This window comes from Choloepus didactylus, chromosome 5 (assembly GCF_015220235.1).
Source record: "Choloepus didactylus isolate mChoDid1 chromosome 5, mChoDid1.pri, whole genome shotgun sequence".
NCBI lineage: Eukaryota > Metazoa > Chordata > Mammalia > Pilosa > Megalonychidae > Choloepus > Choloepus didactylus.
In genome coordinates this window covers 65059197-66212629 of record NC_051311.1, presented here as the reverse complement: position 1 = coordinate 66212629, position 1153433 = coordinate 65059197, and the positions used below count along the sequence as shown (strand labels likewise).

Genomic DNA, 1153433 nt, shown 5'->3' with positions numbered 1-1153433 from the left:
AAAGATATGCAAAAGATATGAAAAAAAGATTTTTGAAGAGGAAATGCAAATGGCTAAAAAATACATGAAAAAAATGTTCATTTTCCAGCTATTAGGGAAATACACATAAAAACTATGAGATATTATCTCATACCAATAAGAATGGCTGTCATTAAACAAACAGGAAGCTCCAAATATTGGAGAGGATGTGGAGAAATTGGAACTCTTATTCATTGCTGGTGGGAATGTATACTGATACAGCTGCTGTGGAAGACAATTTGGCAGTTCCTCAGAAAACTAGATATTGAGCTACCCTACCATCCAGCAATTCCACTTCTCAGTGTATACCCAGAAGATCTGAAAGCAGAGACACAGACATTTGCACATTGATGTTTGTAGCAGCATTGTTCACAATTACCAAGATAGAAATAACCCAAGTGTCCTTCAACAGACAAGCGGATAAGCAATACGCAGTAAGTACATATGATAGAATACTACACAGTGGTAAGAAGGACAAGGTCCTGAAACATATGACAACATGGATGAAACTTAAAGATAATACTGAGTGAAACAGATCCGAAAAAAAGGAGAGATATTGTATGTTATCACTACTATGAACTCCCGGAGCAATGTAAAATCAGTGTCTTATAATGTAAAATATGGGGGACCTAAAGATAGACAGAAGCTAGTGAAGGGGGAATGATTACCTAACATGTACAGATATGTTAATGAGGGTGAACTTAAAGGTATGGAAATGGACAGAGTTGATGATAGCTTGTTAATGAGATTGTAAGTATCAGTGCCACATTGAAGGCAAGCATAATTGAAAGTGGTTGTTTAAAGGCAGGTATCCCATAAATTAGCACTACAAATATAAATGAGTGCTTGTGTGATCTACTTCTAAGGTACGACACTGGTACAAATAATTAACAACAAAGTGGTATATGGGAAAAACTATCTATTGCATATTATAGACTATATTTAATAGGAAAACTTTACCAAGTACCACACTAATAGAAGGGATAAATAATTAGGGGCTAAGTGCTTTGGGGTGTTTTGTATTATGATAATTGTTTAAAATTGAGAGTGATGATGGTTGTACAACTAAGTGAAGATAATGGGAGACATTGATTGTTTATCTTGGACACAATATATGCTTTGGGAAATTAGGAACCCCCTACTTAATAAGTCAATGCCTCCATCTTGAGGCTTGCTCTTGTGAAACTTTGGCTGTAAAGGGGAGTCTAAGCCTTCCTATAATTATGCCTAAGAGACACTTCCAAAAAACCTCTTTTGTTGCTCAGATGTGACCTTCTCTCTCTAAGCCCAACTGTGCAAATAAATTCATTACCCTCCACCCTACTAGCGAAATGACTCCCTGGGGAGTGAGTCTCCCTGATAATGTGGGACATGACTCTCAGGAAATTGAGAATGCCTTCTTGAACAAAAATGGGAAAACGAGAGGTAACAAAATAAGGTTTCAGTGGCTATGAGATTTCAAAGAGTTTAGAGGCTCTCCTGGAGATAACTCTTAGGCAAGCTCCAGCTAGATATTCCAAATGGTCACAATATGCCAAGCCCTAATTAACAGTAGTCTCCAAAATACTAAAGAATACCTAGGTACCTATCTGAGACTCTGTAAAAGTCTCACTCACTAAGTTTATTTTTCAGAAACTTAAATCCTCCAGAGTATTCCTATGCCAGATATGTCCCCAAACCCAGAGGAAACATCCTCTTCAAGAACATCAACTAGATGTAACCCCCTTGCCATAATGTCAAAACCCCTTTTCAATATGAACATGTTAGGATGGTCACTGCCCAGATATCCCTGAAGATTGAGAAAGTGATCAAATGAGATAGGGGGTAGCAACAGACAAGATAAGATTTAACAAAGGATTACAAATACTGAATCTTTATACAATTTTTTTTCAGTTTCTACAGTACTAGAACAGCTAGAAGGAAATAACTGACATAGTGAAACTGTAACCCATAGCATTCTTTGAAATTTGCTCTCTAGCTATTTGTTAAATTGTACTTTGAAAGTTATCACCTTTCTATATATGTTATATTTCACAATAAGGAAATAACTGAAATTTTGGAACTGTAACCCATAACGTTCTTTGAAATTTGCTCTATAACTATTTGTTAAATCATACTTTGAATGTTATCACTTTTCTGCATATATGTTTTACAATAAAAAATGTAAAAAAAAAGAAATGAGTTCGACATTAATTTAAATCTTTAACTGAACTAGTGTCCTTTACATATTTACATCAATACCTACATTTATGAATTAAGTTGACTCTATCCTGTATTGAGGAAATATAATGAAAAACAAAATCTTCTCCTAAGCTTGAAAACCTCTTCACAAATGTAGAAGAGCAAGAAAAACAATTTTATTATTTTATAAGTATTGAACCAGAATTGGAGCATCACAGGCAATCCACAAAGAGCTTCCAAGAAAGAAACCTCACCTTTATATGTTAGCCAGGCAGATACAATCCAATTACATACATCTTCTCAAGATAAAAGATAACTAGTCTTCAACTAAGAGGACTTGATAGCACCATTTATCCCGCATAGCTTATCTTAAATTCACCTGGTAATTGGGATTGACTTCATGTTTGTTAACTGCCACTATCTAAAGAAATAATAGAACTTGTCATATCTCTATGGCAAGCAGATAGATACAATTTGGAACCATACACCTAAGTTAAACTCCTAGCCAATGACCATTGTGGTGGAGATACTAAGATGATCCCCTTCCTGGGCACTACAAAAATAAAGAGATCAACCAACAAACAAAAACTTCAGTTACTGTAATAATTAATGGTTATGAACTGAAAGCTTTCTCCTAATATAGGGAAAACAGGCAAGGTTGTTAGCTCTGACCACCTCTTCAACATTGTATTAAAGTACCTAACCCTGGCAATATTAAAAGATAAAGAAATAAATGTATTCTAATTGGAAAGGGATTTGTAAAACTATTTTAATTTACAAATGACATAATTGTCTAAGTAGAAAATCATAAGTAGCTTTCAAAATGCTACTCAATTTAAAATGCCAATTTAGCAAATTCACATGATAAAAGTTCAATGTATAAATATTATATTTCTATGTTCTAAGAACAAAAATTGCTAATTGAAAGTTAAAAATCAGTACCATTTAAATATCATTAAAATGGAAATTTTAGATACAAATTTATCAAAATAAGCACAAAACTTTTACACTGAAAAATACAAAATATTTCTGAGAGAAATTTAAAAAGACATAAAAATGAAGAGATATACCAAACATGGATCAATGACTCAATATTTTAAAGGTACAGTCTTTTTCAAAAGGAACTAAAGAGTCAAAAGTTTCAAATGAAAATCTATTTTCATTTCTGTTATTTATAGAAACTCACAAACTAATTGAATGTTTATGTGTAAGTGCAAAGGACCTAATAAAGTAGACCAAATCATTTTGAAAAGCAACAAAGTTGGAGGATTTACACTACAGGATTTCAAGACTTGCTATAAAGTTATAGTAAATAATGTGGTTTAATGTAAAGATAAGCATATAGATCAATGGCACAGAAGAGAGAGTTCAGAAATAAATGCACATATATGGGATAAAGGAATTTTCAAAATAGATGTTAAAGGAGTTCAAAAAGTAAAGAATAGCTTTTCAAAAAATGGTGGCAGAACAAATGGTTATGCTTATGCAAGAAAAAAAAAAAAGGAAAAAGCATATCAACCCTTACTACACATCATATTAAAAAATCAACTTGGAGTGATCAGGATCCAAATTTAATAGAGAAATCAATGGATCTTCCAGAAGAAAACCACCTAAAATATCTAAGTGCTTTTGGGTGAGCAAAGATTTCTTAAATAAGATATTAAAATCACCAACCATAAAAGAAAAACTAAGTAATTTGGATTTCATAAAAAAAATTAATGTGCTTTAAGAACGATACTATTGAGAAAATGAATCAGTAAGCAGCAGACTGGAGAAAATTTTGCAAAATATATATCCAGTAAAGGACTTCTATCCAAAATGTACAAACAATTCTTATGACTCAATAATAAAAATACAAGAAATCCTATAAAAATATTTATGTAAAGAAATATTTCACCAAAGAATATACAGAAATAGGAAATAAGTACATGAAAAGATGCTTAACATCATCAGTCATCAGGAAAATGCAAAATTTAAAACATAATGAAATACCTCAATGCACACACTAGAATGTTTGAAATTTAAAAGACTGATTATACCAAGTTTGGAGAGGATGTTGTGCAAGTAAAACATTTATACAGGACTGTTGAGAATGCAAAATAGTAAAGCCATTTTCGAAAACATTTTGGGAGTTTCTTATACTATTAAACATTCATTTACCATGCGTCCCAAAAACTCCACTCCTAGGTTTTTACCCAAAAGGAACATATATTTTCACACAAAGACTTATACACGAATGCTCATAGCAATTTTATTCATAATATCCCCCAACTGAAAGAATCCAAATACACAACTGCTGAATGTGTAAACAAATAGTGAGATATCCATACAATATAACACTATTAATCAGCAAAAAAAAAAAAAAAGGGAAACTACCTATGCATGTAACAATATGAATGGATCCCAAATGCATGATGCTAATGAAAGGAGCCAGATATAAAGGCTGCAAACAATATGATGTCATTTATCTAAAATCCCAGAAAAGGCAAAACTATATATAAAGCAGATCAGTGTTTGCCGGGGTGGATAGCAGGAGGAGACATGGCTGTAAATTGCTGAGGACACTCTGGGTGTGATGGAAAGATCATGATTTTGATGGTGGTTACACAATTGTACATACTTTCAAAGTCAGTGAATTATGTACTTAAAATTGTTGAATTTTGTTCTGGTTTTTTTTTTTTTTTTTTTTTTTATGGACTATAACCCATTAAAGCTTACCAAAATAAAAATTATTGAGGACACATATATCTTTCGTTTTCATGAGTGATAGCTATTTCTATTTAGTACATTATAAATTAATACTGTGAAAAAATAAAATATGTTTCTATCAATTCATGTTAAAATGACAATAAATCATTTCATTTTAACATAGAAGTGTATTTTGACGAATATATTTTCAAAACAATATCAATTCACTGAGAAGAGTGGCATTGTTTTGCATTTTTGCAAATCTCTTTAATGTCTAGCTTAATAGAAGACAGCTGGGTTCTCATATATGCTTCTGTGTATTGCTTGTTATGAAAGATTTATGAAGAAAATCCAGCTTGATTGAATAGGGAGGGGTATTTTAATAGTCTCTTCAAGTGGTAGTTTCTTACATGTTGTTCCCAGTGTAGAATGTTAAAACCTGTTGATGAACTTTTCATACTGTTGCATTGCACTTTGTATGAATCTGTTACTCATGCATGTGACACCAAACATTGGCAAAGAAATGGAACAATAAGATCCATTAAGCATTGCTGATGAAAGGATAAAGTAATGCAGACAATATTGAAACAATCTGATACAAAGTGAACATGTAAATATCCCAGAGAAATGTCCACATCTGTGCACCAACAGACATAAAAATTTCATAGCAGCATTGCTTGTGATAGCAAGAAACTGGAAACTTCCCAAATACATTTCAAAGAATAATATATAAATAAATTATAGCATAGTCACACAATGTAATATATCACTGACAAATATTGAACAAAAGCTTTATTAAGCAACATGTATGAATTTCTGAAAACCGTTGCTGATTAAACAAAAATAAATTGTAGAATATTATATATTGTGTAATAGTAAGTTAAATCAAGATTTAAAATAGGAAAAACTGAATAAAATATCATTTAGGAGTATATGAATGTGTTATGACTGATAATTTCAGGCAGCAAGTGATAAGCAAACAATTTCAAATCATCATTACTTTTGAAGGGAAGGCATGGAGAAAGTATTGGGGAAGACAAAGCAGTATCTTTAACAAAGGGTAATGTTTTATATCTAAAGTTGATGTTTGTTTATTATTACTTAGGTTATGATTCATAATTTACATATAATCTACACACATCTTATGCATGTTATCTGTATAATTACTATAGAATGATTTTAGTAAGATCATTTAATTAATCTGTAATATGGCTTGAGATACGACATTGCCTGCTGCCAGAATGATAGATTTTCCAAAGATTTTTGAGTAGAGGGTTTTTCATTTTCTTTATACAGTATTCAGCTGAGGTTTACATGTTCAAACTTATTTAAAATGTGAAGTAATATATAAAAGGAGTGTTGCATATGATGAGATTATCCCAAAAGTATGATCAGAGAAAATCCTGAATTGCAATCATGTAAATAATTCTTCAAAAATCAATGTACTATGCACATATGTCGACACAAAAACACAATTATTTGTCCTGTAAGTCTTAACATAGTGGAGGTTGATTGAACGAATCAACTTTTTTCCTCCCCAACCCTCTTTCTTCTGTTGTTCCATTAACTTATGCTTCAAGCACACACAAGCAGTGTCCTACATGAAAAATGTTCAGCAATTGCACAAATGCCTATTATTGTAAAAATGAATAAAAATCAGAAGCAAAATAAATTTCTCATTCTATTTAATGCACTTCTCCAATTTTGGCTTCTGAGTGGTTCTCTTTAGACCTAGGCAAATTCATTTAAGCTCAGGTGATGTAATACAGCATTTATTTTCATGACTATCCTATCAGATTTAACAATCAGGCAGTAACAAGAGGCTATATATTTTTGTGGCATTCTTTCAGTAAATTGAAATATAATGACTTTGAATTCTGACCTTATTTTCAAGGTCCGATACACAGTTCATGAAAACAGCAAATTTATGGTTGTGTAGTGGAATATTTGATGTTATGCAGAAAATAATATCTATAAGATTTTATAAAGAACTCTCAGGGATAAATTTTATTTAATAGGATCCATTGTTGGGTTCTAAGTGATATAAATTAGACTCTTACTTGATACACAGCCTCAGTGGAATGGACCACAATTGTTATTTGAGCAAGATTTGTGATGTTCTTTTCTTTACTCTGCTTGTCTAGTCCTTAACTTTATTTAGTATTGGTTTTAACATGTTTCATGTTAAGACAGCTTTGTATCTATCCCTACTGTTCCAGTTTGCTAATGCCGCTTTTGCAAAACACCAGAAATGGATTGACTGTTATAAAGGGGGTTTATTTGGTTACAAAGTTACAGTCTGAGGGCCCTGAGTGTCCAAGATAAGGCATCAGCAATTGGGTGCCTTCACAGAAGAATGGCCACTGGTGTCCAGAAAACCTCTGTTAGCTCAGAAGCACGTAGCTGGCGTCCACTTGCATTCAAAGTGGCATTCTTTAGAATTTTGCTCTTGGGGCATTTTGACCTCTCTTAGTTGCAGCAACTCTTCAGAATGACACTCTCAGTTGCTCTCCAAAATGTCACTCACAGCTGCTCTGTGTCTGGGCCTGTGTGGCTCTTTTTAAAATACTCCAGTGATCCAAGAAAGACCCATGCTGAATGCGTGGGGTAATACCTCCATAGAAATAATCCAATGAAAGGTCTCACTCATAGTTGATTGAATCACATCTCCATGAAAACACTCAAAGGATTCCAGTCTAATCAACACTAATACATCTGCCCCCATAAGACTGCATCAAAGAATATGGCTTTTGGCAGGACATAATATATCCAAACTAGCACACCAATAAAGGTCTTTTCAGGAGTAATGTATCCTGATTATAATAAGTAGGTTATATTAGGTTAAGGATAATTATCATTAACAAATTAACATGTTTGGAAGTCAATAAAGAACCAGAGGTTTTATATAATTACAAATGTTCAAAAAGGGAAAGAATATGTGCCTTTTAATCAGTAATACAATTTTTATTTCTTTAGTATCAATAATAAAAGAGTTCCAAAAGAATTATAGATTATAATGCATTGGTTTATTTTAAAAGTCTTATTTTATTCATGTGTTGTCAATATAATAATCATAACTATAGTTAATTTATTTTCATTATTTTTATGTTTTTATAATCAACACAAAGGAGGTATATATAAAATACTAGTTTTGTTGTTAGAACACCAAAATATTACGTCATTAAGAAGATTATCATCCTTATTCACAGAACATCGACATGTAGCATCTATCTTGCATGGATATAGATAGTAATAACAAATAATTACCTTTATGTTATCCATTTTCCAACTAATCATTCAAATATATAAAATGTCTTTAGAACTAATTATTTGAGAGTTATTAAAATTGTAGCCTCTTTGGAATGAGCTGTCATAGGTCAAGGGTCTCTAAAGATCAGGCTGTCCAACTATATTATAGAACGCTGGTTCAAGAGGAAAGGTTATTGTAAAAATAGCCCATCAATATGTATTACATATTTTCCCTCAAATAAGGAAAGAGGAAAAAAGCACATCACACATAGAGGCTAAAAATCCTAAAATCAAAATAATGGGTCGTCCTCTTGATGCTACAAATATTAAGCTCAGTATTTCCAAGTTAAGGGCACTTGAAATATGTTCCCCAATCTCATCCATGATGCCTCTACAGACTGTTCATTAAAAAATGATTTGTGACTGCCCAGGCTGAGCGCCACTGCACCATGGCCCTCACTACTCAAATTCTGCAGGTTAGGAGTTGGAACATATCACTTTCCCTTCCTAACCCTGCCTTCTTCTGTGGAACGGAACTCGGAGCTCAACAGAACTTTGTTGTTTTGCATTTTCCATTGGTGGTAAAGAAGCAGATGATGAGAAGAAAATAATGATTGTCAAAAGAAAATTAATTCTGTCAATGCTGATTGTCTCAACCGAAGTTGTAGTGTTCTGGGAGTTTATCAGCAGTGGATTCACCTTCTGTGCTTTTGGAAACTTACAATGCCTTGGAAATTCCAGCCAGAGAGGCTTTTGAACAGGAAGAAGTCTCAGCACACAGCTCCAGAAATGTATGCCTTTGACTTAAAAGGCACAGGTAAATCTCAGCCTTCATGTTCAAAAAGTCCACTGTACACCCATGAGCAGGGAGAGCGGTCTCAGGACCATTAATATTTATGCACCCAGAAAGCTCTTTGTTGTGAATATACCACTCAAAAAACCCAGTTGATGAAAGCAGCGCTCAGATGCTCTGGTGGTTTCCGAGTTGGTTTAACAATGGGACCCATGATTATTAAGAAGAAGACATGGACAAAGAAAAAGGAAAGGAAGAGGAAGAAGAGATACAGCTAAGGGAGTGGTTTAACCAAACACCCAGAAGTTGTGATGGTGACCCAATGGAAGTCTCCTGTTGTGTGGGAAGGCACTTATGACAGAGCCATCTTAGAAAACTATTATGCTAAACAGAAGACTACCATGGAGTGACAGTTTTTGATGTTGGAAAATACATTGAGCATTATTTGGAGGAGTTCATAATATCTGCTGATAGGTACTTCATGGCTGGCCACAAAGTCATATTTTACATCATGGTGGATGACTTCTCCAGGATACCTTTGATACAGCTAAGTCCCCTCCTCTTATTCAAAGTGTTTAAGATTAAGCCTGAGAAGAGGTGGCAGGGCATCAGTATGATGCACATGAAGATCATTGGGGACCACATTGTGGGTGACATCCAGCAAGAAGTTGACTTCCTCTTCTGCATGGATGTGGACAAGGTCTTCCAAGACAACTTTGGGGTGGCCAGTCAGTGGCTCAGCTACAGGTCTGGTGTTAACGAGGCACATCCTGACGACTTTGCCTATGAGAGGTGGAGGAAGTCAGCAAATTTCATTCTATTCAGCCAAGAGGATTTATATTACCATGTGGCCATTTTTGGAGGAATACCCATTCAGGTTCTAAGCATCACCCAGGAATGCTACAAGGGAATTCTCCAGGACAGGAAAATGGCATAGAAGCACAGTGCATGGTGAAAGCCACCTGAGCAAGTGTTTCCTTCTCAACAAACCACAAAAATCTTGTCACCGGAATACTGCTGGGATTATCACATAGGTCTGCCTTCAGATATTAAATTTGTCAATGTATTTTGGCAAATAAAAGAATAAATTTGGTTGGAAATAATATTTAATTTCAAATCGTGCCAGTAGGTTTCTGAATTTTCTTCTGAGAAATAACACTTAATTTTCACTTTAAAACAACTAACAAAACACCAGCAACACAGCAAACCATCTACTCCTCCTTGTAATCTTTGAGACTTGTAATGTGTAAGAATGAATCCATGGTAATCATGTACAATATCAGTGATTTCTTATCTATTCTGAGCTTGGGGTAAATACTATCAGCTGAACAAAAAATATTTGTCACAGGGTAAAAAAAGGCCAGAAATACTCTATATGTGCCAGATAATGTACTGGAGAAAAAAGTTCTAAGAATAGTGTTTGGCAACAAGATACTGTTGGGGGAGGGAACATCCCCCTTGATTTCAATGTCTTCCTTTCCATGATAAGAATTGCTTTAAAGCAGGAGAATGCTTGGTAAGGCCACAATCTGATTGGCAATACTCAAAAACTTTCTACAGCAGATTGGTTCAGGCCATATGTGGTCCATGTCTCTTACTCATTAGGATGTTGCTTGGCTTCTGGCAAAAGATTGGTAGAGATTCCGAGTATATTGACATGATGGTGGATATTCTGAGTCACTAGGGATCTGAATGAGTCACAGGTGCTCAGGGTGAAGTGAGAACAAAACCTCAAAGTGAGCATTCCATTAAATAGCAAGGAAAGAGTGGAAAGAGAGCTCATCACGGTGGGACAATGCTGCCTCAAAAGGGAACACTGCATGGGCTTGGCATTTAAATGTATTGTGGATTCAGTTGATGAACCGCAGACAGCATGGGAGATCACCAGCTTCCTCAACCCCACAACTATCAGAGAAACAGGGACTTGAATGGAAGATACTTCTTGTGTTGCCCAAGTCACACCCAGGCTGCCAAACTGCAACTTGCAGTCTTCAAATCCTTGGTAAGAAGTGGAGAGTATCAGAGCAGGGAGAGACCTATGAGGGCCTGAGCTTTGGCAGAAGACAGTCAAGCTGGAGGCTGGTTCTGATCCTCAGGGCCCCTCAGGCCATCAACCCCAATTTGGGGGACTGGAGGAAAGCCCTCCCATCAAGCCATCTCTCAATCCACCCCCACCCCAACCCTGTCCCAAGTGTAAAGATTAATTGATTTTATAACAAAAGCATGAGATGGTGTTGGGAAACCCAGTCAATTCAGGACTCAAGAGCTTAACATGCAATTCTTTCTCTTAAGAGAAGCTGTGAAATACTAGATATTATTTAAAGTTAAGCAATTCAGGATAAAGGAAGTTAGGAGGCAACATTTACATATCCACATGTTTATATTTTGCTCATATTCCAGTTTAGGTCATTTGTTTCCATTTTCAAGCAGTTTATTTAAAAGGCCATTGCATTGCTTGATGTATGGCACATTGGGCTTCTTTGATAAAATAAAACTTCCATTTTCTCTACTGTTTCACTGCTGGCTCCTTCTCTTTAAAATTCCTAGCCCCAATACTTGCAATCCAACAAAACAAACAGAAATTCTGGAAAAGAAGTGAGCTTTAAAGAAAGGAAAAGGAGACCATATGCCAGTCAGAAATCTTACTTCTCTATAACTCAATTTGTCTTTGACCCATTCTGAAATAGGGATAGTTAATGGTTTAAACCATGCACTGTAGAAATGGTCTATCCTGAATGGTTAGAGAAAGGGCTGATGTTTACTTCTGAGTTTTCATTTAAATTGCTTTTGTTTTCATTAAATCTAAATTCCAAATGGAAAAATTCAAGATCTCATTAATGGTTTTTCTTAAATGTTTCTGAAAATAAAATTGCTTATTTACAGATGAATAAATTATTTTCTCAGTTAAAAAAATGATTTGTAATCCCTGAGCTTGTTGTAATATTAAATTTAATTTGACCACTAGTGTTCAGAGGTCCTATAGATAACAATGTGGAACTTAGACTTCAAAGGCTTTATTTGATAACTTCATAAGTGATAATGAAATTGGAGAAGATTGGAGACATCAAGGTTGAAGAAGAAACATCACACAGCCAAAGGTTTCGAACTTAGTCCGGTTAATGTCACCTACCTATTCCAGTACTTACTGAAACAATTTATATCTTCCTCAGTGGTACCTCATATATGTTATCCAAAGAATACACTTTCATCTATTAATGGAAGTGCACAAAATTAAGAATGAACAATTTGTGTGTTCTTTTAATTTATATTAATAGTTTTAATAAAATTTTAGGGTCATGTGTATAATGCTAATTATAAAGGTTTCATCCAAACTCAACTAAAATTTAAAAATGTTTTAGAATAGTGTTAATAGAAATATATTTACTTGGATATTTAGCTTCTTAAACCCCTCCCTACCCTTGCCATGTGCTAGGATAACCATGAACATCAAGATTTGCCTGTGAGTATCGGGAAGTAGCAAAAAGGTGACAAAAAATTGGGACATGAACTATCAAATCCAGCTTGAGGTAATTCTTACTGACCAGCAGAACAAATCCAACTTCAGATATGCAGACCTGGTGAATGCAGATAATTATTTTCAAAGTTCTTTCAAATTACTTCTAAATAAACGTCTGGAGGCTTCACTCTGTGGGATAATAATCTCTGATAGGCAAAATAAGAAAGGCCCTAAGTGAAAGGTCGTGGAAGAGAGATAAAAAAATAATTCAAATCCTCTCTCATTCCTGGGATTGTATATATTTTTAAAAAAGTAAATACACATCAGAAACTCTGCTTAATAAAAAAAAAAATTTTGGAATTTTTAATTACATCAACAGGAACATTTTGTTAGCACTTTCCAAAATTTAAAGATTCATATGATGACGTTTCAACTATCCATTTTTGCATGACTTTTATAAAAATATCTACTTGGAAAAGCCAAGTGTATCTTGTGAATAAAAAAAAAGGTAAATATATAACTGTGAAAAAAAAGTAAGACTATAGAATGAATATATCTCCAAAGTCTTGTTGGAAAAGTCATGAAAATTGCTAAAAAAAAACAAAAAACAAAAACCTGAATTTGTTTACCTTTTGCATATGAATGAATCAAATCCATCTGATGATTTAACATACATAATCCAGTAAGTTTTTCTGAGGATATGTAAAATTTGACAAAGAAAGATCTTCTTTGTCTCAAGAAGCACTAAAAATCAAGTTTAATATGTCAGGAGAACATAATTCCCATTGTACTTACCATATCTCCTGTAAGATAAAGAACATTTTGGTAGCTTAAATCCAAAAGCTGGGATGAGATCCAGGATGGGAGGATTTAGGAAGGCAAGAAATGGGACAAATCACTTTGTAGGTTAATATCATGCCAAAATCCTACAGAACTGTCTCATGGGTTTTTAGTGCATCAGAGTCAGCTCTCCTGAAGCTGACAGAAATCTCTATAGCTCTAATTGTTATATAATTGTAGAGGAATAATATCACCCCACTTTTTGATTTAACAAGCAGATTTTTTTTCCAGTAGACTCTAAATCAATGTTCAGTTGAAACAGCTGTGCAGCTCTTGCATGTACCAAACAAAGGCAGACCTTTGAAGTATAGACAAAATTCTTGTACTTTCTAAACTCCTTTGAAACAGAAAAGAAAACTTTCTTCCAAATATGAATAATATGATGTCCTTACAAGGTCATTTTCAATACAACCAAAAATCAAATTACAGAGGGATTTTTCCACTTTTCTCTTATAATGATCAGAATATATGACTAAAACTGAGCACAGAACAATAGTTATGACCCAAGTTTAAGCCACAAGTACTCTACCTCACAGAGCCTCTCATATTATCAGTTTATAAAGCCTCTGGTTATGTATTAATGGCCATAGTAACTATGTGCTAAATTATTCTTTGGCTTAATTTTAAATCACATTTGCTAATCCAATTTTTTTAGCTCAAATGAGAATTATTTTTAGCTATATGTTTTAATTTTGGTCAGTATTGAACCACTCCTGATATGAAAGATGAAAAAAAAAATTGCACTTACATACCCTACCTACTGTTCCCAACCTTCTTGACTTTTTATATTATATTTTTTTAATATTAAAATTATGTATAATTGCATCAGAACTGAATGCAGCCAGAAGTTAAACACTTCACAGGGTTACAAAATTGAGTGAAATATAGCCCTTAAGTTCAAAGAGCTCAAAGAGCTAAACCTCGTTTGGAAGAGAAAAATATATAGAGAAAAAAATAGATCTCCACATAAAGATAGATGAGCTAGTTCAAGGGTGGTCAACCCATGGGATGTTTAAGACTTACAAACAACAGCTACAGAATGCTGTGCTGTAATGGCAAATAGAACCATAGAATCTCAACTGTAGGTATGAAATGAGACTATGTCAGTATTAGCCTAACCTCTAGTTGAGGCCTGGATGCCACACTTTAAGGTTTCCATCTTCTCTATGAATCTCTTCAAGAACACTTTGTAAATAACTTGGAAACTAATAGAGCAGCAGTTCAACTGCAGTCTAAATTATGAGTCAGACATATTTATGGATATGGGATTCACCCTTACATATGTCTACTTGCATGGGATTCTTCATATGGCTGGAAACACACCTGGGAGGAGGAAGTTCCTCTTTAAGTATCTTGGAGTTAGGGGGAACTGCATTATAGATAGTTTTTGCCACTTGTGTGTGGAGCAGAAAATTCTAAAGGACTTAATGCATCAATGTGGGTATCAGAAGCCCAGCAGTGGTAAGCCCAGGGAGATGGTGCCCACTGATAGATAGCAGACGTCTCTTGTTGAACACTAAAGCTCTTTCTATAAAAAGTGATCTTGTTCAAAAGAACTTGGTAGAACCCTCCAGAATACTTGTGAGTGGGGTTGGAAGACATTTCTAGTGGCCAAAGTCCTAGAGTTAAGCTGGTTCAAAGGATGAGCCAAGAAGATAATAGTATTAGTATTAATGTAACCCTGTTTGTATCTGCAGACTAGTGGTAGCTGGGGAACTTTGGGTTACTTTAGACAGACTTAGATAAAACATCATTTCCTTCATAAATTTACCTAGGGACTTAATTAAAAGAGTAAAAATGCAGTTGTCTAGAATGATGTTTGAATACCAAAGGGAGCACAAGGGATCTCATTTCAGTAACTCCAGGGAGCTGCCAGGAGAATGCACTCCAGAAATAAATAAGTGTGGAGATACCAGCCAAAGAACTAATGAGGTACCTTCAAAATTAATTTTTACCCTTCTTGAATATAGAGTGTACAACAAATAACCTTCCATAATTCCTTCACTTGGTAGATATAGACCTTGAAGTTAATAGGACAATTCTCTTTCAACTCTTCTCACAGTAAGACTTCAGTTACAACAGGTTTTATCTTCTCATAATACAGCTTTCTTTGGTTATTTTGATAAAACAGACTTCACAATCACAAAGAATATTGTATACATTAGAACAACCTATAAGTTATTATGTTTTTTTTTCCCTCAAGAGAAATGTTTTGTGCAACTAATAAGAAGGCAAAAAATTAAAATACTTATGGAGCTCAAATGATCATTTAAGTAGAGAAAAGGGGATTAAGACAAATTATAGTGCAGTGTATTCCTGATCACATATACAGAACCCAGCTACCATCCTCAAAACTAGAGCCACACCCAGTGCAGTAGCAAAAAGCTTTTCCATCTTCTCATTATTTGATAGACCCAGAAGTATTTGCAAGGAATCCAAGGCACACATCTGAGCATCCTGACATTTAAATATCTCTTTGATACTTAAAGCAGCTCATGTAGTAGTGCCAGTCCATATAGCCTCTCTAACTTTCCAGCACCTTCAGCCTGAAGGCACCTTTTAACAACTCCTCCCAAAGAGTTAAACAGATGATCACCAGAGCCAGCAAGCTGCTGGAAAATCCATTGTCAAGAGAATCATTCAGTTCTGTCAACTAAAAAGTTAACAGCGATGCACAAAAGAAGGTTGCTCAAGAAAACATGAGAAAAAGTGTAAGAAATACACCACCCTCATTCATTCCTTCGTAGTCAGATTAAAGGCACACTAAGAAAAAAAATGGAATATATGGAAGTTTAAAAAGAGAGAAATAAAGAAGCATAAACATTTATTGCAAAGGGGGAAATCTCTTTTGTTCTAAATAAGTAACAAAATGTTTTACATACCACATTTGAGATGCATGATAGAAAAGGCAAAATCTTAAAATGTAATAAATGTAAAAATTACTAGGGAAATGTGTTGCTTATGTTGCCAACCAGTCCTCGCCAAAGAATAAAGAGGATAACCATTTATTTAAAACAATTGGAAATTACACCTGACAAAATATTGTAATGCTTTTAGTAGCAAACTGACAAAGAGAAAATCCTCTAGCGAGCCAATAGGATCAATGCAATTTGACTTTAGGGAAAATAAATCACATGTAAAATCTCCCTTTCACTACTCTCCCTTGAGGATTTTTGTAAGAGTATTTCACTGAATTTAAACAAGAGTATTTGTGCAGATGGGAGATGGCACGCCTTAGCAACTGTCTTTGTATACTTACTAAAAGCAACTGATGACAGTTTTGGAACAATTTTATTGTAGAAGAAAACAGGATAAGGAAGGCAATTGCTTATATGGCTTACATAACAATAAAGAATTGGGAAGAGCTTTAAATGAGCAACCTCTTTCAATTAATGGATGAATGCTGTATATTAACCTTACTCAAGCTAAAATATGCATTGGTGCAGAAAACTTGTAGTAATCAAATCCTAGATGAGCTTTCTTTGGGATCAGATGTGTCTAACAGAAACTGAGCATTGTATGGAGTTGGCATTCTGTCATCCAAGAAGAGTATTATTCATTGACCTCAGTTTATCTGTCAAAATAATCTTGCAAATGAGATAGTAATCAGAGACATGCCTCTCTCCAGAAACAGAAATAGCACATGCAATAGAGATCATCATCATCGTTCCCCTCCTCCTTCTCCTCATTATCATAACGGCAATCATTTATTGAGTGGTTTTCAGATGTACTACCACTGCACTAGAGTTTTATATATATGTATATATGATATATATATTTATGTATATATGTGTATGTTGCATATATGCATATATGCAGATAATATATATCTGCATGTGTGTAAATATTAATATCCATATATTATATGTATTAAACTATTTTGTTTTGTTGTATGTTCCTATGCTATATCTTATACTACATTATGTTATGTTATATATATATTATATATTCATTTTTTAGTTAATGTTCACAACATTATGCCAATACTATCATCTTCCTTAATAACCTCCAAAGATAATAATGCTAGCCATTGAGGTAACAATGTTCTTACCACCTAAATTTATAGATTGACTTAGAATGATAGACAGAGGGCATGAGTTTTATAGTCATGTGGAATCTACTAAAAGCTGGCAGCTAAATAGATTTCAAGCTAACCAAACGAGACATGACATTGGCAATCTATATTAACATTTGGATATAGTTAGGCAATATTCCCTAAAATCAGAGTGCCTGCTGCATATTGGTGACTTCCCTCATTTAGGCTTGAAAACGTTCTTCCTATTGTCAGGTATAAAAGTATACTGCTTACACATAAGTGTCATAGCTTTCCAGAGTTATCACAAATTCTACACAATGGGTTGGTGTATATAACAGGAATTTATTGCCCCATGATTTTGGAGGCAGGACACTTGCTTCCTCCCAGGTTTGGTTGTGTTCTGGTGCTGAGTTGCTACAATCCTTGGGGTTCCTTGGCTTGTATCTCAGTTTTATATCACATGGCGATGTCCTCTCCTTTCCAGCTTCTGTGACATCCCAGTTTTCTTTATAAGGCCTCCAGTAAATTCAGAGGAAGACTTACCCTCATTCAGTTGAGCCACATCTAAACCAAATATAACATCTGCAAGAGGTCCTATTTACAATGGCTTCACACCCACAGGAATGCGGATTAAGATTAAGAACATGCCTAAATTGGGGTTCATAATTCAATCTACCACAATAAAGGAGTGTGGAAAATAATAACTATCTCAGCTTCTACAGGAAGAGTTTATGTGATGAGAAATGTAGTAGGTTCTCTATTTTATGTGGTAGCCACTAGCCATATGTGGCTATTGAGCATTTAAAATTGAAATGCAAATAATTGTAAAGTGCACATCAGATTGTATAAAAATAATTTAAATATCTAATTATTTATTCATATTGATTGCATGTTGAATAACAATATTTTGGATATACAAGGTTAGATAAAGTATGTTATTAAGATTAATTTCATGTTTATTTTTACTTTTTAATCTGGCTAATAGATTTAAATTGCATAGTTGACTCATTTGTGGCTTGCATTAAATTTCTGTTGGAAGAGCTGTGTAAACAGAGATACAGGATCTGGAATATAAATTATGCCAATGAAATGGGACTAATGACATATTCTTGTTTACTGGGGAACACATTAGGATGAAACTGCCTGGTTTAAATAATATTAAGTTCAATATACAAAATCAGAGTTAATCCAGCAAATCCCATTTAACAGCATAAAAATAGTGAGTCTTTATTTGGTCTGTACTCTTTTTAGATGATATTACCAGTAGCTGTTACCACTAGTTTTCATTCTGTGGTTCTTTACACATTGCAGCCTTATCTCCAACCAGTCATTTCACAATTACATGTTGGATCAAAAAAGAGTGTCAAAGTGAAAGACTGTAAATGTAAAATACAGTATACAGAGAGAGTCAAAAATAAAGCAGGCAATATTTTGCAATGGTGATCTTTACAAATTTAAAATCTCTTCATGCCACTGCTGTGTTTTAAGTCCTTCAATATTCTCTCTATTGCTTATATGATAAAGCCCAAGGTCTTTCATAAGGTATCTAAATTCCTTCATAACCTAGTCCAGTCCTAATCCTCCAGATGTACCCTTCCAATGTCCATCTCTCCTGCTAGGCTCTAGCCATACCACAACAATGAACTTTCTTCTCTGTCTTTAACTTGCTGTTCCTTCTGCCCTGTGTGCCTTTCCTGTTACTGCTTTACCTACCTTTGCCCACCTTTTTTTTCACCAACTCCTATCTGTATTTCAAAATGCATGTTAGTAACTTTCCCTAAATTTTCCACCATTCTCATTCACTTCCAATCAAAGAAATATGTCCCTACTTTGTCCTGCCCTAGCTTCCTGTGGACACATAGTGATAAAGGGAAAAATCTTTTTTATCCTTTTTTTTTAAGTTAAAATTCCCTACAGTATAAAATATTTATGTACTTAGTATGTGTGTGTGTGTGTGAGTCACTGTTTAATCATCGCTCTCAAATCAAAATAGAAAACAATTCCTTCACCCCAGTAGCCTCCATTTTGTCACCTACTAAGTGATACTTCCTCCAAAATTTACTTCTCTAATCCAACATCTCTCACCATAATTAAGTATTGTCTGTCTTTGAACTTCATGTAAATGGAATCATGCTGTATGTACAATTTTGTTTCTGGTTCCTTTACTTTTTTTGAACATTTCAGTATCTGTCTCAAATTTATTTTTATGTATGGCATTAGATAACGGCTGAGGTTCATGTTTTTTGACATAATGTGATCCAGTTGGCCTCCCATTATCACCACCACTATTGAAAAGATTATCTTTTCTCTGCTGATTTGCAGCTGCATTTCTCTTGTATATCAAGTGACCATATATGTCTGAGATATGGTCTCCTTCCTTGGACCATTTCAATTCCATTTTGTATTCATCATTTCCAGAAATTTTTGGTGTCTTTAAAAATATGATTTTTATAATTTATCTGGATTTTTCTAGTTGTTACAAGAGAAATATCGGACCACCATAGCCTCTTTCCTCCTACCCAGAGGAAGAAGTTATAATTGTCTTTTAATTATGTACATTTTATGCAAAGCATGTTAACTGCATTCTCATTGAAAATAGACACTGCACCCTATTTATCTTGTTTGGCATATAGAAGACATTTACCAACATTTGATAAATGAATGAATGATTATATGAACAAATAAATGAATGGGTGGCTTATTTGGATAGAACAATGATTTTGCTTCAGAATGGAACTGTTTTGAATTTCATACCCTTTACGTGTATGGTTTAGATTTTGAACAATTATTTAACCACATATAACCTTACATTTCTCAACTGTATTATTCCCTTGGTAAGTAACTCTTGCATGGATTGAATGAGATCATTACATGTGAAAGATTTAGCATGAAACCTGCCACATCATAAGTGCTGATTAATTGATATTTGCTGTTGCTACTATTCGTGATATGTGCCACTCATTGAACTTCCCACAAAAGACATTAGAATCTTGAGAATTTTTGCAGTTGAGAATTATGTGATCCAATAATTTTCTATAATACTATGAAAATTCCTTTAACTTGAAACTTCAAAAACATAACAAGTGGGATTAATATACAATGAATAAATCTACATTTCTAAATGTAAGATAAACTAGAGAGTTAACCTAATCAATTGTTTATATGAAACACATTATAAATAATACAAAGTGTGATGCTAGTTCAATTTACCATATTTCCACATCATAAACCAAAGGAAAATCTACCCAAGTGCAACTAAGGAACCTGTTTCTGTTCTTGTAGAGTTTGGATCTATTTCTTCCTACATCACCCATATTCTTTTCATTCACATGCTCTGCCTTGTGCACTCTCTGACAAAATAGTCATTCCTGTTAATCAGAGTTTGACTATCTATTAATGTGAATTCTCAGTCTCTCTGTTTGTTCTCTACTTTAACATTTCCAGTGCAGAGAGTACATCAACTAGTGACTGTCCTCATCTGCTCTTACACAGAAGTGTCCACTTTTCAATATGCCTGCATTGCTGGCTGCAGAGTAGTGATCAGGCACTTGAGTTCAGGAGACAGAGAGGGTGGATTTTAGACCCCATGCTCAACGGTGTGACTTTGGACAATTTAAAAGACCTATCTGTGACTTAGTTTCTCCAACTGAAATGTGGGGATAAAAACAGTTCCCAGCTCATGAGGCTAATGTGAATTTTAAAACATGTAAAGTGCTTACAACAAAGCCTGGAACTTTCTAAGTGCTCAGTAGGTGTCTACTATTATTTTTGCTTCAGAACCGAACTTCTGTTATGTCCACCATCTCTTTTTTTGGCAATTCTATAGCTTGGTGAGCACTACTGAGTTAATGGGTGAATTTTATACAAATTTGATCTTATAAAGAAAGAGTGCAGCTTCCAGGATGACCACATCCGGGAAAGTAAATCCATGATTTAGTTTCCTCCATGGGAAATATCTGGCTCTTCAACAGTTGGATTTTGCTGGATAACCATTTCACTTACATTAGCATAGGTGACAAAAATTTATCTAAACTGAAGAAAAATGTAGTTCATAATACATATTTTCAGTGTGATTTGTCCAAACTCACACAGTTCAGAATGGGATTTAAATAAATCACCTCTACAGAGTTATTTGAATATTAAGATTTTAGCAGTATGGGCATATGAGGCTTTTTTTTTTTTTTTTTTTGGTCTCTACTGGGATAAACTTGGTCACCTTATGTCTGTTAACTTATAATTTATAATAAAAAAAAGATAAAATCAAGATCGAGGCATTTTTCAGGTTTAGCTTGATTTTAAAATTTTGCAACCATGAACTGTCATGATTTCTGTCATGATCTGTCATTTTTATATGTAATGGCAGAATTTGTACTTTTGCCTTGTTTGCAGGCCCACCAAGATTGATTTTTGCTTATGACTGTGAATTGCTTTACAATCCATTCTTGTGTTACCTTTTCCAAAAAGGTGTATCCTAGTCTGCTGTCACTCTCCAGTCTGTTGCCACAAAATATATGCATTTGCTCTGAGATATAAATCTTCATTTTCACTGGTATAATGGGATATAGATGGGTAATCTAAAATTTTAAGATGAAAAAGCAAGTAAAAATTATTCCACAAAATGTCATAACAGGCTATATATCTGACAAAGAGCTCTTAGGGAACCCCCTTCATCATTGTAGCAGCTGTGATTGTAATCATTTTTAAATGATTTGCTCTACCGAAAAAGAGTTTATCACATACTTTATGTAAAGTTGCAGTAGTCAAATATATCTCTTTGTCTTGCTTTATCATCAGATGAATGAAAGCTTATCTGCTGCTCTTTATAATGTCTAAAGAAATTCTACACATCATCAGTGTAAAATAGTTCCTGGTTCTGAATTACTCAGCTTTGATTCATGTTTCATTTGTTCAAGAGCAACAAGATATAAATAAATGTAAATCACATGCATTTTTTAAACCAGTGATTCTAAAATCTCCTAATTAATTATGGGAATATTCTGTCGTTAATGAATTTGAATCAACATGGAAATGTGGTGTTTTCCCCTCTCAAAATATTTCTAGATAGCTACTAATTTTTTATGTCTATTTATAAATTGAGAAGAACTAAATTATTTTCATTGGGTCAAGGACACTACCCTTTTTTCATTTTGAAAAACGGAATGGGCAATAAAGATGATGCATCTATTTATTTAATCTACAGTTCTGGACTCAGGCACTTCATCAGAAAATGCTCCTATTGCATCCACAGTAGCAGAAGTTGCTTCTGGAATGTGCTTGTAAAACTTAACCATGGTCACATGTCCCACCTCTCTAAGAAGCGTCCACAACTTTTGCTTAAAAAAAAATGTACCGTTCTACAGTTAAGCATGCACATACACTTGCATTTCACCACTTCCCACACTCAACCTTATTCTGACCCTAACCACATAGGTTAATATTTCTATCTTTAACCACATTTTATAGGGTGACTAATTCTATTAATACCAAAATGCCCTCCTCGGGAACCTAACACTTTTCTTTTTGTTGTCCACCATAGCCTACTTGGCTGGAACCCAAATTCCCAACTCTCTTCTGTCATTTCCTCATCTGTAGATTTGGATTTTATTTTAAATGGTCTTCCTATCCTCAACTCTCAGTACTCCCCACCAGCAGAACTCCTAATCCTGGCAGATAAATCAGTGAAAGCCCTTCAACACTGAACTCTCAATGAGATTGCCAGCTGCCTAGTCTGGCTTACCTGGCTTTCATATCACAGGTGCCTGTACTGAACTGCCTGGCTGTGCTTTTCCTTTGCTGTGCTCCTGAAGTTGGGTCAGTTATTCCAGGTCTGATTCCACCGACAGGTTTCACTTTGTTCAATGACCACTCCCTCTCCTTGGTGGAGTTGCAAAGGTATGAATTCCTTACATACCTCCTGCCTAAACAAGTCTGCTGACATGAGCCATAGGAAGAACACATTTGGAATGAACTTAAAATTGGTGATTTCAACATATATTTTATGCACAGAGACAGTGGGATATTCCTAATTTATGCTTATGATATGATATCATATTATAGCCTACTGCATTATTTTTATTTATATAATTATTGCAAAAGGCATGCAAATAACACAAAAATTATCTGTATCCAACTAATAATAGCTAATAATAACTGATAATACCCAAATGATAACATCCAAAAACATGGATGGTTGCTGTTTTTGTGTATGTAGTTGCATAAAATTATTACGCAATTCCTGTTTTCAGTGAAGTCTTTTACGAACCAATTCTGTGCTTTTAGCAAGGTCTCTGTCTAGCTGGTCTACTTCAGATGTAAAACCCATTTTGACTTTTTCAACAATTATCTGCTTTCTGTCATCTTTAACCTCCACAGTACAATTCATTCTCTTTTGATATAGTCCATCAAGTTTTCTTATTATTAGAGTCATAAAAATAGCCATCATTTTAAATATAAACTTTGTAATAGTATAATTTTATTTAATTTTTGTATATCTACAAGAAAAGTGTTTTAAATGCTGTTATATATGAGGAAGCTATAAAATTGGAGAGACACAATTACTTGTCCTAAGTCACCAGATCAGACAGCAAATGCCATGCTCTTTTGGCTATCTGTCCCCTTTCTCATAATACTAGGCACTTCTTTATCCTGTTCTATATCTATCACTTATATTTACAGAGTGACAGTTACTACAAATCTCTTTAAGAGCTCATCTGGTTTAAAAATGAGAGAGCTTGGGGGTGGTAGTATGATACCAGCCAGACAACACAAACAGAAAGTCTTAATCTTGTACTTCACAAAGTATCATTTGCCTTATTAGAACCCCTTTTGAACATCAACATGTTTGGGGCCCTCCCATTTTACCAGTACCTCCAGTATTTAAAGAATGAGAATATATCTGGCTAAAAGCAAATATGTACTCCATCACACCTTCAAATGTATTAACTTATCTGGGACAAAAATTTACATATATTAATATATGGATTATAAACATTATAAACATTATAAATTATATACATTACACATATATTGCAAATGCATTTTAATTATACACATTATAATATATACATATAAAAGTACATATGACATAAATATATAATGCATAAAAACTACAAAGTAGACATCTGCATATTTAACATATATGTATACATCCTAAATGTTTTTTCTTCTATTGTTAATGTTAGTTTTGCATGCCACTAAAAGTAGCCCTATTTTTCCCCTTCACTCTCATGTATCCACTTCAACACACTCAATGTACACACACACACAACACACCCACACACACACTACACACACCACACCCACACACACACTATCAAGGACAAGCCATAAGCACATTTTCTTTAAGACTTAACTAACCACTTGGTTAAGTTGCAGGTGTGCTCTCTCTAAAGAATTATATGTTTCTCTCTACTCAAGTTCACATGACTTATGCAATATGTTTGTGTTCAATGTATCATATCAGTTAGGATCTTCCTGCTCTAAAAAGAAAGCTCTGACTTAAATTGGCTTAAAGATATATTAAATTTATTATCATAAAAACAGTAGGTCTAAAGGAAGGACAGATTTCAAGGTTGGTTATTCAGTGTTTTTTTCCATTTTTTGTTCTGCTTTTCCCTAAAGTTGGCTCCTCAAAGGATTGAAAGAAGACTGCAGCAGTTTCTGACATTAAAGCAGATAATGGTAACATCTACAGGTAGAAAAAGAAACATTTTCTTGAAATATTTCACAGTATCTTGAAGAGAGAAATTTATCGTAACAGCCCTCTAACTTACTTCTTGTGGCATATCTTTGGCCAGAACTCAGTGCATGCACACTCTTAAATGAACCCGTTCAAAAAAGAAGGGAACCACTGTGATTGAACTCAGGCAATTCAGAATTCACTTTTTGAACCAGGATAAGGACACATTCTCTGAGTCACATAAGGGGGAAGTGGAATCCCAAACAAAAAGGGGCTCTGCTGTAAGAGGGTACCAGGGGCAACTGATTGTACACTTTGGATCTTTGGATAATTGTATGGTATCTGAACAATCCCAATAAAAATTAAAAAAAAAAACTGTATAATAAAAAAAAAGGGGGGGGCTCTGTCACCAAGAAAGAATTGCAAAGTAGAGGTGTTATTTATATTGTAATAGTTAAACTTAACTGACTTTGGGGTGGAATTGTTTGAAAAGGAATTAATAGAAAAATTATTCTAGAATATTTTATTACCCAACTGCCTTTATATTAACTCACCTCATTCTTGATGATGGTCAAAAGCTGTTATGGAGGGTTATTCTCAATACTTTCTTTGTTTATTTTTCAGTTTCCACCTACTTTTTATAGTAGCCATATCGAGCCTATTCCATCTGGACTATTTTATTACAGGAAAGGATTTTCAAGCCCAGTTACAAAGTGGAAGTGCATTTTTGTTAGTCTTTGTCCATTTTACCATTCATTACTTACATGCTAGAGATTAATTTAATTTAATTCAACTACAAAACCAATTAAAGCCTTTAATAGCTTGCTGCTATTAGCAATAGCTTAAACTGCTGGAAACTACCTCTGAGACATTGATTGTTTTCTGGAAAAGCCTAAAGACTTCTTCATATGATGGACTAAGGGTACATAAAATGACCCACATCCCCATACCATTCATGGAAAACAACAATACCAGGACATAATACAAAAGAAATACTGGAGATACTGGAGAGAGAACGGAAGCAGATAGCCTTCTGGTATAAAGTATGCCAATTTGGAAGAGAGGAAGTGGGGACTACATAAGTAAGTTCCTACAAGTCTATGTTTAACCTGGGCTATTTGTAGTTTGTTCTGAGCACAGTTTTTCTGGAATGGGGAACCAAAAAGAGTGAAGTAGGGCAATCTTGAATACTGAAGTGAGTCATAGAATTCCAGGAGGTAAAGAGCCAGACAAGAGATAAGTAGAAGCTCTGATCTTTAGCACACATATGCGTACAGAACAAATTCAAAGCAAGTCTGATAAAGACAGAAAATCAGAACTTAGACCAAAGCTGCCTCCCAGGAAACAGAGCTTCAGTTCTAGCTAACATAAGAGAAACACTAATCAGAGAATAAAAAAAGAATCCAGAATCTCTAAAACTTAACATTTAGAGTATCCAGGAAACAAACCTAGAGTACTCAACATTCAAAGAACCAAGGAAATGAAGCATATTCTAAAGAGAAAAGAAAATCAGTTGAGTCCAACCACAAAATGAGCCAGATTTTGGAACTAACAAGTATTTTAAAGTAGCTAACATAATTATCCTCAACCAGATAAAACAAAATATGTTTTCAGTGAATGAAAATCTCAGCAGAGAAATTTGAAATCTAAGCAGAAAAATACAAACAATGAAAAGGAATCAAATGGGGATTCTATAGTTGAAAACTACAACTTCTAAATTAAAAAAAAAAAAAACACTGGGTGGACTTAAGAGCTCAATGGACATGACAGAGGTAAGAAGAAGTACACCTACAGATAGACCAATATAAATTATCCATGCTTATTGTTAAAAAACAGCTGAAAAAGAGTTCAGACTTCAATTAGAGATATGGATGAAGAGGATGTGGTTAGGACTAAGGCAAATCAGGCCAAGGCCAAAAGGTAAAGGATGATATTGACGTGTTATAAAACTTCAATTTCTGTGTAAGACCAAGGAAAGAGATATTTATTTGGTGCAGGATCTATATTTTCTGTAGCACACTAAATAATTTAACTTGTACAGTCAGTTTATTCAAACACCATAATTACATGGAACTTTGAATAGGAAGTGAGACTTGGTAGGTTTGTACAGGTTAGTGTGAAATCCTGATACATCTCAAAGTAATTTTGGCAGAGAATCAAAATGTATTTGCAGGTCCCCCCTGAGGAACTGGGGAAAAATGCAGAAATATTAAACTTCCCCACCTGGGTTATTACTGATGTTCTTGCAAACATTGAGGAGTACCAATTTGGAAGGCAAAGCCCTCAATCTTTGGGTTTGCCTTTATGAAGCTTGTTTCTGCAAAGGAGAGGATAAGCCTACCTATAACTGTGCCTAGGAGTCTTCCCCAGAGAACCTCTTTGTTACTCAGATGTGGCCTCTCTCTCTCTAACCCCACACAGCAGGCAAAACCACTGCCCTCCTGTGCCAGTTTGAATATATTGTGTCCCCCAAATGCCATTATCTTTGATGTAATCTTGTGTGGGCAGATATTATCAGTGTTGATTAGATTGTAGTTCTTTGAGTGTTTCTTTGGCATGTGCCCCACCCAGCTGTGGGTGATGACTCTGATTGGATAATTTCCATGGAGGTGTTGCTCCGCCCATTTGGGGTGGGTCTAAGTTGATCAGTGGAGCCATATAAATGAGCTGACGTAACAGAAGGAACTCAGTGCAGCTGTGAGTGAACATCTGAAGAGGAGCTACAGCCAAGAGAGACACTTTGAAGAACGCACTGGAACTGAGAGAGGAGCTTCAGCTTGCAGAGACGTTTTGGAGACAGCCTTTGAAAGCTGACTTTTGCTCTGGAGAAGCTAAGAAAGGACAAACGACCCTAGAGCAACTGAGAGTGACATTTTGGAGAGAAGCTGAAGCCTAGAGAGGAACGTCCTGAGAGAAAGCCATTTTGAAACCAGAACTTTGGAGCAGACGCCAGCCACCTGCCTTCCCAGCTAACAGAGGTTTTCCAGACACCATCAGCCATCCTCCAGTGAAGGTACTCGATTGCTGATGTGTTACCTTGGACACTTTATGGCCTTAAGACTGTGACTGCGTAACCAAATAAATCCCCTTTTATAAAAGCCAATCCGTCTCTGGTGTTTTGCATTCTGGCAGCATTAGCAAACTAGAACACCTCCCCCCTACATAGGCCATGACTCCCAGGAGTTTAAATCTCCTTGGCAACATGAGACATGACTCCCAGGGATGAGCCTGGACCTGGCATCATGGAATTGAGAAAATCTTCTCAACCAAAATGGGGAAGCAAAATGAAACAAAATAAGTCTTCAGTGACTGAGAGACTTCAAATGGCGTTAAGAGGTCACTCTAGAGTGAATTCTTATGTGCTCTATAGATATCCCTTTTTAGTCTTTAGTGTATTGGAATAGCAAGAAGAAAATACCTGAAACTGTCAAACTGCAACCTTGATTCTTGAAGAGGATTGTCTAACTATATAGCTTACATGGTGTGACTTTGTGATTGCGAAAATCCTATGGCTCACTCCCTTTTTACAATGTATGGACAGATGAGTGGAAAAATGGGGACAAAAATTAAATGAAAAATAGGGTGGTATAGGGGGATGGAATGTTTTGGGTGTTCTTTTATACTGTTTTAAATTCTTATTATCTTTTATTCTGGAGTAATGAAAATGTTTAGAAATTGATTGTGGTGATGAATGCAGAATTATATGACGGCACTATGAACAATTGATTGTACACTGTATATGATTGTATGGTATGTGAATATATCTTAATAAAACTGAATTTTAAAAAACATAAAATTATAAAAATATCATGTGCTTCAGAACAGAAAAAAAAAATTTAAGAAAAAAAAAAAAAAGAAAAACAGGTCTCCAAGGACCTGTTAGAAAATATCAAATTGTCATTCATGTTTGTGATTAGAATACCAAAAAGCTAGAAGAAAGGAGATGAAAAATATATATTTAAGGAAATATTGGGCCAAAACTCCCCAAATTTAATGAAAGTTGGTGAAAGACACAAATTTGTAGATACAAGATGCTAAAGAAACACCAAGCAAAAAACAATAAAACCCATGCCAAAACATATAATAATCACACAATTGAAAGCTGAAGATCAAGACCAAATCCTGAAAATGGAAAAAGTAAAATAGTATTTTATATATTGGGGAACAATAATTAGATTAATGGTTTAACTGTCATCAGAAGTCATACAGGTGAGACTAGAAAGGAACTGTACCTTTAAAATCCTGAAAGAAAAAACAACTGTCAATTAAACATTGTAAATCCAGTAAACTACTTTTCAGGAATGGAAGCATAATGAAAACATTTTTAGATAAATGAAAACTAAAAGAATTTTTTACCAGGCAATCTGTGCAGCAAGAAAAGTTCTTCAAAAATGAATGAAAACAATGTCAGATAGAAACACGGGTCTTCAGAAAGGAATAAAAGAATCAGAAGTGATAAAAATATGGATAGATGCAAAAAACATAAATTTTTCCTTTTTCAACTTTTTCTTCTCATTTACCTGACAAACTATATATAAATGTTTGAAACAAAGAATATAATCCTGATGCAGTTGATAATATATATAGAAGTAATGCTTATAACAGCTATAACATAAAGAACACAGGGATATATGGACCTATTTGTTATAAGATTTGTATATTTTTATGTGAAATAGTACACAATAAACTGTAAGGAATCTGTGAAATATAAAGAAGAATATTGTAGTCAACTAAAAATAATGCAAAGACATAGTCAAAATGCCAATAGGAAAATTAAAATCAAATTATATATAAAAACCAAATAATAAAATAACAGGAAAGTAAGAATGGAGGAACAAAAAAAATGGAATAGACAAATAGAAAATATATTAGCTATATATCCAAACATTATCTATAATTACATTAAAGGTTAAAGGACTATACACCTCAACAATTCTGATGAGAGTTAAAAGCAGAAATTATCATAATGGATTAAAAAAAAACCCTACTATACATTTTCCACAAAGATGCACTTTAAATGTAAAGAAACAGATGGGTTGAAAGTAAATGAACAGAGAAAGTTATACCATACAATCAACTTCTTTGACAAACTTATCTCCTTTCCTAATCCTAGAATCAGTCAGCCTACAGAGTTAGAAAATATATATAAATGTGTATGTTTACAGGATATATGTAATATAAGATGTATAGATATATATATATATATTTATACATGAAATAATGATTTAAATCTACACTTTCCAATCCAACATAACAAGGTACACCCTCTCCTTTTACCCCCTCTCCTTCCCCCATTACTTCTCACACAGCAAAATCCCCAGCTCTCAACAGCAGCAATGCATTTACTTGTATGGAAAATCCTATGCAACATACACATAAAAATTTGTTTAGAATACTAGGTAACAACAAAGACAGTAAAGTTTAAGATTTTTTTCTAGTTTGTCTATATTTATTCTTAACTTGTATTAGGAAAATTCTTGGAATAGTTTTCATGGTTTGCTTGTTTTAATTTAATTTTTACCACCCTTGCTGATTAAATTTATTTTAAAACTAGATTAAGTTTTAGCATGGCTTGAGAACACAAAACTAAATAAAGAGGTATAAGCTTGTGTGTGCGTGTGCACATGTGCACATGCACAAGGGCACAAATATACACACCAGGTGCACACAACCCACTGAAAATCTTTCATAATGATTTTCATCATCATGAGATAAATGGCAAATTCATCTTATGCTCTTTTCTGGTACACTTATCCCTTTCCACAGGCAATCATTTTCAGACTTCACTTAGCATAACAGTTTTCACATACATCTATGTTATTACATGTAGTAATAATGTGATCATTTTCTCTCAACATGTTATTGAAATTCATCTTTTGTTGGGTGTGTTGGTTAGGTACATGTGTCAGTTGTCTAGGTAATAGTGCCCAGTTGTCTGGTCAAGCAAGCACTGGCCTAACTGCTACTGTGAGGACATTTCATGGACTTAAATCATCAGTAAGTTGATTGCATCCTTGGCTTATTACATCTACAATCAACTAAGGGGAGTGTCTTTTGCAATGAGAGATGCTTAATCAAATCAGTTGAAGCCTTTAAAAGGAGAAGTGATGACTTCAGGAGTCAGAAGAGAGACTTTTCATCTCTACTTCAGCCAGCCAACCTTTCCTGGGGAATTCATTGAAAACCCTCATCAGATTGCTGGCTTGCAGCCTTCCCAATGGAATTTGGACTCATGCATCCCCACATGTATGATACACTTTTATAAAATCTCGTATTTACAGATATCTCTTGTTGGTTCTGTTTCCCTAGGAACCCTGACTAATACACTGGGTGTAACAGTAATTTATTCATTTCAATTGCTCATTAGTAGTAAATTCCGTTAATATTGAACAATTATTTATTCATTTTCTGATTGCTAAATGGTTGTGTTCTGCCCAATATTTGGCTGCTATAAATAAGGCTAGTATGAGCATTCCTATAGAGAATTTCTGAGTCATGTATTAATATTTCCCTTGGGCAAAAATAAGAGGAAGCGAGTTAGGTAAATATGTAGGAGTGGTAATAATGTATAAGTATGTTTAATTTATGCTAGTTTTGACAAACAGCTGTGCCATTTGGTACTCATTCCAGCAGCGTATGGATGTTCCAGCTTGCTCCCCATTTTTTTTTTACATCATTTGATATCAACTGCCCTTGATTTTAGTGTAAAATCATTTCCATAAAAACTAAGGAAGAGCTCTTTTTTTCATGAGGTTTATTTTTAACAAAACATGTATTTTGAAAAAAATTCAAAATTACACAGGTCATTTGCATAAATAATACAAAATGAATGCAAAGAACTCCAATATACCCCTTATCCAGATTAACCAACTTTTAAATTTTTGCCACATTTGTTGTATCATTCTGTTTGTCCATCTGTTTTTCTATTATCTACCTACCTATTATCTAGACATCTCAGAGTAGGTTGCATACATCATGCTCCTTCAATGCTTAATACTTCCATGTGTAGTTCCTAAGAACAATGATATTCAATTCTCCCACTAATGTTGTTTTGTCACTGTTATTAGAGCCAGTCCTGGATCATTCACTGCATTTAATTGTCATTGTCTTCTTAGTCTCTTTTTCTAAAATTGTGGAAACTTATCTACAACCCCTCCAAAGCATATAATTCAGTGGATTAATCACAGCTACAATGTTGTGCTAATCTCACCACCATCCATTACCAAAACTTTCCATCACCTCAAACAAAAAACCTAGGCCCTTTATGCATTAATACCCCATTCACCCTCTTCCCCCACCCCTAGTGAACTGTACCCTACTTTCTGTCTCTATGAATTTGCACATTCTAGTTATTTCATATAAGTGGAGTCATACAATATCTGTCCTTTTGTGTCTGACTTATTTCACTCAACATAATATCTTCAAGGTTCATCCATGTAGGCATGCATCAGAACTTCATTCATTTTTTTATGATGGATACAAATTTCATTTTCCATTCTAAAATTTTTACAAATCTTATTTTGTCACACACAATTACAAGAGCACAGTTCAAATGAATGAAAAATATAGTTCTCATTTAGGGGCATTTCTATTCATTTATTAATATCATAAGCATGTTTTGTCACAGGAGCAACAATAGTTACAATTACAGAACTGCTCAACTTGTAAGTTTAATAAGTGTGGCATGGTGGAGGGAACTACATAATATAAACAGAGACTAAGTGCCCAAACATATTTTCACCTTCTAGATTATTCTTTATTCCACAATTAGAATCAAGTGCTTGCATCATTCAGATATCTGACCACACAGGGCATGTCAACAACCATTCCAAATAACTTTCCAAAATCTTATTTAATATAATTTTTAAAACTACATTAAAGAAATATCTGACAAAACACACAAGGTATGGCTTGCTGGTATGTTATGCTTAAAACAAGCTGTTTAACAATGAAATTTTGCATTTGAAAAAATATTTTCTTTGCAACTTGACATTTGTTCCATCTTATACAATAATCAAAAAATGAATAGTTACACCACTTAGAATCACCCAACCACAGCTGATACAGATTCTCCCAGATTTCTAGTTTCTAAAATTCTGGCAGAAAACATTTGTCTTAAACAAATTTCAGTTAAAGTAATTAAACAGAAGGCAATAATTTCATTCTAGAAAAGTTAGATTTAGCCATGAAAATCTTGCCATATGTTGTTAAATTAATTTATGGAATATTTTTAGGGTCAAAGACAGTACCATATTCTTCAATTTAGAGCCGGTGCTAAATACATATAAAAATAACTACAAAAATAATCACGTTAGTCATTTTAAAAATGAAAATTACTATTTTTATCCCCATAGTACCTTTATAAATGTATCACTTGATTTTATCCAAATTAAGCATAAATTTCAAAACTCCACGCTGAAATTTATATTCTAACTATGCACAAAAATATACACATATTAGTGCAAATCAGAAATTTTAGCTAAGTGAAAATTTTTATTTTGAAATAAGTGAATCTGTGATATGGAAGTTAAATTTTTGATCCAAGCACATCTCAAATATATTGTTTTAATGTAAAAACAAAAAAATGCATTTTTAAGAGAAAGTACTTATGTGTCTTTTTAACCCATTCTCTCAAAAACGCAATATTTTTCCTTAAAGTAAAATAGTTTAAGATAAACATTTAATTTAAAATCTGATTTTATGAAAGAGAAAGAGAGAAATAAAATTATTCACCCTTAGATTTATTTGAGCCAAGTAGTTGCTACTTCCAGGTGTTATGAGATGTTATTATATTATAGTAAATAATAATTTACTGCTTATAACCTAATAACTTGAAATTCAATTCATACTGCTTATCAAAGAAACTGATGGATATTTGTAAATTTAAATTTTTTTCATCCTTTAAAAAGAAAAAATCCTGTCTAACAGATAAGAATGGATATTTTTGAAAGTCAATGGTAAACATCTTCATTATAGCAAAGATCTACAAAATAATAAAATATCCTAACAGTATTTTTGAAAATACCATCGAAAACTTCAAAGTCTTACATATTAAGTACAGTAACAAATATATTTTTACAAATAAAACATATCCAAAGGCTGGAAAGAAAATATACTAATTGATAAAACAGCGATGCTTGTTTCTAGCTGATACAAATTTCTTAAATTCACTAAAACTCAGTTTTATATGTAAAATGGGAGAGAATAACAGTATCAACCTTAGGGCTCTTTTGAGAAATAATAAGATAGTATACGTGAAAGGTTAGCACAATATCTGAAACACAATAAGTTCCCAATAAATATTGGCTGTACTGAGCAGTGATTTACTTGGGTCAAGTGCATAACTGCAACTATTTTCCTAAAAAAATATAATCTTTATATAAAGAACTTTTATTCTAAGAACTTTAAACAAACCGAAAAATACAACAACAAAAAGATGGGGGAAACAAAAAGATGGGACCTGACTTCCAGGGGTGTGAATTTCCCTGGCAACACATCATATGACTCCTGGGGATGAATCTGGATCCAGCATCATGGGATTGAAAACATCTTCTTGACCAAAAGGGGGATGTGAAATGAAATGAAACAAAGTTTCAGTGGCTGAGAGATTCCAATTGGAGTCGAGAGGTCACTCTGGTGTGCACTCTTATGCAATATATAGATAACCCTTTTTAGGTTTTAATGAATTGGAATAGTTAGAAGTAAATACCTGAAACTATCAAACTGCAACCCAGTAGCCTTGACTCTTGAAGATGATTGTATAACAATGTAGATTACAAGGGGTGACAGTGTGATGGTGAAAACCTTGTGGCTAGCACTCCCATTATCCAGTGTGTGGATGAATGAGTAGAAAAATGGGGACAAAACTAAATGAAAAATAGGGTGGGATGGGGGGGATGATTTGGGTGTTCTTTTGTATTTCTATTTTTTGTTCTTATTCTGATTCTTTCTGATATAAGGAAAATGAACAAAAATAGATTGGGGTGATGAATGCACAACTATATGATGGTACCATGAACAGTTGATTGTACACCATGAATGACTGTATGATATGTGAATATATCTCAATAAAACTGAATTTAAAATAAAAAAAAAAAAAGATGAGGGAAGAATTGGGGCATACTCACCAATAAAGTCTTGCAAAATTGTATTACAATAGTCGTGAGACTAAGAACCACAAATGATTAGTTAGCCTCAAGTTTCAAGTCCCCTAATCTGTTACTTTTATGTTTTGGCATTCACTTCCTACCTATTTTAACACTGCATTGTGTCATTTTCAAAATTCATTCATAAGATCTGAAATGCATTTTATTTTCTTCTTAGAAATTTTTAGAGAAAATAATTTCCTTACTGGCATAAACAAACAAAAAAGGCCTAGAAAAACTGCACACAAAGAAAACCACAGTCCTTTAAAAGTTCCATACTAGAACAAAGATGGTCTTTTGGGAGTTTCAAGCAATTTATCTGGTACCTAATATTTTCATATTGTTCCAACTTCAAACCTCAAATACATTAATCTTTATTTTTTAAAAATAATTTATGATGACAATATATTGGTTTTATTGGTATTAGAATGATCAAGGGATACTTATTTTAACAAAAAAATTAAGCTACAGATTATGCTCCCAAGTATTTTATAAGTATTTATTCCCCATTTAAAAAATTTCCAATGCCAACTTAAAAGCTACCAAAGTCCTAGTCCATCAGTTCCGTTTTGTCAACTGTAAACTATACTAATTTTTTCTCTAATTTTGAATCATACTAACCTTAGTCAGGTAGGGCTATACAATAGATACTTTAAATGATAAAGCACAGACATGGGAAACAAAAAAACTAGGTCTGGTCCCAATTAAACTATTTGCTAAATACATCATTTTCATCAAGTTTTTCAACTTTTCTGTTTCTCTGTTCTATTCTGAAAGATGAAGACCCTATCACCCTTCTTTGTCTGATTCATAGGGCTGTGGGGATCATGTAAGCAATTGTGACAGAGCTCTAAAAACTGCAAAGTGCTGTACACATGTCACCATACTGAATCCTGCCATAGTATTGGATTTGGATGAAATTTAAGAAAGTGTTATTCTTAGAATTATCAGAAAAAAATTTGTAACAACTTTATCATTTCCTCTGGATCAGGTCTAAGACCAGTATTTAAATAATTACCTATCTATGTCTATCCTATTACCATTTAAGAACACAAGCTGGTAATTGACCTATGAGAAGAAAAATTAAACTCTAATTCACTCTTTAAAGCCTTTTTTTTTGGCTGTAATGCTGTTTCACCTTAATGCATTTTTATAGTTTTGTTTATTTGCAGGTTACTTTGTTCCAGGCTTATCCTGGCAGTTACTCAACCCTCTCTGACAATAGTCACAGGCAATCCCTTTTTTCCTCTACCATTGGTTTTTCACTTGTTCTGAATTCTAGTTTTTTCTGACAAACCCAACTGAAACTAGATTTTTAACTTAAAAGACGATGTAAAAGATTCAAAAGTAAGTTACTTAAAGCTAGTGTTCCCTCTACTTTCCTGCCTCTACAGGATATAATATGCATGCACTCTATAAGTCTGCAAGAACTACAAATCATGAGAAAATCCATGTTTAATTTGCACTATAAAAACTTCCAGGTATGCAGAAAAAGATTTGAAAGCTTTAATCAACATATATGTAATTGTTACAAGTCACAAGAGTACAAATTTTGAGGCAAAAGAAGACCCAGAACATTACTCACTAAAAGATGTTGAAAGGCAGGGAATGAGGGAAAAAAATGGAAAAGAGAATGATTTGATAAATACAAATGAAATCAATACATTAGAGAAGTGTACAGTTTCAAGAATGGGAGTATTCAGCAAACATAGCAGAAGAAAAAAAAATAAAATATAAAAATTGTGATTTGGCTAGAAAGTCCATAATAAATTAAATGGGTGATTGTGGTTTAATAATAAGGATGGATGAGTTAGAAATAGATAAAGGGAAGACTGAGTAATAAGGAAAAGAAGTTAGTCAGCACATTCCACCCATTTAAAATGTTCACTCAGGAAAACTTGGAGAAAATAATATGAAAACTAAGAAGAGAAATGAGTGTGTTTAAAGGCAAAAGGGAGAGCTTCATTAGCTCTAAATTATTAAATATAGCTTATGTGTTATAGCTGAGAGAGAAAGAACCTGATAAATAGGCTGTGTTTCAGATCTACATCAGACATATGGTGGCAAGAGGACGATGGAATTCTGTCACTAGAAAACAGAAATAAATTAACCTCAAGCCACTTACTTTTTTCAGCATTATACTTAGCCCCTAGCATAGTGATATGTATTTAAAAAGCACATAGAACATGAGTGAAAAGGCAAACAGACCAGATGGAAATGCATTGAAAATGTAAACTTGAAAAAAAAATTTTTTTTAAATAAACTCAAAACTAAAAGTAGAAAATTTTAACAATGTAATTGCTAGAGGCATCATATCCATGTGATAAGCAAAGTGATTAAATTTTTAAAAGCATAATAAAAGATTTATTTCGATAAAGCCCTCATCATTTAATGGAGCATTTCTTGCATAATTTCTACCAAAGAAATAATTTCCTATTCTAAAGCATTCATAAAACTGATGACTTGGGTACCTAAAGCTGTGAGAAACTAGGGTCTTCACAATTCTTTAGTATGAAAAAAGTAACATAAAAAAGTAGAGCACCAAAATATTTTATTTCAAATCTACATTATGCCAGATGCATGCAATATGTAACTGAAACCATATTTGCGTTCTATAGGTTTCTGGATTTCAATTTCTTGTTTTATATACTTTTATGAGCAACTTGCTTTAATAGTGAGTATGTACCACTTAAACATTTTATTAAAGCTGTATAAAAACCATGCATTGTGAAGAGAAACCAAGATGGTGGCTAGGTGAGACAGGGCTAAGGAACACCTCTGTGGAAAACACTAGATAAGGACCAGAGAGTGACCCATAATACCGGTTACAGCGATGTGCCAGCTGGACGAGATCTGCTAGTTCCCAGGGGCTGTATACTTGGTGAAACTGAGAGTCTGCATTCTGAAACAACTGAGTAAGCTGGCTGGAAGTCCCACAGCTGCGCAGTGATCCGGGGAAGCCAGGGTTTGGCGTCTGGAGACCAATGGGCTCTTTTAATAAAAAAAAAAAGAAAAAAGAGGAAAACCCAGGAGTGGCTGCAGGTGCGATCGGCTGCAGGTGCAATCATGGGAAACATGCACTAAAACACAGCAAGAGGGGGCTGGGCCAGCCTCTCAGTGTCTGGCCTGGAAGATAGCCCACTGCAGATATCCCTGGGACTGAGGGAATGGAGCAGAGAGCCAGAAGCCGAAAGAATCCCCGCGGTTAGCAGCTCGCTCCCGGGAGGGCTGGATAAACTCCTGCCTGGGGTCATGCCCACAGCCCAGAGCCCCGCCAGTTGTCCTGGAGCTGGGAAGGAGGAACTGTGTGAGAAGGGGGATGTGGAGATGCCCCATTCAGCCATTTTTGCATAAGGCTGAAAGCGAGCCGGCTCGTCCCGGGGGCCCGGGACTTCCTTTGAGGGATGGCGTGCGTTGATGATGTAGCACAGCATTACCTCAGCAGAGGTCCTGGAGGATCGCGGCTGGGTGGGGGGACCTGCTTGGAGATCCCAGAGACAGTACCCCAAGTCTGGTGGTTTGTGGGACATTGAGAGAGAGGGACTGGGGCTGAAATGAAATGAAGGCTTGAACTCTTGCGGCAGCCTTGAATCTCCGGGAACCGGGGGGATTTGAATATTGAGGCTGTCCTTCCTCCCTGACCACCCGTATAAGCGCCCTGCATTCAGGGCGGACAGTTCCAGCAACATACCCAGGCTGAGTTCTCCAGCTGGACCCCACAAGAATCGTTTCCCCATATAATGCAGGGACAAGGTGGAGAACTGACTTGAGAGGTATAGGTGACTCACAGATGCCATCTGCTGGTTAATTAGAGAAAGTGTATGTCACCAAATAGTGTTTCTGAAAAATTAGATAGGTCTTTTTTTTTACAAATTAAAAGAACCCTGTCGAGCAGAGCAAATGCCAAGAGGCCAAAAATAACAGAAAATCTCAATGCATATGATAAAACCAGACGATATGGAGAATCCAACTCGAAACACACAAATCAACTTATCAGAAGAAACGAAGTTACTCACAGAATTAATCAAAGAAATACAATCAAGGAACGAAAGCATGGCAAAGGATTTAAAAGACATCAAGAAGACCATGGCCCAAGATATAAGCTACATAAAGAAGACCCTAGAAGAGCATAAAGAAGACATTGCAAGGCTAAATAAAAAAATAGAAGATCTTATGGAAATAAAAGAAACTGTTGGCCAAATTAAAAAGACTCCTGATATTCACAATACAAGACTAGAGGAAGCTGAACAACATCTCAGTGTCCTAGAAGTCCACAGAACAGAAAATGAAAGAACAAAAGAAAGAATGGAGAAAAAAATAAAAAAAAAATCGAAATGGACTTCAGGGATATAATAGACAATATAAAATAACAAATATAAGACTCATTGGTGTTCCAGAAGGGGAAGAGAAAGGTAAAGGTCTAGAAAGAGTATTCAAAGAAATTGTTGGGGAAAACTTCCCAAACCTTCTACACAATATAAATACATAAAGCATAAATGCCCAGCAAACTCCAAATAGAGTAAATCCAAATAAACCCACTCCAAGACATATTCTGATCAGACTGTCAAATACTGAAGAGAAGGAGCAAGTTCTGAAAGCAGCAAGAGAAAAGCAATTCACCACATACAAAGGAAACAACATAAGACTAAGTAGTGACTACTCAGTGGCCGCCATGAGGCGAGAAGGCAGTGTCATGACATATTTAAAATACTGAGGGAGAAAAGTTTCCAACCAAGAATACTTTATCCAGCAAAACTCTCCTTCAAATTTGAGGGAGAGCTTAAATTTTTCACAGACAAACAAATCCTGAGAGACTTTGCCAATAAAAGACCTGCCCTACTTCAGATTCTAAAGGGAACCCTACCAACAGAGAAACGACAAAAAGAAGAAAGAGGTATAGAGAATTTTAACAGAAATATATAGTACCTTACATCCCAAAGCACCAGGACACTCATTTTTCTCTAGTGATCACAGATCTTTCTCCAGAAGGGACCATAAGCTGGGACATAAAATAAGCCTCAAGAAATTAAAAAAAAAAAATTGAATATACTCAAAGCACATTCTCCAACCACAGTGGAATACAAATAGAAGTCATTAATTTTTGAACTGTAACTCCACTATTTACTTCCTACATGATATAAATTACACAAACCCTAATGACGAATCAGTGGTTTTGAACTCAATGTAAAATATGTAATTTTAGACAACTATATAAAGGTAGGGGAATGGAGGAGTATAAGAACATAGTTTATGTGTCCTATTGAAGTGGAGGTGGTATCAAAGAAAAACAAGATTGTTATGGATTTAAGAGGTTAATTTTAACCCCCACAGCAAACACAAAGAAACTATCAGAGAATGTAACCATAGAGATGAATTGTAGAGTTCAGGTTAAGAGAAATGGGGCACGGTGCAATGGGGAGTTAAGAAATGAGTGTGGAGTTGCTGTTTGAGGTGAAGGGAAATTTCTAGTAATGGATGGTGGGAAAGAGCATTACAACATTCTAAAGGTGATTAATCCCACTAATGGAAGGCTAGGGAGGGGGTGGAATGGGAAGATTTAGGCTGTATATATGTTCCCACAACTAAAAAAAAAAAAAAAAAGAGTCTAAATAGATGATTGAATGCCAAGGATGAACTTGGATGGAATTAGAGGATAGAGGACAGGTGGCTCAAAGGGACACAGTTGAGATATAAGATAAAGGAAATATAGAATGTAAGCTTTGTATCATTGTTGAACCTGTTGTACTTCTTAGCTGCGCTTAATGGGATTGCATAAAAGAATGTTCTTGTTCATGGGAAGTGTATATGTGAATTATAGTGTATGTTCAAGGATGTGTGCAGCTAGCTCTTGTATGTTCAGAAGACAGAGCAATAGATGATGGATGATAGATAGGGAGGGAGGGAAAGAAATAGCGATGTGACAGCATGTTAAGGTTGGTGGATTGAGCTATCGGAGGGGGGGATCAGGGTATGATGGAATTCTTTGTATGGGGTTAGTATTGTTTTTGCAACTGTTCCTATAACTTTGAATTTATTTCAAAATAAAATTTAAAAAAAAGAAAAAAAGCCATGCATTGTTTACTTACAATATTGTACATTAAATGACTGTATTTGAAGATCATGCAAAAATTTCACAAATTATACCTAATATAAGACACATTATTTATGGACTTTAAAAAATTTTAGGTACTGAATTTCACAAAGATTATTTCGGCTTATAAGAATTGTACAAGGACAAGCTTAAAATAAGACTGACAAAAATATAAATATTAGGATTCAATATAAATATAAATACCAGAATTTCAACACATTAAATCTAAGAACTTTTAGCTAAAAGCTAAAATAACCAAGTAGTTGAAACAATGAGAATGTACAAACATGTAACAATGAGAATTTACAAACAGGAAAATAAGGTTTTAAAATTCTTATATGAATAATAGGCTCACAGGAAACTATAAAAATTCAGAAATAAAATTTCCTGAATTGTATTCCTCACCAGAATTATATTTTTAGTAGTGATTGGAGCTGTGAATTTTAAATAATTATGTATTGCCCTAGAGGGAAGTTCCAATTTTCCCCTTTGTGGGAGTGGGAAAGAAGAAAACCAACTGGTAAATTTAGACTCAAGTGTAAATTCCTGGTACAAATATATCCTAACACCAGAGTGAAGACTGGAATAACTGTTAAGTCCACACATTTTCCAACTGTACTCTTAAAAGAGAAGTGTGAACTTCAGTTTTTTTCAATTTAAGATCTCCTATTGGGAAGTACCTCATCTTTGAGAGTTTTGAAAATATCAATAGGTATTTCTTCTTTCTCAGCTGCATCTCTTTCACTTATTGCTGTTGTGGCTGAAGTACATTTAGAGATTCAGACTGGCCCAACTGATAAGCTGTGCTTCTTTCACAATTAACATACTGGTATTTCTCCTGGGATATCTGTCCAAAGTATGTTGTTGTCACAGTAACTTGCATCATGAGTACTATGTTATGCATTTTGATGGATAACAATGTACAGAAATCAAGCATATAACTCATTTCCTCTGCTAAAATAGTAGGCAGTGTATAATCAATTTGTTTCATATCAGGTGGGCCAATATTGGTTATGTTGTTTAAACGTGCCTTTCCAATAATTGTTTTTGAAAATTGAATTTGTGCAGTGATGTTTTCAACTTCAACTGAATAAGTTATTGTTTGTTACATTTAATGTGTTTGTGATATTTAAATATATTGTATGCTTTTGAACATAACTGACATATACTGATTTTATTCCAATTCGTATTTCATGTCAATAGAGTGAGGGAAAAGGAAAAACACTGCCAAACCAGAAAGGAGCAGACAGACAAACACAGAAGCCATCTCAGACAGCTTTGTTCTTCTTGGTCTTAATCTCTGATCACTATATGGAATCAATGCCACAAGTTGGTTTTCTAGGAATTCTTCCCGCTCCTTGACAAGTAGGGCAAGAGACACTATCTCTTCCACTAAATTCCACATATGGAAACTAAGAGACATCTCCATTTCTTCCATCTTCGTTATTGGCTTCACTATTAACTAATCCAGTCCTCATATTTTCAGTTGATATGACTCCATCACAAGCACCTTCTTTATTTGAATGCAAAGGTGAATGAGAAAAAGATTTCCCCATGTTGGCACATGGGGCACTGTACAGTTCTGGGCTGCCCCAGCACAGAGAGGCCTGAGGACTGCACCACCACCTTTTTTACTTCTGAATAATATTCCATTGTATGTATGTGACACATTTGTTTATCTGTTTATCTGCTGATGGACTTTTGGACAGCTTCCACATTTTGACTATTGAGAATAATGTTGCTGTGAGCACTGGTATTCAAATATCCCTGCTTTCTATTCTTTTGTGTATATACCTAGAAGTGGGATTTCAAGATCATATTGTAGTTCTATATTTAACCTTTTGAGGAACTGCCAAACACAGCAGCCTTACCATTCCACATTCCCATCAACAGTGTACTAAGGTCACCTTTTCTCCATGTCCTTGCCAACAATTTTTATTTCCTTTTGTTTTTAAATAACAGCCATTCTTGTGGATGTGAGATGGTATCTCATTGTGATTTTGATTCACATCTTTCCCTAACTGGTAATATGCTGAGAATCCTTTCACATCCTTATTAGCCACTTGTATCTCTTCTTTGAGAAATGTCAGTTCAAGTCCTTTGTCCATTTTTAATTGGGTTATTTGTCTTTTTGTCATATTGTTGTAGGATCCTTTGTATTTTCTGGATATTAAACCCTTGTTAGACATGTGGTTTCCAAATATATTTTCCCATTCTGTTGGTAGTTGTTTCATTTTCTTGATAATGCCTTATTGTACACAAAGTTTTATAATTTTGGTGAAGTCCAATTTATCTAATTTTTCTTTTGTTACTCATCTTTTTGGTGTAAAGTCTAAAAATCTGTTGCCTAATACAAGTTCCTGAAGATATTTCCCTCTGTTTTCTTCTAAACATTTTATAATTTTGACTCTTATATTTAGGTTGTTGATCTTTTTTGAGTTTATTTTTTAATATGGATTGAGGTGGGTCCACCTTCACTCTTTTGCATGTGGATATCCAGTTTTCCCAGCACATTTGTCAAAGAGACTATTCTTCCCTATTGAGTGGACTTGGCACCCCTGCCAAAAATCAATTGGTCATACTATTTAACTTAGCAAAAACTGGAGTAGTTAAGGATTGTGACTAAATGTAGAAATATAAAACTGTTTTTTCATGTGGGAGAACAAATGAATGTCAACCATGCAGAGAGCTGGAAAGGGGATGGTATTGGGGAAAAATATAATCAAAGCAAACTGGAGTCTGTGTTCAACAGTAACACTGTAATATGCTTCCATTAAATGTAACAAAGGCAATATACCAAAGCTAAATGTGTATGAGAGGGGGATATAAGGGAGGGATAGGGGATTCTTGCTAATGGTGTTGTCTGACTCTCCTATTGTATTGTATGATATTTTATTATCTTTTTTATTATTAATTAGAAAAAAAAACTCCTTTTTCATAGTAATCAATATGTTCAAGTGTTGACTGTGGTGATAAATTCACAATTGTAGGATGATACCAAGAACAACTGATGGTACATTGTGGATAATTATATGGTGTCCTAGTTTGCTAATGCTGCAGAATGCAAAACACCAGAGATGGACAGGCTTTTATAAAATGGGGGTTTATTTCACTACACAGTTACAGTCTTAAGGCCACAAAGCATCCAAGGTAACACCTCAGCAATCGGGTACCTTCACCGGAGGATGGCCAATGGCATCCGGAAAACCTCTGCTAGCTAGGAAGGCAGCTGGCGTCTGCTCCAAAGCTCCGGCCTCAAAATGGCTTTCTCCTAGGATGTTCCTTTCTAGCAAGCTTTCTTCTCTTCAAAACATCACTCCCAGCTGCACTCTCTTTCCTCTCTTTGAGTCAGCTCATTTATATAGCTCCACTGATCAAGGCCCGCCCTGAATGGGCGGGGCCACGCCTCCATGGGAACATCTCATTGAAATCATCACCCACAGCTGGGTGGGGCACACTCCAAGCAAATCCAACCATCACCAAAACATGTGCCCCACACAAGACCACAAAGATAATGGCATTTGGGGTACACAATACACTCAAACCGGCACATATGGTTTGTGAATATAGCTCTATAAAATTATATGGAAAAATATAAACAGGGATAAAATTGCTGGAGAAAACAGGAAGAGAAGGATGTATGCATTTACTATCAGTTAGGAGGAAAGGAGCTAAGTATGTGGGTACCATAGGGTCCTGAAACCTCATTAGGGGTCATTTACTTGGAGGATCTGAGAGCAGAGACATGAATGGACATTTGCGCACTGCTGTTTATGGAGAGAGTATGCATGATTTGCCATGGTTGGAGGTGGCCTAAGAGTACATTGACAGAGGAACAGAATGGTGTGCATACGATGGAATATTGAGCAACTCCAAGGAGTGACACTGTGAGACACACAATGAGGTGAATGGATCCTGTAGACAACATTTTGAGTGAACTATGCCAGAAAAAAGGCAAACACTATAATGCCTCACCAATAAAGAGTAATTACAATGTGTAAACTCAGAATTGAATCTTAGAGCCCAGTCTAACAGAACAATTATTGTAATGGTCCCTAGATTGTAAGCTGTTACAGCAGTCAAATCTATTCCTGAATTGTAATGGCTATCTCCAAACTCTGAGATGCTGATCCCTTTGTGTATAATCGGTCTCCAGAACATTGAGTATCTGTGTGACACCTGAAACTCAGAGCTAGAACTTGGCAGATATGAATGTCAGTATTAGAACATATCGCAACTGTTAAAAAAGCTGAAAAAGAGTCCAGACTTCAACTAGAGATATGAATGAAGCAGATGTGGTTAGGACTAGAGCAAATTGGGCCAAAGGGTCAAGGACAATACTGACTGCATTTTAAAACCTCAAATTCCATGTGAGACCAAGGGAAGAGATGTTTAGTTGGTGCAAGAGCTATATTTCCTAAACAATTTAACTCATACAGTTTGTTCAAATACCATAATTACACAGAATTTTAATAGTACGTGAGACATGGTAGGTTTGCATAGATTAGTGTGAAATAGTGACACATCCCAAAGTAATTTGGGCAGAGAATAAAAATATATATACAGGGCCCTCCTGAGGTGGTGGGGGAAAATGCAGAGGTGTTGGCTTCCTCACCTGGATTGATGCTGATGTTCTCACAAACATTGAGGACTGGCAGGTTGATGTGCCAAGCCCTCTATCAGGGGACTTGCCCTTATGAAGTTCATCACCGTAAAGGAGAGGCTAAACCTGCTTATAATTGTGCCTAAGAGTCTCCCCCTGAGTACCTCTTTGTTGCTCAGATGTGAACCTCTCTCTCTCTCCAGCTAAGCCAACTTGGTGGGTGAACTCACAGACTTTTTTCCCCTCACGTGGGATCTGACTCCCAGGGGTGTAAATCTCCCTGGCAATGTGGGATATGTCTCCCGGGGATGAATCTGAACCCAACACCATGAGATTGAGAACATCTTCTTGACCAAAAGGGGGATGGAAAATGAAATGAAACAGTTTCCGTGGCTAAAAGATTCCAAATGGAGTTGAGAGGTCACTCTGTTGGGCCCTCTTATGCACTCTTATATAGATAGCCTTTTTTTAGGTTCTAGCAGTGAAATAGCTAGAAATAAATACCTGAAACTTTCAAACTACAACCCAGTAGCCTTGACTCTTGGAGACGATTGTACAGCAATACAGTTTACATGGGGTGACAGTATGATTGTGAAAGCCTTGTGGACTGCAGTCCTTTTATCCAGTGTATGGATGGATGAGTAGAAAAATGGCAATAAAAAACTAAATGAAAAATAGGGTGGGGGGGAGGATTTGGGTCTTCTTTTTTACCTTTATTTGTTTTTCTTTTTTTTTTTTTCCACTTTTTCTGGTACAAGGAAAATGTTCAAACATAGATTGGGGTAATGAACGCACAAGTATGTGATGGTACTGTGAACATTTGATTGTACACTTTAGATGATTGTAGAGTATGTGAATATGTCTCAATAAAAATTAATTTTAAAAAAATCCATTGGTCATATATGCATATGTTTATCTCTGAACTCTCAATCCCATTCCATTGTTCTATATACCCATCCCTGTGACAAGACCACACTATTTTGATTACTGTCACTTTACAATAAGTTTTGAAATTAAGTGTGAGCTCTCCAACTTTGTCCTTCTTTTTAAATATAGTTTTTAACATTCAGGGTCCCTTGACCCTCCATATGGTTTTGATGATTAACTTTCTGCTTCTGAAAAGAGGGTTGTTATAATTTTTATAAGTATCGCATTGAATCTGAGTACAATGTGTACTCACTAGAGTATATAGACATCTTAATGGTATTAAGTTTTTTAATCCATGAGCATGGAATGTATTTCCATTTAGTTAGGTATGCTTTAATTTCTTTCAGTATTAATTTAGAGTTCTTTGTGCACATTTTCTTTACATCCCTGGTTAAATTTATTCCTATGTATTTTATTCTTTTCATTGTTATTGTAAACGGAATTGTTTGCTTGATATAATTTTCAGAGTTTTCATTTCAAGTGTATAGAAAAGCCACTGATTTTTTTATATTGATCTTATTATACCTTGGCATTGTAGAATTAATTTTTTAGCTCTAGTAGCTTTGTTGTGTAGTTTTCAGAATTTTCTGTATATAGGATTATGTTATCTGCAAAGAGGGGAAGTTTTACTTCTTCACTTCCAAATTGGTTACCTTTTATTTCTTTTTCTTGCTATGAATACCTCTTCTAGCAAAACAGCAGTGCTGAAAGCAGGCATCCTTATCATTTCCTTAATTTCAGTGGGAAAGTTATAAGTTTTCAAACATTGAGAATAACGTTAGCTCTAGGTTTTTCATATATGTTCTTCAGCATGTTGAGGAAGTATCCTTTTATACCTAGTTTTCTGATTGTTTTTATCAAGAAATAGTGATGGACTTTGTCAAATGTCTTTTCTGCATCAAATGAGATGATCTTTTTTAAAAATTTCATTCTAACATTATGGTATATTAATATTCTATTAATATGGATATTCTTATGTTGAATCACACTTCCATGCCTGGAATATATCCCATTTGATCATGGTGCATAATCCTTTCAATGTGTTGTTGAATTCAGTTTACTGGCATTATCTTGAATAAATTTGCATATATATGCATAAGAGATATTGGTCTATAATTCTCTTTTCTTGTGATGTCTTTCTCTGGCTTTAGCATTAGGGTGATGCTAGCCTCATAGAATGAATTAGGACTTATTCCTCTTCAACTTTATGGAAGAGTTTAAGAAGTAATAGCATGAACTTTTCTTTGAATGTTTATAAAATTTAACAGTGAAGTCATCTGCTCCTGAACTTTTTTGTTGGGAGGTTTTTGACTACTGATTTAGTCTTTTTACTTGTTATTGTTCTATTGAGATCTGCTATTTCTTCTTGAGTTAGTTTAGGTAATTTGTGTGTTTCTAGGAATTTGTCCATTTCATCTAGGTTGTCTAATCTGTTGCTATACAATTGTTCATAGCAATTTCTCATAATCCTTTTGATTTCTCTAAGATCAGTAGTAATGTTCCTCCTTTCATTTCTGATTTTTCTTATTTGCATGCTTTTGCTTTTTCTTTTTCAGGCTAGCTAAATATTTGTCAATTTTATTGATTTTTTTTTTTCAAAACAAACACTTGATTTCCTTGATTCAGTTGTTTTACTATTCTCTATTTCTTCTATCCTTGCTCTGTTATTTACAATTTCCTTTTTTTTCCCTCACGTTGTGTTTAATTTGTTTTTCTTTTTGTAGTTCCCATCCAACTAACTTCCTATCTCCATGGTTTCTAATGAGAAATCAGCACTTGATCTTATTGAGGATCCTTTGTACATGGCATTGCTTCAGGTGTCTCTCTTAATCTTTGGCATCTGGCAGTTTGATTAAAATGTCACAGTGTGGGTCTACTTGAATTTATCCCTTTTGGAGTTCTCTGAGCTTGTTGGATGTGTCTATTCATGTTTTTCATAAATTTGGGAAGTTCTAGTCATTACTTATTTCAGTATTTCTACCTCTTTCTTCTCCTTATGGGGCTTCAATAATGCATATGTTGGTATGTCTCAGGTTTTTCTCACTTTTCTTCATGTATTTTTTTTTTCTTTCTGATCCTTAAATTGAAAATTTTCAACTGTCTTATTTCAAGAACACTGATTCTTTCTTCTGAGTTCCAATCTGATGTTGAGCAATGTATTGGTTAGGATTCTCCAGGGAAACAGAATTTTCTTGTTATAGGGATTTATTATATTATGGAATTATTATTGTGACATAGTAGACTGTGAAACCATTAAAAATAGGACATATATAAGATGCTTACATATTATAATATTATAGGATTTATTATAGGAATTGCCTCACACAACTGTGGGGATGGGCAAGTCCAAATTCCAGGGCAGATTTTCAATGAATTCCCCAGGAGAAGCTGGGTGGCTGAAGTAGAGATGTAAATTCTTTCTTCTGACTGCCAAAATCATCAGTTTTCCCTTTAAGGCCTTCAACTGATTGAATGAGACTTGTTGAAGTCAAACTCCTTAGTTGATTGTAGATGTAATCAGCCATAGGTGCAGTAAAATTACTACTTATTTAAATCTTTGAAATGTCTTCACAGTAACAATCAGGCCAGTGCTTCCTTGACCAAACCACTGGATATAATAACCTAACCAGGTTGACCCAAAGCTTAACCATTACAAACTCCTCTAGGGAATTTTAAATTTCTGTTACTGTCATCTTTTATTTTATCTGGTTCCTTTTTGATTTCTCTTTGTTAATATTCTCTTTTTGTTAATCTAACATTTTCCTTATTTCCTTTAGTTATTTGACTGTGTTTTCCTGTAGCTCTTTAAGCATATTTAGGGCATGTTTTTAAATATCTTTATCTGGTATATCTAAGGTCTAGTCCACCTTTTTGAGGTTTTCTAATGCCTTATCTTGATTCTTTATATGGCCCATTGTTTCCTGATTCTTTGTATGCATTATAATTTTCTGTTGTACACTGTACTTTTTTATATTTTAACAAGCTATCTTTGGAATTTAGTCACTGTTTTAGTTTTATTTGCTGCTGAAGCAAATAACATGCAATAGGTTAGCTTAATCAAATTGAATTTTTTTTGGCTCATGGTTTGGAGGCTAGGAAATCAAGATCAAGTTGTCATAAAGGCAATCTTTCTCCCAGAAGACTGTGGTTTTCTGGGCTGCCAGCATCCTTGGCTTCCCTGTCACATGGCAATACACATAGTGGCCTCTCTTGGCTTCTGCCTTCTTTCCCAAGTTCCACTGGCTTTCAGCTTCTTTTTGCTCTCTTGAGTTTTTCCCTGTTTTGTCTGAATTTCATTTTGCTTATAAAGGGCTCTAGTAATAGGATTAATACCCATCTTAATTGAATTAGCTCATGCTTGAACTGAAGTAACCTCATTAAAAGGTCTTATTCATAGTGGGTTCACACCAACAGGAATCAATTAAAGTTAAGAACATGTTTTACTGGGGTACATAGCTCCAAAGCACCACAGTCATTGAGACATCTGTTCCCTAAGCTTCTATCTACTTAGAGCTATGACAGAAATTTTCTTGAATTCCAGGATTTAGTAAAAGAATGAAAGAGAAAGAGAGAAAGAAAGAAAGAGAGAAAGAAGAAAGGAAAAGAAAAGAAAGGAAAAGGAAACAACTTTCCCAGATTCTTGCAGATTGGCCTGTGTAAGTGCCTGTGCCAGTTTGGATGCATTATGTCCCCCAGAAAAAGCCATATTCTTTGATGCAATCTTGTGGGGCAGACAGAATAGTGGGGATTAAGTTGGAACGTTTGAATTAGGTTGTTTGCATGGAGATGCACCCCACCCAACTGTAGATGATAGGATATTTCCATGGAGGCGTGGCCCCACACATTCAGGGTGGGCCTTGATTAGTGGAGCCATATAAACGTGCTGACTCAAAGAGATGGAACTTAGTGCAGCTGTGAGTGACGTTTTGAAGAGGAGCAAGCTTGCTAGAGAGGAATGTCCTGGGAGAAAGCCATTTTGAAACCAGAACTTTGGAGCAGATGCCAGGCACGTGCCTTTCCAGCTAACAGAGGTTTTCCAGATGCCATTGGCCATCCTCCAGTGAAGGTACCCGATTACTTATGTGTTACCTTGGACACTTTATGGCCTTAAGACTGCAACTGTGTAGCGAAATAAACCCCCGTTTTATAAAAGCCTATCCATCTCTGGTGTTTTGCATTCTGCAGCATTAGCAAACTAGAACAGTGCCTAATAACAAATTTAAAGAACAACCTTAGGTAAAATTGTAGGATGTCTCCAGATCTTTTCTGAGCATGTGTGTTGTCCTGGGCATGTGCATATGACTCTGGGAATTTCCCATTTACACAGATCTGAATGGCTCTATTCTCCTAGGAAATAATGCTTTCTCCCACTCCTTGGAGCTACACTCTATGTCTCATAGTCACCAATACTTTGCTCCAGGAAACTGGGATTTGATTTGTCTCTGACAGTGATCTTGCTGCCCAGACTTCTTGGCGCCTCCATGAACAGGTCAAGTGCTGGGACAGCAAGCCTGTGATGGGTATCCTGACTCAGTCCTTCCTGTTTCCACCAGAAAGACTAGTACAGACATACATACAACAAGCACCTAGTATGTTCACAAGGTTACTCCAATCCCTCGAGAACCAGCACCAGGGACCCACACTGGGACTGTGAGTGGGCTGGCTCTGCACTGAGCCAGGGAAGGGATGGGGGAAGACCCATCAAGGGCACCCTGCAATTTCCTACCAAGTTCAAGTTCTTTCTTACTGATTCAGTGCTTGTCCAGTTACTGCAACCCACTTACTGTTTTTCCAGAGCTCTGAGAAAGATAGTTCTTACATATTTTGCTCATTGTTTAAAGTTTTTGTGGGCAAACAGAATCCTAGAGCATCTCACTCCTCCATCTTATGATTATATGTATTTTTTGGGATATCTTCTCTTTTTTTAAAAATATGTACAAATCTTTTGACCATTTTAATTGGATAGTTTTATTTTTTTATCTATAGAAGTGCATTCTATACAGCTGATATAAGTATTTGTCAAATAAATGTAATGTGGATATTTTTCCAGTCTGTGACTTGGCTATTTTCTTAACAGTGTCTTTTAATTCAGGTGCTTGCTTTGCCTCTGAAAACCTAGTTTAGATTTTTCCTAAGGTGTATTAAATAGCACAAAGATCCTGGCAGTTTCTCAGACAACAATAAGGGCAGGTGAGGGCAGCCTGAGCATAAGTTCACTCGTGATTGATCCTGGAAATGTAGAATCACATTCAAGCTTCCACAGCCTTGAAGTAAGTGCTGACCTCCCACAACTGCCCAAGAGACCCTCAGAAGCACAGAATAGTGTGAATACATTTTTTCACTGTTGATTCCTAAAATAAACATATCAGTTTTAAAGCACTTCCTATGAATTATTGCAATATTGCATTAATTGATTTTTGTAACTTTACAGTATATAGTATTAAAATAAATTGAATGACACCAAGATATGTTTTCCAGTAAATGTATTCCTTTCTTTTGGTAACCAAAATGAGTAAAGGGATGTTAGCTGTGTACCAGTGAGCCATTGGGTTCCTTGGGATTAGCTTCAGCAGTAGGAATGACAAATTTTTTTTAATCACTAAACTTCTTATATATAGCCCAGCTCACAGCTGAATTTGCCCTTTGTGTCTTCCAAGGGGGACTACTGTGAGGAGTTCTAATAAAGGGTTTCTTGAAGAGCTACTTAGAAGTTTCCAGAGTTGCAACCAGGGATGAGCACCGCAGTAAGCTTGTTAACTGCCTCTGATTGCTAACAATGTGTGCCCTGAGGGAACAGTGAGAAGTTCTGTCTCTGAATAATGCCTCCAGCTACATAAACCTCCCAAGGTGCTTCATTCAATATTAATGACTGCATCAAAACTCGTATTTACTGAAAATCCTCTTTCAGTTACTTAAAGATGGAGAATTTAAAAAAAAAAAAAAAAACTTTTTAAAGAGCTTCTATTATTTTCAATCTTTTATCCATTTTGGCTTGAAAATCAGGGTCAGTTCAGCAGCAAGGATAAAGGTAAGCTGAAGTATGTTCCTCTATGAATGATTCTTTTTTTTCTAATCATAGTGACTGATAAGTCTCTGTATGTACTCTTAAGACAAAAAAATGTATGCTCAATACAATTAACCTTAAATACTGATCTCTTTGAAGCATATACATTATATGTAGGTACATATATAACATACACACAGATTTGATAGTCAAAATTATTACCTCAAGTGACAGAAATTAATGATGTTAGTTATAATACTTTATGGCATAGCTGCCCCTTTGAAGCCATTTGAAATCATAGTGCACACACCATAAAGTTAAGTATTTATAGCCAATGTCTTGCTTATCCCTTCCTTGAATGAGGTGATGAATGCAAAAGTAGAGCCTTTCCCATATTTTATACAACTACCAAGAAGAAGCCAAAGAATGGAGCTTTATCTCCACTCACATCCCTTAATCACACTCTGATGTTAACGAGGATTGCAATGTCCAAAACTTCAGCAGCAAGAGACAGAAGAAGCAGCTAAGGTCCTGGATGATAGAAAAAAATGGGTATGTGTTTTTGAACACTCGCGTTGTTACTTTAGGTAGCAGTATATGAGCATACCCATACTCTATCTGCTCAAAGAATGAGGTACAAGTTAACAAGGTAATTTATTTTTTTGAATTCATAAGGTTCTGAATCTTTTGTATCTCTGTATTGAAAAAGTATCCTAACCCATTTAAACACTTCTTAACAAATAGTGCATCTCGGATGCTTTATATTTATAAAATGGTTTCACATCTAGATGTCATTTAATCCATTTTGTGTCAGGTTATTGATTCAAATTTGTTTTAAACTATATTTTAAAAAACTCTATTTATTATATAAATAAATTGCATTTGTAACAACCATACAATAGCAGTAGTGAAAATTGAGTGTACAATAACTAATATATTGGGAAAGAGAAAGTAACAAAGATAGGTGAGTTAGGAGTTAAGAGAACTGCTCGTACAATCACAATTGAAAGGCAGGACAAATGGGCTGAAATTCTCACATCTTGTCTGGCAGACTCCAGCAGCTGGAATTTCTGAGAAATGTGTATCTTTGAGCTATAGTGGATGGAAATATCATGTGTTGGGCTAGATTCCCCAGGGAGAAGTGGGAAAGAATGGAGAGGATGAGTAACTAGGAATCTCAACCTCATAAGAATGTTTGGGGACTCAGGACAGGTTTCAGCCTAAATTGGTGAAATGTTAATTTGTATGTGTATATCAGAAGCCAATTTTTATGAAAGCTAACCATTAAGAATTAGGAGCATATGAAGCAAATAGAGATACTACAACTTTTGCAATCCTTTCAATATTTGGTGAATTCTATTCCCCCTAGGCTCTGCATAATATATGAAGCCCAAGAAATTAGCTTAGGTTTGTCCAAGTACTTGATAGAGGTGCTTAGGGTTAAAATAGTAGTCAAGTAATGAGAGATGATAGAATTTCAAATATGCTCATGTAGTAGAGACACATCATATTGATATCGTTGCAGTTTGAATCTGTACATACCCCAGAAAAAATATGTTTTTAAATTTAATCCATTTCTGTGGGTGTGAACCTATTGTAAGTAGGACATTTTGATGAGGTTACTTCACTTAAGGTGTAGCCCACCTCAATCAGGATGGGTCTTAATCCTATTACTGGAGTCCTTTATAAGTGGAATGATATTGAGTTCAACAGAAAGACACAGAGGAAGCAGCCAGAAGCTGAAATCCAAAGGAACCCAGAAGGGAAGGAGAGGCCGCCATGTGCCTTCCCACATGGTAAGTTAAGGACCAAGGATCACAGGCCGTCAGCCCCAGAATGCTGCAGTCTTCTGGAAGAAAGCATTGCCTTGATGATTCTTGATTTGGATGTTTTCCCATCCACGAACAATGAGTGAATACATTCCCATTGTTTAGTTCAACCCATTTCATGGCATTTGCTTGAGCCGCCTGGAAAACTAAAACAGCCAGCAACTATTGACTCCCCCAAAAACATCACCAGAAAAACTTGTTGATCAAACAAGGTTATGTTTATTAGATTTACTACAATAATGGAGTCTACAACTTTGACAAAGTCTTAGTAGTCTCAAAATGGGAAATTAGATATTTTTAGGGTTTTAGGTCTTGGGCTGGTTGATTTTAAGATGAGTCTTGGAAGGCTAGAAATTAGTCAGCATTCGATTTAAGACACAATAACTTTGGTTTTGTGGCACTTAGAAGCAAGGATCTTGAAGCTAATCTTGATCAGCAAGCTGTTTGTCTTATGAGTAATCTATTTAAGTGGTGCATATTCTTATTCTTATCTTCTAGAAGCAGGTGTTTCCTGGAGCAAGCCACTGAGTTCTTTTTGCTTGGTTTCAGCATAATTTAACACAAGGACAGGGAATCATCTTGAGAGAGACATGGTGGGGGCAGGGTGTAGGGGGAGAGGAACGAAAAAAAAAGCATAAGAGCAAATTATAATTTAATGAATATGGACAATGTCAAAGTAAAAACTGCACTAGACAACGTGAAACAGGCAAGGATGTCTTTATTCATAGCTACCTTCATAGTAGAAAGAAAGTACAATTCAACTCCATTGAAATAAAGGACTGTAAGCTTTTTTAGGGCTGGGTGTGGATTAGTGGGAAAGCATTGGAAGATGGTAGGGGAGTGATAACTGAGATGGGTGAGTTATTTACTGAGGTTGCAGTTAGGACCACTTAGTTCAGAATGTTTTCATTTGCCATAATTAGGCCACTTGGAGTTTGTAAGAAACTACAGAGGGGAGAAGCAGATGTAGAACTACCTAGTTAGGAGCACTTCAGATGCCTAGATAGTGTAAGGGCCTGGGCCAGAAAGAGGAAACAGAAAAGCTGAAGTTTAGTAAAGCTAAAGGGAAGTTAAGGCTACCTTAGTCAATGTCATCATTAGTCCTCTAATTGTTCCTGAGACTTCTTGAGATACAAAACATAATTTTTGTATTCATTTGGTTATCTCAGTTCATATGTGATAAGTATGATTCATATATGGAAAGTCTTTTTTTTTTTTTTCATAAAAATGACCTCTAACCACAAATAAATTGCTTCATCTTATGCTCAACTGAAGAAATGGTATCTTCCAATCATGAACGATTTAGGAAACTTTCAAAGGTCACTTGCCTATTTATGAGTTTTATTTTATATGTTGACCATAGAATGCCATTCAGCAATATCTATGACTTGCTCTACCAAAACACAGGCATCAGGGTGCACTATGCTGCCTGCCATAGTCAAGAGAAGCCCAGGAAGGCAGCAGGAATGAGCTTGCAGGGACCTGGCCTTAGAGACTCCAGCTAACTTGGAATGAAGGAGAAACTGGTGTCTTAATATTTTTAACCATTACTAAGTCTTTGTAAGGAAGCCGAGAGGAATAAGGAGAAGACTGCTTCATATGTAAACAAATTGAACTACATTTAAAACAGAGGTTTTAGCCTAAAACATTTTGTGATAGCCTCACACATTTCTCTAGATATTGTTGTTTGTGCCTAAAAATACATGAATGAAATTTACTGGATACTGCGATAATTCAACAACTCTATCAGGTACTTTGACTCTCCTATGTTAATTACCTGGGCATCGTATACCATCCACTGTCCAGGGGAAAAAACTAATCAAATATTCTAACCATTGAAAAAAATATTACCTATATTTGCTTCATGTGTTCCAAAAATATATAACACCAGACTATTTTCTGACAAAAATAAGTCCTTTATACATAATCCCAAAATTAAAACAAACAATAACTGGCAATATATTAATTTTATATTAAACATAGAAGCCTGGATTACTTTACATTATTTTTGCATCAATTTCCCATTGAATGGCCAACATAGAAGATGTGAGTCATAGTCTTTATTTTATAATTAGAAAGCAAGACTTAAGTATTTTTGTAATTAGAACCAAGTAACGATAGAATAACTGTTTTGTGAGATAATGATTTTGTCATTACAATTGATTAAGCATTTGTGAATAACTGTCTCTCAGAGCCAAACAAGAAGGGATTCCTACATTGGAATAAGGTTAGGTAATATTCTAAGACTTTCCCAGAGATAATTTAAGAACTAGCTCTAAAACCTAATTAGATACCTTTGTATGACATTAGACTTCAAAACACCATTTCATGTATTTGAAGACTGGGGACCCATCATGCAGTTAAAAATATTATGAAATAGGTAGTTACATGAGGTATCTGGACTATAATGCAAAGTTTCCCCAAATAATATATTAAATAGAGGTACTAGGTGATTCTTAATACAATCACAAGTGAAAGACAATTAAGACATTAGTCTCATAAATAATGTTTCTTCTCAGAAAACAGTTTTTTCACTTATTCACTCACTTCTCATAGGTAAAGCATAATTCACGCATGATTTCTATAAAGTTATTTATTCTCATAAAACAAAGTTTGTATCACTTATTCACTCATTTATTCATTCAATGAATATTTACATAAGTAAAGGCACTGGGATGTGAAGATGAGTAAATGTGCTTTCTCTCCTCAAGGAGTTCACAGTTAGTCAGGAGATACAGACACAGAAATATTAATAACCAAAGAAACTAAGATAGGGTAAAAAGAAAGTACTCTGAAAGATTAAAAGAAGTTGAGATGATTTCTACCTGAGGAGTGGGAGAAGGAGACTACTCAGAGGGCAGTTGTTGGAAGAGCAAGCATTTGAGCTGGGTCTTGAGCAATGGTGAGGAAGAGTGGACTTTGTATAAACAGACAAGACTGCTGTGAGAAGAAGCCTTTCCAGGTAAAGGCAGGAAGGGAAGACAGACAGAGCTGTAAGACCAGGGTTCTTGGGAGACTTGAAAGTCATACAGTATAACTAAAGCATGGTTTCTTTCAAAGAAATAGAACCAGAAAATTAGGCTGGATCTACGTTTTGGAGGGTCGTGAGAATAATCAGAAGCTGTTGAAGTAGACAGAAAAGCAAACAGATTTGCAAGTTAGGAAGTACACTTGGTGACAATGCATCGGTTTTCAAGCATTTTTGTTTATATTCCTTAAAAATATTGTGGAAAAAAAGCAGCAATTATAAAAGATGCCTTCTTGAAATCAGTATTTTGAATTGGGATCTTGGGAAGTAGAAGTGAAAATGAAGAACCGGCATGACTTCTTGACAACAGGAGCATTCTCAGAAAGGGCAGTTTTAGGAAAGGGCACCCACAGAAGTAGAGGATTTGGAAACTGATTCCCTTAAAATTATCAGAGCCCGTGTTTTTATTAGCAAATCTTTACCACACCCAGTCATATGGATACAACATTATGAAGATTGTGAAGGAAAAATGCAATGGAGAAAATCAAGACTGGAGAAAAAGAGATGATTAGAATATTTTTACATTAGCCTAGGCAAAGGGTATTTAGGGCATGAAATAGATCAGCAGAAATGTGTTTGGATTTTTGCTGCATAACAAATCACTCCAAAACTTATTGGATTAAAGCAACAGCCATTTGTGATTCCTTACAGATCTTCTAGGTAGTTATGCTTAACTAGGTCAGGATTAACTGATCTAAACTTGGCTCTCTCAAACACAGGTGGTAGGAAGATAGGTCTGTTAGGGGCTCACTAGTCTAGGATGACTTACTTTACATATCTTAGTTGCCTGCTGGCCGAAGATATGGGAATCACTGAGCCATGTGTGTCTCATCACCCACAGGCCGGATTTTTTTCATTGATCATCCCATCAGGGCTACTATGTTGCCTAACTTCAGGGGGCATTGCTCACATAGAAAATATCCTTTCTTAATTTTCTGCAAAAAAAAAAGTATGTTCATTGAAACTTATTTTCTTTAAAATCCCTATGATCATAAGGCCCTGAGTTTTTAAAAATTTTTGTATGGAGTGGAGTTATAATTATAAAAATGACCAGTACAAAATTCATAAAAACATAATTCTATTACATATTTTGATAATTATTAAAATTATCAAATGGAACTGGCACATCACATCTGCTACATTCTTTAGACACAAGTACGTCACAAGTCTAGCTCAGAAACAAGAGTTTGAAAAATATGTTCTACTGCCTGATGGGAATTGTTGCAAAGTCCCGTTGCAAGGCATGGTTACAGAGAAGGGATAAATTATGGTCATGTGTGCAATTGACCATGGCAAGGAGGTAGAGGGCCTTTCTGAATATTTTAAGTTGGATTACTTGAAGAAGAATAATCTGGCAGAAGCAGGTAGGTTGTATGAGTGGAAAGAGAGTCTAAAGTGTGGAGATTAATGAAACAGCTAAGGTTCGAGGGGTCTAAGTCTCAACTAGTGTGGTAAAATAGACCACACTAGGAGAAAGAGAGAGAGAAAGGAGAGAGAAAAGGCAAGGTAAGCGACTGGTTATAGAAGAAAGTTCTTACTACAGTTCATGCTAACTGAAACATCCTTGGTCAATTAATCTAGGATTAAATTGGTCAGCTTTATCATGGATTCAGAAAGCATCGAATATTAGGCTAGAAGAATCTTTTGATAAACTTATATAAAGAAAGACTTGGGGAAACCTCAGAACCAAAACAAAACAAAACAGAAAAAAACACACCATGCTCCACTTCCTTTTCGAACTCCCTGTTGAATTTCCTCTTGAAAAATCTTTTGATACTTGAAATCCCCACCAAGGCTCCTATCCAGATAGCCAATAGTGCCCCTAGCATATTTTGTTTGACCCAATACAAAATAAAGCCCAAATGCCCTAAACCAGCCCCCATAAGGTAGACAAACTCTCATAACTAGTAAGAGTCAAGTTCATTTCTTTTTTATGTCCATAAAAAAATTTGCCATCTCTGGAACCTCAAAGCTGCTTCTGTTTTTGCAAGTGACCATCTTCCTTGCTGCAGCAGAACTTTTAGTGTCCCAAAACAAAATGCTGTAATCTGCAAACCCAACTCCAATTTGTCATTCAGCATCTCCAAGACGGTCTAAACCGGTCCCCTTGCTTAACAGATGAAGAAATATAATATTTCATTCAGTAATCCGCACAAGTTACATTATTTTAACCCAATTATTAGGAGCATTTGTCATAACATAACTGATCCTAGCACAAGTGGTAATAGTGACCAGGTAGCTCTCAATTATGTGTTCTGAGAAGTACTGTCACAGTGTAAGTAAATGCAGGTAGTGTCAAATTCAGGTTTCATCATCAATCTCAAGAATTTCTTCTGCAAGTCCTTAAAAATTGATTTGCATTTTATCCTAAATCATAATATTTAAGATTTAGAAAAAACCTTGGAGGAAATTAAGTGCTGTTTTTTTTACAACTATGTTTTTAGGGATTTGCAGATGTGACTTAAATGCTGCTGAGAGGGAAGGACTTTAAACTTCTGTTCTCCCCTAACTCTTCTTTATTCTGCCTTACATTCAAGGATTTAGCTTAGATATTATGTAGGTAAGATTTAAAAAAAAAAAAAAAAGCATACAATTGCTTAAATAAAATTAAACTACTGGGCAATATATTGCAACTCACTTTTTTTATGAGGAAATTAGACACTAGAATAAGTGCTGCTACTTGCTGCAGGTAATAGAGCAGCTGTTGGCAAAGCTGGTACTAGTCTCCATATTCCCAGACCCCCTGGCCCCTTCCTCTATTTTGAGGCAGGCAGAGGAGCTGTAGCTGTTAAAAGAGGAAAACAATGGGTGGTATCCAAAGGCAGTGCATGAATTCCAGATGATTGTCCCAGAAATGTGGTACTGGCTGCAACTAGAACACATATCTCTTCTTTAACTTCAGTGCTAGATGAAGCAATAAACACACGTGTGTGTGCTTGTGAATTTGGCCCCCACTGATGGTTGTGAGCGCTCTCATCTGGAGAAGCTATTCTTCAGGCTCACAAATACATGGACCGAAGCCATCTGCAATTCCTTTCTCATACCCGCTTTTGCTTTGCTCTGTTCATCAAGGATGATCAGAGGGTGGCTAATCAGTGTTCTGTTTAATCAGGTACTCTGATTAATAGTAGCTGTATATATTTTGCAGATTATTGAATTTCGAAACATTAGAATTCAAATAACTACTCTTGACATTAAACCTATACCAAACAAAATATAATATTTCTTTGTTGTATCAACAACCCTAATAGTTTGAGGTTGTCGTGATCAGCTTGATTATCACCATATTGCTGAAGTGCAAAAGGACCTAAAAGGGTGTAAAACTATTGTACTGAATTCTCCAAGCTATAGAATACCACAGAGTAGACAGATTGTGCTTAAAAGGAAAAAAAGAAAGAAATTTTCCTCTCTGTACCTCCTGCATAGAGTTTCCTGCTTTTGTTTGTGAATTTTACATACTTACAAATGTTCATTTTGAATTGTAAATAAACATGGAGGAAGAACCAGGAGGTAATATCTTGGTAGTTACAGACAGATGACATAAACTATGTGGTAATACTTGAATTTCATCTCTAAGATACAGAAAAATAAATCCTTATATATTGAAGAGTCTCTTATACAAATGCCTGGAAAATGTAAATCAACTGCTTCATGTAGTATTTTAAAACAATTATCTAGTGAAAAATTTAGTCATTAAGAATTAAAGAATAATATAACAAATTAAATGAGCTCCTAAAATATTCATTTCAAATATGAATAAGTTAATAGAATTTAGTAATTCTCAGCCTTTAACTATTTCTTGAACTAAATTTGAAAAGGCAACATGACTCCCAAAGTGCACAAGTTACATTATAACAATAAGCCAATTCAAAGAAGCAAAATGTAGAATATAAGCTGTTAAAAACCCTAAGGCAAAAATATTACTCAAAATCACTCTGTCCTACCAGGTAGGCAGGGGAATAATAGCAAGGAGGTTTCAAGGCTTATAAAGAAGAGGTATATCTCTACTATTATTTTCAACAAGGCAAAACATAACACTGATCAGGATTTTTGAATTGCAAAATGAACTAATGTCAAAGGATATGTGTACTTTTGTGTGCACATTCACAGATGCTTGTGTATATATTTAGTGGTGGAGAAAAGGTAAAAGAGAGGGATTCTCTTTTTTTTTCTGTACCTTAATAATTCTCAAATTTCTAATCAAGAGTCCAGGATTATTTATTTATTTGTTAAATATTTACTGCATGCACACAATGCGTGAAGCATTGTATAAACACTGTGTGTAACAATGGTTTCCATTTATTTATCAGAGTTGTGAATCAGATATTAGGGAGAGATGGATTGCATTGGGATTCTGGAGACCTTTATGCCTGGATATACTCCTTTCATCTACTAGCCATTGCTACAGTTGGATCTTAAGAATCAGTTTAAAATTTGGATGTTTTTGAGAATAGGTAACTCAGATCAGACACTGGGTCCAGTCACTTTCCATTTAAAGTATCAATAAAAATCTTTTCTACATCATAAACTCAACTTATGAATTGCATATATGCAGCCTGAGATCTTGCTCATCATTTTGGTCTAGGCCAGTGGTCTTAAAAAATATGTTTATATATCTCATATACAAGAGTTTTAAACTCTTGTACCCTTGGATAAATTTTAATTTAGAATCTCAAAATTTTTATCTACATGTTGAAATAATTGCAAAAGATAATTTAAATAAATCTGTCCAATGGCTCTTATGTGCTACAGGTTAATGACAACCACCAAGAAGCATTCCAAACTACGCATGACGAAGGTCTCCCTTAAAGATAAGAAATTTTTACAACTTTTCTTTTTTCTCATTAAATCCACAGTTCCCTTCCACTTCCTTCACAGAATTAATGCAAAATTAATACATTGAATTAATGCAATGCATTTTTATCCCTGGATTTTTTTCATTGATCATCCCATCAGGGCTACTATGTTGCCTAACTTCAGGGGGCCTTGCTCACATAGAATATATCCTTTCTTAATTTTCTGCAAAAAAAGTATGTTCATTGAAATTTATTTTCTTTAAAATCCCTATGACCATAAGGCCCTGAGGTTTTAAAAATTTTTGTATGGGGTGGAGCTATAATTATGAAAATGACCAGTAAAAAATTCATAAAGACAAAATTCTATTACATATTTTGATAATTATTAAATAAAAACATTTTTTTGAAAATTAATTTTATGAAGGTAATTGTGCTTTCTTTTATAATTAATATGCCACTGATTAATGTAATTTCATTGCTAGAATGTGAAATGGTTCAACATCTATACCATCACTCCAGAATTTTCATCTTCAGATGTGGAAACTGAGAAATCTTGCTTGCATAAATAGGTAGATAGGTATTCCGGTTTGCTAAAGCTGCCATTATACAAAATAACAGAAATAGATTGGCTTTTATAAAGGGATTTATTAGGTTTCAAATTTACAGTTCTAAGACCATAAGAGTGACCAAATTAAGGCATCAACAAGAGGATACCATTGCTGAAGAATGGTCAATGGCATATGGAACACCTCTGTCAGCTGGGAAGGCACGTGGCTGGTGTCTGCTGGTCTTTTACCCCTGGGTTCTTGTTTCAAAATGGCTTTCTCCAAAATGTCTCTGGACTTCTGCCTCTCTTATCTTCTCTCTCGCTCAGCCTCTGAGCACCCTTGCTTGTTCTCCCAGGATGTTTCTCTATAAGCATCTAGGGGTCCTCTCTTAGCTTCTTCAGGGCAAACTCTGGGCTTCATCTCTAAGTTTAGCATCTCCAAACATCTGGGTCTGTGTAGGCTCTCAGCTTTCTTAAGGACTCCAGTGATCTAATTAAGACCCACCCTGAATGGAGGGGGTCTCTGCTGGTTTGTATATATTATGTCCCTCAGAAAAAGCCACATTCTTTAATGCAATCTTGTGGGGGCAGACATATTAGTGTTGATTAGGTTGGAACCTATTGATTGAGTGTTTCCATGAAGATGTGGCTCAATCAACTGTGGGCAAGAACTTTGATTGGATTATTTCCATGGAAGTGTTACCCCACCCATTCAGGGTGGGTCTGAATTAAATCACTGAAGCCATATAAAGAGTTCACAGACATTTTGAAACCAGAACTCTGGAGCAGATACCAGCTTTGTGCCTTCCCAGCTAACAGAGGTTCCAGACTCCATTGACCATCCTCCTGTGAAGGTACCCAATTGTTGATGCCTTACCTTGGACACTTTATGGACTTAAGACTGTAACTGTGTAACCAAATAAACTCTCTTTATAAAAGCCAATCCATTTCTAGTATTTTGCATAACAGCAGCCTCAGCAAACTGGAACAGGGTCACACATCCATGGAAACAATCTAATCAAAGTTCTCACCCACAGTTGGGTGGGTCTTATCCCTAGGGAAACAACCCAATCAAAAGGTCCCACCCATAGTAAGTCTGCCCTCACAAGATTGTATTAAAGAACATAGTCTTTCCTTGGGTACATAACGGTTTGAGAATGGCAAAATGGGTCTGAAAAGAGTTTTGCATCTGAATTCTCTGAACTACTGAGTAACATGCCAAATTTCACCTACACATCATTATTTGAATGATCTGTTAGTGGACAAGTTGATTGCTTCTTCCTTTAACTTTGTAAGAATGAATGAAATAAAAATAACTGATTTGGGGCATGATTGTTACCCCATCATTAGACCCATTCATTTTTCAAAATCAACTCTTTCTTTATTTGGTGCCTTCTGAGGTTTCTTCATGCTTAGAGAGATTTCAGACTCCTGTCCTCTAGAACTGTGAAAGAATACATTCCTGTTGTTTTAAACCACAAAGTTTATGGTAATTAGTCATGGCAGCCCTAGGAAGCTAAAACATCATCCTGTCCAGGAAGTGCAATAGCAGCAAGGATTTTCACATTGCTAGTAAGAAAATGCATGCAATTATAATTGAAATGAAGAGGCACCAGTAGAAATAAAAGTGCTTGAGTACATGACAAATGTTACATCATACAAACAGGATGAAACAGTCAACAATAGGTGTAAACCATGCTGAAAGGCAAAGTAAAAATCTTTCAAGAAGATGACCGTGCCTTGATTTAAAATATACAGGAACAAAATGTTTAAACTCTTCGTTAGTCATTTTGGTTTCATGAACAGTCTTTCAGAACCTTAAACACTCTTAAATCTCAAAGCCTCTATATTCCCATAAAGGCAATAGAAAATAGGAAATAAGGAACAGTTCATTAATAGCCAGTACCATGACTCACAGTATCAGGCTATTTGGAAATCCGTACTGGAACAAGCAGCTTAGATGCAGTAGCTAAGGGGCTTCTGATATTTCTCATACTTAAATCTTAATACCAGCCAGATACCAAGAACTCCCAAGCACCTGACAGCTTGTGTAACAGAAGAAAGAAAATAAGTGGCCCAAACAATGCCCAGTGAGACAGATTTCGGCTCTGCTTACCCGATCTGACCATGGGTGTGGAGAAAGACTGTGGAGTCACCATACTCATCTAAAGTACCACTTAATGCAAGATAATCCTGCCAACATAAGGTTGGTCTAACAAGTGATCGGAATATGCCTAAACCAGATGAATATTTTATTCTAGGAAGTGGTAGTGAGAAGGAATAGAGATAGTTCTCCTATAATGCAGAAAGTAGACTGATACATTTGAACTTGCAGCCCTATGTTCAATAAGAGCAGCAAGAGCAGACATCCTTGCCTCCTTCTAGATCTTAGTGGGAAAATATTCAGTCTTTCATCATTAAGTATAATGTTAGCTGTATTTTTTTGTTTGTTTGTTTGTAGATACTCTTGATCAAGTTGAGGAAGTTCCCATCTGTTACTACTTTGCTGAGAGGTCTTTTTTTTTTTTTTTTTTCAAAATAATTATTGTGTCTTGTATTTTGTCAAATGACTTTACTGCATCAATTGATATAATCATATGATTCTTTTTCTTTAGGCTACTGATATGATGGATTACATAGATAGATTTTCAATTGCTGAATTAGCCTTGTATGCCTGGAATAAATCCCACTTGGTCGTGGTGTATAATTCTTTTTATACTTTGCTGGATTTTGTTGGCTAATGTTTTGTTGAAGAGTTTTGTATCCATGTTCATGAAAGATACTGATCTGTAGTTTTCTTTTTTTGTTGTTCTCTCTTTGGTGTAGGTATCAGAGTAACACTGATATCGTAAAAAGGGTTGAGAAGTGTTTTCTCCTCTTTTATTTTCTGAGTCTCATTGACACAGGCCTAATTGTCAATGAGAGTGGAAGATCAGATCCCTCCTTAGACAGACAATGTCTTCCAGGTGAAAATGGACACTGACTCAAACTGCCTTGTTGCTTTCTATTTACCAGTAAAAAATTAAAACACAAATTTTAAAATACCATTCAAAAGACCATCAAAAGACCAAATGCCTAACAACACCTCTAATAACAGGTATGTAAGGTTTTACTTTGAAAACTGAAAAACTTTACTGAGAGAAACTTAAAAAGATATGAGTAGAAAATTGTACTATGCTCACAGGTTGGAAACTGAAATTGTAAAAATGTCATTTTTCCCTAAATCGTTCTACATATTGAATGCAATTACAGCCAAATCCTTAGAAGTATTTTCTGGTCATTAACAAGCTGATTCAAAACATTTTTATGGAAATTCAAAAGACCTAGAATAGCCAAGACAATTCTAAAGAAGATTAAAGTTGGAGGTATCACACTACCAGATTTAAACACTTGCTAGTAATTAAGGCAATATTCTATGGTGTGAAGGATAAACATATATGCCAGTAAAATAGAGAACCCAGAACTGATCTGCATATATAAACAATATTATTTATGATAAATGTAACATAGTACAGTGGTGAAAGGATGAAGGATGATCTTCTCAATAGATGGTCTTGGTTAAAATAATATTCTTGGAAAAAATAATATTCTTGTCCTCTACCTAGCAAAATACAAAACAAACTTCAGACATATTATAAATCTTTATGTGAAAAATTATAAAATTGAATAGTTTAAAAGAAAGAAGGGAGGGAAAATTTTTTCTTGACTTTGGGGTAAGCAGTGATCTAATATGGAGAGCACAAAAGTCCCTAACTACAAATCTGCTTTGATCAAATACTCCGTTGAAGGAATGACTAAAGAAGACATAGAATGGGAAATTTTTTTTGCAACACATATGCTTGACAGAGGAACTATATCCAGAATAGAACAAATCAATAAGAAAGGGCAAACAACCCTACAAAAATGTCTAAAATAACAAAACAGACTTTAAAAAAAAAAAGGATTGTTTTAGTCTGCTAAAGCTGCCAAATGCAGATATCATAAAATGGGTTGGCTTTCCCAATGGGGATTTATTAACTTACAAGCTTACAGTTTCAAGGCTGAGAGAAATGTCCAAATCAAGACATTATCAGGTGATGTTTTCTCCCCAAGGCCAGCTGCTGGCTATCCTGGACTCCTCTGTCACCTGGCAAGGCACCTGGCAGCATCTGATTGCCTTTCCCTTTTCTTTGGGTCTTGTTGCTTTCAGCATCTGGCTTCAGTGGCTTCCTCTCTGTTTCTGTGGCTTTCTCACTCAGATTCTGTGTCCTTCTCTCAGAATTTCATGATCTTATAAAGGACTCCAGTAAGAGGATTAAAACCCACCTAGGGCATATCTCAACCAAAACAACCTAATCAAAAGGTCCCAGCCACAGTAAGTTTACACCCACAGGAATGGATTAGCTTTACGAACGCTATCTTCTAGGGTCCATTTGGCTTCCAAGTAAAAGGATATTTATTCAAATGGCCCATAAACACATGAAAAGGTGCTCTGTGTAATTAAGAGAAGGCAAATTACATCCAAAATGCAATAACAAAAAACAACAAAAAAAATACTCACCAGAAAGGCTAAAATGAAGAACTGTATAGTAGTCAGGTGTTGTCAAAGATATTCGACAACTGGGAATCTCCTACAGCTCTGAAGGGAATTGGGAAAACTGTTTGTCATTACCCATGAACATACTCATATGTTCATCAATCCCACCATAATATATATTTACCCCCCCAAAGTACATATATTCATCAAAATACAAATTTTAAAAGTTCAGATACTCACTATATGTAATAATCCCAAACTGGGAATAATCCAAATATCAATCAACAATATAAAGGATAAATATATTTTTTAATATCCATATAAGTAAATACTACATAGCAATGAGAATGAACAAATTACAACATGAATGATTCTCATAAATATAAGCTGAGTGAAAGAAACCTCCACCAAGAATACATACTGTAGATTCTATTCTTATAAAATTTTTTTTTAATCTTCATTTTATTGAGATATATTCATATACCACACAGTCATACAAAACAAATCGTACTTTCGATTGTTCACAGTACCATTACATAGTTGTACATTCATCACCCAAATCAATCCCTGACACCTTCATTAGCACACACACAAGAATAACAAGAATAATAATTAGAGTGAAAAAGAGCAATTGAAGTAAAAAAGAACACTGGGTACCTTTGTCTGTTTGTTTCCTTCCCCTATTTTTCTACTCATCCATCCATAAACTAGACAAAGTGGAGTGTGGTCCTTATGGCTTTCCCAATCCCCTTGTCACCCCTCATAAGCTACATTTTTATACAACTGTCTTCAAGATTCATGGGTTCTGGGTTGTAGTTTGATAGTTTCAGGTATCCACCACCAGCTACCCCAATTCTTTGGAACCTAAAAAGGGTTGTCTAAAGTGTGCGTAAGAGTGCCCACCAGAGTGACCTCTCGGCTCCTTTTGGATTCTCTCTGCCACTGAAGCTTATTTCATTTCCTTTCACATCCCCCTTTTGGTCAAGAAGATGTTCTCCGTCCCACGATGCCAGGTCTACATTCCTCCCCGGGAGTCATATTCCACGTTGCCAGGGAGATTCACTCCCCTGGGTGTCTGATCCCACGTACGGGGGAGGGCAGTGATTTCACCTTTCAAGTTGGCTTAGCCAGAGAGAGAGGGCCACATCTGAGCAACAAAGAGGCATTCGGGAGGAGGCTCTTAGGCACAACCATAGGGAGGCCTAGCCTCTCCTTTGCAGCAACCGTCTTCCCAAGGGTAACACCTGTGGTAGACGGCTCAACCCATCAAACCACCAGTCCCCTATGTCTGTGGTCATGTTAGCAACCATGGAGGTGGGGTAGGCAAATACCCCTGCATTCTCCACAGGCTCCTCAAGGGGGCATTGCATCTTTTTTTTTTCCTTGTTTTTTTTTTTTTTTTTTAACTTTCCCTTCTTTTTTAAATCAACTGTATGAAAAAAAAGTTAAAAAGAAAACAAACATACAATAAAAGAACATTTTAAAGAGACCATAACAAGGGAGTAAGAAAAAGACAACTAACCTAAGATAACTGCTTAACTTCCAACATGTTCCTACTTTACCCCAAGAAAGTTACCTAATAGAGCAACATTTCTGTGAACTTGCTCCTACTATATCCATCAGAAATTAACAGACCATAGTCATTCCTGGGCATCCCCAGAACGTTCTTGGATTATTGTTCCCCCTTCCTTATTTGCTCTCTATTGCTAGTTCCCCTACATTCTACATTATACATTATAAGCCATTTGTTTTATATTTTTCAAAGTTCACATTAGTGGTAGCATATAATATTTCTCTTTTTGTGCCTGGCTTATTTCGCTTAGCATTATGTCTTCAAGGTTCATCCATGTTGTCATATGTTTCACGAGATCGTTCCTTCTTACTGCCGTGTAGTATTCCATCGTGTGTATATACCATATTTTATTTATCCACTCATCTGTTGAAGGACATTTGGGTTGTTTCCATCTTTTGGCAATTGTGAATAATGCTGCTATGAACATTGGCATGCAGATATCTGTTCGTGTCACTGCTTTCCGATCTTCCGGGTATATACCGAGAAGTGCAATCGCTGGGTCGAATGGTAACTCTATATCTAGTTTTCTAAGGAACTGCCAGACTGACTTCCAGAGTGGCTGAACCATTATACAGTCCCACCAACAGTGAATAAGAGTTCCAATTTCTCCACATCCCCTCCAGCATTTGTAGTTTCCTGTTTGTTTAATGGCAGCCATTCTAACCGGTGTTAGATGGTATCTCATTGTGGTCTTAATTTGCATCTCTCTAATAGCTAGTGAAGCTGAACATTTTTTCATGTGTTTCTTGGCCATTTGTATTTCCTCTTCAGAGAAGTGTCTTTTCATATCTTTTGCCTATTTTATAATTGGGCCGACTGTACTATTGTCATTGAGTTGTAGGATTTCTTTATATATGCAAGATATCAGTCTTTTGTCAGATATATGGTTTCCAAAAATTTTTTCCCATTGAGTTGGCTGCCTCTTTACCTTTTTGAGAAATTCCTTTGAGGTGCAGAAACTTCTAAGCTTGAGGAGTTCCCATTTATCTATTTTCTCTTTTGTTGCTTGTGCTTTGGGTGTAAAGTCTAGGAAGTGGCTGCCTAATACAAGGTCTTGAAGATGTTTTCCTACATTATCTTCTAGGAGTTTTATGGTACTTTCTTTTATATTGAGATCTTTGGTCCATTTTGAGTTAATTTTTGTTTAGGGGGTGAGGTAGGGGTCCTCTTTCATTCTTTTGGATATGGATATCCAACTCTCCCAGCCCCATTTGTTGAAAAGACCATTATGAATCAGTTCAGTGACTTTGGGGGCCTTATCAAAGATCAGTCGGCCATAGATCTGAGGGTCTATCTCCGAATTCTCAATTTGATTCCATTGATCTATATGTCTATCTTTGTGCCAGTACCATGCTGTTTTGGCAACGGTGGCTTTATAATAAGCTTCAAAGTCAGGGAGTGTAAGTCCTCCCACTTCGTTTTTCTTTTTTAGCGTGTCTTTAGCAATTCGAGGCATCTTCCCTTTCCAAATAAATTTGATAACTAGCTTTTCCAAGTCTGCAAAGTAGGTTGTTGGAATTTTGATTGGGATTGCATTGAATCTGTAGATGAGTTTGGGTAGAATTGAGATCTTAATGACATTTAGTCTTCCTATCCATGAACATGGAATATTTTTCCATCGTTTAAGGTCCCCTTCTATTTCTTTTAGTAGAGTTATGTAGTTTTCTTTGTATAGGTCTTTTACATCTTTGGTTAAGTTTATTCCTAGGTACTTGATTTTTTTAGTTGCTATTGAAAATGGTATCTTTTTCTTGAGTGTCTCTTCAGTTTGTTCATTTCTAGCATATAGAAACATTACTGACTTATGTGCATTAACCTTGTATCCCGCTACTTTGCTAAATTTGTTTATTAGCTCTAGTAGCTGTATCATCGATTTCTCAGGGTTTTCTAGATATAAGATCATATCATCTGCAAACAATGACAGTTTTACTTCTTCTTTTCCAATTTGGGTGCCTTTTATTTCTTTGTCTTGCCGGATTGCCCTGGCTAGCATTTCCAGCACAATGTTGAATAACAGTGGTGATAGCGGGCATCCTTGTCTTGTTCCTGATCTTAGAGGGAAGGCTTTCAGTCTCTCTCCATTGAGTACTATGCTGGCTGTGGGTTTTTCATATATGCTCTTTATCATGTTGAGGAAGTTTCCTTCAATTCCTACCTTTTGAAGTGTTTTTATCAAAAAGGGATGTTGGATTTTGTGAAATGCTTTTTCAGCATCTATTGAGATGATCAATTGATTTTTCCCTTTTGACTTGTTAATGTATTGTAATACATTGATTGATTTTCTTATGTTGAACCATCCTTGCATGCCTGGAATAAACCCCACTTGGTCATGGTGTATGATTTTTTTAATGTGTCTTTGGATTCGATTTGCAAGTATTTTGTTGAGGATTTTTGCATCTATATTCATTAGGGAGATTGGCCGGTAGTTTTCCTTTTTTGTAACATCTTTGCCTGGTTTTGGTATTAGATTGATGTTAGCTTCATAAAATGAGTTAGGTAGTGTTCCATTTTCATCAATGTTTTGAAAGAGTTTGAGTAAGATTGGTGTCAGTTCTTTCTGGAAAGTTTGGTAGAATTCCCCTGTGAAGCCATCTGGCCCTGGGCATTTATTTGTGGGAAGATTTTTGATGACTGATTGGATCTCTTTGCTTGTGATGGGTTGGTTGAGGTCTTCTATTTCTTCTCTGGTCAGTCTAGGTTGTTCATATGTTTCCAGGAAATTGTCCATTTCCTCTACATTCTCCAGTTTGTTGCCATACAATTGTTCATAGTATCCTCTTATAATTTTTTTAATTTCTTCAGGATCTGCAGTTATGTCATGTTTTTCATTCATTATTTTGTTTATATGGGTCTTCTCTCTTTTTGATTTTGTCAGTCTAGCTAGGGGCTTGTCAATCTTGTTGATCTTCTCAAAGAACCAACTTTTGGTGATATTTATCCTCTCTATTGTTTTTTTGTTCTCTATGTCATTTATTTCTGCTTTAATCCTTGTTATTTCTTTTCTTGTACTTGGTTTAGGATTGGTTTGCTGTTCATTTTCTAGCTTCTTCAGTTGATCCATTAGTTCTTTGATTTTGGCTCTTTCTTCCTTTTTAATATATGCATTTAGTGCTATAAATTTCCCCCTTAGCACTGCTTTTGCTGCATCCCATAGGTTTTGGTATGTTGTGTTCTCATTTTCATTCGTCTCTGTATATTTAGCAATTTCTCTTGCTATTTCTTCTTTAACCCACTGATTGTTTAGGAGTGTGTTGTTTAACCTCCAGGTATTTGTGAATTTTCTAAGTCTCTGATGGTTATTGACTTCTAATTGTATTCCATTATGGTCAGAGAATGTGCTTTGAATAATTTCAATCTTTTTAAATTTATTGAGGCTTGTTTTATGTCCCAGCATATGATCTATTCTGGAGAAAGTTCCATGAGCACTAGAAAAGTATGTGTATCCTGGTGATTTGGGATGTAATGTCCTGTATATGCCTGTTAAATCTAATTCATTTATCAGATTGTTTAGGTTTTCAATTTCCTTATTGGTCTTCTGTCTGGTTGATCTATCTATAGGAGAGAGTGATGTGTTGAAGTCTCCCACAATTATTGTGGAAACATCAATTGCTTCCTTTAGTTTTGCCAGTGTTTCTCTCATGTATTTTTGTGGCACCTTGGTTGGCTGCATAGACATTTACGATTGTTATTTCTTCTTGCTGAATTGCCCCTTTTATTAGTATGTAGTGGCCTTCTTTGTCTCTCAAAACATCCCTGCATTTGAAGTCTATTTTATCTGAGATTAATATTGCTACACCTGCTTTCTTTTGGCTGTAGCTTGCATGAAATATTTTTTTCCATCCTTTCACTTTCAGTTTCTTTGTGTCCCTGTGTCTAAGATGAGTCTCTTGTATGCAACATATTGATGGTTCATTTTTTTTGATCCATTCTGCGAATCTATATCTTTTAATTGGGGAGTTTAATCCATTGACATTCAACGTTAAAACCGTGAAGGCATTTCTTGAATCAGCCATCTTATCCTTTGGTTTATGTTTGTCATATTTTTCCCCTCTGTCTATTAATATCCTTTATTGTACCCATACCGAATCTCTTTAGTACTGAACCTTTCTCCAAGTCTCTCTGTCCTTTCTTTGTTTCTCTGTCTGTAGGGCTCCCTTTAGTATCTCCAGTAGGGCAGGTCTCTTGTTAGCAAATTCTCTCAGCATTTGTTTGTCTGTGAAAAATTTAAGCTCTCCCTCAAATTTGAAGGAGAGCTTTGCTGGATAAAGTATTCTTGGCTGGAAATTTTTCTCACTCAGAATTTTAAATATATCGTGCCACTGCCTTCTTGCCTCCATGGTGGCTGCTGAGTAGTCACTACTTAGTCTTATGCTGTTTCCTTTATATGTGGTGAATTGCTTTTCTCTTGCTGCTTTCAGAACTTGCTCCTTCTCTTCTGTGTTTGATAGTGTGATCAGTATATGTCTCGGAGTGGGTTTATTTGGATTTATTCTATTTGGAGTTCGCTGAGCATTTATGATTTGTGTATTTATGTTGTTTAGAAGATTTGGGAAGTTTTCCCCAACAATTTCTTTGAATACTCTTCCTAGACCTTTACCCTTTTCTTCCCCTTCTGGGACACCAATGAGTCTTATATTTGGATGTTTCATGTTATCTATCATATCCCTGAGGTCCATTTCGATTTTTTCAATTTTTTTCCCCATTCTTTCTTTTATGCTTTTATTTTCCATTCTGTCATGTTCCAGGTCACTGATTCGTTGTTCAACTTCCTCTAGTCTTGTACTATGAGTGTCCAGAATCTTTTTAATTTGGTCAACAGTTTCTTTAATTTCCATAAGATCATCCATTTTTTTATTTAGTCTTGCAATGTCTTCTTTATGCTCTTCTAGGGTCTTCTTGATTTCCTTTATCTCCCGTACTATGGTCTCATTGTTCATCTTTAGTTCTTTGAGTAGCTGCTCTAGGTGCTTTGTCTCTTCTGGTCTTTTGATTTGGGTGCTTGGGCTTGGGTTATCCATATTGTCTGGTTTTTTCATATGCTTTATAATTTTCTGTTGTTTTTGGCCTCGTGGCATTTGCTGAACTTGATAGGGTTCTTTTAGGATTTGTAGACCAATTGAAGTCCTTATCTCTAATTTATCAGATCTACAGCTTCGTGGAGTACACTTTCTCTAACTAACCAGCAGGTGGCGTCCACAAGCCACCTGTTCTCCACAAGCCAGTTCTCCCCTGCTTAGCCTTTTTGGTGAGTGGGGGAGTGAGTCTTGTGGGGTCCAATTGGTGTACCAAGCTTGCGTGTGTAGTTGGTGTTGCCTGCCCTATATATGGGGCGTGTTTCTGGGCAGTCAGGGAGGGGGTGGTGGCTCTAACAATCAAATCTCCCTGGTGATCCTAGAGTTTTAAAGCTGCTGCAATAGTCTAATCCTTCAGTTCAGTCCTGCCGCAGTTTGTCTCTGCCACTCACCCACAAGTCCTTGGTATTGGCGATGGCTCCTGAGACTTGCAAGTGGGCCCCTCTTCCAGGCCGTGCCCCCCGGGTCCTCTGTTGAGGGATGACTGTGCTATGTCACAGGTGAGTGCTGTCCCCCCAGGGCAGTTCTGGGCTGCTGGGCTGTGTAGGGAGGCTCCCAGTCTGCTGAAATGATGGCTGAATGGGGCTTTGTTAATTCACACTGCTCTACCTTCCCAACTCTGGGACAATCAGCTGAGGTTGCAGGGAAGGCTAATGTCCACGCCCAGTTTTGTGGTGTGTGCCTGTTATTTGAAGCACTTCCGTCACACTGGGTTGTCTGGGGCAGCTCTGGGCTATGGGGCTGGCGATGGGCAGGAGTGTTTTCTGTCCACCAGGATGGTGGCTGTGAGCGGACACCCCCCTTTTCTTGGGAAGTTGTGGTGTTTAGTGAATTTTCTCAGCCACTGGATTATTGCGTTTTGTCTCAGAGCTCTCCTAGTTCTGCTCTTGACTTGACCTGCCCAAATAGCAAGTCTTTGAAGCTTTCTGTATTGGGCTTCTTAGAGTAATTGTTTTAGAAAAAGAAAAAAGGATTAAAAAAAAAAAAACAAAAAAAAAAAAAACAAAAACAAACAAAAAAAATACCGGGCCCTCCTCAGAGATCTAATGGGTTATTGAAATGCTAAGAGACAAAGCAACCAGGGCCATTAAGGAAAGGTCCACAGGGCAGAGAGATCAGCTTTTCTTTGGGATTTGCATATGTGCCTCAGGGCCCTTCCCCTTTCTATGTTCACCAGAACTCCAAAAATCCTCCGCTTTTATTTTGGAGTTTTTCGTGTTGTTTTTTTTCTATGCCTGTCTCCTCTCTGCTGGGCTGGCTGCTCTCAGATTCTCTGGTGTCTGGTCTCAGTCTATCTATGGTTGGAGTTTGGATCAGTAGAATGAGTTTCCGATAAGGGCTGCCACTGCAGTTCTCCCTTCTCCTTCCCGGAGCTGACAGCCCCTCCTCCCCCGGGACTGAGCCTGGCAGGGAGGGGCGCGGGTCCCCTGGCCGCAAAAACTTACAGATTTCGCTGATCTCAGCAGTTCCACGTTTTCATGAGTGTTGTATGAAGTATGCCCAAAGTCAGATTGCTCTGTGGTGTCCAGTCCACGCAGTTCCTGGCTTTCTACCTACTTTCCTGGAGGAGTAACTAAAACATACAGCTCACCAGTTTGCCATCTTGCCCCGCCTCCGGGCCCCCTATAAAATTTTAAATAAACAAGTTGATCTATGGTGTTAGAGTTTAGGATGACAGGTTTGTACTCAGGAGGGAATGGTAAATAGGAGAGACTATAAGAAGCCTTCTGTCGTGCTGGTAATTAATTATTTATGAAGGAGCTGGTAATATGGGCATTTTAGTTTGCCGGAGCTGCTAAGACAAATACCACACAATGGAATGGCTTAACAACAGGAATTTATTGGCTTATGGTTTTAGAGACCAGAAGTCCCAAATCAGGACGTCGGCAGGGCCATGCTGTCTCCCGGGATTGGTAGACCTCCATCACATGGCATTGTTCTTGGTTTCTTCCTGTGTGGTTTTCTCTGACTTCTAGATTGTTATAAACCCTCCAGTAATATGGATTAAGGCCCATCCTGACTCAGTTTGGCCATATCTAAATAGGATTTTAGAATATTCTATTTGCAAATCAGTCCATACCTTAACTGATGATACATCTTCAAAGGATTTATTTACAAATGTGAGTTGAAATGATTGTAGAAGTTAGCACATACAAACCCTTCCTTCATTGATTCTTCTAGCGAGACTGAAATACAGATAGTACCCACATATTCAGTTAAGAATGGAAGCCCTTTGTGTGAGATATAAATGTTGTCTGAGAGGATATCATTTTGTTTTCAGCCATCTATTATTATGACATTTATTAATTAAACATTTGACAGGATCTTAGGAGTTTTGAGAGTGGTAGAAAGTATGGGTAGGTCCAGAGTACAGGGGAACAAAATATTTAGTTACCATAGCCAAGAAGGCTGAGCATTCAGGGATAACTTCCGAGGACCTATTAGGTAGAAAGAGTACAGAGCAGAAAAAGAAGACACAAAGATACAAGTAGGGACCCAAAAGTAAATTTTGCATGCTTCAAAGCTGGGCCACATTTTGCTATTCATTGCTCTGATCCACTTGTATGTGGGTCAATAACAGCTCAGTTGTTTGATGTGCCATTTACCCAGGGTAAGGAGAACCCTGCTTACATGTCTTCAAAGCAATATTTGAATCTGGGAATTTGCCAGATCACAGGTGAGATATGAATTTTCCATTGCACACCATAGGCTGACAGTCAAAACTGTAAAATATAGAGCAGCCTCCTGATTCACTTCTCTGGATAACACAGGAATTTTTATGTTTAGATTGTACTTGGTGCCAACTGACAGACCTGTAAGACTCTATGGTACCTATCCTTTGCTTGTATGCATCAGTTTCTGGGTGAAAAAGAATGAGATATATGTGACCAAAATTAGATTATTATATCATTTTATTTCCCCAACCAAACAATATTTTTTCTCCTTTTCACACTTTGCAGAGTTAAAAATGTAGCCTTTGGGGAAAAGGGGAGACTCAAGATGCTGCCTCATCTGCCTCATGTCTTCTCTCATGGTGTGGCTAAAAAATTCAAACCATAGCCACTGCTGCCAGGACTTCCCCAGGCAAAATAATTTCAGTAACATTATTAATATGCACAAGTTGACTGCTCAACTTCCCTCCCTGGCTATGCCCTTCTCTTTGCAGGCTGCTATGCCTTTTGCCTCATTCAAAGTATGTGTTCTGCTGAGGTGGATGAGGATCAGTTTTTCTCTTCCCAGAATCACCAGGACATCCATAAAATCACACTTTTTTTTTTTTTTTCCAGCAGAGGGATACTTAATCTGTTTCAATAGTGATAGTGATCATTTTTATGATTTTATAAAAATTATGAAGCTTTTTACTATTTTAATTCTTTCATATAGTCAAAAGGTAACAGAATAATGTTTCCTATCTCCCTTTCCTGAAGGTGGACTCTTGTTATCTGCAAAGTGATTAGTAGAAAATTAAATTATTTATACCATTGGTACAGAATGGATAACTCTGAAGGAAATTTGTCTGTCTATAGACACTTTCTAAAATACCCATGCAAGTTACTGTTGCTTGAAGCATTTTAAAAATTTGCCTAAAACTTACTTTGCTAAGCCAGGGTATGCAGTTTTTGGAATCAGTGGGTTTTCTTTCAGGTTGGGGCCTTAAAGGAACAGAGTAAATTTTATTCATGGAACAACAACAACAAAACAGAAAGCTATGAGTTGTAAAAGCAAAGCTTCATAACAATGAAGCTGTCAGACTCTCTGCCAACTAGAATTTATACAGAAAATACCCTATAGGACCCTTACTAAGTATGTATAATAATTCTCAAGATGCTGCATCCTCACTAGACACTGCTATTTGTTTTCAGAAACTGACCTCACAGACTCTAGTACCCCATCTTGACCTGGGGTATTTACCCAAACTGGCTTAGCCCACCCCAAGATAAATGTCCCTATCAGCTAATTTGTCCTCTTTTCAATGGCACTCTCTTGGTTGCTTTACAAAATCTGTGCCAAATTCTGTTGTTAATATTTTTATTTTTGTACTTTCTGTATAATGCTATTGCTCTAAACAGTTTACATTCATTACTCATTTAATCATTGTAACAACCCTACTAGATAGGTATGATTGTTATACTCATTTTACACAGGAGACCAAAAAACAGAGATTAACCAAATTTCCCAAAATCACACCATTTCTAAGTGTGCATTTGGGTATAGAATCAAAGTTTATTGGAATCTAAATTTCTATGCTTTGCTGTCTCTTTAGTAGACATGATGGAACAAGGCTAAGGGAAAAGCTTGAAATATCTCTGTAGCACATCCTAAGATCCTTTTTGAAAAATGAGTGTTATTTACTGACTTGATAATAGACTCAAAATATATCTAATAGAGACTCCATCTGAAAATAAACAAAAATTGTGTTTCTTAGGGATAAAACATTACAATGTTTCCCCAATAAGAGCATGAATAAAGTAGATTCTCAAAAAATAATTTTGAATGAAAAATAAATGAATAAATGAAAGAATTAAAACCTTCTTGAATAGCAGTAATATGCTTTATCAGAATACATTACTATATACTGAATACGTTTGAAGTGGGAGAGCCCAAACTGCTTCACTCTGGGCCAAGCCCTACAACTTGGGATACAGAAGAGGATGAACATGTGCCTAACACAGTAGTGGCAGTTCTGTGTATACCCATTCATTAATTCCCTTTATAAAGAGCCTCCCTGGGAATGAATGATTATGTTAGGTTGTATCTCTTTTATGGTCATCTGGTTTTTATCTTTCCAACATTCAGCCTGCACTACACCATCTACCACTTTGATCAGAATTATGGCCAAGAGAAAATTATGTCATTATTCAATCAAGAAGCACATCTTATGAGAGGAAACATATTGCTCTACTTAACTCTGTTTGCTCCTTTAAATACAACCTGCAAAATGACTTCAAATAGGGAATTCTGTCAAAGTAGAAACAGAATTTACAATGGTTGAACATGATGTGCCTTTATAAGGAAAAACAAAGGGGAGGGGTGTGCAGACAACATGTTTGCAAATTATGAAGTCTTTAAGGCAGATTTAATAGAATTTGGCATATATGAATGAGAGATAATGGGGTGATAAAAGACAGATGAAATGAAGAGAGCTCAGAGAAGCTGAGAGAAAAATGCCCAGAGACATTTGGAGACAGCCATTGAAACCAACCTAGGAGAGAAGGACCAACAGACATCACCATGTGCCTTCCCATGAGACAGAGAAACCTGATGCCAGCAGCCTTTTTTCAGAGAAGATATCTTCTTCTTGATGACTTAATTTTGACATTTTCATGGCATTAGAACTGTAAATTTGTAACCTAATAAAACCCCATTGAAAAAGCCAACCCATTTCTGGTATATTGCATTCCAAAAGCTTTAGCAAACTGAAACAATCACCTTTGTAAAAAAAAATATATGAATTTTCAGGTTGGCCAACTATTGCTGGATCAATATTGAAACTTCCTTATAATCCATTAGAAGATGTTATCACACCGTTCCTTTTGAAGTTCATTTTAGATCTTGACATCTTCCTGGCAGAAAGTGACATCTCTAGCCATCCTAGCCTTTCTTCCTGTCAATTTTCTTGCTATTTTCTCTATACTGACCATTTTACAAACACTGCATAGTCCTGAACACTCTCTGTGACCAGCTCTAGGTTTAAAATCTACCTTGGGACTCTGGCAAAGAGCTATAGTGTAACAAATTAGCTATGCTTACATTGCCACACAGCAATCTGCAAGATCATGAATCATTCATTAAACATAATACACAAACAACTCCACAGAAGTGGAGAGGAAGAAATTATTTTTTGACCCATACCTCAAGTTAACCAGACCAGGATAATAAAGACTTACAGGCAATGCCATTAAATGTTCAGTTCCCAATACCATTGCATTTTTCCAATAACCTATATCTCAAGCCCAGGAAGTTACCTTCTTAAAATTATCAGAAAAAGATGACAGGATCTAGGCACTTGAAAAAAAAAAAAAAAGGTTTTTATTTATATGAGTGCCTAGTTTATTTTTAGCAACATGGAAAAATATTTATTAGCATTACTGAATTTAGAAAGCAGAATATAAAAATTGCCTATAGATTACAATTAGAAATACAACCATATCAAAATGAAAAGTAAAAATACAAAAGGTATCATACCAACAATGCACCTTTTAATAAAACAATAAAAATGCCATGACTACTTGTTCCTTTTCTATTAGTTAGAGGGACTCCTTTGAATGCATACATAAAAACATATATTCTGCTTTTTTAAATATTCTTCAATTTGAAATACTTAAAATTCCTCTCAATTTAATATTTTGAATAAATTTTAATTTAATTCCTATTCCAGTAAGAGCCTTGGCTTCTCTTTGTAGACATATCTGCCTTTTCTCTTTTCTAAAACTAACCAAAACAGAGGAAACTGAGAAACAGAAATTACATCTTTTATAACAAGAAGTTCACATCTCAAAAGTATATCTGATGCCAAGCACCATAGAAACTGGAGATGGTCCAGCAGAGACACATCATCCAGAGGAGGTGACATGGCCCAGATGCGGGCTTCTCCCAACCCCTTGCTCCTCCACCAGATCAAGGAAATTAGGCTAAGTACAGGAACCTCCCAGATACCATTTGCCACTGCAGCGTGAAAGGACAGACCAATCAATGAAGAACTGCATAAAAGCACCAAGCTTTCAGACTTGGAACAGGGCTTTCCATAATCAGTGATTACCAAACCGCCTCGCAATTGCTGCTCTTCTTCAGTTGATATGTAGAAACCAGAGGGTGTCAGAGGGCTGCCCGGCTCGTCATAAGCATTTTCAAGGACCTTCCTCTCCCTCAGAAAGCCAGTCCAAGAGGAATTCATCTTATTTAAAAGATGAGTAATAATCATTTTTTAAAAGGTCTATTTCAAAATTTCAGGAGACAAAAGGAAGAAAGAAATGGTAAAAAGTAAAGGATACCTACCAGATATTTCCTAGAGAGCAGATTAATATTGTGAAAAAAGATTTCCCTGAGGATTTAATGGGCAAGAGATACCTGCATAGAATAAGATTTATATGTAGAGCTAGAAGGGCTCATGAAAGAAATGGTAAGAACAAAATAAGAAAAATGTACTAGTGGAGGTCAAGAAAAATGTGAAAGAACAGAAAATCATTATAGAAATTAATAGCTTATAGGCAGTAACAAAATGGAGAAGAAGCACTGCTATAAAACACAGACAAGGCCCTGGAGAAAAAGTTTCAGAAGAAATTAAATAGAAAATGAAATGAAAAATAAAACAGATGTTCAAAATTATATTGATAATAATAATTAGAAAAATAGATGCTGGATATTGAGCTTACACAAAGAAAGCATCCCTACAGAAGAACACTAAATATATAATAAGAAAAAAAATATTCGGAGATAAAATTTGATAAAAATTTTCCCAAGATTAGATCCAGAAATGTGAACGATTGCAATATGTCCAAAGAAAAAGTGAAACAGGGAAATCAAACCAAAGTATATCTTTATTATTCTTTATTAATATGGGGCTTCAAAGACAAAATAAAACCTTTGGCCATCCAGACAAAGATATTTGATCACCTAAGGGGAAAATAATTAGGCTTTTACAAAAAAAAAAAAAGGAAAAGGTAGAGTACTTGTTAAAAAGTCCTCAAGGAAAGAAAGCATGAGCTCCTCAGAACTTTAGATCCAGACAATTTGTCATTCAAGAATAAGAGCAAGAGATATTATTTTCACTCATTCAAGATGTCATGAAATATAGTGACCCAAAGCCCTCCTTGTTAAAAACCTACTTCTGGGCAAACTTCATCCAAGTAAGAGAAGACAGAAAAAGCTGTGCCCAACAAAATGGTTATAAGCATTTAATTCAATGAGCCTAAAATATCAGCAGAAATTTTTCTTACATAACCAAAAATAAAATTATAAGCTATGTGTGCTGGTTTCAATATATTATGTCCCCCACAAAGCCATGATCTTTTAATCCAATCTTGTGGGGTATGGCCCTGCTCATTCATCATGGGTCTTGATTAGTTTACTGGAGTCCTTTAAAAAGAGTCACACAGGCCCAGATATTTGCTGATGCTGATGCTTAGAGATGCTTGGAGAACTGGACAGAAGGATGTTTGGAGATGCTTAGCTAAGAGAAGCTAGCCCAGAGTGTGCTCCAGAGAAGCTAAGAGAGACAAGCCCAGAGACATTTTGGAGAAAGCCATTTTAAAACCAGAACCAGAATCAGCACATGCCAGCCATGTGCCTTCCCAGCTAACAGAGGTTTTCAGGATGCCATCAGCCGTTCTTCAGTGAAGGTATACTCTTGTTGATGCTTTAATTTGGACATTTTCATGGCCTTCAGACTGTAACATTGTAGCCAAATAAACCCCCTTTATAACAGCCGATCTATTTCTGGTATTTTGCATAATGGCAGCACTAGCAAACTGGAACAGTATAAAAATATAGAAAGGGTAAGAGGGACTGAGTGTAAAAAGAGAGTAACAAATATACTATTCAAAATTGATAAGGTGTTACAAATATAAATATGTATTTTAAATATAAAGGAAACTATGAGCAGGCTAAAAATACAGCAACCTAAGAATATAGCAAACAAGAATCAGAAGGAAGGAAAGTCAGGCAGAAGGAAGGGGGAGTGCACAAATTATGTCATTACTTAGACTGAAGAATAAATATACACTCTCTACAAAATATGAAGAGTTGTATAGTATAATGTTACATTATACTATACAAAGTATAAGACAGACAGACTGAAATTTTATGAAAGAGCAAATATTCACAAAACATAGCAAAACAGTGCATTCTGTAGTGAAAGAAAATAGGAGAAGAAAATGAGGAGAAAAAACAGAAGCAAGTAACAGTAGCATAAACAAAGGATAATAAAAGTAAAGATGGCAGTAGTTAGATCAAATTTATCTGTTAAAAAACAAATAAATTGGATAAATTCATTTTTATAATTTATAAATGTCCAGTTTAGCTCACACAGCAAAACTAAGTTACATGTTTTACATAAGAGAGTGTCATGACTTGGGAACACAGACACACACAACACCACCACCACGTAGTATAAATGTATAATAAAAAGTGGATTGTTGGAGAAACTCACAGGCAAAGAGGGAACAAGGTACATTTGACTCCATCCTCTTGCCACCCTGCAGCAAGCAGTGCTTGGGCGGGAGACACCTGGTTAGGATGCACCATAGAAAAGGCACCAGGAGAGGAAATTTGCCTTCATAACAGTTTCATATTTGTAAGGAAAGGAGGGAAGGAACAATGCGAGCTTCTGGTCAAAGAAGTGATCTTATTAGAAAGAGTGGCCCCTTGGCATCCACCTATTCTTTCCATCAGCTCACTTGAATCTGCTGAGCCGCCTTCTTGCTTAACTACTTAAAGTACGAAAGAACACGCCGTCAGGGCATTTGGGTTTGTTTCTCCTCAAATATATCTAAAGCAAAACTAATAACAACAGTTAAAACAATAAAAGATGGGCATAATAAACATAAAGTGGGGATAAACTTGCAATACCAGGCAGGTTTAAACCTGGGGTTAAACCCATTAGGAAACAGTTTACGAAGCTTATAATGATAAAAGTACAATCCATAATAAATTCCTGGTTCCTATGTTTAAATATCCTGAAACATTCACAAAAATCAACCTCATATTAAGCCATAAGTAAACCATCAATTAATTCACCATAGTAGAAATAGTTTCTATGGCATTACATAATCAAAGTTAAGGAAACTAGAAACTGATAATACAATTATAGATCAATGGAAATGAACAAACGTGAAAACCCTGCTGTCTTGTTTTGCCAGAGCTGCTATGAGAGATACCATGCAACGGGTTGGCTTAAACAAGAATTTATTGTCTCACAGTTTTGAAGCCTACAAGTATAACATCAGGTTCTCAACATGCACGCTTTCTCCCCGAAGTCTGTATTGGTCTGGAGCTGGCTCACCCTTGCATCTCTCTCCATTGTCACATGGTCTCCTCCTGTGGTGATCTCTGACTTCCAGCTTCTTTGACTTCCTCCAGATTTCCTCTTTGTAAGGTATATGGATTAAGGCCCACCCCAATTCAATTTGGCCACACCTTAACTAACACTAACATCCTCAAAAGGTCCTATTTACAAGTAGATTCATAGGCATAGGAACGTGATTAACATTGTCTTTCCTTGGGGCTTGTGATTCAATCACCACACTTGGCATTTGGTAATAATCCTTATCATCATCATCATAATCATCGTAATAATTATACCTCTGTCTTAAAATCTCAGGCCAAAAAATTATAATAAAAATTGCAAAATATTTGGAAACTTGATGTGAATAAAATAGTACTTATTACAGATTACCTATGTTCTGAGTGATATTCAGAAGAAAATTATACACTTAAATAATGACATTAACAAATAAGAAAACTAAATATAAATTCAAGGATTTAGAAAAAAGAAAAACACAGAATAAACCCAAATAAAGTATAAGGGAAATAATTAGTAAGGATGGAACTAAGATAGAAAAGAGAAAAATAATAGATCCAATAAATAAATCTAAAAGATGGTATAATGTGCATAAAAATAAAGGAAAAGTCAAGATAAATTATTGACAAACCTAACCATCAAAATGTGTTAATGAAAAAGCAAAAACAGCAAAATACATTAAAAATAAGAAGGTAAATAACCATAAATAAAGTTATTAAACATTGTAAAAGATTATTTTTTATGATATATGCAAATAAAATTTGAAAACCTAAATGAATGATTTTCTAGAAAATTATAAAACACTACTGTCAAGAAAGAGACAAATGTTAAATAAAACAAATGTAAAAGTTTCAAGAAGCTTCACTCTTCCATCAATATTCTTTTTTTTTAAGAAAGCTAAACAAAGAAACCAAAATGTCAGTATCTATAACAACAGATGATAGGTCAATGCTGCATGATCACTAAGCAGCAGGTATTTCCTGCAATAATCAGAAAGCAATGTTTCCAAATTCATTTAGGAAGCTTGCATAATGCCAGCAATAAAATCCAAGAATGACAGTACAATAAACTAGGACAATAGGCTAATCTTCATTATCAATACCAATGAAAAAAAAATCCTAAAGTAAATATTAGCAAATAAAATCTGGCAACTCATTGAAAGAAGAATCCAAACCTTTTTCTGATAAGATTCAATTCTGATAAATGATTTTTAAACAAATTGCATATTGGTATATGGGTACTTTGTTAATACGAATATTCAAGCTAAATCTAGCAGTATTCTTGATGATGAAACCCAAAGTCATTCCCTTCAAATCATAACATGGTAAGGATATCCACTATCACCACAATTATTTAGCAATATTCTAAATAGCAACCAAACTGGAAAAGAGAAATGAGAAGCATAAAACTGGAAAAGGGGAATAATTGTTATTATTTGTAGATGAAAATCTGAGAACTTGAAAATCCAGAAAATATCAGAAAAAAAAACTATCATAATGATAGAAAATTTAGGAATATGGCTAGGAGAAAATTAATATATAAAAAATTCATAATCCTAACATTTGGCAATGAGCAAGTGTTTTCTAATACTCAGTGTTGGTAAGGATATGGGAATGTAAGCAGGTTCTTACACTGTTACTAGGTATACAAAATCATACCCTCCCCTTTATTTTGCCTCAGTTGGATTTATGAATTTTGTATAAGTAAATACAATAAAGCATGTTAGGAACTTCCTGGCATTTAGTAATTACTCTATAGGTGCTAGCTTTTACAATGAATTGACGATGATCATAATGAATGATAACTATTGCTATGAAAGACTTGACTAACTTTTTTTGCATTGGGGCTCTTTTGACAATTTTTCATCATTGTTAAGATAAACAATGTTTTGGTAATTTTTCCAGAATCCTGAATGTACTCTGGAACTGAGAGGCCAGTCCACTAACTGGCTTCTTGTTGAACAACTGCATGTGTGGGCCAAAACAAAGTAACTGGGAGTAAATTAAATTTTTCTCAGGCATGGTGTTTTAATTACCAGATCAAAATACCTTTCAATTATACACACATATCATTTTATATATGAGTTAAGGTTCTCCATGAGAGCAAAGACAGTTTATTTTTAATTTTTTCATCTCCAAGGGTTATTAACTCAGCATCTAATTAGTGGGAAAAAATGTTAAATAATAAATAAAAAATCTTAGTAACATATATCATTCTAACTTGAGGAAATTGTGGTTCATAAGGAAGATATTGGCTTATATGTGTTCTATTGGAGTCTACTCTGCAAGGGAAACTCTTATGGGAAGAAGTGAGACAATAATCACCATAGGAACAATTCATAAGGGCACAGCTCTCCCACCCCAGCTCCCAGTTTCCACCAGAGTGTAGGTAGTGAACCAGGAAGATTCAGAGGACAGGTGCCTGCCGTTATTATCCCTGCTCTATCCCTGTCACCAAGCACAGTGCCAGGCTATAGCTCAATAAATATTAATGTGAGGGAGGGAGGGAAGCGGACACCACTGCATGCATTCCAATTCTGAAGTTTCAAAATGAGTATGTACCATTGACTCCTTTACGTAAGAAGCTACCTTTCAAATTAATAGTTAAAATGAAAATTTTATGTTAAGCCCATCATTAAATTATTTTCTAATCATCTTTCTTTATAGTCAATGAAACCAACTTGTCTGGCCAATTTACTCCCCTATTTTGACCATTTAATAGCTCCCCAAAGGCTTTTCTTTTTTGATCTGGTCCCAAAGACACACCAGGGATCAGACCTCAGCTAATCTCTCTGACCCCTCTCAGCTTCCCAAACTCACCTTTAGTTCTAGCAACCGCCAATCTTTCTGCCTGGAATTAAAACACCTAATAGTTGAATGAGTGAATGAATAAGTTGGCTAGTTTAAGAATTAAATTCTCTGCTTAAAAAAAAGTTAATCATTCTTTAGAATTTTAAAATGCCCATCTCTTATGCTGTTCTTATGGCCTATTCCACTGCACAAGAAGCAGCTCAGAACTTCTTTTTATTAAGGTTAATATTGCAAACTCCAATGGTAATCTATTGTATCACACATGCAACTACCCCCTTCTTCACACTTTCACACTACAAGTGAGTGATATTTCAGTGCAATTTTCAGAAAATGTGAGAGAAAGAGGAACCATCTGATTAGGCAGCAGTGTGAAATGTGAAGAATGAATCTCTTGGGATTGTGACTGTGACAAAACATTCTCTGAGACACTGCTTTGCTCTCACTGTAAAGGACTTTACTGTGCAACTTTTCATCAGTGTTTCTAGAGCAGAAATGTATGAGTAATTGGGACACCAAAATACTGAAACAGAAACATTTTGATTTAAATCTCCCACTTAGGGTAGAAAAGAGTTAATTTTGCAAAGCACTGAAATACATTTTTGGCATTTATCGAGATAAACACCCACAATGAAAGCTTGGAATACAAAATACTCTCCTAATTACCTTGAAATGAAGTAAATTATCTGCATTATATTGTGATCAAATACTCAGAAAATCCAATCTCATGGAAGTGACCTCCAATTGTGATACAATGAGCTTACTTTTGCCTGCTCTGCTTTAATTCCTGATCTAACTGTCAGGAAAAAAAGTGTATATGCATGATGCCAAAGAACGTGTATTGGTTAATGCTTAGGTTACAGAATCAAAGCATGTCTCTCAAATGATTAAGCATTAGAATGTGATATGAATGTGTGTATGTATATATTTGTTTGAATGTGAAAGTGGCAAATCACTTAACTGTCCTAATAGCAACACCTCACTGTATTGATTTTTCCAAAGTATAACTCTTACTACACCCAAAAGTCTTTGTATTTATGAACTGATAAGTAAGATTAATGTGCTATATAAGGTAAGAATCATCAAAGTTATACTCAGTAAGACTTTTTTTAATAGTAAGTAGATATGCAAGTTTAGATGATAATATGCTAACTTATTTTACCCTCACACTGATCACTTGAAGTATATATTATTACTCTATTTTTAGATATAAAGAAACTGTCTCTTACTTTGCCCAAGGTAATCTAGCTAGTAAGTAGACTATTAACACAGCTAATCTGATTCAAGTGCCTCCCTTCTTAACCACTGCACTGTACTGACTGTATCAGTGCTTTCATGTTTGAAGAGTCAATGAGAAGCTGATTTATTATGGGCAAAGTCACAAGAGACTAATTTGTAATCCAGATGCTAATTCAATATTTGAAAATAAGGTATATTAAACTTAGCAGCAAACTTTGATAATTCCAACATGGATTTTTCTGATGGAAAATTGGACCTAAAATCCCAAATTAGGTCAAATCTTGATTGCTTAGTTAATATAGAATCAGAACAAGAGAAGTTAAATATCATTAAGGAAAATATTTGTATCAAATTGCAGTAGTATGCTGAATAGGCCCCTTATTCTTGGGATATTTTTATAGTACTGTATAAGTACTTCACAAAAAATAGTACTGTTCATTTGTAAATATTTCTGGGTGATGTTCTTTCTCGAGACAGTGTACTTTCCCACTTAGAATTATGAATTTGTCACTTCTAACCTCTTTTAAATAAATGGTTAAGGATTTTTTTTTTCTCCCCTTGTTCAACACCTTTTCACTTTTGGAAACAAAATCTATAAATCTATGACCACTATCCCTCATTTTTATTAAAAATCGTTTTAAGTATTATCCTTGAGTCTACTTTTTATAGTACAACAAAACTCAAGTTATGCTCTCTCAAAACCTTGGAAAGTCAATATAACCCTTTAGATTCTGGATGAAATTAAGAAAGTTTTAAATATGAGGAATAGAATGAAAGGTACCCTGATATATGAAACTAAGCAGGTACTAATGACTCAGAGTCTTATTCATTCCCCAGTTTGTCTCAAAATTTATCAGTGAACCCTAAGTTAAACCATGGACTATAGTTAATAGCACAATCATAAAAATGTGCTTTCATCAATTTTAACAGATGCACCATACTAATGTGAGATGTTAAGAATTGGGTGGTATTTTAGTTTCTTAATCTGCTCAAGCAAATGCCATGCAATGGAATGGCTTAAAAAATGGGAATTTAATAGCTCACAGTTTTAAGGCTATCAAAAGTCCAAATCATCATCAAGGTGATGCTTTCTCCCAGAAGACTGTGGCATTCTGGGGCTGGCTGCCAGCAATCCTTGGTCCTTCGCTCCTCTGTCACATGGCAATGCACACAGCAGCCTCTCCTGGCCTCTCAGTTCTCTTCTGGGTTCTGTTGAATTTCAGTTTCTTATTTCCTGTGACTTTCTGTCTGTCCAAATTTCATTCCATTTATAAAGAACTCCAGTAATAGGGTTACGACCCATCCTGATTGAGGTGGGCCACACTTTAACTAAAGTGACCTCGTCAGAGGTCCTATTTAGAATGGGTTCACACCCACAATGGGCTAAGTTTAAGAGCATATTTTTCTGGGGTACATACAGCTCCAAACCACCACTGGTAGTATATGGGAATTCTGTATTTAATGCATATTTCTTTGTTAAAAAAAAGTGATACAAAAGATATCCCTAAAATACCATAGATTGAAAAAAAAAGTTAATTAACAGAAACTATAGGGTTGTAAATCTACAGGAAGAATTAGAAATTCAGGCAGTTCTGTTTAGTAGAGTAAATCAAATAATGTAAAGAGCTTATTACAGCTCAAAGGTCCATATCAAATGTCAGATGAGCATAGAGAGTATATGGTCTGATAAGAGGAGTAAGAGAAAAACCAGAGAAGGGCAAAGGTTAGTATCACTGATGACATTATACCATCCATTTTTCTTCCTTCCAAATTTAGATACACTTTTCAGAAGAGTACAGGCTTTCAGGAACATCTATTAATATTTCTAGCTTGCTATTCCCTACAACCATCTCTCACTACTGCTTCTAGTACTAAATTCAACATATTTTATCATAATTGTCAAGATTGCACTTTCTATTTTAACCAACATTTTTTCATGTTATAAAGAGCAATGCATACCCATTGTAGAATTGATACATGGTTTGTCCTTCATATATTATTTTATAGTTTGCTTTTTCCACTTTAACATTATTTTTATTAACTTCCCATGCTAAAAATCTTCACAATCAGCATGTGTGAAGAAGCATAAGTTTTAGATGAAACAGACAGATCATTTTTGTTGTTGGATGTATTGGTTGAGTAAATTTTTCATGTCTATAACAATTCACTGGTCATTTTTTACATCAATAATTGTACAGATCTGATTATTGCTTTAGAACAGATTCTTAGAAACATAATTTCTGGGGTAAAGGACATGCACTTTTTTAAAATTCTGATTTCCATTATTACAATGAAAATTGTATCATTCCACACTCCTTCCTATAGTATTTGAATATGTCAATTCACTATGCCTTCACCAGCATGAGTATTATTGTTTTTATATTTCTCTATTCTGACTTCATAGATGAAAACTAGTCTTCAGTTGCTTGCAATTGATTTTCTTTTACTCTTTGCCATAGTTCAGGGATTTGGCAGCAATTTGCTTTTCTTATTTCAACTTGAATATTTTTCTCATGATGTGTTAGGGTTCTGCTTATTTTTCTTAATATTTTATATTCTAAAAAGTAACATGCAATTTGTTTTATGTGTTTAAATATTACTTTTGGTTTGTTTCACATTTTAATGATGCTTGTATGTAATTTTTAATTGCTTATGTGTTATGTATGGCTGCCCCCAAGAGGGAAAGATCTTCATTCCATCTGAACATCATAGAATGAATAATGTCTGATACCTTCTAAGAAAGGTATTAAATTTCCTATATAGAGTGTGGATCTATTAGTTCCAGGGGTTATTTTGATATTTATAGGCATCATCCCTACATTTTTTCATTCAGCTCACTTTTATATTTTTAGGTCCTGTCAGTATTCGATGGAATACATGCCACACAATCTACATCAGCTTGGACAGAGGTCAATAAAGCAAAGAAAATGTCCACAAACAAATGTATGTAGAGTGAATAGGATGCTCTGGAGTGAAGGCAGACTAATAAAGCTTGAAAATGGGCCAACTAATTCACAGGCACAGACAGTTCCACACCTTCCAATTACCCAGTGCACTACCATTATCCTGCCTCTCCTTTGTCTCATTCCTTCTACTCAAGGAACAGTCAGAAATTCACATCTCAAAATAACATGCTTCCTTTTCTCATTGCAAAGATTCATGTAAAATGTAATAATATGTGTTTTGTGGAGGAAAATTAAAGTTTGTGCTTGGAAGAACAGAGGAAGTACTATGATGGTGCACAAAGAAATAAAGACAGAAAACATAGATGGGTTCTACCATTCTGTCTAATTGTGAGCTCTAAATGAATGTCTCCACTGTGAAATGGAGCTCTAAATGGAAATATGTATTGTGGCTTTATGTTCTACACACTTGTGTTTGTGTGTCTGTAGCTATGTATAAATTGCTGTTGTTGCAAAATCTCTGGCATGGAGCTGCAGAGTGTGTTTACTAAACTCCAATGCGCAGTCATTAAGACATCACTGGAATTGCTATTATAAAATGGTCAATGCTGCTTGGTGTTTATCCTATTCATTTCCCATAGCTTGCATTGTCCTCTCTAGAGTCCCTAGAAAGGAGACATTTTTCACAGCAGAACCTTGACGAAATCCAGGAAAGGATGGGTTCCCACTGCACTATGGCAACCAAGAATACCTGATCTCAGGAGAACTGTAGACTTGGGTGACAAGTTTCCTGAAGAACTCCATTTTAGAGAAAGGAAAGAAAAACCCGAGAATGGTTTCAACTTTTCTCTTTTTTTTTAATTATTTGAATTTTTAAGGCAAATTGTCCATCAGAATTTGTAGCTGTTTAAATCAGTTGATAATTCTCTTTAACAATTCACTGACACATAATCCCTCCTACATATTATAACTGAAAGCAATACATAACAAACTTTTTTATTTAATAGCTTTTCCAAGAATATTTTTGTTTATGTTGATGCTTAAAATTACAAAGCAGAGAGCCAAGCTACAAAGCTTTAAAGTTTATTTGTGATGATAGATATATCTATAGAAAAGCTAGCTTTTAAATTGAGAGGTTGTTTATATGGCATGAATTAATGATGTTAAGTGATCCTGGTATAAAAAAAATACCTCTACCACTTTACTACTGCCTGATAGCTCACAGTTAGACCTCTGTTCATTTAGTTGAAATGAAATAGAAGCTTCCTGCTGCCTTCAAATAAAATTCAATCTCCTTAGTTTGGCATATGATGTACCCATAATACAGTCCCTGCCTCCCTCTAAACCTCATCACCCAGATCTCTCACATTTTATTCCATGTGCTCAGTGACCATATAACATATTGCCCAAAGAAATTTGGGTGTGAAAGTGGGCACTGTTATTAATTATGTCAGGACAACAGGTGCAAACCAGGACTGTCCCAGGAAAAACAGGACATATTTTCCATGTCTTGCCCCAGACTTCATGATTCACTTTTAATTTCCCAAATGTGCCATGCTGTTCCCATTTTCATATCTGTGATCATGCTATTCCCTCTGGCTGAATAGCTCCCCAACCCCACTTCAGCACACCCATGTGGCAAACTCCTATGCTTCCTTCAAGCCCTAGTTCAAGCTAAGCCCCTTTTTATGAGCTACTGTCATGCCCAGTACATGACGTCTAAACACACACACTTTGTAGTGGTGTATTGTACAGCATCTGTCTCACTAGAGATGCCCAAGAAATAAACGGATGAACACACACCTCATGCATTCTAAATTGAGTCACTTATCTCATAGTATGAATAAATATAGTTATTCTCTCTGAGAGAATATTTTAATGAGGAGGAGTAAATATGTGGATACCGAGTGCCTTGCAGGTAAAAGAAAATGAGCACCATTTAAAATGAAAGGAGTTCAATAAAACATCATTAAACACAGTGAGAAGACTTTATATGCTTCCAGTTTCACAAAGGTCCAGCGTTATCTCAAGCTAATCCTTAGGTTCCAAGAATTGGTTGATTCTTGGAATGAAGTATTTTGTTATAATTGAATGTGCCTAGCATTCATTCTGCATTTAAAACAGGTTTCTAAATTAATTTTTTCACTCTCTCTTGTCATTTGAAAGCATCTTAGGTAACACAATTTCCAACAATTTAAAAACAAATGACTTCAATTTCACTGACCTGTATGTTATGGCTTTTTAAAAATTAACTGTTATCACAGCTCAATGTGCCAAGTGTCAACCTTATCAAATTTCTCAGTGCCCAAGAAAATGAATGTAATTGCTCCCTCTCTATGATATATTGTACATAATTGGCTTCCTATCACAGAGCAGCTGCAAAATATTCAAAAAATCTGAGAGAAGTCTGGTTTTGCATGCAGATCCTAGACTCAAAATGTACATTTTCACAAAAGCAAAAATAAGGTAGCCGTTGATATTAGGAGACTAACAAAATCAATAGTCTTAGTCAGTAATTGCAATTGCATGTCATCACAAATGTCTTAGTATAAAAAGGAGAGTTTGTATTGAGATTTAAGTATTTTCTGTACCATTTACAAACCATGTGGAACATCAGCACATACCATTTATTCAACTAAAATTTATTGAGCATTTGTGTGTCAAATCTCCTGGGTGAGAGCACTTACCTGGATTTATTTGGTTATACCCTTTGACATGGTTGTATCACATCAACTACTAGCATACTTCGTGTACCTTAGGGACTGAAATGGGTATCCGATGAATAAATCTGTGTGATAGCCATGAAAATGCTCAGATTTATTGAAGGCCCCAGCTGCTGCATTTGTTCCAAGGCCATGCTTGCCACTGTCAGTGTTGAAGCAGCATAGGAATACCAATGCAGGCCCATCTCTGCCCAATCTGGGACTCCTATTTGGGGGCACTTTGGCTCAGGGACACCCCACTGACCTGGCCAAACTTTCTTAGAACTGTGCAGCAGTCTGGCACTCTTCCTAACCAATCCTTTAATCCTCCTGTTCTCTTCAGAGGTGTCAGACTTACATCAGTCCTGAATGTTCTCACTGCCTTCTCCTACCCCTCTCATTTTTCCTTTACTTGACATTCTCCCCAATAAATATCTTAAGCATCTAATGCCATTTTGGCACCTGATAGGGCACTGATCCCAAGAGCACTTATCAATAAACTTCCTGCATGCTAATTTGTGTCTTCGAGTTTTCTTTCCTGGAAACCCACCCTGCAGTAGTTGGTACTAGAAGTGGCTAAGAAAAGCAGATTCTAAGATAGAATTTTGGATCTGGATCACCCACTTACTTGATTGGAAATGAGGGCTCCACCACTACAGGTAGATGGAGAATGGATGGATCCTGGAACAAGACAGTGGTGTAACTGTTAGAATTTTCACTGGTAGTAAACTGGGATGGTATCCTGATGGAAGGAAATTCACCGGTAGGTAAAATGTATCCTCTGGTTGAGAAACAATATAAAGTGGTCCAAAACAAGCTAAATCTGCAAAGGGAGGAAAGGGACTAAATGCTGAAGGAGCTGCAGGACCCAGTCAACTTGTGAAGGCAGGAGCCATGAAAATATGTATGGGACTGGATTCTGAAGGTACTGGATCAAGAGTGTGGGAAAGAACATAAATTGGATGAGGAAGAGTTTTTCTGGATGGAAGTCCTCTCCCAGGACAAAGGAATTAACATCCTGTCAAGGACATGGGAGACATTGCAAACACACTGTAAAGATAGCTTCTAGAAGAAAGTAATAGCCAATCTAAATGATGGAGAGATGCCAGTAATGTCATGACAGACAAATGGAAAAACAGAGTAGCCTCTGATTTTCTTTTGGGTTGCCCAAGTACAGAAAGAGGTCATGAATCCTGGAAAGGTCACTTGGAAATTATTTAATCCAAACTACTTCCAAATTTAGGAATTGTGTATACACATCTCCAACAAATGTTACTGAGCAGCTACTTGACAATTATGTTAGAAAGTGCTACTTATACTAAAATACATATGTTACAGTGAAATGAAACCAGCCTCTGTCTTAAAACTGTATCTATTTGTAACTAGAATATATATTCAGAATCCTTTGGTAAATCAGTCTACCAACCAAATCATCCACTTGTCTGTTTAAATCAGATTTACCATTAACACATGTGCGCGCACACACACACACACACACACACACACACACACACACACACAAAGGGAGTTTCCCAAGAGCTTGAGTCAGTCATTCTTCTGGAGGAAAAACTAGTTTTCCTGCAGTAAATTGCCTTTTTCTTGCAGTTTTCCAGGCAGAAAGTAATATGTGTTTCTCTCTTCTACTGGTAGCAATAAGACTAATACAAATAGAACTGAGGATTCTCCATTTTCTCCACACATTCATACATCTTATCTTTGTGACATGTTAGGATCCTTCAGTAAGAGCTTTGAATGTGAAAGTAGAGGTGATGATTGAAGGGCCAAAGTACGACGACGGTGCCAGAAATAAAGAAAAGCTACAGAGTGTAAGATGATAAGTGATTCAGGGAGACTCATACCTCTCACCTTTAACAGCTTACTGGACAAAAATACAATCAGTCTTCGTAATCACCAACCTTAGGTCAGAGAAGCTTCAGGCCAATGACTGAAGAAGTCCTGTGAGAATCACCAGAAATGATTGGCATTAAAAAGCTTTGTGACTCCAACAGTCAAACCCACACAGACACGCATACACATATACACACAGACACACAGCACCTCTCTCCAATTACAGGAAGGTGAATGGCTAAACCATTCGGAGTAAAAAATTATCTGTTCTTCACTGTTAAATGCCTGATGTAGTAGACTCTTCATCTTCCTTTAGTAATTCCCTCCAATATATTGAAATGTCTTAGAGCTAAGAAGTGTTTCTTCCTACCTAAAAGAAGATAAAGCTACCTTTGAATCTTAATGAGATAGATATCTGTTTAGCATTATTCAAAATAAAATACCTTGCTTATTTATATCACAAGAATCAGAGATATTAGATTGACCTCAATAATGAAGTGCATTCAATTCCAGAGATGTCCATGTTGTTGCCTATTTTGTAGGGAATTAGAGATGAGAACAAAGCTGAAGAGTTCACTGTTATATGGGAATCTGGAGGTCAGTCTGGTTTTAAGGTTGTCATCTCTATTCAAGATTTTTCCAATATCACTTGAATAACCTTCTTCTATCAGTAACAGTCCCTTCAAAAAATATAGAGGGTGGGGTATTCTGCCTTATTAAATATTTTGAATGAAAATCATTCCCTAAATTTTCATATAATGTTAATTTGAAAGAAATGTTTCACTTTGATGCTTTAATGAAGAGATTTGTAGTCTCATGGTTAACAGCAGATATGAAATGGGAAAAACAGATTCTGTTGGTTCAGGCAAATTACTGCAACTCTCCATGCCTCATTTTCCTTGATTATAATATAGAGATAGTAATAGTTCCTAATTGATAAAGTTGTTATAAGAACTAAAAGGTTTAATGTATGAAAGCACTTAGCCCAGTGCCTGGAACACAGTAAGTGTTCGATAAATGTTAATAATCATCACCGTCCATTCCTCAGTTTATAAAATGTGAAGATTACAGATCATGTTCAAGGAACAAGTAATTATTGAGCAGCCATTCTGTATTTAAACTCTACCCCTCTCTTACATTCAGGATTTTTTAGCTACTTAATACAGATGAAGAAACTGATAACTGTAAAGGCTAAGGAAGTTGGCAGAGCAATGAGTATTGAAGCCCAGCTCTTTCAGACAGGAAAGACCTTACTTCAACATCATCTCACATTGCCTTTCAAATTAAGTTTCAGGTGGTGGCAAAAACTGCATTGACTGAGAATCTTGAAGTGCCATATTATCTTAAATATGAATTTCAAAGTCAAAAATAAGATTATTTATCTTTTCTCCATGGCAGAAAGTTTTACCCTAAGGATTAATTAAGATAAAGTCAAGATCCAAAGCAAAAGATTGCAGATTCCTTAATGTGTCCTTATTATAACTCTCCTTTCCACCCTTTGTGGCCCAGAAAAACACTTCAACGAAGAAAGATGAAAGGATGAGGAGATGGGAGGAAGAATAAAGAAGCTGCTGCTCACTCTTTGCCCGTGTCAGAGAAAGACAGTCTTCACCGGGGGTGGCTGGATCCCAGGCTACTCTGGGCTGGTGGGCAGGGAATTTCAGGATGAAAATAGCTCATGGTGTTGCTCCTTCCTGTGGAAGCTTGCATTAGAGTTTAGTTTAGTCATATTCTTCCTAGTGAAAGTCAGAGGATATTTCCCATGGAAATATCTCAAACTTTTTCTCAGTAATCTGGACCATCTGCATGGACAGATAGCTCCTGCTGTCCTCCCATCCATCTTCCAGGAGTAAGCACATAATACAGATTAATTGAATGAATGATGAGTGAAATAATAGATCTGTGTTTGTGACTGTATACACAGACACGGGTACATACACACGTGCATGTGCTAGGATATAAAATAAATCATATTTGTGTGCATGTGTGTGTGAGAAGATCACACTAAGTACGTCACTCCAGACTCTTTTTCTCAGAATGATACAAATTAGAATGGTCTTCTAAAAACTTATTATTGAAACATTTTTGACTTTCAGGTATCATGAAATATAACCTAAACGTGAAAACCAACTTGCTAAGTTGCTATCTGTTTTTCTGTGGCTGAATCAATGTGAAATATTTGGATGGATAATTAGCAAATTTATATGGTGTATTTACAGAACAGGAAATGTTTCAGGTTATTCTGGTGAGCACTGCAGAGAAATAAGCAGTCATTTCTCAGAGGACAGAAAACCTGTTAGTGAGGTGTGTCTTCTGACCTTGAGTGTCATCCATATAAATCATAATATTGTGAACACAGAAAACTAACAGTGGTTTCAAATATGAATTCCAAATTGGAAACTGCAATGGCTGACCTTCCAAATACAGCTGCTGATTTGTAATTGAATTGCCCCTTCCTCCTCTGAGCATCGCACTTCAGAGGTTGTGGCAATACCGATTTATTTATTTAATGATGATTACAATATTCTCAAGCAACACCACGGATGTTAGGTAAGTGGATAATCAAAGTTAAAATTTATATCAAATAGATCATGTCATTCATGTCTCCAAGTTTTTATATCTCTTGCCATGATATAAAATATCATTGTTCAGACACTTTTCTTAAGTCTTCAATAATTACCTCCTACTCACTTCTCTTCAGCCTTAAGTCAGACTTGCCCATTTCATAGAAGATACCATTAGGAAAATACTGATCAGGAAGAAGGAGAGAGGGGTGCTCTAAATATGGTTATAATTAATTTTTAATTCTATGATTATTAAAAGCAAAACTCCCTCCTAGCTTAAGTCTTTACAGTTTTGCTTCAAAGAGACAGGAGTTATTGAGTCCTAAAAAAATTCTTCAGAATCTTTGAAGAATAATGTAAATCTACAATATAGATTTTCTTACAATGCCAGTGAGTACTTGACAAGAAAACCTCTGAAAACTCCTCTTTAAATATCTTTCCCTCTCCAAAACACTTCCGCACTAATCGTAGCTGCTTAAAATTACTGCTGACTTCTCTCTACTCTCAGCTCCTACTACTTACAGCATAGAATGTTCAGATGTTCTCTTCCTTCCCCCTACACCTTCAGGAACGTAGCTTCTGAGCTCAATTAGCCCCTTGGGAAGACCTGTTCCCTGGACTGTTTATCTCTGCTTGGATTGCTTGGACTATTTATCTCGTGATAACAGTCTCCTGTTGCCAAACCACTTGCACTCATCCACCTACCTACCTTAGTGTCTCTACTTCCTTTCACCAACCTGAGCAGCATTTTCCTTGACACCTCTTAAACCAGGTTATGAAGAAAGTCCTATTTGTGTACACAACACTCTCTCTCTCCAACCTTTTTTAAACTTATGCCTTGTGATAGATTGCTTCTAACAGCAATGAGAAGATAAATATGTATTATAAGATAGGAGACCCACTATATATTTTTGTACATCACTGATTTCATTTATTTATTCAGCAGATATTTATTGAGTGCCAAAAGGTGCCTGATACTCTTACAGGCTCTGGAGATGTAGGAGTGAAAATAACAGACAAAATCTCTGTCACTGTGGGACTTTCATTCTGTTGGGGGAAAGACTGATAATACACAAAATAAAAAGGTAAACTTTATTGTATGCTAAAATGTGATAAGTATTATGGAGAAGAATGAAAAGTAGAGTAAGGCAAGGCATGGAGGTTTGCAATTTTAATTAGCTTGATTAGGCTTCACTAAGTATCATTTGAACAAAGTCTTGGGAAGCAGAGAATGAGGGAAATATTTGGGAAATAGTATTAGAGATAGAAGTAACAATGTGTGAAGTCATGAGGCAGGAGAATATTCCAAGGACAACAAGGATGCTAGTGTGACTGATGCAGGACAGCTAGAAGAAAAGGGTATGAAAGAAGGTAAGAAAAGAAGCATGGAGGGAAGGGAAGCAAATCACAACTTGCAGGTCATTATACAGACTTTGGCTTTTACTCTGAGCAAGATGGAAAGCCACTGGTAGGTTCTTAGGAAAGACTGACAACATATAATTTATGTTTTACATTAAGTCACTCTGACTGCTGTGTTGAGAATAGACTGTGGATGTTAGTGGTGAGGATATTAGTTGTGAGCCCAATCAAGACACTACTGCACTGATTAATGTGAGAATTGGGGGTGTTGCAACTGGACCTGGAAGATATCAGGAGTGCAAGTGAGAAGATATTTCATTCTATATGTATTTTGTTAGTGGAGTCAATAGGATTTGCTGACGTATTGGATTCAGAATATGAAAGAAAGAGAATGGTCTTGAATGACTCCCAGGCTTTTGACATACACCACATGAAGGATGTAGGTGCCATTAACTGAGATGGGAATGACTACAGGGAGAGTAGATTTTAAGGATAAAATCTGCAGTTAAGTTTGGAAAATGATATACAGATGATCCTTGATTCACACATTACTGTGGGATCATAAAATGACCATACAATCTGAAACCATGCAAAACAATTTTAATAATCACTGGAAAAATTATGATTTTTTCATGATCTTTAAAAATTTTTGTCAAAATATTAAAATACTCTCTTACTGTCAGTTTTAAATGTATATGGAAGTGAAAAAATAGTAAGACTAATATCCAGGATATTGTAATTTAAAACATTAGAAATATTGAGAATTAAAATGTTTATTTCTGTAAAAAACAGGAAGGTTGAATAGTACTTGCCTTTTTCTCCATATCATACAACTTATGATATGGTGTAAGTATCTTTTTGATGCCTTGGCAAATTGTCATATGTTTTTCTAAGTTTGGATCCTTTGTGCTTTCAAAATTGTGAAATATCTCTGAGAGTTTCTGTAATGCAAAGTTATTCTGGCATCATTTCCTCTGGGACATCTTCATCCTTTTTATTACAACTATTTTTGGCATTCAAATTCACATCTGGCCACATGTCTAGAGTCTCTCACAGAGTGGCAGAATCAATTAGTCAGAGCTGTATCAGTCAGAGTTCTTAGAGAAGCAGAACTGTCAGGATATATAGATATAATACATATATACCTATACATATGTAAATATTAAGTAATTTTTTATAGTAATTGGCCCACACAACTGTGGGGATTGCTAAGCCCAAATTCCGTAGGGCAGGATACAACCTAGAAACTCCAAGGAAAGTGGAGTTCCCCAGGGAAATCTTGCTGGCTGAAATAGAGACAGAAATTCTTCTTTCTGAATTCTGAAGTCCCCAGTTGTGGCTTTGAAACCTCCAACTGATTGGATAAGGAGACTCCACTCTTTGTTGATTGCAAATGCAAAGACATAGATGCAATCAACTGACTATACTTGCAAATCCATCTATGAAATACCCTCACAAAACCAGTCAGGCCAGAGTTTGCTGGACCAAACACCACCACCGTAATCTAGCCAATTTGACACTTGAAACTAACCATCACGGTCAGCTATTTCTCTATTCCTTCTATCATTCCATTTATGTTCTATTGTAATTTCACTTCTAGAATCATCACTTTATCTCTTTGTTACACTTTTCTTCTTTGATGGACAAATTCTTTCAATTATCCATTTTCATAAAACAGAATGTGGGTTTATCACTGGGAGACACATGCTTTGGTGTCTGCACATCAATTGAATAATGGAAGTTCAAGGACCAATCACCAACAGATTTTGGAAGAAGTGATGTGATCATAATCCACTGATCATGCTGCACATCTATTGTTTATGTAGTGATTTTTGGATTGAAAACCTAGCAACAAAGTTTGTATTTTGCATAATTACGTACAGTTAATATATTATGGTAAATGAAATTTGAAGTATGTTTTTGGGGAACTGCTGTTATTTAAGTAAATCATGTTAACTGAAATTTGTATATACTGGAACCATACGAAGAGAGGACTGCCTTATTTAATATGTCTTCTAGATGTCCTTGTGTAGATGTCAAGATACCCAAGTTTAAAATTCAGAAAGATCCAGGCAGGAATCAAATTTGTTGTCATTGAAAGCAGAAGACAAACATTCTGAATCAATCTCAGGATATTTCTATCATGTTTACAATGCATTCCAAATATCTAGATTTGGTGTTTTATTCCCAACATTGAATATCAAGAGCCTTCATCAAACTTGAAAACTAAAATTTAATAATTTTATATATTCTGTGGAGCACGATGTCAGGGGAGAACCTCCCAGGTCTTGGATTTATACCTAGTGAATTGATTAGACCATAGAGCATCCTAAGATTGTCTAGAATGATACAGTATGAATTAAATATTGATGTGTATCATGCTTTTTATTCTTTGATAAAACATTTCATTTTAATACATTCAGTTTTGTTTATTTCTGCAATCAAGGAAAATTCAAGAACTTACTGAAATACTGTAAAAACATTTGTCCAAAAATGAGTCACAAAGGGAAAAACTTTCAAATCTCCCTAACATTATTTCCAGGAAATATAAACCCCAAAGTTGTGCCTGAGCTACCCAAGAGCATGGAATAATTGTCACAAACCCTAGTTAATCTAAATTTAGGAAAGAGCAAAAGCAGATAAAACAAACTACTTTGTTTTAATGTGTGTTAGGCATGGCTGCTTAAAGCTTCCCATTTGCATCCTCTGCTTTGAAAATTACAAGAAAACTTCCTTTAGACATGATGGCATTAAGTTCTGATGGTTTCTTTATGAAACAAACATTGAAATGTAGACTTATGCTTAAAAATCTATTCTTTTGATCTTAAAAACTTAATATTAAAGAGTGGAGTAAATCTAGAATATCCTTTGAAGACTCTGAATTAGAGAAAAAAAATTACAGGTTTTAGACAATGAACTTTGCTATTTTTCCTGGCTATCCATCCCACTTATGACACTTGCTGATTCTGGGCAACGATATCAAGCATATCATCCTCAGAATCCACCAACCTCTGGTTTTACCATGTCTATTCCCTCATCATTGTGCCCCATTCCCCTGAATTCCCTAAGATCTTTATAAGCTGTTTCCTAACTGACTAGGCTTCCTTCTTGTGAAGCTACACTTGGACCCCCCCCCCACACTCCACTTCCCCACCCCAGGCAGCTCTGTCATATTCTAGATCTTCCCTCCTTCATTTCCTCTCTTCACAATGAAACTGGCTTGCCCCAGCACTTGAAAACTGATGTAGTAAACTGTTAATAGCAAACAATAGATCAATACCTCTATGGATATTTGCATTTTAATCAGGAACCACTGTATATACATGGCAATCAAAAGGAATTTTGCTCTGATATGGTATTTCTTCCACCAAGGCTGACTACTGTAGAAGATATTACTGATTATTAACCTGAATCACTATGCAGCTTGTCTCCTTAGCAACCACTGCAGGTTCTTCCTTGAAGCACCCCCTCCACCTCAGTCTAAACTCTGGCAGAGATCTTGAACAAAATTTGCTTTTAAAAGGACATTGGTGCAAATTTATTCCAGGATTTGAAATTATAAATATCAGAGCTTGAAGACAACTTCAAGGTCAACTAGTCCAATGCTTTAGTTTTACAGTCGTATAACTTGAGATCCAGATAAGTTGCATGACTTACATAGGTCACAGAAATTTCTTGATAGAATTGCTTCTTGAACTCCTATCTCTCTGCCATGCCCTTTCTCAAATGTAGAAAGCTCAAGAAACATGTGGTTTAAAAAACAGAGCTTTATGTAATGACTTCACATAATGAAGTCCTTTTGTAATGAAGTCATTTTGACCTCAGTGGAGTTTTGACTCTGTAAGCACTAAAGAAGTGCTTGCTTATCAGTCTACTGTAGCTCCAGCTTCAGCACTGGCCTGGACTGGATTGTCACCAGCATGGAGAACCTCTATTCAGCATTGCCACAGTCTACACAGTGAGAATGAAATTTCAATCAGAGTCTGAATTTTCAACAGGGTCAGTAGCCTGATCTTTCTTACTGACCAAGAAATAAAGGGGATGAGTAACTACATTTAATTCCTGGAGACTGGTGAGGACACTGCAGACAGGTTAGTATTAGAACCAAAAGCCCATGACTTCCCTTTACACCAAGAATGGCAGTGAACACTTTCCTAGGCATAACAGTAAGTAATGACAGCCCATGACTATTATTTTCCAGAGGTGGAAAAATTCTCAAGACATTACTAGCATATTAATACATCTAACTTGTTTAGGCTACACTTGTTAACTCAGATCACACCATGCAATTAATGAGGCCAAGGTCACAAATCTATTCCTTTGAGGACAAGTTTAATTCATTCTGTTCATGGCCTCTGACTGCAAAGTGCTGAGGCTTTTAGGAAGCTTGAGGAACTTTCTACTATTGGAAAAATAACTGGAGACTGTTCGCCTGTCAGAACAAACTCAGACTCATCTGTGTACTGATATTGCATTCATTATTTTCCCTGAATAAATTTGCTTTATTCCCAAACTCATGTGAAGAGGATGATTTATTTTCACTTAATTTTAGACAATCCACCTATTTGAATAAGGTAACATATATGAGATAATCATAAGGAAGAATTAAATTCTAGTTTTTTTAAACATAGCAAGAAGAAACAAATATTTAGGCGTTCATAAATAGTATATTGTTTCTGACTCTGGGATCACTTTACACAATATTTGATTCATCAAGATTGACATTGCAACTTCATTTGGCAAGTGATTTAATTGTCTTTTTAAGTGGCCTGAATCAATTGCTGATGGAGGAGGAGAAAGCAGAAGAGAATCATAATTAAGAGGAGAGAGAAGGAGAAGGAAAATATTAAAGTCACAAAGATATTCTCTTACATTTCCTTCTATTAACTTCATAGTTTTACCTAAAATTTGCCTATGCTTTATCTAAGGTCTACTCCATCTAGAGTCCTTTCCCAATATAGTGTTAGAAAACCCATGATTTTTAATGAACCAGTTCCCTATCAAAATCTAGTAAATTCTTCTGCTTTAATTTTTAGCTAGCTGTTCCTGTACCTTTATTCTTCCTCTACATTTTATGGTAAGTTTATCAAGTTTCACAAAATGATCCAACTGGCTTTTGACTGGTATTGCATTAATTTATGAATTAATTTTGTGAAAAGTGACATATTTAAAAAGTTAAGTTGTACATTCCAAGAGCATGACATGTCTCTCCATTTATTCAGACTGTCATCTATGTCCTATATTATCATTTTCAAGTTTTCCTCAGTCCCTGGTAAGGGAATTCCTGTAGTTTACTTTATACAAATATTTAGGCTTCAATATTTTAAGATGAAAATCCATTTTCAGTCACCTTCAAATTCTTTCCCATACTCCTGAACACTGTTGGTATAATTATTGAGGCAAATGAACTTGGAACATCCTTTGAATAATGATTTTCAGGCTTTACTACATAGGCTGAGAGAAAATTACTTGAGTACAGCCCCTGAGACATGGGCCCTGCACAATATCTTGAAGCCTTCGCCATTATTAGACCAAGACTTCCAGTTTGCATTGCTTTTGAGGGCTAAAATAAATCCCTGGTTTGGGGGATCCGGGGACTGTATTTCCAAATGAAGGGCAAATTTAGTTCCTGATAAAATTAGCATAATAAAAGGCTGCATTCGTCTGTACAGCTGATGTGAAGATGGCTAATTATAGGTTTTGATTTTGTGAAAACATATGCATCTAAATATATTAGAAAATATACAGATAATGATATCAAAAATTTAAATCCATTCAGAGTAATGAAAGGGAGGTGCTGACATAAGACCTATTTTTGACACTTGAATACTTTTAATAGTAAACTGATAGAAATTGTCTATCACTTGTAATCAGGAACAAAAATAGATAAATAAATAAAGATAGCTTAAGAAATCAGTGCTACTGTATTTCTGAAGCTGTAAATTACAAGTAAGAGAGCCAGAATTTCAGTATTGTATAGTGTTTGGTACTAAGAGATTAGCAAAATCAATTATCACTGAATTTATTGAAATAAAATAGTACAGGAAAGTAATATATTCATAAATAACATGCTTTGTTTGGGGGGTAGTAACCTAGAAACCTCCAGCATTCAAAAACACTTTCATTTTCTTTACCTTCAATGTTCTTTCTTGCTTTATTTCTCATTCATTTAGTTTTCTAATTAACTTCTACTCCTTTATTAGATATTAGGTCAAATTTAACTTCAACTGTGAATCATTATTAGAAAGTTTTGCTAGATGACCACGCCTTAATTAATATTTGCTGAATGAATGAATGACAAGAAGGAGAAAGCACAGGCACTGACTCACTACCTTCATTTTCTCCTCTTCTTTATGTATCTTCCCTATTAATCCTTGAATCAAATTATCTGTACTATGATTGCTCTCATCCAGGTGATGTTAAGATGAATTCATGGAAATAATTGACTACCTAAATACCTTGTTTTTAAAATACATTGTGATACATGTTTTTTTTTTTTTTCTTTCTCGCATTTTCCTTTACACCTCATCCAATCCCTTCCCCTCCATCCTCACACTATGTCCTGCACTCAGGAGAATCCAAAGTAAGCTTTGCACTACATTATGAGACAGACATTCTGTCCTCAGCTCCTTGTGGATAGACTACTGAATTGGAGCACATACAATTTCAGAACAATTGTAGTAAAAACTTGTTACAAGGAGGTTGATGATAACAATGATGCTGATTCCTAAACAGTACATAACTGAAAGAAATGAAAATTTTAGTGTGCCTCAGAGAGATCCTAAGGAGTTATTTGTCCCATTCCTGACTAACATTGCATAACGATATCCCTTATTATTGGTAAAAATATAACATGCCTAAATGTTCTTCAAGAAATAACAAAAGCAGAGAAAATCTGTTGATAATATAACTACATTTCAGGAAATGAACATATTTTAAAAACCAAAAGAATTTTTATGTCATGAAACTCATTCATTTACTCTATCAGTCAAAACAACATTAATTACTTGCTTTCTACGCAGAATATGCCAATGCATTTTTATAGTATTACATTATTGTGGCATTTGAACTGAATAAATAATAAAATGCTAATACTCCATGGTAAATTAAGAAAGAAATTAATGTAATAAACCTCCTCAAGGAGAAGAGATGAAGGCAATTATATGACCCATTAATTAATCATATTTATTATATTCTTATAAGGGACTTTAATTTAAAAATCAATACTTTTTTCCCAATTGCCTACACGCAATTGCTTAGAAATTAGTGTATTCTGCATGAAAGTTTATGCCATAGGAAGTTTGCCATAATGTAGTAGCTAAGTGCATAACCTTCTGAATCTGATTGACCTATACACCAATCTTCTCTATCATTTGCTTTCTATTTAACCTTAGGCAACTATCTTTTAACACTTACATAAGAAAGATAATCTTTGCAGGTGTGATGCGGATTAAATAGGTTATGTCATAAAATGAAGATAAAAAAAAAGGTTATGTCAAGTGCTTATCATAAAAGCTAACATATAACAAGTGCTTAATAAATGACATCATCATCTTCTTCTTCATCAACATCATCATCATCTTCATCATCATCATCATAAGACCTAATCTTTAGCTGATCTTATGAATTACATGCTGTTATCCCTATTTTACCATCAAGGAAATTGAAACTCTCAGTGGTTAGTTAACTGGTCCAATTACATACAGATAACAGGAGAAATTACTAGAGTCACCCAGGTCTACATCTTTGTAGAGCCAGATTGTATCTAAAACTGTGAGTAAGATATGCAAATTCAAATATATGCAAATGAATACAGTAAGTACTACTTTCTGAGGAAATTCTGTGACCATTTATACCAAACCTTGATTGGAAATTTCTGTCATTTTCACTTATCAACACAGGTCAAGGTAGAAATCTTATTTCTCAGTTCCCTAAAGTCTCAATTATCAGTGATATTACTTTAAATCTGCAATTTAAGTAACCAGATATCAGAAAAAAGGAAAAAAAAAAAAAAAAAGGAAATCCTCAATCCAATGATGGATAGCTCCCCAAATTAAAACCTGAGTGCCTGAATGCACAAATGTATCTTCTATGGTGTGTGTCTTGACTCATTCATTTTTTCTTTATTCAATAAATATGTACCTGCCTACAAAGACCTGAGCATATAAAGTCATCATCCTTATCTTAGGAAGGGATGCAAACACAGAATTATAATCACAATAGAACTCAATAACCCTATAATAGAAGTAAGTAATGTTTTCAACTTCCTTCACCAAATGAATGTCTAAATAAGGGCTAAAGTGTGTTTGGACAGAAAGAATATTACCAACAAAGACATGGTGATAAGAAACAAAATGATGGTATCAGAGAATTGTGAAAAATCAACTATTTGAGAGTGTGGAAGAATGGTGAAAACCAACATAAAATATATCCTAGATCCTATATTAGGTTGGTGTTGTATTTAAGGTCATGAAATAAAATATTTTATGGTTAAGAGTGAGTGCTATGTTTGGATTTGCATTTAGAAAAATCACTGTGGCAATACTTTGCAGGATGGTAAGCCTGAATATATCCTGCCAGTCATTCATGCAACCCTTTATTCATTCATTCATATATGTATTCAATACATGTTTTGCTCACTTACTGTATGCAGGGGAATGTAACACATGATTGAAGCATAGTAAGGTACAAAACTAATATTCATTCTCTCTCTACCTATCCCCATCTTTCTCTCCCTCCCTTCTTCTCTCCTACAGAGTTTATTGGGGTATCAGAGACTAACAGTCAACAAAGACAAATAATAAACAAAATGATCAATTACAGTAATTAGCTGTTCAAAGTTCTACACTATTACAATCTAAAAATAGTTGAATATATTAAATAATTAATGTCAATAAACTATTTTAAGTCAGCCCTTTGATCACAGCTACTCCTAATCCAAGTTCTGATGCCTCACTAGCAATTTTGGAAACTTCAGATCAGCTTAATAGAGGTTAACACCATCAAATTTTTCCCAAAAGATTTGCAATAGAAATCCATTTCAATAATTTATAACAAGGGCTGAATATATGTACCACCTGGTAAACAAATCTTCTTGCCAGTAGGGAAAATGATCTAATAAGGTGAATTTTAAAAAGAAAAGTTTGCTTGATGAATTTTGTATCTGAACTTAGGTAGCTGAGGGGCCTGGAGGAGCCATTCATCAAACAGGGGAGGTTTGGTGAGACACCCGTCTGTTCTCAATAGATGTAGCTTCCAATGGAGGGAATATTACTGGTGGCTGGTGAGAACACATTCTCCTCTGGACAGTGCTAAACATACAATGACAATTTCTTAGTTTCTGAATTTCATATTTCTAGAACTCATGGGGAGCATCACCTTTCAATTTGTGTTTGTCATTACAGCATCATCCTTTCCATATTTCAATCTACAATTCTCAAGTTAACAGATTATTTTCATTGATTACATGTTTTGTTGCCCATTCTGTTAGTCATCATAGAGATGCATCTTAATCTTACATCTAATTTGTAAATTTCTATGAGAAGCTTTTCTACAGACTGAATTGAACCTCACTGATTGCAAATGGATCTCACCCATGCAGTTCACAGTCTTAAGAATTCCTGTCATAGACAGTAGCAACACCTGCCTTGTCCTATCCTATTGAGTGTCTATCTTAATATTGGTGCAATTACCTTTTTAATAAAGAATAAATTCCCTTATATACAATTCCCACCCCCCACATCATCTTGTTAAATTGAAAGCAAAGCTGTGACTTTCTATCCCAGGTGGCACCCCGCATTACTTATATGAGTGGTATGTTGGCAGTGCTTCTCAAACTTAATTTATATAAGAATTATCTGGGGATCTTGTTATAATGCAGATCCCTAGGATCCAGGGATCTAGTCCCTAGGACTGGGGTAAGGCCTGACATTCCACATTTATAACAAGCATCAGTGATGCTATTCAGGAGACAACACTTTGAGAAGCAAGTGTTTAGGGGCTTTGTAACTAACATTAACTCTGAATAATGCTTTTTGCAGATTCACAGTAGCAATGGCTCACATCAGGGAGCTTCTCTTACTGACAATTCTCACAGCTTGGTCTCCATGAGGCAGACCCTACTATGGACTTTTTAGTTGAGTTCATAATGTCTCTTCCCTCTTTGAAAATTCCTTTGAGCAGTTGGACAGCTCAGGACAGCATGATTTACTAAAAGCCTGGGCATTGCCATTTAAATGCCAGGTGACCTTGGTCAATTTTCTTAAACTGTAGAAGACTTGTTTCCTCATTTATGAAGTGGATAAGATAATGATAATAGTAATAATAATAATATCTAACTCTTAGGAGTGTTATGGAATTAATGAGATCATGCATGTAAAATTCCTAATATATCACTCAATACATACCACATTTTGTTATTTATATTATTATTACCTCACTTTACATTACCTCATAGAATCAATATCATATTTGCTACTCCGCTTTTTTGAATTCTGAAGCATCTTGTCCTACTCAGTTTGAAGTGAGGGTTAATTCTCTAATGAGATTATCCAAAAGGCTTATAGTACGGCATCTGCCACTTCCTTTCAACAATGTCTGAACTCAGATTTTGATGGAACTTGGCAAGAGCCCCAGAAACTTCTTAATGGTCTTGCTCCATCCAAAAGTTTAGTGTATCCATACAGATTGAATTCCAGAAATTCCATAATTTTCCAAGTTGATTACATACATAAGTATCTAATATACTTTGAGTTGCAAAGGAAAAACTAAATTCTTTGTTTAGAGAGCATTCTTCTTTCAAAGTACATGTTTGGCAGCTGCTAGGTGGTAGCTGGATGTTAAGTGAGAGAGGTGGGTTAGCATGAGATAATTCTATTTCTTAGAGTATTTTCCTGTGATTTGGTTGATGTTTTTTCCTGTATTTAGCAACTAAAAAAGAAGTTCAGGAATGACTTAATTAATCCTCGAATCATGTCAATTTTACCCTCCACTGGATATGCACTAAGAATTTGTATTTAATAAAACTCTTTTCTTTTATATCACCTGCTGATTTCTGCAGGAAACCTACCTAACCCAATAATTTTTATTCTAATTTTAAAATTATGTATAACCAACATCTAGGTGAATCCTATTAATAGACATTTGCAGGTGCAGGAACAAAGATTTGTCTTTCCATTTAGCTGGGAAGCACACTTCAGCTCTCACAGTGGGCAGTCCAAAGTTCACAGATTTGCTTATCTACGTACTTAATGAAGAGATTCCTCTTTATCTTAGGAGAGGAATATAATAGGAAATCCAAATCCACATTAATGTTCATCAACATTTTAGATAGCATAGCATTTTATTTTTAAAATGCCAGTCCCTTTTGGCCACAGCTGTTCCTGGTAAGTACAGTGGTCCTTTTCTTAAATGAGCAATACATCTTCAGAAACTCCAAGATATTCCTCATCTAAGTTAATAACCTACATCATAGTTCTTAACTTTCTAAGAAGAATGGCAGGAAAGAATACTCTTAAATAAGGGACTTTAGAACTTAAGCTGGGAGGGGTAAAATTGGCTTGATTCATAAGAATATTTAAGGCAATTCTACAGCAACCGACTTAACTGCCATAAGTTCCCTCTCAGAATCTCTGGGCAACTGATGAAATACAGCAAGCTGTCACATCAATCATGGGCAAGCAGTCCGACAAATCACTCACTCATAAGATAAAGTGCTTTTTTTCTTGTCCTCACTTCTGAGCCAGATTTATATAAAATCAGACCAGCAAATGAACCCATGGAGAGGAATTGGACATAAGTGGTGCTGTGGTTTGATAGCAAGAGATGGGGCCTCACCCCTTATTAGGTAAATGTGAACCCTGCATTTGGATCTTACCAAGAGTTCAGCATTCATTTTGTGGCAAGGACTGACTGCACATCTGGACAGACTGAAGGCTACTGCTGCCATTGTTTTCTTTCATCTGTGCCCCTCAACTTGAACCAGCTAACCTCTTCATGCTACTTAGAACATTTCATTTACTAAGGGCATTTTAGAATCATCTTAGAACAACATGCAGCAATCAATAGTATATGTGTCGCAATTGAATACTTTGCATATACAAGGTGCTGTTTAGTTTGTTTTTAGTTTTTTTTTTTTTAACTAGGGAAGTTATAGGATTACAGGAAAATCAGGCAGAAAGTACAGAGTTCCATATACCACCCCCCTCACACACAGTTTTCCCTGTTATTAACACGTTGCTTTAGTGTGGTATTTTTGTTAAAATTGATGAAGCAATACTATTATAATTATACTATCGACTCTAGTCCATAGTTTATATTAGGGCTCACTGTATTATACAGTTCTGTGGGGCTTTTTTTAATAACTTTTATTCTGGTAACATATATTCAACCTAAAATTTTTAAAAGGGCTGCTTTTTGAAGCAAATTTATCTTAATTAAAATAGCCATTCATTGTAAGTTTTCTAATAATTGAACTAACTGCATATCTTTTTCATGTAAGCATCACTGTGTTTTAGGATGTTTTGACTGGCATTTCTCTTTAAGCTCACCATATATGTTAGTATTCTTTCCCAGAGAGAAATGATCCTAGCATCACTAAAGAAAAATGTCAGTCAGGACTGTGATTGTGATACACAGACTGGTTGACTTTTTTGACAAATTCGTCTACTTCAAGGATTCAAAAATGATCCAGTTGATGTAGTTGTCAACATGGCCTATGTATCAAATGTTGTCAGGCTCAGCTGAAAATGAGCGTACTTTCTTAGCATCACTAACAGCTATCTTAATAAAGCTGCCAACATCACCAAATATAGCTTGCTGTTGTTTGAGAAATTGAAGTTGTACAAGGACTGAAGTTATATGTCTAGAAACAATTAGAGAAATACCACATGGTACATTAAATCAATTTACTGTTCTCTCATTTGATTCTTGATAAATTCACTGTAAGTATTCTCAGAGCTTGTTCTGCCCTCAATAAACCAAAATTAGGCAAAAATTGTTTGTGACATCACCTGTCAGAATTTTTATCACATATGTGCTTAGCAATTTAGAATTAAAAGTTGTGCTTTCCTGAGTTCTTCCTTTGCAAATTGTGCAGTTCACATGCTTTCTTTTCTGCAAAGCATACACACACATTTACACCAAGTTAGTATTTGATACAGGAGTTTCTCCCAAATCTGATCACACACTATCCAGCACTTACTATATAACTTTTACCATTTCAACCCACACTTATTCTATATTATCTTTTACATTTTATTTAATTATTTCAAGTGTTTGTTTTCCTTACTGACAACAAGATTAAAAAACCAATGGGAGTGGTTGTCCTCTGCATTCTTTCTGTATTCCCAAAGCACTGAAAAGATTATTGAACACAGAAAACTAGGAATTTAACAAACGAAAAATAAACACAGTGTGTTTATTGAGTGTCTCTATTTTGCTTCTCCAAAGGTAATTATTTTAATAGTGTCCTACATATTATTTCAGAATAAACACATCCATACACACATGCACACACATACATACACACAAAACCTTATAAAAATTTATTTAACAAGATTATTTAATACATGCAATTATATTTCTTGATTTAAATAAAGTTCAACTTGCATGTCAGTACATACATATCTTCTTCATTCTTTTTAATGTCTTCAGAGTATTATATCATATCAGTGTACCATAATTTATTTAACCAGACTGCTGTCAGTGGTTATGTGTTTCCAGGTAAACAAAGCTACAATGAAGATCTTTGTACATACATCACGGAATAATTATACACATGTTTTTGTAGGGAAAATTTCTAATCTGCAGAATTGCTGGCTCAAAGAGTGTGAGCATTTTTCAATTTGATGAATGATGCTGCCTTGTCCTCCATAGCAGTACATTAGTTTAAATGTTTATGGAGATTACAGTAATTGTTGCCCAACTAATAAATAAAAATTAGTAGGAAATTCCTCTGATTTCTTTTGGATTTCTGAATGGCTCTAATCAGGATTTAAACACACACACACACACACACACACACGCACGCACAAAAGGCTAGGTTTTCTAATTTTTTGGTCTTTAGAAACTTTGAAGTTATGTGCATGTGTATATGGGTCATTTTTCGCTGGGAAAAAAGTCCATAGTTTTCATCAGTTTTTCAAAGGAGTCTGTGACTCATTCCCATCTACACCCAAAAAACTCTACCCATCTCCAACAAAAGTTTAAGAAATGTCATTGTTTCGGTTTGCTAAAGCTGCCAAAATGCAATATACCAGAAATGGGCTGGTTTTTAACAATGGGGCTTTATTAAGTTACAAGTTACATTTCTAAGGCCATGAAAAATGTCCAAATTAAGGCATCAACAAGAGGATAGCTCTTCTGAAGAAAGGCTGCAGGCATCCAGGGTTCCTTTGTCACATGCGAAGGCACCTAGTGACATCTACTGGTCCTTCTTTCCTGGGTTCTGGTTTCAATGGCTCTCTCAGCTTCTGTGGGTCCTTCCTGATTTTCTGGGTGTTTCTCTGCCCTCTCTCTCTCTGTATTTCTGTCTTTTATCCTCTCATAAAGAGGTCTAATAAAGGATTAAGATCAACCTTAAATTGGGTGGATCACATCCCAATTGAAACAACTTAACCAAAAGGTCTCTCCCACAATAGGTCTGCACCTACAAGATTGGATTAAAAGAACATGACCTTTTCTGGAGTACATAACAGCTCCAAACTACCACAGCCATCATTTTATTTTTTCATTTGTGCATTTAATCTAATTGTGAAAGTCATCAATTTTTCTTCTCAATTCTTGATTTTTAATATATTTTTTACTGATAGGCAAAAAGCATACTGCTAATAAAAGAATGTGGCATCACTTTGATAATTATTCAAGGTTTTTAAAAATCTTCAAAAACACTGTGCTGATTCTAACATTACCTGAATTAGGACTGAGTCTCAGTACTGTTCTCTCTAGTCCTCTGCCTCTTCTATAGCCTTCTCTTCGCAACACCCATGTTATCATTGCATGTGATGCTTCTCTTGCTGCTTCCACCTGCTCCTTTGCTTTCATCAAAAGTTATGTAAGTGTATAAAGTGGACTGTCATCTCAGTGGTATGACTATAGGGGAATCCTCAATTAGTCAGATAAGTGTATAAAGTGGACTGTCATCTCAGTGGTATGACTATAGGGGAATCCTCAATTAGTCAGATAATTGAGCTTATGCTGCACTATCAATAACTCCAAAATATCAACTATTAGAAAACACAGCTTTAATCTTGGCAGCCTCAGTTTTATGACTCTTCTATTTTAACATATGCCTGTGTTATTCCTGTGGCAGAACAGAGACCATGAAGAATCATACATCAGCACTTTAGTTATAGCTTAGTGGTTAGAACTCACATATGGTCCAGCCTTACTGTGACAGTGCTGGAAAATTTAGAAAAGCAAACAGAAAATTGAAAATAATTACTGCATCTGCCAAAAACATCCATACAGCATTTTTTTATTTGTGAATACCTAGCAGTTATGGAATTACTGGTTTGTGCCAGATGCTGTCCTAAGAGACTTGTAAGTATTATCTCATTTTATTCTCATGGAAATTCTATCTTAAAAATGGAAAACTGAATCACAGGAGGTTAAATATCTTTTACAACATCATCGAAATATTAAGTTAAGTGGATGATATAGGAAGCAAACCCCAGCAGTGTGCCTCTAGAGCCCATGTTTTTACCCCCCCACAACATACCACTTCTTCATCTTTTCATTCACTCCACAAGTACTCACCAAGAACTACAGGGTTTCTGATAATGCAGTATGTGCTGAGGACACACCCAATCCTGCTTGCAAAGATAGGTCAGTGGGGTAGGAAAATGTTCAAGGTTTAGGGACGAGCATATGCAAAGATGCAAAATGTGAGAGCATGTGGTAGGTTAGGAGAAATGCCAGTGGTTGAACATGACAGGCGTTCCCAGTATGTGAGGAGGTGTGGCAAGATATATGGCTGGAAAGGTAGGAAGGAGTCAGAGCTATAAGAGGTGCTGATATCTAAAATCAATCATTAGATACAAATTATGAAATAGTAAACATTTCCCTCTTTTTTCATTTCCATGTTATAGTCAAATTCTCAGTTCTAGAGGAATAACCTGTTCTAGGAAGACCACATTGACCACTTCAACTGCGGTAAGTCCCCCTCAAAGCACATTACCTTAAGGCTATCCTCTTCACAGTACCTCTTAAGAGTTTTTGGAAATTCATATCTCTCTTCCTCTAGACTGTCAGGATTGAGGGGCATATGTAGTCAGGTTCATCTCTGGATCTGCAGTAGGAAGGTTAAAGTGCCATGAAAGTATTTAACTCTTTGTTTTGCTCTCTCTTATTCTCTTTGATAACAGGATATTAATGAGTTTCGGTTGCCTTACTCGAATATTAACCATTGATTGATCAGAGGAAAAGGATCTCTCTCTTGCTGCTGGAATTTTGTGTCATAGAAGTATTAACGAGTAAGAATATACAATACATTAGCTATTCCCAACCATGAAAAGAAAGATAGTAAACTCTAAATAGAGGCTAAGAAAATGCCCAGTGCCTGAAATACCTCTTTGAATTTAATAAAATGTATTACTTTTCATGTATAAGAGATAGAAATCATGTCAAGTTTTAAATCAAAAAAGTTTTTTTATAAGGAAACTGAGGCTGTAGGTGCTTCTCTAAAAGATTAACTCTCGGTGCATCATTAACCAGTTTTCCCTCTTACTCATTGATTCCTAAAATGAATGCCATACACCAAATAATTGGTGCCCAGAGAAAAAGATTCTACCCCTAGATATCAGCATCCAAATCTCAAATAAATCCAAGGTTGCAATGTGAATTAACTTAACTTGTCTGTTGGCCAGAATGAATTATGGTGTCAGGTTCTGTGAACAAATACGTTTTCAATAGTCTTCCGCTTTTGAGGTTTAACTTAATTGTCCTCTCCAGTGCATTTATTAGGAGTGTCAGAAACTTAATAATAATTCCAGTTTATTGTCTTCTTCTACTTTTCTAATGCTTATTACTAAAAATACACTGGCCCTTTCACCTGTCTGTGTTTCAGATGCTTTACTCTATGGCTTCTGTGATATTATCACAGCAGAAGAGTCCTGGATCATTTGTAATCTGTACCAGCCTTTACCAGACTTCCAGGCTCTGGAGACATCTCTGTGGAATAGAAACCTGAATTGTAGTTAGCCTATTACCTCCAGCTGATTTTTGTGTTGACTTGACATATCCTGCCTTTTATACTGTGATATTTTCAATGTTTCTGTTGAATTGTTTGTTAAGACAGAGATCTGGCTCTCCTGGCATTTATTTTTCTTTCCCTTTTTTTTTTTTTTCCAGGAACACAAACATTAACTTCAGAGTTAGCAGTTTATTTCTCAGACTCATCTCAGTTAATCTGACCTTTACTATTACTCATTTGTATTCATCTACATTTATAACAGCTTGTGAAGATATTCTGACCTATATTACCGCCTAAGGGCTTGTCAAGAGGGCCATTAAGTGATAAAGTGCTGCAAACCTGGGTATAACTTGGGTAACTGATATATTTCTTTAGTTATAAGATGCTGCCTAGAGATTCTTAGCACTGGAAAGGACAAGCAAACATATGGAATCAACAGCTTCATTTTACAGGTAAGGGAAAATGATCTGAAGAAGATGAATTATTGATGCATAGTCACAGAGCTGGTTCATGGCCCAGCTATGAATGAGAGCTCAGGGAGCTAGAGTCATTTCCTCTTCCAGCATACCATATAGCCTTTCTTCAGGAACTGCCTCGTGGAATATTTGACTGCTATTCATACCTACTGTTCTGGTTTGCTAAAGCTGCCATTATGCAAAATACCATAAATTGATTGCTTTTATAAAGAGGATTTATTAGGTTACAAATTTACAGTTATAGGGCCATAACAGTGTCTAAACTGAGGTATCAACAAAAGGATACCTTCACTGAAGAAAGGCAGATTCTGTCCAGAACAGCTCTGTCAGCTGGGAAGGCATGTGGCTGACATCTGCTGGTCCTTTGCTCCTGAGTTGCATTTCAAAATGGCTTTCTCCAAAATGTCTTTGGGCTTCTGGCTCTTTTAGCTTCTCTCTCTCAGCTCCTGTGCATCTGTGCTTGTTCTCCCAGGGCATTTCTCTCTAAGCATCTTGGGGTCCTCTCTCAGCTTCCCAGGGCAAACTCTGGACTTCATCTCTTAACTTAGCATCTCCAAATTTCCTTCTGTCTACATCTCCCAGCATTTCCAAGTGTCTGGGTCTGTGTGGGTTCTCAGCTCTCTTCAGGACTCCAGTAAACTAATCACTGGATGAGTGGGGTAACACCTCATGGAAATTATTTAATCAAATGGTCTCACAGTGGGGTGGATCTGGAAACACATTAATTAAAAGGTTCCACTCTAAGCAAAATAGTAATAAGTCTGCTCCCACAAGATTGCATTAGAGAACATAGCTTTTGTGGGGGATATAATAGATTCAAACCAGCACACCCATGTTTGCAGAAATCTGAGGAAAGGCAAGATCCAGCCTCCTACCCTATAAAGAAGCTGAACAGAGGTCAGACAGTCCTTTTTCCACTTGAGTGTGACCAGTCAGATGGTCTTGTCTGTTTGTTGAGGGAGTGAAGCAAATGGAAGAGTCAATGAAGGATTTTTTTTTTTTTTATGGCTCCTGAAATAGAGTAGAGTGTCCAGTGGTTTGGTGGCGAAGATCTAGAATAGTGGAGTCCAGCAACAGGGGGATAACTGGAGGTGATGACAGCCGTAAGTGGCAAACCAGTCATTGGTGATGCCTTGGCTCCTGCCACAGCCTTTCTGCAGCCTTCCTGTAGAATCTGTGACATTTCCTACACACCTTCAATAAATTCTTTTTCTATCTGTCAGCCAGAGTCCATTTTGTTATTTTTGACTAATAGAGCAGCTATAATACATTAGGGATGCTGTTACTAATTTACTAGGCACAAAGGCAATTTCTCTTCCCTCTTGTCTCTTGTCAGATATAATTTTTGAAATTCAAATTAAATCTCCTGAGTTGATTTCACAGTACGTAATGCTATCTAAGTATTAAACAACAATTGTGGAAAGAAGAGTGAAAGGAATAAAGAAGGGAGTAAGAGGAAAAAGGGTGAGAGAAAGAAAGGAAGGCATGGAGGAAAGATATCTTCCCCATCCTCCCATTTCTGTGGCTAATCCTTCAATCAGCAGCTCTGATCCAATTGCTCCTGATTATTTTTAAGATCATACTTCATCCTTTATCCTTTCACTGTCTTCAATCTTTTGTTCCATTGGTCCCTTCCATGTATACTTCAAATGCATTCAATTCTTTCTCAGGCTTAAAAAAAGCAATAATATATTCCTTAATTTGTTTCTCTCTTAAATTACCACTTTGTGTTCTCTCTCTCTCAATCCCAAATACTTAAAATATCAATTAATATTTCTAATTTAATTCTTAAACCTCTGAAATCTATTATTCACCCATTTTAAATTCTCAACATATTTTTTGGATGCCTACACTGGAAACAAAATATCACTGCTTCTTTTATGATTATCTTGGACAGAGAGAGCAAATAAACAAAAAATAAAGAAGAAAATACAGAGAAATGGCTATACAGAGAAATAAAACTGGATATCTGCTCTTGATTAAGTGCTCAAAAAAGGTTCCAGTGATGTGATGCCTCATAAGCTGTGTGTGGGGTACAGTGGCTGATGGGGAAATGCCTCATGGGGAATTGCTGTGGAATCCATAAAAGCATATAGAAGAGGTAATTTCTTGGACAAGGATCACAGTAGCTGGAAGAATAAGAAGTCAGAGAATTCAGGATGTTTCATATACAAAATCCTCAGGACTTGCTGTAGGATTGTTTGGATGGGTTCAGGTGGGAAAAAGGAAAATCAAAATTGCTTCTGAACATTTGGATTGGGGAACTGGGTGAATATTGGCTGGTTGTAAATAAGATTGGGGGGACTCGAGGAGAAAAAATATGCAGATGGCAGATGGAGCACAAAGAAATAAAAGTTTCTGTTTTGGATATGATGTTTGAGGTTCAATGTTTGCCTGTTAGAAATCCAAGTAGATTTATCAAGTGAGCAATTTGGCAATTTCAACAATAAAGATAAGGTTTTCAGAGTCATTAGCATGTAAATGACATTGAAACCTAATGGATTAGATATGATTTTTTAAGAATACAGTGTAAGCAGAAAATGGAAAGGGGCCAAGACCAAATTCTGGGTATATTCTTAAATTTACTTCAGGGAGTGGAGGTAGATCTGCAAAGAAGTCAGAAATAGCAGCCATTGAAGTAAGGGAAATAAGCAGAAGTGTGCAGGATCACAAAAGCCAATAGAAGAAAGAAGAGGTAGTTAGCTGTGTGGAAGTCTAATGAAAGTCCAATTAAGAGAGACCAAAAACAGTAACGATTGGATTTGGCAAAACCCAGATTATCAGTGGCCTTAATTATTAATGCATTCATTAATGGCCTCCATTAGTATACTCTCAGTGGAGCTGTGTGGAATAACATCTAATTGGAGTGGGCTGAGGAGAGATTAATAGATGAATAAGTAGGGACAGCAATTTATTACAAGGAAAACAGGCAAGTCCTTCAAGATGTGTTTCTGTGAAGAGAAAACAAAATGGAGCAGTAACTGGAGGGAGCTGCATCACTGCTAATGTACCTTCTTAGAGTTAAAGAATTGTCCTCCCAACCCTACCAAAACCTTCTTCTATTATCACATCATTGTTGGTGCCCTCCAGTATCATATGTACAGACTTTCTGAAGGATTAATTCATTTATTTTGATTACTATGATGAACTCATAAAATTAATTCATATACTTAACTCTAGCTGCCTCCTTTCATCTAAGCTGGAGGTCCCACAGCCCCTCACATGTAACAAAATCATACTGAACTTGTCCCCCCTCAATAAAATTAAAATCTCTCCTATCCTTGCATCCATTCTCTTCTTTACAATACTACCACTCACTCCACTGTTTCCTCATAACAACAGACATCGTGTAACTGTCACGTTAAATAAGCTTAATGCAAGGGATGAATTCTAAAGCAATTTCATTTTTGTCCCTCTCTGCATCTTTAAACTTGCTTCACGTGGCTAGTCCATTCTGGTCATTCTTAGCTCACTAAACATTGTTTCACCTTAGCAGGTGGAATGTTAGTCCTCCATGACAGTAAAAACTTAAAACACACTTTATAATTGAGGGCTCCTCCCCTCCCCTAGCTCAGGTCTGGTACAGTCAGGAAAACCTCTAGTCAGAAAAGGGACAATGGTCAGCTTCTAGTCTCTTTCTATGCCTTTTGTTTTTATCACACACACACACACACACACACACACACACACACACACACACATATCCCAACTTGTTATCCACAATTTCTATTATCTGAAGGGTTAAAGCCTAGGGCAGGCTCTTGGACAGGAATAAAGAAGTAGCAAGAAAGTTCTTACCCATTGGTAGAGTTGAGAGATGGCATTACATACCCAGGGTCTCTCAGGTGCTTAAGCTCTCTCAGGAACATTTTCATTGTTTTTTCCAACCACTCTAGTCAGACTCATGTCTTTCTTTGTAGTTTCCTTGATGAAGTCAAATAGGTACACAGTATTCTGACTTGTTGTTTACAGCACTTATAGTATGAATCCAGGAATTTTTGGTCAGGTCTTGTGTGATTTGAAGCTGTATATACCACAGAAAAACATGTTAAAGTTAATCCATTCCTGTGGGTGTGAATCCATTGTAAGTAGAACTTTTTGATGAGGTTATTTCAGTTAAAGTGTGGCCCACCTCAACCAGGATAGTCTTTAGTCCTACTAATGGATGGAGAGAAAGCCACAGAAGCTTTCTGGAGCAGCCAGAAGTTGAATTCAACAGAATCTGGAAGAGATCAGTAAGGGCAGATGAAGCTGCCATGTGCATTGCCATGTTGCAGAGGAGGCAGTGGCCAAGGGTTACTGGCAGCCAGACCCAGGCCATTGGTCTTTAGGAAAGAAAGCACAGCCTTGATGACACCTTGATTTGGACTTTCTTTTAGCTTCAAATTCATGAGTTAATAAATTCCCATTGTTTATGCCAACGCATTGCATGGCATTTCCTTGAGCAGCCTAGGAACCTAAAAAAGATTTTGGTAGCAGAAAAGTGGGGTGCTGCTATTGAAAAGAACAAAAAGAATGTGGAAAAACAGCTTTGGAATTGGGTAATGGATAGAGGCTCAAAACGAATAAGAGCTATAGAGAAAGTTTGTATCTTTCTAGAGAATACATAATTTGTCATGAAGAGAATGTTGGTAGAAATATGGACTTTAAAGGCAGTTCCAGAGACATCTTAGAACGAAATGATGAATGTATTATTGGAAAGGCAGCCCTTGTTTTAAAGTGGCAGAGAACTAGACAAAATTGAGTTCTGATGTCAGATGGAAGGCAGAATTTGAAAGTGATGGGCTTGGTTATTTTAGTTGAGGAGATTTCTGAGCTAAGTGTGGAAGTTGCAGCCTGGTTTCTCCTTGCATCTTGTAGTGGAATGTGAGAGAACATGGATAAGCTGATAACTAAACTCCTAGGCACAAAGGAACCAGAAAGTGATGGTTCAGAAAACATTGAGCCTATCTAGATAGGGTGCTCTGAGACTAGGGCCAGCAGTGGCTCTACCAGGGCTTCCAGAAAGCAAATCCTCAGAGAATGGGGCTCCATGTGAGGGTTTAACTGAACATGGAACCAGTTAGCCATTTAAGGGGAAGTCAGGATTGGAAATGCAGTTATCTAGGAAGGATCTTAGAAATAGCTTTTGTCTGATGGTGTGGACCCCTGTGAAGTAGAAGCAAAGATGATATGGTTTTTTGCAAGATTCGTATGAGCAGAGCCACTGCCAGTCTGGACTGAAAGGGACAAAGAGGGACAAACTGAAGGAAAAATGACTACAAGGGCAGAACCATAGAAGTCAAGGTCTGGGCCAAAGAGATTTTCTTGGTCAAAAAGAGTGCAACCACCCAGGTATATAGAAAGAGCACATCCACCCCTGCGCTTGGAGGGGGCAGGCCTTCCACCCTTGTTCAGGGAGCATGCTGCCACCCCAAAGATAAGACATGGTGGAGCCTGCACCCCAGGGTTTGTGTGGAGCCTGTTCACCATCCCAATGCTAGGAGAGGATGGGGTCTGTGTCCTGGCATTCATGGAAGGTGTGTCTGCCATCCCAATGCTTGCAGAGGTTAGAGCCTTCACCCCAGTGTTTCTCAGAGAGAATGGCCACTGCTCAAGCACTTGGAAGCAGTGGGGCTTCCATTTTGTCAGGTCCAGAGGCCAAATTATCAATCCATAGATGACTCTCAGAACTTGAAACCTAATGGAGTTTTCCCTGTCAGGTTTCAGAATTATTTGGTACCCATGACCCCTCTTTTCCTCCAATTTCTTTCTATTGGAATGGGAATACCTATCCTATGCCTGTCCCTCCATTGTATATTGGAAGCAGATAACTTGTTCTCTTGATATCACAAGTCCACAGATAAAGGGGAATTGTGCCCCAAGACAGACCAGACTCATAACTGATTTTGATGACACTTTGTATTTAGCACTGTTTCTGAAATGACTTAAAGCCTTGGGGATGTTCTGATGAAATGAATACATTTTGCATGTAGAGAAAACAAGTCTTTTGGGGGTCCACAAGGTGGAATGTGGTGGTTTGGAGATGTATGTGCCCTCAGAAAAACATGTTCTTATACTTAATCCATTCCTGTGGGTGTGAACCCATTTTAAGTAGGATTTTTTGATGAGGTTACTTCAGTTAAGGTGTGTCCTACCTCAATCAGGATGGGTCTTAATCCTACTACTGGAGTCCTTTATAAGTGGAATGAAATCCAGACAAAGAGAAGCCATAGGGAGCATCCATAAGCTGAAATTTAATGGAACCCAGAAGAGAACTGAGAAGCCAGGAGAGGCCGCCATGTGCATCATCACGGACCAAGGATCATGGGCAGTCAGCCCCAGATCCCCAAGTCTTCAGGAAGAAGCATCTCCTTAATGACATCTTGATTTGGACTTCTTTTTGCCCTCAAAACTGTAAGCTGATAAATTCCCATTGTTTAAGCCAACTCACTGCATGGTGTTGGCTTGAGCAGTCTAGAAAATTTCTAAAACTGGTCCTGAAGTAGTGCTCTCTCTTGTGCAGTCCCTATCCCCACAACAACAAATACTCAGATGCTTTTGTCTGACAAACTCTGGAAATGCTAGCTCATTCCTAACTCAGCAATTTCACTCTGTCTTGTTGGTTACAGCTAGCCAGCTTATTCTAAACCTTTACATTTTAAATCTACTAATTTCAGGAGACTCATATCAAATTCTCTTTGGGGTCCTAATGAAGAGTCTCACAAGAGACTTGAGGTGAGGAAATGGCACCCTCCACATACAACACAGCTTAGTGGCAATGACACTTTTGGTGGGACAATAATACAATCCAGAAATCATCCTCAAAAATCTTCTCTCACAGAAATCTCTGCCACTTGTATGCCTGAGATGTGGGTAAGGACTTCAAAAGTCATGTAACCTTTCTCAGATAAAGCCTTAGAAAATATGTACCTTTGGCACTTTATTTGGACAGTGTTTTCTATTGCATGTTTGTGCCTCAACAAGTACTCATTTCTAACATTCTTCCATGTCCTCTTCTGTAAATCCAAAGTTCTCAGATCTTTGTAGTCCTTTTTACTTCTGAACCTTGTCTGAGTCTTTTAGCTCTTAATAAGTGACAGGAAGCAGAGGCTGAGAGATAAGGCTGGACAGCACATAACCTAAAGGAGGAAGCGTAATTCAATTTCTTTTCTTTCTTAACCCCCATAACTGATTGGTTACCAAAGTTTCACATCTTTCTGGAATATTCTTCTCAAATCTATCTAACCCCCTTTTATCCATTTACCTTCGTCTTTCTTTGGATCTTCCAATGGATCACTGAGAACCTACTGAATATGCAGTCCTCCTCCAATCTCACCCTCACCCCCATGCCATATCAGTTTTCAAAATCACATGTCTGGTCCTATCTCTCCATTGCTTAAAAATTCTTCAGTGACATACAATTGCTCACTGTGTAAGCTCTAAACTCCTTCATAAATTGGTCTCCGATTACATTTCCAAAATTATCTCCTGTCGGCCCTTTCTCACACGTACAATAAACTCCAGTGATATAGAATTTTAGTCTGTACATAAAGCACTTCTTAAATAGTTGAAAATAAAGAAATAAAATTATCCTCTTGTAGTTAAACTCTAAAATCCTATAATAATGGAAAAGAGCAGAGATATGTCAATTAATCTTAAAGAAAGAACATGTTTTCTATTATTGTGGGTTCATCCTACAAGCAGGCCAGCAGAGGAAGAGAGGAATTACTGGCAGTGGTAATTGATGCTGATTTTCATGATGAGATAATATTGCTGCTGCATAATTGAGGTGGAGTGGAGTATGAAACTTGGGGATTGATTCACAAGGGAGCCTCTCAGTGCTTTCATACCTGGTGACAACCATAATTGGCCAATTATTAATCGAGAGCATGGTAATCAAGACCTCAAACACTTAAGGATAAAGGTCTAAGTACCAGTGGAAAATGAGGAGAGCCTAAAATGGTTGGTAGAGAAGGGAGATGAGGAATATCAATTCTGCAGGAGAAACCACAGCTGCAGATATAATATCTTGTCCTGCTATTTTCCTTTGTCTTTATTTTTCCTTAATTTTCATAAATTGCGATTGATCATAAACTTAATCAGTGAACTTAACAAGGGTCAAAAGTGGATCTGAGTGGTGCAAAGGGTTTGTCTTCCCTGTACTTTGTGCCTCAGCCATTACTGTTATCTCAGGGCTCACAGGGTGTCTGATTTATGACGTGATTTTACATAGTATTGCATTAAACCAAGAAACCCACTTCATGGTGAGAGTACAACAAACGACACATGACCATAGAATTCACTGGTTCTACCATAGATCTCTCTGAAGCTTCCACCCTAGTGGAACATTGGAATAGCTCCTTAAAAGCACAGATGAGACCTTCACTTGGGAAATGGGTGTAGTCAGTGAAATGCAAGTTCATGATTTGAGCTAACAGTGATTCTGGGGTGTTATGTCTCTGAGAGCTAGAATAAATGGGTTTGGGAACCAAAGGGTGGAAATAGAAGTAAATCTTCTCTTTAAACCTTTTAGTAATTCTCTTTGGGAATTTGTGTTTTCCTTTCTCAACACTTCAGCCTTTACTAGATTAGAGGTCCAGGAGTGGAAATGTTTCTACCAGAAAACATAGCAAAGTTTCCTCTGAACCTAAACTTAAGGTTTCAGGCTTTTCTGAACCACATCCACCTGCTGTCTCCATTTGAAGACTCAGGGCCCTGATTTTGTCACAAAAGACAGAAAGGCCATCAATTCAGACTTTCTTGCACTAATCTCATAATTCCATTCTGACTCTAGGTTTCAGCGCATTCTGCTCTCTGGTCATAAAGATGAGGACCTCTTTAAACACTGCCAAAGAACTTCTGGCTTTCACACTGTTCTTTTTGGTAGTTAGCTGAACTGAACCTGCCATTTATTTTGTCTTCAATGTTTCTATAACACTAAGCAGCAATCAACTGAATGCACAAATCTTACAGTTGTCATGGCCCAAATAGTTCTCAAATATTAGAGATATTTACATAAGCCAGTGTAACTCTTTCTACCTGAATCCCAGTTTAGCATAAGTGAGCATCTTAATAATTGTGAGACTACAGCATGCCCGCTTACCACGATCATTTCTGGAATCCCATCCTAAGGGGACTAGGTTGATCTGGAGAATAATTTGCTAGGGAAACTCTAGGAGCCAGCACATGAGTGGTTTTCCCACTCAATAGGCAAGAGAAACGCAGTATTTAAACATGAGTTCCTGAGAGTTCTTGGTTAAAGGATGAACCTGGGAAGCAGTGATTCCCTAGCATTTTTGGCCTGTTGCCCTCACTGGCAAAACAGGCTTCAGTGACTAAAAAAGCCCTCAAAGAAAGGTAGGTGCTGGTATGTGACACTCTTCCACCAAAAGGAAAAGGATTGGGGATATGGGCAGAATGCAAACAACATCTGCTACTGGAGTCAAGTCCAAGAAGTTTTGACGTTTTCAAGGTATTACCTCTTTATCAGGCTTTATGGTTTTCCAAGCAGCAAATCTCCCCTGCAAACATAAACTCTTTGTTTCACATTTAAAAAAAAAAAAATACTGGACTTTTTCTAATGCCTCTATGCAAATTATTTGTTCCATGTCTTTACACGTCATGGACCAGAATGTCTTTCTCTATTCCCACCTGGAGAACTATTCATCATTCCAGAGAGTTTGGATTCCCCTACCACTCTAACACACTATGTTTCCGCATTTCACTATACTCTCTTGATATTGATGGAACTTTGTGCTTCTTTCTATTATAGTTCGCATCATACTGCAATGTAACCCACTGCAGCTTCCCAGATATGTCAAGAAGTTTTTAATGGCCCTACTCATCTGGCTTAGCCTAATGTATGGTACATGCTGCAAACTCAAAAATTTTTTGTTGTATTGTAAATTAAAGAAATCCACTAAGCTAGGATACATAGCTTTTAGTCTTTGGTCTACATTTCTTAATGAAAGAATGATAAGAAAAGTATGATTCAAAAGCAAGCATAAGTTAATTTCATTAGAAGCCAGATACTAAGTCATCATTGTATGTTACAAAGATGTTTTTAGAAAGGGTATATGAAATCAAATGACAGCAAAATACATGGATTTGGTTTATTGATAGGAAAAATTGTAAGCAAACTGAGCTCAAGATAAAATGTACCTATTGGCTTGAATTTTAAAATAAATATTTAATTAAATTGCTCAAGAGTAACTGTTACTATATTTCAAATATAGAGAATTATAAGGCACTTCAAGTGCTCATTAGCCTGCAATACAAAATAGAGTTGTCATGTCTGGTGAAACAGATAGGAATAAGCTTTATTAAGGCACCAGTAGGATGATTAAGTTGCTTTTCTGGCCATCCAATTCTAACTACTAAAGTCTTTACTTAAGTTATCATTTGGAGTCCTCCTGTGTTCAGATATATATCATTAAAAATACCAGAAAGAGATATTTATAAGAGAGAAGTACAAAAACGTCTGTTGGGAAGTGAATGCATGAGAGAAGGAAATGAATGTAGTTTGGCTTATCTTTTAAAATAGTGAATTGGCCATATCCTTTTATATTCTTTTTCATCAGAAACTCCACTAAAATGACAGCAAATAAATTAAAAGATTTTTAAACTTATAAAGGGAAAAGGAAATGGAAAGGATATGACATCTGGAAAAGAGAAAGGGGATAGAATGATGGCAATTGACTCAACAGAATATAGGAATTTATGATCTAAAATTCCTGCAGGGAAATTGACAATAAGTGTGTCAATTCAGTAGGCAAAGTCCCAAGAAACTCAACTCATACAAATGCTGTATGCAAGGTGGTTGAATCTCCAGGTCTCTTCCCCATCCAGCACAATCATAGGTCTTTGGTTAATTCTCTGGAAGATTTGAATGGCTGCATTCCACAGTCAGGCATGACAAGCATGCAGGAGAAAGCCTAGGATAAAATCATGGAAATTTAAGTCTACATTTTGAATTGTGGGAGTTTTCCTTTCATTATCCCACCTACTCCCAGAAACTTGATAGCCAGAAACATGCTCTGCAAGTAGAATATTGAAGGATTCTTTACTAGAAAACAAAGCAAAACAAAACAATACAAAACAAAGAACACAAAACACAAATATCTAAATGATTCAAGAGAAATGATCCCTGGTCAATGAAATGTGGGGATCCCCTAAGGGATGTGTGAGATTTAAATCCTGCTCTCCTAAGACAGCAGAAGAACAGACAAGGCCTAACATGTATATTTTAAGAAATGGAATAACATTAAGAAAGATTTCCTGAGAAAAAGATCCAGAAGAGTAGAGGGTGTTCATCTCTGGGAAGAATTAGAGAGTGAGTAGGGATGAGGAGGAAATGCTGGCTTTTATTTCCAATGTTAAGCATTTGAAGTTGAAGGCCACCATAATCTGAATTATTACAATAGTCTCCTCTTTTTCACTCTTGCCCTCCATTGGTCTTTTCTCAGTGAAACCAGAGCCCATTTAAAGCATTAATTGTATCACCTCCAAGGGCTCCCCAGCTCACTCACAGTAAAAGTCAAAGTCCTTACGGAGCCAGCAAGACAATGCATGAACACCTCTCCATTCCCTGCCTACCTCATTTTCTCTCTGGTCTGTCTCCCATCATTCTCCCATTACTCTCCATCTGCCTCCAACCACACTGGCCTCCTTGCCATTTCTAACACATGCCAGAAGTGCCCTTCCAACAAGTCCTTTTCACTTCCTTTCCTAAACTCTGCCAAGTATGCCCTTCCTACATGTCCTTCTGGCTCATCCATTACCACCTTCAGTTACATGATGAAATATATTTCCTGGCCTTCCCTTGCTATTCTATTCAAAATTGCAATTATTTTCCCTTCCCCCATGCTACACAATCCTTATCCTCTTCTTTCATTTCATTTTTTTCCCTTTAAATCTTACAACCTGAGTGCCTGTTTCACCCAACTGGAAACTACACAAGGATAGGAATATTTGTTGCTTTGCTTACTATTGTATTTTTACTTGATATTCAGTTACCCTATGATTTGGCAATCCCACTTCAAAGTATATAACCAGAAGATTTGAAGGCAATGACATGAACAGACATTTGTACACCAATGTTCACAATTGCCAAAAGATGAAAACAATCCAAATGTCCTTCAACAGATGAATGGATAAACAAAATGTGGTATATGCATACAATGGAATACTGTGCAGCAGTAAGTAGGAACAAGATCCTGAAACATATGGCAACATGGATGAACCTTGAAGATACAATGCTGAGTGAAATGTCAGACACAAGAGGAGAGATATTGTATGTTACCACTTCTATGAACTCCCCAAACGATGTAAAATCAATGTCTTATAATGTAGAATATTGGGGACCTGGTGATAGACAGAAGCTAGTGGAGGGGGAAAGATAATGTGATATGTTCAGGTATGTTAATGATGGTGAATTCAAAGATATGGGAATGGATAGGGGTGGTGATAGTTTGTTAGTGGGATTATAAGTATCAGAGCTGTATGAAGGCAAATAGGATTGAAAGAGGTGTTTAAAGGTATGTTTCCCACATACCAGCATTACAAATATAGATAGGTGCTTGCATGATATATTTCTAAGGTATGATACTAGTACAGAGAGTGGACAACAGAATAGTATATGGGAAAAATCTACCTATTGTATACTATGGACTATAATAAATAGGAATACCATACAAGTACCTCACAAATACTAGGGAGAAATAATTAAGGGCTATAAAGAGCTATGAGGTGTTTGGGGTCATGAGAATTGTTTAAAATGGAGAGGGATGAGGATTGTACAACCAAGAGATGATCATGTGGGATATGGATGGATTACTGTGGACCTAACATATGCTAAGTGAACTTTGGAACCCCCTACTTTATAAGTCAAGTCCTGAATCTTGAGGCTTGCTCTTGTGAAACATATGGTTTTAAGGGAAGGCTAAGCCCACCTATAATTATGCCTAGAAGTCACCTCCAGAGAGAGAACCTCTTTTGTTGCACAAATGTGGACTTTCTCTTTAAGCCTAACTTAAAAAAAAAAAAAAAGATGTCCTGGTTTGAAACTGTTATGGACCCCAGAGGAGCCATGACCTTTTAATCCAAATTTGTTGGGTGGAAACTTTTGATTGCATGTTTCCATGAAGATGTGATCTACCCAACTGTGGGTGAGAACTGTGACTGAATTATGTCCATGGGGGTGTGGACCCCGCTCATTAAGGGTGAGTCTTGATTAATTCACTGGAGTACTTAAGAGAGCTCAAGAGCTGACACAAGCACTGACACTTGGAGACACTTGGAGATGCAAACAGAAGGATGTTTGGAGATGCTAAGCTAAGAGATGAAGCCCAGAGTTTACCCTGGAGAAGCTAAGAGAGGACCACAAGATGCTTAGAGAGAAATGCCCCAGGAGAAGGAAGGAGAGAACTGAGAGAAGCTGAGACAGACATTTTGGAGAAAGCCATTTTGAAACACAACCCTGGAGCAAAGAAACAGCAGATGCCAGCCACATGACTTCCCAGCTGACAGAGGAGTTCCAGATGCCATCAGCCTTTCTTCAGTGAAGGTATTCTCTTGTTGATACCTTGGTTTGGACACTTCTATGGCCTTAGAACTATAAATTTGTAACCTAATAAATCTCCTTTATAAAAGCCAATCCATTTCTGGTGTTTTGCATACTGGCAGCTCTAGAAAACTGGGACAGAAGGTAAATAAAAATAAAAATGTGAGCAAAATCAAATGTTGCTATAGACAACATATATAATTGGGGTGTTCAAACTAAGAATTGGAGTTACTTTTTAACTAAAATATAAATTAAGTCAATTTTTAAAAGAAAACCAACATTTGAGGAAGTTATTTTTGTTTGGTCATTTGGGTTTTAAAAAGCATTGAAACTTTCTAAAGCAACAAGAAAATTTAAACAAGAATATCTAAACCCACACATGGAATATGCTAAAGAGTTAAGCATGACTGTGTATATATACACACAAACATAAAATTTAAAAATATTACATAACATCTATTGAATTTCTCATTTTTAGGAAATTATTGAAATATTCAACCACAATGACTGGGAAATGGATGTTCTCATGTTGTTTTCTCCCTCAGTCTTGTACTATATTGTTCACATACCATTAATCCACAACAACATGTTAGCTTTATTGAATTACAACTTTCCATTAATTCACAGGAGTCTCATCCCCTGTCTACAATTGCTCAAGCACATGTTTAAATTATAATCTTCATCTACTATGTTTTTGTCATCCTACCTCTGTTTCTAATTTATTATAGTTGTTGATGGAATATTATATTTTTTATAAAATAACTTTTCAACTTGATGTAGGCACCTGTTAGAGGAAGAAGTCTCTCTCTTTCCAGGTAGCAGTTCTTTTCTGTAAATTCCTTTTCTGTCCAAGTTACTTCCATTCAGAGCTGTAGCTGTGGGATGGAGATACAGGCTTCTGCAGCTTATGACATTAAGTCATTCGTATTTGTGAATACCTCTGAAGTTACTGTTCCTCTAATGTTCCCTGTGTCACATTGTGAGACATAGCCTTCTTGTGGCAGCCCAAGGATTTTACAATTAATCACCAGCTATGGATTTCATAATTGTTGCTTCAACACTTAGTTGGGAAATAGTGAGGCAAGTTTTCCTTCCAGCTCTATAGCTCTTTCATGAGTGAACGGTCTTGGATCTACAGCTTGGAAACATAATGGATTTTGAAGTAAATTCCCAGACCTGAAGCAAACCATGAGTAAGAAATCTGGAAGGGACTTTCAAATTCATCTTTTAAAAGACAGGAGCTATTAGACTCAGAAGAAAATAAATAGCAGCTGTACAATGTATTGAGGACTCCAGGTTGGATTAGAGATGTCAGAAATAACTAAGGTGTTCATTTAAGGGCAACTAAAGGAAAATAAAAGGATTTGAGTTGTTTGTCTTGGCTGAAAGCACTTTAAATGGAGAAAGGCAACTTCAACACTTATTTATAAGTGTAGGTAAAGAATTAAATTGAATTTCAATGGGTTCTGTGATAACTCTTTCCAGGAATGTAGCCTACATTTTATTGGACTTCATTTCAAGACCATATTTGACCAAATGAGCTTTTCCAGAATAAAACATTTCAAAGTAATGTTAGCTCTACCTTTCTGTAAAAAGTGTTTATTTCTGATCACTACTATAATAAATAGATGCATTTTTCATTTTTCCCTGGAAATAGGGTCACATCGCTTAACTATATAGTAAAAATTTCATTTATTGATGTCCATTTGCTATGTACTGGAGATACATTATATCATTTAATCTTTGCAAACATTCTGGGAAAGAGGTAGTATTTTATGCAGTTTATTAATGAGGATCAGAAAGGTTAAGGTACTTGCCTGTGGATAAAAAAATAATTGGTGACAAAGGTAATGCTTGAAATCAGAACAGTTTGATTGGTGGGAATCATTACTAGAGAGTATTATTTAGCTGGATACATATGTACATCAGAATCACATGAGGAGGTTTTTTTCAAAACGCACAGTTCAAGCCCTGCCAGAGACTTACTTAGGACCAGGACAATTGCACTTTGAAAAAGCAACTGGTGTAGCTAAAAAATCTAGAAGCTAAGATAGTGGAGTGGGTTGAAATGTTTCCTGAGAAAAGATGTGTTCAAGTCCTAACATCTAGTACCTGTGAATATGACTTTATTTGGAAATAGGGTCTTGGCAGATGTAATCAACTTAAAGTGAGAGACCTTTTAGGGTGGGGTGGGCCCTAAATGCAGTGACTGGCATTCTTAGAAGAGAGGGAGATTTGGAGGCACACAAACACATATAGTAGGGCCACAGGAAGACCCAGGGAGAACTGGAATGTTGCATCTACAAGCCAGGGATCTCCAAGGATTGGCAGCAATCTCCATAAAGTAGGGAGAGGCAAGGAAGGAATCTTTCCTAGAGACTTCCAAGGAAGAATGGCCTTACCAAGTTGTATTAGTTAGGGTTCTCTAGAGAAACAGAGTCAACAAGAGATATCTAAATATAAGATTTTATAAAAATGTCTCACGCAACTGTGGGTATGCATGAGTCCAGATTCCGTAGGGCAGGCAGCAAGCTGGCAACTCCAATGAAGGTGTTTAATGAACTCCTCAGGCAGCAAACTGGCAACTCGGATGAACTCCTTAACGCTTCACTGGCTAGCTGAAGAAGTGAAAGTTCTCTGTCTGTCTTGCTTAAAAGTCTTCAACTGATTGGATTAAATCCAGCTGATTGAATTCTCTCATTGTGGAAGACATGCCCTTTGTTGATGCAATCAGTCATAGCTGCAGCAAATTGACTGATGATTTACTAAAACAGCCTTCTGGTTTATTAACCAGTGAAATGTCCTTGCAGTAATGATTAGGCCAGTGCTTGCTTGACCAGACACCTGAGCACCATCACCTGGCCAAGTTGACACATAAACCTAACCATCACAATACCACCTTGATTTCAGACTTCTGGCCTCCAGAAGTATGAGGGAATAAGAAACAAATACAGGAAGGAACCCAAGTCCCATCTCCCCCATGTCCCTGCTCACTAGTTTTGTTGAAGGCAACTATCAAGACCAGGCATACTTCCAAAGGGCTAGAGTTCTACATCTTACCATCGTTCACTGCCTCATGTGCATAACTTAAGAAAGTCATTTTCCGCACCCCTGAGGGGTGGGCAGTACCAAACAGTTGATGTAGATTTACTTAACTCTATTCTGAAAGAGAACTGATGAGCCTGATCAGAAGGAAAGTCCAAAATGAAATTAGAAAAGTCATTTCCTGATGTAAGACTGTCATTTTTTTGGATAAAATTCTGGGAAATCAGAAAGTCTTAGACTGGCTACCTTATTCCTGAACTGTGGCTGCTTATTAAAGTGACCGAAAGTGGCTGTGATGGTGTAGCCCAGGATGACTTTCAGAGCTCTGAGCAATGGAGAAAGGCCACAAGCTGGAAGAAGGTCCTGAAGCATATTAGGGGAAACCATGCGGTTAAAATCTACAGAGGCACTCTGCTAATGGCAAAAGGATGTATGAAAAATTATTTGGTGGGCAGTCCCTGGCAGCTTCTTGCAGAGGGTTCTATGGAGGAAACAATTATATCCAGAGGTTGTTTATGCATTTATTCATGCATTATAAAAACCATTTACTAAATATCTTCTCTGTACCAGTGCTCAGCCCAAGGATGCAAAGTTGATTAATGGATCCAGTTTTCAGGAAAGGGTAATCTAGTGAGTAAAAAATAAAAGCCTTCAAAATATTTATCTAGCTAGCTTTCGAATGGCTAATTCCCATTATGTTTTGTGTTTTTTTGTTTTTGTTTTTGTTTTTTTGTTACTTTAGAAAGAAACCTTTCTGCCCATTTCTGGAGGTGGGAAACATATCAGGAAGTAACAAAATAATGTCTACTCTCATCCAGGATGGGAGACAAATATTCCCGCTTCTCAAAACTGGATGATTAATTTTGGGGGTTCTAAGAGCTAAGGACTCTATGATGGTTGATCACACTCTTTTCCATGGATTATTAAGCCCAATTAAGGGAAGGGAGACAAAAGAAGAGCATTTATTTTTTCTTTTTTTGCCTTTGCTCTGATGGGATTTGGACAGGAGAAATAAGTAAAAGATACTTGGTTTCTAGAGTTTAAATGCTTGGGTTCCATCTCTATGACAAGTCAAAGAGTCTGGGAGGAAGCCCAGGAAGAGCTGGGTTCAGTAGCCTGAAAGGGTAAACACTGTGAGGTTCTATGTGAGTGAATTCTTGAAAGCTAGATGATAAGTTAGATGATGGGCTAGAGGATGGTTCCAGGATGGTTCACTAAGCAAACGATGGCCTCCAGACACATGAGTGGAAATATTGTCCTGGATATGGCTCAAGTCTCTGAATACCTGGTGAAAGTGTTTCCATGCAAAAAAATTCACAAGTCCTAGGTGACAAAGTGGACCTTTGGAAACTATACCTTAGGGCCTAATTGGTAGTAAAAGACCCAATGAAAGCACATAAAGGAGTGGACACCTCTGGAATACAAATACACCCCAATATCAGCTTTCTCTTTAAGGATAACCTCCCTCTACTCTAGAGTTCTTATGGAACTTGGGGTATTAGTGGTCAAATTTCTGTGATCTAGATTTTCTACAATAGCTTTTCTTTGTTTTCAATTTTCTGACAACTTAAAATTAATGTCACTTATAAAGGCAAAACTACTTTAGAGTTCTAATTCATAATAAAAAAAATTCTATTTAAAGACATTAGTGATGTGTTCTAGGAGTTCATATTTTGATTTCTGCTTTCTATTAAAAGAATCCTACATGCTACTAAAATTGAAAACCACTGCTGTAGCATGTTTGAACATGCTATGTTAGCCATAAGCCTGTTTGTGATACATCCATTTGATTGCTGCTTCCCCCATTTTTTGTTCTCAATGCTTAACACTTGGAGTTCACAGTTTGGGAAAATTAGCTGTTCAGTCAGATGGTTCAATTCATAAATCTTCTAATACTTTAGCTTTATAATAACTCACTTTCCTTCATATTTGCCCAACAAATCCATTTATATTCACATTTTTCTTGAACAGGCCTCCTTGATTCACATCATATTTTCTTATTTTAATAACTTCATAGACATTGATTTGATATGGAATATTCCTAAATATGATTCAACAGAAGGTGCTTAATGCCTGACCAACAGCATCCAATGTATAGCAAGAACCAGTTGAAGACACAAATGAGAGATGCTGCAAGGCATAGCACAAAGTGCAAAACACTTTAAGATTATTTGAGTCAGTTAACAGATTGTTGAAATTGTGAACCCATTTAATGGTAGTAAACTGTTTGGAATTTTGTTTCAGATACAGTTCCAGAAGATTTGAAGGGATACATGTAAGACATGAGTTAGAATGATGTTGAGCTGGACTGTTCTAGATATTGCAAGAGTCTGAGCTAAGGCAAGAGCAGCAGAGATGAATAGAAGAGGCAGAAATGCAGTATTCAGTTGTGACCATGTAAGGAATATCCATTCAAAACTACATTCAACAAAAATCTTTTGCATTCCCACTATGTGCCAAGTACCGTTTCATGCAGTATACTATTTAGACTTGATGAGACATTGAAAGATTGTAGGATATTGTTGGAATTCATTGAGATCATGGTAATGAGCCTGTAATTATTATTTTTGAGATAGAATCATTAATATTGTTGAAATCCTGTTATGTAACAAGCAAATCATTATTGCTTTACATGTAATATTTTACTTAATTTATATAATTCTCATAACCACTTAGCAAGTGGAATGCTAAATATTGAAACTTGGAAAGCAGTTTGGTGTCAATCTACTATTTTAAAATTTACTAGATAAGTTAAGCAGATTTCTGGGTTATCTGTAGGGTCTAAAGAATAAAGTGAACCAGATCCTTCACATAGGACATCTAGCATAATTTATACAGTCATGAGGCACAATATTTTAAAATTAAAATACTTAGCAGTTGCTATGTATGTTGTTATTAATAAAAAAAGTATTTTAAAGAAAATCTCCTAGGAAAGTGCATGTTTTCCTTTTAAAAGCAGTACTCTTGCTTTAGTCATGATCATACAAGCGTCAAATAATCAAGATTAAGAAGACAATAAGGTACAGGCAGGGACTTGGTACTAGAAGGAAACTGATATGAGCATAGAATTAAAAGCAAATAAAATAAATATAAATTTTGAGTAGAACAAGAGTCTGTGAGCTCCTCACATCACAGTGATTTAAATCACAGATTCAAAATTGTCCAGGATTCTTTCTTGTCTCTTCTGCTGTCTGTAGGGTCAACATTTTCCCCTCAAACCATGTTTTCACATAGACTGAAAACAAGTCTCTCTGAGAAGTTCCACCATCACATTTTTTTCAGCATCATGACCAGAGCTGGAAAAGGTTCTCCTCCTCCAGCAAAGTTTAAATAACTGAACAAACACACTAACAAGAAAACAGTGATGAACTTAGGTGTGGCTTGCCAGGATTAAAAAGCACAATGGATGACTAGGTCAGGGTAGATCATATTTCTACTTTGTGTTTGGGGTGGTAAGATAACACGATCGGCAGCACAATCAGACCATGACTAGAATGGGGAACAAGAAAGATCTGTAGGATGGGTGTGAACAATGGATACATTGGTGCAGATGGAACAGTCAACTCAATTGGAGTCTACTACATCTCCTGCCAAGCTATACTAAGCTATCATCTCCTTCAAAAGAATTCATAAATTATATTAGTCCTTTATAAGAGCTTAATAAACATTAATGCAATGAATGTAAATTGAGGCTTAAAACTTCTGGATATATGCAATATGTCTATTCTGAACTTGAAAACTTTGGTCTTAAAGGAAATTATCAAAGAAAGAAAGCATGTTGAAAGCAGATGTGGATTATCCAAAAACAACTAATTAGAACAACAAGGTAGCCTTCTGGAAAAAATGGAAGATTCCTATTACTCTCAATGGAAGAAAATAGACAAAAGACATAAATCTCAAAAATAACAAAAATACTAAATAACCCATGAGAGTATAAATATTACATTGTGGAAGGCTTTTTTTCCCTAAATATGACATAGTCCAAAATATAGAGAAAAGAAATATATTGACAAATTCAATGACATACATTTAAAAAAAATTAAATCTGTATGGCCAAACTTCCAAAAGCAAAGCCAAATGTAAAGGGTTTTGTTTTTTAGGAGATATGAATCACAGATACATTGATAAGAAAATGCCCATCAACCCAGCAGAATAAAATATAAGCAAACCATTATGAAGAAGAAAGGAAGGAAAAAGGGAAGAAAGGGAAGGAGAAGAAAAAACCATGGATAAGAAATACAAATTGCTTTTAAACATGAAAATATTCTCAAGTTCACTCACCATGGGGGCATGTAAATTAGAACCAGGATTCCCTTTATCAGCTATCGAGTAGACGAAGATAAAGTTCAATAACATGCTGTGTTAGCAAAAGAATGGCGAAATAACACTCTCAGACATTGCTGGTAGAATATAAATTGAACCAACCTCTCTGGAACATAATTTGTAAATATCAATCAAAACGTAAAATGCACATTCCATTGGATGGTCAATTCCAATTCTTAGGATTGATTCTGCACATTGGCTTATACATGTGAGAACTGACATTTATACAAGGATATTCATTCCTGTCCTGTTTGTAATCACAGCAGAAAAAATTTGTTGGTTTCAATAAGTGTGATATGGTTCAATGATATGATGGGATACTATGCAGTGAAAAAAAAAAAAAAAAAAAGACTGAGTTACCCCTTTATGTACCGATATTGAGTAACTATTTTTTAAACAAAGCAAAGTACATGTATTAGTTTTCTACTGCTGCAAAAAAAAATTAACACAAACTTGTTGCTTAAAACAACACAAATTTATCTTACAGTTCTGTAAGTAGGAAGTCTAAAACAGGTCTTACTGAGCTAAAATCAAGATGTTATCAGGGTTGTGTAACTTTCTGGAGGCTTTAGGAAGGAATCCATTGCCCCACCTTTTTCAGGTTCTATAGGCCACCCACACATTCCTTGGCTCCTTGACCCCTTCCTCCTTCTTCAAAGTGAGCAACACCTCATCAGACTCTGATTCATCTGTCATCATCAGTTGTAAAAGTGTCTTGCTTTTTTAATGATTTAATTGATTAGATTGAGCCCACCTATATTATCCAAAATAATCTCTCCATTTCAAGGTTCATACTTTAAACACTTCTGCAAAGTCCCTTATGCCATGTAAAGTAACATATTCACAGGTTCCAAGGATTAGGATGTGGAAATGTTTGGGGGCCATTATTCCATACACCACAAAATATATCCATGCAAATATGATGCTAATATTTCTTTTAAAATGAGGACATATATATAGATATAGATATCCTCAGTGGATATGGATAAAAACAGCCCTAGAAGTATATGTAAAATTGTTAATATTGATTGCCTGGGGGAAGAAGAGATAGAACAGAAGTTAAGAGGGAGTTTTCCTTGTGTTCCCTTTAGTACTGTTTGAATTTTGAATCATGTAAAAATATTATCATACAAAAGAGTAAATGTTTTTTAAAGGATAAAACCAAACTTCGTTGCAAAATATAAAAGGAAAGTAGACGCAGATTGATGTCATTCTAATGAAGGTCTGTGAACCCTAGTATTTGATGAATATTAAATGTAGCTTAAGAACACTCCAGGGCCTGGGGAGAAGCACCCAATGGTGAACGAGCTGAGGGAAGGAGCTAGAACGTGGTCACCAACATAGGGCAGGAACAGCAGGGTTGCTTCATTGATCTGTTCCTGCGGCTAAGGTTTCCCTGTGCTTTTATGTCAGTAATTCCTCAAAACCCTGAAGGGAAATTTGTTGTACAATGAGCCACAGGGGTAGAATAAAAAGAGGGGGAAAATGTTGCTCATTTTATTATCATTATCCCTTTCAGAGACTAGGCTGGTGGAGGCTCTGATTAAGAATTGGAGATGTCCCCTCTCTCAAGTTTTTAATAGTTGAATCTGGGGACACAGACTTTTATACGGGATGACGAAAACTTCTGATGTAGTAGCAAAGGTCTTCTTGTGGAGATTTAGCTAGTTAAAATATAAATGATATTTTAAAGTAAAAAAATGCAGTCTTCTTCAACAAGTCATTAAGAAAATGGCAAACAATTAGCTAGAAAAGTGGGTAAAAGTGAGAACAGGCAATTCATAGTGAGAAAACCTAAGTGGCTAAAAAAAAATTAAAAATAAACAAACAAAACATGAAAAGTTTAAACACACTGTGTTGGAGATTGAAGCATGTTCCCCATAAAAGACTTGTTCAAGTCCTAACACCCGGTGGGTGTAAACCCATTTGGAAAATTGGCCCTTTGAAGATGTTATTATTAGTTAGGGTGTGGACTCATTTGTAAAAGGGATTTTCGAAGATCCCATTTAGATGAAGCCAAATGGAATCAGAATGGGCTGTAATCCAAATGACTGGAGTCATTATAAGGAAAGAAAATCTAGGCAGAGACACAGAGGACTGAACAGAAGGAGAAGCCAGATATTAGAGGAAACCAGAGCAGTAGGGACAAGATGAGAGACAGAGCCATATGAAGGAGGATGTCAGGAACAGTCCAGATTCCAGCAGAAAGCAAGCCCTGCCAGTAACTCAATTTTGGAATTGTAGCCTCCAAAACCATGAGACAATATTCTTTTCATTTAAGCCAAACCATTGTGTGGTATTTGTCATAGGAGCCTTGGCAAACTAAGATCAAATGTTAGTGAAAATAATGCCAATCAGTGCAATGAGAAATGGCATTTTACACTTAACAGATGGGCAAATTTTGTAATTTGACAATAATAAGTTTTGGCATGGATGTGACATGGACATGGAGAACTTTTAACTTTACCATGCCATTTGAGCAAAACTAGTAAAGGTAAATGCACATATACACCATGACCTAGAAATTCCACCACTACTCCTGCACTAATGGAACTGCCACTTGTACACAAAAAGGCATACAAGGTTGCTCATAAATGGCATTGATTTTTATAGAAAAATATTAGAAGTAACACAAATGACCATCAATGAGGAAATAGATAAATGAATTCTAATATAGTCTAATGGAATACTGTAGAGTCATGAAAATGAACTAAAGGCAAGAATACCATCATGGTGTTGCCCTTATATAGACAGTGATGAGAGTGGAGAACACATAAATATGTGACTATACAGGGAACCATCAATTGTTTACTTAGAATGGAATGTATGGCATGTGAACAAAACCATCTTAAAAAAAAAAAAATGGGTTGATGACGAAAGCTTGAGGGCAATATACTGAGTGAAATAAGCCAGACACATAAGACAAATATTGCAGGGTCTCACTGATAGGAACTAATTTCATAAACATGAAATATAAGTTACCAAGATATAGAACAAGGCTAAAGAATGGGGAGCAGTTGCTTAGTATGAGCAGAATGTTCAACTAGGATGAATTTAAATGTTTGGAAATGAACAGAGGTGTTGGTAGCAAAATGTGAAAATAACTAACAGTGCTGAATGGTGCATGAATGAGGTGGAAAGGGGAAGCTCAGAGTCATATATGTCACCAGAAGGAAAGTTGGAGGTCAAAAGATGGGAATGTGTATAATTGAATCCAATGATGGGCAATGTCCATGATTAACTGTACAAATATTAGAAATCTCTTCCATGAACCAGAACAAATGTATAACACTATAGCTAGAAGTTAATAATAGAGGGACATACAGGGAAAAAATATATACCTATTGCAAACTACATACTACAGTCAGTAGTATTTCAACATTCTGCCATGAACAGTAACAAATGTACTATACCAATACTACTACAAATCAACAATGGAGTGGGGGTGGTTGGGTATATGGGAGGATTTGAGTTTCCTTTTCTTTCTTTCTTTTTTTTTTTTTTTCCACTTCTTTGCCTTTATTTCTTGTCTAGAGTAATGCAAAGGTTCTAAAAATTGAACAAAAATTAATTGTGGTGATGGATGCACAGCTGTATGAGGGTACCAGGGGCAATTGATTGTACACTTTGGATCTTTGGGTAATTGTATGGTACGTGAACAATCTCAATAAAAATTAAAATTAAAAAAAAAAAGAATACCATCATGAATCAATATCACAAACAATGGCAATTAGAGAAAAACAACCTGCAGGAGACTACATGCAGCATGTCGCCTTTATACAAAATTTTTAAAAAATCTGAAAAGCCATACTATGAATTTCTGTAGTTAAAGTAGGAACAAATACATGGGAATGATAAACACCGAATTCAGAATAGTTGTTCCTCTTGAAGATTTGGGTATGCAGATGGTGGAGAAGAAAGGGATCAGTAAGGGTTATATTGGTAAATTCAAAAATATTTAAAATGTTTTATTCTCTAAGAATAGTTGCCATTTAAAATGGTTATTATATCACTCTTAATAGCTTCTTCTATATCTAAAATATTTCAAAAATGTTTTAAAAACACAGAACCTTCCATTGTTGGGGCAGCTTTGCCTCACCTTCTAATTTTAGTTAAAAAAAAATAGAAGAAAGAACTAAAATATACCAAGAATAAGTTTATATTTCAGTGAAAGAAACTCTGAAACATGATGACTTCAACAATACCAAGTGTGCTGTTTTGAAACTATTATGTACCCCAGAAAAAGCCTTGTTCTTTTAATCCATTCCTGTGGGTGCAGACCTGTTGTGGGTGGGACCTTATGATTAGGTTATTTCAATTTGAGATGTGACCCACCCCATTCAAGGTGGGTCTTAATCCTTTTACAGGAGTCCTTTATGAGAGGATAAAGGACAGAAAAAGCCAAGAGAGCTTAGAGAGAAAAGCCCCCAAGAAGCTAAGAAAGGACCTTCAGAAGAAGCCACGGGAACCAGAAGCTGAAAACAATGAACCTTGGCAGCAAAGAACCGACAGGCACCAGCCATGTGCCTTCCAACATGACAGAGGTGTCCTGGATGCCAGCAGCCTGTCTTCAGAGCCCAGATATGTCCTATTGATGCCTTGATTTGGACATTTTCATGCCTCAGAATTATGAACTTTAAATCAATAAATCCCCATTGTAAAAGCCAATCCATTTCTGGTATATTGCATTTTGTTAGCTTTAGCAAACTAAAACAGTCATTTAATGCATTTTTCCTTGAATTAAACACTTTCATAAATTACCATTGTTGCCTATGCATTTGTTTATAAGTTCCTAAATAGTCTTTGTGCATCCTTAATTTCCAACCTCTAACTTTCCTAGATGTGTTTCTTATGAGCATACTATAGTTGCATATGCTTTCTAATATGGGAACATAGTACATTTACATATATATTTACATAATCTATGTGGTTGCTTATATTTCTCACCTAATATTACTGTCTTGCTGTTTCCTTTGTTTTTTTCTCTTCTGCTATATGAATTGTGCCTTGCTTCCACAGTGATTTGAAATTTATGCACTTAGAATTATTCCACTAATTTCCTTTAAGTTTCTCAAAAGCATTATTTACTCTATATTTCTTAAGTTTAATCAATAATAAGTCATCTCTTACCTATTCCATATACAAGACTCCAAATTTAGAACATTTTATTTTCATTCCCTACTTTCCACCTCCAAACTTTTCTCCCTCCCCAAATACAAAACTTAGTCTTTGTTACAGGAGACTGATGATTTGATTGTGTACAAATACATAATGTATATTTATTTTTAATCACAATAATTTCAACAATCATTTTAACCTTAGTTGCTTTCTACTTCATAATATTTCTATTCTTGCGCTTTTAATCTTAGTTCATGTTTTGGTTGTCTGAGTAGATTTTTTCAAGGTCACCGAAGGAATGTATGTCCAAGATGGTCTTCTATTTCTATTTTACATGATAACAATCCTCCTGAATATAAACTTTTCTGCTCATAATATTTTATCCTGACTTTGTGCTGATCCATGAATTTGTCCTGATCAAACATCTTCAGGATTTAATAAAAGGTGTGGTCCCTACATAAAAAACAAATATTTTTTTTAATATCAAATGTTAACATGATTTTATCTGGGTTGTTAAAATTCAAGAGTGCCTGAAGCCAATCCATTAACTTTCAAGTTAAGAATTCTTCGAAAAGATGTTTCTGTCTTGAATTCCAAAATGTGGTGGTATATAGGGGGCATATGAAACTAATCTTCCAGTCTTTTGTTGGAGACCTATTTTTTCTACCCAATGTTTATCTGCGAGAGCTTTCTTCATCATGGTAATTAATATTTTTTCCTGCTTTTTTCTTTGTATTATGTCTTGGCTAATTTGTTTATAATTCCTCCTGTCCTGGGCCTTGGAAGGCTGACCTGACTGACACAAACCATATCAGTAGCTCTTTTACCATCTAGCTCCAGCTGGATTCATACCAACAGGAGATGGAAAGCGGAAGGGATGAAGGTGGCATTTATTCCCCAGGACACCTCCATGCTGTGTTGCTGTAAATTGGCTGTATTCCCAACAGCCTAAAGGACAAAGCTGTGTCCTCCTATTGCCCTTTATCTCAGTAATGTCTTTCTGTTTCAGTTTCATAGCTGCCTCATCTTCTTTAAATTATAGATAGCATTTTAAAAAATTTCTTCTAATTACTGATTAATAATTTTTATAATTGTGTTGTTTCTTTCCCCTGTGTAATTTTCTTTTTAAAACCTCATATATTTTGTTGTTGTCATGTTTTCCATTTACTTTTCTTCAACAGGGAAGAGATCTGACAATTCCTAGACTTTGCCAACTGGGAGAAAATATAGATAGCTTATGACCCTGCTCCCTTATCACATGGGTCCTGATCAAACTCTGCTCTTACAGCTGGAGAGCAGGTATTATTCTCCATGCCTGGTCCAGTTCTGGAATCTAGCCAGCCTTCATTCCATATGGATCTGCTGACTGCCGAGGACTCCTCCAGCATGATGCAGGCAGCTGGGGAGACAGAATGTGGGGAGGGAGTGGTATAAAAGTGGGGAAAACGGGTGCAATGTAGAGCTATTTCCCACGTAATAGAGGGGGACTACTCAGCTTACTCTTTGGTACATGTTCCCCTGAATTACTGGGCAGAAACTAAGAGATATAGAAAAGGTTAAATTGTGTTTTCTATATCCTTATAGATGGTCGGTTTGCTCTTTTCATGAGGTGAAGCACAGGCAGGGCACAGATTGATTTTCTCCAACTTTCAAGATTTATAGTTAGCAAAATTCCTCTGAGATATTAGGCATTTGGTCAGCTTTCTGAGTTACTTGCTTTTTGTTTGGTTCTGTTTTGCTTTTGTTTACTTCTTCCTGGATTTTTGAACAAAAATGTGAAAGTAACTAAGTCAGGGTCTGTTACCTAGACACCATTTTAAAAGGAATTGAACTGAAATTCTTATATAAAAATAATGTATTTGTGCTGGAAAATCAAGAATTGATCTTTTTTTGTTTTTTTTCTGCTTACCACCAACCACTTTTTATATAAATTGCATTTGGCTCCTAAAACTGTTATGATCCTGTAAGAATAGACTTTAAACATAGGCTAGGACATATCATCTTGGAGGAGCTAGTGATTTGGGGAGCAATAAGGTATAGGGATAGATATAGGCCACCAAAGCTACTGCTATAGAGGCACAGGTTTTCTACATGCAGAATATGTAAACAATTATCATAAAATTGCATGATATTTGTACTGAATAATCTAAAGATATATGTTTTTACTCTGGTTTTATTCTTAGCTAGCTGTGTAAGCTTAACAAGATTGCTAAATCTACAGATTTCTTAAGCTTCCCTTTCTGAAAAATAAAAATATATCCCAAAATTATTTTCCAGAATTGTAATCACCCAAAATATAGAGAAAGTAAAAATGTGCTTAACAACTGCAAGCTAAATAGATTGACTCAATAATAATTTGTTCTGAATATCTCTAAGTGATATTACCTGCTAATTTATTTATTTTTTTATTCTTATCTTCCCTCACTAAAATCTGAACTCTATAAAGAGAGTGTCTTTTACTGTCTTGCCCACATTTGTATCCCAAGATTTAAGGGCAGTTCCGGGCACATAGTGAACAGATAATATTTGTTGGATGAATACATGAATGAGTCAGCATGACACTGGGAATATAAACATAAATAGTTCACAGTCCTTGACCTGCTGGGTCTCACACTAACCTTAAGCTGTAAATTCTCAATGCAGAACATTTTGTGTAAATATGTCCAAATGAAATATCATAAAGATAGAATAAAATGTGCTCATTAAGATCAGATTCAAATTCTGTGAAATAATAGAATCAAGATGCTTGGGCCAACTCCTCTTTTTTTCTTGGAGTAATTGTACTTCAGTATCAGCTTTTCACTAAATGTCTTTTCAACTACTCCTTTCTTAAAGGAAATACATTTAATTGGTTCTTGCAAATTGTACATATATAAGCTGCTGACTTCTTAATGTGCCTGATTCTTTTATGCTACAAATTCAAAAAAGGCTTTAAGAAGAATATAAGACTTACTCTTATATTTTATTTTGAGCCCATATTCAAGAGACGGTTTTTTATCTGAATCACTCTCCTTGAGTGTAAACAGCTCAGTCATTATTATGCTGAGAGTTTATAACAGTCCCTCAAATCCAATCAATTCTTTAAAAGATCTCAATTTCTTCCATACATAAAGGGTTAGCAGTTTGATATGGAAAATTAATTACAAAACTTGAAAAAGTCATTTCTGAATTGATTAAATAAAAATAATGTGTCTTCTAAATAAAGATTGTAAAACAGCACACCCTGAAGTCAGATGCTGGCTCTGACACTTATCTCACACAGTTATTTGTCCATTCTAAGTATCGTTTTCCTTATCTGCAATTAGGAATAATGTTAATACTTACCTCATAGTCTTTAGCAAAGTTCACATGAGAAAAATGCAGGTTTTAAATAGCTCATAGTAATTGCATTCTTGAGCGTTTGCTTTCTACTAGGCATTCTTCTTTGTGTACACATGCCACCCATTGAATCTCCACGACAACCCATTTAGTAACTTCTAAAATCCTCAGTTTAACATAAAGAACCTGAAGCACAGAGGGTTGCAGATATTGTCCAAGTTCACATAGCAAGAATTAGGACATGGGCATGTTTGAGGGGTCATTACTCTGTCTATCACACCCAATGAGGCAAAAATGGAAAGCACGTGGTGACTGATTATGTCAGAAAGGTAAAGGAAGAAAATGGAATAAAAGATGATTCCTAGGGTCGTAGCGTGTAGAAATAGGTAAATGGGCTTTTGGAAATAAGTATCTAAAGTGCTATACATAGAGGCTATACATAGAGTTATATGAGCTAACATCTGTAGTATCTCAGAGTAAGAAACAACTAACTGGAAATTGGAAAAGTTTGCCCAGAGGAAATGGAAATTGTCTTGGATCTTGAGGGGTCACTAGGAGCTCAGGAAGCAAAGGAGTGAGCTAAGGACACATGCCACATCAACTGAGTAATGCCTAGGAATACAAGGCAAGGTGCTAAATCCCTACACAATTCTAATTTTCTATTTAATCTGGGTATTCATGTGCTATTTGTTAAAATGGGTTTCATCTGGATCTTCAGTTCAAACACAGAGCAAATAGAGAGCTATTCCGAGGACGCCAAAACCAGCATTATGCATTCCATATGCTCCATTTCACTACAAATGAGCAGCTTTATGACCTGACTCCCTTGAGAGCCTTCAAACAGATATTTAATTAGAAAGCATTAGAAAAACCCATCTTGAAATAACAAAGCAGCATTGGCCATAGTAAGAACTCAGTACATTCTCTTCAGGTAATACAAAGAAAATGGGCAACTGAGAAAATTACCTCTGAGGACAGTACTTTTGCGACATCACAAGCAGTATTGGAATAAATAAACTTACCTAAGGATGGTAAATATTTTTGATATTTGTTTCAACCATTAAACTTTAGTTTATTAATTTCTTCATTATGAACACACCAGAAAGAAGAGTGTAGGAGATATAATAAAAGAGAAAAGAGCTCTCTGAAAATGCTGATTGCTCCCTCTGTAATTATGGGTACTTTATTATAATTAAATTTTGCAGTCTATTAAATTACCAGTGTTTATAATAAATATTTATAAATGTAATCTAAGTACTTTGATTGATAAACAACTGATACAGCTATTGATGATCTGATCTTTATTTTAATACTCTTGGTATAATTTTCTGTTCATATGATCTCTTCAGAGCAAGGTATTCATTATGCAAACAATTCTAAAATACATATATGCATGAGGTTGTAATTACTGTCTACTACAGAGTCACAGATAAACTCTACTTTGGGAATAACTGATTTTTGTGTAACAGAAGAAATGAAGAAAAATTCCCTGCCTTAAACCACCTATCTTCAAGTACATGGTAGAACTCATTTGCAGGTCAGAACTTAGTGTAATTCTAGTCCCAAATAGTTCTTGCAAGTATTTTTTCATTCCTAAGTATACTTATGTGCATGTCAGAAGTTGACAACCCATCCATATTTGAAGTGATAGTGTTTCTCACCCATTGATCCATCAGTGAAAATTAGGGTTTGGTAGGAGAGTTCATGGAGTACATGGTAAGAATTAGGGTAGGGGAAAGTGGTCCTTAAGATGGATGCTCATAATGGAAAGGAAAAAGGAGAAAAAAGGAGGAGGAAGAAAAGGGAAAGGAGCAGTAGCAGATACACACATACACACACAGGACCTAATAACAATTACAAGTTATAAATGACCTTTTGTATTAAAACAGTATTTGACTATCTACTGTGTGCCTGGCATTGAGAACACAGCAGTGAACACATACATGTCCCTGACTTTGCAGTGCTTGTATTCTAATATGGGGAGACAGACCAGCAGGAGGAATGAGTATTATGAGAAAAACAAAGCAAAAAAAACAAAGTGAGAAGAGAGTGGCAAAGGTCATGGAAATTTGCATTGATTAGGGGACATATAAGCAAAGGCTTGAAGTGGTACTAGCCACCCATAAGAATATTTAAAGGATGAATATTCCAAGCAGAGGGAATAACTAATGCAAAGATCCTAAGGAGCCTGCAGGGTTTCAAAAAGAGCAGGGAAGTTATATTGCTGGAGAGGAGTGAATGAGGAGGAGAACAGCAAGAAATGAGGTTACAGAATTTATGAGGGTCAAATCCTATAAGGTACAGTTGACCATACTAAGCACTGTGCTTGGCAAAATACTGCTCAAACGTGGCTATTAAGCACTTGAAATATGACTAAGGATTTGAATGTTTTTTAATTTAATTTTAATTAACTTTAATTGAAATTTTAAAATTGGTACTTGATTAATTTATTGGAAAACTTGTATGTTTGGATCAACATGGTTATGTGAATCTACTATTTAATAAAATATAGAAGTATTACAATGAGAATTCAGCATCCGAATTGAGATGTGAAAGTATAGAATATACAGTGGATTTCAAAGATTTAGTCCCTGTGGTAGCTTGAAGTTTTATGTACCCCAGAAAAGCATGTTCTTAAATCTAATCCATTCTATGGGTGTGACATTTTGATGAGATTATTTCAGTTAAATTGTGGCCCAGCCCAATCAGGATGGGTCTTAATCCTATTACAGGAGTCCTTTATAAGCAGAATGAAACTCAGACAGAGAAAATTCAGCCATGGGGAGGAAGAAGCTGAATGTCAACCAACAAGGGAACCAAGAAAAGAAGGGAGAGATCCAGAGACTCTGACCATGTGCCTTGCCATGTGACAAGCTAAGGACCAAGAACCACTGGCAGCCAGGCCCAGAAAGCCACACACAGTCTTTGGGTAGAAAACATCACCTTGATGATGACACCTTGATTTGGACTTTTTCCCAGCCTCAAACCATGAGTGAATAAATTCCCACTGTTTAATAACCTGATCCATTTCATGGTATTTGCTTGAGCAGCCAAAGAAAATAAAACAGTATCTTCAAATAACTCAATTTTATATTGACTGCATGTTAGAATAATAATATATGTAATCTGATTTTAAACCATGCTGTTCTGGTTTGCTAATGCTGCCAGAATGCAAAACACAAGAAATGGATTGGCTTTTACAAAAGGGGGTTTATTTGGTTGCACAGTTACAGTCTTAAGGCCATAAAGTGTCCAAGGCAATGCATCGACAATTGGGTACCTTCACTGGAGGATGGCCAATGGCATCCGGAAAACCTCTATTAGCTGGGAAGGCATGTGGCTGGTGTCTGCTTGCTCCCAGGTTGTGTTCCAAAATGGCATTCTCCAAAATGTCTGCATCTGCTTCCAATGGCAGTCTTCAAAATTTCTGCCTCAGCTCCAGCTAGCTATGAGCTCCTTCTGTCTGAGTTTTTATAAAGCTCCAGTGAACCAATCAAGGCCCATACTGAATGCACAGGGCCACACCTCCATGGAAATTATCCAATCAGAGTTATCACCTACAGTTGGGTGGATCCCATCTCCATGGACATAACCTAATCCAAAGGTTCCAGCTTAATCAACACTAATATGTCTGCCCCTACAAGACTGCATTAAAGAATATGGCTTTTTCTGGGGGACATAATATATACAAACTGGCACACATGCTAATAGGCAAATAATTATTAAAAATATGAGAAATAAATACTGATACACTTAAACTGAGTATGTATATTAGACCATTTTCTGGAGGATATTTTGGAAATATATAGCAAAACACTAAAACACATGCTTATTATTTATCAAGCAAGTTCAGGTATAGAAATATGTCATACAGAAATACATATTATAAAAATAAAACTAAGAACATGCTCATAGCAACTTATTTAAACAAAATAAGACCAAACTCGCCCAAATAGGGAAGTCATAAAATTAATCATGGTGTAGTCACAAAATGAAATATTAGGAAGTTGTTAAAATTATGTATGTAAGTTTATCATGTGAGGGTGGTTACAAATTAGTACACTGGAGAAGTGGATTACCAGATAATTTGTGTAGTATAACATCATTTTTTTTCTGAATTTCATCAAATATAAATATTAAATATAAATAATTACATAGAAATACATATTTAGCTAAAAATCTTTCTAGTATATACAGCAAAATTTTAAAAATTTAATGGTGATTTCCTATGGATTGTAAGAATGCAGATAATTTTTATTTTATATGGTTTCTTATACTCTAAAATTATATGCATTTTTTGATTAATATAAAGGTTTTAAGACTAATGATAATCTGCATGTGAAAAACAGCATGTGTTTTTTTTTTGTTTTTGTGATTTTAAGAAGCAATTTGAAATAATGCAGATATATTTCAAAGTTATAGATCATTACTGAAGTCTAATGACCTGCTTTTATTGTTGGAGATCAAATTTTAACACATGCCATCACTAGTAATGATCCCATCTTTTATTATAATTGAATGAGTTTTAACATACCCTTTGTTAGGTAATTTATATATTTACGTCAATGAATTACTAAGTAAACACTTCTAAAACTTTCATAGTAAGCAATTATTTGATGATGTGAATAAATTAAATGAAAAAAATAATTCACAATAAGAGAGAAAAAAAGTCATAATTTTTAGCCCAAAAGAATTCCATTGTGTCATGAGTTTGATCTTAAAGGAATATTAATTCCTCTAGGTTTGAATAGATTGCATTTTATTTATGATCCATTTTATTAGCTATTGCTTGCTGTGCTAACTCCAACTTTTAAATTAATATAGTATCACTGTGGTTTTGTTAGTGGGGGAATAAAAAGGGAAAGTCCACTCAAGGTATAGAGAATATTATTGAATATTTCAGGAGGCAGAAATGAATAAATTACAGGCGAGGACATTAATGAGGCCTGCTGACAATTTAGAGTGAGAGGAAACTATGTGTACAGGTAAAGTAGAAGCAGCTGAAGGAGATCCTTGAAAACCAGTAGTGTGAAAACTGAATGTTCTGAATCCGATAAAACCACTATAAAAAGCTGTGCAGGCTCCCGAGATGCAGAGCATTTTTACGGCCTCTTTGACAGTCCTTTGGAGATTCAAGCAAGCCCTATTAAGTTTCATTAAAACTAATAAGACCTAAAGACCTCTTTTAGACCTAGGAGCCTATATCTCTGTATACATTCACATATGTGCACATATTCATGTCCTAACCAAATTTAAAAACCCAGCAATGTTACAATATGATAAACCAGGGATTAAATAAATGCTATTTTTTTTTTTTTATTTCAGTAAAGCCCTACTATATTGCTGGTGATATGGACCAACAGTCATAAATGCTAAGATAGGCCTCCCATATAAGGAATACATTTTGGTATATGCAAAGCTTATGCATTGATGTTCAGCTTAACCCAAGCAATGGGACAGTGAAGTTGTTCATATGAGAATGTATCTCTCTGATTTTCCTTAGACAAACACTAATGTCCATCTTCTAGGGAAAATCCTTTGAGATTTTACTTTAGCCCTCTTGAACCCCTTTACTTTAGAGATCTTATAAGAAAGATCACTTTCTTTGAAGCACTCTCAATAAGTCATATAAAAAACATTTACAGTGTAGGACTAGATTCAGAATAAGTAAATTACACTAGTGACCCATGCTAATCTCCCACTTTACTAAATTATTTTGAAGGTCAATAAATGTGATTGCATAAATGCCAGTCAAACAATCAAGAGGGTTTAATCAAAAAGAGCACATAGTCCAAATTTTAGTCTTGTTCCGGGACATATCTCTAGATTTTCATATGAAGCAGCAAAGGAAGCGAGAGAAGAAAGAAAAAGAGGTAATCGGACCTTTCGATCTTGAATAGGCTTATGTTATTTGTATATAAAATGAAGAATAAGCTTGGGGCTTAAAAATAAAAGAGATGATATTTGTTGCAGCTTTTGTTATGACATGCTGAGACATCAAAATAAATGACTTTTCTCAAAGATTGAATGATCCATACCACAATCCTCACAATACAGAGTGCAGTAAATTACTCAGTCCAAAGACTCAAGCATCAAGATCACTGGAAGACAAGTCAGAGTCCTCAGAAAGATCAAGGAGGCACTTACGTTTTAAATCTCTACTATTACAAAGTAGCTCTGTCCTTGCAAATTCCAAAAAGCTATGAATCCAGTTCTGTGTCAGAATAATCTTGTTAGCTGCTTGAGGGCGTCAGAGCAGAATTCTCACCCATTCACTATTAACTTTTGCTATTACTGTGACAACTTAGAGCTGGTTAAAAAGGGCTCAAAAGCCCTGTTAGCAGAAAATTAAGCTGAGTTCTTCGTTTTCCATGTTGAAGTACTTCCTAATCAGTTCTCTCAACTATGACCACTCAATCATAATATATTTTTAAATAGATTGGCTGTCTCACTCAAAAGCAAATGGGAGTTCAAATGAACTCTATTCTAGTTTGGGCCATTAATAACAATAAATCCACTGTAATATCAGGGAGTTTATATAGAGCTTTCTCATGAAGGAGAACAATGAATTTCACATTCATTGAATAACATCAGCAAAAGTGTATTCAGAAGTAGCTAAGAAACTAATATTATCAACATTGCTTTGCTCAACATAATTATTCCATATATACATCCTCTCTAGCTATTATCAATCTTATTTAGTGCCTTACCTTCTGTTCTAGTTTGCTAATGATGCCAGAATGAAAAACAACAGAGATGGATTGGCTTTTATAAAAGGGGGTTTATTTGGTTACACACTTACAGTCTTAGGCCATAAAGTGTCCAAGGTAACACATCAGCAATCGGGTACCTTCACTGGAGGATGGCCAATGGTGTCCAGAAAACCTCTCTTAGCTGGGAAGGCACATGGCTGGCATCTGCTCCAAAGTTCTGGGTTCAAAATGGCTTTCTCCCAGAACGTTCCTCTTTAGGCTGCAGTTCCACAAAAATGTCAGTTGCTCTTGGGGTGTTTGTCCTCTCTTAGCTTCTCCAGAGCAAGTCTGCTTTCAATGGCCAACTTCAAATGGTCTCTCATCTGCAGCTACTCTCTCACCTTCTGTGCATTCTTTAAAGTGTCCCTCTTGGCTGTAGCTCCTCTTAAAAATGTCACTCACAGCTGCACTGAGTTTCTTCTGTTTGTCAGCTCATTTATATGGCTCCAGTGATTTAATTTAGACCCACCCTGAATGGGTGGGGTAACACCTCCAGGGAAATTATCCAATCAGAGTCATCACCCACAGTTGGGTGGGGCACATCTCCAGGGAAATACTCAAAGAATTACAATCTAATCAACACTGATACGTCTGCCCACACAAGATTATATCAAAGAAAATGTCATTTGGGGGGTCATAATACATTCAAACCAGCACACCTTCTAAGCATTTCAAATATATACTCCACTCAGTCTCAAATTTACTCAACTTTTTCTCACATGAAATTTTACCAAATATTGTTTATCAGTTCATAAAAATTATTTTACTCCTCTTCCCTCTCTCCTGAGAAATTCAGATACAGTCTGATAGAGGGTTATGTCTCTTACATAAGAATCGCTCTTCTGTATCTACCACCTCTATTCTTTCCTCTAACTCAACTGCTTTAAGTCTGCCAAAGTCATCAGTGATCTCCTAAAACCAAATTCTTCACTTTCATCTCTAACTTTCTCTCTTTAGATTACCCTACCTCTAGATTTAGAAAATTTCCCATTTACTTCACTAACTTTTTGCTCCAAATCATAACTCTTATCCTTCACTCATTCCCCCTGGTAAGTTTTATTCTGCACTTACTCAACATCTGCTTCCAGTACTGCAAGGACATGAATGGTGGCCCCTGGGGTCCTCTTTTGGTTGGACAGGCACACACCATTTAGAATATTTGATTGATTCTTGGTCATTTTGGCAGTTTTATGCTTGAAGACTTCTGACTTTCAGTCAGGCAGTAGTGTATTGAACAGAGTTTTAGGGACAGATTCTCAAGGAATAATAATTTTAAACCCCCAAACTTGTTCACTGTTTACAGGGTAATTGATAATTTAATGTACCCTCCAAATCTTAGGAAAACTATGTGCTCCTTTTGAAATATAAACTTCCAGATACTTTCTTCTATCTTTATATCTAAATATGATTCTAGAAATTTATGCATCAGTATAAAATCCCCTTCATATCTATTTATTCTTTGTCATAAACTGACAGTACATAGGACTAAAAATGCCAAATATATTTATAGGCAGGTAGTCTGCGAAACTAACATTACATTCATGTTCGCTTTTTTTTTAACTAAATCAATGCCAACATCACATTCATATATTTGAATACATATGATTGATTGTTTCTGTGATTAAGTTTTTAAACAAATACTTTTTAAGTTCTTATTTACTTTTCTTACCCATTTCATAATTTCTGTGTTTACATAATTTATGAAGAATCTAAGCCTCTTACAAATATGTGTGTTGTTAGGATGTGTGTTGGGCAAATGGGCAAGTTTTAACAACAGAACATTTTCTAATGAAGAAGGATAGAAACTATAAAAGTAATGACTCTAAGGTTCTTGTACATATTTTGGTTGTCGAGTGGTACTTAGTCATAGATGGTGTCTTGTATGCTATTTAAAGATGTTTATCAATTCAGAACAGGACAGCCCTCAGTGTTATAACTCATCCCTCAGTGAAAATTCATCCCTCAGTGAAAACTGTAGAACTGCTGAAGCTTGTTTTCAGCATTATTATGCTCCCCTATCTATTTTCTTCCTTAAATGCTGACCAACCATTATCTGCTCTTTTCCCTAACTCCCTCCCTTCGAAAGACTTTCAACTCCTTCAGTACCCCTGGATTTAGACCTATTTCTTTATTCATAAACTACAAATTTGGAAAGTTTCAAACAGTCTTTGACTTACATACAAGAGTCAATATGTTACCTCTACCTATAGTCTTTTGAATTGTTAACAAATACAGACTTTGCCTAGAATAGTGCATCCCCAAGAGAGAAATCTCAGGTTTTAGTAAAAGGATTTGGCAGTGGGGTGGAAAATAAAGAAATTTCCCTACACACTTGGAATAAGAATCACTAACACACATGCACATAACTCCTACAATTCCTAGAACCAATCCCAATTCTTACAACCTTGGGCACAAAGATAGTTTTATGATAATGCTAAAAGAAACTTACTTCACTCCAAGCACATTTTTCATATCTCATTAAAGGATGTAGATCATTAAACTATGTCTAGGGATTTTAAATCTCTCATTTTCACATTGTATGGATTTTATTTTCTTTTCTGAAATGAGGATAAACAGATAGACAGATATTTATTATGGTGCTATAAACATTTAATAAATGACTTTAAAGTACTATGGTCCATAAATGTTAAAAAAAAAAAGTATTATTCACATGAATTAAATATCTTATTAGCCTAAAATTTATTTGCCTGAGAAAGAACTTATTTTAATTTTTCTTCCTTTTCTTCTATCTCTTACTACAACAATGATCTCAATAAAGTAGAAGCATGTTCTCAGAAAGTATAAGCAGATTTCCTATGATAAGAAATGGGAAATAATGAAAACAAGTGTTAAGTGCTTTATGCTTCTTAACTGATATAGAACAATAATACCATTTTTACATGTTTCTAGTTAAATCAGGCTAACTCATTTCAGAATGTTTTCATGGGTGTGAAGGAAAAAAATTCAGAGTAAGCTTCTAGAATGAGAAGTTAAAAGGACTAAAAATAGAAACCTAGAATAAATAACATTAAAAGTTGGGTGGAAAGAAAAAGTCCCCTGAAGCATATTAAAATTTGCTTGAGGCAGGCAGAGACTCTATAAAGAGTTTTCTGTGAAACCACCATGGTAAGGAGTAAGTTTCAAGATGGAAGAAGGGATCAGCTATGTCAAATTCAGCAAAGAAGTCAAGATAAAGATTTTTTTAAAAGTCCTGCTGAAAGTAATTTTAGTGGGTGAAGGGAAAACATGATTGCAGAAAGATTGGGCTTGAGGAAATTACTTCATGAGTCAACTCTTCTTTATAGAAACTTAACTGAAAAGAAAAGAAGGATGGTAGGAGGATTCTGCCAAAGATAGAGAAGACTTACGAAGACTTATGATGTAGGAATTGTGTCATATTCCTGTAAGGTGTTGTATTAGTTTCCTGTAGCTGCTCTAAAAAATTATCACAGATTTGGTGGCTTAAAAAAATATATTATCTCACAGTTATGAAGGCCAAAAGTATGAAATCAGTCTCATTGGGCCAAAATCATGCTGTTGGCAGGGTCATACTCTCTCTGGAGGCTCTAGAAAAGAATCTATCCCTTACTTCTCGCTTCTCATGGCTGCTGGCACTCCTTGAATTGTGGCTGCAACACCCCAGTCTCTGCCTTCTTAGTTACATCACTTCTCCTCTTCTCTCTCTCTCTTTCTGTGTCTGTGTCTGTGAAATCTGCCTCCATTTCCCTCTTATAAAGATACATGTAATTGCATTTAGAGTCCAACAGAATAATCCAAGATAGTCTCTCTATCTCAAAATCCTTAACTTAATCACATCTGCAATTATTTCCATATAAAATAATATTTGTAGTTTCCATGGATTATGACATGGGTATCTTTTTCTTGGGGGGGGGAGGGGTGCATTTTTCACTAAAGATTGTATCCATTGTTCACATTATTCCCCCAATTCCAGGCAGAATCATGTGCCCCATGTTTCTGTAATAGAATCTATCTATGCCAGTTTGGACATATTGTGTCCCCCAAAAAAGCCATGTCCTTTGACACAATCCTGTGGGAGTAGACTTATTAGTCTTTTGATTAGGAAACATTTGATTTAGTGTTTGCACGGAGATGTGACTCACCCAATTGTGGGTGAGAACTTTGATTGTGTTATTTCCTTGGAGGTGTGGACCCTGCCCATTCAGGGTGGGGCTTGATTGGCTCACTGGAGTACTTAAGAGAACTCAGGAACCAATATAGACACTTTCACTTTGAGATGCTTGGAGATGCAGATAGAAGGATATTTGGAGATGCTAAGCTAAGAGGTGAAGCCAGAGTTTGCCCCCAGGAAGCTAAGAGAGGACCTCCCGATGCAGAGACAGAAATGCCCTGGGAAAAAGAAGCAAGGACACACAGGAGCTGAGAGAAAGGAGTGAAGACAGAACTCCAGAAACTTTTTGTAGAAAGCCGTTTTGAAACCAGAACCCAGGAGCAGAGGACCAGCAGACGCTGGCCACATGCCTTCCCAGCTAAGAGGTGTTCTGGATGCCATTTGCCTTTCCTTAGTGAAGGTATACTCTTTTTGATACCTTAGTTTGAACACTTCTGTGGCCCTAGAACTTTAAACTTGTAACCTAATAAATCCCCTTTATAAAAGCCAATTCATTTCTGGTATTTTGCAAAACTGCAGCTCTAGTAAACCGTAACACTATTGTAATTGTTTATTTCTCCCATTTTATCCCTCTCTTTCTTGCAGCCATTCTTATTTCTTCTAGTCTGAAGAGGGAAGCTATAAGGGTTTCACCTTCATCTTTTTCTCTAATTTCTCAATTACATATCTATTATACACCGCCCTCCCTTCCTTGCTAAAAGAATCCCAATTTGGTACTGGTGATGATGTACATGGTCTCAGAGGATGAATTGTGATTTTTCTAAGCCCATTACAGTGATGCTGTCCTCTCCCTTTACCAGACTTCATACAGTGAGGTTTGACCAGGGATATAAGGAGAGAATCTGTGGGGATCTCTCCAGGAGAGGATTGTGTTTCCTAAAATTACAATTTCTGACTCTAAATTTGAGTGGGGGTGATGCAAAAAGTAGGAAAAGGGGAAGAGATCTGAGGTTGAAGCATTCCTTCAGGATCAGACTGCTGCTTATACCTTATGGTATGAGGGCATATGACCAAGTTATTGCTATTTAAATTCTTTTGCATGTTTTTCAGATTGATATTAGCTTTATTAGATATTTGAATTAAAATATTTTATGAGGCTAGTTTTCCTCCCCCATATTTAGCCAGGATATTCTGCTTTGATTTTAAATAAATGTGTTTGCTAATGCTTATACTGAGGGACATAAAAACATACCTCAGGCAGCTTTGGAAATATACCTGTTTGAACACATGTAACTGTGCTCTTTGATAACAAAGATAAAGCAATTTGATTTTGATGCTTATCATTTCTTAGAGAAAGGCTCCAAGAATTTTTAAAATATCAAATCTTACTAAAAATGTAAAGAGGATCTACAAAGGAAAATACTGACCAAATATAAAGTAAAATTTCTAAATAATAATACACTATTTGGATATTCAGATAGAATATGACCTGAATTGTCATTTTCATAAATAAAAATAAAACAATAGTCAACTAAAAACAAAGTTAAACACAGTTAAATACGATAATGGAGCAGGACTTGGAGAACCTAAAAGGTGTGCATATATACATTTTCTTCTCATGGTGCCCTCCCCAAACAGCACTCAAATAGGCAATTATTTTTGTATTTCACAGAATAATGAAGTCTTATTAGTCATCTGTAATAATGCTGCTGAAATATATGTTGTCTAACTTGTATAACACTGAAGAACTGGGTCTAATTGAACATGTCTGTTTTAGTGTCTTTACTTTTAAAACAATAAAATCACCAAATGAACTGTCCCTAATGGAAAAAAAAAAAAAAAGTCAAATGATACTGACAGAACAAAACTGAAGAGAATAGAAGAAATCTAGAAATTGCAAACAAAATTCAAAAGGATTTGCATTTTCTGTGTAAGTGGGCTGATGTGTCAAATCACATTTAATGCTGACGACTGCTAAAAAATGATGATTACTGGGGACCAAAAATAAGCAGGTAAATGAAGCAAGCAAATCAGAGTTGCTGAGATTGTATTGGATGACAAAAAGCTCTGATATGGGTTGAAATTCTTTGAATAGTAAGACTGGGAGGGATCAAATGGAGGAAACTCATTTACATATTTCATGAGTTTGAACCTTGAGTGTGAATATACCTGTCTGTTTCCCACACTAATATTTTAACCTTCTGCCTCTGCCTCAAGTCATGGCTGAAGTGGTGTTAAAATACAAATCATATACATTTTAAGATAAAGACTTATTTAAATGTATAAATCCATAGGCAAAACTGTTTGAAAGAACTGTAGTATTTCAAAGGCAAGTTTTAGTGCAAAGTTTCCAAAATAACTAGCTCTTTTTCATGTTGTTTTCCACTCCAACTTAAAACTCTTTAATATTGACAAAATACTCAAGCTAGGAATCTTATCTTATAGGTCTTGAGATTAAAAGAACATTCCAAATCTGATTCTTATTAAGTCTACTACTATATCTGGTATGAACATTATCTACCATATACATGGTGTTTTGATTTGATAAAGCTGCCAGAAGGCAAAATACCAGAAATGGATTGGCTTTTATTAATTGGGTTTTATTAAGTTACAAATTTACAGTTCTAAGGTTGTAAAAGTTCCCAAACTAAGGCATCAACTTAGTTATCCTCTAATCTCCTCACTGAAGAAAGTCCGATGGTGTCTGGAACACCTCTGTCAGCTGGGAAGGCAAGTGGCTGGCATCTGCTGGTTTTTAGCTCCAGGGCTGTGTTTCAAAACAGCTTTCTCCAAAATGTCTCTAGGCTTTTGTCACTCTAGCTTCTCTCAGCTCTGTGCTTGGTTCTACTGGGGTGTTACTCTCTAAGCATCTGGGCTCCTCTCTTAACTTCTCGGGGGCAAACTCTGGGCTTCATCTTCTAGTTTTGCATCTCCAAACATCTTCCTGTCTGCATCTCCAAGCATGTCCAAGCATCTGGGTCTGTGTCAGCTCTTAGCTTCTTCAGGGGGCAAACTCTGGATTATGTATCTTAACTTCTCTCCAAAATGTCTCTCTCAGCTGCTCTGAGTGCCTTCTCTCTGCAAACTCTCTTAAAAGACTCTAGTAAACTAATCAAGACCAACCCTAAGTGGGTGGGGCCACACCTCCATGGAAATATTGTAATCAGAGTTCCCACCCAGAATTGGGTGGGTCACATCTCCATGGAAACAACCTAGTCAAAGGTTCCACCCAACAAGATTGGATTAAAAGATCATATGGCTCTTCTGGTGTCAATAAAAGCTTCAAACTGGCACACATGGCAAGAAGATAAATATTTTCATGGGTAAATGAATGGTTCAATGAACTAATTTGGTAGCATAAGAAAAATAGCTCTAGACTTTTACAATGAGTTCTAAGAAGGCTGTGTGGCCAGGAGAGTGTGTCAAATGAAAGTTATATATAAATAATACCATTTTAATCAGCTCTGTTTAAAAAAAAAAAAAAACAGCTTCATTGGGAATGACAGAAAATTTCTACCTGCTAGGTCAAAACAGTAACTTCTTTGAAAACACTTTGTATGCTTCAAGTTGGTCTGTCCATATAAGAGACTTTTTTAAACAGTGTACCCAAGTCTCTGGTCTGGTCCTCTCCAGCCAAGGCAGCTTTGTTCATTTACCCTGGGTTATGGACCAAATATTATGGTATTCTATATATGCCATGATGTGAGACTTAGGAAAACAATAGACCACTTAATATTAGGGTTACAAGTGGATCTGTTTTCATAAGTAGGTACTGAAGAAGTAAGTCCAAGACTGGCGGAGAGTGCAGAGATGGCCACTGCTGTTAATAGAATTCCAAGTTATTTTTGTATTTTGATCTTATAAGCAACATGCACAAACATTTTAATTGTCATAATGGGCTATAAATGAATTTTTGTCTTCTCTGAAAACAGTTCTATCACACGTGTTGATGACAGTTTTGACAGACTTGTTTTCTCCTTGACTAGTCGTATTTCATTTATATTTGTTTGTTTCAACTTCTCTTGCCTTGTTTGCTGATGCCTTCAGTAAACCATGAAGAAGATGTGGTGATGGGGCATTTTTACTTGCCCCTGATTGAATGAGACAGCTTTCAACAGTAAGCAGATTTTTGTTGTATAAAATTAGCAGATAATTTAACAGGTTCCTTTTCTTCCTAAATTACTAAGCATTTTTATCATGAATGGTGTTGAAGTGTATAAAACATTTTTTTTGCAGGTATCAGAATTATTTTGCACTATCAGATTATTTTCCTTTTATCTGTTAAAATGGTGAATGACGTTTGTAGGTTTTCTTTTTTTTAATAACTGCCTTTGTATTCCTGGAATATACCCAGTTCAGTCATGACACTTTATCTTAGGATAAATATCTTTAGGGGGTTGCAAATAAATGAATGCCCTATTGTTTACCTTTTATATATCATCCCAGCCTTTTGATTTTCTAAGTTAGGCCAGCTCAAATACTGAGCAGAGGAATGTTTCCTCTTTTCCATGATCTGTAAGGGTCAATATAATACCAATCCTTGACATATTTTGAGGCTTGTTTATGGCAATGTATATGCTCAATTTTCATGTGGTTGCCTTGCATACTTGAGAAAGAATGTGGATTCTCTAATTGTTTTATGCAGGGTTCTGTATGAGTCCATTAAATTAAGATTGTGAATTGTCCTGCCCAAATCTCCAATTTCTTCACTATTTTGTATTATTGTTATTATTGGCATGACTGTGACAATGAATTTATCAACTTCTTTTTGTAGTTTTATTAATATTAGATTTCCATATTTTTATTTTACTAAATGTATATGGTTTAGAATTTTTATGTCTTTCTGGTGAGTTGAACCCTTTATCATTATGAAGTTTATTTCTTACACAAAGTCTGTTGCATATTATGTCACACTTCCAAGTGTATGAAGACTCAGAAATCCAGACTGCTAAAATCTGGTGGTGACAACTCCTCAATGTATCACTCCAGTGTCATTTCTGAAAGGGTAGAAAAGAGGGAAAAGGAGGCTCACTGGTCTTAACTGTAACCAAGAAGTTGGGATTTAACAAATGAATATGACTACTGAATCACTATCTCAATATTTCCTTTTACTTTCTGGTGTATTAGAGTGGCCAGAGGAAATACCTAAAATTTCTGAACGGTAATCCAGCTGCCTTGATCTCTGACAATGATCATATAACTATATAGCCTTTTTCTTGTGACTGTAAAAACCCTGTGACTGGCCTCCCACTTGTATCTTCTTATCATGTTTTTCAACTTTGGAGTCTTATGATCACTAAAGACAGATGCTGATGTTTATTAGTGAAGGGCTTTGAGTCAGCCCAGAACTAACCCACCCCAACACCAAAACTGTCTTGCTAGATGGAGCTGGATCTAACCAAAATTGGACTGCCTGACATGCAGTTGCTTAAACTTTAACCTATAAGTGACCTTTTCCTCATTATAATACTAAAAATCACACCTATCTCCATTTAAAGGCAGCCATTTTCTTACATACTTTCTGTGACTAAGCTTGTAACCAATCTGCACAAGCTCAATAATTAGATCATCTCTAACCTCATCATCTCAAGCCATTGTGCTCATTATCCTAAAACCTGCTGGTCATTTGATACTATAAAACTATCAGAGTTACTGAAGTTTGAAGAGACAGATTTTTAGGCCAAAATGCCATCTGATCTCCTGCTTTGCACTTAGCAATAAACTTTCTTTAAAAGCCCAGTGTCTCAGGACCTGGTCATTTGAGCTGAGCACATGGGGCAGAGAACTCACTGCTTTTGATCAGTACCATTAACCTGGAAGGGACTCATGCCATTTCTGCTTATATTTCACTGTTGAGAACGAATTGCGCGGCCACTGAGAGGCAACTGGGAGGCTCTGCTTTATGTCCTTTTCCCTTGAACCAGGCAGAGAGAGGATCCATTTCTGAGCTTCCTTAATTGCTAAGGCAAAAAAAAAAAAAAAAAAAAAAAGAAAGAAAAAAAAGGAAAGATGGAAAATTGTACATTTACTTATAAATCTTCTGCCTGGAAATAATTCTCATTTCCCTTCATATTTTATTAGCAAAAGAAAAAGAAAGTCACAGAGCCATTCCTAGCTTCAAATGAGGTGGGGAAATACAGTCTTGCCATGTGCCAGGAACAAGCTCAAAATATTTAGTGAATATAACTATTGACAAGTACTCTAGGTAAAATATGATTATATGGAGTAAGGAAGTGGCAGAGATAGCTATAAATGAATGCATTTTAATATGTTTGCATATACAAGCAAATACAGAATTTTATAAGTGATTAGATAACAAAATAAGTGCCTCTTCCAGTGTGACCAATATATAGTGCCAAGTATAATGATGTGGAAGAGTGGGGAGAACCTGGTTTTATTCTCATTGAGATGTGGGAAGGGGAGAGAATCGGCTTCATCCTAAATTATATAAAATAAAGTTAAAAAATTGTTATATAACCTGATATCTGTTTTTCTCATTGAGGCAGAGAGAGAATGAGATTCATCTTTAACTTTAGAAAGTAAGCCTAAAATAATGGCTTATATAACTCTATATCTGCTTTCAGTTTATTGTACCTGCTTTTAGTAGTTTGGATACACAGAGCATTCTAAGAAAACTATAAATAAGAGGAAGAACCCCAGTTCCTTAAGCAGACATATGAGAAAGGAAATGAGCAAAAAGGAAAATTTCCTCCATTATGCCCAGGGCCACTCCAGTGTGTGTTGGTTGCATTCATAAGTTCAAAGTCCATTTTTTTCTATGACTTCTTTAAGAGGCTCTTGTCAGTTTAAATTTCTGGGCTGTCAGGTACAATGGTGATGTGTTTCATCTGGCTATGTCAAGCACATTGCTTTATTTCTGCTCACAATGAAAAGATTTCAACTGGAAAGCAATGCTTGGGGGAAGGTTTCAAGCCAATGAAAAAACAGAATTACCTTTTAAAAGGACTCAAATTAAGTTTGACATGAAGTATGGCATCCTGGGCCTTTCAGATTACAATTAACTTTGACAATGTTCAATTAATTACAGCTTTCATTGTGATTATACAGAGATTATATTGCCTATAAAAGCATTCAGGATGTTAGCAATGCAAAATGTAGGTCTCCTTTATCTCTAACTGCAGAGCTGTGAAATTTGACATTTGTCATAGAAAATTTGGTCCTCTCAAAAAAAAAAAAAAAAAAAAAATCATAGAGGGCTTCACAATGCTTAAAGGATAAGGTAAATTCAAAATCATTCCATTTTTTGAGCCAGTTCTTACCTTGTAGCCTTATTTTCTTCCAAACCTCCAGCAACCAACACATAGACACACATACACACTTATGTACACACCCTCATAATTTCCACTTAACTTGGCTCAGAAAAACAAGAAGTTCAGAGTGTTTTCAGGGCTCCAGTTTTGTTTTTCTATTATTCCTTTAGCAGCACTTTCCTTTGGGGCATTGTAATCAAACTGGCCCCACATATGACAGCATTGCAACACACCATCCCGAAGAGAAACATCTCTAGTAGCTCCCATAGAAAAGAAATAAAGGTTATATAAGCCAAATATTCAGAAAACATCTTCTTGTGTCTATTTTACCCAAATTGTGATTGAGGTGTGAGGGTTCGGCTCTACCTAATTAAAATCACTATCAAGAACAGAGAGCAGATGGCAGAGGTCAAGTCTACCCGAACATCATTGCTGAGGATAGGAGACGGGAATTCCACCAAAGATGATACAAACACAAGAACTATGTATTATTACTTCTGTATCTCACTATCTAGTATTTATAGATGTTCCACAAAAATATGGGGAGTAACAGAACCATGGTCCTTTGCCTTCTGTACTTTACTAATAGGTTTAAATTATGCAAAGGAAAAAGAAGAATGGATAAAGACCGAAACCACAGAGCTGACCACATTGATGACCAAACTGAAAACATCTTCATACTTTTCTTTTCTTCCTTATCTGGCTCCCCCACCATCACCCCCCATATTGCTGACTAGTGCTCACATGCTTTCTTCATAGCTTCCCTATTCTCACACAATCAAAGCCTTCACACTAGGTACAGGTTTGCTGCTAACACATAAGATGACTTCCATGAATGTACTGGTTTGGAACTATTATGTCCCCCAGAAAAGCCATATTCTTTAATGCAATCTGTGGGGGCAGACTGGTTAGTCTGTTGATTAGGGTAGAACCTCTGATTGAATTATTTCCATGGAGGTGCGGCCCTGCCCATTCAGTGCGGGTCTTAATTAGTTCACTGGAGTATTTTAGAGAGAAGCTAAGAGCCGATACAAACCCAGATGCTTGCTGATGCTTAGAGATGCTTGGAGATGCAGACAGAAGGACTTTTGGAGATGCTAAGCTAAGACATGAAGCCTAGAGTTTGCCCTGGCAAAAGTGAAATAACCTCCAGATGCTTAGATAGAAATATCCCAGGAGAAAGAAGCAAGGACAAGAGGATATGAAAGAAAGGAGCTAAGACAGATACCCAGAGACATTTAGGAGAAAGCCACTTTGAAACACAAACCAGGAGCAAAGGACCAGCAGATGCCAGCCATGTGCCTTCCCAGCTGACAGAGGTGTTCTGGATGCCATTGACCTCCCTTCAGTGAGGGTATTCTCCTGCTGATGCCTTAGTATGGACACTTTTATGGCCTTAGAACTGTAATTTGTAACCTAATAAACCCCACTTATAAAAGCCAATCCATTCCTGGAATTTTGCATAGTGAGAGCATTAGCAAACTGGAACAATGAGTTAGATAAGTTTCCATTTTACCCAAGGGAATTTAGCCCCACTCTAACCACTTTATGGGTTTCCCAGGTTTCAGCCCCTTCGTGCCCCCACTTCGAGGACCTTTGTTTGGTGAACATTTTACACAATCATAATGCTTAGTAAAAATAACTGACTTTGTATTTTTTAGAATCCTATACCTGTCATACGTATTTGCATTTTAGAAGAATAAGGTGACAGATAAAGCCTTATTTCATAGTAGGAAAAAGATCAAGGCCTACTTTATATTAGGCTACAAGTGAAGCTTTGGAATTATGGTGTGAGGCCAGTACAATTTGGAAATAGAGTTTTGATATTAGATGATTTGATGCACAATCAGTATATAGAGTAATACAATCAATATATAGTTTTGTATTTGGCCTTAGTTTTGTACTCAGAACCCTTAGAAAGCAATATACCTCATTAGAATGTATATGCTCAATAATTCTCAAAGATGTATATTTTAATCCCTGCTCTTAAAAATAATACAAAGGAGTGTAGTTAAGTCAATAGAATAAATAAATGGAATTTTAAAATATTCTTAATTAACACAAAAACTTCAGAAAAGGGAATAAGGGAAAATGAAGAGAAAACAAATTGTAACATGGTAGACCTAAACCAAAAATTCAATTGTATTTAAATGAATTTAGCACTCTAAATTAAAGTCAGAGATTGACACACTACATTTTTTAAAAAAACAAAATACAGCCATACTCTTTACAAAACTTATTTTAAACAAGGAGTTAAATCAAAAGAGATGGTGTAATGGTTTGGAGGTTTTATGGACCCCCTGAAAAGTTCATGTTCTTAAAGCTAATCCCTTACTGTGGATGTAGACTTATTGTGGGTAGGACCTTTTATTTAGGTTATTTCAGTTGAGGCACACCCCAGATTAGTCTTAATCCTCTTACTGGAGTCCTTTATAAGAGCATTAAACAGAGAGAAAGCACAGAAGCTGGGAGAGAAGGACACAAACAGAAGCTCAGAAAGAAAGCCACAGATGGATCAGCCAGAAACTGAAAGCAACAAAGCCCTGAAGAGAAGGGAGAGACCAGCAGATATCGCCATGTGCCTTGCCGTCTGACAGAGGAGCCCAGGATCACCAGTAGCCAGTCTTGCAGGAGAAAGCGTCTCCTGTTGATACCTTGAATTGGACATTTTCATGGCTTCAGAACTGTAAGTTTGTAAGTTAATAAGTCATCATTGTTAAAAGCCAACCTATTTCTGGTATATTGTACTTTAGCAACTTTAGCAAACTGAAACAGATGGGAAATGATATGTTGTGCAGAAACTAAATGTATTAGCACAGTGTGGGGACCCAGGGCCCAGGCCCCCTCCATAGCAATTTCATATAGCCACCTACTTGATCAGGACAGATGTGAAAAGTCTTCAGACCTCCTCAGGGGAGGAAAAATTATGTTGTAAACAAAGCATTGAAACTCCCTTCCCCTGATCACTGTTGACAACAATCTCCACACACTTGTGTCAGAAGACCCTGCAGAAACTCTGTTCTCACACTCTTCTTGTCCTAGCCCTTATAAACCACCCCTTGGCATCCCCTGCTTTTGTGGAGGGCTATCTTCCATCTTTCCTGGCCTGCCACTGCCATGCAACAAACCATGTCTCCTCTAAGAAACACCTATTAAACTCATGTCTAACTCTGTGCCTGCTGAGTTCTTCAGTCTTGGAGTTAAGCTGGGTTGAAACACATAGTGTTGCTATGCTTATTCAGACAAAATAGACTTAAATGTAAAGAATTACATTTTGTAATGATAATAGAGTAAATTCCTCAGGAAGACATAATCTTAAATGTGTATGCATATAATATATGTGTATGCAGAAAAATGTATTGTTTCAAAATACAAGAAAAAAATAGACAGAGCTAAAGAGGAAAATAGACAAATCCACACTGATATATGCATATTTTCCTACTCATTTCTTAATAATTGATAGAAAAAGAAGTAAAAAAAAAAAAAATCAATGTATAAAAGATTTGAATGACATTCTCAACCATCTTAATATAATTGAAATTTATAGTGCATTATACCATCAGTTGTACAATATACATTTGATTCAGGTGCACATGGAACATATAACAATATATGCCATAGACTTGGCCATAAACAACTCTCAACAAAATATAAGAGATTGCAATAATTCAGAATATGTTCTCTAACCATAATAGAAAGAAATTAGAAATAATAATGCAATCTCTGGAAGATCATGAACTATTTAGAAATTAAATACAAATTCTAAATAAACCACGGGCCAAGAGAAATTTAAAAATATTTCAAACTGAATTATAACTAAAAATAACATGCCAAAATTCGTGGGATGCAGCCAAAATACTTATTAGAAAAATACTTACAGCTCTAAATGCTTATATTTAAAAAGATAAAATGTTTTAAGACAATGATCTAAGTTTCCACCATAAGAAGCTAGAAATAAAAGAGCAAACTGACTAAATTAAATAGGAGAATGGACGTAACAAAGATAAAAGCAATAATCAGTGAAATAGAAAAACAAAAAGGCAAAATCAGCAAAGTCAACAGTTCGTCCTTTGAAAAAAACAAATAAAATTAGTAAACCCATGGCAAAACTGATCAAGAGAACAAGAGAATAACATAAATTTCCAATGTTGTGAATGAAAGAGGAGCTATCACTATGGCTACTACAGACATTAGAAGAGTGGAAGGTGAATACTATAAATATTTTATTTAAAAAGAGGACATCTTAGATGATTTGTACAAATTCCTTGAAAATAACTACTTACAAAAATGACGCAAGAAGAAGCAGAAAAACTGAATAAAGTATATCTGTTAATGTAATTGAATTTGTAATAAAGACTTTCCCACCGGGAGTAGCAGGTAGTCCAGACTTAGATGGGCTTCATGGGTAAATTCTATCAAATATCTGAGGAATAAATACTACTAGTGCTTTTCTGTGTGATATGAAGTTGGGAGCAAAGGTTGTTTTTTTTCCTATATGTTTAGCCAGTGATTATAGCAACTTTCATTGAAAATACTTTTACTAATCCCCTAAGTGAGTTTACCTAGGGGAGTTTTGTGAGTCCTTCCGATTATCAGATTCTGAGTAATAGCAGCACTGCCCTTTCTGCACCCTGGATCCTGGACAGTGCCGTGCTTAATACCAGGGACTCAAGCCACACTATCTGGTTTTATTTCTACATTATTATTCCACCTACTAGATGTCAGTTTGGAGGCCAGTGTAACATTGTGGAGCTTTAATTTCCTCACCTATAAAATGGGGGAATTATAGTAACAACCTCAGGGGATTGCTGTGAGATTTAAATGAATAATTATATGTAAGGTGTTTAAAATTGTGCTCAATTAGCTACTATTATTTATCACAGCCACTGCTGCCAACTCAACATTTCTACTACTGCTTGTATTATTTATATACCACTACTACCACAAAACTGCTACTACTACTACTATAGCCATTAACTTACCGCACCCTGGTGAAGTGTTCACAGTAGACTTTGTTGAAGTTGATGCACATGCAAACTGACTTCTCCACTCTGATTCCAACTTGCATTTACAGAATAATTAGCCACTGACTTTTTTTTTTAATTCAGTTTTATTGAGACTTATTCACATATCATACAATCATCCATGGTGCACAATCAGCTGTTCACAGTACCATCATATAGTTGTGCATTCATCACCTCAATCTATTTTTGAACATTTTTCTTACACCAGAAAGAAACAGAATAAGAATAAAAAATAAAAGTAAAAAGGAACACCCAAATCACCCCCCATCCCACCCTATTTGTCATTTAGCTTTTTTCCCCATTTTTCTACTCATCCATCCATATACTGGATAAAGGGAGTGTGATCCACAATGTTTTCACAATCACACTGTCACCCCTTATAAGCTACATTGTTATACAATTGTCTTCAAGAGTCAAGGCTACTATATTGCAGTTGGATAGTTTCAGGTATTTACTTCTAGCTATTCCAATATATTAAAACCTAAAAATTATTATCTATTTAGTGTGTAAGAATGCCCACCAGAGTGACCTCTAGACTCCATCTGAAATCTCTCAGCCACTGAAACTTTATTTTGCTTCATTTCACATCCCCCTTTTGGTCAAGAAGATGTTCTCAATCCCACGATGCTGGGTCCAGATTCATCCCCAGGAGTCATATCCTGCGCTGCCAGGGAGATTTACACTCCTGGGAGTCAGGTCCCATGTACGGGGGAGAACCACTGACTTTTAAATGCAATGAAAGTTACATTTGAAAATAAATTGCCATTTAAATTCACCTACTCCAGTATTCTCGAAAACTGCAAAACTGCTTCTCAGCTTTTGTCCCCTTAACTGTGGTTCATAAATTCTGTATTGTGTCTCTTTGCAACTCTTTCTGAGGCAGTAATACCTGTTTCTGACATACTTTACAACTCAAGGGCCCTAATTCCAGCAGACTTAAAATTAGTTGGAAAAGAGTCCAGATGTGGAGTAATTTTTGAGGATATGTGAAAATTTCCAAGTTTCCAAAGAGGATTTAGAATGGGCCAAGAATAAATGTGGACTAATTCACAATAATGCTCCAAGGTGCTCCCAGAAATGGATAATTTACAATACAGGTAACATAAAAATATTTTCATAACAGGCTGTAATGTAGGGGAAATTAAGGGTAGAAGATCCACTCTGTAGAATTAATTGTTTAAACAGAAAGGTTAGTTCACAGTTTTTCATAATTACCAGGAAAATATCCACTGAAACATAAGTGTACTTAGTTATAAATTATGTGCTATTGAATTAATTAATATATTGTATCAGTTAATATATTATAAACCATAAAAATAGAAAGTAGAAGGAAGAAAAGAGAGGTGAAATAGCATTTATAAATGCATTTTATTTGTTAATGATATCAGAGACATTTTTCCCTCATAAACACTATGGTAATAAATGCTTTATTCATTTTTAAAATCTAGTAAAGCACTGATCCAAAATTAAAGGTCTGATTCAAAGTTCAGTTTATTTAGACAACTACCTATAATGGCTCATATAGTTGAAGAAGGTACTTCACAATGAGAAGCTCATACCCAAATCAAAGGAAATACTGCTGTTTCCTAGATTCTGATACTATATTTCAATCACATCCAAAAATTCTCTGATTTTACTGAAAATAGTCTGGCAGCATTCTATTTTCCCTGATGTCAATTAGTTTTTTTAGACTAATCAGAAAATTTTGCATTTTAATTTTTTTAACAAGTGAATTGAACACCCACAGAATCATTTGGAAGATTTTTAAATACGCTAGAAAATTTCTTTATAAGTTTTCAAATATGAGCATTTTTATAGGTGACACATTACTTTCATCACATAATAGAAATATTACCAACAGTCATATCCAAAATTCTCACTCCATAGCACAAGCTTCTTTAAAAAATTCAATGACTTCCCCATTCACTATTAAAATGTTACTGTACTTTGAAGGGAGAGAGTAAAAATAAAATTGCCTGTAGTCATAATAATTAAAAGAGAAAACATCCCAAATTTTGGGAAACCTTTTTTTCTAAAATAATCTTTTAAAATGTGCACAGTTAATATCTAAGTTAAACTCTTAACTATTTTGTCACAATGTAGGCAGTACATTTCTGTGTAACATGAGATTTTTGAGGTCACTCCAATTCTCATTACAAGGCATTTTAAAGACTACTATTTAGAAAAATCTTGATTTTTAACTAATTGTATTGACTTAGTGAAGCATTTTGTACACTTCTGGTTTTATTTTCTTGGCTATAATAGATTGCCTACAAATAATGCAATAAATGCATTCATTGCATGATGCTATTTCCTCAAACTTACTCTCCATCTGATTTTTTTAAAAAAGCCCTCAACACAACAAAAGTCCACAATGGTTATGTTTACTTACATTTTGTCTTAAAGCTTTTTTCTTTTACTCTTCAAAGACTCATTTACTAATAAAATTTCATTGAGTACATCCTCTCTTGAGTAACTCACAGAAAAGTAATTTGAGTAGTTAATCATTTATCAAATTTCCTAAGGTGAGATATGTTAGAGATATGTACATTCATTCAACTGTATAACCAACTCCCACACTTAGTAATTTGATCTATTATCTGCTTTTCCAAATCTTCAGCAATATTTTCTAGGTATCTTTTAACATTATTTGCTGATAAAAGAAGGAATTTTATTTTATGATCATATTCCTTTCACAGTAAAACTGGCTTTCATCTCTGCTGCCTATCACATTATCGTGCCCTCTATTTTCTCTTACAGTTTCCAAAAGACTCCCAGCTTCCAGCTCCAACCCATGGCTTTCTATTTAAAAGTCCTCCAATAAAAGGATTAAGACTAACATGATTCAATTGGCTACACCTTAACCAAAAATAACATTTTCAAAAGGTCCTATTTACAATGGGTTTGCACCCACAGGGATGGCTTAAAATGAAGAACACATCTAAATTGAGGTACATAATTCAACCTACCATACATATGTTCATACAAAAATGTGTAAAAATAGTCACAGCAGGTTATTCATAATTGCCTTCATTCTACTCCATTCTATTCCATTGTCTGACTCTGATTCTTGTTCTCTTTGATCCTAATTGGTAGACCCATACTTCCTTTAGTTCTACTTAGGGCTTGCCTTTCTGGATCTGCCAGATAGATGAAAAACATCTTTCCTGACCTTCTTGAAGAACTTGCCAGAGTTATTCATTCTCACAAAATTCTCTTTATTTGGTCTCTTGGAAGGACACTTCATTGTTTTCCTCGTATCTCACTGGCCTCTTGTATTCAATAACCTTCATGAGATTCTCCTCCTCTTTCAAATAAGTGCTCAGATTGGGAACCTCTTCTTCCTCTTCACCTCTCTTATCTATCTGTGCTCAATCCCTGTTTATTTCATCCAGACCTATCTCTTGAAATACCATTTATAAACTGAAAACTCTAGTTTCATCCATTACTTAAGACATAGCCAGCTTCCTATTTAACATCTCTACTTGTATGTCTCACACTGCAGCACCAGACAAAGGACTTCCTGGAATATCATTAGTAACACTCTCCCTTATTCTGCTTTCTTTTTCTTCAGAACAATTATCAATACCTCACATTTTATAATAGATTTTTCCCCTGTTTTTCAGAGTTTAAGCACCACAGGGAGAAAGAATTTTTTGTTTTGGTCACCACTTTATCATTAGTTCACAGAATTGTCTCTTCTATAGAGAGGACACTCAAATATTTGTTGAAGAAATAAATGAACAAGAGGATTATAGATAGTGTGAATTCTTATAAAAGACACAATGAAAAGAGGCCACTTGACTTGATTAATAAGAAGCTACTGGTGACTTCAGAAAGTGCAGTGGAGTCATACAAGAAGAAATTAGGAGGCTTTTTGGAGGAAGATGGTGGCATAGAGAGGAGAGGAAGTTAGTTTGTCCCCATGGAACAACTAATAAGCAACCAGGAACAACTAGTGAATAATCTGGAAAATCTGTTGGGGGACAACCGTGACTGTCCACACATCGTACACCAACCTGGATTGGAAGGAATGCCTGAGACTGCAGCATAAAATATGCACATAAAAATTTAGGACCCAAGCCAGGAACCCCCTTCCCCTATGGCAGCCCAAACTGCAAAACCTCACTGTAGTAGAAAGCAGCTCTCTCTGAACAAGCAAACATACCTCAGTACAACTCCAACTGGGGTTTTGATTAACAAACATGGACTGTTCAATACAAGCTACAAATCCCCAACAAAGCAGACAGAAGCTTTAAGTGATGACTGACTTTCAAGAGCCAGAAGACTTCTCTGTACCAGGAAGGGGATCCCAGAAGACCAGGTGCTATCTCTGGCAGATGGGTGAAACCAGGGGTGGGGGGCATGGACTGGCTCTGAAAGGGGGCTTTCTAACCCTTTTCCTCTCTCAACCTGAGCAGCTCAGAGGAGAGAGCTGCAGCCATTTTCAGTTTACAGCACTCTGACCAAGACAAGGGTGGAGATAGCAGAATCAGAGAGACAAAGTTCCTATTTAAATGCAAATAATAACTCCCTAGGGGATGTATCTTCTCTAAGAGGAAGGAGGTGGTGCTCAGCTCTACTACTGGCCTCCCATTCAGAATCAGACTCCAGAGCCTGGGGGAAAACAGCCAAAACAGAACCTAAGGAGGCCACAACTCCTTACACCAGTCAAGAGTGGCAGGCTGACAGGTGCCACCTGCTGGGCAGGTTAGGAAAAGCACAACAGGGTGTGTCAATCTTCTAAGACACACCCTCATGGAAACCTGATAGTGAATATTGCCCGCATCTGAGACCTGAGCCCATTCTGGTCTGGAAAACCTGATTAGGGTAACAAAGGAAATCAGATGCCTAGACAACAGAAAACTACAACCTAAACTAAGAAAAATGAAGATATGGCTCAATCAAAGGAACAAGCTTACAGTTCAACTGAGATACAGGAATTGAAACAAATAATGCTCGATAAATTCAAAAAGTTTAGGGAAGATATGGCAAAAGAGATAAAGGGTATAGTGAAAACACTGGGTGAACATAAGGTAGAAATTGAAAATTTGAATAAACAACTGGCAGAATGTATGGAAATGAAAGGCACAACAAAAGAAATGAAAGACACAATGGGCACATAAACAGCAGATCTCAAGAGGCAGAAGAAAACACTCAGGAACTGGAGAGCAAAACAACTGAAATCCCACACACAAAAGAACAGATAGAGAAAAGAAAGGAAAAATATGAGCAACAGCTCAGGGAATTGAATGACAACATGAAGAGCATGAGTGTATGTGTCATGGATGTCCCAGAAGGAGGAGAGAAGGAAAAAGGGGCAGAAGCAATAACAGAGGAAATAATCAATGAAAATTTCCCATCTCTTATGAAAGACATAAAATTACAGATCCAAGAAGCACAGCATACCCCAAACAGAATACATCTGAATAGGCCTATGCCAAGACACTTAATAATCAGATTTAAATGTCAAAGACAAAGAGAATCCTGAAAGCAGCAAAAGACAAGTGATTCATCACATACAAAGAAAGCTTGATAAGACTTTGTGTGGATTTCTCAGTAGAAACCATGGAGGCAAGAGGAAGTGGTGTGATATATTTAAGATACTGAAAGAGAAAAACTGCCAACCAGGAATCCTATATCCAGTAAAACTGTCCTTCAAATATGAGGGAGAGTTTAAAATATTCTCTGGCAAACAGACAATGAGAGAATTTGTGAACAAGATACCTTCTCTAGGAAATACTAAAGGGAGCACTACAGACAGAAAGGAAAAGACAGGAGGGAGAGGTTTGGAACACAATTTTGGGTGATGGTAGCACAGCAATTTAAGTACTCTGAACAAAGATAACTGTGAGTATGGTTGAAAGAGGAAGGTTAGGAGCATGTGGGATACCAGAAGGAAAGAGGAATGATAAAGACTGGGACTGTATAACTCAGTGAAACCTAGAGTTACAGCAATTGTGATAAAATGTACAAATATGTTTTCACATGAAGGAGAACAAATGAATGTCAACCTTGCAAGGTGTTAAAAATAGGGTGGTTTTGGGGGAAAAATACAATCAATGCAAACTAGAGACTACAGTTAATGGAAACATTATATTATGGTTCCTTTAATGTAACAAAGCCAATATATCAAAGCTAAATGCATATAAGAGGTGGACATAGGGGAAGGTATGGGACTCTTGGTACTGGTGATGTTGTCTGACTCTTTATTCTACTTTAGTTTAATTCTATCTTTCCTTTTGTTGTTTCCTAGCTGTCATCTTTTTTTTTTCTCTTTCTTTTTTCTTTTTCTTTTGTCTCTCTACCTTCTTTGACTCTTCCTTCTTCTTTATGGAAGAAATGGAGATGTCCTTAGATAGATAGTGGTGATGGTGGCAAATATATAAATATGTGACTCTACAGGGAACCATAGATTGTTTACTTAGGATGGAAAGTATGGTGGGTGAACAAAACCATCTTAAAAACAAAACAAAGCAAAACAACAACAACAACAACAAAATGGGTTGATGAAGAAGTCTTAAGGGCACTACATTGAGTGAAATAAGTCAAACACTTAAGGACAAATATTGCATGGTCTCACTGGTATGAACTAATTATAATATGCAAACTCATAGACATGAAATTTAAGTTACCAGGATATAGAATGAGGCCAAAGAATGGGGACCAGTTACTTATTATGAGCAGAATATTCAACTAGGTTGAATTTAAATGTTTGGAAATGGACAGAGGTGATGGCAGCATGTTGTGAGATAATTAACAGTGCTCAGTGTTGTGTGAATGTGGTGGAAAGGTGAAGCTCAGAGTCACATATGTCACCAGAAGGAAAGTTGGAGGTTAAAAGATGGTAATGTATAAAACAGTGAATCTTGTGGTGGGCAATGTCCATGATTATCTGTACAAATATTAGAAATCTCTTTTATGAACTAGAACAAATGTATGACACTATAACTAGATGTTAATAATAGAGGGGTGTTCTGGTTTGGATGTATTATGTCCCCTAAAACACCATTATCTTTGATGCAATCTTGTGTGGGCAGACATATTAGTGTTGATTAGATTGTAACTCTTTGAGTGTTTCCATGGAGATGCAACCCACCCAACTGTAGGTGATAACTCTGATTAGATAATTTCTGTGGAGGTGTGGCCCCACCAATTCAGCATGGGCCTTGATTAGTTTACTAGAGCACTACATAAGCTCAGACAGAAGGAGTGAGCTTGCTACAGCCAAGAGAGATACTTTGAAGAAGGCAAAGGAGCTAAGAGAGGAACTGCAGCTTACAGAGACATTTTGGAGACAGCCTTTGAAAGCAGTCTTTTGCTCCTGAGAAGCTAAGAGAGGACAAATGCCCCAAGAGCAACTAGGAGTGACAGTTTTGAGGAGCTCCAGCCTAGAGAGGAACATCCTGGGAGAAAGCTATTTTGAAACCATAACTCTGGAGCAGACACCAGCCACGTGCCTTCCCAGCTAACAGGTTTCCTGGATGCCATTGGCCATCCTGCAGTGAAGGTACCCGATTGTTGATGACATACCCTGGACAGTTTAATGGCCTTAAGACTGTAATGTTATAACCAGATAAACCCCCTTTATAAAAGCCAGTCCATTTCTGGTGTTTTGCAAAAAGGCAGCATTAGCAAACCAGAACAAGGAGCATATAGGGAAAAAAGTATACCTATTGCAAAGTATCTACTACAGTTAGTAGTATTTTAACATTCTTTCATCAACAGTAACAAATGTACTATACCAATACTATAAGTCAATAATGGAAGAGGGGTGGTTAGGTCTATGGGAGGATTTGAGTTTCCTTTTTTTGTCTTTATTTCTTTTCTGGAGTAATGAAAATGTTCTAAAAATTGAAAAAAAAATTAATTGTGATGGATGCATAGCTGTATGATGGTACTGTGGGCAACTGATTGCACACTTTGGATCTTTGGATAATTGTATAGTATGTGAACAGGATCAATAAAATTAAATTAAAAAAGAAGAAATTAGGAGATATGAAAGTGTATATGTGAACATGTTTCCAGAATACACAGAAAAATTTATAATTTTGAGGGTACAGACTAAATTATTTTAGATGGGATACAGGACAATTTGAGAAAATGAATTTGGTAATTTAATTTTTTAATTTTATAATTAATTTATTTCTTGTTGTTTTAGTTTCTCACACAATGGGTTGGCAAAAATAATGGGAATTTATTGGCTCACAGTTTTGAGGCCAGGAGAAGTCCAAAATTGAGGTGTCAGCAAGGTGATGCTCTTCCCAAACACTGTGGCATTCTGGGGCCAGCTGCCTGAGACACTTGGTCTTTGGCTTTTCCATCACATGGCAAAGCACATGGCAACATCTTCTGTATCTTCTGTGTTCTGTTGACTTCCAGCTTCTGGCTGCTCCCTGGGGCTTCTCTTTCCATGTCCAATTTCCTTTGATTATAAGGACTCTAGCCATATTGGATTAATGCCCACCCTCATTCAGTTTGGGCACACCATAGCTAATAACATCTACAAAGGTCCTGTTTACAAATAGGTGCACACTTACAGGACCAGGAGTTGGAAACTGAATGTGCCTTTTGTGGGGGATATAATTCAATCCACAACACTTGTCATATTGAAATATTACATCTATAAAAAAACATATTAAAACACCAGATGTACAAACATTATTTTGAATATTTCATATCCAGGCAACCCATACAACATTTTTTTCAAGGGGAATACCCTTGTAAGTCTCTCTTCAGTGTAAGTTTAGACACTAATTTGAGATATAGGGCTAATGCTCCAGGAACTTTGCAAAATCTTATGTAGGAATCATTTTCCTTAAGATACTATAGAGCTGTCTCACCTTGCTTATCTTTAATGAGAATTGAGTAACACCATGGACATGTCTCAGTTAGCTCAGAAGAGCAGATACAACCATATAATGTGGTAATTTAGTAACACAGGAATTTAATATGTATAAGAAGGATATAAATTACTGGGAAAATATAAATGGCAGTAATGTGAATAAATAAATGTTTTTTGACTTAAATCAAACATTTTTGCATTGTTTCCTGGCTAGTGCATTTTGACATTACAATGAGTCATGAACATTCCCTGCTGTCATGTAAACTGAACTTTTTCATAATTTTTAGTTCCATCCATTCTCGAAAACTTCCGTGCCTTTGTTGCTGCTACAGGGAGTGATCATTGAGTTCATAAATAACTATCCTGGGAGGCAAAATGGCAGTGCTATAGGGAAAAGAGCCAACTATTTGCTATAAGAACATTATTCCCCATCTATCCATTTCCCTGGCCCCAAACGTGTACACGCGCGCACACACACACACACACACACACATACACACACACACAAGAAAAATTCCAAGTGCCATAATTACATTGAGGGATTTTTTTTTTTAAATTAGAGAAGTCATGGATTTACAGGACAATCATGCATAAAATACAGGATTCAGAGGCACCATCCCTCCACCAAGTCCTTGCATTGGTATAGAAACAAAACTTTATTAAAGCATATTTCAAGGGGAATCCAAAAGTATGTGATGTAGTTACAGCCTTTGCCTTGGCTATGCTCCTTATGCTAAAATCATGATGATTCACTACTGGGTGTTTAATTCTCACTACCATCAACTACTTGGCTGCTGAGACACTGGAAATATAGATCCATCTAAGGCAACTTGGTTGGCTAGAAGACATTTTAAGTCTCTTTCCAACAGTATTGTTGTACTATTTTTGTATCTGCTCATCAAACAAATCAAATTTGGTTTGACCAGTTACTTCAGATCACATTATTAAAAGATAATGTTGCAGCACAAACTGATCATTTTGGGGCAGGGAAAGCAAATTACATTGTTAACTCAATGCAGGCTGACAGGTTTTAGATCAAAGACTGGTTCCTGGCAATTTTTATAATTAAGAAAAAATCTATAAACATGAGGCTTGCAATACTTAATTTGAATTCAGCAGGGGCCATTTTCTCCTGGTACGTATAGAAATATGTCACTTACTTTTAAATGAATAAACATGACTTTGGTACCTTAGTTCTTGCATTAAAGATAGCATGCTAATTGTTCTTGTACTTCAATAAGATCAGTTGATTAGGCCTTGGTGCTTGTGAGTCAGGCACCTAGTATGAGTCAGTCCATTTCCCTCTGCTCCATGGTCACAAACAACATGGTTAAGTCTGCTTGCTGTTACAATTAATTAGAATATTACTACAAATAACAAAGATGATCAGGCTAAAATTGTACATCCTTTAGTGCAAATTCATCCTTAAGAAAAGGAAAAAAGAGCAAAGTTCACCATAGAAAATCAATTTATGCCCCTAATTCAGATAGAGTTCCCCCATTTCTCTATCATGTTTCACATGCATGGTTTGCATATTGTATTGGAATGAATAAAAACTGAGTGAATTCTGTGACATGCTGCTCTGGGGAATGGAGGTTTTCTCTTCCATATTTTATTCTTTAATTAAAACAAACACTTTGGAACTAGGTTTGAGAAAGCCAAGTCCTAGGTCTCACTGTGCCCACCTGGGTAATATATTATCAACAATTTCCTAAGAAACTGCCATCTAGACCAGTTTTTACCTTTTTGTATAATACCTCCAAGTAAGTAAGGGACATATGCAATGTCAATAATCATCAAAAGTAATCCTTATTGGACATTTAATAGTCAATGCTTTAGGCCAGTCAGATAGGCAAGGGAAGGCAAAACTTGGGAGCATATAAAGAAAAGGAGAGTGAGGGGATTGGGAAAAAAAATTGCAGCAGTGCTAGCATAGCTTGAAATCTCCCCCAAACGCTTCCTAAAAACAGTCAGAATAACCAAATAGCAAAGCAAAATACTAATGTACAACATTTACAATAAACTAGGCAACACAGTACTGTTATTAATTCCAAAACACAAATAGTCAGAAAAAAGCAGTAAACTGCATTGTGTTACATCTGTGTGGGAAGGAACAGAAAGAAGCAGCAGGCATATGGTGGATCTAAAAACAGGAGAACCCCATGACAACCAATGGATGTGCACTGGAAAGCACATCAGGCTAAACTGAGAACAGCAGGCTAAACTAGGAGTTTGTCAAAAACAATAGCTGGTATGCAAGGGCCTGGCTCCCTGTAGATTGTCAAAGCTGGAACAGTCAGATACTATGAAATCTCAAAACTGACAAAAATTAAGCAGAACAGGGACAATGCTGAGGAAGGAAAGAAGATCCAGATAAACGTGGAGAAGGGGAAAAGCCAGGAAATCTCAGACAGCTATTCTGAACATCTCCCTCTAAACTCTAAAGAAAAATAATCTTAAATAAAATGACCAACAGAAAAGGATCAAAGCAAATCCCATATGAAATTATAACAAGAAGAAGAAAAAAAAAGAAAGAAAATAAGGAACATGTCCATAATCCAAATTAAAACAATAGCCTAATATTTTTCAAAATGAGCTAAAACATATTAGGAAATGATACAAGATACATCAAAAATTTCTAAATAAATATTAAAAATATCAGAAATGTGGTAACAGACCACAGGAGAGAATTAGAAGTAAAGGAAAAAATGAAGAAATGAAGAATAGATTAGAAATATTGAAAGAGCAAATGAGCACAACTGATAATGACTTAAGAAAAATGAAACAATGAAGAACAAAATTTTTAAAAATAAAATGAAATAAAAAGATAAAAATGATTTAAGAGAAAACAACGTATCTTGAAGATAGATCAAAAAACAAAAAAAGGAAAGATTTAAGATATGGATAATGGGATCACCTGAAGAAGAAAAACAAAGCAAGGGAACATAAAAAAAAAAGTATTAAAAATTATAGTTCAAGAAAACTTTCTGGAAATTAAAAAAAAAGAAAATGACACTACATTTGGAAGAGCAAATTGCCTGCCAGAGAATATTGACCCAGAATGATCAACACCCAGACATAGTCTAATAAATTACTGGATTTCAGAGAAAAAGACCAAAAGAATTCTTTAAGCACATGGTCAGAAAGAGTAAATGACTTTTAAGGGAAGTAAAATTAGGTTATGTGGTAGGTTGCAAAACTGGTCCCGTAATTCCTATCCCCACTATTCTACCATGAGTCCTCTCACACACTGGCATGGGCTGGACTATGTAATTAGCTTTGACCAATGAGAAAAAAATTAAAATAGCATTCAAGCAGAGCCTTGCTAAGTATGAATACCCTCGTGTTTGCAGTCTCTTGCTGTTCTTTGGGACCCTGTGACCACTGAATAACTTTGGATGAGCCTGCTGGGTGAGGAGAGACCCATGGCACAGTTACTCTTTTCACCCAGATTGATACGTGGGTGAGGCCCCCACCAGTCAAATAGGGGAAAATTTGAATTCCAATAATGATAATAATAGCAATGGACTGAAATCCATCAAATATGTTTAAAGCCATGAGTGCATAATTCTGCAAAGAAGAAAAAAGAACTGACCGTCAGTTTCATAAGGTGGTTGGGAACAATTCATTATTGAGAGGAGCAGGAAATAAAAGGAAAGAAGCAAATATTGATCCTGTCTTACTTATATTGTTGGATACCAAAATAAGAATTGAAGGATACCTTTTATTTATAGAATTGTTCCAGTCAATAAATGAAAAATAAATATCAGAATTAGAATATCACCATTTTATAACTCCCATCAAATAAGTGAATCTAAGCATATCACTAACCGTTGCTAATATCAAATTTCAAAAAGACAAATAAACAATATGTGCCTCCTAATGAAAGAACACAATACAATTTGTAGATTTTTTAAAGGGACTGATCCTGAATCTGATCAAAACTCTGCATCAAGCTGCCAAATTGTGGGTAATACAGAGGACAGGGGAAAATGCAAAACTACTGGTAAAATGGACCAATTTCTTCAAAAAATAAATTGCAATAAAAAGTAAGGGTTGGATGGGCAAACTGTAGAGTAATTGGCAACAAAAGAGACAACTCCAAAAACCACAAAAAAAGCAAAACAGCCAAGATTAAATTGTAGTGATTAGGGATGCATATTTGAGAATGGATCGTCAGTAACTTAACCTGCTAAGGATCTTATTGAATACATATACCTACTACTTGTGAGTCTCTGTTCTAGTCACTAGAATATTTGGGTGATAAAACTATAAAGAAGTCCAAAGAAATCACTGGTAGAAGAGTCAAGAAAGTGGTTATTTTTGTGGGGAGGGAAGTGATTGTTATGGACGAAGCACAGAGAGAGGTTTCCAGGGTACTGGACAAAGCTTTGTTCTTGACCTGGGTGGTGTGCATAACGGTGTTGGCCTTCTGATATTTCTTTAAGCTGTATGTTTGTTTTGCATATTTTTGTACATCCATGTTTTATTTTATATTGAAAGTATATATTCCATAATAAGAAAATATTATTATAAAAAAAAAAAATCCTGCGAATTAGGGAAAGTAACTCTATGGCCAGGTCCTGACAGAGCAGGAAACGCTGCCATTTCTAATTCTTGAACTTTTTTTGTCCTAGTTGACATGGTGCCCCAGCTCTCATCTCCAGATTGAGTATCTGCTTTTGTTTTCCTGCTGTATTTCTAGTGACCAAACCAGAGAATGACACATACTAGGTGTTCAACAAGTATTAGTTGAATGAATTAATATCCAGTATCCAGGTGCATAGTTTTTACACTTAGAATATTTGAATCTAAAAAGGGATGCTTTTTCAATACCAGCAGAAGAATAAACTGTTCTTTTCAAGATTTAAGGAGGAAGTAATTTGAACTCTTCATCATAATAAGATATCCATTAAGAAGCTTTCATGAATGTGCATTTCCTAGTTTTCTGATGTTTCCAGATCATCCTTATTGTATTATCTTTTGCTTACATAGGTAAAAAAAGACTGAATTGTCATATTTATAAAATTTAGGTGCATATTATGAATCATGACACAAAATGTCCCTGATTCAAAGCTACATAAATTTACAGTTGACGTCCTGGAGAATATATCTGTCACAGGGTCACTAAGCAACATTAAATCAGTGACTGATGGTCTGTGATTATCTACTTTAGAAAATTGGAAGGAATTATTTATTTACATGTTCAAATAGTCAAATAATTATTTTTTATTATTGATTTCCAATATCACTTCATATGTAAAACATACATGGATATAATTTTCCTTTCCCAGTGGCATTAGAATTATAGTCACTATTTCCAGGCTATTAAAAGTAAATTAAAATGAAAACCAATATACACTGGTAAATATTAATTCTCTCGCTTTATCTCTCCACATTGAAGCCTAGACCCAGAATAAAATGATAAGAAGTTTTCAGCTAAAGTACATGGACTCTTTAATATCCTTGAATATAAGCAAAGTTTTAATTTCTCAACTCCTAAAAATAAAGGAACAAGGGCGTAAGTGGAAATTAAATGAAGAAAAAAAAAAAGAAACCCCAAATTAAATGTAAGGAAACATCTTTTGATAAAATCTTAGAAATATTTTTTATAAAAGAATGACCAGTCAGGGTTGTTAAACAAAATCACTAGAGCTATTCAAAAAACAGCTATAGTAGATCATATCCTTTGGGAACCTAAATACTAAAGGAAGATAAACCCCTACAAAGTGAGTGATCCTCACATCATAAGCTTTTCCCTGTTCTCTCCAAGCTTCATTTGTGTTTAGACAGTGGCTACTGTGTTTCAGTCCGCAGATTAGGCAACTGAATTTTGCTTTCTACAGTGAAAAGTACACAAGCACATGAAAATAATTAAGCATACATAGAAAGCCCTAGAACGGCTTTGATTACTTCAGTTGCTAAAGGCCAAAAAAGGGATGAGGACAAGACTATGACTTCTTTGAATAATTGCCAGCCTTTGATTTCTTCATTTTAAGCGAACTGTCTCTTGCAATTTGCCTCCGTGATAAGAGTAAAACTGATAGAATCACAGAATGAGAGAAGTGGGAAGAATCACTCAGATACTCCCTGGATGGCTCATCCATTTAGTAGGTTTCTGCTCTCTGTACGAGGTTACATAACCTCTGCAGTAGAAAGACCCCTCAGTCTCTCCTGATGCCCAGCTTGTGTTTCAAATCTATTAGACTCCCAATTTTTCTGATGTCTCATGTGTATTCCTCCAATAGTAAAGCAATCTGCACTTAAGTGCATTCTCAGTGGGGGTACTGTAACTTCTGACTGATCACATTCAAGGATATTACACAATGCTTGTCACAATTTAGAAATTATTAGCAAAATTGCCTTAGGTATAGACCTCTCCTTAGTGGTTTTTTCCTGGGTGTTTTGTTCACTTACAAAATAAATGTGATCAGAATATTATTCTGAAAACTATTAATGTGCTTTCTTTATTGCATTTCTGTTTGACTTTCCATCTAAGGAATCTGTCTTCTGGAGCTTCATTAGTAACCCCTCACAAAAAAAATACTCAGAGTAAGAAATGAAGTATTATTTCCCTTCTGGCATTCAAAATAGGATTTTGTAGTGAGGCAATGACCTTGCAAAAAAAGCCATTTTCTTGAGGAAGATTTTCCAGTTCTTTTTATTCTATTCTCTACATTATGGACCAAGCTTGGAGGACTCAGTTCACAGATTTCTGTAGCAATGATCAAAGAGAAAAGGAGACTAAGGAATAGGAGAAAGGCAGGAAAAAAAGATAAAACAGCCCGGCATTTTCCTGGCCCTAAGGCAGGGTACAGAGTGGGGGTAAGCAGGTGGATGTGCTATAGGCTTCCACCCACACCTGGCTTTGGCCTGGACAGGGCCAGGTAATGATTGAGCAACTTAGGGAAAAGGAGGACTCAGCCCCTAATTAACCTGGGACCAGAGGTTCTGGTTTAGGTTTAAGATATAAGTTCTCTGTCTTCCTATCCATCTATAGCTAAGTCCCTCATCAAGCAAACATCCCACAGATGATTGATTGTATGCTGAACCAAGAGCTCAGAGCAAGTATTTTAAGAACTCTAGGCTTTAGTTTCTCCTGTAGTAAAATAAAGAGATTGGATGAGATCCTTTTTAATATCCCCTGCAGCTTTAAAATCTGATGATGGGTTTACTTTAAAAAAAAAAAAAAACTGCTGTGATCTGAGTTTGCTATTCAAAAGTTGTTTCTGCTAAATCTATGTATTTCTTTTCTCTTGTTCTCCTATTACTTCTACTTTCTTTTAACAAACAATGGAAGTTAGCTGGATATATTGAACTACAGTTTCATTTTGTAAGATGGAGAAAATTTATTAAAGTGATAGAATCACAATTTATAGTAATAAAGCAAGCAACATTTCTTTAAAAATCTTACAAAGTCCAAAAAATAGAGATGGGAAAACAAATCATATAGGTTGCAAAGAAAATAAAATACAATCTGAACAAGAATTATATAGATTAAGAAAAATTTTATGAATGTGCATGTCTGAACATATTTATATCTTTCCATCAGGAATGGTTTTCCTCTATGAATGACATATTCTTTCCATTTGGGGGAAATTTTCTCTTCCAAGAGCTTTCTAACCATTAAAAAAAAAAAACATTGTGTTTCTATCTTTTTTAAATATTACTCTCTCCATTTCCATGCAAACAAGAGAAATAGGAAAATCAAATGCTATTTTGTATTGGATTAACTTCCCCTCCCCTAATCTAATACAACATTTTGTTAGTTAATCTAATACAACATTTTCTTAGCTAAGCTGCAACTTTCTTAACTCTTAAATTTCTGCATGATTGAATTACCATAAGCCTACCTCCTAATTCACTCAAAATAAGTAATATATTTCTCCAAAATATAAAGGTTCTTATATAAATGATTTTCATTTAATATTTTATAAGTAGTTGACTAACCTTATCATCATCACAACAACAAAAGACTTTCCTGATGGCCACTCCAATGAACTTGAGGAACAAAATTCGACCCTGCCTCTACTATAGAGCTATAACTCTCATGCTAATGGCTTCATTTGTCCTTCTCTTGATCCTTGGACTTTCAAAAAGGAGAAAAAGACAGCTTTCCTGGAGCTGCATTATCTGACTCATACTTACTTAAAATAGCACCATTATCCACACAGCTCCCAGTCACAGCAAACATTGATGGTGATATACTTAATTGAAGGAACTGAAGGATAATTAAGATAAGTGTATAGACAAAGTAAGTGAAATTTTTATGGAGGAGATAAAGCAGGTTTTAATACAGGAACAACGAAGGTCACAGTCTAAGTATGGTTACCATCAAATTCATTTAGAATAATAAGATAAAGAAAGGGAGAAACATCAGAAAATTGAAATGATACATATTTTATGGAAAAAAATCACATCACAAGGACAAGTTTCAGATGCCCATCTAGAAAGGCAAGGTACATGGCAAAAAAATCTTTAGAAATGAAATGCTTAACACAGAGAAAAGAAAATACATGTCAAGAAAAGTCATTCACACAGGCAGAGTAAAAAAGCCAAATAAATTATCCAAATGATAAAAAACAAATTTAGAGAAAAATACTTTCAGTTGAGGAAAATCAAGTTTTCTCCCATATTATCCAGGTTGACTGGCTGCATTAATCCAATTCATTGGATTGATTAATCACTTGGCTTTGTCTTTATTGGCACAGCCTTGGTGTCCTGAAGCTTTAAGCCCCATGGGGTATGGTTGAATCTCATCCTCTTCAAACTGAATCTTTAAATCAGTTAATCATAAAACACTTACTTTTTGTGCTCCATGTAGTTGTAACTCACAAATAATATTTTTGTGATTTTTAAATATATTTTTTATATAAATCAGTAAACCATAACTCAATATGATCATTTATTTTTTAAACGTTTTAGTTCAATAAATAATGACATGTTTATTAAGCATCTACTAGTTCAATTCAGTTTAAATAATGAGTATTTAAGCAGACATTCCTGCATAACCCAGCTTCAACTTCTCTAGCCTTCAGTGATCATTCTTCTTTTATGCCCAAATAGCCCTCTTCTTATTTGGGCAGAGGAAGCCAAGTCTTTGCCCCTACATATTCTTGTGAAACCCCAATAAATGCATTTGTGTTTCATGAAGCCCAATAGCCACTTATCCCCTGCCTTTCCTCTGTCCTATTGTCAAGTTTAGTCCAGATATTACCTCTTGGCTGTACTGCTTTATCTTAGAGGATGACTCAAACCCTTCTTTTAATTCCCCAAAGCAATTCTCAGACCTGGCTCTTACTTTAACATAAATTTACTAAAGACTTAGAGATAACAGAAAGATAAAGAAATGCAAAAAATAGATTAAGAAGGAAAAAGTGGATACTTCAAGTCATGAACTTCCATAGCCTCCCTGATAGGGTGGCTGTAGCTCTCAACCACCAGCCTACTACCATTTCAAGGGTTCACATCATCAACCACATAGGCTTGCCCTTCTCTTAGTCTCCTGTCTAAATCTAACCTTTCATCTTTTCTGAAGTTCCTAGAGAGGAAATAAGAGCTTTCATTTGATATTTTCTGTTCTTTACATTGTTTTTATTTTCTTGGAAATAAACCATCTCAAAGATGCAACTCAATCTAAAAATAAAACTTTTCATTATTATGCACCAATATTTGGCTTTTCATTACCTTAAAGCATTCCTTTCCAGACTAGGATATTGGCCTTTATATTAGAAAATCAAAAATTACTATGAGGGATTTTTTTCCCTACCCTAAAGTTAAGGTGCAATTTGCTCTGAAAATTGAATTCAATGTATTGTATTCTGAGAACATGAAATGAAAAGAAAATTGGCAATTGGAAGTTGTTGTTTTTGCTCAACAAGTAACCATTTAGGCTTCAACAAAGACTAGGATCCTACCTCTGCTAGAGTACTCTTATTCCATTATTGATTATTTACTAGCTAGTTGGAATCCACTTATTCTTAAAATTAATAGTTGGATGAGTGAAATCAGCAGAGGATGTCTGAATAAATTTACATGTGGAGTTTATTAGTATGTCTGGGTGCATGGGCATGTTGACAGTATCCTTTATTTCTTAGCCACATATGTTTGAAACCTGAAAACCACAGGATGCATAAACTGACTTCAGTTGAATACCGAGCTATTAGTTAGCTCATCTATTATCTAACTGATGTTACCTTTAAAGTACCCTGAGGGAATTATGTAGGACATCTTAATTATTTTAAACAAAAAGTTGAAAAATGCCCTGTACATGTGACACACCAATTGCCTATTTAATCTCCTCTTCAAAAAAGAAAAGAAAAACCAGTCATAACTTTCCATATTAAAAAAAAAAGAATGTAATTCTTCTTTTCAAACCTTAGATACTTGTGGAAAGGAGCCAAATATGTTGACTTAGTTCCTGGAAATAGCACCCACCCCACTCAATATTAAAATTTCCGATTTAGATGAAGATGAAGTATGGATTGTCCAATGGGTAAAAGACAGAATTTAATTGGGTCCTAATTCAAAATTTGGAAATAATTTTTGGTTGGAAGTTCATTTACAATTAACACAGGATATAATGGTCAAGGCTTCAAAAGTCCTGAATGAAATATTCATGATTTTTTAGAATCCTGAGTAGATCAATTGGAAAAATTATAGGACAATATTTATAGAGCACTACTTTATGCATCAGGATTGTTATAAATTTCTTAAGAATCAAATTGGGAAAATAAAGAGACCAAGATATTCATAACAAGAGAAGAAATTGTACCAAGGACAATTTATTTCAATAATGAAGAGGTTAAAACTGTTTAATTGGAGGCAAGGCAAGATGGCAGCCTAGGGAGGTGTGGAATTTAATTAGTCCTTTAGAGCAGCTAGTAAATAGCCAGGAACTGTCTGGAACAACAGTTTGGGGGACATCTGTGACCGGACACACATTGCTCACCAGTCTGGAATGGGTGGAAGGGCCAAGATCAGAGCACAGAACTGTAAGTAAAGTCCCTAAACTGTGGAGTTTGGTGCCCCTCCCCCACTAGCATGGCAGGCTGGTTTGGTGTCACTTCCCTATGGGAAAAAGAAGCTGTTTCTACTAGAAGCAAGGGAAGGTAGCTCAACCAAGTTCCAACTGCAGTTTTAATTAATGAATTTGGACTACTGAGCACAAGCTATGAGCACAGATAAACCTGGAGTAAGTAGGAAAGGTACACTGAGATCTCTCTTGGCAGAGAGGAGTGGGGCTGATGTAAAAAAAATAAAATAAGATAAAATGAATAAAAACAGAAGCTTTTGGAGTCAGTTGAGCTTAGAATACTGGAAAAGGCTGTGCCCCAAGAAAAGGGACACATAGAACCAGGTACAAATACTGGATCTTGACTAGTGAAACTTGGGGGCTGGTAACTGGCTCTGAAAAGGGGATTTCATTTTTTTCTCTGTTTAAAAACTATTCTAAGTAGTTCATTAGAGACAGTCTTGGGCACTTTCAATCTTCAGCACTGACCCAGGCAAGGGTGGAGTTAATATAGGTCTGAGAGACAAAGTAAGGAGTCAAGTGAAGGAGATAATTCTCTAAAGGGTACTTCATCCCCAAGAAAGTGGGAGGGAGCAGGGCCCAGCTCAAGTGGTAGTCCTCCTTCAGAGAATTGAGACCCCAGGGGCTGAAAAGCAGAAACAGTTTAAACAATTCCTGCCCCTCAGCCTCTGTCTCAGCCATGCCCCAGACATGGGCAGGATCTGCTAAGCATTAAAGGCACCACACCTCTTTACACTGTGGGTGGGGGAGGAGCTGCAGGTTGACAAGCACCACCTGCTGGGAGGGATAGGAAAAGCACAGAATGGAGAGGCTTTACAGGAAAGACTGGCACCCTGATCAGTTAGAGAGCAGCTATGCTAATGGTCTAGAATAAGTTGAACTGAACACCAAAGAACAGATAGAACAAAGCTAACCAACAAGAAAACCAAGAAAACCCTGGGTAAAAGAAACGTCATCCTCAGGGAAACATTACACTGACACATGCTGCTCCTGAAACCTGGGCCTGTCTGGTCTGGGAAAATCTGACTTGTGCTGATCGTATCTGGGTAGACCCTCATTAAAAAAAAAAAAAGGTTCAGTATAGGCAGGACAAGAACCGGAATAACAAGAGCTGAAAAATTCTGCTCAATGAAAGAGAAGCTATGGTAATGTTCTAGAATAAGTTTAACTGTATGCCAAGTCTTTTAGTTTGCTAATGCTGCCAGGATGCCAAACACTAGAGATGGATTGGCTTTTATAAAAGGGGGTTTATTTGGTTACACAGTTATAGTCTTAAGGCCATAAAGTGTCCAAGGTAAACACATCAGCAGTCGGGTACCTTCACTGGAGGATGGCCAATGGTGTCCAGAAAACCTCTGTTAGCTGGGAAGGCATGTGGCTGTTGTCTGCTCTCAAGTTCTGGTTTCAAAATGGCTTTCTCCCAGGACATTCTTCTCTAGGCAGCAGTTCCTCAAAAATGTCACTCTTAGTTGCACTTGGGGTATTTGTCCTCTCTTAGCTTCTCCACAGCAAGAGTCTGCTTTCAATGACCATCTTCAAAATGTCTCTCATCTGTAGATCCTGTGCTTCTTAAAAGTGTCCCTCTTGGCTGTAGCTCTTTTTCAAAATGTCACTCACAGCTGCACTGAGTTCCCTCTGCCCATCAGCTTATTTATATGGCTCCACTGATCAAGGTGCACCCTGAATGGGTGGGACCATGCCTCCATGGAAATATCTCATCAGAATTATCACTTATAGTTGTGTGGGGTGCATTTCCATGCAAATCTAATCAGCACCATAACATCTGCCCCACAAGAATGCATCAAAGAATATGGCTTTTTCTTGGGGACATAATACATTCAAACCAGCACACCAACCAACAACAAAACCCTAGGTAAAAAAGTGGAAATGACCTCTAGAATAAAATAAACAAGAAAACAGATGCCTAGACACCAACAAAAAATTATAAGTCCCTCTAGGAAAAATTAAGATATGGCTCAAAGGAACAAAGTAACACTTCAAACAAGATACAGGAGTTGAAACAAATGATTAAAGATGTTCAAGCATGCTAAATCAATTCAAAAATCAAATCAATAAGTTGAAGGATGATATAGCAAAAGAGATGAAGTATATTAAGAAGATACTGGGTGAACATAAGGACGAACTTGAAAGTTTGTAAAAACAAATGGCAGAACTTATGGAAATGAAAGTCACACTAGAAGAGATGAAAACACAATGAAGACTTAAAACAGCAGATTTGAAGAGGAAGAAGAAAGGATTAATGAACTAGAAGACAGAACATCTGAAATCCTACAAACACACACAAAAAAACAGATAGGAAAAAGAATGGAAAAATATGAGCAGGGTCTCAGGAAGCTGAATGACAACAGAAGTACATGAATCTACAGGTAATAGGTGTCCCAGAAGGAGAAGAGAAGGGAAAAGGGGCAGAAAGAATAATGGAGGAAATAATCACTGAAAATTTCCCATCTCTTATGAAAGACATAAAATTACAGATTCAAGAAGCACAGCACACCCCAAACAGAATAGATGCAAATATACCTACTCCAAGCCACTTATTAATCAGATTGTCAAATGTCAAAGACAAAGAGAGAATTCTGAAGCAACAAGAGAAAAGCAATCCATCACATGCAAGAGAAGCTCAATAAGCTTATATGCAGATTTCTCAGCAGAAAACATGAAAGCAAGAAGTCAGTATTATGATATACTTAAGATACTGAAAGAGAAAAACTGTCAACCAAGAATTCTATATCAGTCAAAACTGTCCTCCAAAAATAAGGGAGAGTTTAAAATATTTTCAGAAAAACAGACACTAAAAGAGTTTGTGTAACAAGATACCTGATCTAAAAGAAATACTAAAGGGAGAACTAAAGGCAGAAAGGAAAAGACAGGAGACAGGTTTGGAGAAGAGTGTATAAATGAAGACTATCAGTAAGGGTAAAAAGAAAGAGAAAGAGATAGGGAAAAATCACTAATATTAACTAACATTCATGAGTGAACTTGGAGAAGTAAAGTTGAGAACACATGTTATCAGGAGAGAGAAAGAGGGTAGACATTGGGCATTTGATGCTGAGGAGTAAAGAATGTTCAACAGGATTGATTGTAAAGATCCAGGAATGGATAACACAGTACTATGTGATGGCAGCACAATATTGTAAGTATACTGAACAATGCTGAATGTGAGTATGGTTAAAAGAGGAAGGCTAGGGGCATGTATGACACTAGAAGGAAAGATAGAAGATAAGGACTGGGACAGTATTAGTATTACTTAGTGAAACCTAGAGTGGACTGTGATGTTGATTCAATGTACAAATATAAGAATGTTTTTACATTAAGGAGAGCAAATGAATGTCAGCATTGCAAGGTGATGAAAATGGGATGGTATGTGGAAAAAATGCAATCAATGCAAATAAGACTCTATAGTTAACAGAAGCATTGTAATAAACTTCCATTGTAACAAAGGCAATATACAAAAGCTAAATGTCAATAAAAGGGGTATGGAATTCTTGGTGTTATTGTTACTGTTTCTCTCTTTTTACTTTATTTTATTTATTTTTTAATCCTCATTTTTTTTACCTCTTTTTCTTTCTTTGCAGAAGAAATGGAAATGTCCTCATATAGATTGTGGTGGCTAATGCATAACCATGTGATTATACCAGGAACCATTGACTGTTTATTTAGGATGGATTATATGGTGTGTGAATAAAACTGTTTAAAAAATAGACAGCAAAATACAAGTACTAGAGAAAATGTGGAAAGAGGGATGTAGCTATTCACTGTTGGTAAGGAAGTAGAATGGTGCAGCTCCTCTGGAGGGCACCACAAGAGGCTAAGTATAAGGTTGCCGTATGATCCTGCAACCTGTAATTAGGTATATACTTGGTACAACTTAAAGCAGGGACACAAATGAACATTTGCACACTGGTAATTATGATGGCTCTATTCATGATTTGCAAAGGATGGAGGTGGCCTAAGGGTACATCAATGGATGAAAAGAAGGGCAAACTGTGGTATAGACATGCAGTGGGATATTGAGTGGCTGTGAGAAGAAATGAAGTCATGAGGCATATAACTAGGTGAATGAAGCTTGAGGACAGTATGCTGAGTGAAATAAGCCAGAAATGAAAAGACAAATATTATAATGCCTCACTAATATGGACTAAATATAATGTGAAAACTCTGAGAATCAAATTCAATAACATATGTTATCAGAGGAAGTCTTATTGTAAAGTTTCCTAGATTGCAAACTCTTACAACGGTCACATCTATTCCAGAGATGTTATGGTTATTTCTAAATTCTGAGATGCCAAACTCTTTGTGTTTAACCTGGTCATTCCCTGGAACTTAGAAGTCTGTGTAACACCTGAGACTCTGAGCTAGATTTCTGCAGCTATGAAGATCAACATTACCCCATACAGCAACTGTTAAAAAAGTGGAAATAGAGACCAGACGTCAATTAGCAATATGAATGAAGCTGATCTGGTTAGGACCAAGGCAAATCAGTCTAAAAGGTAAAGGATGATATTGACTCTATTTCACATTTCAATTTCTGTGTGAGCCCAAAGAAAGAGATATTTATTTGGTGCAACATTTGTATTTTCTGTAGCACACTATCTAACTTGTATGGTCAGCTTGTTTGAACACCATAATTACTTGAAAACTTGAATAGAGAGTGAGATTTTGTGGTTTGTACAGGTTAGTGTGATGCCCTGATACATAACCAGAGTAATTTTGGCAGAAAATAAAAAAGGATTTGCACGGCCCTCTTTAGAGACTGGGGGAAAATGGGGAAATATTAAACTTCCTCACCTGGGGAATTTCTGATATTCTTGCAAGCATTGGGCACTATCAATTTAATAGGCTAAGCCCTTGATCTTGAGGCTTGCCCTTATGAAACATGTTCCTACAAAGGAGAAGCTAAGCCTACTTATAATTATGCCTAAGAGTCACTCCAAAGAACCCCTTTTGTTGCTCAGATGTGGCCTCTCTCTCTAAGCCAACTCTGCAGGTAAACTCACTGTCCCTCTCCCCATTATATTGGACATGAATCCCAGGGGTATAAATCTCCCTGGCAACATGGGACATAACTCCCAGGGATGAGCCTGGATGTGTTGTCATGGGATTGAGAAAGATTTCCTGACCAAAAGGGGGAAAAGAAATGAAATAAAATAAAGCTTCATGGCTGAGAGATTTCAAATAGAGTCAAAAGGTCATTCTGGAGGTTATTTTATGAATTATATAGATATCCCTTTTTACTTCTTAATATATTAGCATAACTAGAAGGAAATACTGGAAACTGATGAACTGTAATCCAGTAGCCTTGATTCTTGAAGTTGGTTGTTTAACTATATAGCTTTTACACTGTGAGTGTGTAAGTGTGAAGACCTTGTTACTGCCACTCCCTTTATCCAGTGTACAGACAGATGAGAAACAAAATAAAAACAAAAATAAATAAATAAGTAATGAGTGAGAATAAGGGGTATGGGATGTTTTAGCTGTTCTTTTTAATTTTCATTTTTATTCTTTTTTTTGGAGTAATGAAAATGTTCAAAAATTGATTGTGGTGATGAATGCACAACTATATGATGATACTGTGAACCATTCATTGCACACTTTGGATGATTATCTGGTATATGAATACATCTCAATAAAATTGCATAAAAATGTTTAAAATATTTTCTAAGTACAAATACTTTCCAAATATCCAATTATTTGATTTTGATTCTCTCTCTTAAACTTAATTCTGTCCAAATGTAACCCAACTTAAACTCTTCTCCAGCAATTTGTTGTAGATTTATGATGGATTTACAATTTTTCTCTTCATGGCTAGTCTCTTCATCTCCTCACATAGCCAATTTTCCTGGAAAATAATTTCACAACCTTGCCCAAACCCTGTACCTTCATAAATGGTTTGTTATTCAATACCAACAATGACACTTTTGCTTGTTTACTTCACTCAAAAATAAACATGAACAAATTAAGACCATCTGCTATGGGTCTTCATTTACAATGGAATTCTTACTGGACTGAATTTTGAAATGTTTATGTGTTAATTAGAAAAAGATTTTTGACATCCTATCATTAAGGGTGTTAATAATATAACTTGTTAATGGAACAAAATTATATGATGAAATGGTCAATTATTTATCTTTGCTCTTTTTATAAATTATTATGGTCCTCTGGTATTTGGTCCTAACTAAAATAGGTAAACAAATAGACAGACAGACATGACTACTAGGTCAGAATACTAGCTGTATTCTGTCATGGCAGGTGAAGAGTTAATAGTTAACTGATCTAGGTAAAAGCATTGCAATAACCCATTAATCAGCATGGCTCACCTCTCTTGCAGTCTTTAGGCTTCCTAATGAAAATTCTCTATTAGGTCAAAATTACAACCTGAATTAAGCTAGAAATGGAACTGAGTTGCAATGTCCTGTACTCTGGATTATGTGAGATAAATCTAAATGATATTTAAAGTCTTAATTTGAGAGACATCAAATTCTATTCAAAAGGACGAAATGTGAAATAGCAGATTGCATCCTGCAGGTGTAAAATAGTCAGACCCACAAGCCAGGGACACTTACCAAATAGATGATGCTGAAAGTATCATTGAAATGAGGATCCTGCCAGGTGAATTTCCAGGAACCAGCAGCATCCAGTGAGGTCAGCCACTGCGGATTGAAAGGTAGATGCCAAGAATTTTATCTTAAATGCCACAATGTTGAAGTGATAGTGTTTGGAATTAGTTCAGTTTTCTAAATTACATTATAATAAATAAAACAGGATGGCGTGACAATTATAAAGTGATAAAATATTAAATATGCAAAGTTAAATGTCTGAAAGAGGCTGCTCTGTGACCTGGGTGCAATATCAAATATGTCACTGAGCTACCAAAAACATTGTCTTTAGTCCAGAGTCAGGTACTTACTCAGCCTCAGAGGGAGTTTGGTTTCCATAGCTTGGATAAGAATCCATGAGCTCTTGAAATTAAATATTCTCATTCCACATTACACTCTGATGTTGGAGAAAGAGAGGACATAGTGATGGAATTCAGTATTATTTTCAATGCCATGAAATTTCCATGATGTGATTTTCATATGTTTAGATGCATTAAAGACTGCTGATACCATGAATAGACGCAAAGCACATCAGCTGAAATCCCAATAAGCAAATGGATAAAGCTGTGAAACTGGGTCCTGATTTTAGTTATTTGATTCAGCATAGCCTTGACAATAAAGGCTAATTATATTTGAATAATTTGTCATCTATAATATAAGCAGCTCTGTTAGGATTGTTTGACTATGAGCTACAGAAATCCAAAATAATTGTAGCTTAAACACATTGTGTGTAAACAAGATGTAGTCACTCCAGGCTGGCTGCACAATTATCAGAGACACAGGCTCTTTCTCTCTTGCTGTTCTGCCATTCTCTAAAGACAGCTTCCACCTTCTAATCAAAGAAAGCAGCTCGAGTTCCAGCCATCACATCTGGGTTTTGCTCTTTTGTTTGTTTTTGCTTTTATTTTTGTTTGCCTTTGAAATGGATTTCTATTTTGTTAACAACAATAGCATATGCATGCAACTGAATACATTGATACTAAAAGTATTTGTGTGAAAGGGGAATTTATTTAGTGGTGCATTTGATTTCTTCTAACCCTTTTGACCCTTTTCAGTAACTCCATGGCCCTGAATGTTTTTTAAAAAACCTTGTATTTTGAAATAATTATAGACTCAGACTGACAAGAAGTTGCAAAAATAGTATAGAGAGGTCTCTACCAAGATCCCCCACTGGTGACATCTTCCATAACTATAGTGCATTATCAAATCCAGGAAATTAATTGGAAGAGTATAATTAACTAGACTGCAGGCCTTAATCAGATTTCATCATTTTTTGCATACACTCACTTTTTGTATGTCTTGTGATTAATTCTGTGACGATTTCTTGCATATATAGATTCTCATTATAATGAAGATAAAGAATTGTTCTGTCATTATAAAGGAACTCTTATGCTGCCCTTTTATGTTTACACCTTACTTCCTGTTCCTTAACCACTGGAAACCACTAATCTGTTCTTCATCTCTATAATTTTGTCATTTCAATAATGTTAGATAAATAGACTAATATAGCTGGTGACCTTTTGAAACTGGCTTTTTTCTCTCAGCATGATGATTTTAAGACTGATCCAAATTGTTGCATATATCAGTAGTTCAGTCTTTTTTACTGGAGAGTATTGTCCAGATATACCTCAGTTTGTTTAACCATACACCGTTGAAGGACATTTGGGTCATTTCTAGTTTGGGGCTATAACAAACTGCTGTGAATGTCCCTGAACAATTTTTTGTATGAACATAAGGTTTCATTTCTTTAGAAAAAATGCCCAGGAGTAATATTGTTAGGTCATTTTCATTTTAAGTATATGCCTCAGTGTTAAGAAACTGCCAGACTAATTTATAGAGTGGTTGTTCTAGTTTGCTAATGCTGCTGGAATGCAAAACACCAGAGATGGATTGGCTTTTATAAAAGGGGGTTTATTTGGTTACACAGTTACAATCTTAAGGCCATAAAGTGTCTGAGGTAACACATCAGCAATCGGGTACCTTCACTGGAGGATGGCCAATGGCATCCGGAAAACCTGTTAGCTGGGAAGGCATGTGGCTGCATCTGCTCCAAAATTCTGGTTTCAAAATGGCTTTCTCCCAGGATGTTCCTCTCTAGCCTGCAGTTCCTCAAAAATGTCACTCTTAGTTGCACTTGGGATATTTGTCCTCTCTCAGCTTCTCTGGAGCAAGAGTCTGCTTTCAACGGCCGTCTTCAAACTGTCTCTCATCTGCAGCTCCTGTGCTTTCTTCAAAGTGTCCCTCTTGGCTGTAGCTCCTCTTCAAAACATCGCTCACAGCTGCACTGAGTTCCCTCTGCCTGTCAGCTCATTTATATATAGCTCCACTGATCAAGGTCCACCCTGAATGGGTGAGGCCATGCCTCCATGGAAATAGCTAATCAGAGTCATCACCCACCGCTAGATAGGGCACATCTCCAAAGAAACACTCAAAGAAATCTAATCAATACTGATAATGTCTGCCCACACAAGATTACATCAAAGATAATGGCATTTGGGGGACATAATATATTCAAACGGGCACAGTGGTTGCACCGTTTTACATTTCCACCAGCAGTATATGAAAGATCCAATTTCTTCACATCCTTGCCAACATGTAACATGAACAGTTTTGTTGTTGTTCTTTTTTTTTCCTTTTAAATTTTGGCCATTCTGATATTGTATATATTGGTGTATCGCTGTAATTTGAATTTGCATTCCCTAATGCCTAACATTGCTAGAAATATTTCCTTGTCTTTATTTGCCATTTGTATATATTCTTTGGTGACCTGACAGTTGAAATCTTCCACCTATATTTTTATAGGATTGTTTGTATTTTTACTGTTGGGTTTAGAATAGCTTTATATAATCTGGATATGAGAACTATGTACAATTTATGATGGGCAAATAGTGGCCCTTGGTCAGTGGCTTATCTTTTCATTTCCTTAACAGGGTCTTACACAGAACAAAAGTTTTTTTTTTTTGTTTTTGACAAAGTCCAATAATTGATTTTGTTTATTAATGGATTGTTCTTTTGGTTTTTATCTAAGAATTTGTTGCCCAGTCTTAAATCATGAAGATTTTCTCCTATATTCTTTTAAAGTTTTATAGCTTTACATTTTATATCTATGTCTATGATTCAGTTTGAGCTAATTCTTGTATAAAATTTGAGGGTTAGGTCAAGGTTCATTTTGGGGAAGAAGTGGAGAACTAAAGCTAATTGTTCCAGCACTGTTAAAAAGACTAGCTTGCCTCCATTGAATTGGTTTTGCTACTTTGTCAGAAATCAGTTGGAGGCATATGTAAACATCTGTATTTTAACCATCAGGAAGGTATAAAAGATAGGAAAAGATTCATACTTATACTAGCTACAAGGAAAACAGGGAAATATGGCCTTTATTGGAGGTAGGTATTTGTCCATCTGAAAATTAGGGTGTCTATCACTATAGAACAGGAGGATAATAAATATATACATGGACAATTAAAAGTTTCTATCAGAGCAGCCATCATAAATCAAAACATGGTGTGGTGGATTGAGTTGCGAACCCCAATTTGGATCTGTTGTTGGTCTTGGGCTTGGCCCACATTAGGGTGGTATAGACCAATTTTAAATAATATGTCTTTGAGATGTTACTTCATTTAGGGTGTGGCTCAACTGAATCAAGTTGGGTTTTAACCTGCAATAGCAGAGTCCTTTATAAGCAGGCTTCTCTCAAGCAGAGAGAAACCCTGGGGAGCGTCCAGAAGCTGGAAGTCAATGGAACATGAAAAAGAATGGATAAGAAGCCTCCACATGCATTGCCATGTGACAGAAAAGCCAATGACCAGAGAACCCCTTCAATCAGCCCCAGTATGCTACTGTTTGGGGGAATTTGGATTTCTCCTAGCCTCAAAACCTTGAGCCAATAAATTTCCATCATATAAGTCAACCCATTGTATGGTATTTGTTTTAGCAGCTGGGAAACTAAAACACATGGTCAAGAAGTTTGGCAGATTTCCTATCCTGTCAAGGTCAGGCAGAAAAGTGACTTGGCCTACATCTCTGGATGCTGAAGTTTCCCACATCCTTTCTCCTGAGGTTACAGTATTAGTGTCTGATTCACTGCGCAAGATTTAATGTTTAATGCAGACTTTTGCCTCTCTCCCTTCCTAATTAGATCCTAATTGCAGTATCCTAGACTTGAGCCTTGATTTCTTTCAAGTGACTCTGTTTGCTCATGATTTATGATCTCTCTTTTTCTGATTCAAGTCTGGTAAGTTTCAGATGAAGTATTTGCTAATAAGTTGGCCCTAAACTTTAATATTTTTGGATCTTGAAATTATCTTGATTTAGATAAAAAATGATAAAACTACTCAGAAGAGCCACAGTCCTTTTCCTCAATCATTGAAAGTTAAGGGGGAGAAATGAGTGATGCAATAGGAGATTGGAACTGGATTGAGTCTTGTGGCACGTACACATTTGCACCAAGCGTCCTTGAATCCAGTAGAGAGAGCAAGGGCTTTCCCTTCCCAATCTTGTTTGGTTGTCATTGTACATCACATGATGTTTAAATGGTGCCCAAGGGATACCTGACATTTTTCACTCAGTTGAGGAAGAACTACAGTCATAGAAAATATGCCCTATTTAATTATGTATTAAAACATCTCTGTTTCAGGAAAAGAATTAGGCTGGTCAGCAATCCAGTTGATTGGAACTAAGATTCAGCTGGAATGGGAAGTAGCCTTGGATAGAACAAGAAGTGAGTCATTAAAAGATGACTCTGATTGCCTGGGACCCATTGTGTAAGAAACTGATGTTCTTATTACTTCATTTTTTTTTCCTTCTGAAGATACTAAATTTTGGAAATGTGAACTAAACTTTCACACCACCACAAATAGAAAGGTAGATTGAGATTTAGGATTCTCAGTCATGCCATGGAAAAAATGATTGTATCTCTTTTTATATAGTATTACAAATTTGAATATTCATGGACCTAAATTCTCTTTAAATTGCAGAAAACAAACAAAAATAGACCAAGCATGAATAACTATATCAGCTTTAAAGCTGGTATATGTGAATTTGTCAAAAACCTTACATATCTACAAGGATCTACTATTAAATCTTATCATTAATGGCAGGTGCATTTTGACACATTTATCATTTAGCTTTAACATATACCCAGAGAAGGTGTTTAACAAATAACTTTGACTTAAATTTCACTTCATTAAAAGCATGAGTGTTTGGTGAAGGGAAGGACTACTTCTTGTGGGAAGTTCAGTGGTTAAGATTGTCACCTCTAAACTCAGATGAATTGAATTTGAATCTTGGCACTAGTATTTATTATATGATAACCTCGAGTAGATTACTTAATCTCTCACTGCCTCAGTTCCTTTTTATGTAAATTGGGGGTGATATTATTAAATATCATATAGGGTAGTTATAGTAAGGCAGATTATCCATGTAAATTGTTTGAATGAGTTTCCAGCAGAGAAAAATTGAAATTAACACTAATATTTATTTCTGATCATCCAGATTGTCTTTGTGAATTAGAAATTTCTCAGTTCTCAGATGTTTTAAGGAATTAAAATTCAAATATTTATCTATATTTAAAAATAACTGAGAAAAGAAAACATTCATTAGAAATTTTACTAATTTCCTAATGCATCATGGAATAAAATATTTTATTTTATCATATACTCCAATATGCCTGAATATTTATTCTTTCATTTCCTCATTAAACAATTATTTATTAAGTATCTAAGTATCTACCATGTAGCAGGCACTGCTCTGAGTGGCATAGAATTTATCCTTAGAAAACTTTTTTATTTGTGGTTGTAATTATACTTAGTATCCAAAATTTTTGCTTGATTGATTTATTTTTAAATAAATGGATTGCATCTGAAGCATTTGAACTTCAACTTGCATGTTATCACTTATTCTAGTAACAATTTTCTCTCTTCAGAGACAGGCCAGAAAAGTTAGTATCAGTTCCATTAATGATTTAACTGGAGAACACTGTTCTTAAAAATGAAATCTGCTACAAGAGAGCTTGTATCTGTGAATTTTGACAGACACAAGTAGTAGCACCAGATTTCAGTCCTTAGCCCTTGGGTCTACAATAACTGTTTTCTCCTTTTAACATGTCACTAGCTACTTTCAGTGCTGTCATTTATCTCACGTTGGATGAAAGTAAATAAATGTGCAAATTTTCTTTGAGAACATAAGGACAAAAGTTATCAGAGGAAGAATAACATTAAAAGCCCTCAAATGTGTGACATCAGCTATATATAATCCTTTTTTATGCAAGTGAACTATTTTCAGAGAAAACTATGTATGTTGTTTATTTTTCATAAAAACAAGACCTTTTTTAGAGCTATTTAATTGTACAGGCAAAATTTGACAACTCTAGAGGCCTTTGATTTCTATAATGTTGCCTTAGTCTCCTTTTTGATATAATAAATAATCACTTCTTTTATAAAAAATAAAAATGTCTTTTATTGCCATAGTTTTAATAAACTAATATAAGGTTCAACACACCTTTAATCATTGCTTCTTTTCATGAAAGGTTTCAATGACTCATTAAAGTGGTCAGAATAATTGCCAGAAGACTACTCCATATTTATTGTTCTTGAACTGCACACACATTTTGAGATGGAGGAAAAAATATGGAGGGGTTTCTAGGGTCTTAGTAAAATGTTTCAATTTCTTTAGCTAGAATAAAATCATTCAAAAATGTTCCTCACTTCTGCTTATCTCCATGCCCAATCTCTTTTTTCCCACTAAAGTTTCTGTTCTTTCCCTTTTCCTTTCCTTCACCATCCATCCTCCAATCATAATATGAAATGAAGATGCTATGACTCCTGTTAAAGGCAGTAATCAGAAGAGAATGTTTCATTTTCCTCTTATCTCTGGCCATACAAAGCAGATTTATCTGTGACTTCCAATCAATTTTAGAATTTCTTTGTAAACAGCTCATCTATTTTTAAAAAATTCTAGCTAATATTAAGTGATATATTACCCAACACAGAATATCTCCTACACATAATTCATTCATAATCAATTTTTACAACCAGTTCTCCAATGATAGTCTGAAAAATCATATTACTGTTCCCAAAAGCTATGTAAAGTTTTGTCTTTCACTAGTAAAGAAAAGCAAAAGCTACTGAATTCATGATCCAATTCACCAATTCAGATTCTTTAGATCCAAGACAGTTTCTTCTGCTTGGGCCATCTGGATTGGTTTTATCTATAGCTCAGAGATGGCTAGGAAATTGGGCAGCCCTTTGCTTTGACAGTAAATATTGATAGTGTTAGCATCACCAATAGTTCCAACATATATTATTTTGGTGGGAGATAGAAGGGATTGGGGATCAGTGGAATCTGGATTTGATGATTATTCAAACTGGCAAAGTATTTTCACTGAAAAGAGAGAATTTAGTCTTAAATCAGCCTCACCAGTATCCCTAAATGTTTTCCTCTGGCATGGATCAACAGGGAATAACTTGACATGTGGTTGACATCAGATTTTATAGACAATGGTATCAGAGTTGCTTCAGCATTCTTGGCTCTTTCCTTAACCTAGGAATCCATTTAGAAGGAAAAATGGTCAGGTAGCCAGCCCACTGCTATATTTTAACATAATGATAATTCTGCATAGCAATTTTCTCCATTAGTTTTGAAAATATTGTTGTACTGTAAATGACAGACCAAAGAAAATGTCTTATTTTTCTAGGCTGCTATGATAAGTACACACAATGGGTTGGCTTTACAACAGGAAATTACTGGCTCATGGTTTGGAAGGCTACAGTTCCAAAATCAAGGCGTCAGAAAGGCATGCTTTCTCCCCAGAGTCTGCTGATTCTAGTACTGGCTTGCCACAATTGTTGAGGTTCCTTGGCTTGCATCTCTGCCTGTCACATGTCTTTCTCTTTGTCCCTTTGTCTGATCTTCTGGTTTCTTTGACTGCTGGTTTCTGTCTGTTCCTTGTCTTCTTTCTTGACTTTCTCTGACTTCTCTTTACAGGGCCTCCAGTATTAAGGCACACCCTGATTCAGTTCGTCCACAACTTGACTAAAAATAACATTTTCAAAAGGTCATATTTACTACGGGTTCACACCTACAGGATAAGATTAAGATTAAGAACATGTATTTTGTCAGGATTCATAATTCAATCTACCACAGAAAGTTTTAACCAAAATAGTTCAGTTTTTATGATCATCTTCTGCCAGTAAGATCATCTCCTACTGTCACAGTTCAACCACAAGCCAAAGGAACAGGTGTCTTGTCTGGTGAGTTGATCATATTTAAGTAGCTGAGCATCAAGTTTATTAGCATCTATCATACAGTTGCACTTTATGAGCATTCAGGTATTTAATATTGCAATGAACCTGTAGTTAAGAGTTAACTATAAGTAGGAGGAGCTACGAGGGTGGCATAGAGAGGAGTGGAAGACTGTTAGTCCCCCCTAGAACAATTCATAAATGACCAAAAAACTAGTAAATAACCTGGAATAACTGTGGGGGGATAAACTTGACTGTCCACTCATCATCCACCAACCTGAATTGGGAGGAATGCCCGAGATCGCAGCATAAAATCTGTAAGTAAAAACTGAGGACCCATGCAGAGAGTCGAGAGCTGAGAGCTCCTCCCTCACAGAAGGCTCATGGTGCTAGAGAGCAGTACTTTCCAAACAAGCTAGTGTATGTCAGCGCAGCTCCAACTGGGGTTTTAATGTTAACTGCTCAATACAGACAGCGAATCCCCAACAAGCAGACAGAAGCTTTTGGTGACAACTGACCTTGGGAGAGTCAGGGGACATATCTTTCCCCAGACTGGGAGCCCAGAGGATCGGTGCTATCTCTGGCTGATGGGTGAATCTGGGACCGTTCTATCCCTTTCTCTCTCTGTGGAGAAAGCCTTAGCCATTTTCAGGCTGCAGCACTTTGCAGTAAATCAAGCCTCAGCCATTTTAAAATCGCAGCACTTCAGCAAGATGGCGGCATACAGAGGAGTGGAAGCTACGTAGTCCCCCTGGAACAACTACAAAAAAACAGAAACAACTAGTAAATAATCCAGAATAACTGCAGGGGGACAAACGAGACCATCCACACATCATACACCAACCTGAATTGGGAGGAATGCCCGAGAATACAGCATAAAATCTGTAAGTAAAACCTGCGGATCCAAGTCGTGAGACCCCCTCCCCCATAGCCCGAGCTGCAAAGCCTCGTGGTGCCAGAGAGAAGCTCTCTCCCAGCAAGCGAATATAGCTCAGCTGAGCTCCAACTGGGGTTTTAAGTAGCAAGTGTGAACTGCTCACTACAGGTACGCAACCCCAAAAAACAGAGGCTTTGGGTGAAGACTGACCTTGGAGAGCCAGAGGGTCGCCTTGGACTGGGTCTGAAGGGGACTATCTGTTTCTTTTTCGGCTCAGTGGAGAAAGCCCCAGTCATATTCAGTTTCCAGGGCTGTGACTTGGGGAAGGGTGGAGACAGCACAAGCAGAGAGTGAGAACATTGAAATGCTAATGACCACCACCTGGGGGCTCTGTCTTCTCTAGGAGGAAAGAGGTGGGGACCTTTCCATTCAGAACCAGACCCCAGAGCCTGGGGGAACACAGCCATACCTCCTCACACCAGTCAAGAATTATAGGCTAACAGGCATCACCTGCTAGGCAGAAAAGCACAGTGACCTGAGGCATCAAAGGCTGGAGCAATTTTCTAAGACACACCCTCAGGGAAACCAGATACTGCATATTTCTTCCCTCTGGGACCTGAGCCTGTTCTGGTCTGGGAAAACCTGATTTGGATAACCAAGGAAACCATGCCTAGACAACAGAAAATTACAACCTACACTAAGAAAAACAAAGTTATGGCCCAGTCAAAGGAACAAATGCACACTTCAACTGAGATACAGGAATTTAAACTAATGCTAAATCAAATAAAAAAGTTTAGAGAAGATATTGCAAAAGAGATAGAGGCTGTAAAGGAAGCACTGGGCATGTATACAGCAGAAATCAAAAGTTCAAAAAAACAACCAGTAGAATATATGGAAATGAAAGGCACAACACAAGAGATGAAAGACACAATGGAAACATACAACAGCAGATCTCAAGAGGCAGAAGAAAACACTCAGGAACTGGGGAACAAAACACCTGAAAGCCTACACGCAAAGGAGCAGATGGAGAAAAGAATGAAAAAATATGAGCAACGTCTCTGGGAACTCAAGGATGAAACAAAGTACAATAATATATGTATCATTGGTGTCCCAGAAGGAGAAGAGAAGGGGAAGGGGGCAGAAGCAATAATAGAGGAAATAATTAATGAAAATTTCCCATCACTTATGAAAGACACAAAATTACAGATCCAAGAAGTGCAGCGTACTCCAAACAGAAGAGATATGAATAGGCCTACGCCAAGACACTTAATAATCAGATTATCAAATGTCAAAGACAAAGAGAGAATCCTGAAAGCAGCAAGAAAAAAGCGATCCATTACATACAAAGGAAGCTTAATAAGACTATGTGCGGAGCTCTCAGCAGAAACCATGGAAGCAAGAAGGAAGTGGTGTGATATATTTAAGGTACTGAAAGAGAAAAACCACCAGTCAAGAATCCTATATCCAGCAAAGCTGTCCTTCAAATATGAGGGAGAGCTCAAAATATTTTCTGACAAACAGACAATGAGAGACTTTGTGAACAAGATACCTGACCTACAGGAAATACTAAAGGGAGAACTACAGGGTGATAGAAGACAGGAGTGCGTGGTTTGGAACACAATTTTGGGGGATGGTAGCACAACAATGTAAGTACACTGAACAAAGATAACTATGAATATGGATGAGAGAGGAAGGTGGGGAGCATGTGAGACACCACAAGAAAGGAGGAAAGATAAAGACTGGGACTATGTAACTTGGTGAAATCTAGAGTATTCAACAATTGTGATAAAATGTACAAATATGTTCTTTTACGAGGAAGAACAAGCAAATGTCAACCTTGCAAGTTGTTGAAAATGGGGAGGCATTGGGGGAGGGATGCAATCAGCATAAACTAGAGACTGTAACTAATAGAATCATTGTATCATGCTTCCTTTAATGTAACAAAGGTGATATAGCAAGGTAAATGCAGATAAGAGGGGGGATAGGGGAGGCATGTTAGACACTTGACATTGGTGGTATTGTCTGATTCTTTATTCTACTTTGATTTAAGGTTATTTTTCCTTTTGCTACTTCTTAGCTGTCATTTTCTTTTTCCTCTTTCTTTTGCCTCTCTACCTTCTTTGACTCTCCCTCCTGCCTCGTAGAAGAAATGTAGATGCCCTTATATAGCTAGTGGTGAAGATGGTGAACACATAAATGTATGACCATGCAGAGAACCATCGATTATTTACTTGGGATGGAATGTATGGTGAGTGAACAAAACCATATTAAAAAAAAAATGGGTTGATGACAAAGCCTCAAGGGCAATACGCTGAGTGAAATAAGCCAGACACATAAGGACAATTATGGCAGGGTCTCACTGATAGGAATTAATTATAATATGTAAACTCATAAGCATGAAATATAAGGTGCCAAGATATAGGACGAGGTTTAAGAATGGGGAGTGTTGCTTAGTATGAGCAGAATGTTCAACTAGGATGAACTTAAATGTTTGGAAATGAACAGGGGTGTTGGTAGCAAGATGTGAGAATAACTAATGAGTGCTGAATGGTGTGTGAATGAGGTGGAAAGGGGAAGCTCAGAGTCATATATGTTACCAGAAGGAAAGCTGGAGGTCAAAAGTTGGGAATGTATAAAACTGAATCCTATGTTGGGCAATATCCATGATCAACTGTACAAATACTAGAAATCGCTTCCATGAACCAGAACAAATGTATGACAATACAATTAAAAGTTAATAATAGAGGGGCATATAGGGAAGAACTATATATCTATTACAAACTATATACTACAGTTAGTAGTATTTCAACATTTTTTCATGAACTGTAACAAATGTACTATATCAATACTGGGAGTCAATGGTTGAGGGGGGTTGGTTAGGGATGGGGGAGGATTAGAGTTTCCTTTTCCTTTTTTCTTTTTTCGTCTTTCACTTTATTTCTTGTCTGGAGTAATGAAAAGTTTCTAAAAATTGAACAAAAATTAAGAGTGATGGATGCACAGCTGTATGAGGGTACCCAGGGGCAAGTGATTGTACACTTTGGCTCTTTGGATAATTGTGTGGTATCTGAACAATCTCAATAAAAATGAAAAAAAAAATCTCAGCACTTTGACCAGCAGAGTTAGAGAAACAAAGAACTTATTGATATTCAGATGACCTCTCTGGAGGGGTCATAGCTTCCCAAGAGGAAAGGGAGGGGCCCAGCTCCACTGCCTGCCTTTCTGGAACCAGACCCCAAAGCCTGGGGGAGGAGAGCCACAGGCCCCACCCCCTTACACCAGCTAGTGACAGGCTGACAGGTGCACCAGCCAGGCAGAAGAGCACAGGTGTGTCAATCCTCTAAGGAAAACCATCAGGGAAACTGGATACTGAATATTTCCTCCTTCTGTGACCTGAGCCTGTTCTCATCTGGGAAAACCTGAATGGGGTGGCCTAGGAGGTCAGATGCCTAGACAACAGACAACTACAACCTACACTAAGAAAAACAAAGCTATGGCCCAGTCAAAGGAACACACCTACACTTCAACTGAGATACAGGAATTTAAATAACTAATGCTAAATCAATTCAAAAAGTTTAGAGAAGATTTTGCAAAAGAGATAAAGGCTATAAAGAAAACACTGGGCATACATAAGGCAGAAATTGAAAGTTCAGAAAAACAATTAGCAGAATCTTTGGAAATGAAAGGCACAACACAAGAGACGAAAGATACAATGGAAACATACAACAGCAGATCTCAAGAGGCAGAAGAAAACACTCAGGAACTGGACACCAAAACACCTGAAAGCCTACACGCAAAGGAACAGATGAAGAAAAGAATGAAAAAATATGAGCTGTGTCTCCTGGAACTTAAGGATGAAACAAAGTACAAGAATGCATGTATCCTTGGTGTCCCAGAAGGAGAAGAGAAGGGAAAAGGGGCAGAAGCACTAGTAGAGGAAATAATCAATGAAAATTTCCCATCTCTTTTGAAAGACATAAAATTACAGATCCAAGAAGCTCAGTGTGCCGGTTTGAATGTATTATGTCCCCCAGAAACAGCCATATTCTTTGATGCAATCTTGTGGGGCAGACAGAATAGTGGGGATTAAGTTGGAATGTTTGGATTAGGTTGTTTGCATGGAGATGTGCCCCACCCAGCTGTGGGAGGTGACTCTGGTGGGATACTCCCATGGAGGTGTGGCCCCACCCATTCGGGGTGGGCCTTGATCAGTGGAGCCATATAAAACATGCTGACTCAAAGAGACTGAACGGAGTGCAGCTGTGAGTGACGTTTTGAAGAAGAGCAAGCTTGCTAGAGAGGAACGTCCTGGGAGAAAGCCATTTTGAAACCAGAACTTTGGAGCAGATGCCAGCCACGTGCCTTCCCAGCTAACAGAGGTTTTCTGGATGCCATTTGCCATCCTCCAGTGAAGGTACCTGATTACTGATGTGTTACCTTGGACACTTTATGGCCTTAAGACTATAACTGTATAGCCAAATAAAACCCCTTTTTATAAAAGTCAATCCATCTCTGGTGTTTTGCATTCCGCAGCATTAGCAAACTAGAACAGACTTTGGTACCAGAGAAGTGGGGTGCTTTTGCTGCTGAGTTTGCAAATACCAAACATGTTGGAACGGCTTTTTAAATGGATAAGGGGGAGTTTCTGGAAGAATTGTGAGGAGCTTGATAGAAAAGGCCAAAACTGCTTTAAAGAGACTGTTTGTGGAAATATGGACTCTAAAGATAATTCTGATGAGGTCTTGAGCAGAAATGATGAATGTGTTGTTGCAAACTGGAAGAAAGGCAATCCTTGTTTTCAAGTGGTAGAGAATTTGGCAAAATTGAGTCCTGGTGTCAGATGGAAGGAAGAATCTGGAAGCAACAACCTGGAATACTTAGCTGAGGAGATCTCCAGACTACGTGTGGAGGACATATCCTGGCTTCTCCTTGCAGCTTATAGTAAAATGCGAGCAGAGAGAGATAAACTTAGAACTGAACTCTTGGGTTCAAAGAAACCAGAAGTTGATGGCTTGGAAAATTACAGGCTTCCAGGGGGTGGAATCCCAGAAGCTACAGCCCAACATCAGGATGTAACCAAACATGGAACCCAGCCGCCATTTCAGTACAAGCCAAGATTGGAAAAGGAGTTAAGCAGAAAGGATTTGTGGAAAGTCCTATTGTCTGATGGCTTTGACTCCTGCATGCTTCATGCAAAGCCAACAGAATTTTTGCGAGATCTTTATAGACAGAGCCATTGCCAGTCTGACTGGAGGAGACAGACAAGGAAAAAATTAAAGGAAAAATCTCTTCAAAGACAGAGCCATGGAGGTTGAGGTCTGGAGTCAGGAGGTCTCGGGCTGGGAGAGCGGAGCAGCCCACATGCATGGAAAGGGTGAGTTTGCCCTGGAGGTCGAGGGCGGGTTTTCCGCCTCAATGCTCTGGAAGAGTTTTGCCACCCGAGGTCCCAAAGAGGGTGGAGCACATTTCCAGGGAATTGGGGAGAGCCTGGCTGCCACCCCACTGTTCTGAAGGGGTTAAGCATGTGCCCCGGAGATGGAAAGGAATCCGGGAGCTGCCCCAATGTTTGAGGAGGGTGGGGCCAAGAAGGTGGTCTCCCCAATGTGTGGATATGTTGGAGCACTCACCCAAGCATTTGGAGAGAAAATGGCTGCCACAAAGGCACTTAGGAAGCATTAGGCTCCCGCTGTCTCAAGCCCCAAGGATGCAACATTGTTCTGTTAATGACTCTCAGACTTTGAAATCTAATGGAATTTGTCCTGCGGGTTTTAAGAACTGTTTTGGTCCTGTTAACCCTGTTTTCCTTATTGTTTCTCCTTATGGCAATGGGAATGTTTATCCTATGAATGTCCCTCCTTTGTATATTGGAAGCATATAACTTGTTCTAAGTCCACAGATCCAAAGCTAAAGGAAAGGTATGCCTTAGGACTGACCACGCCTATATTTGATTTTGATGGGATCTTGTACTTAACTGTTGTTACTGAAATGATTTAAGTTTCTGTGGTATTGTGGGATGAATGTATTTTGTATTTGGAAAGAATATGTTTTTCTGGGGTTCAGGGGGTGGATTGTGCCAGTTTGAATGTATTATGTCCCCCAGAAACAGCCATATTCTTTGATGCAATCTTGTGGGGCAGACAGAATAGTGGGGATTAAGTTGGAATGTTTGGATTAGGTTGTTTGCATGGAGATGTGCCCCACCCAGCTGTGGGAGGTGACTCTGGTGGGATACTCCCATGGAGGTGTGGCCCCACCCATTCGGGGTGGGCCTTGATCAGTGGAGCCATATAAAACATGCTGACTCAAAGAGACTGAACGGAGTGCAGCTGTGAGTGACGTTTTGAAGAAGAGCAAGCTTGCTAGAGAGGAACGTCCTGGGAGAAAGCCATTTTGAAACCAGAACTTTGGAGCAGATGCCAGCCACGTGCCTTCCCAGCTAACAGAGGTTTTCCAGACGCCATTTGCCATCCTCCAGTGAAGGTACCTGATTACTGATGTGTTACCTTGGACACTTTATGGCCTTAAGACTATAACTGTATAGCCAAATAAAACCCCTTTTTATAAAAGTCAATCCATCTCTGGTGTTTTGCATTCCGCAGCATTAGCAAACTAGAACACTCAGCATACCCCAAACAGAATAGATCTGAACAGGCCTACACCAAGACACTTAATAATCAGATTATCTAACGTCAAAGACAAAGAGAATCCAGAAAGCAGCAAGAGAAAAGCAATCCATCACAGACAAAAGAAGCTTAATAAGGCTATGTGCGGACCTCTCAGCAGAAACCATGCAGGCAAGAAGGAAGTGGTGTGATATATTTAAGATACTGAAACAGAAAAACCGCTGACCAAGAATCCTATATCCAGCAAAGCTGTCCTTCAGATAGGAGGGAGAGCTCAAAATATTTTCTGACATACAGACAATGAGAGACTTTGTGAACAAGACACCTGCCCTACAGGAAATACTAAAGGGAGCACTACAGAATGATAGGAGAAGACAGGAGTGCATGATTTGGAACACAATTCTGGGAGATGGTAGCACAGCAATGTAAGTACACTGAACAAAGATGACTATGAGTACCGATGAGAGAGGAAGATTGGGAGCATGTGAGACACCAGAAGAAAGGAGGAAAGATAGACTGCGACTGTGTAACCTGGTGAAATCTAGTGTTCAACAATTGTGATAAAATGTACAAATATGTTCTTTTACAAGGGACAATAAGCAAATGTCAACCTTACAAGGTGTTAAAAAATGGGAGGTCATTGGGGGAGGGATGCAATCAACATAAACTAGAGACTGTAACTAACAGAACCATTGTATTATGCTTCCTTTATGTAACAAAGATGATATACCAAGGTAAATGCAGATAAGAGTGGGGGATAGGGGAGACGTGTTAGACACTTGACATTGGTGGTGTTTGACTCTTTACTTTGATTTAAGTTTATCTTTCCTTTTGCTGCTTTCAACCTGTCATTTTTTTTCCTCTATCTTTTTTCTTTTTCTTTTGCCCCTCTGCCTTCTTTGACTCTCCCTCCTGCCTTGTGGAAGAAATGTAGATGTCCCTATATAGATAATGGTGAAGGTGGTGAACACATAAATATGTGTTCATTGTTTGCTTAGTATGGAATGTATGACATGTGAAGAAAACCATCTAAAAATAAAAATGGGTTGATGAAGAAACCTTGAGGGCAATATGCTGAGTGAAATAAGCCAGACACATAAGGACAAATATTGCAGGGTCTCACTGATAGGAACTAATTATAATATATAAACTCACAGACATGAAATATAAGGCACCAAGATATAGGATGGGGCTAAAGAATGGGGAGTGGTTGCTTAGTATGCGCAGAATGTTCAACTAGGATGAACTTAAATGTTTGGAAATGAACAGAGGTGTTGGTAGCAAGATGTGAGAATGTGCCAGTTTGAATGTATTGTGTCCCCCAAATGCCATTATCTTTGTAGTCTTGTGGGACAGACTTTTGGTGCTGATTAGATTTGCTTGGAATGTGCCCCACCCAGCTGTGGGTGGTGACTCTGATGAGATACTCCCATGGAGGAGTGGCCCCACCCATTCAGGGTGGGCCTTGATCAGTGGAGCCATATAAATGAGCTACTCAAAGAGAAGGAACTCAGTGCAGCTATGAGTGACGTTTTGAAGAGGAGCAAGCTTGCTAGAGAGGAACGTCCTGGGGGAAAGCCATTTTGAAACCAGAACTTTGGAGCAGACGCCAGCCACATGCCTTCCCAGCTAACAGAGGTTTTCCGGACGCCATTTGCCATCCTCCGGTGAAGGTACCTGATTACTGATGTGTTACCTTGGACACTTTATGGCCTTAAGACTGTAACTGTATAGCCAAATAAACTCCCTTTTTATAAAAGCCAATCCATCTCTGGTGTTTTGCATTCTGCAGCATTAGCAAACTAAAACAGAGAATAACAGTGCTGAATGGTGCGTGAATGAGGTAGAAAGGGGAAGCTCAGAGTCATATATGTCACCAGAAGGAAAGTTGGAATGTATAAAACTGAATCCTATGGTGGGCAATGTCCATGATTAACTGTACAAATATTAGAAATCTCTTCCATGAACCAGAACAAATGTATGACAATACAATTAGAAGTTAATAATAGAGGGGCATATAGGGAAAAACTACATACCTATTGCAAACTATATACTACAGTTAGTAGTATTTCAACATTCTTTCATAAGCAGTAACAAATGTACTATACCAATATTATGAGTCAACAATTGAGGTGGTTGGTTAGGGATATGGGAGGATTTGAGTTTCCTTTTCTTTTTTTTTTTTCTTTTTTTTTTCTTTTATCGTCTTTCGCTTTATTTCTTGTCTGGAGTAATGAAAAGTTTCTAAAAATTGAACAAAAATTAAGAGTGGTGATGGATGCACAGCTGTGTGAGGGTACCAGGGGCAACTGATTGTACACTTTGAACCTTTGGATAATTGTATGGTATGTGAACAATCTCAGTAAAAATTAAAAAAAGAAAAAAGAAAAAAGAAACATTATGTAGTATATACATCAATTGGCATTTATTCAAATGTGCTTCTTGATTAGATTCAGGTAATGAATTTTGGGGAGGAATGGTAGAAACTCATTTTACCATCACTGTGATTACTTATTGAATGTTAAATTTCCTTAAAAAAAAAGAGTTAACTATAAATACATTGTAAGTTTATTGGATTTATGAAATTGTGTTTGAATTTGTATCATTTGAAAACCTGAAGCTGAAGTGGTCTTTCAAAAATTCTTTTATCTTTTAGGAAACAAAGGAGCATACCTTCAACAAGTAATATTGGCAAGTGCTACTAACGGGAAGAAAAATGCAGTGTTATTTTATTTGAATTTTTTTGACCTTGCTATTTTTGTGCAGTTTCTTTTGTTGTTTTGGTTTTTGGTTTTCATTTTTGGCCTTCTGTCATTTTCAAGAAACAGTTCATTTTCTTAAATTAAGAAAGAGATTCTAAGAAACTGTCATTGCAAATATCCAGAACACAATTTCAAGCTACTGGTCCAATGTATTTGGCACTTTAGGCAATAATTTGTAATGTTCCATCAGACCCTGCCATTGGAAATAATCACAGTTTTTTTTATTTTATCTTGCAAATTGTGTTCTCTGAGGTGCTCATTCAATAAAAAATGCACCAAGATGTAGTAAAACCAATCATTCTGTCATTCCCTGTTCTGCATCTTAGCATTGATGATGGCGACAGATGAAATTTCTTTGAAAGAAGGATCGCCTCTGTATATCAGGCAAATGTTACTTGTTTTGTCAGATAACAATGCTGACTGGAACAATGAAGACATAAACATAGGCAGGGGTATCAGTGGAAAAGTCCATCACTCAATTTCTACCAATAATAAATAAATGGAGAAAATATATATATTCATTACATGGTTGAAAGACCTGAGGCCCGTAACATTTAGAAATACAATTTCCAAATATCCTGTGAGAATTTTCAGAAGCTGTAGCTGAATATCAACAGGATATTTTGTTCATCCCCAAGTCATGCTGTTATTATTTTTCCTTCCCCATGTGTTAGTGTGGCAAATTCCTTTGACTGATCCAGTTAAACCAAAGCCTACAAGGTTGTGGGTTAGAGCTTCGGTAAAATGGACAAGCTCACTGGAGAAGAGAGAAATTGGTGAAACAAAGTATCTGTCATACGGGGACCACCCATATTGAGGTTAAACCAAACCTCCCAAATAAAAGATGTTTGCTATTGGTCAGCTGACCTTGTTATCAAGTCAAAATTCCCAAACTTTTGCAACCATGTTTACAAGATGCACTGAAGAATCCTGGAATGATGAATATTTGAAGAAAGATTATGAAATCACTGGAGATTTGTTTTGTATTTTTCAGAATCTGCTTTGGCTCTCTCTATATAAATGAACTGGATTTTTGACTGAGATTACTGGACCTAACAGTTGATAGTCAGACCAACAATTGAAAATGAGAAGTCAGCCTTGGTGGACTGAATCCAGTGTTCTCCAAAACTTGACTACTGAATGACACTTGAAAGGAGAATACTTAGTAGACAGTGGGTACACTCTCAATTTTTACCAAAAATGAATTTATTTTCTCTGTCTCCTATTTCATTTTCTTCAAAATGGAAACAGTTACATGGCTTTCAAGATAAATACATTGAGTATATAATTTACCTAATCTTAATGTTTATGGTATTATTCTCAGAATTCCTTTATGCTCCTTTCCTGTTTTATAACATGAAATAAAATAAAAAACAATCCTCAAGTATATAAGCTTTAGAGAAACAAACTGAATAGGAAATTAATCAGGAGGCTGTATTTCCTGATTTTGTTTGTGACCATCCTCTGATATTGGGCACCCCAAGAGCTCTACCCATCACTAATGTTGAAGGAGCTAAACATTGTAGCAAGTGTGACAGGTTACAAAGGAGCACCTGTCGTTAAGATTCCCAGGGAAATGAGCCTTATGCATTCAATCTCACCACCATGCCTGCTGCAAGATCCTTGATTTGTCTTACTCTTGACATATAATATCTTTAGGACAACAACAAGACAATTGGAATTGAGAGTCTCAGAATTTTTTTTTGTTATTTTCTTGAGCTATAAAATTAAAAGGTCAATATGAAGCTATTTCTTGTGTTAGATATAAAACAATTATAATCAGAAAGATTTTCTGTCACTTCAGTGATGGAAAGCAGAATGCAAGAATATTGCTGTTGAGCTTGCTCTTTTTTGGTTTAAAAAAAAACAACTTAATTCAATAAGAAATGGACACAGTCCCTAAATTTTTATGATCAATGCCATTTTTGTGTATCGATTGCAAGGAGGCTAAAACTGTACCTGTAATAACAGAGGTTAGAGAAGGACCACCTACAAGATGACAAATTTTAAACTCCTAACTATAGGTTAAGTAGGTTGTAAAAGCATTACTGAATCAATATTGGGACTCAACCACATATTTTCCCTCTCAAGGATACAGACTGAGGATTTTTTTCAGAGAACAGTACTGATTTAGATTGCATTAATGTGAAATATGTTATAATTTGATCTGGTCTTTATGTAGTTCAGTTTTATGCTATCTCTCAAAAAGAAAAGTGTAAAGAATATTGTAGAACTTGTTTGTCCTGTTCTAAAGCATTTTAATGCCTTAACACATTAAATGCTTTTATATAACTAGATGCTAGTACTTAAAAGCCGTGGAATCACAGATCGTGATTTGGAAAGATTCTGAAGGGTTGTCTGGCTCAGCCCACTGCCTTCTAACAATGAAGCATTCTTCTGTTCATTTTGCAGTAAAATCTGATTGGTCAGCCAGTACCTGGAAAGAATTTGTGAGCAATTAGTTTTTTGTTTGTGTATATGTGTATTTTAATTGGAGAAGTTGGGTTTACTGAACAATCCTGTATAAAATACAGGATTTCCATATACCACCCTATTGTTAACACCTTGCTTTTGTGTGGTATATTTGTTAGAACTGAAGAAAGCATATTTTTATAACTGTACTGTTAACTATTGTCATTGTTTAACTTAGGGTTAACTGTGTTGTGCAGTTCCATGGATTTATTTTTTTAAGTTTTATTCTAGTAACATGTACACAACCTAAAATTTCCCCTTTAACCACATTCAAATATATAATTCACTGATGTTAATTACATTCACAGTGTTGTACTACGATCTCCACCATCTGTTATCAAAACATTTCGATCATCCCCAATAGAAATTCTGTGCATTTAAGCCTTAACTCCTTTATCTCATTCCTTGGTAATCCAAATTCTAGATATTAAATCTTTGAGTTTGCTTATTCTAATTATTTCATATCAGTGGAATCATATAATTTATGCAGATAGTGTATCTGGCTTGTTTCACTCAACATGATGTCTTCAAAGTTCATACATGTTACATGCATCAGAACTTCATTCTCCATTGTACATATATACCACGTATTGTTTATCCATTCATCAATTGATGGACACTTGGTTTGCATCCATATTTTGGCAAATATGAATAATGCCACTATGGATATCAGTGTGCGAATATCTGTTTGAGTCCCTGCTTTCAATTATTTTGGATGCATACCTAGAAGAGGGATTGCTGGGTCATCTGATAATTCTCTACTTAACTTCCTGAGGAACTGCCATGGTGGCTGTATCATATTACATTCCCACCAGCAGAATGAGTGTTCCTATTTCTCCACATCCTCTCCAACACTTTTTTTTTTTTGCATTTTTATTCTTATTTATTGAAATATATTCACATACCATGCAGTCAGACAAATCAAAGCTTACATTCGACTGTCCCAAGTACCATCATATAGTTGTGCATTCATCACCAAAATTAATTTTTGACATTTTCATTACCACACACACAAAAATAATAAGAATAAAAATTAAAGTGAAAAAAAACAATTAAAGCAATAAAGAACACTGGGTGCCTTTTTCTCCTTTTTTTTTTCTTCCCCCCTTTTTCTACTCATCCATCCATAAATGAGACAAAGGGGAGAGTGGTCCATATGGCTTTCCCAATCACATTGTCACCCCTCATAAGCTACATTTTCATACAATTGTCTTCAAGATTCATGGGTTCTGGGTGGCAGTTTGATAGTTTCAGGTATTTACTGCTAGCTATTCCAATTCATTAGAACCTAAAAAGGGTTATCTATATTGTGCGTAAGAATGCCCACCAGAGAGTGACCTCTCGGCTCCTTTTGGAATCTCTCTGCCACTGAAGCTTATTTCATTTCCTTTCACATCCCCCTTTTGGTCAAGAAGATGTTCTCCATCCCATGATGATGCCTCATCTAGATTCCTCCCCAGGGGTCATATTCCATGTTGCCAGGGAGATTCACTCCCCTGGGTGTCAAATCCCACGTAGCGGGGAGGGCAGTGATCTCACCTGCAAAGTTGGCTTAGCTAGAGAGAGAGGGCCACATCTGAGCAACAGAGGCATTGAGGAGGAGGCTCCTAGGCACAATTATAGGGAGGCCTAGTCTTCCCAAGGGCAGCAACAGTCTTCCCAAGGGCAAGTCCCATGGTGGAGTGCTCGGCCCATCAAACCACTAGTCCCCTATGTCTGTGAGCACATCAGCAACCATCCAGGTGGGGGAGCCCAACACCCCTGCATTCTCCACCACCTCCTCAAGGGGGCTCTGCATATTTTTTTCATTTTTTTTTTTCAATTAACTCCTCTTTTTTTTTTTAAATCAACCACTACAGCTTATCTGTTCTTATTGGCTTATCATTCCCCCTTCACCAATTGCTCTCTATCGCTAGTTCCCCTACTTCCTATATTATAAACCATTTATTTTAGGAGTGTGTTGTTTAACCTCCAGGTGTTTGTGAATTTTCTAAGTCTCTGATGGTTATTGACTTCTAATTGTATTCCATTGTGGTCAGAGAATGTGCTTTGAATAATTTCAGTTTTTTAAAAATAATTGAGACTTGTTTTATGTCCCAGCATATGGTCTATTCTGGAGAAAGTTCTGTGATCACTAGAGAAGAATGTGTATCCTGGTGATTTGGGATGTAATGTTCTATATATATCTGTTAAATCAAATTCATTTATCCGATTGTTTAGGTTTTCAGTGTGTGAGACAAACACATGTATTTTGTGGCACCATAATTAGGTGCATAAACATTTATGATTGTTATTTCTTCTTGTTGAATTGACCCTTTTATTGGTATGTAGTGGCCTTCTTTGTGTCTCATAACATCCTTGCATTTAAAGTCTATTTTATTGGAGATTAATATTGTTACTCATGCTTTCTTTTGGCTGTAGCTTACATGAAATATTTTTTCCATCCTTTCACTTTCAATTTCTTTGTGTCCCTGTGTCTAAGATGAGTCTCTTGTATGCCACATATTGATGGTTCATATTTTTTGATCCATTCTGCCAATCTATATCTTTCAACTGGGGAGTTTAATCCATTTACATTCAACGTTATTACTATGAAGGCATTTCTTGAATCAGCCATCCTATCCTTTGGTTTATGTTTGTCAGATATATTTTTTTCCTCTCCCTCTTATTGTCCTTTAATGAACCAATATTGAATCTCTTTAGTACTGAACATTTCTCCATGTCTCTCTCTCCTTTCTTTGTTTCTCTGTTGGTAGGGCTCCCTTAGTATCTCAAGTAAAGAAGGTCTTTTATTAGCAAAATCTGTCAGGATTTATTTGTCTGTGAAAAATTTAAGCTCTCCCTCAAATTTGAAGGAGAGCTTTGCTGGATAAAGTATTGCTGGTTGAAAATTTTTCTCTCTCAGAATTTTAAATGTAATGCCACTGCCTTGTCACCTCCATGGTGGGTGCTGAGTAATCACTACTTAGTCTTATGTTGTTTCTTTTGTATGTGGTGAATTGCTCTTCTCTTGCTGCTTTCAGAACTTCCTCCTTCTTCCCAGTATTTGACAGTCTGATCAGAATATGTCTTGGAGTGGGTTTATTTGGATTTATTCTATTTGGAGTTCACTGGGCATTCATGCTTTGTGTATTTATATTGTGTAGAAAGTTTGGGAAGTTTTCCCCAACAATTTCTTTGAATACTCTTTCTAGACCTTTACCCTTCTCTTCCCCTTCTGGGACACCAATGAGTCTTATATTGGATGTTTTATTTTATCTATCATATCCCTGAGTTCCATTTCAATTTTTTCAATTTTTTCCCCATTCTTTCTTTTATTCTTTCATTTGCCATTCTGTGGTCCCTGAGGTCACTGATTCATTGTTCAGCTTCCACTAGTCTTGTACTATGAGTATCCAGAATCTTTTTAATTTGGTTGACAGTTTCTTTTATTTCCATAAGATTATCTATTTTTTTTACTTACTCTTGCAGTTTCTTCTTTATGCACTTCTAGGGTCTTCCTCATGTCCTTTATACCCTGTGCCATGCTCTTCTTCATGTCCTTTGTATCCTGTGCCATGCTCTCATTGTTTGTCTTTTGTTCTTTGATTAATTGCACCAAGTACTGTGTCTCTTCTGATCTTTTGATTTGGGTGTTTGGGCTTGGGTTATCCATATTGTCTGTTTTTTTCATATGCTTTAAAATTTTCTGTTGTTTTTGGCCTCTTGGCATTTGCTTTACTTGATGGGGTTCTTTTAGGATATGTAGGATTATTCAAAGCCTAATCTCTAATTTGTCAGATCTACAGCTTGGTGGAGTACACTTTCTCTGACTAACCAGCAGATGGTGTCCACAAGTCACCTATTCCCCTCAAGTCAGTTCTCCCCAGCTTTGTCTATGTGGTGTTTGGGGATCTGATTCTTGTGGGGTTCAACTGGTGCACCAAGTTTGGGTGTGTTGTTGGTGCTGTCCACCCTGAATGTGGGGTGTGTTTCTGAGCAGTTAGGAAGGGAGGGCAGCTTTAATAATCAAACCTCCCAGGTGTTCCTGGAGATTTAAGGCTGTTGCAAGAGTCTGAACCTTCATTTCAGTCTTGCCACATATTGTCTCTGCCACTGACCCACAAGTCCTTGGTATTGGCATATGGTCCCTGGGAATTCTGAGTGGGTCCTTCTTCCAAGCCATGCCCTTCAAGGGCCTTTGCTGAGGGAAGGTTGTGCTACGCCAGAAGTGTACGCCATCCCTCAAGGGAAGTTCTGGGCCGCCAGGCCGTGTAGGTGCATTCCCAGCCTGCTGTAAGGATGGCTGTATGGGGCACGTTAATTTCCCCCTTTACACACAGCTCTGCCTTCCCAGCTCTGGAACAATTAGCTGTGGGTGCATGAAAGGCTATTGTCCACACCCAGTATTGTGGTGTGTGCCCGTGTTGCTGAAAACACTTCCTGTTGCACTGGGTTTTTTGGCACAGCTCTGGGCTGTGGCTCCGGTGCCAGGCAGAAGCGTTCCCAGCCCATCGGGAAAATGGCTGCAAGGGACGTGGTTATTTTCCCCTTTTGGCTCACTTCTGCCTGCTTCGATCCTAGACAATTAGCAGCGAGTGCACAAAAGGCTATCTTCCACACCAGATATTGAGGCATTCACATGGCCTGTTCCTGCCACATAGTTCTTGCTGCCATATGTGCAGCCACTTTGGGGTTTTTTTAAAAAAGAACTAGTCTGCCTCCAAACGCCAACCCACAGTTTCCCCATACTGCAGTGTGTCTGCCAGACATTCAGCAGGCTTACTCACTTGTTTCAGAACACAGACTCCCGGTTTCACCAAGTACACAGTCTCTGTGATTTTAGCAGAGCTTGTCCCGCTGGTGCATCACTGGAACTGATGTTCTGGGTCACTTTCTGGCTTTTATCTAGTATTTTTCATGGAGGTGTTTTTTTGCCCTGTCTCTCCTAGCTGCCATCTTAGGTTCTCTTCTTCAATACTTTTAATTTTCCTTTTTCTTAATATATTTTTAATAGTAGTCATTCTAGTAGGTGTGAAATGATATCTCATGGTTTTGATTTACATTTCCCTAAAGACTAATGATGCTGAGCATCTTTCCACGTGCTTTTTGATTATTTATGCATCTTCTTTGGAGAAATGTTTATTCAAGTATTTTGCTCATTTCTTAATTGGGTTGTTTGACTTTCTGTTATTTAGTTGATAGATTTCTTTATATATTCTGGATATTAAGCCCTTATCACGTATGTGGTATTTTCTCCCACTATGTAGGCTGTCATTTTATTTTCATTATAAAGTCCTTTGAGGCACAAAAGTTTTTAATTTTGATGATGTCCCATTTATCTATTTTTTTTCTTTTACTGCATGGGCTTTGTGTGTAAACTCTGAGAAACCATTGCCTAACACAAGGTCCTGAACATGCTTCCCTATATATTCTCTTAGGAGTTTGATAGTTCTGGCTTGTATAGTCAGGTCTTTGGATCATTGGCTTGATTTTTGTATACTGTGTGATGTAGGGTTCCACATTCACTATTTTGTAAATGGAGATCCAGGTTTTCCAGCACTATTTGTTGAAAAGACCACTCTTTCTCACTTGAGTGGTCTTTGCCAACTTGTCAAAAATCAGCTCACCATAAATGTGAGGGTTGATTTCTGAGCTCTCAATTCAATTCCATTGGTCTATATGTCTGCCCTTGTGCCAGTACCATGCTGTTTTGATTACAGTGCTACAAAGTCACTTAAAAAACTTAAAATAAGTTTAAAGATCAAAAAGTGTGAGTCATCCAACTTCATTCCTTTTTTCAAGATGGCTTTGGCTATCCAGGGCACCTTACACTTCCATATAAATTTGATAATTGGCTTTTCCATTTCTGCAAAGAATGTTTTTGGATTTTTGAATGAGATTGCACTGTATTTGTAAATTTATTTGAATAGACTTGACAACTTAACAATATTTAGTCTTCCAATCCATGAACATGGAATGCCCTTCCTTTAATTTAGGTCTTCTTTGTTTTCTTTTATCATTTTTTTTTCTTTTCTGTATACAAGTCCTTTACAACCTTGGTTATATTTATTTCTACATATTTGATGCTTTTAGTTGCTATTGTGAATAGACTTTTTTTTCTTGATTTTGTCCTTTATTTGTTATTTACTAGTGTATAGAAACACTACTGATTTTGGTGTGCTGATCTTGTATCCCAACACTTTGCTGAATTCATTTATTAGCTCTGTGAGCTTTGCTGTGAATTTCTCAGGATTTTTGTGTTTAGGATAATATTATCTGAAAATAGGGAAAGTTTTAGTTTTTCCTTTCCAATGTTGATGTCTTTAATTTACTTTTCTTGCTTAATTCTTCTGGCTATAAATTCCAGTGTAATATTGAATAGCAATGGTAACATGACATCCTTTTCTTGTTCTTGATCTTAAAGGGAAAGCTTGCAGTCTTTGACCATTAAGTATGATGGTAGCTACGGGTTTTTCATATATGCCCCTTATCATATTGAGGAAATTTACTTCTAGTCCTAGTTTTTTAAACTTTTTTTGACAATAATTGGTGCCAGATTTTGTCAAATGCATTTTCTGCATCAATTGATATGATCACATGCCCCTCCCCCCTTTATTCTGTTAGTGGGGTCTATTACATTAATTTATTTTCTTATGTTGAACTACCTTTGCTTGCCTGGAATAAACCCCACTTGAACATGTTGCATAAATTCTTTTAATGTGCTGTTGCATTCCATTTGTTAGTAGTTTGCTGAGAATTTTCACATCTATATTCATAACTGATGTTGGCCTGAAATTTTCTTTTCTTATGGTATCTTTATCTGGCTTTGGTATGAGGCTTTGGTATGATGTTGGCCTCATAAAATGAATTAGGGAGTGTTCCCTTCTCTTCAATTGGAAGAGTTTGAGCAGGATTTGTGTTAATTCTTCTTGGAATGTTTGGTAGAATTCCCCTGTGAAGCTATCTGGTCCTGGATTTTCTTTGTTGGGTGGTTTTTGATTCCTGATTAAATCTCTTTACTAGTTATTGTTCTGTTGACATCAATTTCTTCTTGAGTCAGAGTAGGTAGTTTTCATGTTTCTAGGAATTTGCCCATTTCATCTAGGTTATCTTATTTGTTGGTATACAATTGTTCATAGTATTCTTTTATAATCCTTTTTTATTTCTGTGAGGTTGATGTTAATGTCCCCACTTTCATTCCTGATTTTAGTTATTTGTGTCTTTTCTTTTATTCTTTGTCAGTCCAGTGAAGGGTTTGCCAATTTGTTGATCTTTTTCAAAGAACCAACCTTTGATTTTGTTAATTCATGTGACTGTTTTTAATTCTCAATTTCCTTTTTTTTTCCTGCTCTAATCTTTGTTATTTCTTTCCTTCAGCTTGCTTTGGGCTGAATTTGTTCTTCTTTTTCTAGTTCTTCCAGTTTTGAAGTTAAGTCTCTGATTTGATTATTTCTTCTTTTTTAATGTAAGCATTTAGAGCTATACATTTCCCTCTCTGCACTGCCTTCATTGCATCCCATACATTTTGGTATGTCATATTTTCATTTTCATTCACATCAAGATATTTCTTAGTACTCTTTGTGATTTTCTCTTTAACCCATTGGTTGTTTAAGAATATGTTCTTTAATTTCCACATTTTTGTGAATTTTCCATTTCTCTCTCTGTTATTGATTTCTAGTTTCATTCCATTGTGGTTACAGAAGATGCATTAAATAATTTAAATATTTTAAATTTATTGAGACTTTTTTTGTGTGACTTAAGATATGATCTATCCTGGATAATGATTCATATGCACTCGAGAAGAATTCATATTCTGTTTGGTCGGGTGAAATGTTCTATGTGTGTCTGCTAGGTTCTAGTTGGTTTAGAGTATTTTTCAAGTCTTGTATTTCCTTCTTGATCATCTGTCTAGATGTTCTATCCATTATTGAAAATTATATATTAAAGTCTCCTACTATTGATGTAGAACTATTTATCCCTTCAAATCTGTCAGTATTTGCACCATATATATTGGGGCTCTGCTGTTAAGTACATATAAATTTATAATTGTTATATCTTATTGCTGATTTGACACCTTTATTAGTATATTAGTATATAATAACCTTCTTTTTTCCTAGCAACTTGAAGTCTTTTTTATGTGATATTAGTGTAACTACCCCACCTCTCTTTGGTTACTACTTTCATGGTACATTATTTTCCCCATACTTTCACTTTCAACCCACTTATTTCTTTGAAATTAAGACATAAATTTTATCAATTTTATCCAATCTGATAATACCTGCCTTTTGACTAGACAATTTAATCCCTTTACATCTGAAGTCACTACTGATAATGCACTTTCCTCTGCCGTTTTGCTACTTTGGTATTTAGTCTTTGTAAGTTGTATACCTTTTTTTGTCCCTCAATTCTTCTGTGAGTTCTTGTTTTCATATTTATTTGATTTTTTGTATTGTAATATATTGAGTCCTTTTTCATTTCTATCTGATACTTATTTTTCACATAATTCCCTGTGGTTACCATAATGTTAAAATTTAACATCAAATATGTGTGTGTGTATATACATTTATATATGTATTTGTCATATTTGATTTGATACCAACAACTTCAATAGCATACACATACACTGTTCCTTTGCCCCTCCAACTCCCTGACTCTTTTTCACTTGTTACAAATTATACCTTTATGCATCGTATGTCCCAAACCATGGATTTATCATTACTTTTTATGCATTTGCATTTTAGAACCTGTAGGAAATAAGAAGTGGAATTACATGCCAAAAAATACAATAACTTAGTGCTGGCATTTTAAATTACCCAAATGGTTACTTTACCAGAGGTCTTTATTTCTTTAAGCTGCTTTGAACTACTTTCTAGTGTCCTGTGCTTTCAGTCCAAAGAACTCCCTTTAACATTGTTTGTAGGGCTGGTTTAGTGGTGATGAGCTCCCTCAGCTTTTGTTTATCTGTGTATGTCTTAATCTCTCCCTCATTTTTGAAAGAAAGTCTCATCAGACATAAAATTCTTGGATGACAGCTGTATTCTTTTAGCACATTAAGTATTTCAGCCCACTGCCTTCTTGCCTCCATGGTTTCTGAGGAGAAATCACACTCAATCTAATTGGGGCTCCCTTGTGCATAACATGTTGCTTTACTCTTGCAGCTTTCATCACTCTCTCCTTGTCTTTTGCATTCAACAGTTTGATCAGTATGTGAGGGGCATTTTTTCCCTCATGTTTATCCTGTTTGGTATTCTCTGGGCTTCTTGGATATTCATATTCATGTCTTTTAGTAAGTTTGGGAAACTTGTCATTACTTCTTTAAATATTCCTTCCTCTCCTTTCTCTCTTTCTTCTCCTTCTAGAACCCCCATAACGTGTATATTATATGTTGAATGGTGCCCCAGAGGTCTCTTAGGCTATTTTCACTTTTTATAATTCTTTTTTCTTTCTGCTCCTCAGCCTGACTCATTCTAAGTTCCTTGTCTTGGACGACAAGACTGACCCTTTCTTCTGCCAATTCTAATCTATTGAAACTTTCCTGGGCATTTTTCATTTCAGTTACTGTGGTCTTCAACTTCAGTAGTTCAGTTTAGATTCTTTTTTAAAATTTCTGTCTCTTTACTGAGATTCTCATATTGCTCATTCATTGCTTTCCTGATATTCTTTAGTTCTTTCTCTGTATTTTCTTTCATTTCCTTGAGCATATTGAAGACCCTATTTTAAAAAGTGTTCATCTGGTATGTCTACAATCTGGTCTTTTTCATTGGAGTTTTCTGGATTTGCATCCTCTTCCTTTGGATGGACCATCATTTCCTGTTTCTTTGTTTGTCTTATACTCTTTTGCTGCACACTCTACATTTTAATATTTTAAAATGTTAACTCTGGGATTTATTCCCTGGGATGCCTGTTTCTTGAGTTTGTAAACAGCTGATGATATGACAGAGATTTTCTTTAGTGTCAGCCTTCCTATCAGGGAGATCTGCCCAAGGCAAATGTAAAGTGCAGGGTCCTTTCTGTCTTTCCTGGGCCTGGGTCTTATCCTGGGCTTGTGCTTGCTAATAACCTTAGGAGTCCCCGTTCATTGTCTTAAATTGCTTTTGCCAGTAAGGCATACTCTGGGAAGGGACAGAAGTTTTCCAAGTTAATCCTTTCTTTTGGTGGGCTCCAAACTGCCCTGGAGAGAAGATGAGAGAGGACAGAAAAGGGCCAGGAGCTTCTTCCACAACTCCCCAAACCTGCACTTTCTTAAACTGCCCAACAAATTCAGCCTTTCAACCACCCTCTGCAGCTCTGAGGGAGCTTACTGTCTTTAAGTCTGTTCCTCCAACTGGAATAATGGCCCACTCAGAGCAGGGCCCCCAGCAATGTGAAGTAGCTAATCAGAAGTCATGATCAGCAATCAGCCCTTGCCCACCCCAGATCTTGAGGAAAGGGATTTTTAGGTCCCTTTCTGGCACCAAGAAACTGCTTCAGGAGCCTGATAACACTGCTGCCTGTCACAAGAATGAGGGATGGATGCTTGTAACCAATGGGAGGCAGAGAGGGCAATTTCCTGGTACTTACAACAATTTACCAGTGTTCTACTGGACTTCTGAGTTTCAAAATAGCTGATTCAAACAGTTCCTGCCTGTTTAATAGTTATTCTGGTGGAGGGACTCATTTCTGAAACTTCCGACAATCTTCCCACAATCAACATTTTGCTGGGTTTTTTTTGTTATTTTCCTGAGCATATCAAGACTACATTCTTAATCTAAAGCTGTTCCATAATTTTGATTTTCTTCCAAATTCAATTATTTACCAATTAATACAATTTGAAGGAGTTTTGCTATGTATGTGCCTGCTTTTGCCCAATTTCTACATGTGCAATTGTTGCAGTATGTTGTCTATTACGTTAAAGACTGTAATCGATATTTGTTTTATAAATGACCAAGGCATTTTAATTTTATCTGATGTATTCCTAGACAGTGCTCTAAAATTATATTTTATTCTTTATGAATAGCAAGTAAAATAAAACTGTCATGTAAAATATGTATGTATTTATAAGATATAAGAAAAATTAATGAGATTGTATGTATGTGTGATTTGGGAATTTGGTTTTATGCTTTTTAACCACCCCTTACAAGATTTATTTTTCCTCAATCAGTTAATATTTACAAGAAGAACTGCCATTCATTCTTTTCAGAAACAAAGTTGCTTATAAATGCATTCAGAAATTTAACACCACATAACAATTCACAATCATCCTGTTCCAGGTGGGGTCACGTATATTGGACTGGACTGGTAGAGTTCATAAAGGGCCTTCGAGCCTGTTCCAACCCATATTAGCCCTAAAACCTAAGCACACACCTGGCATGGAGCTACCCATGAGTTTAATTAGGGACTTCCAGAAGACATCCCAATGGCAGCGGGATGAGTTGGGGAATGAAGTCAGCGTTCCATCATTCTGCAGAGAGAGAGAGGCATGCCGAGTATGGGGGAGGCTTATAACGGTTTTGTGACAATGGAGTTTGATTACAACAAGATCTCCCTAGATTTAGTTACTAACAGTCATTAGGGGAGGGAAGCTTTAATGCTCTCCCCTCTGGGGGGTGGGGCCTGTTGTCTGGTTATGTAGGTGGCTGCGTGCATCTCAGTAATGGAGGAAGGGTGGGGCCCAGACCCTGGGCCCTCACAAAGCCACATTAGCAAAGAACTGCCAGGGTACCTACTGGTATTTGGTAAATGATTTTTCACTTGCTATTCTACATATCAAACACCCTCCTACCTCAGCCAATTATCCTTCTTCCATGCTCACCAGGCAGTTTTACAAAACCATCATCACCTTACTCTTGGTCACAAGAGGAACAAAGGCTGATGAAAATTCAGGAATTTCCCTATTCACTCCCTATTATTTCCCTCTTTTAAAATTTATTACCTTGAAACACTAGGAAAGAAAGGAGGTTGCAGGGGAGGGGATGCAATTGGTGTCTTTGATAAATACTTCTTTTGTATAAAAGTGGGATAGCAGTCTGAAGGTGCTGCTAGCAACTTTGATCCTTGTTGCCCACTGTGTCTCAATTACTCTGATCCTAATGAAACTTCAGAGAAGGGTTTGAAGGAAACTTGGAAGAAATACTGACCTTCCATACCTACTGGGCAAATGACAGCTGCCTTACAGAGTGACTCTCTATAGTGATCTGGAAAACAAAGAGCAGTACAGTAAGGCAAATATGAATTTAAGGCAACTACTTAGTTATGTTTAATTAATTAAGATTTAATTAATTAATTAATTAATTAAGATGTTTAATTTAATTAATCCAAGATTACTTCTTGGATTGCAAAGTAAAAGAAGGAAAGAAGTAAAGAATAGTGCAGGGAGTAGGGCTGATGGGGAAACTGAGTCAATGGCACTGCTGGGTGACCTAGGACAGAACCCTGAAGCATAGAGAAGCAATTGCTCATGGAGAGACGCTGAACCATGAAGCTGTGTCCCTGAACTATCTAAAGGCCCAGGGCACAGGATGCCTTTTTCTGTCTAATTAACCTGCTTCAACTCAGAAGCATTCGCTCTTTCTATGTTCAGATACAATAGTTGGAATCTATATGTTACATTATCACTTCCCTAGTATGTGATTTATTCTTGTTAATTTTAAGCTATCAACTAACTCTCACCCCCAACTCTCCCTCTAACACCTCAAGCCATGCAATAATGTTCTACATCTGTACTGTCTATTATGGTTGCCACTTGCCACATATGGTTATTGAGTCCTTTAAAAATGGCTAGTGCAACCGAAGAAACATATTTTTAAATTTTAATTAATTTAAAATTAAATAGCCACCTGTGGCAATGCCATGGAAACTGCATTGGTTTGGCAATGTTGCAAGCTTCAGTACTTTGGACAATATACTAGAGCATGTTGTGCTTCTCTTTCCTTTCCTGTGCAAGAGTGGCAATAAGAACTGCTGTCTGTGGAAACTGACATCCTGAGTATTTAAGAGATTTTGCCCTCTAAGGCAAGCTCAAGACCTTCCCTCTTCCCTTCACTCCTCCCCAAGAATAAGACTCATTTTTAGGCCCTTCCCTACCCAGTGAGATCAAGTGTTGCTCAAGGTTGCTCAAAGCACTAGCTAGTGTAGGTAACCCACCCTCCACCCCCCTGCCAAAAAAAAAAAAAAAAAAAATAGTGGCAACAAATATATTCCTTAATGTCTACAGGTCATAAGTTGTAAGGGGGGCAGCTATTGCCTGAAGGCTTACGAGGTAGCTTTCACAAGCCCCCCTCTCTACACTCTTATCTTTCATTCTTCTCATCTTCATTCTAGGACCAGATTAAGATATTTAGAAGCTCTATGGACTTAAACTATTGTGGGGCTTCATTCGTATATCATTATAAATGAAAACAATCTTAAAGAATAAAATAAGTGTAAGAAGGTTCAGTAAGAGTGAGTCTGCTTTTTGGGTAATCAAAACTTCCCCTCTCCATCTCCAGCTCTTTCATGTCAGTCCACATTGCTGTTGTTCACTCAGCTATTACCCTGACTTGGAAAGACCAAGAGCAGGCAGCGCAATCAGCAATTCCCTGGGGGAATTCCTTTGGGGAAGTAAATTCTATCCTTTTCCCCTATTCCCCTATTCTAAATTTAAATTTAAATTTAAATTTAAAAAATTCTAAATTTAAAAAATTTAAATTTAAAAAAACAAAAACGAAAACAAAAACACAAAGACCTGGACTAGACTTTGGAGGGATTAGGAAAGGAAGACCTTGTGGTGATAGTTTATGTTGACCCTTTGAGTCAGTGGTTCTTAAATTTGAGCAGCACAGAAGAATCACCAGGAGGGGTTGTTAAAATACTGACTGCTAGACCCTACCCCGGAAGGTCCATCTTAGTAGTTTCCAGTGGAGCCTGAGAATTTGCATTTCTAACAGGTGCCAGGTGATACATATGTGCTCATCTGAGGCCCGTACTTTGAGAAAAAGTGCTTTGGAATTTAGGGTCAAAACTTCAGCTGGTAATGCTGCTGTTATCTGACCTCCTTTGCCAGTTCTATTACGCATGTGTTCAAGATCTCTTGGAGGGGAGCCATTGTGGCTGAGCTCTAGATTCAGCACTTCTGGGTCTCTTGACCAAATGCCAACTTTAAAATAATCTTTTAATGGTACCAATTGCAACATGTCCAAGAAGAGGATCCAAATATTACTTCTTTTTTTCTATTCTCTCTTCTTTCTTATGCTGTGCCTTTCATTAACTCTACTCTGTACTTTAGTGATCTTAGGAGTTTTCAATTCCCAAGTTATAATTTCAGGGGCACGGATAGTAACTAAAATAGAAATGAGCCACCCAACCACTTTAATGGGCTTGTAAAAGATAGCAAAACAGGACTGTCCCTTATGACATTGCAATTTTTCTGTGCCTATGGGAGAAGCAGGGACTAAGATGCTGTGGGGCCTATGCTCATGATAGGTCCACAAGCAAACTTCCTTCTTTACCACAGAGGAGTTAGGGTTGAATTGGAGGTCAAAAGGATATGAAGCTGCCCACGACCATGCCCTAAACAGAAGAAAAATTACATAGGGAACTTAGTGATCACTTGCTTCAATGGAGCTCAGCTGTGATTGGACTGCTCATCAGAGTCCCTGGTAGGGTTTTCTCATTCCTAGGGTAGTACATGATCCAGAGGGTCCTGTTTCATAAATGAGGGGCCTGAAGTGGATTTATTTAATATCACATTTCTGCATGGTTGGGTTTGAGATTCAGTTGCCCGAAACAGCTTGGGCTGTTTCTGCATTGGCCACCTCTCTTTGAAGGTTATGGTCATGATTCTCCCAATAAAGAGAGAAATACCCCTCTATCCTCTCACTTAAAAATGGCACCATTGCTGGTGGCTGAGATGATTAGGGGAAAAGGAATTTTATGCCTATTCTGACATGACCTCAAAACTAAAAACCTCTAAAACAGGAAAACTGTATTATGCTTACTTCTTCTATGAGAGCCATCTACTTCTGCAAATAGTCCACATGTCTTAGGGCTCCAAAGACACACTTTATAAAAAGTCCAGATGTTCACAGACACTCTGAGATCAATTTCAACCTTGAATAATTGTACTCTTTCCATCCACAGGCAGTTTCAACAGGATATGATATATTTTGTTTGGAGTTGCTGTTAAGTACCAATAGCTCAAGAAGTTCTGTTATAATAGTCCACTTTATTCCAGCTAGTGGCTGACCTCCAGGGAGCACAAAACATTTTATTATTAGTTTCTTATTAGTTACCAAATTGAAGTCTTCTGAAGGATATAGAAAGTCTTATTACTTCCTTTATACAGATCATGCAGTCAAGGCTCAAATGCTAAATGATTGTTTTGAAGCATCACAGAATCCAAAGCCCTTGTGTTTCAGGGTCAGAGGTCTAAGATCTAGAAAAGAAAACAAAAACAAAATTCTGCTGTATAAAATACCTGTCTTGTCATTTCCTAACCAAAAAGGAAGTGGAACTTTCTGACAAACTTGTTATAAATTATACTTGATTCATGGAGCAACAAAACATATCTCTTTTCCTCTTGTTATTTTTTGTTGTTGCATTTGAGTAAGTTTAAACATGAGAATATTAAATATCAACTTGTCAAAAAATGAACCTATATTTTTCTTTTCTGTGCATGATCAGCTGTATTCAGAAAAATCTCCCTAGACTTGTAGCTTTGTGAAAGCACAGATGGGATTTAGGAAACTGTGTGTTACCCCATTTATTGTACCTTTGTTCAGAGTATCTTTGTGACAAGTGAGACTGTGTGTAAATTCTGACAGTCCATTGGAGGAAGAAGCAGCTGTGGGTTAGGTCTCTCCTTTTTGTTCTGAGAAATGTCCACACTTCTTCTAGTTGAATGCTTATCATGCCACTTTGAAATTACCTATTTATTTGTTCGAGTTTCTGGATGGCATAAACTGTTTTCTTCATCATTGTATCCCCTAAAATGTAGAAGAGAGCCTTGTTCTTAGTAGGCATGTGTGCCTGATCTATTCCATTTACCTCTTTAGATACAATTTCAATTTTTATACTTCCTGCTCTGTGCCTGGTAGACTGACCCACATGGACGGTATCAACAAGTTCCCTTGGGTTCAGCCAGTGAGAGATACCCACAGGGGATTTGAGGGCTGAGAGAAAGCGGGCTAAGGTAGGTTTTTCTGACTCCCTCTCTGCTGGGTGTCCATGGATTGACTCTATCCAACAATTCAATGCCACATGACAGTGATTCAAAAACATTTCATGAAGCTTAACACAGCAATGGCAGTCATAGTCTTAAACAGAGAAAAGATGAGAAAAAGAAGAGAAGGGAAACGGAAAGAGAAAGGAAGGGAAGGGAAGGGAAGGGAAGGGAAGGGAGAAAAAAAAGAAGAAACCATTTAAATTCCATTAGGTGGAACACCAGAAAATTATTTAAAATGATTTATATGGTTTGCTGTAAAAATGCAGAACAATGAGGTTTTATAAAAACTATAATGTGTTCATATTTGCATTTTTACCATGTTTATTTTTATTTACTGATGAGTTATATACATCTATACTTGAAAGAGACCTGTTTCAGGCTGATATTTGATTAGCCATCCAGAGCAGATTTTTCTTAGTTGTTCTTTTTAAACATCCTACAATGTCCTATATTCACCCGTACCAGTCTCTGTGGTCATGGTATACTAGTTAGAGTCATAGGGGACTCCTCTGCTATCTAAAATGATTTGGTTCCAGGTTATTTAGTGTTGATAGATTTTGAAACCTTGTTTAATCTTATTCAATGTCACATTAATCATTGAATGATGACTCTCAAAAGGTGCTCAGAAAATCAGAGAATCTTAAAGATGAAATATTTCCCTACTTTGAAACCCCATAGGGTTTTTTAGCTTTCCCTCTAAGATCTATCAATTCTGCCTTGAATCACAGTTTAGAGCATGCAAAGGATCTTTACTCTTCTGTATTCCTCAGCACTTGGCCAGGTAACGGGCACATTGTAAACACACAACACATAATTGTTGGAATAATCTAAGAGGTAATGTTGTCATAGCTAATGATTTAAACCAAGAAACCTGCATGCAACATTTCTAAGAGATGGTTTTATAGCTTATATTTGAAATCTTGTTATGTTGCAAGGTAGTTTAAGTCTGCTTTTATAACTTGACCCAGCAGTTCTATTTCCTTCTTCCAGACTTGAGAGACCAAATTCAATCCCTTTTCTAATGCAGCTCATATATCTGGAGTCAGTTATCCTACTTTTCCTCTTAAGTCTTCTTTTCCAGCTTAAGATGAAACCATGAGCAGGCCAAAACCATTTTGTGACGATGTTCGCTGTTCTGTAACCTTTTCCTCTGAGCTTATTTGACCGCAGACCATATAAACTGAGTATGCACAAAAAACAGATGCTTGCCCTTTAGACAACCTTTGAGACACGAGGAACAAAGGTAACCTACCTCAGAACTAAGATTACAAGGACAGAAAGACATGGGGAGCAAATCAAATGCGAGAAGTCCTTCAATAAGGAAGATCCAGCCTAAAATCCACTCTACCATATATGAACAACTCTACGATTTATCAGTTGAACTTTGCCAAGTCAAACCTCCCCACATCTGTCCCCACCTCTCACCTCCCATTCCCATAAAATCTCCCTTAACTGTCAGGTTGGGTAGACAGATTTGAGCCAGGCTTCCTATCTCCTTGTTGGTCAACCTTGCAATAAAACTTTTTTTCTCAAAATCCCGATGTCATGGCATTGGCTACTGTGCACATCAGACAATGAGCCCTTGCTCAATAACAAAGACGTTTAGTTCTTTCAAAGCTTCCTACAGTGTAACCATTTCAGTATATGTTCATCCGAATAGACTCAAGTTTATCACTATCTCTTTTCAACCATGCCCCTAAGTTTACAACTGCAGGTATGGTATGATTACTACAGGATGTGACAAACACTTCCTCTCATGTTCTGGACACCATGCGTGTTTTAATGTTGAATGAGATTCTATTGTCTCTAAGGAATGAGTTATTGCATCAAAGTCACCTAAATGAAAAGACAACTGTCAGCAAGTTTGAGAAAGGAGAGAGAGTGTATCATGCCAAACCACACACCATTATCTAACTATTCAACTAAAAAAGAGGCTCTTCTTTGAGGGAGTTTATTGATGTCTGACTTCTCAATAGAGAGAGATTCTGTTATGTAAATAGCATCCACCCCATGTCACAGACAGGCAAAATGCTGGGAAAAAAAGACATTTTGAGTACAGAAGTGTTTTTCTTTTTTTATTTGTGCTAAAAATGCATTCCATAGCTACTACAAAAAAAAAAAAAAAAAAAAAAAAAAAACACCAAGTTTGGTAACATGAGTCAGTAGTGTCAAACACTAAGGAAAATGACATATATTAAACTCAAGTTTGCACACACATCAACATTTTGAGAATTCTTAAAGAATAATTTGTAATTAATTTCCATAAAGTGAACTCACTAAATATTACTGTTATCACAAATAGTTAGAATTTAAAAGATTATTCATTTTTACTTTCTAGGAACCCATGAAATGATAAACTATGTATTTAATTTTTATTTCTTGTTTGAGATCCAAGAGCAGAATATTGGGGGATGACGCCAATTATCCATGCATATGTTTAAAGGCTATTCCACTGGTTTTTCTTTTCCTTTTTTGGAGAGTATGAGGGGGATCAAAGGACAGTCTTCTCTAGTTTACTGGACAGAGAAGTAAATGTTTTTGTCCTCAAGATTTATTAAATATAGAAAGGCAAATTGCTACTGTATGATAAAACTTTTCATTTAGATCAAGGAAAAAATAGAACTAAAATATAGTAAAAGCTGAGAGCAAAGACTACTTGGAGTTCATTGTGTGTCACAGACCATCAATAGGCGACACAGCCTCCATTTCAGGGATTGTCAAATCCTTGAGCACCAGACTTTCACAGGTACTTGTTTGAAATGCAGATTTTCAAGCCCCATAGCCAGAAATTCTTGATCCTTTTGATCTGACGTGAGTGGCCTTTGGACCACTCTTACAGAAACACTGGACTAAAACTGTCTTTAAAAATGTTTCCATCTTTAAGTGGTTTCTGAAGAATATGAGTCCAATTTTGCCTTCAGAGCAAACTGCCAGGGCTTCTGGGCACTAATCATAGAAAAGCAGTAAGGCAGATTTATGGATGTTTTAAAAACCTTTTGAACTAATTTTAGACCTACAGATATATAGATTATTTTTAAAGGCCCAGATCTTAAATTGCCTTTCTACTATGCTGTGCATGATGAAATGATAATATATGTGTGTGGGTAGAAACATGAGAACTGAGTTCCTTCTTTCCTTCTTGCCTACCTTGTAAAATGACTCACCCACATCTATTTATATAGATTTCACTATTTTAATTTAGAAAATCATCACCATATATTGATATGTGGTGTACACCATTTTTAGAGTACTTTACTTTCATGCTTCAAGATATGATGTCATTCAGTTTACTGGGTGAAGAGACCATACCATAGTCACAGCATTTATATTATGCCTTAAAAATTATAAAATTTTATGACATACTTTGATGATTTATTGCTAAATTTTCCAGTGAAAAGAATCTGAAGTCTATACAATAATAAATGGATTTTATCCAGCCATTAAAAGTTAAAAAAATTTACTTTCAGCATGTGGATATGCTAGTTATCTGTGCACCACCTCTAAACAAAATACCTCCATTAAACACTTCAATTCCATACTATGACTTAATTTCATCTTTCTGGCATGTTCAATGCAAATCTACATATTTATTTAACTTAATTCAGCATGAGTAATTTCATCCTGGATTTTAATGCTAACCTCAGAATATACAATGATTGAAAGGAGGAATCATTATTATGTATTAATGGTGAAAATTGTTAAAATATATTTTAACACACTTGCAAATTTCCAAAGCTGACAGCAATAAGGAATATACTAAGGCATTTTCTCTTTAATTTTCATATTAAATGCACTGCTTTTATATTTTGTAGGCAGAATGAGACCCATAAATACGGTAATTGTATTTGAATACTACATAGTCAATATACTTAGAAATTAAATTTGTTGAAGCAGCCAAATTCTTCTCTTATTGGTTACTAGTAAAAAATACCTTCTTGACGGCAGACAGCTGTCACTGTTAGTTAAAAATCCCTACTGTGTAAATTGGCATTTAGGTACTTTCTGAAAAGTGAGGTTTTTGCTACAATAGGCTATTATAGCTTCTTCATAACAGTTAAGACCTATCATATAAATCCTCCTGTGTTCTGGTTCACTAACATATTCCATAAAGTCATTATGGCCTATTGTGCCCCTACAGCAGCCACAGAGTTCCATTAAAGATCTATTTCAGGTCTCAGATCCCTGCTGATAAAAAATGTATGTTCTGATTCCACAGCTACAATGCACATGAATGGGTATAACTATTTCCATATTTGAGATATTCACGTTACATAATTCAAACTGCATCTAGTTTTCGCTTCTTAAAAATCATCACCCATATTGGAATGAGGTTTGGGAGGAGTAACTGGATATGACTCAGACTGTTACAACTTTAAAATACCTAGAAAATATTTTTCCCAAACTTTATTGCTGGATCCAGTATAGCAGCAATAAGGGCAATTGTCAATTGAGTATCCAAACACCTTCCATGCCTGCTCTGATCCAGAAGATTTAGAGCTGCAGTCAAAAATGCAGGGAGGTCACTGCCAATTCTGCCTTTTTTGCTCTGCCAAGAGTTTTCATTGTGATAGACTTCAGGAATGTAGACAGCTTCTGCTAATGGCAATACTAAAGTCATGTGGCCCAATAAATAGTCATGAGGTATTAAGAGTGCTCAAGACAGAATGAGGATGGGGTCAGTGTCATCTAAGCCCAGTATTGTGGATTGTAAGATGCTATTCATGGCTCAATTATTGGTGGATGATTTGACACTGAGCTTTAATTATCTTTGGCCCAGATCCTTCTGTTTGGAAGATGTTGTATTACTAATGTGCTGTATTTTATGAGGAGTTTACCTAAGATGCTACTTATGTATGACAGAAACAATCATAGCTCAGCTCACCATCCTAGAGACATAATGACAACATATTTACAAACAATTTGAGTGAACTTCTAAATAATTGATGCTATACTTTAAATATAGAAAAATATAACTTGGTTATATATAAATGGTAATCTTGCCATTTTTTTCTGATTTCTTTCGTAGTGTTTGAAAATTTTAAATGCAGTATAACAAATCATGAACAATGAGGAAAAAGGTTCATATTTTCTCTATGGTCTTATGATGCACATCGATGGCTCTAGAGACTGCAACTCAGAATAAAAATGAAAACTCTCAATCAAATGAAAGAGTTGATAATAACTTGTATTCATCCAAAGAATACCCCTCCATTTGAATATACTTCCCTAAGTTGAGAAGTTTGGGTAGTTCTCCTAGAAACAAGTTGTAATGTGTGATACAAGAATATCAGAAACCAAAAGTTTCAGGGAATTTTGACAGACTTATGCCTAATTCTCCCAGCTGAATGTGAATATCTCTTTTCCACCCCCATAGCATGCTGTCCACTCTCAGGTGGCACATTCTGTTTGCTACCACAGCTCTGTTCCAGCTCTGTACCAATATGCCATATAACCTCCTGTCAGTTAGCTAGTCAATTTTTGCCTTAGTCTCCCTATCTATATATTAGGGTGAAATGATATCTATCCCTCAGGGCTGCTGTAATGAGATTCACTCCAGCATAGCACCTAACCAGGCACCTGCCTATAAGTGCCTGATGATCTTAACTGTTACAATAGTTAATAACATAATAATAACTGATATTTTTGCTGCTGTAATTGTTAGTGTTATTAGGTATTTTACACTCTCTTCCATTTAGTAATCTCTTTGTATCCTCACACAAGAATTAATGTTATTTTTCACATTGCTTTTACTGAAAAAGTAAATGAATGATTGAATGAAATAGAAAATAAAGAAATCAAACTCTTGAAACATATGGAGCTTGTATATTAGAAGACAATATAATAATTAAAGTGGTTTACTTCTGCAACCTTCTAATATTTGTGACTTCAGGCAATATCCCCTTATTTATTTAATCTATCTTTAAGGAGTTATGCTTCTTGAGAAGGCAACCAACCTTCTTAGAGATGATAAAGAGAGAGTCTTGATTGGGGAAAAGATTAGGGGAAATGGAAAATTTTCTTGATATTGATTCACTTTTAAATCACCCAGAAACCAAATATGTCGAAACTTAGGGATTAAAGTTGACCCAAGGACTCACAGGCCATGTCTCAGGAAAAACAACAGCATAAGAATATCAACAACAACTACAACAACCATCAGACAAATTTAAAAATAACCCCAAAGGAACTGGGATAGGCCTGGAGAGGTAGATAAGGATTGTAAGTAGAAGCCAGGAAGGAAAAATAGAAAGTGCAAGATTTTTGCTGGGAGAGGGGTTTGAGAAAAAACAATGGTTTGGTGGTATTGGGAGAAGATCTGAGACCTCACAGTATTTTGTATCCCCAAATTTGTTCCAGGATTTTTGAAGTTATTCCAACTAAATGACCCATTCACCTTTAAAAATGCTAATGAAGGAACTTCAATGGGGAAGAGAAATATTAACATTCATTCTTTAGTATAAATTCTATTTCTCTGAACTAGATCTTCTCACAATCTTCCCCAACTCAGTAAATAACAATGTCATCTTTCCACTTACTCATGTCAAAAGCCCTGAAATCATCCTTCTCTCTCACTGCACCTCAAATCCATTAGCAAATTAGTTGGTTCTTCTGCTAAGGTACACACAGTCTAACAATTTCTCACCACCTCCACGGCTTAACGTAGTCCATGCCACTCACCTGTATTATCCACGAGCCTTGTGTGAAGTGTCTGTGCTTCTGCCACTGCACCATTGAGACTAGTTAATCTCATCTCATCACATCAGTCAGAAAGACTCAGCAAAAATTAAGATTTATCATGTCACTCCTTAGTTCGACATCCTGTAATGGTTTTCCATCACTCATGATAAAAGTTCAAGTCCTTTCAATGACTTAGAAGGCCTTACAAGATCTTGCACTCCATCCTGTCCCATCCCATTCACTTTACTCTGGTCTAGACATGCTCCTGCCTCAGAGTCTGTCTCCTTGCTATTCCTTTTGCCCAGAATTCTCTTCCTCAAGGCACTGCATGGATTGATTCTTTGTTTTCTTCAGGTCTTCACTCAAATGTCATCTTCCCTATGTAAAATTTCAACCCTATCTTTCTTTTCACTTTCATTGATTTATTTTTTCCTCGTAGCATTGATGATTATTTAACACATCCTATATCTATCTTGTTTGTGGTTTATTTCTACATAAAAATAAGTGTCTTAAGAGTAGGGATTACTTTTGGCCAATGCTACAATCTCAGCACTTAGAGGGCATAGAGGGGTGTCCAGTACACAGCAGATGCTCAATAAATAGTTTCTGAGAGAAAATGAGTGAATAAATTATTTTAATTATGTGATTTTGTGCTTAAAATCTGGCTGCAGTAGTTTTCCAAGGGGACTTTGATATGCCTCTTTGATTTCAGTGTGTATTGGGAGTGGGGATAAGTTTGAAACAGAAAAACAATTTGGGGTTGAGGCATTTGAAGAAAAAAAAAGTATTAGTGAGTTCAAAGATGGAGAGTGGGAAATAAGGATCTGAGTACCTAGAATATATACTGACAATACTAGTCACCTGGGTGACATTAGAAAGAGATATTAAGAAGTTGGAGAATAGGATGAGCAAAAAAATCAGAAGTCGGCAAACCACATTTCATCTATTTTGTAATTTTGCCTCATGTAAGTTGTTAGTAAAGATCCTCAGAAGGGACCATTGGCTCCAGCCCTGCAAATAACTCCATTCAGAAAATAGGTCCATAGGGAAAGGACATCACATGCCCTTCGACTCACCATCACTCTGCCCTGTAGATCCTAGTATGCCAGAGGGAAGTGAGGGTAGATGAGGGTTTTTAAATTCTAGGACATTTGTGGGAAAGCAGGGTTCCATTAATCCTATCTGGTGACCCACTTTGAGAAGTCTTCCTCCATTTCTGATTCTCCTGCCTGAATATGCCAGTGGCAAGTTCCTAGGAAAGACTTTCTTGGATGGGCTGTTGTGGGCCAGGACTAATAGTGAAAGACAAGTGGAAGCAATGCATGGAGATTGAATAAGTTATCCATGGCTTGTCTTCTTCAGGGACACTCCTGAAAAACTAATTTCCCCCTTTTAGGGTAATATACTACAAAAGGGAATAGCAAATACTTTCTAGAGGTGACAGTAACTAGAGGACAAAGGGAAAAGTCACACTCACAGATTATTATAGAATTGCCTTATAGGGAAGTATTAGCTGAAAGCAAACATACAAACGAAGGTATTTATTCTCCACATTGTCTTATCTCATCTAGCCTCTGAAACAGAAATATAGTAGAAGTGTGAAGATGGGACAGATTAATTAAAACAGAGCCCCGTTACAGAGCTCCTCCCTTACTAACTTGAATTGTCTTAATATTCATTTAGGTGTGTTTATGATCTTTATTATGCAGAGGTGTCAATGTAATGCTTGAAATTAAGGAAAAGAAAAAAAACAACTGAGGTACAACTGTTGTTAAAGATTATCCAAAACATAGAAATTGGCAAAAGATATTGATAGGTGTTCTTTCAACGCAGTACTGCATATAGCTTTCTCTTGACACAGCTACTTTACAACTCTGTAGGTGCAGAGGTTAACTTGTAGATTGTTATTCAGCAGAGAATCAAATAACATTTGACCACTGGAATAGGTACTTCAAAGGTTATGTTGTATTATACTGTAAGGTATTAATCCACCAGTTTTGTATCAAAATCTCTGATTTATCCCAATTACACTTATACCTAGTTTCTCAAATACAAACACACATATGCCTAGCTTCTCAAATGTTCTCTGGACTACTTCTAACATCTTACCTGTTCCCTCATTAGTTAATGAGTTGAATCAAATATACATCCATTTTACATTTGTATGAGAGTCATGTTTTTATACTTTAGGTCTCTAATATTTTTCATTAGCTCTTAAAACTATCCTTTGTTCTAGTGAACTTAATGAAACTTAGTTCATTGGTAAATAATCTCACATGGTTACTTGGCAAACTGAAGAATTACACCATTTTCTGGTTTTCCATAACCACATTTTCCCCCCACCCACCCAAGTCATTATATAATCAATTCTTTTTTTCCATATTTTCCAATCTATATTTGACAATTTATGAGTTTTTAGTGAATCATCTGTCAAACTTAACTTCGTCTAAGCTATTTAATTAAGCAGTAGCCAACTAGAACCCACATTTAATAGGTTAAATTTATTTTCTCCATCCCTATTACTCTGAAAGCAGATATGTAAGTCAAAATGTGAAAAAAAGACTTTATATTGATAATACACTGGGTTCAAAAGAGACAAAAAAATTTTGAGTGTGGTATGGAAAGTTAAATTAAATGAAAAAGTATTGGTGTTCAAGAGGTATAAAAGTATTAAAGGTAATGCTATGAAAATTTTTTAAGAGAAAAAATGAAAATATGAATGAAAAGTATGAATGAAAATAAGAAAATGAAAAAACGAAATAGAACACTTGTATAAAGTATTTCTAATGAAATAAATAAAATGAGAAGAATTGATAAGCCTACATAATAGAATTTAAGAATGTTATTTCTTCAATTTGATGATTGACTAAAATATCAATATTGACTACTATATAGTAGAAACTATTAATATTCTCTCTACACCATGAAGAAGTACTGGCAAATTATATAGAATATAAAGTGGAAGAACTATAAATGATACAAACTTCTAATCTTTGTGTGATTTCCTTTAATGTAGCATTTACTTGAAAAAAAAAAAAAGCAAAATGCTGTTCATCTGAAATGTCCAATTTGCTATAAAAATTTCTGGTAAACATTAAAAATTAAGTTAGCCATTCAATTCCTATTCATGTTTCAATGACCATCCCTCAAGTTTAAATTTAAGAAGTAATTTTGTTTAAAAATAAAATTAATTTGTGAAAAATCAATTATCCTTGATTTAGACACCTTTATGTATTAACTAGAATAAACTAAAAAAAATTTTTTTAATGGAGGCCAGATTTGGCCCAAGGACACATTGATGCTCTCTCATTGTCTGCTACTGACATTTGCTGACTATTACCTTGGGCAACATTTTTAGTATTTCCTCTGGCACGCTGAGATTAGATGTGACATTTCTTATCCAGAATGAAACACAAGGTCAGTCTTAAAGAACATAATACTATATGTTTTTTTCTGTGCAACTTTGCATTTGCTTATCTATAGTACACAAGCTGTTCATTTTAAAGCATGGGACTTATGAACCAGTGCTAGCACATCCTAAATCCTTTTTTCTCCTGGACCCTTCTCCCATTGTCCCAGCCAATATGACCACCTTCCGGAGCCCTCAGCAAAATCCCTGAGAAAATAATCACAGTGGAGGTCAGAACGCTCCAGCTCCTACTGTAAGAGGTTGAAGGAATTTATCCACATGCACTGCCTGGGAAGGGTGATATTTTCATCAGCAAAAATTATCCCACTTAGATAATGTTATAAAGGATGACTGGCACATGCAAACCCAAAAGAACTATTATTCAACTTTGTTATGAGTTTTTTGTTATGAGTTTTTGTTATGAGTTAAAATAAGATTTTGTATATGTATAACACCAAACAACTATCAGTAATTTATAAAAAATACTTAGGAAAACAGCCCATTGGTAAATTTTTAATAGGAAGAACAATTTTGAAATGTCAGGAGTTATACTTAATATTTCATTTTTCTTCCCAAAGCCTTAAAAAAGAAACAATCATCATCATAAAAATAACAATCATCTACCTTTGGCATGAGAGTCAGCTTTGCTCTCATAATCATCACCCTGTCACCACCACTTACCCTGATTAGAGTCAATTAATAAAGGAAAACATGAAAATATACTTGACTCTTAGAATGCAAGTCTCATAAAATTCACACATTTTTTCCCAGCCAAACACAAGAATACTTATTAATTAGTTAACATCAAGTAAAAAAAAAAAATTTAGACAACTAACAGTCTCCAATGCAAAGAAAACTATAAACTTAAATTTTTAAATATAATTATAATTACTTTTCCTGGTATGGCTGTCGTACTAAGCCACATGGCATAAAGAAGTACACTAAATGTGCATTTAGGGGTTTGTTTTAAAATAGGTCTTATCTAGAAAGGCACACCTATAGGTAGGTTTAGGATCCTGATTACAGAATTGTATTTATAGTATTTCAGAATATATGAAACTTGAAAATAATGCCCTCCCTCCTTGATTTAAATATTATCTATAAACAATGAATAAATGCTATTAGGAGAAATTCAATAAAAGACCAATAAATACACATTTGCTTCTGGAGGCAGATTTTTGTCTATGTAAGTATCTAGGGAATGTTATTTTATACCTAAGGAGCCTGACCTTTGCTAGTTCAACCGTCTACATTAAATAAAGTTACTATCAAAATCTGGATTGAAACTACTAAGCACAGATGGCTCTTTATATCAATAAGAAGTGCAATGAGCTATCCTAGCTAACTCAGCAGAGAGAACATTTACTAATCAAATGATTGTAGAGACCTATTGACTTGATAGGTGTCTTGGATTGTATGCAGTAGAGGAATCCATGACAAAAAAATGGTAACAGATTTGAAAGCCTTTTATCCATCATGGCATGATTTATTAGCATGACATCAGCACCCTGTTTCTCACCCTTTAATGATTCTCTTCCATGAACCAATGAATGTTTTCATTTGGAAAATAAGAAAGCATTGACATTAGAATTAGAATTCTATTAGAAAGAAGTATGCTAATTCTATACTTTGAAGAATGTATTGGGTGACGTTTACTACTACATTAATTTCAATGGACACTAGTCCCAGGGTGAAAAGTTAATACGATTGTATTAACCGTGGAATATTTCAGTATACAAAAGTTTTTTCTTAGAAAGACAATGGGAAATTTCAGTGACACTTCGATATACTTTTAGACGATGGTTATCATATTATATTCTCCAAAGTAAAGTTTAACTCATCATTTGTTAATTGTGATACCTGAAGCACTTTACCTCAAGCATTACTTGAATCTTCATAGAAGAGGCAATTACATTGAAATGCTACCATAGAAGTCTTGAAATATTCACAACTTCTTTACACAAATAATGCCTTTTAATATAGAAATAAAAGACAGCTTCCCTCATGTACACACAAATATACAAAAATGGATTCCTTGAGGAAATACTATTTCATTGCAACACTAGGGCTCTTATGGCAGGAGCTAAATGATAGCAGAAAAGGTGCTAGCTGGAAAGAAGAGTTTTCCCTGGCTTGGAGACTGGAACGAAACAACTCTCAACATTTGCAAAACATTCCTTTATTATTAGAAATAAATTATTTGTATAAAAAATTGCATGCGTCAACCATTGCATTTATTTTTAGCACAACCCAGGGCTTCAATCCGGTCAGCCAATACAAGAAACAGACTCATTGTCTTATACAAGTTGTACAATGTGGGACAGAAATGGGAGTTCTCACAATCACAGAAAAATACTTACAAGAATAACATCAGACATGGTTTATTTCAACAGCATTTTTTTTCACAAGCTAACAGTTTCCTTTTGTAATTTTTTTTTTTTTTTTTTTTTTTTTGTAACTGCTCAGGAGTAAGCAATATTTTAGCTTTACACTCATTGGTTGTATTTTTATAAAACAGATTTCTTCACTCTCAGTTATTGATACTTTTGGCTCATGGCTAATCTTTGTTCCTTAAGAGACTGACTATTGATTTGATTGATTGTAGTCTACAGAGATCTTCAGGAGTGAGTTTTTGCGGTGTTGTGTTCATTGTTTAAGATCACAAATCACATTTCTTCAGATTGTATCATTTCCCTGTTTCAGATTGAATGATTGCTGTAGCTGATATATGTTGTCTTGGTAGAGGAAGCTGTGAAGACAATTAAGAATATTATTTTGTTACTATGATTTCAAAATCCAATGACTACTTTTATGATATTCAGTTTTTAGAATGTTACTAATAACTTATTGAACTAGTAGCTTTTGACGATTACAGAAAGCAAATTCATCAATTTTAATTTGTAAAACCTCTAGTGTCATTTATAATATATAGATATTTAGCTGAAAACTAAAAAAGTTAAAGTTCTAATCTTTAATAAATGTAGATGAAATTCATTTTAAATGTGTATTTTGGTTAACAAAGATTTACACATTTGTTAAGTGAAAGAACAGACAAATTATCTGCCCTACAAAATACAAAACTATTTTCTTACAACCTAATTTAAAGACTTCAAATCTTTGAGCCTTATCTGGCTACAAAAAAGGGTTAATTATTTATAATTAGTTGGGGTTTGAGAGTGAATAATTCTTCCATTTAAGAACATAGTAAGCTATCAAGTTCCTAGAATGCAAAAGCAAATAAATATGTGTATTGCCAATATACATTTACGGCCTGTTTTGGTTTCATCCAAAGAATGGAAATGGAGATGTTTAGAAAATAAAGACTCAAAGAAGGAAATTAATATTAAATTTCTTGGTACTAACCTTACTGGGCCTCAGTTTCATAACTGGTTAAAACCTACAAAATTGAATTTTTGTGAGGATAGGGGCAGAATAAATTTGTGGGGGAACAGCAACAGTCTGGGAGAACTAATATGGAGTCCTAGTTTTCCACTTAATCCTTCCAAAAGTAAGATGACTGTTACATTTGTTTACTCTTTTATTTCATCATTATTATCATTTTACTTTTAGTTTATGTAATACCCTCATCTGCCTCCAAGAAAATAAAATCTCTCCTTTAACTAGGCGTTTCATGTACTTTTATATAATCTTTGTAGGCAAGATGGAAAAAGTATTCTCATCAGAGTTAGAAAAACTATATTTTAAAAGGGTTGTTTAATTTCTACCCTGTTCAGTATTTTCAACAATAATTAAAAACATAGGAAAAACTTTTTGCTAGTTAGGGAGAAAAGCTACAGATTGAAATAGAGGAACATGAGCCAAAATGACCTTGAAGAAGATTATATTCAGAAGATTCAAAAGATTGTAATTTGAATCAGACCATCTTTAAGGGTCATTCCAACTTTGAGACTCTGTAGCTTATTAAAGACTCATATTTCATTTTGTAGCTATTAGAAAATATCTTCACGAAAACAAAAGGAAGAATTCCATTGAGAATTGAGACTGTATTTCACAAAAGGGAAGAGTTCTTAATTTTTCTACTCTTTGAAGAGGGAATTCAAGGTTCTGGAAACTGATGATCCAATCATCATAAAAAAGGGGATAAGGGACGAACTTCGAGATTGTCAAGTATATTGCAACTATTAGAATCTTTATTCTAGAAGTGTTACAGAGTAAAAATGGATCGCAGCTCCAGAGAAGAGCTAATAAAGGGGGGGCTTATAGTGAAGATGAATATTCTAATGTGAAAATCAGTTTTCCAGTACAGCAATGATGAATTTCCTTGTGTGTACCACACTGTGTCCATAAGCTAGAGAAGGCAAATCTATCCCCAGCAGCAGCTGTTTTCATGAATTATTTATGAATATAGCTTAAAGAATACCAAGCCCATCATTTATTAATTAAGTACAATCGATACAATTCATACATACCAACTTTGTTTCTATTATGAAACAACACTTGACCTTTTTGTATTAAATGTAATATTCTGCAAATCCAGCAATCAACATGGACCTTTGGTTTCCCTTCCAGTTTCACATTACTTATGTATATTTTATCTAGCTCTTGAAACTTTAAAATCTTGAATAGATGACTACAATTTCTAGCATTAACAAGCCACCTTTACAAAGAATTTCTAAATATGATAGACTTTAAGAACTCCCTGGCCATGAAGGAGAGACATTGTGTGGGTATCATACAGTCACAGATAATTGGTCAAGGTAAACAACAAAAACAATGGAATAATAGCCATAACTATCAAAATCTTCCCCATATGAAAAAAACAAACAAAAACAAACAAAAACAGAAAAGAGAGGGAAAAAAAAAAAGAAAAGAAAAGAGAGGTGCTACAATACTATCAAGCCTTCTCTGTTCTATTAACTACAGACCATTCTCTATTTTCATGATTGCAATAATACCTTTATCCTTATCTGGTGATTTATAGTTTTCAAAACCTTTTTTTTAATGCATGTCATTGTTCTTTCATTGTAGCAAATGGCGATTTATCAAAAGTCTGAGAATACAATGACATGGATACTGTTACAGTGGGTCAACCAGCCTTGAATTTATTAAGAATAGACTTCACCTATCCTAAGATGAGGTGTTTCAAAACAGAAGAGGAACAGTGCTGGTTTCAGACTGGTGAATGGCAATGGACTTTCCAGTATTCAATTATACTTCCTGACATACATAATTAGAAGAAAAAGATCACATTTAAGATGACACTTTTAAGACTACTTTTAGAGGTTTTGTGATTTCAGAAGACTCAGTTGAAGCCACTGGTACATGTAGTAAAGGTAAGGGGGACAAAAGAAGCCCATGATACCTGCCCTGATTTTATCACATGGACTGCTATATACTGAATTCCAATCTTTGTTTCAAAAACGTAGGAGCTACCCTTTCATTGAAGGACAGCTGTGTAAATGACCAAAGGTTAACAAAGACAGCTTGTGTGGGATGATGTGGGAAGATTTTATACACTCTCTTTCCTGAATGCCTAAACATTAAACGCTTTTTCTGGACCCATGCTATGCACACCTAAAACACCCCTGTAAAAGGTGAATACATTCAAATCTCCAAAGTACAATTTAATATCCCTTCAGGCAGTCATTTATTTTATCTTGATTCACTTTTCAACTTTCCTTTGCTTTCCAAAGGTGAGCATCTGACTTCTCCAGTGTATTCTCTGCTTGCCTTCATTAAAATAAGGAAGCACATGCCTGCTATGTAATTTGTATTTCAACATCAAGAGAAAATAATAGAAAATAGAAAATGTGTTAGGCTTATTTCAATAATATGGAATTAGTCCTTATTGATATTGAGCATTTTCCCCTTCAGGAAAACTATTTATTCTTTAAAGGATTAGGAAAAGTCTATAACCTAGCGGTTTTTTCCACCACTTTTCAAAGGTGAGTTTGGGATGACTGATACTTCTTCCATTGCAATTTTGGTTGTTCTCATTTGCAACCAAAATATAGATAGTTTTCTGGAAAGCTGCTTAAAGGCAGGTAAAACAATAGACTTTGGTGAGTCATATAGAGAAGTGTCAGTGTTCAAAGTTTATAAATGGCCAACAGCAGTTTATTAACATCCTACAATAGGTAATAGGTTTTAACTTCATGCACTGATGCTTTCAAGATAGAAAAATGCAGACAAAATTCTGCCCCTAAGTCTTAGGCATTCTACTTTGTCCTTTTGCTAAGAGCCCAGATTGGCCCATTATTAGTAAATTGCTCACCTATAATTGATAATTACTGTAACTATTTGTTTTCAAAATCCAGGCTTCTCGTTCCCTCTCTTGCAATTTCTCAAAGTTTCACATTGCAGAAAATAGAATATGTGGGTTGTGTGTTCATGGAATTCTTGTAATGCTCCTTTCTCTACAAGTGACTAACTTTCATATTAGTGATCTGGAGGTAATCTTCCTAGAGATTCTGGTCAACAATTCCCAAAAAGTTTGATAGTAATTGAAGCCAATAAGTTTAATTAATTGATAAATATCATCTAAGGATATTTCTGTGTAAGGGCATTAAACCATTCAATGTTTAGTCTGAAAATGGACTCAATACCAGGGCAAGTTGCAATTCTAGTGAAGAGTATGAGTTGCTATAATAATTACACTAGTTAAAATTAACTCTTAGTCTTCTCTTATATTTAGTGTCAAAAGTAGAGAGAGTGGGAGATGCAGCCTGCTGGAGGAAGTCTTAGAAGGGAATGTTTACACATGGGGTTTTACTCTTAACAGTTAAATACGCATGTTGTGTTCTCCAAAGACCAGAGGCTACTCTAATGCAATGACCTTATCTTTTCTTTCTTTCTGACTAATCTACAGAACCTGGTAATGTAAAAGGTGTAGTCTTTACTACACTCAGGTCTCTGGTTTTATGACTCTCTTAATTGTTTTGCTACTCTTCCAGAGAGTCTGAGATGGACTTGATAGCTGAGTTAAAGTCTCCTGGATCAGTTCGGGTGCGAGTGTATTATTACCATGTGTTTCTTCTGAGGTGGATTATAGAGAAGAGGAAGTTAGGAGAGAAAGGATTTTATACTCATGGTCATGAGGCTTGCAGAGAAGAGCACTGATTATCTTAACTTATCCAAGGAGGGGAACCAAAGAAAGCCAAAAGAAGAGGACCACTTGGGGAAGAAGTAACCAATTTTATAGTTGTTTTAGTTTTAATTTGGCTTAACTAAATCAATTTTCTCATTTCCCTGAACACCCAACTAAAATATCATTTACTTGTATATTTGATAATTTATTCTGTAAATATTGATTAACTTTTAATACTACAAAGAGCAACTAGCATCAAATTAACAAAGACTGGAAAACAGTTCCTAAATGCTGAAAGATAATTCAAAAAGGGAAGATACTCCTAAGCTTCAAGCTCTGTAATGTCTCCAAAGGGAGGCCTGAGTGTCATGCTATGTAAAAGAGATTTTGCATATATATTTATGCTCTGGAGAAGAGCTATTCATTATTAAATCATTTGGTTGTAACTAATGCAGTCACTGTTGTGATGGCCCCACCGTGTGTGGGAATCGCCACGTAGCACAGCCCCCAAGTCTAGTAGAAGAATGTTAAACGTACATCTATTAGGAAGTGCTCCCGCTCTTGATCATCGGAAAGTCTACTGATGACTTACTGTTGGTTTCAAGACTCTCACAGAGTTCACTTTTCACCTCGCCATTTGGTCTGTCATTTCCTTTTTGGGTCAGTTTGCTTTGCATGGTGGCAGCTGTCACCACAGCCTTGAAGCTCCTCTTGCGTTTTTGAACATTCTGCTCTGGATGAAAAATTATAATATAAACTTTGGGCATATAGAGCATGCCCAGAGACACCGAAGCACTTAAACTCATGGAGACAGTAAGTGTTGTTGTCTGGATGTACATCTGAGGGGAAGGAAAAAAAAAAGAATCTATGTTGGTAATCCTGATCTAAGATAAAGCAAATAAATAACCGTTTTCTAAAATTATTCTGGTCTTTCTGCTAAAGGTGCATTGGAAAGTCCCTTATTGCAAATGCCCTTAATTATAGTCAAGCATTCCTTTATCCCAACCTGCAGGTGTAGGGAATGAGGTAAGCCCACTACCTTAAATAAACAAACAACCAAGCAGGTAGAGCTGTTTCTTTTTTATTATACAAATTAACCAGCCATACCAGAAGAGGGGTGTGAGGGAGTGGGGTCTCAGTTTGGAAAAGACCAATGCTTTCTGCTACACAGACTTCTTCAGACCGGTACTGCAGGTTCAAGTATTATTTTTCTAGCAATAAAATTAACCCAGAAGCTAAATTATATATGGTGGAAGTAGAGTGGGAATGATGTGTTCTGGAAAATCACCCCTGCACAGTTTGGATAATACTGGTGTTTGCGTCTTTGCGTCATTACTTAATTCTACCATAAAACATGGTAAATCACAAGCACGCTATTATGGTTTGATTTTTTTTAAAATAACCCTTTAAAGAACACTTGCAGAAGTTTTCCGAAGGATAATATTGAATCGACAAAACTTGGGTGCTCTTACAAAATATAGAAGATCTTTATTTTACAAAATATATAAGACCTCATCCCTCTGGCATTTAGATCTGTAGGCCCTTAGTGGAGAGTATCTGGTACTTAAATTTTGAAAATTCTCCCTCTCTATTCTTGTTACTTTTTCATCCTTAACCCACATCCCACTGAAATTCACTGATCTGGTAGTTATATAGAGAGGTCTCCCTGGAAGAATTTTTTCTACAACTCAGCAGTTAACAAGCTGAAAAAGTCAAGCCCATAATCACTGCCTTTGGCTTTTTCATTATGGTATGGAAGGAAACACAACAGTATTTTAATCTTTAAAAACAAAAGCAAAAATCTTTCATCTACTTCCATTTTTTAATGCCCTGAACTTAAAAATATAATTTCCTCCAATAAGTTGAAATACCTAGGCCACAGAGAAGCCATGTTTTAAGATTATAAAGAGCTTCCCCGTATCATATAGGTAATTTCATTCATATCTCTTTACTCTAATAATAACCACCCAAAATGTAAAGTTAACCAGTTTCATCTGGCAATCCTCAGAGCCAAACAAATTTCGTCTTTTTAAAATAAAGGATTAGAAAACATTCACCCTCAAGGGTTAATACCTGAATCAGTCTAGTGTTCCTTTTCTTATGGGGATAGGTTTTCTTTTAACAGAGGGCAAAGCCATAAGCTATAGGACTGGCCAACCCATAAAGAGAACATCAGGCACAAATAGAAACTATCCTTGTCTGTGAAATCACACCATGTAGTTTCCCGAGTTTACTGGTGAATTCATACACCACTACAACTGGCCTTGTATAAAACCCCAGTGTGAACACTGAAGTATCCTTCAACAAGGTGATACAGGTTTGGTTTGTTTCAAAGTTCGCCTCCTCCAGGAAGTCCTCCTGGAAAAACCTTATCAGAAATAATCCTACTATTTTACTTTCCCTAAGCACTACTGCATTAAGAAATTATAATATAATGGATCATTTACTAAGGCATTACTATGTGAATTATTTTCATTTACATGAACTCTGTATCAATTTACATGAAATGCACAACTGGTGCATCAACTTTCTTAAGAGCAGATAGCTTCTATTTTTCTTATATACCTCTAAGAAACAATGCAAGATTCTAGACACAATAATTAACCAGAAATTGCTAATCATTTTTAGGTGTATGAAAATCTTCAAGAAAACTGTCATTTACACAAACAACAAAGAAAATGCTTTCTGTCATTCCCCACTCTATCATGAATATTATTAATGACTACTGCAGGTAAGAAACACAAAGTGTGAATCCCCACTCATGCACACCAGTCTCAATAGACATGGTTCAAATGCATCCCTGAACAAAGTGGTAAATTATTACATATCATGTCATGCTGCCTGCCAGTAAGTGAAATTCCATGTTAAATTTGAAAATGCTAAGTATATATTACAATTAAGAAGGTCCCAATACAAATGTGGATATGTGCTTTAAAACCCCATAAACCTCACTAAGCTGTGCCATATACTTTTAAGCAGCCTATTATCATGAATCCTCATAAGCTTCTCATGTGTTGGTTAATCCTCTCTGAATTCCTACTTATCCTCAAGCTAGCATTGCTATGAAATCTATGCAGAAAATGGACTGCGCAGAGAAGACATTGAGATAAGGAATGGATATAGCCAAGTGTGAGCCACACTCATAAATATTTCAAAGCCACTCAAACAGGTAACCATTGGCTTTGTCATAGTCAGGCCCCTACAAATCAGTTTAGCTTAAAAACAAAAACAAAAACTCCAGAGATCAAACAGCTATGAAATGATGACAATTAACTTACATTGATTAATTTGATTACTTTTATAGGTCTTAATCTGTTGGAATAGTACAGTACTATTCCATATAGTACATAAATAACTTTGTTTCAAAAATCTTGTAGGTTGTCTCAGCTATCATAAACATATATTATAATTTTCTTCCCTTATTCAAAATAATTTCTGTACTGTATAGTAAATGTAAGCTTGCTAAATATTTGGCCTGAAGAAGATTCTGGAATGCTAGCTTCCACATTAAGTATATTACTGCAATCTATCCTTTTGACAAACCAACTCAGTGAAAGATGTAATAAACACAGGCATTAGAATTAAATAGTACTATACATAGTGCATTAAACACTATATTTTCAAATTACACCAAAGTACTGATTTTACTTATATGCTCTCTAAAACCATTTCTGAAAAATTTTAATGTGAGTCTAATACAGGAAAAGCATTTATACAAAATCATACCCTGTAATCCAAAAACTAACAGTGGCCTAGTGTCTGTCACAGGGCCTTGAACTGCGAGTAGACTGAGTTTCTGAGTCTCATCTTTAAAGATTTAATGAAATGAAAAAAGTGATGTAAGTCACCAATTCATAGAAAGCACCCACAGCAACAAAAGCAAAGAAATACAAATGCCACCAACTTCTGTTTTAGGAAAACTACATCTTTCATATTATATATATTAAAAAAACAGAAAACAAGTTCATGATTCCAAATGACTCATGACTTTTTGTACACCTTCAGGAGATTCTAATTCCTTGAGCCAGGCAAGGAGGAAACATGTGTTAGCAGACTTGGGTTTGAATTTTGTCACCAGCAATTTTAATTTTTTTGTGTTTTTTATTTGACCGTAAATTCCCTATCTATGAAAAGGGGCAAAATAATACTTTTTTTCATAAAGGGTTTATAAGGTTGAATGATATAATCTTAATAAAGCATCTAATTAGAAAAAAAGCAGTAGCTCAAAGAAGTTTATTTACCCTACAACTTTGAATCTGAAAGGTTGCTAAAAAAGCATCCTTTCATGTGTACAGGACAAAGGAGCAGCCTACTAGCCAATTATCCAACCCAGATAGCATTGTTTAGCAAACAGCTGACAGTCATGCTCTGACTATGTGATGTACAGGAAAAGGCTTTTGTAACGTTACTTCAAAGTAGGCATAAAAAAAACAATTGCCCAGGAGCCAACTCTATTTGCTGATGCCAAGGCCATATTCACTGTCTAGGCTACATTCCTAGAATAATACAGCACTCTGTCTCAAAGTTATAGCTCACCAGAATGCAGGAGGGAAATACACAAACTCCATCTAATATAAATCCACTGAGAGATGCTGAGAATGGTATTGAATATGTTAACTATAACCTCTTTTCCAACCTTCTTTTATGCCCCCTCTTGCCCCCGTCACTCCATATACTAATATCCATAGGGAGGGGAATATCATTTCTATTATATTCACTGATCGCCTGTCACCGCCTCTGCCTCCATGCCCCATGGACATTTTGAACCTGAAGCAGTCAGATGCACTGAAGCAGATTTAAGCAATCTCTGGATAAGCCAGGGAGAAGCTGACACAACGGCACATACTAACACGACATCTTTTCTGGCCCTTATTACAGCTCCTTCATTTTCTGGAAGGGTTGTTTGTGCACACCCAGGGTCTACAGAATACAGGTCATGGTCTGGAATCATTAAAGACTCCAGGGAAAGTGAGGAAGGAGAAGATTTTATTATCCCAGGAGAAAGGTTAGTCTTTTGCTTTCAACCAGCTACCTATACTCAGACCTCCACAGACTCTGATAAATTTCAACCCCTTAGTAAGTAATGTAATCAATTATGAGACCTAACACTTAAGGTAGGTTTGTGCCAGGTGATAAGAAACAGGTTCGTTTCTGCCTTTCCTTAGATGGTTTATTCATACCTCTTTGCTACAATCAGCCACTGTTCTGTTTGGTTGCATTAGACATAGCTTGGCCAGTTAGAAAGTTATGTTTACATTTAAAACCTGTCTTTCTCTACTTCTGTTATCCATTCCCTAACTTGTGAGTCTGCCAAAGTGATACCCACATCCAAAAATGGATTTTATTCTGATTTTTAGCAGGGCTTCAGTGAGTGGATTTCAAAATCTCAACTACCAGAAGTGACTTTTTTTCTTTTGATTACAAAGGTTTACAGAGAAACTCTGGAGTTGCCTGGTGGGTGATAAAAGGCACGAATTGACTCACACATGGCAATTCAAGCTCTAATAAAACTCCCGTGGCATCTGGAGAGCAGCAGACACCAGAGGTGGCCACCCAACTCTTCTGGCTGAGCTTCCACACTGCACACTGATGGACCATTGCAAAGTCCACATCAAACTTTTTACTACTGCTTCTGTTTTGCTTAGATCAAATAGCTCAGGGGCTTCTCCTTCTCAGTCTATTCTGAAGCTTCCTCAAACATCTTTCTGTTTAAGTTTCCCAGGCTCAGACCTTGGAATTCCTTTCTGTTTTTAAATATCTGCACTTACTCTCCTGATGCTCACATTTGGAATTATGGCCTTATATCAGAATTGGCTTCCTGGGTGTGCCACCTGCACAGTAGCACAGAGTCGGGTACTCAGAGGGGCCCTGAGCTTGGTTTAATTCTGTTGTCATTGACTAGCAATATGAGAGCTCTGGGCTCTGCCTGGATCCCTTCCCCACTTAAGAGCTCTGAAACTAAGGGGAACCCACTCCCATTATTCCTCAGCTTCCACAGACCTAACTCAAAGTGTTTAATAAGACAATGTATATAAAACTTTGGCACAGACCCTGGCATATTGCAATCAATAAATGACAGCTATTATCGCCATCATACAACCTTGAGTTTATTCTCTATTCATCTTCTCCCATTTCTGACCCATGAAGTCTTAACTCTTCTCAAAATTGGCTTCAGGTCTTTCAGCCTAAAGGACTATTTAGTAGAAATTCACACAAAACAAATTATTCATAAGGAACTATATTTTATCCTTGGGTAGAACTCTAGGTTGAGCACATTCAAAGATTGTGAGGCAGTTTCACCCTGGGAAAAATCACTGTCCTGAGCATTGTATTTCTTCTGTCAGTTATGGTGTCATTAACTCACCAGCAGATCAGAGACATTGCACTGTGTTATAGTTACTGGAGATGGAGATGGGTTTACTCTGATCCATCTGCAGTATCTCATCACATCTCCTTTTGGCTCAGGACGCATGTTTGCAAAATGAAGATTCAAATCAAATGGTGAAGATTATGGATGCAGAACTAGGCTGGTTCACCATGAGGTCTGAATCTTCACCCTTGATTTTATTGGAAATGGTTCTAACCAACTGTGGTGAATAATGTAGCATCAACTAACAAGTAGAATATCAGCTTTTCCAAGGAAAAGAAAGGACAAGTTCAAGGAAGCAAAAGCTCTTCTAAAGAAGGAAAAACAGATATTAGATTTACAATAAGTGCTTATAATTAAATATAAATGACATTTAATATTTGGGTTAGTAAAGCATTTATTTTTTATTAATGCCTGATAGGAATTTTATGAATAAAGTAGATGTTTAAAAGTACATTATTAAATAAAATGCAATGTTTGCTTTTCAATTTTATATTGAGCATTATTTGTGGAAACAATAAAATTATTTAGTAAACAATGGTGTTGCATTTTCTACTGTGATATATACAAATGAATTTGAAACATTTCCTTTTTGAGTGCTTTTTGCTTCTCCGTTAGAGGTATTCTTCTCCATGTTTTTTCCTATGGACTCTTGCTTCCCCATTGTCTTTTAACCTCAAATCATTTTCCAATAACATGGTCATAACTGAGAATAAGAATAATAGAGATGTCTGTAACTATTATGATTTGAACAGATATGTAACATAAAATTGTGATGAACAACTTTTACAAAAAAACAAAAGTTTGAAAATTTTTAGAAAGAAGCAAGGAGGAGGAAACAATTACTGCAATTGAAAGAAAAATTTAACTCTAAACTATATAATCCAGATATATGTATGCAAGCACACACACACATACATATGTACATATATACATGTATTTCTTGGGAGGGAAGGTTCCTGGGAGCCAGGGAAAAAAGAAAATATGTTGAATTCTGTCAAATGACTGGAGATACAAGCTTTCTAGTAATTTAAAATTTAGGAGAAATTTAATATTTAGGCTATCTTATTTATGGATATTTTTTAATGTTATGGAAATGATTTCAACTGTAGTTTTGAAAAACACACTAAATCATCTCTCAAAGAGATACTTCTTATATAACCCTTTATAAAGTCAAAAGAAATAGATTAATAACTCATAGCAGGCACTTGTGTGGAGAATTGAGATATTACAGAAATAGTTTTTTTCCTTGTGATATTACTTAATACAAGAAGAACCAAGATGAAAGGAGAGTTAATATCATTCAAATAGCCTGAAAATTCTGTGATTGTAGTTGGGTTGTGGTTAAAAGTATTAATAGAATCTCAAAGAGATCTGACATTGATTAAAGAGATGAGTTTAGATACTGTTCAATGATTGCAACCATAATATCTAGCAATTATTGAGGGTGTGGTACCAGCATCATGCCAAACTCTTTACACATTACCATTTCCAAAGTCATGCAACTCATGAAGCTAAAGCCTATACTCAATCTGAGATTTGTCTGACTCAAAAGCCACACACTATATACATGGCTCCCATAGATGCACAGAGATACAGAGATGTGAAAGAGCAAGGTTATTACAACTTGAATCCACACAAATCAGAAAACATTCCTTCTTCTACAATGAGTTGGGCCAAATTAAACAAAAAGAGAGATGCAGTTAACACTTTTGAATTCATATTTGATTGAGAATTCAGAGTATTTTTGGACTGCTGCTATCGATCAGCTACTTTTCTCATAAAAGAACCTCATTTCACTTTAGAGCACCTCTGATTTCCTTAGAATTATATCTTGTTGAGTTTGATGGAATGATCCAGCTAAAAATATGATCCCAGAGAGGTGAATGAGCCAATCTTTGAAATGAAGATATTTAGCATTGAGCTTGCACTGAGCCAGAGTAGTGAAGTGCCCAGTAGAACCACTGACCACCAGAAGGGACAGGGACCCCTACGCTGAGAAGACAAATCGCCAGCACACTGTTCTGGTAATAGGCACCCCTCATCTCCACTGTCACCAGAGAGAGGCTATTGAAAACAAGGCAGGAAGACAACTGAGATCCCCAGATACAGAGATGAATAGACAATCAAAAATTAGTCACTACTTAAGTAGAACTAATACCAAGAAATGGCACAAAAAATTAAAAAAAACATGATGTCAACTGAGCTAGTGGAAGAAGATTTTGAAATAAAAATAGTTATTGTCTTTGGAAAGATTTGAAGGAATTATACACCCATAAAAAAGATCAAATGAATATCTTAGAAATTAAGAATTTTATAATTAAAATAAAAATCTCAGTAGATGAAGAAGTTCAGTTCTGGTGTGAAGGAGTAGCTACAATCTAACCAATCCATCCAAAAATTCTAATAACAAAAGAAGCATAAAGTTAAACAAAACAAAATAACAGTTTGGAAGCATCAGAGAAGAACCAAAAGAGCTAGAACTTAGGGTGCCAAGATTATAAGAAGGAAACACATTGAAATGAGCCATTCTCCACCAATTCTTATGCATAGGGGAAGTGCTAATTCTTTGATGGTGGCTGTAGGCTGAGCACAAATCTTTAAACAGAGCTTTCAGCAGTCTCATAGGACTTCAGAGACAAAAAAATGAATTTCAGTGTTACCCATGAAGGGCTTGAGGACCCAAAATTCCAGGGTATTAAACAGAAGTGAGCCCGATACTCTACACTGATTTTTTTTTTAACTTGAGACCATCCTGAATACCAAATGTGAGGGAGAGAGACATCAAAAAAATCAAACACAATCTGGATTCTAGAAAGCTAAGCAGAGTATGTGAAGGTCTTACAGTACATGAGAGATAAGCTGGAATTTGGATCCATTAAGGAGAATAGGTACTAGCAAACATCCTGAATTCTAGAATGATATATATACAGGACTACCCTCTAGGAGAAAAGGTAAATCTGAAATACACAAGCCCATTGAAAGCCTATAACCTAATCTCAAATTATCCCAACTCCTGATTACATCAAGGTAAAAGGCCTCTAATTCAATTGCTGTAGAAAACCTAAGTGTCTCTGGAAAAGGGCATCTATAATATCTACATTTTAAAATATACAATGCAAAGTATTCAATAAATAGTATTGGACAGGCAGGCCAGGGGACAGGAATATCTGAACAAAATCCAAGGGAAAAATAGATAACAAAAATGGCCCCACAGATGATCCAGACACTGGACTTCTCAGACAAAAATTTACAAAAACTTGAACATAAATATGCTGAAATAAAATAAATAAAAAGATAAGAGAATTTTACCAAGAAACTATAGTATATAATTAAAAAGTCAAATACAAGCATAAAACTGAAAAAGTATAATAATTGAATCCAATAGAAGAGTTTAACAATAGATTAGATACTTTACAGGAAATGACCAATGAACTAGAAAATAGATTAGTAGAAAATTTCCAGACTGAAGCAAAAAAATAATAAATAATTTTAAAATATAGAAAAGAATCATAACAGATATCTGAAACACAATACAAGATTTGAATTCAGATGAAATTGGAGCTCCACTGAGGTGAGAGATAATAGTTAAAAAGAAAAAGTTAAAGAGATAATGGTCAAGGATTTTCCAAAATTGATGAAAGATAGTCTATTAAAGTGCCCAGAGAAAATTTATCAGAGAACCACATTTTGGACAGACTTGACAAATTTCAAAGGATTGAAATACAGATTATATTACTTGACTAAAGTGGAATTAGGATAGAAAGTAGAATTAAATAACAAAGGAAAACTAGAAAATCACCAACTGTTTGAAAATTAAATAACATATTTCTAAATAACCATTCAGTCAAAGAAGAAATGACAATAAAAATCAGAAAATATTTTGAACTGAACGACAATGAAGAGATAACATATCAAAATATGTGATGGAGTTAAAGCAGTTTTAAAATACATTAGAAAAGAACTCCTGCTACAATGATACATCTCAAGAAACACATAGTAGAGAAAAGTAAATCCAAAGAATATAGAAGGAATGAAATAATAAACATGAAAGCTAAAATCAATAAAATAGAAAACAAAAGTAACAGAAAAATCAACAAAGTGTATAATTATTTGAAAAAACCAGAAAATTAATGAACTCCTAACAATGTTGATCAAAAATAAAAAAGTAGATAGATTATCAAAATCAGAAATGAAAAGGCGCTATCACTAGACATTGTTAGGAGTTCATTAATTATTCTATTATAGAAAGTTTCCTCGTTCATTCAGTTTGTTGGCATAATTCTCTTACTTGTTGCTGAGGGCCAGTTTCCTTACTGACTTTCACAGCCTTGTGATAGGCAGAAAAATGATTTCTCCAAAATGCCCAGGCCTTAATCGCTGGAATTCATGAATATGCTACATTACATGGCAAAGCAAACTGTGCAGATGGAATTACGGTTCTGGACATTAAAATTGGTAGGTTATCCTGGATTATCCAGGTGGACCCAATGTAATCACATGAGCTTTTAAAAGCAGAAGAGGAAGAGAGAAGACAGGCACTAGTAAGATTGGAGGGAATAAGAGGAAGAAGAGATCTGAGGCATAAGAGAATCTTCACCTGCCCATGTTGCCTTTAATGATGGAGAAAGGGGATGGCAATCAAGGAATGTACTAGTCTCTAGAATCTGGGAAAGATCCTCAGCTGAAAGTCAGTAAGGAAACTGGTCCCTCAGCAACAAGTAAGAGAATTATGCCAACAAACTGAATGAACGAGGAAACTTTCTCCCCAAAAGTCTCTGGAAAGGAATGCAATCATGCCAACACCTTGATTTTAGCCCAGTGAGACCTGGGTCAGACTTCTGACCTACACAACTGGAAGATAATAAATTGTTGTTGTTTAAGCAATTAAATTTGTGGCAATTTATTGCAGCGGCAATAGAAAACCATTACAATTATTAAGACATTAAAAAAGTACAAGACAATTTTAGAAAAAAAAAATTATACCAATAGATATGACAATTTAGACCAAATAGTTCCATTTATTGAACAGAAAAACTTCTAAAACTGACCAAAGAAGAAATAAGAAACAGAAAATCTAATAGCCCAATGCCTATCTGTGGTAGGTTGAATTATGCACCCCAAGGAAAGACATGTTCTTTATCTTAATTGGTGCTTCTGAGGGTTTGAATTTATTTGTACATAGTACATTTTTGAAGATGTTATTGTTAGTTAAGGTGTGGCCAACTGAATAAGGGCAGATCTTAAACCATATTATGGGAGGCCTCAGAAAGAAAAGAAATTGGAAGCCAAAAGTAAGAGAAACACAAGAGGAGCCAGAAACGGGAAATCAGTGGAAACTTGAGGAGCAAACACAAGGAGAGAGAGATCACCACTGGGACAGGAGGCAGATACTCAAGCTGAGGGATCCTAAGGCCTGCAGCAAGCCAGTGTGAGAGCACTGAAGACACTGTGTAGACAGCATTGCCTGATTTTGGATTTGTAGCTTCTAAAACCAAGACATGCAAAACTCCTGTTGTTTAAGCCAACATACTGTACGGTATTTGTCACAGCAGCCTGACAAACTAGGACACCATTAAAGAAATTGAAAGTGTAATTAGAACTCTTCCCCATACCTTGTAAAAAACATCAAATGTGTTCACCAATGAATTATTCAAATATTAATTTGAAGGAAAAATTTGTTAGGAAACAAAGATATACTGATAGCAGGATGGACACATCTGAGGAGGAAGTTATTTCTCCCAAAAATGTCATGCAAAAAGACATGCAGCAGAATTGTATAGAGCAGGAAAGCTACTATCTATCTTAGAAGCAGAGATCAGAAAATCCCAGAAGTAGAAATCGGAGAGTGTAGTGAGACAAACAAATAACAGAAGAAAATGGCTGTGAGCTGCAGAAAAACACGTCTTTTGTTGAAATGGCCCACTTTCTACTAAGCAAGAAGATAGATGAACTATAATTTGGCCTAGAAACAAAATTTTGGAGCATGAAGGAATATGGAGAAAAAAATTCTTATAGCTTCCAGGGAAGGGGGGAGGGGAGTTATATATGAATGAACAAAACTCACATTGGCATTAGACTTGTTATCAGCAACACTAGTTTCTAGAAAACAAAATTAAAGGTTCTGAGGAAATTTATTTTTTACCTAAACTTATAAACCCTACCAAACTAACCCATAGCGGGAGATCAAAATAAAATATTTGAATATGTAAGGACTCTGAAAATTGTTAACTCATAGACTATCTCTGAAATTATTATTAAAGATAATATCCAAAAGAAAACATTGAGAAAGAAGGAAGAAGATGTGGTATAAAATCAGCAAAATATACCAGTAAATTAGTTCCAGATACTGTTGGCAAATATATATTTTAAAATGTATATTTAATAATTAAGAGTGAACTGGAAAAAGTAGAAATAGGATCTAAAATCCATGAACTACCAAAAAGAGTAAAAAAAAAAAAAAAGAAAAGAAAAAACTTGATTAATCAAAAAAATTTTGGATAAAAAAAAGAACAGAAACATGACAGCATAGCAAAGAGGAAACAAAATTAATTGGCAAACATAAATCAGTATTTTTCATGGGATACATGTCAAATTTACCATTAAAAATAGAGGTCATTAGATTGAACTTCAAGTGTTTTTCCAATAAGGAGAAAATTATGTATCAAGGCTGAATATAGAGCAGTTGAAAAAGATGTACCAGGAAAATGCTAACACAATGAAAGCTGGAAAGCAATAGTAATGTGGGTCAAAACAGAATGCAAGATAAAATTAAAGTATACAAAGAATATATAAGTAAATGAAACATTACATCTTCACAATGTATGAAGCAAATAAATGATAGAAATACAAGAAGAAATTGACAAACCCACTGTGCCGGTTTGAATGTATCGTGTCCCCCAAATGCCATTATCTTTGTGGTCTTGTGGGACAGACGTTTTGGTGCTGGTTAGATTTGCTTGGAATGTGCCCCACCCAGCTGTGGGTGGTGACTTCGGTGGGATACTCCTATGGAGGTGTGACCCCACCCATTCAGGGTGGGCCTTGATCAGTGGAGCCATATAAATGTGCTGACTCAAAGAGACTGAATGGAGTGCAGCTGGGAGTGATGTTTTGAAGAGAAGCAAGCTTGCTAGAAAGGAACGTCCTGGGAGAAAGCCATTTTGAGGCCGGAGCTTTGGAGCAGATGCCAGCTGCCTTCCTACCTAACAGAGGTTTTCCGGAGGCCATTGCCCATCCTCCGGTGAGGGTACCCGAGTGCTGATGTGTTACCTTGGATGCTTTGTGGCCTTAAGACTGTAATTGTAAATAAACCCCCGTTTTATAAAAGCCTATCCATCTCTGGTGTTTTGCATTCTGCAGCATTAGCAAACTAGGACACCCACAATCATCATGAAAGATTTTAATTTTTCTTTTCAAAAATTTAATGTAAAAGTACAACATATAATTAAAAATAAAAATAATTTGATTAACACAATTGATAATATTGCTCTTTCCACTGCATTAATATAAAACATAAATGGACTGACTCCTCAGAGATGGATCATTCAGTAAATTTCTGAAAAAGCAAAACTGAAATTTACAACAGGAATCATGCATGCTTCATTCTGTACCTCAAAAGGCAATCAAATTAGTATTGTAATAAATAAATAATAGTTTTTATTTGGAAACTAAAAATCAACACTGTAAGTAACTCACACTAAAAAGGAAATTACAAACTATTGAGAACTGAACAATCATGAGAACCCTATATAGGAAAAGTTATGGATAGAATCTAAGTGGTTCTCAGAGGAAAATTTAAAGTCTAAAATAGCAATCTTAGAAAATGAGTAATTCTGCAAATTACCCATGAAATTACCCAAAGTATAAAAAGTAAATGCAGATGTAGAAGCATGGAACTGAACTGAGTTCTTACTTAACTGAGCTATAAGAAGAAATGAACAAAACAGAAAACTAAAGCCATAGACATGATCAACAAAACCAAGTCATATTTGGTAATATTTGGCCAATAAAGAAAGATATGACTAATAAACATAGAAATGAGAAAGAAGATATTCATATAGATACAAATTAGATTTTAAAATTATAAGAGCAAATTATGCATAACTTTACGAAACTAAATATCTGAAAAAAATACATGATTATCTAGGAAATATGTATGAGAAATGGAAGGGAAAAAAAAAGCTGAATAGGCCTATAACCATGCAGAAAAGTCAGAATGACAGCCAAAAGATAACCCGGCACTGATGAGACAGACAGTGTCCCTTCCACTCCACCATGGAGTGGGAACGAAGAAGTATCCACCCCCAGCTCCCACCCTGCCCCAGTGCACACCCTCTGGCATATTTACATCAGCGCTTTTATTCTCCTTTTGGTCTTGTATTAGGGTTTAAGAACTTGGAAAGCACACAACCTTTTCAGTGTTGTAGATAAAAGGGCTCAGGAAATAAATTGGCAGGAACATAACTTTGGGCATTCCATTTTCCCTTCTAGTGCCTCTCTAGTGTCTCACTGCTGTTTGAAAAGAAGAAGACAGGGACCAGTATCCTTCTCCAAAGTGCTGAAAATGCCTAATTACAGTGCAAGGCAGGATCTCCACACACCCTTTATCCAATGGGCCATATCTGAGGAGTCTGAATATTTACTAAGATGGCCCTGGATAAGGTGAGTTTGGGAGGATATAAATGTAAGTCTATCTGAAAGGATGGCAAGCCTAAAAACCAGCCAATCACATGCAACTGAGCCTACCAAAGGCTCATAACTCTCTGTGTCCTAGGTCCTGAAGAGGCACTTCTTCCATGACTAAAGGACCGTGATTCCTCTGTCCCTGCAAAATTTTTACCTCCTCTTCTCATGTGCATGCCTTTATTCTGGCAGTCTTGGACTCATCACATCATAATTTCTGGGAAAATCTATAGAGGGATGTCTTTGAGTATAAGGAAATTCTGTTCCTAGGAGTGATGCCTCCAGAAGATACAGATGAAGGTCAAAGGAGCCAGGTTTCTTGAAAGGAAACTTCAGAATTAACATTGTTTTAGACTTTGTATCACTATCCCCATTCATGCCTGATACAGACCCAGGGGTCTATCTAGACACCAGCTATGAATGAAGCATTCAGGAGAATTAAAGACTTTACCCATACATATGGTGACCTCTCAAAGTCTAGGCGCCTTCCATGGTGAAGGCCTCCTGCTTCAGTGATCTCCTACAGGGTATACTTGTTACACAAAATGGCACCAAAAATCCACTTTGGAGTTTCAGTTCTTTGTGATAATGACAGCCTTCAGAACAAGATAAAATTATTTCACATGGGTCCCAGACCTTGAAACACCCAGTGATCACAGCTTAAACAAGTTGTGAGTCCTAAAAGCAGCCAATAAGGAGTGTAGGATGCTTTTGCCAGTGTCACACTTCCAGATCACAGCTACATATCCTCTTCCTACAGATTAGTCCATACATTCTATGATGTGAAAGAGAACTTGGGTGCTCCACAATCCCAATTAAAGTTGATAAAGCTCATACAGTTTCAGCAGAGACATGTTTCCTGAGAGAAGCACATGGCTGGACTTTAATATTGGCCTTACTGGGAACCTGAAAGGGCAAATGCAAAGAATGAAGGAGAGAAGCCTCCTGTACTAATATAGATGAGCTCCTACCCCAAAGCCTTTCTGACAACAGTGTAAGCCAGCCCCCAGGACCATTTCATGAAATTCATATTATTCTGTTGGTAGCTCTGCAACTGATATCAGTTGTCAGAAAAACAGACTTATGAAGTATGTGCTAGAACAAAGAAACTTGTAAAGTGTGTTCTGAAGTCAAAAATCAATCTGATGAACACACAACTGTATGATGGTGCTGTGAATAATTGATTGTACACTGTGGATGACTATAGTGTGTGTGAATATATCTCAATAAAACTGTATTAAAGAAAAAAGAATCAATCAGAAATCCCAAGCTAAATCTCCTGGGGGGTTGAATCCAGGTGTCCTCTAGATGTCCCTTCTTCCAAGGAGTGCAGCACAATAATCAGCTTCATTGATATCCTGGATGCAGATGGCCCATTTTGACCCAACAGAGGTCATCCAGCATCATCACTCTAGTCCCAAATGGACCTACTGATCATCTGAGTGTGTCTCCTCTTACCAGAGACCCAAGTTGTTCTGTTGAGACTAAAGCCACAGATTATTCCTGTAATCATTTCAGCTTCCAAAGCGATGCAGCATGGACACTGCATCTACTGAATCTAGGTTAAGATTTCATTCTTCTACCGAATCATCAGCCAGAAAGCTCTGAATTTAATCTATCCAGCTCTTTGCCCTTCCCATACCTGTGAACCTCTTCTAGAGTGTGTTTTAAGTGCTATTCCACAACAAAAACTCCTCTCTATTTCTAGAGTCTTCTCTCTGCCATCTCTCCAACCTGTGGTCCCAACTGAAACTTCCCTTTTCTGAAGAGTGTGTTTCCCCTCCAGCATCTCAGGTAATGGTTGTTGTGTTTTTTGTTTTCTTTTGCTTTGTTTTCTTTAACCCATATCCCTCAGGGAAGATGATAAGTTTGGAGCTTTCTGCACTCCCCGTTTCTGCTTCCAAATCATTATGGACAAATTCTTTTCCTCATATACCTTGTCTTTTAAAGTTTCCTAACATTAGTCTATATATGCCTTCATTCTGTTGCTATAGCCACCATCATTTGCCCTCAGTCATTGAAGGTTCTGGCCCTGGTCTTGTTCTCCATCCCAAGGGATGTAGCATTGTGGCAAATTCCTCATCCATGTCGTGATTGTTCCAGCTACCCGACTTCTTTCCTTAACTTCTTCATTGTCTTCTACTCCATCTCAGGCAAATGATCACAGTCCGGATCTTGATTATTGTTTTTTGAGATAAATTCCATAAAATACTTTTGTTTTACTATATTGCTTTTTGGTAATACATTGTTTATATTATGTTATACCTTTCCTTGAAATCATTCCATGTTTTGCTTACAACAACATAAAGAATTCTGCTCACAGGCTTCAGTGATGTGAGCATTGCTGCCCAGGAGTGACAAATTGCTAATAGGCAAGAGATGGTATTGCTCATTTCCCCTAATGCTTTTTTCCTTATGGTAATGGTTTGCTGGGTGGCCTATTAAGGTACCAGAATTAATGTAAATGTGTATAGAGACCTTTTGCAATAAAACTGGTTATGATTTGTTCCAAGTATTTTACAACTGGGACTGTTAAGTTTGACCATACTTCACCATGATAGAATGTGGATTTTCCAAGTATCAACATACAAATATTAAATAGTTTAACTTGTATTTTTCTAAATAATAAAAAACTAAACCCAGCTATTACCATATGAAGTATGTGCAGTTATAATAGCTGCTCCATATATTACAGGGTCAACATTTTTAATTAAATATTTTATATTCAAAAAGCTTTTCATTTCTGCTTTTTTTTTAATTAACACATCACAACAATATTATTTTTTGCTCTTTTCATTGCAAACATCCTATATTTCAGCCAGATAGTGGGTTAAATGGACTTTTATGGTTGGCATAAAGACAATTGCTATATATAATATTGTATGCATAAAATAATATTTCAAATACCACAAATCAACTTACAAACAGAATTTTAGAACATAAACTATTTATATGTTAGGGGACCATCAGGATTCTATTATTAAAATTGTGTTCCTAGGAGGAGGGGTAGAGAATTCTGTGGATAAATTATTCCATTGGTATATCTGATAAACTGAGTTCCAAGTAGGTTCCAACTATTGATGCCTTACTTTATAGACTAATTGCACCCAAGTGGAACCTTTAACTGCGACAGAGGAAATATTGACGGGTACTCTGTTTTAATGTTAGGGGAAAAAAAAGGTTCTGTTCTTTTTTCTTCTTTTAATATTTTCACTAAGTCTTCACAGCAAATTCAGGTGTAACCCCTATAAATGTAGGAGCTTGTCAGAGAAAATTATGAGAAAAAGACATTTTTAATAGAGAAAATTATGAGAAAAAGACATTTTTAATAGAGAAAAGGTGTGTGGCATAGGCTGCCGATGGTCGCCTTTCATTGTTACTGGGAGGTGCCTGCCTAACTAGGGACTACTATGACTAGATGAAGTAAGACCATTGACTAATTTCCAACCAATATAATGTGAATAAAACTGATAAATGTCACAAAAATATTTTACAGAATTTATTACAAGGAACCAAGAAGTATGTACATATTCTCCACAAACTCTTTGCTCTCTTTGCTGACTGTGCATTTATGAAACTGAGGCATTAGAGAATGGTAAAGCGGTATGATGGAAGAAAGCAGGGTTCCTGAACTACTGCATCGAGGAGAGCTGCCAGACAACCAGGAAAAGCCTCAGACTGTTATTTGAGTGAGAATTAAAGCTGCATGTTCAGAGCATATACTTTGAATTATTTTTCTACAAGTGGTGGATTTGTATTGAGCAACTGGTTTGCCAGCCCCTCCAACTAATGTGTGATGACTGAGCAGAGTGACAGATAATTCCTATGGCTATGGCAGAAAAATGAAATTATGATTTCTGCAGGCAGATTGTAACCATGACCTTGTTCACATCATTATCATGTTCTAACAAAGTGACTAGTCCAGCAAATACAATTCCAAACCATTAAATTTATTGCTAGGTTCAGTGACCTCAGTCTTTGGTTAGGGAAAGAAAGGACCCAAGTTAGGCTTTCTATTAAACTTTCAAGGAAGAATCATTTCAGACATTTTATAAAGATTCAGTACCTGAGGGAGTTTGTAGGAAAGTAAGCGTGTATAACTCAGCACTTCCAAAAGGAAGTTAAGCTGTCAAATTAACAGCCTAGAATTCCAAAATCAGCAACTCTGCACTTGTATCTGATGTACAGCTTTCTCTTTTGACCTTTTTCCCTCAGCTACTTCATATCTGACACTGCCTCTAACCAGCTACTTTGTAAGAAAAACAAATAAAGTTACAGAATATCTCTCAGTAAATTTTGTCAAGTGCTACATCTTACTTCTTTTCTTTGAATTTGGATACTACCCTGTTATTTACTGCAAACACCTTCAACTGTGTCCTTAACATTTCAAAATTTCCAATGTAGATTGTATTATTGTCCTCAATTTTGTACTCCCTCCTTCCCTATAATAAGACTATACATCTTTGTCTATTGACATATGATTTTCAGTACCACACTTGGGGGGAGAAACACTCCTTTCCATCCCACTGATGTCAGGATTTGTCATGTGATTTGCTTTAGCCATTGAGTTGTGAGCAGGTATAATGTAACCATGCCTAAGCAGAAGTTGTAAGCATCTTTGATAGGCTGGCCCTTGTTTTTTCCCTCTGCCAACATTATGGTATATTCCAGATAGAGGCTGGCTCTCCTTCAGCCTGCATCCTGGAAATGAGAAGACCTGTGAGCAGAGCCACAGCTGCACTGAAATCCCTGACACTTAATACAGGTGGGAAATAAAGCATGGTTGTGTTTGTAAGCCACTGATTTAGGGGTTGCTGATTACAGCAGTGTATGCTAGTAAAGATTGTCTAATATATTTCTGGAGACTCATTTTGGTACAGTGGAAAGGCCACTCTATTCAGACAATCAGAAAGACAAAGTTAGATGTTTGACTTTGCCACCCCTGATATGGTAACTCCAGGCCAATACATTAATTTTTATGGGTCTCATTTCCTCATATACAAAACAGGAAAAATTATTCCTGACCTGATAAACTCACAGGATGGTTGTGAGTAATCCATAAAAAAAGTGTTTTGAAAGTACTGAAATAACACACAACTGTTGGGTGTTAATATCATTCATTATAGATATATTCCCTTAAGCATTTCTGCCTCCAGCTTTTTTGTCAACATGAGGGACTTAGGAGCTTCTTGCTTTCACTAAGTGTTGTTCAGATGCAAGAAGACTTAAACCTCCAAGAGTTTTGTTTAAACAATTATATTAAGGTAAAGATCAGGTCATCAGGCTGAGATCATGACCCAGGTAGGTATTCAGAAGCCCTAGCATGGTTGGGAAGGTAAGACTTTTCTGCCTTACAGACTGGAGCAAAACCAAAGAGTCAGTATCCAAAGGGCGGAGAGTCCCTAAGAGCCTAATACAAGAGTGAGTTATATTTGTACTAGCATTTATTATGTACCAGATTCTTTGTAAGCACTTTACATGCCTCCTGACTTTAAATGAATTGAAGGAGGTACCATGTTTATTCCCATTTTGTATGTAAAGAAACTGAGGCACAGAAATGTTGGTGCACTTGGCCTAGGTTGTAAGGCAGAACTGAGATTCCAACCCAGATAATCTGACTTGAGAGGCTGCATATTTTCCTTTGACCAGATGAGTGATCTACAGTTCTCCAAAAGAAAGGGAGCAGAGCTTTAAAAATTTTTGAAAAAAAAATTGACTCAGTAAGGCATGAATTAAAAAAAAAAAAGATCATAAATTAAGCTAAACCTCTCCATAATCTTGCTTGGAAAACTTGTTGCCATCAAAGCTGAAACATGAGGGAAAATGAAAAAAAGATTAACCTGATTGCTTATTGTTCTTCAAGCCAGTAATCTCTCATTACGAATCTGTTCTATTTAAAATTGATTTTAAAAATCAGATATTCATACAAAGATTGAAGCACAAAAATGTTCATTATTTTTAAAAGTTAAAAAAAAAAAAATAACCAGTGACCAAAAACAGCATGGATTCAGAGATAGGGTACAGCCAGCCAATATTGGCATTTATGAAGAAATTTTAATGACATGGGAAATAATAGGAAACACAACAACTTTAAGAAAAACATGTTGAGACAGAAGCAGATCTATGCTTTGATTCCAAGAAAAATGTTTATTTCTAAGGTAAAAGTTAGAAAGAAATGAACTAAAATATTAATGCTATCTGTTTATACGTGGTGAAATTTCTTTCTGTCTCTTTCTTTCTTTCTTTCTTTCTTTCTTTGTGGTCTACATTATCCAGATTTTCTACAATGAGTACAAATTACTTTTATAAAATAAGAAAACATTTATTGGAACCTAAACAACAGAAACATGCTCTTTACATGTGCGTGCATGCATGTGTGCATGTGTGTGTGTTGTACTAAAAAAAAACACAACTAATGAATAAATATAAATGAGATCATCTTTTAGCAGTGCCCCCCTTGCCACCCAGATATTCTGATGAAGAGAACTAAGCAACCCATACTCACTCAGTATCCCTTATCAACTGGACAAATTTATATAATACGATTGGGTTAGGGGTGACTCTTTGAACATGACAAAGAGTAAAACTAACTGTCCTCATAGGAAATTACTCCTGTCTTTGATATAAGAGGTATTTTAATGAGATATAAAAATAAATTTTTAAAAAACCTATAGCTTTTAATGTGGAAATGTAATAACTGAGAAACTCTTTGCAAATACATATTAATGTACATATTTCTTTATAAATTGTTAATTTTGCAGTCCTTTTGAACACCAGTTTGCATTTATCAATATACTTCCACAAAGTCACAAAAACTATTTATAAAATGTATCTTACTTTAAAAGAACTTTACATTGTGTTGAGGTTTGAATCATGTCTCCTACAAAAGCATGTTAATGTCCCAAACCCTGTTCCTGTGGGTGTGAACCCATTTCTAAATAGGACCTTTGAAGATGTTATTAGTTAAAGTGTGACCAGACTGAACAAGGGTGGGTCTTAATCCAACAAGACTGAAGCCTTATAAGCAAAGGAAATTGAACATAGACAAAGAAGCCTGGGGAAGAGCCAAGAGATGGAAGTCAATAGAACCTGGAAGAGAATGAACATGTCCTGTGCATATTGTAATGTGACAGAGAAGTCAAAGGCCAAGAATCGCATGCAGCCAGTCCCAGAATGCTGCAGTCTTTGGAGAGAAAGCATCATTTTGCTGACACCTTGATTTTGGACTTCTCCTAGCCTAAAAACCACAGCCAATAAATTCCTATTGTGTAAGCCAATCCCCTGCATGGTATTGTTTTAGCAGCTAGGAAACTAAAACACACTGCATGCCTTCCAGTCCATTACTATGTTTGTGACCTATTATATAAGTGTTTTTACATTTATTGCAAGATTAGGCAATATGAATTCAGTTAGATTACAAAATGCATACTCTTTGATGGTATCCCAAAAGACACACAATTTGTTGCCATACATTTTCCTTTTATTCCTGGAAATAATGATCTTTTCATGGAACACATTTCCATTCTGCAACAAAACTTCTTATATTATATGATAAATTACATAATTTTATATTTTATATATTTTGAATGAATACATATTTTACATAGTAATAATAGTATAAATATTAAGTATTTGACTGTATACAGTTAAAGCACCTCTTAGATGTTTTCCATGTTTATTATAATCGCATGAGATTATTAATCTCATTTTAATAACTGCGTAACTTCAATTATGTTGAAAATGTACATTAAAATAATAATATACTAATGTTATATATTTAGATTTTTCTTTCTAATTCAAGGCTATCTTATCTAATATTAAATCTCTCACCAGTCCTTATCCTCCTTTTCTGCTTTATTTTACTTATTTTCACTTGTCACCATCTATCATAATTTTTAAAATTTTACTTCTTTGGTTGTTTTTTGTGAGCTCCATAAAGCCTTGTATTTTTTCTTCTTTTTTCATGGCTGTATTTCCAGTGCCCAGAATAATACACACACATTGTACCTTCTGAATCTTTCATTCTGGCTATTAAAAAACAGAAGAATAAGATTTTATGGAAAGTAACATTTATTGGGTCTAATAAATGTTTAAGTAGTTTATATGCATACTATATAATATACATTTTATATGGCCTCCCTATACCTGAATGCATGCCCTTGGCCTGAATCTTTTTGGTCCCCTCCCACTTTGACTCTGGGTTTGAAAAATCTGTTGCAAGCAAAGGCCTACAAAACCACTTGCGCATTTTCATTTCCAATCTGTTCCATCTTGGTAACAATTAATTAGTAAACATTAAGAAATCCTCAGTTTGTAAAAGTGTACAAGTCAAAAGCACCCAGCTCTATTTATTGTCACAAACTGAGCATATCTGTGTCACCAGCACCCAAAAACAAAACATTACCAACAACTCAAAATTCTACCTCACCCCCCTTCTTTTTAATTTCCTCACCACAAAGTGACTAATTTTCCCCAGTTTGTAGACATGGAATCAAGCAGTATATCTTTTTTGATATATGCTCCTTTGGCTCAACATTCTGATTCTAAGATTCATCTTTGTTGTCACATGTAATTGTATTCCATTCATTTTCATTGCTCTAGTGTTCCATTGTATAAACAGACAATATTTTTCTCCAGTCAAAGAATGTATCCAGGTTCATGAATATTTTTATTATTCTAGTTTTGGGACAAATAGTACTGCCATGATTATTCTAGTACCTGTCTTTTTTAAAATGCAATTTTATTGAGATATATTCTCACACCATGCAATCCATACAAAGTATACAATCAATAGCTCACAGTATCATCACATAGTTGTGCATTTATAACCACAATCAATTTTGGAAGATTTTCATTACTCCAAAAAAGGAAATAAAAGTAAAAAAGAAAACCAAAATATCTCATACCTTGTATCCCTCCCTATTATTGACCCTTAGTATTGGTGTGGTACCTTTGTTAATGTTGATGAAAAAGTATTAAGATATCACTGTTATCTATAGTCCATAGTTTGCAGCAGGTACATTTTTTCTATAATACCATATTATTAACTCCTTGTAATAGTGTGGCACATTTGTTCTAGTTCATGAAATAACTTTTTTATATTTGTACAGTTAATTACAATCATCCACCAGAAGATGTACTGTTATACATCTCCATGTTTTTACCTCCAGCTTTCCTTCTGGTGACATACATGACTCTTCCCCTTCCACCACATTCACCCAGAATTCAGCACTGTTAATTAAACTCACAATAACATGCTATCTTCACCTCCATCTATTTCCAAAAATTTAAGTTTAACCTAGTTAAAAATTCTGTACACATAAGTAACCACTCCCCCATTCTCTAGCTTCGTTTATCTTCTTGTAACCTATATTCTGGAGATGATGTCTATGAGTTTACAGATTATAATTAGTTCATATTAGTGTGAGCATACAATATTTGCCCTTTTGTGTCTGACTTATTTCACGCAACATAATGTCCTCAAAGTTCATCCATGTTGTCATATGCTTCAGGACTTCATTCCTTCTTACTGCTGAATAATATTCCACCATATGTATACTATATTTGTTTATCCATTTTTCTGTTGATGGACACTGGTGTTGTTTCCATCTTTTGGCAATTAGTACCTGTCTTTTTTAACGCATTTTTTATTGTGAACTTTAACATATTACATAACAGTGATAACTTTCAAAGTACTATTTAACAAGCAGTTAGAGAACAAATTCAAAGAATGTCATGGGTCAGTTTCACAACTTCAGCAATTTCCATTATTGTAAAATATAACATGCATACAGAAAGGTGTTAAGTTTTGATGTACAGCTCAACAAGCAGTTATATAGCTAATTTCAAAAATTATTATGGTTACAGTTCCACAGTTTTGGTTCTTTTCTATGCAGTATAAGATATATACAAAAAGGTAAAGACTTTCAAAGCACAACTTTCAAAGACAAAAAGCACCTTTTTGTTTGTTACATAAAAACCAAGTGAAATTGTTGGGTCATAGGACATATATTTGCCAACTTCAGTAGATTCTACCAGAGAGTTCCAAAATAATTGAATGTACACTCCCTCCAATAGACTAAGATAATTCTAAATGCTCCATATTCTCGCCAACATTACAGATTGTCTGATTTCTTTTTTTATTTTAGCCATTTTGGTGCATTTGTAGTGTTATCTAGTTATAGTTTTAATTTTAGTTGCATTTCCTTATGTTCAATTATTATGGTGGTTTGGAGCTGTATGAATCCCAGAAAAGCATGTTCTTAAACTTAATCCATTCCTGTGGGTGTGAACCCATTGTAAATAGGAAATTTTGATGAGGCCACTTCAGTTAAGGTGTAGCTCACCTCAATCAGGTTGGGTCTTAATCCTAGTGCTGGAGTCCTTTATAAAGTGGAATGAAATTCAGACAGCCAGATAGAAAGCCACAGGAAGAAACATGCTGAAATTCAATGGAACTGAAAGAGAATGTAAAGGTCTGGTGAGGCCACCATGTGCATTGCCATGTGACAGAGGAGCCAAGGACCAAGGCTCACTGGCAGCTAGGCCCAGAATGCTGGTCATTTGGGAAGAAAGCATTGCCTTGATGATGACTTGATTTGGGCTCTCAGCTTCAAAACTGTGAGCTAAAATTGACATTCTTTAACCCAACCCATTTCATGGTATGTGCTTGAGCAGCCATAGAAATTGAAACAAATATGTTGAGGATAGAGGGCAGGGCAAGATAGTGGAGTGGTGAGGTGTGGGTTTAAATTACTAGTCAGGGCAGTAGGTAGAAAGCCAGGAACTGCGTGGACCGGACACCACAGGGTAATTTGACTTTGGGCATACTTCATACAACATTCGCAAACATGTGGAACAGCTGAGATCAGTGAAATCTATAAGTTCTCAGGCCAGGGGACCCCTGCTCCTCCCTGCCAGGCTCAGTCCGATGGGAGGAAGAGCTGTTGGTGCCAGGAACCAGGAGGGAGAACTACAGTTGCAGCTCTGATTGAAAACTCAGACAGCTGATCAAAAACCCCAAACATAGATACTCTGAGACCAGACACCAGAGAATTTGGGAGCAGTCAGTCCAGTGGAGAGGAGATAGGGCTAGCAAAAACAGCAAAAACAAACAAAAAAAAAAAACAAAAAAAGACCAGAGACTTTTTGGAGTTCTGGTGAATATAAAACAGAGAAGGGCAGGGCTCAAACAGAATCAGGCACATATGCAAATCCAGAGGGCAAGGACCCTTGTCTGAAGAGTCAGTTACTCTGCTTTCTTGATTGTTCCTTACTGGTCCTAAACTCCTTGTCTCTTAGTATTTCAATAGCCCATTAGATCTGCAAGGAGGGCCTTTCTTTTTCTTTTGTTTTTTTGTTTTTTGTTTTTTTTTAATCTTTTTCTCTTTTTCTAAACTGATTATTCTAAGAAGCCCATTACAGAAAGCCTCAAAGACTTGCAATTTGGGCCCAGGCAAGAGCAGAGTTAAGATAGCTCTGAAGGACAAAGCAATAATTCTAGTGGCTGAGAAAATTTGCCAACACCATAACTTCCCAAGAAAAAGGAGGGGCATCCCCTTACACCCATCTGCCTAGCAGGCTGAAAACACTCCTGCCTGGCACCAGCATCACAGCCCAGAGTTGCACCAAACAACACAGTGTGATGGGAAGTGTTTCCAGCAACACATGCACACGCTACAATATCTGACATGAACAATAGCCTTTTGCACACCCGCAGCTAATTGTCATGGAGCTGGGAAGGAGGAGCTCTGTGAAAGGGGGGAAATTAGCATCCTCCCTTCAGCCATCCTTTAAGCAGGCTGGAAACACCCCTACACAGCCCTGTGGCCCAGAACTTCCCTTGGGGGATGGTGCTCAGTTGTGACATAGCACAGTCTTCCCTCAGCAGAGGCCCTAGAAGGGCACAGCTTGGAAGAGAGACCCACTCACAAGTCCCAGGGACCATACATCAACACCAAGGACTTGTGGGTCAGTGGCAGAGACAAACTGTGGCAAGACTGAACTGAAGGATTAGACTATTGCAACAGCTTTAAATCCCCAGGATTTATTAAAGCCACCTTCCCTCCCTAACCACTCAGACACATGCCCCACATTCAGGTTGGGCAGCATGAACTACACACGCAAATTTGGTGCACCAATTGGACCCCTACAAGACTCAGATTCCCACTCACCACAAAGACAAAGTTGGAGAGAACTGGCTTGAGGGGAATAGGTGGCTCACAGATGCCACCTGCTGGTTAGAGAAAGTGTACTCCACCAAGCTACAGATCTGACAAATTACAGTTAAGTGTGTGAATCAGTCTACATATCCTAAGAGAAACCTATCAAGTAAAGCAAATGCCAAGAGGCCAAAAACAACAGAAAATTTTAAAGCATATGAAAAAAACAGACAATATGGATAACCCAAACTGAAACACCCAAATCAGAAGATCAGAGAAGACACAGTATTCGGAGCAATTAATCAAACAACTAAAGACAAAAAATGAGAGCATGGCACAGGCTATAAAGGACATGAAAAAGAGCATGGCACAGGATATAAAGGACATAAAGAAGAACTTAGAAGAGCATAAAGAAGAAATGACAAGAATAAATAAAAAAATATATGATCTTATGGAAATAAAAGAAACTGTCAACCAAATTAAAAAGATTATGGATACTCATACTACAAGACTAGAGGAAGCTAAATAGCAAATCAGTGACCTCAAGGACGACAGAATGGAAAATGAAAGAACAAAAGAAAGAATGGGGAAAAAAATGAAAAAATTAAAACAGACCTCAGGGATATGATAGATAATATAAAAAGTCCAAATATAAGACTCACTGGTGTTCCAGAAGGGGAAGAGAAGGGTATCTAGGAAGAGTATTCAAAGAAATTGTTGGGAAAAATTTCCTAAACCTTTTACAAAACATAAATATGAAACTCATAAATGTCCAGCACACTCCAAATAGAATAAATCCAAATAAACCCACTCCGAGACATGCTCTAATCAGATTGTCAAATACTGAAGAGAAGGAGCAAGTTCTGAAAGCAACAAGAGAAAAGCAATTCACCACTTACAAAAGAAACAGCATAAGACTAAGTAGTGACTACTTAGTGGCCAACACGGAGGTGAAAAGGCAGTAGCATGACGTATTTAAAATTCTGAGACAGAAAAATTGCTAACCAAGAATTCTTTATTCAGTAAAGCTCTCCTTCAAATTTGAGGGAGAGCTTAAATTTTTCACAGACAAACAAATGGTGAGAGAATTTGCTAACAAGAGACCTGCCCTACTTGAGATATGAAAGGGAGACCTATCAACAAAGAAACAAAGGTAGGAGAGAGAGAGATGAAGAAAGGTTCAGTGCTAAAGAGATTCAGTATGGGTATGTTAAAGGACATTAAGAGAGAGGTGGAAAATATATCTGACAAACATAAACTAAAGGATAGGATGGCTGATTCAAGAAATGCCTTCACGGTTATAACGTTGAATGTAAATGGATTAAACTCCCCAATCAAAAGATATAGATTGGCAGAATGGATTAAAGCAAAAAAAAATGAACCGTCAGTATGTTGCATACAAGAGACTCATCTTAGACACAGGGACACAAAGAAATTGAAAGTGAAAGGATGGAAAAAATATTTCATGCAAGCTACAGCCAAAATAAAGCAGGAGTAGCAAGATTAATCTCAGATAAAATAGACTTTAAATGCAAGGATGTTATGAGAGACAAAGGAGGCCACTACATACTAATAAAGGGGGCAATTCAACAAGAAGAAATAACAATCATAAATGTTTATGCATCCAATCAAGGTGCCACAAAATACAGGAGACAAACACTGGCAAAACTAAATGATGTAATTGATGTTTCCACAATAATTGTGGGAGATTTCAACACATCACTCTCTCCTATAGATAGATCAACCAGACAGAAAGCCAATAAGGAAACTGAAAACAGATATCTGCATGCCAATGTTTATAGCAGCATTATTCACAATCGCCAAGATATGGAAACAACCCAAATGTCCTTCAACAAATGAGTGGATAAATAAAATGTGGTATATACACACATGATGGAATACTATGCAGCAGTAAGAAAGAACAATGTCGTGAAACATATGACAGCACGGATGAAACTTGAGGACATATTGCTGAGTGAAACAAGTCAGGCACAAAAAGAGAAATATTACATGCTACCACTAATGTGAACATTGAAAAATGTAAAATAAGTGTTTTATAATGTAGAGTGTAGGGGAGCTAGTGATAGAGAGCAATTAATGAAGGGGGAATGATAATGCAGTAAGAACAGATAAGCTATCTTGGGTAAATTTAATGTTCTGGGAATGCCCAGGAATGACTATGGTTTGTTAATTTCTGGTGGGTGAGGTAGAATCAAGTTCACAGAAATTTGCTATATTAGGTGGTTTTCTTGGAGTAGAGTAGAAACATGTTGGAAGTAAAGTAGTTGTTTTAGGTTAGTCTTTTTCTTACTCCCTTGTTATGGTTTATTTGAAATGTTTTTTATTGTATTTTTTTAATTTTTTTGATATAATTAGTAGTTAATTTAACAAACAAATACAAAAACAATGAAAAAATATGCAAAGCCCCCCTGAGGAGCTGGTGGAGAATGTAGAGGTGTTGGGCTTCCCTACCTCGATGGTTGCTGATGTGCTCACAGACATAGGGAACTGGTGGTTCGATGGGTTGAGCCCTCTACCATAGGTGTTACCCTTGGGAAGATGGTTGCTGCTAAGGAGAGGCTAGGCCTCCCTATAATTGTGCCTAAGAGCCTCCTCCCGAATGCCTCTTTGTTGCTCAGATGTGGCCCTCTCTCTCTACCTAAGCCAACTTGAAAGGTGAAATCATTGCCCTCCCCCAACATGGGATCTGACACCCAGGGGAGTAAATCTCCCTGGCAACATGAAGTATGACTCCTGGGGAGGAATCTAGGCCCGGCATTGTGGGATGGAGAACATCTTCTTGACCAAAAGGGTGCTGTGAAAGGAAATGAAATAAGCTTCAGTGGCAGAGAGATTCCAAAAGGAGCTGAGAGGTCACTCTGGTGGGCACTCTTATGCACAATATAGACAACCCTTTTTAGGTTCTAATGAATTGGAATAGCTAGCAGTAAATACCCGAAACTACCAAACTACAACCAAGAACCCTTGAATCTGGAAGATGACTGTATAAAAATGTAGCTTATGAGGGGTGACAATTTGATTTGGAAAGCCATATGGACACACTCCCCTTTGTTCAGTGTATGGATGAATGAGTAGAAAAATGGGGGCAAAAAGAAAGGGAGCACCTAGTATTCTTTTTTACTTTAATTGTTCTTTTTCACTTTAATTTTTATTCTTATTATTTGTGTGTGGGGGAGGTAATGAAAATGTTCAAAAATTAATTTTGGTGATGAATGCACAACTATATAATGGTACTGTGAACAACTGAACATATGCTTTTTATGACTGCATAGTATGTGAATATATCTCAATAAAATTGAATCGAAAAAAACAAATATGTTGAGCACCTTTTCATATAGTTATTAACTATTGGGGTATACTCTTCTATAAAGTGATCAATTTATGTGCCCATTTTCTATTAAGTAGTTGGTTTTATTCTTATTAACTTGCACTAGTCCTTAAAATATGCTGGATACATTTGAACATCTTTTGTCACTGTGTGGCTTGCCTCCTTACTCCTTTTTGAATTGAAAATTTCATAAATTTAATGCTCTTTTTTTTCCTTAAAATTAGTGTTTGTATATGTCCCAAGAAACTTTTGCTGAACCCAAGGCCAAACATTCATTCCCCTTGATTCCTTTATATGATTTGCTTTATATTTCATTTTAGATCTACTACCCATTAGGAATGAGTTTGTTTTAAGAGGGAAGTGTCAAGATTTTTCAAGGTTGTTTGTTTTTTGGGTTTTTTTGTTTTTTTTTTTTGATATCAAATTGACTCAGTATCTTTTGTAAAAAAAATATATTTTCCACTATCCTACAGTGTCACCTTTGCCATGAACCAGGTGACCATGGATCTGTTTCTGGATTTAAATCCGTTCCATTGTCATTTTTCCATCCTCCCCTTACACCCCCAGTGTCATATTGTGAAAGTTTGATAACAAACCTTAGCATTTCTTAGATAAATAAATATTTGTTAGATAGATAAATATTTGTTAGTATAAACCCCCTAGATTTATTTTTTTCTGAAAATTTCTTTGGATATTCTTAATCCTTTCCAATTTCCTATAAAATTTAGGGTCAACAGTAATTTTCATACATTACACTCACAAAATCCTACTGTGATTTTGATTGAGATTTTCATTTATGTATAGATAAATTTGGAAATTTGCTATCTTTACAAAATTGAGTCTTCCCACTCATGAATGCATTATATTCTTCTCATGTTTAGGTCCTCTTTAATTTGCTTATATAATATTTTTGAACTGTCAGAGTAGAGGTCCAGTATTTTGATTCTTGGATTTATTTCTAGACATTTGATTTTATGTTCTGTAAATTGTATCTTTTTAAAATTTGATTTTCTACATAGTCATTGACTTTATTTAGAAATACAAGTAATTTTGTATACTGACCTTGTATCCAGAGGTTTACTAAATTTATTAATTCTAACAGTTTATTTGTAGATTATTTTGGAATATCTGTATTTCCAATTCATGTCACCTACAAACAGTTTTGAGTTTTTCCTTTTCTATTCTTATGCCTTTTATTCTCTATTGACCATTAAGTGTGATACTTACTGCTTTAAAAAAAACAAGAAACTCATTATCATTATATTATTATATATTATCATTATATCCAGGAAATTCTGATCTATTCTTAATTTACTAATCATACTTTTAAAATTAAAAATGGATATGTAATTAATGAATTTCATTTAATTTAAGAAAAACTGGCATTGTTACTTTTTTGAATCTTTCCATCCAGAACAATGCATTGTTTATTTATTCGTTTGTCTTCTTTTCAATATTTCAATGAAGTTTTGTACTTCTCTTTAAATGGGTACTAAATTTTCTTGTTAAATTATTCATAGAAATTTAATTGTTCTGTTTTAAATATGATTTTCTTCCTATTTTATTTTGTGGCTGGTAGGACATAAGAAAGATTTTTTTTTATTGTTTTGAATATATATTGTATCTGGGCATTGTATTCTATCCTAAATTTTCTTATTCATTTAAGAAGCATTTATTTAATGTCTTTTGAAATTATGGGAATATAATTTTTGAAAAAAAAAGATTCTTTTCCATCTTCCTTGCCAAGAATTAGAACTCTTAATTCTCTTTAATATTTTATTGTGTCAGCCTGTGCTTCTGGATAAATTCTAAACAAAATTGATGATAATAACATCCTATTTTGTTGTTAATTTTATAAAGAAAATCTCTTCATTATGATTGATATAAATTATTTAAGATAGATACTATGCAATGTAAACATTCTTCTATTTCTACTTTTCTCATGGGTCTTTTTTCCATTAAAAAAGAACAATATTGTTAATTTTAATATTTTTTTCCATAGCACATTATTAGAATTTTATGGTTTTTATCACTGGACCAATTTTATTTTTATCTTCTTATTGTGTAACTATTTTTATATTCTCTTGCATTGTTGTTCCCAGTGTTTTATTTATTTGTTTACATCTGTATTCATAAGTACTGATAGTCCAGATCTTTTAAATAATGTGTACACTCTTAATAATATTTTGCCCTACTATAATTTGGATACCTTATGAATTATTAAAGGTCTTTGAAAAGAAAAAAACATACTTTGGGTTCAACTAGGAAGAGAAAAAATGAAAGCATATTCTGAATCTGAACTAAAATATGTTTCACAATTATAAAAATATATATATATTTTCTTACCACAAATTACCATTTCATAAAATATTCATACAATGACAGGGCTTACATAAATCATCAGAGAATGACATCAATAATTTGGCTGTGATACTTAATAATTCTCTTCCATTTACCATTCTCAAAACATATCCATGTGTAATGTGTTCTCATGGAAAAAAAATTGTCATTTGCTAGCTGTGATGGTTAGGTTCATGTGTCAACTTGCCCAGGTGATGGCATCCAGGTGACTGATAAAGCAAGCACTGGCCTATCTATTACTGCAAGGACATTTGTGGCTGGTTAATAAACCAGAAGGCTGGTTTATTAAATCAATTGGCTACAGCTATGATTGATTCATCAGTGAAGGGTGTGTCTTCCACAATGAGGAATTCAATCAGCTGGATTTAATCCAATCAGTTGAAGATTTTTTTTTTTAAATCTTCATTTTATTGAGATATATTCACATACCACGCAGTCATACAAAACAAATTGTACATTCGATTGTTCACAGTACCATTACATAGTTGTACATTCATCACCTAAATCAATCCCTGACACCTTCATTAGCACACACACACAAATAACAAGAATAATAATTAAAGTGAAAAAGAGCAATTGAAGTAAAAAAGAACACTGGGTACCTTTGTCTGTTTGATTGTTTGTTTGTTTCCTTCCCCTATTTTTCTACTCATCCATACATAAACTAGACAAAGGGGAGTGTGGTCCTTATGGCTTTCCCAATCCCATTGTCACCCCTCATAAGCTACATTTTTATACAATTGTCTTCGAGATTCATGGGTTCTGGGTTGTAGTTTGATAGTTTCAGGTATCTACCACCAGCTACCCCAATTCTTTAGAACCTAAAAAGGGTTGTCTAAATTGTGCGTAAGAGTGCCCACCAGAGTGACCTCTCGGCTCCTTTTGGAATCTCTCTGCTACTGAAGCTTATTTCATTTCCTTTCACATCCCCCTTTTGGTCAAGAAGATGTTCTCCATCCCACGATGCCGGGTCTACATTCCTCCCCGGGAGTCATATTCCACATTGCCAGGGAGATTCACTCCCTTGGGTGTCTGATCCCATGTAGGGGGGAGGGCAGTGATTTCACCTTTCAAGTTGGCTTAGGTAGAGAGAGAGGGCCACATCTGAGCAACAAAGAGGCATTCGGGAGGAGGCTCTTAGGCACAATTATAGGGAGGCCTAGCCTCTCCTTTGCAGCAACAGTCTTCCCAAGGGTAAATCCTGTGGTAGAGGGCTCAACCCATCAAACCACCAGTTCCCTATGTCTGTGGTCACGTTAGCAACCATCGAGGTGGGGTAGGCCAATACCCCTGCATTCTCCACAGGCTCCTCAAGGGGGCTCTACATATTTTTTTCCTTTTTTTTTAAACTTTTTTTAATCAACTGTATGAAAAATAAAAAAATTTTTAAAAAATTTTAAAAAAATACAATAAAAGAACATTTCAAAGAGACCATAACAAGGGAGACAGATAGAGGACCTTCAATTCTTTGGCTAGCCATTGAACATTTCCTGAGGAGTTCATCAGAGTTGCCAGTTTGCTGCCTGAGAGTTCATCGAACATCATTATTGGAGTTGCCAGTTTGCTGCCTGCCATACAGAATCTGGATTAGTGCATACCCACAGTTGCATGACACACTTTTATAAAATCTTATATTCATAGATATCTCTTGTTGATTCTGTTTCCCTAGAGAACCGTAACTAATACAGCTTGGTACCAGGAGTGGTTCTTGAGAAACAGAATCTTAAAATGGGCTTCTACAATTGGTTTTCTACTCTTGATTAGATTAAAGGCACTAATGACTCCATTTCCAGTAATCAAGATGGCACTGACAGTCCATGGCATAAGGTGGCAATGGAGATAAACAAAATATCACTGTTTGATTCCCCTAATCACACTCTTGTATGAAGCAAGGCTCTGGGTGACAACGTTTCTGACACCTTAACAGAGTTTTGCAGAGTTAAGAGGTGTAATGATGTTGGCTGGCTGTTCTTAGAAACACTGGATAAAGTTATAAGAGAAGGGATGAGCTAAAGTCTCAAATTTGAAACTCAAGCACCATATGACAGATGTAAAGTTTTCTCTGTGTGCAGTTAAAGAAAATCTTATTTCCTATGGCCACAGACTTGAGATTTCTGAAAACGAGACACAGAGTCTCATTGTTTGAATAGCAGATTTACAATGTAAACTAAAATTTCAACCTCACAGGGTGTCTGCTGTTAAAGTAAAGTCATTGAGGCAGTGAGGACATTGGAATCCTGGATTCTGCTGAGTCCTTGTTAGATATACCTGTAGTGGTCTGTCCTGAGAAAACACTCCTCCCCACCTCCAGTCTGCCGTGAAGAAACAGCTACTTAACCTCCAGCCTGCTTTGAGGAAGTGCTTCCTGATCTCATCTGCCCTGGGGAACCTGCCATCCAACCTCCACCTACAGAGATTAATCCTTCAGTGCCTGCTAAACCTGTAATCACCTCCCCTGAGGAAGCAGCCCCTCCTCTGTCTGGAGAGATTAACCCTATTTCATGAGATGAAACTGCAATGGAATGTCCTGAGGTAAATGGCTTGAGGGCTGCTTCTAATTCTTTTCATGACCCACCTCCAACACCAGTCTTTGCTTCAAGACCTATAACTAGACAAAAGTCCCAACAGGACCTGAAGGGTTAGGTACAAACTGTGACCCATGAGGAAGTATGGTATACTCCAAAAGAACTGTATGAGTTTTCCAAATTATACATTGTAGGCAGAAATTAGAGGAATAGGTGTGGGAATGGATACTATAGGTGTGGGATAATGGTGGAAAGAATATAAAGTGGGATCAGGCTGAATTTACTGATATGGGCCCACTAAGCAGATATTCTTCATTCAACGTTGTAGCTCAAGGGTTTAGAAAGGGAGTTAACAGTTTGCTTGGGTGGTTGGATGAAACATGGATCTAAAGGTGGCTGACATTACCTGAGGTTGAAATGCCAGAACTGCCCTAGTATAATGTAGATCAGGGGATTTAAAGGCTTTGAAAGATTAGAATTTTAGAGTAGATTTATCATGGAAGACTTGCTCACACACCCCTGGAATGTCCAGAGGACATACCTTTTACCAGGACTGTGAGGAATAAATTTGTGAGACTAGCTCCATCATCCCTGAAGGGCTCTGTAGACACCCTTCTCTGTAGTCAGATATTACTGTGGGAACTGCTATCATTGAGCTGGAATCCTCAAGCATCATGGGGATAATCAGATCCCAAGTCAGCAGAAACAAAAGTGGCAGCAGTCAATCACCGAAGACAAGGTGGGCATGGCTACCATAATGGAAAACAGGCTCAAAGCAGCAGTCAAAATGACCTGACTCACAGAGACTTATGGCATTGGCTAGTAGATCAGGGAGTACCTGGTAGTAAAATAGATGGACAGTCTACTAAATTCTTGTTTGATCTATATAAGCAGAAATATTCTAGATCAAGTGAACAAAAGTCTACCTTGAATTACAAAAACAGAGAATCACAGCCCTTTAATCAATTTCAAGACTTGAGAGAGTTTACAGATCCAGAGCCACTTGAATGAGGGGAAGGCCAGTTACCCTTGGAGAAGGACCCTGTTACATTGCCAAAAATTTATACTGTTAATCTTCCTCCCAGCCTTCCCCAGGGGGACCTATGGCCTTTTACGAGGGTAACTGTGCATTGGGGAAAAGGAAATGATCAGATATTTTGGGAATTATTAGACATTGGTTCAGAAGTAACATTAATTCCAGGAGGCCCAAAATGTCACTCTAGTCCACCAGTCAGAGTTGGGGCTTATAGAGGTCAGGTGATTGATGCAGTTTTAGCTCAGGTCCATCTCACAGTGGGTTCAGTGCATCCCCAGACCCATTCTGTGCTTATTTCCCCAGTTCTGGAATGCATAATTGGCAAAGACATATTCAGCAACTGGCAGAATCCTCACATTGGTTCTCTGACTCATTGAGTGAGGGCTATTACAGTAGGAAATGCCAAGTGGAAGCTGCTAGAACTGTCCCCTGCTTAGCAAAATAGTAAACCAGAAGCAATACTAGATTCCTGGAGGGATTGCAGAGATTAATGCCACTCTTAAGTACTTGAAGGATGCAGGGGTGGTGATTCCCACCACATCCCCATTCAACAATCCTATTTGGCCTGTGCAGAAAATAGATGGGTCTTGGAGGATGGCAGTGGATTATTGTAAACTTAACCAGGTGGTGACTCCAATTGCAGCTGCCATTCCAGATATGGTATCATTGCTTGAGCAAATCAGCACATCCCCTGGTATGCAGCTATGATCTGGCAAATGTTTTTTTTCTCAATAGCTGTTATTAAGGACCACCAGAATAGTTTGCATTCAGCTAGCAATGCCAGCCATAAACATTCACTGTGCTATCTCAGGGGTATATCAACTCTCTAGCCCTATGTCATAATATTGTCCACAGGGATCTTGATCATTTCTCCCTCCCACATGACATCACAGTGGTCTTATATAGATGATATAATGTTGATTGGACCTAATGAGCAAGAAGTAACAACTACTCTAGATTTGTTGGTAAGGTACTTGTGTGTCAGAGGATAGGAGATAAATCCAACAAAAATACAGGGGACTTAGACCTCAGTAAAATTTCTAGGTGTCCAGTGGTGTGGGGCATGTTGAGATATCCCTTCTAAGGTGAAGGATAAGCTATTGCATCTGCCCCCTCATATGACCAAAAAAGAAGCATAACGCTTAGTTGGCCTCTTTGGATTTTGGAGACATCATATTCCTCAGTTGGGTGTGCTTTTTCAGCCCATTTATTGAGTGGCCAGAAAAGCTTCTAGTTTTGAGTGGGGACCTGAACAAGATGAAACTCTGTGACAGGTCCGGGCTGTTATGCAAGATGCTCTGCCACTTGGACCTTATGATCCTGCTGATCCAATGGTGCTGGAAGGCTCCTATATGAGAATCACAGTGCAGGCCCTTAGGATTTTGGAGTAAAACCTTACCATCCTTTGCAAATAACTACTCTCCATTTGAGAAACAGCTTTGGCCTGCTATCGGGCCCTAGTAGAGACAGAACCCTTAACCATGGGCCACCAAGTTACCATGAGACCTGAGTTACCTGTTCTGGTTGGGTGTTGTCCAACCCACCAAGCCATAAAGTTGGGTGTGCACAGCAGCACTCCATCATAAAACGGAAATAGTATATACGATAGAGCTTGAGCAGGTCCTGAAGGCACAAGTAAGTTACATGAGGAAATGGCCCAAATGCCCATGGCCCCCACTCCTTCCACCTTACCTTCACTTTCCTAGCCCACAGCTATGGTGTCTTGAGGAGTTCCTTACAATCAGTTGACTGAGGATGAGGAAACTCAGGCCTGGTTTACAGATGGTTCTGCATGATATTCAGGCACCACCCAAAAGTGGACAGCTGCAACACTGCAGCCCATTTCTGGGATGTCCCTGAAGGACAGTGGTGGTGGGAAATCCTCCCAGTGGGTGGAATTTCATACAGCGCACCTGGTTGTTTATTTTGCTTGGAAGGATAACTGGACAGAGGTGCATTTGTATACTGATTCAAGGCTGTTGCTAATGGTTTGGCTGGATGGTCAGGGACTTGGAAGGAACATGCTTGGAAAATTGGTGACAAGGAAGTCTTGGTAAGAGGTATGTGGATAGACCTTTCTGAGTGGGCAAAAACATGAAGATATTTGTGTCCCATGTGAATGCTCACCAGAGGACAACTTCAGCAGAGGAAGATTTTAATAATCAAGTGGATAAGATGACCTGTTTGCTGGACATCAATTAGCTTCTTTCTCCAGCCACTCCTGTTATTGCCCAATGGGTCCATGAACAAAGTGGTCATGGTGGTAAGGATGGAGGTTATGCAGAGGTCAGCAACATGGACTTCCACTCACCAAGGTTGAACTGGCCACAGCCACTGCTGAGTGCCCAATCTGCCAGCAGTAGAGACCCACACTCACTCCCTGATATGTCACAATTCCCCAAGGTGATCAGCCTGCTACCTGGTGGCAGGTTGATTATATTGGATCACTTCCATCATGGAAGGGGCAGTGATTTGTTCTCACTGGAATAAATACATACTCCAGATATGGGTTTGCCTTCCCTGTGGTCAAGGCTTCTGCCAAAACTACTACCTGTGGACTTATGGAATGCCTTATACACCATCATTGTATTCCACACAGCATTGCTTCTGACCATGGAACCCACTTCACAGCAAATGAAGTGAGGGAATGGGCACATGTTCATGGAATTCTCTGGTCTTACCATGTTCTCCATCATCTACAGGCAGCTGGGTTGACAGAACAGTGGAATGGTCTGTTGAAGACTCCATTATGGTGCCAACTAGGTGGCAATAACTTGCAGGGCTAGGGCAGTGTTCTTCAGGAGGTTGTGGATGCTCAGCATCCACTCTATGGTGCTGTTTCTCCCATAGCCAGGTGTTCCAGTTTGCTAATGCTGCCTTTTCGCAAAACTCCAGAAATGGATCAACTTTTATAAAACGGGTTTATTTGGTTACAAAGTTACAATCTTAAGGCCATAAAGTGTCCAAGGTAATGCATCAACAATTGGGTATCTTCACTGGAGGATGGCCAATGGTGTTTGGAAAACCTGTTAGCTGGGGAGGCACATGGCTGGCGTCTGCTTCAGAGTTCTGGTTTCAAAATGGCTCTCTCCAAGGGCATTCCTCTCTAGGCTACAGCTCCTCAAAAAATGTCATTCTTGTCCTCTCTTAGCTTCTCTGGAGCAAAAGTCTGCTTTCAAGGGCCGTCTCCAAAATGTCTCTGTAATCTGCAGCTCCTCTCTCAGCTCCTGTGCATTCTTCAAAGTATCTCTCTTGGCTGTAGCAGGCTGACTCCTTCTGCCTGAGCTTAGATAGTGCTCTGGTAAACTTATCAAGGCCCATGCTGAATGGGCAGGGCCACACTTCCATGGAAATTATCCAATCAGAGTTATCACCTACAGTTGGGTGGGTCAATTCTCCATGAAAAAACTCAAAGAATTACAATCTAATCAACACCCATAACACCTGCCCACACAAGATTGCATCAAAGAATATGGCATTTGGGGGGACAGAATACATCTAAACATGCACACCAGGATTCACATGTCCAGGAATCAAGGGGTAGAAACAGGAGTGGCACCACTCACTATCACTCCTAGGAATCCACTAGGAAAATTTTTGCTTCCTGTCCCTGCGAGCTTAAGCTCTGCTGGTCTACAAGTCTTTCTTCCAAAAGGAGGAGTGCTTCCACCAGGAAACACAACAATAATTCCACTGAACTGGAAGTTAAGACTGCCACCTGGCCACTTTGGGCTTCTTATGCCTCTGAATCAACAGACAAGGAAGAGGATTACTGTACTGGCTGGGGTCTGATCCTGACTATCAAGGGGAAATAGCACTGCAACCACACAATGGAGGTAAATAAGAGTTTCCCTGGAATACATGAGACCCCCTAGAGTGTCTCTTAGTACTACCATGCACTGTGATTAGTCAATGGAAAACTGCAAGAACCCAACCCAGGCAAGACTACCAATGGCCAAGAAACTTCAGGAATGAAGTTTTGGGTCACCCCACCAGGCAAAGAACCACAGCCAGCTGAAGTGCTTGCTGAGGGTAAAGGGAACAGGGAATGGGTAGTGGAAGAAGGTGTTATAAATATGAACTATGACCACATGACCAGTTACAGAAATGAGGACCATGATGGCATGAATATTTCCTCCTTTTATGTTATGAGTATATTTGTATTTGTCTGAAAAGCAAACATCTTTGTTTTCTTTTCTATCTTATCCCTTTTCATATGACATAAGTCGTATTATTCATTTTGCAGTATTTAAGTTAAAGGAAATCAATTTTAAGAGAGTTAATGTCACTCAAGGACTTGCACACTATTCTGGAGAGATTTAGTGCATTTACAGTTGTTTGCAGGACAGCTGAGTATTGTTAGGTGAAATATATGTCTCTTATTATTCTCTATTTAGAGATAAAGTTTGGGTTAAGGTGATGCATATAACTGCCAAGTTGATAAGGGGTAGACTGTAATGGTTAGGTTCATGTGTCAACTTAACCAGGTGACTGGTAAAGCAAGTACTGGCCTAACCATTATTGCAAGGACATTTGTGGCTAGTTAATAAACCAGAAGGCTGGTTTATTAAATCATCAGTCAATTGGCTACAGCTGGGACTGTTTATATCAATGAAGGGCATGTCTTCCACAATGATTGATTCAATTACCTGGATTAAATTCAAACAGTTGAAGATTTTTATGTGAGACAGATAGAAGACTGTCACTTCTTTGGCTAGCCAGCAAGCATTTCCTGAGGAGTTCATCAGAGTTGCCAGTTCACTGTATGAGGAGTTCATCAAACACCTTCTTTGGAGTTGCCAGTTTTCTGCCTGCTCTACAGAATTTGGACTAGTGCATACCCACAGTTGCAAGAGACACTTTTATAAAATCCTATATTCATAGATATCTCTTGTTTCTGTTTCTCTAGAGAACCCTAACTATTACACTAGCCATGGACTTTGGTAAATGATTTAATATCATCAAACTTCAATTTCCTCATGTAGAAAGACATTATAACAATACCATCTCTAACTGCCTTACTAGAGAACTATGAAAATAAAATGAGATAATGCATGTGAAATTGCCTCATAAACCAAAACGACCATAAACTGCTATAGAACATTTTGGATATCTGCTGCTGACCATAAAATTTCAATATCTGTCCTTGTCACATGCTTACAATCTATGAGAGACAACTGATTCAAAGAGAATTAAAATTCTGAAAAAAGGAAAAAGAAAGATTTTAGTATCTCAATAATTATTTCCTCTCTCCTCTGCTATTCTTGCTATTATCAATGTCTATATTGAAGATCCATCCAATTCCCTGGCCTTATGATTTCTTGCATTTATCACTTGTAATAATCTTGTCCTTTAATCCATTTGTTTTAATAATAAATGCACATTTTCAAAAGTCTTAACTCTAAGCCTCCTAGACTCTGACCACCACTACATATTTTCAAGCACACTCCTTCTAGTACAAACTCCAATAATTCTTTTTTATCATTTTTATTGCAGAATATGACATTTATACAAAGAAATGATAACTTTCCAAGTGTAATTTAGCAAGTAGTTAGAGAGAAAATTTCAAAGACTACTGTAGGCTACACTTCCACAGTTTCAGTTATTTCCTTATTGTGAAATATAACATATATACAAAAGGCATTATCTTTCAAAGTATGATTTAACAAGCAGTTATATAGGAAATTTCCGAAGTTGTTATGAGTTATAGTACCATGGTTTCAGTTATTTCTTTATTGTGAAATATATATACAAAAAGGTGATAGCTTTCAAATTACAATTCACAAGTAGCTATAGAACAAATGTCCAAAGAAGCTTTATGTTATACTTCTGAATTTGGTATGGAAATGGATAGCAGTGATGATTGTTTGTTAATGGAATTATAATTATCAGAGCTGTATTGAAAGTGAATAGGATTGAAAGGGGTTGTTTAAAGGCATGTTTCCCACAGATCAGCACCACAAATATAGATAGGGACTTGCATGATGTACTTCTAAGGAATGAAACTAGCACAGAGAGTTGACAACAGGAGGACATATGAGAAAAATCTATATATTGCATACTAGGGACTATAATTAATAGGAATACCATACTAGTACTACACAAATGCTAGGGACAAATAAGAAGGGCTGACAAGAGCTACAAGATGTTCTGGGCTATGAGAATTGTTTAAAATGGAGAGTGATGAGGATTGTACAACTAAGTGATGATAATGTGATATATAGATGGATTACTTTGGACATAATACATGCTATGTGAACTTTGGAACCCCTTCCTCCAATAATTCTTAAATCCTACAGTTTCCTCTAATCCACCAGTACTTAAGTCCTCTCCTATCCCTTTCTTCCTTCTTTATCTGTCTTAGATTTCACTGTCTAAAATTAAAATCATTGCTTTGCAAATACCTTCAACTTCCTTGCCCCTCTCTACTGTCATTGCCTATGTTCAGAAAATATAAATCCTACTCTGGTTAAATCCAACTTACTATTTCCATGCTTGTACCCCCAAAAGCTAAAAGGGTTCCCATTGTTGATTAGCCTCATTTTAAATTCTTAATGATAAGCCTCAACAGGGCTTCAGCGAGCCTACAAAACTATTAGATTGTCTTCATCGATTCACTATCCAGCATTTCAAGAAGATGACTAATTCACATATTTTCTTTCTTCAAAACTGCAATATTCACTCTCCTCACTTTTATCTGAAAACTGGTTCTCATTTCACAAGAAAACATAAAGTACTATTAGAGAACTTCCTCATAATTTGACTACCAGTTTTAGTAACTTTACTATCTTCTGTAATCATTAATTCTGCCTTTTCTGTGTCACTATCCAAGGACAATCCATCAGTAACATAGAACTTTCCATTGCCCATAGCTGTTGAAAGACAGTGCATCTGACAATTTCCCTGTTTCTCCCTGGCATCAAGTTTCAAATCTCTACTGGATTATTCCTGCCATGACAAAGGCAGACTATATTTCATTTATAAAAAGCCTCCCTTGATTTTCTAATTTGCAAATGTTTAAAAATACCCATTTTCACCATTTTACATTAAAAATCATTGAAGTTGTTGTCTATATTTGCTGAGTCCACTTTCCTTTCTCTCATTCTCTTCTGAACAGCTCCAATCAGGCTCCCATACTCCTACCTCTACCACAATTGGTTTTGTCAAGATCACCTCCATTTTGCCAAGCCAATGATCATTTCTTAGTCCTTATTTTGACTGATCTCTTAGCAGCATCTGAAATATGTGATTATCCCAGTTTCATCTGATCCAAAAAAATTTGAATATTCTATTTCCCACATTCCAAAGTGAAGTGACAGACCTTCAGCTAAACATGATTTGAAAAATAGTGGTCAAAAACTGTTTTTTGTTTTTTTGCTTATTTGTTTTTACCCTTGACCATCCACCTTCACCTCAGCCTCTAAAGGAGTTTAAAGACATGCCAGAATTTAGATAGCAAATTTTCTTGGAGAAAGCTATAGCTTTCTCCCTCCTAGCCTTGTGGGAGTGAGGACTACACAGAAAAATTATGTATCTCTTGCAATCTGGGAGACACAGAGGAGACATGCCCAACTCATACCTAAAGGGGAAGAGGCTGACTGTATTGGCCTTTCATGGCAGAGAAAAAATCTGTATTGGAGATATTATTAATTTCCCATTGTGATGGTTAAGTTCATGTGTCAACTTGGCCAGGAAATGGTGCCCAGTTGTCTGGTAAAGCAAGCACTGGCCTAACTGCTACTGTGAAGACATTTCATAGACTTAAATCATATAAGTTGATTGCATCTATGTCTGATTACATCTAAAATCATCTAAGGGGAGTGTCTTCGACAATGAGAGATGCTTAATCCAATCAGTTGAATGTTTTAAAAGGAGAAGTGATGACTTCAACAGTAAGAAGAGAGAACTTTCATCTCTACTTCAGCCACTTTGCTTCTCCTGGAAAATTCATCAAAACCTTCATCAGACTTGCCAGCTTGCAGCCTGCCCTACGGAATTTGGACTTGTGCATTCCCACAGTTGCATGAGACACTTTTATAAAATCTCATAATATTTACAGATATCTCCTCTTGGTTCTGTTTACCCAGAGAACCCTGACTTACACACCCATCGAAAAGTGCCAAAGGTTCATATTTGTTAACAATCAGTTTGTTTGCAAAGAAAGAATAAAGAGATAGGGGAGAGAAAGCAAGTTCTTCTGGAGTCTTCTTAAAGGGATTTTATCCAAAAGAGCTACCTAGGGAAGAAATGAGACTCCAAGAGAAAAAAAAAAATTCAACACAGAAAATGCCTGCCTACAGCCTGGGATCTATTAAGGAATTGCAGCAGTTAGCTGAAGACAGCATCTCCTATGACAGAAACTGCAGGTGAGATATTCCCAGTGATGGGGGACTCCACACAAGTGCCCCATGAGGAAATGAGTCAGTTATGAGAGTAAGGATAATAGCAGATAATAGGAGAGGTTCTTAAATGAAGGGAGATTCACAGACCCCAACATAGGATATAGTGGGGAGGGGTCCATGAAATTGGATGAGAAACAAATCACACCTTTATTTTTACGAAGATCTAACAAACATTAAACTTTGCTTTGAATTATCAATTTAGGCAAGACACCACAGCAGTATTAAAAGTATTACCAGGAATATTAATGTCTTTTTCACCAACAAAAACCACTGATATTTTTGTAGCACATTAACTTGTTGAAGATATCTCAATATACTTACGTACATCACTAATTCACAATTAACATACTATGAGTAGTTATTAGACCCATTGTTAGATCTTGTTATAATAATGTATTAATAGAGAACCATACAGATTATTTTATCACACATTTGCTTTAAAACTTTTATATATATATATTAATGAGATTGTTCACATGCCATGAAACTATCCAAAGATCCAAAGTATACAATCAATTGCCCATGGTACCATCATACAGCTGTGCATCCATCAACACAATTAATCTTTTTTTCAATTTTTAGAATATTTTCATTACTCCAGAAAAGAAATAAAGAAAAAAAAGGAAACTCAGATCCTCCCATACCCCTAACCACACCCTCCTCCATTATTGATTCAAAGTTTTGGTATAGTACATTTCTTACTGTTGATGAAAGAATGTTAAAATACTACTAACTGTGGTATATAGTTTTCCTCAGGTATATATATATTTTCCCCATATGCCTCTCTATCATTAACTTCTAGTTATAGTGTCATATATTTGTTCTAGTTCATGAGAGAGATTTCTAATATTTGTATAGTTAATCATGGACATTGTCCATCACAAGATTCACTGTTTTATACATTCCCATCTTTTAACCTTCAACTTTCCTTCTGGTGACATGGGTGACTCTGAGCTTACACTTTCCACCACCTTCACACAACTTTCAGCACTGTTACTTATTCTCACAACTTGCTACCATCATCCCTGTCCATTTCCAAACATTTAAGTTCACCCTAGTTGAACATTCTGCTCATAATAAGCAACCTCTCCCCATTCTTTAGCCTCTTTCTATATCCTCATAGCTTACATTTCATGTCTGTGAGTTTACATATTATAATTAGTTCATATCAGAGAGACCCTGCAATATTTGCCTTTAAGTGTCTGTCTTATTTCCCTCAATATAGTGCCCTCAAGTTTTCTTCATCAACCCATTTCTTTTAAGATGGTTTTGTTCACACACCATACATTCCGTTGTAAGTAAAAATCATTGGTTCCCTGTATAGTCATGTATTTATGCATTCAGCATCATCACCACTATCTATATAAGGACATTTCCATTTCTTCCACAAAGATGGAGGAAGAGTCAAAGAAGGCAGAGAGGCAGAAGAAAAAGAAAAGAGAAAGAGAGACAAGCAAACAAACAAAAAAACAAAATTTGATAGCTAGAAAATGACAAAAGGAAAGATGGCATTAACCTAAAGTAGAATAAAAAGTCAGACAACATCACCAATGCCAGGAGTCCCATACCCTTCCCATACTTCCCACTTGCCCATATGCATTTAGCTTTGGTATATTGCCTTTGTTATATTAAAGGAAGCGTAATACAATGTTTCTGTTAATTATAGTCTCTAGTTTGCTTTGATTATATTTTCCCCCAATCCCACCCTATTTTTAATTCCTTGCAATGTTGACATTCATTTGTTCTACCTCATGTAAAAACATATTTGTATCTTTTATTACAATCATTGAGCACCCTAGGTTTCCCTGAGTTACACAGTTCCAGTCTTTATCATTCTTTTGTTCTGGTGTCCCACATGGTCCCAGCCTTCCTCTTTCACTGATATTCACAGTCATCTTTGTTCACTGTACTTACATTGCTGTGCTACTATCTCCCAAAATTGTTTTCCAAACCTCTCATTCCTGTCTTTTCCTTTCTGTCTGCAGTGCTTCCTTTAGTGTTTCCTGTAGAGCAGGTATCTTGTCATTGTCTGTTTGTCAGAGAATATTTTAAGCTCTCCCTCATACTTGAAGGATAGTTTTGCCAGATATAGGATTCTTGGTTGGTGGTTTTTCTCTTTCAGTATCTTAAAAATATCACCCCACTTCCTTCTTGCCTCCATGGTTTCCATTGAGAAATCCACACATAGTATTATCAAGCTTTCTTTGTATGTGATGGATCACTTTTCTCTTGCTGTTTTAGGTATTCTCTTTTTACCTTTAACATTTGATGATCCAATTATTAAGTGTCTTGGTGTAGGCCTATTCTGATCTATTCAATTGGGGGTATGCTGCACTTCTTGGATGCGTAACTTTATGTCTTTCATAAGAGACAAGAAATTTTCATCGATTATTTCCTCTATTATTGCTTCTGCCACTTTTCCCTTCTCTTCTCTTTCTGGGACACCAATGACACATACATTCTTGCTTTTCATTTTGTCTTTAAGTTCCCAGAGATGTTGCTCTTATTTTTCCATACTTTTCTCTATCTGTTCTTTTGTGTGTAGGGTTTCAGGTGCCTTGTCATCCAGTTCCTGAGTGTTGTCTTCTGCCTCTTGAAATCTGCTGTTGTATGTCTCCATTGTGTCTTTCATCTCTTGTGCTGTCCCTTTCGTTTCCATAGATTCTGCCAGTTGGTTTTTTGAACTTACAATTTCTACCTTATGTACACCCAGTGTTTTCATTATATGGTTCAGCTCTTTCACCACATCTTCCCTAAACTTTTTGAATTGGCTTAGTATGAGTTGTTTAAATTCCTGTATCTCAGTTGAAGTGTAAGTTTGTTCTTTTGACTTGGCCATAACTTCATTTTTCTTACTTTTGGTTGTAGCTTTCTTTTGTCTAGGCATGGTTTCCTTGGTTACCCCAATCAGGTTTCCCCAGACCAGAATGGGCTCAGGTCCCAGAGGGAAGAAGTATTCAGTATCTGGTTTCCCTGGGGGTGTGTCGTAGAAAATTGGTATGCCCTGCGATGCCTCAGGTCACTGTGCTTTTCTGCCCAGCAGGTGGTGCCTGTCAGCCTGTAATTCCAGACTGGTGTAAGGGGGTGTGACCTGTGGCTGTTTTCCCCCAGGCTCTGGGGTCTGGTTCTGAATGGAAGTCAGGTAGTAGAGTGGGGCCCCACCCCTTTCCTCTTAGAGAAGATAGACCCCTAGGAAGAGGTCAATAGCATTTCAATGGTTTCTCTCTACCTGTGCTATCTCCATCCTTGTCTAGGTCAGAGCACTGGGAACTGAAAATGGTTGAGGCTTTCTCCACTGAGCTGAAACAGGGAGAGAAAGCCCCCTTAAGGGCCAGTCTGCACTCATCCTCCAGCTCTCCAAGGTCAGCTGTCACCCAAACCTCTGTCTGCTTGTTGGGGATTTATAGCTTGTATCGAGCAGTCCACATTTGTTAATTAAAACCCCAGTTGGAGCTCAGCTGAGCTGTATTCACTTGCTTGGAGAGAGCTGCTCTCTAGCACCATGAGGCTTTGCTGCTCGGGCTGTGGGGGGAGGGGGCTCCTGGCTTGGATCCACAGTTTTTACTTACAGATTTTATGTTGTGATCTCAGGCATTCCTCCCAATTCAGGTTGGTGTATGATGAGTGGATGGTCACGTTTGTCCCCCTGCAGTTATTCCAGATTATTTACTAGCTGTTCCTGGTTTTTTATTAGTTGTTCCAGGGGGACTAACTAGATTCCACTCTTCTCTATGCTGCCATCTTAGATCCCTCTCTTGTTTTAAAACTTTTTGATGACCATATGTCAATATAATTGTTCCTTTGTAATCATATATATTTTAATTAAAGTCTTTATTTCTGAGGAAGAGTGTCATCAGACTGCCAAACGCCCATAGCACCAAAAAAAAAATAAAAAAATAAGAACCCTTGATTTAGAAAGACAAAGTGCTTCTAACTTCTTTTGAGGTCATATAGAAAGAAATAACTATTATTAAATAATAGCATATTCCAATCTTTGCTTATTGATTGGCCCAATTCAACTGTCTCAAAGATGCTGACATATTTTATCTCATGTGCCCATCCTTAATTAATTCAGTGGCAGGTAGTTTCTATGAATATGAGTTGTAATTACCTCCCAAGAACTAAATCAATAGGCAAATAGAGCAGATGGAGAGCCATTCAAAATAATTTCACATATTTTGGCATATTTTCTATTGTAGTTCACTGAAAACTATGGTAGCTGACATTTCTGAATATTCAAAATCCTTCTCTTCCAAGGCAAGCACATCTCTAGAATTAAAAATTATAAACCTGGGACAATATAAATCAAGCTTGTCTATTTAAAATCATTGACAAAGGAACTGATATTATACCCATGGTAGTCCATCAGAGTGTTTGATTGATCTCACTTCCTCAGGGCTCAATTGACCATTATTTGAATCTTCAAAAGATGGACTGTCAATCTGTGTAATCCAATAGAAGTGGAGTAGGGGAGAAGAGAAAATGTTAAGTTATTCTACCCAATATCTTTTAAAAGATTTACTCTGGGGAAAGTCAAAGAAAATTTGTGCATTCAAAGTGATCCTCAAATGATTCCCCATATAGGTTTATACCCCCTGGATGCCCATCCTGCATTTGGAGAATTGAGTTCATCACTGGGGGAGGGGGGCCTCAATAGAATTCCTACCTGAAGGTGTTTATTTATTGTGTTAGTTTCCTGGCACTACTGTAACAAATTACCACAATCTGGGTGGCTTAAAACAATATAAGTTTATTCTCTTGTAGTTATACAGGTAAGGCATTGAAAACCAAGGTGTCAGTAGGGCTGTGCATCCTTCAAAGACTCTGTGGAAGAATTCTTCCTTGCATCTTCCAGCTTCTGGTGGCTTTTGGCATTCCTTGGCTTGTGCTTGCATCACTCCAATATCTGTCTCCATTTTCACACCGCTTCCTGTTTTGAGTGTCTGTATCTTCTCTTCTTCTGTCTCATAAGGACACCTGCCATTGGATTTAGGACCCACCTGGACAACCTGGGATTATCTCATCTCAACATCCATATCTTAATTATAACTGAAAATACCCTTTTTTCAAATAAAGACTAATTTCATGGTTCCAGGGGTTAAGACATGGACATATGTTTTGGGGGTCACCATTCAACCTACTACAATTGTTAATCTCATCCCTAGCTTTATCCTTTCTTTCCTAATTTATTTTATCCTCTTTGCTCTAAATGTCATATTTACTTTCTATTTTAACATTCTGACTTTAAGTTTTATATATGCATGTATATAAATATAGATGCATATGTATATGTATATATTGTCTTAAATCTATTCTGAAGTAGGGTAAAACATGAATATGAGAATATGCTTTAAAAATCAAAAGCCCAATTAGACATAATCCTGTCAAGAGATAGGAAGATCAGTAATCACTTCTTTTGTAAAATTCAACATTTTCTTGTTGAATTATGATTATTTTTTCCAAAACTAGAATAATTAATGCCCAGTAGTAAAGAATAGTATACTGAACTTTCATGTTCATTTGCATTACTTAGACTTAAAATTCATAGTAAAAGGATAAATTCTACAATGTGTTTATGTACTATTTATTGCTTCAGATGGATGGTTTCTCTGAGAAATTATTAAGTTATTTAGCTTCAAAGTATACAAATAAAATGGGAATGCTAATTGAGGAATCTATTTATCATTCTTTTTAGTATAGACATTAACTCATTTTGGGTTTAGTAAGTCTTATCTATCATTATAAAATAATCTTTTAGATCAACATGTTGACATAAACAGCTACTGGATACCTCTTCCCAGAGATTCAGCAAAGAAAATGGCAGTTCTCACTTGTTCAGAACTCTGGAAGAGGGTCAAGACTGGAGAAGGATCCCACAAATGCTAAATTGAAGAAAGAGAAAAATATAGGAAGGAAACTTCCATCTCAGACTGGCTAATCCCATCCTCTCCCCCTCACTTGGCCCACGCGTATTGGGACATGCTCAGGGCAGCATCTGGGATCCTTCCCACCTCCCAGTGGGAATATAGACTATAGAATCTCTCACATCAGTGACACAGATTCCCACCTATATCCAGACACAGAGACTCAAGTCCACAGGGACCCATGACAGGACTTAAGCTGCTGGAAAGGATGGAATATAAAAGGGCAACAAGGAGGAGCTTCCAAAATGAAGGAATAGGGAGGGAAAAGAAGAATCTTTTCCCAAAGCATGTAGCTAGGCAGAAACTGCTCAAATCAACTGTTTGGGGATGCAGGGCAAGGGAAGGATATTTCAAGGCCCAAGTCAGTGAGGGAGAAGAGTCTGATAAAACATGGACAGAGACTATAACAACTGGTGCCCATCCCCCACACATAAGGGAAAAGACAGTAGGTGGCCTAATCCTTGCCTAGGGGACTGCTGCAGACAGGGGCAGCCAGGGGAGTCCTCCACCTCATGTACAGTGGGGGAAAGAGTCCCACACTAAGCCAGATTTTCATTAGCAAAGTGAAAGCAAAGGAATCCTACAGTTCCAGTTTTGCCCAGTCAGATGCTGTTGGGATCCAGGACAACTTCTGAAGACAATTAAGTCATGAAGAGCACCATATGCTGGGCAGTTGGAAATGCAAGGGAAAATTATAGAGTTTTTCAGAACCTCTCCAGCCCCTATCCCAGGCCCATTGGAGGTGGTCTACACCCCCATAATGGTTATCCATCCCTGTTTTGGCTGAGAAATACCTACAACCCAACTGTCAAAGCAGTGTCCTAATACAAACCCAGGCAACAACTAAATCCTAGAGAAGAGATAGAAAGAGACCTTCAGAATACACCCATCAAGACAATCAGATGACCAGATATCAGCAAAAAGTCACAAAGCATAATAAAGCTCAAGAAGAAATAGCCCAGGCTGCTGCCAGCATGCACTTGAGGCCCTGGCAGGTGGCTGTGGGCTGTGGGTGACTCTGCAGAGTCTGACTCAGGCCTTCAATGAGCCTCCAAGCTGTGCCCCTTGACTTGCAGCTGCCACCCAGTCAGAAGACCCAGCCAGTGTTCCAAGAGCAAAGAAGACAAAACCTCAAGGAACTTATTTTAGAAAGAAAGACACATTTTGTGTACAAAGAGGAAGATCAGATATAATCCAGTAATAGAGACTGGAGAATGATGATATCTGAACACCAGGTCAAAGAAGGGACAAAAGTTCTGAAGCTAAAATGAATATGGCTGATAAAGAAAATGCCAACAGACCTACAGAGAGCAAAAATAATATAAGGATGGGAAAAAATTGTATTCCTTTAAAACTTTCTAATGAGTTAACCAATTCAAAAATAGTATTCAATATACATAATTTGGAAGATAATAACAAAACTATTCAGTTGTTACCAATTAAAGATGACCCCCAAAGTCAATGTAGAACATTTAGCCAGGGATTTCACTTAAAATAATAGTAAAGAAAACCAAATAACTACAGAAAAACCAAAGCAAGGTGTTACTAACATTCCCAAGAAACCTGTGCTTGGATCTTATCATGGCCAAATTGTTCAGTCTAAGGTTAATTCATTTAGAAACCTCTACAAGTCAAAGATGAAAGTTTTGCCACAACCCAGAAACTTTTCACTACTGTCTCTGAAGCCACTGCCTGTAAACACCAGCAGTGTAACAGTGAAAAGTAATAGCACCTCAAACAGCACTACCAGAAAATTTATGAGCACTACATGTCAGGACAGGCAGTTTGTGTGACCTCCTATTAGAAGTCACCACAATAATAGCCAGGACAGGGTGAAACAGGGCATCAGTAGAACTTGTGCCAGTGTTACAATCCAGAAAGGGCTTGCTGGAAAGAGATTACTACAGTTAAAAACAGATTAATCTACTGTCAAAAGCAGTTCTTCTCAAGGCACAAAAAGAAATGAGACATCATCAAGAAACCTGGCTTCTGAAATTATAACCAGGCCAGCTTCATCGTTTAATACCAAACTGATAGAAAAGTCCAAAACCATTGACCAGCAAAGACATACTGCAGCCCAAACAACATTTGTTAGGTCAGCTCAGCCTAAAGAAACTGCAGAGGAGAGAAAAATACATCTGACCAAGTGGAAAGCTGGAAAAGGAAGAGTGCTGAAAAGGTCTCCTAGCTCTGTACTTACCCAGCTAGAACCTAAGGAAAATGAAGAGACCCTGTTGGATCTTTCTGGACTACCATGGCAGAAGATGAGCAGAGACCATTTATTGAAAAAGTAAACAAGATATTTTCTGAATGCCTGAACCTGATTAACGAGGGATGCCCCAAAGAAGAAATATTGACCACAGTGAATGACCTGATTAAAAATGTTCTGGGTGCCAAAAAACTTGTAAAATATTGGATATGCCTTGTATGTCTTGAACCAACCAAAAGTTCTATTGAAAATATTATCACAATCTATGAGAAAGCCATTTGGGCAGAGGCTCAGCCTATTGAGATGTAATGTGCAATTGTAGATATTCTAACACTAGAGAATAAAGAAAAACTTAATTTTGGGAGAAAAGACCAAGGCTTGTTCAGCCACAGAACAAATCCAAGAAGTCAACACTGATAATGCAGGTGTTAACCTAGAGCCAGGAAAACTAGGAATGGAAAATAAACAACCTGGAAATGTAATATTTCAAGATTGTGAAAAAGAACAAGAGGACAAAACAAAAGAGCCCATCAGTGATGCTAAAACCTTCAATAAAGAAACTAGAGTGAGTTGCTTAATTAAATATAATGTTTCTACTATGTCATACTTGCAAACTGTGAAAAAGAAGATGCAGTTTGATGAAATAAATTCTACATTTAAAGAGCTGAGGTTTTTAATACCAGTGAGATGTTCTCAACATCTTCAAGAGAACAATTCCAAATTGCCAGATATGTTAAAAGACCATTATCCTTGTATACTTGTATATCTTCATTGTAACAGTTAGCAAAATTGGGACGTGAAATGGATGCTTTTGTCTGCCACCCTAATGCAATGTTCTGCCAGATGTACTCAGAGGCTGGGACAGCAGAAGAGAAATAAAGATTTGATAAGGAATGGGGTTTTAATATAAATACAGTAATGCTGCATCATCAGAAAATGAGATGTTCTGGGTACAATTTATATTTATATAAAAGAAGGTTTTTCATGGTAAGAAGGAAAAGGTGGTAACTTAGTGGATATTAGAAACTTTAAAGCTAGACTGATTTCCCTTCTTGGTTAAATTTTAACTTCCATAGCTTCATTTGACATAATTTATAGATTTTAGAATGGAGTTGGGGAAGAATATGTATTTAATAAATGTCATTATAGTTTAGGTAGCATTTTTAAAATAGCTAATATTTAAACTTGTTTTTTCCTCATGATATAAAAACTTTACTGTTAAATGATGTCTCCTGAAACCTGACCATTATATGCAGTAAACATTTCTCTTCTCCTTACACAAAAATACCACCAATAAAATTGTTTTGTAGAGCCCAGAAGTAATTCTTAATGACATACATAATCTACCAACTCTCTGCAGTTTCAAATAAGTGATTTTTCATTGTAAAAGATTAGTTTTAAAATAAATCTCCTGAATAAATTCAATGAAGGACAATGTGTATAAAGAGATAAAGGATATTAAGGAGACACTAGAATAGAATAAAGAAGAATTTGAAAGAAGACAAAAATAACAGACATTATGGAAGTAAAAGATACTGCAAATGAAATTAAAAATATACTGGAGAGATGCACCAGCAGATTTGAAGAGGCAGAAGAAAAAATCAGGGAGTTAGAAGACAGATCAACTGAATAAGAACAAAAGAAAAAATGGAGAAAAAATGGAGAAATTTAAGGAGAGTCGCAGGAAATTGATTGACAACACAAAGTACACAAATATACACATCATTGTTGTCCCAAAAGGAGAAGAGAAGGGAAAAGGGCCAGGAAGAAATGTCAAAGAAATTATGGCTGAAAACTTCCCAACCCTTATAAATGATATAAATATGCAAATCCAAGAAGCCCAATGTACTCTAAACAGAACAGACATGAATAGATCCACTCCAAGACACATGGTAATCAGACTGTCAAATACAGAAAAGAAGGAAAAAATTCTGAAAGCAGCAAGCAAAAGCAATTTCCCACTTACAAGGAAAGTCAAATAAGGCTAAGTGTTGATTTCTCATCAGACATCAAGAGGTGAGAAGGCAGTGGAATGATATGTTTAAGACACTGAAAGAGAAAAATTGCTAGCCATGAATTCTCTACCCAGCAATGCTGTCCTTGAAAACTGAGGGAGAGTTTAAAATATTCACAGATAAACAGAAGCTGAGAGAGTTTGTTTCTAAGAAACCAGTCCTATGAGAACTACTAAAGGGAGTTCTGCCAGCTGAAAAGAAAAGACAGAAGAGAGAGATCTGGAGGAGGTTATAGAATTGAAGAGTATTAGTAAGGGTAACTTAAAGGATAAAAAGAGAGAGAGAAAAAATAGACCAGACAAATAAAAGCCAAATGATAAGGTGGTTGAATTACAAACTTCCTTTACTAAGCCTACTTATAATGTTGCCTAAGAGTTTCCCTCAGAGAACCTCTTTTGTTGCTCAAATGTGGCCTCTCTCTCCAAGCCCAGTGGGCAGGCAAACTCACTGCCCTCCCCTCTACATGGGACATGACTCCCAGGGATGAGCCTGGACCCAGCATTGTGGGATTGAGGAAGTCTTCTTTACCAAAAGGGAGAAGAGAAATGAAACAAAATAAAGTGTTCAACAGTGTGGGATGTTTTGGATAATCATCTTTACTTGTATTTCTGTTCTTATTTTTCTTTTCTTTTTTTTTTTTGGAGTAATGAAAATGTTCAAGAATTGATTTGGGTGATGAATGCACAACCATATAATGGTACTGTGAACAACTGATTGTACACAGTGGATGATTGTAAGGTATGTGAATATATCAAAATAAAACTGAATTGAAGAAAAAAAAGAACTGCCTTTACAGTAATAACTTTAAATGTTCATGGATTAAACTCCCCAATAAAAAGACACAGATTAGCAGAATGGATTAAAAAAATATATAATCCATCTCTAAGCTGTTTACAAGAGACTCATTTTAGAACCAAAGATACAAATAGACTGAAAGTGAAAGGAAGGAAAAACAAGATATTCCATGCAATCAGTAAGAAAAAAAAATGTTATAAGAGATAAAGAAGGACATTATATATTAATAAAAGGGGAAATAAAGAGGAAGAAATAATAATCTAACTATCTATACTCCTAAAAAACAGTCCTAAAGTATAGGAGGCAAACAAACACTGGCAAACTTGAAGGGAGCCATAGACAAATCTTCTATAATGGTGGGAGATTTTAACACACTACTGTCTCCAATAAATAGAACATCTAAACAGGGGATCAATAAAGAAACAGAGAACCTATATAATGTGGTAAATGAACAATATGTAACATACATATATAGAACATTGCACCCCCAATGCAAAGTCATCATGGGGCATTCTCCAGGATAGACCATACTCTGGGGCAAATAAACAGTTCTTAATAAATTTTAAAAGTTTGAAATTATACAAAGCACTTTCTCTGACTATAAAGGAATGAAGCTAGCAATCAATAACAAACAGAGAAATGAAAAATACCCCAATATATGGAGGTTAAACAACATGCTCTTAGTGGGTCAAAGAAGAAATTATAAGAGAAATCAATGAATATCTCAAGACAAATGAAAACAAGAACACAATGTATTAAAACTTATGAAATGCAATGAAAGCAGTGCTGAGAAGGAAATTTATAGCCCTAAATGCCTACATTAAAAAGGAAGAAGGAGCTAAAACCAATGACCTAACTGAACAATTGGAGAACCTGAGGTAAGAAGAGCAAACTAACCCCAAAGCAAGCAGAAGGAAAGAAATAACAAAGGTTAGAGCAGAAATTAATGAAATGGAGAATAAAAAAGTAGAGAGAATCAATAAAACCAAAACTTGGTTCTGCTATTCAACATTGGGCTAGAAGCTCTAGCTAGAACAATTACACCAGAAAAAGAAATAAAAGGCATCCAAATTGGAAAGGAAGAAGTAAAACTGTCACTATGTGCGGAAGACATGATCTTATATTTAGATACTCCTGAAAAAAAAAAAAAAAAAAAAAAAGAAATAAAGCTACTTGAGCTGATAAATGAGTTCAGCAAAGTGGCAGGATACAAGATCAACATGCAAAAATCAATCCAGGAAGATGGTGGAATAGGAGAGGCAAAGCAAACTTCTCTTCCATGGAAAAAACAAATATAAGAATCATTGGTGTCCCACAGGAGAAAAATAAAGGGCAAAGAAGAGTGTTTGAGGACATGATCAGGGAAAACTTCCCAACCCTTATTGTGTTGGTTTGATCAATTATGTCACCCACAAAAATGTTCATTAATGCAATCTTATGGGGGCAGACATTAGTTTTTGATTAGGGTGAGCCTTTTGATTAGATCATTTCCATGGAGGTGTTGCCCCATCCATTCAGGATGGATCTGAATTTGATCACTGGAGTCCATTAAGAGCACTCACAGAGAGAAGGAGCTCAGAGAAGCTGAGAGAGACATTTTGGAGATAAGCTAAGATATGTAATTCAGAGTTTGCCCACAAGAGAAGCTAGGAGCCAATACAGACCCAGATGCTTGGAGAGTCTGTGAGATGCAGACAGAAGGATGTTTGGAGATGCCAAGCTAAGAGTGAAGCTCAGAGTTTGCCTTGGATAAACTAAGAGAGGACCCCACATGCTTAGAGAGAAATGCCTTGGGAGAACAAGCACAGAGGCTGACAGAGAGAACCTAAGAGTGACAGAAGCTCAGAGACTTTTTTGAGAAAGCCATTTTGAAACCAGAATCCAGGAGCAAAGGGACCAGCAGACACCAGCCACATGCCTTTTCCAGCTGACAGACGTGTTCTCGGTGCCATTGGCCTTTCTTCAGTAAAGGTATCCTCTTTTTGAAGCCTTAGTTTTGACACTTTTATGGCCTTAGAACTGTAAATTTGTAATCTAATAAATCCCCTTTATGTAACTATTCCATTTCTGGTATTTTGTATAACAGCAGCTTTAGCAAACCAGAACACTTATAAATGACATAAATATGCAAATCAAAGAAGCCCAATGAACTCAAATTGAATAAATCCAAATAGACCCACTTGAGACACGTAGTAATCAGATTGTCAAATGATAAAGAGGAGAAAGTTCTGAAAGCAGCATACAAGGGAAACCACATAAACGGAAGCCACATAAGGCTAAGAACTGACTACTCAGTGGACATCATGGAGGCAAGAAAGCAGTGGTATGACATATTTAAGATTCTGAAAGAGAAAAATGGCCAGCCAAGAATTCTTTATCCAGCAAAGCTCTCCTTCAAAATTGAAGAAGAGATTAAAATTTTCACAGACAAATGCTGAGAGAATTAGTTAACAAGAGACCTGCCCTGCAAGAAATACTAAAGGGAGTTCTACCAGCTGAGAAAGAAAGAAAGAAAGGAGAGAGAGGTCTGGAGAAGGCCACAGAACTGAAGAGTGTTAGTAACAGAAAATTAAAGGAAAAAGAGAGGGGAGTATATAGATCTGCCAATTAAAAACCAAAGGCAAGATGACTGGTTCAAGAACTGATTCACAGTAAAACTTTGAATGTGAATGGATTAAACTCCCCAATTAAAAGATATAGACTGTCAGAATTGATCAAAAAGTATGATCCATCAATACACTTATCTCAGACCCAGTGACACAAAGAGATTGAAAGTGAAAAGATGGAAAAAAATATTCCACACAAGCTGTAGCAAAAAGAAAGCAGGGGTAGCTATACTAATATCAGACAAAATAGACTTTAAGTGCAAAGATGTCATGAAAGACAAAGAAGGACATTATATATTAATAAAAATAAACAATTCACCAAGAAGAAATAACAATCATAAATGTTAATGCACCCAATAAAGGAGCTCCAAAGTACATGAGACAAACACTGTCAAAACTGAAAGGCAGCAATAAACATTTCTACAATAATAGTGGGATATTTCAATACACCAGTCTCTTCTATAGATAGAACAACCAGAAAGAGGTCCAATAAGGAAATTGAGAACCAAAACAATGTGTTAAATGAATTCAACTTAACAGACATATATAGATCATTACATCCCAACTTACCAGGATATACAATCTTCTCTAGCACTCATGGAATGTTCTCCAGGATAGATCATATGCTGGGGCACAAAACAAGTCTTAATAAATTTAAAAAGATTGAAATTATTCAAAGCACATTCTCCAATCATAAGGGAATGCAACTAGAAATCAATAACCTCCAAAGAACCAGAATTTTCACAAATATATGGAGGTTAAACAGCACATTCCCAAACAAAGAAAAATTGGGTCAAAGAAAAACTGCAAGAAAAATTGTTAAATATCTAGAAAAAAATCAAAATTAGAACACAACATATCAAAACCTACAGGATTCAGTGAAAATGGTGCTGAGAGAGAAATTTATAGTTCTAAATGCATACATTAAAAAGGAAGAAAGAGCTAAAACCAAAGACATAACTGAACAACTGAAAAAGCTAGAGTTTGCTCAGCAAACTATTCCTAAAGGAAGTAGAAGAAAAGAAATGACAAAGATTAAAGCAAAAATAAATGATATGGAGAACAAAAAAAAAAAAAAAAAAAAAAGAGAGAATGAATAATACCAAAAGTTGGTTCTTCAGAAAGACCAAAAAGATTAACGAACCCTTAGATAGACTGACAGAGTAAAAAAGAGAGAAGACCCAAATAAACAAAATAAGGAATGAGAGTGGCATCATTACTATGCATCCTGAAGAAATTAATATAATCATGAAGATACTATGAACAACTGTATGCCAACAAACTAAATAAGTTAAAGGAAATGGACAATTTCCTGGAAACACATGAACAACCTAGACTGACCTAAGAAGAAACAGAAGACCTCTACAAACCAATCACAAGACAGCCAATCAGTCATCAAAAATCTTACAAATAAAACCAAAGGGCCAGATGGCTTTGCAGGGGAATTTTACCAACTTCTCCAAAAAGAACTGACACAATTGTTCAAAATCTCAAAAAATTGAAGAAAAAGGAACATGACCTAACTCATTTTATGAAGTTAACATCGCCCTAATACCAAAATCAGATAAATATACTACCAGAAAGTAAAACTACAGGCCAATCTTCCTAATGAATATAAATGCAATAATTCTCAACAAAATACTTGCAAATTGAACCAAAGGCACATTGAAAGAATTATACACCACAACCAAGTAGGGTTCATTCCAGGCATGCCAAGGGTGGATCAACATAAGAAAATCAATCAATGAAATACAACACATTAACAAATCAAGAGGGAAAAATCAAATGATCATCTCAATAGATGCTGAAAAAGCATTCAACAAAATTCAGCATCTCTTTTAGAGAAAAACAATTCAAAAGGTAGGAATTGAAGGAAACTTCCTAATATGATAAAAGGAATATATGACAAACCCACAGCCAGCATAGAACTCACGAGTGAGAGACTTAAACCCTTCCCCCTAAGATTGGGAATTAGACAAGGATGTCCACTGTCACCACTATTATTCAACATAGTGCTAGAAGATACAGCCAGAGTAATTCAACAAGACAAAGAAATAAAAGGCATACACATTGGCAAAGAAGAAGTAAATATGTCATTATTTGAAGATTATATGATCTTATATTTGGAAAATCCTGAGAAATCAGTTACGAAACTACTTGAGCTAGCAGACAAATTTAGCAGAGTGGCAGGATACAACATTAATGCACAAAAGTCAGTGTGCCAGTTTAGATATATTATGTCCTCCACAAAAGCCATGGATTTTGACCCCTGTATGCTGCATGCTAAGCCAACATATATATATATATATATTTATACTTCTTTTTTTGCTAGATCTGTATAAATGGAACCACTGCCAGTTTGGACTAAAATGGACAGAAAAGGGACAAACTGAAGGAAAGATGACTTCAAAGGCAGAACCATGGGAACCAAGGTCTGAAGCCAAGAAATCTCAAGCAAGGAGAGCAGAGCAACGCATACACATAGAAAGGATGAGTTTGCCCCAGAGGCAGAAGGCAGGCATTCTGCCTTGATGCTTAGGAAGAATGCTACCAACCCAGGCCTCAGAGAGGGTGAAGCACATTCCCTGGGGATTGGGGAGAGCCTGGCCACCATCCCACTGTCCAAAGAGGGGAGAGCCTTTGCTCTGGAGATGCAGAGTCTGGGTGGCACCCCAATGCTTGATGAGGGTGGGGCTAAGAAGGTGGTCTTCCCAGTGGGTGGATATGTTGGAACACTCACCCCAGCATTTGGAGAGAAAAGGGCTGCTGCAAAGGTCCTTGGAAAGGGTAGGACTACTGCTTTCTCAAGCTCCAAGGATAAAATGTCATTCTATAAATGACTCTCAGACTGAAATCTAATGAAGTTTGTCCTGTGGGTTTTCAGAACTGATTCAGTCCAGTGAGCCTGGTTTTCCTTGAATTTATCCCTATGGCAATGGGAATGTTTATCGTATGACTGCCCCTCCTTTGTATATTGGCAGCAGATAACTTGTTTGGAGTTTCACAGGTCCACAGCCAGAGGAGAATGTTAGGACTTTGTACTTACTTGTCTATATTGCGATGGAATGAATGTATTTTTGAATTTGGAAAGAACATGTCTTTTTGACATTCAGGGGGTGGAATGTGCTGGTTTGGATATATTATGCTCCCAGAAAAGCCAGGTTATTTAATGCATCTTGTGGGGGCAGACTGATTAATATTTTGATTAGGGATTAAACTATTGATTGTTTCCGTGGAGATGTGACTTACCCAACTGTGGGTGAGACATTTTGATTAGATTATTTCTATGGCGATGTGGCTCTGCCCATTCAGGGAGGGTCTTGATTAGTTCACTGGAGTGCTTAAGAGTGAGAGGAGCCAATGGAGATGCTTGAAAATACAGACAGAAGGGTGTATGGAGATACTAAGCTAACAGATGAAGCCCAGAGTCTGCCACAGAGAAGCTGAGAGAGAACCCCCAGATGCTTAGAGAAAAATGTCCTGGGAGAAAGAAGCAAGGATGCACAGGAGCTTAGAGACAGGAGCTAAAACAGATGCCCAGAGACATTTTGGAGAAAGCTATTTTGAAACATAACCCAGGAGCAAAGGACCAGCAGATGCTAGCCACATGCCTTCCCAGCTGATAGAGGTGTTCTAGACACCATCATCCATTGATAAGGCTGCCAAATCCACTGAATTGGGAGAGAATAGACTCTTCTCCAAATGGGGCTGGGAAAACTGGATATCCATTACCAAAGGAATGAAAGAGGACCCTACTTCACACCCTATATCAAAATTAACTCAAAGTGGATCAAAGACCTCAATATAAGGGACAGTACTGTAAAACATTGGGAAACATCTCAAGTCCTACTAATAGGAGTTAACTTCTTAGACCTTACACCCAAAGTACAAGCAACAAAAGAAAAAGTAGATATTCTGGTTTGCTAATGCTGCTCATTTGCTAAATTCCAAAAATGGATTGGCTTTTATAAAGGGGGTTTATTTGTTTACACAGTTACAGTCTTAAGGCCATAAAGTGTCCAAGGTAAGGCATCAACAAAGGGTACCTTCACTGAAGAAAGGCCATTGGTATCTGGCAAACCTCTGTTAGCTGGGAAGGCACTTGACTGGTATCTGCTTGCTCCCAGGTTGTGTTTCAAAATGGCTTTCTCCAAAATGTCGGTGTTAGCTTCCAACAGCCATCTTCAAAATGTGTCTCTCAGTTGCAGTGCCATCTGGGCCTGTGCAGCTCTTTTTAAAGTATTCCAGTGATCCAATTAAGACTCACCCTGAATGGGTGGGGCCAAATCTCCATGGAAACATTAAATCAGAGTTATCACCTACAGTTGGATGGGTCACATTTCCACGGAAACACTCAATCAAAGGATTCCAACCTAATGAACACAAATACATCTGCCCCCACAAGATTGCATTAAAGAACATGGCTTTTTCTGGGGGGCATATTATATACAAACCACCACAGTAGATAAACAGGAACTCCTCAGAATCAAAAGCTTCTGTGCCTCAAAGGACTTTGTCAAAAACGTGAAGAGGCAGCCAACTCAATGGGAGAAAATATTTGGAAACCATATATCTGATGATACTGATATCCAGCATATATAAAAGAAATTCTACAACTTAACTACAATAGTAAAAACAGCCCAATTATAAATTAGGCAAAAGACATGAAAAGACATTTTTCCGAAGAGCAAATACAAATGACTAAAAAACACATGAAAAAATGTTCATCTTCACTAGCTATCATGCAAATACAAATCAAAACCACACTGAGACATCGCCTCACACCTACAAGAATGGCTGTCATAAAACAAACAGGAGACTACAAACGCTGGAGAGGATGTGGAGAAATTAGAACTCTTGTTCATTGCTTGTGGGAATTTATAATGGTACAGCCACCAGGGAAGATAGTTTGGTGGTTCCTCAGAAAATTAGATATCAAGTTACTCTGCTATCCAGCAATTCCACTTCTTGATATATACCCAGAAGATCTGAAAGCAGTGACATGAACAGACATTTGCACACTGATGTTCACAGAGGCATTGTTCACAATTGCTGAGAGATGGAAACAATCCAGTGTCCTTCAACAGACAAGTAGATAAACAAAATGTGGTATATACATATGATGGAATTCTATGCAGCAGTAAGGAATGAGGTACTGAAATATATGACAATATGGACCTTGAAGACATAATGCTGAGTGAATTAAGTCAGATACAAAAGGAGAGATATTGTATGTTATCACTAATATGAACTCCCTGAACAATGTAAAATCAGGGTCTTATAATGTAGAATATAGGGGACCTAGAAATAGACAGCAACTAGAGAAGGGGGAATGATTACCTAATTTGTACAGACCTATTAACGAGATTGAACTTAAGGGTATGGGAATGGACAAGGATGATGATGGTTTGTTAATGGGATTATAAGTATCAGTGTCACTGATCACATTCAATCAGTGAATGTGATTGAAAGATGTTGTGTAAAAGCATGTATCCCACAGATTAGCACTACAAATATAAATAAGTGCTTACATGATATACTTCTAAGGTATGACACTGGTACAAAGAGTTAACAACAGAACAGTACATGGAAAAAACTACCCATTTCATATTATAGACTATATTTAATAGGAATAGCTTACCAGTAACACACTAATACTAGTGATAAATAATTAGGGGCTGTTAAGGGCTTTGGGTTGTTTTGTGTTATGATAATTGTTTAAAATTGAGAGTGATGCTGATTGTAAAACTAAGTGAAATAATGTGAGATATTTATTGTTTATCTTGAACAGAAAATATGCTATGTGAAATTAGGAACCCCCTAATTAATAAGTCAAACCCTCAATCTTGAGGCTTGCTCTTGTGAAACTTATGGCTGTAAAAGGGAGGCTGAGCCTACCTATAATTATGCCTAAGAGGCACTTTCAGAGAACTTCTTTTGTTGTTCAGATGTGACCTTTCTCTCTATAAGCCCAACTCTGCAAATAAATTCATTAACTTCCCCCATCTGGAACATGGCTCCCAGGGAAGTGAATCTCCCTGGTGACATAGGAGATGGCTCCCAGGAACAAGCCTGGCCCAACCTTCAAGGGACTGAGAATGCCTTCTTGACCAATAGGGGGAAAGAAAGGTAAAAGAATAAGGTTACAGTGGCTAAGAGACTTCAAATAGACTTGAGAAGCTATCCCAGAGTTTACTCTTATGCAAACTCCAGCTAGATATCCCAAATGGCCACAGTATGCCAAGCCCTAATCAACAGTAGTCCTGAAATACCTAGATCCCTATTTGAGGCTCTACAAAAGTTTCACTAAGTTTATTTTTCAGGAACTTAAATCATTCAGAGTACTCCTATGCCAGGTAAGTCCCCAAACCCAGAGTCAGTAGCATCTTCAAGGACATCAACAGATTCAGCCCCCTTCCCCACAATGTCAAAACCCCTTTTCAATATGAACAAGTTAGGGTAGTCACTGCCTAGACATCTCTGAAGATCAAGAAAGTGACTAAACAAGAGGAAGAGGCAGCAAAAAAAGATAGAATTTAACAAAGGATTATGAGTACTGAATCTTTATATAAATATATGTATATATTTTAGATGTAGGGTATTAGAATAGCGAGAAGGAAATAACTGAAATGGTGGAACTGTAACCCATAACATTCTTTGAAATTTGCTCTATAGTTACTCATTAAATAGTACTTTGAAAGTTATCACCTTTCTGTATATATGTTATATTTCACAATAAGGAAATAACTGAAACTGCGGAACTGTAATCTATAACATTCTTCGAAATTTGCTATATGACTACTTGTTAAATCGCAGTTTGGAAGTCATACCTCTCTGCATATATGGTATATTTCACAATAAGGAAATAAGTGAAATTGTGGAACTGTAACCCATTACATTCTTTGAAATTTGCTCTCTAACTATTTGTTAAATTGTACTCTGAAAGTTATCACTTTTTCTATATATGTGTTATATTTCACAATAAAAAATAAAAAAAATCAATAATATTTCTATATACTAGTAATGAGCTATCCAAGGAGGTAATCAAGAAAAAGCTCCATTTACAATAGTAACTAAAAGAATCAAATATGTAGGAATAAACTTAGCCAAGGGTCTAAAGGACTTGTCCACAGAAAACTGAAAAACATTGCTAAAAGTAATCAAAGAATACCTGACTAAATCAAAAGACATTATGTGTTCATAGATTGGAAGTCTAAAGAAGTCAATTCTAACCAAATGTTCAATGCAATACCAATCAAAATTCCAATACACTACTTTGCAGAAATGTAAAAGCTAATTATCAATTTTATTTGGAAGGATAAAGGGCCTTGAATAGCTAAAAATATTTTGAAAAAGAAGAATGAAGTGGGAGGTATCACACTTCCTGACTTTAAAGCATATTATAAAGCCACAGTGGTCAAAACGGCATGGTACTGGCATAAAGATAGACATACTGATCAATAGAATCAAATTGAGAGTGCAGAAATAGACCCTTAGATCTATAGTCAATTGATTTTTGACAAGGCTCCCAGACCCACTCAACTGAGGTCTCTTCAATGTTGGGAGAACTGGATATCCATAACCAAAAGAATAAAAGGGGACCCCTATCTCATACCCTACACAAAAATTAACTCAAAATGGATCAAAGTCCTAAATATAAGAAAAGAACCACTACTGTAAAACTCCTAGAAGAAAATGCAGGGAAACATCTCCAAGATCTAGTGATAGACAGTAGTTTCTTAGACTTTTACCCAAAGCACAAGCAATGAAAGAAAAAATAGATAAATGGGATCTCCTCAAAATCAAATACTTCAGTACTTCAAAGGACTTTGTCAAAAGGATGAAAAGGCAACTGACTCAATGAGAGAAAATATTTGGAAACCACATATCTGATAAACCACCAGACATCCAGATATCCAGAATATATAAAGAAATCCTAGAACTCAACAATAAAAAGGCAAACAACCCAATTTACAAGGGGGCAAAAGACATTTTTCCAAAGAGGAAATACAGATGGCTAGAAAGCTCATGAAAAGAGGCTCAGTTTCACTAGTTATCAGGGAAATGCAAGTCAAAACCACAATGAGATATCATCTCACACCTACTAGAATGGCTGCTATTAAACAAACAGGAAACTACAAGTGTTGTGGAAATGTGGAGAAATGAAACACTTATTCACTGCTGCTGAGAAAGTAAAATAGTACAACCACTGTAGAGGACGGTTTGGCAGTTCCTCAGAAAGCTAATTGTACAGTTGCCTTACCACCTGGCAATCCTGCTACTTGGGATGTACCCAGAAGATCTGAAAGCAGGGACAAGAATAGACATTTGCACACCAATGTTCGTAGTGCCATTATTCACAATTGCAGAAGATGAAAATAACCCAAGTGTCCATCAACAGATGACTGGATAAACAAAATGTGTTATATACATGTGATAGAATATTATTCAGCAGTTAGAAGGAATGAAGTCCTCAAGCATGTAACAACGTAGATGAACCTTGAGGACATTATGTTAAGTGAAATAAGTCAGACCCAAACAGACAAATATTGCATGAGCTCACTGATGAGAACTAATTATAATATGTAAGCTCATAGACACAAAATATGGAATATAGGTTACCAGGATATTTAATGATGCTAAAGAATGGGAAGTGATTACTTAATATGTGCAGAATGTTTAACTAGGTTAAATCTAAACATTTGGAAATGGACAGAGGTGATGGCGCCATGTTATTGTGAGAATAATTAACTGTGCTGAATGGTAGGTGAATGTGGTAGAAAGGGGAAGTTTAGAATCATGTATGTCACCAGAAGGAAAGTTGGAAGTGAAAACATGGGCATGTATAAGACAGTCAACCTTGTCGTAGACAATATCCATGATTAACTGTAGAAATATTAAAAAGTTCTTTCATAAACTAGAACAAATGTGTGACACTGTTACAAGGAGTTAGTAATAGAGTGGTAATGAGAAAAAATATACCTATTGCAAACTATGGACTATAGATAACAGTAATTTTTTTAATATTCTTTCATCAACAGTAACAAATGTAGTACACCAATACTCTGTGTCAACAATGGGGGTGGGGATAAAGGGTACGGGAAAATTTGGATTTTCTTTTTTTTTAATTTCTTTTCTGGAGTAATGAAAATGTTCTAAAAATTGATCATGGAGTTGTCTGTACAACTATGTGATGATACTATGAGCCAGTGACTGAATACTTCGGATTGTTTGTATGGTGTGTGAATATATCTCAGTAAAACTATATTAAAAATAATCTTTCAAAAGTAAAGAGTAACCTTGGTTGGGGAATGAGTCATGATAAGTTACATGGATCATATCTACAATATACCAAAACAATAGCAACAACAAAATGGTGCTGGTAACCAAAATGGTGGAGCACTGATGGGATTACAGCTACTAATGTGTCCCTACCTGAAATTTGAAAAACAAAATTTGACTTGCCCAGAGGGTACACAACCATAATTCATTTACTGTTAATCAAATTTTCATTTCTGCCAAACCCTTAAATCCACACTTGAGCGTCAACCATCACAATGTTTACCACAGGTACTTTAGAGCATTCTGCCTCAATAATGATTACCCCATCAGAAAGTCTCACTTTGTAAAGCATTTAGTTATTTAGCACACATGATGTAAATGTCACAGTTCAAGTACTTGATGGAGAAAAATATTAAATGAAGTACACTTGTTTTGAAGATAATTTCATTTAACATCTCTAAAGCAGGGCATAATTAAGTTACTCTGCCATACAAAATGATGGAGGCTTTAAATAAGTGACAGCTGGTTACCCCAATGATGGAGCAACTGCAGGGCAGACCTTGGCAAGGAAAGCTGTGCAAACTCAGCCCACATATTATGCTAATAGACCTACATTATGACTAGGAAAATAGCTGAAATGGAATGACACCAGGAAACAATTCTCTATAGCCCTTAGCATGCATTTCAATATCATTTATGTGTAAAAAATATAAAAATAAGTACCTATCTACCATTCCTGTGGTTAAATGTGTTTCTGGGTCCAGACACATTTAAAGTTGGACATTGTAGGGTACTGAGCACATTTGTTTAATAGTGCCCTCTTCTCTTAATGCAAACATGAAAGACCATATTCAATTCAAACAAGAAATTAATTTATTCATTTATTTCATGTTAGCATGGCGATAAAAGAGGTTATATGAACCCTTATGCCAAACCAGTCTGATTTTTTTTTCTTAAAATCTCAAGTGCAGACTTTTCATGGATTCATATTTGCATCAATGATCTTAAAATGTTAGAGTTGTCCTTCTTAAGAGAAATGTACCATTAAAAATATGAAATAATTGACTCCCTTTGTACCCGTTGTAAGTGTTTTTGTCAAAACTTGTAATTGATCTGCATGGCAACAAGGGGAAAAAAACATTTGATTTATGTACTTGATGTATTTGTTTGTCTATTAGATTTCTTCTTACACATATTATTGACTTACTTGAGTTTAAATCATTTTTAAGGCAGTTACCAGACTAACTCTTCTAATGAGTATTTTTATTATATCATTTCTTAAAATTAAATTTAAATAAAATAAGCATTTTTAAGTGACAGCTATGTAAGACAGTGGTTCTTAAGCTTTATGGTCTCAGGACCTTTTACAATCTTACATACTGTTGAGAATATTTAAGTAATTTTGTTTATGTAAGTTATTCCTGTCAATATTTACTATATTTGAAATTAAAACAGAAAATTTAAGCCTATTTATGATTTCATTTAAAAAGAACAATGTTATATAACACCCATTAAAATAAATAACATACTTTATGAAAAATAACTATATTTTCCAAAACAAAACATTGAAGATTTCTTCTTACACATATTTTTTATTTTTACCAACTTTTGCAAATCTCTTTAATACCTGATTTAACAAAAGATAACTTGATTCTTATATATTCTTCTAGATTCAGTCTATGAGCATATAATATTTGGTTTAAGGTATACAAAGAATACTTGGCCTGACACAGATAATGTAGTTGGAAAATAGAGGAGTATTTTAATAGCCTTTTCAGAAAATTGTAGATATTCTTCAATCCTACCCTATTACTCAATTCATGGTAGTTTCTTAATGGTTAGCTACAGTGCAGAATCTGAAACAGTGTCAATGAACTTTCCATACACCATTACATTAAAATCCATTGTTCTATTTTAAACTTTGAATGGACCTTTATCCATGTCTGATTTTGTAACTTTGTGCATTGACCATCTGGTACATATTGATTACTTGAGATCCAGTAATCTTTCATTTAGACACATTTCATTATACAATATCAAAAATTACATTTTTAATATCACTAGTGATCTTATCAGAAAATTACTAAGACTTGAAAAGCGAGCAAGCTCATGGTGGTGGCATGTTTGCCAAAATTCTACTTTTGCTTGAAAGCTTGAATTTTATCATTGGCAACAAATACTGGTGGTTGTTTCTCTTGAAGTGAACAAAAATATCTTCACTCATTTTCAAGGAAATGTCTGCCATATACTCAGGTTTTAATAACCATAATTTATCTGTCGGTCATTCCTTCAAGTAAAAATGGCATTCCATGAAAAAAAAACTAGTTCAGCTTGCAACTCAAACATGCACATAAGAGAATTTCCTTGAGCCAGTCATACTTTGGTAAGTATTGTGGATTGAATCCTTCTCCCCTTAAGACATGCCACCCTCATCTCTCCAGAAAGTACCCTGTGTCATTTCAATTCCTCTCTCTCTTCCCAATCTGTAACTGCCATTTCACTTCAGCCAGGCCCCTAGTAAGAATACTGTCCCCCCATGCTGACTACTTTTCTCTTGAAAATTGTAGCAGAAATCTGCTGAATAAAATCTTCCATCTAGTGCCTAAAATCTTGAAGCACTAACAGTTGAAGGATAAACCTTAGAAAGTTTTGCAGTCAATAATCACAGCATCCTAACCAAGACAGGGCCTTGTGTCTCATAATAAATAAGTGATTTATTTCTTAAAATGAACCAAAAGAAAGAAATCCTTACAGAAGAGGAACTATGGCAGTGGACAATTGCTCCAGCCTCTGTTATTCAAATAGATAAATCTGGGAGGTATCTACATTCTCAGAGTTCTCAGTGGGATGCAGTCTCCATGGACTCTAGACATACCCTTTTATTCACTGTGCTTCCTTCCCTGTCTCAGGCACCAGGCTCCCTCACTCCTACTTCCTGGTATTTCCTTTCAGATAAGCTACCTGCACCCAAGGCTTTGTCTCAGACTTCTGCTTTCAGGGAAATCCAAAGTCAGAAAACTTCCATTCTTTGAGGAACATGCACTACATTCCAGAATCTTCACACAGATGATCTATAATCCTGGAATAATCCTGGTAGTTCCCTTTAAAATATAAGGAAATGGTGATTTAGAGAGATTAAGTAATATGCCCAAGACTGCACAGTTAATGCATAATGTAACTGGGATTTGATTATATCCTTGGACCATTCAACTGCAAAGATAAACTATTTCTTCTATACTATGACAATTTTTTCAATACTCACAGACATGAATTGAATATTTCCCATATGCAGTACAGTTGGGAAAACAGTTCACATGATTAGGGGAGCTTTCTTACCTATATTTATTTTAACCACTGCAAAGTCTGAGATTGGGAGTTTCTAAGATAAGGGTGGTTTATTTTGAGATTTCAAAAGTAAGTGGTGCTTTACAAACACCAATATCATCTTATGGGTTTCACAATGATGTATACCATTTCACAGAAACATAAGTTCCTTCTCTGTAGACTGTAGACAATTTTCTCAATGTATACCACATTCTCTTTTATCTTAATAAGAATTAATCCAGTACTATTGTAAATGTTCAAAAATTAAAAGAGTCCTATTATAGTGTGTTTTTTATTATCTTCATTTTACAGGCAAGTACAATAAAAGGGATATTGTTGTCATTTAAGTTTTCATAAATACTTTATGTGCTTCTTCAAGGAACTTTAGTTTAAGAAAAGGATTACTCAAAAATTTAGAGTGCTTACATTTTATGAGTATAGAAATGTAAATGTACAGAACTCAACAACTTTTACAGAGTTTCACACTGTTAGAAGTAATGGGGCCTCACAGAAAGAACAATAAACTGGAAATGAAGAGCATATGAGTTCCCCTTTTCAATTGCTTCCTATAGTTTCCATGAACCTGTGGCCCAATTATTTCATCTTATCCTCAGATGTCTTATTTGTAACATAAGGTTTATAATCAGAAGGAATGTTGAAAGAATAAAATGAGAAAATAGTCTAAAACAACTTTGGAAATGTAAGAAAACTAAGTGGGTATAGGAAGGATTCCCTCAGTTTCTATTCTAGTTTTCAATAAATTTCGGAATGTTTTAACCATTTATACAGATTATATATGTTTACACAAGACCTATTTGCTTGCTTTTTGTTTCTCTTTTTGAAACTGTGTCTAAATAGGGAAGTTGACTTCATAAGGAATAACATATCAAGTTATCTTTTCATCATATGGTATTAATTATTCTGGATCCCTACAAGGCTTTAAAACTTAATAATTATGCAGTTAGAATTTATGCAGCACTTTTTATGTGTCAGGAACTGGGCTATGCACTTTACATTCATTATCTTGGTTTAATTTAATCCTCAAATAACCAATGAGTTGGGTCTTATTATTCCAATTTTATACATGAAGAAAATTGAAATACAAAGAGAACAGCTAACTTGCACAGGGTCATTGTCATTGCAAATGTTAGAGACAGGCTCCATTCCAGGTCTCCAGTCTCCCAAAGCCTTCTTCCTGCTACTTTATCTCATGCTACTTCTTTGTTAATATGGTTGGGTGATAGTAACTAAATGGTAATATTTAACGAAATAGAATGATTTTTATAAAAATTTAGATTTAATTCATACATTGAACTTAGGTATTTTTACCTTGTAACAATCACTGATTTATAGATAAATAAGTAGATAGATTAATAGATGGGTATTCCTTATACATAAATCTCAAAATTTAGTAATTCTGTCATATAGGCCTCTTTTATTTGACAAAGCTCATATACAAATGGAATTATGAATGTTAAAATAGTAGCATAAGCAGAAACCACAAATGAGTGCTTTTCATATAAAATTTATTTAAATATTGCCTCAGAAGAGTCTCTAAGTCCATACAAATATTTTTGCTATGATAAATGTAAAGTAAATCAGAATGAGCACCAGTATGTATCGGGGGTGGGGGGAAGAGGAGTGTTTTTTGAAGGGTCTATTTGATTATTGATTTCACTGGAGAGGGTTGTTCAGGTTTTTTGTTTGTTTGCTTGTTTGTTTGTTTGCTTTAAGAGAGAATGGAGTGGCTAAATTGTTTTCATCTAATAAAATTGTACTATGAAAACCCTTCCCCTTCTGTTTTGGTTAATGGTCTTAATGTATTTATAGAATTAATTTAATTAATTAATTAAAAGCATCTGACTTTAAGAAACCAGGGGCTCTGTTAGAAAAGTCTGTGGCAGGATTAACAATGGGAGGAACAGGGAGCAACTGCCCAGATCCAGGGAGAGCACAGAGTGTCTTCAGTGGGATGAGTGCGGGCAGAGCTGGAGGGGGTAGGCAGAGCAGAGGACAGTGCACACAGGGCCAAGAAAATCCTGGCTCACAGATATTAAATGCAGTTTCTCCTAGACAGGGAAGAGAGTAGCACATACCAAAAGATTAACAGAGATGTGCTAAGAAAGTAATTATAGTCTTTCCCTAAACAATAGATTTTAGCAGTAGGTGGGTCTGAGTTATGAAAAAAAAATCCTATTGCAGATTCTATGCCAAGAAAATGAGCAGATGTGTGAAATAGCACAGGATTATAGCTGTGTCACCTTTGACTAAGGCAGCCCTGCTGAGTGGGCCATCTGAAGCTTTGTTCCATGAGTTTCAAGCTCTGTGACCTTGGCCAAGTCCCCATCCTCTAGCAGGCTGCTTTCTCATTTTTTAAGTTGGAATAATAACTTCCACTTTATAGTTTTCAACCTCCAACTTCATAAGGAGATCTCACTCATCTGTCCAGTCCAGACAGCTTCCCTAAATGTTTCACTATCCCTATAGAAGGAGTAATTTATCTGATGGGTAAGATTAGAAAAAGGCACTAAGAATGCACAGTTCAGCTTCTTCTAGGCTCACTTTTTTAAATCAGCTGAGCTTCTGCTGTCACAAGGAAAGGCTTCACATGGCATGACTGGCAGGAGAAGCCTCAGCTCTGAAGACCTGCTGGCTCTTATACTAAATCCCAAGGACAGATTTGTTGGCCATTGGAGAAGGGTGGGGTGTTAGGTAGTTAACATTCAGCAATCAGATCCAAGCTGAATTTTCCAACCCATATATACCAGCAATGAAGACAAATGTTTTCCTATTTATTTATAACTCCATATAATTTTGCAATTGGTATGGAATCCATGGGGAAAAAGAAGCATGATTATGATTCTCAAACACCAACAAGTCTTTTGGTATAAAGTAGTGTAAGTTGTCATCTTTTTTTTAAAGAAGCAATATAACCATTAGATCAAATAAACGGACACACAACGCAAACTATTAAGTGAACTAGGTGTGTCTTACGAAAATTAAAGATAATTTCAAACAACCCTAGAGAATGTCTGCAAACCACATGTAGCTTGTCACTGTCATCCACTTGTCTCTAACGATTTTCAGAGCAATTTTAATAGTCCTGCCCATCTATCACATCATAAAAACTCATAATTTATATTTTTAAGCAAACAAAAATCAATAAAATTTAAATCAGCAGTACAGGGAAGTAGCAAAGCAGATGCTTAAAAGAATTTAGATGAGCCCCCGTGAAAGAAATGTTTGAAGAGGACAGGTATTCTTTGCATTCTTTTTATTTCAAAAAGTCCCTAGTGCATTTCCTCAGGCAAGACAAAAGAAAAACACTTCATGTATTCAAAAATAGAATTGTTGTAGATTTGAAGGTCACTGTCCCTTAATGCAAATGCAGAATTTCAAATTGAACTTTTCTTGAAAACATGTTATAGTTTACTAAAATCACCCAATATATTGCTTCAGTTGTGTACAAAATGCATTCCCTTCAAAGAAAACTAACACTGTGAAATACTATATACTTGGTTAAAAAAGATGACTGCAGATGAAAAATATGTTCAGTTAAGCTCAGAGCAAAGATAATTTCCTATGAGCATTTACTAATGGACTATTTAGAATAACAACAAAAAAGTTAAATTAAAATTCAATTAAACAAAAACAATGCAATCATTTATATTATCTAATTGTTTATTCTTTTAGTGCATATGGCTCATTAATAATAAAAGATTTGCAATTTGTACTATAGCAGCAGGACAGGACTGTGGCCCAAGGTCAAGTGGGCAAGGAAGAGTGAGACTGTGACAATCCCACAGCAGGATTCAGTGAGGAGTTTTAAAACAAGGAGCCTCCCAAAGCAGAGGGCAGTCAATGGAGTGGTTTAGAACAGAAAGCTGGGTTGGGTTCAGCTTAGCAAGCTGAAGTCAGAGACCAAAAATACAAGTGGGAACGAGGAAAAGGCAAAATTTTACAACTAAGTGAAGTAAATGTGAGGTAGTTTGGTTCGAAAGACGGACAACGAAGCCAAATGGGCAGGTCATAAAGAAAAGTTTTATTTGAGAGAAGCCTCAGGGAGACCCCCACTGGCAGAAAGGCTGCTCGGAGGGGAAAGTACACAGTTGGGTGGTGGGATTCCTTTTTATAGGGTCTTTTGCCAATCAGGAGGTTACACGGTGTAAGGTATGTGAACTTTGGCCAATAGAGGGTTACACATAGTTTATCTTGTAACTTTGGCAATACGTGGTTTGTGCATTTGAACGGGGCGGGGGGGCGGATAAATTTGTGGGGAAAAGGAGGGGGGCGGTGATGGGCGGGCGAGAATAAAGAAAGTGGCATGAAAATGGGGAAAGGGAGGGGACAGCAATGTAAAGCATGGTCTGATCTGCAGCCTGGTTTTGCAAAACAGGGAGATGGGCGAGGGGCCCAGGGCCCAGACCTAACAGTAAGTAGATTAAAATCCATTAAGTAAAATAAAATGTCTGCCTGCCATTGGGCGTTGCCAGAAGACGCCTTTAAGAGAAAGGCTTTTTTGAAGACAAAATCAATTGACCTCCAGGGGCTTTCCTAGAAAATGGAATGCACCCTATAGAACTGCAGATAAGCAACACGTGGTAGTAAAACTAATGTCAGTCCAGTAGAGGTACCTTCTCAGAATGGGCAAGCATGCCATACTAATCAATATATATGTTCTTCCCACTTTGTAAGATCTGCTCCCCCCACCCCCGACACTTAAGATGGAAACTTACAGCCAATCCGAACACTTCCTTACTTGCTTCTGCATTCACCCTGTATGAGATTCACCTTTCACTCCCTCAGCAGAGCTCCCTTCTACTTTCTGAATGGGATGATGCTCGCCCCATGAATCACTCAAAAAAAAAAAAAACAAAAATGTGAGATCCGAAATTGCATGTTAAGTTTTCCTTTCATCAGTTTTAGCAACAAGGACAGGTGATGCTGATGACTCTGGAGACAAAGAGAAAGAAGGGTGAAGAAGGCACCATTGAACCCTTTACATTCTCTGTACTCACTGTTTCCAAGGGTCATGGGTGAGTCCCTCTTAGGTTCAAGCCCCACTCTCTTTGTATTTAAGCTCTCTGATCTCACTAGCTTTTAGTCCAAAAGTTAACAGGTCAATCTTGTTGGCAAGAAGGCTCAAATTTTAAGCCCAAGTCACTAGCCTTTTGATGCAGTCCACAGTTTCATTTTTGCTACTGCTGGTTTATTTGTCCTGTGCACAAGATAAAGAAGGAAATGATAAAGATGGGTCCTCAAACTTTAAAAACTTTGATTCTCCACCCTCTAACACCCTGGCATATTACATGATCAAAAATTATGGGGCTGGAAGCTGTGCCTATCTAACAAAAGAGCAAAATCCCACAAAAGACAACCTAGAGCGCAAGGGCCCTTATGGAGAATGTTCCAATTAGACAAATTTACTCTTCTCAGAGGTGCACTTGAGCAAAAGGGCTCCTGAATTAGACAGGTCAAATGGGATGCCTGTTTTAATTGGTCCTCAGAGTCTACTAAGAAATTATAAGACACTAAAATAACTTATATAAACTAGTGAGTTTTGTACTTCTATGTTTTCTGTGTTTCTGTGTTTTAATGTCTGACTCATGACTGAAGATTTTTAAATTGAAGCTATCTGCTCTCTGTGTCTGTCTCTAGGTTGATGTATGATATTTTCCAACCTCCAGATGTTATTACAAAATTAACAACAAAAATCATTCAAAGAGCTGTGTTCAAATTGGCTTAAAAATAAATAAGTGCTTATTTATAAATTAATAGGAAATAAGAGCAGTCTTTTCCTAAAGTAAAATGACTGCTTGTTGCACAATGAGAAACAACACTGTGAAAGACAAAACCTGAAAGAATATCTAAAGTTGTAGCTTTGTGGAAAAGGAATTTTATTAGTTGTGGTGCAAGTTGGTTAAGATTTCACAGGCTTATAAGACTTTTAAGAGTTTCTTTATCAAACAGTAACTTCATGCAAAACTAGAATTTGGTTTTCTCTGTTAAAATGATGAAGTATTCTTGGTGTTTTGGTCTGCTCTCAGTAAGAAGTTTGTAAAAGGTTTTTCTTAACCTTCTGAGTAATCTTCCTAGAAAGCAAAGATTCTGTATTTTATCATATTTTGTACTATACATCAGCTCTATCATCCTGCATTGTTTTGAGGTCAGCTCCTCACTGTTGAAAAAGCCAATTTTTAAAAAATCTTAATGTCTCCTTAATTTTAAAATCTTTCATTGTCACATTGATTAATAGGGAAACAATATTGTTTCTCAGTGACACATGATCAGACAACTTTTTGACATTTTGCCTTCCCAAATACAACCCTAAATGAAATGTTATTGATCTCAAACTGTCTTTGGGATTTTCTAGAGGACCCTTGGAAAATCACAAAGGATTTGTTCTTTCACCTTGTTAAAAGAGAGATGCTAGGAATAATTAGGTATATTTGATATGAGTTGCATGGGAATCATTGTCAAATTCAAAAGGATTTTTTACCTTCCTGTGGTTAAATTTGTATGGCTCAAATGCTATTAATATAAACATTTCAGAAATTGTAAAGAGTTCTTAGAGATTTCTCATTATCCTCTTCACTGTCTATGAGATGCCCTACTACTGATGTGCCTGATATTAGACAACAGTAATAATACTGGTCATAATTTTAGTTATTCCTAGAATAATATTTAATGAACTCTTATCAGATAATTCTCTTCTGTAAAAGAGCAATAAGTTAACCATGGTCATTTTTAAATCTTTTGTCATCTACAGATAGTTTTTATCCTCTTGCTTCCCTGAAAACAGTTGCAATCAGCTACAGACCAGAGTGCTTCATCTTCAATAAAAAAGGGCTGTTTCAGAGACCTATAGAAAGGACCATGCCAGATACTCTGGGGCACAGGCTCCTCCTAATGACATTGCTTAAATCACTTTAAGACCATACTACTGTACTGAGTCAGGATTCCAGAATTGTAGTGAAGAAGCTGATGGGTTCATGAGATTGCTAACACAAGATCGAGCAGAAAAAGGACTAATTACCTAGGACCGAATGAACTAATAAAGAATGATTATAGTTTTGTTTGGGTTGCTACTGCTGTTTTAATGTTCTAGTTTCTAGAAACAAGGAATCCCTTACCCTTTTCTCTTACGCTATTGATAAATCATAAAACATTCATCTTATTCTTCCTATCCGAACCCTCTAGAATTTAGAAACTCCTATTGAATATTCTTATTTTCATGGCAAAATAATTACTTGCATAGGTTCAATCAGAATCTGTCCTTCAGAGAAATTGGTTATATAACCAAGGCTTTGGCTAGAATGTCATGTTTGAGAATGATGCTCATTTAGTGAAACATGACCAGAGACTTTCAAGGAAATAAGGCCGACTTTATGGAGCCAAAGCTTACAAAACTTTTTTGGAAGAACTGCTCTGGTTCCTGACTTCAGGGTTCTCAGCTTTATAGGTCGGTAAAGAAGGTTACTTTCTAGTAATCATAGGAGCAGTATGATACTTTGGCGTCCTCAAGAAAGAGGAATTCACCCAAATCTATAGGTACTGCAAGTGAAATCTGGTGACAAGTTCTTGGCTTGGCATCCTACCCTTGGGAGGTTTTTAAAAATCCAATTGGAGGTCCCTTATGAAAATTACTAGTAAAACAAACTTAAAAGGGCCTATATGGAAAATAACCATTCTTGTGGCACCCATATCAATTATCAGGTCAAATCTAATGAAACTAGCTTTCTTTTATGATTAAGAATAATCTTTCTAATGTTATCTTTGATCAAAAGGTGAGTGGCTAGAGAGAGAAATTTTAAGCATACCCCTGTGGGTTATCAGATTCTGCTAGTGTCTGTTGTCTGAGCTATTTTGCATTCCCTCTATAAACTGCAGATAACTGCATGGATTTTGTTACCTACCTGTAAATTGGATTAGATCCTGTGATCCTGCATATATTTTCTACTCTCTTGCCATCAGAAAGCTAATTTAGGATTTTTTGTACATCAGACCTCAAACCAACAAAAGAGGTTTAATACACCCAGTCTCTTAACCTACTGTAAATAAGGGTTGCACTCTTTCAGGTGCACCTTCATATCTTCCCTAGGAACATATGACTTGGAGCGAGCAGCTATAAATTTATCTAAGGTCAATACCACTCTAAATGCTCTTCAGGCCCTCCAGGCTGAAACTGACACCTTAGTGTCAGTATTCATGCAAAACAGATGGGCTATAACCTTGGCAGGGGATCTCACTGCCCCCCCCATCCCACCTCCCCCTACATGGGACCTGACTCCCAGGAGTGTAAATCTCCCTGGCAATGCAGGATATGACTCCCGGGGATGAATCTGGACCTGGCATGGTGGGATTGATAACATCTTCTTGACCAAAAGGGGGATGCGAAATGAAATGAAATAAAGCTTCAGTGGCTGAGAGATTTCAAATGGAGTCAAGAGGTCACTCTGGGGGACATTCTTATGCACTATATAGATAACACTTTTTAGGTTTTAATGTATTGGAATAGCTAGAAGTAAATACCTGAAACTACCAAACTGCAACCCAGTAGCCTTGACTCCTGAAGACAATTGTATAACAATGTAGATTACAAGGGGTGACAGTGTGATTTTGAAAAGCTTATGAATCGTACTCCCTTTATCCAGTGTATGGATGGATGAGTAGAAAAATGGGGACAAAAACTAAATGAAAAATAGGATGGGATGGGGGGGATGATTTGGGTGTTCCTTTTTACTTTTATTTTTTATTCTTATTCTGATTCTTCCTGGTGTAAGGAAAATGTTCAAAACCAGATAGTTGATAAATGCACAACTATATGATGGTGCTATGAACAGTTGATTGTACAACATGGATGATTATATGGTGTGCTGGTTTGAATGTATTATGTCCCCAAGAAAAAGCCATATTCTTTGGTGCAATCTTGTGGGGCAGACAGAATAGTGGGGACTAAGCTGGAACGTTTGAATTAGGTTGTTCTCATGGAGATGTGCCCCACCCAGCTGTGGGTGGTGACTTTGGTGGGATACTCTCATGGAGGTGTGACCCCACCCATTCAGGGTGGGCCTGGATCAGTGGAGCCATATAAAACATGCTGACTCAAAGAGACTGAAGGGAGTGCAGCTGTGAGTGATGTTTTGAAGAAGAGCAAGCTTGCTAGAGAGGAATGTCCTGGGAGAAAGCCATTTTGAAACCAGAACTTTGGAGCAGACGCCAGCCACGTGCCTTCCCAGCTAACAGAGGTTTTCCGGACGCCATTTGCCATCCTCCAGTGAAGGTACCCGATTACTGATGTGTTACCTTCGACGCTTTATGGCCTTAAGACTGTAACTGCATAGCCAAATAAACCCCCTTTTTATAAAAGCCAGTCCATCTCTGGTGTTTTGCATTCTGCAGCATTAGCGAACTAGAACAGATTTTGGTACCAGGATTGGGGTGATTTTGCTGCTGAGTTTGCAAATACCAAACATGTTGGAACGGCTTTTTAAGTGGATAATGGGGAGTTTCTGGAAGAATTGTGAGGAGCTTGATAGAAAAGGCCTAAACTGCTTTAAAGAAACTGTTTATCGAAATATGGACTCTAAAGATACTTCTGACGAGGCCTTGAACAGAAATGGTGAATGTGTTGTTGTAACCTGGAAGAAAGGTGATCTTTGTTTTAAAGTGGCACAGAATTTGGCAAAATTGAGTCCTGGTGTCAGATGGAAGGAAGAATCTGGAAGCAACAACCTGGAATATTTAGCTGAGGAGATCTCCAGACTACGTGTGGAGGATGTATCTTGGCTTCTTGCAGCTTATAGTAAAATGTGAGCAGAGAGAGATAAACTTAGAACTGAACTCCTGGGTTCAAAGAAACCAGAAGCTGATGGCTTGGAAAATTATGAGCTTCCAGGGGGTGGAATCCCAGAAGCTATAGCCCAAAATGAGCATATATCCAAACATGGAACCCAGCCGCCATTTCAGTACAAGCCAAGATTGGAAAAGGAGTTAAGCAGAAAGGATTTGTGGAAAGTCCTGTTGTCTGATGGCTTTGACCCCTGCGTGCTTCATGCAAAGCCAACAGAATTTTTGCGAGATGTTTATAGACGGAGCCATTGCCAGTCTGGACTGGAGGAGATGGACAAGGAAAAAATTAAAGGAAAAATCTCTTCAAAGACAGAGCCATGTAAGTTGAGGTCTGGAGTCAAGAGGTCTCAGGCTGGGAGAGCGGAGCAGCCCACATACATGGAAAGGGTGAGTTTGCCCTGTAGGTCGAGGGCGGGCTTTCCGCCTCGATGCTCTGGAAGAGTTTTGCCACCTCAGGTCCCAAAGAGGGTGGAGCACATTTCCAGGGAATTGGGGAGAGCCTGGCTGCCACCGCATTGTTCTGAAGGGGTTGAGCATGTGCCCCGGAGATGGAAGGGAATCCGGGAGCTGCCCCGATGTTTGAGGAGGGTGGGGCCGAGAAGGTGGTCTCCCCAATGTGTGGGTATGTTGGAGCACTCACCTAAGTGTTTGGAGAGGAAAGGGCTGCCACAAAGGCCCTTAGGAAGGGTTAGACTCCTGCTCTCTCAAGCCCCAAGGATGCAACGTTATTCTGTTAATGAGTCTCAGACTTTGAAATCTAATGGAGTTTGTCCTGCAGGTTTTAAGAACTGTTTTGGTCCTGTTAACCCTGTTTTCCTTACTGTTTCTCCTTATGGCAATGGGAATGTTTATCCTATGAATGTCCCTCCTTTGTATACTGGAAGCATATAACTTGTTCTAAGTCCACAGATCCAAAGCTAAAGGAAAAGTATGCCTTAGGACTGACCACGCCTATATTTGATTTTGATGGGATCTTGTACTTAACTATTGTTACTGAAATGATTTAAGTTTCTGTGGTATTGTGGGATGAATGTATTTTGTATTTGGAAAGAATATGTTTTTCTGGGGTCCAGGGGGTGGAATGTGCTGGTTTGAATGTATTATGTCCCCCAGAAAAAGCCATATTCTTTGGTGCAATCTTGTGGGGCAGACAGAATAGTGGGGATTAAGCTGGAACGTTTGAATTAGGTTGTTCTCATGGAGATGTGCCCCACCCAGCTGTGGGTGGTGACTTTGGTGGGATACTCTCATGGAGGTGTGACCCCACCCATTCAGGGTGGGCCTGGATCAGTGGAGCCATATAAAACATGCTGACTCAAAGAGACTGAAGGGAGTGCAGCTGTGAGTGACGTTTTGAAGAAGAGCAAGCTTGCTAGGAGGAATGTCCTGGGAGAAAGCCATTTTGAAACCAGAACTTTGGAGCAGATGCCAGCCACGTGCCTTCCCAGCTAACAGAGGTTTTCCAGACGCCATTTGCCATCCTCCAGTGAAGGTACCTGATTACTGATCTGTTACCTTCGACACTTTATGGCCTTAAGACTGTAACTGTATAGCCAAATAAACCCCCTTTTTATAAAAGCCAGTCTATCTCTGGTGTTTTGCATTCTGCAGCATTAGCAAACTATAACATATGGTATGTGAATATATATCAATAAAACAGAATTTAAAAAAAAAACAGATGGGCTCTAGATACCCTGACTTCCCGTGAATAATCTTGCTTTTATGTTAATAAGTCTGGCACAGTGATAAATAACCTAAATATTTTAAAGGACCAAGTTAAGGTGTGTTTCATTTTATCAGTCAGGCTCAAACATTTCAATGGAGAGACCTCTATTTCCTGACCCACATTCTTGGTTTAATGGAATATGGGGACAAACTAGTACGCTCTGGGTTTACATTTTTAATGTGATTATCAGTCCATATGTTTTTATTTCTTGTTGTTCAAACTGTGTTTCATAATTTAGTTCAAATTCCTTGTCACCCCCAAGACAGATGGTTTCTCTTAAGATAGCTAATCAAAAGGAAAATTACATAGAAATGGGACTGTGTCTAGGGTACTGAAACGAAATTTTAAAATCAAAATAATAGACACCCTGACTTGCAGAGAGGGCTATACTTGTAATCCGCTCGACTGAATAAGTAACCCCACACCAAGCGTCTTAAATGTAATTGAACAGCCACCCAACAAACCTCACTACAATCAAGAAAGGAAAGAAATGCAAAAAAGGAGAAGAAAAAATGAAACAGTAGGACTGAGCTAGCCTACTCAACTGCCTGACAAGAAAAACAATCAATGCTGATGACCGGAGTGCTTTGGTCATGTTTCCTATTTGATTATTGGAAACATGACCAAAAGAGGCTGAGGGCACTGTTAAGTAAAATAAAATGGCCACTCGCATTAGGTATTGCCAGGAGAAGACCCCTTTCTAAGATGGAATTTTTGAAGACAAAAACAATTGACCTTCAGGAACTCTCTAAGAAAATGGAACACACCCTACAGAACTGTAGATAAGCAAAACCTGGTGGTAAAACTAGTTTCAGTCCAACAGAGATAGTTTATCAGAATGGATAAGCATGCCATACTAAACAATGTACATCTGCTCTCCACATTGTAAGACCCTCTCCCGACCCCATGTAAAATGTTAATTTAATGTCAGCCAATCAGAACATTTGCTCACTTCTGGGTTCACCCTATATGAGCTTCCCCTTTCCACTTCCTCAGTGAAGCTGCCTTCTATTTTCTGAATGGGATGCTGCCTGATTCAGGAATAGCTCAATAATGCTGTGAGTTCCTAAGCTGCATGAAAAGTTTTTCTTTTATCACCATTAACCCAGGGATGCTACTGAAACCACAGCAATGGTAGTACTGCAATCAGAATAGATTTGACACATCAAAAGGACTACAAGGTCCTGAAAATTTTTCATTCTAAGTGTGATAATTGGCTGTATTATCAACTACATGGGAACTTAAAAGTATATAAATAATTGGGATTCCCAAGATGAAGAAAGGAGAATACTAACAGATAGTGCCTACTGAGTAATAAAAGTTTTAAATTATTTTGTAATTCGGGCCTCTTCATTAGGGATTCTTAAAATAATTAAAGCGTGTGTTAGTAAAGAGAAAACCATCAGATAAATTGTTAAATTGTTAGAATGAGAAGGATGTGAGAAGATCATCCTAGTCTATTAATGTGATGATTGTTGATGATAATCCTGTTAATGAATATCAGTCAATACACCAGTATAATTCCACTTTTTAAGCTCATATTTAAATATGCATGCATGTGTGTGTGTGTGTGTGTGTGTGTGTGTGAGTATATCAATAAAAATTCACTCATGAGGTGGCTAGTGATTGAATATCATATCTCTAACCAGGCATATGTGCATAATGACACAATAACTTTTGGTCAACTCAGTCATCCTTTTGAAGTCCAAAGCCAAAGACTTTGAAAGGCTGAAGAGACTGAATTTTGGGGCTTTCAAACTGGGTTCCACAGGGATGCAGAGTTTATAGCTCTTTAAGGATTGCAGGGATAGGGGTAGTAAGTGGGACTCAGGCCCCCAAACCCACTGTAGCCAGACACCTGTCTCTTTAGCTTTATACATGGAGTACCATAAGAGATTTCATTTATGAAAAGAGGTTTTACTACCAAAGAGAAGGAGGTGGAGGAGGAGGAGGAGGAGGAAGAGGTGGAAGAGAGGAAGAAGGAAGAGAAGGGAAGAAGAAGGAGAAGCAAGTGAGAAGGAAAAAAGAGAAGAAAGAAGGAAAAAGAAAAAGAAAGAAAGAAAGAGACAGAGGAAGGGAGGAAGGAAGGAAGGAAAACAGAAAGAGCAAAAGGAGGGAGGGAAGGGGGGAGGGAGGAAAATAACTAACCTGCGGACTTTGTGGATTAGGCAAATGAGGTCTAGATAGGTTAAATGACATTTTGCCCACTCCTAGAAAAGCTGGGATTGAATCACAGGCCTCCTCGTTCTTCCATGACAAGGAGTATCAGTGGTTCCTTTTGTATTTTTGCCAGAAGACTGATATTTTATATAAAAGTTATAATAGGTACACTAGTGTTAACTAAGGCACACCATTACCTCTCCTCAGACGCTAGCAGACTTCTCTGAATTAGGAAAGTTTCAGTAGAGTCATTTTCTTGCAAATGCTTTTTATTGTAAAGTGTAATTTGTCAGCCTCTCCTTCTGAAAGTAGAATCACCCAGGGTCTGTTTCACTTATTTCAGGTGATTATCACTCACTGACTCTGCGGCCTGGGATAGGTCATTTTACATGTAAGCTTTCTGTCCTAGACTTAGTAGGATGGTAGTAGGAGAAACTCAGAAACAGCAATTAAATAGGTCAGTGCTTCTCAACTGCTTTTGCATTTTTGCCCCTGTGATGGTTAATTTCATGTGTCAACGGGGCTAGGTTATGGTGCCCAGTGTTTGGTCAAGCAAGCACTGGCCTGATTGCTACCATGAGGGTGATTTGTGGATATAAATCATTACTTGGTTGATTCCGTCTATGGCTGATTACATTTATAATCAATGAAGGAGATTCCTTTCAGCAGTGAGAAAAGTCTCTTCAACCAATCAGTTGAAGACGAAAGGGAGAACTGATGATTTCAGCAGTCAGGAAGAATTTCTATCTCCACCACAGACAGCCAGCTTCTCCAGGGGATTTCATTATAACCTTCAACTTGAGTTTCCAACTTGAGGCCTGCCCTGCAGAATTCAGCCTTGACAATCCCCATGGTAGTGTGAACCAATTTCTATAACAATGCTCTTAATATTCATAGATAGATAGATAGATAGATAGATAGATAGATAGATATAGATAGTCTGTCAGTTCTGTTTTTCTGGACAACACAGATAAACCCACTGTATGGCATTTGTTTTAACAAATGGGAAACTAAGACATGTCCCAAGAAGACTTTTGAATCATTTTCTTTTAACCTTCCCTCAACCCCCACACCATGAGATCTTTACATGCAGATATACAGTATATGTGTTTATGTACTGTATGTATATCTTTGCTTTATATGTACAAAACATGAAGGTGTACTATGTTACTCCTGCTTTGAACTTAACACTTGCAGTTTTTTTTCATTTTCATATGTACTTGATACATCTCTTTATAGACGAGGAAACTTGGGTGCAGACAGTTTAAATGAGGTGCTTAAGGCAACACAATAGATTGAAGGGCTATCATTCAAAACTGGGTATATCTGTCTCCAAAATCCAAGCTCTTTTCATTAGCACATGTTCAACGAATTTGATATTTTTGAGCTGCTTCTGCCTGATTTATTCATTTCTAAAGAGGAACTCTAAAGAAGGACTAAGCAGCTATTCCCATCAAATGAACAGCAATATCAGGGTGTTATTAGACAGGTCCTGTTGCTGTGCAAGGGCAGTCTCACTGTTGAGTTGATGCTGTGACCACAGGCATTGGTGTCACATCTTAAAATCCTTCCAGATGGGATGTTTTCTATCCCTTGTGAAGAGATCACAGTCTTTCTGTAACTGGTATATGTGAAACTTCAGGATTTCCACCAGAAAGTGGGGAGAGCTGTGCATGTACAGATGTATGAATGTGAGTCTTAAATGACAGGTAATTGTAATGTGAGAGTGCCCTAGTATAAAAAGGAGGGACAAATGAGCAATCATTTGATTGTGACGGAGAAGCATCAAGGGGTCACTGGACAGTAGAGTGTAAGTGGGATCCTCATGCTTCTTGAACTGAACACAAAGTTTAAAGGAATGATCAGAATGCAAAAACAATAGATATATAGATAAGGACCAGGAAATCAAGGCTAAGGCAAAGAAATCCCTTGATCTTGGAATGCCCCTAGAGAAGGCAAGAGATAGATTCTGGAAAATTAAAGAAGTCCGGCACACGTTCTCAAGATCTAGAGGATTTCATGAAGAGAGGTGGGTTCTGGGGCCATAAACGTTCAAGGAATTTACCACAGGACACAGGAAAGCTATGTGTAGGGAGGGAAAGCTTTGCACATGGAAACTGCAGCTACTTTAAGAACTTCAGTTGTTCTGTTGCTCTATTCTTACCTGGAATGTTTTTTTCTTACAATTGAAAAGAACTTGACTACCCATGCATGCTGAACTGTGTTTGATCAAGTAATTGAGGGCCAAAGAGAAACCGGGATCTTCTGGCCAAGATCACAAAATCAATGTCATTAGTCCTTTGACGTCTGAGTGCTGATGGTGACCTCAGAAGATTCTGCTTCTAGCAGGAGTGCCTGGTTTCCAGGGACTATTTTATTAGACCATGTCATGGGAAGGCCCACTATAACATATACTTCAGGGCAACTAAAAACTCCTCTGTAGAAAATTCTCACCCATACAGGAGACTGTCTCCAGAAAAGTGGGGGAAAATGGGCTTGATGGCTATCTCTATTGTTTTTGTCTGATTACCAATTAATAGATATTAAATTAATATTTAATATTGGTATTAATAATGGTATTAAATATTTTGTAGCATAATTTACTTTTTCACTTTTTCCACCTTAATTTTTCTCTGTTTTATACCAATACATGAAAGCTACACTTTGGCAGTAACTATAAAAGAGCTCTAATGGATATAATGTAACTACAGTATCAAATTGGGCCTTTTATTCCATGAAATTTGATTATGGGACATAACTGATGTATTTATCTTGCATTAACTGATGAAAGAAACTTTTTAATTAGAAGAAATCAAAGTTATTGACCTATAGTGAATTTCTACTACATTTAGTGTTGGTTTAAAAGGAAAATTATGACATGAATGCAAATAGATATTCATTTTGTTACTAGGCATGTATGTATTTTTTTTCTTTAAGCCCTCTAGGAAAACAAAGCCTCTTCTGGAAAATTCAAGACAGATTTATTCAGAATTTCAATGTTTTTTTTTCATATTATTAAGCTGCTGTCACTCAGCTCTAAATATATCACTCCATATACTCTGATTTCTGAAACTGGGGCAGGGCCCTTGCAAGCTGTCTCCTTTTTAGCTGGATTTCTGCTTTGTTCGGCCAATAGGGGGCACTGGAGGGAGACTGCAAGGCAGGAGGAGAGGAAAAGGGACTTGCTCTTTCCTGAGAGTCGCCCAGCTCCTCAGCAGTGACATTTGTTTCCAGTCTCTTAATTCCTGTCATCACTTTTAGGATAGCCTCATGCACTCCCCAATGGGAACGAGCACAGTTGGCACTCATCCTCAAAAGACTGAGCTATAGGTCCAGGAGGCCCTTCTCCAAGCATCAGAAACACTACCAGCAGCAGGGTGGGGCTCCCCTCTCAGAAGTCTGATTCCCAGTTCTGCAAAGTAATAGCTGGGCAGTGCAGCAAACCCCCTGAAGTGTGAATCACAAATCCACTGAGCTTTTCCTCCCAAGCTTCTAGCTTCTGATATCCCCAGTTTTTCCCTTTATTTCCTGTGGAGACACGGAAGGCCCCCTGGCTTAACCAACTATAGAGCAGGGCCTCCCCAAAGCTACAGATGTCTGAAGGCGGACACTGGAGCTAGGGAAAGGCCAAAAGCCTTGCAAGTCTGAAAACAGACTGCAATTTAGATGAGGGAATAATCTCTAAACTCTTGCTGGGCTCCTTCTGTGCTCCTGTCTCCTGCCTCCTGCCCCCTGCCCCTGCTGTTTCCTGTCTACCCCCCAAAGAAATTGTCCCTTAAGACTAAAGATATGTAAATACACCTCATGGCTTTGGAGAGAATGTACCCCTCCCTGAAATACCTGCGGACAGTCACACAGGAGACTGCCTTGTATGCTATAAAGACCTGTAGAAATAAGTAGAATAAAACTTTCTTTTTGCATGGACACTGAGGACGGAGTGTGTTCCCCCTTCTTTCACAATTTCCCTAACTCTAGAAAGTAGTAGTTGCTTTTTGCAATTACTACTGTATTACTTATATGTTCCTTTTCACATTTTATTCCCCCAACATCTTTATAACCATTTCTCTTTTTAAAATGTTCTCTGTTGTAATACTGTTGTTGCTGTTTTTCTGCATGGATCCAGACTGAGCACACAGAGGTATGCATATATCAAAAAACTCCTTGTAAGATAAGTTGATAAACAACCTTCAAAATTAACAGCTTTAATCTATGCCATACTTATCCGCCTTTTGCTTGAGTCTATTAAATGAAACAAAACATATGACTAGAGTTGCCATATTTAATAACTGGCTTCTTTACATCTGTGGAACTCATTGGATCTTCAAAGTTTTACTGAAGTACAAGATAGATAATGGCAACATACATAGAGTACATCTTAGGTTTACAATCTGCTTATTTGTAAATGTGTTTACACATTTAAGCTTTTAATGTCAGGGGGTTATTTTAAAGGAGAGAACAAATGACATGTTAATGTCCAAGGAAGAGCACTACACATCTGATCATGTAAATACAGTGTTACTAGTTCAACCATTTTAAGTTAACATTATAGCTGATATAATATGTATGTTCCACCCCTACAAATTAAACAGTTTTATAGATATTTTATAGGCATGGTCCTTAGGTTTACTGAAGTGGGTTGTCAAAAGAAATCATAAATATCATCAATTCATTTATTCAGGAAACATTGTAAAAACATCTTCTTTGTGCCAAGTATGCTAAATACTAAGGAAATCAGGATGAATGCAACATGGTTCTTGCATTGAATATAGCTTCAGTCGAATGGCAGATACAGACAAATGAACAGTGGTTCAGAAAAAGTTTTGTAGGGAACAGAAGGTGGAAAGAAATGAGGGGATTATGGGGTCATAGGTTAGATGTTTTCCAGGTAAAAAGGGTAGAGAACATGTTTACAATCAGTAAAAAATTTCAGAGAGCCTGAAGCATAAGGTGAGGTGTGTGTTAAGAAGAGATAGTACTAAGTTTGCACCTCAGGAAATCTAGGCAGGTATTTTAATCCAGGTTTTAAATTCTTTTTTTTTAAGAAAATAGTGGATGCAGAGGGGAGGAATTTATGGGGCAGAGGGAACAAATGGTTAGGAGATGATAGGAGATTTTTGTTCGTTTAGGTGTGTGCTGGTTTGGATCTGTTATGTACCCCATAAAAGGCCATGTTCTTTTAATCCAATCTTGTGGGGGCAGACCTATAGTGGGTGGGACCTTCTGATTAGGTTCTTTCCATGGTGATGTGACCCTTCCCATTCAAGTTGGGTCTTAGTTCCCTTGTTTGGATGCCTTCATGAGAGAAGCTAAGAGAGACTTAGAAAGAAAACATTTCAGGAGAAGCAAGAAGGACCCACAGAGAAGCTAAGATATGTAATCCAGAGTTTGCCCCTGAGGACAGCTAAGAGAGATGTTAAGAGAAACATTTTGGAGAGACATTTTGGAGAAAGTGATTTTGAAACGAGAACTCAGGAGAAGAAGGACCAGCAGATGTAGGCATGTGCTTTCCCATGTGACAAAGGAACTCTGGAAGCCATCGGCCTTTCCTCAGAGAAGGTATCTACCCTTTGATGCCCTAATTTGGACATTTTCATGGCCTCAGAACTGTAAATCTATGAACCAATAAAGCCCATTGTAAAAGCCAATCCGTTTCTGGTATTTTGCATTCCAGAAGCTTTAGCAAACTGAAACAAGATGAGCTATATGAAGCCTTGAATCTCTTCTCAAATATGAGGAAGACATAAGGTTAAATTTAAGACGTTTCTGAAGAATGGAACAGAGAGATTTGGTGACAGATTCTACGTGGGGGGTGTGGGAGACAGAGGCGTCAAGGATTCCTGTGGTCAGGGAGTGGGCTATCATCAGAGTTTAAAATTCTAGGGAAGGAAAAGCAATGGTTTCCATTTTTCATTTGTTCTCTTTGAAATACCTTCAGGATATTTGAGTTGATATGTTCAGTGGCAGTTGGAGATGCAGACCTGGTACTTACAGGAAAGGTCAGAGATTAAAACAGACTAATAGAAATATGTTTGGGAAACAACAGTGGTAGGGACAAAGGAGTTCACTCAAAGACAGGATGTTGTTAGAAAAGTAGAGAACTGAGAGTGAGGACACCACACAAAAGGACAAATGTTATATGATCTCACTTATTTGAAATAAATAGAATAAGCAAACTCATAGAGTCAAGAATCTAGAATATAGGTTACCAGGTGACAGGCTGGGGAAAGAGGAGTTAAGGCTTAAAATGTTCAGGCTTCCTATTTGGCATGATTTAAATATTTTGGTATGGATGGTGGTAATGGTGGCGCAACATTATGAACATAATTAACAGCATTGAAGAGTATATCTTAATGTGCTTAAGAGGGGAAATATCATGTTTTATATATGGTAACAGAATAAAAATTAAAGAAAAAAAGAAAATCTGTGGAACTACAAAAACTATGAGCCCTAAGTTAGACCATGGACTATAGTTAATAGTACAATTATAAAAATTGCTTTCCTCAATTATAACAAATGTTCCACACCAAAGCAAGGTGTTGATAATACGGTAGCATATGGGAATCCTGTTTTTTATGCATGATTGTTCTGTAACCTCAGAGCTTCTCTAGTAAAAAAAAATTAAAATTAAAAAAAAATAAGAGTGAAGACACCAAAATTGAAGGCAAAAAGGGAAGACCCAGTTAAAGCCACAGAGAAGAAATATTCATAGAGTTTGGAAAAGAACCACGTAAGTGTGGTGTTTTACATTATACAGAGGCACTATGACTGGATGGTAAAGAGAATCCAGTCCTGGATTGTCCTGGAGCTGGACAACCTGGTTTTGAATCTCATCTTCACCCTTCCCAGCTGTGTGATGCTGGGTCAGTTGCACTCAGTCTTCTTCCTTATAAAATGGGGACTATAATAGTAACTAACACATAGGGAAGTTGTGAAGAATCAGTAAACTAATGCATGAAATGTATTTAAAACAGTGTTTGGCACATATTAGTAAGTGTAAGTGTTAGCTATTATTAAATAGCAGAGGCTAATTTATGCTGGTCATCTCATAAGTTCTTCCTTACACAACGATTACTTTATAATAATAGAAATTTTGAGGTACTGTATCAGCTCAAAGGGAATTAGACTTAGTTTTAATCTCATTGTATCAAATGACCATTGTTTGAATGTTTACTGTCAATGTTCTTTGTCTGTTATGCTTTCCTTAGTCTTTATTTAACAAAACATTATAAATTTTCCTGACCTTTTAAAAAATAAATCATACTTTTTAGTACTGTACTTTATTCTTGTAATTCATTTCTGTATGCTTTCTATTTTGTTTATATCCAACTAGTAATAATATACTAATTTGAATAATGGTAATACTTTGTACCCACATCACACACTTTATGAATGGATCTCCAAAAGTTCTGCATGAATTATTTATTTTTAACAGCACGGTAGTAAGGAAAGTAAATGCTAGTATTTCCAGTTTACAGATTTAAAAAAAATGGTTTTTTTTAAAAGCTGGGAAATGGTTTTTAAAAAAACCCATAGAGTAGTTGAAGGAGCATGGCCTCATTATGGAAACACATTGAAATCTAGGCTATAAAGAAACCAACTTCCAGAGTTATCACTTTTCTAGAATTTCCAGACTTAGTTGATTTGGGAATGAAAAGTTTCCATCATAAATCAAACTACTGAAATGATTACAACTGAGAAAAACTGAGACACCCAAAGTGGCACTTAAACAATGAAATTGGCTAAGCAAGTGAAGCTTAAAAAGCAAGAGGAAAGATTCAGTAACGAAAGAAAGAGGAAAAGCACGTGAAAGAGAGTAGGGAAGGCTGACAGGTCAGTAGCAGTGTCAGAGATAATATTTATAAGAAGCAACAGTAAGTAAAAGATTCAAAAAGTGCAAGCACTTGTTATCATGGAGCTTGGATGACTCTGGACCAGTCAGATAAGGATGGATAAATTCTAGAGACCCAGCAAACTTATCTAAATGAGCAAATGAGCAAACTTATCCATAAAGCAAACTTGATCCAAAAACCAAGCCAGAGAGGAAGTTCAGGAAGGCTGGCAGTTGGTATCAGAGAATAAGACAATCAGAGATGGTTGCTGCAAAAAGGGAGAAGGCACTGTCAATGGAGTCCAGGAAAAGCTGATAGGAGGTCTTGGCAGGCCATCCACTGGTATGTTTTCAGCCAGGACTACCTGGGTCCAGTGGCAGGGTGCCTGTTACAGAAGGGATCAATGCTTGGCAGATGAGAGGTGCTCATAAGGGGTTTGCAGGAGTTAGTTAATAGGACTGGTTTCCTTTTTAGAGCAAGGCCAGTGGCAAAGCTGGATGTTTTAGAATTACCTATAACCTGCTGGGATTAGTTAAAAATGCTTTTCCTTAATGGAAAAGAACCTGCCACTATGAGAGTAACTGACTTTATCTTTAAATGTTTGGGCAGCAAGGGCTGGAAATATTCATACCAAGAATGAAAAAAAAAATAAAATAGATTTGTATTTTGGTGGATCACTTGGGAATGGAAGAAAAGGGAACTAGCTAACAACCTTTTAATACTATAGCTGTTAAAGGCACAGTTTATCTCTATTGTGACAAGCTAAGCAACAACATATTATGGCAGTCTGTCAGGTATACAAGGGCAGCGCAATCAAACCAAATGTAATTTAGAAACCTTCCTGTAAGACTTGAATACAGGAGGGGTGGGAAAGTAGCTTCAACTTTATCTGCTTAAGTGGCAGATAAACATCTGACTTCAGGCATTCTCTTTTTAATACAGAAAACTGTCTACCATAGCATATACCAAAAAAAATGCCAATTTTAAAGAAAAAAAATAATATTGTACTTGATATGAAAAGAGAAATCTTCATTAAATACTAGAAGAAATATAAAACACTGGTTCATCTACTGAAACTGGTTTAGTAATACTCCAGATTTTTAGTGTTTGAAAATTTTTATGCACACACATACACACACGTATTTCTCGCTATCACACCATATATAGAGTGCAATAGAATAGAGTAATTAGGGAAAGAATAATCTTACTGGCTAAATGCATGTTTTACTCAGGAATACCTCAGAGATATTGCAGGTCCAGTTCCAGACCACCACAATAAAGCAGATATCACAATAAAGTGAGTCACATGAATTTCTTGGTTTCACACTGCATTTAAAAGTTATGTCTAGGGGAGGAACCTAGGTGACTAGGTGAGACAGAGAAAAAACACCTCTGTGGAAAATATTAGATAAAAAACCAGAAAGGACCCAGAACACCACTTCCAAAGTAGCACCAGCTGGACAAGTTCTGCTAAAGCCACAGGGAATGTGCGTTTGGTGAAACCAGGAGTCTGCATTCTGAAACGAGTGAGTGAGTAGGCTGAATCCCTCGGCCACGCTGCGTTGGGGGGAAACGGTGGATTGGACTTTTTAAAAAAAATAAAAGCAGCCCAAGAACAGCTGCAGATAAGACGGGAGCAGTCTGGACTAACGCCTCGGTGCCTGGGGTGGAGGATACCCCTTCCCACACCCACTGCTGATTGTCTCGGGTCCAGGGAAACAAAGGGGAGACACATAACTCGCAGCAGTCTCCCCAGCAGGTGGGGCTATTCCTGTCCAGGCCAAACACACAGTGCGGAGCTGAGCCGAGAAACCCAGCCTCACAGCCGTTGCCCTGGTGGGCGGGGCTGCTCCTACCCAGGGCCGAGCATACGGCACAGAGCCGAGCCGAGAAACCCAGCCTCACAGCCGTTGCCCTGTCGGGCAGGGCTGCTCCTGCCCAGGGCCGAGCACATGGCGCAGAGCCGAGCCGGGAGGCCCAGCCTCCAAGCCATCTCCCCAGCGGGCGGAGCTACTCCTGCCCAGCTGAACACACAGCACAGACCCGAGACAAGAAACCCAGCCTGACAGGGAGTCTTTCCCACAGCATCGCTCACACGACACAATATCAGCCGTGGACAGTGGCCTTGGATACACCCACAGCTGATTGTCCCGGAGCTGGGAGAGCGGAGCTGTGCAGAAAGGGGGAAGGTAACGCGTCCCACTCAACCATCTTTGAAGCAGGCTGGGAACGCCCCTACACAGCCCGGTGGCCCAGGGCTTCCCTGGAGGCCGGCACTCACTTGTGACGTGGCACAGCACCCCCCCCCCCAACAGAGGTCCTGGAAAAGCACAGCAGGGAGGGGGGAACCACTCGGAAATCCCAGGGAACCTACGCCAATACCAAGGACTTTTGTGTCAGCGGCAGAGAACAGCCTTAAATCTCCGGGAACACCTGGGAGATTTGATTGTTAGACCTGCCCTTCCTCCCTAACCACTCAGGCACACACCCCTCATTGAGGGCAGACAGCACCGACAACACACCCAAATTAAGTGCACCAATTAGACCCCAAAAGAATCAGATCCCCACATACCACAAAGTTGGGGAGAACTGACTTGAGGGGAATAAGTGACTCACAGACGCCATCTGCTGGTTACTTATAGAAAGTGTATGTCACCAAGCTGCAATTCTAACAAATTAAAGACTCACAGATGCCATCTGCTGGTTAGTAAGAGAAAGTGTACGTCACCAAACTGTGTCTCTGAAAAATTAGATCGATATCCTTTTTTTTTTGATACAACTTGAAAGAACCCTATCAAACAAAACAAATGCCAAGAGCCCAAAAACAACAGAAAATCTTAATGCATATGATAAAACCAGACGATATGGAGAATCCAGCTCCAAACACACAAATCAAGATTTCGGAAAAAACATTATACCTCACAAAGTTAATTAAAGAACTACAATCAAAGAACAAAAACATGGCAAAGGATTTAAAGGACATCAAGAGGACCATGGCCCAGGATATAAGCAACATAAAGAAGACCCTAGAAGAGCATAAAGAAGACATTGCAAGAGTAAATAAAAAAATAGAAGATCTTATGGAAATAAAAGAAACTGTTGGCCAAATTAAAAAGACTCTGGATATTCACAATATAAGACTAGAGGAAGCTGAACAACATCTCAATGTCCTAGAAATCCACAGAACAGAAAATGAAAGGACAAAAGAAAGAATGGAGAAAAAAATTGAAAAAATTGCAATGGATCACAGGGATACGATAAATAAAATAAAACGTCCAAACTTAAGAATCATTGGTGTCCCAGAAGGGGAAGAGAAGGGTAAAGGTCTAGAAAGAGTATTCAAAGAAATTGTTGGGGAAAACTTCCCCAACTTTCTACACAATATAAACACACAAAGCATAAATGCCCAGCGAACTCCAAATAGAATAAATCCAAATAAACCCACCCCAAGACATATTCTGATCAGACTCTCAAATACTGAAAAGAAGGAGCAAGCTCTGAAAGCAGCAAGAGAAAAGCAATTCACCACATACAAAGGAAACAATATAAGACTAAGTAGTGACTACTCAGTGGCCACTATGCAAGCAAGAAGGCAGTGGCATGACATATTTAAAATTCTGAGAGAGAAAAATTTCTAGCCAAGAACACTTTATCCAGCAAAACTCTCCTTCAAATTTGAGGGAGAGCTTAAATTTTTCACAGACAAACAAATGCTGAGAGACTTTGCCAATAAAAGACCTGCCCTACTTCAGTTTCTAAAGGAAGCCCTACCAACACAGAGACAAAGAAAGGAGAAAGAGATATAAAGAATTTTAACAGACATATATAGTACCTTACATCCCAAATCACCAGGACACTCATTTTTCTCTAGTGATCATAGATCTTTCTCCAGAAGGGACCATAAGCTGGGACATAAAACAAGCCTCAAGAAATTTAAAAAAAAAAAAAGAAAAAAAATTGAATATACTCAAAGAACATTCTCCAAACACAATGGAATGCAAATAGAAGTCAATAATTTTTGAACTATAACTCCACTATTTACTTCCTACATGATAAAAAATACACAAACTCTAAGGACAAATCAGTGGTTTTGAACTCAATGTAAAATATGTAATTATAGACAACTATATAAAGGTGGGGGAATGAAGGAGTATAGAAACATAGTTTATGTGCCCAATTGAAGTGAAGGTGTTATCAAAGAAAAAACAAGAATGATATGGATTTAAGAGGTTAATTTTAAGCCCCACAGTAAACACAAAGAAATTATCAGAGAATATAACCACAGAGATGAAAAGTAGAGTTTGGGTTAAGAGAAATGAGGGAAGGCGCAATGGGGAGTTAAGAAAGGAGTGTAGGGTTGCTGTTTGAGGTGAAGGGAAATTTCTAGTAATGGATGGTGGGAAAAAGCATAACAGCATTCTAAATGTGATTAATCCCACTAATGGTAAAGCTAGGGAGGGGGTGGAATGGGAAGATTTAGGCTGTATATATGTTTCCACAATTGAAAAGAGAAAAAAAAAAAAAAAAAGTCTAACTAGACGACAACTGAATGCCAAGGATGAACTTGGATGGGACTGGAGGGTGGAGGACAGGTGGCTCAAAGGGACACAGTTGAGACATAAGGAAAAGGAAATATGGAATATAAGCATTGTATCATTGTTGAATCTCTTATACTTCTTAGCTGTGCTTAATGGAATTACATAAAAGAATGTTCTTGTTCATGGGAAGTACATACATGAATTATAGTGTACGTTCAACAATGTGTGCAGCTAACTCTCATATGTTCAGAAGACAGAGCAATAGATGATGGATGATAGATAGGGAGGGAGGGAAAGAAATAGCGATGTGACAGCATGTTAAAGTTGGTGGATTGAGCTATCAGGGGAGGGGGGTCAGAGTATGATGGAATTCTGTGTATGGGGCTAGTATTGTTTTTGCAACTATTCATGTAACTTTGAATTTATTTCAAATTAAAAAAAAAGTTATGTCTACACTATACAATAGTCTGCTAAGTATGCAAAAGCATTGTGTCTAAAAAACAGTGTACATACCTTAATTAACAAATACTTTATTGCTAAAAAATGCTAGCCACCATCTGAGCCTTCAGGGGGTTGTAATATTTTTGCTGGTGGAAAGTCTGGCCTCGATGTTGACGGCTGCTGACTGATCAGAGTGGTGGTTGCTGAAGGTTAGGATGGCTGTGGCAATTTCTTAAAATAGGACAACAATGAAGTTTGCCACATTGATTGTCTCTTCCTTTAACAAAAGATTTTTCTGTATCGTGTAATGCTATTTGATAGCATTTTATTCACAACAGAACTTTCAAAATTGGAGCCAATTCTCTCAAACCTTGCTGCTGCTATATCAACTAAGTTTATGGAATATTCTAAATACTTTGTTGTCATTTCAACAATGTTCACATCTTCACCAGGGTTAGATTCCATCTCAAGAAACCACTTTCTTTGCTCACCTGTGAGAAGCAACCCCTCATCCATTCAAGTTTTATCATAAGATTGCAGCAATGTTGTCACATCTGCAGGTTCCACTTCTGATTCTAGTTCTCTTGCTATTCCCATCACATCTGCAGTACTTCCTCAACTGACGTCTTGAATCCCTCAAAGTCGTCTATGGGGGATGGAATCCACTTCTTTGAAACTACTGTTAATGTTGATATTTTGACCTCCTCCCATGAATAACGAATGTTCTTAATGACTTCTAGAACTGTGAATCCTTTCCAGAAGGTTTTCATTTGACTTTGCCCAAATCCATCAAAGGAATCACTATGTATGGCAGCTATAGCCTTATGATATGTATTCCTTGAATAATAAGACTTGAAAGTTAAAATTCCTCCTTCATCCATGGGCTGCAGAACGGATGTTGTATTAGTGGGCATGAAAACAATATTCATCTTGCTGTACATCTCCGTTAGAGCTCTTGGGTGACCAGGTGCCTTGTCAATGAGCAATAACATTTTGAAAGAAATCTTTTCTTTCTGAGCAGTTCTCTATAGTGGGCTTAACATATTCAATAAGCCATGTTGTAAACAGATGTACTGTCATCCAAGTTTTGTTGCTCCCTTCATAGAGAAAAGACAGAGTAGATTTAGTACAATTCTTTAGGGCCCTTGGGTTTTCAGAATAATCAATGAGCATTGGCTTCAACTTAAAGTCACAAGCTGTGCTAGCCTCTAATGAGAGTAAGTCTGTCCCTTGAAGCTTTGAAGCTAGGAATTGACATGTCTCTAGCTATAAAAGTCTTAGATGGCATCTTCTCACAATAGAAAAATATTTCATGTACATTTGAAAATTGCTTTTTTGTGTAACCACCTTCATCATGATCTTGGATAGATCTGGATAACTTGCTATAGCTTCTATATCAGTACTTGCTGCTTCACCTTGCACTTTCATATTATGGAGGTGGCTTCTTTCCTTAAACCTCCTGAACCACCCTCTGCTAGCTTCAGAGTTTTCTTTTGCAGCTTCCTCACTTCTCTCAGCCTTCATAGAACTGAGGAGAGTTATGGTATTGCTCTAGATTAAGCTTTGGCTTAAGGGAACATTGTGACTGGTTTGATCTTCTATACACTAAAATTTTCTCCATATCAGCAATAAGACTGCTTCACTTTCTTATTGTTTGTATGTTCACTGGAGTAGCACTTTTAATTTCCTTCAAGAACTTTTCCTTTGCACTCACAACTTGGCCAACTGTTTGGCCTAAGAAACCTAGCTTTTGGCCTGTCTTGGCTGTCAACATGCCTTCCTCACTAAGATTAATCATTTCTGGCTTTTGATTTAAGGTGAGAGACTTGCAATTCTTCCTTTCACTTGAACACTTAGAGTTAATTGCAGGGTTATTAAGTGACCTAATTTCAATATTGTTGTGTCTCAGAAAATAGAGAAACCCAAGGAGAGGGAGAGAGATGGGGAATGGCCAGCAGTGGAGCCATCAAAATTCACAAAATATTTATCGATTAAGCTTGCCATCTCATAAGGACATAGTTTTTGGTGCCCCAAAACAATTATAATAGTAAAAACTACAATCAAAGATCACAGATCACCACAGCAGATATAATAATAATGAAATACTTTGAAATATTGTGAGAACTACCACAGTGTGACACAGAGGCATGAAGTGAGCACAAGCTGTTGGAAAAATGATTCAGATAGACTTGCTCGAAGCAAGGCTGTCACAAACCTTCAATTTGTAAAAAATGCAATATCTATGAAGCACAATAGAGTGAAGCACAATGAAATGAGATGTGCCTGTAATAAGTAGTTTGAGGTATCTATTACGGATAGAGAATTGGAAGAGTAGATACAATTTAAAAACATGAAGCAGAGGACATAGGTTGAAGGGACTTATAATTCCCCTGGTAACCATCCCCTTCTCCATGTTCCAGGTGGTTCTAGTGGTGCTATCAAGAGAAGCACCCTGCCCAGCCATCCAACACAGGGATGATCACAGATCCCCAGTCTTTTGTCAGGATCTCATTTGCCTGGTGACTGTGATTGGTTAAAAGGTAGAGACTCAAGATGGAACAATCAGAGAGAGTCCCTGGAACTGATATATTGTTCTGGGAGAAGTTCTCTTTCTTCGGCAGATGCCTCACTGTGAGGATGTGGTCAGGGTTGTTAGCCTTCATCCTCTCCTGTCCTATAAAGGAAGCCCATCTGCAGCTGAGAGAATGAGGCCTACACGAAGAAGAAATCAGGAACTTACCAAAGAGCAGGATGGGTTGGAGGAATGCGGTCAGAGTACAGGAATATAAGAAGAACATGAGCTGTGTTTAGCCTAAATCTGAGACTGCTCATACACCAAATTAGCCACGGTTCCTTCAATAGACAAAAGTTTAGAAAACAAAAGATGTAGCCAAATTACCTATGTTTCGTGAGGGGTAGCTTGGGAATATCAAATATTGACATGGGACACAGTATTAGAATATCTGGCAAGGAAACAGTTTCCAGATTATGATATAGCTTTTTTGTTTTCATATAAGACATTTTTTAAGCAACCATATATGATGGTGTTTTATCAAAAGGTATTCCAATCCAGTCAAATTTACAAACTAGGCTTTAAGATGTTTTAGTTTAAAATGTACGTCAGAAATATGAAGTATTTATTAAGTAGATAAACTATCTGTTAAGAAGTTGTTGTGAAGTTAACCACAGTGGCAGAGACTACCATTACTCACCAAATAGCATTGTGCTCTCCCACCTCTCCCAGGCTCCATTGAGAAGTGGCACAGATCAATTCTGAGGTGAAGCATTTAAGAGCCAGTTCTTGACCCTCCAGCTCTCTCTGCCTCTGCCACAGTGATGGTGGAAGCCAAATATTGAGATGGCAGAGCCACCACATGGAAGTATTTTTCATTGTTGAGCAACCACATGGAGGACTGTGGCTCTGAAGGGTCACATAAACTCAGAGCAGATTTTGCATGAATGAGAAATAAACCTGTTTTAATGAGCCACTGAGATTTGGGGGGTTATTTTGTTACCACTGTATAACTTAGTCCATCTTCACTAAATATTGTGTGATGATACCTGGGTAAGGCATGTTTTTTAAAAGATCCAAATCTTTCCACATAAATATTACTTTGGAAATACATATATAATTTACTGAAATTCTAATTTCACGATATCATATAATAGTTTCTTATAGTTGTCAAATGTTTCATAACAAATTATTGAGCAAGCTATGCAATTATATTTTAGCAAGATACAATCTTATGAAATTTAAAATCTAAAGGATTTTTAAATTCACTGTTCTCTATTTTCAGGTTATTTCAGGTTTTCTTTTTGTAGTATAAATCAAATTTTTTTTTATATCATGAAAAATGGATGCTTTCCCTGGTTTTATTTTTTCTATACACTACTTTTATAATATGATAAGTATGTGAACTGATGATTTTTCAGCTAATGACTGTGTTAATTTTTTGTCTCAATCAACATATAAAACATGACATTTTTCATAAATCAGTTCACCAATTATTTTCCAGTTATTCTACTAAAATAACACATGTATATAATAAAAATAAGCTAATCTATGGCACCAATCAATTATCCCTAACTTTCCCAATAAAATATTTATCAGTGTTTACACAGAAGAGATGATTCTGTCCCTGAAATTTTACAAAAGTGGGCTGAAAAAGAGCTTTTTGCTCTCTAATTTACAAATAAACAAGTTTTTGTTATTAACTATATCACAAAATATCAAATTCACAAGCTAGCAAGTAATGATAACTGGTTCAGAAGTCAAATTATAGAGGGTTTTCACACCAAGAAGGGAAAATGAAGGCCTTCAGTTGAAGTCATTTTTCAGTTTCAAGTTTCCAAAGTGGAATAATGAACAGGAGAAGCAGTTCTTGTCACCAATTAGATTGCAGATTGATGGATGCAAGCAAACCCTTACTGGGACTAAAATTGATTTTTTGTATAAGCAGACTTATAGACATATAAAAAAACATAGCCATTTTGCTTCCCTTCTCTTGTCATCTAAATTTCCTCTAGTATCTTAACTGTGTAGGCTTACTAATTAATCTAACCAATAATTAACAAGTACACTGACTAAAGTGGCTCCAATTCAATACCTTCACTATCTTCTTGAATAGATAAACAGACTACATATCTTTCCATGGAAATTCTTATTGAATGTATAGATTGGTAGGCATTCTCAATCACCCCACCCTCACCCCAATCTATAGTTGTGTTTATTCAATGAAAGCCAGCTCAGACCAGTTACTACAGTACCACTTCCAGTGGTGGCTTGGAAACCCTTCAGAGTCTCAGACAAGAACCAGCATGCTCCAAAATAAACAGAGCAGGAAAGGAGCAACTGCACACTCTGCAATCACCTGAACATCGTTCAAGGTACATAAAGTCAAATAAGGAAAAATTAAATGAAAGCTTTAGTCTAAATCTGCTCAGTCTGCCTGGCCTTCCTCTGCCCCCTGACTTTATGATACTTCTTTCAATTGTGTTCCTTGCAAAACATTATCTTGACAATGTGGATTTCTGATCTACTGCCTATTTTGCCTGGAAACTCCCAGCAAGTCCTTTTCGAACTCTGAAAATCATGTTTATCCTTTAAAGCTTCACTGAATCATTTGTTCAAGAAACAGTTCTTGAACATTTTTCTTTGTTACGTCTGTTAGGCAAAGGATACATACATGGAGGGCAATTCCTCCCTTCATGGAAATCACAATCTAGTGGAGAAGACACGGAAGCAAACTGATATATAAAATATAAAATATAAGGCAATATGTCACATGACGAGGCATTCAAATGACATAACAGAAACACAAGGAAAGGGAGCTAATCCAACCAAAAAGGTCCTCAATGAAGTCTTCCCAGTCACCAACAGCCAAATAAGTGCCCCACCTCTGCCACTTTCCCCACACAATTTTCCTTGTCACAGTGTGCATGATGATGAAGAAATGAACTCTGAAGCCAATGGCATGGCTTCTAATCCCAGCTCTGCCGTATGCCTGGCATTGTGTTCTAGTTTGCTAATGCTGCCAGAATGCAAAATACCAGGGATGGATTAGCTTTTATAAAAGGGGGTTTATTTGGTTACACAGTTACAGTCTTAAGGCCATAAAGTGACCAAGATAACACATCAGCAATTGGATACCTTCATTGGAGTATGGACAATGGTATCTGGAAAACTTCTGTTAGCTGGGAAGGCACGTGGCTGGCATCTGCTCCAAAATTCTGGTTTCAGAATGGCTTTCTCCCAAAACGTTCCTCTCTAGGCTGCAGTCCCTCAAAAATGTCACTCTTAGTTGATCTTGGGGTGTTTATCCTTTCTTAGCTTCTCCAGAGCAAGGGTCTGCTTTCAACAGCCGTCTTCAAACTGTCTCTCACCTGCAGCTACTCTCTCAGCTTCTCTGCATTCTTCAAAGTGTCCCCCTTGGCTGTAACTCCTCTTCAAAATGTCATTCACAGCTGCATTGAGTTCCTTCTGCTTGTCAGCTCATTTATATGGCTCCAATGATTTAACTCAGACCCACCCTGAATGGGTGGGTTAACACCTACATGGAAATTATCCAATCAAAGTGATCACCCATAGTTGGGTGGGGCGCATCTCCAAAGAAACACTCAAAGAATTAGTCTAATCAACACAGATATGTCAGCCCACACAAGATTACATCAAAGAAAATGGCATTTGGGGGGACATAATGCAGTCAAACCAGCACACATTGTGACCTCATGCAAGTCATCTCCTTTTCCTGTACATCAATGTTTTCACGTCTTTTATAAAATGGAATAATAACCGTAAGTATTCTATGGTGGTGTTGTTAGAATTAGTTCTAGTAATACATTTAGAACTTTCAGTTCACCTCCTGGCATTTAGCAAATACACAATAAATATTGTCTATAGAGATGCCATGTTTCCTCTTTTGTCATCAATTAGGTTTGCTGTTAACATAACTATCACTTTTAATAATTTGCAATTTCTTTAGGGAACTTCTCTATACGTCCAAATGCAAACAGCAGGGACTCAATAACTGCTTCTTGACCCTTATATTTTATGTCAGGACTCCTGAATTCCTTTCTTTTCAGAAATCTAATTTGTTTGTATTTTAAATCCATTCTTGGTGACATTAAGTGACCAATTTCCCTTTGGCCTTGCTCCAGAATTCTGGCCAGGGTCTAAATGAGGCATCTGCTCCTATTGATCACGACTTCTACTTGGGGCATATCCCCTCTCCTCAAGAAACATTGTCCTGCATTATAACCACCTTCTTCTTCAATCCTACTTTCCTTAGCTTGCCACAGTTTCAATTTATTCAATAACCCCACTTCTATCAACCAAAATATCTCTAGGCTCTGGGCTCTCTCTCATTCACTCCCCACTCAACTTGAAACCTCCTATTGTTTCACCCACAGTCACTTTGACAAGTGCCTGCATTGTTAGGACAAGTGCCTGCATTGTTAGGACATATTAGCATGTTTATTAAGCCCTCATCCCAGAGTGGATTATTTTTGTATGAGGAAGAAAATTACACTTCCAACTTTAGCTTTGGTCCTAAATTACACGCTTCATTAAATCTTGGTGTTATAAATGAATGAATTACAATTTCGTTCATATGTTTCAGTAATGTATAGACAGAAGGTTACTACAACAAGTGCAATAAGGGTATCATTGATCCTCCAGGACAATTTAAACTACTGATTATTAAGGGCAGTCATCAACTAAGAGTTGGGAACTAAGTTGATTAAATCAAATGGGCTGTACTTTAAATAAATGATCTAGCATGCCCTTTGAAGAATGGATGACATGGTAAAGAAAAGTATGAAGAAAGTTTGCAACCCTGGAATGACAGAAAATATATTTCGCTCTGTCCCACTGCATAAATCAGGACCACAGGTAAATAAACTTTAGACAATAATTGTGGATTTGTAAGTACCAACATCATAATGAATGGAGGACATCAATGGACGTGGCTCTACACAGACCTGACTATGCTGATCTCTATATGGTTGCCTCTACATAACACATATCTGCATATGGAGACTTAACTAATTGCTACCAAGTCCTAATTATTCTGGAAGAAGGGGAGGGAAAATGATGACTACATAATAAATTTGGGTAGTAGTTGAGACTGATGAGTGAGGTAGGGAAGTGAAGACTTGAGGGTAATTATTTTTGGTTACTTCTAATTTGTCATTAAAATGGTAATGTCATATAATAAGATTATGGTTTCTGAGATGTGGCTTATGGTATAAGAAATACAGATCCTTAGGAAACAGGATGTCTGATTCAATGTTACAATAGCCTTTGAGTTAGGTAATTATCACCTCCCAATACATGGATTTTTTTGAATGAAGCTTAATTGATTTGTCACTTGGCAAAAAATCTCAGAACTAGGAAATGGTGGAGATTTATTGAAAATCAAGTCCATCTAATGCCATAACTAGCTCATACTATTAACCATTATGCTTTACTGCTTCACCTTGGAACCTAGACATTTAAGGAGAAAATATTAGGGAAAAAGAGTGGAAAAGTACTAAATGGTCTCAGACACCTCTATACAAAGGTCATAGGTAAAAAACTAAATAAAATAAAATTAATATGATAATGTAGGTGTGAAATAGAATATCATAAGTCCAAATAAGACTTGTAAGAATGGGACTTTAAATGACAATACAGGGGTAGAAAGCTTTATGCGACACACATGCTTGCATGTGCATGCACTGCCTGTTAGAAGACAGAAACATGAAAACATTTATCAGTTCAGATGATGTGCATCTGGAGTAATACTTAAGTACCCATGGCCAGAAGAAGGACATAGATAGGATGTTCCTGACACAATTGCAAAGCTGGCACAGCAGTACATATTAATATATTGCTACAACTCTCATTTGGCAGAAGGCAGAGGCTCTTATTAAGAGTTCTTTTGTAAGACATACAGAAGCACTTTATAAGCTGTAAAGGACTTCACAAATGAGACTGAACACTATACATGGCTTGGTAATAATTCACTGATTAAAGACATGGGTTTTAGTTGAAAATAAGATCAGAATGACTCAAGAGTTGATATAGCTTCCAAACAAAAAGTGATATGAACTTGGTACTCATTAAGACATCTTCCAAATCTAATTCCCTAATAGAAATGACCTGTGGCATTCCAAACATCCTTGGTATACTCTGCCTCATTCTTGTCAAATATTTCAAGAGAAGTTTATTGAACATTTGAAATACAAAAACTAGGATAACAGATGAAGGACAATTGAAAGGAAATAAAAAATTTCCAATAGGATCATTTATGGCTGTCCTCAAATATGTAAAGAATTGATATTGCCTTTTGGAGTAGGGTTAACGTTGCTTTTTTTTATGGTCCTACTGGTATCAGTTAAAGAGAAGTTTAGCTCAGCCTAAGAAAAGACATTGCTGTCAGCTATGTAATAAGTTAGCTTGGAAAAAGAGGGTTTCTGTTCACTGGAGATGTCTGGACATATACTGGGTAACATCAATTCTTCATATATGATTAGATTCAGTGACCTTTAAGATATCTCTCAATACTGTCAGAGTGATCTATGCATATTCCTTCACCATTCCCCTTGTGACATTGATGCATATTTGTGAAGTATTTTGTCAAAGTTAGAAACTAGTCTTTAGATACAACTGGCTTGAATTTTTGTACCATAAGTATATCATTGAAGATTTAACCTTTGGTCTTGGATCCATTAGCACCACATCCTCCAAACCTAAGCCTCTTATACAGCCACTGTCAAAGAGTAGTGGTGAAGGGGACAGGGAAAAAGCCATATAGAACTATCTCAAAATTCATCCACTTCAATATATTGAGGAAACTTCCTTTTTCCTATGACTATACCTGTAAGCAATCTTCCTTGCTTAAGGAGTGTAGGGTAGGGAACTCAATACTGTTTTCACCAGCTATCTCACGGCCTCCACATATGTGGGAGACTCAGATGCCACCAAGGGCAAGCACAATGAAAAGCTCAGTTTCACAGGATGATGCCATCCCTTCAAGTCTGCCAACACGTGATCTCCCACCATTTCCTGGTTTACACCTATGTTAAATTCCAACAGCTGATGAGGATGGGTGATTTATAGATGGATAAACATTGGAATGGCAAAGGGAAAGCCAATTTGAATTAAACAGTCTCAGCAAGCCATCTGCTTGAAAACTTTGGAATGGAAACATGCTGGAAAAATACACAGACAACCAGGCATTTTCATAAAGCCTCTGCTGATTTAGAAATCCACCCACCATGATAGGTGGCTCTATGGGTTATGCCTTTGTTCTCACTGAGCCCCATCAGGCCACTGAAAAAGACTTCAAGAAAATGAACAACATGTGCCTCAATGACTAATAACTGTGTTAACAGGATCAAACTACAAAGAATGGGAAATCGAAGTCAAGGTCAAGGCCAAGGAATGTACTCAAAGTGAATTTTAAAACTGTGGGGAAAATACAGATGATGACTGCTAGAAAGAATTCTTCAGCAAATTTGATAAAACACTGGGTGTTAACATGATAGGGTCTCTCAATGGGAAATCCAAAGGCTTTAGATGGAGTTATGAAACACATAACACATGAAGATATGTTATGAGACTATCATAACACGTAAGAATATCACCACACATGAAAATGACAAAAAGGCCAAGGAAGAAATAAATGGGAAGGAAATCAGTGATAAAATATATCTGGGACTGTGTACAAAAGAAAATTGAGCCCATGGGGGTAAGACTGAATTGAGGTCCTGGAATAGAAAAGAACTAGCCAGTATAAGGAGCTGAATCCCTAGATTAAGGATCTTGATAACTCTACTGACAATAAAAATTAAGGACAAGATTTTCTCCATTTGCATTAATAACCAGTCCTGGATGACGAGAGAAGCAGAGGATACAGATTCACTTGTTTCTCCTCTCTCAAAGCATAGAAGGGGAAAATAGGCCATTAAGGTCTACAAACCACTGTACCCCTCCCAGAGGAAGGAAGAGAATAAGATTGACTTCACCAACTGGTATATATGCAGCCATGGCTGGAATCAGACAGTTCCCTGCCAAGTCCATTCTCATTAATTTCAACCTGTAGATGGTGGCTACTTTGTATGGATGGTCCTATAGGATTCATAAGACCCCCATATTATTCACCTAATATGATTGCTCCTATGAGACTTAACAACCACTGAGAGCAATGCAAGAGACCACTGGGCTTCCAGGGATTGACACAGTACCATATGCCAGTCTGGGCCACATTCAGTACCTCAATTCTTAGCCTTGACACATGACACTCCAGCCTCCTGGGATCTCCCTATTATTTCTCATGTTCATCATTCCCAGTACTGTGCACAAATTAGCCATCGGGTATCTTCCCCAGGTCAAACAAGTAGCTCTGTCTGATGCCCATAGCCTGGAATGTTGCCTCTGCAAACATCATAATCTACAGCTGAAACATGGGTATAAAGTAGGCCCTGGTAGTTTCTATGCTGCCTCTGCACTCCATAGGAGCAAAAATAATGAGAAAACATTTATCCTGTTCATCCAAACTATGAGTTCAAAGTTGACTGGGAATTCTGGGAATGGCGCTGAGAGGGACAATTCTGAGCTGCTAGACCTGCTGGAGTCTCCTCCACTCCAAGGCTTCTATCATGGTGAGAAGCAAACTGCCCAGAGGTAGGTGTCATCACAACTGCCACCTCTTAAGCTAGAAAAAAAATCCAGACACCAAAACAAACAAACAAGAAAGAAACAAAACAAAAAACAAAAACGCCAAATTATAACTCCTTGTCTATTAGTTCAAGGTTTGAAGGTGTCTCCATTATTCTTACGGATCACAACATCAAAAGCTACAAATGCAAATAGCAGGGTTATTATGTAAATTTATTTTAAAATGTCCGTTTTACAGAGCCAGGGGTTTTTCTATAATTACCAATTTTCTGAATTCTTGTGTTTCATTTAATGAAATCTTCTCTTTCCTTCTTTGTAGCCTTTTAAAAATTTGTATAATTTGATGTACCCAAACTTAAGTGGGTCTAAAAAGAAATTAAACCCCAATTTTAAAAGGAATCAAAGAACTATTTCTAGAATTTAAATAGTTTAGAACCCCATGCTAACAACAACAAGATCACACCATTTAGAAACCAATGGGTAAAGTCCCCATACCCGAAGGGTAATTTGGTGTATTAAGAACCCCAGTTCCAGTCTGTGCAGGGGTAGGAAAAGGAAATGCTGTAGGGGTGTTTCGTCAACCCTGCGAGTCACTCAGTTTGACAAAACTGAGTAACAGTAAATCTAATCATTGATTCTACCTGCTGAATGTATGTTTCAGCATTTTTAATCCATGACCTCTTAGGGAAGTTCAGGGAGGCACCAACACACTTGAACCCTGCCGCTGGAGGCAACTTGTTCACGTCGTCACTTGCCAGTCTGCTCTAACACGGTCAGCAGAATATCCGCTCAGTCTTCAATTCAGCTTCCTCTATTGATTGCCACTATGGTATTGTAACAGTCTGCTTTTGCCCTCATTAACAGGTCTCTTTCCCTCTTTTATTCCTAGAAACATGGTCTGAACAAAGGTGAAATTCAGATTTAACTGTGCTTCCAGTACTTTTATTTAATAAATCTGACAACCCTACCCATCATTTTTTTAAAAAAGGTATTCTGTAGTTAAGTAAGTTTGGAAGATGATGGCTTAATACATACTGAATTGAAATGTAAAATGGAATCTATGTATTTGGTTTTTCAGCACTCCATATAAAAATACTCTTTTAACTTTATAAATATTTATAATTTTCCTTCTGTACATATTTACAATTCCTCATATGTTTTACTATTTGAATGCATTAAATTATAGGATGCTATGATAAAGTTTTGTTTAAAAATGTAGTTATATGTCTCTTCTTTTGATTTTATGGCATGTGCAGCATCACATTTCAATAATGGGAGAGGTGACTTGAAATGGAACAGCTACTCCAAATCAAAGGGAAAGTACTGAAAATGTGGGCAAAGATATGAAAACTGGAATTTAAATCATTGAGAAAATGTCGAATTGAGTCCCTTTGTAAGCGTCTCTTTCCTAAAATGCACACTAATAGAGGGAATTCCAAATGCTACTCTTCTGGAGAACTAAAAAAAAGTTGTGGGATCATCTTGTAAGCCTCTTATGGGAAATTGAGACCCAAGTACAAATGCAACTGATGATGCTGTAATAGTTTCCAATAGAAGCTGAAGTTTGTTCAGTATTTCAAATGACTGAAAAGAAATAGTTGGTTAACAAAAATCAGAAGGAAGCATGCTGCTGCTGCTTATGGGATTAAACTAAGCAAGCATCTACCCCTTTCTGATCTGGAGAATGAGCCTGGTACTCCAGCAGTGGGAAAGAAGGCCCTTTTGTATTATACCAGATCTCATGGAACAGCTTTAAATCACTACAATATTCTTTGAAAGAAAACATGTGAGGCAATTTGAAAAAGCAGCTATACTTTAGGAATTTAGAATATAAAAGATTCAAATAGAAAAATGCTTGACTTGTATTTAACCTTATTTTATCTAAGACAAGTTCCAGAAATATCTCAAAGTGAATTTTGCCATGTAGAATTACATTTTTCCTTTGCCATTAAAGCATTAAGACTTTTTTTTCCTCTAGAAAGTATATGCTTCTTCCTTTTAATGAATTATTGCAAATGTAGCAAATTTCTTTAGAAATTATACAGTTAAAGATTATGTCTTGATAGAATATATTATGAAACTGTGGGGAACAGAAAAAATCTTAGACACAAACTGTTATATATTTTTTTCATTTACAGTCATCTTACATTAAAATAAATTTGCTTATTTTAAATTCCTTTTAAAAAGTAATATTTGATATTAAATAATTGGTCTCAACTATATAAAAGCAGATGAAAATGTGACACATATAGTGTCTGTTTGGCCCAGGTTTACTCTAAAAGAATATGGTGTTAGAGCTATTTATATAACAAGAATATAAGGTTGAAATATGTCAACTTTCCAAATGCAGCAGCACAAAATGTAGAGAAGGCAGAGGGTGAGAATGCCAAAGGGATTCAAATTAGTTAGCCATGGGAAAAGACCACCATTGTCATCAACGGGATTAAGAAGAGGCAGTCTTATTCAATACTCAGACCAGGGTTATGTGATAACTACTATCTATTGTTATCCCTATTTTACAGATGAGAGGCAAGACTTAGAGTAATAACATATATAGCATCATATGGCATGTTGCCAAACCAGGATTTGTATCCAGGTAGTCAAGCTCCATATCCATACTCATAACCACTACACCACACTGCCTCCGTGCAATTAGACTGAATTTAATTTAATTGCTCAAGTTGTTATTTAAAATAGTCTTCAACCTATAACTATTTCACATTGTGGTCAATTAAAATTAACCCTAAAATATTCTGTGTTTTGGAACTATGCCCTTTATTTTTCAAAACAAATGAAAATCCATACACAACTCCCACTAATGTCTCATGTTGGAATAACAAAATGAGTGTTTGAAGTATTCTGACTTTAGAGAAGAGCAAGCCCTTTCAGAGGTTTCAGGTAGAAGGGAAAGGATTGCTTTAGTATTCATTATATTTTACTGTCTATTTTGCTCCACCAGATTCTCAACCGAAAGAAAGAAAACTCCTCTCACCTCTATAATTTCCATATTTAAATTAGGTCTTAGTCAATCATGAATTTCTTTTCAGGAAAATAGCAGGTTTGTTTATGTTTTTTCAAGTTACAGGAAAGACTTTAAAGCACTAGCTATTCAGGGTCCACAGGACGAATGATATTAGAAAAAAAAATCAAATGAGAGAAAAATTCAGAAGTATACAAGGGCACTTAACTGGATCTTGCTACTAATACTCTACAATTTGTCACGAGAGGGCTACTTAGTACACCTAATTTCCTTCTCTCTTCCTTAGGCATTGTGGCAGAGGGATTTATGATACTGCATTAACTGGAAGTACAAGGAAAATGTGGCAGAAGGGGATAAGGAACTCACTAATGTGAGGTGATATCAAAATCAATCTCTAACAAGAGGTTTCTTTACACATTAACTTCTCTAGGGTCACATCAAAGTTTTCCAGTCAGTGGCTCATGTATTTCTAGCAGAGGAAAACTGATGTGAATGATAAACAAGGAGTAATGATGAGTAGAATGTGCCAAACAAAAGCGAGGTAAAGCTAAAATACCAACATCTGAGGAACTGGGAGATTTCTGCTGTCAGCAATTCCTTCTAGTTCCCTTTTTTTTTCCCAACCAGACAGCAAAGAAATTCAGAAATTGATGTGAGGTTTGAGTACCAGATGTCTTTTTAATTTTCCTGCCTAAGATAACTCAGAAAGACTGAAAGAAACATATAGTGTGAACAGTTGCCCCACAGGGCTCTTTGAAAAAGAAATTCAGGCCTGGATCATATGTTTGTATCATGCTATACTGATGTGGACGCACCTGATGTGAACGTACATGCTATACTTATGTGAATGCACTCGACTTACGAGACTGACGATCTGTCTCAAGCACATTTATCTTTCAAAATGTTCAATACATTCATTTGCATCCTTCACTGCATATGCACAATAAACTTCATGTGCATTTGCTTAAAAATCAGGTCATACCTCTGAGTGGTTGACCATTTCTTATATAAGTGTCAATTTTCTCTAGAAAAAGAGCTTCTTAGAATTACACAGGGTCTTATAGACTAACCAGTCAAGCATTCATTTTACAGGTGAGGAGACTGAGATTCAGAAAAGATAAATTGCTTGGTCAAGGCCACAGAGATGTTAATGACATGAGAACCTGGATTTCTTGCATTTCATTCAAAAATTTTCCCCCACTTTGGTCTCTAACTCACTCTTCATACACATTGCCCTAGAATTGGCTTGAAAAATGTTTACCAATTTCCTGTTCAATTAATTCAACAAGAACCTTTAAGCTGAAAACTATTTGCAGACACTTGGACAGGCATTGTGGCACTGGCAAGAAGTGAGAGTAAAGAATACAAAAGAATGATAATGATTATCTCTTCATGAACAGTTGCTGAATGGGGATACAACCATAGAGGAATAAAATGGCACACAATACACAAATCTGGAAATGTAAAATGGGAGTCCAGAGAGAACACACATGTTTAGAATTTGCAAGGTTCAGTAAGTTGGAGAAGTTTTCATGGATTGATTGACTTGGTAAGAAAATTGGTTTCACTGAAATGAAAAGCTATATTAGAAAGATGTTTGAAAAGTTTAGGTTTGAACTAATGTTCAACAGGGAATAATTTTAGTTTAAGAACCTCTTATAGCCTGATATCTTCTATAACACTTATATCTTTGATAACACCCATAACAATTTTTTGAATATCCAATTCTATAATTGTCTGTTTAAAATCTGTATCCTCTGCTAGAATTCAAGCTCCATGAGAGTAGTCTACATCTAGCTTGACCTATGCTGTCAGCATTCAGAAGATTGGAAGCATTAAATAAGAATTGGCAGACTGAGAAAGTATAAGAGAAGTGATGAATTGGAAAAACTGCTGTGTAATAACTTCATAGGAGAAATCTGAAAGCCAGTACTCAAGGAACCAGTCTAGTCAGCTTTTACATCACCACAGTAGCTGACGTTTCAGCTTGAGTTTTGATCATGAAAGTGGAAAGGAAAGAATGGACCTAGTAGAAATTTCAAACAAACAATATAATTTGTTGACAGACTGTGAACAGGGATGAAATGGTAGGAGAAGTCATTGTTAATTCCCAGGGTCAGATGTCTGAAAAGCAGAGATAATGTTGATAGTAAAGAAGAAATTAAAATACAGATTGAGCATAATGGAGAAATGTAAAGTAATAGCTAAAAGTGTAAGACTTGTGCTCAAAGAGAAGAGTTTCAACTTTAGGTCTATGTAATACTAGCAGTATGAATGTAAAAACTCTTGACTTAACCTCTCTGCATCAGTAAAATTCACATCAGAGACCTGGAGTCTCTTAGTGCCTTTATCTCTTAGAAATAAAGCCCTTTTATATATAATGAATTTAGCCAGGTTTTTGGCACACAGGAGACATTGGATAAATAGTGACTTTTTAGAATATGATAACTCTTAGCTTTAGATTGCTTAACTTCACAATTGGCTTTTGGATTACTTTCAAATTTCAATTTAGGATTGCTTAATTTCACATTTTTGTACACATGAAAGGGAAGGGATTAAGAAAGTAGTTTGGAAACTATTGTGTACAGCAGTTATAGCTGAAGCCATGTGAATGATGAGTGCTTCAGGGAATGGTGCCTGGGAAAAGGCCAAAATAGGGGACAAGTTGAGTAAAAGGGAGATGAGATAAAGGAGACAAAGAAATAAAAAGATTCAAAGCAATGAGATGTCCCAGACTATGGGGGAAGGTGAAATTTAAAATGGAGGAAGTGTTATGAACAATTTCAACTGTATGCATGTTCTGTATATTAAAAATATTTTTAAATAAGTGAGGTGAAAAACAACTAAATTGAGGGTCGTCTTTGGAGACGTGTATTTGATCATCTTGTGGTAATGACTGCCTCTACTCATTGTAGTTCTTCTTGCTATCCTCTATACATATTCTTCTTATATTCAAAATTTAATTATTTCATGCTTGTTGCTTTTAACAATAGGGAGGCAATATAACCAAACATTTGCTAAATTGTAGTTTGACTGGACACTTCAATAAGGGGAAGTGTTTTGTGGGAAAAAGGGTAGTGCAACAATGATAAGCTGTCTGCTGATGTAAACACTTTATGGTTTTATGACAGGCTCACAATCTACCAGTACCATTTTCAATTCAATTCAATTTCAGTAGATGAGGATTTCAGGAAAAAAATGGCTGGCAGGAGACATATTACACTTAATCTTTTCTGAGAACACAAAATCTTCTACAAAACTTATATATGTATATATGTGTGTGATGTGAATGTGTTTGCACATACACACATAGGTTATATAGAATTTGGGCCAACAGACACTGAAAACATTATATTCCTTGGCATTTTTCTGAAGAGAAACCTGACTGCACAAAAAACTCAATAAGTCTAAAATTCCTAGATAAAAACTTTCAACTGATTACAATTCTTGAGCTAAAAAGATTTTTATGTTTTCAAAATGAGAATAATCTTAATATATCCTTAAAAAAAAAAAGACTAACTAAAATTAGTATGATGCTCTTTGGTTCAAAACTAGACTCTATTATCCAGATTCTGAACACTGCCAAAATGCAGAACCTTTCAGATTACCTTATGGGCTCAATACATGGCTTTCAAAAAATTTTAAAGAGAAGCAACAAAAGAGTTAAAAATGGATTTAATCTAATGTTATACACAGAGTACCCAAAGCTATACAAAAACAAGATGTATAGGGCAAAAAAAAAAAGGATGAATTTGATCAGGACCATGACTGGCAGAGAAAATTAACACTATCCTAAAATTTCCCCAAACTCATTAGAGTATAAAATTCATTTAACATACAAATTTACATACTAAAAATGGAGATTATACATTTAAACTTGGTTCCTAAAATCATTGAGAAATGACTTGAATTTTATTTCTAAAGAGTTTGTCTTTTGACGTCAACTATTAAAATTCATTTAAATCTGAATTAATCAAAACAAATTGATTCACTCAAAATCATAATCCCCCAGATATTCTTGTCCATGTCTGTATACTTTGCTTTTTTGTTTTATCCACATAAACTGAATTTTCCCCAATTTCCCCAAGGCCATAATAGCCTTCTCCAGACTGGGCTAGATGCAGCCATCAGTAGTGAGAGAGAATTGCTTTCTCTCCTTTAGCCCAGGCCGGGGAGAAAGCTAAGGGCTCCTCCTTGAATCTGGTGAGAGCTCTTGTGGCAGCCACAAAAACTGTTCCAGGTCACCCACAGACACAAAACTACACTGCAAGCACCTCAGCACCCACTCTGCCTTTTGTTCTTATTTCAATTAAATTAGTTCTCTTCTTTCCACTTCCTTTGCCACATGTCAAGCCCCCAATATTTCTTGCCTGGATTTTTTCAATAATCTTGCTGTTGCCTTTTTTTTTTTTTCTTATTCTTCTCACTATAATTAACCGAGCTTGCCACTGGCGAAAAATTTCATGAAGTGTAATTCTATTGAAAGGACATCTATGGTCATAAAGATTCAAATCTACCTGACTCCCTAGCAAAAGGAAATACATACTTACTAGTCCTGGCATACATCCCTCCACAAAATGACTCCCTATTATCCAATTAGCCTTCTATTGTGGGTTGGACCAAATAATTTACTACTCACACTGGGAGATATTATTTTTAGAGGAAAAGGGGTGTCATTAATAATTATATTGGGAAACAGAGAGTAAACCAGAATATATGGTCACCCAGCTCTCCTTGTGGCTATCCTAAACTCTGAACTGTTTTCAGTCACAGGTTTTGCAAATAAGACTCCAACTTTCCTATTTCTGAGCCTTCAAATCCACTATTCTTGCCTGGAAAACAAAAATAAAAGCTAAGCATTTATTAAATGAAATAAACCCTTCATCAACTGTCTCCCCATCTTCTGATCCCCCCTTCTACAGAGGTAACAAGTTTGAATGGTTTTTTATTTTGTATCATTGCTGTTATTTAAATAATACACTTACATTGCTTGAAATATCAATTTTAGATTGTACCTGCTGGCTACTCACAGTAAACGTCGAGTGTACTGGAACACACCTCTCTCTTGCTCCACCTCATACAACCTCCCCCTTTTTGTAAGTTGTATCACTATTTCTACTTTAACCAGGTTTATAACATTAACATTCACTCAGTAGCTAATTTAATCTTTCTGTTTTTTGTTTATAGGTTCCTTATAAACATATAAAACTAATACAAATCCAATTATTGTTTTATGGCTACTAAATACTATTCTCTTCAGATTAAGTAGTATGACTGAACCACAGAGAGCAAATAAACAGAATCACTAAAACCCTGCCTTTTGAAGGGTATTTAGACATTAGGATCCATTATATCCTTTACATATCCTTTTTAAATTTCTTCATTTCTTCCAGGTAATATGGGATTGCCACTGTTCTTTGTCTCATTATGTCTTTGTTTCTGTTGTTAGACTATGTCATAAATACGATAGGTAGGCACCACATTTTTTAAACCATTTACATTTTTAGCCTCACATTAATTGATAGTTTTCTGTAGAATTACAAGTCTAAAACACTTTTCCTTTGGAAAATCTTTGCTCATTGCCTTCTAATGACCAGAGAAGCAGATACAGTCTGACATATATCTGATTTTCATTTGTTGTAGGTTCCCTTTTTCTCCTCTAAAAGCTTTTAGAATTTTCTATTGTTTGCTGAAATTTTACTAAGACCTCTGACCCTTTTAATTTTAAAAACTGTCTTTCTCAGGTTTATGAAGCTTTTCTTCTGTTATTTCTTTTAGATTATTTCCTCCCTCTGGTGTATTCACTTCTGGAATGCTTATTAGATGGATGTTAAAATCCTGTTCCATGTTCCATGTCTCTTAACTTTTCTTCTTATTTTCCTTTTATCATTTTTCTCTTTGTTTCTACCTTTTTATTCTATTCTCCAGATCTCCAGTCTGGTTTTTAGCTCTAGTAATTCCATTTTTAAGTCCATCCATTCAATGTTTCATTTTGGCATACTATTACTTTCCAGGATCATTTTCTTATTTTCTGATTGATCTCTTCTGTAGCAGCTTCTCTACATGTGTGTGTTCAATATTCTTGATTCCTTCATGTAACACTGACTAAAATTCTGATTCTTAAAAATTCTCTTCGTTTCCTGAATTACCTTCTTCGTTTTTGTTTGTTTGTTCGGAGTCCGTTTTTGTTTGTTTTTGCTTTTAGTCCTTTATTCTTTATCATGCTACTTGTTTTCCTCAGTTATTGTGTGATCCTTGGATGTTGATGTATAATTATGATTGAAGGGTCAAGCTGATTGATATGGATTACCGATGGAGTCTGTTTCCCTTGGATGGGAGTCCTGAGTCTGGACCTATGTATATTTTGTTCTTACTAACCAGCTTCTCTTTAGATGCAAGGATGCAGAACAAGCAAGCAGACTGAGGACCCTAGGAGCTGAGAATTTATCACATTTCTCTCCTGGATAGAGCTACATTTCCTGTTACCCCTCTGTCCATGTTTGCAATGAAACCACTTCAAATTCTGCTGTTTCTTTCTCAGTGCCTTGTACTCATTCTAGGAGCCCTCTACCATCAGATAATTTTCATTCTTTATGGGGGAGTTCTGAAGTTTTAGCCTGCTCTCTCTCTACATGGTCACTCTAATGCCTGCTTTCAGCCACCATTTTGACTCTGGGTTTGGAGATTATTTGGAACTGCCTTGGTAAGAACCACTTATGCCTCTTGGGCTGTGCTTTTCTTCTTTTAGTTTTTCTAGTAATCAAAACTACCTGATTTTTATTTTTTCAAGATTTTCTAAAATTATTTTATTTTATGTTGGTTCTGGTACTGTAATATACCCTCTCTCTCCCTCCCTTCCTCCATTTTCCTTTTTTTTTTTTTTCATTTCCTGTCTTTTGTTGTTGTTGTTGTTGTTGTTGTTGTTTTAGTTTTTTTCTTTTTATTCATTTAAGTGGTACCTTAGAAGGAGGGGATCTATATGTTTGTGCCAGCCCATATCTTGCATATCTTGAATGAGGAGTCAGACTAAGGTTCTTTTTATTCAGATTTCTTTTAATGATTCAACAAATGTGTTTTGCATTTATTTTGAAGATCCTGGAATTTATACTAATATTTATACTAACATTTGTTAAATATTTTTCTATACTTGGGGGGGTTAAATTAACACACATTATACTGAATTTAGAAAATACTTTAAAAACATTTCTCAACATAAAAAATGTGTATATGGTTACAGCCAAAAGGAACTATTTGCTCACAATCTGCTCTTCCTGGCACCCTGTGTGCTCCGTGAGATATAAGCACCTACTGAATCATGGAAGATGCAATTTGAAGTTACAATAAGTAAGTTAGTCACTATATTCTGTACTATCAACAGTCTGGGATGTCATTAAGGTTCTGTCTATATAGAAAAATTTAAGTCCATTTATATGACAATTTCCTGAACATTTTGAGGTAAACAAAGCCATAGTTGCTATGACTACAAAGATATTCACATTTTAGTCTTGATCAAATCTAGTACCCCAGGATTTTTCAATCATATTAAGAAAGTCAAACCTTTTTGGTTAGATGTGTTGGCTCTAGGACTAAACTCCGGTTGGCTAATTGGCTAGTTGATTAAGTAATTTGGGCAAAGAAAATGCAAACCCTTTATAAATCCAAATTCAATTAAAAAAAAAAATAAGATGAATGTATAAATACCACAATCTCACTAATAGCCAAATGCTTAAATTAAATAGCCCTAGGTACCATAACTTCCTCAGAGCCCAAAAAAGCAGGATCATGGAATAAAAGTTTCAGTGAACAAATATTTCTTTGTGCCATCAAATAAAAATAAACATTCTCACCAAAGAGTTGCCCTAAACATGTAAGTCAGTAATTTTCTGCAGCAATAGTATGTAGCATGATCAGAAAAAAAATAAACCCGGCTAAGGCAGCACTCCCTACTCAGCAGGGCTGTCTGCACTGTGTCCCAGACTGTCCTTATTTCAATTTTCCTTCTACATCTTTGCAGGCATGTCATTTTGTCTAAGTGCATGAATGTGATCATATAAATGTGAGGTCTTGTCCTGTTTTTTTTTTTTTTTTTAACATTTTTATTTGACTTTCTCCAAGACTTGATTGCAACGGTCTGATATAACTGATCTTGCCCAGATACATTCTATCATAATACTTGAGATAGTTCTGTAACTTGGGACTCCATGAAGGTCAAAGATATCAGCTTCAAATGACTGAAAGCTGACAAGGAAAGAAAATGTCATATAGTTCACCAACAGATTGCCCAATATTGTTACATTGAACAATGACAAGCACACAGCACTGATAATAATTTCCAGTTCTTCCTTTCTAAGGAAATGGAGAAATTATTTGGACTGGACCAGCTGGAGAACTACCTCCAATCAATCTCTTCCATAAATTTCATCTGTCATTTTCCAAGTTTATATTGACTCTCTTACCCCAGATATTTTTCATTTACACTATTTCTTGAAGCAGGAATTTTATTACTGATTTCAGAACTCATAACTCTTGTTAGAGTTATTCACATTTCAATATTAGAAAATAAAGATATCAGCAAATGCTTTCTGATGACATATTGCTTTCCTCTAGTATTTTATGTTAAATATATAAAGGCAGTTAAAAAACTCTTTCTTCTCTGTCTCTCTCTCCTTCCTATTCCTATAGATTCCTGTTTCTCTAAAGGCCCCCCTTAACTATTGTGTTCTACGTTATCAACACTTCCAAACAAGCTTCCATGTTTGGAAAAAAAAAACACTTTCAGTTAGGGAGCTGCACAGACCTAGTTTAAATGGCTAGGAATTGAAGCAATTATCTGTTTAATCAAATCAGATCTTCCCACTCAATTTGTTGGGTTGTATTCAGTTATTAGACAAATAATTTTGAGAGTCTTTTTCCAGGCCTAATACTTTGTTAGGTGCTAAAGATATAATGATGAATATAAAACAAATAAGGTCCCGGCACTTTAATAATAGCCAACATTTATTCACTGCTTAATATGTGCTAAATGCTTTTCATGACTTATACTGTGTAACTCTCAGCAAAACATTATAAAGTAGGGACACTCATCCGTTGCTGGTGACAATGTAAAATGGTGCAGTCGCTGTGGAAGACAGTTTGGCAGTTCCTCAGAAAGTTAAGTATGGATCCACCATATGACCCGGAAATCCCACTGCTAGGTAAATACTCGAAAGAATTGAAAGCAGGGACTCAGATGGATATTTACACTCTGACATTCATAGCAGCATTATTCACAATTGGCAAAAGATGGAAGCAACCCAAGTGTCCACCAACCGATGAATGGGTAAATAAAATGTAGTATATACATACAATGGAATATTATTCAGCCATTAAAAGGAATTAAGTCCTAAGACATGTGACAACATGAATGAACTTTGAAGAAATCATGTTGAGTGAGATAAGCCAGACACAAAAGGACAAATATTGCATGATCTCACTGATTTGGAATAGTTTGAATAAGCAAAATCATAGAGTCAGAATTTAGAATATAGGTTACCAGGGGAAAGGTGGGGATACGGATTGGGAAGTTAGGGCTTAAAGTATACATGTTTCCTATTTGGAATAGTGGAAATATTTTGGTAATGGACGGTAGTGATGGTAACACAACATTGTGAATATAATTAACAGTACTGAAACATTTATATGAATGTGATTAACAGAATAAAAACTAAAAAAAAATCTGTGGAACTACACTACAAAAACAGTGAACCCTAAGTTAAACCATGGATTATAGTTAATAACACAATTATAAAAATGTTCTGTCATCAATTATAACAAATGTTCCACACCAATGCAAGGTGTTAATTATAGGGTGGTATATGGGAATCCTGTATTTTACGCATGATTGTTCTGTAAAACCACAACTTCTTTAGTATAAAAAAAAAACTACTATGCAGTAGCTTTTAACACACAAAAAAACACATCATAATGAAACAAAAGGAGTTTTTTAAAAAGTTAATCATCTTCCTACAGTGGGGATATCTGCCTTTTCCCAGAAGATATGATCTCAAGCCTACTCTATTTTGAGAATGGGGCTGGGCACAGATGGCAGGCAATTGCTCCATATTCAAATATGCGTTCTCAGAGTAGTTCATTATTATCCGTAGGAGTATAGTCATTTGCCTACATTTTCTCAACCAGTTTAGCAGAACCTGGGTCTGAACCCAAGTCTTCGCAACCCAGAGCTGTGCTCTTCCTTACTCTGCTAGTTCACCACTCACCTCTACATTCTTCTGCCTTTTCAACAGATAAATACAAACACATGTGGATAATCAAATCAACTCTCCTTTTTTCTGTGTATTTTAGATAGAGCTAAGGACAGCTCTTTCATCCAATACTAACTATTTAGTAGCCTTATTTCAGAATAGTGACAACATTTTTAAAAGAAATATATATAGCTAGTCATTTAAATGAGAAAACATTTTCTTTTTGGAAAAAAAGATGTAAATACAATATTCCCATTATGCCATAGTCTAATTTTAATCATAAGTATTTATAGTATATTCATCAATGTACAAGGTAACCCATTCACTCATTCAGTAGGCATTTATATAAAGGGTTCTATGTAAGAGACATATTCATTGAAATATACATCAGACACTGAGGATCCACAGGTAGATCTCACACCATTCCTCCAGAGAAGATGAAGGAAGAAAGGCTTGTTTGGGACAAAAAAGGATTTTTGACATTTTTGAGTTCATTTTCTTTTCAGTTTTGAGAGCATTTTGCTTTGTTTCCATTCAATGCTCAGGTTGAAGGCTGTGCTCCTTGGAGCTTGGCAATGTCATGACCCTTGTCTGATTATCTGGAATTTATAAGCCCAATTAGAGATGGTAAATATGTATTTAAGAGATCTGGGCCATCCCAGCAGCCCCTAGCCAACCCTAAATATGCTTTTCCTGACCATTAAGTTAATTAAATTACATTTAAAAAATCTTTACAGCAGTTTTGTGAGTTTGTATTATTCTGTGGCCACACCTCAGTGTGTCCACCCTTCTTTCACACCACTTTTCTGTAGAAAAGAAAAAGTACAGTTATACTATGATTTAATAGAAGAGTAGCATAGAAAAATAAACAATGTCATTAAAATCTATTGGAAAAACATGATCAATCTTGATTTCAAAATCTGAACACAAGAGTAATACAGGGAAATTAAATGTTTTATCATTGAAGCAAGTCACACTTTAGAGAGCTGTCTGTCTTTACTACTTGGCTTCAGGTAACCCTTTATAACTTGACTTCATCCAGAGATTTTCTAAAACACCTTTCTAAATTATTGAACTAATGTCACTTTTTATTCCTACTTGTCTTATAATTTCAGGGAGACCTGTATGGTTAGAAGAGTTTTTTTCTATTAATACTACTCCAAGAAGGCATACCTAAATGCATACTGGAAGAAATTTTGGCCTGCTGTTTTCCATGTTTTAAATTCTATCACTGAAGTATAGGTATAGGATGCATAGTTCTCTTCTTTCTCTGTTTTCCCCTCTCAGCTCTGAACCCCCACCACCGTCTCCTGCCCTTGAGCCTGGCTCTTTGTTGGCACCAAGCAGATGTCCAGCAGGCATGGGCTTGGAGCCAGACGAAGCTTTACGAGGAAGGATCAGGCAGGCAGACTGACATGGCCTCAACAATTAACATAATGCCAGACACAGAGTAGGCAGCGCTCAATAGGGATCTGCTGAATTATTGGATGTGTGTGCTCCCTAACTGCTGCAAAGGCTTCAAGCTGATAAGGTAGGGCTAATTGGCCAAGCATTACAAATGAGAAAGGAGGACTGACGAGCTCCTTGGTCCTTGAAATCAATAAAATGTACTTAAAGCCTTCTCTTAGAGATATAAAAGTTTTATTTATTTTAATATTCTTATCAGCCGTTTCAGCAATCGGGAAAAAGCAATGATATCCTCAGGCATTTTGTGTATTGGTTTGAATGATAAAAGATGCTTAGAGAATAAAAGATAGAAAATTTTAAAGTGAAGTTTTAGGATTACACATACTTTTATTAGATAAAGTACTTGGTAGCAAAATCACAGCTATTTATAATATGATAGATCTTGTAGAGCTGGTTTAAATTCAGCAATTCTAAGACTAGCTAAATGATTTGAGGACTCTATAATGTTGGGAAAAGTCCTAGATGTACTGTTTCTTATTGATTTCTTCAGTCATTTTCACAATGAATTATACAACTAATACAAAATAAATTCCTGTTAAAATATTTTATCATTTATCTTAAATTGTGCTTCTTTCACTTACTTTGATTCCACAGTAGTCTAAAAACAAAAAGGCATTTTGTCTAGGCACGTTGTCATGTATTTATAGGAACAGATATAGCCACAGTCATAAATATATGCAAAATTAATAGTCATTTTTCTCTTACTTACAAAAAATATTATGCATATTTGAACTGCTATGATGATGTCCAATAACTTGATGTAGGACCATGCTTTTATTTATTTAAAAACTGGAGGCAATGGAAGACTTAGCTGAATGAAAAACACCTCATTAGCATGTTAATATGTTTCTTCCCTACCCTTGGAAGTCATTATTTGAAAAGTAAGAGTAGGCTAATTTATAAAGTGCAAAGGAAGAGAAAGAAAAAGGAAAGGAAGTTAAATGTCAGAGCTTAGGAGATTTTGTTTCATTCAAATATTTATTGTCTACCAGAAAGCAGAATAAGCTACTTACCATTGCCCTCTCCAGATAAAATACTATATAAAAACTGATTCATATGAAGATTTTCAAAGTTTTTATGGGTTAAAATACAAATATAAGTACTGCTTAAGTTCACATTATTAGTAATTCACATGATGCAGAAATTTACAAACTCTGAAAAACATTATTTTGCCCTGACTATTCCATCCACCCATACTGAAACAGAACCCTCTAGGTTTTGAGAGACTTTTTTTCCAGTTCACACATTTCTTTCTTAAATTAAACTTATGCATTTGGTCCTAATATATCCCCATCTGTATATGTCAAAATATGTTTTCTGTTCTCAGGTTTAAAGCCCCAAACTATCTCACATTACTTTCCTACCACGTGCTTTGTCCTACATAAAATATTCACGTACTTCCACCAGGTCAGATAAGTCATTAAAAGTCGTGGATCTGGACCCTATGGCAAGTTTGCTGTATTTGGCAGCATGTTTTCTGAAGTAGGTTTTTTGTCTGAGCATGGTTGAAGGCCACAATGATCTCATAGGGATTGAATGTTCATAGCAATGAGCTCTCTGGAATGCTTGTTCTCTAAATTAGCTAGGATTTTAGGAGTCATGCAGAGCCTCACTTGGAATGTTATGGTCTACAGAATATAATTGCCTCCAGGATGTCTGATTTCTCTACAATCTCTCATGATGGAGGATGGGACAATTTTTAAGTGCTTACTTGGAGAGAAAATGTTCTCACAAAATAGGGCTGAAAAGCTAGCCATTCCAAAGAGATGGCTTTTGCCTCTGTTTTAAAAGCTGGCTTGTTTGCATCCCACCACTCAAACCTTAAGTTCAGTGTTCACTTCACTTCTCTTCTTTCGTGGACATAGAACTACATATATCCAGTTCAGCAGTTATTTCCTTTCACATACAGATATTCTTCACAAGCAGTGATTTATGTGGAAAAGGTCAATGGAGGGAGAATAGCGGCAAATGAAAATTATAGTTCCTTCTCTTATTCTGGGAGATAAAATTGATCTTCACCTTCTAAATACTTATGAACTGTTTTATATAACTGGCCATTACTGTCCACTTTAGTTCCTTACCATCATTTTCCACATATGGAATAGTAAGGTGGTTCAGATCAAATGCAACCATTTCAATTTCTGTTTGTTGATGTTGTTTTACTATAAACCACTTTCCATGACTAAAATCCTCATAATCATCAAGAGATGACATTTCCCAGATTCACATTAAAACCAAAAAAGGAGGCATTTCATTGTGCATTTCATTGTTCTCTGGGACAGCTCACCATGTGAATCATGTCTGTTCTTTCTCCCTCCCTCTTTTAATTAACATTTGGAAAAGAGCAGTGATATTAGGATATAACAGAGCTGGGAAGAGAGAACCAGAAAGGGATGTGAGCTTCGTCAACCTTCAACCTTCCCAAAGAGGATACCTGAAAGTATTTTTCTTGGAAAATAAGCCCCAGTCAAAGCATATTCAAGGCAAAGTGACCTTGAGGGGTGTGTGTGTGTGTGTGTGTGCAGGCACCCATGTGTATATACACACAGACACATAGAGCATAGACTAAAGCATCTTGAGAGAATATAAATGAACAAAAAGAAAAGAAGGGATAGTGTCCTAAAGGAAAAAGTTAAATCCAGGAAAAGAGTTGGCAAATGCATTTCTTGCCACTTACCTTTTCTGCTGACTGGGCTGTACCAAAAAAGATGGGAATGAAAGCTAACCAAATGATGCAGGTGGTATACATAGTAAATCCAATAGGTTTGGCTTCATTGAAAGTCTCTGGAACACCTCTCGTTTTAATGGCATAAACAGTACAAGTGACCATCAAGAGGATACTGTATCCAAGTGAACAAATGAGCGAGAGGTCAGAAATGTCACACTTGAGCACTCCCCTGGCGTTCTCCGGATCTAGCGTCCGCTGTTCCCCATAGTCAATAATGATGTGTGGGGGGTCCACAACAAACCAGACGAATACTCCGAGGAGCTGTATGGAGATGAGGCTGAAGGTGATCACCAGCTGGGATGCTGGACTAATAAACTTGGGTGCCGTGACAGATTTCTTTCCCTGCTCAAATATTCGGTGGATTCGGTTTGTTTTGGTAAGAAGGGCTGCATAGCTGAAACACATGCCAAGTCCTAGGAAGATCCGTCGGAAGGAGCATATGACTGTATCTGGTGCTGCAATCATTAAAAAGGTGATTGAATAACAGAGAAAAATCCCTGTTAGGAGCACGTAACTAAGCTCACGTCCTGAAGCCCTCACGATAGGCGTGTCATTGTAGCGGACAAAGGTCACAATCACGAAGGTGGTGGCAACGATGCCCAATATCGCAATGAACACGGGCACCACGGCCCAGGGAGAATGCCACTCCAACTTGATGATGGGGATAAGCTGGCAGCCTGTACGGTTGATGTTTGGTCTCTGATCCAAAGGGCAAAGTTCGCAGGAGAGCTCGTCCACCTGGTAATTGTAACCTTCACAGCGCTCACAGTGCCAGCAGCAGGGGACTCCCTTCACCGTTTTCTTCCTCTCCCCAGGCTTACACGGCAGGCTGCAGACAGACGCAGGGTGGGTGTGTTCTCTATTAGCCCACTGCATGTCTTCCACCTGTGGGTATAAAAAATTAATGAGCCTTCCATTTCTCCCCCATTTATAATATCCTAATCCTAGCCACAGGTTTGTAATAAATCAATGAATGCTGACAGTACAAATACAGTTTACCATAATAAGAGCTTAGTGTCTTTCCCTGATATTGACTTTATGAAAGTGTTAAATGATTGGGTCCAGTAAATCATTCACTCCATCAGCTCGACGAGTGTCATTGGTTTCCATTTACCTCCTCAATGCCGATCAGTCTGACATTTGGAGAAAGATTTATTGGTCTAAACAGTTTTAAAACTCAGAAAACGCCCCATGGAAAAATGTGTTAGAGCTAATCAGGAGTATAAATGCCAAAAGTCCTGAAATGTGGAATTAGGATATAAGGGTATATAAAAGGTGATGCATGTCTTTCCACCATATTTGAGGAAATTCAGATGTGTCAATTTTGAAAGGTCGTGGCAAAAGGAGCCATTTTAACCTCTGACTCTCCACGTGTGTTCATGGAGATAACTATATTAATGTTTTTGGTCCTATGTTTACACTTGAAATATGCTTTTTTTTTGGTCTTTCATTTCCAAATTTTGAAAAGACCATGCTAAATGAGTTGGCTTGATGGTAACATTGTCCCTTTAACAAAAGGAGTCCTGTAGGTGGTTTAAAGCAGGTGGTTTAAATTGGTACAAATGAGGAAGTCTCCCGCCTATCTCCAGTATCTACCTCAGAGCCTAAATTCCCCTTACTCTTTTGGGTTAAATCACTGAACACCTCTAATGAAATAATAATAATAATATAATAGAAGTGAATAGTGTCGATCTTTGATGTCTTACCTTGAATATTTACCTTACAAAAATACAGTAATTTTAGCAGAATACTAATAGGGAAAACTAGAAATTATGGATCATAAAAGACCACTTATTATGAAAAGTAACTACTATAAAAGATAAGTTCCATGAAGGCAGTGATGTGAACAGTGACTAGCACATAGTTTGCTCTCACTAAAGAAGGAAGAATAAAAGGGAAGGGCACCACAGAGGAGCTCTGAGAAATAAGTGGCCAACTTGAAAGAACTGGGGTCCAGAAATGGAGGGTTTCTCAAAAAGGCATGGGAAAGGGAGCTGAAGGAATGCTCAATGAAATAAAAGCTTATAATCCTTATACCAGCTTTATTAATAGTCTGAAAGAAGAATTACTCTACTCTGTGGAAGGCAGCCTCCAAGATCACCCCACAAAATCCCCATCTTCTGGAATTCATGAGCTCCTGTAGTTCTCTCCCACACTGAATCGAGCTGACCTCTGTAACAATAAGACATTGTGGAAATAAAGGCATGTGGCTTCTGGGGCTAGGTCCCAAAACACATTTTGACCGTCTCTTGAATGGCTCACACCAGAGAAAGCAACAGGATGACGTGAAAACCCTCAGACAGCCCTGTGGAAAGGAACTGAAGCTTCCTGTCAACAACTAACACCAACTTGCCAGGCACGGAAGGGAGTCACCTAGAAAGTGATCCGTCGGCTCCATCGAACCTTCAGAGCACTGCAGCCCTGGCTGACAGCTTGACTGCAACCTCATGTGAGACCCTGAGCTGGAACCACCCAGCTGAGCTGATCCCAGATTTCTGATCCACGAAGCTATAAAAATGTTTATTGTTTTAAGCCACTCCATTTCAGAGTTACCAGGCAATGGAAAATGAATATGGCTCAAATGAAGCTTATCCACTCCATGGCCGTCAGTATTCTAGCATCCATACAGTAATCTGTTGAGAAGGCACAAAGTGAAAGCTGCCTGATACCCAAGAAACTGCTCAAAAGTGTGCAAGATCGGCAATATCCCTGCATCACTTTTATGTCACCTCCTCTTTGGCAACTTGGTGGCCGAGATTGTTCACATGAATGGATCTAATTCTTAACGGCAGTGTTCCTTTCTTGAAAACAGGATGAGTGCTTGGGGCAGATACTTGTAGTCCCCAAACTCAGTACTTAAAAAGGGCTGTCTCACCTCTCCAAGAGAGTAGAAAATTCATGTGTCTTTAATTTCAAACATCCTCCCTTGAGAAAGAAGGTACCACTTTGTGTGTCATAGGGCATTAAAAACTATTAGATCTATCCTATCTGTTTACCACAAGGAAAAACAATCTATCATAACCCTGCTAATTTTCTATTAGATTTTAATGATTTGGAAAGGTTCTTTTATTTACTCTTGGGATTCCATTAGGAATGAAAAGAAATGTCAAATTGGAAGCACAAAGTGGCTTCTCTGAAAAATACTGAGGAAAAATGAAATGCTCCACTGAGTGGCTGAAGTATAGATTTTAAACCTTAATGGGCTCTTATAAGATAATAAAATGCTTTTTATGAAGGTTATGTTTCAAAGATAATTATTGTAAAACCAAAATTGAACTTTGTTTGGGGCTTCTGTAGATTTATAATGTTACTGTCAAAAAAAAAAAAAAAAAAAAAAGGCAGCAAAAAAGTCTCAGAAACATTAAATTTCAGGATTGGTAGAGACCTTCAAGGTCAGCTTGTCTAACCACATCTGACGCTTTAATTCTCAATAGTCTTTATTTTGCAGAAAGAAGACTTGTTAACAAAGAAAAATGCTTATACTAGATGGACCTCATTACATAAGATAACAATTCATCAAAGCCAAATATGAAATGTTCCTTTGTAAGTTTTCCATGTACTGAAGTAAAGAAAAAAAATAATGATTATGGAAAATTACCACACTTTTCTTAATAGTTGTGAATTTTCTTTAAGTTAAATAAAACAATATGTTTGAGCAATAAATGTGGCATGTTTAATGTAATGGAGAAAACTATAAGTATGTTTTAATAAGCAGATTAGTGAATGATCCTGCTAAACATATGTGATTCCATAATTTTCACCAATGAAGTCTATTTATGTATAAATATATTATATATTAATGTTAGAGTTAAAATCTGGAAACCAACCAATATCTACCAAAAAAGAAGAAAAAATAAATGCTTGAAGCAGGATTTTGTAAATACCTTAATATCTGTTGATAATAATTTAATGTTCATAAATGACAACTGAGAACACTGAAAGCAAATGAAACTAATTTTCAAAACAATGTTTCAAAGGATAAAAAAGGACTATTAGATCCTTTTGCATTGCTATATTAACAAACTATACCATCTTTTATAAGAGTAGTATTAAGAAAAGCCCATTCATGTATTTTTCAAATTTGTCTTCCTTGCCTGTGGAATTATTCTGATATTAGGAATTTTCCTACCTAAAATACATAATATAACAAATGGATGATAGTTATAGAGACAGACTTTGCAGGGACAAAAAAACATAGCCCATTCTTGTCATGAAAACGTTCACCAACAGTGATTCATTCATTAGGTTCCAATTCAGTGCATTTTATGAAATGTAAGACATCATCTGGTTTCTGCTGTCAGGAAACTGTTATTATTGCAAACAAAATACCAAGAAACACAAAAACAAAATGTTCTGGGTAAGCATGCTTGCATTTTTAATCTTTAATCTTTCCAGAACAGTCAATCTACAGTAATGTTTAGTAAAATCTTAAATAGAACCTTTTATAGAATAATTTTCCTCTCTGTAGCTTTAATAGCTCCTGAAAAAGGATTATAAGAATGTTTCCCAATTAAAGGCCCCACTATAATTAATCATTTCTAGCATTCATTACAAAATTCTCACTCACTATAATACCTCCATTACAGTGTTTATCCCAGATATTAACAGATATATTTAATAATGTGATTACCATACATGTTGGAAAATTGTGTTATACTTAGTGATAACTGATATCTAGTCATACTATTCTTAATTAGATCTTTTCATCTTATTCTATAAATAAAAACAGTATGTGATAACTGATATCTAGTCATAGTATTCTTAATTAGATCTTTTCATCTTATTCTATAAATAAAAACAGTATTTATATTCATTTTGATGACTAGCTCATCATCCCACTATTCAAAGTCCAAATCTGCATCTGACTTATTTCACATCAGATTGCATATGCAGACGTTTCCACTGACATTAGAGATTTTTAAAAACTTATATTTGCTAATTTCTGTATTATCAATAGGCTTAAAAAGTGTATCCAATAAGCATGGGAAAATAAGATGTCAAAATTTGAAATCGTATTTTGTGTAACAGTGATTCTCATATGGATGAGTACATATTGCAAAGTTGATTTCATAATGCAACTCAGAATAGTTTTGTGGCATGTATGTACTATACCATGTGGTATGTAAGTATGTGTGTGTGTGTGTGTGTGTGTGTATAATACACTGGATATGTGGACTTTTATGCTTCCTCTAATATTCACCCATCTTTAAGGACCATAAATGAGACAATGTTTTCCTCCTTTTCAAAATGATGGGTTTAATGTTTCAGATGATCCATAGCTTGAATCTGGCTTTATGTGATGCTCCATATCTACATTATCTTTAAATGTTCAAAGACTTCTCCTGTTTTAAAAGATTATTTAAAGTGAATTTTTAAAAAATCCATTTACAATAGCATCAGAAAGCATACAATACTTAAGAACAGACTTAACAAAAAAAGTACATGATTTGTTCACTAAAAACTCTGAAACATAACTGAAAGAAATTAAAGAAGTTCTAAACAAAAGAAAAGATATCCCATGTTCATCAATCAGAAAACTAACATTGGTAAGATAGTAATACTCCCCAAATGATCTATAGATTAAACACAATCTTTACCAAATCCTACCTGGCTTTTCATAAAAATGGACAAACTGATCCTAAAATTCGTATGGAAAAGGATGGGACCCAGAAAAGCCACAAAAATCTTGAAATAGAAAAACATAGTTGGGGGACTCATATTTCCTGATCTCAAAACTTACTGTAAAGCTAAAGTAATCAAGAAGGTCTGATACTGACATAAAATTAGACAGATCAATAGAATACAATAGAATTAAGAGGAATAGAATAGAATTAAGAGGACAAAATCAATAGAATAGAATTAAGAGGACAAAATCAACTGACATTTTCAACAAATGGTGCTGGGACAAAAGAATGAAGTTGAAACCTTACTTCACACTCTATATGAAAATTAACTCAAAATGGATCAAAGACCTAAATATAAGAGCTAAAATTATAAAACAGTCAGAAAAAAACATCTGCATGACCTCAGACTTGGCAATAGATTCTAATGTATAACACTAAAAGCACATGGATCAAATGAAAAAAGTAGATAAATTGGACTGCATCAAAATTAAAAAGCATCAAGAAAGTGAAAATACAACTCACATATGGGAGAGATTTTGAAAATCATATATCCTTAAGAGACTTGTATTTAGATATTTAAATAACGCTTACAACTCAGTAGTAAAAATACAAATAATCCAATTAAAAACAAGCAAAGAATCTGAACAGACATTCTCCAAAGAAGACATTCAAATTGCCAAAAAGCACATGAAAACATCCTTGACACCATTAGTCACCAGGGAAATGCAGATCAAAAAGCATAAGATGGAACTTCATACCAATAGGATGGCTGCAATTAAAAAAAAGCCAGATAATAACAAGTGTTAGGATGTGGAGAAATTAGAATCCTAATACATTGCTGGTGGAAGTGTAAAATGAAGCACTGTGGAGAACAGTTTGGCTGTTTTTAAAAAAAGTTAAACATAGAATTGCCATATGACTCGGCAATTCCATTTCTAGGTATATACACAAAGAATTGAAAACAAGTGTTGATCCAAAAACTTGTACATGAATGTTTATAGCAACATTATTTATAATAGCACCAATGTGGAAACATTCCAACTGTCCATTAGCTAATGAATGGATAAACTGATCAATGTGGTATATACATACAATGGAATATTATTTGATAATTAAAAGGAATAAAGTACTGATGCATACTACAATATGGATGAACCTTGGAAACATTACATTACATGAAAGACACCAGTCACGGAAGACCACCTATTGTGTGACTTCATTATACATGAAATGTCCAAAACAGGCAAATCCATTGAGACAGAAAGGGGTGTAGTGGTTGCCAGGAGCTAGGAAAGAAGGAGGGAGTAGAGAGAAACTATTAATGGGTACAGGGTTTCTTGGGTGAGGATGAAAATGGTCTGAAATAAGATAGTCATGTTGGTTGCCTAACTCTGTGACTAAACTAAAAACACTGAATTTTACACTTTAAAATGGTGTGTATTATAACGTGAATCATCTCAATGTAGCTGTTATTAAAAAATCAGACATTATTTACCTTGGTACTTTCAGGCAATTATCAACCCTCAGTCCTTTGTTTGCTGTACAAAAAAATATATTGCATGAGGCACAGGGTTCAGTGTGGGGCATCAGTAGGGATCCAAAACATGATTCCTGCCCTCTAGGCACAGTGTAGGTGGGAGGAGAGATAAATATAGAGGCAGTCTGAGCTCAGCATGAGACTGCCTAAGAGAGAACTGAGGAAATGGTGCTGGAAGAGGACCATGCAGTAGGGCCATCAAGACCAAGTTTTCTGGATGTAGGAACAGCAGCCTGAAGCACTTGAAGCAGATAAACCAGGGAAGGGAATCTCAAGAGTGCACCAGGCAAAAAAGAAAAAAGTACTAAGATTCAGTATCAGAAAGACATAACATACGGGCAAAATCAAAGGTATTAAGAATAGCGGGAGTATAGAGTAAACGTACGGGGTAGTTGCACAGTGTAGGCTAGGGAGTAGTTTTGATCACAGAGGACCTCATAAGCCATTGGAAGGAGTTTAGACGATATCTTAAAGGAAGTAGATACCTTCTGAAGGGTTTTAACCAGGACTCTTGTTTAGCACCTTGTAATCTTCTTCCCTGCCACTTTCACAGTGTGTAATTTCATCTTTTTATTTTTTATTTTTATTTAAGGAAGAATTTTTTTTTAAATTTTAGGTTGTTCCTAAGAATCACTTGAGGGGTTCACTTCAAATACACATCCTGGGCACCAGTCCTAGAGATTATAATTTGATAGGTATGGAAAGGAACACAAAGTTGCATTTTTAAAAGAGGTCTCTCTCCTCCAGTGATTCTGATGCACATAATTAAAGCACCATAGTTTGCTAGACAACAGTTATAGTTTATTTTCCTCAGGAGAGTGGGGACCAGGTCTGTTTTTCCATGATTGCAACCCAGAGCCTAACAACTAATATGTCAATAAATACTGATTGAATGAATGAAGGAGGAATGAAAGAATGAGTATATAGGTAATGGTGCCTTTCACTGGAAAAGGGCATATAAAGAAATGACAAGGTTTGAAAGACAGATCATGACTTGGTTTCCTCTGGGATTTGGATCTCAAAGTCCTTTAAAGCCGAGAAGCTTACTAGTCAGCTGAATACATGAGCTGGGTTCATCAATCAGGTTCACCTGGAGGTAAATATTTCAAAGGCTGTCACATGGGAGGCAGTTGAGGCTATGAATATTTATAAGAGAATTCTCACCCATAGGAACAATGAAAAGTGCAAAGGCTAGGATGGCAAACATGGAGCCCTGAAAAAGCAAAATTTAAGGAGTGAACTAAGGGAGATCAGTGGAGGAGGATAAAAAAAATGTGACTGGGGAAGAATCCAGTCCAAAGTCCAAGAAGCCAAATAAATAGTTACATTCAGTAACAAGAAGTGGTCAGTGATGCTCAAAGACACAAACAAATTTCATGCAGATAGGATTTGAAAATTGAGTCACTGGTCACTTTCATGAGAGAAAACAACTTTTCTGTGAAACCCCAAGGCAGGTAGGTATGTTCCTCTATATTTCAACAATCTGTTTTACATATTTTACGGTAACTCTTTAGTATTATACTGTAATTATCCATTGATGTGCCTGAGAGCACATTAATCATAGGGAGTCATTTATACTTCTTAGTACCTATCATAAGACCTAGGTTTTAGTAGGAACTCAATATTTGAAAAAGACATAACTGATTAATAAATAGAATGTGTGGGAAGCACATCTATAACTACTCCAAATTTGTAACTACTTTCTGTTTAGTGCTTTGTCTAGCTGCTGATGAAGTTGTATCTTTAGGCAATAGGCAGATGCGATTAGAAAATGTATTCTTTCCCACATCTGTTTGGTTTCTAGATTATTTCATTTATAGCCTCAGAGAAGCTAATTTTGAGAGAACAATGCCTCCCAACACATACCTCACAGGAATGTTAGCAACATCGAACAAGTTAATGTCACTGAAATATCAAATATCAAAAGATTTAAAGGATTGAGAGGCAGCACTGGAAAGAGGGCACCATTCTCTATCTATATATACCATATATATAATATATATAATATATTATAATATATATAATATGCTATATGTATTAAATATATCTCATCTGTTCAAAATTATGTCAGCAGCAATAAGCAAAAAGCCACCGTCTCTGAATTTCATCCAGATCTGTAATTTCTTGCTTTTATCTTCCCACAATCTCAGGTCTCAATGCCAATTCCTGGTAATTGCTACATGAGATGTCCCCATAGTTCACCCTAGCTCTGTGCAAAATAGTCCACCCTGTAAGTGCCTTCTGCTCTTGACACAAGTTGGAATGGCAGCATCTGAGTGTGCCTGTTGGTGTGTGGTGTGGCACTGGTGGTTTGGGGGAAAGGGTACAGGAGGTCAGACCTATGATACTTTTGGTAAACTGGACGTACTACCCAACACAGTGCATATGCAAATATACAGGGAGTGTGTGGTATTTGTAACAATAGTATTGAAGCAGAATAATTCTATTTCAATTTTAAAATTATAAACTTTAATTTGAATACTATTAAGACATAATAGTTTTTAAGCATCAATCAGTGAGTCATATTTGTATTAATATGCTCATGATTATATTGTAATGATCAAAATTAAAGTTTCAAGTAATTTCTTTAAATAAAATCTGTTCACTTAGGACTAAATCATCAGAATGTTTACTATAAAAATGATGATTTTAACCTATCATAAAGATTTAGTATATTAGATCTTTCTGAATATTATTCAAAATGATTCATGTTTTTGAACTTAAAAGTCAGATAAGTTTTAAAATACGACTTAAAGGTCATACAAGAACAGCTATATTAAATAAATATTGCTGGTACTTTGTAATAATTTTATTCAATAAAACTGGATCTTTCACTGCTAATGATAAGTAGAAGTTAATAACATGAAAATTGTCTCAGGAATACTACTCTCTACTGACAATTTTTAAACGTTCAGAATACTCCTTTTGATTATTCACATTTATTTTTCTGCACTATTTTCTTTATTAATGCAGAAAGAAACTAAAATAGTTCATTATAAGACATCCTATAATAATTTGAACAACATAATAGATGTTCCACTCTGTTTGAAATGCTTCTCCATTTGAATCTTAGCTCTGTATCACTTAATTCATGGAAGCTTACAGAAAGTAAAAACCTTCATAATGTTAAAAGACAGACAAAGGGGTTTCGAATGACTATTTCCAGTGACTATATGTTAGCACTGTTCTAAGCACTTAACATTAATTCTTGAAACAACACTGTCAGTTAGGTACAACCCCCATCTCCACTGTATTTAAGGAGTCACAGAGCAGTAGGTAATTTCCCCAGATTGCAGGGTTAGTAAATGGTGGAGAGTAGACTCAAACCCATGTGGCTTAAAGACACATCTCAATCACAGCATTTTATTGCCTCTCCACACTATACCCAGGCCTGTGCATGACACAAGGTAGAAAGTAAAAGTTTTTTGAAAATGACTGTTCTAGAAACAGCTGGCACAGGAATCAGAGGCAATGGGAGGCAGTAGAATAGGTATAAGACATTTGAAATAAGAGTCCAGGTGAAGGAGGTACAGCACTTGTGAGGGCAGGAGGAGAGAAATAGGTAGATCAGCATGGTCAGTTCACTGGGAATGGAAAAGAAAATGTCAATCTATGAGACATTCAGGAAAGAAAAAAATCAACAGAATTTGGCAATAATTTATTTAAAGGATTTGTTCACACAGACCCAGTACAAACACCTTTGATTGAGATAAATGTTTTTTTCATGGTTTTGAGTACGCTACATCCTCAGGATTCCCTTTCCCTCTTAAACATTACAGGCAAATGTATCTCCAACCAGGATCCTTCTAGCTATTTCATTCCATATATGAGAATCATAAAGGTCATTGGATGTAGTTAGCATGTTCTATTCAAAAGTAACTTAAATGGTACTCTTCCTGCCTAACAGGTGTATATAACATAATCCCCAAATAATATATAATATATGCAAAATGTCAAATATGTCCCTGTTCAATAATGAATTCTTAGGGATGGCATGACCATATATATATATGTAGATATAGATATAGATACACACACACACACACACACACACACACACACACACACACACTACCCACATGGAAACAGATGTGAAACTGCTAAACACCATCAAAACAGGCTCCTGAAGACAGGGAGGATTTGACTATCACAACCAACCAGGACAGGTCGTAAAAATAAATGTCTTCTGAAAAACAAGGAGGATTTAGTAATGTCATCTTCCAGTCCCAAACATAGAGACTAAAGACTCATCCCATGCACTGCAGTATACTATGGAGAAACTGATAGAGATCAAGAGATAGTTTACTAGAATTCAGCAGGAGCAGGGTGACTGGGCAGAAGAGAACTGAGATGAAGGAGAAATAGAATAGGTTATGGATAGCATTTTAGGGAACATGACTCACAAAGACAAACATTTCTATTTTCCAAAATTGTTTGCATCCATGCTGCAGTTACTAGGAAAAAAAGTGGAAACTAGAGTTATCTAAATACCATATAAAGACTGTACTTAGAATGTGAACTTTGAACAGCAAATTTAAAAACTGTAAATTGTCTAGAAGTTGTATCAAAAGCCATTATATTAGTACAAGCTTTATTCTGACACAGAGGTGACTAAGAAAATATCAGAATCAGGGCAACAAATAAGAGGAGGAGCTTTATGATACCAGAGGGAAACATTTCCAACCAGGCATATCTGGCTAAGGGTTTCCTCAATTTATGAAGTAATGATTTAATTCATTCATTTATTTAAAAAAGAAACATGTATTACTATAGAGCCAATCACCAGATTAGGCACTAGAAATATAATGAATGAAGCAATGACTGAACAAAGGGCTCAGTCCATTTAGAATGGATTGGAGTTCAACACTAAAACCATGTGATCAAATATTTGAAGTTTGTACAGCTGGGCTACATTCTCTCCCCCAAACTGGCATAAAACCATACCAGAAGTCTAGTCTCTGGAAAAGGAAAAACACAGGATCCCTTGGCTGCAGGACACCTGGCACAGTTGGGATTGGGGCACCATGTAGAAATTAGTTGTACTAAGTGAAAATCTGTATACTGAATTTGGAGGTTTCCAGCTCTCTTCCACTACCTGGCTCTAAGAATAATTTCAGCCTAGCTTATATCCACTAATGAGGGGTTTGGAGATTCATTTTGGAGGATTTTTTATTTATCAAGGTAAAACAAAAGATCTAAGTCTTCTGACATCAAGTGAAGCCCACTCCTGACAAGCACATCCTTGTGCAAAGAGCATTCAATCATTTCTTTGGTGCTCTCTTAATGAGAGAACAACTGAAGAAGTCCAAGGATCATTGAGGAAACTTCCTACCATGAAAAACAGGCATTAAATCAAACACATAGCTAAAAAGCAATTTGGATGAAATATAGGCTATACCTAGAGAGGAAAGCATCTAAAATCATTATCTCAGAGATTAAAAATACATCAATGCAATAAAAAGAAGTTGCTAAAAAGGAAGATGAAAGAACTATTATATTTATTGTAATAATTATTATAATTAATAACATAATCATCTATAAGTAGGTTGAGCATGTGTTCTCTATAATTAATTATGATAAACTAGTATAATTAATTATAATGCTGGATTGTAATTTCAGAAATGGGAACTGATAACTAGGAGGTAAAATTGAGGCAATCTCCCAAAAAGTAGAACAAAATGACATGGAGAAAGAAATCAAGGGAGAAAAATAAGGGAAAGAAAGGATCAGTTCAGGATCCTAAATAATAAGAATTCCAGAAAGAGAAAATGAAAATTAACAATTAAAAAATTCAAAGTTTTTCCTGGAATGAAAAGATATGAAATTCTAGATTAAAAAGTCGTACTGAGAGCCCAGCATAACAAATGAAAATATACATATATTAGGGTATATTCTGCTGAGATTTTAGAACTCTGGTAACAAAGAGTACATCATGTCATATTAGGTAGCACATTTATGATATTAATGATAGTATAAACCCTAAGAATTGATCTAACCAAAGTTATGATAATTTATATTGGGAGGCTGAAGGATAGGAAGTGTAAATGGCTGTGGAGGGCAGGTGCAAAGGGAATAATTCCTCACATTCCATAGTGTGAAGTCAATATATACTGACATAGCAAAAAATAAAAAGTAAAAAAGTAAGATTAAGTGTGTTATTTAGAAATAGTAAAATATCAAGAAACAGAGTTGAATGTAGAGGATTGTAGGAAAACTTTACCACTGAAAAAATATATTTAGATGATACTTTATTGGAAAAAAATTGCTTGAATATGTAATTGGTCTACTGAGAATTAAAGCAAACTTAAGAAGTCAAGAAAGGGAGTCATCAAATTAAAGAAGTGTCCCAGAGCAGGGAAGCTTTTGAGAGATCAGCAATAATATGATTGTAGTTACAAAACTGAATACAAATATCAAAAACGCTTTAAAGAATATATGGTTTAAACCAAAGAACACAATTACAATAATCTGGATCCAAAATCCCAGGACTCAAAGAAAATATAGCTTTCATGTATTTTTTGGGGGAGCAAAGCAAACAACAAGAAAAATAAAAGCTATTAGAAAAATGATAAATGGGCAGTAATTCCAGAGCTCAGAGAAAATGTATATTAAAAAAAGGATCATAAAGAAATATTTAATAGATTAAAATAAAGCAAAAGCAACCTTGTTTAAACCACATTTTCTGATGATAGTTACTAGAAAACCAAGAAATGAATAAAATTAAAGTCATAAACATAAATGCAAACACTTACAAACTAATCAATAATTCTCTTGAATCAGTCAGGTTGATACTGCAATTATGGACCATTTAGAAATAAAAGTTAATGAGAGCAATGAGTGGAAACCTTACGTGATTCAGGCAAATCTGTATTTAGAGCAAAATATGGATTCTTCAATGCTTTTATGGTAAAACAGGATATAAAAATAAGTGAACTTAGTACTCAACTCAAGAAGTTAAGGAAAATAATGACATAAAACTAAGAAAAGTATAAGGAACATTAATAATAATGAATGAATACATTAAAGACTTAGACAACAGATTAATGGTGAATTAGAAACAAAATCTAAAAGCAGTTTCTACTGAATAGCCAGTAAACTTAGTTGAGGGAAAAAAAAGACCAAAAATTGAAGTACAAACCTTAATTCTGAAAAGGGATTTAACCATGGTGCTAGGTTGATTTATTAACCCCAACAAAAGGTATGTTCTTAATCTTAATCTGTGCACTGGTGGGTTTGAAACCAAATAGGACCTTTTGAAGTTGTTAAAGTGTGGCCAGCTGAATGAAGGTGGGTCTTAAGCCAGATGGCTGAAGGCCTTATAAAGAGAAGAAACAGGAAGCCACAGGGAGGAGCAAAAGTAGAAAGTTAGTGAAAATCAGCAAAGCAGACAGAAAGAGAGAATTCGTCATGGGACGGGAAGTAGAGCTGCAAACCAAGGAACCTCAAGGCTGTGGCCAGCCAACGCCAGACATGCCCAACCCAGGGACAAAGCAAGTCTTTCAACACCTTGATGTTGGACTTGCAGCCTCCAAAACTATGAGACAATAAATCCCGTTGTTTAGGCCAGCTCTGACAAACGTTGCTCAGTGTGAGATTAAACTAAATTGAATTAGACTAATATATATGTAAGAAATTGATAAATTTATTAAGAATTATTTCTGAAAAAGTTGTGAGCCCAAAATATTTTGTTAATGAGTTCTGTCAAATCTTCAAGAATCTCATGTTTGTTTGTTTGTTTTATTTCACCAACAACCCAGAGAGTATTTTCAATTGGTTGTACAATGCTAAGACCAACCTGCCAAATCCTGCCAAAGGTGGCATAAGCTGTACTGACCAACCTCATTTAGGCATAAAAATAAAATTTCTCCTCAAAAAATGTTAGCAAATCAAATCCAGCACAGCAGCAAACAATTAATAACCCTAACCAATAAGAATTAATTATTAAATTCAGATATTGTTTGGTGTTTAGTAATCTACTGATAGAGTTAATCACGTGAAAAGATTAATGGAGATAGAAACCATATGGTCATGGTGAAGGGAGCAAAAAATGATAAAATTCAAAATACGTTTCTCATAAAAATTCTTAGTACCTTAATAAGAGAAGAATATTTCCTTAATGTGATCACTGTCAAACTTAAGTGAAGTAAAAGGCTAGCAAAATACTAAGTGATAATGGGTTAGAGATATTTCCAATAAAATCAATAATAAAATATTATCTCTGTCACTATTATCTTTTGACATAGTCCTGAAAACTCCAGCCACTGTGATAAAAACAAAATAAAAAAAATAAGTGGTATAACTATTAGGACTGAGGAGGCAAAAATTAATAACTGCACATGACATTATCATCTTCCTGAGACACTCCCCAAAATAACTTAAACTTTTGAAATTTAAAAAACAAATTTTGTAAGATGAATATTTGGAAAATGAATATAAAAAAATCAGTGGCTTTCCTATATACCAGGATAACTAGTTAAGAATGTACTGAAAAATCAATCTCATCCACAGAATTAACAGAAGATATAAAATACCCAGGAGTGAATTTAGAAATAACTGTGCAGAATCCCATATGAAGAAAATGAAAAAAAGAAAAAAAGAATTTAAAAGAAAACTTAAATAAACAGCAAAAATATACCATATTCTTTAAAAGAAAGAATTTCTTCTATATAAATCTATAAAGATCCTGCCATTTCAACCTAAATTCAGTTGTCTTCTTAATTTACAAAAAAAAAAATTAAAAAGAAAACAAAAGATAAAAACAATTTCTTAAAAGGATGGAGGAATGGCCTGCATTATCTGATATCAGAAGGATTTGTAAAGCTATAAATATTATAGAGTAGTATATTTACACTGGAGTAGACAGATCAAATAGAATGGATGACAGCCTGGTTTTCTGTGGGACAGCTGTGGAGGAGCAGGGAAAGTGGGAGTAAGAGGGGAGAGAAGCAGATGCTGCTACAGCATTATCCATACTTTGAATACATTTGGTAAACCTGGGTTGACCAAAGTTGAACAAGATTTCTCAGAGCTTTAACTATGTTCCATACAGTATTTCTCTAAATTAGCCCATACATGGACTGCTTTGCCTGACAGTCCACTTCTTTACTGGCTGATGAGTTCTCTAAAAACTTCAAAGAATTTCTTATACCCCCTGTAGCTAGTATTCCTCTGAATAGTTAGGGAATTGCTGCTGGGAGTGTAAATTGTTATCCTCTTTCCAGAGAGAAATGCTGGCAATAAGTATTAAAAAAAAAACCTTAAAGATGTACGCCCTTTGACTCAGAACTTCAACTTTCAGGAATGTATCCAAAAGACAAATTGAAAATGTAAATACAGATATATGTATAAAGTATTTTGTGTTTTTGTTCATAAAAGCTGAAAACTGCATACAAGCTAAATTTAAAGAAAAAAAAATAGGAGACTTATTGAGTAAATATAGACAAATTACATTATGGAAAACCAGGCAGGCACTGGAGAAGATTTTGTAGAAGTACATTAACGACCCAGAAATAGATTTACAATACATTGTTCAGAAGGTTAAAAACAAAAAAAATTACAAATCATAGGGCACAAAATTTCAATTTTGTAGATATGTGTATCATTTTTATTTTTCTGTTTCCTTATCTCTATATTCTGATTTCTTATACAGAACAAATATAACTTATATAATTTAAAAAATTATTTATGAAAATGACAGAGAAAGATTCTTGTCAGGGAGCACACATAAGAAGGAAGAAAAAAATATATAACTAAAGTATATAAATCCACAAAAGTATGAGTCATCAGCTCTGTGCCCTAAGCAGATCATTCTTCATCCTGCCCCCCACCCTGCCTCTGCACTTATCAGTACAGTCCCCCCCCCTCCTTTTTTTAATTACCACAAATTCATGCACACTGAGAAACCTGCCACTTACGTGCTATACTTTCATTGACAGGGCTATAGTACTTCTTCCCTTCACACTATCACTATCTTGCTCTGTTCTGGACTTCTGTGTTACCTCATACCCTCTCTTTCTAACTACAGAATGCTGCTGGTGAAAATCACAAAATTGTGACAGCCTGCCCTGCTTAAAAAACAAACAAACAAACGAAAAAAACCCAAACAAACAAAAAACATGCATCTAACACATATGAAGCATTCAGTGGTACTCAGCCATCATCTCTTGTCAAATCAAAAGGATAAATATCTTAAGCATCTGATTTGTGTCTGATGGCTAGTAGTTGATCATTTGTATCGTTTCAACACTTTTCCTAACTCTTGCTCTCATACTCAGTGTGAGCTCCTTTATGGCCAAGAAAATAAAGCCAGGCACAAATTCCCTAACTCTCTAGGTGTCCCCTCTAATTTTTTTTTCTATTCCAAATGAAGAGGGGTCTCTAATTCTGCAGATCTAAACAAATGCCCACTTGTTCCCCTCAGAGCTCAGCTCTTTCAAGGGTCATCTATATGTCCAATTTCTCCAGTGCCCTTTTCCCTTCTTTGCTTTTGAAATATACACTGATCTCCGTGCCCTTGAAAACACTGTCTGTGACACAGACACATTCTACCCTTTAGCTACTGCATTCTTTCTCTTCTTCCTTTCTCGACCAGTCAACAATGTTTTATACCCACATTTGCTGCTTTATCATCCCCAGGCAAACCAGCTTTTGCAGTCTCCTCATTTTAAACACCCTGTCAGAAAAGGCATCAGCATTCAAATCCACTGACCTCCTCTCAATCCATCTCCTTTCCTGAAGATCTCCTTTTTTTAGCATCTGAAACATTATCACTCAGATAATCCTCTTTTCATGAATCTACTGGTTCTCTCTCTTCTTTGTTGTTTCCCTAACTCTGCCCAGTTTTATTATTTTTATCTGACTTGTCTTTCTCCAACAGAGATCCCAACCATTCCCTGACTTCAAATACCATTGCTTTACTTTAATCCTGATCTTACTACTTGCAAATTAATACATTTCCAATCATCTGGTGATGAACCACTGTGAGACAGAGCCAAAGCATGAGCATGAAACTCTTCAGGTCTAAAAAAGGAATCATCTTCTGGCCTGAGGAGTTTTCCTTCTGTTTTGTTTTTTTTTCCTAATTGTGTTCAATTTGAATTCATATCCAGTATCAACCACCATGTACAATTTGTCTTTTGTTCATCCCTTGTTTTCTCCACCTATGCTATAGTCATTCATTACAATACATCTCTTGACTACCTGCAACTGAACATCCTTTCTCTTATAATCCATCCTGCACATATAGCTCAGGGTCAGATGAATATTCTAAATATCCTCCTTTACCTGTTTATTTCCTTGATAGAAAATTACAACTTCTTACTGATTACGAAGCAAAATTAACAAACTGTAACCTGATTTTAAGCCCTCCAACACTCTCTCTCAATCTACTTTTTGTAAACCCCCATACAGGAATTATATGCCTTACTTAATTGTTGTCTTCATCTTTTTTTAATGTGCCTCTTCCTTTTTTCTGCTGATTATTTATTCCTATATTGTCTCTGAACGGAATATCATCCTTCCATTTCTGGGTATCAAAATACTACTGTTCTTTCGAGGATGATTTCAAATGCTTCCTCCATTAATCTGCCCCTGATCACTCTAAGTGGCCCATCTCTCCTCCCCTCATACAATTTTGTATCATTTATATGAAAATTTCTTTATACTCTTATATTAAGCTCTTTTAATTATTTATAATCTCCGTTGAGTCGGGGACTACTTCTAATATGTGCCTTATACATGCCTTACACTTTGGATCTATACTACTTTACATAACCTAGCATTCCACAGAAAATAGATGCTAATGATATTTGTAACACATGATCTTTGTAATCTAATCTAACTCCCAAATTTTATAGGTATCAGGAAATATAGTATAAGGTTTAATAAAGCAAATATTTGTTATCATCTTCTATGCCTTTTTGAAAATTACGTAATATAAACTAACTCTCCAAAATCCACTTACATACAACCTGTCTTCATTGTACATATTTTCCAAGCTTGAATATACAGTTATCTTAACTCTGAAATGTAAAACAAAATATATAATGACAAAATTTACTGTGCATTTACTGTGTCAGTTTTCAAAGCATTTCAGCTGATTACCTATATTTAAAATGGTTATATGCTGGTGGTTTGGTTTGGTTTTAAATATGAAATTGCATCTATCTTTTAATATGATTATAATTTTCCAGTTTCCAATAATAAAATTGTCCTGCATAGCTTAAATGCCACATGTAACCCGGAAGCTTTGAAAATTTTTGTCTTAAAATCAATTTTATGGTTTGGAGTCAGATGAGGATTTAAATGTTTATTTTTTAACTTACTAAATGTATTTCTCTGAACTTTAGTTTCCCCATTTGTGAAAATAGGTCAATAATATCTTCCTTCAAATGATTTTTTGAGCACTGAATGAATCGGTCCAAGCAAAAAGCCTAGAACTATGCTAACAGGCATCAGCAACCACCACAAATTCCCCATCCTCTTCACGTATCCACTTACTTTGCCTGCCATTTTAACTGGAGCTATTCCTCTTCTCAAAATAAATTTGACATACTCCCTGCTTCTGCCTGGATGGGATAGAGATACTGTTGCCTATTTTCAGCTCTTAAAAACTATAATAAATAATAAATTATTTGAAGCAGACCTCATGGTTTATTCTCTTTATACAATTTACTACAGAAATATATAGGTCTGGCATATCACTGCTATAGTCTCATTATGGTGTATTTGACATATTCTATGTGTTGTTATTATCTTTTTGTGATATCAGTTAAAGAAGGCAATGTCAAATGGCTTCTGTTAACCAGAGCTCGCTATACAACTGTTATGTTGGTGATGCAGCTCTGAAAATACCTTTGTTTTTCATTTCAAAAATGGAAATGGATTATTAAAATGTCAGCTTTGTTACCTTGAGTTCTCTAAAACAATATTTTTTGGCAAAAAGTTCTATTGAAAAGTGAAGTTATCACATGAAACTCAATGCTAGACTGTGTTTTCCATGGACCAAATATGTCTTTGTATCTCCAGTGCATGACTACTCCAGCCTAGTAATCCAAACTACAGACTCAGATATTCAACTGTTAGAGGTTAACTCAATTGTATCGACTAAAAGATGAAATACGGCCCAGCTGCTTTCCAGCTCACCAGATCATTTTCTTAGTGCTAGAGGTTTGGTAGGTGATAACATTAGTGATAATTACACACATGTAACTATGGATATAGCTGGAAAACACATTAATGGCAGCTTATCAATCACAATGTAAGAGTATACATAAACCTCAAGATAAAAGCTGAATGTATTTTGGATTGTTAGTGGCAGGGAAGTTAGTTTCATTATGGACCAAACCATAGATGATCTGAAACAGACATTACTTCCCTGTTCCCAATTCTCATGGCACTTTGTTCTACTTGATGCGTTTTTAATTCCAATCTAAAAGCCTATATATACATATATAATTATTTATCAATATTTTATATTTGCAGAAACGTGGTATATGTCAAATCTCTCCTCAAAGAAATAAGATTTAAACGAGTTGAATTAAGCAGGGCTTTCTAAAAACGGTTAAGTTTTTGGTATTGATTTCAAGTAAAACATGCATGCTTATAATGAGTAAATGTATGAATGCAGATATATATAGATAGATAAAGAGCAAAACTTGTAAAGATAAGTTTTGAAGAAACCAACTAAATAATAAATCAAGCAAAAGAGTAGCATGGGAGAAAAGAAAGAAAAAAAGGCAAAGCATATGGGCATAATACAACCTAGAAAGAGCTTTCTGTTTTAAGAAGAATTCAGGATAGAAAGTAGAGTTAATCAAAATAATTTTTATAAAAAATTTTCAGAAATTACTTTTTTTGTTTTTTGTTTTTGTTTTTTTCTTCCTTTTTATTATCATATGTGTTATTTCCTAAGGCATTAAATTATATATCTTTGTTAAGCATACTTTAACAGCATCACATGTTCTTATATTATGTTACATTATATTATGTTATACATAATAATATATATTTAATACTCTTAAAAATTCTCTATTTCCTGTTTGGGGAATAAGAGAAAAATGTAAGTAGGAAAAATTAAATTGGAATTTGAGATACTAATTTGTGGGGCAGGGATTCCTCTTATTTTAAAAAGGCATCATGGAAATGATGAGCATGTCATCTAAAACACAGAATAAAGAAGGGGTGAGGGCAGTTATAATAAATTATAATCTCAGAACTCAGGGAAACACTTAAAAACAAACATAAAGAACATTTTAGGATAGAAACACTGATAGAACAAAACAAATGAAATTTATCTTTTTGATAGATTCATGTGAAGCTTAATCTTGTCTGTGTGAATAGAACACAGCAAGGTAAAATCTATAGCCTGATCCCATGACATGATGCCAAGTGAAGTGCAAACAGAGAATCCATAGCTGAATGTGAAGGAGCAGAGGATGAAAATGATGAAAGGTGCTTCAGATGAATTACTCAGGCCAAGAGATTATCTTCATAGCATGGGTTAAGAGTTAGGCAGAATCCACTAGGTCAGGTTTGATTTAGCTTGCTTCACCACTAACAGTTCAGTAAATGTGGGGAGCAACTATGAACCAGAATTCCTGCTTTGTCATTCCTAAATCATTCTGTAGATCCACCCATTAATTATTGAACATGAATAATTTCTACAACAGCATTTGCTCTACTTCTTATATGTCAAATATTTTTCCGTTTGAAGTATTGATTTATAATTATAATTGTTTTTCTAATTATTATAATATAATAAAGACTAATTTGAAGTCAAAATAACATGTTCTCAGGATTTCCACATTGGACACTTCAGTTCATGAAATGAGGGCCATATTAGCATTTTGTTACTGTTGCCTAGTTTTTATGTTTTGGTTGCGTTCTTATGTTTGATGTTTGTTTAGTTGTACAGTTTCAAATGTCCAGATACTTTATTCCTCTCCAGGTAAGTAAGGAGAGAATACAAATACTCTCAGAATGAATTCTACTCTGAACAGTACCTTTGAATCTTCTCTGCTTAAAATTTGGTAATGCCCATGAAAAGCAATTTGATTTGCTGTAAAAAGACATACCAAGAAAAACTCTCATCTCAGAATACTAAAATAAAGTTCAATGGCTCTGTTTATAAAGCACCAAAGACACCCATTTGAAAAATGAACATACTCCCTTCTCTGAAATGTTAGAAAACCAACCGGAGTGTTTTCTTACCCTTCAAAAATAAACTATTTTGGAGTTAGATACATACAGTTAAAGAAATATTCCCTTTTGTCTAAAATTACTCAAAGAGAGACAAAACACTTTGAATCTGTGAAATAACATGACTCATAACAGCAGATACACGTTTGAATTACTTCATTTCTCAAAGTGAGGTAGGCAGTTAAAACCAGAGTTATTGTTTTGTGGTTTTCAGATTGGCATTTATATTGTAAACCTTAAAATAGGCTGCTGGAATGACAATGCAGGAAGAGCTTCAATGAAGAAGCAGCCCTTCTCAAAACAAAAGTGCATGTGGTTTTATAAGTTTTAGTTAGAAACCTTTCGTATTTTTCAAAGGGAACCTCCAGTTAGCAAACATCAATCATGGTTGGAACTGTTAAGAAAAGATAGAAAGAAAAGACTCTAAATGTAATGTAGTTTTTTCCAAAAAATGTTTTTTGCCTCTAAAAATATTGGTAGCTCCATTTCATTGTCTTTAATTTCTTTGCCTGATCATGCATAAATGCTAAGGCCTCTTCTATGGTGTATCTTGTTTGATTTAGAATCCATAAAGATACCTGAAAAATGTGGCTGTAAATAGTAATTATTGTTTAAAGAGAGGGGTCAGAAGAGAGCATGAAGAAGAAACACAGAGAAAAAAGGTGAAATACAGCCCCACTCTTGCCCTGATAAATGAGCTGCCTGCAGGGAGGCTGCTTCCCTAAAGAAGTACTCACTGGAGTTTCAATGTTCACTTCTGACATTGGCATTCACTGAAGCACTGTCTCCCCTCTAAAAGCAATCAGACACTGGCAAGCACAGCAGACCTCAGCAGTGCTTTACTGCTTCTCTCCTCCTCCTTAGGATATTTTTAAGAAGAAAAATTTGAAATCTTAGGACAGAGCAAAGTCAGTGTCAAGGTGACACTGTGTGATGTTCAGAATACAGCTCCACAAGGATGACACATAATGTACAAAATTGAGCATCTATATCTACCAAGGCCAAGCTCAGATTGCTGTGTTGCCACACTGGAATTGCTCTGTGACCCTCTTTACAAAGTCCGTGTACATTTTCCCCTCACACCAGCACAGGGCACTTCACTGCAGCTTCTGTTTCATTCTTGCCTGTGTCCAACTTCACTCTCAGGATGACAGACTTCCAGTTTTAATAAGACAACCTCAAGTGGCAACCAAGGAAAACTTCTGGAAATCACCCTCCATTCTTGAACACACCTCCATTTTGTATTATTCACTGGGAGTAAAGAATAAAAATATGAAATTCTCCAACTAATACCAATATGATGAGTTGATCTAAAATAAAAATAAATGTTTTCTCAGTAAGATTTCTTGATTCACTCATTGTCATAACTTATTCATCTTTGCAAGTCCAGAATCATGGCAAAGGGACTATACTGAGAAATCTCTAAGTGCATGTTGAGCACCTTTTGAATAACAAGAAGAATATAGGGAGGTACTCTAAGTTTTCTTCAAACTATGGCTTACAAAGAAATCTTGGTTTCAAAAAGAATAAGCCAGAAAAAAATAATTTCATTTCAATTTAAACTCATAATCAAATAGGGTGTGTTGTATTGGATTCTGAGAATTTCCGCAAGTGACATTTGCAACATGCATTCCAACAAATTACACAGTTCATGATCATGAAGTAACTTGAGTAAACTCAAATTTAGAAGAGTGGAAGGGCAGGACCAAAATTCTAGATAGTATTTATTATTCAGGTAGGTTAGTAGAGAGGTAAGCCTACATGAGTACCAATGGTCAAGAATAATATTGGTGTTTCTAGAAAAAAAATTTACTAAAACAACAACATAGCACTTTTCAACACAAATAGTGAACCCTATTGTAAACAATGGACTATAGTTAATAGTACAATTATAAAAACATTCTTTCATGAATTGTAACAATATATCACACTAATGCAAGCTGTTAATCATGGGAACTCTGTATTTTATGCATAATTTTTCTGTAAACCTACAACTTCTCTAACAAAAAAATGAGAGGATAAAGAACAATATTGGCTCTTTACATGTGTTTCCTCATTAATCCATGAACATTCCTATTGCTATTGTCATCATTTTATACATGAGGAAAATTACATACTGTGAGGAAATGTAACTTGTCAAGGATTGTCTTGGCTACCTGAGCTGCTATGACAAATGCCACACGTTGGGTTGGTTTAAACAGTAAGCACTGATTGCCTCACAGTTTTAAGTACTAGAAGTCCAAAATCAAGATGTCAGCAAGGCTATGCTTTCCCCAGGATTCAGTAGCGTTCTGGCGATGGCATCCTGCTTCACGTGACGGTCTCTCTCTCCTCTCTGGCTTCTTCTGACTTATGGCTTCTTCTGTGGCTTTCCCTGTCCCAATGAACCCAAATTTCCTTTCTTTAAAAGGCCTCCAGTCCTACAGATTAAGACTCACCCTGATTCAGTGTGGTTGAACCTTAACTAAAAATAACGTCTGGAAAAGGTCCTATTTACAAATGGGTTCACACCCACAGGGACACGGATTAAGATACAAATATGTATTTTCTGGGGTACATGATTCAATCCTCAATAAAGGTCATACACACACCACCACACACACACACACACACACACACACACACACAGAGTAAGTGGCAAAGCTGGGCTCAAACACAGGCAGCTTACCTACAAAGCCACCCTTTCAATCTCTGTATGCTGTTTTCCAAATAAGAACTTCAAATAAGCATCATAATTACTCTAATGACCTACAGAGAGCAATAAATCACTGTTCAATAACAAGAATAGGTAAGAAATCAGGAAAATAGGGTATATGACAATGGTCAAAGAGATAATGTAACCAGAGACCAGGAATAGGTTGGGAATCAGGAATTCAGAAATCAAGCCAAGTGGAGTGATAGCATCAGCAATTGCTGAAGAGTGATTGGTACTGATGCATGACACCTTTATACGCGTTTTGCTAGAGAAATTATGGCATTTAAGTGTGTGCAATGTGCACAAGGAAATGGGCTGCAGCCAGTTGAAAAAGCAGAACAAGTTCATGCACTGATTGTTAGGGAAGTGATGCCAACTACTCACAACCTACTAGAGCTCTTCAACTATAAAAACAAAATTCAAACTCCATCTCAGTTACTACCACTAGATGATTTTTAAGTGGAACAAATTATCTGGCTATGCCTCAGTTTCCTTCTAAAGTGTCATTTAAATGGTTTAACAACTTATTACAAGATAAGAGTGGATGAAAATGTGTTCAAAATCTGAACCAAAAAATGCTCAATCAATTTGATGATTCCTCCCAATTGTATAGGAATATTTGGGTATAAATTGCAACTTTCTGGATCCCACATGGTATGAATATAAATCATTATTTTAAATTGGAACTGATTGTTTTAATATTATTTTTTCTGTTGTGTAAATCAGTGTAAAATTAGTGAGTTTAATGTCTGTGAAAGTGACGTGGCTCTATTTGCAACTGGATATATTTTCTCTTTGAAATTCTTTTCAATCACTCTCCAGTCTTGCATAGCAGCATCCATAATTGTGTTATAAAATTATCTGAGAAAGCTGAAGCAACAAGTGCACTGCCACTTGAAATCTAACCCAAAGAGGGAAAACTGCATTTTCAGAGGGGAAGACTAATAGGTACATATATATCAGCAGCAACACTTACAAACTGTGCTGCCTGTGCTTCATTTTTAAAAGGCATGACTGAACTTCTACGTCAGATGAAAGAACATAAACATGTTGGGCAGTGAGGTTTTCAAGTGCACTTAATTTTTAGTCTATATTAGTGATTATATGTCATTAACTTTTTTTAAAATTTTTATTGAGATTGTTCACATACCATACAATTATCCAAAGATTCAAAGTGTACAATCAGTTGCCCCTGGTACCCTCATACAGCTGTGCATCCATCAACACATTTAATTTTTGTTCAATTTTTAGAAACTTCTCATTACTCCAGACAAGAAATAAAGTGAAAGATGAAAAAAGGTAAAAAAAAAAAGGAAAGGAAACTCGAATCCTTCCATATCCCTAACCAACCCCCCTCAGTTGTTGACTCGTAGTATTGGTATAGTACATTTGTTACTGCTTATGAAAGAACGTTGAAATACTACTAACTGTAGTACATAGTTTCTAATAGGTATATATTTTTTCCCTTTATGTCCCTCTATTATTAACTTCTAATTGTATTGTCATACATTTGTTCCGGTTCATGGAAGAGAGTTCTAATATTTGTACAGTTAATCATGGACATTGCCCACCATAGGATTCAGTTTTATACATTCCCATCTTTTGACCTCCAACTTTCCTTCTGGTGACATATATGACTCTGAGCTTCCCCTTTCCACCTCATTCATGCACAATTCAGTACTGTTAGTTATTCTCACATCTTGCTACCGACACCTCTTTCATTTCCAAACATTTAAGTTCATCCTAATTGAACATTCTGCTCATACTAAGCAACCACTCCCCATTCTTTAGCCTCATCCTATATTTTGGTACCTTATGTTTCATGTCTATGAGTTTAGATATTATAATTAGCTCCTATCAGTGAGACCCTGCACTATTTGTCCTTATGTGTCTGGCTTATTTCACTTAGTATATTGCCCTCGAGGTTTTTTTCATCAACCCATTTTTTTTTTACATGGTTTTGTTCACACACCATACATTCCATCCTAAGTAAACAATTGATGGTTCTCTGTATGGTCACATATTTATGTGTTCACCACCCTCACCACTATCTATATAAGGGCATCTACATTTCTTCCACAAGGCAGGAGGGTGAGTCAAAGAAAGCAGAGAGGCAAAAGAAAAAGAAAAAAGAAAGAGGAAACAAAAATGACAGCTAGGAAGCAACAAAAGGAAAGATAACCTTAAATCAAAGTAAAGAGTCAGACAACACCACCAATGTCAAGTGTCTACCACGCCTCCCCTATCCCCCACCCTTATCTGCATTTACCTTGGTATATCGCCTTTGCTACATTAAAGGAAGCATAATACAATGATGCTGTTAGTTACAGTCTCTAGTTTACATTGATTGCATCCCTCCTCCAATGCCTCCCAATTTCTTGCAAGGTTGACATTTGCTTGTTCTCCTTCGTGAAAGAACATATTTGTACATTTTATCACAATTGTTGAACACTCTAGATTTCACTGAGTTACACAGTCCCAGTCTTCATCATTCCTCTTTTCTTCTGGTGTCTCACATGCTCCCAAACCTTCCTCTCACAACCGTATTCATAGTTGTCTTCGTTCAGTGTACTTACATTGCTGTGCTACCATCTCCCAAAACTGTGTTCCAAACCATGCACTCCTGTCTTCTCCTATCACTCTGGAGTACTCCCTTTAGTATTTCCTGTAGGGCAAGTGACTTGTTCACAAAGTTTCTCATTGTCTGTTTGTCAGAAAATATTTTGAGCTCTACCTCATATTTGAAGGACAGCTTTGCTGGATATAGGATTCTTGGTTGGCTGTTTTTCTCTTTCAGTATCTTAAATATATCACACCACTTCCTTCTTGCCTCCATGGTTTCTGCTGAGAGATCCACACATAGTCTTATTAAGCTTCCTTTGTATGTGATGGATTGCTTTTCTCTTGCTGCTTTCAGGATTCTCTCTGTCTTGGACATTGGATAATCTGAGTAAGTGTCTTGGCATAGGCCTATTCAGATCTATTCTGTTTGGAGTATGCTGCGCTTCTTGGATCCGTAATTTTATGTCTTTCATAAGAGATGAGAAATTTTCATTGATTATTTCCTCTATTAGTGCTTCTGCCCCTTCTCCCTTCTCTTCTCCTTCTGGGACACCAACGATATGTACATTCTTGTACTTTGTTTCATCCTTATATTCCCGGAGACATTGCTCATATTTTTTCATTCTTTTCTCCATCTGATCCTTTGAGTGTGGCTTTCAGGTATTTTGTTCTCCAGTTCCTGAGTGTTTTCTTCTGCCTCTTGAGATTTGCTGTTGTATGTTTCCACTGTGTCTTTTGTCTCTTGTGTTGTGCCTTTCATTTCCATAGATTCTGCTAGTTTTTTTTTTGAACTTTTGATTCCTGCCTTATGTATGCCCAGTGTTTTCTTTATAGCCTTTATCTCTTTTGTGAAATCTTCTCTAAACTTTTTGAATTGATTTAGCATTAGTTGTTTAAATTCCTGTATCTCAGTTGAAGTGTATGTTTGTTCCTTTGACTGGGCCATAACTTCATTTTTCTTAGTGTAGGTTGTAGTTTTCTGTTGTCTAGGCATCTGACCTCTTAGGCCACCCCAATCAGGTTTTCCCAGATGAGAACAGGCTCAGGTCACAGAAGGAGGAAATATTCAGTGTCCGGTTTCCCTGATGGTTTTTCTTAGAGTACTGACACACCCTGTGCTCTTCTGCCCGGCTGGTGCACCTGTCAGCCTGTCACCAGCTAGTGTAAGGGGGTGTGGCCTATGGATATCCTCCCCCAGGCTTTGGGGTCTGGTTCCGGTAAGGCAGGCAGTGGAGCTGGGCCCCTCCCTTTCCTCTTGGGAAGTTATGCCCTCACAAGAGAGGTCATCTGCATATCAATAAGTTCTTTGTTTCTCTAACTCTGCTGGTCAAAGTGCTGCGATTTTAAAATGGCTGAGGCTTTCTTTACTACAAAGCGCTGTGAGCTGAAAATGGCTGAGGCTTTCTCCACAGAGAGAGAAAGGGATAGAAAGCTCCCAGATTCACCCATCAGCCAGAGATAGCACCCAATCCTCTGGGCTCCCCATCCTGAGACAGATATGTCCCCCGACTCTCCCAAGGTCAGTTGTCACCAAAAGCCTCTGTCTGCTTGTTGGGAATTCACTGTCTGTATTGAGCAGTTAACATTAAAACCCCAGTTGGAGCTGGGCTGAGGTACACTAGCTTGTTTGGAGAGTGCTGCTCTCTAGCACCACGAGGCTTCCATGAAGGAGGGGCTCTCAGCTCTTGGCTCTCAGCACGGGTCTGACAGATTTTATGCTGTGATCTTGGGCATTCCTCCCAATTCAGGTTGGTGGATGATGAGTGGACAGTCACATTTGTCTCCCTGCAGTTATTCCAGGTTATTTACTAGTTTTTTGATCATTTATGAATTGTTCTGGGGGGGGACTAACAGTCTTCCACTCTCCTCTATGCTGCCATCTTCCTGTGTCATTGATTTTTAACTAGAAGTCAAATTAAGAGCAAGGTTTCTAATTATAACTAATTTCTGATATTTCATCTGGTTTAAACAAACCAAACATAACATTGATCTATTTAATGGAAAGAATGAAAGGAATAGAGAAAATAATTTATTTTAAAATTATTGCATTCTTGCTTAAGAAATTCTAGAAAGATGTTTGTTTATATTCTGAGATTTCAATCACCATGGGGAAGAGCTTTGAGTCAGCCTTCCACTGATATTTAGAAATGAGTCAGTAAATAATGAAATCTCTGCATACAGATGAAATGAACAGGAAAATACCAAAACTTACAATGTAGAAGAAAAACTACAGCTAAGATTTACTGGTCAAAATATCTCCTTTTTGGATAAGAACATCATGTGATAGTAATTAAACTTTATATAGTCAACAGATTACTTTCTATAACATGTTTCTCCAAAGAAGTATTTAGCATTCCAGTTTTCAAGATAGGATTAAACAATTCTGGTGTTGATGGCATTTAGGAATGGGATGAGGGTAAAGTTGTGATACAATAAATCATAGGTAATTTGAAGCTGATATCAACCTTAAAAATTAGATAGATTAGGTGTATCTGATTCATTTCCAAAACTTCTGGTTCTCTGGTTTACCAAGTTCTCTCTCTCTCTCGTCACTCTATGAACTATATTTTAACTTCATATAATTACAAATTTTATAAGATTTTAGAAATGATTACCTTTGGGCTAAATGATTAGTCTTCTAAATTTTTATGCAGACCATTCATTTGTTATCTGCTGAAATACAGTTTAAAAAATGCACAAAGCTTTCTCTCATTTTGGTTTTAAATGGCCACACTCAAGTTAAAAAGGTCAATCAGGATAAAAAAATAAATAGAACTATTCTTTCACATTTTTTAAATAAAACTAATGTTAAATCAAAACAAAGGTTGATACTAGAGCCAATCTGTGGCTTCAGTATTGTAACAATTGTTTGTAGCTCTTTAATCAGCTAGTAAGCATTGTGAAGCGATTTGGTATCTACTGTGGATGAACCCAACTAAGCAAATGTAAAATTACTCCAAGTTGGAGTGGGAAAATCCAGGACGAGAAAGAGCAAAACAGGACATATAATCCCTGAAAAATAAACCAGGATAGAACAATATCTTTGCAAATTCACTGCTGAACAGCAATGATACAGCCCCATACTCCCATCATTCCTCAAAATTCCACTCTATCATACTTCTTAACAGTAATTTATTTGAAAACTTTATGGCCCAAAGTTCAGCTGGTCCAAATGAATACACAAAATTTTCACAACTACCCAATAAGGGAAACTTTACTTCTGCTCTAAAACCATTGGACAATCTCAAGACCAGGTAGTTTCTAAATTTAGTTTTACTTTGTATTTTAAATAATTTAGCCACATGCCAACACTTCTGTAATTTCCTTCTTACAATGAAGATGGCAAAAGCGCCAAGTGACTACTGTTTGCAAAGAGTCACTTTCCAGTTTGAGTATTTAACAATAGTGACAGGCTCCATATAAACACATTTTTATTCTCCCAAGATAAACCGAATTTCTTCAAAAAGAGACAAAAATGCTGAAACTAAATTTTATTTTCAATTTTGTTCTACTGCAGGAAGAAAGAGACAGTGTACTGAAATCACAGCTGCCAGTCAAATATTGGCTGACCAGAACTTCTCAGGCAGTGTTGGCGCATCATTACTAAAATTCAAAGGAAACCATGAGGAGATCTTTAAGGGAGAAGAAATTCCTTAACAAGAGTTGGTTGGTCAGTTTTTCTGTAATGAAAGAAGAGATCCCATGTTTTCTCCTGGTAATGTTGCGGTAAAGTGTGTCTTCTCCCACACCCCTTCCTACATTATAAATTACCCAAAGCTCTAGTCTCACCCGTTTAGAGAGGAAAATATACTCTATAATTTGTTACAAGGTGTTAGAACTGTAAGCTGAATACAGAAAGGCAAATTATAGGTACCCAGGTCAACGTCAGTTCTATTTTTCCAAATATAAACAAAATGCTTATTTTTTTTTAAATCAGGACTCCAAGAATGAATTAACCCCTTTAGTTAAAGTTTTCTTGCTGCACCGCCACCTAAAATGCGAGTTTATTGCTTATCATTCACTTGGATTTCACAGACAGAACTTTCCGACTTTCCTCTTACCCTTTCCCTGACTGCAGAATGCATCAGGTTTTTCTAATCTCTTTGATTCCTAAAGCTTTATATTTTCTATTGACTTTTTTTTTTCCAGGCTGCTTCTTTTTCATTTCATTTCTTCTCAATCAGTTCTTTGCCATATTCCAGCTACTTACATCCCATATTCATATTTTCTGGTCTTCAATATTTTATATTTGATTTCAGTTCACCTATGCTTCCCCACTGGAAGACAAGATAGAAAACTGTTGGCTGACAAATTCTTGCATCAGTGAGCATGGAGTAGGATATGGGTGCTATCTGTAAGGTAGGCTATTTCTTAAATTATAACTTTTGGGTGCAAAGAATTAAGCCACTCCAGCTACATTAACCAACTTCATTGTATGAATGTGAAATAAATTAGAAATTCAGAGTTTTCTGTACTATTATGAAGCAACCTACCTATTGATGAGGACTAGAAGTCTCCAAATAAGTTTATAAAAATTGTAACAGTGAATAATTTAGTGCTATTCCTATCATCTATTTATTGGAAGGTTGAATAGTGATTAAAAACATTCCTTTCTGCCTTCTTCTGAATGCCACTGATGCTAAATTATAAGACTATTAAAAACTTCAGGAGAGTTATCTGACATGCTCCCCAGTATCCCTTTCATAAAAATTACTATGACATCACTTCCCTGGCTATTCCTTCCTAGGAAAACTAGGCACGTGGATGAGCAAAAGCACAATTAAGGGCTCCTTCCAGAAAGTACTTGGCCAGTTAATTAATATGTAAATTTATGAAATACAAAGTTAAGATCCCTAAATCTGGGCTCATGAACACATATTTGAAATGTTGGCAAAGCGAGTTCTTTCTCTCCACTTTGGCTTCTTCTGACTTCTTCTATGGCTTACTCTGACTAAATCCAGATTTCTTCTCTGTATAAGGCCTCCAGTTACGTGGAATAAGATCCATCCTGATTCAATTTCACCTTACATCTTCGAAAAGTCCTATGTACAATGGGTTAACAGTCAGAAGAATGCAGATTAAGATTTAGGCCTGTCTTTTGTGGAGTACATGATTCAATCCCCAACAGGAGTTGCTTCACTAACAGAAGAGATTTTTAATAAATGCCAGAAATGTAGAAAGTGGAGACTCATAGGTTGACAGACAGAATAAAAGAAAAAAATTTACAACCTAAAATATACTGCCAAGGGCTTTCAAAAGAAACCATTTGCCCAAAGGAAGATTATGGTGACACAGCATGCAGGTAAGGCAAGTACTTTCGATTTCATGAGATGTTAATGAGATTAAAACATGGTGCCAAGTCTATATAACAGCAGCACTTACGGTTTATATACAGGACTAGGATGGGCCATACATCCCATTCATCTGGTATTTACCCCTAAGCAAGACCAGAGCACTCTTTTTAAAGTGACTGAACAAAAATCTGGGGAATATTGAGACTTTTAATGGGAATTCTGGCATTTCCCATGGGAAAAGCCTGTTTCTCTCAGCCAACAGATATGTCCCATTCTTCTCTGACATGCACAAAATTCCTGGTCTGGCTTCCCCTTCAGATTCTTCAGATGAGAGTCCCGGGGGTGGGGGGGGGGGAAATGTACATCCTCCTTCATAGCAGTAGAAGAAACCCATTCCAATTATCCAGAAACTTCTTAAACCAAGTGCTGGGAATTGAATCATTTCTCCCACAAAAGGCATGTTCAGGTCCCAACTCCTGGTCCTGTGGGTGTGAACCCAGTTGTAAAGAGGATGTTTGAAGATGTTATTAGTTAAGATGCACCTAAACTGGAAAAATGCGGAAATGTTGGACTTCCCCACCTGGGTAATTACTGATATTCTCACAAACATTGAGGACTAACAATTTGGTAGGATGAGCCCTCGATCATGGGGCATGCCCTTAAGAGCTCGTTGCTGCAAAGGAGAGGCTCAGCCTACTTATAATTGTGCCTAAGGGTCTCCCCCAGAGAACCTCTTTTGTTTCTCAGATGTGGCCTCTCTCTCTCTCTAAGCCCATGTGGCTATGAATTCACTGCCCTCCCACTACATGGAACATGACTCCCAGGTGTATAAATGTCCCTGGCAACATGGGACATTACTCGTGGGGATGAGCCTGGACTTGGCATCATGGGGTTGAGAAAATCTTCTTGACCAGAAGGGAGAAGCAAAATGAAACAAAATAAAGTTTCAGTGGCTCAGAAATTTCAAATGGAGTCAAGAGGTCACTCTGGAGGACATTCTTATATGCTATATAGATATCCCTTTTTAGTTTTTAATGTATTGGAAATAGCTAGAAGGAAATACCTGAAACTGTCAAACTGCAAGCCAGTAGCCTTAATTCTTGAAGACAATTGCATAACTATGTAGTTTACATGGTGTGAGTGTGTGATTGTAAAAGCCTCGTGGCTCACACTCCCTTTGTCCAGTGCAGGAACAGATAAGTACAAAAATGGAGACAAAAACTCAGTGAAAAATAGGGTGGGATGGGGGGATGGAATGTTTTGGATGTTCTTTTTTACTTTCATTTTTATTTTCATTTTTTGGAGTCAGGAAAAATGCTCAAAATTTGATTCTGGTGATGAATTCACAACTATATGGTGGTACTGTGAATAGTTGATTGTACACCATGAATGGCTGTAGGGTATGTGAATATATCTCAATAAAACTGTATTAAAAAAAAAAAAAGATGTCCCCAAATTGAATGAGTGTGGGCCTTGATCCAATATGGCTGAAGTCCTTATAAGCAAAAGAAACTGGGTGCAGAAGAAGCCATGGGGAGCAGCCAAGAGTTGGAAGTCAATGGAAACAAGAAGAGAAAGGAGAAGATGTGGCCATGTGTATTGCCATGTGACAGAAAAGCCAAGGAATTCCCGATTGCCGGCCAGCCAGAAGATACTGACTCAAGGAGGAAGGAAGCATCCTAGCCTCTGAAACTGGGAGCCAATCAATTCAGCTAATCCATTGTGTGGCTTTTGCTTTAGCAGTCAGGAAACCGAAACACCAGGTATCACCAAACACCATGACAGAGAGAGCAGAAGATAAAACAAACTGAAAAGTTTTGGTCTTGGGGAAAACTGGGGTATTCTACAAAATGAAAGAAACTTTTTTTAAAAATTGTAAATAATATGCTCACAGAAATTCAAGAGGAAAATTCACCCATAAATACAAAAGAAGATGCTATTTAGACTGAAAAACCAGGGATCACAAATGTTATTACTAGAGGTGAATAATACAATTACTGAAATAAAAAGTTGAAAATATGGGAAAATAAAATTGAGGACATATAGAATATATAAAGAAAAAAGACAAAGAAGTGGACAATACAAAAGAAAATATAAGCAAGGTAAAAGACCATTGCTAAGTACAATATTTGGCTAATACAAATTCAAAGAGAAAGATCAGAAAAGATTGAAGGGTAGTAAAATACCAAATAAATAATACAAAGAAACATTCTAGTGTTAAAAATAATACAAAGAAATGTTCTTGTGCTAAAGGGCATGAGTATTCACATTGAAAGTGCCCTCTGGGTCATCCTTAGCACAGGCAAGACAGATGAATCACCCCTAGACTTCTATAAAGGTGTTTGATTTCTCATTAGCAATAATGAATACTAAGAAACAACCAAGTAATTCCTTTAAGGTTCTGCCAGAAGGTAATTTTTACTCAATGTTTAAAAAACTATCAACTGGGATTTCTGGGAAGATGGCGGCATAGAAAGAGGTGGAAGACCTAGTCTCCCCCAGAACAATTCATAAATGAACAAAAAACCAGTAAATAACCTGGAATGGTAGCGGGGAGACAAACGTGACTGTACGCTCAACATCCACCGACATGAATTGGGAGGAATGCCCGAGATCACAGCATAAAATCTGTAAGTAAAACTGCGGACCCGCGCTGAGAGTCGAGAACCTAGAGCCGGGAGCCCCTCCCTCATGGAAGCCACGCCGTGCACTGTCTCAGCCCAGCCCCAAGTGAGGTTTTAGTGATAACACCTCAATACAGACAGCGAATCCTCAACAAGCAGACAGAGGCTTTTGGTGATGGCTGACCTTGGGAGAATCGGGGGAAATATTCTGTCTCTCGCTCTCTCTCTGTGCAGAAAACCTCGGCTGCTCTCAGCCCACAAGGAGTCGCAGTGGAGACGGCCTCACACAATCTGCATTCTGAGGAGAGCTGAGAGCCCTGCGGCACAGCCAAGCGGCCCAGGGCTTCCCTAGAGGGATGGCGCAAACTGATGATGTAGCACGGCATTTTCCCTTGGCTGAGGGAGGATCGCGGCTGGGAGGGGGGATCCGCTCAGAGAACCCAGAGGCGCTACACCAAGTCTGGTGGTTTATGGGACACCGAGAGAGAGCTGCCCCTCCTCCCTGACCACCTGTGCATGAGCCCCACATTCAGGGCGGGCGACTCCAGCGGTGCGCCCAGGCTGAGTTCTCCAACTGAACACACAAGAATCATTTCCCCACACTACTGACTGGAGGGATATAGGTGGCTCACAGATGCCATCTGCTGGTTACCTAGAGAAAGTGCATGTCACCAAGTTGTGTCTCTGAAAAATTAGATCGATATCCTTTAAGAACCCTATCAAGCAAAACAAATGCCAAGAGGCCAAAAACAACAGAAAATCTTAATGCATATGATAAAACCAGATGATATGGAGAATCCAGCTCCAAACACACAAATCAAGATTTCGGAAGAAACGTTATTCCTTGCAAAATTAATTAAAGAGTTACAATCAAAGAATGAAAACATGGCAAAGGATTTAAAGGACATCAAGAGGACCATGGCCCAGGATATAAGCGCCATAAAAAAGACCCTAGAAGAGCATAAAGAAGACATTGCAAGAGTAAATAAAAAAATAGAAGATCTTATGGAAATAATAGAAACTGTTGGCCAAATCAAAAAGACTCTGGACACTCACAATTCAAGACTAGAGGAAGCTGAACAACATCTCAGTGTCCTAGAAATCCACAGTATAGAAAATGAAAGGACAAAAGAAAGAATGGAGAAAAAAATTGAAAAAATCGCAATGGATCTCAGGGATACGATAGGTAAAATAAAACGTCCAAACTTAAGACTCATTGGTGTCCCAGAAGGGGAAGAGAAGGGTAAAGGTCTAGAAAGAGTATTCAAAGAAATTGTTGGGGAAAACTTCCCCAACCTTCTACACAATATAAATACACAAAACATAAATGCCCAGCAAACTCCAAATAGAATAAATCCAAATAAACCCACCCCAAGAATATTCTGATCAGATTCTCAAATACTGAAGAGAAGGAGCAAATTCTGAAAGCAGCAAGAGAAAAGCAATTCACCACATACAAAGGAAACAATATAAGACTAAGTAGTGACTACTCAGTGGCCACTATGCAGGCGAGAAGGCAGTGGCATGACATATTTAAAATTCTGAGAGAGAAAAATTTCCAGCCAAGAATACTTTATCCAGCAAAACTCTCCTTCAAATTTGAGGGAGAGCTTAAATTTTTCACAGACAAACAAATGCTGAGAGACTTTGCCAATAAAAGACCTGCCCTACTTCAGATTCTAAAGGAAGGCCTACCAACAGAGAGACAAAGAAAGGAGAAAGAGATATAGAGAATTTTAACAGACATATATAGTTCCTTACATCCCAAATCACCAGGACACTCATTTTTCTCTAGTGATCACAGATCTTTCCCCAGAAGGGACCATAAGCTGAGACATAAAACAAGCCTCAAGAAATTTGAAAAAAAAAAAAAAAAATTGAATATACTCAAAGAACATTCTCCAAACACAATGGAATACAAATAGAAGTCAATAATTTTTGAACTATAACTCCACTATTTACTTCCTACATGATAAAAAATACACAAACTCTAAGGACAAATCAATGGTTTTTGAACTCAATGTAAAATATGTAATTTTAGACAACTATATAAAGGTGGGGGAATGAAGGAGTATAGGAACATAGTTTATGTGCCCTATTGAAGTGAAGGTGGTATCAAAGAAAAACAAGATTGATAGGGATTTAAGAGGTTAATTTTAAGCCCCACAGTAAACACAAAGAAATTATCAGAGAATATAACCATAGAGAGGAAAAGTAGAGTCTGGATTAAGAGAAATGGGGGGAAGGGGCAATGGGGAGTTAAGAAAGGAGTGTAGGGTTGCTGTTTGAGGTGAAGGGAAATTTCTAGTAATGGATGGTGGGAAAGAGCATAAAATCATTCTAAATGTGATTAATCCCGCTAATGGAAGGCTAGGAAAGGGGCGGAATGGGAAGATTTAGGCTGTATATATGTTTCCACAATTGAAAAAAGAAAAAAAAAAAAAAAAGACAGTCTAACTAGGGGACAATTGAATGCTAAGGATGAACTTGGATGGGATTAGAGGGTGAAGGACAGGTGGCTCGAAGGGACACAGTTGAGACATAAGGAAAAGGAAATATAGAATGTAAGCATTGTATCATTGTTGAATCTCTTATACTTCTTAGCTGGGCTTAATGGAATTACATAAAAGAATGTTCTTGTTCATGGGGAGTACATACGTGAATTATAGTGGATGTTCAAGGATGTGTGCAGCTAACTCTAGTATATTCAGAAGACAGAGAAATATATGATGAATGATAGATAGGGAGGGAAGGAGGGAAAGAAATAATGATGTGACAGCATGTTAAAGTTGGTGGATTAAGCTATTGGGGGAGGGGGGTCAGGGTATGATGGAATTCTGTGTATGGGGCTAGTATTGTTTTTGCAACTATTCATGTAACTTTGAATTTATTTCAAAATAAAATAAAATAAAATAAACCTATCAACTACATGTAAGGCAGGGTATAGTGATTTGTTAAGACAGTTTTCCTCCCTTGTATCCCATTATGGGGCTGTATTTGAGGATGTATTCCAAAAATGTAGGCGGTAAGGTAAGAAAGAGTAACCATGGGATACATAAGATGATAATCCATCTTCAATAAACAGTGAAGAGAATTCACCGGAGGGCAGATGTGCAGTAAACTTAGAGAGCAACTAGTAAAGCTGGCAGTAGGGGAAAGAGAGCTCCGGAAGGGAAATGTCCAAAGGGTGAGGGAAGACCCAAGAGGATAATCCATGAAGACAGGGAGAGGAAGGGAGGTAAAAAAGAGAGGGGCAGAGAAAGAGAGTGGGAGGAAAGAGAGAGAGGACAATGGCAAACTGAGAGAGAGAGAGAAAAAAAAGGAATAGTGATTAGAAACAGCAGAAAAAATATATTTTTTAAAAAGTCTAGAAATAAAAGCAAATGAAAGTGCATTAGTACGTTAAGCAATAGAGTGAGTATAAGAAAAGAGAGTCCATTTGACCTCTATGTCAGCAACATTCTCCTTCGGTGCCAGCAACTGTGAGGAATTACAGTTTTATGACATCAGATCTTTTAGAGAAGAAAATGAAGTCTTGGCCCAGAGCTTGGACAATAGTTACACTGTCATAACAATGCAAATGTTTACTTGTTTTTTTTCTGTGAGAGTCAATCTATGAACAAAGAAAGGGAAGACTTGCTTGTCCTCCCAGGACAGAATGTAAATGTTAACAACCTGATGATGTGAAAGCAAAAGGTGTGGCTCTAAAAGAAATGGGATGTGTACATGAGAAGAAAGAGTAGAGCAAAGTGTACAGGTTTTAATATATTCCTCTTATACAGCATGGAATCAAGATCAATGTCAAAAGATATATGCCCCAAGGGTGGAATGAGGAGCAGAGGTTTAAGTATATTTTTTCATAGCTACAAGATTTACCAGAAGATACACCAGAACCTAAAATAATTCCATGAAACAATCATTGAAAGGAGAGCAAAGTGTGACAGATAGCAAAAGTGAACTATATCCTTATATTTCTTATCACAATGTCAGAAAATATCTTAACTTGATAAATGGAAAATTTGAGATATGAAAATTATATCTGGAGTGGTCAGCAAAAATGATTATAGAACAGAACAGAACAGAAATGATTATATTTGCCTCTCTGGAGGCAAATGATCTGAAGAGGTGGGGTCAGGCATTCTTGCTTTTCATTTCAAGCAATTTTCTAACAAAATTCTAAAAATAAAAAGTAAAATTTTTAACACCGTTTAAAATGTGTTATCCTCACCAATTAACCTGGGGACTAAATTCATCATGTTTCCAGGCTCAGACAATAAATGATGCTTGTTCATTGAGCTAACACCGAATGTTAGCTATTGGTTTAATAAATAAACCATTACATCAAAAACATTATTATTGATGCTGGCAGACTATTAAACTGCTCATCATTGCTGGATGTAATTAAAGCAACTGATTTCAGCTGAAATATAATAGCTGTTTATCAGGTAACCAGAGAGTGTTCCATCATAACTGAACTAAAAAGCTTGCAAATCAGTCAAGTAAGCCTGTGAATGCAGACTGAAGAGGATGTAAGAAAAGGATGTGATGAATTTGGAAAACAACATATTCATCATGAGCACATTCTGATCTGGACATTAAAGTGACTTTTCTTAGTAACTAAGAGTCTTCCCCCACCTATTAAATGGTCAGTGATAAAACTATATCTTCAGGAAGCACCTTTGTTTGAAGTCTTAACTACCTGAATCTTCAGATGTGTTTTCCAACTCTGTTTTCTCTTTGCTTTTTCCCTACAAAGTTAAGTCTTTAAAGAACTTCATGATATGAAATCCTTCAAGACAACTAGAGGTCCATTTGTTTTATTTTCTTTTTCTTTTTCTTTTTAATTAGACATTCACAAAGTGCAGTGATCTATTTTTTTAGCAGGGTCCTTTTTTTGGACTGTTTCGCAGACTCACCCAGAGACTATATCTATTGTCTGAGGTTATCGATCCACTGGGCTGTTAAAGCCAGGTATCTGCACTTCCTGCGAAGAGGTTCCCTGATGAATTCTGACTCTGTTAGGTAAGGATAGCGTAACATGACTCTCAGTCCTCTGTCAGCCCTATGGAATTCCAAGCTCTGCCTCAGAACTGGTTTGCTTTCCTCTTAAATTTTCTGGTGGTCCTTCCCCACCCTCACCTTCCCCCCACCCCCAGATAACTTTGAACTACTATACACTGTAAGGGTAGACAACAGATCCTTTAGGGATGAAATAAAATCTGCTACTTGACCTGTGTGTCTTGTTTTCAAACCTAAAGGCAGAAAGAAAAATATTAACCAAGCAACCTCTAATTGAACAATCAGATGTCAGTGAGGGGCTAAGGACCGTTATATTAGTTTACATATATCGTATTTATTTGACTTTGTATGTCTGTTACACTCTTACATTTATGAGGCACCAACGCTTAAAAGAACTTAAAATTTTCTAAGATACTATTCTGAGTTTTATTCCATTTCTTGTTATTGATGTTTCTCCCTATCTCTCTCTCTTTTACTGGCAATTTAATTTCTAAGTGAAATTTTAGGTCTTGTAATGAATTATATTTTCTCCCATCACTCAACTATTAAGCCTACTCAGACTTTTATCCAGTCTTGTCCCAGAGTGTTTGATAATAAAAAAAAAAAAAAAAAAAAAAAAAAAAAAAAAAACTGTCTTTGGTGTGATTTCATAATGTAAGTAGCTTGAGTCTTGGAGTCAAATGCTATAGCTGGACAGTCATGAGTAAGCCATTTCTGTTTCCTGAGTCTTAGTTTCCTCATCTCTAAATATGCTTAAAACTTGTGAAGTCAATACACTATGTGGCCTGGACCAGGCATTATGCAATGTTTAAAAAACAAAAACAAAAAATTTTGAAAAGTGATTCAAATATTTATTTATATCACTCACAAATGCTAAAAAAGGATTCACTTTATAGCATAGAGAAAAACTTACAAAAAGTCATTTCTCACCATCTTTTAAATATCTGTAATACTTGCAGTTGTTCCCAAGTCTCTTCCTTGTTATAAACTCAAAGCAGAAATTCCTCCAAATTCAGTTCACACTGTTTGTTGTCTTTTTCTCTCTCCTCTCTTATTTCTGATATTTTCATTTTCTTTTCAGCAAAGACTCATGACATTTCTGACCTCCCACTCCCAGAGGATAGCCTGCTTGAATATATAGGTATAAACTTCTCCATTATTTTCAAAGTCTAATTATAGGTTAAACTTTAACACCCAGGCTCCATCTATTCTGCTGTTCCTTTTTCTAGGCCAGTGAGGCAGTCTGCCTCAGAAGCACAGGTCTTTTTGAATCCAAGATCACATCCTAGAGACAAATGCTGCAGTCGCTCAATTCATTACTACCTCCAAGGCTTCCAAGGCTTATCATAACTGTCCTGTTTCAATGGCAAGCCCTCACCATCATTCAGAGCTCTTTGTTTTTTTTTTTTGTTTTTTTTTTTTTTTGCCCCCTGTCCTTGGCAGGCAATTCCTTCAGTTTCTGATCGCAAATACCTTATATTGGTGATTTCAAAGTCAAATCCTTGCAAGTAGAACCTCAGCCAGTAGAGCAGGGATTTAAGCCATAAACCATTAAACTATTCCAGGTATGGGAGCCACACGTCATTCATGAATGGTCTTTCATTTCTTAAGAAATCTGATATTTTAGGAGGTAAGTTTCCAAGCTAATTTCCAATAATTTCCAATCTGCAGTTATATAAAGGAGCTTCCTAGGCTGTCTCAATTTAGTGAACTCATTTAACACTAAATTAAAAAGAAAAAAAAAAATCCAGATAGTAACACAATGCCAGATGGTACATTATCCTCCTAAAGAATTATTCTAATCTCAGAATAGTAGCGAAAGTTTCCTTTCTGCCTTGTGTGGTATTCCAGGGACAATCACAGATAATGTCTAACTATCTTGAAAGTTCTGTGGCATTTCCAGGCTGTAAATCATGGTGAAATTCCACTCTAACCTCAGTTCTAGGTAATTATTTACTCCAAGGTACACAAGGAATGAGACTTTACATTCAAAGACTGTAACCACAGAAAGCCCAAGCACCTCATGGCACTACAGTACAGTTTCTAAAACTCTGAAATACAATTCGGAAGTCACTTATATATTCATTGAAATTTCTCAGCAATGCCAAAATATGAATTTCTATGGAAACCAACACAATTTCTTAAAATCCTTTTTTGCCTACCTCTTGAGCATGCTTTCTCCCATGCAAGTTCCCAAACTCTCTATCTTTATCTCGATATGCATCTTGTTCATTTCATGCAGTCCCAAAGACTCTCTTTTCCTTGTATCTTAACTCTCAGACTCTCTCATCAAACCCAGACCATGCACTTTCTCTCTTCCCTTATCCTTCTAGATATTGCCATTTTCAATCTGCTCTTTTCAGTGTCAATCTATCATGCTGATTCTCCTCTTATCAATCAGCCCAAATATTGTCAGCAAAGATATTTCTTCTTAAAAAGAAGACTAGAAAGGAAAAAAAAAAAACATTATTTTTCCATTAATATTTTTCCTGTTACATGGAAATATCACATACCCATGACAGAGGGTTGATTTAGAAGTTAAGTGAAATAACATATTTACATGTATTACTGGCCCAAGGGTTTTGAAGAAGTTTTGGTTAAAGAAGGAAAATTAGAAGATGGGAAGCAGGATACAATTTAGCTGGAATCCTGCACTCCTCTGGGTACAGCTTTTCCATCTCCCTGTCCCATGCCCATTTAATATCCTGATGAAATAACAGGAATAAGAGAAAGGAGGAGGATAAAGGATGGCTGAAAAGAGATTAGTGGTTTGTGTGGGGAATGAGCAAATGGTGTGGAGGGAAATAAAGCTTGGCTTAGCGTGCCTGCTCGCTCCATGAGCCGAGCTGTGTATTTGCCAGGTGGTGAGGAGGGCAGAGGCAGCCACGAAGCTCCAGAACAGCTGCTCCTTTCTCTTCTTCCACTCAACATGTAGAGAATCTAGGCAGTTTAGGGGCAGCCACTAGGGAGCAGCAGCAGATGGCTGCCATGCTCAGGAGATGTACTCTTGAACGTTGAGGGCTCCAGTCTCAAAAAACAACTATCTTTTATATGCTAATAAATATGACTTAGTAACAGGTTGCACATTCATGGAAAATTACAGTTTTAAATTTTGTTCTTTAATTTACTTCTCTAATTTTAAAAGTACTTTTATATTATATATCAATTATAGGACAATTATTAAACTCATAGAAAAAAAGAGAATTAAAAATAAAAGCAATTTTCTTTCTCCATCCCAGACTTACCAATCTGAAGTAAGGGGAAAATGGTCAAGTGAAAAACTTCCAAGGGAATTTTTCAGATTCAACTCATACTTACTCACACTTACTGAAAACCTACTCTGTGTGCCTATTAAAGTACCAGAGTTTCCCATGGATATTACCTTATGCACAGAGGGAATGAGGAAACAAAACATTAGTAATTCAGATGTGTTGAAATGTATGCAGCATCCATTGACTGAATTTATGCTTACCTCAAAATACATTAAAAAAATGTTCTCGCAAATGAGAAAAATGACAAAGCTAAGTTTGTTTTGATTTTTTTTTGATGTAGCTTTGTGTGGTTGTTATTTACAAAATGATTGTGGCCTGTGAAAGACAAATTGGAGTCAAGTTTGCAGACTACCGCATTTTATTCAGTTCACTAAAGTTTTGCTGCAGCAAAGGAAGCCAGAACGGAAATAGCTTCAGGGTTCTAGGGATGGCAGAGGGTTTCTATAGACATAGAAAGGAAATTAGCTTGACTGCTATTGATTGGACCAGGGTTTGTTAATCTTCTAAGGGTGGGTTGAGGGCAGGTAGGCTTTATTTTGTATTGGGTCAAAGGGATGTGACTGGCTATTTGGGTCAGCTGCCTTGGTGGGGATTTCAACCTTCGAAAGATAAAGAGGAAACTCCAGAGGGCAATTTTTTTTTCCTCTGAGGGGGCCAGGGCTTTCTCTATAACAATTTTATCAGGCCCCAAAAATAATAGCCAACAATTCTGCAGCATTTTTTAAGTTTACAAAATATTTTCACATAAACAATCTTTTTGATCTTTAAGAAGATTCTGTACAATAGGACCTATGAGTCAATTCATAGATGAGGAAAAATTCCAGATCTATCATGACCTAACTGGAGTCAGCCTTAATAAATCTACAGCAGACAATGGATACCATGACTAGACTTTACTCTGTGCTGGTAGAACCTGTTGCCACTGATATACTAGTTTTATGAAGTTTTTCTAAAATGGGCAAAATTAGTTGGTTTGCTGGGAAAAGGAGTTTTATTTGTCTGGTTCCTGGGGTGCACAAGAGTGTCCATAATTTGTCAACTGAACTAAAGCTCAGCCCTGATGTGTCCTGAATTTCTCCACTGAATCACTCATTTGCATTTGCAAAATTATAGCATTTAGGAAAAGAGAACAGTAATTACTGCTCAAAGAGCATTTACAGGGATAAGTCAAGACTGATTCATTTAAATTATAACATATCTAATTAATAATTTATTATCAACCAATGTTATAGAAATGGTGTTGAAATAAATTTTGATTGCTGTTATACCTCCCTCAGAACATCCCTAAATTCCTTAAAATGAGATCAGATCAATATTAATTTCAAGAAAATGCTACAGAATAAAGTAGGTGCTTTGTAAAAGAAGACATGCTTGTCCCATAGGAAAAAGTAGGAAAGATTTGTGATTAGAATAAAGGGAAACTTTTTTCATGGAAATAGGCCATAAACTAATGATGTGCCTAATCTCTAATAATTTGAATGGTCAAACAGAACTGTTAAATTATGATTGTCTCTGAAAGCCGTCTCTTTACAGACTGATGGCAGTTAATCTTCCTGATGCCTAGTTGTAATCATATCATTTCTTAACAGTGACTGACCCATTAGAATGGAATCCACACTCAAGGTTGAAATATAAGTTCCAAATTTTGTTTTAATTCAATATATCATCTGTGATTCCTCTTCCCATTCTCTCTGTTCTTCATGAAAACTCCAAGTCTCCCTCTTTCTGGGTAGGTATAGTCCACCCCTCCTGCTCCCACACCCTGCCTTCATGTTCCTGCCCAGAACAAAGTCTCTTAGGATTAAATGTTACTTCTTTGCTAATGTGTTCCCCTATTGTGATCTCTTTTCTAAAACCTCTTTTTCTCTTGCATTGCCATCTACTCAAGTAAAAAACCTAAGTCATTATGAAGCCCATTTTTACCTGTTCTTCCATATTCAATCAGTCACCAAGTTCTGTTTGATTCTACTTAATGAATGTTTTTTTAAAGCGTGCACACTAGTGTCAGATATATTGGCTCTTGAATGTCTTCTGTCTCCACTAGCTAGTGAATTTAAATAAGCAACTTGTTGCTAATCTTAGTTTCCTCTTCTATAAAATGGCCATTCTAAGAAACCTAACTTACAAGGTTATGATAAAGATTAGATGAGTTAATAAATGTAAACTACAATTTAGGTGGAAAAACCACCTCAAGCCAACATGTCTCAAAGTAGTTTGCAAAGAATATTAGCATGACAAAATATCTTCAAACAGAAAGGGTTTCATGGTTAAATCTACTAGTAAACAGTGTATCAAATGCTACCTTCTCACTCAGCTACAATGTATATTAACATATTAACAGCTCTCCAAAGTCTTGCAGGAAAACAAAACAAAACAAAAACAGTTGTCCTACCATTCCCTAAACTTATTTGGGCAGAAAGCCTTTGTGTGCATATATTACAGCTATTTAAAATCCTTCAGAAACAGTCTTCTGAGGAAGGTGCTTGAGGAAATGCTGACTCAGACAAGAACCATAGTTATCACCTTGAAAGTTATTTCAGCCTCACGTCTCCAGCAGATTTAGAAAAAACTATTGTAACAGAGCATCTTCTGATGTTCAGAGTCATCACAAGCTCTCAAAAAAATGAATCAAATCCTTTCCTGTGGGAAACTATATCATAAGGGTAGTAGAACAGTATTAACTTTCTAAGGCCAATTATTTCTTAACAATTTCTTAAAGGATATGAAAAGGTCCTATTTTTCATGCAATGTCCAGCAGTTGCTCATCCAGCCAATATCAGAAGCGAAACTTCATCTCAGGTGAAAAGTTTAACCTACAGATGTGTGAAAATCTGATAAAGCATGGGAACTATTCTCAGGAGTCTCAGAATGGATAGATAAGCTCAGGACTGTGATGAAAGCAGAACTGAGATGTGATCCCTATACCTGAGCTCCCAGATACCTACCTCTGTAAACAAGAAGTTAGGATTCAAGGACTGATGATGATTACTGAATCATTATATAGACATTCCTTTTTACTTTCTGGTATATTAGAGCAGACTGAGGGAAATATCTGAAACCTGAACTGTAAGCCAGCTGCCTTGATAATGACTGTATAGACTTTATCTTGTGCCCTTGTGATTGTAAAAACCTTGTGACTAACCTCACTTATACCCATTGATCCAGTTTTTCTACTTTAGAGTCTTATGATCACTAACGACAACCCTTAATGTTTATTAATAAAGGTCCTTGAGTCAGCCCAGAACTAACCCACTCCGAGTCCAAAGTTATCTTGATAACCGAAGCTGGATCTAACCAAAATGGGCCTGCCTGACACATGCAGTAGCTTAGACTTTAACCTATAAGTCACCTATGCCTCCTTATAATACTAAAAATCACACCCATCATCATATTAAGGCCACCACTTTCTTACGTATGTTCTGTGACTAAGCATGTAATCAGTCTGCACATGCCCAATAATTAGATCACCTCTAATTACATCATCTGGGGCCACTGTACTCATTATCCTAAAATCTGACCATCTTTTGATATTTTAAAACTATCAGAATTGCTGCAGTTCGGGAAGACAGATTTTGGATCAACAGGCCATCTGTTCTCCTGCTTCATGCCTAGTGATAAAACTCTTTCTCTCTTTGAAAACTTGGTGTTTCAGGGATTGGTCATTTGAGTTCATCAGGCAAAAGAATCTACGCCTTGGTCCAGTAACACCTCCAAACATAAAACTGTTCACTGTGTACTAAGTAAAAGGGCAATAAATGCTTGTGGACTAATTGTCTCAATGCTACAAGTTGCATGCAACCAAATTTTGATGGCACAGTGAAGATTCTGAAATCATTTTATTTTTTCTTTTAATGGGAGCAAAAATAAGCTAGTTCATATTTATACTTCAGACATGATCTGTTCTTCTTTAACCATGTCATCCCCTAATTCTCCACAAACATAGGACTTAACTCTTCTTTTCTCTTCATTGAAAAGGGTTTTTCAAATAAACTGGCATTTATAAAATTACATTAGTCATTTTTGCTTACCATGTTTGTATTTGGTTGCTCTAATATAATAAAATAAGCTCCTCTATAGAAGAGAGCTGTATTTTAAAGCATATTGTAGAAACATGCTATTGTGATGACACAGAAAACTAATATCAGAGTGATTTTTAACAGTCTCTAAATTTTTATAAAAGTAAAGGTAAGCAAAAAAAAAAAAAACTAAGTTGTCCTTATTAACCTCTCCCATTTCAGTTTTAGTTTTCACAGGCTGTAAGCAGCCTTGCTTCTTTAAAGTAAATACCCCAAATTGAAAATAAGATGGATTATAAATCACATAAGGAAAACATCTGAATTCTAAACACTAGTGAGGTTTACTCTGTAGTGTAAATTCTGTGTCAATGAATGATTGAGGCCTTAAACTTATTAGAATATCTTTTAACTCTAGAAAAATTAAGTAAACAAACAAGAAAACACATTTTAACGTAACTCTTAATATCAGAAACATCCAATAATAGAGTAATAGATCTGGAAGAAATTCTAGGGATTAACTATGCCAAATACCTCACTTATAGACTTGGAAATTGAGTCGCCATACAGTAAGTAAGTAAACACAAATCCATCTGAAGATTTGTGAAAGCTCATGATAAAAATTAGTCTTATGATTTCCAACTCTGTTTTCCACAACATAACAGAGCTTCTAAGGATCTGCTCTTTAATTCCATTTCTGCCTTAAACAACGTGAAATCACATCTCTATCAAATATTTTATATTGACATTTTATAAAAATCAGCTTATTTATTGATAAGCTAACTTTAAGTATATGATATTTAGTTGCTCAAGTTTAAGGAATTTAATTCATAGTAGCAACATTGAAAGAATGCTATTACTAGGATACGTATGCAGCATGTGTCAGCTGTTGTGTCCTCAGGTTCCAATCAGAAAAACTTCACAAAGAGCTTAGATTAGAGTTCTCAAGGAATCAGAGAGTCATATCTGATTTTTGTAATCTCAAGAAATGGCCTAAATGCAGAAAAAATACACATATCAGCATGCCTAGAGCTAGAAGCAGTCAAATGGGAACTAGTTACAGCAAAGCCTAGCAAGGTTTTAGTATGACTTGAGAAAGTTGGAGCAGGGACAACTTTGAAGGAAGTCTTGGAAACTTGGTAAAAGTTTTATTTTAAACTTGGTAAAGGTTTTATTTATAAAATAACCAAGGCCGGTTATTTTAATGTTCTACTGACAGAAAAGATGGAAAGGTTAAGCAGGAAATAAAGGAATGTAGGCCAATTTTCACAATCAAACAATGATGGTACAAGAACTTTGACCCAGGTGATATTACTTTTAAATGAGAACTTTTTGCTTTTAGGTATTTCTGCTGCAATTATAGCAAGTGTACTGCAACCAAGGTGTCACAACACCAGTTATAAAGGATCCAAGGTGCATGCTTTAATGACATCCATTCTCTAACAATACAGTTTCTCTTTTCTATTTTCTAGAAATACTCTATATTAAAATGGTTAAATGTGACTTCTAAAAAATGTTATATAAAAATGATGTGGTCTGGTTCTAAGACAAGATATCACTTTTCCCTGCAGCTCTCTTCTAAACACACTTAAAAACCCTGCTAATAATTCTATGTATAATCATAAAAGAACTCTGAAAGGTGAAAAGAAGAAAAAGAAGGTGGACAAGCTGAGGCCCTCAGGACTAGAAAAATGACACTATTATGAGTTTTCTGGCTTTGCTTTTTATTTCCCATATATCCCAGACTGGGGAGCTAGAAAGCCCTGCTGTCTAAAACTGTCTATAGGCATAGACAACAACAACCACAAGAAAAGATTGCTCTCTCTGGCACCTGGGCCAGGAAAGGGAGGGATGCCTAGCAGGGACTTAGAGAGGAGACCCGTATCCAGTGGAAGCAGTGGCCCTCTCTGCCACAGCAAAGTCATCAGAATCAGTGCAAGAGTCCAGGTGTGAAGACTCAGACCCTGCCCCTCCCCAGGCAGCAGCGGGCAGTTTCCTCCCCCTGCACCGATGGCACCAGCAGCTCAGTGGCTTCTGGCCCTCCGGCCAGGAGCAAAGGACAGCCCAGGCTTATACTTCCCTATCCCAATGGCACCATCAGAGGTAAAGTGTGAAGCCCACTGGCACCAGATAGCTAAAGATCAGGCCAAATTTCCTTCCCATGAGTCTGTAATCACTCATCACCACCCTAGCAACAGCGAGCATCCAGGAAACACCTTCCACCCCCACAGGTCGCCTCAATAGGAATCCAGAAGGAGCTCAAGTAGAACCAGAAGAATGAAGCAGACCAGAATAGCATTGCAAAGACTGAGAAAATCAAACCACTCTGGAAACTATAGCTCACAAATATAGGCCAGAACCTACAGGCTAAACCTAAACAGGCCTAAAGCCTGCTAAAATAGGTTACTTAAATGGGATCAAGAGATACCCAAATGTCCGGAATACAATAAAAAAGCACTCATCAACAACCAGGAAAATTAAACTTGAATGAGGAATGTCAATCATTCAAAATCCTCTCAAAAACAAGAGGAATCAGATGTTGGAATTATATGACAAAGATTCATAACTTGCTTCAACAAATAATTGCAAATCCCCTTGAAACAAATGAAAAAATAGAAAACCTCAGCAAAGAAGCAGGAGCTATAAAAGTGGTGTGAATGGAAATTACAAGACTGAAAACACAATAATCAAAATGGAAACTCATTGTAGAGGCTCAGTGATGCAGTGAAGAGACAAAAGATAGAATCCATGAACTTGAGGATAGATCGATAGCATTTATTCAATATGAACCACTGAGAGAAAATAGACAGTAAAGAAATGAATTAAGCCTCAAAAACCTTTGAGACAATTCCAAAATATCTAACATTCATATCATCAAAGCCCTAGAAAGAGAGGAGAAAGGATGTAGGGCTGAAAAAAAGTATCTGAAAAATAATGGCAGAAAACTTCACAAATTTGGCATAGGGCATACTCCTACAGACTCAAGAAGCTGAATGAACCCCAAATAGGATAAACCCAAAGAAATCCATACCAAGCTACATTAAAATTAAACTTTCGAAAAATAAACACAAAGAAAAAAATTCTTAAAAGTACTGAGACAAATGATGCACAACTTATTAGAGAACACCATTTCAAATACTAATGCATTTCGCCTGAAATCACAGAAGCCAGAAGAAACAAACAGAAAGAAGAACATAACGGGTAAAAATATGGGTAAATATAATAGACTATACTTCTCCTAATGACTTTCTTAAATCTCATTTGATGATTCAAGGAAAAATTACAACAATATCTGTTGTGCTGCTCACGTATATGGATTAAATATTTAAGATAATTATATTTTAAACTGGCAGGGTAAAGGGACCTAAATGGAAATACAGTTTCAAAACTTCACATTGATACCAGTAGTAGGTGGTAGGTGCATAAGAATATTGTTGTGCCTAGAGCAACCAACTAGGGAAACTATAGAAAGCAATATGCTCAAATGCAACATAAATTTAAAAAGGTGGAATCATAAAAAAATGTTCAAGTCATCCAAAGAAAGGTGAAAAAAGAGGAACAAAAGAATTAGAAACAGAGGGAAAGTAGAAAACCAATAATAAACATAAATTTAAATCCTAACTTCATAATAATAATGTTAATGTAAATGGTTTAAATACATCCATGAAGTCAGATTTTGGAAGATTGAATAAAGAAACAGGGCCCAAATATATGCTGTTTACAAGACATTTTCTTCAAACACAATGACATACATAGTTTGAAAGTATAGGATGAAAAATATGTCATGCTAACCTTAATAAAATAGTAGAAGATAAAGCAGACTTCAGAGCAAAGAAAATTACTAGAGACAAGGGGAGAAATTGCATAATGATAAAGTCACAATCCGCTAAGACACATTAACACTAAATGTGTATGAACCAAAAACAAGAGAGCTTCAAGGTATGTGACACAAAAATTGATAGAGCTAAAAAGAAAAAAAAAAAAAAAGATACACACATCCACACTTATAGTTGAAGATTTGAACACCCCACACTCAGCAAATGATAAAACTACTACAGGACTACAGAAAATAAACAGATATATAAGAACTAGACTGAAAATTCACAAAAATATAGAGGAACCATTACCTGATAGAAACTAATTGACATTTACAAAATACTCTATCCAACAACAGCAGAATATGTGTTCTTTTAAACTTCCATGGAAAATTTACCAAGATAGACCATATTATGGGATGTAAAAAAACTCAATAAATTTAAAATCATTAAAATCATACAGATTGTGTTCTCTAACCTTAACAAAATAAACTAGAAATCAATCATATAAGGGCAACAGGAAATCGTCAAATACTTAAAAAAAAAATTTAAAAAAGCACTTCTAAACAATCCATGGGTCAAAAAAGAAGTATCAAATTAAATAAAAATTACACAGAATCTAATGAAAAATAAAGTACAACATATTAAAATGTATAGCATGCAGCTAAAGCAGTGCTGAGAGGGAAATTTTAGCAATAAATGCTTACATTAGAAAAGAAGAAAGGACTCTGTCTTAGTTAGCCACAGCTGCTGTAACAAAGTACCACACACTAGTTGGCTTCACCAACAGAAATTAATTGTCTCACAGATCTGAAGGCTAGAAGCCCCAAAACAAGATGGCATTAGGGCATTGCTTCCTCTAAAAGGTGAGAATCCATTCCATGCCTCTCCCCTGGTTTCTGGTAATGGTCAGCAATCTGTGGCATTCTTTGGCTTGTGATGGCTGAACTCAATCCCTGCCTCCAATACATGGTCATCTCTTTCTTTTTCTCTCTGTTGGTATCCATATTTCCTCTCTTTATAAGGACATTAGTCATATTGTATTAGGGCCCACTCTAATCCAGTTTGGCATCATCTTAACAAAAAACACCTTCAAAGATCCTATTTACAAATAAGTTCACATTTACGTTTTTTGGTGGACACAATTCAATCCATAACAGTCTCATATCAATAAGTAAGTTCTTACCTGAAGAGTAAATCCAAACTACACAGAAGGAAGGAAATAATAAAGATAATAGCAGAAATCAATGAAATTGATAACAGAGTATCAACAGAGAAAATCAATAAAACCAAAAGCAGGTTCTTTGGAAAAAATCAATAAAGTTGATACAGCAAGATGGAAAGATAAAAAGGAAGAAGACTCAACTCACTGATAGCAATAATGAAACAGGAGCTGTCATTACAGATTCTGCAGCTATTAAAAGGACAAAAAGTGAATCCAAGAAGAATTTTATGCTCATAAATTTGACACCTTGAAGAAAAGGACAAATTTCTCAGAAGCTGCAAGCTACCAAAATTCAACCAAGATAAAATAGATAACCATAATAGTCCTATAACCATTAAAAAAACTGAATTTAAAATAAGAAAAAAGCTCCTCAAAATGAAATCACCAGGCCCAGATAGCTTTACTGGAGAATTTTACCAAACATTTAAAGAATTAACACCAATCACTTCCAGAAATTAGAGTGGAGGAAACACTTTCCATTTCATTGTATGATGCCAGTATTACCTTGATACCAAAACGAGAGAAGAAGAGTATGAGACCAATATCCTCATGAACTTAGATGCAAAAGTTCTCAACAAAATATTAGCAAATCAAATCCAACAATGTATAAGATGAATTATTCCAGGTATGTGATACTGATTCAACATTCAAATATTCAGCAATATTATCCACCATATCAGCAGGTTAAAGAATAGAACTCATATGGCCATATCAATTGAGACAGAAAAATCATTTGACAAATTCTAAAATCGATTCATGCTAAAAACTCTCAGTAAACTAGGAATAGAGGGGAACTTCCTTAACTTAATAAAGAACATTTACAAAAAATTCACAGCTAACATCAAACTTAATGGTAAAAGATTAAGTAAGATTAAGTACATTCTGCCTAAGATCAGGACTGCTATTCAACTTAGCTGGTACCACAGGCAAGAAAAGGAAATAAAAGGCATATGGATTAGATAGAAGTAAAGCTGTCTCTATTTTCAGATGACATGGTTGTCTCTGTGATCATCCCAAGGAATCTATTTTAAAAAGCAAACACTTCTAGAATTAATAAGTGAGTTTCAACAAAGCTTCAGGAACACATCTATCATATTTCTATATACTAACAGGGAATATGTGGAAACTGAAATTAAAACACAATACCATTTTCATATTGCTTGCCACCAAAATGAATTACTTAGGTATACACTACATAAAACTTGTACAGGATCTGAATGCTGACAGTTAAAAAATTCCAATGAAAGTAATTAAAGACAATCTAAATAAATGGAGAAGTACCTTTTTCATGGATTGGAAGACTCAACTTAGTAAGAGGTAATACTCTCCAAAATGATCTATAGAACTTATTAAAATCCCCCAAAGTTTTTTTTGTGTCAACATAGACAAACCTATCCTAACGTTTATATGGAAAGATACATGTATATGGAAAGGTACAGCTAAAATCATTTTGGGAAAAAAAGAATTAAAATGGGAGGAATCACTCTACCCAATATCAAGGGCTACTATATGGCAACAGTAATTGAGACAGTGTGGTATTGGCCAAGGTGTCAAGACTTATAATCAGTGGAACAGAATAGAGAACCGAGAAATAGATACACACTAATATGCCCAAAGTTTCAAAAGCAATGCAAATGAAGAAAAATGGCCTTATCAACAAATAGTGCCAGATCAATTGGATATTCATAGGCAAAAATAAAATGAGCCTTGATCTAAACGTCACAACTTATACAAAAATTAAGTCAAAATGGATCATGGATGTAAACATAAAATGCAAAACTCTAAAACTTTAAGATTAAAAAAAAAAAAAACACAAAGAGAAAATCTCTAGGGTCTAAGGCTAATAGATAAGAAGTTCTTAGACCTAATCCCAAAAGCATGATCCATAAAACAAACAAACAAAAAAAGATAAATCATCGTCCATTAAAATTGGAAACATTTATCTGTAAAAGACATGTTAAGAGGATGAAAAGGCTGACAGGAAATCTATGACAAAGGACTATATCTGGAATATATCAAAAACTCTAAAACCTCAACAGTAAAGAAAACAATCTAATTAGAAATTAGGCAAAAGACATGAAAAGACACTTCACTGAAGAGGACATAATTTTCTCTAACTACATGAAAAGATGTTAACCATCATTAGCCATTACGAAAAGGCAAATTAAATCACAATGACATAGCACTATACATCTATTAGAAATGCTAACATAAAAAATATTGATACTACCAAATGCGTTAAAGAATGTCAATGTGAAGAAACTGGTTCACTCATACATTGCTGGTTGGAAGTTGAAATGACCCAGCACTTTGGAAAAGTTTGGGGTGTGCTGGTTTTAATCTATTATGTGCCCCTGAAAAGTCATGTTGTTTTAATCCAACCTTGCGGGGGCAGATCTATCGCGGGTGGGACCTTTTGATTAGGTTGTTTCCATGGAGATGTGACCCACCTCATTCAAGGTGGGTCTCATCCCCTTGCTGGAGTCCTCTATGAGAGGATAAAAGGCAGAGACATTTTGGACAGAGCACAAAGAAGCTAAGGTATGTAATCCAGAGTTTGCCCTGGGAGAAGCAAGAAGGACCCACAAGAGAAGCTAAGACAGAAGCCCAGAGACATTTTGGAGGAAGCCACGGAAAGCAGAAGCTAAACCCAGGAGAGGAGGAGCAGATTCTGGCCACGTGCCTTCCCATGTGACAGAGGATCTGCAGATGTCATCAGCCTTTCTTCAGAGAAGCTATCTTCCTATTGATACCTCAGTTGCGACATTTTCATGGCCTTACAACTGTAAATTTGTGAACTAATAAACCCCCCTTGTAAAAACCAATCCATTTCTGGTATATTGTATTTCAGCAGCTTTAGAAAACTGGAACAGGCAGTTTCTTATAAAACCAAACACATAAGTACTATACAACCCAGAAACTGCACTCTTGGGTATTTATCTCAGAAAAATGAAAATTTAGGTTCATGCAAAAACCACTACACAAATATTCATAGTAGGTTTATTCACAATAGCTAAAAACTAAACAATCCAGTGCCCTTCAAAAGGTAAATGGTTAAAAAAAAAAAAAAAAAAAACAAAACTGTGGTGCATTCATTCTGTAAAATACTATTCAGCAACAAAAAGGAATACAACTTGGATGAATCTCAAACAAATTATGCTGAATTGAGAAAGCCTATCCCAAAGAGTTACACAGTGTGCTTTCGTTTATATAACATTCTTGAAATGGGCAAATAATAAAAATAGAGAGCATATTAGCGGTTGTCAGGGGTTGGGGGAGCATGATGGAGGGAAATGAGTGTGGCTATAAAAAGGCAACATGTGATTTCCTTGTGGTGACAGAAATGTTCTGTTTCTTGACTCTGATGGTGGATACATGGACCTCCACAGGTGAAAAAAATCCGTATAACTAAAGACACACAACTGGGAAGATCTGACCAAGATTGGTGGATTGTATAAATGTTAATATTTTGGTTATGATATTATACTATTGTCTTAAAAGATGTTTTCATTGGAGGAAACTGGGTAGAGATGGAAGGGATCTCTCTTTATTATTTCTTACAACTGTATGAGAATCTGCAATTATCCCCAAATAAAAACTTGTTAAAAATGATTTTAGAACAAATAAAATAAATTATATACTAGTAAAATTTGGTACTTTTCTCTATTTCCCTGTTTTATCCCTCTGCTGGTTCTTTAGGACTTTAAAGAAAGAACATACAATTTAAGTCTGAATCCACTGAGTTCATATACAATGGCATACTTCTTGCATACTTCTCCAACTTTGCTTGAAGACAAAGGATCCATAACCTCAGTAAAAAAAGGTTTAGGGGTTTGGGGAAGAGTCCAGCTTCTGGCTCTATTTCCCTTCCTTAACTAGTGGAATCTTTAAGGAAAAAAATTGAGAAAAAAATGTCATGTTAAACTTTGATTCAGTCAATTGATATATTAACTTTATTATTTTAGCTCCATCTCTTGGCAGCTAATAATCTCTATATCCAGGGATACATATTTTATTCATATATAATACTTTTCAGTTCTTAATATAATTTTCTTATATGGTTTAGATTTTATATAACACTGATGAGTCCACTGAGCTTTTTTAAAGTACCCTAGGATTCAAGGCTCACACAGATTTTAGTAAATTCACCATAAGAAAATTATTTTTCGTCAGTTATTCCTCTATTGAAGAATTTTCTTTTATGTTTCTAACCTTATTTAAACCTTAATTATTCTACTCATCATGTTAAAATTGTACTTACTTTATTCCCCCCAAGGTTAAAATAAGGATTAAAATACCATTTATTCTAATTTTTATTACTTAACTATTCCCATAAATGTCTAAAGCCACCATCTTCCTTTATCCTTCTTTGGTGCTAATATAAATGCCCTTCTTTAAGTTCCAATATATTCTTTGCTTTGTTTTTTCTAATGTAGCTTCTATAATTTTTTCTCTTTTTGTATTATTTTCATCATTATTTATTGAAATAACTAATAAGCCCTTGTGACTTCTCCTCTTTTAACAGATTTTTAAATTCCCTATCTCTCTTTTTTCCCCCTAATAAACCACTGGATTTCCTGGATTGTATGTAGGTCATTCCAAGGACCTGCCTCCAATTGGACTCAGATAACTGAATCAGCATTTCAATGCCTGATACAATTCACTCAGATTTGTTATGGAATGATTTTGTATCTTCTTATAATTTTAGTGTGATTATTTCAATTACTCAGCTAGACAGTCTAGATGAATCAACTGGTTATTAATATTGATGATAAAATAAAATTTGACCACTAACTAAAATTCATTAACTCTTTATTCCTTCTTCCTAATTTCCTCACTTGTTTGTTAGTTTATCCTACTATGATGCATGATCTTTGTAAGCCCATTTCAATATTTTATGGAACAAGACTGGAACCAAGAAGATGGACAGATAAAAGAGAGAATCTGTTGGACAATTAGATAAAATTGGAAAGAAAGTAATTCTTAATTATAGCCTTTACCTAGATAACAGAACTATCTCTTCTCCAGCCAATCTGCACTTTGCTACTAATGACATTTTCCTGAATTTTAAAGCTGAGCATATCTTCACTATTGAATGAATATTTAGAATATTCAAGACCCTCCACAATTTAGCTTCAAGTTATCTTTCCTCATTCCCCACAATGTCAGATCACCCTTTGCTCCAACAGCTCAGGATCACACTCAGTTCCCTAAATAAACTGGGCCCTTTTCTTCTCTCTATGAAAACCTAGGGAACAGTTCTCATCTCTATCACTGCACTTACAATTTGCATTATGAAGGGTAGGCCTGTCAATCCAATGGATACTAGTTCCTCATTGGTAGGTGTCAGATTCCACTCAGCAATTCTAAAGCTCTCAGGGTATAGGAAGTTCTTCTAATGATGTGAATAGGAATAAAAACCAGTAGCAACAGTAAAAATGAGCCCTGCTGTAGCCTTTCTGGGGCCCACACCTGCACTCTCCTTGTATGTGTGTGACTTTGGGTTCCCCTTGCTTTTCATCTGGCTTGATTATATGGATCTTGTAAATAGATTCTCCATTCTGGTCCTCATAACTGAGTTCATTCTTGCCAACCTTTACAATGGTTTCTAATTTTACCCTTATACCACAGTCTGCTCCCAGGTTCTGCTTCAGCTCAGAATTAGTGTCTTCAGGTCAGCTCACCTTTATAGCCTTGTGAAGATAACCGTGCTTTTATTTTTGGTTCTTCCATCTATTCAATGAATGCTTATTGAGCCCTATATTGTGCTAATTGTTAAAGATGTAAAGACGAGCAGAAAAGAGTCTTTGCTCTCTATTATCCTACCACTTTGAGAAAAGATAAGGTACTTATGAATGCCAGATTGTTTCCTTTGGACCTCACAGATACTAAGGTCTTCCCAACTTATGTCCAGGGGGATGTTGCTAGCCAGTTGGACCAATCAGTTCCTCAATTCCTCAACCTCCAAACCAAGATAGCATATGTTTCCTTAGGAACATCGATCCTACTCTGCTAATAAGAATGCATGTTGAAATTTGACAAGAATACAGGACCACAGTTGTATGCATTATGGGCTCATGAAAGAGGCATATCCTTGGTTTTTCTGCTCCTACATAGTGCAGCTAATTCAAGTGGAACAGTGAGGACTGTGTCTGAAATACCTTTCAACCATTGCAGCACCTAGCACAGCAATGGCACATTAGAGACACTTTCTTTTTGAGTTAATGAATGAAGGAATGAATGAATGCCTTTTCAATGATCTATATGCCCTTCCATTCATTTCTGAACATCAAATTAATTTACTTAATTAATTAGTTCATATTTCATCCATGTTAAGTAACTTTATCCAGTCCCCCTAGTTGGAGTTAACCATTGCAGCCTCTGAATTATGCTTTTAATGTAGTTTTTGAATACACAGTTGCCTTTAAGGATTGTAAATCCCTTGATATCTGAGAGTATATCTTATTGAATCTTACTGACTTAGCATCCTGCCTGGCAAAGAGAAATCACTGAATAAATAATATATACACGAGTGTACTTCCTAATCAATAATCTTGGACTATTGCTTCATATTCAGTCAGTATATAGAAAATATCAGCATAGTATTCATGGCATTCAAAAAATACTTACTGAGCACCTACTTTGGGCTTGGCAAGAACCTAATTAAAAATTTAATCACCTTAACATTTGCTCAGCATGTCAAAAACATGAATTTACAAATGCTTGTTATCACATAGACAGAGATATAGGTAATGACCTAAAAATTATCTTTATGAAAAGAATACATTAGCATTTAATAAACAAAAATATAGTTTTAAAGATTAATCATCTTGTTACAAGGAAAGGAAGCAAAACAAAGTATTTCCAGAATAGAGTACAAAGGCAGGTGCTAGAATGCCATTTAAACTTCTATAAGAACGAGGCTAAAGGTTTCAGGAAACTGACTTCACATTCATGCTCTGCAGGAAAGGGGTTGCTTTACATAATGCTTGTCTTGCAGGTGCACTTTTTATACACACTGACAAAAATATGCAAGAGATTTTCAAATGCAGGCAACTTTGGAAACAGGGAAATAGAGTCAAAGAGAAAATGCACGACTTCCAACTATCAAAGCAAATAAGGGGTCAAGACTCCCCAAAACACTGTTTTAACTCCACTGATAGTTGTCATTCACCAAGGAGAATAAAACCATGAGGCAAATGGAAAGACTCAGGTGTTCTCCCTTTCTGAATCCAAGCAAGTTGAGGGAGCCCTGGTCGAACATTTGTGTGTTAGACTGATAATCTACAGGGAAAGACATGCATTCAATTAAAATACCATATGATAAATACTATACTACAAGTATATAAAAAAGACTAATTTAATGGGTTTAACTTCCAGACATTTTGCTCATTTTTCTGGTTTTCCCCTCAACAATTGAATCACCAGGTCCACTTTTTTTTTTTTTCCATACCAAAACAAACATTTTGGGCTCATTGTGTTGGAACAGACGAGATATCTTGGTGTACACAGCTCTTTTTACAGCTACTCCCTATTCATAATATTAGGACAAAGTCAGGAAAAGACTTTGCATATATGGCTTCTATTTGATTTCAGATTTGAAATACTCATTATGAGGTCCTTTTTTGGCAGATTGGTCATACTGGCAAAACGAAACAAAACAAAACTATTGTTATCATATTCATTTAACACCTAGTAGATGCTATTGCTCCCCTACAGATGAAGAAATAATTCAAACATCATTTTTCTCACTTTGAGGTCTTGTTTTTGAACACTATTACAATGCATTTAATCTTCACAATAAATTTATTATCCCCACTTAACAAATGAGGAAACTGAGTCTCCAAGGAATTTCAGTTCCTTATTAAGAGTTACTCTCATCTATCGAGTGACCCACTCAAAAATTAAATCGGGGTCAATGAAGCCCTTCTCTTTCAAATCAACCTTCCAGGTGACACTGGGCCAGTAATTATTGTAGTCAAGAGACTCTGGTAAAGTCACTTTCCTTTACTATTTTTATCTTCAAATTATTTACTTGAATAAAAAAAGAAAAAAAGAAAAGAAACAAACAAAAATGATATCTCATTCCTACAGTTATCCAGAAAAGTGGCTCTGGTTGAAAGCATAAAACAGTGAGCCCAGAGTTATCTCAGGCCCATCAAGTAACTGCATTACATCTTCTCTGTGGACCCAAAGCAGCATGTGGCTGTTCTTTTCACAGTTCAGTCTCTGCTGTTTACTCTGAACCTCTAGGTTACAATATGTTTTGTAATCTCTAATACAGACCACGTGCATCTTGAAAAATTCAGCCTAGCAAAGCAGAAAAGTGCAATTGTTAAATTCACTCTCAGGGAGACAACACATGGTACATGCATGGACTGAGATTACCAAACAGAAACCTAAACCAAAATAAATTATACTAATTGATTTTAATTACTGAATTAAGAACATATGTTAGTCCCATAAAACAAAAAAAGAAACAATACTATTAGAACAATAAAGACAATGCTTTGTGAAAATAAAATACCTCAGACATTTTCTAGGAAAAAAGAAAAGTATAATCCATTTTAGAAATTCATTTGCTTCACTAAGGTATATTCAGGGCAAATCTGCTGCACTTAAATGTGCCTAATCATGTACTGTCTGTGTACGAAATTATCCTATGGTTGAATTCAGACTGAAAAACTGGCTCTCTAAAAACAAGCAGAATTGAGTGTAACAACCAGCTGATAAATGCTTACCATTGAGATTGTGAAACCTATCATAAATCTGACTTAATAGGATAAGGAGGGATGGAACATATAGGAAAGAGTAAAGCCTCCTGTCTGTAGGATTTACTTTCCTCCCTTCACCCTCAAACCCCACAAATGGCCAGGGTAGATTAGTAACCCTTCTCTGGACTGCTGCTGGCAAAACCCTGTACACACTTGCATCGGTGCCTCTGCCTCATTGCACTAGAATCAATGGTTTGAGTGCCTGTCTCCTGCTCTAGTCTGAGAGCACCTTGAGAACAGGGACCACCTATTCACTGTACTCCCAACACCTAGCACAGGGTATGTGCATAACACGAACTTACTAAATCCATTCCAAATTAACTGAGTAGGTGACAATACCTAGCTATATGCCACCATAAGAAAAGAAGCTGTATCTATTTTTCTTATATAAATTTTATTTTTAAATGCATATAAATTTTTAAAGTATTAAGAATGGTATTAAAGACAGGAAGAAGCAACTGGCTGGAGGAACAAATGGTCAGAATTTCAAATGTGAAGATTCTCTCTAAACTTTCTAAAACAATCCAAGTGCTTCTTCCAACAGAGTCTTCACTTTTCTATATACCACACTCATTACCTATTTGGTCAGATCTCCCACTGACCAAATAGAATCAGGAGACAGTGGATTAATAACTTATATTTATTGATCTCACATGTGCCAGGCACATGTCTAAGTGCTTTATTGCATTATATCATTTAATTCTTATTACAACTGTATGAGGTAGGTACTACTAACGTTTTTATTTTATAGATGATGAAACTTAGGCACGGAATGGTTTGGCACCTTGCCTAAGATCATAATACTCACACTTTAACAACTTGGCAGCTTTCCGAGCACCCCCTACTCCATGTTTAAGCAGTTGAATGATCCAACACCCAAGGAGAAGCAGTCCTTCTGTTTTGTCTTAATAATCCCCAGGATTCAACCTTTGACTTAACCATTCCCTATAGTCTCCTCCCTGTTTTCTCCTGAGAATTGCATTTTCCGTTTCAGTAAAACTGGCAGTGATATCTAGCTATAAATGATCATAATCACTCATGAGAAATAATTCTTACAAATTGCTTTGATATATTTTATGAACGATAGCATAATAAACATAAAATTTTCATGCACTGTTAAATGAACATAAAAGATCAGCTTGAGATTTAATATGAAGTTTTAAAATAAATACACTGTGGATATATAGAGAGAGGTATATGTGCGTGTGCATATTTGCATTTACAATTGTTTTAGGTATCTTTGCACTGTATATTACCGCAAACCATTGAATTTTATGTAAATCCTTAATCGCAAGAATATAATAGGCAGTTTCACATCAATAAAAGTCAGATGAAAAATAGCATTCTTCTCTAAACCCTTGTCAATTTTGTTTTCATGTTTAATTATTTTATTTCACATAGGTCTACTTTCAAAAGGACTTTTTTTGTGGAAAAGGTATGGCTTTTCAGATAGGTATTGGTACACTGTGGAGCTATCAGAGTTGTGTATCAATAAATGTCTATTTGGGTTCCTGAGCAACGGATAAGATTTTATCAAACTGCAACATGTAGTAGATTATAGATAGGTGGTCTCAAATAGTACAATAGATGGAAACATATGCCTTCTCTGTGCATTACTGAATGCAGAACTATAGTAATTATCAGGAAGTCATTCCAAAGAGGCAATAAATCATATTCTCACCCGCCGCCTCCTCCGTGCCATATTTTACTTCCTAGTTTGGATATGCTCTAGCTAGGAAGTGAATTTAATCATTCATTTAGGAAATGAACTCGAATCTCACAGTATTATGACATCTTTGAGAAACAAGAAGAGATACTTTCATTAGCGGAAAGAGTGAAATACATATTCGCTGTTGCAAGTCCCTAGTTTATTTAAAGCCATTTGAAAGAGAGGAACATTGCTGTTGTTATGGCGATTCCCTGGCCACTAAGTTCCTGCAAAAAGTCCTCCGTTTCTGTGCTTTATGAGCGAAATCCAGTCCTTGCTTGAGACTGCAGGGCATGTTCCCTACTCTTCCACGCCCGAAGAAGACGGTGTGCACAGAGACGGCGCCGCGGGGCTGTTGAAATGTGAAATAATTCCTTAGTCGGTGGTAAGCAGATGTTGCTCCAACCACTCCTACACCCTCTCCACTCTGCCATCTGCCGTCGCCAGCCCCGTGCCCTGTGACCCCCTGAACCTTTTAACCACCAAGTTCGGGGTTGGCTTCCTGCTCCAGCGCGCCGGTACCTGGCTGTTCTTCCCGAAGTCCCGGGAGAACCCTGTCTTGAGTCACCGCCTGGCCCCGGGCGCACCTGCAAACCAGCTACACCACGGCCATCCCTACGTGACATTCCCACCTGGTCCCCGGCAGACCCCAGCAGGAAGGGGCCGAGCCTCGGGAGGCGGCGTGGCACCCCGGGACCACCCCTAAGACCCCAAGGCCGCTTCGGGCTGAGTTCTCCAAGTCGCCCTCACGTGGCCAGATGTAGGAACTGCAAAATTCGTGAGCCTTGGTTCATCACAGCGCCCCAAGGGCTGTTAAATGATGCGAACATCAAGTTATATAGGATAACTTTTCTCCAGTTGCAGTGAGAGAGGTCATGTAAATACAGATCATGGCTGATTTCCATCAATCCAATGTAGCCACAAGATCTCACTTACGATGTGGCAAAAGTGATATCTGCTATTATTTAAGTCCAAGCTTTTAAATTTACGACACATTCTGTCAACAACGACAACACACAACACGCACAGGTTACAGAGACTTCAACAAGTGAGTTTTCAGGAAAGAGCTAAAATTGCCCTAAGTGTATAGCCAATTAAAAGGATACAAGATCGTTCACTAAATCCCCGTAGATATCAGGAGAGTTCCCTTTAGAGTTTTATTACTTTCCATAACATTTTTCGGTTGAAGGAAAGATTAAATAAGTTTTCAAAAAATTTATTTACAAGAAAATCTATTCTTAAAAAATCATAAATTTAAAAAGAAAACCTTTTTTTCCTCTAGAGTGAGCTCTATACACTAACGTGTATTTATATTGATACTTGCTTTTAGGTGAAGCTGATTGGTCCAGTGCCCAATGATTTTGTATTCTGTATTTTTGTTGGTTATTTGATACTGGAAGATATCATAACGTCCAGGAGCATCACCGTTCTCATTAAAAGTGACAGGTGTTCCAGCACTACCTATAAAAGTTTAGAAAACAATGTTAATAAACAGTTTTAGTAAGACAGTCTGCCAGGCTTATTATTCTCCAAGAAAGAATAGTAGATAAAAATATATTAGGTGTAGTCAGAGATATGAAGATTGAAATACATGCAAGGTCATTCTTGATAGCACAATATGATTTCCATAAAAACAATTTCAGAACTACACGTAGGAAAAAGATATGCTTTATTATGCACATGAGAAAGTAAATGATGAGAAAGTTAAGCAATGTACATAACAGTTAAATAAATTAAAATGGATAAGTTGAATATTCAATACTGGATACGTAGAACATCAGTTAAGAGAGAAGAGGGTAAATGTCTTAAAACGTAACAGCTATTGTACAGGGGGTACTACAAACAGCAACTCAAATACATCAGAACTTCCCACTCAGATTCCCCAGGGTTTACTTGATCCTGAATTCAACTCCACTCTGAAGCAGTCGTCCTACTCAGTTTCTCTTCTAAGCCTCTGCTTCTACTTCCTCTGCTCAGGAGTACATCAATGTGGGCTACTCTTGGGAATCTCTCAATGGGCAAAGCAGGTATTGCTGGGAAGTCCCAACTCTGCGCAGATTATAAAAGCTCCCCTGCTTCACTATGACTAGTGTATCAGTGTCAGAGCAGTAGGATGCAAGAAGTGTCATCTTTTCTAAGCTCCTATTTCTCTCCGAAGCTTTCATCTTTTCTCTTAATAGCTTCTGCTCACTTCTACTTTCCTTCTTATTAACTTTTATACAATCACAGGTTTTAGGATTGTTCCATCCAGCCCCACTATCTACAGGGACTTTCCTATCCTGCAACAGCCTTTAGACCCCTCCTCCCCTTTCATCTTTTTGATTTACTCCTTCCTATCTTACAAATTCACTGGACACTAATCCCTTTGCTTTATGCCTATCTTCTCTTTGCAGGGCCCCTTCTCTGAATTTCTTCTCACCACATATTGGATTTAATTAGTAGTATTCACTACTAATCCATATATATGTCAACTGTATATATTTCTATCTTATAATGAGTTTCTTCTTTCTGTGGAGTTATTTTACTAAATGTCAATAATTATAAACTTCTAAAATATTTAACTTAAACTAAATGGATGACTTTATCACAAAAAAATAGTTATTTGCAAATGAATACAATCAGAGTCACACAGCAGCAATTAGGGTAGTTTTGTAGTATTAAATCAGTGTCTAATATTCTCTCTACTCTAGAATCTCACTAAAATCTGTACATACCATGAGATCTCCAATGAGATCACAGATATCTGGTATCTGTAAGAACTGCTGAGGTCATAAGAGATGACACAAAGTGGAGGAAAGAGCACTAGTCTGAGAGTCAGGAGAGGTATGTCCAGGCCAACTACATCCCTCATTTATTTTCACGACTTGTGTATGTCTCAGTTTCTTCACTTGTCCCATAGGTACTTAGTGATAAATATAAACATATTTTGAAGTTTCAAAAGAGCTGTTACCCATTTAAAGTATTAGGATTATTATTTAGTTCATATGGGAAATAACTATAAAACAAAAAAGAAATGGATTGAGGAATAAAATAACAGCTCTCCAAACAACTAGTTCTGTCTTGTTTATTCCTTAGGAACTTGTACTGGTTAGAGATTGTTATGGACCCCAGAAAATGCCATGTTCTTTTAATCCATTCTTGTGGGTGCAGACCTGTTGTGGGTGGGACCTTTTGGTTAGGTTGCTTCCATGGAGATGAGAACCATCCAATTCAAGGTGGGTCTTAATCCTTTACTGGAGTCCTTTAAGAGAGCCCATGAAAAGAGAGAACTTAGAAAGAAAAGTCCTAGGAAAAGTAAAAATGACCCACAGAAAGTGAGAGAGCCAATTTAAAACCAGAACTAGGAGAGAAGGCCCAGGCAGACATTGCCAGGTGCCTTCTTATGTAACAGAGGAACCCCAGATGCCAGCAGCCTTTTCTCAGAGGTGTCTTCCTCTTGATGCCTTAATTTGGACGTTTTAATGACCTTAGAATTGTAATTTGTAACCTAATAAATCCCCACTGAAAAAGTCAACCTGTTTATGGTATACTACATTCTGGCATCTTTAGCAAACCGAAACAATACTCAAATGGAAACCCACTGACTATACCTGACCAAAATCTTTCCTAACTTTGGGCAGGCCAGCTTCTTAAATCCTTAGCTTCCTCATCAGTAAAATGGGGTAATAAGGAAATTTTCTTATTGAGCCGTCATGAGAAGTAAATGAATCAATAATTGTAAAGTGTTTAGAACAATACATGGGGAAATTATGTATTATTACTTTATTTTCATTTTCATTCTCATTTTTATTCTTATTTACCTCATATATATTTTCATATATTTATAGTACACACTAGCTCATAAAAATAGAAGAGATGCTGAAAATTCTTTAAATTATTTCTGGAGAATGGAGTGTGGAAGTTCAGATAAGAAAGAGTTTATTTCTGTCTAGAAAAATAGATATCGATTATGAATTTCACATTAAGATACGCAATAATTCCTGATATTTGTATACCATTTTGAAAAAGTTCAATGCCATCCTTTTTCTAAATAAAATGATATTTAATTTCCTCTAAAACAACTCGTAATGTTGTCCTGTCCCTGAGTGAATAACTCATCTCCTGCAATAGCACTTCCAAAACTTTTTTACCATAATAACATCCAAGATATAAGAATGAAACACACGTAACACACTTTTGTAAATGTACTTGGGTTACACATAATTTCCAGCACACCAGCTGTTACTACACCTCTTTTTTACAGCTCAAGAAAGTATATTGGAATGCAGTTGAGTGAGAGTCACATTATAGCAAAAAACAACCATTCCCAACCTAGATACTTCAGACATCATTATTAATAGCAAATTACCACAATCCTCACATTAAATTTGACATTGCATTAAGAGGCACTATACTAATGGTTATGAATATGGGATCTGGGGCCAGACCAATCTATTGAAACCCCAACTCTGTCACTTATTAGATGACTAATAAATCACTTAATTTCTCTCTACCTTACTTTTCTCATTTCTTAAATGAGGCTAATAGTAATTCCTCTCTCAGAGAGATATGTGAGGATTAAATGAAGTAATGTATGTCATTTAAAATAATATCTAGCATGTAGTAAGCATGACATAAATATTTGCTAGTATGTCCTTTATTGTTTCTGCAACATGATGGTTGAAACCCACTGTTGATATGAGAAAATACAGACTTCTCAGTGAACTATAAGACTTTCATGATCTCACTTTTTCTGGTCTCTGTTCTCATCTTTCAATGTTACATACACCTAAAATCGAGTCCCTAAATTTATCACGCTCTTCCTCGCCATCTTGTCTTTGCACAGGTATTCTCTGTTGGTTCCTTCCCTCCTTTGTCTTATCCCTTCCTCTCTGTACCTTGAATTCCTTCAAGATACAGTTCAAGAATAACTCACTTGTAGAAATTTGATCCTCCAAACCTGGAATAGGGCCTACCCTATGTTCATGTCCTACCCACTCTGCCATGGCACCCACCGCACTCCCGGCACTCTTACTATTCAGCTCTCTGCCTGATCCAAACATTTCAACAGATACTTGAGAGCCACAACTTGCTCAACATGCAGTGGACCCTCTGTCTTCCTCAAAATTATGACCTCCTTAATCAAGGGCAGAGTGTATCTTCGATCTTTGTAGGGACTGTACCTAAGACAGTGCTTGACAATGAATGAGCCATCAATAAATTACAGCAAAGCATGAACAAACTTTCTCCTAATGATCCCAAGCAAATCTATCCTCATCCTCTTCACAATGTTTATAAACTTCATTTCTATCACCTCTCATCTTTTATTTTCACAAATGAAGAGACTAAATTCAGTCCCTTTCACATTTTATCAGCATGACATTAGAAGCCACTGGGGAACCATGATATATCTTCAAATAGTCTCTGAGTTCAATACTGGTAGCTGAACAGGTTTCATCCATGATCATTTGCATCTTTTGTGAATCTGATTTCTGGTCTTAGGCTAGGCTTGCATGGCCCATGTGAATCAATCCTTTCCTGTAAAGTGCTGATTCCATTGCTATTGACTCATCTTGAATGATTGCCATAGTACAGTTATCTAAGTTAAAAAAAAAAAAAAAAGCACCATTGAGTAGCCATGATGGACCATACTCTTTATTAATTTTCACAAGTTTGCTATCTTCTTAAAAGATCATCCTTTGCCCTGAAACTGACCATCATGCAAAACAGAATGAAGGTACGTTATGTTCATAAAAAATCTCAAATGACTACTGTCCCAATACAGTGGTCCTCAAGTAAATTTATTATGATTTAATAACAACACAGGTAAGAAACATACTATAAGCATATTTTATTAGACTGAATTTTTAAAATGCTTTTTTATCTATGTGTGTTAGTGGAGAAATGGAAATAAATAACATGGAATTGTGAGATAACTCTTCCTAGATTGGTACTACACACAGGTTCTACACATCTTGAATATTCTCTGTTCAATAAGAAATTTTTGAAAATATTATATTTTTTTTACTAGATATGTGAAGCACTTACAACATGCTTTTATAGGGAAAAAAGATGCAGTCAATGAAGGTTTTATTTGAAGATATTATCAAGTGTTGTGCAAAGGAAGAGTATGGGCTTGGGATTCAGAGATTGAAGTTTGTTTTTTGGCAATGTCAATTACTTGTGTGATCTGGGCAAGTTACTGACCCTCCCTAGAGCTGTTTTCCCATCTGTTAGGTGGGCATAATAACCTCAGCCTCACCAGGCTATTACTAAGGTTAAATGAGATGATGCATGGAAAGCACTTAGAGCAGTCACTGACACACAATAAGGGTGTAATAAATGGAACTACCATTGTTGTTATCTGCTCCTTTGCCTACACTTATGCTCCTTTGATAGACATTTTCTTCTTTCCACAATGCAAAAAGCAATGCAAGAATAATTCATTCACCTTTAAGTGCAAAAATTATAAATATGTTTATGTCTAAGCTGCTTGGTTTGTTTACTGTTAAGTTTAATACTTCCCTTCCTCCCTCTTGTTACAAAAACTTTATCCATTCCCCCAGTCATTACCACCTACACTATTGGATAAGCAGAAAAAATAAGAAAGCTAAAAATGAAATCAGTGAATTTAGTAATTGTTAACATCCTTAATAGAAGAATTAATATATGAGATTTAAGTCATTGACCAAAACACACATTGGAAATAGCAATTTTCAGCAGAATTCCAATCATTCATGTTCTCCCTTTCCTTTTCCAATTTACTTTATTAAGTATTTACTTCAATCAATAAATAGAACCACATATTTGATTTATAATCATATCGTAGGTTAATTATTTAGGAATCAGTCAGATTACCCATATATATATCTTCCTCCCAGTTAGCCTTGTATATTGAAGTCTTTAGCATAAAACTCACTGCCTTTTTCTCCATCCATATTCCTGCTATCATTATTGGTGGCTTTATTGTCCACCTGGATGACTTGAAATCCTGGCCTCCAGAATATTTGACCTCTTCACTTTCAGTTATCATTTCTCTCACACATACTATTACCCACTCTCATGACCACACTCTAGAACTTATCATGTCCAGTAACTTCATCGTTTCCAAAATTTTACTCTTAACATCACCTCCTGTCCCTCTAGCAATAATTCCATGAGCCCCTAAATTAACCAATTAATTGATCATCCCATTTAATAACATATTTCACCCACATGGTAATTTCTCTTCCCTCCTGTTCTTGTATAGGTTCTATGATCTTTCTTGCAAATATCCTCTGCATTTTTGGACTTCTCTCTTTCCAATTTTATTCCTCTGCCAAATCTCAATTATGATTAAACTCAACTGTACAAGGTCTTTGCCTGTACTCAAGCAGCAGCATATTATTTGACAAAACCACAAAACTTTACTGTTTGGCACAGCCAGGACTAGGGTGAGGTAAGTGAGATACCTAAAGCATGACTCTAAGTGTGATCCCCCCAATAAATTTTGTGTGCTCAGCATCTCACTTGATTCACCCTTGTCCTGGTCCTGCTGTTTGGTCTTGCACTAAATTCATGAGCTCAAATTTTAAATGAGCAATCAACTTACTCTGAAATCCTACCATACTTTCCCAATTGAGTCTAATTTCCCCACTTCTGGATTACTATTTGCTTTGTTCTTCATTCTTTCTACTCACACATGCAACACCTTCTTCCCTCTGTCACTTCAGTTTGTCTCATACTTTCTACTGAGAAGAAGCAGCAGTAATTCAGATACTTCCTCATCATTCCACCATAAAATCTACAAACCTGGTTGCATGTACACTCACATTCTTTCTTCCCTCCTGTTCCAATGCTAACATGTCCCTGATCCAATCCAAAGCAAGCTCCTCCTCTTGGTTTCAGGACCCATCCACTCTTACCCTCCACACTCCTCAGTTTCAGTTATCTTTTCTGTCTGTTGCCTCAACAAATTTAGTCTCTCTGCAGAAGTATCCCCTTCAGTTTGCAAATGAGCTGTAATAACTCTCATCTTAAAAGAAGACAAATAAATCCTATACCCTAATCTCACAGCTTCATCCAACTACTGCTTCATTTATGCACTCCTTCACAGTAAAATAAAAATTTGAAAAGAACTATCTATACTTTCTCCACTTTTTTTATATCCATTTACTATTCAGCACATTTCAATTTTTAAATTAAAGCTCATTATTCCATTTGTGAGTCTCAAATCTATATGCCCAACCCTGAGTTCAGACTTACACCAATTACCTACATCTCCACTTTGTTGTTTCATGATCATCTCAAACTTTATGTATCTAGACACAACACTTCATCCTCACTCATTTCCAAACATGTTCCCCACTCAGTATTTCCCCTCCCGGTAAACAGCTGACCACTGTCCATCCATTCAATTAAGTCAAAATCTGTCAGTCCCACATTTAATGAATCAGCAGGCTCTGTCTCCAAAATGCATCCAGAGTTTGTCCATTCTTTTCATCTCTTCAGCTAAACTGGTCCAAGCCACTCTGCTCTCCTCACAAGTTACCTATATTCACACTTAGCCACCAATCATCCATTCTTCACCCTTCAGGCAGAAGGTACTTTAAAATACAAATCAAACCACATCACTTCTCTGCTTAAAATTATGTATTGGTGTCCCATGTCACTTAGAATAAAATGCAGAAGGCACTTACTTCTATCCTCTGTTCCTCTTGGGTTTCGCATTTCTGTTCCTTAAACAAGATGTGGCACTTGGGCCATTTTTTTTCCTGTTTTTCTTTCTTTGCATGACTGATTGCTTCCTATTATTCAAATAAGCAGCTCAAATATCCCCTCCTCAGACAGTGGCTCTGTCAGATCACCATACCTAAAGTAACCTGCTTCCTAACTCCACCATTCACTATTACACACATGGTTTATGTACTGCATAGTATTTATGAGCTTCTAAAATGCATTGTTTATTTAACCAATTGGTATATATCGCTTGTCTCCTACTTGGATCATAAACTTTATGAGCGTGGAGAATGTTTCAACTGTGTTCACCACAGTATGTGTAGCATGTAGGCTGAGCACCTAATCCATATTCTCTTTTTCCTGAGCACAGGGTTAGGCTACATTTCCAGTCTTCTTTGCATTTAGGTATGGCCAGATAATTAGTTCTAGCCAGTGGAATGTAAACAAGTGATAATGTGTTACTTATGGGCCTGGCGCATTAAAAACATCCCAATCTTCTATGCTCTTTTCTCCTTCTGACTGAAAGCTTCTCCAATGATAAGCTGGGCAATTTGGGGCACTATCTGTTAAAGATGGCAGAACTCACATCAGTTGGGATTCCTGTATGAGTGCATGGAGGAGTCTGTGTTATCAACCTGTTCATGCATCCATCTAGTGATATTACATGAGTAAAACAACAAACTTTTATTCTGTTTGAGCTATCAAAAGTTGGGAGTCTACTTATAGAAGACAATCATAATACTCCATTATCTAGTAAGGTAGGTTCATAAGGAAGAGTTATTAAATGAGTAAGTGAACTGTATTAAATATGGAAATCAATGCTTTATATTACAATGCTTTAAAAGGAATATAGTTTCATAAAATGAGTATCAGAGATATTGGCATGGATCACAAACTGGTTTTAGATTCTCCTTAACAATCAATACTGATTATTGCAATGTGGACACATATAATAGAAAGGTGGAATCCACAATGGGTAATCACACTATAGAACTGCATGGATAAGTATTCATGTAAAGCATGCATTCTTGATTTCTGTTGGCTTATATGGACAGAAATTTACAGGGAGAATTAATTATTTTAACACATAAAAAAATTATTTGAGCCAATGCTCCCTGACAATAGTGCTTTCTGGTGTGTAAATGTCTTCGTGATCCTTGGATTAAAAGGACTTAAAGATGCAAAGTGTCCTTGTCATTAATGGACAGCACCATTTTAGCAGAATCACAACTTATAATTGCATTTATAGTACTAAAATAACTGATTGAACTTTCTTTAATTAAGAAAACTCCATTATTTAGTAATACATATCTCAGGAAAGCAGATGAATTAGCAGGTTTAAATAAAATTTCTTGTAAGAAAAGTGACCAAAGAGACTATTGGAATATCAAATGTTTGGTTAAATGTAAGAAAAGGAAAATAATATTCATCAATTAATCAAGATTAAGCAATATATATTAAGGATTGGGGAACAAACCAAAGTACGTCAGTACCCTGGATCCAGTATATTTTCATCTCCTGACAGGAATCCTTTCTTTATGTTGATCAGCTTGAAGCCCTTTATGATTTTTCCTTAGTAGATACAAGAGGTTATTATTGTATCTCTAATGGTAGTGAGTACATATATGAGAGAAAAGTGTGTGTGCGTATGTACACATTCCAGCCTTTTAAAATTTGATATACTGGGAGGAGGTCTCTGACCATCTAGTCCACTGTGAAACAGGAAAATAAAACAACAAAATTTCTTTACCATCTGGATTTAGAATAGTCAAATTTATCAATTTTTTAAAATAATGAATGCTTCCTACATGTCTTATTTAAGAAATCTTTTTCTATCTAAGGTTTAAAAGGTATTAATAAATAATTTTTACTGAAAGTTTTTAAATTTTGTTTTCAACAATTACAGTTTTAATCCAACTGTAGTTGGTTTATTATGAAATAATAAATTCATGACACATTTCATGAATTCAAATAATGGCACCTTTTTCAGTATTGATAACCATTTTTCAGATCTTTCCCCTTTGCCATTGCCCCAAGAGATGCTTCTGTTTTAGACCTAAGTTATATTGAGAAATAGATCTTTTTCTGGGTGTTCTCTCCTATTTCATTGGTCCATTTGTCTCTCTCTGGCCCAATATCATATTGCATACAAATGAATTTCCATCATGAGACTAATGCCTGGTTTGCCAAGTCCCCATTCCTTATTCTTCTTTATCAGAAATGTTTGGACTTCCTTTTGCTTTATAATCTTCCATATAATTTAGAACCATCTTATTAAGTTCCAAGAACAATCCTGTTTGAATTATGATTGTGAGACATATGGAATCTATAAATCAATTGGGGAAGATTTGCTAATTTTATGATATCACCTTCCTATCCATGAGCATTGGTTCCTCTTCAGTTTCTTTGATCTTCTCTTATAAGTATTAATATGGTTTTACAATTTTCTTTTCACAGTACTTAACCATTTTTTGTAGATTTATTCCTAGGTACTCAATATTCTTTGATATTATATAAATGTTGGCTTTACTTTACTACTTTACTGCTAGTATATATACTGCAGTTGTATTTTTCTGTATTAGTCATATGTCTAGCCCAGTGGTTCTTAATTGGGTATGATTTTGTCCCCCATGGAACATTTGGCAATGTCTGGAGACATTTTTGATTGTCATGAAATGGGGTGGGAGGGGGTGCTACTGAAATATAGTGAAGAAGCAGGGCAAGAGGGCAGAATGGGAGGTGTACATTTTAGTTACTCCCCCAGGGCAGTAGGTAGAAAGCCAGGAACTGCGTGGACTGGACACCACAGAGCAATTTGACTTTGGGCATATTTCATACAACACTCATGAACACGTGGAACAGCTGAGATCAGTGAAATCTGTAAGTTTTCACGGCCAGGAGATCCATGTCTCTCCCTCCCAGGCTCAGTCCTGTGGGAGGAGGGGCCATCAGTGCTGGGAACAAGGAGGGAGAACTGCAGTTGCAGCTCTTATCGGAAACTCATTCTACTGATCCAAACTCCAACCATAGATAGACTGAGACCAGACACCAGAGAATCCAGGAGCAGCCAGCCTGGTGGAGGGGAGATAGGGATAGCAAAAACAGCAAGGAAAACCCAAAAATATGTTCTATGGTGAACATAGAATGGGGAAGGGCAGAGCTCAGGCAGAGTCAGGCTCATATGCAAATCCAGAAGGCGAGTTTCTTTGCCTGAAAAGCCGGCTTCTCTGCTCCCTGGATCATTCCTTAAGGGACCTAATCTCATTGTCTCTTAGCATTTCAATAGCCCATTAGATCTGCAAGGAGGGCCCTTCCATTTTCTTTTTCTCTTTTTCTCTTTTTCTAAAACAATTACTCTAAGAAGCCCATTACAGAAAGCCTCAAAGACTTGCAATTTGGGCCCAGACAAGAGCAGAGCTAAGAGAGCTCTGAGACACAAGGCAATAAGTCCAGTGACAGAAAATTTGCTAAACACCTCAACTTCCCAAGAAAAGGGGGGCATCCCCTCACAGCCATCTTCCCAATGGGCAGGGAACACTCCTGTCAGACACCAGCTCCACAGCCCAGAGCTGCCCCAGACAACCCAGTGTGACAGGAAGTGTTTCCAACAATACATGAACACACCACAAAATCAGGTGTGGACATTAGCCTTTTCCACACCTTCAGCTGGTTGTCCCAGAGTTGGGAAGGTGGAGCTGTGTGAATTAACATGCCCCATTCAGCCATCCTTTCAGCAGACTGGGAACACCCCTACACAGCCCTGCAGCCCAGAACCACCTTGGGGGGATGGCGCTCACCTGTGACATAGCACAGTCATCCCTCAACAGAGGACCTGGGGGTGCAGGGCTTGGAAGAGGGACCCACTCGCAAGTCCCAGGGGCCATACACCAATACGAAGGACTTGAGGGGCAGTGGCAGAGACAAACTGTGGTGGGACTGAACTGAAGGATTAGACTATTGCAGCAGCTTTAAATCTCCAGGAACACCAGGGAGATTTGATTGTTAGAGCCACCCACCCTCCCTGACCACTCAGACACACACCCCATATAAAGGAAGGACAACACCAACTACACACACAAGCTTGGTGCACCAATTGGACCCCACAAGACTCACAACCCCACTCAACAAAAAGACAAAGTGGGGGAGAACTGGCTTGAGGAAAATAGGTGGCTCATGGATGCCATCTGCTGGTTATTTAAGTGCTCTCCACAAAGCTGTAGATCTGACAAATTAGTGATAAGGATTTTAATCGGTCTACAAATCCTAAAAGAACCCTATCAAGTTAAGCAAATGCCAAGAGGCCAAAAAAAAAAAAAAAAAAAACAGAAAATTTTAAAGCATATGAAAAAAACAGAAGATATGGATAACCCAAGCCCCAGCACCCAAATCAAAAGTTCAGAGGAGACACAGTACTTGGAGCAATTAATGAAAGAACTAAATATGAACAATGAGAGCATGGCACAGGATATAAAGGACATGAAGAAGAGCATGGCACAGGATGCAAAGGACATGAAGAAGATCCTAGAAGAACATAAAGAAGAAATTGCAAGAGTAAATATAAAAAATATATTTACAGCCTCCCCCTCCCCAGCCCTGAGGATCTGGGGGAAGGTGCGGATGTATTGGACATCCTCACCTGGACTGGTGTTGATGTTGTCACAAACATTGGGACTGGCGGTTTGATGTGCTGAGCCCTCGAGCATGGGACTTGCCCTTATGAAGCTCATTACCACAAAGGAGAGTCTAAACTTGTATATAATGGTGCCTAAGAGTCTCCCTCTGAGTACCTCTTTGTTGCTCAGATGTGGCCCTCTCTCTCTCTAACTGAGCCATCTTGACAGGTGAACTCGCTGCCCTCCCCCCTACGTGGGACCCGACTCCCAGGGGTGTAAATCTCCCTGGGAACGCAGAATATGACTCCCGGGGATGAATGTGGACCCGGCATCGTGGGACTGAGAGTATCTTCTTGACCAAAAGGGGGATGCAAAATGAGACAAAATAGTTTCAGTGGCTGAGAGATTCCAAATGGAGTTGAGAGGTCACTCTGGTGGACATTCTTATGCACTATATAGATAACACCTCTTAGGCTTTAAAGTATTGGAATAACTAGAAGTAAATACCTGAAGCTACCAAACTCCAACCCAGCAGTCTGGACTCCTGAAGACAATTATATAATAATGTAGATTACAAGGGGTGACAGTGTGATTGTGAAGACCTTGTGGATCACACCCCCTTTAGCTAGTGTATGGATAAATGGAGGAATGGGGATAAAAACTAAAGGACAAATGGGGTGGGATGGGGGGATGATTTGGGTGTTCTTTTTTCACTTTTATTTTTTATTCTTGTTCTGGTTCTTTCTGATGTAAGGAAAATGTTCAGAGATAGATTGTGGTGATGAACGCATAACTATGTTATCATACTGTGGACAGTGGATTGTATATCATGGATGATTGTATGGTGTGTGAATGTATTTCAATAAAACTGAATTTAATAAAAAAATAATAAAAATAAAAGTCATTTGCTTATAATATTCAGCTATAAACCTAAAGTAAAAGGAAAAACTGTTTCAGGTATCTAGTTTAAATTCGTAAATCAGATAAGTTGGATATTTGTGGTGAAAGCCAAAGCTAATAAAGTTAATACAATTATACTTACAAATTAATAGAATAGTTTAGTGATTGTGTGTGTGTGTGTGTGTGTGTGTGTGTTATGCATCTATAAATCTCTCTAGGAAAATAACACCAATAGTTCAAAAGAGAATTCCACACCCAGGGGAGTGAATCTCCCTGGCAACATTGAATATGACTCCCAGGGAGGAATCTAGACCTGGCATCGTGGGATGGAGAACATCTCCTTGACCAAAAGAGGGATGTGAAAGGAAACGAAATAAGCTATTGTGGCAGAGAGATTCCAAAGGGAGCCAAGAGGTCACTCTGGTGGGCACTCTTACATACATTATAGACAAACCCTTTAGGTTCTAATGAATTGGAGTAGCTAGCTTAAATACCTGAAACTATCAAACTACAACCCAGAACTCATGAATCTTGAAGACGATTGTATGAAAATGTAGCTTATGAGGGGTGACAATGTGATTGGGAAAGCCATATGGACCACGCTCCCCTTTGTCTAGTTTATGGAATGATTAGTAGAAAAATGGGGGAAGGAAAACAAACAAACAAACAAATAAACAAAGGCACCCAGTGTTCTTTTTTACTTTAATTGCTCTTTTTCACTTTAATTTTTATTCTTGTTACTTTTGTGTGTGTGGTAATGAAGGTGTCAGGGATTGATTTTGGTGATGAATGCACAAGTATAATGGTAATGTGAACAATTGAATGTACGCTTTGTTTCATATGACTGCATGGTATGTGAATATATCTCAATAAAATGAATTTTAAGAAAAAGTATACTATAAAGTAAAAAAAACAAACAAAAACAAAAACAAAAAAACTTCCATACTGGGCCCTTAAATAATGAATTGGGGTGCACTCCTCTTCATTTCCCCCTTTTGCTGGCTGGGATGCCAGTGCAGGGGCTGAAGCTGTGAGCTGGTATTGAGATGACGGGTGTGTGTTGAGGCTGGAGAAACTGGCTCACCAGTCTTGAACTGCTTTCCTCTGATCTGTTACTTGAGGTGAAATTCCTCACTTGTTTAAGCAGCTAGTTTTGTTTTATATCTATGTTTCACATAAATAGGATTATATCCTCATTATTTTGCAACTTTTCACTTAACATGTAAAAGACAGCTTTTCATTCCTGTAATTATTGCTTTGCCTTATTTCATGGAATTGCTGGATTAAAAATTATATAGATTATTTAAAAAAAAAAAAAGAAATCTAGTGTAGAGTCCAGGGATTCTGGTAAACATCCTACAATGCCCAAGAAAACCCCTACAACAAAGAATTACCCAGTGCAAAAATGTCTATAGTGCCAAGGTTGAAAAAACTTTGCAAAAGTCTATTCTCATGGCTAGTAATTTATCTCTAGAAGTTTTTTATTTCTATGTAGAGGATGATGTTATCTCACAACTAATTTTATCATTATTTCTAACCAGTCTATTTCTCTACAATCTTTTTTCTCCTTTTCTCATTGCACTATCCAAGTCCTACAATATAATGTTGACATGAAGAGCCAATAGTGGACATCCTTGTATTTCTCCCTAACTTTAGAAGAATCCTTCCCCCCTCCCTCATTTAGGATTATTTTTGATCTAGAAATTGTATAGTAATTTCTTATCAGTTTAAGAATGGTTCTTTCATTCTAAATATACTTCTATTTTTATCATGAATACATTTTGAGCTTTAGCAAATTATTTTTCTGTATCTATTGAGATATCTTCTATAAATCTGTTATTGTAATTCATTACATTGACACATTCTCAAATAATATATCATGGAAACTAAGAATAGACTCAGCTTGATTTCAAGCTCTTTTTATATGCACTGTTGGATTCAATCAGCTAATATTTTGTTTAGAATGTCTGCAACCATATTGATGAGTGAGATTAGTCTCTAACTTGTTTTGATAATGTCTTTCTTGTTTTGGTATCAGTGTATACGGGCCTCAGGGAATGAATTGGAAAGTATTCCCTCTTTTCTAATTGCCTGAAAAAGTTTGTTTAAAGGTGCCAAAATATCTTCCTTGAAAGTGTGGTAGAACTCACCTGGAATCAACCCAAATGCCCACAGGAGGGTAAATAAATCAATAGTAATACATGGCATATTCATAGTGGAGTCAAATGGATGAACTATAGTCAAAAATATGAATGAATCTTAACAGCGTAGTATTAAGTGGGAAAAGTAAATGCGTGAAATACACTTTTACGAAGGTATAAACAATTACCTTTTCAAAAAATATATTTTTTCTGGGAATACATATAGCTGCAAAACAAATCAATAACAATAGGTATGGTAATTTTGATTTTTCAGTAGGCCTGGATGGCTGGGAAACATGTTTGGTTATAAGTTTTTGGCAAAGTCCCTAGCTTTTGTTTGAGATGGTGTTTTCATAGTTACTTACTACTTATTACAATCTTTAAAATATAACCAACTGACTGACTAACTAAATGAAATTACAACTTGCATATGTCATGAACCAAAGAGCCAAGGACCAAAGAGAAAGAGAGAGAAGAACAAAGTGGAGAAGGAATAGGAGCAAGGGAAGGAGGAAGAAAAGAAGGGAGAAAGGGAGGGAGGACAAAAGAGACAGTTTGATGGAGAGAAGAAGGGAGGCAAGTGGGAGAGAGGAATGAAGAAAGGGTGGAAGTCAAGGAGGACAGAGGGAAAAGAAAGGCAGAAAGAATGAATCAAAAGATGAAAGAAAAGAACTGGGACACATCCATATTAAAAACTATGGGAAAGGAAGGGTATGTCAAGAGACAGTGCTTTAACTTCTGTGCACTGTGAATTAACTGAATGCTATACTTAGCCCTGTTATTATGCCCTTGGAGAGAATGAATCCTCCCCATAGGTCTACGAACCCAAACAAAACAAGTCTCATACAGAATTGCCTTCACCCAATTCTCTAAAGCAGATTTCCAGTGTATTTTTAGATTTTATGTTAGTCTACCTTCTGTCAGGATTTCCAGTTTATAAAAGACAACAGTCTGGCATTAGAATTACATTACATTTTTAAACCAAAAACGGAATTCACTTTTTTATTATGAAGAATTTTCTAAAGAGTAAAATAAAGCTGAAATTCATCTCTTCCCAGTTGAGTTATTGCTTCATTTCTTGCTGAGCGTCAAATTGTTCTTTTATCTTGTGTTATGCATGCTTTTGTCATGATTCATTGCTTGGAATTTCATTAAGTACAGTATTTCAATGTATTTCAGAATTACTAATTTTTTATATTTTCAGAATTACCATGAGCCAATCAAATATAGGAACTATATTTGTGTCTAAAGAAGTGTCTAATGTATCAACTAGGATAGGTCTACTCATTTCTCACAATAATTTATGTATTGAATTAAAAAAAGGATACCAAATCATTTATTTATAATGGACCTGATTTTCCATAATTACACTAGCTGTCAATGTATATTAAGCCACTGTGATAAATTGAATTATGTTACATGGTAATTTTGAGGTGTTTCCATTCTACTCTCCATGCATACCAATTTAAAGGATAATTAAATGAAAGAGTGAAATATATAAAGAAAAAGTTGTCATAAATTTAAAAATAAAATTTAATCTGACTTTAACACTCTCCTCTCAGTAGTTGACCTATTAGAGAACAATAATTATTAAATAATGCATTTTATTTTCAAATGTACATGAAACATTTATTACAATTTTGATCATTTTCTGCCAAAAATAAAATGTTGGCAATCATCATGAAGTAGAGATCTTAATATTCATATTTTCAGATCACTCTTTTGTTTGACAAAAGCTTCAAAGGTTTAGGCAATGCCAAGCAAGAAAAAAATCAATAACCTCCAAAGGTTTAGAAAAATCAATTAAAAACTCATTTTAATTAGCTCTTGAGTAAAGAGAAAATGAAAACTAAAATTATAGAATACTATTAACAGGTAACAATATCTTTCAAAACCTGTAAGATGTAGCCAAATCTGTTCTCAGAAGGAAATTTAGATAATTAAAATATTTTATTGTTGCACAACTTCCATACACATTCTCACACACACACACACACGTATGTATATAGAGAGAGTATTTTATAATCTTGGAACTTGGAATGATAAATGGCTTTTTAAGCATGACACCAAATCAAACTATTAAGTAAATAATTGATAAATTTGATAAGATAAAAATTTCAACCTTCTAAATTTGAAAAAACACATAATAAAAAGTTTTTTAAATTAAAAACTCAACCTTCAGAGATGCAACAAAGGGTTAATACTCAATAGGCAAAGACTTCTTGCGAATAATAAGAAAAAATTAATACTCTGGCACAATTGGAAAAAAGTGAGCAGAAAATTCTGAAAAGAAAAAATCTGAACAATTATCGTAAACATATTGACAATGTTACATCTGATTAGTTATAAAAATATCAGTGAGATGCCATTATTACATTTGATCCAAAATTAAATAGTGTAGCTGAAGGTGAGGTAAAATTGACACTCACATGCTCTGTTGATAAAATGTAAATTGATACAACAATTCTGGGTGCAAAGTTTCAAGATATATCAATACCCATTTATAACATGTTTATTCTTTGATCAAATAACAGGAATCAGCACTAGAAAATGATCATAAAATCGTGAAAGAGATATATACAAAGACATTATTCACTGGACCATTGTTTAGAATAATGGAAAAAATGGTGACAATCTAAACGGACAAAGGCATTAGGAGTAGCTACGTCCCATGTCCAAAATAACAATTCTTGTATGTTAAGATAACCTCTTCCTTTTGATAACTATATGGTACATACAGAAAATCTATACTGACCCTATATTAAAGTCTCCATTTTACAATGAGTTTAGTTTAGACTTTGGCCATGTTAAAAAGGAAGAACCAAATTCTCATATTTTCTAGTATATTTATCACAGGAAGTATAGGAACGAATGTCTTAAAACAGAATTGCAAATTTTAAATTTATATTTACAGAGGTTTTTGTCATCAGTATATCATCTATTATAATTGTATAATTATATAATGCTATATAGAAATTCATTTTCATCAGGAAAACATTTATTGGTTCCACTTAAGAAGAGACAGGGGTGTATTATACATGCTCACTAGAGGAAATAACCTGTTACCATTTCAAAGTTCCCTTTTATGAAAACACATTGGATTAAAACACCAATTCAAGAAATCAGAGCAAATAGAAGTGTTTCAAAGTGTATCTAAATCTGTGAAAATTAAAAAGTCAATTCTGTGCCAAGCCCATCATCAGCTATCCCTTTTATAACTACTCCTTGCATTCCCATATGCAAACCCACAGTGTGACATAAAATAAGCCATGAGGAATATCTGACCCCACCTTAGGAATTTCTTAAGTATTTGCCACTTCTCATTCATCAGCTGAACTGCTTTCCTAACCCCCATGGGTTGTGAATCTTGGTTTCTCATTTTCCTTGTTCCCCTTGCATTTCAACTATTTAATCTCTCAGTGCTGACTTAAAGCCCCTATAAGGCTTTGCTGCTAGTATTTGCTACTAACTACAACTCAGCATTAGTACACACATCTTCTAACTATCCAAGCCTCCTCCTAGACACCTCATTACTGAGTTCTTAGTATTTGCTGGACATTGTGAAAATACAGAAATATAGGTTATCCTCTGCCTCAGATAACTGATGAACTTTCAGTGATTTTATCTTTGAAGTGGTGATTTGAATATTGACTTTGGATGATGGAATGTTAATCAATGACTAGAGGGTCATGGACAGACAGCCATCCAGAAGGAGTGGAGTCTAATAGTTGAAAGAGCAGTCTTTGGAATCAAACTTGCCAGAGCTGTGAGATATCTGCAAAGCTGCCACTGTGCAAGTTCCCTCCCTCCTCTGAATGGGGATAATATCACCCATGTGGTAAGATGGCTGGAAGGATTAAATGATATAACTTTTTAAAAAACACAGTATGTTCTCAATAATTGTTATCGTCTCCATCCCTCAGTGCCATGTCTAGGAAAGTACAGTACATCAATAATTTTGTTCAGCCAAATAGCTAATTAACTTAAAAAGCCAATTTTATCTTTTTTCCCATTGATTTGATTTAGTGTAAAAAAAAACAACCAAGTTGGCAATCCATTTTTGTGAACATGGATTCACATTTAAAAAGCATTAATGCCTTATAGCTATTTATGCTCGTGTCAGGGATTAGTATCAACTTTCTGTATTTCACTCTATATTTGGCTAATTGAGAAACTGATCCACGGAATCCCATCTAATTTAAGAAAATGTAATAATCAAAAGCATTAAAGCCACACAAATCTTTACTTTGAGCTTCATTGCCTTTTGTTGAGGCCCAAGTTTAATGGAGGTTTAATTCAATTATTTGTTCCTGTGAATAAAACTAAAATTTTGGCACCTCACAGAATATATTCTTTCAAAAAAGGGAAACCAGTTTTATACCAGATAAACTTTGACAAATCTTTTTTTTTTAATTTTATATTATTAATGTTACACTTTTAGATTACCTTTTACCTAAGAACTCTGGCACATTACTAGAGCAAGCATCAGTAGGCAAAGTAGCATTCCTGCACACTTGAATTTGGGTAGCCCATGAGCACATGTGGTGTACCTGTCAGTCCTTCATGTAGGAACAGGAAGCCTGAACCCTTGTATTGCATTTGCTGACACTCAGATCACAGATGTACCTCTTAATGTGCTAGTGCTAATATGATTCAAGCTCAACTGAGAATAAATCGTTTCAATAAGATGATGAAAAAATTAATTTACTGCTTTATTAAGAAAAATGTTAGCTTTCCCAAATACGTACCAGCATGCACATATCACAAATTCACAACTCAAACCATAAACATTGCTTTTTTAAAAGTTGATATCCCAGGTTAATGGAGATAGCACTCCAAACATATATTTTGATTCCTAAGGTGCTGTTCTACATGTTCCAAAACAAATATCTGAAAAGGATTAATAAAAGATATATTCTGTGGAATTTTTATGATGCTCTTTTTCACCTCCTCTGAAATTGCTGAATGCTTAATACTTTCTGATTTAAATGTCTTCTGAAATTGAGCTCTCTGAAGTTAATAGAAGCATTTAACTTTATGACTACAAACCATCAGAAACTTATGTAAAATATACAATTTGTATTTTTAAATGCTGAGATTAGCTTAGAAGAATATTGTTCATAATAGATTCTAGAGAGCAAGGTTCTGAAAGCCTCTTTTATCTACGGCAAAAACAAAATCAGAAGGTCACACAAGTTTTTTGTGTAGTCTGAAAGCTCATAGGAATTATTTCTAAGTCTTTTAGTTATCTCATAGTTAATTAGTTTATTTTTATATCTCAACTAGATTCAAAATACAAAATAGGAAGTTAGAAAATGACAAAAGCACAATAATTGAAAATAGCTTTAATTAATTAGGTGCCTTACGACTTTTTTTCTTGCAACATGTAATTTTGTTACTATATTTCTGTGTATCCATTTTCCACTATATCTAACTTTTGCCACACCAGTTCCTTAAGTGTTTCACTGTCTCATTAGTAATGATATTATTGAAACAGTTATACTAAATCCAAAGAATAGGTTGCAATGTTACCTTGCAGTAGCCAATAATCAGGCAATTTCATTGGAGAAGAAAAAAAATGAAATTTTCACATTTTCTTGGTCTATAGTATAGTTTCTTATGTATCAACAGAAGAAAACTATATGAAAGGGCTAATATTCCATTAAACATACTCTATCTGTTTATTGTTCTTTTAAAACCAAACTTATGTAATTGCTCATCTTTATCACTGACAATGGGAGGAAGCAGAACATCATCAAATTTCAAAGAACGGAGTTGAATTTAGTAATCTTAGTAATCTTAGCGAACATTGCTGATGTTTTTATTTTTCCCTTAAAACATTTAGCTTAATATATATTTCTTGTAGAGAAATTTTGAAAATAGAGTAAGCAAATTAAAGAGAAGACAATGAAAGAGAAAAGAGAATATTTGTCCATCATCCCACCACTTTTAATGACAACCATGGTTATTGTTTGATCTATATTCTTCCTCAACATATTTACAGTTATAGTTTTAAACAATAATGATATACTATTTATGCATTTTTGAATCCTCCTTTTTTCAATTAACAAAATATTATGGGAAACTCTATATATCAAAATATAAAGACCACTAATACAACTTTGTTGGCTATACATTATTCTATTTATGGGTGTATCACAATCTACTTAACCAATCCCCTAGCATGGATATTTATGTGACTGTCAATTATTTGATCCTATAATGATATTTCCATAAAATCTCAAACATATTTCTTTGTACAATAGTCTTTTTTTTTGTAAAATTAAATTTCTTCAGCTGGATTTGTTGTGTCAAAGGGTACAACAAATTTTAATGCAGAGAGCTAGCTTCCTTTTAGGAATTTTACATCTAAATTGTGGTGTCTATGAATAACTACTAAGATTTATATAATGTGAAAAAGCCTTATGAAGTATTCCAGGATGCAAAAAACACAGAGACAGACACATACATTTTATTCTTTGACCTATTTGTGAGCAGTGTTTGATATGCATGCAAACAATCTGGGGTATTTTCATAAGGCATATTCTGATTCAGTGGGATAAAGCCTGAGTATCTGCATTTCTAGCAAGCTCTCAAGTGATGATATGGTTGACCCACAGACCATACTTTGAGTAGCAAGGGCCTACAGGTATAATGATGTATTGACATAAACTTATTGAGGAAAGTATTCACCTCCACATCTGCACATCATTAATTGTTAACCTAAATTCCACAAATATCTCCCACTCCACCACAGAGGTCAACAAATGAGCCTTATGAAATCTTTACACTACCTGTAATGGTTAGAAAATAGTGTGTGTATGAAAACATATGATTCTGCAGAGTTTGATTACTTTAACAGGATACTCAAAGGGGCAAGTGACACCAAAAAGCACATTGATGATATTTTATTATGCTTTATGGAATGAATAGAAAGACTAATCTACGTGCTGGAGTCCTCCTCCAAAAGTCCTTCCCAGAGAATGCCATGTTAGTTTGCTTACTACCCTAGGCCAGGCACAATGAAGTGGGCGTGCAGCTTTCTCCCTCAGGGTATCTGGTGGCACAATACAGGTGCTCTAAAAATAAGCATTATTGGCTAAATGAATAAATGAATTCAATGAAATTTGGAATTCATGGTTTTATTTCTCAAATAAAGGGGAATACCAGTAATTTTAAAGCAGCTCCCCCCCCCAAGCTGCTGTGAAGCGTGAGAACATTGACTCAGTACTGTCAATGTATTGTCCAATTACATAGGAATTGATACAATTCTTATGACTTATAGTTAAAGTATTAACAAGACAGCCCTGGAGAAGTCAAGCATTCCTAATTCCTTTTTTTTTTTTCAATCGGGCTGTCAATTGTGTTGAGAATAGTGGAATATGTGATTTAACTTCCTGAAAGAAAACACATTTCAAATTCAAAATCTATTTTTGAAATAGTCATAATATTTGGAAAAACATGCAGTGATAACAAAAAAAAAAAAAAAAATCCCCTAACCAAGACAACCTATGAAAATACAAGGAAACCATGACTGTTTAAGTACGCAAAATCATATAAGTGAAAATGACTATGGGACAAAAATAAGGACTCTGGACAGCTCTGGATAACAAACAACCAAAACACGACTACAATAATGGTTTTAGAAACTTGCTTTGCTGGAAAATGTCTGTTTCTCCTTACACAGAAAATTACGATGTAGGGCTTTAATGTCCCCTCCAAACTTGTGGCTAGAAGAGAAGCATTAGTCTGTTGTTTAGACCAAATTTAATTTGGGTAATTATGTTCTAGCTGCCTCGGAGTCCCCTGAAGTCTCTCATAATCTGCATCACTTCTGTGCTTAATCTGTTTACAGCAGTGTATGTGCTTTCAAGTGGTCATTAGCATCTGCCTCTAAGGTGGCTGCATTTCAGCAGGAGGGGGCATGCTTCCTATATTACAAAAGTATCCAAAGTGAACAATTCTTTCCCCAAAGGTTAATGATGCAAATCTACCTGGAAGCACCTATGAGAGAAATGGAACATCTCTCCTAAAGATAGGTTACTGTAAAGCCACTGTTTCACATATCTGCTGAAATTTTGTTTAACCAATGCTTTTACATGATGGAAGTACACTTGAAAAATAATAAAATAAAAGCTTTCTATACCACACTTTTCTGTAACATGGTTGTGTGTAATATGATTTTTTTAAATCATTCATTTAGACTTTGAAAATAGACTTCTGGTGGATGCTATATTATTCTATGCTTTGTTTTGTAATCCTAGATTGCCTAAATAGCATGGCTGCAATGTATTTCCTTTCCCCTTTTATGTCTCTATAAGGAGCCAACTCCACCATAAACAGATGATGCAACTTATAGGATGTGCAAGCCTCATATAAGCTTCCTACTGCTTCAGTACAAGGCAGAGAATTCCTACTATTAGTGTAACTATTTAGATTAAGCAGAAGGCTACCTGCAAAACGTAAAATGCAACAGGGTTACTCTGGGAGGTTAACTCATTAACTTATTAACATATTAACACAGACAATTTTTCTGTAAATTAGCTCAGTGCATGTTCCTGAGGGGATGGACACATGAACAAGTAAATTTTCTTAGAAAGGTAGTTTAGAACATTGAGAGGCAAGCTTGAGTGGGACAGTATCATAATTTAGCCAGAAAGCATCAAATGAGATGAAGCACCATAAACAATGCAAGCAGGTCAAAGGTCAAGTTTAGATCAAGAGTATGTGCCTAAGATAACACTGACCTCTCCACAACTAGCTCTATCTTGCTTCTATACCTGTGTAGTATTTTTAGGTGCTAGGGCTTTAGGGAACAAGTCAGCAATATGTCAATCTAGACATTCTGAATTCACTCTCATTTTTTCCCTGAATATACATATCAGCTTCCTTACCAAGTACTGCCTGCTCGACTTCTGAAAATTCTCCCATCATCTTCTTTCCAGTTCCATGACTGTAGCCCTCATAACCTGATCCAGCACATGAGTTTTCCAATTGGTCTCTGTGGTCCCCTCATTGACCTGAAATGTTAGCCAAATAATATGACTCAAAAACCTCTGATGCGTGCCTGCTGCCAATAGAATAAAGGTCTTGTTTAGCACAGCATCTCAACAACCCCATCCCACCTTTGTACTCCAGCAAGCCTCACTGCCTTTTCCACCTCACTTGCCACTGAACGCCACTGCGATGCTACTCCAGCCACACCGTCCACTTGAGGTATATACTAGATCATTCCCCATACAGCAGCCACTCTCTCCAAATTGCTCAAACAGCCTGCATTGCAAGTCTGTCCTTTATTCTGCTATCAAACTCCTAATCCTCTTTCAAGTTCTTGTCCAAATGCACTTCCTTAGGGCTTCCTGTTTCATTGCCATTTGCAAGTAACTTTAGCATGTTGCTTGCATCTGTTTTTATTGCACCAATTTTATTTTGCATGAAAATATATTTACTGCCAGTGTGGTACATCTACTATCTCCTACCCTGTGAACTGCGTGAGGGTAAGATGTACCCTCCTATCACATGGTATGATGCCTTACACAAAGCAAATGCTTGATAACTATTTATTGAATTTAATCCCAACAATGTAGGGCTCAAAGGCCCAGAAGATAGTAATCTGATGAGTGCAGAGGAAACAGGAAATAGAAGGAACTCAGGGACCACGTGTCTCATAGGCTTTCTCTCTCTGCTTCTTTGTACCTTCTGTTACAGTTTTTGGAACAGTCCTACCACATTAGTAGGGGGCCCATAATGCTTCTGAAAGGCAGTCTGCAGCAGAAACCAGCTCATTTTGCAGTTAGAACTAAGCTTGAGAAGGCAGAGGCAGGGGTCACTCCTTTCCCTCCAAGCTTAAGGAAGGATGTTGTCACAAAAGCAAAAGGCCTAACTAGGCTAGAAAAAAATAGTATGGGAAGGATACAAATACAGCAATATTGGGAATAATGCCAATCATGATTAAATGAATAATGTAGCAATGCCTAGATTTTCATTAGCCAGTTTCCACAGTAATAGCTCTGTGTTCAGCAGACTCAGAAGCAGTGGTATGAATGCGACCTTCCGCCAGGAACTGAGCACTCTAGCTGGATGATGTGAAGGATCATTAACCACATCTTGCTGAAGAACATTACAGGTTATAAAAATGTCATCTAGACCATGCCGACAAGCCCATCTGTATTTAAGGCCAAATCCCTTCGAGATAAAAGCACTCCATGTGGCTCAAATGGGGCTGTGATTTCAGATGTCAGAAAACTATTAACACATAACCAGAGCACACAAGCTGCAATAGAGCAGTTGAAGGAATTTGGGATATGAAATCTTTCCAATTGCCTTACTTAGAATCTAACTCATCAGAAGAGTGCTTCTTGTAAAGAAAAAAAAAAAAAAAAAAAAACTTCCTTAAGAATTTCACAATGTATCAGTTAAATTAATTGGAACTGCAGAGACCTTTTATAAAATTAATGGCTGGGGCTCTATTTTAAAGGATGAGAAGAAGGAGAGATAAATATATACTTAAATGGCACTAGATTCCATCTGCCAAGGAGGAAAAGGAAAAGGGAATTTTGTGAGAGTAAACTAAGGTAACTAAAAAGAAAATATTATTTCAAACTGGGAGAAAAACAAACTAGCCTCTTATCTAGAATCACATCAATGGGTTGATTTCTGAGAAGAAATAAACTATTCCAACATCTATACATATTGATTTATGTGTAAAGGTGTGTATTTATATTACATGCCTGCCTCTCTCCCTCTCTCCCTCTCTCCCTCCCTCCCAACCTTTCTCTCTCTCTCTCTCTCTCTCTCTCTCTCTCTATATATATATATATATATATATATATATATATATATATTTAAGAACATATATATTAAGGGGTACACATACATATATGTTGCAGTTTTTGAGTCCAGAAGAAATCATGAGTAAAGCTTTCTGATTTGGCTTCTCACTGAGGTTTCTACTCCCCTCCTTCCATTTTCCTCACCATCCCTGATGTCTTCTGACAGTGGAGAAGCTGTTCTGGGTTCCCCTCTTGCTCACCAACCCACCTTCCTTTTTATTCTCTCCCTCATGCTCCCAAAGCCTCAATTCAGATGTTTCCATGTGAGGAAACTTCATGAGAAAAGAGGTCCAGACTGAATTATATTTTAGTTCCCCTCTTATCATACAAACCCCATAATAAACAGAAGAACACATGCCAGAGCAATGTTCCATCACAAAGTTTACCTCTAACTGACAGGGTTTTTCATTCTCTAGTGTGAAGCAACAAACCGTACTATGAATATTAGCATATTTTAAGGAAATTGGTATAACTTCTCCACAGATTTTATCAACTGTTTATTCTTGATTACTTTTGTCACTGCAAAAAGACTTCATAGTCAACATAAATTTATATTTAATTTTGAATCATACCCTTGAAGTCCTCTGTCAGAGAGGGAAATGCTTTACTTTTTTCAGTTTTTCTCTAGTCTAGATCTATTTACTTTCTATCTTTGTTCCCAGCACAATGATCTGTGACTGCTCAATAAAACCTCTGAAACTATCCATACAATATTGTGAAACACAAACAAACAAAAAAAGTAAGTCTGAAATCCTGTGAAATAAATTCAGATTGGTTTAAACTCCAATAAAATCATACATACTAAATATGCACAAGAGTTTCTGGCTTGAAGAAGCTTCCCTTTGGGCGGGGCAAGATGGCAGCACACAGAGGTGTGAAATTTAGTTAGTACCCTAGAGCAACTAGTAAATAGCCAGGACCTACTAGAAAATAGTACTGAAGGGGTACATCTATGACTGCACAACATTGTAAACTAGCCTGGAATGGGTGGAACAGCTGAGATTTCAGTATAGAACTGTAAGTAAAGCTCCTCAAACTGCAGAGCTGGTGTCCCTCCCCCATTGGCACAGCAGGCTAAGTTGAAAAATTTTGCTTGCTGTGGGAAAAAGAAGCAGTCCCTGTCAGGAACAAGGGAATGTAGCTCAACCAGGATCCAATTGCAGTTTTAATTAACAAATTTGGACAACTGAATACATGCTATAAGCACAGATAAACCCAGAACAAGTAGAAAAGGAACATGGAAATTGTCCTGGAAGACAGAAGGCAGACATAATGGGAAAAAAATACATAAATAAATAAAAACAGAAGTTTTTGGAGTCAGCTGAGCTCACAATACTGGAAAAGGGCTGTGTGCCAAGAAAATGGGCACAAAGAACTGGGTACCAACTCCAGTTCTTGCCTGGTGATCTGAAGGGCTGGGGACATGCTCTGAAAAGGGAACTTCTTTCTTTATTCTTTTTCTTTTTCTTACATTCTAAGTAACTATTAGAGAAAGCTTCAGGCAGTTTCAATTTTCAGCACTGACCCAGGCAAGGGCAGAGTTAAGATAGTCAGAGAGTCAAAGGAAAAACTCAAGTATAGGAGACAATTCCCTAAAGGGCTTATTTTCCCTAAGAAAAGGGCTCAAGCAGTAGCCCTCCCTCAGAGAATTCAGATCCTGGGGTGGGGGGGGAGGGACAGAAACAGCCTAAGCTTGTCTTCTGACATCCTTGGTGAGAATTACTACACCACACCTTTTTATACCAGTGGAAAGCTGTGGGCTGGCAAGTGCCAACTGCTGGGCAGGACAGGAGAAGCATAGAGTCTAGAGGTCTCTCAGGCAAGTCTGACAATTTGCTGGGTCTCACCCTCAGGGAAACTTGATACTGAACACAATCTCCTCCTGAGACCTGGGCCTGTCTGGTCTGGGAAAATCTGATTGGAGCAATCAAAGAAACCAGATGCATAGACAACAAAAAATTACAAATCACACTAGAAAAAGATATGGCCAAGTCAAAGGAACAAAATTACACTTCAAATGAGACACAGGAGTTGAAACAACTAATTATTAATCAAACAAAAACAAATCTCCTAAATCAATTCAAAAATCAAATCAGTGAGTGGCAAAAGAGATGAAGGATATAAAAAAGACACTGGGCAAACATAAGGAAGAACTAGAAAGTTTGAAAATACAATTGATAGAACTTATGGGAATGAAAGGCACAATAGAAGAGATGAAAAACACAATAGAGACACACAACAGGAGATTTGAAGAGGCAGAAGAAAGGATTCATGAACTGGAGGACAGGATAGCTGAAATTCTACACACAAAAGAACAGATAGGGAAAAGAATGGAAAAAATATGAGCAGAGTTTCAGGGAACTGAATGACAACATGAAGCATAATAATATATGTGTCATGAGTGTCCCAGAGAAGAAGAGAAGGGAAAGGGGGCAGAAAGAATAATGGAGGAAATAATCACTGAAAGTTTCCCATCTGTTATGAAAGACATAAAATTACAGATCCATTAAACTTCCCCACTTGGGGAACTCCTGATATTATCACAAGCATTGGAGACTACCATTGTAGTAGGCCAAGTCCTCAATCTTGGGGCTTGCCCTTATGAAGCATGCTACTGGAAAGGAGAGGTTAATTGTACTTGTAATTGTGCCTAAGAATCATCCCCAGAGTATCTCTTTTGTTGCTTAGATGTGGCCTGCCTCTCTCTAAGCCTACTTGGCTGATAAACTCACTGCCCTCCCCTCTTTGTGGAACATGACTCCCAGAGGTGTAAATATCCCTGACAATGTGGGACATGACTCCTGGGGATGAGCCTGGACCCAGCATCATGGGATTGAGAAAGCCTTCCTGACCAAAAGGGGGAAGATAAATTAAACAAAATAAAGTTTCAGTAGCTGAGAAATCTCAAATGGAGTTGACAGGTCATTCTGGAGGTCACTCTTATGCATTATATAAATATCCCTTTTTAGTTTTTAGTGTACTAGAATAGCTAGAAGGAAATTCCTGAAACTGTTGAATTGCAATACAGTATCCTTGATTCTTGAAGATAATCACATAACTATATAACTTACATGGTGTGACTGTGTGATTATGAAAACCTTGTGGCTCACACTCCCTTTATCCAGTGTATGAAGAAATGAGAAGCAAAAAGGTGACAAAAAGTAAATGAATAATAAGGGGGAAAATGAGTATGGGATGTTTTAGGTATTCTTTTTTATTTTTATTTTTATTCTAATGCTTATTTTTTGGATTAATGAAAATGTTCAAAAAATTGATTGGTGATGAATGCACAATTATGTGATGATACTGTGAACAACTGATTGTACCCTTTGGATGATTGTATGGTATGTGAATGTATCTCAATAAAATTGCATTGAAAAAAAGAAGCTTCCCTTTACTTGGGAAGGAAGACATGGACACTATTAATCAAAATGAAGTAAAAATAGCAAGTGACAGAGAGTAAGCATGGCATGGCACTGCCCTCAGGGTTAGGAGGTGAGGTCACTTCTGTTGAGCACATGGGAAGGCTTCTTTAAGAAACTACTATTTTGTGCCAAGCACCATGTAAGGCAGTTTTCACACATTACCACATTTAATCCTCACATCTCTGACAAGTAGGTAACTTTATTCTCTATTTTGCTGATGAATAAAATAAAGCTTCAAAAGGTAAATTAATTTGCTAAGAGCCATCCATAAGCATTTGGATTCTAGGACTCTTTCCATCTCAACATGAAATGCTGTAGCTGAGGCTGCTGGAAGGTGGGTTGGATTTTGGCGGGTGAGATGAACAGAGTATACAGCATGAACTGAGGCACAAAGGCAAGAGAATCCGAGGGCTGTTCAATGAACTAGAATATCTGTCTCTTGTGACAAAGTTATCCCTTTTTATCAGAACAAAAAACCTTCACCAGACCTTAACCTCTGGATTTCCAATTACATCTCATTTGGCCAGAACCATCCTAGAGAATCCACTAGCTGGAGGCTGGGTGGGCAAATTGCTTTATCAAAGATGAACTGGAATGTATGAACATGGAAGACTTAGTGAGTGGCTATAGGGTAGGCACTCACATTATCTAACACACATATAGATCACATATAGATCAATAATGGTAGCCCTTCATTATTACAACTGCAATTCATTGAGTCTAAGGCACCCGTTTTCCAACATATTAATATTTATTAAATGAGTATACATTTCACAATTGATGTTAGTGGAAAGTTGCCACTTATACTGAAATGCAATTGTTTTCATGACTCGGCTTATTGTTGAAGGTATTTGACATTCATCCATGTGTCACCCCAGTGATGTTTTCTCTACTGGTAGCACCACATATAACCGAACTTTAAATTTTTATTTCTAATTGTGGCTTAAAATGTCAACAAAAAAGATGATGTTATGATGCAGCTTTAAAGAACTGTTACACCAAACAAGAAAGAAATAGAGTTGAAGGAAGGCAATATTGCTAGTGGTTAAGAATACAGGTGCTAGAACAAGAAGCTAGTTCAGGTTCTTACGAGCTAAAGAGCTGTGTGACCTTGGGAAGTTACTTTATCTCCCGTGGCAGCTTATCTGTAAAATGGAGTGACAATAGGGTCATTGTGATGAGTAAATGAGTTGATGATAGAGTACTAAGAATTGTGTCTGGCACATAGAAAACACTCAATAAATGTTAGCTATCATTATTATTGATATTGTTTGAAGCAAAGAATCATGTAGGGGAATAAATGCACTTTCATATTCTAAGTCCAAATCCAAATGCTTTTCAATTTCTAAGGACGGAGTTATACACATGTAAATAAAACTGTGTGTATATGTATGCATATGCATGCATATATACATATATATGTATATATATACACACATATATGTGCATATATATATGTGTGTACACATGTATATTTAGTTATCCAAATGAAAAAAAAATACCTTACACCGAAGAAAGAATAATTAGAGGCAATAGAAATTGTCACATGTCTTGGAAAACATCATAGGATTTTAAAAACTAGGAGATGTTCCAGAGGCCCTTAGTGTTTCATTAAGGACTAAAATTCAGGAGCTGTAGAAAGCTTCCAGCTGATATTGAAGAGATACTGTTTAATATCCAGCAATACAGATGTCTATTATGGAAAAATTGAAACTGTGAATTCAACCAAATAGGAAATGCAAAACAAAACAAACCACTTGGTATTCTTCAATGCTTCAAAAGTATCCTGTCAATCCTAAGGCAAGTGTAGAGGTCAGGATCCTAAGCATGGGCTTTGAAAATCAGCACATCACTGTGCCACCAAAGGCCAAAAATCACACGGAGTTTTTAGACTGTGAACACGATAAAGGCTTAGACTCAAATTTCGATTGTGATATAAAAGAATCAAGTCCAATAGAATCATTTGAATAAATGCATAGAAAAGTGGTCTCGGTTAAAAAATATCATGGACATTTAATGTAGTGTTTCTCCTTTCCCAGAAATATACTTCTTAAGTCAGTGGTGAATCTTATATTCGATGGAATCTTGGAACAAAGTTACAATTCTAAAATTTGTTCTTAAGGGCAAAGTGATTAAAGCAGATTGAACTTTATAAGTACAGTATTAATATTTTTTAACATTGTGAATGTAAATGAAAAATGTTAATCATAAATCTCTCAGATTATAGCAACAGCAGTTACATACTTTTTTATCAGAATCTGGTTAAGGTTTTGGAAGGAATATGGACAAAATGTGAGAATTCACAGCATCCCTTGGCTTTCCTACTGTAAGATCTAATTTTCAAGGATTAAAAGTGTTCAATGCCATGGCCATATGGCAATGTTTCCCATGGACAGAAATCATATATCCCCAAGCATCTAAGTCATGCTGCAAAAGAGCATGATTCTCCCCTTTTGAAAATTAGTTTATTTAATCAAAACTACATGAAAACAATTGCTGGTTTTCTGTGTCTAGCTCAAACTTCACTTGGAGTAGGTCCTTGCCTGAATCTTCCCTGTTCTGGAATACTTTATATACCAAACAAGTATCATATGTTACAACCAACATCCAAAAGCATTATAACTACTACTGTAGAGAAAGAACAATTGGCAGCACAGTGGATTATTTCAGTTCAGCATTCATTTCTCAAGACAAACTACTGGTTGTTAAAGGCAAGCTTTACGCACTGATAATGATCCTTAGAAAAAGGAAATTGTGAACAGATTTCATGAATGTTTTTAGCTTCACAGGCACTTTATAGGTATTTCTTTCTGATGCTAACTACCTAAATCAAGGCAGAATGGCTTGCCTAATTATCCTTGAGATTGCAAAAATAAATAAATAAATGAATAAATAAATAAAATAAATAAATAAATAACACAATGGAATATTTACTTCTTTTCCTTTTTCTACCTCCTTTAAGAATCTTAGCTGGTATTAGTTTATTTAACCATAATGTTTACATTGCATTAGGTACCAATAGACATGTACTTTAAAAATATACATCTACACACTGAAAATAAGTTAATTCCTTGAAGTGATTAGGGAAATAGCCTGAAAGATTGGCTAGTAGGTGTATGTCAGTTGAAGGTGAGGTAAATGAAGGAAGAACTCAGAAAGGAAGCTCAGTGGACCCTCTTTGGGGAGACACATTTGTTTCATTGCACTATAATTACCTGTGTATGTTTCCATTTTACTATTTGTTCTAGTTTGCTAATGCCGCCATTATGCAAAAAAAACAGAAATGGATTGGCTTTTATAAAGGGGATTTATTAAGTTACAAGTTTATAGTTCTAAGGCCATAAAAGTGTCCAAACTAAGGCATCAACAAGATGATACCTTCACTGGAGGATGGCCAATGGCATCCAGAAAACCTCTGTCAGCTGGAAGGCAAGTGGCTGGTGTCCGCTGATCCTGGGTTGTGTTCCAGCTCCTCTCTCAGCTCCTGTGTGTTCGTGGTTCTTTTTTCCAGGATGTTTTTCTCTAAACATCCTGTCTTAGCATTTCCCAGGACAAACTCTGGGCTTCATCTCTTAGCATCTCCAAGCATCTCTAAGCATCAGCAAGCATATGGGCCTTTGTGTTGGCTCTTTTTAAAAGACTTCAGTAAGCTAATCAGGACCTACCCTGAATGGGTGGGGTCAAATCTCCTTGTAAACATTCAATCAAGAGCTCACACCCTAATAAGAAAGATTAATAAATCTGTCCCCCACAATACTGAATTAAAGAATATGGCTTTTGGGGGGACATAATATATTTAAACTGGCACACTATCTAACTGGGAGCATCTATCTAAGTGCCGGGAACATATGTTCTGTACAATGATAGCCATGCCCAGGGTCAATGAGATCGTACTCAGAAAACGTCATTTCTATATAGCCATTTTCCCAAAGGGAAGACTTATTCTCTGTTAGAATGCTGGTGCTCCCTGCTTTGAGATGCATTTACTCTCCAATCCATTTTCTGCACTCTATCCAGGATTATAGTTCTAAAATGTCTTTCTGGCAACACACACACACAAAAGTCACAGGACTTGTCTGATTAGTATCACTTTGATTTCATAACCAGTAACATTAAAATGACTTGGACACTGCCTGGTAAAGTCACTACATTTCTTGGTCAGCTAGATCTCTGTCACTGAGCATGACAAATATCACCTGTCTTCTCCCCTCTACTAAATCTCCAACTATCCCCAACTTCCTCTTGTCTCTACTGGTGAGCTTACCTTATACTTCACTGGAAAAAAGGGAAGCCATCAGGAGGAGCCCCCGGTTTTATTCCACAGCTGTATTTTCAGTATCTTTCACCCACCCCCTACACTCCTTCTCTAGCTGTAAGCTCCCTTCAGTTAAAGGCCAACCCATCCCATGTGCTCTGATCATCACCCCTTCCATACATTCAGGGCCTCCTCTTCATAGGTTATTGCATTTCTCCTTGCTTCCTTAATGTATTCTTCATTACCAAGGCTTACTTCTCAGCATTCAGGTAAGGGAGGAGGGGAAGGAAGGAAAGACAGGGCAAGGGAAAAAGGAAGGAAAGAAGAGAGAAAGGGAAGGAGTGAGGGAGGGAGGGAGAGAAGGAGGAAATATTCCTTTGATATCTTGATCTCTCTACTTCCCTTCTCAGTCAAAAGTCTCAGAAAAAGTTATCTAAATAGGCTTATTCCACTTACCTATCTCTCTTTACTCTTCAGCCTTCTGCAATTTTTTCCTCCATCAGTATTGAAACTGACACGAAATGCATCTACGTTGCCAAACCCAGGAGAGCATTAAAGTTTCTCATTTTCCATGGCCTTCCAACTGCATGATACCCACCATGTTTAATAGAATGAGTTCTGGAGTCTTACGCAACTTGAATCCCAGGTCTATCACATACTAGGTCACATATATGACCCTTTTAAACTTCTCTCTAAAATGGGGATAGCAGTTATTTCCTTCCCATAAGGTTTTTATGGTGATTAAATTATATGCTCCATAACAAGGATTATATAAATATTAATTTTTTTAACACTGGTAATATTATGTTGCAATTCATGAAACGCACTCCATAGGAAATAAAAGCAGTTGCTTGGCCCCCTACATGCAGTGTTCAGGGCTGGTGCTATTGGTCTTGCAAGGCATGTCTTTGCCCAGGGGTGTCAGCAATGCTGTCTTTTCCAAACTACCTGTGGGGTGATTCTGCAGCTTTGTTCCCAATGGGTGCTCTTGGAAATTCTGTGAACTTCTGAGATCCTTTAATTCCCTTTTGAGTGACTTCACTAGGTTTGGCTTTTGTTTCCTGCAACTTCAAAGAACTCTAATGATAAAATGGTCAAATTTCTAACTCAGCTCATCGTTCTCCTCAAATTTCAGATTCATATATTCAAGTATGCCCTTGATGTTCCTGCTCAGATATTTCACAATCATCTCAAATTTAACATGTGCGGTCCTGAATACTGATCTCCCTCTCCCCAACCAAAGCTGCTTGTATCTTAGCATATGACAATACCATCCTCACAGTTGCTTACATCAAATTCTGGGAGCCACCTTGAATGCTCTCTTCTTCAGCTCTTATGTATTCCAAGTGATTAGTTTTACCTTAAAAATACACCTTGAACTTATCCACTTGTTTCTATCTCCATCTGTTGTTACCCTAAATCAAATCACCATCTCCTCACAAATGAACCAAAAATTTGCTTCCTTAACTTGCTCCCCACATTCTCCTTCTTGTTCTCTTCCAGTGCATTCCCTACACAGAAAAGTATTTTTCTTGAAAAAAAATCAGATCATGTCATCACCTTACTTGAAATTTCTCAATGGTGCCTCATTGCATATTGGGAAAAAAAATCAAATTTCCTACTCTGGTTTCTGAAGCCCTGAACAATTTGGACTCTGGCTACCTCTTCAGTTGCCTCTTAGATTACCCTTACCCCCATTCTTTTGCCACCTCCCTGAACTCATTTCACCTCATTAAAACATGAGTTTTTCTATTTCAGGATCTTTACTTAAGCTGTTTTCTCTACTAAGGAAGGTTCTGCCCACCACTGTGACCTCACTTCAAACATCAAAGCGGCCGTCTCATCTTGCCAATGTCACTAAGTATCCTTATTAAACTTCCTTGTGGCATGTTCTATTTTTCCTTCAGAGCACTTATCAGAATTGGAAATTACCTATTCCTTTACATGATTGTTTAATACCTATCTTTCCTGATCTTTTGATTTTTCATAAGGATGATAACTGGTCTATTTTGTTCATCTCTAGTACTTCCCACCTAGTGTAATGCCTCACACAGAGTTGGTGCTCAAAAATGCCTGTCCAATGTTTGAATTAAATAATCATTTCCAGTGGTAAAAACTTCCAATTGCTCTGCAGTCTGTGGTGTTTCTTTCATATGGTTCCTGTCACAGCACTAAAAGGAAGAGTAGGGATTGAGTCTGTCCTGTTAGCCATAACCAAAACTAATTTCTGAGTTGAATAGATGCAATTAAGCTTTTGGATCAGAGATGAATTTCTTTGGTAGATAAGAAAAACATTGGGTGCCTGTAAACTCCATTGTCTCCAACATGCAAATAGTCTCTTATACAGACAATTTTACTATGTTTCAAATGATATCTTAAATTAACAAATGCTGAGCAATTGCCCTGATGTTAAAGACCTGACTGTCAGAATGATGTAACCCTCAGAAGGAGAATACAGGGAGATATTGTATTCTCACCGTAGTTACTGAAGTCCTTCTCTCTACTCCTGTGCTAGCTTTGTTGGTGACAATATAATTTGGGGACTTCCATTTGCAAGTTACTTAAATGATTGTAGGAAGACAGTCTTGGGGTCATAGAGTTGGTCATTTAGAAGCTATGTTAGCTTGGTGCAATTCTTATTTAAGTAAGTAATAATATCTTCATCTAGGTCTAAAACTTCAGATTCTGATGTAGATATCTAGATGTGATGACTAAGAAGAACCCAGGAATATTTCCAGAGGCAGAAAAAGTCACAGAAGCAAAGGAGGAGGAGCCAATTAAGAGGGCTCACACTATTTGTTCTACAGAATTACGGATAATTCTATGTAACTCCCTTTTCCCAATGTTGGGAATCTTTGTGGCTTTGTAAAAGAACAAACATCCTTGGTGACACGTGTCTTGGTTAGCGATCAGCCACAGGGACATTGACCTCACCCCCCATACATGGGAATCCTGAAGGATTTTCTGAAGAATAGAGTACTCTGCATTTTAGGGAGTGGCACTGTCCTGGTTTGCTAATGCTGCAGAATGCAAAACACCAGAGATGGATAGGCTTTTATAAAACAGGGGTTTATTTTGCTACACAGTTACAGTCTTAAGGCCACAAAACGTCCAAGGTAACACCTCAACAATCGGGTACCTTCACCGGAGGATGGCCAATGGCGTCCGGAAAACCTCTGCTAGCTAGGAAGGCAGCTGGCGTCTGCTCCAAAGCTCCGGCCTCAAAACGGCTTTCCCCCAGGACACTCCTCTCTAGCAAGCTTGCTCCTCTTCGAAACATCACTCCCAGCTGCACTCCATTTCCTCTCTTTGAGTCAGCTCATTTATATAGCTCCACCGATCAAGGCCCACCCTGAATGGGCGGGGCCACGCCTCCATGAGACCATCTCATCAGAATCATTGCCCACAGCTGGGTGGGGCACATTCCAAGCAAATCCAACCATCACCAAAACGCCTGCCCCACACAAGACCACAAAGATAATGGCATTTGGGGGACACAATACACTCAAACCGGCACAGGCACTCTCTACACTGTGTAAGGATTCAAAACAGGATGGCTTTATCACATATCTCTCCCCTGGGATGTGCACGGGATGCGGAGGGGAGGAATCTGACCAAAAGAGGAAATTCAATTAGGGTAAAAGTCATTCAAATCACTTGTTTGACCAAAATGGCCAAAGAAGTGGCCTTGCTAAATAAGAAGATAAAACTTTTCCAATTGAATCAAAATATCTAATTTTTCTCAAATTATATCAAACAAAGTAGCTCCAGTAGAAATAAGGAGACAATTACACTGATTACACAGACAACACTTACAGTTTCAAAAAGCACTAAAATCCTACCACAGAATCTATTTACCCATATCAAAGTGGTTCACTCTTCAGCTGTCTCTATGGCTTACAATTCTAAATGGATTTTGTTATATATGGAACCACGAAGTCCGAGTAAAGATAATAGTCCAGGATAAATAATGTGCAACAAGAATATCCATAAAGAATCTGGTTGTTCATTTTAGTGCAGTTCAGTTGAATTGGGTTGTTTACTTTCTAATCAAAGAGCAATCTATATTTCTATTTATCTTCCTCAGCAGCATTAACAGAGCCTATCCTGCTAATATGCATTTTGAGAAAGACGAGGAAATAATTGGACCCAGTGCTATCCCAGATGATGCAAAAGACATCCTTTGATAACACTCTGTGGATATTATAAAACAGCTACAAATGACAGCTGGATTTAAAACTCACAAAGGCATTGTCCTAGAGTTTATATAGTAGGATCATAAGAGGGTTACAACTTTCCCTGGAGCCAAGAGAAAATGCTTGTCTAGTAGAATTAAAGTGAAATCTCTCTATAATTTCTAGAAATAACCATAGCCCTAAGTAGGTTTGTGTGTACTCTAATACTTCCTCTTTGTCCAAGCCTGAGTTGGGATGAAGTGAGCAGGGTGCTTTACAGACCACTCAGTGTGTTCATATGATGTATGGGTATATGAGCCTCCTTAGAGACAGGTGACTGGACAGACCTAAGCAGCAGCCTGGGTTACAGTCTTGCTCTTCTAGTACCCAGCTCTGCAAACTTAACCTCTCTGACCTTCCGTTTCTTCATCTATAAATTGAAGAAAACTGAATACCTTGTCCTTAAGATCAATGTGCAATTCCAAATTCTTAATCAGAAAAATTATGGCAGGTTTAAAATTAATGTATGGTCTATAGAATTAAAATAAAAGAGACTTGCTAAAGTAAGCAGCAGTATTTGAAAAGTATATTGTAAGGTTCATTTTCTTATAGACTGGTGAACTTGTACCCAGTATTTATGTGGACTTGAAAACTATGTGTTTTTAATAAATTACAGCTAAAATGAAAGCATTTAAAATTATTAGCTGCTTATCAGCATGAAACACAAAGAACACTTAAGTGTGAGGTTTTTCCAGTGAAACTCATCATTAAATGCTCACTAACAATGCCATCATTTCTGTTCTCCCTCCGTAATCACACCATCTCCCAGGCACAATTTTAGGTTTAACAGCCTTAAAACTGGGATGAGATTAGGGAAGCAGAGTAGGCAAATCAAATGATTATGTTAAAAAAGTTTTACAGGTATTTAAGCACAGGGAAAGCTTAATTAAAGTTAATGAAGAATTTAAAACAGGAGTGAAAATTAACGTGGTAGGAAATGCCAAATAAAAAATTATTATTCAGTTGAAAAGAATCCAGGAAGAACCACAGGGAACTGATACTAATTATCATTGATCGGAAGAACTGGCTCTGGCAAATGCAAGAAGTGACCCAAAGAAATGGAACTGAAGAAATGAGGCCAGAAAAGGAAAAGTATGGGAGACATGCAAAAGGGAGGGTGGAACGATTTGATTTTCTGAGTAGAATATTGACTCTACTTAAATGTGTTCTTTATAACCATGGTATTCTCATAAAGGTGCTCATAATATCCTCAGATCCTCAATGCATTCACCATTCCATCATTCACTCACTCATTCCTTCATTCATTCAACATTATCTTGGGAGCTCAGACTATCAGAACATCTGATTAAGTTCTGTACCACTAGTTTCACTAGCCACCTATCCTATTAGAATACATTCCAATGACAATCCATAATCCCACGAAATAAAATAGAAAATTTAAAACATCTTATCCCTCATTGCCCCAGTTACTGGTTACTCATTTTGAACTCAGTTTATCCCTTCCTGATATTTCTTTATGAATAAATAAACACATGATGTAACATTTTCTGAGATCTCATGGAAAACCTAAAAACACTGAAAACCTAAAAACACTGGAATCAGTGCTTTTTTTTTGTTTTTTTGTTTTTTTGTTTTTAGTTATCAAATGAGACTCAAAATGTACAGATGATGGAAAGCAAGTATAGCTGGTTGCAATCTAAAGAAGGTGCTTTATTTTGCTCTATCGCAATAGGAATTATCAAACCATTTACATGTGACTTAACTGATCCCAAGATAATTATATTTCCGAACATGGCACAGGAGAGAAATATAGCATTAAAATCTCATTCCATTGTAACCATAGTTACAGAAATGCATAGAAAATGGGCTAACTTTGGCACTCACTCCTACCACAGGAAAAAAATGTGCTCAGTCATTTCTTCATTGTTGGCAATGTAACATAAATAATAAATCAAAACTATCTTAAATAATCTACCAATTATCAAAGTCAGGGAACTGCCCACTGACCTTTTAGTACGGGCTTTCTAGTTTTGGGGGTACACATTATAGACTAGAAATGATAACCATAAAATAATGCTAAGGGACATGAAATGACAGTGTTTGAGGGATATGGACAGTAGGGCAAGAGAGGAGCTAATGGTGGCCATGAAAATCAGAGGGAGTTGCCGAAGGCTTTTGCCACCACATGTCATTCTCCTCTGTCAGTTAAAACAGTGAGGCACAGAAGGAGAGGGGTAGTCAAAAGCCAGTCAGGAACCCCCGGGGCATCTCACTGGCAGGCTGATTGATGAGGGATTCAATAGCTCTGACTCCTCCTCATGTCACCATTTTGGGTACAAGACTTACAAGACACAGCAGCTGCTGTGAGGAAAAGGGGTTCGAGTTAGCAGATGGTACTGTAGATGTTGGAGGTGCCAGCTTTCACAAACAAGCTGTGCTTAGAATTAAAAATATATGTAATAATGTGCTGCCTCTCATCAATAACTATCACCTCTGGAAGCTATGTGTACTGAGGGAAACAAATACATACTCATCTGATATTAGTCACAGGTCCTAACCTCTGGCAACTGATTAATGCATTAGCAAGGAACCCAAATGAAAAGTGCTTATGCACACATTATGGCTATGATTTAGAAACATTCACGTAACACTTTATATTTACTGAGCCTTACAGTGGTTTCTATTGTTTATTCTACTAGACAAATCTATGAAGTATTATCTGTACTTTTTTAGGTGAGAAAAATAATGCATATAGTAGTTAATATAAAATCATAGAGATTGAATCAGGTTGCGTCCATACGATTTTTGAAAGGAAAACAGCTTAAAATGCTTTCTGGACATTAAATAGACTAGGGGCATTGAAATATTTTCTTAACAACAAAATTTTTCTTTTTTAAAAACTTACATGCAATTACGGTTTATGAACAAAATAACAATTGCACTGTATTAGCAGAAAATTTAAGAATAAATTTCTAACATTTACTCATAATTAGGATGATCAATGTTTTTATGAACATAAAATTTAAAATCACATAGTATGTATAATAGTTCTAGTCTTATATCACCTTCGGCATCCATGAATTCAAAACTCCTGAATAACTCCACAGACGTTAGGAGCACTGGTTATAGGGGAGAGACGTGTGCCCAACCATAACTGTTAAAAAATACAAATTCAGTAAAACTGATTTGTATGTGTCAACGCAATGACCCGTGTCTGAGCTTGGAATGCAAGTGAATCTTTGACTTCAGTCTTCTAATTAGTGAGCTGTCCAGTACAGTTGGGGTTGGGATGAGGCAGAAGGGGGTGGGGGGAGAACGACAGAGAAGGCACCTACAGTTACCCGGGGATATAAAGGGTTCAGGAAAGGCCTGTGGTCTGTGGAAAAACTCCTTCTGTCTTCATTATAGATAGGTCTCCTCTGAGGCAGGAAACACTGAACTGAAATTAAGTGAAGAGATGCTAATGGTTATATTAATTTTTAAGAAGAAACAATAGCCTAAAGCTGATGACCTAGAAGTTCAAATAGAATCTGCCAAGAAAGAATTAAATGAAACTGGAGCTTTTAGGGGCATATGAACTCAAAAGAAGATAAAAGGAGAGAGGGAGGGAGGGAAGGGGAGAGAGAGAGAGAGAGAGGAAGAGAGGGAGAGAGAGGGAAGAAGGGAGGAGAGAAGGGAGAGGGAGAGAGAGGGAAGGAGGGAGGGAGAAAGTGAGAGAGGGAAAGAGGGAGAGAGGGAGGGAGGGAGAGACAGGGAGAGAAGGAGAGAGAGGGATGGGAGGAGGGAGAGAGGGAAAGGGAGGGAAGGAGAGAGAGAGGGAGGGAGGGAGGGAGGGAGAGAGAGGGAGAGAGGGAGGAGAGAAGGGAGGGAGGGAGAGAAAGGAAGAGGCGCAGACAGAAAGGACAGGTAAGAGTCACCTCACAGGAATCAACGGCATGATGTGTGCTGAGACCACACAATTTCTGAGGGTGCCCCAGAGCCACAGGCTGAGTTGTGGCTCATGGAAATGTGGAAGACACTTCTGAATGGGAGCCAAAAGTGATGAACCCAGAGTTCATAAACGACAAGGCCATGCTTCTCTAGGGATCAAAGAATACATAAAGAAAATGACATGGTCTTGCCTTGGACTTGAGGGAGGAGATAAACGGAATTACTAAGAATAAGAACTGGTGGCTGGAACCAATGAGCAGGACCAGGTGAGCCGAGGAGAACAGGGTCCAAGAGTGTCAGATTTTGGAGGGAACTTAGAGAGCCTCTAATCCAGAAGTTTTGTGATGATAAAAAAAGCACACATATCACCTGTCAGCTAAGTCCACAGTCTGTCTACTTAATGCCTCAAATATGGACCAAGAGCATCAACGTGGCACTGCGTTATTCTGCTACTTTGCATGAAGGCTGCATATTGATTAACTGAGGTAAAATATGTGTGTTCTTTACTATGAGAAACCATGGATGAAGTGCTCAAATGAACTGCAAGGGAGGAGTACTTGAATAAAGAAGGAATACCAGAAATCCCAATAATGTATTCTTTGAAAGAGACTTCTTTTTCCAAAATTTGTTAAATAGAAAATTAGGTTGTTACAAGTAGCAGCAGAAACCTGCCAGGGGTAACTTTTCTGTTAAATGAAATACTGTAAGTATGAGTTTTGTAAACTAAATTATAACTAGAAAAGGAAAATAATATTCTGAGGTGGCCCTGGATTTGCATGCTTATTTCACAATTAACATTTTTTTTTCTGAATATATACATGACCCATGCCTCTTTCAAGAGAGTCAATTACAGAATATTTGGGAAATAGAGGGAAAAGATTAAAAGAAAAGAGATATATTCAACTTTAAACGTACCACTTAGAGATGACAACTGTTAAGTTTGGTGTGTTACACGCCAGTCTTTATTCGTACCCATGTCTTGTTTATAAATGGAATTTGCGCCCCAATACTCTCTTTTTCCTTGGCAATGTACATTGTGTACTCTGCCATTTCATTATATTCTTTAAAATATTATTTTAAATGCTACATGAAATTCTATTGCTTTTAATCAACTCCCTACGGTTAAAAAGTTTGGCTTCCAAATTTCTATGATTTCACATAAATTTGTGGATTAATGTCTTTGGTTTTAATTGCATTTATTTGCTTAATAGTTAAGACTGACCATTTTCATTTTATGGGGTCACTTGCATTTCCTTTGTGTATTACCTTCACGTCCCTCTCCGTTTTTCTCCTGAGGTACTAAGTTTTTCTTAAGAGCTCTCTATTTATTACATATATTAATCCATCCTCTGTCATACACATTTAAAATAACACTGATTTGGCTTACTTCATTTATGGTATTTTCAAATGAAAATATAGAAGGCTTTAAATTGTATGCGGCTAAATACTTTCGTTCTTGGCTTTTGTTTTTGGGGTTAAGTTTTAAAAGATCTTCTCTATGCTACAACCACATATATCTAATCACCAGTAATTTCTTCCAGTACTTTCAAGGTAGTAAAGCATAATGGGTTAGAGCTTGGAGGTAGGAAGCCATCCTTAATCCTCCTTTTAACTCTGTGCTCTATTCTGCCTTCACTAATCTATGATTTAATCTGCTCTATGCCTTAATTTTTTTAATTATAAAATGTGATTAACACCAGTATCTACCTCATAGCACTGTTAAAAGTAATAAATGGTATAATCCATTTAAAGTGCATAGCACAGTGTCTGGCACATAATAAATATTCAAAAAAATCCTAGACATTATTTAATTCCTTACTGCAGCTGAACATTATTTTGGAGAATGAAATAACAATGAATCTAAAATTATTTTTCCAAATTTGTCCCAACACTATATTTTGAATAATACATATTGTGTCCCACTGATTTGAAATGCCACCTCTATTATAAACTAAACGACTACAGGTGTTTGGATACGTTTCTAGACTTTTTATTGAAGTCCATTGATCAGCTTGGCTAGTAATGCAACACTGCTACAATATTAAAATCAGTATGGCTGTATAATGTTTTAATTACTTCTAGTGCAATTATCCCTCCATAATTATTCTTTTCATAAAAAAATGCCCTTGGCTAATGAGACTGCCAAAACTTCTGGTTAAAGTTCTGAGAGGGAATTAACAAAAGTAGATGAAAATGCCATTCCTTTAAAGAGCACTCCAAGCACTCCCTCTAAATACTACCTCTCAATACTTTTATAGAAAGTCCAAGGTGAACTTTTTGGTCTAAATCCTACCTCATCCCTAGTGAGTTCCTAGGTTCTAGCCGTTAGAGTACAAATGTACAAAGATCAGCAACAACTGGCCTGTTAGAAAAAAAATAATAATAATAATAATAATAATAAAAACAGGTTTTTATGATTGGAGAATGTGTAGAACCTCCTAACTCCTTCCCTAAACTCAACCCTGGAACCAGCTGGACCCAGACTTGCGGCAGGATGGGGGTCAGCTGCTTTAACCAGGAGGAGGATACTGAGGGCTCTCAGAGCCTGAGAATGGGTAGTTCTCGTCGCTTATTCACTCAGAGCCACGTGAATGGTGTCTGGGGCAGTTGGAGCCTGAACTGCCTCACTCATTTGGTGAGTCAGCCCTCCTTCTGCTGAGGAGGAAGCTAATGAAGTGAGAAGGCAGAGACAAGCCTCTCAAGTGCTACTGCCAGACTACTCCTTCCAAAAGAGTAGATTAAAGGCTCCTAGTAGAAATATAAGAATAAAGGGAGCTCCTTAACAACTTGTTTCAAATCAATATATGCCATTTTAATGAGAGAAAGTTTCCATAGCTTACAGTAGCCTGCTTTCTGTCCTGTCTCATATTTAATGATTCTAGAGTTCTGTGTGCAAAGCACATGTTTTGATAGATTACAGCAGAGGTGTTGTCATGACTGTTAAAATACCATGTCCACATTCCTATTCTACTAGGATTTGATTTCATAAGACTTCCTGAATTACTCTAAATTTCCATTTTGTAACAGGTTCTTTTAGTTCTTTCACTTTCTCCAGGGATTGAAAGGCTTAAAGGAAAATCAAATGAAAAGGGATCCCTTAGTAGAAACGTGTAAATTATGCTGAGGATAATAGAATAAGCAATGAGAGAAACTGATAGTTTTCAAATTAATTCTGGCCTTCCAGTAGATTGGGGTTGTAAAAATGACAGGAGCCATAGGAAAAGTGACTATGACATCCTAGGGATCCTGAGAGCTTGAGAGAGGAATGTTAAATTTAATCAGATGTGTGGAAGTCAGGAAGGGAGACTTCAAAAAGTCCTGATAAAAGGAAGGATAAAACCATGGCTGAGATTCTGAAATGGAAGAAAACTCAAGAGGTTTATTAGGCTATTCAGAAATAAATTACTATTTTACTTCTGCAAATAATGGGGAAAACAAAGAAAAGGGCAGAAGTCACATCTAAAGAGATAAACAGGGATCACTGAAACTGCAAATTTCAAGGGATTTGTGCAAATGATAGGAGGACAAAAAGCAAAAAGGAGAAGATTTACAAAATACAGAATCATGGAAGCTACAACATATAATAAACTAAGGCTTGAAAAGCTTATATATATGTCAGTAAAAATATTCTCTTCCTCATTCTCCTTCCTCCTCCTGCTTCTGCTTCTTCTGCTTTTTAAAATGTCATTCAGTGCAAGAAGAGACAGAGAGTCACATATCTTCTGTTCATTACAGAGGGAGTGATTAATGAATGTTTGGAGGTGGAGAGTGGGGTGCTGCTCTATTTATCTTTCCCTGTCATTGAGGACAACTGTCCATTACAGATGGTCAGTGCCAATATTAGCAAGAAGCCCCAAGCCAGGTGAGGAGATTGGAAGCCCCAAGCCAGGTGAGGAGATTCACTCCAAATTAATTGAAGACTCTCAGTCATGTCCACTTATATATAAGGTGACCAGAGCTTCTGGTTTGCCTAAAACAGGACCAGATTATGCCTGTATTTCTGGCATAATTATTAATATTCCCCTTTTCCTTCTTAAAACTGTCTTTATTTGGATAACTTTTATGGTCACCTTTCACATATATCAGTGTATCAAAGGTATTGCACATTTTATTGTTTTCAATAATCTGTGATAATCTGGGGAGAATAGAAGCGGTGTCATGAAAGTGGAGATAAACAGATGTTCTAATTTTCAAAAATGGAAAGACGGAATAAGTTGTCATATCTAGACTAAAGAATATAGGCTTGGTAATCTGAGGAGAGATTATCACACAGATTTTTGCAATGCCTAAGAGAGAGGAAGCCACCACTAAAAGGTAACATGGGTTTATAATGACAAATTAGGTAATATTCCCCTTAATTTCTTCCTTTTTTCAGGTTACTACAGTACCTATCATGAGATTTATGTAGACAGATCAAATGTGTATTTTTTTTTACACACCATACAATCATCCATGATATACAATCCACTGTCCACAGTATGATAACATAGTTATGCGTTCATCACCACAATCTATCTCTGAACATTTTCCTTACATCAGAAAGAACCAGAACAAGAATAAAAAATAAAAGTGAAAAAAGAACACCCAAATCATCCCCCCATCCCACCCCATTTGTCCTTTAGTTTTTATCCCCATTCCTCCACTCATCCATACACTAGATAAAGGGGGTGTGATCCACAAGGTCTTCACAATCACACTGTCACCCCTTGTAATCTACATTATTATATAATTGTCTTCAGGAGTCCAGACTGCTGGGTTGGAGTTTGGTAGTTTCAGGTATTTACTTCTAGCTATTCCAATACATTAAAGCCTAAGAGGTGTTATCTATATAGTGCATAAGAATGTCCACCAGAGTAACCTCTCGTCACCATTTGGAATCTCTCAGCCACTGAAACCGTTTCATCTCATCAAATGTGTATTTTAATAAAACCTCAGCCAAATGTCTTTTTGACAATCTTAGAGTGAAAGGTGGAAATATGAATTGCCATACAGCTCGAGAGATTTTAATTGGTTGGGTGACTATTCCAAATAGTGCCGACTAATGTTCACTAATGAGCAACATTAAGTCTGTCCTTGGCAGTGCCCTTTTCAATATTTTTTTTCTCACCAAATTGGATTAAGACATGCTGATCAAAGTTAAATTTGATGGAGGGCAATAGCAGATATTGAGATGACAGATCCAAAATTATCTTAACAGACTGGGAAAATGGGCCAAGCCTAAAAAATCAAATTTCATGGGGAGAAACAATTTCATAGGAAGAAGCTTATTTTCCAAACACACATTGCACAAAAAAAGAGGAGAACACATGAGATTAGAATATGAAAAAGAAATAAAGGTTTTGTTTACTGAAACCCATAGTTTGGTGAGTTGATCCCAAAAGCATTAATCTCAACATTAGGAGAGTGATATATCAATTTTAGTGTGAGCCCAGCATGTCACATCCAAAATAACACGTTCCACTGTGAGAGCCTCAGTTCAAGCAAGTTAGTGGCAAACTGGGAACCATACAGAGAATAACTAGGACAGTACATTGTAAGGTTTAACAAAAAGAGGAACAAAAACAAAAACTATAATAACACATTTACAACTTTTTATCTGCATTTATGAAATCCAAAAAGTTTGAAAACTGAAAGATGTTTAACTCAATTATTGGCAAATTCTGACCCGAAATGAGGACAAGCTGTTTATATTCCTTATGCCACTTATTGTACATGTTCACATGTTTTATTGCAGAAATATTAGTGTATTTGTTTATGGGATTCTGCCCCATGCCACACTGAGGACATTATATAATAGATGGTATATCTCCATATTGCCCTTTAAATAAAAATCCAAAATATAGGAATTTCAAAATACATCTGATACCAAGAGTTTGAGGTAAAGGATTGTAAAATAATAATAATAATTAATAATAACAGCTAGCACATAAATAGTACCTATTATGTGCAAGGCGCTGTTCTAGCACTTCCTATACTAATTCATTTAATTCTCACAATAACCCAGGATGTATGCTATGCACTGTGATTATTATCTCCAATTTACAGTTAAGGAAACTGAAGTACAGAGATTTAGCCAAAGTCACATATTAATAAGTGGAAATTTTCATCTTGGAAGGCTGTGATTTTAATGATACTATGATAGTTGTCTTCAGGTTGGAAGATTGTGTGTGAAAGTACACGTCTATTAAGATAGAGCTTAAATGGGATGCCTTTAAAGAAGCTTCTTAAAAATTTGCCAACTTCCAGGTATATATCTTAAAGAAGATATTTTTTGTTCTGTAAATAATCCTTTGAGTGGTTACCCCCTTTGTTCTGTAATTTTAAGAGGAAAAGGTGCCCATTGTTCAGGGAGAACAAAAGCAGAAAATAATTTATTTTATAAATGGTCTAGCCCACAACTCTCTAAGGGCACTACAATGCAAAATCAGGGCTTCTGGAGGGGAAGAGAAGTAAGACAGGAACAGTTGATCTGCAATATTCAAAGTTAAAGAAATGTGGGAGGGAAGTGCAACTCAACCCTAATAAAATTCCTCTGAGGAAGCTGGTAGCACAGGCCCAAGACAGGCACCTACGGGCAAAGCTGTTGGGCACAACATCTGGTTAATACTGGAAGGTTCTCTAGATGCAGACACATCAAAATGCTTTGTGGATCAAGAGCTGAGCACACATGTGAACTGAGGCTCCACTGTGATGTCACAGCACCTGGACTAGCAAGGACGTCCCCAGGGCAGAGGACAAGACTTGAGCACAACAAGAGTAGACTGCCAGACTTCACCTTTCCTCTTGACCTATTGTTGGAATGAGAATTTATGCCTTCTGTGCACCAAGTAAGTCCCAAAATGTTCGGGCACTCTAGGAGAAAGACTTCAAAAAATGGGAGCTAATGGGTTATCTGCTGAAAGAATATAGGAATATATTGTCACATAGGTCCCTTCAAAGCAGCCACCTGTTATGCACTAGGGTTTCAGTTAAATTCCACAATGTTACACAAGGATTAGGCTTTACTTGGGAAAGGGAAATCTTACAAAGCCGGGTTCAGCAAGAAATGAATGCATGAGTCTGCCATCCTCCCATTATCCTTATGGTGAGGTGTGTGGGGCCTGAGTGAGTGTGGGCTGCATTCCAGTGGGGGGGTGTTGCCACCCCACTGCTGTTTTTTTTTCGCTTTAGATGGCCACCTCATACTTGTCAAACTTGTCATGGTAGAGGCTGAGTTTTAATAACTGCTGACTTATTAGTTAGTTTTTGAATGTTTTAATCCCTCCAAGTGTGTTGCTCCAAATTCCAATTTATAAGTGTGTCTTGATTATAAAAGTTTGAGGAGACATTACTGATAGAGGTAGATGATATGACCTTTAAGATACTTTCCAACTCCGAGTGCCTTTGGTTTTATTAGACACTCTGTAGAAGTATTATGTATTATTAATATTTCACCTAATCTTAGTTGGCATTCTATTAGCCTTCTTCACTGATACTGCACAGTGATTTGAGAACTGAAATGTATCAATACAGACCTTTGTCCTCTATTCTATTAACTGATTCAGTGCAATATAAACTGCACTCGGGTTGAACATTATTTCTACCTAACTCAAACAATACAATTCAATCTTTTCCAATTCTTATTCCATCTCTCAACCCGCTGGCCTCTTCCCATTTATTTCCTTCCCTACTCACACTGCAGACTCAATGGAATCCATACCCCAGCTTTCCTGTACTGCTTACCAGAGATTTGATAATCCCCAAATAGCCACAGAATAGATTTATAACTGTCTGTCTCCTAACAACCAAGGGATATAAAAGGCAGCGTGTTTCTCCCTAGTCATAATCCTTAAATGCAGCTGATAACATTTTCTGTGATCTTTTTGGGATTCTTTCTTCCCTAAACAGGATGATAATTTGTCTTCCTGTAGTGAGTGTTCATCCTACCCAAGTTTTTATCTATACTATTTCTCATCAAATTGGTATTTATACTCAAAGCATCTCAGTGGTGCCAGCTTCATATTAGTTATCATGTTCAGTGGGACTGTTGAATAGGTCAAAAACTCAGGCTTCTAAGGAGCCTGCTGAATGCTATGTGCTCGGTTACAGACTGGGGAAATAATTACGTAGAGTCCCTGCCCTCCAGGAATTCACATTACAAAACGGAAGAGAAACTACATTTTAGTGTGGTAAGCATAAGAAAGGAGAAAAGTGCAAATGGATTCTAGAAGAGGATCAGCCCAAGAGTGTCCCATGACCCCCAGACAAGTGCAAGTGACAAATGTTCTGAGCAAGTTACCATGGCAACAAAAACCGCTGCTGACCATTTAGCCAAATGATAAAGGTGAGACTCATATAGCAGTTGCCATTGGGTTTGTATGTACACAAGCACAAAACCTGGATAAGAAAAAATAATTTTAAAAAGCAACAAATGAATCAGTTTCAGAATCACATTTCTAGACAGAGTGCTAAAGTACACTGGTGAGCCATACATGCATGGACTGATAAAACCAAGACATTGATCCCCTCAGCCTTCAGGGTGTCAGGAAAGAAGGAGAAAGGAACTTCCAGCCTCATCTGTTAAACACAGGGCACCACATAAAAGTCATTATCTTCTAAGTGTGCCATGACATGAATGCGGGAGGTGGGAGCACAGGAATTGCAGGACACAGATGCTTAGGAATGATTAAAATTAAATTAGCTCATTCATTCACTGTATTATTTTTTCCTTGATAAAGATATTGTTGATTGTCTTCGATTCGAATCAGCAATATCAGTGCATTTAAACATTAGCAACATTAAGGTCTGATCTTTAATATTGTGACTTATTAATTCCTCTTTGAAACTGCTTTCAGAGGTTAGGACTCATAAATATAAAAAAAGATATTGACTTCTTTTTACATTTTGTTTTTATATTAAAGACGTATCAGTTATATGATTAACAGTTATATGATTAACAGTTATATGATTAACTGATTAGCTACTGCTCTAAATTCAAGGAAAATCATCAAATAACACCACAGAGAAATCTGATTTTGAAAAATCTTTAGTCTTGTTGTTGTTATTGAATAGCTCAAGGTTTTTGTCCATAAAGAGCCACTGAATGTTCCAAAGAGCCACTTTTACATTTGTGTGTAGTTTGGAGGAAAAATGTGGAAGATTCTCTGAGAGAGAGGAGGGAAAATGACAGTAAAAGTAGATCCTTTTAAAAGAGAAATATCTTTGTTCAAGCATCTTAAAACAGTTCTTAAGCAGCAGCTTTCCCCTTTTTGATAAACTAGGAGCACTCCTTAGAAGTGCTCTATCAAAAGAATAAACACCAGAGCTTTTTTTCATAAACGATATTCCATTAAGAGGTACTCAGATGCCTGGAGGACTTTTTGCATCTTCGGCTTGCTCGCTGCTTCTTTCTTTATGACAGATCCCAGTCCTGTCTATGGTTGCACATCGTATCTCAATATCAGGAAAAGAAAGAGTCACAAAACTGGCTAAGGGTGCTGGGAAGAGAAGAGACTTTCAATCCAGTATTAGGTCCCCTGTCTACTGCTTTAAATTTAGATTATTAAAAATTATTCTTGTCACTAATAAGCTGAAAGCTATTTTCTGATTTAGAAGTCTTTGTCTGAAAGTCTATAAATAATTCTTATTAAAACTTTACCACCCAAGCACCTTTTTCGAATCTCATTTTTTTTCCTTCAAATTCCTGGAGTCTCTGCCGACAAACTTCTCCATTACACTGTTTGCTTCTTCCTATTTTTGCTACCATTTCTTTTTAGCCTCTTGTATTAATTCAGCAAAGATTATCTGCCACTTTCCAGGATCTGTGCTAGGAACTACAAATAAAAAAGATCAGTAAAATATGATCCCTCCCCTCCAGGGACTTATAGTAAGTACCCTGCATGCTGGGTATTTTTTGGTAAGCCAGTTTTTTTTTTACTTCTAAAATTATCCTATAAAATTTGAATACTACAGGAAATCTTTTGTTATGAATACATAGGTGAACAATTTATGTTTAACTAGAATTTCCTCTGATACAAAATTTTAAATGAGGATACATTAAAAGAAAATTAATCACAGGATTTTAGGATGGAAAGGGCTCTGTTGAAAGTGTTTAGTGTGCTATTCTCATCTTACTGACAAAGCACTTATGCCTAGAGAGTATAATAGCTTCATTTATTCAACAAATATAGGAGCATCTACCATATGCCAGGTACTGAGGGAGAAGCTTGAAATGAGTGAAGAATGTGATCCATACTTCTCAGCCACAATGAACAAATAATGACACAAATAATTTAATTACAGTAATTTCTATAAAGGAGAAGTACAGATGCTGTAAGAGTGTAAAAGTAGGATGATGAAACCCAATCTGTACATTCCAGGGTTATTTGTCTCAAAGGGTCTCATTAAAGCTGGGGCTTAATGAGTAGGAGAATCACCCCATATTGCATAGCTAGTAAGATACAAAACTGGAACTGGAGCCCAGGTTTCTTAAGACATGAGTGGCTTATTCTCTGCTATAAATTAGCAAGTTCACAACTGGTAGTTTGGGTATATGAGGCAATGAGATTGTTAGCAGAAGACTGTCTACTATAAGCTCTCCCACCACTCTCTAAACCTGTCTGCCCCACCTGCTCATATTTCTACAAGAGTATTGACAATATATATAGCAGATGTATTTGACCAAGAGGCACTTATTATAACACGGTAAAGTTTCCAAATAACTGGGACTTGCTTTTTAGTTGCTATGTATATTTAATGCCCATTATATCCCAGAAAATCAATAGTTTATTTTACAATAGATGATATTAGAATTGAAAAAATGCAGTGCATACAGATACATTAAATATTTGTGTGTTTATTTTCCGAATTATTTCTCTCTGATAGTGAGGTCCTGATCCTTAGTGCTATACAATACAATTCATTTAATAATGCAAAGGAAGGAAGGAGAGTTCTGAATTTATAACTCCTGTAAGTAACCTATTTATCACTAATGTGCCCATTTTATCATGTTATCTGCCCCTGTGCACTTCTGACTAATGTTATTAGTACTGTGCTTTGTTTAGGAGGATGTAAGGACAACTAATTTTGTGCTATTTGCCCAGAGATATTTATATTTCCTCCAACATTTTTAGTGATATCCAGGTGCCACTTCCAGCAATGAGCAAAGTCCCCAGTGCTTTCCACAGGAGGCCAGTCATTCTGACACCTGGAGAATTCCTCTTTATGTTACTGATTTTCCCATGCACTTGAGTTACACTGCTACTTTTTTTCTTCTTTCTCCTATATGATTGCTTAACACACATGCAAAAAATATTTTTAGTGTTTAATGAGAAGTGATTTGGGAGCTTATAAATAAATACTTTATAAATATTTGAAGGAACAGTGAGCATGTAGAGAAAATAAATGGTTAGGCTGCCAGTTCTTTGACACCTTCTTGCCGACATATTATTATACTTCATATTCTGCAGAGTCTTAGCCCACCTGCTAATACAGAACATCCAGCCCCCAACAAATTTCCCCACATTGTTTTAGAAGTCCCTAACAGGGATCTTACTTAACAAAAGTTGTTCTCCACTGCTCTGTGGCATCAGCCATTGTCTTCTTCTCCAACTCCGGACCCTTTTAGAGAGTTATCCTCCCACTATTGTTCATATCTGCATAAGCTGCTCACCACTGCCAGAGTTGTCAGTGACTCTTGAGAGCTCACATCTACCTAAGGTGCTCTTTCAATGATCTCAAAACCACAGATGCCACCCCTGCCAATGACATGTTGACATAGATTGCAAACTAGACAGCAAGCACTGTGCATACATTTATCCTAACTCCTATTCATTATCAATGACAAGAAAATATAGGCTGAAACTCAAAAATCTGAAGAATTGTGGGTTTGTCTCCCAAACTGACCCAATCACCTATGACAGAGCAAGGACCTTGTCTCATTTCCACATACACAGACGTCCAGGCATCAGGTCAATGTGCATTTACTTTCAGTTTTTATATGCATAGTTTTAGGGGCAGAGATAGGAAGGATTCCTCTCAGTTGGTAAATTTAGAAACACATTGGTTTAAATGCTCTTCGCTTCTCCTAATCCATATATCTAATCTAAAATGGTTATGTATCCCTGCAAGTATTCCTCAAAGACATGGCTAATTTTTTTAAAAAAAGATTTGGAGATTGTTTTTGCCTTCCTAATTTAGTCATTGCATTAATTATTTGGTCAATTCCCATGGGTAACTCCCACCCTCACCCCTTTTCTGTATGGTTTTACTTGGATTGTATGAGATGTCCTAACCCCAATATCTGGAAATAAATTAACAACTGCCCTAATTATAAAGAGCATCATTCAAAGCCAGAAAGCACCAAGATTAAATTGAACATGGCTTTACTAATTGTTAAAGCATTTTGGATTTATTGTATCTCTTTCTCCTTACCCTGCAAATACTTGTACATATTTTTCCTCCTATACTATGTGGTTCCTTAGATCAGGGATAGATATTATGTATTGTTGTATACTGTCCACTATCAAACGCCTGACACATAATACACACTCACTAAATGTCTTTTGAGTAACTAATTTAACAAATCAATGAGTGAGTGAATGACTCATAATGATAGTTGCCCCTTACTGAAGGCAAAATATGTTTCAATTACTGTGTTGGACAGTTTTCATACATGATCTGATTTATTTCTCATGACCCTATAAGACAGGCATTATTATCCCCAATTTGCAGATGAGAAAACTGCTGTTCAGAAGTTAAGTGACTTGCCAAAGTTTATAAAGTTCATAAATGACTGCTAATTTGAACTCAAGTCTGCCCTATTTCAAAATCTGTACTCTTTTTTACTCTTATTCACTAGAGTAGGGGTCAGCAAAGTATGGCCCATGTGCCATACTGTTTTCACAAATAAAGTTTTATTGGAACACAGCCTCACTCACTGAGCTATGTATTGTTCACGGCTGCTTTGGTTCTACAATAGAAAAGCTGAGCAGTTGCCACAGAAACTGTCTAGCCTGCAAAACCTGAAATATTTATTAACTGGACCATTACAGAAAAAGTTTGTGATCCCTGCCCTGGGATATACTGAAGGAGCAGACCACAGGAGTGAGAGGAATAGTGAAGGAAAAGCAAGAAATCCTGGACAAGTGAGAGACCTGGTCTCCATATTTGCTGCATCCACAATTATCTCTTTCTCTTCATGATAATACACAAGTGGGTTATTGTGGGATTGAAAAACATATAGGCAAGGCCGTAATTTAAATTTAATCTGCCTTAGATTAACATTGGTTTTGCCTCTGCTGCTGTTTATCTCTTTTCTTCCTAGTTTTGTGCTGTGTTTGATTCATTCCCAGTGAAGCCTCTGATGTTTCAATGGGAGAGCAGTTAAAGAGCCAAAGTGCTTGTTAAACAATTAATTAACCTTTCAAAGGCAGAGATAAGGTAATCACATTCTTCAGCTCTCAAAATAAGGTGTTGAAACATTTCAGATCCTATTACTGAGTTTTTCTCTTTTCCCTTTCTCTTCTTGCTCCCTGGATGTGTCTTTCTCCCATCCCTCTATCTTGCCTTCCTTCCCTCAAATTTTCACTTAACTGCTCATGTATAGACCTTATTGAATGTCAAATGGTTTGTTGTAATAATTAAATCAAATTCAGTGTTCTGTTCTTAATATTAAATCAGGTGTTTGAATATGTTGTATGTGATATAAGTTACATAGACTGGATATTTTTGCCCAGAAAAGGGCCTGGGGATTAGTTGCTTTTGTTGCAAAGGCTTAATGTCATTGGATAGTGGGCAGGTCCTTCTCTCCCACTGCTCTTTTCAGCCATGAGTGATGTGCTAATAGGGGACTAAAAGCCTCCTGGAGAAAATAAATATGGATCAGGTTGCCTTTCCCATGAGATAGTTATGAAGACATTTCTGAGGTTCTTAATAACCCAATATAAGACCAGAAAGCAGGAACTTGTAACTTCTGTGAGAAAAAGAGCATACTGAATCTTTTCACTACTGTATTCTACGTTGCCTGGCATAATACCTGGCATGCAAATGTTTGTGGAGAGAGGAGAGAAGGAGGGAGGAGTGGGGAGTAGGGGATTATGGAGGGAAGGAAGAAAAAGAGATGATGAGAAAGGTTAGTAAGGAATCTTCAGAGCATAATTACCATAACAGAGTGGATGGTCTAGGCTGATATTCTAAAGGGAGCACCTAGTCTTTGGAGGGGATGGCTGCTACGGTCACAGTAGATTGTGGCTGATGCTGGGCCCCTGATAGCACGTCAGGCTGAGCCTGGGAAAAATGGCCCCAGGTGTGCACTATCACACTTGACACCCAGTGATTTAGGCTGAGACTCATTTCTTTCCGACATGATAATGCAAAAGAGAACATTCTCCTCATACTTCAATGGCCAGGGTTCAGGGACCATGGCAGAACTCACCTGGGGCAGAGGTGACATCAAGCAAAGCACTGAAGTTAGCAGGAGAAGGTGGCTTGATTATGCCCCATATCTGTAGGCCTGTCAGACTTTAGCTACACTGGGACACCAGTAGGAGCAGCAAAAACCAGTCAGCCACCTGCCCAGGGGCAGCTTCTGATGGGTCTGTCTTGGAAGGGTATATCAGGGTTGCTTCTCTGTAGCACATGCAAGCAAAAATGTGATAAGGGGAACATGTTCCTGTCTAAATGTGAAAAATATTGCACACTCTCAGGATTATTTGGGTTAGGAAGCCTGGGTTAAGCCTGAATTTTCTACTAGTTTGGGCATTAGCAGTGCACACATCTGGTGTTCTGTGTACTTTGTGGGCACTTTCATGCTGCCCTGGCTTACCTTTCCACACTGTGGTCTCGTAGAAGAAACCGCACCCACCTCTGGCCTCGTTTGTTGCCATTTCCTTCAGCCCAAAGGTATGTGAAAAGCCAGCCCAGACGTCACTGGCCTGCCTCGTCCCTCTCAGGGCACCTCTCACCTTACAGTTCCAGTAGCTCACCTCCACCTGTTATCTTTGTATAATTCTTCACCATGAAATATTATCTGTGTGCAGAAAACTGCATAAAACCTAGTCATATCTTTTAAAGAATTATTACAAAACAAACATCTGTGTACCCACCACACAAGTTACAAAATGGAGACGGCCACCCCCACCCTCTATGCCCCCATGTATGCACAAACCTGCTCCCAGTCACACATCTGTCTAAAGGTAACCAATCATCTAAATCAGTCCCGACTTTCAAGATAATCTTTTCCTTGATTTAGTTTTTATCGTTTCTATCTAAATGCCCATCTCTAAACCTTTTAGTTTAGTTTTGCCTGTTTATTTTTTAATGTAATTTTATTGTGATATATTCATATACCATATAGTCCATCCAAAGTATACAATCAATGGCTTGCAGTGTCATCATAGAGCTGTGTATTCATCACCATAATCAATTTTAGAACACTTTCATTACTCAAAAGAACTAAAAAAATAAAAATAAAAAGGAACACCCAAACATCCCATACCCCTTATACCGCCCCCCCCCCCATTATTTATCTACTTTTTTGTCTTTATTTTATTACTCCTCTGCCTATATGTCCCACATAGGAGGGAAGGTAGTAAGTTGATTTGCAAAGTTTTGCCTGTTAATTTTTAGCTTTATATAAATGAAATCAAACTATTTTTTTCTGTTTGAACTTCATATAATAGTTTATCTGCTTGACTGATTCCAGTTTTACTGGTGTGAATCATCTTTGCTGTTATGTTTATCTGTAACTCATTCATTTTCATTAATAAATAACCTTTCATTATACAGATGTACTATAATTCATGTATCTATTCTAGTATTGGTGAACATATGGGTTATTTCTAGATTGGCTATTATTAACATTATCATTAAAAACATTCTTTTATATGTGTCCTGCTGCAACTGGGTGTGTATTTGTATCAAGGATATAAATAAAAATGGGATTGAAGAACTGGATGCAATGCCTAGCTTTACAAATAGTAGAAAATGGCAATCAGTTTTACGGAGTGTGTTGAACAAATTAAACTCTCATCAACAGTATATGAGAATCCTTATTGTTCCAGAACCTTGCCAATATTTGATATTATCTTTTTTCTTGTAATTTTAGCTATAATATGTATCTTGGAGATACATATTGCTATCTTGTTATATTTTTACTTGCATTTCCAAATTATTAATAAGCCTTAGAATCTTTTCCTTTTTAACTTTTTTTAGTGAAGTGCTCATGTGCTCGGTTTTGTATTGAGTTGTTTCCTTTGTTTCTCACTGATTAGTAGCAGTTTTTTTTAAACATATATTTCAGAATATATACATAACCTTTGATGCTCATGTGTATTTCATATATGCTGTCCCATTCTGAGCCTTCTCTTTCACTCTCTGAATATCCTAAAGATTCTTACTTCCAGTGGGAGGAGTCAAAATCTCTGTTGCAGATTCTCTGACATATATTCAGGGTACCATTGAATGCAGAGAAGAGGTTGTCACTTAAACCTAGGAGAGATGGGTACCCAGGAAAGTCATACTGAAATAAAGTGAATCTTGAAAATACACATTCTTGACGGAGGCGGGGCAAGATGGCAGACTGGTGAGCTGTATGTTTTAGTTACTCCTCCAGGAAAGTAGGTAAAAAGCCAGGAACTGCGTGGACTGGACACCACAGAGCAATCTGTCTTTGGGCATACTTCATACAACACTCATGAAAACGTGGAACTGCTGAGATCAGCGAAATCTGTAAGTTTTTGCGGCCAGGGGACCCGCGCCCCTCCCTGCCAGGCTCAGTCCCGGGGGAGGAGGGGCTGTCAGCTCCGGGAAGGAGAAGGGAGAATTGCAGTGGCTGCTCTTATCGGAAACTCATTCTACTGATTCAAACTCCAACCATAGATAGACTGAGACCAGACACCAGAGACTCTGAGAGCAGCCAGCCCAGCAGAGAGGAGACAGGCATAGAAAAAAAACAACACGAAAAACTCCAAAATAAAAGCAGAGGATTTTTGGAGTTCTGGTGAACACAGAAAGGGGAAGGGCGGAGCTCAGGCCTTGAGGCGCATATGCAAATCCCGAAGCAAAGCTGATCTCTCTGCCCTGTGCACCTTTCCTTAATGGCCCTGGTTGCTTTGTCTATTAGCATTTCAATAACCCATTAGATCTCTGAGGAGGGCCGTTTTTTTTTTGTTGTTGTTGTTGTTTTTGTTTTTTTTGTTTTTTTTTTTTAAATCCTTTTTGCTTTTTCTAAAACAATTACTCTAAGAAGCTCAATACAGAAAGCTTCAAAGAATTGAAATTTGGGCACGTCAAGTCAAGAGCAGAACTAAGAGAGCTCTGAGACAAAAGGCAATAATCCAGTGGCTGAGAAAATTCACTAAACAACACAACTTCCCAAGAAAAGGGGGGTGTCCGCTCACAGCCACCATCCTGGTGGACAGGAAACACTCCTGCCCATTGCCAGCCCCATAGCCCAGAGCTGCCCCAGACAACCCAGTGTGACGGAAGTGCTTCAAATAACAGGCACACACCACAAAACTGGGCGTGGACATTAGCCTTCCCTGCAACCTCAGCTGAATGTCCCAGAGCTGGGAAGGGGGAGCAGTGTGAATTAACAGAGCCCCATTCAGCCATCATTTGAGCAGACTGGGAGCCTCCCAACACAGCCCAGCAGCCCAGAACTGCCCTGGGGGGACGGCACTCACCTGTGACATAGCACAGTCATCCCTCAACAGAGGACCCGGGGTGCACAGCCTGGAAGAGGGGCCCACTTGCAAGTCTCAGGAGCCATACGCCAATACCAAAGACTTGTGGGTCAGTGGCAGAGACAAACTGTTGCAGGACTGAACTGAAGGATTAGACTATTGCAGCAGCTTTAAAACTCTAGGATCATCAGGGAGATTTGATTGTTAGGGCCACCCCCCCTCCCCGACTGCCCAGAAACACGCCCCACATACAGGGCAGGCAACACCAACTACACACGCAAGCTTGGTACACCAATTGGGCCCCACAAGCCTCACTCCCCCACTCACCAAAAAGGCTAAGCAGGGGAGATCTGGCTTGTGGAGAACAGGTGGCTAGTGGACGCCACCTGCTGGTTAGTTAGAGAAAGTGTACTCCACGAAGCTGTAGATCTGATAAATTAGAGATAAGGACTTCAACTGGTCTACAAACCCTAAAAGAACCCTATCAAGTTCAGCAAATGCCACGAGGCCAAAAACAACAGAAAATTATAAAGCATATGAAAAAACCAGACGATATGGATAACCCAAGCCCAAGCACCCAAATCAAAAGACCAGAAGAGACACAGCACCTAGAGCAGCTACTCAAAGAACTAAAGATGAACAATGAGACCATAGTACGGGATATGAAGGAAATCAAGAAGACCCTAGAAGAGCATAAAGAAGACATTGCAAGACTAAATAAAAAAATGGATGATCTTATGGAAATTAAAGAAACTGTTGACCAAATTAAAAAGATTCTGGACACTCATAGTACAAGACTAGAGGAAGTTGAACAACGAATCAGTGACCTGGAAGATGACAGAATGGAAAATGAAAGCATAAAAGAAAGAATGGGGAAAAAAATTGAAAAACTCGAAATGGACCTCAGGGATATGATAGATAATATGAAACGTCCGAATATAAGACTCATTGGTGTCCCAGAAGGGGAAGAAAAGGGTAAAGGTCTAGGAAGAGTATTCAAAGAAATTGTTGGGGAAAACTTCCCAAATCTTCTAAACAACATAAATACACAAATCATAAATGCTCAGCGAACTCCAAATAGAATAAATCCAAAAAAAACCCACTCCGAGACATATACTGATCACACTGTCAAACATAGAAGAGAAGGAGCAAGTTCTGAAAGCAGCAAGAGAAAAGCAATTCACCACATACAAAGGAAACAGCATAAGACTAAGTAGTGACTACTCAGCAGCCACCATGGAGGCAAGAAGGCAGTGGCACGATATATTTAAAATTCTGACTGAGAGGAATTTCCAGCCAAGAATACTTTATCCAGCAAAGCTCTCCTTCAAATTTGAGGGAGAGCTTAAATTTTTCACAGACAAAGAAATGCTGAGAGAATTTGCTAACAAGAGACCTGCCCTACTGGAGATACTAAAGGGAGCCCTACAGACAGAGAAACAAAGACAGGACAGAGAGACTTGGAGAAAGGTTCAGTACTAAAGAGATTCGGTATGGGTACAATAAAGGATATTAACAGAGAGAGGGAAAAATATGGCAAACATAATCCAAAGGATAAGATGGCCGATTCAAGAAATGCCTTCACGGTTTTAACATTGAATGTAAATGGATTAAACTCCCCAATTAAAAGATATAGATTCGCAGAATGGATCAAAAAAAATGAACCATCAATATGTTGCATACAAGAGACTCATCTTAGACACAGGGACACAAAGAAACTGAAAGTGAAAGGATGGAAAAAAATATTTCATGCAAGCTACAGCCAAAAGAAAGCAGGTGTAGCAATAGTAATCTCAGATAAAATAGACTTCAAATGCAGGGATGTTTTGAGAGACAAAGAAGGCCACTACATACTAATAAAAGGGGCAATTCAGCAAGAAGAAATAACAATCGTAAATGTCTATGCACCCAATCAAGGTGCCACAAAATACATGAGAGAAACATTGGCAAAACTAAAGGAAGCAATTGATGTTTCCACAATAATTGTGGGAGACTTCAACACATCACTCTCTCCTATAGATAGATCAACCAGACAGAAGACCAATAAGGAAATTGAAAACCTAAACAATCTGATAAATGAATTAGATTTAACAGACATCTACAGGACATTACACCCCAAATCACCAGGATACACATACTTTTCTAGTGCTCACGGAACTTTCTCCAGAATAGATCATATGCTGGGACATAAAACAAGCCTCAATAAATTTAAAAAGATTGAAATTATTCAAAGCACATTCTCTGACCACAATGGAATACAATTAGAAGTCAATAACCATCAGAGACTTAGAAAATTCACAAATACCTGGAGGTTAAACAACACACTCCTAAACAATCAGTGGGTTAAAGAAGAAATAGCAAGAGAAATTGCTAAATATATAGAGACGAATGAAAATGAGAACACATCATACCAAAACCTATGGGATGCAGCAAAAGCAGTGCTAAGGGGGAAATTTATAGCACTAAATGCATATATTAAAAAGGAAGAAAGAGCCAAAATCAAAGAACTAATGGATCAACTGAAGAAGCTAGAAAATGAACAGCAAACCAATCCTAAACCAAGTACAAGAAAAGAAATAACAAGGATTAAAGCAGAAATAAATGACATAGAGAACAAAAAACAATAGAAAGGATAAATATCACCAAAAGTTGGTTCTTTGAGAAGATCAACAAGATTGACAAGCCCCTAGCTAGACTGACAAAATCAAAAAGAGAGAAGACCCATATAAACAAAATAATGAATGAAAAAGGTGACATAACTGCAGATCCTGAAGAAATTAAAAAAATTATAAGAGGATATTATGAACAACTGTATGGCAACAAACTGGATAATGTAGAAGAAATGGACAATTTCCTGGAAACATATGAACAACCTAGACTGACCAGAGAAGAAATAGAAGACCTCAACCAACCCATCACAAGCAAAGAGATCCAATCAGTCATCAAAAATCTTCCCACAAATAAATGCCCAGGGCCAGATGGCTTCACAGGGGAATTCTACCAAACTTTCCAGAAAGAACTGACACCAATCTTACTCAAACTCTTTCAAAACATTGAAAAAAATGGAACACTACCTAACTCATTTTATGAAGCTAACATCAATCTAATACCAAAACCAGGCAAAGATGCTACAAAAAAGGAAAACTACCGGCCAATCTCCCTAATGAATATAGATGCAAAAATCCTCAACAAAATACTTGCAAATCGAATCCAAAGACACATTAAAAAAATCATACACCATGACCAAGTGGGGTTCATTCCAGGCATGCAAGGATGGTTCAACATAAGAAAATCAATCAATGTATTACAACACATTAACAAGTCAAAAGGAAAAAATCAATTGATCATCTCAATAGATGCTGAAAAAGCATTTGACAAAATCCAACATCCCTTTTTGATAAAAACACTTCAAAAGGTAGGAATTGAAGGAAACTTCCTCAACATGATAAAGAGCATATATGAAAAACCCACAGCCAGCATAGTACTCAATGGTGAGAGACTGAAAGCCTTCCCTCTAAGATCAGGAACAAGACAAGGATGCCCGCTGTCACCACTGTTATTCAACATTGTGCTGGAAGTGCTAGCCAGGGCAATCCGGCAAGACAAAGAAACAAAAGGCATCCAAATTGGAAAAGAAGAAGTAAAACTGTCATTGTTTGCAGATGATATGATCTTATATCTAGAAAACCCTGAGAAATCAACGATACACCTACTAGAGCTAATAAACAAATTTAGCAAAGTAGCGGGATACAAGATTAATGCACATATGTCAGTAATGTTTCTATATGCTAGAAATGAACAAACTGAAGAGACACTCAAGAAAAAGATACCATTTTCAATAGCAACTAAAAAAATCAAGTACCTAGGAATAAACTTAACCAAAGATGTAAAAGACCTATACAAAGAAAACTACATAACTCTACTAAAAGAAATAGAAGGGGACCTTAAAAGATGGAAAAATATTCCATGTTCATGGATAGGAAGGCTATCAGACCTGTTTTTAATGATGTTATTCTAGAATGTTTTCTTTCCCGATGATGATTGAGAAGCTAATAAAAAATGGATGCCAGGTACCATAACAGTAACAGAACTTACTGTTTTCTGGGATTTTTATTTTTTACTTTTTTTGTTTCTTTTTTTTTTTTTTTTAATGGAGTGTGCTGGATGTCTCTATAATTTTGTTCAGATGACTGCAGAACCTGGAAAAGCTGTTGCTGCTATTGATGCATAACATACTGCTATTGGTCTTTTTATATAAATATATATATATATATATATATACATATATATATAATTTGAATTTTTGGAAACTTTAGCTGTGCTGTCAACTTTGGAAAAAAGTATCCCAGTTGTACCGTGTTGAGTTGGCATTGTACAGAAATTAACAGCCATATTGGTCTAGAAACATTAAATTTAATTTTTTTCCAAAAAAAAAAAAAAAAAAAAAAAAAGAAAATACACATTCTTATTTTACAGGACTTTAAGGGAGTATGGGACTACCATTAATAGAGATAAATGAGAACAAGTTAATGAGGACATGATCAAAATTTATAGATGATACTCTGGGTGTCAATAAGAAGGGAGATGAATAATAGAAAACCAAAGGCTGACTCCTTGGACATAATATTTAGGGAAGCTAACCAAGAAAAAATTTTTAAAGGAATAACCATCCAAGAAAGTTGAAGAATGATTATTGAAGAAGGAACAGAATCGGGTCAAGAAAGTGTCATAAATGATCTCATTGCCAGACCCACCTCAGAGGGCCCAGAAGTCCTGAATACAACCATGTCAATGTGTGGCTGAAGACAGAGAGAGGCAGTTTGTTGGTATCGAGAACACTGAGGATTTTTGATGCTTAGGTATTTGGTTTTTTATTTCAAAATCATTAAGGATAATGGCAGAAATATATGGGGGAAATCATGTGCCAAATGATGAAGTTATTGAGAAAAGTGATGCTTACAAGGACTGGGAAGGAGTGGTCTATAAGGATGGTATGGACTTTTAAAGAAGAACAATTGTTGAGGGATGGTGGTAGAATAAGGGGCCTCAGTGCTGACAAAGACTGTCTCCCTCGCCTTCTTCTTAATGTAACTGAATAAAAGAGCAGTAATCTTGGCTGGAGAAAGTTTGCAAGGGAGGTCAGTGAAGAATAGAAACCAAGGTATAACTGAGGAAAGGTAAAAGAAATTTCTATTATTTAAGGGGATATTTTGACTTAAAATAAACATTCCTGTGGTTTAAGAAAAGGGGTGAACCAAACAGAAATCTTCTTATCCTAGAGTGGAGAAGAGCTGAGCTAGATGGCAATGAAAGTAAATTTGGGAAGCTGTGGACAGAAAAGAAATAAAAGTTTGGCAGGTATATTGGCAATGCATACATATCAGTTTTGAAGTCAGAGAGATCTGTTTTTAAATTCCTCACTCATCCCCACCCCCATCCAACACACACATTTACAAACTGTGTGACTATGGTGCATAAAGTAGAAATTTCAAAAATTAATGCTTTATGTGCTCTCTAGGTCCCCTGGATATAAAATAGCTAGAGTTGAAGCCCTCACTTTTCCAAGGTATGCAGCATTCCTAGAGTCACTATGTCTTCCCACTGTGTTCCAAGGTCCCCAGATTCTGAGCAGCCAGCTTTCTCAAATAACTACAGTAAACTGCTAATAACCAAATCCAGAGTGCCTGTCAAACAAATAATCTGATTGCACTGTCTTGACAGGTTGCTCTCTCTCTTACCCTATAACAAGAGAGGATTGGGGCAATGTCTCTGCCCTGGAACATAAAACCACTATGGATCCAGCAGGGGCCTTGCCCTGACCCACCTTTCTGTGAGATGTTGAGAGATTACAGGAATGGGTGCCTCTCTTCCTGACAGCGGCTTGTAAATTTCCCAATACAGCCTGTTCCTTAACTATGTGATTTTATGGAATTCATCTTGAGGCCTGTTGCACCTGATGACCTGAGACAAGTAATATTCATTCTTATCCTTGAAATTCTCATCTGTAAAATAGGAATTATGCCAACTACAACAATGAGTAATTGTAAAAACTGAGCAAAATAATGTGTTTAAGACACTTAGTCCAGGGCATATTTTATAGGACTAATAGTAAAATAATTAGTTATGGCTAAAATAATTAAAACCAAGCAGCCCTAATTTCCCATTTGAATGATAGTGCCATGGTTCTGGCCTCAGAAAAATCACTACCTAAATGATTGAAGAATGTCAGTAGACTGTGGTGGGTGTGCGTGTGGGTGGTGAGAGGTGGGTGGGCTGGAAAGGATATTTAAGACAACTTCACCTAATCACGACATGGGTCAGCTTCTCCTGTGATAAGGGTCTTGGCATAGAAGTGGGAGGGTTAACCAACACTCTGAACAACCATTTGTCCTACTGGGTATCACTAGAGGAGTCATAAATACATCCAAGAATGCCAGAATTTTAATTTTCATTTCCCAGTCTTTGAAGTTCTACCATAATCTGCTCAAATTCTGGAACAATAGTAGATAAGCAGAATTGTGACAGAATGAGATGTAAAAAGAATGGTCGGAAAAGGCCTTGGTGTTGAGTTCCAAAGGGCCCTAGTTGCCCCCCAGCAAGGATGGTGACTTTTACGACCACCCTGCATGGCCTTGCTGTCAACATTAGGTGACACGGGTTACAGGTGTTGAGAAGGGAGGTCTCTGTGCTCAGGACAAGGCATTAATCTCTACTTGGAAGGTGTGTCCAATACACCATCCTGAGAAGACTGAACTCTTCCAGCAGCACATAATGGAAAAATACTAGGGCACTAAGCAATAAACGGAAAATATATCTGAATCCCAAAGACTACATCCAATATTGCTTCTCCCAACTGCAGAATACAGACTTATTCTGCTGTGTCTAAAAAAAAACAAAACAAAACAAAACAAAAAAAAAACAAAAAAACACACACTGCAATCTTCTTTCTCTCTTCTCCTACTAACTTTGAACTCAGTTAAGGTTACTTTAAATAAGTTATTCCTTCAGGAGTTGATTCCTGTCAAAAGTCAAATCCTGAAGAAGCAAAATAATCTCCTTCCCAAAATATCAATCTTGGAGAATGGATGCAAGATCAGAAAATTAAGTAGGTTACACTGTATGGGCAATTTCTTTTCACAGATTAATGCTTTGTTTATTTAATTATCCTCATTAAATTATTTTATTACAAATGTATTTCCCTTTGCTTGCTATATTACTTAATCCCTCAATAAGGAAGTGTTGGCTGGAAAACTAAAAATAATTTAATAATTGCCTCAAACTTCACTAACATTAACTGGATATGCCACTTCCCCTAAAGATCAAATTGGCCATTTACTGGAAAAACAAATGACAAGGCAGAAAACCAAATTGTCAACAAAGATAAGAAGAAAATATGAATTTATCTGATATTGGTGGATAATAGACGGTGTTATATCAATATCATTCCCTTCTGATTCATTTTCAACTAAATTCTTTTTCTTAGCAATGTTTTCTACTGACTATGAAAGTAATAAATACCCCTTATGGAAAATCAAGAAGATAGAGAAAAATACAAAGAAAATAATAATAATTAACAATAAAGCTGCCAACCATAGATAATCACTTAATTGTTTAGCATTCTTCTTTCAGCCTTTTGGTATATATAAATATTATACACCCAATGTATATGCTTTGTATTTTACATTATAAACATGTTCTCATATGACTAAATTATTTCTGAACATCAATTGTAATGTCACTATTATATTCCATTTTATAGGTATTCATATATCTTTTCTTCTACTATAAAATGCTTTAATAAAAATCTTTATGCATAAATACCTTGTTTTTAAATTTCAGATTACTAGTTAGAGTAAAATTCCTGGAGGCAGTGCTTCTGAATCAAAGTTTAAGAAGGGAATAACTGCCAAATTATTTTCTAGAAAGTTTTCTTTATTTTACAACCTATTTAGATATTTTGCCAGCAATATAAAAGAGCTGTCTTATCTCTGTGCATTCCCATCAGTGCAGAATATTTCTTTCCTAATTCAATAGGTGAAAAATTCTCAAGTAATAATGTTTCATTGATTATTTCTAAAAGCTTAATAGTTTTCACAAAGGTATCAGTCAAGTGTATTTTCTTTTTTTGAGTTGTCTGAATATGGCTTTTGACTATTGATACTTTATAATTTTGAAGGAGAGGTTGTTAGAAATTTGTATGAGCTTTGTAAATATCCAAGATATTTTTTTCTGTTATATTTGAAGCAAATATTTTTCCCAGCTATTTTTTCATGATGTTTAAACTTTTAAATTAAATTTATTTCCATTTCCCTATGTGATTTATTCAATTCCTTTTAGTTTATAAAACTTCATCTCCTTCTAGAGATTCAATACATACTACATTATGGTTTTAGCTATTGCACATAAAACTCTGATCCCACTGGAATTATTTGGTTTATGACTTCAGGTGAGAATTGACTTTTAATGTTTTTCAAATAAGAAAATGCATTGTTTCCCCCACTAATTTATGATACCATTTTTTCTAGACATTAAATTCTAATATTCCAGGATCTGCTACTATATAAGCCAGTCTGATTTTATTTTTAATGCTGCCTATAGATTTTTTAACTAGTACTTTATAAAAATTGTTATTGTTAGAATTAAATGAAATTAAAACTTGTTAATGAAATTAGCTAACAAAAATTTCCACTGCTGACCAGATATTATAAAAAAACATTGAACCTATCATATTTAATGGTGCATAGATTTTCCCAAGCTGGATTAACTAATGATTTGAGTGTAACTGTGATTAAACTTTCCAATGTTGGAAGACACTTTTAATGGAAGCTATTATCTATATTTATAGCATTTTCATTTTTTACTTCAGCTCTTTCTTACCCAGTGTTTTCTCCATTTTTTGAAATTGATTTGCAAAGTATTCCATTAATTGCCTCATAACTGTCATATCTATGGAAAATTTTTAACATGCTTTAAAGTGATCAAGGAAGCTCTCCAGTGTTGAAATATATTAAGCCTTTCTGTTAAAAATATAAGAACAAGAATCTGTTTCTTATCTGGGTTCTGCTTAGGCACACATAATTGAATTTATGATTCTTTCATACATTTGTTGCTAAATTATATCAGTTTGGGTAAGTCAGACCCCAAGATGTCCTTGTAATGCTTGTTCAGCAACTACGACCAGCCAGAGGCATTTAACGTGGTCAACCATGGTCTCTTGCCTTGATAATGCCATGTATTTAGGAAGTCTGAGTTTAAGGAAGGAGAAACAGAATTTGTCTGGTCCTGTCTGATGCGGAATTCTGGCTCTTGCCTGTATCCCTGGCCCTGCCTCTTGGATCACTTATTTTAAATGTCATGACTTTGAGTATCTGTCTGTGGTCCTACTAGGTTTGCCTGAATTGGGGTGGCTTTGGGGACAGGGGCAGGTATTAAACTGCCAACATTCAAGAATCACAATTTCTAGGGTGATGGGTAAATGATAGGCAAATCATCAAAATACCAAATTCATAACACAGGAAAACATTTTTAAAGGGAACTCTGTTTTTATCGTCAACAAAATCAGGGGAAAAAAATGGCATCCAGATGGATGTCTTCTATAATCTGGGATATACCTACTGTGTGCCAGAAACTATATTATGTACTAGAGACACGGGATAGCTCATAGCATGGTGGGCAGACTGACCAGGAAACAATGTAAGATGCATGAGAGTGAAGCACAGGATGATAGGGAGCAGATGAGAAAAGTGTCTAGCTCAGAATGTAAACATCTGGTAGAGTTCCTGGAGAATGTGACAATATGAACTGAGTTTTAAAGAAAAGGATTTTCAGGCAGAAAAAATAATAATGAGAAGGCCCAAAGCTGTGAGAAAGAAGTTCATTTAGGGCCCTGCAAGTATTCCAGCAGTGGCAAGAGATGAGAATGAAAGGTTTAGTAGGGACCAAATAATTAAAGGTCTTCGGTGTCTTTAAGGCATTTAGATTCTAGTCGAAACAATAGGGAGATATTGATAGATTTCATGGAGTACATGAGTATGGTAAGATTTGCATTTTAGAAAGAGTTATCTGGCTGCAACAGTGTAAAAAGAGATTGACAAAGGATGGGAAGATAATACTAAGACAAAAAGAGCAGTTAGGGGAGAATTCTATCAATCAAAAAAGAAATGATGAGGGTCTTAAACAAAGTAACAACAGTGCATCTGGAGAAAGAGATTAAAGAACCAAAGAAAGCAAAACAGAATTGTTGATTATATGGCTGCAGAGGTGGGGATAAGATAAAATGTGAAAGCATGTCTAGGGTGTTCCAGGTTTCTGGCTTTGGCAACCAAGTAAAAGCTGATGATATTCACAGAAACAGGTAATACTAGTATAAGCGAAGATTTAGTTGAAGGTAGACACAACTAATTGGAGTTACCTATGAAGTGTACAAGTGGACATGCAGGGCCAGGAGTAGGGTGAGGTGAGTAAGGCACTCAACAGGACACAAATTTTAAGATGGCACCTAAAAAACCCAGTAATCAAGATAAATACTACTTTAAAACACAATATTAAAGAATCAAAATTAAGGCAAGACGTTTCCATACTGAACAAAATATCAAAATGCTAAATAAAGGCAGGATCAGTAGCAGTCCCTGTTAAGCCATGTTGGCGCCTGAGGCCAAAGGAAAAATCAGTAGCCTTGATCCTGGCACAGTAGTGACAACTGGAAGCACACACTCCTTAAGGAAGCTGTGCTTAAGAGACATCAGGTAGCACTCAGAGGGGTAGGAGATCTAAGGGAGGTGTGTTTATTTATTTCTCTTTCTTTTTCTTTTATGAGATAAGAAACGGAACATGTTTATTTGCTAAGGTGAAAGAGCCAGTGGGGAAAAAACAAGTTGACAAGGGAGAAACAGCATGGGCAGCAAGAAGTCAATAGAAGATAGACTCCAAGTCAGTAGAAGATAGACCCCAAGGAGAGAAGGGGGCTGGTGGAAAAGAGGTGATGATGGGGGCTGATGTAGATAAGTTTAATGAATAAAGGTCCTAAGAGCTAAGGAAGCTTCCATCTAGAAAGTGAAGGAAAGTGCCTTTGTTGCCTGCATAACACATTAGCACATCTCCCCTCCATGGGTCATTCTTTTCTGTTCCTTTTGAATTGTTTATAACATTTACTCACATCTTTATGCATTTCTCCCCATCCCCAAATTTAGAGGAATTAGTATGCAATGCTTATCTTCTCCTTGTAATCCCCCTTTCTTTTGACCATCAATCAGCAGTCCCTGCTGTGAAATTTAAGCAAGGGAAGAACAAAGAAGCATTAAGAACACTGTTGGCTGAAAATAATAGAAGTGGCGCTTAACTGCTGCTCACATCTCTGCAAAATTGCTCTTACTCAATGTTCAGGTGGAATTTATACTCAAGGCTGCAAGGCTGGATCCCTGAGTTCACCACAGTCTACACCTTGGAGCCATTTTTCCATAAAACAGTTCTTTCATTTTAGCAAAAAAAATCTACTACAAAGGTGAGAAACAATGCAAGCAAATGCAGTAAGTTTTGTTATTCACAGAAGCACTTATTCCTCTGTGCACTGCTATTGTTTGAGCTAAATTCCAGAGGTTTACACTAATGGAATAGATTGCAGAACTATCCCTGAGAATTACTTCTCAAACATGCTAAGTATCCAGACTGTCAAATTAAAGGGGTCTCCGAGGCTGGTGCTTCTCTGGTCATCTTTAATTAGGCAATACTCTTGTGTAACCCTTACAATTAATCTTGAGTTGGTTTTCTTTTACAGTAAAGGGAAGGGGGGTTTTTAAACTCTATGTACTGGCTTGCTCTTTACTAATTTTATTTAGAGGAGTGTGGAAGAAAGACTGAAATATAATAAAATTGTTCTGTCTTCCCCCATTTAAGGAAAACAAAACAAACAAATCATAAAATTGCCAGAAAATTAAGAAAAGGGATGATCATTCGTAATATAATTTGTTTTAAAAAATTTAACAGAATTGTTTTTCAGTTACACTCATGTCACAAAACATTTCAGGCATATCAGTGTACATGCTACTCACTAAACATACTACACCTTTCTACCTCTGAGATTTATTTGGGAGAAAAGTGTCATGCTATTTCCTATACCTAGAATGATACAGACTTCTCTGCCTTTTAGCATCTTATCCATCTGATGCTACCTATACCACTAAATCTTTCCTGGCCAACCTATTTTTTCATTAATTTAACAAATATATATTGAATTCTATAAGCAAATGAATGAAAGAATGAATCAATGAAATGACTCTATGAGATGCGCACCTTTGTAACCCCAATGGGGCTTACTGTAGTGCCTGTAATGTTAGCAGGCCAAATAAATACTTATTGAATATTAATTATATGTGTATTTTATAACCAAAATATATTTACATTTACCTCAAGAAATATAATTCCTGAAATTATTATTACAGCTTCCGAAGAGAAAAGCATACATCCCTAGGAACTTGATCTCTAAAAACTTCATAGGTGCCCTCTCTCTAAAGGTACATAAACTTTCTCTTGAATGTGTGGAAGAAGTTGGTGGGTGGTTTCTGAATGTCTGTTTCTTTTAATAAGGAGGGTTGCTGTCCTCAAAGTTTAGCGATCACTAGAACCTGAGGGACTTTTATCTAATCTTAACCTTCCACCTGACTGTGAGGCAGAGCTAATTACTTAAACTCCCGGTGAATTAATGGGTTCATCTGTAAAACAGGATTGCCATCAATGGACTTGAGAGGAAAGGACTAATGATGGAATGATGATAAATTGAAAGATTCAGCAATGCTATTAAAATTGATGGCCCGGTGGGGCAAGATGGCGGACTGGTGAGCTGTATGTTTTAGTTACTCCTCCAGGGAAGTAGGTACAAAGCCAGGAACTGCGTGGACTGGACACTGCAGAGCAATCTGACTTTGGGCATACTTCATACAACATTCATGAAAACGTGGAACTGCTGAGATCAGCGAAATCTGTAAGTTTTTGCAGCCAGGGGACCCGCGCCCCTCCCTGCCAGGCTCAGTCCCGTGGGAGGAGGGGCTGTCAGCGCCGGGAAGGAGAAGGGAGAACTGCAGTGGCAGCTCTTATCAGAAACTCATTCTACTGATCCAAACTCCAACCATAGATAGACTGAGACCAGACACCAGAGAATCTGAGAGCAGCCAGCCCAGCAGAGAGGAGACAGGCATAGCAAAAAAACAGCAAGACAAACTCAAAAATAAAAGCGGATGCTTTTTGGAGTTCTGGTGAAAATAGAAAGGGGAAGGGCAGAGCTCAGGCCCTGCAGGTTCATCTGCAAAACTCAAAGAAAAACTGATCTCTCTGCCCCCTGGATCTTTCCTTAATAGCCCTAATTGCTTTGTCTCTTAGCATTTCAATAACGCATTAGATCTGCTGCTGGGAGGGCCCCCCTTCTTTTTCTTTTCTTTTTTTATCTTTTTTTCACTTTCTAAAACAATTACTCTAAGAAGCCCAATACAGAAAGCTTCAAAGACTTGCAATTTGGGCAGATCAAGACAAGAGCAGAACTGAGAGCTCTGAGACAAAAGGCAATAATCCAGTGGCTGAAAAAATTCACTAAACACCACAACTTCCCAAGAAAAGGGGGGCATCCTCTCATAGCCATCATCCTGGTGGACAGGAAACACTCCTGCCCATCACCAGCCCCATAGCCCAGAGCTGCCCCAGACAACCCAGTGTGACAGAAGTGCTTCAAATAACACTCATACACCACAAAATTAGGTGTGGACATTAGCCTTCCCTGCACCCTCAGCTGGTTGTCCCAGACTTGGGAAGGTGGAGCAGTGGGAATTAACAAGCCCCATTCAGACATCATTTCAGCAGACTGGGAGCCTCCCTACACAGACTGGCAGCCCAGAACCACCCTGGGGGGATGGCACTCACCTGTGACTTAGCACAGTCATCCCTCAACAGAGGACCAGGGGGTGCAAGGCCTGGAAGAGGGACCCATTCACAAGTCTCAGGGGTCACACGCCAATACCAAGGACTTGTGGGTCAATGGCAGAGACAAACTGTGGCAGGACTGAACTGAAGGATTAGACTTGCAGCAGCTTTAAAACTCCAGGAACACCAGGGAGATTTGGTTGTTAGAGCTGCCCCCCTCCCTGACCGCCCAGACACACACCCCTTATACAGGGCAGGCAACACCAACTACACACGCAAGCTTGGTACACCAACTGGACCCCACAAGACTTACTCCCCCACTCACCACAGAGGCAAAGCAGGGGAGAACTGCCCTGAGGGGAACAGGTGGCTCGCGGACACCACCTGCTGGTTAGTCACAGAAAGTGTACTCCATGAAGCTGTAGACCTGACAAATTAGAGATAAGGATTTCAATTGGTTTACAAATCCTAAAAGAACCCTACCAAGTTAAGCAAATGCCAAGAGGCTAAAAACAACAGAAAATTTTAAAGCATATGAAAAAAACAGAAGATATGGATAACCCAAGCCCAAGCACCCAAATCAAAAGATCAGAAGAAATACAGTACTTAGAGCAACTAATTAAAGAACTAAAGATGAACGATGAGACCATGGCATGGGATATAAAGGACATCAAGAAGAGCATGGAAGAGGATGTAAAGGACATCAAGAAGACCCTAGAAGAGCATAAAGAAGACATTGCAAGACTAAATAAAAAAATAGATGATCTTATGGAAATTAAAGAAACTGTTGACCAAATTAACAAGATTCTGGATACCCATAGAACAAGACTAGAGGAAGTTGAACAACAAATCAGTGACCTGGAAGATGACAGAACAGAAAATGAAAGCACAAAAGAAAGAATGGGGAAAAAAATCTAAATGGACCTCAGGGATTTGATAGATAATATAAAATGTCCAAATATAAGACTCATTGGGGTTCCAGAAAGAGAAGAAAAGGGTAAAGGTATAGGAAGAGTATACAAAGAAATTGTTGGGGAAAACTTCCCAAATCTTCTAAACACCATAAATACACAAATCATAAATGCCCAGTGAACTCCAAATAGAATAAATCCAAATAAACCCACTCCGAGACATATTCTGATCACACTGTCAAATACGGAAGAGAAGGAGCAAGTTCTGAAAGCAGCAAGAGAAAAGCAATTCACCACATACAAAGGAAACAGCATAAGACTAAGTAGTGACTACTCAGCAGCCACCATGGAGGCAAGAAGGCAGTGGTAGGACATATTTAAAATTCTGAGTGAGAAAAATTTCCAACTCTTCAAATTTGAGGGAGAGCTTAAATTTTTCACAGGCAAACAAATGCTGAGAGAATTTGCTAACAAGAGACCTGCCCTACTGGAGATACTAAAGGGAGCCCTACAGAGAGAGAAACAAAGAAAGGAGAGAGAGACTTGGAGAAAGGTTCAGTACTAAAGAGATTCGGTATGGGTACATTAAAGGATATTAATAGAGAGAGGGAAAAATAAATACGAAAAACATAAACCAAAGGATAAGATGGCTGATTCAAGAAATCCCTTCACGGTTATAACGTTGAATATAAATGGATTAAACTCACCAATTAAAAGTATTAGATTTGCAGAATGGATAAAAAAAAATGAACCATCAATATGCTGCATACAAGAGACTCATCTTAGACACAGGGACACAAAGAAACTGAAAGTGAAAGGATGGAAAAAAATATTTCATGCAAGCTACAGCCAAAAGAAAGCAGGTGTAGCAATATTAATCTCAGATAAAATAGACTTTAAATGCAGGGATATTTTGAGAGACAAAGAAGGACACTACATACTAATAAAAGGGGCAATTCAACAAGAAGAAATAACAATCATAAATGTTTATGCACCCAATCAAGGTGCCACAAAATACATGAGAAAAACACTGGCAAAACTAAAGGAAGCAATTGATGTTTCCACAATAATTGTGGGAGACTTCAACACATCACTCTCTCCTATAGACAGATCAACCAGACAGAAGACCAATAAGGAAATTGAAAACCTAAACAATCTGATAAATGAATTGGATTTAACAGACATATATAGAACATTACATCCCAAATCACCAGGATACACGTACTTCTCTAGTGCTCACAGGACTTTCTCCAGAATCGATCATATGCTGGGACATAAAACAAGCCTCAATAAATTTAAAAAGATTGAAATTATTCAAAGCACTTTCTCTGACCACAATGGAATACAATTAGAAGTCAATAACCATCAGAGACTTAGAAAATTCACAAATACCTGGAGGTTAAACAACACACTCCTAAACAATCAGTGGGTTAAAGAAGAAATAGCAAGAGAAATTGCTAAATATATAGAGACGAATGAAAATGAGAACACAACATACCAAAACCTATGGGATGCAGCAAAAACGGTACTGAGGGGGAAATTTATAGCACTAAACACATATATTAAAAAGGAAGAAAGAGCCAAAATCAAAGAACTAATGGATCAACTGAAGAAGCTAGAAAATGAACAGCAAACCAATCCTAAACCAAGTAGAAGAAAAGAAATAACAAGGATTAAAGCTGAAATAAATGACATAGAGAACAAAAAAACAATAGAGAGGATAAATAACACCAAAAGTTGGTTCTTTGAGAAGATCAACAAGATTCACAAGCCCCTAGCTAGACTGACAAAATCAAAAAGAGAGAAGACCCATATAAACAAAATAATGAATGAGAAAGGTGGCATTACTGCAGATCCCAAAGAAATTTAAAAAATTATAAGAGGATACTATGAACAACTGTATGGCAACAAACTGGATAATGTAGAGGAAATGGACAATTTCCTGGAAACATATGAACAACCTAGACTGACCAGAGAAGAAACAGAAGACCTCAACCAACCAATCACTGTCAAAGAGATCCAATCAGTCATCAAAAAGCTTCCCACAAATAAATGCCCAGGGCCAGATGGCTTCACAGGAGAATTCTACCAGACTTTCCAGAAAGAACTGACACCAATCTTACTTAAAATCTTTCAAAACATTGAAGAAAATGGAACACTACCTAACTCATTTTACAATGCTAACATCAATCTAATACCAAAACCAGGCAAAGATGCTACAAAAAAGGAAAACTACCAGCTAATCTCCCTAATGAGTATAGATGCAAAAATCCTCAACAAAATACTTGCAAATCGAATCCAAAGACACATTAAAAAAATCATACACCATGACCAAGTGGGGTTCATTCCAGGCATGCAAGGATGGTTCAACATAAGAAAATCAATCAATGTATTGCAACACATTAACAAATCAAAAGGGAAAAATCAAATGATCATCTCAATAGATGCTGAAAAAGTATTCGACAAAATCCAACATCCCTTTTTGATAAAAACACTTCAAAAGGTAGGAATTGAAGGAGACTTCCTCAACATGATAAAGAGCATATATGAAAAACCCACAGCCAGCATAGTACTCAATGGTGAGAGACTGAAAGCCTTCCCCCTAAGATCAGGAACAAGACAAGGATGCCCAATACCACCACTGTTATTCAACATTGTGCTAGAAGTGCTAGCCAGGGCAATCCGGCAAGACAAAGAAATAAAAGGCATCCAAATTGGAAAGGAAGAAGTAAAACTGTCATTGTTTGCAGATGATATGATCTTATATCTGGAAAACCCTGAGAAATCGATGATACAGCTGCTAGAGCTAATAAACAAATTTAGCAAAGTAGCAGGATACAAGATAAATGCACATAAGTCAGTAATGTTTCTATATGCTAGAAATGAAGAAACTGAAGAGACACTCAAGAAAAAGATACCATTTTCAATAGCAACTAAAAAAATCAAGTACCTAGGAATAAACTTAACCAAAGATGTAAAAGACCTATACAAAGAAAACTACATAACTCTATTAAAAGAAATAGAAGGGGACCTTAAACAATGGAAAAATATTCCATGTTCATGGATAGGAAGGCTAAATGTCATTAAGATGTCAATTCTACCCAAACTCATCTACAGATTCAATGCAATCTCAATCAAAATCCCATCAACCTACTTTGCAGACTTGGAAAAGCTAGTTATCAAATTTATTTGGAAAGGGAAGATGCCTCAAATTGCTAAAGACACTCTAAAAAAGAAAAACGAAGTGGGAGGACTTACACTCCCTGACTTTGAAGCTTATTATAAAGCCACAGTTGTCAAAACAGCATGGTACTGGCACAAAGATAGACATATAGATCAATGGAATCGAATTGAGAATTCGGAGATAGACCCCCAGATCTATGGCCGAGTAATCTTTGATAAGGCCCCCAAAGTCACTGAACTGGGTCATAATGGTCTTTTCAACAAATGGGGCTAGGAGAGTTGGATACCCATATCCAAAAGAATGAAAGAGGACCCCTACCTCACACCATACACAAAAATTAACTCAAAATGGACAAAAGATCTCAATATAAAAGAAAGCACCATAAAACTCCTAGAAGATAATGTAGGAAAACATCTTCAAGACCTTGTATTAGGTGGCCACTTCCTAGACTTTATACCCAAAGCACAAGCAACAAAAGAAAAAAATAGATAAATGGGAACTCCTCAACCTTAGAAGTTTCTGTACCTCAAAGGAATTTCTCAAAAAGGTAAAGAAGCAGCCAACTCAATGGGAAAAAATTTTTGGAAACCATGTATCTGACAAAAGACTGATATCTTGCATATATAAAGAAATCCTACAACTCAATGATGATAGTACAGACAGGCCAATTATAAAATGGGCAAAAGATATGAAAAAACAGTTCTCTGAAGTGGAAATACAAATGGCCAAGAAACACATGAAAAAATGTTCAGCTTCACTAGCTGTTAGAGAGATGCAAATTAAGACCACAATGAGATAACATCTCACACCTATTAGAATGGCTGCCATTAAACAAACAGGAAACTACAAATGCTGGAGGGGATGCGGAGATATTGGAACACTTATTCATTGTTGGTGGGACTGTATAATGGTTCAGCCACTCTGGAAGTCAGTCTGGCAGTTCCTTAGAAAACTAGATATAGAGATACCCTTCGATCCAGTGATTGCACTTCTCAGTATATACCCGGAAGATCGGAGAGCAGTGACACGAACAGATATCTGCACACCAATGTTCATAGCAGCATTATTCACAATTGCCAAGAGATGGAAACAACCCAAATGTCCTTCAACAGATGAGTGGATAAATAAAATATGGTATATACACACGATGGAATACTACACAGCAGTAAGAAGGAACGATGTTGTGAAACATATGACAACATGGATGAACCTTGAAGACATAATGCTAAGCAAAATAAGCCAGGCACAGAAAGACAAATATTATATGCTACCACTACTGTGAACTTTGAAAAATGTAAAATGAATGGTTTATAATGTAGAATGTAGGGGAACTAGCGATAGAGAGCAATTAAGGAAGGGGGAACAATAATCCAAGAAGAACAGATAAGCTATCATGGGTAAATTTAAAGTTCTGGGGATGCCCAGGAATGACTATGGTCTGTTAATTTCTGATGGATATAGTAGGAACAAGTTCACAGAAATGTTGCTATATTAGGTAACTTTCTTGGAGTAAAGTAGGAACAGGTTGGAAGTAAAGCAGTTATCTTAGGTTAGTTGTCTTTTTCTTACTCCCTTGTTATGGTCTCTTTGAAATGTTCTTTTATTGCATGTTTTTTTTTATTTTATTTTATTTTGTTTTTTCATACAGTTGATTTAGGAAAAAAAGTTAAAAAAATAAAAAAAAAAACGAGGAAAAAATATGAAAAAAAAATTGATGGCAGAGCCATTTTCTATACATTTCCTCAATTGTAACTCTACTGCTTTTCTGAAGAGTGAATTCAATAAAAATAGGCTTATAATAACTCTGTAGTGCTGTTTGGTACATGCTGGGCTGACGTCAAATGTAAGAAAATCCCCTTGCTTTCAAAATTGTAAAATGTGAGGCACTTTGAAAATTCATTATATTTTCATCAGATACCCAAGGACTCTGGACGCTGATAGACAAAACATACCTCCCCACATTTCTGATAAGACGTTAAATAAAAAAGCAGTTCATACATTTATTTTCTTCTTTTTATATTTCCTCTTTCATTTTTCTATCATATTTGAATCTGACTTTTATGTTTCTGCTTCTCTGCTTTTTTCCACCCCTGAAGCAATGGCAGTTTTCATCAGACTCCAGGGTGCTATTTTCAGTGTCTGATGAGGTTCTGCCTTCAGTGTGTGTCAAGTAGTCATTTCCAGGCTCCAGAAAAAGATCCGGCATGCCCCAGAAATGCCCAAAGTCCACAAGGGGCTTGCTTGCCTGGGCTGCTTCATCTCTCAAGGTGCAATGCATATTTTGGGTGAGGCAATAATAAATGTTGGCTCAAAGGAGAGAGAGGGAAAGTGAATTTCTCAGAGACATAAGATCCAGGTCTATTTATAAATGAACAGATATTTTCCGAGGCACTTAACTTTTGTTCAGGGTAAGTAAAGATAGTTGCATAACAGAATAGAGGACATAAACTGAACTGGTGTTGGTGCCAAATGAGAAAGCACAGAACCACAGCATACATTGTTCAGTCAGTTAATAGGGTTATTTTAATCCTCCACTTAATTTTACTTGATGATTGCATTATATGGAAGGTTCAGGTGGTGTAGAGTAGATGGAGCAACTGGCATTTCACAATTTCTAGACTACTAATGAACATAAAAAGCTATTTCATGTGCCAGGTATCTGAAATAAACCATGTTGGACCTAAAGGAAATCAAGAATTCACTTTGATGAAAATAAGGCCGAAGGCTGTAATAGAATTGAATACAGCATGCCTCTGCATTCTAACCATTGATGATTGAGTTTAAAGAAAATGCCAAGTAGGCTTTTTCATCTCTCGCTTTTAAATATTTTCTAATGCTTTCCCATTCACTAGCTCCCTTCATTCTCATAACAACCCACCAAATTGTATTTAAAAAGTCTTTATAATCTAGATTTTGGAGTTTAAAAAGTCAAGAAATAAATTACATAACTTGATGAGTGTGGTAAAGGGGCCTCTAGAACTCCAGCCTAGATTTAGCCCACTGTGCCCAAGACCATTCTCAAATTAACTCGTTACATCATTTGATAATTGGTCTTCTTCTCAGTAGACTTTAAGTGCTTATGTTCCTAAGCCAAAATTACATCCTGACCTAAGAAAAGTAAATTTGTTTCTTTATTATATTTCCAATATTATCTCATTACTTGAGACTTGATTTCTTCCTTCTTTCCTTTTTCCTCCCTTCCTCCATCCTCCAGTAAACATTTATATACAACCAGAAATTGCCAAGTACTTACATGCACTGTGCAGTGTGCTAGGTTCTCTACTGTAAATATTATAAAGTACAATAAGAGAAATGGGATGCAGTGAAATGAGTCAGCCAATTTTGAGATCAGGTTAGTCACACTGATGCCAGCTGCAGGCCCAGAATGATGGGGATGGGACCCATGTATTGTAACTACATGCAGTGCAGACGCCTAGGGAGACAGTGGCCTGTCAATTCACACTGCTTGCCCATTTACAGCTTTTACTTTAGTTATGGCCAAAATTTATGTATGTGTAAGGTACTTATTAGTCACTTGTACCATAATGCAGAAGGGGCCTCAGAGACTTCTAGTTGGTAGCTCTCAAATCTGGCTATACACAAATCACCTGCTACTTTTTATATGGAGTAGATTCTTGGGGTCCACATAGAAAATCAGTGTTTTCAAGGAAGGAGGTTAAAAAGAAAGTGTGCTCATCTAATAAACTTTCCCAGTGATTGCTGAATAGCCATTTTAGAATGATGTTGGAAAAATCTTAGACTATAACCCTGCTTTTCATTTTTATTATTACAAAGGCTAGGGTCAAGTCCAGACAGGCCAGATAGCAAGGTTTCATGAGAAATTCTTTAGTTTTAGGAATCCCACAAAAGGCAGAAAATCATTATCATAGCCACATACTGGCATATGATGGAAGTGAAAAGAGTAGACCAGAAACTTCACTTCCTAGGAAGATGTGTCTATCAGAGAATAGTGATCATAATAGGAAGGGTTACTATACATCCTGGTTTGTCTTGGAGAGTCCCATTCTATGTCTGTTGTCTCCACATAAGTATTAATAGTGCTACCCATTTCTCTCTCAGAAGTGTCTCTATTTGGGCAATAAGGTATATGATCACCCTATAAGGGAACTCATAGCAGAGAGCAATGAGTATCCCTGACTGGGTGTGGGAAAGGCAATAGCAGGTAGGGTATATCCATTCATTCAGTCATCCATTCAATTCAGCAATATATGTATCCTAGCATTTACACATAAACAAGGAAAGGTTCCTGCTCATGGAGCTTTCAGTCCAGTGGTGGAAGACAAAAAATATGCAAATTAAAAATAAACAAAAAAGATAATAGATTATGATAAATGTTATTATGGAAGTAAACAGGGTGATATGATAGGATTTCATGGGAGGGTGGGGGAATCTTCTGATAAATATATTAAATTGTGTCACTCCGCCTCTACTTCAACCTCCTTGATGTGTACCTTCTTTTACTCCAGAGATTAGAAAGCTAAAAACTATGCTTGTCCTCCTCCTCCTCAGTTAGGGCTCCAGATTTAGACTGTGCCAATCAAATAGAGTCATGTGAGGTATTAATTCAGAACTGAGTTGAGGAGGAAGAGGTAGCAGCACAGGAGGCATCCATTTTGCTGGTGCATAAGTTTGGCCTCCTGATTGCCAGAAAGCAACTAAGGTGGTATGTTCCTGAACATAACAGTTCTGGCTCCACTCCCTGATCCACTGCTCATGGTTACAGTGATGTGTCCCTGAAGTGACAGTGACTTCTTGGTTCCCCCACTTCCTGATGAGGCAGAACTGGTGGTCAGTTCTGGGGTTAGTGACCTGGGAGTCATTCTTGAATGTCCAGCCTGGAGCTATTCTCAAGCCCTTCCCCAAAAAATTTATGCACCAGTTCCTTATGACAAATTCCTGTCTACAAAAAGTGGAACAGTTTCTGTTATCTGCAGTGGAATACAAAGCAATAAAGACCTGGATAATTAAATGGCACCAGGTGACAAATGAGGAAGAGAATCCTAGGCAAAGAAAACAGCAGGTGCAAAGGGCCCTGAGAATGGAAAAGGGCTTGGTATGTTCGGGGAACAAAAAGAAGGTCATTGTGGCTGGAGCAGAGTGACAAGGTGGGAAAGGGAGGGGCAAGACCAAGTGGGAGTTAGATCAGGGCCATGTCAGTGAGGGTCAAATTCATATTTTTTTCAAACTAGATTGAGAAGTCATTAAAGAATTTCAATCAGACATGATCTAGTTTTAATAATTTTACCCTGGATGCCATGTAGAAAATGAATTAAAGTAGAAAGGTTAGTTATGGGGCTATTTCAGTAATAAAATTAAGAGGTAAAAGTGAGTTACTCCAGAATAATAAAACCATGTGTAAATGAAAATACATGAAAAGGTATGGAATTGGGTTGACAGGATTTTCTGATGGATTGAATACTAGAAGAGGGGTCAAGAAAAGGAGGAATCAAGGATGTGAGTGTTTTCAGCTGGATCAAAGAAAACAATTCACTGAGAGCTCTTGGGTTACAATAAGTTTGTGTTTGAGGCATCACTGGTTTGTTTTGCAGAAGTTGAATTTGAGATGTCAACTGGGCATCAAAGTGAATATGTTAAGAACAGAGTTGTAAATAGTAATCTAGGAAAGAACAGTATGTTTTCCATTTAGAGACCCTCAGGTCAAGTTGTTTTAGCACAAAACATAGGAGAAAATCCTCTGAGCACTGTGCTTCAAGCATCTATTTTTTATGTTGGCTATTACCAAAGACTATCAACAGTTTCACCCTATTAAAACTACAACCACAGTCCCTGCACTTTCCTGAACATTCACAGGCACTTGTTCGCATCCGGTTAGGTGGACCCCTTTTGCCTAACTCTGCCACCAGCAAATGACTAAACCAGATTGTCTGGTCATCTGCAGACCTCTTACTGTGTGTTTACTTCATTCTTCTAACCCAGACCAGTAGCCCTGAGAACATAGCCTCCAATCTGTTACCTCACCATAATAACTACCTAGAGAAGGTAACCTCTTATTCTTTATGAACACACATAACAGGCTGGGCACCACATGAATGCCAGGTTTCCAGCTCCTCACCAGTCCATAAACTTGCCAAAGCCATCCCCAAATCACAATAATCATCAACATCATGGTGGTATTGATTGTTTTCGTTGTTGCTCTATATTGAAACTATCATCAGCCAATTTTTAAACATATATTTTTCCCCAACCTGAATGTATGATTGTGTTCCTGAAATCTTTTTAGAAAGAATATACATGGGCATATGTGTTGACAAGCCATCTCTAAATGTACATACATCAATATTTGTACACATGAATAAACAAATATAAATACTCATACAAGTTAATGTTAAACTAACATTCTGCCATGGATGTGTTATTTGGCTCTGTAGTCATTGAACACACAAACTTTTATTTTAAGAGTTTCAATGCCTGAAAATACTGGAGAGCCACAAAATGCTTAAGAGCTGATCTGTTAAGTTGAAACGATACACTGGAAAGTAAGAAAAACAAAAGAAAAATAAACAACTTGGCACACTTATTCAGAAATGGCAGTAAATTAAGAAACCAAGGGACTATTGCCAATAGGAATTTTCATTATATTAATTTCAAACTATTATGGTATAGGATGTCTGGTTTGATAAAGCCTAAGGCAAGTAAAGAACACCCAAGTAACAATTGAATATATTACTAGAAAACAGATTTTAGATAAAAGTGGCATTATTATAAGATAGGACAACAAAACACATAATTGTAAGGGTTGATATTAATTTTAATGTCACTAACAATATACTTGGTATACTTGGCAGATGCTCCCAAGTAATATCTGTGTGGCTTTTCTCCCCCATTTTTGTTTCTATATCCTTATGAACCTGAGAGAAATTACCTTTAGATTGGGACAATTTATAAGGTAGACCAAGATTCTCAGCAGATAAGGTCTTTTATCTTTACTCAAACTCCACACTAAAGAAAAAAGTGAACTTGAATAGTAAATTCCACAGAAAGAATAAGCCACTCTAAGTTTGATTTTTAAAAGCATTATGTGCATTCTCTCCCTCTTCTTATTTCCTATTGCCTTCTTTATTCAATATGCTTTATCCATACTTAACACTTGCCATGCCTACTGCCTAAGTGGATAAAACACTCGTTGAGATACAGGTCCTTGTTACCTCATGCCTACCTGATGTTCCTAGCTCCTTTCTTTCCTGATGATAATCCATTTTCTACATAAGTACTAGACTAACCACCCAAAATACTGCTGCCATAACAGTCCTGCCCTACTCAAGAACCTTCAGTGGCCCTCCAGAGCAGCAAAAGCAGATTAACTTTCACCTCTGCAAACAGATTCTGGCCATTATTATGTATTAGACATTTTTTTTTTTTTAATGTTGAAATCCCTGCACTCACTTTAAGAATTTCAAAGATAAGTCAGAGATGTAAGCAAAAGGAAGCAAGATGAGTACTATAATAGCACATAGGGTGTGTATGAGAACCATATTGTGTCTTTGCCATGAGGTGTGGGGGTGGGGAGAGATGGGGATGTAGCATCAGAAATACTTCCTTTATGTGGTCTTTCCTTCCTTCATCAAACATGTATTTAGCTTCTCTTATTCTCTAGTAGGTCTACACTAGGCAAGAGTGTTCCAAAAGATTAAAGTCACAGCTCCTGCCCTTTTGGAGCTCAGAAACTAGCAGACAGAGAAAAGTAAATGAATCATGATAATTCAATAATGATGATATACACTTACCTTGTGCCAGATGCTGTGCTGTATTTTGCAAACATTGTCATTTAATTTTCACTACAGCCTTGACAAGTAGGTTCTATTATGATCTCCATTTTACACATGATAAAACTAAGGGACATAGAAGTCAAATAATAGGCTCAAAGTCACTCACTCAGTGCCGTAACCCAGGTTTGAACCCAGAAGTAGAGCCTAGGCTTTCGACCACAAAATTCTACAGTGAAGTATATTAAAGAAAGCTTTGCCCAGAACAATATGGAGCTCAAATGAAGAGAAAAGATAGGAGGTGACTTCATGGAAGGGATAACTGAGCATATATTTTCACATTTGGTTATAATTCAACTCTGTTCTCTGACTTTTTTCATATGCATAAATCCTGTCACCTGAAACAGATTTTAGGCCATGGGTAGACACCTTGTCACAACTATGTCTGTATTCTCTAGAGTAGCTCGACTCCTGTAGTAGGTGTTTGATAATAACATATTTGATACAATTGAATTGAATTAAGAAACATTTAGATTTAGGCATGCAAATTGAGTCAACACATTGATTTTTTTTTTAATTCTAAAAGTCTGGCCTGGCTTCTTTCTTGAAACAGTGCTTTGTTTTGTCTTTTTTCTTCTTTACAAAGTCAGAGTTATAAAGTACTGACTTTTCAATCTAATTGGCCTCATTTAAAAATCATGTTGGCAGCAGCATTTTCCTTAACTATCTGGAGGTATGAAGCAGTTAACCAGGAGGGATATGTGATAGCTAAGCTATTCTCTCTGGAAATGCACTGAAATTCAGAAAGGGCTCCATTAGGCATGTCATATCTATTGTTTTCCTATACACCCTTTGTTTCCCTGTGGCTCCCACCTATGTCATTCTCTTAAATTCCCACAAGTGATAGAAAGTATGACTCGGGATGCATCATGCCTAAGATTCCAGCATCCCTTCCCCAAACGCCCCTATGGAATGTTGGACCACACACACCTCCAACCTCCTGTCACACACTCACTTGTGTCTATATCTATCCAATCTGTGTCTGGTCTGGAAACTTCAAAAGCCAAAAACCTTCAACCTCCCTGAGAATGTTTCCAAGAATTACTCTACTCTTATGCATAGAGAGAATATTTGAGAATATTTGTAGGCAGAAAATGGAGTATACGTGAAGAGGGAGGGGCTGAAAAAGGGAGAGCTTCAAAGAAGAAAACTTAAGAGGGAAAAGGAAGGATCAAGAGCATGAATGGAGCAGTTATTCCAAAAAAGATGCCAGCAAGCTCTTCCTTTACAAATGAGGAGGGATAATAAACATGTCAAGGAGAATAGGGAGAAGACAGTTGTTCCTTAAAATGGATGAGGTGGAGAAAAGTAAATACAGAGAGATGAGCTTAGAAAACTTAAAATGTTACTTAAAGAAGTTCAGAGCAAGATCATTTGCTTGGGAATTGCAGCAGATTATGAAAAAGGCTTGGGACCACCTTCATGAATAACAGTAATTTCAGTGAGAGCTCAAATGAAGGTGGATGGCATGAATGTATAATAGTGTAGTTACTGGGATCTGCTGTGACTCTCCTGCAATTCTTGGCAGCCAGGAAGCAGAAGCATGGACAGTGGAGCTGATCCAGATTGACTGGGATGGCAGGTCAGAGTCAGAAAGGCAAAAGATTCTAGAGAGTCAGCAAAGGGCTGGATAGGATGGAGGGCAAAAGGGAAGCCTTCTGGGCATGCACATAACTTTGCACTTGAGCCATCCAGGGACACAAGTGGCAGAAGGACAGAGCTCAGCAAGCACATGGTGGGAGAGTAGGCCAAGCCTGGCAGAGACCAACAACTATGGGCAAGCTTCCCAAAAGAGAGAATTGGAAAAATATCACAGGTCAATAACCATGCTTTTTCTAAGTACAATTTTCAGGAGTTATACCTTTCAATATAAACCTTATTTCTATTTCAAAGGATTGAGCTATCTACTTTGAAAACACACATCACACCATATTACATATTACCAGTTCACGTATTTTTACAACTAAAATTTACAAAGCAATTATTTATTTAACAAAATAATAATAGAGTTTAAGTTACCAGTTCTTTTGGATAATATCCAAATAATTTTATGGAAAAAAATCCATTTACTCTGAAAACAGGCTGAGAATATAAATTTAAGTTTCTCTAAACTATTTTCCTATTTCTTGAGGTAACTCTTCTGCAAGCACATAGTTGAGTGGATTCCTTGGTTTGAATGGTGGTAATAACTTTCATAATTTCAGTGTTTATTCTCTATTTGCTCAATTTTCCAGAGGGAAGGCTAAGCTTGCTCTGAATTGGTAGAGTTAAAAAAAAAAAAAAAAAAAAAAGAAAAAAAGAAAAAGCATTCTGCAGAGATCAGGTATATTCTACCTGAATATTTCAGGTACAGGTTCTGGAATAGGAGAAAAGGCTTGAGTCACAGAGGTTTTAGTTTTTTGATAAGGAAATTCTGCCATCTGGGTGAGTCAGAGCTAAATGAATTTGAAATGATGGGTTTTTTCCTCTCTGCTGGTGAGTTCCTACTGGTTTCAGGTAGAAGCCAGTGCTTCCAACAGCCATTCTGCAAAGTCATTATGACCAACTGAAGGCCAAGGGTAATGCAAGCAGATGCAAACTTTAGACTTACCATGAAATTTAAGCAGAGTTATCAACACTATAAATTATATGGTAGTGGAAATGCCTTGGTTTTGGAGCCAAACAGATATGAGTTCAATTCCTGGATTGGCCACTTAAGCAGTAGGAGTTTTGGGTAAAGTTATTTAACTTCTGTAAGCCTCAGTTTTTTTAATCATAAAGTGGGTATTGTAACACTATGTACTGCACAAGATTATTGTGAAGAGTGAATCAATAAATGAGGTAATATAATTAAAACATCTCCCATACTTTTTGTCACAGAATCAATAAATTGCCACAGTATGTATTATTCATTTTTAACTTCCTGAGTCCTTACCATATAGAGGCATATTTTGAAAGTAATTGTTTTTAACATAAGGCAAACATAGATTTCATTTTCTAAACTATATTAAGTGGTCAAAGTGAAATGTTAAGTCAATAATGCACTCATCAGTATGAACAGCTTTAAACCCACAGGAATTAGTAACCAGGGAGGCATGGTTCAGGTATTGTACTAAAAGAGATCATAAAACAGGATATAAATCATTTTGTCAATCCTTCAGTCCATTCCCCTGAAAATATGCTATTGTAGTCTGTGGCCGTCAACCTATGTGAAAGATGACAACGCTGGGGCCAAGAATCACAGAGAAACAAAGCAGAGGTGTATTATTGGAAAGTCCTGTGATATCCGAAGTTTATCAAGCCTAGGGTTCTTGGTTGGGCAATCTTCCTCTGGAAGAATGCCACAGAATTAATTCATCAGGCCTCCAGGGAGTTTGGAAATGACAAATATACAGAGACTTGAGGAGTGGGTGGATATATATATATATATATATATATATATATATATTGTTCTTCAAAGCAACAGCTGTTAGTATAAAAAGCAACTTTGAGTCTTTAAAAAAAAATCAAGAATACAAGGTGTTTACTGATTTCTATAGCAATTTCTATTTTTCTATTCCTTTACCTCTTCTCTCTAAATTTCAGTGTTATATTTTTAAGCAATAGTCATAATTTTTACCAATGTCCCTAATTTATAATGATCATAGTAAAAGCAGCTATTGATCTCTATACATCATCATAATGAATATCTTTGCTTCCTTCCTCTCTTATAACTCCCTTTCTCCCTGCCCCCCTTTTTCCTCCCTTCCATCTTTTCTTCCATTCTTCTTTTCTTCTCTCTCTCATCCTTTCCTTCCAAATTTGTTTATGTCTATTTAACTCATTCAATCTCTCACAGATTACCTCTGAGATGGTAGGTGGGTATAATGACAGATTACCTTCCTGACAAGGACACTATATATAAATACAAAGAAAACAAAATTTGATAATTAACCAAAACTGTAGCTGTGTGATCATTTGACAGGGATGATATAGAGAGATTAATTAAATGACTTCTAAGACACCCACACTGTCTTTAAGATTCCAACGTTTTACAATTCTAATTATAAGAAATACACCAATAAAATATAAAACTTTCAATGTTTATAAATAAATAAGGGAAAAACATACTTTGGGTCTCTTATATAAAGCTGAATTCAATATGATATAGTAAGAGTGTCGTGAACAAAGGTATTTCTCTTGCCTTATTTTTATCTCAGCAAAGGAGAGAAAAGAACACTTTCATTGGATGGTGTAGAATTTTTATTGGCATATCTATGAAGAATTTGGGGAGAGTCAGTTTACAGACGGCTTTTTGAGAAACTGCTTTATAAGCATTTGTTTTGCTGCCTTCCTTTACTTTTTCCCCCCAGCAAACACAGGGATTAAAGATCAGTGAGTTGGTCATTCCACTGTCATCAAAACATAAAATGTTTTCTGCTCTCTTGAGCTGCCATCTCATCAACGTTAACAGCTTGACCCTATACTCCAATGGTATATAAGATATACCTGCCTTTAAAATGTGTGAACCGAATTTTATCTGAAGTGATTTTTCTTTTTATCCTTTGATCTGTCACTATTTCTTCACAATGTCAAAAGCTCAGAGCTTGGCTTGAATGGTGATCAAACTCAAAGGCACACAATTTGGGGTCTGATCTTGTATCTACACAATCAAAAATCTTTTCAACTCAGACTCAAACCCTGCCTTTGTCTTACAGTAGTAAAGTGCAGCTATCACTAAAGCACTCATTTCTCCTATAGACTTTTTAAAGAATGAACACAAGGAGATGATAAAGAAATGGAACAGATTTCTTTTACCAACTAGACTATAATACATGCATTTAAAAAAACATGTCCTTCTGTGACCCCTTAGAAGATTAAACACTTTTTTGGTGCTGTTGCCATTGCCCAGAACACTTATTTTGAAATTTCTCTTTGGAAACTGACTTCAAAGATAGTTTTCTAGATTCATCAGAAAATCAACATCATCAATTTATTTTCACCAGACATTCAATTGGCTTAATATATTTTCTTCCCCTGGTTCTCTTTCTCCTTCTTTCTCTACTTAGTCTTAACTTCTCCTGCACTTCTCTGCCTGTTGATTCACTGTAATTTAAGAAACATTCATTGAGAGCCAAACTCTGTGGGCAGGTTTTCTCTACACCTTTGTTAAATTGCATTGTCAGGTACTTTCCCCATTTCCCCCTACCCCATTCCACCTTGGAGCTCTACTGGTGTAGAGCCTCTTTTCTTTTCCAAACTGAAACCTCGTGTGGTTTGGAATTGTTGTTATATTGATTTTGTTGTTGCTGTTGCTATTGTTAGCTTTTTGAGGACTGGGTTAGTCTCAGACCTCAACAACCCCAGAATTTGCAAGGTAGAGTTGTAGCAATTGACATCTTAGAGAAAGAACATCAGGAGATGGCCAACTGGTACATGTTTATCTGATAATGTTGTGTCCCTCTGGGTATCATAAACCATCAGAAGGCATGGTGTTTTACATTCCTTGGTTGCTCAAGCAAATACCATACAATGGATTGGCTTAAACAATGGGAATTTAATGGCTCACAGTTTTGAGGCTAGAAAAATCCAGATCAAGGCACCATCAAGATGAAGCTTTCTCTCCAAAGACTGTGGTGTTCTGGGGCTGGCTGCCAGTGATCCTTGGTGGCCCCTTATAGCCTCTCTTTTCTGTTCCAGGTTCTATTGATTTGCTCCTTCTGTGGCTTTCTCTCCATCTGTCTGAATTTTCATTTCATTTATAAAGGACTCCAGTAATAGGATCAAAACCTATCCTGATTGTTTTGGGCCACACTTTAAGTGAAATAACATCTTGAAGAGATTTATTTACAATGGGTCCACACTCACAGGAATAGATTAAGTTTACAAACATGAGTTTCTGGTATACATAGTTCCAAACCACGATATCTGGGATCATCAGATCTTCATCTAAATCATATTTCCTCAGCCTCACTCCTGAGCACCATGCTTGTTTATTTTATTTCCCACTGGAACACTATGTGAATGTCCCATGTGGACTCAATTCAACATGTCCAAAACTAAGCACATTTTCTTTCCATTGACCTGCTCTTTCTCTTATATTTATTTTAATAACATATCAATAATCTAAAAATATAGTTATCATAGATTATACTATGTTTCTCCCTCCTTTAGCTAAACATTACCAAGTCCTATTGAATCTTATCTCTTATGTATTTCTTAAATCTACCCCAACCTCTTTCTCCACAACCAGTGACCATCATCTCCCACTGGATGCTTGTCATAGCCTTTCAGATCTTCCTACTTCCAGCTTATCTATCTCCCATCAATCCTCACAAGACAATGAGGATAATTTGTTCAGAAAATAGTATAGTGAAATGAGTATTGTGCTAGTACATGCATACATTTATTTGGAAGTATGGATAATTTTCTCTACTTTAATTGTTAATTTTGCCTATCCCAGGTTACATATATGTCATAAGACATGAAAGATATATAGGTATAAAGTTCAAGAAAGGAAATGTTTATTAATACATTTTTCATTGATTTTTTTTTAATTATGGACAGAATATTCTGCATGCCCTTAAAACAAGAGATGGATGTTTACTCAACCCCTTGGATCTTGGTTAACCTGTAAATCATTTGATCAATAGAACGTGGCAAAAGTACTGTCATGTGAATCCCACAATTGAACCCTTAAGAGGCTTTCAGCTTTCACTTCTACCCTGCTGGGATGCAGCCCCTGCATAAAGACGATCAAGCTAGAATACTGAATGATGACATACTATGTGGAAAGAGGGCATCCTAGCTAGATCCCAGTCACTTCCACACTCTAGCGAGGCACCAGATATGTTCCAGAAGTCATCTTGGAGGTGCCAGCACCAGCCGAATCCCAGATGAATGCAGATGAATGTCTCCTGTGGACTTCAGGGTGACTGTCTTTCACTGATTTTTTTTAAAGATAGTAAGTAGATGGCCATACTGGATGAGCAATAAGTAAAGAAGACAGAGCAACACAGAGAGAATAAATAGTGACATAAAAATGGGCCATGTGCTATCTGCCTGGTCACCCTGAGTTCATTTCAATTCCTAAGAAGAAAATCCATTACACACCTGAAGCTCACCCATGGCAAACTTGAACTAAAGTTGCTTTTATCACAGCTAGTTCTAGAAAAAAGGACCATAGCTAATCTAAGCCATTTCCTAGTAAATTGCTCAGGGATCAATTTCACCTTGTGAAGCCCAGTTCAATCCCTTTAAATTGGTTAAGATAAGCTAGACTTCTGAAAAATGAGACCCCAAAATTTATTTGCCTTAAAGAACAAGAAAAAAATCTTCCACATGTAATAGTTCAGGGTTAGTATTTAGGACAATGGGGAAGCTCTGCTTCACACAGTCATTCAGGGTCCCAGTGTGACAGTTCTCTGCCCTCTTCATTATGTAAAATAGTGGAAAATGTAGTCTATCCTGTGTCTACAAAAAAGGGAGACTGAATTGGTATCTGCTAGCAGTTTCTGACACAGCTCCACGGCATGAAAGAATAGGTTAAGGACAGGGTTGGTGGGGGAGATGAGGGTCCAAAGAAGTTAGTAAATGATGGAGGATTTTTGAAGTTAGTTTCAGGAAGAATGATGTGCTGGTTTGAATCTGTTATGTACCCCATGAAAGACTATGTTCTTTTAATCCACTCTTGTGGGGGTGGACCTATTCTGGATGGGATCTTTCTATTAGGTTGTTTCCATGGAGATGTGACCCACCCAGTTGTCGGTGGGACCATTTGGTTAGTTTCATTTCCATGGAGCTGTGACCCTACCCATTCAAGGTGGGTCTTAAACAGTTTTCTGGAGTCCTTAAGAGAACTCAGGGAGAGAAAGAGAGCTCAGAGCCAACACAGACCCAGACGCTTGCAGATGCAGACAGAAAGATGTTAGGAGACACTAAACTAAGAGAGGAAGCCCAGAGTTTGCCCCAGAGAAGCTAAGTGGGAACCCACAGATGCTTAAACAGAAAGCCACTGGAATCAAAAGCTGAAAGCAATGCAACCCGGGAGCAAAGGAGCAGCAGATGCCAGCCACATGCCTTCCCAGCTGACAGAGGTGTTCCAGACACCATCGGCCTTTCTTCAGTGAAGTTATCCTCTTATTGATGCCTTTGTTTAGACACTTTTATGGCCTTAGAACTGTAAATTTGCAAACTAATAAATCCCCATTGAAAAAGCCAATCCATTTCTGGTATATTGCATTTTGGAAGCTTTAGCGAACTGGAACAAATGAAGTATGACAAAACATCTCTGGCAACTATCTGAAGATCCCTGGATAAGTTAGGGGCTGAGCTCTTTCTACTTTCCACCAAAGGCTCCAGTACGCTAAGTATGTGAAGAGTTGTGTCTCCTTTTCACAAGAATCCTCCTCTTGGAAGTGAAAGCTGCAACTATGATGATATTTGATGAGTGAAGTTACATCAGGCTGCCCATCTTTCAGGCCCTCCTTGGGGCACTTGTCCCTTTACTAAAAGAACAGATTCCCTTATTTCCATAGGAAGAGACAGAAGTTGAAGAGCCATAAGAACCCTCCTTTCCTGCCTCCATATCCAGTGCCAGATAAGTGACAAATGGAAGCAGGTCAGGCACTGCTGGGAGCAGTCAAGAATACCGTGTGGAGTATGGGAAAGATCTGACACAGACTTATACCTCCCTCACACCTCCTAAATTTCTTCTTTTTACCTACTTTGGAAATTCTGCCAGTTGATGATTTTCTTCTGCTGTTAACTGTTGGCTCAAAATGGGAAAGTCACTCCAGGTCTACAGAAGCAGCCAGTAGAACAGGCCAGAGGTGAGAAATGGAGGTCCCCAAAGCGATCAGGTTATGAATGGGTAAGTCAAGCACTTAAGGCCTTCATAGACGCTACAAATCAGAAAGTCAGAGAATCAGAACAATGGCCCAGGAGTTTGTGGTTATTAATGTTGAGAGGTAAAGCAGAAGAACCTCACTCCCGACAAGGAGAAACAACAGGTCAAAGAGATCAAGGAAATCAGTGTTTAAGTTAACATCACAACTTTGGGAAACCAATGGTCTTCATAGGCACTTTGAGTATGTCTGAGTCAGGAGTAAGAATGAAAATATTAAGAGGATTTTACATTTGGGAGTTTAAGAGAATTGTACAATTAAGCACATCTTAGTGAGAACTCTTCTAATAAATTGATTTTCTCCTAACTTGTACCTAAGTTCAACCACCCTGGGCAGTTAGTGAAAGTTAGAGCACTGAGGAACTTGGGGGCAGGATAAAAAAAATACAAGGAACCTGGAATGGTGACAAGAAGGGATAAAACAAGAACGATGAACATTCCTAAAGACAGGACCTATAAATTAGGAAACTGTTCAACCCTTGGTTTCCAGGATTTCACATTCACATGGAGGTGAGCATGTTTAAACAGGTGTCTAAGTGTAACATGAGGTGGTCAAGTGAATATGTTCTTATGTTTTCCTTGCTTGGAGAGACCAACCTTCATCCACTAGCAAACTACTCCCAGAGCTTAGAGAAAGGAAGCCCACTCAGACTCTAAAGGGAGTTTCTCTTTAATGAGACCTATGAGACTAATTCACCAAACTCTATCCCTTTTCCTCCTGGGCAGGCAGCTATCTTTCTCAGCCTCCCTTGCAGTTAGGTGTGGCCATGACTGAGTTCTGGGCAAGGAAATGTCAGCTGAAGTGTTTGGTGACACTTCCAGGCCTGGATCTGAAAGATTTCCTGCTGAATCTCTCATGCTTTCTCTCACCTCATTGACCAGCCAGATTCAAAAATCCAGTAGGGAACTTTGAGCCCCTAGGGGATGGCAAAGTCACTATCGAAAAGTAATCTGAGTTCTTCAATAATTACATGGAGAAAAGTGCCTTCTCTCAGCCTCACTAACCTGCACTGAACTGTGACATTTGCAAAGAAATCAATCTTTATCGTGTTAAACCATTGAGTTTCAGGTATTACTGATTACATCAGATGACTATCCTGACAAATAAGTGTGGACACTTTTGGGATGTTTCACGGTGATCCACTTATGTTGCCACCTTTATTGTTGTGAATGTGCATAACTTGAAGACTTTTTTTTTTGCTTAAAGCACATTTTAAAATATGTACCTGAAAAGGGAGATCTGGGAATATATACATATGTGCAATAAACTTCTACTTGAGAAAAACACATTTTTTGGATTTTGATAGTTTTAATATATATCTCCTATGACTGCATTCAATACTGTTTTGAAGCATCATTTAAAAAGAAGCAAAAAGTCACTGGCAGCTCATAGTGGGGTTTGGGGAAGCAAAGGAAATAAAGTATACAAGATACCCAAAGTACTTTATATTGATGCACATTTTTATATGTACTGGAAATAGTGTCTCATGTCAGCCTTTATAGTCTGTGGGTTTCTCTCAGATGAGGTACATGCTGTGGAAAAGAATTGCAAAGAAAATGACAAGAGCAGATGTTTGTTCAAGACAAATGGAGATTTTCTGAAGGCTTCAAAGCATACAGTTCACATGTTATCAACAGCCAAGCAGATTGTGCCAAGCACAAGCCTCTGGACTTGAATCTTCATACAAAGTTTGCTTCTCCAAGGGTAATCTCATTGTAGTCAATGATGAAAGGTGGTGATCTGCTCTCTGCATTACCTTAAAAGTAGATGGTCAAAGATGACATACATAAATACATATGATTGATGCATGTTTCATCCAGAGCATCCCTCTATACAATTTGGGGTACAGTAAACCCAATTCCAGGATCTGGAAAGAATTTTTTAAATGGCTTAAAGTGAATTAAAAAGCATACCTGGTGGAGTGCCCAGAACACCTGCTCACCTGAATTTGTGCAGAAAGATCATACATTGGTCCTCTCCCTGATGTTTGCCTACTGGTGCCCCATTTCCCTCACCCCAACTTTTAAGACATAATAGGTTTTTGACAACCTGAAAACTAAGTAGCTGAGCACTGAAGCCAGTTGCATGGTTTCTTACTAATATTATTTTAGATACATTTGAGCTCTTGAACTCAATTCCATCTAAAATTACATATTAGTCCTTGCATTCTGATATACTTTACTGATTAGGAAAGAAGGGGGTAGAGTTACCTCTAGCACATTGTGAATTGTACAAATCTCTAGATACACAGGGAAGTGGGTTGTGCATGTGAACTTTATTTAAAGAAATGTCAAGAAGAAAATAATTTCGAGAACCTGTCGACTCCACAGCCATTGCGTTTTGAGGCAGCAAGAGTAATCTATCTCTGCCACTACCTCACTCTGCACACTGCCACCGCCATTAGTGCCCCACTTCACAAACCCAGTGAGGGACCACAGCACACAGGTGGCAAATAAAGAAGAGGCAAAATATACAGAATAAGGCAATTCTCACAATGCTCTTCTAAAAAACATTTCCTGTCTGTGCCTTTTCCTACAGCACGCTTGGGAGGCTCTCTATGCACAATCATTAGTTTCCCGTTACTTCCTGAAGGAAAATAGATCCCAGATGGCTGGCTTACAGCGGGAGTTGGAGAAAAGATCCCACTGCAGAGCAGTGATGTTGCAGAAAAGGAAAGCACCCTGGATACCAGGAGATGGGCTTGGAACTCTGAGCATTTACCTGTTGTCTTCTACATCCTGAAAGGCCAACCAAAACGGTAGAGAAAGAAAAGGATCCCAGAGAAGCAACACACCCACATTGGCTCTGGAGAGGCTGCCCCTCAATCACAAATGTGCAACCTCACAGTGCCTTTGAAAAAACAACTCCAAAGCAAGGAAAAAGTCACAGGAAGAGACGACCTCTGAACAAGTTTCAACGGAGGAACTAGGTGAACACAAAAAACTGTGTGATAAACTCAGCAGGTGGCAGGAAGGGAAGGCACCAGTGATCCAGGAGCCCAAGTCATAAGAAAGTCTGACGGCAGGCTTCTGGGCCCCATATGATGTAGCCCCCGGATGCCTGTCATTTTTCCCTGTGCTCACCCTGCTCCAGCCCCCGTGGCCTCCTTGCTGTACCTTAAACATGCCAGCACTCTCCAAGTTGGAAGTTTCTCTCCTGTATAATCCTGAGGCTCACCTCCTCACTTCATTCACGTCTCTGTTGAAATATGGGACTTTTCCCTTATCATCTGCTTAAATAGCAGCTCTCGTCACTTTTTATTGCATTTCCCTGCCTTAAAGCACAGGGGTAGTATACATAATGACTGAGGGCCTGAGTTCAAATCCTGATTTTACCACTTCCTGGCTGTGTGACTTTAGGCAAGTTACTCACCCTCTCTGCTTCACTTTCCAAATGTAGTACCAACTGTAACAGACATTACTGGTGCCCCATCCCCTCGGCATTCTCCATTCCTGCATCCTCAGACGGCTTCATGTTGCAAGCACCTGCAGTCTTTCTCTGGCCCTGGGATCATGCTTTACATGTGTGCAAGGCAGGTTAGAAGTGCTGAGGAGTTGAAATTCCGGGGACAGCCTTCACACCACGATGAACTACAGTTTGTGGATAAATATCTCAGAATCCACACCCCTAAGGTAGAATAACTTTGAGGCCTGTTCTACATTGGAGGTATGCAATAAGACCGAGCCCTCAGCCTGTATACACCCTTTAATGGCTTCCTTCTCCCTCTTTTCTGCATCTCTGTCCTCTACTCCCCTACTCATGCTTTCCAGAATCATCCTCACATAAACCACTGGCACTCAAATGCTAGCCTCAGGGTTTGCTTCCAAGGGAACCGAACCTATAACACCCATGTTTTAATGCAATTAGGTAGATTAAATGAGTTAATATAAGCAAGTACTTAAAACAGTACCTGGAACACAGTATCATTCAGCAGGGGTTAATTATCACTATTCATTTTTGTATCGTGGTGTCTAGAACAATGCCTAGCAAAAGCTGTATGCTTATTGAATACTTTTTTGAATGAATAAATAGAGGAAAAAAGGGCAAAAAGATAAGAGAAAAAGATGTGAGAGAGAAAGGATCATAAGGAGACAAAAAAATATGCGACGGCTCTCTTATAATTCAAATTAGAGGATAGTAAGGACCTGAAATGACATGAATAAAATCCACCTTATGAATATAAAAGCAGACTTGAGAGGCTATTCCAAAATGTAAAGAAAAAAGACAATGAGGTGAAGGTGACTAGAATGAATATGATGAATATGTTAGGATGGAGAACAAAAATCAAAACTAACAACTTTAGGAGTTCCTAAAATGGAAATCAAACATTCTCTTCAAGACAGAATACTAATAATCAGTGGAAGAATATGCTCAAAATTAAAGGAAAAATAAAGGATCCAAGTATGCAGATCTAAAGTCCTTAATATCTGCAGGGAAAATTAACGAGAAAACTACTAATGGGTCATATCCACTTTACTCATCCATTTTATAGCTCCGTATTCTAGTTTGCTAATGCTGCCAGAACGCAAAACACCAGAGATGGCTTGGCTTTTATAAAATGTGGGTTTATCTGGCTACACAATTACAGTCTTAAGGCCATAAAGTGTCCAAGGTAACACATCAGCAAGCGGGTACCTTCACTGGAGGATGGCCAATGGTGTCTGGAAAACCTCTGTTAGCTGGGAAGGCATGTGGCTGTCGTCTGCTCCAAAGTTCTGGTTTCAAAATGGCTTTCTGCCAGGACGTTCCTCTCTAGGCTGCAGTTCCTCAAAAATGTCACTCTCAGTTGCTCTTAGGGTGTTTGTCCTCTCTTAGCTTCTCTGGAGCAAAAGTCAGCTTCAAACAGCCGTCTTCAAACTGTCTTTCATCCGCATCTCCTCTCTCAGCTCCTGGGCATTCTTCAGAGTGTCCCTCTTGGCTGTAGCTCCACTTCAAAATGTCACTTACAGCTGCACTGAGTTCCTTTTATTTGTCTGCTCATTTATATGGCTCCACTGATCAAGGCCCACCCTGAATGGGTGGGGCCACACCTCCATGGAAATTATCTCATTAGAGTTATCACCTACAGTTGGGTGGGGTGCATTTCCATGCAAATAACCTAATCCAATCATTCCAACTTAATACCCACTAATACATCTACCCCACAAGATTATTGCATCAAAGAATATGGCTTTTTCTGAGGGACATAATACATTCAAACCAGCACACTCCCCATTTAAAAAAGTATGCTCTCATCTATTTGGACAGAGCTCAGAACATTCTTTGACCACATTTTACTAATGGAGGAGGAAGTTGGTTCTTTGCCTTAAAAGAGAGGAAGCCACCCCAAAGGCTCACTTCCCATCTCCATGCAGTAAGAGGCTCCTGGAGTCGGGCCTCTCAGGCAGCTGCCATCATCTGTGTGGCTGGTTGTAGATGTGGGCTCTAGCAACCAGCATTGGGGGATGTCAGCAGATACCCTCCCTACGCCCTGCAGCACAAACAGCGTTTCACAGTTTACAAGTCTCACACTGCGGCGAGACCTAGTGTGGACTAGCCTTAAATAAAGTGAGGCATCCCTTTTCTTTCCTTATCCAAGATCTCAGAGAGCAGACTTCAAGCCCTGAAATCCCATGGAACCACTAACAACTGACACCTAAAAGGCACCCTGACAATTATTTTTGGAATTACAAGAATAAGAAAACAAATACATCTCAAGCTTTAAGGCAAAGCAAAAGACATTAACTAAAGGGGAATGAAAATAGACTGTCTTACAAAATCTCTACTACATTAAATACAAAAGACAATGAAACAAAAATAAAAGTCTGTGAACCAAAGGTTTATACCCAGCTATGCCAAGGGAAATACAATCTCAGGTATGCAAGAGTTTAGAAAACCCATCATTCTAATGAGAAATTTCAATAGGAAAACAAAACAAAGCAAATTGCATAGACCAGATGAGGGTGAATCAAAAGTAAGGACTGAAGAATAAAGAAGTAGCAGTGTAAGACTAATATCTGAGTCTTTTATATTTCAGTTCAGATCATGATATGTGGATAATGGAACTAATTAAGATTAGCAATATATCCATAGAAAAACTGTATAGGTGTCAAAGAAATAGTACTGGCAATGCACTGTTTTAAAAGCAGGAGGTATTTGAGATCATAATGAGGGTGTGTGAATTGAGCAAAGATTTGAAAAAAGATGATTTGGATGGATCCTGAAGACAAAAATAAGAGCACTGATGCCTGGAAAATGCCTGAACAGAGATCCAAAATTAGAGATGTATAATGACAATTTGTGTAACAGTGAATATACCAGTTGGATTGGACCCACAGGAATTGCTTTAGAAAGTAAATTTGGAAAAGTGTAGTGATGGTTAAAAAAAAATGTGAATTTGGGGAAGATTGTGAAAGGATGTCAGATGAGGAAATTTAGAAATCGTTTTGTAAATAACGTAGAACTGTCAAAAAAATTGAGCATGAAAAATGAGGTAGCTAAGGAGCTACTTGTGTATCTATGCAAGAGGGAGGCCGGAGAGAAAGCTATCACAATAGTTTTGAAATGAAAGACAGGGAAAATAGAAGAAATAGTGTGACTGAAAAACAAGTGCTGGCAATGGCTTAAATGAGAGGGTTATTATGGATACAAAAATCAAAAGCTATTCTGAAGTTCTGAAAGCAGGAAAATGTTGAGGCCATTAATTAAATTAGACAATTAAGGAATCAGAGGTAGTTTAGGTACAGAACAAGGAAGGAATGATGAATTATCTATTCACTATGTACATTTGGGGGTAATGATTGTCTATCTAGTTAATTTAGTTACCAAATTAATCTTTTGATAGCTTTTGTATAACATTTCTTCCCTTGGAGATAGCTATTCTACATATACTATATTTTATTTAAAAAGCATTTTTAGAAGTGGCAATTTAATTAGTTAAATTATACATCTATATTAAGCTTTTCTTTTTAGAATACCATTATTTGCAAGAAGGAAACTCAAAGAATTTAGATTAAATTTTCGTTTTAAGCCAAATTTGTTAATTGAAAGAAACCTGTGAAAGAGAAAACTTTTTTTTTTCATTCTTTAACCATGTGTTGCCCGATGTCCTGATGGCAAGGCTTAGTACTGATTAATTAGATTGAGGTACCATAGAGAAACCATTTCATTAGGTCTGATACCTGGCCATTGTCAGGAGCATGGAAAAGAACAACTGACTATCCTGAGAGTAAGTTGACTATACATCCAGATTTGATCTAAGTATTTACCCTGGGGCTTGAATTGTCTCAGAAGTTCAAAGAATCACTTTGTGGATTTCCTGATGTCTTTTTCCACCTGCTCCCTTTTCTACATTTCTTTAATCTGAAATTTCAAAATTTTCTTTTTAAGAATTTGAAGGGATATTGAGTGAATATTTCCGATGGTAGTAAACAGAAGAGCAATAAAATCCTTTCCAGAAGTTAACCACAGGCATTCTCTGACATTTATTACCAAAATGGACTATTTCTAGGCACCCCAAATCTACTACTCATGATTTCTTTATTTAGTATATTTTCACATCCCACAATTTCATACTAGTAATAAGTCACTGGAAGTAAACACTCAAATTTAGGTATTTCACTACTATGTGCATCATCATTATAACAATCATGGAATTATGATAAATGAATATGTATTTTCATATAAATTATAAATATAGGTATTTTCCCAGAGAAAATTATGATACATTATTTTCATCTTATGTGATGTCTAATAAATATTTGTTAATTGAAAATAGCTCTAAGTAATCAATTAAGTATACCTTTTGTATTATTTAAAGGAGAAGGGCTTTGTTTTTGGTGAGGTTTTCTCATTTTACTATTATAATGGCTTCCTCTAAATAAGAGATAATATACATTTCCCATTTGGGAAGGTTTAACTTTATTTGATATTGAAAGAATTGTCATGGAATAAAAAGTCTTGGAACTTACAATAATGATATCCCTCCAAATAAAAGTACCACCAGAACCCTAATTAGTTAAGTGTATCAACAATGATTCTTGTTATTGAGATATTATCCAAATTTAGTCTGTAGACAGAATAAATACTATCACCATATGTCCTTTCACCATTTTAGATGTTTAATACAATTTTAAAATAAATTAATTCAAACTATGAAGCTGAAAAACTGTAGGCAGCTTATTGAGGATGATGAAAGACCAGTTATAAAAGAACATCTGTTATAAAAATTAAAATCTCCATTAAGAAATCTAAGAAATTCTGTAATCAATTTTTTTATATCTAGACGGAGCAACAGAAAATATCTGTATCACCTAAGAAAAATATGAAGTCTCCAATTAACAAATTCTTTTTATTTCCTTGAATTTTGCAGCTTGTGTGAATTTCACCTTAAGAGTTATTAGCAAAATCTATCCATGGCCTAATTCAAAGGAAGATATATTAGTGGCATCTTTGTCTCTAGCTACAACCATCTAGAGCATAAAAGAAAATACCGTTTTCTTCTATTTCATCAAATATATTAGTATAGCATGTACAGAGGTTTATAAAGCAGATTAAAAATGTTCACCCATCCTAGTTTATGCATATATTTGAGTTAGTAATATCTGCTTAGGTGAAGCCTGGTAAGTATGTTATCCTATCTACACATGAAAAATGTGATATGAGAAAAATTCTTCCTTTCTGCCTTGTCACGGTTAAATTTTTTAAATGAAGGATGATTGTCTTTTCACACAGCAACTTTCTAATTTACTCTGAGTAACTATCCACTGTACCAAAATTTCAAGGGGAAAGATAAATTTGAATTTTTATAAGAATTTACTAGAAATGAAAAAATACAGTTTATTTTAAAGGCATAATCAAATTAAATCAATTATTTTTAGATCATTTTAGTAACTGTTTTTCTTCTTTACTAACTCACTTATAAAGGGCAATGTCCTTTCAGATAAAGTGAAACAAAAACATTGCAACTATTTTTACACTGATGATTTATCCTAATAAAGTTGTAATAAAAGAAAGATTAGGTAAACACAGATTTTTCTTGCTTTTACCTTGTTAAAAGATTTTCACCTTATTATATATAATATACATGAATTTGACATCATAATATAATAAACTATGATGCCAGGTTCTATGTTTGGCAATGAACAGTGTCTCTTTCTTCTTAACTAAAAAAAAAAAAAAAACACTTATTGAGAGAGAGAAAAGAAAAAAAAAAACCCTATAGCTAATTTTCATTTATACATATGAATGCAAAAATTCCTTGATAAGCTACTAAATATTAAATCATATTAAATTTGCATTATATTAAAAGAACAATTCACACTATCCAGGAAATACTTATAGTTGACTTTAGGAAAAAAATCTGATTCTAATAAATGCATTAATAAATTAAAGGACAAAAAATATATTATCATGTTAATAGGTGGAAAAAAAGGCCTTTTACAAAATTTACTAGTGAGAACAAAAAAATTCAGTAGTAGAACAAATCTGAGTGAACTACAAATAGTTTTTAGCATGGTCAACAGTAACTATCAGAAACCAATAGCAAGCCTTATACAAAAATGCAATACTAGAGGAATTCTCGTTAATGGCAGGAGGAAAATAAGAACACCCAAGATCACCATCAGTATTCCTTGCCATTTGGATGTCATTACCAATACTGTAAAACAAGTCAAATAAATGAGGTAAACATATGGAAGAAAGAGACACAATTATCCTCATTTGTAGACATGACCATTTGCCTGGAAAAAAAAAAAAAAAAGTATATGTCTTGAAATTCCAAAGCAGTTAGATACTAAATAAAAGTGCAGCTTATAAAATTCTTTGAAAACATTACTAACCTCCCAATATGCCTACAATAATCACTCTAAAATATTATGGGGAAAGGATCCCATTTATAACAAAATCAGCAAATAGAAAATGTTCAAAAATAAACATGAGAGTTTGCAAGAACTATATAAAATGGTAAAATATTGCTGAGAGGCATGTATGTGTTGAAAAAAAATGTATATACCACTGCTCTGGATAGACATAGTATTTTTTCTAAGTCAATCTTTAAATTAAGGCTATTTCCCAAGAAAATCCAGTTTATTTTGGGGGTGAGATTTTCACAAAATGTACCTAAATGCACAAAAATACAGCCAAGAAATTTTAAAACCCATTTCAATGGCAGTGACTTGTTCTACCATATAGTAACATATATCACAGAACTACAATATTTAAAGCAGTATTGTACTATCACAAAATAGTCAAATCAGTGGAATAAAAAAATTCATAAACAGATCTTGGAAAAGAAATTATGAAGTTTATGATTAAATTGGCATTTCAAATCACTGAGAAAAAATTAAAAATGGCTTGTTCCATAAATAATATTGGATGATGGCTGTTTAGAAATAAAAATATTAGACATCTACTCACATATACAATATGCAGTATTAAACAGGCATGAATTAAACATATCATTGTAAAAAATAAAACCATGAAAAAAAAACACAAGAAAACATATATATTTTTTGATATCCTGGAAGCAGAGTATGTCTGTTTTAGTCCAGTTAAAAATTAATTTCCTAGTTCAAAGAGCAAACTATTAACAGTTTCCTTTCCTCTAATAGAGAACATAAACTCATCAGATATGAATTAAAACAAAAGAGGTTTTATTGAACACCTGCACCCTTGGAAGCAGTCTCCAGCACCAGGAGAGAAGGAGACACTCGGCAGCAGTACCCCAAGTTGGGATTGCTGCCAGGGAGTGTGGGGAAAAAGAGGATGGGATGGAAGGAAGCACCACAGCATAGGCGATGGACTATAAGGAAGGCTGGGTCCATCTCATCTAATGCAGACAAAAAATAGCATCCCATTAGCTGAATCCAGCGGATAAAATAGCAATGGCAGGGAGCAGAACACACACACACATGTGCGTGTGTGTGCATGCATGTTTGTGTTTATGGCTATTCCAGAGAGAAAAAGCAGAGGACTTCATTTTTTATTTTTTCTGGAATAACAAAGTAGCCATGGCTCCTGTAAGGAATGGCCAGATATTCAAAGGCTAGTCCACACCTGCACAAGTGACCCGCGAGCCTCTGAAATTGCTTCAGTAAATTCTAATTGCATTCTTGTAATTCAAAAATAACATTCACCTTAATTCAAACAATTGCACTACAATAAGTTTGTACCATTTGACTTCTAACTTGAGGCACTCAAATTCCAAATAGTTTAGTTGAGAATTTGAAGTCCAAAATGAAAAAAAGCCTCATTGAAGGATAAATTTTTTTGGAGAACACAGGCCTTTCACAGGGATTTTCCAATGGATAGTTATTAACACACCTTTCCAGGCTTAACAAAGTGATCAAAATATAAAGGAAAAGTGTGACAGATGTGACCTTACAATTTGTTTAAATTTCGGTAGAGCAAGTATAGCAAACGTGAAAGGATGAATTACAGAAATACATTTGTAAAATATATGCCAGCCAAAGGGTTGATATACTTAGTCTAAAAGAGGTAATTACAAATCAACAGGAAACAGAAGAATAACCCAAAAGAAAAATAAGAAAATAAATAAGCAATATGCGAAAGAATAAATACAATTGGTTAACTAGTATCTAAAAGCTTTCAAACTCATTAAGAATGATATGCATATTAACATAGTGATAGAATAGTTCTCACCTCTGATATTGATAAAGATGAAAAATAATATGGGAGCATATTATTCCCAGTTTGGGTGAATGTATGGAAAGAGAGGTCAACTTATTCACTGCACTGGATGTGTAAATATGAAGCACAGTTTAATAATCTCTATCAGGAATATTTTAGGCAGCAATTACACTTTTAAGAATTTTTCCTAAAAAAATTATTGAACAAGTAGATAGATTGTTGGCATCTTCTTCATACATAAAGGATGCCATGTCATAAGCAAAATTCTGATGAATTATTTATTTTTCCAGAATGCAAAGCCTTTTAGTAGTGTAAAGATCTTATCCTCAGAGTACACTAAAAGAGAAAAATCAAGAAAACACAAGAATTCTTGTTTAGATGGCACCCAGAATTCAAAAGTTCTCATCACAATAACAAAGAGAGACACAGAATAAAAGAAACAGATTGAGACAATGTGAGTCCCATTTTTGCACCTGTGGGAAACAAGGTCTCTGGAATATTAAAAAAAAAAAACTGGAGGCAGAAACGGGACACCTGGGCACTAACTATGTTACTTTCTCTGGGTGAGAATGAAGCCTTGTGAATAGTAAATTTGATTCAGGAACCAGAAGAGCCGAATATTTGCACAGAATACCCTAAACAGAAGTGTACTGATCATTAATGTAAATTATTCCAGAAGGATGATGTAAGCCCTGGGTACAAAAGTCTTGTGACTCACCACAAATTGAGCATTTTCCTACACCCAGCACCACTCTACTCAGTATGTGCAATGTCACCACCAATACTACGATCTATTTAGGACCAGGGGCTGGGAACAACTCCACTAAAATGTGCTTAATATGGGAAACGTAAACACATTTACAACATGTGTGTGCATATGGTCTCACCTCACTGATTGGAAACGGGCAGCAGCCTTACAACTATGCACTTAAAATATGTGTAAACATAACCCCCCAAAATGGGATCAAATTGTCCTAATATTTGTAAACATAACCCACTGAACCAAATAAAAGCATTTTCACTTGACATACTTGATACATTCAGTCTATCCTGTAATTTGGACAAGGTTACTTATTAATTATGTGTCACTGCTGTGTCTATAATTTCAATCTGCATGTTTCTGTGTCCTCATTATATTTAGGGAAGAAAGTGTTTTAAATATTTCTAACCTTTGCTACTGTTTATCCTCTGAGGCTACATGATACCAAAATATCTTAATAGAAAAGGAAAAGTACACTCAATCAGTAATCTAAATAGCTTTTCTGTCCAAAACCAAATATGCCCATATTTCTAAATAAATAAATATATTTCTAATACCCTCTGGATTAACTAAAATATTGCAGAATCATTCACTTTCTAACTCAATTCTTTATAGTATGGCAATGTTGGCAAGTTTCTTAGAGATTCAGAATTATATACCAACTTAGAACCATTTCAATAAAATAAAATCTTTCTTCTCACATGATAATAAATTTAACACTAGATTAAAAACCCACTTATGACGTTTTTCTAATCCCTTTCTGGCCAGTGGCCAGGCTTACAAAAGAGTTGTTCCCAAAGTCCATTAATTAATTTCTTCATTCATTCAGCAAACTTTTATTGAGTATCATTTGGCTAAGCACTGATCTAAGCCCTGAGAATACAAAGTCAAATAATTCATGACTCCTGGACTCAAGAAAATTAGTCTAGAGTGGAGGCAGACAAGAAAAATATCAATTCAAGTGCAGTATGGTACACACTACCTACGGAGTAAGGGGTATGGAGAGGAACAACTACATCAGACTAACAAAGATGAACTCAAGGCCGAGAAGTCTTACTTTCTAGAGCTGATCCTTAAACTGAGTTTTGAGAGATGAGAAGAAATGGTGACATGTCAAAGACAGGAGGGAGAATTATCGAAGGAAGAGAATATCATATATCACAAAGGTTTGAAATAGCATGATTCATTTACAGAATCACAAGTCATCCAGCATAGCCAAAGAAGAGGGCACATGTGATAGAAAGAGAGAAAATGAGGATCTTGTCAGGAAGGGTGTGATGTGATAAGCCAAAGAGTTGGGTTCTGATGCTGAAAGCTGCAGGGAACCATTTCATGACTTTAAGTAAGAGGAAAATATGAAGAGACAGGTATTTTGAAAATAAGCCCCCTACTGCTCTGTGGAAAATACACTGAAAAGAGAACCAACTAGAGAGGAGAAAACAGAACATTATTCCAATAATCATGGCAAAAAAATTTAATTGCTTCATTTAAGGTAGGAGTGATCTAGGGGAGGGTTCAAATTTGGAATATATTTTAGTACCAATGAATTACAGATTATAGGGAAAGGAGTCTACGTTGGTTTCAGAGTGCTGACTTTGGGGACCAAATGGGCGCTGTTTTACTCACTAAGATGGGAAATAATATGCAGAAGGAGTAAGTGTGGAGTGAGGGATTATAAACCTGATTTTAACTTGATGAGTTTAAGATCCTCATGGATTAGTACAAGATACAGTTGGATAAGCAAGAGTTTTCAGCCAAAGGTGTGGGAATCACGTGTATATAGAGAAAGCTTAAGTCATGGGAGTGACCAAGGTTAGGAGGGCAGGAGAGATTTGGAAAGAGAAGAGAGGGCCCAGCACAGAATCCAGGGGAACTCTAGATTGAAGGATGAGCAGTAGGAAGACGACAAAGACTTAACTGCTAAAGAAAGAGGAAGAGAAAGAGGATGAGAAGGATGTTGAGGAGGAGAAGAAGGAAGAAGAAGAGGAGGAGGAGGAGAAAAACAAGAATAAGAACTAGAGCCAGAACCAGAGGAAGCAGCAAAAAGAAGTCATAAATGAGGAAGGACTCCAGGAAGGTAAAGGGTTTGTTTCAGAGAGATCATTTAGGTTGAGTAAGACAAATGTTCAGAGCCTTTAGCAAACTTGGAAATCAGATCTGAAGGAAATAGTGGTAGGTCAGGAGGAGGGGAAGGAACTAGATACCAAAAGGTTAAGGAGGAAATGTGTAGGGTAGACAGAATACAGACCAATTTTCCAAATAGATTGATTACCAAGGGGAGGAAAGAAGAATGCAGACATGCTCTGTATCAACCACTAATTTTAAAAATAAATTTAATAAAAAATTAAAATAACTAAGTTAAAAATAATTAATTCTTCCACAAATATGTTTTGGCAGCATCCTTCTCAAATTGAAATGAAGTCTTTTGGAAACAGTTTTAACAGAACTGAAGATAACATATTTTTTCATTCTACCCTGAAACTCCAAAAGTTCTAATAAAGTAGCAACAATAGCAGCAGCAGCAGCAGGGAATTACATTGAATCATCTTGAGTTTCTTTCCAAAGTTACTCAAAGTTGTGTTTGCATATACACACACACAGACACACACACATTACACACAAAACCTAATTTGTCCTATTAGAGTATAAATAAATATGTAATTCTTACTTCATTGCATCTTAACACCTCCTTTAAAACCATGATTTTCTATTTCATCACCTAATATTCAATACTAGCTTTGGAGTAATTCTTCCCAAGAAATTTAAATCATTCCTCTCAACTTTCCTAGTTTAATCTTCTCACACTATTTCTTTTTCAGATTAGTAATCCTCCCTGTCCCCCTTTGTATAATTATGTTTAGACCTTACAGATCTTTGATTTGAACTCTAATTTAACATAAGCCATAAATTATTTGGAATCATGATTTACATTTATATAGCATTGTTTACCCTGAGAGATCACAAAGCACCCTTCCAAACCATACATTTCTCATATAAATAACGCCAGGCAATGTTAAAGATGATGTAAACAACCAGTCACACAATTAACATGCTGTCTACCTAGCTCCCAAACAATAAAGATGCTTCACAAGGCTCCAGCTAATATCAATCACAGGGGTTGCCTCACTGAACAACATGCCACAAGCTGATATCATCTCTGACTATTAACATGGGGCCATTTTTTATTCACTAGGATAGAACCCTTATCAAGTCAAATTGAATTAGTTTTGCCAACAAGATCAATGGCTTTTTTTAAAATGCTTGAATAAAATGTAGGTACTATATGCATACTTTAAAAATATTATTTATAAACTAAGCATTTACTGTTAAATGGGGAACTCCTGCTAATAGCTGGCACAAAAGGTGGCTTCCAAGCCACCAATCTAGTCTCAAATAAGTACCCCTTCCATGATCTTAAACACCAAATTTATACTGTATACCTTAGTTTAACAGTTTTCGAAAGAAAATTCTATTTTTCTGACTTGAACTCAGTAATTCTTTATTTTAACAATCATGAAACTGTGCTGAAAGGTTATTCTAGCCACAAAAGCTTTTTGCAGAGGAGTGCTGTCCTGAAGCCTCACATGATTTCAAGTATGTATCTCAACCAGCCACAACAGTAACTTAGAATTTCAAGAAATTACTAAGGATAGACATTTACTACCAAAGAAACCCTGATTAATATGTTCCTGAAGTAAAGCACATGAGGTGATGTTTTAGTTTCCTTGGTTGCTCAAGCAAATACCATGAAATGAGTCGGGTTAAACAATGGCTATTTATTTGCTTATGGTTTTGAGGCTAAAAGAAAGTCTAAATCAAGGCATCATCAGGATGACGCTTCCTCCCTGAAGACTGTGGCATTCTGGGGCTGGCTGCTGGTGATTCTTGTTACCTGACATTGCCCATGGAGGTCTCTCCTTGGCCTCTCCATTCTCTTCCATATTCCCCTGGATTTCAGCTTCTTGCTTCGGTGGCTTTGTTTCCCTGTCTGAATTTCACTCTGCTTATAAAGGAATCCAGTAATAGGATTAAAATCCATCCTGACGGAGGTGGGCCACACCGTCTTAACCAAAGTAACCTCATCAAAAGTTCCTATTTACAATGGGTTCACACCCACAGGAATGGATTAAATTTAAGAACATGTTTTTCTAGTGTACATATAGCTTCAAACCACCACAGGTGTTAACAACCCAACTATGCAAAATATATTTTCATAGCAAAACTGATGTTACTTTGAAAATCAGGAGCTGAAAGCAGGGGAAGTTAACAGTTAATATAAGCAAGAAAAATAAGGGCAATTGGTTAATCTTTTATACAGCAAATGATAGCAAGAAGTACTCACAGTAAAACTTTATTTGTACATATTAAATGGAGAAATAATAATATTATGCTATAATAATAATACATAATAATATATTAGACAATGTGTTGGATGCATTATATTGTTTATCTCTTATGAGCCTCACCACCCTTTTTTTGAAGTAGTTCCCTATGAGCCTTATATTTCCTAGGAATATATTGCAATACTTTTGAAAATCCCTAAATTTTCAAATATGGAAATTTTTATGCATGCTTTTGGTATTTGAAACCATATTCATGTTTAAATAAACTATTTCCTGTACATATCCTCAGACATAACCTAAATTTCAATTTGCACTACAGCTTGATTTTTCCTTAGTTGAGTTATTCTTGCAAATTTACAGCATTTACTGAAACAATTTCAGAAATCACTTTCTCTAGTACTTGCATATGGAGTTTTATGGCAGAACTCGTCAAGTATTGGATCTAAACCAGTACAAAAATTTGACATTCTATTCTTTAATTTGTCCCAACCTTCTATTTTCTAAGAACCATCACTTTATTAGATCTCTCCCCTTTCTCTTTTCCATCATCACCACTTGACTTTCTAAACAGTTGAAGTTTTTTTTAAATAAAGAAATAAGGTTTTGTAGAACTTCAGGAGAAAATCTCCATAATTAATTATGCTTACTCACAAACAAAAAGATTCACTGCTCTGAAGTATATGATTTGCTATACATCATAAAACACGGAAGTTGCTCTCAAATATTGAAATATATGAGTGTTGGGTTTGTGAATGACAAGGGTCAACTTTGTTCTAAACTATATTTACAGAAAAGAGGAAACTGAAGCTCAGTAAACTAAGTAATATACCCCAGCTACACATTCAGTAAATGAGAGAGACTTTTAACCAAAGACTAAAAAAAACTGTAGGCTGATTTCTTTCTTCTACAACACAGCATCCCCCAGCCAGTTTGGCATAGTGAATTGTATGAATTCTTGGAATTATTTTAATAAAAACTAGCTGTATTATTTGTGATAGTTTGGGGCTGTTACGTACCTCCAGAAAAGGCCATGTTCTTTTAATCCATTCCTGTGGGTACAGACCTATTGTAGGTGGAACATTTCGATTAGGTTATTTCAACTGAGGTGTGACCCTGCCCATTCAAGGTGGATATTAATCCTTTTACTGGAGTCCTTTAAAAGAGATGAAATTAAGAGAAACACATAGAAAAAAGCCCCCGGAGGAGCTGAGAGAGGAAGCCATTGAAGCCAGGAGCTGAAAGCAACAAAACCTGGGAGAGAAGGACCAGCAGAGCTGGCCATGTGTCTTCCCATGTGACAGAGGTCTCCCAGATGCTGGCGGCCTTTCTTCAGAGAAGGCATCATCCTGTTGATGCTTTGACTGGGATATTTTCATGGCCTTACAACTTTAAATTGTAAGTTAATAAATCCCCATTGTAAAAGCCAACCCATTTCTGGTATATTGCATTCTGACAGCTTTAGCAAACCGAAACACTATGGTTTTGACTTTTTTTTTTTTTAATAAGTAACAAGTTGTAAGATATTTAGCTAGTCATTTTAACCTTTCTGGTATTCTATTTCTCCATCTGTTAAAAATGAACAGTATAAGGTTTCAATGAGCTCCAGGGCCTAAGAGTCTGTAAAAGCATTGCTAAATAGATACACTGCCAGGAAAACCTGTGTATGTAAATGTGCACAAGTATATGTCACAAGGTACCTAAGAAGGTTTGTTTTCGTTTTCTTGCCTGTTCAAGCAAATATCACACAATGGTTTGGCTTAAACACAACCACAATTGTGTAAGCAACTGGCTCACGGTTTTGAGAACAGAAGTCCAAATCAAAGCATCATCAAGACAATGTTTTCTTCCTGAAGATCGGCATTCTGGGGCTGGCTGCCAGTGATCCTTGGTCCTGTACTCCTCTGTCAAATGGCACTGTATATGGTAGTCTCTCCTGGATTTTCCCTTCTCTTCCAGGTTCTACTGATTTTCAGCTTCTGGTTGTTCCTTCTGTGGCTTTCTCTCTGTGTGTCTGAATTTTATTCTGCTTAAAAGAACTTGAGTAATATATGGAAGACCCATCCTGATTGAGCTGTGCCACACCCTAGTTGAAGTACCCTCATCAAAAGGTCCTACTTGTTGTGGACCAAAAGTGAGTCTTTATCCGACGTGCACCAAGTCAATCAAGTGATGCTGAGATTTTGAGATGAGAAAGAGTTTATTCAGCAAAGGCAGCCTAGTAGGGGACAGGCGGCAGAGTAGTAGGTAACATGGGTTGATAGATGGCTCAAGGGTGGGACTTTCCTATGCAGGTGCAACAGGACAAAATATGCTTCTACATGCATTGCATGTTTAGAAAATGATGTCTAACTCCCGCTCAGAGGTGGAGACTTTTCTATTATAATGAGCTAAGGTGACTATATGTCAAGATTTTATTTAATTGTGCATGTTTTTAGTGCCACTTAGTTAGTTTACTTGGTTAATGAGAAAAACAGGATCTTGTGGTTAGCCATAGGAGTTAGCTTAGCTTCTGATTAGGTATGGGGTCTTGTGGCTAGGGCCTAGCAGATGCTGAGCTAGGTGTTGGAAAATCTCTTGTGGTTAGGGGTTGGAAAACACCAATGGGGGTGGTTGGATTATAGTGCCTAGGTTGTTACATATTTACAATGGGTTCACATCCACAGGAATGGATTAAGTTTAAGAATATGTTTGTCTGGGTACATAGATTCTAACCATCACAGTCCACCCTTTGGGCCTGAAAAAATTATGATGACCTGTTCTGTGGATACCAGTTGGCCTCTTTCCCCAGGCACTCTTGTCATTGCCCAATGGGCTCATGAACCAAGTGGCCATAGGGTAGGGATGGAGGTTATGCATGGGCTCAGCAACATGGACTTCCACACATCAAGGCCAACCTGGCTACAGCCAGTAGTAGAGACCAATACTCAGTCCCAATTATGGCACCATTCTCCGATGTGATCACCTTGTTACCTGATGGCAGGTTGGTTACATGGGACCACTTCCATCATGGAAGCAGCAGAATTTTGTTCTAACTGGAATAGACATAAACTCTGGATATAAGACATAGGTTTTCCTGCCCTGCATGCGTTGTTTCTGCCAAAACTACCATCTGTGGAACTACTAAATGCCTTATCCACTGTCATGGTATTCCACACAGCATTTCTTCTGATCAAGGAATCCACTTTACAGAAAATGAAGTGTGGGAATGGTCACATGCTCATGGAATTCACTGATCTTACCATGTTCCCAATCATCCTGAAGCAGCTGAATTGATAGAACAGTGGAATGGTGTTTTGAAGATTCAACAACAGTGCCAACTGAGTACCAATACCTTGCAGGGCTGGGACAGAGTTCTCCAGGAGGCTGTATATGCTCTAAATAAGAGTCCACACTAGGGGTGCTGTTTATCCCATGGCCAGGAATCCAGGGGTGGAAATGGGCATGGCGGCATGGCACCACTTACTGTGACCCCTAGTGATCCACTAGAAAAAATTTTGCTTCCTGTCTCTGAAACCTTAAGCTCTGTTGCTGGTTCACAAGTCTAGTTTCATAAGGAGGAGTGCTTCTACCAGGAGATGCAACAATGATTCCTTTGAACTTGAAGTTAGGGCTGTCACCCAACCACTTTGGATTCCTCATACCTCTGAATCAAAAGACAAACAAGGGAATTACTGCACTGGCTGGGGTGATTGATCCTGACTATCGAGGGGGAATAGGACTACTACTACACAATGAAGGCAATTAAGAGTCTTCCTGGAATACATGAGATTCCATAGGGTGTCTCTTAGTACTACCATATCCTGTGATTTATGTCAGTGGAAACTGTAACAACCAAATCCAGGAAGGACTACTAATGGCCCAGAAATTTTGGGAATTAAGGCAAAGAACCAGGGTCAGCTAGGTGCTTTCTGAGGATAAAGGAGATATGGAATGGGTAGTGAAAGATGGTAGTTACAAATACAAACTATGACCATGTGACCAGTTACAGAAATGAGGACTGTAATGGTTATGAATATTTCTTGTTTTGTTATGAATATGTTTGTATATATTCATAATGCAAATATATTTGTTTTCTTCCCTATCTAATCCCCTTATCATATGACACAAGTTGTATTAGCTTCATGTTGTAGTATTTAAGTTATAGGATACCAAGTTTAAAAGTGACTATTACCCAAGGACTTGCACCAGCTTCTGGAGAAATTTAGTGCATTTCTGACTGTATGCAGGACAAGTGAGTATAGCTGTATTGTTAAGCAAAAATATGAATGTTATTGTTTTTATGTAGAGATTAAGTATGGTTTAAGGACTTGTGTATGGGTGCCAAGTTGACAAGGGTGGGCTGTGTTGGTTAAGTTCATGTGTCAATTGGCCAGGTTATGGTGTCCAGTTGTTTGGTCATGCAATAGCTGGCCTGATTGCTACTGTCAGGGTATTTCATGGATTTAAATCATCAGAAAGTTGATTGCATCTAGGGCTGATTATACCTACAATCAACTGAGGAGATTGCCTCCAACAATAAGGAAAGTCTCATCCAATCAGCCAAAGGCCTTAAAAGGAGAGGTGATGATTTCAGCAGTTAGAAGGGAGAATTTCCATCTCTACTTCAGCTATCCAGCTTCTCCTGGGGAATTCATCAAAAACCTTCATTGGAGTTCCCAGTTTTATGCCTGCCCTATGGAATTTGGTCTTGTCCATCCCCACAGTCATATTAACAAATTCCTATAATAAATCTCATAATATTTACATTATATATATGTGTGTGTGTGTGTGTGTGTGTGTATCCATCCTGTCAGTTCTGTTTTCCTAGAGAACTTTGACCAATAGAGGGATTTTGTGGGGTTTTCCACGTAATTAGGTCCCATGTCGCTCATGAAGTTGACTTACAATGTTGATGTACTCACCAAGCACTTGTGCTGTAAACAATTTAAGAGCAAACTTCAGTTTTGTCCACATCTAAATTAACCTGATTTCAATTGAATGAGTTCCAAAGTTACATTGTTTTACTATAACATTTGAAGAAAGTGTATTAAATATAAATGGGATACACGATGGAATTGTCCTGGGTCTATTCACATATCTTTCTCTTCCCATATCTAGGGAAAAGTACCTCATACTCACAGAACTTCCTCACTTTTATCTCAAGTTCTGCCTAAATTATCATATCTCCTAGACCAGTGTTGCTCACACAAGACTGCTCAAACAAGACTGCACGTAGCAATAGCATTTGTGGAAGTCACCATGTTCCAGGTACTGATCATCAGCCGAGACAAAGAGAGGCTACCTAACTTGCCAAGGCTATTTAACTGGGAATCAAAGTAAGAGGATGTGGTTCCTGAGTCCTGGGTCATCACCACTGCACCATACTACCTCAAACAAGAAGATTTCAGCAAACAGACTACTGGACACAACTTTAGACTTACTGAATCAAGATTCCAGGAAGGTGTCTGTGTATGTGTGTATGAGTGTTTTCAGTGCTCCTAAGCACCATGCTACTGAGACCAGTTCCATTTCACACTACCTAGACTACCTGCTAAAAATAAGGAAAAATTTTAAAAAAATGTTTATAAATAGAAGAAAGGAATATCTCAGTGTCCTACATCTGTTCTTCTGCTAGTAAAATGTATTACAATAGCACTGCTTAAGCAATAATATGTCTGTAAAGGCAATTGACTTCTTTTCTGCACACCCTAAGAACAGGCCAGGATTCTTTCTTGCAAGGCTGGTCTTAAACACAGAATGACAGAAATTGTTCTTAGGAAGTAAGACCAGTCCAACACAAACTGACAGCACATACTGATGTCACAAAAGGAATGAAAGGTTTGGGGGTACAACAAATAGAGCTCAAATCTTAGCTTTTCCATTTGTTAAAGTACATGAATACAGGCAAAGTATTTAAACTCTCTGAGTCTCAGTTTCCTTATTTATAAAAGGCATCCAGTTCCTAAATGTTGCATGAGTCAGTACAGCATTATGGTTAAAAGTGGAGGCCAAAAGGTTCAGGGTCAAATTCCTGCTCTGCCACCCACTTCACAAAGACTAGGGATGCTAGAAGTGCTAACTTCAAAGAGTGATGAGAAAGTTTAATGAGAAAATCTGTGTCATTATTAATATTAGAATTGTTGCAATGATTACATTACACTTTTATCATGAAATTGGCCCAAATAAACTTTGTATGTTTTCATCTTTTTACTCATTTCTAGGTGGGATATCAGGAGATGTTCTTAGAAACTTAAATACCATCAGAGAGATGGACAAAGCAGGGAAAGAGAGTAGTGTTAAAGCGTGTTTCAGGACTATATCAAGACTGTGCCCTTCTGTTCTTGATTTAGGATTTTATAAAAGACCCAAGGAGAGAGCATTTCAAGGATCAGCCTCCACTCATTATCACAGCCACCCAACCCAAACACACGCACAATTACCTACAAGACCAGCCTCCTAGCTGCCTCTTTCATGGTGCCCCACTGCCAATTCTCAGTTAGTCAGACATGCCAAGTATTTCACCCCTTGGTACCTGTATTCCTGCAGTTCTTTCTGCCTGGAATGCAGCCCATGAATGCCCACCCAGCAAAATCTAACTTAATCCCACAAGACTTGACCAAATGCCATTTTTTCCCCTCTTGAAGTTTCTCAGTGAAAATGCATAATTCCTCTCTTACTGGGCTCCATAGAACACTCAGGTGTGTCTATCTCTATTATTAATTCTAGTTACTAATTTGTTTGGATTTATTTTATCAATTGGTGTTTATAGGGCTGACTTTAATGGATTTCAAGTTTCCTGAGGGAAGGGAATATATCATACATATCTTCATTTCTTTCCCACAGAGTTTGACCTGCTGTCTTGCACAGAGTCGATATTCAACAGGAATTTATTGCAATAAATATTTGCTCACTGGAGGCTGCTATGGCCGTGGATGGAATCCAAAGCAAAACTCGTTATCAGTCACTTGGTACCTGCTATGAGGCCTTTAACTCAGTGTATGGCATATACCAAATGAAAGTGTGTTCCAGAAAATAGTCTTTAATATATGAAAAATAGACCAGTGCATAACTGAGCCTGGGGCATATGTAGTAAGGTTGCAGTGAAAGGATGCAACTAATTGGCAGTTTAAAAAATCATTTGCCCATATAAAATATCATAGCTTAATGTGCTGTGATACAGATCCAATAAAAACCTCTTCCATTTTCATTTTTAAATACTTGAAGATGTACAAGGTAATATCCTAGGAACAGAGATTAATTTTCAGTGCATGCGCTATTAAAATAATCCACTTTTCCCATCACACCTTATTCTGACCTTTTTTGACAAGTTTTTTAAAACCATACTAAATTAGATTTCAGTCATAACCTTATAGAAAAAAAAAAAATGCACCTGGAGTGAAAATTGAGAGGAAATCCAGCCATGACTAAATATAATATTTCTCTTTCTTGATAGTCCTTACAGAAATTACCAAATTGGGGTAATAAAATTTTCAAATTAAATAATATTCATGCTTTATACAAATGAGCCATGAGTCATTTTGCAATTTCACTTGAGTTACTTTTCTAACAGTACAGCATACCTACATGTTTTTACAACATGATAGATTTTTATTCTTCAAAATATTCTTTAGAATACTAGTCCCACAGACCCCTGGGAATGCCCACACTCTTTCATCTGATACATAAAGTAAAAATCATTTTCATAATAATACTTAAAAGGGCTTTGCCTTTTGTACTGCATTGGCATTTACGCTGAGGATGAAAAAAAAGCAATGATAGGTAAAACTGCTGACATCATAGGATGAAGCAGGCTATAGCACCAAACTGTACTAGTTATCATTATATTTGTCACTGCTACAAACTTGTAGTATAAGAAAAATTGCTCATGTCACTTAAAAATGACCTTGATAAAGCAGTAATGATTGGGGATATGTTAAATTTTGGTCCTTGGGTAAGCAACTTCTTAATATTCCATATGAGGAAATGTAGGGCACAGATAAAGCACTTCTATTACAGACTGAAGGGCAATCGTTGACTCTCTCTCTCTCTCTCTACTTATATATATATTTATATATATTTATATATACTGAGTTGCTAAACTAGCCACCGTTTTAATGGCAAATTAATTTTACTTAAAAGGATGACTGATAGATAAACTATGGTTACTGTTGAATCATGTTCTCCACAAAAGGCATATTCAGGTCCCAAACTCTGGTCTTGTGGGTGTGAACCCATTTATAAACTGGATCTTTGACAATGGTATTAGTTAAGGGGACCCAAACTGAATGAGGGTGTGCCTTAATCCAATATGGCTGAAGTCCTCATAAGCAAAGGAAATTAGACACAAACAGGAAGCCATGGGGAGCAGCCAGAAGCTGGAAGTCAATGGAAAGAAGAGAAAGGAGAAGATGCTGCTATGTGCCTTGCTATGTGATGGAAAAGCCAAGGACCAAGGATCGTCATCAGCTAGCCCCAGAATGCCAGTCTTCGGGGAAAAAGCATCACTTGCTGATGCCTCAATTTTGGCTTCACCTAGCCTCAAAAGCATGAGCCAATAAATTCCCATTGCTTAAGCCAACCCATTGTATGGTATTTGTCTCAGTAGCTAGAAAACTAAAACAGTTACTTAGGCAGATTTTTCTCAAAAATGAGCAAATAGAACACGTTAGTTCAAGAAAAACAACTGACAGAATTTGTTGTCAATGATAAAACTTGAGGTTTCAAGTGGAAATTCATATTTTGGAAAACTTTTATCTGCCATCAATCTGATCAGACTTTTCTGATAGGATTGGTGGTAATATTAACAAATGTGATATGTTATTGTATAATAAAACGTTTCAATATTTGGAAGATATACATAGCTCAGTGAACCAATATTTTCCAAATATTTCAAAATCTTGAATGGAAGAAGATCCATTCAAAATACAAAATAGACTAATGGAATTTAAATATATTGGTATATTCAGATTCTACATTAGAACTAACCTTTATGAAATGATATTTGTGAAGTTCTGATGCAATGTCAAAGAATATCTACAATTATCTGACAAGGCTATCAAAATATGCTTCCCTCTTCTGACTATTTCTTTGTGTAAGGCCAGATTTTCTTCATACACTTCTCCCAGAAAAAAATGTTTTTCTTATTTTGGGATATACAGCTATTTTCATTAAAAAATGTTATTTATAATAACATGGAGTTGATTATTATTGTTGTTTTTAATGAATTAAATATTGTATTTTTATCATTTTTAATTTCTAATATTGTAAATATCAAAGATATAATTCACATGAATAAACATGTTTGGGGGTCCCTTAATTATTTTTCAGAGTGTAAGGTGGTACTGAGACCAAAATGTTTGAGAACTGCTGATTTACAAGATGTACTTCAGAAATCTAAGGAAATGTGAAAAGAAAAAGACAAATTTTTTGCAATGTTATTTTTTATTCAGTTGAGTTAGGTCCTTTTACTCTACAGATTCAGTGCTCTATATGTCAATTATACAACCACCATTTCTCAGTCCCCACTCTAGGCAAGGTTTAGTGGAAGGAAATGAAAACATAAGAAATGGGTCTTATAGTCAGGACACTTACACTTCCATCACTGTCTATATAATGATATATTCACATGTTTATGCCCATCTCTTTTCCGCATTCAAGCGTGTGTGTGTGTGTGTGTGTGTGTGTGTGTGTGTATCCAGTTGCCTTCACTGGAGTGCTCCACAGAGATTCCTAATATGTCCAAAACTGAACTCATTCACTCACTGAATATGTTCAATTAGTGATAATACCTCTTATACTCATGGCTTTTTATTAATATTAACTTTAGGCATAACATATTAAGAACTTTTCTTTTACTTTTTCACAAATCACAGTGTGAAACACCATTCTTTTTTTTCCAATTCATGACACACTGTGAATTTATTGTTCCTAACTCACAATTATTGACTTTCTTCTTTGTACACTGGATTTTCATGAAACTGTTCCTCTGATCCTATCTTTTTCCCCTCCCAAATATTAAATGTCATCTCTATAATAAAAAGCAGTTCAGAATTATATATGTCTATATATATATACACATATATATGTGTATGTATATATGCATGTATGTGTATATACATTTTTTCTACTTAGTGCTTCACTATAATTCATCAGCAACTCAGAAATAGATAAATAGTGGATTTACCTCTCCTGAAAACGCACTTATTGACTGACATATCCATTGGCCCTAAAGAAAGCTAAGGGATTTCTGCTTATTAAAAGTGGCAAAGGACTTTTGTCATAAAATGCTACGATCAGTGTTTTAATGTGATGATTTAAAATAGATGAGTTACATATATTTTTAAACTTTTCATGAAAAACATCAAAAGGAGAATCTAGAGAAATTGAGTCATATTTGTTTAAATTTCATGCTCTCTGTGAATTAGACTAAAATAATAAAAACAAACCTTCAAAACATGCCCATATTCATGGAAATATCTCCATGTTATATCATACTATTCATGTTACTAAAATTTCATTAATAAATCATGAGTCATTGAATGTTGCCTAATATTATAAATTCTTCAGAATGGAAGGCTAGAGATTTATTAAAAAAAAAAAAAACAAGAAAATTCATTCACTGTTGTCAGGAATAGAGAAATGGAATTTTCTTATTTGTATGTTATTACTTTATTGGGATCACAATCAAAACTACTGACCTAATAGTTTAAAAAAATTAATTAGCAACAAAAAGCTAAATTTAAATTTCTGACTTCTAAAATTACTCAATAAAGCATGAAATATATCCATTAACCATTATCTTTAAAGCAAGGCGTATGCAATCTAAATTATACTTCTACTTCTCAGTTTCACACTTCCACATTTTCTGTAATGACAATATAAAAGAAATGTAGAACACAGAACACAGAACACAGAACAAACCACTGGGTTCTTACTATGCTGTCAGTGTTCATGTTTTCATAATACTTTGCTGGGTTTGCTGGGTTTTAATAATGTACCTTAACTCTTAAATGAATTGTAATTTTTTTAGTTTAGTGTCTTAGACAAATATATCTTTGGCACCCTCCAAACACCCTGTGCACTATTTTCCGCATCATATGCACTCAGTAAGATTTAATGTCAAATCACACTTCAACTGAGCTGGAAATCCTTGGTTACAAAAGATAGTCATATGTGTTGCTACTTTATCAGAGACTGGTTACTTGTTTATAGTTTACTGTTGTTACTGTTTTCACTCTTTTCACTTGTGGAATTTATTTTTTATTTTTTTATTTTTTTGCAAAAATATTTTGTTGCCCAAACAAAGCATTTTCATTTGAATTTAAAGATATTTAGAGGTGTGCGTTCCTAGCTACAAGCCCCACCTTGCTCTGGGGACTTCTGTCCTTCCAGTTTTACACATTTATGCTGTCCAACTGGCTTCTCTAATAAGACTGAATCTCCCAGTTTGGACAAAAATTTTGTAATCAAGAATGAATAATCTATTTGATGATAGTTTACCAGAAATACAGGCCTAGTGACAGGTCAAGAAACTGTACTGGCTCTTTTTTTGCCTACTCTATCAAATCTAAAGTATTCTATCTGGCTTTCAATCATATCTATATTCTGATGCCTACTTATTAAGCAACCTTATTTTTCATTACTCACCAACAAGAATTATTTGCAGTCAAGGTCTCCTGCATTCAGTTCTCTTTGTCTTAAATTTCTCATGATACTAATTAAAGACCCACAGTGTTCTTCCTTTTTTCTCCACCTGCATAGAAACTACCCATTCCTCACTCTTCCCTTCAGTTTTGTTTCAAGTAATAAAGTCATACAAATACAATTGAAGAATTACGAACTTTTCTCCAATCCCAATCCCTTCCATCCTCCCTCACTTCACAGATATAACCACTGTCCTAAATATTTATCCTTCCTGTGTATGCGTTTATCATTTTATATGCATGTTGGTACCTACATAAATATTTCTGTATTAATGTTTATATAATATTACCATATTTATTATATTTTATATTTTACTGTATCATATATTATATAACATGCTGTTTGTTTTCTAGATTTATTTATGTGGCAATCCATTGCATTAATATACCATAAATTATTTATCCATTTTCCTTTGATGGATATTTAGGTTGTTTCCTATTTTCTGTATTACACACATTGCTTCAAGTTAAAATATTTAAACATTTCTCTTTGAGCACTTGATGAAGAATTTCTCCAGAAATATACCTAAAAATGGACGTGCTAGGCAACAGGATAAATGCCTCTTAAACTTTAGAAGGTATTAGGAAATTGCCCACTTGCTAGTGAATGTAAGTTTCCATTACCTCATATTGTTATATATCGTTGCTGCTTTAAATTGGATTCTCTGGATTATAGATTATCTCCTCGCATCTCTTTGGGTTTCCTCTTGTGGGGACTCAGGGCCCAGGCCCCCTCTCCTCCATAGTGAAAGTGAGTAATTTCACCTAGCCATATACTTGACCTGGACGGATGTTAAAGGTCATCAGACCTCCCCAGGGGGGGAAAGAATGTACAAATTGTATCATAAACAAAGCACTGAAACTCCCCTCCCTTGATCACTGTTGATAACAAATCTCCACACCCCTCTGACACCAGACACTGCCAAAACTCTTTTCTCACACCCTACGGAATGTCTTTGTTCTAACCCTTACAAACTACCACCTGACCAGCCCCCTTCCCCCAACCCCACTCTTTGCAGAGATTTCCTGGCCAGCCACTGCCATGGAACCATCTCTCCTGTCTGTAAGTCCCATTAAACTCGTGCTTAACTCCCTCACTGGTGTGTTCTTTGGTTCTTGGGCTGAGCTGGGTTGGAACACCTCTCCTACAAGTTGTCTGTTCATGTGATCCATAATCTTACCAGTTCTTCAAGACCAAGTTGAAGCCTAACTTCCTTTATGAAACTTTCCCCGAATACACTAGCTCTAAACATCTCTTTCCTTAACAACTTTCCTTCTAATACTTATTGTTGAGCTCATGCAATTTAGTATTCTATCCAGCCTTTTATAAATCCTTTCTGACTGAATGCCTTCAATACCCAAAAAAGAATTCCCTAGGAACATAAACTTTGTATTTTATTTCCTTTATAATCCTCATAGTGCTACTCACACAACAGTTGTTTAATAAATATTTCTGGGATGCTCTCTTTCCATAACTTATCCAACAGAGTTCCACTGTATGCTTGTCTTCCAGACCTCCTTAACTGACTTACATTCATTGCAGTACTGTACTTGTAGCCTAGGGATAAAAATGAAGTATTGAAAATATAGGACATTACAACAGGAAAGATCAAAATCTAAATACACCTTGTGATACATTGTGCATTTTCCATATGTTTTGATAAAGTTCATAGTAAGAGAAAATATTATGAAAATACTTAAAAACTATAAAAATTCCATTTGATGATTTTTCATCATATGTCAATATAACTTGAATTATTGGTTGTTAAAACTGGTGCTGCCCTAGTATTACTTAGGGTGCTCTGTTAAGAACAGATTGCTAGGATACTCTCCTACAGAATGTGATTTCCTTATTCTGGAGGGTGGCTTAGGAATTTTAATTTTCAAAAATTCCCCAGGAAACCTGATGTTCAGACAGGTTTGGGGATCACTGATTTGAGCCACCTAAAGATGATCTAAAGCAGGAAAAAAAAAATGTCTATAGGCTCATTACAGCATTTGGAACCTAATTTAACTCAGCGTGGCTAAAATGAAAATGACTGACAGTATCAAGTTTTAAAAGGGGTGGAACAACTGGAACTTTCATACATCTCTGGTGGGGGTACAAAATGTTCTAACCACTCTAGAAAACAGTTTGGCAGTTTCTTATGAGGTTAAATTGCGATGGCTAATTTAACGTTAATTCAACTTGGCTAGGTCATGGGGTTCAGGTGTTTAATCAAACACTGGCCTAGGTATTGCTGTGGAGGTATTTTGTAGGTGGGATTGGCAAGTACAATCAGTTGACTTTAAATAAACGAGATTACCTTCTGTAATGTGGGTCAACCTCATCGGATCAGCTGGAGGCCTTCAGAGCAAAGGAATGAAAATTCCAGAAAGAAGAAATTCTGCCTCAAGACTACATTCTCAGATTTGCCCTTGGGAAGACGGTTGCTGTAAAGGAGAGGCTAGGCCTCCCTATAATTGTGCCTAAGAGCCTCCTCCCGAATGCCTCTTTGTTGCTCAGATGTGGCCCTGTCTCTCTAGCTAAGCCAACTTGAAAGGTGAAATCACTGCCCTCCCCACTACGTGGGATCAGACACCCAGGGGAGTGAATCTCCCTGGCAACGTGGAATATGACTCCCGGGGAGGAATGTAGACCTGGCATCATGAGATGGAGAACATCTCCTTGACCAAAAGGGAGAGGTGAATGGAAATGAAATAAACTTCAGTGGCAGAGAGATTCCAAAAGGAGCCGAGAGGTCACTCTGGTGGGCACTCTTACGTACAATATAGACAACCCTTTTTAGGTTCTAATGAATTGGTGTAGTTGGTGGTACATACCTGAAGCTATCAAACTACAACCCAGAACCCATGAATCTTGAAGACAATTGTATAAAAATGTAGCTTATGAGGAGTGACAATGGGATTGGGAAAGCCATAAGGACCACACTCCCCTTTGTCTAGTTTATGGATGGATGAGTAGAAAAATAGGGGAAGGAAACAAACAAACAAACAGACAGACAAAAGCACACAGTGTTTTTTATACTTTAATTGCTCTTTTTCACTTTAATTATTATTCTTGTTATTTTTGTGTGTGTGGTAATGAAGGTGTCAGGGATTGATTTTGGTGATGAACGTACAACTAATGGTACTGTGAACAATCAAATGTACGATTTGTTTTGTATGACTGCGTGGTATGTGAATATATCTCAATAAAATGAATATAAAAAAAAGGGCAGGAGGGAAAAAAAAAAAAGACTACATTCTCTACTTCTCTGAGCTTCCAGCCTACTGGTCTCCTCCATAGACCTCAAAGTTAAGACTTAAATATCAACTCTTACCAGAATTTCCAGCCTGCCAACTGCCCCTAAGAAATTCTCCTGCCCTACAGAATTCACACATGCCAGTCCCACAATTGCATGAGCCAACTCAAATAAATAAATAAATAAACAAACGAACAGGTATTGTATGTGTATAGATATGTATGTATCCTGTTTGTTCTGTTTCTCTGGAGAATCCTGACTAATATAGATTTACATAAACATGCTCTTACTATACAAGCCAGCAATAACCACTCCCAAGTATTTACCCAAGAGAAATGAAAACATTTGACCTTACAAAAGCTTGCACTTGAATGCTCAAAGCACCTTTATTGATAATGGCAAAAAAAAATTAGAAACAAACCAAATGTCCATCAACTGAGAAATGAATGAATAAATTGATATTTAACCATGCAAAAGTTAAAACAAACAACCAAACAAAAATGAAGGTGATGGACTACTGATAAACACAACAGCATGGATGAATCTCAAAAGTCGTACGCTAAGTGAAAGAAACCAGACACAAAAGTTACCATAATGTAAGATACCTTTATATTAGGTTCTATAAAAGGCAAAACTCTAGTAATTGAAAGCAGGTCAGTGTTACAGGGGCTAAGAGTGGGGGAGGAGCCGGCTGCAAAGAGGTGGAAGGAAGCATTTGAGATAATAAAAATATTCTATACATTGCTTGTGATGGTAAGTATACAACAGCATATTTTTGTAAAAATGCACCAAATTGTTCACTTAAAACTGGGTGAGATTTATTGTATATTAAATATACCTCAATGAAGATGATTAAGAAAATGTTATTGGGCTGCAAGGAACATAATATTCATTCCTCAGCATCAAGAAAGTCATGGCTATTAATACCCCAGAAGCATATGATTGTAATGAGCTTTCAAAAGATTTACTTGAAGCTAAATTTGCTTTATGCATTGTCTTCCAACTCCTGGAAACAACTTTTCTTTGGGAGGAGGTGGGCTTACTGCTCAATGCCTATTTTCACTTTGTTTCACAACATTATCTGCATAGACACAGATGACTACTGTGACTCCATGAGCCCCAGTGTTGTATTTAAATTATAAAGATTCTTTCTTTTATCTTTCAGGCACATGCTTTTTTTCACTAACAAGTTTCCTCCAGCTTCTACAATAGCAGTTACCATTAGAGGTGGTATACCTTAATTACTATAGCAATTACCATAATCACCACAGTAATTTAGGATGATTCTTGTCTAAATCTTCAAGGGCTCAACTCCTTGCTCCACTACTTAACTAGATATATAAATTAGATATATGCTTAGTTTCCTCATCTGTAGAAGTAGAGATAAAAATGGTTCTTACTTCATAGGATTATTTTCAAAAGTAGACAATAAGTGAATGGCACTCAGAAATCTACCTGATATACAATAAGAACTCAATAAACATTAGCATTTGTCTCAGTCTCACATTTTCCATGGGCAATTCCAAAGGAAAGAAATGAAACCAATGTGAAAAAATAAGATACCAAAATAAGATTGCAAATCCAGAATTTGTACTCACCTACAACTTTGATAGTCAAAAAGAAAAGTCATCCTCTGCTTCTCACTTATGTATGATTTCTTTCTGTTCTTCTTGTCCTTGTTGCATTCTGAAGTTTGGGGTTTATATTAAAAAGAAGACAGACTGCACATTATGTCTTAGGAAACTGAGTTGTTCACGTGTGTATGTCTTGCGTGTGTGTGTACTTTTATAAGACCTAACATATAAGCCTGATCACACCCCAAAATTTACCTTAGTCTAAATTCAATTTGGTGCTCCTTTAAAAGTTGCATTAAAGATTTTATTTGGACAGGAAAACTAGGAATGCCCAAGTTTTGTCTTGGCTCAGCCAACCCTCCTCCTATTAAGACCCCCAAGGAAACACTCATGAAGGAAGAAAAGGAATGCACTATCACACTCAATCAACAGTGACTTTGATGTAAACTCCATGGTGGAATTTCATAAACTACTGGAGAAATTGGGGGTTCATTACCCCTCTGTTAGGTCTAAAAGGCCTTGCAAGAATTGAGGAAAATGAGCCCATTACAAGAGCTCATTGTAAGGCCTTCTCAGGCCAGAGCAGTGACCTTTGGCCAGAGGCCACATGTAAGAAAGCACATACATCCACAGACAAAATGCTAGATGGCCTGGCCTACTTTGAGTGAACCTCCCAGCACCTCATCATTATTCTTGTTCCTTCAAAGAATCCTCAGATAAGAGCATTGCTTGGCTGTTTTTCAACAGATGGAGCACAGTGACCAACCAACCCTTGAATCTGACCCTTCCTAATCAATCTTCCTCATCTTGGAAGGTGGGGGGGGGGGGGCAGTGAGGGTATAGAGTAATGAAGAGAGTTTCTTTTCCCTAAAAGACAACAGTAGTCACTAAAATTGCTGTGAAAATTAAAATTTAACTAGCTATTATCTGGTAGTTTGCTTTCTTATACTTCACAACTGCTGCTCCTATAATCTGGGAAGTATTTGCAAGACAAATATTTCTTCAGTGCTCAGTGGTATCAGGTTCACAATGCTAACTACAAAGAAAAACACTTTTCAAAGACATTGCTCCCAAATAAGTAGGGAGTAACAGGCTCACGTGGAGGACATGCCTGGATCATAAATCCTACAAGAACAACTACATGGTCTTCATGGATGTCTACACAATGGTTACTAGTTGATGTGCCATCTTAAGCCTTAAAGAGTAAAGCCATATTTTGAGGATTACAGGAAATAATATTCTTGTTAATAAAAAGTGCTCCAATTCCAGCCACAGAAGAACGCAGTATGGTAAGTGCGCAAAACTCTTTTCTGTCTGAAGACTTTTCTATCAGGTTTTTCCAAGGCTTGCATACTTCTCATAATTCAGGTCTCAGTTTAAATAGCACCCACCTGAGTGTTGCCTTACCTGACTTCCCTGCTTAGTCAGCCCTGATTTTCTCCTTACACCATATTCTCTACCTTAGCATTGCAATACTTCATATTTTGTAGTTGCTTATTTAACTGATTGCTTACCCTGCTAAACAGCATGCTCCTGAGGGCAGGAACGGTTCTTTCATCACCACTGTTTGATCAGTTCCTAACACAGACTGGTACATAGTAAGCATTTACTAATAATCTGTTGAATGAATAGAGGGATGAATGAATGCAGAGTTAACCGTTTAAATAAGCTGCTGTGGTAGATTGAATCATGTTCCCCATAAAGACATGTTCAAGTCCAAACCCCCAGTCCTGTGGGTGTGAATTCATTTGTAAACAGGACCTGTGAAGATCCTATTTTGATGAGGCCAAACTGAATCATGGTAGGCCTTAGTCCAGTATGCTCAAAGTCCTTTTATGCAAAGGAAATTCAGACTCAGGAGAAGCCAAAGAAGGAGAGAAAGATCCACAAGCCAGGGAACCCTGAGGATTGCTGGCGAGCCATCACCAGCAAGCTACAGACTCCAGGAGAAAGCAATGGCTTGGTGATACCCTGATTTGGGACTTCTAACCTCCAAAACTGTGAGACAATAAATATCTGCCGCCCTGGCAAACTAAGGCAGCTATCTTCAGAGCAATGTCCTATCTCAAGTTCCTTTGACACATGGGACCCTGAACATAGAATTAAAAATGTTAGGTCTAGTTCCAATTCCTTAACTTATTACCTGTAAATCCTGACTACATTACTTAAATTTTATGCACCTAAGCTGTCAAATGAGGTAACAGCATCTCCTTCCCTGCCTTCCCCATCTCATAGGACTGTTTTGTCTAATGAGAATTATGAACTATATATATATACACATATAAAATGCAATACTTCAAAATGAAAAGCATTAAGATGTCTGGGGCTGTTAGTATAATTAATATGTTAACATTCAATTCTAAGTAATTAGCAAGTAAAAAGACTTAAGATGGATATATTTTAAATCTATCATCAAAAAGCATCACTCATGGTTTGAAGTATATAATTGAGGAAATACAAAAACCCAGGTAAGACATTATTGTCTTTAAACGTATGCATTTTTAATATAAATCCAAAATGACGAAATTATTTTTCCCCTCAGATAGTAACAGAATGTTAACAGTTCAAAGTCTGTGATAGGGACAGAAAAAATATACACAATATAGTTTAAAGCAATTTTTCATTTCTTTTTTCTAAGCACCCTATGGCTAATTTTTTTCGACCCCTCCTAATCTATATCTCATGTGAACTGAACCCATCCTGAAAAGAAATCAATCATATATGTTTGACATCATTACCTCTGCCAGGAAACTATGAAAATAGTCTTTTCAATCACAATAAGTAATCATATTCTCTTACCTACAAAGGGGAGTATTTAAAATCTTAGACAATCACTGGCTGATGATAAGGTATTTAACATTTTATTCCTAATTCAAATCAAATGATAGCAATGGATAGGCTAATCAGGTGTTAGTATGTCAAAGAACTCTTGAAATGCTCAGGTTATTTTATTTTAGTTTACATTAGGTTGAATCTGCAAGCGTGGGCCCTTTGCTATCAAATGGAATAACCTAAGCTTGCATATGTGAGTTAAACACACATGTCCTCTGGGGCCCTTCAGAACGAAGTATTTAAAAGCTGCAGTACAGTGCTACAATTTTACAATAGTACACCACACTAATCTGAAGCCATACCATACCTAAATTATGATGTTCTAAAAATGTAGTGAAGGAGGACGTTGATCACAATACTGTGAGCATCTCTTTTTCTCACTGTTCAATTCTTAAGATTAAAAATAATAGTAATAATATAGATAGTGAGCTGGCTCTGGAAACACTTTCTGTAAGTGCCAGCCAAAAGTTTACACAAGCTCATATGCCATTTGGTTTATCCAAGTTCTTGTTCAAAGATATGAAGTAATTCAAAAATTCTACTTTTACCCAATATCTCTTAAGAAGTTAGAAAATTTTTTCTTGCCATTGGCAAGGAAACATCTCTTATTTCTACCATATCATTTTATTATATTTTATTCACATTTCATCTATCTCTATATAAAGAGAAGAACAATCTCTATACAAAAGAAGTATATATCTGTGGGTATACACATACTCCATTGTAAACATAAAGCTCTTGGTAATAGAAATTCACCTTCTAGTTATATCTGTTGCAGGACTTAAAGCTACTCAGCTAAAACCATCATTGACTTTGCTAAATATGTTATTTTATTTTCACAAATATTTTGTGTGGAGACTGTTAGAGAATTTATGGACCAGTTATTTTCTACTTCAGTACCAGTGGAACAAATTGTCATCATGCTCAAAAGCCAAAAGATGTCTTCAAATAATGCTAAAAAGAAAAAAAAAACAAAACAAAAACCATGAAATGGTAGTTGTTTTTTCAAATATTAGCATATCATTGCCCAAAGTAATATTTTAATTTTGCATCTGCAGCCCTCTTTAAAGACTCAGATGGTTCATACTGATTGTGCCAGTTTGAATGTATTGTGTCCCCCAAACGCCATTATCTTTGATGTAGTCTTGTGGGGCAGACGTTTTGGTGCTGATGATTTGCTTGGAATGTGCCCCACCCAGCTGTGGGTGGTGACTCTGGTGAGATACTCCCATGGAGGCGTGGCCCTGCCCATTCAGGGTGGGCCTTGATCAGTGGAGCCATATAAATGAGCTGACTCAAAGAGAAGAAACTCAGTGCAGCTGTGAGTGACGTTTTGAAGAGGAGCAAGCTTGCTAGAGAAGAACGTCCTGGGAGAAAGCCATTTTGAAACCAGAACTTTGGAGCAGACACCAGCCACATGCCTTCCCAGCTAACAGAGGTTTTCCAGACACCATTGGCCATCCTCCAGTGAAGGTACCCAATTACTGATGTGTTACCGTGGACACTGTATGGCCTTAAGACTGTAACTGTGTAGCCAAATAAACCCCCTTTTTATAAAAGCCAATCCATCTCTGGTGTTTCGCATTCTGCAGCATTAGCAAACTAGAACACTGATGATGCCCATAACCTGTAACAGTATGAAAAGAAAGTATTATGCAAACATTGCAATAAAATTCTCTTACTTTTTAAACAGGATCTTATAGTTTATGCCTAGGCAGAAAAAACATGCTTGTTTGGGACAGAAAAACTTTCTCACCCAAATCTACATGCTTTTTACAGTTGGGAAAATAATGCTATTCCCAAACTTGATTGTGTATATCAAAAGTTTATGGTTTTAGTTGAAGTTTATCTAGTAGGATCAGAATGATATTCCCAACTAATTCTTATTTAAATACTTCCTGCAAAAAACTTTCCTGAAATATCAGTCTGAAGCTTTGTCACAGAGGGCCAATAACACTTCAGAAGGCAATTATGTGGATAGAAAAATCAGGGAGCACTTATTTCTGTTATCAAGAACACTGCAGTTTTCTTAAATGACTCCCTAGCACTTTAAAATACATTGATTCTAGAATTTGTGACAACTTTGACATGTCATTAATACTAAGTCAGGGAAAGCAATTGTGTCTTCCTCTCTGGTGAAATAACATGTTAAGAGAGGAAAAAAAAATGATGTCTCACACTGGTAGTCTGGGTATTTTGGAAATACCCTGGAGTACTAGCTGGGACAGCATAATTTCCTTCCTTTCTGTGCCTAGGAAAGTGCCTGATGCAATTGGTTAATTAAGGAGCATTATTCCATGATGCTGATTAAAACTGAAAGAGTCATGAGAATTCTGTTTCCTGGAAGATGAATGGCCTTCAGAAGTCACATTTAATGTCTGTATACATTAATCAAATGCCCAGCATCTGGCCAGTATCTAAGTTCTATATACCAATGTTTTCACTGAGTAGTTTTCAATTGAACCTTATACATTTTTATTTCATTCATCACTATTTGGATAATATTATGTTTATGTCCCTCCAACCCCAAAATCAAAATCACAAAAACAACCACTACAGTGACAAAACACACACACACACACACACACACACACACACACACACACACACACACACAATTGTTTTCTGGCTACAGAGAATGTTTGGTTTTATTTTTAGGGACATTTGTACATTTGAGTATGATCAAAATTCCATGGATGCTACCTGAAACTCTTTTCTAGAAACATTTCTTCTGATTCATGAAACAACAATATTCTAGAACCTCAATAATACTAAGATAATACCTCTAAAAAATAAAAGATGGGATAATGACCAAAGAGGATTTTAGAGGTAATATTTTTTACCACTTTCTAAGAAATTAGAGGTATTGTATTAAAATTTCAATTTTTCTTACACTTTAAAACACATTAATAGATAATAAATGTTACTTCATAAAATATTTTATTGTGTTTAAAAATTAAATGTAGAAGACCTACCAAAGTGAATTTAAATAATCATATCTAATATTAACACAGAGAAATAAAGGTGGGAAATGTGCTCTACTTATGATTTATCAAAAATTACAGTGAAATGAAGCCAAATATAAAAGAGTACATACTGTATAATTTCATATATATTAATTACCTAGTCTGTGCTGGTGGAGTCAAGATAGTGACTCACTGGAGAGGGGTGTAATGACTGGAAGGAAGGCTTTGGGTTGCTGGCTGGGTGTTCTGGATGCTGCTTTGGGGTGTTTTCAGTTTATGAAAAGTCATCAAACTATACACTTATCGCACTTTTTTGTATGTATGTTATACTTTAATAAAAAGTCAAACAACAAAGCAAGGATCTTTATTCATTTCATTAAATTTGATTGAAGTGCAGAGGAAATAGAAATAAGGGTACATAAATTTTAACACAGTTTAACAAACTAAGGTTTATATAAGGACAAAGAAGAACAAAAAGGAAGCTGAAAGGAATGGTATTAAAATAGGTCAGAATTTCTCAGTGTTGCTGATGAGCTAATATAAATCAAAGGGTCACCTACATAACCTAGGTAGCCAGTGGAGAAAAACATGAGATCTTTTGGTAAACGAGAACTTTCATAAGCAGGATTAAGAGTAAATTAGCAATAACAGATGCCTTTCCAAGAGACTTGCGCTACCCACATCCCTTTTACCTGACAATAATTGTATTTTCAGGTGTGGTTCATTACGTGAACAGGGGCTTATGGCTTTCAAATAATTATCTCACATGGAATACACTCTTCTTTGTTCTGTGGGCATAGTTTACTGAAAACATTGCACACTGAGACAAAGAGTTTCCTCTAGTTGAGTTGGTTGAGATCACCAATCTCCAGTTAAATTCGTGTAGTTATAGATATCGCCTTCACAGCCTATGTGTGAATGCGTTTCTGACAGATTCTTAACACAGGAAATGTACTGTATTCTAATACATAGACCCTGAACACCATTTTAAGCAATAGCCTCTACCTCCTCACTTAACAGGTCATTTTTATCCAGGCAAAATGAGTTAGTATGGGTTTTATATCCTCTTTTTCCCATATCACACCCTAAGATGCTAATAAGGCATGAAGACTCCAAAAGGTGAACCGCAAGAGAAGAGAAAAAGGTGAACTAAAAAACAAACAAACAAATAAAAAACTAGGCAATCTTGACAATATATGAATTAAGTCTTGAAAACACAAGAAATTAATTGATTTCATACAACACATTATTCCTGATCGTAAGAGACTTATTAGACATATTGAAATATAAAGTATGCAGGGGAATGTGTATATATGTGAATGTGTGTGTGTGTTGTGGAGGGTGTTTATGTGCATAAGTTTGGAATTCAGCAAACATTCATAGAGGGTTTATTGTTGTCAGGTAAGCAGTTGAGGAAATAGAGCAGAAAGAAAATAAAAATACCATTTATTGATTATTAGCAATGTGCCAGGCATTATACTAAGCCTCTAAGCATTAATTATCCCATTAAATGCTCACAATAATACTATGAGGTAGGTATGACTATTATTTTCTTCCATAGATGGGAACACAGAGGCTCACAAAATTTAAGGGACTTAGCCAAAGTCCAATAATGCAAGTGGGGACCTAGGATTTGAACTCAGGTCTTTCTCCCTCCAAAGCCTACTCTCTTATTCATTTGTCAGTCTCTTGTTTACTGAATGATTACCCAAGCAAGCAGAAAAACATTGGGAGGAAAAGAGAACAAGAGGAAGGGAAAGATGCTTAAGAAATAAAGGGAAGGTGAAGTGAGGAAAGAATAAGTGAGAGGGTAGAAGGTAGAAAAAGTAGAAAAAATGCAAATTGCACAGCTCAGGCATATATTAGATACTCAATAAGTGTTTGTTAAATGAACGTGTATGACACATACACATAAATACACATTTCCTAAAAAAAAATCAAAAACCAAAATTCGGTAATGTTCACTTAGCTTAGCTACAGTTAAAGGTATTTACATGATTCAAAAACCAAGTCCTTTCACAGTCATTGTTTTGGATCACATCCAAAAGATTCAGAAAACCAAATTACCAAAAGGATAACAATTAGGCACCTGAATTTAAAAGAATTTTCTCATTCATATTCTGCATTTTCAAACTAACTTCTTGATTAAACTTTAATGTAATTATAAGCATTAATAACCTTAAAGGGAAAGATAATTGAAACTACCTTATAATTTTTAGTAGATTCCTTCTGAAATGAAATATCACTAGAAAATAATTACCTTTAATAATATGGGAGCTGTTCCATTAAAAATCTTCTTTCTTTTTAAAATAAAAATATGTGATTTTGAAGGAAACAGAAGAAATAATGAGAGAATGAGCTCCATTTGGTCTACTCTAGACTCATGAGATGGCCATCTCAACAGTAATGAACTTCCTCATTTATTTGAGAATGTTGTAAAAAATTTCACATTTCTCTTCCTATATTTGAGGAGCTGACACTGCTGGGAAAACCTTGTTGATCAGTGCAGTGGCATACAAATATTTCCCAAGTTCTGCTTGCTTTCATTTCATTTCCACTAGTAATCCTGATACGAAGTGATGTAGTACTTTTCAACTCTACATCTTTCTAAAGATTCTCAAGTCCTCAATCCCATCTCACACATCTCAACACCTTTGTAAGCCGACCCAAGCACTAATGTCATCATATTTCCGATGACAAAATGTTCTCCAGATATTAAACATCATATCAATCATTTTATTAAGCACATTCTGTGCCATAAGTTCCTTACAAATACTGTCTCCTTTAGTCCTCATAAGAAACCTAGAATCTGTATTCAATTATCATCCCAATTTCATAGATGAGGAAACGAAGCTTTCGTAAATTTGCCAGATCATAAAGTAGTAAGAGGTGAAAATGGATTCAAACTCTATCTGACTAGAAAGCCTGTGCTTCTGATCACTATGAAAAATGCAAATCATTAAATGTAAACTTCTTCAGAAACATTCCCCACCACCTCAGATCTTCCCTGCTCCTTTCCCAGTTTTCTCATCCTTCATTTGAGGCTCACTGCCCCAGCCCTGCTGAGTGCCAACAACCAGCACTTACCGTACCCCAGTTACTGAGCCTGTGGCTTCCCATATCTCTCTGGGATTTGCTTCTTATTTACTCCTCTTTATGATAGAGAAATTCAGGAAGTATAGGAATGCAGAATGAGTAAAAGAACCCTAAAACAGTGAGGAAAGGTCAGTAGGACCCAAAGGAGACCTAGGGCAACCCCTTTGCTTTTTCTTCAATCTTTTCTTCCATGCTGACAGCACCCTGGCCCACAAATGAATCAAGTAAGTCCTTAAGGGAGGAGAAGAGAAATTAATAAACCTTGTCCTTTATGGTGACAAAAGAAAACAGACTTAAAATCCCCCACCGTTTTTCACCTTATTCAGAAGATAGAGCCAGGTATAACAAAATTGTTAAATTTCATGATGATTCAGTTTATAAGATTAATTCGTCATTACCAGCCTGAAATTTCTTTAGGCAGAACTGAAAAATTCAAATCAACCTGTTTATCTCCATATATTCAATATCTCTGTGTATATTTCTTTCACTATTTAAAATTTATAAATATTTCCAGGAATTAGTCTGCTACCTCCAAACCTTTATCTTCAAGAAGTAATTATATAACACATTTCCAAACTTTAAGTAATTATTTTCTCAATTTTATTTCAAATTAGTTAATTATCAAAAAGTGTGTTTCTCAAACAGACAAAGGTACCCAGTGTTCTTTTTTACTTCAATTGCTCTTTTTCACTCTAATTATTATTCTTGTTATTTTTGTGTGTGTGCTAATGAAGGTGTCAGGGATTGATTTGGGTGATGAATGTACCACTATGTAATGGTACTGTAAACAATCGAAAGTACGATTTGTTTTGTATGACTGCGTGGTATGTGAATATATCTCAATAAAATGAAGATTTAAAAAAAAATTAAAAAAAATAAAAAAATAAAAAAAAATAAAAAAAAAAGTGTGTTTCTATTTAAGAACAACAGATATTCACCTCATCCCATTTACTTTCTCTCTATTTACTAAGTAAAATTTAATAATAAAGAAACAAGTGATGGCATTTTATGCCAGTGTTTCTATAATTGACATGCTATGTCTCAGTTTCTACTTACAGAAGATGAAACAGAAAGTAGTGTCAAGTCAATTTCATCAGCATTATATATTCTAAAAAACTGAATTCATTCTAGTAATGAGTGTTTAGAAATCATTATGAAGAAAGATTCTTTGGGGAAACTAAGACATTTCTCAAAACCTCTTGATTTCTAATCTAAGCACAGAACCTAGATCACAGCCAGAATTCAAATGTTTCTGTATTTCCTTCTCCGTCTTTCACTGCTTTCCATTTGTACTTTCATTTCCCCATTTCAGGTACTAATTTCTCATCTGGACTACTTAACTTAAGTCTTAACTTGCCCCCTGCCTCCAAATCTCACTCCTTCCAGTCTTCAAATTGCTGCCATAATTATTTTTCTAAAATATCCTAGCACTTCATTGTCCTTAAGAGCTTCAGTTCACCCATTGCCTGCAGCATCAAATTCAAACACCAAGAGTTTGGCATACATTTCTAACCAGATACCCAAGCTCAGCTTGACAGTCTCATCTCCACTCTGCTCACAGAACCACTCTCTTGGATTGTTCCACTGGGAACATTTAGCTTTCTCAGAATGTGCACACTCTTCCCTCTCATCCAGCTACTATTAAACTGCTTTGTCTGCCATGAATACCTTTTCTCCATCTTGTCTACTTGATGAAACGCCACTTAATATTTGCAACTTAAATCACATGTCACTTGCCCCTCTCTCTGTGTTGCATTCTTTGAGCCCCTGATGCAGTTTTCTAATCTCATCCTTCTGCTGTGTTTACACATTCCCATGCTTCCTTTAATCACTTATCAATTGTATCATAGTTATTAACATGGCTGAGTGCCTCACTTTATTTTCTGTTTTAAAATTACATTCATGATATTTTTTAACATTCCAAACTGTTAAATTTTTACCAAGTTAAACATGTCCAGTTTTCCTTTGTAATATCTTTTACAGATTTTAAGCTTCCCCTTCAACTCAGATAAACCTTCTCTTATATTTTCTTTTTGTGGTTGCTCTTTCTTCTTTTTCACCTTACTCTAAATAAACTACAAATAGATAATATTATTTTTTTTGTGGAGGGCTCTACTTATTTGATTTTCATATAAACTGATGAATGATAAAATGCCCTTCCCACTGATTTCTAAAACTACCTTTATCAAATAACAAATTCATATATTTATGTAGGCATATGCATATTTATTTATCATTATTGTAAGTTTCTGGAAATTTCTCTTTGGTTCCTTTTATTATGTTTATTCTGATACAAATTTCATACTGGACTGATTATTTTAACTTAACATTATTCATAAATGTTAGGTTTGATAGGGATAATTTTTATTCAAAATCATTTAAGTTACTTTTACTCACTTATTCGCACAATTAAAATTTAAATTACTATTAAATGTCCCAGAAAATACAATTTTAGTTATTTTTCTTTGGATTATACTAAGTCTAAACATACATTTATCCAGAGGGATTAACATTTTTTCCTTAATTAGTTCTTCTGTATAAGGAATGTCTCTTCATTTATTTAAATATGTTTTATGTCTTTCAGTAAAGCTGTCTTCATATAGGCCTTTCATATTTTTTGGTTCAATATATTCCAAGATATTTAAAATTTTTTTTGCAATGGAAACAGACTTTGATTTCCCATACATTAAATAATCACTACTTAATATATGTAGGAAAGTTCTTAATGTTTTAATATTAATTTTATATTTGATCATCTTTCCAAAGAAAGGTCTTCCGATAGATTTTCAATATATTGTCTTGAGATCAAATCATTTGAAAATAATCATAGCACTGATTTTTCCTTTTTAGCAATCTTGTTTTCATTTCATGCTTGATCACATTGCTTAAAATTTATAGAATAACAATAATACTGGTAATAGATCCCATTCATCTCTTTACTGTGGATAACTATAAATATAAATATATATAATCAGTTGTAGGCTGAGAGAGATGTTCTTTATCATACTAAACATTTATTCCATTCTAGTGTGTTCGTGTTTTGTGTTTGCAACAAAAATAAGGGCTATATTTTAATCAAATGACTTAACAGAGTCTTATGAGACACTTATTTTCCTATTTGACCTATTCATGTGATTATAGTACATTTTCTAATATTAAACCCATATTTATTTTCTTGAGATAGCTTGGTCATTTGGGCAAACAAATTTATTCAGGTCTGAACCATGGTGTTCACAGGCTCTCAAAACTGTACATTTTGTTAATTTTTTAGTAAGCACCCAAATCAGTGAGGTTTCAAAAGAAAAGAAGACACTGAATAAATTCCACCTCTATGCCAGTCTCTGTGATCCCATAAATGTTTCCATATTTTCCATAGTATATTGAACATTGAAATGGCTGGACCACAATCTCACTGCTGAATTTAGGAAAGATGCTTCACTCCTCTGTGTCTTGGGGAATTCTACCACAATATGAGGGCTTGCGTTAAATAATTCCAAGACTGATACCTTGCTCAGTTTCTCTCAGGTTCCACGTGATTCTTAATTTGTGTCTCCCTCAGCCTGACACAGGCTCACCCACTTAAAGAAGCAATCATTTTCAGGCCCAGGCATCATACTTGGGATCCTACCACCCTACTCAATCCGTTTAATCTTTTACCATAAGTCACTTTTAGAAACTTCCTAAATGTCCTCTTCACAGGGAGTGGTCTGTGGCAAGCATGTTTACACTACATGTTCCTGGCCATTGATGATTTGGAACAGTTCTGACATCCAGCCTAAGATTAGCTAATGAGATTCTAGCTTCCAAGAAGTTAGAATTGGAACTTAAAAAAGAAAAAAAAATTATTAGTCTGAACAGGTGTCCTGAACAAAGAATAACTAAATTCTGGAAATGCAGCATGGCCTTCTGCTGCCTACCTGTGGACCAAGAAGTAGAGAAAAACAGTGTAAAGAGAACCAAACAAAGAAGACAGACAGCAGAAATTTGTCTAGGTTTCTGACAGGTTATTAGTTCTTTAGAACAAGTTCTCTTCTTGAACCCTTTTACATCCTGCCATGGAGTTTCTTGAGACACCCTCATTAATTCTTCCTTTTAGATTAAGCAAGGTCAAGTTGGTTTCTATAATTAAGCAATCCTGATTAATATGCCACTGTGACTGTCCTGCCCCTGAAATGAGCTCAATTAGAAGAAAAGGAATTTGGAGATATGGTGGGAATTCCATACAACACTTTTTCTTTAGGATAAGTAAAGTTTGCACAGCAACAGAAAAATCTTCGATTCCATACAAGATGTGCAGTGTTAATTATTTTATCACCTTTAGACTGGTCTGAAGTAAGAGATTAACAGAGTTAATCTCTCAAGTCCCTGGAAAAAAAAACAAAAAAAACTGAACTCTATTTTATCCTTTTCTTTTGATGAATCTTTGAATTTAAATTTATAGACATAGTATTTTGTTTCAGTCCTGGCAATAGAAGTAATCCTAAAACGTAGGTCTTTGTTTCCCTGACTCTCCAGGGAGAGAGGAAAAGTTGAGAAACCCTATAAGGAACATATGAGTTACTCCAGATATGCCATGGTTCAGAATTGCTTGAAGTTCACATGAAGAAAATGGTTCATGTATTTTTTTCCATGATGAAACAAATCAGTTTGAGCAACTAAGTGCAATCAAACCACCACTGATGCTCATGTCTTTGATGCCAATTAGAAATTTGTAGTTCAGCAGTTTGACTAAATGGTTCACCTTTAGCTAGTTGTTTTGATAGCAAATAACCCTATCTGAAACAACAATCATTCATCATTCTCAATTCTAATATATTTTTTTTTTTTTTGCATTGCTGATTAAATGGCAAACTGGAGGAAGCATGACCTTTTATGCCAAGTATGTTAAAACTTTTGCTTAGTTAGGCATGCCCCACACAGGTTACAGTCTCAGCAACAGAGTTTTGAACATCCTTCTCTTTAATTTTGTATCAATGATTTGTGCAGCATCCAGCTGCTTTGTCTGTTTGTCCCCCTGCTATCACATACTAGAAGAAAAGTCTTTCTCTGCATCGATGACATGGTTTTACTGGGTCAAATTAAAAGGGACCACAAAAAGCAATTCATCCTGATATCTAATTAATGTTAGAAAGAACCAGTTTAACAACAACTTTATCTACACAGAAATTACTGTTCAGGGCAGCTACCATCCAATATTTAAGTGGACATTACTAAGTAATTTCATCCAATGTGTCAATTTTTTCAATTGCCTGAGAATACATTTTGTAGCTCACTGCATGGCAGAAAACCTGGGAGGTCACACCACACAAAATTGAAAGTTGTCTTATTAAGTTCATTCTTGGACAGCTGGTAATAGTCATGCTAAAAATAAAAAAGACAACAAAAACCTCCTAGTATAAAATATTTTTACATGTGTGTGATGTGTATAGTAATAAACTATAGGTCTAGAACATTCTGGGCTCTCAAGTAGATTCAAAGCTGTCCTCAAGAAACTGGCTTGGCCTGTCACCGCCTTACTCCTCCAACCTTTGGGCAGGGGTTTGGCTGTCCCACTAAGTGAGATCAGTAGCCATCTTTGCAACCTGGCAATCCACTAAGCTAGCATCCAATTAACAATATAAAATATCCATTTTCTAGGTTCCCAACAGAGAACACAAATTCCAAATGTCCACTTTCAGCTTCTATGAAGGGCCTAGCAAAAAGCAATGGTTTACAATTTTTTTTTTTTTGATTCAAAGTTTGTTCCATAGAACCATTGAGATCTTTTAGAGTACTTACAAGGTCAGCAAGTAGGATAAAAAGAAATGCAGATCCAGGAGGCGGGACAAGATGGCGGACTGGTGAGCTGTATGTTTTAGTTACTCCTCCAGGAAAGTAGGTAGAAAGCCAGGAACTGTGTGGACTGGACACCACAGAGCAATCTGACTTTGGGCATATTTCATACAACACTCATGAAAATGTGGAACTGCTGAGATCAGCGAAATTTGTAAGTTTTTGCGGCCAGGGGACCCGCACCCCTCCCTGCCAGGCTCAGTCCCGTGGAAGGAGGGGCTGTCAGCTCCGGGAAGGAGAACAGAGAACTGCAGTGGCAGCCCTTATCGGAAACTCATTCTACTGATCCAAACTCCAACCACAGATAGACTGAGACCAGACACCAGAGAATCTGAGAGCAGCCAGCACAGCAGAGAGGAGACAGACATAGAAAAAAACAGCACGAAAAACTCCAAAATAAAAGCGGAGGATTTTTGGAGTTCTGGTGAACATAGAAAGGGGAAGGGCAGAGCTCAGGCCCTGAGGCTCATATGCAAATCCCGAAGAAAAGCTGATCTCTCTGCCCTGTGGACCTTTCCTTAATGGCCCTAATTGCTTTGTCTCTTAGCATTTCAATAACCCATTAGATCAGTGAGGAGGGCCCATTTTTTTTTTTTTTTAATCCTTTTTTCTTTTTCTAAAACAATTACTCTAAGAAGCCCAATACAGAGAGCTTCAAAGACTTGCAATTTGGGCAGGTCAAGACAAGACCAGAACTAAGAGAGCTCTGAGACAAAAGGCAATAATCCAGTGGCTGAGAAATTTCGCTAAACACCACAACTTCCCAAGAAAAGGGGGGTGTCCACTCATAGCCAGCATCCTGGTGGACAGGAAACACTCCTGCCCATCGCCAGCCGCATAGCCCAGAGCAGCCCCACACAACCCAGTGTGACGGAAGTGCTTCAAATAACAGGCACACTCCACAAAACTGGGCGTGGACATTAGCCTTCCCTGCAACCTCAGCTGGTTGTCCCAGAGTTGGGAAGGTGGAGCAGTGTGAATTAACAAAGCCCCATTCAGCCATCATTTCAGCAGACTGGGAGCCTCCCTACACAGCCCAGCAGCCCAGAACCACCCTGGGGGGACGGCAGTCACCTGTGACATAGCACAGTCATCCCTCAACAGAGGACCAGGGGGTGCACGGCCTGGAAGAGGGACCCACTTACAAGTCTCAGGAGCCATACGCCAATACCAAGGACTTGTGGGTCAGTGGCAGAGACAAACTGTGGCAGGACTGAACTGAAGGATTAAACTATTGCAGCAGCTTTAAAACTCCAGGATCACCAGGGAGATTTGATTGTTAGAGCCACCCCCCACTCCCTGACCGCCCAGAAACACGCCCCATATACAGGGCGGACAACACCAACTACACACGCAAGCTTGGTACACCAATTGGACCCCACAAGACTCACTCCCCCACTCACCACAAAGGCAAAGCAAGGGAGAACTGGCTTGTGGAGAACAGGTGGCTCGTGGACGCCACCTGCTGGTTAGTTAGAGAAAGTGGACTCCACGAAGCTATAGATCAGATAAATTAGAGATAAGGACTACAATTGGTCTACACATCCTAAAAGAACCCTATCAAGTTCAGCAAATGCCAAGAAGCCAAAAACAACAGAAAATTTTAAAGCATATGAAAAAAACAGATGATATGGATAACCCAAGCCCAAGAACCCAAATCAAAAGACCAGAAGAGACACAGCACCTAGAGCAGCTACTCAAAGAACTAAAGATGAACAATGAGACCATAGTATGGGATATGAAGGAAATCAAGAAGACCCTAGAAGAGCATAAAGAAGACATTGCAAGACTAAATAAAAAAATGGATGATCTTATGGAAATTAAAGAAACTGTTGACCAAATTAAAAAGATTCTGGACACTCATAGTACAAGACTAGAGGAAGCTGAACAACGAATCAGTGACCTGGAAGATGACAGAATGGAAAATGAAAGCATAAAAGAAAGAATGGGGAAAAAAATTGAAAAAATTGAAACGGACCTCAGGGATATGATAGATAATATAAAACGTCCAAATATAAGACTCATTGGTGTCCCAGAAGGGGAAGAAAAGGGTAAAGGTCTAGGAAGAGTATTCAAAGAAATTGTTTGGGAAAACTTCCCAAATCTTCTAAACAACATAAATACATAAATCATAAATGCTCAGCGAACTCCAAATAGAATAAATCCAAATAAAGCCACTCCGGGACATATTCTGATCACACTGTCAAACACGGAAGAGAAGGAGCAAATTCTGAAAGCAGCAAGAGAAAAGCAATTCACCACATACAAAGGAAACAGCATAAGACTAAGTAGTGACTACTCAGCAGGCACCATGGAGGCGAGAAGGCAGTGGCACGATATATTTAAAATTCTGAGTGAGAAAAATTTCCAGCCAAGAATACTTTATCCAGCAAATCTCTCCTTCAAATTTGAGGGAGAGCTTAAATTTTTCACAGACACACAAATGCTGAGAGAATTTGCTAACAAGAGACCTGCCCTACTGGAGATACTAAAGGGAGCCCTACAGACAGAGAAACAAAGAAAGGACAGAGAGACTTGGAGAAAGGTTCAGTACTAAAGAGATTCAGTATGGGTACAATAAAGGATATTAATAGAGAGAGGGGAAAAATATATATGACAAACATAAACCAAAGGATAAGATGGCTGATTCAAGAAATCCCTTCACGGTTATAATGTTGAATGTAAATGGATTAAACTCCCCAATTAAAAGATATAGATTTGCAGAATGGATCAAAAAAAATGAACCATCAATATGTTGCATACAAGAGACTCATCTGAGACACAGGGAAACAAAGGAATTGAAAGTGAAAGGATGGAAAAAAATATTTCATGCAAGCTACAGCCAAAAGAAAGCAGGTGTAGCAATATTAATCTCAGATAAAATAGACTTTAAATGCAGGGATGTTTTGAGAGACAAAGAAGGCCACTGCATACTAATAAAAGGGGTAATTCAACAAGAAGAAATAACAATCATAAATGTCTATGCACCCAATCAAGGTGCCACAAAATACGTGAGAGAAACACTGGCAAAACTAAAGGAAGCAATTGATGTTTCCACAATAATTGTGGGAGACTTCAACACATCACTCTCTCCTATAGATAGATCAACCAGACAGAGGACCAATAAGGAAATTGAAAACCTAAACAATCTGATAAATGAATTAGATTTAACAGACATATACAGAACATTACATCCCAAATCACCAGGATACACATACTTTTCTAGTGCTCATGGAACTTTCTCCAGAATAGATCATATGCTGGGACATAAAACAAGCCACAGCAAATTTAAAAAGACTGAAATTATTCAAAGCACATTCTCTGACCACAATGGAATACAATTAGAAGTCAATAACCATCAGAGACTTAGAAAATTCACAAATACCTGGAGGTTAAACAACACACTCCTAAACAATCAGTGGGTTAAAGAAGAAATAGGAAGAGAAATTGCTAAATACAGAGAGATGAATGAAAATGAGAACACAACATACCAAAACCTATGGGATGCAGCAAAAGCAGTGCTAAGTGGGAAATTTATAGCACTAAACGCATATATTAAAAAGGAAGAAAGAGCCAAAATCAAAGAACTAATGGATCAACTGAAGAAGCTAGAAAATGAACAGCAAACCAATCCTAAACCAAGTAGAAGAAAAGAAATAACAAGGATTGAAGCAGAAATAAATGACATAGAGAACAAAAAAACAATAGAGAGGATAAATATCACCAAAAGTTGGTTCTTTGAGAAGATCAACAAGATTCACAAGCCCCTAGCTAGACTGACAAAATCAAAAAGAGAGAAGACCCATATAAACAAAATAATGAATGAAAAAATTGACATAACTGCAGATCCTGAAGAAATTAAAAAAATTATAAGAGGGTACTATGAACAACTGTATGGCAACAAACTGGATAATGTAGAGGAAATGGACAATTTCCTGGAAACATATGAACAACCTAGACTGACCAGAGAAGAAATAGGAAGACCTCAATCAACCCATCACAAGCAAAGAGATCCAATCAGTCATCAAAAATCTTCCCACAAATAAATGCCCAGGGCCAGATGGCTTCACAGGGGAATTCTACCAAACTTTCCAGAAAGAACTGACACCAATCTTACTCAAACTCTTTCAAAACATTGAAGAAAATGGAACACTACCTAACTCATTTTATGAAGCTAACATCAATCTAATACCAAAACCAGGCAAAGATGCTACAAAAAAGGAAAACTACTGGCCAAACTCCTGAATGAATATAGATGCAAAAATCCTCAACAAAATACTTGCAAATTGAATCCAAAGACACATTAAAAAATCACACACCATGACCAAGTGGGGTTCATTCCAGGCATGCAAGGATGGTTCAACACAAGAAAATCAATCAATGTATTACAACACATTAAAAATTCGAAAGGGAAAAATCAATTGATCATCTCAATAGATGCTGAAAAAGCATTTGACAAAATCCAACATCCGTTTTTGATAAAAAACACTTCAAAAGGTAGGAATTGAAGGAATCTTCCTCCATACGATAAATAGCATATATGAAAAACCCACAGCCAGCATAGTACTCAATGGGGAGAGACTGAAAGCCTTCCCCCTAAGATCAGGAACAAGACAAGGATGCCCACTGTCACCACTGTTATTCAACATTGTGCTGGAAGTGCTAGCCAGGGCAATCCGGTAAGACAAAGAAATAAAAGGCATCCAAATTGGAAAAGAAGAAGTAAAACTGTCATTGTTTGCAGATGATATGATCTTATATCTGGAAAACCCTGAGAAATCGACGATACAGCTACTAGAGCTAATAAACAAATTTAGCAAAGTAGTGGGATACTGCACATAAGTCAGTAATGTTTCTATATGCTAGAAATGAACAAACTGAAGAGACACTCAAGAGAAAGATACCATTTTCAATAGCAACTAAAAAAATCAAGTACCTAGGAATAAACTTAACCAAAGATGTAAAAGACCTATACAAAGAAAACTACGTAACTCTACTAAAAGAAATAGAAGGGGACCTTAAAAGATGGAAAAATATTCCATGTTCTTGGATAGGAAGGCTAAATGTCATTAAGATGTCAATTCTACCCAAACTCATCTACAGATTCAATGCAATCCCAATCAAAATTCCAACAACCTACTTTGCAGACTTGGAAAAGCTAGTTTTCAAATTTATTTGGAAAGGGAAGATGCCTCGAATTGCTAAAGACACTCTAAAAAAGAAAAACGAACTGGGAGGACTTACACTCCCTGACTTTGAAGCTTATTATAAAGCCACAGTTGTCAAAACAGCATGGTACTGGCACAAAGATAGACATATAGATCAATGGAATCGAATTGAGAATTCAGAGATAGACCCTCAGATCTATGGCCGACTGATCTTTGATAAGGCCCCCAAAGTCACTGAACTGAGTCATAATGGTCTTTTCAACAAATGGGGCTGGGAGAGTTGGATATCCATATCCAAAAGAATGAAAGAAGACCCCTACCTCACACCATACACAAAAATTAACTCAAAATGGACAAAAGATCTCAATATAAAAGAAAGTACCGTAAAACTCCTAGAAGATAATGTAGGAAAACATCTTCAAGACCTTGCATTAGGCAGCCACTTCCTAGACTTTACACCCAAAGCACAAGCAACAAAAGAAAAAATAGATAAATGGCAACTCCTCAAGCTTAGAAGTTTCTGCACCTGAAAGGAATTTCTCAAAAAGGTAAAGAGGCAGCCAACTCAATGGGAAAAAATTTTTGGAAACCATGTGTCTGACAAAAGACTGATATCTTGCATATATAAAGAAATCCTACAACTCAATGACAATAGTACAGACAGCCCAATTATAAAATGGGCAAAAGATATGAAAAGACAGTTCTCTGAAGAGGAAATACAAATGGCCAAGAAACACATGAAAAAATGTTCAGCTTCACTAGCTATTAGAGAGAATGCAATTAACACCACAATGAGATACCATCTAACACCGATTAGAGTGGCTGCCATTAAACAAACAGGAAACTACAAATGCTGGAGGGGATGTGGAGAAATTGGAACTCTTATTCATTGTTAGTGGGACTGTATAATGGTTCAGCCACTCTGGAAGTCAGTCTGGCAGTTCCTTAGAAAACTAGATATAGAGTTACCATTCGATCCAGCGATTGCACTTCTAGGTATATACCCAGAAGATCGGAAAGCAGTGACACGAACAGATATCTGCACGCCACTGTTCATAGCAACATTATTCACAATTGCCAAGAGATGGAAACAACCCAAATGTCCTTCAACAGATGAGTGGATAAATAAAATGTGGTATATACACATGATGGAATACTACACGGCAGTAAGAAGGAACGACCTCGTGAAACATATGACAACATGGATGAACCTTGAAGACATAATGCTGAGCGAAATAAGCCAGGTACAGAAAGAGAAATATTATATGCTACCGCTAATGTGAACTTTGAAAAATGTAAAACGAATGGTTTATAATGTAGAATGTAGGGGAACTAGCAATAGAGAACAATTAAGGAAGGGGGAACAGTAATCCAAGAAGAACAGATATGCTATTTAACGTTCTGGGGATGCCCAGGAATGACTATGGTCTGTTAATTTCTGATGGATATAGTAGGAGCAAGTTCACAGAAATGTTGCTATATTATGTAACTTTCTTGGGGTAAAGTAGGAACAGGTTGGAAGTAAAGCAGTTATCTTAGGTTAGTTGTCTTTTTCTTACTCCCTTGTTATGGTCTCTTTGAAATGTTCTTTTATTGTATGTTTTTCTTTTTCTTTTTCTTTTTTTTAATATTTTTTTTTAATTTTTTTTTTCCATACAGTTGATTTAAAAAGGAATAAAAGGTTAAAAACAAAAGAAAAAAACAAGGAAAAAAATATGTAGTGCCCCCTTGAGGAGCCTGTGGAGAATGCAGGGGTATTGGCCTACCCCACCTCAATGGTTGCTAACATGACCACAGACATAGGGAACTGGTGGTTTGATGGGTTGAGCCCTCTACCGGAGGTTTTACCCTTGGGAAGACGGTTGCTGCAAAGGAGAGGCTAGGCCTCCCTATAACTGTGCCTAAAAGCTTCCTCCCGAATGCCTCTTTGTTGCTCAGATGTGGCCCTCTCTCTCTAGCTAAGCCAACTTGAAAGGTGAAATCACTGCCCTCCCCCCTACGTGGGATCAGGCACCCAGGGGAGTGAATCTCCCTGGCAACGTGGAATATGACTCCCGGGGAGGAATGTAGACCTGGCATCGTGGGATGGAGAACATCTTCTTGACCAAAAGGGGGATGTGAAAGGAAATGAAATAAGCTTCAGTAGCAGAGAGATTCCAAAAGGAGCCGAGAGGTCACTCTGGTGGGCACTCTTACGCACAATTTAGACAACCCGTTTTAGGTTCTAAAGAATTGGGGTAGCTGGTGGTGGATACCTGAAACTATCAAACTACAACCCAGAACCCATGAATCTCGAAGACAATTGTATAAAAATGTAGCTTATGAGGGGTGACAATGGTATTGGGAAAACCATAAGGACCACACTCCACTTTGTCTAGTTTATGAATGGATGAGTAGAAAAATAGGGGAAGGAAACAAACAAACAAACAGACAAAGGTACCCAGTGTTCTTTTTTTACTTCAATTACTCTTTTTCACTTTTATTATTATTCTTATTATTTTTGTGTGTGTGCTAATGAAGGTGTCAGGGATTGATTTAGGTGATGAATGTACAACTATGTAATGCTACTGTGAACAATTGAATGTACGATTTGTTTTGTATGACTGCATGGTATGTGAATATATCTCAATAAAATGAAGATTAAAAAAAGAAAAAAAAAAAAAAAAAAAAAGAAATGGAGTGGCCAAGGTTACCCCAACCCCTTTAGCCCAGCAGTTCTTATTTTGACTGACCTATTAGTTTCTAAGTATAATTCTTTTGAAAATAAAGTTTGCAAAACACTGTCTAAGAGAGATGCTGTTCATTTATTCTTCAGAGGATGTTAGATTCCTTTATTATCGAAGCTTGAAAGACGGTCAAGGAGGATGATCTCCCTCCTCTTTGAAATCCCTTTAATTAAATATCCTTCAGTGTTTCAAACATTACCATTTTAACTTTGATTGTGGGTATGTATGCAAAACAGTCAAAGAGAAAGTATGCATCTTCTTTTGCTATAAAACTTTGTCAAATAACATTACTTATTAGACTGTCAGAGTCCCATATGATACATTTCATTTAGAAATAATTCCACCCCCACCCCCCCAAAATTCATTCTCTCCTGAAAAATAGGTAGGCTTGCTTTCATCATATAATGAAAATTATGTAGCCCATTGCATGTTGCTTTATATTTTGATAGGAAGCCCAGAACTAAATGCAGTCCTTATTCCTGGTTACCATAATTGTTTCCTCTTCCTCCAATAGTTTTGAAGGCTTACTTCCATCTGAACATCCCTATAAATGTCTTTTATCATAAACTAGCAAGGTATTAATAATGAAGAAACACTAATAGATAAGCCAATAACAAACTGAAAAATTAGTGAACATCCTGAAAATTATTGGAAATCAAAATAATTATATATTCCATGAAAATATGCTTATATTCAGGTCTATTGGCACACAGGTAAGGCCCAAACTACAAAAAACATGAATCTGCAAAGAGCACAAAGAGAATCTCTTTTAAGATAATACATCAAAATTCATGTGCTTCACTTAAGCCTTACTTGGAGTTAAACTTAATATTCTATCAGACACAGTTATATTATGCTTCAATGGATTCCCATTGTTTTCAAGATGAAGAACAAATCCTTAGCATGCCTGGTAAGACCTCACATAGTCTATCTAGCCCTGACTACTGATTCACTCATATCTCAAACCTTTCTTTCAGATTTCAGCTGTCCTTTAACTCCCTAGATTAGAGAAATTTCCCCTATTTTAAGCTCTCAGTCAGGCACACCTCCACTTTCAGCACTTACCAGAGACTATATAATTATGCCTGCATGTGTTCATTTGATTAATATCCAAGCTCCCAAAGAAACTATAAGTTCCATGAATGTTTTGTCTGTTTTATCGCTGTTTGCCACATAGAATGGGCTTAAGACTCAATAAATTTCTTTGCTCAATAAATATATGTTGACTAAATTGATGACATTTTATAGTAGTTTTTCTGTTCAACATGTATGGAAAGAAGTAAATTATGGAAAGGATCAGCCCTCAAGACAAGCACAGCAGCAGCAATAGCTGTCTGATAATGTTGAAGGGGAAAGAATCTATAAAAATTGGGCAGAAGAACTCAGAAATTATTGGAGTCTAGAGGCCAATCATCTTAATAGTCATTAGACATTTAAGCATTCTTTAATAGTCTTTAATAGCATCATTATATTTTAGTCTGGTATAATAATTAAAGCTATCAAGGAAGGATTAGGTTTTGATCTATAGTGAAGAAGAGACAGAAATTAGTCATTCGCCTTTAAAATGATTTCATCCAGTTTTGCTTTAAAATATTTTCCTATCTTCTGGAAGTTAATTTCAATTATTGAGAAAATGCACTCATTTGCATTCCTCTTCCCACCGCCCCACAATATAAGTTAAATAAAGTGCTCCTCAACTGCATGTTAGGGTAAATAACCTCATATTGTAATACTCCTATCTTGCTCAGTTTGATAACTGCATGAAAGTTATTTTCAAATTCCCTTAGTGTTTCTATTCTTTCAAAAGAATTCATGTTATATAATGTTTCACAAAAATTCTGCTGCGAATTTACTGTGTTGAATGTAAACCAACTTTTTTTCATGTTGCCTGAACAAAGCAAAAGAAGGACTTTCCATGTGAATTCTAAATTGAAGATGACCTTGTGCTTTTTTGAGAAAGGCTGGCAGCTGAGGTCACTGGAGTGTATGATGATGGACAGGGCAGTGCTGAGCGTGGCTCGGAGGCACGTCCATTGTGTGGATCACATTCAACCAAAAGAATTAGACAGCTCAGAGCTTGCTATCATTTCATTTGAAAATAATGGCCAAAGTCATTGGCAGCAATCGCTGCTACTTTCATGAAAAAAGCACCAGCATTCAGTAATTCCATCACTTCAGACAGGCAGTTTGGCTATTCTCAATCGAAATCCAGTATATTCTACCACAGAAGCAACATTTCTGCTTCTGTAGTAGGCAAACCCCATCTCTAATGCACTGTATATAGTTCTATCTTAAAAGATGCAGTTCCTTGCTTCAATTTGACCAAATCATCAAGAGAAATATAAGGAGAGGAGAAGATGCAAGAAACTTAGCACAGCATTCTTAGAATGTAAATATATAACAACACCAAATCATAAACTTTCCTCAAGTCAACCCACTGTTTAGAAAGCTTGAGAAATCAGTTTCAAAACAGAAAGTCTACACGTCCTTTTCAAATAATGGCATGAACAAAACATTTCAACAAAATTTAATTTATTGTCAATCGTTCCTAATGAGCCTTCTAAGTTATTTCTGAAATCCAGTATTTAAGTAGAATATTTTTATTGATAGAGGTTTATTTTTAACTTTTGCTTCTTTCAGGAGCAGATTAATGGTAGCAAAAAAAAAAAAAAAATGCCTGAGATATAAAAGCAGGTGGAAAAACTCACACTTCTGATTGAAATGGAGAGCTGCTTCTAATTCTGTGCTTTCCACTCTGCCTGAGTACCTTCTATATATAGGGGGAACAGACACACCCTGTCACTTCTAAAGTATTTAGAGACTGACAAAAAAAAAAAAAAAATAGTGCTAACTTACCATTAAAATTTACAGCCCGAATATAACCAAGTAGCTCTTTCCCATCAATGGTACTCATTCGTGGACAAAGGCCAATGGATCCAGGGCAGAGATCTTTGTGCATATTATTCAGGGCATAAGCCATGGAATATACTGCATCAATTACAAATTGGACCTTTCCTTCCTGTTCATAAGATGAGTCCCGTGCAATTCGCTCTAGCCCTGCAAAACAAAAAGGAACCATCAGTTTGTTTTGTTAGATTTCAATAAAAGATGGCATTACAGCTAAGATTTCCATCATTTGAGGCACACTTACTGAAAGAAAACTATTTGATTTTATTTCCAATTACTTTAGTCCTGTATTTACTGAGTCAGGTTTTAAACTGGATATTGAATTTTTAATTTGAAAAGAACAGAAACTATTTCATTAGCAACGAAAAGGTATAAAATAAATAAGAGAAGTATAGTTTCATTATCTTTATTTCCACCTTATTGACTTCTATTAAATTGTAAGTTCTAGTAATTACATACCATTTTGGTAATAGCTTGATCTTTTTATGTAAAATATATAGAACATCATTCTTTTAATCTACCTCACTTTCAGGAGCATCATTTAAACTGTGACCTTAAGTAAGGTTTTTCTTCTCCTCCCCACATCTATTCCTGTCTTGAATATGCTCTTTTCAGAGCCCTTTTTCTACATATTGTATGATAACACTTCCTTAAGTGAAACTTATTTTTGGAGAATCACCTGATTAATTTTCTTCTTGAACTCAGTTTTTCTTTTTATTTTTCTACCAAAAAAGATGTAGATCCCTCAAATTTAAGGTCATGCAGAATAATTGTATCTATGTTTAGTCATATTTATGGCTGAGAATTGGCATGGGAGATTATCTTTGGTTTGGTATTTATCACTTAATATGTAATAGAAGCATATAATTAAAAATGGAAGATAATCCAAAATTCTCATTTTGACAATGAGAAAACTGAGACTTATGGACATTAGGATCATGTAGGCACATAGAGCTGATTCAGGGAGAATTCCCAGGTCTCCTACTCTGAACCCAATATTATCTCTCTCCTCAGACAAATTTGGAGAATGGAACCCATGGATAACAAGAATATTGGGCACACAAGAAAAAAATTACAGGAAGGACACTGAGGGATTGTTATGGGGGCCAAACTGGATCTCAGAGCTTCTCCACATCCACCTCAAACCATACACATCCAATAACACTTGGAGAAAGCAAACGACCTCCCATGGAGGTCAGTTACTAACCTTAAAAGACAAGATGTCAGTTTCAACACACATTTATTTCCCTCACACTAATGCATATCTATCTCCTCTAAATTTAGAAAGTTGAATTAAAATGGGTGTTTTATATGTCCGTTATAACATGACATAACTAGAATATTGATAAAACCAGTGACATTCTTTTAGGCAAATGTGGTTGTCGATTTATTCATTTTTATTCATCCAATCACTTAACATTTTTTCTCTGTTCTCAGTCATTTTTGACTCTGCTGATGCTGATGGTTGGTGCTCTCTTCACTAGTCTTCCATGGTGCTCAGTTCTGCTCCTCCCTTTCTGATGTGTCTTTTCTAATTTGTTTGATGGCTCAACTTCCCATTCCCCAAAGTTGAGTCCTCTTTTCTTCATCCTCAGTGTCCATTCATTCTCAATACTTTCAACTATTACCTATCTCTATGCACTAAAAATAAAAATCAGAATTCAAAATGTTGGTTATATACCCCAAGACATTAGATTGATTTATAATAAGCAACTTCATTCCTTTTGGAAACGAGCTTAGAGAATTGGTTTCTAGGACTTTCCCATCACTTATCTGCCACATCCACGTTTCCAGGTGCCTATCACATCTCTACACATTTGGCTTCCATGTCCAACTCAATATATCTAAAACCAGGCTATTGTAGAAAACTACATCATTATTACCCCCAAAACATCTTATAGAAACTTTTACAGATTAAGGAGTACAAAGAGACAGGAAGTCCAGTTTTCACAAAGAACATCTTCAAGGTACAAAAAGTGTGTTATTACATTCAATCTACCTTAGCTAACTTTTTCTACACAGTATCCCATACAGATATGGGACAATGTCCTCTCCCTATCTCTGTGTTGCAGTTTTGTCTCCTGAGCCCTAGGATAGCATTGCTTGTGCCCAGAATCTCATCATGTTACCTGTTTAAACAGCCCTTTTGGCTTATGCCTAAAATTTTCCTCCCACAGCTTTAAACACAAAGTAGACAATTCATAAATAAATATTAAAAATTGGTCACAACAATCAAAGAGAACTGCCCTTGTTAGTCTAGCACTAAGGAGTTTCTTGGGACATGGGACTAAAACCAGGATTGTCCTGAGCAAACCTGGATGGTTGCTTACGAGAAAAAGAGGTAAGTTACAAGGAAATGTAACTTTAAAGTTACTTTAAAAACCCACTTCGAGGGTAGGGCCCTAGATTTATATGGAGATTCCTATTTATTTCTTTAATTTTATGTTACTAAACTTGATAACTGAAAATAAAGATGATGCAGCCCATAGTAGTTGTTCCCATGTTCAGTTATCTTCTTAAGTACAGATTCCTCAGCATTGCTCCAGATTTACTGAATCAGAATCCCCACGACTGGGGATCCGAGGAGTCTCCAGGAAATCCTGATACAACCAAACCCACATGTGGACCAGTTTTGGAAAACACTGCTCTACAATATTCCAATTCTTTAAAGATTAGCATAGAGTTAGTGTTTAGAGAATATTACGATATTTGAAGTACCCAAAATAGAAATAATTATTTCATGGTATGTCGCACAAGAAACTAATCTGATTGAATCCTCCCCTATGTATTTTAAAGCTTCAGCCAAGTCCTTAGATATGCAAAGTGAAGCCTAGAGCTTATTTTGAGGGTAGAAGCTAGAAAGATGTGAAATGATCTGCAAATAAGCAAATGTAAAGAATTAAGTATTTTCTGCTTGGCAGGGTAGAAACAGTGAAAATAGAACAAGAGTAGATAAAGAAAGGGAGGAAAGAGGAGAGGAAAGTGAAAGAAGCCCAAGGTACAAAATTAGCATAAGGATTTTTTAAAACACAGATGCCTAATATGCCAGGTTAATTTGCTTGGATTGCTGCTCTGTAAATCCCTCTGCTGCAGACAGACACAAACACACACATCCCTTCTGTGAACATTAGTATTTTTGTTTGTTTGTTTATCTGACTTTGTTTTTCTTTTGTGCACTTTAAATATTGTGTCTTTGTGAATACAAGGAAGAGAAAAGAAAACAGACCTGGAACTGGCAGAAAATGCCTAAGGTGGATTGATTCAAAAGAAGCAATGACCATGAGACCATTAAGGGATTTGGAAAATGTCCACAACCCATGGAATACATGTGAGAGGTAGATATGTGCGATATTTTCAATCACTGCATGCTAAAATGTTCTGCACTTAATATATTATGATTTTATTTTAATGCCACTGCAACCTCCCCATCAATCTATAAAGCTGTTCCTGAGCATTCAAAAATTGGGATAAATTTACATACAACACTTTCCTGATAGAAATGCCCCCAACTGAATAGATATACTCTTCCATAGCTTTTCCTAAGAAAAAAATTCAACTTCATGTAAAACTGATTCATATGCACTCCCATATACCATATGAAGGGCAATATTTAAATTTTCATTACTCAAACTATTTCTTTCCTTGACTAGTCAAAAAATCCAGTTAGTTTGAGTGACTATTAAGTATCTTTAGTTTTGCTCATTATTTTCTTTAAAAGTATAAACCAATAACTCTAAGGCTTTTGCCATATTCAGTGGAAGCACCTGGTAAGAAACAAAAAGATGTAATTCTGATCCTATTTCTAAATTTCAAAACAAAAACAGAAGAATTTGTTCTTTTCAGGCTGTTTAAACAATGTATTTCTCTGGTCTCTAACACTTCAACTTCATGGTGACACTTAAGATTTTATAGCAGATAGAGTTCGTTCCTTACTTCCTGTATCTCATTCTCTCATTCATCTAAAAGAGGAGTTTGGGAAGCTGATAGTGACTCATCAACTTAATTGGCTGTAAAATTTCATTATGCCATAGTTTCTAAAGTTAGCAATAAATGTATTGCTATAAAGTACTAAATATCCTAAAGGCTGTACGTTAGCCATCCGTTTAAAACACCACTGACTGCAAAGCTGCAATGTGTTTTACTGTATAGTTTAAAATTAACAACATATAGCCAAGTGTTTACACAGTGGAAGATGAAGTCAGCCTCATAAATTTTATAGCAAGATTGTTTTATATTTTCATTACTGAAATCTAAAACTTCCGACTTCATCTCATGTCCCTTGGAAACACAGTAAATTCTTATTGGTCCAAGCAATACTGTATTTACCTTACTCAGTTAAGGTCTATAAAAAACCACAATTATCTTTTTGGTAGGATACGAAATCTGCTTGAGTTTGCAAAGTGTTGTAGACATTGCAATAAGAATTTCTAAAAGGAGCCTGACATGAATTTCAAGTTCTTTGACTGACTCAGTAGTGTTCTTGACCTTTGCTTTCTAAGAATTTCTCATTTCTCAGGGGATAGTTTAGTTTTCAAAACTGAGATGTTAAAGGTTTGTTTTCTTTTCCTGAAATCATGCATATAAAGCTTCTACTATTAATGTACCAATAAGGCAATAAATAGCTGGTCAATTCAGTACAAAAAAACTGGAAGCCATATCCATCATTTTATTCCCAGAGAATAAAATGTTATTTTATTCAGTTGGCTGAATTTTTTATGTAGACTCAACATGAGATGGAGATACTCCTACACTCTAAACTTGTAGGTTAAAAAAACATTTCTTGTTTAAGTTCCTCCCTGACATTTTCTTAAGTATGCAGCAACTATTTTAAATAATTAAATCACTTTCTTGGAGTTGCTATGGAAAGGATGGTAAGAGGGAATAATAGAAGTTTGTGAATCTGCTATAAATAAACACATGTATGCATATAGGACTAAATGTAAAAGTCACTCTGAATTCTCCAAGAGCACCATATGCCTCACTACTTGAAAAAACAGAGATATAACCTTCATACTATATATCATACATACGCCAACATCGCACACATATTTTGTAACTGTGTAACATGGTAACTTAAATTAGTGAGGACCACAGCAGGAACTGCACCACACGATAAAAAATAATCACTATCAAGTTGACAAACATGAGTCATTCTTTACTGAACTTAAACTGATTTTGTTTCAAAGATGCAATAGAATTCAAGTGGAGATGCACAGGGAAAAACATAAGCATGTTCAATTGTAAAGGACTATCTCCCAAGAGCTAAGAAACACAAATAGGAAGTGTATAACTCCCAAACTGCAAAGAGATGAAAACATGGGCCCTCAGATAAGGTAGAAAGACAAACTGCCTGATGGAAGCAGCTGGCTGCAAGAGAAAGAGGACCCACCAGTTGGACAGACCTGAATTCACGTCCCAGCTATACAATTTAGGAGGCTTGTAGCCTTGGCAACAGTCCCAAACCTCACTAAGCCCGGGACTTCCACTGAGAAATTTGCCGCAGGACACTCCATGATGGGGTACCCCATTTCTCCAGCCTCCTCTGCTGGCACAGCCCACTTCTCTCTGCTCCACACTTACATGGCTACTTTTAGGTTCTGGATATAACGTGAAATATCCAAACTGCAGGATTTCCCTCAGGTGTTCACTCTGCAACTTTCTTCACTCTGCTGAATGCCTCCTACTCATCCTGCAGGTCTCAGGTGAGATGTCATCTCAAGTCAGGCAGGAGTAATGATATTTAATACTTGTTTCTAAATTTAGCAGCCTAGATTAGATCATAGAGCATCTTAAATGTTAGGCTTAAATACTGAATATTGTTCACTAGGAAACAGAGAGTCATGACCACATTTAAAGTTATTTCTGGGAATGATGCATAAAGTGAATTGACACAAGCAAAAACTAAAGGTACAGATACAAGTTGGGAGATAGGACATGTAGAGGGCAGAAATATGATGGAAACAGTGGAAATGAAAGCAAACGGATGAGGGAAAATACGGCAGATGTCAAACTGACAGGATTTGGCCACCTGATTAAATACGGAAGTAAGAGTTTGGGACAAACCACAACTCAGGGGTTTTGAGACTAGAAAACCATTAACAGAGTTTGGAAAATCAGGTGAATAGGAACGTTCAGCTGATGACATTTCTCCAATAACATCAAGATCTCAGTTAAAAGGACTGTTTATTTTATTTTTTCTATAAAGTAGTGGGTTCCTAAGTTCACTTAGCATATGTGATGTCCACAATAATCATTCATATCTCACATTATCATCACTTAGTTGCACAGTTCTCATCACTCTCCATTTTAAACAATTCTCATGACCCAAAACAACTTGTAGCTCTTTTCAGCCCTTAATTATTTGTCCCTAATATTTGTGTAGTACTAGTAAGGTATTCCTATTAATTATAGTTCCTAGTATGCAAAAGGTAGATTTTTCCCTTATTCCTTTCTGTTGTCAACTCTCTGTACTAGTGTCATGCCCTAGAAGTATATCATGCAAGCACCTATCTATACTTGTACCTATGTATTTTTGTAGTGCTGATCGGTGGGATACGTGCCTTTAAACATCCCCTTTCAATCCTATTCGCCTTCAATACAGCTCTGATATTTATAGAGCTGATTTTTAAACTTAAAATCCTTTAAAATGACTGATTTTTAATATTCTGTAGTTTTTCTTACATCTTCCATCATAGTACAGGCATTATTAAATTTGTTGAATTATCTGAAGAATAAAAGGCCTGTATATTTAGAGTAATCATTTGACAGTAGTAGCTGATCATGTTTCTTATAACACATAGTAATTGAAGCCACCTTGGAACAAAGTACCTTATGCAGGGTTGTGGTAGAACCAATGGTCTGAGAAGTCAGAGACTTGAGTTCTAGTTCTAACATTGTGACCAACTGACTTTGTGACCATGGGCAAGTCATGATCTCTCTGGCATTCATTTTTAACTCAGTAAAAATTAGAGGATCAAAGAAGAACTTGCCAGGGTCCCTTCCAGTCCTAAAATTCTTGGATTCTAGGGCATATTCTCTTTTGTCTAATTGCTTCCTCTTTATACTCTGTGCCAGTTTGGATGTATTACATCCCCAAAAACACCATGTTTTTTAATGCAGTCTTGTGGGGGCCAACATAGTAGTGTTGATTAGGTTGGAATCTTTGGATTAGTCTGTTTCCATGGAGATGTGACCCTCCCAAGTGTGGGAAAAACTTTGATTAGATTATTTCCATGGAGGTGTGGCCCCACCATTCAGCATGAGTCTTGATTATTTACTGGAGCCCTATTAAAGCTCACAAACAGAAGGACCTTAGTGTGCTGTGGCTTAGAGAGACATTTCAGAGACGGCCTTTGAAAGCAGACTTTTGCTCACACTTTGCTCTGGAGAAGCTAATGGAAGGCAAACACCCCAATAGCAACATTTTGAAGAACACACAGGAGCTGAGAGAGAAGCTGGAACACAACCTGGGATCAGCAGACGCCAGCCACATGCCTTCCCAACTAAAAGAGATTTTCCGGATGCCATTGGCCTGCCTTCAGTGAGGGTGTACTTGTATCGATGACTTAATTTGTACACTTTTATGGCCTTCAGACTGTGAGTTTGTAACCAAATAAACACCCCTTTATAAAAGTCAATCCATTTCTGGTATTTTGCATAATGGCAGCATTAGCAAACTGGAACACACTCCCTAAGATCACATGAAGATACATAGGGTATGACTGAACAAACACCACTAACCCCAGTTCTCCAGGACAGTCTGTAACATACAGTGCCTGGGATACTGCTGGGGTCTAGAAATTCTGCACTAATGAAAAAACACCTCACATTGACCTGAATTGTTCTCCTGCATTTCAACTTCACCACATTTTCATTATTCTTAGACTTGAGCTGTATATTGTATCTGGTTCATCACCAGGGAGAAAAGTTTTCAGTTTTCTTCTTATTTTGATGCAATGACTAAAGAAATCGATTGTGGAAAATAAGGTCAGAGAAGTGAAAGGGAGGAGGAAGGGCACAAAGAGTTAAAATAGGCAGGACACTTCACAAATAGCATCCCTTAAATCCTCACAAAGAGTTACCATCCCTATTTTACAGAAAAAAGCACTAAGACTGAGAAAAGTTGATTAATTTAGCAGATGTGACAAATTTGTGGTAGTAAATGGCAATTTAAAGTCACTCTTGATTCCAAAGGCCCATCATTAACTACTCCACTTAACCCTCTGTTAACTTTTCTCTGACCCTCCCACCTCAGGCTTACCTTCCCCCTCTCTGAACTCCTTCACCCACGATTGTCTTGTCTCCTAAGTTAGGCTGTAAGTAGAGATTCTGTGTGTGTGTATGTGTGTTTGTAGTGCAGCAGGAACAGAGGTAAAGGATATTATGAAATCATATAAACATTTACAGAAATATTGGTTAATGAATATGAACGTAACAAGTTATGATATTTATACTGAAATGTAACAAAAAGGGGGGAGTGTTTCTATAACATTTTAAGCATTTTCCTGAGCTACAAAAATAAAAGTTGGAGGCGGGGCAAGATGGCGGAGTGGTGAGGAGCAGAATTTCATCTCTCCCCTAGAGCAGCTGGCAATTACCCAAGAACTACATGAAACAGTGTTTTGGGGGTTTCCAGTAACCAGTCACACATTGGACACAAGTTTGGAATTGGAGGAAAAGCTGAGATCGCAGCGAACATTGTAAGTTTCCCAGACCAGGGGTCTGGCGCCCCTCCCCACCCAGACCTCACAGACTGTCTTGCTGCCGGCTCCGTGAAAGGGGGGGGGGGGACCAAAAAACAGCAATCTGCTGAGAGCAAGAGGGGAGGCTCAACCCAGCCTCAACTGCAGAATTAATTAACAAATTAATTAACTAACTTTGGGAGCTGGGGTGCTAAAGAAGGGCTGGGCTCCAAGAAGTGGGGGCATGTAAAAGCTGGCACCCATTCCCAGACTCCAAAAAAGCCATTTTTTTTCCCCTACATTTTGTCCCTTCTGGCTTCTCACTGATCCCTTATCTTTTTGCATTTCAATAGCCCCCCAGCAGGAGTGGAACTGAAGCAGTTGGAGAGTAATTATCAGACAATAGCCCAAAGCATAAGTTTAAATGCTCTATTCTGACACTGACAAAACTTCCAGGATGGGGAAAGACTTTTAAAAGAGACTATTTTTTTTTTTTTCCTTTTTTCTTTTTCTTGATTTCTTTTCAATTTTTTTTTTTTTTTTTTTTTTTTGAATCTAAAAGTAATATATGTGGTTATTTTCTATTGGAAACCCAGGTTGAGGGACTAGGCTGGGCTTGGGGAAGACAGAGTACCCACAGTGTCTTTGAATTCCGTATTCACTACTGAAGGCCTCCACCCCCGTCTTTAATTGGCAACTCAGGCTGACCAAGGAATCTACCTGGAGAGGCCCCAAAGAGGAGAGGCGAGAAGGGAATAGTTCCCCTGAGAGACAACTGGAGTTCTGAGGATTGGGAGAGTGGAGGGAGGTCCAGCTCAACTGGCAGTCCTCCTTCTGGGAATTCAGACCCCAGGGGCTGGAATTCAGATTCTGGCTTCAGTCAGCCACGCCCCTGACAGGATCAGAGTCACCAGGAGAACTAAAGATTCCATACCTCCTTACACTGGTGGGGGAGCTGCGGGCTGGCCAGCACCACCTGCTGGACAGGAGAGGAAAAGCACCAATTCTAAAGGCCTCATAGGAGGGTCTCATTCTCAGGAAAACTCCATACCCTCCCAATGAGACCTGGGCCTCACTAGACTGGGAAAATCTGACTAGGGTCGACCATATCTGAGGAGACCCACTCACAAAAAGGTTACATAGAGGCAGAGCAAGAAACAGAAAAAACAAGAGGGGAAAAATTCTGATCAACTAAATAGAACCTAAGTTAGAGGTCTAGAATAAGTTGAACTGAATAGCAGAGGCCAGAGAACAAAGCCAACCAACAAGAAAACCACTAGGTAAAAGACAGAAAACAAGCTCCAAAATAAACTAATCAAGAAAATCAGATGCCTAGACAACTTAAGATAACAAGCCATACCAGGAAACACGAAAACATGGACCAGCCAAAGGAACAAACTAATAGCTCAGCTGAGACACAGGAGTGGAGGCGACTAATGCTAAATAAATTTGATGAAATGAAGGAAGATATAGCAAAAGAGCTGAAGGATATAAAGAAGACACTGGATGATCATAAAGAAGAATTCATAAACTTAAAAAAACAAATGGCAGAACTCATGGGAATGAAGGCCACAATGGAGGAGATGAAAAACACAATGGAGGGACACAACAGTAGATTTGAACAGGCAGAAGAAAGTATCAGTGAACTGGAAGACAGGTCATTCGAATTCATACACACAAAAGAACAGATGGTGAAAAAAATGGGAAAATATGAGCAGGGTCTTAGGGAGCTGAGTGACAACATGAAACGCACAAATATACGTGTTATGGGTATCCCAGAAGGAGAAGAGAGGGGAAAGGGGGCAGAAAGAGTAATAGAAGACATATTCACTGAAAATTTTCCAACTCTTATAAAAGACAGAAAATTAGAGATTCAAGAAGTACAATGTACCCCAAATAGAATAGATCCCAATAGACCTACTCCAAGACACTTACTGGTCAGATTGTCCAATGTCAAAGACAAAGAGAGGATTCTGAAAGCAGCAAAAGAAAAGCAATCCATCACATACAAGGGAAGGTCAATAAGACTATGTACAGATTTCTCTGCAGAAACCATTGAGGCAAGAAGACAGTGGCATGATATATTTAAGATATTGAAAGAGAAAAACTGCCAACCAAGAATTCTATATCCAGCAAAACTTTCCTTCAAAAATGAGGGAGAGATTAAAACATTTTCAGACAAACAGACACTGAGAGAGTTTGTGAATAAGAGACCAGCACTACAAGAAATACTAAAGGGAGTGCTACAGGCTGATAGGAAAATACAGGAGAGAGAGAGTTGGAGAAGAGTGCAGAAATGAAGATTATCAGGAAAGGTAAAAGGAGAGGAAAAAATAAGATATGACATATAAATTCCAAAAAACAAAATGGTAGAAGAAAGTACTACCTTTACAGTAATAACACTAAATGTAAATGGATTAAACTCCCCAATAAAAAGACACAGACTGGCAGAATGGATTAAAAAACAGGACCCATCTATATGCTGTCTACAAGAAACTCACTTTAGACACAAGGACAAACATAGACTGAAAGTGAAAGGTTGGAAAAAGATATTTCATGCAAACAACAACCAGAAAAAAGCAGGAGTAGCTATATTAATATCAGATAAGTTAGACTTCAAAAGCGTAACAATTAAAAGAGACAAAGAAGGACACTATATATTAATAAAAGGGTCAATTCATCAAGAAAACATAACAGTCATAAATATTTATGCACCAAGCCAGAATGCCCCAAAATTCATGAGGCAAACACTGCGATCACTGAAAGGAGAAATAGATACCTCTACAATAATAGTTGGAGACTTCAATACACCACTCTCATCAATGGATAGAACATCTAGACAGAGGATCACTAAAGAAACAGAGATGTTGAATTGTATGATAAATGAACTAGACTTGACAGACATCTATAGAACACTACATCCAACAACAGCAGGATACACTTTTTTCTCAAGTGCTCATGGAACATTCTCTAGGATACACCACATGTTGGGTCACAAAGCAAGTCTCAACAAATTTAAAAATATTGATATTATACAAAACACTTTCTCAGACAACAATGGAATGAAGTTGGAAATAAATAAAAGGCAGAAGGTCATAAAATTCACAAACATATGGAGGCTAAACAACACCCTCTTAGAAAACCAGTGGGTAAAGGAAGAAATTACAAGAGAAATTAGTAAATACCTCGAGGCAAATGGCAATGAAAACACAACTTATCAAAATTTATGGGATGCAGCAAAGGCGGTGATGAGAGGGAAATTTATTGCCCTAAATGTCTATATTAAAAGAGAAGAGAGAGCAAAAATTGAAGAGTTAACTGCTCACCTGGAGGAATTAGAGAAAGAACAGCAAACTAACCCCAAAGCAAGCAGAAGGGAAGAAATAACAAAGATTAGAGCAGAAATAAATACAATTGAGAACAGGAAAACAATAGAGAGAATCAACAAAACCAGAAGTTGGTTCTTTGAGAAAATCAATAAAATTGATGGACCACTGGCTAGGCTAACAAAAAAAAAAGACAGAGCAGATGCAAATAAATGCAATCAGATATGGGAAAGGAAATATAACTACCGACCCTGCAGAAATTAAGGAGATAATGAGAAGATACTATGAGCAACTATATGCTAATAAACTAGACAACTTAGATGAAATGGACAACTTCCTAGAAAAGCATAAACAACCAACATTAACTCAAGAAGAAATAGATGACCTCAACAAACCAATCACAAGTAAAGAGATTGAGTCAGTCATCAAAAAGCTCCCAAAAAGGAAAAGCCCAGGACCAGATGGTTTCACAGGTGAATTCTACCAAGCATTCAAGAATGAATTAGTACCAATCCTGCTCAATCTCTTCAAAAAAATTGAAGAAGAGGGAAAGCTAACTAACTCTTTCTATGAAGCCATCATCAACCTAATACCAAAACCAGGCAAAGATACTACAAAAAAAGAAAATTACAGACCAATTTCTTTAATGAATATAGATGCAAAAATCCTCAACAAAATACTTGCAAATCGAATCCAGCACCACATTAAAAGAATTATACACCACGACCAGGTGGGATTTATTCCAGGTATGCAAGGCTGGTTCAACACAATAAAATCAATTAATGTAGTACACCACATCAATAAATCAAAGCAGAAGAACCACATGATCATCTCGATTGATGCAGAAAAGGCATTAGACAAAATTCAACATCCTTTCCTGATGAAAACACTTCAAAGGATAGGAATAGAAGGGAACTTTCTCAATATGATAAAGGCAATATATGAAAAACCCACAGCAAACATCACACTCAATGGGGAGAGACTGAAAGCTTTTCCTCTAAGATCAGGAACAAGACAGGGATGCCCACTATCACCATTGTTATTCAACATTGTGCTGGAAGTTCTAGCTAGAGCAATTAGGCAAGAAAAAGAAATAAAAGGCATCCAAATTGGAGAGGAAGAAGTAAAACTTTCACTATTTGCAGATGACATAATTCTATATGTAGGTAATCCAGAAAAATCTACAGCAAAGCTACTAGAACTAGTCAATGAATACAACAAAGTAGCAGGCTACAAGATCAACACACAAAAATCTGTAGTGTTCCTATACACAAGTAATGTGCAACAAGAGGAGTAAATCAAGAAAAAAATCCCATTTACAATAGCAACCAAAAGAATCAAGTATTTAGGAATAAACTTAACCAAGGACACAAGAGACCTTTACATAGAAAACTATAAGAAACTGCTAAAAGAAATTGAACAAGACCTGAAAAAATGGAAGAACATACCATGTTCATGGATTGGAAGACTAAATATAGTCAAGATGGCAATTTTACCTAAACTGAATTACAGATTCAATGCAATACCAATTCAGATCCCAACAACTTACTTTACAGAAATAGAAAAACCAATAACTAAATTTATTTGGAAGGGTAAGGTGCCCCGAATAGCCAAAAATGTCTTGAGAAAGAGGAACGAAGTGGGAGGTCTCACACTACCTGACTTTGAAGCATATTACAAAGCTACAGTGCTCAAAACAGCATGGTACTGGCATAAGGACAGATATACTGATCAATGGAATGGAATTGAGTGTTCAGAAGTAGACCCTCACATCTATGGACAACGGATCTTTGATAAGGCAGTGAAGCCGAAGCAACTGGGAAAGAGCAGCCTGTTCAATAAATGGTGTTTGGAGAACTGGATATCCATTTCCAAAAGAATGAAAGAGGATGTCCATCTCACACCTTATACCAAAATTAACTCAAAGTGGATCAAAGACCTAAACATTAGCACCAAGACCATAAAACTCTTAGAAGAAAATGGAGGGCAATATCTTAAAGATCTTATGAAAGGAGGTGGTTTCTTAGACCTCACACCCAAGGCACGTGCAACCAAAGAACAAATAGACAAATGGGATCTCCTCAAAATTAAACACTTTTGTACATCAAAGGACTTTGTCAGAAAAGTCAAAAGGCAACCTACACAATGGGAGATGATATTTGGAAACCACATATCAGATGAGGGTTTAATATCCCAAATATATAAAGGAATCCTGCACCTCAATAACAGAAAGACAAACAATCCAATTAAAAAATGGGAAAAAGACATGAACAGACATTTTTCTGAAGAGGAAATACAAATGGCTCAAAAGCATATGAAAAAATGCTCAACTTCACTGGCTATTAAGGAAATGCAAATCAAAACTACAATGAGATATCATCTCACACCTACCAGAATGGCCATTATCCAAAAAACAGAAAATGACAAGTGCTGGAAAGGATGTGGAGAAAGAGGCACACTTATACATTGTTGGTGGGAATGTAGAATGATGCAACCACTCTGGAAGACAGTATGGAGGTTCCTCAGGAAGCTAAATATAGATTTGCCATATGACCCAGCTATTCCATTGCTGGGTATATACTCAGAGGAACTGAAACTTAAGACACAAACAGACATTTGTAAACCAATGTTTATTGCAGCATTATTCACAATTGCCAAGAGATGGAAACAGCCCAAATGTCCATCAAAGGATGAGTGGATAAACAAACTGTGCTATATACACATGATGGAATATTATGCAGCTGTAAGACAGAACAAAGACATGGATCACGTAATAATGTGGATGAACCTTGAGGACATTAAGTGAAGTTAGCCAGAAACAAAAGGACAGATTCTGTATGGTCTCACTAATATGAACAGACATTAATGAACAAACTTTGGGAGTTAAAAGCTGACAACACAGGCGACCAGGAGATGGAAAGAGGGCAGAGATCAGCCATTTGATGCTGAAGGACTACAGAATGTTTAGGATTGATTGCATAGATCCAGAAATAGATAGCATAATACTGTGTGATGGTAGCACGGTATTGTAAGTACACTGAACAAAGATGTCTGTGAGTAAAGCTGAAAGAGGTGGGATAGGAGAATGTATGACACCAGAGGTAAAGATAGATGATAAAGACTGGGACTGTATAACGTGGCAAAAACTGGAGTGGCCAATGACTGTTACTAAATATATAAATATAAAAATGTTTTTGCATGTGGGAAAGCAAATGAATGTCAACCATGTAGAAATTTGAAAAAGGGATGGTATTCAGGAAAAAACATAATCAAAGCAAACTGGAGTCTATGGTCAACAGTAACATTGTAATATACCTCCATTAAATGTAACAAAGGCAATATGCCAATGCTAAATGTATATGAGAGGGGGATATAGGGGAGTAATATGGGATTCTTGGTAGTGGTGTTATTTGCTGTCCTTAGTAGTATATTGTATTGTATGATATGTTATTTTTCTTTTTATCATTTTTTCTTATTGCTAAAAAAAAAAAAAGAATTTTCTTGTAGTAATCCATATGTTCAAGTGCTGATTGTGGTGATAAATGTACAACTTTATGATGATACCATGAACAACTGATTGTACACTGTGAATAAATGTATGGTATGTGAACATAACGCTATAAAATTGTAGGAATATATATATATAGGAGTAAAAGTGTTGGAGAAAACATGGTGAGAGGGATGATGCCTCACCAATACGGACTAACTACAATGTGTAAACTCAGAATTGAATCTTAGAACATAGCCTAACGTGGACACAATAATTGTAATAGTCCCTAGATTGTAAGCTCTTTCAGCAGTTAACTCTATCCCTGAATTGTAAGGCCTATCTCTAAACTTTGAGATGCTGATCCCCTAGCGTATAACCTGATTGGTCTCTGGAACAATGCATATCTCTGAGACAGCTGAAACTCAGAGCTAGAGCTCAGCAGATATGAATGTCAGTATTAGTGCATACAGCCACTGTCAAAAAAAAAAAAAAAAAAAAAAAAGCTGAAAAAGAGCCCAGACTTCAATTAGTGATATGAATGAAGCAGGTCTGGTTAAGACCAGGGCAAGCCAGGCCAAAGGGTAAAGGTTGAAACTGATTGTGTTTTAAAACTTCAACTTTCATATGAGACCAAGGCAATAGATATCTATTTTGTACAGGATCTAAATTTTCTAAACGGTACAACTCTACAGTCGATTTGTTCAAACACCACAGTTGCATGGAACTTTGAATAGGAAGTGAGATACGGTAGGTTAGTATAGGCTGGAGTGAAATAATGACACATCCTAGAGTAATTTGGGCAGGTAATAAAAAATATATTTACAGCTTCCCCCTCCCCAGCTCCGAGGATCTGGGGGAAGGTGCGGATGTGTTGGACATCCTCACCTGGACTGGTGTTGATGTTGTCACAAACATTGGGACTGGCGGTTTGATGTGCTGAGCCCTTGAGCATGGGACTTGCCCTTATGAAGCTCATTACCACAAAGGAGAGTCTAAACTTGTATGTAATGGTGCCTAAGAGTCTTCCCCTGAGTACCTCTTTGTTGCTCAGATGTGGCCCTCTCTCTCTCTAACTGAGCCATCTCGACAGGTGAACTCGCTGCCCTCCCCCACTACGTGGGACCCGACTCCCAGGGGTGTAAATCTCCCTGGCAATGCAGAGTATGACTCCCAGGGATAAATGTGGACCTGGCATCATGGGACTGAGAGTATCTTCTTGACCAAAAAGGGGATGCAAAATGAGACAAAATAGTTTCAGTGGCTGAGAGATTCCAAATGGAGTCGAGAGGTCACTCTGGTGGACATTCTTATACACTATATAGATAATACTTCTTAGGCTTTAATGTATTGGAATAGCTAGAAGTAAATACCTGAAACTACCAAATTCCAACCCAGCAGTCTGGACTCCTGAAGAAAATTATATAATAATGTAGATTACAGGGGGTGACAGTGTGATTGTGAAGACTTTGTGGATCACACCCCCTTTATCTAGTGTATGGATGAGTGGAGGAATGGGGATAAAAACTAAAGGACAAATAGGGTGGGATGTGGGGATGATTTGGGTGTTCTTTTTTCACTTTTATTTTTTATTCTTCTTCTGGTTGTTTCTGATGTAAGGAAAATGTTCAGAGATAGATTGTGGTGATGAATGCATAACTATGTTATCATACTGTGGACAGTGGATTGTATATCATGGATGATTGTATGGTGTGTGAATGTATTTCAATAAAACTGAATTTAATAAAAAAAATAATAAAAATAAAAGTCATTTGCTTATAATATTCAGCTATAAACCTAAAGTAAAAGGAAAAACTGTTTCAGGTATCTAGTTTAAATTCGTAAATCAGATAAGTTGGATATTTGTGGTGAAAGCCAAAGCTAATAAAGTTAATACAATTATACTTACAAATTAATAGAATAGTTTAGTGATTGTGTGTGTGTGTGTGTGTGTGTGTGTGTGTGTGTGTGTGTTATGCATCTATAAATCTCTCTAGGAAAATAACACCAATAGTTCAAAAGAGAATTCCACAGCTAAGGTTTGGTTTCCTGGATTCTACAGTAGGTTTTGGTCAAGGACCTGTATAAACAGACATGTGGGATTAATGAACTAATTTGAGCCTCAGCTTTATCCATTTACAAAGGGCAGAGAAAATTAGAAGATGAGGGTCCTTTGCTGAAAATCACTTGCAATCTTATTCTGTAATTTTAAATGCAGTGCTATGAACTAAAGGATCTTAGCTCCTGAGGATGCACCAGGAGACACCTGTAAAAAACCACAGTATCTTCTCTCCTGTCTCCTTTGTGCCTAGCAGTAAATAGAAAGTGCTTCAGACAGGTGCCACGTGTCCCCTTCAGGTGTTTAAATCTCCATGCAATGCCCTAGGGTTTCTAAAACACTGAAAAACCTAAGATAAGTGGTAAATAAGATCAAGAGGATATCTTCAGGCAAAACATCCTGTTTAAAAGGAAAAAGTTCAGAAGAGGAAGTTATTTCATGGATATGTCCCTAAATCCCTAAACAAAGAGAAGATTGTTTGATAAATTCAACCAGTTGCATTTTTCTACATAGTTATTTTAGCTTAAGCACATGAGAGACAAATTTCGATTCAAAATAATGTATAAAATGTTGGCAAATTGTAGAAATAACTTCTTTCTCTAAAGCATGTTAAAGAACACCCTACACTGAATTCCAGCTTTCTCCACTTCAGCAGATAGGACTTCTACTACCCTGCAGCATGTTATAACCATTGCAGACCCTATGATCATTTTATGCTTTGCCTTACAAAACATTTTATTTTGTACATTTTTTTCTAATTATAAAAGTAATAGTGTTACTAGAAATGTGGAAAACAAAAATATAAAAAGGGGGAAATAAAGAACGTCTACTAGCCCATCATGTTAATCACTATTTGCATATTGGTCCATTTCTTCAGTGTTTCTCTTTCTTTCTTTGTTTTTAAAAATTAAGACCATATTGCATCTATTCTTTGGAACATGCTGTGTTCAATTCTTCTATAGTGAGACTTCCCAAAAGTCTAGAATTTTTGCTTATATTGTAGCTCATTTAATTGATTCATGTTTTTGTATTTAACTCTTTCCTGATGCATAGGTAGGTGTCCAACTCTGTTTTCCAAATTGTTAACCAATTCTCCCCACACTATTTATCCGATGAATACTGTTTTCCTCAATTTACAAAAGATCACTTTTAATTCAGTTAAATTTTTTATATTCTTGAATATATATCTGGAGTTACCGCTCTAGGCAAATTGTCTCTTAATGTGCTAATACTGCAATTTTTACCATTATTATGACTTCATAATAAGTTGAAACACACATTCAAGCAAACCCTCTGGTTCAAAAAAAATGTTTACTATTCTCACAAACAAACTGTAGAATTATTTAAACTAGTTTTAAAAATACAACTTTCATTAGAATTGCATCAATTTTTAAAATTAATTGGAGAAGATTTGACATAACTACAATATTAAGTTCCCATTTGGGAACACAGGATTTCTATGTTTATTTGAATCTTCTTTTGGAATTCTCTGTAAAGATACATAACTCACATTTCTTTTTAAGTTAATTCCTCAATATTTTGTATTTTCTAGCCTTATGCAAAAGGAATGTTTCCCATTTTATTTTATAACTGGTTATTCATGGTATAATTAATGAATTTCAATTCATTTTTAGTGCCAAACATTCTCCTCTCTTCTTATTTAAATTTTCTGACTCCCAGAAGACTCAGATTAAGATCTAACCATTACACAAAAGGGAAATGCAGCAGAGAATGTCTCTGAGATCAGGTAGATCAAGAGTTTAGACCCTGCCTGAGTCTCTTATTCTTCATTCATGAAGTGGGAATTTACAACTTACATAGCTTGGTTGTTGAGAGGATTAAATGAGATAACTTAGGACATGGAGCATAAAGTGCAGGGAAGAAATGGACAACAATGCACAACACTTTTCCAATTACACAAACAAAATAAATCATTACATGAAGTTAAACCCAGTACAGGCATACATCGGTGATATTTTGGGTTTGGCTCCAGACCACTGAAATAAAGCAAATATTGCAATAAAGCAAGTCATACTAATTTTTGGCTTCCCTGGGTATACAAAAGTTATATCTACCCTATACTGTACAAGTAAGTGTGCAATAGCATTATGTATATAAAACAATGCAGGTGCCTTAATTTAAAAATACTTTATTGCTAAAAACATGCTATCATCTGAGCCTTCAGTGAGTCATAATCTTTGCTGGTGGAGGGTCTTGCCTCGATCTTGATGGCTGCCGACTGATTGGGGTGGGAGTTGCTGAAGGTTGGGGTGGTTGTGACAATTTCTTTTTTTTTTAATTAAGATTTATTCACATGCCATATAATCATCCAAAGTATACAATCTACTGATCACACTACCATCATATAGCTGTTCATTCATCACCCTGATCCATTTTTTTTTAATATTTTCCTTGTACCAGAAAAAGCAAAAGTAAGAATAAAAAGTTACGAGTAAAAACAGAACACCTAAATTGTCCCCCCACCCTATTTTTTCTTTAGTTTTTTTGCCCCCATTTTACTACTCATCTATCCATACACTGGATAAAGAGAAGTGTGATCCACATGGCTTTCACAATCACATGTGACAATTTCTTAAAATAAGAGGACACTGAAGTTTGCTGCATCAATTGATTCTTCCTTTCATGAAAGATTTCTCTATAGCATATGATGCTGTTTGATAGCATTTTACATGGAGTAGCACTTCTTTCAAAATTGGAGTCAATCCTCTCAAACCCTGCTGCTCCTTTATCAACTAAGTTTATGTAACATTCTAAATCCTTTATTGTCATTTCAACAATGTTCACAGCATCTTCACCAGGAGTATATTCTATCTTAAGAAATCACATTGTTTGTTCATCTATATAAGTAACTCCTCATCCAAACAAATTTTATCATGATATTGCAGCAACTTGTGCACATTTTCAGGCTCTAATTGTAATTCTAGTTCTTTTTCTAGAGTTACTTCCTCCACTGCAGTCTTGAACCCCTCAAAGTCATCCATGAGAGTTGAAATCAACTTCTCCCAAATTCCTGTTAATGATGACATTTTGGCCTCCTTCTATGAATCCAAATTGTTCTTATGGCATCTAGAATGGCAAATCCTTTCCAGAAGGTTTTCAATGTACGTTGCCCAGATCCATCAGAGGAGTCACACTCTATGGCAGCTACAGCCTTAAGAAATGTGTTTCTTAAACAGTAAGACTTGAAAGTTGAAATGACTCCTTGATCCATGGGCTGCAGAAGGGATGTTGTATTAGCAGGCATGGAAACGTTAATCTAATTGTCAATGAGCAGTAATATTTTGAAAGGAATCTTTTCTTCTGAGCAGTTGTCTCATCAGTGGATTTAAAATATTCAGTAAACTATGTTATAAACAGATGTTCCGTCATCCAGGGCTTTATTGTTCCATTTATAAAGGATAGACAGAGTAGATTTAGCATAATTCTTAAGGGCCCTAGGATTTTCAGAACAGTAAGTGAGCACTGTCTTCACCAACTTCATTTGCCCCTAAAAAGAGTGTCATCCTGTCCTTTGAAGCTTTGAAGAGAGGGATTGACTTCTCCTTTTAGCTGTGAAAGCCCTAGGTGGCATCTTCTTCCGATAAAAGGCTATTTTACCTACATAGACAATCTGTTGTTTAGTGTTAGCCACCTTTACCAATGATCTTAGATCTTCTGGAAAAATTGCCAAAGCTTCTACATCATCACTTGCTACTTCGCCTTGTACTTTTATGTTATGTAGATGGCTTCTTTCATTAAACTCATGAACCAACCTCTACTAGCTGCAAACTTTTCTTCTGTGCCTTCCCCACCTCTTTTGGTATTCATAGAATTGAATAAAGTTAGGGCCTTGCTCCTGATTAATATCTGTCTTAAGAGTAGGTTATGGCTGTTTGGATCTTCTATCCAGACCACTAAAACTTTCACAGTATCAGCAATAGGGCTATTTCGCTTTCTTATCATCTGTGTGTTCACCGGAGCAGCATTTTTTTAATTTCCTTCAAGAACTTTTCCTTTGCATTCATGAGTTGGCCAACTGTTTGGCACAAGAGGACTAGCTTGCAACCTATCTCAGCTTTTGTATGCCTTCCTCACTAAGCTTAATTATTTCTAGCTTTTGATTTAAAGGGAGAGATATGTGACCCTTCCTATCACTTGAAAACTTAGAGGACATTGTAGGGTTATTAACTGGCCTAATTTCAATATTTGTGTCTTAGGGAATAGGGAGGCCCAAAGAGTGGGAGAGAGATAGGAGAACAGCTAGAGAGGCCAGAACACACACATTTAGAGATTAAGCTCACCATCTTATAAGGGTATGGTTTGTTGTGTCCCAAAACAATTACAATAGTAACATCAAACATCACTGATCACAGGTCATCATCACAGATACAATAATGAAAAAGTTTGACATATTATGAGAAGTATCAAAATGTCACAGAGATACAAAGTAAGCACACACTTTGGGAAAAATGGCACTGGTAGACATTCTCACTGCAGTTTCCTCAAATTTCCAATTTGTAAAAAAAAATCTGCAAAGCAAAATGAAGCAAAGTGCAATAAAATGAGATATGTCTGTATATATACACACATACACACACATACACACAAACACACACACCCCATACCAAATATATGTATGTTTACATTCAATGAACAGGAAAAAGACAATTTAGTTTCATGATTAAGAAAATTAATAGCCTTGTAGCCCATTTGCCTGGGTTCAAGTCTCAACACTAGCATTTATTAGTTATGGGACCTTGAGTAAGTCCCTTAATCTTCTTATGCCTCAGTTTCCTTATCTGTAAAATGGGATAATAATTGTATCCTCCTCATAGGTTTGTTATGATGATTAAAAGCACTAGTATATATAAGACACTCTGAAATGTGTATTCAAAATAGTAAGCACTACATAAGGAGATGTTATTCTTTTTTTATGATTGCACATTTTTCTAATTGTACTATTAACTATAATCCATAGATTAATTTAGGATTCACTTCTTGTGTGGTGCAGTTCCATGGATTTTTTTTTTCAATTTTCACTCTTAACATATTTACACACTAACATTTCCCCTTTCAATCATTTTCAGATATATATTTCAGTGCTCTTAATTATGTTTGCAATGCTGTGCTGCCATCACCACAATCCATTTCCAAAATATTTCCATCATACAAAATATGAACCTTGTAAACTTTAGGCTTTCCCTTCCAATTCCCTATACCCTATACAAGTTTGCTTATTCTAATTACTTCAAGTCAGTAAGATCATACAATATTTGTCTTTTTGTGTCTAACTTATTTATCTCACCAGATGTCTTCAAGGTTCATCCATGTCACAGGAATCAGAACTTCATCCCCCTTTTTTTGTTTTGTTTTGTTTTTTCATTTCTGGTTTATTTCACTCAACATACTGTCCTCAATGTCCATTCACCTAGTTGTATAACTCACAACTTTATTCCTTCTTATAGCAGCTCAATATTCCATTGTATGTATGCATGAGTTTGCCATTTCATTCATCAGTCAATTTACCCTTAGGCCACCTCCATCCACTGTGAATCTTGAATACTACCACCATAAACCCCATTGTGCAAATCCATCTGTGTCCCTCTTTTCAGTTATTTGAAGTAAATACCCAATAACAAGGTTTCAACCCCATGCTTAGCTTCCTGTGGAACCACCACACTGCCCTCCAGATAGGCTGCACCATTCTACTTCCCCACAAATGGCATTTAGGTACATCACTCTCTCCACATTTTCTCCAGCACTTGTATCCCTCTGTTTATTTTTTAGATAATTTTATTCACACACCACACCTTTGCTCCTAAGTCAACAATCAATGGTTCCCTGTATAATCACATAGTTATGAATTCCCCACCACTATCCATATAAGAACATTTCCATTTCTTCCACAAAGAAAGAGGAAGAGGCAAAAAAAAGAAAAAAGAAAAAATGAAAAAGAAACAAAATATGACAACTAAAAAGCAAAAAAAAAATGAAAAAGTAAAATTAAAATGAAATACAATAAAAAGGTCAGACAACAATACCAATGCCAAGAATCCCATACCCCTCTCTTATATCCCCCTCTTACAGACATTTAGCTTTGGTATAGTGTCTTTGTTACAATTCATGGAAGCATATTACACCATTACTGTTAACTATAGACTCTAGTTTGCGTTGATTGTATTTTTCCCCAAATACCATCCCATTTTCAACACTTTGCAAAGTTGGCATTCATTTGTTCTCCCTCATTTAAAAACATTCTTATATTTGTACATTTAATCACAATCATTGACCACTCTAGGTTTCACTAAGTTATACTATCCCCATATTTATCTTCTATCTTTCCTTCTAGTGTCCTACATGCCCCTAACCTTCCTCTATCAGCCATACTCACAGTCATCTTTGTTCAGTGTACTTAAAATATTGTGCTACAATCACTCAGCATTGTACTATCCATTTATGGATCTATACAGTCAATCCTGTTGAACATTCTGTACTCCTTTAGCATCAAATGGCCAAACTTTACCCTCTTTCTATCTCTGGTATCTTCATTTCTACACCCTTCCCCAAACCTCTCTCTCCTGTCTTTTCCATCTGTCTATAGCTTTCCCTTTAGTATTTGTTATACAGGATGTCTCCTGTTCTCAATTGCTTTCAGTGTCTGTTCACCTGTAAATATTTTAAACTCTCCTTCATTTTTGAAGGACAGTTTTGCTGGATATAGTGTTCTTGGTTGGCATTTTTTCTCTTTCAGTGTCTTGAATGTATCATACCACTACCTTCTTGTCTCCGTGATTTCTACTGAGAAGTGGGCACTTAGTCTTATTGAGCTTCCCTTGAATGTGGATTGCTTTTATCTTGCTGCTTTCAGAATCACCTCTTTGTCTTTAGACATTTGACAATCTGATTACTAAGTGTCTTGGAGTAGATCTATTTGGATCAGTTCTGTTTGGGGTATGCTGGGCTTCTTGGACCTGTAATTTCATGTATTTCACAGGAGTTGGTAAATGTTCATTGATTATATCCTCTATTATTCTTTCTGCCCCCTTTCCTTTCTCTTTTCCTTATGGGATACCTATAACATGTATATTCATGCAATTTCTTGTTGTCCTTCAGTTCCCTGAGCCCCTGCTCATATTTTTCCATCCTTTTCCCCTATCTTTTCTTTTGTGTGTAGGATTTCAGATGTTCTGTCCTCTAGTTCACTAATCATGTCTTCAACCTTTTCAAGTCTGCTGTTATATGTCTCCATTGTGTTTTTTATTGCAATTGTTCACATATCATACAATTATCCAAAGATCCAAAGTGTACAATGAATTGCCCCCAGTATCATCATACAGCTGTGCATCCATCACCACAATTAATTTTTCTTCGATTTTTAGAACATTTTCATTACTCCAGAAAAGAAATAAAGACAAAAAAGAAAAACAAAGAAAGAAAAGGAAACTCACATCTTCCCATATCCATAACCACCCCCCCTCCATTGTTGACTCATAGTATTGGTGTAGTACATTTGTTACTGTTTATGAAAGAATGTTGAAATACTACTAACTGTAGTATACAGTTTGCAATAGGTATATATATATTTTCCTATATATCCCTCTATTAATAACTTCTAGTTGTAGTGCAATACATTTATTCTGGTTCATGAAAGAGATTTCTAATATTTGTACAGTTAATCTCAGACATTGCACACCACAATGTTTACTGTTTTATATATTCCCATTCTTCAACCTCCAACTTTCTTTCTGGTGACAAAAATGACTCTGAGCTTCCCCTTTCCACCAAATTCATGCACCATTCAGAACTGTTAGTTATTCTCACAACATGTTACCATCACCTCTGTTCATTTCCAAATATTTAAGTTCATCCTAGTTGAACATTCTGCTCATACTAAGCAACCGTTCCCCATTCTTTAGCCTCATTCTATATCTTGGTAGCTTATATTTCATGTCTATGAGTTTACATATTACAATTAGTTCCTATCAGTGAGAACTGGCAATATTTATCCTTATGTGTCTGGCTTATTTCACTCAGTATATTGCCCTCAAGGTTTCATCATCAATCCATTTTTTTTAAGATGGTTTTGTTCATACGCCATACATTCCATCCTAAGTAAATAATAGATGGTTCCCTGTTGTGATGGTTGGGTTCATGTGTCAACTTGGCTAGGTGGCCTAGCTGTCTGGTCAAGCGGGCACTGGCCTGACGATTCCTGTGAGGCTATTTGAGGCTGGTTGGTTTGTTGGATCATCAGTCAATTGACTGCAGCTGACTGATGACTCATCAAGGGGCGTGCTTCCACAGTGAGAGAATGCAATTGGCTGGATTTGGTCCAGGTGATCAGTTGGAGGCTTATAAGCCAAACGGTTAGAGAACCTTCACTTCTTCTTCAGCTGCTCAGTGAAGCTTTTCCTGGGGAGCTCGTCGAAGTTGCCAGTTCGTTTCCTGAGGAGTTTGTCAAAGTTGTCGGTTCGTTTCCTGAGGAGTTCTTCAAAGTTGCCAGTTCGTTTCCTGAGGAGTTCGTCAAAGTTGTTGGTTCGTTTCCCGAGGAGTTCGTCGGACGTCTTCCTTGGAGTTGACAGCTTGTTGACAGCTCTGCAGAATTTGGACTCGTGCACTCCCGCAGTTGCGTGAGTCACTTTTACAATTTGATAATAAGAGACATCTCTCATTGATTCTGTTTCCAAGGAGAACCCTAACTAATACACCTGTATAGTCACATATTTATGTGTTCACCACCCTCACCACTATCTATATAAGGACATCTCCATTTCTTCCACAAAGCAGGAGGAAGAGTCAAAGAAGGTAGAGAGGCAAAAGAAAAAGAAAAAAGAAAGAGAGAAACAAACAAAAAACATGACAGCTAGGAAGCAGCAAAAGGAAAGATAACCTTAGATCAAAGTAGAATAAAGAGTCAGACCACACCACCAATACCAAGAGTCTCACACCCCTCCACTATGCCCCCCTCTTATCTGCATTTACCTTGGTATGTTGCCTTTGTTAGATTAAAGGAAGCATAATACAATGATTCTGTTAATTATAGTCTCTAGTTTACATTGATTGTATTTCTCCCCCAATACCTCCCTATTTTTAACACCTTGCAACGTTGACATTCATTTGTTCTCCCTCATGTAAAAACATATTTGTAGGGGGAACCTAAGATGACAGCTAGGTGAAAAAAAAACACCTCCATGAAAAATACTAGATAAAAGCCAGAAAGTGACCCAGAACACCAGTTCCAGCGATACACCAGCCGGACAAGGTCTGCTAAATCCACAGGGACCATGCATTTGGTAAAACTGGGAGTCTGCATTCTGAAATAAGTGAGTAAGCCAGGTGAAAGTCCTACAGGCATGCTGCAGTGTGGGGAAACTGTGGGTTGGTGTTTTCAGATGGACTAGTTCTTTCAAAAAAAAAAAAACAAAAAACCCTGGGTGCGGCTGCAGATACGGCAGTGAGAACCGTGCAGTGAAGGACTGCAGGAGCAGGCTGTAGCCAATGCCTCAGTATCTGGCATGGAGGACAGCCCTCCCTATACCTGCTGCTGATTGTCTCGGGGCCAGGGGGACAGAGGGGATACAAAAGGAGAAAGAAACCACACCCCTTGCAGACATCTCCCCAGTGGCCTGGGAACACTCCCACCCAGGGCAGGACCCACAGCCCAGAGCTGCGCCAAAAACCCAGTGTGACAGGAAGTATTTCCAACAACACATGGACACGCCACAGTATCGGCCATGGACAGTGGCCTTTAGTGCACCCACAGCTAATTGTCCCAGAGCTGGGAAGGTGGAGCTGTGCGAAAAGGGGGAAATTAACACGCCCCATTCAACCATCTTTAAAGAAGGCTGGGAATGCCCCTGCACAGCCCAGTGGCCCAGGGCTTCCCTGGAGGCTGGCACACACTTGTGACATGGCACAGCTTTCCCTCAGCAGAGGTCCTCGAAGAGCACAGCTGGAATAGGGGACCCGCTTGGAAATCCGAGGGACCCTACGCCAATACCAAGGACTTGTGGGTCAGCAGCAGAGACAATCTGTGGCAAGACTGAAATGAAGGCTTAGACTCTTGTAACAGCCTTAAATCTCTGGGAACACCTGGGAGGTTTGATTATTAAAGCTGTGCTGCCTCCCTAACCAACGAGACACACCCCACATTCAGGGCGGACAGCACCAACACACCCAAACTTAGTGCACCAATTGAACCCCACAAGAATCAGATCCCCACACACCACAAAGACAAAGTTGGGGACAAATGACTTGAGGGGAATAGGTGACTCGTGGATGCCATCTGCTGGCTAGTTAGAGAAAGTATGCGCCACCAAGCTGTAGATCTCACAAATTAGAAATCGGTATTTTTTATATCCAGAAAGAACGCTATCAAGTAACACAAATGCCTAGAGGCCAAAAACAACAGAAAATCTTAAAGCATATGATAAAACCAGACAATATGGAGAACCCAAACCCAAACACCCAAAACAAAAGATCAGAAGAGACACAGTACTTGGAAAAATTAATCAAAGACCTAAAATCAAACAATGAGAGCATGGCACAGGACATAAAGAACATGAAGACGAGCATGGTACAGGATATAAAGGACATAAAGAAGACCCTATAAGAGCATAAAGAAGAAATTGCAAGAGTAAATTAAAAAAATAGATCTTATGGAAATAAAAGACACTGTTGGCCAAATTAAAAAGACTCTGGATACTCATAATACAAGATTAGAGGAAGTTGAACAATGACTCAGTGTCCTCAACAACCACAGAACAGAAAATGAAAGAACAAAAGAAAGAATGGGGAAAAAAATTGAAAAAATCGAAAAGGATCTCAGGGATACGATAGATAAAATAAAACGTCCAGATTTAAGACTCATTGGTGTCCCAGAAGGGGAAAAGAAGGGTAAAGGTCTAGAAAGAGTATTCAAATAAATTGTTGGGGAAAACTTCCCAAAGCTTCTACACAATATAAATGCACAAAGCATAAATGCCCAGCAAACTCCAAACAGAATAAATCCAAATAAATCCACTTCAAGACATATTCTGATCAGACTGTCAAACACTGAAGAGAAGGAGCAAGTTCTGAAAGCAGCAACAGAAAAGCAATTCACCACATACAAAGGAAACAACATAAGACTAAGTAGTGACTACTCAGCAGCCACCATGGAGGTGAGAAGGCAGTGGCATGACATACTTAAAATTCTGAGAGAGAAAAATTTCCAACCAAGAATACTTTATCCAGCAAAACTCTCCTTCAAATTTGAGGGAGAGCTTAAATTTTTCACAGACAAACAAATGCTGAGAGATTTTGCTAATAAAAGACCTGCCCTACTTCAAATACTAAAGGGAACCCTACCAACAGAGAAACAAAAAAAGGAGAGAGATATATAGAAAAAATTTAACACACGTATATAGAACATTACATCCCAAATCACCAGGACACACATTCTTCTCTAGTGATCATGGATCTTTCTCCAGAATAGACCATATGCTGGGACATAAAACAAGCCTCAATAAATTAAAAAAAAAAAATTGAATATATTCAAAGCACATTCTCTGACCACAATGGAATACAAACAGAAGTCAATAATTTTTGATTTGTAACTTTACTATTTACTTCCTACAGGATATAAAATACATAAACTCTAATGACAAATCAGTGGTTTTGGACTCAATGTAAAATATGTAATTTTTGACAAGAACTACACAAAGGTGGGGGAATGGAGGAGTATAGGAACATAGTTTATGTGTCCTATTGAACTTAAGTTGGTATCAAAGGAAAACAAGATTGTTATAGATTTAAGAGGTTACATTTAAGCCCCACAGTAAACACAAAGAAATTATCAGAGAATATGACCATAGAGATTAAAAGTAGAGTATGAGTTATGAGAAGTGGGGGAAGGGGCAATGGGGAGTTAAGAAATGAGTGTAGGGTTGCTGTTTGGAGTGAAGGGAAATGTCTAGTAATGGATGGTGGGAAGGTGATAGCATTGCAACATTCTAAATGTGATTAATCCCACTAATGGAATGCTAGGGAGGGGTTGGAATGGGAAGATTTAGGCTATATATATGTTTCCACAATTGAAAAAAAAAAAAAAAGAAAAAGACAGTATAAATAGTCAATGACAATTAAATGCCAAGGATGATCCTGGACGGGATCTGAGGATGGAGAAGAGGAGGCTCAAAGGGTCACAGTGGGGACATAAGAAAAAAAAAAAGGAAATACAGAATGTAAGCTTTGTATCAATGTTGAATTTCTTGAACTTCTTAGCTACACTTAATGGGATTGCGTAAAAGAATGTTCTTGTTCATGGAAATTGTATATGTGAATTATATTGTTTGTTCAGGGATGTGTGTAGCTTGCTCTCATATGTTTATAAGACAGAGCAATAGATGATGGATGATAGAGAGGGAGGGAGGGATGGAGGGAGGGAGGGAAAGAATGAAATGGTGGTGTGACAGGATGTTAAAGTTGGTGGATCAGTGTATCGGGGGAGGGGGGTCAGGGTATGCTGGAGTTCTGTGTATGAGTTTTGTATTGCAACTGTCCCTTTTTGTATTGCAACTGTCCCTTTAAGTTTGAATTTATTTCAAAATAAAATTTAAAAAAACATATTTGTAGACTTTATCACAATTGTTGAACACTTGAGGCTTCACTGAGTTATACAGCCACAGTCTTTATCTTTCCTCTTTTCTTCTGGTGTCCCACATGGTCCTTACCTTCCTCTTTCAACCATATTCATAGTTATCTTTGTTCAGTGTACTTATATTGCTGTGCTACCATCACCCAAAATTGTGTTCCAAACATCTCACCCTTGTCTTTTTCTATCAGTCTGTAGTTCTCCCTTTAGTATTTCCTGTAGGGCAGGTATCTTGTTCACAAACTCTCTCATTGTCTGTTTGTCAGAGAATATTTTGAACTCTCCCTCATATTTGAAGGACAGTTTTGCCAGATATAGGATTCTTGGTTAGTGGTTTTTCTCTTTCAGTATCTTAAATATATCACACCGCTTCCTTCTTGCCTCCATGGTTTCTGCTGAGAGATCCGCAGATAGTCTTATTGAGCTTCCTTTGTATGTGATGGATCACTTTCCTCTTGCTGCTTTCAGGATTCTCTCTTTGTCTTTGACATTGGATAATCTGATTAAGTGTCTTGGCATAAGCCTATTCAGATCTATTCTGTTTGGAGTATGCTGTGCTTCTCAGATCTGTAATTTTATGTCTTTCATAAGAGATGGGGAATTTTCATTGATTATGTCCTCTATTATTGCTTCTGCCCCTTTTCCCTTCTCTTCTCCTTGTGGGACGCCAATGATACATACATTCTTGTATTTCATTTTGTCCTTAAGTTCCTGGAGAAATTGCTCATATTTTTCCATTCTTTTCTCCATCTGCTCCTTTGCGTGTAGGCTTTCAGGTGTCTTGTTCTCCAGTTCCTGAGTATTTTCTTCTGCCTCTTGAGATCTGCTGTTGTATGTTTCCACCATGTCTTTCATCTCTTGTGTTGTCCCTTTCATTTCCATAGATTCTCCCAGTTGCCTTTTGATTTCTGCCTCATGTATGCCCAGTGTTTTCTTTATAGCCTTTATCTCTTTTGCCATATCTTCTCTAAACTTTTTGAATTGATTTAACATTAGTTGTTTAAATTCCTGTATCTCAGTTGAACTGTAAGTTTGTTCCTTTGACTGGGCCATAACTTCATTTTTCTTAGTGTAGCTTGTAGTTTTCTGTTGTTTAGGCATCCGGCCTGCTTGGCCATCCCTATCACGTTTTCCCAGATGAGAGCAGGCTCAGGTCCCAGAAGGAGGAAATATTCAGTATCTGGTTTCCCTGATGGTGTGTCTTAGAGGATTGACACACCCTCTGCTTTTCTGCCTGGCAGGTGTGCCTCTCAGCCTGTCATGGGCTGGTGTAAGGGGGTGTGGCCTGTGGCTCTCCTCCCCCAGGTTCTGGGGTCTAGTTCTGAATGTAAGGCAGGTAGTAGAGCTGGGCCGTACCCCTTTCCTCTTAGAGAAGATAGACCCCCCCATAGAGAAAGGTCATTTGCATATAAGTAGATTATTTGTTTCTCTGACTCTGCTATCTCCACCGTTGTCTGGGTCAGAGTGCTACGATTTTGAAATGGCTGAGGCTTTCTCCACTGCAGAGCACTGCAAGCTGAAAATGGTTGAGGCTTTCTCCACTGAGCTGCCCAGGTTGACAGAGAGAGAAAGAGACAGAAAGCCCCTTTTTCAGGGTCAATCTTCAATCCCCAGATTCACCCACTGGCCAGAGATAGCACCTGATCCTTTGGACTCCCCATTCTGAGATAGATACATCCCCTGACTCTCCAAGGTCAGTCATCTCCAAAAGCCTCTGTCTGCTTGTTGGGGATTTGCATTCTGTATTGAGTGGTTAACATTAAAACCCCAGTTGGAGCTGGGCTGATGCATATTTGCTTGTTTAGAGAGTGCTGCTCTCTAGAACTGCCAGGCTTCCATGAGGGAGAGGCTCTAGGCCCTCAGCTCAGGTCCATAGTTTTTACTTACAGATTTTATGCTGTGATCTCAGGCGTTCCTCCCAATTCATCTTGCTGTATGATAAGTGGATGGTCACATTTGTCTCCCCACAGTTATTCCAGGTTATTTACTTGTTGTTCCTGTCGTTTATTAATAGAGCTTCCACTCCTCTCTATGCTGCCATCTTAGCCTCCCCTCCATTGTGTTTTTCATCTCTTCCACAGTGCCTTTCATTCCCATAAGTTCTGCCACTTGTTTTTTCAAGCTTATAAATTCTTCCTTATGGTCACTCAGTGTCTTCTTTATGTCTTTCACCTCTTTTGTCACATTTTCTTTCAACTTGTTGATTTGATTTATAAGATTTGTTTGAATATCTTTAATTAGTTGTGTCAACTCTTGAATCTCAGCTGATGCATTAATTTGGTACTTTGATTGGGCCATATCTTTATGTTTCCTGATGTGGCTCATGATTTTTTTGATGTCTAGGCATCTGAATTTCTTGATTAATTTATTCTGGAGGTTGTTTTCTCTCTTTTGCCTTGGGTTTTCTTATTGGTTTCCTTTGATCTCTGTATTTCTTTGTTTCTCTCGCTGGCCAGTTGTCAGATTGGTCTGACCCCCAGTCTTTCCCTAAAATCAGGCACCCACTGTGGCCTGCCACAGGGATGGGTGGTAGCCACTTGGCACACCAGCAAGTTCACTGTGTGTGGTAATATAGATCTGCTGGCTTCCAGTGGTGCTCTGTTTTCCACTGGTCAGCAAGACCTGGGTTTGTTAGAGAGCCTGTTTTGACAGTTAGGTTGTCCTTATTTCTCAGCCAAAACTGAACTGGGTTTCTGTGCAGGTCATGTAGTCCAGCTCCTGTGGTCCTAATAAAAGGTGAGGAGCATCTTTTTAAAAGTGTTTCTATTCCCTTACAGTTTCTGAACTCTCTAGCAGATGGCAGTGTTTGGTAACATAATTGTCTTCAGAAGCTTCTTTGCCTCCAAACACAGGCTGCATCTGCACAGGTGAGCTGAAACTGTGGGATTCCTATGCCCTCATTTTGCCAGCCAAAATCTATCTTGATGTGGGGCTACGCCTGTGGCAGAGTACGCCTTCATCTGGCCCAGTACTCCAGCCATCCCCAAGGCAAGGAAATGGCAGCCAGCTGCTCTTCCCTCAAGGATGGGGAAGTGTTTTCAGACCAAGGGCTGGGAATGCAGTCTCTGTACACGTTCTCTCAGTCTCTTTGCCCCTCACTGACCTGGGCCTTGAAATATCCTCCCCTGTCCCCCAGATCTTCAAACAGTGGGGGTATGTCTCACTGCTGTGAGAGATTTTAAAATCTGTGTTCCTGGCGGGTGGGTTCCCATCTGCTGATTTTGTGACTTTCCTACACTAAGCCTGAGTGAGGGGGAGGGGAGAGGACCAGTTGGTCTGAAACAGAAGATTCCACCTGATATTTTTTCTCTTTCTTCAATTCATCATCTTCAGGGTCCTTCAGTCTATATCATCCTCCTGAGTTTCAAACAATTCAGAATTGTCCTTTTTTTATTGAATCTCTGGAGAGTTTTCAGTAGCTGTTTATGTCACCATGTTGATGACATCACCCCCTCATTCCTTTTTAATGCTGAATAATATTCCATTGTATGTATATACCACATTTTGTTTATCCATTTATTTGTTGATGGATACTTGGGTTGCTTACATCAATTGACAATTATGAATAATGCCACTATAAACATGAGTGTGCAGACATCAAACCTTTACTGAATATGTGGTTTCCAAATACTTTCTCCCATTGTGTATTGTTATTTCACTTTCATGATAAAGTCTTTTCTGGAACAAAGGATTTTCATGTTGATGAGGTCTCATTTATCTATTTGTTCTTTTGTTGCTTGTGTTTTGTGTATAAATTCTAAGAAACCATTGCTTAATATCAGATCCTGAAGATGTTTCCCTATGTTTTCTTCTAGGTGTTTGATAGTTCTGGCTCTTATATTTATGTCTTTGATTGATTTTGAGATGATTTTTGAGAGGTAGGTTCTTCCTTATTTTTTATGCAAATGGAAATACAGATTTCCCAACACCATTTGTTGAAGAGACTGTTCTTTCCCAGTCTTGTCAAAAATCAGTTGGCCATAAATGTGAGGGTTGATTTCTTAAGTCTCAATTTTATTCCATTGGTCTATGTGTCTGTCCTTGTGCCAGCAGCATATTGTTTTGATTAATCTGGATTTGTAATATGTTTTAAGAACTGGAAATGTAAATCTTCCAACTTCATTCCTCTTTTTCAAGTTGACTTTAGGTATTCAGGGCCCTTAACCCTTTCATATTAATTTAATGATTGACTTTTCCATATCTGCAAAGAAAGTTGTTGGAATTCTGATTGAGATTGCTTTGAAACTGTAACTTTCTTTGGGTAGGATTGACATCTTAACAATCTTTAATCTACCAGTCCATGAACATGGAATATTCTTCCATTTATTTAGATCTTCTTTAATTTCTTTTTTGCAACATTTTGTGGTTTTCTATGTGCAAATCTTTTACATCTTGTTTAGATTTATTTGTTTCTTTTAGTTGCTACTAATGTGTATTGAATTTTTTCTTAATTTCCTCTTCTGATTGTTCATTGTGTATATAAACACTACTGATTTTTGCATGTTGATCTTGTATCTTGCCACTTTGCTGAATTCATTTATAAGCTCTAGGACATATGCTAGATTTTTTCAGGATTATCTGTTTATAAGATCATGTCATCTGCAAATAGAAATGTTTTATCCTTCCTTTCCAATTTAGATATTTTTCTTGCCTAGTGCTCTGGCTAGAACTTCCAGTACAATGTTGAATAAAAATGGTGAGAGAGGGAATCCTTGTCCTCTTCCTTATCTTAGACAGAAAGCTATCAATCTTTCAAAATTGAGTAGGATATTAGTTCTGGACTTTTCATAGATGTCCTTTATCATGTTGAGGAAGTTCTCTTCTATCCATAGTGTTCTAAGTGTTTGTATCAGGAAGGGGTGCTGCATGTTGTCAAACACCTTTTTTGCATCAATTGAGATGATAATACTATTTTTCCTTCATTGTGTTAAAGTGGTGTATTACATCAATTGAATTCCTCATGTTAAACCAACCTTGCAAAGCAGTAATAAATCCCAGTTGATCATGATATATAATTCTTTTAATATGCTATTGGATTTGTTTTCTAGTATATTGTTGAGGATTTTTGCATCTTCATTCATAAGACATATTATACTGTAGTTTTTTCTCATGGTATCTTTAACTGGCTTTGCTATGGGGGTGGTGTTGGCCTCATAGAATGAATTCAGAAGTGTTCACTCCTATTTAATTTTTTGGAAGAGACTGAGCAAAATTGAAGCTAAGTTTTCTTGGAATGTTTCATAGAATTCCTCTTTGAAGCCATCTGGTCCTGGGCTTTTCTTTTTTGGGAGGTTTCTGGTTACTGATTCAATCTTTTTACCAGTATTTGGCATTTTGAGATCTTTTAGTTCTTTTTGAGTCATTGTAAGTAATTTGTGTGTTTCAAAGAATTTGTCCATTTTAGCTAGGTTATTTAGTTTATTGGCATACAGTTGTTCATAGTATCCTCTTATAGTCCTTTTTATTTCAGTGGGGTTGATAGTAATGTCCCCTTTTTCATTCTGATTCTCATTATTTGTCTCCTGTCTCTTTTCCTTGTTAATCTAACTAAAGGTTTGTCAATTTTAACCTTTGGTTTTGTTGATCATCTATATTGTTTTTTTGTTTGTTTGTTTTCTAGTTCTATCTCCATTTTAACTTTGTTATTTACTTCTTTCTGCACACTTTGTGTTTGTTTTGCTCTTCTTTTTCTACTTCCATTTTTGATGTTAGGTCTCTATTTTGAAGCCATTTTCTTTTTTAAATGTTAGCATTTAGAGCTATACATTTCTCTCTCAGCACTGCCTTTGCTATATCCCATAAGTTTTCATATAATGTATTTTCATTTTCATTTGCCTCAAGATATTTCCAAATTTTGCTTTGATTTCCTCTTTAACCCATTGATTGTTTAAGAGTATATAGTTAATTTTCACATATTTGTGAATTTTCCATTTCTCCCTCTGGTGTTGATTTCTAGCTTCATTCAATTGTGGGATCAGAGAATAGACATTGTATATTTTCAATATTTTTTAAATTGTTGAGACTTGTTTTGTGAGCTAACATCTGGTCTATGCTGGAGAATGATCCACATGCACTTAAGAAGAATGCATATTCTGTTCTGTTGCATGAAGATTTCTATATATGTCTGTTAAGTTTAGTTGGTTTAGTGAATCATTCAAGTCTTGTATTTCTTTATTGATCTTCTGACTAGATGTTCTACTCAGTATTGAAAATGGTATATTAATAAAGTTTCCTACTATTAATGGAGAACTGTCAATTTCTCCCTTCAAATCTTTCAGTATTTGCTTCATATATTTTGGGGCTTTGCTGTTAGGTGCATATATATTTATAATTGTCACATCTTCTGGTCAAATTGTCCCCTTTATCAGTATGTAATGACTGTCTTTGTCCCATATAAGTGTTTTTTACTTTTGGAAGTATATTGTATCTGATATTACTTTAGCTACCCCAGTCCTCTTTTGGTTACTACTTGAATAGTTTACTTTTTTTCCCAAACTTTCACCTCCCACCTACTTGTACCTTTGAATTTAACATTAGTCTTTTGCAGACAGCATATAGCTGGGTCAAGCTTTTTTTATCCATTCTGCCAATGTCCATCTTTTCACTAGAGAATTTAAGCCCTTTACATTAAAAGTCACTACTGATAATGCAGGACTTTCTTTTGCTATTTTGTCATTTACCTTTTGTAAGTCTCATACCTTTTTGTCCCTCATTTTTTCCATTAGTACATACATTTACATTTATTTAATTTTTTTAATTGTACCATATTGAGGGCTTCCTGTTTTTTATCTGGATGTAATTTCATCTAATTTCCTTGTGATTACCATGAGGTTAATAATTAACATCCTAAATATATAACAATCATGTTTGGTTTGATATCAACTTAACTTCAACAGCATACACATAAGCTTTTCCTATACCCCGCCCCCCTTTTTTTTTGCACTTTTTACAGTTATATCTCTGTACATTTTATGTCCCAAACCAGAGATTTATCATTACTCTTTATGTATTTGCATTTTATCACCTGTAGGAAGTAAGAAGTGGAGTTAATACCAACAATATACAATTGGCATTTTTAATACTGACATTTATAATTACCCAAATAGTTACCTTTACTGTGTGTCTTTATTTCTTTATGCCACTTTGAACCACTGTCTACTGTCCTTTCATCCCTTTCATTTCAGTCTGAAGAAATCCTTTTAGCATTGCTTGTAGGGCAAGTCTAGAGGTGATGAACTCCCTCAGTTTTGTTTTCTGGAAATGTCTTAATATCTTCCTCATTTTTGAAAGAAAGTCTCACCAGATATAAAATTCTTGGTTGGCACTTGTTTTCTTTCAGCACTTTAAGTATTTCAACCCACTGCATTCTTGCCTCCATGGTTTCTGGAGAGGGTTTAGCACTCAATCTAATTGGGACTCCCTTGTACATAACAAGTTGCTTTTCTCTTGCAGCCTTCAGAACTCTCTCCTTGTCCTTCACATTTGATCATGTGATCAATATATGACAGGGTCTATTTTTCTTCATGTTTTCCTGTTTGGTGTTCTCTGGGCTTCTTGGATGTGCATATTCACATCTTTTGCTAAGTTTGGGGAGTTCTCTGTCATTATTTCTTTAAATATTCCTGGTGCCCCTTTCTCTCTCTCTTCTTCTTCTTCTTCTGTGACTCCCACAATAAATATATTGGCATGCTTGATGTTGTCCCAGAGGTGTCTTAGGCTATTTTCACTTTTATAATGCTTTTTGCTTTCTGCTCCTCAGCCTGACTCATTTGAAGAGTCTTGTCTTCAAGTTCACTGATTCTTTTTTTCTGACAGGTCCAATCCTCTGGCTTGAAATCCTTCTGGGAATTTTTCATTCAATTATTGTGGTCTTCATTTGCAATGCCAGTAGTGCTGTTTGGTTCCCTTTTAAAAACTCCCATATTTTTACTAATGTTCTTATATTACTCATTCATTTTTTTCTAATATCCTTTATTTCTTTCTCTGTATTTTCCTTCATCTCCTTGAGCATTTTTAAAATTCAATTTTATTTTTTTAAAATTCAGTGTTATTGAGATATATTCACATACCACACAATCATCCACAGTATGCAATCAGTTGTTCACAATATCATCATATAGTTGTGCATTCATCACCACAATCAATTTTTTAACATTTTTCTTATTCAAAAAAAAGAATAAAAATAAAAGTAAAAAAGAACACCCAAAGAATTCCATTCCCCCATCCCACCCTATTTTTCATTTAGCTTCTGTCCCCATTTTCCTACTCATCTGTCCATACATTGGATAAAGGGAGTGGGAGCCACAAGGTTTTCACAATCACACAGTCACACCATGTAGGCTACATAGTTATTCAATCATCTTCAAGAATCAAGGCTACTGCACTGCAGTTTGACAGTTTCAGGTATTTCCTTCTAGCTATTCCAATACACTAAAATCTAAAAAGAGGTATCTACACAGTGCATAAAAATGCTCTCCCAAGTGACCTCTCAACTCCATTTGAAATCTCTCAGCCACTGAAACTTTATTTTGTTTCATTTTGCTTCTTCCTTTTTGTCAAGAAGACTTTCTCAATCCCACGATGCCGGGTCCAGGCTCATCCCTGGGGGTCATATCCCTCATTGCCAGGGAGATTTACACACCTGGGAGTCAGATCCCATGTAGGGAGGAAGGGCATTGAGTTCACCTGCTGAGTTGGCTTAGCTACAGAGAGAGGGCCGCATCTGAGCAACAAAGAGGTTCTCTGGGGGTGACTCTTAAGCGTAAGTATAAGTAGGCTTAGCCTCATCTTTGCAGTAACAAGCTTCATAAAGGCAAGCCCCAAAATCGAGGGCTCAGCCTACTAAATTGGTAGTCCTCAATATTTGTGAGAATATCATTAATAACCCAGGTGGGGAAGTCCAACATTTCCACATTTTCCCCCAGTTCCTCAGGGGGGCCCTGCAAATACATTTTTATTCTCTGCCCAAATTACTTTGGGATGTATCGGGATATCACATTAACCTGTACAAACCTACCAGATCTCACTTCCTATTCAAAGTTCCACATAATTATGTTGTTTGAATAAACTGACTGCACAAGTTAAATTATTTAGTGTGTTCTCAAGCATTTTTTAAGATCATTTTTAAAAGACTTTGTTTTGTAGGTACATTCCAGTCTTCTTCATTGGTGTTTTCTGGGTTTTTATCCTCTTCCTTTGGATGGGACATCATTTTCTGTTTCTTTGTCTTGTACACTTTTGTTACATACCATACATTTTAATATTTAAAGATGTTAACTCTAAGATTTATTCTTTGAAATGTCTGCTTCTTGATTTTGTAACCAGCTGGTGGTAAGACAGATTTTCTTGTGTTTTAGCCCTCGTGTAAGGAACATGTGCCCAAGACAAATTCAGCATGCAGGGTTTTCCCTGTATTTCTGGGCCTGTGTTTTATCCAGAGCTTTTGCTTGTTAGTTGTTTTGGAGTTGTTAGTTGTTTTAGAGTTGTTTTGTTTACAAGAGTTTGGTTGTCCCCTCTATTTCTCAGATGACAAATCTCCCTCTCCCAGATGTTTGAAGCCAGCAAGACTTTGCCCCAGACTGTCTGCTTCCATAGTTTTTTATACTCCTTTAATTGTCTTAAGCGCTTTTGCCTGGTTGGCAAATTCTGGGAGAAGGGACACATCTGAGAGGACTTTGCCAAGTCAGTCCTTTCCAGCCAATATAGGGCTAAGGACCCTCAAAAGTGGGGCAGACTGGCTCCAAAGTTCCCTGGGGAGGGATCAGGAAGAGCGCCAAGATCTCTTCCCTGGCTCCTTGAAGCTGAGCTTTTTTGATCATCCCAGCAAACACAGCCCTTCAACTAACTTTCCCCTGCAGCCCAGTGGAAGTATGGTGTCTTTAAGTCTCCTCTTCCACAGTCTTTGTCCAGAGCACATCGAAATGGCTACCTCAGAGCCGGGGCCCCAGCGATCCGAAGTTACTAATCAAAAGCTATGGTCAGTGATCAGCCATCCCCACCCCTGGTCTTGAGGAAAAAGATTTCTGCATACCTTTATGTTACCAGTAAGCTAGTCAGGAGCTGAACTTCAAAATGACCTGCCACAAGAATGGGGGCTGGGCAGCAGTAACTGCCACATGGAGAGCAATTTACTATTCTTTACCTTAATTGATCAACCTCTTCTTCCCGTTCTTCCCCGGATGCTGTACAGTGTTCTAGTCCCCAGAGTTTCAATATGTTTGTTTCAGACAGTTCCTACCTGTTTAATAGCTGTTCTGGTAGAAGGACTGAATCTTGGTAACCCCTACTCCTCCATCTTCCCAGAACCTCCTACTCTGATTCTGATTGGGTGTTGTTTTTCCTATTATCATCTTTATTATCATCCTTCATTAAGCATGTGTGATCCGTTAAGCACTGAGCTGGATACAATGGTAAATAAAAACTTGCCTAGTCCCTGATATCATGGAGTGAGAACTGGGATCCAAAGGATGAATGGAAGTTGATTTGTTGAGCAAGGGAAGAGGGTGGAATAGAAGGGCAGGGAGATTGCAATGGCAAAGACTTGGTGGGAGGAGGAAACAGAAGCCTGCAACGGGCTGGAATAAGGCCAGAAGACTGAGGCAGAGCGAGCAGGAGTAGGGCACAGATGAGGCCTGACAGGTGGGTGCGGCCAGAATATAGGGCCCTGCAGTCTACATGGAGTTGTTTTGTCTTTCTTCCTAAAACAGTGGGAAGCCATTGAAAAGTGAAGTAATTCAGATTTCCAGTTCAGAAAAGAGCAAAGAGTCCAGAAAACAGACAGACAGGAGGCAAGAGTGGATGGGGGACTTAATTTCATAGTATGGGCAAGGGCATAGGGAGGCTTTGACTAGGGTGGTGATGAAGATGGAGAAATGCAAATGCAACTTCAGACATACTAGTAGATAAAATCAACAGGATTTGATGATGCCTTGGATATTGGAACCAAGGGAAATTGTGGTGCCAAGAGTAACTTTTAGATTTCCCCTGGTGTTGGTCGATGGATGGGCAGCACTGTCTAGATCAGAAGCACACTATCCCACAGGATAATTCCATATTTGCCTAATAGGCGATCAACTTGGTGTTTGTTCCCATTTAGACAGTCCAGGGAAATTCCAATAGCCTGAACCTCCTTTAAATTCTGTCTGTTTACTTGGCACTACAGGAATCTACCTTGCCTGATTTGTGGCATTTATATGTTCAGGTTCAAGGTTCCAGCACTGGATTTTCATTGTTTATTATTATTATTATTTACAAACTCCCTAGGATGTAAATTAAACCCAAGAACCAGGGAAAGAGATGGCACAGAAATTGTGCTGTGTTAATGTTCAGCAACTGATTTCTATCATTCCACTTTCTAGTTACTAATAGTATTCTCTCAGGTATTTCCTATTAGACAAAAAGTTGAACAGTAAACATGACAGTCCACATTAAATATAAATATAGGAAAGTAAAACTTTTCCCCTTCTCATTCTCTCTAGTTCCACATTCTCCATCTCATTTTTTAAGGTTTTGTCAACAATAAAGCAATATTACTACAGGAACACATGTTATGAGCCCTAAAACTGTAATTAATAAAATAGGAATGCTCATGTAAGGGACCTTTAAAATCAGCCAGTCTGCTGTTAATAAACTTCAGGCTGTTACCCCTTACTGGTTCTTGAAATCAGCTTAGTGACTCACAATAGGCATTTAAAAAAAAAAATAAAGAAAACAGAAAACAAGTATATCACATAGAGAAACAGAAGTAATGTTTCTTGAAACTTCTATTTCAGTTGTATGGTGTGTGTATGCAGGGTTGCCACAGACAAATTGTTAATCTGTATTGCAGTCAAAAAAAGTTTGGAACTCACTGACCTAGCCCAATCCTCTTATTTTACCAATGGTAAAACTGAGGTAGAGGGATGCAGAGTGGTTTTTCCATGTCTGATAGCTCATTAAGAGGTAGAGCCAGGAATAGGACCCTAATAACCTAATTCCATGACTCTTCTTTTTATATCATATTGCCTCTTTTCAGTCCCATTTCTCTCCCTTTGTAATTAGGTTCCACTGAGGATAAGTAAAACTTAAGGGAATCACTAAATGAATGTGCTGCATAAGGAATTTAAAACCTTGAAAGAATAAATGAATTATGGGAAGAAATGAATAATAGGAGGGAATGAATAATAGAAAGTTTCCTTTTTACTCCAACAGAGATGTGCAGCAGTGAAAACCAGCAACATTCCAAGAACCATATTTTTTTTGGTTGAAAATAACAAAAATATAAAAACAGGATTTTTATATCAGAAACTTAAACTTTATAAAGAACTCTGAAAGTACCTTAAATATAAGATGCATATCTTTTAAATGAAAATTTTAAGGTACCTGTGAGTAAACAACCCAGACAAAAAAGGAAAACAATTATGGTCTCTGCACAATGTAGTCAATCCTCTGGATGACTGACTAGGTCTTTTACTTTTCTTCCCAATTTTAGGGGTCACAGCACAGGCGTAGGTATAATGCCAGTGGCTGATTGAAGCAGGTTGCAATCTGTCTGGGAGAGTTTCCGTGCCATCCTTCACAGGAACAGGGACCAGACAAGATGACCTCTCTGGTTGTCTTCCAATTAATTCAATCGGCCTCCACTTCTATCAGACATCTTCAGGGATGCAAACTGTACACCCACTGCAAGGCCTCACCAGAAATCATCAGACAAATGGCCTGCAGACTGTGTTTCATGAATAAGGAGGATTCATCTTTCAGTAATCATTGTTTTTTTATTTACAGATCATTTCTAAACATCATTTTCTCTCCTGTGGTAGACTGAGTTTGAACTCAGGCAAAAGACATGATTTTACTTTTAATCTGAGTTCCTCTGAGTGTGAATTTATGTGTAAATAAGACCTCTGGAAGATGATATTTTCAGTTAAGGTATGGCCCAACTGAATCAGGTGGGTCTTAATCCGTTTTGCTGGAGACCTTTAAAGAGGAGCAGGAAGGCAGTGGAAACTGGAAGAGCAGACACAAGGAGAAAGATTGCTTGTGAATGGGTGGCAGAGGTGCAAGGCAAAGAACCCCGAGGATCGTGGCAGCCAGTGCCAGAATGCTACAGACTTCAGGGAGAAAGCATAGTCTTGCTGACACCTTGATTTTGGACTTCTAGCCTCCAAAACCATGAGCCAATAAATACTTGTTGTTTAAGCCACACCATTGCACGGTATTTGTAACAGCAGCCTGGCAAACTGAGGACACCCCTTGCCCCCAGTAGACTGAAAACCTCGTGGAGGACAGGGGCTGGGTCTGAGTAATCTGAGCACCCACTGGGCCTAATCTGGTGCCCAAATACATCTGAGGTTTGTACCAAAGTTTGTTAAACCAACCTGAACTGAGTTTTTTCTAAAGAAAGTTATATGAATGAGATGATCCCAGTTAGCTGTCTACAAGGCCTCTCTCTCTTTTGCTTCAATATTCTATGAAGTGCTCATCTAGGAAAATACTGTGATATATATAAAGTACAGCAGGGAAAACTTTTGTCAAATAAACTAAATCTATACCTTCTGGTTTATGTTCAAATAAATGTACATAAAATGAAAAGATTTTGTAGGGGTGTTTTGCTTTTTGCATGTGTGTTCTCCAAAAGGATTGGTAGGGTAATTTCCATAAGAGAGAAAAATAGATCATTTGAGACTAGCCACATGGAGAGTGCTGAAACAACAGATCTAAGATGAGGTAAGTGCTCATATCACAGCCCATTTCAAATCCTTCATATACAAGAAACCCGTGGCTGTATTTTAACACTTTCTAAACAATCAATAAAACATCGGCACTTACTAAGAAGAACTCGTATGCCCTGTTGTCTAAGATCAAATATTGTGGCTTTTGACTAGGACCTTACCTTAAAATGGAAAGGGAGTGAATTTGTCTAAAAAGGCTTTCTTTAAAATACCTAACTGATATAAACCGTGGCATCCTTCAACATTACATATTAACTACAGTATAGCTCACCTAGCAAACTTCCTAAGACAAAGGTAGAACCACCAAAGACTTGTTCTGGTTCCACCTTGAGAGAAGGAACCTGACCCACTGGAATCTTTCATTATTACCCTTGTAAGCAAATGCGAACAAAACTGAAAATATTTTCATCTTTAAAACTTTCATTGCATGCTTTGAATATCAAAAGACATTTTGTGAGAGAAATTATAAATAGAAATTTGATAAATTTAGAACAAAAGTGGAAAGCATAGTCTGAGATGCACTTTAAATTTGTTTCTAACAAATCTGCTTTTTGGATTCTGTTCTCAGTGATTTATTTTTGTTCCCCAAATTATGTTACTAGCATCAAGGATCTGGATAGAAAGCAGGGGACGGGCAATAAAGGAAAGGTTCAGATATAATAGTTCAAGTGTACAAATGCTCATCAACAGTCTTCTTGGAAACTGAGAAGAGGAGCCTAACATTTACTGGGATCTACTATGAGCAGAGGACCACTTAGACCAGGTGGATACATTGTTGCATAATCCTCACAATAACTCTATGAGGCAAGTTTTTTATTTCCATTGCACCAATAATAAAACTCAGTCTCAAATAGGTTTAATCATTTGCCTGTTATCACAGACTCAGTAAGCTATAAAACAAAGACTCCATATGGTGTCTGTCTATTCAAAACATCTTGCTCTTCTTCATCACAACTCAAAGGTAAACCAATTAAGAAATGTGCCCAAATGCAGCAGAATGGATTTGGATTAAGATGTAAACCTAGCACCAGGTCCTGCCTGGAATGGACCCATCTCATTTACCACGACTATTCTAATTACCTAGTAAAGATTTGCCCTTTGAAATTCAATGACAGTTTTGTCTGTTCAACTTCTGAATGTAGTGTCATTTTTAATATGTGAGTCTTCTAATAGTCTTTTACTAAACTGTTCCTATACAGACTCAGGTATGGAAGGTCATCTGGTAAACCAGCCTCTCTTTCACACAAACTCTTCACCTAAACTCCTTGGCTTTTAGGTGCTATTCACACCATAAGGCACTGCAATTTGATTCCCATCACAAGCACACACCAAGGCTATCTGGGCAAAGACCAGTAATCCTATCTCAATTCTTATGTGCTACTTCTCCTGTAGTATTAGAACCCAAGATTTTTAGCAGGACACATGGCTGACCAGAATAAAGGCTACATTTTCCAGCCTCCTTTGCAGCTAAATAGAGGTGTCAACAGGATGTAATCAAATGAGGCAACTTTTAGGAACTTTCCTTAATAGTTCATGGGCATGCCCTTTGCCTCTTGATCATTTTTCTTCCTTTCCTCCATTTTGCCTCCCACAATACAGATGTGCTAACTGGAGCTCTACCTTCTATCTGGAACCAGGAGGAATTAGAGCTACACTCTAGAAGGAGCCCAGGACTCTGAGGCCAGAGGAAAGCAAATCTACTACACCATCCCTAGACTAACCATTTGAATTTTACCAGAGAGATAAATAAATTTCAATTTGTTTAAATAAGTGTTATTTTCACTCTCTGTTATTTGTAGTTGGACAAAATCATAAATGATATTCAACCATGAACTTGTGTCTAAACCAAGGACAATAACTCACTAACCATATTTTAACTTTTAATTGTATGATTATTTATGAGGTAGCATGGAACAGTAAGAAAAACATAATTTATAATATAAATTTCTCCACTTACCAGCTCTTTTATGTATGGAAAATGACTTAACCTCTCTTGGGCTCAGGATCTTCGTCTGTAAATGAGGGGTTAATGAGCTTTTATCTCAAGGTGTTGTTATACGTGATCATATGAAAACTATGCAGCTTCTTGTGTCCCACATCATGGGATATAAGTCATTTCATATTAGAGATTTTTACATGTTTAACTTCAAAACAACTTTCAACCTGAGTACTCCTTCACATTCTCACTGAATTAATGATATTCCTCTAATTAATCAATTACTGTTTATAAAATAAATTTAATGAAAGAAAGGCCTTAAAATGCACTCTCCTTTTTTGGTGCTTCTACCATTATCTTTGTATCCCACCTAATTTTAAGCCAGGGTCACTAACAGTTCACAAGGGAAAGAAGATGTTTATTTTGGTTCATCATTTCATTTCCAGTGCACATAGTAATAACTCAATAAATGTTAGTGTCTTCTATCCTATTCTACCATGCTAGTTACTCCTGGAACAAAGAGTCCTCTTTACTGTCATGTAATGAAAAGTTATGAGTAGCTTTAGACTCTACATCATAGGCCACATCTTGTAGGTGTCTCTTATACTTTATTTTCTAAGTAACATCCTATAGCCAAATATATCCTATGACAAGACTAATTGTTCCATTCCACACTCTTCTAATAATGAATAAAACAAACAAATAAGACAGACTCAAAAGTTCTCTAAAGTTATCACAGCCAGCTTGTATGGACTTTCTGTCAAAAACTGGAAGTGTTGGTCTAATTTAGCAGGAGATTAATCTGGCAAAGTGTTTCTGAATTGTGGGACTGTTTTTCATCATTTTCTCAGCTGAGTCACAGACAAAGTAAATTTCAGTGTCATGTCCTTTTCATCTTGCAAATGGCATTTTGGTCATCATGTTAGCTCTTTTCCATGCCATACACAGTGCTATTGCTGACCAAGTTATGAGGGAGACTCCTCATAGTTAGTCTCCAGTGCCTCTGCTTCTGCAGATTCTAGATCATCTTTCTTCTTTAAATAGTCATTCTTCTTTCCCCTCATCCATACCCAACAAGTGCCCAATACAAACAAAATGATTTTTTTCACACAGAGATATTGATGACTGACAATGTATAAGGAGCTACTGCTGCCACTTTAACATACCTTAACTTCTGGAATGTATGCCATCATCAAATTGTATATAAGAAAGAATCAACAAATCTAAGTCGCCATTTATATCAACTACCCCAAATCCTCTTCTCAGATTTCCATGAGTCAAAGAAAAGGAGTGAGGGGATAATAACAAGTTCGGCCAATTTCTACAGTATTCTTTTATATGATACTAGTCATTTGGAATTAAATATGTAAACACAGTTAACTTTAAAACAGTTCTCCAAGTCTTACTCCATTAATGAACTGTCTATCTTTCTTCATAAGTCTAATTATAAGAAAATGCCCTTCAAGATTCTTTTGTTTCTGTTACATTTATAAAATGAGTTTTCTATTATTATCAGTTTTGCAAGCAGTATCTCATTTTCTTTATTAATTCATTATTTCTTTATTATGCATATTTTTAAATTCTTCATAATCTTCACTAGTATTTGCAAGTATCAGATTAGTTAATACTTGCTGTATTAACTTTCTCTGGGGAATCTCTGGTCAAATTCAACAAAAACTGCAAAAGTCATCTGAAAATTTTATACTTTTCCTATCACTCAATATCTATTTCAGATATACCTTGCATTTATTTCATTCCCTTTACCAAAAAGTGTATGTGCATTTTTAACATTTCCCATTCTACTTATACCATATCTTCCTGAATTTTTCTCCTTGTCAGAATTACCTAAACATCTCTTATGTCTGTGGGAAAAAGTGGATTTTTCCCTATCTATTGCAGTGATAAAATAGAATCACATTAAAGGATATAAAGAATGTATTCTATTTTGTGCTACAAATTAGCTTCATCATAACCGTACAATTAAACATACATTTAGCAAGAAAACAAGAAAGCATTAAGACTAATTAAGCCTAGACTCTCGGTGATGAGTTCACAGATTATGACTATAAAATGGCAAGCTGGTCAGTTAGGTCAATTTAAAACAAACAAACAAAAAAATCAATTCAGAGGCAGGAGAGAAAAACTGCCAATAGTTTTGCTTTTCACCCTGTAAATGCAGCCTTAATGGAAGACAAGCTATTCTTCACATAAGAAAATATTTCATATTGTTCAGAACGTATTTGCAGCCTTGTAACATATGGCATTCTAACTTTGAAACAGCCTTTTCTGTACTACCTGTATATTATTAAGGATGAGAGAAGTAAAAGAAACAGCAAAGAGGTGCAGCATCAAACATGTGACAAATGACTACAGACAGGAAAACAAGACGTTCTGTTTCTAGTATATACTTAACTTGGTCTACCATTTGATTTATAACATGCAATAAGATAATCACTGAAAACATCTTACTTATATTACACTTATTTTGCATTTCCTGCTTGCCAGAAGCCAGTCTGAAACCTAAGATAGCCTGATAATGTTCAAACGACTGACAAAAAAAATGGCAATGATACACAATAACAGAGTAATTACTATTCAGTGGGGAGAACAACAGAACAACGGAGGCATTTTTTCTCTAGCTGTAATCAGTTTATAATTATGGCCCTGCAAACAAGGCAACACATAAAGAAACAGCGAGAAACTCCTGGTCAGCGTCCATGTTTTAAATTTATGGTATCTTCAAGCTTTTTATCTTTACTGCCCTCACAGACAATGGGCACACCGCAACTTAGGCTGCTCCCTCCATCATCAGCAGCAGCCAGATGTACAGGTTAATGTTCCACAGACGCCAATTTATATTTTTTTAATGATAAAACCCCATACAGCATGACAAATTACACAGGTTTAAAATAAAAGTAAGTAGATCTAAGCATCAGGAGAAAGTAGCTTCTTGTGTGTCTGACAATAAACCTGAAGAAATATGGAAATGCTCTCCCTAAAATATATGGAACTTATTTGACATCATGACTTGTTAAAATTACTTCCTTCTACTGGAACAGAACCTGAGCATTGCCTTCTGCTACTCCAGCCATTTAAATTTTCTATACGGTGACTTTCTAGAGATGGTTTGCTGTATAGGTAATGTCATAAAGACTCAGAGATTAATTTTTCTGGAAAAAGGAGAAGACAAAGACTCTATTCCAATACTTAAATAGCTAACCTGTTTTCCAAATGCCAGTTTGGAGACTGGAATCCAGCTATTTTATTTGTTTAATTTCAAAGCTGGTTTCTATGTGAGAACACTTCCTTAAAGAGATTGTTAATGATATTCTACCTTTGAAAAAACACACATCACTGGCATAATCAAAGTGTGTATTGAAATTTTCTGTCATTTAATAGGCATAGAGATACTCTACTTCCTAAATTTACCCTTCTGTAGCTTCATAAAGATGCAATGGATAAAATATATATCCATTCACACCAACATTCTGAATTAAATGTTGGGAATTGGATTTTGCATTAGTAATTATGTATGTCTTGAAATTAAACAGCCATGGCATTAGCATTTTATGTAGAAGTTTATTTCTTTTTTCATTAAGGATTATGGCTGAAAGTGCTAGACTAGAGGTGAATCAGCTATGTTTTCAGTTGGTTGTGCCAAGGTGATCAAAGGGTAAAGAGATACTTGCCAAGTCAAAGACCACCCATAGAGCCAGGGCTACACTAATGACAGCAGTAACACAGGATAAAGAATGGTCCAGACTCCAAACAGGAGCAGGGGAATGAGGAAGAGCAGCAGTGACGCCCCATGATGCGTGGGTGCGGACGGGAACGATTGGCAACTTGCCGGCAAGAATCTGAGGCTCTGAACAGAGTGAGTTTACATGAGTGTCAGGAGTGCCAATTGCTTTGCTATACTGCAAACTGATGCATCAGATGTGTTTCCTGTGGGGGAGTTAAGTAGGAAATTTGAGATTCTCATTAACTCTTTGAGACCACTAGGGTGCCATCTGATAAACGACAGCATGAGAACTCTAAATGGAGCACAAGCATCTGTTGGAATAAATGTATATCCCGAGGTGCCCAGCTTATTAACATACAGTGTTAACCTCACCCAAAGAAAGTGCCTTGGTCATTAGTGACATACATATCTTGTACATGCACTTTTTACACTAAAACACACACATACACACACCAAATGAAGCCTATTCAAGCATAGCACGCAGTTCTTAAAAATACTACATTACATTGTTACTGTTTCTTAAAAAAAGGCTTAATTTGAGATGTCATGTTTAGATAATTGAATGTCTTCACTTGTTACCAGCTTTCTTTGCTTACATTCACTTTATGATTTGCATTCACAACACAGAACTTCTTTTAGAGTTACTATTATCTTTCAAACTTCTGCACTATATTCATATTATAAATACAAAGCATTGTCTGTATTGTTTCATATGAGGCAGCTTTCCCAGACCAGGTTTTAAAAAGCCCTGCTGTAGCCAGGAAAGCTGCCAACTCGAGGTGGTGACTCATAAGCTGAGTTCTGGATACATTCAGTTTAAAGACAGAATCAAGGGAAAGGCTAGGCTTTTTCTTTTCTCCTTGCTTAGGAATTCTGAAGGAGAAACTTAAGTCAAAATGTCTAGTGTAACTTTACAGGATTGTGTTCATCAGCACAGTCCTCAAATGATGTTTCCAATATTTTGCTCATAATTATTATTTGTTGCCAACTGGTGAAAATACCTGTTTGGGCATAGCTTACAGGTACAAGACCCATAGGGGTGATTAACTGAATTCCATTAAAAATGCAAGTCTTAAAACAGATAAACATCAATTTTAATCAGACTATTGATCACTATACTAAAATTGGACACGTAATTGCAGGGAAACTGGTTTTATGGAAAGCTAGAAAGATGGAGACAGAGATACTGAATAGACACACCTGCACGCTCTGTGTTCTTCCCCTACCAGGATATAGGCTTGCTGATGCTGATTCTGTTTCAAAAATCAGGAGTGCCTGGTATTTGTAAACATCCCTTCAAAGGAAGCTCATCGATTATAAATGCAGTTTCCAGAATGGTGATTTTAAACACTTGTGGTGCAGGCAAAATGCTGTTACTATTTCTAGTATCTGGCAGCATCATTCTCTGGAGAGCAAGATGCACAGCCACAATGTACCCCTCTGTAACAACGAAATGGGGAGCAGGAGGAACTTCTCAGGTCATTCAAGGACTGGGTGGTCTCTTCTCCTCTGCTCAAAATCTGTTTCCTTGACCTGAATTAAGGGACTTTCACAGTGAATTTGGTTGTGGTCTCTTTTAACTAATCTTCATTGCCCCTGGAAACCCAAGGTAATCTAAGCAATGTTTAAACCAAGGTTCTCAGTGGGTGTTCCCTGGCAAATCCTCAGGTCCCACCCCAGTCCTACTGAATCGAAAACGCTGGGGTAGGGCCTAGCAATCTGTGTTTTAACACTGATGCATGCTAAAGTTTGAAAGTCATGAGTTTTAAACTGTAAAAACAAATTAGGTATTGTCATTCTAAATTACCCTCAGCTTTAATCATTAATTTATCTGAGCTTGTTCATCTCCCCTGACTTTACAACCACATCTATGGCATTTCAGGTAGCTTTCAGTTTTCAACCTGAAACAAATCCACAGTTCCAGAAAGCCAGTTTTCTGATTTAAAAAAAAAAAAAAAAAAAGCCCCCTATGTAAATTATCAGGTGCTTCCTTCCTTCTTTCCATCCTAATCATGACTAGTTTATTCACTCTGTTTAAGCTCTTTCAATGACTGGGGAAACAAAACTAGCTGGATGTGCTAACACCTTTGAAAAATATTTGCCAACCGTCAATTTGATGACTTGCACTGCCCCTTGACTACAGAAGACAGGAGTTTTTCCTTCATCTCTCATTCCCTCTCTCATCTTCTTCACCACTGAGGTCCCCGCCCCACAGAGTTCACATCCTATTCTTCCCTACAATATAATATGAACTGCAAAACATTCTTTCATGTTTGTGATCATTGCCTTGTAGCTTCTTTTTACTCACAGAAACAAAGAAGCTGGAAGACTATGTTGCCCACAACTATGCCGCTATGTGAAGTTTTTTCATGATTGTTTTCCTATCTGCTTGCTTTTGCATCTTTACTTGATTATTTGTTTGCTTTTACACTTGTGATAAAAATTGTCCTCTCTTTCTACTTCCTTTCTGGTCAATACTTCAAAAGAATAAAGAAACAGTTTCTTTGGTAATAGACACCCACCCATTGAAACTTTATATTCTTTTGCTTGGTTTGGACCATTCTAATAAAAGACAGTTATGATAGAGAAGAAAGGGTGTGGTCATAAATCTTTGAACAGGGACCGTTTGCCACTTACAGACTTACCAGGAAACACAACTTCAACCTCTGAGCCACAGTCTCCAGACCTGTAAAATGGGATTAATAATTACCCTGCCTCATATACTTCATCTGACTCTTGAGAAGACCAAATTAAAAAATGCATGTGAATTTATTGTGAATATTGGAAAGAGCTATATAAATCTCAGTTACTTCTATTATTGAGAGCACTTATTGGATGCAAAGTTACCAAAAAAATAGGATGAGGACTTGAAAGCAATCACAAAGCTACTGGGGGAGAGGGGAAACAGTAGCTTTTTAATCTATAGAGTCAGAGTGCCACAAACAATTTGGACAGGTTTATCCATTTGACTAGCTAGAAAATGTTAGTAACACAATCAAATAGTAACTGTTTAGGTTTACTGGAATAGTTCTAATTAAAGAAACTTGAAAAATATTGCGTAAGATATTTCCAGATTTAGGGGAAAATTCTAACAAAAGGTGTCCATGTACCAAAGACCATATCCTTAAAAGAACTATGAAAGAGGCTTGGGGCCAACGATCTCATATGGAAATGTTTAGTAATACAAATAGGCTTTGTGGTTAATCAATAATGCAATAGAGTATTAGAAATAATCATACTCATTCAGAATTCTTAGAGATTTCCATCTATTTCAATGACCCTTGAAAATAAAACACAATATTTACTCCCCGGGGTTTTCTTAAAATCTTAGGGAAAAATACTGATTTGGAACTCAGAAATTACCAAAACAAAGAGACTACAATAAACAGAATATCTTTGCTCTCTTTACTACTGAAATCACATAAGAAATGGTACAACAGCCCTCAGCACTAGCAGTGTTAAATTATCTACATTATTTTTCTTTGCATACAAACTTGAAAAAATCGCCCTATTAACCTTGCAGAATGTATTCTCATAGACCTTTGCTCAGTGCGAGCCTGCATCCATTCCCAAACTGTTAGCATTTATGCTAATCACCAGGTTTCGTGTCCCTTAAGTTCCCTCCCTCCAGTCGTTGGAGATTGGAGCCATTTAAGTTAAAATTTCATCACAAGGACCCATTTTTCAAACCAGAGTATAAATGTCTTTAATTTGTTGCATAAGCAATGAGAGCAAATAACAGAACACAACTCATATTGATTTTTATTTTTCTTCTGAAAAACATCTTCCTAACACTTATCACTTATTCAGATATATGAAAATAAATGCTAGTCATTCTTAACCAGCATATTTTTTCTGTATCCTGGGTTTATGTTATTCTGAGATTTGAAAAAATGGTAAAAGAAAAAAACACAGGTGCTTACTGATATACCCTATAACAGTGTCTCAAAGTGTGGTCCACAAACCGTCTGTCACTTGTTGAAGTTCCTCAGCTCCATCCAAGACCTAGTGAATTTGACTAGAGTTGGAAAGGTGGATTTTCAGGAACATTGATGGTGACTCCTTTGCACACTACAGTTTGTGAAACACTGTTAATCTATCAGTTGGCTCCCAGCTCTGCTGCACATTATACTCACCTGGGGAACTTACAAAAATACCACTGACCAGACCTCATCACTAAATCAGAATCCATGAGCTGTGGGTAAGTTTGCCCGATAAACACAAGACATACTTATTTAGCATTCTTATATAAAACATGTTTATCTGAAATTTAAATTTAACTGGGCAGCCTATATTTTTATTAACTAAATCCGACAACCTGAGTTGTGGAACCCAGGCAGAAGAGTTTTTTTAAAGGGTCCCTTTTTGAGTCTACTGGGCAGCAGGGGTTGAAAACAACTGATTCTAAACCAAGACCCTAAAGTCATTGGGATATATAACTCTACAGAAACACTCAGGCAACTGGAGCAGAGTTAAGAAAATGTTGCTCAAAATCAGGGAAATGAAGTACTTGTTCCACCCTGACTATTTCATGTATTCTTTTGTTCTCCCACAAAAGTTCATAGGAGTTGACTGGTATTAAATTAAGTATATAATAAATGAAAGGCATCAAGATAAGACAGTGTTTTATTTATGGGACAATCTGCTTTTATAGATAATTTAAATAAAGTGGGGGCCTCCAAAAGATTAGATTTCAAGTGGCAGCTGATCAGCTAGAAAGTCTTTCATATTGGTAAAGTCTCTGGATCACCAGGACTCCTGATGGGAGAAGAGTGGTGAACAAGACCCCTCTCCGTGACATGCACTCTTCACCTGGGGTCATTCATAAGGCAGTAGAAAATGAAGGGAATTTCCTCCTCAGGAAAAGGTGGAAATCTTAAGACATAACCCAGTTGTCCAAATGAATGGGTATCCAGGTAGAATAAATACAGGTACAAAATTACCCACAGGTTACACAGTGAGGGAGAAGAACGTGGTTTTAAATGTATATAGTCAATAACTTAGAACAATAAAATAAGACTGATAACCCCCAAATTCATTCAAAAGTAGAATTCCCTCATTACTATTACCCCAAATTTAAAGTAACAACATAATCTTCAAATAACTTTAAATAAACTAAAATGACCAATATATTATCATTAATATAACATTACCTTCAAAGGAATTTCAGCTAACAAGTTTCCTCAACTTTAATAAGTTAAGATTTTAAAGATTGAAATTTAAACAAAGTTGAATTCTAATCAGATGAGATATGTGGGGTGTTCATAAATAATTTTTAGTGAGATAGTATCTTCATAATGTCTCTTCTTAAATGAAAAAAAAAAGAGAGCATGAATTGATCAATATGGGAAAGGCACATGCCCATTTAAAACTTGTTTCCTAAGAGTTGCTATAAAACTTTGGCCATATACTAAATTTCATGGATATGTCTTGAAAATGAACATGGCAAATAAAACACTTATCAGCTGTCATCTTGCTTTTCAGAACTAAAAATGGGATTTTAAATGATCTTGATATCTATCAGTATAACTCCGGATTTGGTGATACTTAATCCACATCTTCAAAATGTGGTGTTTACCAAATAGGGCGAAAAAATGACAAGCAGATGATTGGCATGAACTTCACTTAGTTGGGTCTGTGACAATAATGATAAAATGGGCAAGCAAGTCATCACACTAACCTATATGTTTTGCACGATTTGGTGGTACTTAAGATGGTAGCACAGATGGTCATTTATCATCACCTGGTATGAAAATAAATTACTTTCCATTAGTAATTATAAGAACTAGCTAATAGGAACCTATCGACTTAGTGTTTACACACTTAATTCCTTTATGTTAAAGATAAACTATACAAAATATGCCATATCCTTCGAGTTCACAGTATGCTCAGTTCTCCATTTCTGGTATAGGAGGGTACTACTCTAGTGCTCTCTGGTGAATGCCTGGCATAGAATCGTTTATCTAAGATTCTCCTTTCAAAGTGCTCCTCAAAAGGAGATGTAATTCTCCTATCATGGATGTTATATTCATTAACAGCAAATAAACATTCAATTCAATTTTCCAAGAAACATTGTTGGAGGAGCAGGAGGGGTTTGTCCCAAGTCCTGCCTGGAATTTACCACCTTACCTCTCTTCAAGACACGTGCTCAGGGAAGGAAGCACTCTATTGTCTCCATGTGGGAGGGAGAGTTAAACTGGACCTTTTAAAAGTACAATGTTTTTACTGAGAAAAAAAAAAGTCCAGACTGAACTCCAGTCTGTAGAAATGGTCATTAAATGTAAAGGTTCCACAACGCAACCCTATGAGTTATCAGACTGACAGTTCATTAATTCTTGAGTTATTCATGGTCTGTTATTCTCCTAGCTTTTCTGTCAGTGTAAAGGTTAGAATTTAATCAGAGGTACCACACTAAACCTTGTAGTTTTTATAAACACTTCATCTATATTGTGATTAGCATTAGTAAAGATGGCTTAAACTGAACGGTCTAAGAACATCATTTGTAGTTTAGCCTCTATTATTTATATTTATTTACAATTAATTGGAATTTAAAGCTCAATGGCATACATTTTTAATTTTTAAAATTATTTAAATACTCAATCATGAATAACATTTCCAAATCAATTTAATTTTAAAAATGCATGTTCTGGGCCCCCCTAAATAAAATGCCATACTCCATGGTCTATGAATATATTCATTAGGTCTGCAGCAGTGTGCAAATTTTTCAATAACTCTCAAGTAATAGAATTGAAAGAATACTCCAATTTGAAATCTATTGACAATTCTCTGAAGCTAAAACCTTTCAGTCTGTCAAGGATGGATTTACTAATAATTTTTGACCTTAGGAGATTTAGGGAAAAAGTTCTGAAAAATTGAAAGGCCTAATCATTAGATAAAAACTACTCTAAGAAAATGAAATATTATTTCAAAATGCATAACTCACATTAAGGTAGTGTAAAACAACAAAGAAGCTCAATATTTGTGTTCCTTGTATTCTAAATGAGGACATTAACTTATATCTGGCTTGAACATGATATCTGAAGATACATTTTTAAGCTCACTTTAACAGTAGTATTAAGGAGACAACAAATATTGGACAGTCTGTTTAATGCATGGAAATATATCTAACCATAGAAAGAATCTGAAAAAGATTCAGAATTGACTTCTTTTGGTATAAATTTATATTCCCAGAAAAAACGCAAGAAGGAAATCCTTCTATAAAAAAGAACCAAATGACAGCATGATACTCTAAAGTCTGCTTTGAAGAACGTCTAAGAATTTTTCTCCAGATTTACAAGTACCAAGTCCATTTTCTTCAACGCATCTTGCATTATATCAGGATTTATATTATAGACCATTTTCTCCCGATATGTAGTGTTCATCACTGTCATAGCAGCAAAGAAAATGCCCAAGGGCACATTCAAATTTTATATCTCAGTATTAAGGGAAAAGGCTTTAGTGTTTGCATTTGACCAAGATACAACAAAGACACCAAAGAAAGTCTTGTTGGGGAAAATACAAATTCAGATAAATTAGTCTGGAAGTTTAAGACAAATGAAAACTGGGTAAAAATATGAACATTTTCCTCTACTCTTTTTTTCTGTGGGGGGTGGGTGGGGTTGTCAGGGAAGGAAGGCAGATGTTCAGATGTGGTTATGACCCCATCATGGGGATGGAGTAACTTCCTTATCTCCTCCACACCCGCACTTTGGGTTTTTATGAAGGTTCAATGCAAGTTGGAGGTAACTATAGGGATGGGCTAGACAGGAAAACATCCTGTGCCTCAACAGGAATGGGAAAGAGAGCTTCAGCTTTTGAAATTGGAGCTGTGCTGGCTCCATGCCTTGGCTCCTGCCTGGTAACACACCTGTGTGGAGAAAAAGGGAAAATGAAGCAGTTCACTTCAACAAGATTAGTTCTACTTAACTGAAGTCCTCATATATATGAAAGTGAACTTGCAGGGTGTATAGCCCTTGACATAATACCAAAGGCAGATGACTGGCATTGGTACAGGAGGGGATTTCTGAGGTTGTGGCTATTGCAAAAAGTCACACCCACAAAATGAGTCTAGGACAGTGCTCCAAGAAGGATCCATTTTCCTCAAATGGGAATGGGAACAATATGGAGCCTGGTTTGACTGCACTAGAGACTCTAGGTAGGGAACTAGAGGAGGAAGTTTGCAGCATTGAAAAGGAGCCAAATATACAGAAGTACTAAAAGTCCATTTTAATTAGTTCAAACCCTTTTGCACCTTTTACCCAAAACGTGGCCTGTGGACCAGAGCATCTGCCCCATCTGGGAGCTTACAGAAATGCAGAATCTCAAGATCCACCCCAGACCTTTTCGCTCAGATTCTGCATTTTAACAAGATCCTCATATGATTCTTGAGAACACTGATGTTTGAGAAGACTTGCTCAAGCCAGTGTTAAGAATGTGCCATCTCAATCACCTGGGGTACTAGATCTGAAGATGAGCTCAGTAACCTTCATTTTCAACAAACGCCCCAGTGAGACAAATAAGAGGATGTCAAATAACAAGAAGTATTTTAGGAACATTAATCTGATGAGGTGTGTTGAATGGTTGTAAGGGTGGAGGGACAAGGAGCAATCATTTAATAGACAGTAACAATAATGTAGATATGATTCTATCTATCTACATAGGGTCCGCCAAACCAGCCTAAAACAGCCTCTTCCATTTCTACCTTGACACGCAGGAACTTAAGGTGGATTCAGTCCAAAGAGCACTGGTACTCAGGAAATTCATTCCCAAAGTAGCACCTCCATCTTACCCTCCTCCTTACTGGACTACAGGAGGCAGATTACTCAGCTAGGGGATTCAGTTACTAGTAAATAGAGGGTTGCTTATGTAAAATGCCTGGAGCATTGCCCAGTGTATAGCAGTTATTCCATAAATGTGATGACAATCTTTGTGGGGTGGTTATTATAATAATAGCAATAATTATTATTATCTTGTTTGAAACTTCTCATCTATTCAACCTGTTCCCTACATCCTCTCAGCTTAACCAAGCTCACTGAGCCTTTTAAGAACTTGGGTGAGACACCCCAGGATTTGAGGCAAGCCAGCCCAAAGTTACAGAATCCAGTCATCTCCTCCCTCCCAACCCAAGGAAATGGAAGGTAGGGAAAGGAGCCAACGAGCCCTAGTGCCTTTTCCAAAGAGAGCTAAAATTGGAATAATCATCTCATTTTACAAAATCAGAAAGTAAAGACAGTGTCTTTTTTTTAGGGTCAATGATATGGTCATCCTCTAACACAAGCTAACTTTCAAATCGTCTTTTTTTTTTTTTTGGTAGATGATGACAATGATAATGATGACTAATGCTGCTGAAAATATTCTTGCTAAATTATTTTCTGGTACCTTAAAACTGTAAGCTCTGTGAATCTCATGTCCTAATGCGTTGCTTTAGTACAGACTCAGGAAGGACAGCAGCCTTTGTTGTTCATCAGTGTCCTTCCTAATGCATTCTGGGTGCCCCTCACAAGTCCCTCATCTTACCATCTCCAGGATCCTCACTCCTCTGCTTTGAAATCACTGCCTTTGGTAGATTTTCCACATTTTATTTATTTAAATATTTGTAAATGTAATGTAGCCGTGCACCATTCATCAATCATAATTCCTCTTATATTTAATGACCAAGAAATGTGGAACATTAAATACTGAGCTAAATGCTCATCTGTTTCTTTGACCAGCATCTGAGCTTGCCATTCCATCATCCCAACTCTACCACTGGAAATGAGTCAAGACTTAGAGCACATGAGGCTTCACAGAACATCCAGATCTCCGGCTGTCTTTTAAGCAGTGTCCCAGACGATGATTTACATAAATGGACACTGGAATAAATTCTAGATCAGTTAAAGATTTTAGTGTAAATTATGAAGCATAAAATATATAAAAGAAAACAGAATACCAACTATAAACTTGATTTAGGAATACCTTTTTAAGACAGGATTCCAAAAACAGAACTGTAAAAAGAATTGATATATTTAGCTGAATGAAAATGAACTGCTATGTAATCAAGAAACATCAGCAATATTAAAAAGCAAGTAAGAATCTGGGGTAAATATTTGTAACATGATGAACAAAAGATCTAATGTTTATGGAAAAAGGTGTTTGAAATGAAGAAAAAGAGAAAAATTGAAATAAGTAAGAAAAGGGTTTCTTTTTACTGGCAAAAGTTGTAAAAAGGATATTCTAAAAGAAGAAATACAATCAGACAATATGCATATAAAAGTGCTAAATCCCATTTGTGTCAAACAAATTCAAGTCAAAGTCACTCTCTAACACTCTTTTTCACCTAGTAATACCCTATACTCATATTCCTGGTGGGAGTATAAGTTGATTCACATTTTCTAGAGGACAGTTTGGCAATACAAAATGAAAAAAAATTAAAAATGTGTATATCCTTCACCCAGCAATGCCACCTTTAGAACTATATCTTAATTAGATTTAAAGTTGTTTATTAAAGCAACCAACCATTGGGAATATATATATAATGGAATACTTTGTGACCATGAAAATCTATGTTCTATAATTATTACTGTAAAGGTTTTTCATGATATATTGCTGTATTAGAAAAACAGTTTAATATAGACTATTTTTTCTTATAACTTTCTTCATGTAAAGTGAAAATGACATCAAAACATCCAGCATTAATAATCTGGGTAATATTTAAAGGGCTATTTATTAAAATTTTGCTTTCCTGTATTATACAATTTTCTTTAAGTATATATTAGTTATCATAACACATGTTCATAAAAGTTAAAAATAAATAAGTAATTATGATTTGAGGGGAATAAGAGGGCACTGGCAAGCAGAACTTTCCAGAAGGGGCTCCCTCTCTTTTGCTAAGTGGAGAGGGCCCATCCTTTCAGGGTGACTACTTAAGAGAGAAGAAAGAGAAGCAGCAGTGGGGAATTGTCTACTTTGTTCTGACCCTGATTTCATTGCATGATGCTCTTTTTCAGCTTATCAAGGAAATATAAACAATTAAATGCCAATAGGGGTTTAATGGACTCCTAGCTAGTTGGAGTTTCTTATATAATATTAAAAATATGTCAATATGCCATTTATATGAGATTTTCAAAGGACGCTGATAACTGTTTCCTTTGTTATTTGGGAAGAACTCGTGATTTTGCTGGCCAGTCTCTTTGTTTGGCCTTCCAGAACCCCCCTTCAGAACCCCTTTTACCAGGACCCATTTCCTTAACAGCTGCAAAAGAAATGACAGTATCACTAAAAGCAGTGTTGCAGATTGAAATAAAATCATAAAATTAAAATTTAAATTAGTGAAAACAAAGGTCAAAAACTGTAGTCTGTAATGAGATGTGACTTCTCCCCTCCAGGAAGAATGGCATTCATTCACACAATCACAGCATTGTGTGAATTAAACTAGTGGCCTCTGCACCATGAACTTGGTGAACAGGCCTACATTTTCAGGTAGTTCCTGGTAGGATTTATTCATCTTTAAACAGGGACCCAGGAGGATATTTATAGAGCCAGATCATAGAGACAGTCTTCCAAATGGCCAATTCCCTGCTGTTAAATAAAAATCTTTTTTGAATAAATTGTTGCTTCTCCTGGTGACGGTCTGATTTTCCGAGGTGCTAAAAAAAAATACCATATTAGACTTCCCTTATTTCCATGAAGGACTGGAGTCTTCATAAATAGTTTTAGTACTAAGAAAAGATTAAAACAGACATCTTAGGGTGCAGGTCTACTGGTAGGTGCCTGGAGACTGTTACCCGCCACATTACTCAATAAGATTTTGTTGCCATCTGCTGGTAGCTTCTCTGAACTGCAGACACAAGGTTCCAGGGTCCTTATTAGCTACTGGTATAAACGTTCCTTATTAGCAACTGGCATGTGCCTCAAGGATCATATCATAAAGGGAGATGAATCATGACACTCCAGAAATTCACAATGAAAAACAAAAATAATTTTGGGCCTCACAGTCACTGTCCCCAGCTGCTTTTCCTGAAGCTGCCTGGCAAGCTTGCTACCTCCTGCCCCCTTCCATTTTTAATGCTTCAAGGAAATCTCTTACTGAGTCACTTCTGTTTTTAGTTATCTTTCCAGACATATTCCAAACATATACCAAGACATACTAAAATGATTGTATGACATTTTATTTTCTAACAAATGCCATCCTCTTCCATTCCATTTCGTTGTCTCTTCATTAGTTAGTTCTCCTACCTAGCTGGCCAAGTTCATCAACCAGTGGAAATAAACATTACATCATTAACCTGTTGATTTTAAGACCTCAGTGGGAAAAACCTAGTTGGGCAACCCCCTTCCCCACTTCTCTCTTTCTTTAACAATCTCAAAAGAAACTGAGCGATAATTCCATTTCCCAAAGCATTCAACACAGATGCCTGAATTTTATTCTTATTGTGGGTGCTTCTCTATTCTAAAAGCCAAAAACATTGCCAAAACTAAAAATAGTGATACCCTTTTTTAGGGCTGCATTACACTGACTTGGCTGTGGTAGCTTAATTGCCTCTATATGTTTATAACAAGGGAGAAGAGATGGAATTGACTGAATAAAGTTTCCATTAAGACCTACCAACATTGAGATTTTGTTAATAATTTGCAGATCTTTTAGAATCTTAGCCAGCTTTACCTTCCACACTAGAAATTATTCTACAGGGACTCCTCCCTCCCACCCCACCCCCCCAAAAAAATAAATAAAGATGGGGAGGAAATTCCTTGCCCAGACTGTGAGCCTCTTACTACTTGATATTCCATTTAACCTACTCTGATACTCTCCTTCCATCTGAGAGCCTGAATATACAATCAGACAATGCCAGACCTTATGACAATAGAACTCTGACCCACAACCCCTGCAGTAACTAGCATGGGAAGTTAACCACAGCAATCAGTCCAGAAAACTAAGAACTTGACCAAGTCAATGACTGCCAGTTTCCCTAGTTTCCCACTTCCAACTCAGGGCCAACCAGAGAAAGCCAAATATGCTCCCCAAACCAATCAAATAAGATGCCCCACTTTTATTTACCTCAACTCAAACTTCCCCATGCCAACAACATCCAATCACAGCACACCTGGAGTCTTCCCTTTCTTAAAATATAAAGCTTTCCCACTCCCAAATGCAAGATGGTGGCTGACTCCCTTAAAAGAGCAAGCTCTGAATAAATAGCTTCTGTTTATGATCATTTTTGGGTAGTCTTTGATATGACCACAGTATTCCTGAGGTTCTTCCAAGATAACAGTCTGCTCTGCCCATCACTACAAGCCCTGGCCTTCGACCAAGTGCAATACCCATGGAAACTCCTTGTGCCTTCTGCTCACGGCCTGATCCACTCTGACATGGTAAGTCAGCATCAGGCCTCAATTTCACTCTTTGCATTAAGGTCCTCAAGTATTTATTCTCAGTTTGGTGCCCAAGTTTTGTTATCAGTCCCCATTTGTTTGACATCCTTGGTAAAAACAGGCTATTTCTTTTCATCCCTTTTTTCTTTCTTTTATGCTTCCATTGGTGGTGTGCTGTCTAAAAGTTTGTCATAAGAAGGCAAATCACAAGGTAGAATACAGGTATAGGCTCCACAAGCCTGTTGTTCAAGCCAGCCTCAGACCAGTGAGTTTGTGGCTCTCAGAGGATGGTTTCCAAAAAAACTTTGCTCTTCATCACCAATAAAACCAGTGAGGTTCTGCTTCTGTCTCAATTTTTGTCCTGAGAGCTTGGCTTTTATCTAAGAAGCCTTCTCTGGTTTTCTGTCCACTGTGAGGTGCAGTTTCTCGGGTATGTTTACAGGCAGCCAACCATCAAGTTGGGGGCCTGAGACAAGAAGTGCACAAGCATCACTTTTAACAACCATTGTAAGCTCCCATGGGGTCATCAAGTCTAAATCCTCTCCTCCTCCAAGAAAATCTTCTGCTTCTTATATGTGCTCTCCTTACAATCCTAACTCTTATGCACATCTCTCTAAATGACATAATTTCACCACGAATGTCTTGGGCCTTCAAAGCCACTCTGAGGAAAATTTGACTTGAAGAAAATTGTTCATTTGAAAGGTGCCTTAGAATAAAAGGGAATATTATTTCTCAGGCCTAATGGGCTACATTTTTTTTATTGGTATACAGAGGCCTCCAAATGAAATTCTGATTGAAAAATTGCTTCACTAAAAGATACTTTGGCCAAAGCTAATGAGAATTTGAAAAATTTAAGCAACAAGCTAGACGTATTTCCTGATTAAATCCTCTCCCTCCTTGTCCTCCAGTTGCCTTCCCGTATTCAAGTCCCCTTCTTCCTCCTTATCATTCTTCTCTCTCCTTCCACTCATCTGTCATCTCCTCCCTCCTCTTCCTCAAGTTCAGAGTCCCTACCTTTTCCCAAGGACTCTCCTAAAACCTTAAAATGACAGTTGCCACTAAAGGTCCACACTCCCATGAGCCAGGTATGCAAGCAACTATAGAAGTTAATCCTTAGACCCAAGTTGAATTAAGAGGCATAATTAAGGATTTCCCTAAATTCATATAAGACTAGCAAATATTTATAGAAGAACTTAGAATTCCTTTGAGTGCATTCAACTCAGAGTTACCTGACCTATATCAGCTTATACACACATTGATTGGAACCACAGATGCTAAATTCTGGATGGCAAAAGCTGATTGGACTGACCCAGAAAATTTCCCATAGGACCCCACTTTCCACAAAAAACTGGAGTGTCAAAAAAAGAACCAAAAGTAGGGCAAAGTCTCCTAAAAGCCATACTTGAAACATTTCCAATAAAAATGATAGGTTCATAATTCAATCATGAAAACAGAGGAAAGATGGAATTATAAGAGCTTTTCAAGATGGACTAGAAAATACTTTCCAACAACATTTAGAAATTAAAGAAGGTGCTAGTGCAATAGTGGCCTTTTCATCTCATTTTGTCAATGGAGTTAACCTGAATTGGAGACCTAATTTAAAAATAGGATTTAGAATCAGAAATAGCCCCTTTACCTGAACTACAACCTCGTAAGAACATTTTAAAAGGGCTTTATAACAAAAATGAGATAGTACCCAAAATAAACTTATGGCCCTGCAGATCAAACAGTTAAGTGACCTACTTCCTGAATAATCCCCTATTGACAAGGACACTTGTAGGTATTGTAGATAGAAGGGACACTAGGAAATAGATCACCTTATCTTATAAAAGAAACAGAAAGTCCAAGAAAAATACCTCAATTCAGATCAATGGGGGTGCTCTGAAAAAGGAAAATGTGTCCAATATCCTGTATTACCCTTAAAAACTCAAAGTGAGTTAACTATAAATGCAGAGGGTTCGCCTCCTGGTAAATACAAGAGCCACTCTTTCTACATTAAACACTGCCACCTCTGCTCTTCCTCTTCCTTGGAGTAAACATACCACACAGGTGAAAGTTATTTCAAATAATTCAGATTTTCCCCTCTCTCTCAGCCTTTAACAAAACCCTTGGGCTCTTGACTGAAAAACATTCCTTCCTGCTCTAAATAAGGAGAGACTTACTCTGCAAATGGAACTGTAATATTAAATGAACACCACAGGAACAATTTCTTGAGGTTCCCAACAATTCCTCCACTCATAATCAAGTTGTGTCTGCTCTGGATATACATTTGCTTTCTCCTTTTATTTGAGGCATACCTCAGAGAAAAGTCTCCACAAATGTGTTCATTTCTAACTGCTGCTGTAACAAATCACCACAAACTTAGTGGCTTAAAACAACATACATTTATTATCTTACAGTACTGGAAGTCAAAAGTTCAAAATGGGTCTTACCGGGCTAAAATGAAGGTGTCGGTAGAGCTGTATTTCTTCTAGAAACACCGGGGATAATTTGTTACCTTTCATTTTCAAGCTTCTAGAGGTCACCTAAATTATTTGGCTTATGATCCCCCCATCTTCAAAACCAACAGTGCAGCATTTTCAAATCTTTCTCTAATATCCTTCTTCCACATATAAGGACCCTGGTTATTACATTGGGTCCACCTGGATAATCTAGGCTACTCTCCCCATTTCAAGGTCAGCTGATGAGCAATCTAAATTCCATATGCACACTTAATTATCCTTACAGGTAACATAGCACAGTCGCAGGTTCTGAAGGTTAGGACGTGGACATCTTTGTGGGGCCTTTACTGTCTACCACAACATGGTACCTTGAACTCTACGTGCAAAAACTTCCCCTGACAAAGGAAAAATAATGGGAACAGAACCTATTAAATTTCAAATAGATACCATCAAACAGTTGCTCAAATTTCCTTAATATCCCTTGAAGTCATAAGCAAAGGAAGGATTCAGACCTACAGATGAAAGTCTTATACTGAAGGGCCTTCTCAAACCCTACACTAGCCTTTGTAACCAGTGAAGAAACCAAGTGGATATGAAGGATATTGATTTTCAAGACCTCAGGCCATCAACAAACTTTTTATTCCTCACTTCCCGATAATACCAACCCAAATACCATCCTGTTGTCAATTCCAAATGAAACTACTTGGTTCACTGTAGCAATATCTGCTCTAAATTTACAGTGTGCCTCTAGACCAGGAAAGACAATCCCTTTTTTGCCTTCACTTGACAAGGACAACAACAATATACCCAAACAATTATGCCTCAGAGGTTCGCTGAAGCCCCCTCCTATTTTTCCCAGGTTCTTAGTTAAGACTTAAAAGATCTAAATTCCCCCTTGTAATTCACATCGGAAACAGTATTTAGATGATCTCCTACTCTGTTCAGAGAACAAAGAACCCTGTAAAAATGTTTCCATTTACAACTCTTAATCTTAGCAGAAAAGGTATATAATATTTCAAAAGACAAATTACAATTTTGTCAAACGGTCCATTATTTAGGGCCTGACCTATGTAAAAACACTCTCTTGATAGACCTAGACTATCCGAGCTTATCCTAGCCCCTAACAAAATGACAAGTTAAAAGATTTTTAGTTTTAACCAAATATTGCAGACAATGGATGCCAAATTTTTCTGGGATTGTGAAACCTCTTTCTAATTTGACTAATTCTTCAATAAGACACACTTCACTGGGAGCCCAAACATGAACAGCCCTCTGAAACCTGAAGGATTATCTCCCAAAGTCTCCTTCCCTAAGTTCCCTTAACTGCAAAAGCCCTTTGTCTATTTGTGCATAAGCAACGTGCACAAGTCCTTGGGATTTTCACTTAACTTCACAAGAGGATCAAGAACTCAGGGATTACTATAACCTCACCCTTGACCCAGTTGCAAAAGCATATCCCCTTGTCTCAGGGCTACACTGCTGCAGTAAAACCTGTCGATGTTTATGCTTAATTGGTTCTAGGCTTCCTACTTGACCTCATGAATACAGACAATACTACTGAGGGAGGATTTTTTAGCCAACCAAGTAACCTCTTCTAAGATTCTGCTACTCTCACTTTCTTATAATTCACCACAGCAATACCCTGAGCCCTACCATATTCCTACCCTGTCAGAAGAAGGAGAACTTCACAATTATCTTACCAAGGTTAGGGAAATAAACGTACCTGGCTCAGACTTAATAGAGACTCCTATTGAGAATTCCAACCTAAAACTTGTTGACGGATCATACCTCAAAGCTGAAACTGAAGATTATTAAGCAGAATATGTTATCACTATTTTCGGCTACTGTTTAGAATACCATCCTCTAACTGAGCTAAAATCAGCCCAGATGGCAGAACTTACTGTACTTACTAGAGCTTGTCATAAAGCCAAAGACCAGAGAGTGTACATAAATACTGAGAAAATGTATGCTTTTGGAGCAGCCATGACTTGGGAATCCTTTGGGAACAAAGGAGGTTTCTCAGCTCTGCTAGACCCTCCATCAAAAATGAGAGGAACCATCGTAAAGGAAGGTTAAGCCCATACAAAAAGAGATAATATGGAACCCAAGGGAAATGGTCTAGCAGATAACCATGTCAAACAAGCAACCTTATCCAAGATTATGTGTATAATTAAATCCTCAAAGAATAAATCCCTGCAGGAATTCAAATAGCCATTATAAAATATCAGTGTTTAGCCCTGAAAAGGGATAATCAGGGGTTGGGGGGATGTGGTTGTATCCTTCATTCAGATAACCTATGGCACTTCTAAGAAGGCTGCTAGGTGGCACTAAATTGTTGTATATGAATATTAGCTAAATGTCTCTGTGAAACTATGCATCCTGGTACAGACAAATGGGTTATTATCATAAATCAACATTGCTGGGGAAAATTTATAAAGGTAGCTGGGGTTATTTTCAGGTCTTGCATCACCTGTCAATATATAATCCTGGGAAAACTCAAAGGTGGGCTAAAGCCAGGAAACAAATTCTCAAAGACATTTTGAATACCTTCAGATGGATTTTATCCAGGTTCCAGCTTCCATGAAATTTGAATGTTTTAATTATTGTATGTATATTACCAGGATGAGTTGAAATATTTTCTTGCTGAAAAGCTATGGGTGTTATCATGAAAAAGCTACTTGATTTTGTATTTCCAACCTGGGATATATCAACTTTTATATTAATTGATTGAGGAACACACATTATAAGAACTAATATAAAAGAAAGGGATTAGGCCTTAATCAAAAACTATACTACCGGAGAAGGGCAAGATGGAGGCATAGAGAGGAGTGGAAGCTAAGTAGTCCCCCTGGAACAACTACAAAAAAACAGAAACAACTAGTAAATAATCCAGAATAGAATAACTGCGGGGGGGGACAAACGAGACCATCCACTCATCATACACCAACCTGAATTGGGAGGAATGCCCAAGAACACAGCATAAAATCTGTAAGTAAAACCTGCGGATCCAACTCGCGAGACCCCCTCCCCCATAGCCCAAGCTGCAAAGCCTCATGGTGCCAGAGAGAAGCTCTCTCCCGGCAAGCGAATATAGCTCAGCTGAGCTCCAACTGGGGTTTTAAGTAGCAAGTGTGAACTGCTCACTACAGGTACGAATCCCCAAAAAACAGACAGAGGCTTTGGGTGACAACTGACCTTGGAGAGCTGGAGGGTCGCCTTGGACTGGGTCTGAAGGGCTATCTGTTTCTTTTTTGGCTCAGTGGAGAAAGCCCCAGTCCTTTTCAGTTTCCAGGGCTTTGACTCGGGGAAAGGTGGATACAGCACAAGCAGAGAGAGAGACCATTGAAATGCTAATGACCTCCACCTGAGGGGTCTGTCTTCTCTAGGAGGAAAGGGGTGGGGCCCTTTCCATTCAGACCCAGACCCCAGAGCCTGGGGGAACACGGCCATACCTCCTCACACCAGTCAAGAATTATAGGCTAACAGGCATCACCTGCTGGGCAGAAAAGCACAGTGACCTGAGGCATCACAGGGTGGAGCAATTTTCTAAGACACACCCTCAGGGAAACCAGATACTGAATATTTCTTCCCTCTGGGATCTGAGCCTGTTCTGGTCTGGGAAAACCTGATTTGGGTAACCAAGAAAACCAAGCCTAGACAACAGAAAATTGCAACCTACACTAAGAAAAACAAAGTTATGGCCCAGTCAAAGGAACAAACGTACACTTCAACTGAGATACAGGAATTTAAACAACTAATGCTAAATCAATTCAGAAAGTTTAGAGAAGATACTGCAAAAGAGATAGAGGCTGTAAAGGAAGCACTGGACATGTATACGGCAGAAATCAAAAGTTCAAAAAAACAACCAGTAGAATATATGGAAATGAAAGGCACAACACAAGAGATGAAAGACACAATGGAAACATACAACAGCAGATCTCAAGAGGCACAAGAAAACACTCAGGAACTGGAGAACAAAACACCTGAAAGCCTACATGCAAAGGAGCAGATGGAGAAAAGAATGAAAAAATATGAGCAATGTCTCCAGGAACTCAAGGATGAAAAAAAGTACAATAATGTACATAACATTGGTGTCCCAGAAGGAGAAGAGAAAGGAAAAGGGGCAGAAGCAATAATGGAGGAAATAATTAATGAAAATTTCCCATCTCTTATGAAATACATAAAATTACAGATCCAAGAAGCGCAGCGTACTCCAAACAGAAGAGATATGAATAGACCTATGCCAAGACATTTACTAATCAGATTATCAAATGTCAAAGACAAAGAGAGAATCCTGAAAGCAGCAAGAGAAAAGCGATCCATTACATACAAAGGAAGCTTAATAAGACTATGTGCGGATCTCTCAGCAGAAACCATGGAGGCAAGAAGGAAGTGGTGTGATATATTTAAGATACTGAAAGAGAAAAACTGCCAACCAAGAATCCTATATCCAGCAAAGCTGTCCTTCAAATATGAGGGAGAGCTCAAAATATTTTCTGACAGACAATGAGAGACTTTGTGAACAAGACACCCGCCCTACAGGAGGTACTAAAGGGAGCACTGCAGAGTGATAGAAGACAGGAGTGCATGGTTTGGAACACAATTTTGGGAGATAGTAGCACAACAATGTAAGTACACTGAACAAAGATAACTATGAATATGGTTGAGAGAGGAAGGTGGGGAGCATGTGAGACACCACAAGAAAGGAGGAAAGATAAAGACTGGGACTGTGTAACTTGGTGAAATCTAGAGTATTCAACAATTGTGATAAAATGTACAAATATGTTCTTTTATGAGGGAGAACAAGCAAATGTCAACCTTGCAAGGTGTTAAAAATGGGGAGGCATTGGGGAAGGGATGCAATCAAGATAAACTAGAGACTGTAACTAATAGAATCATTGTATTATGCTTCCTTTAATGTAACAAAGGTGATATACCAAGGTAAATGCAGATAAGGGGGGGATAGGGGAGGCATGTTAGACACTTGACATTGGTGGTATTGTCTGATTCTTTATTCTACTTTGATTTAAGGTTATTTTTCCTTTTGCTGCTTCCTAGCTGTCATTTTTTTTTTCCTCTTTCTTTTGCCTCTCTACCTTCTTTGACTCTCCCTCCTGCCTTGTGGAAGATATGTAGATGCCCTTATATAGATAATGGTGAAGGTGGTGAACACATAAATGTATGACCATGCAGAGAACCATCGATTATTAACTTGGGATGGAATGTATGGTGAGTGAACAAAACCATATTATAAAAAAAAAAAAAAATGGGTTGATGACAAAACCTCGAGGGCAATATACTGAGTGAAATAAGCCAGACACATAAGGACAATTATTGCAGGGTCTCACTGATAGGAACTAATTATAATATGTAAACTCATAGACATGAAATATAAGGTACCAAGATCTAGAAGGAGGCTTAAGAATTGGGAGTGGTTGCTTAGTATGAGCAGAATGTTCAATTAGGATGAACTTAAATGTTTGGAAATGAACAGGGGTGTTGGTAGCAAGATGTGAGAATAACTAACAGCACTGAATGGTGTGTGAATGAGGTGGAAAGGGGATCAGAGTCATATATGTCACCAGAAGGAAAGTTGGAGGTCAAAAGATGGGAATGTATAAAACTGAATCCTATGGTGGGCAATGTCCATGATCAACTGTACAAATACTAGAAATCGCTTCCATGAACCAGAACAAATGTATGGAATACAATTGGAAGTTAATAATAGAGGGGCATATAGGGAAGAAATATATACCTATTGCAAACTATATACTACAGTTAGTAGTATTTCAACATTTTTTTATAAACAGTAACAAATGTACTATACCAACACTACGAGTCAACAATTGAGGGGGGTTGGTTAGGGATAGGGGAGGATTAAAGTTTCCTTTTCTTTCTTTCTTTTTTCATCTTTCACTTTATTTCTTGTCTGGAGTAATGAAAAGTTTCTAAAAATTGAACAAAAATTAAGTGTGGTGATGGATGCACAGCTGTATGAGGGTACCCAGGGGCAAGTGATTGTACACTTTGGATCTTTGGATAATTGTATGGTATCTGAACAAGCTCAATAAAAATGAAAAACAAAAAAACAAAAAAACAAAAAACTATACTACCCTTACCACCTACAATCTTCTAGGAAGGTTGAAATAACAAATGGCATTTTGAAATTAAAATTAGAAAAATTCTCAGAAACCATGAGCCTCCTTTAGAAGAACAAGGTTACTCCTACTACCCTTTATGGTCATATAGTCTCCTCCCTTGGGGATTCATCAGTTAGCCACCTGATAGTAACTGGAAGGTGCATGCATTTAGGGATTTCACTTCTGATTCTAAATTCTGCCCTGTTCACACATCAATGGCAAAATACGGCAAGGGACTCATGCACTCCACCTAGTACCAACAGGTTAAGGCTTTCTTCCCACATCTTCCTAAATAGACTCTTCATGATATTCAAGCAGGAGATTCTGACTATTGGAACAGATGATAGAGAAAACCTGCATTTCCACCTTGTTTGAAGGGAACCTATAACATACTCTTAACAAATACAGGAGAGAAACCGGGAAGTCAATACTTGGGTTCATATTTTACTACTAAAGAAGCAATTAGAAATTCCACACAATTGGAAGTCTCCTCCAATAGAAGATCTTAAGTTGGGGATTCCTAAAGATCCTCTGGAAGCAGGTGATCTTCAGAAGTAGACAGCTGACACAAAATCTTCAGAACAAGAAGCTGATGTCAGATAATAGACAACTTCCACCCAAGACACTCAACAAAGATCCCTACCTAATTCTTGGGCTGTGTTTTTCTCTCTCTGTTTGTGTATAATCATTCTTCTTGTTTTCTATAGAAAATGTTTTGTCATCCACCCATAAAGGCCCTTTTCCTCTTTTCTTCCCTCCTTATTATAATTATTCTGTCAGAACACACTCATGTCTAAATACTAATCTTAGGTCATCCCAAACAGCAGCCACTGCTGTCAATCTTATGGACTGCTAGATAAGTCATCCATAACCAAACCCCCATGATAAAAAACCTCTGAGCAATCCCAGTCTCATCAAATGAGACCACAGGGAAGTGTAGCTGATGGCATCTCCATTTGCACTGGTATGGACAAATGACCTTAAATAAATCAACCTGTGATTTTGCTAGTGTCCATTTCTCCCAGAAAAAGGAAAAAATCATTATGATCTACTGATCAGACCCTAGGTAATTCTAAATTTGCATTCCATAATATTAATAGCCAATTACTTGCTACCTGGAAGAGACTAACAGAGATTCAATTATGTAACCCAACTAATCTAAGGCCTTGGTTCTGACCTCATGTCATGAACAATTCCTTTTTTCCCTGAAGATCTATGTACTTGTACCAGTTACCACTTCCTCTGTGGCTGGGACACCTGGTCCTGTTTACCTCAGACCAACGTCTCATACACTTTAGGAACTGTATTCTGAAACTTTTCTGTTCACTAAGGCTGGAAACTCCAACTCAAACACAAGCTCCAAAGTGAAGTCCCCCTTGATTATTCAGACGCCATACCTGGGTGAATTACTGACTAATTATTTATGCATACAATCAAAGAAGTGCTCCCAACAATAGGAATCATACAACTATAAAAGATTTAAAAATTTAACATTAACTCTGGCCAAAGTAATCAACAATGTCATCTTGCCCTAGATGGACTACATACCAGTATTAACTTCTTGTCATGAGTAGTGACAGACAATGGCATTGCTCTACATATCTTGTTGGCTAGTCATAGTGGCACCTGTTACATTGCTAATACTACTTACTGTACATTGATAAATTAAGCAGGAAAGGTAGAATAGGCTATGCATTGCCTTAAGGAAAAGGCTATTTGTTCTCTTGGCCTGAGTTGGGCAATTAGGGTTCCTGGTTCCAAAGCATCTTATAGGTACTATTAATTCTTCTTGTTTTTGTCATAGTTATCATGATACTGGTTTGCTGCATTATATCCAGAATCTTAAATGTTTCTCCACAGCCATTCTCATTAGATGATTGTCATGATGACTAAATAATAAAATAGTCAAGAACATCATGGAATGCAATTGACTATGGAAACACCTGAACAATCCCCAACCAGTGAAGAACTGGATTTCTAGTGTTGCATTAACTAGGCAACCTCTTGCAAGTGAGAGGATAACCAAAAGAGGTGGGAGAACTAAGAGATGACTATGCAAATAGACAATGGCCAGACCATGTATGACAATAGAACTCTGACAGCCTATCTCTGCAGCAGCCAGTTTGGGAAATCAAACCACAACTTCCACAGCAACTCAGCAACTAGCTCAGAAAGCCAAACCACAGCATCTTCAGCAAGTTTCAGTCAGCTTCTTTATATTTTGACCGCACTTCCAACTCAGAACCAACCAAAGAAAGCTAAATAGGCTCCCAAGCCAATCACATAAAATACCTTGCTTCTAGTTAGGTTGCCTCCAACTTCCCCAGGCCAACAACATCAAATCAGAACATACCTGGAGACTTCCTTTTTTCCCTACTCTCCTGCCAATCTGTAAGTCTCTGTCAAATGCAAATGATGGTGACTCCATCATTAGCTGACTCCTATGCTAAAGCAATCTCTGAATAAATAGCCTCTATTTGTTCTCATTTGGGTGGTCTTTGTTTATTTCCACACATTTGTACACTGTCCATGGGAAACCCAGCATGGTAAACTTTAGCAAGTATGCCTATAGTGTAGTAAAGACTTGTAGCTCAACAGTTAACAGCTCTGCCATTCAGAATCTGTGCGAGCTTAGAAAAGTTACTTAATATCTCTAAGTCTCAATTTTGTCATCTAAAAAATGAGGGTAGCATTACTGAAATAGATGTGGTATGATGATTAAAAGTGTTGAAATATGGAACATGCTTATCCTATTGACTGGTACATAGGTGGCCAACAAGCAGCGACGATGATGGTGATGATGATGATGATGATGATGATGATGATGATAATGATGGTTGGTTGTTATCCTTGCTATGCTCTACCATCTGGATGGTAATAGTATCTTTCTATTTGCTACCTCACATAGCCCACAACGATATTATGAAACTGCATCCATGGTGGATAGTAATGAGAAAGCACAGCTTAATATTGTTACTTGTGTCTTATTAAAAATATACGTATACTTTTAAATAGATATAGTATGTAATATATAATTAATATATACTCTAAATATAAAGCATTTACAGAAGTAGACAGAATAATGTGATGAACCTCCATGTATTCATCTCCCAGTTTCAACAACTATCCACAGATAGCCAATATTTTTCATCTACAGTCCTGCAATTTTTCCTCCTATTTTATTTTATTTGAAGCAAATCCCAAACATCATTTCATTTAATGTGCAATATTCCATTTTGAATCTTCTAAAAAGGGACTTTTTAAATAAAATGTGACCACAAAAACACCATCACTCCTAAAAATTCCTCAGTATTATCCAATGCCAATAACTTCTACTATGAATTTAATACGGTGAGTTCAACAACGACACATAGTTCAATTGTTTCTACATATTTGTGAGTCCTTTTTACAGTTTTTACAATGAATTGTTATTATTAGTTTTTTAATTACTTCTATATTTTTGACAAGAGGTAGGAATTGGTATAGAACTAAATTTTGTCTCCATTAATATCTACATTCATTACCTTTGGTGAGTTCTCTTTATAATTTCTTGGTATTTTAATATCCAAACAGCCTACAGTAGATTGTAATATTTACTATTTACTAAATAGTAATATTTAGCATTCAGTTCATTTTAGTACAGTAACAGAAATTATACTAAAATGATACCATGGAGAATATGCATGAGGCTTCAATTAATCAATGTCATAAATACCCTTTTAAATATTTTCAAAATATTTACTAGTTCTCTCAGAAATAATTTACTTGCAGGATGATGAGTTTTTTGCCTGTCTGATTCATTTGTAAGGTTCAATTTATTTACTGAGGATTATCGATGTACAGTTACCAGTAAATTTAGAAAATATCCTGTAGGTTTGCATATTTATGAAAATTCCTTCCCTCTCATTTATCATCCTCTAAACACATCCTGACCACTTTTGCCATCAACAGTTTTGAGCAATTGATTTTCAGAAGCAGATATTTGAGGGGAGTGTATGAAGAGGAGGTTGAGTGTTCCTATTTTTATTAGTCAAAAACTTACCTCAATGAAAAGGATTTAATTTCATGTAGTAAGTAAATTGTCCTTTTAAAAGAATGAAGGCAGTATCTTAGATTTAAAAGCTATATAGTTATTCATTAGAAATTCTTTTTCTTTCTTTTCCTAAACTATAACAAATGCCACAGCAAACTAAAACCTTCACAAGCCTTAATGAAAAAAAAAAAACAAAACACTTAGAATCAGTTAATTCAACTACTAGTTGATGATTGCACAAAAGTCTTAGACTTTAAAGTCTTTAACTCTTTGCGGGGAATAGCAAATTGACAAAATAACACACCAAAAAAAAAAAAAAAATATTAAGAGATCGTTTTCTTCCAAAAGGGAAAATGAAGAAAGAAGTATCTTGTAAGAAAATTGTGACATTGTTAACTTCTTGATAGAAAACATGTTAGTCAAATGCAATATTAACAGGAATGTCTCATTTTCAGCTGTCAAACAATATGATTTGCTTCTAGATGAGATATTTTCCTTCAACAAATCTTAGGAAGCACAATTTGAGATCCTTAGCAGAAGTTTGTCCTAAAACTAGTTAAATCTAAATTTAATTTTCTGTGGTATTGGCTTAAGCCTTAATTATCTTGCTTAAGTGAAAAATATCAACTGTTCTGCTCAATATTTTCCAGGAAGCAAAAAGATATAATTGAAGGATACAAAGATAATCTCTTCTTGCTTGTTGTCATTAAACTAACTTTTAGATTCTTAGTGCCAATGGAAAATATCAAATGTCAAATCTTTCAACTATAATAATTTCACTCTTCTTGGCTTATTCAGCCTGACTCAAATAAATTCTGAAAAAGGGAAGATGCTCTGAGTCATTCATTTAAAATAGAAAAAGTTGTAACCACATCACTCTAATCAAAATATCAAAATTAATCTTGGCACTTCGATGAACTAAGGTAAGTAAATTTTTTCTAGCATTAAGAAACTTGCTCTTGTAAGCTAAATACTAGCTATATTAAAACCTGAGTAAATCACATCCAGTTATTTAGAATCAATAAGGCAACAACAGTAATAAGGTTAATAGCATATTGACTAATATTCAGTCTTCTCATGTCAAGAATTTGGTTCATTTTTGGCAGAACCTGGAGCATGCTGTACACTAGTCTCCAGTATACCTGTGGAATATAACTCAATGAGCGATTCATTCCACATTCAATTATCACCGATTCCTGACACCTCCACCTTCCAAAAGACTCTCTAATCCATCTCCCTCCACTGCTAATGCCTTAGTTCAGTCTCTCTTTGGCTCTCACCTGAACTGTAACTAGAAAACCCATATGAGGGATCTCCCAGCTTCTGTATCCACACATCCTGCAACTGATTCTAACTGAACAACCAGCAGCTCTATATTCCTGAGGAAAAAAAAGTATGGATGGATAACAAGCTAGAGTGTCACACACAAAATATTTCACAGTTTAGAGCCACCACAGGTTAACACATTCTCTCCCCTCACTCCTCTTCCTCTTTCCCTTTCCCCTGACACACATAGACAACTTTATAAACCCCAATCCCCTCACAATTTCCCAAATACATAACCCAATTTAGTAACCCTTGAAATTCCATCGAATTTTTTCATATTCCTACAAATACACTCATATCATATTATAGATATTTGTTGTGTCTCCCACCTCCCTGCTAAACTATGGGTTTCTTGGGGGAAGTAATCATGTCTTAATCTTCATTGTATTAATTTCCTTGACAAATATTCATCAAAGTGAAATTAAATCTAACAACAAATCAATGCAATTAATGGATATCAGTAATAAACTATCAGTAGATAGATAGATCTACATCTACACATCCATAGATATATAGATATAGTAGATAGATATCTGTAAATAAACTATAAATATTTAAGTATTCAATAAATGATAAAGGTATCATCTCAAATTTGTTTAATTTATTGGGAAATGTAGTCAAAAATTTAAAAATAATATGAGTTAGTGTTTAACTTTTACAGTACAGCAGAATATATTCTGGATGAATTAAGAAAAACTATATTTTTTACAAAAAACTATAAAAATACTAGAGTAAAATAAAGGTGAACATTTATATTATATTGGGGGATCATAAAGATATTTCTAAGAATGACTCCAAAGACAGACATCAATAAAGAAAGCAGCCCTGACTTCAAGTTTAAAAAATTCTATGGCAGCACTGTCCAATATAACTTTCAGCAATGATGGAAATATTCCATTGCTACATTTTCTAGAACAGTAGTCATTAAGCCACAGATGGCTACTGGGTAATTGAAATTTGGCTAGTGAGACTGCAGAACCAAATTTTTAATTTTATTTATTTTAATGACATTTAAATTTAATAGCTATGTGTAGTTATAGACAGCACAAATCTATAGTTTCAAATAAAGTCCTATGGAAAAAAAGCAAAATTATAACCACAAATTTAAGAAGAAAATATTTCAAATACATCTGTCACATAGATACATCATATCCTTAAAACCTAAATTGTTCTCACATGTTAATTCTTAAAAATTCCTATTGGAAAAAAAATAGGTGGATATAGAAACTATACAAAGGAGAAATACAAATGGCCAATATATATATGAAAAGCACTCATCCCTTACTAGTCATCAAAGAAATGTAAAGTGAAACAATGTACTGACTACTCTGATGCCTTCCTATCAGGCCCCTTCCATCTTCACTTCATTTCCATTAGATAGATTTTAGTCTATCAATTCTACTATTTTCATATCTTCCCTTCCTTGAACAATTATTTTTCTGGCACCCTCCATGGAAAAATTCAATCTTGATTAAATTCAACAGTCCACAGAATGTACTATGGAACGTTCCCTTGAAAATCATACCACTGCAGAGACTGGTGTGGACGCTTCACCTCATTCTCAGCCCTGCCTGAGCTTCCTCTATGCACCTTCACCAGCTCTCCTATTCTTCACCTTGGAGAGCTTACAACTTTTCCATGATCTCAAATTTTCAACCCTGGCACCACCCAGCTATCAGCCAGTTGCCTTTAGCTCCTCAATCACGAAAAAAAATTAAAGGGCTTCCAAGAATTCCTCAATTTCCAGCCAGCATAGCCTACACATTTACTACCTCTCTATTTATTGTTTATGTTTCTCTTACTATAATCACCCTTCTTGGGTCCACCCATATTCTGGATTTTGCCATTTAATTTCCATCCTCTTTTTCTCATATTTTCCGTTTCACCCCATCTGACTGGATTCATCACTCAAGCATTTAAATTCCCTCCCATTTTGAGGAGAACGTAATGCAGTGGCTTAAGAAATAAGCTTCAAATCTCAGCTTGGCCACTTACTGCTGTTGATCATGTTTAACTTTCTCAATGACTCATTCTCCACATCTGTAAAAATGGAATAGCAACAACATCTCCTCCACAGAATAGTTATGAAAATTGAAGGAGAACATTTCCACAAAGTACTTAGCATAGTGCCCAGCACATGACAAGCACTTGGAAAATATTATCGATCATTTTCATTACTATGACTAATTTTGAACTCTCCTTGCCCTCATATTCTTTCCAGTCATCCCCATCCCTTTCCTTACCTTCAGAAAAAAAACCTGAAAACTGTTCATTTGAACTAATTTTTAGGCTTACAAAAAAGTTTCAAAGTCATATTGAGAGTTCAATCTTTCTCTCCCGGCTTACCCTCTTGTTAACAAATTACAAAGACATGTTTAAATTATCAAACACAAGAAATTATCATTACCGAAATACTATTAAACTACAGAACTTATTTAAATTTTACCAGTTTTTCCACTAAAGTCAGGTTTCTGTTCCAGGATCCAATCCAGGATCCCACATTGCAATTAGTTGTTATTTCTCCTTAGTTTCCTATAATCTGTAAGAGAACCTTAACCTTTCCCAATTGCAATAGTAACAGTCTTGAAGAGAACTGATTAGTTATGTTATAGAATGTCCCTTAGTTTATGCTTTTCTGATATTTTCTCATGATTGAAATGTCACGCATTTTTAACAAGAATACCTCAGAAAAGATATTGTGTCCTTTGCAGACCATAATGTCAAGAGATTCATGAAATCAACATATCAGAGCAAAACTTTCTGTAAGAATTATCTCCTCTTACTGACTCCACTGCATATCTTACCTCTTGCTCCTCAGTCTTCAGTTAACCAGCCTCAGTTCCCATCAGTCCAGTAAAACTGCTCTTGTCAAGATCACCAAGGACATTCTTCTTGTTAACTTTAAAGGGAACTTCTTGGGCTGCTTGGCAGCCTTGACATTGCTTTGATATGTGCCCTCAGCTGCCACAGTGCCACATTTGCCTGATTTATCACCAACATTTCTGGATGCTTTTTTTAGTTCTCTTTACTGGCTCCTTTCCTGATACGCAGCCTCTAGATGTTTGAGTGCTTATTTCTAACTAAACACTCTCATGGATGAACGCATCTACACCCCTAGTTTTAATTGCCATTGATATATAGACAATTCCCACATCTATACCTTCAACATACATCTCTCTCCTAATCTTCATACCCATGTATATGACTGTATTCCATATGTCTCTATGGGAGATACCATAGGAATCTTAAACTGAATATATCCCCAAGCAATCCTACTATATCCCTGAAGTTTAGCTTTGTGAATTATGATTTATTTTATACTTAAGTTACTATAGATATAAACCTAGCAAAGCATAGGTGAAAAAATTCACCTGTTCTTTGAATAAATTTGTATTAATGCAGTATAAGATAGCATTAGATTTCACAGTGGCTCCATCACATAATTGACAGATGACTACCAAAAGAAAAAAAAAATGTTTCTTACAAATATATATTCTTGTAACTGTTTCTCCAGTCCTGTAATTGTACAGATAAATTCTGGGAAACATTATGTCACTTTGTTGAATTTGGCCCATCATTCAAAGCCTGATATATAAATACAGTGAGTGAGCTAGTCACTAAGTAAAGCATACAATGAGCAAGCATTAGGTGCTCCTCATGTTGGGAGGCACTAGAAATAGACTGGTGGGGCACACTGCTAGTTGTTCTCCCAATCAATTCTTCTCCTCTTCTATGATATTGTAGTGCAGTTTAACGTGGGCTTCTGGCCAACAGCTTGATGCAACGCTGCTCAATAGAAATATAATTGGAGCCACATAAGTAATTTTAAAAATTTCTGTAGCCACATTAAATAGAAGAAAAAAAAAGAGGTGAAATTAATTTTAATAATATACCTTATTTAGCCTAATATATCCAAAATATTACTATGTCAACAGGTTAATCAATGCAAAAATTATTAGTTAAATTTTACTTTTTTTTCATTCTAAGTCTTTAAAATCTGGTGTCTATTTTACACTTAACAGCACATCTCAGTTTGGACCCGCTCTATTTCAAGTGCTCAGTGGCCTCATGTGGCCAGTGGCTATTGTATAGTGTAGCACAGAGCTAGAGAGATAGCATTTCCCAACCTCTCTTGCAATTCGGCATAGCCATGTCCTTGCTAATGGAATCTGAATGGAAGTTGTGCTTGCAACTTACAGCTGATCTGTTTAAAAGAACGTTACTTGTATTCTGAGTTCTCTGGTACGACAGCTTAAACCTTAAACCTTAACCTAAATAACAAAAGAGTTAAACAAACAACCACCTTCCAGACCCTGAAGTTTTGGTCCCTCCTGTCATCAAATTTGATGAGCATGTTTCTTTATCTTCACCTAAAACACAGATTAAAAATAAAGTTGAGTAAACAAGAAAGGGCCTGCCACACATTTGGTTCTCCAAACTGCCTTGTCAAAACGGCTAAGAAAATAGAGACGAATTTGTTTGGACCCCCTGCCTCTCCAGCACGTCCCCAACAATTCTGGTTTTATTCTGCCCCCCTATGAAGGAGTCAATTCACAGAAACTCCTCCATGGTATTTCTCAAGTCACACTGTACCCTTTACTCTTGTCTCAGGACCTGTTGATGGTGACTAAGCTATCGGTTCACTACCACGACTACCCACAGAGAGGCAGAGATTAACCAAGATTTACCAGGTTTCTCATCAGTAGTGGCTGAAGGGTTTCCAGGATTTCTGTACCATATACATTGTATCTTGTGTGTGTGTGCACACGTGTGTGTGTGTAGCAGGGGGTGGAAGGTAGACATGAGACCCTCTCTTAAATCTGTATCTGCATAAAAAGAACACTATTTTTGTTTAGATTGCAAGCTAGAGATCAATAAAAACAGGGTTTCTAAAAATCCACTTGTTCATTTTACATAAGACTGAAGTAATTGTTATTCACATTAAAATATTATTATCACTGTTATTGTTACTATTTCTTAGGTTGGGGTAGTCACTGCTCATCCTTCAATGAGTCACTTCATGTTCTCCAATTGCAGCCAGTTAATAGCAAGGGGATGCTGCAGAGTTCATTTCAGTCATTGCCTTTGCATAGTGCCATGCATAGCAAATATACATTTGTATGTATATACCAAAAGTGCACAGGGGAAAATAAAGGAGTCAAAGTCAACGGCAGAAAACAAATCAATGACTAAACACACTCTGCTATAAATGTCCGTTGATCTACTTCCCTGTGAGTCATTACCCTGAACTTATGTGTAATGGTGGAAGCTGTCTCACCCAGGCACCCTTGCTGTTGAGTGGGGAAGGGTGCTTTGTGAGGGGGAAGCAGGCTAACGTGCTCTGTCAGGGATTACATCTGCACCTGAGAACGAGGCATAGCCTGACAGACTTGAGGACGTGGGCCTTTCACTCTTACTATTTATCACGTCACAATAATGACACCTGTATCAAATGTATACGATTCTTCATGAAATACACCTTGAGATATCAGTGGGAGTATCTGTTTTTTTTTAGGAAAAACAGGAATATAAATGTTGTTTTCTTCTTTATTTTCTTGGTCAGTGACTAACTTGGTTAGTGATTATTTACTTTGACTTGGTTAGTGACTATTTACTTTGACTTAGTGACTGTTTACTTTGAAATCTTTTAGCCTTCGTGGACTTTTTAAAAAATACATTGAAAACAGCATATATTTTATTTTCAAGCATACAATAAATACCAAACTTTTCCAATGACAACTGTACCCTCTATGAATTCTTCTCATATGCAATTAGGTTTGTTGGAAGCAAGTTGTTTCTGGTGATCAAGAATCAAGCACAGTAGCCCTAAAGGTAATAGTTTTGTAACCAACATACTCAGAATGGAGACACAACATATTTTACTTTCAAAGTAAAGGATAAATAGTTTACTGTATCCTCTTATCAGTAAAGTACATGTTGACTTGCTTAATTCTTCTCATACACCATTCACTTAAGGCAAAATGAGGTACTAACTATAAGAAATGCAGTTTTGATTGGACTTTGCATTATTGGTAATATTCAAGGATGAATCAGTAGAACTCTGTAACTTACCTTAAAAGAAAGAGCAAGTTCCAGAAAGTTTTTTATTGTTTTGTTTTATTGTTTGAATAACAGAACACACAAATCCAGGCAGAGAAGTCCCCAAGGAAATGATAGTCATGTTTCATAGTTATTGGTTCTTTGGTCCTTCATCTTCTAAGCACTTATTAGTTTTCCTTTCATGATATCCGACATTTATTTTGATCACAAATGCAATCCAAGTGTGAATAAATAAATGTATTACCTATTAAACTGCTCTTCCCCACCATGTTCCTTTAAATAGGGAAAAGAAGTGCTAAATGTCTCTTCATAGCCTATGTAGCCATAGTTGAACCACCTATAGTTTTAAAAACAGACTGCAACTTGGTCTTCCAAAATCCTTCTTGAACTACAGCCCATTCTATTAAAGAAATTCTGTAGCACCACTCCTACTGATATTGTCCATAGTCTCCAAAAGGTGAGGGTGGCAATTGAGTAGAAGGCAACTGGGAGGAGTCCTCAGGAAACTGAGGACCATTGGGAAACTGTGTAGAGGCAAATTTTGCCAAGACAGCAGCTTCTCCAATTAAACCTAGGAAAAGGCTGCCCATCGCAGCTGACCCAGCCATGGCCACTGGCCCATTTCTTGCAGCCAGTAGGGCTCCAGTGAAGGCACTGTGCCGGTTTGAATGGATTATGTTCCCCAAAATGCCATTATCTTTGTTGCAATCTTGTGTGGGCAGATGTATTAGTGTTGATTCGATTGTAATTCTTTGAGTGTTTCTATGGAGATGCAACCCACCCAACTGTGGGTGATAACTCTGATTAGATAATTTCCATGGAGGTGTGGCCCTGCCCATTCAGCATAGGCCTTAATTAGTTTACTAGAGCACTATATAAGCTCAGACAGAAGGAGCGAACTTCCTACAGCCAAGAGGGACACTTTGAAGAACACACAGGAGCGGAGAGAGGATCTGCAACTTACAGAGACATTTTGAAGACAGCCATTGAATGCAGAGTTTTGCTGACGCTTTGGAGGTACTAGCCCAGAGTATGCCCAAGAAGCTGCAGCCTAGAGAGGAGCATCCTGGGAAGAAGCCAGTTTGAAACCAGAACTCTGGAGCAGGAGCCAGCCACATGCCTTTCCAGCTAACAGAGGTTTTCCAGATGCCATTGGCCATCCTCTAGTGAAGGTACCTGATTGTTAATGCCTTACCTTGGACACTTCATGGCCTTAAGACTGTAACTGTGTAACCAAATAAACCACCTTTATAAAAGCCGATCCATTTCTGATATTTTGCTTAACAGCAGCACTAGCAAACTGGAACAGGCACCATTTGGGATGGAGTTGCCGGCATCTTCTTCCCCTCTGATTTGAACAAATACTGCAGTCGAACGTGGAAAAAGGATGCGCTATGGTGTCTTGGAGCAGTTCCTGGACAAGAAAGATGCAATGACCTCCCAAAACTGCAAAGCTACCTCCCAATTGTGGAGCCCTGCTTTTAATAGCTGTCAAACTTTCTTGTAGTCTGTGGTTTACTCTCCCTGGAGAATTGCAGAAACCTTTGATAGCTTGAAAGATACCACCTGTGTTATCCATCCTAAAGGCCCCTCTACAGTCACCCACAGCTCACCAGGGCAAGGCTCCTGTGCAGACTCCTCCATCTCAACTGGATCCCTAACCCAAAGGAAGTACAATTAAGGAAGACTGCAAAGACAGCTGAATGAGAATTAGGAATAAACTGTCATGAAAATTTCCATACTACAAAACTGTTTCAGAGGGCTCCCTTCTTCAGGAGAGCGTTTTGCAAACGGCATTACATGGGAAGACCACTTGGGGCAATGCTTTGTGTCTGCTGCTGTGTCAGAATTTACAAAGCAATTACTCCAATGTGATCTTTCAAACATACAACAGTTATAATGAGACATTATTATTTTCTTTATTACTATTATTATGCCTGTATAATAAATAAGAAACCTCAGGTTTTGAGAGGCTTAACCACATGTCCAGGGTCACACAGCTAATAAACGACAGACTACCCAGATTTCTCAATTCAAGTCTTGAGTTGAAGCCACAAAATGCCCTCCGAATATCGCAAAAAGGTTGTGCTTTTGGAAGTATATGTAAATATTGTTACAAGTTCTCGTAGAGTAAGATAACTGTGCTGAGAACAAACTCTCAATTTGTAACTAAATAACTTACTAAAAATGGAATCCTAAACATTGATTTAATTTGATTGATTATTAATCAAATTATTTAAAAAAAAAAAAAAACCTGGAATGGTTATACACAAATGACAAGTCCTTAGATAAACTAACTCCCTGCATGTTATATATCTGAATTGTTGAACTCATTTTCTATTTCATTTTAAGAGTTTACATCTCTGTACATTTGGTAGAAGAGATGTTCTATTTTCCCTTTCAAGTGAGAAAGCCACTTGAGTTAGATAAATGCACACAGCCATGTTTACGCAAAAAGCCCAGTGAACCACAAGCTTGGACAGAACCATGGCTAGACACCAGGTCATTGCCTCTTTCATGTCCAGGAGCTGCTCCATGACACCAGCCTGTCTTCCCGAAAAATGCCATAGTGCATCAGACCCTGGTCCACTCTGGCCTGTGTTCTGTCATGAGGGTGCACACTTGGGAAGGCATAATCACTTTATAACATAAATTTCATAAAAGCTAAATATGTACATCTAAACATCCTCCACTTACCTTAATAATTTATAGTGAATTCATTACCTTGCATTTATTTAAGCCATACGTAAACCCATTTGTGTTTTCAGTATCAAAACTCAAACTCCACTCAGTTAAAACAAAAAGGGGAAAATGCCTCAGGAAAAGCCAAGGAAAAAAAACCATAAAGAAACATATTCATACAAACATTATAAAACTGAATTGGAATAGCAACTTATTTTTTCTTTACTTCTAATGAAATTTGTTATTTACTTATATTTTTCACTTTTCAACCAATGTTTACATGTTATGTAACCAGACACAGCCATGGTATTAACTAAGAAGCTATTCAATATGAGACTTAAATTTTAAGAAGTAAAGTGAGGGTGACTGCAGATAGTCAGTTTTCCAAACTGTGCTGCTATCTTTCCCAATCCAATTTAGGAAGAAACATTCACTTTTGTTAACTTGATTTTTTTTATATAAAACACTCTTCTATCCGTTATTTTACCCAAGCATTTTCAGGGATTCCCCTGCTAATGGTAATAATCAAGAATTAAAAGCTACAGCATATGTTGAATGGTTTTATCACCCCATAAATCATATTTTATGTTGTTTGTTAAAGTGCTGTTTTAATTTCAGAAAATTCAATGACAGTTCATGAATTTTGCAGAATCTCCAAAAAAATGACCTGATTTTAAGTTGAAAACCAAAGGGATGTTGCTAATTTTGATGTGTACTGGGAGGTCACATGGTATTCTCAAATTTAACGGTAAAGCAAATTCAGTTAACTCTGCAGAAACATAAGGAGTCTTGCACAATCAGTCTCTGGGCTAGCCAAGAGCAGATTAGGAAACACAACATTTAGGAGTTTGAATCAAACACCTGAGATATGCTTTGAAATCTTTTCTGCTCAAAGCAGTTGATAAAAAAAGCTGCTTGAAGGGTGAGAAAGAAGGAGCACAAAGATGCCCTGATAATAGGCAATAGTCACTGCAGTAGAAAAATTGAGACGACAACTAGATGCTTGAACAAATTCTGAGTAATCATTCTTTGCATATCCAGTCTCCATTTTCATCCTAAAAGATGGAGCTACTGCCATGTCCAGACACAAGAAGTTTCCCCTGGGGCACATCAAACTTTACTGTGTCTAAGAACCATTTGGAGAGATGTATGAAAAATGCAGATTGCCAGGCCTGCAACCCTTGCAGTTCTGATTCATTTTTGTCTAGAAGGTGGCCAGGGAACTGGTATTTTATAAACTAGCACCAGGAATTCTGATGCAAGGGTCCACCAATCACAATGTGAGAGATCCTGACCTAGGTCTGCTCTGGGCAGAAGAGACGGCTTACAAGTCCCTGTGGTGTAAGAGTGGTTGAATCTGGAGGAAGAGGAGATCACACTGTTCAATGGACAGTAAGAGCCAAAACCAGGAAGTGCCATCTAAGGCACATCTTACATAAATGTCAGCAAAGTAGTAGTGCTTGATCTGAATAATGTGTACAAACTCATCACTCATTTCCATGGCCTTTGGAAAACCATTTTTTAGCAATTGGGAAAAGAAAATGAAACAAACCTAGCTAGTGTCCTTACAACAAATCTAAAGATGAGTTCTTTGAGGTGGATTTCAGGAGGGGCAGTAGATGGGAACTGCCTGTCCTTTGGGGAAATACAGCTGTGAGTAAACCTAGAGGGTCAGTCTGGCCATGAGAGTTCAACCTAAACAAGAAGGCATCTTCCTTACAAGGTGATACCAAGGAAAGACCTATGTTCAAGTACATACAATATTTTAGAATTTTTTGGTTCATTTTATCTTCTCTGCTAAATATGAGGGGAAATATATGATCATAAATGGGTCCAACAAAGAAATCAAAAAATAATATTCAGAAAAATGTCACATGAAAGAACAGCTAATTGAATTGTCCTAAAGATGTATGGTCAGATAAAACCTTCGGAATGGACAAGGCTTTGATGGAATTCAACTAAGGCTCAATTTTTAAAATACTGAAATCACAAGCTTAACAGCCTCACAGTATTTTACAATGCACATATAATGATTTTAATACCATAAGTATAAGAAGCAAGCACCAAAGAAACAGAATTACAAAGCTGAGAAAATTAAAATTACTTTTATTGTGTTGTATATTTTCCTGCAAAAGTTCAAGTTGTCCTTCAAATATGAATACATGAAACTACTGCTGTTTTAAAGTAAATGAAAAATGAATGCCTTCATTGATAGTGCTGCTTATTTTAAATTATTTATGTACTGAATTTATTCAAAACATGTTTTAGTAAAAGAACAAGCAAGTAAAAAATGAAGTGCAATTCCTACAGTTCACTACTTTTTAAAAGTAAGGGCCTTCATGACACCCACTAAAATTGCCAGATGATTCTGGTTAAAAAAAAAAAAGAAATTCCCTGGGAGAGCTGGGACCTGGAAAATATAACAGAAATCTGTTAACCAAGTTCCAAGAGCTTGGGAACTTGTTATCACAGGCACATTGTGGAGCAGTTTTAAATGTTTGTAGAATTAAAAACAAAATGTTTGTACAGACCAATAATTAATTATTATTGAAGTTAAAATGAATACTTATTTTTTTAAAATCCATTTAATTGCTTCAAAGAAGTGAAATTTGGTAAAGATTCAGATTCACTATGGATTTTTGGTCTCAGGCAATTTATAAGTGCTGGTCTCCAAATGCCATTTGGTACAGAAAAAAAAAATCCCTCAGGAAAACAAAAATTATATGATGATCCCATTTAATGTGTTCTAAGTGCCTCTTTAGAACTTTAGTAAATTAATTCAAAGGACAGAGGAATTGGTTGTTTTAAAGCACACAACTTCAAAGAAAACACATTTCTCTGCTTTAAAACACATGCACAGGGAGGGACAGCAAGATGGCGGCATAGAGAGTAGTGAAATTTAGTTAGTCCCCTGGAACAAATAATGAACAACCAGGAACAACTAGTAAATAATCTGGAATAATGGCTGGGGGACAACCATGACTGTCCATACATCGTACACCAACCTGGATTAGGAGGAATGTCTGAGATCGCAGCATAAAATCTGTAAGTAAAAACTGTGGAACTGTGCAAGGAGAGCCCTCCCCTAATGGCAAGCTTAGCTGCAAAACCTTGCTGTGGTAGAAACAAGCAGCACCCTCCCAGCAAGCGAATATAGCTCAACCGAACTCCAACTGGGGTTTTAATAAAAAAATTTGGACTGCTGAATGTAAGCTACAAACCCCCAACAAGCAGACAGAGGCTTTTAGTGATGACTTACCTTAAAGAACCAGAAGACTCATCTGTCCTGGGAGGGGGAGCCCAGAAGACCAGGTGTTACTTCTCACCAATGAGTGAAACTGGGGGGCCATATACTGGCTCTAAAAGGGGGCTTTCTGTCCCTTTTTCTCTCACTCAACCTGAGGGACCCAGTGGAGAGAGCCACAGCCATTTTCACTTCACAGCACTCTGATACAGACAGGGGTGGAGATAACAGAGTCAGAGAGTCAATTCAAATGCAAATGATAACTCCCTAGGCAGTGTATCTTCCCTAAGAGTAAGGAAGCAGGCCCAGCTTTCCCTTCAGAACCAGAGCCTGGGGGAAAAAAGCCAAAGCAGAAACTGATGGAGCCACACCTCCTTACACCAGTTAGGAGTGAAAGGCTGAAATATGCCACCAGCTGGGCAGGTTAGGAAAAGCACAGCAACTAGAAACCTCACAGGAAAGTCTATCATTCTTCTAAGATACACCCTGAATATAATCCCATTCTGAGACCTGAACCCATTCTGGTCTAGGAAAATTTGACTGGGGTAACCAAGGAAACCAGATGCCTAGACAACAAAAAAACTACAATCTATACTAGGAAAAATGAAGATATGGCCCAGTCAAAGGAATAAACTTATACTTCAATCAACATGCAGTTGAGATATTGTTTCACTTTAATGAAACAATTTATTAAAGATTTTCAAAGAAATATGCTAAATCAATCAAAAACCTAATAAACGAGTTCAGGGAAGATATAATAAAAGAGATGAAGTCTATAAAGAGAACACCAGGCAAACATAAGGTAGAAATAGAAAGTTTGAAGAAACAACTGGCAGAATCTATGGAAACAAAAGGCACAACACAAGAGATGAAAAATACAATGCAGACATACAACAGCAGATCTCAAGAAAACACTCAGGAACTGGAGAACAAGACACCTGAAATCCTACACACAAAAGAACATATAGGGAAAAGAATGGAAAAATATAAGCAATGTCTCAGGGAATTGAATGACAACATAAAACGCATGAATGTACATGTTATGGGTATCCCCAAAGAAGAGAAGGGAAAAGGGGCAGAAGCAATAATAGAGGAAATAATCAATGAAAATTTCCCATTTCTTATGAAAGACATAAAATTACAGATCCAAGAAGCACAGCGTACCCTAAAAAGAATGCATATGCATAGACCTACACCAAGACACTTAATCAGATTATCAAACATCAAAGACAAAGAGAATCCTGAAGGCAGCAAGAGCAAAGTGATTCATCACATAAAAAGGAAGCTTGATAAGACTATGTCCAGATTTCTCAGTAGAAACCATGGAGGCAAGAAGGAAGTGGTATGACACATTTAAGATATTGAAAGAGAAAAACCTCCAACCAAGAATCCTACATCCAGCAAAACTGCTTTTCAAATATAAGGTAGAGTTTAAAATATTCTCTGGCAAACAGACAATGAGAGAGTTTGTGAACAAAATACCTGCACTACAGGAAACGCTGAAGGGAGCATTAGGGACAGACAGGAAAAGACAGGAGAGAGAGGTTTGGAACACAATTTTGGGTGATGGTAGCAAAGCAATGTAAGTACACTGAACAAATATGACTGTGAGTATGGTTGAAAGAGGAAGGGTAAGGACATGTGGGACACCAGAAGGAAAGAGGAAAGATAAATACTGGGACTGCATAACTCAGTTAAACCTAGAGTGCTCAACAATTGTGATAAAATGCACAAATATGTTTTTATATGAGGGAGAATAAATGAATGTCAACCTTGCAAGGTGTTAAAAATAGGGTGGTATTGGGGAAAAAATACAATCAATGCAAACTAGAGACTATAGTTAACAGAAACATTGCATTATGCTTCCTTTAATGTAACAAAGGCAATATACCAAAGCTAAATGCCATTAAGAGGGGGACATAAGAGAGGAGTATGGGACTCTTGGCATTGGTGATGTAGTCTGACTCTTTTATTCTACTTTAGGTTAACTCTATCTTTCCTTTCACTGCTTTTTAGCTGTCATGCTTTTTTTCCCTTTCTTTTCCTTTGTCTCTCTACCTTCTTTGACTCTTCCTCCTTCTTTGTGGAAGAAATGGAGATGTGCTTATATAGATAGTGGTGATGTCGGTGAATACATAAATATATGACTATACAAGGAACCATTAATTGTTTACTTAGGATGGAACTTATGGTGGGTGAACAAAGCCATCTTTAGAAAAAAATGGATTGAAGAAGAAACCTTGAGTACACTATACGGAGTGAAATGTCAGACACATAAGGATAAATATTGCAGATATGAACTAATTGTAATATGTAAATTCATAGACATGAAATATAAGTTACCAGGATATAGAATGAGGCTAAAGAATGGGGAGCGGTTGCTTATTATGAGCGGAATGTTCAACTAGGTTGAACTTAAGTGTTGAACTGGACAGAGGTGATGGTAGCACATTATTGTGAAAATAACTGACGGTGCTGAATGGTGTGTGAATGTGGTGAAAAGGGTAAGCTCAGAGTCATGTATGTTACCAGAAGGAAAGTTGGAGGTTAAAAGATGGGAATGTATAAAACAGTGAATATTGTGGTGGGCAAAGTCCATGATTAACTGTACAAATATTATAAATCTCTTTTGTGAACCAGAACAAATATATGATGCTATAACTAGAAGTTAATAATAGAGGGACACATAGGGAAAAATATATACCTATTGCAAACTATGTACTACAGTTAGTAGTATTTTAACATGATTTCATCAATAGTAACAAACTTACTATACCAATACTATGAGTCAATAATGTAGGGGAGTGGTGGTTAGGGGTATGGGAGGATTTGAGTTTTCTTTGTCTTTATTTCTTTTCTGGAGTAATTAAAATGTTCTAAAAATTGAAAAAAAAATTGTGATGATGCGTAGCTGTATGATGGTACCATGGGCAATTGATTGTACACTTTGGATCTTTGGATAATTGTATGGTATGTGAACAATCTCAATAAAAGTAAATTAAGGAAATAAAACACACGCACAAACACTTCTAAAAGGGTCAGGCCATCTTGAAGGGTGGAATCCTTGCTCAACATCTAAATGTAGTCAGGTCAGACTGATGAATGAAAGCAGAGGAAAGGGAAAAAGTTAACAGGTGTGGAGAGCCGTCTCCCGGGACGGGCATAGCGCATGCGCTGTAAACCTGCTCCAAAGTCCCCCCGCCCATCGAATGAGCCAAGATGGCGCCCATATCCTGCTTCCGCTTATGACGTGCACACTCACTATTCCTATCTGCCAATTGAGTGCATATGCGCGGCGCTAGATCATTGGTTATGAGTAGAGTACTTAAGAGTTTGCCCAAGCGAACCTCGGGGAGACAGCCCACTAGGAGCCATACCTGACGGCCACATCGAGGCTGCTCTCCCGCGAGGCACTCTGCCCCGCGTGGAAACCTGTAACAGAGAATGCTTATCTAGCTTCAGTAAAAGACTTGCTCTCGCAACCGCCGTGTGGCTCGAGTCGTGACTTCCAGCCAGGTCAGTTTGCGTGGTCTGCATCTCTCTCTCTCTCATCCCTTGTTTCTCCCCTCGCCGGCCGGGGAACAGGGGTCGAGCGGGGCGGCGCCGGACAAGTGGTGGCCCGTACGGGGAACGCTCCTCCTCCTGCCTCGCTCTCGACGGTCCCTCTGTGAGGAGAGCAGCGCTGCGCATCGAGCTTACGGCGGACTTCCCGCGCCTGATCAACGCGAGAAGGTGAGTGCGTCTTATTACATGATAGTTAGGGCCCGTGGGTTTTCAGGTGACCCCGGGGGACTCGGAAGAGCTCTCCGAGTGACTGAAGTATAGTGCCGACTGCAATCATGGGGCAGTCCGGAAGTTCACCTCTCTTAGCTCCCTTAAAGAACCTTTTGAAACAACGGGGTATCTCGGTCAGGAAAAGCTCCCTTCAGCGTTTTCTTGATGATGTTGATACTTTTGCCCCTTGGTTTGCCTGCACCGGCAGCCTTAGCCTACCCTCTTGGATGAAGCTCGGTCGCGACATAGACCGAGCGCGCCAGACGGGCGTGTGTATGGACCCGATTCTAGTACCCATATGGGAGACCGTCCGTGCGGTCCTTGAACTAGAATCGGCTGCCGGCCTAAGCCCGTCCTCTGCCTTGCAAGAAGCACGGTGCGCGCTCCAAGAAACCCAGTCAGTTTCGTCAGCGGACGGCTCCTATAAGGGCAAACCACCGGAGTCCAGTGACTCTGACTCAGAGTCAGATAGCGATACTGGCGAGGAGGCGGAAGCATCCCCGCTAATTGAGTGGGAGGAGCCTCCCGCCACACCCGTGCGGCCTTCCGCCCCGCCAATGTCTACCGCTGCACCCCCAGGGACACCCCAGCTCCCAACTGACGCCTTGGGCGGTCCCACCAAAGGACCTCGCCGAGAGCTCCCTCTAGTGGCCATGCCCAGTAAATGTAATTATCCTTTGCTGCCAGACCCGGAAACCCCGATGGGCCGGTCAGGGGAGGGGCAACCTTTGCCGTACCCCCCGCCCGAGTACACAGGCCCTCAGGACCCTTTGCCATTAGGTAGTGGTGGGAGACATTTCTGGAGATGGAACCCTTTCACAACATTTAGACCTTTTGGCATGCTGGGTGGCTACCAGCCACTTGAGCCGCAGCCAGTCTCAGAAATGTACCCGGTTATTATCAATCCCCAAGGTGGCAATCAGCACGAATCATATGATTACAAACTATTGAGGGAATTGAGGCAGGCCGTCCATCAGTATGGCCCCAATGCCCCTTATACCTTGAACATGATCGAGAACCTCTCTGCTCTAAATCATACACCCGCAGATATTTTTCAGCTAGCCCGTGCTTGCTTGCCGTCAGGCCGATTCATAGATTGGAAAGCATGGTTTGAGGAGTTAGCTGAAGAGCAGGCCGCAAGGAATGCGGCGGGGAGACGTGGCGGGTGGAATGCTGACATGCTGTTGGGGAGAGGCGCCCATGCCCAGAACCAAACGGGTTTCCCACAAGAGGTCTACGCCCAGATCTTCCGCTGTTTTGTGGGTGCCTGGAAAAAGCTAACAGGTAAGGGAGAGGCTCAGGCCTCACTCAGCAATATACACCAAGGCCCCCCAGAACCATTTGCGGATTTTGTAGCCAGGATGCAAACCGCAGCTGAGAGAATCTTCTCAGATCCAGGAGTAGCAGAGACTGTGGTTAAGCAAATGATTTTTGAGCAGTGCAACAAGGAGTGCAAAGTTATCCTGGCACAAAACAGAGCAAAAAATTTGACAGAGTGGGTCAGGCTCTGTAGAGATACTGGCAGCCCTTTAACTAATGCAGGTCTAGCTGCCATGCTAGCTAGCTCCCTACAGGTGGCTACAAAAGGCCCGAGAACCTTAGGGGCAAAGTCTAACGGGTGCTATGGCTGTGGCCAATCAGGGCACTTTAAGAGAGATTGTCCCAATAGACGTCAGCCCCCTGCCACTCAACGGTTTGGCGAACCAGGTGCAGTAACCAGGCCGTGTGGCCGTTGCCACAAAGGCCCTGACCCGGTGCTCAGCTGGGCCAGAGGCTCTGTTTGTGTTTTTCCCCAGGAACCAGGACGTCAACCAGTGTGGGTTCCGGAAAGACTGGTGAGAACCGTGACATCACCTGAAGAAGCCAAGGAACAGCTGTCAGAAATGCCAACGAATATACAACCTGAACCATTAGACCAAGCCTCCGACCCTGCTGATGATGGCGACGACCGACAAGACGATAATAGTAGGACTGACCACCCCGCGGTTGCCCAAAAAGAGGATCGGTAACTCTGTTCTTTGCTCTCCTATAGCAATCCTTCTAATCTGCCTTTTTCTTTTTTTTAGTGGAACTGTGGTAGCGCAGGAGAGTGGTCTTTGGGGCCTGTGGCATCATCCCCCGACCCTGGCCCCATTCTCTGCTGGGTCTCCCGCCTCTCCTGTGTTTTTCACTCGTACCCTGTCTCTAGGTCTCCACCACCTGCCTTCTGACAGAAATATTTCCTCCACAAGCTTCAACGAGTACACACTGATCCTCTCTTTTGCTAACCTCTCTGTCAAGGTTGTCAACACCACAGTTGCGGCGAATGCTACTTGTGAAACTGGTAATGGCGAGTTAAGTAAGGGAGTCTTGCTTGAATTTCTTAACGTTACAGGGAAGAGCCGCCAGTCTTGTGAAGGGATCTTGAGTAAAAATGAGACTCAAAGGTGCCTTTTCCTTCCGGGGTTTGCTCCTACAGTCTGCAACCGTTCCAAAGACCCGGATGCCTCGCCGCCCCGCTATCCTAGTGTATCGCCCAAGTTATGTCTGGCTCCCCGTCAAGGCAACCGACTGGGTTGGCCCTGTTTCTCAAGTTGTTTCACTTAACAATATCCCCTTCTCTAAGTCTAGGCGTCCAAGAGGCATACCTTACCCGAGACGTGCTACGCCGCCACAATCAGATGCTGAACTTAAATTTCCAGGCCATTCAGAAACTCCTAGCGGAGATAGATGAACTTGGACTAGAAATAGATGGACTCTGGAGAGTTCTCCAGCAGACGTGTGATACCCGATGGTTATTCGGGAGGCTTTGTGTCACCCCGGTTAGGGTGAACTTGACAGAGGAGCAGCAAGATGTCGCCGAGTGGCTCAAGGACACTTATCTCCCCAACTTCACCAATCTCTCCGACCAAGTGAAATCCGACCTTCAGGGACTTGAGAACATTAGGAAATTGAAGCCTGTTAGTTTCGACCTTTCCACACTGGGCGAGACTGTAAAAAATCTGTGGGACCAAGTCACCTCTTGGTTCTCTTGGCCCAATTTGACTAATTGGATTCTCTTGATGGTGGGACTATTGGTGGGATTAGTCATTGTTAAATCTTTGCTAGAACGCCTGTTTCAAGCGCGGCAGTACCGTGTTACCACTATGATGGCTATGTCCTCCACCTTTGATACCCCCAACAGCGACCATTCTGATGGCCATACCCCATCCTGGCCGCCTCGGGCGGGGCACTCGGGAGCGAGGTTTGTAGCTAAGCGCGCAGCTGTGTCCCGGGTATAACGGGCGACGCCAGCAGTCATAATTTTTTGTCTCAGGTAGGTCCCTAAGGCAGAGTCATAGTTGTGGCCAGACTTGACTCTAGCCAATGCATAGGGACGCCTAGTGACGCCTCCGACTCTGGTTAATGCTATCCCTGCCCCCGCCTTTGTCCCCCAGTTGCAAGGCAAAGCACTGCAGGGAGAGTCATGTTGTTTCCAGCTCACGGACTCTCCTGTCTCCATATGAGGTGAGCATTCTGGTCGGTGCTAGAGGCTCCGCCGCTAAATGGCTGAGACCTAGTCCAGACTCCCCAAAGCACCGGAACAAATTGTGAGCCATCTGGGTTCACGGGAGCACACTCATCACTGGGGACACTGGGTCGATATAAATAATAAAGGGGGAGATGTGGAGAGCCGTCTCCCGGGACGGGCATAGCGCATGCGCTGTAAACCTGCTCCAAAGTCCCCCCGCCCATCGAATGAGCCAAGATGGCGCCCATATCCTGCTTCCGCTTATGACGTGCACACTCACTATTCCTATCTGCCAATTGAGTGCATATGCGCGGCGCTAGATCATTGGTTATGAGTAGAGTACTTAAGAGTTTGCCCAAGCGAACCTCGGGGAGACAGCCCACTAGGAGCCATACCTGACGGCCACATCGAGGCTGCTCTCCCGCGAGGCACTCTGCCCCGCGTGGAAACCTGTAACAGAGAATGCTTATCTAGCTTCAGTAAAAGACTTGCTCTCGCAACCGCCGTGTGGCTCGAGTCGTGACTTCCAGCCAGGTCAGTTTGCGTGGTCTGCATCTCTCTCTCTCTCATCCCTTGTTTCTCCCCTCGCCGGCCGGGGAACAGGGGTCGAGCGGGGCGGCGCCGGACAAACAGGCAAGGGCATCATCCAGTATCTCTAAAAAAATTACTTTCGTTCAGTTCATTCCATTTTGATCAAAGCCATTGTGCAACCACTTGTTCAACATAATGGAGAAATTATGTCAAAATGTAACCTGACTTCCACATTACTGAAGTTGACAAGAATGAAACACAGCCTTCCTAGAACCGTCTATTGATTTTCTGGATGGTATTATGGCCTCTCAAAAGTTAAAAAAGGAAAAGATAAGATGTAGAGGAGAGGGGAGAGGAAGGGAGGGGAGGGGAAGGGAGGAAAAAGAAAAATGCAGGAGTCACCAACTATGGCAGCCAACAGCCCAAACTCCCAGACACTGTATATAAGAAAAGCAGTGCATTTAAACACATAATTAATTAACACAAGCAAATAAGAATTCTGTAGAGGCACAGTCAGAAGACTGAAGGATATGAAGGAAACCACCACTAAATTTGAAGCAGAAGACCTGGTTCACATTTGCTCTCCTTCTTCCTATGTTACTTAAAATGAAATTCAAATACCATAATATGGTTCCTGCCTGAGCTCTGACTCTCTCTCCAGTCTAACATGGTTCCCACCCCAGCCTCATTGCCTGTTGTCTTCTCAATCCCTCCACTCCAACCACATGGGCTTCCTTTCCATTCTCAAGTACACCAAGCTTCATCCTTCTTTCATATACCCTCTGCCCCTTCCCCTGCTCTGCATGCACCTGCCTGCCTCCTACTCTACCTTCAGGTTCAGCTAAATGATGCTCCTTAAATTTAGTCCTTGCCTAAGCTACATTCTTAATTGGGGGCCCCATTCTGTTTCAGAGCACTCTCTACCTTTCCACTGAAACAGATGTCAATATGTATGTTTACATATTTGTATAATTATTTAATTTGTTTCTCCCTCATTAGACAATGACCCAACTATCTCTATAAGCTTTAATAGAATAAGGTTAAATTTATAAAAACATTTTTCAAAATGTATAGTGAATTCAAATTTATTAACTTTCTTATATCAAGATTATGGACCAAAGAAATGATTATATACCAAAGAACTAGATATAGTGGTTATGTCTAGTTTTCACTTAATTGTTTTAGCTCTGTATAGGCATATCCAGGAAGGCCTCACATTTAGTATTAATAAAGCTTGTTTTAAAGGATATTATAGACTATGAATAATAAGCAATGATTCTTTGTAATTTGGAGCTAAATTTGATGTCACATCAGGTATATTAAAATTTTAATTAAGACCATTTCCTTTAGGTCAGTTTATGCCAAGATGTCACATTAAAAGAAAGCAATTGGTATAATTTAATTGTTCTATTTATGTGAACTATCTTAGAAATTTAGAAAAAAAATATAGGGTACATGCCACTTTATAATTCAAATATGCCTTGACATGAACAACCATTTGAATCAACATGAATATTAGAAGTATACTTTATACACAAAGATGATATGACCCACCAACTATAACTTATAGTCTGAGTTATTTTTCCAACAGTGGAGGTTCATTTATGCTGATCTATGCATGATTCTCACATCATTCTTTTTCTGAACAGAGAGGGGAGGAGATCTATGGTCCTAGAGCACTTTTATTCTGAGTAAAGGGAGCCAACAAGTGCCAGATGGAACACGGCCTGTGGTCTCATCTTTTCTATACCTCAACACACTGGCTTAACTCTCCCAGACCACAGAAGATTTGTAACACTAAAAGAATTTACTCTTGCCTAGATATTTTGGTGTTTTGACTCCTGTCAGGTGTTGCAACAAAGTCAAGTGATTTCAATTTACCAGGCAAGGACAAGAAACGGTTTCAGGAAAAACCAAGGTGATGAACTATTGAGCATTCAGTTCATTAGCTGTCATCCATCTTGACATCTTCATCTTTCAGGCAGTACTGCAGAAAATCAAAGACTTGTAGTGCTTCCCTTAGAAAGAGCCATATCCTCTTGAAGTTAAAGGGGCCATGAAGGCTATTTCAAATGGATTGTAAAACATAACCACTGCCTCAGAGATGAAAATCCTGATAGATTCTCAATTGTAAATACTGCCTTGGCCCTTAAACACACTAATCCTAAAAACAACAGAATTAAAAATATTTGGAGTGGATTGCTTGAGTGTTTTTAGCTTATTCTAGTTTGATGCATTCTATACTTTAATGTATGGAAATAGTGATATGAAAAATAACTGACCTTTTAGAAACAGCATCTTCAAAAAAGAAGACCCAAGAGAAAAAAAGAGTTTTCCTGTAAAATCAGCCAATAAAACATGGACAGTAAGACTCCTGTGACACAGCCAAATACTGGTAATATCATCTTTCTTCTTTTGTTTCTCTGTTCTGCTTGTTCAGCATTGTGATGCTGAAACTCCAGTTTTCAGTACTTATATGCAGCTTCCTGGGATCAGAGTGATGTAAGCAACCAAGCATATTAATGAAGTGGTCATAACCTTCCCCAGCCACTACGATCCCTTGGCAAGGGGAGAGAAGGTCCATTTCAAGTTCTTGGTGACCCCTACAGATAAAGATGAGATAAAGATCATGCACAACTTCTGATCTTCCACATACTATTTTATAAATGCTAAGCATTGTTATAGGAGGCATTTTTTTTCCCAGCAGCTTTATTCATAATGACCAAAATCTGAAAACAATCCAGATATCCTTAAATAGGTGGATGATTAAGCACACTGTAGTACAGCCGTACCATAGAATACTACTCAGCAATTAAAAGGAATAAACTATTGATACATGGAGCAACTTGGATGGCTCTCAAGTCGAATTATGCTGAGTGAGAAGACCAATTTCAAAAGAATACATACTATATGATTCCATTTATATAAAAATCTTGAAATGACAAAATTATAGAGATGGAGAACTGATCAGTGGTTGTCAGATTTTGGAGGGAGGAGGAGAGGAAGGGAGCTGGCTGTGGCTATAAAGGGCAGCACGAGGGATTCATAGGATAGTACTGATGTCAATGAAGTTTACTGCAGTTCCGTTGATACTAAGGAACAAAATGAACAAAACAAAAACCCTCTCAAATCAAACATCTAAGTCAGGCTGTGAGAGAAATGTTAACTTGCAACTATTCTCTAGTCGCCCCTGGACCACAGGCCCTGAGTCTTTGGCATGGATCCTGTGGTGGTGGGAAGCTGTTATGGACCCCAGAAGAGGCCATGTTCCTTTAATCCATTCCTGTGGGCGCAGACCTGTTGTGGGCTGGACCTTCTGATTAGGTTATTCCATTTGAGGAATTGCCCCAAGGTAGGTCTTAGTCCCTTACTGGAGTCCTTTACAAGAAATGAAACCAAGAGAGCTCAGAGAAGCCCCAGAGAAGCTGAGAGACAAGGACATACCCTCAGAAGCTGAGAGAGGAAGCCACTGAAGCCAGGAGCTGAAAGCAACAAAACCCAGGAGAGAAGGACCAGCAGACACCGCCATGTGCCTTCCCAAGTGACAGAGGAGTCCCGGGTACCAGCAGCCTGTCTTTTCAGTCCAGGTATCATCCTGACGATGCCTTGAGTTGGACATTTTCATGGCCTAAGAACTATAGATTGTAAGCTAATAAATCCCCATTATAAAAACCAACCCATTTCTTGTATGTTGCATTAAAGCAGCTTTAGAAAACTAAAAAAGGCACTCAGAAGTCTCTGTGGTCTTAAGAGTCACTGGAAATCAACTGAGAGACTATCAAAGTGTACTTTCCTCCCATCAGGGAAAGCCATAGGTTCTGGTGACCAGGTGCGGTGCCTCTGAAGACAGCATTTCATATTCAAGTAAGGACCTATGCCTAAAAAAATATTTCCCAGGCCATCCTGCCTGAAATTCTCCAATACATTATTAGCACTGTTATTATCATCCTACCACCACCACCACCACCACTACCACCACTACCACTGTACATGATATGATTCCTGGCTCAGAACTGTACCATGTATTTTACATAAGGCATGTCATATACACCTATAACAACCATAGGAGGTAGGCATTATTATTTCCAATGAACAAGTGAGGAAACAAGGCAGGGAACACATTCTATATCCCTGCTATTCTAAGTGTGGTCCATAGAATAGCAGCTACAGAATCACCTGGGAGCTAGGTAGAAATGCAAATTCTCAGGTCCACCCCAGACTTATTGAACAAGAATCTGAATTTTAACAGGATTTCCAAATGATTGATACGACTTGAGAAGCACTGCCCTACATAACATAGCTAGTAAATGGAATCACAAGTTTGAAACTCTGATGTATCTGACTCAAAAATCCGGATATTAAAATTGTCAACTCTTCTGGATGATGTAATCACATCAAAAGAATGAAAGAATTGAATACATATATATACTGATGCATTACTTTTTCCCATTAGGTGATAAAATCTGATACTGAGAATTATTAATTTTGTAAAACAGAGTGTTGAACTGGGAATCATAGAGGTAACTGATACTCTTGATAGATGAGTAGGAGGGAACAATTAGGAAAGCACATTGGGCTTAAAAATTGTCCATTTCACAGTTTGGCTAAGGATTTTGGGCTTACCCTGTTCATCTAAAGTGGCCCCTGACATTGAACAACCTGACCAGGAGGCTCAAGCATTGTTGAATGGAGTTACACACAGGACCACTTTCTCATGAACCAAGAGCATTTCCCATGAATAAGGACACACGGATTCCCTTTGCTGAATGTGCATATCTCGTTTTTAAGCTCTTACATCAGCAGCCCAATACTGAACTTTTTCTGTGGATACCAACTACTTCACTAAGTCTGACATATGGAAATATTTATATAGGTGAGAGTTCAAAGAAATATAATTTTAGTTTTTAACATGATATATAATAAATCATATTAATTAACCAATCAAGTGTCCATCTAGGATTTGTGCTGATGGAATTCAAGACTGATAAGTAATTAAAATATGCATTTTTTTGCAAGTCAGCATCTGACCCTGTAAACAGTTTCCCTTAAACTCAAATAGGTTGAATTTACCTACCTAGTCTTATTTATACTATCAAATTTTCTGAGCAAATCTTTTTTTTTTTTTTCTCCAGGATTAGGATTAGCTCTATTACGTTTTCATTTAAAAATAGCTGACTGCTATTATATTTACCTTCCTCTGGTACTAGAGTATTTTAGTAAGTGATTTACTTATTATCTAATTTAACATTTTTTTAACACTTTAAGGGGACAGTAATTTCATCTCTTCTCAGAGGAAAATTTAGTACTATTTTAAGTATATTTTTTCTTGTTTATTTTGTTGTATTATTGTAACAATGCAGCTCCTGGAGGCACTCATGTGTGTCAACACTTATCCCTTTGAGCTTCTTTTTATTTAAAAATAACTTTTTGCCACTTGCTTTGTCATTGTGAAAACTTTTCCAAGTTCCACATCAGAGCATGACTTACTAATGAATATATTTTTCACAGAGAAAAAGTGTGCTTTGTGCATGTTTTTAATATAAATGAAAGGGAATAAAGGGCAATTCATTCTTGAAAGAAAGAATATCATTTTTCATCAAACTTTCATTTTAATAGTGGAAAATATACACTAATTTTATGTCACAGATGAGATTAGAACTTGGTTGTATGATCCATATTTGTTAGATTGCTCTGTCTCTATCAGAGAAAGATCTGAAAATTTAATAAAGAAGATGTATTTCATTTTGTATACTCTTACGTAAAGATTAATCTTATATAAAGATTAAAGATACCAGCAGTGCCTGAAATTGGAGTCCTTTATTTTCTATACTAGAATAATGCATGCATTGGCACTGATGACTGCCTTAAAATCTCGTGGATGAGTGAGTCTTAACATGTACAGCATGTTTCACTTGCAGGCCCAGAATGCCATATTCTGGTTCTCTCTTAACACACAACAAACCGCTTCAAAATTTTGCAGCTTATAACAACAACCATTTCATCATCTCTTATAATATTGTGGGTCAGGAATTCAGAAAAGGTCTGACTGAGACATTCTATGCATGCAGCATTGATAGAAGTCACTTGGTGGTATTCAGCTGTAATCTTAGTGGGAATGGCTCCTACAGGTGGCCTTTGCAATATGGCAGTTTCAGTGTAGTTGGGTATTGCACTTGGCAACTTAGGATTCCCTGAGAAAATGTTCTAAGAGACCTGGGCATGTGTAAGCTTTCTTATGACCTAGCCTCAGAAGTCCCAGAATGTTATTTCCACTGCTTTAATCATCAAGCAAGTCACTAAAAGCCAAGGGAATGGAATTAGTCTCCACTTACCAATGAGAGAAATAGAAAAAAAAAAAAAATTTCAGCCATCTTTAATCTACCACAGATAACCACTTAGATCTTTATGCCTTCCTTCATCAACCTAATAAATGGAATTGGATGGGTAGATAGAGTGATAAAGATATGTGTATATATATAAATGCAGTAGATCCCCAACTTAGTATGATTTGAAGCAGGCCTTATCTTACTAAATGTAGTTCCCTCATTGAATACATCCTTGGAATATACAGTGAATAAATAATGTAATGTGGAAAATTTTATTACCCCCAACCCAATCATCTATTTTAAAAGGATATAACCTCCCATTTTGTCTTTATTTCCCTCCTATTGACCATTCATAGCTGCCTACCACATTTTTCAGATGTTACTAGGAGGGAACAATAAGAGAATTATACTGCGTAAGTATTGGAATAATTAAAATCCAAAAATTTTACTATACCAATTGCTGACAAGGATGTAAAGCAATAGGAACTCTCATCCACTGCTGACAGAATGCAGATTTGGTACAGCCACTTTGAAGGACAGTTTGGCACTTTTATATAAGGCTAAGCATCATCTACCATATGATTCAGCAATTGCACTCTCAAGTAATTATCAAACTGATGTGAAAACTTATGTCCACACAAAAACCTCCATTTGAATGTTTATAGCAGCTTTATTCATAATCACCAATAACTTGAAGCAAATAAGATGTCCTTCAAAAGGTGAATGAATAAACAAATAGTAGTACAGCAATACAATGGAATACTCTTCAGCAATAAAAAGTAATGAACTATCAATACCCCAAACAATATGGAAGAATTTTAAATGCACATTGCTAAGTAAAAAGAAGCCAGTCTGTAAAGGCACCATACTGCATGATTGCATATAAATCACAATTGGAAAAGGCAAAACTGTAGAGATGAAAACAGATTTGCGCAGGCCAGGGATGTGGGAAGAGGGAAGAGTTCAATAAGTAAAGCACAAGAGATTTTTTTAGGGCTTTAAAACTATTCACTATGATACTGAAGTGGTGGACACATGACACCATGCATTGGTCAAACCCATAGAACTTCACAACACAATGAATGAACCTTAAAGCATGCAAAATGCTTTAAAAAATTATTTAGGATATCACTGGAGGATCCCAGGATGGAATGCAGACAGTGACAAGAGAATTTGACTGTATTATAAATGTACGGCATAGCCTCCCTGAAGACAGTAGAGAAATAAGGTGCTGACCTAATTAACTTTGGAAAGTGCTCAAAAAACAAACCCATTGTAGTACATCAGAGGACACAGGGGCCAACTGAAAGAGCTCCCAATGACCAAAGCTGGAACAATCTGAACAACAAAATAAATAAAGTAGTATTGGAATACTAAAAAAAAGTATAAAATAAATATGAGTCAATATTGATATAAATAAATTATTGATGTATAAATAATTGCACAGAAGCATTCCAAATAATTTATATGGCTATCACCATCTCAAGGAGTTGGAACATAACTCTCTACAGTATGGGGGTGGGAGTGGAAGGGGTGGATGAGTAACTACCACGCAATAAGCTGAAAAACACTACCTCAGCCTGGTGACCAAGGTTTACACCGACAGTGATAAGTCATGTTGGCAGCATATACTCTTGATAAGAGGTGATGAGAATGCACTTAACCTCAGTCATCTTGCTTTCAAAAACCCACAACCCCAGTCCAATCATAAGAAAACATAAGACAAAACTGAATTGACCCCCATTTTTCAAAATATACCTTAGCAGTAATCCTCAAGTCATCAAAATCAAGGAAAGTCTGAGGAACAGTCAGTCTGGAGGAGTCTAGAGAGACATGAAGACTAAATGTAATGTGTGTCCCGGATGGGATCCTGGGACAGAAAAGAAGGATCTTAGGTAAAAATGAAAGAAATTTGAGTGAAGTGTGAACTTCAGTTTAAAAGAAAAAAAAATGTTGCAAGGAGGAATAAATGAGGTAATGAATGTGGAATAAAAGGAAACAAACTCAGAAGGAATCTCACACACCTACACTGCCAGAAGAAAAGTAAGATATGATCAATAAATTGTTTAACCATGTAATATGTCTGTGTTTTATTTTTTAAAAGAAGGAACACAATAAGTTGGAGAAAATCTTTAAACATAGTTTTTGGTCTTTATGGAAATGCAATAAAGAAGAAAATGCTCTCTGAAGAGAACAACACATTCTAAAATGGCACAGGGAAACTGCAAAGGCAGAGCAGCAGACCCAGAAGGAAAACCAGGACGGTCTCACAGAGAATCTCAGAAGGAGAAAGGAGGATGTGAGTCATCAGAAGGACTGGTAGAGAGCTTCTGTTTGGGGTGATAGAAAAGATTTGGAAATGGCTGGTGGCGATGGTAGCACAACATTGTGAATGTAATTAACACCACTCAATTGTATATTTTAAAGTGGTTAAAATGGGAAATCTTAGGTTATATACATATATATGTTACCAGAAAAAAAATTTTTAAAAACCATAGAACTGTACAACACAAAGAGTGAACCCTAATGTAAACTATGGATAATAGGTAGTAGTATAATTATAATAAGATTGTTTCATCAATTCTAACAAAGTACCACACAAATGCAAAATGTTAACAATAGAGAAAAACTGTGCATGTGAGGGGGATATATGGAAAATCTGTACTTTCTGCATGATTTTTTGGTAAACCTACAACTTCTCTAATAAAAAATCAAAAATAAAAACAAAACAAAAAGGCTATATGATACCTCTAAAAGCAGAAACAGAGGGAGAGAGAGAGATTGAAAGTAAATTACATTTTGGTGGTAGGCAGAATTATGGTCCCCCCAAAGATGTCCTCATCTGACTCCCCAGAACCTGTGCGTATGTTATGTTACATGGCAAGGAGGAGTCAAGGTTGCAGATGGAATTAAGGTTGGTAATCAGTTCCCCTTAAAATAAGATTATCCTGGATTATCTGGATGGTCCCTGATTAATCACAGGAGTCCTTAAATGAGAAAGAGAAAGTAAAAGAACCAGAACCAGAGAGATGGCATCAGGAGAAAGACTCAGCCCATTACCACTGGCTTTGAACATGGAAGGGACTGTGAGCCAAGGAAGTGGGAAGTCTCTAGAAGCTGGAAAGGGCAAGAAAATGGATTCTTCCCAAGAGCCTCCAGAAAGGAGGGAAACCTGACTAACATCTTGATTTTAGATCCATTTCCAGACTTATGACTCCAGAATTATAAGATAATAAATTTGCATTGTTTTAAGCCATTAAGTTTGTGGTAAATTTTTAAGGCAGCAATAGGAAACAAATACAATTATGAAAAATGTGTAGGAGACTTGGAAGGGAAAACAAGGAAAGTATTTAATTTGGCAAACAGTTATTCAATGATGAGAAAAATAAAACTGAAACTTAAACAAATGTGTTATTAAAGAAGATAACTGTCCTAAAACACAAAGCACATAATGTTTTGACATAACCCTGTCAAGCGCATAGCAAATATGCTCCATGTACCATTTTGAACATCAGTCTCCTATTTTTGTTAATATTGATTTTGACTGATCTGGACTTTAGTAACTATCATGGTGCCTTGTGCATAGTAGAAACTCAGTAAGGAATAAATCCTTATTTATAACTATAAAATAAAGACGCTCACTTTCACATATGGATTGTGAGATTAGGTGCATTAACAAAGGAAGGAAGAGGGAAGAGTGCTAAAACTAATTAATTGGAATAAAAACTCAAATTGAGACCCAATCAAAAATGCCAATACATTTCCAGTGAGACATTTTTAACCACTGACAAAGTTTCTGAGTTCCAGCTGAATCTTCCTAACATCTTGCAAAATATGCATGGCAAAGATACAGCTAAACACCCACCAGCTAAAGCTGGGCTATGATTGTTCTGGCAAACACATAACCCAGAGTAAATATTGTCTTGCACAAAGAAGTGAGGAGGTGGATTAGGCATTATAATTACCATTTGCTGGATATTTGGCATTCTTTTTAAAGATTTAATCATTTAGATGAGACTTAGTATCCCTAAAAAAGAAGTCAATATTTCTGTGAGCCAGGGAGCGAACAGTACTGATGTTTGCCTTCTGCTCAGCTGAGGTGTCGACCAAGACACAACTCCACCTGCTAGTTAGTCATTCAAGACAGCATCGATAAAGAATCATAAGCCGTAACTTCCTTCAGTTCATTTTCTCTGAACACACTATGTTCTCATATATTATTGATCAGAAAGTAATATTTAAATAGTATAGCAATTTGTAAAATTGCACAGTAATCTTGTCATATTATCTTAATTAATTTTACAGCCAGCACACACCCACTGCCCTTTGTGGTACAACTAAGGCATTCACATGCAGACTGGCAATCACCAAAGCAGCCTCTGACAAGGGCTTTCAGATACACACTCTGTTAAACTTCTTGTCAATTTGAGTCTACTGACATAAATTCCTTTAATCTGGGTCCCTGGCATTAGCATTTGTAGAACTACATTTTGAGACGCTGATGTAGTAATCCTAAATTTTAGTGTACAGAAGATCACCTGGGATCATGTTAAAATCCAGATTCCTGGGCCCCATCACAGAGATTCTGATTTTTAGATCCAATTTGTTGTCAAAGAACTATATTTTTAACTAGTATTCTCAGAAACTCTGATCTATAAAACAAAGCATAGCCAGACTGGTTTCACAATCATATACAAATCTGGACAATGATATTTTTGCTCAAATTCCTTTCTCCCTTTCTTTAAATTTCCAGGTCCTTAATGTAAAAGCTCTCTTTTACTCCTCACAATAATCTTACTAGGTAAGTACTGTTATTAATTCCATCCTGTAGGAGAGGTGAATGGTTAACTCACTTGCCTACCACAACTAACAGGTGGGTCTAGGGTTTGCACCCAGATTGGCCTGATCCATTTTCACCCTACCTATCCCTCCAGCCTGGGCCATTGGCAAGAAACAGTAGTTGGTCAGTCAGCAAAAGAGGCCAGGGTCTTGGGTGGTTAAAGTGGCTAGGATTAATAATCAGTCTTCAATTACCTGAGCTTTGGCTTATTATAATCCAGATGGTTTCATTAAACTTTAAGGACCATATGTTATCTGTTGACTCTAACTATTTTATTCCTGTGACTTTATTACCAATGAAACATTTTTTTCTCATGGAGAATAATGGGTCAAGAAATTCCTTCAAAACAGGACTTTTCAGCAATCTAAGAAAGGGCACTGGAAAGGCTGAAGTATTTGTATTTGCCTCTGCAAGTAGCTCTTATCCATTTTCTCCTCCAATGCTAGAAGCCTTAGAGTTTTGCTTTGTCCTTTTTCTTATCCCAAAGTAGTGAAAATAAAGTACATTTACCAACATTTTATTAATTCACCATCTGTACATAAATGATTCATTCAGTTCTAAATTCCTTTTACACACCATAGTCCAATGATGAAACAGATACGGGTCAAAGAAAAAATACAAAAATGCATTCATACAACCTCATACCAACATCCAGACATGGTCAGGTACAAAGGCATGTATTTAAAGAATCATCTCTCATCAATTCAGAAATTCGTGTTTTAGTTTGGAAGTTATATATTCTAAGACAACAAACATACATTAAGAAAGTTATATTGTTCACATAAATAATAGGGCAAAAGGAATTTTATTAAAAGAAGGAATCATAATCTCTTTGAAAGAAAGAGTCCCTGTCCATGTTCTGAAGTCTAGAAGTCACAAAGGGGTAGGTCTGTGTTGGAGGAAAGCCATGTCCATGAAGTAGTAAAGAGAGCGTGTGACTGAGTAGAAATGGTACATCACTGTTGCTAACACTACTATCCTTCCAATAGGAGTAATGAAAATAATATTTATTAATGTCCTCTCCTATTATATACCCAAAACTATGATATATATAAAACTTTCATAAAAATCTCGACTATCATACAGATAATTGGGGCTCATGAAGATCAGTTAAGTTGTCCAAGTCACATAGATATTAAATGAGAACTAGGAATCAAAGCAAACTATGGAAAAGTGAGGAATAATATTTTAGGTTTAGGAATTTTTCAAGGAAACTTAAGAAATCTATTATTAAAATCCAAACTCAAAATGAGATTCCTTAACTCAAAAAAATTTAACTATTCCAAGAGGAAACTCAGAGGTAAGGTCATTACAAAAAAAAAACAAATGTAGGTAAAGGTGAGCCCCTTTTTTGTCACTTGAGGTGACAAAATCATTTCCTCACCTAATAATTAATTAGTCTGAATCTATTAAGACCACTTAGCAGATGGGTAATGACCTCTTTATTCTTAAAAGTTGTCTCTAAGAAGCATTATTAAAGTCATGGAAATCCTGGGTTACTAAGAGATGTAACACAGTAGAGGAAAAGTATCATCTTCAAAGGAAAACACAAAAACTTTCTGCAGTGAATTTACTGGTAAGTATAGACTTCCTATAGCCTTTGGGTTGAATAATATGGACCATATTTTTACAAATATGACATTCAAGATCTCAAGAAGAGATTACACTTTATGGACATAAAACACCATGAAATTTGCCTTCCCAATTATTTATTAATAAAAATAAAATCAAAAACACAAATGTGTCTTATAGAGAAATAAAGAAGAAAAAGGTAGGCGATCAAAAGGAACAGAAATGAAAGGGATCATAGCTTTTTAATTATGCAAGTGAGACCTTTATAGATTGCTGAATCTATCCTCTTATTTTGTCCAACATGGCAGGGACAGGACCAAAACACACATCAAGAACACAATTTCTATTCTGGCGTTTCTCCTATTGTACTACAGTATAAAATCCAATGAAACAGTACTCAGTACTTCATCTTTTTAAAATATAAACATAAGAAACATAAGAAATAGGCATGATTCATATCTACTCCAAATTTGATCTTTACACAATTGACCCACTGTATTATCTATTTTTATAAATGATTTAATTTAGGGTAGAAGGTTCGTAAAGTAAATGTGAAATTGATAGTATCTTTCACACTTGACATTCACAGAATCTATCTGCTGATTTGTTTAATATATCACAAGACTTATACGTCTTATTTTCTATGCAACATAAGTAAGGGACTAGAAGAGGGTGACAAGCAACTGTTAATCTGTTAGTTCCTTAGTCAACACTAGCCTTCCCCAGTTTTTGCATGTGTGTGCTAAAGAGTTATTGTTATCACCTGAAGGTCCACAATGAACCTCCTCCGGTTTGGCAGGTTGATGATATAGGAATGTTTAAAGTGAGAAGTGACAGGAAATGTTCTAGTTATCAAATACTATGTAACAAAACACTCCAAACTTAGTCGGTTAAAGCAACAACAAATTTTTTTCTGCTTTTGATTTGCAATATGGGTAGAGCTTGCAGCAAATAACCTTCTTCTGAGAATCAGTTTGGGCACTGTGAGGTACAGGGGCTGGGATGATTTGAAGACTCAAGCAGCTAGGGCTGGAATAGCTGGGGAAACATGGGCATCTCCGTCTTTATGAGGCAGTTTCGGGGTAGCTGTACTTTTGACATGTTGGCTCATCGTTCCCAAGCCAGTGTCCTAGAGAGAGCCAGGCGGTTACCCGTGTCGCCTGGCCTCAGTTACGCAGCATTGCGTTTGTTGTGGTTGCAAGCCTTCCCTGCAAGGGGAGAGAAGCTAGACCTCACTTCTAACTGGAGAAGTTATCAGCATCACATTGTACAAGATCATAAGGGACAGGATATGTTAAAGCAACCACCTTTGGAAAATGCAATCTGCACAGATATCCTCTCCATAAGTCTTAAGGAGCAAGAGGTCTTCAAACTTGGGAACTTCCCCTTCTCTATCTAACAAAATGCTCATTGAACCAGGAAGGAATTATAGTAGACATCTTATATTGGCTTCCTAGTCCCTTTCTCAGAACCATCCATTTCCCCAATCCTCTCACCCCAACAATCCGTGCACTATCTGCATTTTTACAGTTGTGATCCGGGCTCCCTGACTCAACCGGAACCAATAAGAATCCCTTCCTTTTTATTGTAATGGAGAAAAAATGACTGTATAATTAGGAGAAAAGAAAGAAAAATGGGGGTGGATTCCAGAAAGGCTGAGAACAGGTGAAGAGAGAAGAAGGGAAACAGCAGGAGTGCTGCCTGGAGGCATCCTGTCTCTGGTTCTGGCCCATTCCTGGAGCCCCAACTCCATCCTTTGGGTCAATGTAACATCACCGTATCCTCATACTGAATACCCTATTTTTGACCTAAAGCTACTTGGGATTCAACAAAGAAGAATAATAGCAAACTTAAATATGCATAACTAATCTTTTCCACAAAAATTAGTTTTATGAAGGACAGACTATTCATGAAAGAGATTGGTCACCTTATCAGTTTTGCTGGTGGGTCCAAAAAGAGTCTTACCCGATACACAAGTTAAATCAGAAACCAGCACCCTTAGAAATGAGGCCTCTGCAAGCTTGGCACACCAGAGGCTCACCTTTTCTTGCAGTGACAGAGGCCTCTTAAAATAAGTATAAATCAGGCAGGAAGAAATTTAAGGCAGCAAAATAAAGGGAACAAAGAGTGAAAAAAACAAAACAAAACAAAACAAAAAAATACCTCCATCATCTGTTATTACAGATCAAACAAAACTCTTGTTAACTGATGATAAAGAGAAAAGCTGATGCCAAATCCAGCATGCACTGTTTCCAGTGATCTGGTTCTTTCATCCTCTAAGACCAGTCAAGTAACATCACTGTTAACATAAAACAGCTGAAAGAAACAGAGAGGACAAGTAGTACTGCTATTGTTCCATGTGATTCATGCTTTCTCAAAAACCCTGGCTTGAGGCCTATATTTTTAAAACATTCCATCCATCAAAAAATTGTTTTCTTTGATATCCTGACTTTGAAAAAATATAGCTGCTAGCAAAGTCAGTTGGTTTAATTCTAAACTTCGGAGCAACATTAAGCCATTGGGACAAAACTAAATTTAAAATGGTGATCAAATATTATTAGGATCAACCTCAAACTTTAAACACACTCAACAATATAGAATGTTACCTAATTAATTTATAATTATAAATATATAAATGTAGATATATAAAATGAGAAATATAGAAATGTGTAACATGAATACAATTCTATAACACACACACGCATAAATCCTGATTCAAAGATTAGTTATGCAAGCTGGACTAGTACATGTGAGGGGTAAGTCACTTGTCACTAGACCGTGCAAAGAAAATACTTGAAAATTCTCTTAAAGAAAATACTCTCAATACACTTTTAGACCTCTTTAAAAAGTTTATTAAATGTTGCAATTTAGACAAAGGTAAGTTCTGATCTTTCTAACTTAAGTTCTATAAATCTATTTAATGCAACATCTTTCTTTTTGTTTTTTTTTTTTCCTTTTGTTAATGAGGACTAGGATAATTTAATGAGGAATAAAAGATATCAGTAATGCTTACTGAATGTCACCTGCCCCTACCAACTGTGGCCCTTCAAGCTATTAACAGAGGAACAGAGGAACAGAGGAACTGCAACCCTCTTTTTTTTTTCAGTGATACACTCTGCCCTTTTTTTCAGTGATACACTCTGCCCTTTCCCTAGCTAAACTTCTGTCTAGTGGTATCTGAGGAAATGAAAACAAAATTCCAGGCACTAATGTCTAGCTTAATGAAAGGTATTTTGGGTCATGGCAATGCTCTCTCAGCACTGGGCCCTGCTGCCTAAGGTCTGTGATGCTCAAAAACAAGCACAGAGAATGATGGAGCATGGAGGGTGACTCAGATGGAAACAGCTCCACGCGGCATGAGCATATCCCAGAAGTAGACATTGCCATACACAAATAGAGATGAAACCAGAAAAGAGATGTGATGTCATCCACAGCACCACACTGCCTGCATGTTTAACATCAACCCCTCCAGCCTATGGAGACCTGGACCAGCTGGGCTTTTCTAGGCTGTTATTCCCCTCTGACTCTCCAGCTGCCCCCAGCATAGACCATCTCTGACATGTCAATACACCACCCATCCCACAAACACTTTCTGAACACATTTTATACAGCAGTAAACAAACAAAGATCCTGTCACTATGAAGCTTTATTGCATAAAGAACCAATAAATAAAATAAAAATAGGTAAGGAAAACATATAGCATATTAGAGAGTGATTAGGGCTATGAAGAAAAAGTAAAGCCAGAAATGTAGCAAAGAGAGCTCAGGCATGTGAAGTTAAAATTTTAGGTAGAAAAGCAAGGCAGGGACATGCTAAGATGACACTGGAGTGAAAACCTGAAGGAAGTGAGCAAGTAAAATATGTGGATATCTGGGGAAGAACATTTTGGGCAGAGGAGACAATCTCAAAGGACCTGAACAGTAAGTGGGTGATTTTCGAGTGCATTCAAAGGGCAACAAGGACAGTATAGCTGAATCAGAATGGATAAAGGTGGGGGTAGCAGGAGATGAAGTCAGGTAGGAGGTCCAGATAGCATAGGTCATAGAAAGGACATTGGCTTTTACTCAGAGTGAGAGAAGAAGCCATTGGAGAGATTCCCACAGATGAGTGATATGTTCTGACTTATTTTCTAATAGGATCACTTTGGATGCCAAGTTGAGAATGGATTCAAGTAGAGCAAGGGCAAATTCAGGAAGAACAATTAGGAGTTATTCCAGAAATCCAGGAGAGGGATGATGGTGATGTGGACCAGGGTGATAGCTCTGGAGAGGTAACAAGTAGTAAAATTCTGGGTATATTTTGTAAATGAACCCAACAGGATTTGCTAAGTATCATACATGGGATATAGAGAAAGATAAAGGTATAGGAATCAAAGAAAAGAGATGTCTGTGGTCTGAGCAAGTAGAAAGGATGAGCTTGTCTAAATGAAGATAGGGAAGTAAGTCTATCAGGAGAAGTAGATTTGGAAGCCACTTTCAGGACTCCAGATTCAGATATGTTCAGTTTGAAATGCCTTCTAGATGTAGGCTTTCTGGCTATCAAGACTAGTTCAGGGCTATAGCAACTAGAGATATAAATTTGAGAATAGTCAATATATTGATGGAATTTAAAGTCATGAGATTGCATGAGATCACCTAAGAAAAATGAAAGAAGCCCCTTGACACCCAGGAAACTTCCTGGGACTATGCTAGGTTTGGCATTCACAGCTGGGTCCTGGCGTTCACTTGTTGAAAATAAACAATTTCACAGAACATTAATATCAGAAAAAGCCACTCTGTGACCATAAAGGATGAAGAAAAGATCAAGACAATTCTGTAATCAGGTCTGAACAAGACAAAAACATGAACATTATTCTAACCGCCAAAAATGATAAACATCCTCCTATCCTGGCTAATATGAGTGACTGCTGCTTCTTCACCAATTACGGCTTTAGTCTTTCTCTGGTCTGCCCTCCATGTAGATGTGATTTACATAGAATTATCGGAAAGCACCCACTTCCTTGGGCCCTCCTCAAAAATCATCCAACCTAGTCCCAAATCCTATAATAAATCCTTCTGACACCCTCTTACTAAGATTCTCCACAGTTCCCCATGATGTGTGTTCTCCCTTCAGTAATAGTAAGCCCAATTCCAGGTAGTATTTGGCTGGAGGACATTAACATGAATAAATAAAGATAAGCAATAGAGGTGGGCCTGGGCCCTGGAGCACTCCAACATGCAAAAGTTGGGGAGATAAAAAGGGACCAATCAAGGACACTGAGAGGAACAGCCAAGGATATAGAAGGTAAAGCAGGACTGTGTCCTGTCCCAGAAGCCAAGGGAAAAAGAATGATCTACTTTCTCAACTGCTGCTGAGAGATCAAGATGAGGACTGAGGACCGACCATTGGATGTGGCAAGTTTGAATGGCAACTAATAAGTGACATTGATCAAGACTGCTATATGGTGGAAATTCTGATTGGTGTAGATTCAGGAAAGAATGTGGAAGAGAAATTGGAGCCAGCATGTATAGGTAACTCTTTCAAGATATTTTGCAGCAAAGAGAAGAAGAGAAAAGGAGCAATAACTAGAGGGTGAACTGGGATCAAGGGACATTTGTTGGCTTTTTTTTTACTTTTAAGATGGGAGAAACAACAATTTTTCCCTGCTAACTGGAATGATCCAATGGAGAGGAAAAAAATATGATTCAGGAAAGAGAAAATTTGGAGCCATGTGCATGGGGCTGGGGTCTAATGCTCAAGTGGAGGGGGGCTAAGCAGGAGCCTGGTGAGTTCCTCCTCAGTAAAAGGGGGAGGAGGGGTATGCTAGTTTGCAGGCAAGCTGAGGTGGGTGAATAAGCTTGGGGAAGTTCTCTTGGGACTCCTAGTTCTCTCTGTGAAAACAAAAACAAGCAACATCAGCAGTTGAGACTACTGGTGTGAGAGGAAGGATTGGCGATTAGAGGTTTGAGGAGAAGGAAGAAAATAGCTTTCTGGGATAATAATAGTAAATAGAGTTTAATGAAAAAAAGCATGATTACAAAGCAACATGAAGAGTCATTAATTTATCCATTTATTTATTTAATCAGCAAATATTTATATAGAATAATGAATCATACAATTCAATGTGAGGGGTGAAGTCAGGCATGCCTTCACCCCTCACCTTCCTACTTCTCTCCTCTCTAATTGTCAAGGTTCCCTAAGTTTTTCTCCTTAGCTCTCCTTTCCCTCTCTGAATTCTCTCTCTCCTTGGAATGTCATCCAGTCCCATCCTTTCAAGTCTAGTATAGAGTTAGGGTCAAGTACTCAAATACATAGTCTCTCAGTGAAACTGTGGACCAACTGTCCAACAGATATTTATTTTCAATTTGCTAGTAGCCACATCAATAAAAGTAAAAAGATATAAGATAAAATTAATTTTAATAGTACATTTTATATAACCCAACATATCTAAAAATAATATCATGACAACAAATTTTCATTTCAAAAAATAAAAAATAAATTATTGAGATACTTTATGTTCTTTCTGGGGATGTGCTAAGTCTTCAAAATCCAGTGTGTATTTTATACTAACAGTACCTAACAATTTGAACCAGCCACATTTTTCAATGCTCAGTAGCCGCATGTGGCCAGTGGCTGTCTTACTGAACAGTGTATCTCTAGGCTCTTATTTTAACTGCCTCTGGACCTATGCAGCTGCAAAGACAACATAAATTGTTTGAAACCAAATTAATATTAGCTCAAATCTGTTCCCCTTCCTTTCTTTATTTCATTTCTATTTTACTTCCCCCTCTCCCTTATTCTTCGTTAGAAAAAGGACTCGAAAAGGCTCTCGAAGTCCTTTACTTTTCATTCCTGTCATCACACTAGTTCTCATCATAATCAATTTCTACCTGGACAATTGCAATAACCTCCTAAATGGTTTCTCCATTTGTAATCTCCTCTCCATCGTATACTCTGCTGCCAGAGTAATCCTGCTTGAACTCAGGTTTGATGGGGTCTCTTTCCTGCTCAACAGCTTTCAATGGCTTCCTCTGGAGTAAAGTCAAAACTCCAAAGCGTAACATGAAAAGCCTTAATCAAGATTGTACCAGCATAACTTTTTTCTTTTACTACAGCTTCTCCTATACCATAAAACCAGGAAATTCAAATTTTCTTCCATCTGATGAAACTGCTTTATCTTTCCCACCTTCTTACTTTCACTTGAATAGTTTAATCCACTAGTTCTTAAACTTTAAGCATGCATCAGAATTACCTGAAGGAATTGTTAAAATGCATATCATTGGAACCACCTCCAGAGTTTCTGGATCAGTAAGTCTGGGGTGAAGACCAAGATTTTGCATTTATACAAATTCTTAGGTGCTGCTGAGGCTGTTGGTTCTGGGATCACACTTCGAGATCCTCTGGTTTAATCTCTCTGGAATTAATCTTCCACCCTCTGCACTTACGCAGTTGCTAATCTTACTTCATTCTTAAATTCCATGTATTACATGAAGCTTTCCCTAGTTGTTAAATCAAAGATAATTTCTCTCTCCTTTGTGTTTCTGTAGCTAGTTGCATTTCTCTTGGACTGTTACCTACCTCATATTATAGTTCGCTTGTAAGTGGATAATCCTTAACAGTAGTGACATCCATTCACTTAACTTTGCATCTCCCATGGTGTACATCAAAGATATGTAATAAATATTTTTAATTGAATTGAAGATACAGACCCTGATCTTAAGAAATTTAAAACCTTTCAGTGGGGGAGAATGGAATTTTTCTTTAAAGGAGAAAAATGGGCTTAATGATTAAGAAACATATATTTCCTTCAGTTTTCAAACTTCTTTCCTCAAGGGTTATTAGAATCTACTATTCTTTTACAAAAGTAAATTTCCCCTCAGTTTTTTTCTGAACTCAAATATTTAATGAAAGCTCAGGCTAATACACAGAATGTTACAGCTATGGACCTGTACTGGTTCGAGTAATTACTTTAGGAATTATATCTTAAAATATTTCCAGCTTGTGCATTCTTTTTATTAGCACTCTATAAATTTGCTGTCACTGTGATATATCTGGAGGGAATGACTGTAAATTAAAAAATCAAATAACAAAAATAACTGCCACTTTTTTTAGCAATTTGTTCTGGGGGATCTAGATACAGCTGAAATATGGACTTACAGCCCAAGTGATTAGAACTTATAGGGAAATCAATGCTATATAACTTGCCTTTTATTTGCATTTATTTGTTATTCTCCTAGACTTGTCACGGATAAGTTCTGTTTGTCGGTTTTACCTTCCTTCATACAACTAAGTTTAGAAGTCAATCAGACCAATGAGTAAATCCATAATGTCTAATTCCATGTTGTAGATGAACCTGGAAAAATTTTATCTAATTCAGTTGAGAGAGATTTCTTGATGCAATAATATGGAAATAGGAGCAAATATACAACAATGCTAAGCCATCACCTAATGTGAAAGAAAAAAGCCCTTACATCAGAGAGCAGTTGCTAAGTTCTTATGGGGAAGACCCATCGAATGTGAAACACTATCCATTAAAAGATTCCTGCACTCTTTCATTCTGCTCTGTAGGAGGTAGTCTTCTAGGTTGGGTCAATTAGCTCTTATCTTGTGGTATTTGGGGAATAAGCAGGACTTTCTTCCCCTCCTTCAAAAAGTTCTCTGTGACTAGATTCCTGGCTCACAGGTCTTAATGATAAGCAAGTTCTTTGCAATTGCATGGCACATTGACTCTGTGGCAAAGCAAAGTAAACTTTCTTCCCGTGAGTAGGGAGATCTTTACTCAAAGGATCTTGAAAATTGACCTAATTACTCACCAAACAGAAACTATGCCTTTTCTAGACAGGACAAGGGAGAAATACGAAGAATAGGGAAAATTCTGTGCTCTACCAGAACAACAAACGTGTGTGACAGGATCTTTGTTTTTATTGGTGCCTAGAGAAGTCTCTCTAAGCTTAATAAAGCCTCTGAACGAAATGCTGCTCCTGCCTATGGTTGTTGTAAGCAGAGATGGCAGCTGCATATATAAGCAACCATTTTCTACTTAGCTACCCAGGTAAAGGAAGTCAAGATTTAGGGTGTGTAAGACACTCAGAAAAAAAAAAAAAAGAAAGTTCAACGTGTGACCCATTGATAGAGGAAATGCCTCAACTCTCAGAACAGAAGTGAGCTGTCTTCTCTCAGCAGCATCATTTAATACCTAAAAACTGGATCAATTCCATCCACATATGTGGTAGTTTGAAGCTATGTGTAGCCCAGAAAGACATGTTTGTAAATTTAATGCATTCCTGTGGGTGCGGACCCATTGTAAGTAGTACCTTTAGATGAGGCTACTTCAGTTAAGGTGAGACCCACCTCATTCAGGATGGGTCTTAATCCTCTTTCACTGGAGTTCTTTATAAATGGAATGAATACAGATAGAGAGAACAAGCCATGGAAACAAGAAGCTGTAAGCAGTGAAACCTGGAAGAGAGGAGGGAGAACACTAGACACCACCCTGTGCCTTGCCATGTGGCAAAGGAACCAAGGATCACCGCAGACAGTCTTCAGGAAGAAACCACCACCTGGATGATGCCTTGATTTGGACATTTCCTCAGCCTCAAAACTGTAAGTTAATAAATTCCCATTGTATCAGCCAACACATTTCATGGTATCTGCTTTAAGCAGCTTAGGAAACTAAAAATGACATGCAATTATGCTATAATAAAGTTAATCTTTTTAGAAAACCCTCCTAAGCTTTAAACACCCAACCCTCACCCCCTGCCACCTCCAGCCACAACATCATATTTACGCTTTCCATCAGAGCAAAACTCATTGAGTGATATATATACCCAGGTACTTTTTGCTTCTCTGTCCACATTCTCCCCTTAGGTTATGTTACTCATCCCATGGTTTAAATTTCATTTAGATACTGTTGTTCCTAAATTTTCATCCCCAGGTGTAACAATTACATTCATGTGTGAACTTGGCTGGGTTATAGTGTCCAGTTGTTTAGTCAAGCAAGCACTGGCCTGATTGTTACTGTGAGGGCATTTGTGGATTTAAATCAGTTGATTGCATCTGTGGCTGATCACATCTACAGTCAAAAAAGGAGATTGCCTTCAACAGTGAGAGAAGTCTCATCTATTGAGTTGAGGGCCTTAAGAGAGAACTGATAATTTAAGCATTCAGAAGGAATTTCTCTCTTTACTTTAGCCAGTCAGCTTCTCCTGGGGAATTCATTGCAACCTTCATCAGACTTCCCAACTTGTGGCCTACCCTATGGAATCTGGATTTGCCAATTCCCACGGCTGTGAAGCTAATTCCTATAATACATCTCATTATATTTACAAGCATAATTTGTACATATAATATTTACATATATTTCCATATCTTTATCATATGAGTTCTGTTTCTCTGGAAAACCCTAACTAATACAGATATTGGTACTGAGAGTGGTTCTTGAGAAACTGAATCTTAAAGATGAGATTTCTGAATTGGTTCCAGGGTTTTTAAATTGGTTTTCTAATTTCATTAGATTCAAAGGCACTAATGAATCTATTCCTAATGATCAAGATGGCAGTGATGGTCCATGGTGTGAAATGGCAATAGAGATACACAAATATTACCATTGGATATTGTTACTCAAATGCTTATAAAAGGCAAGGCTCTGAGTGACAGTGTATTTGATACCTTAGAGTTTTGTGTAATTAAAAAGTATAATGATGTTCGTTGGTGGTTCCTATACATGCTAGATACAGTTGTTAAAGAAAGGGATGAGCTCAAGATTTCAAATTCCCAGCTCAATTGCCACATGAAAGACACAAAAGTTTCTATGTGCAACCCCAAAAAACTCTTATTTCCTGCAGCCACAGACTTGATATTTCTGAAAGACCCAGAGTCTCATTGTGCAAGTGCCTGAATTACAAGTAAACTGAAATCCCAACCTTGCAGGGTGTCTGCTGTTAAAGTAAGGGCATTGATTGGGAAAAGATTAATACTGTTGTGCCTGATAAACCTGTAACTGTGTCCCCTGAGGAAACAGCCCTCACACCTCTGTCTGAAGAAATTAACACTGTTATATTAGATAAAACCAAAACGGAATGCTCTGAGGTAGTTGACTTGCAAGACACTGCTAATTCCACTTATGATCCACCCCACACCTTCCCCCTTTACTTCCAGAACTATAACTAAACTGAAGTCCCAACGGGCCCCAAAAGGTGAGGTGGTGCACTATGCTGCAAAAACTTCATTTTTCCAATTTTTATCTAGGGAAACTGGGGGAATAGGTGTGGGAATGGATGTTAAGTGTGTGGGATAATGGTGGAAGGAATATACAAATGGTGGATCCAGCTGAATTTATTGATATGGGCCCACTAAGCAGAGATTCTGGATTCTGTGTTGAAGCTCAAGGGGTTAGAAAGGACTCAACAGTTTGTTCTGGTGGTTGGACGAAAAAAATGGACACGAGGTGGCCTACATTGCCTGAGGTTAAAATGCCAGAGTGGCTCTGGTATCATGTAGATGAGGGGATCACAAGCTTAGGGAAATTGGGATGTTAGAGTAGATTATCATGCAATATCTGCCCACCCATCACAGGAATGTCCAAAGGACGCACCTTTCACCAGGACTGCCAGGAATAAATTTGAGAGTACAGATCCACCATCCCTGAAGAGCTTTGTGGTTGCTTTGTTTTGTAGGTTAGGTATTACTGTGGGAACCGCTGTCACTGATTTTGCCTCCTAAACACAATATGGATGATCAGATCCCAGGTTGGCAGGAGCCAAGTGGCAGCAATTAATTGCCAAGGGCAAGGTGGGCATGGCTACCATAATAGACAGCAGAGTTAAAGCAGTATCTGAATGATCTGACTCAAAGAGACCAATGGCATTGGCTAGTTGATCATGAGGTACCTGGAAGTGAAATAGATGGCAGTCTATTAATTCTTCCTTGATCTGTAAGCAGAAGAGCTCTAGGTCATGTGAACAAAAGACTAACTTGAATCACAAAAACAAAGAATCATGGCTCCTCAGTCAGTCCCTGGACTTGAGACTGTTTACAGACCCAGAGCCCCCTTCATGAAGGGAAGGCTGTGTCCTGAGGAAGAATCCTGCCAAACTGCCAAAATTTATGCTGTTGATCTTTCTCCTAGCCTTTCCTAAAGGGACCTATGACCTTTTCCTAGGGTGATGATACACTGGAGAGAAGGAAATGATCAGATGTTTTAGGGATTATTAGACATTGGCACTGAATTAACATTGATTCCAGGACACCAAAAACATCTCTGTGGTCCACCAGCCAGAGTAGGGGCTTATGGATGTCAGGTGATCACTGGAGTTTTAGCTTAGATCCTTCTAACAGTGGGCCCAATGTTTCTCTGAACTCGTTCTGTGATTATTTCCCCAGTTCCAGAATACATAATTAGAATAGACACATTCAGCAACTGGCAGAATCCTCACATTGGTTCCCTGACTTGTGGAGTGAAGGTTATTATTGTAGGAAAGGCCAACATAACCCACTAGAACTGCCTCTACCTAGCAAAAGAGTAAATCCACAAGACACCATACTGGCCCACAATATTGGTTACATTATGCTGATTGGAGCTAGTGCATTTGGAGTAGCAACCACTCTAGACTTACAAGTAAGAGATTTGCATGTCAGAGGGCAGAGATAAATCCAACAAATATCAGGGCTTTTCAGCTTCAGTGAAATTTCTAGGCATTCAGTGGTGACAGAGCATGTCAAGATATCCCTTCTAAGGTGAAGGAAAAGCTGTTGCTTCTTGTCCCTTCCATAACCAAAAAAGAGGCATAACACTAAGTTGGCCTCTTTGGATTTTGGAGGCAATATATTCCTCATTTGGGTGAACTATTAGTCCATTTACTGAGTGACCTGAAAAGCTGCTGGTTTTGATTAGGGATTGCAACAAGAGGGGGCTCTGCAACATGTCCAGCCTGTGTACAAGATGCCATGTTATTGGGCCATATGATCCAGCAGATCCAATGGTGTTAGAAGTGTCAGGGGCAAATAGAAATGCTTTTTGGAGCACTTAGCACACACCTATAGGAGAATCAGAGTAGACCCTTAGGATTTCAGAACAAAGCCCTACCATCCTCTGCAGATAACTATTCTCCTTTTGGGAAACAACTTTTGACCTTAGTAGAGACTTAACACTTAACCATGAGCCACCAACTCACTGTGAGACCTGAGTTGCCTATCATGAACTGGGTGTTATCTGACCCATCAAGTTGGCCATGCACAACAGCACTCCATCAACAAATGGAAGAGATATATACGAGATAGGCCTCGAACAGATCCTGAAGGCACAAATAAGTTACATGAGGAAGTTGCCCAAATGCTTATGGGCCCCACTCCTGCCACATTATCTTTTCTTTCCCAGCCTACAGCTATAGCCTTTTGGGGAATTCCTTACAATCAGTTGTCTGAGGAAGAGAAAACCCAGGTCTAGTACCAGTCTGATATACAGGTACTAGTTAAAAGTGGACAGACGTAGCACTACAGCCACTTTCTTAACATCCCTGAAAGACAATGGTGAAGGGAAATTCTCCCAGTGGGCATAACTTTGAGCAGTGTACCTCATTATTCATTTTGCTTTAAAGGAGAAATGGCCAGAGGTGCATTTGTAAACTGATTCATGGGCTGTGGCCAATGGTTTGGCTGGATGGTCAGGGACGAGGAGGAAATATTATTGGAAAATTGGTGACAAAGAGGTCTGGGTAAAAGTATGTAGATAGACATTTCTAATTGGGTAAAAAACATGGAGATATTTGTGTTCCATCTAAATGCTCACCAAAGGATGAATTCAGCAGAGAAGGATTTTAATAATCTAGTGAATACGATGACCCATTCTGTGGATATCAGTTGGCCTCTTTTACCAGCCACTCCTGTCATTGCCCAAAGGACTCATGAACAAAGTAGCCTGGTGATAGAGATGGAGATTATGCAGGGGCTCAGCAACACAGACTTCTACTCACCAAGACCAATATGGCTATAGCCCCTCTTACATGCCCAGTATGTCAGCAGCAAAGACCAACACTCAGTACCTGATATGGCATATTCTCCTGTGTGATCATCAGCCAGCTTCCTAGTGGCAAATTGATTATATTGGAACATTTCCATTATGGAAGGGGCAGCATTTTTCTCTTAATGGAATACACACATACTCCAGATACAGATTTTCCTTCCTTGCACACATGCTTCTGCCAAAACAGCCATCCATGGGATTACAGATGTCATTTTCCCTATCATGGTTGTGTCAGTTTGGATATATTATGTCCTCTAGAAAAAGCCATGTTCTTTGATGCAATCTTGTGGGGCAGATTGATTAATCTTTTTGGTTAGGGTGTGACCTCTTGATTGAATGCTTCCATGGAGATATTACCCACCCAACTGTGGGTAGCATCTTTGATGAAATTATTTCCATGGAGGTGTGACCCCCACCCATTCAGGGTGGGTCTTGATTGATTTACTGGAGTACTTTAAAAAAGAGCCATGCAGGCCTAGATAGTGCTGCAGCTTAGAGATACATTTTGAAGATAACCATTGAAAGCTGACATTTTGGAGAATGCCATTTTGAAACGCAACCTGGGAGCAAGCAGACACCAGCCCTGTGCCTTCTCTGCGAACAGAGGTTTTCCAGACACCATTGGTCATCCTTCAGTGAAGGTACCCTAATATTGATGCCTTACCTTGAACACTTTATGGCCTTAAGACTGTAACTTTGTAACCAAATAAATCCCCTTTGTAAAACCCAATCCATTTCTGATATTTTGCATAATGGCAGCATTAGCAAACCAGAACAATGGTATTCCACACAACATTGCTCTGATCAAAGAACCCAATTCACAGCAAATGAATTATGGGAATGGGCACATTCCCATGCCAGGATTCACGGGTCCAGGAATCAAGGGGTGAAAATGGGAGTAGCACCATTCACTATTATCCCTAGTGATCCACTAGAAAAATTTTTGCTTCCAATCACACAGCCTTAATCTCTGCCAATCTACAGGTATTGGTTCCAAAAGGAGGAGTGCTTCCACCAGGAGACACAACAATGAATCCATTGAACTAGAAGTGAAGACTGTCACTCAGTCACTTTAGGTTTCTCATGTCTCTGAATCAACAGGCAAAGAGGGGAATTATTGCACTGGCTGGGGTGATCGATCTTGATTATCAAGGGGAATAGAACTTCTACTACACCAAGGGAGTACAGAAGAGTTCGCCTGGAATATAGGTGATAGATTCCTTAGGGCATCTCTTAGTTTACCATACCCTGTGATCAAAGTCAATGTAAAAGGCAACAACCCAATCCACACAGGACTACTAATGAGCCAGATTCTTCAGGAATCAAGGTTTGGGTCATCCCACCCAGGCAAAGAACCATGGCCAGCTGAAGTGCTTGCTGAGGGTAAAGGAACTATGGAATCGGTAGCAGAAGAAGGTAGTTATTATATATATGAGTTATGCCTATATGACAAGTTGCAGAAACCAGGGCTATAATGGTTATGGGTATTTCTTCCTTGCTTTGTTACGAATACTTTTATGTGTGTATATGTACACATGCATATAGAGAAAATATCTTTTATCCTTCCGTATCTTCTCACCTTATATAACACAAGTTGTATTTACTTCATGTCATGGTATTTAAGTTACAGGGTATCAAGTTTAAGAGTAAATATTACCCAAGGAATTTCATCCTCTTCTGGGAAAAGGGTTAGTGTGTTTCCAGTTGTGCTGGGTTGAATCTGTTATGTAAGATATAAAAGACTATGTTCTTTTAATCCACTCTTGTGGGGGCAGACCCTATTGTGGGTGAGATCTTTTGATTAGTTGTTTTCATGGAGATGTGACCCCACTCATTCAAGGTGGGTCTTAATTAATTGCTGGAGTCCTTAAGAGAGCTCAGAGAGAGAGAGAGAGCTCAGAGCTGACACAGACCCAGATGCTTGGAGAAGCTGAGAGAAACATTATGGAGAGAAACTAAGATACATAATCCAGAGTTTGCCCCTGGGAGAAGCAAGCAAGGACCCATAGGCACTGAGACAGAAACCCAGAGAAATTTTGGAGAAAGCCACTGAAACTAGAAGCTAAAACTGGGAGAGAAGTTTTAGCAGATCCAGCCATGTGCCTTTCTATGATGCCATCAGCTTTTCCTCAGAGAAGGTTATCTACTTTTTGGTGCCTTAATTTGGACATTTTCATGGCCTTAAAACTGTGAATTTCCAACCTAATAAATCTCTGTTGAAAAACCCAATCTATTTCTATTTCTGGTATATTGCATTTTGTCAGCTTTAGCAAACTGGAATAGCATTTGTATGCTGGACAGTTGAATTATGTTAGACAAAAGTATGACTGTTATTGTTTTCACTTTGAGATTAAACACAGCTTAAGGAGATGTGTATGAGTGCCAAGTTCACAAGAAGTGGACTGTGATGGTTGAGCTCATGTTTCAACTTAGCTAAATTATAGTGTCCAGTTCTTTGGGTCAAGTAAGCACTGGCCTGGTTGCTAATCTGAGGATATTTCATGGATTTAAATCATCAGTCAGCTGATTGCATCTATGGCTGATTACATCTACAATCAACAAAGGAGATTGCCTTCAGCAATGAGAGAATTCTCATCCAATCAGTTGAAGGTCTTAAGGGAGAACTGACAATTTCAGCATTCAGAAAGAACTTCTGTCTCTCCTTCTGCCAGCCAGCTTCTCCTAGGGAATTCACTGAACCTTCATCAGAGTTTCTGACTTGTGGACTGCCTAATGAAATTCAACCTTGCCAATCCCCAAAGTCACAAAGCTAATTCCTATAATAAAGCTCACAAGATTTACAGATATATAAACCAAACCCCTGGGTTTCATTCCTCTGGAGAACCCTGACTAAAGCACCAGGCTACATATTTCCTCTGCACTAGACTCCTATGTGCAACTCTACCACTACCCAGATGTAAAACTGGCACCTAAAATTTAATATGTTCAAAACAGAACTCCCCATCTTCCACACAGTCAAATCTGAACCTGCCAAAGAAAATGATGCCTCCATTCACCCAGTTAGTCAAGCCAAAAACTTGGTAATTATTCCTTTCCCTCAATTCCCACTGCCATAAAGTGGCTGGATTTAATATATACTTGTGGTGATAGAAGTTAAATGATGCCTTGGTGGCTTGGAAATTGGGTCTCCCTGTACCTACTATTGGTTCCTATGATCTATTTTCCACAAAACATCCGGAAGTATAGTTTAAACAAATAAATCAAGTCACACCTCCACTCAGAAATCTTCAATTCATTCCCATTACTATTACAGAAAAATCCAAATTCCTATTCCTGGTCTAAAAGTCTATGCATGACCTGACTTCTCTATCCTCCAAACTACCTGGACCTGTTTCCTTCTCACATGGGATGCTCAAGCCAGCTGGCTCACGTTTGTTCTTTGAAACTGCTACATGCTTCCCCTCTTACCCTAAGGCCTTGGACATATCCCCTGCCTGGAGTGCTCTGTTCTTGTTCTTCGCACAGCAGGCTCAGTCTGAAGCCCTTAGAAAGGCATTCCTCAACAATCCAATCATAAATAGCCTCCACCATCACAGGGCATTTGTTTTCATCACATCACATCTACATCTCTCCCAACACACTTCTACCCTGCCAACCCCAACCACTATAGTTTAAGTTTTTCCTGTTAGTTTGTTTGCTTCTACTTCCCTCTGGTTCACCACAGCATTGCCAGTGCCTAGCATAGATTTTGACACATATTGGGTTTTCCATTAAAATTTATTACATCAATGGAGAAAAGCTGGCTCTGACAAAGAAGTAAAGGCCAATTCCAGCTTATAAGCCCCTTATTGCCCCCACCTCAGATTCCAAGTGATTTAACTCAGACTGAAGCATAGCTAGCCAAGATAACTTTTTTCATTTCCCCAGGCAATTCTGTACATTAATGGTGGAATAGCGAAGAGAGCCAGATTTTTTTTTTTAATATTCTGACTTCATCTCCTATTACTCTCACCTTTGCTCACTTCATCCAAGAAGCACTAACTAAGTCCTATCCCTCAAATTAAGATCCTTAAACAAAAATTGGCTACGAAAGCAATTAATAAAGTCTTGGTAGTACTACTGTGAAGTATAGTATTTTATATGTATGATTAAGAACCTAAGCCTTCTTAAGAAATACATTTGGTAAAAAAAATATTGTTTGGAAGATGATTACTTTGCTAAGATTCTTGCAATAAATAAATTTGTGGAATTTAAGTATGTTATCAATTACTGAGAAACAATTACAAATTAAAATGACTCCAGAACAAATAGTTTTATAATAAAGATATAAACATAACCTCATTAAAAATGTGCTATTTTACCCAGTTTGTAGATATTAACTCCAGTTCTTTTAAACTGCAGCAGATTTATTTATGGAAATTACAAGCATACTAATTCAAATATTCTACTCAATTCTATAGAATGTATTTTCTGGTCAAACCACATATCTTAATTTGGAAATGTTGGAAAGTACTGTACATTTATTTACATAGTCATGTCCTTTTACTTTTCAAAATATATTTTTAATATATTGATATCCTTTTGCTTTTCTGGAAATGAAATCACTTTTAGTCCTCATGACTTGTGAATATTAGTATATAACTGAGAAGATTTATAAATAATGAAGACGCCATTTAATATGGTGAACATGTTAAGAGTGATCTTTGGTTTGTGACTGCAGCAATTATCAGAAATCTTTTTTATTTGTGAAATCTTCTATTGGTGAATTTTCTTCTGTGCCCTTCAGTCATGCTCAGACATGACTTTCTTGCTTCCTACCAACTAGCTGTTTTCCTGCTTTTGGGTCTCAGCAATTCATAAGGCTCCCATGCTGTCTGGGACTTTGTTAATATCAAATATTTCTAACATGGAAAATATAAAGAGAAGTTTTTGTAAAATACTCATGTATTTGACACCAAGAATTAATAATCCCATTCCCCTTCCTTCCTTTCCAGACAGAACTACTCTGAAGTTGCTGTGTGTCATTCTCCATCCATATTTTAATTATTTTTCCTCATATTTTAATTCTTAATATTTTAATTATTTTAATTCTTGTATAGTGTTTTAGTTTCCTAGGCTGCTTAAAGCAATACCATGAAATGGTTAGGTTTATGCAATGGTAATTTATTTGCTTATAGTTTGGAGGCCAAGAAAATGTCCGAATCAAGGCATCATCAAGAAAATACTTTCTTTCCAAAGATCAGCTGGTGGTGATCCTTGCTCCTTTGCCACATGGCAAGGCCCGTGGTGGTGTCTGCCGGTCTCTCCCTTCTCTTCCAGGTTTGATTGATTTCAGCTTCTTGCTTCCATGGCTTTCTCTCTTGCTCTCTCTGTATTCATTCCCTTTATAAAGGACCCCAATAATAGGATTAAGTCCCATCCTGCATGAGGTGGGTCATACCTTAACTGAAGTAGCCGCAGCAAAAGATCCTACTTACAATAGGTTCACACCCACAGGAGTGGGTTAGATTTAAGAACATGTTTTTCTGAGCTACATACAGCTTCAAACTACCACTTAGAGTAAACCACAATTTATATATTCTTTCTGCTCTAAAAGATCATTTTGTTGTTTTCAATTTTTCACTATTAAAATCAATGCAGCAAAAAACATCCATGGACACATATATAAGACTCTCCCAATAACGTGTGCCTAGAAGTAGAATTACTAGTAGAGTGCACAATCTCAACATTACTGGACATTGCTAAATTGCCCTCTAATAGAGTTTCACTGATTCATTCTCACACTAACAGTATGTAAGTGTTTCCATTTCCCTACAATCTCTCCTGCATTTGGCATTGCCAGATTAAAAAAAATCCTGTCTGATAGGTATAAAATTATATGTTCCCTTTTTATTTTATTTCTAAAATTTTACATTACCTTTAGTACTCCTGAGTTCAAATATTTTCATGTTTATTGGCCTTTTGCTTTTTCCCTTTTAAAAGCTGCCTATTCCTATTCTCCATTTTTATTCTGTTCACTGAGCTGTTTTTCACTTCTCACTGATTTGTTGGAGTTATTTATATAGCCTGGAATCTAATCCTGTTGCTTTTGTTATATTTGTTGTATAAAAAGAAACCAAATACATACAGCTGATTCTCTTTATTCACAGTAGTTCTGTTCTATAAAATCACTGATAACCGTGAAGTAATGAATGCTGAACCATTACTTCTAGGGGAAATACAGGGTTATGTTCCTGTGAGCCTCTGGTCACATTTTGGTCAACTAATCATTACATAACCTTGTTTTATCTATGTCTCTGTTTAAAGCACCTTAATTAATATATATTGTTGATTCATTAGCATGGAATACATGGCCAACAGCACTAAAACTCATGCCTGAATGAAGCTTATCTAATACACATATTTTCTCTGTAAGGCACATCACAGCCTTCTTGTGCTTACAAACACTAGACAGCACTTCAGCACTATGCTAGGGAGACAGTCTAAACAGAAAAATTACCAAAAAAAGCACAAAAATATTTAAAATGTGGTACTAAATACACCACAAAAAGGAAACTTGCTTGCAGTGGAAGAGTGCAAACTTGTATAACCTCAGCTAGGAACTTGTGACTCAAAATTTGCGTTGCTCTGTGAATGTCTGCAAATGACTGTGATAGCGCAGTGAGTATTGGTTTGAGGGTCACAAATAAGTTTTAGGGAGCAGGGAAGTTCACAAATACAGAACCGGTGAATAACGAGGATTGACTATAATACATCTATCACTTTTTAGTCTATAGCTGACCTTTTAACTTTTTCTTTTGATATACCACAGTTTTAAGTAGATTTACTGTACTTAAATTGATCAGTCATCTCACATTTGGTTTGTACTCTTTGGGTGCATTTTTAACAAATTTTAAAAACTCTATATTTTCTATAAATTTTTTTAAAATTTTGATATTCACATTTATGTATCTAGTTCTCACTGGATTTTGTTTTACTTTAAAATGTGTATGAACTTTATTTTATTTTTTTCATTTGGATAGCAAATTACTTCAATATCATCAATAATCTGTCCTCTCTCCACTGATTTTTAATACTACGTTGTTCACTTAACTTCCCATATGGTCATTTTTGAGATCTCTATTCTGTTTTGAAATAAAGGTACAAAAACACACCAACACATAAACAACAACAAAAACAAAACAAAACAAAACAAAACACTTCGATTCATAAATCTAGTCTAGATTTATAATAAGTCAAAATAACTAGAAGAAAGTGCCTCTTTTATTCTTATGGGCTTACAAACAGTTTAATGTTTTAATCAAGTTTTTAGATTAAGTTGGGAAAATTCACATTTTTATGATATGGAATTTTGCTATTTGAATGTAATCTATTTCTTCATGTATTCTTAATTTCTCATATGCTCTTTTATAAAGTTCTCTATTTTTTCATAAAGTCATTTCACAATTTTGTTAGATTTATTTCTAAGTATCTTATAGCTATTACTGCTATTTTGAATCTTAAAAATGTAATGGCATTTCTGTTTGAATTGGTGGAATAAAAAGATTCTTAAATACTCTTATCTCCATTAAAAGTATTAGTTCTAAAATTTAACTTTTTATGCTCCTGGATTTTCTACATACAACTTATCTTCTGCAAGCAATAATTTTGAGACTTAACTTTCTATTCCTTATATGCTATTTTGTCTTGTCTTATTGCATAGGCCAGGACCTATCTACAATAAATAACTGATAGCATTAATCCTTGAAGAAGAAGGAAACGCTTTTACTCTTGATTCAATTTTTAAAATTTTATAAGTTCATTCAAATTTTCTCTTTATTTCTGAGTTGATATTGCAACTTTATATTTTATTAGAAAAATTTTCAATCAATTTAAAATTGTAAATTCATTTGACATAACATATTCAGAGTATTCTCTTAGGATTTAAAATATTTTCTAGATTGGAAAATGTATCCTTTTTATTCCTCATACTGCTTATATGTGTTTGTGTGCCTACTTTATTTTTATACTGATCAATCTTGCCAGGGTCTTATTTATTTTAACATCCTTTACAAAAACCCATCTTTTAGGTTTTGTTAATAATTTCCATATTGTTTTTGCTTGCTATTTTATTACTTTGTGTTCCTTTTTATATGATTTCCCTCCTCCTCACTTTCTTTGGAGGTTATCTAATATTCCTTTGCTAACTGTTTGTGTTGAATGCTCATTAATTTTCAAATGTCTTGTTTTCTAATACATGCATTTAGAAATTAGAAATTTCCTTTTAAATGATAACTTGAACCACAAGTTTTTGTTAAGTATTACATTTACCATTCAGTTATAAATGTTTTATGATATCTATTTTAATTTCTTCATTAACCCATGAATTATTTAGAAGTCCATTTTCAATGTCCGTCTATATAGAAGAGTTTAACTATTTTTAAATAATTGTTGCCTATTTTTTAAGATTTATTTCATGGAATTTATTGCTACTTCTTTTGTAGTCTTTTATGATATGTAGTCTTTTATATAATGATAATAGCAACTCATTTTGTGAAGTATTTACCACATGCTAGGCACTATTAAAAACAATTTATTGTTAAAACTCACAACAGCTCAACCCAGCAAGTGGTGCTGAGACTAAAAAGACAGTCAGACTCCAGGATCTGTACTTGCAACCACTATATTAGGTTGCCTCTGAAGCAGTGAAAAAGTGAAAAAGAAGAGATGTTCACATTAGTTGATTGTGTGGTTGTACATGCGTCTGTCAAAACATTAGGTATAATATGAACCTGTTACATGAGTTATTAAAATCTAAATCCTTTCTAAATATTTTGGTCTGATTATTTTATTAATTTCTGAGAGATGTGTTAACATTTCCCATTTGGATTATAGTTTTGTTAATTTCATCATATTATTCTATTAAATTTTGCTTTCTAACTTCATTTTAGTTCATAAGTGACTTATCTTCTGGTATATGATTTATTATTAATTAATATTCCCCTTTATCTCAACTAACACATTACTGTCAATACTATTTTGTCTAACATCACTTTACTATACCACTTTTCCTTTTGCTCTAATTTGAATTTGCTTGATATATTTACTTTTTAGTTAGATTTTGTATTTTATCCAATACGAAAGTTTCTGCATTTTAATAAGTGAGCTTTGTAACTTATGCTTACTCTTCATTACTGACATTTTAAACCTATTTCTACCAATTTATTTTGCATTATCTATTTACCACATTTTTGGCTGCTTCTGCCTTTTTTTCTTTTTCCCTATCATGCCCATTTTTAACTTCCAATGATTTCAAAGCTATATATTGTACTTTTATTCTTTTAATTGTTAACCTAACATATTTAACATGCACAGTTAAATAATGAAGTATTAGGATAATTAATATTTTTATATTTCTTCTGAACAATCCACGGAGTTTAGGAAGCTTTAATGTCAGCCCCTCAAACATTTCCATGTCATTGTCTAGAATTTTATTTCCACCTTATTTAAAACCAATGCCAGTGACATTTTGAAAATCATTACTTCTTAACACCCTATTGATCATGTCTAGGATAAATTTCATTCTCTAAAAATTAGTCACTCCTTCAGTAAGAGTCTGTAAGAGGCAACTCTTATTCTTTATATGACCGAAAATGTTTTCATTTCCCTTCATTCAAATGATAATTTAAATGAGTATAGCCTTCTAAACATTGCCATTTTTCCTTCAACATTATATAAATATTTTTCTGCTTTTATGATCTATTTCTCTAAGTAGAACTTGGCTATTATTCTTTATTATTGTACCATCATTGACAATATGTCTTTTCTCTTTGATATCTTTTAAGATTTCCTTTTGTCTTTGCATTTCATAGTTTCTCTGTGATGTGTCTAAGTGGATTTTCTTATTGTATCCTCTACTTCTCTTTCATATTTTCCATCTTTTTATTGATTGTGGATAAATTTCTCATAATTATCTTCTCACTAATTCTCTCAGTAGGTGTGTCTACTCCATTGTCATCTAATTCATTGATACTTTTATTTCTAGAAATTACACTTTAGTTCTTTTTCGTATCTGCCTTATGGTTTCATTTCCTTTCATTATATCTTTGGAGATTTAAGTTTAAATTTTAATATCTATGATTATTCTACATTTCTAGACTTGATTATTTCTATCTCAGGCTGATTCATTTTCTGATGCCATTTGCAATTTTTTCCTAGAAGCCTTTTATTTTGGCACTTGTTTTACATTAATACATCCTTACAGGAAAAAAGCTCCCTTCTTCTGGGACCCCATATATTTTATCAGTACAGACAAATTTTTGTGTTGTCTTTAAAATCTTGGTGTTCCTAAACTGTAAGAGTAGTGTTCAATGTATGGCACAGATGTGTTTTCCCACCCAGAGCCCTGAACAAATAACATTTGCTTGCTGCTTCCTAGGGCTAGCAGAGACTGTTTTTTTCTAGTACTGTTTTTATGAGCTAAGCAGATTCCTGGTTCCAGGATTTCTACAAGGAGCTCGGTTCCAATTCCAAGTCCAGCTCGGGCATCCAGTCTCCATATCTTATATCTAGTTTTGAAACCTCTGAGCCCTTCTTCTTCAGTGCCTCTTCAAAAGAAACAAAAATGTTTCCTTTTCATTTGTAAAATGTGGGGGTTTCTCTTAGTTTTGAGGTTTTGGGGGTGCATAACTATTTTTATTAGACCTTATCCAGTGTTTAAATTATTTTGACATGGAACAAAGAGCCTTCTGCATCACTTCAATCTCTTATATCTTCTGGGTGTTTCCAAAGACATTTTTTTGACTACTCTCCCTGTGGTGGCCCCTGCTTGGGCTTATATTCCTCTCATCAAAAATGAAAGCATTCTCTGATAATAGTTTTGTTTTTATTTCTGTAGCAGCTTTATTGAATATAATTCACATTCCATACAATTCACCCATTTGAAGTGCACAATTCAATATCTTTTAGTATATTCAGAGTTGTGCATCCATGATCACAATAAAATTTAGAACATTTTTATACTCCCAAAAAAGAAACCCCTCTTCCCTTAGCCATCAACCACCACCACCACCACTACCAATTCCCCCATCTACCCCTAGTCCTAAACAATCACTAATCTACTTGCTATCCCTATAGGTTTGCCTATTCTGGACACTTCATATAAATGACACCATACAATATATGCTCCTTTGTGACTTCTTCTTTAACTTAGCATCTTTTAAAATTTCATTCATGTTGTAGTGTCTACCAGTACTTCATTGCTTTTTATTGCCAAATAATATTCCATTGTATGGATATACCACATTTTATTCACCCTGTTCATCAGTTAATAGGTATTTGAGTTGTTTTGGCTATTAAAAATAATGCTGTTATGAACATTCATGTGCAAGTTTTTGTGTGGACATATGTTTTCATTTCTCTTGGGTATATAGCTAGGAAGTGGAATTCCTAGAACAAACGGCAATATTGTGTTTAACAGTTTGAGGGACTGCATGACTATTTTACAAACAGCTGCAACATTTTACATTCTCATTAGCCATGTGTGAGAGTTCCAATTTCTCCACATCCTTGTCAACACTTGTTATTATCTGTCTTTTTGATAATAGATAAAAATGTGAAATGTTATCTCATTATGGTTTGGATTTGTATTTCACTGTTGACTAATGTTGAGCATCTCTTCATACACTCGTTGGTTATTCATATATCTTCTTTGGAAAAGTGTTTATTCAGATCCTTTGCCCAATTTTTAATTGGACTGTTTGTCTTTCATCATTAAATTATAATCATTCTTTACATATTCTAGAAACAAATCCCTTATTCCAGACATATGACTTGTAAATATTCTCTCCCATTCTGGGGGTTGTCTTTCCACTTTTTTGATGGCATCCTTTGAAGCACAAAAGTGTTTAATTTTGATGATATCCAATGTAACTTTTTTCTTTTGTTTATTTTGCTTTTAGCATCACATCTAAGAAGCAATTGCCTAGTCTAAGTCATTAAGATTTACACCTATATTTTCTTTTAATAGTTTTAAAGCTTTGACCCTTACATTTAGGCCTTTGATCCATTTACAGTCAATTTTTTATAAGTTGAGCACAGTGGTAATTTTTAAATGGCTACCACCTATAAAGATCTTTTCTAAGCATTAAAAATCTGATGAGAAAATGACATTATTTTTTGCACAATATACATAATTGTTATCACAGCAATATTAGAGGATCTGAGACACCAGTCTTCTCAGTACTTTAAGCTCTCTAAAAAGTATAGAATTATAAAATCTTGGTAAAGAGATATTGTTTTACATGTTTTCCAGGTGTGTATGCTTTCCCTGATTAACAGAACTAAAAGGAGCCATAGTGTTGCAATTTTGATACAAGATAAGAAAACTGAAGCACCAGGAAGGAAACAGTTCTGTGAGCTCTAACCAACCGTGGTCATGAAAATGATGAGCTCTAAGGAAATAAAAATTCATTTATATAGGCTGATTTCTTACAGTGTCCTGATGCAGCCTTGTTCTAAATTTTCACTGCTATGATTTACAAGAAATGAAGGACAGTAAAAAATTGGGCACTTTCTTATGGAAACCACGGGAGTTTTATTTGAAATTTAGATGTATTGACTGGAGACTTTTATGAATTTCTGGAAATTGGTGTCAATATTTTCAAGTAATGAATCACTGGCCAAGGAGAAAGAGTAGAAATTCTTTATCATATGGTAAATCTCAGTAAGCAATTCTTCTCTATGCTGCAATAGCAGACAGATGAGAGATTAAAGGGGGGAGTGAGAAAAAGACCCCATCAAGAGTCAGTGGGAACAGAGAATGATAAGAATGCTTAGAGAGGAACGAAAGGGAGAGAGGAAAGCCAAAGAACAGAGATGGGAGGACATGGAAAACAAGCAAAAAACTTGCAAAAGCAAGTCATAGAGGGGGACAAGATATTATCACTCACAAGTATTAAGAAGGTGACTCCATTTTAAAACACCCATGGCTACGGTTTTAAATAGAATTCAAGAGAAGTAATCAATCAATAACAAATGCAAAATTATTTCTAAAGTGTATCTTTACTAGAAACAGATAATTTGCAGCAGAAAAAAATCATATAATCAGTACCTAAGGATGGTGACTATCTTAGAATGTTAAATTAGAAGAAAACCAAATAAGAAAGTTCCAGCACAGAGCGCAGCGAGAAGCAAAGCCTGTCCTGCACCATTGAGCTCTCTCCGCAGGAGCCCGGCGATCTGATGATCGAGGGGCCTGATGGACGCCTCCTCGGTGTCTTGTGGAGTCCCTGAGTCCTCTCCGCCCCTAGGCTAGGCCCAGGCCCGGACCTCCTCCCCTGCCTTCTGGCAGCCGCTGCCTCCAAGGGCGGTCGGGTCTCCTGCTGGATCCTGGCTGGAAGCGCCTGAGGCCGCTGATGACGCGCTGCTTCGGGGCGGTGGGCGCGGTTGGGACAGGGAGAATGGCGGCCGCCAGAAGGCCCCGAGGGCCGAGAGGGGGATTTAGGGCCCTGAGTGGTTGCCTAGGGCCGGAGAGGAAAAAGACTGCACCTCAGCCACCTCAGCCTCAGGCCTTGCAACCGCATAGATCCCAGTCCTGGGGTGACAGCTGTGTCCCAACTACAGGAGACAACACCATGTCGTGACAACAACAGACAAAAGCCTTTACATGCTGCACAATGAGGGAAGCCCGGAAGGCTAAGCGTGGAGCCGTCAGAAGGTCTATGCTCTATCAGACTTTGATATTGGAAGAAAGAAATGGTAGAACATGGTGCCACATTTGGCCAACAAAAAAGTGCCCATTATCCTTTGGGAAGATTTATTGGCCATTCATAAAAGGCCTGTGCATGTAATATTAACTGCCCCTCCCCCATTTTAAATGAAAACACATTTTGCTACATCTAGACCCCCTAGATGAAAATAGGTTTCAAAGTATGATAGATAATCACACATCTTGTAAATGCCCCTTTGAAAGAAGGAAGAAAGAATCATAGGGGGAGAAAAATGTCTTCTGGAAATGACTTTTGAAAATAGAATTGTTAGGCCACTTCTGTAAGTGACACCAGAAGCAACACAGGTACACATTCGTTCAGTGGGTTATCCCACATGGTGCAGAGGTGGTGAAGGAGACAAGAAGGATTCTCTATGCCACACTGGTCATATGTAGAAGACATTTGCATATTATTCTTAATGTTCTATGTGTGCATTTTATTCCTTACTACTGCATATATGTAATTGACAATGCTAAGTACTTTTTGAAAATATCTAATCTTTCTAGATAATCAGAAGCCTCATATATATTTACAGGAGAGGTAGAAAAATAACATATTTCATAAATCTTTTGTTAAAACTCATATGAAATAGTGTCTTTTGGAAATGGAATGGCCAAACCAGTCTTTGAGCAGTGCACATGGTGTGTGAGTACACTGCTTTGGGAAAGGGGGAAAAAGGAATCGCAAAGGGCTCTAGGCCAGCACATCTGTAGTGATGTAAAATTAACCATTGTTAACTAACCACATGTTGGTGAATTTTGCCTTACTTTGCTATGTATATAATGTGCGTAATGGACAAATGAGTCATAATTTTACAATATCTAGTTTTTTGAGATGTTAAGAAGATTGCCAGGGTATGACAGAAACAGAATTAGTAAACTAATACATTTTCTGTATTTTGTTTTAATATTTATTGAGCATTATAGTGCACTGTGTTGATGGAGAAGAGAGAGAAGGAAAGAGTAAAAGGCAAGAATGTTCATATTTAGTAGACACTTTCAGATAAGTATTATTTCATTTATGCAGTTTATTCAAGAATGCTGTATATAATGCACAAAGTAAATCCTTATTTTTAAAATCGAGTTTATCTAGATGTTTAGAAGTTCCCAAATATGTTAAAAGTACAGGTAGGAAAATAACACATTTTGTAAATATCCTTTTGTTAAAATTCCTATGAAATACTGTCTTTTGGAAATGGAGTGGCCCAGCCACCACTTTGAACAGTACTCGAGGTATGTGTGTACAGGTTCGGGGGAGGAAGGTGAAGGAAGTACAAAGGACTCTATGCCAGCATGTTTATAGTGCAGCAATTGCAACTTTTTTCTCATATTTTCTGTGCATTTTGTTTTACTTTGTATATAGCGTATGCAATGGCAAATAAAACATAATTCTACAACATCTAGTCTTTCTAGATGTTAAAGAGCTTGCCAATATATGGCAAAAGCAGAATTAGTAAACTCTTTTGTACATTGTGTGTGATTGATAGGAGATACTGTCTTTTGAAAATGAGTTGTAAGAGTGGAATTGTTAAAATCATCTCTAAGCATGATGTTTATACTTATCCACTGGATTGACAAACCTGAGAAAAGGGAAGGGTTCTAGGCTAGAATATTCATATTTACCAGGTACTTTCAGATTATAGCCTTTGTCACACGTTTACTCAATGATACTGTGTGTATAGTGGACAAATTTAAGTCCTTATTTGAAACATCTAGTCTTTCTAGATGTTTACAGGTGTACAATTTGTTTTAAAGTAGAAAATGTAAAATAACACACTTTAGTTTTTCTGTTAATTCATAGGAATTATTGTCTTTAGGAATGGAATAGTCCAACTTGATCTTATGGAGCAGTATACTGACTGATCACGGGATGGGGTGGCAAGAGCAAGGATATACAACAGAGGAAAGGGTTGTATGCCTGTGTGCTATTAAACAAGTTTAGATTGCAACCATTGTTCTACACGTGCATCTTAGTTAATGCCGTGTATGTAAAGAACAAACAAGACTTATGTGTCAAAGTATGTTAAAAGTAGAGGCTGTAAATTGATTATTTTATTTTATAAATGTCCTTTTATTAGTTTATAAGAAGGACTGTCTTCTGGGAGTAATTGTCTATCCATTCGTGGAACTAGTTCATATTTACAGTTTGGTGATAGCCATTGATGAATATGTGCATCTTTTTTGGCTGTTCTATGTGAATGCATTGTGAAATAATGCAGCAGAAACATACCTTCTTGTTAATTTAATAGTATATGTCTGATAATGATTTCTCTTAGAGACATTATCCTTATCGACCTCTATTGCTTTATGTTTCATTTTTAACTGAGCATTACATGAATGCTGTATTTTAATTGTAATTCTGAGATTTTTAACCAGAGACCTCTTATCGTTTTTACCTTTTATGAAATTTTTGTCCCCACCAAAGCCAGAATTATATTTATTTCCTGATTGAATTGCTATGCTGTATTCTCATTTATCAAAACACTCATGGTTTGGGGACTATAAATTGGTAAATATTCATGATGTGTGAAAAAGCATCATACTGTATAATCTCAATCACATAAAACTGTATGCTCAAGACTTGGAGGAACACATCAAACTATAAACTGCTTGTGATTATGAATGATTTTGTGTTCTTTGTTCCTTGAATTTTTCAGTTTTTTGTAATGCACATATTAACCTTTAAAAGTTATAAAAAAAAGTCAATAAAAATTAAGGAAATAATGACATGCTTGAAAGGAAGATCTATTGTGGATAAGAAAAATTAAAGTATACCTTGATATATTGAGGTGTCCAATTCTAAGCTTTTTTAAAAAAAAGGAAAGATTCAAAACCTTCATAACTATAGAATCATACTTAGGGAAGTACCTTTTTCTATTCAAGTAATCATGACAGGTAAGTTATTTTTTACAATTCCCCCAAACAATGTTTTCACCACATTTAAGAATGCTTGGCACGGAGACTACAAAAGAAAAGGAAAGGACTAATTTACTAGTGACCATTTATCAAATGCATTTCAAGGAAAATGTAAATGACACATATGATACATTGGAATTAAAATGGGGTGTTCCTACATGTATTCTTTGTAATGGTCCCCAGTCCTCATCACCTGTATACTGTTCTTATTTTCTTCCACAATCCTCTCACTTATCTCCCACAGCCACAGGCCTCAAGCTGTCCCTGTGTCTCATAGAATATACCCTTCTTAGGGTCTTTGCACTTTTGTTCCTACTTTTGTGCCCACATTTATCACTCCCTCACATTCCCTAACTCAGTATTATCTTATCAAAGAGACTTTCCCTGGCCACTAGACAAAATAGCAACCTCCACCTTCCCTGCTTTTCTTCTCTCCATTGGGCTAATTGCCATCTGATAAACTATAGATTTATTTGTTGATTTGTTTATGTTTGGTCTCTCCAACTAAAATACAAGCCCCATCAAGGTAGGACACTTGTGGGTTTTTTTTCACTGCTATTAAACTCTCACAACAGTGCCCATATTTTAAAGAAATAAATGATTGAAAAGGATGATTAACTCTCCATTGCTATGGTTTCTTCCAGTTAAATAAGTGATTGAAATTTGCATTTTAGTTGCTCCCCCTCCTATAGCAAAATAAATTTTTAAGCATTCAGAGTGCTCCCTATTGCAATTCTTTGTTAATTATAAAGTCAGTCTTTGTGTAACCCTCAGAGCTCCTTGGCACTTCTCTCCCTCGTGGCCTTTCTTCATTTGGAATGATGGCCTCTCTTATGACTGCACTCTCCCTGTATCTACACCACAAAATTATACACCCCATGACATCAGGAACCGCAACTCATATTTCTCATCGTTTAATCCCCAGTGCCTAGATAGTGGCTGGCTCATGGCAGGCACTGAGTAAATGTTTCTTGAGTGAATTACAGACCTATCTAGTCACATAGCCCACCCAAATAGAAACTGCTTGAGCAGTATTGGCACTCTTACTTCCAAAAGGCCACTCAGTGTAGTGGTTAAGATTTTGGAGCCGTGTTCTTGCTGTTTGACTGTGAGCAAGTTACTTAACCTCACTTATGCCCTAGTTTCCTCATCTTAAATAGGGATGGGAATAATGATATCTACCTCATAGGAGTATGATGAGGATTAAATGAGATAATGTTTGTAAAATGCTCACAGAGTGTACAGCACAAAGCAAACATTTCTAGTGATAAAGGGGCAGTGTTAAATAGAAGGGACAAATTCTAGGTTTGTCATGATAAACTAAAATCATCCTAATACATATGATTCATAAGGTGCTTTATATCAGTAGGTCCAAATTCTCCTTTATTTTATATCCATTGCATGAAAACTTTGCTGGCACTGTCATCCCACCCCAGAGGATACTTGAAGAGTCAACTTGTGTACATCTGTAAGTGACCAGGATGCTTGGCCTGCTTCTGCTCTTGGTCTCTGCGTGCATGTAGGATGGAGGGAAGGAAAGGGACTGTGCTGTTCTGCTTGGAGAATTTCAACTCTTTGCTTTAATTTTGAGAAGGTGCAATCTCTTCTAAAGGTTGTTCTGTCCTATCACTTCTTTCCCACTTCCCTAATCCTTTCTCCTTTTTCCTCTTCACTATGAAATGCCAGGAAGGTTTGAGAAGCAGGAGAGTTCATGGTTAGGATCAAGTGGATGAAAGCCATTCCCATCCCATTGCTTCTTCAGTCCAGATCTGCCTTGTGTCCCGTGCAAGCTGTTTCCTAGCACCAAAAGTAACACTAGGAGCAATAATTCTTTCAACTATTAAGATGCAGTTTCAGTCATCTCAAGTAACAGTCATCCAACTAAAGAACTCTCTGTTTTAAAATTAAGGTGATAGTAGTTTCTTAACCTGTGTACTAGAGTGTTATTAAAGTTGTATGTAAAGAAAAAAAAAAAAGCCTTCATCTTCTTTTAGGACTATATTGGCATTTTTAAAACTGAGCATTATTATTTTCAGTGGATAAAACATTTAAGGTCATAACTGTACTGTAAGCTCCAATTCCCTGCAGTTGGTTTTCTGCCACTGAAACCTCAAAACCAGATATTCTCAGCAGTGCCTTGCATATATTACACAGGTACATCAAAGATTTATCACTCCTCTTGGTCCACCTCTGGGGAGCATTTCATCATCGAAGAAAATAACTAAACTCATTTGAGCCCCTCTCTAATTTTTAAAATGAAAATCCATATCCATCAGGCAAATGTCATAGTTTTCAGGGGAAAAAAACCTAAGATAACTTTGGTGAAATTCCTTTCTCCTGTAAGCACAATCATAAAACATTCAGGTCATAAATAACTTAAAATTCATTTTATAATAATAAAAAGAATTTACCAAGTAATTACCAAGTGGCACAGTATTACACTAGATTTAGCCTCTCTAATACAGCTTAAAATGCACACACACACACAGAGCACATAGTTTCACAGATATATTTTTCCTCTTCTGACACGTATCACTATTTCTTCATCTTTGATACTTTGATTGAAGAATACTTTTCAACCTAAATTGTGTCTGCATAGTACACTCAGTTAGGCTTTTTGATGAAATTGGCAGGTCATTTCAAAACAACTACATTCACTGTACTTTTTTATTCCATAGGAGACCAAATCTACTGATCATATTAGTTTCCTTTAAGACAGAGATTTTTTTTTTTTTTTTGGTTGTTTGGCTTGACAAAAGCAAAGCTTAATTTAGCAGCCAAGGAGGAAAAAACAAACAGCTAATGCATATCAGGTATTGGCCAATGTGCTTCAGATACATAATTTAATTCTCTATGAGGTAAGTACTCCATTTCTCATGTGAGGAAATTAAGGATCATAGTGCAATAACCTCCCCAAAGCTATAGAGCTAGGATTTGAACCTGGAAGTCTAGCTCCAGAGACACATGCTCAACTGCTATACCATGCAATCTGTCTGAGACTCAGCAGCTCTACAAATGTATAAGCAGAAGAATAGTATTAATTCAAATTAACTAGATCTAACTGAGAATAAAGTCAAACATCTGAATTGCTCAGGTTCCTGGTTAAACATTTCCAAAGCTGTCATTAGTCTTGAACAATATTCTTTGTCCAAGCTCTCAACATGGCAATTAACTTGACTGGGGCATATACAAAATTCATATGTGATTTTTAAAAATTATAGCCTCACCTATTTCAAATATGTCAAACATTTGCTAATTATCATGGCAGAAATATGTGGAAATTCAAATTGTTCTCAATATTTTATATTCATTCTTACTTGATATTTTGTAAAAATTTTGCAGTTAGTAATAAACTGTTTTACTTGAACATTAATTTCTTAATGGGTTACTCCTGCTATGATTGATAGAAAATAAATGAATAAATAGAAATGTGAAATTTGCCTATATACCTTTTTTGTGTGTTTCTAAGGCAGTGTCAACCTTTTTCATTCTTTAAACATCTTTTGTATTACTTACTTACCACATTTTTAAGGCTCTGACCATTTCCTGTGTTTCATCTTTAACTGTCTGATGGAATTCTTCACCTGGATACCCATCATGCTTTCAAAATCAACATGTCACCAAACTGAAGCTTCTACATCTGTTTAGATTAAATGTATTCACAAGGCTCATACATGAGTACATGACTCATGGTAAAATAGAACTTTTAAAATGATACGTTTTCTTACAAAAATTCAGATGTGACTCATATAAATTGCTGAATCCTAATCCCAATCATGACATTTAGAAAGCATCCAATCCCACCTGCTTCATTCTACTGATAAGGAGGCTCAGAACTTGGAAGAAAATGTGACTTTTCCAAGATCACTATGTATTTGTATCTGAGCTGGAACTATTATTTGAATCCTGATATCTTTTAAAAATGCTTTTATTTTTTACTATGAGTCAGCCACCATTTATTCCTCAAAATAACTCCGTAAGGTAAACATTATTACCCCATATTATAAATAGGGAAAGTAGAGAGGGTGAACAAGTTTGCCCAGTTTCAATGCACTGGAAGAGTCAAAATCCGAAACCATTTCTGTCTCACTCAAAACCCCTGGCTTTAGTTAGCCACTCTAGGCCAATGCTCTTGCCACATCACCCACTTCCTTCCTATGAACGCAAATTGTATAAAGCTAGAATTACATTTGACCATTTTAGCCATCAATGTAAACACTTCATGTTAAAAGGCTTTTCACAATAAAATTTGCTCAAATGCTATGAATTCACAAATTGTTCCAAACTGTAAAACAGGTCTGCAAATCATAAGGTACCAAAGCATTTTATGATACTTTGTATTCTATTTGTCAGTAGGGTCATGTATTTGGATTCTATTAAGCTGTTTATTAAAATGTCCAGTGTCTCTTTTCCTGCATCATCACCAATATAACACTATAAATCAGTGAATTTTGGACTTGGTTTCATGACACCTCAAGATATCTTACAATATTTTAAAGGGTGTCAAAATATCTCAAAAATAACTCATTTAGTTCACTTATATTTTGAAAATATGCATGTGTTATATATTAATTTGAATTTGAAATGGAACAAGGAAGAGATATTAATTTTTAAGATAGTATTACAACTGCAAGTAATCATAGAGAAATAAACAAATGGGACAAATGATTGATTAAAGGGCCAGAATACTAGGAAAATTTAAATAGGTAGTAAGTACTATATGCCTCCTAACCTACATAAAATCAAAGAGTTTGGGATACCTGTAGTGGCAACTGGGAAAACTCTGCACCATTGTCGGAGTTGGTCTATCCCAGAACAAAGTGCTCCAGAGATAATACTGGAAACTTTAACCACTTTCAGTCCAATTTAAGCAGTGACCATTGCCATGAATAAGCAAGCAATTTCACGTTCCCCATCATGGCCAAAACACATCATGAGGGCCATCTACACAGTTAATTGTTCCACAATCCAATTCATCTCATTAAGACAACCTTAATAAAAGAATCAAGTAAACTATCATCTGGTTATATCATGTATAATAAATCACCAACTATTTCTCAAAAGTGCCCTTGCCATTATATCTCTATGGTTATCACTTTAGGTCTGAAACCATCATATTTCACCTGAATTATCACACTAAGTTTTTAGTGGGTTTCCAAGTCCCCAATTTCACCAGTCCTGCATTATCCTTTAATAACTTCCCATCAACCATGAGAATAACTAGAAACCCCTTTTTTTTCCTCTGGCTAGTGCCTAAGTCTCTAGCCACACTAGCCCTTCCCTCATTGAAAATCTCTTCCAGCCATGGTGAATTCAATGCTATTCCCAGACCCAACATTCTCTCCTCCCTGTGGTTAAGCGAAGTTTCCCCTAAGTAGAATGCCCCCTTTCCCTCTGTCACCTGGTTGAGCTATACTTTCACACCCTACTCAAGCTTTATGTCCCCCAAATAAAGCTTTACGTGACTTCCCCAGGCCAAGTCACTCCTCCTTTATGCTCCTTTGCAACATCTACCAAACCATTTATCCCACAATTTCATTTACTGTCTCCCCAACCAGACCAGTTTCTTAAAAACAGACATGTCTTATTTATTTTTGTGTCCCAGTATCTAATTGAGTGCCTGGGACATAAAGAATACTCAATGTTTGTTCAAAGGATGAATAAGTGAAATAGATCAGTATTTCCCCAGAGTACTTGATCATAACGTGCTAATTAAAACTGCAGATCACCAGACCAATCCCCTGGAGATTCATATTGATAAGTTTGGTTTGGGGCAAAAGATTTAGGACATTTATCACTTACTCTAAGTGATTTTTGTAATGAGGAATTTGGAAAGATTTCTGTAGACATTTAATCATGAGATAGGAAAATACAATGCCTTTGCATAAAAATCTCCCTCATTCAAGTATTTGTAGGTAAACTCCTCCTGCCCCTCTTTACCTGGTATTTATCTGTACTGTGCAAGGAAAAAAAAACATTTTTATCATATGAAAACAAGGGCAGGAGGATAATCTATCCCTAGCTTAGAATATAAACTCTGCAAGGGGCTTGGTTATAATTTCAACATTGTTTGTACCCTTTCAGCTAGTGTTTTCCATGTGGCCTAAAAATGTCATGACTCAGAGTAGTTATTTGCAGAATTGCTTCAAAATTTTATCTAAACCACTATAATTTCACACCTAGCATTTAAAACTACCTAGGCTGCCTACAAGAATTCCACTTACTAGGTGATTATACAATGCTTCCTGAAACTAACTTAGTGTGTAATGTTTTATTCTCTAACTCAAGGAATACAAACTTGTTCAAAGAGAAGGCTTTGCTCCATGTTTCCATCTACCCAAACCACTCCCCCCCCTTAATCCTTGCATTAATTTTTTCACCTCTACCACTCAAGGGAAACTTCTCTTTTGAAGGTCACCAATAATCTCTGAATTGCCAAGTCTAACAAACTTTTTTCAGTACTCATTAGCATCTGAACTAACTGATAGTGCAGGACAAACCCTCTTCAAGACTTATTCCTATTTGGCTTCCTGATTTTCCTACTTCCGTCTCTGCTATATTTTCGTCTCCTTTGCTGATTTCTTCTTTTGCTTCTCCTGCTTCTAACTATGGTTCCATTTTGGAATCTAAGCTTGTTGGTCGAACAGCTAAGCTCTTCCAAATTTGGCAAGCTATTTGGATCTTATCACACATAACTTCTCCCCATGTATCTATAGTCACTGTATTAGTTAGAGCTCTCTAGGGAAACAGAATCAACAAGAGATATTTGTAAATATAAGATTTTATAAAAGTGTCTCACGCAACTGTGGGGATGCACAAGTCCAAATTCTGTAAGGCAGACAGCAAACTGGCAACTCCAATGAAGATGTTTGATGAACTCCTCAGGCAGTGAACTGGCAACTCCGATGAAGGTGTTCAATGAACTCCTCAGGAAATGCTTCACTGGCTAGCCGAAGAAGTGAAGGTCCTTGCTTTCTCTCCCTTAAAAGTCTTCAACTGATTGGATTAAATCCAGCTGACTGAATTCTCTCATTGTGGAAGACACACCCTCTGTTGATGTGATCAGTCATGGCTGCACTCAATTGGCTGATGGTTTAATAAACCAGCCTTCTGGTTTAGTAACCAGCCACAAATGTCCCTGCAGTAACAGGCTAGTGTTTGCTTGACCAGAGACCTGGATACCATCACCTGACCAAGTTGGCACATGAACCTAACCATCACAGTCACACATGGCTTTTTTTTAAACTAAAATTAAAATTAAGTGAAATTAAATATTCAGTTACTTAGTCATACTAGCTACATGGCAAGTGCTGAATAGCCACATGTGGTTAGTGGCTACCATATTGGACAGCATATTTGTAGAACATTTTCGTCATCACAGAAAGTTCTAGATAGCTGGACTACTCAACTATTCACCTCTAAACTTCAGCTTATTCTATTCCCTCTACCTGGAATGGTGTACAATCAGCTATTTCTCTTTCTATAGAAATCCTACCCTTTCTTCAATATTCAACTTAAGCATTTACCTCTCTCCAAAGTCTTTGGTGATCATCCTAGCTAAGAGTGTTGTGCTCTACTATGAACTCCTAAAGTTCTTCATACTGTTCTTACTCGTTTTGCCTTGTTCTTTTGTTATTGGTGTGTATGTCTGCTCTCTCTGATTAGAGATTAAAATGTCTGAAGACTTAAGATTTGCCAACTGTCATTCAGTGCTTTCAATGTGCTAGGCTAAGTGCTTGCTATTTCTCACATCCTCATGAATTCCCTATGAAGTATATGGCATTTTACTAATTAAAGTTAAGGAAACTGGGGTTTGATGATGAACTACTTGGCCAAATGAAGATTGCAAGATGTGATAGTCCCGGGTCATAGAGTGGTGAGGCCTCAGTCACCTCAGCTTGACCTAACGCCAAAGTCCATGCCTTGACCAAGAGATACACTCCCTCCTAATCCCATTCATCATATTAGTACCTACCTGCCAGGCCTTATAAATCAAGGCACCACTCCACTAGTAACGTGTGAATAGATGAACAATGCCTTGTATACTAAGGTAATTTGCAGTTCATAAAACTTGTTTCCAGCCATAATTTATTCCCATATAATTTCCCCAGCAGTTCTGAGGCAGCTTCACTGGAAAGTTTTCCCCATTTGTTCTGAGTCCTCCTGAAGGTCACACTGTAATTTTGTGACAGGGACGGACTTTAGTCCATGCCTTCTGCCTCTTAAGTCTTTCTATCAACCTTTCTTTCAAACTCCCTGAGAGTTCAAAACTCATCACCAAGGGCTCAAAGTATTATATCTCAATATACTTTCTACCTATGATTTTTACACTTTAAAAAACATGATAATGAGGCTTAATTGTTTATGTCTATGGGAGGGAGAAAGGCAGTATTGTCAAGTTTTTAGTGGTGGTTTAATAGCCACATATTTAGATCTTTATCACATTGTTTTTATTCTAACTCCATTAGAATAACTTCCCTAGATCAAACACAATTCTGGAAATGTTAAGTAGTACTAGATCAACCTGAAGTGACTGAGGCCTTACCATGCATTTTATTAGTATGCATGATTATTCTTAAGTCCACTAATAATATGCATGGGGGTTTATTTGGAATTATATTTACAGGTTGTGATGGTTTGAAGTTGTATGTACCCCATACAATCCATTCCTGTGGGTGTGGACCATGGTAAGTAGGTTCTTTCGGTGAATAAGATCTTTAAATTAAGATGTGACCCACCTCATTCAGGGTGGGTCTTCATCCTCTTACTGGAGTCCTTAATAAGAGAATGACATTCAGACAAAAAGAGAGAGCCATGGGAGCAAGAAGCTGAAAGCAATGAAACCTGGAAGAAAAGAAGAGACCAACAGACACCGCCATGTGCCTTGACATGTGACAGAGGAGCCCAGGGTGTCCAGCAGCTGGTCTTCAGGAAAAAAGCATCGCATGATGATGTCTTGACTTGGATATTTTTCTCAGTCTCAAATCTGTAAGCTTGTAAGCTAATAAATTCCCACTGTTAAAGGCAAACCCATTTTATGGTATCTGCTTTCAGCAACTTAGCAAACTAAAACATTCATTCTATTTTTTTCCTCTCTCCTTCAGGAAGCCATTTAAAGTACATTTGGGAAATGTTTGAAAAATTAATTCTATTATTATTTTCCAGAATTTTATTAAATATTTATGGCTATAATTATTTTTTCCTTCTCAAGGCAAAGCACTACAGCACCACATACATTATCATATTTGTTGACAAAATGTGAGATACAAGGAATTAATTTTGTACCAGTTAAATAACAAAACAGTCATATTTTATTTTCTTCTTTATCATATTAATTTTCTCATATATTTGAACAGTATTACATTTTGTCTTCTATCTGCAATTATACTTAAGAATGAGTAGCATACTCTGTTTTGCATTCATCTTGGAACCTCATGTATTTTTGTGTATATGTAGGTTGTGTCATAAGGTGAGACTGAGGAGAATTAAACTCAACAATTTTGAATGCCTTTTCTCCATCATGATGATGCATGTTCTTTACAAAAAGTATTTCATCTAAGCTGTAAACAAGTCTAAAAATTAATTTGCCTCATACAACCATGACAGTAAGTGGCAAAGGCCAGTTTCAAAGTCAGGCCTTCTTCATTCCAAAGCCTAAGACCTTTTCCCTGTAAGTAGCTGTGCTGGTTTGGGTGTATTATGTCCCCCAAAATGCCATTATCTTTGATGCAGTCTTGTGTGGTCAGGAAACTTACTGGTGTTGATTGGGTTGGATGCTTTTGTTTCTGTGGAGATGTGATCACTCAGCTGTGGGTGGGATCTTTCATTGGATGGTTTCCATGGAGGCATGGCCCTACACATTCAGCATGCGCCTTTATTAGTTCACTGGAACCATATATAAGCTCAGACAGAAGGAGCAAGCTTGCTACAGCCAAGAGGGACACTTTGAAGAACACACAGGAGCTAAGAGAGAAGCTGCAGCTTACAGAGACATTTTGGGGATGGCCGTTGAAAGCAGAATTTTGCTCCGGAGAAACTAAGAAAGGACAAACACCCCAAGAGCAACTGAGAGTAGCATTTTGAAGAGAAGCTGTGGCCTAGAGAAGAACATTCTGGGAGAAAGCCATTTTGAAACACAACCTGGGAGCAAGCAAACGCCAGCCACATGCCTTCCCAGCTAACAGAGGTTTACCGGACACCACTGGCCATCCTCCAGTGAAGGTACCCGATTGTTGATGCCTTACCTTGGACACTTTATGGCCTTAAGACTGTAACTTTGTAACCATATAAACCCCCTTTATAAAAGCCAATCCATTTCTGGTGTTTTGTATTCTGGCAGCATTAGCATACTACAACAGTAGCCAAATGGTTGAATGGCTGAAAATTAAAGAAAAGGCCTCTTGGGTAAAACTCAAGTGTGCCTGTACTCATTCACTAAAATGTTTATTAAATGAATAAATAAATAAATATATAAATAAATAAATGGGTGGTTGGAGCTCAGTACATATCAGCTCATTTACCTCTTCAAATAAACATTCAAGAGGAATACATGATTAAGGAAATGTTTCAGCAAGGATGGGGCTTTTAAAGGACTATGCTTCCCAAGTTCAATAGGCCTTAAAGCACAAGCAATTTACTTGAAGTCTATAATGCCCTTGGATTTCAGGCTGTGTTGTCTGATCATCTGGAAACAGAAAATTAAGGGTTTGAAATATTGTTAAATCAATAGATTGAACTGAAATTAGCCTCTTAGGACTTGAAGTACTTCCCTAAAAAATCCAAGAGACAGAAATAGGAGTGATGTTCACTACAACTAAATATTACCTTAATTCCAAATTTAACTTCTGCCATTTGATCTAATGCTACATCAAGGCATATGCACTCTCCACGTTAAGAGCGTACACCAATTTAAAGCAAATGCACCAAATGGGCATGAATGCAATCTCAAGTAGTTGCACTGTTTCTCAGTTTCATGTCTTAATTTGCACACCTGCAGCCACTGTGCATCCCTGTCCCCAGTTGCTTCATCTCTTGCTTGCTTTAATAGCTTCTGGCTATTCTCCCCACCTTCAATATTTCTTCCCACTTCCAGTCCTCCTACAAATGGCTGCTAGAAAAATCCTCCCCAAAGTTTTCATCGTGAGCTCAAAAACCTATCACAATTCTCTTAACATCTGGTATAGAACAGACCCTTGTCTCATACACAACTGACAAGAACAACATCTTTGTCTTACATATCTCTCTGAGACAGATTCCCCATTAGGAAAAAAGTTCCTTTGCCGCTCTCTGTGTACAATAAATTTATTTTCATACCTGTGCCTTTGGCATGCCAGTGTTCCAAATTTAGGGCTTTTGAACATATTTTGTAAATTATCTTTGATGTATTCTAATATGGATGTATTATCAGTCTCTATATCAGTCAGGGAGCTATTTCTAGAAGGAAACAGAATTCATCCCAGATGGTTCAAAGAAAGAGATTTTCAGGTGGAGAATACTTACAGAAACGTATTCGGAGTTAAGAAACAAACAAGAGATGGCGATGAACCCAAAACTAGCAACGGTGGGAAGACAATACTACTATTTGGGCAGAGGGGAAAAGGAGAAGTAGAATTTCCATAGGAGCCTGACATAAGTCAGAGGCATGGAAGAGGACAGCCCACTGGGAGTTAGAGCCTGAAAGGACACCGTCATGGACACTGCAGAGCCAGAGCACAAGGTCAAAGACGGAAATGGAGAAGAAATATCCAGACCTCTCTACCTTCTGCCCTCCAATATCCTGTTAGTTCCTCCCACTGGCCAAATCCAAGATGAAGGCAGAGAGGAAGAATGTCCGGGTCTTGCAGTCTACAGCTTCCCAGGGTAGAGGGAGGTACAATAAAGTGGAGCATGGATGGGGGCGTGGCAAACAGAGAACAACCAGCACAGTCCTCTACTAAGTTTAGCCTTCTGCAGGTTGGCAATTCCTGAAACAGACCGCATTTGAAGTGAGAGAACAGTCACTTTGCTCACTGGAATTCCCACTCAGACACTCATCTTATGTGTCACTTTGAGGAACTTGACTTAGGTAGAGGCTCAGTTTCCTTATCTGTAATCTAAGAGTGATACTCAGTTTGTTGAATTATTATAAACATTCAGAAATGTGTATAAAATACCTGGCATTATAGGCACTACATAAATGGTAACTATTGTTGTTACAGACTAAACGCAAATTGTAAAATATATATGGCCCCTTATTAAAAGTCTTGTAATAAAAGAATGAGTCATCAGAGATAAGAATCGATGCTTTTTTTTTCAGTGGTCACCTTTGTTGCACACCTCTGCCCCCACATCTCCTTGCCTTAAAAATATGGCAGGACATCTTCGGGACTTGGCAGGCAGGTGATTTCTTTGTGCACTAGTAACTTGGATGCCATTTCTCTTTTTCTACTCAGTAACAGACGGTGCCCTGGACAGCAGTGACATCTGCAGCCCCAAGGGAGAAAGGTCAGCACAAATTTTAATTTTGCTTTTGGTTTAGGACTTTAAGAACATAAACAGGTTTTTTTTTCCTCTGTCAGTTTGCATCTAGCTTTATATCCGACATTTTTTAATGATTTACATATCTTGATTGACCCAGAAATTTATAACTTCAGGTTTTTGCTTATTTTGCTTTGTGACTCTAATTCAACCTCCTTGATTAAATAAAAAGGCAAAGCAAGGAGAAAAAAATATTCTAGCTGTCATTTCAGTATCACTGAGGGGGCTAGGAAGTCGGGATTCTGCTGTTTTTGAGCTTCTTCTCATTGCAATATGTTAACACTTGACCATTTTAAATAACAGGAAACAAGCATTTTAGGGATAGTCTATCACACCAGAAAGCAATTTGATTCAGCTAGAGAAAGGAATTTAAGAGCTGAGAGGAGAATATGTATAAAAATTGTTATGCTGTATTCACTAGCAGGTGATGAGATTCTATACTTATCTCTGCTACAGGAGTAAAAGAAATAATTAATTAATTAATTGAAATAAAAATAAACAAAACCAAAGCCTTATTCTTAGAAGGTCAAGTATCTGCACTGGGAATAGTTTCATCCTCCTGAGTTCAATTTCAGGGGAATTACTGCAATAAGAGACTCTCCCAAAGTTTGAATGGGGTGGCAACATTTGGGCCATCACAATTTCCTACTCAGGCATCCCATGGAGAGAGGAGAAGCACTATCTCTGACCATGTAAAATAGTATCCTCATTACTGAGATGCTATCCAACCTCAAAGATATTCATAATTTCCCTGTGCCCCAGGGCAGTCTTCAAAGTCAAAGAGGACAGGAAAAGCAGTGTCTGTAAGATAATTAAGATCAAAATGGAACTAAAGGCTGGCCTTGGGGTAGATGTTCTAATGTGAATCAGTCACAGGACAATAAAAACTACAGTTCACCCCAAATGTTCTCCTTGGTCAAGGGGAGTCTGACTAGGTAGAATCAGAACTCAAGGGCCATTTCTGATTGGCCTCCATCCAGAGCACCCTAGCAAAACTCAAGAAGCTACACAGATATAAAACTATGCAACTAATTTAGGGGTTTAGATTAGATAATATCATTCAAAGTCCCTTTTACCTGCTTAGGGCTATTTTTTCTAGACTGCATAAATATTATGAATTTACAAGAGAATATCATGACTCACTTTGATGTGTAACTGGTAGAAGAAGAAAGTAAAACCAACTGGGTTTCTCTTATTTGGATGCAGAAACACAAATAGAATGGTCAGACCAGTAGATCACACTAACAGCAATTCACTGTAAGATAAGTGATATATGAGAAAGTCAAACAGGTTTCTGGTTCTGGTTCCTTTTTTTGATCCTTAGGCAAGTGACTTACTATAATTCCAGTTTTCCAATCTAGAAAAAGAGGATACAGGATAATTTCTAGTATTTCTCCCAACTCTAAAGAAAACTATTATTTTATGTGCCAAGAAAGATAAGAATATACTTTTATGAATTGCAGAGCTATGATCCAATGAGGCTGCATTTCAGGTGGATCTGCTCTCTAATGTCAGATAAAAAGAAGCACTCAACCAGAATCATGCAAAGTTGAAGAATCCAAGTCATGGAGACAGACCAAACACTTTAGCCAAGAATAGCTCATATGTGGAATTATATTGTTGGTTTTGAATAAAAAATTGGGCTTCTGAGGTGGGTGATAGGTAGATAGTTACCTAATAGAGAGATAGAAAGAAGACAAAGATTTTTAACCACATTTTCTAAAATATAAGACCTATAAAATATGTATAATTCAGTGAAAAAACTAAAAATCAGATCAGCAAAAATACAGATAGTCTAAGGAAAATAAAGGTCACAAGTGAATAATGGTATTCAGATATACCTGTTATAATTTCCTACGCAATATTAAAATGAGCTGTGATTTTTCTTTTGCTGTCCTTAGGATTTAGTTAAAATTAACTTCCTCCTGTGCACTGGTTAATCATATAGTGTAAATGATTTACTCATAATTTTTCTTTTTTTTAAAGTACTCAAAATGACAAAGCTATAGGGACATATCCCTACAAATGGCTGAGATGTGGGAACATTTTCCACAACCAGGAACTGAATGTCATTCTCCAGTGAATTAAACAAAGGAAGTCAAAGAAGAAAAATTGAGCTGACAGATGTATTACATAAACCTTTATCAGAGATAGAAATGTTTACATAGGAGTTTCATGATTAAACAAAACGCAAACAACTCAAATACTTTTTCATCAACAGCTGGCTATCAGTAGCTTAAAGTAAATCTTTCACTTTTCTCTGTCTTTCTTTTTGTTGTTCTTATACTCTGACTTAAAAAAAAAAAAAAGGAAAATGGAGCACACTATTTTTTGAAAAATTTGTGCACATATTGAGTCAGCCCAATCTCTCAACCTTCAAGTCAATTTAGCAAATAGAAATAACATGAGAGACAAAAGAAGATCATATTCTATTGGGAAGTACTGTCACAGTGTGAACTTCATAAATGCATTCATTACCTACCTCAGAAGTATTTTTAGATACAGTTATTCATTCAACAATGTGGCAAGCACTGCGGACACAACAGTGAGCAGAGAAGTCACTCTCCTTGTCCTCATGGAGCTCATGATTTAATAAGAGCTAAACATCAGTCAAACAATCCCAAAAATAAATATACAATTGTAGCTGTAATAAGTGCTAAAAAGTGAGTACAGTGCTCTACTGGCATATATAATGGTGAGCTCTAACCTAATCAGAGAGGTAAGACAAGTTGAGGGCTTTGTTCCCTATACCTGGAATCTCATTCATCAGCAAACAGATGAGAAAGGTATTTGGAAGAATAGTATGTCCTTCTGGACATCCTAAAAGCCTGTCTTGTGGGCAGCTACTATCTACACCTTTATATCCAAAGTAGATTCCACCTTCAATTGGCCTCACTGACACTGAGTCTGGCACATCATGGGAGTTGAACCAATGATCAGGAACAAACTCCACATCACATCATTCACCATCTTCACTCCAGAGAAGCTCAACTCTGGTGCTCATCTGTGAGTGATGGTTGCAGCACCACAGTTGGCTTTGCAGGGACCTAGAGGGGACCATTATCTCCTCCTACAGCGACACACTACAGTTTTGTAGCCTCAGTAAATAAGTGAAGAAGAGACTGGGATAAGCTCAGAACTTCCTAGAGCTAAGGAGTACATATCTAAATACAAACTAAGTCCTATAGCATAAAAATGGAAGTTCCTTACAAGACATAGCTATCAACACGGAAAAGGAACACAAAATCAGTCCCAGATTTCCCCACAGTCCCACTCTCCTGCCCCCATTCCCTGTATCCTTAACTATAGTCAGGGGACTACCCTAGCCATCCCTGTCTCACTCAATACTTGTTAAGTGTTTTTGATAGGCTGGGGGATAGAGAGCTCCAAAAGGGCCTTGGTCTTTCACATCAACACAGGAATCTATCCCTGTCTTCTGTGCATGAAAGCATGAGATGTTTACAAATAAGAAACAAAGCAAATTTAAAATTGCCGTCATTGAGAAATTAGGTTTAAATTTTTGAATACATTTACTAATCCAAGGAAGGGTTTCAAACCATGGCGGGAAGTGGGCAGGGAAGGTATTTCTAGCTATCTGCTATCATCAACTATAACTTTACTGAAATAAAACAAGGAAACCAAATTTGTAATAACAATAAAGGTTCTTATCTGAATTCAAAGGCAAGAAGGTTGTTTTCTCCTTAGAAGTGTAAGCTCCTGAAGGACAGAGGGCAGAGCTGGTGCAGTTTCTTTTTCTTTATGGTTCTTGGCACAGTATAATTTTTATGAAGATGCCTTCTAAATAGCCTAGGTGGAGAGATTATGACTGTGTAATTTTCATCTCATTGTTTATAATCACAAGTAATTCAGGTAACTGGGCAGGTACAACCATGTTCTGGTTTACCTAAGTCGACTGTTTCAAAATAAAGTGTTCTATCGTAAAACCAAAGCAGATGTTATAATAGACAGACATTGATGATAAAGTGATTCTGCAAGTTAATATAAACCACAGACTTAAATCTTAGCTTTCCAACATTATCGCTAGGAATTATAGATATACTTAGTGTCATACCCATTAATACACCCCGAGATCAACCAGTTAAGTACAAAAACTGATTAATGAAGAATCCGAGCGGCAAAATTCCAGGCACATTTTATACCTCAGTCTTTCTTTAGACTGCATTTTTTTTTGCAAAGAAAAGCTTGCCACTTCTGCACATTTTGAATTTCCTCCTGTGTATTTTGTGTTACTATTTCAAAATAATTTGATCAGAGCACTCCATTCTGAAATGTGTAACAATCACAAAACTTGCAATGGCTCCAACAGTGGCATGTTCAACATCTTTTATTATGTCAACAGTGATGCCAAGAAGAGGAGGAGAGAAAAGGGGCTGATGATAAAATCCATAGGATAAACAGGCTTCATTAGATTCTGAGCAGTTGGCATAAATTTATTAACGCCTACAGATTAATGTCAATATAAATGAAAATTCACTGAACAGCTTCTTTTCTGAAAAAAAAATCATAGTTAATTCATCTTATAGAGCCTAATGTTGGATATCCAAGACTTATATGTACTGAGACTTTCTTAAGTAATATTTCCCATCTTTAAGTCACTATACCTTGTATGTAGCCAATTTTCCAGAAGACAAAATATATAAAATGTGAAGATAAACTCTACATGTTTATCTAGCATTTATTCTCAGTGGCAATGACTTCATGTACTAGAGGAGAGTAAAGGGCCAATAAATGAGGGAGCATCTTGGAAGGACAATGAGGTATTGTTCTGGATATGTGTCCAGAGAATGGAGAGTCATTCAAGGGATACAGATGCCAAGAATCAGATGGACCAAGATGTTCTCCATCTAGGTGTCAAGTGCTTCAAAAAGGAAGTTCTCAATTTGGGACATGAGATGAGGGAGGTATGTACCTGAACATCAAACCAGCAAGAACTATTTTGTTGTTGTTGTTGTTTTCAAGAACAAGAGTTAGATAAAAAGAGCCAACTGCAGAAAGATGCATAAAACCTTGGAACTGAAACCAGTCGCCAACTTATAAAATTCCGTAAGGACAGATTGGATAATGAGATTGTGTATAGTTTACAAATGCATACTGTATTCCTAGAGATGTCCTTGTACTAAAACTATATATAAACTATAGGTGCCATGTAAAGAACACTATTGAGCTGCTCCAGAGGGCAATCTGGTGATCCTTGAGGAGCACCAGAGCTCTTGAGTGGTTAGAAAGTCACCAGTGACAGGACAAACTGTGTGTCCCTGTGTTTGAAAGTGAGAGGAGGGGAAAAAGGGGAGCTGGCAATGAGGGACCGTGTTGAGTTATCCCCTCTTTTGACAAATCTTCCTTTCTGCTTATCTGTATCAAAATCATCATCATCATCATCCCCATCATCATCATCCTCATCATCATCTCCATGAGATTACTCCAGTCTCTTGTACACCTTCCCAACACCATCTACACCTACCCTAAATATGACCAAAGTATTAAGAATCAGAAGAAAAAATTGTTTACCCATATTCATAATCATTTGTCCTAAAGGTCATATAAACATGTAACCAAACCTTCAGACCTCAGGGGAAGAGGGTGAGTCACGCAGTCAGCATGACTGAAGCCAGGCTCTGTGTCAATCTTGGGAATGATGCAGACTGATCCCACAAAGAAATCAGTAACACGAACACTTTATCGTCATTAGGCAGGGGAGAAAAGCTAAAGAGCTTCTGGACTCTACTGAATTAAACCTTCACACCAATTAGTGAAGCCTCTCTGGGAAGCATCATGCCTGAATTCCCAGAATGTTGGCCATGTATTGAAATGTAAACTCACACTCCTGAAAAAGAGGAGGGTAGGGGAGCCAACATGAATTATTTGTTTTTCTGCTACCTTGCATCAGCTATACCACCGTTCCCTTTCACAGGTACACATACACAAAAGAGGGCTTCTGTTTTATAAAAGTGGCTTGGACAAAAGACGCTCCTCAGGGTGTTGAACCTGAAGCTGGCAGCCAGCCAGTTCTCTGCTGTCTGGTCGGCTGGTACTTTTCATTTCCACAGCTATCACTCTGCCTCAGACCTAGGCCTTCACTGTGGCTAGGGACAAAGGAAAGATCAAGGTGGAAATCCTTCTGTATGCTGCTAATAAGCCTAGTTAGAGTCAATGAGAAAGCCTCCTTTTGCACCAATAAAAGCCTTCAAGAGTTCTACTGAATCAGTAAAACCGAAATGTTTCTGTGCACTTCCTGTCCTCATTCCACATCAGTCTGAGCGGTGAAGCTCAGCAAAACACTGGGCATGATGACCTCTAAGTTTCCTTCTCTCGCCAATGTGCTCTGATTCTCTCTTGGCCAGTGGTATTTAAATTTTATTTAAATTGTCATTTCACATTCTGATGGATTCCTAAGCCCTTCGGTTTTAGATAATCTCACTGTAGTCTGCTGAATTGGCTTATTTGGAGTCTTGGATCTCTCTTGGCAAAGAACTGAATCTCTCTCCCCTCCAACAGTTCAGTGAACATTGCCTATTTTCTTTCTGAAAGACATTTGGGTAGGAGACAGATGTAGAGAACAAACTCCCACCTCTGTTCAGCAGGGCTAACAGAAAGCTTTGGTGTTCATGAACCATGAACGAAAGGGGAATTCAAACTAGTATTAATGTCCTTAATGAAAGATATTAATCATTTTCCCAAATGAAAATCTGAAACTAACCATTTGGCCACAGTGAAGTTAGCAAATAATCCTGCAGCTCAGAGGTTATATATGGGTCAGTGGTTTCATGGAAAGGAATATTTGGGTGGAATGACATCACCAGTTGGTAAAAATACTAACTCATCTCCCAACAGATAGCCACCTTCCATGCTAGCCCTCTGCTGGGATGTATGGCGGGTACATAAAGAGGCAAGCACCACTTCTAAAAAACAACCCAAGTTCTATAGTTAAGTTCAATGTTTTTGCCATAGAGCATTTTGGTAACACAAAGTAGAACCAGAGCAATTTGAATGATTTTTATGAAAAACAGAAACATAAAAAACCATGACCATCACCATCAAAATCTAACATCGGTAAAAATTATCATTTGGCAAGAATTCTAAAAGATTGAGTTAGCTTGCCCAAGATCACCCAGCTAGGGTATGGTGTTTGAGTGTCCACAAAGGTCCTGAGAATTTTACTAAACACAGAAAACATTATAAGAACACCTAATTCCTCTTAGGTCTTATGATCTAGTTGATAAATCTGCAAACAGTTTGAACAGGTTTTCACTTACACTGCAAAGAAAAATGCTTAGCTAAATTACTGTCTGGCTGGGTGGTAAGTAGAACAGCATTACCATCTGTAAAACAGTATTTTGATAGATTAAAGGGCATGTGGTTTAAAGGAACCAAGAAGTGAATTATTTTAAGAAATTAATGAACATATTCAGATACATATGTTTGAAAATTCTGCAACTTATATAGAAATATACCTCAATGAGATATTGCTAAAAAGCTGTGTATACCTTCTTAATTTTAGTGTATTAAATCACATCTTAAATTCACTGATCGGGAGGTCTGTATTTAAGAAACCTGTGGTTTACCCATTTAACATGAACAATTTGCCTATATTACAAATATTCACCCCCTGCCTTATTTTTGAATTTTAATTTTTTCATGTCTTCTTAAAAATGAGGCATGTCATGTAAAATCACTTCCACTCACTGATAATATGTAGTATTAATTAGGATGCTTTCAGCTGCAAATAACAGAAAGCCCAATTCAAAAGTAGTTTAAATCGAGAGGATTTATTATTATCTCATATAACAAGATAGGAAGGGCATTCCAGGGCTGGTTGATTCAGAGGCTCAAAGATATCAGAGTGACAAAGGTTCCTTCTGCCTTTCTGTTGTGTGATCCTTCGCATGATTTCCCTGCTATAGGTCCAGCCATCGATTACATATATAACAATAACCAGGAGAACAAGAAGACCTTTGTCCCAGATGGGCCCTGGGAAACTCTCCCGTCTAGCTCAATAAACAGAATTGTATTACAAGTCAACCTTTAAACTGAACACTAGCAAGCAGAATGGGCCCACCATAATCAGACCAGACTAATCAGTCATAACTAAGCTACGTGGTCTATCAGCCTAGACCTCTGCTGTCCAATATGACAGCCACTAGCCCACAACTGGTTATTTTAATGTAAATGTAAATACAAATAAAATTTACAACTCAGTTCTCAGTCCCATTAGACATATTGCGAGGGATCAACAGATATATATGGCTAGTGGCTATGGTATCAGACAGCACAGCCAGGAAACATTTCCCTCATCACAGAAAATTCTACTCTACAGTGCTGGCCTAGAAGAAAGGGAAATTACTGTTGGATAAGTGACCAACAGTATCGGCTATATTCCCTATGAAACAGATAATAAGCTTTATGCATTTTATCTCCTTTAATCCTCCCAACAGCCCTGCAAAGCAAGTATTACTAGCATGTGTTAGTCTGAGTCCTGGGTTGCTAGATAAGGATAGGACACCTAATTAGAAGGATCTGGAATTCTCTCACATAGCTTAGGAAGCCATGGATAAGGTCTGGACCACAGTCAGGACTCTCTCCATCTGTCATCTCTGCACATCTCTGCACAACTATATCATTCCTCCAGGTCAACTTTCCCCTTATGGAGAAGAACTCAACAAGCTCCTCAACCTCACATCTCATAGCCTCACCCCTAAGAGCAACAGAACTTCCTCCTTCAGTTTCAGTTTTAAATATTCCTTGGAAGGACTCTGATGGTCCAGCTTGGGTCAAGCACCCAACCTTAAATCCATCAGCTGTATGAGGAGACAACTGGGGTGGAATTGGGGTTATAGATCACAGAGATGGCCATTGGGGATCCACCCATTGATATTGAGGACAGTAACCAGAGAAACTGGGATTCCAGGGTTGTCATCTTAAACACATTCACTAAAGACTGAGCCCCTCAAAGCTCTGTCTCAGGGCCTCTGCAATTGACTCTCTACACACTTTCTGATCTATCACACTCAGTCCCACTTAAAAGCTGGTGTCTCCCAACTTTCTCTCTACAGCAAGACCTCTTTCGACAGCTTTAGATTCATATAACCAGCTAACTACTTCTCAGTCATTTTAAGCTGTGTATCTCACTGGTTCTTTAAATTCAGAATATCCCAAATAGCATTCATCACCCTCCCCTCCCCTCCTTCCTGGATCATTCCTTATGTAAGGAGATTCTCTCAACTAATGACCCAGTTTCCCAATCCAAAAGTCAAGGTGTCATACACAATTCATCCTCTCCTTCCACATTCAATTACTTGACATCATGACCTAGGCCATTGTCATCTCTGGGGGAACCACCATAAAATCTCAAACTGGTCTCCCTTCCTCCAGTGTTATGCCTTGCCAATACAATCTCCACACTACAGCCAGAATAAGCTTTCTAAAACGGAAATCCGATCATGTCACTGATCTGCTTAAAACCATTAATGACTGTTAATCACCTTTCAGAACAAACTGCAACTCGTTGATCTCATAAGGTATATAATATCTTACATGATCTGTCCTTTGCCTAGAGCTCTATCCTTCTCTCTTACTACTCTTCATATCCTATTCCATGCCACAGTCATACTGAATTTCTATAGTTCCTCAAACTGCTATTCTTCTCTTTTCTACTGGCCTTTGTCCTTTCCTCTGATTGAAAGTCTAATCCTGCTCATCACCTCTCTATTTTCTCTAAATTCAGCTCAGGTTTTAGGTCTCAATTTAAACAACATCACCCTTCTCCCCTGGACCACACTAGGTCTCTCTGATATGTATGTGTTCCTAGTCACCTAACATAATATGTAACATATTTCACTGCAAGGACTTGGTTCTATTATTCACCTTCTCAATTAGACTGGAAGCCCCATGAGGGCAAGGGTCATTTCTGTTCTGTTCACCTTCATGTCCCTGATATTTACTAGACAGTGCCTGACAAAATGTAGATAAGCAATAAGCTGAATTGAATTCATTCATTCATTCAACAAATACTTTGTGGAAGCCTAGTGGTGCCAGATGTCATTCTAGGCACTGGGATACCCCAGTGAGCAAAACAAAGTCCTTGCCCTCATTAAGCCTCTGTTCTTGTGGGGAAAAGAATCACTACAAAACTAATAAATAAATAAGCATGTTTAAATTGAATGAAAAAATTCTTAGTTGATATTTTCTATCATATTTTCCAAGTTGTCTTTTCAGTATGCTGTTACCTTATTAGGTGGTTTGGAAATATCATACTTTTCCCTCAAACAGTATATATGCAATCTTTTTAAAGCACAGCACTACAGATTCATGGCATTTATAATCAGGAAACCAAATATTCCAACTGAAATTTCTTTGACTCATGCACATAGGCCTATAGGTTTTCTAAAACCATGTACTCATCTTTATTTTAGCAGTGTAATAAGGAATTTAAAGACAGGCAAAATACAAGAATAGTTAATTTTATCTTTAAATACAATAAAGGCCCTTTTAAAATAATCATTGTGTTACCCTCTTTTCTTTAATTAAAAAAAATACATATTTACCATTCCAACAATTAAAACGTTTATCAGACACATGCCAGACTAGACTCCATGCAGCATATCAACATAACTGTAATGGAGAGCAGAGGACTATTTGGTCATAAGATTGACGGATGAATTTATTTAATAGACATAAGGCTAAGCTCTGAGAATACAGCCCCTGCCAATTACACAATAATTACATCTGCCAATTAAGCTTTAGTCGCTATCTCTACAAACTAGCTCTCATAACCCCTGTTACGCAAGGTATGGCCCAGAGCCCATCAGAATCCACATCACCTGGAAACTGGTCAGAAATGCAGAATGCCCCACCCCAGAACTATTAAATCAACATTGGCTTTTTAACAAGGTCCTCAGGTGATTTATATGTATTCCAAAGTTCTAGAAGTGCTGTTATATATTATGGTGCTCCCACACTGCTTTAAATAGATGTGGTTTTTTTTCCCCTTTAAAGAAATGAATAAATGAGCAAACTAATTATAATTTAGCAAAGTGAACTGCTATAATTCAGTGCCCCTGGACATCAGCTTACAGTTGATGACTTTTTCTGTTGTTTTCCTTATTATAGTCCTAGATCTACTCTTATAAGTGGCAGGGGCCAGGGAACTGGATGAAAATTTTTATACTGTTCAAGACCCACTCACAAATACTATAAATATATCATTGAAAATCAATATGAAAAATATTAAAATATTTATTTTGATCTATGTAAATAGGCAACAACCAATATGTTATTTTTGTTTCACTTTATAGCCTGTTATTTTAAAAAATCTGCAATGCTTTGCTGTTATAAATAAAGTATCATAAAGAGCAAAAAAAATGCTTTCCAACTATGAGGTAAGAACTCTAAAGTAAGTAACTAATAAAATAAACTGAGGATGTAAAAGTCAAGGGCAAATTTATAAAAGAGGCCTGGTTTCTAGTTGCAGCGCTGAGACTACATGATGTTGCAGCAGTTCACTTAACTTCTCTAGGTTTCAGTTTCTTCATTTGGAAAATGAAAGAATGATCTTGATTCTATGTTCCAGCTCTAAAATTCTGAAATCCAGTATGCCTGAAATCAATGTCTGTCTTGTCATCTCAGATACATCTACTGAAATTCTATATGGCCTCTCAGAAGGGGCATCAACACGTCATTCTTGGATTTCTGCTATTTTTACTTGCTAAGAACAGGAGCGTATGGGCTAATGTAAAGACCTTCTCCTGAAAGAGAGCACACAGGGGTGGCAGAACACATTTTAATGCAAGGAAGATTATCTTGCTTTCCTTTCATTTCAAATAACCATGTCTAACTGTGTAAATCCATTCCCTTGCCAACTACCCAATTCACTCACATGATTTCCATGAGTTCTGGGTGAATAAGGGAGAGATTCCACCTTTAATAGCCTCCCAAAGTAAACAGGGGATAGCTGAGAGGTAGCTGCACCTGAAAAGTTACCCAGTTCCTCTGGCACTAGCAAATAAACTGACAGGTCTTTCAGGGAGCTAATTATTGAGCCTGCTATTTAGTTCACTGACAGAATTGCTTGTTTGTGGGAAGAAAAATATTTGTGCATTGCTTTTTCCATTACCACTATTCCTATCATCGTAAATAAGAATCAATAGGCCATTTCGAGTAGCATATGCTCACCACCATTTAGCATCTGAGTGTCAGCCATAAGCAAGCTAAGCAGCAGTTCCCCAGCCTCCTGGCTGAGGCTTAGAGCCCAAAAGACAAGGAAAGCACTTAAATTTCAGTAAGACAGTGTATACATCTGTGTGAACGTCTGAGGGTAAGGGTGGTCTGTTGTTCTCTGTGTGAATGAATGAATGAGTGAATGAATGAATGGGACAAAGAGAGGTTTTAAGATGGAATATGGAAACAATTGGATTTATTGGAGTGATCAGGGGATGTTGTTTTGATAAAGGCAGAGCTAATTACAATTTATGACAGAGAGATGAAGGGAAAGAGAGTGTGAGCTGAAGCTGCCTTAAAAAAGTCAGGTGAGATCGTTGAAGAAAATTCTCCACAGCCAGTGCAAGTCTTGCTGGACAAAACAATTTTAGGCAAGAGGCTGATCAGAGAAAAGAGGGAAAAGAAAAAAACAAGATGGTGAGGGAGAAGGGTGCAGCAGGGGTTGAGGCAGAGGACTGAGTGGGGAAATAGGTGTGTGAAAAATCTGTAAAAGCAGGGGGAGAGGATGAAGACTCGCAGCTCTCAAGGGTGTCTGGGTTGTGGGGAGTGGAAAGGCAGTAAGGATGGGAGTAGAAAGAGGGAGCGAGGGAAAAAGGGAGGGAGGGAGAGGTCAGATAAATGTCTGTAAAATAACACCCATCAACACTGATAACAAGTATAAAAGGATCCTTTTTTCTTCTTGAGAAAGACAAAGGGAATTTTAAGTAGGATTAAGCAGTAGTAGCTTTCAGAACTCAGCAGCTCTCAGAAGCAATAATAACTACATAAATAGCTAAGTGGATGGTAGGAATTACTTCGCTTGGAATTTGGCCAGCGTATCAAAGTTAGCAGTAATATCACATCTTTTTGAAAGCTTTCCTGAGACTCTAGGGGAAAAAATCATCTCAGAAAACTGTTTGTACCGAGTTAATTTCAGGAAGAGGATGCTCTTCACTGCTTGAAGATGTTATGGCTTCTGAAAATGGGTAAGACAGAAACCCTAACCTGCTGGGGACCATTCTATTATGCATGTAAATACGTTGCCAATATTGCCTCCAACAGAAGCAAATAATTACAGTTACAGATTAGCTTTACCTTATGTAAAATTTTACTGAAAACATAATCCAAAAACCATGCTTTGAATGTGTGGCAAAAGGCACTTACACAAATCCCACTGTCACAGAGTTCCCTGACTTTTTCACTCATTATTGAAGGTCAACTTTATAAGCTCAAATTTGGAAAATGCACATTTGTACACAGTCATTTCTAAATTGGATCAGTATTTGGACTAATTGGAAATATAGATAATTTCCAAATCCTGAAAACGTCCACTCATGGATATACTGTAAATTTTTACTCTTAAGCATATTTGGCCACTAACATGGCAGATCATTTTCTCTCCTCCCTAAAAGCAGAGATGAATACTGGGTGTGATGGTAACCTGGGGCACATCTTCTCTCCCCATCTGGAAAGTTTCATGGGTTACTGCTTTAAAAAATTAAGTTAGAACATTTCATTATTTCTTTTGGTGACATATTCTACCCAGAGACAAGTTATTTCAATATCACCCACAATGGAATTTGCATGAAAATCTGTTTACTGACCCAGTTCCCTAAGGATGCATTTGCCCTAGCACTTGGAGTAAATACCATTTTTGTTGCACTAGAAATAGTTCTAATTGGACAGATTGTTAACAATTTTAGCAACACCCAAATAAAATCAAATCAAAGGAATCTGAAGCAGACATGCCACCAAATTTGGATTCTATCACAAACGAGTTCAGTATTTATGTCTGAAATAAGGGTCCAACATATGTCATCTATAGATGTTAAAGGGGCATCTATGTACATCAACTTACTTGGGAAAAAAAAGGAGTTTAGAGAAACTGGTTATTCTGAAAGTCTGTTAAAATTTGTGACTAGTTAATTAATTTCCTGCCAGTCTTATTGTTTAAAAAACTGAGGTCATCCATTTTATTAACTGGTAGATCTTCATAAATACAGTCTAAATAAACAACAAGAGAAGTACCAAATAATAACATTCAGAACTCGGAAAGAAGCTCAGTGTAAAATTATATCTGAACAAAAACTACTTAAGGCACTGTGCATGCAAATTATTTCAAATCCTTCTGAAAACTAGCCCTTCTTTATTTCCCATTTTATTTTGACATGTCTCCTCTCCAAACAGCAGGACCTCCTCATTTTCTGCACACAACTCCACACCACATCCTGTTCTATACTTTGACCTTGCTGGTCCATCTCTTTTCTCTGGGAAGGTTCTTTCCCAAATCCTTGACATGTTCCCTTACCTCCTCCATGAAGCTTTGAATTTTACAACTTGAACTTACAGTCATAAATTTTCTGAACTTCCTTCATATCTACATCCAAGTTTAACATTTACTGGTGGGATTTTTTCTCTGTTTATGTTTGTTTTTCGTGTGTGTATCTTTTTTCCCAAACTAAATTACATAATTTAAAAGTATCATCATCCTCTTATCATGCCCTGAAGTTTCCATCAAGATCCTACTCCACATTTAAACTCTGTTTCTCTACTTATTCCTTCCCTTTTATCTGAAAACATACTTAAATGTGTCCTATCCTAAAGACACCTTTTCCCACTCTGTTTCTTTCTCAAGCTCTGCTATCTTATCCACTTTCTTTCTTTGCCAAACTTCTCGGAAGAGCATTCTTTCCTCTACTTCCTCTATCCTGGTTTTCTCTCAACTCCTCGCAATTTGCTTCCCTCCATCATACATTTTATCCCTCAGCCCTCTCTGCAGAGCTGAAACTCTGTGTGCAGCCCTGGCCTCCTCTGCTGGAGAGGAGGCAGTGATGCCTCCCAATTTATCCTCTTCCCCAAATCCACCGTCCTCAGGTTCCTCTCTCAGTTCCTCCCCGGGAGTCTTCAGACCTCATTCCTCATCTCTTCTCCGTCTCTTTTGGTAATTGCATCTTTGCCCTTGTCTGTAACTTCCATGTCTCCATCTGTGACTCCCTAATCTGCATGTTTAATGTGGAACTCTCTGAGGGGGTCCCAGTTCCTTCTGCTGCCACATGACGGACAGTTCCATGGGGTCGTCTCAGAACCAAATTTATGTTCACCCCCCAAAATCTACCATTGCTTTTCTTTCTCTGTTATCCAATGGCATTACCATTTTCCTAGAGCTCTCTGGTCTCGATTGAGCCTTCAGACTCTCTGTCACTGACTCACCCCACCCCTAGCATGAGTCACTCACCATTACTGTAGTCAGTACCTATGAGAGCTTCTATCCTCAGCATTCCCCGGCACACACTGGTTTAGGCCATGATGGCCCATCACCAGGACTGCTGTACAGATCCTGACAGACCTGCTTCCTTTCTCTCCCTGAACTACAATCCTCCTTACACTTCTGCCAGAGGGATTTCTTGAAACTGTTATCTGAGCAATTCCCTAGATTCCCTCAAATAATTCTGTCCTACAGGGAGGATAAAGCCCAAACTCCTCAACTCTGGAACACCAAGAAAGACCTTCAAAGACCTTGCATGACCTGGCCCCACCCATTTCTTTAACCTCCTCTCCCCCAGCACTCTCCTTCTCACTCACTATTCTCCAAACACCTACCTTGAACCAAAGAGGCCTATTCTTGTTCTAGGTCGTGGAAAGCTCTGCCCTCCTGTCTTCGCATAGCTAACAACATCTCGTCATTCAGGTCTCGGTTCACCTCCTTGGTGAGGCGTCCTCTGACCACACAATCTAATTGCCACCATCCCTCCCAGGACCACCCCCATTGCTCTCTTTCACATTTACTCTCTCCCATGTCTCCTGAGCACTTCTCACATCTGGAAGTATCTGTTCATTTACATTCTCTTATTTAGTATCTGTCTCCTCATACTCAACTGTCAGACTCATGAGCAAGGAGCTTGTCTCTCTCACTCATCTGAAACCTGGAACGAGGCCTGGCACGCAATAAGCACAAAGTCAGATTTCTCTGTAGCGTGACACCTATTTTTTATCATTGTGTCTTCTCTCTGTTTATACGTCAAATCGAGCATTTATCGTATTACAGCTTTATTTGAATAGCTATTTCCAAAGTAAATGAGATGGGGGGAAAAAGGGGACATATCTAAATATGGAGGAGGGGGAGTTTATGGCTATAAAATGCACAGACAAATTTTGTAGTTTTCTGTGTAGAGGGCTTAACTAATCATTTTGAAATCATCCCAATGCTTTGTGGTCTTTTTGATGCTGCTGTAAACAGTATTCTTTAACTTTCATTTCCCAAGTGATAGTTTCTAATATATATTTAAAACTTGATTTTTACATTGACCTTGTATCCTTTTACCTAGCTAAATTTACTACTTAGTTCTAAGTAATTTGTTAAATTCCATGGGAGCTTCTAAGTACACAATAATGTTATCTGCAAATGAAGACATTTTTAACCTTATTTAAAAAAAAAACCCATATCCAATATCACTAGTATTTTTTAAGCATAACATATAGAAATTAAAGCATCAAAAATCATAGCTATAGAGCAATGCAGAATATGGAAGATAATGGTATTGTAGGGAACATAGATTAAAATAGTGGAAAAACACTGTCTTACAGCAATTTATGATGATCCGTCATCCTTAATACATTTTGAGCTCCTAGAGGGCAATACTATGTCTTGATTATTCATCTGCATCCCACCAAACCTAAAAAAATACTTTGTCCAAAGAACATACTCAATAAATGTTTGTCAAATAGAATTGAAATACCCCAGAGCTGTTTACACAATGCTCAGTAAATACTTGTTCGTTGATGGTAAGAACCAATGAGCAAATCAAAGTTTGTTAAATGACCAGTGTATTCTCAGCCCTGATGAGAAATTATAACAAGAGACACAAAGGAAGTAGAAGATACACTCATCTTTATCCACATACAAAAACTTCATTTCTCAGGTAAGGATAAGACAAATACATTGAGAAAAATACTTAAGTGGCTACCTGTGCATTTCTTCATATGACTGTTCCTTTTTCCATGTGATCCTAACTTGCATCCAAAATTCTCTTCCCAAAATTCAGCAAACCATACATTTCTTCGATTATTGGCAAGGGTGCGACTTCTAAAGTATCGATCAAAGCCTATTTTAAAGAGGAAAGGTATGATTTTAATATTTTTTCAAAACCAAATAATGTCAAAGCTTTTGAAAGGATATTATGTTATGCTGTGATCAATGCATGAGGGGAAAAAAAAAAAAAAAAAAACAGGTAACAAATGGAGAAGAGCCAATAGCCCAGAAATAAGGCCACTCATCCTGCTTCTTTCATGAAAAAAGCCCAGGAGAATCAATGTGCAGTATCTCCATCCCCCCACCCAGGCACCTGGCTCTAGGAATGACTGTGTCATCCTCACCACCTCTTCCTCCCCTCTACATCTCCCAAGGGCAGCAGCCATGATGGATCCTAAATGTTTAGAGCTCAACTCAGACTCTTCTAATTCTTCTCTCTCCCTCCAAGCAAGACTTTCACAGGCTTCTTACATGCCTTGAAATTTATCTGTCCTATATGTCACATTCTTAGCAAATTCAATGAACTAATCAGTGCCAATGTAATCTTGAGAAGTCATGGTTAATGGGCTAAAGTGTCACCCTGCTCAGGTAACCACCTCATTGATGGGAGACCACCTAGAAATTATGCCTTACCCAAAGGAATAATGGTAAAGGTAGGAATTTCAGTCATTGTCAAGATCGTTGGGAGATATTTGGGAGGCAGACTGCCTTTCAGGGACACTCCACATCTTTTCTTTTGCATCTTATTTATCCATAGGGTCGGCCTAGTATCTTGTATTCATTTTTGTATAAATCAAACACTCTCTTTCCAACAATGCATATGTGATGCTCATTGGAATCTGCAAATTTAGAGTGCAGCTGCTAATATCATGGAAATATTCAAGGCTAAGTCATGATTCTCTTTCTTACAAAAAAATATAATGGGTTTTCTTTCCTTAAAAAAAATGCTATGTTCAATAGTTACTGTCTTAATTGTGGGTGCATCTGATCATATTCTGATATTCTGGTTTTGCCTTTGAGCTTTGACTCATCTGGACTGAAACAGGTCCACGTGGTACATCCTTACCATCAATTGACGCTCTTTTGGGCAAAATTGTCACAGCTCCTTCTGCAATCTCCTCCTGCTGATAGACAGGTGCTATTTTGGATCCCCAACTATCTGAGCCAATCCAGAGAAAATGGCCACTTTGGTTTAATTTTTTTGCTGCTTCCAATATTCTCCTATAGGAATTAAAAGAAATAAAGCATACCACATTTATCAAGAAACACTACAATTATGATTGCTATAAGACAAGTATACGAAATTATATATACTCAATAGGTCAGTGTTAACCAATTAGTCAATTATTCAACTGCCTGAGTCTTATCTCCTAAAGGAAATGTATTGGAGATTTTAACTCCAGCACATGTTAATTAGCCTTATTCTCAACCTTATTCAAATCATTCTGTCTATTAGCCTTATTTGTCTCATCTCTTTCAGTCCCCAGGTTTTACTCGGCATACTTAGGAACTATAAAGCTGTTGTGTCTCTGTGCAGCAGAAGGCAGTCTGTAATTACAATAAAGTTTTGCAATTCTTGTGAAGTCTCACAAGGTTTTACATTGAATATGAAATATATTATAAAAAAATGACATGGGCCACAAATCTGATCTTACATAAGGAGGAAAAGTAATAGCACCTGATGTCATCCTCATTGGCAAACATAATCACAGCCCGAGCATTAGGTGTTTCTAGGAGGCGTTTGATGATTTTTTCAAATTCCCCTGGTCTTGGCTCACGTGGAATTTTCTGGGATTGAGCAATGCAAACACCACCTATTTAAAAAAAAAAAGGTGATTCAGATAGGGCATTCATTTAATTAGCAAAGCTAATTTATAAAGCTACTTTACAAAAACACATGATTCAGTACAGGATATTTTTTCTCAAAACATCTGTCACCTATTAAAAGTAATCATGTTTGTTTGCATTATAACATATGCCTCAAATAAATGTCTTTTACATGATAAACAAGTAATTATCATACATTGTTTTCCTTTTTTTTCAAACTTAAACATTATTTTTGTGGATGCCTATAAGGAAACCAAGGTGCTACAAGATGACAGTCAAAGAACAGAAGGATGAACGGTTTTTTTGATTTATTTAACATAAGCTAAAACACAAGTGTCTGGATATCTTATAGGTGAGACCATCTATTTCTTTGCTACTTTTATTTATCAGTAGGGCCTCTTTTAAAGTTAATATCATTTTATAACCAAAAGTATTGCAGCAATATTCACATGCATCAACCATGATGATATGTTATTAGAAAAGTGGCCTTCAAGACTGTCTGAGATACAGCCAATCCCCAAAGAAACAAACGCTCAGCTCACATATGTCCCAACCAGGAAAACCAAAATGGCAGAAATCCCATCTCACTATCACTTGTGAAAAAAGAGATAATACTTCTTCTGGCCTCTCCTTCTAAGGCAATAAGAGGCTGAAGAGAAACATTTGGAAAAAGTCTCTGCCACTGGGCTGAAGTAGGAGAGGAAAGAGGATTCCTGATTATAATGGAGTGGAGAGATAACAAGTATCCTGATACTGGAAGAGAAAGCAATATGAGCAATAAGTTTCAGTTGCATTATGAGTTAAACTGACTTCTTTGAGTAAGCTGAGAATTAAATCACCATTTACAGCTTCACTTCAGTGGGCAAAGGCATTTTTACTTCCAAGCAATTGACACTGCATTCAGTCACCCAAACATTAGTTGGTGCCATCTCATGCCATGCATTGGATTAGACATTGGGAATGCACAGTCTAATCTAGGAGTCACCATGTAATCTGAGAGACAGGCATTCCAATAATTTATCACGGACTATGTGATAAATTATGGAATTAAGGGGATAGAATATGTGTTAAATTGTAGAATTAAGGTATAGCATGCATAGGGAGCACGGAGAAGGGAGTAAAGTGCCTGGGGGAGGGGGCTTTAAAGGGCAAGCATTCATTCACACAGAGACAAAGGTGGGGTATTCCTGGTAGAAGCCAAGTTATAAAACAACTTTGCTTGACCATGGCCTGTGGTAGAGACTCAGTGGGGATGAGGTTGGAAAAAATGGCCAGGCTCAGCCTGAGAAAGACTGTTAAATATGCCAAAGAATTCAGACTTTATCCTGAAACAGTGAGAATCCACTGAAAGTTCATAAACAGGAGAATGACATGATGAGCTTTGTGCTTTAGGAGAAAAACTAATACATACAAAGAAGACAACTCTGGTAGTCAGACAATTGGTCTCCAAGCTGTTGTGATCAGACTTACAGGGTGTGGCAGTAATGACTAATAAGTGCTCGATTAATGAAGGTTTGTTTTTCCTATAAGTTGGAGCAGCTGAAAAATTATCCTTGTAATAATTATCCCTTGCTAACCTTTCAATGTGCGCTTCATGGTGGGAACTGCCCACAATCCACAGAATGAGCCAGCCTGCTGCCCGAAGTTAGCTAACCTTCTCATATACCATTAAGAGCTATGAGGATTGATTCATTCCTTCAACAAATATTTATTGAGTGCCTATTATATGCCAGACATTGTGCAGCGATGCAAAAGTGAATAAAATAGACATGGTCTCTGCTCTCCAAGAATTTAGGAATAGTGTGGGTAAATTGGGCATGAAGCAAAACCAAATTAAGTATATAATCACAAATAGTGGCCAGTGCTGTGCAGAAGAAGAAAGATTTAATTTAGACTGAGGAGTGTTCCGACAAAGCCTCTCTAGAGTAGTATCATTTAGTTGAGGTCAAAAGGATGAAAGAATGGTAGGGACTAGCATGGGAAAGGCCAGGAAAGAGTCAGTGGAGTTAATGACTAAGGAGGAGAGAAATATGAGATGAAGATGAGACATAAGCAGGGCCAGGTCACATGTGGCTGTGTAGGACCTATGGAAGGTTATGAATAATTAAAGTGCTCAGCTTCTTCACTAAATGTTTTTATTTATTCAATATTTGAGTACAATGGAATGTTTCTTATAAAACCATTGCCTAGTAAGGAAAAAAGTGGCTGAGAACTGCTGATATAGAAGACAATCTGGAGAGGAAAGAATGGGAGGGAATGAGCCCAATTAGGAGGTGATCGAAATAGGCATGGGAAATGATAACTAAGGCAAAGTCGGGGAGGGGCAGATGGAGCTAAGTTAGAATTTCTGAGTTAGAATCAATGGGGCCTTGTACTAATTTGATCTAAGTAGTGAGGCAGCAAGAAGCAACTAAGGATGACTCCAAAATTTTGGCCTTTCTGACCAACTATGTGATAATAACATTAAACAAGTAGGAAATACAGGAGGATAAGCAGGTTTGTGAAGGAGCAAAGAATGATTTTGATTGAGGACATGTTCTGAAGTACCTTTACCTTTGGTACATCAAACTGACGAAGTAGATCTGGAGCTCAGGAGAGAGAAGGGAAATGTAAATTAATTTGTCAGGTGCTGATACATTAGATAGTTGCAGTGTTGGGAGTGAAGAAATCATTTACAGTAAACATTCAAATCAACAAAAGAGAATGGTGAATGATGGTGCTCTGAAAAACCACCTGCTTTGGAGAGGGAGCTAGTGAATGAGACTGGGGAGAAGTGATCACATATTTTGAGGAGCAAACTTCTGGGACAAAGTCTATTGGCAAGTTGAAGACTGTGCATTATTTCTTTAAAAAAACAAACAACCAAGAACAAATAAATGAATTGGTGAATCAGAGCATTAGGCAACTACAGGAATGCAACACCAAAACTGTGACACTCTCTAAGGAGCAATAGCTGTTTTGAAATATGAATGCTCTTTTAATTTAATTTCCATAATTACTTAAGCTTCCCACTCAAGACATGTCATAGTGTGAGAAGCAGTCAGAGACTACTCCTGACACCATAGCCAGAAGAAATGAAGTCCAGGGAAATTTTATGATGATTATTTCAGATGAGGCAAACAGGTACTCCACACATATGGTTTAGACTGAATTCTCTGATTTATTTATTCACTAAGCATCTATTGAACATTTTTATTTGTAAAAAGCTGAGTTAGCTAGGTTGGATTTTTATATTGTCTAAATGAATTTAGACATTTAGAAATGAATTCATAATTGTTGCTCCTCTACCTTACCTTACACTTATCAGTCTGGTAAATTTTCCTAGAAGGAGGCACTGTGCAATTAATTTATTTCAGCTCATCAAATACTTCTGGAGAACTTGTTCAAAATGCATTTATGGCTTTTGGATATTTTATTAAATTGTGGACAGTATTACTTTTCAAGTTATTGGAGTTAGAAGATTAGGATTCTTTTCTTAGCCCCAAAACTCATTCACACTTTCTGTCTTCACATCACTCAAAAAGCCAGACAGTTAATCCATTCATAAACACTCATGGTCTACTATCTTTCAGGAATTGTAGACATCCAAACATTTCCTGGTCTCAACAGTCTCATAATATAATTAAATGACAAGATGTGCACATTAGACAAGTCACGTAAAAGTAAAATTAGGTAAAAATGACAGATAACAGCATAAAGCATATAGAAATGCAGTGATAAATGACAAACAATTTATCTGCCAAAATAGTCCTATGCCTTCATAAAAAGAAAGGTCATGTACCTGCCTGTTAGAGCTTATTTAAAAAACATTGTGAAATTCAGTCCAACTGCCAGGACTGAAAATAGATATGTTTTCCATAAAATATTCAGTATCTATTGTTTGAAATGATTTAGATTTCTGAGGGGAAGGGTGACAGGGGAGTTACAAAGAAAGCATGAGTAATTCTTCACAGCCTTTCATCAAACAGTTTGTTTATTGCATCTATTTTCCTATAGATCACTCCAAAAGATTACAAGTGTACAGTTCGAGACACACTAACTTTCCCATTCTGCATGTGCACCTGCCCAGTTTTTTATGTAACAATTTTTAAAGCTTAGCATTTAGAAAAAGCTATACAAAAGCTGCAAATGGCCCGAAGGCATTAGCCAATGTAGACCCTGGCATGTTTTCATGATGGAATGAATAATTGGCTGTTTTCTAGAATTTCCTGTCTAGTTTCCTTTCAGCCTGTGTGATTTTTCTCTTTTTGATTATTTAATGACAATGAAAAGATTATTTGGTGGGTAGCTCCTGTGAATGGAGCACTTTTTGTACACTGCACAACATATGTGAGTGCTCCTTCCCAGTCTCATTCACGCCAGAGCTCCATCACTAACCCTAATGTCAGCACTCTAGGGTTGGTATTACCACCAGTTTTCAGATGAGGAAAATGAGTAACAAGAGTATTAACAACTGGCAGGAGGCTAGCAGGTTCAAAGCCAGATCTGTCTGACTCCATATCTAGACTTCTTCCATAGCCTTGCTTATTTATAATTGCCTTTACCTGCTGCCTATGATGTAGTGGCTACAAATGAATGATGAATGAGATAAAGCAAATTTAAAGATGCATTTTAAAACCCAACAGGTTGCCCCCTTATAAATCTGAAGAGTAGCTACAAAAATATTGTATTTTTTGTTCAGTATTAAGAACTTAATTAGGATTCTTAGAAAGCATGTACATTATAGGACTGACTTAAACTTTAGCGTATAGCCTATCTGCAGTGAAAACTTTTCAATTGCTCCTGAAAATGCATGTCCTCAAAAAGGATTTCCTGAGTTCCCGAGTCCTACACTTCACCTTTGCAGTGCAGCAACCACAATAATATTTTTGTTTTATTACCATTTTGTCTACCCTAGACTGGAAGCTCCTTGAGTACTAACCCTTATTTTCACATTTACCACCATACCCCCAGCACCTATCACAGTGCTTGCTACATAGAAACATCAATAAATATTTCTTTAATGAATAAATGCAAGGCTTGCTATAGACATTTTTAGGATAGAGAAATAGAAATGAAATAGCCCTATCTTCAAAGAACTCTCAGTCAAGAGGAGAAGCAAAATCTCCCATGTAAATTGATGTTTTAAAAAGTGTCATAAAAGAAACAAAAAAACAATGGGCCATGAGAATTTAGAGGATGTTTTCACTGAAATGGGTTCTTCCCCCAAAATAGTTTTATTACAATGCTCTGGATTAAAATATCACCTAAGCCTTAGTTTATTCATTTGTAGAGTGGCACTACAACTTGGTCTCACTGACACAAGAGAAAAATTTTAAATAATTCCACTTCAGAAATATTCTCTCTTTAGAAAGCTGAGACTCCTGGGTGAGTGGACCAATGTCTCAGGTCCTAGAGATGAAAGGTCCGTAGGTATTCACTTGCTAGTACAGCAGTATGGAGTGGGGAAGGAAAACAGCTGGCATCAAAGACCTGAGCTGAGTCCTGTGTGATCCTGAACAAGTCAATTCACCTCAGTTTCCTCTTCTCTATAGCAAAATTCATAATAACTATCTCCCCGTTATCTCCCAGGGATGTTAGGAGAATCAAATTAAAAAGGGTAAAATGGTAAAGTTCTATACAAATGGGGCATGCCAGTATTGTTGTTAATAACAATCATGGCCAGATAAGCATCATAACCAAACCCGGAAGGGCAGATAGTTGATATTTAGATCTGAAATATATGGCATTTTCAACAGCTCATATCCTTGAACCCTTCACCATTCTTTGTACAATATTGTTAATATCCTAAATTCTGAGAAGATGCACCCACTTGCCTGTGCAAATAAATAAGTTGACTAGATTTCCCTTTTCCCCTATTTTTAGTATCTTTGAGGAAAGGAAAAAGTGCAATGTAACTAGGGTAGTTATACTGGGAGAAAATGCGAAAAAAGTTATTTATGTTCTCATCCCCCAAACCCTAATTCCTACTCCAAGGATCCAAGTCTCCTTTAAAAGGGAGCCCATGAGTATTTAGAAGATCTAGGTTGAATATCTGGGTTGAAAATTAGAATTTAATTCTTTAAAAATGTAATTAAGTGGTAAAAACAATTAAACTATTGAGGTGCCAGCTATCAAGGAGCAAAAGTTATAGAGATGGCCACATATTCCATTTAATTTAAATGTTTGCTAAAGGAGTATTAAGAGAAAGGAATCTCAAGTGTTGAGATAATACCATTGCAGGCTGGGATCCCCAGTAAGCAGATCCTTGGAAAGAGTTTGAAGTGCGCAATAGTTGCCCTTGGCATCCATCCTATGGTGGGACAGGGAAGGAGGCAGGACAGGGAGAGAAGTCCAGCTGGTAATGGCCCAATGAGCTCCTCACTGATGCCAGGGGGAGCTGTGGAGCTGGAATGGCCCCCAAAGTTGTTCCACATTAGCTGGAGAAGGCCAGACCTTTGCACGTCCCATCAGTCGTTGGCTATGGGCTACAAAGATGGTGACCTGGGGTGAGAAGACTCCCTGCAGCCAGGGCAGTCCCTCCAGTGTCTCAGAGCTGAGGGCTGTCTGCCCACAGCAGTCCAAGCAATGGGGTCAACAGGCCCTTCGCTGAAGGGAGATCTGGGAGGGGGCTTACCACAAATATGAATTGAAATTTATAGAGAAATGAAGATGTATCTCTGAATGACGACATAAATTAAATGATTAAATGAATTTTATTGTTTCATGTTAAAACTCCTCTTCAAAGAGGTCTTGTTGCTTAACAAAAGGCCATCTACACAACTGGAATTGTATCCAGCACAGATAAGAGAAAAAGGACCATAAAAACTCTCTGTATTTCCATAAAGAAGTGTTATTAAAACAATCTGAAAGGACAAAGAACCATGCTTTTAGTTGCTTTTTTTAAGAAAAAAAAAAATCTCTATTAATAATGCAGAAAAAGAAAAAGAAAACAAGAAATAATGCCACAGTACCAAGTTCCAACTGTGATGGAGAGAGAGGAGGATTAATTTATTAGAATGAAATCACTTACAAAGGTGTGTATGGAATATTAAATGTGATTTTAAAAACACATGATTATTACCAGTGTCTCAAGTTGGTTCACAATTTCCCTAAAATTATGTTCTAAATTAGATAAAGTCTCTGGATGTTTAACTTGTTAGATATACACGATAGACTTCGGCTTTAGTGCAAAAACAAACAAAATTGACATTTCACCAATTATTAAAGAGATTGTTTAGGTTATTGGTTAATTGATTTAAATTCATTTAAAACAACTGGTTTCAGTTTTAGGTTGACCATAATAAATTGCCTATAATTGAACATTTTTGACCTAGCAGAGATATGATAATAGTCAGAGAACCATTACATTTTGATTACTTCTTAGATGTACACCTTCATATAATAGCTAGAACAAAACCAAATAAGCAATAAAAAAAGAAACAGAAACACTTGAATTCTCTACCCTAATGCCCTTGACATCATTTCTTTCCATTTTTCTAGAATAAAAGTAAAATAACAATTTAGCCTAATGTTATTGGCCCTTTAGTGGTAGTTGAGTGAAATTTATTCTAGGGTTCAAATAAGTGTGATCACACCTCTTGTAACAATATTTTCACCTCCTCATGTGGTGTACAACTGGGACTTCACACGAAAATACTCGATATGATGAAAGTATGTAAGTTTGTCAGTTTAGAGCAACATCGTCAAGAAGATTTTGATGACACATCACTGTAAGGAAAAAGTGTTAATCTTTACCTACACGGATAAGAAGAGTAAAATTGCACTTAAATTTGTGCTCATTCTCTCCCCACCTTTCTTTTCAAATATTTTATACCCCCACCTCCACCCCCATACAGACTCTTCAAGGGATTCTGTAAAACAATGCAGTGTGGGAATGAGACTCTTGGTGCAGAAAAGGCACATGCCAAATGCTACTCCCCTCTGTCCCCTGAAGGATGGTAATGCAGGATAACTCACCATGAAAACGCCTGGCACAGAGAGCCCTTCTCCTGCCTGCTCCTGTGTTCTCTAAGAGAGGCTAATGATCTGGAGGCAGATTTTACTGGGGTGGGCTCATAGGGTCAGTACCCCTATTGGGTGGTTTAAATTAGCCACAACTTACCACGGATTCAAAGGCCTGCTCAGAGAAACAGTGCCCTATGGTGTTCACAAATCCGGGCTCTGGGGCCAGACTTCCTAGCTCCAAATCTTGCCCCTTCTCCTACTACCTGTGTGATGTGACTCCTCTGTGCTTCTGATCCTCAGCAGAAAATTGTGGGGTCTCCCAAATGGGTTTTTGTGAAAGGATTAAATAAGGACCCAAGAGATCATTTTTTATCCTCAGAAAAGACAATTTAGTTTTAAATCATTTAGAGTCAAAATTGACAAATCCCCAAACAGAAGATATAACTCACTTTCATGAATGAAACAAGCAACATTCATCTATAAAATTCTTTCCAGAAACCTCAAATTTCATTCCCTAAATGTACACAGAGTAACCAACTCTGACTGGAGAGTCTAGTCTGGGCTGAGTCTACTGCAGCCCCGCCCCAGAGTCAGAATGGACACTCGAGCCTACCTCAGGCTAGAGATAAATTTCTGATGTGTTACTTCTTCCCATTCCTACAAACTGGAAACTTCTAAGGAGATATGGGTCCAGGAGGGGGGAAATTTCTGGAAAAGAAATAAAGCAAGAAATTAAAAAGAATGAATTTGGGAAGGGGAGAGAGTGAGAAGAGAAAAGACATGAGGGAGAGAGAAAAGAAGAACGAGAACAAGAAGAAAGAGAGGGGGAGCTAGGAAACTAGAGGACAAAACATCAGTCCCAGAGTATCCTTGGAACTGGGACAAAGATGGATTCTCTGGAGGGTCAAAATGGCAAATGTGGGGTCAGGAGCAGCTGGAGAAGGAAAAACTGACAAAGTTTAAATAATTTTTATCAATTTGTTGGAAGTATTTATATTTATTTGGGAAGAGTATTTGGATTTTTTTTTTTTTGGGGGGGGGGGGGTTGTTGCTTGTTTGTTCTTGCTATTTCATGGTAGGTTTCCAGGTACTGGGACTAACAACATGATAGAAAAGAGAAAATTAACTCCCTCTAAATGCTCAAATGCCTAATCTGAACAGACTCTCTGAGGGAAGAGAAATTTCATATTTTCCAGCCCATTGCCTGGGAAAACCATTATGACAAAAGACGGTATTGGAATCACAGTGAGCACTGTTTAAAGTCCTTACCCATTCTGAAATGAAAAGAACTGGATATTGGGCTTTGAATTAAGCCCATTATGGGATTAGTGGTTCAGTTACAGAATCAGTATTTCATCATAGAACAGTTGGTGAAGGGAGGGAGGACATTCACGGCCTCCACGCTTCAATCATTCAACAAATATTTGAGCACCTGCTGCATGCCAGATGCTTTATAAAAACTAGGGATACAGCAGTGAACAACATACGTTCCAATGTATCTTCAGGGTCTTGAAAAGCCTGAAATTTTTGAGCATTCATTGGAAGTGTGATGAATAACTGAATGAATGTAAAGCTCCTATTTCATGATAGAGTGGAATGATCTAATAAAGAGAGAGTAAGCATATCCATGTCTTAAAATAGCCATCACTCAGAAAAAGTCCAAACATCTTTGCATCTATGTTACATATTTACACAACATAAAGTCATTTCCAAACACCTTCTGCAATTAGGAAACTCTCAGCAGTAAGAACATCAGCAGCTATCAGAACTTGCAAACCATGAGCATTGTTTAATCCAGCATCCAATTAACATCCTATCCTACTTATCAGCATTACCTGAATCTGCTATGTATTGGCTTTCAATCAGTGATCTTTATTCAGAACAGCATTTTCAGCAGATACTTAAGGGGACTGACATTGTAGATTTGAGGAATAAGAAGTTGATACTGAAAGATCATTATTATTTTCACTAAATCATACTTCAGAGCTAGAGTTACGTCACAACCAATGTAAAGCAGTGACCGACCTAAAAAATGGACTTCAGATAACAAAAATAGGCACAAATAATGTTTAAAAACTCAAAGTCTTTCATGCAAATGCAAGCACCTTGCAGTGTTTCTCTAGATGCTGCAAGGTCATTTTTCCCTGAAGGATTTGATCTATGTGTTTGGGATATAAAAAAGTTTAAAAATTAATTATATATTTAACTTCTTGGATTCAAATAGTACTAAAGAGAGGACAGAGAGAGTAGACATGGTTCTGATAAAAAGCCATCTGAAAAATTAATTCTTTAAAGGACTCGTTAAAATAAATTTCAAACTAGATTTTATTTAAAATAGAAAACAACTAGTAGCTCAGATGCAAGCCTTCCACCCATCCCCCAACAAAATGAGTTAATTCCATTACCTTTACCTTAATAAAAGATCCACTTTGGAACAAAATGAAAATAATAATAATGACATTTTAATAGGAAATACTAGTCTACATTGCTTTAAATTTTGTCTCATAATATCCCAGTGCTATTAGGTAAGTAAGATAGACACTATACACTTCTTTTTATATTGAGAAAACTGTCCCTATGATCATGCAGCTAGTAAGGGGTCAAATCCAGACTTTATGAACTTTGCTATCAGTAAAGGTCTCCACAGTCATTAAATTTCTGTGATGCCCATAATTAAACAGTGCATCAACAGGTAAGGTAGAATAATCAAAATGTGAACTTCAAAATTTTATCCCATCAGGGCTGAATAATTCAGAAAATGCTTTTATGGCTCAGGTTGGACAGAAATCTCATTCATTAACATCCTTCCTAATGAGTGTCTTGCAGGCTTCTTCTCCCTATAAGCCCAGCATGCCCCCATCACTTATGGAACATTAACTGAGCTCTTACTACATGCTAAACATTTTGTTTGAATCTGGAGTTACAAAAATGTATAAGAAGACAAGTTCCAGGCCTTCAGGAGCTCACAGTGAAAAACACAAATATATAAACAAATATTACAATTTTGTATGATAAATGCAATAATCAGAGTAGTCTAAGGATATGGGGACAAGGAATGGAATCTAGTAACCATAAATCAGTGATCTTGGGAATATCTAGTTAAAGAAGCATAAAAAGAAGCTATATGGTACCTTGATACATACCAGGATCACCAAGCAAGAAGCCATTTCAAAAGTGAGTTTATGATAAATTTAGCCAATCAGAAACCAGAAAAATCTATTTCTAATGGGTACTACCAGTCAACAGGTGAGTTCAGTATTTCCCATGAAAATGTGATTGTCATAAATAACTTAAATAAAAGGTGGAAAACACCAGCATTTATGAAAGAAAAGGGGTTTAATTTTACTTTTCCATAGTAAGAAGCAGACAACTCATGTTGGGGTAGAAGGAACACAGGAAAAAAAAAAAAAAACTAAAACGGCCACTTGAAGGGGAAATAGCAAAGCATCATCAGTTCCCTAAGATCTGAGGAATTTAGTTGGATTCAATAATTTAAATCACAACTAATCAAACCGTTATCTACAGGGCTTTATTTATTTTAATGTTAAAATACGTGAGCGCTGTGAGAATTTTTTTAAAAAGATTCCTATTATTGGAAATTCTGAAAATGTGCAAGCTTAGTCAAAATTGCATTGTTTAGGGATTTACTATCAAGTAATCCTTCACTGAAACCAGGAAACTTCTACATCCTCAGTGCTATCGGAAATATAGCAAGTGTGTTGTAACATTTTGCATTAAATTATATTAATCTATAGAGGTGGGGGGGATTCTTAGAAAAGAACATTAAGCTTTCAACAATCTCCAACATCCAAACCCAAAAACACAAAAGTGGAAAACAATCAGAACTGCAATGACAAAAGGATAACAGTTTGTTAACTCATAAATTTCTGTGATATAATTTCTACCATTTCCATTCATGGCTTGCCTCCCAGATAAAACTCATTCTCCTTACTAATGCATTATACCTTTTCCTTACATAGTGTGTGAATACCTATAAACACAAAGCAGTTTGGCTTGTGAAAAAAATCTTGAGACATAAATGGCATAGCAGAAGCCCTAGTTCCATTATAGCAAGTTCACTCATGACATCATAAAATTTTCTCATTGCTATTTGAAGCGTGCTCTATGTTCCCTCTGCGTGGCCCTTGGCAAGGCACGTAACCTCTCTGACTATCAATTTCCTCTTTTGTATAAAGAAAAGCGCTGCACAAAATGATCTTGAGATTCCTTTCAATTCCAACACTTGGTATTTCTATGAATATACCACATATGCTGCCTCCCGTGACTACTGTGACTTATGTAAGTTCTATCATGGGAATAGGACATCAAGTAAAGTGCAATAAATCACTTTTTTAAGCCTTTAGGCCTTTAAATCACTTTTTTTAAGGAGGTAAGGGTGGAAAATATACCAGTGGCTGCTATCCAGACCATAGAGGATAGGATGTGAAACCCTGGCAAGGATGCTCTCAGGGACAGATGAGAATTCATGAAGGAATTTCTTGGCAAAATTTTGGGTATCTGGTACAGAATTGAAATGTGATGAATTCTCTGTGAGAAACAAATCACAGATTTCATTAACCAGTGACTCAAATACATCTACATATATTTTTAATATGTGGTGTACATAGAGGCTCCAGGCATAAGTGTGAACCTCACGGTTCTTCAGAAAGGATTGGCAGAAATTTATTTTCCAACACTAAATGGGCCTCTACCTCTAGACTGCGTGGTGGCTGAAGGGCCCCTTGGTCCTTGGCCACAGACAGAAGAAAGGAGACTCAAACATCAGCAACAGGGAGAAAGAGCTCCTGTGAACCTTTCTTTTTCTTTTCTTTTGTTCTATTGAAATGGCATCTATATGATTTATAGATTTTGGATGTGCTGTTTTCTTTTTAAGAAAAAGAAATTCACAAACCTTGACGTTGATGGTGTCAATAAGAATTGGGCTCTTATCAGGCTCTAACTGAACATAGCATTGTGCAAAGGAAATTAATGAACATGAGAGACTCTCAGAGATAACAATTTGCTAGAAGTTTAATGAGGAAAAAGAGGGAGAAAGCCTCTTTTATAAAGGCCAAATCCATAGCCAAATAAATGCTACTTCACAGTACTCCAGGGAAATAAGTCTCCAGCGAATGTCTGTGGGACTCAGGTAGGCAAGATCACAATGTATGTGAGAAAAGGAGAAAATAAGGGAAGGAAGAGAGAGAAGGCGGCGAGGAAAGATAGGTGGCTAATAATAACTTCAGGTGGTATTCAACATAAGAGAGTAAGTCCTCAAATATAGGAAGTTTTTCTCCCTTGTTTTCCATTTAATATTATTAAGCATGAACAACTCTCCAGAATAAAAACTGATCAGTAATTTTTAGAGCTCATAAAATATATTTCTTCTATTTTATTGCAGAAGGGTTAGCATTCGGTTTATTTTTGCATGGGTGCTTTAGCACAACATGGGCATAAAACTGTGAAAAATTAAATAGCTCAGAAAGTGTAGGTGGGCTTCTGTTAAAGTTGTGCTGAATGAATTTTTAGAAAGCAGGATGCAGTACTAGAATTGCTGCACATGTGTTCTATTATTAAATAGCTAACTCTTCTAAATTGGGAAGTATAATAACAAGCAATCTTGTGGAAAAACCAAAGATCTAAACAATACAATTCTGAAACCAAAATAAAGCTGAGTTTTGTTATTTTTTACTTTTATAACTGTTAAAATATCATTGTGGCATTAAGAGTACAAAAACAGAAAGAAGAACTTTTAAAGAAAAACCTGGAAACAAATATTTTCTGTAAACTTACCATCCTAGGATTAAAAAAATATCTCATTATTTATTTCAGGCTTATATATACATAAATCCATGATTATCAGTCATTATTAATGTATGTACACTTTCTGAGTTCTGTTTTCCACTGAGCAGTCTATCATTGATATTCTTCCATGAGGTTACAAGAGAAGCAGCAGAAGGAGCACTGGATTTTGAGCAAGATGTGGTTTAAATCATAGCACATTATTTTTTCATATAGTTGTGATAATCATTTTCTTAGCTACCCAATCTTCCACAGAATTCACTATACCAATTTTTCTTGGTCTTTTCATGTTCTTGAGCATTCAGGTCATGACCAATATTTCACAGATCTGTAAATATCACTGTTCACACTGCCTTGATATAGCTTTATTTTCTCCTTTTGAATAATATCTTTGATATAATTTCATCAAAGTGAGTGAAAATATTTACAGCTTTTGGTACCTAGTGCCAAATTGTTTTCCAAAAGATTTATACCAATTTATACTTTTACCAGCAACACATGATTGTAGAGTGGCCTTGCCAACACCAAATAAAGTATGTTTCATGTTTTGCTAATGTGATATCTGAAAAAGGATATTCCATCATACCATATAGATGTTAAGTGTTAGCTTTATTAGATTTCAGGATAATTAGTGGAAGCTATCAGGAGTCCTGAAAGTTAGTAAAATTTTCATTTATGACGCATAGACCTATACAGGGCTATAGATATAATTTAACCCAGTATTTAATCCATGGAGAAATTTTGGCAGCAATAGGTTTGATGGAAACCTGGCAATTATCCTAGACTCCTCACTTTTCTCAAATGCCCTTATTCAATGTGTTATTAAGTCTTGTTGTTTCAAACCCTCTTAAATCCCCACTCTTCTCTTTTCCCCTGCCACAGCCTTAGTTCGAGACCCCTGATCCATCACCTAGTTTACTGCAATAATCTCTTCTTCAGTGATTCTGCCTCCAGTTCAATGGTTGGTGGTATATGTGTTCTGCCACTGACTGTTATTCTGTTTAAATACGACAATGGTATTTTGTTTTTCAGGACAAAATCTGAACTCCATAGCATGGAATATGAGGCCCTTCATAATCTGCCTTAGTCTTTAGTTTCATCTCTTACCACTAATCCCACAACCTTTCAACATCCGCACAGGACATGTTCTTACAAACCTTCCTCACCTAGGCAGCTATTGTCCTGAAAGACTCATCTCTGGGTCCACTGCTTTGGAAGACTTTCCCAACCCCACTTTCTCCCAGTGTTGGTTGGACACAAAATAACTCCATCAAACAGAGAAAAGAAAGCTCTATCAGAGCATTTATTCCACTGTATTGTGGTTGCCTGTTTAGCTGCCAATCTTCCCAACTAGCTTATTAACTCCTTACATTAGAGAAGTGCCTTTAACTCTGTGTCCCCAGTGCCCTGCAAAGTGTTATCTCCTAGTAGTAGTAATAAATAAATGAATGAATGGTCCACTGTATCTTCTAGTGATAGTACCTCAAAAAGCAGTCCGTCTCATTTTTGTGACCTTTAAAAACTAGAGAGCTGCTATTAAATTCCTGTTACATTTGGCTGGGCAAATGGTCTGTTGAAATGTGAAAGGCACAATGTTAAAGTATTCCATGGCCTGAATGATACATGAAATTGACCATCTTGGATGATTTACTAAATAGAATCCTGGATACTGTCATTGACATATGCATGAAATGTGAGGTCAACTGTCTAATAATAGACAAACACACACAAAAAAGAAACTAAAATAAAAAAAAAAGTGTGACCGCCTTTAAGGAAAAATTGAATTCACATGTGATGCAGAGCCTCCGATCCAATCTGGCTGTCTCTGAAGGTCCTCCCTCAGGTCAGGGAAGGCTGCATGAAGACTGCGAGTCTGGAAGGAGACTGCCCAGAGGCACAGGTGTTGACACATTTAATAGGCTCTGGCAGCTGCTTTCTCACAGTCGGAATGGAAGAATGAGTCAAAGCAAGAGAAAGGTGTAAAAAGGATCAAGAACAACTGTATTTGTTTTAAGTAAAGGCATTAGCAAGTAAACAAAAGAACTGAGGGGAAAAGACATTATATGATATTTATTCTGTAAGCATGAAATAAAAGATTAAAAAATAAGATGGCCCAAGCCCAAAGTGCTGTAATATCTCTGATGGCTCATTTGGAAGTGATTACTTACTTTGTAGTCTATGTAGTGCTGTCCAAAAGACTTTTCTACAATAACGGACATGTGCTACATCTGTGCTACCAAAAATGGTAGCCACAAGTAATATGGGGCTATTAAGCATTTGAAATGTGGCTAGTGTTACTAAAGAACTAAAATTTTAATTTCATTTAATTTTAATTTAAACAGCCACATTTGATTAGTGGCTACCATTTTGGACAGAGCAGAATTCAATATTCATAACAGATTTTTAAAAAGGAAACTTTTAGTTTTAAGGAGGTGGTTTTAAGGGACGACTTTATCTGTTAAGAGTATGAAATAATATTTGTACTGGTCTTTACAATTTATTATGTATTTCACATATTTTATTTGACAATATTAAAAGGTGAAGATGAATATGAAGTCTCCATCAATAGAAACAATAAGAAAGGAATCCAAGCCATGTGTCTTCTCCAAATTAGATGTGGTTCTTGCAGGGCAAGGACCTTAATGAGACACGTTGGACAAGCAGGGGACAATCGTGATTAGGAAGGCAGACTCTGGAGCCAGACTGCCTGCATTCAAAACCTAGCTGTGTGACCTTTACTAGTTGTGTGAACTTCATCAAGTTAATTAACTTCTCTGCACCTCAGTTTCCTGTTCATCTTAATGGGGAGTAAGTAGTACGATTTTCCTCAAAGTGTTGTTATGAGTTAACCCATGTAAAACACCTAGAATACTGCCTGGCACACATGGTAAATTGCCATTTATTTATTGAATAAATAAAAAAATTTATTAAAACAAATTTAATAGCACACTATTAAACCATAATAATAGAGGGTCTTAAAGCAAGATTTCACTTCTTTCTGGTATACCAAATGTACATCCTCACCTCATCAGGCAAATTATTATTCTGTTTTGTTTGCATGGCCACTTTTCCTTGCAACTTCTAATTGATAAAAACTATAGTTAGAAAAAGAAGAAGAAAAGAACTACAAAATAAATAATAAAGCAACAAATAGAATAAAGAACTATAGTTAAGATTTTGAGTTGACGATTCCTAACAATTATTAAATGTCTTCATGTGACCAGAGCATTGTAAATTAAAGTCAGATTCTTGAAGGTCCTCAACTTGCCACTTGAAACTGAGGTGTAGCTTCTATTCATAATCCTTGCTCTCGTTACACACTGGCCTGTTTCTGAACCTCTCGCTGCTTTCCCAAGCCTGTTGACAGACCTCCAGCCTCCCCTCTGACTGTCACTCATATATACCCACTCACCTCTCCCTCCTCTCTCCAGCCAGCTTGCTATATCCCCAACCCTTGCAATCCACTGCTTGAGTTTTCTCAGTATAGGTTGTTGCTGGTTGATAGAAAGCTTTTAAAGATTTGAGGGAAGACTCTCAAGGGCAGTGAAATAATTTATCTACAAGCAGAGCTGATGCTGAATGCACTGGTATGAAAGTGAAATTTAGAATACTCAAAAAGAAATGCATTAGTTAAAATAGAGAATGATGTAAAAAAATCATTTGCAGGAGTGATATGAAATAAATTAAAGATTTTTAAGGTATTACAGAGCTAACAAGCTACAGCATATGACAAGAGCTCCTATAATTGCAAGGAAGGAAAATGCAGAATTTTTTTATTCTCTTCCAAATACAAATTCAATGATGTGCTCTGAATCAGCGGAAGAAAACACTCAGGTTGCAAAGGTGCTATGAAAAATGACAATCTCCAGGGGCTTTATGAATTAATCCTTACCCAAGGCATGCTTTTGCATGCTTAGTGTGAATTATTCTTTATAAAATTATACTGAGCATAATTTGAAAGTGTAGTTTGTAACTAGGTGAACAATAGATTAATAGCATTTTATGTCGGCCATCAATAACTAAAAAGCAAAAGCCTATGTGTATATGTATAGAGAGAGAGAATTCATAAAAGCCTATGTGTGTGTATATATATATCAAGAATTCATAAACATTTGTTAAATAAAAAGCACCAGATTCTGTCCTTCACTTTTTATACTTGGAAAACACTACAGATTATCCCAATAATTTCAGACAGCAGAACTTTCCCCAGGATACTTGAATAATATAAATATTTCTTTACAATTCTTCATTTTCTAGTTTTGAAGAGAAAAATCTCTCATAAGAAGGAAAACACAATCTTCTACAACAATCTGAGTTACTAATGAGTCCACTGCTTTCTCAGACAATCTTGCACAGTATCTAGACAAATGCTTCAGCCAGTGCTACTTAGTGACATCAACTCGCATTGCAATATATTATTCCCTGATGGGCATAATAAATTACAAATACTTAATAATTTATCATGGTTGCTTTGAAAGCATCACACAGCACTTAGCATCTAACTCAACAGAAAATAACTATTGACCGTCTCACAACAAATTCCAAAGGCCTCATTTTTATACTCACTCTGCTAAAATTCCTTTTAATCCTCTTCTTTAATTTTTCCTCTAAATTTTAAAATAGTATCTTAATTAGATATGTAGCGTTTATCTAGGGTCAACTCTCTTTCAATGGAAGGATCTCTCTAGCATCTCCAACATGGCTAAAAGCGATTTTTCTATTTTCCTCAGCATCTCTGAAGCACTGTTTGGTTTGTCCCCTGGAAGGTTCGTTAATTTGTTTAATTTGGCTTTGTTGTGAGTCTCCCCTTAAGAATCTGTTCTATGTATTGCAGCACTCGGACTTAATTTTTTTAAGGGCAGTTGAAATCCAGAGTGTGTAAAGACTAATGCTTCTCAATCCCAAAACTACAAGTTGAAAAGTAAGAAAGTCAATCAATGAACAACTTGTTTATCCTTAGTCAGTACCAAACAAAGACTGTACTTTTACACAGCAAACTCCATTTGAAGTTGGCATTACACAGAGAAAATCACGACAACTGAGTAAAGAAAAAACACATTATTAGTTATCTAAGAATACTTTTTAAGAATTCATTCTAGGTTAGCCTTACAGGGTTCCATGGAAGAATTATAAAGAAAAACCATGGTTATAACCCTTAGGAGTTCATGATCTAACTAAGAAAAATAAACAGACATGTATATACTAATGTATTATTGAGTTCAAAGAATATCATGTAAGCAAAATACAAAAAAGTACTGGCGACTTAAAATACTTTAATGAATTGGGTTAATCGAAGAAGCCTTTCTTGAAGATGTACAGGTCTTACAATTTAAGGTATGCTATAGAAGAATGAGAATGCTATGTGCCCAAGTAGGAGTGAATATCATCAGGTCACTTAAAGAAGTGAAATAACCCTTTCAAAAGTAATATCACATAAGCTGATGTCATTCAAATTAGAGGCAGCAAGGAGAGGCAGAAGATGGATCCCTCAAACGTTTCACAGAGACTGTATTTGCATTGAAATGAAGCAGGGAAACAGGGTCCAGGTCCCAGAATCATACAGTGTGGAAAAGTAATGATTTCGGAGGTCTGTCATAGTACCGGTGGCTGGAACCCCTCTATCCTTGTCCAGGAAAGGGCTATAACCAGGATGACGATCACTCGGACAGTGGTGAAAAACTCAAGATTCTCTCCCTGAGGAAGCAAGACCTGTGATCTCTTGAAAAGACCCATCCTTCAGGGTTGCAAGGATGAGGACCTCAGAGTCACACATGGACATCAAGGACACATGCAATGGTGATCAGCCCCCAGCAGAAGGCAATTAATAGAAACACGCTCCCCTACCTTTTCTTAAGAAAACTCCGTAGAACACACAGGCTTCGAAAGCTTTTAAATGAAACAGAGTAGAGGGCTTGAATAAGTTGCATAAATTCATGGGGCTGAGAAAGGCCATGCAGGCAAATACTGCATCCTGGAAAGAGCTAAGAGCATTGAAATGAATGATTGGATGTGGTTATCTGGAAATTCACTCCTATCAGTGAAAGCACAGCTGAAGTCACCACGGCCTTTCACTTGGCCCTGTCTCTCTCCTGCTCACCCTTCTCTGGTGGCTTCTAACCATTCTTCAAGTGTTCTTCCCTGAACTTACATTATTATTTATTTTCTCAAAGCAACCTGTACTCTTCCATCTTAACACTAATCACATGTGTAGGCTGGTGAATCCCTGCGTATTGGTTGATTGTTTACAAGGACGGTGGAAAAACTAACTTGGTCTTCAAAAACACATCCCTCAGTTCTAATTCCATGGTTAGCTCTGTACGATGGAGATAGATGGCTAGGGTTCAGATCTTGGTTCCAACACTTACTAGTTGTGGATAAATACATCCCATGCCTGATAATGTCCCTGTGAAGATGAAAAGTTGGTACATGTGAAGGAAGCCAAACTATGCCTGAGATGTAATAAGTGCTCAATAAATGTTGGGTTGCTCCCACTGGATCCATGGAGCCAGGAACCTCATCTACTTTGTCTACTACCACTTCTTGGGTTTGAAGTACAATGTTTGGGACATAGGGAGAGCTTAATGAATAATGGAGTGAATGAATAAATAATCACCCCATACATTGTTAATTAGTAAATCCTTGAAATATGAGTTGCCCCCTTGTTCCCAAAGTACTGGGGGCAAGAACTTCTTCCTTTGGTCTGCCCTGTACAACTGCTCATGGTGATCAGACTTAAACTTAACCAGATACTTTCCCAACACTTAAGGAACCAGATTTAGAGAAAAGAGGGTAGCGGCAAAATTGTCCAGAATTCTCAACTATGCTACCAAATGCTATAAAGTGTATGTAAAAATACATAATTTTAGTACATTTTTAAGAAAAGGCACAGTAATGGTCAATTCCTCCAACTGATTTACCTGAAAGTCTTTTTTTGCCACAAAATGTATTTATTTAGCTCCACTGTAAATCATTTATGAAAATATTTAGGGCGATAGGTCTCCACATCATGTCTATGACTTTTTTTTAACTTTTAATTTTTATTGAGATTGTTCACATTCCATACAATTATCCAAAGATCCGAAGTGTACAATCAATTGCCCATGGTACCGTCATACAGCTGTGCATCCATCACATTACTACAGAAAAGAAACAAAGACAAAAAAAAAAAAAAAAAAAAGGAAACTCAAATCTTCCCATACCCCTCAACAACCCCCTCCATTATTGACTCATAGTATTGATATAGTACATTGGTTACTGTTGATGAAAGAATGTTAAAATACTACTAACTGTAGTATATAGTTTGCAATAGGTATACTTTTCTTCCTATATGCCCCTCTATGATTAACTTCTAGTTATAATGTCATACATTTGTTCTAGTTCATGAAAGAGATTTCTAGTATTTGTACAGTTAAGCATGGACATTGCCTACCACAGGATTCACTCTTTTATATATTCCCATCTTTTAACCTCTAACTTTTCTTCTGGTAACATACGTGACTCTGAGCTTCCCCTTTCCACCACATTCACACACCATTCAGCATTGCTAGTTATTCTCACAAAGTGCTATCATCACCTCTGTCCATTTTCAAAAACTTAAATTCAACCTAGTTGAACATTCTGCTCATAATAAGCAACCACTCCCCATTCCTTAGCTTTGTTCTATATCCTGATAACTTATATTTCATGCCTATGAGTTTACACATTATAAATAGATCATATCAGTGAGACCCTGCAATATTTGTCCTTATGTGTCTGACTTATTTCACTCAATATAGTGCCCTCAAGGTTTCTTCATTAACCCATTTTTTAAGACAGTTTTCTTCACACCCCATACATTCCATCCTAAGTAAACAATCGATGGTTCCCTGTATAGTCACATATTTATGTATTCACCACCCTCACCACTATCTATATAAGGACATCTCCATTTCTTCCACAAAGAAAGAGGAAGAGTCAAAGAAGGTAGAGAGACAAAAGAGAAAGAAAAAACATAACAGGAAGCAACAAAAGGAAAGATAGCATTAAACTAAAGTAGAATAAAGAGTCAGACAACATCACCAATGCCAAGAGTCCTCTGGCTCTTTAAGGTCAGTCATCACCAAAAGACTCTTTCTGCTTATTAGGGATTTGTAGCTTGTATTAAGCAGTTCACATTTGTTAATCAAAACCCCAGTTGGAGCTGAACTGCAGTATATTCACTTGTTCAGAGGGTGCTGCTCTCTGTCACAGGGAGGTTTTGCAGTTCAGGACGCCATGGGGAGGGGCCCTCAGTGCGGGTCCGCAGTCTACTTACAGATTTTATGCTGTGATGTCAGGCATTCCTCCCAATCCAGGTTGGTGTATGATGTGTGGACAGTCACGTTTGTCCCCAGCAATTATTCCAGATTATTTACTAGTTGTTCCTGATTGTTTATTAGTTGTTCCAGGGAGACCAACTAACTTCCACTCCTCTCTATGCCACCATCTTCTTTTCTCTGCCTATGACTTTTAGAATTGAGTTTAATAATGGTATATACAGAGTTTAAACCACAGAATTAAAAATGATCATACTGGCAATTTCTAGGCCAGGAAAAGGGGCAATTCTAAAAAGCTGAAGGACAAATTAATAAAATGAGTATTCAAATGACTAGAAATATTAAGTTCAAAGGACCACTAAATAGTACAAGATTATTCTGACAGGCCAGGATGAAAATCTCAGGTCCTTTGTGCCTGTAGTTAGGGTTAGGAGAGAGGCAATGTACATTTACATGCGTTGAACAAAACATAGACAGAGACTAGAAGTACTGGTTAAAATGGCCTGATGAGAAGGTAACCCCTTCTTTGGTATGATTTCTAGATTTCTAAGGAAGACTTGTCCTTCAAAAACAACATCCTTAGCTCAAATTCCACAGTTAAAGCTCAATTTCTTTGGCCAAGAAAATGTTTCTCAAAATTCAATACTTTAACACCCTTGAGGTTTGGAGCCATATGCCAAAAGATTGTGCAAAGCCACAGCATAAACTTAGTTTCTTTTCCTGCAAATTATTTTACTTAAAGATTTGAGGCAAAGGGAGATGGATAGTTTAACTGGTAGTGATTTAAACCAATTGTATATTTAAACAAATGGATAAGTTATGCTGTGGAATGGAAGATTTGCATGCATTTTAAGAACAAAACATGAAATTACAAAGAAGTATCATACTTGAAGTAGGTAATTTTCAATAACCCAGGGATTTGAACTAAAGAAGGATTTGTGAGTGGAAAGATTCAGAAAGAATTGGGCATCAAGGCAAAGCTCACAATGTAGCTGGGACCCAGCCCTGCTGAGGAATAAGTGCAAGCAGTAAAGATGGCAAAGATACTGGAGCAAAGTTGGAGAAACCCAGACATCCCTAAATCAGGAATCCTCAGCACCCAGGCAGGAAGGTGGCAACTGAAAGTAACAAAAGACAAGCAAAGTACTACCAGAGCCAAATAGATGCTATGTGGGAACAGAAAGGAAAATAACAATTTGGAGCCAGAGCATCAAAACTGCAGCTACCTGTTGAATCAGCCAATGGTGAAGAGGTAACCTCTTCTTTGGTATGATTTCTAGATTTCTAAGAAAGCCTTGTCCTTCAAAAACAACATCCTTAGCTCAAATTCCACAGTCAAAGCTCAATTTCTTTGGCCAAGAAAATATGTTTCTCAAAAGCTCAAAGGCTTCCAGAGAGCTCTCCATAGCAGGGTAGCTAGAACTATCCTCCTCTGTGGGTTGATGTAAGAAACATAATTTCAGAACTGTCTCTACCAAAACATATACATAGTCTCCCCCCACTCCTTTTCTCTCTCTCTTTCTGTCTCTCATTGAAGAGATGTAATTTTGGAATTGCCCCTACCAAAACAAACCCTCTCTCAATAAATACACACACACACATACACACACTCAGTGAATTTTGACAATTGTGTTAAGGAAGATAACAGAGTTTGACCAGGATAAAGAGAAAAATGTTTACAGGTGTCCAGATGAACTTACCATATCAGCAACCATGACATACACAAAACTTTCAATCTGAATTTTCCAACCCTACTAACTTTTCCAGGTACAATGTCTCATTTAGGTTTTCCTCCTTCTTTCATCTTGGATTAATGTTGTTTCTCAGTCTAAACTTGGAAAGCAGTTTTGTCTTTAGGTTCAGTGTTTTCAGGAGCAGCAGAGATTTAGAACGAGTAAGCTAGCCACCCAGCTCATTATTTTTACAGCTTCACCCAACAGAGTATCAACATGCTTACTTTCATGTACACTTTACTGCTACCTAGATTGAATGACTTCATCTGGGCTGGCAACAATGCATTGAGAAAAGATGAAAACCACCTGAATCATGCTGCTTGGAATTAGTTATAACTGCACCTTTCCAGACAAGCACATCCGTTTCTGTGATGGAATTACAACGTGGTGGGCTGAAAGGAACAGCAAATGATGAATAGTTGAACTTAAATAGTTGATCACTTGTCTATGGTATTTTATCTTAAAACTCAATTCACATTTTATTTATAAGAACACAGGGAGAGAGCTGAATGAGCAACAGGACCAAGAGGACATTTTTCTTTCCTATCACATTCTATGATGGATAGGCTCCTTGTGAAGGAGAAAGTATCTAGGAGAATGCCAGAAGTCTGGCAATGTTTTGACTTCATTTCATCACTAGTCAGTGAGATTGTGGTAGATTGCTATCTGACCCTTCCATATCGACTCTTCCTTCTTTCTTTCAGTTACCTTTTAGTAATAGAATCCTCTGAGTTTTGTTTAGGGATGTGTCTGCACAGCTAGAGACTATACTGCACCATCCCCACCTCCACCCCAAGCCTCCCTTGCATCTGGGTGTGACCACAGGACTAAGTTCAGGCCAAGGGGATGTGAGGAGGAAAGATGGTAGAGCTTCCAATTCATTCCTTTTTTTTTTTTTAACTGAACTTTCTATTTTGAGATAATTGTAGATTCATAGGCCATTGTAAGGAATAATACAAAGAGATGTTGTGCACTATTTCCCCAACTACTCCAACAGGTACATCTTGCAAACCTATGGTACAATATCACACTAAAATATTGACACTGATTCAGACAAGATACAGAACAGTTCCATCACCACAAGGATTCCTCATGTTGTTCTTTGCCATTTCATAGTTATTATATAAATGGAAACATAGAGTATATGACTATTTAGGATTGGCTTTCATAAGGTGGATAATTTCTTGGATATTAAACCAAGTTGTTGCATGTATTAATAATTCCATCATTTTTATTGCTGGGTAGTATTCCATTTTATTTCAGTTTGCTAAAGCTGCTGGAATGCAATATACCAGAAATAGGCTGGCTTTTACAATGGGGATTTATTAGCTTACAGATTTACAGTTCTAAGGCCAGGAAAATCTCCAAATTAAGGCATCCACAGTATGATACCTTCTCTGAAGAATGGCTGCTGGCATCTGGGACACCTCTGTCATGTGCAAGGCACATGGCAGTGTGGTGTCTGCTGGTCCTTCTCTCCCCAGTTTAGTTGCTTTCAGCTTCTGACCTCAGTGGTTTCCTCTGTCAGCTTCTGTGGGTGTTGTCCTTGTCTCTCAGCTTCTCTGGGGCTTCTCTGAGCTCTCTAGGCTTTGTCTGTCTTGTATCCTCTCATAAAGGACTCCAGTAAAAGGATTAAGACTCACCTTGAATGAGGCAGGTAACACCTCAATTGAAATAACCCAATCAAAATATCCCACAAGAATAGACTAAAAGAACATGGCTTTTTCTGGGGTGCAAACCACCACACATGGTATAAATGTACCACAGTTTGTTTAACCATTTATCTGTTAAATAATGTCTTTAACAGATGGGCTTATTCCAGATTTTGGCTGTTCTGAATAAAGATGCCATGAACATTGGTGTACATGGTTTAGTCTGAAATGTAAGTTAACCTTATCTGAGATAAATGCCCAAAAGTGAAATTGCTGCTTGTTTGTTAGTTGCATGTTTAGATTTTTAGGAAACTGTAAACTCTTTTCCAGAATAGCTACATCATTTTACATTCCCATCAGCAAAGTAGGAGTGTTCAGTTTCTCTGCATCCTTATCAGCATTTGATGCTGTTAGTGTTTTGTTTTTTTTTTTAATTTTAGTCATTCTGATAGGTATGTAGACATGTCTTAATTTGGTTTTTCTTTTTCAATTTTATCAAGATATATTCACACACCACACAAAACTTCTAAAGTATACCATCACTGGCTCACAATATAATCACATAGCTGTGCACACATCCTCATGAACAATTTTAGAATATTTTCATTACTCCAGAATAGAAATAATAATGAAAAATAAAACTCAAATCCTCCCATACCCTTTATTCCCCCTATTGTTGACCCATAGTACTGGTGTAATAAATTTGTCACTGTTGACTGACTATAGTCCGTACTTTGCAATAGCTATTTTTCCCCACCAGTTCATTCTTAATAAGGAAATTGTTTCCCCTCAACTTTGTCCCTCACTCTCCACCCACCCCTCTCCTGCAGCCGGAATGTGGCCATGATGGTGTGAGCCCTGCAGCGCTGCAACTGAGGGCAACTCCTCGGGACCCAGCAGAGTAACAAGCACAAGCAACTTGACCTCTAGTCAGTTCTGCAGAGCAGAAACAATGACCCATCTTGGACAGCCTTCCCACACTGAGACTATTAGGTGAAAAAGAAATAAACTTCTGTCTTGTTTAAGCCACTGTATGCTTGGTGTCTCTTTGTTATAGAAACTTAGCCTGTATCCTATATAGAAGTTGGTACCTAGAAGTGGGGTATTGTGTACAGTAGCTAAAAATATCTGGCATTGGCTTAGTGACCAGGTGGCAAGTGGTGAGGGTATGCCACTCAAGTTATGGCAGGTTGTACAACTGGTGACCCCTGCTAGGCTTGGCCAAAGAAACTCTCACCTGAAGTAACCTGGAGGGCAGACTATATGCACAGTGAGCCTGCAGCTTTAGAAGAACTGCTGTGAAAACTCAGAAAGTTGGTTGTGGTTGTCTCTCTGAAGATTTCAGCAAGTTCATAAGGATAAATGGAAATAAATGCAGCCCTAGTAAGACAGGTACTCTCTGCCTATAGCCTGAAATATGGGGTCTTATGGGTTAGAAAAGCCAGTGGTTCTGTTCCTCAAGCACTATAGAATAAGATTGTCACTCATCGCCTACTTCAAGAAGCTCCCATACACTAGGAGTTAGCCCAGCTGCAGATTCACATGGTGAAGGTATAGATTTCCCACCAAAGCCAATTGCTTCAGAGGACCTCAAGGTAGAAGCCTTTAAACTGAGGGAAAGAGAAGAATGGTCTGTACACTGAAGCCAATAAATTAAAAGGTGAATCTAAAGGCTTAAGAACTATAATCTAAGGTTCTTTTCATTTGGAACAGACTAGAAGCAAATAGACTAGAATTTTAGAGGGAATTGCACTGCCAGAGAACAAAAGCCTGGCTGACAATGCTGGTAATTGCTCAATCACTGCCAAATCTCAGGCCCCCAAGCCTGCGTGAGTAGAAAGCAAGCTGTAGAAGGTGGGTAGAAACCAAAGATGGCACACTCTCCAACACCCACCTCAGAAGAAAAGAGCCACCAAAAACAATGGGCAAGGAGTTACTTCCAGAGACAGGACCAGGGGCGGTCACCAAGGTCTAACAAGGATGGCCCAGCAGTTCCTGAATGCTTCCCATTCTGCCCATTTCCACCTGGGCATATTGTAGTAGATAACATCTTTTAGTGTAGAGGTTACTGTAGACAAATCTGACCCCTTCAAGAAGACTAAACATCTCCCAGAGATCCTGGACTCTCAGCTGGGTGCAGGAATTGGATGGACTTTGGTTTGTCTCCTTTGGGGAAAACAGTGTTCTCTGTGTGGATGAAGGATGAGAAGGGGCACTTGGATGCGAGAGGGGTGGACTGTGGGAGAGACATGATTATCCAACTTTCCATTCTCCCCTCTTCCTTTTAGGTAAGGAACTCCCAGAAAGCCATAAACTGCCTCAGTCAGACTGAACAAATTATTAGGCATGGCTACATGACTGGATTTTGACCAACGGTGTGTCAAGTTTGGCCAATGGAGTATATTTTTACAAGGAAACTTCTTGCCCTCAACTGCCTCTCTCTTTCTCTCTCTCTCTCTCTTTCTCCCATTGCCATGACTAGAAGGCAGGTGTGATGGCATGTGCCACCTTTGACCAACATATGGGAACAGTACTCAAGGGTTGCAGAGCAACAAGACAGTGAGAACCTCAATCTCTGAGTGAATTCACAGAGCCAAGCTTCTTGTCCTCCCTGAACAGCCTTCCCAAACAATATGTAGCTTGTTTGAAGTACTATATTTTAGGGTCCCATTTTCACAGTAACTACACCTGTACCCTAATTAATCTAGAAACAAATTGCATACCAAAGTTATTTGAACACATGAGATATATAATGTATATACATATGCATGAGCTAAAAGCGAGGAAAAAGAAACTGTCACCAGAAACAAAGGAGGAGGTTATAAGATGAAACTGTGAGTGCCTTGAAATCCACTAGCCCTCAGCAAAGCAAAGCTAGGAATATCCACGTGAATAAGTGAAATTATTTTCCATTTGAAAATACTCTAGCAAAAAAAAAAAAATTAAAGAAATTGTAAAATAAAGTCATTTAGCTATATTTCAATAGTTTAGAGGTAATAATAGAAAATTACTTGATCTATTCAAGAAGAAATCCCATAAAGAAAGGGTAACTCAAAAAAATGATCACATGTCCAAATATTAATATCAAATATAAAAGAGAAAATAGTGTAGTAGAAAGGCAGTGAACCATAGTGGTGAAGTGCTCTGACCTTGAAGAGAGATGGACTAGCTTACACATCCTGACTCGCCAATTACTAGCTCTCTGACCTTGAGCTACTTACCTGGAGGCTCTCTAAGTCTCAGCTGCTTGTGCCTCAGTTTCCTGTGGATTAAACGAGATAATACATAAAGCACTTGGGGCCCTGTCAAGTTCATGGTAAGATTTAACTGAATCCTGTCTAAAAGCATTACCATCTTATCGTGAAAAAGTAACTATTAAAAGTCAAACATCTTAACCTGTGGTCTTCTATGAGACTGACTTCTTTCCCAGACTGGCAAGCCACAAAGTATTCAGTGCTTTGAGGTCAAGGAAAGGCAGCGATTCAATCCAGGAATTTATTTATGTATGACGTGTTTTGATACTTTAGCATGAAATGCATGATCAATATGATAAAAAAATATATCAAAGAAAAACCAAACTCACTGGTTTTCTTAAAAGCAACTTCGAGGTTTGAAAAGCCAAATCTCATTTTCCCATGCTAAGCCCACCTAAATTAGGAACACCAGGTCTTTGAACTGTTTTTGCCTAGTTGTGTGATATTAGCCAAGTCCCCAGACTTCTTTAAGACTGGATTTCCTCAACTATAACATGGAGACAATAATGCCTACCTCATGGGTTGCTCTGTGGATTAAATGAGACAATACCTGCAAGGGGCTGACTACCATAGCAAGCATTCAGATAATAGAAGCATATTTATTGATATATGTATTGTTACATAAAATAGTAAAATATTACTCTTATATGACAATGGCACCCTCACATGAGTTCAAGGCCCACTGGTTGTAGAACATATACTTTGGGCTATTTTCCTCATCTTGCTGATGGATCACAAAGACCACCTGTGCCAGTTTGAATGTATTGTGTCCCCCAAAATACCATTATCTTTGATGTAATCTTGTGTGGGCAGATGTTTCAGTGTTGATTAGATTGTAATTCTTTGAGTGTTTCCATGGAGATGTGCCCCACCCAACTGTGGGTGATGACTCTGATTGGATAATTTCCATAGAGGTGTTACCCCACCCATTCAGGGTGGGTCTAAATTAAATCACTGGAGCCATATAAATGAGCTGGCAAACAGAAGGAACTCAGTGCAGCTGTAAGTGACATTTAGAAGAGCAACTGAGAGTGACACTTTGAAGAGGAGCTACAGCCAAGGGAGACACTTTGAAGAATGCACTGAAGCTGAGAGAGTAGCTGCAGATGAGAGACAGTTTGAAGACAGCTGTTGAAAGCAAACTCTTGCTTCGGAGAAGCTAAGAGAGGACAAACACCCCAAGAGCAACTAAGAGTTACATTTTTAAGGAACTGCAGCCTCGAGAGGAACATCCTGGGAGAAAGCCATTTTGAAACCAGAACTTGGAGCAGATGCCAGCCAGGTGCCTTCCCAGCTAACAGAGGTTTTCCGGACACCATTGGCCATCCTCCAGTGAAGGTACCCAATTGTTGATAACTTACCTTGGACTCTTTATGGCCTTAAGACTGTAACTGTGTAACCAAATAAATCCCCTTTAAAAAAGCCGATCCACTCTGGTGTTTTGCATTCTGGCAGCATTAGCAAACTAAAACACCACCCAAACACATTCTCTCCCAATCACCATCACTGCAAAAGCATTATTTTTACAAGCTTGTTGGTCAAGAATTGTTTGCATTTGGGAAACAGATTTTCCCCTCTGTGAAGCTAAATGACTAATGTGAGATTATTTCTTATTAGTGCCACATTCTATCCAACTCAGCTGACCACTCCAGGCATGGCCAAGTAATAATTGCAGCAGTGTATGTCACCCAGAGTCCTCCAAGACTTAAATGATTTCACAGAACTAAAATTAAGTTTGCAAAGGAAATGACCTCTTAGCCTTCAGGAAGCTGATTGGGACAATTAATGTCATCGGCTAACCCAACATCAGGGGTGGAATGGGGGCCTTTCTCCTTCACCCATAACATAGAGATAAATGTGAAACTAAAAATGCATGCTTGAAACTGAAGGAGAAATGAGACTTTTCTTTTCGAGATTAAAATAGAATCTTTCCTCCCCCATCTACAATTTTGATTCCTCATCCCATTTCTATCAGGCCAGAAAATATTTAGCATTGCATCTTTTAATCCATTGTTTCATCTTTATTTTTAAAACAATCAATTTTGCCCAGGCTAACTCTTGCAGGTTTCTGATTATAGACACCACCCCATTCTGACCCAATTTTCTAAGCTGATTTTCCTCAGCTGCACAGCTGCTTGCTGAGTAGCTTCACAGTTCATCTGCTTCTAATCCCTGTGCCATAGTCCCTGGAACCATCTCAGCTGCATCTGGTGGGCACTTCTGAGCACTTCATGGGATGGTCAGTTTTCTCACCCTTCTTCACTGAGGCCCAAGGGAAATAGAGAGACACAGGTCCCACTGCTTAGTGGTGGCAGAATGAAGACCAGAATCCATCATCTTTTGTGTCACTATGTAAACAAGGGCCCTGCTCCTTTCTAAATCAAAAAGGGAGAAGGGAAGGGAACGGAGGGGAAAGGGGAAGCGGGAAGGGGGAAGGGGAAAGGGGAAAGGGGAAAGGGAAGGGAGAAAAGAAAAGAAAAAGAAAAGAAAAAGAAAGAAAAAAGAAAAGAAAAAAGAAAAAAGACTTCCTATTAAAATGTCTACTAGGTGGCCTCATGTAGGCAAAGTCTTCTTCCAGGACCCCTGGTTATGCTGTAATATTCCCCTGTGAAGTTGTGGCTGTTCTCTATGATGTTCATTTTGAGTCCTTTTTTTTTTTTTGTCCTTTTTCTTCTCTTAAGGATGTTTTCTACCATGTCCAATTGGATTGTTTGTGGGTTGGCCAGGAGTCTAGGCTAAAAGCCCAGCCTCAAGCCAGGGCCCAAGTGTGTAATCACTGCAGATTATGTTACTGAAAGAGGAACTTTGTATATCATTATTTTCTTGCTTGACTGGCTTTCAGGCTATTTGTTTGCATCTACCTTGAAACAAAGGCAATGATAATGAGGCAAAGAGTTTTAAACATTTTAGCTCATCATCACCACAGCAGGTTTTTAAACAGAATATGATCCATGTTCAAATTCTACCCATCTATCCAGATGTAACCCATTTATCCCCTCCTCTGCTGAACCTTCCCTCTCCCCATCATTCCCTCTTTCTTCTCTAAATAGCCACAACACTTTCCCTTATATCTCCCCAACAACTATCTTCAATCAAGTATTAAAAAGGTTTGCATCATGTTTTATTTCCCCTAGTCAATCACAAGTCTCTGGGAACAGTCTCCATGCCTGCTTCATCCATGGAGCTTTCCTGGTGCTCATTGCCCTGCCTTCCCCCACCATGCTCGGGAAACACATGGCTGAAAAGACACATGGTACACCCAGGGGATATCTTTCACCTGAGCAGAAGCAATTGAAATTATTTTCTTTCTGAAATAAAACCCTGCTATAAACAAAGCAAGCAAATTAAATGTGTCCACTAGCAGGACACACTCAGGTAATTGTTTTAAGTTCAATTTTACGTCCAGAAAAATAGCAAGATAACTTTTGAATGCAGCAGTGGTTGCAAAACCTGTCACCTCAAAAGTCAGAGGGATTTACAAATACCCAACAACAAAAATGTAAATCTTTTGGGGCACTTAGGAGGGATTTGACAAACCCTACTAAAACAAATTGCAAGAGAACTTTCTTCAACAAGAATTGGGCAGAGAGGATATAAAGTAATTTTTAAAATAAATTATAACATGAAAAGGTGCTCAACATCATTAGTCACTAGGAAAACAAAATTTAAAATCATAATGAGATACTTCCAGATACCTATTAGAATGATGAAAATTTTTAAAACTTGTAACATCAAATACTCATGAACAAATGGAGCAGCAAGAACTCACATACGCTGCTGATGGGAATTCAAAATGGTGCAGCCGCTTTGGAAAATACTTTGGCATTTCTTTTAGAGGTAAACATACATCCAAGCAATTCTATTTATACGTATCTACCCAAGAGAAATGAAGACATATGCTCACAAAAGGCTTTACATGAATGTTCATAGCAGCATTTTCCATAATAGCTGAAAAGTAGAAACCACCACCCAAATATCCATCAAGAATAGAAGAAATGTGGTACATACATACATACCACGGAATACTATTTAGCAATTCAAAGGAACAAACTACAGGTACATGCACCAACATGGAAGAACTGCAAAAGCATTATGCTAAGGGAAAGAAGCCAGTAACAACAACAACAAAAAAAGCTATTTACTGAATTATTCCATTTATATGACATTCTTGGCAAAGCAAAATAATAGAGACGAAAATCAAATCAGTGGCTGTCTAGCTTGGGAGCAGGGAAGGTAGTTACCAAAAGGGTAGAACTGGTGGAGCTGCTCTATATCTCAATTGTGGTCATGCTTATGGGACTGTTTTCATTTGTCAAAACTCATAGGACTGTGTACACTTTTAAAAGGTGAATTTTACTGTCTGTATTTATACCTCAGTAGTCTGACTTTTCAAAAAACTAAAATGAATAAATGATAAATACACCCCAAAATGAAAATCTCATACACATATAAGTATTTCTTAATTCTTCAAAAATCTATTGGCAAGTCCCTCCACCCTTATATCAGGTAAGACATAGATATTTTCTTCCAAATGTATAGGGTAAACAAAAACCATCCCTTTCTTTAGGAAGTGAAAATTGATTTATATTTAAAACACACTTTGGGCATATCTTTCTGCAAAACCTTCTCTCTTCTGGGCTGCAGTAAAAATTTGAGAGAATTATTAAAGACTCTTAAACCCCATGAATTGTTATCTAGGCTAGTGAAGTTGGGAAGGTGATTTTTCTGGATTTTCTTTTTAATTTTTAAGTTGGAAACCTACTTTCTGGATGGTTGAATACTTGGACAAACAAATCCCAGACATCCACACTCCCAACCAAAGATGTCATAAGTTAGTATAGAGATCCACAATTACCATATTTAGAATGTGCCTATTTTTAAAACTCCAAATGCTGCAAAGATGAAGTAGTCACCATGTGGTCATGGTAATCATCTTGCAAGTCTATACACTACGACTTTTTCCATTCCTTATATCGTCCCCCTTTCCAGACTGCAAAAGTTGCCTGAGGGCTGAAACCATACTGCCAATAATTCATTATAATTGGAAGCAGTGGGTGCTTAAACACTCATTACCTGATGAGGGACATCAAAATAACAAGCTCAGTTTGCAGGTCAGTGCTAATAAGGCCAAGGTCCTGGACTTGACATGAGTGGACATTTGCTCTGCTCCATGGCAATAACCTGAGTGTGTGGGTCTGAGCTGCTGCTCACACAGCACACCAAAATTGGGACGGGGTGGAGGACCCTCAGGGAGTGCACGAATGCTCTAAGGCAAGTGCCTCAACATGACCAAGGTGGGGGAGGTAGAATCAAACATGGTTCAGTCTGGAAGAATCAGGCTATTGTCTAGGTCAGAGACAGAGGCAGCAAAGGCAGGGCTCCCACCTTTTGTTTCTTTCCCCAACACATCCACGTAAGAGTCATACTTCCTTCAAGTAACGCAGACTCACGAGCACTGAACATCAAACAGAGTATGCTCAGTTGGAATGGTTGAAGGGGGCTATTCCAACATCTCAGTGGATACTGATGCCCAAGACCAAGTTGAAATTCAAGTGGAGCAATGCACTAAAGGACCCTGCTAAAATGCAGATTCGGACTCAACAGGTCTGGGGTGCCACCAGATATTCTGCATTTCTGATAAGCTCCCAAATAATGTCAGTGCTGCTCAGTCCTTGGACCACACTTTGCATAGCAAGTTTTTAGAGCTTCTCAAATTGGAATGTGCACAGGAATCCTAAACCTCGTAAGTCTAGACAGTCAGGAAAGGTTTGAAGAAAGTGACAAGTACTACAGATCAGGGTGACCAAGTTTTCAGGAATCCAGAAAAGGAGATTAGATGAGTCACAATCACTCAGAAAGAGAGGCCTGAATTAAGTCTCACCCAGTGCCAAGGACTCTGAGACAGACAGACAAGGAACATGGAACACAGCACAGGGCCTCATCTTGCAGGCATGGGCAGAAGGAAGCCCCATAGCTGGTGGTAAAGAGCCTAGTGTGGCTGGGAGTAGAAGGGAGGCAGGGGAGGAAAAGGTGCTCAGATCTCAGGTTCTCGTGTGCTTGAGATCAGAATTGTACTGCTACTTACCAATGTCTGGCACAAGGTTTACAGGTCATTTTGCATAATGGCTTGGAAGCATTTGGGACTTTACAGCAGTCTTATCCACCTCAAAGACAATAAATCATTGCCCCAGACACTGGCTTTAGCAGGGAGAGATAGCTCTTAGGCTAATTCAAGGTGAAACCTTATCCATTTTTCCCTCTCTTAAGTTGAGGTAAGGTGTGTAAATACAGAGAGGCCACTGAAATTAGGCCTTTGACTCATGTCCACAGACCATGTGCTGAAAAGGTCAGCGAGTCAGCCATGAGCCCGTTAGATAACTAGATAGATAAATTTATATTCATGTATGGATTTATTTAGACATGACAAATATTTGCAAAAAGAGCTCTACATTACTCTAAGAAATGCATAGCCTTCACATTTTTTTTTTTTATTTCTGGAGGACACACTTCACCAGTGAATTTGACAAAAGTTTAAATATGAAATGCCTCAGGTGAAAATATACATTAATATCACCTTTACCTTTCCAGATAGGTCAGCTGACCCCGTCTTGGGCTAAATACTACTAGCATACAAATAAAAACTGAGGTCCTGATGGTTCTGGGAAGATGGCACATTAGCAGAGACAGAGCAAAATTCTCCTCCATGAAAAACACTTTACAAATGTTTTTTTGAAAAAAATATTTCTCCTCCATGAAAGGACAGAAAGTGCTACAAAATAGCAGTTCCAGGGTGCCACTGGCGGGGCAGGGACTTCTACACCATGTAGTGAGTGTGTACCAGGGGAAGCTGAGAGACTGTGTTTAAGACTGCAAGTGTTCAGCCCAGAAAACAGCTGGGGAATGGGTAGCTGGAGCCAATTGATGAGTGCAGAGGGGAGCAGCCTTCCACACCCCAGGCACCCTCCTCAGCACTTGGCTGGGGTAATAGCCCTTCACAAAACCACGGCCAAGAGCCCCCATGCCAGGGACTGGCAGTTGGAGTGAGCAGGCAAGCAAGGAGCAGGGCAGTTTCGATGTCCCAGGTAACCATCCTGGCAGTTGGCTGGGTAAATGACACTTTACAGCCCCACAGCTCAGAGCTCCCTTGAGGGAATTTGGGATTTGGCAGACTTGTGACAGCACCCACTCTTCCTCCATGGGAGACAGTAGTGTGCACAGCCTTGAGGCAAGGGCACTGCACATAAGTGCAAGGAGCCCTCCCCAAATTGCAGGGACTCACAGGAGCACAGCAGACAGGGACTGTGGGGCATTTGAGAAGGAAGGTGAGATGTGTGGCTCTGCAGCCCAGAGTACTCCACCCACAGTCCCAGGAATGGCCAGGACCACAGTGTCCTAGAGCGGACTCTCTGTCAAACTGTGCAGGGCATACCCCACAGCCACAGGGCCGGCAGTCCCCGGTGCACACGGAAAACTGGTGCACTGATTAGACCTAAACATGGTTTGGACTCCCACTCAGTACAAAGATGAAGTTTGGGGAGAACTGGCTTGAGGGTAAGAGGTGGCTCCAGAGTGCCATCTGCTGTTAGGTCAGGGAAAGTGCCTTCCACCAAGCTGTAGCACTGCAAAATTATAGCTAAATGTTCAAACAATCCCGCATGTCCTAAAAGAACAATATCAAGATAAGCAAATGCCAAGAGACCAAAAACAACAGAAAATTATAAAGCATATGAAGAAACCAGAAGATATGGATTACCCAACTGTCCAAATTAGAAAGCCAGAGGAGACACAGAACTTGGAGCAATTAATCATAGAAGGACACACAAACATCAATGTCATGGCTCAGGATATAAAGGACATCAAAAAGAACCTAGAAGAGCATAAAGAAGAATTTTCAAGAGTAAATTAAAAAATAGCAGATCTTATGGAAATAAAATATACTGTTGATCAAGTTAAAATTATTCTTAAGACACATAACAGCAGATTTGAAGAGGCAAAGGAACAAACTAGTAAATTTGAGGACAGTGTGATAGAATGTGAAAGCACAAAAGAACAAATGGTAAAAGAAATAAAAAAAATGAAATAGATCTCAGAGAAATAATGGGAAACATGAAGCACACAAATATAAGAATCACTGGTGTTCCAGAACATGAAGAGAAGAGAGCTAGGAAGAGTATTCAAAGACATTGTTGGGAAAATTTTCCCAACCTTCTAAACAATATAAATATGCAAATAAAAGATGCCCAATGAACTCCAAATAGAATAAATCCTAATAAACCCATTCTTAGAAATATTCTGATCTGATTGTCAAATGCTGAAGAGAAGGAGGAAGTCCTGAAAGCAGCAAGGGAGAAGCAATTCACCACAGACAAGTCAAACAACATAAGACTAAGTATTGATTACTCAGCTGACACCATGGAGGTGAGAAGGCAGTGGTATGACATATTTAAAATTCTGAAAGAGAAAAATTGCCAGCCAAGAATCTTTATCTAGCAAAGCTGTCCCTCAAAATTGAGAGAGAGCTTAAGATTTTCACAGGCAAACAAATACTGAGAATTTATTAATGAGACCAACCCTATAAGAAATAGTAAAGGAGTTCTAAAGGATGATAAAAATAGACAAGAGAGAGGCCTGGAGAAGGGCATAGAACTGAAGAGTATTTGTAAGGTAACTTAAAAGAAACAAAGAGAGAGGGGGAAAATAGATCTGACAACTAAAAACCAAAGGATAAGATGGCTGATTCAAGAACTGCATTCACAGTAATAACATTGAATGTGAATGGATTAAACTACCAAATTAAAGATATAGACTGGCAGAATGGATTTAAAAATATGAATCACCAATGTGCTGTTTACAAGAGACTCCTCTTAGACCCAGAGACACAAAGAGACTGAAAGTGAAATGATGGGAAAAGAATATTCCATACAAGCCATAGCCAAAAGAAAGCAGGGGTAGCAATACTAATCTCAGATAAAATAGACTTTAAATGCAAGGATGTCATAAGAGACAAAGAAGGAGACTATATACTAATAAAAGGGAAAATTCAGCAAGAAGAAATAACAATCATAAATGTTTATGCACCCAATCAAGATGCTCCAAAGTATGTGAGACAAACATTGGAAAAACTGAAGTAAGCAACATATGTTTCCACAGTAATTGTGGAAGACTTCAATACACCACCCTCTTCTATAGAAAGAACAACCAGACAGAGAACCAATAAGGAAACTGAGATCCTAAACAATGTGATAAAAGAATTAGACTTAACGGACCTATATAGAGCATTATATCCCAAATTACCAGGATATGCATTCTTCTCTAGTACTCATGGAACTTTCTCCAGGATAGATCATATGCTGGGCCATAAAACAAGCCTTAATAAATCTAAAAAGATTGAAATTATTCAAAGCACATTCTCTGACCACAATGAAATGAAATTAGAAGACAATAACCATCAAAGAACTAGAACATTCACAAATATCTGGAGGTTAAACAACACACTCCTAAACAATCATTGGGTCCAAGAAAAAATTGCAAGAGAAACTGCTAAATATCTAGAGATGAATGAAAACGAGAACATAACATATCAAAACTTACGGGATGCAGTGAAGGCCGTACTGATGGTGGAATATATAGCTCTACATGCATACATTAAAAAGGAAGAAAGAGCTAAAATCAAAGAACTAACAGAATACATGAAGAAGCTAGAAAAGGATCAGCAAACCAATCCTAAAGCAAGTAGAAAAAAAAAAGAAATAACAAGGATTAAAGCAGAAATAAATGATGTAGAAAAAAAAAAAAACAATACAGAGAATAAACAAAACCAAAATTTGGTTCTTTGAGAAAAATCGACAAGATTGACAAACCCTTAGCTAGACTGACTAAGTCAAAAAGCCCCATATAAACAAAATAATAAATGAGAGGGGGGACATTAGGGCAGATCTTGAAGAAATTTAAAAAATCATTAAGAGGGTACTATGAACAACTGTACACCAACAAACTAGACAATTTAAAGGAAATGGTTAACTTCCTGGAAACACATGAACAACCTAGACTGACCAGAAAAGAAATAGAAGACCTCAACAAAGCAATCACAAGTAAAGAAATCCAATCAGTCATCAAAAAGCTTCCTAAAAATAAAAGCCCAGGGCCAGATGGCTTCACAGGGGAATTTTACCAAACTTCCAAAAAGAACTGACACCATTCCTACTCAGACTCTTTCAAAAAAATTGAAGAAAATGGAACACTACCTAACTCATTTTATGAAGTCAACATCACTCCAATACCAAAACCAGGGAAAGATGCTACAAGAAAGTAAAACTACAGGCCAATCTCCCTAATGAAAATAGATGCAAATAGCTCAAAAGATAGTTTCAAATGGAATCCAGAGACACATTAAAAAAAATCATACACCATGACCAAGTGGGGTTTATCCCAGGCAGGCAAGGATGTTTCAACATAAGAAAATCAATCAATGTAATACAACACATTAAAAAATCAAAACGGAAAAGTCAAATGATCATCTCAATAGGTGCTGAAAAAGCATTCAACAAAATTCAGCAACCTTTTTTTTATAAAAACATTTCAAAATGTAGGAATTGAAGGAAACTTCCTCAATATGATAAAGGGCATATGTGAAAACTAACAGCTAGCATAGTACTCAATGGTGAGAGACTGAAAGCCTTTGCTCTAAGATCAGGAACAAGACAAGGATGCCCGCTGTCACCACTGTTATTCAACATTGTGCTAGAAGTTCTAGCCGGAGCAATCCAGAAAGACAAAGAATAAAAGGCATCCAAATTAGAAAAGAAGAAGTAAAACTGTCATTATTTGTAAATTATATGATCTTATATTTGGAAACCCCTGAGAAATCGATGACACAGCTACTTGAACTAATAAACAAATTCAGCAAAATGGCGGGATACAAGATTAATGCACATAAGTCAGTAATGTTCCTATATACTAGAAATGACCTAACTGAAGAGAAACTCAAGAAAAAGATACCATTCACAATAGCAACTACAAAAATAAACTACCTAGGATTAAACTTAATGAAAGATGCAAAAGACCTCTGCACAGAAAATCACATAACCTTACTTAAAGGAATAAAAGGGGACAAAAAGAGATGGAAAGATATTCCATGTTCATGGATAGGAAGGCTAAATGTCATTAAGAAGTCAATCCTACCCAAACTGATGTAATTCAATGCAATTTCAATCAAAATTCCAACAACCTACTTTGAAGACTTGGAAAAGCTGGTTATCCAATTTATTTGGAAGGGAAAGGGGCCTTGAATTGCTAGAAACATTCTTAAAAAGAAAAACAAACTGAGAGGACTTAAACTTCCTGACTTTGAAACCCCCTATAAAGCCACAGTAGTCAAAACAGCATGGTGTTGGAACAAAGCTAGAAAGATTGTTTGTGCCAGGTTGAATGTATTGTGTCCCCCAAAACACCATTATCTTTGATGCAATCTTGTGTGGTCAGACGTATTAGTGTTGATTAGATTGTAATTCTTTGAGTGTTTCCATGGAGATGCAATCCGCCCAACTGTGGGTGATAACTCTGATTAGATGATTTCCATGGAAGTGTGGCCCCACCCATTCAGCATGGGCTTTGGTTAGTTTACTAAGTGCATTATATAAGCTCAGACAGAAGGAGTGAGCTTGCCACAGTCAAAAGGGACACTGAAGAATGCACAGGAGCTGAAGGAGGAGCTGCAGATGAGAGACAGTTTGAAGACTGCCATTGGAAGCTGATACAGACATTTTGAAGAAAGCCATTTTGAATGCAACCTGGGAGCAAGCAGACGCCAGCCACATGCCTGCCCACTAACAGAGATTTTCCGGATGCCCTTGGCCATCCTCCAGTGAAGGTACCCGACTGTCAATGCATTACCATGGACACTTTATGGCCTTAACAGTGTAACCAAATAAACCCCCTTCTCAGCTCCTGTGCATTCTTCAAAGTGTCCCTCTTGGCTGTAGCAAGCCCACTCCTTCTGTCTTCGCTTATATAGTGCTCCAGTCAACTAATCAAGGCCCATGCTGAATGGGCGGGGTCACAACTCCATGGAAATTATCCAATCAGAGTTATTACCCACAGTTGGGTGGGGTGCATTTCCATGCAAACAACCTAATCCAAACTTTTCAACTTAATCCCCACTAATATGTCTGCCCCCACAAGATTGCATCAAAGAACATGGCTTTTTCTGGGGGACATAATATATACAAACCAGTACAAACTCCTAGAAGATAATGTAGGGAAACATCTTCAAGACCTAGTATTAGGAAGTCAGTTCTTAGACCTTTACACACAAAGCACAAGCAATGAAAGAAAAAATAAATAAATGGAAACCCTCAAAATAAAAAGCTTCTGTACTTCAAATGAATTTGTCAAAAAGGTAGAGGCAGCCAATGCAATGGGAGAAAATATTTGGAAACCATGCATCTGTTGAGAAACTGATTATCTTGCATATATAAAGAAATCCTACAACTCAACAACAATAGTACAAACAGCCCATTTATAAAATGAGCAGAAGATATGAAAAGACATTTCTCAGAAAAGGAAATACAAATGGCTAAAAACTGTGAAAAAACATTCCTCTTCACTAGCTATTAGGGAGATGCAAATCAAGACCACTATGAGATCATCTCACACCAATAAGAATGGCTGCTATTAAACAAACAAGAAACTACAAATGCTGGAGAGGATGTGGAGAAATTGGATCTCTTATTCATTGCTAGTAGGACTGTATAATGGTACAGCCACTCTGGAAGAGAGTTTGGCAGTTCTTGAGAAAACTAGATATCTAGTTTCCCTATGATCCAGCAATTTCACTTCTTGGTATATATGCAGAAGATCTGAAAGCAGTGACATGAACAGATATCTGCACACTGATGTTCATAGTGGCATTGTTCACAATTGCCAAGAGATGGAGACAATCCAAATGTCCTTCAACAGATGAGTGGATAAACAAAATGTGATATATACGTTCGATGGAATACTATGCAGCAGTAAGAAGGAATGAGGTCATGAAACATATGACAACATGCATGAACCTTGAAGACATAATGCTGAGTGAAATAAGCCAGAAAAAAAGTAGAGATATTGTATGTTACCACTAATGTGAACTCCATGAAAAATGTAAATTACTGTCTTATAATGTAGAATATAAGGGACCTAGAGATAGACAGAAGCTAGAGAAGGGGGAATGATAATCTAATATGTACAGATATGATAATGAGTATGAACTTAATGGTATGAGAATGGTCAGGTGTGACTATGGTTTGTTAATGGGATTGTAAGTATCACTGAAGGCAAACATGTTTGTAAAGGTTGCTTAAAGGCATGTAACCCACAGAGTAGCACCACTAACCTAAATAAATGTTAGCATGATATACTTATAAGGTATGACACCAGTGCAGAGGATTAACAAGAGTGCCACATAGGAAAATTACCCATTACATATTAAAGACTATATTTAATAGGAATATCTTATCAACACTACACTAATACCAGGGATGAATAATATGCAGCTGATAAGAGCTCTGGGATGTATTATGTTATGATAATTGTTTAAAGTTCAGAGTGATGATGATTGTACAACTAAGTGAAGATAATGTAAGAAACTGTTCATCTTGGGATAGAATATATATTGAGTGAAATTAGGACTGCACTACTTAATAAATCAGGCCTTTGACTTGAGGCTTGCTTTTGCAAAACTCAAGGTTGTAAATGGGAGGCTGAGCCTTCTTGTAATTATGCCTCAGAGGCACCTCCACGGAACCTCTTTTGTTGCTCAGATGTGGCCTTTCTCCCCCTAAGCCCAACTTGGAAAATAAATTAATTAACCTCCCCCCCAATGAGGGACATGACTCCCAGGGGAATGAATCTCCCTGACAACATGGGACATGATTCCCAGGAATGAGACTGGCCCTGGTGTGAGGACTTGAAAATGCTTCCTTGACCAAAAGGGGAGAAAAGAAAGGTAACAAGTTGAGGTTACAGTGGCTGAGAGATCCCAAATAGAGTCAAGAGGCTATCCTGGAGGTTTCTCTTATGCAAGTTCCAGCTAGACATCCCAAATATCCACAGAATACCATGCTCTTACCAAAAGTAGTCCCCAAAATACCTATGTCCCTACCTAAGATTCTATAAACTAAGTTTTATCTCTCAGTAACTTAAATACACCAGAGTGCTCCTATGCCAGACAAGTCCTAAAACCCAGAAGCAACATCCTCTTTAAGAACAACAATCAGATGCAGCCCCCTTCTCCAAATGGTTGACACCACCTTTCAATATAAAGAAGTTAAGGAGCTCACTGCTGATACACCCCAGAATATGGAGAAAGAGATTGAGAGGAAGGGGTAGTAATGAAAAAGATAAGATTTAACAAAGGTCTATGAATACTGAAACATATATATATATAAAATTTTATTTTTAGATGCTGGGGTGTTGGAAATGCTGGAAGGAGGTAAATGACACAGCGGAACTGTAACCTACAACATCCTTTGAAATTTGCTCTATAGGTACTCGTTGAATTGTGCTTTGAAAGTCTTCACCTTTCTGTATATACTGTATATTGCATAACAAGGAAAGAACTGAAACTGTGGAACAGTAACCCATAACAATTTTTTAAATTACTTATGTAACTGCTTGTTGAGCTGTACATCAAAAGTTAACACCTTTCTGTATGTATGTTATATTTTACAATAATGGAAATAGCTGAAGTTATGGAACTAAGACTCATGACATTTTTTGAAATTTGCTCTCTAACTGCTTGTTAAATCATACTTCGAAAGCTGTTATGTATATATGTGAAAGTTCACAATTTAAAAATGCATTAAAAAAACTGAGGTCCTTAGGTCAGTACTGGGCCCAAGAGGCACTGATTGTATCCATCAGAATCAGAAATGAAGATGTTAAACCTCTCCAAAGAACGGCAACATGATAGGCTAAGCTGACACAGACCTTCCTCTGACTACAAACATGGAGAAAGTTTAATAAAATATAACCAAAATATTCCTTTTAATGTAATATGAACCTGAAAGAAAGATAGGAGATCCTTAGGAGCCATAAATAAATAGGGAAGTCAATGTCAGGGATATGAGCTGGAGCAGGGGCTGTGGTGGCACAAAGGCATATTATTCGAAAATGTGGGCCCTGGAGGCTTGTCCTCAGGTCCTGGCCCAATGGAGAACTAGAATTGAGTGCTGATCCATAAGGGCTGCCCAGCTCTTGAAGAGAGGACTGAAAAACTCTATGCAGTCCAGAGAAGCTGAAGCAAAGCTTAAGAGTCCACCCTAAATAGACTTAACATTATTAAAGATGTTAAAACTGTAGTAAAAAGAAATTTAGAAGAAAGTTTCACCATTATCCATCTTAAATTCAAACTGTTCTGGAAAATAGTAAATATAGTCAAACTTTTAGGACTATGATACCCAAAACATAAAATAAACAAAGCTAAAAGACAAACCACAGACTGAAAAAGGACGACTGTAAATAAAATGCAGACAATTTGTTTTAAGTATATATAAAAGACATATAAAAATCAATAAGAAGAAGCCTAACAATCCCATAGAAAATGAACAAAGGATATGTATTGACATTCCACTGAGAAGACACCAAAAGGCCAAAAAATACGTGAGAAGATGCTCAACTTCAATAATAATCAGAGAAGCAAAAAATGACTAATAACACGATGTCATTTCATATCCAGTGGGTCAATAAATATTTAAAAGTCTGATACAGTTACGGTTTAAGATTATGGAGAGACTCTCATACATTGCTGGTTGAGAGGAAATTGGTACTGATCCTTTGGAGAGCAATTTGCCAATATTTAGTAAAGGTGAAGATGCACATGCCCTAAAATCCAGCAATGGCACATGGAGGTGTTTATCCTAGAGAAACTTGGACACATTCACGGGGAGACATGACTAGGATACTCACTTCAAAATGTTTCTAATTGTGAGAAATAGAAAACCTAAATAAGAGCAATTAATAAATAAATATTGATATGTTCTATTTAATTTATTTTAATTCTTTGTAAAGGGAAAATATCTGATGCAATTATGTTTTCAGATATTTATATCACCGAATCAGAATGATGGGTATACGGGTTTCCATTTTTTCTGTGTTCTGTATTTTTGAAGTATCTTATAATTAACAGTTAAATTTAAAATTGTAAAGTCTATCCAGAGCAATACATTCTTCCAAGGGAGAATATATATTTCTAAGACATAGTTAAGTGAACAACAAACAAGTTGTATAAAAATGCTTATAATCTTATTATAGATGGGAAATATATTCTAGTGAAGGCAACCTACTGATTCATACCTAGACACAACATGTAACAACTCCAAGCCTCTATTATTAATATCATCATTAGGGTCTGACATCAGAACTTGCTCTATTTTGCCCACACACTCTCCTGTTTCTTGTTTGGAAGATGTTTACTTCACTTTCCATGAAGCTGGAGCACTACTAAGCTAGGCTGAAGTGGAATTCTTTAGCACATCTTCTAGCATGTTGTGGCATGTGCCTTTATTTACCCTTCATGAGGCCTCTGTAATCAATGCTGGAAACAAAAAAAAAGAGGGACAACAAATTGTTCATAAACTTGCATTGCATTTGGCAGTATACTGAGTCCAAGACATTATGAGCAGAAAGAAAATTAAAGCTGCCTAACATGTCATTGATTCGGCTCCAGACTGAGTCAATGTGAAGCAAAAGCTTGGATCATTAATACTTTGTCCCTGTCCCTTGTACATCCTAGCAGACAGTATTCAGCATCCTGATGTAGTTACATAGATAAAATGCTTCATGGGGCAGAAGGATACAAATTGAGAAACTTGAGAATCCAGAGCTGCACTAACTAGTGCTGTGACTCTGAAGAAGTAACTTAAATTTTCCTCTTTTCCATGAAATGAGGATTTTGAATGAAATCTCTTAGGTTCCTCCCAATCAGAACATTCCAAGACTGTGTGAACAATGAAACAAGTTCTGAGGTCTAATTATCAGCAATGTAACCTTTTCATTCCACTTTACTCTCCATAGATTTGGTTGTCCTTTCTCCCAGTCCAAACGGCTCATCTGAAAAACTTTGACAGAAATGAAGATTTTAGCCAACAGCAAACTGAAAAGTAATTGCCATCAAAGGCTCTGCAATACTTCATTGTTAAACTGGCTAAGTTGTAAATGTCCTGCAAGGAAGAAAAGTTAGAAATTATGGCCAACATCTTCATCTCACAGGTAAGTAAACTGAGACCTGGGAGGTCAAGTAATTTCCCAAACATCATACAGCATCTCAGTGGGCAGGTCTAAATTTAGGTTTACTGATTCCTGGTTTATTCATTAATTTACTCAAGCAAGATTTATTTACCAGGCCTGTACCAGGCACTGTGATAAGAGTACAAGACAAACTCATTGCCTTCACAGAGCTCATCAAACCCTATGAACATGCTAAGGCAGAGGAACTTATGGGATGCTTTGGGAAGCCAAAGGAAGGAATGCTTCACTCTGCTTGAAGAGACAGGGCAAGCTTCACAGAGTTGGTGATCAAGCTGGGATTTGGAAAACAAGCAGTTTGTAAGGTGGACAAGAAAGGGGAGGAAGGGGCAGAGAACACAGCATATGCAAGATCATTAAAAGAACTACCATGTGCCTGGGAGACTGAAAAAAGCTGGACAAGCTTGAGCCAGGATGCAGGTTGGGAATGTCAGAAGGAAGGAAAAGGCAAGCATACATGATGCCAAGTAAAGGAATTTTGACTGTTGTCCTAGGGAGATGGAAAATGAGCTACTAAAATATTGTAAACAGGTAAAGGGCATGGTCATCTTTGCTTTCAACAAAGAGCATGCTCCTAAAGAAGAGGGCACAAGAAGACCCAGGTAATGATTTAGAGGAAAAAAACTGATCATGAAAGGAGCAAGAGCATCAAGAGGCTAATGCTTATCCATTGCTCTTTCCACTAATCTGTGCTGGATTCAATTCCCTCCTGCCTAGAGGTACCATTTGCCATCCAAGACTCAATTCTATGGGGAAGGACTGGGAGCTGACCAGGATACTGGGAGCAGCCAGGCCTAGGACCAGAAGGCTGTGATTGTCCTAAGGATGGGACCCACCCACCCACCCCATCCCCGCTCTGCTGATACTCGAACCACAGGCTGAGCCAGTAAAAAGTCTAACTCACCTGGGGTTTTTTCACTTCTCCAAGCCACAGTGTCCTCATTTATAAAATAGAGAACAATAACACCTACCTCATATCATTGAAATATTAAATGAAATGATGCTTGTGAAGCACTAGCACAGATCCTAGCACAGGGTAACACTCAATAATTAATATAGTTACAATTATTATCATTTAGTGTCATGCAGTCAACCTTGCTTGAACTTCCAGAGAAGTTTGGAACCTGAGAGCAGGTCCTAGAATCACTGTCCTCCTTAGCTTATCCCCATTCTTCCCTCTCTAAAAACTTCAGAGACAAATTATTACATTTTAAAGACTTTTCCCCTGCCCCAAATCAGCATTTTTCACATTCTTATGAATGTAAGATTTAGAATAAGATCCGTAAAGGACACATCTGCTCTTGGAGTAGCTAATTTAAAAACGAAAAATGATTTTTTCCCTCCACCACAGATAGGACACTTTTTTTAAAGGTGCAAAGAGAAGTAAACTCAAAATACATGCCACGGGTTTATGTTTCATACAGAAAAAAAGAAACAGCCTGCCTACCTCCCTTCTCCCTACCTCATGGTGCTTTTTAGAGCCAAGAATTTGGGCTAAAAATGAGTTAAAAATGAGAATAAAGGTAAATCTTCTGCATTGCTGGAAATTTTCATGTATCTCAACACTAGTATTAAAAGACCAGCAATACGTCTTAAATAATGGAGCCAGAGAAATGAGGAAGTGCAGGGAGGAGGGAGGGAGCAAAGGAAAACTTCCGGGAAGCTTTTACCTAAATAATTCTTCAAAACTGTGAAACTTTACTTATAACTTTTAAAAGTCGTTGTCATGATGGAAACGCTTCCTTTGGAACCACAGCCCTAGAAGAAGCCTGAAGGCTTCCAGCAAGCATTTTAGATCAAAGGTGTGAGCTTGAAGTTGAGGTTAATTCCCTCACTTTGCAGTATCACTGAAATTAACATCACAAACAGAAGTTTAAAAAATACAAGAGATCAATTCCTTGAATTTAACTATATCATTTTTAGTTAAGTCCTTGGCAGGTGCTGCATTTTCAAAAACTTACAGTCGGTTAAGTTAAAGACCCTGGTAATTCAAATACCCACATATACTCAGCTTTTCGGTTAGTTTGTCTGTTTGTTCAATTTTGCTTCACCTTTGATTGATCCTTAGGCTGAAATAACCAAATGATCTGGTCAAGCCCTCTGATGGGAATAATAATTCTGTGCAAAATATGGTAGAGTATGATATTATTTTTGTTAAATTGTACATATCCTTTCAAAAGATATGCACTGTGTACATAAGCATAGAAAGATGTCTGGAAGTATTTATACTTTTCTCTGCTTAGAAGAACTAGAGATAATTTTCATATTCTTTTAATCCATTCTCTATCTTCTCTCTCTCTCTCTCTCTCTCTCTCTCTCTCTCTAACATTGCTTTGAAATACAGCTATTAATTTTTTAGAGATATTAAATGTTTTCAATTGTGTATGTAAACCAAATCATACAAAACTGCTGCTTAAAGTTTAAATTAACACAACTTTTAGAGTATTTTGCAACATAATAATGAGGATCATACATAGCTTTTTCTTACCATATTCCATACACTATACTAATTGCTTTCCATGGCTTCTCCCTAATCTTCTCAACAACGTGCGAAGTAACTATTCTTCTTATCCCTATTTTATAGATAAAAGAAACTAAGGCATGGGGATGTTAAATAACTTACCCAAGATCACACAAGTAGTAAGCATGGTAGAAAAATCCTGCTGCTCTTAACCACCATGCTAGGGTGTTTCCAAAAAGTCACAAGGACATGTGTAAAGACTTATTCCCAAGCATGTTAAGCTAGTAAAATTATTATGATTTACTTCTTCTTTGTTCTATCTGGATTGTTACTAAATGCAGCAGCTGCTTTTTAAGTCAAACAAATGGTAGTTTACCAACATTTTCCAGTTTGCTCTTTTCTTTTTTTAAAAAGTTTTCCACTCTCCCTTCTTCCTGTTATAACATTGACCTTCCTTAGCCTGCTGACATGCCTTTCTCCTGGGTAAAGTGGTACTTGAAGAAGTTGTTGTACATCCACACAATGGAGCACAATACAGCTGTTAAAAAGATTAAGAAAGATCCCAGTGAGCTCCTATGGAGTGATTTCCTGGACACACTACTAAGTGGAAATAACAAAGTGCAAAAGAAAATTTATAGTATGCTACTGTTTGTGTAAGAAAGAATTGACTATAAGAAAATACATGTGTAACTACCCATTTGTGCAAAGGAAACAGAAGGATTGACAGAAACTAAAGAGATTGCTTACCTACTGGGAGTGGGTTTGAAAGGGCTGGAAAGAAGGGAAGAGTGGAAATGGAGCAGCAGGGACAAGGACAGAGTGACACTTCTCTGAGTAGATGCTCTGTATAGTTCTGGCTCTTAGAGTCACAGTTACGGTTCACATACCCCTGAACAATAAAGAAAACTAACTAGGCTGATGATCAGGGGAGATGCCAGAATGGAAGACAAAAATGGACAAATGAGACTAACTCTATTACAAATAAATCACAAAACACACTGATGAGAGTAAGGAATAAAAAAATAAATAAAAATTTAAAAAAAATAATAAAAACCTAACCTAAGTAACTGCAGAAAACAGTATTTGACTGGATACCATTAGGCTAAGGACAAAAACAACTGTACATAAATACTGCGATCTAGTCTATTCAGTAAATGTGTTTCTCAAGTGGGGGGTAGACTAGCAATTTCTGAATTTCTAGTAATTTTCTGAAATTACTTTATGTGTACACCAGAATTATACACATAAGTAAGTATGTTATTGAAAATAAGAATCAGCTTTCTCACTATAGTAGAAGGAATTTAAAATAAAAGAGGACAAGAAAAATGAACCCTAAGGTAGCTGTTTAAACTCATGGCTTTAAATATAGATGAATAGATTAGATGATAGATTAGATAGGTCGGTGGTAGATCAATCAATCAATCAATAGACACAGAAATACAGATGTGTGCATCTGTGGGGGATGGTATGCACACATATATTTCCTAGTTAAGTTTGCTGACAGGGTTTAGTAGCAATAATACCCCAGTAGAATGAGCATACTTAGATCAAGATCTCAGTTTCTAATCAGCATTCTCCAATAAAAGGAACCTTGGGCAAAGTGGTTGATTCCAGGCTTAGGGATGGGAAAATACAAGATGAGTCTAGAATGAAATGTGAACAAAAAAAAAGTAAGGATGTACTCAAAAAAGCTAAGAACTTATCAAGATAGCACAGGCACCAACCTGAGGGAGCTCCTAATGGCCAAAGCAAGAACAATTTGAGCAACAAAATAATGATAGTATTGTATTATGGCTCATAGAATAAAATAAATCTCCATGAGACCATACTGATTTAAGTAATCCATTAACTAAATAGATAGGCGAGAAGGACAGCTCTTCCTTGCTATAGAATTCAAATTAATAAATGTAGAAGGAAAGAGGGAAATAGAAAATCGCCATTAGGCAAACACTATAATGTTACAGACAAGATCCACTGATGGATGCTAAAACCAGTAGTGTAAAGTTTGAGGAGAATCAGGATCTGTATAGTCTCAAAACATTTCCTCCACAGTATTTAAGAACAGGGGTAAAGATAGCAACTCTACAGTGAAGAAACCCAGCAGAAACCACCTTATTTTCAGTAATAAGACACATCAACATCATGAACCCTGAGAAATGATGCATTGAAGACACAGCATCATTTCTGTAGGATTCTTGCCAAAAGTACATAATCTCAGTACAATCATGAGGGAACACTAAACAAATACAACTGTTCAAGTAGGTCTAAGTCATTGAAGCCAAGGAAAGACTAAGGAACTGTTACAGATTTCAGGAGACTAAGGAGAAATAGCAACAAAACCTATACATAAATATCTATAGCAGCATTATTCATAACAGCCAAAAGGTGGAAACAACACAAATGTCCATCAACTGATGAAAGGGTAAATGAAATGTGGTATAGCCACAGTGGAATAGTAGTCAGCCATAAAAAGGAACGAAATGCTGACACATGCTACAACACAGATGAACCTTGAAAACATTATGCTAAATGAAAGAAAGCAGCCACGAATGATCACATATCATATAATTCTATTCATATGAAATATACATTCCAGAGCAAACAGACACAGAAAGTAGATTTATGGTTGCTTAGGGCTGGGGGTTGGAGTGAGATGAGAAGAAGATGGGGTAATAAGAGGGTGACTGCTAAAGAGTACAGGGTGTCTTTTTGAGGTGATGAAAATGTTCTAAATTGACCATGGCGATGGTTGCACATATCTGTGAATATATGAAAAGCCACTGTACACTTTAAATGGGTGAATTGTGTGGTATGTGAATTATATCTCAATAAAGCTAATTAACATTAGGGGCAGCTATGGCAGGGATACACGGAAACTTCCTGGATTACTTTTGCAACTTTTCTGTAAGTCTAAAAGTAGTTCAAAACCAAAAATTAAAAAAAAAAAAGTATTGTCCTTACTCAAACACAATTAAAGATACTTTTGAAGTAAATTTCTTTTGAGGGTAAAGACGAGGTTTGGGGAAAATCAAAAAAACTGATACGAAGATTAAACCAGGGGAACTACATTTGTTTAAAAATTTCCACTTCTTGACAGTTATAACTTAAGAATCTGTATGAACAAATTAGTTCCTTGTATTCAACACATTTATGCATATTCATGCTTCAACTATAATCTATCTTGATTTTCTGTTTTCAGCAGAGAAACATCTTTCCCTTTTGCAAAGATGGGGACCCCCAAGAAGTCTGTTTGTTTGTTTGTTTGTTCATCTCTTAGCTGTTTTCAACTCCCAATGGGAAAGCCTCTAGTACTTGTATTTTCAGCCCAAAGGAACACTGTCACTAAGATGTACATCTTGGGCAGTTTATTTCAGTTTATCTGCCAAGGTATCACATTTATTTGGTTTCTCACATCACAAAAAGAGCAGGTTTTGGTTTTTGTTTTGTTCTTTTTCTATTCTTCTATCCCAATCTTCCCCACTTAACAGTGCCTGTCAGAAGGCGAGCTACGTGGAGGAAATTATCCAAGTTAATCAGTCAGGCCCAAAGAGCCCAGGAACCATTTGCTACAGCAGCGAAGAGAATGAAGCATATATAATGAAGCCTCCCAGCAACAGACTAATTAATACCTCTCTCTTCTTTGAAGAAAATGACCCAATATTGAACTCTAGTGACTTATCCAACATTTTAATTTACTATCTGCTGAAAGGATGACTACTTTATAAAATGTATTCCTGTTTATTCAATCTCTGATAACACTAGCAGGCAAACAGACAGATTGGACACACACACATCCTGGGCTAAGGTCTAAAAGAAACTTGACTAGGACAAGTAGCTGTTTAATATACACCATAATACTCGGAGCAGCCAATAATTTCTACTTGTTGCTTCCTTCTTCCCCAATCCACTTTTCCGCATGTTCTTATTGGGAAGTTGTTTGAAAAGATTTGCTTTCTAGACAACAATTCAGAAAATAGACAGGAGATGAAGATCCTTAGAAACAACAGGGGCAAACTTTTACCTGGTAGGAAAATGAAAACTGCTGAGAAATTAAGAGAGGCAGCCTGGCAAGGTAGGAGAACTTCCTTTGATGCCAGTCATGGAAATATGAAAACCTCAAGACTCTTGAGCCTTTCCTCAGCTGTACAATAAGCTGATGGGGCTAGATGGCCTCAAAAGAACTTTTCAGAGCAAAAACGATTTTGCAGTTACTCCAATATTCCTAGGGTTACCAGATCTACCAAAGAAGGATCCAGGATGGCCATAACCCATGCAATATTTGGGACATGATTATACTAAAAAATTATTCATTGTTCACCTGAAATTCAAATTTAACTGGGTGGATTGTATTTTTTCTGGCAACTTGCCATCCCTTTTGAGAAGTAGGTAATAATGCAACGATTTAACTGCTAGGCCCAGGTTTTTGTAGAAATCAACCACTTCCTAACTCTGGTGCTCAATTTATTTAATGTCTCTAACTCTCCATTTCTTCTTCTATAAACTGGAATAATAATAATAATAATAATAATAATAATAATAATAATAACAATTTCCTCCCAGGATTGTTGTGAGGAGTAAATCAAATAATCTATACAGTGCTTACCACAGTATCTGATAGATACTGAGCACCCAATATAACCTTGCTCTTATTATAATTACTTCATTATTACTGTTTGCATTGAAAATATATTTGTTGCAAGGACAACCAAGACAATAATAAAAGCCTGATTTTATTAGAAAGATAGAAAATATCTTTGCTAATCAAGGTAAAAGGAGAAGAAGTCTGTGAAGAAATTGAGAATCCCTAAATTATGCTATAAGATTTTCCTGTAATCCCTTAATAACAATTACTGTCAGGCTTCAGAATGAGAACAGCTTACAGAAGTTTCCTGCAATGTTTTATACATTTCATTTTTCATTTAAATTCAGAATAAAAGGCAAAAGAATTGGAGTGAAACAACCAAGATAAGCCCCAAACAAAAATGAGGAAAAAGGTATATATGTAAATTAAGAACACACTTATTACTCATCCTTTAAAAAAAAAGAATTGGCAGTGACCTCTAGCACAATATTTCTGTCTTGAGGCTGGTGTACAATCCTTTTCCAATATTACCTGTGCCTGGATAACAGCCAGTATTTAAGCTCTTCTCTTAGAGGCATCCTATCTACCTCTTCCACCTTCATTTCCTCGAGAAGTCTCCCAAGAACCCATCAACACCAATACAAAGCTGTAAAATAACATTTTCCTCTTGGCTGGATGCAAAAATCAGAATGCAAAAAGGTTCTCGATGAAAGCTGTTTGAATCACCATCAATTCACTCTTTCTGCTGACTGGAAGGGTAAAATATAAATAAATAAAAGGGATTCCAAATGTCCAGTCACACTGCAGTTTCCAAAGACTATCTCTGCTTTCCCAGGCACCAGGAACAACATAAAAGATTCATTTCCTTTCTAAGTAGTATTCATAGGTATTTGAGGGTGTTCCATAGACTCAAATGAGTTCTTTTTCTTTGTTGGGTCACAAGAGATTAATTATTCCTGTCAATTCAAGTCTGTCTTCCTGGTAATAAATCCCACTGGGTTTCCCTTCCCCTCCTCAATCAGATAAACTCCAGATTCCAACATTTTATTGAAATTTTTTTCCTGCATTACACTGCTGCTTAATTGTGCTGTCTACAAAGGATATGGGTCTCTACAGGGCTTCCTTTTTTTTTTTTTTTGTTCCAATTTCCTTAAAGAAGAGAACAGCCTTGGCAACTTCATCAACTTCATGAGTACATGCTGGTGTTTGTTGTGGGGGATTTTCCCAATGATTATAGGAACAGTGTTCTAGTCATCACATTCTCATTTTTACTAAAAAAGGAACTCAGGGTGTTCAAGTTGGGAGTTGAGTAATTTAAATGGCAGCTTTTGTATGTGTATGTGGTGGCCTGCTTGGCACACAGGACTAAGTTCACTCAATTTTAGTGTATTATCAACTCCCTAAAAATAAATGGCAGTTTAAAGCTATAGAAACAGAAATGTTGAATGTGAAAATATTTTGTAAAATTAAATTTATCACTAGAATATTAGCATATTATTAGCTTTATTTTGAGAGGGTGTAGGAGAAAGATATGTAGATGGCCACCTTTGAGACTTGATGGACCCAATGAGGCAAGGTGATGAGAAAAAGCTGTGGAAGGTATTGTGGAATTAGAGGGACCAGTTTGAAGGTCCCCACTCTATTATTTATTATTATTTTATCTCTCTGAGCCACAGTTTCATCTGTAAAAGGCAGATAACAATGCCTACCTCAGAGGCTATTGTTTGACTAAACATTATAATTACGTAACACCACCAAGAATTGTGTTAATTCCCATTATCCTCTTCTTTAGCATTCCCTTCTTAAATGAAAATATAACTGAAGAGGCCACAATTTGATTTCTTCATTACTTTCTAGTATTTTAGTTATTAATTAAGATTTCCAAAGAGAGTAAACTTACAGGGACATGAGCAGAGGGAAAAAAAACAAACATGTGTCAGGAAGGGACTGATGGCTTGTGATGACCAGAAAGGACATCAGAATTCACCATAGAATACAGTAGGAGCAAAGTTTATTCTTAGACCAAATTAAACTTGTAAGTCGGTCTTCACTTCTCTCTCATAATGGAATTCTTCACCCAAGACAGATCCCATGATTACTGAGAAAATGAGTCATGAAGATACATCTGGAAGAAGAAAAACAGTCTATGCAATGGAAGACCTTCTAATAAGTACAAGCATCTTTATCTACCCTGGGTACAAATCACTGTGTCACAATCCCAGGGGGTGGGACCATTGTGTGGACACTCTTTTTAGGTTCCACAGATGATTCTGGTGCAGATAAGGGTTAAACCCCAGCCTTTATGTAGAAAGAACTTGTGCCTAGAAGAAAGACCTAAATCAGAGAGCAGATCAAAATATTAAGCACTAAAAGGTGTTATCTAAAAAAAGTAGAAAACCTGTAATAGAAATTTCCCTGCCCCTTCCACCAAAGAATTAGATAACCATGATATCTCTTTCCTTAAAGAAGAATCGAGATTGGAAACAGCACATGTATATTGTATTAAGGGTTTTCTCTCCCTGCCCTCCTCATCCCATGTACTGAAATAACAATAGTCAACACTTGACCCCATTTATTTCATTTTAAAAAGTACATTCAGCAAAGTTGTCTAATGTCCCTCAAAACTGTGAGGAAGTGACCACCATGGAGAAGACACTTAGACCTGAAATGTACTTACTAACTTAATAAGCTTCATCTACATTGTGAACTTTAATGCCCAGGGTTGATAAAGATGTCTGTATACATTAGAAAGTCTTCCATTGCATAGATTGTTTTCTTTCATTTAATTTGAAAAAAGGCTAGAAAATAAAAGAAGATGAGGCCAGTGAGTTTGTAAGAGTAACCTGGGAAAAGACTTGGAAGCAAAGAGTAGAGACTGTCAGCACTAATGCCTAGGGTCTTGTGAATCCACAGAGCTTTAAGGACTGGCCTGGTATACTCTTAAATCAAGAGAAAAACACCACAATGAAAAGAGGCAGTAAGGACAGACTACAGAGGGTGGTGCCAGATGCTAGCAGAGAGGAAACTACAATCTATTAGACCAGAGATGGGAAGTCCCTGATCTAAAGTCATGTCAGAGGACTAGAAAAGAGGGAGTGTCTAGAGGCAAAATTTGACAAAAGTGAACTTGAGGAATAAAGGACATCAATTAGTTCAATACTGTTTTATTCCTTACTTGACAGATGACAACATTGTACTGGGCTTTGGAGAAAGGCATCACAGACATTCTGTAAAAGTATTCAGCTTGAACCAATGAAAATGGGGCATAAATTTGGGAGGGAAATGGTATATTTTCTAGGATCTGAGTATACAGAGATTTCCAGCAAAAGGGGCTATCTTAAAGGGAAACCTAAAGCACAACTGTAAAACTTGCTTACCAAGAGTTGTTGCATAATTTGTGTACTTGTCTTTTTCCCCTAAGGGACTAAAAACTCTTGTAGTCTTTGCATCCTCTGTGGCCCATAGTAAAATGCCTGGCTCAAATATATTGAACTTAATTTGATCTTATGTCAGAATTTAATCAAAAGCTATCTGGGCTGGATTCTGAAGTCAGATAAACCTAGATTAAAATTAGATTCATCACTTACTAGTGTGTGACTAAATAAATTAGTTAACCTCTCTTTGCTCAATTCCTCATCTATAAGATACAATTGTTACCAAGATTAAAAGAGATAATGCATATGAAATTCTTAACATGGTGCCTAGCAAATTGCAAGTATTTAACAAAGCATTGTCTTTGTTATTTTTATCATTGACCTCTTTATTTTTTCTTCTCACACACATAATCCATGTTGCCAAGTGCTACACCGATATTAGCCAGCCAGAAACCCAAATAAATCAATAAACATGAAAAGGATACCAATCAATCTTCAAGTTTTTCTACTTTGACAAGATCCTAGCAACTGGTAGTGAGAAAAAAAAAAAAAATCTGCTGCAAAGATGCATTTTGTCATCAAAACAGAATCAGGTGATGTCACAGTTAGAAGTTTTACAAATGAAAACAATTCTACTAATACAATTCTATATCTTTAAGCATCCTCAAACATCCAAGCAACCAAAAAAAAAAAAAAAAAATACCCACACACACATATATTCATACATACATTTGACTTTTGAAGAAATGCATAAAACCAAAAAATAGCTTGAGCTATCAAAAGATAAAGTTTCATTACAACAAGAAGGAAAACTATTAATAAACTAATTAATAACATTATTATGGCCCAAAGACTACACTATTCTTAGAATGTTGGTTTAGAATTGAAAATGAAATTGTTATTTTATAGTTCATGAAGTTATATGCTCAGAGAGAATGGATATTAGGGGACAAGCAGAGGCAGTCGTCTAAAGGTTTTTAAGGCAGACTCAAGAAAACAATGTTGGAACTTTCGACTGGGACCTGGATTTGGCCTTGTTCTAGAAACAGAAAAATGATGTTTGTGTGCTATTTCTCAGATACATATAAAAAGGAATTGAATTCACATATGTGAATGACATTGAATCATGCCATTTCCAAGCAGATACATTTTTAAATTGAACTATTCCTAATTTGAAAACAGTGCCATTTAACTTCCTTTTCCTGCTACTCCTAGCTATATGCATTGAGTGATACCCCAAATCCCCTTCTTAAATGGTTTAGCAATACTTAAAATTTGGCAAAGAACATTCCTACCTCCAGGAGATACCTCTTCTTCATCATTGTGGATGACTGACATATAAGCAAATGTGATGCCCAGAATCAGAGTCAGTTCTGCTCTTGCAAATATTCACACATCAAATAATTCTCTTCCCTCATTTTAATAAAGACAGTTCTGACCATATTATCATAGCTAAAGGACAGAGTGTATAGCTCTCAAAACTCAATTGATCTTAGTTTTCTAAGTCCTGCTTTAATTGAAGATAACAGAAATCCTTTCTCTACGTAAAAAGGTTAAGCGTAGAAAAAAAAAAAAACCAAAGGATTTTCTGGTTCATTCTAAATAGGCTTGGAGAAAGAATCTCTAAGTGTGAAACTCCTCACCTACTGCATTTCATTGATCAAAGCATTTTGTAAAACAAGCAAATGCAGAAGTTTGAGAGGCATTTAAAGGGCTTGTCTTTTGGAAGTTAATACCCTTTGCTTAATTTATCATTGATTTCCATTCTCTTTTCCTTTCTTATGCTACAACCATGCGTAAGGGAATTTACCAGGATTCTCATTTGTCTAGAATGAAGCTTGAATTGTTCACACTCAGCATACTTATGGGGGCTTTTGAAGTGTAGGATGTGTGCATTTATTTGGATCCCATCATTACTTACAGCATCCCTACTACATGCCATGCCCCAGGATTGGCTCTGGACCCTGCCTCTCAACACCACAGGGTGTATGCTTTCGGACATACCAAATCCCAAGAATGGATGGTTTATGCATGTTCTGCTCACAATCTGTCTGAAGGCAGCACATTAGTCCCAGGAGCCTTAAAGAAAGCACTCAACATGAGGTGCCCAAAGGCTTGGGGAAGGGGGGAAGAAATGCTTCGTTTCACCTGCCCATTTTGCTTGGGCATCGGCTGGTCAGGCACAGCCTGATCCCCCTCCACAGAGCAGTGTCCTCCCAGCTCTGCTGTCCTTCCTCACTTGTCTGTTTTAGTTCTAAATATCTCTCTGCATTCACCATGGAGGGGATTTAACCTCCCCATTGGCATCAGCTAGAAATGGGACAGTTTTCTTTCCCAACACTCCATTTCTCCTTTCCCCAAACCTTCTTCCCTACACCCCTCTCTCTCCTCCTCCTACCAAACTCTGGGAGCTAGAATTAGTGATATTGCTCACAAGCAAAATATTAATTTTAATAGTAATTTTATATTAGACGAAAAATACTTTTCCTGCCCAGAATGCTTTTCAACCTTGTAATAATAGTAATAACAATAACATTTATTGATATTATGTGCCATGCAATACATTTTACATTTACTATCTCAATCAGCCCTGCAAGGTAGAGAATAGGGGCAAACAAATCAAGGCATGGGTAGGTTAAGTAACTTGGCCAAGGTTAAATGTAGTGAGCGATAGAGACACCATTCAAAATAGGTCTGCTCAGATGTCAAAGTCCAGCTTTTCACACTGCCCCACACTCCTTGACAAGGTCAAGGTGTGAGAAGCAAAGCAAAAATAAGATTATAGCACCAGGAATTTGTTGAATACAAATTTGTCTCCCTTCAAGCTTATCTGAATACAAACCAAAAGAAACATTTCATTTTATTTTAACAAAGCACAAAACACAGCAGCATAAGTTAAAGTAGCCTAAACTTTTGATTTGTATTAATGTGAGTAGAACCTACAGCTGGTTATGTTTAAATGAATACTGGCAATGGAATAGAATATATGTATAATGCATTTTAATTGATTTATGGGCACTGTGTCTCTTAATAACTCACAGTTAGCAATTTCCAATTTCAACCATCCCCTTCAATACAAGCTTGCTCAAAACACTTAACATCGTTTTCTCTGAGTATCTGTGGTTAGAACAAATGTTGCACACCACAATAACCTAGTCAGCTAAACCCACAGTTAATGTTTTACTACTAGCACCCACATACTTGCTCTGCCCAGTGGTTTACTATGGGTCAAATCGTTCATGTGTACTCTCCCCCAGAACTGAGAGTTTTCTGCCCAGTATTCAGGATGGCTATGTTCTCTCACATCTCCAATTCTATAGTCATTTCTCCACTCATGAAAACCTTAGACATCTTTGACCTTAACTTCTGTTTTAGTTTCCTAGGCTGCTTGAAGCAGATACCATGAAATGGGTTGGCTTTAAACAATAGGAATTTATTAGCTTATAGTCTGAGACAGTGAGAAGGTCCAAATCAAGGCATCATCAAGGTGATGTTTTCTTCCCAAAGACCAGCTGCCAGAGAGCTTTATGTCCTCTGCCACATGACAAGGCTGGTCTCTCTCTTGTCTTCCAGGTTTGGTTGCTTTCAGCTTCTTGTTTCTGTGGCTAGCGCTCTCTGGCTCTCTCTCTCTCTCTTTCTCTCTTCATTCCATTTATAAATGTCTCCAGTAATAGGATTAACACCCCACCCTGGGCCACCTCCTAACTGAAGTAACCTCATCAAACGGTCCTACTTACAAAACCTTTACATCCACAGGAATGGATTAGCTTTAAGAACATGGTTTTCTGGGATACATATAGTTCCAATCCACCACAACTTCTGTTTCTACATATCACTTTCCAGCATATATATGTTTACAAATGTTTATGTAAATGAATTTATTCATCTCTTCTGAATGCACACCAAATAACATTTTCACTGATTTTTTTCAAAATAGGATAGATCCTAGTTTAGGAAAAATATTTTCACTTGCTCTATAATGCATTTGCAATGACAAAAACCACACTCTAATTACAATTTCCTCTTATTTGGGTCAGTTTCAAATGGCTATTCATTCTTAATAGCATTTGCTACTTCATTTTTAAATATATGATATCATACAATCTCTTATTTATTTCTGTTTACATCACGAGCATCATTTCTCTTCCCAGCACTGTAATTTCTATAAGTCATGCAATCATTGAATATTAATTGAATCTGATTATTTTAAATATAGATAGCTAGAAAGAGGGACCACTTATTCCAAGTAGTGTATGAAACATGAACACTATCAATTGATTTGTCAGAAAATATTTACATACTTACGTTGTCCATTAAAATCTCTAACCTTTCCATTTAAAAACTTGTCATCTAAATCAGCAATTCCTGATAGAAATATAATTCAAGTCACCCATGTAATTTTAAGTTTTCTAGTAGCCACATAAAAAAGGTAAAAAGAAACAGATAAAATTAAATTTGACAACTTTATTAAACCCAAAATATCTGAAATGTTACCATTTTAATTTTGTAATCAATATAAATTATTGAGATTCTTGCATTCTTTTTTGTATTGTCTTCAATAAGTATATATTTAAACTTATAATACATCTCAATTCAGACTAGCCACATTTCAAGTGCTCAATGCCATATGGGGCTATTGGCTACCATTTTGGCCAGCACAGATATAGATGAGTTCTCAGCCTCATCTGGCACACTGGAGTCACCTGGGGAGCTTTTAAAAATCTTGATATCAGGCCACATTGAGACCAATTAACTCAAAATCTCTAGGGTGAGGCCCAATTCTCAATATTTTTTAAAAGCTCCCCAAGTGATCCCAATGGACAGCCAAATTTGAGAACCACTTATGAAAACAATATGGAGAATGGCAATAAATACATATATGTATTTGTTCATTTAAATGTCAGGGGATTCAACGGTGAATAACGCAAGTCTCTGCAGTTGAGGAGCTCATAGTCCGTGAGAGTGATTTCAACAAATATTCACAATGTGGAGATAACTGCTCAAATAGAAATGTGAACAAAATACAGCAGAGAGTGAAGGAGCAGCAAAGCCTGACAAATGCACACTCATCTAATACTGCCTGATAGCTATTGTTAAATGTACTCATATCAGGGCTGGGGAATATATTTTGGATGGGGCATTAGGAGGCTGTCAGTGACAATAGCAAGAAGAGTTTTATTTAGTACTATAGAAACCTCATTAACCAGAAACCAATTAATTCAGATTTTACATAATTCTGATAGAAGTTGGGCCAGAATTTACTTTTGCCACCTATATGCACTTAAGTTTTCCAAGTGAAAGAAGGTTTTAACAGAAAGTTAAAATTCTAAAAAAAATTATCTAAATAAATAGAAATTGACAAATTTACCAGTGAAACTCTTAACCTGTGAGTGTACAGCATTGTATATATTGAAAAGTTGTACAAGTTATTCAGCTGCATTTTTAAAGTATAGTAACTCAGTTTTATTCCAAATTAATGTCTTTTTGTGCTATGAACACAAATGTTCTTGAATTTGTTCTTCTACCTTGGAATGTGCTTCTTAGTATAATAAATCTTTGAGGAAGTTTTCTCTGTACAATCTACCATGGCTGCACAATAAGAATATGCCTCCCATACCTTTCCTACCTTAAGTTATTTTTTTATGACTAATATATCTTTAGTCTCTTATTTGCTCAAAAATGAACTAAGAAAGCACCATCTCCATGAAGCCCTTCCTGACCACCACCAACTCACCAATGACGGAGAAGATCACTAGTCCCTCTTTGGACCTGGTACACTGTGGAAAATAGTCTCATATCACTTACACATACGATCAGTGAGCACAAAACTGAGAGAGATTTTCTTCAAGGTATACATTACTCAAGGACAGGTCCACATCTTTTCATCTTTGTATTTCCAGTGCCCAACACAATGTGTGGCACCTGTATCGTAAGTACTCAAAAATATTTGTTCAATTTAGATTTAAAGAGAAAATGGAAAAGAGAAAAAATGGCACTTCATGGAGCCAAAGTCAGAACCAAAATCTACTTCCACAAGAATAAAGAATGCATGTGCTGAGTAAGGACATACAGAGATTTCTTCAAGTTGTTTGAGATTATTTCAACTTAAAAGGAAAGTAAAAACAACCAGAGTTATCAGCTTGTGCACTGGGGACTTTGCTACAAAATAATATTATGACTACCTTCCCTTGAAAGGAGAAACATATATATCATGATTGCTACACTTAGGGTTTAGGGCGTGAATGCATTTTGCTCTAACAACAAAATAATTGGAGTTTTGTCAATGGTCAGCATGACCCAGCCAGAAAACTTATGATTTTCTAAATTTGTCTAACTAAGTAAAACAAAGCAATTGGGCCAAAAGAAATAGTAATTTTCTACCCAAAGCTCTCCCTAGTGCTTCAGAAAAAAATACGTCAATTAGAAATAGAATTAGCAGCGATGGACCAGTGTGGCTCTTGTCTGCTATGATGGACACAAGTCAAGGGCAAGGATGGGGCAGGGGTGACAAGTGAAGCACCAATTACTCACATACTGGAGCACCTGGGGTTGCATAGTAATGTTGTAGATGTCACTCTAGGACCCAACTCTACCTATTCTGTTTTCCTCCAGGATTAAAAAAAAAAAGGGACTTACAGATGGAGACCCGGTGCATGAGACTCCATCACACGGCATCGGCTTTTGGCCTCATTCTTCCGGAGGGACAGAATTCCTGGACCATAAGCATGTCTTACACTGGGGCCATGGGTGAGAAATGGGGGATCAGTAGTTGTTGGCATTGGCTTCTTTATTTATAATGCTCAAGAAAGAGAAATAGGCCTTTCCCCCCAACTAGGTAAGAGATGTTTGGATAAACTTGACTTAAACCAATTCAGAATACATTCAATGACAATGGATGATGGGATTCTTCTACTACTGACTTTTATCATTTCAAATAAATTAGAGACACTACTGAATTATTAAGGCTTCTTGTGGCTCCTACCATCAAAGTTTTATATATACATATTGCATGTATTCATATTATACACATATATGTATATATAAGTAATGAATAATTTCAAAGAGAAAATAATCCAAATAACTCTGTAAAGTTCAATGGATAACAGTTCAATTGGTGCCAGAATAAGAACCTCACAGACTAGGGTTATCTGTAAACCTATTAAATCTATCTTCCTAAAAGATAAAAAAAAAAAAAGTCAGCACTCTCAGATGCATTACCTGGACCTTGCTTTTTTCAAAAGATGATTTTCTTTTCCCTTTGCCTCCGAATACAAATGCTTCCCTAAAAATACCTGAAAGTGTCTTAAAATGTTTGATCACATAAAACAGCCTTGATGTTTAGAAATTTACACTTAATACACTATTTCTTTAATCCAATTCCTCAAGTCTTAAATAGGTCCAAAACTCATATATTTTCCTAATAAGCTGTGCTGCTTTGAATGTATTATGTCTCCCAGAAAAAAGCCATATTCTTTGATGCAGTTTTGTGGGGCAGACATTTTGGTGCTGATTAGATTTGCATGGAAATGCGCCCCACTCAACTGTAGGTGATGATTCTGATAAGATATTTGCATGGAGACACAGCCCCACCCATTCAGGGTGGGCCTTGATCAGTGGAGCCATATAAATGAGCTGACAGGCAGGGGGAACTCAGTGCAGCTGAGAGTGAACTTTTGAAGAAGAGCTACAGCCAAGAGGGACACTTTGAAGAAAGCACAGGAGCTGCAGATGAGACACAGTTTGAAGACGGCCATTGAAAGCAGACTTTTGCTCCAGAGAAGCTGAGAGAGGACAAATATCCCAAGTGCAACTAAGACTGACATTTTTGAGGAACTGCAACCTAGAGAGGAACGTCCTGGAGAAAGCCATTTTGAAACCAGTACTTTGGAGCAGGCTCCAGGCACATGCCTTCCCAGCTAACAGAAGTTTTCCGGAAACCACTGGCCATCCTCCAGTGAAGTTACCCAATTGCTGATGTGTTACCTTGGACACTTTATGGCCTTAGACTGTAACTGTGTAACCAAATAAACCCCCTTTTATAAAAGCCAATCCGTCTCTGGTGTTTTGCATTCCAGCAGCATTAGCAAACTGGAACATAAGTGTTAAAAATAATAATCCTCTCTTCAAAGAGAACCAGTACTACCAATACACAACTGGATAAGTTTATACTAATAAATCATAATCGAGCAAAAGTAAGTCTTGAGGCAACTGCTTTAAGCCTCCATGACTTTACAATTCCTATTCAGCACTCATAATAAATCCCAATTCCTATGTGTAAATATATAAATGGTAATAAAAAGTTAAGTGTGCACCTATAAGTGTTCAGGATACATATGCAGATATAAATGTATTTTACGATTTCAGCTTACAGCAATGTTTTGCAGACATTCATTGTCTTGAGGAAACTACCACTTTGATATCCACTAGATATAACATACAAGTTTACCACTGGATCATCGTGTTACAATGCCATTGCCTAAGATTTGTCTTTTAGACAACTCAGAATTATGTAAATGCTCTAGAAATGAAAAGAAAATGGGGAAGCCATTAAATCATGGTCAATAAAACATTTCTGTGTCAGTCCAACTGACAGAGCTCCAACTCTATCAAGTTTTAGCTGCAATGCCCTCCAAACCCATTAACCCTTTTTGGATCTTCCTCTGCATTCTTGTTATAAGAATGGCAAATGGCTGGATTTGGCTGACATCTGTTGCAAGGCCAAGAAAGTTCCAAGCTTTGTAACCCAAACCAATGGCCATACCAACACCGTTGCCATAAAAGCAGGCAAGCCTGAGCTTTACCATTAAATGGTTAAGCTTTTGCACCCCTAAGTTCTACTATTTACTCAACCCAGGAAGCCAGGGCCTTGGAATTTACAATTCGTATTGTGATACAGTTTCTCCCACAAAAATTTCTACAAATTTCTCCTAAAATGTTTTTCTTGTTGTACAGACTGAGGAACTCATTTGATTCCATGTATCAGTGCTGGTGAGCTGTAGTTGAAAACAAACTTCTCTAAGTAAGGTGATTGATGTTAAATTTGCACTGGCCTTGCCAATGGCAGGCTGTGGAAGGTAGTGGGGTGAAGGTAACTGAGACTAGATAGAAACTGACTCTTGAGAAGAATATTCAGAGTAGCAAACAGGATAGAGATCATGGCCAGGAAATAGTTTGTACAGATGGGAGCTGGGTGGTAGTAATGCCAAAACAGACAAATAACCAAACAAAGAATAGAAAAGAACGTAATAATGATGGCAAACTTGTTGAACACTTAATGTACATGCTAAGTGCCTTAAATATAATATCCTATTTTTTTCTCCTCATCATTTCATCCATTCATTCATTCATTAAATAACTTCAATGACAGAGTATAAAATAGATGGATATCTAGACAGCCCCCTACCCTGTAAGTCTATGAGGAGGGCTAATGTCCAATTCCAGGAGACTGGCCAATGGAAGTCACAGCTTGGATAGTTGGCCTGGGTCCTAGTTCTGAGACCCAAGCTAGGCAGGGGCTCAGAGAGCAATGGTATCCAGGTGTATACAGCAAATATCCAGAGATTCATTCAAGGCTCTAGAAGAAATGGCTCTTAAGTATAAATCAAGTCACAGTTTGAGATTCAAGCCAAACACCAGAGAAAAGTTAGAAATAGAATTCAAAAGGGGAGCATTTCATGATCTGAAACAAGGCCCTGGACACTTTTGCCCTATTCATATAATCTGCGCTAATAGTTGTTTACTAGTCTGCAGAGGTGGAGATGGTTTCTGCAGGTCACTGCAGCCGAACACCAGGTCTTCTAGGTTGAAGAGAGCTCATACCTCTAAAAGCTCCACTCCCAAGTGTCAAATGCTATACTTTCCTCTTTTCCAATTATCACTATCATCATCCCCATACATGCCTATTAGAAAAAAGCAACAATAATACATCTACTTAGTTCAGTCACCTGGGAAATGCAGTGGATAATACAGTAGTGTAGGTCAAATAATGCGTTCAAGAACCAGTCAATTTAGCGGAAAAAGAGAAATCAAATTGCTTATTTCACTTCATGCAGAGCAAAAAAATTACTATTTGAATGTTATGCCTTTCAAGTTCTTGTACTGAATTTGGGTAGGCATAATCATATTCACCAGGCATCTCTACAATTTGCTATTTAGGGATATTATTTTAAACTTCCTTTTCTTTTTGGAATCAAATTTATTTCTCCTTTGGGATGCTTAATTCCTTAATATCAATCAGTATTTTTCACTAAGTAAGCAGGTTGTTTCTTTCAACTAAATTCTTTAATCAGCTTTTGTTCTGAAATTGTTTATTTCTATCTGCATTACAAATGCTAAATTAGCCAGTCTATCAATCCAGAATAATACAAGGAGTGATCTTGTCAGTTTGTCCTTTCCTCTCAGGAACAAAGATACAGTATTCTATACTTCTGAAGAAAGGAAATAATAGGATTAGACTAAGATTGAGGACAAGAAGGTGTCAGACCAAAGAAAGGCATGTGATCCTTTTAAAGCTTTCCCATCTAGTATGGAGAATTGTAATCCATTCGTGCTAAATGCTTTGACTATGTTCATTATGCAAAAAACATTAGAGCCTAGTATATTTTGTTACCATAGTTTTGCCTACTGGGAACTATAATTAAAGCACATTTGAGCAAATGCAATTTTATTTGTTATTAAGCAACTAAAAGCTTAGTCAACTTTGCAAATATGGCATTATCTTAGGATTAAAATATGAGACAGCCAGCTATCCAATAAACTTTATTAGGTGCTATCTTTATTAGCCATGCCTCTTATTCCCTTAGTAAGAGGCCTGTATGCTAGATAACAGGGGTTCTCAAAACTGGGGAAGCATCAGAATCACCTGGAGGGTATTTTCAATCACATTACTGGGTCCTGCCCTCAGACTTTCTGATTCTCTATGTCTGAGGTATGGCACTCAAATTTGCATTTCTAACATGTCACCAGGGGATGCTGCCATATCACTTAGTGGTTAGAGTTTTGGAGTCAAACCAACCTGAGTTCAAATCCTGGCTCCTCCACTAATAATATGTCTATGGGCAAGTTCCTTCACCTCTCAAAGCCTCAGTTTCTTCATGAATATAGAGGGATACTAGTACCTATACAAAATATTTGCTGTGAGAATTAAATGAGATTAACTATGGCACAGGGCAAAAATTCAATTAGTGGTAGTGATTGTTTTATCATTAGTATAAATCATAGAAATATGCCAAGGGCTAGTTCAATGTTTTATAACCAGCAGTGTGCATCAAACTCATCTGGAGAGCTTTTGTAAAATTCATGCAATGAGCCACCATTCCCCTCAGAGATTTTGATGCAGTCCATATTTCACTGAATCTACGATGCCATTGATTATAAGATGCAGCATTATTTTATGTGCCATTAAGAAAGAAAATTCTGCCGATTAAACTAATGGAAAGTGCATCCAGATTTCAGAAATGAGAAAATATGAAAAAAAAAAAAGGTACATCCTGGAACTGATGTAACACAGAAGGTCTATAGTGGGGATGTGAGTTTGGACCTGCTTCCCACATTATTGTGATATACAACTCCAGTTAAAATCCACTAATCTGGTAATGTGATAGGTGCAAGGGAACTCGAAGTTCAGATGTTCCCAAGCTGAAAGAGACCACAGGCTGAAGCACCATTTTTAGGATTACAGCATAGCCCAATGTCATAATCCACCATACAATTTTATGGTCTGTTGATAAAATAAAAATTTTTCTCTTAGTATGATGGGATCTACCCTCTCAACTTGGAAGATGCTTTCTTCCACTGTATATCATCAGTTACTCTCACATCAAGAAAAAATCAGTCCTTTGCTCTAGCCAACAACAAGCTCAGAAGAGAATGTGGTGCTGTCAACAGGAAGGCGCCAGGCCAAGACACGTTTTTCTTCATAAACACAAATTCCAATCCTGAGATTTAAGGAGTACTGGGGGAGACCTTTAATGGAAGCAAAACATGACTAGTCTAGAGGGAAAACGGAGGACGGTAGACATCACACATGATACTTGGCCATGGTAGGTTTTATTTCCCATCTTGATTTTTAAGTTGTGGTTTGTAAAATGTTGCAAACAAAGGCAGTCGATTTCATATAATTTGATTGTTCTACTAAGCTTGTGGCGATTGCAATCTCCCTGCAATTTTGGGTAAAGGCAGTGATGGTAAGTCCTTCCCCTCAATTTTATGTTTCTGCTCTCACACCTAGCAAATGCATTTATACTGTAATGCAACAGAACAGGACAATATCTTCTGACACTTTTATTTGGGAGCTCAGAGTTTCTAATAACCTCCATAAATGGTCTCTGTTAGTCTCCAGGCACATGAGTTAATTATAACAAGACAGTAAAATAATATTCACTTTAGCTTCTGAAAATTATAAGAATGTAAATCTCTAATCAGGTGTTGAAATAATATCATAGCTGTATTTGAAAATTTCCAACTTTGAAAATTTCATTTTAACTCTTTGCTATCTTGTGATTACACAGTCCCTCTTTTAAAGGGTGACATCATTAACAATGATTGGTTTTATAATTATGACACAACCCAGATGGACAGTCAAATATGAGATGTTTGTGATTACCCAGTCCCTCTTTTAAAGGTTGATATCATTAACAATGATTGGCTTTGTAATTACGACTCAAACCAGATGGACAGTCAAACATGAGATATATAAGTCAATGAGTGGTCAAGGACATTTATGTAAAGGCCAAAGAGTGACAATCATAGCAATCATACTTAAAGTTGAAAAATACATGAGTACAGATGATTTTCTCATCTTCTCAGTGAATTGGAACTAACGCATACACATACATACACACACATACACCCAAACTATAAATATAGTCTATACTTTCAAGAGTATATTTTTGTTCATTGGAAACCTCTTTTGGTCCTGGCTCATATTAAATTCATTTCTATAATTATAGAACATAATAATGTTTTTTAAACCATGATGCTCTTCAATTTACATGTTTATATTTAAAGAATATGAAATACAAGATATTTAAATAAGACATTAAAAATAATACTTTATAGTTAAAAATATACATATATAGCACATTGGTTTTATTAAAGTATCTGTGTAATGTAAATGACTGCACCTATAAATCTCAGTCACCTCCGATTGGCATCTTAGAGATGACATTTAGAAACAGTCACATTGGTCACTGAGAATATCTGTCAACTTGAGTAAGGCGGCAGCAGCAACATCCCTAAGGAAAATTAGTCCCTGTTTTACTGCGAATATAGAGAACAGTGTCTTTTAACTGATTATGTCTTAATCAGGTTTAGTTGTATCATGAATGCAATCCCCATTTTCCACATAAGAAGACCAAGACTGGTTGTGTAATCCTTCAATTCTGTCAGTCACTGTTGTCTAAAACTGACTTATTTGCATTCAGCTTTCCAAAGGGTTGAACATTACTGAGGTTTTTTGTGTGCCTTTTCTATTCCTGATCAAAAAGTGTATAAAACTACTGAAGTTTCATGACATGGGCGTGTCTGATGATTTTAAATATCCTCAGTTCTTTGAAAAGTATAAGGAAAACTTTAAGAAACAAGTGTCAGCAGCAGTTCAGAGGTTCTGATTTGTTTTACCAAAAACACCAATTATTTCAAGTCCTCTGTTGATTAGAAAGTAATGGATCTCACTTGATATGTCAAAGTATTTGATATTATGTTTTGCACTCCCATAAAATACCATTATTCTTTCTAATAATTATCTGAATCTTCATTTGTTTTTCAATATCCTTCTCTGAGTCTCATGTGTCTGTTAGAGAATCAAAAGGTTTGCTTGCCAAAGAAGAAATATGCTAAATAAAGGATTATGCAACAAATTCAGGAGGAAAGAAAAATAGCCAAATGTCCTTTTCTTCTTTGATATAATTCCTAGAATTATGGGAATGTGAGCTAGTACACATAGGCTTCAGAGACAACTCTGAAAGGTCTTTCAATTTATCCTTGTGGACAAAATGGAGAAGTAGAAGCTGAGAACATGGACAGTGGGCAAATTAGTAACAAACAATTCCAACAGCTATAGCCAGAGGGTGCTCATTAATAGGTCACCTTCAACCTAGTTCTACATTTCCAGTGTCATGGAAAGATTCTTTACTGAGAATCTTTAAACTACTATCTCAGTTGTTCCAACATTCTACTCAACGGAAGGATGAGAAAATAATGAGAATGTCATAAAAACTGTAGAAGGGAGAGTAATCATATTGGATGAGTGACTCAGGATCAAAATGGAAGCTGACAGGTTAGAACAAATAAGATGAAAAATAATGGAAATAAATGTGAAATTCATCAATTAACAAGAACAGTTGGTTTGTATGGAATGGAAAAGATGTGGCTTAGTAGTGTTAGGTCGTTCAGGAATCCACACAATGCAGCAAGTCATGATTTAAGTAAAGAGTTTAAGGTTTATTAGAGGAAGAAAGCAGAAGAAAGCAGGTGGGAGCCAGTGAAAAGAAAGAAGGGAAAAATGGCTCTGGCTCCCTTTCTGAGAGCAGCATTCTTTTAAAGGAAAAAACCCACATTGGGTGTTGGGTGGTAAAGGGTCCTACTGAGTGTGTTCTGTGCCTCGACAGGGTGAGAGCTGACTGGGGGGGAAGGGTTCTAACACACTACTCTTCTTTGATGTGCACTGTATTATCCATGTGGAGGAAGTAGGCCTTTCGGCTTGTTTGTGGTCATTCATCTTGTGGGCATATCTGATCTTCCCTTGTCTGCCCCCTGGGGTCTAGGTGCCACTGTGACTGGGATTTCTAAAACAGCCTTCAACCCTTAGTTTATGGCGCATCTGGTATCTATGAGTTAAGCAGCAGGGCCCCTGGATCAGACATTTCTTCTATATGTTAGACTCTTTTTCTGGGGTCTGACAAGTGGCAATACCTGCATCTTAGGCTTAGACGTTAGAGTCTATAGAAAGGTTTCAATCTACAGAAAGCTTAATATGAATCAGCAGTCAGTGGAACATTTGTTGAATGAATTAATAATCATAATGTAGTATCAATGGAAGTAAAGAGAATCTATATTGAAGGAAGCAAACACCCTGCTTGTCTCTGTGTGGCTCAGACCACCTTTGCAGTTCTATATTAAGTACTAGGCACTTAAGAGAAGTAGGAACAAACCAGGCACATTCAAGAGTGATCTGAGATAGTACAAACAGTCAAATCAATGACATCCAAGAAACTCTCAAATGTATCAGGTACATTGTGATAATTATCTTCACGTATCCTAAGAACTTTATGAAAAAGTATTGGAGATGTTGTTTGACCCCAGTCACTATAGTAAGACAAATGACTGGAAGGCACAAAGCAGCAGAATTATACTCTCTGGAAGACTATTTCAAGGTCAAAGTTGTCCAAGGATGGAATAGCCCAGATATGGACCACCATCTCCCAAGAGATACTGAAGCCCTGATTGACAGACAATTTGCAAGGCTTTTGTAAAACTAATTCAAGCATCAGATATGTGGTAGGACTTGAGGATCTTTCAAAGTCCCTCTAAACCTGAGAGTCTAGTATTCAAACATTTCCTGTGGTGAAAATCAGATTCTTTGCAGCAGTTTCTCTCCTATAAAAACAATGAAAATAAATGAATAAATGGTTAGCCTCAGGAGGTGAACCAAGTCTTCAGGAAACCCTAAAGGAATTCTCTATTTTTTTCTTTCTTGTTTGCTCTTTAGAGAACTGATCTCCTTCCCCAGGAATATATTAATATCCTTTTGTCCTCTGCTATAGTGGTTGACTGGGAATTTGCACACAACTCGCTTTATCTTGCTAAATATAATAGTCTGTGCAGTATTCTTCCTGTGCCAGAAATGCCTATTTGCTTTCATGAATTATGTGAATGGCTTTTGATGGATACTTTCCTTTCTTCAATAGAAACTATTCCCAAAAGTAGCCTGAAACATGTCAAACATCTGCTTCTATACACATTTCAATACATGATATTGATATGTATTATCACTGGGTGAATCCAAATTTGAAGCCAATTTAGCACACTCCTGAACAACTCTCTCTTCCCTCCACAGCTCAGCTGCAGGGAGCTCAAAGAAATCATATTCAGTCAAGCATTTGCCTAAGCAAGCTATACTTAACCAGATAAATCTGTAAAATAAAAGTCACAGTATGGCCTTTTTAAATATAAGATAAACTAGATAAGTAGGACAAATATTTATCTAATTTAATAAATATTATTTTTAAAAATACATAAATATTTCTGGAGTATCTGCTGTACTTAAAATATACAAATATATAAAATAAACATAAAAATGTTGCTTTTCCAAACTGTTGAGCTTCTGGGTGTCTGAGTGTTCAGGAGTTTTATATATGCCTAGTCTATCTTTTTCTGATTGAATTAGTTGATCATTTAGTCATTTAATTAATTAATTAATTATTGTCGATCATGGTACAAAAGAAAGGTATCCACAATCCCTAAATCCTGAATTGTCTCTAGTCATCTATGAAGGCTTCTACCATGCACAGCTAGTTCCATAACAGATATGTTCACAAAGACCCTCAGTGTAAACACAACTTTAGTCCCAAATTCCTCTCTGGTATCCTTTTCTGGTTAGGTGGCCTGGACCTCATATGAGCTTGGCAGAGCCCCAATAGTGAATCCTTGACTCCTTTCCCAAGCTCCACTCTGATTCCAGTCCCTGGTTGCATTTGCCCAAGGAAGCAGGTTTTCTAACCAATGAAGTCATCCTGTGTACCTGTGCTGTTCAATGCCGTAGATACTAGACAATTAAGTTGACTAATTAAATAAAATAAGAAGTTCAATTCATCAGTTGCACTAGCCACATTCCAAGTACTCGGTATCCACATGAGGCTAGTGGCTAGTGTATAGAACATTTTCATTATGTTTTCTTGGATGAGCTGCTCTGGGATTCAACTTTATTCTTGATCTATCAGAACTCTATAGGCCTAGAATTGAAATTGAGAAGACTTTATCTCCCACTAAGGAACACAGTGTGCAAGTGTTATTCATTTATTCATTCAACACATATTTATCAACTCCTTTTCTAGCTACTGGATTCATAACCATGAACAAGACAAATATGGTCCCTGCTCTCATGGAACTGATTCTCATGGGAATATCAACAGTAAACAGATAAACAGTTAGTGGAAAAGATGACCTCAGCAGGAATTCCAGTGCTGGTTTATCTCCTTTTAGCCTCGTGGTACAAGATGTTTTTGTTTCATGGGAACAAATCCATCCCCAGAGCAGTTGGCCTGCTTTCTCTTGACATTCTTCAGAGGGCAGCCCCTGATGTTTTTAAGATTTTCTTGAATTTATTGTTTCTTCAGCCTTCTTTTCTTTAGAACTTTACCCATGGCTAAATTCTTGCCTCTGTCCTTGATTCCCTCTTAAAGATTTCTCAAGCCTTGATAGTTCCAATTATCAGATTTTTAACTGTGACTCTTGACTATTTATATTGCAAAACAGTACAACAAACTACCAGACATTTCTTCTTGGGCCATACAATCCAGGCTGTTGCTTCTCATACTCAAATTACTAAAACAACCTCGCCAAAAAATTTCATGCCTCCATTTCTCTTCCTTGCAATTGATCATGCACACTAACTCATGATTAATCTTAAAACAGCATGTCATTACCCTACCCAAGAACCCACCATGATTCCTTGTTATCCTTGCTCTCTAAGGAATCAAGTTTCATTTTCATGAACATAGTGCTTCACAATGATAAGGCTGGAAGTCAATAATTATGTTACTAAAATGACCATTTCATTTAGGAGTGAGAATTAAAGCCTGTTTTGTCTCTGAATAATTTTCATGATGATACACCTCTTGTCTCATGTGACATTATATACCTGCATGCCTCCTTACTAGATAAAATGAGAATAAAGTTAAAACTTTCATAACCAGTTTCCTCCCATGGTTTCCACCAAACTCTTTTTCCACAACACACCAAAAAAAGAAAAAAAAAAAAGCTTTCAGATATAATTTACTGAGTTTAGTGACACAAATGGGAGTTTTAAATAGCACAAGCAAAGTATTTCTGCATATTTTGGCCAATTCTATATACCTTTGCCATTTCCTTGCCACCCACCTAAAGCCCACGCTATGTTTTTTTCCATAGGATCATGAGCTCAATATCTTGAGTTAGTCATAAAATGACTTTCTGTTAACAGTATTTGTAAATCATCCAGTAGCCAAACAGTTAAAGTGATTTCTTATCAAGTTACGACAACTATAATAAATAGACTTCTCTTTACCCATGGTAGTAGGCACCCATTCCAATTTTAAAATTATCAAGTGTGTGGAAATAGCCTTGTGATTTGAAGAAAATGATATAGCAGAAAAAGAAGTTAACGAATGGTCCACTTCGGTTTTAGCATAGAGCTTTCAAACTTTGAGGGTTTTGAACTTAAAGACACTAAATGCCCCTTGTTTGAAGAAATTCCAGCACAGCTGCACTGAGCATTTCAAATTAAAACTCAAGGGATATTTGTTGCTCAGATATGGCCCTTTCTCTCTCTCTAACTGAGCCACTTCGGGGACACTACGAAGTGTGTCCCCACTACGTGGGACACGACTCCCAGGGGTTTAAATCTCCCTGGCAACACAGGATATGACTCCTGGGGATGAATCTGGACCCGGCATCATGGGATTGAGAACATCTTCTTGACCAAAAGGGGGATGCAAAATGAAACAAAATAAAGTTTCAGTGGCTGAGAGATTTCAAATGGAGTTGAGAGGTCACTCTGGTGGACATTCTTATGCACTATATGGATAACACCTCTTGGGTTTTAAAGTGTTGGAGTAGCTAGAAGTGAATACCTGAAGCTGTCAAACTCCAACCCAGTAGTCTGGACTCCTGAAGACAACTGTATAACAATGTAGATTACAAGGGGTGACAGTGTGATTTTGAGAACCTTGTGGATCACACTCCCTTTATCTAGTGTATGGATGGATGTGTAGAAAAATGGGGACAAAAACTAAATGAAAAATAGGGTGGGATGGGGGAGATGATTTGGGTGTTCTTTTTTACTTTTATCTTTTATTCTTATTCTAATTCTTTCTGATGTAAGGAAAATGTTTGGAAATGGACTGTGGTGGTGAATGTCTAACTGTATGATGGTGCTGTGAACAGCTGATTGTACACCATGGATGATTGTATGGTATGTGAATATATTTCAATAAAACTGAATTTAATTAAAAAAAAAAAAAAAACTCAAGGGGTATATGCCAAAACCCTTTGCTGGAAAATTGAATTAAAGTTTCCAAAAGAAGTGAAATAGTAGTCTCCTTTATTCTCTACATCTCAACCACTGCCCTTAAAATTTATACACAAGTTCTACTAATGCTAACCTGACAGAATCAGCATTAGGTGGTATTGGTGTGTCTGACACTGTAGTTGAGCCAACCAAAGAGCCATTCCTAAGACCCAGCCACTTTCTTCTGTTGCTGGGAATACTAAACGCTTACTTTCCCTGCTTCTCTCGCAACTAGGGGTGACCATGTAACACATTTCTAGCCAATAAGATATATGCAAAGTCTGACAGAGTGTTTCTTGCAAAGATTTTGCTTTCTTGATAAAAAAGGGGAAATGTGGCTGGCACTGCCATTCCCTCTTCTTCTTACTCTGAACTTATGAGGCAGAGACCTACATTACCCATTGTGTGATGAAGCAGCAAAATGCTTGAAGATGAAAAGCCAACTTGCTAGGAACAGTAGGACGGAAGGATAAGACAAGAAAATTGAGCAATGAAACCAATGCAAGAAACCCCCTAACTTCCGATAACTTGATGAAAGAGAAAAAGGATTTTTTTTAAAGTTACTGTCACTTGCAGCCACAAATGCCTTCCCAACTGGCACTAGTTAAGACAGCGATGGTTTAAATATTGATTCTGCCTTTTATTAACTGGGTGACTTTGGCCAAGTTACTAAATATCTCTAAGCTTCAGTTTCTCATCTCTAAAATGGGCATAAGAGCAATTGCTACTGTAGGATTTTTGTGAAAACATTAGATAATGCATGTAAAGTACTTGATATTGAACTTGGCACATAGAAATAATATTACTCTCAAACTTTAAAGACACACTTTAATACAAAAATATGAAGACTTACACAGGTTTTGAAAGCAAATGTTGCTTCTTTTCTCCAAACGATAGCACATAAAAAAGTAAATATTTAGGGGATAGAGAATACAATTCTTTATAAACTAATTCTTATTCTATACAGCTTTAATGTAAAGGTATCTAAGAAATGCATTTAATATTAAAATGCATAAATATATTCATGTATGATTAAATTGCATATTATAAATTACAGGATACCAGATCCACTAATAATTACCATAATGGTTTACTTAAAATTTTATATATTGTATTTTTTGTCACAGAAAAAGAAACTATTTTCTCCAGCACAAGGATATACTGAAATGCCCAGAAGTCACCCCCCAACTTTCTCTCACTACTTCACAGAAACCTGAGGCATTGTGAATCTTCAGTGTTTCATTTATTAGATTATTTTCAATATATTCAACCATTATCTTGGATCACTGAAGGAAACAGCATACCTCTGTTTTTGTTTTTGTTTTTGTTATAAGCATTTTCAGCTTCACTTCAATAAAATCATCATTCCAACTGATTCTCTTTGTAAGCTTATTTTACAAGTCCAATAAAAGACTGTGTTAGCAAGGCTAAAGATTTTCCATTTATAGGTTTCCATTAAGCTTCTTAAAGGTAGGTATTTGTGTCAATTAAATATTTAAAATGGAGGTCCTTTTTATGAAATAGCTTTTTTATTAATTCAAAAAGAGATTATTATTTATACTTCCAAATCCTTTATAAAAGGATTTGAGTTGACTAACAACAAAACATAAACAGATGAAGATTGCGAAAATAAATCAAACTATACCAAAGCATTGGAGAAGAGGATGCAAATATAAAAATCATGATGGTTGCGATTGTACATAAAATTTAGTTCTGAGCTTCCTTGAGACTAAGGCAACAATGGAAATATAGTTGATTAAACAAGTCTCATTATTTTATAGAGAATTTCTATGATACTTCTAAGTACTAATTCTTAATAATGTGTTCTTAGTATGAAACCTCAACAACAATTTATCTCACGGGCTTTTGTTCAATGAAAATTGAGCTTCATAAAACACAGTGTTTTCATCAGTGGGGTTCATTGACAGCTTTGAACTTCAATAAAAGTCAATAGCATGACATTATACCAGTAATTTTTAAATTATTAAAAGCTATGGAACCTGGAAAATAAAATTTTATGCAAAAGTTCAATATATAATATAGATTTTTTTTAAAAAAAGAAAGAAATGCTCTAATTGAAACAGTGTTAAAGGATCTGAAACCACTAAGAATCTGAAGCTGATTACAGAATCTGGGTAAGAAAAATTCCTGCAGAACAATAAACCAGAGTATATTACCTTTTTTAGTTACAAATATAAGCATTCAAATAAAATGTCCCACAGCTATTAGCATATTTAGTGGTGAAAGACTGAGTGCATTACCTATATAAGATCATGGAAAAGACAAGAACATCTACTCTCAATACACAACGTTGTTCTAGAGGTCCCATCCAGTGCAATAAAGCAAGGAGGAAAAGACAAAAATAAAAAGAATACATATTATAAAGGAAGAAGTAAAGCTATCATTATTCACAGACCACATTATTAAATATGAAGAAAATCTTAAGAATCTACACATACATACACTCACATGCATGCACAAGCCATTAGAACTAATAATTGAGCAAAGACGTATGGTTCAAGATCAATTAAAAAAGATCAAAAATCAATTGAATTTCTATATACTAGTAATAGGCAACTGGAAAATGAAACAAAAATACAATTTACAATAGCATCAAAAAACATGAACTAAGAAATAAATTTAACAAAATATATGCAAGAACAATTCACTGAAAACTTCAAATTATTGCTAATAGAAATTTAAAAAGACCAAAAAAAATAGGGAGATATCCTATGTCCATGGATCAGAAGACTCAATTATAGTTAAGGTATCAATTGTCTCCAAATTTTTCTACAAATTCAGTACTTTTCGAACTAAAATCCCAGCAGGCTTTTTTGTAGAAATCTACAATTCTATTCTAAAATATATGTGAAAATGTAAATAGCATAAGGTGTTTCAACTTTATGTCATAGTAATTAAATTATAGGATATCAAGTTTAAGAGTGACTATTATCCAAAAGGACTTGCACCCGCTTCTGGGGGAAGTTAGTGTGTTTCTGCTATTGCCAGGACAGTTGAATATTGTTAGGCAAAATTATGATGGTTACTGTTTTTATTTAGAGATTAAGTATGGTTTAAGGAGATGTGCATGGGTGCCAAGTTGACAAAGGGTGGACTGTGATGGTTAAGTTCATGTGTCAACTTGGCTAGGTTAGGTTTCCAGTTGTGTGGTCAAGCAAGCACTAGCCTTATTGCTACTGTGAAGGTTTTTCATGGATTTAAATCATAAGCAAGTTGATTGACTCTATAGCTGATTACATCTACAAGCAACAGAGGAGACTGCTTTCAACAATGAGAAAAGTCTCATCCAACCAGCTGATGGCCTTAAAAGGAGATGTGATGATTTCAGCAGTCAGAGGGGAGAATTTCCATCTCTACTTCAGCCAGTCAGTTTCTCCTGGGGAATTCATTGAAAACCTTCATCAGAGTTCCCAGCTTGAAGCCTGCCCTACGGAATTTGGACTTGCCCATCCCCACAGTTATGTGAGTCAATTCCTTAAAGAAAAAAATACTCATAATATTTACATATTATATATACATATATTATGTTGCTTCTATTTCACTTGAGAACACTAATACTCAACCCAACTATCTATCAACAAGTGAATGCATAAACAAATTGTGATGTGTCTATTCAAAGGCATACTGTTCAGCAATAAAAAGGAATGGACTATTGTTACATACAATGACATGAATAAAAACTGTGCTGAACAAAAGAAGCCATACACACTCTATCATTACACACTGAATGCATTGTATCATTCCATTTATATGAAATTCTAAATAAGCAAAAGTAATGTAGAGTGACAGAAAATAGATCAGTGGTTGCCTGGAGCTGTGGTTGGTAAGGAGAGAGGGTTGACTGCAAAGTGGCATGAGGGAGCTTCTTTGGATGATGAAACTGTTCTATATCTCAATTGTGATGGTGGTTTAATGGGTATGTTCATTTGTCAAAACTCATTAAACTTTATACATATAATGTGTGTGTCTTAGCTTTATAGGCTGCTATGACAAATACAGTTCAATACCTTGACTTAAGCAAGAGGAATATATTGTCTCACAGTTTCAGAGGCTGGATGGTTTGCCTCTTCCTGGGGCCAACAGTGTTCTTGGTGGGCTGGAAATCTTTGGAATTCCCTGGCTTTCCCTTCACCTCTTGAGGTCCTCTACTTTCTCCTCTGGGTTCCAGCTGACTTCCAGCTTCCAGTTCCTCCCCATGGCTTTCTCATTATAAGGTCTCCAATAAGAGGATTAAGACTATCCTGATACTGTTGGCCACACCTTAACTAAAAATAACATCTTCAAAAGGTCCTATTTACATTGGGTTCACACCCACAGGAATGGGATTAAGAAGAACTATTTTTTCTGGAGTACATAACTCAAACTCCCACAGGATGCATTTTATTTTATGGAAATCATGCTTCAGTAAAGAAGGTTTTAAAACTACAAATAAGTATCTGAATGCACATGATGTACTTGCTGAAGCTGTAACAATAGGAATTGTCAAAGCAATACATCCACACTCACCCAAAGGTAAGCTGAAGTATGGGGATAAAATAAGTTTGAGGATGAAAAGAATTTGGAGTCACTGGCAAGGGCAATCTCTTCCTCATGATCAGCTGAGAAATGTTCACATTCTTTTCTACCAGGTATCATACATATCCCAAGTACAGGAGAATGACTATGCAGCATCTTCTTCCTAGAAGACAGCTGCTAATGGCAGTGAGAACCCAAGACAGGACTCAGGAAACCTCTCCCATGGCCAGCTCTCCAGACGGCACATCTTATGGCAAACTACTTTATCTGTGAGTGATAATAAGATGCTGTTTCAGCTTCCTGGCTGCTAAAACAAATACCATGCAATGGGTTGGCTTAAATGGTGGGAATTTATTGACCCACAGTTTTGAGGCTCAGAGAGGTCCAAAATCAAGGCATCAACAATGTGATGTTTTTCTCCCAGAAGTATGTGGTGTTCTGGAGCTGGATGCTTATGAAACTTTGTCCTTGGCTTTTCTGTCACACGGTAATGCACATGACAACCTCTCATGGCTTCTCCTTTCTCTTCCAGTTTCCACTGACATCCACCTTCTGGCATCTCCTTGTGGCTTTCTCTCTGTGTAATATGAATTTTATTCTGCTTATAAAGAACTCCAGTGATAGGATTAAGACCCATCCTGATTTAGTTGGGCCATACCTTAACTGAAGTTACCTCAACAAAAGGTCCTAATTATAATGGATTCACATCCAATGAATGGATTAAGTTTAAGAACATGTTTTTCTGGAGTACATAGTTTCAAGCCACAACAGATGCCCATTTTTTTTTATCACTTCCATTGCCTCCCTTACCAGTACAGCCTGATAATACTCAACCCCCACCTCAAAGGTGGTCCCTTAGGAATTTGCTCAGAAACCCCAAGGTTCCACCAGGAATGATTTTAAAACTTTAAAAGGATAACTAAATAGTGATATATCTTATGTATTCTTTACGCTGATAAAAGTTCATCACATTATCTTTTTAAAATTTCTTTAAAAAGTTCATTTCCTCTGATGGTCATACAGGCAACTTCTAATCTTATGGTTCCCAAACACTTCATATTCTTAAGACAAAACCCCAGAAGTCTGTGATGGGCCTGGAATTAGGATCCAAGGGTCTGCATTTTAATACTTCCTTAGTGATTCTAGTTCTTGTAGCCTGAAAACAGTTTGGGAAACACTGCTCTAATGAATTCACTGTTTCATTGCTCTGTCAAACATACTTAACTCTTTAGTCCTCCAATTCGATTGGAGTAGGCTGACAGACAGGATAGGTAATAATCAAATACATAATCAAAATCAAATGAGTCACTATATATTTTCTACAAACTGTCCTTCATGGAGACAGCATGCTTACTTTTGAATGGGGCAATATATAATTCATGGCTGACCTTCCATCTGTTAAAAAATTTTAATACAAGTGGGATTGATTATAAATAGCAATATCCCAGGAAGACAACCCATAATGAATCTTTACACTCAACTTCTATAGAATGGCAATAAGGGTTGTTTTTTAAAAAAACATGAAGTAGTTTGCTGCTATAGATTAAATTTCTTCTGGGAAAAGGTGTGAACTCTCACAGGTGGTATCCAGATGGGGAATTAGTCCCTTTCCACCCACATTAGGAAAATCTATAAAATCTCTTTCCTAACAGGAGGAAGAGAGGGCATTTTGTGCCAAGAAATTTCACAGCATGTTTATTGGAAGAGTACTGCAACTCCTAGTCTTAGAAGCATCCATATTATGGGTAACTGTACAATGGCAAATAGAACACATAGCTAGAACTATAGAAACAAAGTTGATGGAGAAGCAATATGTCAAACTCTAAATTTTGAACAAAGGTGGACAACCTATTCTCCTCAATTACATATGTTTTCGGCCATGAAAATGACCAATCTAACATAAGCCAGCATGGGTCAGCATGAGATGTAGACAAGGGTGAGTAAATGGACGTTGGTACCTAACAGAGAGTGGATCCACCCAAAGCCAGCCTGACACCCTCTTAGTCGCTTGTGGTTAAGGGTTTCACCAACATCTGAATGAGTAAGGTTACAGATAGTCAAAGCAACATGTATTATATCTGTATGTAATTTATTTATAGATTTTTAAATAAATGTTTAAGTTAATTAACTATTTAGTATAGTTGAAACAGTTCATTTTGTAGGTATCCTCTCATTCCCAGTATATCCTTTTAAGGACTATATTACCATTTGCATTATTAGGAAAAGGTGTTTAAACTAGGTGAACCCAATCAACTATTGCAATCATGAGCAGATAAGAACAATTTTTTTTTTTACTGGCAGCTCTTAATTTTTAAGAATTTTTTTAAATGCATTCAGAATTTTACAAATAGCTTTCTATTTCAAAGACCCTCTCAAGTATGAGTACCAAATTAAAATGCCTATACTACAAAATGATTGAGTAAGAGCTGCCTTTCTGAATATACCACATTACGTGTTTAGTACATTTGTGTGTGTTTGTGTGTATACATAAATTACAATTATTTTTATCAAGAGGGTTCTTGTCTGAAATTAGGAAGAAATCCTAAGAAACAACATGTACACATTTTAATGCCTTTTTTTTTCCTTTTCCTTTATTACTTAGCACTTATTAGAGGAGAGGTCAGAATTCCGTACATTTTCAAGATCAGAGTCACACTGTGCCCTCTAACTAAGATATCCTTTTGCTATTCCTTTTCCTTGTCTCCAGCCTCCCGCCTCATCTATGTGGCAAACTGCTGCTCATCTTATAAGCCTCTGATGAAATGTCATCATATGTGGCTTTATATGATCTCCTACCCCTTTCTTGAACAGAATGAATTGTAGCACTTTCTACATCTCTCTATTGGAAAACATTCTACACTGTGAGCTCCACCAGGGAAGTAAACTGTTTTACTCATATACATATTCCCACTATAGCTTCTGTTGATATTAGGCACTCAATAAATATTAATGAATTATTTTCCACTTCTTAGACCTTACTGACTTCTAGAATGATGGAGAGGAAATTTGCACCTTAGAGTCATGTTTTAACATGTCACCATAGTATAAAAACTTGTTTTGTGCCTTTATTAAAATAAAATAAATATATGGGCTTCTGGAAGATGGTGGTTAGGAGAGACAGGGCAAAAAAACACCTCCATGAAAAATACTAGATAAAAGCCAAAAAGTGACCCAGAACACCAGTTTCAGTGATGAACCAGCTGGACTAGGTCTGCTAAATCCACAGGGACCATGCATTTGGTGAAGCTGGGGGTCTGCATTCTGAAACAAGTGAGTAAGCCTGCTAAATATCCAGCAGCCAAGCTGCAGTGTGGGGAAACCATGGGTTGGTGTTTGGAGTCAGACTAGTTTTTTTTTAAAACCCAAAAGTGGCTGCAGATATGGCAGTGAGAACTGCACAGTGAAGCGCGGTAGGAACAGTGCGCCCACAACCTGTGGGTACGCCTCAATATCTGGTGTGGACAATAGCCTTTTGCACACCTGCTGCTAACTCTCTCAGAGCAAGGAAGGCAAACATTAGCCAAAAGGGGAAAAAAACCACGTCCCTTACAGCCATTTTCACGGCAAACTAGGAAAGCTCCTGATCGGTGCTGGTGCCACAGCCCAGAGCTATGCCAAACAACCCAGTGCAATGGGAAGTGTTTCCAGCAACGCATGCACACACCACAATACCAGGCATGGACAATAGCCTTTTGTGCACCCACAGCTAATTGTCCCGGACCTAGGAAGGCAGAGCTGTGTGAAAAAGGGGAAATTAACATGCCCCATACAGCCATCCTTTCAGCAGGCTGGGAATGCCCCTACATGGCCAGGTGGCCCAGAACTTCCCTTGAGGGATGGCACACACTTGTGACATAGCAGCCCTCCCAGAGCAGAGGCCCTAGAAGGGCATGGCTTGGAAGAGGGAACCACTCAGAAGTCCCCGGGATCACACGCCAATACCAAGGACTTGTGGGCCCGTGGCAGAGACAAACTGTGGTGAGACTGAACTAAAGGTTTAGACTCTTCCAACAGCCTTAAATCTCCAGGAACACCTGGGAGATTTGATTATTAAAGCTGCCCTCCCTCTATAACCTCTCAGACACATGACCCACATTCAGGGCAGATAGCACCAACTACACATGCAAACTTGGTGCACCAAGTGGACCCCCACAAGAATCACACCTCCACATACCACAAAGACAAAGTTGGGGAGAACTGGCTTGAGAGGAATAGGTGGCTCGCGATGTCACATGCTAGTTAGTTAGAGAAAGTGTAGGTTGCTAAGCTATAGATCTGACAAATTAGAGATAAATCTTTGAATTAGTCTACATATCCTAAAAGAACCCTATCAAGTTAAGAAATGCCAAGAGGACAAAAACAACAGAAAATTTTAAAGCCTATGAAAAACACAGATGATATGGAAAACCCAAACCCAAACACTAAAATCAAAAGATTAGAGGAGATGCAGTGCTTCAAGCAATTAATCAAAGAACTAAAGACAAACAACCAGAGCATGGCACAGGATATAAAGGACAGGAAGAAGACCCTAGAAGAGCATAAAGAAGAAATTGCCAGAGTAATAAAAAAAAATAGATGATCTTATGGAAATAAAAGTAACTGTCGACTAAGTTAAAAAGATTCTGAGTACTCATAGTACAAGACTAGAGGAAGCTGAACAATGACTCAGTTACCTTCAGGAGACAAAACGGAAAATGAAAGAACAAAGAAATAATGGGGAAAAAATCGAAACGGACTTCAGAGATATAATAGATAATATAAAATGTCCAAATATAAGACTCATTGGTGTTCCAGAAGGGGAAGAGAAGGATAAAGGTCTAGAAAGAGTATTCAAAGAAATTGTTGGGGAAAACTTCCCAAACCTTCTACACAACATAGATACACAAACCATAAATGCCCAGCAAACTCCAAATAGAATAAATCCAAATAAACCCACTCTGAGACATATTCTGATCAGACTGTCAAATACTGAAGAGACGGAGCAAGTTCTGAAAACAGGAAGAAAAAAGCAAATCACCACTTACAAAGGAACTAGCGTAAGACTAAGTAGTGACTACTCAGCAGCCACCATGGAGGTGAGAAGGCAGTGGCATGACATATTTAAAATTCTGAAAGAGAATTTTCAAATTTGAGGGAGAGCTTAAATTTTTCACAGACAAATGCTGAGTGATTTTGCTAACAAGAGACCTGCCAGACTTGAGATATGAAAGGGAGCCATACCAACAGAAAAACAAAGAAAGGAGAGAGAGAGATGGAAAAACGTTCAGTACTAAAGAGATTCAGTATTGGTTCATTAAAGGACAATAAGAGAGAGAGGGAAAAAATATATCTGACAAACATAAACCAAAGGATAGGATGGCTGATTCAAGAAATGCCTTCACAGTAATAATGTTGAATGTAAATGGATTAAACTCCCCAATTAAAAGATACAGATTGGCAGAATGGATCAAAAAATATGAACCATCAATATGTTGTATACAAGAGACTCATCTTAGACACAGGGACACAAAGAAATTGAAAGTGAAAGGATGGAAAAAAAATATTTCTTGCAACCTATAGCCAAAAGAAAGCAGGAGTAGCAACATTAATCTCAGATAAAATAGATTTTAAATGCAAGGATGTTATGAGAGACAAAGAAGGCCACTACATACTAATAAAAGGGGCAATTCAACAAGAAGAAATAAAAATCATAAATGTTTACGCACCCAATCAAAGTGCCACAAAATACTTGAGACAAACACTGGCAAAACTAAAGGAAGCAATTGATGTTCCCACAATAATTGTGGGAGACTTCAACACATCATTCTTTCACAGATAGATCAACCAGACAGAACATCAATAAGGAAATTGAAAACCTAAACTATCTGATAAATGAATTTTATTTAACAGACATAAATAGAACATTACATGTCTAGTGGTCACAGAACTTTCTCCAGAACAGACCATGTGCTGGGACCAAAAAAAGCCTCAATAAATTTTTAAAAAATTGAAATTATTCAAAGCACATACTCTGACCATAATGGAATGCAATTAGACGTCAATAACCATCAGAGACTTAGAAAATTCACAAATACCTGGAGATTAAACAACACACTCCTATACAATCAGTGGGTTAAAGAAGAAATAGCAAGAGAAATTGCTAAATATATAGAAATGAATGAAAATGAGAACACAACATATCAAAACCTATGGGATGCAGCAAAAACAGTAGTGAGGGGGGAATTTATAGCACTAAATGCATACATCAAAAAGGAAGAAAGAGCTAAAATCAAAAAACTAATGGAGCAACTGAAGAAGCTAGAAAATGAACAGCAAACTAATACTAAAACAAGTGAAGAAAAGATATAACAAGGATTAAAGCAGAAATAAATGATAAAAAATAATAGAGAGAATAAATAACAGCAAAAGTTGGTTCTCTGAGAAGATCAACAAGATTGACAAGTCCCTAGCTAGACTGACAAAGTCAAAAAGAGAGAAGAGCCTTATAAACAAAATAATGAATGAGAAAGGTGACATTACTGTGGATCCTGAAGAAATTTAAAAAATTATAAAAGGATACTATGAACAAATGTATGCCAACAAAATGGATAATGTAGAGGAAATGGACAATTTTCTGGAAACATATGAACAACCTAGACTGATGAGAGAACAAGTAGAAGACCTCAACCAACCAATCACAAGCAAAGAGATCCAATCAGTCATCAAAAAATTTCCCACAAATAAATACCCAGGGCCAGATGGCTTCACAGGGGAATTCTACCAAACTTTCCAAAAAGAACTGATACCAATCTTACTTAAACTCTTTTAAAACATTGAAGGAAATGGAACACTACCTAACACATTTTATGAAACTAACATCAATCCAATACCAAAACCAGGCAAAGATGACATAAAAAAGAAAAACTACAGGCCAATCTCCCTAATGAATATAGAGGCAAAAAATTCTCAATGAAATACTTGCAAATTGAATCCAAAGACACATTAAAAAAATCATACACCATGACCAAATGGGGTTCATTCCAGGCCTGAAAGGATGGTTCAGCATAAGAAAATCAATCAATGTATTACAACACATTAACAAATCAAAAGAGAAAAAACAAATGATCACCTCAATAGATGCTTAAAAAGTATTCAACAAAATCCAACATTCCTTTTTGATAAAAATACTCAAAAGGTAGGAATTGAAGGAAACTTCCCGAATATGATAAAGAGCATATATGAAAAACCCACAGATAGCATAGTACTCAATGGTGAGAGACTGAAAGCCTTCCCTCTAAGATCAGGAATGAGACAAGGATGCCCACTATCACCACTGTTATTCAACATTGTACTAGAAGTGCTAGCCAGGGCAATCTGGCAAGACAAAGAAATAAAAGGCATCCAAATTGTAAAGGAAGAAGTAAAACTGTCATTATTTGCAGATGACATGATCTTATATCTGGAAAACCCTGAGAAACTGATGATACAGCTACTAGAGCTAAACAAATTTAGCAAAGTAGCGAGATACAAGATTAATGCACATAAGTCAGTAATATTTCTATATGCTAGAAATGAACAAAGTGAAGAAACACTCAAGAAAATGATACCATTTTCAATAGCAACTAAAAAAATCAAGTACCTAGGAATAAACTTAACCAAAGATGTGAAAGAACCTATACAAAGAAAACTATATAACTGTACTAAAAGAAATAGAAAGGGACCTTAAAAGATGGAAAAATATTCCATGTTCATGGATGCAAAGGCTAAATGTCATTAAGATGTCAATTCTACCCAAACTCATCTACAGATTCAATTCAATCCCTATCAAAATTCCAACAACCTACTTTGCAGACTTGGAAAAGCTAGTTATCAAATTTATCTGGAAAGGGAAGATGCCTTGATTTGCTAAAAACACTCTAAAAAAGAAAAACAAAGTGGGAGGACTTACACTCCCTGACTTTGAAGCTTATTATAAAGCCACAATAATCAAAACAGCATGGTACTGGCACAAAGACAGATATATTGATCAATGAAATCGAATTGAGAATTCAGTGACAGACCCCCAGATCTACGGCTGACTGATCTTTCATAATGCCCTCAAAGCCACTGAACTGGGACATAACAGTCTTGTCAATAAATGGGGCTGAGAGAGTTGGATATCCATATCCAAAAGAATGAAAGATGACCCCTATCTCACACCCTATGCAAAAATTAACTCAAAGTGGATCAAAGACCTCAATATAAAAGACAGTACCATAAAGCTCCTAGAAGATAATGTAGGGAGACATCTCCAAGACCTTGTATAAGGAGGTTACTTCCTAGCCCTTACACCCAAAGCACAAGCAACAAAGGAAAAAATAGATAAATGGGAACTCCTCAAACTTCAAAGTTTCTGTACCTCAAAGGAATTTGTTAAAAAGGTGAAGAGGCAGCCAACTCAATGGGAAAAACTTTTTGGAATCCATGTTTCTGACAAAAGACTGATATCTTGTATACATAAAGAAATCCTACAACTCAACAACAATAGTACAAATAGCCCAATTATAAAATGGGCAAAAGATACGAAGAGACACTTATCTGAAGGGGAAATACAAATGGCCAAAAAACACATGAAAAAATGTTCAGCCTCACTAGCTATTAGAGAGAGGCAAATTAAGACCACAATGAGATACCATGTCACACCAATTAGAATGGCTGCCATTAAACAAACAGGAAACTACAAATGCTGGAGAGAATGTGGAGAAATTGGAACTCTTATTCATTGTTGGTGGGACTGTATAATGGTTCAGCCACTCTGGAAGACAGTCTGGCAGTTCCTTAGAAAACCAGAGTTACCCGTCAATCCAGCAATTGCACTTCTCAGTATATACCCAGAAGATCTGAAAGCAGTGACACAAACAGATATCTGAACACCAATGTTCATAGCAGCATTATTCACAATTGCCAAGAGATGGAAACAACCCAAATGTCCTTCAACAGATGAGTGGATAAACAAATGGGGAATGGAATACTATGCAGCAGTAAGAAGGAACAATGCTGTGAAACATATGACAACTTGGATGAAACTTGAAGACATAATGCTGAGCGAAATAAGCCAGGCACAAAAAGAGAAATATTATATTCTACCACTAATGTGAACATTGAAAAATGTAAAATAAATGGTTTATAGTGTAGACTATAGGGGACCTAGCAATAGAGAGCAATTAGTGAAACGGGAACAATAACCCACTAACAACAGATAAGCTATTGTGTGTAAATTTAACGTTCTAGGAATGCCCAGGAATGACTATGGTTTGTTAATTTCTGGTGGATATGGTAAGTACAAGTTCACAGAAATCTTGCTATATTAGGTTACTTTCTTAGGGTAGAGTAGGAACATGTTGAAAGTAAAGTAGTTATTTTAGGTTAGTTGTCTTTTTCTTATTTCCTTGTTTAGTTTGTTTGAAATGTTTTTTTATTGAATGTTTTTAAAAATTTTTTATATAGTTAATAGTTAATTAAAAAAAAACACAATAAAAAAATATGCAGAGTCTCCTGAGCTGGGGGTGAATGCAGGGGTGTTGGGCTTCCCCACTTCAATGGTTGCTGATGTGCTCATAGACATCAGGGACTGGTGGTTTGATGGGCTGAGTGAGCCCTCAATCACAGGACTTGCCCTTGGGAAGACTGTTACCGCAAAGGAGAGGCTAGGCCTGCTTATAATTGTGCCTGAGAGCCTCCTCCTGAATGCCTCTTTGTTGCTCAGATGTGGCCCTCTCTCTCTAGCTAAGCCAACCTGGCAGGTGAAATCACTGCCCTCCCCCCTACATGGGATCTGACACCCAGGGGTGTAAATCCCCCTGGCAACTTGGAATATGACTCCTGGGGAGGAATCTAGACCCGGCATTGTGGGATGGAAACATCTTCTTGACCAAAAGGAGGATGTGAAATGGAATGAAATGTTTCAGTGGCTGAGAGATTCCAAAAGGAGGCAAGAGGTCACTCTGGTGGGCACTCTTACACACAGTAGAGTCTCATGAAATGGAATAGTTAGCAGTAAATACCTGAAGCTATCAAACTACAACCCAGAACCCTTGAATCTTGAAAATGATTGTATAACAATGTAGCTTATGAGGGGTGACAATGTGATTGGGAAAGCCATATGGATCACACTCCCCTTTGTCCAGTGTATGGATGGATAAGTAGAAAAATGGGGGCAAAAAAAAAAAAAAAAGGCACCCAGTTTTCTTTTTTACTTTAATTGCTCTTTTTCACTTTAATTTTTATTCTTATTACTTTTATGTGTGTGGTAATGAAAATGTTCAAAAATTAATTTTGGTGATGAATGCACAACTATATAATGGTACTGTGAACAATTGATTGTATGCTTTGTATGACTGCATGGTATGTGAATGTATCTCAATAAAATTGAAAAAAATGTATGAATAAATAAAAATAAAAACAGCACACACAAACAAAAAAAAATTACGGAAAAAAGATAAAGGAGTGAAGGTAGATCATAGAATTTCCCACCCTGTGAACCTAATGAAAGAGGCAGAGCTTCATGCCATAAACTCCAAATAGTGGTGACCAAGGGGAAAGCACAAAGGATAGTGGCAACCAAAGGAAATCACTGTGACTTCTAACCCCATGTCTCTTTCAAAGTGGCACAAGTGAGTTGACAAAAGCTTGATATTCTTCATTAATACCTGCAAACATAAAGAGAAGAGGAATGAGGAGGTGTGTTCAATTTTTTCTTCTTCCAACTTGAAGGGAAGATAAATGACTATTGGTGAGATTAAAGAGAGGAGGAAGTGTGCAACCAGAGCTGACCGTGACAAGCAGTTTCTAGGACTGAGCAAAATTGGTGAAACCGTCTGTTCTGGTTTGTTAGTGCTGCCATTATGCAAAATACCAGAAATGGACTGGCTTTTATAAAGGGGGTTTATTAAGTTACAAATTTACAGTATGAAGGCCATGCAAATGTCCAAATGAAGGCATCAACACAAGTATACCTTCACCGAAGGAAGGCCAATGGCATCCAGAAAACCTCTGTTAGCTGGGAAGGAGCGTGGCCGGCGTCTGGTGATCCTTTGCTCCGGGGTTCTGGTTTCAAAACGGCTTTTTCCAAAATGTCTCTAGATCTCTCTTAGCTTCTCTGGGGCAAACTCTGGGCTAGCATCTCCAAAAGTCTCCAAGCATCTCTCAGCATCTCTGTCAGTCCCATGCATCTCTCCAGAAGTCTCTCTCAGCTACTCGGTGTGTGAACTCCCTTTAAAGGACTCCAGTAACCTAATCAAGACCTACCCTGAATGAGTGGGAGTCAAATCTCCATTCAATCAAGAGGTCACACTCTAATCAGAAAGATTAATAAATCTGTCCCCACAAGACTGTATTAAAGAATATGGCTTTTGGGGGGACATTAAATATCTAAATTAGCACACCATCCAAACATAAATGGTGTACATCCTACAAGGATAGCACACAGTCTCCATCAGGTCGAGTAAACCTATAACGGAACATTTAACAAAATTGAAAGAGAACAAAGCCAAGTTTTCCCAACATAAGCTGCACACACAGTCAATTGAATTCCCATCTTACTTAGTTTCATTTTCCCAAGCCTCAAGCTGTAGCTCAAAGGAAAAAGACCAATAGATCTCAGGTAGGATTGGAAGAACTCAAGAAAAATTAACTCTCACTATAGGTTTTGAAAGTTGCCTGTAAGGTATGAGCAAGATGAAAAGAATTGACAAATGGCATGGCAACTATCCAAATACCATGGAGAAAAGAAACAAAAGAGAAAGGTAGCAGAAACATAGAATGCAAAAATCAGATAAATAACTCAGAAAGAAAACATAACACAAGGAACAGAAGAAAATTCACTACGTGCTTTATTCTTTGAAATACAGTACATAAACATGAATTCAATAAAACAAGCTAAAGGTTCAGATGTTGAAACAATGAAATGAGACAAAAAAGGAACTTGCAGAGGTTAGAAGACAAAGTAAGGGACAAAATAACACCATTAACAAAATAATAAATTAATTAATAAGAACAAAGAACTGAATAAACACAGTTGAAAACTGCATTATTCACCAGAGGAAATGTTTGAAAAAATCATAATGAATGCAGATTAAAAAATACTAAAAGTAAAACAAATATAAAACTTAATTTACATTCAAGGCATAGAAGATAGAGAACACAATAAATGCAACAAAAAAAACAGTATGCAAAGCTAAAATGCAAGAAGCCATCTCTGATATTAAGGGAAAAAATAAATCTACACATTAAAAGGGCTCATGAAATTCCAGGAAAAATTGATAAACAATGATCATCTGTAAGAAAGAGACTTGGTGAAGTTTTTCTCCCCCCAGCTTCAAGGATGATTATTTCTGGTAGGTGGAATTTGAGGTGATTTATTACATTTCCTTTTGTACTTTTCTCTGTTGCTTGTATTTTTATAATAAACATGTGTTAACTTTTACAAAAGCAATATAGTCATTTTCAATATAAGAATAGGAAAGGAAGGAATGAAGGAAAGGAGAAAGGAGGAAGGAAGGACACTATTGATTTGCCAAGATACTATTTTATCACTTTGCTGGTGACATAATCATTATTAAAGAAGAAGGAGGAGATGGAGGAAAAAGAGGGGGAGGATGGGGAGGAGGATAAAGAAAAAAAAGCATCATTCATTTTGTGTCCACAAATTATATGCAAATACTTGGAAATTTCTACTTACAGCTGATTTATTAGAATTTCACTGTCAGTGGTTTTGCCTCATATTTCACTCCAATTTGCAGTATCTAAAAGAGAACTCCATATTTGTAGAGGCCCAACTGTGCTACTGATTAAAAGAGCTCTGCATTCCATAAATATTTACATTCTGCTCTACAACACCAGAGAAACAATTTAGTGTACATGTTGCTTTTCCACTTAGACTCTACTCAACAAGCAATTATGGATCATTTTCTACATCTTTCTAATTATCTTTTCTACCATGTCTCTGGTAGAATGTCAATTCCCCAAAAACTTAGGCTGTGCTTTATCTTTGTTCCAAATAATGCTCAGAACATAAAAAATAAAAAATAAAATTTTAAGCTAACTGATGGTTATTATAATAGTGTTTCAAACCTCCTAAGACCAAGATGGGAACTATCTTTACCAGATGTAAGTTCCACTAAGATGTAAATCTGAGTGACTCTGCAAAGCACAATTCTATTTGTAATGAGTCTCTTAAAATTATCTACTATCTTTCCAATAGCTCTCTTGCATTTCACGTAGGGTTTTAGCAACTGACTCACTGAATTCCTCTCCACCACTACTCCATACACTGCCCTCTTTTTCTCCACCATGCTTACCTGTTAAAACCAGAAACCCTTTTAAAACCCAAATTTCCATCTACTCCTCACCCAATTTCCAGCAATGGCTGGGAAAAAAAAAATTCCCTCGAGGTCACTGATCTCAAATTAAATGTTACCACAAATCTCAAGACTTGAGCACTGCCCAGCATTCTTCTATACTTTTATAGTAAATTCATTTTCCCACTCTCCAAAGATTTGTTTTCCATATGTTCCCCTCACCTTAAACTCTCTATATTCCCTCCCCTCTGCCCCTTCACTTTCGGCTGATGATCTTGGTTCCAATTTCTCTACAAAAATAAAAGCAATCAGAAAGCCATGCCCTCATTTTCCCATTGCCCAGTTTTCCATCTTAATTGCATCTGACCCACCCAATCCACCTTTCCTCTTGGGAAAATGAATGAACTCTCTCTGGATTCATGTAAATCAACCCTCTACAGTACACTGGATTCCATCTCTTCTCATCTAATCAGAATTTTGCTATTGGAATTCTACCCTCATTCCACCTCTTTTCTGCTCCCTCATCACTTTCCTCTCTCAAATGATCACTTTCCATTAGCATATAAACATACCATAAAAAGTCTCCCATCTTAAAAAGCAAACAAACAGAGCAAGCTTCCTTGACTCCATTTGCCCTTATACCTTCCGTCTTATATGCTTGCTTTGCCTTTGGGAAATGGTGCTTCTACTCACGCCTATACTCCCTTTCCTCAACTCCCATCAGGGATTTGCCTCCCCTGCTCCAGCGAAGATCATTACCAATCTCAGTCATTCCACATCTGTCTCCCAATTACTCAACCTCTCAAATGTGTTAATTTAATGGATCATAACCTTGTTCTGGAAACACTTATTTACCTTGGCTTCCAGTGAAGAGCACTCTTTTGCATTTCCTTCTAATTCTCTGGCATTTTTTTCATCAGTTTTTGATGTTGGTTCCTCCCCTTTTTGACGTTAGTGTTCTCCATTTTTAAGCCCTTGACTACCTTTTCTTCTTTATATTTCCTTCTTTCTAGATAATCTCACCTAGTTCCATGATATTGTATATTGCCAATAGGCTGCTTACTGCTAAACCATATAGATAATATAAATTCTATATATTCTGTCTTCTAATTTATATATTCTTTTTCCCAGCTGTCACCTGTTTCTTAAGCACAAAGCTCTTGATATCCTACTACTGCCTATTGAAGACATCTACTCAACATCTAATAAGTTCAATAAACTAAAAGGGCAAAAGAAAAATGCTTCATTTATATCTTCACCAAGTCAGCACCTACCCACTTCCTATCATCCCCGTTTCAGTTAACCAGCACCACCATTAGCTCTGTTTTTCACACCAAAATCCTGGGAGTAATATTTAATTACTCTCTTTTCCTCAAATTCCACAACCGAACTATCAGCCAAGCCTGTGGGTTTTACCTTCAAAACATCTCAACCCAGCATTCAGCATCACTCCCAATGCCACCACCTTCATCCAAACCATATGATCTCTCAGCAGATAATTGCAAGAGCCTCCTCACTAGTCTCCCGGCTTCTACAATCTATTCTCCATTAAACAAATTGAACTTTCAATGTTTTTCTTTTTTGCTTGTCTTCTAAGAGAAGCTGTAGGTTTACAGAAAAATCATGCAGAAAATACAGAGTTCCCATATACCTCCCCCACACACAGTCTTCCCTAATATCAAAACTTTGCATTAGTGTGGTATCTTTGCAAAAATTCATGAAACAATATTATCATAATTCTACTATTAACTTGAGTCTATGGTTTATGTTAGAGATTACTATTTGTATTGTCTAGTCCTGTGTTGTTTTGTTATTTTTGTATTCTAGTAATATATGAACACCCTAAAATTTCCCCAGTCAACAAGATTCAAATATATAATTCAATGGTGAGAATTATATTCACATTGTTATGCTACCATCACCACCATCCATTACCAAAAATTTCCTTCACCATAAATAGAAAATATATACCAATTAAGCATTAACTCCCCCTTCCTACCCCACTTTGGCCCTGGTAACCTGTATTCTCATTTCCTACTCAATGAATTTTCTGATTCTAATTATTTCATATCAGTGATATCATTAGATATTTTTCCTTTTGTGTCTGGCTTATTTCACTCAACATGGTATCTTCAAGGTTCACCTATTGCTCACAGGTATCAAAACGTCATTCTTTTTACAGCTGAATAATATTTAATTGTATATATACATATGCTATATTTTGTTTATCAATTCATCTATTGGTGGACATGAGGTTACTTTCATGTTTTGTCAATTGTGAATAATGCCACTATGAACATCAGTGTGCAAATACCTGTTCAAGTCTCTGCTTTCAATTCTTTCAGGTATATACATAGAAGTGGGATTGCCAGGTCATATGGTAATTCTACATTTAACTCTCTGAGGAATCACCAAACTATCTTCCACAGCTTCCGCACCATTTTTCATTCCCACCAACAATGAATAAGTATTTCTATTTCTCTTCATCCTCTCCAACAATTGTTATTTTCCATTTTTTTAATAGTAGACATTCTACTAGGTATGAAACGATAACTCACTGTGGTTTTGATTTACATTTGCACAATGGCTGTGATGGTTAGGTTCATGTGTCAACTTGGCCAGGTGATGGTACCCAGGTGTCTGCTCAAGCAAGCACTGGCCTAACCATTGCTGCAAGGATGTTTGTGCCTGCTTGATAAACCAGAAGGCTGGTTTGTTAAATCATCAGTCAATTGGCTGCAGCTGTGACTGATGATGTCAACAAAGGGTGTATCTTCCACAATGAGAGAATGCAGTCAGCTGGATTTAATCCAATCAGTTGAAGACTTTTAAGCAAGAAAGATAGAAGACCTTCACTTCTTCAGCTGACCACCAAAGCATTTCCTGAGGAGTTCATGAAGTTGCCAGTTCGTTGCCTGAGGAGTTCATTGAACACATTCATCAGAGTTGAACACATTCATCAGAGTTGCACTTGAGAAGAATGTATATTCTTGTTTTGGGGTGCAACAATCTATATATATCTGTTAGGTCGAATTCATTGACCATATCATTTAGGTTCTCTATTTCCTTGTTGATCCTCTATCTGGTTGTTCTATCTATAGAAAAGAGTGGTGTGTTGAAGTCTCCACTATTACTGTAGAAATACCTATTGCTCCCTATCATTAGGGTAGAATTGTTGCCTGCCCTACAGAATTTGGACTCGTGCATACCCACAGTTCGTGAGACACTTTTATAAATCTTATATTTATAGATATCTCTTGTTGATTCTGTTTCCCTAGAGAACCCTAACTAATACATTGGCTAAGGATGTTGAGCATCTTTTCATGTGCTTATTGGCCATTTGTACATCACCTTTGGAGAAATAGTCTAAGTCTGTTGCCTATTTTTCAAATTGGGTGGTTTGCCTGTTTGTTGTTGAGTTGCAGGATTTCTTTATATATTCTGGGTATTAAACCCTTAACGATACATGATTTCCAAATATTTTCTCCCATTGTGTAGGTTGCCTTTTGGCTTTCATGATGAAGTCCTTTGATGCACAAAAGTTTTTAAATTTGAAGTCCCATTTATCAATTTTTCCTTTTGTTGCTCATGCTTTGGGGGTAATGTCTATGGTACCACTGTCTGATACAAGGTCCTGAGAATACATCTCTATATTTTCTTCTAGGAGTTTTATAGTTTTAAAACTCTTGTTTTAGATCTTTGGCCCATTTTGAGTTAATTTTTGTATATGGTGAGAGGTGGGTGTCATCCTTCATTCTTTTGCCTATAAAGAGGTGGTTTTCCTAGCACCATTTGTTGAAGAATCTATTCTATCTTTCCCCTCTGAGCAGACTTGGCACCCTTGACAAAATCAATTTTCCATCTTCTTTCTAGATGTTCTGTCATTATTGAAAATGGTGCATGGAAATTTCCTATTATGAATGTAGAATGGTCTATTTCTCCCTTAAAATCTGTCAATATTTGCTTCACATATATTAGGGCTCTAACATTGGGGCATATATATTCATAATTATTATGCATTCTTCTTGAATGGACTCTTTCATCAGCATATGGTGACCTTCTTTGTCCCTTGTAACAGTTTTTGACTTCAAGTCTATCTTATGTGATAGTATAGCTACCCAGCTATCTTTTAGTTAGTAATTGCATGGTATTTTTTTCCATCTTTTCATTTTCAACATTTCTGTGTCTTTGAATAAAAAGTGAGTCTCTCACAGACAGTATATACTTTGGTCATGCTTTTTAATCCATTCTGTCAATCCTTGCTTTTTGACTAAAGAATGTAATTCTTTTACATTAAAAATAACTACTGATAATGCAGAACTTTTTCTGCCATTTTCTATTTGGTTTTTGTCATTCTTATGACTTTCTTGTCCTCAATTCTTCTGTTAATGCCTCCTTTCACATTTACTTGATTTTTTGTATTATACAACTTTGAGTCTCCTCATTTCTTTCTATATACGTTTTTCATATATATATTGTCACTGTGAACATCAGTGTTTATGCAAATGTCAGTTTGTGTCCCTGCTTTCAGATATTCTACATATACATTGAGTAATGGAATTGCTGGGTCATAAGGCAACTCAATATTTAATTTTCTGAGGAACCACCAGTCTTCCACAGTCTTACATTCCCACCAACAGTGAATAAGAGCTCCTATTTCTCCTCATTCACGCCAACATTTGTAGTTTCCTGTTTAATACTGGCCATTCTTATAGGTGTGACATGATATCTAATTCTACTTTTGATTTGAATTTCCCTAACAGACAATGCAGGTGAACATTTTTTCATGTGCTTTTTAGCCATTTGTATTTCCTCTTTGGAAAAATGTCTATTCATATCTTTTGCCCATTTTACAACTGGACAATTGCCCAGTTGTTTGTCTTTTTACTTATGAGTTGTTGGATTTCTTTATATATACTGGATATCAAACTGTTATCAGATATATGATTAATAATATTCTTTCCCATTGAGTTAACTGCCTCTTCACCTTTTTGACAAAGTCTTTTGAAGCACTCTTGAGGAGTTCCCATTTACGATGCTTTTGGATATTTGAGGCCCATTTCCCATCCAAGTAAATTTAATAACTAAATTTTCCAAGACTGCAAAATAGATTGTTGGAATTTTGATTGGAATTGCATTGAATCTGTGGATCATTAGGGTAGAATTGACATCTCAACAACATTTAGCCTTCCTATCCATGAACATGGAATGTCTTTCCACCTATTTAAGTCTTCTTTGACTTCTCTTAGCAATGTTTTGTACTTTTCTACTTATGACTCCTTTACATCTTTGGCTAAGTTTATTCCTTGATACTTGGTTCTTTTAGTTGCTATTGTGAATGGAATTCTTTTCTTAATTGCATCCTCAGCTAGTTCATTACTAGTGTGTAGAAATGCTGCTGATTTTTGCATGTTAATCTTGTATCCAGCTGTTTTGCTGAATTTTTTTTTTTTTTATTAGCACAAGTAGCTTTGTCATAGATTTCTTGGGATATTCCAAATACAAGATCATGTCATCTACAAATAATGAGATTTCTACTTCTTCCTTTCCAATGTTTTTTAATTTCTTTTTCTTGCTTAATTGTTCTAGCTAGAACTTCTAGCAAAATGTTGAATAAAAACAGTAATAGTGGCCATCCTTGTCTCATTCTCAATCTTAGGGGCAAGGCTTTCAGACTCTCACCATTGAGTATGATGCTGGCTGAGGGTAATTCACAAAACCCTTTATCATATTGAGGAAGTTTCCTTCAATTACTACTTTTTGAAGTGTTTTTATCAAGAAAAGATGCTGAGTTTTTCAAATGCCTTTTTCATATCAATTGAGATGATCATGTGATTTTTCCCTTTCAATTTGTTAATGTGTTGTATTATACTGATTGGTTTTCTTGTGTTGAACCACCTTGCATGCCTGGAATAAACCTCACTTGGTTGTGGAATATAATTCTTTCATGTGCTGTTGGATTCTATTTGCAAGTATTTTCTTGAGCATTTTTACATCTATACTCATTAAAGAGATCAGTCCATAGTTTTCCTTTCTTGTAGTATCTTCATTAGGTTTTGTTATTAGAGTGATGTTTGCTTCATAGACTGAGTTAGTATCCACTTTTCTTGAACAGGAATGGTGTTAGTTCTTCTTTGAAGGTTTTGTAAAATTCCCCTGTGATCAACCTGGCCCTGGACTTTTCCTTGTAGGGAGGTTTTTGATGACTGACTGAATCTCTTTACTTGTGGTTGGTTTGCTGAGGTTTCTATTTCTTTTAGTCTCCTCTTAGGATTTTTTTTTTTAATTTCTTTGGGGTCCCTAGTAATGACCCCCTTCTCATTTCTGATTTTATTTATTTGCATCTTCTTCTTTTTTACTTTGTCAGTTGAGCTAAGGGTTTGCGAAACTAGTTGATCTTCCCAAAGAACCATTTTATTAGTTCACTTTATTAGTTCAATCTATTGTTTTTTATTCTCCAATTAATTTATTTCTACTTTAATCCGTGTTATTTCTTTTCTGCTACTTGCTTTATGGTTAGCTCTTTCTCTAGTTTCTTCAGTTGTTTAGTTAGGTCATTGGTTTTAGCTCTTTCATCCTTTTTAATGTAGGTGTTTATAGCTATAAATTTCCCTCTCAGTACCACTTTCACTGCATCCCATAGGTTTTGATATGTGGTGTTCTTGTTTTCATTCATCTCCAGATATTTACTGACTTCTCTTGCAATTTCTTCTTTGACCCACTGATTGTTTAAGAGTGTGTTGTTTAACCTCCAAATATTTGTGAAAGTTCTAGTTCTTCCAGGCTTATTGATTTCCAGTGTCATTCCATTATGATCAGAGAAAGTGCTTTGAATAATTTCAATCTTTTTAAAGTTATTAAGACCTGTTTTGTGCCACAGCATCCTAGAGAATGTTCCATGAGCACTTGAGAAGAATGTATATTCTTGTTTTGGGGTGCAACAATCTATATATATCTGTTAGGTCGAATTCATTGACCATATCATTTAGGTTCTCTATTTCCTTGTTGATCCTCTATCTGGTTGTTCTATCTATAGAAAAGAGTGGTGTATTGAAGTCTCCACTATTACTGTAGAAATACCTATTGCTCCCTACAATTTTGCCAGAGTTTGCCTTGTATTTTGGAGCTCCTTGATTGGGTGCATAAACATTTATGGTCATTACTCTTCTTGGTGAGTTGCTCTTTTTATTAATATATAGTGTCCTTCCTTGTCTCTTATGATATCTTTACATTTAAAGTCTCTGTTGCCTGATATTAGTATAGCTACAGCTGCTTTCCTTTGGTTACTACTTGAGTAGAATATCTTTTTTCCATCCTTTCAATTTCAACCTATCTGTATCTTTGGGTCTAAGAAAAGTCTCTTGTAAACAGCATATAGATGGATCATATTTTTAAATCCATTCTGCCAATCTGTGTCTTTTAATTGGAGAGTTTAATCCATTAATATTCAAAATTATTACTCTAAAGGCAATTCTTGATTCAATCATCTTATCCTTTGGTTTCTATGTGTCAGATCTATTTTTCTCTCTATCTTTTTATCCTTTAAGATACCTTTAAGAATACTCTTTAATTCTGTGCCCTTCTCCAGACCTCTCTTCTGTCTTGTCTTTTCAGCCAACAGAACTCCCTTTAGCATTTCTTTAAGAGCAGGTCTCTTGTTAACAAATTATCTCAGCATTTGTTTATCTGTGAAAATTTTAAACTCCCCCTCACTTTTAAACTACAACTTTGCTAGATAAAGAATTCTTGGCTAGCAATTTTTCTTTCAGAGTCATAAATATATCCTACCACTGCCTTCTTGCCTCCATAGTGCCCAATGAATAGTCAGCACTTGGTCTTATATGGTTTCTCTTGTATGTGGTGATACGTTTTCTCTTGCTGCTTTCAGGACTCTCCTTCTCTTCAGCATTTGACAGTCTGATTAGTATGTGTTTTGGAGTATGTCTATTTGGATTTATTCTATTTGGAGGTCATTGGGATTCTTTGATGTGCATAGTTATGTCTTTTATAAGGGTTGGGATGTTTTCCCCAATTATCTCCTCAAATAATCTTCCTAGCCCTTTACTCTTCTCTTCTCCTTCTGGAACAATGATGATTCTTATATTTGTGCACTTCATGTTGTCAATCATTTCCCTGAGATCCAATTCAAATCTTTCCATCTTTTTCACCATTTGCTATTTTGTGTGATTGAATTCATTGCTTTGTCTTCTAGCTTGCTTATTCTTTCTTCTGTCTCTTCAAATCTGCTGTTGTGTGTCTCTAGTGTATTTTTAATTTGATCTACAGTATCTTTCATTTCCATTAGACATGGTATTTTTCTATTTATTCTTTCAAATTCTTCTTTATGCTCTTCTAGTGTCTACTTGATATCCTTTATCTCTTTAGCCAAATCATTGAAGTTATTTAGTAGATCTGTATGAGTATCTTTGATTAGTTGTTCCAAATTCTGTGTCTCCTCCAGCTTTTAAATTTGGTCATTTGGCTTGGCCATATCTTCTTGCTTCTTCATGTGCTTTGTGATTTTTTGCTAACTTCTTGGCATTTGATTATCTTGATAAGGTTATTTTGAAAGTTGATTTCCCTCACTAGTTTAAGATTTTGTTTTTGCTTGGATTTTCACTGAATGTCTCCTTTGACACTTTGTTTTTCAGTAATTTCCAGCCAAACCAGGGCCAGGCCCCACACACAGGGTGCAACCCTTTTTGGAAGTCCATTAGAGTCTGGGCAGAAAAGCAATTTGCCAGACTGCACTTTCCCTCTCTTCCCAGCAGACAGAGCTCTTGAGCCATCTCTGCCACACAACCCCACCTCTCCCTGTGGCAGCCCACTGGGCTGGGACCCAACCAGGCAACCATCCAGTCAAGACCACAGTTCTCCATGTGTGTTGGAAGCTGCTAATTCTGGGGGTAGTGGGTGGGCACTGTGCACCTTGACTGAAATCCTGCCTGTGGGCACAATGTGTCTGGTGATACCAAGTCTCCCCATGGAAAGACTGTTTCACTGGCCAGCATGACCTGGGTATGTTTTAGGGCACTGCTTTGAGAGTTGGGTCAATCATATTTCTCAGCCAAAACAGGGCCAGGTTCCTGTGCAGTGGGTGAGACCAGATCCAATGGGCCTAGGATAGGGTCTGGAGAGGTTTCAAAAAGCCCTGCAATTCCCCTGCACTTTCTAGCCTTCCCAATAGATGGCACTGTTCAGTGACTTAATCATCCTCAGAATCTGCTTAACTTCTGGAGCCCAAGCAGTGTCTGACTGGGCAGGGCTGAAACTGCAGAGTGCCTGTGCACTCACTTTGCCAGCCAAATTCTGGCTCAATGTGGGGCTGTGGCCCCTGCTTTACTTGCAGTGGAGGAGTTCCTCAGCTGCCCCAATCTGCAGTCATCCCCCAGGCAAGGATCACTCTGCCCGCTGCTGCTACCCTCAAGGGTGGGGGATGGGCACCAGATCCAGGGCTGTAAACACAGTCTCTGTCCACGTTTTCTTAGACTCTTCATCCCTCACTGACCTAGGCCTTGATATGTCCTCCCTGTACCCCAGGTCTCCAAACACTTGATTTGGGTATTTTCTGCCTGACTACTTATTGCTTTTAGGGAAGATTTTTCAATACCTTTCCTATTCCTCTGTTTTAGAAATTCTTCCTTAATACCCTTTCGTATTCTGTCCTGCCCCATGGCTTAAGTCCTGCCATGGGTCTCTGTGGGCTTGGGTCTCTGTGTCTGGATATAGGTGGGGACGTGTCTCACTGCTGTGAGAGATTTTATAGTCTGTGTCCCTGACGGGAGGTGGGAGGGGTCCTGGCTGCTGCTTCTGTGTACTTCCTGTGCTGTGTGGGCTGACTGAGGGGGAGGGCAGAGGACCAACCAGTCTGGGATGGAAATTGCCTACCTGATATTTTTCTCTTTCTTCAATCCAGTGTCTGTGGGATCCTTTTCCACTCTATGCCTTCTTCCAGAGTTCTGAACAAGTGGGAATTATTCTTTATTTCACTGAATCTCTTTGGAGAGGTTTTCAGTAGCTGTTTACATTGCAATGTTGATGAAATCCCTCTTTCCTTCATTTTTGAAAGACATTCTCACCAAATATAAAGTTATTGCTTGTCTATTGTTTTCTTTCAGAACTTTAAATATTTCATCCCACTATCTTCCTGCCTCAATGGTTTCTGATGGGAAAAAATATCAACAATTAATCTAATCAGGATTGCCTTGTGCATAACATGTTGCTTTTCTCTTGCAGCTTTCAGCTAATGCTCTCTTTGTTCTTGGCATTTGAAGGTTTGACTAATAAGCACCCTGGTGTGCTCTTCAAATTTATCCTGTTTGGGATGTGCTGGGATTACTGAGTGTTCATATTCTTGTCTTTTGTTAAATTTGGGATGTTTTCTACCATTATTTCTTTGAGCAGTCCTTCTACCCCTTTTTGTCTCTCTTTTCCTTCTGAGACTCCAATAATATCCATGATGCTGTCCCACAGGTCTCTTAGGCTCTGTTCACTTTTTTCATTAATTTTTCTTTCTGTTCCTCAGCCTGAATAATTTCAAGTGTCTTGTCTTTGAGTCCATGTTCTTTCTTCTACCAGCTCTAAACTACTGTTGACACCCTCTAAGGACTTTTCCATTTCAGTTATAGTGGTTTTTAGCTCCAGGATTTCTGATTGGTTCATTTTTAAAATTTCTCTTTATTGAGATCCCTATGTTGCTCATTCATCATTTTCCTTTATAAATGAGATATTCTTATTTCTTTCCTTTATCTCCTTTACCATACTGAGAATAATTTTTAAAAAAAAAAAGCTTTTGTCTAGTATATTCTTCATTCATAATTTCTGGATTTTATCTTGCTCATTTGGATGGGCCAACATTTCCTGTTTCTTTGTTTGTCTAGTAATCTTTTACTGCACACAGTACATTTTAATATTTTGAAGTGTTAATTCTGGGATTTAGTTCCTAAGCTGTCTGTTCCATAAATTTGTATCCAGTTAGTGTATGACAGAGATTTCCTTGAGTGCCAGAAGCTAACAAAAACAACAAAACAGTGCAAAGACCACCTTTCACAGTCTTTGAAGATTGGCTCTAAATTGGCTGGTATTCTCTTTCAGAATTTAGCCCTCCTATCAGAAAGATCCACCTAAGGCAAAACTGAAGTGCAGGGTAAATTCCATCTTTTCTACACGGCATCTCTCCCTGCACCTATGCTTGCTCATGGATTTAGAAATTTCCATTTACATTTCTTCAAGTGTTCCCTATACTCTCTACAAAATAGATTTTCCCCCCTTCTCAGTGCTCTCTTGTAGGGCATAAAGCAGACAACCTTTTGTCCCAAATGGCTTTGAACTAATTATTTCTTATACTGCTTTAGCTATCTGCAAGCTGCTTCTGCCTGCAGGTCAAGCTCTGGGAGGTAAGACAGAGATGAGTTTCCTGGTTCAGTCTTTCAGGCTTCCACCAAATAGACTGTCATGCAGACACCCCAGTATGTATACTGGGCCTAAGGGTTACTCAGCTCTCTCCAGAACAGGGACAGTGACCCACAATGGGAGCAAGGTCAGGCTCCACACTATGCCAAGGTGGGGGTGTGAAAGGGTGACAAAGGGCAGGAACTTCTACCATTTTACCATTTTTAAATCTGGCTTTGCTTGATTTGGCACTATTCCAGTTACTGAAATCCTTTAAATTGTTTTCTGGAGTTTTGAAGAAGATGATTCTGCCAGTTTTTGCTAGTTATTTAAAGATTACATGAGGGACTGTCACCATGGAGCATCGTACACTTCCATCTTTGTCAACCAGAAGCTCAAATTGACCTTTTAAAAACATGGATTAGTGGCATGACATCATCAACATGGCAATGTAAGACATCCCCACAGAATCAACTAATAAAAGGACAAATCCCACTTGCTTAGAACTCTGGAGGACCATAGAGACTGGAGAAGGACTCTACAAATGCTGAATCAAGAAAAAAGAAAAATAATCTTGAAGATCAGATAGAAACCTCCCATCCCAGACCCACCAGTCCAAACCCATCTCCCCCACCCTGTCCTGTACATCTTAGGAGTCATGGAGAGGTAGCACAGCCTGAGTCCCTCCTGCCATGGATGCAGACTATAGAGCCACTCACAGCAGTGAGTTAAAGCCCTAAACATATCCAGACATAAGAACCCAAGTCAACAGAGGCCCAGGGCAGAACACAAACCACTAAGTTGTGCTGCATACAACAGGGCCCTAAGGGGAAAGAAAAACCAGAGTGACCACATCAGAATTTTTAGGAAGAGTTGTGTGCATTCAATCCAGCTTCTGTTGGCAGGACTACCTAAATGCAACCAGACAGTCTGGGATTGACCCACCTTTCTGGATTAACTCTAGCTGGCTCCCCAGGGTAAGATAGCCTAAGGTGGAAGAAACCTGAGGCAGAAAATCCTCAGAGAAATAAAAGGAGGTAGTCTGACTGCTATAAGACAGGATAGGTCCCAGAACTTATAAGCATTGAAGACAAGGGAGTACTGAGTTAGGGAGAGAATTTAAACAAATAATAGGATCTGGGGAGAAAATCCTGCACAAAAGCAAATAGAATAGACCAAGATTTCCAGAGACAGAACAGAGCAAAGGAAGCTTTCTTCTGGAGGCTAAACAATTACACAAAAAGTTCAATCTCAATAATTGTACTGCACATCCAGGCCAAGAATCAAAGGAAGAAGAGCTGAGAAAATCTGATCAGTTAAATTCAGGCTATTCTAAATGTCTAAAATAAGTTGGTCCAAGCTTTAAAGAAGAGACTTAACACAAAGCCAATCAACAATAAACCTGGACAAGTGGGAGAAATTTAATTTTAGAGTTAACTAATCAAGATAATCAGATGCCCAAACATCAGCAAAAATTTACAAACCATACTAAGAAAAATGAAGATATGGCTCTGTCAGGAACAAATAAAAACTTCAGAGGAGACACAGAATTTGGAACAACTAATCAAAGAAGTTCAAAGAAATCTCCTAAATCAATTCAAAGAGATGAAGGAAAATATGAGTATAGAGTAAAAGGAAATTAAGAAGACAATGTGTGAGCATAAAAAAGAATTTGAAAGTATGAAAAGAAACATAACTGAAATTATGGGGTTGAACAACACAATAATAGATATTAAAAATACACTGGAAGCTACAACATCAGGTTTGAACAAACAGAAGAAGGAATCAGCTAACTAGAAGACAGGATAACTGAAGTCTTGCAGACAGGAAACAGATAGAGAAAACAATAGAAAAAAAATTTAATAGTGTCTCAGTGATTTGAGCAACATCATGAAGCACACAAACATGCATTGTGGGTTCCCCAGAAGGAGATTAAAAGGGAAAGGGGCAGAAAGAATATATGAAGAAATAATGGCCTCAAACTTCCCAACTCTTAAGTGAGACATAAATATACATCCATCAAACAGAATAAATCCTAATAGACCTACTCTGAGAAACATACTAATCAGAACATCAAATGCCAAAGATAAAGACAAAATTCTAAAAGTAACAAGAGGAAAGTGATTCATCATATACAAGCGATCCACAATAAGACTAAGTACCAATTTCTCATCAGAAATCATGGACATGAGAAGGCAGTGGTATAATATGTTTAAGCTACTGAAAGAGAAAAAGATGCCAGCCAAAAATTCTTTATCTGGCAAAACTGTCCTTCAAAAAGAAGGAAAGTTTAAAATATTCATAGATAAATGGAAACTGAGAGAGCTCAGCAACAAAAGACGTGTGCTACAAGAATTAATACAGGGAGTTCTACAGGTTGAAAGAAAAAGAAGAGAGTGCCTTGGTGTAAGGTGAAGAAATGAAAATCTTCAATAAGAGTAACTAAAAGGGTAACTGCAAAACCCAATAATACTGTGTCCTTTAATTTCTAGAAGATTCAGAATAGAGTTCAATAAGAAAAAAAAGCACATTTCCTGACAATGGACACACAAAATATCAAGAAGTAATGTAAGACAACAACAACATAAAAAAGGAAACAAGGACATGGGCATAAAGAACATGTATACTATTGAGGCTAAGTTGGTATCTTTTTAAATTAGTAGGTTATAGGTATAGGTTGTGTAATACAAACCCCAGGGTAACCACAAAGAAAGTATTTTTAAAATATAAATAAAGTAATGTGAAAGGGATCAGTAAGATACATCACAAAAGATCAGCCAAAGAGAAAAGGAGGTTTCAATAAAGGAAGAGAAAAAAACAAACAAAAAGATATGACATATAAAAACCAAAAGGCAAAATGCTAAAGTAAGTTCTGCCTTTAAGTAATAACACTGAATATTAATTGATAAAACTCCCCAATCAAAAGACATGGACTGGCACAATGGATAAAAAAGAAAAACACAATCCAACTATACGTTGTTTACAAGAGACTCACCTTAGACCCAAAGACACAAATAGGTGGAAAATAAAAGTTTGGAAAAATATATTCCATGCAAACAGTAACCAAAATAGAGCTGGGGTAGCTATAATAATATCAGACAAAATGGATTTAAATGCAAAACTGCTCTAAGAGAAAAAGAAGGACACTACACATTAATAAAAGGGGCAATCCACCAAGAAGAAATAACAATCATATAAATTTATGCACCTAACCATGGAAGCCAAAATACATGAGGCAAACTGAAAGGAGAATAGACATCTCTGCAATATAGTTGGAGACTTCAGTACACCACTCTCATCAATAGACAGAACATATAGACAGAGGATCAATAAGGAAACAGAACTTGAATAATATGATAAATGAATGAAACCTACCAGACATATACAGAAAATTTCACCCCAGAACAGCAGAGTATACATTATACTCAAGTGCACATGGATCATTCTCCAGGATAGACCACACGGTGAGTCACAAAACAAGTCTCAATAAATTTTAAAAGATTGAAATTATACAAGGCATTTTCTCTGATCATAATGGAATGAAGCTGGAAATCAATACAGACAAAGAACTGGAAAATTCACAAATATACTTAAGTCAAAAAACACATTCTTCATCATAGGTCAATGGAGAAACTGGAATGGAAATCAGTAAATATCTTGTGACAAATTTAAATGGGAACACAACATATAAAAACTTATGGGATGTAGTGAAGGCAGTTTGAGAGGGAAATGTATAGCCCTAAACACTCATATTATAAAAGAAGAAAGATCTAAAATCAAAAACCTAACTGCACACCTGTACAAACTAGAAAAAGAACAGCAAATTAAACCCAAAGCAAGCAGAAGGAAATAAATGGAAAAGATTAGAACAGAAATAAATGAAATTGAGGAAAAAAAAACAATAGAAAGCATTAACAAAACCAAAAGTTGCTTTTTGGAAAGATCAATAAAATTGGCAACCTTTAGCTAGTCTGACAAACTAAAATAGACAGAAGGTACAAATAAATAAAATCAGAAATTAGAGGGAGGACATTACTACTTACCCCACAAAAATAAAAAGGCTCTTAAGAGGTGACTATGATCAACTTTATGCCAAAAAAATTAGACAACCTAGATGAAGTGGACAAATTCCTAGAAACACACAGTTAACCTATACTAACTCTAGAAGAAATAGAAAATCTCAACAGATCAATTATAAGTAAAGAGATTAAATCAGTCATTGAAAACTTCCTAGCAAAGAAAAGCCCAGGACCCGATGGTTTCACAGATGAATTCTACCAATCACTCCAAGAAGAATTAATACCAATCCTCCTCAAAATCTTCCAAAATCTTGACTAGGAGTGAATACTACCTAACTCATTCTATGAGGCCAACATTACCCTAATATCAAAGCCAGATAAAAATAATACAAGAAAAGAAAATTATGGACCAATTTCTCTTATGAATATAGATGTAAAAATCCTCAACAACATACTTGCAAATAGAATGCAACAGTACATTAAAACATTATACACCATGATTAAGCGGGGTTTTTCCCAGGTATGCAAGGATGGTTCAATATAAGAAAATAATTAATGTAATACACCACATTTACAAAATGAAGGGAAAAAAAAACATGATCATCTCAATTGAGGCAGAAAAGGTTATTGACAAAATACAACATCCTTTCTTGAAACAAACAGAAAGGTAGGATTGGAAGGAAATTTCCTCAGCATGATAAAGTTCATATATTTAAAACCTACATCTAAGAACATAGTGATGAAAGAATGAAAGCTTTCCCTCTAAGATCTGTATCAAGACAAGGATACTCACTGTCACCACTGTTATTCAACATTATACTGGAAGTTCTAGCCAGAGCAGATTGGCAAGAAAAAGAAATAAAAGGCATCCAATTTGGAAAGGAAGAAATAAAACTTTCACTATTTGCAGATGGCATGATTATATATATAGAAAGTCCTGGAAAATCTACAATAAAGTGACTAGAGCTAATAAATAAATTCAACAAAGTAGTGGGGTACAAATCAATATGCAAAAATTAGTAGTTTCTATACACTAGTAATGAGCAATCTGAGAAGGAAATCAAGAAAAAAATTTCGTTTACAATAGCAACTAAAAGAATCAAATATCTAGGAATAAATTTAATCAAAGATGTAAGGCACTTGTATACATTAAACAACAAAACATTGCTAAAAGAAATGAAAAACCTAATGAAATGGAAGGATATTCTGTGTTCATTGACTGGAAGACTAAATATCATTAAGATGTCAATTCTACCCCAAATTATTTATAGATTCAATGCAATCCCAATCAAAATTCCAACAGCCTACTTTGCAGAAATGAAAAAGCAATTATCAAATGTATTTAGAAGGGTAAAGAGCCCCAAATTACCAAAATAAAATCTTGAAAATGAAGAATGAAGTTGGAAGACTCATACTGCTTGACTTTAAAGGTTATTACAAAGCTACAGTGGTCAAAACAGCATGATAGTGGCACAAGAATAGATATATATATAGACAAATGAAATAGAATTGAGATTCAGAAATAGACCCTCACATCTATAGCCAATTGATTTTTGACAACACTACCAAGTTCATACAATTGGGAAAGAATAGTCTCTTCAACAAATGGTAACAGGAGAAATGGATATACATATACAAAAGAATTAAGGAGGACTCCAGTTTCACACCATGTACAAAAATTAACTCAAAATGGATTAAAGACCTAAATATAAGAACCAGGACTATAAAAATTCTGGAAGAAAATGTAGGGAAACATCTTCAGGATCTTGTGTTAGGCATTGGTTTCTAAGGCTTGACACCCAAAGCACAAGCAACAACAACAACAACAAATTAGAGAAATGGGACCTCATCCAAATTAAGACTTTTGTGCCTCAAAGGACTTTATCATGAAAATAAAAAGATATCCTACTCAGTGGGAGAAAATATTTGTAAACCACATATTCAATAAGGGTTTAATATCCAGAATATGTAAAGAAATCCTACAACTCGACAATAAAAAGGCAAACAATCCAATTTTTTAAATGGGCAAGAGACTTCAATAGAGATTTCTCCAAAGAGGATATACAATTGGCTAAAAACCACATGAAAAGATGCTCAGCACCACCAGCTATTAGGGAAATGCAAACCATAACCACAAAGAGATACCATTTCACACCCACTGGAATGGTTACTATTTAAAAAACTGAAAATTATAAGTGTTGGAGAGGATGTGGAGAACTAGGTACACTCTTCCACTGCTTGAGGGAATGTAAAATGGTGTCACTGCTATGGAAGACAGTTTGGAGTTCTTCAGATAGCTAATTGTAGAATGACCATATGACCCAGCAGTTCCTCTGCTAGGTATATACCCAAAAGAATTGAAAGAACAGACGCAACAAATATTTGCAGACTGATGTTGATAGCAGCATTATTGACAATTGCCAAAAGATGGAAGCAACCCAAGTATCCGTCAACCAAGGAATGGATAAACAAAATGTGGTACATACATACAATGGAATATTATTCAGCTCTAAGAAGGAATGAAGTCCTGATGCATACAACAAAATAGATGAACCTTGAGGACATTATGTTGAGTGAAACAAGCCAGACACAAAAGGACAAATGTTGTGATTTCACTGCTATGAACTAATTATCATAAGCAAACTCATAGAATTAGAACCTAGAATAGAGGTTACCAGGACATAGACTGGGGTTACAGAATGAAGAGTTGATGCTTACCTTGTTCAGAATTTCTATTTAGGCTGAAGGTAAAGGATGGTGTAGATGGTAGCACAATATTGTGAGTTTAATTAACAGCACTGAATTATATATGTGAATGTGGTTAAAAGGGAAATTTTAGGTCATATACCTGTTACTAGAATAATAATTAAAAGATAAAACATTTTTTTTAAAAACATGGATCTAATTGTATCAGTCCTTGCCCAAAACCGTAATGGATATCCATCAACTCAATAGAATTTAGACTCCTTCCATAGCCCACAGGTACATTATCTGCTTTTTACCTCCCCTGGACCTCTGCTCCTGTTTACTCCTTTCCAGCCACACTGGTCTTCTTGCCTCCACAAAGACCCCGAATTTCCATTGTCAGTGCATTTACACTTGCTGTCATCTGGAATTCTCTCCCCTAACATCTTCAAATAATGGACCCCTTACATCACACAAACATTTTGTACAATGTCCCTGCTGCAGAGGGGGCTTTTCTGACCAGCCTGTGTAAAATATCTCCCATCCCTATCCTCCTATCACTCTGTTCCTTTATTCTGATTTATTTTCTTCATAACACTTAAGTGTCTGAAACTTAGATAATTATTTTTTCTCTATTTGTTTATTGGCTGTAGTCCCCACTTGAATGCAAATTCTGAGAGAGGGAGTTTTCTGTATTTCCTGCTTTTTCTCCAGTGCCAACAGTAGCACTCCTCCCACAGAAATATCAAGAATTGATATTTCTTGAATGAATAAATGAATAGATGCCCATTTCCTGCTGAAACAACCTGGCTGATTCAGCTTACTGTTGGCATGGGGAGGGCAGGTGTTTATCAGTGCTCTATGACATATACTTTGTTTTCTAGGTGGGAATAGGGTAAACCAGGTGAAATTTCAACATATGTAATGCTCAACCTGGCAATGTTTGAACCAATTTCCTATTTTCTAATGTTCCTTTTCTCCCACTCACAAGGATTCAGAAAATTCATGCTGTCTTGTAGCTGTCTGCAAGTATACATGACCCTCACCAGGGCCTGTGTCACCTCTGGAGTTTCTCCTTGATACAAGGGCAGTGAGACCACAAGACAACTTCCTGCACAGAGCCCAGAATGCAGCTGCTTCTATCCCTGTCAATTCAGCCTGCTCCAACTCTTCTATCCATTTTCCCTTGGACTGAGAGCTTCAGCAACTTCTGAGTGCTAAAAACCTTCATGAAGTTTTCAAATAAATGCTAACACCTTTGTTCTTTGGTCTTTTCTTTCTAAGAAGCTCTGGAATCAACTCTCTCGGTGTGAGAGATGCCTCACCAATGTGGATGATCTCTTTTTTTCTTAGTAACAGACCTTCATTATATTCAGCCATCCTAAGTTTGTCAACTAGAGTTGGGTAGGTCCTAGAATCTTTAGTAAAAGGTAAGGTAGTACTTTTCCCTGAGATTCTATCTTGGAAAGAAACAAGTCCAGTTCCTGCCTCTAGCAAATGTGGAGCGCTGCAAACTCTTTATCCCCTTCTTGTCAGGACCATCATTTTTCCCAGATGATCTCAAAACTATTTGTAGATGAAATTAATACAAATGGTGGGTTTGCAGGCTTATCATTTATGAGACTATACTGCCATTTTTGTTTAATTACCATTCACACCCTTGAAAAAATAGAGATTATTGCAATCACTTGTGACTACAGGAGATATTATATCTTAATATCAGTGGTAAAAATATAAGGATTTTTGTGCCATTTTATGCTCTATTTCTTAAAAAATGTTAAACCTCCCTTAAGAAAATATTTTATCCCTTAGGGAGGAACCCTTGATTCTTCCCATCACTCTGCTTTACTCTTTATTAGTAACTTTTTTCATTAATTTTATTATTAACTTTTGACTTGCAGCAATGTTTTATCACTAGTGAATTCTTTCAGACCATCATAGGGTAATATGTTAAGGATTAACATCTTAGTAAAGGAGAACAACTTTCCTGCATTCTTAAAAGGTTCAAGATCAAGATAATTTTCTTATAATCACAGTTAGCAAAGCTTTTCATTGGATTTTATAAAGAAACCAAATGAAACTCTATTTTAAAATACAATATAAGCATCTCCTTAACTTAAATCCATACACTAAGGCTTAAGCAACCCCAAAAGACTATAGGACTCAGAAGTCAAAAATGACTCTAGAAGTCATTAAAACAGAGCTACTATTAAAGTCCCTAACCTCCAGTAGCTTCTGCAGATTTAACAAAGAATATTCAGAGTCTTGCCAGGCTTCTACACTGCTACAAAACAATGTGTTTATACCTAAAGGAGTGACTCCACCAAATCCTTTCAAATTTATGATCAGTACCTAATTTTTGAAGACCATCCATGCTGCTTGCCAGGATTAGTTGTTTCTTTGGCTTTACCTGAAAGCATAAAGTCAATGAAGCAAAGGAAAACAAGCAAGCAAAGAGAGTCAAGCAAAGAGATATAGTCTCTACCAGACAGTTCTATTTTTTTTATCTTCCTGGTAAAGGCTTTAAAGACATACTGGATTGTACGATACAAAGAGCAAATGGCTTCCTTCTGAAATTTCTCATGTAGTAGCAAGTATTTTGGTAGGATTAAGCATACCATTTTCAACATTAACACAATAGATAGGCAGAATTTTAACTATAACCCTCATCTTGCTTCTCTTTACATCTTACTGCTTCAAATAATGAGTTTCCTTTTAAAAAATCTTAGAGATGGTGGGGGCAAGATGGTGGCATAGAGAGGAATGGAGTTTAGTTAGTCCCCTGAAGTAACTAATAAACAACCAGGAACAGCTAATAAATGATCTGGAATAAATGCTGGGGGACAACCATGACTGCCCACACATCATGTGCCAGCCTAGATTGGGTGGAAAGGCTGAGATCACAGCATAAAATCGGTAAGTAAAAACTCTGGAACCACTCCAGGAGCCCCCACCCCCACCCCCCACATGGCAGACTGAGCTACAAAACCTCACTGTGGGAGACACCAGCAGTCCCAGAGTGAGCAAATATAGCTCAGCCCAGCTCCAACTGGTGTTTTAATTGGCAAATATGGACTGCTGAATACAAGCTACAAAAACAACAAGCAGATAGAGGTGTTTAGTGCTTTCTTTCCCTTTTTCTCTCTCTCAACCTGAGGGGTTCAGTTGAGAGAGCCTCAGCCATCTTCAGTTCACAGTGCTCTGACCCAGACAGGGGTGGAGATAACAGAGTCAGAGAGACAAAGGAGCTATTCAAATGAGGACGATAACTCCCTAGAGGGTGTATCTTCCTTAGAGGAAGGAGGTGGGGCCCATCTCTAGTGCCCGCCTTCCCTTCAGAACTCAGACCCCAGAGCCTGGGAGAAAGCAGCCAAAACAGAAAATAAAGGGGCCACACCTCCTCACACCAGTCAGGAGTGACAGGCTGACAGGTGCCACCTGTTGGGAAGGTTAGGAAAAGCACAGCAGTTAGAGACCTCACAGGAAAGTCTATCAATCTCTAAGACACACCCTCAGAGAGACTTGAAACTGAATATAGCACTGTGCCAGTTTCAATGTATTATGTCCCCCAAAATGCCATTATCTTTGATGTAATCTTGCATGGGCAGACATACCAGCATTGATTAGATTGTAATTCTTTGAGTGTTTCCATGGAGATGTGCCTCACCCAACTGTGGGTGATGACTCTGATTGGATAGTTTCCATGGAGGTGTTGCCCTGCTCATTCATGATGGGTCTGAATTAAATTACTGGAGCACTATATAAGCTCAGACAGAAGGAGCAAGCTTGCTACAGCCAAGAGGGACACTTTGAAGAATGCACCGGAACTGAGAGAGGAGCTTCAGCTTACAGAGACATTTTGGAGACAGCCTTTGAAAGCAGACTTTTGCTCCAGAGAAGCTAATAGAGGACAAATGCCCCAAGAGCAACTGAGAGTGACATTTTGGAGACAAGCTGAAGCCTAGAGAGGAACATCCTGGGAGAAAACCAGAACTCTGGAGCAGATGCCAGCAGATGCCTCTGTGCCTTCTCAGCCAACAGAGATTTTCTGGATGGAGCAGATGCCAGCAGATGCCTCTGTGCCTTCTCAGCCAACAGAGATTTTCTGGACACCATTGGCCATCCTCCAGTGAAGGTACCCAATTGTTGATGACTTACCTTGGATGCTTTATGGCCTTAAGACTTTAACTGTGTAACCAAATAAATCCCCTTTTATAAAAGCTAATCCATTTCTGATGTTTTGCATTCTGGCAGCATTAGCAAACTAGAACAAACACTATTCTGAGATCTGAACCCATTCTGGTCTGGGGAAATCTAATGGGGGTAACTGGGGAAGCCAGATGCCTGGACAATAGAAGACTATGAACTATACTGGGTAGGGCATAGATATGGCCCAGTCAAAAGAAAAAACTTACACCTCAATCAAGATACAGTTGAGATATTGTTTCACATTAATGAAACAATCAATTAAAGATTCAAAGAAATATGTTAAGTCAAATCCAAAACTAAATCAATGAGTTCAGGGAAGATATAACAAAAGAGATGAAGGATATAAAGATAGGTGAACATAAGATAGAAATCGAAAGTTTGAAAAAGCAACTGGCAGAATCTATGGAAATAAAAAGCACAACACAAGAGATGAAAAACACAATGGAGATACAACAGCTGCTCTCAAGAGGCAGAAGAAAACACTCAGGAACTGGAGAACAAGACACCTGAAAGCCTACACACAAAACAGACAGGGGAAAGAATGGAAAAATATGAGCAATGTCACAGGAAATTAAATGACAACATGAAGCATATGAATGTACATGTCATGGGTGTCCCAGAAGGAGAAGACAAGGGAAAAGGGTCAGAAGCAATAATACAGGAAATAATCAATGAAAATTTCCTATCTCTTATGAAAGACATAAAATTACAGATCTGAGAAAAAGCGTAGTGTACCCCAAACAGAATAGATCTGAATAAACCTACACAAAGACACTTAATAAACAGATTATCAAACATCAAAGACAAGGAGAGAATCCTGAAAGCAGCAAAAGAAAAGTGATCCATCACATACAAAAGAAGCTTGATAAGACTATGTGCAAATTTCTCAGTAGAAACCATGGAGGTAAGAAGGAGGAGGTTTGATATATTAAAGACACTGAAAGAGAAAAAACACCAGCAAGAATCCTATACCCAGCCAAACTGTCCTTCAAATATGAGGGAGAGTTTAAAATATTCTCTGACAAACAGACAATGACAGAGTTTGTGAGCAAGATACCTGCTCTACAGGAAATACTAAAGGGAGAACTACAGACAGATGGGAAAAGACAGGAGTGAGAGGTCTGGAACACAGTTTTGGATGATGGTAGCATAGCAATGTAAGTACACTGAACAAAGATGACTGTATGTTTGAAAGAGGAAGGTTAGGAGCATGTGGGACACCAGAAGGAAAGAGGAAACATAAAAACTGGGACTGTATAACATAGAGTGCTCAACAGTTCATGATAAAATGTACAAATATGTTTTTATATGAGGGAGAACAAATGAATGTCAATCTTGCAAGGTGTTAAAAATGGGGTGGTATTGGGGAAAAAATACAATCAATGCAAACTAGAGGCTATAGTTAACAGAAACATTGTATTATGCTTCCTTTAATGCAACAACAGCAATACAACAAAGCTAAATGCATGTAAGAGGGGGACATAAGGGAGAAGTATGGAACTCTTGGCACTGGTAATGTTGTCTCTTTATTCTACTTTAATTTAATGCTATCTTTCCTTTTCTTGCTTTCTAGCTGTCATTTTTTTTTTCTTTTTACTTTTCTTTCATCTCTCTATCTTCTTTGACTCTTCCTCCTTCATTGTGGAAGAAATGGAGATGTCCCTATATAGATAGTGGTGATGGTGGTGAATACATAAATACATGATTATACAGGGAACCATCGATTGTTTACTTAGGACACAATGTATGGTGTGTGAACAAAACCATCTTAAAAAAAAAAATGGGTTGATGAAGAAACCTTGAGGACACTATATTGAGTGAAATAAGTCTGACACATAAGGACAAACATTATATGGTCTCACTGATATGAACTCATACACATGAAATATAAGTTACCACTATATAGAATGAGGCTAAAGAATGGGGAGCAGTTGCTTATTATGAGCAGAATGTTTAACTAGGTTGAACTTAAGTGCTTGGAAATGGACAGAGGTGATGGTAGCACGTTATTGTGAGAATAACTAACAGTGCTGAGTGGTGTGCAAATGTAGTGGAAAGGGGAAGCTCAGAGTCACGTATGTCATCAGAAGAAAAGTTGGAGGTCAAAAGATGGGAATGTATAAAACAGTGAATCTTGTGGTGGACAATGTCTGTGATTAAATGTCCAAATATTAGAAATCTCTTTCATGAACTAGAACAAATGTATGACACTGTAACTAGAAGTTAATAATAGAGGGGTATATAGGGAAAAATATACCTATTGCAAACTATGTACTACAGTTAGTAGTATTTTAACATTCTTTCATCAACAATAACAGATGTACTCTAAAAATACTATGAGTCAATAATGGAGGGGGGTGATTGGGGTATGGGAGGATTTGAGTTTCCTTTTCTTTTCTTTATTTCTTTTCTGGAGTAATGAAAATATTCTAAAAATCAGAAAAAAATAATTGTGGCAATGGATGCACAGCTGTATGATAGCACCATGGGCAATTGATTGTGCACTTTGGATCTTTGGCTGATTATATGGTATGTGAACAATCTCAATAAAATAAAATTTTAAAAAAAATCTTAGAAACACTTGAACATAAGTACATGAATGAAGAAGGAAAACAAGCCAAAATTTCAGCTGTCTATATATTATAAAGCAAATCCATGCTTATAAGTACAGCATTATGAAAAGTCTCCCTTATGCCTCAGGACCTTGGTACTAAATGTCTGAAATGCATTTGGGAAAAGTATGATAACAGCACATACTTTTCACAAGTGCATTCACTATTAAAAGTAAAACATTTGCCTAAGCTTTGTTTCGTTGCTTGATTTAATTTAAATCTGTTATTTTTAATTCAATTTCGTAGTACCAAAACAGTATTTGAAAATTCCACAGACATCAAGAAAACAGCTTCTCCTCCCAGGGATATAAGCATAAATCATTAGCCCAAAGAGTAGTTTCCATATTTATGCGGGTTGCCTTCCTTTTTTTTTTTTAATCTTCATTTTACTGAGATATATTTTCATACCACGCAGTCCTACAAAACAAATCGTACATTCGATTGTTCACAGTACCGTTACATAGTTGTACATTCATCACCTAAATCAATCCCTGACACCTTCATTAGCACACACCCAAAAATAACAAGAATAATAATTAAAGTGAAAAAGAGCAATTGAAGTAAAAAAGAACACTGGGTACCTTTGTCTGTTTGTTTGTTTCCTTCCCCTATTTTTCTACTCATCCATCCATAAACTAGACAAAGTGGAGTGTGGTCCTTATGGCTTTCCCAATCCCATTGTCACCCCTCATAAGCTACATTTTTATACAATTGTCTTCGAGATTCATGGGTTCTCGGTTGTAGTTTGATAGTTTCAGGTATCCACCACCAGCTACCCCAATTCTTTAGAACCTAAAACGGGTTGTCTAAATTGTGCCTAAGAGTGCCCACCAGAGTGACCTCTTGGCTCCTTTTGGAATCTCTCTGCCACTGAAGCTTATTTCATTTCCTTTCACATCCCCCTTTTGGTCAAGAAGATGTTCTCTGTCCCACGATGCCAGGTCCACATTCCTCCCGGGAGTCATATTCCACATTGCCAGGGAGATTCACTCCCTTGGGTGTCTGATCCCACGTAGAGGGGAGGGCAGTGATTTCACCTTTCTTGTTGGCTTAGGTAGAGAGAGAGGGCCACATCTGAGCAACAAAGAGGCATTCGGGAGGAGGCTCTTAGGCACAATTATAGGGAGGCCTAGCCTCTCCTTTGCAGCAACCATCTTCCCAAGGGTAAATCCTATGGTAGAGAGCTCAACCCATCAAACCACCAGTCCCCTATGTCTGTGGTCATGTTAGCAACCACCAAGGTGGGGTAGGCCAATACCCCTGCATTCTCCACAGGCTCCTCAAGGGGGTTCTACATATTTTTTTCCTTGTTTTTTTTTTTTTAAATCAACTGTATGAAAAAAAAAATTTAAAAAAAAAAAAAAACATATACAATAAAAGAACATTTCAAAGAGACCATAACAAGGGAGTAAGAAAAAGACAGCTAACCTAAGATAACTGCTTTACTTCCAACATGTTCCTACTTTACCCCAAGAAAGTTACCTAATATAGCAACATATCTGTGAACTTGTTCCTACTACATCCATCAGAAATCAACAGACCACAGTCACTCCTGGGCATCCCCAGAACGTTAAATAGCTTATCTGTTCTTCCTGGATTATTGTTCCCCCTTCCTTAATTGCTCTCTATTGCTAGTTCCCCTACATTCTACATTATAAATCATTTGTTTTACATTTTTCAAAGTTCACATTAGTGGTAGCATATAATATTTCTCTTTTTGTGCCTGGCTTATTTCGCTCAGCGTTATGTCTTCAAGGTTCATCCATGTTGTCATATGTTTCACGAGATCGTTCCTTCTTACTGCCGTGTAGTATTCCATCGTGTGTATATACCACATTTTATTTATCCACTCATCTGTTGAAGGACATTTGGGTTGTTTCCATCTCTTGGCAATTGTGAATAATGCTGCTATGAACATTGGCGTGCAGATATCTGTTCATGTCACTGCTTTCCAATCTTCCGGGTATATACCGAGAAGTGCAATCGCTGGGTCGAATGGTAACTCTATATCTAGTTTTCTAAGGAACTGCCAGACTGACTTCCAGAGTGGCTGAACCATTATACAGTCCCACCAACAATGAATAAGAGTTCCAATTTCTCCACATCCCCTCCTGTTTATTTAATGGCAGCCATTCTAATCGGTGTTAGATGGTATCTCATTGTGGTCTTAATTTGCATCTCTCTAATAGCTAGTGAAGCTGAACATTTTTTCATGTGTTTCTTGGCCATTTGTATTTCCTCTTCAGAGAACTGTCTTTTCATATCTTTTGCCCATTTTATAATTGGGCTGTCTGTACTATTGTCATTGAGTTGTAGGATTTCTTTATATATGCAAGATATCAGTCTTTTGTCAGATACATGGTTTCCAAAAATTTTTTCCCATTGAGTTGGCTGCCTCTTTACCTTTTTGAGAAATTCCTTTGAGGTGCAGAAACTTCTAAGCTTGAGGAGTTCCCATTTATCTATTTTTTCTTTTGTTGCTTGTGCTTTGGATGTAAAGTCTAGGAAGTGGGTGCCTAATACAAGGTCTTGAAGATGTTTTCCTACATTATCTTCTAGGAGTTTTATGGTACTTTCTTTTATATTGAGATCTTTCATCCATTTTGAGTTAATTTTTGTATAGGGTGTGAGGTAGGGGTCCTCTTTCATTCTTTTGGATATGGATATCCAACTCTCCCAGCCCCATTTGTTGAAAAGGCCATTATGACTTAGTTCAGTGACTTTGGGGGCCTTATCAAACATCAGTCGGCCATAGATCTGGGGGTCTATCTCCGAATTCTCAATTCGATTCCGTGGGTTGCCTTCTATACAGTGTAAGTAAAGAATATATACATTGCTCATTGAATACATCAACTGTTTTGCCTTTTCAGTCTTTCAAATATATTTCTACCTGCATTGGTGTGATAAATCATTTATAAAACTATCATTAGGAAGCATTACACACCACGTTACCAACAAATTTGAAATTTCTAAATTTTCACTTAAATTTGCCTTCTTTCTTATTCATATTTCTTGGGCTAAGTTTTGAACCAGATAGCATTTCTTGAAGTTGCAGGGGAGATCAATGATATAGAACTCAAAAGTTTTCTTTTCCATTTCTGCACAAAATCAGTTTGATTAAAGTAACTGACACTGAGGTTTTGACTGAATTGGCAGATCCTTTACCTGTTAAGAAATCAATTCTTTCAGTCAAGAGGGTGAAACTGATTGTGTTTCAGATACAACGTAAAATGATCTTTATCAGGGTTGAGATAGCCAATCCAAGGTAACTGCTAAAGAATAAAGTCTTTCAAAACTCATATAGTAAAATTCATTATCTATAAATATGGTAATTTGGAATTTCGATCATTTAGACCTGTTTTCTGCTGAGTTAGTTCTTTTGACAAAGTTTTCACTCAAGTTTTACTCTCACATGTATCATAATTTTATAGGCACTAACTGGAACAATATTCCCTAAGAAGCATAGATGATGCAGAAATTTATGAACCCAACTCAGCATGCATATCTTCACAGAAGACAAGACGTTGCATATATGACACATCAGGCAGGATATATATTAATGAAAATACAATGGAAACTTCATTTCTAAACTATGTTCTTAATTTTGAATGTGTCTAATCAAATTTTTAAAATGAAATTTTAAAATGAAGAGAAAGTCTTACTGCATTACAAAAATTATGGAGTAATGAAACTCTACAAATAGCCCCATTAACCTGGAATTGTAAAACAGCTAGACTATCTTCTTTGTTGAAGTTTATTCCTGACCTAGTGTAAAAAGAAGTTATTCTCCTTTGAATTCTTTGTCAACCCTTCTTATATGGTTGGAGAAGACAGTTCAGTCAGTACCTGTGTGTCTTTAACAAGTCTACAGTGTTTTCCAATCTCTCTTTTTAAGAAAAGCTATCTCAGGCTCAGAGCCTTACTCCAGGCAACAGAATCTGGCCAAAATTTGATAACTTTTTTTAGTCACATTATGTTTATTTTTACAGTTGTCTTCTGTTTGCAGCAGGAGATACTGGTTTTCCATTCACCATACTAATATGAAATTTTCTCTTTAAAGAAATTTAGATTACAAAGCAAATCAATTTAAAGAAAATATTGAATAGTATTTATACAGGGATAAGCAAGTATGACCAAAAATCATGACAATGATTAAAATGACGAGATCTTGGGAAATAACTATACATAAAACCTACACGTAAAAACACTATGTATAAAGTTGTAGGAGGAAAATCATCTCTTTAGGTTAACAAATCATTTTCAAGCCCTTACCCAGTATTTATTTGCATGACATCATGTTAATTATAAATGATTCCTCTGTATTTATTCAAAGGATCAATCAAAACCTTTACTCAATATTTTGATAGCTTCTCATTCAATACCATACTGGCCTGAAAGTTATAAAACTGAACCTTAAAGAAAAAAAAAAGAAGCAGGTAATTCAAAACTCCATTCAATGAATAGTTATCAGTCACTCAGTATACCTAATATAGTAAGCCAGGTTTGGAGAAAGATAAGATGTAGGTGGCCACTCATTAACTCAAAAGCAATTTTTTGAGTAGCTATGATATTCAAGGCTGCTTGCTGTATAGGATTTAATCAAAGGAAGAGAAGGGGGGAAAAAGAGGAGGAGAAGATGGAAGAGAAGGAGGAGGATAGGGAGGGAAGTAATTATTAAACAAGGGTCCTGAACTCAAAAGATAACCATCTAGTTTATTATTACCTGTTATTGTCTTTAAGTCTTATTTATTATCCCAGATGCTATTTTATTTTCCCATATTTTTGCCTTTAAAAAAGTTCAGCATATTATTTAATCAGAAGTAACATTTAAGAAATGATTTCTTTGAGTGTGAGATTCTATGAAACTCAATAACAAATTCATGGAATACAAAACAACACACCCTTAAGCCTGCAGTAATGTTTACAAAATTCTGAAGACCTGGCCTTTCACAAATTCTTTGTGAAAGAGGTGATGCTACCCAGAAAGAGAACTCAACATTCAGTAAAATAAAGTCATAGTTCTAACTTGAACATATGCGTTCAATATGAAAACCCACATGGCAAAGCATGCCTTGAGGCTTAAGTATATAAATTAAAACTGTTAGAAGGAAGCTGCTAACTTTCTCAAATACGGTGCTTCCAATTTTTTACTAAATTTGTACATCTCACTTAGGATGAGTGGAGTTGTGATACTGTAACATCATGTCTATTAAACTATTTGCATTTAAATCTTCTCTTGTTAGACACTTGGGCCATGACTGTTAGCTAATCCACACAGGAAACAGAATGACAGTTACCTGTGGACCAAAGGGAAGGTTATAAACAGAGGTGTGTTCATAAACAGGCTCTCAGGACTGGGGTGGGGAGGTAAGGAGCTGAGGCATGATTTCTATTGTTGGCCAATCTTCATGGTATAAATAATTCTTCCATAGATGTGAGGCTACCAACAGTTTAACAACCAGCTCACAAAATTCCTGAATATTTAATAATTGGCTCTGGTGAGTCAGTGTCAGCTCCACACTATTGGAAAGAATTATATGTTTCCTTGTTTCAGACATTAATTTAATGAGTTAGACTTTTTTTTTTTTTTTCTTTTTGGAGAAACCACTGTGTACCACGATGGGGCATGGTTGGAGGAAATCAAGCAGATAAAACTCAAAATCAATTCGTCTGTTCATGGGGCTCATAACCCAGCTGCCTACTCAGCAACATGTATGACACAACCAAAAATCACTTATAAGGTAAAATACTTACAAGTGCCAAGTGACATCAAGGTACCTAAACACAAGGAAAATGAGTATGTTAGCCCGTCGCATAGGGCATTTGAAAGGCCCAAGTTAAGATCACAGATGAGAAGACCCCTGGTGAGTTTGGGCCACTACAGAAACAGAAAGAAGCATTCCTCTTAGACTGCAGAGAGGCTCATCGGACAAGGCCACATCTGAGTCCCCAGAACACGGTAATTGAAGAGGACAAAGATGGAAAAGCAGGATGCCTGGGGAAACCGGGAAGACAGAGCAGCAAACAGGGAGCCCACTGACCTCAAAGACAATGGAATGAATTGAGTTCACAGACCCAGATCATTTCCTACCACAACACCCCTGCCTTTTTCATCTTGTTTGTTATACACCCGTTACCAAAAACTTTAACTCCTGCCATACCTCAAAAGCTCCATCTAAAAAACTATCCTTAAAGTGCTGCTTTTAGGATATTCATAATAAGGACACATGATATTCATTATGAGCTTCAGAAGAATAACTTTCCCCAAATTCAAGGCCTGATCATGGCTTAGTAGGTTGGGTGTGTGGCTTTGAATCTGAGTCCTGACTCTGACATCTGCTAGCTGTGTGCCTTGTGCAAGTAACTTAAACTCTCAGTGCCTTGGTGTCTTTGTCTGAAAATGAATGGCAGTGGTAATACTTAACTCAAAATGTGGCTGTGCAGATTAAATGAACTAAGGTATATACATCTATTACAATGCCTAGCACATATTAAGAATAGCTGATAGATACTATTATTACTGATTTGAAAAGCATCATAGTCAAAATTTGGATTATGTCTTCTTAAATAAATGATAAAGAAATTTAAACTGGCGATGAAATTAGTTTGCCACCTGCCTTTAAATTGGAAGGTTCTCAATCAGCCAGGATTCTTTCTTTCTGCCATACAGGATGTTAATTTTACCTTAAGGCTGACATTCTTATGATTGAAAGTCAGTTGATCAGTGGCAAGAAAGCTGCTCAATACTACGCATCAAGCATGGGAGGGAGGAGTTTGAGAGAGAGAGAGAGAAAGGGAGAGAGAGACCCAACAAAGAGAGAGGAAGAGTCTTTCTGATCCCCCAACTCATGTCTCCTTCCATCAGATCACATGAACATCCTAAAACCAATTTATGTGGCCAGAGGGTTGGGATGTGCTGATAAGATGGATCTAGAGGTAGGCCTAAATCCAATCAAATTGCATGTCTGGGAAATTAGAGGTTCTGGTGGAAAGAGGAAAGAGGGGAATGGACACTAGGCAGATAACCTGCAAAGGTCTCCTCTAGTTTCAAAAACATTTCCTCTACTCATCTGTCAACCTCAGATCATAAGACCCAGACCATTCAAAACAATCATGATTTGAAATTTCACTGCTTGTAATTCAGGTTAATACCATAATACACTTAAAAAATAATATTGGCTGTTTCCTTAGATTTTTCACTTCTATATAAAATGGTAGAGAAAGGGAAAATTCCTTACAAACAGAATATTTTACCAGCTCCTCTTATAAATAGAATACTTTTATAAGATCCAGTATTGTTACTTTTTTTCTTTTTTTTGATGGAGCTGATTTTCCTGTTTCACTAGAGTGACATTATCTCAAAGTACAGAGGGTTAGTTGGAGTTATAAAAACACCAGTCCAACCAACTAAAAAGGCAAGGATGTATTCAAACAGTTTTATTGCTGAAAGCGATTTGAATGATTTTCAGTTGAACTGACTGACTGAACTATAATCACTTGTTTTAAGAAATCCATGAAGATGAGGCCAAAGAGAAAGATTAAGCACATATTCTTTGTAGCTCTTCCATGCCTTTTACCCATTATTTTTGTCATACAAACAAGGTTAGATTTTTTATTTAATCTAAGTAAAAAAATGCTGTCCTAGTTCTCAAGTCTCAAGTTTCTCTTTATGACAGTAACTTTCTATTATTATGATGGATGAAAAACCAAATAATATTTACTCTATCCTATTGGAAAAAACATGAAAGTGTCCAGAGGAGAAGTATCTCTAAAAGTGACAAATGAAATATATCTGCCAGTAAGAGGAATAGAATCTCAGTCTCCTGAGAGGTCTACCCAGGAGAGATAAACTGTGGCAAAAATCTAAACATGCCTAACTCCTCCATTCCAATGCTACAGGATTAGCTGAAATAAATTTAAAAGGAAACAAATACCTCATAGATCTCATATATAACACATGTCTTTGCATGAAATCTTCATAATCAAATACATAGTGGAGTGACAGACAAGGGGAAAAGTAATAAAATCAGGGAAATTAAGAGTGATACAAGCCTGTTACTGATACCAGCTGTATATCTTTGCCTCCATGTCCTATATATCTAAACATCTATCTATCAAAGGAATATATCCCAAAGAACAACATGGTGATGGAAATGAATTTCAACCTGACAAATGCAGTGAACTAAAAAATGAACTGCATCATGAAACCACTGCTCTTTTCAATCCTAACAGAAAAAAAGAAAAATCATAAAAAAACTTACATTCCCTACAGAATATAGCTAGGGTAAAGTGGAATGTATTCCCTAAATCTCTGAAATACTACATGGGTCATGAATTTAAACTCAGGCAGATGTTATCCATTTGCACAGTGCTTTTAAAAGTTTCATGTTAAAATGTGGCTTTGCTCATAATTTTTCCATTCACTAGCTTTTTAACAACTGGCAGTTTTACACTACAAATGCTAAACAGAAAGTTTATCAGAATTTTCACTTTTTAACCAAGTGTTTTGGCATCTTATACGCATTGCCTTATTCATTTATTCATCCAATCTATCAATGAGATTCACTATTTTTCTATAAAAGAAAACTGTACATCTTGATTAATGAGATAATCTGTGAAGCAATTGTGCTAACTTTTTCAAATTTCATACCTATTAATTTCAATAAATTTCCACTAATTTCTGCATTATAAAATAGATTGAGTAGGAACATCTAATCTGTCTTTACAAAAGCCTTTATTACTGCAGCAAGACTTCAGCAGGTTTTTAATATCATTTTGTGATCTTTTCATCAATACTACAAAAGTTGCCTAAACTGCATCAGAGTGACCTGGGATTGGTGTTTTTGACTTGTTTTGGTTGCAGATGGTGAGATGAGAACAACTCTTCCTGCTTTCTGGCCCCTTTCAATTACAGTGATGCCAGCTCAGATACTTTAGACTTTCTTACTAAGAAGTGCCAAGATTTTAAAAACTATGACCAGGTTTTTGATATCTAGGTCATGAGTGTGAAATTCTCAAATTTACACTGTTAGCAAATGTGCAATTTAATAGTTGATATTAAAAGAAAGGAAACTAGCAGCTTTTGATGTTTCTCAATCCCCATTAGAGGGTTTGAATACTTGTACTTAACCTTTATCACTCAGTGCACTTTCCGATGCCTTAAAAATAGAGAAATTTGTTTTTCCATTTGATAACAGCTGGGAAGGAGAAAATCCATTCTATAGCTATTAGAGCTGCCTCTCAGGAAAAAGTACTAACTTGTTCTTTTTGTTCCTGGCTTTCCTCAGTTTGTGAAATTACCCTATTTTTTAAATATAATTTTATTTCTTTTGAGTCCAAAATTAAAAAAACTTTGGGAAATGACTGTAAAAAAATAGTTGCCTATATCTACCATCATAAACTGGACTGCCTATTTTAAATAGCCAAATTCTTTCAAATTTTACTGTACAGTAATCCCAGGTTATCTAAACTGATTGTGCCATGAGTTGTGAGAACAAGAACATGGTATTTAAAGGAGTACCCTGGGATGGTGAACTGGCAAAGCCTCTTTCCTGTGGTTAATGAGGAACATTTGATCAACCCACTCCTGTCACCTCTGATCTTGCCATCTCACATCTACCAGCACCCAAACCTATACTTTGTGTACCAAGGTGGTAGCAGTGGAAACGCAGGACAGCTAGAGCTATTTTACCAGAGTAAAAAAAAAATAGCACTTGATATAAATAATTAATGCCACAAATAGTACCAAATTCTTAAGCTTCAGTAACTAAGAGGAGAATTTCACAACTTTTCAAAGACTACAAAATTGAAATGGGGGGAGCTGTGCTGGTTTGAAACTTATGGACCCCAGAAGAGCCATGATCTTTTAATCCAATCTTATTGGGTGGAACCTTTTGATTGAATGTTTCCATGGAGATGTAACTCACCCAGCTGTGAGTGAGAACTTCTGATTACATCATTTCCATGAAGGTATAGACCCCACCCATTCAGGGTGGATCTTGGTTAGTTCACTGGAGTACTTCAAGAGAACTCACAGAATGGAGAAGCTCAGAGAAGTTTAGAGAGACATTTTTGAAGAAGCCAAAATATATAAATAATCCAGAGTTTGCCCTGAGAGAAGAGCCAACACAGACTCAGATTTTTGGAGATGCAGAAGGACATTTGGAGACACTAAGAGATGAAGCCCAGAGTTTGCCCTAGAGAAGCTAGAGAGTACTGTCAGATGCTTAGAGAGAAACACCCCAGGAGAACCAAGTAGAGAGCTGAGAGAAGCTAAGAGAGACAGAGGCCCAGAGACATTTTGGAGAAAGCCATTTTGAAACCAGAACCCGGAAGCAAAGGACCAGCAGATGACAGCCATATGCCTTCCCAGCTGACAGAAGTGATCCAGTGCCATTGGCCTTTCCTTGGTGAAGGTATCCTCTTGTTGATGCCTTAGTTTGGACACTCTGATGGCCTTAGAACTGTAACTTTGTAACCTAATAAACCCCTCTGTAAAAGCCAATCCATTTCTGCTATTTTGCATAACAGCAGCTTTAGCAAACTGGAACAGAAGTTGATGACTGTCATTTGGAACTTATTGAGTTGGTGTAATGGAGAAGCATTTAAGTTAAAATGCATTAGGCAGTTTATCTCTGTTTCTGGACTGCTATGACAAATGCTGCACAATGGGATGGCTTAAACAACAGTGATTTATTGTCTCATGGTTTTAGAGGCTGGACAACTTGCTTCCTCCTGGGGTCAATAGTGTTCTGGCTGGCTGGTAATCCTTGAGTTTCTTAGCTTTCCTGTCACATGGTGGCATCTTCTTTCTTTTCTGGGTTTCTGCTGACTTCCAGGTTCCAGTTCTACCCTGTGGCTTTCTCTGACTATGTCTAAATTTTCTCTGCCTATAAAGTTCTCAGTAATCTAGATTAAGGCACACACTCATTTAGTTGGGCCACACCTTAATTAAAATAACATTTTCAAGAGATACTATTTACAGTGGGTTCACACCCACAAGGACATGAATTATGATTAAGAACCTGTTGTAAATTGGGGTACATAATTCAACCTACCACACAGCTGGATGTGTGATACTGAAACCCAACTAAGAGAACTGGGCTGGAAGTATAAAGTTGTGGGTTAAGATAACACCTATCTTAGAGAGATGAAGAATAATCTAGAAAAAGAGGCAGAAAGAACAAGAAAGAACAATGAATGAATGAATATGAATGACAGCACTTAAAGAATGCTTAAAGATACACTAGAAGAGGACAAACAAAAGATATCCATAAAAATATAAAGGAATAACAGCTGATGATAGGAGAACCAGCAGAGCATAGTCATTCGTTATTTGTTCATTCAACAAATATTTATTCAGAATGTAGTCTATCCCAGGCATTGTATTAGACACTGGAGGATATCCAGGTACAAAATAAACATGGGCTCTGCTCTCATGGAGTTTATAGTGTAGTGGAGAAGAAAGCAAAAATTAGACAAATAAACACCTTCACTATCCCCCTAAATAAGTGCCTTTATGACAAACGCACTGCAGAAAAAAAAAAAAAGTCCCAGGTGGCTACTAAATCTTGTCTGGAGTGTCAGGGAAAGTTACCCTAAGAAAATGAATAATAAAAAAAGAATAATTCTAAAAAAGAAAGAAAAGTGATTACCAAAGTCAGAGGGAGCAGAGACAACAAAACACTAAGGAAGAGAAGAGAAAAACACATGGTGTAGAGCAATAAGAAAGCCCCAGGCAACTTTTAAAAGGCTTGTTTTTCTTCTTTCCTCTTGTACTTTCTATGCTAGTACCATATCCAACTGTAGGTTGAGACGGACACAGCTCTTTCCCAATATCCATTCACTAGGTCTGCTTACTAACAGAACTCTAACAATGGATAACATTGAGCACAGCTAAAATACTATATATTTGCAGCTAGGGGTGATCAGTTCTGACCAATAAGATGTAGGCAGAAGGCCACCAGGGATTTCTGGAAAGTTTCACTTTTCCAATGGCCGCATAGGTCTTCCTGTTTGATACCTGGTTTTCTTTTCCTACCTGAAGCAGTACTGTAAGAACAGAAGTGAGACAGTCATCTTGCAATATAAGACAACCATGAGAAAGAAAGCTGCATATGAGGGTGGCAGGACTGAAGAGGAGAGGGCACACGGGACTTTAATGGCATCCTGGAGCCATGCACTAGTTCCAGACTGTCTAACTGTGGGCTTTCTATTACATAAGAAAAACTCTTGTTTGGTCAAGCCAATGTAGACCAGTTTCTTTTACCTGCAGCCAAACACAATCCCTAATGAATTCAAGGTTGTAGTGGGGTAGGAGGGGGAGTTATTGTTAAGGGAAGGATCAAAGTAGAGAAGACAACGACAGAAGTGGGGACCAAAAACCATTTCAAATCTCTTTTTTACAACATAGACACTGTTATTGCCTCAAATACATAGGATAGGGTAATCAAATTATACAATGAAATAACTATCACATTATTTAGTATAATGCTTTGGAACTGTAAAAGTTGTCTTTGGAAACTATTTAGCTTTAAGCCACAGAAAACTGGTGCATTCAAAGACATCCAGTTTTCACAGCATAATGTTTTCTTAAAAAACAAACAAACAAACAAAAAACCACTTTCTCCATCATGTTCATTAATGGAGAGAGTCTGTGCAATGAGATCATTGTTCTGAGAGCTCACGCATGTGCTGAGGCAGGTGGACATTTAGATGGCATTAGTTATCAATAGTAGCATGTAAAGGAGTATCTTAGACTCTCTGATTCCAAAAATGTATGTAATTTGGCAGAAGACATACATTATGTTAATTAAACATAAATAGGTTTCCCACATTTGCTGTTTCCTAATTATACACATTGATTTATCATGCCACTCCAATTTTGAAGGGTATGTAAAGTTGGCACTGGTAGGCTATATCAGGTATTGGGAACACAAAGAATAATCACAGAATAATTCTATAATGTGGTCCACTGTAGCACAAATTTCATCATAGGGTAGGTCCAACCTGACATAGCTTTGAAGCCAAAAACATTATGACTGGAATCCTATCTCTATGGCACACTGACTGTGCTATCTTAAACAGGTTATCCAATCTGTCTGAGCTTTGGTTTCCTGATAGCTACATTTTAAAAGTACTAAATGAGAACCCTCATATACAAATGCAGTTGTTCTGGGAAATAAAATGAAATGACTGCCTGCCTTGGCACTGCTGAGAGCAACCCCCTTTCTGGGAAGAACCATGGTCTTTTTTCAAAAGTTAAAAATAAAAGCAGGGTTTATGTATCCTGCCAACGTTGTGGTTTAAACAACAATTGGAAATAAGCTTGTTTTTGGTCCAGCAGAGAAAACCCATCAGAAATAAACAAGTATGCTTTAATAACCAATCCATGACCATTCCCTGCTTTGTAAAACCCTCCTTTATAATAAGGAACCTAAAGTCAATCAATTACTGTAACCTTCCCTTTGGAAATCCCCTAATTGCCTTTATAAGCCATTTGAGACTCTGACTTTGGGTTGAGATCTCCCTGTTTGAACAGTTTCCCTTTCAATAACTCTGCATTATTGATTATTGATTACTAGTCATGATTCAGTTTCTTTTGAAAGTACAAAGGCCTATACAGCTGTAAGCTTTCTGAAAACATTATTTCTTTTTCTTTTGTTCTTTTCCTATGCTGAACTCCATTTAAGGAATTTTCATTAAAGAAAACAGAAGTAAAATCCGTTCCTATGGAACAGATCCCAAGCTAATAAATGCAACATGTAGAGAAGGTTTCTATTTAAATCCTGAGGCAAATATTATAAACATAAAGCAACCAAGGTTGGAGAGGTACAAACCAATTGTGCCCAATATTGGAACATCATGTAAACCATAAATATGATATTTTAAGGACTGTTTACATTTTCAAAAGTCTAAGTTCATATCATGAAATCACAAAGCTACACCAGAAAAGAATTTTAAGGGGTCACCCTCCTTATCCAAACTACACAGGGTGGGGGATATGCCTGGGCACGGGCCTGAGAAGAGATAGCTTAAGAATGGGGTGACGCTTCCTGATGTCTGCCCCAGAGATGGTCTCTCTCTCACCTTGAGTCAGTACAGGAAGGAAGGCGAATCTCCCCATTTAGAAGAGCAGTGGGGAACCCCTCTCCAAGCATCACCTCCCTGAGCAGTCACCTCCCTGCTTGCTTCACTCATTTTAGGACAGACTGGCAGGCAAGGGACAGTGATAGCAAGATGTTTACAACTAGTTTCCTAGTGATAAAACAGTAATATTTATGGATATTGAGATTTATGGGTGGTTTTTTTTTGTTTTTTTTTTTTTTTGCAGAAACTATGAATGGTAACATTTTCTTGGCCAGTCTCGAAAATACCAATTTATCTGTTTGTTAATACAAATGTGTTGCTTCATTGATTCTCTCCTAGGAATGGTGGGAAAAAAGAAACAGACATTATCTCCTTATAATTATTCAGAGTGTGTTTCATTTTATTTTATCTTAAAGTGGCTAAATTCGTATTATTCCTCTGTTGTTGCCCTGATCATCATCATCATAAATTAGAAAACAAGAATCTCAATGTCCAATTATGATTCAGAGTAGATACAGGAAGGAAATTAAAGCGCTCTTTCTAAGTGGAAGAGGGGCAATTCCACAGAGCTTCCTAAGGGAATTTAGACCATGCTGAACAGTACATTATTGAAATCGAGATAAGCAATAGTGTGATGTACAATTGCCAACACTTTCTAGTCGTTCAACTTCAGTTCTAAATGCTTACAAGGAATAATATCTTTACATTTTTCAAAAGGCTGCTAAGAAGAAAGCCACTTACACTCACTCACATTCACAAGAATTGCAAATACAGCAGTTATTATTTATAGAAGAGAGAGGGGTGGAGTGAAACAGAGAGAAACAGAAAAACTCTGAAGTCTTGGCTTCCATATTGTAGAGTGCTGTGGCCAAGAATGTTTTCTATCAAAACCCTGCCCTCCACCAGGCTCCAGGGCTCCATTGCTCACTGACTACTTTCTCTAAGAATTTCAAGCCAGAGATCTACTGCAGAGGGAAATTTTTTAAAAGAAATGGACTTCTAAGAAATATAATAAGCCCAACCGAAGCTGTTAAATTATTTTTTTCTCCTTGTCAATTTTTACTTTTTCTGGTAATTCAGTAATACTAAGTTCTAGCAAGTTAAATAATTATCGGTGAATTTTATCATTATGGTATTTTAATTGCTGGTAGTATAAAAGAGAAATCCAGTTATTTGAATGGTTCAATCAGTTGAGTCAAAGTGGTAGATCTTCTATCCCTGGGGAATTATACCTAAAGTAAATATCCATAAGTAGACTTTATTTAGAAAAAGGCATCATTCATCTGATACCACTAGAAAATCTAAACATGTCATAGCATTTTAAGATAGTGACCCCAGTTATTCACACCAATACATTTTTTGAAAACAGATGAATTTAGCCAAACAATTAATAACTGTCAGTTATTAAGATTGTTGGACTAAATTCAACCATTTTTTAAGATGGTAAATACATTACAAGAATAGACAGATTAAAAAGGGCACTGCAAAATATAATGAAAAGACATGGGCAATTTTTATCTCTCTTGCTTTTGGAGGACTTTTTTTTCCCTACTATTCCTGCTTTATAATTGAGTTAAATGCTGATAAAACAATATGTCATACAAACCTAAGTCCTATGTTTTAGGCAATTCATAACTGGCAACAATATTAAAATTGTACTTACCAGCCTAGGAAACTAGCTGGCTCACAGCCCAAACATAGTCATAATTTATGGTTAAAATTGTATTTGGATATTCTTGGAACAATACCATTTATTATCCTCATCTGCATTAATGGTGAGGGGTTTTTTTCAATATAAATTATATTGTGGCTGCATAGATCATCACTGTATGGCAAATACCTGAAGTCCAAGTAATGTTGGAAGCAGTAGTTCTCCAAGTATAGTTCAACTGTGGTCTGCAAGGATCTTCCAGATGTTTGGAGGATTGGTTCAAAATTTAACTCACTTAAAAATAGAAAAGTATTAAAATATATACTCTAGTTTCCATTGCAAATGTCCAATTCTAATACAAAACACAAAAATGAAAACAAATTAGTGATTACAATACTCTTTATCCAACCCAAGGCAACACAGATTGCTCTGCCCCTCGGCAGAAGAGAGAAGAGACAGCAGTGGTGACAGGGTAGGGGACAGAGAAGAAGGATTTTTGCCACAGGCAGAAAGGCAAGTGAGAACAGGTGCAGTTCACAGTTTTCAAGATCAGGTTTTCTAGGAAGAAGCACGTGAACCAGGAAAGAAAGACATCAATGACTGAGAATGTTTTCACTAGTCAATAAAACCCCATTGATTTTAATGCAAGAGTATTACAAGTTTTATTTCACCAATCATCTAAATTTTATAGCTTTTTACAACACCAACGCATTTCAGTCCAGTGTCGTGAAATGAGTACAAAACCTAGGATTCCCACTTAATTTCTCTAAACCTCAGTTTCCCCATCTATAAAATAGAAATAATAAATCTATATTATGGTAACATATTTACGTAAATCTAGCAAAATTCCTGCCATAAAGTAGGCACTCAATTTATGGTAATTACATATTAGAAAAAACAATTAACTGATTTCCTAGAACCTGACGCCCATTCCCTTCATGCATGTGCTACCACTCGTGACCCAGCCACACCCTTCCACGGAGAGGATTCTTTTTCCCTCTAACAGTCCAGGAGGAATAAGTCTTCCTCTATGTTTTCAGTACTACCTTGGCTTTTCAAGCTATTTTCTTCATAACAGGTTTTCTCTGCTTTCATCACAAGTGATTTTTAAATGCTACTAAAATGTTTATCCACCCATTATTTACAGTTTCTTGTGGCAAAACATATTTTTAAGTCTTCATTATCAGTTGGTGCCAACAACCCTCACACTATTCTGAGAACCACATAGTGTTTATGCAAAAGGAGCAAATGCTGAGAATACTTTTCACCTGGGCAAAAATTTTAAAAAGAGAGAGGTTAATTTCCAAACCAGAGAACTTGTTTTTAAAGAGGAATTCTCTCTCCAAATATTCATAACAACTGGCTGTATTCTGAAACCTAAAACCATCATTAATTCTCCTTTAAGTTTTAAAGTCTTAATTTTACATTTCAAAGAGATGTTAGCTCAGAAGTAAAAGACTTTGATCATTTCATCAAGTAAAAAGTGTAAGACTGAATTCATGGAGACAGACCAAAAGATCTCCTCTGCCAGCAAAAATATCCAATTTTAAATCCATGTTTATCCCTCACTCAAAGGTTGCACAGCTCTGTGGAATCTTGTTTGCTCATTAAGGTGAGACCCTCCATAAACAGTGGGTTCCAATATGGTTTTTCTATATATCATAAAACTTCAGAATATTAAAAACCGTAACATCTGAAGGGCGTTTTACAAAATGATTTGCTAATTTTTCTGAGATGTTTTCCTGACAATGCCTGTGACTTCAAAATATGTCTTCATCTAGAGAATATTTCAAGTGTTCTTTTTGATTTTAAAGTCTTTTCTCCAAGGTGCCTGTAAATAAAATAGTTTTTAAAAAGACGGAATTTAGACAAATATGCAATTGGTTTTAAATCACTGTGCTGCTAATCATTTGCTTGACTAAATTGATAGCTTGTCAAGTCTTACATTAGGTTATTAACAGCTGCCACCTCTTCTGCAGCATTGTTGATGCATATTCATGGGAGGATTAAAGAGGTAAAATAAAATTAATGAACAAGCCTAGCACAGGGTGTGGCACATAATAAGCACTCAATAAAATGGCAGTTATCAATATTTTAATAGTAATTATTCACAATTGCTACTAAACTGACAGAGAGAGAAAATGTCTTGTCCAGCATCAGTCAGCAGGATTTTTCCTGGGCTTTTTTGCATTCATTATTAATGGTAAAACCAAAAATTGAGATTTCAATACTTTAATTCTTTAATACTTTAGTCAGAAAATAGAGCTGGGATTCTCTGAGGACATCACTCTCCCCACTACCCTTCCAGAAGAGCAGCCATGACATCTGTTCCTTTCTCCAAGCTGAGAGCCCAACACTTGGTCCAGCTCCTCACCTCAGCTACTCCCCAAATGCCTGCAACTGAAGCCACCCCCTTGAGGGGTTCCCATAAGTGGGAAGGGATAAGGGCTTCCCCATCTTCTCCCCAGGCACATCAGACACTCTAGTCCTGGGTTCTGTCGGTAGACCGCCAGTGTCTATTTTTAAACACCCCTCCCCCAACCTTCAAGGTCAAGTCAATCACTTACTCTTACTCTCTTTAGAGAGCAGTCAGGTGTGGAAAAACAACATGTCTTATTGCCAGGCTCCAAGAATACTCTCCAAACTCTTCTCCCACTCAACCCCAGGATCAGCATCAACATAAGCCTGTGGATTCTGCCAGTGAATGAGGTGATGTCCACCATTCTGGTAGACACCCCAAGTCTTGATCACTGATTTGCTCAGAGCCCTGCTCACTTGGCTCCAAAGAGGAGAAAGGACCTCCCTTCTCTACCTCACAGTGGGGAGAGGGAAGAGCCGGGCACTCTCCTAGAGGCTGAGTTCCCCTTCCCTCCCAGACTTCTTGTATTGACCATGCGGGTGTGCTTAACCTTCAGGCTGGTTCTTACTCAACGTCTCTCAGTGGTCCTTCAGGAGGAACAGTCCCAAACTTGGCTCTTCTGTTCTCAGCTTTGAGATGAAGCCACAATTCCAAGACTAAGAGAAAAAACGCCATTGCCCTTTATCAGTTTACTCTGTCAATCGCAATCCATTCCTTTCTTAAGCACCACCATGTCAGTTTACCCTCAGCACCAATAACAGCATTTGACACAAAATAGATGCTCATGAAATATGTGTTCACTGAATCTTCTTTAGAACACCTCTAAATTAGACAGTTAACTACATCATAATGAAGCCCATATATGCTGGACAACTCTAGTAGTCTAAAATTAAAAGAATCACATTTCTATGAAGCTGAAATGGGCATCCATTTAGTCCTATTTCTGCCCAATAAGACAACAGAATAACTCTTTTTTTCCCTACACAACTGCCCTTTCAAATGTTGTCAGATAGAGATCATGGTCCTGACTCCTTTCTTTCTCCAGGATTCTCTTGTCACGTGGTTTCCAGGGCCACGGACCATCTTGGCCACCCTTCTTTAAAGCATTAACATTACTTTTAAGATGTGGTCTACCAGTGAAGAGCAGGATTGGAACATCACTTCCTGAGAGCTGGGCACTCCTTTTCTGTTAATGCAGTTTACACTTGCATTAAGTTTTGAGCATTTGTTGCCTGGGTTTAATTTGTTCTTGATGAAGGAACCACAGAGTTGGCTCACATTAAGTGTGTGGTCAACCCAAACTCCAGATTGACTTTACATGGACCACTCCCAAGTCAGGCTTTTGCCTCCTACATCGGTTCAAGTGACTTTTCTCAAATATAAATGTTGAATCTGATATTTAGCTCCATGACATTTCTTCCTTTTATTTTTGCCCTATTGTTTCAGTTTCCAGAGGTTTTTTAAATCTTGATATTATATTAGGATATTTCATTTGTCATTATATGCAACTTTGACAAATACCCAGGATTTTTTATCTATAATTTGACATATTGTCTGTCATCATTTAAGTCACTGTTGTTTTTCCAATGTTCTGTACAGAACAGAAACAAGTCATAGACTTGGGGTGTTTTAAAGACCTCCATCTGCTCACCCAACAAAAAAATTCATCTGAATCTACTTTATGGTGTCATTCTGCAGCCTGAGTTCATTTCTCTCTCTCTCTCCCCACCTCCCTCCCCACCTCTCTGCTCCTTCCCTCACTCCCTCTAGAGATTTTAAGAAATACTCTGGTAAAATAAAAGATACCATATATCTACAACAGTGTCCTGATCTATCATTAAGATCACCTTATCCTCAAAGGTATACTTAAGTTAGTATGATATATATATATACTCACACAGAAAACAATATTTTCTAAATCATCACAAACTACCCTGATTAACATGAATATTGTTGTTTTGAACTACTGAAAATCTCTACACCCTGTTTTGAAAATCTGGACACCTCTCCATCTTGAGACTCTTCTTAATCTCCAAAAACGCCTGGAGAACACCATTTCTAAAAACGGATCTACACATTCCTTTAGTACCTGGGAAGTTCTATGTCTGAGCCTAGAGCTCTGAAAGTGGCTAGACCTTCTTCTATTATCTCCTCATCTATCTGGAGAATTAGAATTAATCAGCTGTTTATAGTATTTATATTGCTTGTTCCGCCCTTTCCCAATTTGGAAATTGTGTGCTCTCCTTGAAAGGATAAGAAAGAAGAAAATTCATGCTTGAGTTCTTCTTCCCTTTTTACCCTAACTATCAGGGAAAGAACAGTGAGCCTTTTCTTTTCTTGCTCCTCTTATTGAAAGCATAGATATAGAAAGATATTTTATGGCTGAGCATTTTTCAGAGCTACAATTTATTCCGTACATTAGCCCACTTCATACCACTGCGCCCATCCCAGGAAGTTAATCCTTAGAGACATGCTCCAGTATTTCCCACTTCCTGCTTTGGTGGTTCTCCAAAAGATCCATCTCTGTTTCACCCCAAGAGTCTCAACCTAGGACCCTGTCACATTCAAGTCATTTTCATCAGCACTGAACAGACTCAAGCAGCACTTCATAAAAGCCATGTGGAGAGTGTTCCACCTCTGCCCATCACACAGTCAAAATTAACTCTAGGACAACTAGTTTTGCAGTCTACCACCAAAGAAGACTGTTCCTACCATCTTTCCAGCAGTGCTTCTTAAAGAAAATTGAAGCCTTGTACTTAGTAAAGGTTCATTTACTGCCTCAATTTGAGGTACTTAAAAAAATCAATAGCAATGTTAATTCCCACTGGAGATAAATAGCCCAAATCTTTAACTATGCATGAACATAGGAAATTTAAGAAATTAGAAAAAAGACCATTTGGCCCTCAAATCACCCATTCCCTTCTCAGAACTCCACTTTTCCCAATCTGGATGGCATCCAGATTTTGGTATGAGGATGAGAGAAAGAGCTTGTGGTTTCCTTCAATAAAATAAGGAGGATAAGTGTTTTCTATTTTTAAATCTTGATTTTGATTTTGTTGTTCTTGTTTTATTCCTACTGAAGGCTGAATTGGGAAAGCTCATTTGCTTTACAGTCTGGAGAGAAGAGATGTTTATCCAAAACTTCTCACAAAGGCCATTCTAACTATCCTTAACCAGGGAGACTCTAGAAATTACTTTGAGGTCTTTCTTTTTCTGAATTTTGTCAATATGGTATATTGCTTTAATTATACTCTCTTGACCACTGTGAGATTAATCATTTTTCACATGTGAATTGTCTCTTTGTAGTTTTGACCTTTTTTTCTATTGGATTTGGATTATAATTGAATATAGGGACAATTAGAGGTAGAGATAGAGATAGAGATAGATAGAGATAGAGATAGAGATAGAGATAGAGATAGAGATAGATAGAGCTAGAGAGAGAGAGAGAGAGAGATACATACATACTTACATTAATCCTCAGTTTGGTGTTATGTGTTACAATTATTGACTCATAGTCTGTCCCTCTCTTTTAGCATTATTTTTGATATCTTCCCCACCCATACATTATAAAAATAATCTTCTTTGTCATCTTCTAATCCTTTTAGAATGTATAGGACTGAGTAAAATATCTTTTGTCAGTTTGAAAAGCAATACTCTCTTTCATTACTCTCATCTCCAGTGGGTTAAAAAAAAAAAAAAAACCTTAATTTTTTTTTTTAGTTTTTTCCCCATAGTTCTGTATTCTAAGTATTACACCATCCTTGAGACTTGCCCCAAATCATCTCCCTGGTCCCTATATCAGATTTGAAAAGCTATATCTCTAATAATAATAATTATAACTATAATAATAGTGATATCCAAACATTTATTCAACACCTATTACATACCATGGAGTGATCTGAGTGTTTTACATGTGCCACCTCATTCAAGCCTTGCAGAAATTCCATTTTAGACACAAGGAAACTGAAGATTAAAGAGGTGAAGTAACTTGCAAGAGGTTTTACAGCTTTTATATGTTAGAAGCAGGATTCGAACCTGGGAACTTGGTCTGTCTCCAAATTCCAGGTGTACAATCATGGCATTTTTTGACCATGTTGAAAATTATGCATGCTTCTCCCACAAACCTCTAACTAGAAGGTACTTTCCTAAACATTAAGCCACAACCTCTAAGTTTCAAGAAGTAAAGAACTCATGGCCCATGGGATAATCCACCCTCATATAAATTCTGGGCACATACATTAAAAAGAATAAGACTCCATTAATAATGAAAGCTAAAATCACATGTGTAAACACATTGCTTTTAATCTATTCAATTATTTCCCTATAAGCACTAACAATGCATCACAAATTATGCTGTCTAGAAGACATACCACAAAACTTAAAGCTGGGAAGATTCATTGCCATGGTCTAATGGAATAGTTTTCCAAGAGAATGAAAATTCTGAATCTCCAAGATGTTATGTCCCTGTCCACTATTTCTTCACTGCATGAGTCAAAATGAAAATGGACACAGGAGGAAAACTACACAGGGACACCACTGCATAATTAATTTGTGCATTTCTCTATCAGCTACATATAAATATATTTTCTTCTTATGCACTTTAAATTCAGGAGTTGCAAACTGGTAATGCTCAGCAGCCAGAAGCCTGCTGAAAAGCTTTAATTGGCCTACATAAATGTCGACGTGCATTCTCAGGTTTGCCACAGGCAACACTATTGCCTTCGGTTCATAACTGGCCTGATCTGTACATTTATATAATACAGCCTGACCTCTACAGGCATCTGAGTTTATGACTGCTGAATAGATCATATGATTGCGAAGACAAGACTATCAGTAAGTGAGACAAAAGCCCCATTTTGGAAACCTCATAACTTAAGGCTGCTACAGGCACCCCAAAATAAACTTAAAATGCAAAGCAGCTCTCCCACTGAACAATAAACTAAAAGCTGCTTCACTGTCTTAACACTTATCCTCCCAACTCCTTCCCCTTTTCCTCTCCATACCACATCCTAAAGCAAGAGTTGTTGCGTTTACTATTGACTCAAGCTCAGACCAGGAGACTGCAGAATTTGACAACAAAGTTTGGTACATGATCTACATCACAGGGGTGCATCCCTGACCTTTCTCAAGTCCAGGATTTTCACTGTACAGTGTATGGCATGAGCTTAGGGGATAAAAGCAAAATTGCACTCACTCTATTCCTCGAATAACCTTGCACACTGCTGTAGAGTGGATCATGGAGATAAAATTGGTTTGCTGGAAAAGAAACAACTAAATATCCTAAAAATAGCATGATTATAGAAAAGCCCATAAAACTCTGACCTTCCACTCAAGTCATTTTAAAACCACTTGGTTAAGGTAGACAAGGAAAAAAAAATTATATATATATATATGCAGAGCTTTAAAAGCAGAACCTAGCAGAATGGTTATGGTCATAAACTAAAACATCTTGGTTTAGATCAGTTGCCAGTGAGGCAAGGCCTTAACAAAAAATTTTTCAACTCTATCTTTTTAAATCATGGAAACCAAGTCAATGTCGGAAACATTTGCAGAGCTATATTTTAGATGGTGGGTAATATTCCATAAAAACAATTCTCTTCCCACCATGGGACAAAAAGTCAAAACATGGCTAGACAACACAAGCAGCCCAGGTCCCCTGGGAAGCCCCACAGAAGCATTTCAAAGGCAAGAGCTTATAATGATATTTACATTGTTAAGACCGAGTCTATATGATGCCAGCAAACACTTGATTAGGTTGATTCACTCAAGCAACCAATTCAGGGAAACATTTACTCAAGCCTATTATTGTTTGACTACATTAACGAAGTGATTAACTGATTTGTTTGATTGGCAGGTCACTTTGCTGGACATTGCATCATCTCCCCATGTCCCCTTAGGCCACCTGCCCAGGCTCCCACAGCACTTGCTTCCCATTTCTACGCACCGCAGTGTAATTACCTGTTTACATGCCTGTCTCCCTCACTGAACACTGAGCTCCTCAGAGGGCAGGGGCAGCTTCTTATCCATCTTCTACTTTCAGCACCTTGTTCGGTGCAGTCTGTACACTGTGGAAATCAGTCAATGATATGACGCCTGACAACCTGCCTTTGTGGCGTCATGTTGGGAATCTGTCATGTTTCTTCATCCCTAACATCACGTTTCATCATGTCTAGAAGGCCCTATAAACAGAGGTTAGTTAACTGCTTCCCTCAAAGTGCCACGTTCATTCCTATCTCTACACTGCCATCTCCCTTCTTATAAGATGGTTTTCTCCACTCTGCTTTCTCTACTCAAGCCTTTCCTTCTTTCAATTTCAGAGGCCATGTGTTCCACAAAACATTCCCTGACAATCTGACAGATAGTTCCCTCTTCTGGCTTCCTCAACTGTTTGCCCTACATATTTGAACATGTAATAGCAAACTACTTATTTGCTCCCTATTTGTAGGTATATAGTTTGTATTGAGTACCACAAAAAGTATTATACTCCTTGGGAGTATACCTGCTATGCTGCCAAATAACAATATGCCTGTTAATCTGTGTCCAGTTGTTTTTTGTGACCAATTAAATAATAAAAGATAACTCACAGTCACCCACTGTTCTCTTTATTTCATTCAGTTGATAAAAGGGGTGTTACAATACCCACATCTAACATATTAGAAAACTGAGGCCTAGAGAAGTAAAGCAACTTGTTTATTGTGACACAATTATCTAATCTCTCTTGGATTCCCTCTTACTGGAAGTGGGGTAGCCTTCCGTTAAGGCACATATCCTAACAAAGACCCCTGTTTTCCTAAAAAGGTGTCTACCCTTTGTCTGGCACTATTATTGAGGCTTTGGGTCATAACATAGAATCCACAATCTTAATGCAAATTCATAGATGTCCAATATTTATCATCACCTAGATGGAAGGAACCCTTTATTTGAGAGGGCTGCTTGAAGCAAATACATTCTCCATATACTCCAAATATCTACTGTTCACTGTGCAAACAAGAGCATCAGAAAGCTGGATACTTGGAACCCCACAGTACTCATCCTTACAGGGTTGCTTTTATTAAATTGCTAGTTGGCCAGCTGCCCTCTGACTTGGTCAACAGTAGAGCCCACTCTGTGGAATGCATCTGTGGGTCTACAGTTAGGAGGTTGGGAGGATGCTGTTCGTTACATTGCACAGAGCCCCCTTTATTAAGATTCTTGGGAGATGCCTGTCTGGTCTGAATACCAAGAACAGAATTCTTCAAAGCAATTGTTCTGTCTTTTCTAATGGATCCTATGGCGTTTTTAACTAACCAGATTTCCCTTTTTGGTTAGAGCTGCATTTGTGACTATCCTAAGCAAGTAAGCAGGTTTTATGGTCATCTCAATCTTGCTCCTGATTCTATTTAATGGCCCACACTTACTTGTCCTTTTAGTTTTCCCTGATTTTATTTTAAAATAGATAAACAGAAGGGTAAACAAACAGGCAGAGAGATAGAACACTGCCTTCCCCTCTGCTTCTCTCAACCTTCCCCAGCCCCAAGTATTTGTGCTTTCATGCCCTACCCCACACCTCCCTCTATATGATCAGCTCAAAACTGATTTTAAAAAAATCATTTTCTTTGATGATGAAATGGATTTTACCATTTTTTGAGTCATAGAAACTTTTGCTAAAGGCATAGATCTTCTCTCCAGAAAACTGCACACCCCCACCCAAAATCTTTGCATACAAATCCAGGAGCTCAAGCTGGACCCTGGTCTATGGATACCAGAGACCAAACTCCTGCTCCAGTGAATGCACAAGGCTTCAGAGCCCCTCCCAGGACACACTGCAATCCCAAGAGAAGGAAGGCTCACTGACTTTTCCAAACCACTGTCATCAAGCCAGAGACCCAGGCCTCACACCCATCTGAGTCCCTCCCTCATCCCCAATTTTTCTCTCTCTGCCCAAAGATTGTAAAATGCTGGTCCCTCCATTCATTCTTGTTGTGTCCTTGCCCCACTTCATGCCACAACCTGTAGCCAACATCTACACCCACCTCCTTTCACTCAAAATATAATCATTCTGTGGCATTCACCAGAATAGCCATAGGACCCAGTTTTGCTGCCTCAGAACTTCAAAGGTGAACAGAAGGAGGGAGCAAGGAGCAGTCTGAGGGGTAGGGGCAGATGGAGGGGAAAGCTGAGAAGCATGCAGGGCCAGGGACCAGAGCAGAAGGCCTGCAGAGCACAAGAATCACCAGAAATAATGACTGGCAGGATGCTGAATTCCAGGTGTGTGTGTGTGTGTGTGTGTGCGTTCAAAATTATATTATATATAGTATCAGCAAAAGCTGCCAACTTTTATGCTTTTAATATATACCTAAGAATTAACGAAGGGAAGAAAAACGGAAAACATGATTTGGCTGTTAAAAGAAATGCCAATTACAGTTATATATGAAATACATTTACCATTCATGACTAATTACCATATGCAAAATAACTCCTATGGCCATATACATATATATCATTAATTTAATTATTAAATTGCATTTGATTTGCATGTTAAAAGTTGTTTTCTGTCAGTTGGGCCTCAAGATTTTCTGCACATGATTTTCAACATTAAGAGAGACGTTGACAGGAACTGTATCTTATATTCCTTTTGTTTATTGCTTAACCTCTAAATAACATAGCAAGTAATTGATAGCCTAGTTGTGAGGACCAGAGTTTGCATACATACCCGAAACTACTAACAAAAGGTTACAGTACACAAGATTTACATTAAGATGGGGGAATTTTCAACAATAGGTCAAAATAAGAATACTACATGGAGAAAGTACATTTTGACGTTGGCCTTAAAGAAAATCCAGGATATAAATTTGGTGAAAGGGCATTCCAGTCCAGGCAGAAAACTGTTTTCTCTAATTCAGAAGATATTCAAGATTTTAAAGAACTTTTAATTTCATGCTAATGTACCTATTACATTGTAATGAAATAAGACAAACCTTATATAAGGAAGAACACAAAAACATCAATTTTTCTTTCATTTACCTATATATATATATACATATATATCTGCTATTAGTTAAAAAAAGGAAAAATACAGAAACTATAAAGTTCTACAAAACTTTAACAAAAATAATTTATTTTAACAATGGAATAATAAAATCATCAATAGTGGATGATACAACCAAAGTTTATATTCCTTCCTTAAATAGAGTGGTAGGTTTAGGGAAGTTACATCTGCATTCTCTTGGTTTGGGGCTAATAAAACAATGACTATACTTAACTATGATGGTTTAAAGCTGTTACATACCCTACAAAAAACATGTTCTTAAATCTAATCCATTCTTCTGGGTGTGAACCCATTGTAAGTAGGAATTTTTGATGAGGTTATTTCAGTTAACGTGTGTCCCACCTCAATCAAGTGGGTCTTAATCCTATTATTGGACTCTTTTAATGAGAAAATGAAATTCAGATAGAGAGAGAGAAAGCCATAGGAAGCAAGAAACTGAAACAGAATCTGAAAGAGAAGGAAGAGACCAGAAGATGCTGCCATGTGCCAAGCCAGCCCCAGAATGCCACAGTCTTTGTGGAGAAAGCATCACCTTGCTGAAACCTTGATTTGGACATTTCCCTGGCCTGAAAACCATGAGCAAATAAATTCCCATTGTTTAAGCCTAACCATTTCATTGTATTTGCTTGGGCAGCCTCAGAAACGAAAACACTGACCAACAAAAACTAAAATTAACAGGCTGACTAGTAAATTCATGTAACCTAGATAACCATAGCAAAGCTTATCATATGGTTGCTGTTGAAGAAAAGTGAAATGGGTGAAAGTCTGAGTTAAAGCTAAAGTCTTTGGGAACTCACTGAAACAGCTATTGGCAAGGTGAGTTCTCACTCCATTCACTCTGGTACCCCAGAGGCTCAGCAAGCTCAGCACACTGCAGTCTCAACAAAGGGATACCAGCTAGGAAGGCCAGATGTTGGTGCAGGCCCTCTGCAGAGCAGACATCAAGAGAGGATTAAATATTAAAAAAAAAAAAAAAAAAAAAAACTTATCAGGGGAAACTCCTGTGAGAGGAAATGGGGAGGGAGCCAGTGGAGGCCAGGAAAAGCATGAGTCCACCCTGTGGGGCCAACCCTGAGTGAAGGCGAGAGGGAATGAGAGAGGAAGGGTTGGGTGGAAGCATCTGAGACTGCAGGGCAGGTCTAAGGAGAGTTCAGCAAGGTCATAGATCCCTGCATCTCCCAGGAATGGGGCTGCCTTAGTATCCCTGACTGGGAATGGCACGTGGGAAGCAACCAAGATAGATTTCAGGTCACAGCAGTTAGGTCTGCCCATTTGTTACACTCCCTGCATACAGAAATCCGAGAGCCACGTTCCTACGGCTGCCACACTGGGAGACCTCAGGGGCTCAGGAGAGTATTTCCACTGAATGAACCACTTGCCCTCATTTGGTTACCAATGTGAAGTGACAGAACATTCTCATTTCCCCTCAAACACAAATATTGTTCTATGCTCTGTAGAATACAAATCAACGCATTCAGACCCCACTGACTGATAAATTCTGGCTTTGTGGAGGTTGTTTCCTGCAGACGGCTTCTGCATTCTTTGTGAAGAGAAAGGCTGGTTACCCAAATTAATAATGTAAATGAGGACAGTGATAACCCTGCTGAGGGGTTCCCAGATCAGGGAGCTAAAGGTAGTGAAATCCAGTTTGACTGACCCTGGAATGGAGAAGCCAAAGGCAGTATTTGGGGTTTGGCCCCACCATCCCATAAAGACTTATTCAGCTTCACACTTTTTAAGCCAACCTCCTTTCCTCTGCAAGAGGAGTCAAAATACATATTTTTTGAAGTTGTATGTTACACAAGAATAGAACATAAAAAACAAGCATGCATGAGTTAGAGAATTTGTCAGATTCAAATTTAAAAGAAAATACAACAAAGTTAATCGGATTTACAAATTCAATCCTTGCATTTTCAATATCCAGCATGATGGCTAATACCTAGTAGGTGTTCAATTCATGCTCGAGGTATAAATAATGACATACACATTCAATTATTGAGTTTCATTGTGATAAGTAATACAAGGAAGTAGTTCCTGTAAATGAGTGTAATTAGCATGTCTGTGTGAGATGGGGTAAATTACCAAGAGTAGAAAATTTCAATGAGGCTCTTCTGAAGTCCTGTAAATCCAGATGCCAACCCTACAAGAAGGGGACAAAATGGGGCACAGATGTTGGGCTGGGATCAGCAAATTTGGGGACAGATTTGCATCTGTAGAGAGAGGAGACTGGGGAGTTTACCTTGACTTGCCTGCACATTGCCAGTGCAGTGTGATATTTAGGCGGGGGGGGGGGGGCTGAAATATATAACATGCAGGCTCCCCAATACCAGCATCACCTCAGTTCTAAATGTACCAGCATCTTCCTGATGCTGATAAAATGGAAATTTCCATTCACTCATTCATTCATTCATTCATTCATTCATTTAGTGCCCATGGTTAGGCACTTTCCTCTGTGCTGGGGAAAACATGACAAAAAGATGTATTCTTTGGCACTGAAGAGGAACATGAATGTATCAACAGGCAATTATAGTAAAGTGTATGAGACGGTCATTGAGGTTATGTACAAAAAGCTTCCAGAAAGAGAGAGGGAAGAATAAGAGGCAAGAGAGTCAGTAACGAGATTACAACAGGTTGATCCTCAAGCTGGGCCAAGTGGATCACCAGAGGGAGAGGATTCTAGCTAACAGAAGATCAAGGAAATATCAGGTGCAAAAACTCAGAGGGGTAGTAGTTTTTATCGGAATGAAGTGGGGAGGTGCAATGCACGAATAAAGGTGTAGGAAGAGAAGGAAAGGGAAATAATTTTAAAGCTGAAAACCTTTGGGAACAGGTGGCTCTGGGAACAGCTGAAGGATGTGCTCAGTAGCCAGAGGCACAGTGAGGCAATGGATTTCCTGGGAGAAGAGCAGTCAGGAAGTTGGCATAAAGGTTCTGGAAGGAGAGCAAGAGAATACCAGAGTCAAACTGATTTTTTTTTTCTACCCTTTTCAAACAAGTCATGTAAAAGTGTTGTTTTTTGTTGATTTTAATTGGTTTGTTTTGTTTTGTTTTGAGCTATGTTAGGACCTAACTTTCTCCAGCCCTGGCTCAGAGTGGAGAGGTAAGCAGGGGCAGGGGCCCTGCAGCACTGAGCTGGCTCCGTGATGATGTGGGGCACCCATTGGGAGGGGTAAGTCAGAGCTGATACACCCTGCCAACAGTTGCTGCATAGGAGGGGGTCTGAGAGGAAGCTACTGCTCCCGGAATCATTAACTGTCCTCAGAAACCACCCCCAAAGGGGCCATGTGCATGTGTACTCACACATACACTCACACCTCCGAAGCACAGCAAATCCAAGAGCTGGACTTCCCTCTTCCCCAAGTCAAGAGTGAGCAGCCTGTCCTCTCAATTTCACCTGCCTACAGATTTGAAAGATCAGTCTGGATGGCCCACACACATTGCCCTGGAGTAATCAAGCTTAGAAGGACATATTTACCTCTCTTTGTGGGATTTCAAATAGAGTCTATTTCATAGTTCAAGCATAATTTAGATATTGAAGGTAATTAAAACAAAACTTTTACTAGCAATTTACCTAAATTACGCCTATAGTTTCTCCCAGTATGTACCCTTTAGAACTCCAGTTTAAATAAAAATTAGGCAATCTCCATGGAATTTAATAAGTAACAGTTTGGTTCAAAACTCCATACTGCAGTATTCACAATTTTCAATGGATGGAGGTGGCCTAAGGCTACATCGCTGGGTGAATGGGAGGGTGAATTGTGGTGTATACATGTAATGGAATATTGAGCCACTGCAAGAAGAAATGAACTTGTGAGGCATGCAACTAAGTGAATTAACCTTGAGGACATTATGTTGAGTGAAATAAGCCAGAAATAAAATCACAAATATTGTAAGGCCCCACTAATATAAACTAACTATAATGAACAAACACTGAGAATTGAATTCAAGGGCACAGGTTAACAGGGGATAGAACGTGGGCAGAGATGAGCAACTGGTGATGCAGGAATACAGGGTGTTCAATAAGGCTTGTTGTAAAGGTTCCTAGACGGTAAGCTCTTACAGCAGTCACTTTGATTCCTAAGTTTTAACTGTTATTTAAGAGATGTTTACTTTACAAAATTTATAGTCTCTGTAGCACATCATCTAATTTAACCTGTATGGTCAGTTTATTTAAACAACATAATTACATGGAACCTAGAATAGGGAATGAGGTCTTGTTATTCTGTACAGGTTAATGTAATACCCCAATACATTCCAGAGTATTTTGGGCAGAAAATAAAAAAGTATTTGCAAAGTCCCCTTGAGGGACTGGGGAAAAATGTGGAAATATTAAACTTTCCCACCTAGGGAATTCCTGATATTCTCACAAGCATTGCGGATTCCCAATTTAATAAATTAAGCCCTTGATCTTGGGCCTTGCTCTTAGGAAATTTAGTCCTGCAAGCTAAGCCTACTTATAATTATGCCTGAGTCACCCCCAGAGAACCTCTTTTGTTACTCCCGGAGATGAGCCCAGCCCTGGCATCATGGGATTGAGAAAGCCTTCTTGGACCTAAAGGGGGAAAAGAAATGAAACAAAGTTTCAGTGGCAAAGAGATTTGAAATAGAGTTGAGAGGTCATTCTGGATGTTAGTCTTACGCATTATATAGATATTCCCTTTTAATTTCTAGTATATTAGAATAGCTAGAAGGAAATACCGGAATCTGTTGAACTGTAATCCAGTAGACTTGATTCTTGATGATGTATAAGTATATAGTTTTTATCATGTTATCATGTGATTGTGAAAACCTTGTGACTGACACTCCCATTATACAGTGTATAGGCAGATGAGTAAGACTTTAATATATATGTATGTGTGTATATATATATGTATGTGTATATATATGTGTGTGTGTTTGTGTGTGTGTGTGTATATATATATATATATAAAAAACGGGGAGATAAGGGGTATGGGATGTTTTGGGTGTTCTTTTTTATTTTTATTTTTTTTCCTTTATTTTGGAGTAATGAAAATGTTCTCAAATTGATTGTGACAATGAATGCACAATTACATGATGATACTGTGAGTCACTGATCGTATACTTTGGATGGATTATATGGTGTGTGAATGTATCTCAATAAAATTGCATTAAAAAAATGCCATCCTGATCCATGTCAAATAGGGCAGCAGAGATAATTTGCTGGAAAACTTCAGCCAGGGGTGGAGTCAGGCAGGCTGAGAGCTAAATAAGGATGCTGCAGGAAAAGAACTAAATAGGAACAAGCCCAGCAATGAGAGCACCAACAGCTGACAATTACTGACCACTTCTTGTGGGTCAAGCACCAGGCTAAGTGCTTTACATGCATTTTCTTTATCAATCTTTTTCTTTAATAGACCAAAAGACAAAGGAAAATATAAGAACACCTATGTACCTGCCATCCAGAAATAACAAATGCCATTTTTTCAAATTTGCTTTAGATTTTTTTAATTTAAAAAAAAATTTACAGATGAAGTAATTTATGTTCCCCAAACCCAAACCAATCCCATTTGTCTCTCCCCCTCCTCAAGACAGCCATTATGTCATGAAGTTGGTGCATATTCACTCATATTTTCATATTTTACTACATTTACATGTATCTGTAAATATTGTCAAGTATTATTTTAGATTCTTTTGCTTTTATCATTTCAAATGTGTGATTTCAAGATCTATTTCTATTGATTAACATAAATTCCATTGCACTTATCAATTTCTAACATACAATTACATTTACTCATTCATTATGTTTATTATATGTTGCCTTTTCCATGTCAGAATGTAAGGGAAGGATTCTTCTCTATTTTATACAAAAACATATCCTGAGCATATAAATGGTGCCTGACAGAGTAAGTACTTAACAAACATTTGTTGAATGAATAATACAAGTTTAGTTAATTTAACTTCTAGCATATTCTATTTTATACATGCTTCAGAATTTATTTATCCACTTCTTTACCAAGGTTTAGCAAAATCATTTTTGATTTTTTGGTCTTGGAAATAATATTGCATAAAATCCTTATGCAGAAGTTCCTCTAGAACATTTACCTAGAACAGAACTGCTAAGTCATGGGATAAGTATGCTTTAAATTTTATTAGATATCATCAAATTACTCTCCAAAAAAGTATAAACATTTTCACCATCATCTGTTTTCTATGTGCTCACTGACATTTGGTATTGTCAGACTTTTTTTTTATTTTTCCAGTCAGATTTAAGTAAAATGGCATCTCAGTTTTCTTTTAATTCACAATTTCCTGCTTATTCTCTAGTGAGATTGAGCATGTCTTCATATATGTTCTGGCTATTGGCTTTCCTCTTCTATATGTGGTCAATTCACTTTTTCCCTGTTTTTCCATTTGATTATTTGCCTTTCTCTTAATAAGTTGTAGGAATCTTTGTTCTGTCATTTATGCCAATATCTTCTTCCATGGTCTGGCCTAGCTCTACCCCTTTTTATTGAGTCTTAAGTCATTCACAAGATTTCTAATTTCATCTAATTTCATGTAGTCCGAGACATCTGTTTTTTTTTTTTATTTTGATGTCGTAAGGATAGCCTCCTATATTGTTTACATACAATTGTAAACTTTCCTTTCCACATTTGGTCTTTAATTTACTTTAAACTTGCTTTCATAACTGGTATAAGTTAGTGACCTAATTCTATTTTTTTTAACAAAAATATTAATGAAGAGTCCATTCTTCCCACATTGATTGGCAACCCCACCTCTATCATATACCAAGATCACATAGATGTGGGGATAAACTTCTCCAGCTATCTGTTCTGTTCTATTTGATCTATTTGTCTATCCCTTTGCTAACTCAAAGCTGGGTCATGTACTTAAGTTTTTTTATATATGTCAATATATGGAAAGCCTTTGTCTTTTGCTTGTTTGCGTATTTGTTTCAGAATTGTCTGGCTGTTCTTGCAATTTTTTTTTCTGAGAAGTGAAAAAAAAAATAAGTCAGTAAAATAAGAACACATCTCCAGTTCATTTAGAAGTCAGCGTCCAAGGTAAAAGAATTTTCTGTTGAACTTGACATCACTCCTATCCTCTGATACTCACCTACCCTCTTCTCAAAAAAGTTTGTATTTCCTTCCAGTGAAATATTCTCCATAAAGTCAAACGGATTCTCGACCCTGAAAACCTTGCTAAAACCCAGTTCCAGCATAAGTCTATCTGCCACAAACTCAATGTACTGCTTCATTAAAGTGCAATTCATTCCATTCAGCTTCACAGGCCTTCATAAGGAACTCCTGTTCTATTCTAACAGCATTGATAATTATTTCTTTTACTGTCTGTTCTGAAGGTTTGTGAAGCAGGTGTTTGAACATGAGGCAGGCAAAGTTGCAGTGTAAACCCTCATCTCTGCTAATAGGTTCATTGGAAAATGTGAGGCCAGGCATCAATCCTCTTTTCTTGAGACAGAAGATCGATGCAAAAGAGCCAGAAAAGAAGATTCCTTCTACTGCTGCAAAGGCTACAACACGTTCTCCATAGGTAGCTGCTTTGTCCCCAACCCAATGCAAACCCCAGTCTGCCTTCTTTACACAAAGCATTGTTTCAATTGCACTGAAAAGAAATTCCCTTTCTTTGGAATCTTTAATGTAAGTGTCAATAAGGAGACTATACATTTCAGAATATATGTTTTCCATGGCAATTTGGAAGCCATAGAAGCAGTGTGGGCTTCTAAAATCTGAACTTCTTGGCTAAATCGCTCCACCAGGTTTTCATTTACTATGACATCACTTGCTGAACAGAAAGCCAAAACAAGTGATACAAAATATCTCTCCGTAGGCTTCAGGGCTTCCCACTGCTCAATGTCCTTGGAAAGATCCACCTCCTCAGCTGTCCAAAAGGAAGCCTCAGCTTTCTTACACATCTGCCAAATCATGGTATTCGATAGGAAAGATGACAAAGGGATGGGGATTTTCTCTCAGGAGTGGCTCATCTTCCACGCTGGAGGCAAGAACCTTCGTTTTCTCTGGCTGGGCAAGCTTCTAGAAGATCTTCCGAGCAGTCTTGCAGCCAGGTTGCAGGTGCTGTTGGGGGCCGGGGGTGTGTTCTCCTTGTCTGCCAGGTTGTGCCCCTTCAGGGGAGAGAGATGGCGCTGCTGCTGGTCCGCCAGGGTGGGAGCGGGATGGGCACGGAGAACACAGCTGCAGAGATGTGGCGACTGGGAAGTGGGCAGCACGGACCTGTTCTTGCAATTTTAAATTTCCACATGAATTTTAGAATCTATCAAATCTCACATACACTTACACACAAACACACACACACACACCATAACCAGTTGTTATGTAATTAGAACTTCACTGAATTCATAGATTAATTGGGGACAAATAAATGCCTTGTGATATTGAGACCCCCAACACATGAATTCAGATAAAATAGTATTATCTCACTAATTATTCAGGTCTTCTTTATCTCTCAACAATGTTTTATATTTTCTCCATAATAGTTTTACAAATTTTGTTAGATTTTTTCCTAAATACCACACAGTTTCAGTTGATATTATGGAAAGTGTTTTTTCTATTACATTTTTAATGGGCTATTTCCGGTGTTTAAGGAGAGAAGCAATATAAAACGTGGTTAAGAGCTCTGATTCTTAAGCCAGTATTATAATTCCAGTATTATCACTTACGAGCGGTATCTCTGTGGGCAAGTGCTTACTCTCTCTATTAATTTCAATTGAGAATAATAATAGTGCTACCTCATAAGGTGATTGTGAGAGGTAAGTAACATATGTAAAGAACGTGACACATAGCAATCACCATATAAAAATTAGCTTTTATTATTATAAGGATATTATTAATTTGTGTAAATTAATTTTGCATCTAGCAGCCTTGCACACTCGTTTTTTAGTTTAAATGGTTTGTGGACTATCTTGGATTTTCTATTTAACAGTCATATAATCTGCAAGTAACAAAACATTTAGTTTCTTCTTTCTTCCTTATACCCATAAATACTTCTCTTGCTTCTTATCACGATAAGGGGAGCAGGAAATAGCAACCCACCTGTCTTAACGGATGGTAGTGACAGTAGCACAATATTCTGAATGTAATTAATACCCCCGAATTGTACACTGGAAAGCTGTTAAAATGTGGGAACTTTGTGTTGCATTAATGTTACTACAATAAAAAGTTTTTAAAAAGATATAAAGTTCCCCTTTAAGATTTATATTTGCTGCAGTTTTTTTGTTAGATCCTCTTTGTCAGGTTAAAGAAGGCCCATTGCATTCCTAGTTTGGAGAGGATTTTTATCGTGAGTGGGCCTTGACATAGACACTTAGATTTTTCTTAATTTAATCCCTACATTGTAGTCTGCACTGAACAACATTTAGCAACAATATGCATTGGTCTAGAGTCTAGCAAACAACAGCCCACACCACATCACTTATCCTTTACATATTTCCCATGGCTGCTTTCACGCTACGACAGTAGAAGTGGGTATGTGCCACAGAGATTGTATGGCCCCACAAAGCGATACTTACCATCTCACCCTGTATGGAAAATACTTGCCAACTGTTGATATCCACCATATAGATCCCTCATTACAATTTTCACCCTAGATTAAAGGGTTGAGGAGGAAGCAAGGAAGCGGGGATAAAGAGGCTTATTTTTAAAGAAAAGTATCTTTTCTACTTTCTCCACTCTTTGTTCCTTCTACCTTTCCCTCTCATTTCTCTCATTAACTCCTTCCTCTTCTCCCTCCTTTCCCTTTTCTTTTTCCATTCTTTTCCCTCATGGTTCTTCCATATTAAAAAGGTAATGTAAATATCTCATTCTAACTGAATCAATAATAAAACTGGCCATTTTTTTCTTAATATTTAGTATGTACTAGATGTTATACTAAATTATTTGGTTCAAAATTCATTCACTCAACAAATATGCATTGACCAAAATATGTGTGGGCATTAATTTTATGTATCAACTTGGCTAGATTATGGTGTCTAGTTGTTTGGTCAAGTAAGCACTGGCCTGATTGTAACTGGGAGAATATTCCATAGATGGATTTACATTAGTCAGTTGATTGTATCTATGGTTTATTGCATCTACAATCAACAAAGGAAATTGCCTTTGGCAATAAGAGGAGTTTCTTTATCCAATCAGCTGGAAGCCTTCAAGGGAGAACTGAAGATTTCAGCAGTCAGAAGGAAGAATTTCTGTCCCTACTTCCAACAGCCAGCTTCTCCTGGGGATTTCAACATCACCTTCATCGACCCTCCAAATTGCAACCTGCCCTAAGGAATTCAGACTTGACAATCCCATGGTGGAGTTAGACAATTCCTATAATAAATCTCTTAATATTTACATATATGCATATATCCTTTTAGTTTTGTTTTGCTGTTTCTCTGGAGAACCCTGACTAACAAAATATGCCAGGTTCTGTTCTAGATACTTAAGACATATCAGTGAACACAACAAATATTCCTGCCCTCATGAAGTTTATGTTGTAACAGAGGGAAGCAAACAATAAAAATAGAACAAATGATAAGCACTGGGTAAAACAAACACAGAGCAGGATGAAGGGGGATAGAGAAGGGAGCAGGAGTACAATTTTTTAAAGGCAGTCATTGGAAGGTGACCTACATCTTGAAGGAGGTGAGGAAGCCCAGAGGCTCCTGATAGGAGCATGTCCAGTGTGTTGAGGGAAGGGCAAGGAGGCCAGAGAGCTGGGGAGTGGAGAGAATGAGAGATGAAATCAGATTGGTCATAGGGCCAGACCATCTAGGCCCGCTGGATTTTCACTATGACCCAAATAAGGAGCAGCTGAAGAGATCTGAGCAGAGGAGCAATGTGGTCTGACAGGTTTTAAAAGGATCACTCTGGCTGTTTCAGTGAGAACAGACGGTGGAAGCTGCGAGACTAATTAGGAAGCCAATTGCTATATCTGAGGGAGAATACTGTCGTTTGATCGCCCAACAGCTGTATGAGATAGATACTATTATTATGCCTTTTTTATGGATGAGAAAATTAAGATGTAGGGAGGTTAAATAATTTGCAAGCTCACACAGCTAATATCAAGCAGAACTGGTTTCAAACCCAGAGTCAGTCCAAGGTCAAAGGGTGCTATCTGGAGTCAGACAAATTTGATTTCACTTCATGACAGTGCTTCATAAATACACTTTATTTAATGCATGATATTATAATTCATTTCAAGATTTTCATGATTTTGGATTAAGCAGTATATATATTTAAAAATAAAACATTTAAAAATAAAAACCACTTAGACACTATAGATCCAGATGTTTAGCTTTTATTCTTGAATCATTAACAAAAAAAATTTTAAACTTTGATTTTCCAATATTAGGTTTGCTTCAAATACCTAAAGACCTGGGGTTTATCCAATCTAGCTCTAAAAATTAAGAGCTTGGATCAAGGTGGCAGAATAAGAAGCTTCAGTGCTCTGTCTTCCCACAGAAGCTTTGAACAACCAAAAAGAACTGGCAGAAACATCTTTCTCAAAGATCCAGAAAACAGCAAAAGATTGCAGTAACAGGGCAAGCAGTGAAATCAAGAAAAAGGTCACTTAAAAGTGGTAGTATCTCCTGGTGCTCCAGCTGACTTCTCCCCCAACCCCCACTGGCTCTGTGCGGAGTTGGCAGTGCTCCCAGTGCACATCCCTGGTGCCGATTTCATGTGGAACAGAGGAACCTTCCTGTACACAATCGGAGTATGTATGTCTGACTCAATCTGCCTAGTGGTGGCCTGAGGGACTCACTGACCCAGAGCATTCCCTGCCTGGAGAAAGCAGCTCACAGAGCTCTCCTGCAGAATGCTGTGGGAGAGCAGTCAAGTGGCTGCCTGGGACAAGGGATTGCTGGCTGCAGGACATACAGCGCAGTGCCTGGACACTTGACACAACTCTTTCCTCACATCCAAGTAAATGGGGAAGCTCCTAGCACCAAACACATATGTCCAAGACAATAGCATGCAGAGAAAGGATCAGGGAGACCCCTATGCTTTGGCGTTGGGCTGTTCTCTAAATTCACTGCATGGATAAGCTCTGAAGGAGAGCTCTCTCATGGGTCAATCTGAAAAGGTCAGAAAGGTGAATTCTTTTTGCCTTTTCTTCTTTTTTGTTAGCTCATGGCATTCAAAGAAATCTCTGTCAAAATGAACTAGATACAAGCTTAAGGAACAGACGTCTCAGAATCTAAATCTCAGCAATAACACATTAAAATATTTTAAATGTCCAGGTTTCAACAAAAGATTAAAAAACACACAAAGAAATAGGAAATGATGGCCAAGGCAAAGGAGAAGATTAAAGTACTAGAAACCATCAATGAGAAGGACCAGACCAAAGACATACCAGACAAAGACTTTTAAAAAGTGGTCCTAAATATGCTCAAAGAACTAAAGGAAAACAGGAACAAAGAGAAATCAGGAAAATGAGCAATGAACATGAGGGAATATCAAAAGAGAGATGGAAATTATGAAAGGGAAACAAAAAAAGCTGAAAACAACAGTAATAGAAATTTTAAATTCCCTAGGGGGTTCAAAAGCAGATTGGAACTGGCAGAAGAAATAACCAATAAACTTGAAGATAAGACAATTGAAATCATCCAGCCTGAGGAGCAGAGAAAGAAACAATGAAGAAAAGCAAACAGAGCCTGAGGAACATGTGGGATACCATAAGTGTACCAACATATGCACTGTGGGAATCCCAAAGGAGAAGAAGAGAAAGGAGTAGGGAGAATTCTCAAAGAAATAATGGTTGAAAACTTCCCAAATTTAATGAAAGACATGAATATACACATCGTGGATGCTCGGTGAACTCCACACAGGATAAACCCAAGTAGACCCACACTGTGTCATATTATAATCAAACTGTCAAATGCCAAAGATATAGAGAGAATTCTGAAAGCCACAAGAGAGAAGCAATATGTCACACATAAGGGAACTTCAATAAGATTAATTGTATATTTCTCATTGGAAACCATGGAGGCAAGAAGGCAGTGAGATGACATATTTAAAATGTGAAAGCAAAAAACTGCCAACCAATAATTTTATATCCAGCAAAAATGTTTTTCAAAAATAAGGGAGAGATTAAGACACTCCCAGATAAATGAAAGCTGAGGGATTTCTCTATCACTAGACCAGCCCTATAAGAGATGTTAAATGGAGTTTTGCAGGTTGAAAGGAAGGGACACTAGACAATTGACTCAAGCCACATGAAGAAATAAAGATTTCCAGTAAAGATAATGACATAAGGACATCGGTAAATATAAATACCATACTACTGTATTTTTTTTTCTAACCCCACTTTTTATTTCCTACAGGGTCTTAAAGGCAAATGCTTAACATTTAATGATAAATTAATGGTTGTGGACTGTTCCAACCCAGCTCTTAAAGGGCTCGGGTCAGTGCAGCCCCCAGATCAAAGAACATGCCAGGCACAGAGTCAGACATGAGTTTTATAAGGACTGAAAAACAGGAGAGTGTCCCCAGTGGCAGCCATCCAAGGAAAATGGAATTAGTGCTCCACAAAGTTGGGGGTGTAAGAGGCATCTTATAAGGGTTTAGGACAAAGACATTCCATAGGGTATGAGAACAGAGTTTCAGCAGGGTCTTATGACACAGGGGTTTGAAGATTTGTTATCAAATGATAAGGGGAGGAGAGTTTCAATGCTTTACAGGGTAAGTGGTTTATGATACCATCCGCACATTTGTTCCTCCTTGGGAAGGTCTGTTGACCTTTAACTTCTGTTCCAGTCACACAGGCTGCTATGTGCTGTGGGGCTTCATTCCCCTACAGGCAGGGGGAGCCCAGGCCTGGGGCCCCACATGGACTTATAATATATAAAGATGTAATAATAATACTGGATAAGATCCAGGAATGGAGGAGAAAGGGCTCAAAAAGACATTACTGAAACACAAGAAAAAAATTGAGTATAGACTGTAAGCTTTATACCTATGTTAAATTTCCTGAACTTGGTAACTGCACTTAGGATGATTACCTAAGTGAATATTCTTGTTTGTAGGAAATGGAAGTATTATGTATTCAAGAAGAGTGAGTCTCTCTCTCTCTCTCTCTTCCTCTCTCTTTCTCTCTCTCTCTCTCTCTCTCTCACACACACACACACACACACACACACAGAGAGAGAGAGAGAGAGCAATAATACAACTGGTAAGGAAGACAATCAAGGGTTTGCTACTGAATTCTTTCTTACTCTTCAGCAATAAATTCTGTGGCTCCAAGTTAAACAATATAAAAGCAGTTCATGTAAATTTGCTCTCTAATGTCTTAGTGTTGAGTTTTTAAACCAGGCACTTTGACCCATGATTTATATGTAAATGATGTTGAGAAATTTTTTAAAAATCATATATTTCTATGTTTGTGTATGTGTGTGTATATACACACACACAATCAATACATAGAAATGTAGTCAAGAATTGATAACACACAGCCTCAGACATTTATTGAATGACTCCTGGGCACTATATTAAGTCACTGGGGATTCAGTGCTGAGAATAAAAGGGTCAGGCCCTCTCATTAAGCACATAGCCTAAAAGAGAAATAAAACAAGAAGCAAATTATCACAAGTATTAGGAGATCCACAAAGGAAGAGGACAGGGGCAGGGCTGTTGTGGGGCCCCACCCAGTGTGGTGGGGAGAGGGTGTCAGGAAGGGCTGCCAGCTGGAAGTGATGTTTAAGCTAGACTTGAAGAATAGAAACAAGTTACCAGGGAAACGGGAAAAGGGATGGGACAAAGAACTTTTCAAGAAAAGAATCTGTGCAAAGGGCTTGATACAAGAGAGACTACTCCAGTGAACTGGAGAAAAAGAGGGAAGTCTGAAGTATGGGGTGAGGTAAAGCTGGAAACAGGCAGGGAGCAGGTAGGCCGGGCCCAACAGTTTGCATCTAACTCTAAGAACAAAGAGAAACCATTAGGGGTGATTTTCAGCAGTGGAGTGACAGATCTAGTTTTCACTTTTAATAAAAGATCAGTGTGGCTACTACGTGAAGAATGGATTGGAAGGGAACAAGAAGGAGAGCTCTTAGGCTATTGCGATTGTCCAGATGAGAGCTGGAGGCAGAGAGGGTGGACTAAGGCGAACAGATGCGGCTCAACAGGGACAAATCGGGCGACGGGAAAAGAGGGAGAAGCAGGAGCCAGTGAAGAGCCCTCCTTTTCCACCTGAATGGATGTAAGGCCATTCACTAAGAGGGGGAACACGGAGGAGAGGCTACTTTACACCGCCTATGGATCACTTTCAAGTGTGTTTTAAGGTTGGGGTAGGGGTAAAGGTCCATGTCCATACCCCTTCTCCATTTCTGAATTGGAGTTTATTTCGTTGGTCTCTTTTTGTCGAACGTGCAGGTGGGGTGATATCATAGCACAGGGAGAGAAGCAGATGTCTATTGAGGAGGAAGAAGGGGAAGAAAAGTTCTGGAGGCAGCGCTGTCCGTAGACACCTGAGCACTGGACGGGTGCAACAGGAGGGACTGGGGGGAGCATGGGGCTCAGGCAAGATGTGACTGGTCCCAAGGAGGTGAGCACCTAAGACACCTCATTACTTCACAATTTTGCTGAGGGCTGACAAAGTTCTAATTGTAACATTTCCCTTGTTTGCTTTTCCTTTTCTGGTGAAAGTGTGATGTACCTATAGACTACATCATAAAGACAACAGGGAAGCAAGGCAGGACTGCTTTTCTCATTTAAATATCTTTTAAACATCACAAAGGGGAATGCAGAATTTACAATTGTGGGGAAGTTTTTTCTGAGCACAGTAAAATATTCTCCATCTTTCACATATCAGCTTGCAAATAAGCTCTGACATTATAGAATCATTTCAAGATTTAAATTATATTTTAGATTGTTATATGCTAATTTTGATGAAAAGATTTTGCAATAATGGCAAATGCATTTGAATAATCAATTTGAACCCCCAATTCAACTCCCAGATATATTCCCTAGTGGTTCTCAAATGTGGTCCCCAGTGCCCAGCATTTACATCACTTGGGATTTTGTTAGAAATACAAATGTTTGTGTCCTACTTTAGACCTACTGAATCAGAGATTCTGGAGGTGTGGCCCAGTGATCTTTTTCTAACTTTTTATTGTAGTAAAGTATGTAACAAGCCCTCCAGATGATTCTGATGCATGTGCACATTTTTCTTAGAGCAGTGCTTCCCATACTTTTCATATTCTGGCAAACACAGAAAATGTTAGTTTGTAAGACACACACACACACACACACACACACACACACACACCTGTGTAAGTGGATGAGGCTGTTACAGACTGGAAGGGACCAGCCCACAGGCTCCAGCTGCCCCCAGCCCTGCTCTAGCACTGGACTGAGTAGCTCAGGGAAACTCTGACCTGGCAGAACTCTCACACCAGTGCAAAAGGAAATATATAAGAATCTTCATTGTGGCATTGCTTCTAGTAATGAAAAATGAGGACTCACCTGAATACCTATCAACAGAAGAATGGATAAATAAACTGTGGAATATTTGTGCATTGGAATACTAGTCACAGTGAAAGTGAATGAATGAATGACAGATATATGCATCAACTCACAGAAATCTCAAAAGAAGAATGTTCAGCAAAAAAAGCAAGTGACAGAAGAATATATACAGTTTGATCGAGTTTATATAATGTTTCTAACACACTAAACCATATTGGGTATTGTTTGTGGTATGTACACATTAGTCAAATCATAAAGCATGCATAGGGATGATAAACATCCTCTTTGGGGCAGTAGTTAGCACAAGGAAATGAGGGAAAGAGGGGTGGAGGTTCAGGGATGTGTCCTGAGGGGCGTCATCAATTTTATTTCTTAAAAAATCAAAAGAAAATATAGTAATGTGCTAAGATTTGGCACAGTTGAGGGATGGATACACAGATGTTTCTTGTATTATTTTTGACACTTTCCTGTACACGAAATATTTCTTAAAAATTTTTGATAAGAAAAAAGAAATCAGTTGGATTCTATCAAATTACCTGAATTTTTTTAAGACCCAACTCCGACTTGAGCTCTTTGGTATCAGCAGACTATTTTCTCGCTCTGGGCCTCAGTTTCCTCATTTGCGAAACAGAGGAGATTGAATTCAGTGACCCCTGAAGTCCTACTGCCTCTCGCATGTCTATGATCTATTTTGGTGATCCAATAGAAAGCACCTCACCCATTCCTTTCTCCTCTCCACACAAAGGAGGCAGCCTCCTCAGCCACTGTTCCTTGTCCAGCTGTCCGCCCTAATAGCCCCCTGCTCACAATGCCCTCCACAACTAAGAAGGGGACTAATAATACATCACAAAACAGGAATCACAGAGTCAATATTCTAGGATACAATTTAAGGTAAAAAGAATGTAAATAAAGTTGGGAAAGTTTGGCACACAGAAAAGATGTGTGGGATTTAGGAAATGACATAGAACTTGTAAGCAACCTTTCCTTGAAGGAGAATCTTCTTCCTAAGCACAGCATTTCATGAAGAAGCAGAGCATTTCAAATCAACATCACAATGATGTTCACTACTCTATCCCCATTCTTGGGGCATAATCTCTACCTCCTTACCCCCCACCCCCACATCAGGCATGATTCTACACAACTAATGGCCAGACCTTTTCATGAAGGAAAGACTGGCTTCTTATTTTTAATTGATACTTTTTAAGATATTCACTACATGGGAATCCCCTTTCCAAATAGCTTTGGTTGTTAATTCTGTCTTTGAATGTGATCAGTCATTCCACTAACATGAACCTTGGCGTACTGATGCCTACAAAGGATGAACATTTTTAATTTATTATTTACAACAAATAGTCCAAACACAAAAAAGTATACCTACCACCAAGATTTAACAAATGTTAGCATTCTGCCCTTGTTTGCTCCAGATCCCAGATCTTGTTAAGTTTTACTAATTTACACGTTCAAATCAGACAGCCAGGTAGAGTTTTCCACCTTGCGGTTTGCAATGCCATGTCACAGGTTTGAGCGTTCCAGGCCTCTTTTTAGGCATTTGGACAGCATGATGTGGTAGAAAACATATCTGATGGTAACTGACTAGGAATATGAGTTTTTTAAAAATCTGATTTTAGCTCTAAGAATAGGAAATCTTTCAATATCTCTGGGCTTTGGTTTCCTAATCTATGCTATGCACACATTGCACTTTATTATTTGTAAGGTCCTTCCTATCTCCAAAATCCTTTGGCTCTTCTGAATTGACCACATTAACCAATTGTTCTAGCTTAGTACACAGTCTCATTCTATGTTTTCAACTCTTTTGGTTGAAAAACCAATGATAAATGCATTAATGAGTCATATAGACCCAATCTACACTCAATGCAGTATATATATTTTTAATTTATATATATATAGAGAGAGAGAGAGTTAACAGAAGGAAAAATACATACTTCTTTTCAGTTATACAAAAAATACTCAGTGTCTGGCACATAACAGATACATTGAATGCCTGCTGAATTAATTAAGGATTAATTATAAAGTTCCTACTATCAGGGACAATGCTAGGTGCTTGTGACAATTTCCCATTTAATCCTTCCAGTATTCCTGAGAAATAGATACTTCCTACCCCGTACAGGATCACAGTAGTATTAAATGACAGCCAGGATTCTGTCTGGGCCCATCTAAGCGACAATATTAATACCCAAAAGACAGATGCATGCTCTGTAAATGAACTTTTTAAGAGCTTCACCCCTGTGTATCACTTTAACAACCACTACACTCTATCCAACATTTACCTACAACTTTACACTTCTTACTTAAGTGCTCTCCTGACATTTTCTATTATTCATCATTATGATGATGGCCTCTCTGGTGATTAGAAAATTGACTCACAGTTAAAATAATGAGGACTTGAGAATAATGAGAATTACTAAGTGGGATCCTTCTGGACCCTATTGTCACTTAGATAAATACAGTTGACTCTTGTGGGTTATTGACTTTGTGAATCATCTGTGGTATCCCTATTTTTCTTCACCAAAATTCTTAATATAGCATGTTATGTACATAAACTTCATTACTTTCTTTGAAGAGATTATTAGTCTATTTGGTCAGAAAACGTAGTAGATAACGTGTATAGGTTACAGGAAAGCATCAGACAGGATCATATCTGAAAGGAAGAGATGAATAAATACATACTGGATGCAAGGACAACTAGTAACTAATGGAAGAACTATACCCAAAAAGCTAGTGATTAAGAAAAGAATTTCAACCTGAATAAAGCACTGCACCACAGGGTTCTGTCCTTGATCTTTTCCTGCTCCCAAATATCATCAATGGCATAGATACGTAGACTGTAAGGTCCTAAAATTTGAAGAAGACAAAAAGTTGAGAGGGATAATAAATAGGGTGTATTTATTACAACTAAAATAAATTTCATAGGCTGAAGAATTGGACCAAGTTGAATAATCAAAATTTAACAGAGGTAAGTTTAGGATTCAAAAAAGAAACTTCCCAGGTGGTACAAAATGTTTTTTTAAAAATGTAGTTTGGCAGCGACCTTGAAAGAGACATAGGGACTTGGTTGATGATAAATTCAATATGAATCAACAATATAGTATAACTACTCAAAAAAACTGGTGCCATCTTTAGCTGCAATAAAAGAAATAAAGGATCTTAAAGAATCAGGGTCATAGGCTTGCTCTGCTTGGCACTGGTAATTTTCCTCCAAATATCATATGGTATTTGATGTTGAACCTGAAAGATATAGACAAACTGGACATTCAATTTCTCACACCAGAAGAGAGAAAAGCTAATGAAAAAAAAAAAAGTGGGGTGTTTGCTCTGAAGGACAAAAGACTAAAGGGAATGTGACAGCCATATTTAAATATTTTAAAATATTTTTGAACTGGTTGTTTTAGTTTTCTAGGCTGCTCAAGCAAATACCATGAAACAGTTCAGCTTAAACAATGGTAATTTATTAGCTTACATTTTTGAGGCTGGGAAAATGTCCAAATCAAGGCATCATCAAGTGATACTTTCTCCCCCATTCTGGGGCTGGCTGTCACATGGCAAGGCACATGGCGGCATCTCTTGGTCTCTCCCTTCTCATTTGGGTTCAGCTTCTTGCCTCCAACGGCTTTCTCTCTTTTTCTTTCTGAATTCCATTCTCTTATAAAGGTCTCTAATAATAGGATTAAGACCCATCCTGATTTACAAGGGCTATGCTTAACTGAAGTAGCCTCATCAAAAGGTCTTATTTACAATGTGATCACACCCACAGGAATGGATTAACTTTAAGAACATGTTTTTCTTGGGTACATACAGTTAGTTCCCCACCATCACAGTGGTCAGATGGAATGAAAACAGTCTTCTTCTGAAGAACTCAAAGAGGTCGAATGAGGATCAATAACTTCAAAGAAAGCATGTTGCAACTCAACAGAAGGAGGAAATTTATAGTATGGCCTTACAAGATTGCGAGTTCCCCAATGTTAGAAGTTCCAGCATAGGCTGAGTAACCTGTTGGTGGGCTACTGTACAGGGAGTAAGGGCATCTGGGGGAGTTTGGGCTGGATGAACACTGAGGTCCTTGCAAACCTGAAGGAAAATGAATCAAGTTGCCTCAAAGGAAGGTGACTGCTAAAAACTTATTCTTGTTACTAATGGCCTCAGCAAGGTAGGGTTTGAAGCTAAATCTATTATCCACCCACCCCCAATATGTATACACAAGTATAAAAGCACACACATGATTCTTGTCAATGTGGAATAAACACCAAAGCCTCATTAGTTCAGATTCTAACTAGTTGAAATGTGCAATGATTCAGAGGGGAATAGGATCAGAGTTTGCTATCGCTAAGGAAAAAAATGTTTGCGAAGCAAATGGTTAGTGTAAACAAGGTTCTGTCAGGAAAACTTGGCCTTACATCTAAAGTCAAGAAAACACACCATTAAAAATAATTAGCTTATGATATCTGTACAAATAAATATTTCCAATTTCTTAATGATCCATTCTTTACTTCAGGTCAGGTAGGACTTAACAATTATAAGTGCTTGTTAACAGTACTTGTTCTGAATACCATACAAACTAGAAAACGGTAAAGCTATTTTTTCTACATATTAAGAAATTCAGCTTTAGTTTGAACGGGGCACGAGGCCCCATAAATTCAAGTTAAGAGACTGTTTATAATGGGTTGCTTTGAGTTCTTCTTAAGCACAGACATGACCATGGATAATTAGCAACAAAAACAAAGTAATTATAAGCTAGAGAGAGAAAAAAAGTGGGTGTTACAAGTAGTCAAAAACTTACCTGTCAGGACCCAACCATAGCTAGATTTCATACAGCCTGGCCATAAAGCATACAAACTGTGAGTCAGCACATAGCACCTAATGCTGCCAAGAGCATGACTGGCAGGACATCATGGGTGGGTGGCCCGTGCATTCACACAGGTCCCATGTTTAGAAGGGCCTATGCTTGGTTTAATGCTCTACTGTCACCATCTTGAAATTCTTAATTTTTGAACACCAGGCCCTGCAGATTATATAGGTGGTCCTGATGACTGGTACATAACGGTGACTGAGATATGAAAGGCAAGCAAGCGAAATGCATACGCACTGGCAAAATCTAAAAATAGCTCTGTTTATTAATGAGCAACAATATCCTGTAATCAAGACACAGCCAGTTGGTTAAAGTTAAAAGAATTACTTTGCTTGTTTAATGTGTAAACCAGCAATAATTCACAAATTTGCTAATTGTTTTTCCCTGCTGCAGATGTGAGCTGCCAACCAGTAGAGCTTAAGTATTCAAAAGTAATCAGCCACCATTTCAAACTCCATCACAAAGTCATGTATCACTTTCAGAAGGCACGGAATCTTGGTACGTTTTTACTGGAGTCACAGAGGCAGTGATGAAGCAAATGTGAATTTTAAGACAACAAAGCAAGCTCTTCACTTCACCATGGAAAATTAGAAGTAACGAAGAACCCTCATAGCACTTCAGGATTTTTCAGTGTTCTCTGGAAGTTTAACTTGCAGAAGCTACCTATGTATGAGAAAATTTTGAACCTTTGCTCTAACTATATTCTCCTTGATGTGGGCTGTAAAGACTTTCACCAGTGAAAACTATACATCTTTATATTCACATTTACAGGACAGAAGGAGTTACCAAAAATGTAAATATCACAAATAAAATCTTATGTATATCAGTCTTCTCTACTTCAGCATCTTATTCATTTCTGAACATGTAAATACAGAAATTAAGGAATCAGGGAAAAAAGGCAAAATGAAGTATCAAATGTGAAACCCATCTTACTTTTTAATTAAACTAATTTTTCCCTATTGATTTCAAGTTCACAATTAAAGTTTATGTAGCTTGGGGAAGTATTTAACAGTACCTTATATTTATAAAACAAACTTTATTCCAAAGAGCTTAAAGGACATTAACATAAAGCATTAATCATTTGCCCATACACTATCCTTATAAAAATCAGGAAAAAACACATTATCTTGATTTTAAAAATGGTAGAACTGAGGCACAAAATAGTTACAAGGCTTTCCTAGGATCAGGCACAGACACACACACACACACACTCAGAATAAACCATATTCTGCAAATCATGTCTCCTTTTTAACATTTTCTTATTATTAGAATCACAGTGAAAAATTATTATGAAATATATGCCTACAAAAGATATTAATTACAATGTAATTTCAATTATTAATCATTTTACCTGGAGCTATATGAGTTACCAAATAATTTTAACAAATAAGCAAATTAAGAGTTGATTCTATTTTCTAGATTTCATTCTAAAATTATAATTTAGCACCTGCTCGTATAACACAGACAAAAGAAAACTAATTTAGGGACAACCTATGAAAAGAATAGTCTATTAAATGAAATTATATTCTGACTTCTGAACCTGCTTTGCAAGAACAGTAATTACACTTACCAGAAGCCTATACAAATGAAAAAAAGGAGCCATGATTCATGCAAAGAAACATTTTCTAATCTACAATTTACAGTCCAGCCGCCTTGCTACCTTAAATCTCATGTCCTCTGTCAAATAACTTTATATTTGTTATTCAATCTTAAAACCCTCCTGGAGCCACGTCTTTAAATGGCGTTGTGATGTCTTACGTCATGATGTTGCGTCACCACGTGATGACGCTGTGCATTCGCAACACATCATCGCATATTGACACAATGCCATGGCATAATATCATCAAATTAAATTCATCAGCTCTCCCTCACCCTGGCCCCAGGAAGGGCAAGAGAAATTAAAAGGTTTTCCTTGCTCTTGTTTACTCCTGGTGTATAGATAGGAAAGAACAACAGGCATGACAGATCACTTCCTTGTCTCTTCAAACTTCTTGGATTTCACATGGGGTATTTGAAAGGTACAAAAAGGAAAGTTCATGGGGATGGTTTTTATGGGGATGGTTTTCATGGGGATGATTTTCATCCCCATAACAAAAATGGCTGTTACTGGTTTTACCCCATAACTAATACCACCTGAATTCGTTGTAGAGATAAAATATTTAGAAATGTCAGCTCCCCTTTTTTCAGGGCATAAGGATAGTGTTTGGGCTGGTGGGAAAAAAAAAAAAAAAAAAAAAACCTTTTACTTCTCATTTCTTGCCCTCCTTATCTGCCTTCTTCTAATCCTCTTTTTCCCTCCTCCCATGCATTCCTCTTCTATACATTCTGAAATAGCAAGTAACCAGAGGGCAGGAGGTAGATGCAGTCAATCATCTTGACTAGAATATTTATATAACGATAGAGGGAGTATGAAAGCTATAATAGGCTTTCTATCATCAATTAGTAGAGTTGGTAACCAGCAGAGTCACCGTGTGAACAGCCACTGAGAAACCATTATAAACCCAGGGCATTTGGATGAGTCCATCTGAACATTATCTGAATTTACTTACAAACTCTTCCAAAGGGATGTATTTCCAGTTCATTAACCATAACATGTGGTTTGTGCATCATGTCAATACAGGGTCTCTCTTTCATTGGCTCAGCAGACACGCCATGTGCCAGGCACTGTTTCTGGTACAAAGGCTCAGATAAAGCAGGCAACAGTATCTGGAGTAGTTACAGATCTGTCAGTAATGGATGCAGGTGAGCAACAGATTACAAAACAATCTGAGAAAGCACTAATGAAGATAAATTAGAGTGTTTTGGGGACTCAGAAAAATAAAATAATACCTGGACATTTTTGTATATCTTGCAAAATGAATAGGTGGAGGAGAAAAAAATGCAAAAATATGAAGGTATGGGAGAGCAAAACGTATTAGCCTACATTTATCCTTCTGTAGATGTTTTCCTAGAAAGTTTCTCAAAATGATCTGTGTATGTAAATGCTGTTTTAAAAGGCACCAACTCACATGTCACATATTCCCGTTATCACAATTATCTTAACAATTACAATATGTAATCACACTCATAGTTACAAACACCCTCTCAATTACCCTAAATATGGTACTTCAATGCCAGTTGAGTTATATTCTAGGTGAGTTTTCTATCCTCTAGGCTAAATATATTATCTCCCTCTTCATAACCAAATAAAAATTGGAAATCAAAGCCATTTGTGTTTTCTTGAATGCAATTGACTAGCTACAAAAATCTTGGTAACTTCTTTTCTGGTATATACATAAAGATAGATTAGAAAACTTCCTGCTAATGATTCATCTTTCTTAAATAGATATTGAAAGAATATTTGTTTTTGTAATATTCTGTGGATAAAACACCTCAGCCCAGTCAATGTTAAGTGGCTATATATTCTGATATTGGGCCCCACATGGAAGCCACTGGCAGATATGTTCTATTGCTACCATAATCCTCAAGAGGTCTTTAAAAAACTAGACATGACAAGAGAATAAAAGCTCTAGGGGATTTCAGCACCGAAAGACTTTTTTCATCTTTCTGAGAATTATATGATTTTGAGAGGCAAGTTTTCAAACAGGTTTCTAAAATGCCATTTGTAAATTAGATATACATATGAATCCATATACTTTGGAAGTCAAATGAGTAATTATTTAATTAAAATGTGATGAAATCTTTAATATACAGTTTAAAGCAATGTAAAAAATATATTCACCAATGTATCTATTTTGTAAGAATAGAAGAAAAAAGATTATAAGCACCTAGTACCCAAAGACATGAAATAATAATATGTGGGAAAGAGAGACAGACAGTGAGAGAGAAAGAAAATTTCCAAACATCAATTCTTCCCCATATTAATGCATACAAAATTTTATCCTGAATAGGACAGTGGAAGAAACAAGATGCAATCAAAAGTTTACTTGAATAAATGATATATTTTATAAAACAGGATATAGTGAATATGGGGTAAAGATCTACAGAATCTGGAAGTCCAAAGACATACAAGAGTAGGTTACGGAGTTAGTGAACCTTTTGTGACTTGTTTCCTTAAGAATTTTAAGTATATCTTTAAAAAAAAATCCAAATCCAGAAGTAAAACAAGAATAGCAACATCAGAAAGTCCTAGTTTTAGCATATTTATTTCAGATGGATATTAATGTACATTTCACTCTGACAGAATTCAGTTTATGCAACAGATGAATGTGGAAAAAATTTTAACTTTATTTAGCAAAGAATCTTTTGTAGTACAATAATCACCCCTAAATTGCATGCTTTATAAGTTTAGAGTTCCATATGCTGACTTTCTTGAATAGGAATTCATTTGTGCAAACACATCTCTGTTATACAAGATGGGGTGCATCTGGGAGGAGGGTTTGGAAGTGTGCACATGGAGGCCTCTTGCCTTCATATTCTACCTTGGCATTGTACACTTGAGACAGGTAGAAAGAACACCTGTACCTATCCTTCCTTTCCCCATGGCTTTTCTTCTACCCCTTGAGTGTTTTTCAGATTCCCATGAACTGGAGCAAAACAGTCCACAGAGAGATTTTAAAATTTATTTACCTACATGAATAATTTTCTTTAAATAATCAAATTCAGGGAAAGGGAAGGTCAAAAAGCACACCTATTTGTTAAGGACCTGCTGGCTACTAGAAATTATGCTAGGTGCTTTACATATTCTATCTCATTTAATTCAATCACGTTTTTAATGATCTTGAAGAGGAGCATGATTATTAACTAACACAAACTACAAAATTCAGTTACTTGAGTTAATCCATTAGCTCATCCACTCTTTTACCACGAATATATTAACAATTTTAAGTGATACTATGAGCTGGGCACTATTATTTTAAAATTAACCCAAATTACCATCATTTCCCTGCAGTATCTATGGGAGAGTGGGTGGAGATCGAGTTATCAATTTGATTAGTGATCTCTGGCCTTGGGTCCTCTCTTTGTAGAATACCCAGCCCCAACTCCATCTTCCTCTCCCCACATCCTTCCTCTCCCTGCTAATGCTTGTGGACATTCAAGTTCTGCTGTAAATCCTAGACCCTGCTCTACCATCTGGGGTTTGGGGTGCCATTTCTCCACTGTCCGTACTGATGAAAAGGGCTTTATCAATGCCATCCAGCTCCCATCTGGTCACTCTCAGGGATCCAGGAGTCTGCTTTCCCTCCAGAAGGGCAATGTGGTCCATTACGCTTTCATACAGAATGTTCTTCCTTCTTCACAACAGGCAAGATGGACCCCAGACTGTGACAAACTGAAGAAAGGAGCCCAAATTGAAGTTGAAGTTGGGGAACCTCGATATTTGAAGCAGCTTCTTGCCCCTCAGCTTCTGGGCTTCCCTAAGTTCCCTGCAGAGGAAAGGCCAATCCCAGGAAGTTGAGACAATGAGGACTTCACAGGGGAACAGGCAGGTGGGAGAACTGCCTACACTGAGGTGTGCAGGGGCAGAGTCCCAGCAAATGTGGGGGAACACACATGTCAAAAAAAAAAGCTATACTGGGAGAGGAGTTTGGGCTTTATGAAGCATACAATAGAGAGTCATGGCTATTTTTTGAAGAAGGAATGGTGTAGTGAGAGTGGTATTATGGAAAAGTTGAGGAGGAATTGGAGGAAACAGACCACTGGAGTCAAACATTGCAAGCATTAAAGTTGGGGTTGGGCTGGCAGTGGGGTGGGGGTTGGAGGGCAGGAAGTGGGGAAGGAAGTGAGGGTCCAACCAGAGACACGTTCAGCAATGTAAAAGCCAGGACTTGTGAAAATATTGGATATAAGATATACTGGAAAGTGAAAAGACAAATACAACTCCAAAGAATTTTTGCAAGATATGGGAAGAATGTTGTGTTGCTGGCAGAAATGGGGATATCCATTGTTATGGTAGCAGAGATGGTGGAGGAGGAAATTAGCATTGTTTTACTCATGGGCTGAGATGACAGTGGAATTCCTGTGTTGACTGCAACTGCGATGGTTCTAGAGCATACAAGAGAAGTCAGGGATAGGGATGGAGGCACCTATTTCCCAAGAAGAGGCTCAACATCAACTTTCTCAACAACTACTAAAATTGCTGACCAAAATGAACCAAACCCATTCATTCATTCATTCATTCAATAAAAAAAAAAACTAACATTTCTTTCTCTGTGAAAAAGTAGATGTTTCTCTTTCTTACTCAAAAACCCTGATCTTGAGTCAATAGTTCAAATCCTTCATCATCCTAAAACTTTTGCTGAAAAGCTTTGATTTGTTGAAAGAAAAATTACTTCTAAAAAAGGATAATTCCATACTGAATTTGGTGCCAATTTTTTCATGGCAAACCCATTAATTGATTTTTCTTAATGTTTAATAGTAGCAAAGTCATCATATTGAAGAAATCTTATGTCATTTATCCACTTGCTCTCCAGAGTCCTAAGAACACCTGACAATGATTTCAGTCAAACTGATCATTCACTGAATACAGAATTATGAATAATTTAGTAGAGCAATAGATCTATTACTTAATATAGTGCTAAACTTCTATAATGCTTGTACCCAGGGAGAGGACTAATCTCAGTATCACAGAATAACTTATATCAGGTCTTGGCTTTTGGAGGTAAAATTGTGACTCACAGAATACCTAAAGACGTGCAATTATAAACCACATTATGGGGAAATAGTTAACCTTTGTGTAGCATTTAAGTGTTTACAAGTACTTTCTCAGACATTATCTCATCTGAGGCTCAAAACAACGCTGTGAGAGAGGCATTATTGGCCCAACTTGTTTTATAGTTAAACACAACAAGGCTCAGAGAGGCTAAGCGATTTGCCTAAGACTGCCTAGCTAGTAGGTGGTAGAGCTGAGATTCTTCTTTCAAAGCCTATGCTGTCTTTTGCATATCACTCTCTTATGGCCTGATAGTAGGCTCTATCCTTAGCACACATCTCCAGCAATCCATCCATGCAGTGACCCCACTTCCCTCTCTGTCCTTCTTGGCCACCTCCCGCTGGTGGCTAAGTGCTCTCACCTGAGTCCCTACCAGAGGAGCTTTGGAAGCTACCATTTCTAGAGCAAAAATGCTTCTTTTCTCATGAACCAAATCACATGAGAGCATTTCTGCAAAGCATACCATCATCTCTTTAGTAAAGGAAGCCCCACATCTGGTAGTAACAGGTGCTGTATTCTTTTGTAAATGATGCCTGCCACGTGACAGTTCCTGTACTCAGCAAACAGAATTCCACCCTATCAAAAATTACTCTTTATTTAAAAGTCTTAAAGGAGACTTGCCTCACTGTAAGCTAATTTTGTGAAACTTCATTTAGCCCATTCAACATTTAGCTTTATTTGAGAATCTATCTGGAAAATTCTTTATTAGGTTTCCCTGTTTTTTTTTTTTAACCAAGACACTGTCAGTGATGGATAAAGGCAATGCTTTAGTTCTATATTCTGCTCTTGAGAGTTCCTCATTATGCTTAAATGCTCCCCTTTGTTTTAAAGAATATTATCCTGCATGAGATGTGAGCAATTAAAAATGTCACCAGGTAAAACTGACATTTCTTTTATAGCAAAAGTAAACTCAGTACAATTTAGAGTACTACATAAAGTCCTGTCCCTAATAGTAAGATAAATCATTTTGTTATGATAATCTTTATTTTCTTCTCAATCATTGTTCTAGTTTGCTAATGCTGCTGGAATGCAAAACACCAGAGATGGATTGGCTTTTGTAAAAGGGGGTTTATTTGGCTACACAGTTAGTCTTAAGGCCATAAAGTGTCCAAGGTAACACATCAGCAATCAGGTACCTTCACTGGAGGATGGCTAATGGTGTCTGGAAAACCTCTGTTAGCTGGAAAGGCATGTGGCTGGCGTCTGCTCCAAAGTTCTGGTTTCAAAATGGCTTTCTCCCAGGACGTTCCTCTCTAGACTGCAGTTCCTCAGAAATGTCACTCTTAGTTGCACTTGGGATATTTGTCCTCTCTCAGCTTCTCTGGACCAAGAGTCTGCTTTCAATGGCCATCTTCAAACTGTCTCTCATCTGCAGCTCCTGTGCTTTCTTCAAAGTGTCCCTCTTGGCTGTAGCTCCTCTTCAAAATGTCACTCACAGCTGCAGCTGCACTGAGTTCCTTCTGTTTGTCAGCTCATTTATATGGCTCCACTGATCAAGGCCCACCCTGAATGGGTGGGGCCACACCTCCATGGAAATTATCTCATCAGAGTTATCACCTACAGTTGGGTGGGGCACATTTCCATGGAATCACTCAAAGAATTACAATCTAATCAACACTGATAGGTCTGCCCACACAAGATTACATCAAAGAAAATGGCGTTTGGGAGGACATAGTACATTCAAACTGGTACAATCATTATCTTTGTTTTTAACTTAAAACTAACAATGCTCCAAGGATCACATAAAACATGTTTCTGACAACGTTCCATCAAGGGTGGATTGTGATTTAGGAACAATAAAGGAAGATATGGTTTAGGATCACACATATTCAGGCAATTCTACATGCTTATTTCCTTCAGACCAATAAAAGCAAACAGAGCAGAATGCTTTCCCACTAAATAGGACATTTATCCTAATATGGTCAGCCTTGAGTTTTCCTCATCTCTTCCACCCCCTCATATTAGTCAAGGATACTCAAAATACCTGGCATTAAAAGAACTCTTTTATGAATTGAAATTTAAATCATTTAGAATTTGTGCTCAAACAATGTGGTTTGATCATCAAAACCACACTCTTTAGGGGACTTGCAGCCAGCATCCCAAATTCAATTTATTAATGCACTCAGCAATAACCAAAGAGTTCTTAAAAAGAGACTCAGAGTGCCAGGCCCAGTGGTAAGGGGGATCCAGGAACACTGTTAAAATGGGGACTCACAGGGTGACTGATGATCTAGTTTGCCTGGGACTCGGGGATTTTGCAGGACATGAGACTTTCAGTACTAAAACCAGGAGGGTCCCAGACAAACCATGTTGGTCACCCTAGGTTCTGGTTGAGGAAAAATCTCCAAGTGGAACTGGAACACTCATGGGGGAAGACAACAGGGCAAAAGCTGCATCGCTAGATTCAGAACACAAGGTCAGCGCTGGACTGCAGATCTTGAAGCTATGTCACAGGACCATTAAACTAAAGCCTTTTTCTGACCCCCATCAGAAGACAGGATAGACCCCAGAGGAGGCGACAGGCTGAGTCTGCAGTTTATAGATGGCCACAGGACAGTAAGGAGCAATATGGGAATAAGATAGTGGAAAGACCTTATCCTCCCACCTCTCTTTTCTTGTGCTCACCTGTTGTTCTGATCTGAACAGCTGTTGTCTTGCTTTCATTTAAACCAGGATGCAATGCTTTATACGTGAACATGTGTCAGTAGAGTAGAGCTCCCACTGTAACACTGATGTAAGGAGACAAGGATCATACCAGATTTAGAGGTCTTCCCTGCTTTTGTGAGGAAAAAGTAGTCACGTGTTATTTACAACATGATTTGGAACTCGGATTGAGTGTTCGTTATTCTGAAGCACTTTTCATTAGAAGACAAAGGAATCTCCTTACCATTCTCTCCAAAGGCAGCCAGTATACACTGCTATATGAACTATAACCAATATTCAGAAATCTCCCTTTGTGCTTAGGAACTTTTTTTTTTTTTTTTGTAACGATGGGGACTGACAGTTCGACTTGCTGCCAGGTAGTAGTGTTTGTACAGTCAGGATCAGCAGATGCGAGGGCCCCAAGGGGAAAATAGAACTGTCAACCGTCACCTCTTCCCATCAGAGGGCTCCTCTCTCAGAACCAAACATTAGCACTACTCTCAATATCCTGACTTATTCTATTAAAGGAGACAGCATTCTTTTCCAAATGGAATGGCAGTATAGTGTCATGATTAAGAGCATTCATTTATTCCACCTTTTAAGTGTAAATTTTTGATGAGTTTTGTAAACTCTCCAAGATGACATTTCTTCATCTGAAAAACGGTCATGATAGTGTACACTTTGCAGGGTTTTGTGAGAATTACACAAGGTATAAATGATCTGGAAGGCCCTTGTAGGTAGGTGTTCAACAAATATTACTTCATTTCCTTCCCATTATCCCTGCCACCTTCCTATCTGCAAATGAACAAATAGGTCACTCTCAAATTTGGAAAATTTTTCGTTATCAATCATTCAGAAGCACTCTCAGTAACAACATGATGGGAACTAATTCAGGTCATTTTCTTTGTCTTTTACATTTATCTCAGTCTTCAATATCTAAATCTCTTTTAAAAGAACATTTATCAGAATAAATAGATATCTGGTAAAGACAACCTGATATTTGTACTTGGAGAGTTCTAAAATGGACTTGGATAATCAATTCACCTACTCCTTAATGTGTGTGTGTATTTACAAGTCAGCTTGTTTCTACATAAGGATCATTATATAAAACAAACTACATTCTGAGTACCTCACTGTATTTGATTGTCATCTAAGTAAAATGATTTCCAGGTAGAAGGGTGAATGTTACCCTTAAAAACATTTGAAATAGAATTGTTTTTTTTACTTATATCAGCAACACAACACTGAATGGAAGATGATACAAATTTCACAACAATTTTTAAGACTAATACAAATGATAGAAATCAGGCATTCTTTTTTCAATAATGTGTACAAGTCAATACAGCCAATAATTCTTCCCGTATCTTGTCCATGTAAAGACATTTCAAGTCACTCTAACGTCTAAAGGGATCCTGCTGACAAAAGTGAGTTAGCACAGGGCTGATAGTTCTCATTCTTGATTTTCATTAATGCTGCAAATTAAGAGCTATTACCGTGTGCCAGAGACTGTCTCAAGCATATTGTAAGTATTAGATAAATTAGTTTAACTCTCTCAATGGTCTTGTGCTGTAAGGACTATGGCATCCCCACACACAGATGAGGAAACTAAGGCTTGGAAAATAGTCCAAGATCCCACCAATGGTCACAGTAGAGCTAAGACTCAACTGAACCCTTAAGCATCTATCTTCAAAGGCCATACCCTTTAACCACTAAGCTGTGTAAGAAAATAAATGGCACCTTTCTCATTAAAATTCCACCTAGGAAAGTTATTGGAGTAGTTCGTCTTAAGTTTCTAACAACATTCAATGATGTACCAGAGTAGGTACCTTGATTTTATCCCTCAAATTGTTTAGGAAATCCATATGCCAGAATCTGAAAGACTAAATTTTCTGTGAGTTTCAGATCATCCTTACTATGCTACAGAAAATAACATGAATGCCAAAGAAATTCTTTCTCCAAACTAACTTCTTAGACTTGACCTAAGTAGTTTAAGGAAATTTCTTATAATGTTCTCTTCATCATGGCTGGGCGGGAAAAAAAAGATACATTTTTAAAAACCTTGAGTTTTATTAGCTTCAAAAACTGAATCTCAAAAGATTTGAAAAAGTGCCCTAGTTTCCAACTGAATGTTCAAAGGTTTTTAATGGTTAATCTGATATCATGGAGTATCTAGTATTATCCCTTAATGAGCTTAAAACCGGATTTGCTTCTCTGCAGACTTGGTTTTCAGATATATTTCAAATCACCTTATCCTGCTTTCTTTGTGCGTTGATGTCCTTAGGCTAGTCAAATTGAAGCATGAGGTGAACAGATATTAATTCAAGACCTTTAGTGTTCTGTTGCCTACATCACCCACAATAGCCTACTTTACTAGTCCCTGACAGGATCTTCAACCATTGGGCCAGATCAAAACCTAGGTGGACGCAACCCTGCCCAGCAACTCAGATGTTTTCTCACTCCTCTTCTGATTTGCAGGGATCAGTTCACAGGAAATGGGAAACATAGTAACTCAAAAAGAGAATGTTGTCTCTGAACGTAAATCAAATTAATAGATTAAAAATACAATTACACAATGGAGATTCATGGTTGACTTCTTCTCTAAATGTTTTTGCTGTTTTGTTGTGGTTTTTTGTTTTTGTTTTTGTTTTTGTTTTTACCAGAAATAACTCAAATTGGCATCCTCTCTATTCAAGATATTTTAAATTGGATATCAGAACCTCAACTTACATGATATGGTCAAAATAGAAATACTTCTCTTTTTCTTGAGGATTTTCCCTCTCCATTTCCACATACCCAGTGTTGCCATTAGTGGAATGCACTGATGCTGCTGATTTCAAAACAGAAACGTAACTCCCCAATGCCAAAAACCTCTCCTCAACTCACAATTTCTCTCCACTCCCTTTGATTGCCCAATTCTTACTCATGCCGCCTTCAGTGCTACCACTCCGCCCATGAGATGTAAGCTAATGCTCGGTGTCCAGGGTTTTTGCCTGGCTTCCTCCATTCGCTCTGACGCATCCTGTCCTCCAGCCCAGGCTCACCTGCTCAAGACCTCGTTCATCCAAACATCAAACCATAGAATCTGTGTCTACTCAGCCAACCCTCTAGTCTTAGTTCAGCAAGCATTTTCCCTTCCTTCATTTCCATTATATTTGCATTTGAGGGAGAGGCTCCATGTCTGAAGAGACTTCAGTCACATTTCACTGAGCTACTTCCTTCACTGCCACAAAAAGTTCTGGTGTGCTCATCTCTTCCAACAAGATGAACGCACGTTCAATGTTAACATATTTCTAAAACAGCTCTACATTATCTACAGAATAAAGTACAATCCCCTGAGCATTAAAGACTCACTGTGCTTGTTTATTTTTTTCCCCATCCACTCCAGATTATACTCATCTCCCATTTTCTGAAACTTTCTGGCATTTATACCTGTATCACTTGCTCTCAAACTGAATTATATGCTTCCTTGCATTGTTTCATAAGGGTTTAATGTGTGTTTCTTGCCTGTCCTACCAACAACTGAATGCTAATATTATATATGTTTATATTATATTTATTTTATAGAATCTGGCTCAGCACAGTGCAAATAGTAGGCACCAAATAAGTGAAGGAAGGAAGGAGATAAACTGCTATTTTGGAACATAAGGAAATCAAAGAATGTTCATAGAGAGGTAAAAAAAAAAAAAACAAAAAAAAAAACAACGCAATTTAGGTTAGAAAGCTCCATCCCACATGATAAATCTTAAACACTATTTTAGGCAGTTCTTGAGGAAGGGCAAGATAAGGTCAGAAGCTGTTCTAGTTCCCTTCTTTTATTTTTGGCAGGGGACCAGGGAAGGTGAGGCTAGCCCACCTGTTGCTTGCAAATAAACCATCTCATTTTGCTTTTTATTTTTTCCCTCTTGCTTCAAAAAGTAGAGTTCTGTGCTCCTAGAGGAGGGAGGGGAAGGGGAAGGAGAAATGAGAAGGAGAGAGAAGTCAGTCAGTCATCACTGCCACAGCTGGAAGGCAGCCTTCCTCTGCCCAGAAGGCAGGAACAAATATCACTCATTCCAGTCCACTGAGCAGACCTTTGCAGGGGATAAAACTTCCAGGGACTGCAGGGACCTATTAGAGAAGAAATAGCTTAACAGCTGAAGAGGGTAGACCACACCAAAGGCCTCCAAGGCAAAAGTCCAGATGCCGCTGGGTCAGCCTGACCACATCAACAGGAAGAGAGAAGTAATGGGCTGTGACTGCAAAGGGGGCAAATGAGTAAGTGCAGAGAAAGCCAGCCTGCGGTTCCGTCGGAGCGGCCCCAGAGATGGCTATTCAGGAAGTTTATGACAGGCATGGGTTTTTAAAAAGATGCACACTTTCAGAGGGTTTCAGGCTTCCACTTACTTTTTCAGGATTGTAGAAATATGGGCCAGATGACCTCATTTTGTCTGATTCTATAGGCCAGAAGACTTGGCTTTCCCAAGTAGAGCAGTCAGGATTCTCCAGAGAAATAGAACCAATTGTGTGTTTATATGTGTGTGTGTGTGTGTGTGTGTATGTAAATGTATTATATATGCATATAATAATTTTATGTATATTTAAGAATTGGCTTATGCGATTGTAGGGGTTGGCAAGTCTGAATTCCATAGAGCAGGTAGGAGGCAGAAAATACCAGTAAGAGTGATGTTGAAGTCTTGAGTCTGAATTCCTCAGGCTGGAAGCCCAGGAAGGAATGGAGAATAGTCTTGAGGCATAATTCCTTCTTCTGATGTCTAAAACCTTCATTCTTGCCCTTAAGGCCTCAAGCTGATTGGATGAAGCACACCCACATTATTAATCTTAATTAAAGGTATCTCCTTTACTTAAAGTCAGCTCACTGGAGATGCTAATTCTATCTATGCAATACCTTCACAGCAACAATTAGGCCAGTGTTTCACCAAAGGACTGGACATCATAATCTAGCCAAGTTGACACACAAAATTCACTATCACATCAAGGTCGATGAAACGAAAACTGACTCAGCAAAGATCAAAGATCTGCAAAACAGCACGAGAGCGTCTTTAGTTCAAATTCATGAAACTCTCTGGCTCTCAGTACCCACCAGGAGGGGAAAACCCACCAGATCAGGGACACAAGGAAAGACCCAGTCCCAGAGGACCCTTTTGAGCACAGAGTTTTCCCTCAGACATTTTTTATCCAAATGATAAGACTGCTCTCCTCTAACTCGACAGAAACCCTGTTGAGCGTGAGCACTGGCTCTTAAATAACTTGAAGTTTCTGCAACAAATTTTTGTCCTTGAAATGAAAATTCTTCTATGGATTGACTGTAACATTAATAAATGTTACAACCAAAAGAGTATGCTTTAATTTAATTCATGTTTCCATAAAGAAGTTTTAGTAATGCTGGAATGTTTCACATACCAATTGCTGTAATGTGTTTGGTTTAATAAGATTTGGAAATGAAACTAGTAGCTACTGATAAGCCCAGATAAGAATACAGTAGCATGCTGAATTAATCTGATATTCCAAAAAAAAATTGGACTTTTTTAAATAATAAAGGTTAGTAATAAAATAGTATTCTGATTAATTATCATCAGGGTACAAGCACCATTAACGGGGTAGGAAGAGGCTTTTGGTTCTTCAATGTAAAACTCAGCCTTTTTGCCATTTATAAAAATTTAATTCCACATAGTCTATCTTCTACATTTCCAATTTTCATGCATGTTTCACATCTGAGCATGAAATTGTGCAATATAAGCAAGGACAAGGACAGCAGAAGGTCACAGATGTGTATATTGGAAGGGAATGAGGTAGGGTGTCATTCCTTCTCTGGGGACAGAGATTCTGGGACATCCCCACTTGCCCTCTTCTGGGTGACAGTCCTTAGCTTTGCACATCCAGCAACTCAAATTTATTAGGCAACTGGGAAATGGCTTACATGAGCCAACACTCACACCACTTCACCATCATTTGAAATGGTAGATGATTTTGAGACACGCTTCTTGAGATAAAGCATTCTTCCCCATTACCAAGTTGCCTTCCCCGTTGTGCCATAAGAGTCTATCCAGTATACTGGCCCTCTTTCCTAACTGTCAGATAATTACCAACTGCCTTCTATAGCCTCTCCTCTCCCCTTTTAAATGCTACCTTAATTCTGTGCTCTGTTAGCACCTTCTCCTCTTGGATATGTTATTACCTTCATCCCTGCAACAGTTTGGAATCCACTGATATAGTCAAGTTCTGTCTAGGGCTATACTCCGATCTTTTCATTGGAATTTCTGGAATTTTAGATAATCATCAAGTGCTCATCAGTGTCCCATTTATAAACACTCTCCCAGGTAGGATGCTTCAACAGAAGGTCAGCTTGCCTTTGTGTACTCCGAAATTCATTTGACTCTCAGAATTATCAGTGTTTCCTTCCCTCAAGACAGCCACACCTAATGTAGGAATCCCTACCCATTCTGCACAAGGGCTTATTTTACTTTCCCAAAAATTGCTGGGGTAGGAAATGCTGCCCACAACCAAGTTGCTAATAAAGACCTAAGTGATAGAAGTGGAGGGTGGGATGGAGGTAGACAGCATCTTACAGTTTCACCAGGTAAGCCTTTAAGCTCAAACTATACATTGCCCAGTTACAGACTGAGGACTTCTTATACAATATATCATGGGCAACCAATATTGTTTTTACAATAAAATGTAGCATTATTAGGGTGAAAGCCCTAAATCCACTAGAATTAGATATTCCCACAATAACTTGGCTAATGAACCATACTGTAGAAAAGGTAGCTGTGCTGGTAGGTTAGTAAAATGAAATTGATTAGGGACAGTAAATACAAATTGGTGGAAGTACAGGAATATAGTCATTTGATGAATGCATTTATGTAATGCTGTAGTTGGAATTTTAAAGCTTTAATTTGGGGGGCACAGGGTGGGGTATGAGTAACAACAATGACTAATAACAGAGAAACCAGAAACAAACAAGGAGCTCTGTCTCATTGTCCGTGAGATAAATCTACCCTCTTGATCTTCAGATGGGATAAAATGAAGGGTGTAGCAGTGACCTATGGAGTCTGTATATTGTCAAGAATTTATTGAATTTAGTTTATGACCCCAGTTTTGTCCTGTTTTTTGAGGCAGGTGATAAGGGGAGGAGAGTATGCAAATAGTAAGCACTGACTAACTGCGTGGGAAAGTTCTCTTCATGCTCCTGAAAGAAGGAGGGCAAAACAACCCATCAACCCATTCCTGCCACCCAAGCTCTATCTGGAGTTCCGATTGGAAAAAGGAAAGCATAGCTCCTTATTCATCTTCATACAACCCAGCTGCAAGAAGCAGAAGGCCTTACACAGAGAAAGTGAAAGATATTTATTGAATTGAATTGTATAGTGGCAAATACCATGCTTTAAAAGTGTTAAAAGACTGTTTGATACATTTAGTCTAGTCAGAAACACCACGTTTAACAGACAGAAGCTTGGAAAACGCGGTTGGTAGGTTGGTAGAGAGTCAGTTTGGCTAACAGACATTTCGAGCGTCTGACAGCTGCATTAGAAGCAGAAACTGGTAAACAGTTTCCAACAGTAGGGTAAGATACTCATTAAGACAGCCTTGAGTCCCAAATGGGGATGGGAGAGCTGGCGGGGGGGGGGGGTGGCAAAATTAATGCTTTAATGTGCAACAGGAAAGGAAGTCCTCCATTTCTGCTCCATGTTCCAACCCATCTTGAAAGCACAGCAAATAGGGAAAAAGGAGGAAAAGGCCAGTTTTGAATCATCATTACCAACAACAAATAAATACTGATAGGGGTGAGACTGCAAGCCCAGGGAAAAACAGAGAACACTCTGGAAAGATTGGGCCAAGGCAAGAATGGCCCAGCTAAGGAAACTTCTGGGACTGCCTGCTCAACATTTAGGGTCAGGGACTGCTATGGAAGCGGCTCCCATTTGTCTCTTTGGTTCTTCCCAGTGCCTTTCACGAGAAAATCCAGATTTTAATGTCTCCTAAAGGATCCCTAACAGCAGGATCTCACAGGGATCCTCTGAGGATCTGGCAGCTAATTGAAGACTTGGGCTGTGGCAGGATCCTTTGCTCCATGTTTGGCCATTGTGTCCATCCACATCTGGGTTTGGCTTTAACTGGGCTGCTCTGATTCAGGTTCTAAAAGCAAAAGTCCTTATATCCAGAGCCTTCCCAAGTGGAGGACAGGAGCCACATCACTTATGCCTTACATTCTCATGGACTCATAAGCTATCAGAGCTGGAAAGGTCTGTGGTTAGGCCGTGGACAACATAGCCGAACCAACTCCTTTAATGAGGAGGAAATTAAAGTCCAAAGAAGTCCAGTGATATCCTAAGGTCACACAGTAAATTAGGCAATGAGCCAGGACAGAAGCCCTGTCCCCAAACTCCCAGTCCAGTGCTCTAACCACTGTCCACACCCCATATCCTTGTGCTGTACTCCCTTTCCGTAGCCTTTTTTATTCTATATTGTCTTCTCTTTCCATACTACTTTTCCCAGCACAGCTCTTCAATGGTGTGTGAAAATGTGTATGCATGCATGTGTGTGTGTCTGGCTGAGCAGGGCAGATTTGCTGGACTAAAAGTTAAAGAGGACTTGGGAGCGTCCATGTGCTCACTCTTGCCCTCTGGTGGTCAGCCAAGTAAAGGCTAGCACTTTTCATAAGTAATCTCATTTCTGTAACCAGCAAGGTCTTTCCCATGTAACCCAGATGTCAAACAAGGGTATGCCCTCCTCTTTGAGATCTAAACTGTATTGCCTAAACTTCCATCTTATTCTCGGTGTACATTCATGGACTTCACCCAAATCACTGTGAATTCCAGAGCAGGGTCCAGCCTTGTGGTTGGTTGCCTATGGGTCTAGTTCCTTTCTTATCAGATAGTTCTGGTTATGAATAAGCTAGCTGTCCTAATGAGCTATTCTCTCTTCTGCACCATATGTGGAAGTTAAACCCCTTTCAAAGACTCCCACTGAAAATAAAAATCACTCACAAAAGACCACAGTATGTAGGAGAAGCTTTGGGTGAGTGGGGAGGCAGTTTACACTAAAACAATACAAGCCACTTCAAATGGTCCAATAGACATGATTGTTTTTTAAAGGGCACTCCTCCAGAGACATTTACTGGCCAGTTAACTCCATTGGATAACCTAAATTTTTCCCAGCTCCCTGACTCCTCTTTACTCTCCTTCCCTATTCTCTTTTTCTCCTTTCCTCCTCCTTCCAGAATTGCCTGGGATACTATCTTCTCACTCTACTATCTAAAACAGATATTCTCAACCAGGGGACACTTGGCAATGTCTGAGACATTTTGGTTGTCATGAGCAAGGGGGTGCTGCTAGCATCTATCTAGTGGGAAGAGACCAGGGATGCCGCTAAACTGCCTACAATGCACAGGAAGGCTCCCACAACAAAGAATTAACAAGCCCAAAATGTCAACAGTGCCAAGGTTGATAAATCCTGATCTAGAGCAACTTGGTGGTAGGCAGCTTCATTCCCAAAAGCAGTTCCAGGCTTACCCAAGTTCCTTCCAGTTTCTTAGAAAATGACTATCCTTTAAAATAGCATTTTCTTTCTTTGGTTGCACTAACAAGATCTGGATCAAAAATCGCTTCCTCTTGCAGCTTTTCCTGACCCCTCTTCCCTCTTTCTACTCCTCCACCTGTGTTTTCATAACACTTTTTTGCACACTACTATTGCATCATTCATCCTTCTTGTAAGACAAGACTTTTTGGCAGCACAGATCATTCCCTTTTAGCTTCTTTAGCACAATCCCTGGCATAGGATAGGCGTTTAATAATTACAATAATTTAATAATGTTTGTAAAATTTAATTGATTGTTCATAGAGCCACTCCCCAATCCCAGTACCAGCCCTGGCACGGTGGTGGAGACTATACTGACAGCAGAGGACAAACATAATTCTTGTTAGATAGCAAAGGCATACATGGCACTAGGAATGACTATATATGATACTAGATATGGCCTTAGTTGAAAAGACCATACTCTGGTCTCTTATTAAAAGATCCAAAGATGATTGAACACAGCTATGAGCACCATCAACAGCAGAGGATATTAACCACGTGAGATTGTTGCCATTCCAATTTTCAGGGATGGCATCACAGCTTGCAATTTGCATTGCAATCAGGCCTATTTTAAATGAAGAGGTGTAACAACCTATCTAAATATTGCTAAACCATGCATAAATGCCCATTTTTCTTGACTGAGTAATGACAAGAGGTACAATTATTTCAGAATTAGCAGTAATTTTCCAAAGCTTTGTGAGTAGTTCATGAAGTAATGGAATTTCAAATGGTAACTTCCAGATAAACTGCCAGTTGGTGAAAACAAAAAAAACAATGCCCATATATAAGGAAGAACATATATAAAGAAATAAGAAATTTCATTATAACCTTTCAAATTAACCATTTGATCTCATCTTCCAGGTATTACTACATCAAATCATCCAACCATGACACATATAGGCACAATTGAAGTATTATGCAACAGCTTATATATATATCTTAAAGCCAATGACAAACTTTGATGCTCTCTAAGGATAGATAATTCAAAGTTTTATTTAAAGATAAAATAAAAGTAAATCAAAAATACTGGAAAGGGAAAGCAATTGGCAACAAGAACTGTCTGAATTTTGCATGAGTTTGTCCCTGCCAGAGCTAATGGCTCTCTGCCTAATGATCACCCTTTCTCTTACCTCAGCTTCACACAGCTCTCCTGGAGCAGGTTATGCTTATTGTTGACCCAAAAGCTATTTCTGCTTCCTCCTTATGAGCGGATTGTCCTAGTAACTGCAGCCACTTGTCTTGGCATGTTGGCCCTCCCTGAGTGCCCCATTGCCGAATCTTGGTTTATTCTAACTCAGTGTTTCTCAATCATTTTTTCCTTATTGCCTTCCTAGGGAGTCTTTGTGGACATTTTTTCACATTCAACCCCCGACCCTGAAATTTTAATATCACTGATATACTGTGCACCTGTTTATGCACCATGGCCCTCTGGAGAATCACAAAACATTGTAACATCTAAGATTTTTTTCCCTCCTGTGGCAGGCAGAATAATGCCCCCTCAGATGCCCACAGCCTAATCTCTGGAATCTGTGATATGTTAAATTACATGGCAAAGGGGAAATAAGATTGCAGATGGAATTAAGGTTGCCATTTGGCTGATCTGGAGATGGACAGTTTGTCATGGCTTATCCTGGTGGGCCCAATGTAATCATAAGGGTCCTTAAATTGGGAAGTGGGAGGCAGAAGAGTCAGAATCATAAAGAAGTCATCATGAAAAGGATGCACCAGCCATTGCTTGCTTGCAAGATAGAAGGGGGTCAGGAGCAAAGAAATGCAGGCAGCCTTGACAAGCTGGAAAAGGCAAGGAAACAGATTCTTCCCTAGAGCCTCCAGGAAAAACACAGCTTGCCATCACCCTGATTTTAGCCCACTGAGACTCAAGTTGGATTGCTAACCTCCAGAACTGTAAAATAATAAGCTTGTGTTGTTTTAAGCCACTAAGTTTGTGGTATCTGTTACATCAGTATAGGAAATAAATCTTCCCCCAAATAACAAATTTTTGCCCCATGGTGGCAATATTTCTACCATTGAAAATGAATGGTATAACTTAATCATTATAATTGTATTTTCCTGATGGATTTAGAAATAAGCATGTGATAGACTTCTGCCAAGGAAACATGACGGGGAGTCTTCTGAAGGCTCCTGGGAAAGGTTTTCTTGTTCTTTAAAAAAAAAAGAAAAGAGAGACATCCATAAGGAAAAACTTCCCTGTGTTGGCATCTACCTATGATAACTGGACCTGCTGCATCCATCCTGAGACTGAGGGCAGACAGATGAAGGGCAAGCCCACATGCTAAAGACAACAGAGCAGAAAAATAGAAAGACGCTGGATCCTTGCTGCCTTCATCAGGTATTGAAATAACCAACACTGAAATTGACCTATCTCCAGACTTCTCGTTATGTAGGAAAAAAAAAAAAATGCACTTAATATTTAAGCCAGTTTGGGGTTGGATCTTATACTGTTTGCCAAAACCAGCTTTTCTTCCCTTTACCAGAAATGACTCCTATAAACAAAACACCCACTGCTAGGTATCTCCCCATAGGCTGAATTTAATACAGTGAACAGAGATATTCGAAGTGAAAGATCATTTCAATCTTAGTGATTATAAGAAAGAGATGCTAATTAGAGAAATTTAGCAGTTAAAAATCCCTAGGATAACACAGAAGGTCCTGTTTGAGCTGGTCTTTGCTCACATTTCCAGCCTATTCTCTCTTAACTTCCCCACCCCTCCCCCAGCCTCAATTCTGAACTCCGTAAACCCCAGTCACGCTGAACAATTTGCAATTGCAAGCCCATGCCTTGCTTTCTTGCTTTCTCAGTCCCTGTGCAATTCAGCAGGATGCTCCCTGGAACACTTAAACTTCATGCTTCAAAATTCAACTCAGACACCGTCTTCATGGAGCCAGCCCTGGCATCACCCTACACAGACGGCATTAAACATTAATAAATGTACTCGATCTGTGTTCCCACGGAACCCCAGGCACGTCCTCATTCTGTTCTTCTTAAATCGCTAGAATTACTGTGATTGTGCAAGTCAATATCTCTCTCTCCTGCTGGCCTGGGCTCTGAATGCAGAAACGGTAGCCTTCCTATGTAACCCCTGCACCCATACTGTGCCAGGCTCAGAAGGGGAGTGGGACAGTGGAAGCAGAATGAGGGAGGATGAATATAAATGAGAGAGCGTGAGTCTGGAGCTTGGATGAGACATCAGGACTGAAGATATCACTTGGGGAGTCATCAACATACAGATGATGAGATTGCCAAGAATGGACAGATCTTCTGAAACATTTACCATTAGGGGTGGGAAGAGGTAAAGGTGTTGAGAGGGAAGCATAAGAGAAGGACATCTGCATGCTTCTCTGTGTCACAGAAGCCCGAAAAGGAAACAGCTTCAAGACAAAGAAGGCATCATCAGGGCTGGGCGACGCAGAGGGATCAAGAAGGACGGTGGCCCGGAACAGCTCATGGACTTCACCTCTCAGCTCAAATGGCACAAGATTAAGGAGAAAGAACAAAGGGTCAGTGGGCACACACGGAGCACATGCTACACCTTCAAGGGCTAGACCCAGAGAGGAAGAGATGAAAATCCATGATTCTTTGCCTTCTGTTCCATGTACATATAGTCTAATAATTATGACTTTTTTTTATTTAAACATAAAATACAAATACATTCACGCATTCAGGAGTAAGTCCTTTCAGGATTTCACCAAACCTGGTACCAGAAGACTATCCTGCACTTTGCTACACAAAGGAGAATATAAAACCCAGTCCACTCTGCGAGGCTGGCTTGGCAAGCCAGACACTGGCTTCATGGGATGGATTCAAGGGTGACTGAGTCCCCCGTGCTCACAGGGAAAGAGCGGTAGACCAGAAGCCAGGACTGTACTGGTTTTTCCACTGACTCAATGAGTGACCTTTACTAAGTCACTCATCTCTCTGGGCCTCAGTTTCCTCCTTTCTCGCCTGCCATAGTTCTCTGATCCCACTCATTGGTACAGAAAAATAATTCAGTCATTCAATGAATATTTACCTATTAATTCAATGTGCAAAGCATTAAGCTAATTCTTCTAATGGAAAACTCTGATCCCTGTTATCACATAAATCCCTCCTGGGAAAGGTAACAACTTGGGCTTTTATCAGTGATGAACACTAACGTATAAGTGTTTCTTTGGCCATAATATTAACAGCAAACATTTTATGAGGGTTTACTGCATGCTAGACTTTAAGCTAAAAACTTTACAGAATAGGCAAGTGAGGCTTCGAGAAGTCACTCACTCAACAACACACACAGTAGTACCAGTGGGCAAATACCAGAGAATTCGAACCCATGAAGACTGACCCCAAAGCCTGTGCACTTAAACGGATACTACCCCTTCCTAGGTAGAAGGAACCAGACCCAGAACCAGAAGAGTTCCAGTCCAGCACATCGCCTGAGACAGCCATGAACACCACCTTAGAGCTTGGTGGGTGGCAGTCCACTCCTTTGGCTTTAATATTATAGCCAGTTTAGTGGAACTTCGCTATGTCTTCTTTGGTTTATAAGGATTAAATTAGGAAGAGTCAAATAAAGTCAAAGTATTCAGACATTCAATCAGACAAATTCATTTACAAGCCAAATGTTTCCAAACTAGCCTGTTAAGTTGAAACATATGCTACATGGTGAGTGTATCCATCACAAGCTCATAGAGATATGGAGCTAGAAGTTAGAATTTGCATGTTGCAGTCTATATATTCCTTACCTCTACCCTCACTTTCTCCTACACCTGGAAAAGACAGTTAATTGTGCCCTCAATATTTATTCCCCCCTTCTTGCATTCTGACAGAATTCTGATTTTGTTCAATGTGCCAATGGCCTCAGTTGAAAATACATTGTCCTTATAGCCAGGGTGATTGCATGACACAGCTCTGGTCACTGAGATATAATTGGAAGTCATCCAGCTGGATTTATCAGAAAGTTCTTTAAAAGAAGCTGGCAAGAGTCATTTTTGCCACTTGACCTATTCTTACTTCTTGCCTGAGATGCAAGTATGTTGGCTGGAGCTCCAGCATCCATCTTGAGAGCATGAGGATGAAGGTCACACACTAAGGGTGAAGAGCAAATGACTGTTGATATCATGGTGCCATGATACTTCTAAATTATTTTGTCACATTTGGGAGGATCTCTGTTACTTATGGAAAAGGAATCCCTAATTGATGCACGATATTCTGACCTTGAATGGGACCTCCAAGCATCCTATATGAAAAAGAACAGCTGTTCTGGTGGCACCTTCTCACCCTACTTTCCAGGCTCCTCTTCCTCCCTGTTCCTTAAGTGTTTGTTTTCATAGGGTGTCATATTTTTTCTGGTCTCTCCTCACTCAGTTCTCTCTTCTCCCTGCCCTGCTTCTTCCACTCATGGATTCATATACCCATAAACGTACACTTTCCCAATGTATATTGCCAGCCCTGGTGTCTCCCAGTTTTACTTCTGCTTTATTTTCAACTGATTATTGGATAATCCCCCCACACACCAGATGTCTAACAGACTTGTCTAAAACTTAACATCTCCATAGAAGGCAGCATGGCTTTGAAGACAAGTAGCCCTGGGTTCATAGCCAGGTGCATCAAGGTGCTGGCTATAGGAGCTTGCCTCCTCATACTTCTATTTCTGATCTTAGAAATACAGATAATGGGACCTCACTGGGTGTTATTGGGCTTAAGTGAGACCATATCCACAAAATGTCTAACACAGCACCAGGCTCCTACTAGGTATTCAGTAATATTTTTTTAAATATTGGTCCACTCCAAAACATTTCCTTTTGTTTTCCTCATTTGGGCTAGTAATAGCACTATTCACCCAGATGCCACAGCCAGAAGTTATCCCTGACTCTTCCTTCTCCCTCACTGCACATCTGATTGCTTGTAAAGACCTATTTATTCTACTTCCTAACAGTGCTCCTATTTGTTTCCTCACCTCCATCCTTGCTAACACAGCTTTATTTAAGGCCTTGTCAATTGTTGCCTGGACTATTGCAATAACCTTCTAAGTCATCTTGCTGCCTACAGATGGACTGAGTGCCTCCATTCATCTTTCAACCTGCTGTCAGAGCAACCTTCCTAAAACACAAATTTCATCAGGCTGCTTCCCTGTTTGAAATCCTTCCTATCTCCCTAGTTTGGTGAAAAGTTCCTTTATAATCCTACTATAATTTATTTTCCATTCTCATCCCCCACCAGTCTCCCATAAACCCCCATTCTCCTTGCACCCAGCCTTACAGAAAACACTCGCACTTCCTTGAAATCACTATACCCTTTCTTGGCTCTAAACTCTCCCATGTGCTCTTCCCCTCTGCCTCAAATGTCAGCCTCCCCCTTTCTTTCTTCCCAAATCAGCTCAACCATCATCATCTTGGGAAAGTGTTTCCTAACATATCTGAGCAAAATAAAGTGCTTTCTTCCCTGCCTTCCCAGAACCTTGCCAGAGAATTTACCAACAACTCTAAGTAACTCCTCTCTAGACCATAAATCCCTGAGAGACAGTGCTATGGGTATATTAGACCAGGTACTTTAGAAACATATGGGGACCTAGCAGAGATGTGACCTCTTAGAGATTGCTTTTTGGCTTTTCCCCTTCCGTGGTGAAAGATGTGCCTTCTATATCATAATGTAACACAGGACTTAAAAATCACTGAGGATGTCTAGAAATTCAAGGGGACAGCAGGCAGTTCCATTTTTCCTTGGAAAAAGATATAATAAGTTATTTTTTATTTCAAGGGTTGGAAATATAAGTTTCCCAACCTCTAAGGAGAATTGATCATCAAGAGGTTGGGAGAGCATTGAAAAGTGATAGAGCTAGACTGGACTGTCCCTTCAAGATACTTGCAAATGCTGGACTCTTCAGACACAAAACAGACCAGGGGTTGAAATCCTTAAAGGAGAAAGACTGAACTATAGTCTTCTTGTTGTTTCCAGCAGCTTTGCATCTGACTAGGTGAACTGTGGGAATAGAGTGGGGACTGTAGATGCACCTTAAACCACGTTTGTCGTAGTAAACAGTACATAAAACCACAGGACACCTTCATGACTTAGAGATGAGCTTTACAGTTCTCTGTGAACATGACACACCATCAACAATCTGGGGGACATAAGCTTACAATAAGCCTTAAATTCTAAAAGTCATTGAAACAAAGCTATGGCATAATTGTGTCACATCTACAGTAAAGAAGTAAAGGTCATTGGTGAGGGAACCACCAATCTTGCCTGAGCCCTGAGGATATTGACAAGTGCTTCTGCCTATCACCTACTAAACTACCCATCCTGGTCCTTGTTTGGGAATTGCTGCCACCAAAGGCTAGTGAAGGGAATATCACAGGTCTGGTGACAATAATTTTCGACGACTGAAGATTTCAGGGTGAGACTGGAGTAACAAATCTTTATCACCACGGATGGGGAAAGAATGTGGGGTGGAAGAATGCATACCAAGGATGTTGGGAACCCAGAAGCATAAATCTCCTTGTTGGGGCAAGCTCTTCAGAATCATAAATTTGAAGGTAGGAAAAAGGGAAAATTATTCATGTTGGGGAGTCCCACCCCAATCAAGATGGTGGAGCGAGATGCTTCAGGGCTCCTCCCCCCACAGAAGCTCTGAATAACCAGCAAAAACTGGCAGAAATATCTTTCTCAACACTCCAAAAAAAACAGTTAAAGGATTGCAGTTACAGGGCAAGTGCTGAAATCAAGAAAAAGGCCACTTAAAAGTAATAGGACCAATAGGGTGGTATATGGGAAGTCTGTAATTTATGTATGATTTTTCTGGAAACCTACAACTTATCTAATTAAAAAAAAAAAAAAAGGCAGCATGATCTGGTGGTGCCCTGCTGGCTCCTCACCCAAACCTCACCAGCTCAGCACGGAGCTGGCTCACACTCCCAGTGTGGATCTCTAGGCCCAGTTCCAGAAGGAGCAGAGTAACCCTCGTGCACATACTGGGTGCATGTACATGTGGCCTAATCTGTCTGGTGGTGGCCTGAGGGACTCACCATCCCAGAACTTGCCCTGCATGTAGAAGGCAAGCTCTCCTGCAGAACATTATAGAAGCGCAGTCAGTGGCTGCCTGGTGCAGGGATTCTTGGCTGTAGGACACAGGATAGTAGTGCCCAGACTGTGAGGAAGCTATTTCTTAGGAAAGAGGGGAAATTCATATCCCTGTAAATGGGGGAACTCCCAGGGCCACATGTGTATGCCCAAGATAACAGACATGCACAGAAAGGATTTGGGCAACCTGTATGCTTTCCCTGTGAGCTATTTTCTAAACTCACTGTATGGAAAAGCTCTGAAAGAGAGCACTTGCACAGGTCAAAAAGCAAGGACTGGGAAATGTATTTTCTTTTTTCCCTTCTCCTTTTTTTGGGGGGTGGTAGTGCCTAGCATTCAAGGAAAATGCTGACATAACACTAGCTGAGTACAAGCTTAAAAAGCAGATGCCTCAGGGTGACAACATATTTAAATATCAAAATGTCATTTCAACAAAATATTATCAAATGTACAAAAAAAACAGGAAGTGATGGCCCAGACAAAGAACAAAATTAAAGCATTAGAAACCATCAGTGAGAATGCCCAGACCAGGGACATACCAGACCAAGACTTTTAAAAAATCATCCCAAATATGCTCAAAGAGCTAAAGGAAAACATGGACAAAGAACTAAATGAAATCAGGAAAACAATAGATGAATGCAAAGGTAATATGAGTATAGAGATGCAAATTATGAAAAGGAACCAAACAGAGCTGAAAACCACAGTAACAGAATTTTAAAATTCCCTGGGAAAATTGGAGTTGACAGAATAAAGAGTCAGTGAACTTGAAGATAAGACCATTGAAATCAGCCAAACTGAGGAAAAGGAAGAGGAAAGAATGAAGAAAAGTGAACCAAGCCTGAGGAACATTGGGAGAAACCAAACAGACCCATACTGTAGCATATTATACTTAAACTGTCAAATGCCAAAGATAAAGACAGAATTATGGAAGCCACAAGAGAGAAACAACATATCACGTTCAAGGGAGCCTCAATAAGATTAAATGCTGATCTCTTATCAGAAATCGTAGAGACAAGAAGACAATGGGATGGCATATTTCAAGTGCTGAAAGCAAAATATGGCCAGCCAAGAATTTTATATCTGGTCAAACTGTCTTACAGAAATGGGGAAGAGATTAAGACATTCCCAGGCGTAAATGACAAGAGTGAATATAAATGCCAGTATTACTGCATTTTTTATTGTATCTCTACTTTATACTTCCTATGAGATCTAAAATGCAATAAAAAATCAGTGGGTTTTGTACTCAAAATGTAAAAACACGTTATTTATGACCATAATTTCATAAAGGTGGGAGGACAGAGGGGTATAGGAACATAGTTTATATATACTATTGAAGTTAAGTTGGTATCAAAGCAAATGAGATTGTTTTAGATTAAGGATGTTAAATTTAATCCCCATGGTAACTACAAAGCAAATTTTGGAGAATGTGCAAACTGAAAGACGCAGAAATTAGAGTACAGGTTGCCAGGGGTGAGGGGTAGGGGAATGGGGAGTTAATGCATAGGGTTTCTGTTTGGGAAGATGGAGGAGTTTTAGTAAATGCAACGTGGTTAGGGTACCACAACATAATGAATGCAATTAATTCCTCTGAGTGGTTGAGATGGGAAAGTTTATGTTGCTTATATGCGCCCACAATTTAAAAAAAAAAGAAAGAACAACTAAAGAGACAATGACAATTAAAGATAGGATCTAACAAGAGAAGAGAGAAGACTCAAAAGAACATTATTAGGATTTATGAAAAAACGGGAATATAAACTTTATATCAGTGTTAAATTTCTCAAGATCAAAAACTGCACTTAAGGTGGATACATAAGTGAATCCTTGTCCTTAGGAAATGTACATGGCAGTATTAAGGGTTCAAGAAGTACGGTGTATTCGTCACACAAGCGTTCAGAAAATGATTGATAAATAGATAGACCAACAGATGGACAGATAGACAGATGGATTGATAGATTGATGGACAGACAGCATGATACAGCAAATATAGCAAAATGCTAAAATTGGTGAATCTGGGTATCTGAAGGGATGGGGGTATGTGGGAGTTCTCTATATGGAGTCTATATTGTTTTTTTTTAACTGACCTGTAAGTTTCAAAGTATTTCAAAGAAAAAAAGTTAAAGAAAAGAAAAAAGTATTCACACTGGAGGAACCCAACTACTTTTTATTTTAATGTTGAGAAAAAAAAATTTTAGATTTCTCAAATTGGTTAAGAAAGCTATGTACCTAAATTCCAAAGCAATCTTAAGCCTTTATCAATGAAAGCATTTAACTATATGAAGCACACAGTTTTAAATGCTATGTATGTCTCCCTGGCCTCCACCACATGTGTCTCCTCATCCTTCATTCCCTGGGTCTCCCGTCCATAAGGCCCTCCCGTAATACCCTTGGTTGGAACCAAGTGCCTCCTCCTTGGCACCTACACAGCTCATGGACTCTACCTCTATCCAGCAACTAATTTCTCTTTCAAAGAGCTGTAAGCTCCTTGAAGCTTCCCATTGCGTCACATCATTCTTTGTGTTCCTCCCTGTTGCCCATCACAGTCTTACCCACAGTTAGTATGGGATGCATTGCACCAAGTGTGACCAAGAGACAACTCCCATTGTAGCATAAATAAAATCAACCAGGGTTCTGCTTCTGTTCTACCTTCATTAATCAAGTCCTACCTCCAGCTTGTTGTTTACAAGCAAGGGAGAGAAAAGCTGAACTCACAGGTTCATGCTGCTGAGATCAAGACCCAAAGCATATGTCAGCCCACATGGAGGACCCAGTGCCAAAAGCTGGGGAGAAAGCTGAAGTTTCTCCAAGAAAAAATAAAAATAGCAATGGAAAGGAGAAAATACACCCCTGTCAATTAAGAACAGGAACTTAGCTACCCCACACCAGGAATATCTCTGCTGATGCTTAATAGCTACAGGATGGCAGTTAGGGGAGCAGGAGAAGGGCACAAAGGGGGAAACTGAGGCAAATCCAGGCACTACCCCACCCACTTCTGCACTACAGGTTTCTAGCCTACAGCAGTCCCAAGGTGTGGGATGGGAGAAACTTTAACTGAAGTTCAGAGTCTTTTTACACTGGACCTGACAGTTCAATAACTGAAATAAGACTTTTTATGTATTTAGAAGTGGCTAGAGGACCAGAATATGAGGCCTACCCCAAATATACTCCAGAGTAAAAAAAAAAAAAAAAAAAAAAAAGATTACAACAAAAGGAATCAAAACTAGACCACCACATGTGACGTGTGATGAACTAGTCCGTAGAAAAATGAAGTTGTCAAAGGTCTACATCCTATGGAGCTGCACCTGTTCATTATATCAATTACATTTATATTTTTTGAGTCAGCTCTCAATAATAGGGCTTTCTCAAAGTGCATTTTCCCCTTCAAGACTCTTAGAACACTAAAGGCTTCCATGCTTCCTGACAGTCACACAGAGAATCTCATTTTTTTTTAATACAGAGAAATAAAAAAGTCATTGATTCAACAACCATAAAAAACACTAAAATATCTTCTTTGAAACTAGTGGATTCAGCCACATTTATGACAGGCAAATAAAATATTCTAATTCTTTCCTTTTGACCTGGGACCTCTGATTATTATCCAATTACCTAGTGGCCAGAACAGACTCATTACATGAGAAGCCTTATTAGGATGGCTCTTTGGCTGCCCTGTGATTTTTACTACTTTCACTGATTTGATTTAATTAGTGGTGATGGTGGGCAGAGTCCATATATCACCCAGATAGCTGCTGAGTAGGTAGACGTGGCTCCCACTCATAAGCATGCAGGCCCTGGGGCTGGATGATACAGCACAGCATGATAAGCCTTTCAAAGTGCAGGAAAACACCCAAAGAGAAGCCTTTCCTTATCCTTGAAATGGCCTTGCTTGTTGTCATTCAGATGAGGGCCAAAACTATTTTTGACAAACACTATGATTCATGGTTACATTTAGATCCTGTTTTTTCAGGGAAATTTTAGCTACTGCAATTTCATTGAACATATGTCTATAGAGCTCTGTCATGCCCCAGGCACAGAAGAGTCCAGGTCATTATCCCTGAGAAAGTCACAGCCTAGGCAGAAGACAGAGATGACAACAGACTGACACCACCGTGTGTGCAGAGGACATGTGGGGTTTGCCTGCCTAGTGGTCTTTTGTCCTTGTTCTAGAAGAACACCTTTGGTTGGCTTTGAGGAATTACCCCTCCCCATGTCTTTGAAAATGTGTTTCAAATGGAACCCACCTGGCATTCCCCTCCTAGTTCCATGCCTGCCAAAGTGAATAGCACCTTCTGTGGGCTCCAATGATTACTTCAGGGATGGACTCTGACCTGGTGCACCAGGGATGTCAGCTCTGGGACTTCTGTTGAAACTACTAGAGGTAAAGCACACCTGTGCCAGTTTAGATATATTATGTCCCCCCCAAAAACCATATTCTTTAATGCAATCTTGTGGGGCAGACATATTAGTGTTGATTAGGTTGGAATCTTTTGACTGTTTCCATGGAGATGTGATTCAATCAATTGTGGGTGAAACGTCTGATTAAATTATTTCCATAGAGCTATGGACCCTGCCCATTTTGGGTGCATCTTTATTTAATCACTGGAGTCCCATAAAAGAGCTCACAAGCAGAAGGAGCTCAGAGCAGATGAGAGGGACATTTTGGAGAGAGGATAAAAGCTGACACTAACACTGACACTTGGAAATGCTTGGAGAAATTTGGAGATGTTTACTCCTGAGAAGCTAAGAGAGCACCCCAACACTTAGATGCACAGGAGCTGAAGAAGCTAAGAGAGACCCAGAGACATTTTGGAGAAAGCCGTTTTGAAATGCAACCTGGGAGCAAAGAAACAGCAGATGCCAGCCATGTGTCTTCACAGCTGACAGAGGTGTTCTGCATGCCATTCTTCAGTGAAGGTATCATTCTGTTGATGCCTTAGTCTGGACATTTTTATGGCCTCAGAACTGTAAATTTCTAACTTAATAAATCCCTTTATAAAAGCCAATCCATTTCTGGTATTTTGCATAACAGCAGCATTAGCAAACGGAAAAACACCCTTTCCACTAAAGTTGCTATAGTGTCCTGGGGAGGGGATGGGGAAGGATGCCAAAAGCCTCTTTGACAGCTCCCCAAGCTGCGCTTTCCTGACCTGCCCAGCATATACCACCCTTCAGCAAACTGTTCCCCACAGCCCTAAGGAGGCACTATGTCTTTAAATCTCCACCACATCCTCCCCTGTCAGGGGCACGGCTGAAACAATGGCTCTACTGCCTTTGTCTGGTGACTGTGAAACGGTAGCTCAGAGCTGAGACCCAGCAATCTGAATTCACTAATCAAAAGCCATGATCAGTGCTTGGCCATGACCAACACTGTTCTTGGATAAGAAGATTATTATATCCCTTTATGACAGCAACAGCCAACCAGAAACTAGATCCCAAAGCAGCTCATGATGAGAGTGGGTGATGGGCTCCAGTAGCCCCCACGTGGAGAGAGAACTCACTGATATTTACCTTAGTTCATTGACCTCTTCCTCCCACTCCTCCTTGGATTCCTTACAGTGTTTTCCTGGCCTTCAGAGCCCCAGAACATTTGTTTCAGAGTCCCTGACTGTTTAATAGGTATTTTGGTGGAAGGGCTAAGTTCTGGAGCTCCCTACTCTGCCATCTTCCCCAGAAGTCTCCCTGATTTTATTTGGAATAAAAGTCTTTGCAGATTTAACTAAGGTAAGATCATACTGAATTAGGGTGGACTCTAAATCCAATGATGAGTGCCCTAATAAGAGACAGAAAAGAAGAAAACACAGAAGATACACAGAGGGGGCTACGTGAAGACACAGATGGAGTTTGGAGTTATGCAGCTATACATCAGGGGACACAAATTGCTGGCAAACTCCAAAACTTAGAAGAGGAGGTGGATGGGATGGATTCTCCGTCAGAGCCTCAAAAGGAACCAACCCTGCTGTCACTCTGATTTTGGACTTCTGGCCTCCACAATGGTGAGAGAGTACATTTCTGTTGTTATAAGCCACACAGTTTGTGGTAATTTGTCATGACAGCCCTAGAAAACCAAGATAGTTGCTAAGCTGGTTGGACACAAGCTGACAACTGCTGGTGGATATCTCCCACCACATGGAAAAAAAGCCTGAGAATAAAGCCAACACACAAGAAAGCAGAGCCTGAGCTGAAGCAAGACACATTCCTGTGGACTTCATTGAAAAATGTAGAGGTAGGTTGACTTGAAGTCAGATTTACCCCAAAACTTTTTAAATTGCTGGAATCCAAAATATCCTCATCAGCTTAAGTTTGAATCCTGGGTAAGACTCAACTTTCTTTACAAAAGTTATGTACAAAGTGTGGCGCAAACACAGTGCTCTGGTTTGCTAAAGCTGCCAAAATGTAATATACCAGAAATGGACTGGCTTTTAAAATGGAGGTTTATTAGTTCACAAATTTAAAGTTCTAAGGCCATGAAAATGTCCCAGTTAAGGCATAAACAAGAAGACGATACTGTCTCTGAAGAAAGGCCGCTGGCATCTGGGGTTCCTCTGCCACATGGGGAGGCACATGGCAGGGATCTGCTGGGCCTCTCCCGGATTTAGCTTCTGGTTTCCATTGCATTCTCCAAAGTGTCTCTGGGCTTCTGTCTTAGCTTCTCTTTCTCAGCTCCTTTGCATCCTTGCTTGTTTCTCCCAGGGCATTTCTCTCTAAGTGCCTGGGGGTCCTCTCTTAGCTTCTCCAGGGCAAACTGTGGATTTCATCTCTTAGCTTCTCTCCTGGTTCTGGTTTCAATGGCTTTCTCCAAAATATCTCTGCATGTTTTCTCTGTAAGCATCTTGAAGCTTGCTTCAAAATGTCTCTGCCTTTTATCCTATCATAGAGGGTGCCAGTAAACTAATTAGTAAACTAATTGAGACCCACCTTGAATGGGTGGGGTCACATCTCCATGGAAACAACCTAATCAAAAGATCCCATCCACAATAGGTCCGCCCCCACAAGATTGGATTAAAAGAACATGGCCTTTTATAGGGTACATAATAGATCAAAACCAGCACACACAACAAAATGCTAAACTAAAGTCACTTAAGGGAATCCAGGAAAGCTTGACTAATTAATGCTGAGTCTTTAAAGAATGCAAAATTTTCCAGGCAGACAATTGGGATGCATGCAGTTCAGGCAAAAGGATGAGGGTCAACAAAGGCACAAAGGAAAATGTTCAGGTAGTAAGTAAGGTTTGGCATAAGAGCACAGTAGGTGAGTGGAGAAGGAGGGAAAGGCAAGAAATTTGACTGTGTGAAGAGCACTGTCTCTTTGTCCACCGGGCAGCTTGGCAAGGCAAGGATGGGAAGCATGAGTGCAGAAACCAAGGTCTCCAACCTCAAAAAAGAAATAGCAACAGTAAAAAGAACACCACTTACAAACTGAGTTATCTTGGGCATCTTACATACTTTTTCCGAGCTTCCTTGTATTCATTTCCTGGCTGCTAAAACAAGTACACACTGAGTTGGCTTAACAACAGGAAATTATTGGCTCATGGTTTAGAAGGCTTGCTTCCTTTGAGGTTCCTTGGCTTTTCCATCACATGGCAATCAATGCACATAATTGTGTTGTCTGCTTTCTCTTCCATGTTCCACTGACTTCCAGCTTCCAGCTGCTCCCTGTGGCTTCTCTCTGTGACCAAATTCCTTTGCTTGTAAGGACTTCAGTCATACTGAATCAAGGCCCACCCTCATTCAGCTTGAGCACACCTTAACTAAAACACCGTCAAAAATCCCATTTACAAATGAGTTTTTGAGTTTACACCTACATGACCAGAAGTTGGGGCCTGAGCATACCTATCGTGGGGGACGTGATTCAATCCCCAATAATCAGTTTTTCCATCTATAAAATAGGGACAATTATCCTCCTCACAGCATAGTGAAAACTCAATGAGATGGCACACATAAGGTAAACACTAATAAGTATTAGTTCCCTCTCCTTTCAGCGAATTAAGAAGGAGGATCATGGATTTGGGGAAAATCGAGCAGATAAGAATTGAAGAGAGAAGGAGACCCAAGAGAACCTCCACCTTCCATTTAAGCTTTATTGAGACATTTATAAGCAAACATTCACATTTAATAGAAAACGGTATGTATTGGTATTTATGAACTAGGAGTAGTTAAGTGAAATCATAATTTTACACACTTGAAATGAAAGATGACCTAATCTTAATTTTTAAAGACCAAAGTACTAAATCACCCATTCCTCTGACCCTTGACTAGGTGGACCCAGAGGGGTTCCTAGAATTACCACTGTATTATGAGAACACAAAAATGTTCAGAAAACTGCATAATGATTAATGAGCCTTAAAATGAATCAGTAACACAAGAGAGTAAAAACACAACAAGAAATATGAGGTAAGGGGAAAATGTTTAGAACTATTAACAAGAACAGTCTAAATTTCAGGTCCTCCTAGTACACAGGAAAAATAGCAATAAAGATCTCTAAATGGGTTTTGTTACATAATTTAAAAAAAAAAAAAAAGTAACAACAACCTGGGGGGTACCTACCTTCCTAGCTCTTTTTCACTGAAACATTAGGTGGAGTGAAATTCTGCGAGTCAATAATTCGCCTGCTTTCCTGCCCCTGTATCATTGGTTCAGGGGAGTCACATTGTCATCCCCAATGCCCATTCCAACCTAAGGGTCCCAGGACCTGCCCTACTGTTGGCCAGGATGTCTTAAAGGGTCTTTGTTTCAAAGTCTTGGGTCCTTTAGGATCAAGTTCCCCCAGGCCCCCAGACCTGGAGCCTTGCCTCTATCTATGCCAACACCCTGCCCTTTCCCCAGCTCTGGTCCAAGCCATCCCCATCAGCCCTTGCCTGGAATCCTGCAATAAACTTCTAACTCATCTTCTGCTCCCATCTTCTCCTGCAATCCAGTCTCTTTACATGATCCTCTTAAAACCACAATCATACCATGCCACTCTTCCAATCAAAGCTCTTCAAAGGCTTTCCATCACTTGAGAATAAAATCCACACTTCCTGCCATGTCCTGCAAAAAATCTGTATTACATCAAGCCCTTAACTCCCTCTCCATCTCAAATTCCGCCTCCCTTTCCAGCTGCCCTGACTTCTGTTTGTTTCTCAAATAAGCCAAAAACATGTGTTTGTTTCTTTCTTCATACACAATTTATAATTAAAAGCTTTAATTTATAATTTGAATTCATAATTATTAGCCTGTTGTTTTCTTTTTAAATCAGCCACCTCTATTAGAATCTATGCTGCTTGAGACCAGGGACCAGATCTGTGAATTCTGAGCTCCTAGCACAGCACTTGGCACTTAATATTGGCTCCGATCATTTGTCGAATGAAAAATGAATAAACAAACCCTCCATGGACTGGAGTCCTGACTCTTAAAAATCAGAGCCCTATACCTTTAGGACATTTTGCAGTCATGAATCACTTTACTCTTTCATCTCTCTGGAACATTCAAAGCCAAATTGAAAGAGGAGTAACACATTCCGCAGATTTATCTACTTTCTGATTTTACATCCACTCTATTTGTCAGAACTAGCAGAGCTCTGGTCCTGATACACTGTCATTCCTGCTGATTTTGATCCTCAGAATCAAGTTTAGCAACCTGGGCACTGATCTTTATGTCATCTACTGCTTCTGATTCCCAACTTAAACCTGGCCCTGAACTCTGGTTTCTTGGTTCTCAACAGTAACTTACTGTTGCAGACCTGGTCATGCCCCCAGATCCCATGTCTCCCATGTGCTGCCAAGCAGGATGGGATGCTGGGGCAGGTCCCACGCCCTGCTACAGAACACATTCATGTGGACTGCTAGCCTATCCATCTACTTCCTCCTGCCTTCCTACTTCCTGAAGTCCCATCTCCAGGATACACTCAGCTTGTATGTGTTCATTTATTCACTCATTCAACAGGCATTCTTAGAGCATCTTCTAAATCTTGTAACTATAGTAGGATACATAAGATATGCTCTCTACCATCAAAGGAGGAGACAAAAGTAATTAAAACACAAAATGGGGAAGTATCTATGTGGTACTAGAGAGAAAGGAAACCTAACTTAGCTGGGAGGAACAACAGATGGAGATCAGGAAAGGCTACCAGGAAAGGAGACAAAAACGGAAGGACAAGGAAACATTAACCATACTAATGTGGGGAAAAGGTAGGAATTCCAGACAGAGAGGTCACATGAGCGAATCTCTTGTCACTTGTCAGTATGCTCAGGCTGTCACCAGGCACATAATCTCTTGACATATGTGCTACATGCTTGAGAGGAATTCTTTACCCCACCTGCTCCCAACCATCTACACCTGGCCAGCTAGCTTATCTCCTTCCCCAGTCCCAGCTTATCCCTCTATGTGTGCACACACAAACACACACAAGTACTTTTTCATTCAGATATGTGCCCCTTGCCTTCAGCATACAACAGATACCTCAACTGAACTCTAGAGTCTCTAGAACACCCAAAGTTTCAGCTTGCTGTTATGACAGATCCAGGCCCTCTCTAAGCATTCTTATGGACTCTTGGGCTGAGGCATCTCACACTGTTGACTTCACCTGAATGCACATAGCATAGGGATAAGAGCTAAAAGAATACAAGAAATGTAAAGACTGGAAACAAAACTGGAAGCCCCGTGAGGCCAAGAATTGGGTCCAGCTAATTTGGTACCATATTCCTACCACCTAGAATAAGACCGCAACACATAGTAGGTGTTCAAATATTTGTTGAATTAAATGTCATGTCAAGTCACATGAATAATTCCACCTAGTACAGGATCTCTCTGGCAATAACATCAAGCAACATTTTCAAAGGGAAAAGCAATGGCTGCCCTCCATGATATCAAACACAAAAGGCTAGCAATGCACTCTGAACATCCCTCTTTCCCTTAATAGTCCATTATGTGCTCGTCAGCCGTGATACATGATGCAAATGTGACTTCAGGGTCATATGGCTGTGAACACCACTGCTCGGAAGTGTATCTGAGCTGCTATAACAGGCATTATTTTTTTTCTCACTTCTGCAACTGCCAGAAGATATGTTTAAATCATTACTTGAAATTCCTTTCCCGACCAAGCTTCTTCTCAGAGCTGTTAACAAGAAACAAAATGTGCTGACTTGAGTTTTACTTTCTCTCCTCTCCTCTGCCTTCCCCCTGTGGGGCCATCAATGAATCATGAAACGGCTCTGGTCAGGTAACATTGAAAGAAGCAAAGAAGGAAGTGTAGTATCTGTCAAACATGCAAATGCTAGGAAATGGAGACCGTACAGCTCAGTTTAGCCAAGGGACATGACCCTTGAAATAACTGGCATCTATTGTAACAAACTATTCATCTTATAGCCTTCTGATTTTATTATTATTGAACCATTTATTTTTCAAGGAAACCATAATTATTGCTTAGATGATAAGTTACGAAGTAAACTGTGAAAACACACTCCTAATACTGAATTCAACTCTTTCAGGGACTACAAAATTATATACATGGATTCTGATATTGCTTCATTTCTGTAGAAGGGTGTTTTATAGAATATTCTTCTAGCAACACAACATATTAAAGTTCTCATCCAGTGCTAGTTTCTGAAGGGGAGAAGACTTTGGAAAGGGGAGAAAAATGTGCAGGGGGTGGTGGGGTATGTGCTAAGCGCAGGAGGAGAAGCATGCTTCTTAGGTTATAAGCTGGTCAGTTTCACTCGCAAAGTGGGCAGAGACCAGCCAGTGAAGGCAAGAGGAAACAGGGCTGGCTAACCTGGATACAGAAGCTGATCCCTCAGGGGAAAGTCCGAGGCCCAGGGTCCATCCAAAGGAGCAAGATGGGCTCGGTTCAGCCAGGGCTCATTCCAGCAGGCACTGAGAGTCAGGTAGCAGGAAACAAATAACTCAAACCAGGGACCACGCTGTGGAGGTGACAGATCCAGGCTCTTTGTCAGCATCTGAACGGGAATCTCTGAGTGAGACTCAAACCATCACCAGAGGCTGAATTGCCTTATTCTAGTGATACAATGCTAAAAGGACATGAGAAATGTAAAGACAATTGTTCTGGTTTGCTAATGCTGCCCTTTTGCAAAACACCAGAAATGGATTGGCTTTTATAAAGGGAGTTTATTTGGTTACAAGGTTACAGTCTTAAGGCCATAAAGCGTTCAAGGTAAGGCCTCAACAAAGGGAACCTTCACTGGAGGATGGCCATTGGCATCTAGAGAACCTCTGTTAGCTTGGAAGGCACCTGGCTGGTGTCTGCTGGTCCCGGGTTGAGTTTCAAAATGGCGTTCTCCAAAATGTTGCTCTTGGGGCATTTTGTCCTCTCTTAGCTGCAGCTCTTTTCAAAATGTCACTATCAGTTACTCTGTGCCTGGGCCTGTGTGGCTCTTTTTACAGTGCTCCAGTAATCCAATAAAGACCCACCCTGAATGGGCGGGTAACACCTCCATGAAATTATCCAATGAAATGTTTCACTCACAGTTGATTGAGTCTCATCTCCATGGAAACACTCAATCAAAGGATTCCAATCTAATCAACACTAATATGTCTGCCCCCACAAGAATGCATCAAAGATAATGGTGTTTTGGGGGCAATAATACATCCAAACTGGCACAACAACAAATAGGTTGGGTCAGGATCCCAGCACCTAGTAGGGGCCCAGTGCATATTCAGGGCTCATGCCCAGCCAGGACTCAGCAACAGTGTGAGGATCAGACACCTCCACTCAACCTGGTGGAAGATGACAAGGACTAGATGGTACATCATGATCCAAGCCTGGGAGGCCAGAGGCTGGGACAGAGCCTCATTCCCAGGGATCCAGGGTGTGAGTCAGGGGTGGGCCAACACTGTAAGTTTGCAGTGACCTAGAGAGGGGCTCAGAGCTCACCCCAGGAACACCAGTTTCAGGATCCCTAATGGCAAAATATTCTGAACCCCAGCAACTTGTGGACTGAGGCTGAGGGCAAACTATTGGCTCTGGCTGGGACTCAGGAACGGAACAAAACTGAAACTGTTGCTGAGGGTATGGGCGATGCTGGGTGGAAGTGACAGGGGAGAACAGGGGCTAAAATGTCAGGGCATCGTCCATAAGTGAATACATCTGAGCAATCATCAACTACATAACGAAATAAGAATTGTCAGAAACTATGCACATTTTGCACACATCAAACATTTCATGAATATAGACAATATTGAAAAGTTGATATCATAGTCTACCTTCAATTTTCTATGCTGACTTTTTTCCCTCAGGAAACTATGTTGAAGTTAATCTAAATTAATTTAACTCTCTTTACACCATAGACTCCCTTAGAGCTTGGGGTCCACAAACTGCTACCACCACTGCCCTATTCCAGGTCATGACACTGGGTTCTTGGCCAATGCCTCTAAATGATATCTCCATTAAGGCAATGGCCTCATTAATTTGGAATTGTTTGCATCTCTGTGTCCTCTGATACACAGTGATCTGCTGGAAAGCAGAGACCACAATTCATCTCTGTATCCTCATGGCCAGGCAAAAATATGGCCTGGTACATGGTGGGTGCATAATAAATGAATCAATTAATATTTAGAAGGCTCAAAAAGGAAAAGGAGCAGGTACATTCATTGAGCTAACATTGACTGGTATTTAATTAATTCATGCATTTAACTACATGCCAGCACTGAGCTAGGTAGTATATTAGCCATGCTAAAAAAAAAAGAATAACAGGATAGGTCACAGCCAGCAGGCACAAAGCAAATTTCAGGAATGATGAGTACTAGCTGCCACTAATTGCACACTTACTTAGGCCTCAGCTCTGCCTTCTACTCATTGCACAAACTAGATCCAAGCTCAGGGAGTAAGGCCACCAGGGGCCACCCACTGGTGAAGCTAGGGCTCTTATCATGAGCCACACATTGTTAAGTTTGACCTCACTTAATTCTAACAATCATTATCCACATTCTACAGATGAGGAAGTTGAGGGCACAACAAGATTATGTAAGCTATCCACAGCCCTATAGCTACGATATGGCAGATCTGGAATTCAAACTCAGCTGGTAAGAAGTTCTTAGCCATGCCACAGCACTGTTTGGCTGGAGGATTAGAGTTGGACTGAGCCTGCAGATTGTAGGCTTTGGTATTTGCCAGTAAATTTCTAAGTGGCTCAACAATACAGAAACCCCTGAAGGCTCCCATATAGTTTATACATTAGTGAAGAATATGCATGAGCCATTGTTGGAAACCTCTCTGCGTTTCCATACCAGACTGTCTTAGTTTGCCAGGGCTGCTATGGCAAACACCACACAATGGGGTTGGCTTAACCAAATAGAATTTATTGGCTCATGGTTTTAGAAGTCTGAAGTCCCAAATCAAGGCCTTCTAGTGCGGGCTTGTCACAATCCTCGAAGTTCTCTGCCTCCGTCACATGGTAAGGTCCTTGGTTTTCTCCTGCGGCTTTCTCTGATTTCTGGGTTCTCTTACACATCCTCCAATAAGAAGGATTAAGGCTCACTCTTAAGATTCCAACTTGAACATGATTCAATCCTTAACACTGATCAAGCCTGACCTTTAGGTTCACACCACCACCGACTGACACTTCCGTGAATCTGGTGACAGTGGCCATTGAATGAAAATTTATGAAGCATCTGTTACATATAGGATGCTCTGCTGGATATTGGGGGTCCTTTCATTGAGGCAAATACATTATGGGGAAGAACTATACAGAAAAAAGCAGCATTTTGATCAGAATGGCAAACGGTAAGGCAGTTGGTAAAGCACAGGGTATTATGGAAATCACATTCCAAACATGAGGCAAGATGTCTCAACTTGCTCTGAAATTTCAATGCTTTTAAATTGACAACTGAATGGTCGGACCCAAACAAAAACAGTCAGGTGTCACAATAAGTTCGACAGCCAGGAGTGACAAGAATAACAGGGTAGAATGCCTGCCACAGGGAAAGTAGTGAGGAAAACAGAGAGGGCAGGTGGTCAGGGGCCACTCAAAATCATCTTCTATGATCTTTCAGGCAGAACTGCTACATATAACTAAGTTTGAAGGTAATTAACAAGTCAAGCAAGCCCTCTTAGGCTGTTTCAAATATCTTACATGCAAGGCAATCATGTGCCACCCTCATAATAGCAGAGCTTCATCACACCTTGGAAAAATTCATATTATCCCCATTCCTTTCAATAGTAATAAATAATATCAAATAGTACTTTAGAATTTGTAAAGTACATTCACAAGTATTAAATCATTTGATCACTGAACAGAAGATTCCCATTTTACAAAGAAGCGAATCCTCAGAGAGGCCATTGATAAAGTTTCATAATTGAAGAGAAAGTTAAAGGTCTTCTGATTCCAAGGTAAGTTCCACTGCATCAAACCATTTTGTTTACTAAACACGTAACTACAACATTAGAATCATAGGTTTTTAAAGCACTTATGTGAATGATGTTTTGCATTTCATATTAACAGCAGCTCTTGCTACTTAGCAGCTACTAAGACCTGAATATTAGGAAATGCAAGGAAAGGCCAGGCTTAAGAACAGCTTTGAAACTGCCCTCTATTTGATCAGGTTCTGCAGTAATTGTTAAAATCATATACACTTTCTTTGGATCCCTATAAAGCTTCTGCAGTATAGCTGCACCTACAATTCCAATTTGCAATTTTCTCAGCCCTCCTTTGAAGTTATCCTTGCCAATTACCTGGTGTTAATACTAATTAAATATAGTTTGGAACTTGAAATGTGGTGTTATCAATGGAACTCAGTTGTAGAAATATAAAGTAAAAATTTCAATTGAATTTAAATGTTTCCTTTCATGATAGTATTTTACAACATTAATACTTTCGTCAAATTGATTTTTGCCTGCTGGAAGTCATTTTTCCAAAGCAATGAACATCCAAGGGGAAAAGCCACTCTTGATGTATTCTTTTCTTTCTGTCACTGAAAATACTTTGTTTTAATCTTAAAATGAATCCGTTTTGGTTAATAGAAACTTGGCTCTTGTTTATAACTTGGGAGAGAAAAAAAATGTGCTTTGTTTTAAAACTATACTACGATATAATCAGAGAGCACTTTTCAATTGCATAGTGGGAAAGGAATTTCCCTTACTTTATTGTTTGCCCCCCACCAAAAAAAAATCATTATCATCAAACTTTTTGGCAAGTATCAGTCATTTTATATACAAAATTAATTCATTAAATTGGTTTATTCCATTAACATCAAACAAATTTGGCCAAGTCCAAGGACCACTGTGATCCCTTCCAACTCTGAGATTTTAAGATTCTGAACTCATGTCAGGAAAGAGTCAGAAGCTTCCAGCATTTGCAAATTAGAGGGGAAAAGTCACATACAGTAGAAGATTTGACAGAATCAGGTCTATTCTTCCCCCTGTAATGTATGCCATGACAACTTACAGGCCCGTTGATCTTCAATAAGCCATTCATAAACATGATGACTGATTAAAGAAGGTGTGTTGCCATACTGTGCAAATCCAAATGAAAAGAGAGAATGCTTTCACATATTCTTTTCATCTTCAAAGATAAAGCTTTCACTTCCTTGCCCTTCATAATGATAGTGGCAGCATTAACATTTTATTATCCTGTCTTCTTTTTAAAAATAAAATAATGGGGTGAGACAAAGAGCAAGAACCTGTCTAAAGACTTTAAGGAATTCATTTATTGAGACACAAGCTACAAGCCCCAGAGCTTATGACAAAAAAGCATGAGCATATATATTATCAAGCCCTTTATTTCAGTATCATGGAAACATTGTATCAAATAATTAAAACAAAGCAGAAATAGACGGTTGTGGTCCCATTTGAGGGCTCATCAAATGAGTCATGGATAAGCCTTAACAATCAGCAACAACTAAGCTATTCCCTTCCCTCTACCCAAAAGAGGCCAAAGAGGAAAATGAAAATAAATTAGGCTGGAAAGGACTCTGGATATCCATACGTTTTAGTCTGCTAGGCTGCTGAAATGCAGATACCACGAAATGTGTTGGCTTTAACAATGGGAATTTATTAACTTACAAGCTTACAAGCCATGAAAATGTCCAAATCAAGGCAATGCTTTCTTCACTAAGACCAGCTGCCAGCGATCCTGGACTCCTCTGTCACACAGCCAGACACATGGCGGCATCTGCTGGTCTCTCCCTTCTCTTCCAGGTTTCCTTGCTTTCTTTCAGCTTCTTGCTTCCGTGGCTTTCTCTCTCAGCTTCAGTGGCTTCCTCTCTGGGCCTGTCTCTCTGTATTCATCCCATTTATAAAAGACTGCCATAAGAGAATTAAGACCCACCCTGGGCCACACCCCAACTGGAGTAACCTCATCAAAAAGTCCCACCTACCATAGGTTCACACCCACAGGAATGGATTAACTTTAAGAATATAATTTTCTGGGGTCTATAAAAGCCTCCAAACCATCTCACCATAATATTCCAGTTGTCGTCATAAAGAGCAGCACATTGGAATCACACAAAGCAGAACCATTGAACAGTCAACACAGCTCTACTGACAGAGCCCACTGTGATCCTCCTGTGAAACTACTGAATACACAGAAGTCTGGGAAAGTCAGACACTAGTGTCCCACCACCTACTCCAGTTTGAAACCCTGTATTATACATTAGGTCAGCCCATCTACCCGAGTAGTCAGGACTTGGAGAGTAAAATTATATTAAGGCTTCTCCATTAACCAAATTCTGCCTACTTAGCACCCCTCTCTCATTCTTATTGCTAACCTGTTTTTCTTCCCTACCTCCCATCCCTGTCAATGAAAGTTACTTCTCTGGGTGAAATAACCCTTCTTCACTATTACCCCCTCTCAAGGACACGTCTTGATTTCCTACCACTGTACCAGATACTTTCAGCCATGCCCTTTGACATAAAGTACTGTTCTCTTATGAAAAACTGCTCTACATCTTTGAATTTTTCTTCAAGAACTCGTTTTACCTTCTTCCATCATGGAAACCTTCTTCAAGGATGCTGAGAATCCTCCCACTGCCACCAACCCATCAGGAGAAGACAACACACTGCCATACTCTTAGTTCCCAATGCTGAGCCCAGACCATTATTCCCACACGTTTCTTATATAAACTTTTATATAAACTTCTCCGCCTCCTCCTCAGCTCTATTTGCTTCTTACACTACAAGTTAGACCTTAGCAATCACATTTCCTCCCTAAACTATTAATTTGATGAGGAGGAGCTTCGGATCTGCATCAGAGCTCCTGCCTTGCCTCTCAGACACATGTTCCTTGATGCTCTTCTCCATAAAGACGTGTAGACCCACATCATTTTTTTGTGCTGCATTTTTTTGTGCCTCACAGATATTGCATTTTTTACAAATTGAAGGTTTGTGGTAATCCTGTGTCAAGCAAGTCTATCAGCACCATTTTTCCAATAGCATGTGCTCACTTCTGAGTCTCTGTACCATATTTTAATTAAGGCATGTACAACATATTTCTAGTTTACATCACAGTATAGTGCAAACATAACTTTTATATGCACTGGGAAACCAAAAAATTCATGTGACTTGCTTTATTGCAATATGCAATTTATTGTGGTGGTCTGGAACTGAACCTGCAATATCTCCAGGGTATGTCTGTACTGGTACCTGAAGTTTAATGTGCTCCTGATCAAACCCATGCTTCCCACCCCAAACTGACATTTACACTTCACTATCCCTTTTCTGTCTATTTGCTTTGCATTCTTCCAGTTGCCCAGGGATAGAATTTCAAGTTCATTTTATTTTTCTTACCTTCAAGCTCTACTTCCAATCAGTTACACCAAGGTCTATAGACTCCACCTCACAGATGTCTCTCAAGTCTGTCCTCTTCTCCATTTCTATTATCACTACCCCATATCAAGCCAAGACTGTTGCAATGGCTTCTTCCATTTCTCCCTAGTGCAATCTCAAATACACATCCTGATAGATCCAGCCCTCCTTAGTAGTTTTCTCCATTGTCTAGAAAATTAAGGATAAAATTATAATTCCTTGATTTGAAATAATCAACTGTGTATCAGTGCCAAGGCTTCCAATCACTACACAATTATGCTACAGCCAAATTTGTGCTCTTTGTTGATCCCAAATTTGTTTTTTGCCTTCTCCAGTAAAAATCCTATAGTCTAGAGGTGGCTTAGGCTGAGACTATAGCAGGCGGCATGGCAAAGGGCTATATGTCTTTCTTTCATCAAGTATCTCCTGTCCCTCTGTCTCCTGTCTTCTCAACTAGAAAAGAGTCATCACAGATGTCTGTGTTTATGACCGCCATTCACTCATAAACCTCATTCACCCAGATTCACGAAGGACATTTCCCAAGTTTCAGATGATGCTAAAATGAAAACCATTCTAATCAAACCACACAAGCAATTTATCTCTAAACAGATTTTCATTTTACTTTCATTCCATTATGATCTGTCTGAATTAATCAGAGATAAGATGTAGGAAGCCTCAATTTACACTGAAATTTCTTAGCAATCAGTGTTGCTAAAGAGAGAAATTGGGAATAGAGCACAGGACAATTTATAAGAGTTGGAAAATATACAATCTTATTAATTGGCAGAAACTCCAGAAAATGAATTTATACATCTCTTTTGCAGTCAATATATTAAGATTTTTAGAAACATACTACTAACACAGTGACAGAGATGTCATCAATGTTGTACTAAAAGCAGCAAATGTTACAGAACTAATGAATTTACATTAGAGGCATCAGATAATTTCAGAATGGGTTAAGTTGCTACCACATGCCATTCCCATTAATATCATTGTTATGTAAAAGACTTAATTTTCAGCTATTTTTGCTCTAGAAACCATCTTTGTCATTAAAATAAGGGATGATTTTGATATTTAATATATTCCATGGCATACTCTAGTGTGGTACTAATTTGGCCTTTTCAGTATTCTGCATATTAATTGACAATCCATCCCTCCTCTACTCCCCAGATTAGTGAGAACTGAAATAGAACGGACAGCCAACCAAGTCACGGAATACTAAAAGGATCAGCATAGAAGAAACATGTTGCTCTAATCAGGAGCATACACAAGACATTCATGTTATTTTCTCCCAAACTAATGACTAAGACAGAAACAGGAATAATGAATGGCACCATCTGAATCCTTTTATGTGACAGTATTACCAAAGTATGGCAATGCCCCCTAAAAAGTGGAAACTAATGATTTCTCATTTTAGTCAAAAGAATAAAATTGCAATGTCAACAAACCTTTAGAACAATGCATTTTATCAGATTCTGCAAAAATTGGCAAATTACGTCCTGCATGGAAATTTTCATAGTGATGTATTTCATGCGCACAAAATGTGTTCTAGAATTGAAGAATGTGCAGGGTTGCTGCAGAACACTTATTGTTTCAATATGCACTCTATGCATTTCCTACTCTTGTTGAATTATCACCCTGGTGAGAACTGACATCAGCTCTAAAATAACCCATTAACCTTGCTTCTGGAAGCTATTGTCATTTGAATGGGCATTTCCTCTAAGGATAAACTTATATCCAGAAAGATAATATAATTTGTCATTCTTTAAAGTTCAACAGAATGTTTTGAACTATTTTTATAGCAATAATGATATACTGTAACTTAACATTCCAGAGAGCAAAGATTATGGCTTCATCAACACACATCAAGCAGGTGTGAACAGTTGTCCAATTAAAACAACCTAAACTGTCCAAGAAGACCAGGTCTTTTCTACATTTTCTACAACAGCAAAGCACTAGGAACAAATGTTAAACATACCTAAATATTGTGTATAATAAATGTCTATGCCCTATCATGTATCCTACCAAAAAAAATGGATACCAGGCATCTGTAAGTCTTTCAAGTGAAGACCTAATAACTTTAAACTCTTGTCCTGGTAATTCTGGTTAAGCTCAGATAACTCCCATGTTCTTTCCCTGAGGTGAAGCCTCCAAGAAACACAATAAAGCATCAGCATAATTTCTTCCTTCAAGTTCAAAATTACTGAAAAACAGTTAATGGACACTTTAATTTTTAATTTTTCCACAAAACATTGTGATTACTTTTATACAAAATATAATTTTTGTTCAGTAAGTCTTAATAAGAATAATAATCTTTGTTAAGGATGAGAATAATATGCCTCCCTTCATCCACAAAGATTTATTATTGACACTTCAGCAATAAGATCTGCTGGAAGTTGTTTTGTGTTTTGTTCTGGTTTTTCCAAATAGGGGGATGGATTTACGACCTCTTGGCGAGAAACACAAGTTGGTGAATTGCCCACAGATATTTGGACAAGCACGTTGATAAAAGCCCAGGACGGTCCTCATCTGCGCCTTGTTGCGACCAACTTTTTAAATCTTGCCCTTCATCCCACTGTAAACTTCAGGGTTTATGGTAAGAATAAAAACGCAAAAAGTCAAATATGACAAGAAGAATGTCATGTAAAGTATAGCCTTGGGGGCTACTTCAGTACTGTTTTAAGATAATTAGTAGTCTTAATCCCTCTAGTGTTAGATGTTAAAATCCACTGGCTTTTTTTTTAATTTTAATGACTTGATAATGTAAACTTCTATCTAGGACAATCAAATAGTATGTCATTTATTCAAATTTACAGTGGCTGTAGTGTGCCAGCAAACACCCTCGTCAAAACAGACAACTTAAAAAATGTTCCCCTGAGTCAAGAGCTCTATTTCCTAAATTAGCACCAAAGTGTCACCTTGACAGACCTACGAACAACAAAATCATTTATAACAAACCCAACTTCCCTCTGGAGTGGACAGCCTAGGTCACGCATTATTATGCATCCCTTAATTGTTCCACACAGACCAGAAAGTGCTTGGAGGTACTCAGACATCAACAACCTGTTGCCTCCCAATACCACAGTCTGATAAATCTATGCTTACCAATCTCCCTGGAGATCTGCGTGAAGGCCTCCACACCACTCTCTCCGTAGTTCCCTTCGGAAGCCAGCGTAGACACATAATTCCATCCCAGCTCCGTCACGATGTCCACCATGGCCTGCGCTTGGTAGGAGTCCGGCGGGACCACCCGAGAGAAAAAGTCATATCTGGTGTTATCACTTAGCTCTGGGGCTGTGGATGCATAGCTGATTTGAGGTATCTGCAAAGCAAATGACAGACCATTTCAACCCATGAGGAATCTTGTAGAATGATGGATTGTCACAAGCGACTGAACAGTGGAAACTCTACCAGAAACCCACATATATCAGCCTGAAGCCAAGATGTGGTTTTATGATCACCAATTTAATTAGAAAGTATTTTATGGAGGCCTGTGGGCTCATTTTCTTTCAAAGCACCATATTTCTAAACAGGAAGAATTTAGTTTTGCTTCAGATTTCATTGATTCTGAAGCCAAAGCAAAATGTTTGTACTTTTTGTTACTGTTGCTTTTTTTTGTCTTTCAGAGACATAAAGAAATAGAATTTTTACTATAAAACCTGTCAAGTTGTTTGGGAAACCAGGTAGCACAAAAATATTTCAGCAATGCCAACTATCACATGCAATGAATAGAATGTAGCTGATTATCTGCCATGTGACAAAACCATTATTCTACCCTCGGGGATGCCACTCACCACTCCTTCTAGATTCCTAGCCCTCTGTTTCCCCACTCTTTGGGCAGAATGGGTACTGTCCGGTATTCAGCAAGGAGGCAAAGGATGGGGTGAAATGAGACCAGGATTTTTATCAGGCTACTAGCTGGGAGGCATGGCACCTAGTTTGTTTGTTTGTTTGTTTAAAAAAAAAAAAGTTGCTTTTTTATTTTACATGATAAATTATGATTGAAAAAAATGAGAGAAAAAGTCACCTCTGGAATTGTCTTTGGCCTTAGGCTAGAAAGGCTATATACAATGACTAACAGGGAATTTAACATGAACTTTTATTACACTTGATACCATTTTAGTCTTAAGATTGTATTTTGGTAAGATATTTTAAATATACAGTTTTCCTAGGTCTATTCATTGCTTACTGATACAATCATTGAGTACCATGACAAGATTTGGTAACAGCCAACCATATATTCTCTAACAAAAACATTTTACCAACCAATCCCCTAAAAAAATAAAAAGAAATCCATGCCATACCTTCTTTAGGAAAAAAGATACTATTCTCTGACATAAACAGGATGAACTGCTAGAAGATTTTTAAAACCAGGATTCCTAATGTGTTTCCCTGAACAAGCTTGAACTGAGTAAGAAATTAACCGTATGCCATAAATTGCTCCCCCTCCTCAAATGTAACATTTACTCATATATCCAAGTGAGGACTCTTATTATGCCAACAAAAAGGACTATGATAGAACACACAGAAAGAAGTACAGAGTAGGTCTTCCAAGCTAGACCAAGGCACAGAAGATACAGAAGGTCTGGTAAGAAAGCAAGAAAAGACACTTTGGTCACAGGAAACTGCATATCCAAAGACATAGAGTCAAGAAGGTCAAGGTATATTCTAGGAATTGCAGTGTTTCAATGTCAGGAACGTTGGATACCAAGGGTGAAATGTTGGTAAATTCAACTGCAAAGGTGGACAAAAACCAGATTAAGAAGGGCCGGTCATGTATGACAAGGAGTGTGGACTTGATCATGAAGGCCATGGAGAAGCACAGAGAAAGAGCATATTGGCAGCAGTAAAGAGATCAGTGGCCCTCAAGTTTTAATGTGCACCTAGGTGGCCCCATTCCCACAGATTCCAGTCCTATATACGTAGAGATCCAGGAATCTGCACACAAATCTGGTGCAGCTAAATACTGCAGTAATCTTAGAGATACACTGAATTAAAGGAAAGTCAGGCTAGACGCTGGAAGACCAGTTACAAAACTATTAAAGAAGTCTAAGTAAGAAAGTATGAGAACTGAACTAAGACAGTGAGCGGCAGAGGGATAAAAGGAAGGTGCTAGATCCTTAAAGTTATCTAAAGGGCAAGGACAAGTGTAGGAGACAGGAAGAAATGTGGAATGACTCTCAGTTTTGTGTCTTTGACAACTGAGTACATGGTGTTTCTAGTGACCAAGGTAGCTAGAGGAAGAGGAGGAGATTTAGAGGGCAAAAATGATAAGTTCAAATTTTTATTTGCTTATTTTGAGGTTCCTGTGAGATGAACAAAAGCAATTAAAAAGTGAGCAATGAGACTTGGGGACCTGGAGTTTAAGAGAGTCTTTGGGACTGGAGATAAAGTTTGCAGGGAGGGATATAATGGAGGAGGTAGTTAAAGCCATGGGAGGAGAGCATGAAAAGTGAAAGGAGAAGAGCAATTTGGGAGTAACTATGCTCCTTCACTCCTCCGCTAAAGTTTAAAGGTGAAAGTGGCTCCAAGATGCCTGATTACAGGTTGCTTGGTTGAAGCTGCAGGTTTCATTCATACATAAAGCAATTAGATTTGCTCTCCAGCAGATCCCTTCAGCTAGTGTCAGAGCTCTGACATTAAAGAGTTGCAGTTCCACCTTCCCATACAGGGCTGCACACCCTGGAGTCCAAGAGTCACCTACCATCCCCTGGCCAGACAATTCCCAATCCACATGGAGGTTTTGACCCCACTCTTGATATATTTGAAAATCCCTCCACATCGGAATAAACTTTAAGACTAGGGAGTCCTGATCCACATTGGTGGCCACTAAAGTGACAATGAACTTACTAAGATAAAAAATTTCTGTCATCCAGAGAACAGATATAGAATAACTTGCTTGGAACTCTCCAGGGTGCTTCTGCCTGGATTTTCCTGCCCTCCCAGGATGTTGGCTCTGTAACACTGGCTCCTGCCTGAGTCCCTTCCGCTTCTGTGAAACCTGTAGCTACTGGCTAAAATGATTACTCAAGCTAGCATATTTAATCCCAAATTCTTCCAGGCCCTATTTTCTTCCTGGGGACCATGTTAACTTACTTATTAACATCATGGGACCATGGAAGCCAGTCTGACATGTCTTCGTTCTGTCCCTGTGCTTTCTCTGCCAAATACCTGACCCTATCTTGGAAGATTGTTCCCTTGTCTAGGCATTATGCCTTTGTAGGGCACAATACTCAGCAAGGACAATCTCATCTCAAACCTCACAGGCTTGGCTTTGTTCACGTTTTCTTGCTTCTAAAAGACCTGGGAAAGAAACAATGAACAACTTCCCTTACTAGGGAAAACCTTCCCAAAGATAAAAAATAATGTGCATTTCTACATTCTAATGACAGGAATTCAGAAGGCGGACCTTCACTTTGGAAGGAATTCTCTATATGTCTATATGTGTAAGTATGGTTTGTGTGTGTGTATGAGAGAGAGAGAGAGAGAGAGAGAGAGAGAGCGCAGATGGACAGGAGAGCATCCTATAGAAAATTCTGTAACACTAAGCATTGCCTTGTCTTAGTTGGATACATAATAGTCCTCCCACTTCCTCAACTACTCAGAGTCCAGCAATAAAATACCTTATACACCCCTACCCTGCCTATAATAATGAGCCATCCCTTTCTAAAAATGAGCACAAAGTGTGAAAATTGAGTGTTTGAAACCAAAACTAATTATCTCAAATTACTACCTTCAGTCAGTCACTTTCAGGACTGTTTAATTAGCAGTCAGCATCATGTTTAGGATTAATTAAACAGGTGTAAAAGAGTATATAAAATAAAAGTGCAGATAGAAGATGGTTGTTTAAATAATTAAGCAATGGTCTTTCTCCCTAAAGTCTAGAATCATTTTCTCCTTCTGAATCAATATGCAGAAAAGCAATGTCAAAGTACCTGTTCGTATTTTCATTTCTTCAATTTTTGAAAAGAAGTAGCCTACAATAATGCACTCAGGGTATCTGATAGTATTTCAAAACAACTTTTCCAGGCATGATGAGGACACATATCATTTTTGTTTTCTTCTGATATACTGCTTAACATTGGCTCATTAAGCATTTTAATTTTTGTGTCAGCACCCCCAATATTTCTGCAATCCTCAAAATTAACCCCCTACTGCCAACTGAACTGGGAATATTTTTAAACTCTAGAATGTTTATTTTTCTTTTCCCTACACCAAATCCACTCTAGCTATCCCCTCATCCCTTGAGGTTCCATCTACCAGAAACAACAACGGTAAAAAAGAAAAGGCAGGGTGTGGAAGAGAAGTAGAGAGGGAGATAAGAAGAAACAGGAAAGAAGGAAAACATACTGAGACAAAGAATTAGGAAATGCATCCCATAACAGTTCTCCCATCCCATTTAAAGGATAAAATTCAAACTCCAATGTCTTCAGACTGCCTCACAAGGACCATCAGACTATGCTCATCCCCCCTTCCTGCCTCCTGTATTCTTTGATCCACAAGCACACCCTAATCTGACAGTGTCATCGCCTTTTCCCATTCTGTTCTCTGGTATTATCTTCAGTTTCCAGGCTGCTTGGTTTTCCATTCCACACAATGGGTTGGCTCAAATAATAGAAATTTTTTGGCTCATGGTTTTGGGGCGAGGAGATGTCCAAAATCGAGGCATCAGCAAGGTGATACTTTCTCCCCAAAGTCTGTAGTGTTCTGATGCTGGCCTGCTGACTCCTTTGGGTTCCTGGCTTGCATCTGCCTTCATCACTTGGCGATGTCCTATTCTTTCTCTTCCAGTTCCGCTGACTTCTGACTTTAGGCTCCTCCCAGTGGCTTTCTCTGATCCTGGCTTCCAGTTTCTTTTTCTTTATAAGGCCTCTGGTAATTGGGATTAAGACCCAACCTCATTCAGTTGGGCTACATCTTAACTAAAAATAGTATCTTCAAGAGAGTCTATTTAAAATGGCTTCACACCCACAAGAATGCAGATTAAGATAAAGAACATGTCTGAATTGGAACGCATACTTCAATCTACCATAGGGATACTCGCTCTGCTCTCCTCTACCCATGATCTACACAAATTCAGTATCAGCTCAACAGTCACCTCCCCCCTGAAAGCTTTCACTAACTCTGTCAGGCAGGCTGTCTTTTGCTGCCCCAGCACGATAGCCCCTATCATCTGACATTAGAATCAAAATTGTCTGCTGGTTTCTTAGGGATGAGGTCTCTTTTTAATTTGTTTTGTATCCCCAGAACCTGACAGTGCAAGTGCTCTTTGAATTTTTTGAAGCAATTAAACTGAATGATAGGAATTTTGATATAGCCTCTTCCCCGTGGCTCCCTACCCTGCAATCCATCAAAATATTGTGCAGGCTACTCTCCATTTGCCCCTCTCAGCCCTTCTCCACCTGCTGTATATCCTAGGAGGCTGCTCTCTATGGATCGCATCACCCAGAACTTCTTTGCCTCTGTCTTCCATTGAGTTTGGCCAATGAAAGGCACCAGCAAGAAATGGAGGGCAGGAAGAAACAGAAGTCAGGGTATTTATTCTCCCAGCTCCTTCCCCACCCACTCAGTGTTTCTCTCCATAACTAAATCTCTTACCAGGTTCCAGTGACCATTCCCCCCACACCACTTGTCCTTTCAATCCTCTCCATGGTTGCTAGTTTCTGAGTGCTTCACCATCCTATATTGGTTCCCTTAACCAGGAACACACTATATAAATGGTCCTTTTGTTAACCATTCTTGCATCACTCCTTTGAGTGTGCCAGCAGTCTAACCAGCACACCCACTGGTCTTTACTGGTCTTTAGAAGGTACAATCTCCTGCAGTGCATCCCGACCCCAGGCCTGCCCTAACCTCTTAGGCTTCTCCATCCCCTTTCTGTTCTAGTCTTCTCTACCACTGTCCACACATGACTTTTTCCTTTCCTTCCTCTTTTGGCTCCTTAAGGCATCAAATTGCATCACTTAAAAACACCTGTCATTTTGCTTTTCTTCATCTCTCATTTACTTTCTGCTGAGGTTTCATAATACAGTGTGTGCTTAAAATAAGGCCACATTTTCCCAAATAAAGCGTATTTGAAGCAATTAGTTATATAATTCAAGCTACTTATTGCCATAGCCTTCCTAAAAAATTGCTTTTGCTTCCACTTTTCTGATCATTGTTTTGGTTAGGAGAAAACCCTTTCCCTTCTCCCACTACCATATCACTTCAGCCCACAGAAGAGGATATTCCTGTCCACTCACCCCTCTTGAGGAGTTTCTGAACAAATATTTCCCATCTAGCTCTCCGCCCTTTACTTACTCTCCTCAGCAGGGAGGGGAAACCACCAAGAGTCAGTTCTTCACTTATCGGGCAAGAGCAGAGAAGGTTGCCAGCTTCATAAGCAGGAAACAGGTTCTCCCTTTATCCCTGAACTGCCCACACCCATCCCTGAGCTTCTTTTTTCTGTATGGTAAGACACCAGACAGGGCTTCCCATCTAGGGAGGGAAGCCCACCCCTCTTCTCCCTATTCCACTGGCAATCAGGTGTCTGAGAGAGGCCTGAAGCCCTCACCACTGGTTAAATAACTAGTGGACTCGAAGTCTTCTTTGCAGGTAAAGTTCTCCCCACAGGTAGGGCCCAAGGTTGAGATCTGGTATAGGAGTAGGAGACCCAAATTCTGTCCTCGGATCCAAGCTGGATTCTCTCCAATCCAGTTCTTAAAAGACAGTTGTGTGTCTGGGGAGTTATTTGATACTTGCCCAGCTTTTAATAAAGATAATTACTTGATCCACATTTAGTTAGGGACTCTGTGACTCTTTTATTTCCAAAGGCAAAGAAATACCAAATATTTGACTTAGAGATCAAAGAGGCAAAATTCCTATTCAAAAGAAATTCATTTACAGTCTCTTGAATATTTTGATAACAATGAAAATGAACAAATATATATACACATATTTTTGTAAATAAGTTAGCAGAGATTGTTGTCCTGTAGTACCTATTTTCCACTTCTAGACAGAAATCCCAATTTTTAAAAAAGCACTTGGCCACTTATTATAAGACTACATTTCCCAGTGCAGCTTCTGAAATGCATCCAGAAGGAAGAAGACATGCCCTTCTCGTGCCCCTCCTTCTTTCCTGCTGGCTGGCATTTGGACATCTGGCTAGAGCTCCTTTATCCACCTTGGGCCATATGGAGGAAAAAGCCACACCTACTCCCAAGCCACTGTGATATCTGGATTCCTCAAATAACCTAACTGTTCTTCCTGCTCCCATTTTTGCCCTTCTCAAATCCATTCCACATCCAGCAACCAAAACTGAACTTAAAAAAAAAAAAATCTTATTGAAACACTGAAACATTGCTCTTAGAATAAAACCCAAACCTAGTGCTGCAGGACACTTGTGATCTGGCTTCTGACCACTTTCCTGCTCATCATCTGCTCCAGCCACACTGGCTTCTGTTCTATACCCTGACCCTGACCTTTCTTCCTCCAAGCTCAGGCCTGTTCCACATGATTTTCTCAAGGCTGTCCTGGCTTTTCTTATCCTTCAGGCCTCAGCTCACATGTTGGCACCTCAAACAGGCCTTCCCTGACACCCTGTCTATTGTGGTCTCCCACACCCCATTATCATCTCATCTCCCTCTTTATTTCCTTCATTGCACTTATCACAACCTGTCACTAATTTGTATGTGCTGTTTCCCCCTCTAAAAAGCAGATTCTATAGGGATCTCCTCAGCTTGGTTTACAGGTATAACCTGAACTCCCTAGCACATAGTAAGGGTTTGATAAATATTTGTTGAATGAAAAATGAATCCATCCATCCATCAGTCAATCAAGGGATGCTTTTATTGTTTTCCTCCATGTAGAGTAATTTTGAAAGATGTCTCTATGAAACTATTGCAGGAAAAAGTTATCCATTTTCCATTTTCTTTATTATTCAAAGATATATTCAGCTGCTAACACTTCTGATCAGCATGAGATATCTATTAACAAGCTGAGGTGATACAATTCCAGTCTAAATCAAGTTAGTGTCATTTCAGTTGTAGTCTCTGCAAAATTATCGTAGGGAAGCATATGATCGCCATTAAGCTTTTTGAAAATGGTCATGAAAACATAACTATCTTGGCAAACACTTTGACAGCCATGGACTTCAATTTGTCATTAAAGAAGAATTAAAAATTATATTTCTAGTCAAAGGCCAAAGTCACAGATTAATCATTTGCCCCTTCCTGCTTACCTTTACCGTAAAATGAATATTCTAGGCAGGGCTGAAAGTGATTATTTCTCTCTCACTCACTCTTGCCTCTACTGAGTCTGACTGTACATGACTGAGAGGGTGAGACTGGGGTTACTGAAACTCAAAGGGGCTGAAAGACTTTCAGACCCTGTGCCGGTCTGAAACTGTTATGGACCCCAGAAGAGCCATGATCTCTTAACTCAATCTTATTGGATGGAACATTTTGACTGAGTGCTTCCATGGAGATGGGACTCACCCAACTATGGGTGAGACCTCTGGTTGGGTTATTCCATGGAGGTGTGGACCCCGCCCATTCAAGGTGGGTCTTGATTGGTTCACTGGAGTATTTAAGAGAGCTCAGGAGCCAACACAGGCGCTGATGCTTGGAGATGCTTGGAGATGCAGATAGAAGGATGTCTGGGGATGCTAAGCTAAGAGACGAAGTACAGAGTTTGTCCTGGAGAAATTAAGGGAGGACTCCCAAACTCTTAGAGAGAAATGTCCCAGGAGAAAGAAGCAAGGATGTACAGGTGCTGAGGGAGAGGAACAAAGACAGAAGCCCAGAGACATTTTGGAGAAAACCATTCTGAAACACAACCTGGAAGCAAAGGACCAGCAGATGCCAACCACGTGCCTTCCCAGCTGACAGAGTTGTTCCAGATGCATCGGCCATTCTTCAGTGACGGTATCTTTTTCTTGATGCCTCAGTTGGGACACTTCGGTGGGCTTAGAACTGTAAGTTTGTAACCAAATAAATCCCCTTTATAAAAGCCAATCTATTTATGGCATTTTTGCATAACAGCAGCATTAGCAAACTGGAACAGACCTCATAAACCCTCTTTCATGGTTCAAGGAGATTACAATTCCATATCAGCTGCCTTTTTGAAGGCTTTGCACTGTTCACTTATCAAAATATTGGGTAGGCTTGAAACTTGCCTTGTCTTCTTGAAACGGCATGCATCCTGCATCCACTCTGGCTACTCTGGTTGGCCAGAGATTGCAAGAAAGCCAATATACTTCCGGCAAGGGTAGCAATGAGCCACCTAAAGCAGAGCTCAGAGGAAGCCCCTCAGAATCTTAATAAATTTAAGTCTTCCCACAAGAAACTCACACACATCTGAATACAGGTTTGCAGAATTAAGACCTAAGTCAAACACATCTTCACCCTCAATTGCTGCCAAAAAAGGTTTTTGTTCTTTTTATCTCTGCAACCTTGTTCATCGATTGCTGAACTTAATGGTGGAAGAGGTTGGGGGCGTGGGTTCTCCGTGCTGTTCAATAGCATCATTGGTTTTCTCCAGTGCCAGATCAGCTTGAAGCTGTGTTCCTCTGGTAGGGGGCAGCATTTGCCTGAGCACTTCTGGACCTAGCAACAGCAGCCACCGTTAAGAGAGTTTCCTGCCACCTGTCCCTGGGATAGATTTGTTGTTGCTGCAGAACTGGGACCAAAAAAGCATAATGATGACAGCCGTTAACTTTGTCTTTTCAGAGCTGACTGATCTCTGCTATTAAAATTACTGGTTGCTTAGGGCAAGACATGAGTATATAATCAGAAATTAGATATAAAAGGGGAGTTGGGGCTAGAAGTCAAGGCCCAGCACTGCCCTCCCCTCCTTCCACTGCCCTGAGCACTGTTCCTCTAGGCTCCACAAACATGGAATAAGAACAGAGAAAAAGAGAAAGAAAATATAGAGGTGAAGAGTGGAATAATAAAGAAGAGTGATGACCATCCTGACTTTTCTCCCCGAAACATGAAAAAGTATTATTCCTCTCCCAAAGCAAGGCGCACTGGAGACAATCCTGCCCCCACCTTGGATACTTGCTAAGTTGTTAGTTAGTGACAAACATGAAATTCAGTCTCTGCCTTTCTTCTCAGTTGATACAGAGGAAGACAAGAGCTTTTGGGTCTTAAAGCATGGTGGGACTTAGTGAAAGAAAAGGAGAGGAGGCTTATGGAAATGGGAAACTATGGAGGCCAGAGAGAGAGACAGAGAGAGAGAGAGGGAGAGAGAGAAAGGAGATTTCATTGTCATTGTACCATATTTTTATTTGACTTCCCTATATCAGCTTACGCAGACTAAGCAAAACTCTACATACACTCCCACTCTGAAAGGGCTGTGGCTAGTTAACACAGCTGACTACCACACGTTAGCAGGTTTAGGGTCATGAGACTCATTCCGTTACAGGTCAGGATACAGACCATATCCCTGGCCAGAACCTTCCTCCTCACACGTGCACAGCACCATCACAAAGTTAACCAGAGAGAGGGGAGACAAGGTCAATGCTTTCTCACTACTAGACAGATAATTCAAAGATGTTTGCTACTAATGGTGAATCTGAAATTTCAGTGACAAACACGAAGAAGACCAAGTCATAGGAGGCACATGTTTGTTGAAATATGGAGTCTATTTTTGTATATATGTATGCCTGAAAGTATAACTGTATATCATACATACAATGTCACTTATAGATTTTTAAATAATCCATTTGACTATTCACTGCATTGTAAAAGGGTACATTTCTCATGACTTTTTCAAGGGTATTGTATGAGTCAGGGAAGCAACCGGAAACAAATGGAATGCTCGAATGAGGGTAACTCCAGGAGGGTTTTAATGAAGAGACTATTTTCAAGGTGTGGGCAGTGTGTAGGGAGTGGTGGTGGAGAGCAGCAACCAGGAGGAACCAGAGAGGGGAGCTGTCACCTTGGGAGATACTGGAAGGAAAGAGTCGTGAGTGGAAACTACCTTGAGAGAAGCAGCTACCTCCCTGTAGGAACAGAGTCAGCCCCTGGCAGCCCCCCAGGGAGGGGGCCAAGGAAATAATTCTCCTCCCTCCCTGAGCTTCTTCTGGGCCCCCTTGACTGAGCCAAAGGGAGCAAGGGAACCTGCTGATGTTGTCTGTACAGAGACGCCTCCCAGGGCAGAGAACAGAAGGCAGAGTTGAGAGGCTAGAGCTGGAGAAGCAAGCAGGAGCCATCAGGCCCAGACATCATCAATCATTGAACTTTAGTAACTTTAAATAAATTTACGGATGGCTTTGCAGGTTTCCAGTCCGCACTTTGATAACTTTTTCCAACCCTGATGCTTTCAAATACTTTTTGGTTTGCTATTGGTAATTTCAATTCTAAAACCAGGCCAATTAAGTTAGAATTTTTTTTTAGAAAATAAAATAACTAAAACACCCTATTTTAAAATGAAGTGTAATGATTTTAATCAAAGTGGTAATGACATTTGACTTCTAACCTAATTATTTATAATGAAAGACAAACAATCAGTAAGCATAAAAGAATTTACATATAAACAACTGTAATTATGGTCTATAAGATTAATAAACCTTTTTTTACATCTGCTAATTACATTTTACAGTGAGAAAGCACAACAGCTCCTAAGGGAAAGAGTTGTTATAATCTATCAAGTCACTAGTAGCATGGGAATTTTTAAGTAGCTACCTGGCATATACTCACCCAAAAGTTCTAATAGCAAGTTGGATTTAAAGCTTTCACTTTACAAGGATGGGACTTTAATATTCCAACTAGTTTTACAGTTCCCCTAGTTTATGGTTTCTCCTGACTTTTAATTTTTTCTTATTAAAAAAAGGTGAACCCTGTGTTTCCTAATTTCCTTATATTTCAGAACTCTATGATTTCTAAAAAATTATAACAAGTGCATTTGCAATATTACACACAAATTAAAAGGTTAATTAAATATATATACTTTTTCTGATTAATGGTTAAATTAAATGTCTTTTTGGTGGTTACTTTCTAGTTAATTCACTAAACAAATTAGCCTCTACTATGTGCCAGACAGGCCCTGAGAACATGGCAGTAAACAATCCATGGTCCTTCCAAGCTCCTGATCCCCAGCCTCTCCACTCCCCACTCCTCCACCCACCCCCAGCCACCACCAGCATGTGGCCAAATGGAAAAGACAGCCATTAAATCAACAGTCACCCAAATAAGCATTTCACAGCAATGGTAATGAGTGTGGTGAAAGAAAAGCACAGTCTGCTAGGAGGAAAAAGATAACTTACTTGGTCCAGGGGGACAGGGCAGGCTTCCCTGAGGAAGGGACATTAAGCTGGCACATGAAACATGAAGGAAAAAGAGAACAAACACTGAACACCAACCACAGATTGCCTCTCACTTCAGAACTGCTTCAGACATGTAATCCACCCAATTTGTAGAAGTGAAGAGGGGCACAATGGACAGGTAGTAAACCAAAGACCATGCTTCCCCATATTTTTTACAAATACTATTTTCAAATAGTATATGTGTAATATGGGTTCTCTTATAACAGAACTATTTAAGAAACTATGTAATTATCAGCAGGATTCAGCATTACATGCTCACAGATTTTGGAATCCTGAGGGTGAAGAATGAATGAATAGATGGAGATGAAAGAATGAATAAATGCAGCAAAAAAACAAGACCATATAAGAGAAACAACTTTAAGGCAAGCATCCAGGAAAAAAGTAATTTTATGTTTGTATTATGGACAGCTCTAATTTAATCTGCTTTCTTAGGAAAGCAAAAGGTGATTAAAAAGACAGGAAAACTCTCTTCATTTTTACAGACAGTGAAGGCTTTGGGGTAGGATTTCAAAAAACATGAGAAGCAGGTTAGAACTAACCCCAGAGGATAATCTGGCATCTTTTTTTTTTTTTCTTTTTTGGCTTACAAGATAATATACATTTTCTTCACCTCTCAGGGGAGGAAGGAGAAATAAATGGATCTGTCCACCTCTAAAAACTCTGCTCAGTGACCTAATAGCCTAGGGAGATGAGGAGAATGTCATTCCCTGATTTCATTATTTCTAACTACCACTGCCAGGACTCTGCTGAATTCCTGAATAGAGGATATATCTTTGCTACCTTCTCAACAAATTTTTCAAACAGCTTGGGACTTACAAATTAAATCTATCTCTAAGTATTCTTTTAAACAAAAGATAGGGGCAACTTTGGAATGAGTTGCTTAGAAAAGTGAAAATTTTCTGTAAAGAGGTTTTCTTACATGAGTACCAAAAAATGATCAATCACAATTTGTTATAATAGAAAAAGCAAAATGATGCTGTGGCACTTTCTTAGCATCATTTGCTAAATCACTTAAAAATTTAACTCTCCCACCCACTCATTCCCATCACTGCTGACTTCAAACTATCACCTAGCATTTAATTTTCCTCTTCTGCTGATTTCCTTGCTGTGCAATCACCGCCATGGTTCAATTTTTCCCCCAAGCATGTCAGCACTAGAACATTAAAAAATAAAAAGTTAGTAATTACAGCCAACGAATTGAAGTCAATAAACCTTAAGCTGGCAAATATTCCATTTTAGACTGGCATTTTGCCACTCAATAATACATGATTTGAATCCTGCAAGTAAGAAAGAATGTTGATAAGGACATTCGTTTGTGCAAATAAGTTTCCTGGTTGACAATTTCTTGGATTTGCACTGATTATCCACATTCACTGATACCCTGGTCTTCACTCATTATAAATCTCCCAGCTGGCGTTCAGGTACTGATTCTGAGCACCAGATACCATTGGAAATTTTCATTTCCTTTATGCTGCCTAGGCTGGTGAATCAGTAAGTTAGAATAGGGCACACATGAGGTTAAAAGTCTTAATTAGAGCTTCATTTACATAGAAAAAAAAAAAAAAACAGTCCATCTCCAAGAACCAAATAACTAATTTCATAAATGTCCATCCTTGGGTTAAAGGAAAAGTAAATGAAAGAATGTAAGTGCCTCAGCATCCATGTTCCTACTACATACTGGAGAAGGCTCAAGCATCATCTTAGTATCCCAAAGGGCATCACATTAAGTTTCCCCCAAGTGTATTGTGTAGCCATTTCTGCCTACAGCTTCCCCACGCATAATCATTTCCTAAGGAGGCTAAGCTTACTGTTTGTGCTGATTGGACTCTATTATGTACCCCACAAAAGCCATGTTACCATAAGACCTTTTGATTAGGTTGTTCCATGGAGACGTGACCTACCCAACTGTAGATGAGACCTTCTGATCAGATCATTTCCATGGAGGTGTGACTCACTGGAGTCCTTTAAGGGAATTCACAGAGAGAAGGAGCTCAGAGAAGCTGAGAGAGACATCTTGGAGAGAAGCTAAGATATTTAATTCAGAGTCTGCCCCTAGGAGAAGCAAAAAGAGCTGACACAGACCCAGACACTACAACATGCTTGGAGATGCAGACAGAAGGATGTTTGAGATGCTGAGCTAAGAGATGAAGCCCAGAGTTTGCCCCAGAGAAGCTAAGTGAGGACCCCCAAATGCTTAGAGAAATGCCCTGGGAGAACCAGAAAGGATGCACAGGAGCTGAGAGAAAGAAGCTGAGACAGAAGCCCAGAGACATTTTGGAGAAAGCCAGTTTGGAACCGGAACCCAGAAGCAAAAGACCAACAGAAGCCCACCACGTGCCTTCCCTGCTGACAGAGGTGTTCAGAGTTTGTTTCTTCAGTGAAGGTATCCTCTTGTTGATGCATTAATCTGGATACTTTTGTGGCCTTGGAATAGTGGATTTGCAACCTAATAAATCCCCTGTATAAACGCCAATCCATTTCTGGTATTTTGCATAACAGCAGCATTAGCAAACCAGAACACCGCTCTTGATAAACCTCCTTTATGTGTCATACTACATATGCACAGCTAACTCATGAAATAGTGTGTGTTTGTGTGTGTGTGTGTACAGGTGTTTGGTTGGTTTTGCCAACATTTACATAACATGTTGTATTGCCCAAGACTGAGCTAAGTGCTCTATTCCCATTTTATGAATGAGAAAACTGAGATCTGGAGAAGTTAAGTAACTTGCCCAAGGCTGAATAATTTGTAAATGGTAGAGCTGGATTCAAACCCAGACAGTCCAACTCTGGATTCATCTCTTAACAATACCCTCCACCTCAAGCCCACTGTAAAATCTGTTATTCATTCTATGATAATTTTGCCTTCCCTGAATGCTACATTTCCTGAAGAAGCAACTACAGTTCCCCATCTTCACTTCTTCTGGTCACATATTCAATTTCCTCAGGGTCACAGGCTCATGTTTGGAACCCACCAACCATCGCCACATATGTCATCACAGTGAAAAGAAGGTACATCATATGTGATCTCCCTCTTTGGTTTCTATCAACTGGTACAGTTCCTGAGAAGGAGGGGCTCCTGGCCCAAATGAGTATCAGGAAAATGGCCAAAGACAGGGTTGAGACATGTGGAGCATGGAGGTTGGACAACAATCACTTAGGCCAGCAGGGGAAGCCAGGAGCTAAAGGGATCGCTGAGGTCCAAAGGTCAGAGAGAGCTCGTCTAAACACCAGCTAGGGCTGGGGAGCAGAAACAGGGATCAAGAAAATGTAGAAGACTGAAGTGTACTCCAGGTAGAGAGGACAGCATTTGCATCGAAACAAACATGTGAGGAATATGGTTGCTTAGAAAAAGCAAACAATTCAGTGGTCTTTGCACAAGGGATTCATGAGTCTAGTTCAGTCCATTTCTTTGTTTATTTGTTTGTTTTTGTTTTTCCTTTCAGCAAGCACCTACTACATGCAAAAATATTGTACTTGACTTCTATGAGACCTCATTCTCCTGAAGTTCCTCCTAAATCTCCATCTCCTCTTTTGGCTATAGTTTTTTTTTTTTTTTTTTTTTTTTTTTTTGTTCCTTCAAATGTTAGTACTCTTTAGGCTACACCCTAGGCTCCATTTTCTTTTCATATCGCATCCACTCCATATCTATACATCCAGTCTAAATCTCTTTAATGAGCTCCAGATCCATGCCCTACTTATTTGACATCTCTTGGGTGTCCAACTGATACCTCAAAACGACATGTCCAAAACTTGTCCCATCTTCTTGAGCATGACCGAAAGATCAGCTGGAATACCGGGAGTGTCAGGTCACAGTGGGTCAATCAGCCTGACTCCAAATTTATGCAAGTGCCAAATATTTGATTATGTCTGATAGATTCCAACCATGCAGTAGTGTGGAATGTTTTTCTACTATATCATGCAATGCACAATTTTGGACTTCTTTGTCTATTTCTCATCTTTCTTATACCTTGCAGTAGTCAAGGCTAGCTACCATAAATGAAGACATTTTAAAAATTGAATATCCAAATTTCCTTGAGAAGAAAAAAGATGCCCATTTATTTTGTTACAAAGGATTTATTCACATTGCAAAAGCAATTTACCATTGAGTACAGTGCCAATAGTAAAGTGCTACTAAGTGGAGTCAGTAGGCCAGCAACATCAACATCAATTGGGGGCATATTAGAAAAGTGAATGTGAGGCCCTACCCCAGACCTACTGAATCAGATTCTATATTTTAAGAAGATCCCCAGTGATTCATATGCACAATAAAGTTTGGGAAGTTCTGCTCCAGTCTGAAGTATTGAATGTGTACTTGAGTGCTGTTTTTATTGCTGAAGCTGATGAAATGCAATATACCAGAAATGGGTTGGCTTTTACAATGGGTTTTTATTAATTTATAATTTTAGAATTCTGAGGCCATGAAAATGTCCAAATTAAAGGCATCATCAGGACAATACCTAGACTCTGAAAACAGGCTGCTGGTATCCAGGACTCATCTGTCACATGGGAAGGCACATGGCATGTCTGCTGCTCTCTACTTCTCCCCCAGGTTTCGCTGCTTCCAGCTTCAGGCTTCAGTGGCTTCTGCTCTGAACTTCTGTGTGTTTCTCTCTCTTAGCTTCCATGTGTCCTTCTCTCTAAGCTTCTCTGGCTTTTCTCTCTGAGCTTCTCTGGGGCTTTTTGTGTGTGTGTGTGTGAGCTTCTCTCTGCCTTTATTCTCTTATAAAGGACTCCAGTAAGAGGATTAAGACCCACCCTGAATGAGGTGGGTCACATCTCAACTTAAGATGTTACTCATCAAAAGATCTTACTTACAATGGGTCCATACCCACAGGAATGGATTAGCTTTAAGAACATGATCTTTTCTGGGGTACATACAGCTTCAGAAGTGCCCTCTATTGTCTTTTGAAAATTTTGAAAATTTACCACATCATGCTCAAGGGATTTAAATGAGTTCATGCTAGAGTATTATTTTGGTAGATCTTGATGCTGTCATCATGAAGAGAAATAAAAGCTCCTCTAGGTCACTTTATGAAGAAGACGGTGCCTTGAACATTTTACTCACTTCCCCTAAGGTGAATACTGTCACCTGATAACTGTAATTTTTTTCAAAATTACCCTGAGACTCCAAAATTATATTTGTTAAGGTATCATGTTTTGATTCTTGCATATAATACTGGCATGAAGTTTATTTTTAGCATCATGGTAAATCTTAATAGACTAGCGAATATATCAAATTGAATGTTGAATTGGTAAGAGGTTTTTAAACATATTTTTCTTATTTGAAAATAACAGAAGAGTTTTGAAAAATAAAAATTTGACAAAGGCTGCATTGTTGAATGTCAACTATAAGATGTAATATACCTTGTCATCAATAAATTCCCCATAGCATTCATATGTGGCAGGATAATCTAGTGAGATATTTGTTTCTGTCTGATTCTTACTGGTTTAGGAGACCCATGGAAATTTGTTTTCCTTCTGGTCCCTACCCTACTCCTCACCTCCACAAGAGCAATCAAGTCTGTATGTCCTGTAGAAATAGTAGACTTTGTTTTTAGAAGCTTAGGCTTGCAGGGGCTGTAGAGCTGAATTACATAGAGGAGGAGGATCTTCTTCCAAAGTTCGAGGAGGAGAAATTAGAAATGGAAATAGAGGACTAGAGTGGTTCTTCACCAAGGACTGGGAACCTGGGAACCTGATCAGAGAAGCTGCTTTCCTAGACTCCACATGGAAGGAATGGAGTCATCTTTTATTAGCCCACAAAGGTGGGCTATTAAAGTAGCCCACGGTAGCCTTGGAGACTGAAGATAGGCCTGCAAAATCAGACTATGATTGGATTTCTTGAGTCCCCAGTGAATGTGCCTCAGTGCCAGTGTTATTTGATAAAGAAGAAAAAAGTTTCTTGCAACTGAGTTTTGAGGAGAAAATTCATTCCTGATACCTACTCCCTATCAGAGGGTGATCTTGAGAGCTGAGATTTTGGGATATACTGTTATTCCTTAGTAGGGTCTAAGAAAGTACTTTGTACTAGTAGATGATCCACATGTATTGTTGATTAACTGCCTACTAGTGACAGGAAAACAACCCAGGATTCTTAATATTTGCAATCTACCTAGAAAAACTGCTTCTCAAGAGCCTCCTACATTTTTGATGCTTAAATGAAAATATAGTTTCCTTTTTTTATGAAGAGCTCTTTCTCCAAGACCATAACTTAGAAATATGAAGTCATTTATTGTCTTTCCAATTCTTGCTAATTTTATAAATAATTTAAATATATAAATGTTTTCATAATGGCTTGCCAGAAACTGTATGTGAATATCATTGGGTCCCCTATTTAAAAGATAAATAAATAAATAAAACCTTTCAGTCACTTCAACCTCAAACTCTATGAAACTGATACCTCATCTTTTAAATGCCCTTTATTTTTTATTCTAAGGAATAAAATTTGAGAAAATTTAAAGCAGCTCAAATGGCATTTAAGAATACTATCTACCTTAAATTAGGACTGAGAATACCAAAAATGTAGACCAAAGATTTTTTTAAATTTTAAACATTTTTAATCTGTAGAGTTTTCATTTGTGTTTTTCTTATACCTTCTATTTCTCTCTTCATTTTTGTACCTGTTTTCCTTTAAATTCTTGAGCATACTTCTAATAGCTATTTTAAATTTCTTCTCTGTTAATTCCATCATTTCTATCATTATAATCTCTTTTTTATTGGCATATTTTTCTTGGTTATGCATCATATTTTCTGCTTCTTTGCATTCCTATTAATTTTTATAGGATGTTAGATATTGTGAATTTTATGTCGTTGAGTGCTGGATTTTGTCATCTTCCTTTCATTACCCAAAATAGAATCTGTACCCAGTAACCAATAACTCACCATTCTTCCCTCTCTCTAGACCCTGGTAACCTCTACTCTACTTTCTATCTCCATGAATTTGCCTTTTCTAGATACTCCATATAAACGGAATCATACAATATTTGTCCTTTTGTTTCTGGCTTATATCACTTAGCATGTTTACCTAGAATTTTATACAACTCTTACATCTTTATAATAAGAAGATAAACAGCCCAAATTTTAAAATAGGCCAAAAATTTGAACAGAAATCTAGGAAGTAAGATACACAAATGACTAATAAATACATGAAAACGTGCTCAACCATACTAATTTCAGGGAAATGAAAATTAAAACTACAATGAGAAACCACTACATGCCCATTAAAATGGCTAAAGTTAGAGACTGACAATACCAAGTGTGAATAAGGATATCAAGCAATTCCAATCCTAGGTATGTTTGCCCAAGAGATTTGAAAACATACATCTACACGAAAACATGTACTCAGATGTTTATTGCAGCTTTATTCACAATGGCCAAAAATTGAAAATAACCTAAGGAGCCGTCAACAGTTGAATGAATAAACAATTTGTGGTATAACCACACAATGGAATACTATTGAACAATAAAAAGAAACAAATTACTGATTGTTCGGGTTTGCTAATGCTGCCATTCTGCAAAACACCAGAAATGGACTGGCTTCTACAAAGGGGGTTTATTTGGTTACAAGTTATAGTCCCAAGGCCATAAAGTGTCCAAGGCAAGGCATCAATAACAGGGTACCCTCACTGGAGGATGGCCAATAGCGTCCAGAAAACCTCTGCTAGCTGGGAAGGCACCTGGCCGGCATCCGCTCAGGAGTTCTGGTTTCAAAATGGCTTTCTCCCAGGACATTCCTCTCTAAGCTGCAGCAGTGTCTGGGCCTGTGTGGCTCTTTTTAAAGCATTCCAGTGATCCAATTAAGGCCCACCCTGAATGAGTGGGGTAACACCTCCATGGAAATTATCCAAAGGTCTTTCCCCCAGTTGAATAAGTCACATCTCCATGGAAACACTCAATCAATAGGTTCCAACCTAATCGACACTAATACATCTGCCCACAAGATTGCATCAAAGAACATGGCATTTTGGGGGACATAAAACATCCAAACCAGCACACTGATTCACACAATAATTGGATGAATCTCAAAACCATTGTACTGAGCCAAAGAAACTCAAAAAACTACCTACAATATGATTTCATTTATTGAAGTTTTAGAAAAGGCAAATCTGAGCTACAGTAAAAAAGCAGATCAGTAATTTCCTGAGGTCAGAGCAGGGGTTGGGGACTGCAAAGGGCACAAGGAAACATTGTACGTAATGGGAAATTTCTGTATATTGATTGTGGTGGTGGTTACACAGGTGTATAAATTTGATGAGTCAAAACACATGAAATGATACACTTAAAATAGATTCAATTTACTACCTGTAAATTATTCTTTAATGAAGTTGATTTAAAAAACTAAATGCCTGGTTTCTCCTTCCACCCCAGCCAACACCCTTCAAAAACAAGTCCTCCTCTGGTTATTTGAAAACTTGGAATCATGTTTCCCACCTCCATCTCCCTCAACCTTCATATCCTTTGATCATCACATTCTGTTTACCTCCAGAATATCTCTGAGTCTTGATATATTTTATCTCCACTGACACCTCTCTAGTCCTGCACCCCATCATTTCCCACCTGGATCTCTTGGGGCATCTCAGCATGCATTCTTGTGTCCTTCCAATGTCTTTTCCACAATCCAGCCAAATGCAGCTCTCCTGATGACAGGCTTCTATTTGAAAACTGTTCAGTCCCGGCAATGATCTGAAGGCCTTGTGTGGTCCAGCCCCCACCTGCCTCTCCAAACTCATTTCAGTCATTCTCTGGGTCTCTGTGCTCCAGCTGCGGTGGCCTTTTATCAGTTCCTGAAGGGGCTGTGCTCCTTCTCCCTTCAAGGCCTTCCCATGTGCTGTGTTCTGTTTGCTCATATACCCACTTCACCTAAATCCTTGCTCATCCTGTAGCTCTCTGCATAAACATCACTTCCTCAGACCAGCCTTCCCTGCAGGTCAAGGCCCCCAGCATAGGCTTTCAGCTTCTCCTCCACAGAACCCACTGTGGAATTTGTGTAATTCATGGTTTAATGTCTACATCTATATCTCCTGTTGGATTTACACTTCACAAGAACAGTAACTCTTCCCATCTTATTCACCACTGTATCCCCAGTAGCATTCAAATCTGAATGTTTGAATGAATATGGACTATAACAAAGAACAAAGTAAGACCAAGTGAGCCCACAGTAATGATAAGATAAAGTGTTAAGGTTGATCTTCTCTGAGAGTAAGTAGCTTCTTTAATCACTGACATTTTGTTTCTAAAATGAGTCCAGAGGGATGTAGAACTCAGAGTAGTATAAACAAGACTATAAAAGGTGAATGTCATTTTATCTTTAAGGACTTATCTATTTTACTCTCTATGTTTTACAATCTAAAAGAGGTAGATTCATGGCCTAGGGTGGGATAACATGAATCCTGAAGAATAATGACTAAAATGAATGTAAATATATAAAATACATAATGATCCAAGAATTCATAATAATACTCAGAAACTTCATTGGTCACTATTGGATGTTGCTTGGGTACCAACTAATTACATTGAGAATTTATAATAAACAGGATAAAATCAAGTATTTAACACACCTTTTCAGTAGCTCTGGGTAAACAAATAGTTAATGAGGAAAAGGTATTTTAAGAATTTCAACTAATAAGTGCAGAAGGAATAATTTCTCTGATAGTGACACCCAAGTTTGCTTACTACCTTCAAGCCTAATTTGACTACATCTCTCCACAAGACATTTCAAACAGGACATCCCATTGTCAGCTCTGCTATATACGGCAAAGTCATGGATATCTTTCTTACATCCAAGGCTTTTCCATCTCAGTGGATCAATAGGATAAAATATAAGGCTTATGAAGAGAGACAACACAGAGGTATATTTTGGGATAGTTTGGGGGGATTATTGAAAGCCAGCACAAAGAGTTTCTGCTTAATTTGGTAGGTGATTGGTAGCCAGAGGAGATTTTCTTTCATAGTCATAGTGTGACATTATCAAAGCTTTACTTTCTAAAAATATAACTGGCAACATGCATTAAAATAAATTGGGGAAAGAAGGCACTAGAGATGAGGGGAAATGTGAAGTTATTGCAAAATTTAAGGGGATGTCATTATGGCCTGAAGTGGGAGCCAGAAGGGAGGTATAATTAAACAAAGGCTTACAGTTGAGATTAAAAGGGAAAGCATAAATGCATGAAACAATTTTCACAGTTTGATGATTAATAAATGACTTGTGATAATGATAATAATGACTGTCAAGATTCAGTTTGCAAGCTTCAAGCAGTCAAAAATTCACAACACTCTGTTGCTAAAATAAAATGTTAAATGATTAAGCAACACTACTGTGTCAGAATCTAATCAAGAAATATAAACCATGTGAGTATTTAAAATAGAAGGATTATAATGTAAGAATTTAGTTTCACAGGTAGAAGAGCTAAAAAACCATAGGACACTGAGGCAAGATGATAGAAGAGCTAACGTGCCAGAGGCCACTGAGACAACCAGAGATTAGCACCAAGAGGAAGTCACTACAAGGCCTAAACCAGAAAAGGAAGGAGGAGGAGGAGTAAACAGAGCCAGAGGCCAGGGTGACACAAAGAAACCTAAAACCATGGCAAGCCAGTACTGTGGCAGCTGAAGCTTCAAACAAAACATAGTCACTACCATAGATGATTCCCAAGGCAGAGATAGAAGGAGAAAAATAATCTGATATCTCCCTCCTTCCCATTTGCCAGTCTCCTCCAGTGCCTACAACAGGGGAGCCAGGGAAATGCAGACTGCAGGAGTCAAACTCCTGCAACACAAAGAAAGCAGAGGATGGCAAGGAATGGCAATGAGAGCAAACAGACTGAGGGCCAGCACTACAATATAGGTTAGGGTGAAGGGCTTCAAATTCTTGGCATAAGACTAAAGAGATACAAGTATAAAATCAAGAAAGTTGACTAAAATTTCTGTAATCTTAAATTTGAATTGAAAATGCAAGTATAAATTCACGACCTCTTTCTTTAAAAAAAATACGTATTTCCTAAATTTTCTTAAAAGGCTAAAAGCATGCACAATGAAGTAGCAATGAGCACTCCTGATATTCAGATTGTGATCTCTAAATACCATTCACCACCAAAATGAAACAAGGCTCCTTACAGGAATCACTGATTCTAAATATACAGCAGGAAATATATAAGTTAAACACCAGTCAGAAGCAACCAGTCAAACCTAGAATGTGGAATACTCTACAGAATAAATGACAGTGTCTCCAACAAATCAGTGATATAAAAAGAAGAAGAAGAAGAAGAAGAAAGGCTTAAGAGACACATTAACTGAATGCAGTGTGTGGACCTTATTTAGATACTGATTCAAATCCACTGTATCAGTTAGGGTTCTCTAGGGAAACAGAATCAACAGGAGATATCTATAAATATGAGATTTTATAAAAATGTCTCATGCAACTAGTCCAAATTCCATAGTACAGGCAGCAAACGGGAAACTCCCATGACGGTGTGCAATGAACTCCTCAGGCAGTGAACTGGCAAGTCCCATGAAGGTATTCAATGAACTCCTCAGGAAACGCTTCACTGGCTAGCTGAAGAAAAAGTGAAGGTCCTCTATCTGTATCGCTTAAAAGTCTTCAACTGATTGGATTAAATCCACTTGATTGCATTCTCTTATTGTGGAAGACATCTCCTTCATTGATGTAATCAGTCACAGCTGCAGCCAATTGACTGATGATTTAATAAGCCAGCCTTCTGGTTTATTAACCAGCCACAAATGTCCTTGCAGTAACAGGCCAGTACTTGCTTGACCTTAGTACCATCACCTGGCCAAGTTGACACATGAACCTAACCATCACAGTCCACTCCCCATTGATTTGGCAATTACACACATCACCTTAATCCATACTTATCTTTAAGTAGAGAATAACAAAAGACATATATTTCACCAAACAATACTCTGCTGTCCTGCATACATCCAGAAACACAACTAAATCTCTCCAGAATAGGGTGCAAGTCCTGGGGTGACATTCATTCTTAAAATTTATTTCCTTTAACTTAAATACTGCAAAATGAACAGTACAGCTTATGTCATATGATAAGGGGATAAGACAGAGAAGAAAACAAAGATAACTGCTTTACAAATACAAAAATACTCATAACAGAACAAGGAGGAAATATTCATGCCATCATAGTCCTCATTTCTGTAACTGGTCACATGGCTGTAGTTCATATTTATCACGACCTTCTTCCACTACTCATTCCATGTTCCCTTTACCCTCAGCAAGCACTTCAGCTGGCCGTGGTTCTTTCCCTGATGGGATGACCCAAACCTTCATTCCTGAAGCTTCTTGGCCATTGGTAGTCCTGTCTGGATTGGGTTGTTGCAGTTTTCCATTGACTTTAATCACAGGACATGTTAGTACTAAGAGACGCCCTAGGGGATCTCCTGTATGCCAGGGAAACTCTTCTTTACCTCCATTGTGTAGTTGCAGTGCTATTTCCCCTTGATAGTCAGGATCAATCACCCCAGCCAATACAGTAATCCCCTTCCTTGCCTGTTGATTCAGAGGCAGAAGAAGCCCAAACTGGCCAGGTGACAGTCTTAACTTCTAGTTCAACGGAATTATTGTTGTGTTTCCTGGTGAAAGCACGCCTCTTTTTGAAACTAAGACTTGTAGACCAGCAGAGCTTAAAGTTGCAGGTACAGGAAGCAAAAATTTTCCTAGTGGATCACTAAGGGTGATAGTGAGTGGTGCTACTCCTGTTTCCACCCCTTGATTCCTGGACCCATGAATCCTGGCTATGGGAGAAACAGCACCATAGAGTGGACGCTGATTCAGAGCACACACAGCCTCCTGAAGAACACTGTCCCAGCCATGCAAGGTATTGCTACCTAGTGGGCACTGTAATTGAGTCTTCAACAGGCCATTCCACTGTTCTATCAACCAAGCTGCCTCTAGATGATGGGGCACATGGTAAGACCAGAGAATCCCATGAGCATGTGCCCATTCCCTCACTTCATTTGCTATGAAGTGGGTTCCTTTGTCAGAAGCAATGCTGTGTGGAATACCATGATAGTGGATAAAGCATTCTGAAAGGCCACAGATGGTAGTTTTCACAGAAGCATTGTGTCCAGGGAAGGCAAACCTATATCTGGAGTATGTGTCTATTCCAGTGAGAACAAATTGCTGCCCCTTCCATGATGGAAGTGGTCCAATGTAATCAATGTGCCACCAGGTAGCAAGCTGATCACCTCAGGGAATGGTGCCATATTGGGGACTGAGTGTGGGTCTCTGCTGTTGGCAGATTGGGCAATCAGCAGTGGCTGTGGCCAGGCCAGCCTTGGTGAGTGGAAGTCCATGTTGCTGAACCCATGCATAACCTCCATCCCTACCACCATGACCACTTTGTTCATGAGCCCAGTGGGCAATGACAGGAGTGGCTGGGGAAAGAGGCTGATTGGTATCTACCAAATGGGTCATCTTATCAACTTGATTATTAAAATCTTCTGCTGAAATCACCCTCTGGTGAGCATTCACATGGGACACAAATATCTTCATGTTTTTGGCACACTCAGAAAGGTATATCCACATATGTCATCCCCAGATTTCTTTGCCACCAATGTTCTAATCATATTCCTTCTGCCACTGACCATCTAGCCAAACCATTAGCAACAGCTCATGAATCAGTATACAAATGCATCTCTGGCCAAATCTCCTTGCAAGCAAAGTGTACAACCAGGTGTACTGCCCAAAGTTCTGCCCACTGGGAGGATTTCCCCTCACCACTGTCCTTCAGGGACATCCCAGAAAGGGGCTACAGTGCTGCAGCAGTCCACTTTCCGGTGGTGCCTACATATCATGCAGAACCATCTGTAAACCAGGCCTGAGTTTTCTCTTCCTCAGTGAAGTGATTGTAAGGAATTCCTCAAGGCACCTTAGCTGTGGGCTGGGAAAGAGAAGGTAAGATAGAAGGAAGTGGGGCCATGGGCATTTGGGGCACTTCCTCATGTAACTTACTTGTGCCTTCAGGGCCCGCTTGAGCTCTATCTTGTATATACCATTTCCATTTTATGATGGAGTACTGCTGTGCATGCCCAAGTTTATGGCTTGGCAGGTCAGACAACACCCAGCTCATGATAGGTAACTCAGGTCTCAAGGTAACTTGGTGGGCCATGGTTAAGCATTCTGTCTCTACTAAGGCACAATAGCAGGCCAAAAAGCTGTTTCTCAAATGGAGAGTAATTATCTTCAGAGGATGGTAAGGCTTTCCTCTAAAATCCTACAGGAGCCTACCAAAGGCTCCAAACAGCATCTCTATTAGCCACTGACACTTCCAGCACCATTGGGTCAGCTGGATCACATGGTCCAAATGGCAGAGCAGCTTGCACAGCAGCCTAGACCTGTCACAGAGCCTCTTCTTGTTCTGGACCCCACTGAAAACTAGAAGCTTTTCTGTTCACTCAGTAAATGGGCTAGAGTAGAACACCCAAATGAGGACTATCTTATCTCCAAAATCCAAAGAGACCAACTAGGCATTGTGCTCCTTTTTTGATGGTAGAAGGGGCCAGATGCAGCAGTTTATCCTTCACCCTTGAAGGGATATCTCTACATGCCCAACACCACTGGACACCTAGAAATTTTACTGAAGTGGAAGACCCCTGTATTTTTGTTGGATTTATCTCCCATCCTCTAACATGCAAATACCTTACCAACAAATCTAGAATAGTTGCTACTTCTTGCTCACTAGATCCAATCAACATATCATCAATATAATGGACCAGTGTGATGTCTTGTGGGAGGGAGAAATGATCAAGGTCCCTACAGACAATATTATGACATAGGGCTGGAGAGTCAATACACCCCTGAGGTAACACAGTGAATGTATACTGCTGGCCTTGCCAACTGAATGCAAACTGTTTCTGGTGGTCCTTATTAAAAGCTATTGATCAATAGCTGCATACCAGGTGCCAAGGGATGTGTTGATTTGCTCAAGCAATGATACCGCATCTGGAACAGCAGGTGCAATTGGAGTCACCATCTGGTTAAGCTTATGATAATCCACTGTCATCCTGCAAGACCCATCTGTTTTCTGCACAGGCCAAATAGGAGAGTTGAAAGAGGATGTGGTGGGAATCACCACCCCTGCATTCTTCAAGTCCTTTAGGGTGGCATTAATCTCTGAAATCCCCTCCCCCACCACAGGAATCCAGTATGGCTTCTGCTTTACTATTTTGCTAGGCAGGGGCAGTTCTAGCAGCTTCCAGTTGGCATTTCCTACCATAATAGCCCTCACTCCAAGAGTCAGGGAACCAATGTGAGGATTCTGCCAGTTGCTAAGTATGTTTATTCCAATTGTGCATTCCAGAACTGGGGAAATAATCACAGAATGGGTCCAGGGACCCACTGGACCCACTGTGAGATGAATCTGAGCTAAAACTCCATCGATCATCTGACCTCCATAAGCCCCAACTCTGACTGGTGGACCAGAGTGATGTTTTGAATATCCTGGAATTAATGTCACTTCTGACCCAGAGTCTAATAATCCATGAAATATCTGATCATTTCCTTTTCCCCAATGCACAGTTACAGTAGCAAAAAGCTGTCAGTCCCCCTGGAAAAGGCTGGGAGGAAGATTAGCAGTATAAATTTTTGGCAGTGTAACAGGATCCTTCCTCCAGGGTACCCGGCCTTCCCCTCATTCAAGGGGCTCTGGATCTGTAAACTGTCTCAAGTCTGGGAATTGATTAAGGGGCTGTGACTCTCTGTTTTTATAATTCAAGGTAGACTTTTGTTCACTTGACCTAGAATTCTTCTGCTTATATAGATGAAACAAGAATTTAGTAGACTGCCCATCTATTTTACTACTAGGTACTCCACAATCTACTAGCCAATGCCATAAGTCTCTGTGAGTCAGATTATTTTGACTGCTGCTGTGAGCCTGTTTTCCATTATGGTAGCCATGCCTACCTTGTCTTTGGCAATTAACTGCTGCAACATGGCTTCTACCAACTCAGGATCCAATTATCCCCACTGTGATTAAGGATTCCAGTTCAGTGACAACAGCTCCCACAGTGATATCTGACCTACAGAGAAGGGCAACTACAGAGCTCTTCAGGGATGATGGAGCTAGTCTCACAAATTTATTCCTCACAGTCCTGGTAAAAGGTGTGTCCTCTGGATATTCCAGGGGTGTGAGAGCAGGTCTTCCATGATAAATCCACTCTAACATTCCAATCTCTCTAAGCCTTTGAAACCCCTCCTCTACATTACACCAGGGCAGTGCTGGCATTTCAACCTCAGGTAATGTCAGCCACCTTTTGATCCATGTTTCAGCCAACCACACAAACTGTCAACACCCTTTCTAACCCCTCGAGCTAAAACACTGAATGCAGAATCTCTGTTTAGTGGGCCCATATCAGTACATTCAGCCTGATCCAACTTTATATTCCTTCCACCCTTATCCCACATCCTTAATATCCATTCCCACACATATTCCCCTGATTTCTGTCTGTATAAACTGGAAAACTCATGCAGTTCTTTTGGAGCATAGTGTACTTCCTCATGGATCACACTTTGTACCTCACCCGTCAGGCCTTTTGGGATTTTAGTGTATTATAGGTCTTGAAGCCAAGACCAGTGGTGGGGGTGGGTCATGAACAGAATTAGAAGTATCCTTCAAGCCATTTACCCCAGGAAATTCTGTTGCAGTTTCATCTTGTGAAACAGGATTAATCTCTCCAGAGGATTGAGGGCTGCTTCCTCAGGGGAGGTGATTACAGGTTTAGCAGGCACTGAAAGATTAATCTCTTTAGGTTGAGGTTGGAAGGCAGGCTCCTTATGGCAGACTGGAGGTCAGGAAGCTGTTTCCTCAAAGCAGGCTGGAGGCTGGGTAGTTCTCTCCTCAGGGCAGACTGGAGGTGGGGGTGGGGGGCTGTTTCTCAGGAAAGACCACGACAGGTATATCTAACAAAGACTCAGCAGAATCCAGGGTTCCAATGTCCTCACTGCCATTATTATCAATCCATATGTTCCCATCCCAAGTTTCAGATCTCATTCTTTTCCAATCAATGCCTTTACTTTAACAGCAGACACCCTACAAGCTTATGTTGTAAATCTGCTACTTGCACAATGAGACTCTGGGTATAGTTTTCAGAAATCTTAAGTCTGCAGCCACAGGAAATAAGATTTTCTTTCAAGGCACACACAGAAACTTTTACATCTGTCATCCAGTGCTTAAGTTTCAAATTTGAAGCCTTTAGTGCATCCCTTTCTCTTATAACTTTATCCAGCATATCTAAGAGCAACCAGCCAACATTATTATACCTCTTAACTCTGTGAAACTCTGTTAAGGTGTCAAAAACACTGTCACCCAGAACCTTGCTTGGTACAAGAGTATGAATAGGAGAATCAAACAGTGATATTTTGCATGTCTCCATTGCCAACTCACACCATGGACTGTCAGTGCCATCTTGATTATTGGAAAAGAATCATTAGTGCCTTTGAATCTAATCAGAGTAGAAAACCAATTGTAAAAGCCCATTTTAAGATTCTGTTTCTCAAGAACCACTCCCAGTACCAAGTTGTATTAGTTAGGGTCCCTTGGGAAACAGAATGATCAAGAAATATCTATAAAAAGAAGATTTTATAGAAGTGTCTCACGCAACTGTGGGTATTCACGAGTCCAAATTCCATAGGGCAGGCAGCTAACGGGCAACTCCAATGGAGGTGTTCAATGAACTCTTCAGCAAGTGTTTCACTGGTTAGCTGAAGAAGTGAAGGTCCTCTATCTGTCTCACTTAAAAGTCTTCAATTGATTGGATTAAATCTAGTTGATTGAATTCTTTCATTGTGGAAGACACGCCCTTCGTTGATGTACTCAGTCACAGCTGCAGCCAATTGGCTGATGATTTAATAAACCAGCCTTCTGGTTTATTAACCAGTCACAAATGTCACTGCATTAACTGTTAGGCCAGTGCTTGCTTGACCAGACACCTGGACGCCATCACCTGGCCAAGGTGACACATGAACCTAACCATCACACCCACCAACTACAAAAAAGGCATTTTTGAGACAAATTGGACAATTTGAATCAGAGTAGAAAGACATAATGGTTGTGTTATAGTTTGCTAATGCTGCAGAATGCAAAACACCAGAGATGGATAGGCTTTTATAAAACGGGGGTTTATTTCACTACACAGTTACAGTCTTAAGGCCACAAAACGTCCAAGGTAACACATCAGCAATCGGGTACCTTCACTGGAGATGGCCAATGGCGTCCGGAAAACCTCTGTTAGCTGGGAAGGCACATGGCTGGCGTCTGCTCCAAAGTTCTGGTTTCAAAATGGCTTTCTCCCAGGACCTTCCCCTCTAGCAAGCTTGCTCTTCTTCAAAATGTCACTCACAGCTGCACTGCGTCCAGTCTCTTTGAGTCAGCACGTTTATATGGCGCCACTGATCAAGGCCCACCCTCAATGGGTGGGGCCACGCCTCCATGGAAATATCCCATCAGTTATCATCCACAGTTGGGTGGGGCGCATCTCCATGCAAACAACCTAATTCAAACATTCCAACTTAATCCCCACTATTCTGTCTGCCCCACAAGATTGCATCAAAGAATATGGCTTTTTCTGGGGGACATAATACATTCAAACCGGCACATTCCACCCCCTGGGCCCCAGGAAAACATATTCTTTCCAAATGCAAAATACATTCATCCCACAATACCACAGAAACTTAAATCATTTCAGTAACAATAGTTAAGTACAAGATCCCATCAAAATCAAATATAGGCATGGTCAGTCCTAAGGCATACTTTTCCTTTAGCTTTGGATCTGTGGACTTAGAACAAGTTATATGCTTCCAATATACAAAGGAGGGACATTCATAGGATAAACATTTCCATTCCCATAAGGAGAAAGAGTAAGGAAAACAGGGTTAACAGGACCAAAACAGTTCCTAAAACCTGCAGGACAAACTCCATTAGATTTCAAAGTCTGAGAGTCATTTACAGAATGATGTTGCATCCTTGGGGCTTGAGAGAGAGGGAGCCTAACCCTTCCTAAGGGCCTTTTCGGCAGCCCTTTCCTCTCCAAACGCTTAGGTGAGTGCTCCAACATACCCACACATTGGGGAGACCACCTTCTCGGCTCCACCCTCCTCAAACATTGGGGCAGCTCCCGGATTCCCTTCCATCTCCGGGGCACATGCTCAACCCCTTCAGAACAGTGGGGTGGCAGCCAGGCTCTCCCCAATTCCCTGGGAATGTGCTCCACCCTCTTTGGGACCTGAGGTGGCAAAACTCTTCCAGAGCATCGAGGTGGAAGGCCCACCCTCAACCTCCAGGGAAAACTCACCCTTTCCATGCATGTGGGCTGCTCTGCTCTCCAAGCCCAAGACCTCTTGACTCCAGACCTCAACCTCCATGGCTCTGTCTTTGAAGAAATTTTTCCTTCAGTTTGTTCCTTGTCTGTCTTCTCCAGTCCAGACTGGCAATGTCTCTGCCTGTAAAGATCTTGCAAAAATTCTGTTGGCTTCGCATGAAGCATGCAGGGGTCAAAGCCATCAGACAATAGGACTTTCCACAAATCCTTTCTGGATAATTCCATCTCCAATTTTGGCTTGTACTGAAATGGTGGCTGGGTTCCATGTTTGGTTACATCCTCACGTCGGGCTGTAGCTTCTGGGATTCCACCCCCTGGAAGCTCGTAATTTTTTAAGCCATCAGCTTCTGGTTTCTTTGAACCCAAGAGTTCAGTTCTAAATTTATCTCTCTCCGCTCGCATTTTACTATAAGCTGCAAGGAGAAGCCAGGATACATCCTCCAAACGTAGTCTGAAGATCTCCTCAGCTAAGTATTCCAGGTTGTCGCTTTTAAATTCTTCCTTCCATTTGACACCAGGACTCAATTTTGCCAAATTCTGTGCCACTTTAAAACAAGGATCGCCTTTCTTCCAGTTTGCAACAACACATTCATCATTTCTGCTCAAGTCCTCATCAGAAGTATCTTTAGACTCCATATTTCCATAAACAGTCTCTTTAAAGCAGTTTTGGCCTTTTCTATCAAGCTCCTCACAACTCTTCCAGAAACTCCCCATTATCCATTTAAAAAGCCATTCCAACATGTTTGGTATTTGCAAACTCAGCAGCAAAAGCACCCCACTTCTCTGGTACCAAAATCTGTTCTAGTTTGCTAATGCTGCAGAATGCAAAACACCAGAGATGGATAGGCTTTTATAGGTTGTAACAAGAAAAGGGGGGTGGGGTAAGAATAATTTTAGCTACTTACCCAATAATATTCAAAGGTGGTCTGGAGGAGCTGGGTCTGAACCTAATAAGTGGTTCTGAAAGCTACTGATCAGAATCACCAGGGCAGCTTTTAAAAATTCAGATTCCCTACCCCTCTATATAGTCCGGTACCTGGAAAATCTAAATCAGTATGGGATGATGCCCAGGAATATGAATTTCTAAACAGCTCTTCCAACTATCCTGATAATCATCCAGGTTTGATAACATACTACTCTAAAGTTAGTGGGGTTATATGGAGGAAAAGTCCCTTTTCAAGACCTTCAACTGAGTCATTCTGTTTATACCACTGTTACTATATATAGCCTGGCAGCAGTCAACCAGGAAACCTGCTAATGAGGCACAAAGTTTACCATTCACTCTTATCATAATGATGTCTTTATCTGAAAGCTCCTTTCAATGTGGTAAATTAACAATAATAATATTTACCATTTACAGTTAACCTTCTTGACACTTTATTACCACTAATGTTTACAACGACACTTGCAAGGCAGATGGTATTATCTCTTTTTTAATAGGGAAGAAAACTGAGACTCAGAAATTTAAATAATTTCCTGTGATTACATATAACTAATCAAGAAGAGCTAAGATTTAAACCAAAAATTGTCTAATTCCAAAGACCACATTCATTCCATGATGCTCCATAGCTTCCCCAGTAACAACCAGGGAAAAGCCTTCCCTGCCATATGCACTAGTGCCTTTATATCTACATTCAGAATTTGTTCTTCCACAACCAGCTTTTGGATAGAAACTTCCACAGCAGAAGACAAAGCAAAGGACTGAACAATAGCTACTGCTTAAGTAGAACAAGGAAGAAAATTAAAGGAGGTAAAAAAAAAAAAAAAATGAATTAAGGCCCTATAATAACTGAATTAACAATATTAGTCAGTCACGACTTCAAAATGAATCCTTGTTCACCGTATCTATCATGATTAACTGGAATTATTTCTTCCTATAAATAAATGATTTGCATGAATGTATATAAGTATGTCAGAATTTCACACATAATGCATTTCATAGCAGGAACCCAGGTAAACATTTTCATGTTCTGACACCTTTAATAAATCCAAGAATCACAAGTATAAACAAAAAAAGAATTATTATCCTTTCTAGTAGAGGCACGGACAAGATAGTATTTTTATTTACCATTCCGTGCTGCAACTACTAGCTATTATTTGCCTTACTGTATGAAAAAAATTCATTTCCTTTGAACTACTTTCCCCCACATCCAGGCTAAAGTGCTCAATATCTTTGAAAAACTAAACTCCTTGTTCTTTAGTGTAATTTTAACAATCACTTTACTATATACTGAAAAAAAATACACATTTATGTGACTTAAATCTTTAAAATAACGAATAAGCAAATTTTCAAATACTTGTACTAAACTGCTAAGGATTTCATTTTTGATTCTCATGTAGACACACTGAGAAACAGAGACTAACTTAATCGAGGAGTATAAAGCACACACTATGGGGGATTTAATTCCCAGACCATGGGAAGCAGAACCAATGAGAGAATCAGTCTGAAAGATTGCCCTTGGCAGCCAAATCATCAATGTAGTTGCTTTCTCCTATGCCAGAATCATCGTAGAGAGTCTTTTCTCTTCCTAAGCTAAACTTTAGACATTTACAGCAGTGGCAGAGATCCTCTGTCACTCTTATATAGCTCCTCATTGTGGGATGGAACCTAACAATATTTTTGGCACAAATATACTTAGCAAAAAGCAAAATATTCTCATAGGTCTATGATGTGTTTGCAGGTTTCCTGATTTGTGTTTCCCCGCAAGCAGTGTCTGAGAAAACAACTTGGGTGCAGGTAGTTAAATTACTAAGTGATCCCAGAAAGAGGAGAGGAGAGAAGGTGAGACAGGGAAGTAAAAGGATGCCTTTTTACCTGGTTACCACTGTGGGTATCTGGGGCTCAGCTTTGCTGAGAACTCACAGGAACTGACTAACATGCACCTCAGAATTGCCACTCTGAAGGATGGGGGTCTAGAGCATTGATCTACCAACTCTCTACCCCAGTGGTTGATGACTATCTCCCAAAGAACTGATGCTCCCATACTTCCAAACTGTCTATCGTGGAGCATGCTCACTTGTCTTTGAAGAAAGTCCTGAGGAATTGTTTTTCTAACTAATGTCCAGGTGCTGCTGGTGCTGCTGGTGCTGCTGATCCTGGGACCACTCTTTGAGACATCTCTAGAGAAATGTCTCATGTATGTCCACAAATCAGTCTGTCTTGGAAGTAGCCCAAGGCAACTGCCCTGTCTTCCCTTCTGTACTGGCTCCCACTTGTGAACATCCACCACCACCCATGAAGCCACTGGAAGAATGTTCACTACTCATGCTTGTGTAGCAGTCCCCACCTTGAGAAAACTAATTTCTCTGTTCTCTCCTCATGCTCCCAATCCATGTCCCAAGATCCCAGGACCAGGCTGCATTCCATGCAGAAGAGAGGGGAATGGTCCTCTCCCCTCCTCATTGTCACATTGTGTCAGCTGAAATCCCAAGCAGATATGCTGGTGACCAGAATCCTACAAAGTCTTTACAGCTCAAATCTAAATAATGTAGCAAAAGAGAAAGATACCATGTCACACCCTCCTTAATGCTAGTCTCTTTTCTCCCCCAAAGCCCAACCCCAATCAGACTCCTCTCCCACATTCAAGACAAAATTCCTCAGAATACCAAAGAGTAGAAATTGACTTGGGAGGAAGATTAAAGACTGCTACATTAAAAACATCTGAGCCCCAATTTAGTCTGCAAAAATTTCCATGTTTGCATATATAATAGCATTGAAACATCGGTTCCTTTCCTCTAACCTCTGAGAAATTGTGGAGCAACCTTCACCGTGATCCTAGTATCAATTATCTATTGCTCCCTAACAAGGCATCCCAAAGTTCAGTGGCTTTAAGAACAACAACCATTCATTTAATCATGAATCATTACATTAGCAGTTCCACTGTACTTGACTCCCTTAAAATTGATTTTGAGTTCCATAGACACAGCTCTAGAACTATGTAGTCAAAGGAGCAGTGAGTCAAACAGTCATTTTCTGAATTTTGGACTGCTGTCATAGCCAATCAGGATAATTTTGAAACTCTCCAACATCCCAGTCATTTTTCAGTAGCAGGATTTGGTGGCAGAACAGGAGAAAGTCTCAGTTTGGGGGCAGAATTATAGAAGCTCTTAATTTTCTGAGCAGATGTTATTCAAGTCCCTCAGCAAAGGGGTTATACAGAGAAGCAAAATTGTCATTAATATAAAAATATTCACTAATTCACTAATCTCTAAAAATTAATCCTCTTTCAACCTTCAGTTTCTTTCTGGTCAAATTTTTGTAGTCAACTTCTTACACATTGTTTACAATAGCCAATGGTGCAATGAAAATAAATTGCAAAATAAAATTGCAAGTCTTACAAAAGATCTGAGAGTCTATAAAGTCAATGAAAGTGGTATTGGAGACCTGCTAGAATCAGGCAAAGCTATGGACAAATGAGTTTTGGAACAATTAGAAGAACAACTGCAGAAAGCATAAGAATTTCAGAGGAAATTAGTTTCAAAATTTTGTTTTGATTTTTAAGATAGAAACCCAAACTTTTTTTTTTTTTTTTTTACCATTTACCTTGAAAAGGTGGTTCCCATTTTAGGTAGTTTCACACATAAGAAGCCATATTCTGGGGCCAGGGACCTTCAGTTAACAAGGGCTTCCTTCCTTCCACCATTTTCTCAGTTCTTACCTTCCCATAAGTAAGCTGGTTTATCAGTTTAAGTTATCTCACTATCCCAAGTTCCTAATTTTCCTCTTATACTATTTACTTAAAATAATAATATGACTTGCATGTTTTTAGGCAATCAATTTAGCATAACTCTCATTTCTGCACATGCACGCGTGCAAGTATGTGTTTACACAGGCCTTAAAGGCAGAATTGATTGATGCCATCCACTGTGATTTTGTTGTGAAAGGAGATTAGTTGCATGTCTACTATTTCTTGCCATATTACTGTTATTATTTAGCATTTCCTTTCTTTCTACTTTGTTTCCAGGCATCTGTTATTTATGTTTAATTATGTTTTCATCCCTAAACCCATGCAGCTCTGAACTCTCAAATGCAAAAGAGTGATCTGAACAGCATGAACTTAATTTTTAACTCTAATAATAACATTTCTCAAAATAAAGAACAGTACTTTAATAGATGTCATTTGTTTTGAATTCTGCAGTCTTGGAGAAACAAGTACAGATAAACTAGAATCCATTCGGCACCACAGACCAGTCTTCACTATCTATGACAAGGGCAAACAGCCATCTCTAGAATACAGCAAATCTGAGGCCTGGATTTTGGATTGGGGTCTTTACCTGTTAAAAGAAGTGACCAAGACACAGCTGTTTCTCAGAGGATGAAGCTGCAATACACTCGTTCAGTTTCAAAGTGGTAAGGCAAGTCAAGGGTTCCCATACTGTTCTGGTTTGCTAATGCTGCCGGAAAGCAAAATACCAGAAACGGATTGGCTTTTATAAAGGGGGTATATTTGGTTACAAAGTTATAGTCTTAAGGCCATAAAGTGCCACGGGCATCTGGAAAACCTCTGTTAGCTCGGAAGACACGTGGCTGGCATCCGCTTGTCCCCAGGTTGTGTTTCAAAATGGCGTTCTCCAAAATGTCAGTTTCAGCCTTCAACAGCCTTCTTCAAAATGTCTGTTTAAGCTGCAGCTCCTCTTCACGATGTCACTCTCAGTTGCTCTGAGGTCCTTCTGTCTGTGAATTCCTTTATAGGACTCCAGTGATCCAATTAACACCCTCCCTGAATGGGCGGGATAACACCTCCATGGAAATTATCCAATCAAATGTTTCACTCACAGTTGACTGAGTCACATCTCCATGGAAACACTCAAAGGATTCCAATCTAATCAACACTAGTGTGTCCACTTCCACAAGATTGCATTAAAGATAACGGCGTTTTGGGGGCCATAATACATCCAAACCGGCACACATACTAAAGGACAATGTCTTCCATCCCCCCACCCCTTGCTTCTACCCATCCCAACTCACTTTGCTCAGGCTGTAAATTTAAAAAGTTACTTTTCCTGAATTTTGTTCCTTTTAATTATCTCTTTGTCTTTTCAAAGTTCTCTTATTCATTCATTCATTCATTCCTCAAATATTTACCAAGCACCTATTATATGCCATTGTGCTCACTGCTAGAGACATAGTGATAAGACAGATAGACAGTTCAAGAAGCTTAGAATCCAGAAGGCGATACAAACAAATCAGAAACAGCCAATGAAAGCATTACACAGGAAATAAAGAGGGTGCAGAAGAGGTAAAAATGAGAAGTCTCACTTCTGTTGCGGAATCAGAGAGGCCCTTTCTGAGGAGATGACACTTAAATTAAGACTTGAAGGTCAAAAAGGAGCCTGGCTTTGCAGGTGGCAGAGGAAGATGTCTAAGCTCAGGAAAGAGCTGATCCAAAGGGCATGAGGAAGGAAAGAGTCTCATCCTTTAGGAAACTCCTCTGTTTCCATCTACTGGAATAGATGGATCGAAAAGGTGAGTCCTAGATGATCTTTGGAGAAAGCAGGACACAGAATATTCCTTAAGGATGGTCCTTGTAAGAGTAGTAGCTGGGGTATTTTTAAAAGTTAGTTAATTCCATAAATCTCTGCCAACTCTTTAAAAGGTAAACAACCAGGAGATAAACTGACTCACTTTTTTTTTTACTATTCTTGCTTTTGTTTCTTTATTCTCTTTTATGTGTATGCCAATGAATAACAAAGTAGTCAAAAAGTAAGTATTAACTTGCAATGCTGCAAAGAATTCTGGCCATTTGGCAATCTATAACAGGTTGGGATATCATATCAGCTAAAAATGTTCCAGCCAGTTGAGGAAGGAGGACTTCCGCAGAAAGCGGTTTTGTTGTGGTGGATGTGGTTACTATGCACATGGATTTTGTCACATAACTGGATATTTCTCTGATTTTTACACAGTTATGCCAGTGCCCACAACCCCCACCCACCACCCCATCCCTGCCCCAGCCGGGGCCAGGAAGGAGCTCCCAGGGTTGGTTTTGATCTGATAAATGCAGGCATTCCATCCCCCATGAGGGGCATCATCATATGCATAGGGACTTTGGGATCAGGCAAAACTTGGGTTTGCATCCTATTTCTACCATAATCTGTGCGACATAGACATTATCTCAATCCATCCTCACAGGTCAGTCTATTAATGATTTAACTTGTAGACAAATCAACAACTCATTGCTAAGTACATTTATGCTCAGTTACAAAGTTTCCTTCCTTAAGAAAGATTGACGGAAATTACCAAGGGAAAAAAAAGGAGAAAAAATATTTACAATGTTATAATTGATAAAGTTGTTCAACACGTCAAAGATCAATTTAAACCATAGTCACACCTTGTTACATATCTTACCTCCAAGAAATATCACCTTGACTTGATAAATTACCAATACATAAATTCAAATGGGCCTGATTTAGCTTTTAACCCTAAATGAAGAAAGGGTGAGAAACAAGTGGGATTATTTCAAGAATGATCTAAAACATTTTGCTCTCAAAGATAAATGTGGCCACAATATAATTTGAATTGTAGGACTAACTAAGGAAGTCAGAACAATTTTAAAGAGAAAAATAAAAATGAAAATACAATAGTTGTTCAGTTTGTCACCATATTTTAAAAGATCATAAACATCAGAGCAATGCCCCTGATATCGTCTGGTCTGCTAACTCAAATAAAACTTTTTACTCATTAATGTAAAATGTAGGCAAGGCACATACTTTCTGGGCATATAAGATATTGCAGCTAAGTGAAGAGTCTATCCAAATTTCAACTCTGGGTCTATTAAACATAGCACTGGAAATTTCACAAAGACCTTTTAACAGGCTAATACTTCTGCAAACTTCATAAACAATATTTTAAAATATCTTAAAACTATGGCCAACAGAGAAGTTAAAAGTGATGAAAATGTAATAGGGGAGGGGATTTTTATATTTAGCTCATCATTGGCATTACCTGTTAGATTTTGAAAAAACAGATTCAGACTTCACTAATTTGAAATTAGAGGAGATGTGTGCAATGGTTGATCTTGGGTTTATGTTTTTATCATTCATTTTTAAAAGGAAACTTTTGTATACTCAATAAATTAATATGATAGAAACATCTTCAGAAAACAATATTGAGCCCATTCAAAAGAAAAAAAACTTTTCAGAGGACTCTAAGAATGTCCATTTCCACATAAATAAATGTGAACATTATGTAAAACTAATTATTAATCAGTTTTAGCTAGTCATTACAGCAGGTGAACAGAAATTTCTAATAGAAAATATTTTAATCAATTCCTTTCAGGCATTATTTGAGCTTTTCTAGATGTTTTTAAATAATCAACTAAAATTTGAAATATCCACAATACAAACTTTTTACTACTTCCAACGGATATTTCCCTACCCTTCTCTCCAGAACCAGCTTTGTTCTGCTATTTGGGATGGGAATGGGCCAGCGAAATGGAACAACCATTTCAAAAGTCAGAGTTGGGAGAAAAAGGGCTAATGAGTAATTTGTTTTTTAAAAAATGAATCAGATGTGAAACTGTTAGAAGTAACTGGATAAGGCAGAGAGACTGTATTTACTTTCATCCAGAATTCTTGTTATTATTCCCAAGGAGAATTTCAATATGATAAGATAGGACATTTTCCCCAACTTGGTCCGCTCCAAGGAAGTTGTCCCTCTCTGGCAAATTACAGCAGAAATCCCAATACAAATATCTTGCCTGTTATTATCTCAATAGACTGTGGATTACTTTTTTTCCCCTTCAACCCAGCCACATCTTGCATGATGCTGTGCACATTGTAGGAGTTCCTCAAAAGTTCACTGAATCCAAATGAAAAACTAAGATTATTCACCAATCTTAGAGTCTTCAATACCAAAGCATTAAGATTAAATCAAACAAGAGCACTGAATTCTGAAATAATTCAATGAGTCATAAATTATGAAGTACTTCCACTAATAGATGGTTAAGTATGAATATCTAATAAAAACGGTTTAGTTATTAAAGGAAAAAATAGCACAAATGTCAGACTTTTCAAAGGAGCTTTATAATTTGTGTAACTTGCTAAAATTGGGGTTATCAAATTTAATATGAACAGCTTTCATCAAATTTGGATTTAATGAATGCAGTTGTGAAATGGGCAAATCCAATAAACTGCAAACAGCCCAGGTCTTGATTCATTCTACAAATATGATTTACCACTAATAGCCAGAAGCATCATTTCTAATAGCTCATGTTATGGCAGAATGGATTATGGTGTATTCATGCTACCTCCAGGAAGGAAGCAAACATCTATAATAGTACCATGCAACTGTGTATTATAAAGAACAACCCAGCAAAACTTTATAACATAAAATGTGAAGATATTTAAAACATAAATTTAGTAGGTTGTGGCAGATCAGAGACTTCTTCCTTTCCACTAAAGGAATATATTTTTATCCGAATCTTTCAAATCCCAAGATCAACTTCCAAACTTAACCTGGATGATGGGAAAATGTGTCAACCTCTGCTGTGTACTTTGAGAATCAACTCACATTTCTGTAAGCATGTTTGTGTGTGGGCAATGGATGTCTCTACAAAGAGCAGATTTACTGTCCATCTCATGTGGAGGATGTGTCAGCATTTGAGAAAGTATTGGGTATTCACACTTTTCTATCCAATAGAGATGTATACTGAGATGTAAGGCTTAATTGAGAGTGCTGTGACTTCTGGCTCTCCTTTTTAATATTTCACTCCTGAGAAAATTCCCCATCTAAAATATTTTCAATCTAAGAAGGTTTCCAGAAATACCTGGGAAAATGAATAATTGCTATTATCTTGACAGAATTTATACAAGGATTAGATCCAGTGGTAAAAATCACAGCATTAAAATGCAAAGAGCATAGATGTCAAGGTCATTTAGACCTCCGAGTTCAAATTTCACTTCTGTAAAAAAAAAAAAAAACTATGTGATCTAGGACAACTTAATCTCTCTAGGCCCTGGTTCCCTCATCTGTAAAATGGACTGTTGTGAGAACTGCAGTTTTCACACACACACGCACATGTAGCACACACACATACCCATATACGTCAAGTTCCCAGCACAATGCCACAGATTAGGCACTCTCCACACTGTAGCTCTCCATACATGACATGTGAAGGCCTCTACAGTTCCATTTCCCACATTGTGCAGTCATTTTCTGTCCATGTTTCCTCCTCCGACCTATATTATGGGCCATTAAAGGTAGGACCTGTGTCGGATTCAATTCTATAACTTCAGGATCCAACACAGGCCATGACACACAGTAGGAACAAAAATCAACTGCTACTCACATTTGGTGATAGTAGTTAGCACCTCCTATATAATAATGTATTATTTTATCAAGTAACTCAACCATAAAATGAAGAATGTTCCTTCTTATCCTATTAAATTCTCTCCTTCATTTTTCTTTTAAACTTATGTAGGTGGAAACATATTTAGCTCTGGCAATCAGCTGTTGTTTTTCTACTTAAAGTTTAAAATTTAGAATTCCCTCATTCTTTTACCATATTTGTTTCTCTGGGTACTTTTCCAAAAATTCAATTTGCTGTGTTATTTAAAAAAATGGTAACAGAATTATGAGACCTGAACACCAGGTGAGCTTCTTTGTCGATTCAAAATGCCACACAGTTTCTGGTAAATATTAGAATAACTGTTTTTTTTTTTTTTTCCCAGTGGCAATCTTTCCCATTTAAAATGCTTTGTTAAAAAAATAGATAAATGAAAATACTTTTGCCAGATGGTAAACCCATAGGAAAGTTATGGGTTAGGGGAGAGTTTGTACAAAATTTATATATGAAAATTTATATATGAATTGTTCAAGTCAGTTTCTCTTTTAAAGTGGAATCCTAATTTTTAACAATTTGTCAAGATTACAATTACACTCACCCTATCTTGCATAAATTCCCTCTCCTCCCCACCCCCACCCCCATCTCCAAACAGGTGCCCCAATCCCAATCGGAAGTGCCAAAAACAAGTAACACAGAAGAGATTACACAACTCTTGTGTTTTAACCTTTAGGTGCAGCATCCCAAACCCTTTCTTCAATCTACCTTTTCCAAACAAACACGCCATGTGTGGTGGTTTGCAGTTGTGCATACCCAGAAAAACATATTCTCAAACTTAATCCATTTCTGTGAGTGTGAATTCACTGTAAGACTTTCTGATGAGGTTATTTGAGATAAGGCATAGCCCACCTCCATCAAGATAGTATTAATCCTATTACTGGAGTCCTTTATAATCGGAATGAAATTCAGACAGATAAAGAGAAAACCACAGGGATCATCCAGAAGCCGAACATCAAGGAAACCCGGAAGACAAGGGAGAAACCAGGAGACACCACATGTGCCATGTGACAAGCTAAGGACCAAGGATCGCCTGCAGCCAGCCCCAGAAAACCACAGTCTTTGGGGAGAAAGCATCACCTTGATTCTGCCTTGATTTGGACATTTTCCTAACCTCATAACCATGAGGCATTAAATTCCCATTGTTTAATCCAACCCATGTTATGGTATCTGCTTGAGCAGCCAAGGAAACTAAAGCACAATGTAATATAACTTCACTTCCCACTCCTCTCTCCTTTTGAAATATTTTTATCCTTTGTTTTCAACTTCTGTGTCATGGGGCCATATATCCAGAGGCTTCAGAGCAGCCTCCGTGTCTGAATATTTTGTACACACAGCATCTATTCAAGAGTCAGATCAGTTAGCAACCTGCAGAACCTTTGTGTTCCCCACAGGAGAAGAGGCAGGGGCAGCAATCTGTGTTTCCGCAAGCCCTCCACATGATTCTGATGTAAGCTCAAGGTAGAGAACCACTGCCCAAGCCCTTCAATAAGGAGCTCAGCAAGCCAAATTTTCTGTATAGCTTTTTGCTTTTATAAACATGCTGAAGGCTTCCAATCATTTGATCCCAGGGTCAAGGTTTGCAATGATTTACTTAGTCTTTAAGCACAACTCTGACAGAGTCACAACATTTCCATTTCAAAATAATTAATATTTAAGCAAATGAAGTATTTACCTTTTGGAATTCAAGCTACATTAGGACTTTTAAATTTTTATGTGTAACACACACGCATGCACACACACACACACTCGCACACACTAAGACAATGTGAAAGGAAAATCCAAAGGAAAATGTCTATGTTTTGTGGAGGAAAGCACTGGAGAGTATCCCATAGCCTCATCCACCAAAATTCAACTTTCAGTCTACCCTCTCTACCTCAAACCACAAGAAAATCAGAATGGAGACGATGGATGGTTCAATGCAATTAGCAATTAACAGTAATTTAAAAAAAAAAAACATTTATTTTGTCCTTACCACTGGTACTGGTACTCTGTCAAGGCAAGCACATACGTTATTTTATTTAATCCTCATAAAAATTTTATGAGATAGGTTTTCCCCTTTATATAGATAAAGAAACTAAAGCGTAGAGAGGTTAAGCAACCTGCTCAATTCATACAGATAATAAATGGTCAAACTCTGTGTCTGACCCCCAAGGGCAAAAACTTTAACTATTTTCCTTTGCTAACTTCCAGCCTGTCCCCCAGATTTTGGTGGATGGTGGAGAGAGTAATGGGATCTCATAGCTTCTTTTATGTTTTTTTTTTTATCAGAGAAGTTGTAGGTTTACAGAAAAATCATGCATAAAATACAGAGTTCCCATATATCACCCTATTAATAACACCTTGCATTAGCATGATACATTTGTTACAATTCATGAAAGAACATTTGTATAATTGTTCTATTAACTATAGACCATCATTTACAGTAGGGTTCACTGTTTTTGTTATACAATCTTAGATTTTTTCTAAATTTTTATTCTAGCAACATATATACAACCTAAAATTTCCCCTTTTAACCATATTTGAATGCATAATCCAGTGCTGTTAATTATGCATGATTGTATGTTATCCAGAAATCTCCCTCATGAACCAGAACACTACAGTTTAGAAGCTAAGTTTGTCAGTAGCTTGAATGTCTCACATACCTTCTGAGGACCTCATTTTTTTCCCACAGGAGAAAGATTTCAAAATGTGACTTCAGTGCATCAGGCTTGGAAGCAAACTTTACCCATCACTGTACCTCACAATATGCACATCGGTGTGGTGTCGGCTTGAATAATGGAGCCATAAAGGCAATGACATCAGAAAGGAAAGAGCAGTGTGCAAACCACTTGATTATCAAGTCCAAATAGCCTTCATGGTTGAAAAAACATCCTGAAAGGTATTCTTCAAGTGATATGCACTCATTCCAGGAAAATGAATTTAAGTCTCAGCTTTGGAATCAGTGCTCGTTTTAAAGTCACCAAATCTTCTAAAGACAATTATCAACCCCTCACCTGCACCCTCCATTACAAGGGCTTCATCACCATCATCTTTCCCCACAGGCACTAAATCTTTTGCTTATGGAAAGTCGGTGTCACAGTAGGCAAAGACTAGGATGCTGGGCAGAAGTTCACGGAGAGAAGAAACAAACAGCTACTGAACTTCAGGCTCTTTCCAAAAGAAGTTATAAAGAGAACAAAAAATCATAGCGGTCAAAAAGGTCAAGCAACCTGTAGTAAACACACTATATGAAATCCTGTGGACTCCAGGCCACAACCGCCGACAGCTCACCACCCACAGTGGGAAGCATAGCGTCCCTCACAGGCCCACAGATAAATGTTCAAATGCCATCCAGGCTGGCCCACTCAGCTTGCTGGATAGGCTGCGCTTACATCTCAGCAGGTATCCTCCGAGTCATACTCACTCTCTGGCAGAGTCATGATTTGTCAACAACAAAGGTAGACCTCATTTATGTGCACCCAGCAATGGATCGCATTGCTCATACAAATTCAGTATTCAATCAAGACCGCGGAGTAATCTTAATCCATTTCAGGTTTTCTCAATTTTGGCACTATTGACATTTTGGGCTGGATAACTCTTTGTTGTGTGTTTTGGGAGTGAGGGGGTTGGAGAGGGGGTGTTGTCCTGGGCATCATGGGATGTTTAGCAGCATGCCTGGACTCTACTCACCAGATGGCAGTAGCACAGCTACCCACCCTCACTCCCCATCCCCAAGTCAAGACAATCAAAAACATTTCCAGACCTTGCTAAATGTCCCCTGGTGGGCAAAATCACTGCCTGTCGAGAACCACTGCTCTGTTTTTTCAGTCATCCCATATCAATGTTCATTACAAGATAAATGTAATACTCCTGTACCACAAGCAACAATTGCAAAGATATTCCCATGAGCGCCTCATATTAATATGAGCCTTTGTGATTCTGACTTGAGTGCCTTGCCTTTTTTATTCTGTTGGTGTTAATTACTTAAAATGCCCTTGGATGATGTACAGGGGTCCCCTGCCACCACTGTCCCTTTCTGTACCCGTGGGAACCCCAGACCACATTCAACTTCAGACTCACCTCCAACCTCATCTCTCAAGGACTGATCTTGATTTGGCAAGGAGGGACACTTGACTAGTATTCTAGTAATCAATGTCAAGTTACCCTGGTTCTGAAAACCAGGCATGTGGTTTAATCTGGAGACAAAATCCCCAATTATAACTCAATGTTGATAATTCAACATTGACCACTATAATTTTTTTGTTCTCTTTATAACTTCTGTTGGAAAGAGCCTGAAGTTCAGTAGTTTGTTTGTTTCTTCTTGTTCCTTAACTTTGATAATGGGCCCCTCTAGGATCAGGACCCTGAATTATTCTTACCAGTTCCCACTCTGAGAATTTATGACTACATGAATATTGACAGAATTATTCCCCCAATATTATTTTGTCTGCTCCTTGGAATTCCAAATATCACCTCCTTTGGAGTTAGCCATCACAGTGTTTCCATGACCTATCAACATTTGCTGATTAGACCTTGTTGCAGCTATAAGGGGCTAATGGCTGTCAGGATACCATCTGCAGTCTCACCCGCCTTCTGGATGCCATGTTCAGCCTGACAATCTCAGTGTGTGTTTCAGTTTCCTAGGCTGCTCCAAGCAAATACCATGAAATGGGTTGGCATAAACAATAGGAATTTATTAGCTTACAGTTTTGAGACTACGAAAATATCCAAATCAAGGCATCATCAAGGCAATGCTTTCTTCCTGAAGATTGGCTGCCAATGATCCTTGACTCCTTTGTCACAGGGCAAGGCACATGGTGGCATCTCCTCTTCTCTTGCTTCTCTTCTGGGTTCCACATCAGCTTCTTGCTTCCTGTGGCATTCTCTCTCTTTCTCTATCCATTCCATTTATAAAGGACTCCAGTAATAGGATTAAGACCCATCCTGAATGAGGTGAGTCATACCTTAACTGAGGTAGCCTCATCAAAAGGTCCTACTTGCAGTGGGTTCACACCCACAGAAATAGAATAACTCCAAGAACATGTTTTTCTAGGAAACATACAGATCCAAACCACCACCATGTGTAATCTCCTCCCCATCCCCCAACTTCCATGCCTGTCTCACTCATGCAGTTGGGGGCTTAGTCTGTCAGGATGCTATGACAAATACCACACAATGGGTTAGCTTAAACAATGGGAATTTATTGTCACAGTTTTCGAGGCTAGAAGGCCTGCTTCCTCCCAGGCTTGGTAGTGTTCTGGTTCTGCCTTGATGCAATCCTTGGGGTTCCTTGGCTTACATCTCTACCTCTGTCACATGGAGATGTCTTCTTTCTCTTTCAGGTTCCCACTGATTTCCTACTTTCAGCTCCTCCCTGTTGCTTTCTCCTTTTAAGCCCTCCAGTAACAGGATTAAGACCCAACCTCCTTCAGTAGTGCCACACCTTAACTAAAAATAACATCTTCAAGAGGTCATGTTAACAACGCATTCAAACCCACAGGGGCAAGAAGATTAAGAACGTGCCAATCTACCACAAGTGCTTTCCAGATCCAGGTCTTTTCACATGACGTTGTGGTGAACATGGCTAGGCTATAGACACTAGAATTAATATCTAATTAACTTTTCTAAATAGTTTATTCAAATTTTACTCAAAACTTCAGTCAGAATATTGCTTTTCTAGTTAGATCATCCAAAAAGGAATGGAGATTAGGAAACTAACAGAAACAGCATCTCTAGTTCTCCTTCAGAATGAATGTAATATTTGAATATATTATCCTTTTTACTACCCCTAAATACACTCCCACATATTTTCTCAAGAAATGAAAGTCTTTTGCAATTCTCACACCTATCAAAACACTTAATGGCATCAATTTCTTAACCTTCTCTCCTTTATTCTTCATATCTCCAGTGAGAAGGAAACTCAAGTACAGATAACTCAGAAATCTGAAACAAAAAAAAATGACTTTAAAGACCTCAAAATCCACCCTGTAGTTAATTTTAATTTCAGAGTCTACATGGACTAAAAGTATACTCATTGCGGCGAGGACCTTAATAGGTCACTTCTTCCAGTTCTCTGCCTCCAGGGAGAACTGTACCCAAACTATTCTAGTCAGCCAACTACCCAGCTACTAATAATTACACTAGAGTTTCACAAGGACAAGATCCACTAGGCTGCAGCTTCTGGAACTTCCCAGAAGTTGCAGAAGAACCCTCAATACTACTTGACTTATTCTTCCAGCCTGCATCATGGTAAGGTTAGTGTCAGTACCCAAGCTAGGGCATAGAATGGAAAAATACACAAATTAAATAAGACAGTGCGAAGGCAAAAAGTTAAGTCCCAATGACACAAACCAATTTACACACACAGCCAGTCACTCCCAGTGACAAGCAGCGTTTTTCAAATTGCAGAGCATAACTCAGAAGATAGGCAAGAATGACCTAGTAAGTTTCTCTCCCCAATGAATGTACTGAAATTATGTTAGCAGGTCTTGACTCCAATTTTTATTTTTATGGAATGGAAGAGAAAATTTCAGAATGCACTGCAAAAACATAGTAAGTATAAGAATGTTTCATGAAACTTTTGTTTATTATCTATCTAGAGAGAGCTACACATATTCAGCAAATATTTATGAACATCTACTATGTTCCAAGTCACCTACTATGTGCCAGGTACTGTTCTAGCTACTTGGATATATCAGTGACTATAATAGATGAAAGTCCCTGTGTTCATGGTACTTACATACTAGTAGACCAGATAGCAATGTAAAAAGTATTCCTTAAGGTGTCATATTTTTTTTTAAAGTTTGAAAGCCACTATTCAGAGTAGAGATGTCCATACATTGTGTCTACCACTCCATCAACAGAGACCCATGCAATAATAGCCCTGCCACAATGGAAAGCCCTGGACACGGATGAAGCGGAAAAAACAATGTAAGTCAGGCTCCTGTCTCCTTCCAGGCCTGCCTTCAAGATGAAGCATGGTTTCTTGAAGCCATCCTCTTCTTTGCTCCATTTTGCATCTTCCCCTTCATATTCTTCCTAAATCTCTTCAGAGATGACCATTAGGTATTAGCTAATGTCCATTTTGACACTTTTCAACATAATGATTTGCTTAATTGGTAGCTCCCATAGCTCACATTTAGGGGGTCTCTGGTATGAGTCCAACATTCTGCTATGTGCTTTATCTTCAATCTTTACAATGACCCTGTGAGGGAGGAATTATTATTTGCATTTTTCAAATTAAAATGCTGTAGTTTGTAGAGGCTAAAAAATTTGCCCATGATCGCCCAGTTAGCAAGTGACAGAGCTGCAATTTTAACACATGCCATGCAATCACAGAATTACTGATTGTTTCCCCATTAAGGGCAGAAGGTTTTATTATGTATGGAAAAATGATAAAATATTCTCAGAAAGCCTAAGCTTTACAAGTCTATGCTTCTTCTTATTTGCTCTTAAGCATTCTTTAATATTTTAATGGTCACTGGCAAAGACTATAGGTAAACATATCATCAGATTTAGAACCGAAGTGATACACAAGTACTGCTTCCTACCTCAATCATTTTGGCATTTTGTGGTTGCTCCAAACATTTTGATATCTCTTGCACTAAAGCCATTTAATATGTATAAGTATAATGGGAGGATAAGAGGGCAGACTCAGGGTCCAGAATGTCTGACCTCAACTCCCGGCCCCACTGCTTATTAGCTAGATGACTTCAGAAAAACTGTGCCTCAGTTTCATCCTCTGTAAAACAGGAATAATGATAGTACTTACACACAGGATTGCTTTGAGCATTAAGTGAGATATAAATAAAGCACTTAAGACAGTGTGGACACAATAAATGTCACGTGCTTGTTACTCCTACGACTATCACTAGCTCATCTCATTCTACTAGACAGCAAAGTCTTGGAGTTTATCAAGAAGGAAAAGAAAAAAGTAAATTGTAGAAAGGAAAGAGAAACCTTTGAACTCAGAAGCTCCACAAGAGCAGAGAACTGTGTCTACTCCATCACGTCTCTCTTCATTCCCCATTGCTTGATTTGCTGATAGGTACCCTGTGGCTGCTTTAGCCTTACTGATGCTGTTTTTGGAAAGCAATATACATCATAAATTATTTGGAAAGAACCATTTTGTCTTTATGTTGATATTTAAGATACCTTTGCTTTAACACAATCAGTATGTTTATTTACTGCATGGAGATCTGTACTCTTAGGTTTACATGAAAAAAGAGAAATCATGAATATTGCTAGAAGAAAATTCAAACCAATTTTGCAACACAAGCCTATTGTTGTTTTAAACAACTTTTTCAAATGTCCATCAAGTAAAAAGTTCAAATGGTGCATCAATGTAAAAGAACATAAAGGTTCTCATCATCCGTTAGCCTGTTCTGACTTTGAGGCAAGAATCTGTTTAAAGCACATCTCCTCATCATCAATTTCTTTACTTACAAATGTCATTCTGAATGGACATTTCACAACTGATTTATTTTTGTCCCCTTTTCTCATATGCAAAGCCAAGACTAAACACATACTTCTGGTAAATTTCCTTTCTGCTGATTAAAATGCTGGCTTTCTACAAATCTGCTATCTACAACCCTGGCAGAAAAATGGTCTTCCAATCTATGCTCCTACGTTGTTTAAATATATTTTCCTTTTCACCAAAACATTTAAGTTAAGTGAACAATTAAACATTTGAGTGTAGAAGTTAGAAAACATTGCCATTGCCTTTGTCAAAAAGTCAACACATTAAATATGTTATACATACAAATGTACTCAATTAACATTTTAATTAGGGGTAACAAACAATAATTGAACAGATGACATTTTAATTAATTTTCTCAACTGTAAAGAGCCTGATGGAAATTATTGCAAATTTGATTCTAGTTAAACATTTCTTCTCACATAAACAGTGACCTCAAACTACCCATAGCCAGGAACATTTCCCTTTTATATATTTACATAGTCATAATGCCATATCTGTAAATAAGTTTACCAAGTAAAATTTCTCACTGTTATGAACCTTATTTTATTCATGTGATATACAAGCAACAGTGTCATCATGTAATAAGTACGTTTTAGGGTACTTGTGCAAAAACATAGTAGTAAAGTACTTAAGTGTGAACTTTACAGTTAAAGACTCACGTTTGGTACATAAATCCTAGTACACTATCTTGCAAAGCTTAGCAACCCAATTTCATGATATCCGGTTTTCATATTACCATAGGTCAGCGATACTTGTCTCTGGTTCTGCAATACACTAGGGAGGTAGCTAATTTTGTCAAGTGGTATTATTAATTTCTCAAAACAAGATTTAATTTGTTTTATTTGCAAAAATAAATATGGATCATACAACACTTTGAAGCAGAGTAGAATGACATTTAGAAAATAAAATAATGCCTAAGATATTAACAGACATTGAGTTGTAAAGAAAACAGAACAAATTCTGTCTGAGGGTAGCTTAACAGTAACAAAGTCAACAAAATGGGATGCTGTATTTTTTTCCCTAGGGCTGCCACAACAAATTACTACAAAATTGGTGACTCATTAACTAGGGAAAGAATGGTCTCTTTAACCAAGGGTGCTGGAAAACTAGACATTCACTTGCAAAAGAATCAAGGACCTAAACCTAAGAGCTAAAATTGTAAAACTCCTAGACAGAAACATAGGGGAAAAACTTCATAACCTTGGATTTGGTAGTGATTTCTTAGATTTGACAACAAAAGCACACACAACAAAGGAAAAAATAAATAAAATGGACTTCATCAAAATCAAAAACTTTTGTACATCAAACAACATTATCAAGAAACTGAAAAGACAATATACAGAATGGGAAAAAATAATTGCTAACAATGTATCTGATAAAGGTTTACTATCCAAAATACATAAAGAACTGCTACAACTCACAACAAAAAGGCAAATAACCAAATTGAAAAATGGGTGTGATGATTTGGAGATGTACCCCAGAAAATCTTGTTCTTAAAGCTAATCCACTCCTGTGAGTGTAGACCTATGGTAAGTAGGTTTTCATGTGTTTCATATTTCATGTCATGTGTTCATGTTTCATGTGTTACTTCAGTTAAAGCATGGCCCAGGGTGGACCTTAATCTTCTTACTACAGTCCTCTATAAATGGATGAATACAGGGAGAAAAAAAGGCATATAAACAAGAAGATGAAAGCAATGAATCCTGGAAGAGAAGGGAGACACCAGAAGACACCACCATGTGCCTTGCCATGTGAGAGAGCCCAGGATCACCAGCAGCCAGTCTTCAGGAAGAAACATGGCCTTGATTTGGATATCTTTCTTGGCCTCAAAACTGTAAGCTCATAAGCCAATAAATTACCATTGTTACGCTAATGAATTTTATGGTATACTGCTTTCAGTAGCTTAGCAAACTAAAACAGATTTTGGTACCAGAAGAGTGGGATGCTCCTACTGCAAATACCAAAAATATGGATACAGCTTTTGAATTGGGCAATGAGTAGAGGCCAGAAGAATTGTGAGGTGCTTGATAGAAAAGGCATAGATTGCTTTGAAGAGACTGTTGGTAGAAATTTGGACACTAAGAGAACTTCCAATGAGGCCTTAGATAGAAATGATGAATGTGTCATTGCAAACTGGAACAAAAACAACCCCTGTTTTCAAGAGGCAGAGAACTTAGCAAAACTGAGTCTTGATATCAGATGGAAGGCAGAATTTGAAGACAACTAACTTGGAAATTTAGCTGAAGAGATTTCCAAACTAAATATGGAAAGTGCTACCTGATTTCTCCTTGCAGCTTATAGTCAGATGCAAGGGGACAAGGATAAGCTGAGAACTGAACTATTAGGCAAAAAGAAACCAGAAATTGATGGTTTAGAAAATTCTGAGCTTCCAGAAAATGAGTCCCCAGATGCCAGTGCTCCATGAGAGGGTTTAATGGAAAGTCAGCCATTTCAGTGCAAGTCAGAATTGGAAATGCAGATATCCAGAAAAGATTTGTGGAAAGTTCTTTTGCCTGATGGTTTGGACCCCTGTATACTACATGTGAAACAAACAAGTTTTTGCAAGATCTATATGAACAGAACCACCGCCAGCCTGGACTAAGAACAGATTGAAGGAAAAATCACTTTTTCTAAGGCAGGACCATGGAAGCCAAAGTCTGGACCAAAGACATCTTCTCATGCCAAGAGAATGGACCCACCCATGTGTGTGGAAAGGGTGTGTATGCCCTGGTACTTGGAGAAGGCAGACTTTCCACCCCACTGTTCATGAAGAGTGTTACCACCCCAGTTTTCTCAGATGCCTGGGGGGTTGTCGAGGGTCTGGCCACTGCCTCGGTGCTGAATAAGGGTGGCTCCTGAAGCCTAAGGCCTGGACATCACCCCAATGCTTGAAGATGTTGGAGCCTTCATCCCAGAGTTTGGGGAGAGCATGGCCAATGTGCAAGCACTTTGGAAAGGTTGGGGCTGCCACTCCATCAGGCCTGGAGGACAAAACATCATTTTATAAATGACTGTCAGACCTTGAAACCTACTGGAGTATGCCCTGCAGGGATTCAGAATTGTTTGGGGACCTGTGACCCCTGGTTTCCTTCTAATTTCTCCCTATGGGAATGGAAATGTTTATCCTCCTTTGTGTATTGGAAGCAGTTAACTTGTTCAGTAGGATTCACAGGTTCACAGACAGAGACAAATTGTGCCCCAGGACAGACCACATCTAAACCAATTTTGATGAGACTTTGTACTTAATATTCTTTCTGAAATGACTTGAGGTTTGGGGGATGTTATAACGGAATGGAAGTACTTTGTATATGGAAAGAATGTGTCTTTTGGGGGTCCAGAGGGTAGAGTGTGGTGGTTTGGAGCTGTATGTACCCCAGAAAATCATGTTCTTAAAACTAATCCATTCCTGTGAGTGTAAACCTATCGTAAATTAGTTTTCATGAGGTTACTTCAGTTAAGGCATGGCCCAGGATGGGTCTTAATCTTCTTACTGGAGTCCTTTATGAATGGGATGAATGCTAGGAGAAAAAAAACCACAGATGCAAGGAGCTGAAAGCAACAAAACCCAGAAGAGAAGGGAGAGACCAGCAGGTACTGCCATGTGCCTTGTCACATGACAGGGGTGTCCAGGATTGCAGGAAGCAGGTCTTCGGGAAGAAAGAATCACCTTAATGATGCCTTGACTCGGACATTTTTCTCAGCCTCCAAACTGTAAGCTTGTAAACTAATAAATTACCATTGTTAAAGCCAACACATTTCATGATATATTGCTTTCACCAGCATGGCAAACTAAAATAGTAAGCAAAAGACTTGAATAGACATTTCTCCAAAGATATACAAATGGGCAATAAGCACATGAAAAGATGTTCTATTGTTTATCAGGGAAATGCAAATCGAAACCACAATAAGATATCACTTTACACCCATCAGAATGGCTATTAAAAAAAAAAAAAAAACAGAATATAAGTGTTGGTGAGGATGCAGAGAAATAGGAATTTTCATACACTGCTGGTGGCTTTGTAAAATGGTGCAGCCACTGTGGAAATCAGTTTGGTGGTTCCTCAGAAAGTTGAAAATAGAATTACCACATGACCCAGAAACCCCACTTCTTGGTATATATACCCAAAAGAACTGAAAACAGGGACTCAAAGAAAGTGTATAGCAGCATTATTCACAACAGCCAAAAAGTGGAAGGAAACCAAGTGTCCATCAACAGATGAATGGACAAACAAAATGTGGTGTTTGTGTGTGTGTGTATGTGTATGTGTGTGTATACATGCAGTGGCATATTATTCAACTGTGAAAAAGAATGAAGTTCTGACTCATGCTACAATATGGTTGAACCCTAAAGATAACAAGTTGCATGAAATAAGCCAGACACAAAAAGACAAATATTGTATGAGCTTATGTAAAGGCAGTACCTAAAATAAGCAAATTTCATAAAAACAGATAGTAGATTATAGGCTATCATGGGCCAGGGTGGGGAATGTGGGGTGGTAAAGGGAGTTTTAATGGGTGCAGTTTCTAATTGATGAAAATGTTTACGTAATGAATATTAGTGATGGTAGCACAATATTGTTAATGTAATTAATACTACTGAATTGTACACTTGAAAGTGATTAAAATGGGGAATGTTGAGATGTATATATGTTACTACAACAAAATGTTTTAAAGGAAACAGAAAATAAAATTATTCTCTCATAGTTCTGGAGGCCAGGAGACTGTGCTCCCTGCAAAGACTGTAGGGGAAAGATATCCTTGCCTCCTGCAGCTTCTAGTGCCTGCAGGCATTCCTTGGCTTGTGGCTGCACAATGCCCATCTTTAAACACGGCTGTCTCCCATATCTGAGTCTTCCCCTTTTGTTTCTCACAAAAACACTTGTCGTTGGATGTAGGGTCCACCTAGATGATCCAGGATGATCTCATCTCAAGATTTTTAACTTAATCACCTCCTCTGCAAAGGCCCTGTTCCCAAATAAAGTCACACTTGCAGGGATTAAGACATGGATGTAACTTTTGGGGAGCCACCATTCAACCCAATTACAGATGCCCAGATAAATTTGGATTCACGATAAACAAGTATTTTTTTGTTTCCATTTTTCATCCCATATTGCATGGGACATACTTATTTTAAAAATTATTCATTGTTTATCTGAAATTCACATTTAACTGGTGTCCTGTTTTTTTATCTGATAACCCTGCTATCAAAGGGCAGGAGCTATAAGATAAATTCACCTTGAGAAACATTTTCTTGGTCTCTGATACAGGATGAACTATGGCAAAAAGAGAAGAACTCGGGTTCGACAATGCTCGAGCCTCTCCAAGGCCCTTGGAGGCTGCTAGGATGGGCCCGTAGCCAGCGTCAGGAGAGCATATCCAGGAGACAACCACTCTGGTTTACTGAGCAAATCATATTTAGAGTTAAAAAAGTTATTACTCTATTGTTGAATCTACTCTGCTTTAATTGTTTTTTAATTGTGAGTAATGAACAGGTCTCAGAGGACAGCAAGCCTCTCTTGGTTGTGTTTCCACTGCAGACAAGGCATGCACAGCCCTGGGGAGCACAACACGCCTCGCACGGGGGAGCCACTCAGCTGCTGGCGAGAGTGTGGGAGTCACCATGCATGGAAATTCCCTGCAAGGCAACAGGGTTCTCAGGGATAAGGCTCAAAGAAGCTCACAACTGCTTTCTGGTGCAAAAGTGACTCTTAAATAAAAGACCGGATGCCACGGCTCAGGGCAGGCAGAACAGGGACCCTGAGAAATGGAGGGGCTGAGAGACCAAGGGCAGGAAGAGGAAGAAGAATGAAAGCCAGTTTGCAAGTACAAGTGTCTCCTAGCTGAGAATTCTGAAGGGAAATGACAAGCAGGACTTAGGGGTCCCTTGAAATTCCTATCTTTCAAACTACAGGATTTGAACTGAATGTTCCAATTCAATTACCCGGACATTTCACCAAAGGGAAGTATCTGTTCTGGAAGGACATAGCTAGGGCTACTAGTCCCCCTCCCTTTCAAAAACATCTCTCTGATCACCTACTGTTACTCAAAATTCCCATTAAAATTTTAGCATCAAACATTATACATTAACTCTCTTTCCTTCTGTGCCTCCTCCCTGCCCTGCAGTCATAAAAGTAGGATCCTGGCTGCTCTCCAACTCAGAGAAAGGGTCTCCAGCTTAAAAAGAGGTTTGATTGGAAAAATTAAAGGGGAACAGAAACTAATCACCTAACACCATTTTCTACCTGCAATGTGGGAATGGGTCTTTGACAGGTACAGGAAAAGCATCTGTCTCTAAATTAGACGGGATTTTTTGTGTGTTATTGTTTTTGTTGCTATTTGATTGCAAACATGCAATTAACACACCCTTAGCATGAGGTTCAAATATACTAGATACTCAATTCAAAAACACTGAATGTACAAATGAATGCACCAACGAATGAAAGTTGGGCAGCCCATAGAAATCCTCTGAGAGAGAGAGTCGAAATTTCCTAAGAAGTCTGAAAGCCCTCCCTTCCCCTCCCATACCAGACAAAGCCAAAAGTACAAGAATCCTGCCAGATCAGATGGTCAAGTTATTCCCTGGGAAGGATGCTGCCTTCCTAGTGCTGTGGATGGCTGCATGCCCCACTAACAGAGAGGGGAGCCCTCGTTTCCTAATAAATGTTGTTAAACTCTGTCATGATGTTCTATGCCATCTTGGCTGGCTACTTCTGTAACTATAAATGAGCTGCATTTCTCACTTGGTCTCTGCTTTGGACAAGCTACCCCCAGCTTTTTCTCAATCCCTAGGGGTTAAGTCCATCCTCTGCCCCTTACATGTGCGTGCATGTAGGATCCTTCTAATATCCTCCATCCACATTTGCCATATCTTTCAAGCTGGGCTCAAAACACCTCTTTGAAGAAGCAATTCTGAATTAACTAACCCCAACCAAGTTTACTGTTGCCTCCTTTAATCTGTGATACCTGAACTTTTATACTCCCATGTGTGGGTATGTTGTCAAGATTTTAGCATTTATTTTCATGTTATTTACTCAGACAAAGGATTTCAGGGCTTTGCATGTTATTGGTGCCCCAAATGTAGCTTTGAAACATAGTTAAGTAAATGAGAAGTCCTACAGAGAGCACAGAAAGCTGCTGTTTTAAAACATAATGCGTCTACTATTGCCCACCTTGAAACTCAACTATTCAACCATTAATGTGGCCCATCCCCTTGCTACTCAAAGTATGGTCCCTGGACCAGGAATGCCTGGACACTTGTAATAAAGATTCTCAGGCCCCACCCAAACCTGCAGATCAGCATCTGCGTATCAACAAGATTCCTGGATGATTTGTATGCACAATAAAGTTTAGAAGCACTCGCCTTCCCCATATCAGCATGAAATAATCTACAAGGCATGTCTCTTGAGCCACTGTAACAAAGGAGAGGAGTCAATCCACGTATCCCTATTTCTGCCCATTCAAATTTACCAATTAGGAAGCATCTTTTCTGCCAAAAGACTAAAATCCTCTTCTCATTGCTTCAATGAAACAGAAAAGCAGACAGACATAGAACAGAAGGGAAGAGAGAACAAATCACCTCCGTGGATAACAATTGCTAAAGAATTAGTACTTGACATTAACTTGTAGTCATTTCCATAGCAGGGACTGCAAAGATAAGCAGATCCCTGAAACCAGAGAGTGTCCTCAGATAGTGGGACAGGAGCTCATAGACACACAGGAGAGTGCAGCAGAAGCTGGAGTTATCAGGACTAGGCCAGAAAAGAAAACAGGCAACAGGCTGTGCCATGTCTTAGGTCTTAGTGGGAAGGAGCTGGAAATTTCTATCAGTGCCCCTCTGACTCTCTTTTATGCTTAGCCTTTGCATGCCATGTGCCCTAAGCCTACATTATATCATTTGATCACCACAGCAATAATAGACAATATCTGTTATTATCTCCATTGTACAAATGGGATAACTGACAAACCAGAAAGATTGTGAAATTCATCCAAGGCACACAACTGAAAGTGATGACACAATTCAAAACCAGTCTGGCTCCAAAACCTGTACTTTTAACCTCTATTCTCTATTACCTCCTTACATTTGAGAAGAATAAAATGTGTCAGTTTCTCATTACATAGTCTGAATTCTGTCATTCCCAAATAGCCCTTTTGTTGGCTTTATAAAGTCCAGAATTGAAGGACCCCTCCAGATATTACTATGCACTCATATATGAAGTAGGTAGACCCTACCTCAAAAACAAGATCACATCACAGTGAGCCTACGAAGGCTGGCATCATGGAAGGCTGTCTTTAAGGTGTTTTTGTTCTCCAGTTGGTGTGTGTTATATACAACAATTAATATTCCTTGGGGAATAATATATGCTGGCATCACTATGTGTGGCCACCTGACTTCTTGGTACATAAGGATTTTGTGAGAAGCCAAGTCTCATTAGGGCAGCAATGGACACTGTATTCTGAAGGTTCCTCAGCCCAGCCTGGGGAAGACTTTAGTCCCCTATGGCTGAGCTATCCTGGATCCTTTTCCAGCCTTGGCCTTCACAGAGAAAAACACATCTTACCCACTTCTAAAATAAACTCAACCATCCAAAGATTCCAGTCACCCATGAGTGCATACACCAACCATCTCCAACAAATCTCCCACTAGCAGCACCCCGGCAAGAGGTAGCTTGTCTCTTCTGAAGTTGTGCTTGTGGAGCTAAAGAAAAATACCAGAAAACCCCATTATAGGTGGTTGTGAAAAGCCACATCAAACTAGGGAGCTCTTCAATAGCATTTTCAACTGTAAACATATCAGTGAATCTTCTGAGTTTCTGAAAGGCATCCAGTCACACTGCAACTTCTGCCCTTCATCACCATCATCATCATCATCATCATCATCATCATTATGATCACATATTCCTTGAGTCTCTAAGTTTATGGGTCTCAACTGAACTTTAGCAAATACACAGAGACTAACTAAAAGTTGTGTTGTGTATTTGTAGATAATCTCAGATATAAGAATGCCTGGTGTGGTAAGAGACCTAGGACGCGTACAGAAAAAAAAAAATTCTTCCATTTAGTTTGTGGATTACAAACTTGAAGAAGGGGTATTATTGTCCTTGAGAGGTTTGCAGAAAGCTAGGTGCTACCTTTTATTCTCTTGGTCATATTAAATGTAGATAATATTTTATATCTGAAGCTTTATAAAATTCTCTTTGCATTCCAAAGCCTTTTTAATTCTACAGATCATTTTTTTTTTTTTAGTATTAGATGATCCTAGGCCACTTTAAAATTATTATTTCTCACTTGCTAATAGGTGAATTTTCATGTTTATTTTTAATCTTGAAAATGGGGAAACTGCTATGTCTCCTCCACTTCCTCCCACCTTAGGGAAAAAGTGAATAAATATAGCATGGAAACCACAGGGACAGGGAAGACAGGCAGGGGGGAAGGAGGTGGAAAGAGCAGATGTTTTAAGTCATTTAAGTCTAAAGTCCCATGCACACTTTACCACTTACTGAGTAAATATGAGCAAGTTTGTTAACCTCTAGGAAACTTGTTTTCCTCATTTGTGAAATAAGTGTAATTCTCACCACACAAGCCTGGTCTAAGAATAAGGGACAATGGAGGTAAAGCACTTGGCACGGTGTAGAAATTTAAATCATGTTAAGATGATGATGGTGGTGGTGGTGATGGCAGTGGTGGTGGTGGTGGTGGTGGTGGTGGTAATGGGAAAAAGTTGCAAGAAAGGGAAGAGAAGGTGACAGTAGCAAGAAAGAAAACAGCACTGCATTCAATTTTCCCTAAAATCAAGGATTGATCATCACTGAGTACCTATGACAAAGGAAATATTCTTCCAACTGGATGACCAACTTCATTCCATTTAGAAAGACACTTGAGGTACATTGTAAATTCCATGCAGGTCCCCATACTTTCTAATCTGACTTCAGTTTATCTCCACATTTGAACTTCACAGTAATCAAGAACTGATCCCAATGGAAGGTCGAACTCAAGTGTCCTTAGGTGGCTTTTTCCTTTGTGAGTTTGTTTGCAGCTCTTCTTATAAATGAACACAGGTACTATGAGACAGAATTTATTTCTTTAATTGGAAGCACAGCTGATGACACTTGGAGAAAACAATTAAAAGATCCCTGAAGAAATTTTCCAAAGAGGGAAAACCAAGAATAAAATTATTTTTCAGACATGTTTCATAGAGCTATAGTTCAACTGCTGTATGCTACTTATGTTCTTAACAGTTTGGAACCATTTGTCAGTCAAAATTAAATTATAGGCATTCCATTTGTAGAATAACAAATTAGTCAATCTTATTAGCATGAATCACGAAAATCTCCTTAAAGCTCTCGTGTTTCTTAGGAAATTTAACACCTTCCAGTTTTCTCAATGTGAACATCAGGCCACATTAATCACAAGACCATAACCCACTTACTTAAAGGGTATATTACATAAAAGGTCACGCACAACCTGCTGTGAAATACTGTATCTTTAGCATTTGGATCACTCAGGACATTGAGAGGAAAGATTCATTAATGAAGTGTGAGGCTCATGTTATTTATAGTACAGGGGAAAGGCTTATTTCATGGCCATCAGAAGCACTTCTTGCAGGCAAGACGTTGTAGTTAATCCAAGTGCCATGCAAAGCTAGTGCAAGTCCAATTCCGTTGCCCCTGCCAGTCAGAAGCACTGTAAAGGAGGGAGAAGTTCATTTTTTAAAAAATTGATAACACAGATTATGAGAAAGTGAGAGAGTACTAAATCCAGACCAAAGCTGGAGCCATGATAGAAGGGGCACCTTTCCCACCATACCAGGAGGGAAAGAGCAAAGTTGGGTTTGGCTGTAGGCTAATTGAAAGGTTTGGTGGAAATTGAGATGGTTCCAGTCAGGTAACCTTGATTCTCTCTTTGGAGCAGTAGAAAGTCTTTTGAGAGAGGGAATTGGGAAGAGTGGTGTTTTGAAACAGTCATGTGGAATGTGGTAGAGCAAGTTAATTAGGAAATAGAGAACTGATAAACAACTTGAAGTTGGTGCCTATGAACTGATAGGGGCATCAAACTTCCCAATCCATTTCTGTCCATTTCTTCTACTAGACTGGATTCCTGAAGGACTTAATTCATTTTGTGTCACTAGCCCCTGGCATGAAGTAGTTCCTCATAAATGTTATTTAAGCTCAACTAGAAATGACAAATGTCTATAATATCTGATCATAGCAAACTTTAAATAAATGCTAGAATGTTTTTTTGAGTTTGCAAAACACAAATGATTTGATAGTGAAGTCTAACATATACATGAAGGAAAACCCAAGGCCTGGACTTTGCCTTCCAGGTGGGTTCATTGCCTTGTAGGTGGGTTCTTGGTAAAGAGGAGGTCATGTGAGAAGAGGCCCAAGTGCCTAAGGAGTATGGATGGTGAAGGTTAGATAGGTGTCCTATTACCTCTGCTAAAAACCGTGAGGCAGCAGGGTGCCAGAAATGGATTCAAAGGAATCAGCAGTGGCACCACATGTCACTGCTTCTCTAGGAAAACTATGCTCTACAGTCTGGAGTTTTAAAGGAGGGTTTTAAAGAAAGCTCATCATTGTGGTAGTCCAGCTCTCCAGTTTTGCAAAAGGCACTCTTCCCTGGAACTCAGGCCAGGAAAATAATAGGGCACACCTGGCTCTCTTTCTTGGGATCCAGCTCCTGTTCCCCTCCTACAACTCCCACCACTTCTTGTTGCTGCTTCCATCCTGCACATTATGCTCCAGTGATTCCTGGTGTTCCTTGCTTTGAACAAGATGTTCTGTCTTACTGGAAGGTCTTTGTCGGCCAATCCATTCATTGCAAACTCCTACTCTGCCTTCTCAGGTGTTACCTCCTCTACAAGACTTTCTTGTCCCTTTCCTTAGTAGAGAAGCCCACCCCTCCTCTGTCCTTGCACATAACGTTAAGCATGGCAGAAATCACATTTAATTTAACCTTTGCTCCCAGTAACTCGAAAAGTGGCTGGTACATAGTAGATGCTCAATGCATGTTTGTTGAATTGAGTCTTCTCATTCATCTACCTTGCATAGAATGAATATTCCTTGGTTATCAATCCATTTGGACATTTCCTTTCTCCAACCCATAGACTACTGGGGTTTTTTTTAATGCAATTTTATTGAGATATATTCACATACCACATCATCCAAAGTGTAGAACAAATTGATCACAGTATCATCATATAGTTGTGCATTCATCACCACAATCAATTTTCGAACATTTTCATTAGTCCAAAAAATAAAAATAAAAATGAGAATAAAAGTGAAAAAAGAACACCCAAAACATCTCATACCCCTCCTCCTACCCTATTATTCATTTACTTTTTGACCCCATTTTTCTACTCATCTTTCCATACACTGGATAAAGGGAGTGTGAACAAGGTTTTCACAGTCACATAGTCACACCATGTAAGCTATATAGTTACACAATTGTTCAAGAATCAAGGCTACTGTGTTGCAGTTCAACAGGTTCAGATATTTCCTTCTAGCTATTCTAAGACACTAAAAACTAAAAAGGGTTACCTATATAGCACATAAGACTGCCCTCCAGAGTGACCTCTTGACTCTATTTGAAATCTTTCAGCCACTTAAACTATATTGTTTCATTTCTGTTTCCCCCTTTTGGTCCAGAAGGCATTCTCAATCACACAATGCAGGGTCCAGGCTCATCCCTGGGAGTCATGTCCCACATTGCCAGGGAGATTTACACCCCTGGGAATCATGTCCCACATAGTGGGGGTGGGGGGAGGGCATTGAGTGTTTATAGAGTTGGCTTAGAGAGGACTACTGGGTTTTGAATAAAACTTTTTAAAGATAGAAATAATTTAAATGAATACTAATTTCCCTAGTTTTCTCTATGGACTGCTCAAATCGGTCTAGAAACATGAAGGTTGATACTGATTTAAAGATGCCTAAAATATTACAAAAGACATGGGATGGGAGGGGAGAGTTTACAGAAATAAGACTTTGCTTTTTCTGCGAATTTGAGAATATGAGAATTAGAGGCACCCCTCGAAGCCTGAAGAAGGTGGCTTTAGAATAAATAAAAAGGAATGATACTTTACACAGCAGGTGGCAAACATGAAACTCTTTATTCTAAGAATTGATACTGACTTGAAAATATAAGTAGGTTCCAAGAAGACTTAGCTATAATCTAGGATGATGGTTCCAACATGTTATTGAGTTAAAATTAGAGCTATTTACCTTGTCACCACACCCCTTACTTACCCACAAAATGTCACTTGTATCCTTGTCATAGCCATAGCACTGAGCAGAATATATCCAGTTTGGCCTGATCTAACCCAGTATGGCATATCTGGTGCTTTTATGCTCTCAAAAATCAGTTCTGTTGTTTGGGGAAATTTACTTTCTTGAAACAGATATAGTTCTTTGATTCATTCTGTAAACCTTAACTGTCATCATTGACTTAAAATAAAATGTCTTCCAAATAGTTACTTCATCAAACAAGTACATTAGGGAGGTCAGAGAAAAGATCTGCGAGCTGTCTTTCTGAATCATCTTTACTTGGGGAGAAAATTATTGAGTTACCAAGTGGACTGAAGTAGATATCTGGTATGATGAGCCATATTGGACCATGTGGGACATAAAAGAAATAAGCAGAAAGAAATTGTCTAGCATCAAATGGCAAGTTTGATTCACCAAAGTTTTATTCACAAATTTTTTTTTATGTAGAGACCTCAGAATTACACTCAATAAACATGTTTATAAAATGTGCATACAAATGAGCTAGAATCAAATGTCAGGATTATTTTAAGGAAGTAGTGAAAGACAAGGAAATCTGTCACTACCTTCTTATGCTTATTTTAATTTAATATCTATTGTTATGTGTTTGTGGAAGGAAATCAAGTGGTCTCTCAGCTTGATAATACTAGAGACAGTAAAAGGTTGAGCTTGTGGCTCAGCAGAGGAGGGAAGGGTGGTGGGAAACTAGGGATCCAGACATTCTTGATGTGGCACTCTTATAGGATGTGGCTGATTATAGCAGGAGTTATGTTTATAGGGTTTCCACATAGTAAGAAAAATTACTGAGAAAAAGTAACCATGTACCAAGGTCCTTCACTACCCAATCAGGAAATCATGTAATGGCAAACTCAGAAATTCTATGAAATATTTGTTCATATATGATGAAGTTCATGTAAACATTACAGCGTCCAAAAGCTATTGAATTCCTCCCCTGTGCCAAACCTATAGAAGCTGCAAAGAAAAAGAAAAGTATATGGATCTGAGGACTACTGAACAGACTATGAGGAAGCTCTGGGGAGAGATTGGTAGTAACCAAATGGAGAAGAAAAATGGCAGCCGGTATGAAGGAAGGAGGGGCACTATATGAGCAGATAGCCTGGGGAGTGCATTTGAGTTGTGTGTTCTTTTCACATTGTAGACCTTTACTCGTCCCCTTACCACTGGGGAAAAGAACAGCAGCACCAACCCACCCCTGCAGCAGTGGCAAGGTAACTTCAGGCACACCTAGAGATTGGCTGGCGTTGGGAGTAGCCAAAGCCTTGGGCAGGCTGATTAGCCTAGCTTGAGACTCAAAAAACAAGATGGAAAGGATATAAGAAGGGAGCAGTCTCAGAGAAGAGGCCACGGTAAGTTCCCTCTGGAGCAGAGTCTCCTAGTGAGGAAGCAGCAAATGCAAAGCTCAAATTCAGGCCTTGGTACTGTCAACTAGGGTACACCATCGCCTTCCTTAAACCCAGCAAGAGTGACGCAGGCTAAGATACAGCCTTGGCTCTTCCCATATGTGACTGTACCCAAAGCAGCAGGAGTGGGGACTTCATAGGCAGCAGTGAACTGATATTGGAGGAGTACAGTCATGAGCAGAGACAATGCACTGAACAACTTACACCTAATAAATAAGAGTTAATGGAGAAGAGAAATCGAGAATTTAAAGTAAGCAAAACAAAATCCTCAAAGAAGGGAGAGAGGATATTGGTAAAATGAAGCAGGAAGAAATTATAAAAAGATTCAAATAGAAATACCAAATATGAAAAATACAAAATTAAAACAACTCCATAGATAAAAGAAACAGCAGAATGGATACAGCTGAAAGAATGAATTAGCAAACTGGAAGATTGGGTCCAGGAATTCTCCCATAAGGCATTGGGGAAAGAAAAAGGGTACAAAATATAACAGTTCAGATATGTGGAAGGTATAAATATCTGTATCTCCTTAATAAACATCTCAGAATGGGGAGTGGGGAGGAATGGAGGAAAACAATTGAAGAAATAATTACTGAAAATTTCTAAGAATTAAAGAAAGGTGGAAGACCTTAGATTAAAAGGTCAGGGGGAAAAAAAACAAGGAAAAGAAAGGAGAAAGAAAGGAAATAAGAAAGACAAACCAGGGGTAAAAGAAAAAAAGATAAAAAATAAGAAAAAGAGAGAAAGGAACAAGGGAAAAGGGAAGGGGTCAGAATATATAAAATAATTATAGACTAATATTCTAGACCAAAGGTTCCTAGCCATTTAATGCCAGGGACCCCTTTGGCAGTCTGGTGAATCCTAAGAACCCATTCTAAAATACTGTTTTTAAATGCATAGAACAAAATACATAGGAATATAAAGAAAACAATTTACACTGAAACACAGCCACCAAAATATAAAAAAGCAAATTTGTGATATAGTAATATATGTTCTCCTTTATTAAGGCATTGCCTACCAAGATTTAGTGGAAGGTCTAATAACTACTGTAATTTTGAACAGAGCCACAGCCAACCCACAACAAGCACGTTTCATGAGTGAGAAAACCTTTGTTGATGTTGACACTGAAATTTAGGGGCTTGGTGGTAACTGCAGCCTAACCACTCATTAATGTTACACATAGCAACATGGATAGAACTGAGTGATAAAAGTATGAAATACAGCAAGATTTATAGTATAATATCGTTGATGAAAACTAAAAACACACTCACATGCAAAACACCAGTTAACAAGGATACATACATATTTAAGACCATACATCAAAGCCATCAGAGAGAATGTTAAGGGGGGAAAGGGAATTGGAGCAGTGATCAAGGAAGATGAAAGAAAAATAAAATGAAACAAGAAGAGAGCTTTGCTCCAATCAGCGATGATGATGTGCTATGAGCTAAGGAGAATGATAAACTTAACTCTCTGGATCTGAGATCTAATTAAAATGAACAAACAAACAACACCATGACAGATGACTAGAGGCTGAAACTGACTGGCATTTATTAGAATAGACAGGAAAAAATCATAAGGTAGCAACTAAAGAGTTTCTGCAAATAAACACAGTCCTCGTCGGCACTAACAGCCCTAAAATTGCTGTTTTCAGAGATGCCGTTACCCCGTCTTAAGAGATTCTGCCGTTGAAGCCAAGTCAGGGGTTAAAGCCTGACAGACTGGAGAGGAGGTCGGACAGCAGCCAGAAAAGGCATGTGAAAGGCTAGACACAGATTGTCCTTTCCATACTTGACAAAGGTCACCCCCACTGTCCACTCTTTTGTCACTGGAGGCCAGGTCAGGCTCACGAATACAGTGGTTGTCCCAACATCTGCATGGAGACATGGCTAAGGCTCTATTCAACCCAAAGGTTGAATGTCCTCCCCTGGTCTTTTTCACTGTCCTCTACCTGTCGGTGGTAGCAATAAACAGCTAGTTACTCTTCTCCCTTCTGTCTCTTTTCCTATCCGAGTCTCAACCTCGGACCTAACCAAGGTTAAAGTAACACTATACAAAGCTCTCCATAGAGCCAACTCCTCTCAGCCAGCAAACAGATAGGTCCATAAGGAAATAATGCTGATCCATGCTTCCTTGTGTTCTGGTTTGGTGGGAGTAAACTTTGCCTAGTACATACAGCTGCTTAGCTGCAACAGGACCATGGAAAGGGAAAATAAAAGCTTTGCTTTCAGCTCTCCTGAGTATTCTTCAAGTCATTTTTTGTGAACTAATAATAACAGATCTGATCTACATATAGTTTCTCTTGTCTAAAATTACTTATCTAAGTCAAGACTTTTAGTCACTTAATGCAAAATTAAGTACTTGTGAGCACAGAAAATTGATAGAAAGGAAACATTGAGTTAATTCTGAGTTTAGCCACCAGCATTTATTTTTAAAGACGACCTAATTAATTGTTCCATAGAATATGGAAAGAGAAGAAATATAGCCAAAGCTTTTAAACAAATCTACCACTAACTTTAAATGGATGAGGTTGTTAAAGCTGTTTTATAAAAGCTTATAGTATGATTTTAATACAGTTGTCAAACATGCCAGAATGAACACATCAGGGTGGTAAACCATCTAAGTCACTTGGGGGAAAAAAAGGATAGGATTGAAAAGTGACCTTACAAATTTTTAATTATTATTAAATTGTGTGCCTCTCCTAACATACTCATTTACTAAATCAGATTGTAGTCACTTTGCCACAGGCTTTTTCCCCCCAATAGAACATATATACAGAGCCATTGATCTTTACACTCTTTTTCAGGGGAGTTAATGTCATTTAAATGGCAAATAGATCAAAGAAAAAAAGGCTTGCTTTTTCATCAAATTAGAGCATTCTAAAATTTAAACAAAATAGAGCATTCTAAAATTTAAACAAAATGAGCCAAATGCTAGATTTTCCCTGAAGGACCGATATAAAGTGCAATAAAACATGCTTAAAAGACTGAATCATACTACCATATTGTTATCTTTGCAAATAAAAGATGATTTTGAAAATTACCTTTATTTTCACAGTTGGAAAGCAAAATTAAAGAAAAAATAGTCTAATGGAATATAAAAGTTTATATTTTATAGAGATGTGGTATAAAAGCAATGGCTAAGCATGAAAAACTAGAAAATGGTATTTTAAAAACTATTAACATGCATCTCTTTCAAGAAACCACTAACCTAATACCATGCAAAGGAGAAGTAGTGCATATACACCTCCTTCTTAGACAAAACCCCCGCCAACATTATATACTCTCAAATACTTAGATCTCCTTGTTGCAGGTAAAACATACACTAAATTGGGCTTAGAAACCTGCTATTGGGACTTCCAGTTTTGGATGACAGAATAAACTGGCTCATGTCATCTCCCTCTACCCAAACTTAATGAAACAAATTAAAGCTAGTAAAAAAATAAAAAAGACAAAAAGACAAAAATGCACCAACAGATGACAGACAAAGAAAAGGCCAGACCAAGGCCATTACCTCAGAAAATAGTAGATGAGGAAAGAAAGAAAAGATTCTAGAGTGGAGTAGAGTAGCACTGTTTTTGACCTTTGAGAGGAGAAGAGAAAAGAAAGAAAAGAGGAGGGAAATAATCAAGATCTGTTAAAAAAGAGAATGAAAAAATAAGTGTTGGAGAGGATGTGGCGAAATAGCAACACTCATTCATAGCTGGTGTCAATGTAAAATGCTGCAGCCGTTATGGAAGACAGTTTGGTAGTTCCTCAGAAGCTAAGTACAGAACTTCCATATAACCTGACAATCGCAGTACTAGGTATATACCCAAAAGAATTGAAAGCAGGGACTTGAACAGAGATTTGCATATCAGTGTCCATAGCAGCATTATTCACTATTGATAAAGACAGAAACAACCCAAGTGTCCATCAACTGATGAATGGATAAACAAAATGTGGTCTATACACACAGTAGAATATTATTCAGTTGTAAAAAGAATGAAGTCCTGATACATGCAACAACATGAACGAACTTGGAAGACATCATGTTGTATGAAATAAGCCACACACAAAACGACAAATATTGTATGATCTCACAGATTTGAAACAATTTGAATAAGCAAACTCACAGAGTCAGAATCTAGAAGATAGGTTACCAGGAGACAGGAAGGGGGATAAAGAATGTGAAATTAAGGCTTAAAACGTACAGGGTTCCTATTTGGAATGATGGAAATGTGTTTGTAATGGATGGTGTGACGGTAGCACAACATTGTGAATGCAATTAATAGCACTAAAATATACATATATCTGAATATGGTTAAAAGGGGAAATGTTAGATTGCATATATAGTAACAAAATAAATTTTTAAAAAAATCCATGGAACTTACTACACAAACAGGGAACCCTAAGTTAAATCATGGGTTTTGATTAATAGTATAATTATAAAAATGTGCAATCATCAGTTGTAACAAATGCTCCACCCCAATGCGAGGTGTGGGTAGTGGAGTGGTATATGTGAATGCTGTATTTTATGCATGATTGTTCAAACCCACAACTTCTCCAATAAAAAAAAATTATAATTTTTAAAAATAAAAAAAGAGAAAAGAGCCAGGAGACATGGAAAGCCAGGTCTATACTGGATCAGTTGGGAAGATGAACACTGTCTTCTGTTCCCAGCATGTCCATCCCACTCCCAACCCCCATCCTTACATCACTCCAATCACCACCAAGTCCTGAGACCCAGTCTCAGTCACCGATAGTCAGGGCAGCAAATGAATTAGGTTACTATGAAGCAATGCGTGTGTGCATGCAAGTGTGTTTGTGTGTGCGTATGCACGCACATGTAAAGGTGCTGTTCAAGCAAAACAGATAGACATTCTAAACACAAACAACTGATATCTGAAAGAAAACACATAGTTATTTACTTGAATGCACTTTTCCTACTGAAAGAATCCATTAAACAATAATTCAAATTAAATAACAAATCACTGGAAGAGATGAATAAACAAGACAACCCTAGCGATGAGCAAGATTTAACGGGAGCATCAGCAAGTAATGCACTATGCTGTCACTGTTTACCACTGTTTACCATATTTCAGTGAGTCTAAGGTATCCCTGATTATACTGTTTGATCATATTGCTTGTGGTGGTGAATGCATAACTATGCGATTACACCAGGAATCATTGATTGTTTACTTAGGATGGAGTGTATAGTGTGTGAATAAAACTGTTTAAAAAAAATTAAAGGAGAGAGAGAGAGGAACCATTATTTTATGTGTCTCTGTGAAAGGAAAAATGTTACCAAGTAAACTGTAACTCAGTGCCTTCTTATCACATGAACTGTAAGACACACTCTGATCACAAGGATGTTAAAACGTGTATCTTAGAGTCAATGAAATGCAATATCACTCATCACTTAAACACCATCATTAGCTGCCCCCCTCTCACCAACACTTCGATTCAGGGACTGTCGCCTCTTGCTTTCTCCTATGTACCTATTTCCTACTCCCTTTTCTCCTAGACCAGAACAGGAAAATGTGGAAAGGCCCTAAGCCTCTTATTTTCACCTAATCAACTTTGAGATGGCTTTCCTCCAATCAGGGAATAGTTGCCTGGGTTATTAACTGTAAGTCTATTTTCTCTTTGCTAGACTAACCATCCTTCTGGTTCCTCCCTCCTGTCTTACTAGGGAGTTAATAGCGAAAGAATTTATTTGACTAGACTCTGAGTCTCATAACCCCTGCTGGCTTCCAAAAGCAAACTCAAAACTGCCTCTTACTGGAGGCTTGTTTTAAATGAACTAGAAATACTTAGTTTCAACTAAATATTTTCAACCTAATTGGAGCACAGCAAAGCAAAATGAGTTGGAAAGACAGTTAAGAGTTGTTTCCTTAAGCTTTGATTTATCAATGTCTGAGGCTAGTATCTTGAAATACAGCTCCTGTTTTGTAGCATCAAGATCATTCGAGAATTGGAATGTTTTTGGAGAAGAAAGGGGAAAAGGGAAAGAAATTTCTTTACCAAAATATCTAACCCCACTGACTTATCAATGTTGACATGCGGTGATGGGAGGGGCCCCAAGTGAGGTCTGGTAGTGAATGCAAGCTTCAAAACACTTAGGGGAGTTTGGCACAGTAGGAGGTGGATCATTCTAGGTGGGAATGAATTGCAGCTTAAAATCTACTCTCTACTCCTCTCCATCCTGCTCTGTGCCTGGGAGGTTGACTTCTATAAACCATATCTGCCTGCTCTTGCCCTCTGGCATCCTGTTGAGGTTAATCAATGGTAAGTACTAGCCATCATGAAAGGGTAGTAAGAGAGAAAGCTAAGATATTTATAGCCCCCACCAACTCCCTGCTGGCCTACACACTGACATTATCTCAGCCTGTATACCAAAGGCCACAGCTCCTGGCAAGCAAACCTCTCCTACAGCTACAGGTCTCCATGGGTTCCAGTAACCTCTTCAAGCCTAAAGGTCGTAGCAGCTCCCTGCTATAGCTAACCTTTGAGTACCTCACCATTTACCTCAATCCTGAAACTTTTGTAAGTAGACCCTTCAGTAACAACTTTCTTCAGAATTATTAATCTCTTTGGGTGTGAGAATGATATTGCGATTATTTTGCAAAGTTGTCTTTCATCTTTTAGGTATATGTCCCAAAAGATTTGCAGATAAAATGATCTGATACCTGGGATCTTCTCTGAGATAATCCAGAGATTTGGGGAGTAAATGGTGAGGATTAGATGAAATATATTTGACCATGAGTTGGTAATTGTTGAAGCCGACAGGTGAGTCCGTGGGTACTTTGGTATTCTTTATAATTTTCTCTCTACTTTTGCACATGTTTAAAATATTCTATCATAAAAATATTTTTAATGGAAAAAAGCCCTCTCTTAATCACCACTTTTTAAGCATGCCATCTGTTTCCTTCAAGGACCCAGACTGATATGGTAGAGAAGGAATGAATAGAGAACATCAGCTAGATGAACGTGGTCTATTATAACATTTTGTCTGGAACTAGGCCTAAAAAGCAAAAATTCCAAATAATGTGTTTTGGGTCCTTTCTAAGCTGGGAGTAGACAGTAAAATCTCAATAATTCACCTTAAATAGAACAATTCAATCTGACTTTGAACAGGCCTAAGTCATAAATTATTTTTTAATCTTTAAAAAAGTGAACAAAGTATTCAATTTCAAGTTCAGACCGGCATTCATGCACTTTTCCAATCTTATCTCACAGCATACCTTTATGCAAATCTTTATTGAAAACTTCTTTTATAGCTGCATTAGACATGTTTTCCTCATACTCTCTCAGAGTGCCTGGCCCTCCTCTCTACTTCAAAACTAACCCATCTCAAAACTCAGCTTGTTATTCTCTTCCTTAAAGTTTGTCTTCACCATATTGGCCCAAAATGAATTTTCCTTCCTAGGAATTACTACCTCTAACAGTCACTGGGTGACTCTGGGCAAGTCACTTAACCTCTCAGTGCCTGAGTGGTTAATAACAATAAGTATTTCTTAGGGTTTATGTGAGCAGTAAGTGAGTCTATTAGAGATTGGCTAATACTACATACTCAGTCCATGTTAGCTACTGTTATCATCATTTATTCAGTAAAAATGTATTGAGCTTGCACTGTGTGTCTAGTTTTTCCCTAAGTCCTGAGGCTACAACAGTAAACAAAATAAAGCCCGTACTTTCATAAAACTTCCTCTCTAGCAGGAGAGGCAGACAATAAACAAATAAACAGATACATATTAGGGTTTCTAATAGTGACAAGTGCTATGAAGAAAACAAAACAGAATAAAAATGAATGGAGGATATTATTTTACATTAGGTGGTCTAAGATGGCCTCTCTAAGAAGGTGATATTTTCATGACAAGGCACATGGTGAAATTGACTTTTGAGCCAATTTCACCACCTAGGCAAAAACTCTTAGACTGATATCAAAAGCCTGCAAGTATTTGGGCAAGTATATGTTCTCCAACCGCGTAGTCATGATAATCCAGAATTCCAACCTCGATTGGTAGGCTCGTCCAATGGACAAGTTCACACTATAAACAATAATGGGTACCATTCCAGAGCTGGATTTCAACACCCTTTTAAAATATTATCATCTTCCCCATGTTGTCTTTTTTATACTGACCTAATTTTTCAAAGATAGCACTTTGTCATCGCAACTTCTTCACACTGTTGACAGATTCTTCTGGTGCTGCTATTTCACAGTCTTGGCCTTTTAATTTTCTTCACCTTTAATTGTTTCCTAAGAAATTGCCTGCAGTCTGAATTACACCTTCAAACTGCTTTCATGCTATTGTTCACCTGTTTTCCTTTTACATCAGGGTTACTGTCACTTAATTCTTTAATCTCCTTCACATTTTTACTCTCTTTTCTTTAGTCTTTTTGCGGCAAAGAGAGAAGGGATTCTAAAAGAATTTAAGCCCAGAGGAAGTGTGTGGTTTGGGGAAAGAGGGGTTATAGTGATTGAAGTGAAAAATCAGAGAAATAGGACATGGCAGAGAAGAAATAACATTTATCCAAGAACCCAGCATTCATTTTTCTGACTACCTCAGTAGCTGGGAATTAATAAAATAAGGATTTGCATTAGAAAATGCCAGGAGATTCTGGAAGAAAAATATGATGCTTATTTCCACCAAGGGGAAAAATTTCTAGTAATGAAAATTGTAACTTGATGTGTCCTTTGTAAGTGGTTTAATGGATGAATTTTTTAAAAACACATTTCTACATGTGCAAAATAACAGTGGACAATTTAACACCAAAGCCCTGGACTTCTCCCACATTAAGCAACAAACACAGACAAAAATCTCAGCTGTTGAACGTTCCTCTTTACCTCCTGCTCTTTTGCTCTGGTAATTTTTTTCCCTTCTTCTTCTTCATACACAGAGTCCAAAGTCTCTCAAGATTAGAAAACATAAAAGGCTTAGAAATTAAATTCTTAAGATTAACTTCTAAGGAATTCTCTTAAGACCACATAAATATAGAGCCTTTCTTCACCAGGAACTCAACAACACAGATTAATGAAACTGCTTTCTGAAATTGTGATAAATGAGGGCCACAGAAAATCAGCCTGGTTTTCATCTTGTTTCGTGTCCCATGTGAGGGCCAGGATCGAGCCACCATCTGAAAATGTGACCATGCCCCAAACGTCCCCAGGTACTTGGAAAGGTTATAAGGTAACCACACAATCAGCCCACTGGCATGGGCAACACTGCATGTTTAAATACAAAAATAATAATAATAATAATAATAATAATAATTAATTTGAGAGAAAACACTGCTTTTTTCTCAGTAATAATAAAAATCCAGTTTCGTGATCTCACAAGTAAAAAGATCACAGAGAAGATACCTGAGAATTCTGCTCTCTCACATCCATATACAGGCAATTCTCTCATAAAATATCCTGTGTTATTCCCATTTAATTTTTTAAAGGGTCTTTATATTTCTTTGTAAATAATATGGTAAAATTAGTATTGGTTCACCTTCAAGTAACCTCTAGTATGATGCATTTTAATCTTCCATACAATGCTTTACCCTGATCAAAGGAAAGGATTATTTTCTCCCTTTGTGTTTGGATTAAAAATTATGATCTGCAGGCATGAGTTGAATGAAATTGAAAGTTTACTTTACTATAAAAGAAGAAAATCACTAACTCTAACACATCCTTTTAAAATCTGGGGACTGAAGATTTTAAAAAGGTCTGTGCTTCCAGTGCTGTACCAAAGTTGGAAAGTGGAGACAGTCTGACTGGGATGCAGGGTAATGGGGGTGCACTGTCTCTAGAGAATTTACAAACATTAAAAAAACGACTAAAAAATTGTCTGCTTTTTATTATCACCATGTGCCAGCAATTCTAAACAGGGTAAATGACAAAATACTACCATTGGAAAAAATATATTTTTTGTATAAGTGTTAAACAATTGCTGTGGTTACTGTTGAGTTTTAATTATATATATATATATATATATATATATATATATGTATTAGTTCCCCAGGGCTGCCATAACAAAGAATCAGCATTCTTGGCTTCTCTTGGCTCTCAGCTACAGCACTTCAGTTTGTCTCAGTTGTCACATGACATCCCTCCCCATGTGTGTCTCTGTTCCCCTTCTAAAAAGGACACCAGTAACATGGGATTAGAGGGCCTGCCCTACTCTAGTCTGGCTTTGTGAGGGTTAGGTTCATGTTCACCCTGGCCAGGTTATGGTGCCCAGTTGTGTGGTCAAGCAAGCACTCGCCTAATTGTTACTGTACGAATATTTCATGTCTTTAAAATCATCGGGAAGTTTACTACATCTATGTCTGATTACATCTACAGTTACTGAGGAGGTTGCCTTCAACAATGAGAGAAGTCTCATCCAATCAGTTGAAGGCCTTGAAAGGAAAAGTGATGAAATCAGCAGTCAAAAGGGAGATTTTCCATCTCTACTTTAGCCAGCTGGCTTTTCCTGGGGAATTCACCGAAAACCTTCATGGGAGTTTCCAACTTGTGGCCTGCCCTGAGGAATCTGGACGTGCCCATCCCCACAGTCATGTTAGCCAATTCCTATTAAAAAATCTCATAATATTTACATCCCTAAATGCAACTTTTGGCTCATACATGAATTATTTTACTGAATTCCAATTACTGAAATTAAGTCTTCAAAACAGAAATTTATTTCTCTTTTTTGTTTCCTTATTTAATTATTGCTTAATTGACATTAAACTGTAATATTATTCATTATTGTGATAAACCAATTAATAAACTTTTATCCCTTCTTTCAAAAATTTGTATTAATGTAATTTAAAAATTTTATTGCATTACTTTTTTCCTTTTCTGTACATAATACTTCATTTTTTATTTTACATTTGTTTTTATTGGCATAATAATATATATGAAGCCCAATAAAAAATTACCACCATCTACATTTTTTGTATGGCCATTATTATCAAGTGTTTAAGTTTAAATTAAATAAATCTGAAGATAATATTCTATAGAGGAGGAAGGGTTAAAAAATGATGTGCTGATACACTAAGAACACCATTTTCTGAGGTTTTCTTAGATTCTTTCTGACTTTCTAATCTTTTGTCTGAGTCTCAGACCAGCATAATTTTTAATCCAAACACAAAGGGAAGTAAAAAAAAATCCTCTCCTTTGAAAGATTGTGAGCTGCTCTACAGTGGTAGATTCTAGGGCAACTAGAAGAAAACACCTCTTGGGAAATGTGGAAAGAAGAGAAAATAACAACCAAGATAGCCATTCATTCATTCAGGCATTCATTTCCTTATTCATTCAACAGATACCTGTTAAGCATCCAGCACTGTGCCAACCACTGGTCTAGGCAATAGGCAAACAGCTGGGGTAAGCTTCATGCCCTCAGAGAGCCTATATTGTAGTGGACAGACAACAAGTAATAAACATATTGAACCGGTAAATTATGTAGAAGGTGATGTTATGGAGAAAGTATTAGATCCAGCATAGTAAGGGGCATAAGGCGTGGCAGGAGACGAGTTGCAGTTTTAAACAGGGTGGTTATTTATCATTGAGTAGATAACTTTTGACCAAAATGAAGGAGGTGGAAATTAGCCATGTGGACATCTGGGGGAAGAAAATTCTGAGCAGAGAAAATAGCCAGAGCAAAGGTCCTGGGATGGAGCATGCGTGGCTTGCTCCAGGAAGAGCAGAAGGGCAAACTTAGCAGAAGCAGACAGAGTTAGAGAGAAAACAGTGGGAGAGGAGGCCAGAAAGGAAAGGCTGGTCAGACTGTATAGAGCTTTGTTAAGCCTTTAAAAGGAATTCTGCCTTTTACTCTGGGTGAAACAGGGAACTACTGCCGGGCTTTAAGCAGAGGAGTGGCATGATCCAACTTACGATTTTATAAAAGAGTAGTCTTTAAATGAGTAATAAGTGAAATAACCACTTGAAAACCCTCCAACCTGCCTAGAGGAGGAATGGGGGGTGGGGATCCAGCTCTAACACCTGTCCCCCACTCACCACCAACATTAATCCATCTGGTTTGACTGTCTAGGAGCCCTCCCCTTCCCTTACTTCTTGCCTTGCATCCCTCCTGAAGGGGCACATATGAACACCTTTCCTGGATTCAGAGGAGGCACACTTCACAAAGGGGTCTGCACATGCTGCCCTGATGCTGAAATGTTACATTTGAGATTAATTATTTTGTTTTAAATATTTTCAGGAGTCTTCCATAAAACTACAAATTGCTCTTGGATGTTTAACCTATGAAAATTAATTTTTGATATGTTTATCCCTTCTTAACTGACAATTAACCAGCTAACTGACAATTAAGGAGGAATGAACTCTAGAAACATGCACAGCACACATTCACTCGCATCTCAGTATTTAGATATTCATTATAAATTCGTACTGACTACAATGCAAACGGGTCCAAAACGTACACCTCCAGATATACGTGCTGTCCCGTCTCTGTGTCTTTCCCACTTGTGTTTGCCTCATTTCAGTACGTTAGTATAGATTAGCTTTTGTGGGTAGCATGAGAGGAAAGGAATGCCAGAGGAGCATAGCAGCCATGTTATAAAGTGGGAAAAGCACAGAGAAGGACAACCCCGGAGGAAGGCCTGTCTACCCAAAGCTTGGATCAGAGTCAGCTCCCACCTCAGCTCCACCCACTCTCTGAGCGGAAAGGAATGAATGCCCCCTCAGGCCCCGCCTTGTCCCTGACCTTCACCAACACACGCGGTAACACGGTGACCAAAGGGTGCCTCCCAGTGGCCTAATTGGTCCTCCTGTTCCCTGAAGTCTGTTTGTGGAAGACAATTATTACAGCCACCCTGCCAATTTTTTTTCAATAAAATTTCGTAATATTTCTTCATCACAATGGAATGCTTTGTTTTTTTAACTTCTCAACATACCCTCAAATGTTTAAGAAAATAGATAGCTAGCTAGCTAGCTAGCTAGATAGATAGATAGATAGAGAATGATACAGCAAATGTGCAAAACATTAAAAGTTGGTGGAAATGGGTATCTAGGTAGAGGATATGTTAGAGTTTGCTGTGTGGGGTTTGCATTATTTTTGCAACTGTCCTATAAGTCTGAAATTATTTCAAAATAAAAAGTTTAAAAAATAATTAAAAGCATGGTGAAAAATTTTCACTGAGAAAAAAAATAAGGCAACAACACAACTTGTGCATATTAATCTTCACTACAATGGAAATAACAGGTGTGATGGGCAGTGGACACCCCTTCACTTTTCCTTACTGACCCTGGCATGTTTCTCTGCCATTAGGCCAAACCCAATTTTTACCCTTTCAACCACCCAAGTGTAACTTTCCCATATGTAAATGACAAAAGGGGCACAAGTTCAGAATAGAGATTCCTCAGCCTGTTTTTTAAATAAATAATCCCCTTCCCCTAACCCCCCAATGATTCCTCCCCCACTAACCTCTAATCTGCTTTCTATCTCTGCAAATTTGCTATTCCTAGTCATTTCTTATTGGTGATATCATACCATTTTTTTCCTTATGTCTCTTGCTTATTTCACTGAGCATGTTTTCAAGGTTCTTCCATGTTGCAGCATGTCTCATAACTTCATTTGTTTCTCACATCTGAATAATAATCCATTATGTGCATATACCACATTTTGTTCATCCATTAATTTGTTCATAGTCATCTGGGCTGTTTTAAGCTTTTGGCTATTGTGAATAATGCTACTATATAAATTTATGTACACATATCTGTTTGTGACCCTGTCTCCATTATCTTTGGATATATACCAAGAAGTGAGATTGCCAGGTCAAATGGTAATTCTTTATTAACTTTTTGAGGAACCACCATACTGCTTTCCACACTGGTTATTCCATTCTACATGCCCACCAACAACGCACTAGCATTCCAATGTCTCCATACCCTCTCCAACGCTTGCTATTTTCCATTTTTTAATAATAGCCATCCTTGTGGGTGTGAAGTTGCATCTCATTGTGGTTTTAATTTGCATTTCCCTAATGACCAATGATGTTGAGCAATTTTTCATGTTTATTGGCCATTTGAGTATCTTCTTTGCAGAAATGTCTATTCAAGTCTGTGATGCTTAAGTTCATGTGTCAAGTTGGCTAGGTTTTGGTGCCCAGTTGTTTGGTCAAGCAAGTACTGGCCTGATTGTTACTGTGAGAACATTTTGTGGACTAATCATCAGTAAGTTGATTACACCTATGGCTGATCACATCTCAGTCACTGAGGAGACTGCCTTCAACAATGAGAGAAGTCTCATCCAATCAGTTGAAGGCTTTAAAAGGAGGGGTGATGATTTCAGCAGTCGGAAAAGAGAATTTCAGTCTCTACTTCAGTCAGCTAGATTCTCCTGGGGGATTCATCAAAAACATTCATTGAATTTCCCAGCTTGCAGCCTGCCCTATGGAATTAGAACTTGAGCATCCCCACAGTTGTGTGAGACAAGTCTTATAAACATCTCATCATATTTACAGATACCTCCTTTCAGTTCTGTTTCCCCAGATAACCATGACTAATACAAAGTCCTCTGCCTATTTTTTGATTGAGTAGTTTGTCTTGTTGCTGTTGAGTTGCAGGAGTTCTTTATATATTCTGGGTGTTAAACTTTTATCCAATATATAATAGTCTGAAACTATTTTTTCTCACTCTGTAGGTTGTCTTTTCACTTTCTTGATAGTGTCCTTTGATGCCCAAAAGTTTTCAATTTTGATGAAATCAAATTTATCTACTGTTTCTTTTGTTGCTCATTCTTTTGGTATCATATCTAAGAATTCATAGCTGAATTCCAGGTCATGAATATTTGCCCCTATGATATCTTCTAAGAGTTTTATAATATTAGCTCTTATATTTAGGTCCTTGATCCATTTTGAGTTGACTTTTGTATATGGTGTGAGGTAGGGGCCTAACTTCATTCTTCTTCATGAAGGATCCAGTTTCCCCAACATCAGTTGTTGAAGAGTATTCTCTCCCCACTGAACGTACTTAGCATCCTTGTCAAAAATCAGTTGGCCATAACTCTCTCTAAGCCAACTTGGCAGGTGGACTTGCTGTCCTCCCCCTATATGGGACATAACTCCCAGGGGTGCAAATCTCCCTGGAAATATGGAACATGACTCCCAGGGATGAATCTGGACCTGGCACCATAGGATTGAGAAAGCCTTCTTGGACCAAAAGGGGAAAGAGAAATGAAACAAAGCAAAGTTTCAGGGCTGAGAGATTTCAAATGGAGTCAAGAGATCATTCTGGAGGTTATTCTTATGCATTATATAGATATCCCTTTTTAGTTTTAGTTTAGTAGAATAGCTAGAAGGAAATACCTGAAACTGTTGAACTGCAATTCAATAACCTTGATTCTTGAAGACAACTGTATAACTATATAGCTTACACACTGTGAACAAGTGATTGTGAAAACCTTGTGGCTCACACTACATTTATCCAGTGTATGCAGAGATGAGTAGAAAAATGGGAACAAAAAAGTAAATGAATAATAGGGGGGATGGGGGGGATGGGATGTTTTGAGTGTTCTTTTTTACTTTTATTCTTATTCTCATTTTTATTTTTTATTTTTTTTTTGGATTAATGAAAAATTCAAAAATTGATTGTGGTGATGAATGCACAACTATATGAAAAATCAATTGGCCATAAATGTGTGGTCTATTTCTAGACTTTCAATTCTATTCCACTGAACCATTTTTCTATCTTTACGCCAGTACAGCACTATTTTGATTACTGTCATCTTGTAATACAATTTGAAATTGGGAAGTGTGAGACTCCCAACTGTATTCTTTTCCAAGGTTGTTTTGGCTAGTCAGATTCCTTGCAGTTCCATATAAATTTGAGGATCAGTTGTTCCATATCTCAAAAAAATCATCCTGTTTTATAAGTTCCTTTATAAATTGAACCCTCAGTCAACTTTGACTCCAGCCTTAGCCCCCACTACCAGTGTACTCTGCCCTATCACTCCTATTACTCCCCTACTCTAGCCAAACAGGAACAATTGAGAAGACTCAAATCTCCCCCTTTATAAATTCTGGGCCTTTGTTATAATGCTCAACCCTAACTCCACATGTCAAAACTTTCCCAGTGCTTCCCGACGCCTTTCCTGACACACTCATATAAAAGTAATCTTTCCCTCTTCTAAATCTCTGACATATACAACTACAGCAAACATTAAAAGCAGCCCAACTCCTAGCCAGATTAACATAAAGCCACTCACTAAGGCCTATTTAATTCATTTCCTACTACTCAATACATGTCCAGCTTTCAGCAAAAATTACAAGGCATGAAACAAGGCAAGTAAAAACATAGTCTGAAGAGACAAAGCAAGCATCAGAACCAGATTCAGGTATGCCACAGATTTTGGAATTATCAGACTGGGAATTTTCAATAACTGTGATTAGTATGTTAAGCATGCTAATGAAAAAATTAGACAACCTGCAAGAACAAATGGATAATACAAGCAGAGTGATAGAAACTCTAAGAAAGACTCAAAAGGAAATACTAGAAATCAAAAACACTGTAACAGAAATGAATAATGCTTTTGATGGGTTCATCAGTAGACTGGATATAGACGAGGAAATAATTAATGAGCTTGAAGAAATGTCATATTAATTTCAGACAAATCAGACTTCAGAACAAGGAAATTATTAAGGATAATGAAGGGCATTACATAATGATAAAGCATCCAAATACATGAGGAAAAAGTTGATAGAAATGCAAAGAGAAATAGACTAATCTACTTTTATGGTTGGAGACCTCAAAACCCCTCTCTCTGTTATTAGTAGATCAAGCAGGCAGAAAATCAGTTAGGAAATAGTTGACATAAACAGCATGATTGATCAACTTGATCTAATTGACATTTGCAAAATACACATTCTTCTCAAGTGTACATGGAACACTCAACAAGACAAACAACACTCCGGAACATTAAACACCTTAACAAATTTAAAAGAATAGAAATCATACCAAGTGTATTCTCATACAACAATGGAATTAAACTAGAAATCGATAACAGAGAGCTGGAAAATCCCCAAATATTTGGAGATTAAACAATATATCTCTAAATAAAACATGAGCCAAAGACATTTTGGTTCAAATTCAATGTATCCAAATTCATGGTATGCAGCAAAGCAGTGCATATATTCTTAATAAATTAATATAATACATTAATTCTTAATACAAATTATAAGGGAAATTTATAGCATGAACTGTATAAGAAAAGATCTAAAATAACTAATCTAAGCTTCCATTTTTGCAAACTAGACAAAAAGAACAATTTAAGTCTAAATAAAGAGAAGAAAAATAATAAAAATTAGAGCAGCAATCATTGAAACTGAAAACAGAAAAATAATAGAGAAAATCAATGAAACCAAAGTCGGGCTCTTTGAAAAGATCAATAAAACTAAAAAACCTCTAACCATACAAACCCCAAAATGAGAGAGAAGGCACAAATTACTAATATTAGATTTAATATCACATTGATATTAAAAGGATAATAAAGGAGTACTGTGAACAACTTTCTGCCTGTAAATTGGACAAATTAGATGGAATGTACCAATTATTTGAAAGATACAAAACTCACAAAGGAGAAACTGATAACCTGAATAGGATACTGATTAATGAACTTGAATCAATAATTAATAATCTTCCAAAAAGAAAGCACCAGAGTCAGATGGTTTTGTTGGTAAATTCTACCAAACTTTTAAGAAAGAGATGATATCAATTCTCTACAATCTCTTACAGATAATAGAAACAGAAGGAATACCTTCTAACTCATTCTCTGAGGCCAGAATTACTCTAATACCTAAACCAGATAAAGACATTACAAGAAAGGAAACCTACAAAGCAATATCTGTCATCAACATAGATGCAAAAATCCTCAACAATATATTAGCAAATCAAATCCAACAGGGCATAAAAAGAATTGTATACCATAACTATAAGTGGCATTTATTTCAGCTCTGCAAGTCTACTTCAATGTTCAAAAATCAATCAGTGTGAAAAGGCAGCCTACTCAATGGGAGAGAATATTTGAAAACCACATATCCAATAAAGGGTTTAATACCTAAAATATATAAAGAAATCCTACAACTCAACAATAAAAAGACAAACAACCCAATTTTTAAAATGGGCAAATAGGAAATACCAATGGCTAAAAAGCACAAGAAAAAATGTTCAACATCCCTAGCTATCAGGAAAATACAAATTAAAATCACAGTGAGATATCATTTCACACCTACGAGAATGGCTGCTATTAAACAAACAGGAAACTACAAATGTTGGAGAGGATGCGAAGAAATAGGAACACCTGTTCACTGCTGGTGGGACTGTAGAATGGTACAGTCACTCTGGAAGGCAGTTTGGTGGTTCCTCAGGAAGCTAAGTATGGAACTGCCATATGATCTGGCAATCCCATTACTAAGTATAAACTAAGAAGAACTGAAAGCAGGGACGCGAATAAACATTTGCACACCAATGTTCATATGGTATTATTCACAATTGCCAAAAGATGGAAAAAACCGAAGTGTCCATCGATCAATGAATGTATAAACAAAATGTGGTATATACACACAGTGGAATATTATTCAGCTGGAAGAAGAAATGAAGTCCTGAAGCATGCAACAACATGGAAGAAACTTGAGGACATTATGCTGAATGAAACATCAGACACCAAATGACAAATATTGTATGATCTCATTAATATGAGCTAATTATAATAAGTAAACTTATAGAGTTAAAATATAGAACATAGGTTACCAGGAGATACAATGAGGGTAGAGAATGGGGAGCAGATGCTTAATGTGTGCAGAATTTTTAACTAGGTTGAACAAATTTAAATGTTTGGAAATGGACAGAGATGATGGTAGTACATTAAGGTGAGTGGGATTAGCAGCACTGAATTATGAGTATGATTGTGGTTGGAAGAGGAGATTTAGAGTCAAGTATGTCACTAGAAGGAAAACTAGAGGATAAAACATTGAATTGTATAAGACAGTGAACCCTGTGGTAGACAATGATGGTGATTAATAGTACAAATATGAAACTGTTCTTTCATGAACTAGAACAAATATATGTCACTATTACAAGGAGTTAGTAATAGAAGAGTATATCAGGAAAATGCACCTATTGCAAACTGTGGACTATGGTTAACAGTACTATTTTAACATTCTTTCATCAACAGTAACAAATGTACCACACCAATGTCAAGGGTCAATAATAGGGGGAAATAAGGGGCATGAGGCATTTTGGTTTTCGTTGGTTTTTTTTGTTTGTTTTTTGAGTAACGAAAATGTTCTAAAATTGATTGTGGTGATAAATGCACACCTATGTAATGATAATGTGAACCACTGACATATGGTATGATATATGAATATATCTCAATAAAACTTTAAAATTCAATCAGTGTCATTCATCACATTGACAATCTAAAGAAGAAAACTCACCTGATCATATCAACTGAACAAGAAAAATATTTTGAGAAAATCCAACACACACTCATAATAAAAACTCCCAGTAAACTAGAAATACAGGGCAACTTTATGAACTTGATTAAGAACATATTCAAAAATAAACCCTAGCTTATATCATACCTAATGGTGAGGAACTGCATGCTTTCCCCCTAAGATCCTGAACAAGGCAAGACTCTCTTCTGTCACCACTCCTAGTCAACATCCTACTAAAGTCTTAGCTAGTGCAATAAGACAAGAGAAGGAAATACAAAGTATACAGTTTGGGAAGGAAAAAATAAAACTCTTCCTTCTCCAGATGACATTATTTTCTGTGTAGAAAATCCCAAAGAATAGGTTAAAAAAAAAAAAAACTGGAATTAATGAATATCACAAGTTCACAGAATACAATATTAATGTAAAAAGTCAACTGTTTTCCTACAACACTGACTAATTGGAATTTGAAATTAGGAAACAAAATTTAAACACCAAAAAAAAAAAAAAAAGGAAATAGATATAAATCGCAAAACATGTATAGGATCTATATGCAGAAAACAACAAAACTGATGAGCAGCTAAATAATGGAAAAATATTCCATGATTAAGGATAGGAAGACTCAATATTGTAAAGATGTCAGTTCTTCCTAACTTGATATATAGATTCAATGCAATCCCAATGAAAATCCCATCAAATGAATGAAACCCAGAAGAAAAAGGAGAGATCTGCAGATGCCATCACGTACCTTGTCATGTTGCAGAGGACCCAAGGATCTACAGCAGTCAGTCTTTAAGAAGAAAGCATCACCTTGATGAGGTCTTGATTTGGATATTTTCCCAGACTCTAACCAGTGTTTATAAGAATGGAAGCACTGTTTTCTTGCCAGATTCCTAAATGCTATAATTCATGAACTCACATAATCTCAGAGAAGAGTCTGTATTTAATGATAACAAAACCTATCACCAGTCTAATAACCACAGTCTGAAGGCAAAAAGAATAAAAATAAAGAATTTAAATTTCTATTCAAGAAGGAAATCATCTCAATCAACCACATCTGCTGCATTATTTTTCCAAGATTGACTGACATACAACTGTAAGACAGCTGGGGGACAGAACCTACGGGAGTGTACTTATGGGCAAGAGCAATGAATCTTGGGAGTGGCCATCAAAAGGATGAAGAGGAAGTTCTGTTCTTGGGATGAATGTATGAACTTGAGAGAAGTTAAGTCTCTTTGTCTTTTTTGCCTATTGATAAAGATCCAGAACCTAGAACAGTGCCTGGCATGTAGCTTCTACATGGTAGCTTCTCAAGAAATATTTGTTGAATGAAAAAAAAAAAAAAAAAATCCCAGTAAGATATTTTTAAACATCAACAAACTGATTCTAACATTTAAATGAAAGGCAAATGACCTAGAATAGCCAACACAATACTGATCAACAAAGTTAGAGGACACACACTACCCAATTTAAGACTAACTTTAAAACTGCAGTAATCAAGACAGTTTGGTATTGGCAAAAGAATAAGACACATAGATGGAACAGAGTGGAGAGCCCAGAAATAAACCCACATAAATATAGTCAACTGATCTTTAACAAAAGAGCAAAGGCAATTCAGGGGAGAAAGGACAGTCATTTCAATAAATGGCAACGGAATAATTGGACATCCTTACATGAAAAAAATGAACCTTTACACTTTTCACAAAAATTTACTCAAAATGAATCATCGACTTAAATGTAAAATACAAAACTACAAAACTTCTGGAAGAAAACATAGGAAAAAATCTAAGTCACAATATATACAATGCCAAAATTACAGTCCACAAAAGAAAAAATTTATAAGTTGGAAGTTTATTAAAATTAAAAACTTCATCTCTGTGAAAGATAATGTTAATAAAATCAAAAGATAAGCCAAAGACAGGAGAAAATATGTGCAAATCATATATCTTATAAAGAACTTGCATCCAAAATATACAAGCAACTCTTAATTCTCAACAATAGGAAAACAAAAAACTGAATTTAAAAATGGGCAAGAGATATGGACACCTCACCAAAAAAGATACAGAAAATGGGAAATAAACACATGAAAAAAATGCTCAACATCATTTGTCATTGGGAATTGCAAATTAAAACAACAGTGAGATTCCACTACTCACCTGTTAGAATGGCTAAAATGCAAAAACCTGGCGATATCAATTGCTGTCAAGGATGTGGAACAACAGGAACGCCACCATTTCTGATGGTAATTCAAAACGGTACAGGCACTTTGGAAGACAGTTTGACCATTTCTTACAAAGCTAAACATCTAACTATATGATCCAGCAATCACACTCCTAGGTATTTACCCAACTGATCTGAAAAATGCACGTTCACACTGAAATCTGCATGTTAACATTTACAGCAGCTTTATTCATAATTGCCAAAAACTGAAACAACCAAGTTGCTTTTCTATAGGTCAATGGATAAACAAAGAGTGGTCGTGTGTACAATGGGATATTAATCAGCAATAAAAAGAAATGAGCTATGAAGTTACAAAAAAAGACATGGATGTATCTTAAATGCATATTGCCAAATTAATGAATCCATCTAAAACGGTTACATACTTTACTATCCCAATGCTATAAGATTCTGAAAAAAAGGCAAAACAATAGAGACAATAAAAAGATCAGTGGTTGCCAATGGGGAGAAGGGAAGGGAAGAGGGATGAATGGTAATGCAGAGGAAATTTTCAGGGCAGTGAAACTACTCTGTGTGATATGTTATTAAGGATACATGACATTATGTGTCTGTTGAAACACAGTGCACTTTACAGCAAAAGCAAACAAACAAATTCAAAATCAGGGGTGACCTATGGCACATTTGAGTAACAAGCTGAGTTTAACTTTGGAATAACGACCCTCCTCCATCAACTATGCAGTGCCCATATTGTTTCCTGGTTGTGTAGATGCCCCCAGTATACCACCTAACTCAATCTACCTTCACCATTCACCTGCATTTACCTGCCCATCCATCAGAATTATCTGTTTCTGTCCCATTTCTTCAGGGCTCCATCCCTATGATGGCAAGGAATTCATAGTTAAATGTTAATGTGTTGTAATTACTATTTACTCTCTGAAACACAGGAGCAGAGGCCTTGTAAAGACAAAACTTTGGCCCAAAGCATTGATTCTTTAATGGAAGGATTGCTGGAAGAAACACAGGCTGGTAGGATGTTAGATGTTTGGGACCAAGTAGAACAAGGAGTATTGCCTGGTCAAATCCCATTCCATTACCCAAACAGCCACCCATGCCTGGGGCTCAGCCCAGTTCATCATCTCAGGTGCCAACACTGTTCAAGAGAACATGGGATACCAAGAAGGAAGGGCTCCAGGATCCCTAGCAAGGTAATTTCTAAGGCATGGATAATCCTAACAGGGATATGTATATGATGTGGTGTGTATATTTTTAGCTTTCACTCCTTCATGCATGACAATTTCTACTCATTTAATCATCTTGATAATTTTCTGTCTCTTGTCATCCTTCTCATTATGTATGCATTATATCTATCTCACTAGGGTGTTCTCAGAATTAATTAATAATGTACACTGATTTGAGCCGTAAGTGGGGAAAAGAATTAAATAAAATGCCTTATGTATGTATTTGGACTATGGAGAATATACTATTGTGGTAAATATGCTATGAAGGCACAAAACAAAAAGATCTATGGACCAAACAGGTGAACAGGGGTGGTATGGAGAACAGAGACATGGAAATTGTGCAAATCATGGCTAAAGAGACAACCATAACTAATATTCAGGCAAGAAAAACCAAGTAGATAAGTTATAAATCAAACTTTCTTTAAATTATGATTGTCTATGATTTGGCATGGTCATATACAAAAAGTCAAACCAAGAAATGTAACAGGTATTATGCTGGATATTTTCCACTTACCCCTAGAAGACCCACTCTCCACGTCCTTCACTCTGCCCCAGGGAACTACCTTTATGGTCTCTCCTAAGAGGTTTCTTGACTCGGGCTTTCCATGAAGGCCAGTGGCAGGAAATTGGAGGCAAGAGTAGAGAGAGGCCAAAGAAGTTATTCTCTTAGCTCCCGCCCTGCTGGGCTGTGGGTGGGCAATGGCCGCATTCCTCGGCCAAAGGACACTGCTGCTGAGAGACAGCCATCTCCTACAGCCCCTCTGCATGTGCCTGCCATCACGGGGTGGTCCCATTCTCCACTTTTGCACCAGTCCTTCATGATTTCTCTTAAGCCTTTCCACATCTTTGAAACAGTCCCATTGTTTATTCCTCTACATCTCTTTTCCTTCCTCTTTTTATTCCCACTTCTAGCCAATGACTCAATATACATCTCTTAGTCATCTACTCTAGCTGAGAATACACCATCAGAAGACAATCTGTTTATGAATGACCCCAGAACTGCCTTCCAAGTTGTATTTCCTGACAAAAACAATCACAAACTGTTTAAAAAGATCATTTAATATAAAAATATCTAGGTTATAACACCTCCCAACACCATGTACCTTGAGATGTTATACACATAATAATTCTGTTTTTTTTCCATTGCCAAGACCAAAATATTTTGAGAAATGATTTATTTTTTAAAGAATAATATTCAGGTCAAAACAAGCAAGAGTGGGTTTTGTATATATGTGTGTGTGTATGTGTATTAATCTAATTTCAAAGAGGAACTGTATATCTATCTGTATAATCAAAGTACATCTCCAAGCACTAAAGTCTAAACATTAAATGTAGGGTTTTCTATACAAATAGCAAACTGTGTACACTCAAGTGACCTCCAAAGCCACCAGCTAATGGACCATAACTGCCACCAACTCCCTTGTCATATATCTACATTTGGTGTTCTCATTTTGTCTCCTCTGAATCGTGAACTCCTGGCCCTTACTCTGTGTGATTATTGGACGTGTACCTCCTTCACAGCCCCTTCAGTGTCAAGTCACCTTGCATGGCCTCCAAGTCCACAGCACTTGCTCTCATATCCTTGACTCTCTTCATCTTTACACCCAAGCACAATTTTTCTCAAATACAGTATCTACATATTGTTCTCCCATTCACCATGTTCAGATGGTTCAGATTAACATGAATGTACTGACCTGATTTATCATCTGTAAAAATGATAACAGAATGGGACTATGCACTATCAAAGATCTCAGCCCTGACTTTATTATTCCTCCACTGAAGTGTTCTGATCTCATATAATATTCCTCTGCAGGCTTGATCCCCTGATATCAGCCACTCTTCATACATCCATATGACAATGCTACTAAGTGTCTGCAATGGCAATAGCACAGTACTAGAATAATTCTAGGAAAACAAAAAAAAAATGCCCCTGCTCTTGACATGTAATAGCAGTTAGCATTTTTGAACACTTCTACATGGGGTATTTAGTGTAGGACTCTTTGATCCTTACAACAGTCCTATGACAGAGACATTATTGATGACCCTATTTTATAGATGAAGAAACTGAAACACGGAGGTTAATAATTTGGCACAAGTGACACAACTGGTAAATGGCAGAGCCAAGAATCAAACTCAAGTAGAAAGTCCCTAAATGATACTGCCTCTTAAATAATAACAGTAAAAAGTTCTTGCTTAAAAAATGTAAGTAAAACTCTTAATAGGAAGATCTTTGCTCTGCCATGAGAATATTTGTAGGATGAAGGGCTACTTGAGCTGCAAGATTCTTTCCACTCCCACCCCATGTCAATGTCATGTTCCCATCTGGAGCCTTCATCACATACTATCAGCCAAACCATGTGCATCCCAAGTATTATGCAAAGGCCCAACACCAACCTTCTGAAAGCCATCCTCAGTGAATCTATGCTCTACAATACTTTGTACATAAGATTATTAGTTTGCACATACACTACATCTGACATCATTTTTTTCCAACTTGTTCTCACACCATGTTTAATTTCCTCAACCAATCCACCAAGGACACTGATAGCCAAGCCTGGCACAATGCTTATCAAAAGCAAGCAAAGTTTGTTAGTAAATCAAATAATTCATTTATCCAGGGTGTCAAATCTAAACCATGCAGACCAGAGTGAAGATACTCACTCACCTTGACCTGGCAGAGCCTCCTGTCAATCCTCTGGGGCTGAGTTAACAACTCTCTTCCAATCAGCTCTCCACATTCCCTTCTCCTTGACCTGTGTCTTGTCTTAAATGATAACATAAACACTGAGCCTCCAAAACACGTAGTGAAAGGAACTTTTATTTTCTTGTGGTTTCCATCTCCCAGGTTTTTATAATGTATTGTAAATCCAAAACTGCCATAAAAGTTAGAAGCTTCAAAAGTGACTTTATAGGAATTTGGATTGCAGTCAAACATCTACCCTTAGTGTTCTCTTCACAGTAGCAGCATTTTCTCCCCTACGACCTAATACCAATAAACTATGTTATAAAGACCTTCAGACCTAAACAGATTTGAGCCATTTTCCATCACTCATCACTATAAATGTGTTTGTGTTTTAAGTGTAGGGTATTCTTAAACCCTACTGCTGGTGATGCTTTCTGTAAACAACAGTAATTCTCAAGTGCCTTATCATGAATGCAGTGAATCATCTCCAGAGCAGAGAAGTGGCTTTATTTAGAACTGGCCAAGGTGGGGGTTTGGGGGAAGTGTGCATCATTATATTTAGTGATAAAGGATCTGCAGAATTCTGCCTCATTTGCCCTCTTTAGAAGGTCCAGTTTATTCCTTTTTCTTTCTCCTGCTATAAGAATCACATGCCTGAATATTAAGCAAGCACCCTCTAACTGATGTTTTAACTAAATTACTTAATTGGTTCCAATAAAGTGCCCTGTGCAAGCCCTCCCTCATTCTAGTCTGTGTGGCCCCATAATGACTGACACATAATAGGCACTACATAAATGCTTAATTAATATTTGCTGAGCAAGAAAGGAAAGGGAAAAATGAAGCCAGAAAGGGAGGGTGGTAACGTTGATAATTGCAGGTGGAATGAGATCAAGGGCACAGATTACATGTCTATCTGGTTCATGAGCCACTGAACCTTACAGGGTCAAACATCTTTCTGTGACCCCAGTGCCAATCAGGAGCCTTTTCAATTTACATTACTATGGGAACTTTTTGAAAGAGAGCAACCAGTTTAGAACAATTCATCCTCACTGGTGGAAAAAAACAAGTCAACATATTTTGACCTCTGGTGGTAGATCAGCAGAAGCAATAGTACATAAACAACAAAACCTTAGCAGTATGCAATGATAAGCATTTATGTTTATGCCTCTGTCAGCTGGAGCTTGACTAGATGGCTCTGCTAGTCTGATCAGCTTGATCAGGTGTCTGTAGGTTGGTTGACTATTGCCTAATATTGGCTGCCCGTGGCTGAAGCAATGGGATGAATCAGTTCTGTTCCAGGTCTCACCCTCCGGCAGACCAGCCCAGGCATGTTCTCAAGGCAGTGGAAGAGGAGTTTGTGAACAGAAATACCCAAGGCCCCTTGGGTTCTAAACTCAGAGCTGGCATTCCCTCACCTGTACCTCATCCTATTGGTCAAAGCAAACAACATGGGCAAACCCAGGGAGAGAAAATTCTATCTCGCCCTCACTATAAAGGGACTTTACAGTTAGATGGCAAAGGGAGAACTGGATGGAGAATCACCCATATCTTTACATAAAAATAAAAAGCATAGTATTTTTAATTGCACAGATGAAATTTGGGTGTATTTGTAGGTACTTATCTAGGTAAGCAATCAAAAAGAAGGTGCCTATTTTTTCTAATAAATGCCCTGTTCAGATATTATTTTTTTAACTCCAGTCTTATTGTTATTCTAATTAGCAGAATATCTGCTTGAGGTAAGTAACAATTATGCTGAGAATGAATTGATTTCTTCTCCTCTCTGGGTATTATTTAGTCAAGTGGCCTGGTAAGACATTTTTATGAGTCAATTAGGGCTTTAAACTTGTTTGTAAGTCTATAACAATGGTAATTTTTTCCAATTTTAGAGAAAAGGAGGATTGAAATATTCTATCTGATATAACAAAGAGTATGAAAGATTAGAAATTTGTTTGAGTATTTTAAATTTAGGAAATATCATTTAACAGTTTTGATAAAATGAAGGCAAAAAGAATACATTCTGATTCTTAGATTTGTATTTCTCATCTGATTTAATTACATAAGTTTATGTTTTGGAAATACAAACTTGTTTACTTCAGTATCAAGACTAAATCACTTTGCAATATTAGAAGTTTCAGATTGAAAGAAGGTTGAAATGAAATCATTTCTCCACAGAAATCAGAATCTCTATTTCTAGGTTCAATGTACTTGGCACTTTAACTACCTGCATTGTTTTTATCACATGAAAAAAGAGAGTACTTTAATTTCACATCCCTTAACCTTCTAGCAATGAAATAATTCTAGAAAATATAATGAATATAAAAAGGGTCAGTGTTCAAATTATATTCATTTACAGTTAATTAGAAAATTTCTTTTGTTGTTGAAGTCCAAGGCCTTTTGACCTGTCTATCAGCCAGTGGCCATCACTCTGATGCCTTACTCTTCAAGTGGACATTTCTTATTCAATACAATTATGGCACCCATAAGTTAATGTAGCCCCATAGGAGATATGCCATCATTACCCAGATTTACAGCCAGAAACCCATCCATAAAATTGAGATAATTGTTTGTGTGGTGCCAGCCTATTTTGCCTGTTATTATAAATAATATTCTCAACATTAGCTACCAAGAGAACAAATTTCTCACAACTGACTTTGTACTCAATTCTATCAGCTAATCTCCTCTGCAATTTGATGAAGAATACACTGTGAATAATTTCTGACAACCTTCGTTTTTCTAGCGTTTTGCTGAAGAGGTCCAATCTGTCGTTTGTTTGGGGTTTCCGCATTAAATTGATTTAGGGAAACCATTTTCCATTCTTCTGTTTTCCATGCTCTGTTAACTTATGTCACATTTATTAAAACTCATGGTTTTGCATGTATGTTTTAATTTATGGTAGTAAACTGATGAAACACATTTTCTCTCCTTTTTTTCTAAAACTGTTTAACAACTGTTGCTACCATTGATGCATTGCCACATCATAAGTAAACTCATCACAAAAAGATCTGCAGAATATTCTGATTAGGAAACACTACCTGGGGCACAGAATATATGTGAAGTACCTTTTCAAATAAAACTTGGAGAAAGTAAATAGAACAAATGCATAAAAGAAGAGCATACGTTTTATGCTACCAAATTATGCATCATTATTTTGAATAGCTATCCAAAGCGTGTTATAGATGCTAAAGCTTCATTTAAATTTTAGTCCATTTGCAGTTTTTTTGTTCAAATTGCAAGGCAGGGGCAGGGTGAGGAAAGTGGCTTCTCTAGGGAGCTGAACTCTAAAGTCTGTTTCTCAGAGATACAGCAAATGATGGTCTCAGATTCCAGACGTTTCTGAACAAAGCTCTCTGAACTCCTGTATGTTAATTTATGACATAATTGCTTTTACCCACTAGGTTTGCTCTTTATCACAAGTCTCAGGGAGGCCATCAGTGCTTACAAGGTAAAAGAATTCTGAAAAACATAAAAAATATTTGACACCAAGCCAGGGAGCATTTCATATTGTATACAGTATAGGAACCCCTGGAACTGCTGAAAATGAAGGTCATGCACTGAAACAGTACAGTCACTAGGCTGCCATCCTCACATTCTTCATATTACTAAAATAAAATGTCTAATCATATTTGAAGACTTTCAAAAGCTTGTGCTGGAGAAAAGATGTCAGGCTAGAGCAGAGACAGTTTGCAACTCTCACTTTCACTCCCACCTCCCCTATGTGAACCTGCCAATCAAACCCTGCTCTGGACAGACTGACCTACACTACGTCCCCTAAATGCACCTCATGATTCCCACTCTCAAGCCTCTCCCTGCCTAATTTGACCCATCCTGTAAGTTATAACCCTGAGCTCTCCTCCTAGCCTTCCCTGAGCACTCCAATCCAAGGTAAGAATGATCCCCTTGCAGCATTCACAGATTTCAGTTATCTCTACCATCCATATATCTAATGGATAACTTAGGTAAGTATTCACTATTTCCCTAATAGGTTATAAACTTTGTCAAGGTAAAACCATGTCAGAATTTTCAATTATGCCTGTGGTGGTTTGAAGCTATTATGTACCCCAGAAATGACCATGTTCTTTAATCCATTCTACGGGTGTAGACCTATTGTGGATGGGAACTTTGGATTAATCCTTGGATTTTAATACTTGTACTGGAGTCCTTTATGAGAGATGACATTCAGAGATGTACAAAGAGAAACACCCAGAGAAGTTCAGAGATAAAGCCCCAAGAGGAGCTGAGAGAGGAAACCACTGAAGCCAGAAGCTGAAAACAACAAAACCCAGAAAAAGATCAGCAGATGCCAGCCATGTGCCTTCCCATGTGACAGAGGTGTCCCGGATGCCAGCAGCCTTTCTTCTGTGATGGTATCCTCCTGTTGATGCCTTAGTTTGGACACTTTTATGGCCTTAGAACTGTAAATTTGTAAGCTAATAAATCCCCATTGTGAAAGCCAATCCATTTCTGGGATATTGCATTCTGGCAGCTTTAGCAAACCAAAATAATGCCCATAAATGGCAAACACCGTGCCTCACTCAAAGTAAATGAATAACACAAATTTTAATACTTTTAATATTTTTATTACTTTTAATGTTTTTCCTATTACTAAAATAATACATTATCATAATACACACAACCTGCAAACAGAGCTGAAACACATATCAGAATGTAAAAGCCATAACTTCAGTCAATGTCCAATCGAAGTGTTCGGCGATAGAAGAGGAAGACTTTGCACCATTGATACAAGCAGGTGTTTTAGATTGTGGTGAAGCTTGAAATTTTCAAATGATTTGTTAAAAGACCCAATTCAGTCAAAACCTATCTTCCCTATGGGAGTGGACTCCTGAGTGGGTTAATTCCACAGCAAGAAACTTCCAAGTGAATGTGAGATGGCATAAACTCCTCATCTAATCTATTTTGAAGCCACATTCCCAGGGCATTTCAAGAGGTTTCCAAGTCTTCCTGGGAGAGTGAGGTAGTAGCAACTCCTGAGCTATGTTAATACTTTTGGTCAAGAATAGTGATTATGGAACATATCCTCACAATCACCTTTCCAAGCATTTCAGGGAATCTTGCAACTTGCAAAGAAAGATGAAAAATATACTATCATAGTACACAAAGCTGCCTCCATACACTTCTGAGTGTCTGAAAGTTGTATCACAGCCCATTCAAAAAGTTCTCTTTTTTTCTTTAATATCTGTTTCTTGGAAACATTTTCATCATTGATCCAAGCATCAGAAAACAGCAAGAAAAAAAGAATAAAACTTAAGATTCCAAAAGTAATAACATGCATCTCTATCATAACACGAATTATACTCAAACCATGAGCAATCCACACAAGCCCTCATCTCAAAGGCATGGGATTAAGGGTGACCAGAGAGGAGTGAGAATGTCTTTTATCACCAGCTGACACATGCCTCAGAGTCCGAAGATGTAGCTTCCAGCCCCAGCTCTGCAAGTATCTAGTTCTAGGCTTTTAGTAACTTCGTTAACTTTCTTGTGCCTCAGTTTCCTCAGTTGTACAATGAGGCAGTAGACAATAATAGTGAAGAGCATGGGCCTTAGCATCAAAGTCCAACAAACCTGGATCACACATCATCTCAGACATTTACTTGCTGTGTAACTGTGTTAGTTTCCCAGCTGCTAAAACAATATCAAACAAAGGTTGGCATGACGATTGGAATTCATTGCCTTACATTTTCAGAAGCAAGAAGACTAGCTTCCTCCCTGGTCAGTATCTTCTGGTGGGCTGTCAGTGTTTGGAGTTCCTTGGCTTTTTCATCACATGGAAATGCACATGACAGAGTCTTTTCCTTTCTTTTCCAGGTTCCATTGACTTCCAGCTTCTGGCTGTTCCCTGTGGCTTCTCTATTCTGTATCCAATTTACTTATAAGGTCTTCAGCCATATTGGAACCTGAACCAATAACATCATCAAAGTTCCTATTTACAAATTGGTTCACACCCACAGGACCAGGGGTTGGAACCTGAACATACCTTTTGTGAGGGGCATGATTCAATCCCCAACAATGACCTTGGACAAGCTAACATGGCTAAGGTTTGCTTTCTTCATCTATCAAGGAAGAGTAATGTTCATGGGGATTGCAGTGAAAAGTAAGTCAGCTAATGTATGGATAACAGTAAACTCTGTTGTTATAAGGGAGTTAAATTGGGTTATTTTCTAAATGTCCATTCCATTTCTAAGAGTTTATGAAATAATAGTAGAAGACTTTGAAGAAGGCATTCATTCAGTCTTTAACTTTCATTGTCCTAGAGATTAATTTGCTCTTTCTGGACCATAATGAAAAGGAAAGGCACCATCGTTGGCTCTGGGGAATTTCTGTTCAAGCATCAGATGCATTTTATTTTTAAAATTAGGGACAAAAATAACACTTGACAAATGGCACCATTTCAACAAAACACTTGGTTAAGCCATAAGAAATGATACCAACTCCTTAATTTAACTAGCTTTCCTGATAGGCTGATTATATGGAATATGGAAAATGTAAATACCAAGTAATGAGACTGATTTGGGAAATTAGCATAAACTACACCTTAGTCATAACTACATAAAGGAAAATCATTTTAACAGAATTTTATATCAAAAAGATTAATAAACACAAGTCAAGCCATATTTCTAGGCACTTGCAGGGAACATGGCGATTTGTAATAGGTGTCTAAATGCCACCCCCCCACACTCACCCACCCCCTCTGTCCCAATTGAAATAACAAACAGAATATAAAAATGGTGTGAGTTGGCAGGAAGGGAGTTGGGGTGGAAGGCAGTCTGTGTCCATGCTGGGAAGTAAGGAAGGGCAACTTTCACATGCCAGCATTTAGGAATTTCTGTAGAAGGGCTTTGATAAGGAGCTTGGCTTTGAAGGATATAAGTACAGGAGATGTTGGCAAAATCCCACTCACACAGCCTGACTTAACAGAAAGGAAGGAGATACAAGGGTAGTGTGTGGTGGGGAAGCTGGGTTTTGGAAAGCTAGTATGAAGACTATGACTTATTTCCCATTCATTTGGCTGCAGAGACAAACAGCAAAACTGAAATCAAGTTTACTTGAAGTTCTGAGAACTCACACAACAGCTTCACCAAGCAGATACTTGGGGGTAGGTAACGAGTTCTTAAGAATATAAAGAAACAAGAAATGATAGATTTGACTACATACAGAGTAAAACTCCTGTAAGTTAAAAAAAAAAAACCTAAACAAATTTAAAAGGCAAAAGATAAGCTGGGAAATATGTTTCCATATAGAATTGACATCCTTAGAACATAAAGTTTTCACATTTGTCTAAGAAAAAGGTAAATATCACTGTTTTTAAAAAACAACCAAAGGACACAACCAGACAACTCACAAAACTACAAAAAAAAAAAAAAAGACTTAATTTAAGGGAGGGGTGTTCAGTCTCATTCTAACACATAGGGTAATACACTGGAAAGGAAAATGAGGAATGAGTTCAAGTGCTACTGTTGACTTGTTGAAGGACCTTGAACCAGTCATGTCATCCATCTGACCTCAGATTCCTCATCTCTCTAATGGAGAATGTTGGGTGATATATCAGACTCTGGCAGTTTGTGACTCTAATCAAATAAAAAATGAGAGCATCTCCTCAATTTTTTTTTAATTTTATTTTGAAATAAATTCAAAGTTACAGGAACAGTTGCAAAAACAATACAAACCCCATAAACAGAATACCCTGACCCCTCTCCCCCAATACCCCAATCAATCAACTTTAACATGCTGTCACACCACTTCTTTCTTTCCCTCCCTATCTATCATCCATCATCTATTGCTCTATCTTTTGAATATCTGAGAGCAAGCTGCACACATCCTTGAACAAACACTATAATTCACATATACAATTCCCACGAACAAGAACATTCTTTTATGCAATCCCATTAAGCGGAGCTAAGAAGTTCAGGAAATTCAACATTGATACAAAGCTTACATTCTATATTTCCTTTTTCTTTTTTTTATGTCCCAACTGTGTCCCTTTGAGCCTCCTGTCCTCCATCTTCAGATCCCATCGAGGGTCATCCTTGGCATTCAACTGTCATCTATTTAGACTGTCTTTTTTTTTTTTTCAATTGTGGAAACATATATACAGCCTAAATCTTCCCATTCCACCCCTCCCTAGCATTCCATTAGTGGGATTAATCACATATTGAATGTTGCAGTGCTATCACCTTCCCACCATCCATTTCTAGAAATTTCCCTTCACCTCAAACAGCAACCCTACACTCATTTCTTAACTCCCCATTCCCCCTTCCCCCACTTCTCGTAACCCATACTCTACTTTTCATCTCTATGGTCATATTCTCTGATAGTTTCTTTGTGTTTACTGAGAGGCTTAAATTTAACCTCTTAAATCCATAACAATCTTGGTTTTCTTTGATACCAACTTAACTTCAATAGGACCCATAAACTATGTTCTTATACTCCTCCATTACCCCACCTTTATATAGTTCTTGTCAAAAATTATGTATTTTACATTGAGTCCAAAACCACTGATTTGTCATTAGAGTTTATGTATTTTATATCCTGTAGGAAGTAAATAGTGGAGTTACAAATCAAAAATTATTGACTTCTATTTGTATTCCATTGTGGTCAGAGAATGTGCTTTGAATATATTCAATTTTTTTTTTTTTAATTTATTGAGGCTTGTTTTATGTCCCAGCATGTGGTCTATTCTGGAGAAAGATCCATGATCACTAGAGAAAAATGTGTGTCCTGGTGATTTGGGATGTAAGGTTCTATATACGTCTGTTAAAATTCTATATCTCTCTCCATTCTTTGTTTCTCTGTCGGTAGGGCTCTCTTTAGTATCTGAAGTAGGGCAGGTCTTTTATTGGCAAAATCTCTCAGCATTTGTTTGTCTGTGAAAAATTTAAGCTCTCCCTCAAATTTGAAGGAGAGTTTTGCTGGATAAAGTATTCTTGGTTGGAAATTTTTCTCTCTCTGAATTTTAAATATGTCATGCCATTGCCTTCTCACCTCCATGGTGGCCGCTGAGTAGTCACTACTTAGTCTTATGTTGTTTCTTTTGTATGTGGTGAATTGCTTTTCTCTTGCTGCTTTCAGAACTTGCTCCTTGTCTTCAGTATTTGACAGTCTGATCAGAATATGTCTTGGAGTGGGTTTATTTGGATTTATTCTATTTGGAGTTCACTGGGTATTGATGCTTTGTGTATTTATATTGTTTAGAAGGTTTGGGAAGTTTTCCCCAACAATTTCTTTGAATACTCTTTCTAGACCTTTACCCTTCTCTTCCCCTTCTGGGACACCAATGAGTCTTAAATGTGGATGTTTTATTTTATCTATCGTATCCCTGAGATCCTTTTCGATTTTTTCAATTTTGTTCTCCATTCTTTCTTTTGTTCTTTCATTTTCTGTTCTGTGGTCTTCTAGCACACTGAGTTGTTGTTCAACTTCCTCTAATCTTGTATTATGAGTATCCAGAGTCTTTTTAATTTGGCCAACAGTTTCTTTTATTTCCATAAGATCTTCTATTTTTTTATTTACTCTTGCAATTTCTTCTTTATGCTCTTCTAAGGTCTTCTTTATGTCCTTTATATCCTGTGCCATGTGTTTCTTCATGTTCTTTATATCCTGTGCCATGCTCTCATTCTTTAACTGTAGTCCTTTGATTAATTGCACCAAGTACTGTGTCTCTTCTGATCGTTTGATTTGGGTGTTTGCGATTGGGTTCTCCATATCATCTGATTTTAGCAAATGCTTTAAGATTTTCTGTTGTTTTTGGCCTCTTGGCATTTGCTTTGCTTGATAGCTGTGATCTTCCAGGACCTCTGCTGAGGGAAGGCTGTGCTACATCACAAGTGCACGCTATCCCTCAAGGGAAGCCCCGGGCCGCTGGGCCATGCAGGGCCTCTCCCAGCCTGATGCAAAAATGTCTGAATGGGACATCTCAAACCCCCCCCTTTTTGCACAGCTCTGCCTTCCCAGCTCCGGGACAACTAGCTGTGGTTGCACCCAAGGCCACTGTCCATGGCCAATATTGTGGCACGTGCATGGTGCCATGGGATACACTCCCCATCAAACTGGGTTTCCTGACATGGCTCTGGGCTGTCGGTCTAGCCCCAGGCAGGAGTGCTGCCAGCACACCGGGAAGCCAGCTGCAAAGGGCACAGTTTCTTTCTCCTTTTGGCTCTCCCCTCTGTCTCTCTGGCCCTGGGACAATCAGCAGCAGGTGTGGGGAGGGCTATCCTCAACACCAGACACCGAGGCATTCGCTACAGCCCTCTCCTGCAGTGCTTCGCTGTGCGTTTCTCACTGCCGTATCTGCAGCCACTCCCAGGTTTTTTATTTTTTTTTTGTTTGTTTGTTTAAAAAGAACTAGTCTGTCTCCAAACACCAACCCGCAGTTTCCCCATACTGCAGCATGGCCACGAGACTTTCAGCCGGCTTACTCACTCATTTCAGAATGCAGACTCCCGGTTTCACCAAGTGCACAGTCCCTGTGGTTTCAGCAGACCTTGTCCAGCTGGTGCATTGCTGGAAGTGGTATTCTGGGTCACTTTCTGGTTTTTATCTAGTATTTTTCATGGAGGTGTTTTTTTGCCCTGTCTCACCTAGCTGCCATCTTAGGTTCTCCTACTCAATTTTTAAGTAGTAAACCCAGACACAGCAAACTTTCTCTGGAAAGGGCCAGATAGTAAACATTTTAGGCTTTGCAGACCACATGGTCTCTTTCACAACTACTCAACTGTGCCATAATATGTGACAGTTTGTCATGGATAAAATGTAAATGAATAGCTATGGCTGATTTCCAATAAAACTTTGGGAAGTTTAGAGGCCAGCCAGCTTTGGCCTGTGGGTCATAATGTACAGACTTCCGTAGTAACAAATACATTAAGTAGCATAGTGTCTTCACCGATTCATTGATCATAATTTATTATCTGATACCTAAAACTGGTTATTTGTCTCATTTATTGCTTTTCTCTCCCACCAGACCGTAAGCTCCATGAAGGGCAGGGACCTTATATCATTGGTTCATCCCAATACACACACAGCACCTAGTAGAGTACCAGCACTAAGGAGGTACTCAGTATATTTTATCCAAATATCTAATAAACAAATGAATAACGAACATTCTCCCCATAGAGGGAAGGAATTTTTAAGCCAGAGCCTAGCTAATCCTTATGTAAAACTCTTGTTCACTTGTCTCTAACTAGGTCTATAAGGCAAAAATTTTCACAAGAGCAGTCAAAATGAGTAAATCCAAACCTCTCAAGAAGGTAGAGAAATAAAGCCTCAGCTGACTGGTGTTTAAATGATTTGAAGTAGCCACCTGGATGGACACATACTCCAAGTTGTCATCTCAGACACATCTTCAATAACAGATACAGGATTTTCACATTAACATTCTGTTCTACAACCTGAGAACACAAGAAGTCAGTGCACCTCTATCATAAATCACCAAAATAAAGCTTCCTTTCTGATCTCCCTAACTTTATAGGATATTTATTGGGCTCACATGGCTCCCAGTTTGGTCTTTGGCTTGTAGCCCTCACATAAGTCTTGGTCCTTCCCACAATAAGTGCTTAAACCTCCATTCTATTCATTCATGTTCATCACTTTCTTTAAGACCTAGTTCAAGGATTTTGCTCTGTAAAAAGCTTTCCCTCGATATTCTGAAGATGGCGGCATAGAAAGAGTGGAAGCTAAGTAGTCCCCCGGAACAACTTAAAAAAAAACAGAAACAACTAGTAAATAATCCGGAATAACTGCAGGGGGACAAACGTGACTGTCCACTCATCATATACTAACCTGAATTGGGAGGAATGCCTGAGATCACAGCATAAAATCTGTAAGTAAGAACTGTGGATCCAAATCGGGAGACCCCTCCCCCACAGCCCGAGCTACAAAGCCGTGTGGTGCCAGAGAGAAGCTTTCTCACAGCAAATGAATATAGCTCAGCTGAGCTCCAACTGGGGTTTTAATTAGCGAGTGTGAACTGCTCACTACGAGGTATGAATCCCCAACAAGTAGACATAGGCTTTGGGTGACGACTGACTTTGGAGAGGCGGAGCGTTGCCTCAGACTAGCTCTGTCCCTTTTTCGACTCAGTGGAGAAAGCCTTGGCCATTTTCAGTTCCCAGTTCTGTGACCCAGACAGGGGTGTGGCACAGGCAGAGAGAGGCCACTGAAATGCTAATGACATCCCTCTAAGGTGTCTATCTTCTCTAAGAGGAAAGGGGTGGGGCCCAGCTCTACTACCTGCCTTTCATTCAGAACTTACACCAGTCAAGAATTATAGGCTAATCTTTGCATCAGGCAGAGAGTACCCCTGCACGGCCCGGCGGCCCGGGGCTTCCCTTGAGGGACGATGCACACTAGTGAAGTAGCACAGCCTTCCCTCAGCAGAGGTCCTGGAAGATCACAGCTGAGAAGGGGGGCCTGCTCGGAAAACCCAGGGACGCTACGTCAATGCCGGTGGTTTCTGGGTCAACAACAGAGAGGGTCTGGGGCAGAACTGAAATGAAGGCTTAGACTCTTGCAGCGGCCTTGAATCTCTGGGAACATGTGGGAGGTTTGAATAATAAAGCGGCCCTGCCTCCGACAACCAAGACACACGTACCATGTTCAGGGCGAACAGCTCCAACAACAAACCCAAACTGAGTTCACCAACTGAACCCCACAAAAATCATTTCCCCACACGCCACAGAGACACAGTTGGGGAGAACTGACTTGAGGGGTATAGGTGACTCGCAGACACCATCTGCTGGTTAGTTGGAGAAAGTGTACGCCACCAACTTGTATTTCTGAAAAATTAGATTGGTATTTTTTTTTTTACAACTTGAAAGAACCCTGTCGAGCAAAGCAAATGCCAAGAGGCCAAAAACAACAGAAAATCTTAATGCATATGATAAAAACAGACAATATGAAGAACCTGATCGCAAACACCCAAATCAAAATATCAGAAGAGACACAGTACTTGGCACAATTAATCAAACAATCACAATCAAGGAACAAAAACATGGCACAGGATATAAAAGACATGGAGAAGACCATGGAACAGGATAAAAGGGACATAAAGAAGACCCTAGAAGAGCATAAAGAAGAAATTGCAAGAGTAAATAAAAAAATAGAAGATCTTATGGAAATAAAAGAAACTGTTGACCAAATTAAAAAGACTCTGGATACTCATAATACAAGATTAGAGGAAGCTGAACAACAACTCAGTGTCCTAGAGGTCCACAGAACAGAAAATGAAAGAACAAAAGAAAGAATGGAGAACAAAATCAAAAAAATCAAAAAGGATCTCAGGGATATGATAGATAAAATAAAACATCCAAATTTAAGACTCATTGGTGTCCCAGAAGGGGAAGAGAAGGGTAAAGGTCTAGAAAGAGTATTCAAAGAAATTGTTGGGGAAAACTTCCCAAACCTTCTACACAAAAGAAATACACAAAGCATAAATGTCCAGTGAACTCCAAATAGAATAAATCCAAATAAACCTACTCCAAGACATATTCTGATCAGACTGTCAAATACTGAAGACAAGGAGCAAGTTCTGAAAGCAGCAAGAGAAAAGCAATTCACCACATACAAAAGAAACAACATAAGACTAAGTAGTGACTACTCAGTGGCCTCCATGGAGGCGAGAAGGCAGTGGCATGACATATTTAAAATTCTGAGAGAGAAAAATTTCCAACCAAGAATACTTTATCCAGCAAAACTCTCCTTCAAATTTGAGGGAGAGCTTAAATTTTTCACAGACAAACAAATGCTGAGAGATTTTGCCAATAAAAGACCTGCCCTACTTCAGATACTAAAGAGAGCCCTACAGACAGAGAAACAAAGAAAGGAGAGAGAGAGAGAGAATTTTAACAGACACATATAGAACCTTACATCCCAAATCACCAAGACACTCATTTTTCTCTAGTGATCATGGATCTTTCTCCAGAATAGACCATATGCTGGGACATAAAACAAGCCTCAATAAATTAAAAAAAAAAAAATTGAATATATTCAAAGCACAATCTCTGAACACAATGGAATACAAATAGAAGTCAATAATTTTTGAATTGTAACTCCACTATTTACCTCCTACATGATATAAAATACACAAACTCTAATGACAAATCAGTGGTTTTGAACTCAATGTAAAATATGTAATTTTTGATAAGAACTACATAAAGGTGGGGGAATGGAAGAGTATAGGTACATAGTTTACGTGTCCTATTGAAATTAAGTTGGTATCAAAGAAAAACAATATTTTTATGGAATTAAGAGTTTAATTTTAAGCCCCATAGTAAACACAAAGAAATTATCAGAGAATATGAACATAGAGATGAAAAGTAGAATATGGGTTAAGAGAAATGGGGGAAGGGGCAATGGGGAGTTAAGAAATGAGTGTAGGGTTGCTGTTTGAGGTGAAGGGAAATTTTTAGTAATGGATGGTGGGAAGGTGATAACATTACAACATTCTAAATGTGATTAATCCCACTAATGGAATGCTAGGGAGGGGGTGGAATGGGAAGATTTAGGCTGTATATATGTTTCCTCAATTGAGGAAAAAAAAAAAAAAGACAGTCTAAATACATGACAACTGAATGCCAAGGATGACCCTGGATGGGATCTGAGGATGGAGGACAGGAGGCTCAAAGGGACACAGTTGAGACATAAGGGAAAGGAAATATAGAATGTAAGCTTTGTATCATTGTTGAATTTCTTGCACTTCTTAGCTGCGCTTGATGGGATTCCATAAAAGAATGTTCTTGTTCATGGGAATTGTATATGTGAATTATAGTGTTTGTTCAAGGATGTGTGCAGCTTGCTCTCAGATGTTCAGAAGACAGAGCAATAGATGATGGATGATAGATAGGGAGGGAGTGAGGGAGGGAAAGAAATAGCAGTCTGACAACATGTTAAAGTTAGTGGATCGGGTATCAGGGGGTGGGTCAGGGAATGCTGGAGTTCTGTGTATGGGGTTTGTATTGTTTTTGCAACTGTTCCTATAACTTTGAATTTATTTCAAAATAAAATGTAAAAAAAACAGCTTTGCCTCCTTGACCCTGCCTACCCAAGTCACTGCCAGGCTGTGTGTCCCCCAGTATTTGAATTTCACAGAAGAGAAAGTTCACATCAGTAACTTTGTTCATATGTCTTTTCATTTATCTCCTGTTAGAAGGTGCTTTTCTCCCCAACAGAACTATGCTTTCCAAAAGGATAAAAACCATGTTTTCTGCTTCTTTGAAACCTTCACAATACTTTAGACATTCCTTTGAGTTCTTCCGGAATAAAGCAATTAATTAATAAATTCGTTGAAGAACAGATGAGAGGGATACATTTTTTCTCCTCAATAACTGACAATTGTTATGTTGATGAAAATGGCACAGTACTCCCAAAGAAGATTAATTTTGTACTTCACATTATATTAATTTTGTATGTCAAAGCAAAAAAAAAAAAATCATTATTCTCAGTATACGATAGTGACAAAAATCAAAAACTCAGATATAACTAAAATAACTTCAAGATTCAGCCAAAATATTGGTCTCTGGAAAGGAAAAACAACAAAAGCCCTTTATGAGGCTAACATGAGGGTTGCCTCGTAGCTCAGCCACATTCAACTGCAATTCTATCACGTTGGGTTATTTCTGAGGAAAGATACTTTCTGACCTGTGATACTTCAGACTCCAGGTAATGGTGAATGGGGCTAAAAGAAAGGTCAACTCTATGGTCTCTGAGTACATTTCTCTGTGTGTGCTAAATTGATTGACTATCCAAAGAGGAATCTACCACATCCCACACCCCAGTGCCTGCATTAATCCTGACACCGGGGCGAGTCGTCAGAGGGTGCACCTGTGCCTCTGGTATGTGGTGGCCCTCAAAGCCATCGCCAAAGACCATGTGGTGCCCCAGGTGCCTGCCAAAAAAAGAAATGTGTCCTTTAGAGGTGTATGTTGTTTTAAGTTAGTAGCAACCACCCCAAACATTGAAATGGCCGATGCACTGAGATAAATATAGATGAAAATAGCTTTGAAACCAGCATACTTTCTTGAAGAGCAAAAAAGAAAAGTCAATTAATAAAATGGTAAAAAGAAAAACATAGTCATTTTATGTCTGCAAATGGACAAAAGGGATTGCAAGCTATTTTTTAAATTATATCTCAAGCAAACTGAATGTGTCTAATTTATTCATTAGGAACTAGCAAATAGTGATTCTGACAGTCACTTAACAATGTGCAGTTCATTATTTATTTTTATAGATGACTTAAAAGACAAAGTAGCAAGTTTTCAATTCTTGAAGTACTAGAGCAGTTACATTAGTTTTTTCACCCCCATTGGTAAAATTAATTGTAAACAATGCAATCTGACCTCCTATAGTTAATCAATGGGGCAGAAAAGATTAAAAAAATATCTTCATAAAATTATGCTTGTTCAGTATGTGTATTAGTTTCTGTGCTGCTGTAACAAATTACTGCAAACTTAGTAGCTTAAAACAACACAAATGTATTACCTCATAATTCTGATAGATAAGAAGTTGGGCACATATCTCACTGGCATAAATTCAAGGTGTCAGCAAGGTTGCATTCTTTCCTGGATGTTCTAGGAAAGGATCCATTTCCTTGGCTTTTCTGACTTTTAGAAGCCATCCACATTCATAGACTCTCACCCCCTTCCTTCATCTTCAAAGCCAGCAACATTGCATCTCTCTGACCTGCTTCCATCTTCAAACTTACTCTGGCCACAGCTGGAAAAAGTTCTCTGCTTCTAAAGAGTCATGTTAAGTTTATTGTGCCTGTGCTGGTTTGTACATATTATGTCCCCCAGAAAAAAAAAAAAAACATGTTCTTTGAAGCAATCTTGTGGGGCCAGATTGATTAATCTTTTTGATTAGGGTGTGACCTTTTGATTGGATGTTTCCATGGAGATGTGACAATCAACTATGGGTGAGACTTTTGATTGGATAATCCATGAAGGTGTTACCCCACCCATTCAGGGTGGGTCTTAACTGAATCACTGGAGTCTTATAAAAGTGTTCACAGACAGAAGGACCTCAGAGCAGGTGTGAGTGATATTTTGGAAGGGGTGCAGCTAAGACAGGACAAAATGCCCCAAGAGAATGCCATTTTGAAACACAGCCTGGGAGCAAGCGGATGCCAGCCACATGCCTTCTGAGCTAACAAAGGATTTCCAGACACCAATGGCCATCCTTCCTTGAAGGTACCCTGTTGTTGATGCCTTACTTTGGACACCTTATGGGCTTAAGACTGTAACTTTGTAAAAGCCAATCCATTTCTGGTATTTTGCATAACAGCAGCATTAGCAAACCAGAAGAGGTCCGGATAATATCCCATCTCAAGGTCCTTAACCTTAATCATATCTGCAAACTCCCTTTTGCTATGTAAGGTAACATATTCATAGGTTCTGAGGGATTAGGACATAGCTGTCTTTGGGAGCCATTATCCTGCCCTTCACAGATGTTCAACAGAGCTCATTAATAGTTCCACTGACTATTGTTTATAAATAAATAAATGTAACATAAATATTGCTTATAAAGTGTTAGTTTCATAATAATTATTATTGTTGTAATTATGAATTCATTACACCGTTATTGGGCATTTAGGCTGCTTCTAAGATTGTGCATTTTTCTTCACAGAAGCACTTCTAACCATTTGGATTTGAGGATGGGTGTTTGGTTAGGTGGTTGGTTTTTCTTCAATAGTATTCTTTCCTTAGAACCAATTCCCAGGATTTCTAGCCCATTTCCAAAAGGTCTTCCAATTCAACTTTTAAATACTCATGTGTAAAATTACTTAATTTTATATTTCTACTTTTAAACTACTCTTTAAGAAGATATTTTCCCAAAATCTCAACAACTTTTGCAGATAGACAACTGTCAAAGAAATTGGAAGAGCCCAAAATTTTGGTTTTTACTTCAAGCTCTCAGAAGAGTCATTCATTAACCATCACTATGCACATCCTAGCAAGAAGGAGAGGGCTGTGACCAAAGGAACAAGGTTTTATTTTAACTTGCTTCACAATTCAGAATTCATTGGTTTGTTATGTATGCATTTTGTTATTGTTGTTTTGTTGTTGTCACTAAACAAAAAGTTTCTTTCATCTCCCTCAATTAGAAAGGAAGCATGTCTTTCATAAAAAGAAAAGAGGAAAAATAGCAAAGGGAAAAAACATCATGCAGAGAAAGGAGAGAACAATAAGAAAGAAAATAATTATTAAATGCCAGGAAATGTCTTTGATAATGCCAGTTTTTTTGAGGGAACAAGGTGACACTTAGAAAATGGAATAGAAATTTACCATAAAGTAAAAGGGAGACCAACAGTACTCTCCATTATTCTTATTTCAGGTCCATTTAAATGTAAAAGATTTGGGGCACAGAAATGTAGGCAGAAGAAACACTCACATTCTACAAATTTACTTTCTTTAGCAGAAAGTATTTGAAATCCAAATTCCAAATCATGTGCAGACTATATGTCTTTGGCTTTCTAGATCACCAAAAGAGATCTTTTTGTTCATCTGGGCATGATGAGATTTTCCTTGGTTCCTGACTGCCAAATGGATTAATTTGTTTAACCAATATTTACCCTATTTCAGGCACAAGTCATAACATGATGTATTCAATCTGGACAAAAGTTAACAGGTCTTTATGTTACAACAAGCACAGGGCAGTGAGACAGTCCTGAAATTGAATTCCATATCTGCTCTGCGACTTTTGTCACGTTACTGAACCAATTTGATTAAGAATTTCCTGTGAAATGAGAATGATAGCTATTGTGGCATGTGTCCTATAGAGCTGCTGGGAAGGCCAAATGAGATAAATCCACATAAAGCACCAGCAACTAAAAAGCTCTCAATAAATGCTAGTTATTGTTGTTATTGTTTCTTTCATTGAGATGCTATATGGATTTTTGTTGTTGTTGTCCATTATCCTATTCTAGGACTTGACCTCTGGCATTTCATACTCTATGATGGATTTTCAACTCAACACTGCTTAAAGATAATTGCTAATGGATAACCCATTCAATGCTTATTAAATAGAAATTAAAATTGCTTTCAAATAAGATGAGCACATATGTCACAGATGAAGAGAACTTGCAAGTTTGCAAACAATGACAAATGACCTTTAAAACACTGCTAATAGCTAGATAGCCCCTTATTTTACAGATGCACACGTCTATGGAACATGAAAATCAAGGTCTTTTTAGGTCTTTGCATAGATTGCATGTGATGAAAGTCAGGTTCCTCTGATTCGGATGTTGATTGCACCTTCTGGATGATGACCATACCCAATTCCAGACAATAATTTTTAATTCATTATGCCAACATTATGAGGGAAGAGAGGTGCATGAGGATAGGATTTCTTTTCATTCTGGCCTGGAACCATCCCTCCACCTTTCAGCAGCAGTGTCTGAAACCAGGCTGCCTATTGTTAAAAATGATGCAAATTGTGTCTTCATTTAGAAAAGCACAAACCATTCCCCTTGTTTTCCCCCAGTCCAAGCACTGCACAGGATCTTAATTAGCCAGAGGAACACAATGACGATGCCTATTTTAAGCAGAAAGATCTTTTAAAGGGAAAAATGAAAAAGGCTTCAGACAAAATATTAGTCAGTTCATTATACTATTGCATTCTAGAATATTTAACATCAATTTTACTTTCTTGTGGGTACATGTCAGATAGCCAGGAGTGCTTTAAGTTGCATGTCAAAATACTATTGTGTGTACATTTTTCTTAGAAAAGATAAATAAAGAGGTGTGTTACATACTAACCACAGGCTCTGTGAGGCTTAGCTTAGGGAAACATGGAATGACTACACAGATTTCAAACTTACCCAACCCTGTGCATAATTTGGTCTTCTACTGCAAGCTAAAATTGAGGAGGAACTGAGAAGTCCTGAGTGTGTGCTTTAATTTCCACAGGGAGTTTCAACTCAAGTCAGGTGCCATTCCCTATATCCACCACACATTGACTCAACAAACGTTCACAGGGTCCATACTTGGTTTTGGGGAATACCAAGAAGAAAACAGAATTCTCACCAAGAGGCACTAACCCAGCCATAGGCCAAGTTTCCCTGCCTCCTATAACTTATGATAGTCCAAAATCATTTGAGAATAAAAAGATGGTCAAGACACCCAACATGATTTTAATTTTAAAATGAGGATTCCATTCGGAAAATCTCTCTACCAAATTCCAGTGGATTCTCCTCACCTTTTCTGGTCATGTAAGTTCACCTGTTTAACAAATAGCTGGGACTGACTAACTGGAGGCTCAAAGCCTTCCACTGGCTCTGAGCTTATCCAAGCTTATTTTGTAGATTTCCAGAAATAACCAGTACTGTGGGAGCTCTTTCATGCAGATAACATCAAATTTAATTTCCACTTGTAGCAGAATTTCAGTGAAGTTCTAAGATCTCTTACTAACCTATATTTTCCAGTTAAAGCTACATCCTTAACTCATTTTAAGTTATGCAAAATTCTAACCAATAAAATGGGCAGCGGAAGGTGTTCAAAAAGTCCTCTTGATTATCAAGGAATTTCTAAGGGTGGCAAAGTGAATTTGGAATCTTCACCAACTTCTCAATTTATACACAGTTTTGTCCTATCTGGGATCAAAAAATCTATTTCCATTGCCTATGTTAATATTGTGCTTTATGTTTTCAGGGCTTTCATGTTGTCTCATTCAATACTCACAAACACCAACACAACTCACCTGACACAGGCAGGCAGGGTGATTAATGGGAGAGAGAGGAAGCAAACTTGCCTTTTATTAGACACCTCCTTTGGACTACATACTATTCTTGAAGCGTCATAAGTTACCCACATAAAAACTCTAAGATAAGTGTAAGTGGTATTATTCCCATTTTAAGGATGAGTAAAATGACACTAAATAACTTACCCAAGGTCACACAGCTAGTAAGTGGCAGGGTTGGGATTGCAACTCATCCATCTCGTTCGTAATCCATGCTAGTTCCAGTCTTCCCTCTTTATTAAGCCACCGCATTAAGTCTTTAAACTATAGGAAAGATCCTTATTCAGGGTCAGAATTTGCTAAAATATGTTTAGTGGTCCTATCACGTGATCTCCTGTAGAGTCAAAGCAGAGAGTTGGTGATCTGCCAGGAAGATTAGACCCAGAAGGACCCAGAGCCACTTATCATGACACATGTAGGAGTGTAGTTTTATTGCTTTGTGTAGTTATTCTTTATGTTGCAATAAAATACATATATTTTTCCAACTGAGAAAAAAGAGGAAGCATTATGTTGGTAAGAACAGTCAAAAATTTACCCAAACACTTTTTCAATAGCCTCAAATTCAAATGCAGTAAGCCTCTAAGATTTTTATTCTTTCTACTATGTGAATTACAAGAGAGGGAAGTTGGGAATTGACTCCATCATCCCTGGAAAAATATAAGAGCAAGAAAGCAGAAGAGGCCTCTCAGGAATCTGTTTTCCCCCCTTTGCCTCCTGCATGGTGTGACAAATGAGGCTGTGGAGAAAGATTGCCTGAGACACATCTCTTTTTGTTCCCCAACTCATAAGAAGGAAGGAAAAGAAGGTATCATAACCTTAAGAAAGAAAAAGTAAAAAGAATCATTGGTCCCAAATGCGGGCTATCTGGGGAACATACTTTAATCTTTCAAAGCAATCAATATTTGTTTAGCATCTTCTATGTCCCTGATAAGGCATTTGAGGAAATCTACAATTTGGGTCCTGCCTTCAGTTATTCTTTCACCAGGAAGCCAAAACTAACTGCTGAAAGATGGCTTCTTGAATCTGGTGAGTCTCAGGAATGAACTATGACTGAAAATCCGTGTGTATGTGTGGCTTGTGCATGTGTGTTGTATGTACATATTATATTTAACAACACCAGCTCTATACAATGAATATTCTAAACCTTACCACAAAAACACAAGTTTCTTTCCATGTTCCTAATATACTCCATTTTAATTATTTACAAATAAGTAATGCTAATACATCTGCCGAATGCCTTCTGGGTGTCAAGCAATGAAGCATGTTCCATACTTATCTCCAGTCCTTACATAACCCTGCAAGTTACTTATTACTAATTCCCATTTTACCAAATAGACACTGAGATGTTTAAGTAGTTAAAGTCATTCAGGACCTAGTAAGGGGATAACCCAAGTTTACCTAACTCCAAAGCCTGCCTCCAAATGAGGAAAATATCTACTCATTCATGTATATGTATAACCTCTTTAAACATGCCCTATTTAATCCTAGCCCTTTTTAAAAATTAATCACCCAATCTCTTATTTTGAGATCCCTGTGACCTATTGGTGATTCACAGAGGTAAAATCAAGAATCTTCATCTTCAGAATACATTTGTCTTTTTAGCTAAATGAAGCCAGAGCTTTGGGGCCCTTATTATTTAGATAATTTTCCTCACATTCAGTTGGAAGACAGACCCACGGCTTGCCTTAGAGGCCAAGTGTGCCAGTTAGGATATATTATGTCCCTCAAGAAAAAGCCATGATCTTTTAATCCAATCTCATAGGATATTGGGATTAGGTTGTTTCCATAGAGATGTGACCCACCCAACTGTGAGTGACACCTTTGGTTAGGGTGTGACCTCTGATTGAATGTTTCCATGGAGGTGTGTCCCCACCCATTCAGCATGGGCCTTGATTAGTTCACTGGAGTCTTATAAAAGGGCTCACAAACAGAAGGACCTCAGAGTTGCAACTTAGAGAAACATTTTGAAGATGGCCGTTGAAAGCTGACACTGACATTTCTGGAGAACGCCATTTTGAAACACAACCTGGGAGTAAGCAGACACAAGCCATGTGCCTTGCCAGCTAACAGAGGTTTTCTGGATGCCAGTGGCCTTTCTCCAGTGAAGGTACCCTACTGCTGATGCCTTACCTTGGACATTTCATGGCCTTTAGACTGTAACTTTGTAACCAGATAAACCCCCTTTACAAAAGCCAGTCCATTTCTGGTATTTTGCATAACAGAAGCATTAGCAAACCAGAACAGCAAGTTTTGCATGTCAGGTTTTCACCTTAAATTATACTTCGGGATACATGGTTTGACACGTATTGTAACTGGACAGCTAATAGAAACTCATGTTATATATGGAATTATATTTATTTTATGAATAGTTCAATAATGTCAAAGTATTTCTACATTTTATGTTAGATAGTAGATATTAAAGAAAGCAGATGATTAAATTGGAGGTTTAGAGGATAAAAAAGTATTCATTTAATGAGTTGGTTTAAGGAAGGAAGAAAAGGAGAGGAAGAAAAGACAAAAGAAAGGAGAAACTGTAAGTAAAAATGGAATGTCCTATCTGTAGAATTTTTTATTTTATTTTATAAATCTGTTTAAATGTATATAATGCAAATAATTTTTTAATATGAAATATGCTAAATCTAAGACTATAGTCAAAATGTATTAGAGTCCATATTGTCTGTGGAGTCAATTCATTAATTTATATTTCCAAGCATAAAAAAATATGTTGCCCCAAACTATAACATACACTGATTTGTAGACAGAAAGAGTCCAAACCCAAGAAAGCAGCTTTTAATATTCTGCAATATTCTATGTCATGCTGTTTCTGCAAGACTTTATAAAACCTAGTAAATGGCTTAATCTCTAATGCATTATTATACATAACTGACTCACTAATTTTTGTCTTCTGACACTCCTGGCAGAGCACAATGGTTTCACAATCTCACTGTATAGAGTCTGTGTGGTCAAGAAAGCAACTTCCTCCTGTTCTGCAGGAAGGCACTAGAATTGCTAAATATTGGAAAGCCAAGGGTTCCCAGAGGTTTCCAGAAGTGCAGCAGTTGCCATTAGAAACTTCCTAGCCCTCAGATGTGCGTTTTATAGCATGTTCGGAGGGTGATACACAGATCTTTTACTTGATTTGCCATCTGTGAATTTTAAAGCTGGTAAGACACTTTTCAGTCTTTATTTCCAAGATGCTCCTGATCGAATTTACTAGTTAGATGCATTCACTAATATATTATTCCATTCTATTCATAAAACTGTGCTGATGCATCTCTGATTTGACATTAGGGCAGAGTTTCTCTTTCATTTTTTATAACATATCAGATAAAATAAACCCATATCAGGTAAAATAAACCAGCTTGAAACTCTGGCCTTTTTTAGTGCTTCAGATAATTCTTTTCATTTCTTCATGACTGATAGCTTACATTAGAAAGCTGTTAATACATATGAATAGAAGTTGTGTTCTCAATTCAATGCAGACTAGGAATGAAAAGTCATGGAGAAAAAAACATAGCCTTCCTGGACAGCCTGAATCAATAAGTTGTTATTCTTTGCCAAATGTAGCTTATGTACAAATGGCTTCATTTCTATTCCCCTTTGCAGTCTGAGCCTAGATAACCACTGTTATAGCTGCTACAGGATTACACTGACAACTGTCACACAGGCAGCACCCACTTGTTTTCAATAACCTTTGTCTTTTCCATTTGTTGGTTTTTTGAAAAACAAAACTGTGCTGGTTTTAATTGTATGAAACAATAAAAAAAAAAGTCCGTTGTTCTATTTTGCCTGGTGTTTTTGCCTTGGTTTCCTTCATCAGTGAGGATGATACACCACCAGTACAGTCGCCCCTGCAAGCTGTTTCCCCAGTAATGGTGATAGAGTTATTCATTCAACCAATTCACATTTATTGAGTACCTACTATGTGCCAAGTATTGAAAGTTTATGCAACAATGATCAAGACGAAGTTCCTGACTTCATGGAGCTTGCATTCAAGGGGATGGGATGAGAAGAGACAGACTGAAAAGCATGTAAACAAATAAGATAGTGGTACAATCTTGGAAAAAATCAAAGTTAAAGCAATGGGTTAGATCAGGGTTTCTCAACCTCAGCACTACTGACATTTTTGACCAAATAGTTCTTTGTGGTGGGAGGCTGCCCCATGCATTGTGAGATGTTTAGCAGCATTTCCGGCTTCTAACTACAATGCCAGTAGCACTCCCTGCCCCAAGTCATGACAATCAAAAATGTTTTCAGACAACCTAAATAAATGGCAAGGCATCCTGTGCTCACGGATAGGATGACTTAATACTATGAAGACATTAATACTACCCAAAGCAATCTACAGATTCAACACAATACCTTTCAAAAAGCCAGCAGACCTTTTTTACAGAAATGGAAAAGTAGATGCTCAAATTCATGTGGAAATGCAAGAGGCCTCAAAGAGGTAAATCAAAATCACAAGAACAAAGTTAGAGGTCTCACACTTCCTGATTTCAAAACTTACTACAAAGCCACAATAAACAAAACAGTTTGGTACTGGCATAAAGATAAACATATAGCCCAATGGAATAGAACAGAGAATCCCAAAACAGACCCATACATCTGTGGCCTAATGATTTTTGACAATGGTTCCAAATACATTAATTGGGGAAAGAATGGTCTCTTCAGCAATGGTGCTGGGAAAACTGAGTATCCATATGTAAAAGAATGAAGTTGGACCCCTACCTCACACCATATACAAACATTAACTCTAAATGGATCAAAGACATAGACCTAAGAGCTAAAACCATAAAACTCTTAAAAGAAAATATAGGGGGAATCCTTCATGGATTTGGTAGTGATTTCTTAGATATGACAACAAAATCATGAGCAACAAAAGAAAAATAGATAAAATGGGCTTCACCGAAATTAAAAACTTTTGTACATCAAAAGACATTATCAAGATAGTGAAAAGACAACCTACAAAAGTACAGAAAATAATTGCCAACCATATATCTGTTAAGAGTTTAATATTCAGAATATATAAATAACTGCTACAACTCAACAACAAAAAGACAACCCAATGTAAAACTGGGCCACATACTTGAACAGACATTTATCCAAAGAAGATAAACAGATGGCCTCTAGGAACATAAAAAGATGCTGAACATCACTTGTCACCAGGGAAATGCAAATTCAAACCACAATGAGATACCATTTCATACCCATTAGGATGGCTACTATTAAAAACAAAAAACAAGAAACAAAAAACAACAACAACAAAAAGAAAAAAAAACAGAAAATAGCAAGTGTTGGCAAGGATGTGGAGAATTGGAATGCTTACACATTTCTGGTGGCATTGTAAAATGGTGCAGCCGCTATGGAAATCAGTTTGACAGTTCCTCAGAAAGTTGAACATAAAATTACCACATGATCCAGCAATCCTACCTCTTGGTATATATACCCAAAAGCACTGAAAACAGGGACTCGAACAGATATTTGCACACTGATGTTCATAGTGGCATTATTCACAACAGCCAAAAGGTGGACACAACCCAAGTCCCAATCAACAGATGAATGGATAAATAAAGTGTGGTATATGCATACAATGGAATATTACTCAGCCTTAAAAAGGAAAGAAGTTCTGATAAATGCAACAACATGGAACCCTGAAGACATCATATTGAGTGAAATAAGTCAGACACAAAAAGATAAACATTGTATAAACTTGCTTATAAAATATACCTAGAATAAGCAAAATCATAGGGACAGATAGTAGATTATGGTTATCAGGGATGGGTGGGGTGAAGGGGAAGGGAGAGTTATTGCTTGATGGGTACAGAGTTTCTGTTTGAGGTGATGAAAAAGTTTGAATAATGGAGGTTGGTAATGGTAGCACACACAGTATTGTGAATGCAATTAATATCACTGAATTATACACTTAAAAGTGGGTAAAATGGGAAATTTTGAGTTGTACATATGTTACTACAACAAAAAGTTTCTAAAAAATGTCCTCAAACATTTCCAAATGTCCCTTGCAGGGCAAAATCACCCACAGTTGAAAGCCACTGGTTCAAGATTACCAGCCCGGATTGGGGAAGGAAATGAGTGGTAACCTCTCAGGGTAGGTGACATTTCAGCTATGACATAAAAGGTGAGAAGGAGACAGTTTAAGGATGATCCAAGAGAAGAGTGTTTAAGGCAGAGAAAATACCAGAGCAAGTCTGATATTGCAGGAAGCCGACATGTCTGAGGCCTGTATTCCTTCCCACAGCGAAACTACATATAAATTTCTCACATAATAAAATCTACCAAGGAGGAGCTGCCAAAATAGAATGATCAAAGACACAATTTGTATTGATACCTATCAGAGAACTGAAATTTAAAAGCCCTTTTCTTACATATATATTATTACTCAGAGAACTAGAGAACTTCTGATGTGTTTGGTACTTAACTATAGTTAAAATGTAATTTTTTGAAATATAACTTGATGGGAAGCCAAGTTGTACTTGATATGTGACATTAAAAAAAAACCTCAACCATTCCTCTCCCTTTTTGTTCTAAAAAGGCCCAGTCTAGGATCCAGGATATCTAGTTACAATCCTAAATCTGCCACAAACACGCCCAACATCACAGAGCTTAGTCACTTCCTCTCTTTTGCTCTCCAACTCTCATTTTGAAATGTGGAGGTTGAAGTAGATGATTCCTAAAGCGCCTTCCTGGGCTAAAAATTCTGTGATTCATTTGTAAATTAGTGCTAAGTAATTTTTTGCTTTACCATGTGTGTGAATGCTATTAAATATAGCATAGTTATAGCATTTCAGAATTAAGGCAGTGTATGAAATCCAAATGTTGCAAGTTTCACCAGCCCATGAATCCAAATGTAGTCCCATCTACATTAATGTCTGAATTACCAGGACTAGGCTTCCTTTGAAGTCATCCCCAATTATTTTAGGGCACTTATCAGATGTTGTTTCACATGCAATAGGCACATAACCAACCACTCACGTCCCTCCACTTTGGCCATTGTGCTGGTCCTCTCCTCAAAAGCCAGTTAAGGAACCCAGCACACTGCCACTGTCTCCCAGGCCACCATGAGATCACTGACTTTCTAGGGCTATCACCTCTGCTGGGGCACCGGGAGCTTCAGGGTGCCAAACTCTCCCTGAGGTCAAAGGCTGGGTGAAGGAGAAAGCCAGAAGCTCACCTTCTTGCTAAGGTTAAAGTTGCTCACAGATCCTACAGCAGTTCTGGTTGTACCCAATCGTTCACATAGTCTTTCACAAACTCCGCGGCTTTCCTTTCTGAACTTTACCTCTCTCTCCAGCTAGAATTCATGCCTTCCCCTTGATTTTCATCTCTTTCCCCGTGTCTCTCGAGGCCCCATGTAGGAAATAGGTCCCTCTTTTTCTTTCACCTGACCATCATCACACTAAGTCCCCATAGAAGGGACTGACCTGATGGAAGCCACTTCAGACTCAGCTAGGAAGCCCTGCTAAGTAAAGATAATTGAGTTCATTGAGACTCATTGGCATTAAGAACACCAGCACCAGAACCAGTCTTTGATTTCCTGAGGAACATATTTCTCCTTCCACCAGTGCATTTTAGCATCTTCCTCAACATCCACCTACAAAGCTAAAATAATTGTATCTTGTGGGTGAAGTGCAATCAAGCTGCTCCACCATAGAGCATTGTGATTTCTTGCAAAGTTGAATTTACTAACCATTCTGGTAATTCTGCCAATAAGCTTGCCCACATGTGGTAAAGTCATGTCTTAGAATAGCTGACTAGAGACTATTATCTCATGTAATTTCGGTTTTCCTGATCAATATAGAAATTTTTAGCCTCTGAATTCTGCAAGATTGATTCCATAGTCCTACATGGCTAGCAACTGCCGTAAGTGGATTAGCCTCAAGATAGACATGGACTTTGCTAAATGAATTTGGATTATGCTTTTCTAATATACATAAAATGGTGTTCCCATCTTTCAGCGGTGGATTTTTCCACAGCTAGATCTTCTATAATCATGAAAGTTTTATTTTCTTGGAATTAACATGCCTCCATGATAACAGCAAACTTCCAAATAACTTCAAGGCATGTGTGCCTCAAATGCATGTCCAACTAGTTTCAGCAGCAGTCTTCTCATACATAATTCAGTAGCAGAGAAAGCAAGCACTCCAGCATTCTGCAAACCCATGGAAATTCAAGCTGCCTAAATCTTCCCTAAATCCTGGAGAGCTTGCTAGCAAGAAGTTCAACCACTTGTTGCCTCGAACATCCCTAGATTTTTCCCTATTTATCAGTCAGGGCACTGTGACATTAATTTAGACAAGGAATGACAGTAACTGGACTAAGGCAATAAAAGAGACTGAGGAAAAGGACAGATTCAAAGCTAATTGGGAGACAGAATGGACATGGATTTTATGTCCATGAGCATGAAGGCATGAAGGGGTGTAGGGAATGATGGAAAGAGAGGAAGCAGGAATGGCTCCCAGATCTCTGCTTTACACTAGAAAGAAAACAGCATTTTTTATTAAAAACAGAAGGAGCAACAGATGTAAGAAGAAAGACAGTCAATTACATATTAATTTATATCTGCAAAATGATGGTATATACAGAAGGGAATAGGTTTATGATTTATAAAAGTGCTTCTTATACACTTATTTAAGAGAAAATATTTGTATTTACTGTCTACACATTTGATCCTTCATTATTTTCAGAATTCTTATTCCATGGTTTTCTATGTCTTAATAGTAAATCAAATAATATTAACCAGAAAAAGAGGGAAGTAATTAAATGAAGAAGAAAATTTTATTGAAACACTAATCATAAGTGCTTATTTATTTATTCAACAAACAACTATTGAGTGTACTATAAGCCATGCACGGTTCTGGGCTGTAGAAATGCAGATGCTAATAACAATATCAAACAAGCCCGGAGTACTAGATGCTAGCCACTGGGCTAAGCTCTTGACCTGCCATTGACAATCCTTCCAACAACACTGTGAGGAAGGTACCGTTCCAATGGCTACTTTACAGACAAGGAAACAGAGTCAGTGACATGCTGAGAGACTTGGATCATGAGTAGGCAGCCAGGATTTGCACCAGGCAGTGACTCCAGAACCTGTCTCTGCTGTATACCTCCCTCAAGGAACTCACACTCCCCTGGAGAGGCAGACCCATAAACAGACAATTATAGACTGTATAATTATCCCCTTGCATATTGATCTAAAATCTCACAGATCTGTCACTTTCTCCAGGCCCTCTAGTTGCTAAATTCAGTACACCTCATATGATGTACCATTATCAGTCTCTACTCCACTTCCCTGTGCCTGATATCACAGCACTTGTTTTCAGTCATTTCATCAGAGGGCACCATCTGGTTTTCCAGCTCGCAAGCAGCCTGAATTTCTTTTTTTCATGTTATTTGAGCTTTATTGCTTTGAATATCAGGCTTTTCTCAAGGATACATAGTTCACAATTCTACTTCCCATGGAACTTTTGCTTTGCAACACCTAATAGTTTGTGTGCCCCAACATCAGGGATATAAAGATTTAAAAAGAAGGTTCTGCTTGGAGCTGATGCTATACTGCTCCAAGAAGCCAAGGATGAGCCAAGTGACTTCCATGTTTGTTCAAATATAGGTCAGGTTTCTCCCCTTCTCTACCCAAACAAGATTTGGCACCTAGAACAAGACACTACACCTTCAGTTTGCACTCTGAGATTACTGAGGAAGGAAATTCACCTGGGAACCACATTTGATAAAGAGCAAAGATGTACAGCAGCTGTTGGAAGGAAATTACCCTAGAAACAAGACCAAGTGCTAAATCAGAAAGGAAGTTCATTAACACCCCATCACCTTTTCCAAAGTCAAGAATAGGCCATTCGATATAAAGCCCAGCCAAGATTGCAGCTGTTGACTGTTCAGTGAAATAGGAACACTGAGGTGACAAAAGGGTACCACCCCCAAGAACACTCCTGAGAATTCAGCAGCCTCTGCCTGGCTCTGCTCTTGACTTGCCTCATGCCTCCCTGCCCAAGTCTAAAGTACAGACCTTCAGAGCTGGATTCAGAGCTTCCAGGGTATCACCAGGGTAATACCCATGAGAGTTGTTATAGAGACTAAGGCAGTGGAGAGGTTCTTTGGAATCCTAATCCACCTAAGGAGACATCCCACTGTGTCCTGGGTCTAGGTCTTCTGAGCTCTCCAGCTATCCTGGAATGGCTCCAACTTCATCATAGCTTCACTAGAGATGACACATCAGGTTGAAGAGGATATTTAAGGCTTCCTCAGATAAGATCGTGCTAGGAACTATGAAAGTTCAACAAATACTAGATGAACAAATTAATAATGAGTGCCCATCCCAATAACTAGGGCCACTGACCAGGGACACCCTATGGTTCTAGGAGAGTCCACAGACCGGCTGCATCCCTCAGCATATAACTCACCCACTATCCCCACACTTGAGAAAACTAGAAGATTCTCCCTGGCAAGCAAGCCTATCAGTAGAAGTCAGAATTCCTAACCCTGTTCAAAGTTTGAATGTTAGACTCTGAGGATAGAAATAAAACAAGCATTTTAAAAATATGAAATTCCTGGTTAACCCAGAGAAGCAGTATTCTTTTCCCTACTATCAAGATAAACCCAGAGTAGCTCAATGACTGGATTATGAAGCCACACCACAAAGATGTTGATTCTTTCAGTTTGGGGAGTTGCTGAAAGAAAAGAAATTGCATTTCAATTAGACTAGGTCTACTCACGCAGGTCCACATCAGTAAGTATAGTGACAAAAATTTACATACCAGCTTTTTACTTGGTGAAAAAAAAAAAAGATCTTTCACACTTATTATCTCTTTTGCCTCCCAAACCCCTTATGAGTTGTGCATTGGCTGTAGAGCTGTGGCTCAGTACAAGGAAGAATTTTCTAACCCTGTGAAATATTAAAAACAGAATGAATGATGTTCTAAGGGAGTAACCAACCTCTCTGGGTTAGGATTCAAGTCAAAGCAGGATGATCATTTGTCACAGATGTCCTAGAGGGTTTAGTACTTTGAGGAGTGAGGAGGGAATAAATGTCCTCCAAGATTTCTTCCATTCCTAATATTATACAAGGCTGTTGTTTTTTATTGCAAAAGCACACAAAAATAAAGTGATCAGTGACTTTCCCCTAGTCACACAGACACTCCAATTCCTAGCTTGCTGCTCTTTTCATTGGATGCCCTTCAGCACCACTACTAAACTCAATCTGTGACACCAGGAAGGCAGTGGCATTGGCTATGAGAAATTCCCTTTGGATAATGGCCATGCAAAAAAAAAGGCTCATTATCCCAATGGTATATGATATATTCTATAAGATGGTCTATTTGGAATAAGTAAAACATTAGAATGAGGCTGTTCCATAAACTTCTGAAAGCCAGTATAAAGAGTATATCAAAGTTAGTATGGCAAAACCTCCTAGAAAACTACGATCCTCCAATATTGGAGATTATAGGATTAAACTAATAATTTCACTATTAGCCCCATAATCAAACATAATGGCAGCACTTACTTAGCTGCATTGGCTCCATGCTTAAGTGTATGGGAAAATAATTTCTTCCATCATAAAGATCACAACCTTACATAATGGTCTCCCTTGCATAATAGTCACAACTCTAATTTTGGACTAACAGAGCCAGTGTAAAAAAAAGTGTGTTCATTACACAGATAAATACAGACTTCAGAGGTTTTTTTTTCTTTTAAGGACAAAAACACATTTTCAATTCTATTACTACTTTTCAAATAGCAGAGGCTAGATGGAATTTCCAAGTGCTTTACTTGCTTCACTGCTTTTAAAACTGTTGGAACAGTTAACCAACTGACTTACCCAAACATAGAATTTCCCAGGAAGTTTAAGGTTATTTGGGTTAAGTTTATACGGTATTTGATTCGGAGTCAGATAATACAGCTTTTGTGTTGTATGAGCACACTAGGACACTAGGTGCTATCTTTTAACCGAGACATAAAAACCAAGGTAACAACCTACTTGTATTCATTGTCAAGTTGTCATATTACAGCCAAAGAAATGAAAACCATTTCCAACTTGCCTGCTTCTATTAATACACTCAGTGAACTTTGATGTAAATGTCAGTCGTGCTCACTTTAGGCTCCTAGTCAAATTTGCATGAGGATAATTAAATTCTGAGTTTCCAAATCTCCTCTGTAAATTCAACAGATATGATATATTTCTCTTCTTGTACTAAGGTATTATTTACTATTGCTCCAAACTACTCAGCACCTGTAATTTTGCAATTCACTAGATGTTGAAGGGTATAATAAGTGTAGAGAGGGATATGAATGTGTGTAAACTTAAACCCCAAAGCTGTCATTGTGGCATTACACTCACCCACATACCTCCCACCCTCACAACACAGCCCTTCTGCTTCAGCTGTCTCACTTCCACCAAGACCTGGTAATGTTCAGTAACTTTTCTTCTCTTACACACCTTCATTGGTTACATCTGCAGTGTCCAACATGGTAGGTGCTAGTCAGATATGGCTACTGAGGTATGTGAAATGTGACTAGTCTAAATTGAGCTGTGCCAAGTGTAAAGTTATACAACAGATTCCGAAACAATATGATAAAAGAATGTAGAATATGTTATTAATAATTTTTATATAGATTACATGTTTAAATGAGACATTTTATATAGAATGGGTGAAATAAAACATAATATATACTGGGAAATTTTAAATTACATCTCTGGCTCATATAATATTTGTACTGTATAATGTTGAGTTAGATAATTTATGACTCTCTTTCTCTGACACAATTCCACAGAGCCTCCTTCAATTAGACATGGGTTGGATCTTCTAATTTTATCCTTTATGTCTCTTAATCTCTTTCTCACTTTCAATTGTTTTGTCTCTCTGTGCTGCATTCTGGGTATTTATCTCCCAATTAACTAATTCTTTTCTGTTTGGCCTAATCTGTTGTTAATCCATCCATATCATAGGTATGTTTGTTAGTTCGGTTTTGATATTTTGAATATAGTTTTACTTTTGAATTTCCACACAAGATTTCATGTGGATTACAAAAAGTTGGAAACTGTTTAGCAGTATCTACTAATGCTAAATACACACATACCCTGTGACCTAGCAATTATACTCCTAAATATACACCTGATAGAAATGGATACTAGGCATACTGGTATTATTCATAATAGCCAAAAACTAGGAATTACCCAAATTCCCATCAGCAGTAGAACAGATAAATGAATTGTGGTATATTCACACAATGAAATACTATATTCAGTAAGAATAAATAAACTACACTTATATGCAAAAATATGGATAATTTCATACTTTTCACCATTTTTATATGTTGAGAGACAAAAGTCATATACAAACAAGTATATATTGTATAGAGCCATTTATAAAACGTTAAAAACAGGCAAAGCTCATTTACAGTATTAGAATTTGGAGTGGGGAGATTATCTGGAAGGCAACATGAAGGGTGTTTGATGTGCTGATAATATTCTGCTTCTTCATCTGAATCCTGGGTATACAGATGCATTGGATTTTTTAAAATTCATGTTGTATACTTGTGATTTTTACACTTCTCTGTGTACATGATTTTTAAAAGATCATTGTAAACTCAAACCCCTTATCAGTCAGTGATTTTCAAAAATACATTTGGAAGTTAAAACCTTTTTCTGTTGTTGTTGTTGGCAAGACTGTAGAGAAACTGGAACCCTCATACATTGCTGATGGGAATGTAAAATGATTCAGCTGCTATGCAAAAAACACTTTGGCAGTTCCTCAAAAAGTAAAACATAGAATTACCCAGAAACTCCACTCCTAGGGATACACCCCAAAGAACTGAAAACTGGGACTTGTACACAAATGTTCACAGCAGCCTTATTCACATAGCTAAAAGGTGGAAACAACCCAGATGTCCATCAACAGATGAATGGATAAGCAAATTGTGGTGCATTTATGCAATGGAATATTATTCAGCCATAAAAAGTAATGAAGTACCGATACATGCTACAACATGGATGAATTTCAAAAACATTATACTAGGATTGTGGGAAGATGGTGGAGAAGGGAGCTCCAGGACTCAGTCCTTCCACTAGAACAACTATTAAACAGGCAGGAACTGTCTGAAACAACTGTTTTGAAACTCCAGAGGCCAGAAGAACACTGTATAGCATCCAGGGAAGAGCAAGAGCAAAAAGCTGATAAATTATGCTAAAGAACAGTTAATTGTTCTCTCTGTGCAGCGGCTACCAGAACCCACCATCCACTCTCGTGGCAGGCTGCTGTTGGGTCCAGTTGCTGGCTAGCTCGCTGGTGACAGAAAGGGATACAAAAGTTCCCTTTCTCAAGACCAGGGGGGTGGTCACAGCCAATCAGTGATGACAGCTTTTGATTACCGACTTCAGATTACTAGGGGTCCAGCTCTGAGAGTGGCCATTGTTTCAGCCCACCCTGGACAGAGACTGTGGCAGAGCTGGGGGGACATGAGTAGAAGGGCTGCATTCGCTGGGCAGGCCAGGAGCGCTCAGCTTTGGAGAGCCATGGGAAATGCTCTTGGTACCCCTCCCGATCCCTTCCCCAGAGCACTTTAGAGCCATCTGGGACCCCTCGAGGGTCCCTGGACCTGTTTTGACCATGAAAGACATACCTGGGAAAGTCCTCTCCAGGGTGACACTCATCCCAGAATTTGCCCTCCTGAATTCCTCCAGAATTTGCAGCTTGAGAGAGGAAAATGAGTGAAAAAAAACTAAAGAGGAAACACTCTGAAACAAAGGCCTGCAAGGTTCGAACACCTGGGAGAGGGAGGACTGTCTGCTAGGAAACAGAGGGGACAATCACACTCCTGTAAACAGGGGAACAACAAGACAGCTAAGAGGAAAAGCCCAGGACAAGACATAGGCCCAGAGAGACAGGGAAAATCCTGCACACTGCATTCATCTTGAGCAGACCTACTTGATAGGACAGAAGCTCAAAAAAATCTCTTTCTTACCACCAGCTGGTTACAAAATCAAGAAATGGAAATTTCAGGGAGTAAATTCCAGAGTTAACATTTTTAAGTATTAACATGTACAGTATGCAACAAAAGATTACAAGACAAAGATACAGGAAATGATGGCTCATTCAAAGGAAGGAGTAAAAGTCCAGAAAATACCAACAAAGAAGACCAGAATGTGGACACACTGAACAAAGCCTTCTAAAAAATGATATTATAAATGCTCAAAGAGAGGAAGGAAAATAGAGAGAAAAAACTAAAAGACATAAGGAAAACAATGAGAAAGCAGTATGAGAATCTTAATAAAGAGATAGAAATTTTAAAAAGAAACCACACAGAACTACTGGAATTAAAGACCACAATAGCTGAAATAAAAAATTCCCAGGAGGGTTTCAAGAGCAGATTGTTGCTGGCAGAAGAAGGAATCAGTGAACTCAAAGACAAGACACTTGAAATAAGTCAGGCTGAGAAGCAGAAAGAAACATTAAAAGCAAAAATAGCCTTAGACATCTCAGGGATACCATCAAGTGCACCAATATACGCATTAGGGGAGTTCCAGAGGAGCAGAAAGAGAGAAAGGGGCAGAAGGAATAGTCAAAGAAATAATTACAGAGACCCTCCCAAACTCAGCAAAAGATATGAGTACGCACATCCAAGAAGCTCAGAGAACACCAAACAGGAAAAACATAAAAAAAAAATATACCTCCCTGTCATATATTGATTACACTTTCAAATGCAAAGGACAAGGAGAAAGTTCCAAAAGCTGCAAGAGGAAAGTAATATGGTATATAAAAGATAGGCCAAATTAGATCAAGGTCTGATTTATCATCAGAAATCATGGAGGCAAGAAGGTAGTGGGTTGAAAGAAAACAACGGCCAAACAAGAATTTTATATCCAGTGAGACTTTCTTTTGAAAAAGAGGGAGAGATTAAGACAATCCCAGATAAACAAAAGCTGAGGGATTTCATCAGCACTAGATCTGCCCTACAAGCAAGGCTAAAGGGAATTCTTCAGACTGAAGAGAAAGGACACTAGACAGCGGTTCAAAGTAGCATAGAAAAATAAATACCTGCAGTAAAGGTAATCATTTGGGTAATTATACATGCCAGTATTATTGTGTGTATTGTTTGGTATGTAACTCCATTTCTAACTTCTTTAGGAAGCAAATGCATAAAAAGTAATGATAAATCTACGGTTTGGGACATACAATGTACAAAGTGGTAAAAAGTACAAAAAAAAAGATGGGGAGTCAGAGGGGAATAACAAAAGTATATGTGTATGCTATTGAAGTTAAGTTGGTTATCAAACCAAATATAACTGCTATATATTAAGGATGTTAAATTTTAACCCAGGTAAACTATATATCCAGATAGAAATAAGAAGGTACTCAATATGGCACAACTCAAAAAATCAAATAAATATAAAAGTCCATTAAAGGAAGAATTGAGGGACAAAAAAAGATTTAAGACAAATAAAAACAAAACAAAACAAAAAAAAAATAACAATATGGCAGAAGAAAAGTCTGCATTATCAGTAGTGACTTTAAATGTAAATAGATTAAACTCTTCAGTCAAAAGGCAGAGATTGATAGAATGAATAAAAAAGCATGACCCAACTATATGCTGTCTGCAAGAGACTGGCCTTAAAATCAAAGATACAAGTAGGTAGAGTGTGAAAGGATGGAAGAAATATACCATGCAAGTAGGAACCAAAAAAGAACTGGGGTGGCTATACTAATATCTGATAAAATAGACTTTAAGTCAAAAACAGTTATGAGGAACAAATATGGTCATTATATACTGATCAAGGGGACAATTCAACAAGATGTAACAATTGTAAATATATATTCACCTAACAGCAGAGCCCCATAATTAATGAAACAATTACTGACAGATTTGAAATGACAATTTGATGGTTTTACATTAATAGTAGGAGACTTTATTACAATACTTACAATAATGGAAAGAACATCTAGTCAGAAGATCAATAGGGAAATTTAAGACTTGAATGATACTCTAAACCAACTAGACCTAACAGACATGTATAAAATTCTACACCAATGAAAACAGAATACACATTGTTCTTGAGTGCACATGGATCACTCTCCAGCATAGAGCATATGTTAGGTCACAAAAAAATTCTCAAAAAATTCAAAAATGTTGAAATCATACCATGTGTATTCTCAACCACAACAGAATGAAACTGGAAATCAATGAGAGAGGGAGAAATGAAAAATTAACAAATATGTGGAAATTAAACAACATACTCTTAAAACAACCAATAGATTAAAGAGAAAATCACAAGCAAAATTAGGAAATATTTTGAGACAAATGGAAATTGAAATACAGCCTACCAAAATGTATGCAATGTAGCAAAGGAAGTGCTAAGAAGGAAATTTACAGTTCTAAATGCTTACATTAAGCAATAAGAATGACTTCAAATCAGAGTCCTAATCTCAAAACTGGAAGAACTAGAAAAAGAAGAGCAAACTAAACCCAAAGCAAACAGAAAGAAGGAAATAACAAAGATTAGAGAAGAGATAAATAAGAGAATAGAAAAACAATAGAAAATCAACAGAACCAAAAGTTGGAAAGATCAATAAAATCAACAAACCTCTACCTAGACTGACAAAAAAAAAAAAGGATACCAATAACAAAAACCAGAAAAGAAAATGGGGGGGGGGGGGGGTTCATTACTACTGACCCCACTAAAATAAAAAGAACTATAATGGGATACTATAAACAACTGTATGCCAATAAATTAGATAACCTAGATGAAATGGACAAATTCTTAGAAACACACAAAATATCAACATTGACTCAAGAAGAAATAGAAGTCTCAACAAACCAATCACTAGTAAAGAGACTGAACAAGTAATTTAAAAACTCCCAACAAAGAAAGCCTAGAACAAGATGGCTTCACAGGGGAATTCTACCAAACATTCCAAGAGACTTAACTCCAACTCTGCTCAAATTCTTCAAAAGATTTAAGAGAAGGGAACACTCCCTAATTCATTTTTACAAGGCCAACATGACCCTCATACCAAAGCCAGAAAAAGATACCACAAGAAAATAAAACTACAGGTCAATATCTCTTATGAATATAGATGCAAAAGCCCGCAACAAAATACTAGCAAACTGAGTACAACAGCATATTAAAAAACTATACACCATGATCAAGTGGGACTTACCCCGGGTATGATAGGTTGGTTCAACATAAGGAAATCAGTTAATGTAATACACAACACTAACAGAATGAAGGAGGGGAAAAATGATCATCTCAATTGTCACAGAAAGGGCATTTGACAAAATCCAGCACCTATTCTTCATAAAAACACTTAGAACACTAGGAATAGTAGGAAACTTCCTCAACATGATAAAGGGCATATATGAAAAGCTAACATCCTACTTAATGGTGAAAGACTGAAAGCTTTCCCTCTAAGAATAGGAACAAGACAAGGATGCCCACTGTCACCACTGTTATTCAACATTGTATTGGAAGTTCTTGACAGAGCAATTAGGCTAGAAAAAGACATAAGGCATCATAATTAGAAAGGAAGAAGGAAAATGTTCCCTATTTGCAGATGACATGAGTCCATATACAGAAAAGCCTGATTAATCCACAACAAAGCTCACAGAGCTAATAAATGCATTCAGCAATGTGGTGGGATACAAGATCTACACCCCAAAATCAGTAGTATTTATATACACAATCAATGGTCAATCAGAAGATGAAATCAAGAATAAAATTCCATTTACAATAGCAACTAAAAGAATCAAATATCTAGGAATAAATCTAACCAAGAATGTAAAGGACCTATACACAGAAAACTGCAAAACATTGCTAAAAGAAATCAAAGAAAACCTAAATAAATGGAAAGACATTCTGTGTTCACGGATTGGAAGACTGAATATCATTAAGATATCAAGCCTACACAAAGCAATTTATCGATTTAATACAATCCCAATCAAAATTCCCACAGACTTCTTTGCAGAAATGGAAAAGCTGATCATGAAATTTTGCATCTACAATCAACAAAGGAGATTGCCTTCAGCAATGGAAGGAGTCGCATCCAATCAATTAAAAGCCTGAAAGAGAGTACTGAGGATTTTAGCAGTCACAAAGAATTTCTATCTCTACTTCATCCAGGCAGCTTCCCCTAAGGAATTCAACATCACCTTCATCGAGTTTCCAACTTGCAGCCTGCCCCACGAAATTCAGACTTGCCAGTGCCCACAATTGTTTGAGTCAGTTCCTACAATAAATATCCTAATATATTTCTCTGGAAAACCCTAATACAAGAGGTTCTTTCCTGACTACCTGGGCAAAAGGATTTCCCCCACCATATCATTTATCTATCACATTACCCTTTACCATTTTCTTCATAATACATATCAGTGTCTTAAATTATCTAGTTATTTAAGTATTTTCTCATTATTAAGTCCCTTTTTTGCTTTTCTCTGTATTCTCTGAATGTACATAGCACACTAAGTGGGTGCTCTGTTTATATATATATATATATATATTTATATATATATATATATATATATGAATGAACTGTCAATGATGTCTACATTGTGAAAAATAGGAATGGCTCCATTTATGCCACATATTGTATCCCAGGAAATAATACAAGTAGAAAATAATTTCAATTAAGAACAATAACACCATAAGGTTCATAGTGGCCAAAGGGAGAGTAATGAACTCTCTACTCTCTTGGAAACAAGTCTGGAAGAAAGGCAGAGAAAGTGTCACAGAAAAGGTAGATTACCAAGGATCCTAAAGAATGAGTAGGCATTTAGTTATCAGTTGGACATGGTAAAGGAAAAGAACACATATAGAGGCTGGCAGGTGTGTGACTCCCCCTTCTTTTATTCTGTAACCTTAATGTAGAGAATGTAGAACTTCCCAAAAGGTTGAAGAAGGGGTTCAGTTTTGGCTCCTCATCCAGAGATGGCCAGAGATCCAAATATGTAAATCCTACTGCGAACCTTACAGCCAACTAATTGTGTGATGTTTAAGCAAGTCATTTCACCCCTCCAGTCCTCAGTCTCAGCATCTATAATGTGACTAGAGGATTTCTAAAATCCTTCCAGTTCTAAAAGTCTGTTAGTTACTGCTCTGTTTGCTGCAACACACATTCTGAAACTGCTGATACTGAAATTGTAAAACTTACAGATTCCTTTTGGAGGTTAATTTTTTTTTTCTTTTTGCTTGTTAAGAGAGAGTCTACAGAATATCTGTGTTCCACTCTGTTGCTCGATTACGGCTAAATGCACAAATCAGTTATGAATTGTTGCTCTGGATTTAATTCTAAAGCCTTGGGCATGCAGAGTCTGGCCAGCCTACCTTGCCAGGAAGAACACAGGATAGGAGGCCACATCAGATCTGTGATTCAAACACCACATGGTATCTCAATGCGAGATCTGCAGACCCACGTTCTATAAGCACCTGAGACCACTGTTAAAAATTCAGGTTCCTTGGTCCAACCATCCACCATTTACCCAGACCCACCGAATTAGAATCTCTCATGAGAGGGGCCCAGAAATTTGTATTGTTAACGAAAATGCCCAGGTAATTCTTTCTTATGCAAGTAGAGAACCACCACCTCTCAGCTTTACTTTGTTCTAGAGCAAAAAACAAAACAAAACACTAACAATAAAAATGGCGGGCATTTATTGAGTACTTATTATATGCCTGTACCAGGCTTCTCTGCCTGACTTCCTTTCTTGCCCCAACAGTGTTAAGTAACTTGACCAAGTTCAAATAGTAGCAGGTGATGGAGCTAGGATTTGAATCCATGTTTCTCTGACTCCAGAGTACCTGTTCTCAAATGCTAACAACACTATAGCAAGATGTAGTGCTTAACAGCTTCAGCTCTGACAAAACTGGACAAGTTGAAATTCACGTTGTGCCCTTTGCAGTTGTGTGTGGCCTTAGGAAAAATTCTTTAACCACCTTTTGCATCAGTTTCCCCATGTGTAAAGTGGGGATAATAAGTGCACCTACTTCATAGGGTGGTTGTGAAGAATAAAAGAGGTGATTTGTGTAAAGGCATTAGCCATTACGATCCAGCCTTTGGTGTCCTGGGTGCATGTCACTGGTCCCAAATGAGATCCCTGGCAAGCATGAGAAGATGGATCTGAAGAAAATCCATCCGTTCTGCTAGAAAACAACCCACAGCACACACCCTACAGACAGTGGGTCAGTAGTGTTGTCTTTGGAGATAAAGGACTGCATATTATCTGAACTCAAATGTTCAAAGAGTGTCAACTCCTTTCTAGCACAGAACACTTTCAGCCTTGCTGCTTCTTTTTCTTTCATGCCTCCTAATGGTTGTCTGTCATTATGAACCTTTCAGGTCTTCCTCAATAAAGCACAAAGGGATCCCATCCTTTAATCCTCAAAATAGTTTGTCTTTATAGTTTGGCAAGTAAGAGTTGGTTGCAGCAGTAACTCCTGAAACCTGGCTCTCATTATGCCAAGAACTGCAATGTGTTGCTGCATCAAAGCATGAGTGATAACAAATGCTTTCGGATGGTGAGAACTGCTCTTTATAACTTGCCTTCCAAGTGCCCTCTTGACACAGAAGAACTTTTTTGACTAACATCAATCATCATTAGTAGGGAACAGCAATATCTGTCTGGGTGACTTCTCAGCCAAGGAAAGAGACTACATCCTTAGAATGTCAGCTGCTATAGCAAGATCTAAATACAGAAATACAATAAAGAACTTTTTCTTCCATGACAAAAATTATTCCATAAGTCATAATTTTATTAAGGTAGTAAAATTGTTAACTTTTTTCCTAAATAAAATGATTTTTGAGTCATGCATAGAATTTCAATTAAGTCAGTATTTGTGAACACAGATATTTCAAGGGCTCATAGAATGGAGAGGTGGCAGACAAAGCAGCATTGCCACCCTGCCCTCATTCAAACCCAGCAAAGCCCCTGGAAGCCTCCACTCCATAACAAAAAGCAGCTGAAGTGCATGAGCCTCAACAGAACTGATCACACTGCAAACTGACTCCTTCAAAAAGATTGACCCACTATGTGACACCCAAACACAGCAGATGCATGCAAACAGGCAGCTCACTGCTTGGCACCACTTCCCTCTCGCTGCACCAAGCTGGGACCCTTCTCCCCATCCCTGGCTGAAGCCTTCTTAGATTCAGAATCCTTTGAAAAATGGGTAAAAGATACTGGTATCCTAAGAAACCAATCTTTTTACTAATAAACTAATCAAGCTTGAAAACTTAGAAACATCCAAATCCAAATGGTAAATGCTTGGTTTTGGTGAAAGCTAATGTAGGTAACTATGCCCAAAGAAAAAGCCTGCTGAAGGTTTCCTACATAACCTACTGTAAAGTCAGTTTGGCATGAGGTTCAACTGCACAATGACAGTTTTCAACCTAGATGGGAGTCCAGGCTGAGCTAAAGCTTGAGAAAGCAGGAGTTTAGTAATTAAAAGACCTGCACAAAAAAAGAAGCCTCCCCAGAAATTTATTTTGATGGATGTTGACCTATAATTTCCTGAAACACCAAACAGCTCTCAGGGACAAATGCTGCATCCATGCCACTATTTCAGCAAGAGTTACAGAGCAACCACAGTAAAATATTCTCAGTAGAAACCTATATTCTAGAGAAGGCAACTGTCTGCATTAGAGGAAAGAGGTGCACTAGCACCAGTCCCAGGACCTTGCTGGGGTTTCACTCTATCCACCTAACTTCACCTGTGCCCTCTACTCCCTAGTGCTGCCCAGTTTCTGCACATGGGCTGATGTGAAAATATGGAAATATTTTCCTCTTCCCCTGACCAAGACACAAGCTTCAGTAATGAGTAAAAGAATTATTGCAAATTATTACTGACAGTAATTTATAATTATAATTTATAATCTTATTAGACAAATAAAATACAAGTAACTGAATAAACCCAGATACTGAACTGAACACATTTACTCAAGCTTCTAACCAGAGCAGATTCCCACTGCAAACACTTAGACAGGAGCAGGGAGGCTTAATACACCCAGAATCTGTGTTCTAGACTCAGTCCCTGATGTGGCCTGCCTACTAACCCCTTGGTCAACAAGCCAAGCTGCCTTTCTGCCCCTGGCCTCAGGCCTGTGTAGTCCTGGGCTCCAGCCCCCAAGGAGAGGAAGTTTCTTCCCTTCCAGGCTCCCAAAGATGTCTCCCTGAGTTTCAGGCAAAGAGGCAGTGACCTCACAGTTTCCTCTTGCTCTTCTTGAAGGTCACTCTTGTCCATTCGCCTGGTCTGACGTCTGATCTAAAGCCAATGTTCTTCATAGACTCACCTAAGTCAACCAGGCCCTAAGAGTCCATCTAGAACAATCCTTGGTTTTGCACATAGACAGAGACATTGAATGACTTTCTCAACATCACAAAGCAAATTAGAGAGTAGAAGCCAGGCTTCCCGTTACCCAGGCCAATGGTTTTCACATGGCACCACTGATGAAGCCTGGGGTTGCAGATGCTGTTGGGTCCTGGCCATATTACCATGGATCCCTTTTCCCATATAGCTATAGCCTTCTCCAGAGAACTGCAATTGGAGCCACCTTGCCAAAGGTGCCTGGGAGCTATTTCTAACCCAGGTTTCAGCTCTCTGCAGCTAATGACTGATTGATTCAAGGGTACAAATTCCCCACTTCTTTGCTTCATGGAAGAACAGACTCTGTGATGCAATGTATGCTCCAGAGTATCCCATGGGATCAGGATGAGGCTAGCTTCATCCTAAACAACATCCTTTCTCCTGGGAGTGCTCTTTAATAAACTCCTTGCTTAAGAATCCCCTATCTTAGTTTCTGCTTCTAGGGAACCTGACCTGACACTGGGGTCCTCCATGAGTATTCCAGCCTGGCATATTGGCTCAGTCTCCACAACCCTGATTAATACAGATTTTGGTACTGGGAGTGGGGTTTGGCAAGTCCAAATTCCATAGGACAGGCCACAAGCTGGGAACTCCAATGAAAGTTTCAATGATTTCCCCAGGAGAAACTGGCTGGCTGAAGAAGAGGTAGAAATTCTTGCTGACTTTTGAAATCCTCAGTTCTGCTTTAAGACCTCTAATTGATTGCATGAGGAGACTCCCCTCATGGCTGAGGGAAATCTTTTGTTGATTGTAGATGCAATCAGCCTTAATGCATTTGACTGACTTTAGATGCCAATCCATCTACAATATACCCTCATAATAACAATCAGGCCAGTGCTTGCTCTGGGTACCACAACCTAGTTGAGTCAACACATGAACTTAACCATCACCCTGTTCATATGGCCTCTGTGGACCATCTTGACCTAGAGCCCATCAACATTAAATCCAGTCGCTCAGACAGCCAAGAACCGCCCCCTGTCCCTTCCAGTTTAGAAGTCTACACTTCCTCCTGGGTCAACCACCAGGTCCCTCCTTCCTGCCCTTTCAGCTCTAGCCTGACTTATAGTTACAAGCTAAATGACATATAAGTCAGAGGATGATCTAGTTAAGGTTATCGGCATTAGAATATTCCCTAAAATATTATCTAATGACTCACTCTTCTGGTTCACCTAAGGGAGCAGAAAAACATCCCCCAAGGTATCTTCACTTGCTTCTTACAGTACGAAATCTTTTAAACAGAGAATGGGGATTTTATCACAGCTTTAATATCAACAACAAGCCACCAATTACTATGTGAAATTGCTCTACCCTCCTTCCATAGAAAAACCTGCTCTTGCTGTATGTTCTTACTGATGTTCTTCTCTGGACAAAGTGTTCAGACTGGAAAGGCTTGTTGTTTCTGGGCTTATTATTTGACTATGACTTGTTTACATAAAACAGCTTCATATAAAATGAGTTTGGACTTGTTTCATTCCTGGCAAAGGTCAGATTATTGACAAAATATCTGGAGAACTTATAACTTTGTAACAAAAATAGATATTACTTTTCAACACCTAATATGAGCAAAGGAACTAGAAATATATTACATATATATTATTATATATTATTTTTTATCCTCACATGTAGAGATAATCAGGCTCAGAAAAGCTAAATAACTTGACCAAGGCTATTTAACAAATAGGTGATAAAAACAGGATTTGAACCCAGGTTCATCTAACCACAAAACATGTGATTGGACCACTTCACCAAACTGCTATTGCTCCAGTGCTTGAGGCTGGTTCTACCCTGCAGCAATTTCTGTTCTAAACCAAGCTTCCACAGAATTGTTGGATGTTCTTAAAAGTATACCATGTTCTCTGACCTTCAGAGAGTGAAGCAATATAGTGTCCAGTGTAGATGAAGGATCAAAAGGGGCTTTGATAGGAAGATGGGGAAAAAATGTAGTCTTTCCTCTTCCTTCCATAAATATAGATAAAACTCTGGACATTATATCAAACATAAGAAGATTCTGAAAGGTGGAAAAAAGAAGGAAGATTTGTTAGTGACATCGGGACCCAAGGAATTACATGGTTTTTGTTTTTTTTTAATCTTCATATATTCCAGACCAGATACTGGAGAAGCCAACAATCCAGAAATGCCAACAAGTACAGACAGACAAACAAACAAAATACTGTCCAAAGAACCAGGAAAGGGATAGCCCATAGCCAAACACCACAGAAATAAACTGCAGCCCCACCCACGTCAGCAAAGGCCGAGTGGAGCACTTAGACATCCACTGTGGCCGAGCTGTAAGGAGGCTCTCCCACCAGGGTGGTGTCAGAGAAGGTTGAGTGGGGAGATGGGATTTTCATCCCTGCCAAGTGGTATTGAAGTACTTCACCCACTCCTCACCGACATGGTATCAGAGGAGGCCTGGAATGTTCAGGACTTCACCACCACTCAGCCATAACCAGGCCACCTTTCTCGTCCCCTTGCCATGGTGTCTGGAGGCCACGTGGGGAGCCCCGCTCCCTAGCAGGGTGGCGTCAGCCTCAACAAGCAATTACAAACATTCCCGCAACAAATGAAAAGCTAGAAAGGCTTAGCAAATAAATAGGAAGTTTCAGCAAAGAAACAGAAGACATAAAGAAGAACTAAGAAGAAACTTCGAAATTGAAATTCACTGTAACTGAAACTGAAAAAAAAAAAAAAAGAAAACCTCAATAGATAGGCTTGACAGCAGAATGGAGAGGAGAGAGGAAAGAATCCATGAACTTGAGCATAGACGAATAGAAATTACTCAGTCTGAACAGAGAGAAAATAGATTGAAAAAAAAAATGAACGGAACCTCATGCGAGGCTATAATAAAAGATCTAACATTCAGGTCATCTGAGTCTCAGAAGGAGAGAAAAAAGAGGGAAGGTCTCAAACAGTATTTGAGGTGGATGCTACAGACTCCCGGAGAAGGCGAGCCCTGCCAGGACTTTGATGTTGGGTTTCTAGCCTCCAAAACTGCAACATAATAAATTACTGCTGTTAAAGCAAAAAAAAAAAAAAAAAAAAAAGTATTTGAGGAAATAATAGGTAAAAATGTCCCAAATTTGGCAAAAGACATAAACCTACAGTTCCAAGAATATAAGCAAACACCATACAGGATAAACCTAAGGAAATCCACCAAATTTCTAAAAATTAAAGGCAAACGAAAAAATCCTGAAAGCTACCAGAAAGAAATGCTGCATTACCTGTTGGGGAATAACATTTGAATGACAGCAAATTTCTCATAAGAAACCAAAGAAGCCAGAAGGAAGTGGAGCAACATTTTTCAAGTGCTGAAAGAAAAGAACTGTCAACCCAGAATTCTATAACCAGAGAAAATATCCTTCAGGGGATGATTCTCAGATGAAAGAAAACTAAGAGATTTGGCCAGCAGACCTACTCTAAAAGAAAGGCTAAAGGAAGTTTTCCAAACAGAAAGGAAATGATAAAGGCAGGAGTCTTGGAACATCAGGAAGGAAGAAAGAACAACAGAGAGAGCAAAATTGTGGGTAAATACAATAGACTTTCCTTCTCTTGTGTTTTCTAAATTCAGTCAAGGATTAAAGCAAAAATTACAACACTGTCTAATGTGGTTCTCAAGGCATACAGAAGAAATATTTAAGAAAATCATATTATTAAAGGGGGAGAACAAAGGAAGTAAGTTTCTATGCTTCACTGGAACTGGTGAAATGTCAACACTAGTAGACTGTGATAAATTATGTATATATAATGTAATATCTAGAGGAACCAATAAAAAAAAACTCTATACAGTGACACATTCCAATAACACCACAGATAAATCAAAATGGAATAATACAAAATGTTCAAGCAACCCACCGGAAAGCAGGAGAAAGGTCACCCTGGTGGCAAAGAAGAGGCTGATGGGTGGGGAGGTGGGAGAGTGGAGGCATCTCTACCTCTTGGGCCAGGGTCACTCAGGAGCTAACCTAACCCTTTTCACAGGGGAACATGGTCCATGCTGCTGCTCCAGGGTGCACTGGGGACAGGGATGGGGAGGAGCTCACCAGGCTCTTGCAAAGATCTTTCCCTTTGGAATTACAGTGGGTTGGTGAACATCAGTATGCTACTCAAGGAAGGCTCTTCTCAAGGCCAGTTGTCTGACCTATCAGGATACCAGAAGGGGTTCCTACAGGGCTTGGATCTCAGATATCTTCAGCACTGTGGGGGCGCCCTCCTTGGAGGGGGAATGGTCCATTTGCATTCCAATTACAAAAGCTAAAAGCCCCGCATTGTGTGTGAGTTTTACTGCTGGGAAAATGGAACTAAGACGGTTTGGATAAAAGTCTGATGCAGCCTGGCCAAGAAAGAAGCAGCCCAAAAATTTGGAGCTGTGCCCTAAATAAGTAAAGAAATGAACTGGGTTCAAAATCAGTCAGTCAACCTTGGTAAACTCCCTACCAGATACAAAGACCTATTTTAATAGTCACCTTTGGTCTTAGGAATATTAAGAAGAAAGTGAATACTAAGTTCCAGAGTAGTCCAACTTCCCGTTAATTTTACTAGGGACAGGAATCCTGTATCCTTCCAGGCAGGCAATGAGGCCCCAAGTCTTTAGTAGACCACTTCATAGGACCTGTAGGAAAGTTGACCACTTTTCTGGCCCCCAACCCTCGGTCTCCTAAAAGAATGCTTCTGAAAACTTTCCATTACAGTCATTTATCATTTTTATGCTTTTAAAAAGAAAAAAGGTGTCTGGGGAGGTGTTTGAACATTACATGTTATTCATTATTCCAAAAGTAATTTTAATCAGTTTAACATAAAAGCATCTCAATATTCTCAATAATGGCACTGTTAATTTTAAATATTAAAATTCACATTAGGAAGAAAAAGGCTTTGATCCATTCTCTCCTTCCAAATAGTCACAAACAACCTGGCACACATTCCCACCTTCCCTTCTATCCTCCCTTCCTTTTTCCTTCTTTCTGCCTTTTTCTATTTCCGTTTACCCTTCTCCCTTACAATACAGCAAAGAGCAGGGTTATGGGGGCAGAGCCAGGATCAACAAAAAAAAGGCTGATCATTCCTTCTCCTTTCAAATACTCAGAAACCTAAAGAATTTTATCAAAGTAGTTCTATTTTTCCCATGAAATCTCTGCTTTTTATGTCCCCCCTGTCTTTTGCTAACCCCTTCTAATAGATTTCTCTATTAAGTTCTGGTCTGTACCCCAGATTCCTAAAAGGTATATTTGCAGACAGTCAGGTAGATTCCCCCAAATTTTCATCAAAAGGCAGACAGTTCAAGGAGGCCCCTCCTCTGCCTACTTCTTCCTCTGACTTCCCAAGAACATACTTGACACTTGTAAAATCTTAGGAAATTTGCTAAAAATTCAGAAGCAGGGCTCCACGCCTCTTATATACTGTTAAACTTGAAATGGATGCCTCAAGTTAATTTGGCTCTTTCATTCTTGAACTGATTAGTGAACACTAAATTTCATGCTAATGCTCCCAAGCCATTTGCCTGCATTGCGGGACTCACTTTCCAAATTCTGCTGATCGCAGTGGAAAAAAAAAAAAAAAAAAAAATACTCACATCATTTCATGACCATGGTTCTAAGATATTTCTATAGGGCTTGCACTTCTCTTACAGGTGGGCTGGTGTTTATTGTGTTAGTCCATAAAGTGCCCACCTTCTACCAGCATAAGAATCTAGTGGTTTTCTAAAGTAATCCTGGAATCTATTACCATGGAAACAAAAGGGATAAAAAGCTGTTCTTATCTAATAGGAAAACCTAGAGGAACTCTAAAAAGATCAAAATGTTTTCAAAGTGAAGGTATAAAATTGCATGATAACCTAGTTAAGAAAGCCTTGGAGCAGCATAACAGGGCAGGTGAACAGAGGAAGGACGGGGTGAACCGCACGACAGCAGCCTCGGGAGGCTCGGGGGCAGGGACAGCAAGTGGGCAGATGGAGCTGCTGACCCTAAAAAGAGAGTAAAATACCCAATTCTCTTCCTTTGCCAAGGTACAGGAAATGGGGTCAGAACACTGATCTCTCCCCACATGTGTGAAAAGGAATGGTCTATTTTTCTGACATTTATAATATCATACAAACCCTGGACCCAATACCCCGACCCTACCATTAAAGTCTAGACTCAGGGTATGGGGGCAGAGTCAGAGTTCTAGTTTGCTAATGTTGCAGGAATGCAAAATACCAGAGATGGATTGGCTTTTATAAAAAGGGGGTTTATTTGGTTACACAGTTACAGTCTTAAGGCCATAAAGTGTCCAAGGTAACACATCAACAATCAGGTACCTTCACTGGAGGATGGCTTTCTCCCAGGATGTTCCTCTCTAGGCTTCAGCTCCTCAAAAATGTCACTCTTAGTTGCTCGTGGAGCGTTTGTCTCTCTTAGCTTCTCCAGAGCAAGAGTCTGCTTTCAACAGCCATCTTCAAACAGTCTCTCATCTGTAGCTACTCTCTCAGCTCCTGTGCGTTCTTCAAAGTGTCCCTCTTGGCCGTAGCTCCTCGTCAGAATGTCACTCACAGCTGCACTGAGTTCCTTCTGCTTTCAGCTCATTTATACGGCTCCAATGATTTAATTTAGACCCACCCTGAATGGGCAGGGTAACACCTCCATGGAAATTCTCCAATCAGAGTCATCACCCACAGTTGGGTGGGGTGCATCTCAACAGAAACACTCGAAGTATTACCATCTAATCAACACTGATATGTCTGCCCACACAAGATTACATCAAAGATAATGGCGTTTGGGGGGACATAATACATTCAAACCAGCAGTCAGGATTGGAAAAAAAAACCTGATCATTCCTTCTCCTTTCACTTACTCAGAAACCTAAAGAATTTTATTAACGTAGTTCTGTTTTCCCCAGGAACTCTCTGCTTTTTATGTCTTCCCTGTCTTTAGCCAACCCCTTCTAATTTGTTCTCTAACAAGAAATAAATGAAAGAAGCTTAATACAAATGAGTTCATTTTATCAGCTCACCATTTGATCTAGAACTCGATCCTATGTGTTCAGGCAATGCTGTCCTGGGTCATATTTTAGTTTGGGAAAGAGCAGGCGCAAACCACATTTATTTATTTTGATGCTCTCAGTGTTCTCCTGAAGTCCAAGTAGTTTTACCACATCCTGCCACAGACTTCAGAAAATACTTTTGGATATATTCATCCTTCCCTGCAAAACTTCCTGGTACATAAACTGCTCAGGCCATCTGTAATAATTCAAATTCTTCCCATCAAGTATCCTTCTCAGAAAACATCTGGAACAATAGGAGGCTCCCATCAATGCTGCCAAAGGAATACACGTTTCTCAATATTTCCCAGGGAGCTGTGTGGCCACTCGGGCAGCAGGAAAGATCCACGTGGCCACAGTCCGTCCAACCCAGTCCCTGTATGAAGGGATAGTGCCCACCAAGGATGCACTGACAAACCCATCTGCCAATCGAGCCACACACACCCAGGAGAGTATGAATCTAAGAGAGATGAATTCCTTGGTGCTAAGGGCTTAACTTCGCTGCTCAAAGACAATCTTTTAGAATGGCAAGAAAAGGTGGATTTAACTTAGAATAGGGTTTAACTAACAGCAGGAGTGTGTTCAGGGGGGAAGAAACCATAATAGAAAGGATGTGAAATCATACCACATGAAACTCAGTGCAAAGCAGTGGTTGAAAGCATGGACTTTTGAGTTCATCAGATCTAGGTTTGAATACGACTTAGACACATTTCTTCCTGGGTAACCTTAGATAAGCTCCACTTCCTCATCTGAAAAGAAGACATATCAGATGGAATTGTGGTGAGGATCAAATCAGATCAGGCATGTTAAGTGATTAGCACAGTACCTGGCATAGGGGAACCTCTCAATAAATGTCAGTTCTCGTGGTGTTACCATTAGAAGCAGATAAGGCAACAGGAGTGTTTAGCCTGGAGAACTCAAGACTCAGGACACCGGGCATCTTCAAACATTTGAAGGACTGTCCTGTGAAAAAGGGATGCCTCAGAAGACAGGACTAACACCAATGAGTAGAAGTGATTAACCATGAGATGGCCCTGCCCGCGAGCACCAGGATTGCTTCATCTGATCCAACTGGCTGGTCCAATCTGCATTCTTTCTGGGATTAAGGCTATTCTTAAAACTGCTTGTTCAAAGAGGGAAGATGATTTCAGGTCAGAATAAAGAAAAACAGTCAATGCCACTGGAAAATGAAGTGGGCAGTTTATGAGATGATGAACATCCCATCACTGAAAGCATTTAAATAAATCAATTCAGGATGCATTCATATGGTACCTGCTATGTTTCAAGGACTATGGGAGGTGCTCTAAAGGATATAAAGATGAGCAAGAAATGTTTATTGCCTTCAAGAGCATTGTACTATAGAGGGTGAAGCGAGGGGAAGAGAAATGTTTAACATAATTAAGATGAAAAACAATAGCACTGAATCACGACCTGTTGGGGGTCTTAATAGAAATGATTCTGCTTTGGATGGAAGGCTATAATAAAGACCTCAAAAACCTCTTCTAAATCTAAAATTCTATAATTCCAAGTATTTGGGAAACTACAAAAAACTATCTTTTTAAAATAAACTATTTTGTGCCAAGTTTCCTAGAACATCTTAAAAATGCCCAGTAGTGGGTATGATCCATCCTACTTAAAAACAGTGGAACTCTGCTACTGAAATTAATTCTGAGTTGTTTTAAAAAAGAAAAGTACAGTGCAAAACTGTACTTTTCCTTCATAAGAACAATTTTCTAATTGGACGAAGATTCTTAAGGATTAATTTTCATCATGTAGGGATCAGCAATATTTATAGCTTTTACATTATTTTACCTCGAATTCTCAACTTGAACCACTTTACTATAATGAAATATTAATACTGTTAGTTTAAACATCATGAAATTTAAAAAATAAGATTTTATAATTGTATTGATTCATCAATCCTGCACTACTATAGTACTTTATATCATTAGTTTGATGTCCAAATATATATTTTTTTTGGTTACATGCTATGCATAATACTGATAAGTGGAAGTTGAAATTTAACTGTAATTACAGTAAAAAGAAATACAGATTTCCATTTTAGTTCCTCATAATTCAGATTAATATCTAAGAGTAAATATAAGTCTGAAGCTTAAAATCCCACCTCTCTCAACATGTGTTGCACTCCCCTTGATTTGCAGGCAGACCCCTGGCCCTGTACCACTCCCAGGAGGATGTGGGCTCAGTTCAGCACAGAGGTGACAGATGTGGTATTCAGGTAAGAAGTGGTACCGGGTTATTTTATTTTAGTTAGAGAAGGAAGCTGTGGGAAAAATATTCTCCACTTAATCTATTTTATTTTCAGCAAGGTGTTACCTGTAAATATTAATTTATACACCAGTAAAATTCACCAGATGCTTTAGCTGCATGAATATAAATGAAATAAAGTAATCCAAACTAAAAAATGAAATTTCCAGTATCTTCTTTCTTCACACAGAGGGAAGAAAAATCTTTAGGATTTAAAATTCCATCCTTGTGGCTTCAAAGACAATAATACATCTTACGTCAAGTTCCCATTTAAATCATTGGGGTTACAAGAGTGGAAATTACAGGTTAAAGTACTGCAGTACTAACAGGAAAAATAATCATTTATGACATTTTCAATAGTGAACCTATTTCCCAATCACTCAAAACACTTTACATCTAGATTATTATATATTCACCCAAGTTTTACCTGAGATCTATGACCAACTTGTGATACAGATAAAGCGCAGACATGATTCCTCCCAGTTTACTCGCAGGTCAAGGGGACAGAAAGAAACTGTGAGCTCCTCAAGGGCAGTGGCTTTCCTTATTGGAATGAGGCAAATAAAATCAATTCACTGGTAATGCATTTAATTTCTTTCTCTGCAGTTAATCACATATCTTATGTTCACTGAGAACACTATGAACTGAAAAAGACATGCATGTGGCAGCTAAAACAACAACGCAATTTCTGATCTCAAGTTACATGGATCTCCTGGCCTCTCTGGACCCAGCCCAATTCCACATTCCCACATGAAGCCTTGGGTGGTAACTGCAGCTCCTCAGATGAAGTCGGCCTTTCCTTCTACCCCAGCACCATGCATAGCCCTTATTATGTGGTTTCATATTATGCATTATTATTCTATATGTGTTAGTCATTCCTCCTCAAGAGGAGTCTAAGCAACATGGAAGCTTACAATCGTCTCCTTCTTTCACAGTATCCCCTGAGCATCAAGTAAAATGCATATACCTACAGGGTGCTGAATAAATACCTACTTGGTGGATTGATTGAATATTACCTGCTTATATGTTTCACCAGTTAAGAGAAGAGGTAAATAAAATGCTGGCTTCTCTTCACCCTAGCCTACTTCTCTTGGTGGGAAAAAACAAGAGATTTAACACTTCATTTTAGTTTCCCAGCTGCTAAAATGAGTATCAAACATTAGGTTGTCTTAAACAATGGGAATTTACTGGCTCAGGGATTTGAGCCTAGGAGAAGTCCAAAAGTGAGGTGTCAGCAAGGCGATGCTTTCACCCTGAAGACTGTGCTATTCTGGGGCTGGCTGCCAGCGATCCTTGATCCTTGGCTCCTCTGTCACATGGCAGTGCACATGGCAGCCTCTCCTGGTTTCTCTCTCAGTCTGACCTTCACTCTGTTTATTAAGGACTCCGGTAATCCAGATTAAAACCCAATCTGATTCAGTGGGGCTACACCTTAATGGAAGTCACATCTTGAAGACATCCTATTTACAAGGGTCCACACCCAGCAGAACATGTCCATGCTGAAACATAAATTCAATCCGCCACACACTTATTGAATTTAAAGAACTATACCAAGCACTATTGAACATTTTCTCATAACACTACAACAAGATTCTGTGTTATAAAAGTACTTCCCAACTAGACCACATAATTCTGCATAGTGTAAATGCAATTTATATTTCCCTAAGTCCTTTTATGTATGAGTAAATTCTCCATATTTGATTAAAACAAGAAATTTTCTAGGGCATAACTGATATGTGTTTAATAGAATTATTCATATTTTAAACAGGTGGAGCAAGATAGGTCAAAATTTGATGCATTTGCTTTCCCTGTTTATCTGGCTGTTCCGAAATTAATGAGATTTCTAGAGCAAGTACTTTTAGTGCTTACATTTCTGACATTTGTATCAGAAGATAATTATTAGTGTTGCACAGACCATCCCTGGGAGAAAGAAAGAATCTTCCATCATACAGGGTAGTGTTCTTTGTCCAGAGGCAGCCGGCATTTCTGTCTTTGGGTCATTGCACCAAACAAGGCAAAGAAAGGGAATTCCAATCCAAAGAATGGGCTTAAAGGCTGCCTTCAATGACAACTTCACCCCAACAAACATGGGGTCCTGGGAAATGGTCAAGAACAGCCAGAATTGGTTGTGGTTTTGTTGCTGTTGTTGTTGTTTTTCAAAACTGAATCATTGGAGCACTTTTGTTTGGGTATGTGAACAATATTGAAATTTAATACAGCTTATCTTTGAGCCACCTAATCTCACCCTTGATTTTCTCTTTGTCAAATAAAACTGACTCTTGTCACCTAACAAATGGATTTGGAAAGAACAGCAGTATCCTAATTTCCCAGCTCACCTGGCTGGAGCCTGGGTCTGGTGAGGTCCCAGGCTCAAGTTTGGTCAAGTTTGGTCCTCAGGCAAGCTAGATAGACTTGCTCCAAGCCAGAGCCTCTCTGGACCTACCGATTTTGCTCTGTAGCCAATGACTACACTAAACTGCCATTGTTCACAAAATAGGACAACTCAGAATATATGGTTGAGTAATTGGAGGAGCGGTACAAAGCAAAATAAATACCCCATGATGGATGATCTCAATATCTTCCTCTTCCTTATCATCATCATAATATGAGCTTGGGATTTTGCCTAGGACTCTATGTATATTATCTTGTTTAATCTTTATTAAAAACCTTATAAAAGAGGTATTATTTTTTATCTAATTGTTACAGTTAGGAAGGCAGGGGCTTATAGAGATTGACTAGCTTGTTTAAGGTAACAGAGCTAACAAGCATTATATCAGAATTTGAAGCCAGGCAGTCCGACTCCAGAGCCTGATCTATTTCATAGCTATTTCATATAATTCATACTCATCTCTTTTACCCAAAAGAATATAAAGCACCATGAGATAAGTACATTACAATCATCTATAATTTGAATAGACATCTGATGATGACAAATGTCTATAAGCCACAAATATATGCATGACGAATCTGCATAACTATGATATGGCACCTTCTTCTATAAACAATATAAATGCAAACATTCTCAGAGCTGAGATGACAAATTACTTTGGGAATTATAATAGGTAGAATTATTACAATGTAAATACTTAAAGTGCAATAAATAGTACAAGAACCAATCAAAATGAGAGCTCACTCTTGGTTCATATGGAAGGAAGAAAGAGTGAGACTCTTGAGCAAGAATACATCACATCCATCATCCACAACTCCCAGGATAGCCTCGCGTGGCACTGTGGGGGATACAGGGTGCAGACCTTTATCTGAAGCCAGGACTAACCAGGACGTCTAGGGCTATATTATTCCAAGGAACCCAGTCTCCTTAGCAAGGGAGCCTGGAAGCTTCCTGCAGAAATAATAACAGCCAGCATGAGAACGTGTTCCTATTAGCTTGCTGGGACTAATGTAGTCAAGCAGCTGACGTTGACCTCATTCTGGAAACCAATAAAGATGGCTGGGGACAATGCTATGCCCAGACCCTTTCCCACTCCACGAGCTTGGTTCTTGTTATGAATTTTAAATACATAAAGACTACATGTATATTTTTATGTTGTTAAGAGTGTTTAGGAATAGGGGAAGTCCCTAATTACAGTTAAAAGAGATGTCTCCGGTCTTTTGCCATGGAATGTGTTATATCAATTAAATGGGTAAATAGGCTCTTTCCCCACCGTGGAGAAAGAAGGGCCTCTTGTGACCCTCTATTGATTAAGACTGCTGTAGAATGTTATTTGCAATCTCATTGCATAATGAAAATCAGGAGGTAGCTGTCATGGTTTCTGAAGACAAATTGCTGGTAGCTGAGACAAATCATAGCTTCCTTCATCTCTTACTGCTCTCAATTCCCAGTTAATGTGTGTCTTTCAGGCTAAGTTTCTTAAATCAGTCTGCTCTACTGTCTCAGGCAGTAAAAATGAGTAAAAGTGGTAATCTGGGTGACCCTGCTTTAGGAATCGTGTTCGAGTGACCAGGACACTGATAATGACTCCTGAGCTATGCATTATTTAATAAGGAACACAACACTCAAAAGGGCACACAATTAAAAATAGATCCACACAGCAGCTGCTGTGATTATGACCAACGCAAACAGAAATCCAACCAGGCATGAGTTGAAAGAAGAAAAGACTGCTGCCAGACAGAACATTGTTAAATTTCATTTCTGTTTTGTGTTCTTTGACTTGCTAAGTCAGCCAGCAAGCAATTTGTAAAGAGCACGTTTCTCAAAGTGTAGTCTGCAGCATCACCTGGCTAATGCCAATTCCTGGACTGTACCCAGACCTACTAAATCTGAAACTCTGAGGGTGAGGGTGTGTTTTAACAAGGCCTCTGGGTGGTCTGATGCTCACAAAAGAGTAAGAACAACAAGTTTGGAGCGACAGGCCAGCCTTCTGATTTTAAGTCTTCCTAGAAAGTTGCAACTTTGGGTTGCACAAAACTATCTTCCAAGGAGTCTGGGGGAAAACTTGTGCTGAAACCAAATAAAACTACTGCAATCTTTAGGGTGAATGAGTAGAAAAAAAGAATACAGTACTTTTCTTACACAAATATATTTATTTATGTATACCCTGACTTGTTCCAAAAAGGTTTTCAGACAACTTCTTAAAAAATATGCAGATCCACTCACAAGCCATTCTCTTAGAAGGAATTCTCATTACTTTCAGAACACCCTCATTATTTAAAATCACCCAAAAGACAGACATTAATCACTAAGTAAGCTCTTAAGATGTCTTCAGTGTTCACTGTAAGATTTCAGACCATTCAAAGGTTAGGGAAAAGGAAAGTAATAGAGATTTTATTTAAATTACCAGTTTTTAAATTTGCTACATCCCAGCAAGAGTCAAGCTGATCTTTCATCTGTCTAACAGCAGGACCACAACACTGACCTGAAGTTACCACAGGTCATGAAGTGCCTGTGATGTGTGTCTATGTTCTGTGAGCCTAACATAGAACAAGGCATTTTGGGTAATTCATTAATTCAGCCCCCTTGTTGGTCCAAGAAGGGACTCTATAGTACAAAAATTAGCTCTAGAGCTAAGAGTGTTTGAATGAGTCTCTGCCTTTTAAACTCTTTTAAATGAGAAATAGTCTTTAAAAATCAAAGGGACATAACCTATGTATCAATAATGATTTATTAAGTAAATTATGCTCTATCCACATAATGAAAAAATAAACAGCCATGAAAACAAATAATAACAAACAATCCAGGACCAAGATGGCAGCAAAAGATGCTCCAGGATGCCACTCCTCAACAGAATCTTTAAACAACCATCAAAAACTAGCAGAGCCGTCTTCCTCAGGACTCTGGAAAGCAGTTAGAGGGCTGCAATAACTGAGTGAATGCTTAACCAAAAACAAATGCAGCTTTAAAAAATCAGTAGGAAAACCTGTGGCACCCTTGCTGGCCCCTTCCCCACCTCCTTCACTGAATGGTATGGACCAGCCTGCACTACCATTCTGGGTCCCTGGACCTGTTCTGGTGGGGGCAGATTAAGACCTACGCACATATTGCAGTGCCTGTATATTGATGCCAATCTATCAGGTAGCAGCCTAAAAGACTGAACCAGGAAAATCATCTTGGGATCACCCTCTCGGAACTTGCCCTGCAAGTAGAAGCAGTATGTAGACAAGTAAAGTAGTGTAAGAAACAATTAAGTCAAAGCAGCCTGGGACATAGGATTACCTGCTTTAGGTCATAAAATAGAATGTCCAATATGGGAAGAAAGTCTACTTCATAAGGAGTAGAAGGGGCAGTCAAATTCTTGTCAATGAGAGAATTCCTAACCAGAGCAAAAACAAATCAAGGAAAGCATGTAGCTTCAGAAAAGACAGAATGGAAACTGACTTCACTTTTGTCTGAGGCTGATCTTGGTAGGAGGACTCCCCTCTGAAGGACAGCACCAGCCAACAGGGACCAATTTTCAAAGACCATTAGAGCTGTTACGTGTGTTAGTTTGTTTGTTTTTGTTAGTTCCTAGCACTCATATTAGTAGCTTGATACCAACTTTAAGAACAGACAGCTAAGGGATGAAATTGCCAGAGTTAATACTTTAAATATTAAAATGTTCAGTATGCAACAAAAGATTACAAGACAAACAAAGAAACAGGAAATGGCCCAAACCAAGGGAACAATATAAAAATTTAGAAACCATCAACAAAGAGGACCAGACTTTGGACGTAACTGAGGAAGACTTTTAAAACATTATCCTCAATATTCTGAAGGAGATAAAGGAAAGCAGAGAAAGAACTAAAAGATATCAGGAAATGATAAATGAACACTACGAGCATCTCAATAAATAGATATAAATTTTAAAAAGGAACCAAACAGAAATACTGGAGTTAAAGGTCACAATAACTGAAATAAAAGATTCCCTAGAAGTTTTCAATAGCAGATTGGAGACAGCAGGAGAAAGAATCAATGAACTTAGAGACAAGAAAATGAAAGTATTCAGGCTGAGAAGCAGAAAGAAAAAAAGTATTTTAAAAGGGGATCAGAGCCTAAAAGATCTGTGAGACACCATCAAGCATACCAATATACACATTGGTGGGTCCCAGAAGGAGAAGAAAGAGAGAAAAGGGTGAAGAGTATTCAAAGAAATAATGGCAGAAAACTTCCTAAATTTAATGACAGCCATGAATATATGCATTCAAGAAGTCCAACAAAACCCAAACAGGATAAACTCAAAAAGAATATATACATTCAAGAAGTCCAACAAAACCCAGACAGGATAAACTCAAAAAGAATCATGTCCATCATAGTCAAACTGTCAAAAGCAAAGGACAAGGACAGAGTTCTGAAAGCTGCAAGAAAAAAGCAGGTTATTATGTATAAGAGACTCCCAACAAGATTAACTACAGATTTGTCATCAGAAATCATGGAGGCAAGAAAGCAGTGGGATGAAATATTTCAAGTGCTGAAAGAAACTATCACCAATCAAGAATTTTATATCCAGAGAGTCTGTTTTCCAAATATGAGGGAGAGAATAAGACATTCACAGATAAACAAAAGCCGAGGGAGTTCAGCCCACTAGACATTCCCTACAAACAATACTAAAGGTAGTTCTTCAGACTGAAAGGAAGGGACACTAGACAGTGGATCAAAGTGGCATAAAGAAATAAAGATCTCTGGTAAAGATAATGATATGGATAATTTAAATGCCAGAACTATTGTACTGTATTCTTTATTTTTGGTATGCAGCTCCACTTTTTACAGTTTCTAAAACACAAATACATAAAAAGAAATGATAAATCTCTGACTTTGAATGCACAATATATAAACATATAATTTGTAACAAGACCAATAAAAAGGTGGGATAACAAAGGGGTAAAAGAACAATGTTTGTGCATACTACTGAAGTTAAGTTGGTATCAAATCAAACATATTTCTTATAGATTTAGGGCACTGAATTTAAGCCCCATGCTAACCACAAAATATACACAGAAGAAATAAGAAATAAGAAGGGGCTCAAAATGGTACACTACAAAAAAAATCAAATAAAATCGAAAGTAGGCATTAACAGAAGAATTGAGGGACAAAAATAGTGATGAGTCATACAACAACCATATAGCTAAATGGCAGAAGAAAGTCCTGCATTATCAGTAGTTACTTTAAATGTAAATGGATTAAACTCCCTAGTCAAAAGGCAGAGATTAACAGAATGGATAAACAAGCACAACATAACTATACGCTGTTTACAAGAACCTCACCTTACATTCAAAGATGCAAGTAGGTTGAAAGTGAAAGGATGGGTAAAATATATACCATGCAAATAGTAACCAAAAGAGATTTGTAGTAGCTATGCTAATGTCAGATAGAAAGAATTTTAAATCAAAAGTTGTTAAGGACAAAGAAAGTCATTATATAATTTAACAAGAATATCTAACAATTATAAATACACATGCACCTAATATCAGAGTCCCAAATTATATGCAGAGAATACTGACAGAATTGAAGGGACAAAGAGACAGTTCTACATTAATAGTATAAGACTTCAATATGCTACTTTCAATAACAGAATATCTAGCCATAAGATCAATAAGGAAATAGATGACTTGAATAATACTATAAACCAACTATACCTAACATACATATATAGAACACTACACCCAACAACAGCAGAATCCACATTCTTCTCTAGTGCACATGGATCATTCTCCAGGATAGACTATATGTTAGGTCACAAAACAAGTCTCAATAAATGCAAAAATATTGAAATCATACAATGTATTTTCTCTGACCACAGTAAAATGAAGGTAGAAATCAAAAACTGAGGGATAATTAGAAAATTCACAAATATGTAGATATTAAACAATGCACTCTAAAACAAATAATTGATCAAAGAAGAAATTACAAGAATTATTAGGAAATATCTTGAGGCAAATGTAAACAAAAACACAACATACCAAAACTTATTGGATGCAGCAAGGCAGTGCTGAGAGGGAAATTTATAGCTCTACATGATACACTGAAAAAGAAGAAATATCTCAAATTGAGACTCAATGTCACAACTGGAAAAAGAAGACCAAACTAAACCCAAAGCAAGCAAAAGGAAGGAAATAAATATTAAGGCAGAGATAAATGAGAATTAAAAAAAAAAAAAATAGCGAGAAGGAAGGAAATCAAAACTTGGTTCTTTGAAAAGATCAATAAAATAAACAAACCTTTAGTTGGACTGACAAAGGTGAAAAAGAGAGAATACAAATAACTGAAATCAGAAATGAAAGGGGGGACATTACTACTGACTCCATTGAAATAAAAAGATTATAAAAGTATACTATCAACAACAGTATACCAAGAAAAAAGGTAACCTAGATGAAACGGACAAATTCCAAGAAACACAGAAACTGTCTACACTGACCCAAGAAGGAATAGGAGATCTCAACCAAACAATAACAAGTAAAGATATTGAAACAGTCATCTAAAACTTCCCAACACAGAAAAGCCTAGGACCAGATGGCATCACTTGTGAATTTTACCAAACCTTCCAGGAAGAATTAACATCAACCTGCTCAAACTCTTCCAAAAAATTGAAGAGGGGTGAACACTCCCTAATTCATTCTATAAGGCCAACAACACCCTCCTACCAAAGCCAGATAAAGATACCACAAGAAAAGGAAATTACAGACCAATATCACTTATAAATGTAGGAGCAAAAATCCCCAACAAAATACTAGCAAACCAAATCCAACACATAGTAAAAGAATTATACACCATGATCAAGTGGGATTTATACCAAGTATGCAGGGGGTGATTCAACATAAGACAATCAATTAATGTAATACACTACCTTAAGAGAACAAAGGAAAAAACATAATAACCTCAACTGATGCAGAAAAGGCATTTGACAAAATATAGCACCTCTTCTTGATAAAACACTTGGAAAACTAGGAATAGAAGGACACTTCATCAACATGATAAAGGGCATATATGAAAAATCAACCACTAACATCATACTCAATGGTGAAAGACTGAAAGCTCTCCCTATAAGGTCAGGAACAAGACAAGGTTGTCCACTCTGGGTATATACCCAAAACAATTGAAATCAGAGACTTGAACAGGTATGTGCACACCAATGTTCATAGCAGAATTACTCACAATTGCCTAAAGATGGAAGCAACCCAAGTGTCCATCAGTCAATGAACGGATAAATAAAAATGTGGTATATATATACAATGAAATATTATTTTCCCATAAAAAGAAATGAAGTTCTCATACATGCAGCAACATGAACAAACCTTGAAGACATTATGTTGAGTGAAACAAGCCAGACACAAATGGGCAAATATTTTATGATCTCACTGACATGAAATAATTAGAATAAGCAAATTCATAGAGTCAGAAACTAGAAATCAGGTTACCAGGGGCCAGGGTGGGGGTAGGAAATGGGAAGTTAACACTTATTTGTACAGAATTTCCATTTGGGGTGATGGAAAAGTTTTGGAAATGGATATTGGTGGTGGTGGGACCACAACATTGTGAATGTAGTTATCAACACTAAATTATAAATTTGAATGTGGTTAAAAGGGGAAATTTTGTTACTAGAATAAAATTTTTTAAAGAAAACATAGGTCTGTACAACACAAACAATGTTACAATGGTCCTGTTGTAAACTATGAATGATAATTAACAGGTATAATTACAATAATATTGTTCCACCAGTTGTAACAAAGGTACCACATTAATGCAAAGTGTTAATAATGAGATGGGGGTGAGGTTAATATGGGAACTCTGCATTTTCAGCATGATTTTTCTATAAACTTACAACTTGTCCAATAAAAAATAAGAACAAAAAATGGTTTTGTAGTTCTTGATCCTGGACAGATATCAGAATCACTGATGAGTTTTTAAAACATACTCATGCCAGGACTCCACCCTGAGGTATCTATTTTCACTAATCTTGGGTAAGGTTTGGGCATCCATATTTCTTTAAAAGAGATACAGGTGATGCTAACATGCAGCCAGGGTGGAGAATAACTGAGGTAGACCTAGATTAGCCAACGTGGAAATCTCTCCTCTCAGATATTTTATATGTTATTAGGTAAAAAAGAAAATGCACATACCTTTTAATAAAATTATATATGTGTGTGTGTATGTGAACTCCCATAATATATCTCATCCTTTCTCTCTTCTTCTTCTTTCTGTTCCTTTTTCCAAAATAGTATAAAAGTAAATAAACAAAATTTTATTTCTGTCCTATCTTCACAACACATATTATTCCAAATACTTGGGGTTATGATAATGGAAGAAGATAGAGAGATATAGTTCATTCATTCATTCATTCATTTTACAAACATTCATTGGGTTCCCAGTCAGGAAATGGTAATTCTAGGTAATGGCACCACTTCCACAAACAAAATATACCTGCAACCTGCCCTCATGGAACTGATGGTCTAATGAGGATACAAACAAGTAAATATACAACCACAATAGATTGGAATAAATGTTAAGAAAAGGAAATAGAGGCTGTTTATTTTTTAAATTTAACAAAGAAACTTAATCTAGTCAAGGGGAACAAAAACAGACTTCCTTAGAAGTGGGCCTTCATCCTGGGGGTAATGGGTAGCCATTAAAAACTTTTAAGAAAGAGAGTGACATTACCAGGTCTGGATTTTTCATTGGTCTCTCTGACTGTGAGTTTTAGTGCCAGTGACCACAGGCAGTGCCCATTGTCCCCCCATGTCCCCATCTTCAGCTACTTGAAAGGGAATATCCATCACCTCTCATCGAGGTGAGTGATCTCTTTACAAAGTTAAATTAGAGTTTGTTACACGAGGACAAGACTGACTGAAGGAGTCTATCTTTCAATTTACTGTTATCTATTTGCCATCAAATAAGATTTAACATGAAATGTTACCTCCTGTTGCGTTTATTGATTAGGATCATTTATCTGTCCACCTAACTAGCTGAGCCTGGATATGGCAGATTTACCTTCTCAAAGTTTACAGTTAATAAAGCCCATTGTAGATAATAAATAACTCGCCAACTCCATTGGTTTTATGAACTGGCTGCTGCAATTGGTAGAGTCTCTTGGAAGAAGATATATCTCCATAAACATAGCAGGATAGCGAAAGACTTCCAGGGAAATGGGATACTTGCTGTACTGCATTTACTTAACATGAAGATCAGTTTTAGCCATTTATAACCAGCACACTTCCACACGGGAAGAAATTATCTCACCCACCCACAAATGGATTTCTGTTTAAAAGTCCTGATTGCTTTGGGAAGAATACACCACAGGCTTTCTAATCCCTATCCTGCAAGAGTGGAAAATTAATCTATGCCAAGTTAACAGAATAACAAAAGAGAGAGAAATACTGTCAGATGTTGCCCTTTTACAACCCATACATCTTTGTGGACCTTAAGGTGAGTTGCCTCCAAGCATCAATGTGCTACTTTTAACTTAGAATATTCAATTTGTACTCAAATAACACGTATGATTACCGTTTTGCAGAACAAATTTGCTCTAACTTAAGGGGGCGGGGTGGCAATGTTCTGGAAATGGGGGGAAATTTAGCTCTTTATAACACACATGCCAATTCCTCGAAACTGTTTTATTAAACTACACAATCTCTGAGAGCTGTGACCATCTTTTCATTGCTCTCTCTGCAGTACAGGAGCCACTGAGTTGGCCTTTACACCTTTGTGTGATACAGAGTGGAATTCTGGGTTTGCTATTGCTCAGTTACGTGTCACATTTTCCTAATAGACACTGTTATCTGAAACAGTAACTTGATTAGGGAGTCGAAAGTCATATAGTAACCCATATAAGACTGTGTACATGTGTGTGTGTGTGCACGTGTGTGTTTTAAGGCATAGCAGTACTTTTAAAAAGTTCAGATGATTGGAGTCTTGTTCTGTGGCTTTTATCCTTTTTTCCACTCCCAATATACCCAAGAAATAAGAGAGAGTCCCATCAGTGAAAGTGGTTCCCAGGGAGGGGGTTGGGAGGCACACACCCACCGGCCCTGGCATTTGAAAAGCCTCCAAGATAGTTTTGGTCATCCAACACTCCCCTTGGGGTTGAGGAGAAAGTGGTTTGAAGCCCACCCCACACTTGGATTTGAGAGTCACTGGTCCTAGAGCATCCAGTATCCCATGGGTTGAGGCCACTTGGCATCTTCTGCTCCCAAGTGGTATAGACTCCAGCCACTTTCCCAACTCCCCTTTGAAGTTAAAGTGGCCAGTCTTTTCATTTGCTTCTGAGCTTTGATAGGAAGAGAAACAAAGACAGGCTGCCCCTCCCCCCCAGATCAGATGAGAAGGGCCAGCTACAGTCCCAGGCAGGGGAGGTGGCCATGCACGAGGTGAAGTCTCCTGGGGACTAAATGAACCTCCCCCATTGATGCCTGAATCCCCTGTATAAAGTCATAGCCTTTCCTTCCACAATTAGTGACCCCACTGAAAATAAAATCCTCCTGACTTGAACACAATTATCTTATATGCAGATGCCTGATAATACATAGGGGATATCTGGAGAACTTAGTCTCTTGAAGACACAGCTTTTCCAGAGTTGTCCAAAAAAGAACTGAGATGTTGGGAGATTACTTCCAAATTTTAGCTCAAAAATTTTCTATACAATTTTAAACAGTTCCCTACTACATTCTAGAAAACACAACTAATGTCTATTACTGAGCAAGATCGTGAGTAAATCCATTAATTGAGACCTTGTTTACACCCCTACAATCAAGGTTAATTATTTTTGTGTTTTCAAACCAAGATGCTCTGCTTTCTTTAACTCCATTAATTCAGGAATAAGTAGCACTATAGTGATTTCCGTGCATCTTTTAGATTCTATGGGGTCTTATATTGTCTTAGAGGGGCCTGAGTTACATAAAATGATTCTAAATATTCACCTTTATTCAAGTCATAGCGTTTGGCTTAAGGAAATTATTATTTTTCAAAACAGAAGTGTAATCCAATCCCCAATGCACTCATGTGCTAATCATTCCTTTGATAACTGCTCTAATATTTCATGTAAATCCTAGCATATGTGTATAAACAGAAGTCATCCATACATAAAATGGACCATTTTCTATTCCAAGAGCGACCATCATATTTCACAATGACTATCACTGCAGACTTCTGGCTGGAGGTCTCATATAAGTTACCAAAGTAAATTAAAGCAACACAACAATGAGGAGTTGTAGTCATCTTATTCACATTCATCTGGTTCCAGCTTCAGCCAGATGGTAGGCTGAATACTTAGACCCTCTCACTTACTCATTTTCGAAAGAGACAGATTTTTCAAGCATGTTGATTTGGTTAATAAATGTATTCACTTCCATATATTCAAGGATCACTCATGTGAACACACTGATGATGTGTCAGTGGCATCTACCATAGCTAAGGCCCCCTCCTGGCTCACACCGACCTGTCCCCTGTGCTGTGTTCATAGGTGGCCAGAGCAACCCCTTCATGTGCTGGCCAGTGTCTCAAGAGTTGGCCCAGAGCATCAGGCTTCACCCAAACAGTCAATGGTAATTCTCTCACCCAGTCAGGTGGGGTCCCTCCAGAACTGCCCAAGACAGTAAAGAGAAAATTGACGCCGTCAGTGAAGGAAGAGTGGAGCAGAGAGAAGCCAGGTCCAGCCCACACACATAAAAAACAAAACCCCTCTTTTGCCTGAGGTGGTCTGAAGGAAAAAGGCAACCCCAGGAGCCAAAGGACACAGCCAGGTCCTGGGGGAACCCCTTTACCTGCATTATGCTGTTAAATCCACTCAACAACTTAGCATGGTATTATTATCCCCATTTTACAGAAAAGCTGATCCTGCAATGAAAGTAGTGTAAACAAGCACTGAAAACCTCAGATAAGCACCTTATCCCACACACACACACCCACTTCTCAAATCCTTGCCTACTTTCAGCCAGACACAAGACTACAGGAAGGAGATAGGATTTGTTGGAACTAAATGTGATTCATGGGAATCAGAACTCATATCTGAGGGGAGGGATATAGAAGGAAGGAGGAAGAGTCTCATGAAGGTGTTCCTATTCTCTAAAAGTGATTGTAAATGAACCATAATTGCTGGGTGAAAAATAGAAAAGAGATGCTCTGGAGCAGGTAGGGAGACAGAACAAGTCAGAGAGGAAAGAGGAGTTGGGAAAGAGGCTGGAGCTGGACACCCCCGGGAGCTGAAAATGCGGAGTCAAGACTGAGAGGAGAAATCCTAGATCCTGGAGAAATCTGGAGAACCCTGGTTCTGCATGTTGCCTCCAGCTAACCCAAGAGAAAGTATTAACAACTGCCAACTTTCCCTTCCAGGTTTCTGGAGATGGAGAATTAAAGCACTGTTGTTTGTCTATTTTAATCTTTTGTCCTTGCCACCACTATGCTCTTCCTGAGGTCCTGCTCAAACATCTCCTGAACTCCCTAAAGTCTGTTTGTGCCTCCTTAGACACAGAGCTATTCTTCTCAGCATCCTCCTCATTTGAGAAAATCTCACCAATCTGAAAATACTCATGAAGTTGTCTCGTAGTGGTCTCTCCTCTAAACTAAGGAAATCCATACAGAAGCTGGACAGTCATTGGTTGGGGGGCAGATTTCCAGAGAAATGGGATGGATTAGACAGTCCCCCAAGGTATCTTCCAAACCAGACAGACTTTGATTCAATTCCTTTAATCTTTTTGGTGGTTCTCCATCACTTTGTTCATTTTTGGCCCTATGTCAGTTATCTATCCAACTTTTCCATATTTTCTTAATATTTTAAAATTTAATTTGCATTAAAAAGTTTCTCAATATAAAAGAAAACCTCATTAATTCACAATAAGCTATAAAAGTCATGTCCCAATGAGTAAGACATTAGAGTGAAAAATATTTTCAATTAAAAGAAGTAATACCTCACACACTGTGTCTATTATGAAAGACTGCATAATGGATATTAAATAAATAAGATGAGAGAATTAGTGAAAATGGTAACAATGATCATTTTTATGGCATTTTACACTTTTCAAAATGTTTTTTACATATATTATTTCATTTAGCCAATTTTTGTCAAGATATAAATGCAATTTATGGGCAATCAAAAAGTCTTGACTTACCCTACTAAACTTGAACTTTTGACTAAACAGGAATTATATATAATTATTCCAAGTCTGCATCAGAGCAGTCTGAACTAATGAAGTTATGCTCTGTTGTAGTTACAATAAACCTGACAACTTTATGTCCATCTTATCTCCCAGAATGTCACTTGTATCTACACATTCATAATAAATACTGTTTCTTCACACAGGAATTTTGTCATAACACAGCATCCCACTTTCTTCAACAAGTAAATTATCTCATACCTCCAGAATACCAAATACCATAGAAATTGTCTTTAATGAAAAATGTGCTGAGTTTATTATGCTCTTTTAAAATGCTTGCTTTGATTTAAGCTGTGCTTCAATGGTATATCCTACAATGCTAAGGACCCAATATGTTAACAGAACTCATTGCCATTCTCTTTGGAAAAATAAAACAAATTACAAATTGTAAATAATGGAACAAAATCAACACATGTAGAAACCCAAACACAGAATCCCTCATTTGAACCTGGTGACTAGGAGGGAGTCTACAAGCATCCTCACCTTAAACCTGTGGTTGGAGTCAAAATAATTTGTTGTCCTTTCACAGTGTTCAGAAAGATGATGCCTTTACCTACCTTAAAAAGTCTTAAAATGTTAGCAACCATGATGGACACAGAGCTTGCTGCAGCACCTATGACGCCAGAAATTTTGTCAGGCTTGGTGAAAATGGGTGGATCTCCATTAGCACACTTCACATCAGAAGCATCTTTCTCTATTAACGCCTGCACAAAAGTGAGTGACTGCTCCAAAGCATAAGTGTCCCTGGAGCATGTGTCAAGGATCCGGACACCCAGAGTGATGTTGGAGAGCAGGTCAGGGTCCTTATTAATCTGGTCAATTGCATAAAGCATGGCCTCAAGTCTGTGGATCCCCTTTTCCTTCTTCAACTCCCCACAAGGCACCCCTCTCTCTCCCTTTGCATGGACAGGAAAGAGACCCCCCAGGATGATGTCTCCATCCACCCGTATGGAATGGGCATACTCCTGGCTGTGAGTTCTCTGCATCATTGTGAGGATCCAGTAGAACTTGGCGGTCAAGAGGAAGAAACAAGGGCAAGAGGTTGATCGCTTTCCCTCGTATACCATTTTCTCCACAGGTGGTGTTGCAATCCAAGACCCGAAGTTTATTCTTGCCACAGAAGAGGGACCACCTGAGGGTGCTCCTTCTGGAGGCTACCATCAGGGCCCATGGAGAAAAGGCTCTGTGGGTTTCAGCAAGTTTTCATGGTTTGAATGTCACAGTGAATTTCCATCAGATCCCCAAGATTCAATTTTATTTCCACATAAAGACAACTTGCCTGGGATGGTGCAAAAATTAGAGTAACATCTGAGGTTCTGATGTTGGGATGAGGTCAACAATTCACATCCTTGAAGTCACCCTGTAGCAGAATTATTCCTGTTGGGGGAGAGGGGAGTTGGAGGGAAGGGAAAAAAAGTTCAGCTCAGTAAGTCTACATTTTTCATATTTTAAGCCCTGTTTGCACCAATCGCTCTCTCTTTTTTTTAATTTCCCCTATTCAGTAAGAAACTAATTCTCTTTGTCCCCCTGTGATTTTGAACACCTGGCTGTGCTGCATCTAAGCAGGGAGATTAATGATACTTTTGGAGCAAGGGAAACAGAAAAGAATCAGAAACTAAGCTTTCTCCCAAGCCAGAAAGTATTTTTATTTATTATTTTATTTCAATAAATCCTATTTCAGTGAAGGCAAAAAATCCTATGATTTGTGGCATTATTTCACTTCAAATCTGTTTTTACTTTTTACAGCTGTCTGAATTTAGCATTTAAATTTTGTCCAAAGAATCATAACAAAAGGTTATTTTCCGTGACGTATTCAGCAAGCCAGTCATCTGTTAATGACATTTTTTGGTGCCTCAGATTTCCCAGTGGGAAAAAAAATGGTTATTCAAACACAAAAGAAAAAAAATATAAAGAAAAGAAAAGAAATCCACCCAAGGAGCCCAAAATATGTAAGTTTTATAACTTGTGAAAATTTAACATAGAATGTCAGCTATTTCCCATAAATTACCTCATTGTTCTCTGCAACAAAACAAAGAGTTGAAAATTACACACCTAGCGAGGGTTATGGTTGAAGATATTCCTGTTACCATCGTCAGAGCTTCTTATTAATTTGTTGGGTGGACGCAATGTGTATGCTCGGAGTTCTGAATATGCCTTGATCCTAAATCACTAGGATCATCACTAAGCAAATCACAGCTGGAGAAAAATTGAAGAGCTTCCTCGTTTTGTCTGACTCACTGGGGAAAATAATAATTTCACCAAGACTAGAAATAACCTAGAGTAAAAAGATCTATAAGCAAATCTATAGAAGTTTATTCTAGGGCCTTTGTTTTTAAAGAATTCCATGAGAGTCGTTCAAAGAACCTTTCAAAAAGTTTAAATGAAAATGAGAACTGCCTTCACATACGGGAGCCTGAGATTTGAAATGCGCTCATAATGAAGAGAATAAATAGCACCAACTTACTCTGGCAAGATGGTTAATCTAATGCTTATTTCTAACCTGTTTATATACAGGCTTGAAACCTGGAATTTGGACAGTTTTCCTCTACTCCAGCCAAGCAACATCTGGTTGCATTTTCCATTCACGTGTTCAGTTTCTATTTCATAAAACTACCTTTTCCTCTTCACCACACCGAAGGGAAGGATGGTACCTCCCTAGAGCACAAGTGAGCATATGTCCAACAGTGTTCAGAGAAAGCTGTGCTTTTTTTCACTTTCAGACTAGCAAAGGGGGATTGTCTTAGCTCACCTGCCCTGTTTTTCTGAGAATATACCTGGTGCCTGGCTAGCCAAAAACCCACTCTGCAGAGGTAGTTCTCTTCCGCCTATGGCAAGTGTTCTCTGCCTCCTGGCACATAACTAAGCACATCTCACCACGCAGCTGATGTTGCCTCACACTCAATTCTCCTAGCAGCTGCTTTTCCGTCGGAAAAATCTGTGCTTAAAGAACAACCTGACCTCAGGCATTCCACAAAAGAAAACACTTGGGGGAAAGTCAACTCGACTTTCTGGATGAAATCATCTACGTGATAGACTGTAAATTACACCAGCCACCCATTAAGACAAGTAGCATTGGCTTTTACAGTTTGGCAAGGAGGAACAATTATATTATAGTAAAACCTCATTAACTCAGACCACTCATTCAGAATTTAAAACCACATCTACATGGCTGGGCCTGACCCTTTCTGACAGCATAGAAAAACTAGATAAATAAGGTGAAGAAGAAGTGTTTAAGGGGAAAAGGAAGGAGGACTAAATCTGTTGTTCTCCAAAGACCAGTCTTTCTTCATTACACCAAGCTGCCTCCCAGGTACTTTAAAGACTTAAGAGAGTAAATGGTTTTCAATTTTAGACTGGTGTAAAAACAGTTCATCTGTTAATCACAAATCAAAGTTACCTACTCATGTGGCATTAACCTAGTTCTACTGTTGTACACTCCTGGAAGTAAGACAATGGAGTTGCCTTTAAAATTGTTGGTGTTTGCAATAACTTTTATTCTCTTTAGCATTTCATAGGTCTGTTTTGAGCCCTAAGGAAAGGTCAGCAAATGAATAGCACTGAGGCAGGAATCGTTTTGTTCAGTAGGATGAATGCACTTAAATGGAAAATGAGAGGTTCACTTTTGATTATTATTTATTGGACAACTCACTAGAATTTTTGCTTGAGTTTCCTCCTCTGCAACATAGAACTCATGGCACAGAAGCTCGGTTTTCTTTGTCTGTAAAGGGGTGATAGGACCTGTCACACAGCACGCGTGCAAAGCGTGGGACCTGGCTAGGGCAAGGGCTCAGGAAACAAGAGCTAACTCTGCAACAAGGTCTATAATTCATTTTTTACTGAAGTAGAGCAAGTTTTTCTGTATTTTCCCACTTGGTGAGGTTTTTCACTGAATTTTGTTTGTCACTTTAAAAATGAAATCAGAGCTACTTGTAAAATATGAAATACTGCAGGTATTTCAAAATCTAATACATCATCACAAAAATCACAGACTTGGCAGCTGGAAGGTTTAGCTTCCCTTTTAAATTCTAAGGAAAAACAGATTTTAATATATATTAAAACTACATTCACTGGGTTTCATTGTATAGTCTTATACTGCCTAATATTGCTCCTATGCAATTCTTGGTGAGTTTCAATCCAATGAATTTTAAAGAAATAATGACCTTTTCATGCTATAGATCCAAAGAGCTCTATTTCATGTTCTGGGCTAGATTTAAATTAAAATATTTTTTCTCTCAATCTGACCTTCTGCTGAGGTTTGATACAAACCTCGCCTGTGCTGATGGACTTTTTCAAGAATGTGTGAGGTCTGCACCCCTGAAAAGGAACTCAGAGAGGAGGACAAGTCCCACATACTTTCTGAGCTCACAAGAGGGACCTTGCAACTCTGCGGGAAGACTTAGCCAATTAATTCTCCTGGTGCTTCCTGCTCACTCCCTGCCCACCCTGTACACATCCTTACCGCTTCCACCAACACTCCCTCTGGGCTGGGTCTGCTGAGGAGCTGGCCCTGGGGCTGGAACTTCCTGGTCTGAGGTTCTCTACTCCTGCTCAGCTGTTTTCTGAAAGGCCAGTAGTAAAAGCAGCTCCTAAAGGCAAGAGTCTTAAATTTTGCTAACATACTAAGTACTTCTCTGTACCAAAGTCCCAAGTACCTAACTTAGTATCTCATCGAATTTTCACACACTAATCATCAGCTCTTGAATACATGAGAAAAGAAGGCTCAAAGAAATTTTGAATAAGACCCCAGGCCATGAACTAGTGAGTAGCACCATCACCAAAATCCTCAGACCCCGAGATGTGTCCTGCTTTGAGAAAGCTCCCAACGCAGCAGAACTGGCTGTGGCAGCAGCAGGGATGGTGAAGGCACGGCCTCTCTACTGAAATCTTTCACAGGTGTGTACCTTTCGATGGTTAGTTTTTTCAAGAACAATAATGTACTAATTAGGAAGAGTCAATCTAGGAGCATTTTGGGGGATGGGTGATTGCTGAATCTCTCAAAGGGTTAAAATTATCAAATGCAATTTGTCTGAACACTTCTGCTTGAAAGCAGATTTCCTGACCAGCCTGATGCCAACAAGAACAAACCCCACTTACCCATGTGGGTTACTTTAGGACATATTTTAGGCTAAGGAATGTCATTAGCCAAGAATTATATTCTTTCTGAGAACAAGGTCAAAGCCACATTTCTCTGCTGCATTCTATCCATCTCTTTAACAAAATGGTTAAGCCAAATGTTGTCATCAGTTCGCAAAATTGTAAATCCACCAATCTCATATCTGCAGCTCTTTTTGGTTGTTTTAGAAAATGCATTGCACATCTCTGTCATCTCCAGTGCTGCAACCTGTGGGCATGGCCTGGATCCTAGGTAGGAGGAGAGTGGGGAGGGGGCAGACAGAGCTCTCCCCTGGCAGATGAAGGCCAGGATTCGAGTCTTCCTCTGACAGTGACTGTCTGGTGACACTGAACATGTCACTTCACCTTTGTGTGCTTCCACTTCTGCATCTGTGAAATGAGTGAATTGGATCATATTGTCTCTAAAGGTATCTCCAGTTCTGATCTTTTATTATTTAATATTGAGGAGATATGAGATTATGCTCAACTATCAGAATGAGGCTTTGGCAACTGAACACAAAAATTCTGATTTTGTCTGCAAGCTGAATGACTTTTTTTTCCCATCAGAGAGGATTACGAAAGCCCTTCTATATGAGCAAACCCCAAATTAAGAAAACCTGATATGTGAGAAGCTCAATTTGCTAAACAGATAAATAAGAAGGTGATTATTTGCATTGCAAAAAGGATTCACTACAGATTTCCTTTAAATAGCTAAATCCTCCACCACATTTAAAATACAATCTGATTTAGTAGAATTCAATTTGCACATTTTCCAGAAACTTAGCTATTGTATTAAGAGACCATATCTAAAGTAACAAAAAGTCACTTTTATAATATGTATCATATAAGAAGTAAAGGGAGTGAAACCAGCATTTCTTGAATGCATATAGTGTGGTTGGAACCTCACACACATTATCTCATTTCCTTCTCAAAACACACCTATGAGGTTGGTGTCATGGTTCCATTCGGTAAATGAGGAAACAGAAAGCAGAGATTGTTTAACTATCAAAAGTGTTGGAGCAGGATTCAAACGCAGGACTGCTGGTACATCTGTCCCCTTACTCCATTCTCCCTGGGTACAGAGGACAATGACAGAGATGGAGCTGACCCTGGTTTGGTAATGCGGACTGTGAGTGTGGGGTCATAAGGTTAGGACACCCTAATTCTAATCTCGCTCCGCCAGTATTCACTACATGGCACTGGGAAATTCACTTAACCTGGTTTCATTTTCTTCATTTCTAAAATGGAAAATGATTTCTGCCCACCTTCCAAAGTTGTGAAATCAAAATGTATAATGTGTGCCAAGTACTTTGTAAACTGCGAAGTGCTGAAAGAATATACAGGGATACTATTAGTTTAACCATCATTCCTAGAACTAAAACATTTTACTGGTGTATTGCACTTAGAAGACATTTGAAAACCACTTTCCCATCACACTTAGCACTGGGCAGACCTTATAACATTCTGTGTCCAAGGAATCAACCCTGGAGAGTCCATACTGAACACAAAGAACTCAAAGGAAAACCGGAAAGAAGGACATAAGAGGAAAAGTCAATGGAAGCACAATATCTGACCTGGAGAGCTGAAAGTCACGAGACACTTAGAGCACCCAAAGGGCTACTCTGGAAGAAGTGGAGGCAAGATATTCTTCTTTAGTGAAAACAGGACAATAGGAAGCCTTTCTGCATTGTAAGCTGATTTTAATGCAGAAAAAGTCGACTGGAAAAGTCAACAAATAAATAGCCAGCAAATTTCTATCCTTAGGTATAACCCTGCCCAAAAAAGTATGAAATTGGCAATACATGTGCTCTACAACCTCCACACGCTCTCTTGGACCTCTCCTACATCTCCCCACTTCTGCCCACCCCCTAAGACCTGGATCTCCTTCTTCCTCTCTCTCTCAGTGCTGATGGGTCCTGCAGGTAGCAACCTAAAGAGTGAGTGGATTCATTAGCAGGTATCAAAACCTGAAGATGCATTACTCTCATAGCCCAACCGGAACACCTACGTTTTCAAGATAATTCCTAGGAGACCCATAATTTCCCCACCAAAGAAACCACTCAAATAGTGGTTAAGGCTGGCCATGTAACAAACCAGAGCCAAGAGCTACTGTGAGTCAGGAGCCTCTCAGCAGTGCTCCTCAACTCACCACAACCGCCATGCCCAAACTCAAAAGGTTAAGTCTTGGGATGAGAGACCACATCATGGTCCTTCCCAACCAGTGAGTGAGGGAGTTCTTCACAATTTGTGAAAACACCAAGTAGAAATAAAAATCAAATAGCATACCTCTCTGAGCCAAAAAAAAAAAAAAAAAAAAAAAAAAAAAAAAAAAAGGGGGGGGGGGAGAAAAGAGAGAGGAAAAGAGAGAACAAGGGCAAGAGAGAGAATCCAAATCTGAAATCCCAGCAGAGAGAAAAGCCCCTCTTGAAATGGAGACAATGTGATCGCAAGCTCTCTGTTCACAGCCTTTCTTGGAACAACATGGAATGATGGTCCCTTCTGAGCAAACTACATGTGTGAGTCTTCGTCTGGTGATGCCCAATCAGGTTCTATCAAACAGCAACAATTTCCTGAACTTTCACAAGTCAACCTGCTCAACAGGCATGGAGATATAGCAGCATTTTTCTTTTAGGACACTGGAACAAATGAACTCCACTCCCAGGATGAAAGCAAAGTACTCACCATGTTAGGTTTCTAACTATTGGAGGAAACAGTGGGAAAGAAACTTGGGAGAAAAACTGCTTTCTTGAGCATGTGTGTACAGTGTTCTTTCTGTGCCTCATGCCCTGAAGACAATGGAACATTCTTACACAAAGATTGGCATGCAATGCTGCTAACATGAATGTCACCTGGGTTACTTGCTGCACAAATACCAGTGAAACAAGCCCTGCAGCAGCTCCAACCTGCCCAGCCAAGTTTGAAAAGAGCACATCATTCCAAACCTCTAACTTTCTCCTACACTCACTGGATTTCAGCTCTTTTTTTTTTTTTCCCTCAATTCCTTTTGGATTTGGACATTTTTAGAATTATTCAAGCAGTCATAACTTGCCAAGGGGGCAGGGTAGGGCAGAACTAGCTAGCACAAACCAAATACAAATCGAGCCCAAATAACAGTATAGAGCTGAGTTCTCTGCACCTTTTTCTTTACATGGGGTAATTCCTCTCCTGAGAGCCTCCTTTGTCGATTTCTCCCCACATCCCTGATTTTCAAGCAAGAATTTTCTGTCTTTATCTCAGATACAACCTGTGGTTAACTCTGAGATGAGGAAATTGCATTAAAAAATCTTGCTTCATTTCCCCTGATGGATAAGGATTTTTCTCTTTAAATTATCAAGCCACATATTTTCAAGAACCAGAGAATGAATTTCAGCGCTGATTCTGTCTCCTACAGAGCTCTTTCAAGATGTTACTCACAAGCAAGTGACCAAGGTAAACTAAAGTGGTTTCTGTAGCCATTTACAATTATTGACAAACAATTTCATAACAGAAAATGGAAATTACAGTCAAGTGCAATAAGCTGTTTATCCAAGATCTACCTGCTGGTGGCTCTTTTCTTTTTTTGCTTTCAAACAAAATACAAGCTATGATCGGAATGCATTTCTCCCGTTTATAATTTTTCTTGTAACTATCTCCCCCACCAACCCTGGTTTCCAGTTCTCAGCGTCAGTTGGCAGGATTTATATTCAATCCGGGCAGTGGCCGAGACAGCCACTGTATCTTGGGTGTTCTCGAGACTCCCTCTTTGTCAGGTCTGTGGAAAAGGATCATCCTTAAATGACAAATAGGGCTTTCCCTCCTGGGCCCGACCCCTTAGGGGAATTGGGTTTGCGCTTCTGCAGCGGGTGCGTCTACTTTACCTGTCTCTATCCCGGGCCCGCGGACACCCTCTGACTCCCAGCTCTGCAGTTGGGGCTTGGGGGAAGCAATTCCTCAGGGAAGCGCCGGGGTGCCGCCTTATGCAGTTGGGTGACTCGCACGCCCCTCCGCATTTCATTTGCACCAAAGGAGCGTGTTAGACGATTTTTTTTTTTTTTTCTTTTTTTAGATTCTGTTTTATTTTCATCAACTGTACGAACCTTAAGGGATCTCCGAGCTCTCTGGCTGGGCAGACGGGCTCGATCTTGGCGTGGCTAGGAGGTTCCTCTCTCTCTCTCTCTCTCCCTCTCTCTCTCTCTGCCTGCTGCCACCCAGCCCGCCCCCGCTCCCCTTTCGCGCGGCATCTTCGTTTTTCTTCTCAGTTCCTTCGACTGTGGAACCAGGGCTCTGGGTAGAGACCAAGGCCGGTGGGAGAAATACCTGGTTCCGCTTCCCCTTCCCGCGCGGCACCAGCCCCTGGCGCGCCGGAGGATCCAGCCTCCGCGCGCTGCCCGACCCGGAGCGCCTAGCCCCCGCCACACCTGGCAGCCCACAGCGCCCACGCCCCTCGCTGGTCCGCCCGAAACTGGGATCACGCTGGCCGCGGGGTACTTCCGAGGAACTGTCAGGAAGCTTTTGCCTTTGCTTTTTAAACTCAAGACTCTCAAAACCTTCCCCCCTTCCCCCACCCTTAACAAAACACGGAACTCCAGTGTTTCCCCCGAAATCCACAAAAGGGGGGCGCGGAGACTCCAACCTCGTGGGGCCAACTCGGAGAATGGAAACTCAAGGTGGAACATACGCTATGTGGGGTCTCGGGAACCCCCAAACTGCCCGACTCTCCTGAGATCCCCATCGTTCCTAAATCTTGGTTATATATCCATCCTAGCCTCATGCTCAGGAAGTCGGGGGTTACCCCCAACTCCTCCCGAAAGCCTCTAACTTCGGAAATCCCTCCCGTTAGATTTGCTTAACGAAGGTACCTCGTCATCTCGGCTGGGCAAGTCCGGATTCCGCCAGGGCAGGTCCAGGAGGTCACCCGGGGCAGGCAATCCGAGAAGGAGCGCTTTAAAATCCTGCCGCCGCACGCCCCATCAGAGCATCCTAGGCGCGCCTGCCCCCTTCCCGTGGCCCTTCATTCTCCCGTTCGCCGAATAAACTTTTGGGGATCACATCTCTAAGCCTTGGGAATTCCAAGCTAAGCCTCCCTTTTTCTGAACCTCTTTCCTGAACCTCTTTCCTGGAATTTAATCATGGGAAGACAAGAGAGGTGGCTGCCTTGTTCTTTGCAACGTAAAACCAACAGACACCCAATCAAGCGCCAATGCCCGGCCAGCCCCTCGCCCCCTGGTGCCCACTTTGCCTCGTCCCCCATTCCTGTCACCTCCGCCCGGCAGTTCTCCTCCAGGCTGCGAGTACGCAAGGCTATCTACTTGTGCCTAGGAAAAAGCAAATCACTAAAGTGATCTGAGACGAAATGGTGCACCTGGCTGTCCACTGAACGTCTTGAGGGAAGAAAACGGAAAGGGGTATAAAATAAGGGGCATCCTCCTTTATCAGCAAGCATGGCGTGTGGGGAGAGTTTGGGGGCTGGAAGCTTTTTTTTTTTTCTTTGGTTCAGCACTTGCTTTCCTCTTTTCCTCTTTCTGCTGCTCGGCGAGTCTTACCCTGCTCCCCGCAGAGGGCGCGGTGTGGAAGCCCGCGGGGGGCCCGCAGCTCCATCTCAGCGCCGCTGCTGCCACCACCGCCGCGCGAGGCCAGCACGGCGGCCGCACTTGTGGCTGGTCTCGGGGCTGAAGGGGCTGAGCTGGCCGAGCCGGCGCCAAGTCTCTTCCATGTGAATAACAAATACTCCCACCGGCGGTCGCGATTGGTCTGAGTCCGGCGCCTCCCGATCCTCCGCCCGCGGCCATTCACCCAGCGCGGCGCGGGGAGCCGCGGCCCGAATCGCTCGGGGGATCGCCAATCGCTTCGCGCCAACAGTCACCTCGGAAAAGGGAGGAGGAACCCCGAGGGGCGGGAGTCCCTGAATTTCGGTGTCACCAAACTGCCCCGGCGCTGGCAGGGAGAGGGAGACCCACGGCGGATCCCCCTCCGCGCTACATCACTGCAACCGGAACCGAAGCGGGACCAGAAGAACGTCAATAGTTCTGATGAAAAAAATAAATAAATAAATAAATTCACCCCACTCACCCTGCCCTACCGAAAAAAAAGGGAGGACCTAAAGACGGGAGACGGGGTGGAGGGTAGGAAGAACTGGGAGCAGATAAAAGGAGGAATATGGCTGTTACGGAGCTGAGCAGCCCCGACTGCCTGATGAACACGGGACCAGCGCGGGAAGCCTCAGCACGAGCCTCGGGTGCTCCTTAGTGAGCACAGCTCCCAAAGGGTCACTGTGAGGAATGCATGGTACATGACGGCTGTCCCGCCTCCCGCTTTCTTTTCCAGAATGGTCAAACTAAAACCCGCAAGCCGCGCCATCTCCCTGCAAAGTTTGCCCCACGCCGCGCGGTCTGCCGCTCCGCCATTTGTCCTGGATTGTGTTGTCGCGCCCCCGCCCCAGGGTATCGGAGGGCGCCTGCCTCTGAGGCCCGGGAGCTCGACGTTGGACATAATACGGTCCACTGCGGTCCTGCACAGAAGGGGCCGCGGGCGGTCTCAGGACCGTTGTTTCATTGAGAAGATTCAAAGAGCCGTGGGCGCGAGGCAGGAAAGTCCTGAGGTCCCGCTCCTCTGTTTCTATCGGGAAACCTCGGGATTCCCTTCTCAGTCAGAGGACGGAAACCCTCGGGTCTCTCCGTGCACAGTCCAGCGCCCCTTCCCACTAGTTATCGCTCAGGTGCCCCCACACCGCACCCGCGGGGCCGAGAGAAAAGGGACACCCTCAGCCGCCACAGCCCGCGCAGCTTGGCCGCACCGGGCGCCCTCTCAGCCGGGTCTTGTGTTGGTGCGAAAGTTCCATCTAGAGGCGGCCGCGTGCTACTGCAGCCTGCGCCCGCAGCCCTGCCGCCGCCAGGAGCCGCCCTGTGAGCCCGAGAGCCAGCGGCCGCCTCTGCCCGCCGCCGGGACCGCGTGGGAGCGCAAGAGACGGGGACAGCCAGCCGGAGGTAAGGGAGGATAGACTCCGCGCAAGGCAGGCTCTGGATTTGCCGCCCTTTTCCCCTATTCAGCATCTCGGCAATGAGTTCCATAAACCCTGGAATGACATCTTGTATAAGCCTGTATATTGCTTATTCTGAATGGGCTTTCTTTAATTCTTACACCAACTCTGTGAGGTGATTAAAATTATTATTAAATCCAGTCTACAGATGAAGAAGGAAACAAAGTCTCAGAGACACGGCTGGAAAGTACCAGAGCCAGAAAGCAGAGCTGCTTAGTTTCAAAACTCATGGATGTAAACCCTATACACACGGCCTCCCTGGGGTTGTTTCTTTTCCCAAGGCTGGCATTAGTGAGTTTCTATTTGAAAGGAAAGCTGTCTCTTTCCTTCCAAACTACCAAAAGGGAAAAGTTTCATAAAACCACCCTTACCCTATGTCACTTAGAAAAATCTACCAATTTCCATGCCAGGGGACCTCTTTCCTTTTTATTCCCTACCCTTCTATTCCCTTCCCTTCCCTCCCCCATCTCCACATGAGGAAGGGTTTGATTATAGAAACGTTCTTTTATGCCCTCAACTACCAAGAAGAGGAAGGAGGATTTGGAGGCATGAAAGAGCCTGGGCCTCCTACTCCCAGAAGTTTGTGTATA

General features: G+C 37.4%; 1 protein-coding gene and 5 pseudogenes across 2 annotated transcripts; 2 read left to right on the top strand and 4 right to left on the bottom strand.

The window, feature by feature from the left end:
• The first annotated feature begins 8746 nt into the window (after window positions 1-8746).
• LOC119535051 lies at window positions 8747-10039 on the top strand (annotated as a pseudogene).
• A 31882-nt stretch (window positions 10040-41921) lies between these two features.
• LOC119535322 lies at window positions 41922-42732 on the bottom strand (annotated as a pseudogene).
• A 203077-nt stretch (window positions 42733-245809) lies between these two features.
• Window positions 245810-1142042, bottom strand: GRM8 (glutamate metabotropic receptor 8). Of its 2 annotated transcripts, none has more exons than XM_037836249.1 (10): window positions 1141274-1142042; window positions 981232-981448; window positions 765470-765605; window positions 764858-765012; window positions 763727-763864; window positions 593980-594180; window positions 441276-441412; window positions 376541-377476; window positions 250965-251266; window positions 245810-246128 (listed from the first exon to the last, which is right to left on the bottom strand). In XM_037836249.1, the coding sequence occupies exons 1-9, from the start codon at window positions 1141781-1141783 to the stop codon at window positions 250970-250972; spliced, it is 2727 nt and encodes a 908-aa protein (XP_037692177.1). In that variant the 5' UTR covers window positions 1141784-1142042; the 3' UTR covers window positions 245810-246128; window positions 250965-250969. The 2 variants fall into 2 exon arrangements, with proteins under 2 accessions (XP_037692177.1, XP_037692176.1); XM_037836248.1 differs by having other exon boundaries at window positions 251020-251266.
• On the top strand, window positions 302281-304325 carry LOC119534752 (annotated as a pseudogene).
• On the bottom strand, window positions 677380-678595 carry LOC119534751 (annotated as a pseudogene).
• Window positions 918168-937664, bottom strand: LOC119534750 (annotated as a pseudogene).
• Window positions 1142043-1153433: the final 11391 nt, after the last annotated feature.

What these genes read in the sequence shown, in the direction of transcription:
- GRM8 (XM_037836249.1), bottom strand. Translation starts at nt 1,141,783, where the DNA reads ATGGTATACGAGGGAAAGCGATCAACCTCTTGCCCTTGTTTCTTCCTC. An exon ending in GCAGATCTCCAGGGAGATTG is followed by an intron (nt 765,606 to 981,231) that starts GTAAGCATAGAT and finishes TTTTTTAAATAG; the next exon opens with GTGGTGTTTGCATTGCTCAA. An exon ending in CAGCCCAGTCAGCAGAAAAG is followed by an intron (nt 251,267 to 376,540) that starts GTAAGTGGCAAG and finishes CCTTCCCCTCAG; the next exon opens with ATGTACATCCAGACAACAAC.